General features: G+C 53.8%; 14 protein-coding genes and 3 long non-coding RNA genes across 48 annotated transcripts; 8 read left to right on the top strand and 9 right to left on the bottom strand.

Moving 5' to 3' along the window:
- Window positions 1-63,127: 63,127 nt before the first annotated feature.
- Window positions 63,128-64,489, bottom strand: BLOC1S4 (biogenesis of lysosomal organelles complex 1 subunit 4). Its single transcript, XM_045474629.1, has one exon. It carries the CDS (start codon window positions 64,424-64,426, stop codon window positions 63,770-63,772), a length of 657 nt encoding a protein of 218 aa, XP_045330585.1. The 5' UTR covers window positions 64,427-64,489; the 3' UTR covers window positions 63,128-63,769.
- Window positions 64,490-67,165: 2,676 nt separating this feature from the next.
- Window positions 67,166-75,663, top strand: LOC123596210 (MORF4 family-associated protein 1). 3 transcript variants are annotated; one of them, XR_006711599.1, is made up of 3 exons: window positions 67,269-67,748; window positions 68,255-68,341; window positions 74,329-74,687. XR_006711599.1 is itself a non-coding variant. In XM_045474628.1 (2 exons), the coding sequence occupies exon 1, from the start codon at window positions 67,352-67,354 to the stop codon at window positions 67,733-67,735; it is 384 nt and encodes a 127-aa protein (XP_045330584.1). In that variant the 5' UTR covers window positions 67,166-67,351; the 3' UTR covers window positions 67,736-67,748; window positions 74,329-75,663. The 3 variants fall into 3 exon arrangements, 2 of the variants coding, with proteins under 2 accessions (XP_045330584.1, XP_045330583.1); XM_045474628.1 differs by lacking the exon at window positions 68,255-68,341 and having other exon boundaries at window positions 67,166-67,748; window positions 74,329-75,663; XM_045474627.1 differs by lacking the exon at window positions 74,329-74,687 and having other exon boundaries at window positions 67,241-67,748; window positions 68,255-69,908.
- Window positions 75,664-79,390: 3,727 nt separating this feature from the next.
- On the bottom strand, window positions 79,391-82,772 carry LOC123596209 (S100 calcium binding protein P). The gene is made up of 2 exons (XM_045474626.1): window positions 82,552-82,772; window positions 79,391-79,675 (listed from the first exon to the last, which is right to left on the bottom strand). The coding sequence occupies exons 1-2, from the start codon at window positions 82,687-82,689 to the stop codon at window positions 79,526-79,528; spliced, it is 288 nt and encodes a 95-aa protein (XP_045330582.1). The 5' UTR covers window positions 82,690-82,772; the 3' UTR covers window positions 79,391-79,525.
- A 13,518-nt stretch (window positions 82,773-96,290) lies between these two features.
- Window positions 96,291-98,448, bottom strand: LOC123596207 (putative MORF4 family-associated protein 1-like protein UPP). The gene is made up of 2 exons (XM_045474625.1): window positions 97,946-98,448; window positions 96,291-96,994 (listed from the first exon to the last, which is right to left on the bottom strand). Exon 1 carries the CDS (start codon window positions 98,294-98,296, stop codon window positions 97,961-97,963), a length of 336 nt encoding a protein of 111 aa, XP_045330581.1. The 5' UTR covers window positions 98,297-98,448; the 3' UTR covers window positions 96,291-96,994; window positions 97,946-97,960.
- On the bottom strand, window positions 96,291-110,084 carry LOC123596206 (putative MORF4 family-associated protein 1-like protein UPP). Of its 3 annotated transcripts, XR_006711594.1 has the most exons (3): window positions 109,511-110,084; window positions 109,078-109,202; window positions 107,622-108,416 (listed from the first exon to the last, which is right to left on the bottom strand). XR_006711594.1 is itself a non-coding variant. In XM_045474622.1 (2 exons), exon 1 carries the CDS (start codon window positions 109,859-109,861, stop codon window positions 109,526-109,528), a length of 336 nt encoding a protein of 111 aa, XP_045330578.1. In that variant the 5' UTR covers window positions 109,862-110,075; the 3' UTR covers window positions 96,291-96,994; window positions 109,511-109,525. The 3 variants fall into 3 exon arrangements, 2 of the variants coding, with proteins under 2 accessions (XP_045330578.1, XP_045330579.1); XM_045474622.1 differs by lacking the exons at window positions 107,622-108,416; window positions 109,078-109,202 and adding an exon at window positions 96,291-96,994 and having other exon boundaries at window positions 109,511-110,075; XM_045474623.1 differs by lacking the exon at window positions 109,078-109,202 and having other exon boundaries at window positions 109,511-110,083.
- On the top strand, window positions 98,584-122,295 carry LOC123596208. Of its 4 annotated transcripts, none has more exons than XR_006711595.1 (5): window positions 98,584-98,923; window positions 114,949-115,170; window positions 115,768-115,826; window positions 120,620-120,769; window positions 122,167-122,295. It is a non-coding gene; the product is annotated as an uncharacterized LOC123596208 (long non-coding RNA). The 4 variants fall into 4 exon arrangements; XR_006711596.1 differs by having other exon boundaries at window positions 98,585-98,710; XR_006711598.1 differs by lacking the exon at window positions 98,584-98,923 and adding an exon at window positions 110,160-110,245.
- A 2,454-nt stretch (window positions 122,296-124,749) lies between these two features.
- Window positions 124,750-126,959, bottom strand: MRFAP1 (Morf4 family associated protein 1). Of its 2 annotated transcripts, XM_045474621.1 has the most exons (3): window positions 126,839-126,959; window positions 126,287-126,720; window positions 124,750-125,782 (listed from the first exon to the last, which is right to left on the bottom strand). In XM_045474621.1, exon 2 carries the CDS (start codon window positions 126,681-126,683, stop codon window positions 126,300-126,302), a length of 384 nt encoding a protein of 127 aa, XP_045330577.1. In that variant the 5' UTR covers window positions 126,684-126,720; window positions 126,839-126,959; the 3' UTR covers window positions 124,750-125,782; window positions 126,287-126,299. The 2 variants fall into 2 exon arrangements, with proteins under 2 accessions (XP_045330577.1, XP_045330576.1); XM_045474620.1 differs by having other exon boundaries at window positions 126,287-126,899.
- Window positions 126,960-138,756: 11,797 nt separating this feature from the next.
- Window positions 138,757-172,142, bottom strand: MAN2B2 (mannosidase alpha class 2B member 2). The gene is given in 21 exon segments (XM_045474953.1): window positions 138,757-138,833; window positions 141,147-141,309; window positions 142,155-142,304; window positions 144,830-145,013; window positions 147,713-147,765; window positions 147,768-147,934; window positions 147,937-147,988; window positions 148,854-148,987; window positions 150,560-151,004; window positions 151,470-151,606; window positions 153,524-153,547; window positions 153,550-153,640; window positions 153,643-153,726; window positions 157,856-158,030; window positions 158,951-159,033; window positions 159,792-159,920; window positions 159,922-159,971; window positions 162,321-162,398; window positions 163,233-163,356; window positions 163,625-163,790; window positions 172,117-172,142. Coding segments are annotated over 21 exon segments (2,592 nt in total).
- A 48,766-nt stretch (window positions 172,143-220,908) lies between these two features.
- On the top strand, window positions 220,909-359,487 carry PPP2R2C (protein phosphatase 2 regulatory subunit Bgamma). 4 transcript variants are annotated; one of them, XM_045474616.1, is made up of 9 exons: window positions 220,909-221,125; window positions 305,098-305,195; window positions 307,194-307,359; window positions 309,496-309,608; window positions 315,877-316,054; window positions 332,296-332,460; window positions 344,053-344,222; window positions 347,922-348,013; window positions 356,737-359,487. In XM_045474616.1, exons 1-9 carry the CDS (start codon window positions 221,056-221,058, stop codon window positions 357,026-357,028), a joined length of 1,344 nt encoding a protein of 447 aa, XP_045330572.1. In that variant the 5' UTR covers window positions 220,909-221,055; the 3' UTR covers window positions 357,029-359,487. The 4 variants fall into 4 exon arrangements, with proteins under 4 accessions (XP_045330572.1, XP_045330574.1, XP_045330573.1 ...); XM_045474618.1 differs by having other exon boundaries at window positions 220,983-221,202; XM_045474617.1 differs by lacking the exon at window positions 220,909-221,125 and adding an exon at window positions 257,755-257,815.
- Window positions 359,488-369,527: 10,040 nt separating this feature from the next.
- On the bottom strand, window positions 369,528-399,468 carry WFS1 (wolframin ER transmembrane glycoprotein). Its single transcript, XM_045474615.1, has 8 exons — window positions 399,282-399,468; window positions 392,705-392,937; window positions 383,771-383,853; window positions 382,988-383,132; window positions 380,502-380,672; window positions 378,920-379,000; window positions 376,185-376,330; window positions 369,528-372,131 (listed from the first exon to the last, which is right to left on the bottom strand). Exons 2-8 carry the CDS (start codon window positions 392,934-392,936, stop codon window positions 370,323-370,325), a joined length of 2,667 nt encoding a protein of 888 aa, XP_045330571.1. The 5' UTR covers window position 392,937; window positions 399,282-399,468; the 3' UTR covers window positions 369,528-370,322.
- Window positions 399,469-451,560: 52,092 nt separating this feature from the next.
- On the bottom strand, window positions 451,561-458,322 carry LOC123596201. Its single transcript, XR_006711593.1, has 5 exons — window positions 458,110-458,322; window positions 453,603-453,755; window positions 452,834-453,248; window positions 451,857-451,994; window positions 451,561-451,771 (listed from the first exon to the last, which is right to left on the bottom strand). It is a non-coding gene; the product is annotated as an uncharacterized LOC123596201 (long non-coding RNA).
- Window positions 457,394-594,436, top strand: JAKMIP1 (janus kinase and microtubule interacting protein 1). Of its 8 annotated transcripts, none has more exons than XM_045474606.1 (24): window positions 457,394-457,740; window positions 490,128-490,246; window positions 519,861-520,126; window positions 525,230-525,724; window positions 536,914-537,123; window positions 537,969-538,088; window positions 541,694-541,840; window positions 543,073-543,213; window positions 545,177-545,236; window positions 545,634-545,747; window positions 558,279-558,407; window positions 559,662-559,790; window positions 561,054-561,137; window positions 564,239-564,301; window positions 565,953-566,051; window positions 568,719-568,820; window positions 569,495-569,548; window positions 570,165-570,230; window positions 576,047-576,115; window positions 577,382-577,459; window positions 580,381-580,584; window positions 588,569-588,634; window positions 592,364-592,408; window positions 593,605-594,436. In XM_045474606.1, exons 3-24 carry the CDS (start codon window positions 519,998-520,000, stop codon window positions 593,632-593,634), a joined length of 2,634 nt encoding a protein of 877 aa, XP_045330562.1. In that variant the 5' UTR covers window positions 457,394-457,740; window positions 490,128-490,246; window positions 519,861-519,997; the 3' UTR covers window positions 593,635-594,436. The 8 variants fall into 8 exon arrangements, with proteins under 8 accessions (XP_045330562.1, XP_045330565.1, XP_045330563.1 ...); XM_045474609.1 differs by having other exon boundaries at window positions 592,333-592,408; XM_045474607.1 differs by lacking the exon at window positions 490,128-490,246.
- Window positions 594,437-595,425: 989 nt separating this feature from the next.
- On the top strand, window positions 595,426-710,191 carry CB1H4orf50 (chromosome B1 C4orf50 homolog). 2 transcript variants are annotated; one of them, XM_045474604.1, is made up of 15 exons: window positions 595,426-595,815; window positions 599,284-599,676; window positions 604,368-604,506; window positions 607,500-608,084; window positions 616,641-616,770; window positions 617,906-618,033; window positions 618,846-621,257; window positions 628,544-628,711; window positions 632,588-632,644; window positions 633,811-633,993; window positions 640,601-640,649; window positions 642,541-642,668; window positions 647,420-650,443; window positions 702,690-703,738; window positions 707,593-710,191. In XM_045474604.1, exons 2-13 carry the CDS (start codon window positions 599,387-599,389, stop codon window positions 647,669-647,671), a joined length of 4,521 nt encoding a protein of 1,506 aa, XP_045330560.1. In that variant the 5' UTR covers window positions 595,426-595,815; window positions 599,284-599,386; the 3' UTR covers window positions 647,672-650,443; window positions 702,690-703,738; window positions 707,593-710,191. The 2 variants fall into 2 exon arrangements, with proteins under 2 accessions (XP_045330560.1, XP_045330561.1); XM_045474605.1 differs by lacking the exons at window positions 647,420-650,443; window positions 707,593-710,191 and having other exon boundaries at window positions 702,690-705,962.
- Window positions 710,192-715,297: 5,106 nt separating this feature from the next.
- CRMP1 (collapsin response mediator protein 1) lies at window positions 715,298-793,545 on the top strand. Of its 2 annotated transcripts, none has more exons than XM_045474601.1 (14): window positions 715,298-715,722; window positions 741,053-741,141; window positions 746,798-746,982; window positions 750,890-751,054; window positions 765,630-765,691; window positions 767,563-767,643; window positions 772,727-772,795; window positions 773,929-774,049; window positions 776,558-776,714; window positions 777,987-778,128; window positions 778,802-778,972; window positions 787,485-787,664; window positions 789,699-789,864; window positions 792,489-793,545. In XM_045474601.1, the coding sequence occupies exons 1-14, from the start codon at window positions 715,342-715,344 to the stop codon at window positions 792,578-792,580; spliced, it is 2,061 nt and encodes a 686-aa protein (XP_045330557.1). In that variant the 5' UTR covers window positions 715,298-715,341; the 3' UTR covers window positions 792,581-793,545. The 2 variants fall into 2 exon arrangements, with proteins under 2 accessions (XP_045330557.1, XP_045330559.1); XM_045474603.1 differs by lacking the exon at window positions 715,298-715,722 and adding an exon at window positions 719,719-720,087.
- A 3,680-nt stretch (window positions 793,546-797,225) lies between these two features.
- On the bottom strand, window positions 797,226-873,494 carry EVC (EvC ciliary complex subunit 1). 6 transcript variants are annotated; one of them, XM_045474596.1, is made up of 21 exons: window positions 873,110-873,493; window positions 866,604-866,726; window positions 860,700-860,783; window positions 858,436-858,668; window positions 857,071-857,155; window positions 850,892-850,990; window positions 847,653-847,790; window positions 844,732-844,890; window positions 839,454-839,670; window positions 836,760-836,908; window positions 834,379-834,477; window positions 825,795-826,007; window positions 817,173-817,282; window positions 813,310-813,520; window positions 811,919-812,125; window positions 809,148-809,292; window positions 806,996-807,107; window positions 801,948-802,074; window positions 800,328-800,421; window positions 799,554-799,665; window positions 797,226-798,890 (listed from the first exon to the last, which is right to left on the bottom strand). In XM_045474596.1, exons 1-21 carry the CDS (start codon window positions 873,281-873,283, stop codon window positions 798,806-798,808), a joined length of 2,976 nt encoding a protein of 991 aa, XP_045330552.1. In that variant the 5' UTR covers window positions 873,284-873,493; the 3' UTR covers window positions 797,226-798,805. The 6 variants fall into 6 exon arrangements, 5 of the variants coding, with proteins under 5 accessions (XP_045330552.1, XP_045330553.1, XP_045330555.1 ...); XM_045474597.1 differs by having other exon boundaries at window positions 797,226-798,887; XM_045474599.1 differs by lacking the exon at window positions 873,110-873,493 and adding an exon at window positions 870,330-870,600 and having other exon boundaries at window positions 860,700-860,817.
- A 2,158-nt stretch (window positions 873,495-875,652) lies between these two features.
- On the top strand, window positions 875,653-1,012,112 carry EVC2 (EvC ciliary complex subunit 2). 6 transcript variants are annotated; one of them, XM_045474592.1, is made up of 22 exons: window positions 875,654-875,952; window positions 881,998-882,052; window positions 885,296-885,462; window positions 889,422-889,490; window positions 891,571-891,757; window positions 898,792-898,901; window positions 904,293-904,346; window positions 920,655-920,789; window positions 924,108-924,247; window positions 950,249-950,573; window positions 958,709-958,786; window positions 960,967-961,142; window positions 964,619-964,778; window positions 968,577-969,031; window positions 974,429-974,633; window positions 976,754-976,876; window positions 991,642-991,869; window positions 1,002,017-1,002,231; window positions 1,003,682-1,003,769; window positions 1,006,243-1,006,439; window positions 1,009,116-1,009,217; window positions 1,011,368-1,012,112. In XM_045474592.1, the coding sequence occupies exons 1-22, from the start codon at window positions 875,752-875,754 to the stop codon at window positions 1,011,636-1,011,638; spliced, it is 3,741 nt and encodes a 1,246-aa protein (XP_045330548.1). In that variant the 5' UTR covers window positions 875,654-875,751; the 3' UTR covers window positions 1,011,639-1,012,112. The 6 variants fall into 6 exon arrangements, with proteins under 6 accessions (XP_045330547.1, XP_045330546.1, XP_045330548.1 ...); XM_045474593.1 differs by having other exon boundaries at window positions 875,655-875,952; window positions 958,547-958,786; window positions 968,853-969,031; XM_045474589.1 differs by having other exon boundaries at window positions 875,655-875,952; window positions 958,547-958,786.
- LOC123596196 lies at window positions 937,940-942,452 on the top strand. Of its 2 annotated transcripts, XR_006711590.1 has the most exons (3): window positions 937,940-937,960; window positions 938,168-938,260; window positions 939,157-942,452. It is a non-coding gene; the product is annotated as an uncharacterized LOC123596196 (long non-coding RNA). The 2 variants fall into 2 exon arrangements; XR_006711589.1 differs by lacking the exon at window positions 937,940-937,960 and having other exon boundaries at window positions 937,989-938,260.
- Window positions 1,012,113-1,045,550: the final 33,438 nt, after the last annotated feature.

Genomic DNA, 1,045,550 nt, shown 5'->3' with positions numbered 1-1,045,550 from the left:
GTGCGGTCGGGCTGGCTATGAGTCTGGCAGCTATGCAACCTTGAACAAGTTACTTCCTCTGAGCTGGTTTCCATGTCTTGAAAACAGAAACAACCAGAGATCCCTCGGGTAGCAAACACTCATCTCTTGATTCAGCCGCCCAGGATACGAAGCCCATTCTGATCTTTAGGGAACCCGCCCACCTACCAGTCCAAGTAAGAAGCGAGGCCAAAGTCTCTCTACAGGAGCCCAAAGGCTAGACATTGACCACACCTCCCTCCCAATCTCCCGGCCTCAGCCCCGATGGCTTGCCATCAATGACAACACGGAGCAATTCAGGAGGCTTCCCTGTGCCCAGGTTTGCTTTTCCATCCCCAAGAGGACCCTGCGTCTGGGCGATTGGCGCATAAAGGGCTTGGAAGTGATTTTTAATCAACATTTTAAGCTATGAGCATAGCCTACCGGTGGCTTGTCAGCAGCCTGGGCTTTTGTAGGAGAGGATGTCCCACCCAGCTGATATTTAAAGGCCCGGAGCAGGTGATCTAGAAGGTCGTTCCTCCCTTTTCTCCATCAAAGGAGGCTCCCTGGCTGTCATACCAAGAGGAGAAGGCATGGGAAGGAATGCCGTGCAGAGAAGCACGGGAAACCTGGGGGTGGACCAGATCCTCTCCATTTGCCCCCGTGTCTTAGCCTGGACAAGTTCCTGCACCTTTCTTCCCAGAGCACAGCGTGAAGCAGATCCCAGCCAGCCAAGGACAACAGGAAATGGACCTTTTCGTCCAACCACTGAGGGCACAGGGCTCTTACACGGACACTAGCACACTTCACAAGCACTCATGGGCTTGCTCTGTGCTGCATGTCAGGGACCGGGGTGAATCAGACACCGACATCTTATAAAGCCCTGGTCTTACTGGATTAGCCCCCCCCCCCCCCCCCCTTCTAGGATGACCTCATCTCAGCTAATTACATCTGCAAAGACTTTATTTACAAACAAGTTCACCAAGGGGCTGGGGGTTAGGAGTTCAACATGTTTTTGCTGGGGGGGGAGGCGGAGGGGACACTATAACCCACAACACCTACTCTGTCCTTGGCCTTGCATCTTATACACTATCTCACTTAACCTTTATCTCTTCTTGGGAGGGACTATTATTGTTGTCGTCTTACTTTCTGGGAAACAGCCTCGGAGAATTTATTTTTAATTTTATTTTTATTTATTTTTAAAACATTTTTAAATCCGAATTAGCATATAGTGCAACAGTGATTTCAGGAGTAGATTCCTTAGTGCCCCTTCCCCAGTTAGTCCATCCATCCCCCCTCCCACAACCCCTCCAGCAACCCTCTGTTTGTTCTCCATATTTATGAGTCTCTTCTGTTTTGTCCCCCTCCCTGTTTTTATATTATTTTTGTTTCCCTTCCCTTATGTTCATCTGTTTTGTCTCTTAAAGTCCTCATGAGTGAAGTCATATGATTTTTGTCTTTCTCTGACTAATTTCACTGAGCATAATACCCTCCAGTTCCATCCACGTAGTTGCAAATGGCAAGATTTCATTCTTTTTGATCACCGAGTAATACTCCATTGTATATATATATACCATGTTTTCTTTATCCATTCATCCATCGACAGACATTTGGGCTCTTTCCATACTTTGACTATTGTTGATAGTGCTGCTATAAACATGGGGGTGCATGTGTCCCTTCGAAACAGCACACCTGTATCCCTTGGATAAACGCCTAGTGGTGCGATTGCTGGGTCGTAGGGTAGTTCTATTTTTACTTTTTTGAGGAACCTCCATACTGTTTTCCAGAGGAGCTGCACCAGCTTGCATTCCCACAGCCTCGGAGAATTGAAGTGATTCTCCCAAGTCCACAGCTGAGCTGGCTGTGCCAAGCCCAAGGACCCAAGCCTTCCAGGTTTCTCCCCTCCCTTCCTTCCATCCATCCATTCAGCAAACACTTGCTGAGCTCAATCTGACCTGCGCTGTGCTGGACTCTTGGGAGGCAAGGGTAAATAAAGTCAGCCTGGCTCCACGGAGCCTACAATCTAAGGAGGAGGAAACTATAAAACGTTTACATGTGTCATTACTAACTGTGATAAATGTTGCAAGAGGCAGCAAATGGGAGGAATGGACTCAGCTGTAGCTACTTTAGCTTAGTCAGCGAAGGGCTTCTCCCAGGAAGTGCTATTCAGATTGAGTCTTAGAGAAGGGGAAGAACTGGGTTCTTCGTGGTCAGGAGGGGAGGAGAGGGGGTGTGTTCCAGGCAGAGGAATAACACATGCAAAGGTCTGGAGGCAGGAAAGGTCCTAGTGCATTCAGAAACCGAAAGCGTCGGCATGGCTAGAGGATTGCAGAGGACTTTGGAGAGGTGGGGTGTGTGTGTGTGTGTGTGTACCTGCGTGAGTGTGAACAGAGTGCGGATCAAAGCCAGAGCTTGTAAGCTATGGCAGGGAAGACTAAGTCTTGGCTTTGGAGGTATTCGGAGCCTCAAGACTCGTGAGCGCCAGGTCAAATCCGAAGCCGGAAAATGTCCCCCGTTCCCGAGGTAGCCTGCCTGGGAAGCAGAGCAGTGACTCGGGAGGCGTTGGGGTTCTGAGCGTGGCTCGCTGGGTGACCCCGGGCAAGTTGTGACCCTTCTTGGGGCTCCTGCCTCCTCCCTTGCAAAGCTATCGGTGCTGTATGCACCCTCAGAACCTCTGAAGAGGGACAGGGGGCAAGCCCTTTGGTGATCCGCTGCCCTTGACTTCTGACTACATCTCAGGCTCACGTGAAGTTGCAAGTTCACATAGCGTCAGGAGCCACACTCGGGCTGAAGCTGTCTGACTCTGGGTGGCCGCTGAGGCTGTTTCCTCACCTGAGAAAGAGTATTAATAATGCACACCTTGGGGCACCTGGGTGGCGCAGTCGGTTAAGCGTCCGACTTCAGCCAGGTCACGATCTCGCGGTCCGTGAGTTCGAGCCCCGCGTCGGGCTCTGGGCTGATGGCTCAGAGCCTGGAGCCTGTTTCCGATTCTGTGTCTCCCTCTCTCTCTGCCCCTCCCCCATTCATGCTCTGTCTCTCTCTGTCCCAAAAATAAATAAATGTTGGAAAAAAATAATAATAATAATGCACACCTTGCACACGGCATGAGCCTTTGGAACTCTTGCTTCACCTGCATTTGCCTTCCAGGAACGCCCTATGTATTTGTACCGTTAGCGGCAAATGCTCTTAGGGAGCCCCTAGCCCGCACAGGTGCTGCACTAAGAATTTTCACCTGCGTTGTATGTCCGCGTCACCCACCCCACAGGTGAGGACGCTGAGGCTCAGAGAGGAAGTGGCTCGTCCAAGGTCATCTCTCCTCGTCTCGTGCCCTTTCCACTTCAAGCAGCCAGAGGTGCCCCAAGATGGGACAGCCCTTCTGAGGAATGGCGAGCACCTCGCAGGTGGAGTCTTCGTACACAGCCCAATCCCTTGGCTGAGATCCTGGAGGAGACACTGAAGCACCTGCTGTGGTCTGGACAGGATGATATCCAAGGATCCTTCCAATCCTGCAAGTCTGAACAGGATTGAAGGGTGGCGAAAGAGTGCATTTACTGGGGGCGCCTGGGGGGCTCAGTGGGTTAAGCGTCCTGCTCTTGGCTTCGGCTCAGGTCACGATCTCACAGTTCGTGGGTTCGAGGCCCGCGTCAGGCTCTGCGCTGACGGCAGATTCCCTCTGTCTCTCTCGGCCTCTCTCTCCGCCCCTCCCCCCACTTGCGTGCGTGGAGGAGGCAGGGAGGGTGGTGATAACAGTTGGAGACCCCAGGGGCCTGGAAATTCCTGATACCACATAGGTCATCGTTGAGTCTCCTGGCCGTCCTTGCTCTCCCCCCAAGGACACTGTGCAGACCCAGTAAAAAGGGTAGCATGTGGATGCCTTTACTAGGTCAGGCTGGTGACAACGCATACGAAATGCTTCACCACTTCAGGCCAACCCAGGTCGTGTTTATCTGAACTCCGAGCCCAGAGGACCAACTCCTCCACTGGTCAGATGCCTGGCCTTGGGCAAAGTCTGTTCCCTGCTCTGAGCCTTAACTTTCTCACCCATGAAGTACTTATGAAGACAAGAGTGTCCAACACCCAAGTTGTCGTGGGTCTAGAGGGAGACCGATGATCTCTGTAACAGGCTTGCTCCCTGGCCCAAAATCTGGACCACAGGAGTTAATGTTGATGATGACAATCAGGAAGGCTGGTGTCATTGCCCCGGGGCTGGCAGAGGCTTTGTTTGGTTGTCACAGACTTTGCCTGGAGAGGGAACTAGTGGCATCTATGGGTAACACATTCGGAAAGGAGCTGAGAGATCTTTCCAGACCTGGCTGAGCAGGAGGCGCCATCATGGGAGCCGACACCAGCCACAAACAGGACCAGATGGTTAGACGCACAGAGCCCAAGAGCCAGGACATTTACCTGAGACTGCTGGTCAAGCTGTGCCAGACAAACCGGCTCCACATTTAGCCACATTGTGTCGAAGAGGGTGTTCGTGAGTCCCACCAGCGGTGGCCTCTGTCCCTTTCCCAGATGATCAGGGGGATGAAGCTTCCTGGCCGGGAGGAGAAAACAGCTATGGTTGTAGGGACTGTAACCGACGAGGTGAGTGCCCAAAAGGTACCCGAACTGAAGGTGTGGGCAGTCGTCCCCAAGCCGCATCCTCAAAGCCGGGGGCAAGGTTCTGGCCTTTGACCAGTTGGCCCTGGACAACCCCCCACCAAAGGGCTGTGGCACCATCTTGCTCTCTGGTCCGTGCAAGGGCTGAGAAGTACACAGGCATTTTGTCAGGGACCTCAGAGAAGGCCACACCAAATCCCACAGGAGATCCAAGGGCTGGAAGTTTGAGCTCACCAGAGGCCACCCAGCCAGCTGCAGAAACTAGCCCCAGATCCTGGCTTGTTATTAAAAGGATTTTAGATGCAGGGGCACCTGGGTGGCTCAGTCATTAGGCATCCGACTTTGGCTCGGGTTATGATCTCACGGTTCGTGGGTTCGAGCCCTGCATCAGGCTCTGTGCTGACAGCTTGGAGCCTGGAGCCTGCTTCTGATTCTGTGTCCCCATCTCCTGTTCACACTTTGTCTCTCTCACTCTCTCAAAAATAAATAAAAGTTTAAAGATTAAAAAAAAAAAAAAAGTATTTTGGATGCAAATTAGATAAGAAAAAAAAAAAAGAAGAAGGAGCTGAGATGTTTAAAGAGGAAGGGAGGACGGCATTTGCTGGGCGTGTGCTTTGAGATTTCCCCTTCTGGTTTCCCACCAAACCTTCAGTAAAGCATATGAGCCTGACAGTGCTTTTGGAATCAGATTTGATCTTGGGGGGCATGTAAGGTGGGCTTCCACCCCCCACCTTTTCAGTCTGTTCTCATCTCAGCAGCCAGCATGGTCTGATTATGGACCACATCAGATCATGTCATTCTCCTACCCTAAACCCTCTAGTAAAGGGCAGTCCTTTTGCCACAAGGCCCTCCCATCAGGCTCCTTCTGACCTGCTCTCATAAATCCCAGTGCCACCTGCAGCAGACACATTGGTTTATGCCCTTCCCCAAGTGTGCCCAGTCGGCCTCAGGACCTTTGCACTTGATTTGCCTCCACTTTAATGCTCTTCCCCTGCATACCTGTGTGGGTTACTTCCACACTGAGTTCAAGGTGGGTCAGAAGTTATGAGTATTAGTTTCCTGGGGCTGCTGTAACAAAGTAGCACCAAATGGGTGGCTTAGAACAAAAGAAATTTATTCTCTTAGGATTCCAGAGGCCAGAGGTCTGAAATCAAGGCAGCAGCAGAACCACATTCCCTCCAAAGACTCTAAGGGAGAATCCTTGGTCTCTTCCAGCTTCTGATGGTTCCAGACATTCCTTGGCTTGTGGCCACATCAGTCCAATCTCTGCCTCCGTGGCCACTGGGGCCTTCACATCGCCTTCTCCATGTGTCTGTCTTCTCCTCTTCTTATAAGGACACTGGTCATCAGATTTAGGGCCTCCCTGGACAAATCTAGAATGAGCTCATCTCCAGATCTGTCACTTAATGACATCTGCAAAGACCTCTTTTCCAAATATAGCCACATTCAGAGGTTCTGTGGACATACCTCTTGTGTCCACCGTTCAATCCACTAGGTTATGTCCCTAATCATCGTCCACGGTCATAAAATCTCACAGCCTTTCCCCTTCGCCCTGTGTTACCTGGGTTTTTCTTCCTAGCACTAGGCATCGCATGCTTCTCTGCATATATATGTGTCTCTGGCCCTCTGCCTGCTCTAACTATGAACTCCAGGCAGGGCTCTACCTGCCGTGTGCACTGCTGTGTTCCCAGCCCCTAAAACAGGGCTTCACACACCGCAGGCACTCAAATAAGGATTCGCTGAATGAATAAATAAAGATCAGAGGGTGCCAACGATTTACGGCTCTGTTTGGGTCATTCCTAAGAATTGTTACTAACAGCTCATGATGCTGCAGTGTTTACAGGGAAAATGAATATAATTGATACTCATTAACGTGGATATTATATTTATGTTTATATGCCATTATTATGTCATCGTCTGATGACAATGCTTAGGTGTGCTTGGAGGAAGCTGGCATCTTCCAGAAAGAAGTGACTGTAGCTGAGGACGTACATCAGGTGCGCTCACGGCTCAGAGGCGGGGGTTTTGCTTCTCAGAGCCAACATGGAAGAGTTGGACAGGGTGGGTTTCTCTGCCTGGCAGTTGCATAGACTTGGGCAAAGCTCCTTTCCTGCTGAGGCCCTTCGAGCTCAGCCTGGAGGACATCGGGGGGGCAGGAATGCCACCTGTCTTGCCTCTCCTGACCAGAGGCACTTTTTCCACCGCTTCCCCGGAGCTTGGGACTTCCGCAGCTGAGCCGCATCCCTCCAGAGGTAAAACGGAGAGGATCTGGGGCCACCCCTAACCCTGAGCTGGAATTCTACTCACCCTCAGCCATCATTTCCAGGAGCAAAAAGAAGGTCCCTCAAAGCATGACGCCCAGGATGGAGTGTTTCTGATGGGTGGAGATTTTAGAGGCTGGGGCTGGTAGGCTCCAATGCGGGGATGCTGGGGTCCCAGAAGGCGATTCTCTAGTAAGAGGGGTGGGCAGCCAGTGTAGGTGAAGGGGCTTGGCCAGGAGCCGAATGGAGCAAATTCACCCTTGCCTGCCCCCGTTCCCCTGGCACGCTGTGGTCCAGCAATACAGGGAGGCACAAGAAGGAAACCCACACCACCGAGCCTCTGCTCTGTCCCTGCATCATCTCATTTCACACTCAAAAGTGCTCCCATTCGTTGTGCAAATGGGGAAACTGAGGTTCACCTTAACCAGGGTCACCTAGCATACAGACCTCGGTCCAGGATTTGTTGTTCATGTAGTTCCGCGTTGGGCCCTCAGGCCTTCCCCCACGCTGTTCCCCAAGCCCGGGGCGCTTCTCAGCTCGGACAAACGTACTCATCTTCCCGAGTCCAGCTCGTGTGTCCTTTTGTCCAGGCAAAGGTGCTCTTCTGTCCCCCTCCCCTGCCCCGCAGCTGCCCTGTCTGTCGTCCCCATGAGACTGGGCCTGCGTGCTCCCTGTCTCCAGCACCTCCCTGCCAGCTGGCAGTCTGTGCTCAGTAAGGGCTTGTGGAACTAGGCTCGGGGCCGGCCCGAACGCCACCACCTCCAGGATGCCTTTCTGGGGCCCAACCAGACCTTCCCTCTCCACCAAGAGCTCTGTTGGCCTTGCTTCTGAAAAGCCCTACCCCATTACCGGTCTTCCCGTCTTGGCAGGATCTATTCCTGTTTATTTACTTGTCTACTGCCTGTCAGCCCGCGGGTCAGGACCTGGCCCAGAACAGAGCTTGGTGCGTGGTTGGTGTTCAAGGAAGCAGACCGTTCCCAGCACCCAGAGGATCCTGGGGTGAGGGAGGGCTCTCAGGCCCATTGGAGCTGTGAGAACAGGCCTGGGCCAGGAGCCGAACGGATCCCACCCACCCCCAGACCGTCGAGCTGGAAGGCCCCTGACGCCCTACCAACCTAACCCTCATGTAGGAGTGGAGACACGCAACACAGAGAAGGTGTGTTGTGTGTCCAAGCTCGCGCAGCAGAAGTCACCTGACACCCCCATTCTCCTGACTTCATGGCCACTGATCTCTCCTCTCTCCCAGGTCTCATTTTGTGTCTTCCCTTAGCAAAGTATTCAGCTCTTCCTGGAAGCTACCCTCTCCCCCTGAATTGTACCCATTCAACAGGCACACGGCCTGGAAGTTTCTGGTGGGGAGCCACGGGCAGGGGAGCCACTCACACCTGAGTCTGAATCCTTCCTCTCCTGCTTCCCGGCAGAGGGACCCGGCAAGTTGGGTCGTTTTTTGTTTTTTTTTTTTTAATTATCTTAATTGTAGTAAAACACACATAACACAAAATATGCTATCTTAACCATTTCTGAGTACGCAGTTCAGTGGTGCTAAGTACATCCATAATGTTGTGCAAACTTCCCACCATCCACCTCCATGATGTTCACCTTGCCAAACGGAAACTGAACACGGAGAGCCGCCTCTACCCCCCCTCCCCGCCGCCCCACCCCTGCGCTCACCAGCCACCATCGTGCTTTCTGTGTCCGTGAGTTTGACTCCTCTCGGGACCTCGTATAAGTGGAGTCGCAGCATTTGTCTTTTTGCGACTGGTTTATTTCACCGAGCATAACGTCCTCAAGGTTCATCCGTGGTGCAGCAGCTGTCAGAATGCCCTTCTTTTCTAGGGCCGAATGACGTCCCACTGCACGGACGCACCACACTTCGTTCACCCCTCGATGGACACTTGGCTCGCTTCCTTCCCCCTTTCGGCCACTGTGAATGCTGCTGTGGTTCATTTCTTTCTAGGCCCTTATCTTTCACTTGAAAAACGGTGTCCTTGTCCTCATATGCTTACATGAATTCGTTTGCCTGCTATTTGCCTAACGAGCCACGGAGGCCTTGTTTTTCTTCTTATTATTTCAGAGAGAGAGAGAGAATGTGCGTGCAGAGGGAGAGAAAGAGAAAAAAAAAATCTTAAGCAGGCTCCATGCTGGGCCCAGAGCCCCGAGCCCAATGCAGGGATCCGTCCCACGACCCTGGGATCATGACCTGATCTGAAATCAACAGTCATTCGCTCGGGGCTCCTGGGTGGCTCAGTTGGTTGAGCGTCCGACTTCGGCTCAGGTCACGATCTCACAGTCTTGAGTTCGAGCCCCACATCAGGCTCTGTGCTGACAGCTCGGAGCCTGGAGCCTCTTTGGGTTCTGTGTCTCCCTCTCTCTCTGCCCCTCCCCCGCTCATGCTCTCTCTCTCTCTCTCTCTCTCTCTCTCTCTCTCTCTCTGTCAAAAATAAATAAACACTGAAAAAAAAAAAAAAAGAGTCATTCGCTCAATCAACCGAGCCGCCCAGGCGCCCCATCACGGAGGCCTTCTTAAGCGGAGAAAAATGCTAGCGTTTGCTGGCTGCTTTGTGTGTATTCACGAATCAAATCCTCACAGGCCTATGAGGCACTTGCCATTACTATCTCATTTTACCGGAGCAAAAGAAATAGAGACCTTGCCCAAGGGAGAGCAACAGCCAGAAAGTGGCAGAGTGGTGACAGGGACCCTGGCCTCAGCCACACATTCCGCCCCGTGACTGGGTTTATCCCATCCGCCTGCCGAGTGCGGTGTGTTCTCGGATTCACGGGGGGCCCTTCCTCATAACATGCCACCACTGTGCCCCTGGCTTGTGTGAAGCTTGCCCGGTGGCAGTCTCAATTCCAGCTGCCCTGGGGAGGAAGATGGAGAAAGACGCTAGAAAGTTCTGCAGTGCGTCTAGTTGGTGGAAAGATGCGCAGTCTTTTGAAAAACAAAAACCCATCTTTGGAGAAACAGAACAGCCAAACTCATACAGGAATTATGTGGAAATTCCTATTTCCTACATCTTTCTTGAAAAAAAAAAAATGTCTCGAAAACCCCACATTCTTCCTTGTTGACACCATCCGAGGGAATATGGAACAGTATTCACAGGGAGGCATTAATTTACCGCCCAAACCGTCAGAACCCATCCCCTAACTCGTTTCCAAGGTCAGTTGGAGGGGAAGCTGGAGGCGATGCCCCAGAAACGTTGCCTGAAGGGGCAAATTGCCATAATATGACCACACCCTCTGTCGCTCTGACGCCCTTCCCGACCGTGGCTTGATTTATAGCATCGCGTTGGAATTTCTGTCTCGAGACCATCTGACCTAATTACCCCTGTGGCTTGCACAGGCCCCTGAAACTGTTGCTGGTTTTGAGGCAAAGGTCCTGGTGGGTCCTCAGAAGAGCCCCTCCTGGGTAACCCCAAAACCTCAGCAGCCTTCCAGGCGGCGTCAGCATTGGCCCCACCTTGTCCGTTGCACTGGGATTGGAGAAATCAGCTGGATCTTTGCATCCAGGAAACAAACAAACAAACAAACAAACAAAGCTCTCTTGCCCCTAAGCAGTTGGCAGCTCGGGGAGGCAGCACAGCATTTATTTCTTGTTACTCTTTTCTCTAAAGGAGAAGATAACAAGGGCTAGAACTACCTGGTCCCTGACAACAGCTCTTATTTCCTGAGAGTCTGCTGTGTGCCAGGTATTTGCACCCGTCCACTCTCGGACCTGCCCCGTGGTCCCTCCAGGCCCCCACCCGCCTTGTCAGGTGAGGCTCTGAAAGGACCAGCAAGTCTCCCAAGGCCACCAAGCACGGAAGTGCAGAGAAAGGATTCGAAGGATTCGAACCACGCCCCTTCTCCACCCTGCGTGTGGCTTCAAGTCTCTTCCTGGCTTTTTGCCTCGATTGCCCTCAATTGCCCTGAGGTTGCAGGGAGTGAGGCTTTGGTCAGGGGCAGGGACTTGGGGTGATTCAGGGTAAAAGGTTAGCAAAACCTAACATCTGTGGTGCCTGAACTGCCAAGAGCCTCAGAGAAGGGGGGAGAAGGCCGACCAGGAGCTGGGGTATGCAGAGCGGAGTGAGGGACCAGCACGAAGGTTTGGGCTTCTTCGTGTGGCCATAACCAAGCTTTATGGCAAAGATTCAGTGCAAATGGTTTATCAGCAGAATCATGGTACCCAAAGATGTCCAGCTCCGGATCCCCAGGACCTGTACATCTGCTACCCTACACTGGCAGGAGGAACTTCACAGGGGTGATGAAGGTTCCGGACCTTGCGATGGGGAGATTATCCAGGCCAATAACCTGATCACACTGAGTCCTTAAAATTGGAAGAGGGAGACAGAAGAGTGGGTCCGGGAGACGCAGTGTGAGAAGGACTTCACCTGTGGCTGTGAAACTGGAGGAGGGGCTACGAGCCAAGGAACCCCAGAAGGCTCTAGAAGCTTCCAAGGCTGTGAGCTCCTGTTGGCAGGGCAGCTGTGCCCGACTGGGCTCTGCCTCCTCTAGGAGAGGTCAGTCTCCTCACCACAGGGGCCCCGGTTCCTGGTGGTAATGGATGGAGACGAGCAGAGGCATGAATTCTGGCAGCCAGAGAGAGCCCTCGGGAAGAGCTGCAAGTGCTAGAAACTACTGGAAGTTGGTCAAGAGGCCTCCATGGCATCTATGCAGGGGCACACAGGGACGAGACGGCGCCCCCCCCCGCCTTGGTGTGACTGTCTCGTGGAGATCGGGAATCCAGCCTTTCAAACGTGTTATCCCCCGCTGGGCAACGTCTCTTGGCTCCCCATTGCCCCACAGTCCCGTCCAGCCTCTCCTGCTTCCCCAGCCCAACCCCACATCCTGCCCCACAGGCACCCCACCCCCAGTGCACCCGGCCACTCACACTCCTCAGGAGGTCATATTTGTCACACCTCTCTGCCTTTGCAAATGCTGTTCCCACTGCCTGGAACGGACCCCGCACCTCTTAACAGCTGTGGTCTCCCCTGGGACCTATTTCTGGGAACCCTTCCCTGCTCCCCTGCCCCACCCCCAGGGCTGAGTGAGGGGCCTCTCCTGCACAGTCCCCTGCACGCCAGCCCCTCTCGGGCCCCCACCCCTCGGTGCTGCACGGGACACGTCCCACCCCCAAGGCTGTGAGCTGCTGCGGGCGGGGCAGCTGTGTCTGACTCTGCTCTGCCTCTGGGCACCCAGCCCAGGGCCTGGCACGCACGGGCTCAGGGGAAGACTGCTCTACAGAACCCGAGTCATGGGAAAGGCACGTGTTGCTGCCCACAGCCCAGCCCCTGGCCTCTCCGCCTGGCTATTTTTATTTCTTCCCCCCCCAGAGCTGGGGCCTGAAGGGCAGGTTCTCAAACCGAGCCAGTGGGACCAGCCAGGCAGAGTGAAGGCACTTGTCCCTGCCGCCCCAGCCAGAGGCCAGCAGGAACGGCCGTGGGGGCTCCTCCCCTGGAGCATGAGGCCATGACCTCAGCCAGAGAGCTGCACCTCAGAAACACTCCGGCGCCTGAAGGTGCCAGCTCACCCCCCCGGCAGAGTCTCCTAAGACACAGCCGTGTGACCTTGAGTGGGTCGTGCGCGTCACCTGTCTGCCGAGTGGGTGGGGTCCAGCTCCCTCCTGCAGATTATTCTGAGGATCACGTGATAAAGCGATAAGTCCAATTAGAATGTCTTTTTAAATTTTTTTTTTTCAACCTTTATTTTTTTATTTTTGGGACAGAGAGAGACAGAGCATGAACGGGGGAGGGGCAGAGAGAGAGGGAGACACAGAATCGGAAACAGGCTCCAGGCTCTGAGCCATCAGCCCAGAGCCCGACGCGGGGCTCGAACTCACGGACCGCGAGATCGTGACCTGGCTGAAGTCGGACGCTTAACCGACTGCGCCACCCAGGCGCCCCTAGAATGTCTTTTTAAATAGGTAAAACAGTCACGTGATTCAGGATCCAAGTGAAGAAGAGGGGGATTTACAAAACCACGGCGAGCTATCATCTCACGCCTGTCAGAATGCCTAAAATCAAAAAGACAAGATACAACAGGTGTCGGCGAGGCTGGGGAGCACGGGGAACCCTCTTGCACCGTCGGTGGGGCAGCCGCTCTGGGGAAGAGTGTGGAGGTTCCTCGAAAGGTTAAAAATAGAACTACCCTGTGATCCAGTAATCGCATTACTGGGTATTTACCCAAAGAATACAAAAACACTAATTCGAAGGATACATACACCTCGATGCGTATAGCAGCATTATTCACAATAGCCAAACTTTGGAAGCCGCTCGTTGTTCGTCGAGAGATGAATGGGTAAAGATGTGGTGTATGTACCCAATGGAATATTAGTCGGCCATAAAAAAGAATGGAATCTTGCCATTTGCAACAACATGGATGGACCTAGAGACTATAACGGTAACCAAAATAAGCCCATCAGAGAAAGAGAAACACTAGATATTTCATTCGTATGTAGACTTTAAGAAACAAAACAGGGGTGCCTGGGGGGCTCAGTCGGTTGAGCTTCCCACTTCGGCTCAGGTCTTGATCTCACGGTTTGTGGGTTCGAGCCCCATGTCGGGCTCTTTGCTGACGGCTCGGAGCCTGGAGCCTGCTTCGGATTCTGTGTCTCCCTCTCTCTCTGCCCCTCCCCCACTCATGCTCTGTCTCCCTCTGTCTCAAAAATAAATAAACATTAAAAAAATTAAAAAAAAGAAAAGAGAAAACAAATGAACAAAGGCGGGGGTGGGGGAGGGGAGAAACGAACCAAAACAACCAGACTCTTCACCATAGAGAACAAACTGATGGTCACCAGAAGGGAATTGGGGGCGGGAGGGGGGCAATGGGTAAGATAGGTGATGGGGATTAAGGAGGGCACTTGTGATGAGCCCTGGGTGGCGTCGGGAAGGTGTCAAATCACTGGATTGTACACCTGAAACCAAAACAACACTGTGTTAACTCTGCCGGAATTAAAATAAAATAAATACATAAATATACATATAAATATACATATAAATATACATATACATATAAATATAAATGCAAATACAAATATATAATTTTTAAAAGAATGTAATTTGGGATTGTCACTGCAAAAAAAAAAAAAAAAAGAGAGAAGAAACGAGTATTTTACTCAGTGCCAATCCAGCCCTCGTCCTCAGGACCCAGCTGGCCAGCTTCCCTGAAGTCCTTCCCTGTGGCTGTTTTTTTCTCTTGCTCCCTTTTCCCCTCCCTCCTTCCCTCTCTCCTTCAGAGGCTGTTTATAAGAATATGTATGTTTGTATTTACATTTATACACACACACATCACCATTGTGAAGAACCTATTTTGTGCCACATGCTTTGACACAATGTCGGTGCTCATAAATGGGAGCTTTTTTTTTTAACATTTATTTATTTATTTATTTTTTTTTTAATTAAAATTTTTTTTTAACGTTTATTTATTTTTGAGACAGAGAGAGACAGAGCATGAACGGGGGAGGGGCAGAGAGAGAGGGAGACACAGAATCTGAAACAGGCTCCAGGCTCTGAGCCGTCAGCCCAGAGCCCGACGCGGGGCTCGAACTCACGGACCGCAAGATCGTGACCTGAGCCGAAGTCGGACGCCCAACCGACTGAGCCACCCAGGTGCCCCTTCATTTATTTATTTTTGAGAGAGAGACAGAGAGACAGAGAGACAGAGTGCGAGCTGGGGAGGGACAGAGAGAGAGGGAGTCACAGAATCCGAAGCAGGCTCCAGGCTCTGAGCTGTCAGCACAGAGCCTGACACGGGGCTCGAACCCATGAACCGTGAGATCATGACCTGAGCTGAAGTCGGACGCTCAGCCGAATGAGCCCCCCCAGGTGCCCGATGAATGGTAGGTTTTATGCTTCACTGTCTGTCATCATCAGCTTCAAAATTACCAGCTGTCAGCTACTGTTTCCTGAATGAGTAGCTACCAGGCACTGTGCTAGGTTCCCCGCAAATATATGTCCATTTTATGGATGAGGAAACTGAGGATCCGGGAGGCTGGGTAACTTGGCCAAGGTCACATAGGTGGCTGGTGGCAGAGCCAGGAGTCAAGCCCCAGTTTTGAATCCCAAAGCCTGTGCTCAGAGCCACTCAGCGTCACTCCCGTGGCTGCCGTGACGCCTGACCCCGAGGAAATCGCAGCTTTTTCTGCACGTGCTCCGGGCAAGCGTCTCTGGTTCCAGGTACGACAGGCGCACAGAGGCTGTCCCACATATCCGCCAGGGCCTTACCTGCCTCTTGGTGTCACCAGTGTCAGGCTGGAGGACCCGTGCCAGGCAGCCCACTCCCGTGTGGTGCCCTGACATCCAGAGAGTGCAGGGACTCATGCTAAGTCACAGGACAAGGGAGTGACAGGCCCAGAACCAGAACGTAAGCCAGCCCTGCCCACGCCTGTGATATGGAAAAGGGAAATGTTTAATCTGTGCCGGTCTGGAAAGGGTGCTGAGCTGCCCCTTATCAGAGCGCCCCGAAACGTCGCTGAGATTCCGACTCCCGGGTCTGGAACACTCTCATTAAACCCTGAGCTCCTCCGGAGCTTAGTTATCTCTGTGGTCCCACCCTGCGCCACCCCCCCCCCCACCCCACCCCCCACCCCCACCCAGGGCTGCTGGGACAGGGCCTGGAATGAGGCTAGATGGATGCGTGCCAAAGCCTACTCCTCTGACCTTAGGCATGGCTGATTAGAATCTAGACTCGTAAAATAATAACTCTCGGGATGGTGAAGTTCTGTAGTGTGTGTGCCCTCCCACGCCTGGGGCTTGGGATCAGAGGGCTTCTTTGAATTCAAGTTGTTCCACTTCCAGTTTCGTGACATTGAGCACGTCGCTTAACCCCTCTGAGCTCAGTTTCCTCATCTGTATGACGGAAGTAATAAAACCTACCGTACAGGTCGTGGGGAGGACAGAGTCAGGTGGTTCAGGCAGAAGGATCTGGCAGAAGGACCTGGCAGGTAAGGCTAAAAGCGTCAGCGCCACAACAGCCCTAACACGAATGGGGCCCCGTTGATGTGCCGATGCAGTGCTGGGCTGTTGAGGTCGTTTCTGCGGAGGATGGGGTCATCCGTACAGTTTGCTCTGAGTTTTCACATCTCTTACATCCCTCAGGATGGAATCCGCCTGCTAGTTCCTTCATTGCCTGCTGTCCCTGCGCCCGAATGCCAGGGCCAGGACGGCAGGGACTGCTCTGTTCGGCTCGCCACTCCACCCCCAGCGACAGGAACCACCCCACTTGCTTGCGGGAGCTGTCTGTTAAAGCTCCTTTGAATGGCCACTCACTTCAGCAACGGATGAGGGGGCACCGTCTTCCATTTTGCAGATGGGGAAACCAAGGCGCAGAGAGATAGGAGTGGCTTACTCTTTACCGCATGACCATAGCCTCCTACCGCAGGGAGTGGAGGGGCTCAGACGCAGGCCCTGGAGCCAGCCTGGGTTCGAGGCCTGGCTCAGTCGCTCACTGGCTGTGTGATCTAAGGCAAGCCACTTGAGCTCTCTGGTCCTCAGGGTTCTGCTGGAAAATGGAAGTGAGGATAATGGCTGACCCGTGGGGTTGTTGCGAGAAGACGTCGATATATAACACTCAAGAGAAGCAGGTCCGGAGAGATGACTCGACCACAGCCACCCTGCTCAACTCCAAGCTCTGTCCGCCACCCGCACAGGTCCCACCAGCCGGAGTGAGAGACCAACCACACCGGGGGAGTGAGCCAGGCTGAGCAGTGGGATCCCCAAGTAGTTGGGGTGCCCCATCCTGGGCAGGGCCTGGCTGGGGAATCTGCTGCCAACGCCACATTTGGCCCCTGGAAATGGACACACCCTCCTTGTTGGCCTGCTCTGGCCTGGGCTGGGAAGGGAGCAGACGGGAGTCACAGGCCTGGCGGGGAGCCTGGGGGTGTGGGACAAGCATGGGGAGCGTGCCCAGAGGGAGAGGCATCCCCAGGGCTGGAGGCCTTCCTCTGCCTCAGCCACGCTCAGGCATGGACCCCGCTCTAGTACAGGCTCAAGCTCCAAAGGGTCCTCTTACTCGACTCTGGAAGGCTGACTTCCTTGACCAGACTCACAAGGACCCGATGGCAGTTCTGGATGACAGAGTATCTATAAGCAACAAATGAAACACAGGTCTGTACGGCAGAGAATGATCATGCCCAGCATCACTCTCCCCCAGAACAGAATCAAATTCTGGTGAAGAATTCGGGAAGTGAGATCAGTTTTGGGAAGACCGCTGGGGATAAGTTTCTGCAAAGAGTTTGTGTGATATGCTTCACAGAGCAAGGGTTTTGGTGCCAGATGGACCTGCCTCTGGCAGTTACCATTTGTGTGACCTTGGACGAATAATGACCTCAGCCTCGGTCTCCTCATCTATCAAATGGGTGTGACAATTCTTCCTCTTAGCCCTGCTAAGCGAGAAGGAGCACATGAAGTCCTTCCTTCTAGAAAATCCTGTTCCCAGCAAGAAAGGACAGTACATCAGGGACTCTTCGGGTGTCTCCAGGTAGGGTGGGAACATACCTGCCTTGCCGTGGGTGCCCATTGGTCCCCCCACCCCCTTGCCACCATTACTCATCATGAGTAGAGCAGTTTACTGGGCAGCCAAAGCATCATCAGAACATTTCGTGACCAGTAGGGCTTTTGTATTGAGCTGACTTTGATTCGGTGCCTAGTGGCACGGGGCTCTGGGTGACCCTCTCCGCGGCTTCCGGGTCCAGGGTTTACGCACAGCTCATGTCTAAGGGGGAGCAGTCCGATGTGCTGCTTTCCACCGTGGGGGTTGGTACGAAACAGGTGGCCTGAGTGTCGGAGCTAAATTTGAGTCCTGACTCCACTGTGTGATTTTGGGCAAGCCACTTAATCTCCCGGAGCCTGTTTCCTCTTTTGGAAAGCGGCCTAACGTGGCCCTGGAAAAGGTTAGTCAGTGTGCGCCTTGGGCTCAACAGAGGACAACATCTTCCCAGCTGCGAGGAGGGGGCGCCCTTTCTCACCCAGCTCTGGGGACAGAGCCGAAGACTTTGGGAGGGGACCGCAGATGGCCGGCGGAGCACCCAGGAGGATGGGAGGTGCCCGCTGAGGGTGCCTCGGACGTGAACCTGGGGGAAGCGACACCCCAGAGAGGGTCTGGCAGAGGGAGGGGCTCACTGTGCCTCTCAGAGGGCAGGGGTCACGAGGACAGAGAGACAAGCTCAGGGCGACAGAAAGGGGAGCTAGGAGTATCTGATGGGCCCAGGGTCCCCTCAGAGAGCGACCATGATAGTCCCGAACCTTGGACTCTGCCCATCTGCTCCTTGTCAGCTCTGCCTGTGTCCCTTAAGAATAAGGAGGGTGGTGCCCTTGGTTCCGGGGGAAGGAGTGGGCAGTGGCCGGCTGAGGAGGAAAGGAAGGCAGCCCGGCCCTGAGTCAGAGGGAGGAAGCCCAGCTGGGCCACGAGGAGTGCCCCGGGGCCTAACAGTCCAGTTTCCCGTGAGTCCCCAACGGCCTCCCATGGGCCTCCCACTTGGGTGCCCTGAAGCTGAGCCCGACTCGGGGCAGGGGCTCCCAGCGGGGGCTTGGCGTTCAGACACCAGGATCCGGGTTCCACGGCTGCCCAGGCAGGAGAACGGGCGTGCCCTTGTGTGTCAGGAAGCTCCCTGGACGTGGGGTCCTGGACACTCCCTCTGAGGATGCTGGACACGCCCTGGGGAGACGTTATCACATCAGGGCCCTCAAAGAGCCTGGAAAAGAATCCTCCCCAAAGAGGCGCGTGCTGGTTCGATTCCGTGTCTCGGAGGGAGGCCGGGCGGCCCTCTACAGCGACCCAGCCCAACACTCGGGCTCTGTGCTGATGGCTCAGAGCCCGGAGCCTGCTTCCGATTCTGTGTCTCCCTCTCTCTCTGCCCCTCCCCTGCTCGTGCTCTGTCTCTCTCTCTTTCTCTCTGTCTGTCTCAAAAATAAACATAAAAAAAAAAAGAATCTAACAAAGGGGGCCGCCTGGGGGGCGCAGTCCATTAAGCTTCTGACTCTTGGTCTCAGCTCAGGTCTTGATCTCAGGGTCCTGAGTTCGGGTCCCCTGTTGGGCTCCACAACAGGCAGGTGAAGGCTACTTAAAACAAACAAACAAACAAACAAACAAACAAACAAACAAGAAAACGCAAGAATATATTAAAGAACCAACTTGGGTGGGGGGGATTGGAGGAACCGAGGAAGGCTTCCCTGGGGGGATGGCTCCTGAGGGAGGTCCAAAGACTAATCAGGATTAAGCCAATGGGGAGTGAAGGGAAAAGAGCTAGACAGAGGGAACAGCATGTGGGGAGGTTGCGAGGAGAGAAGGAGCCCTGTTGCCTTGGCCACTGTCTCACTCGTCTGGGTTTCCCTGCCGACCAGGATTTGCTCACCATCTCTGTGCGTACAATGACAGCATAGCCACCCTATGAGCCGTGCTGCGTGATCTCAGACTTGTTGCTACGCCTCAGTTTCCTCGTCTGAACACTGGGGAGGGTGGTAGGAGCTGAGGGAGGAAGCGTAGGCCCCGGGGGTCTTGCGGAGTCTTCTCAAAGCTCAGCGAGAAGTCACAGGGCAGAGACGTGCTCTGATTAATATTTTAAAGGTGTCACCCACGCTGCCTTGACGGGAGTGGGAGGAAGGAGAGCCGCTAAGTTAGGCGGAAAGAGTTGGATGGGGCTTGGACGGCTGAAGGCGTTCCTGCTTGGGGCAGGTGGAAGATGAAGCCACCAGTCTACCAGGAAGCCTTGGGGGCACTGGGTTGGGGTCAGGAACAACGAAGAGATCTCTTTGGTCTGTCCTCCTGAGTCCTGGCTTCTCACCTGAAGGTCACCTCATGGCCTAAAATAACTGCCTGAGCTGCCGCCATTGTGTCTGCGTCCCGGGTGGAAAGCAAGAGGGAAAGGAGAGGAGAGAGGGGGAAAAGAAAAAGCTTCATCAGCTCTCTCATTGGAAGGGAAGAAGAGAGGACTAGACGGGGTGGGGGGTGGGGGGACAACCATCTCTGCTACAGTCCTCCTCCCCTGCTCTCTCACTCCTGGCTTGACGTCTCCCCTGCCCCTCTGTGGGGGACACGGTGAAGCTCACACTTCTTTCTAGGACCCGCGAGCCCACCACGACATGCTTCTGCTGCCCCGTCCAACCTGTCCCCGGGCCTCTCCCTCCTGTGCGCCCACGTTCCAAGAATCCCAGACCTGCTTCCTGTTCAGAGGTGAAAGGCACGTCATGGTCACTCCGTGTGTCCTTGGCGCCCCGGCCGGGGCCTGGCCTCAGGCCAAGGCCAAGGTATATGGGAAGGAAGAGGTGCCTTTGCTACAGCTGAGCATGGTCCCAGGATTATTAGTGACCCTGGAGAAGTGGGGCTGTGCCTTGTCGTGCCCTGGCTGTCCCCATCTCTGTGAGGTCCTCCCCTGCAGCAGAAGCAGTGAGAAGACAGAGGTGGGGAGTGATGCTGAGCCCCGACCCCTCCACAGTGGGTTTCGTGTCCCCGTGGGACCAGGATGGAGGCAGACAGTTCTCCACTGCAATGTGCTGTTTAGAAAGCAAACAAAAAGGACTGTTTTCAAGATTGACAGGGCCAAGGAGGCAACAGGATAGGGAGGCTGGTCTCGGGCTGAGATCCTTCTAGAGCCCACAGGGGCCTCTCCAAACCACGTCAGTCCCCCACCCCCTCGTCCGGGAGAAGGTGCAGTCCGGGGAGGGACGGGGGAGGGGTCCAGAATCACCAAATGACACTGGGCGCCAGGAACTGTGCGTGTATACGTGGGGGCTCACAGAGCCCGCTGGGGTCAGGTGATTGCTCGGTTTTACAGGAGGAGAAACTGAGGTTTCGGAAAGGTTAAGCAAGCTGGTTGGGGTCCCTGGGCTGGCCCCTTTACTTACTTTTTCCGATACTTCATCTCACATTGTTTTGTCTGCTGGAGACCAGCTCCAGCCACCAGGGGTTCCCGAAGGAAGAACGGCACCGGTGAAAACAAAATAAAACCAAAAAAGAAAACTAAAATAAAAAACTAAAACTAAGATAAAAATGGACACAGACAACACCAGTTGAACTGGCCGATTTATTGCAGTAAATGTGGCATTATCTATGCTAGTGATTTCCTTGTAACATATGTCATCTATGTTTTCCTAACATTACCCGATTCTAAAATTGTCCCTTTGTATAATCACCCAATAAGGAATAACATGATTGTGTTGTCATAACGTTCCCTCCTGCCCTTTGCTTATTGATTAATTTCTTTTATTGTTTTTATTATGTATCTATGTTTATCTATAATGTATAAAATATTTGCTTTGCTGTTTTCACGAAAGGCCATTTATCTCTCAACACCTCAAGTGGAACAGTTACAGGGACATGACCTGTTCGTTGCTTCCCTGAACCCTTCGTGGTTTTGAAGAACAAAAGTGTTCGCCTGGGTCCGAGGTGCCAGGAGGGGGGCCAGGAGGGCCTTAGAAACCCACGCCTTATACACTGTCAGAGGGACAATGCACCTCGGAACCAATGAACCATTCTGTAGCTTAAGCGACTAGGTTCAGTCATCATATCTGGAATGCCTCCGGAGGCCAGGTGGGCCTAGGGGCTGAAGTCACCTGTGCCCAGAGATACACTCCTTAGTTGCCGGAGTGGGGCTTTCAAATCCATATGTCTCTCCTTTATTGGCCTCCTTTGCTGGCAAATGTATGAGGCTATCCTTCCTGTAAATAGGAGTCTCCATAGGGGATGGCAAGGGCTAAACGTAAGGCCGCACAATTTCTCGCAGAACCTTATTTTCTTCCCTAACGGTTCTTTTCCCAGGGGGCCTGCTGAGGGCAATTCCCCGACAGACAATACCCCAGGTAGTTTTAAGGCCAAATTACCTAAAGGCAGGAGTACAAGAAGCTTCCCTGTCGGTTGGGCCACCTTGCAGTCACCACTCTGTCCACAGCCCGGGCCCTGCCACTCAGGCTGGGATAGCTCGGCTTCCAGCATTTGGCACTGCTTTTTCCTCCCTTCCTTCCCTCCTCCTTCCCCTCTCTCCTTCCTTCTTTCCTTTCTTCCCTCCTTCCCTCCCTCTCTTTCTTTAAAAAATTTTTTTTTATTTTTATAAATGTTTATTTCTTGGTTTTGAGGGAGAGAGAATGAGCAAGAGAGGAGCAGAGAAAGAGAGGAGAGAGAAAGAGAGAGAGAATCCCAAGCAGGCTCTGCGCTAACAGCACAGAGCGCAACGCAGGGTTCAGTCTCACCAACCATGAGATCATGGCCTGAGCTGGAATCAAGAGTCAGATGCCCCACCACTGGGCCACCCAGGCGACCCCCTTCTCTCTTTTAAAAATAATTTCGTGGAGTGAAATTCACAGATCTGAGTGTTTGGGGAGTTTGACCAAATGCACACACTCATCGCCACTGCTCCAATCAGGCCACAGACCATTTCGGGCTCCCGAACGTCCCCCACATCCCTTTCCAACAGATTCCCCTCTCCCCTGGGAAAGCCATCCCTGTTCTGATTCCTGTTCTTATGGATTCGTGTTCACCTGTTTTCAAGCTCCGTGTACATGCATTCAGGTGAGCTCTGCTCTTTCTTCTTGCTTGAATTTCCAGATGCCAAGGGCAATAGAGGTGCACGTGAGAAAGGGCTGTGGTCAGGGTCTATCATTAAGGGAACAGCTTCTGCCCAGCACGTCCTTGGAGCCCGGCTCCCACAGGCAGGGCGTACATGTCCCAGAAAGTCCTCTCCCCCCACCAGCCTGCTCCCTCCCTGCCTCTGTGCAGCACACTGACCCATTTTCTCTCTGGAAGCCTTCCCTGACCGGCCTGCTGCTGGAGGCAACTCTTACCCAGCACTTCCTTCATAGCCCCGGCACCATCATGATGAAATCACTGTCGTGTTATTTGTCGTCAACGCCTGTGTCCCCAACACAGGCGACCCCCCCCGGGGCCCGTCCAGGTGTGCTGTGGGTGGCCACATGACATCCCCAGGTGTGGCTTGCCCAGGACTCATACGTGATCAGTAAAGGTTTGATGAACAGTCGCTTATAGGAGAATGAGTGTCTGTGTGTGTGCACGCGTGGTGCATGTGGGAGAGAGGAAAGAGTGTGGGCCAAGGAGCACCTCGGGACAGGGGCAGACTTACCTGGGGGTGGGGGGGGGCAGGGCCTCCTGCACGCCCGCGGGGTGCATTTCTACAACAGGAAAATGGGTTGGTTGCCCAAACATGAGCCTCAGTCCACCCTTAGCCTCCAGAGGTGGGAGGGAAGGACTGCATGGTGTGCATTCAGGGCTTTGCAGTGACACTGAGTGACTGCCGGGAGGGGGGACAGAACTGCCTTTGTCCTCGGCCAGCCAGGGGATGCCTGCCCACGGAGGCTGGTGACACAGTGTTCCCTTGGATGCAGGAGGCCAGGACTGCAGGCTGCAGTGCTCCCTGGGTGGGGCGGGTGTGACAACGAGGGACTGGGGCCTGGAAGGGGAAGGGGCGGGAAGGCCAGACTCCGGCCCAGGTAGATGACTTCACCATCGCTCGGGGCCCAGTGTCCATGAGGTCAGGCATCGTGAAGTCTGGGGGGAGGCACAAGACAGGGGCTGTGGTGATGGGGGAGGGGGCTGATGCCAGAGATGATTAGGAAGTGAACATGGGGGTCCTGGCCATGCATCGGTGTCAGATTTCCGGTGGAAGGTGCTGCTGTCACCGAGACAGGAGTCCAGGAGGGGGGGCAGGTTGGGACCCCCGGGCGGTTGTACCTGCCATGTCGGAGTTGTCTAGGGACATCCAAGGAGAAATCACCAGGAAGGTCTCGCGGGTGGTGGAAAGGTCTGGCCGGAGGGGGTGACCTGAGGGGCCTTCACCCATCCTGATCGTCCACGTTGAGGACGTTTTGGGGTAGAGCCTGATTCCCCAGGGCAAGGGGCCCAGAGGTTTCTCCAATCCTGAGAGTGCCCCCAAGGCAGCGGCCTTCACCGGGGCTGTGTGCTCCAGGGGTCGGCAAGGACTTTCCGCGTGGCGTGTGGGTGCGGAGGGTTTAAGGACCTCACTTACCAGGTGATCCCCTATTGAGAAGTCAGAGCAGTGCTCCCTCCTCAGGTCTGCCCTGTGAGAGAAAGGCCCAGAGAGAAAGGCTCATCCATCCCGGATCCCAATCCAAACCCCAGTGTGAGCAGAGCCGCCTCAAGCCAGGCCCGGAGACAGGCCTTCACCTTCTTTGTCCCTACGTCTAGTAAGGGCAGGACTGGGGATGGGAATGCGTCTGTGGCTCACGTCGGCTGTTCCGGATTCACATATATAATAGCATGGGGAGAAAGGGAACTCTCCAGTTTGTTTGTTTGTCCTCTTGGTTGGTTTTTTGAGGAACGTGACTCTGTCACTGCGAGTTCAGGGCAATCGTCTCGTAGGAGCTGAGCACAAAGCTTATCATGTAAAGACTGGAGGCGGTTGTCTTGTCAGCATGACTTAGTCATCCACCTAATTCTCTCTCATTGATCTAGAATCTGGAAGGGAGGTGATGGCCTTGACAGACAAGTATTGCCACCTTTGTCTGAATTGAAAGATGAAGCCAGACTTCCTGTCAGAGAAAGCATTTTCTGATCGGCTTACTGGACTGACCGCGATGGCTGCCTTTGCCAACCGCTAAGGTGGTGGCTATGGCTATTTTTCACAGATTGAATGAAATCTATAAATCGAAAGCTCCCACATGGAAAAACAATTTTTTAACGTTGATTTTTGAGAGAGACAGAGCGTGAGTGGGGGAGGGGCAGAGAGGGAGGGAGACACAGAATCGGAAGCGGGCTCCAGGCTCTGAGCTGTCAGCACAGAGCCTGACGAGGGGCTTGAACCTATGAACCGTGAGATCGTGACCTGAGCCGAAGTTGGATGCTTAACCGACTGAGCCACCCAGGAGCCCCTATGGCTCCAACATTTTGATGAAAATAGACATAAGGCATATGACAAGGGCACGTAATAATTTGGGCAGAGGGGAGTGTATTGAAATTAACAACATTTTCATTTCCCCACTTCTTTCTGTGTACCTCCAGTTAAACAAGGGGTCTTCGAAAGAGTAACAGGTATAATCAGCAGCTCCCAGATAACTTTGGGTCAACTCTTTTTGGCACCCTACCCCAGGGACTGAGACCGCAGGAGGTCAACAGCCAACAGCTGGGTGACAGATCCCTGCGCAAGCCAGGTGATTTCAGCAAAATCAAAGGAGACTCAACAAATTGACAAGATCATAACCAAGTTCCCAATGATTGATCCGGAAAAATAATTTAGATGATGGATCATCATTATTTCATTTTTTTTTTGCCACATATTTTTGAAGGTATTCAAAGAATTAAGTGATATTTCTATGACAAAAAGGGGATTTCCTGCCCCCTCCATGTATTTATATGGAAAAATTACTCCTACGCTTATATTATAAATACAAAAAAAGAGGAATAAAACCTAGCTTGAACCATGTCTCATTCTATGAACGGTATTCTTCTGTGGATTCCATGAACTAATTCAGAAAATAAGGCCTATACATATCCTTAACAAATTTCTAGTAATATTGTACCTTTATGTTTGATAATTACTTATTAAAATGTATCACCTAAGACATTTTTACTAAGTATTTTGGTAATGATAACTCAACCCCAAACTAAGATTTTTAAGCCCAGAGGGACTTGCAGTCAAAGAAAATTAGTTTCAATTTATTCAAGGAAAATAATGATTAGATAACAGTAAGACACTTTCCAGCATAAAAATAAATTAGGATAAAAGTCCAGGGGAAACGGAACGGAAATGTGAAGTCACAGAAACCAAGAAACAGCACAAAATGTTTAACTGTCAAGAGCTTGTCATGCATTTTTAAGTGCGTGACGGTGGGCATCAAATTGCTATGGGGATTTAGATTCCATTGATCACATCTAAAAGAGCAGTGTAACAAGTTTGTTTTAAAACATCAACATTTAGGGGCCCCTGGGTGGCTCAATAGGTTAAGCGTCCGACTTCGGCTCAGGTCATGATCTCGCGGTTCCTTAGTTCGAGCCCCGCATCGGGCTCTGGGCTGACAGCTCAGAGCCTGGAGCCTGTTTCAGATTCTGTGCCTCCCTCTCTCTCTGCCCCTCCCCAGTTCTCTCTCTCTCTCTCTCTCTCTCACACACACACACACAAATAAATGTTAAAAAATATATACATATCAACATTTACAATACATCAGGAAATTACATTGTTTGCAACTGTGTAAATTTAGTATGAAAAACTCAGAGAGTCCAGCTGAAAATATATGCCAGAGTGGATCGGGGGGTTCACACCCCCTGATTTTTTTTTAGGGCTGGTGTGAGCAAAAAAGTTTGGAGATCACAACTCAGAGGATTAGCCTTCAAAAGCAGACCAGAGCAGGCTCAGCTCATTTCCCTGAAGTCCCTTCATTCAGAACTGAGGTTTGTGCCTATTCGTTTTAAGGCACAGAGATGACAGTCGGGTTGAGAGACTGTCAGACGAGAACACATCTGCCGAGTGCAGTTGGAGGGCAGGGTCCGCCTGCTCCAGGCAAGCCCGGCACTCTGGCGGTGCCCGTGGACCACGGACTGGTGACTGGCCTTCAGGCAGCCGGCAGCCGGGTGGAGCCAACTCGTGCGGCAATGGGGTAAGACGCTGGTTTTCCAAAGCGCAGGTGGGCACCTGTCGGGAAAGTCACCGGTAAAAAGGACGCACGCGCCCCAAAACTCCATCTTTGCAAGAGCACCGGCAGCCGTAGATGGTCATTACTCCTGAGAGCTGGCTCACTCTGCACCAGACACTGGCCTGCATGCCTCCTGTGTCCCATCCTCGACTGGCCTCATGAGCAAGGAGCGATGGGACCAGGCAGCCTGACTTCAAGCCACATCGGGCACGAGGCACAGGTGTGAGCACAGACACGTTCTCGACTCGGAAGTTTCGCGTTTGATTTGACACTTCGTTCCGCTTACAACTCTCTGATCCTGGGTAAGACTTTCAACCTCTCTGACCCTCGGTTTTTCTATCTGCGAAATGGTTGGTAAGAGCTACTATACCGGATCGTCAGGCCCCAGGTCTTTCCAGGCAGTGCTGACCGCTCTATGCCTGGAAAGGACTCTGCTGTCATCAGAAAAGTTTGTACCTAAATTTAGAAGACTGAAATCTTTTTTTAAAAACAGGTTTGGTTTTTTTTTTCAGTTTATTTATCTATTTTGAGAGAGACAGAGACAGCACGAGCAGGGGAGGGGCAGAGAGAGAGAGGGAGAGAGAGAGAACCCCAAGCAGGGTCCGTGCTGCCAGGCTGGAGTCAGACGTGGGTCTTGAACCCACAAAACCACAAGATCATGATCTGAGCCAAAACCAGGATGCTCAACCGACTGAGCCACCCAGGCACCCCTGGGTACTCCCAGTTTCGAGGGAGAGGCAGCCAAGGAAACAGACAGTAATAGGCAGTGCTGGGCAACAGGAGGACTTCCTGGAGGGGGTGAGGTCTGGGCAACATTTTCCTCCTCTGTTCACTGACAGGGTCATGATAACCCACAGTTTTTATTTCAGAATCTAATTTTATTTTGAACTACATTGTTATAAAAGTAACACGTGGTAAGGGGACCCTGGGTGGCTCAGTCAGTGAAGTGTCTGATTCGTCCCGATTCTTCTTTTTTTTATTTTTAAATTTTTCTTAATGTTTTATTTTTGAGAGAGAGAGAGACAGCGTGTGTGTGGAGGGGGGGGGCGGTGCAGAGAGCGAGGGGGACACAGAACCTGAAGCAGCTCCAGGCTCTGAGCTGTCAGCACAGAGCCCAACGCGGGGCTCGAACCCACGGACCGCAAGATCGTGACCTGAGCCCAAATCAGAGGCGTAACCGACTGAGACACCCAGGTGCCCCAAGTATCCGACTCTTGATTTCAATTCAGGTCACGATCTCACAGTTCACGGGTTTGAAACCCGCGTCAGCCTCCATGCTGAGGGTGCAGAGCCTGCTTGGGATTCTCCTTCCTCCTCTCTCTCTTCCCCTGCCCTGCTCGCTTGCTCTCTCTCTCTCAAAATAAATAAATAAACTTAAAAAAAAAAAAAAAAAGTAACACACGCTCCTGGTGAAAATTTTCAAGAGAACAGAAAACTGTTAAATGAAAAGTGTCCCTTGCTTATCCCCAGAAGGAACTAACTACTGTCCCCGGGCGTCTCGCGTAGCCTTCCAGACACGTTCTACGTGAAAGGGAGCCATGTGGGCAAAGCATAAAAGCCCAAATTAATAGTAACAACGGCTTCCCACTTGGTGAGTGTTTACCAGGTGCTGGGCTCTTGCCACTTCCCGATAACATCTCTTGGACATAGTTCTATGTCACAATCAGCTCTCCAAGGTACAGCGCAAGAAGCCTGCAGGAGAGTAGAGACCACGCGAGTAGACGTTCTCCCCCTCCCCCCCTTCTTCGTTAGCATACACTTGGCTCCCTCTGGAACTTCCCTACGGTTGAGTTACTATCTCCTTGGTTTTCCGATAGGGAGATCGAAGCTCAGAGAATCAAAGCGTGTGCTAAGGCCACGTGGTGACCAGGAGCCGGTCGATGCCATGATTCACCACGTGGAGCTCTGGGGCCTGCGGGAGGCCAGACCGTCCTCAAGTCCTGGCTTCTGGAAGGATAAATATTACCCTGGCAAGCTGGAGGCCGGTGTCGAAAGCCGAGGCTTAACCTGAAAGTTCAGGCCAAAGGTCAGCACCGCCCTCTGCCCTGCAGGCCTCTGGGGACCCATGGCACTGACCGGTGTCTCTGCATCCTGGCCGGTGGCCAGCGCTCCCGCCCACGCAGGTGCTCACACAGGGTGAGGTCTCTCGTCACACGTGTCACGCCGCACTTGTGACCCCGTGATTCCGCTGCTGGAGGTCGGGGTCGTGGTGATGGGTGCAAACCTTGATGAGTAAAGCATCCTGCACTGTGGTCTTCAGGGGACCCAGAAGGACAAGCGTTTCGGCCACTTTGATGTTCAGTTGCTCGCTGTGTGATCCTGAACCCGGCCTTTCTTTCTTTCCTTTGTTTTTTTAATTGACGTGAAACTCATCATCAAAAAATTCACGATTTTAGCGGTGCCTGGGTGGCTCAGTGGGTTAAGCGGCCGACTTCAGCTCAGGGCATGATCTCATGGTTCACGAGTTTGAGGCCCACATGGGGCTCTGGGCTGACAGCTCAGAGCCTAGAACCTGCTTCGGATTCTGTGTGTCTCTCTCTGCCCCTCCCCCACTCGCACGTGCACGCTCGCGTGCTCTCTCTCTCTCTCAAAAAAAAAAAAAAAAAAATGAATAGGGACGCCTGGGTGGCTCAGTGGGTTAAGCAGCCAACTTCGGCTCAGGTCACGATCTCGCGGTCCGTGAGTTCGAGCCCCGCGTCGGGGTCTGTGCTGACAGCTCGGAGCCTGGAGCCTGTTTCAGATTCTGTGTCCCCCTCTCTCTCTGACCCTCCCCCGTTCATGCTCTGTCTCTCTCTGTCTCAAAAATAAATAAATGTTACCAAAAAAAATATTTTTTAATGAATAAACATTAAAAAAAAATTAAAGTGTCCAACTCACCGGCAGTTGGTACATTTCCAGTTTTGTTTAGCCACCACCTACATGTAGCTGGAAAACGTTTCCATCACCCCCGAAGGAGGCCTCACGCCCAGTAAGCAGTTGCTTACTGCCCCCCCCCCCGACGCCCGCCCCCCGCCCTCCCCCAGTCCCCTGGGGACCACCCACCCATCGCGTTCTGTCTCTGGGGATCTGCCTGTCCAGGGCGTTTCCTATAAAGGAAATTATATGAAGCGTGGCCTTGGGATCGGCTTTCTCCACGTGGCACAGCGCGTTCTACATCTGTCCATGCTGCAGCACGGGCCGGCGCTCCATTCCTGGTCAAGGCCGAGTAATCTTCCACCACCTGACGCCTGAGTTGTGTTCACCTATTGTTCTAGCTACAGGTGTTTGCACTGTTCCACCTCTGGGCCCCTGAGCACGGTGTCGTCATGACGCTTGACCCACATAGCTTCCTTTGTCACATCTGCAAAATGGGGACACGGAAAGTACCTGCCTGGCGGGCTTGTCAGGAGGACGCGTGGCTTATAGATGGGAGGCCCTACCTGGTGCATGGCCAGGGCTCCGTTGTTGATTCTGTTGGGTACTTGCTCACCATCTGACATTTATTGAGCACTTACTGTGTACCCTTTTAAGCATCTTACCTATGTAAGCACCTTGTCCGTTCGTGTCAATGCTTTTCATTCACGTATTAATTCCGCCAGCAACTCTGTGGGGTAGGGCCCACTGATCAGTTCTCTTGTATTTATTTATTTTTAAGTTTTTTTAACATTTATTTATTTTTGAGACAGAGAGAGAGAGAGAGAGAGAGACAGAATGCAAGCAGGGGAGGGGCAGAGAGGGAGACACAGAATCCGAAGCAGGCTCCAGGCTCTGAGCTGTCAGCACGGAACCCAACGCAGGGCTTGAACCCCCAAACTGTGACATCATGATCTGAGCCAACGTCAGCAGCTTAACGGACTGAGCCCCCCAGCTGACCCTGATCGGTTCTACCTTATAGAAAGCCGAGGCCCTGAGAGGTCAGCTCAGGGGTTGCCTGTGGAGGCAGGCCTTGAACTAGCTGACCTGACCCTGAAGCCCACGTTCTTAATGCCTCTGCTGGTCTACACTTGTGGGGTCGTTTACACTACCATCCATAGGGGTTTCTGGGGTCATCACCTCTGGATCGGGGACTGTGGGAGATTTTCACCTTCTTTTTCCCCTGGACTGTCTCTGTTCCACGTGTCTGTAATCGTTTGTTTTCCCAGGGAGCAGAGGATAATTTTATAATCAGAAGGCAACAGTAAATATGATTTTAGATCATAACGTATTTGTTAAGTGAAAACAGCCACACATAGAATTTCAGGTATGGCCTGATTCCAAAGGTGCACAATAAACACCCAGGGGGCTGTTCCCCAACGTATTAACAAGGTTTGTCTCTGGGGAGCCAGATGGGGTGATTCTGTGATGCTTGGTATAAGTTTGTTGTCTTTCTGGCTTTTCCAAGTGTATTTTGACAACAAAGATCACTGTTATATTTGGAGAGAGATTCTAAAAACAAAAGACCGGAGATCCCAGCTAGGACCGGTGGGTGTTTCTGCTCGGGCCGGCTGGGCAGGTGAATCTGAGCCACTGACCGGCCAAGAGGCTCACGTGGAAGCTGCCAGACGGGAGGTTCCTGCACCGAGAGACATGCCCAGGGACGTTTGTCATTCCATCTCCATCCGAGGACACAGAGACACAGAGGACACTCCTACCTTAGGGTCCCCAGTGCCTAGACCGGGAGCCGCCTCAGCCTTGGACTGTCCCTGTTCTGCCCGTCCATCCCAGCTACCTGGCCTTTGTTCTGGCACTGCCTTTCACCAGAATTCCTGTCACCCCCAGGGGCGCTCTTCCCAGATCCCCGTGCTGCCTCCAGTAGGATCAGCAGGGCCCGGTGGAGCATTGGGAAGGCGCCCATGATTAGAAGAAAGTGTCTGTCCCGGTTTGTTTCTCATAGTCCCCACCTCTCCCCCTGCAGGTGCACACGTCCATAGCTCCTTCTCCCTCTGCTTGACATACACTGGGCTCTGGGGCCCCCGTCCCGTCACTGGCCATGGTTTAAAGTGATCCCCATGCCAAAAAAAGGGGTAGCTGAGCCTCCCTGGACAGGGCGGTGCTCTAGCCAGGATGGCCAGGGAGATGGCTAACCCATAATGATGACACGGCAGGGACAGAAGGGCTGGAACAACTCCGTCTGGGGGAGTCCAGAAGCTTCCTGGAGGCAGTGCCATTGCACAGGGCTGTGACAGATGGGTGGGAGTTTGATGAGATGAGCTGGGAGGAGAAAGACTTGTCAGCCAAGGAAGGGTGGGGAGGGCAGAGGACGCTGCCTCTGACCCCAAGGCCACCTCTGCCTTGGCAGGTTACCCGGGGCTGGCCCAGCCCAGACCCGACAGCCCCTGCCAGGAAAACAGGTCAGAGGAGGACACACCCCGGTGGCATTGCATGTGAGCAGGGCTGGGACACTCCTGCCGGGACACCCAGGACACCCTCCCCGGTGGGCTGCAGGTCAGTCACAACCCGGCTGGCAGACTGTCCCCACCCAGCTGTCCTGACACAGCATCCCCCCGCCCCAGCCTCTTGTGGGCTGGAAGTGCCCCTTAGCAGGAGGAGGGACCTGGCCAAGGCGTGCAACCACTCCGAGCCTCAGTTTCCCCATCAGTAAATGAGGATAAGAGTTCTTCCCTCGTGGCTCTCCAGCACATCCAGTGAGACAATGTCGGGGAATGTGCACCTAAATGTTAGAAGATCGTTAGCATCGGATTGCTGTTACCGTGGCTACTCTTACTGTGTTGACTATTATTATGGGAAAATGCCCAATCCGGTGGGAGAAGCAAGACAGATCTGGATTTGAATACCAGCTCTGCTCCGGGTAACCGTGAGCCTGGGCAGATGGCTTCTTTGAACCTCAGTGTCCCATCTGCAAACCCTTGGCTCTGCATTGGGTGTGGCCAGGCTCCCGGAAAGGCCAAGGTCAGTCCCAAAGGGCAGGGCTCAGCTGCGGCAGCTCCAAAGAAGCAGCGTCCTCTTGGACCAACGCCAGGCCACTGCCCAGCCCGCCTGGCGAGCCCCAGCCTCCCTCCCGGCCCCGCCAGCCTGCAGTGCTAGCTCTCAACGCCTCAGCCATGCACAAGCCCTTGCTATTTATGAGGTGTTTTGCCTGGAAGGTGCGGCCACCCCCAAATACAAATAATACTGCTCAGCTGCGGCTGTGGGCAGGCCCTGTGCTGGGCACCGGGCCCACAGGAGGAGCAGGCCAGTGGAGACAGCCAGACAAGCAGTGTCTCCACCAAAGTATAAGCTCAAGGGCTGGGGGCTTGGGGAGGGGCAGGCAAGGCTTTGGGGAGGCGGCCTTTGGCTGGGCCTTAGAGGGGCCCACGGCCTGGACTTCTGCCCCTTGAACCACTTCTCAAGTCCAGGCTGGTTGCCGGCTCTGGTGCCTGACGCGTGCCCGGGATTCGATGGGGGCCTGGTGAGTGCGCATGGAGTGAGCGAGCGAGCGAGCGAGCGAGTGAATGAATGAATGAAGCATGGAATATTGAATTACCTTTATATCAGACTCAGAATTCTCTCAGGGAGAGAGCTCAACTCTGCAAAATTACTTAGTTGAGCATCCTAGGTGGTAATGGAAGCATCAGGGAACATCTGGGGACCGAACGGCGGCCCCTCCCAGAACTTCTTCTTATCCAGGAGGTGGGTAGGGCTCTCCCCAGCCTAGACCACCTGAAGGCAGACTGCTCTGACTGCCAGAACCCTTGCTGTGCTGGGTGGCCTCAGGCCATCCACTGACCTCTCTGGACCTCGGTCTTCACGCCTGTGAAATGGGACCGTGACCGCAATGCACACAGGGCTATGCCAGGGTGGGAATTAGTAGGCAGCAAAGCCCGCTGGCTGTGGGGGGCTCCGTGGAGCTCCAGGGCGGGCAGCTCTCTTCATTCCTGCTCCTGGGCATCCTGGTGCCAGCCGTGCGGGCTGCCCGCACCCTCTTTAATGATTAGGTCTGTCCCCACACCCTGGTGTGGTTCCATCTGCCTGAATGCATTCATTTAGACCCCATAAAACAGGGTGACAATGAGCCACCTCAGAGATGAGGAGAGAAGCCTTTTCAGGGGCGTCCCGACGCAAACAGGCACCCAGGGCTCCTAGGGAGGGGAGCAGCTAAAAGGTCTGGCAGGGTCTGGCCAGTCCTCCTTAGGGCGGAGGCGGTGGTGGGTGCGGGGGGGGGGGGGGGGGAGGAGGGAGACAGAGATGGAGAGGCAGAGGGAAAAGGACAGGGAGGAGGGACTTGAAAGGACCAGAGACAGGGTCAGAGTCAGGGTCAGAGACACAGAGAGAGACAGGGAGTCAGGAGGGTGGGAAAGGGAGGGGCGGTGAGGGCAGGTGGGCAGGGAGGGGAGATGTCGTGAGGGGGCAGCCTGGGCAGAGCAGCTGAACGGCACAGAAGCCGGGGGGGGGGTGCCGGAGGGCGTGTGGGGCCCACTTGAAAGGCGCATTCAGCCCCCCAACGGTTCCCTCCTCCCCGTTCCTAGCGGTGGCCAATCCACGAAGGCTGTCTCATTCCCGGGCAAACACAAAACTTCATGCACACAAGCACGCACCACACTCACACACACTCACCATCACTGACCGACGCCCACAACTGCACAGGTGCCCATGCCCTGTGTGTAGATGGTCCGCACAACCCAGGGGCTCCCCGCCCGCAGCATGCAGGCTCATACCCGGGACCTGATTTCCCCAGTCCTGGGCCCACAGATTCCCCTAAACTAACTGGTGGGGTCCTGGAACCTCCCGGAGCTTCAGTAGAGGCCCCACAGCCCTGCTTCGGAGCTGACCCTGCCCACTCTGCCTTCGTTCCACAACCTAGAAAACAGCTGGGGCCCCTCCCCATGGAGACGCCCCGACAAGGGGTTTCCAGGTCGGGGGCCCCACTGCCCCTGCTCTCCTGCTGCTTCTCATTGGTCCTGGTGTGGTACTCAGCTTCCGATTCTCGTTGCACACCCCGACTCCGTTCCTCGCCAGCACTGTGAACAGAGCGGAGCTTAGGGAATGGGGCGGGGTGGGGGACACAGAAGGGAGCTTCATGGGACAGCAGCACAGTCATCTACAAAGGGGCAGAGTCCATCATCCACGCAGAAGACGTCCAGATGTGGGCGGCCGTCCGTGACCCCACCCCAGAAGCCCTGGACCGACAAGGGCTCATCGCGTTCTGCCTCGAGTGGCCGAGGGAGCTCTTGCTTCCATGGCGGTCAGCCCACGTCTGGGAAAATGGATTTGCAACAGTTGTGAACTCCCCGGGAGCAGAACCAGCTCATGGTGCGAGGTCAGCCCGTGTCAAGATGGTCACAGAATAGCTTAAGGTCGTCATTTTTATGCATTCACAAACTTTTTTCCTACCTTTCCTTTTTAAGTTGCATTTTCTAGTGAGTGGCAATTTATCAAACATAAAACCTGCCATTTAAAAATGATAATCCAGCGGTTTTTGATATATTCACAATGGTATGCAACCATCACCACTATCCATTCCCAGAACATTTTCATCAGCCTCGAAAAATACCTTGTACCCACTGGCAGTCATGCCCATCCCCCTCCTCCCAGCCCCTGACGACCCCCAGGGACCACAAATACACTTTCTGTTTCTGTTGATTTGCCTCTTTTCGACCTTTTATATAAAGGGATCCTAGAAGGGGCAGCTGGGTGGCTCAGTCAGTTAAGCGTCTGACTCTTGATCTCAGCCCAGGTCGTGATCTCAAGGTTCACGGGACCGAGCCCCACCTTGGGGTCTATGCTGACAGCATGAAGGCTGCTTGGGATTCTCTCCCTGCCCCTCCCCTATGCATGCTCTCTCTCTCTCTCTCTCTTTCTCAAAAATAAATAAACATTACAAAAAAGAGTTTCTGGACACCTTGGTGGCTCAGTCGGTTGAGCGTCTGACTTCGGCTCAGGTCATGATCTCAACGCTTCATGAGTTCAAGCCCCATATCAGGCTCATGGCTGTCAGCCTGTCAGCGCGGAGCTCACTTCAGATCCTCTGTCCCCCTCTTTCCATCCCTCCCCTGCTCGCACTCTCCCCAAAATAAATAAATATCTTAAAAAAAATTTTTTTTTCAACGTTTATTTATTTTTGGGACAGAGAGAGACAGAGCATGAACGGGGGAGGGGCAGAGAGAGAGGGAGACACAGAATCGGAAACAGGCTCCAGGCTCTGAGCCATCAGCCCAGAGCCTGACGCGGGGCTCGAACTCACGGACGGCGAGATCGTGACCTGGCTGAAGTCGGACGCTTAACCGACTGCGCCACCCAGGCGCCCCGCTTAAAAAAATTTTTTTAATAAAAAATAAAAAAAGAATTTCTTTAAAAAAAAAAAAAAAGGTATCACGGAACACGTGGCCTCTGTGTCTGGCTTCTTGCACGGAGCATCATGTGTTCGTGACTGAATAATGCTCCATCGTGTGGGTAGACCACGCTTTGGTCACCCAGTCACCTGATGGTGACTGTTGGGGCTGTTTCACACAAACTTTGAAGATATTGTCATCTACAAAATAATTTTGGAAACACCAGTAGGCTGTGGACCGCTATCCGTTCTTGTTATTTTGCCTATTCTGAGATCAATTTCCTCCTATGTTTCAATGTTTTTTTTATGAAAACCATAGTGATTGTGGATGAACGTTTTAACCAAATGCCCTTGGTGGGAGGGAAAGGGAGTCCGCCTCCCTAAATCCACTCGTCCCTAACCCTTTCCGCTCTGGCAACCGCAGGGCTGACGAGCTGGGGCTGTGACATGTGATGATGGCTGAAGGCAGGCGCCTTTGTGTTTCATTAGGGTTTTCGTGGGGCTGGTGTTTCAGGAATCTGCAGCTCAGTGGAGAAGAAGGCATCCCAGCCCTTGGGGAAAGAAGCCTCCTTCCTGCACACCTGCCCCACCCTGGGGGCGGCTCTGCGCAGGGCAGAGGCTGGGAGGAGGATGCGGTGGTTACCTCCATGGAATCGGCATGGGAGGGGGGGGAGGTCAGGCTCTCTGGTCTCACCCGTGTGCCCTGGTCCCCGCTGTCAACTGCGTGCTGTTGCTGCAGGTGCATTGAGGCCCCTGTCACCTGGAAGTGGGCTTGGGGAAGGGGGTGGTGGAAAGGTGATAAAGAAAGTGGCTCCAGGGGCGCCTGGGTGGCTCAGTCGGTTAAACGTCCGACTTCAGCTCAGGTCACAATCTCACGGTCCGTGAGTTCGAGCCCCGCGTCGGGCTCTGGGCTGATGGCTCAGAGCCTGGAGCCTGTTTCCGATTCTGTGTCTCCCTCTCTCTCTCTCTGACCCTCCCCCGTTCATGCTCTGTCTCTCTCTGTCCCAAAAATAAATAAACGTTGAAAAAAAAAAAAAAGAAAGTGGCTCCATTCAATGCATTCAAAGTTACGTGCACATACAGTTTATTATCACAGTAATACAATAAAGCAAATCAGGGCTTTGGGTGCCCGGGTGGCTCGGTCAAGTTCAGCAAGCTCAGGTTCAACTTGATTTCATGGTTCGTGAGTTTGAGCCCGGTGTAGGGCTCTGTGCTGTCAGTGTGGAGCCTGCTTGGGATTTTCTTTCTCCCTCTCTCTCTGTCCCTCCCCCATATACTCTCTCTCTCTCTCTCTCTTTCTCTCTCTCTCTCAAAATAAATAAATCAACTTAAGAAAGACGCAAAGCAAATTCTTAAAGTCAGGGAAAGAAAGAAAAAAAAAATCATCTCATCCCAACACCCTTTTTTGCATTTTAATGAACTTTCAATTTGCCTAAGCATTAAAAAAAGGTTAAAAAGCCACTTTTTTTTTCCTGATTATAGTAGCCAAAATATCAACAAGAAGAGAAAAGGGGAGAAACAAGTAAAATGACTCGTTATACCACAACTTAAAGACAGTCACAGTGATCACGTCGGCACACTTCCTTCCAGGCTGTTTTGAAGCTACTGCATTTTCCCCAAAAATGCATCATGCATGACATCGCACTGATTTTCATACAGTTTCGTGTCTCTGACGCCTAAAATCAGGGACCGAATTTTTTTCAAGCTGTTAAAAAATTTGAAAATGTTATAACGCTGCACATCTTAACAGGGTTGCGACGCATCAGACGGGGCCGCCTGGGTGGCTCAGTCCTCTTGATTTCGGCTCAGGTCATGATCTCGCGGTTTGTGAGATCAAGCCCCTCTCTGGGCTCTGAGCTGACAGCAAGGAGCTTGCTTGGGATCCTCTCTCTCCCTCTCTCTGCCCCTCTCCTGCTCATGCTCTCTCTCTCTCTCTCTCTCTCTCAAAATAAATAAAGTAAACCTTAAACACATTGTGTGGCTCCTACTGCACTCTGGTCTTTTCATTTATAATCTCTTTCACATCCTTTGTGCCGTGGTGCAGTTCAGTACAGCCCTTGCTGCTGTCATATGCAAATGTCCCATCACCGAGTAATCCTACTCCACTCACCAGGGCCCCCCTCCCCCGCCCTGATGGGCAGCTCTGTGCTGTTACAAATGATGCTCCGAGAAACACCCTTTTGTAGGTCAAATGTTTCCTCTGGGTAGGTTCCTACAAATGGGCTTCCCGGGTAACAGAGCATGGGCAGTGTTAAGGTTCTGTTGAAGCACAATATTGTCGAACTTGCCTTCATTGACTCTGTAGGTCTGAAAATAACCAGACACCGACATCCTTTGGACGCAAAGCTGGAATATCAAATCCAACTCTGTTAGGACGTAAGTAAGCAATTCACTAAATAGAACAGCGGCAACAGAGGAATCCTAGGGGGCTTCATTTCTGCAAGAGACCGTCTTAGAATCCCAGGCATCCCCACCAAACTTTCTGGGAGCAGAGAATGTGCACCCCAGTGGGGAGGAAGCTGAAGATGCCGCCTCCCAGGCACTTACCCACCGGCACGGGCAGTTGTGTAGGTCTCCGCAGCTGGACCCCCAGGGAAGCTGGCTCATTCACATCCCCAGAGGAGACAGAAAATGTGGGCTGCTGTCGATGTTCAGTTTGCATACTCTCCCTGCATTTCAATAATCTTTCTCAGAGGGTGGTTTTAATTGCTTTATTTTATTTTATTTTATTTTTTATTTTGTTTTATTTTATTTTTATTTTGCTAAGCAAACTTCATGTGCAGAGCCCAACAGGGGGCTTGAACTCACAACCCTGAGATTAAGACCTGAGCTGGGATCAAGAGTCAGATGCTTAACCGACTGAGTCACCCAGGCACCCCTCAAAAGGTGGTTTTGAAAATTTACTTCTGTGTGTTTTTCTGTTGCTTCGTGTGTGTGTGTGTGTGTGTGTGTGTGTGTGTGTGAAAATGTGCTACTTTGGTAATTAGGGACTACATGTCACTTAAAAATACTTTTTATGGTGCTAAAATATATGCATGTGTTATGTGACATAAAATTGACCACTTGAACCATTTTTAAGCACACAAGCCAGTGGCGTTAAGTACATTTATGATGCTGTATAACCCTCACCAATGCCTATTTCCGGAGCTTTTTTTTTTCATTACCTTGAACAGAAACTCTGTGCCCCACTCCTTCCTCCCCACTGGTAACCTCTCTTCTGCTTCCGTCTCTGCGAATTTGCCTGCCCTAGAGACCTCACGCAAGGCGAATCACACAGTATTCGTCCTTTATCTGTCAGCACACATGTGGGTGCTTCCATGTTTTAGCCCTTGTGAATAGTGCTGGTATTATTAATAATGAATAATAATAATAGTGGATACTAATAATGGTATCTGTTTGAGTCATCTTTCGGTTTTTGGGAGGTATATACCTGGGAGGAATTGCTGACTCACCTGGTAATTCTATGTTTAACATTTTGAGGACCTGCCGGGCTGTTTTTCACACAGCCGCAAGACTAAATGTTGTGTAAAAACAAACAAACAAAAAGCAAACAAAAACAAAAAACAACAACAAAACTTTTATCTTTAATATTGCTAAGCTGTCAATACTGCCCAAAGCGATGTATAGATTCAGTGCAATCCCTGTAAAACTCCCACTGACACTTTTCTGTACAAAAGGAAAAATCTGGGGTGCTTGGATAGCTCAGTTGGTTAAGCATCCAACTCTTGATTTTGGCTCAGGTCATGGTCTCACCATTCATGAGATGGAGCCCCAAGTTGGGCTCTGTGCTGACAGAGCAGAGCCTGCTTGCGATTCTCTCTCTGCCCCTCCCCTCCTCAAAATAAACAAATAAACTTAAAAAAAAAGTATTTTTAGAAATAGAAAAATCCCGGGGCACCTAGGTGGCTCAGTCGGTTAAACATCTGACTTTGGCTCAGGTCATGATTTCACGGTTCATGGGTTCGAGCCCCGCGTCGGGCTCTGTGCTGACAGCTCGGAGCCCGGAGCCTGCTTCAGATTCTGTGTCTCCCTCTCTCTCTGCCCCTCCCACACTCGGGCTCTGTCTCTCTCTCAAAAAATAAAATAAACATTTTAAAAATTAAAAAAAAAAAAGAAATAGAAAAATCCATCCTAAAATTCACATAGAATCTCAAGAGACTCCAAGTGGAACAAAGTTGGACGTTTCACACATTCTAATTTCAAGACTTACTAGAAAGCCACAGTTACCAAAACAGTGTGATACTGGCATAAAGTTAACAAGCATATAGCCCAATGAAATAGAATAAAGATCCCAGAAATAAAACCTCACATATACGGGCAAGTGATTTTCAACAAGGGCTCATTTAATGAGGAAAGGACAGTCTTTTTAACAAAGGTGCTGGGAAGACTGGACATCCACATGCAAAAGAATGAAGCTGGACCCTTGTCTGACGCCATATGCAAAAGTTAAGTCAAAATGGATCTAAACACAAAAGCCAAAACCATTAAACAAACCATCAGAAGAAAACACTGGAGAGAAGCTTTGTGACGCCAGAATTGGCAATGCACTCTCAGATCTGACACCAAAAGCACAGACAACACAAAAAAAGATAAATTGGACTTTATTGGAACTAAAAACTTTTGTGCATCAAAGGACACTATCAACAGAGAGAAAGGCAACTTAAGGAATAGACAAAGATATTTGCAAGTCATACATCTAAAAAGAGATTAGTATCGGGGCGCCTGGGTGGCCCAGTCGGTTGAGTGTCTGACTTCGGCTCGGGTCATGATCTCATGGTTCACAGGTTCGAGCCCTGCGTCGGGCTCTGTGCTGAAAGCTCAGTGCCTGGAGCCTGCTTTGGATTCTGTGTCTCCCTCTCTCTCTGCCCCTTGCTCTCTCTCTCTCTCTCAAAAATAAATAAAACATTTTTTTTTTAAATTTTTTTTTAACGTTTATTTATTTTTGAGACAGAGAGAGACACAGCATGAACGGGGGAGGGGCAGAGACAGAGGGAGACACAGAATCGGAAGCAAGCTCCAGGCTCTGAGCCATCAGCCCAGAGCCCGATGCGGGGCTCGAACTCGCGGACCGCGAGATCGTGACCTGAGCTGAAGTCGGACGCTCAACCGACTGAGCCACCCAGGCGCCCCAATAAAACATTTTTAAAAAATAATAAAAATAAAAAGAGATTAGTATCCAGTATATATAAAGAACACCTACAACTCAACTACAGCAAAAACAGACATCTTGATTAAAAATGAGCAAAGGAACTGTTTGGTGTTGGTTGGACTGGTCTTGGGTCCCATCGCATCTGGTTCTGAGCATCCTGGCTTTCCCAGTGATTAATGCTTCTCCAAGGAGGAGGCAGCTGGCAGGGAAGAACACCTGCCTGGATTTCTCCAACAGGCTAAGAGTACCTGGCTTCCTGGGCAACGGGTTGGAAGCTTTGAAAGAAAAGTAAGAACCCAGAGAATGCAGAGTGGGCCCCTCCCATCTGCCTACCCATGGCTTGGCCCAGTCCCAGCTCCAGGCTCCCCAGGGACTCTTAGCCACCTGCCCACCTCCAGCAGCAGGAATGGTCGAATCATCCTGGCAGGGGCTGTCAGCCCTGGAATCTGAGCAGGCCTCAGCAGAGCAGGGTGGCCACTTTGGCTGTCCCCAGCTCGGTTGGTATACCAACTCCCTGGGAAGTCACCTCTGGGCAGAGCCTCTAAGACTACTAGATGGGGGCCCTTGGTCCCCAGAGTCCGGGCAAGTGAGAAGCTGCTCATCAGGGATGGGAGATACATGGGGTCCTTCCTAAGGTTGCTCCCAGTCACCATTAGGTCAGGTTTAAAGCAGAGGGGGACTTGTTTCTTGAGTTTGATGTCAAGGGAATAACAGGTGGGTCAGGCCTAGGAGTGGCCCAGTGGAAGGTGCAGGAGGAAATGGAGTGATAATTATGAAAATAGCAACACTGGGGCAGCTGGGTGGCTCAGTGGGTTACACATCCGACTCTCTTTTTTTGTTTGTTTTCATTTATTTATTTTGAGAGAGAACAAGCGGGGGAAGGGCAGAGAGAGAGGGAGAGAGAGAATCCAAAGCAGCCTCCGAGCTGCCAGAGCAGAACCCACAAAGTGTGAGACGGTGGCCTGAACCTAGATCAAGAGTTAGATGGTTAACCGGCTGAGCCACCCAGGCACCCCAAGCGTCTCTGACTCTTGACCGTGGCTCAGATCATGATCTCACAGGTTGGTGAGTTCGAGCCCCGCATGGGGCTTTGGGCTGACAGTGCGGAGCCTGCCTGGGATTCTCTCTCTCTCCCTCTCTCTCTGCCCCTCTTCTGCTCATGCGCTCTCTCTCTCTCTCTCTTTCAAAATAAATAAATAAATAAACTTAAAAAAAAGAAAGAAAGAAAGAAAATTCCCACACCGATGAGGGCTGGATCCTCATATCCCTGTTACTTCCTGGTTCTCTCCGCCGCTGTCCACAAGGCACCCCCTCTGCTGAGGCCTCCCTGACTACCCCGGAGCCTCACCCCTCCTCCTGCTTCATTTTCTCTGCATGCCTGCCAGCCCTCCGGTGCACTCCCTCCTCGCTGTGGGGTGTGGGGCATGGGCTGGGTCTGAGGACCCAGAGGGAGTCCCAGAGGACCAGCCACCAGGGGCCCTGGCTGCCTGCAGGATGAAATCAAACTGAGCTGGCAAGAGTGAAAACAGAGTTTATTGGAGATAGAGAGAGACACAGACAGAGCGTCTGGGAGGCCCGGAAAGGAAGGGAGCGGGAGACTCATCTTCGTTCGGGGTCTGGGAGTTTTTTATGGAGGACGGTGGTCTGGCATGCGTGTCCCCTCAGGCATCCCGGGAGTGGTCAGAACAAAGATGAGGGCGCAGGTGTTAGTCCTCGGAGCCAGGCGGCCTTGGCACGGAGATGTCTAAGGCCAAGTGGTCTGGAATGCGCGCACGATGGCTTCATTCTCACCTGGTCCTTCCTTAGATGCTGTCTATTCCAGAGAAGTCATTCCCTCCGTGTCCCTTGCGGGGAAGACATATGCTGTTTGCGTTATGAGGTGCAAAGAGGGGTGGGGGTGCAGGTCCTTGCAAGAACAGAGGCAGGAGAAGGAGCAAAATGCAGATTTCCATGGAGTCCTTCAGTTTCCCATCTCTGGCGCTTCACTAGACGGATACGTTCCCGCGACCGCGCTCTGATCACTGCTCTTTCCTCTGCCAACAGCAACGCCCACCACGGAGCGGGGCTCAAAACATATGCACGTGAGGAATGAATGCATCCTGCGAAGAAAGTTTACTTCTCACAGTTTTTCGGAGAGGTGGCGTAACTTCTCCACGAGCACACAGCCAGAAAGAGGCAGGCAGGGCTGTGATTTACACCAGAAGTTGGGGCTTCTTGTTTCGTGAACCTCGGAGCCCATTGCCCAGGGTGCCCAGGGTGGCTGGCGTTGATATGTGTTTCTCTCTGTGTGGCATGACGGGACATCCCCACGCGTGAGCTCCCAGGAGCAGGCCCTTGGGTTGGCAAGTTCTGTGCTCTCACCTGTCATTGTCATAGAGGGTGAGTGTCCCCTCCTCTCTCCTGCTGGGGGTTTACTCCTTTAAGTCCTGGCTTACAGGGCGCCTCCTCTAGGAAGCCTTCCGTGACCTTCCCCAAGTCAAGGGCTCTCCTTCCTTCTCTAGACAATCCCAGCCTCTTGTACAAACCCTACTACAGAGTCCGTGGTGGAGAGTCATGAGTACAGCAGACAGACTTGGGGGGCAGGCCTTCCCAGATGCGAATCCGGATGAGCCATCACGGACTGTGAGACCCTGGACGTATCACTTCACCTCTCTGAGCTCCCTGTCTCACCTGGACGGTGGATACACCAATACCCACCCTGCCTGGGCTGCCGCGACACAGCACCGTAGTCCGGGCGGCTTAAACAACAGACATTCACTGTCCCGCATTCCGGAGGCCGGAAGTCCTCGATCAAGGTACGGGCAGGAATGGTTCCTCCTGAGGCCTGTCTCCTTGGTGCCCAGATGGCCGTCTTCTTCCTGGGTCCTTCCATGGCTGTCCCTCTGTATGGGCTTGTGTCCTACTGATCTCTTCTCATAAGGACAGCAGTCGGATTAAATGAGGACACACCCATATGATCTCATTTTAATTTGATCGCCCGTGGAAAGACCCTATCTCAAAATACAGTCACATCTGTGGTGCAGGGAGGGCGGTGGGTGGGCTAGGACTTCAACATGTGGATTCTGCAGGCACGATTCAGCCCATAGCACTGCCCCCCATCTGACTCTGAAATTCCTGCTACTCCCCCAGCTGCGGCTTGCACACCTCCCGTGTCAGGGAGCTCTCTACTTCCCAAGGGGGATAAAGGGCGAACAGGATTCCTGGCAGTGGCTGGGATCCTTCAGAGCTGCCTCACGTAGAGGCTGAATCCCTCCGGCCCTCGAGAAATAGCGACGGCTATTTCATCATCTTGAGCGATTCCAAACAGGTTGGTTTCTCCCTGAACGGCAAGAGAGCTTGCTTGTTTTGGAAGGCAAATTCAAAGGCGGATTCCTGCTGATAGACTTATCTGTGTTTTGTTATCTGCCTTGAACAGAAGTGGCTCGGGAAGCCCCCGAGTGTGGATGCCTGGTTTGCACAGATAAATGTCACGTCTACACCCAACGGAAGCTATAAATAGGCCACCCTGGGGGGGGGGGGGGTGTTAGGAGTGGCCGCTGTGAAACTGAAAATTATTTTCTACCCACCCAAATGAGTTGGATTGTTCTTGCCGGATCCCATCCAGATGGTGAAAGGGGGCCACGAGGGACGTTCAGATAAAGTCTTACTCAATTCATTTTGGGTTTAAAAATCCATTCTCAGAGCTCAGCAAAAGAAGCAATTATTATTTTTGTACCCTGATTTCACCCTGTCATTCCCTTTTTTCTGAAAAATGTTCACATTGCAAATATACTACACGTTTATTCTGGAGAGGATGGAAAATATAGCACAAGGTGAAGAAGAAAACAGAAAGTACCTTTAATCCCATCACCTAAAAGTACTGTTAACGTTTGGATGCATTTTTCCCTCTCTCTCTCGTCAGTGGGATTATCCTTTTTTTTAAAATGTTTATTTACTTATTTTTGAGAGAGAAAGAGAGCGTGTGCATGCGAGGGAGGGGCAGAGAGAGAGCGAGGGAGAGAGAATCCCAAGCAGGCTCTGCTGTCAGCTCAGAGCCCGACACGGGGCTTGAACTCATGAACCGTGAGATCATGACCTGAGCTGAAACCAAGAGTCAGACGCTCAATCAACTGAGCCACCCAGGTTGCCTGGGATTATACTTTAAAAAAATTTTATTTCTTAATGTTTCTTTATTTTTGAGAGGGAGAGAGAGACAGAGTGTGAGCAGGGGAGGGGCAGAGTGAGAGGGAGACACAGAATTCAAAGTAGGCTCGAGGCTCCAACTCACAAATCGTGAGATCATGATCTGAGCTAAGTCAGACGCTTAACTGACTGAGCCACCCAGGTGCCCTGGGGATTATATGTTTTTAAAAAAAGATTGCATTGTATCTCTGTACCTACCAGAGGAGATGGACCGAGTGGTGAATAAGACAGACAAGAGCCAATCCCCTTGGAGTTCACAGTCTCGAGGGGAGATGGAAAAACCATATAAATGAATTTTCAGGCCATTTCCAAGTTCCCTGTTGCAAACAGCACTGCCGTGAGCATTGCTGGAGTGGGGTGCCTGAATGCACATGTGCTGATTACGTAGGAGACCTTTCTAAATGTGGAATTTGGGGGCGCCCGGGTGGCTCAGTTGAACGTCCGACTTCGACTCAGGTCATGATCTCAGGTTTGTGAGTTCGAGCCCTGCGTCGGGCTCTGTGCCGACAGCTCAGAGCCTGGACCCTGCTTCTGATTCTGTGTCTCCGTCTCTCTCTGCTCCTCCCTCACTCATACTCTGTTTCTCTCTCTCTCTCTCTCAAAAATAAATATTAAAAAAAAATTTAAAAATAAACATTAAACATTTTTTTTTAAGAAACAAAAGTGAAATTTGTACACAGGGTTTCTCCCATTGTAAACAAACTGATGATCATCCGATTAATATCTCCCCTACCTGCGTTGGACGGACCTATAGATTCTCTGGATTTACGGGCCTTGGTGGCTTTCCTGCCTGGGTGAGCCCCTCCCTCCCCTCATCCGGCTTACACATCATACCCTGAGGCGCACAGGGCTCATTCTGTCCTCAGGCGGCGCCTTTGGTCTCTGCGTGGTTCCACCCGACATTGACCTCAAATAGGTCTTCCTGCCTTGCAGCGCGGGCCCTGGCTCTTGAAAATGTGCAGAGCAAATCGAGGAAGCCTCTTCTCCCCAGAGGCCCTGCTGAGCCTCTCCGAGGGCTGTCCGTGGACTGTGCACCCAGCTCCCACCGCCGCTGCATGGCAGTTCCTTTCTTGGGACTCCACCCAGGGATCTCCTCACCTCCTCCGAGGAGCCTTCCCAGACCACCCCTGCCTGAGGAGCAGGTGGCCGGGCTCTTCCGCACTCCCGCTCCCGTCTCCTTCCGTGGAAGCACCTGTTTCTTTCCCTCCGAGGCTTCAGCTCTGTCTCTGAATCCACTGGGCGCCGGATAAAAACCTGCCATATGAGGGCGCCTGGGTGGCTCAGTCAGTTAAGCGTCTGACTCTTGATTCCGGCTCAGGTCATGATCTCGCGGTTCCTGAGTTCAAGCCCCACATAGGGCTGTGTGCTGACAGTGCAGAGTCTGCTTGGGATTCCCCCCACCTCTCTCTCTGCCCCTCCCCTGCTAATGCCGTCCCTGTCTCTCTGAAAGTAAATAAATAAACTAAAAAAAAAAAAAAAAAAAAAAAAGCCGTGCCATATAAATGAATGGGGGACAAGACTCTAGTTCCCGTATCTCGGACAGACTCTGTGACTGCGGGCACGCCACGTGCTGGGTCTGGGCCCCCCGCCCGGAGCTGTGAACTGGACGCAAATCAGCTTTGCAGGCGGTGCTGAGCCATCGCAGCCTGCCCTGCGAAGGGGCTGTTCCCGCTGGGACCCCAAGGAAGAGGAGTCTCAGGCGAAGGGGCCGGGCAGCAGAATTCCAGGCCCAGGGAACAGTAGGTACAAAGGTCTTGAGACGGGACAAAGCCGGGGTGACCCCCAAATGGATCAGAGGTCATGTGAAGGTGCCCTGGGTTATTCATCCAGTCGCTACTCACGGGACATGGTGTGTGCAGCTGGGCCCAGGGCTGGCTGTGGGTTCTGGGGACTGCGTGAGGACACCGGCCCCAGCACTGCCCTGGGGGGCTTAGAGGTGGGCGGGGAAGAGCAGGTGATTACAGACATACGTCAGGCAAGGATTCCTGCCTGCATGACCTGACCTCATTAATACAGTGACTGATGCATCGAATCATGGTTTCATGGACTCACAGGCCGATTTCTTTTTTTTTTTTTAATGTTTATTTTTAAGAGACAGAGAGAGAAAGCATGAGCAGGGAAGAGACAGAGAGAGAGGGAGACCTAGAATCCGAAGCAGGCTCCAGGCTCTGAGCTGTCAGCCCAGAGTCCGACGCGGGGCCCGAACTCGTGAACCGTGAGATCATGACCTGAGCCGAAGTCGAATGCCCAACCGACTGAGCCCCCCAGGCGCCCCTCACAGGCCGATTTCTTAATACGGTGGTTGGTTTGCTTATTCGTTCATCTAACACATTTTGAGTGGCCTTCCGTGAACCGGGCAGGGTGCTGGGCTCTGGGGAATGGGCATGGAGAAGACACACAGGATACCCTCTAGAGGGACAAGACCAATGCTACCTACATGGGGACAGTCAAACGCGGCCACGAGACAGAGCGTCCGATCCCGGTCCCGGGAGGAGCCAGTCCCGCTCAGGCTTGGAGGAGAGAGAGGAAAGGGGCAGCCCCAGGAGGACCAGAGGAACAGCCTATTGCAAAGGCCCAACACCAGTGTGGGCCTGGGAGCTGATCAGCGGCCCTGCCAGCCGCACACGGTTTGCCCACAACAAATCACCCCTTAATTTGCAGGGGTTGCCAACGAAGAGGTGTCCCGTCTCTGGCCACACACGGTGCGTGCGTCTTCCTGAAAACCAGCGAAGGCCCCCCCCTCTCCGCAGCTGGCACAGCCTCCTCCCGAGCAGGCCTGGGGAGCTGGCGGCTGGGTGGCCGGAGAACAGGGCCACATTGTGAGCTTTCCACGGGACGCCGTGGGCAAACAGAAGGGCGGGCCGGCCGGGCGCTCAGAAGAGCCCATTGAGCCCCGCGGTCGCCAGGCCGAGAGCGCAGCCAGGAAGAAACAGGTCTTTATTAAGGGAGGGCCGGCACGGCCTGAAACGGAGGACATACCAGGCCATCTATCTGCAGCCTCTGTGAGGCCAGGCCGGGAGGGTGGCGGGCTGGACGTAGAGCCACCAGTGCGTCCAGAACAGCGAGCCTTCCTTTCTAGTGTTACACGGAGGGATTCGCGCGCGCGCGCGCACACACACACACACACACACGCACACATCTTCCTTTCTCCCACCTCCCTCCCCCAGTTCCCAGATGAAGGGTGGTGATCTGTGAATAATATCACGCAAGCCTCTGCACTCCTGACACCTGAGTTCAACTGCTCTCGACAGTTCCACAAAGTAGGTGCCCTTCATAGCCAACCCCATTCCGCAGATGAGGAAACTGAGGGTCAGAGAGCATCAGGAACTTGGCCAGGCCCCTAGCTGTAAATAACAGAACAGGGATGGAACCAGGTCTGCGCCAGCCCCAGGCCTGTGCATTTCACCCTCATGGTGTGTGTGTGTGTGTCTGTGTGTGTGTGTTGTCGTCTCGTTCCAGGGCCTATCCAGAGACTTGACCTGATCGGGACATGCAGGGTGGGCTGGCTCTGGGGACCGGCCAAGCTTACAGCAGCTGTTGGGGAAATCAGCCCCTAAGTACCCCCTTGCCCGTGCAGAGGTGCTGCTCAGGCTGGGGCATTTGCTTCACGGGGTCAGAGCCTCAGGGAGCTGGGTCGGTCCCTGGGTGGCTGGTGAGAGGAAAAATCGCAGAGCCCTAGAGAATGGGGAAGGGGACTAAGGAGAAGGGGACGAGGGGGAAGGGAGGGAGGGAGGCTCAGGGGTCTATTGAACCTCTCAGCCCCACGGCAGACCCACCTGCTTGGAGAGGGGGGATCCAAGGTTTCTGGGGCTGTAAAGGCCTCACTGCTCACCTGCCTCCAGCCAGAACCCTCCCGCACATTCCCCCCCCTCCACCCAGTGTGCTCTCCAGGGGGTCTCAATCAAACCTGTCCCCACCTCCCCCCTTATTCAGGCTTTCCTGGGGACAGATGCCAAGGCTGCAGGACCTGCCCCTTCTCGGCCCTCCCCTCCGACTTTGGACTTGGCATGCCGACAAAGCTGTGTAAGCACACTGGGTTCACGGCTGTTACTCTGCTGGAGTCCTTCCCCTGCCTGCCCCTCTGGCAGATTCCCTCCCCTCCTCCTCGGCCTCCCCTGCCCAGTGCTTGTCGCAGGGGGATTGGTGACTCCTCCGTCCCACTCCCAGCCGCTTCCCTGTCAAGGGCAGGGTGGCGGGTCCCCTTATTCTGGCTGTGGAGCAAATCACCCCAGGGACTTCCTGAAACAAGGATTTGTTAAGCTCACAGGTTCTGTGGGTGGGGAAATCGGGCTCATCTCTGCCCAGGAATCATCTGGAGGTTCGTTCGTGTCGGGCCGTTGATACTGGCCGCCCACTGGGGGCCTCCTTCCACGCCAGCCAGTTCGGGCTTCCTCACGGCATGGCAGCCGGCGTCCCCCAGAGTGAGCATCGCCAGAGACGGAGGCAGGTGGAGGGGAGATCCGGGGGGGGGGGGGGGAGACGACTCGGTGGGAGCCGCGTCTGGGGCACAGTGTCAGGAGTGCGCACGGGACTGTGGTTCTTCGAGAAGATTCGGCGTCACCCAGCGAGGCAGCCCTGAGCCCAGTGCAGGACCGGCCCTCGCAGCCACCCAGGCTTTCCTTGCTCCCTTGAGCTCACGTCGTCTCCGCCGCAGCCTGCAGATGAGGAAACTGAGGCCCAGAGAGTTGCAATAACTTGCTCAAAGCCCTCGGCTCTGGGGAACGCCACACTGTCTTCTAGTGACCAGAGGCAAGATGTCCGGGAACACAAGGCCTGGGAACACGCACTGACATCTGGGAAATGGCGGGGGGGAGGGGGGGGAAGGGGGGGAGGGAACAGGTCCTGCCCCTCCTGGGTCACGTGGGCAAAGTCCTGACCCTTGACAGGTGTCACACAGAGTGGGATCGATGCACATTTGTGTCGACGCACTCTGTCATCGTGGTGACCCCCCTGCAGTGACGCCCTTAGAGATCTCTGGGGTCACTAGTGGCAGCTTGGACAGACCGAACCTGCTTCTTGCTGAGCGCCGTGGAGTGTCTGGACGACCCTGGGTGGAACTTCACTCTGAGTTACCCAGGGAAGCCGGCCCGGGACTCCTGCAGGCCCCAGGACCAAGGTCAAAGTCTGTGAAGTGACTCTTTGGGGAGAGACAAGGCTCCAGGTTTCTGCTGCCTGAAGTCAACCATTGACGGGACAAGATGCCCCACCCTGCGGGCCCGTGGGTGTCAGGCCAGCTGCAGGTGTCTTGTTCCCATCTCGTGCTCAGCCTGTCTTTCTTTCCTTCTTTCTTTCTCTCCTTCTTTCCTTCTTTCCTTCCTTCTTTCTTCTTTCTTTCTTTCCTCCCTGTCTCTTCTTTCTTTCTTTCTTTCTTTCTTTCTTTTTCTTCTTTTTCTTTCTTTCTTTTCTTCTTTTTCTTTCTTTCTTTCCTTCTTTCTTCTTTCTTTCTTTCCTTTCTTCTTTCTTCTTTCTTTCCTCCCTCTTTCTTCTTTCTTTCTTTCTTTTCTTTCTTTCTCTCTCTCTTTCTTTCTGTCTTTCTCTCTCTCTTTCTTTTTGAATGTGTAAAATTCAGGATGCCTAGCTGAATTTTAAGAAGTTGATTTTTTGACAACTCTGCATCATATGCTGTCCGTCTCTCTTGTTTCTGTGTGTTCATACATGCTGTTCCCTCCACCTGGAGTGCCCTTCCCCTCCCATTTCTCTCTGGCAAACTTCAACTCATCCTGCAATGTTTGGTCCAGCCATCACCTCCTCCAGGGAGCCATCCCCAACTACCTGCCCCCACCCCCCCGCCCCGAGACCTCACATAGAATGCCAAGGTTTCTCCTTGTGACCACCTACGATGACTCTTTAGCTCTCTCTCCCCCACTTTCCCTTGAGTGACCCAGGTCAGGGCCTGGGTCCTACTCACTGGCCAGTGCCTGGTACACGGTGAATACTCCAAACGGTGTTTCTTGAATGAATCAGTAAAGAATACAAGGTGTGGTTTTTTTTTTTTTTTTTTAATGTTTATTTATTTTCGAGAGAAAGAGACAGAGCAGGGGAGGGGCAGAGAGAGAGGGAGACAGAATTTGAAGCAGGCTCCAGGCTCTGAGCTGTCAGCACAGAGCCCAAACCTGGGCTCAAACCCACAAACCGTGACATCATGACCTGAGCCGAAGTAGGATGTTTAACCGACTGAGCCCCCCGGGTGCCCCGAGACTACATGTTAGATCAGGCCATCCAGGGAGCCAGCTGGTCTGGTCCAGGCCACCTCTACCACTGCAGGCTATGTGACCTTAGGTGGTTCCCTTTCTTTCTTTCTTTCTTTCTTTCTTTCTTTCTTTCTTTCTTTCTTTCAAGCTTATTTATTTATTTTGAGAGAGAGAGTAAGAGAGAGAGTGGGAGGGACAGAGAGAGAAAGAGAAGCCCAAGCAGGCTCTGCACCATCAGCGCAGAACCCAATGTGGTGTTCGAACTCACGAACCCTTGGGATCATACCTGAGCCAAGTCCAAGAGTCAGACGTTGAACTGACTGAACCACTCAGGCGCCCTGATCTGGGGTCGTTTTCTTGACTTCTCTGGGCCCCTCATCTCCGAGGCTGGGAGAGTCTGAAAGCTGGGGGTCTGCCAGCTCCTGTCCGTGTATCTCCATCAAGCAGGGAGTACTTCTTTATGGTGGTTCTCACCAGGTTCTGAGACTGGGAGAAATGGAAGAAAGTCTGACATGTAATGGGTACCCTGGGACAAGAGCCTGCGTGCAGTGGGGACCTGTGTAATGGGGGAGGGGGCATGGCCTGGAGTGGGTCTCCTCCCTGCTCCTGGCTTCGGTTTTCTCATCTGTCACAAGGCGGGGCTGAGCTGGAATTTGAAGCCACGTAGGCTGGCGCTTGAACCAGGAGCCGGTGGCTTCACCCCAGTGCCCCATTCGTTGCTGACGGCCTTCTCAAGACATTCAGTCACCCCTCTGTCCCACGGATGTCTCCCAGAGCCCCCCCACTCCTGTCTGCTTCAGTGTTTACTAAACTGTGTCTCACACACATGCACACACGTCTCCCCGCGTGGCTTTCTGTCCTCTCTTTACGTGAGGGTCACGTGCGCGTCCCCTTGGCACTGGCCCAGATTTATCCAGCCAAAGTCAGGCCAAGTGGCCAGGACATGGAGTCCCCACCAGGAGAATCCTTACCGCCTGATACCAGGGCCTTCCTCCTCGTCTTTACTTGGAAACTTGGCACCTGCCGCCTCAGGGCCTTTGCACGTCTTCCTTTCTACGTCAGCCACTCTTCCCCTCAGCACAGTCCGGCTGCCCCCCTCTCCTGGATCAGGTCTCAGCATGGATGACACCTGCCACCAAAGGCCGTCTCCATCCTGGGCCACCCGGGAGCAGGAGCGGGGAGGGTCCTGCGTGGGGAGTGGGACGGCACGGGGGCCAGCGGGTGTGCCCGGGAGCCTTCCGGGGCGTGCAGTGCACCTCTGCTCACAGCCAGGTTAGAAACCGATGACGTCTCTGAGCCCTGCTTCCCCCCCACCCCGTCTGAAAGGTGGGTACTCACCTAGCGGGGCTGAGCCAGAGAATGTGGGCGGGGGGCTGGGCACAAGGCCAAGTCCATGCTGGCTGCGGAACGGAATGTGGAGGCTGGGGGGGGATTCACGGCCCAGGGTCCTGCGGCCGGGTGCACAGTACTCAGTCTGCAGGCGCCAGGAAGCCAGGGGTCGAGGAAAGGGCTCAGGCCTCTTCCCTGGAGGGGAAGATAAACAGTGCCAAAAAAATAAGGGGCGGCCTGACACCCAGAAGCCCCAGATGGATGGATCCCAAGGGCATATGCGTGAACAAAGCCACTCCCGGATTGTCCAGCCCCACTGGGTGTATATACCACTCTCAAAAAAAAAAAAAAAAAAAAAAAAAAAAAATCCATGGAGAGCTCGTCAGTGGTTTCCAGGGGTTGGAGTAGGGGGTGGGGGGTGACCCCCAAGGGGGTAGCACAAGGGAGTTTTTTGGAGTGGCAGAACAGTTCTGTACCTGGGGCGCTGGTTCCACAGAACTGGGTACGAAGAGGAAAAGTGAGTGCGTGGAAAGGCAGCAGAAATCCGAGTGAGGGCTGTAGCTCGGTTAGCGGGAGCGTGCCAACGTCCATTTCCCGGGTTGGTCAGTGCAAGGTGGTTACGCAAGATGCTGTCGTTGCCGGGCGCTGGCTGAAGGGCACCCGTGAGCAGGCTGAACTATTTTTGCAACTTCTGTGCAAGTCTGAGACTACTCCGAAATAAAAAAGTTTTAAAAACAAAAAACACCGAGACGGCTTCGTCTAACGGAAGCAGAGCACACATCCTTCTCGAGCCCCCGTGGGACGTTTGCCGAGATAGTCCACATGTAAGACAGACCCTAAGATATACCGCGTGTTTAAAAGAGTGGAAATCATACAATGTATACTCTCAGACCTCAATGGATTTCAGTTAAAATTCACGACGGCGAGACTCCTAAATTCTTGGAGCTCAAACAACGGGCTTCTGAAAAATTTTAAAACTGTTTATTTATTTATTTTTGAGAGAGACAGAGAGAGAGAAAGAGAGAGAGAGAGAGCGCACACAAGCAGGGGAGGGGCAGAGAGAGAGGGAAACAGAGCTGTCAGCAGAGAGCCCAATGTGGGACTCGAACTAACGAACTGTGAGATCATGACCTGAGCCGAAATCAGACAAACTCTGAGCCACCCAGGTGCCCCCAAACAACAGCCTTCTAAATAACACATAGGTATGGGGCGCCTGGGTGGCTTGGTCGGTTGAGCGTCAGACTTCGGCTCAGATCACGATCTCATGGTTAGTGGGTTCGAGCCCAGCGTTGGGCTGTGTGCTAACAGCCTGGAGCCTGCTTCGGATTCTGTGTCTCCTTCTCTCTCTGCCCCTCCCTCACTCACACTCTGTCTCTGTTGCTCTCTCTTTCAAAAGTAAATAACCATTAAACAAGTTTTTTTTTAAACAAGTCAAAGTAGAAATCGCGACAGAAATTTTAAAACAGTTTGAACTCCATGAAACTGAAAACACAGCTTATGTAAATTGTAGCAAAAGCAGTGTTTAGGGGGAGGTTGGTAACCGTGAACTCGTAGATTAGAAAAAGCAGAAAGAGGGGCGCCTGGGTGGCTCTGTTGGGTAAGCGTCCGACTTCAGCTCAGGTCACAATCTCGCGGTCCGTGAGTTCAAGCCCCATGTCAGGCTCTGTGCTAACAGCTCAGAGCCTGGAGCCTGCTTCCGATTCTGTGTCTCCCTCTCTCTCTGCCCCTCCCCTGTTCATGCTCTGTCTCTCTCTCTCTCAAAAATAAATAAAAGTTAAAAAAAAATTAAAAAAAAAAAAAAGAAAAGAAAAAGCAGAAAGATCCACAATGGATCATCTAAACTTCTGCCTTAGGAAACTAGGAAAAGCAAAGCAAATCCAATCCAAGGTCGGTAGAAGAAAACCCCACCAAAGCTAAGAAAGTCCTGCTCCAAGTCTCACTGGTCTCTCGCGAGGTGTTAAGAATTCCCGGTGGCGTGTCCCCCACGTGGCTGCATGTCTGGGCATCCAGTGTGTTCCAACACCTGCTGGGCTTCTCTAGGGTCTCCCAAATCGCTGGTGTCTCTGAAGTCAGAGTCTGCGTGGGCGTTTGCCTCTCCCCGGCAAGATGGGTCCGCAGGTTGTGCCTCAACGGGCTCACCTGTGCACACTCTGGGGCAAGGGGCTGGCTGCCGCCCAGCAACAAGCAGTCCCCAAGGTCAGGGGTGGCCGGAGGGGACAACATGTAGCTCGCCATCTTGGGCTCTGAGCTTCAGGACTTGTGTGCTGGAATGGACGTGGGGCTGCCCCTGTGGGCAAGAGCTTCTCCTGGGGCCCTCCGCCCCCCCCCATCAGGAGGGCCAGGGGTCCTGAGGACCCCAGAGCAGCCAACTGCAGGGACCACTGCCCACAGCCCACTGGGCTAAAGCCAACAGACAGACGGAAGCCACCCAGGGGCAGCGACTGTAATTCAGGAACTCCAGCACCGAGAGATGGGACCGGGGTGCCCGAGCTCGCACCTGGCACCCGCATAGCTCGCTCCTCCTCCTGGGGGAACGAGGGGTGGACAGGAGGCCTGATGGCGACACAACAACACAGCGGGATGGGGCACGTGTTATGGCTGTCATCGCTGTTGGCTTGTCTCCGCCACCTCAGGTACCCTGAGAACCTCTCCCCTCACCGCCCGGTGCCCGTTAGGATGGTCAGTGTGAAATAACAATAATAACAAGTGTTGGCGACGATGTGGAGACATCGGAACCCTTGTCCACTGTTGGTGGGAACGTAAAACGGTACAGCCAGTGTGGAAGGAGTAGGGACGCTCCTCAAAACATCGAAATTAGGGGCGCCTGGGTGGCTCAGTGGGATGGGTGTCCGACTTGATTTCCGCTCAGGTTGTGATCCCAGGGTCATGGGATTGAGCCCCCAGTCAGGCTCCACAATGAGTGTGGAGCCTGCTTGAAATTCTCTCTCTCTCCCTCTGCCCCACTGCCCCGCTCCTGCTAGCTCTCTCTCTCTCTCTAAAATAAAAAACAAGAACAGGGGCACCTGGGTGGCGCAGTCGGTTAAGCGTCCGACTTCGGCCAGGTCACGATCTCGCGGTCCGTGAGTTCGAGCCCCGCATCGGGCTCTGGGCTGATGGCTCAGAGCCTGGAGCCTGTTTCAGATTCTGTGTCTCCCTCTCTCTCTGCCCCTCCCCAGTTCATGATCTGTCTCTCTCTGTCCCAAAAATAAATAAACGTTGAAAAAAAAAATTAAAAAAAAAAAAAAAAAAAACAAGAACAAACAAGCAAACAGAAAAGCGTAGGTTGGGGCACCTGGGTGGCTCAGTCGGTTAAGCATCCGACTTCGGCTCAGGTCATGATCTCATGGTCTGTGAGTTCGAGCCCCGCGTTGGGCTCTGTGCTGACAGCTCAGAGCCTGGAGCCCATTTCAGATTCTGTGTCTCCCTCTCTCTCTGCGCCCCCCGTTCATGCTCTGTCTCTCTCTGTCTCAAAAATAAATAAAGGTTAAAAAAAATTAAAAAAAAAAAAAAAAAGAAATTCTCTCTCTCTCCCTCTGCCCCACTGCCCCGCTCCTGCTAGCTCTCTCTCTCTCTAAAATAAAAAACAAGAACAAACAAGCAAACAGAAAAGCGTAGGTTGGGGCACCTGGGTGGCTCAGTTGGTGAAGTGTGACTTTGGCTCAGGTCATGATCTCACGGTTCATGAGTTCAAGCCCCACATCGGGATCTGTGCTGACAGCTTGGAGCCTGGAGTCTGCTTCAGATTCTGTGTCTCCCTCTCTCTTTCGCTGTCCCTCCCCTGCTCGCTGTCTGTCTCTCTCTCTCAAAAATAAACATTAAAAGAAATTTTTTTAAACACTTTCGAATAAAAAAAGGTAATTAAGAAAATTGAGATTAGAACTACCCCACGACCCAACAATTCCACTCCTTGGTATTTACCCAGAAACACTGAAAGCAGGGTTTCAGAGAGATATTTGTACCCTCAAGTTCAGAGCAGCCAAAAGGCAGAAGCAACCCAACAGAGGAAGGCACAAACACAGTGTGGTCCGTGCACACAGTGGAACAGTATTCAACTTTTAAAAGGAAGGACATCCTGACCCCTGCTACCACGTGTAGCCTAACCCTAACCCTAACCCTAACCCTAACCCTAACCCTAACCTTAACCCTAACCTAACCCTAACCCTGAGGACCTTGTGCTCAGTGGAAGAAGCCCATCACAAGGGACAGACGCTGTATGTCTGCAGTCACAGGAGGTCCTGAGAGCAGTCAGATTCACAGAGACAGAAGGCGGAGGGTGGGCGCCAGGGGCAGGGGAGGCCGGTGGGGGTTAGTGTTTCATGGGGACAGAGCGTGAGTTCTGCCGGGAGAGAGTTCTGGGACGGACGGTGGCTGCACGACACGGTGAACGTGCTTAGTAGCACTGACCTGGACACTGAGAAATGGTTAAGCTGGTAAATTTGTGCTAAATGTATTTTACCACAAATTCTTTTAAAAAGAATAGAAACAAGGAACTAAAAAAAATCAGTTGAGAAAGAACACTGAAACAACTTGCAAAGTAGTAATGGGCAGCTGGCACTTGAACTCAGCTTGTCCCAACGACTCATAATGCCCACCTCCCCATGATGCCTACCTCCCGTGATGCCCACCTCCCATGATGCCCATCTCCCTGTGATGCCTACCTCCCGTTATGCCCACTTCCCCATGATGCCCACCTCCCCATGATGCCCACTTCCCGTGATGCCCACCTCCCTTGATGCCCACCTCCCCGTGATGTCCACCTTCCTGTGATGTCCACCTCCCATGATGCCCACCTCCCCATGATGCCCACCTCACATAATGCCACCTCCCTGTGATGCCCACTTCCCGTGATGCCCACCTCCCATGATGTCCACTTCCCTGTGATGCCAACCTCCCATGATGCCCACCTCCCCATGGTGCCCACTTCCCGTGATGCCCACCTCCCCATGATGCCTACCTCCCATGATGCCCACCTCCCTGTGATGCCCACCTCCCTGTGATGCCCACCTCCCTGTGATGCCTACCTCCCATTATGCCCACCTCTCGTGATGCCTACCTCCCTGTGATGCCCAATTCCTCGTGATGTCCACCTCCCATAATGCCCACCTCCCCATGATGCCCACCTGCCTGTGATGCCTAACTTCCATAATGCTCACCTCCCCTGATGTCCACCTCCCATAATGCCCACCTCTCCGTGACGCCCACCTCCCATGATGCCCCTCCCATGATGCCCACCTCCCCGTGATGCCCACCTCCAGGCCCCAACCTCCAGCCCGACCCCCTGCAGAAAGTCTACCGGTAAGCATTTCCAGTCTAGAAAGTGACAGGTATTTTGTGTGCGTTGGGGGGAGGAGCCTGCCTCCACTCGCCCCTCCCCCAGAACACACCGAAACAGGTTTCCCGGATTTGCCAGAACGAGGAGCTGAATTACCACAAGGCATCCCGTCAGACTCAGCCCTGCTCGGTCCTTCTTGTCCACACCTGCTCATCCTCGTGTTTCCTCCATTTATCCGTCAGATTTGGAGGCCCTGCCCCGGGCCAGACACGGGGCCAGGCACCCCGGGACTCAGGGGCGCACAAAATGGACCAAGGCCAAGTTCCGCGCCCTAGTCGGGGAGACAGACAGGTGAATCAATAAACGAGCATGCTCGTTCTGGGTGCAGAGAAGACTGAGGACAGCAAACGGGGTGAGGGACAGGATGTGGCCACTGTCTACTGTCCCGCCAGACCGGCTGCTGCCATCCCACCTTCCTCCCCTCCCCCGCCCCGATCAAGAAGAGGGGCTTTGGGGGACAGCCGTGGGCCCCCCACTGCAAGCCCCTCGGGAGTGGACAAGACCTGCTGGCTCTGAATCTGCAGGAACCAAGGCTGCCACTGCGGACGCCTGTGTGTTTTAGTTCCCGGAGCCTGGGGCCCCGACTGGCAGTTTGCAGACGGCCTTTCCTGCTGCGGCAGCGCCCCCTGCTGGGGCAGGAGCTGTTCCTGCAGCTTCGCGGCCCGCCCGTCCCCGCAGTCGCACACCCACTGGAGGGGGCCTGGGGACGCTTTATTCTCATCCTGTCCCAGGCAGACCCCCTCCGGACAGGCAGGCCTCCCTTTGGTGATGAAGATCATGAAGAAGAATCTCTCATTCTAAAAGAAATGGGTTCCCTTCTCTATGATTGGGGCTAACAGCGTAGGTCACTTTGGAAAATGATTTTTTTAATGTCTGTTTATTTATTTTGAAAGAGAGAGAGGAAATAATGAGGGAGGAGGGGCAGAAAGAGAGGAAGAGAGAGAATCCCAAGCAGGCTCCACACTGGCAGCACAGGGCCCGCTGTGGGGCTCGAACCCATGAACCGTGAGATCATGACCTGAGCCTCTAAGAGTTAGACATTCAAGAGACAGACACTCAACCGACAGAACCACCCAGGTGCCCCGGGAAATGATCTTTTAACCTTTTGGCAGGGAAAGGAGTCTCTTCAGAAAGGTAGCTCTGAAAATTCTAGATCAATATGTCCGGGGCACAATTAAGAGCGCTCGTACCAGATTTAACAAGTTCGATCCCTAACCTTGGGTTGGACTGAGCTGGCACCTGACCCGTGCAGCTCTTGAAGAAGAATCGAGTCTTACTTTCCTTGGTGTCCTCAGGCCTCCCATGGTGCTTGACTTCCTAGCAAACATGTGATCGGATCACTGTATTTGCCTTTCTATCTGTCTCCCATTCCTGACCCAGCGTCCACTGTATGTCTGGCCGTTCCTTTGCTCTGCCAGCCTGACAGTCATTCGCTCAACAGCTGAGTGTGACAGGTCACCTGCCGACAGCACAGCGGAGGCCCAGCGGGACTGACAGAGCCCATGCCTGCCCGGAGGTGGGGGAGGCAGACCCCAGAGTGACACAGACACAACTGTGATAAGCGCCTTGAAGGGCACACGGTGAGTATCTTTCAGGGTCAAGGTGAAGCTGGAGGGGGGTGAGCAAGGGAAGAGAGGCCCAAGACAAGGTCATTGATGGGGTGGGAGCCAGACCCTGTAGGGTAGGACAGGCCAGAGAACAGAATTCAGATTTTATTCCAAGGTCATGAGACGCTAATGACAGTTTTAGGCAAAGCCCAATATATCTGGCCCGTGGTTTTTAGAGACAGTTTTGGCTGCTGCGTACTCTCTGGAGAGGGGCTTGGAGAGGGGACGGGGGAAGCAGGAAACCACTTAAGAGACCACTGAGTGGCTGAGTTGGGGTAGCTTTGGGATGGACGGAGAGGGTGCATTTGGGATGTGTCGCGGGTGCTGCCTGCAGTCATACTGATGAATTAGATGTCAGCCCTCACTGCTAACAGCAGATCATCTTAAGCCAAATTCCTTAGAAGACAGCGCCGTGAGTCTGCGAAGCTTCGTTCCTGGTAAAGAAAATGGGTCTTGGGGCGCCTGGGTGGCGCAGTCGGTTAAGCGTCCGACTTCAGCCAGGTCACGATCTCGTGGTCCGTGAGTTCGAGCCCCGCGTCGGGCTCTGGGCTGATGGCTCAGAGCCTGGAGCCTGTTTCCGATTCTGTGTCTCCCTCTCTCTCTGCCCCTCCCCCGTTCATGCGATGTCTCTCTCTGTCCCAAAAAAATAAATAAACGTTGAAAAAAAAAAAGAAAAAAAAAAAAAAAAAAGAAAATGGGTCTTGCAGCAGAGAAGACCCAAGCTGGGTTCCAGCCGTTTGGGACTGGGTCTTACATCCAAGGGCAGCTGGTGACCTGGCTTCCCTCTCTGTTGTCCTGAGCCCATTTTTGTTATTTGCTTTCACTGGCAGAGGAAACAAAAACCCTTATGAACTAATGCTTTTCATCTACCCATGCTGCCCCTTCTGAGGGCAGTTTAACCGAGATAGGTTTAAAATCTTAAAATCCCAGACCATTATTAGTTTGCTCCTCTTAGGTCTTTTGTTTCAAGAAATACTTGGTTTATATATAAAGTTTTATTTGCACACCACCTGCCCATGTGTCTACATGTGGTCCGTGGCTGCTTCTGCACAAGGGGAGAGCGAGTAGGTGAGGCCATGCGGCCTTGCGGTTCTTACTGTCTGGCCCTTTGGGGGCCCGTCCTAGATCATACAGTGAGCAGGTTCACACGGGGCTGCACTTTTATTTTTTAATTTTTTTTTAATGTTTATTTTTGAGAGAGACAAGAGCGCGAGTGGGGCAGGGGCAGAGAGAGAGGAAGACACAGAATCCGAAGCAGGCTCCAGGCTCCTAGCTGTCAGCACAGAGCCCGATGTGAGGCCCAAACTCATGAACTGCGAGATCACGACCTGAGCCAAAGTCGGATGTTTAACTGACTGAGCCACCGGGGTGCCCTGGGGCTACACTTTTATACCCATGACGGATCCCCCTCCTCGGTCCAAGGCTCGTATTCCTCAAGTTCTGGCTAGAGGAAAAGAAGCCACAAGATGCTTACCAGCTCATTAGTACCCAATTTTATGTGTGTTCGTAAGCTGACTTCTGGACGCCTGAGGCTGCCCTTGGACTAAGCGGATGTCAGTTGGACTCCGGGACACTGAGTGCTCATTGTGTTCTGTAACCAGGTGTGGGAGTGAAGAACATCTTGACTCCGGTGTGGTTGGTGGGGTGCCCCTCTCAAGCGTTCTTAAACCCCATCCCTGATTATTCTGGAAAGCAGGAGAGCTCCAGACCCAGCAGCAGAGATGGGTCTGCAGAGGTCACCCACATGACAACTGGCCCCCTCCCCCAACTTTTATGGACTTCTGAGAGGGGGAAGGACCAGTTTTCCAAGATCCAGAAGGGTCCCCCTTAAATCTCCAGCTGGTCGGGGTGGGAGAGGAGGGGGCTGGAAGGTCTGAAGGCGGCAGTGCCTGGGCAGAGGTGGGCCTACCTCCCGCAACCCCCATTCTTGAGACCAGGGACTTTCACCTAGTATCTGTCTTAAGCTATGCAAACCGGCTTCAAGTCCCCATTCCAAACAAGGCCACACACTAATCTCTATTTAGGACCTCAAGGACAGCACCAAGTGACTAAGAGAATTTCAGAACCCAAGGTCACTTAGAGATAAGCCGTACATGTAATCATGTAAGTTATCATCTAAACCAGCGTTTTGTTTTGTTTGTTTGTTTTAAGTTTATCTATATTTGGGGTGCCCAGCTGGCTCAGTCGTAGAGCATGCAACTCTTTGATCTCAGGGTTGTGGGTTCAAGCCCCATGTTGGGTGTAGAGATTACTTAAAAATAAAATCTTAGGGGCACCTGGGTGGCTCAGTCGGCTAAGGGTCTGACTTCAGCTCAGGTCATGATCTCCTAGTTCATAGGTTCAAGCCCCATGTCAGGCTCTGGGCTGACAGCTCAGGGCCTGGAGCCTGCTTCAGATTCTGTGTCCCCCTCTTTCTATGCCCCTCCCCAACTTGTGCTCTAAGATAAATAAATACTAAAAAAAAATTTTTTTATCTTAAATAAAATATTTAAAGTTTATTTTGTTTTTTAAAGTAATTGTGTCCAGTATTTTTTTTTTTTTTTAAGTAAAGTAAGTGATCTTTTACTGGTTATTCTAGTTTTAATTTTCTCAACCCAATTTACTTTTTTGTAGGTAATGAAAGTAAATATCTAAGCATTATATATTCCTAATAAAGTTTTACTTTATAGCACACGTGTTAACTTATGCTTTCTGGAGTTTGGGGATATTACATCTCAGCCTAAAAATTATTCTAAGTTTTTTCATAATTTGCCCTAATCACTACCTACCTTTTAATATTAACAAGTTTAAAAAGCATTTTAGCAACACGGACGTTATGTAAGAAACGTATTTTCGGATTCAGTGACTACGTCATCGGAATATACTAACTACAGCAGTCCCCAGTAATTGCCCAATATTAAATGGAGCTCACGGGTGCTCTCAGCTGCTAAATTCAGGAGTTCCTTAATTTGTAATCAATGAACTACCTAAATAAAAAACTGTATTATGTGCGACATAGAAGAAAGCCAAGGTGGAGACTATGTTAGCGGCTTTTCATGATATATGGCTAAGTGACAATATGCCTACTTTACCAGCCTCTGAGATCTATGAAAAATGACACAAAAGCCGCCTAAGCTGTATGTGTATCTGGGGTCCAGCGCTCTCTAGGACCATTAATAAAATAGATTCAAGTCAAGATCAAAGCCCTTACGCCGGCAAAACATTTTTCAGATTCCATGCTGTCAGGGGGAAAGAACAAAATCCTAATACCACTCATTCACACAAGTGATTTAAGTGTTTACTTTGAGAGGAAAGAAACATACAATTCTATGAAATACCAGGTAAGGTTTCTCACTTCAGCCTTTTTTTTTTTCTTTGAAGTTTATTTATTTTGAGAGAGCGAGAGTGTGCTAGTGTGGGAGGGGCAGAGAGGGGGAGAGAAAATCCCAAGCAGGCTCTGCACTGACCGCACAGAGCCTGACTCGGGGCTGGAACTTCCCAACTGTGAGATCATGACCCGAGCCAAAATCAGGAACTGGTCGCTTAACCGACTGAGCCAGCCAGGCACTCCTCACATCAGCCTTCTAAAGGAGGTGCTCCCAAGCCACTTTTCCTTATCCCTAAAATCATGAGCAACAGGTCTACTTTCAATCAAACCAAAAAGGAAATATGTGAAGTTCTTTTCAGAAGAAAAGCCTTTCCAATAAAATGCAAACTTTTTATTAATATTTAAATTACAAACCAAATGTTGGCAGCCACATGTAGACTTGTTGCTGTGGACAAACGAAGATTGTGGGGGCATACTTTCAAATACAACTTCAGAATTAGATGCGATAAATCAATCCATCTCAGAAATTCTACCGTTTCCTTCGGTGTATAACCCATGATATGAAAAGTTCAATATAACGTGAAGCAACTTACCATCTACCCTCAAAGTAAGCTACAGACAACGGAATCGCTACTAGGATCGAACAATGACAAGACCTGAACAGCTCAGCAGTTTTTCCTAAGAGTATAAAATATAGAAACTTTGAAAAAATAATACTGTGAGTTGAGCTGTAAAACCCAGAAACATGGCAGTTCGGCCACAGTGCACAGAAAAGCTCCTTCATTTTCTTCTCCGAACCCGGTCCCATCCCGGACCAAGCAGCTCTCAGCTTAGCATTGGAAGACACACAAAACCAAACATCCTTACGTGAAATCAACAAGACAGGGGGAAATAAGAGTGTGCAAAAGATAAACATGTCAGACTCCAACATCGTGTATGTCTATCAGCAGAATTTCCAACTGACTTAATACTCGAGATAATCTCAGGCAGCGTGCCCTTGCAGTGCTGCCCGGGGGACTCAGATCTGAGGTCTCTCGCTGCAACAGGGAAAGTGGTCCTCGGTCCGAAACAGGACGGGGGGTTCGTAGCCGCTCTGCTGGGGCCGGCCGGAGGGCGCCTTGCTGAAGAGGGAGGGCACGGTAATCGTGTGCAGCAGTTTCCTGAACGCGCTGGGGAAAGCGCCCAGCTCGGCCTCCGCCCTGGCGACCTGCTCCTCCATCCTGGCCACGCTGGCGCCGATCATCGCCACGAAGGCCTCGAGTCGGTCGATCTTGCTGTAGACCTGCCGCATCTCGGTGGCCTTCGCGTAGATGCGAGGCACGCCCTCGCTGACGACGTGGGAGGAGTCCCCGCGCAGCATGTCCAGCATGCCCACGAACTCGTCCACTCTGGTGAGCAGGTCCTCCAGGCTGGCGTCCAGGGCCTCGACCTCGGGCCGCGCCCCGGCTCCGGGCAGCAGGCAGGCGGCGTAGCCCGCGGCGGCGCGGCGCAGCAGCGGCAGGTCGCGGCCCGGCGCGCCCGACTCTGGGCCCTCATCCTCCCACGGCCCCGAGGCGCTGCTGTGGCTCTGGGACACGTTGCCGCTGTCCCCGCTCCAGACAGCTCCCTGCAGCTCGGCCTCCTCTGCCGCCGGCCCCTCGGGCGGCAGCCCACGGTCGGCTGGAAGCCCCTCCATTGCCGGCTACGGCCGGGCTGCCGCCCAACTTCCGGCCTCCCAGCCTTGCTCCGCCCCCTCCGCGCGCGCGCACGCCCTTGCTTCCGGCTTCCGCGCGCACACGGGCGGTCACGCACGCGCACCAATCGGTTTCCAGCCCCTAAACGCTCGTGCTCGCGCACGTGCTCACACACTGAACCCTTTTTAACACGCGAAGGTATAAGGGAACTATTTTGAGATGCGTACATCCTCAGTCCACTTTTACACACTCGTGTAACCTCCATCCAGATCAGACATAGGACATGTCAAGGGCCCGTGAAGAGCTTCCTACCTTCCCTAGTTTCTTCTTGCTGCTTACAGTGAAACGAAAGAGAAGAGAAATAAACTAAAGGAACGTTCCTGAAAGCTTGATATTCTTGATGACTTTGAAAGTTCACAGCTTCTTTCCACATAGTCCCCAACACTTGGTATTGTCAATATTTTACTTTTCAGCCACGCTAGTGGATGTATAGTGATTGCTAACTCTTTGTGGTTTTGACTTGCATTTCCCTGATGAATCATGAACTTTTGCACCTTTTTATATACTTTCTGGCCATGTGGATATTCCCTTTTGTGAAGTACCTGCTCAAGTCTTTTGCCGATTTTTGAATTGCGTTGTCTTTTCCGTATTGATCTATAGAAGTTCTCAGTACAATTTTAATATGAGTCGTTTGTCGTATAGCTACTGAAAAGATCTTTTCCCACTCTTTGGCTTGCATTTTTACTCTCTTAATGGTGCTTTTGATGAACACTTCATAATTTTAATAAATTCCAGTTCATCAAACAAGGAAAGTTTTGAGAGTGAAAGGGGGCACTCAGGACACAAGATATAAAATCTTGGGTAAACCATATAATTATTATGGACTATAAGGATCATATTATGATCATTAGAGATCATACGTCCAATGCCCACCCTAGAGCGACAGGTGGAAATTGACACCCAGAAAGATGTGTTCAAGGTTAACCAACTTGTCCAAGGCCACAGAGCAAGTAATTGGAGGGACTGGGACCTAATGAAGGATGTGTCTGACTCCAAAACCTTTGGAATCAAACAACCTCCATTCACTATCATAATCATTATAATATTATCACCACTAGTATCTGCTGGTGCTTTGGTATTTGCAAAACACTTTCATGCACATCATCTCACTTATGCATCTTCCCACTGACAGATACTCAGGCTGGGATCACTGGTCTTTATTTATGAGACTGGAAAACGAAAGCTCTGATCTGTGCCACTGTGCAAGCAGGGTCCCTCCAAATTACTGCTAGTGTGGCACAGGTTGAACATGCCTGGAAATAGACTCCATCCATTCCACAATGGCCTTCTGTCAGTGCTCAAAACCTTTTTGTTAAATGAACATTAAAGCAGCATTTACGGGGCCCTGCTGTTTTGTAGGTCCTGTAGGTGGTGAGGACTGAGACCAGAACCTGCCCTCAAGGAACCTCCGGTATGGCAGAGACACTTATGTTTTAGGGAAGGAGGCCTTCTCTCTAAAACATTCCCTAAGGGCCTTGAGTCCAGGTGGTGAGGAGGGGCTAAGCACAGAGCCGAATCAGAAGTGGCCCTTTGTCTTGGGTTGCTTACAGTCCGGTGAAGATGATGCAGGCAGCCTGGGTCCAAGGACCCAGAGGTGGGCCCTGCAGGACCAGCTTTGTGAGCCAGAAAAAGTAAAAACAGAGTTTACTGAATAGCACGAGTGAGCATTTGGCAGATAGAGTGTCTGGGAGACTCAGAAAGGAAAGGAGAATGAGTCTCTTCCTCACTTGGGGTTAGGGGTTTATATTGGAAAGGGGTGTAGCGTATCTGTTCCTTCAGGAATCCAGGGTAGGGTCTGACCGAAGGCGAGTGGCAGGTGAATAAAGGTGTTATTTATGGATCATCGAAGGTAGGGGAGTACTGATCCGCTGAGGTTTGTTCAAAGCTAATGTCGTGGAACATGTTTGGGATCCAGCTCTTTTTAGATGTTATCAGGTGTTTGGGGGGGTCTAAGACAAATCTATCTCCTTTCCTCCTGGAAGTGGGAACACTTGGCTTATTCGGATGCAAAATATAGAACTTGAGTAAATGGAGCTTAGCAGAAAAACAGCAGAGACAGAGCCTTTCCAAAATGGAGTCCCTTCAGCTCCCCTACCTCAAAGAGAGGCCAAAACACTCTGACCAGAACAACCCAACCCAGCGAGAGAGAAATCCCCCCAGGACAAAAAAATCTGGGAGCCAGTGGTGGAGAGTACAGAATTAAGATCCCCAGTCTTTGACTTAAGGGCCCTGTCCCAGAAGAGAGAGCAGGTACTGTAGTTAAGAGTAGCGACTGTAGTAGACCCAAAGTGACTCAGGTTCAAATTCTGACCAAAAGCACTGTTTTTAACCAGTTTTTCATCTGACAGGTTTATTGAATTAGGTTAAATGAATTAATCTGAGCACTTACAGCAGTGCGTCCCTGGATGGTAAGCGCTCTGAACGCCAGCCTGTCTTATTCAAATACGAGGGAGGGAGAATTGCTTTCACTTAAAAAAAAATTAAGTAAAAGAAAAAGTCCGGGACGTAAGAACCTCTGCGCTCCCAAAGGCCTATTAGAGAAGGGGGCGGGGCAGGGCGCGGGAAGCAGGTGGAAGCTGGCGTGCGCCCGCCCGCTACGGAGTCCCCTTTGCGTGCGCGCGCCCGCGCCTGGGCTCCGTCCGAGGCGGGGCCGTAAGGGGGCGGGGCCAAGTCCCGAAAGTGGCGCGAACACGCCCACCGCCGGTGACGGCTGCGCGGACTGCTCCGCCGCCGGGCCTCCGTGTGGGTTCCAGGCTTTGCTTCCCGGAGCGGTTTGCAAGCGGACGGCGTGAGAGGAGGAACTCGCAGAGGTAATTCGGCAGCACTGCCGACCCGTCGACGCCCGCAGCAACGGTTTGGCGGGACAGATGCGGCCCTTGGACGTCGTCGAGCTGGCAGAGCCGGAGGAGGTGGAGGTGCTGGAACCCGAGGAGGATTTCGAGCAGTTCCTGCTGCCCGTCATCAACGAGATGCGGGAGGACATCGCGGCGCTGACCCGGGAGCACGGCCGGGCGTACATGCGGAACCGGAGCAAGCTGTGGGAGATGGACAATATGCTCATCCAAATCAAAACGCAGGTGGAGGCCTCGGAGGAGAGCGCCCTGAACCATCTTCAGAATCCCGACGATGGAGTCGAGGGCAGAGGGACCAAACGGTGCGAGAAGGCGGAGGAGAAGGCCAAGGAGATCGCGAAGATGGCAGAGATGTTGGTGGAGCTGGTCCGGCGGATAGAGAGAAGCGAATCGTCGTGAAGGAGGGCGGGCGGTAAGGCCGGGGGCCGGCGGGGCCCCATGCGGGTCCTGGTCGTTGCCGTCAGCGTGATTGAACAGTTTTCTGGGTGGTAGTAATATTCCAGGAGTGAAGGTACAGCCTCAGTCGCACTGCGTCGGAAATTGGGGAGTGGGAGCAAAGTTGAGGTCAAGAGGAAAATGGGTGCGTGCTACATTGGACAGGTGCTAGGACGTCCTGAGTTTTGTGGTTCCTCCCGCCCCCGCTGGCAATTCAAGAAGAGTTAAAATAATTTCGAGTTTGTCTTTGTGAAACCCCAGAGTCAGTCCCAGTAGGACAGTTGCCGCAGGGAGAGTTGCCTCGGCACTTGGCGGGGGCGGGAACCAAAGAAAACCTAGCCCTTAGAGCAAAATAGGCGAGGGCGAGAACACAGGGGGAAAAAAATGGGAAAATGTGAAGCTGTAGGCGTTTACTAGAAATTTCCAGGTTCGTGTCAGAGGGTGGGTGGTTAATTTAATTTTTTTTTTTTTTTTAAACATCAGGTTGTAGAAATCTGGGACTCAGTGTCTTGATGGCAAATTTCTGCCAATTGTGCGTCGGGTTCACAGCTCATGGACTCTGGTCACCTGGTAAGGCTGGGCTGACAACTCGAGGAAACTGAAACAGCTTGTTGTTTATTCTGGTTTTGTTTGTTTTTTATCCGTGTGTAACGGTCTCCCCTAGGGTCAATGGTTATGTATCCGCACCAGAGGAGAATGTGTCTCCTGGGTGCACAGCAAGCCAGTAAAAAACTGACATAGAGCTTTTGCAGTGAAGAAGGAAGGATAGGCTGTTTATAGGTATGACACCACCTAGGAGAATGGGGACCGCATGCTCCAAGTGCCAAACTGCCCAATGGCTTACAGGTGAGGGTTTTGGTTTTTGTTTTAAGTAGGCACCATGCCCAGTGTGGGGCTTGAACTTAGGACCCTGAGATCAAGAGTCGTGGGTTCTACTGACTGAGCCAGCCAGGCACCTCCCCCTCCCACCCCGACCCAAGTGAGGGTTTTTAAGGGCGAAATTTGGGGCAGGAGGCCCCTGAGAGCTGTAGATTGGAGGTGAAGTCGTTAACACGTGTTACTTAGTTATTTCTGCTGCCCCTTGGTGTGGTCTCAAGGAACTGTGTTTTATGTTGAGAGACTTGGAATCTGAAAAATATCTCTATTTCTTATGTTAGAGATTTCATTAGGTACATCTGATGATTATGTTGACCAGCTGCTTGTAGCAGCCTAAACTAACTGCTTGTACGTGCACAAGCTGGGGGTGGGGGGGGGTCGCATTCCTTCACATTCCTTTGAATGATATGCAGGCACTCCTGTCTCTTGGGCCTGGGTCTGCATGTTTCCTGGCCGGTCCAGCCGTGCCTGGGGACAGTAAGATCTCCAGAATTCGTTCTTTCGTCTGAACTAACACGATGGATGCCGGCTTGAGTTGGGTTAGACTGTCCTGAAAAATAACTTTTGTCCGAGAAATACTCTTGCAAGGGAAATGGGGCTTAATGAAAAGTTGTTTCGGTTGTCACGTTAAATCACGTTACTTTACCGTGTCTGAAATGTTGGGGCATGGCCTTGCACCTTGCTTTTATCCATGTGACCTGATTGTTGTCTGGCACTTGTGTAGACGTGGGACCAGAATCTTCTACCTTTAGAGGTGCATGGACGACACTCCTTGGGTGTACCTGGTGACCCGTGTAGGGGTGAGACTGCTGTGGGGAAGACGGAGAAGGAGTCGAAGGCAGTCGTAGATGGAAGATGGTTGTGTGTGTATTCTGGAACTTCACTTCCCGTGGGACCGAGGAGAGCTGTGTTCTGTGGCATATTGTCTGGGCTGTGTTGCGCCACCTGCCAGGTGACTTTATGTAGATAACCTAGCCGACCCTGAATGACAAAGACGTTTGGATAGGGAATGACGGAGTACCATCACTGTGGGAATGCGTGCGTTCTGGAGTATTGCGTCAAAGAGACCATCTACAAAGGGTCCGGGGACACTGGAGAAAGGAAAAGGCATCATCAGGGCCCATCTAGTTGATCAGGATAGACTCACCAGGACTGGAAGTCAAAATCAGACATGCAATCAATGTTTGTTTGCCTTGAAAAACAAAGATCTCTAAACCCCCCCCCCCTTTTTTTTTTTCAAATAAATATGTTGTTCAAATGACCAAAGTCCCTGCATGTGTTAATACATTTCTTTTGAAACGAACGTGCTTCTTTGAGCGCAGCCTCGGCAAGCAGGACTGAGCTGCCTGAAGTTTGAGGTTCTCTGTGAGCCTGGAACGGTGAGGGAGAATCGCTTGTGGCCGGTGCTGTGGGGATAAGATGACAGGACAGTGAGCTCTTGACAGGGATGAACTTGAGGCCATCATCTGGCCTGAGCCCCTGCTTTTCAGCAGCTGAGGTCTGTGTAGCCGGTGGGCGTGTAATGTGCTTCCTGTCTGCTCCAGGGCACCAGGAATGTGACGGGAAGGCCTGGCCCGGAGGAGCTGGGACAGGTAACTGCACCGCAGGGTGCCTGAGAGCAAATGACTGTCTTTGAATGCCGAGTACAACTTCTAAGAGTAGAAACCAGTGGGGGCATCAGAAGCTCAGGGAGGGACTTGAGCTGCAGCACTGGGGAGTGACTGGGGGGCACTGCGGGGACCAGTAAAAGGGGGGAGCAGAGGAGAGAGGGCTTCATTAGAGAACTGATTCCTGTGCATGAGCCTGTGCTAATGGATGCCCAAAGCCACAGGACAGGCAGGGTGCAATTTCCAGAATCGCTAGAGGGGGTTCGATGAGAACACATACATGTTTATAATGACAAGCCGAGGTACAGGTCTGGGAATAACGTGTGAAACAGGCATTTTTATAGGAAAGTACCTGGGCACAAAGGCAAGTCCTTTACAGAGGCTGTTTCGGTCTCCGGAATCCTGGTCTGTGCTCCTGCCCTTCTGAATTTCTCAGTGGGAACAGAGGTAGTGCCGGGAGCCATTGAGACCGAGGAGCAAGGGAGCCTCACGGGTCACGTTTGTAGCGCGGGAAGCTTGGTGAGGTCTGTGGGTCGGGGGAGGAGGCGGGGAGGCGAAGCAAGAATGTGGGCGCTGGTGCGGGTGGGAGCTGAGGGTCTGCGCTGGATCCGGGGCGTGGGAAGGACCGGCCAGCCTTTCCTGGGGTCGAGGCTCGGTGTCTCTCTGCATCCGTCAACCCCAAAGTCTTTGTGGCTACAGCCCCCAAGGTTTCTTTCTCATTCCTGTTCATATACACTGCAGGTTAGTTCCTCTGTGTTCTCTTAATTCCAGGAGCTGGCTGAAGGAGCACCCCTGTGGGGATATTAGGGACCTTGATTCAGGAAACTTAGTTACAAGTTACTTACTGATTTAAAAACAGATGTTCTGGGGGTGCAAACCTCGTATGCACGTGTTTCCCCTTGATTAACTGATTAATTGACCATGGATTGTATTCCTCCGTTGGGGTTGCATTTTATCTACTCAGTCTTTTATTTATTTATTTATTTATTTTTTAACGTTTATTTATTTTTGAGAGAGAGACAGAACGCAAGTGGAGGAGGGGCAGAGAGAGAGGGAGACACAGAATCCAAAGCAGGCTCCAGGCTCTGAGCTGTCAGCACAGAGCCCATCGTGGGGCTCGAACTCGTGAACCGCGAGATCACGACCTGAGCGGAAGTCAGACACTCAGCCGAGACACCCAGGCGCCCCTTATGTGTTCAGTCTCGGTGCCAAGCCTCCTTCATGGTCAGGGCCTTAAGAGTCTTCTGAAGCATTTTTGACCCTTGGCCCTTCTGCGGAGCACTGTGGTGACGAGCTAGTGGTCCAACTCCTGCCTGAGATGTGGTGGAACTTGGAGGCGTCCAGGACTTTGTGTGTATTTCCTATTGTAACTCATAAATTCCCCCTCCCCCCCAGTTGGATTATGTATCTGTGGAATTGAAACGACTTCCGGGTCCCCTAGAAAATTTGAATTGCCTTCTGTCAGTTGCTCTGCAATCGGCCCTTCGTGCCCCAACTCCCCTTGCTGTGAAGTCTGAAATTCTCTGTTCTGTCCTCTTCTCCAGCCGTCATTTGCCATCGGCTGGCTGGTGACGACTGAGTCTTCAATAGTGTTTTGTGGCCATACTCCTCGGGGTTTTGTTTCTTCCGAAAACATCCGAGTGTCCAGTATCCGTCCACATGGCTCACTGGGCCACTTTTCAAAGTCTCTCCTTAAGCGTTAGCTTACCAGCGAGGCCCTCTTCTTCTTCCTGTTTAAAGCAGCACTGCCAATCCCTGTCACTCTCTATCCTCCTTCGTTTTTCTTCTCACTTGCCTGACATGTGATTACTAATTGTGTCTTACCCACTTCTCCCCATGGAATGTCAGCCCCTGGAGGGCAGGAGATTTTGGTTTTGGTTTCTTTGTTTTTTGTTTTGTTTTGTTTTTTAGAGAGCACAAGCTGGGGATTGTGCAGGGGAGAGGGGCACAGAGAGATTTGGTTTTGGTTTCTTTGTTTTTTGTTTTGTTTTGTTTTGTTTTTTTTATTAAAAAATTTTTTTTTCAACGTTTATTTATTTTTTTGGGACAGAGAGAGACAGAGCATGAACGGGGGAGGGGCAGAGAGAGAGGGAGACACAGAATCGGAAACAGGCTCCAGGCTCTGAGCCATCAGCCCAGAGCCTGATGCGGGGCTCGAACTCACAGACCGCGAGATCGTGACCTGGCTGAAGTCGGACGCTTAACCGACTGTGCCACCCAGGTGCCCCTGTTTTGTTTTGTTTTTTAGAGAGCACAAGCTGGGGATTGTGCAGGGGAGAGGGGCACAGAGAGAGAGAGAGAGAGAATCTTAATCAGGCTCCACGCTCAGTTTGGAGCCCGATGTGGGGCTTGATCCCACGACCCTGTGATCATGATCTGAGCTAAAATCAAGAGTCTGGATGCTCACCCGACTGAGCCACCCAGGCGCCCCAGGAATTTTTGTTTCCTGCTGAATTCCTAGCACAGAGACCAGTGCTCGGCTGCCACATGGTTGGTACACGATACTCCTTGAATGAATGAGTACCAATTCGGTATGTAAATGTAACCTAAATTTGTGTCTGCTTATCAATGCAGAGAACTCAAACCACAGAAACGTCAGTGTTATTCTTGACTCCTCCCTCCTCAGCAACGCCTTCCTCGCTCTATCGCTGAAGCACATTGATTCAACGTCCAGAATGCACCTTTGATTTGCCCACCCCCCTCCACCTGCCCCAGGCCACTAGAGCGATGCTCTCCCAACGGGCCTCCCTCCTTCCAGCTTAACACCAATCTTCCTCCTTCGCTGTCAGCTAACGTGAATTGGCTATGTTGATTCCCTGCTTAGAACCATTTCAAAAATTCATTTTGCTGCAGAAGTCTTTATTTACTTACCACTGTTACTTAGCTCCTGCTATGTATCAGGCACTGCTCTGGGCACTGGGGGATGCAGCCGTGAAGAGGCAGTCCCAGAGTCCTGCCCCTACTCATTCTAGTGGTGGAGATAACGGTAAACAGGGGAAATCAAGTAGCTTGTTACCTAGAGATGAGTGCCAAGGACCTTCATTCATTCATTTGACTTGAGACATGAAAGCCCAGGAAGGATTAGAAGTCCCCAAGCTGGTAGTCTGGGGGTCAGAGCCCAGTGGGGTAAGGAGAGCATCCACGCATGGGAACGATGCAGTGCATCTTGTCACAGCCTGAGAAGGGCAAGGAGGGCATCCGTAGAGGAAGTCAGTCCTGTGAGGTGACTCAGCCCAAGGGGAGAGAAGGGTGTGCATTCAGGGGGCAGACTGGCACAGGGACTGGAGGCTGATCAGGGAAAAGGTTTCCATGCAGGAGAGGGAGTGCCAGCAGAGGGAGAGAAAGATGAAAAGAAAGAACACTAGAATGAGCTCCATGGTATTGGGTTGAAATTGGAGGTATCCGTGTAAACTTGTGGTTCTGTGTATACATTCTACGTTTATATAGAACCACAGATGTGTGTGTATAGTTTATGTACACACTTACAAATATTCCCTAGTTCTGCCTGTTGGAAGCAGCTGGAAGCAGTGACATCCCAATAATCTTGAGCACCCTGGCTCTCAGATCTTGGCTTCTAAATACCATTTTCCACTAAAAGGGACCAGAACTTCATGGAGAAATGGTCAGTTCCAGAGCTGGGGCAGGGAGGGCCCGAGATGTGTGCAGACATCTGGCTGTGACGGAAAGCAAGGGGGTGTCCAAACAAGGTTGGGGATGAGTTAGAAGGACACAGAGGCCAGCTTGAATGGATGGGCCCCCCTGGCAGATTGGATACAGTGGGATCATCAGAACAAACAATGGTGGCTAACGTTCACGGTGCAATGAGGAATATGGGAAACCACGTATTCACTTAAATATGAACACATGAGCGAATTACATGCTTGACGAGGAACAGAACATTTATGTAGCTTCAAAGTACCTCACTACAAAATGCTGACAAGTTACAAAGGTGGCAGGAATGGCTATAGTGGAGAAGGCTTTGATTTGGGCAGTGGGAGCCCATGCAAGGCTGCTTCGGCGTCCTTTTGACGTATCCTGGTCATTCTTTGAACGCATCCTTGCTTTGTGTTCTAGATACATCCTGTGCTTTTCTTTCCCCAACGCTGGGCCTGTGGCTGGCTGTTTCTTCAATCACCATCTTAATCCAGTGATCCAAGTGGACGTACATGACCAGAAATGGGACAGACCGACACCGCGTGCCATCTGATAAGATGCCGTGAGAAGAGCATCGCATCACTTCTGGGACATTCTTGCCAAAGGTACACAACCCAGGCCCAGTCACGAGCAAACCTCAGACAACCTCAACTCGAAGGAAATTCTGCAAAATTATTAGCTCGTAATCCTCAAAAGTGTCAAGGTCATGCAAGTCTGGGAAAGGCGGCGTAAACGTGATCCCTTTGCTCTATAAAAGACCTTATTAGGAACAATTGGCTGGGCGGGGTGCCTGGGTGGCTCAGTCAGAGGAGCCTCCGACTTGGGCTCAGGTCATGATCTCACGGTTCGTGGGTTCGAGCCCCGCGTGGGGCTCTGTGCTGACAGCTCGGAGCCTGGAGCCTGCTTCGGATTCTGTGTCTCCCTCTCTCTCTCTGCCCCCTCCCCCCTCCACTTGCGCTGTGTCTCTCTCTCTCAAAAAGAAATAAACATGAAAACAAAAAAAAAGAAGAGTTGGCAAAACTTGAACCGGGTCTTGAGATGAGATGGCGGTAATGGGTTGGGGTGCGTTTTCTGACGGCGGCGGCTGCCCCGTGATCACGTAGGGGGGTGCAGCTTGGAGGACATTCACTGAAGTCTTCAGGGTGGCAGATCAGCAGATCAGCGGCTTATTCTCAGATCCTGCGGAAAAATAAAATTCTTTATACTCTGCTTCTGAGTCTTCTGAAAGTTTGTGATTCCCGTGAGCTTCCAAATTTGAAGGGCCTCTAAAATGGTTGATAAAAGAAAGCTAAAGACCTTTTTGAAAGTTGAGTGTCATCTCTGGAATGTTGCCGTCGGTCTCCACCTCTTACTGGGCATTTATTGTGAACAACAGCACATAACCTCGAGTCTGTAAGCCAGCAGCGTTTTTGAATTTCTTGGTCAGGAAGTTCTTTCCAGATGCATCCTTTCAAAAGGCTGCCTCTTTGGGGCACTTGGGTGGCTCAGTCGGATACGTGTCTGACTTCGGCTCAGGTCATGATCTCATGGTTTGTGGGTTCGAGCCCCGCGTCGGACTCTGTGCTGACAGCTCGGAGCCCGGAGCCTGCTTTGGATTCTGTGTCTCCCTCTCTCTCTGCCCCTCCCCCGCTCATGCTCTGTCTCTCAAAAATAAATAAATGTTAAAAACATAGATAGATAGATAGATAGATAGATAGTCTGCCTCTTTCCCTTTTGACCAAGAGTTATTAATAAAATCACTAAGCATTGTTATTATTTATATGTGTGATGTTATTGCTCCTACAATTCATAACTATTATTATAACTATTGCTATTACACATTGCTTTGCCTTAAAATGACAAATGCGAGAGGTTTATGGCCAAAATCTGTCAGGGTTCCTAGTTGCCGGCACAGAAGCTGACCCTAGCCAGTTAGGCAGTTTCCAGAAGCTCAGGGAGGGCTTGAGAAGAGACGCAGGGTGACAATTCCAGGAGCAGTCCACACCGCAGAAGCAGCCCGGGAGGAAGCTGGCCCTGCTCGGAGCACAGGATGCTGCTTCGGTTTACCGTGCCCTCGTCTGCCCCGGCGCCTGGACTCCCGCCGTCTGCACCGCCAGCCAGAGACAGCCCCCTAGCTCTCCCAACCCTTCACTGGCTTCACTAGCTCCTAGTCACATTGGGTGTGGATGAATCCGATTGGTGGATGCTAGGTCACATGACAGTACTCTTGCAAGAGAGTCTAGTATTTTCAACTTAAACAGGGGTAGATAGACTTGGCACCTATCAAGGTGCATAAGTGATGAATTCCCCAAACATAAAAAGGGGTACAGGTGTTGAATGGCCAAAATGAGTCACAAGGATCCACTATGCAGTGCTTATGAGGCAGATGCTGACTAAATGTGGCTTAAGCAATATGGCTTTGTATCTCCCGTAAGTCCAGAGGTATGTGGCTCTGAGTCCCTTTAGCAGCCAGGACCTCCCAGCACCATTCACAGACTGTGATGTAAGCAGCACCCACTGCGGCTGTGCAGTGGAGTGACCCTGCTGGCCACTCAAGCTCTTCTATGACCCTCTTAACTCTGTCCTCCTTGCCCAGTGGCTGCTGCAGCAAGCATCATGCCGTCACACAGCAACGTCTAAGACCTGACAAAGTGAGAGGGTGTGTTCTCATAGCTATGTGCTTTGTTTCTTTTTTAATCAGGGAGGAAAATCTCTGCCAGCTAAGGGCGGCATATACGGTCGTGCAGGTCGTGCACTGCACAGCTCTAGGGGATGCCATTCATGTTACAGTCTTTGCACCTTTGATAAAGTTCTTGTGACAGTTTTCCTGCACCTGCCACTACTGGGTCTTGAGGAAGGGGGCCTTTTCCTAATTTGTAGGAACACACCTTGAAGGCTGGCTTTGGCCGTGTTCCTCAAAGCCACCAGCAGCTCTCAAATTTCCCAGCGGCCAGCGGGCAGGGATTGGCCGAGGAGCCCATATTCCTGGAGTACGTTTCTGCCACACGCCTGAACAAAACTGGGCCTCTGTGACCAAGGAGGGAAGAGGGATGGCGGCCAGTTGGGTGCATCAGTGCCCGCCCCAGTGACAAGGAGCATGCTCAAAGAGTAGGGGCTTGAGTGATTCCGAGATGGAAGAATGTGGGCCGTAAAAAAGGAAGGAAATTTTGCCACATGCTACAACAGGGATGGACCTTGAAGACATTCTGCCAAGTGAAACAAGCCGTGAAGACAAACAGTGTATGACTCCGTTCACAGAAGTTCCCCAGAGGAGACAAATTCATGGAGGAAATAGAATAGTGGGTGCCAGGGCCCGGGGGACTTGCTGTCTGAGGCTGTCCGATACAGAGTTTCACTTTTGCAAGAAGAGAAAGTCGGGAGCTTGGTTGCACAACACTGTCAATCTACTTAACGCTGTACGTACACTTAGAAATGTTACGTGTTTTCACCGCAATTAAAAAAAACCCCAAACCTCCTTTAAGCTAGTAATCCCAGGTTACAGATGGAGTCCATTTTGGGGAAATGATCTGAGCTGGAGACGAAGTTTTAGGCGTGAACATATTAATTGAAAAGCCTACTTTTCAAAAACAAAAATAGGAGCCTGGGTGGCTCAGTTAGTTGAGTGACTCTTGGTTTCTGCTCAGGTCATGATCTCATGATTCGTGAGTTCGAGCCCCGGGTGGGGCTCTGCACTGGCACGCCCCTCCCCCGCCCCCCCAGCCTGCTTGGGATCCTCTCTCTGCCTCTCTGCCCCTCCCCTGCTCTCTCGTGCGCGCTCTCTCTCAAAATAAGTAAGCAAACTTAAAAAAACAAAACTACGAAGAACCTTATCTTTAATAATGGGCGAATGTGGGTCCACGCATGCCGGCAAATTCCTTGTGGCCATCAAGAAACGCAGGTTGGACATGGCTTTTGCCTTGGAGGACCTGGCTGCCGGGAGCCCCCCAGCCCCCCGGAAGTTGTGAAGCCCACGGAGGTGACCGTGGACTTCACCCAGGAGGAAGGGGCGCTCCGCAGCCTGCCCAGGGGGCTGACGGAGCCCCACAGGAGGCTGGTTTCTGGGAGCCGGGAGGTGTTCTGCGTTCCAGAGGGAATCTCCCAGTTGTGAGGGAGGAGAGGGGAGCAGCCAGCTGGGGTGAAGGAAATTCCAGGGCAAGCGGGCAGCTATGGGAACTGCAGAAGCTTCTTCAAAAGCAGGACGCTTTGTTATAGCCTGTCCCGAGGGGTGAAAACAGACCGGCCCTGTGTGGGGACAAGGAGGGCCGGGGACCTTGCGGGCCAGCAGAGGAGCCCCAGGCGCACGGGAAGGAAGCGGCCAGCTGCTGTTTTCATCCCCCAGCAGTGGGGTTTTCAGCTGGAACGCGTGGGAACCATCGCGGTGAGGACTCAGAGAAGACCCCTCCCTCCAGGCTTTCAGGGTGTCAGGACGGGGGAGGCCCGGAGGGCCAGGCTCAGGCTGCGAGGCTGGAAACCTCTCCTACGACCTTGCCGCACAGGGGGGTGTTCTTCCCGGTTCCCCCTCTCTGCGTCTGGGGTGGGGGCAGAGTCTGGACCCGGGTCAGGGGCCTGCACCCCAGCTATCTGCGAGGGCGGGGATCGAGGGTTCTGGTATCTGCAGCTTCCGGGGGAGCCCTGCCCCCGCCGCGGGTGACTGATCATTCCCAGGACAAATCCAATTTGTGACTCACTTGTGAAGCAGCAGGAAGAAATCTGATTCCAGCCCTCCACCCCCCCCCCCCATCGTCCCATTAGCTTGACTTTCCATGCTTTCAGTGGTGTATCCGCCCCCATCTAACCTGATGGGGCTCCCCTCTTACAAAACCTGTGCCCTGCTCGCCCTGGCGAGGGGTAAACCACGCCTCCTGCCGGTGTGTCCCCGGCCAGGCTCCGGACACCATCTCTGCTCCGGTGGACACGTCCTCAAACATAAGGGGAGGCTTCAACTGCTGGGTATTCAGAAGGCGACCGGAAGTCTCCAAACCAGGGCAAACGACTGACCTAACACCCCTGCCCTCACCTGAGTCATGCGGGTTGCTTTGCTTCATGAAGACAGTTTCCTAAAACTGGAAACGCTGGCGCGTGGGCCCTTGTTCTCTGGCCCTTGATCCCTGCCCGTCACCGTTTCTTCTCTAAGTGTGTTTTCCTGTCTGTGTGGCGCAAGCATGTACATTAAAAAGATGGGGCTTGGAAACGGGGGTGGAGACACGGAGGGGCCAGGGTTTGGTGAGCAGCTGTCTGACGACTGGACCGATGGATGTGTGTCCCGTGAACCTCCGTGGATCCAGGACAGGGGGACGCTCACTTTGGGCCCAGGAAGCCACAGAAGCAGGGACGGTGCCTCGGCCAGCCTCAGCCGCGGGAAAGTGGCCCCTGAACCAACCCTTACCCTGTGTCTGTCCATCTCCCCGCAGGCCAGGAGCACTGAGTGACCCATTAGAAAACGTGTGTTGGGGGTGGGGGCGCTGAGGGCGGAAGGAAATCATCCACTTGAGGGAGACAGGCTCGTGTCACAAGCATTTTACTGATCAGAGGGTCGGGGGCAGGCCGGGCCCAGGGAAGCAATCACCCCCAGGGTTCTGGAAGCTGGGGGCGGGTCCGGAGCCCCCCCCCCCCCACAGGGATCTGGGTCTGCAGGGCGTCAGTGGAGCCCCGCCTGCTCAAAGTACTTGTGGCAGGCGGCTGTGAGAGCGGCCACGAACACCATGAACTCGTTGAAATCCACCTCGGCGTCTCCGTTGGCGTCCAGGTCCTTGAGCAGTTTGTCCACGGCGTCCCTGTCCCTTTTATTCTGGAGACAGAGGCCCGGGGTCAGCGCAGAGGGCCCTCGGCCAAGCGCTGGGGCTGGGCGTTAGGGGCGGTGGGGGGGGGGGACATCCGAGTCACCGAGTCGCCGGGCTCTAGGAAGCTCTGAACTGCCTGAAGGTGTGTGCCGGCTCGAACTAACGCACTAACTCACGCTTTCTTTGTTTTAGGCCGAATTTGAATTGCACTGTGCTGTTCAGGCGCGCGCGTTCGTGAAGTTTTGCAGGGGGTCGTCTTTGGATTGGTTAAGATGCCCTAGGGTGGTGACTATTCCCAGGAAACGCAGCCACTCGCGCGCCACCCCTGCACGTCGCCTGCTTTGCAAGGTCACCTCACTGAACCGCGTCTGGTCCACGCACCCAGCACCCGTCTGGTGCCGCGCGAGCCTCGGCTCCTCACCCCCAACGGCTGGCGGCGGCACCAGCCCGGGCTCCAGGCGGGGAGGAGGAGGAGGAGGGCCCAGGGCACCCGGGGGAAGGGACACACCCAGGCTGCGTCCCCCCAGGGGTCTGGAAGTGTCCGCCCACCTGACGGCGGAGGCCCGGCCGCACCCCGTGCAGGGCTGAGACCCAGCGGCAGGGGGCGCTGCAGCCGCCGAGTTCCCGGGGGAACTCGAGCGGGTGCGTCCCCGCGGCGCAGTGCCCCCAGCCGCCCACGCTGAGCTCCCCAAGTTTGCGGCCGACAGCCCAGGATTGCAGCTCCGGGGGGCTTCGGCATCAGCTGGAGGCCTGCCGTATTGAGGGCCCTGAGCCCCTGCTTTGGCCAAGTGCCTCGGCAGGAGGTTGAGAATCCCGGGCTGGGCCACTGGTTCTCAAGTTGTGTTCCCCGGACCACCTGCGTCCGCCCCTCCCGCAACCCCCAGGCTTTGGTCTCAAAATCCGCATGGGTTAGACTCCTAAACTTGGTTGGTTATCAGAACATCTGCACCCACGCCCAGTGCCCCGTGGGCGGGCTATTCCGTGAGCCTCGGGGTTTGAGGCTGTTTGCTGTAATATTAAATTCGAAAAGAAATTAAATTGCATATGTTAGACTTTCATTCACATCAACTTTCCATGGGGAAAAGGCTGATGGAAGAGGGGAGAGGGGTGTGTTGGGGGCTTCCTTGCCTCCACAATTCTGTATTCTTACATTTTCGACCACAAACACATATTTATAATAGACAAAAACAGATGAACTTCATTTAAAATATATATATATCCTCACTGCATTTACATACTGAAACGCTCAGTGTGTTTGAAGACTGAAAATCTCAGGCTTCCATTTTTAGGAACCAGCCCAGTGTTAGAGCCCTTAGAAGGCGGGTAGGGGGGAGTTCAGTGGGGTGAAGGGGGAGGAGGGGAGAAGAAGGGGAGCTGGAGGGGAGCAGAGAGGACGAGGATCCCTGTGGAAAGGGAAAGGAAGAGGAGGGGAGGGAGTGGGGGAGAGAGGGAGGGGAAGGAGGAAGAGGAAGGGAGGGGGAGGGGGAGAAGGGAGGGCGAATGAGGAGAAAGAAGTAGGAGGAAGGGAAGGAGAGGGAGGAAGGAGGATGGTGGGAGAGTGGGGAAGGGGAGGGAGAGGCTGGGAAGGGGGGTAGGGAAGGAGGAATAAGGAGGGAGACAGGAGAGAGTGTGAGGAGAGGAGGGGAGGGAGGAGGAGGGGAGGAGGGAAGAGAAGGCAGCCGGAGGGTACAGAGCAGGGAGGAGGAGGGGAGAGGGGGGAGGAGGAGGGGAGGGAGGAGGAGGGGAGAGGGGGGAGGAGGAGGGGAGAAGGAGGGAAGAGAAAGCAGCTGGAGGGTTCAGAGCAGGGAGGAGGAGTGGAGAGGGGGGGAGGAGGAGGGGAGAAGGAGGGAAGAGAGGGCAGCCGGAGGGTACAGAGCAGGGAGGAGGAGTGGAGAGGGGGGAGGAGGAGGGGAGGGAGGAGGAGGGGAGAAGGAGGGAAGAGAAAGCAGCCGGAAGGTTCAGAGCAGGGAGGAGGAGTGGAGAGGGGGGAGGAAGAGGGGAGAAGGAGGGAAGAGAAGGCAGTCGGAGGGTACAGAGCAGGGAGGAGGAGTGGAGAGGGGGGAGGAGGAGGGGAGGGAGGAGGAGGGGAGAGGGGGGAGGAGGAGGGGAGAAGGAGGGAAGAGAAGGCAGCCGGAGGGTACAGAGCAGGGAGGAGGAGTGGAGAGGGGGGAGGAGGAGGGGAGGGAGGAGGAGGGGAGAGGGGGGAGGAGGAGGGGAGAAGGAGGGAAGAGAAGGCAGCCGGAGGGTTCAGAGCAGGGAGGAGGAGTGGAGAGGGGGAGGGAGGAGGGGGAGGGGAGCCGGAAGGGGGGAGGCAGAGGAGGGCAGGCCCCGGGTTTACGGGTCCCTGGGGAGGCCCCCTGGGGTGGATCCAGGCCCAGCGGCTCTGGGCAGACATAGCCCACAGCAGAGTGAGACCAGCTGCCGTCTGCACCCTGTCAGCCCCACTGACACCAGGCAGCATGTGGCCCAGCAGACAGTGCAGCAGGGGTGTTTGTGGCCCGCAGCCTCGGAGGGGTGCAGCTGTGAGGGACCAGCAAACGCAGCCTCACAGATGGCCCTGGATTCCCCCACCGCCCCCCCCCCACCACCACTCAGGTTCAGGTTTGCATCCCTCGCTCTCCCACTTGCCCCCCCCTCCCCTGCTGAGAAAGAATCCTGGTGCTAAGTGAATTGTGACTCTAACTCCTAACTCTGGTTTTAAGGATTGACCTGGCTGCACTGGCTCCCGGCTCCCGTTCCCACAGCTCTGGAGGCCTCAGCCCCTAGGGCAGCTGATCCTTTCCTGGACGGGTAGCCTCCCCCTGCCCCCCTGCCGGCCGCTCCGGGCACCCCCTCGGCCCTCCCCGGGCGGTGGCCCCCACCGCCCGCGCCCCTGGGCGCTCACCTGCAGGAAGCCAGGGAGCTCCTTCTCCATGAGCGTCTTCAGCTCCCCCTTGGTCAGGCTCTGCTTGCTGCCCTCGGCCCCCGCGTACCGGGCAAAGACGTCAATAATCATGCCCATGGCCGTCTCCAGTTCCGTCATGGTGCTGGATGCGGACCCACCGTCCTGCCGGGAGCTGGCTCGGCCGAGGAAATGTCCCACCGGAGGCTTGTAGGCGCCTTATAAGGCCCAGCCTCATATTGACACACAGGGTGGGCCAAACAGGGCTGGACGGTCTGCAGGCCCTGCCCCTCCCCCCTCGGCATTGCTCAGTCCCTGAAATGCACTGTCGACACTTCCCGAAACCTCGCCCGGCCCACACCCGTGGTGCACCCACATTTTCCCGTGCTTCCCTTGTCTTGGGGTCATTCATCACTGATTCGCCGACACCAGGGTCGGGGGACAGTAAGCGGGGGCCTGGTGGGCGTTTGTTGAGAAAGGGATGTGTGGACCGGTCCTGTCCGGTCCTCGGGCCCCTGTGCACATGGACTTGAGGGGGACCTGCACGCCGTGGGCCAGCGTCAGGGAGGCTGTCTGAGTGAACGTGGGACGCAGCACGGTTTTGCTCCCGTAGCGCTTAGCAGAACTCCAGCCAGGACCAGCTCACCCCTCGGTCCCGCTCCCCAAAGCCGCAGCTGGAGGAGTGAGGCAGGCAGACGCATCCAGGCCACACCGCTAGATGAAGGGCCCACCCTGCCCGGCCCCTCAGCCCCCCTGTCTGCTCCTGCTTCCTCCTGCCACCTGGCTAGGGGGCCCCGGGGGCACCGTGTGCTTTCCAGACCTGAAATGCTAAGCCCGTGTCTCCCGATGGCCTCACAGTCTATCGGAACCTCAAGGGCCTGTGGCAGATGCGACAGAGCCCCACAGAGCCGAGCCAGAGCTCCATGAGCACCAGCCGCCTTTCCCTCGGTCCCCAGGGGTGGCACTTTGGGGGCCCGGCTGCCTGGCCTGGATGCCAGATACCGAGGGAACCCCAGGGTGGTGGGAGGTGAAGCCGGCTCCACACTCAGCCCCAGCCTGGCGCCCTCCAGGAGCAGCAGCGGGTCCTAGGACAGTCCCTCCTCCTTTCCCAGGACCCTGCAGGGGAGGCTTAGCAAGGCCCCCGAAGGCGGGCTCATGCTGTGCTGGCCAAGTCCCTCTTAGGGTGAGACTCCAGGTCCCTGTCTCCTGGGGCCTCACCAGCATGACGAAAGGGTGTCAGAGGTCCCGTCATGACACTTGTTGAAAGGGAAGGAAGAGGGGCGCCTGGGTGGCGCAGTCGGTTAAGCGTCCGACTTCAGCCAGGTCACGATCTCGCGGTCCGTGAGTTCGAGCCCCGCGTCGGGCTCTGGGCTGATGGCTCAGAGCCTGGAGCCTGCTTCCAATTCTGTGTCTCCCTCTCTCTCTGCCCCTCCCCCGTTCAAGCTCTGTCTCTCTCTGTCTCAAAAATGAATAAAACATTAAAAAAAAAAAAGATTTAAAAAAAAAAAAAAAAAAAAAAGAAAGGGAAGGAAGAGTGTTCAGGGATGTCACAACAGGGTTTGGGACTATTGCAAGGAGAGGGGACTGGCTCAACTCCCAACACAGCAGAGCCGGCTGGGGAGCAGAGGGTGGGCATCAGGGGGTGGGAAATTACTAAGAGGAGGCAGACAGGGTTGGGGGATTCTGACTGAAAGTAGGCCAAGGGCTTACCCTCCAAACCGGGGGTGGGGGGGCGGTGGTGAGGGGTGGAGAATTTGGTCAGACATCAAGGCTGGGGAGGTGACTTCCAGATTCTTGCTACAGCTGGGCTGGGCGGGCAGAAGACAGACGGGCCCAAGGAGGGGGCAGGTGCAGAGGAGCCTGAAGGCGGGTCAAGGGGAGTCTGCCAGACCCCGGGGTGAAGACCCGGCTGGGGGCCAGCAGGGGCTGGCCAGCATTATCTAGGACACGGCAGAGGATGCTTCTCCTCCCCCACCCCGATAATTTAGTGAGGAGTGTGTGGGTTTTTTCCAATGTTTTGTTTTCAAACTTGTTGCAAAAGTCAAAGCAAGGCCAAAGACCTCTCCTGATGGAGATCTTTGTAAAAACATTTTTTTAAGGTTTATTTCTGAGAGAGACATACACACACACACACACAGAGTGTGTGAGGGGGAGGGGCAGAGACGGAGGGAGACACAGGCTCTGAAGCGGGCTTCAGGCTCTGAGCTGTCAGCACAGAGCCCGACGCGGGGCTCGAACTCACACACAATGAGACGGTGACCTGAGCTGAAGTCAGACACTTAACCGACTGAGCCACCCAGGCACCCCATCTTTGTGGGGATTTTTTAAAAGCAGTTAGATGATCACCGTCAGAGTAAACGCAGAAAAGAAGGCCCAGCGGAAGTCACTGACCGCCTCCGACAGCCGACCACGCAGGAGGTAACATGGGGTCATGTGACTTTTTTTTTTTTTTACATTTATTCATTTTGTTTTTCAATGTTTATTTATTTATTTTTTTTTTTTTGGGACAGAGAGAGACAGAGCATGAACGGGGGAGGGGCAGAGAGAGAGGGAGACACAGAATCGGAAACAGGCTCCAGGCTCTGAGCCATCAGCCCAGAGCCTGACGCGGGGCTCGAACTCACAGACCGCGAGATCGTGACCTGGCTGAAGTTGGACGCTTAACCGACTGCGCCACCCAGGCGCCCCACATTTATTCATTTTTGAGAGACAGAGAGAGACAGAGCACAAGCGGAGGAGGGGCAGAGAGAGAGAAAGGGAGACACGGAATCCGAAGCAGGCTCCAGGCTCCGAGCTAGAGCCCGACGCGGGGCTCGAACCCACAAACCGCGAGATCATGACCTGAGCCGAAGTCGGACGCTCAACCGCCTGAGCCACCCAGGCGCCCCTTGTGACTAACTTTCCGGATAGGTCTCAACTCTTAACATTTTAACAGCAACTGCTGTTACAAAGAAAACCACAGGCCCGAGTGGTGTCACTTGGGCCGAGTCCCCAAACTGGACCTCCGTACCTGATCTAGCTGCAGCTCTGGCCTCCCCCAGGAATGCAACCTGACCAACGGGTCAGAATTATCTGATCAGCCCAGTGAAGTAGCTGGCCTCAGCCCCTTACCCCCAAAGACAGATGGTCTGCAGGAGATTCCCTGATTCCCTACCTCCCTACCCAGGGAAAGTGTGCTGGCCCGCAAGGTCCTTTTGCTGATAACCTCTCACAGCCCCCTTTCCTGTAAAAACCTTCCATTTTGTACCCCTCCTGGAAGCTCCCCTCTACTTGCCATCTGGGGTACTGTCCAGTTCCTGAATCCCTTAACAAAGCCAACGAGCCCTTCAAGTGTACTAGGTTGAATTTTGCTTTTTAACACTACATTTGTCTGCAAAGCTAGTTTCTTCCCGAAAGGAGATGGCGAATTGCATCACGCATAAAAACCTTTCTGTCCCCGAGCAGGTCCGGGGTGATCTTTCGTCCCACCCTCCAGACCTGGGCGCCCCGCGGTCGCTGGTGCCCCTTTACAGCATGGAGATTCTGTGGGGTCCCCGGGTAACAGGAGCGTCAGGGGTCACAGGATCTGGGAGACTGTGGTCTTCGCGGGCCAGCCTGCCGGGAAGGGACCAGCGTGGCTCTTCGGAGGAGGCTGAGCTGGGAGAGAAAAGTGCTCCCTTCTCAGCACAAATGCCCCCTCGCATTATGCTCCCCGGAATGGAATCGCCTACCAGGCTGAGCCAGCCCTCTGCGTGTGGGCCCTCCCCCACACCCAGCACAGCATGCAGGGCAAACAGGAACCACAGAAAGACAAAGACCCGGGAGGCCCTGCCCAAGAGACAAAAGGCTGCCTGCCCACTAGGAGCCCAGAGTGTCGCCCACTTCTGAGGGGGACGGGCTGCCAGGAAATGTCTCCTGTGGGTCCGGGCCCTGGGTGGGGTCAGGGCTTTCGGGGAAAGGCACGTGCGCAGTGGGGCAGGTGAGGCGTGGCCTGCCATGGGAACAGCTCGGCAGGCTCTGGGGTCCGGGTCACTGGGAGGAGGACATCTATGCTCAGCAAACATGACCCAAGGCCCCTTGCGTGTGGCCCAGGTCGGCACAGACCCATCAGGCACAGGCCCCAAGCCATGTTGGTGCGGCCAGTTCTGAGTCACCCAGGCCCCTGCACGGGGTTGGGGGTGCAGGCCCTGACCTCTGGGGTGCCCGGCCAGAGACAGGCTCACGAGGGCGAGGAGGGAGAGCAGAGGGGCACGGAGGCCCTGGGCCAGGGCAGCACCTTCAGGGTGAAGGGAGGTCTGCGGTGGGGGGTGGGCGTGGAGAGCCAGACCCTCGGAACAGGGGGCAAAGGGGCACAGCGAAGGAACAGAGGCACAAAGAATGCCGCTTTGGAGGGGGGAAATTGGAGTGGGCTGAAGAGAACGGGCCCAGAGCAGGAAAGGCCCTGCAGGCCGGCCTCACTGGGACCTGGTCCCAGAAACCGGGTCCTCATAGCCCTGATGGCACAGTAGAGCTCCTGGGGGACTTTAAACGCCAGCTGTCAGGGTCCCCCCCCCCCCCCCCCCCCCCAGAGCTGCAATTTCATTGGGCTGCACTGCCCCAAAGCTTCCCAGGTGACCCTGCTGTGCGGCCAGGTGGAGACCAGATGGGCTGGAGGGTTTGCAGCCGGAAAGAGACAGGTCAGATTTTCCTTTTAGGTGAACCCAGCAGCTGGTAGGAGCTTCAGATAAGGAGGGTGAGAATGGAGGCAGGGAGGCCAGGGCGAAGGCTGCGGGGTAAGGAGCCCTCCGGCCCTGAAAGTTCAGGGGTCCTATAGTCACTGCCCAAAGGACATCTGGGAGCTGGGGGAGGCCTCAACAGGGGGAAGAAAAGAGAAGGAAGAGGAGGGGGCCGCAGCATCTGATCCACGCTTTGCAGAAGGGGAAACTGAGGCTCAGAGTGAGGACGTGGGTGAGCAGTCCAGGCTCCTCTCCACTCTCACTGCACAAACCGGTTTGATCCTCAGTAACGTAGCAGACAAATATTTGCCCAGGGAGGAGGCTGAGAGAGTTGAGGAAATGAGCTTCTCAGGAATAAGCTGAATGTCAGGGGTCATGCATGTACCATGTAGCTGTGAGGGCAGAGGCGCTGTCTTTGCCCCGGGCACAGGACTCCTGGGAAGGTGGCAGTGAGCCGTGGGCCCCCGAGCAGCCACCTGCAAACCTTTCTCCAGTCTCCCCTGGTCTTCCCTCTGAAAGCTGGAAGTGACATCCGGAGAAGCAGCAGCCACGTTGCCACCATGTGGATGAGGCCATGATGGATTCTTGTGGCTCATGACTGGAAGCATTCCCAACTGGCTGTGTTAGCTTTCTGGGGCTGCTGTAATCCATGACCACAAACTAGGTGCTGAGAATACCGGAAATGGGTATTCCCACAGTTCTGCAAGTCCAAACTCACGCTGTCAGCAGGGCTGGTTTCTTCCTGGGGCCTCAGAGGGAGACTGTTCCCTGCCTCTCTCTTAGCTTCCGGTGACTGCCTGAAGTCCTCGGGATCCCTGGGCTTGCAGGCCGCTTACCTCCAATTTCTGCCTATGTGGACGCTGCCGAAGGGCCTCGACGGAGAGAAAAAGGCCCACCCTCACTGTCATCTCTGATGCCCTACAGCCCCCGACGCAGGGGCTCAGGGCCTCCTCCAGAGCCACACCTTAGGAAACTTTGCGGAGTTTTCTTCTGCGAGTCAAGACTTGCAGGTGATAGGGATCAAAAGAGCCGTGACCGTTTGGGCTGCTCAGAGTAAAATCCAGGCTGGCTGAGGTAAAGGGGGCTCAAGACACCTTTCTACATATTTAACCCCCTGCCTGGCTGACTCTCACATGTTCACGTCCTTCCAGTGTCTGTCTCATGGGATCCCCGACACTAGCCTCAATTCTGCCCCATGATCTGCCTTTTAAGCAGAAGCACAGGGGATGCTGGGAAGAGTGGTGGCAGGAACCTGTCTCCTGTCCCTGGGCGCCTGGGGCCTACCTGGCCTTAGCCCCGCTGGGCAGCTGACACGCTGAGTGACTGGCGCGTCCCTTTGCCCCTGTAGGACGACTTTCCTCACCTGTAAAATGAACGGTTCAGATTAGACCCGCTCCAGGACTCTGAACTCCTGAGTCCCACCTTTTCAAGGTGCCCATTATCCTTGGGGTGCACAGGGTGTGCTGGGTGTTCTGGAACAACCAGGGTCTTAAAAATATTCCGATTTAGGTCGAGAAGCTCACAGAAAATTTCGAGCTAAAGCAGGAGCCTCGCAGTGACCTGTGGTTTTCCATCTCCCGGGCCCTTTTGTCCGGTTCCTGCAAGACGGTCCTTGCCGCCCCGCTAGCCGGCCGTGGGACCTGGCTTCCTGACCTGTGTGAGTGTGGCTCGTCCCCTCCCCTAGGTGGGTCTTGTGTGAGTACAGGGCAGGGCTGATCTCGAGAACACAGAGGAAGAGGAGCTGAGAGGCTGTGGCCTCACTGAAGCCACTGTGATGCTTGAAGTCAGCTCGTCCCACACTTGCAGGCTGCCTGTCCCCCAAACTCCGCTTCCCAGCCCCGCCAGGGCCGAGCGTCAGGCTCTGGGCCGAATTCTCTGATGGGGGGCGGGGGAGCCGGTGCGCGGGTCGACAGGGTTGGGTTTGAGTCTGGCTCTGCCGCGTACTGGTGGGGGACCTCTGGGAGCTCAGTTTTCCCCTCGAGATGAAGCGTAACCCGAGGGTTGTGATGGGGAGGGACAGGTTGCCCGTTGACGGCTGCAACGGGCGATGTTAGGTGTCAGCCTGGCTGGACGACGGGGTCCAGCGCCAGTCTGGGTGTTGCTGCAAAGATACTGCTCGGTGGACTTGCAGGGAGGCAGGTGACCCGCCATGTGGGTGGGCCTCACCCAAACAGCGGGCGTCCTCAAGAGAAAAGACCGAGGTTTCCAGGACAGCAAGGGACAGGAAGGAATTCTACTCAAGACCGCAGAACAGAAGCGCTGCCCGTTTCCAGCTTGCAGAAAGTGGGCTCAAGACGGACATCGACGCTGCTCTCAATCTCCAGCCTGCGGGCCGGCCCCGCGATTTTACACTTGCCGAGTGCCCACAATTGTGTGAGCCAATGTCCTACGGCTCTGTTCCTAACTCGGAAACCCCACCGGGCACACATTCCTGCGAGAGCTGGGCAGCCAAGCTCCCCTTCCTTGCCCGACACTCGGACTTCTGCGCACTCCGGCGATTTGAGTTTTCCCAGGCGCTGGCCCGCTCCGGGTTCGGCTCAGCAAACACGCGGAGAGGAGAACCCTTTGGTGGCACTGGGCTCGCGGCTGTCAGCGCGGAGCCCGCTTCAGATCCCCTCTCCCTGCCCCTCTCCCACTCGCTCCCTCTCTCTCTCTCAAAAATAGACCTTAAAACTTTTTATTTTGTATTTACGATTTTAGTATTATTTTGCTTTTTAAATCTAGGGAAGTATAAAAGAACCAAAATAACGGACCCTGCCCTTCCCACTCGGATAACTTCTGTTGACACAACAGGTGGCTCCTGAGCGGTTTGGGGGCCCAGCGGGACTAGAAGGCACGGGCCAGGACCGAGAACACTTGCCCTGCCCAGCACCCCCGCTCCAAGGGAAGTACTGACAGGTGCTCGTGATTCCTTCCAGAAGTGTCCGCGTGTGCCCCAGCTTCCAGGAATCTGCCCGTGCGGCAGTCTATCTATGTCCTTCCTTTCGGGCTCACGAGCACCATCGTCCACCCTGATCCGCAGGTGCTTTTCCACCCAACCCCTCCCGGCAAGTGCTCAGCGCGGCCTCATCCTTCTCTCCTGGCCCCTTTGGGGACAGCCTCCTTAGCCTCTACCCATCCTTCCAGCCTCCCTCCCATGGCACCGCTCCCACAGGGCTGCCCCACCGGTGGCTTGGGAGCTCCGCAAAGGCTGGGGTAGGGGGCCCAACCCTCCTCTGAGTGTCCAGAGACCAACCCAGGACCCTTTCCTGGAGCTGCGGGGGGTGTCAGGACAGGGATGGAGGTAGGCGGCCAGGAGGCTCCAGGCGGGTATCAGAAGCCAGGGCCGAAGGGGTCAGGGTCAAGGCAAGGGCCGGCATCCTGTCACATCGTGCCACCCGTGACAGGCTCGTGACCCCCACAGCTATGTGAGGAAAGCTGGCCAGTGTCTCCACAGTTAAAAGCGTTCTCCCAGGCGCACGGTCGTCAAGATTTAAACAAACTGTCCTTCTCCCCGCCCTTCCCACCCTCCACCCTTGTGCTCCAGCAGCAAACACCTTGGCCATCTTTCACATCCAAGGACACCACCTTGTGGTCTAGCTTAGATCAGCGCTGCAGTGGAAGGCGTGCTTTGCCCGGGTCTAACCCTGCGCTTTCCCTCTGCTAACCTGCCACCAGGGGGCCTGCATTAATGGACTGAGGCTGAGCGGCTGTGACCAAGACCTCAGGGTCCACCAAGCACAGCTGGGTGTCACCAGGGGCTGTCCGTTTGTGGGAAGGGACAGAACGGATCTGACACATACTACGCGGATGACGGGAGGGCCTCCGCGTCGGTTAGGGGCTGACCCGCATGCCCACCTCGCCACCACAAGGTACCTGCTGGGTGACTTTTGGGGCAGGCACAGCCCGAGTCTGCCGAATGGTGCCGAGGCCTCTGAGCTGTGGGCAGAGGGCCACTCGGGGGCCGGGGGGAAGCGGAGGGGTGGTGAGCTCCCTGGCATCACCAGGGAAGCCAGGTGAGTGGCTGTTCCACCAGAAAGTCACAACTCTGCCATCTTGTGTGGGCTTTTCAGGTCACCGCCCCAGGAGACGTTGGGGACGGGGGCGGGAGGGGGGCGACTCTGGTTCATGGTTCATAAATCCATTACCATCCAACACGGAGCCCCAGAATCAAGTGGGACTGCTCCAGGAGGGAGAGGAACCCAAGAGGCCATGGAGGGGAGGGTGGGGCAGGGCAGGGTGAGCTGTGGGACCAATCGCGACGGGAGTGCCTCAGCAGGGCTGCAGGTCCCCAAGCACGTGGAGTTCAGGCCTCTCAGGGGAAACAGGAAGGGGCTGGGTAAGGGGCATGTGGACCGTGGTTGGAATGTTCCCAAAGGAAATGTTCTAGAAATGGAACGTCAGTGCTGAGGCGCCTCTGGCTGCTGGTTTCAGACAGAACTGCAGGGAAGCCTATGTTAACTCAACCAGAGGCCGGCGGGAAGAGAGAGGCGCGGACTTGCCGTGGGGAGCCAGAGGGGCAAGCTGCTGCCAGGGCCATGCTCGGCCTGCGTCATCTGTCACACAGGTCGGTCCCACCAACAGGCGCCTCTCTCCATGTCACACATCGTCAAAGAAGGAAGAAACCCTCCCTTGAGCCACTGCCCGGTCACATTTCTCTGCTCCACTCCACAGCAGAATTCCTTCAGAGTGCTCTGTGTTTCTCTCTCCATTCTTACTCCCTTTTAGATACGGTGGAATGTTCGCAGTGTTCCAGAGGTCAAGGCTAGGGAACAGCCAAACAAGCAGCATTAAGGAGCTGGGGTTGGGAGACTGCCGAAGCCCGCCCACCCTGTGGTCCTTTCCACTCTATGGTCCTGACCGCGGAGTTGGTTCCAAGAGATACCTGAATTCTCATTACACACCCAGCAAAACCATATTCCAAGAATAAGGACACACAGGGGCGCCTGGGTGGCTCAGTTGGTTAAACGTCCTACTCTGGATTTCAGCTCAGGTCATGATCTCATGGCCTCTGAGTTCAAGCCCTGCGTCGGGCTCTGCGCTGACACTGTGGAGCCTGCGTGGGATTCTCCCTCTCTCAAAAAACAAATGAACAAAAGATTGCATATCCTAGTGTTTAGATCCTTATGTACTTTAGGACAATAGAGATACCATACACTTTAAATTCTGGTAAGCTAATTATGCACGCGCACATTTTGAAGGGGATAATTAAAGGAACAGGAAAAAAGTGTATGAGTTTTAAACCAGTAAAGTGGGGAGAAAAGAATTTAAAAAAACTTACTCCATAGTAAGGCAAGAAAGGAAATGGGAATGTGGAACGGGTCAGAATAAGATGGTAAACCTAAATCTGCATATATTGCAATTACAATAGACGCGCAAGGATGTCATTCTCAAGCCAAAACACAAGAGACTGTCGACCTGGATAAAGAATCCAAAACATACAAAATCAAGACACGCTTATGAAATGTCGAGGCACAGAAAGACTGAAGCGAAAATGATCAAAAATCACAAAGCAAAAGCGAGCTGGGGCGGCTGACCGCAGACCAAAACTAGTGCCGGATGGAGGGTCACCACATGATCCAAGTTCCAACAGGAAGGGAGGACCTTTCTAATCAGTGCCCACTGACACAATTTCAAAGGGCCTGAACAAAGAGCGGACAGAAGTACAGGGACAAACCGACAATCCGCCATCGGAGGGAGTTCAACAGGCCCGAAAGAGGACTGCTGGGTCAGGCAGGGATGTTTCAAGGGACTGAAACAAACACTGAGGCACTCTCCGTCCGTCCCCGAGTGGCGGAGCGGAGGGAACGAAGCTGTGCCCGAGGGAGCTGAGGAATGTGGGTGAACACGCGTGACTCTCGGTGACGCTGAATCAATGACCCGACTGTACAGCCCAGCCCGAGTTCAGGGCGCCTCGGGCTATCCAAGAACTGCATCATGGGTGTCCCCAGATGACCCAGGAGTGGGGGTGGAGGAAGATCAAAGATCATTTGTTCAGTGCCCTTTTCCGGAGAACGTCTCAGGCTTGCGAGGAACCCAGCCGCCCTCTGTCCAATCAGACTCGGTCCAGATACAGGACCCATGTGCATGTCCCAGGGGAGCCGGACCTCCCCGTGAGCTCCCAAAGCCCAGGAGAAGGCCTCCTGACACACACAGGCCTTCAAAGCTCTGCCTCAAGGGCCAGGGCTGAGACTGTCCAAGAGCTGGCTGATTCCTTAGGTGAACTGGAGACAAGGTGAATGTCAAGGCCCCAAGGAAGCTCAAAGACAAGACAGTGCCAAACCATCATCTTACGGTGGCCCAGACAGTCACCTGCCCAGGGTCAGAGAGCCAGTTCCTGAGGGTTCCTGTAGCCCCAGTTTCCTCACCTGAACTACGAGGACAGTAAAATGATCGCTCGAGCTTGTGAAAATCAGATAACGTATGTTAAGTGTCAAATGCCAAGGGGATTCTTCTAATACAGACTTTTGTCTTATCATTCCACACATCCAGGGTCCTGACCCCAGACGGGAGCCATAGGACCCTGGCTGTGGGCTGACAGCGAGAACAGGATCAACGCAGTTTTCACTTTTGAGCTCCTTGAGTTTAGCATTTGACCTATTCCATCCCATTCACGTCTTAGAAACTTTATTCATGAGTACAGAGGTAGTAATACCGATCACCAGCGTTTAGAAAAGGAAACGGACTCCCAAAGAATCCCCATTTCCACCCCCCACCCTCCATGTGACCCTGCCGCACAGTCACCCGCTGTCTGGCCTTAGGGGACAGCCAGGTGAGGGACCTCAGAGGCTGGTGCTTCGAGAGAGGGGGGTGCAGACCCTCAGTCCTCAACCCTGGCAACGCCAGCCCTGCTTGCCTGTGTTCACAGTCCTCCCGGGATCACTCACTGGCCAAGAGCCACAGCACAGCGCACGACTGCCCTTCTAATAAAAGGACCGCAGGCTCAGGGGCCGGTTGGACAGGAAATGGCTAGAACTCCAGGAGTGACAGCGCAAGCAGGCAAAGGAAGTTAAAGGCAGGGAGGTGGGTTCAGTCCTCATTTCCCCTCTGTGCAATCACAATGGTGAGATCCCCGACCTCACTCCACACCCCTGCCTTGTCCATTTTCCACAACCATGTGCCCGTTTCTTAAACTACAAACGTGAAAGTGTTGTTGACCTGCTCAAATCTTTCCACGTCCCGCCGTCACTCTACTTCTCGATTGTTTTCAGCCAACCATGCTTAACTCGACGGCCTTGGGACTCAGAACGCGGTACCTTGACCGGCAGCATAGGCATCACTGGGGAGCTTATTAGAAACTCACCCCCTCCCCCCCCCCCCCCCCCCCCCCCCGCCCAGGTCCTTAACTACAGATTAGAACCTGCATTTTGAGGAGACCCCAAGGGTTCAGCTGCTCGTTAAGTTTGAATAGCCCTGCTGCAGGAGCCCGGCCCGAGCCAGAAGCAGCCCCAACTGTGAGACTTCTTTAGCGAGTGGTAGGTCATTTGAAAATTAGTCACACATTCAAAAATGCTGAGTATTCAGAATATACCAACGTAACCCCTGCTATGGAGTACTGGACGGCACGTCCAGGTGCGGCCTGGAGCACAGACTCCCCAGGGGGAGAAGCATGGACACACACGGTCAAGGTTAAACTCTACAAAAGTCGTACGTGAACCGCTACAACCATGCCCTCTAGCCCCCTCACCGCCTCCCCGTTCCCCGCAAACACCCTCAAACCCTCTCCATCACGTCACATTTCTACCTACTGACAGACTTTTGGGGTCGGTTCCAGGACGCCGGTTCCTTGTGCCCGGACTGCTGTTCAGGCATCTGAGCTCACGCTTCTGGGCCCAAACCAAGACTCGCTTCGTCTGAAAAGTTTTCTCAAGCTCCCGATGCTCAGTGGACTCCCTCTTTAGTGCTCCCACCATACTAAAAACACAGGGTACCTACCCACACCTCCTTGTCTGCCAGACCCAGTTTACACTTGTGGTCCCAAACCACATTATTACTAGGGCCACCTCTCACTTTCAAGACTGCCCCAGTTTTGGCAAATGATACGGCTACATATGGCTACCCTCAACAGGGGCTCAGGCCCCGAACCCCAGAACCACTGCTGGATCCTCGCGCACCCACAGTCCCCTGGTGACATCTTCAGAGCGCGGTCCACATGCCCACCGGCGCCTGCAGCGACCACTCTGCCCCGGGCACCCCCAGCAGTTTGTGGGCTGCCGGCCCACCCTCACCCTTGCTCGCCCAACTGGCAGTTCTCAACCCAGCGGCCAGTGAGTCTCCTCAGACCCGCTCAGATGCTGCTGCTACTCCACGTAGACCTTCAAACCATTTCCACGTCATTTGCACTCAGGGCGATGGGTCCTTCTGACCTTGCCGGCCTGCCGTCGTCTCCCATGATACCTGGGCCACACGCTGGTCCTCACCTCTTTGCCCTGCTCGCTCCACCTACCTACAGGATACTCCTTCCCTAGGTGCCCTCGCGTATATTCCACACGACCTGTCTTTGCTCAAACGTCTTCGTATGTGTCATCTGACCATCCTATATAAACAGAAAGCCTCCCCCGCACCTAATCCCCACTTCTGTGTTTTCTACAGAAATTACCACTACCCAACACACACACGTTTTTTTCGTGCCTTACAACGATGAGGCACTGTTCTAAGCTACAAATATCAGACCCAAGTGGATAAGCACTCTGTTGACGGATGTACCCACAGCATCTGCGGACACTCAACTTACGTGGTTAACCAAAGACCAGCACCGGGGGCACTGGACTGCGATTGTATGTTTACAGAGCTGTCTCAACCTGAGATCATCTCTTCTGGAAATTGTGAGTGTCCAGCAGAGTCTAACGTGACACATGGTCACAGCGAAAGTTAAGTGACTGAATGAGCTTCAGCTCCCTGGAGGCAGAGGCCAGACCAAATGCTTTCACGAGGCCCCTTCCCGCTCTGGCTTCTCTCCCTGCAGATCAAACCTCCCTCTGGCCCACAGGCTTTGAATCAGAAGCACTGGACCTCCCAAATCAGAAGCACTGGATCTCCATCTGAAAATGATGACAATCAAAGAGAAACTTTCATGGTGAAAAAAATTTATTTATCTCACCTTTTCCCAGCCAAGTCAATGGCTTTGGTAGTTTGCACAAAGATTCCAAAAACTGGCTTTCAATGCTTGTTTTCCAGGCAAACGAACTTTATCACAAGCTAGAGCCCTGCTCTCAGTTCCTGTGAGCTCTGCTCTGAGGACCTCGGCCAGAGGTCCTCTAAGCCTGGAAGATGCTCCCTGCTATCAGTTTGGGGCCCACCCCGGTCAGCGCCAGGCTGTCCTCCCCAAACCCTCCAAGCCATGCAAATATCACGTGCAGTTGTGGCAGAGAAGCTCCTGAAATGCCTGACTAGATCAAAAAAGTTTATCTCAGAGTCAGCCAAGACTCACAGTACCTAGATCTCATCCTTTAGTCTAGGTTGCTCACCAGACACGTTACACGATGTGTACCAGTTTACAGGCCACAGAAAAATTACATTTCTGAAAGAAAAGAAACAACCAAACAAAGAAAATGAAAAGAACGCAGCTCTCCTGCTCCGAGCTGATGGACTGCAGAATCCCAAAACACAGACATCACCACTCTCCGTGCCCAACAGCCCCCGATCTCACCGGGGGCCCTCTCAATCTGATCCAAAGCGGTGGTGTCCACATCCCTGAAGGGGGTCTGGCTTCTTGCTTCAGCAACTGCAGCCAAGTAGCGTCTTCTCTCTTGCAGAACTCCGACCTCAAGTTTCTTTCATGGGTTCCCCAAATTCCAGGAAGCATTAAAAAAAAAAAAAAAAAAGCGCAAAAAAATGTTATTTTGGAACTTTAAAAAACACAGTAACATCACAGTAACGAATATGACCACACAGCAGCTTACAATCTAGACCCTATTCCTTTACGTTAAGAGTACTTACCTATAAGCTGTGTTTTTGAAACGGAATTCACCTAATAATCATAATCATACCCACATATGTAATACTGAAACCATTTCCCCAGAATGATGCTGGAGATTTAGTGTTTAACATAGTGAAAGTATAGAAAAATAAGGGAGAGAAAACCAAACATTCTCGATTACAGCCTCTCCAAGCAGTCAGTCTAGAGTAAGAGTGGGGAAATCAACAGTCACAATTGAAATTCTAAGACTCGCATATCCGGAGTCAAACGAACTCAATCAACCACCCGTGCAAAATGCTGTGAGGTCTCGGGGCCTGGATGGCTCAGTCGGTTAAGCTACCGGCTCAGACCAGGATCTCACCGTTTATGAGTTCCAGCCCCACGTCCCGCTCGGCACTGACAGCACAGAACCTGCTTAGGATTCTCTCTCTCTCTGGCTCCCCATCACATACTTTCTCTCTCTCAAAATAAACAAATACAAATTTAAAAAATTTGGAAGCGCTCCAATATCACAGCACCTGCAAGTTTCCGTCCTGTACTTGGTTTCACGCTTCTCTAACTGGCTCCCTCGTCCTTCGTTCGCCCGACGGCCTACGCTTTCACCCCAGGCCCCGCCTGCCTGCAACTGCTTTACTACAAATGATCGTCACGTTTCACAACAACGTACTAACTGCTTTCTTCTGATTGCCAACGTAAAAGCGCGACCCTGTGTCTGCCCCCCACCCCGTTCCCCCTCCGCCCGGCCGTGCACTCCCAGGCGGGGCGGCGCGAGCCCCTCTCGGGCGCGCAGCCGCCCGACACCTACCCGGGCCCGCGTCCTTCAGGAGAAGCCGCAGCTGTCGATCTGGCCGTGGAGCTCCACGATCCTCCGCCCCATCCGCGCCACCTCGGCGGCCTTCCTCTCCGCCTTCTCGTACAGCTTCAGCACCCGCTCCTCCGCCTCGCCGCTCCCGCAGCGGCCCTGGCCCACGGCGCCCTCCACCGAGTCCACCTCGCGCTGCAGCCGGTCCAGCAGGATCCCCACCTCCAGCAGCTTCAGGCGGGCCCGCAGGTGCGCGCGCACGTGCTCGCGCTCGAGGGCGGCGCGCGCGGGGCTCCGGGGGCGGTCGCGGGGCTGCTCGGGCGCCCGCCGCTCGTCCGCGCCCTCGGGCCACATCGCGCCGCCGCCGCCCGGCCGACCCCGCGGGCCGCTCACCGAAGCCAGGACGCCGGCCGGCCGGCCGCGAGCGCCAGGTGCGGGGCCGAGTTCGGCGGGAGCGCCTCCGTGACGAGCAACAGGTTCCCCCAACTTGGCGCAGCAGAGACGGCGTCCAAAATGGAGCCCCAGCCGTCTGCCAGAGCTGTGCTCACGTGCGGCCCTTTTACGACACGAGGGAGCTCCTTTGCGGCCGCGCGGCCCCGGCGCCGCGCTCCGCCCGCGGTCCGTAGGTCCCGGCACGCCGAGGGCGCAGGGCTGGGTCCTGAGGCTCGGCGGTGTAGACGTCGGCCTCTTTGCGCCCGTGTGGCGCGCAGCGCGGTCCGGGGAGGGCGCTGACTGCGTTGTACTCTTAGCTGCTTAACGTTCTCAGTCGTGAGTAGCCGAATTGGGTCGGCACTGCTAGAATCCTTTAGTGCAGCGGGCTACGGGGTGGCGTGCTGAGCGTCAGGGGTTTGGGTCTGGGCCGTCCCGCCCCGGCCGCCACCCGTCCTGGCCTCCCGGGAGGTGGCTGTCCCCGACGCTCCCTGCCTGGCCCTGCTCTCCATGCCGCCCAGCCCAGCCTCCGCCCGGATTTTTGCTCGAAGCGTAGGTTTCATTCTGCCTTGCGTTTTGCTTCCAAGTCTGCGCCTCGCTTTACCCGGACTGTAGTGTACGTCTGGGCGCACACTGTTTACTCAGCCCCGCCTGGCGCGCAGTGTGTCCTTGGGTGGTAATTCTGCAGAACTGATTCTTCATCAGATCATATAAGCCCGTCCTTAAGACTATAGACCCTGGGGGCAGGTTCTTGGTTCAGCTTCCCCACAGCCCTCACCTGCCGTGGCACACAGCAAGAGCTCAATAAATGTTGCTTTAACGTTATTTCCCAACATTTTTTACACTGTTTTTTTTTTTTTTTTTTTTAATTGAAGCGTAGTTGACACACGATGTTTCAGGTGTATAAAGTAGTGATTTGGCAGCTCTATACGTTATGGAATGTTAACTACAAGTGTGGTTAATGTATTGACAGATATTTTAATTTTTTCTTTTTTAAAGTTTATTTTGAGAGAACGAGACAAGAGCAAGCGGGGGAGGGGCAGAGAAAGGGAGAGCTTGATGTGGGGCTCAAACTCACAAACTGAGATCATGACCTGAGCTGAAATCTATGGTCAGTTGTTTCATTTAATTTTTTTTTAACGTTTATTTTTTTTTGAGACAGACAGAGCATGAATAGGGGGAGGGGTCAGAGAGAGAGGGAGACACAGAATCAGCATCAGGCTCCAGGTTCTGAGCTCTCAGCACAGAGCCCGATGCGGGGCTCGAACTCACCGACTACGAGATCACGACCTGAGCCGAAGTCGAATGCTTAACCGACTGAGCCACCCAGGCGCCCCTATAGTCGGTTGTTTTAACTCACCTAGCCACACAGGTGCCTCTTAACATTTTAATCATTGACCTCACCTCCTAGCCAGAGAAAATTCTACTTTATAACTTAAAGGGTTTATGGGGGGGACATGTGATTAGATGTGTGCCCGAATAATCCCCCTTTTGCCATATAATGTAACATAATCACAGGACTAATACCAGGTATCACAGCTCATGAGGACCCGTATTAAAATTCTGCCTACCACAGGCTTCTAGGGATCTGAAGGGCATGATCTCACAGCAGCCAGATATGACCAAAGTAGCAGCAATTAGGCCTAGAGAGCTAAACATAAGAATTGCTTGGCTTTTGGTACATGAATGGAATGGAATAAAATACAGAGAAAACCCACTAAGTTTTGGAGGCAGCCATGTTAGCAAAAATGCTGCCAGCTTGGATGAAGAAAGACTAAGACTCTCCAAAATGTAGAAAGGTTTCCTGGCTCCCAATTTTTCTACTAGCAGAAAGCAGGCTCAGTAGCCAAAACTGACGTATTTTTCAATTCCCTCCTCCGAAGTGGCCAAGGAGTGTGATGGAAAAGGAAGAACGCGACCCACTCGGAGAGCCCAGACAAGTGTGCAGAACAATGAAGAAGGGCGGGGTTAGCAAACTACAGCCCTTGAACAAAGAATGCTTTTCACATATCTAAAGAGTTGTTAAAAACACACACACACACACACACACAAAACTGACCCACAAAGCCTAAAAAAGTGAATAATCTGGCCGTTTACCAAAAAACGTGTGCCAGTGCCTGCACTAGTGAACTGTTTTTAGGTTCAGGACCAAGGCCTAATCAAGGAATATTCCTTATCCTTAACAGTGAGAGACCAGACAGTATTTGCCTACAGCACATCAACATTGCTGTAAGTCATCAACTGCTGTAATTCGTCCTTACATAGGGACGCTATCCTGTCTCGTCACCGCTGCGTTTGTCTCTGTGCGGGTGCTCTAGATTACATGTTCGTGTTCGCCCCAAATTCATACGTCAAAATCCAAGTCCCCATTTAAATGGTATGTGGGGGCGGGGCCTTCGGGAGGTAATTAGGCCTTGAGGGTGGAGCCCCTGTGATTTGATGAGTGCCCTTCAAAGCGGAGGCCCCAGAGAGTCGAAGTGTGCTAACGTGGTTGGGCCGTCTTCACTCTGGTCTCTGCTACGAGAACAGGCTGGCTTCTCTTATTGGTCTCAGGAAGAAGAGGGGAGGAACACTTGACCAAGGTGCCCTAGACAGGCCCAGCTTAGGTCAGCCGGCACCACAGACACATTACTTAGCCAGTCTGGATCACCCAAGTCCCAGCCAAGGTGCAGGCCCTTGAGGAATGTTTATTGTCACTGGGACCTAGGGTGGTTTATGCAGCAAAAGCTAATGGGTCCATTCGATGTGAAGCCTGTCTAGGTTAGATTATGGTCCCAGATAAATTAAAATGCCAAACTCTTTTCCTCCATATTTTTACTCCATCCAGTTTTGATTGGAGGAATCTCACTCAGATGTCCAGATGTTCTGGTTTTTTTTTTGTTTTTTTTTTTTTCTTTAGAAACTTGGGCCTGGGGTGCCTCGCGGGCTCAGTCAGCAGAGTGTCGACTCTTGATCTTGGGGTCCTGAGTTTAAGTCCCACATTATGCATAGCATCTACTAAAAAAAAAAACCACTTTAGAAACTCGGGCCTGGAGTATCTTCTTCAGGAAGTGGTATTCAGCCCCTTTGCACCTCCGAAGCTTCTTCCATATCCCGTGTTCACTCTGAACCCGTCTCTTCTGTGTCTTGTTTTTCGTGATATCACAGCACCAGACTTACAAATTCTAGAAAATATAAATCGGTCATCACTACAGCCGCTTTTAGTATCACTCCCATATGTAAAAATGATGTTTCCAAAACTTGTACGTTTTACAAGCAAGATCACGCTGCTGCTGCTGCCATTTGCAGACTGCATTACGCTACATCAGAGAGAGGGATAGAATTGACAGAAGAGAAAGGAAAAAGTCCCGGATTCCTTCTTTTCCCAGTGCGATCCGTTCCCAGATTGATCCACAATCTGTGAACCCAAAACCCACTTGGGAAAGGTCTTCCATCAAGTGATGATTATTGCACGGTGAGTCTGTTTCACATAGCCAGCAACAGAGCGACTTGTAAAGAGAATTTATTTCTATCAGAGTGAATGTAAGTTCCAGTCACCATTTAACACTTCTCGTCCACGACAACTGGCCAAAGCACAGATGTGTGAGTGGACAAAACCTTCCAGATGACCCCAGTCGCCACCTGACTGCAGCTTCATGAGACACCCTGAGCTTGAACTGCCCGTCTGGGTTGCTCCCAAATTCCTGACCCACAGGAAGAGCAAGAAATAAATGGCTGTTGTTTTAAGCCACGAAGTTTTGAAGAGATTGTGTACATAACAGCAGATCACTTGAGGAGGTGCTGGTCTCTGGAAACGGTTACTCCTGAGACACAGCGTCAAACGTGGGCATGAGTGTGGCACTGGGCAGTGGGCAGGGGCTGGGAAGATGTTGAAGAGACAGAGAAAGCTGAGGCTCTAGTGAAGGTTTTCAGTGAAGGCTGAAAACACAGTGAGGATTCTGGAGGAAAGGGGATCTTTGTTACACAGCAGCAGAGAACCTGACAATCTACAGAAAACGTGTACCTAATGAACTGAATGGCCAAACTAAGGACATGTGAGGGCAGTGTTCGTAGTAGAACGTAAGAGGAAGAAACAGCTGTTAAATACAAAAGAGCCAGCAGTTGGTTGAGCGTCCAACTCTTGATTTTGGCTCAGGTCATGGCCCCAGGGTCATGGGATCAAGCCCTGCACTGGGCTCTGTGCTGAGCATGGAACCTGCTTGAGATTCTCTCTCCCTCTGCCCCTCTCCCCCACTCATATGCACGTGCTCTCTCTCTAAAAATAAAAGATAAGAGAGCCAGGACTTGCTGGGTTTGCTGGGTTCTCATTCCCAGCCTCTCTGGATGGCAAACAGTGCTACCATTTAGGAAGGGCTCCGAACAGAGCTCAAATCCACGCTGCTGTCAGGAGAATATGGTTTAAAGATGAGACCCAAAAGCACGACTAGAAATCCTCCGTTAAAACCTCAGGAAGATTTATGGTGTTACCTCGTAGAGCCTTTCAGACACACAAAAGGCCTTCTGAGGATCTTGAAGGCACGCCTCCTGCATCTTCTCTTGCAAACGACAGGATCTCTAAGAATCTGAAGGACACTGTCCCTGCAAATACCACTGGAAGCCCAACGTAGAGTGAGGTAGAGTGAGTTTTGTGGATGTGGCTTTCATGGGTATGTTAATCGCGAATAAATGAGAAGCACTGTTTCAAAAGGAAGCACATCAGTTTGAGTTGAAGACATACCATAGAAAATGAAAAGGGGATCTTGGAACCCCAAATTTCTGCAGGCAAGAAGCAACCGGGAGAAACTACTCGGATTCAGTCCCGAGCTACATCTGAAAAAAGGAAAGATGGTTCAGAGGTTGGGACCGAGGGCCCAGAGGGTGGAGCCAGATTCCCAGAGAATTGTTCCCAGAGAGTAAGACTGGGCCCTGATGGAGGAACTGGGAACAGAGCCCTGCTGCATCTCAGAACTGCTGCAGACTGGTGATGGCCACTTGCCGTTTCCCCTCTTTTGGGTCATGTCTGTAGCCATTGGGCGATGCTGGTCCCACCACGGTGGGTGTACGGGGCAGACGGTGCATCTCACCAGTGTGCAGCCTGCACATGGAGAAGCAGTTGTCAGGGGCTGTCCCTGGGGAGCCTCTCCCATCCTTGGGTCTGATCTCGATGACCAGACCCTGGACCTTGGGCCTCAGCCTGCTGACATAATGCAGTAAGACTTGGAGGCTCTTAGGGAAAAGTGTGAGTGTGGGTTTCCATAGGGAGGAGCGTCACTGCTGTGGCCAGAGGGACAGGCTGCATTCTCCAAAGATGGCCACCACGGCATTTCTGGTCCCACGTGCTCTTCTAGAACCTTGCCACGTCCCTATCAAGGGGAGGAATCTACGTCCCCTGTCTTGGAATCTGGATGGGCCTTTGTGGCCACCTAAGAGAGTATGGCCCAAGTGATGCTATGACTCCCGGGACCAGCTGAAAACAAAAGACACTGCAGCTTCTGCGTGGCTCTCCTGCTACATGCAGTTTTGGAGTCCTAAGGTCTCAAGAAATCCAACTACCCAAAGCCACCACAACTGGAGAGACCACTGGAAGAGAGCCAAGGAGATGCCCCAGGAGCCCAGCTTTTTGGTTTTCTGAGTCCAGGCACCAGACATTGAAGGGAAGAAGCATTTGAGAAGAATCCAACCCCAGCCTCCACCTGACAGCCCAAAATGCTGAGCTGAGTCCTCCAAATTCTTGACCTACTCAATTTTAATACATGTGTTTTTTTATTTGAGAGAGAGAGAGAGAGCATGCACACATGCAGGGAGGGGCAGAGGGAGAAGGAGACAGAGAATCCCAAGCAGGCTCCAAACTCAGTGTGGAGCCCAATGCAGGGCTCGATCTCACAACCCTGGATTATGACCCCGTCCTCCGAAACCAGGAGTTGGATGCTCAGCCGACTAAGACACTCAGGGGCCCAGACCTATTCGATTTTAGATTTGTTATGTAGCAAGAGATCACCACGACAGAGTGCAAGAGGCTGCAGTTTGGTGAAGGCTTGAAGTACCTTCTGCCACAAAGCTGAGTCCGTTTTCTCTGGCTGTGGAGCTCATTACCAACTTGGCGGCTTGAAAAAACACGCCGATGATCTCACACTTTTGAAGGCAGAAGTCCAGCATGGCGCGAGTCTCTGCTGGTGTCAGCTGGGCTACATTCCTTGCTGGAGGCCCCGGGGAAGAAACCATGCTGAAGCTCCTTCAGGTTGTTGGCAGAATCCAGTTGCTTGGGTTTGGAGGACCGGGTTCCTGTTTCCTTGACACGTGGCTGCCTCCATCTTTAGGCCAGCGACGTGCACGGAATCCTTCTTGTGCTTTAAATTGCCTGGATTTCCTCTTAAGCTCCAGCTCTCTGCTTTGAAGGGTCAGTCCATAGGCTTACACGGGACCCACGTGGCGAATTACGTCTGCAAAGTCCCTTTGGCCTTGTAATATAGCGCGTTCGTGGAAGCAGCACCGTGTGCGGAGATCGCGAGAGCCAAAATTCTGATAACGGAACTTGAACTTGAAGAACCCCAGGCAATCGGGCATTGGTTTTGCTCTGCCTAACCTGCTAGTGACCCGCCACCCACGTAACTCAATAGTCAAACACCGCGGTGTGTGACCTGGAACAGAGGGAGGAGCAACACGGGCACGAAGCGCCACGTGATCGAGGAAGCCCGTTCTTCCAGCTCCTTGGGACATAGGAAGCCCCTCGGTGTGGACCGCCTCCCCTCTAAACGCTCCTGACTTCGTTGAAAGCAAATCTCGAGTGGCAGCATCTCCATCCCGCACGTCTTAGGGAGTCCCCGTTTCCCTCTTCGTGTTCATCCGCTGTATGAAAAAGTTTTGTTACAGAGGATTTTCTTACCCCCTCAGCTTCCCATTACCCCCCAGGCTGGGTGGAGGAGGGCAGCTTTGTCAGGGTGGAGGGGGCAGCTTTGTCAAGGGACTGTGAAGGAGCTCAGGTTTCCCAGGGGTCCAGGAGAGCGGGCGGCACTGAAGGAGGAGTCAAGGGGCAGAAGGGGCAGGGAAGCAAGATGACGGGCAGAGTCGGCCAGCAGAGCACGGAATCCAGATGTCCATCTGGCACAGACTCAGTGAAGACAACACGTGCCAGCAACCCAGGGTCTCTGAATGGTCAAGGCACGGCGGGGCTGTTACTTGTAGATGGACTGTACCTGCCCACCCACGGCTTCACTCAGACGGGTAACCAAGTGCTTTCAGGGCGGGGGTGCGGTGGGGAATGGCAGGGGGCTAACCCAAGTGCACGAGGAATTCTGACCTGTGAGTAAAAGCGCCGTGGATGTGGGAACAGGCTCACCAAAGCTACCACTGGAGCAGAAAGCAGAAAAATGGTACACGGCTCTCGCAACCAGAAAGCTGGGACCCCATTCTTATCTGTGTTTCCGGTCATCACCCCCGGAAGTACTTGGAAGGGGTTCATAGGAACATTGGTGCATGAACCTGTATCGTTCCGTCAGGTATTTCGTAGAAAAACTGGGTTGATCCAGGAGATGGGCTGCCGAGAAGACACAGGCGGCCTAGAAGGCGGCAGAGCCCAGCGTGGGGGGCAGAGCATCCTAAGACAGACCACAGCGGGAGCCCCTCAGCTGGGCTGGAGGTGGCCTGGCACAGAGCTCAGGACTCTGGCTGGGGAGGGAAGGCGAGGAGGGGATCCGGGCAGGGGCAGGGGGGGTGTGCACTGGGCTGCAGATGGCAGGCGCTCCCCAGGGAAATGATGGCAGTGCTGTACCTCCTTGCTCCCTGGCTTGAGAAACCTCAGGAGGGAAGAATTCTTGGGGTGTCCCATGCTTCTGGTCGGTTACCAGAGGCCACAGAACCCCTCGGTTCCGCGAAGGATGGAAAAAGGCTTTGCAGCAGTGAGCGCAGAGAGGGCCGGGGTGGGGGAGGGGGGGTCTGGCCATGTTTCCCACAGCTGGAGAGGGCACCCCCTCCCCGCGTGCGGCCACCAGCACAGGACACGCCTTCCCGTCAGCCGGCTTAAGAAGGGAAGACCCTGCCTTGAACCTGCGCCTGTCCATCCACGTTTTTCAGGAGTTCTGTGTACACACAGTTTCCACTTCTTACCTGCTTCAGGCTGGACTCTGTCCCACCTCTCAGCTGCAGTGGGGCTATTCGGGCAAGGACAGGAGCCCTCAACAGGCAGCACAAGGCCGGTGCGGCTGGAGGAAACTCCAGCGGCGGCAGGAGGCGGCCAGACAGCGCAGGGGCCAGGTCATGCGGGTCTACCGCCTCGGGAAGCCTTGCTAGGTCAAGGGCAGGAAGCGACTCTCCTCCGGAGCATCTCCCCTCCCCTTCTCCGGAACCTGTGCCTCCACCCAGTGGGGCTGACCGGCTGACTGATCCCTTTGCCGGCTGCCCACAAGCAGTCCGACAGCACCCTCTCCTGGCTCCACTTGCCACCGACCCTCCAATCCGCTTGGAGCCCGCATCAGGGACTCGGTTCTCACTGCAACAGGCTCCTGATCTCCGGCCCCCCCCAGCCACCGTCTCCAGCCAGAAGACGGCAGGCAGGACCCGGGGAAAGCACAAATCTCCTGTCCTCCTCCCGGGTGCCTGCTCTGCTCCAACCTTCGGTCCTCCATTCAGTTCGCTGCTCAAATGCTGCCTCCTTGGGAGGCCGGACTTCCCTGGCCTAAAACAGCTCACACCTCTGACCCTGCTTGGACTTTTCTTCAGAACATGGGGCACAGCTGGACAACAGGGCACAGGTTTACTTGCTTGTTGTCCGCCTCATCCACCAGAAGGAGGTTAAGGGCAAGACACTGTCCCCCTTTCCTGTTCTGTTCCAGAATACCTGGCATGAAACTGAGCACGCTGTATCTGCAGTGTTTTGTCGTAGGTCTTCTCCGCCACGTCTCATCTCTGTGTTCCCAGTTCAGGCCGTGGAGCGCATGATGCAAGGATGTCGAACAGATGCACTTCCAGGCCGGAGCCTGGACAAGCAGATTCCATGAGGAACCTTTCCTGCTGTAAGAACCGTGCTTGCTGACCTGCCCTTCCCAACTGTGGGTTTATGGAGCGCCTTCTGAGCCACAAGGAGTTTACTGCATTTGATGACGAGGATAGCACGGCACACAAGATAACCCTGAGAAACGTCTTTTATTATCTGTTTCCTGGCAAAGTTGCAGGGCTTTGGTTTATTTGGCCAAACTTACAAATGCTTATTACATACGTTGTTTTAACCTCAAATCGACGGGGGTGGGGGGGGTGGGGGTGGGGGGGTGGGGGTGTGTGGGGGTGTGTGTGCTATTCAAATGAGCGTAACCAGACAATTAACAGCCCATGAAATGGTGCTGGCCCTGTTCAGTTTAAGGCCACAGCTCCTTTCTGGGACCATTAAGGCACATCCCTCTTTCCAGGCCTCAGAGAGCCGGAAATGCACTACCGAGAGCTGTCCGTGAGGCTGAACCTTAAGCCAGACCACAAACAAAATGTAAGAACACAACCACAAATCAGACTCTGCCGGGTTGTCCAAGCTCTCCCAAGAGTTCACGTTACATGCGCCAAATACTGCGACTTAATTTCAGAGGGAAGCCTTGTTGGTGTCACAGAGAAATGACAAGTTCTGAACTTGTCACCACCACTTCCCATCCCTCTTCTGGTGGCACTTTCCAGCGAAGCAGGCGCAACTCCTTCAGCAACTCCGCTCTTTGACAACTGACACGGTGTCTTCCTCGGCCCAGACTTTCCAGCAGTGATTAGGTCACATGAGAGATAGTCCAATGCCCAGAAACAGAAAAATGTAAAACATCGAGAAATTCCAAGCATAAAAACATGACCACCTCATCAGTTTACAATCTAGACTCAAACTGCTTTCAGAACCTTTCCCCAGTAAAAGTTCTTCGCAGAACTAAATACATTTGGCAACCTATCACCACACAGTGGTCACCACACAGACTAACATGCGGATTTAACAGTATACGTAGAAACGACGTCTACAGAAAAACAGAAGTGAGAACAACAGGTTCTCGGGTTTCAGCTTTTCCAGGGCGTCAGCGGACCGGTCACCCAGAGTCTGACGGTGAACCTATTGGACAATTGGGAGAAATTTATTATCAAGACGTTGCCTGTGAGAATCGTAGAGCTCTCGATCGACAACCACTCTGTTCAAGGTCTGGCACTCAAGAGATCTGGCCAAACTCTAGCATGGCTTCCCCATCTTAAGGCTGTGACCCCAGCCCTCCCTCAAGTGCCTGCGAGGGGTGGGGGGAAGCTCAAAGTTGCTGGGAAAATTTACTGTTTGTTCCAGCCAAAACCTACCGATAGGCAGAGAAGCACTAAGACCCCCTCTTAGAGTAGCTACCTTATGGAAAGTTTGCCCTTATAAAGGCTCTCTGCGTGCTCTGAAACGTAAATGTACTACCCAAAACTGTCTCCTCAAGGACGGGAAAGCCATCTCTTTGGCCTCCCATTCTCCGCAGGGGTGTAGGGAGATAGGGTGCCCGAAAGGTTCAGCTGGCACCTGTGCGCCCGTCACAAAGATGAGAGTTTGCTTCTCTCAATACGCTCCAATTAGCACATCCAGATGGCCTCGTCACACGGACCAAAGCCCTCTTTTGACCCTTCAGTGCCTTTCCCCCCGGCACAATCCCATCTTTAAAAAGTCCGGCGCCGGGAAGCTGACTTCAGTTCTCGCTGGATTATCTCCCCTGCTGCAATAGTTACCACTCAATAAGATCCATCCTTACCGCTTCGACTAGCGTCCGGCTTTCTCTCTGACACCTGTAAGAGTCCACTGTCCTGGGATAAACCGTGAAATTGCGCATGCAGAATGCCGCTTCTCGCAGAAAAGGGTCAAGCGAAACGCTCCACACTCCCGGCAAAATTTTGAAATCTTCAGTACTGGTCTTCCGTTTCACACTTTAAAATTCTCCTCTCCTCCCCCGTAGTTTGCTTTATGGCCTAGGGTTTCCTTGGTTCCCGCCCCCCGCCCCCAGCCAGTAGGCAGCCCCACACCTCTTCTTGTTCTACTTGCTACCAATAACCTTCACGTGTCATGTTTAAGAACGCCAAATCACTTCACCAACCTACAAGCCCGACCCTCGGGGCCTGCCCCCCACCCCGTTCCCCCTCCCCGGCGCGCAGCCCCCGCCCCCCCCCCCCCTCCCCGCCGACACCTACCCGCGCCCGCGTCCTTCAGGAGAAGCCGCAGCTGTCGATCTGGCCGTGGAGCTCCACGATCCTCCGCCCCATCCGCGCCACCTCGGCGGCCTTCCTCTCCGCCTTCTCGTACAGCTTCAGCACCCGCTCCTCCGCCTCGCCGCTCCCGCAGCGGCCCTGGCCCACGGCGCCCTCCACCGAGTCCACCTCGCGCTGCAGCCGGTCCAGCAGGATCCCCACCTCCAGCAGCTTCAGGCGGGCCCGCAGGTGCGCGCGCACGTGCTCGCGCTCGAGGGCGGCGCGCGCGGGGCTCCGGGGGCGGTCGCGGGGCTGCTCGGGCGCCCGCCGCTCGTCCGCGCCCTCGGGCCACATCGCGCCGCCGCCGCCCGGCCGACCCCGCGGGCCGCTCACCGAAGCCAGGACGCCGGCCGGCCGGCCGCGAGCGCCAGGTGCGGGGCCGAGCTCGGCGAGCGGCGGGCTCGGAGTTTTGTCTCCTCTTAAACAAAACTTTCCCCCAACTTCTCCCCTTAAAGAGCGAAAGCCACGTCCCACTTGGCCTCCCCGCCGCCCACCAGCGCCCGGCGCCCTCGCAGCCCCTTTCGCGACAGAGCCAGAAGCCCTTTACGGCCACGCCCCCTGGGTTCCCCGGCCGCGTGCTTGGGGGGTGGCGCGCGCGCACGCGCGCAGTTGTGCACCTTCGCCTCCCCCCGGTCGTGGCTCTTCTCTGTCGAGGACCTGGGGTCAGGTCTTCAGGAGGTAGGGGTTTCGCGGCATAGGTTTTAACCCTTGCAAAAATGAGTTTTCGGCCCCAGAGATGCACTTTCCTGGAACACCGGGCTGCAGTCGGTCCCCCACCGCCCTCACTTTGTCCCCACACTGCTCTCAAGGCCTGCCACCCAGCAGGGTTTCGATAATTTTTTTTCCCTTACACTATCTGGGGGGGGGGGGGGGGACGGGGGAGGCGATAAGTGGGTGACTTTATGTTCTAGGCCTGTGGCCCCCGGGACGGGCTAAAAGGAAAGACTGGGGGATCCTGCCTGCCTGAGTGCTGCCTGTTTGGGACTGAACTTTCCAGTGATCAGATGGAGCGAGTAGGTCCACTTCTGAAAGCTCTCAGGGTTATTCAAAGGATTAGGGGGGAAATGGCGTCAAGGCCCATTGCAGACTTGATGAAACCATCGGACAGTGGCAAATGGTATTGTTAGTAGACCGTGTGTCCCTGGTGGTTGTGGGCAAAGCGCTGGAATTAGATCCCGGATTTGGACCCCAGCTTCCTGATATGCTGGCTGGGAGACTTTGGGCAAATCTCAAGCCTGAAAAGGACCGCTGGTGCTGAGTTGCAAGCGGCCGGGTGCAAGGACAAGAGAGAGGCACGGAGGAACTAAGGGTGGCCCCCAGCTGGCAGCCAGCAGGGAAGCAGGGACCTCAGTCCTACAACAGGAAAGAACTGTATTCTGCCCACACCGTGAATGAGCTTGGAAGTAGTTCCTTCCTAGGGCCTCCTGGTAAGTCACCCGACCCCTTGATTTTGTTCTTGCCAGACCCAGAGCAGAGAAACCTGCTAAGGTCTGACATTCAGAACGCTGATAATAAATTGTATTGATTTGAGCCCCTAGACTTGTGGTAGTTTCTTATAGCATCAGTAGAAAACTAGTGTCGGAGAGGCCTGGTTGTGAGTGGGGCTTGGAACTTAGTCCACAGGACGTTTACATGAAGTTAGGAAGAAGTCAGTCGTGAGCCTAAGGATGGGGGAAAGTGGATAAAGATCCTTCAGGACTTGTCACAACCTTATTATCCTTGGAGCTCTGGAGTCTCTCCCCGCCCCCCGCCCGGCCAGGATAAGCGTTGAAAATATCTTCTCCCAGCTGAGGGTTGACTATTTTTTTGAAAATAGACTTTATGTTTGAGAACAGTTTTAGGTATATAGAAAAATAGAGAAGATAGCAACAGAGAGTGCGGGCTTAACTTCCCACTCTGATTAAGGTTCCTTTGATAAACATAAGATTTTAGTTTAAAAAATATTTTGGGGCTGGGGCGCCTGAGTGGCTCAGTCAAACGTCCGACTTCGGCTCAGGTCATGATCTCGCGGTTCGTGAGTTCGAACCCTGCATCGGGCTCTGTGCTGACAGCTCAGAGCCTGGAGCCCGCTTTGGATTCTGTGTCTCCCTCTGTCTGCCCCTCTGCCGCTTGCACTCTGTCTCTCACATTGTCTCAAAAATAAATAAACGTTAAAAAAAATTTTAAGGGGCGCCTGGGTGGCGCAGTCGGTTAAGCGACTGACTTCAGCCGGGTCACGATCTCGCGGTCTGTGAGTTCGAGTCCCGCGTCAGGCTCTGGGCTGATGGCTCAGAGCCTGGAGCCTGTTTCCGATTCTGTGTCTCCCTCTCTCTCTGCCCCTCCCCCGTTCATGCTCTGTCTCTCTCTGTCCCAAAAATAAATAAACGTTGAAAAAAAAATTAAAAAAAAAATTTTAAAACATATCTTGGGGCACCTGGGTGGCTCAGTCGGTTAAGCGTCCGACCTTGGCTCAGGTCATGATGTCACGGTTCATGGGTTGGAACTCCAAGTCAGGCTCCGTGGTAACAGCTCGGAGCCTGGAGCCTGCTTTGGATTCTGTGTCTTCCTCTCTGTCTGCCCCTCCCCTGCTAGTGCTCTGTCTCTCTCTCTGAAAAATAAACACTAAAAAAAAATTTTAGAATAAAATACAAAATCTTTTAAACGTGGGGTGCCTGCGTGCCTCCGTCATTTGAGTATCTGCTCCTGATTTTGGCTCAGGTCATGATCCCAGGATGGTAGGATCAGCCTTGTGTCCGGCTCCGTGCTGGTAGCATGGAGCCTGCTTGGGATTCTCTTCTCTCTCTCTCTCTCTCTCTCTCTGCTCCTCTCCTGCTCACATGCTTTCTCTCTCAAAATAAATAAACATTAAAAGAAAAAAATTATTTTTTAACGTTTATTCACTTTTGAGAGAAAGAGAGAGACAGAGCATGAGCAGGGAAGGGGCAGAGGGAGGGAGACACAGAATCCGAAGCAGGTTCCAGGCTCCGAGCTGTCAGCACAGAGCCCGACGCGGGGCTCGAACTCACAAACCGTGAGATCATGACCTGAGTCGAAGTCGGACGCTTAACCGACTGAGCCCCGCAGGCTGAATGCTCTAGTGTTTAAAACAAATTTGAGGCGAAATTCATGTAATGTATAACTAAATCTCCATAAAGTGTACAATTCAGTGATATTTCGTGTATTCACAGTGTTATACTACCGCCAGCTTTCTCTAGTTCTAAAATTTATTCAATGCTCCCCCAGTGCCCCTCAGTGATCGCCCCACAGCCTCCCTCCCCTCACCCCCTGGCCACCATCAATCTCCCTTCTGTCTCCACGGATTTGCCTGTTCTTGGTATATCATACGCACTCCTCTGCTGAGGCTTCCACGATATACCACAGAATGGGTGAGTTTAAACAACAGAGATGTATTTTCTCATAGTTCGGGAGGCTGGAAGTCCACGGTCAAGGTGTTGGCAGATTTGGGTTCTTCTGGGCCTCTGTCCCTGGCTCGCACGCAAATGGCCACCTCGCCACTGTGTCCTAGCCTGGTCTTTTCTTTCTATAAGGACACCAGTCCTGTTGGCTTAGTATTCCACCCCTGTGACCTCATTCACCTTTATTACTTCTTTAAAGGCTACTATGATCTGAATGTTGTGTCCGCCCCACCCACCCCTGCCAAATTCGTATGTTGAAATCCTAAGGCCCGATGTGATGGTGTTAGAAGGGGGGCCTTAGGGAGGGCTTAGGTCATGACGGTGGAGCCCCCCCTGCCTGGGATTAATGCTCTTATAAAAGAGACCCCCACGGTACTCCCCAAAGCCTTGGCCTTCTCCTTGTGCCCTGTGAGGGCTCAGCAAGAAGTCCCCGGCTGCTATCAACCAGGAAGAGAGCCCTCACCAGAGTTCAGCCATGTGGGTGTCTTGATCTTGGATTTACAGCCATTTTTGTTTCTAGAAACCTTGCTAACCTCTACTACGAGTGCTGATGATTTATCTTTATATTATTTCAAATCTACGAACTGTGAGAAATAAATTTCTGTTGCTTATAAGCACCCCCCAATCTGTGGTATTTTGTCACGACAGCTACAATGGACTAAAACAAAGGTCCTGTCTCCGAACACAGTCACGATGGGGATTAGGACGTCAGCATATAAATTTGGGGGAACACAGTTTGGTCCATCACATCATATAAAAGGAATAGTGGCGCCTGGGTGGCTCAGCTGGTTAAGCCTCTGACTTCGGCGGAGGTCGTGATCTCACGGTTTGTGAGTTTGAGCCCCACGTCGGGCTCAGTGCTGACAGCTCAGAGCCCGGAGCCTGCTTCCGATTCTGTGTCTCCCTCTCTCTCTCTCTCTGCCCCTCCCCCACTTGTGCTCTGTCTCTCCCTCTCAAAAATAAACAAACATTAAAATAAATAAATATATAAAAGGGATCATACAGAGGCACTGGCTGGCTCGGTGGGAAGAGTATGCGATTCTTTTTTTTTTTTTTTTTTTTTAATTTTTTTTAACGTTTATTTATTTTTGAGACAGAGAGAGACAGAGCATGAATGGGGGAGGGCCAGAGACAGAGGGAGACACAGAATCTGAAACAGGCTCCAGGCTCTAGGCTGTCAGCACAGAGCCCGATGCGGGGCTCGAACTCACGGACCGTGAGATCACGACCTGAGCCGAAGTCGGACGCTTAACCGACTAAGCCACCCAGGCGCCCCAAGAGCATGCGATTCTTAATCTTGGGGTGATGAGTTAGAGCTCCACGTTGGTGTAGAGATTTACTAAAAAAAAAAATAAATAAATAAACTTAAGAAAAAAAAAAAGAATGCTACACTGTGTGGCCTTTTGTGTCTGGGTTTTTTTTTCACTTTGCATAATATTTTCGAGCTTCATCCAAGTTGTAGCATGTATCAGCACTTGATTCCTTGTTCGGGCCAAAAAGTATTTCACGAACATGCCACAATTCATTTATCTGTTCATCCATTGGTGGCCACTGGCGGTGTCTCTACCCTTTGGCTAGTATGAGTGATGCTGCTCCAAACACCCTTGTACAAGTTAATATTTTAATTTTGATGAAGACAAAATATCAAGGTTTCCTTTTATGCTTCCCCCCCGCCCCCCGGTTTTATTTTAAGAAATGCTTGGGGCGCCTGGGTGGCCCAGTCGGTTGAGCATCCGACTTGATCCGTCATGATCTCACGGTTCGTGGGTTCGAGCCCCGCGTTGGGCTCTGTGCTGACAGCTCAGAGCCCGGAGCCTGCTTCCCATTCTGTGTCTCCCTCTCTCTCTGCCCCTCCTCTGCTCCTACTCAGTCTCTCTCTCTCTCTCTCTCTCTCAAAAATAAATAAACATTAAAACAAATTTAAGAAAAGAAGAAATCCTTGACCACCCTTTTCTGCTGGTTCTGACTTTGAATTCCTTGTTTAAGTTTCACCAGGACAACCAGACCTACCTGATGAGACTTCTTCGATGCACTGGGCCAATTTGGAAAAGAATCAGAACGCCTTCTGTTGCGCTGATCAAAGGAACACCAAGGATTGCCAACAGTCACCAGAAGCCCGATGGGACAAGGAAAGATTCTCTCCTTGAGACTTCAGAGGGAGCATGGCCCTGCCGACACCTTCGTTTCTGATTTCTATCCTCTTGAACTGTGAGAATGGATTTAAGCCACTCAAGCCACCGCTTTAAGCCACTTGGTTTGTGGCAATTACAGTATTCTTAGGAAAATAATACACCAAGCGGCACCTGGGGGGCTCAGTGGGTTGAGTGTCCAACTTCGGCTCAGGTCGTGATCTTGTGGTTTGTGAGTTCGAGCCCTGCATCGGGCTCTGGGCTGACAGCCCGGAGCCTGGAGCCTGCTTCGGATTCTGTGTCTCCCTCTCTCTCTCTGCCCCTCCCCTGCTCATGCTCTGTCTCTCAAAAATGAATAAACTTTAAAAAAATTAAGAAAAAATAAGACACCATTAAAAAACTGTTTTGATCCTATTACAAATGGCATATTTTATTATTATTTTTTGAGAGGTAGGTTTTTTTAAGTTTATTTATTTTGTGAGGGTCGAGGGAGGGGCAGAGAGAGAGAGAGAGAGAACCCCAGCGTGGGGCTGGGTCTCATGAATTGTGACATCATGATCTGAACCCAAATCAAGAGTTGGAGGCTGAACCAGCCAGGCACTCCAGAGGTAGTTGGGTTTAATTTTTATTTACTTATTTTTAAAATTGAGGTATAAATAACACAGTGTTCTATTAGTTTCAGGTGTACAAAATAGTGATTCAACAATTGTGTACATTACTCAGGTGGCCATCACGGTAAGTGTGCTCATTAATCCCCTTCATGTAATCCCCCCATCCCCCCCCCACCCACCCACCTGCCCTCTGGCAACCACCAGTTTGTTCTCTGTAGTGGAGAGTCTGTTTTTTGTCTCTTTTTCCTTTGTTCGTTTGTTTTGTTTTGTTTCTTCAATTCCGCATATGAGCGAAATCAACTGGTAGCTGTCTTTCTCTGGCTGGCTTACTTCGCTTAGCATAATACACTCAAGTTCCATCCCCGTTGTTGCAAATGGCAAGACTTCATTCTTTTTTATGGCTGAGTAATATTCCATGTGTATGCCTGCCACATCCTCTTTATCCATTTATCTATGCACGGACTAGAGGACACCTTTTGGAAAATGCATTTTCTCTTCCTGGTGCACGGAAGCACTGCTGACTTTCATGTTTCGATTTCGCTTCTAGACACCTTGCTAAGCTCTCCTACTAATACTAACAACTGAGATTCTTTCAAACCGATGATGTTTAGAAAACCATCATTAGAGGGGCACCTGGGTGGCTCAGTTGGTTAGGCGTCCGACTCTTGATTTTGACTCAGGTCATGATCTCACGGTTCGTAAGTTTGAGCCCTGTGTCCGCTCTGTGCTGACAGCTTGGAGTCTGCTTGGGATTCTCTCTCTCTCAAAATAAGTGAATAAACTTAAAAAAAAAAAAAAAAAACAACTATTATTAGGGGCGCCTGGGTGGCTCAGTCGGTTGGGCGGCTGACTTCGGCTCAGGTCATGATCTCGCAGCTCGTGGGTTCGAGCCCCGCGTTGGGCTCTGTGCTGACAGCTCGGAGCATGGAGCCTGCTTTGAGTTCTGTGTCTCCCTCTCTCTCTGCACTTCCCCCGCTCTCACTCTGTGTCTCTTTCTCTCTCAAAAATAAATAAACGTTAAAAAAAAAAAACTATCATGAGAATATAATGGTTAATAGCTGTGGTAGTTTAAAAAACATGCCCACAAGTTTTTTGCTTCTTTTCTCCTCATGGTTCTGCCCCTTGGCTAGTTATGAGTTATAGACAGAGACTATACTGGGGGAGTTGTCTCACAAGGTCATCTTTATTTGTACAAATAAGAAGATTGTGAAGAATAATTTCCAGAGCCTGACTCCCTATTAGGGTTTGGGATGAATATCCGGAGGGGAGTTTTAACGTTATAATGAAATGGAGGTAACTGTCGGGCACTTCTGGCACTTTCTGATCCTCTGAGCAGTTGTCTTTTTTAAATGTTTCTTTCTCGGGGCGCCTGGGTGGCTCAGTCGGTTGAGCATCCGACTTCGGCTCAGGTCATGATCTCGCGGTCCGTGAGTTCGAGCCCCGCGTCGGGCTCTGGGCTGGTGGCTCAGAGCCTGAGGCCTGCTTCCGATTCTGTGTCTCCCTCTCTCTCTGACCCTCCCCCGTTCATGCTCTGTCTCTCTCTCTGTCTCAAAAATAAATAAACATTAAAAAAAAAATGTTTCTTTCTCTGTTCCATCAGTTAGTTTGTTTCTAAAGGGTAAGATTGACTGTTGGGCAGAAGCTTCTGCTAGAAGTTTCCTGAGTTTGGGGGAGGGGGTCAGACCTGTGACAGAACTCGATTACCCTCCGGGACTGTGGACGGGGTTGCTGCTAACAAACAAAACAGGAGAAGTGATGGCATAGCGCCAGTGACCGTGAGCTGTAGAAGGACCGTGCCTTTCATCTGTGGTCCTCTGGCTGGGAGAACTCCCTTGGGGGATGCCAGCTGCCCCGTCTTGAGCCTCCCCAAGGGCAGCACACAGCGTGTCTGTGTCGAGGCCACGGGCAGGAGTGCACAACGCCCGGCTGAGCCCATTTAGCCCCTCCTGGTCTCCGTCTCCAGGAGGAGCTCCTTGGGGAGGCTCTTGACTTCTACCCTCCTGGGCCACAGATGAAATATGTACCCTTCCAGGGGAGGGCAGCTTCCGAAGCCTGTTTCCTGCTGCTGCAGGGTGCAGGGCTCAGGAATTCTGACAGAGGTTGAGCAACCACGGGGTTCAGCACACCCTGCTTGGAATTTCTTTGCCAGTATAATTTCTTCAAAACCCCAGGATGTTTCCTGTCCGTTTACTTGCAGTCAGTTCCACTGTGCGTGTAATTACAGCCACCAGTCTGGTGAAGACTAGTTTTTTTTTTTTTTTTTTGTAAACGGGTCTCTGTGCTATGTCCTTCCCCTAGCCTCTCGACTCAGTGGTGCCCAAGTGGAGCCAGTGGCTTTGATAGGAAGGTGACAGTCGTAATTTGGTCTTCACCGCTTGGCTGGCACCTGCTACCTAGGGAAGAACCTTTAGAGAAAGAACATGTTTGAGAGAGACTTTAGGGCCTCAGGCTTGTCTCATCTGTAAGATGGCTTCTTCTGGAGACAACGCTTGTCTTTTTAAGAAAAGTTAATTTATGGGGCGCCTGGGTGGCGCAGTCGGTTAAGCGTCCGACTTCAGCCAGGTCACGATCTCGCGGTCCGGGAGTTCGAGCCCCGCGTCAGGCTCTGGGCTGATGGCTCAGAGCCTGGAGCCTGTTTCCGATTCTGTGGCTCCCTCTCTCTCTGCCCCTCCCCCGTTCATGCTCTGTCTCTCTCTGTCCCAAAAATAAATAAATGTTGAAAAAAAAATTAAAAAAAAAAAAAAGAAAAGTTAATTTATACATATATATGTAATTTTTAAATTTTTATTTGAGAGAGAAAGAGAGCGCGAGCGGGGGAGGGGCAGAAAGAGAGTAAGAGAGAGAGAACTCCACGCAGACTCCGCACCATCAGCACAGAGCCCAATGCAGGGCTCGAACTCACAAACTTTGAGATCATGACCTGAGCCTAAACCAAGAGTCAGACACTCAATGACTGAGCCTCACGCCCAATGTGGGGCTTGAACCCAGGACCCCAAGATCAAGAGTCTCATGCTCTACTGACTGAGCCAGCCAGGCACCCCTGGAGTCATCTCTTTTTTTTTTTTTCCAACGTTTATTTTTGGGACAGAGAGAGACAGAGCATGAACGGGGGAGGGGCAGAGAGAGAGGGAGACACAGAATGGGAAACAGGCTCCAGGCTCTGAGCCATCAGCCCAGAGCTGGACGCGGGGCTCGAACTCACAGACCGCCAGATCGTGACCTGGCTGAAGTCGGACGCTTAACCGACTGCACCACCCAGGCGCCCCTGGAGTCATCTCTTAAAACTGTTTCAGTTTGGGATGCAGAAACCCCTGCCATTTGTTTGTTTGTTTGTTTGGTTGGTTGAAGATTTTCTTTTTTTTTTTCCCTATATGAAATTTATTGTCAAATTGGTTTCCATACAACACCCAGTGCTCATCCCAAAAGGTGCCCTCCTCAATACCCATCACCCACCCTCCCCTCCCTCCCACCCCCCATCAACCCTCAGTTTGTTCTCAGTTTTTAAGAGTCTCTTATGCTTTGGCTCTCTCCTACTCTAACCTCTTTTTTTTTTTTTCCTTCCCCTCCCCCATGGGTTTCTGGTAAGTTTCTCAGGATCCACATAAGAGTGAAACCATATGGTGTCTGTCTTTCTCTGTATGGCTTATTTCACTTAGCATCACACTCTCCAGTTCCATCCGCGTTGCTACAAAGGGCCACATTTCGTTCTTTCTCATTGCCACGTAGTACTCCATTGTGTATATAAACCACAATTTCTTCGTCCATTCATCAGTTAACCCCTGCCATTTTCAACCCCAAATGACCAGTAGTGGTGGCCTCTCAGGTCTCCTTCAAAGAAGCTACTGTAGGAAGCACACTTCACAACCTCCGGCTGCCACTTCTTTGGTTCTGCCATGGTGGTCATGCCAAGGCCATGCCCATCTGCCCTCAGCCTACACTCAGGACTAAATTTACCATGCTGGGGGCGCCTGGCTGGCTCCGACCCTAAGTGCAACTCTTAATCTCGGGGTTGTAAATTTCAGCCCCACACGGGATGGAGAGATTACTTTAAAAAACATCTTTGAATTTACTATGCTCATCACCCCATCTGTCCCATTGATGAACCTAGTAGAAATCAGCCTAGGGCGCTATTCTTAGGACAAGTTTCCCATAATGCTCTCCAGCTCAGACACTCTTCTGGTCCTGTAGGAACTGGTGAGCCATTGCCTGGCTCCCTGCCCTCCGCCCCACCCTTACCCATTGCCAGCCTGTCCCCAGAGAACTCTGCCACATGGTCCTCAGGCCCGTGAAGGGAAAGCTGCTCGTTCCTCTCGTGCCTCCGTCAGGATTTGGGGCCGGCCTTCTCCCCTGGCCATTGTCACGGCACTCCTCGTCCTTCCTCTTGTCTAAAGCGGCGTTCCTTTAGAGGGCTTGCTGCTCATCCGACCGCCCTCTCCGCCTCCCCACCGTTGCCACCCTCCAACCGCTCTCCCCCATCGAATCCCCCTCGTTCGTTGTACACTTCGGCACCCAGCTCCTGGCTCCTTTCCACCCCGTGTCCTGCCGTCATCCTGGGGAAGGTCCGTGGCCATCCCACACCGGGGCCCCCACGCCCTCCTCACATCTGATGGGCTCCTTGATGTCCCTTGGCTGCTCACTCCCGGGGGTGACTTGGGGTTTGTTATTGCCCCAAACCGGCTCCAAATCCTTGCCCAGCCCTCCTCCTTTCTGACCATGTCCCCATCCTCCTGGGTGACATGTGTACTATAGTCTCCAACACCTTTTTTTTTTTAAACTCACCGACCCGTCAATTCACATTAACAGCGGCTTTCTCCTGCTCTGCATTTCTGCACTTATCCCTTCAGTGTTTACCATTCACTGCTCTGACAATGTCCTCGTCAAAACCCTAATCTTTTATTCCTTGTTTCCTTCCCCCAGCTTTACCCCAGTATGGAAACCGCAGCCCTTGATCAGCTGAGTGCCGCTAGGAACCACCGCCAAGAGGCTGCAGGAAAGCCCAGGGCTTGGGGGAGTCTAGTCGCAGCTGGCGGTAAAGAAATGTCTTCCAAGGGGCAAAGAATAATATGGGTGAGTTTGGGAATAATGGATAACAATGGAACAGAGGGTTCTGTGAATCATGGGGTTTGAGGAAGGAGGGATGGGGTATAAACAGGAGAAAGGAACCACAGAGAATTATGGGGATCAGGAAAGGAGAAAACAGAACTGACCAGGGGGAGCCCTAGCTTTTTCAGAGCAGCACTAAAGCAAGCTCTGGATGGATTGATCTAACTGGCCAGTGTCAACCAGGTAACAGCTCTGCGTTTATCTTTGGAAGATGGTGGAAACTCAGACCGCTCCATAGTTATCTGCTCCCTGGAAGGGGGAGGGTTCCAGGACCAGGGACTTGGATTTGGGGCTGTTTCACCTTGGAGTTGTTTGAGGGCAGGGCAAGGTGAACAGCTACAAATGAGTGAGAAAGAAGATTGTTGTTTGGACAATGAATGCCCTGAGCAAGTGGGAGGGATGTGATGACAAACGAGGATATAAGCCTAGAAAGAAGGAAGGACGACCCTTCCATCAAAACAGGGGAGAGGAAGAGCTGTCGGTTAGCGTAGGTCATGTCATCTTGACAACCCCCGAATCTCAGCGCTTGGAACAATACGGGTCTTCTCCTTTGTGCTACATGTTCATCATCGGTTGGCAGGGGAACTGCTCTTATTGAAGGAACATAGGCTGATGATCCACCACCATCTTGGATGCTGCTTGTCCCTGTGCCACAGACAGAACCCTGGGGGGTCTCTTGTTGGAGGTTCAGGCTTGGATTAGACATGTGCTGCTTTCCTCGCAGCTCATTGACCAGGGTTAGTCTCTCACACTGTCCCTCTTCCTCCTTCCCATACCCTCCCTCCCTCCCCCCCCCCCCCCCCAAGCACAAGAGGGCTGGGAAGTCCAGTTCCACTGCGTGCCTGGAAGGTGGATACTTGGAATGTACTTGGTGGTGAATAGCACGAATGATCCCTACAGCATTTTGTCCCAGATGAGCTTTAGTTCTAGAGGTCACACAGAATGCCCGTGCTGGAAATCACCCCAGACAAGCCAGTACGTGCCCAAGATCACACAGAGAGCAGTAGCAGGATGGCTGGGAGCCAGATCTCCTGTTTCCCAGCCCCTCTGTTCCGTGGTAGCTTGGACTCCAGGGTTTTATCTTCAGCAAGTTTAAGAACTCTTTGGAGTGTCTTCCCTTCACTTGGAGTCATTAAAAAAAAAAAAGAAAAAAAGCTTTCCACTTTATTTTCAAAGTCAGCTCTACACCCAACGTGGGGTCTGAACTCACGACCCCGAGATGAAGAGTCACAAGCTCTACGAACTGAACCAGCCAGGGGCCCCCGGAGTCATTTTTGTGGATGCTCGTCCAAGTGTTGATTGCATCCTTGGCTATTGTCGGTCCTACCACGTCATTAGAATTAAATTTGCTTTCTTCCCAGGGGTCACGTCAGCTGATGAAACAGCTGGATGCAGAAGTCTCTGCGGGACCTAGTGGTCTTCCCAGCCTGATTCTTACCAAGTGTGAGACCAGCGGATTGTGAAGTTTGCATACTTTGCCTCCATTTCTTTTCTTTTTTTTCTTTTCTTTTCTCTTCTCTTCTCTTTTCTTTTCTCCCTCCCTCCCTCCCTCCCTCCTTCCTTCCTTTCAAGTAGGCTTCACACCGTCCAGCAGGGAGCCCAACGCAGGGCTTGAACTCATGAGCCTGAGATCATTATCTCCGCTGAGATCAAGAGTCCGATGCTTAACTGACTGAGCCACCCAGGGGCCCCTACTTTGCCTCCATTTCTCATCAGAGCTTCTGTTACATACCACCTTGTCTGTCTCCTCTCCAGACCACCATGCTCCTGTAGCCCCCACGTTTCTTTCTGTGATAGCATTTTGATATAAAAGGACACTTGTAGGGGCACCTAGGTGGCTCAGTAGGTTAAGTGTCCGATTTCGGCTCAAGTCATGACCTCATGGTTTGTGAGTTTGAGCCCCACGTCGGACTCTGTGCTGACAGCTCAGAGCCTGGAGCCTGTTTCAGATTGTTGTCTCCCTCTCTCTCTGCTCCTCCCCCGCTTGTGCACTTTCTCTCTCAAAAATAAACATTAAAAAAATAAATAAAAGGACATTTGTCACACCTGAAGCACCTGAACAGAGTTAGGTCCTGGCTTCAGGGAGGCTGTGCAATGTAGAGAACCTGGCCAACAACCCCAGGGGTCCTTCCTGTACAGCTGTCCGTGACCGGAGCTCTGAAGGACAGCTGGGAAAAGGACAGAGAGCCTGGGGCTTGTAAAGGACATACAGATCTACAATAAAAGATTCCGGCAACCTTGGCTGTCCTCAATGATGTGATTGTACAGTCTCATAAGACTGCCTCTCAGAATGGCTCCTTAGAACATTCTTTGCTTAGAAAATGCAAGAGATTCAATTACTCCTCCAACTGCTAGCAATCCGGGATAGACTTCAGGAGCTGGGGACTCTGGAATTAGTGGTTGCTTACGAAGAGGAAGTAAGCAGTTACTGAAAGTAATCTAGGACTAAAGTTTGCAAACCTCTGAGAATCGTCTGATTACTTCACAATTCGTAGGACGATAAACAACGAACACCATGTAGCTGCTGAAAAAAAGAATGCGCGTCTAGATGTTTAGATAGGCTAAGATTTTCAAACCAGAGCTTTAGGTGGAAAAAACACACAAAGGACATTTGCAGGTTATACAGTGTACTACCACCTATGTAAAAACAAAAACTCAAAAAACCCCCAAGGTTGGGGAGAATTATGTATATGCTCAAACATGCATAATTTGGAAAGGTACACAAGACCCTGGTAAACCATTGCCTTCCTCGGGAAGATGGGGAGAATGGGTCCACTTTTTTTCTTTTGAATTTTGTGCCATTGTATTACTCGTTTTAAAATTAACCAAACGCAATGTGGCACCCGGAAACAGGAAAAGAGGCATTACTGGAAACTGGTAAAATCAGAAAGTCTGGAATCTAGTTAGTTGTATCATACCAATATTAATTTCCTAGTTTTCCCCAATTTTTTTGGTGGTTGTTGCTTCTCGGTTCCTAATTCCATCCTACCCACTTCTGTTAAAACCTATATAGAAAATTTGGAACTTCTGCCATTTTTTTCACACTGTTCCCTGTGCCTGAGAGGTCTCTCATTCTCTCGTCCTCAGAGCTGTATTCCTCTTTCCAGGCCACGTTCACCAGTTATTTGCTTTGAAATGCTTCTTAACGCGTCCAGAGACATGGTATGTAGCTTTTGACACACGGTTTGCCGCGGTTTTACATTTATCCATTGGGCTTCCGAAGAAGCGGACTCCAAGATGAAAATTACATCGCGGGTTAAATTTATTAGGGATTCATTCCCGTGGAAGGGAAGGTCCAGTAAGATGAGGTAGAGAAGTGGGGCAACGAGGCAGACCCAGCAAAAGCCTCGGCAGACCCCCCCGCAGGGAGCTGATAGAGACGCCCTTCCAAGCTGTCCCAACTTGCAGCGAGAGGGAAAGAGCCCTCGGACCCCCAGCCCATCAGTCAATGGACATGGGCCACCCAGGAAAGGGGGCCTGGCCTTGGCTAGGGCAGCTCTTAAGCAGAGGAACTTCTCAAAAGGACTGACCAGCTGAGGGCTGTCGGCAGCACTTCCGGCGGCTGGGGAGCAAGCCCTTCACGGCTGAAGGGGCTGGGAGGGGTGTGTGTGGCCCACCACACCACTGCAATTGCGGCTTCCCTTAATATTGCTAATGCAAGGACTAGAGTACAATTATGTGTCGATCTTCTAGGTTAAAAGAGTCAAAGTACTCTGGCCTGGCTGTCTGAAGGGAGCCGCGGGGGCGACAGGATTTTAAGGGGTTCTTTCCTGCACTAAGAACCGAGATTGTCCTTCCCCTGACCAGTTCCTATAGTAGCAGGCGGAGCTAAATCTTCCCCATGATCAGAGGCTGAAGACACTCATTCTCCAACTGGTAATGATGACAAAGGAAAAGATTTCATTTTGAGAGAAAAAAAATTTAGTCAATAACTTTTTTAGGTCTTTTGTCTTTTCAAGCAAATGAATACTTTTATTAACATGGTCATTTTTTTTTTTCTTTTTATTACACATGGTAGGGTTTTGACCTCAAATGCTTGTCAGGTCTGCTACTCAAATGAACTTAAGAGCAGGACAACTTACGAACTTCAAAAATCCCTAGTCCCTGTCCAGTTTAGGGTCCAATGCAGAGAGTCCTTCCCTTTCCCTGCCCCTCAAGAGCCTTTGCGAGTATCTCTTTCATTTTATGCCCAGAATCCCCGAGATGCATCAGGGTATCACGTCATCTTGTACAGAATACCAAGATCTTGTCTCCTATTCTAGGTTCCACGTCAAATAAAGCTGAGTTGGGTTGTCCAAACAAACTGACCAGACAAGTTACATCAGATAGTGTACCACATAAAATGTAAATTTCGAACAAAACACATCTCTTCTCCTTTGGTCTCACACAGAAATTAAAGTCCCAAAATACAGACACTACCCTCCTCCACCCCTTCTTCTGCTTCATCAAGTCCTAGCCAGATCAGCCCCATTCACATTCCAAGTCCAAGTCTGGTCCCTTCTTCAGCTTCTTTAGCACTTACCGCAGGAAGTACTCTTCTAGAAGTAACCCAGCGCCTTGGGCACCTCCAGAGCTGGAAAACTCCAACTCTTGCGTCTCATGTGACACAGACTCAAAGTCCCAGGGAGCTTTCAAGTCACACAAGAAAGAGCAAAGCGCCTCAAAATTTAGCAATAACCAAAGCCCAGGAACAAACGTGACTGCTGCAAAAGCTTACAATCTAGGCCCTAATTCTCGGGTGAGAGCATTTTCCAAATAAAAGTTACCTTCCCAAACAAAATATCGAACAGTCAAAACTTATATTGAGGTCATCAACCACAGACCATTGCGGAAACGTAGTGTAAGTGAGGACAGAGTGTAGACAGAAGGGGGGGGGGGCGGAAAGAGAGAGAGAGAAAACAAAAGGCTCTCTGGTTTCAGCTTCTCAACGATGTCAGCCAATCTCCATCAGTTGACCAGAATCCATTGGCTGTTAACCTAAAGCGCAATCGGAGAAAGTCATCATTAAGAAGTTCATCCTGAAGGAAAAACAAACCAAAGCCCGGCACACCTTTAACCGTGCAGGACGCCAGCTCCTCTCCAGGCCCCCTGACCCATTCCAGTCTTCTAGCAAAACCTGAACTCGTCCAGGAAGAGCCCTTCCCTCGGATAATCCGCTTTCTATTCCCCCTTGCTCAACGGCCCCTGTTGTGACTTTGTCTCCTTAAAGGCCTGTACGATCACGGTTCTGCAATCACCCTACTGACCGGGCCTTGGGTTTCAACCCAACACTCCCAAACCTGGCTTTCCCAAATCAGCAGCGTAGAGGATTTTTAACAGATTGCTATGCACACCCGGGGTAAAAATCGAGCACGCCTGTATTTCTCCTGCCTCCAGCTTCCACCCCACGTGGACCCTTATTAAACACGTCTCGTCGGAGATTAACCGAGGGTCTGGCAACCACCAGGACCCGCATGGGGCCCCGCCGGCCCCCGGCCTTACCGCCCGCCCTCCTTCACGACGATTCGCTTCTCTCTATCCGCCGGACCAGCTCCACCAACATCTCTGCCATCTTCGCGATCTCCTTGGCCTTCTCCTCCGCCTTCTCGCACCGTTTGGTCCCTCTGCCCTCGACTCCATCGTCGGGATTCTGAAGATGGTTCAGGGCGCTCTCCTCCGAGGCCTCCACCTGCGTTTTGATTTGGATGAGCATATTGTCCATCTCCCACAGCTTGCTCCGGTTCCGCATGTACGCCCGGCCGTGCTCCCGGGTCAGCGCCGCGATGTCCTCCCGCATCTCGTTGATGACGGGCAACAGGAACTGCTCGAAATCCTCCTCGGGCTCCAGCACCTCCACCTCCTCCGGCTCTGCCAGCTCGACGACGTCCAAGGGCCGCATCCTCCCCGCCTCTCCGGAACCGCGGTATCGACGTCTGCTGCGGAGAGAAAATGGAGACTCGCTAGGCTTACCAACAGAGTTCCAGAATATTCTTTACAACTTTTACCCTTTTAAAACTTTTCGCCTCGCACAAGCCACGGAAACAAGCGACTTACGAGCAGAGAAGCCGCGAACAAAATGGAGTCCCAGCCGTCAACCAGCGCCCTGAGCGTTGCGGCCCCTTTCGCGACACGGCCGTGCCTCTTTACGGCCACGCCTCCCGTCGACCGAGGTGCGGCCGCGCGCACGTCAATGGGGGGCGGGGCAACCGCCCCACCGCGGCTGCGAGCGCGCACGCACGTACTCGCGCCTCGCCTCATCTCCCCTTCCCCCTTCTCGCTCTGTGCTGCGCCCCTCCGCACCTCTCGTTTTGGGGTGAGCCCTTCCCTGGGCGCCCTCTTGTTGGCGGCTTCCGTGAGCACTGATTTGCATATTTTTAAGTTATAAACGCGATCTTCCTACACTAAACGAACATCCCCAGACTGTGGTAGCCCCCTCCTCTTTAGTAGGGCAGTCAGACCCCTGGCCGCTGTCTTTAAGTGTAGTTTTCCGTTCTTCCGGGATTGCAGTCAGAAATGTCTGGGTGTCTCTTCACCAAGAGGAGCTCCCCACCCCTCAGTCCCCCAACTCTAGAGTCCAAGGCCTAGTGTGGTTCATCCTGAGGTCCCAGGGGACCCAAAGCTCGGTGGATGTGAAGAAGGTTTTGTTGAGCCCGAACACCTTACCAGTTGAAGGCCCCGTGTGGCGGGGGTGGGGGGGGTGGGGGATGTCTTCTTGTTTAGCTCTGTGTCCCTGAAGCCCTGGGCAGAGCTCGGCACACATTAGCAAACTTTAAACAGAATTTTCAGCAAAGATTAGCCCGTTGACCCAGTCACAGAACAGCAGTAAAAATGTCAGGAATCCAGCTTGCACAAGTGCCTCGCTTTGGGCTTCTGTTTTCCTGTCCGTTAAATGGACACAAACCCTAGTTTTCAAGATGGCAGAGTTAAGAATGAAAAGATAAAGCAGCCACAAAAATGTCTTGTAAATACCAAGCATAAACACATGTAAAGTCCTTACATTTTAGACATTTCTCAGGTTGTTTTTATTTTGGTTGTGAGACAGGAGACTGGTTGACCTTGGGTAGATAGGGATAACAACAAGTTGTTAACACAAGGAAGCAGAAAGTACTGGACCTTCTGAAATACCCACTCCCTGGAACGAACCGCCTGGAGCCGGAACCGTATCCTGGTGCAGCAACTGCAGGGTTCCTCCGCCTCCAAAGGACGGGCCACTAACTGATAGAAGCCTCCTTCTCTGAGGCCTCAGTGTCCTCCTCCTTAAGGAGCCCGTCCTGGTAACAGGAGGCTTTTTCTTTTGTTTCATTCTCTCCCTAATAAACTCGATGTCTACGCTGCCCTTCGCCTTGTTGGCCGGTTCCATTCTTTAGCTCTGTCAAAACAAAAAATCTGGGTTTTTTTTTTTTTTTTTTTTAAAAAGCGGTTACAGTTGCTCTACTAAAAATCCAACTTTTGGGCTTCCTTGATATATCCGGGGCAGCTAGCTCGTAAGTTTTTTGTATGAATAAAAATAAATGGCTCAGACTACAATGAGATGCCACTACGGCCTTCTTAAAAAGGCCCAAATCCAGAAAACTGACAACCCCAAATGCTAGTGAGGATGTGGACCGGCGGGAGCTCTCATTCATCGCCTGGGCGAATGCAAAATGGTGCACGTTTGCGGTGAAAGACAGTTTGGCCGATTCTTACAAAACTAAGCATATTCTTCCCATACAGTCCAGCAACTGTGCTCCTTGGTATTTGTCCAAATGACTGGAAAACTGGCATCCACACAAAAACTTGCACACACGTTTGTTTGTTTGTTTTTTTTTTAACATTTATTCATTTATTTTGAAAGGCAGAGAGAGAGAGAGAGAGCGAATGGGGGACGGGCAGAGAGAGGGAGACACAGAAACAGAAGCAGGCTCCTGGCTCAGAGCGGTCAGCACAGAGCCCCATGCGGGGCTCGAACTCACAGACCACGAGATCAAGACCTGATGGAACTCAGGACCGCGAGATCAGGACCTGAGCCAAAGTCAGATGCTTAACCGGCTGAGCTACCCAGGCGCCCCACGCCCTCTTTGTTAATAGCAAATCCAACAGGAAGAGACACAAGGCACCTTGCAGGTGGATTCTACTTTGGCCGCTGCTTCATGATCCTTAGCAGGAGGAAGAAGGGCTTACTTCGCCCTAGCAACAGTCCAGCCAATGAGAAGCCGCTACACTTCAAACTCCCAGTTTTCTCCAATGGACTTTGTGTTTGCAACAGCCCTCCTAAGTTCCCCTTTCCTCTAAAAGAGGGTTCCTCTTGTTTGTTGTGCACACTCACCTATGCTTTTGCCACTGGTTGGTTGTGCTGGTTGCAATTCTCTGCTAGTCCCGAAAAACCCCGTCTTTTGCGGGTAAAATAACTGGCCGTTTTTATTTTCAAGGTTAACAGGGCTCTTTCGGGTATCAACAGGAGCTTCCGCTCTCTCCTTAAGGTCTTTGATCATTTGCTAAACGAATGAAAAGAGACATTAATAGCATTTTTCAATTTCCTATAACCTCATTAACTTGTCTGCTTCACCTACCAATTATCTCATTATATTGATGGATTTATTGACTTCTTGTAATTCTGTCACTTTTTTTGCACACGTAGCATACATATGCAGATATTTGATTCGGTGCTCAGAGGTTAGACTCCTATCATTCGTAGCAATTGAAGTTTCAGAAAGGTTCCCGCCCCCCCTCCCCCCGCCCCGCCCCAAGTCTGCCTGGCCAATTTTTTCTTCCTCTTTTGTTTTATTAAAGTAATATTTTTCACAGATTGTCCCTGCAACCTGTTTTCACATTTAAATTCTCCGAAATTGTGCTGCATCTTTAATTTTCTGTGATTTAAAAAAAATGATTCACACTTTAATTGTAGGGTATTCTCATTCTTAGCATTACCTGAAAGATGGCTAAATCTTAAAATTGACGGCTTTTAGATTTGGCAAAATCCCATATTAGTTCAAAATGTTAATGTTGTTTTTTGCCGCTTGGTCAGTGATCTGTTTTCTGTAGTATCTGATCCTGTACCTTGCTCCAGAACAGGCTGTTCTCAAGTGCAGGTGATTTGTCCCCCAGGGACAAATTGGCATCGCCTGGAGACATTTTTGGCTGTCACTGTCACAGCTGGCGTATAGTGGGTAGAGTCCAGGGATGTTGTTAACATTGCCTGGCTAATTTTGATAGTCTTTTGTTTCTTCAGTCACCTTCCCTTTCTTGAACTATTTCACAAAAAGTCATTTTATATTTTTCATTTGATAATTCCAATATGAGTTGCTTTTTGTTTCTGTGACTCATTCATGGTGTTTTGTTTCCATGGATGTGTATAACATACATTTTTTTTAGATTCATTTATTTTTGAGGTGGGGGAACAGAGGATCTAAGGCAGGCTCTGTGCTGACAGCAGTGAGCCTGATGCAGGGCTCGAACTCAGGAACCGTGAGATCATGGCCTGAGCCAAAGTCGGACACCCAACTGACTGAGCCACCCAGATGCCCCTGACTGAACTTAATTTGGGAGAATCCTAACAGGTTTGGCTCAGAGAGCTACTCCAGCAGAGATTTGTGGTTGTGTCTGTTGGGCACAAGCCTCCAGATAGTTGAGAGCAATCCCATAATTGCAAATTCACAGAATTCTTTCTCCAAATTTGTATTTATATTTTTATTAACTGTTTCCACCTATAATCAGGATACACAAACTGGTAGCTTTGCACGAGTTGGAAGATTTTCAATGGCATGGTTGGTTCAACCCTTCCCGGACATAGTTTCTCATCCCCCATATTTCTGCTCTTGGTAGGTCTGGATTTGCTCTTTGCTCGTGCATTTGGTTTTATTATTCACCCCTCTTCTGGCCACCTTTGGGGATTTCTCTTACATTCTTGCAAGCTCAGCAATGCCTTGAAAGGCAAGTTTGTTCTAATCTGTGCAGCCTCTGGGTGCAGCAGAAGAGCATTTTAGAATGTCTTATCCACCAAAACTCCAGAAGCAGATGGCCTCCCTGCAACCTACCTTTCCTGCTCTCGAATCCCATCTCATGCTTGGCTGAGAAGTCAGAAGGACAGCAGGACTCTCAGGACACTGGAGCTGCACCCCTCCTGGGGCGTTAAGGGAGATGGTGACCCTGGCGGGTGTCTGCCTCTAAGGACTTTGAGACTGACAGGGCTCCTCCCTCTTTGTCGCTCACGCCCTGCTGGCCCACAGGAGCACAGACCGCCTTCTTCTCCGAGACCTGAACTGAAGCCTGAGGTTGTCAGAAACGGATGGGGAGAGTGGGGATGTTAACGTGGTTCACAGGCTTTATCTTGTTTGAGAGAAAGAGGATGGAGCACAGGTGACAAAGCCCTCTGGGTGATGGCGAAGTATAACGATTATTTTGATATTCCAAGAAAGAAATATGGATTTATTCATGATTATTAGGGCAAAAAAAAATCCCAGGAAGTAACTACTGACGAAAACGAAAAGACTAGAGAGAATAAAACAGAAGCTTGACCAACTGAAAAGGGAAACAATAAATTACAGATAGAAGAGAGAAGAAATAAAATCCAGCCCACAAGCAATCCGTTAAAAATGACATCCAGCTGAGTACATGTTGAAGCTCTTACCGGCTTTATTGGATGATTCATGAGTCAGGCAGCATCCCAACAGGCAGCAAGGAGCTCTGAAGACGTGTGCAAAATGAAGGATTTTTGGAGGCAGAAGGGGGCCAGACAAGGAAGTTACTAGCAGAGTGGGCTGTTTGGGGTCAAGGTCACCTTCCTTTAGGGGACGGCAGGGACCTATCAGGCAGATGGCCTCGCTGGTGCGGACCAGGAGATTCTAGATTGACTGGATTGAGATTCCACAGCTGGGAGAAGCCGAAACTAATTAAGTTTCTCCATTTGGCGATGTGGGCTTAGCACAAGTGACTCCGCCCTGGGCCCGTCGTTGTCGTCTCTCTTTTAACAACCCTAACTGTTTATAAAAGAGAAATTGGCAGTTGGAGGTGAAATCTAAAAGCCAGGTATGTGCTATTTGCAACCAGGATGAAGTCACAATGAAACTATACAAATGAAGGAATAAAGCAGAATTTAAGGTCAAAGGCATGAAACAGAAAGAAAAAAAAGGAATGTTATGTAATGATAGGGGTATGATTTTTTAAATATTTATTTGTTTTTGAGAGAGAGAGAGAGAGAGAGGGGGGAGGGGCAGAGAATTGGGGAGACAGAGAATCTCAAGCAGGCTCCTCACTGTCCACGCAGAGCCCGTCGCGGGGCTCGAACTCACGAACTGTGAGATCATGACCTGAGCTGAAACCAAGAGTCAGACGCTTAACCGACTCGGCCACCCAGCTGCCCCTAAAAGTGTGACTTACAAAGAAGTGATATCTTTCCGTTCTCTGTGGCTGTGTTCGAAACAACCCCAAACGTAATGGCTTAGGACCCTCACATTCACCCGTCACAGTGTTTCGGACCTTTGGGCAGGGCTGTCTGGTCGCTTCTACCATTTCATGCAGTGTGGCTGGAGTCACGCTCTCGGCTGCACGGTGTGGCTGGCTGGGACGGGCTGGAAGGCCCAGGGGGCTCTTGCTCACATGCCCCGCTGGCGTGTTTGGAATGGTATTTCTCTCGTTACCTTACCGAGGATTCCTATGCTGCCTTGGGATGTGACAGAAGCTGGGAAGCGTGGTCTCTGCTTGTGGACCACTTCCCAGCTGACCCTAGTTTACGGCATGGATGGGGAGAAGGGGCTCCCGTAGAGCGGACCATCTCTGCCGCAACCCACAACCTCCCCACGTTGTGCATGCCGCCTTGACTTAGGGCTGTGCCATCTGGGTTGCGTAAGGGGAGCTGTTACAGGTAAAGTGTGAATTTGGAATTTTTTTTTCATTTTTACATTTCTATTTTTCACATTTTTGTATTTTCTCTTGTTAACGTTTGAATAGTGTCTGTAAACATAACAGTATATGTATATACATACTATATATTTATATAAGAAATACATATAACATGTGTATATTATGTATAATATATATAATTACCATAATGTATAGTTTTATTTTATTTATTATTATTTTTAAATTTTTATTTTTATTATGTTTATTTATTTTAAGAGGGAGAGAGAGAGAGAGAGAGAGAGAGAGAGAGCACAAGCAGGGGAGGGGCAGAGAGAGAGGGAGACACAGAATCTGAAGCGGGCTCCAGGCTCTGAGCTGTCAGCACAGCTGATGCGGGGCTCGAACCCATGAACCACAAGATCATAACCTGAGCTGAAGTCGGACGCTTAACCGACTGAGCCACCCAGGCGCCCCCCCCCCATAATGTATAATTTTAAAAGAAATGCACATGTACACATCCAGGTGAGGCAGTAAAACGATACCAACACCTCCAGAACTTCTGGTGTGTCTCTTCTTATTTCAGTCCCCCTACTACCCACCTCCTCAAAGGTAATCCTTTGACTTTTGGTTAGCTATTTCTTTGCTTTTCTTAAAATTCCTTCCTTGCTTCCTTCCTTCCTTCCTTCCTTCCTTCCTTCCTTCCTTCCTTCCTTCCTTCTTTCTCTTCCTTCTTTCTCTTTCTTTCTTTCTTTCTTTCTTTCTTTCTTTCTTTCTTTCTTTCTTTCTTTCTTTCTTTCTTTCTTTCTCTCTTTCTTTTTTTCCCTTCTAGAACTCCAAGCTGTCAGCACTGAGCTGGATGCAGGGCTCGAACTCACCGACAGTGAGATCATGACCTGAGCCAAAATCAAGAGTCTGATGGTTAACTGACTGAACCACCCAGACGCCCCTCTTTGCTTTTCTTTATTGTCTTATTGGCTCTGAAAGCAATCATAAATAATACAGTGGTCCCCCCCATTTTTGAACTTTGTATAAATGGAATCATAATTATCCCTTTGTCTCTTGATTTAAAAAAATTTTTTTTTTACATTTTATTTATTTTTGAGCAAGAGAGAGAGAGAGAGAGACAGAGCACAAGTGGGGGAGGGGCAGAGTGAGAGAGACACGGAATCCGAAGAGGGCTCCAGGCTCTGAGCTGTCAGCACAGCGCCCGATGCGGGGCTCGAATCCACGAATCGTGAGATCATGACCTGAGCTGAAGTCGAAGCTTAACTGACTGAGCCACTCAGGTGTCCCAGTCCCTGTTCTTTTTAGTGATGAAATGACCCCAGCTTTGGCCAATGGGAGCCTCTCCTCACCATATTTTGTTTTTAATTTTTAAATTTTTTGTTATTTTTTAAATGTTTATTTTTGAGAGAGAGAGACAGAGAGACAGAGAGACAGAGAGACAGAGTGTGAGCTGGGGAGGGGCAGAGAGAGAGGGAGACACGGAATCCGAAGCAGGCTCCAGGCTCCGAGCTGTCAGCACAGAGCCCAATGCGGGGCTCGAATCCATGAACTGTGAGATCATGACCTGAGCGGAAGTCAGTTGCTTAACCGACTGAGCCACCCAGGTGCCCCTGTCTCTTGATTTTTTAACTCAATATTTTATATATGTGAGGCTCATCTGTGCTGATGCAAGTAGGTATAGTTCACTCAGTTTTTAATTAAGTTGTTAAATTTTCTTCTTCTTTTTTTAATGCTTATTTCTTCTTGAGAGAGGGAGAGACAGAACACAAGTAGGGGAGGGGAGAGAGAGAGGGAGATACAGAATCAGAACCAGGCTCCAGACTCCGAGCTGTCAGCACAGAGCCCAACGTGGGGCTTGAACCCACGGACCTCGAGATCATGACCTGAGCCGAAGTTGGACGCTCAACCGACTGAGCCACCCAGGCGCCCCGATTAAGTTTAACATTTTAATTCCAGTATAGTTAACATTCAGTGTGATATTGGTTTCAAGTGCACAGTATCGTCGAGTCAACAGTTCTATACATCATCAAGTGCTCATTCTTGATCCGCATCACCTATTTCACCCATCGCCTCACCCACCTCCCCTCTGGTAACCAGAGTCTGTTTCTTGGTTTCTCTCTCTCTCTCTTTTTCCTTTGTTAGTTTTCTTAAATTCCACATATGAGTGAAATCATATGGTACTTATCTTTCTCTGCCTAATTTTGCTTAGCATAATACTCTCTAGCTACATTCATGTCATTGTAACTGGCAAGATTTCATTCTTTTTCTTATGGCTAAGTACTATTCCACTGTGTGTGTGTGTGTGTGTGTGTGTGTGTGTGTGTGACATCTTCTTTATCCACTCATCTATTGATGGACACTTAGGCTGCTTCCGTCATTTGGCTATTGTAAATAATGAATAATGCTGCAATAAACATCGGGGTGCATGTATCCCTTTGAATTAGGGATTTTGTATTTTTTAGATAAATACCCGGTAGTGTGATGGCTGGGTCACAGAGTTCTATTTTTAACTATGTGAGGAATTTCTACACTGGTCTCCAGCATGGCTGCACCAGTGTGCATTCCCACCAACGGTGCGAGAGGGTTTCCCTTTCTCCGCATCCTTGCCAACGCTGTTGTTTCTTGTATTGTTTTTAGCCGTTCTGACAGGTGTGAGGTGATATCTCATCATAGTTTTGATTTGCATTTCCCTGATGATAAGTAGTGTTGAGCATCTTTTCATGTGTCTGTTGGCCATCTGTAGGTCTTAGAGAAATGTCTGTTCATGTCTTCTGCCCATTTTTAAATTGGATTCTTTGTTTCTTGGGTGTTGAGTTTTATAAATTCTTTATATATTTTTGGATACTAATCCTTATCAGGTATGTCATTTGCAAATATCTTCTCCCATTCAGTAGGTTATCTTTTGGTTTGTTGATTGTTTCCTTTGCTGTGCAGAAGCTTTTTATTTTGGTGTAGTCTCAACGGTTTATTTTTGCTTTTATTTCCCTAGCCTCAGAAGACATACCTAGAAAAATGTTGCTACAGCCGATGTCAGAGAAATCACTGCTCTCCTCTAGGATTTTTATCATTTCAGGTCTCATATTTAGGTCCTTAATCCATTTTGAGTTTATTTTTGTCTATGGCATAAGAAAGTGGTCCAGTTTCATTCTTTTGCAAGTGGCTGTCTGGTTTTCCCAACACTATTTGTTGAAGAGACTGTCTTTTTCCCATGATACAGTCTTTCCTCCTTTGTTACATACCAATTGACTGTATAATTTTGGGTTTATTTCTGGGATTTCTGTTCTGTTGTATTGATCTATATGTTTATTTTTGTGCCAGGATCATTCTGATTTGATCACTACAGCTTTGCGGTATAAATTGAGGTCTGGAATTGTGCCGCCTCCAGTTTTGTTTTCCTTTTTCAAGATTGCTTTGGCTATTTGAGGTCTTTTGTGGTCCCATACAAATTTTAGGATTGTTCATTCTAGTCCATTGAAAAATGCTGTTGGCGTTTTGATAGGGATTACGTGGAATGTGTAGATTGCTTTGGGTAGTATAGACATTTTAAGAATATTTGTTCTTCCAATCCATGAACATGGGACATCTTTCCATTTCTTTGTGTCGTCTTCAATTTCTTTCATTATTGTTTTGCAGTTTTCAGAATACAGGTCTTTCACTTCTTTGGCTAAGCTTATTCCTGGGTGTTTTATTATTTTTGGTATAATTGTAAGTGGGATTGTTTTCTTAAGTTCTCTTTCTGCTGCTTCGTTTTTAGCTCATAGAAATGCAACAAGATTTCTGAACGTTGATTTTTGTGTCCTGCAACTTTACTGAATTCAATGATCTGTTCTAGTAGTTCTTTGGGAGAATCCTTAGGGTTTCCTATGTATAGTATCATGTCATCTGCAAGTGTAGTTCACTCATTTTGATTGCCCTTTGGCAGTGGTTCTCAAATTTGAGCATGCATCACGATAACCTTGAAAATTTGTTAAAACCCATATTGCTGGGCCTACTCTAGAGTTTCTGATTTGTTTGGTCCGAGGTAGGACCTGATAATTTGTGTTTCTTTTTTTTTTTTTTTTAATTTTTTTTTTTCAACGTTTATTTATTTTTGGGACAGAGAGAGACAGAGCATGAACGGGGGAGGGGCAGAGAGAGAGGGAGACACAGAATCGGAAACAGGCTCCAGGCTCTGAGCCATCAGCCCAGAGCCCGACGCGGGGCTCGAACTCACGGACCGTGAGATCGTGACCTGGCTGAAGTCGGACGCTTAACCGACTGCGCCACCCAGGCGCCCCTGATAATTTGTGTTTCTAACAGCTTCCCAAGTGATGCTGGTATTATTGGTCCTGGGGCCACACTTGGAGACCCACTACACTCTCTATTTTTCCACGCTGCTGTGGATGGATCTCTGGGTTGCTTACAATTCATAGCTGTTGTGAACAATGAACACTGCCATAACCTGCTCAAGAACAATGGCCATAATCTGTTAGTCCCATCTACTCCTGAAAACACAGATCTTGGGTATTTTTGACAAATTTCGCTAGGATCTCCCAAAACTTTTTGGTGCCTAAAAATCTCTACACGTATCTACCACACCGAGACATAAACCATACTGTCTAACTATAATATCCCAGTAAAATTAGGGGCATCTGGGTGGCTCAGTCGGTTACTTGTCCGACTCTTGGTTTTGGCTGAGGTCATGATCTCATGGTTCATGGGATCGAGCCCTGCATTGGGAACTGCACTGACAGTTGTGAAGCCTGCTTGGGATATTCTCTCTCTCTCTCTCTCTCTCTCTCTCTCTCTCTCTTCCCCCTTCTCCCACTTGCTCTCTCTCTCTCTCAAAATAAATAAATGAACTTAAAAAATTTAAAAAAATAAAATAAGGGTTGGATTAGAGCCCACCCACACGACCTCATTTTACTTTAATAAACTTTTTAAATATCCCATCTCCAAATACAGCCATATTCTAAGGTCCTGGGGGATTAGGACTTGAACACACATATTGGGGTGGACACAATTCAGCCCATAGCAACGTTTAATCACAGGTGTTGCCCCAGATCCAAAGCTAGGTGTTCCTTGACACAGGACATGTGCTGTTTATCCCGAAAATCTAAGGAATTCTGAGTTCTGGAGCACCTGTCTGGCCCCAGGCTCTGTGGAAGGATCTCTATTACAAACAGATCCTGAGAGTGTCAGGGTGTGAGGTGGGTCATCTCTGACTGCTCCTTCCAGGGTCCAGATGAGGTAACCTGTTAGAAGTGACCTGGTCAGGTATGTGCTGAGAGCCTCCCACACTCCTGAAATCTCCCATGCCCCGGGTGCCGCTCCCTCCACCTGCAGCCCTGCCAGGAGTCTGTGGCTTTCTCTTTGGTGTGACTCCAGAATCCTTGGCTGGGGCAACCCACTTCTGTGCCCTACTTCTAGCCGGGGCAGGTGAGGGTCAGAGGCGCCCCTTGGACTCAGCCAGACTCACAAGTGCTCCTTGCCATCCTCTCCCCCACCCTTCACGGTCCTGGAACTGGTGTCAGCAACAATTCAGGTGCCTCATTTCCCAGAGGACAGTGTCCAGCGGCCTCTCTTCTCAGCCACACTTCAACTTCAAGACAAGCGACTCCTCGAGAAGCCTACAGTGGATACAGCGGGACACAAGACCCTGTACCTGGGCCATTTCAGACACAGCCCACAGAGGGTCCCCCAGGTGCCCCGACGTGACAGCGGAAAGACACATAGAGCACATTCTGCCGTCTGCTCTCAGCACCCCAGCCTGTCGGGGCTCAGGCCTCGGGGGTGTCTGAGCTTCCCACAGTCCCTGCCCTGGCCTGGGGGTGACCTTCCTGCAGCCTTCCCGAATGGAAACCAGGCCCCCATGCAACCCATGGGCTCCGGAGGCCCCTGCCCTCGTATGCTGCCTCCACACCCCATCATTAGGAACACAGTAGGCCGTGCTTAACACAGGTTAAGAGAGGGGGTGGGGCCTGCAGGGCAGGTGCCTTAGGTGTCATGGTGGGTGTTTCCCTCTGCCTTTAGTGGGGCTTCCTGACTGACTTGTGCACGAGAATGCAGGGGTGTGCTTGTGTGAGGACATCCCCCAGGCGGGAGGGTAGGTGGGGCCAGGCTCTAGTGGCCGAGGGAACGTCCCTGGAGCCACAGACTCTGCCAAGGCCTCACTGCTCTTGAAAGTGGATGAAGAATGTCCGAATTTCCTCTGGGTGGATGGTGACCTTGGTGCCTTGCAGGGGTGTCGAGTGAGAGCTGGAGCCACCAGGGGAAGCAGGGGTGGTCTGTCCTTTGAGCCCCCTGCTTCCCTAGGATGCTTCCATCCAGCATTCCCCCACAACGCCCCACCTGACTCACTCTGTTGTGACCCCGTGATGCAGGCCCTTGGCTGCCCCCTCCTGCCAGGACTTACTCTACCATGGGCCCCTTGCATTTCAGCCCTCCCTTGAGGGTAATTTAGAGGTGGTCCTGGCCATGCATGGCCTCATTCCCAATGGTCTGCAGCACTCAGTGCCTAGAGCTTTCTCACAGAGGCCATCTGCTGGGCCTGCTCTTTTTCTATTACTGGGTTCCACTAAACTTGACCTTTGGAGGGAATCCTCTTCACCCATCCACCCACACATCCATCCATCCATCCATCCATCCATCCATCCATCCATCCATCCATATATCCACCCATCTGTCCATTCATCCATCCATCCATCCATCCATCCACCAACCAACCATCCCTCATCCATCCATTATCCATCTATCCATCCATTATCCATCTATCCATCCATTATCCATCCATCCATCATCCATCCACCCATCCACCCATCCATCCATCCATCCATCCATCTATCCATCCATCCATTATCCATCTATCCATCTATCCATCTATACACCCATCATCCATCCATCCATCATCATCCATCCATGAACCCATCCACCTATCTACCCATCCACCCATCCATCCTTCCACCCATCCACCCATCCATCCATCCATTCACCCACCTACCCACCCATCAATCTATACTCCATCCATCCATCCATCCATCCATCCATCCATCTATCCTCCATCCATCATCCATCCATCCATCCATCCATCCATCATCCATCCACCCATCCACCCATTCATCCATCCATCATCCATCCATCCATCTACCCACCCATCATTCTATACACCATTCATCTACCCATCCATCATCCATTCATCCATCCATCCACCCCTCTTCCTTTCATCCATTCACACAATTACCATTCCATAAACCAATACATCCATTAATCCATCGTGCATCCATTAATCATCATCCATCTACCCAATCATTCATCAAACACCCATTCATCCATCATCTCTCATCCATTACCAATCCATCCATCCATCTATTCATCACCCATCCACCATCCATCCAACCATCCACAAACCAACCATCACCCATCCCTCATGCATCCATCCACCCATCCATCTATCCATCCATCCAACATCCACCCATCCATCCATCTATCCACCCATATGTCCATCCATCCATCCATCCATCCATCCATCCAGGCATCCATCATCCATCAACCATCCCTCCTTTCTTCTTCCTTCCTTCCCTCCTTGCTTCCTTCCTTCTTCCTTTATTCTTTCCATCCATCCAACCATCCATCCATCCATCCATCCATCCTTTATCCATTATCCATCATCCATTTACCAATCCATCCACCTATCGATCTATCCATTTACCCATAGATCAACACACATCCACCCATCCATCCATTTACCCATCCACCCATCTATCCACCAATCCATTCACCCATTCATCCATCCATCCATCCACCCATCGATCCACCCATCTACCCATCCATACATTCACCTATTCATCCATTCATCCATCCATCATCCATCCATCCATTCACCCATCTACACATCCATCCATGCATCCATCCACCCATCCATGCATCCATCTGTCCACCTATCCACCTATCCATCCATTATTTATCTACCCATCCTCCATCCATCCATCCATCATCCATCTTTCCATCCCCAAATGACTAAGTGTCCAGCTATGTAGCTGACGCTATGTTGTGTGCAGTGGACAGAGGAGCTACATGGGACAAAGGAAAGAGTGGGACCAGGAGAGCAGAGGAGTCACCTGACCGAGCCATGGACTTGGTAGAAGCTCAAGTAGGAGCTGGCCAGAGTGAAGGGGACAAAGGAGATCCAGGCACAGGAAACAAGATGGGAAAGACTGAGAAGCATGAAGCTGTCTGCCTGTGGTTCCTAGGAGCTGATGATGCTGTGTGCGGTGTGACTGCAGCATGGCAGGTGTCAGAACCCCCCGGGATACGCTTGCCAGTTCAGGCCTCACTGAGGACAGAGGCAAGGGGTTGTCTGCAGACACAGTCCCCCCACATTGACCTGTGTGGGTCCCTGGCAGGTGGAAATGGACCCGAAGCCTTTCTTAACCTACTGTGGTAGATTCAGGAGGGTACAGATTCAGACACGGAAAGTAGCCTGTTCAGGGTCACACAGGTCGTAAGGGGCAGAGCTGGGATCTGAACCAGGGCTGCCCAGCTCCTGAGCCAGGCTGGAGCAGCTGGGGTTCCCGGGCATGGCCTGAACCGGGGGGTCCTGAACCTCTGTGATGGGAAAGCTCCTGTGTCCTCCAGCTCCAGTGGTACAGGGTGCTCATGTCCGAGGTCCCCATGAGTGAGAGCTCCTCCACGGCCACCATGGAACCCAGCCCTCCCAGCACGACCTGCAGGGACAGGAGAACCGGGAGGGTGAGCTACCCCAAGGCCCCAGAGCTGAGCAGAGGCAAAGCAGGGGCAGGGCCACAACACAGCTCCTCACTAATTCTCACAGCAAAGTCCGGACAGGACTGCGGCCCCATTTTACAGATGAGGACACTGAGGCCGGGACAAGCATGCTTCCCCAAGTGCTGTGTTGGATGAGCATCCCCAGGAGGTGGAGGAGGCTCTGAGTGCCTCCAACATCCAGTCCCCCTCTCCCCGTATTTTCTCAGGGGGGCCCAGGAAGGAGGCCAGGCATAGTTGACCATCCCTGTGCCAAATAGGCATGGACCCAGCCTCCTGTGGGGGGCGGGGAGGGGAGGCCAGTGGCCGATTCTGGCCACTGAAAAGGAAGGGACCGTCTGCTGCCCGGAGGTGGAGACAGTTTGGGGGAAGCTTCCCTGCCCTGACAGGAGAAAGCACTGGGGGGCAAGGCCCTTTTCGTTGCTGCCCGTCCCCCTTCTGCCTTCACATCTGCTGGTGGGGCCTGTGCCTGCTTGTGACCAGGGGGGACCAGCAGAAGAAAAACAGCCAGCATGCTGACAAAGGCCGGCTGCAGGACAAAGTGACTCAGGAAGGGACCAGAGAAAAGACAAACGCCTAGAAGGCTAGGCAGGAGGGAAGGGGTGCCCCTCACCCCCCACCAGCGCCCCCTCCAGGCTTTAGCGAGAACACCCTCAACAATCTCTCTGCCAAGGTCTTTGCCAGAGGGGGTTTCACACGTGGCACGGCCTCCCTGCTGGAGCCTCAGCCCGCAGCCAGGGAGGACTCTCACAGGGGTCTGAGGGCGGGCCGGGGGTGGGTCGGTTACCTTCAGATTCACCGTCACAGGCTGAGACAGGACCGGGTCCTCCCCGACCTCACACAGGTGCTGGAGCCACAGCAGGACGCGGCGGAGGTCTGCCTTGGCCTTTCCTCCATGGCCTTCAGGGACAGAAGGAGGGCGGCAGTGAGGACCCCTCTGAGCCCCAATCCTCCAGTCTGGACCCGGCACTCTGCACCTGCTCTCCACTCCTCACCCTCATCCACCCTGAGAGGCAGCTGACACGGCCTCCACTTGATGGCCAAGGAAACCAAGGCTCAGAGAGGTGCAATCACTTCCCCAAAGCCACACAGCAGGTGGGCACCAGAGGGAAGATTCTAGGTCCGGCAGCCTCCAAGGCCTCCTGCCGCACCCACAGGGGCGATGCCAAGGGTGCCTGCAAGTCTGATGTGTGGTCGTCCCTGGGCCTGTGCCCAAGCGTCCCAGTGCTCTGCCGGACCCCTTCCCTGCCCTGGGTGCTGTGGTGTGGCCCGGAGGCCCCGAGGCCGATGCACAGGGAGCAGAAGGGATGTGTCCCTTGCACAGAAGCTTGTCTTGCCTCCGTGGAGGAGGAACCACCTGCTGGAATATGACCTCCCTCTGTCAGGGGCCCTGGTGGCCACAGTGACAAGGGCCTTCTGCTGAGCCCACCAGCCATGTGTCCTGGGGGAGAAATGAATATGGCTGTGTCAGGACAGCGGGGGTTGGGCCTTCTTGCAACTGCAGCACAAGAGGCTTGTAAACTCTCTTCTACGTGTCCCAGGGCGGTGGTTATGGATTTGAGTCCGGAGTCAGGCAAGTCGCTGTCTCCTGATGACGGTGGGGGTTACGATGGTGGCGATGACAAGACACATGGTTCATGAGGCGGCCGTGAGCTTGGGGAAAGCAGGAGGATCTCACTCCATCCCTGAGGCTCTGTTCCCTCTGCCCCTCACTCGCTGCTCGCCAGGGAGGAGGGACCTCCATTCAGTGGGCCTGGGGCACCCCCAGTCCAGCCCCTTCTCCTTTGGGAGCCAGCCGTCCACAGGAGACCCGTTGACTCTCGGTGGCTCCGCACACAAGTGGGAAGGGGACGCTCTGCCTGTGTGGGGGAGGCTGCCTGCCCAGCGTCTTCTGTGACCGGTGGGGGTTCTCGATAATGGGGTTCAGTGTTAGGAAGCCACTTGGCTGCAGCAATGAGCTGCGGTCCCCGAGATCCACTTGATCAGAGACGAAGGTGTTATCTGGCCTGTAGTCCCTTCTTTTTCCTCCTTAATCTGTGGACTCCTGAGGTCTCTTTGGTGTGGCCAGGACCCGGGTGGGGCTCCGGGGACAAGAGGGTGGCTGAGGGGCAGTCAGCCCTGCCTTTGAGCTCTGACAGGGGAAAGGGGAGGAGAGGGTCCAGCTAGACTTTGACAGTAGGATGAGTTGGTTCATGGCAGGGGTCACCTCCCCCAGGAAGCCCTCCATGATGCCTGCTGGGGATTAACATGAACATCAGCATCATTGTCTGGTGGCTTGGCGGCTTCCCCCTCTAGTCTGAGAGCTCTGTGAGTCCAGGGTCCTTGCCTACCTAGGTCACTGCTCCTAGCCCAGTGCCCAGCACAAGAGACATTTGTTCACTGAATGAATGGAAACTCCGGCAGTCAGGATCCTGAGTCCAGAGGCCAAGTGGGAACTCAGCTGTTCAGGGCTCCAGGAGGAGTCCCTGGAGGAAGCAGGACGGGTGTGCAGCCTGAAGCTCTGGCAGAAGGTGGACAATGGCCGGGGGGTGGGGGTGGGGCTACAAGGGGTCCATGAGAATGGGTGTGGACAAATCCTGGACTGGGGTCCATGCCCATCGTGTGCCCTGCTTGCTGAGTGACTCTGGTTCCTCACTGCCTCCCTCTGGGCCTCAGTCTCCCCATGGGGCAGAGAAGAGGAACAGGTGACCTCACCGAGGGGAGCCTGGTGGACATGGGGAGGGACGAGGGAGTCTTGGACTCAGATCACACAGTCCAAGAGCTGGAAGGACCCTGAATCTCTAGTCCAGCCATTTCAGAGCCCAGATGGGGAGCCTAACGCCCAGAGAGGGGACGTGGTTTGTTCAAGATCACAGGGCAGGGTCATGATTTCTCTTTAAGGCCTCACCGCACACCTGGCCGCCCCCCTCCCCCCGTGTCTGTGTGTAGTGCCATCTGACCGTCAGACCGGGGAAGGGCCCCAGGGACCAGACCTGCGGCACACAGGGTCACAGCCCACAGATCACGGGGTTGGTGGGGGAGACGGTGGCAGCCGAGCTGGAGTCTGGGGTCTGAGTTCCCTGCCAGGTGGGGCCATCCATTCCCATGTCCTCACCAGGGTGGCCTCCCCGAGGAATGAACTGGCAGAGGAGGTCAGGAAAGGTGTCCCAGCCACAGGGAAGAGCCTGGGGTGCTCTGCCTGGATGGCTTAGGTCTGTCATGAAAACGCTGTGCTGTCATGAAAACGCGAGACTCCCCTCCTGCGTGAGTCATTGCCGCTGTGGGTTCCTGTCCCAGCTCTGAAGTCGGACACCCTCTACGAGGCACACAGCACGTGCGATGGAGCCAGGAGGCCAGGGAGCAGAGTAACCCTTTCTCCATCAAGCTCCCATGGAGAACGACCATGTGCCAAGCACGGGTCCCAGAGCAGGTAACCGGAGCAAACATGGACCCTCATCCCGTCAGGGCCCCGCCCACGCGCACCTCGCACGACCTTGGGGGAGCCCGAGGGCACCTGTAGGGGTACTGCCGGATCTCGGTCCTGAGCTCCCCCGCCACAATCTGCATTCCCACTGGTTTCCGGGGGCGCTTCGCGGTCTCATTGGGTGCAGACGCGTAGTTATTAGAAATGGGCTGCGGATCCGTATCATTGTTGCGGTTACTCTCTCTGCAGACACGGGAAAGGGGAAACAGTATTATGTTTGTGCACACGTGTCCCCAGCACGGTCCTCGCCATCGGGGAGCAGGCTAACGAGCCCTCTCTGCAGACGCCAGCCTTGACCTGTGAACACGAGTGATCTCGGCAGAGTAAGTGACAGGCACGAGGCCGCTCGGTGAAGCTCGTGCATTTGCATCAGATAAAGCCCGTGAGACCCCCCCCCCCTCCTCCCCGAGCCATAGTGGCCTCAGATTCCTCCCGTGTGCCAGAGGGGACCCAAAGCTGAAGGGCGACAGAGGCTACATAACAGGGCTCTGAGAGCATAAGCCCAGGGGTAGCTTCCCGCGGAGGTGGTGCCTGCTCTCCAGGCAGCCAGCTGGGCCCACCCTACTCCTTTCCGCAGGACCCCAACCGGCACAAGCGGGGGCCTTTGTCCTGCTGACCCAGATGCCCAGGTGTCAGGAGCCAGCGCCTTCACTCACCTTACCTCATCAAGTTCTCCAGACGCCCGAGGGCAGAGAATATTAACCCATTTCACACTGAGTCACGTAAGGCTGGGTTTCTTGACATCACTGGCCTCAGACCACATGCACTGTAGACATGGTGTAGACACATATATGGTGTAGACGGGTATATGGTGTAGACGGGTATGTAGTGTAGATGCATATATGGTATAGACCAGTATATGGTATAGGCAGGAATATGGTGTAGACAGTTATATGATGTAGACGGGTATGTGGTATAGATGCATATATGGGGTAGACAGGTATATGGTGTAGACACATATATGGTGTAGACAGGTATATGGTGTAGACGGGTATGTGGTGTAGACAAGTATGTGGTGTAGATGCATATATGGTGTAGACGGGTATATGATATAGACAGGTGTATGGTGCAGACATGTATAGGGTGTAGGCATGTACATGGTGTAGATGGGTATGTGGTGTAGACACATATATGGTGAAGACATGTATATGGTGTAGATGAGTGCATGGTGTAGATAGGTATATGGTGTAGACAGGTACATGGTGCAGATGCATATATGGTGTATATGCATATATGGTATAGATGGGTATATGTGTAGACACGTATATGGTGTAGGCACATATATAGTGTAGACACGTACATGGTGTAGATGCATAGATGGTGTAGACATGTACATGGTGTAGATGCATGCACGGTGTAGACGTGTATATGGTGTAGATGCGTACCTAGTGTAGATAGGTATGTGGTGTAGATGGGTATACGGTGTAGACACATATATTGTGTAGATGCATATGTGGTGTAGACATGTATATGGATTGTACATCTGTGTGTGTGCTGAGGCACAACCATGACTGGGACCAGGAGGTGGCCCTGCCACAAGGCAGTACGTGAAGAAGTGGTTACGTCTGACCGATTTCGAGAATTTCTGTGCTACTGTGGTGGGGATGGACAGGGAGGAAGAGGAGGCATCCAAGAAGGGGCCCATTCGCCCCTTGAAGAGGAGAGAAAGAATCCTGGTCATTAGTCTGGCCCCAAGGCCTTTCCCTTCTGGCATTGGCTGCGTGCCCCCAACATCCCTTCAGAAACTCCACTGCTGTCCCCGCTCTTCACTGACCACCCACACTGGCTGCGGTCGGCCCGTCCTGCCTGCTCCGTGCTCTCTCGAGAAGGGTCTGTGCAATGACCAAAGGGCAGAGCTCCTGACGGGGTGCCATGCGGTGACTGCTTGGTTGCTCTGTGGGTGCGCAGCTGTGGACAGCTGGCTTGGGGCTGAACCCCAGGTACCACTCACCTCACAGCCGTGCTCCCCTTCCCTTCTCGCTCCTTCACTCTGACGTTCTTCCAGATACTCCCCCCAGACCTCCTGCTTCTCCCGCACTTCCAGTGCTGTCGGGAGGTCACTTCAAGAAAAGCAAGTGGCTGTTCTAGCAGAGGCAGGTGGGGTGGAATGAAAACTATCTGGATGTGGCCTGAGTATGGACAGGGCTGGCTCTAAACATCTGGGAGGCCCTTTTCCTGGAGGTCACCTGCCTTCTCTGCTGCCAACACTTAGTTGCTGAATGAGTGGATATGTAAATAGATGGCTGGCTGGATGAGTGAGTGGGCGGATGCATGGATGGATGGACACGTGGTTGGGTGAACATATAGATGAGTGGGAGGGTGAGTGGGTGGGCGGGGCAGATGGGCGGATGGAGGGGTGGTTTGTGTGTGGATACATGGATGGATACGGGGCTTAGTGGATGCATGGGCGGGTAGGTGGTTGGATGGATGCATGAACAAGAGGGATAGTGTATGTATGTAGGTATGTATGTAAGTACGCAGGTATGTATGTAATATGTAGGTATGTTGTATGCATGGATGGATGGATAGGTAAACGGGAGGTAAGGAGATGGATGGATGAGTGATTTAGCAGTTGGTGGGCAGATGGGATGATTTATGTTGCTTTAAATTTAAGAAAATGCATGACGTGAATATCATATATTTCCCCGGAGTGGGTCCTCAACTTTTGTTAGGGACCGACAGCCCTGGAACGATAAGGTTCAAGAAGGGCTTTCTTGTACTGGTCTAATCTGACAATACAGAAGTCAAGACACTAATGCAGGAAGGGCCTTCGCCACCTTCTGGTGGTTCCCATAGCAGGTGAGGACAGAGACAGGTGGGGAGTGACAGCTCAGGTGCCAGGACACGCCTCTGCCTCAGAACCAGCAATGGCTGCACCTCACCTCTTCCACATGCTGTGCATCAGGTTGGTGTCACGGTCCAGGAACACGGTGTTTTAATGTCATTCTTCACCCGCAACAGGTGCCTGATCTCTGGACCAGTGCACGTCCACGGCCTGCGCCCAAACTGGGTGGAACTAACTATGGTGGCAACTGGTTCGTGGATGTCCGTCTGGGCCCCCTCGGTGCTTCTGATGCTGTAGTGCCGGTAACTGAGGCCCGGAAGGTGGTCAGCACATGCAGGTCGTATGTAGGTTGTTTCTCCCTTGATTTCTGGACCTGCAAGGCCAGGGGGACAGGACACAATGTGGGTTTCAGGGCTCGAAAACCCCTCAGTCTCCTCCGTCACCTGTGGCTTGCATACCTCCTGGACTGGGTGCTCACTACCCACGAGGCAGCAGGGTCTTTCCGTCATGGACTGAGCTGACTTCCCTCCAGGCACCTCCCTGCTCGACAGGACCCGGCCCCAGCCTCATCTCCCTGCCTGGCCTCCCTCACTCCTTGGGCACCAGCATCAGCAACTGCCCTTCCTTCCAGGCACCCCTGCTGTTCCCTGCTCTGAGCATGACATTCGTGCCCAGGGGCTCAGCACTCAGCCCAGCTGGACCAGAATGTGCATTTGGAGGGTTTGCTGAATGATGTCAGCACCCCCTGCACATCCCCAGGAAAACAGTGGCCTTGGGGGACAGGCAGGGTACCCTGGGACGCCCCTGCAGCTCTAGACAGTGGAAAGGATGAGAACAGACCTCGCGCACCGGGTGTCCGGTGAACAGACACAGGCAGCTGGGCCAGCCTGGAACACCAGCACCTCCTCGAGGCGCCCCTTTCAAGGCTCCTGAGGGCCTTTCCCAGAAAAGGTGGAAATTTACATGAGAATAACACACCTGAGGGAGGGGGCTGAGGAGAAGCCGCCCAACCAGGTCAGACCACCCAGGAGGTCCTACAAGGAGGGGACAGTGGGGGGCACTTCGGGCCACTTCAGATGCCCAAGGCCCAGTGTCTGTCCCATGGCGGATCCCAGGACCCTCACCGGATATGGGTTCCCACGGGGATGTCCTCGAAGCGAGGACCCCGTCGGCACACGTTTCCTTTAACTGCTCCCACTTCTGGACGTGCCCGCCATGAGCTGGTGTCACTCCCATACCTGTGCAGGCACCGGGTGGCCTGACGCATTGGTGATGCTGACCCAGGAGGAGTCCACAGTCAGGGTAATGATGGTGGTGACCGTCCAGGCCAAGGGGTTGAAGACCACGACAACGTGTCCCCCACGTTCTGGGTCTAAACGCAGAGACCTGGCTTTACCTGCTGCCCTTTGACTCACCCTACACACCTGGGTGCCCTTGTCACATGGAAATGGAGGCAGGTGAGACACAGCCCTGAGAGCTCCCAGGGGACCTGTGTATCGGGACCGGTGGGCTAGTTGGCTCCTACACTCGGCACCCCATCCTCTGCTCAGGGCTCTGTTCCCGGTCCCCGGGCAGGGAAGGCTGGAAGGGAACACACAGGGTCCCTCCGGAGAGCTGAGGTTCCCCATGCTCCTCTCACATCACTCCCTGACAGCCCCACTTGACTGATGAGGAAACTGAGGCCCAGAGAAATACAGTCACCTGCCCAACGTGACCCGCTACTAAGGTCTGGCTGCCAATTTGAGTGCTTGGTATCGGGAAGGACTGGAGAATTCTCGGGAGGCTGGCGGGGCCAGTCTAATCACCTAGCCCAGCATTTGAGCCCCAGTGATGCGGCCTGGATTCCATGTCTGTTCTATCCTTACTCCCAGCGAGGGCAGTGCTGGCCATGTCTGATGATTTCCGGATCCCTGAACACATCACACAGCTCCCAGCCCCTGCCTCTGCCCAGGCTCTTCCCTGTGGCTGGGACACCTTTCCTGACCTCCTCTGCCAGTTCATTCCTCGGGGAGGCCACCCTGGTGAGGACATGGGAATGGATGGCCCCACCTGGCAGGGAACTCAGACCCCAGACTCCAGCTGGGCTGCCACCGTCTCCCCCACCAACCCCGTGATCTGTGGGCTGTGACCCTGTGTGCCGCAGGTCTGGTCCCTGGGGCCCTTCGCCGGTCTGACGGTCAGATGGCACTACACACAGACACGGGGGGAGGGGGGCGGCCAGGTGTGCGGTGAGGTCAGTTGTGAGGACGCACCGTGACCCGGTCTGGCTGATGTGTGGAGCAGGGGGAGGGGCAGCAGGCCTTGTGCACGGGACGTGTCGGGCACATGAAGGGAGACCAACGTGTGCCGGTGCCCCCAGGACTTCCTGGTTCAAGAAAGCTCCTCAGTCCCAAACTGGCATCACCAGTTACTCTACACCCACAGAAGCCTCCCTTCAAACAGGCTGGAGATCCGCGCCCATACTGAACTTCAGAGGGCGCTGGGGATCCAGGCTGGGCTCAGGCCCCTGAGGACCCCTGCATCCTCTGCAATCAGGGCAGCGCAGGGCCGCGGGTTCAATCCCTGCTCCGCACTTCCTGGCTGAGCGACCCTGAGCCCGTCCACAACCTCTCTGCTTCTGCTGTGTGTGCCCCTACACGGTGAGGATAGTGGAAGTTCCCAGCTTCCGGACTTTCCAGGCATTACATTAAACCCTGCGTGATGCGTGCTTAGCAGATGCCAAAGCAAGTTGCCGCTTATCAGTCTAATGGTCACACATCACAGACAGGACAGGAGCCTCCGAGCAGTCAAGGCACGTGCCAAGTTCAGGGGCACACAAGGGAGGTGGTTCAAGACCGAGACTCAGGTGTTCCAGTGCCGCTCCGTGACTCCGCGGGCTCTCTGGTCAGGATGGTCGCAGCCTCCTCCCAGGTCTGCAGAAGCATCCTGCAGGGGCCTCGTTTACCTGAGTGGGCTGGGGTCCTGTCCTGGACGATGGAGGCCATCAGCTTGTGCACGCCGTGCATCCCCGCGCTCAGATTCTCCACGTACATGTCCCTCACCTTGGGCGTCTCAGTCCCAGGGATGGCGTCGTGGTGCTGCACCCGTAGCCCGACCAGAGTAGGGGAAGCATGGGATCGGGACCCGCCTCTCCAGAGCACCCGCTCACCTCCCAGGTGCTGGCTCTCCTTCCCTCTCGCCAGGTGCCTGTGGAGAAGGTGAGGGTCCCTCCCACTTTTCACAAGAGGAAACTGAGTCTCAGAGGGGCTGGTGACCTTGTGGACACCCACTGCCTGAGTCCCCTGGCTTGGGCAAGAAACAGACATCTGGATGGGTCCCGTCCCAGGTTCGTCTCTGCCACCCAGTCTTCCTATAAAAGCTGCTGGAATGCTCCAGCCACCCTCCCGTCTCTGTACCAAGGTGGGAACGGGGTCAGCTCACCTTCCCTGAGGGGAAACGGAGGCTCCACCTGGTGAAGCCACTTGTCCTGCCTGCTCTGATAGACTCTAAATTCTATCCACTTCACCCCCAGCACACATTCTGCCAGCAACTCCCTTTAGGTGAGTGTGCAGATGTCATGGCCAGCGTGGCTCTTTTCTGGCGGGTGAGGACAAGTTACAGGATTTCTTGGGCCTCAGGTTTCCCATCTGTACATGGGGGACAGGTGGAGATAGAAAGGTGGGACAACTTCCTCGGGGCAGATCGTGTCCGCCATCGTATTCTACTGCCCCCACCTTGGGGTGGCCACGCGCTCTCGCTGCACTGGGACGAATTTGAGCTCAGCGAGGGCAAAGCTGCCTGAGGCCACACGGCTGAGCTGGACGCAATCCACGCAGGACTGATGGCCAGCAAAGCGGCTCCGCTTTGCCCTTTACCCTCTGCGTAAATTTGGCCCGAAAGCTTCCTGAAGCCCCCGGCTGAACACTGTCACGGTCCTTGCCTTGGCCCACGTCCACATGCACTTGCCTGTGACCACAGGCCTCCTCAGTGTTCTCATCTGGAAAGTGGACGTCTAGTGACCAGGGGTTGGGACAGCACACCGCACAGGGGGTTTGCAACCTGGTACCGTCACCGAGACGTGTGACATCACCTCGGAGACCGCCCAGGGGGCCACTGCAGCTGCTTCAGGGCCCGGTCCAGGCCCCAGAAAAGCTGGGGAAGCTTGGGGCTGGGAGGCCGGTCTGCCTGGGTCACCTACGGAGGCAGCCACAGACCCCTGCTCTGGCCAGGCCGGGAGTGGCCCAGGATCCCTGGGAGGGGCTGGGGAAAGGGGGAGCATCAGGCTGGGCCGGGCCTGGGTGCTGAAAGACTGGGTGGGGGACCTGAGAGCCGACCTCGGAAGCCTGGAACAGCATGTGAGCAAAGGGTCTGGGAGACTTGGGGGGAGACGAGAGTGCGATGGGGGCCAAGTGGGCTGCCCCCGCCTGGGATGCACTCTGAGCGCAGGCAGAGGCCTTCGCATGGGACTCGAGGGCAATGGGGGGTCCCGGGACAAGCCTGCAATCAGCGGGTCCCTCTGGCAGACCAGGGAGGTGGGATGGCGTGGGGACCTGAGGGATCCGGGAGCTGCCGTCCTGACCTGCCCCGAGCATGAGGCCTGACCAAGGCTTGGGTGGGAGCAGGGTGGGGCTGGGTGCCTCCGGGGGCGGCTGGGTCTCACAAGGTGGGTGACAGTTCCTACTGTTCTTGCCTCCCGCCTCCTCCCTGGCTGGGCTGTGCCTGCATTCCCTGACCTTGCCCCACGGGACCTGAGCCACACCGGGAAGGGTAGCCATGCTCTCCGGGGAAAGGCCGCAGGCTGTGGGGACCGCTAGACCATGTTGCCCACAGCTCCTCCGGCAGGCTGAGGGTCCTGGTCGGGCAGAGGCACCCCACAGCCTGAGCTCTAGGCACCAGGCAGGCCTATTGCCTTCCCAAGGCCCCCGTGCCTCAGAGCAGGGCCCAGGGCTCACCTCACCTGTCCAGTGTCCACATAAAATTGTCTCTGCCCGGGGGGCCTTCAGGGAGGGAGCCAAGCCCATTGAGTACGCCCTGCAGGACGGTGCCATATCTCCGCCTCCTAGATGCAGCCCCGCCCACGGTAGCACAAGCCCACCCCCCTCCCTGTAGCCACGCCTACCTGGATTGTAACCCCGCCCACAGGGATGTAGTCCGGAACTTCAACTATGACCACGCCCATATCAAATTTAACCCCTCCCACCTCTACTGTAACCAAGCACACACCCAGGAAGCCCTCCCACCTGAATGGAGCCAAGGCCTCACGGATGTGACCCTTCCATCTCACTATCTCCCGGCCCACTTCCGTGCGGCCACACCCACCGTTACAGTAACCACGCCCACTTGAATGTATCCCCTCCCACAGTGAATTAACCTCCCAGGTCAATGTATCCCTTTCCACTTAACTGTAACCCCGCGTACTTCAATATGTCCTTTCTTCTGGTCCGTAAGCCCTCCCACAATGCAGTAGCCCCTCCCACCTAAACTGTGACCACGCCCACAGCCATGAATCTCCTCTCATCTCTACATCCAGCCAGCTCTCCAACCACACGCTCTGAATGGTAGCGTCCTCAGAACAATTTGCCCCACATTCTCACCACCCAGACAAGAGACCAAGGCGACAAGAGACTAGACCAACCCATCTCATGGCCGTGTCAGCGCAGGGCTCAGCCCAGTTCCAGACCCGCATGGCGCTGGAACCTGACATCTCTCTGGAAGGGAAGGAAATGGAGAGATGGGAAAATGGGTGCTATGGAGCCATTATGTGAGTATCTTGTCTATACTAAGATGTGTAGGTGGGACAGCTAGGCGGGACAGGGCCCGTCTCGGCCCCAGTGACCCTTCACAAGCTCCATCAGCAGGGCAGAGCCGACACTCAGGCGGGCGCCCTCCCTGGCACCAGATCTCCACCCCAACCTGCAGATGCTCATACCTGAGGAATAGGGCAGGAAGTCCGGTGGTCGTGGATGTTCCAGGTGACATTGTGAGTGTGCATGGCACGGAAGTAGTCGGCCAGTGCGGCGTGCTCCACAGAGATGCCAAGCTTGGAGGCGGAGAGTTAGAGTTGATGAATTCCATCAGAGGGTCCATGTTGGTAAACTGGAGCGAGGCGTTGAAGAACTGCTTGTCACAGCCCTGCGGGAGGGGCATGGCACAAAGCCTTGTAATTCCGGGGAGAGCCCGGCCCAGGCAGAGCCCACCCCTCATCAACAGCCATGAAGGGCCCTCCCACTCACCCTAGAAGCCTCAGAACCCCAACCAGCTCCCTGACTGCGACCGTTGACCCTTTTTTTTGGTCTTGTCTTGTCTTGTCTTTTTTTCTTCTCTTCTTTTTTTCTTTTCTTTTGTCTTATTTTTTCTCTTTCTTGTCCTTTTCTTTCTCTTCTCCTTCCTTTTTTCTTTCTTATATTATGTTTTACATCTCAAGTATTTGTTAATCTTATAACTGGACTTTGGACCTTTTGAACACCATCATCCAGTTCCCCCACTTCCCCACCCCCACACCTCTGGCATCCATAGATCTAATCTCTATTTCCATAAGGTTTTCCTCAACTCCACATATAATTGAGATTATATAGTGTTGGCATTTGTCTAAATTATTTCTCTTTCTGGGATTTTCTTAAAGCCTATCAGTATTATTGATACAAGCATAATAATTATTTTTAATAATATAGTAATTACGAATCACAGTGATCACAGCCACGACTCACGTTTACTGATTTGGAAGTTGCCTTCAAAAAGACGAAGTCAAAACATTGATAAATTCCTAGAAATATACTACCTATAAGCATCGAATCAGTAAGAAATAGGAAATCTGAGCAGACCAACAACTACTAAAGAGATTCAATCAGATTCAGTCAAAAACCTCCCAAGCCACACGTGTTCAGGACCCGACAGCTTCACTGGTGAATTCTACAAAACCTTTATAGAAGAATTAATACCTATAATTCTCCTACTCTTCCAAAAAAACTGAAACAGAGGGAATACATCCAAACTCATATTTTAAAACCATTACCCCAATACCAAACCACATAAAGGTGCCACAGAAAAGAAAATTACAGGCCAATGTTTCTGATGCACACACATACAACGATACTCAACAAAAATTAGCAAACCAAAGTCAACCATCTATGAGAAGGATCATCCACCATGATCAAGTGGGATTTATTGCAAGAATTCAAGGATGGTTCAGAATCCACCAATCGATCAACACGATGCGTAATGTTAACAATAAAAGGATAGAACACCACGTGATCATCTCTGTAGTTGTAGAAGAAGCCATTGACAACATACAACATCCATCGATGTAACACCTCTCAAATAGTGAGTATAGAGGGCATGTGCTTCAACATAATAAAGGCCGTTTATGACAAGCCCAAATGTAGCATCATACTCCATGGTGGGAAGCTGTATGAGGAAGAAGACAAGGATGCCCACCTTGTACATATTCATTCACTGTTGCATTGGAAGGCCTAGCCAGAGCAAGTAGGCAACAAAAAGAAACTTAAGGGCACCCAAATTGGAAAGGAAGAAGTTAATCTGTCACTATATGAAGACGGCATAGCATTGTTACATATAAAAACTTGGACACACTCCTCCTAGACACAGTTAGAACTAACAAATTCAATCAAGTGTCTGTGTACAGAATCAATATATGAAAATCAGTTGCATTTCTGCACACTAATACTGAACCATCAGAAAGAGAAATTAAAAAACAATCCCATGTATCAATGCATCAAAAAGAATAAAATATCTAGGAATAGATTTAAGCAAGGAGGTGAAAGACCCGTACGCTGAAAATTCTAAGACGTTGATGAAAGTACTTGAAGACGACACAAATAATGTCTCACGTGCTCTTGTGCTCATGGATGGGAAGAATTAATATTGTTAAAATGTCCACATCACCCCAAGTAAACTACGATTTCAATGCAATCCCTGTTGGTGTATTTGCAGAAATAGAACAATCTTCAGATTGGTATGGAAACACAAAAGACCCTGAACGGTCAGACACATCTTGAGAAAGAAAAACAAAGCTGGAAGCCTCACACCCCTGATTTCAAACTACATTGTAAAGCTATGGTAGTCTGAACGGTATGGTATTGGCATGACACCAGACATATAGATCAACAAAACAGAATAGAGAGCCCAGAAAGAAACCCACACATATGTGGTCAGTTAATTTGTGACAAAGGAGGCAAAAATATACACTGGGGCAAGCACAGTCTCTTCAGTAAGTGGTGTTGGGAAAACTGGACATCCTCATGCAAAATTATGAGACTGGACCAGTATCTTACATCATGTACAAAAACTAACTCCAAATGGATTAGACATCTGAGTATAAAACCTGGAACCATAAAACTGCTAGAAGGAAACAGAGGGGATAAAGTCCTTGACTTCATTCATGGTGATGATGTTTTGGATTTTACACCCAAAGCAAAAGCAACAAAAGTAAAAGTAAACAAGTAAGACTATATTAAAAAAAAAAAGCTTTCTGTGCAACAATGGACACCATCAATAAAATGAAGAGGCAACCTACTGAATGGGAGAAAATGTCTGAAAATCAAACATGTGTTAAGGAGTGAATATCCGTAACGTATAAGTACTCATACGACTCAATACCCCAAAGCAAAAAATCCATTTAGAAAATATGTCGGGACATCTGAGTAGACATTGTTCCAAAGAAGACATACACATGGGCAACAGGTACATACGTGAGAAGGTGCTCCACATCACTCCTTATCAGGGAAATACGCTTCAAAACCACAATGGGATTTTGCCGCACACTCGTCAGAATGGCCATCGGGAAAACCACTAGAAATAACAAGTGTTGGCGACGACGTGGAGAAAAGAGGATGCTGTGCACGGTGAGTGGGACTGTGCATTGTTGGAACCATGATGGAAAACAGTATGGCAGACCCTCAAAACATGAAAAATAGAACCACCATGTGATCTAGCAACGCCACGCTGAGTATTTACCCAAAGAAAACGTAAACGCTAATTTGACAACGGGGGATATGCACCCCCATGTTCACATACAGGCAACTCAACGTTCATTTACGCTCATTATTTACAATAGCCAAAATATGGAGAGAACCCAAGCATCCATCAGTGATGGACGGCAAGTAGACTTATTGGGCCTGTCATTTTGCAATACAGACAGACATGGAATGGTGTGTTGCAGGCTGAAACGAGCATAATGTGATCTGAAAATTACATCTCAGTGAAAGGAGAGAACTGTGTCATTAAAAAGAAGGTCCCCCCAGAAATAGTCGCGGTAATCCTAAATGAGCCTTGTTGAGATTTTGCCATGGGGCGGAAGATATGAAATGACGTCTTCTGAGACTGCACGTGAGAGACGGAGTCCGGCCCAGGGGAGGCGAAGCCTGTAGTTGGGACAGAAGGAGAAGCGTGAGCCTGGATGAAGTTGTTCAGTGGCTTCGGACGTGCGGCCCGTGTGATGGCCGCACCCCAGCAGCGCTCTGCAGATTCTGCCGGAACATCTGAACACCTGCGGTTCCTGGTTCACCGAGGAGGGGCCCACCGAGCACCGACGAGACAAGAGGGGAACGAGGAAAGTTCTCACGAGGTCTGACGGGGGAGCCCAGGCCGAATCAGCCCCACAAGCTGCCCATGCGATGAGGCCGCAGGTGCGTTAGCTCTCGCGCTGCCCAAGGACAAGGATTCCTCATCATCCCGCCCGGGGATTTTGGTGTGAGCTCGTGACACAAAGTGATGGGGATAGACAGCCTGCTATCCCTTTGCTGTCGGACTTGCACAGACCCCTGGGCACAGGGCTGCAGCGGCCCCACAAACGCCTGCTGCTGGGTCTAGGGTCCTGAGGCAGAGTGGGGGCAAGGTCATGACCGGCCTCCCCGTGTGCTGACAGCAACCTCCACAGAAGGAGCACGGGAATGCGACATGTGTCAGGACGCACTCATGCAGCCTCACGACGCCTGTCTGAAAGGCCTCATGGTGCCTCTGAAGAGGGAGGTCACAGAGCAATCCTGACAGGGTTGTGTGATGCGGACACAAGTCATGTTAGGCGGGCCTTTCTGTTCTCCTTGCCAACAGCACATTCTGTATTTGAACTGTTGGGAAAGTAAATATTTTAAGTTCCTGTTTCTTTATCGTCTAGTTACGACTTCCGCTCTGCTTCAAGACCCAAGTGTAGTTATAGTATTTTGATTGAAATGCTGATGATATTTTGACTCCTGACAGGTGTCCTGGGCTGTGCTGTGGACCCCGGGCCGGGACCCCGCAGTACCCAGGGCCAGAGGACGTGCGGTGTTCGGAACCAGGCGGCCCGCTCCTTCACGTTGTTCAGTAGGGCCATGGCGTAGTATCTGATGTGCCGAGAGACGGGACGAATCGTGCCGGGATATATCCTAATGACGGGTGGTTCTGGGAAGACGGCTGAGCCATCCCAGGAAAAGCCCTCCCTGCAGGAGAGGGAAGGGTTAGGGGAGCCCCGCCCCAAGAAGGCAAGGCAGCTTGGCGTCCAGGATCCTGCACTGGCAGGCTGCGGGTGCAGCTCAGGGACTTCGGACTGTCACTCGGGCCTCCTCCCCCACCTGTGTGATGGGCAGGTCGGTGGTGGCAGACAAGACGGGGCTCAAATCCCCGGGTTACGGTTCGCCGGCTGTGGCACCTGAACACATCATGTTCCCTGGGCCCACACTGCCTCAGCCGTCTCGTGGAGCCCACACCCTGTGCGTGGCATAGCCCCCAACTAGACACTCGGGGACTGGATGCCCCGAGTTAGGGTCCTCCCTGCCTCACTCTGGGCAGCAGGGCGTGCCATGGGGGGATCGCGGGCCAGCCTCCAGGAGTGGCCGCTTGGATCCTCTCTGGACCTCAGTCTCTTCATCCGTAAAACATCCTGACTGGGGTTGGTTGATAAGATAGATGAGCGACATCACTGGAAACCAGCTGGAAACCAGCGCTGACACAGAGCAGGGCTAGACGAGTGGGGGCGACTGGTCGTGAATCCCACATCTGGCATCCACTCACCAGCTGCCCATCTCCTGGCCCACCAGTCTCTCCTGTTCAAGGAGCGGGGAGCCAGCTCTCCCACAGCCTCCCAGGTACACAGGGCCAGACTGGGTGGGACCCAGGGACTCCCACCCCAGGGAACCCAGAGGCTGGCGGCTCCCACGATGGAATTGGCCAACGCAACTGTCACTGACTCTGCCAAGCTGACCACAGGACCCTGGCTGAGTGGCCCTGCCTCAGTTTCTCTATCTGTAGCCAGGGTCCTGAGAGCTTCTCCCAAGGGGGTGGCTGGGAGGGTGTTTCTGAGGCGACGCAGGCAGAAGGCCTAGAACGAGGCACCCCCACCCCCAAGGAAGGTGCCGCTCACGAGCAGTAGCCAAACTGGTCCAAGACGTGCGTGCAGATTTCCTGCTGAGCCGAAGGGGATGGGGACCCTCGCTACACGAACTGCTGCCCTTGAAAACCCAGGGGACAGAGTGAGGCCCGACATGACAACGCGGCAGCCTTGGATCTGCCTCCTCGGCCACCCCTGGGTCTCTGTCAGTGGTTCACGATGCCATCCCCTCTGCCCCCTCGGTAGACCTCCTCTGACCCCCCCAGGGCCACGTATGGTTGTGGAAACTGCCCTCCGGCAGGCGCGAGCCAGCTCCCTCACCCACCCCGTCCTCAGCGGGGGACTGTCTCTGCTCAGGCCCCAGGAGAAGTTCCTAGTGGCTGTGGCACGGGGAGCCTCTCATCTCCCACTAAGCGTGCGGTCCGTTTCTTAACAGTCCTGATGGTGCGGAAGCGCTCCGGGTTACCAAGCAGGGGAATCCTGGTTGTTAGCACTGACTGTGGTCCCCGCACTGCACCTGTTTCCTGAATCCTCCGTGACTCGGTTTCTGCACCTGAGATGTGCGCGGGGGGGGGGGGGGGGGCGCACCCAGCTCACAGGGTCCGCTGCGGGTGAACCGGCAGCGACACGGGATGTGCACTCCGCGTGCGGCGGGGCACGTAGTGGGGCTCAGGCTGATGTCCCTTCTCTTGCTCAGCTAGAGCCCGGTTCCACCCGAGGGTAACGGCTACCGGCCGCGGCTAGCCTTTGTGTCGCACGCTATCAGCCGAAGACTCCCGGACAGAGTCCTCGACAGAGCGGGGGGCTTTGTCACGTGCCCTGAACACGGAGGGAAGGAGGCAGCGGCCAGAGGCGGCAGTGGGTGTGACTCAGCAGTCACCTGGGCCTCCTGCATGGCGTCCCTCAGGTCACGGTCGCTCCGGGAGACGAGGAGCGCGTGGACGCCCACCAGGGCAAATCGGGTGGGGGTCGTGGGTGAAGCACCAAAGGAGGCGACCCTCCCGGGAGAACCGCGGCCGGACCCCGGAGGTTTCATACAGGAACCCGTGTCCTTCTGCAAAGAGAGCACGGCCTTGCTGGTGACGCCCGCTTGCCCAGGGCCCCCTGCCCTTCCAGGGTGCCGGAGTGCCATCCGGGCATTGGTTGCCATAGATCCGAACACAGAGGGCGCCACGCCAGGATCCCCCGACACTTCATCTATTCATTCATAACTTGAGAGCCACCGCATGAGCCCGATGACAGGTTGAGTGCTGCAGGGGAAGGACAGCCCCAGACTCACGTCAGCCATTGATTCCTGATCCCCAGGCCTCCCCCCCAGTGTTGTCTTGGAACCGTCCCAGAGCTGAGACCATGGCCTTCGATCACACTGCCTGCAACTACCCACCCCCGTGACTTGGGGACGCTGCCTGCGGCCCACATGACCCTGGGGTTCTGGGACAGAGCCATGAGCAGACCCAAGGCTGGATCAGGCCAGGAGAGGTGACTGCTGGCAGGCGTGGGTGGCTGAGGAAGTCGGGGTCTGCTGCACGCAGGAGGGAATAAGGACCAGCCAGGGGGGATGGATGTGGTGTGGGCTCCTCGCCCTCAGGGATAGTGGGGGAGGAGGCAGAGGGTGTGCGGGCAGCAGAGGAGACCAGGAAGGAGCCACAGAGGGGCTGGAAGACTTGTGTGGAAGGTAGAGTTAGGCCTGGACCATGGTTGGAGCCAACAAGTCATGTGGGTTAAGTCGGCTTGGCTCTCTGGGAAAGATACCCCCCCTTCACTAAAAAGAGTCAGGACGAATTCCTCTTTGTCCCTTTTCTTGCCTTGAGTGGGGATGTATGGCAACATGATGCCTGGAGCTGTGGCAGCCACTTGGGACCTGGAGGGGAGGTGCCCAGAAGTCAAGGAAACATCAAAGAGCTGCCCAAGCGGACCCCAGACCAACCCCAGCTTGGGCAGTGAACAGAAATGTCCTCAAGACTCAAGTCACTCCTGCTCAGGTTCTCTGAGCCTCCTGCCCAAATCATCCCTGAGCCCCAAGTGAAGAGCTGATTAGTGAACGGAACTGCTAATTGCCCCCCAGGAACAGTGTCCCCTTCGTTCTTCTAGTGAGACGAGCACACCCCCCTCTTAGCCTCAGCGAGTTGCAGGGACTCCTGGCTAGATCCTGCCTCCCACAGCAGGTGCCTCCAGCCTGACCAATGGGCTGTGAGCTAAATAATGGACTGAATTCCCAGCATCCCTTGAGGCTCTCTCAAGTCACATGACACCGTCCTGCCCAATCAGACACGAGCAGGAATTGTGGACTCCAACCCCCAGCGTCCCCTGCATGCAGCTGACAGACCCCCAGGGTGCAGGGGGCTGCGGGAAGGGGCCGAGAGCCGGGGCTGGACTATCCCGGGACAGGAGTGCCCCCCTGACAGTCCCAGTGTGTCCTTCGTTCGGGACCGGACCTTCCGCTGCCCTCCACGGCAGGCGGTGGCGCCCCAGCACCCGAGGCGGGAGCCGGGCTCTTTCCCACTGGGGACCGGGTGGGGGCGGAACTGTCCCTCTGGCACCTGACTCTCCTTGGGCCTCCGCTGAGGGTCCCGGCTGCGGTGCTGGCCCCTCAGCGAAGGGAAGGAGGGCTGCCATCTGGCCACACTCAGCTTTTCCTGGTCACCGAGGTGCTGAGGACAGATGCCTCTCCCCGCAGAGAAATATCCGGTCCCAGAGTAAGGTGAGTATGGGCAGCGTTCAGAGCAGGAGGGAGGTAGGGAGGGGTGAACACAGGTGGCTCACTGGCGGGTTGGGCGCCCCCAGGATCCCCCTGCCGCCAGAGGAACCCTGTCTGTCGTGCAGAAGAAACGGCTCAGAACGCAGCTAGGCCCAGGAGAAGGTCAGAGAGCAGGGTGGAGGTCAGCGGCCAGAGGCCCCAGCCCCTAGGATTCTGTCCGTCCTGAGTCCACCCCTCCCCGGGACTCATCTGGGCCCGCCTGGCCTCCTGGCTTCTTCCCTCTGGTCTGGGCCTGACTCGAAGCTGGGGACCCGCAACGGGTGGGGGAGGTTGAGGACCAGGAGCCGTGCAGGGCGGGTGGCCAGCACTCCCGGCTATTTCTGGAAACACTGGCCCCATGTGCACACAGGTCACAGCCAGGGGATGCGGACAGCAGGGTCGGAGCTTTTGCAATGTCCCCCCCAAGCCCCACCCTGGAGAGTGCTACAAACGCACTGTCTGTCCCCATCCTGCGGGTACAAGTTAGACACAGAGCAGGGCCCGGCCGGGCTGGCTGTTTGTTCTCGCTGGGAGCATCACGACCCAAACCCAAACCCGGGAGGTGTTGTCCTTGGAGCCGGTAAAGGACAGGGAACACGAGGGGAGACCCCTGCAGGGCCAGGAGGGGAGGCGCTGAAGCCTCTGTAAGGGGACGGGGAGGTTTGCGTGAAGGGACCACAGAGGCGGCCACATTCCCGCTCACCTTGCTGTGGGGTGACAAGCGGAATGCGCGCTCAAAGCTTGCTGGGAACAGGGAAGAAGGGGGCTCGGAGGCAGGGATCCAGGCGCCACGCTGGCCGCGCGGGCTCCCCCTTCTTGGGGAAGGTTCACTCTGTAAGCCTCGCCGCCACCGTGGCCACGATGGCAACAGGCCCCCCTCCTAGGGTGTGAGCGCGGGCCAGGGGCACAGGACAAGCTCCCCGCACAGGGCAGGGGAAGTCATGGTGAACAAGAGAGAGATGTGAGGGTCTGAGAGGAGAGGGTTCTGTCGGCAACACCACCTTCTGGAGGGAAGCCGCAAAGTCTAGTGCTGAGTGAAGTCTAGAAATAAGGCGTGAGAGCCAGAGGTACGACAAGGACCCCAGGAAAGAGGGCAGAGGGGGGAGCCCCCGGGGAAGCGTGTCCTCCGCAAAAAGAAACAGAGTCAGGAGCCCCAGCAGCCTGCCATCGGGACAGGGGGAGGCTCTGCTTGAAAGCATTTGGTGAGTGGTGAGGAAGTGTCTCCAGGACAAATGTGGATGGTGATGGTGAAGGGGGCAGGGATAGGGAGAGCCTCAGCCTTCTGACCTATAAAGTGGGAATTTTTAGGTCTAGCCTTAGGGATGGTGTAAGGATCACGTCATCTGGCAATGTAAAGTGACCGCCCGTGTCTGACCCAGCGTGAGCACTCAGCTAACAAACAGCAGGTCCCCCCACTCCAGGTTGTGAGGCTGGCTGCTCCTTGGACGTGATGTTCGATTTTCATCCATTAACATCCACTTGCGCTGGCTCTGTGCCAGGAGGCCAGAGAACAGATGTGCTGCTTCAGGATGCCCTTGGGTGGGAGCTAGGCAATGGTCTGGGTGGGGTGCTGCCCACAGGAGACGCTGCTCTGGTGCTTTGAGGTTCCTGGAGGATCCCCGAGGCCTTCTCGGAGGAGGGGGTGAGGGAGCTGGGTCTCCAAGTCCAGGAGGGAAGATGGGGGTAGGGGGATGGCGATGAGCTACGGGGGGAAGAAACAGAGTGATCTCTAGAGCTGGGGTGGGTGGCCAAGGGACCAGGTGCCGGGGAGATGGCTGGTAGGCCACCTAGAATTGGGTGGGGTGTGGAAGGAGAGCCAGGGCAAGGTGGGGTGTCTGCAGGGCTCTTTCCATTCCTCTGCTCCCCCCTCTTGCAACCCCTGGGTGGCCCCTCTCCCTGGCCATCCCCACTCCCCTCCCTTCCTGGGGCCAGTTTGAGGGGTGGACATCCCTGAATCTAGACACACTGACATCTTCGGGGTTATTTCTTGTGCCCATTTCTGGTGAGGTGGCTGCGACCCCGAGAGGGTCCGTGTACTCCTTGTCCCTCAGGATCACTGCTGGGGTCACCGTTTGTCCAGCCTTCTTGGAACTGGCTTCTCTGGCCTTGGCCCAACCCCTGAGCTTGTTCAGACTCCTGGTAAGTAGGGGAGCAGTATCCCTGCCCCAGGTAGGGCCCGGGTTTGGGAAAGACAGGACACAGAAGGATCTCAGGCAGGACCAGCCCCATAGTCCGTGGCGCCCAGTGTAAAGCGCAGAGCCCGTGTTCAAACAGTAGGCAGAATGCGGTTGAGAGCAGCCAAGAGAAAGCTTTTTCTTTTCTTCCGTGGCCTCACTTTAACCTGTCCTGCTATTTCTTTTTCTTTCTTCCCCCCTTCCTTCCCTCCCTCCCTCCTTCCTTCCTTCCTCCTTTCTTTCCCTCCTTGCAAGTTATTTATTTGTTTTGAGATTGAGAGAGAGAATGAGTGAGTGGGGGAGGGATAGAGACAGAGGGAGAGAGACAATCCCAAGCAGGTTCAGCACCACCAGCACAGAGCCTGATAGGGGACTTGAACTCGCGAACCCCGAGATCGTGACCTGAGTTGAAATCAAGAGTCGGATGCGGAACCCACTGAGCCACCCAGGCGCCCCCGTCCTGCTATTTCCATTTGCTAGTTAGTGTCATGTTGGCCACAGGGATCCTGGCGGCTGAGTGTGGACCGTCACGGGCTCCTCCAGGCCTCTGTGCCCCTCCCTCCAGCCACAGGCTGATGTGTCTGGGCCGGACTGGGGAAGTCGCCAGCCATCGCCCCTTCCCCGGGGCCCAAGCGGCCCAGCGGCCCAGCGCACAGCGGACGGGCCCCACACAGGCTGCCGCAGCCTCTGAGCTGAGAGAGTGGGTGCCTGCACCCCCCAGCTGAGCTGCCTGCAGGGTTGCGGCCTGCTGAGGGCGGGTGGCCTCAGCCAGCCCCACCGTGAGACACCGTGGGCCCATGCATCCAGCCCACCCCTCCCCCGCTGCCACCCCACACTCTGGGCCCTGCCAGGGACACGGGGGCAAAGGACAAAGAGGCGCGGGAAGGGTGGGGTCCTGGATGCCAGGGTCAGGGGAGCAGGAAGGACCTGCGCTGGGACCACACACGAGCCGGGGCCCCCGGCACGTGCTCAGCTGCTCCTTTGGATTCACTTACAAAACACAGTCAATGGTGAAACGATGAGGGGTTTCCTGCCTGTGACCGCAGAGCAGGAAACCCCAAGCACGGGCTCCTTCTGAGCACGGGGCCCCCTGTAACCACACAGGCCACACACGCTCGAAGCTGCGGGTGCCCTACCCCCATTTCCCTTCCAGTGCGGACTTGCTGGTGATGGGGCAGGAAGTGTCTGACACCCCAGAGAGTGTGGGGAAGGGCGGGGCCTTTCCGAGGGCTTTCCCCGTGTTAGCTACTCCCACCCCCACGACCTGCTACAGGACAGGTGCTGTTGCTGCTGCATTTTACTGAGGCACCGAGAGGTTAGGTGACCGGCCTGAGGTCAAACAGCAAGTAAGTGGCAGATGGCCTTTCAGGCTGCTCTGGGTTCAAGGCCACACCCTGGAAGCGGGTGCAGTCCTACAGCAAGAACGTGGGCCATAAGGCAGGGGTGACTGTGCTGTGCCCCGATTGGAGAACTGGGGTGGGGTTAGAAGGGCTCCCTCCCGTTCCTAGGGGCTGGGGTGTCCTGTTCCCATCAGACACCCTGGGGTGCTCTGTGGGATGAAAACGGGTGACATTAGCAATCACACAGGGCGATTTAAGACATCTATTTGGTCGTGGTAGCAGCTTCCCGGGGCCGCTTTGACCAAGGTCTGCAGACTGGACAGCTTAAACAACGGGGAATGGTCTCACTGTTCTGGGGCCAGAAGTCCAAGATCAAGGTGTCAGAGGGTTTGGTTCCTCTGGTGGCTGTGAACAGAGTATGTCCTGGGCCTCTCCCACTTCTGGGGTTCTGCCGGTGATCTTTGGGGCGCTGCGGCTCGTAGATGCCCTCATGGCGTTCTCCCTGTACGCATGTCTGTGTCCTAGCTGCTGGACTGCCTGGTCGGGGAGGGGCACCGGGGGGTGGGCGACCGATCCCCATTACCAAAGGGAAGTTGGGCGCCGGCTTCATACAAACTGGCACCCAGAGGGCTCACTGGGGTGCCGCTTAGTACTGCCGCACGTGATGAAAAGGTCATTGGAAATGGCAGCCACCCTGCCTAGAGAAGACCTTCAAAGACCCGACCCCTCATCAGTGACAGATTGGGCCCTTCCCTGGGACATCCCCCCGGGAACTGTGTCTGGTGAAATAGGCGTGTTACAGCTGCAGTGATACAAGGACTGTGAGGGTGGGCTTAGTCATGGCCTCCACTCAGCAAGCACCTGCAGTGCGGCCGATCGGGTGCTGGGAAAGTAGGTCATCCCTAAAGCTAATACGTTGGCCAATTACAGGTCACGGTGCAGTGAGCCTCCTCTGCTCTCCTCCTGTTAGAGGTGAGGCCAGAGGCCAGAGAGAAAGGTGAGGTGGCCAGCAGGTGGCCGAGCCAGCCCCTGAGCCCACGGCCCTTGGCTCCAACACCAGCGGTCCGTCCCCACGGCAGGAAGGACGCAGGTATCACCAGTCTCATTTTGCAGACGAAACAGCCGAGGGGTTTTCCCAGATGGCATGGCTTGTGAGTGGGAGGATGGGGCCCTGGCCTCCTGGGTTCGGTGGTGACCAGCACATCCACTTGAGATACGCACACGAGGTGCAGTCACGCATACTTGCTACAGCCCTGGTCCATCCAGGGCTCCTTAATCCTTCATCCTTCATCCACTGCTTAATCCTCTGAGGCAGGTGCCATGACTACCCCATTTTGCAGAGAGGTTCAGCACCGGCTCAACAGCCCATAGCTGTGAAAATCAGGGCATTATTCACGTCAACCCGGAACCAGAGATCCTCTTCACCACCTGTGCGCTCACCGAGACGTGTCTCGGGTGTCACGTGTGCATCCTAATGACGACACTGGTGGGAAGCAGGCTTGGGGTCAATGCAGGAAGGACAGCAATTAGTAAGCAGCTGTGGTTCTCCTGCGCCTACTCATCCATCCACGTGTTCACGTGTTCACTTAAGAGGGCACTGTCGCAGCCCTGGGGACGTTGCAGTGAGCGAGACAGACAGGCACCTGCTCTTGAGAGAGGCGATAAGCAAGTCGACCTATTAGATGGTTTCCAATGGTGGTACGTATGATGAAGAGCATAAAATGAGGAGTAGGATCCAGAGACAGGCATCTCCAGACGGAGGGTGGTCATCGAAGTCCTCTTGGAGGAGATAGGACATTGATAATAAGAAAGATGCAAGGAAGGGACCCCCAGGCAGAGGGCACAGCAGGTGTGAAGCCTGGGAAGGAGATGCCCTCGGTGTAGTCTGGAGCAGTGAGGAGGCCAGTGTGGCTGGAGCAGAGACAAGCAGCAGGGGCAGGGGTGAGGCTGGAAGGGGGGGATGGAAGTGGTGCAAGGTCCATCTCCCTGCTCTGTGGAGGGTGGCCTTTGGGGGTCAAGGTGCAAAGCAGACCACTAGGAGGGCTCCAGACTGTGTGACCACTGGGAAGAGTTTCAGAGATCCGTACATTCATCCCTGACCACTGGGAGATAAGACGGGGGTTGGTGGGGGCGGGGGGGGGGGAGGGCTGCAGAGTGCCAGGAAAATTAGATCAGGGACTCTGCTGGGTGATTCCGAGGAATTACCCTCATGTTGTCAGGCACGTGATGGCTCTGTGCTGGTACAAGAAATAAGCATGCCGAAGTGAAGGGAGGCGGTTGTCATTTAAATTCTCCGGGAAAGGAAAATGATCCTGATGGAGAAGGGAGGGACGGGGCCAATGCAGCAGAATCTTGACAATTGTAGGATCTGAGTGATGCCATGGTTGGATGTGAGTAAATGTTTTCATAAACCAAAATCTGGGCCCTTTCATCCCCCACCCATGTTCTCAGTGAAGTGAGCCGTTGGAAACATTTGGGGTGGCCGTCCCTGCCTGTGGTTGGGACCTTTGCCACTCATGTCCTCCTATCTCTCCTTCTGACGCCTTCCTTTCTCCTTTCCTACTTGGCCCCCCTCCCTTTTCTAGGCTGGGGCTGATTAGCTAGAAGAGCTCTTGTCTTGTCCTGCTCCTTCTCGTGAGGGCCACCAGAGGGCGCCATGGTCTAAGAGAGTCGCTGTCCCTGGTGCTGAAATTCGGACCCACAGACTAAGCTCATTATAGGTCCATGAGAGGCTGCTGCCACCTGTGCTGTTCCTTTGAAGATACGCTTACTTTCTGGAACTGTGGTCCAAGACCTTTGCGTCTCCGAGGGATGCATCTCTGAGGGAAGGGACCACTAAACCCACAGTGTTTGCCATGATTGCCTCCACTGCTGGGGACCCTCCCCTGTCCCCCATATTGCACCTCCACCCCTGTCCCTGGTTTGTCACTTCACTGGTTTCCCAAAGTCCAAGGCAGGTGCAAGGGATAGGTAGAGCCCGAGTCACATGCCTGCACCCTCGCTGCAAGGGGGACTGGGAAACCAGTCTCTAGCCCCTTCAGTCCATTCCTACAGTGGGAGGCGAGCTCAGATTCGTAAGGGAGAGGATTCCCAGACAAAGAGGGTTTAGATGCTGGGAATCCCCAAAAGTGGCAACTATCTCTTGTGCTTATAGGAGGCATAGAAGCATGATGCCTCAGAAGAGGTAGGGCTGGTGCCATGCGGCTGCAAGCAGACTTTGTTAAATGACATCAGATGGTGTTTGTCATTCCCTGGCCTCATGGAATCCTTGAAGCAATCCTGGGAAGCAGGAATGAGTCCCATTTTACAGATTAGGAAATGAGCCAATGCAGCTGCAGGCCCTTAGCTGGACGGTGAAGCACAAGCCTGGGAGCACAGCCCAGACGCCAGCTGGGCAGTGTCCAGGGGGAAGTGGAGAGAGAAAATGGTGTGGCTGCCTGAATCCACCTCCAGCATCTGTCTGCTGTGCAGGAAGCCAGTATGTGAACACTGAGGCTCATGCAGCCGCTGCCACTGTGTGGCATATGAGCGTACCCCTTAATCTGGTGTGGACTGAGGAGAGCAGGCAGGGGCAGCTGGGATTCCTACAGGAACCAGCAAGGAAGTGGATGTGGGGGCCTTAACTGGGTCAGGTACAGTGGCCCTCTGGGTGGTACCACATCCTGACTGGCTGTCATACCCGCTGGCTTCCCCCTGCCCTCCACACTGCCTCCCCACATACCATGCTTCACAGTTTACATAGCATGTGGAACAGCCATACTCCTCAGAGCTTCAGCCCAGCCCACAAAGGTGGGGTAATGTCCACCTCCAGTGGGAGAATGAGGAGACATTTCCTGATCATAAGTTAACAACACAGAATACAGACAGTCTTACAAAAGTGAATTTTGGAATGACCTCACCTGTGCTTGAAAAGTTATGCTCTAGAATTCAGAGGCATCCTTGGATGTACGTGAAGAAATCACACACACACACTTCCATGGCCTAGGAGAGCATGATAGGGGGAAAAAAAAAGGACTAGGGGAACGGGGTGGGCAGAGTTTACCTATAAAGTCAGTAATGCCTAAGGTTCAAGGCCAGTGATGGCCACCGGGGACTATGGTCCATGATTGACATTGGTGTCCAAATGAAGGACTGGAGATTTTTAAGATTCTTTAAAGATGTTGTTTGTGTCACAAATACATTTAAAATATGAAATTGTTGCACATTATTTATAACTAAGAACAACTGGAACCAGACTACATGTCTAACAATAGGAAGTGGGACTAATACATGTTGGCTTGGGGGTTGCCTGGGTGCCTCAGTCATTGGAACATGAACCTCTTGATCTTGGGGTTGTAGGTTCAAGCCCTACGTTGAGTGTAGAGATTACCTAAAAAGAAAATCTTTTAAAAAATGATGGCCTGCGTGTAGGGTGCTATAACCGGATGGCTATTAATAGGCATGCTCTTCAGGGAGAAATTGGGACACTTCATGTATGGAAATATGCCCCAATACACACATAGAAATAGAGGTAGCGAGAGGGAGGGAAAAGGGAGAGGAGATGAGTGATGAAGAATACATGGGGGAAAAATAACTAGAACGGGGGTTTTTCAGCATCCGATGGGCCAGGCGCTGTACTTGCCATTCTGTGCTTGTTCACACTTAACCACCACAACGACTTGCAGTAGTGATGGTAGGTCCCCATTGACAAGTAGCCCCTTGGGCTCAGATCCCCCCAAGGTCCCACAACTTCCCAGGAGGACAACTCTGGGTCCTCACCATCAGGCCCCACTGCCCTCCCGGGGGAAGTAGAGACCAACCACATGGCGACCTGCCCCAGGCCCCACGGACAGTTCCTCTCTGCCCTGTCCTCCCCTCTGGGAACCTGGCTTGAATGACTGCAGCTTCTTGCTTTCCGGAGCTGGTGTGCCACTTTTAGCAACAGTTTGAAGCTACCTGGAGAAGCTTAACTCTCTCATCCTCTATGGGCCAGTGAGTGTGTCCCCGAGCATATGAAGTTCTCGGCATGTGCACCAGGCTACAGGTCCAAACCTCCCCCAAATTGGGAGCCTCCTGAATACTCATCAACAGTGAAACAGATAAGGGAAGTGTGGTATAGTTAAAAGGCACAATGCCATGGGTCAGTGAAAATGAGTGACCTTTAGGGGTACACAGCATCACATAAAAGTTTTCAAAAACACCGTGTCAGGTGGCCAAAAGCAAGACCTGCTCTATTTCATGTAAACTGCAAAAACAGGCAAAGCAAAGCAATGTACTCCTTGGAAACACTGACAATAAAGACAGTCATGGAACCTGATATAGAATCCAGTGTAGTGGTTACCTTAGGAGGTGAGGCAGATGAAATACTGATGAAATCCTGCTTCAGGGGGAGGGTCTTGGGGGGCTTGTAATGTCCTAGAGTATTCTATCTCTTAACCTGGGGGTGGGCGACTGCACAGAAAATCATTTCATTACTTTTCTACACTGTCCATGAGGATTTTGCATAGAGAGATATGGATATATTTATTTTATGTATTGTTATATATGTTACATATTACATGCATGTATAGGACTGATCAAACAGTCCCAGACAGTGAATAAAGGGAGGATGACATCTGTGCCCAGGAAACACAAAAGCATCATCCTGTCACCTGTCCTTCATCCTTGGCTGGAAAAGGCATCACCATGGACCCTGGTGCTAGTGGGGGTGTGGCTCAGGGTGCCAGCAAAGATGAGAGAAAGAGGTGCTGTGACATTGAGCTAAACCATTGCAGGAAAGCTTAGGGAGTATTCATGTAGCTTAGAGCCTCACAGCTGAAGTCAAACCCACACTCTGTTTTGTATCTTGCATAAAGTTATCCTTTTCTCTCCAGGTCTGTTTGCCAGACAGAGCTTCCCTTTGTGGGGAGACAATTATGTGATAATCCCAAGGATTGTCGAACTCTAAGCTAGACTAAGTTAAAGGAGGTGGCATTTAGTGCAACACTTGTTCTAGAAAATGTTTGTAAACTCCCTCTGCTTGTCTGCTGAGATGGGTTTGCCCACCATCCTGAATGGGACCTAACTCAGGGAGGCTTCACTGAAGAGCTTGACTTGAATACAAAAAGACACTGCAGGATTCTCAACACAGACAAGGGCATATTTCTTTCTTAGCAAATATTTAACCAATGGAATAAGTGGTAGGATTTGGCAGAGCTCACACGGTCTGTCAAGCTTCTTACTGGGGAAAGTGGGGAACGGAGGGCCATACTGTCACCCAGATGTCTGCCCATGTGAAAGTCACTTCTGGGTCTGCAGTGACCTCCCTGCCCCTGCTTCCCAGGGGTGTGAGGCCTCAAGGAGGCACAATCTTCAGAAGGACTTTGACACTGCAGGGGACAATTCAGACCCTGTTTTCAACCAAACAGGAAGGACCCATCTCTGCTCCCAACTTTCCCCTATAGCTCAGCACCAGAGGACCATATCCTTTCCCAAAGACCTAATTCTTCCTGCAGGGATGCAGGCTTTCCCAATGGACAGATGCCACAGAATCGCTCTTGGGCTCCCAAGGCCCCTCCCCGGGGCCCCATAAATGCTGCCATGTTGGAGGAAGTGTCCAGCTTCACTGTTCTGTGGCAGGTTGGCTGCTGGAAAGGTGTTGCAGCCCCTTCCCTCTGGCTGTCAGCTGCAGTGAGCAGGAAACCGCCCACCAAAACCTCGGGAAACAGCAGCCTCTCCACATGGGGTGTTGTGGGGCCTAGGAAGCAGCCCAGATGACCCAGCTTGACTCATGGACATGAGCACAGGTGACAGAGAGCCTCAAGTGAAGGGTAAAGCCTTGCAAGGAGAAGGTTCACCTCACATGTGTGCACCTGGCCACCACATGGCTGTGAACAAGAAGGCCACACCTAAAAATACTGATTGGTGTTTTAGGGAACATCAATCGGGGCACATTTCTCTTCACATGGATGTGCCACCCCACAGGCTCACCTCCTATAGAGTTTCATCTCCACCATCCTGCCTAGCACAGACACCCGGGGAGATCTGGCTCAGAAGGAAACCTCCATGTCTCCATGTAGATAAGCCCCCATGGAGGGGGAGAAGGAAGCCCAGTGTTTCTCTCACCCAACCACCCCACTGGTTTACTCAGACAAAGAACCACTTTCAGTGGTGGAGTTCTGGTCCAGGGCCAAGCATGGAAGTCCCGGAAGACAGCAGGAGCCCAGTGTGTGATGATGCCATGGAGTCACATGACCACCTTTGGATGCAGACTTTAACATTTTGGGCTCAAGATACTTTACAACCCTCTCTCCTTAGGCTCCAGCTCTCAGCAGTCCATCTAGCCAATTTTTCTGTTACTTGCCGCCCAATGGTTTCCTGAAAGATGTGCATTTATTTGCAATAGACGTTCCCACGTGTGCTCTCATAAGCAGACAAGGAGGAAGTGTGAGTGAGAGTCTCTCTCTGACAATAAACATCACTGGCCAGCCACATCCTTTCCCCTGTGGTCTCTAAGTGATGATAAGAACATGTTTACACAAACAAACAGAAGCAAAGAAACGCATACCTGAAAACTACGTCCCTGTGGTTGTGCATTTGTGTTGACTCCAGATTATAATTCTGCAGTGAGTATCTTCAGGCATACAAGCTTATTTTTCCTTCTTTTATAATTTACATAGGGTAAATTCCCCCATATGTAAATGCTGTGTCAGGGAGGATGAAAGTTTTCATAGCTCCTGCTGCCTAGTGTCACGCTGGTTTCCACAATGCCACATTGGTGTTTGCAGCTCACCCACCCCTTCCCAGGATCAGGAGATAGATTATCGGAGCCGACTGTGTGTTGTGATTTGCCATAATCTATGAAACTCTGCTACTGTGCAATCACACCAACATTTTCTGGGGCAAGCGGCACCCGGGGATTGCTCGGCGAGACCCTCCCCCAGAGAGTCAACATGGGTCCAAGCTGTGGGGGTCTCTGAAGAGTGAGGTTTTGAAACACAACCCCATCTGAGATAAAAGTCTGGAAGGGGGTGCCAACTGGCAGGTGGACATGGACAGGGTAGAGGCTAGGAGTGGATGGAGGCTTGAGACAAAGGAGGGGTGCTTGATCACGGGTCAGTGAGAGCATGAAGTTCCTGCGCCAGAGTAGGGAGCTGGGTGAAGCCATTCCACCCTCCTGCACACACGCATGTGCACCCACTGATCCACCCCAGTAAGATAAGCAGTGCCACCAAGTGGAGAACAGAGCCATGACACCAAGCCCTGTCCAACTGCGCTCTCCAAGCACATCCCCTACAAGACCAGCACAAGTCACTCCACCTGCTTAGTGTACAGACTATAGAGGGCTTCATAGTTTCACTTCTAGGGGAAACTGGATATAACTTCAATCAGGTTTCATTCGGTTTGCTGGTTTGTTTATTTGTTCATTTTCTTTGCTTCTGTTTTTGCTTAAATTGTTTCCTTTTTCCTTTTTTTCTTTCCCTTTCTTTGATACAGAAAGGAAAAATATTTTTACTATATTTTAAAACTTTTATTCTATTTAATTTTCTTTATTTTATTTTATTTTATATTGCTCTATAATTTTTTTAGTTTTTTCGTACCTTTTTTCCCCTTTCCTTTCCCTTTTTTCCTCTATTCTATCAAGCTTCTTTCAACAAGAAGACCAAAAGACTCTTAGGATCTAGCTTTCTTTATCAGAGTTTTTGTTTCATTTTTAATGTTTCAATTTAAAAAAAAAATTTAATATTCATTTATTTTTGAGTGAGATTGAGAGAGAGAGACAGAAAGAGCACGAGCAGGAGAGGGACAGAGAGAGAGGGAGACATAGAATCCAAAGCAGGGTCCGGGCTCTGAGCTGTCACCACAGAGCCCGATGCTGGGATCAACCCAGCATCTCAACCCTGGTCTACAAGAACTGCAAGATCATGACGTGAGCCGAAGTTGGGTGCTTAGCAGACTGAGCCAGCCAGGGGTCCCTAATTTTAATTTTTTATTAATTTTTTCTTCCTCCAAAATGACAAAATGAGGGAATTCACCCCCAAAGAAAGAAGAGGAAGGAATGGCAGCCACGGACTTAACACAGATATGAGTAAGATGTATGAACTAGAACTTAGAACTATGATAATAAGAATACTAGCTGGTGTTGAAAAAAACATCAAATCCCTCTCTGCAGAGATAAAAGAAGTAAAATCTAGTCAGGATGAAATTTAAAATGCCATAATCAAGATGCAATCTCAAATAGATGCCATGATGGAAAGGATGGATGAAGCAGAACAGCAAATCAGCGATATAGAAGATAAAATTATGGAGAATAATGAAGCAGATAAAAAGAGGGAAACAAAAGCAAATGATCGTGACACAAGAGTTAGAGAACTCAGTGACTTATTAAAGAGGAAAAACATCTGAATCATAGGTGTCCCAGAAGAGAAGAGAGAGAAAAAGGGACAAAAGTTTTACGTGAGCAGATTATAGTGGAAAACTGTTCTAACCTGGGGAAGCACATAGACATCAGAATCCAAGAAGCACAGCGAACTCCCATTAGATTCAACAGAAACTGACCATCACCAAGACATATCATAGTTAAATTCACAAAATACACAGACAAGGCAAGAATTATGAAAGCAGCAAGGGAAAAAAGTCTTTAACCTATAAGGGAAGACAGGTCAGGTTTGCAGCAGACCTATCCACAGAACTGTGGCAGGCCAGAAAGGAGTGGCAGGATATATTCAATGTGCTGAATCAGAAAAATAGGCAGCCAAGAATTCTTTATCCAGCAAGGCTGTCATTCAGAATAGAAGGAGAGATGAAGAGTTTTCCAAACAAAAACTGAAGGAGTTTGTGACCACTAAACCAGCCCTGCAAAAAATTTTTTAATATGAAATTTATTGTCAAATTGGTTTCCATATAACACCCAGTGCTTATCCCAACAGGTGCTCTCCTCAATGCCCATCACCCACTTTCCCCTCCCATATACCCATCTACACCATATACCTATCTGCACTATGTACATGTCTACACCATGTATGCATCTACACCAAGTATGCGTCTACACCATGTACGTGTCTACACTATATACATGCCTACACTATATACGCATCTACGCATATACCCATCTACACCATATACGCATATACACCATACATGCATCTGCACCATACATGTCTACGCCACATACCTGTCTACACCATGTACGCATCAACACCATATACGCATTTGCACCATATATGTGTCTGCACCATATACATACCTACACCATATACGTGTCTATACCATATACATGTCTGTACCATATAGCCATATACACCATATACCTGTCTACACCACGCACGCATCTACACCATATACGTGTCTTCACCATATATGTGTCTACACCACATCCCCATCTACACCATATACACTCCTACACCCTATACATGTCTGCACCATATACCTGTCAATATCATATACCTGTCTACACCATATATGCATCTACACCACATACCTGTCTACACAATATACCCGTCTACACCATATACGTGTCTACACCATATACCTGCCTATACCATATACTGCTCTACACCATATATGTATCTATACCACATACCTGTCTACACCATATTCCTGCCTATACCATGTACTGGTCTACACCATATACCTGCCTACACCATACCCGTCTACACCATATATGTGTCTACACCATGTCTACAGTGCATGTGGTCTGAGGCCAGTGATGTCAGGAAACCCAGCCTTACGTGACTCAGTGTGAAATGGGTTAATATTCTCTGCCCTCGGGCGTCTGGAGAACTTGATGAGGTAAGGTGAGTGAAGGCGCTGGCTCCTGACACCTGGGCATCTGGGTCAGCAGGACAAAGGCCCCTGCTTGTGCCGGTTGGGGTCCCGCGGAAAGGAGTAGGGTGGGCCCAGCTGGCCGCCTGGAGAGCAGGCACCACCTCCGCGGGAAGCTACCCCTGGGCTTATGCTCTCAGAGCCCTGTTATGTAGCCTCTGTCGCCCTTCAGCTTTGGGTCCCCTCTGGCACACGGGAGGAATCTGAGGCCACTATGTCTCGGGGAGGAGGGGGCGTCTCACGGGCTTTATCTGATGCAAGTGCACGAGCTTCACCGAGCGGCCTCGTGTCTGTCACTTACTCTGCCGAGATCACTCGTGTTCACAGGTCGAAGCTGGCGTCTGCAGAGAGGGCTCATTAGCCTGCTCCCCGATGGCGAGGACCGTGCTGGGGACACGTGTGCACAAACATAATACTGTTTTCCCTTTCCCGTCTCTGCAGAGAGAGTAACTGCACAGTGCAGGTGAGCCGGGAGTTCATGGAGTACCACGTCAACAATGATGTGGATCCGCAGCCCATTTCTAATAACTACGCGTCTGCACCCAATGAGACCGCGAAGCGCCCCCGGAAACCAGTGGGAATGCAGATTGTGGCGGGGGAGCTCAGGACCGAGATCCGACAGTACCCCTACAGGTGCCCTCGGGCTCCCCCAGGGTCGTGCGAGGTGCGCGTGGGCGGGGCCCTGACGGGATGAGTGTCCATGTTTGCTCCGGTTACCTGCTCTGGGACCCGTGCTTGGCACATGGTCGTTCTCCATGGGAGCTTGATGGAGAAAGGGTTACTCTGCTCCCTGGCCTCCTGGCTCCATCGCACGTGCTGTGTGCCTCGTAGAGGGTGTCCAAGTTCAGAGCTGGGACAGGAACCCACAGGGGCCATTTGGACCGTGGCTTTGCCACTCCTTCCAATGAGAGGTGGAATCCACCTCCCCTCTATTAGAGTCAGGGCCAGCATGTAACTCATCTTGACCAATAGAAAGAGGCAGAAGTGACTCGGGGTAACCTAAGAGGTTTCAAAGCTTCTGATTTGGTACTTTTGCAGCTCTGAGCCGCCCCACAAACAAGGCTGGCTACCTTGCTGGTCTCTCCGTGTAGAAGGGAGAGACTTGGCCAGGCTCCAGCTGTTCTAACTATCTGGCTGATGCATTTTGGATCATCTAGGCCCAGCCAGTGTCTGGGTGACTGCTGGAGATCCCTGAGTAACCCAAGGTTAACCAACAGAACCACCCAGCTGAGCTTGGCCCAGATTGCAGAATCGTGAGCAAATACCTGACTGCTGCTTTAAACCACTGAACTTGGGGATGGTTTGTTACACAGCAATAGTCAGCTGATACACTAAGTAAGGTCTTTCTACCCACTCTCGATATCCTCCACTAAACTGGTCCCCTTGAGATCAGCTCTTGCTTTCTGGGCACATCATTCCTTGCTTAGAACCCAGTCTCCTCATCTATCAAAAGGGAGGGTTGGGGCACCTGGGTGGCTCAGTCAATTAAGCATCCAACTTTGGCTCAGGTCATGATTTCAGGGTTCGCAAGTTCAAGCCCCACATCAGGCCCTCTGCTGTCAGCATGGAGCCCACTTTAGATCCTCTCTCCCCCTCTCTCTCTGACCCTCCCCTGTTCGCATGCTTTCTCTCTCTAAAAATAAACATTTAAATTTTTTTAAAGGGATGGTTAAACATGATTACTGAAGTACTTTTGAAAAATGTTTTATTATATTTTTGACAGAGAGAGAGTGTGTGCATGAGTGGGGGAGGTGCAGACAGATGGGGGGGACAGAGGATCCAAAGTGAGCTCTGTGCTGACAGCAGAGAGCCTGATGTGGGGCTCAAACTCTCAAACTGTGGGATCATGACCTGAGCCGAAGTCGGATGCTTAACCGACTGAGCCACTCAGGCGCTCCTGAAGTACTTTTTAGCTTTGAAAATTCTGTAACATTGAAAGACCTGAAACAAGTTGGAATTAGTTTTAGGGCATAAGACAATGACATATGATGTTCGATTCCTAGGAAGGATAATCTATTATTTTAATTGCAGTGTTTAAAACACCTTGAACTTCTCAGCCAGGAAATTATATGTGAAACTGGTTTTCCTGTGGTTGGGAAAGGACAATTGCAATGTTAAAAGACACTCTAACTGGAAAACAAAGGATCAAATCTAAAGGCTTCAATCCAGAGCCCTTCTTGAAAAATAGTGAACCTACCTGTGTGTTGGTTCTCCCCATAATCATCCACAGGGCCAGTGCCATGTATCAAAGATTTGTGAGCTAAAGCACAAGAGATATTCAGGAGGGAGAGTTGAAATGTCATTTAGAAATTAGCAAGTGCAATTAAAAATATCAATTGAGCCTCTGGCCAAAAAAAAAAATGAGTAAGGGGTGCCTGGGTGGCTCAGTCGGTTAAGCATCCAGCTCAGGTCATGGTCTCACGGTCCATGAGTTCGAGCCCTGCATCGGGCTCTATACTGTGAGTTCAGAGCCTGGAGCCTGCTTCGGATTCTGTCTTTCTCTCTCTCTCTTTCTCTCTGCCCCTCCCCCATTCACACTCTGTCTCTGTCTCTCAAAAAATGAATAAACATTTAAAAAAATGAAAAAAAAAGACGAGTGAGAGGGATGATAAACTTTCACACCAGAGGAAATGCTATGTTGGGTAAATCTACTGGAAACCCAACCAGATGAATCCACTCTTATTTAATCACATTCAAGGGGTCTGTCTACCTCTGATCCAATGAAGCACTCTTGCTGGGAGCCCACACCTGCCCTCGTGTCCACCTGCAGTGGTGTGAGCAATGCCACCCTAGACCAACGTTTCCACCTTCTCTTGAACCTGGCTCCCACACCTTCCAACTGCATGACCTTAGCTCTCTGTGACTTAGTTCCCTCTTCCGGTTTCCATGGGCCCCTCTCTTCCCGTCTATCCCCACAGTGGGCTTGAGTCGTGCCTGGCAGGGGGGAGTGTTCACTGTCATCAGGGTCGTCAGCGTCTTTTTGTGTACTCCTCATGTCTAGCTGACCAATTGTTCTTGTTGACTCCACTGGCACAACAGATCTCAAATGCTTCTAACTTCCTCCTTTCCACAGCCACCACTGTGGTCTGCACAGCGGCCATCTGTCACCTTGATGATCCCAGGCACCTTAAGCTCTTGTCTCCATGTCCTTCCCTGCTCCCTTCAATCTATTCCCTGCACTGCAGCCCAAATGGCCTTCTAAATTAAAAAAAAATTTTTTTAGTGTTTATTTATTTTTGAGAGAGAAGAGAAAGACAGAGTGTGAGTGGGGGAGGGGCAGAGAGAGAAAGACACAGAATCCGAAGCAGGCTCCAGGCTCTGAGCTGTCAGCACAGAGCCTGACCTGGGGCTCGAACTTACGGACCACGAGATCATGACCTGAGCCGAAGTTGGATGTTTAACCGACTGAGCCCCCCAGGCGCCCCCTGAATTTCAGGCCTTTTAATACGTGAGAAAGATCAGGTCACCTATCTGCTTAAAACTTTTCCCTTCACACATAGAATAAACCTAAACTGCAACCCACACCCACACGGCCTGGCTCTGCCCCATGTCTGAACTCCATCCCACCACTCTGTCCCCCATTCACCAGCCTCTTTCTGCTCCTTGGCCATGGCTGGGTTATGACTGGTGTGAGTTTTTGGCACTTGATGTCCCCTCCCTCTGGAATTTCACCCCCAAAACCACCCTTTCTTGTCCTTCTAGTCTTGGTTCAAATGTCACCTATTTCAAATATCAGATGTCATATAGTCCCTGGCTATCCTGTCTCAAGAAGCTCGGCCCCCTCACTTTGTGTCCCAACACTCCGCTTTAATCTTATCTTAGCCCCAAATCTCTCTGAAATTGTCTCTGTTCACTTATTTGTTTATTTCTTCATTGTCTGTGCCCCTGCTCCACCCACATGCATACACATGTGCTTGCTTTCTGGCATGCACACACATACACACACACATATGCACACACACTTGCATGCACAAGCACAGATTCAACATGCAGGAGTGCATACTAGCACATGTGCACATCCACGCACACACGTACTCTCAAATATAAACCTCCTGCTCCTGGCTTGTTAGCTCTGTGTTGTCCAACCCCGGAATGGTACTTGGCCCATAAGAGACCGTCTCTGAAATATTTGTCAAATGAATGAATGAGACCAGGAATCTGCCTTGATTTCCAGCTCTGACCCTCACTAGCTGCGTACTTGAGAAAGTCCCTGAATTTATCTTAATCTCAGTTTTAAGTTGTTTCATGGGGGGGGGGGTACGTGAGGGTTACGTGAGAAAAACACGTTAAATGCTTAGAGCAATGCCTGAAATGAAGTGCCTAATAACTGTTCGTTCTTCTGGTGTTGATGGTCATGGTGGTGGTAATGGTGGTGAGGGGGACAGCGGTGGTGATGGTGATTCCTGATGAGGAAACGATTGAGGATGAGGCATCACTGGGTCCCTAGTTCCGTAAAATTATATAACATATATAAAAGGCTTAAGGTGGTGCTGGACAAATGGGAAATGCCTAATAACTGTAGGTTCCATTTCAGTTTAGTTTAGTTCAAAGCAAATGTGTCCTCTTATGATAAAACCCAGTGAAACCAGATTCAATAAAACCACACTCTAAAATTCTGATTTAACAGCGTTAGCTGGTCATATAAGGATTATACAAAGGACTTCGTTGTGTTTTATTGCATCTTAGGGAATTTTGTAAATAGAATAATTAATTCTGTTCTAAGTATGAGGGCTTTAAAAAGATTTACTGCAGTTAGTATAATTTGATTACATCTTAGCGCTAGAAAAATTTCCAAAGAACACATGATCCACTCACTCACTCACTCACTCACGAGTTCACTTAATAAGCATCTACTCACTAAACATGTTCATTTTTGCGGAGCTCAGGTCTTACTGGAGGCTTTTTCAATCCAGTGTAGCAAACAGACCCCGGGTTAGATGGAGTCTTTCCAAAGAGTGGGGACAGAGATGAGTTTTTCCAAGGAGCTGTTCTACAGGCACGGAGAGAGAAGGGTCCTCCCTGGATGAGAAGGAGGGTGAGGAGCGAGGGAAAGAAAGGCTTCTTCACAGGGACCTGGAGGGAGACGATGGTAAGCAGCCTGGCCGCACAGATGGGTGTCTATTTGTGTCGGGGCTCGGTGTGAGCCAGGTGAGTGTGAAGGGGACAGATTCAGGTGTGAGCGTGGACCGGCCTGGACCAGTTCGCAAAGGGCCTCCAAACCCAGCCCAGGGGGGCAGCTTGGACTCAGGGAAAGGTTGCACACAGGACACCTTGGAAGGGGTGGAAGGGGATATCTGGACTGGAGAAGCCAGGGAGGGGGCCCCTGCAAGCCCCTACGTCCTCCCTACTTTGCTGAGTTTTCTACTCGGGGAGCATTTGCTCTGCCGACACTACCCGTCCTCTCCCCTAATGAATGGCCTTCCGGTTCGGAGTAACTTAGGAAAATATTTTGCAAATTTGTGGTGAAAATAAATGAAATCAACACTAATTTTGAGGCATTCTAAAAATGTTCGAATACCGATGGGATGTATAAATCGGGCCTCTTATATTTAAGAAGCGGAAGAATACAGAAACAGAACCGTGCTAGTGAGCACCGAATTAATTTCATGTAAGGACAAAATAACTCTCCTCCCTCTGACTTTGTTTTTCTGTTTGAAAAGTACAAAACCTGGTATAATTGAGTTATTCTTTTCCTATGTATCTAAAATTTTTTAAATGTTTATTTATTTTTGAGAGAGAGAGAGAGAGAGACAGTGTGAGCGGAGGAGGGGCAGAGAGAGAGAGGGAGACACAGAATCCAAAGCAGGCTCCAGGCTCCAGGCTCTGAGCTGTCAGCACAGAGCCTGATGCGGGGCTCGAACCCACAAACCGTGAGATCATGACCTGAGCTGAAGTCGGACGCTTAACTGACTGAGCCCCCCAGGTGCCCCCTTTTCTTCTGTATCTAAACAGCAGGTGAAAATATCGTGTAATTAATCTGTTCAATGCTGTGAACCTATGATACAGAAATTCAATTTCATTTATTGAATGAACCACTCAGCTGGGGGATCTGATATTCTGTTCAGTTCAAGAAGAATTTATTGGAGCCCAGGTAGAATCAGGTACTGCTCTGGGGTTTGCACATCTGTCCCACAGGGGCGCACATCTGTCACACCTCTCAAGGCAATATGGTTATGACCATTTTTGTAAGAACTTCCTGGGGGTCAAAAATGTTACCTGCTTAGCCCAAGGTCTCAGTACTGGTAAGTGACAGAGCTGAGCACCGGACCCACTCCTGGCTGACCCCGGAGGCTCTGATTTTTCCGGAACCGCACCTCCCTGACCTGCACGCACAGGAATGCAATGTATCGACCTTGCTCTGAAGGGAGACTGTTCAGGTCACCTAGACTATTAAGCTGGGGAAGTTGAGATACCTGGATTCTAGAATGTGCTGGTAGAAGGTGGAACGAAGCCAGAACAGGATGAGCCCAAGTCAGCTTGTGGCAAAGCCTGGTGCATATTTGTTTGCCGTGGTTGCCATGGCAAAGCACCACAGACCGGGGCGGGGGCGGGGGACGGGGGTGGCTCAAAAAGCAGAAATGTATTCTCTAATACTTCGGAGGCCGGAAGCCTGAAAGTAAGGTGTCGGCAGTGCTACGCGCCCTCCGAAGGCCCTGGGGACAATCTGTTCCAGGACTCTCTCCCAGCATTCCTTGGCTTATCAATGCACCACAATAACCTGTCTCCGTCCTTCCATGGCATTTTTCCTGGTGAGTCTCTGTGTTTCTTCTTACAAGGACACCAGTTATTTTGCGTTAGGACCCACCCTAATCTAATATGACCTCATCTTGGCTTGATTCCGTCTGCAAAGACCCTAGTTCGAAATTAGGTCATATCCACAGATACCGTGGGTTAGGACCTCAACGTATCTCTTTGGGGGAAACAATTCAATCCACAACGGGATGCTCATACAGATGGGGGCTGGTCAGGGAGGGCCTCTGGGAAGACGTGACAATTTTAAAGGCAGAATCAAACCAGCTCTTACTCAGTAAATCTTAACCAGTAAACCAGAGGCTGTGGCAGACTGGCGTGGGAAGGCGAAACACTTCCCTTGTTTGAAAACTGAGGACTCTCAGGATCCCAGGACTTTGTCAGCACGCGGGGGGGGGGGGGGGGAAGCGATGAATTCGTATGAGGCAGCAGGGGGTTTATTGGTCACCCACTGTGGGTTGGCTAGACGGCTGGGAAGCAATAATGCGATGCCACCCGACAAGGGCTCTGGGGTTAGAGCTGCTGCCTTAGGTTTGCATCTTAGCTCAGCTGCTTACGTGACCCCGGACAAGGGGCTTGTCGCTCTGCGTCTTGGTTTTCTCCTGTGTAGAGCGAGGGCTGTAGAGGCACTCGCCCCAGAGGGTCGTCCTGTGGACCGAACGAGTGAACACCCCCTAGATGCATAGTGTAATCGTTCAATGACTTTTAACCGTCATCCGGTCCTGCAGCCCGGTGCCTGCTCTACGGCAAGCACTCAATGCACATCATTCACTCAGCAAGCATTTATCAGACGCCTCCTGTATGCCGGCACTGTGATGGGCGTGGCTTTCATTTTCCTGGGGGCTCCGTGAGCAAGGACCGTAACAGAGCTCTGGAGGCTGGGAGTCTGAAATCAGGGTGTGGACAGAGCCAGGCTCCCTCTGAAGCCTGCAGGGGAGTCCTCCCTCGCCTGCCCGAGCTGCGGGTGTTGCCGGCGATCCTGCCGGCATCTGCAACGCTGTCGTCCCATAAGGTTCTCTCCGTGTGCCTGTGCCTTCTCGTCAGGACACCGGTCACGCTGGGTTGGGGTTCGCCCTCCTCCAGTATGACTTCAGGGCAACTGGCTGAGCCTGCAGTGACTCTATTCAAATCGAGGTCATGCTCGAGGTACAAGGGGGTAGGACTGGGCGGGGGCCACCCATACCACCATCGGTGACTTCTTTTCCTGGCAGCTGTGCTCAGAACCCGCTTCACTGTGCCCCTGGCTGCCCACCGTCCCTAGTGCATCCCCAGAGCCCTGCCCCAGGGTGCTCCGGGCTTTCCGGGACCATCTGGCTGTGCAGTTTGCAAAGAGGACTGTGACAAGGACTTCTTGTGCATTCAGCAAATGCTACCTGTCATTGGGGTGCTAGCCTCGGCTCCATGCAGGGGCGGGCAGCACCAGCCTTATTTGCAGGTGGCTCACCTGGGTCAAGGGTAAGACCGACCTGTTCTGGTGACGCTTACCCTCAGGGACCACTGCCAGGTACCTGCCCTATGCGACAGGCACTATGCTGGACACACGCTCATCTGAACTCAGCCCAACACGGAGGCCCTAGAGTCAGCCCTCGGGTGCAAAGCCAGGCTGGGCAACTTGGTAGCTAGGGGAGCCCAGGAAACCCCCTCTGCTGCCCCGAACCTCGCTCTCTCCTCCGTGAAATGGCCACAATGGGAGTGACGCCTTCCCAGGACGATAAGAGGGCGCTCCCTCTATGGTAGGCGCTGTTGGGATCGATCTCTGAGTGCACAGCAGCCCCATCCTGCAAATGAGGAGACGGAGGTTCTGAGAGGCTCTGTGGCTGGTCATCACTAGGAAGTAGGAGAAAGAAGAAAGTACCTCTGGGGCTTCTCGGGGAGTCTTCCCACATCTGCCCCCTGAGTGTCCGTTGTGCTGAGCTGGGGCCCAGACTGGGCCTGGGAAAGGGAGGGGGAACTATGTGGGTTTGGAAGCCAGGCGGGTCGGGTTCGCCCCCAGCTCCCACACTTCCGGGGTGGCTGAGCCCCCTCTCGTCCCCGCCCACGGGGAGGCTGACGGTGATCAGGGCTGCCTAGGCTCAGGGCGGGTCTGGCAGATTCTGGGGCTCAGCTCGGGGGGCCCCTCGTCCTCAGATGCCGGCCACGTTTTTCACCATCATCTTGCTCAGTAACAAGACTGATATTTTGATGTCCCTTCTTCCTCTCGTCTGTCCGTTAATCGGCTCCAGATCTGGGCGGAGAGGTTACGTACTGGCCTCCTTGTACTCCACACCCAGCTAGACAACCCTGTACCCAGCAAGCGTCAGGCAGGAACTTGGATTTACCCTGTCCAGAGCAACGAATCGTCCCTCCCCAAACCTCGGCCCCCCCCTCCCTCCCCACTGCTCAGGCCTCCAGTCAGCCCTGGCCCCTGAGGGCTGGCCCGGTCGCGTCTAACTGTCCCTGGCCCGGCCCAACCTCCGGGTGTCCTGCCACACCTGTGGCTTTAGCTGGGCACAGATACCTCGGTGGACACCCCTCGCAGCCCCGGGGCTCAGGGGGCCGTGGAAGGAAATGGGGTGCCCAGGAGCCTGGTCTCCCAAGCCTCTGAGGCGCAGGACGCCTGCATGACTCTAGGCCAGATCGTAAGGCTGGCGGCACCGGTCAGAGCCTGCAGCAGACTGACCGACGCGCCTCTGAAAAGACGTGTCCGTGCCGTCAGCCCCGAAACTGGTGAGCGGGACGTGTGTGCACACTGGTCTGTGAGATGTGATGGCGTGAAACGCCTTGGGGTGAGGTCGTCACGAGAGAAAGGAGAGGAGGGTTTCAGGTCAGGGAGGGTCGCCATGTGAAGACAGAGGCAGAGGTCAAGGTGGTGCTGGTTCAAGGCCCGGGAGGACAAGAGTTGCCAGCAGAGGCGGGGCGAGAGGTGTGGGGCAGATTCTCCCTCACAGCCCCAGACGGAACCAGCCCCAGGGACACCTGTGTTCGGGCTTCTGGCCCCAAAACTGTGAGACCGTGGAGTTCGGCTGTTTCCAGGCCCCCGGGTGGTGGTGCTTCGTGATCACGGCCGCAGGAAGCAAGACAGCAAACTCAGCAGGTGCCAAGCATCCATCTGCAGAGGAGGCACGAGTGCCCATTCTACAGAGGAGCTCACTGAGGTGAGAGGCTCGAAGACTCGGCCAAGTGGACCCGGCTAGGACGTGGTCACAGCGGGGTCCTCGCCGGAGTCGAGCTGACTGGTGGGAATTCATTCCCATTCCCCCTCCCCCACACCTTTGAGCGGACGTTCTGGTTCTCGGCTCATTCTGAGTCCATCCCACAGGGTACGGCCCCTCGCGTCCCGAGTGGCGGAGGCAGCCACGTTCCCAGCCACGGCACCAACGCCCTCAGAGAGCGGTGCCCCGTGGGTCCCACAGACCGTTCTGGGGACCGACAGGGTCACAGCAGCGCCCCCTGACGACAACGGCTGACATCACCGTGGGGGCTGGCCTCCTCTCCATCCCGGCGAAAGACGAGTTCCGTCCTCGAGGACGGGGTCTCTCGGGCGCCGTGTTGAGTAGAGTGATTCCTGTCTCACGTCGGCGGCAGCCAGGCCGGTAGAGTCACGGTGAGAAACACAGTCGCGTGCGGGTGACGCGTGCCCGGGACAGACGGCGACAGGGCCATCCCGAGTGCCGAGCACAGCCCCTGACGAGTGAAACTCGGCGGTGAGACTCCAGCCGGACACTTGGCTGAGCTTCACGATTCAGGTCTGACGGCACACACCCTCCTCTGCCACTGGGCCCCTCGCCCCCTCTTTGGGGTCGCGGCAGGAAGCAGGGTGGGGGGCACGAGAGGGCTCTGGACTCGGAGCCTGCAGACGAGGGGGTGCCACCGCCGCTTGGGGAAACCCGTGACGTGCCCAGGTAGGTTCAGAGCCTCCCCGCCATTGGGTCACATATTCCTCCCAGCAACCCTCAAGGCTGGTGTATTAGCCGCGTCGCACGCACAGAGAAACTGAGGCATGAGAGGGGCGAGGTACGTTTCTTAATGACCCATGGCTGGCAAGAGAAATCCGAGTATACCCCTCTTCGACACCCTCTGGACGCCGCTCTGTTGCCTTCGTCTGGCCACCGTGTTGGTTTCACCCAGACTCAGTTTCTTCATCTGTGAAATGGGGAGAAGGAGCCCATGTTAGAAGGTTGTTTGGAGAAGCACCAGTTTAAATGAGAGAGAGCCCACAGGATCAACTCGGAAGCCCGAAATCTTTACTCAAATACGAAATGCCATTGCCGTGTCTCATGGGAGGCAGAAGATAGCAGGAGATGGCGGACCGTGGTCAAAATCCCACCTTCGCCACATACCGGCTGAGGACGCCAGCCGAGTTACCAGCTCTCCCTGGGTTTCCGTTTCCTCGTCTGCGAAATAGGCGTCATCACAGCGCCTGCCTTGCGGGGAGTTTTGTGAGGACTGGCTGAGAAAATGCACAGTTTTCAGGATGCGCCCGGCTCCTAACCGGTCCTCCGGGAATGTCTTCATTCTTATCACCATGGGGACCACCGGGGTTCAGAAACCTCTTTGTGCTGATGCGGCAAGACTCAAATGAGGAGCAAATCCAGCTCCCTCAATTGGCGGAGGCTGCGATGCACACAGCTTGGAAAGTAAGGTTCAGAAAGGTTAAGTAACTTGCTGCAGGCCACACAGCGTCCGCAGCAGAGCTGTGTTGGCCCCAAGTCGGCCTGACTCAGCGCCTAGCGCCCAAGGGCTTCTAACGCTGACGGGACACCCCGTTGCAAACACGCGCGCCACTGCACGGCTCCTGAGGGGTCTGTCTGACGTCTGTGTCGCCTCACACACAGTAGGTTCTCACACACTGCTCAGCTGTCGCCTCACACATAGTGGATTGTGCTCAGCTGGCGGCAGACTCCCATTCCCGTTAGCCACCCCCGAGTCGCCGACGCGGGCTGATCGGTAGCGGCCCCTTCACTTGCCTTAACACATGCCACATCATCATAAAACCTGTGGCACAATTTCATTTTTTACCCAGGTCCCTCCTCCCGTTCTTCCTTACTCGGAGAGCCCCGGGTTTGTTTGGGGTGCCTAAAAAAACTTCCCAGAAGCCTTTGCAGCTAGGACGAGACCAAGGTGAAGACTGTTGGGGGGATGGGGAGGAGTTTTCCAGAAGGGTTTTCTTAAAATGGACCAACTTCAGGCCCTTTGTGTCTTCCTCTTTCCTGCCTGTAGCATAGACGGGAGCACAGAGGTACAGAGCGATTCTGTCACGTGAGGCAACGAGTGTGAGGACAGCGGCTGCCCGCTAAGCGAGGCCGAGTGGCGAGAGTGAAGGTCCCTGGTGACGTGGCTCAGCTTCCTTCTCGCCAGCCCTGGATGACCCCTGAGCCTCGTGGTGCTGGAACGAACAAACCTCTTCACGGCGAAGCCACGGTTGGTGGGTTGAGGAAGGAAGGTCTTCGCCGAAGGGGGTCCTTCCGTGGCGTCATTCTTGTCCCCTCTGAGGTCGCTTAACCCAAGACGCCCTGCTCTGGTGTCTGTTGTGTGCCAGACCTTTCCTCATCTTTCAGGGCGTCTTGCAGGCCGGCGACCTTGCAGTGGTCCCCTGCACTGCTGTCCCCCCCGCAGGTTTGTAACCCCAGGCCTCTTGCGGCTCACTGGCCCACTCAGCATGCCCCGCGTCGAGGTGCATAGAAACTTCTGGGTCCTACTGACCATGTGGTGAGGAGTCATGCTTATCCCTGACTCCTGAGGTTTCCGTCCACATGAAGGGAGCTCCTTAGTGAAGTCCCAGCCTCTCCCTGCCCCACCTCCCCTCCCCTCCCCAGGAGGGATGACGGTAAAAAACAGCCTCTGCCCTTGACCATCTCTCTGGGCAACAGCGGGCCCAGAGGAAGCCTGTGTTTAGCTCCCCTCCTCTGGACACAAGACGGACGGCAGAGGCCTGCCTTGCCCGCAGCGGAGGCCCTGTGCGTGACCAGGGGGGTAGGTGTGATTCCAGGGTTCAGGGACAGCTGGTCCCATTGCGGCCACGCACCTAAGCCGTGCTCTCCGATGTCACATCACTGAGGCGGTGCTGTTCAGTTCCCCACGGTGATGGGCTGAAGTGTGCCCTCTCTCAGGCCGTATGTGGAACTCTTAACCCCAGCACCTCAGAATGTGACTGTATTTAGAGACGGGGCCTTTGTAAAGGCGATCAAGGTAAAATGAGATTCGTAGGGTGCGTCCTGATCCAATGTGACCGGTGTTCTTATAAGAGGGGATTAGGACACAGACACACAGAGGGACGACCACGTGAAGGCACAGGGAGAAGACGGCCGTCTACAGGCCAAGGAGAGAGGCCTCGGGAGAAGCCACCTGCCCACGCCTGGGTCTTGAACTCCCAGCCTCCAGAACGTGGAAGAATAAATGTCTGCTGTTCAAGCCCCCGCCCGTGGTGTTTTCCTGTGGTGGCCCTAGCGAACGAACACAGCCATCTGCCTTTCTTTAGTGTGATCACTTGGGCGGGTTAGAAGCTGGTACCCTATGTTGAGCCCCCCTCAAAGCCCCGACAAGGGATACCCTGCAAGATGGCCGTCCCGGGGTCCATGTGCGAGCCTGCCCATCGGGCTTCCCTTCCCCTCCCTGTATGCCCTGTGGGGGTGAGGGGAGCTGCCTTGGTTCTACCTTTGGAACCCCAACCACTTCTTGGCCCTCTGAGACTCTACCCTTCTGCCTGGGTTGATATGACTCGGCAGGCATGAAGCTCTGAAAACGGACCAGTGCCTGCCGTTATCGGTCCTTCTCCTGTGCCAGAGCTCCGTTCTCCAGCCGCGCCCTGCACCCCACGACAGCCGACACCTGCTGGGCACCACCATCCACCGACAGCTATCCTTCGCGTAGGAATTACTGCCACCGCTCTATTACGAATGAGGAAACTGAGGCACAGTTACAGAAGAGCCGGGATGCATCCAGGTCCGTCTGCCTCCAGAGCCAGCCAGCTGTCACCGCGTACAGGGCTGACTGCTTTGCTCTCGCTGGTTCTGCCCTCCCTCCCCACAAGGCAACGAGGTCGCTGAGCCAGCCGGTGGGGGACTCAGGACAAGCGGGGCTCGTGAGCCCTGAGAACAAAGACATATTATTTCCGAGCCTTCCCCAGTGTCTCCACAGTGCTTGGTTCCAGCCTGTCACTCCCCGGCCCCATTTAAAGCTCCCTCTTGCTCCACGGTCCTCCCACTGGGTCCCGGTGCTAAGGCCACCCGGTCCCTCAGTCTGGGGCAGAAACCCAAAACGGAAGTGCCCAGGAAGGTCAGAGTCCTTCTACGGCTGCTCCTAGCGAACACAGCCCCAGCCACAGTTGGAGCCCTCTCCGTCCCTGCTGATCCTCACTCTGGAGACCAGACACTGAACTGGGGAGGGGGCAGCTGACACAGACCCTGTGGCCGACATTCAGAGCAGGTGCAAGAGAACCCACGTCTGAGACTCCAAAGCCCTCATACCTCCCATTGCTTGTGGGTCCAGCTCCTCCAGGATGCTGTCCCCACGCTGTCCCCCCACCCCTGCGAGCTCCCCCTGCTCCTAAATTCCTGGGTAGAGGTGGGCACTGGGTGTGCGCAGGCTGGTTTATGGGTGTGGACAGAGCATCGAGCTCTGCACAAGTGTAGGCCCAGCGGCCAGTGGTGGGAGCTCTCAGCCATCACCTCATGGTGGATGGAGGGACCAGGTGGCCGCTGGATGCACCTGCTTCTGATGCCATAGGGTGGTCACTGGTGGGTTGGCCGTCTTGGGGTTTCATCACCTCCTCCCCCCCCTCCCCCACTCTTCTCTACTTGGCCCAGTGCCTCTCTCTCTCTCTCTCCTTTTAATAGAGGGACTTTGGACCACTTAATGATTTCATTTGGTCCTTTATTATTTTTTCCAAATTTTTAAATGTTTATTTATTTTTTAGAGAGATAGAGAGACAGACACACACACAGAGCATGAGCCGGGGAGGGGCAGAGAGAGATTGAGACACAGATTTCAAAGCAGGCTCCAGGCTTCGAGCTATCAGCATAGAACCTGACGCGGGGCTCGAACCCACGAACTGTGAGATCATGACCCGAGTCAAAGTCAGATGCTTGGCTGACTGAGCCCCCCAGGCGCCCCTGGCCCAGTGCCTCTTGGCTAACATCCACTGAGCCAGCTCTGCTGTCTTGTAAATCTCCATCCCGGAAGGAGATAGAGACGTGAAAACAGGGAATGTCTCTTGATAATTCCTACTGGCTTTTCTAAGCAACGTGAAATTCTGTTCCTTTCTCACTGCTATACAGACGAGGAAACTGAGGCTCAGCGAGGGGACAGCCATGGCCACGAAGCAACCTAGCAGGATGGACCCAGGTGCGTCTGTACCCAAGCCCAGAGTGTACTCGGCCACGTGTTCTTGGGTCAAGAGTTGTATCTTTGCAGCAAACTGACAATGGTATGTCTGGGAACATGGTCCAAAAACCTCCCAGCCACCTTCCCCAGAGACACCTGGTACCCACGGGCTGTCCTCAGGGGTTCAGGCGCTGTAGAGGTCACAGGTACACCCCTGGGCAGCTGGCATCCCTCCTGGGAGAGGAACCCCAGGCCAGGGCCCTCGCTGGCCCCCTGTATTAGGGAGGAAGCACACAGGACCGCCATCAGGCCACTGGGCTTCTGTCACTGCATTTCTCCTCCCTGCGTGGCCCAAGGTAAGCACCCCCTCCCATCCTCATTTTCCTCATGTATAAAAGTGCATGATAAGAACAGAAGATAAACAACACAATTTAAAAATGGGCAAAGGACTTGAATAGACATCCCTCCAAGGAAAACCCACAAATGGTCAACAACACAAGATGTTCGACATCAGCTGTCATCGGGAAAATGCAAATCTGGCTCCTCTCCTCTCTGCAGCCCCGTCCGGCTGGCCAGAAGTTCATCAGCCCTGCCGCCAGAACGTGCTCGGAGCCCCTCACTCCTCCCACCTGTCATCAGGATCTCTTGTCTGACAAATCAGTGCCTCCTAAGCTCTGCTCCCATCCCTGTCCTCCACAGCACCCAGTCCCCACAGACGCCAGCACGATCTGTGAACGTGCGGGTCCGATCGTGTGTCAGGCACGGTGGCCTTCTAGTCTTGCCCATCCTGCCTCGTCATCCTTCCTCCAGGCCCGCTGCCTCCACTGTCACCCCATTCACTGCCCGCCGGGAACCCGGCCCCCGCCCTGTCCTCGACTTCCAGCTCTTTCCTGCCTGTGGCAGAGTCTCCATGGTGGCCACTGTCAGCTGCTTCTCACCCTGGATGTAGCATGGTTCCTCGTGTCCCGGGGTGGAGCCTGCTCCCCTCTCCTGGAACCTGGGCTGCCTGAGCATCTGGCTTAATCAGCAGGAGGCAGTGGAAGTGATGTCTAGGGTTCCTGAAGCAGCATCACAAGAACCATGGATTTCTGTCCAGGTCTATTGAGTTCAGTCTTGAGTCGATCAGACTGGGAGAAGCCAGCTGCCCTGATGGGAGAATCCAAGCCACATGGAGAGGCCATGTGTAGGCACCCTTGTCACCCGCCCAGCTGAACTCCCAGCTGACAACAGGCATCAACCACCAGCCGTGTGATAGAGCCTTCTTGGGCGTCCTGCCCGGTCGGACCTTCAGATGAGTACAACCCCAGCTGTGTGGAGATCTGGGGAAAAACATCCCCAGAGAGGGAACAGCAGCTGCGAAGGCCCTGAGGTTCTGGCTGGCTGGAGTGCCCCAGGGAGGCAGTGCCGAGTTGCGGGAAGTACCAGGGCTGATCACGGGCAGGTGGCACAGGGCTCAGGGCCATTGTAAGCATCTTGGGTTTCTCCAGATGGATGGGAGGCCATGAGGGGTCAATCCACATGTTGTGAAGAGACAGTCATGGGAAGGACAGAGACGTGGGGCGCCAGCGAGGATGCCCCAGGACACCCAGGCAAGGTCGGTGCGGGCACAGTGATAGCGGACAAGGTGGCCCACGCGGCCGGCCCCGGGGTGTATTTTGCAGGTGGAAACAGCAGCATTTCCAGCAGAGGAGATGTGGGTGTGGGGCAGAGAGGCGTCCGGGACCACTCCAGGGGTTTCCGGCCTGAGTGACTGGAAGCGTTGAGTGTTGTCGAATTAAATTGTTGACCCAGCAAAGTAGCGATAGGCCCTAGTTGAAGGTTGGGGACAGGGAGAGTCTAAGTCAGTCACTCTACCTATCCTCCTGCCTGCCTACGCTTCCCAGAGCGTCTCGTAATCATTGAATGTCCGATTTGCTCCTTTCCTGTCTCCGTTCCCGACTAGGAGAAGCTCCAGGCCCCAGGGCAGGTCCTGGCAGGTGTAGAGGAACTCAAAATTGTCCTGGAGCACGGAAAGTGGAAGGAAGCAGCTGAGAGGGAAGGAAGAAGGGAAGAAGGGAGGAGTGGGGGGGTGGGAGCCGGAGAACAGGAGGCAGGAGGGGGAGACAGGGCCTGACCTTCCCAGGCTGAGCCGCCCCGTCAGCCTTCAGATCCCGAGGCGGTGAGCGCTCCTCCCTGCGGCCCCGCGGTGCCCACAGAGCACGGATGTGCTGTTTCCTTTCAACTCATTTCCTAGGGGACTTCCTTCCATACAGGTGGCACCGTGGGCTTTGGGTTTTAGGCTCAGGCTTGCCCGTGGCTCGCTCGTTCCAGCACTGAGAAGCTCTACAGAAGCAGTGTTCACCCCTACGTGGAAGGACGCCCGTTCTCTCGTCTGTCCTCAGCCGCAGGATCCCCCCCACCCCACGCTGCTCGTTCCTAGCGCTGCGGCCGCCCGGCAGACCAGCGAGGACAGAGACGGACCCCAGCCGTCTCTTCTCCAGCCCAAACTTCCCCAGTTCCAGTTCCTCATTTAGTCATCCGAGAAGTGATTTCCGACCCCCTCTATGTGCCAGCCCCAGGCTGGGGACCGGGACCAACCAGACAAAGAAGTCCCGGTGGCCCACCTGATGGAACCCGCCTCGGGGGCACCTGGGCCAGACGTGCCGCAGCCACACTGGAGGCCGGCATCAGCCTTGAGGAGCAGACGGGGGGGTGGGGTGGGGGAGGGGAGGGGCAGTGTGGAGGGAGGAGCGACTCCACAGCCCCCTGGGATGCCCTGAGCCTCAGCTTCCTAATCTGTGAAATGGGCCAGGGACCAATCTCCCTCACGATGGCCAGAACCACAGATCTCTTCCCCCATAGCTTCTGTCTCTGGAGGCTAGCCTGGTGCGGGGGACAGCCACCTCCTGAAGGAACGGATGAATCAAAGTGTCATGATGGTTAATGGTGCTGATACATCACCCGTGTGATTCCTGTAGGTGCTCTGAGGGATTCTCCTGGGGGCACCCCAGCTGACCTGGCATTGCCCATCCCAAGAGCGGGTCCTGGTGACCCTGAGGGTGTCTGTCAGTGCGTGCCCGGTGGCTCGGGGCCCAGATTCCGGCCCCTCGCCCGTAGCTGCAAGGCCCGGTTGGCAATGGCTCCGTCGATGGCAGCAGCTGGGCTGATGCATCGGAATCAGAGAGCAGCATCCCGGGCACGAGGCAACGGGGAGCAGAGCGGGGCTTCCGTTCGCCGGAAAACAGCATGCGGATCGCTGAGTCATTTATGGTTAAAGATTCCCGCTTAAAAGAGGGCTTGGATCCCTCAGATGACTGCAACCCCAGCTGTTGCTGAGATGGCTTTCAGAAAGAGACGGAGACAGAGGCAGGGACGGAGAGATAGAGAAAGAGACAGAGAGAGACAAAGCGAGATTGTCATCTAAAAGATGAGCCGTGTTACAGGATCCAGATTCAGCGACACTTTCAACACCAGCCCCACCAAGAACCATGAGGAGGTCCCTCCGAGGTTGGAGAGGGGTGATGGGGAAAACTCAAAGAAGGCTCAGGGAAGAGACCCTCTCCCTGTGGCTGGCTGTTTGAGCCGCCCTGTGTCCCCCTGCCCCTGGGCCTTTGCACAGCCTGGGAGCTCGTGGGGCTCAACAGGCATTTGCTGCACGAGTGAATGAGCTGGCCGCTGCATGCTGCTCGCCTGCCCCTGGCTCCCTGGGGTCAGCACAGCGCCAGCTCCTCCGCCCGGGGGTGTCACCTCCCGCGGTCCCCTCTGCAAAGTGCTGTCCCTCATTAATATTCCACAGCACACCTGGTGAATCATTTCCACCTCACTTCTCCATCTTAATCCTTCGCACCTTGAGTTTCTAGTCTTCAGATGATGGAATAGTTGGTAGGGACAAAAGAACGTAAGGTAGAGGCTGTGCAGATCACGGAGCCTGGAAACATCTGCGGGCTCTACACCAAGCGCCCAGCATTTTCCTCTGCCCGCTTCCTGCCCAGACCCTCCGCCTCTCCGTCTGCACAAAGTAACCGCCATCCTATACGTTCTACGTATCGTTGCCTCGTTTCTTCACGGTTTTATCACAAAGCGATAGCCTGAAACCACCTAGTGCGTAGCCGAGCACGGCTTTTGAACTTCATATAAATAGACCAGGCTGGTTTTTTATGCGGCCATTCCTCATTCATTTTCACTGCTGGGCACTGTCCCTCCACGTGGACGTGCCAGCAGCTACCCAGCCCCTTGGGAATGGATGTTGGGGTTGTGGTCCTTGCTCTGTTCTCCCGACAGTGTGCCGTGACCGTGACCGTATGCATCTCGGAGAACACGGCTGCAGGTTTCTCTCTGCGTTTATCAGAAAGAAATTGCTGGGTCTGGGGTGTGGACGACACCCCACTTTATACTGGCAGCCGGTGTTCTGAATCCTTCGCACCCGTTCACCATCCCTCAGCAGCCCGAGACCTCGTCGACTGTTCATATACACAGAACTTTCTAGATTTTGCCCATCTGGTGGGTACGATCTTTCGCGCGATCTTGATTTCTGTTTCCCTGGTGATCTTTTCATACATTTCCAGGGGCTTCTCGTGACCTTGTCTATGAAATACTTGTTCTGTTTTTTGGCGAAACGTCGTATTGAGTTCTTTGGTTTCTTCTTGATATTCAGAATTTCTTTGTACGTGTCCTGTGTTAATCAATTGTTCATTTCCTGGGTAGCAAGTGCATTCTCCTTGCGCCTGGCTTGTCTGTTCGCTCTGTTTATGGTGTCTTAAGTTTGTGATTTGGTGCAGTAAAATCTGTCCTCTTTTCGACCTGTTTAAGAAATCCTGTCCTGGGGCGCCTGGGTGGCGCAGTCGGTTGAGCGTCCGATTTCAGCCAGGTCACGATCTCGCGGTCCGTGAGTTCGAGCCCCGCGTCGGGCTCTGGGCTGATGGCTCAGAGCCTGGAGCCTGTTTCTGATTCTGTGTCTCCCTCTCTCTCTGCCCCTCCCCCGTTCATGCTCTGTCTCTCTCTGTCCCAAAAATAAATAAACGTTGAAAAAAAAAAATTTAAAAAAAAAAAAAAAAAAAGAAATCCTGTCCTATACTGGGGTCATAAGGATAGTCTCCTATAATGTCTTCTAATAGTTTTCAAGTTTTGCCCTTCACATTTTCTTTTTTTTTTTTTTTTAATTTTTTAATGTTTATTTATTCTTTTTTTTTTTTTTTTTTTCAATGTTTATTTATTTTTGGGACAGAGAGAGACAGAACATGAACGGGGAGGGTCAGAGAGAGAGGGAGACACAGAATCGGAAACAGGCTCCAGGCTCTGAGCCATCAGCCCAGAGCCCGACGCAGGGCTCGAACTCACGGACCGCGAGATCGTGACCTGGCTGAAGTCGGACGCTTAACCGACTGCGCCACCCAGGCGCCCCATGTTTATTTATTCTTGAGAGAAAGAGAGAGAGAGAGAGCCAGAGCGTGAGCAGGGGAAGGGCAGAGAGAGAGAGGAGGAGACACAGAATCCGAAGCAGGCTCCACGCTCTGAGCTGTCATCACAGAGCCCGACGCAGGGCTAGAACTCACAGACTGTGAGATGATGACCTGATCGGAAGTCGGACGCTTAACCGACTGAGCCAGCCAGGCGCCCCATCACGACTCTGATTTCAAACCTGAGCTGAGGTCAAGAGTCGGGGGCTTAACTGACTGAGCCGCCCAGGTGCCCCTTGCCTTTCACATTTAAATCTCTAATTTGCTCAGAATTGATTTTTGTGTAGGGTTTGAGGTAGGGATCTAAATGAAATGTTTCCCCAAAGGGAGAACAACTCATCCAGCACCACTTAGTGAACGGTCTGCCCTTTCTCGCTGGTCTGACCGATACCTCCTCTCCTTGTTCCACCAGGTTCTTTGTGTGCGTGGCCTGGGTTCTGTCCTGCTCCGCTGACCGGTGTCATACTGCCTCAAGTGTTGGAGCTCTACGATAGGCCTTGCGATCTGATAGGGCAAGTCTCTACCACCCCCCCCGCCCCCCCCGGCCCACCCCGGCTCTAAGATCTTCTCCTCCTAAGTCGTTCTTCTTCTACAAGTAACTAGCTACTATACTCCTATCTCTGCATTCATGGACACACACAGTCAGCTCTGGCGTCTTCCCTTTGCCCCCAGAGTTGATCCATTTCTCTGGGGCCCCTCTCCCTCCTTTCTCTGGGTAAGTCCTGCTCGGTCATAGACTCAACTCCAGCATCGTGGCCTTAAAAGCTTCTGGAACAGTTCCACAGAGAAGAGCTAGGTCGTTGTTCTTTTGGTTTGATCGTCCTCACGTGCTGTGTTGCCCTCGCTTGCTGTTTACTCAATGTTCCCCCAGCCCGGACCCCCCAGAACTTTATCTCCACCAGCCCCGCATCCTCCGCATTGGCTGATGCACACGGGTGCTCAGGGAACGCCCATCGGAACAAACTGAATGTCCGCTTCACTTTCCCTCTCTTCCCCTACAACTGTTCCTTTCCTCATTCTTCCATCACGTATTTGTTACGGGTGAGTTTTCTCAGGGGCAATGAAAGGGAGAATGTTCAAGCAAAACCTGTCTTGGACCCATTTCAAAGATCTGTTCTCAGAGAATCCTCAGATGCCCCAGCTGGCTGGTGACCACACGGGATCGTGGTCGGTTTGATTCTTTTCATGCTATGAATGTTTTATAAAGTCAGAGTTTTCTGTGGTGCCTGGGTGGCTCAGTCAGTTAAGCATCTGACTTCGGCTCAGGTCATCATCTCACAGTTTGTGGGTTCGAGCCCCACGTCAGGCTCTGTGCTGACAGCTCAGAGCCTGCAGATTGCTTCGGATTCTGTGTCTCCCTCTCTCTCTCTCTCTGCCCCTCCCCTGATCACTCTCTGTCTCTTGAAAAAAAATAAATGTTAAAAAAAATTTAGGGGCGCCTGGGTGGCTCAGTCAATTAAGTGTCCGACTTCAGCTCGGGTTGTGATCTCACAGCTCATGAGTTCGAGCTCTGCGTTGGGCTCTGTGCTGACAGCTCAGAGCCTGGAGCCTGTTTCAGATTCTGTGTCTCCCTTTCTCTCTGCCCCTCCCTCATTTGTGTTCTCTCTGTCTCTCTCTCAAAAATAAACATTAAAAAAATTAAAAAGAAATTTAAAGTTAGAATTTTCTTTTCATGGGTAGTGGGTTGAATTTGCTTTCCCAGAAAGATATGTCTATGTCCTAACCCCCAGTACCAGTGAGTGTGGCCTAATTTGGAAACTGGGTCTTTGTAGATGTCATTTAAGTGAAGGATCTCAGGACAAGGTTATCCTGGATTTGGGAGGCGGGGCACAAATCCAATGACCGGTGCCCTCATAAGAGAAGGGAGACTAAGATACACAGGAGGAGTCAGAAATGTGCCCACAAACCAAAGGACCTCAAAGATCACCAGCAGCCACAGCCAGGGCAGGCATGGAACGGATTCTCCCCTAAAGCCTCTGGAAGGAATCAGCTTACTGACTCCTCAATGTTAGCCTTGTAAGACTCACTTTGGACTTCTGGCCTCCAGGAAATTCTGAAATAACAAATTTCTGGGGTTTTCAGCTAAGTTGGTGGTAATTTGTTGTGGCAACCCCAGGAAACTAACACACCCTGAAAAAGTCATCCTGCAGGTGACAGCTGGGAAAGCCAGCCTGGGCGCCTTCCCTCCCTCCCAGACAGCAGTGCTGTGACAGGTTGAGCTGACGGTTGCCACAGCCTCGGGACGAGGGCTCAGACAAGACATGCCAGCGTCCTCACCCCCTCTCATCCCAATTCAGCATTGCTTTCCTTCTTTTTCTTTTAATGTGTATTTATTTTTGAGAGAGAGGGAGAGAGAGACAGAATCCCCAGCAGGTTCCACGCTGTCAGCACAGAACCTGACGCGGGGCTTGAACTCATGAACCAGGAAATCATGAGGCGAGCCGAAGTTGGACACTTAACAGACGGAGACTCCCAGGCGCCCAGCTTTCCTTCTGAATCACTGCCAGAGCCTGTATTGAGCCTGGACCAGACCCTGTGTCCCCTCCCTAAGAGGACCTGGGGGGCAAGTAGGGGTGGTGCTCAGCTCCCTGGGACCGGCCACCTCTCAGCATCATGCATGACCTCAGCGCCCCCTGCTGCCACGTCCTGAAGCCCAGCTTCCTCACTGGTTCATGCGGCATTTGCTGCACACATACAGACTTGCTGTCGCTCGGGCTCGGGCACGGCCGATGTGCCATTGGCAGGGGTTCGGGGTGTGGGGTGGCCTGTCCACCGCCTGTACTTGGAGAGCTGGTGGCCAACACCGTGTCTTGAGGACTTTCCTTCTGGCCGTGGAGGGCACTTGGCGGGGCAGGCTGAACAGCCGGGGAGTTAGGGCCTCTGGCCAGCGGGGAGCTCGTGGGTCGTACCCTCACCTGCACTTCGCTCCTCCTTGGGGGGCACTTTCTCCTGTCAGGTGGGCAGCCGGCTGCTCCCTCTCCCCTCCTCCTTCAACCCCTCACCGCTTGGCCCCCGTACCTGTCCCGCCCCTTCTGAGACACCCGGCCTCTCCCGCCTCCTCCATGAAGCATGGCCTGGCCAGGCCCCCACCGCCTCGGCCAAGACCACTGTGACGGCCTCCGGCCTGGCCCCCTTGGCAGCCCCCGTCTACACGGCAGCCAGAGAGCGGCGTCTGAATCTAACCGTTCCGATGGAGTTTCCCTCCTGCTTCCAATGCTCTCGGCAACAGCTTGGCACCCAGCTCTTCGGCTCACGGCCGCCTTGGCTCTCCAGCCACTCTGGACGACGGGTGGCCGGGAAGGGCCCCGTGTCCCATGCACCCCTGTTTCCTGTTCCCGGAACCCCAAGAGGTGCCTTCCCACTCTGGACTCTGTACGAGCGGCCCCTCCTCTCCGGAGGCCTGTGGGTTCGTGTGGCCCTTCCCTGGCCTGCCCTGCCCCTTCCCGAGCGCCGCGCGCACGGTGTCCCTTGCTGCTCTATATGCTTGCTGGCCTCCGCCACGGGCTGTGAGCATCGCGAGTCTGGGATTGGGTTTGTCTCGCCGCCTCTCGCAGTCTGAGCGTCTGTATCGAGTGCGGCCGGGGTGGCCCTCGGTCTGGGCGGGGGGTGGGGGCGGTCCTGCTGCTTCTGTGTTTCTGTGTTCTGGTCAGCTCTCCCCAGTGGAACGAAGACTCTCCTGGCAGGACCGGGCCTTACTCCTCTGGGCCTGTGGGGGCCTGACAGAGAGGATGTGCTCGGTGTTTGTTGAATGACTGAATGAGGGAGCCGGTGAATGAGCGAATGCAGGGCGGGCTCCAACCCACCTTCACATCCCTACCGACCCACTATGGTGGGTCATTGTGGGGCCTGTCCGTCCAGACACCCCGCAGTTCCCTGGCCGTAGGGTTGGAATGGAAGCACTCGGGCTGGGTGGACAGGGCCGGTTCTGCTCCCGGGCGCTGCTCAGAGTGCTGACAGATCAGACGGGCCGTAAGGTAGCTTCAAAATGTACAAACCCAGGAGCTCCACGAGGCCAGGTGGCGGAAAGGTGGGCGCGCATGGGGCACGGGGGCAAGTGAGCGCGTCTGGATTGAAAAAGGCCGAAGCGTCTACCAACCAGGGAGGTCTGCTCTAACATTCCAGCGTGCACTGGTGATTTATGGCTGTTGCTAGGTAACAGTACACCGAGGCGGGTGTGATTTTAAAACCAGGGCTCCCAACCAAAGAGTCGACAGAAAGAGAAAACCATTAATCGGGCTGGTGGGGGGGGTGGGGTGTGTGTGTGCCGGGGGAGGGTTTAAATGCAGCCCAGAGGACCGGATGCTATAAGAAGCAATTAGAGCGAAGCCGAGGGTATCCACCCCTCCGTGTTTGCAGCCCTTCACGGGGGTATTCAACTGCAGGCGGGGAGAGCCAGCTGCTGACACGGGCTTCTCCTTCAGAAAGGCACCAGCGTGAATTTATCTTTTGTTTTGTCGTAAATCAATTTAGTACGTGTCGCTTTCTAACACGGCACTGCTAGGGTACGAAATGCATGAAGTATGTAATCCTGATGGTCAGGATAAATCTCCTCCGTTTTACATCACAAACGGCCCCCGCCTCTCAACAGCACCGTTCACTTGCCGAACACATACTGATGCCCACTGTGTACCCGGGTGGGGTGTAAGAGTGAGCAAGACAGCAGTCTCCCCCCACCCTGCCCCTGCCTTGTAAAGCTGACGTGGGGACATCTGGGGGGGGGGGAGATAGACACTAAACAATGGTCATTATTAACAAGCAAATTGTATCTTATGTGAGAAAGAAAAAGCAAAACTGAGTAAATGGGAACGGGGGTTGGGGGGGGTATGCAGGGGAGGGTGGCTGGTTGTAATTGTAAGTAAGGGGATCCTGGTTGGCCTCATGGAGGAGGTGACATTTTAGTAAGGTCTTGAAGAAATGAGGGACTGAGTCTTGGAGATATCCAAGGGGAAAGCAATCCAGGTGGAGGGACAATCCAGCACGTACAAGGGTCCTGAGGCAGGAGAGGCAGCAGGGAGGCCGGTGTAGCTGGCGTGGAGTGAGCTGGGGGGAGAGTGGGAAAGGGAAGGAGGCGGTATAGAATCCTCAGGCCACTGGGAGGACTTCGTGACAAGAGCCAAAGACTTGGTGGGGAGGGGGAACCGTGGTTCACTGGGCCATTCTGTACCAGGTGCCGTGCTGGGGGTGCCCTGCCCCCAAGAGGTAAGTGACCCATTTATCTGGTTCACAGGCAAGCAGGCTGAGGCACCTGTCCACGCCGTGAGGAGCTGTGAGTCACGCTGGGGCCGGTACCAGATCCAACAGTTGAGAAATGGCTGAGCCTGGATTTGGACGTTAAAAAAAGCGTTTTTAATGTTTATTTTATTTATTTTGAGAGAGAGTACGAGCAGGGAAGGGGCAGAGAGAGAGGGAGAGGGAGAGAATCCCAAGCAGGATCTGGACTGTCAGCACAGACCCTGACACGGAGCTCGAACTCATGAACCGTGAGATCGTGACCTGAGCCAAAATCAAGAGCTGGACGGGGCGCCTGGGTGGCTCAGTCGGTCAGGCATCCGACTTTGGCTCAGGTCATGATCTCGCGGATCATGTGCTGACAGCTTGGAGCCTGGAGCCCGCTTCGGATTCTGTGTCTCCCTCTCTCTCTGCCCCTCCCCTGCTTGCTCTCTGTCTCTCAAAAATGAATAAACATTAAAAAAAAAAAAGAGTTGGATGCTTAACCGACCGAGCCACCCAGGTGCCCCTGGATTTGGACTTTTGCTGAGTTTTTACCTGCCGGCTTCTTACCCCTCAACCGGTTCCACACAGGGAGGGACAGGTGAGGAGCAGAGGTTGACAGCAGGGGCTGGACAGCAGAGCAGACAGCCCGTGTGATCGGGGACGAGTTACTTCGTTTCCCCACTCCCTGTCTTCCTTCCCAATCCATAGAGCGGAGGCAATGACAGCCGCCTCGCAGAAATAACTGGTTATAGAAGGAGGCCAGCTGGTCCAGCACTGGGCATGGAATAGACACTCACTGAATGAGTGCAGTCTCCTTCCCACGAAACACGCCTTCACTGAAAAACTGCATTCGTGTGGGGCTCCAAACCGTGGAGGCGAGCCCAGACCCCTGCCGCCCGCAGCTGGGTTGGCCAGCCGCCTTTCTGGGTTTCCACAGCCCCTGTGACTTTTTACCTGCACAGGTATGGCAAATACATAGGAACCTCGACGCTGGCCCCTGTCATGTCCCGATGCCAGGGCAGACATCGCTGTTGATCACTGATGGACTCAGCCTCTGGATTCTGCTCGGGCCAGCAGACACTCTGGAAGGTGCTTGATCGCTGGCACCGTACCTTGTGACCCCTTCTTGCCATTTCCTCCCACAAACTCTTACTTATTCTTCAAGGCCCGGCTCAAAGGTCTCCTCCCCCTGCTGCCTTTGCTGACTCTCTGTGTCCCCCTAGTGTTTGGAGCCCCTGCCCCTCAGTCCTTCCCTTGTATTAACGTTTTGGGTCCCCTCTCTGGACTGTGGGCTCTTGAGGGCCAGGCCCTGGCTGATTTACATCTTGTCCCCAGAGGCCGCTCAGCAAGGGGTTGTTGAACAAATGAATGATGGGGGAGGGGAGGAAGGGAGGGAGGGGTGTGTCCTGTGGGGACCACAGGAGATGGGCTGGGAGGGGTGGCCCACCGTCCAGGCTGAGTGTTTCCCACAAAGGACCTCGCCTCCTCCTAGGCCCTTAAGAACCCCTGGACACCCATGGTGGCCAAGTGCTTTTCAGCTCGTGAAGGGTATGTTCTAGACAGAGATGGAGAGTGAATGAATAGACAAGTGGACAACAATATCGTGTCAACTACTTTATTCTGAACTACTACACAATCATGGAGCCAGCGTTTGGAATGCGGTCACATCGGGGAAGGCCTGTCTGAGGAGGGGATATTTGAACTGAGGCCACAGGAAGAGAGGAAGCGAACAGAAGAACCAGGGGAGAGTGAAACTTCAAATCTGCTCAGCCACTCCCAGCCGCCCGAACGCTCCTCTTAACTGCCAGGCGGTCCCGTGACACCCACCTGGGCAAGTGCCAGCAAAGCACCCCACACCGTGTCTGGCACACAGTAGGTGCTCATCATGTGGCAGGGAGGACAGCTGTGAGTGCCCCCACTTCTGGGAGTGGGCGCCTGTCTTGCATCCTGGGCCGGAGAAGCTCATCCAGTGCCCCAGGCTCTCTGTGACCGCTCGATGCCCCTCTTGTATCTACCACCTCTGGATGAGAATCCCGACGCTGAGGTCCAGTCCCACATCTGGGGCCCGTGCCCTGCAGACAGGCCTCCCTGTCCCTTCCCGAATGGCCTGTAGCTCGTGCCCAGGCTCCAAGGGGCCCTCTCTGCAGCGCAGCTGGGTCTGGATTCCCAGAAAGCAGAGCTGGAGAAATACGTGGGTGTAGGTGGTTTATATGGGAGGGGATCGCAGGGCACATCATCTGGTCCCTGCTGTGGGGGATGGCGGCTCCAGTCCCCTGAGATGTGTACAGAAGGTTCCGGAACTGATTCCTGGGAGGCAGGGACAGAGGCAGTTCTCCAGGGTTTCGCCTTGTAAATTGGGAGACCGCACCTTGGGTAGCACTGATTCTCCACCCTGCACTCCATGCATGCCCAAGACCCAGCAGCATCTCGAAGGCCTGGGGCTAGAACGCAGCAGGATGCCGGAACTTGAGGTAAGGCTGGAACCTGGGCTGATGGTCCAGCACAGCTGTGGCTAGAGCCAGCGCTGTGCTGGGGCTCTCAAGGTGTCTTTCCTAACCCCATTCTCATTCTGCTCACCGTGACCCCAGGCAGGCCAAAGACAGGACTGCCCTTGCTGCGGGGACTGGCCCAGGGGTAGGCAGGTGTCTGGGCTGATGCCATCAGGGTGCACCCTGGGGTTTGTAGCTGTGGTGGGTGGTGAGGGGCTCTCCTCCTGCTCCGGCTGAGATGCTGGGAGATGTAATCTCCAAGGTGCTGCTGGCCATGGCCAGAGAAGTCAGCCTGCAGCAGGGGAGAATGAGGCCACCGCCTGGGAGAAACAGAGAGGAGGGGCAGACAGGGTCCTGTGGAGTTTAACCCCCAGCTCCCACTTACTCCCCAGGCTGGGTCTGTCTTCAGAGGCTCGGGTTTACGTCCTCTTTTGCTAAGCGAGTTGGGCCTGGCTTTGTGTCACTTGCTGCTCCGTGCTGAGTGCACTACCAGGCCCTCCAGGACAGTGGTCCTCAAGGCCTGCAGCAAGGCCAGCAGATGCAGCCAGGTCACAGCCACACCACCCCCCAAGCCCTGCTCCAGGACACCCAGCTCCTCTCCTGTTTGAACCAGGCTGTCCAAAGCCCTCTGGGTTCTAACAGCCCCGCTGGACTTGCCTCTCTGGTTCCCAAGGGATGCTTGAGATAGATGTTCCTGCTGCCCCCATGACTCCCCGGCTCAACCCACCAGGACACCCACCCCCCCAGCTGGCGCTGCACCATGTGACCATGGCCCAGCCTGCATCACCCCCCCCCCAGGTTGGGGGGAGGGGAAGGAGGAGGAGCTGGCCACCTGAGCTGCAGGTAGGTTCCCTAATCGTCCACTCACTCACCAATTCACCGGACACATACCGAACGAGTTCCTGCTGCTTGCTAGGCACTGGGGGTGCTCACAGCGGTGACAAGCCACAGAACATCCACCCCCATGGAGCCGACCTTCTAGTGGGGGAAATGAAGAAAACCAAGGTAAGTTGGTAAAATATATGATGTATTGGTGGTAAGTACTAACCAGGCGAATGAAGCAGAGCAGGGGGGATGGAATGTCGGCGCCGAGGCTGGGATTTCAGACAGGGTGGTACCCCCGTTCAGTACAGGGAGGGGCTTGCAGCCCGGCATGGGAGCCGAGCTGCCTGGGCCCCAGTCTCCTCCTCTGTTCAGGTGTGATCCAATGGAGGCTGTTCGGCCTCTTTGACCTTCAGCTTTCCCATCTGTGAAATGGAGATGCTAATAGGCCCTATCCCTGGGGGTCCTGGAGGGGGAGCGAAACAACGCATCTGGAGTGTTTGCACAGTGCATGGCATGTGAGTGGCCCCCAACTTTAGCGTCCCTCCACGGCTTATATTCCTTCCCAGGCCTGAGATGTGCAAAACCCCTAACACTCTGTGCCCTGACATGCTCCCTCTCTCCCTGGAATGCTAAGCTGGGGAGATACAGGGAGAGCAACCCTCAGGTTTGAGGTTTAGCGCCATTATAGTCCGTGATCATCTGGTTTCCTGTCCACGTGTCCATAGGCACTGTGGTTTCCTTGAGGACTTGGGGGCAGGGATGGGTATTATTCATTGGTTTCTGTTCCTGTGTCTACTACAGGCCTGATACTTAATGAGGGACCGATAATGTCTAATTAAATTAATGAGTGGTGAATATATAAGGACCTCGTGATGACACTGAGCACCAAAGCAATCGAGCAAGGCTCCACGGAAGAGGTGTCATGGGAGGAGGGCTCGGAACTGCCAGTGGGAAAGAAGAACATGGAGATCTCTATTCATTGCAGTGCCCCCCCCCCCCCTTAATAATGAACACATGTCCCCAGAGAGTCTGGCTCTGGGCTCCTACACCGAGGTCCTGGAGCCTACCCATGGGAAGCTTGGAGTCTTCTTCTCTTAGGCCCAGGTGGGAAGTAGGGATAGGAGGCGGGTTTTCAGGGTCCTCTTGAATGGTCTGGGGTGGCTGGTCTAGAAATAGATGAATGGAGGGGACACATTCAGTCAGCAGTGCTGTGAATTATTGATCACCAGAGAGTAATGTGTAGGCAAGGTCATTTCCCTCTTAGGCCAAACTGCTCAATCATGTTTAATTGTCTGTTTTCCAAATTTCCCTAGGGTTTGCCTAGGGGATGGATTTGCTCTGTGCCCATTTATTTTGCTTCAATCCAGTGAAAAGGGATGACATCTATTTCTCTTTGATATTAAGTTTTATAAACTGTGGCTGGGATTAATTCAAGTGCTAAAGGGGGTTCCTGTCCTACATGATATTGCAAAGCGGTGCTACCCTGGGTGCCTCCATCCCCCAAGACTTGACTTACTTGTTTGAACCACGGGATGGCAGAATCTGAGCAAAGAGGAGCACTGTATGCTCTGTGCCACCTGTGGTATGCCAGGCTCTGTGTATGTTGTCTCCTTTCATTACCACTGTGACATCCCAGTAAAATACATACAACACGCCAATGTGGGGAAACAAATGAAGAAACAGATTTTCAAAGAAAATTATCCAAAGCTGGTTGCAAGGATTCTCCCACTCCTTACCGATAGAGGGGGCGTGAAAGGGTAGGGTGGTGGGTATGAAAGGAGGTGGTGGGGAGTATGGCTTTGGGGACTGTATGTACTAGGAGTCCTACTCTGTCCTAAGCAGGAGGCAGTGGAGGTGCCTGCCCCTTCTCTATAGTCAAGTGTGGGTTGATGACTCAAAACTTCAAATGTAGCTGCTGGGCTTCCAGCCAAGATGGAATAACAGAGACCAGATTTACCTTCCCACTAGAAACAACAACAACAACAACAACAACAAACAGGACAAAACATATGAAATAACAGTTTTCAAAAGATTGGACATGAGGCAGTAAGGGACAGCAATGACTGAGAGAGAAAAACAAACAGGGAAAGCTCAAGGATTGCTTCAATTTGAGAGTTTCCTGCTCACATTTCAGGGAGAGGTTGTCCAAGCCAAGCCCAGAAGAATCCCCGAGCTGAGAAGACCGGGCTACGGGTCTGGGGAAACCACAGTGGCTAGAGTTCACAGGGCAGAATAATGGGTAGAGAGCTGCGAAGAGGGAGCTCTGGGGATATGGAGAAGTCCAACTTGAGTACTCAGCTGAGTACCAACCAGCACACGTGAGGAAATTACCCATATTCAGGAAAAGCACACACAGATTCAGGACCGTGCCTGCTCTCACGAGCCAGGCAAAAAGATCTCATTATTCATGGGGCATTGAATAGCTTCCTTAGGAAAGTCTTGTTTCAGTAGTGGAGAATTAGTCCTAGATTGACAGCTGCTCCAAACATGCTTAGCAAATCACCAAAGCCACGGCTGGAAAGGATTAAGCTTTTTCTGAGTGACCTTACTACATTCTGAGTAAGATCAAGAATATAGGAAGACTAACATATCCAGTACCCACAAGGTAAAAGTCACACTGTTTGGAATCCGGTAAAAAATTACCAACCAGGCAAAGCAGGAAGACGCACCCCATAACGAGGAGAAAAGTCAATCAGTTGAAACCAACCCAGAATCAACACAGATGTTAAAGTTAGATGACAAGGATACCACTCCAATTCTGATAACTGTATTCCATATGTTCAAAAAGTGAGAGGAAAACGGAACATATATTGGACATGGAAGATGTAAAAAAGACCTAAACCAAATTATGACAGATGAAAACTACAGTGTCTAAGATGAAAAGCTCACTGGGTGGGATTAACAGCAGAGTAGACATTGCAGACAAAGAACATGAGTTAACTAGGAGACAGAAATAGAAATTTCCCAAAAAGAAACGTAGACTAGAAAGACAATTATGATAATAATTTGAAAGAGGGACAGAGCCTTGGTGAACTGTGAAACGATGTGCAATTGGAGTCTCTGAAAAAGAGCAGGGGGACGAGAAGGAAAATATCTGCAGAAGTGAGGGCTGAAATCTTCCAAAGTTGATGTAAGTTCCCAAAATTTGATGAAATTCACAGATGCAAGAATTTCAGTGAAACCCAACACAACAAAAATGAAGAAAATCACACTAAGACATATTGTAATTTGATAGCTCAGAATCAGTAATAAAGAGAAGATCTTAAAAGTAGCCAGAAGGGGGATGGGGGAAGACATGTTACTACAGAGGAACAAGGATAAGGATCACAGCAGATTTCGTGTAAGAAACAACGCAAGTGAGAAGGCAGGGGAGCAACCGCTTTAAAATACTGTACTGATTTTTTAAACTGTCAAACTAGAATTCGCAACCAGAAGAAAAATCTTTCAAAAGTGAAAGCAAAATAAAAAATTCTCAGACATATAAAAACTAAAAGAGTTTACCTCTAGAAAATCCTAAATATAAGAAAGGTTAGAGGGTGTCTTTCAAAAAGAAAGAAAAATGACACTAGATAGAAGTATGGATTTCCACAGAGCAATGAAGAGCATTACCAACCGATGTGGTAACTGCACAGGCAAATATATCATATTTTCTTTTATTATTTTAGTCTCTGAAATATAATTGGCTCTTGAAACAAAAATAATAACCATGTAATAGGAAGCTCATGACATATGTAAAAATAAAATGTATGACAGCAATAGCAAAAATGCTGGGAGGGAAGAATGGAAGTATACGGTTTTAAGTAAAAATAACTACTTTAAATGATATGTGAAGCGGTAGACTGTGATATATATACTTTAACAGATATATACTATACAGTTACAGATATATACTATAAGCCTTAAAGTAACTACTAACAAAATGAAGCAAAAAGTTACAGCTTAACAAGCCACAACATAGATAAAATGAAATCATTAAAAAATGCTCAATTAGTCCCAAAGAAGGCAAAGGAAAAAAAAAAAAGAGGAAGAGGGGAACAAAGAAAAGATGGAGGAAATGGAAGACAAATATCAAGATGGTAGATTTAAACGTAACCATATCGGGGCGCCTGGGTGGCGCAGTCGGTTGAGCGTCCGACTTCGGCCAGGTCACGATCTCGCGGTCCGTGAGTTCGAGCCCCGCGTCGGGCTCTGGGCTGATGGCTCAGAGCCTGGAGCCTGTTTCCCATTCTGTGTCTCCCTCTCTCTCTGCCCCTCCCCCGTTCATGCTCTGTCTCTCTCTGTCCCAAAAATAAATAAATGTTGAAAAAAAAAAATTAAAAAAAAAAAAAAAACGTAACCATATCAATAATCACATTAAATGGCATGGTCTGGATATCCCAACCTTATAAGAGGCAGAAAATGATCAGACGGGATGAAAAATTAAGACCCAAATATAGGCAACTCACTCTAAATATAAATACATAAATAGGTTAAATGTAAAACAACAAAGAAGATACAGTGTGCCGATTGAACGAAAGATGGAGGGTTATGTTAATCTCAGAGAAGATTTTGCAGTAAAAAATATAACCAGGGCTAAAGAAAGTAATTTCATAATGATAAAGAGAATGCAATAGTCTTAATGTTTATGCATCTAATACCAGATCTTCAAAATACACAAAGCACAAACTGATAGAACTACAAGGAGAAATAGATGAATCCATAATTACGGGTGGAGATTCAATAATCTTCTTTTAGGGGCGCCTGGGTGGTGCAGTCGGTTAAGCGTCCGACTTCAGCCAGGTCACGATCTCGCGGTCCGTGAGTTCGAGCCCCGCGTCGGGCTCTGGGCTGATGGCTCAGAGCCTGGAGCCTGTTTCCGATTCTGTGTCTCCCTCTCTCTCTGCCCCTCCCCCGTTCATGCTCTGTCTCTCTCTGTCCCAAAAAAAATAAATAAATGTTGAAAAAAAAATTAAAAAAAAAATCTTCTTTTAATAATTAATAAAAAGAGTAGAACAAAAACGTGTAAGGAAATAGAAGACACAAACAACATTACCGACCAACTATAACACTTCACCTGTTAAGGACAGAACGCATATTCTTTTCTTCCTTCCTTCCTTCCTTCCTTCCTTTTTTAAATATAATTTATTGTCAAGTTAACTATCATACAGTGTATACAGTGTGCTCTTGGTTTTGGGGGTAGATATTCTTTTCAAGTACACACCACAGAAAATTTACTAAAATAGACCATACTCTGGGCCACAAAACAAGTTTTAATAGACATAAAGGGATTCAAGTCAGAAAAAGTATGTTCTCTGCTACAATGGAATTAAATTAGAAATCAATAGCAGAAAGAACTCTGGGAAATCTCCAAATATTTGAAAACTATGTAGCACACTTCTATAAATAAAAAAAATTAGAAAGACTTTTATTTGGATGAAAATGAAATTGCATTGTATCACAATCTGTGAAATGTTGCTAAAACAATATTTAGAGGGAACCTCAAAGAATTAAACATTTTTACTGGGAAAAAATGTTCTCGAGTCAATTATACTTGCTTTCCTCTTAAGAAACTAGAAAAAGAAAAACAAATTAAGTCTTAAGTAAGCAAAAAAAGGAAATAATAAGGACCAGAACAGAAATTAACAAAATATAGAACAAATAAAATAGAGAAAGTCAATGAAGCCAAAAGCTGAATCTTCCAGATTTTTATCAATAAAATTGATAACCTCTTGCCAGACTGACCAGGACAAGAGAGAAGACAAGAATCATGGGAATCTACCCCTCAAACCAAGAGCACACTGTATACACTGTATGTTAGCCAACTTGACAATAAATTTTATTTAAAAACAAAATGAGAGGGTGACACCACTACAGATCCTACAGATAATAAATTAATAATCATAATTAACTAGGGATTATTATGATAATAATATGAATATGATAATAATTAGGGAATATGATGAATGATTTTTTGCTAATAAATTAAAAATCTTAGATGGAGTGGGTAAATTCCTTGAAACACACAAACTACAAAACTTACCGAACACAATCCAACTGAAATCCCAACATGCTTTTTTGTTTTTTGTTTTTAGAAACTGACAAACTGACACTAGAATTCATCTGGAAATGCAGAGGTCCTAAGATAAGCACAAGAATAAAGCCAGAGGAGGATGAATATAATCTGATTGAAAGAACTTATTGTAAAACTTCATTAATGGATACAGGTGATATGGTGTCAAGTTGGACAAGTAGATCTATGGGACAAAATAAAGGTCAGAAATAGATCCCCACACATATGGCAGCTGATACAGCTCATTTTCACCAAAGGTGAAAGAGCTAAGACTGTGTGTGTGTGTGTGTGTGTGTGTGTGTGTGTGTGTGTAAAAATGAACCATAGCTCTCACCAAATACAAGAATTAGTACAAAATGGATCATAGACAAAAATTTGAAACCTAATTCCAGAAAACTTCTAAAATAGGAGTTGACAAAACTTTTTCTTAAAGGACCACATAGTAAATATTTTAGGCTTGTGGACATTATGGTCTCTGTTGCAACCACACAATTCTGACATTGTGGTGTGAAAGTGGCCATAGAAAATACTGAAATGAATGGGTATGGCTGCATTCCAACAAAACTTTATATGCTAATATAGGTAGCTGGTCTGCAGGCCATAGTTTGTTGACACCTGTTGTAGAAGAAAACGTAGAAGAAAAATCTTCATGACCTTGAGTTAATCAAAGATTTCTTAGATATGACATCAAAACAGGATCAACAGAAGAAAAAATTCATAAATTGGGCTTTATCAAAATTGAAAATGTCTCCTCTTTGAAAGACACCATTAAGAGAATGGTGAAAGCCGTTCTCTTTCTCAAAAGAGAAGGCCCTAGTCTTGGACAAGATCTCCAAAACATATATCTGATAAATGGATTGTATCTAGAATATATGAAAAAAATCATCAAAAGCCAACAATAAGAAAATAACCAACCTAAATGATAAATGGGGAAAACGTCTGAGGAGACACTTTACCAAAGATAATACACGGACAAGCACAGGAACAGATGCACAACATCCTTAGTCACTGGGGTAATGCAAATGTAAAAACCATAGTGAGATGCCACTACATACCTGTTAGAATGGCTCACATAAAAAAGGCTGACTACACCAAATTTTGTCAAGGATGTGGAGGGACTGGAACTCTCATACACTGCTGATGGGAAAGCAAAATGATATAACCACTTTAGAAACAGTCGGCAAAATGATTTCTATCATATACAAACTATTTCATAAAAACATAAAAAGGGAAAGATATATATTTATATATCTCTATCTCTATCTCTGTCTATATCTCTATCTTATGACTGTAGTCATAAGTGGGGATACAAGAATGGTTTGAAGATAAAATTGTTAACATAACTCACTCCATCAACAGATTAAAGGCAAAAACCCATTTATCATATCCATAGATGCAACAAAATAAAGCAATTGGCCAAACAAGAAACATTCACATTTGATAAATTCTGGCAATCTGATAAGCTCCCAGAAAACTAGGGAGGATGGGAAAGGGTGTCTATGAAAACCCAACAGCAAACACCTTTCATGGAAAAACTTTAAAAACATAGCTACACCCACAACAAAGACGCCTGCCATCACCACTGCTACTCAACCCTACCTTGTAGTAGAATCAACTGGGCTGGATGGCAAATGGGTGAAGAATGGCAAGAAAAAGCCAGAATTGTTTTTAACTGCAGATATGATTGTCTACCTAGAAGATCCAAGAGGATCTGCTTTCAAACTATTAGAACCACATGACGGTTCAACAAAACTGCTCGGTACAAGACAACCTACTAAAACCAATAGCACTCCTCCTGAACAGCAATACCGATGCTTCATTGGTTACAGGCAAACCCCATCCACAAAGGCAGTAAAATCTATAAGGTACATAAGATCAAATCCAAGGAAAGATACGCAATTCCTTTAGGGAGGTAGTGTAGCAGGTGGTTCAGAGCAGGGCCTCTGACTCAAAATGTCTGGTTTCACATGTAGTCTACTACTTACTGGCTTGGATAAAATACTTGATTGCCATGCCTCAGTTTCTTTATTTGTAAAAGCAAGACAATAATAATGTCCACTTCATAGGGAAGTCGGAAAGGTTAACTGAATTAAATATAAAGTGTTTAGAACAGTAGCGGTGCATATACATATATAAATGTTGGCTACTATTGTTATGAAGAAAATGACAAAATTTGATTGAAGGACATGAAAAAAAATCTGAATAAATCTGGAGATAGACCATGTCCATGGATGGGACAATTTAGAATCAGAAAGAAATAAAATTTCTCCTGGTTAGTTGATACGTTCTCTCTCTACAGTTGCAACTAAAATGCCGACAGAATTTTTAAATGGGATGTGAAAAGGTGAAAATTTATATACAAAAGCAAAGGTCCAAGAATGGTCAAGACATTTTTATTTTTTTTTTATTTTATTTTATTTTTTTTTTAATTTTTTTTTTTAATGTTTATTTATTTTTGAGACAGGGAGAGACAGAGCATGAACGGGGGAGGGTCAGAGAGAGAGGGAGACACAGAATCTGAAACAGGCTCCAGGCTCTGAGCTGTCAGCACAGAGCCCGATGCGGGGCTCGAACTCACAGAGTGCGAGATCGTGACCTGAGCCGAAGTTGGCCGCTTAACCGACTGAGCCACCCAGGCGCCCCGGTCAAGACATTTTTAAAGAAAACAAGGACTGTACCATTTGGTTTATTTGGTATTGACTCTTTATAAAACTATACAATCTAAGGCAGAGTATTACTGGCAAACAGGCCAGATAAAGAGACTGATGGAACAGAATCGAATCCAGAAATAGACCCACGTGTATATGGAAATAGAAAGGAAGAAGGATTATAAATCAGTGGGTGAAGGATGAAGCAGTCAAAAAATGATTTGCATATTAAGTTCTTCCTATGGAAAAAGTACGTAGTTAAGCCTCTGCCTCGCCCCAAACAGAACAGCATGTTCTAGATGGGCTAACATATAAATGTAACAGGACCTTCTGTAGTCTACCTATATAATTGAGGTGGTAGAGAAATATTGATCAAACAAGACACAATATGCCAAATACTTAAGAGAAAATACAGATAAATTTCACTACATCAAAACGAACAACTTCTGTAGGACAAGAGTACAAAACAAACAGTTATGAGAAAAGCAATAAATTATAAGAGAATGTTTGAAACACGCACAGACAGAGGCTAGGTAGTAAAATTATATGAGGCTCCAGGGAATCAGTAAGAAAAAATTCAAGTAACCCAGTGGAGAGATGGGCAGGGAAAGAACGGGTCATTCATCGAAGAAGAAATTGCAGAGGTTAAACGGAAAGATTCTCAAACTCACTCGTAATCAAGAAATGCAAATTAATCAGTCACCACATATCAGCTCCCTCATCAACTTGACACGCATTCAATTCAACTCCAAGTGTTACAGAGAATATGATACGCTCTGCAGGAGCATAAATTGTGTCTTGATTTGGCAACATGGAGGAGGTTTAAAATGTACAGGTACCAGCACCCAGTGGTCCCTGCTCCAGATGTCCATCCTGGGGAAACCTTTACACGCGAGTATGAAGAAGTAGGTAAAACGATGTCCCTGCAGCATTGTTTAAAGTCCAGAAAGGTTGGAAACAACCTAAATACCCATTAACATGGGTGGAGGGGGATGGGAGAAATAATAAACGAATTGTTGTCACTGGTATGTCACTGGTAAACAACCTACTGTCTAGGGAAAAAGGCCTTAAATTGTAGTAGTTGTCGATTTCCGAGATATAAACGCTCCCACCGCGGCTGATTTCTAGCTACCGCGGTGACATCGTTGAACACGGAGTTGGGGAGAGGTGGATACAATCAGCCCCCGGTAAAGGTCCTGGGGGTCGGCTCCGGGACACCATTGATTGTTTTCTTCCAGCATCTAAGATCAATGAAGAAACTAGGTAGAGCCGAAAAAATCATGCTTAGAAAAAAAGCAATTTGCGATGTTATAATCAATAGGGTAATGTTTCTATAAATTTTAAAATTACACAAAATGATATAATGCACTTACACGCGTTAAAGAATAGAACATAGATGGGAAGAAATCAAAAATTTGGGGATAGCGTTTGCCTTTGGTAAAGGAAGGTACCTGCGAAGGTAAAGGAAGGTAAAGGAAGGGCTGCAAAGAACTTCAGTGTATCACGTGGTTTTCTTTCTTAAATGAAAAAAGCTGAAGCAAATATAGTGGAATCTTGATTCCTCTTCTTGAATCAGTATTCAAAGGGGTGGCGTGGTAACACATTCCAGTCTCTGTTTCTCTGAAGTATCTCATTCACATAAATATAATGCAAAACTAAAGTATGATTATGATTATGTAAAAACAAAACTCCCCCGAAAAGCCGTCCAAAAAAATTTTGGTCATTGTGTTTGGATTCTGGACCACAGCTTTTCTACTGTCCTTGATTTCCACATTTTGTCTCATGAATAGGTGTGACTTGTGTAGTGGCAGGAAGCCACCAAGCTTTGAGTGTTGGGCCAGGTGGTGGCTCTGGGTCCGTCCGTACTGGCATCTCTATTTGATGGGTCTTAGCACATGTCAGAATTCTTGGACGGTCTCCACGCGAGGCACCGTGAATCGACTTGGGGTCAGCGGGTGGGTTTTCGTCCAGAATTTCCTGTGAGAAGATCCACCCTGGCACTGTTCCAGGAAGCCTCTACAGCGTGAAACAGATGGTTCATAGCGCTGGGAGGAACCTTGAAGCTCCACGGTGGCCCCACGGTGGCCACAGAGGGAAAGGGGACAAGAAGTAGTTACACTGGTACCAGCTAAGCTTTGGATTCACAAGACCTAGGCAAGGCTCTGCCACTTACTAGCTAGGTGACTTGGGAAAAGTGACGTGGTCCCCGTTTTTGTTTTTGCTTCTGTTTCCATTTCTACAGCGAGTCCTGTAGTAGGTCGTGTTACTGTGCAAACCATTCGCGACCCCTCCTTGGGGGAGGATTGGACTTGTGTGCTCCGTTGAGGTCATGCGGCCACAGGACCTACCGTGTCCCTCCTTGCCCTGTTGGACTCGTGGGTGGTGGTTATGGGACTTACTTGGGGGCAACGAAGCTGCTCCCAGAGTAGACATGGCAGGCATCAGAGGTGCAGCCAACTTGCGATGTGCATGGACCATAAGTGAGACCCATTCGGTCAGCCACTGCGTGGGGAGGGTCGTCCACTGCTGTGACACCACCGAGTCCATTCTGGCTGAGAGTGCTCGTGTCTGGAGGACAGAATGGGATAATGTACGTGACGTGCATAGCCACCACGTGGCATACAGGGACGTTGACGTCAGAACAGGGGCGGGCATGCGCAGCCACCAACAACCCATAAATTTTGGCCACCAAACACATCATGTTTATTTCTCCCTCACATCACGCATCTTATAGGGGGTCCCTGTCCTTTGTGGTCATTCAGGGGCCCCTGCGGACGGAGACTCCGTCTTGATGGGTCTTTTTTCAAGACCCTGAGTCAGGAGGGAAAAAAAGCTTGTGAATCTGGCAAAGCACGCTCAGGCTTGTAAAGCTCCGACTCCAAAGAGACGCGGGTCACTTCCCTCTCTTTTCCCTGCCCGAAGGAAGTCTCACGGCTATGCCCGGTTGTATAAAAGGGACGGGAGAGCAAATCCGCTCCGTGTACAAGAGGTGGGAAGTAGGGTATGTGAGGTGGGCACGGCGACCTCCACGGGGCCGCTCCGTGAATGGCGGCTGGTGACCTTCAGGCTGACTCCCAGTGGGGAAAAGTGGCATGTGGACCACATTCTAGGCAGGGGGCGGGCATGCACAATGCAGAGTCTGGGAGGCACCTGCCCTGCTCTGGAGACGGCCGGTGTTCAGGCGGAACATGATGCAGCCAGGGGACTAGCCAGAGATGCGCTTTGGAGCTCTCAGTGAACACCTCTGGATTTTGGACGTTAGCATGTGGCAGCCGGGAGCCTTGAAACATGGTGAGCAGGAAAGTGAGCAGGGCCAGCTTTCGGCCCAGGTGAGGGAGGGGTGAACCCCTGAGTTCCGGCGGGGCGGGGAGGACGGTGGGAAGAGGCGGGTTTGTGGGCTCTGTCTGAGGGCCGGTCAGCAGGACTGGAAGCTCGACGGGACGTGATGGCTTGAGGGGGACAGGTGGAAGATGACTCCAGCCTGTCCCGAAACCGGTTGTGGGAGAGGTTGGAGGGGGTGAACGGCTCAAGTTACAAGCAACGACAGCACTTTGTCTCAGGAGGTTTTTTGGGGCGACAGGAACTCTCCTGTGTCACCTCCTCGGTCAGCTCTTTGACCTCCGTTACTAAAGCTCAGCATGCATAGACCCCCTCGTCCACAACCCCCCGCCGACTACACACCGGCCACAGAAGGGAGCACAGGTGCATGCCGACACAGGGCCGTATCCATAACAACCTCCAAACCTAACGCGAGCGAGGCGCCCATCCACAGGAGAAGCAGCAGCGTGTGTCCACGGCGGAATATTAGACAGCAATGAAAAATGAATAGACTACAACCACAAATACGCAGTACGGAGCGAACCTTAGGAACATAATGTTGAACAGAACCAGATCCCAAAACATTCATGTCGTGTGATTCTATTTGTAGAAAGTCCCTCCCTCCCCTCCCCCCCCCCCCGATAAAATCACAGTGTGGGGCTACCTGTGGGGTGGACAGAATGGGCTGTCAGGGGGCCTCTGGAGGCTGCCAGTGTCTTCTTTTCTTGACTGGGCTGGCAGTTCAACAAGCGTTTACTCCGCGACAGTTCACTGAGTCGCACATCCAGCTTTTGTGCACGTTTCTGCACACAAACTAAACATCAGTCGAGACCAGGCAGACGGAGACATAATATTGCAGGGACCACCAGAAGGGGCATAACTTGGTAAGCGGCTGAGAGGCAGGAGAAGGTGGGGTCGCTGAAGCAGAGGGGAGGAGGGCCCGGGAGGCCCGCAGGGTGGAGGCTGCTGAAAGGTCAGCTAAGGGAGGAGGCCATCGACCCCTGCACTGGTTCCAGGAACAGGACAGTCGTTCCCAACCCTCTGGAGACCAGTTTCCCTTTGGGGAGGCAGGGTGGGATTGGTGGAGGGCTCTAGCAGCGAGTGTGGGGGGCGGTGCGGAAGAGGAGATGGTGTCCCTTGGCACTGTGGTCCCAAAGCGGGGGGGGGGGGCGGGGGGGAGCACCATGCTGGCAGCTGGAGGGAAGGCAGTCAGGACTGTTTTTATCGTGGAAAAGACCCAGGCAGGCTTTGTCGTGGGGAACCCCTAGGGGGATTGCTGGCAAACCCTTATCAGGGAGGTCGTCTCTACTCCCACTTTGTACAATAGTCCCCCTCGCCATTCATCTCCGTCCCCCTACTCCCTTCCTCCTCTTCCCCGGGTCCTGGCCTCTATGTTATCCGCTCACTTCACCTAATTGATCACGGCCCACTAAGAGGTCAAACCCACGGGAGCAGGGAGTTTTATCTGTTCGGTTCCCCCTATTATCCCTACTCAACAAACATCTGTCGTGGATGAATGAATGGGGAGGTGTCCTGCAGAGAGAAGGGGTGGGGAAGGGAGGACCAAGGGTGGGGATCTGGAGCTCGAGGAAGGGGGCAGGGCACTGAGGGGCAGGGACGTTTGCAGACAAAAAGTGGAAGCAATGGATTGCATGGTGGGGGGGGGGCGGTGAGTGTGGGTGGGGTGGACAGGAGGTAGAGGGAAGAGCCTTGGTTCTGATGGGGGGGCAGTGCTTCAGGAGAACTAAGGGGACAGTCTGGAGAAGCTGCAGGAAGTCAGAGAGGACCTCAGGGGTGGAGGGTGCGGAGGGCTGACGTTGTGCCCCGGGGCCCAGCAAGGTTGGAGACCACCAACTCGGGGGTCCCCTGCTTGGCTCAGAAGCTGACCAAGAGGTCGTGCTTGCTGGGCCCGCTCCCGGTCAGGACTTGAACCCAGCCTGTGTCTTCCAGAGCCATTTTGCTACACTGAGCCAGAGAGGTGAGCGGGGTGTGGGCAGAGAGCGGGGGTGCTGGGTTCTGGATGTGAGGTTTGGGCAGCCCAGGCACGAGGGAGAGGGCAGAAGGGGCTGGGCTGGTGGGTGCCAGCCTCCTTCGCCACAATGAGGAGGTGCGTCCTGAACACATCTCACCTGCCCTTACCCATCCTTGCACTGAGCCTGCACACCTGAGCTTTGAGGCAGACCCTGTGAAAAAGCTGAGGCGGGGGAGAGTGTGGGGGTCACTCAGGAAGCAGGTGGTGGTGCTGGCAGAGACCCCAGGACGCTGTGGGGTCCTTTCCATCACAGCCAGCAGGGGTGGGGGGGGGGCGGACCTCCTCCTAGGTCCATTCTGGGCATTTCTCCTGCATGAAAGCCGAGCTCTCGCTGCCAAACACCCACTCCCCAGCGAGAATCCTCAGGCTGCGTCCGCCTGCCCCAGTCTTCATGACCCCGTCCTCCTGCCCCTGCCCCTCCTGGCCCCACTGCAGTTTGGGGAGCTGCGCGGAGTCCCCAGAAGTCCAGCTGAGAGAAGCAGAGCTTCACAGAATTGTGGGGCTGGGACATCCTGGCTCCCTCTCCCAGCTGGGGCTGAAGGCCCCTCAACATTTGTGGCTCCTCCCAGGCAGTCTCCGCCTTTCCTCCCCCTCCCTTTCCAAAGAGGTTTTGCTGAGTACTTAGGAAGGTACTGGGGGGGGGGGTCGATCTTTCCCTCCCCATCCTCTGAGGCTCCCCGGTGAGGCCTGCGCCCCCTGCAAGGGACTCGATCCTTCAGGCAAAGGCTTAGCTTGGACAAAAGAGGAGACATACTTTTTGAGGGCCCGATCTGCGCCAGGCACCATGCGCAATGCGGGGCCACACTGGTGACTCAGGGAAGGGAGGCAGGGAGGGTCCTGCTGGGCGGAAGTCCTGGGCTTGGAGGAGAGGGAGACAGGTAGAGGCATGCGTTTTCCAGCCTGTTTCTGGAGTGCACCCAGCGGGGCTTGCACGCTTTATCTTCCCAGCAAGTAGAGAGATGAGCCGGAGGACCGATCATGGAGCTCTGCCTGGAGGAAGCCAGCTACCCCAGGCAGCTCACTCTGAGTTCTACCTCATCCGTGGCCGATTCTCCCCGCCCCTCCCGCCCTCCCCAACCCCCCAGCTTCTTCCCACGGGTCCAGTTTTGCGCTCCAGAGAGTCCTCAACTTGTCTGACCCACCCTCTTCTGCCAACGAAGGGGACCCTTGTCCGCCCCCCTGTCCCCACTTCTAAAGTCTTCCAGGCTCCGAGGTGCCACCTTCGGCTGCCCCCACCCCCCACCCCCCATCCTCTCCCTGTCCTTTCGGTAGCTGCCCTTCTGCCCCACCTCTGCTAACCCCTCCGTCGTTGGGCATCTCTCTTCCATAATTTCGGCACCTGGGGGGCCAAGGTGCCCCCGCAAAAGCTCAGCTGACCAGCGCCCCCCCACCCCCAGGTGGCCATCTCCGTCCTCCCTCCCCCGCCGGGCACTTCCAGCCACCAAAGGCGCCCACCCGCGGGGCCCGGAGCACAGCGGTGCCTCCCCCGCCGGGGCGCGGCTCCACCTGCAGGGCGCTGGGCGGCAGGCGCGCGGCGGGCGGCGCGGGCCGCGGGGGCGGAGGAGCGGGCGGCGCGAGGGAGGGGCCTGCGGAGCGGCGGCGGCGGCGGCGGCGGCGGCCCCAGCCCGCGCAGCCCGGCTCGGCCCCGGCTCGGTCGGCGCAGCGCCGCGCGCGTCCCCTCCCGCCGCCGCCGCGCAGCCAGGCGCCCCGGCACCAGGCCGCCGCCGCCGCCGCCGCCGCCGGGCGCACGACGCAGCGCGCACCGGCCGGGATGCGCGCCCGGGCCCCGGCCCGCCCCCACCCGCGGCCGCCGCCCGCCCGCCGCGCGCTCGCCTGACCGCGGCGCCCGCCCCGGCCGCCCCGCCCGTCTCCGGCCGCTCCCCCCCCCCCCCGCCCCCCGGCCGCGATGCCCGCCCCCCGGGGCCCCGGCGGCCCGCGCCCCTGCTAGGCTGCGGCGGCATGGCCCGCGCGCCCGGCGCGACCTCTGCGGATTGCATCGGTGTGTGGCGGCGGGGCATGCCCAGGGCACCGGGCACGGCCTTCAATGGGCGAGGACACGGACACGCGGAAAATTAACCACAGCTTCCTGCGGGACCACAGCTATGTGACTGAAGGTAACGTACGTGTTGTCTGAGGCCCCCTCCGGCCGGCCGCGGCGTGGGGATGCCGTCGCACCGAATGCCCTCCGAAGGTTTGGACCGCGCGCTGTGTGTCGTGTCCCCCCCCCCCCCTCCCCCGCCCCACCCCACCCTATCCCACCCCGCCCCGGGTCCCGGAGGGAGGGAGCCCGAGGGCGCCGGCCTCCGCTTCCCAGCGCCCTCCTCCGCGCCGCCCTCCGGCCGGCAGCTTTCGACCCCCCCAGGCCCGGAGGCATCCCGAGTCGGCCCTGGCCGTCATTTGTAGAAAGGCCATTCCTGCGGCTAATCTGGCGAAGAAATCCGGGGAAATTAAATGGCTTAGAATCCTGGGTTTGCCATTTCAGCCCTGCCCAAAGCCTACAGAATTTTCTAGGCTTCCCACTCCCCGGAGACGAAGAGGGATCCGAGGGTGTGTGTGTGTGTGGGGGGGGGGGGAATCCATTTCCAGATTCCCCCCAGAGGCTCCCTGTCCTGGGCCCCTCCCTGTGCCTCCGGAGGCAGGGGCCCTTCGTGGGTGGGAGAAGGCGGCTGGCTTGGGGTTGGTCTTTTATACCTGCTGAGTTATACTGACATAGGAGGAGCTGGCCCCAAGCTGTCAGAATTTTCCCCCCAAAAGTGGGGCATGCCATCCCGAAAGGGCCCGGCGTTTGAAATCCCCCAAATAGGCCCTAGAGGCCCAAACCCAACCCCCACCCCGAGATGGTGGGATCCAGAGGGTCCGCGCCCAGTGACTTCCAAGGGTCTCTCTTCTCCCTCCACCTTGCCCGGAGAACGGTGGAGGACAGGTCCCAAGCCGCAGCCAGGGGCCCGCGGAGCGAATCCTCGATTTGAAGATGGGGATAGCTAGCCGCGGGGTGGCAGCATGCATCAGTGAGGACACTTGTGCTGGAGACCTTCCCGGGTTTAGGGACCGTGAGCTCCTTGCCTAGGGGCTGCTGGACTGGCCGCCTAAGTGTTCGTGGGTTTGCAGCGAGAGGTCCCCGGGTGGGTGCCCCGGTGGGAGGGGCCCGGGGCATCGCGGTCCGCGGGGGCTGGTGCGCGTGGGTGCCGCTGTCAGGGAACCTGTGTGGGCTTGGCGCCGGTGACTCTGACTCCTGGGTGGCGTCCGATGCTCCGGTGCCTGGCTCCGCCGGAAATGAGGCCGAGCGGGTAGCCGGGGCCCTTGCGGAGGAGGCCGGGGAGCGTGGGGCCAGCGCGGGGCGGGTGGGACCCCCGCGTCCTGGCCCGGAGAGCAGAGGCAGGGTGTGTAACCTGGGAGGAGGGACGCTGAGGGGTGGCGCTTCCCGCTCCCGGGAGGAGAACCGCTGAGTCATGCTTTGCTGATGGGGGAGGGGGTGGCGGGAGGAGGCCGCGCAGCCGGGCCGGGTGAGGGCTCGGGCCCCCAGCTAGGGCTTTCTGGGGCCCAGGGAGCTGAAAGCGGCCCTTTGTCGCCTGCCTTGGTGAGGTTGAGGAAGAATCGGCGAGTTCTTTCTGCTGGCAGGCTGCTGAGCACAGAGGGTGAAGGAGGCCTCTGGGCTGCTGCTGGCAGGTGCCCCAGTGGCCTGGCTCCGGCCGAGAGGGCATCTTGGTAGGTCATTCTGGTCTGGCTTTGTGCAGGAAGCCCGAAGCCTGTTTTCTCCTCTCGCATGGAGGCTGATGGGACAGGACGCGGGACTTGGTGATTAAAAGTAAAAAGCACCATGCCTCACCCCCAGTGGACTTGAGCAAACACGAATTCCTTCTTCACCCTGTCTCCCCCGCCCCCCGGCCCGCTTGCTTTCATAAATTTAAAAGCTCTTAGCGGAGGAGAGCAAGGGGTGTAGCCCCCGCGGGTCTAGACAAAGATGCTGCCCTCGGCCCCCGCGGGTCTAGACAAAGATGCTGCCCTCGGGCAGCCTGTATTCTAGAAGGGAGCTCTGTGCGTGGTATTGAGGGGAAGCTTTTTCACCAAGTCTTGGTCTCCCCATCTGTAAAATGGGAGTGAATAATAACCATCTTGCCTACAAGGTCTTGGGGTTTCTGGGAGGGTCCGGGGGACTGGCGGATGACGGAGCCATCTTGGAACAGGAAATTGTCAGCTGGCAGTTGAAATATGTTAAGCACCTACTGTGTGCTGGGGCCTCACTCAAGATACCGCCTACACCACACCCCCGTTCTATAGATAAAGAAGTCAGGGTTTGACCTTTGTCGGTGTCCCAGGCTGAGTGCCAGCGTGTGTAGGGCATAGGGCTCGGGGGGGCTGGGATGCAGAGGAACAAGAGGGTCTAGCAGAGGAAGCAGTGACAGTCATTGTTGGAATCATATGAGATTTCTGGCCTCCCTACGTGAAAACAGACTTTCACCACGTTGCGCCCTGCATTTTGTGCGCGGAGACCAGGGTAGGTCACAGAGTTGGATGTCAGACAGACTTGTGTTCCAATCCTGCTTCTGACTCTTCACAGGCTGTGTAATCCGGGACAAGTTATTAAACCTTTCCGAGCTTCACTTTCTCCCTTCGAACAGGGGGAGATAATAATAACGAGCCTTACGTTATTATTATTAGGATGATCAGTGATTATTATGTTAATGTAGAAAACATCAGCACAGTGCTTGGTCTATTGGAGGCATTTGATAAATGGTACTGGTATAATTTAAAAGGCTCCTGGAAGAGCTTCATGAGCAAATAATGGATGCTGAGATCTTGCAAAAGACCCAGGTGTACAAATTCTTTTTCCACCTGGTCATTTGGCCCACACTCACTCACTCACTCCACTCCAGTGGCTCTGGCCTACTTCCTGCTCCTTAAGCAGGTCATTTTTTTTTTTTTTTTCCTTGCTTCACGGCCTTTGCACTGGCTGTGTTCTCTATCTAGAATATCCGCCTCCTGCCCTTCTCATAGCTGGCTCCTCCTCAGCCTTTAGATCTCAAGTTAAACATCGTCTTTGCCTATGGGAGTCCTGCTCGAATTCCTCAATCTCTTATAAAATCTCAAATACTTTGGGAAGAGTTTAAGTTTTGTTAGTCATTCACACCTTGGTATGAATTAGAGCAGCTTTTTTTTTTTTTTTTCTTTTTCCTCAACTCTTGGCTCATCTCAGCTGATCGAGGCTTGTGATCACTAAGCACGGATGCAGGCCACCCGGGGGCACAGAGAACTTGGAAAGGTTGGGTGGGTGTTGGGGAGGGCAGTATCGTTGAGTCTCTCCAGACAGTAGAAGGAGCTGGACCCTTGAGAGAGGGTCCCCAGGGGTAGGAGAGTGCCAGGAAGTCTCTGTGTGTTTAGACTTTTCTCAAGAGCCAGATATGGCCCAGGAGGGGCGCTTCCTGGCTGTGTTCCCTTGCTGCAGCCACGGAGCTCCACTTTTGGGTGAGTGAAATAGGCGTTTCTAGGTTAGTCTGGTCTGCAAGCCCCTTCATCCCCTTTCACGCAGCAGCGTTTCCCAAGCCCGTCCGCTACTGGCTCTGGCCCTGGGCAGACATGGGGGCTCCCAGCCCATAGGAGGCGGCACATGCTGAAGAGAGAGTTGGTGGCAGTGACTGGGTGTCTTTGGGAAGGAGCAGTCACTCCCAGGCGCCTGCAGGTTAAGGCACCTGAGGGCACGCTTTTCTGCCAGGACCACAGTCCCCTCCCTGGAGCATCTCAGCCATTAAACTCTGTCATCTCTGCCTTTTGCATCCATGGAAAGAAAGGTACCTCCGTCTCCCTGACCCCATATCCCTGCCATCCTTGTGTGCTGCATGTGGTTCAGAGCCACCTGTGTGTCCCCGCGGATTGTATGGTTGACAGATGAAGCAGGGCTCAGAGGAGGAAGGGGTAAGGTCGGGAGGGTGTCCCAGGCCTGTCCGAACCCAGCATTTGGGCAGTTTCCACAGCATGGAATTGTCTTCCTGGTTCGAACTGGTCGAGGGGGGATAATGTCAACTTTCTGCCCACGCCTAGACTACGCCGGAGAGGCATGCTTTGTGGGAGACCAGGGTTCATCCCGATTTGCCCCCACGTTGGGGCTGTTGAGGCTGATCTCCCCAATACCCAGCGCCTTATCCCACAAGAGCATCGTGGTTCTCACCCAGAAACCTGTGGCCAGAGGCCGGGCCAGCTTGGTCCGAGGCTAATGCGTCCCTCTTGCAGTGACTGGTTCTAGAACGGACATGGGAACCAGTTCTGGAGGTCGCGTGGAAGCTGGTTTCTCTCTTGGAAGGAGCAGGGAGGCTCCCATTGTTGCCGGCAGCCCCCCTGAGACCATGAAGCAGGTTAAGTCCTAAGCCAATGACGCTGACGGTGTCTGAGCAGAGAGTGAGTGGCAGCAGGGGACATTGTGACTCCGTGGGTTAACCAGGCCTGATGTCCACCCGTCTCTGGGCTTCCATTCCCATGAGCTGCCACATTTCCTCTTTGCTGCACACCTTAAGCTGAGCCTCTGTGACACCCCCTTTTCTGGTTATCTGGAAGACCGGGAGCCTGCCCCGTCACTCCCGGCCAAGATTTGAGACCCATGAAACCAAGAGGGAGTTTGATGTGTTCACTTTCTGTGTTAGGAATCCTGTTGGATGTCTTTTATTGCACTCAAGTCAGGGCCGCCGAGTTCTGGCTTCCCTTCCTTGGCCCTCCTGAGGAGGCATTCCAGCCAGATGAGTTCTCCCAGGAGACCCTCGTTCCCGGTGGGGTCTGACTCTGGGTTCGTAATCTCGACCAGGTCACCCCGTGTCTCGGACCCCGAGCGTCTTCTCTGGATTGCTGCTCGCTTGAAATGAGAGATGCACAGTTTGTTTGATGTTGTAAACGTGTCCGTCACATGCCACGGGCATGTGTTCCTTCGTGGGAGGAACACTCTCTGTGAGCCCGGGGCATTAAATGGCTCGGTGTGTGTGAACGCGCCCAGCCCAGGGCCTGGGGCCCAGTCAGTACTTAATAAACGTCGTCTGCCAACGGTTAGAGTTAGGATAGCCTAGAACCATCGCCAGACTGGCTAGCCCAACCCCATCCCCAGTCCACGGGGAAATGGAGGCTAAGAGGGGGTCGCTCATGGCGTTTCCCTGAAGCCAGCCCAGAGGGAGAGTGGGGGGAGCCAGCTTTCGGTTTGAAATCAAGCTGGGGACTGCTGGGCCTTCACCCCCATTGCTCCCCTTTCAGAATATCACTTCCATGAGCAATCCTGGACTTTCACAGACTCACACTGTCTCCATTTCAGGGGTGGGGGGGGCAGTGAGAGAGGCTGGGTGTTCTCCGTTCAGTCGTGCCACCTCTCTGAGCCTCAGTTTCCTTACACTGGGTTGTCACACGGCTCTAAGGAGCAAAGGCTGTGTGGACTCCACTGTTGAGTGGGTTGGCCCCCACAGCCCCCTCCCTGTAAGCAGCTCACTGGTTTATTTTTATTTTTTTATTGAATTTAGTTTTGTATGTTTACTTATTTTTTGAGAGAGAGAGAAAGAGAGAGAGAGAACAAGCAGGGGAGAGGCGGGGGCGGGGGGACAGAGCATCCGAAGTAGGCTCTATGCCCACAGCACAGAACCCTATGCAGGGCTCAAACTCACGAACTGTGAGATTGCGACCTGAGCTGAAGTCAGAGGCTTAACCGACTGAGCCACCCCGGCGCCCCGAAGGCAACTGTTTAAATTCAGCATGAGATTATTAGGAGTTTTCCAGCGCTTGGCAGTCTGTGCCATCCGTGCAGTCACGTGGGGCCCCACGCCTGGAAGGACCTGATTCTGGTTTTGTGCTCTGCTGTCGCTGTGTGGAGTTTTTATCACCTTCTCTCCGGACCCATGCTTTGTAAGCGACGTCTGATGGGGGCAGTGGAGTGGACGCCCGAGCAGAGATGATGCGTGCAGCACGTGTTGCAGCTGCTTTGTGCCGCTGCTACACACACCTTGTGTTTGCTTTGAGCGTCGCTGAGCTCCCACACGCGTGGGCCGCCACATTCTGTGCTTCCGCAGCGGGTCGGCGTGTCCACGACCCTGTAGGCAGCGGTGGGTGCTGACGGCCCGGAGAAGCCACGCTTTTCCACTTGAACCAGACTGGATTCAGAGGCAGAAAGGAGGCAGTGACATGCTAAGGAGCACGAGGGACCAAGGAGCCCTGCCGTCCCCTCCTCCCCGCATTCCGTCCTTGTGTGAGCTAATCACTGATGCTGAAAATAATGACCCAGAAGGAAAGGACAGGAGGGGACAGCCATAGTCCTTCCCTTTCAATCCTTATTCATCACTGAGCCAAGGGTAGAGGCGTGTGTGTAGAATGTGCAAGCATCAAAAAGTGAAATGAGGGGCGCCTGGGTGGCTCAGTTGGTTAAGCGTCTGACTTCGGCTCACGTCATGATCTCACAGTTCGTGGGTTCGAGCCCCACGTCAGGCTCTGTGCTGACAAAGCCTGGAGCTGCTTCAGATTCTGTGTACCCCCTGCACACCCCGCCCCCCCGCCAAAAAAACTAATAAACCTTAAAAAAAAGAAAAAAACAGCTAAATGAAACCAGATGAGCTGTTTGGGTTAGCATCCACACTGCCCTGGTAAGAATGAATAGGGTACACACGCGTGTAGGAACCCCCAGATACGAATTGTGTGTTTCCGTGAGTCTGCATTCCCGTTAAATGCTCTTGTGTTCGCACTTAACGCTCGAATTGCAGAACAGAATGGTGACTGGCAAAATTCACGCTGATAACTTAAACGTTTAGTTTTTCTGTTGGCGTTAAGTAGCAAATAACACTGCGGCGAGTTATGGGGAAAGTGAAAAAGGTTTATGTTTTCGTTCCTCTGGCTTTTTGAACGGGGTGCTCTGCATTTGCATTTTGCACCGGGCCCTACAAATGGCAGAACTGGCCCTCCTTTACCATACGGGACAGGCTGGCGTTTCCAGGGGGCAAGAATCCTTGGCCCGCCTCCCACCGCCCCCTTGGCTTTTGGGATTGGTAGAGAATTGGTGAGAGCCTGTCACCCATTGGGCAGCTTCTCCCTATTGGGCGGGGTTAAAGTATTAAAGGTCCCTGCTCCTCCCCTACCCACTGGGGCTGGCACTCCTTGGGCTGTTCCAAGGAGGGGATGCCAAGTGTCTCATTTCAGATTCCAGCCTTTCGACCTGTGTCCCCACAGCCCCGAACTGAGGGGCAGTAGAGGAGGGGTCCTAGCTCCCCACACCCTCCACCCCCCCCCCATTACCATTAATAAAGCAGATTCTTTTGATTTCTCTCTTGTTGTCTACCTCCCCTGTGTGGCCTCAAATCCTAGCGGCAGGGAGGGCTGCCTAATGGTTACCTCAGTCCCGCCCCAGACTCCACGGCTTTATTCCTGTGATAGATGTGCCATAGTTCAATTAATCACCCCCATTGTTGCATAATTAGGTGGCTTGTTTTTCTGGTATAACACCGAGTGAACGAACACTGTTTGCCTATGAAGATACTCTACATCCAACTCCCAACCCCGAACAGCTTTGGAATAATTTCTTCAGAGAGAACCCTGTGCATGCAGTGTTATGCGAAAATGATGAACGCGTTTGGTGTTCTCGACTCGTATCGCCAAGTTATGCTCCAGAAAGTGTTTCTGTTCTTACCACATGCTGATCAGCACTCGATACCCTAATGTGTTTGACCTCTGCAGATATCACAGATGAAAAGTATTTGTTTTAATTTATGTCTGAGTACCGATGAGATGGGCTATTTTTTCCCCCTTTTGTTCAATAGATATTTGCCGCCCCCCCTTCTGTGCCAGGGGGATGTTAGCTGTTGGACGAGCAACGTTGAAGACGGAGTTCATTGCTGTCCTTCAGTCAGCTACTCATTCATTCGCTGGGCAGATATCTCTGGAGCTGCCTCTGTGTTCTGGGCACTGGCTTCTTCCGGGTTGCTGGGGCAGGGAGGGTGAGGGTGGGGTGAGAGCTGGGAGAGGAGAGCGCTCAGGAAGAGCCCGGGGTTCCGCAGTGGCTAAAGGACAGAGCACAGGGAGTCTGTGGCACGGTTGGAGTAGGCACCCAGGTAGATCGTGGAGTCATAGGCCTGAGAATCTGGGTGGGAAGGGACAGGGCGGGGGAAGAAGGATGGGTCACCATCCTGCCATCCTGTCGGGTAGGAGGACAGTATTGGAAAGCGTCTCCCGGGCTCCCTGTTTCAGGTGTTTACACGCACCCTGCACCCTGTTCCCCGGGGCTCTGCTTCGGTGATGCCGTCTTTCCATGAGCCCTTAAGGTCTGCAACCCTGTCTCCCCGCTCAGGTCTCCCTGCTGGCACACAGAGTCATTTGCTCTCTGTTCTCCGCTCTCCCCGACAGACAGCCCCTTGAGCCCTTTTCTCCAATCTCACTGCCTCTGGGGCAAAACGCTCCAGGTCCTAGAAGGCATGTTTCCAGAGCTCTGTGCTCTGTGGACGCAAGCCAGGCTGTGTCCTTCTCCAAAACGTCGGCCTGTCTCTGCCAGGGTCTTGGATGCCACTGGGAGAGTGAGCTGCCTCCCGCAGTCTGGAGTCGCCGGAGGAATCTGCAGACCACAGCACCCTGGGGAGTCCTGCTAGTTAAACCAGGCCCTGCAAGACAGGTGCCTCTTTTCCACTGCACTGGTGTCCCGTGGCCCTCATCAAAACGACCCATGTGGACTTGAGTATTAAATGATTAGGAAACCAACATAATAGCCATTATTAGTATTAACCATTTATTGAGTATATACTATGTGCCAGATACGATGCTAAGTACAGCATCTTACTGGATCCTAACAAAGCTCTGGGTTGTATGTATTTTCCCCATTTTACAAGGGAGAAAGCTGAGGTTTGGGCACATGTGAAGAGTCACAGGTATAAACGGGCAGAGCTGGGGTTTGAACACAGGCCATCTGCCTGCAGAACCCACACTCCTGACCTCCACACTGGGTGGAGGAACCAACAGGGAGGGGACAGGAGATCCGTTGGGTTCTGATTATGCTCCTTGCTTAGGAGGGTCTGGGATTCAAACCCAGGACTGCCTGGTGTGGTGCTCACGCTGGGCATGCGGCAACACGTCGGTCCTAGCCGTGTGTGTGGTTGGAGGCAGTTGAGATGGGCCAGGAGGAGAAGGGCTCCCCTCTACCGCATAGGGGGTGGGGGCCGGGGGGATGGTCACAGCTCTACAGAGGACAGGTGCTTTGGCACTGAAGGGAGTGGCATTCTTCAGGGCAGACAGCGATGCCCTTTGGGACATGGCATTCTAGTACATTCCAGGCAGGAAGAACAGCATGTGCAAAGTGACATATGCTTGTCTCCTGACAGTGTCTGGGCTCTTCCTCCTGGGTCCAGGAAGCAGTTCCCAGCCAGCTCTGGGTGCAGGGACCACCTGGGAGCCACTGTGCTGCCCAGGACGGGCACTGCCTCCTTGTACAATGGGGGCTATTGTCCTCCCCAACCCTGGGCTGAAGGGCCCATTGAAACAGAACAAAGGCAGCTTAGAGGTGCCGGCTGCCCCGAGCAGGGATAGGATCACCAGCTCAGGCCCGGGGCTTGCTCTGGGCCGGCCTGGCCTCCTGCATTTCTCCATCCTGGAGAGGTCATAGCCCTGACCCCTGGGGCTGCTGCTGCTGGAGGCTGGGACCTGGGCCCTCCGGGGCCTGAGCTCTGGTCTGAGCTGGCAGGTGCTTCAGCCTTGGAACCTGTTTCCCCGTCCATCCAAGAAGCAGAGAGAGAACTACCAGCCACCCGGGCTTTTTGTGAGCATTGAGTGAAATAATCTATATACTGTACAGAAACCTCAATAAAAGGCAATTATTTGTGTTATGAGTATCAGCTTTTGGATTTTGTTTTCATTTCAAAAAAGTTGTAATGAAAACTTTTATTTTTTTAACATTTATTCATTTTTGAGAGAGAAAGAGAGAGAGAGAGAGGGAGGGAGAGCACATGGGTAGGGGAGGGGCAGAGAGAGACGGAGACACAGAATCTGAAGCAGGCTCCAGGCTCTGAGCTGTCAACACAGAGCCTGACACGGGGCTCGAACTCATCAGCCGTGAGATCATGACCTGAGCTGAAGTCGGACGCTTAACCGACTGAGCCACCCAGGTGCTCCCGGACTGAAAAATTTTTAAGCCGAATCAGGACCCCGGTCACATCACCCCACCGCAGCAGGCCAGTGTTTCTTACCCGACCAAGTACCACCACCTGCCCGGACAGAATGAGTGCTAATTCCTTCCCCTCTGAATTCTCGTCCATCTTGGCAAGGTCCCCACTTGTCTCAAAAATGCCTTTTTATGGTTGCTGCGTTTGAACCAGGATCCCAAGGCCCGCACCTGCAAGGGAGTGTTCTGTCTCTTATGTCTTTCCTGATCGAGACCAGTCCTCTATCCCATTCTCAGACCCCTGACTGCTAAAGACATTTGTGACTGCTTTGGAAAGATGCTGGTTTCACCCCCTACTGTCCCCAGCCTGTGTCTGGCTCCCAGTTTTGCCAGAAGGGTCTAGAAGGCTAACGAGCGGTTGCCCGGACCCTGGGAGTCACCCCGGGAACGTGCCTCTCTCTCCTTCCAGGACCTTCCTCACCTTTCATCAGCGGACAGACCGGGGCATCCGTCTTCACCGAGGCCTAGCCAGATGGCAGATTCGTGAACAAAAGCAGCGGTTTCTGTGTGAAGCCATTGAGTTTTGAGATGATTTTTTTACACAACAGATAACTGGAATAGTCATGGATTCCCAGCTTGAATTCTTGGTCCAGCTCAACTCCTGTTCCTTCTGAGGCCCCTTGTCCAGCTAATTGTGCTTTCCTTGGTTCTGTAGCCCTCGCAGAGCCTTCCAGAACTTCCTACCTGTGTATGTTAGCCTGTGTCAATTTCTGTTGTTTATAATTACCCCCAATTCCCAGCGCCAGCCAGGAAGGCGACTCAGCTCAGATCATAAGACAAGACTGGAACCCAGTCCTTTCTGAAACATCAGTAGATACTCACATGGGACGGACCTGCTTCCCCTTTCACAGCTCAGCACCTGCTACCCACCAGGTGTTGGGTCGAGTGACCAAGAGGAAAAGTGCCACACTTTCCCCTGACCAGCTTCCCCGAGTGGAAACAGTCTTCTCTCGGCAAAGTTGAAATACGTGCAGATTTCAGTCTTCACGGTTCCAGGGAAATCGCGCCAGCGCCGCGGCCCCACGGATCAGACTTGAGCTACCCCGGCGCGGTAGCTGTGAGGAACTCGTGAAGTGCCAACTTTGCCAGTAAGTTTTCAGGGCACGGGTCACCAGAGCCTGCCAGTCACTTCTTTCCGTGTCTGTCGCTGGCTGGTCACGTGTGTTAGTTCACACACGGACGGCAAAGCATGGGGAACTGTTGCCTCCTTTGTCTCCCCGCGATGAGGCCATGTGACGCCTCACGGAAATGGAAAACCAAAAGAAGGAATGGGCCAACAGCGATGACGCCCAGCAGGGGAGTGAAAAGCGATCCTGCTGGAGGAGAACCGCGGGTGGCATGTGAACGGAGTCCTAGAGGAAATCGCCGATCCTGGGAGCATTGGAACCATGGCCTGAGGAGAGTCTCTTGGGCAGCGACAGGCACTAAGTGAAAGAGATCCTACCCTCGTGGCTGAAGAAGGTGGCTCCGAAGGGAGGGAGATACCCCAGAGGAAGTGACTCTGGGAGGTGTTTCACCACGTTGGAAACGCAAAGGGGTGAGATCTTGGAAGCTGATCTGAACTTGGGAAGACGGCCCTCCAAGGCACAGACGAGGTGCCAGCCGCCAGCAGAAGCAGCAACCTTCAAACTACTTTCCATATGCTTCTTTTTACAAAGACATAAAACACTTGACTTCTCTCAATGTTTCCAATGCTTTAAATCACTGAACTAAATAAATATTGGTTTTACTATTTTTTATATCCCTATACGCTTGTAACCATCAATGAGAGAGGTTTTTTTAAATGCTTACTTATCTTTGAGAGAGAGAGACAGAGAGAGAGAGAGCGCGCGCGCGTGCGTGAGTGGGGGAGGGGCAGAGAGAGAGGGAAACACAAAATCTGAAGCAGGCTCCAGGCTCTGAGCTGTCAGCACAGAGCTGGATGCAGGGCTTGAACCCACAAATGTGACATCATGACCTGAGCCGAAGTCAGATGCTTAACCGACTGAGCCACCCACATGCCCCAATGAGAGAGTTTGGTTTAAAAAAAAAATTTTTTTTAAGTTTATTTATTTTTGAGACAGAGAGAGACAGAGCATGAACGGGGGAGGGTCAGAGAGAAAGGGAGACACAGAATCTGAAGCAGGCTCCAGGCTCCGAGCTGTCAGCACAGAGGCCGACGTGGGGCTCGAAATCACAGACCGCGAGATCATGACCTGAGCCGAAGTCGGACGCTCAACCGACTGAGCCACCCAGGCGCCCCTAGAGTTTTTAATGACTTAAAAAAATTATTTTTAAAGTCACAGAACATTTGTAATTTCCAGATTGATTCTTAAGATCACTTTGAATGATTTGAGCGTGCACGGTCATTTCTATGCTCCCCCAACCCGAGAACTCCCTCTACTTATTTCAAATGGGTAGTGTCTATGCTGCATGGCCCTTCCACACGTCGAGGTCATGGTGATGTTCTGAATGTTCAATATTCTTCTTGCTGAAGGCAACGACTCGAGAATATTCAATAGCGCAAATCCCTCACTGTGGATATGGTCAGGCAGCCCTTGGATCGCTGAGAGAGGGACACACGCCCTCCCGCCACTGTGCTCACCATGCGGACCTCCGGCCAGCCCGTCTGCTTCGGGGACGACCCGTCACAGAATGAGCTGGCTGAAGGAGTCCGAGGCTGAACGAAAGTGGCTCCTGTATCGGCTTTCAACGTGAAAGGTGATAAAAACAACCCTGAATATTTTATAGCCCCGAGGACAGGTCAGGCTCTTTATTGAAAGTGTGAAAATATAATCCATCGTAACATGTCCCATATCGTCAGACTGTGGGAGCTAAGCTCCATTCAGATGCTCCTTGCGAGAAGATTTTAATTGTATTTCTCTATTTATTTCATCTCATTACAGAAACGTTTGAAAATGCAGAAGGTAGAACAAGGGGGGGCGGGCAGGGAATAACATCCCGATGTCACTGCCCCGGAAACCGTTGTTCCACTTTTTCGTATTTCCTGTTTACCACTCCCCTACAGACTGTAATGTAAATACAGTTTGTATCTTTTAGAATACCTAACACGCTGAACGTTTCCCCGTATTGTCAAGTTTCTGAGTAAATAATTTTTAATTTTTTTTTTTCAACGTTTATTTATTTTTGGGACAGAGAGAGACAGAGCATGAACGGGGGAGGGGCAGAGAGAGAGGGAGACACAGAATCGGAAACAGGCTCCAGGCTCTGAGCCATCAGCCCCGAGCCCGACGCGGGGCTCGAACTCCCGGACCGCGAGATCGTGACCTGGCTGAAGTCGGACGCTTAACCGACTGCGCCACCCAGGCGCCCCTGAGTAAATAATTTTTAATGGCTGCGTAATAGTCCGTTGCGTAGATATAATTATTCATTCCGTAACTAGGTCCGGATTCGTTCATCAGACTAAGGTGGATGCCTGCAGTCGGTGTGTGTGTGTGTGGGGGTGCATGACGGAGGAACAGGGCACAGCCCCTCCCTGGAGAACGTCTGGAATCAGGGGGACGTAAATATAGGGTCATAATACAGTGTGCTGGGGGCTGGGAGGCAGGGGGACCCCACAGCTGGGACGGGGTCGCCGTGTGGGAGCAGGGCAGAGAGGCTGGGTCCGGAGCAGAGAAGCGGCCGTAGGGAGAAGGGGAGAAAGCATTCCCAGCACTCGGAACCAGTTGGCACATTGTGGGAGCCCATTCACCTATGGGGCTTGGGCCCCCCGGGCAGTGGTAGCCGAGCAGGCAGGCCGGGAAAGGGCCCTTTGTAATCTGTCCAGGCACGGAAGGAAGAGGGAACGAGAGTGGCCGGAGGTCCCTGGGGGGTTGGAGAGTGAGGTGGGGAGGAGGGTGACGTTCAGAGGTTGTGTGAGCATCTCCAGGAGCGGCGAGAAGGCTCCCGGGACGGGCCTTGGGAGGAGGTGGAAGGGAGGGTTGTCCGCGAGCCCTGGTAGAGGGAGGAGGAGGGCTGAGCCTCCTCTCATGGTCTGATCACGACAGGAGTGCTCCCCAGCTGGCGTCACAGGTGACAGTGGGCCGAGGGTGGAGGCACCTCCCTGCTCCTGGACACCGACATCCCAACTCTGGGTGGTTTTTTTTTTCTTTTTTTAAGTTTATTTATTTATTTATTTAGACAGAGCGTGAGTGGGGAAGGGGCAGAGAGAGAGAGGGAGACACAGAATCCCAAGCAGGCTCTGCTCTGTCAGAGCTCGAATCCACAAATTGTGAGATCGTGACCAGGGCCGAAATCAAGAGCCAGACGACTCACCCCACGGAGCCACCCAGGCACCTCCCAACTCCAGGTGCCTCAAAGGTGCTCATCATGTGATGAGCGTCCTTGTGAATGTGTCTCTTCCCGTATTTCGGATGTTCTTGTCTCTGGCCACCTGGCAAGTCAATTTCTCGGTGAAAGGATAGGAGAGTTTTTCGGGGCTTGAATAAAGATTTGGGTACCATGTTGGCTACCGAAATAAAAACAAAATTGACCAACAATTTTTGTAGGGGAGATCTTGGAAAGAGTTAAGTGTGTGTGTATGTCATGAAGCTTTGGCACAATCCGTAGGTCACAGCGAACCCGTCAGGCTCGGTCTTTCTTGCGTAAGAAAGACAAGGATGTATTCCAAGCTGGGCGCCTGGAGACTTAGGGCTCTGTTCATCGTCTCTCCGTGTGTACTTGATGGCGATGGGCTTCGGACACGTACCGTGAACCTCTGTCCGCACCTACAAACGTTCTTGTCTTCGTGGGAAGACGACAGTGGTGGTGACCGTGACAAGAGGAACTGCCATTTTTAAAAAATATTTTGTGATGTTTTTATCGATTTTTGAGACGGAGAGAAAGCACAGGTTGGTTGGGGAGGGACAGAGAGAGAGGGAGACAGGGACCGAAGTGGGCTCTGTGCCGATAAGCAGATATCCTGACGTGGGGCTGGAACTCACGAACCGTGAGATCGTGACCTGAGCAGAAGTCGGATGCTTAACTGACTGAGCCACCCAGGTGCCCCGCTGCCATTTCTTGACTGCTACAGTGTCGCAAGACATATGTTCGTGACCTCGCTGGAGCTTTATACCCACCCAGGAGTGGGGGAGTGACCCCCTTTGGTATATCAGGAAACAGAGCCCCGTAAAGGTCAGGTTGCGTGCCTAGAGGCACACGGTGCGTGTTGCTACTTGACAAACCGCTGTAAACCGTAGTGACCGAAGACGACAGCCGTGTCGTTATGGCCCCTGGATGCTCCGGGTCAGGAGTTTGAGCAGCGTTTGCCTGGGCTCTGCGTGGCAAGTCCCGAGCTCCCCTTCTAAGCTGGGGGGGCTGGCTGGTCTGCAGGGTCCAAGAGGCTTCACACGGGTTGGTGCGTGGTGGGGACGGCTGGGAACGCTCCCCTGGAACGGTCGACTTGGCCTCTCCAACACGGCGCTCTCAGGGTCTCTTCAGGCGTCCGGAGAACCAGGTGGAAGATAAAACCTCCCCATCCTTGGAGTCCCCCTTCCCCAGCGGTATGACTTCAGCTGGGTTGAGTCACCGGCCAGCCCAGGCTGAAGGGGACGTAGGCTCCGCCTTCGGATGTGGGAAGGGCCAGGTCCATCGTGGGAGGGGAGACAGTGCCCTCGGCCCTCGCTGGGAAAACCGTCTGCTGCAGACAGGGCCCAGCCAAGCTCTGTCTGCCCTTGAAGCTGCCGCATCTCCAGGGAGCGACGACGTTCTGCCTTTTGCTACCCTGACCGGCTGGAGGCAGCGGAGGCCCCTTCCTCCTCCACGCCGCTGTCCCTGGCCAGAAGTACAAAAACCATGCTGCACTTTTGCCAACTTGAATACAGAGCCTGTGACAATATGGATGAAGCGTGGGGCCACTATGCTAAGTGAAATAAGTCAGACGGGGAAAGACAAACGCCGCGTGATCTCGCTTAGACGCGGAATCTAAAAAGGCCAAAGTCGTAGAAACAAGAGTCTAGGATGCTGGTTGTCAGGGGCTCGGGATGGGGGAAGTGGGGACAGGTTGGTCACAGGGTACACGCTTCCCGTTATAAGATGTATAAGCTCCGGGATCTAACACGCTACGTGGTGATTATAGTTAGTAGCACTGTATTTGAGTTTGAACGTTGCTGCGAGAGCAGATCTTAAATATTGTCAACACAGAAAGGAACTGGTGGTTATGTGACCTGGTAAAGATGTGAGCCGATGCTGTGGTGGCATCATTTTGCGGTATTTGAGCCTGATCAAATCAACGCGTTAAACTCACTCACTTGAAACCCTATATGATGTTATATGTCAATTATATCTCAGTAAAGCTGGAAAAAAATAAACACAGAAAACGAGGTGAGGAAGGGCTTTCTTTCTGTAGGGGGCAGACTAGATTTCCCACAGACCTGCCTCCCCCGTGTGTGCACCAGGCAGAAGTTACGAACGCAAATGAGGGTCGGATCAGGTGCCGCGTGAATCCCGCCCCCCCCACCCCCATCCCTCCCCCTCTGCAGGTGCGCTGCCCACATCAGGGAAGGTGGCTTTGGGTAGAGCGGGCCTTTCTCTCTTGCCAGGGCCCCTGCGGTGGGGGAGGGCTGCAGAAGAGAAACAGGTGAGCTGGATGGTTTTTCTGCTTGGTTTGACTCTAAGGACACACTGACCTCTCACAGAGGCAGTTTTATCAGAAACCATGACGGCCCGGCGGCCTGGTCCCAGACACGGCGTCCGCCCATGGGCAGTGGGCTGTGCTCTGAGTGCACGCGATGGAGGGGAAGGAAGCTGCCTGCCCTTGAGTGAGAGCGCGGGCGGGGCAGGCAGTGTCCAGGCATTGTCCCTGAGGCAGACGCTGTCATTGTCCCCATTCAGTCGGGACCTCAGGGAGATGAAGGGACTCTCCTGAGCCTGTCTGCCCCACCCGCCTGACTCCCTCCTCCACCCGGCTGCGTCCTTGCTGGAGAAAGGGATACCTTTGAGAGGTCAGCCTTAGGATCTGAGTCCCAGGCAGTAACCTTTCCCCTGCAGGCCGTTCTTCTCTGGAGCAAGGGAGCGTTGGGGTGCATTAGAGGCTCCCTCCCAGCCTCAGAGGAAGTGTGGGGGCTTCCCTTTCCTCTGTGTGTCAGCAAAGCTAATGGAAAGAGTCTCTGTGCACCAGGGTGCATGCAGGCTACGGGACAGGCACGTGCCTCGGGTTCGGCGACCACGAATGGGCTCAGCCTGTCCCCCGAGGAACCCCGGCCAGCTTGAGGCCCCAGCGGCCGGGATGCATGCCTGTAATTAAAAAAACAAAACAAACCCCCACAAAAATCCAGCTTTATTGAGATGCAGTTCATATATCATGCCATTCACCCATTTAAAGTGTCCAACTCAATGGTTTTTGGTATGTTACGTAATTACGTTTTTGAGAACGGAGGTAAAACAATACAACATAAAATTTGCCAATTTAGCCGTTTTTAAGTGTACAAATCAGTGCCGTTAACTGCATCCACGATGTTGTGCGGCCATCACCGCTATCTGTTTCCAAGACCCTTTTATTACAGCAAACAGAAGCTCGGGGCCCATTAAGCAACAGCCCCCCTCCCTCTGGTCTGTGCCTCTATGAGGGACCGCGTATAAATGCGGTCACACACTGTCCTCCATACCTGGCTCGTCTCCCTGGGCATATGTCTTCTAGATCAATCCACGCTGTAGCAGTTGGGAAGGAGGTTAGATGTTGGAAAGCCTCAGGTGCACTGGGACAGAACTAAGCCACGCAGATGGTCTTGGTGTTCCGCACGTGGGGGAGGCGGGGAGAAACTGGCCAGCCTTGGCCCTCTCACATTTGTCGGTTCCTGGATGACACACAGCGGCGGGGGGAGGGGGGGGGCACTGCCTGCTGACCTTGCCTTATCTTTTCTGCATCTAGAGAGGGGAGTGGTTCTCCCCATTTTACAGATGAGGAAACCTAGCTGCCCAGGAGGTAAGACCTCCCCCAGCCTGGGGGGAGGGCCTGGGAGGGGCCCTGATGCAATGCAGCTCCTGCTTCCGCCTTAGGGCCCCTCCCCCATGCATTGTCCCTGGTGCTTTTATCTGCAGCAAAGGGCACCTTAAGGGACTCCAGTCACCCTGGGGCTAGCCTTCCTTTGCGTTCACTCCCCTGTGTGTGGTTGGCCTGCCCCAGCCTCTCCTGGTGCCCCTGTACCTTCAGCTAAATTGGGGCCAAGGTGAATGTCTTCTCGAGGTCTCTTCGAGGCTGGACTGAGCCCCGCATTCAGTTTACCTGATACTCGGAAAGGTCCTGCCAGACGCTCCTCTTCTGCTGAGCGGGGGAGACCTCACAGGGAGGGAGCCACCCAGCCCACCCACGCATGTCAGCATCTCAGGAAAAGGTGCTGTTTCCCTGGCTCTGCAGGCCTTGACCCTTGGCTCTGACCCACCCCGATCCCGGCCCTGCCCTTCAACCAGCTGAAGGGCATCCTGCAGTGTGGCCAGATGAAGGAGCCAGGGAAGGGAGCAGCCCGTCCAGGCAGTGGGAGCCCAGCCCTGAGGTCCCCTGCGGCGCCCGTGGTATTCCCGGGAGGGTCTCCATCTGTGCTAGGCCAGAGGGCGAATGTATCTCCAGGAGAGAGCCGAGCTGGGGACAGCCAGCAGCACAGGGCTGGCCCCAAGGACCCACACGGGCTTTGTGCAAAGGACTAAGTACCTGATGCCCCGAGTCCCAGACTTGAAGTGTTTGGAGTGAGGCCGGGAGGCCCCAGGGTCAACCCTGTGAACCCCGTGTGAACCCCAAGTATAGACCTCACCGATGGCATCTTCCCTGTGGGTGACCCAGTTAAAAAAAAACCAAACTGGGACACTTGGCCGACTACAGGTGTGTCCATATGGGGACAGTGGGACAGCAGATGATAAACTGGGGCCGTGGCTGAAAACCTGGGGGCTGGGGTCGCCGTAGCTATATCTTTGTAAGCGGCTGTGTGGCGTGGTGACAGGGGATGGCGGTGGGCTTGGAGACCCCGCGCAGACACAGGCTCTCCTGGTGACTGGCTGTGTGACCCTGTGGAAGCCACAAGGCCTCCCTGGGCCTCAGGTTCCTCACGTGTGGAGTGAAGGCCGTCTCGAGGGCACAAATGCCCGTGTGTCCCCCGAAGGAAGGGCGCTGCACAGGGCAGCAGCACGGGCAGCTGTGAGGCCCGGGCCCCAGGAGTGGGGTCCCATTACGGGGGGGCAGGGGCTAGGAAGTGAGCTAGATGTACCATACCCTGCCAGCTAAACTCCAGTCTTACACATTTGGGGTCTGAGAGGGATGTACAAGGTCATTCTGAAGGGACACATGGCCCCCAGGCCGGCAGGAGGTGGCCGGACCCATTTGTTCGTCTAAGGAACGGCGCAGCGGAGTGGGACCCGGTCCCTCCTGTCTCCTGTCCAGGCTGTCGGGAGGCCCTGACCCCCCCCCCCCCCAGCCTTCCTTCCTGGGAGGGTCCTCTGTGCCCTCCCCACCCTGTTCAGGCACTTTGGGGGCGGGGAGAGGGTGCTCTCCTTTGTGGATTTGGGATAAGTTGTGACATAGGTGCCAGACCTAGGGTGGGGGTGAGGGCGCGGGTGAGGTCATTTCTGGGTTCTGGAGACACCCCATCCTACCTCCTACCGGCCTTTCTCAGGAGTCTGCCTTTCCCGGCATATCGGATTCTCCCCTTCCCCCTCCCCCAGAGGGAGGGGGAGGGGCTTCAGCTTAGGGCAGGACCGTTTACTGGGCCCCCAGACACCCCAGCCAGTCCCTCAGAGGGGGAGGAGCAAGGGGAAGGGTACTGAGTACAGAGAACACAAAGGAGAAGAGGAGGGTGGGGGGTACCCCCCCCCCGCCTCCCTGGCTGCCCCCCCCCCCAAACCAGGCCCTATGGGTGGTGGGGAGGCGGCTGAGAAGTAATTCTGCCTCAGCTTTGTAAATAGGCAGCTATAAAAACCCATCCGCAGTGCAGCACCTCCTCCATAAAACAGGCTCCCCTGGGTTTATCACCCGGGGCCCTTCTCCAGGGCCGTCCTCAGAGGAGGACCAAAGCAGCCATCACTGCTCTGTCTGTTGTCGAGAGCGCAGAAATACAGGCTCCGGGAGACAGGGCAGGTGGAAACCGTCAGGATAAGAAGCTGGATGTGGCTGGGGGGTGTGGGATGTTTGGGAGAGGAAAAGAGCCACGAGAGGAAAGCTTCACCCTGCTGGGAAAGAGACTCACGTGTTGGAGAGAATTTAGGTGAGGTGTGGTGAGAGTCTTTGGCCTGCAGTTTACTGAGCGCATACTATGCGTCGGGTGCTTTGCTGGGAGGGGGGACTACGGCCGTTGATGTGACTGACGAGGTCCGGGTTCCGAGGAGTGCCCAGAAGGGTCCAGAGGGACGGGGAGTCGGTGCTGGGAAGGTGGCAGGGAGCGGTCTAGAGGCTGACTTTCCCAGAGGAGGGCCTGGGTGGTGGGAGGTCAGGGAGGGCTTCCCGGAAGAAGTGAATTCATTCAGTATGTATTTCTCAAGGCTCGCTGTGTGGAGGCATCCAGATGGGTTTGGGGGAGACAGGAGAGACAGTTCTGAGCAAGCTCTAGGATCTAAGAAGGAACAGGAGAAGGGAAGATGATTCTAAAGGGTGAGCAGGGAGTGGGCAGCACTGAGGAGGAGGCAGAGACGGGCCGGCTCAGGACTCCTTGTGGGTGTGGAATTGTCCTCATCTCCAGTTGCCAGGCAAAGAAATGGAGGTGGGGCTTCACAGCTCCTACGTGGGTGGGCTGGGATTTGTATCCAGGACCGCAGATGCCAAACCCAGCCCACCCACAGTCTGTGCAGACCTCCCTGCGCCCCCGGGGGCTCTGGGATGGGCACCTTCGTTGGCCCGCTCCCCCACCGGCCTCCCTTCGTTGTTGGCCAGGATGCTTTGAGCGGGCGCTGCAGGGCCGGAATCCCCCGAGCTGACCCACTGTGCCGGTCATCTGGCGTTTTCCTTCAAGCACTTGGCAAGCCTCGAGAGTACGGCTGGGCTGCTGCTTGATATTTCTCTGACCCAGGTGAAGAGCTGGGTAGCCATTCGCCCAATAAAGTGAGCGACAGACCCTGTGTTCAGCTTGACAATGGGGGTGTTGATGGCAGGCGGAGGAAGCCCGTGTCTGTGGAATAGTTGCCGGAGACTGGCCAGAGGCACCAGCCACGGTCCTTGGGTCCTTGCCTGCAGGTGGTGCTGGGACTCCCTCCCCGCTGCCCCCCATAGATGAGAAAACCAAGGTTCAGAGAGGTCAGGCTCCCTGCCCAGGATTGCACAGCCAGCGGGGTAGTGGACTTGGGGTTCAACCCCGCCTTGCCTGGCTATATATGCTATTTCCACCACTCTGGTGTCTCCCAGAGCTAATTTTACTCCTGCTGGAAACTCCACCCCTGAAGCTATCTAGGACAGGGAACTCGGGTGAAAGAGAATTAGGAGGGAATCCTACAAAAAGCAGACGAGGCAGTGCTCCCAGGAGGTTGGGATTAGCCTCTTTTCTGGGCTCTGTGCTCCCCAACCCCCTCTCTTCCCCCCCCACCCCCACCCCATTCCTGCACTCAGGACTTGCTGTTTCCCTGGAAGTCATAGCTCACCAGCCTTTGGCTCCTGGTGAAAGACGAGAAGATTCTGGCCCCTGAGAGCAGGCACTCGCTGGCCGGGTGGGGGACAAGCAGGGACTGCTGGGGTGAGGGGGACTGTGGGCTGCCCGGGTGACTTGGTGTCCTGGGACTTAGAGAGCTGCATCCCTGCTGAATATATATACGACTCTCCTGTCTGTTTCGTGCAGCACGCCCTGCTGTGCGTGGGGGTGGATGTCCGACCCCACAGAGCCCGGGAGGGGGCCACAGAGAAGGCACTGGACGATCGGATGGCTCAGGGCTGCAGGGACCTCACATCTTGTATGGCTCTATATTTTCCTTTCTCTCAAGTACATGGTTAGTGGACTTTTATTAGCAGTTGCTTTGACACTCATTAAAAGAAATCAAATTCTTTATTAAAAATTAAAGTTACGCAGGGGCGCCTGGGTGGCGCAGTCGGTTAAGCGTCCGACTTCGGCCAGGTCACGATCTCGCAGCCCGTGAGTTCGAGCCCCGCGTCGGGCTCTGGGCTGATGGCTCAGAGCCTGGAGCCTGTTTCCGATTCTGTGTCTCCCTCTCTCTCTGCCCCTCCCCCGTTCATGCTCTGTCTCTCTCTGTCCCAAAAATAAATAAACGTTGAAAAAAAAAATTAAAAAAAAAATTAAAGTTACGTATTCACAGGGTAGAAATGCTGGGAACACACGGAGACATAATATGAAAATACAGTTCTTTCTGCACGGGCCCATGGAGTTGTGCCCGTTGTCCCTAATGGCTGCAGAGATCTCCTGTCGGGCTGGAGCACCATTGATTAAAGCCACCATCGGTAGATAGACTAGGTGGTGTCTTTTCGATTTGCTCCCTGTTTTGCGTGACACTGTGAATGAACACCCGCGCTGTATATCTTGACGAATGCACTCACGTGTGTGGTGCCTGCTTCCCCACACCTCACCAGCACTGGGCTCTGTGCCTTTCTACCCTTGACAAAGCCTTTCCTTTAGAAACAGCCACGGAGGGCACCTGAATGGCTCAGTCGGTTAAGCGTCTGACTCTTGATACAGGCTCAGGTCATAATCTCACGGTTTGTGGGATCGAGCCCCACGCCGTGCTGGGGAGTTCTGTCTCTCTTTCTCTCTGCCCCTCCCCCACTCGCACTTAGCCTCTCTCTAAAAATAAAGTAATAAACATTAAAAAAAAAAAAAAAAAAGAAAAGAAACCGTCTCGAGGCCACCTCCGTGCCACCCAGGCGGGAAAGCACTGAGCAGAGTGAACCCAGGCCCTGCCCGCAGGCGCACTCACTCTGCCCGGTGAGTCCCACAGGCCTGATCTTAGGGGATGGGCTTGGCTGTTGGTTACTGAGGCTGACTGTGGGGCTTCGAGGGGCTCTCTGTGGGAAGTGCCATCGGCAGGGACGTTTCGGTTGCCTGCTGGGGTCAGCACTGCCCCCCAAGCCCACTAACCAGGATCTCATTTAACTTCATGCAGGCACCTTACTTACTGTAGCACGTCCCTCTGGGGTTACAGCCGATGGCTTGTATGGTTCCTTTGTTCTTCTGGGGCGGAGGGGACTGCCAGATAACAGAGGACAGTTCCCGTCTTTGGCCCTGCTCCGGGCGTTCCTGGCTGAGGCCCTGGGGAGGGTCTCTTGGCTTCCTGGGCCCCAGCTTCCCCACCTCCCACATCAGCAGAGCCTTGGCCCTGGTGGTTCTGGCTAGGGGTTGTCGCCGAGGCTTAGGAGCCATGGTGACGTGAGGGACGAGTGGACCCTGGGACTAGTGAAGCGTGAGCCAGATGGAGGGGACAGCGACATATGCAGCATAGGAGGCTTGGGGGGCCTCCCCCGACGGTCAGGTTGGGTCCCGCGCCAACCTCCAGCTACAGCTTGGAGGCTGGTGCGGTGGGCTGATCCGGGGAGGGCAGGGAGGTCCCAGAGCAGGCTGTCGTGCCACCCTCTCCACGTGACCTCTAGTGGCCTCAGTGTCCCCATCAGCAAAGCAGGGGCAACGGCTCTCAAAGTCGGAGGGTGGCTGTGAGGACCACATGGCAGAGAAAGTGCCCGGCACCTGTTTGTGGGGCCCCTGTTTGTGGGACGTCCTGTTCTCACCGGCCGGGTGCTCTTCTCATTGGCCAACTGCGCGTGTGAAAGCTGGTGCTCCCCACGGGGCTGCACGGGAACCCTCCGCTCTCCCTGCCCCCAGCAGGGGCTCAAAATCCTCTGACTGCATCATGAACCGAAGAACTTTTCTGTAATACTTTAGGATTATCAGACCAACACGCTCCCGCTGCAGGGGGGGGGGGGGGCGGTGATTTCCGAGCTGCAGGTGCACCTGTATCTGCTTTTACCGGAGCCTCTGGAGAAAACGGAGGCTCTGAGCGAGGGGCTTGTCCAGATCATGCTGGGACGACAGACCCTGGATTCGAACCCAGGCCGTGTCCCTGCAAACCTGGGCCCTCCCAAAGGGAGGCAGACGGATGTTGTTTTAGATGCCGTTGGCAATTCCCTCTCCAAGGACATGGTGTGGCTCCCGTGGGTGCAGGGAGTAAAGGCTAAGTGTGCCCCCGGGCCCTGGTCACCTCCGCCGTCTGCGCTGAGCGAGTGGGTGGGTGGGTGGCTGGGGCCGGGCCCTGGGCCTCGAGATTCCCGTGGCGTCCGTCCGGGTGCGGGTGAGAGCCTGCCTCCCTCCGTCACATTTCTCCTGAGCACTTCCTCCGCAGGAAGGAACAGCAGCCTGTGATGGGGTTATTTCAAGGGGATCCCCATGGAAACGGAGAGTGGGAAGCTCCCTCGGCACTCACTCGTGTGTTGGGAGTTGCCTTGGCTGAGGCTCCCGGGCTGGAGGGTGTGAGGGCCTCTGCCGGGCCTTCCTCTGCACCTCGTGGGTGTCGGGCTGGGAGTCCCAGGCCCGAGGGAGGTCGCTCCCCTCCATGCTGTCCTCCGTGGCCAGTGTGAGCCACCAGCACAGCCCCCCAAGCCCCCCAGGCTTCTTCACGGGAGACCAAGGAGGGCTCCACAGGGGCCTCCAGACCTGGCCCTCGGGCTGCTTTTTCCTCCAGCAGGTCGAGGCTGCAGCCGCCACAGCTTCTGGAAGTTTTCGGGACGTGGCCTCAGTGCCAGTCAGGCCCTTGTTCATCCCTCATCGCTCCATCTAGCTGGTTTGCATTGTACAGGCAGAACCCTTTGCTCCGGGAACACGCTGACACGGATTGCATAACCCCCCGAGCCTCGCTTTTCTCATCTGATTAATGGGGACATGGGTGCCTGCTCTGCTTGCCTCAGAGATGGCTCGTGAGGAGCGGGGAGAAGGTGGGCTGTGGGTCAGGAGTGCTGTGCAGATGACCTTGGTGTTTCCAAGGCCACGGGGCCAGATGGCCTGCAGACAAGGGCAGGGAGGCAGGGAGGCCCCCCGGGAGACCTGCAGAAGCATCCAGGGTGGTGAGACTCGTCAGCTCCCTCGAGCCCCTGTGTGCGCACAGCGCGTTTCAGCATGCGGTGGCCTTTCCTGCTTGTATACTTTTCGTTGATGCTTACAGCAGTCCTGCGGGGCAGACGGGATTAGTTTCCATTTTACAGATGAGGAAACTGAGGCTTGGGGAGGCACCATGATCTTTGCCCACGCCTGGGAGGAGGCAGGGCTGGAACTCAAGCCCAGGTGCAATGCCCGTTGCCTGGCCTGGCAGCGGGGGTGGGTTGAGACCACATGGTGGCGGGGGGGGGGGGGGGGGGGGGGGAGGGGTGGGGGGATGGGTCTCAAGGGTGGGTGGGGCTGGAGAACTAACCTTCCTGTCCTCTTCCAAGTCAGGCTGTGCTTGGTGGGAGTGGGGTGTGGAGTGGTGGAGGGGGACGTTCGAGATGCTGCAGGGAGACCTCTGAGTTCTGGAGCCTCAGGATAATAACTGATATTTTCTGGGCACTGCCTGTGGATCTGGTATTGTCTGAGCTCTTGCCCTTAATCTTTAACGTGACCCCATACGGCAGGTTGTCACTGCCATTGTCACTGACTTTTTACAGGTGAGGAAGCTGAGGCCCAGAAGGGTTCGGTAATGTGCCCAGGGGACCCTGGCCCTAGAAAAGCCAGCTCTCAGGGTCAGGGTGTGGTCCTTGGACAGCATCCAGACGAGTGAGTCCCCTCGGGTGGGCTTGAGGCCACATGGCCACTTGGGGGCAGAGATCTTGGCTTCCTACTTCAGGTGCTGGGACGCATGGGCGCTGAGGGTGGGGGGCCATCTTCTCACTTCCCCCGGAGCATCACGTTGGCGTGAGAACGTGCGTGTGGTGCAGGCTGGAGCCTTGGTGCTCAGAAAGGCCTCTTGAGCCCCTTGGATTGCTGAAAGTTACGCGTTTAGAATTCCTCATTTGTTAAAATTTAAATTTTACAATCTCACCAGCCTATTTATGAAGCTTTGCTTTGGTGTAAGATGAGAACAGTCACCTCGCTGCTTCTTTGGGTGTTTGGTTCGCAGAGAGAAAGCTGGCTCCCTCTGACAGTCTGTCCTTTTGCAAACGTAGTTAATTAACTTCCCCTAAATTGGTTCCAGTTGGATTAATTAAATGCACGGTTGCTGGTAAGGATGTGCAGATGATCCCAGCATGTCATGTCTTACCTGGGCAGTGAACGCAAGAGCCTGGAATATTCTTAGCTGGTGCATGGAGTTGGCCAGGAGTCACCCTGAAAGGGCTTGAGGAGAGGTTTCTCCTGCCGCAGGGCGATGGATGGGAAGGTGCCTCCCCGAAGTGATCCCTGGATGTTTCTCTGATCTATGCGGGATGATACATCCCAGTAAAAACTGCAGAGTGCAAAACCACCTGCCCAGCTAGTCATCACGTGGAAACGTGGGGACACTGCAGGTCTGTCCATCTTCCCTGTGCAGCATTCTTATGTTCGAAGAAATTCAGAAACTAAGTCCCTCCACTCTTAGTAGCCTCTGAAATGCAGAATCGCTGTCTTTGAAGCAGTGGGGCGGGGAGAGGTGGAGAGAAGGAGCGTGGTGACTTTGAGACCCTTGGGGGAGACCACACCTATGAGAACCCTTGGAAGGAGCAGAATTCCCAATAGTCCTGCTTTCCCTGCTTACGACCCAGGGGACCTGGGGCAAGTTATGTGACCTCCGTAAGCCTCGGTCTTCTCATCTATAAAATGGGGGGAGTAGCAACCAGGCTCAGGTGTTGTTAGGAGGACCGACCGAGTAAGAAAATGGTTGTGGTGGGGCCTCTGGGTGTCTCAGTCGGTTGAGCGTCCAGCTTCGGCTCAGGTCATGATCTCACAGTTCGTGGGTTCGAGCCCCGCGTCGGGCTCTGTGCTGACGGCTCGGAGCCTGGAGCCTGCTTCGGATTCTGTGTCTCCCCCTCTGTCTGCCCCTCCCCTGCTCATGCTCTGTCTCTCTCTGTCTCAAAAATAATAAATAAACGTTAAAAAATTAAAAAAAAATGGTTGTGGACATTGGCTGTCACAGCGACTGCCCCCCGCCCCCTGGTCCTCCCTGGCCTCTGCAGACACAGACCTCCGGTAATAAGTGTCGGGGCCTGTGTCTTATCGGTCTGGTTTCTGTACCTGGGGAGACTGTCTCTAGCCTATGTTGAGCATTCGGTAGCCATCTGTGCTGTCAGACTTTGTCCGTTACTTGGTTCTGGGCTATAGTTTTCCTGATCTGTCAGTTCTTTCCTCAATCATGGCCAAAGGGCTGCAGGCAGCCCAAATCTGTGACCTGGGTGGTTGTTTATGCTGCTGGGCTGGCTCAACGCTGGCCTTATCACACTGCTCGCAAGCCTTGCGTGGGCCAAACGAGGCAGCCGGATAAGATGCACCCAGAAGCCATCTGTTCGCAGCCCTTGGACCAGATGGTCTGCAAGGACACCCGGGGGTGGAATGGGGAGGGCATACATTTACTGAGCACCCAGCATCTTCCGGAGCCTCTCTGCAGCCCCGTAAGCCCAACGTTGCCATTGTGATCATACAGAGCAGGAGCAGGAGGCCCAGAGTGGTCAAGACTCTGGTGAAGGCCACACAGCCAGGAAGCAGTGGGGTGGAATTTGAACCCGGGGCTTCCTGATTTTAGCTCGTGTCCTTTCTAGGCTGCTGGGGTTCGCCATCATCTAGCTGAATGCTGCGTCAGTGACTTACGGGAAATGTCCATAAATAGGGAGTGACTCATGCAGGCATAAGCTGGCTCCTCTCAGAGTGCCTGACGCCCCCCAGGTCCCAGGGTGTCCTTGGGCTGTTGCATGACAGTCTGGACCGCTTCCTGCAGCAGTATCGGACATCCAGAACAGAGGGTTTGGGCTGGAGGGCACCCTGTGTGTGTCATGCGATACCCATTGCCTGTAAAAACCTTCCTAATAAAATCATTGGGAGACGGAGAAGCCAGAGTCACTTCTGAGAGATGATGCTGATCATGTATTAAGGTTGATCAGGCTGACGTGTGTGCAGAGTTAGTCCTGCCAGGGGGCTGCTGGGCGGGCTGGCCGGCCGGGATCCTTACCAGAACAGGGCTGAGGAGAGAGGGAAGGGGCCTCATCTCTTCTGGAAGCTTAAAAAATTGGGGCCACTGCAGGACTTTGTTCTCCATGAGGCTGAGGGTGGAAAACAAGATTTCCCATAAAGTACAGGAATGGGTGGTGGATGGTGGTAACCCCACGGGGAGGTGGCCAAGTGTAGTGACTCAGGACATGGGTTTTGGAGTCCAGCAGACTCAAGGTCAGGTCCTCTGGGTGGCCCCAGGCAAATCATGCAAGTTCCCTGGGCTTTGGTTTCCACCGCTGTGGTAGGAAAAATACAGGGTCTCCCTTGGGCAAATTCTGGGGGCCCAAGAACTCTATGGACAGCTTCACAGCCAGCAGCCATTCCATGCATTCACAGCTCAATACCCACTGGCTGTGTGGCTTGGGGCGAGTTGCTTAACCACTCTGTGCCTAGATTTCTTCATCTGTCAAACAGGGATGATAAAATGGTACTCGTGCCTTAAAGGTTACTGGAAGCTTAAATGAGTTAATTAATATAGAACACTTAGTACCTGGGACACAGAAAGTGCTATTTGTCTTGGTGGCTCTGATTATCACCACGGTCAGCAGCAGCATCGCTGTGTACTCTCCCCAGCCCCTGGCACCATGCTGTTAGCCCGGAAGCGGAACTGGATGGTCCGTAGAGCATCTCAATGATGGGTTGGTGGCCCCAGGGGCCGGAGCAGGTGGCTGAGGGCAGGTTTTGCTTCCCGGTGTGTTTTGGAGTGTCCAAGTGGGTTGGTCCTGAGCCCGGGCCTCTGCCCACTTGCCCACCTCCCTGCCGAGAGTAGGCAGGGGCTGATCCTCTCCCCAGGCAGGAGAATCATCTTCAGCCCGAGGCTCAGAGGGGAGTGTGGGCCTTCTGCCTGTGGGGCAGATGGCTGCGAGTAGCTAGCCAGGTGCTGGGGATGGATGTGGGAGACGGCACGCTGGACAGTCTGGTGGCTTCCTCGCCCTGGGGCCGCCCAGGCCGCTGGCAGTTTCATTGCGAGCCAGGACGCCACATGTCACAGCTTTCTGAGTCACATCAGAATGTGACAGCCCGAGCTCAGCCACTCGAGGAGCAGGATGAATTGGAGAGTGAGGTGGTCATCTTGGCCAACTGGCTTCTCCCACCCACAGTCGACGTTTGACTCCATGGGCTGTGTGCTCGGTCTGACCCAGGTGGCCAGGTGGCTTCTGCCATGGCTTGTGGGGTGTGGAACGGGGCAGTGAAGACACGAGATGCAGGTGCTGGGTGTTTGTGCAGAGACACATGGTGCCAGGTGGAGCGTCAGCTCACATGCGTGTGGGGGCCATACCCTCTCCTTCAAACACCACCCCTTTGTCACTTACCCGGTTCACCTCCGAGGTTCCTCTGCTCCTCACGGGGACAGTTATGAGGGCAGCGGAGGCCCAGGCCAAGGAACGAGGTCTAGGAGAGGGCAAGGGGTAGGGATGTGGGTGTGCTGAATGGTAAACCAGCTGCAGAAGGTGACGCCTGAGTCCTTAGCCAGGTGGACAAGCCTGGGAGGCTTTCAGGAGGAGGTCACAGCAGAGCACAGGCCAGGTGGAGGGAAGGTGTGCCTGGGGACACTGCAGGCCATTCGGTAAGGCAGGATTGTAAAACAGGGTGGGCGTCGGGGGTGGGGGCTGCAGGTTGCGGAGGCCTTGTGGGGAAGGCTGGGGAGGCTGGATTTTCCCTGTAGGCTATGGGGCTGGGAAGGGCTTTGAGCTGAGGAAGGAGAGACCAGAGTTGGGTTGAGAAGGGCCACTGTGGCATTAGTGAGGAGAGGGGCTTCAAGTGAGGAGACTGAGGGAGGGGGTCTGCCACATCCCTTCAGGGTCCTGTACTGTTTTCTTATGTAAGGACCCCCGAAGTGCTTTCTCTTCCAGGAACCTGCATGTGGGTCTCCCTCTGCTGCTGAAGCCCCCCTTGCCAGTGCCCTGGTGGGGGGGGGCTCAAAGTTCCTGGACATCTGTGCCTCTGTGGGGCAGCGGGGGCTGGCAGGTGGCTCTGGCCCCTCACTCCTGATCACAACCCCCTGGGGTGACCTGCCCTGTCCCCAGAGCTCCCCTCAGGGCTGAGCCTAGTTGTCCTCCTTATGTTTTCTCTTGGCCTCACTGCCCTCTTGGCCTCCTTTCTGTCCTGGTCTCTCTCCCCACACTCTTTCTGCTTTTTTCCTGGGAGCACTCTGTCATCACTTCTGCTCAGACCCTTGTCTTCAAGTCCATTTCTGGACCCAACCTAATACAGGGCAGCAAAGGAGCCGAATACTTATTCAAGAGGGTGTTCAGGGGAAATAGGATGAGACAGGACCCAGGCAGTGGCCATCAGCCCTGCCAGGAGGCTCTGAGGTGATGGCAGATGGGGAGGGAGGTGCTGAGGCCATAGGGGAAGCAGAGGCTGGAAATCAGCACCATGGACAGCACCGCAGGCAGCACCACGCGGGCAGGGGGAGGGGGCACCTGGGTTCTTTACCCTAGGCCTCCCCATTGGCTGGGCCTCCCCGACCACAGCGGGCTTTACAAAAGTTGGGCATTTAAAATCCGGCCCATTTCCCCACTGCTGAAAACCAGGCCATCTCTGGTCAGTGCCATAGTGTCCAGGGGCTTGGGCCTCCCTTAGGAAGTTGCTGGTCTGTTTCTCTATACCCACCCTGCCAATCCTTGGCCCAGGGGGACAGGATCTGATAGGACTTTGGGTTTCCCTATTTCTGCTTTTCCTGTGCATGGGACCGGAATTCTGCCTTGAGCTTGCCAAGATATAGGACTGATTGTTCAGGCATGAGGCTCTGAAGGTAGATAGATACCCTTTTCTGAGGACTTCCCAGAAAACGAATCTGCGAAGCATATGTCCACTACTCCATCTATCTACCCATCCAATGTGGGTTGCTTTCCAGTTGTTGGTTGACCCCATGCTAGGCTCTGAGGACCTAGGGAAGGCTAGGTCATGACAGTCATGCCCTGGGGAAGCAGTTTGGAGGGGGAGACAGTTGGACAAAGAGACAGCTACGGTGTCATTTGGACGAATTCTGGGACGGAGGGAGCCACAGGGACTGTGAGAGCTGACCTCTATGTGGTGATGGGGGGATGGGGAATGTGGCACAGGGTTCCTTGAGCTGGTCTTAAGAGATTAGCAGAGTTTTCCAGGCAATGAAGTGAAAGCAGAGGGCAGGCTGGGTGGAGGCGTTGGCCCCTAAAGAATGTGAAATAGCACGGTGTGCATGAAGAACGATACATAGTAGTGTATGGCTTAGGCTCAAGCTGGCCAAGATGGGGCTGGAGTATGGACGGGATTTTCAGATCATGTGCCAGTGCCTTTGGACTTGACCCTGGAGCTATAGCCATCCAACCAAAGTATTTAAGCTGGAGTGTGATGGAGTCAGAGTTTCAATGTAGAAAGATCTCTCCGGATCTGAAGGGAAGGGGGGATGAGGCGGGAGAGCCCGAAAGCTGGAGGGCAGTCGGGAGACCTGCAGGCTTTCCGGGCAGAGGGAGGGGGCTGGTCCCAGGGCCTGGCTGTGAGGCTGTGACCAGAAGCATCCCTCAGCCCACATCACGCCTCCCTAATTTATTTATGTATTATTTTTTAAAAATTTTAAATGGTTATTTATTTTTGACAGAGATGGAGACAGAGTGTGAGTGGGGGAGGGGCAGAGAGAGAGGGAGACACAGAATCCGAAGCAGGCTCCAGGCTCCAGCGGTCAGCACAGACCCCGACACGGGGCTCGAACCCACGACCCGTGAGATCGTGACTTGAGCCGAGGTCAGACACTTACCTGACTGAGCCACCCAGGCACCCCAACGCTTCCCTAATTTAGAAGAAAATTTCATCTCTGCTCTTCTGGGATGGAAATGAACTATTTTGAACCATGCCAAAGTTAGGTTTCTAATTTTCCTTTTAATCCATATCTCATTTAGAGCATTAGAAACCGGAAAAGCAGCACAGTGTGAATGTGGTGCCGTAAATCAGTGCACGTCACAGGCTACAGCGCCCGTCATCTCTACACGGGCGCACATCCTGCATTTGTAATAAATCTAATTCTTTATCTTTCTGAGCTTCAGACTAGAGTAATTAGTAATTTCTGCTGATACTGGGAAACCAGCACTTAAGCAGGGTTAATGGAAAAGCAAATTTATTTGAAGTGCTTTTGCTGTTGCTAATGAATGTCACGATGGGCCCTTCTGCCTGGTTTCGGAGGGGAAACATCCTATTTATTTATTTCATTCTTGCTTTTTCTATAAATAGGGATGGCAATAATAGTAACAAACATCGTCGACTGAGTTCTTCCGTCCCACATCCCTAGTCCTGTTCAGGGATTCCGTGTGAGAGGATCCTTTGTCTGGATGTCATTTTTCTGTCCTGTGTGTTCTGAGGTCCTGTAATTGATCTTGTTGGGCCTGTGTTTTCGCTGTGTCACACTATGTCAGGTTTCAGCCCCGTAAACGATAGTGGGTCAGGGACCACCTCTACACCATTCCTGGTGTAGTTAACTTAATGTTTTTCTTGGGGCACCTGGGGGGCTCAGTTGGTTGAGTGTCCGACTCAGGTCATGGTCTCACAGTTCATGGGTTCGAGCCCCACGTCGGGCTCTGTGCTGACAGCTCAGAGCCTGGAGCCTGCTTCGGATTCTGTGTCTTATTCTCTCTCTGCCTCTCTCCCGGTCATGGTCTTTCTCTTTCAAAAATAAATAAACGTTAACAAAAAAAATTTTTTTTTAAAAACTTAACATTTTTCTTTAAAAACTGGCCCTCTACTATAAGTGGAAAACCAGCAGATCAGGCCAAAAATAAAAAGCAACTGTAAAGATAAGCGTGGGTGTCTCTGCTCGAGCAGAATATATACGTTCCTGAGAAATCTCTCAACTGGGAAAATCACATGCTAACACCAGGCTGATGGGGAGAATAAGGCTGGGAGCAGAGCAATGGAAACCTAGGCCGAGTTGGACCAGAACACTAACAAATGTAGTAACAAACCTCTAAAAATCTAGCACAGTTAAAAAAAAAGAAACATGTTAAATTCCTAATAAATGAATATCCCAGCAGTTATATAATTTTTCTCTTGCAAAAAAAAAAAAAAAAAAAAAGTTAAGGTTGTTTGATGTGCAAAGGGAGACAAGTCCCATGTACAGAAGAGGGAGTTGTGCATCAAACAACTTCCAGACTGGGCCAAGAAGAAGCGAGTGAACGGGCCTGGTTTCCTGTGCCGTCTTCTTGGCAGCTTTCTGCATCAATTGAGCTGTTACTGTTTTTTGTCTTCAGCTGCTTGCACTGGCTGGCACAATACATTAATACACCGAGAAAAGTCGTGCCTGAGCCAACCTGACTTTCCCATCTTCTAACATCATCCTCGTGTTTGAGAATCACGTATGACCCACTCTGCTTTGCAAAAGCCACGGTCGCAGCAGAACTGAGTGTCGGATGGCAAGCGGGGTTCAGCTCAGGCTAGACTAGATGCTGTAGCAGGGCCGTGACCAGGACTGTTGGTCCAGGCGCGTGGGATGAGACAGGACAGGAAGGAGAGGTTTGGCGAGGGCTCTGGCAGAAGCATACTTCTCTTTGCCTTCCAGAAAGACCCAGTAAAACTGCACTCAAGCCAACAGGAACGCCGCTCGGGGATTGGTTCAGACCAAAAGGAGGGAAACTAGCTAAGATATTTCCATCCCCCACCCCACCCCCCCTTGCAAGGGTGCTTAGATCTGTTAACAGTGAGAAAAGTTCCTTACAGAGCCAGGAGTCAGCAGCTCACTCCCGCAGAAGTGGGGGTGCTTTATCTCGGCCCAGAGTTGTGACGGTTTGATGAGCTAAGGTAGGGGAGAACAGACCGCGGAGGTGGCAACGAAGACTCGCTCACACGGCTGAGTGACACCACCTGTCACTTCTGCAGGAAGCTGCCATGCCTTTCTTTGTGCACCAAGTTCCTGGCATGTTTATGAGACTTTACAAGTACATTTCAGTAAACACAGCAGACAGATGGCAAGAGACACGACTCCCTCTGCTTCCTCTCTTTGTCTCGATGGAGTTCAGCTTTGAAGAAGGGGTCCTGGTGGGTTTATGATGGCCAAGTGAAGGGTGAAGGGACATTCGATGGAAGCTCTGGTCCAGGGGCTTCCCCGGCTCTGGTCAAGCCAAGCTCCTCTCTGGGCTGTCGTTCCCCATCTTTGAAAGACAGGGGTTGGGCCAGATGGCCCCAAGAGGCCTTTCCAGCCCTTATGTCTCAGATCCCCTGTTGCCAGCAGGACAGAAGGAAGGCTTAAGCCACAGATGTGGTTTCCCTTTGAGCAGTTGCAGATCTATGTCTTGGTGGCCACGTTCATCTAGCACTTTACCAGCTTTTTTGGGGAAACGGAACAAGAGCCTTGTCCTTCACTTTGGTGACCATGAAACGTGGATGCCCAAAGACGCCAGGCAGGTCGGGCAGTGAGGAAAGGACGGCATGTATAAAGAGACACGGCGTGGCGTGCTGGCGAGCCTGGCCGTGGGGGACTCTAGAGTGGCCAGCTCTCACAGTTTCTGAAAAGAAATCAGAAATTCCGGTTTGCAGGTCAAATCTTGCAAATCTCCTTTTTCTTTTTTAATGTGTATTTATTTTTAGAGAGAGAGAGAAAGAGAGAACACGAGCAGGGGAGGGGCAGAGAGAGAGGAGAGAGAGAATCCCAAGCAGGCTCTGTGCTGTCGGCACAGAGCCTGATGCAGGGCTCCATCCCACAAACCACAAGGTCAGGACGTGAGCCGAAATCGAGAGTCGGACGCTTAACCGACGGAGCCACCCAGGCGCCCCACATCTTGCAAATTTCTAAATGTTCACTGAGAAGTTTTCCAGCATCATTTGGGCCACAGCACGTGTGCGGGTCAAGTTCCCCAAGGACAGCTCGGGCGTTTGTGACCCCATTGTCACCTCTGCCTTGGAGTCCGTGTGAGCGATTAGTAAGCTGGGGCCCAGGGACCGAATCTGGACTAACCCCTGTTGGTGGGTGGAAAGCAGCCCCCACCTGTTTGTTTCGGGATTGTGCGTGGCTGCTTTCCTGCTACAGCAGAGCTGAGAAGTTGTGTCAGGGACAGCGTGGCCAGCAAAGTCTGAAATGTCTCCTGTCTTGGGTCTTTGCAGAAAAAGTGGGCCACCCCCCGGGTGGGGTCATTGTAGGGCAGGGGAGACATTTTGGATTTGGAACCAGAATGACCTGTGTCCGCAGCCTGGCTCAGGGAGCTCACAGCTTTAAAACGACAGGGGAAAGACAGTGTTTCCCTTTCTTCCTCCCGGAAATGATCCTGACACAATAGCGGAACCGTGGAGGTGTTGTTCATCGCGGGCACAGCCGTGGCGTCCGGAATCCCATTTGTGGGGAGGGCCAGTGAGGGTCAAAGGTGGGTCCGGGAGGCCTCCGGAGGGAGAGCAAACGCCCAGGGCTGCGGAGCGCAGAGCAGGAAAGCAGAATTCTCCACACCCTGGGCGGTGCACGCGGAACACAAGACCCGCCACCCCTTCTGGGGAACGGCAGGAATGAGTGCCTTGGCTGGCACGGAGTCCCTTCCGCCCCCCCAAGTCTAGTTTATACAAAGGAAAAGGAGGGGAGTGTGGGCTGAACAACCATATTTTCCGGAAGCAGTCTCCTGGGGAGGCAGGGCAGGAGAGAGAGGCTCTGTGTGGGGTGCAGGCCCATGCCTTTGCTTTTGCCCAGAAAACAGTAAAGACCAAAAGGGCTGACCCTCACTCACTGCCCTGTGTCATGAGAACGGCCTCGCTTTCGGGGCTGTCTTGCTCACGAATCTTGTATAAGTTGGTGGCTCAGAAGAACCCACCTCATGCAAAGGCAAGTGATAATCAGGAAAACCCAGCACCGACTCCGTGTTAAATTACTCTAAAGAGCCAACAAAGTAAGGGGCGAAGAATGTGCATGAGAAAAAAGTTGCCACCAGGCGGAGGACCATTTGAGCAGTGCAGGAAGTCTTGGTTAGGGGAGAAGCACGGGAGGCGGTCGCATCTGTAAAAAACAAGAATGTGATGCAGGGGTGCCAGAGCTCCGGAGACGAGGCGACACGGCGGAGCCCCGTAAGACAGATGGACTGAAAAATGCAGCCTCCCGAAAGCCAAAGTCCACCATGGAATTTTTCCAACGGGAAGTACAGGGACACACTGGGAGATCCGGAGGGCGGGGCTGGGAAAAGCAAGGCAGATTAATATAAATAAAGGAGGAGAAAACAAGTGACCCAGGAGGCAGAGGAGACCCAACATACTCGCAACTGGGGTCCCTGAAGACGGGAGCGGAAATGACTAAGCAAAGCAATATTTCAAGAAAACTTGCCAAACAGGAGATTTGACTTCATGGATTGATAGGGAGTGCGGTGAGTGAGGAAAGAGGAAAGATACACTGGTGAGAGGATTACGAGTTACAACGAGGTACCGTTTCCATGGGTCATATAGGCAAGGACCAGACGCCTGATCGTGCACGTGGTGGCCAGGGCGCAGGGGAAGCAGGAACTCCGAATGATGACAGTTCTGGACTCGGGAAGCCCACTTGTGACCATTGTCTACTAAAGACGCTCACGTAAGTGAGAAATGACGCCGGCCCACGAGATGCACCGTATTATTGGCGGTGATACCAAAGGGCGAAGTAACCGTGATGGCCATCAGTAGGGGACTGGCCAGACGAACTGTCCCAGAGGCTGGTAAGGCTCCGCGATGGAAAGCATGAGGCGGCCCGATGCACCCGGATGTGGGACAGTGTCTAAGATTCTTTAGGTGACATGGGCAAGGTGCGGGGTAGTGGGAGATCTGGGACACTCAGGCTAATGGAATGGGATATTTCAGGATTGCTGTTCATACAATATTTCTGGCAGGATGATGTGCTTGAAACTGTTCATGGTGGTTGCCACCAGTCAGGACAGCGGGTGGGAAGAGAGAAGCATGTCAGGGAGATTCGCTCTCGCGGTTGGTTTTGTTGTACTTTTCCGTAACCAGAGACTGCACAGCTTAGAAAAATGATGACCCTAAGCTCTGGAGCCTGCGGAGTGCAAATGCCGGCTGGGCCACCTCCCATCTGTGTGACCTTGGGCACGTCACTTCGCCTCTGTGGGTGTCAGACGTGTGAAATGGAGTTAAGGATTGTACCTACTGCTATGGTCTTAATGTTTGTGTCCCTCCAGAATCCACATATGGGATCCTGACCCCCAAGGTGGTGTATTAGGAGGTGAGGCCTTTGGGAGGCGATGAGGTCATGTGGGCAGAGCCCTCACGATTAGCAACATTGTCTCATGAAGAGACCCCAGAGAGTGAGCTCGTCTCTTGCACCATGTGATGTCCTAGTGAAGAGACGGCCAAGGATATGGGCCCGCACCGCACACCGAGTTTTCTGGTGCCCTGCTCTCGGACTTCCCACCCTCCAGAACTGCGAGAATTGTTCATTGCATATAAGCTACCCCGTCTATGGTATTTTTGTTACAACAGCTTGAAAGGGCTAGGACGCTACCACACAAGCATGTCGAGGATTAACGCGTTCATTCAAGTGAAGTGATTAGGTAAGAACCAGAGTAAGTGTAGTCGAATTAGCTGTTACGATGACTGTGTCCGTGGTTGAACCCAGGGCCTGGATTCGGAGCCCAGGGACCTCTCAGCCGCGTGGTGGAGGCCAACCTGTCGACGGATTGGCCACAGCCAGGAAGAGGGGGTCTGGAGCGGGGCCCTAAGGAGGGCCGGCCGGCTCATCCTCACCCAGGGGAGGCTCGGCGGCTGCCATCCTGCTGGGTCTCAACGAATGAATGGGGAAATGAGGCAGGACCCTTTCAAAGCCCTCCGATGTGCAAAATTTTCCAAGTCTCGTGTATCCGAGGGGAGGGAGGGTGGAGAAGCGGAGTTGCGCACGCAGCGCCCTTGGAAGCAAAAATGAGAGCAACCATTTGGAAGGGGATTTGCTGGCATCTGAAAGTGGGAAAGCCGCCCAAGGCCTCCAGTCCAGCTCTCCCCTTCACGGGGAAGTAGGATAGAACTGCCCAACAAAAACCATTCAATGATCTCACGTCCCAAAGCTCCAAAAGCCAGAAGACTTTTGTGTGACTTGTTAGGCAGCAAAACCTGACTTAAATTGATGTCTCGAGTTGGCTTACAGTCTGTATTTATGCCTTTAGTGTGAATTTTGGTATGTTTTGCTGCAGAAATAAAAACGTGTGTCGGCCCGGGCGCTGGCCCGGATCCTCCCGATGGTGATGTGTGGCCGGTGGAAGGCAGGGCGGGGACCTCCTCCGACTGCTGGAGGCTGGCTCAGAGGGGGCGGGGATGGAAGGGGAGACTGAGACCAGGTGTGTGGGGGGGGAGGGGCGTGGATGGGGGAGAGAGCAGAGAGCAGGCTGCGGGAGAAGTGTCAGCAGAAGCTGGCCCAGCCTCCACCCCAAGACCACACTGGCTGGAAGGTGCTGGAAAGTCTCCGAGGTAGGCCTGAGGTCTGAGGTCGTGAGAATCCAGGCTCTTGGCGGGAGTGAGGTGGGGGGGTTTCCCTAGAAGCCCTGAGCCAGGACAGGAGTGTAAGCGACTTATTAAGGAGGTGCTCCCAGGGGAGACTAGGTGGGGCATGGGGGAGGCAGGGCGTGATTTCAGATGAAGGCAGTTTCAGGCTGATCCTGATGGATTGTTCTCAGTGGGGGTAAGGCAGCCGTTACTGCTATGGGCCTGGGGTGGGGGGTGGTCATCAGCACTCCCAGGCACTGCCCCCTCTCTTTGGGGGTGCGGAGGGCATCTTCCTAAGAGAGTCGCAGGTGCAGTTGGGCAGAAGCCAGCATGGAATGACACCAGGGCAGGGGAGCTCAGAAACGGGGAACGGATGGAAAACAGTGTTCCCTATGCAGTCTTGGTGCTCAGTCCCCTCCAGAGCACAGGCTGGGGACGGGTGGACTTTCAAAGGATCCAGGGAGTGGTGGTCTGACCCCTGGGTCCTCCAGCGTTCTGGCAGCTGGCCATTCACGGCCTCTGCCCGGTCCCCCTCTCTGCGGAAGCCCCTGGAAACCCCGTGGCCCTAACTTACTTTACCCCAGGAGGTGGGTCTCACCCGATCACATTCTGAAGCCGCTCCTAGTGGCTCACGAGAGCCAGTTACTCGGCTTTTGGTGTTGTGAGCTGGTCGTTATCTTGTTAGTAGCTCGAAACCGGCCATAGGATGAGTATTGCCCCCATGGAGACCGGCCCCCTCCTCCCTCAGTCGTTCGATCCCTGTCTTGGGTAGGCTCACTCTGAGATTAGGAGTGCTCGGTACAGCTACGAATCTGTGGCTGTGGTCCTTACCTCGCCCTGAAAGCCAGTTTTTCCCAGCACCCTGTGGCGGTGGTGGGGTGCTGTCACACAGGGGAGTCGCCTTTGTCTTCCTGAACCCATGGTCTTTGGCTTTTCACTGATACAAGGTGGTCGAAGTGGAGCAGAGAGAGCATGGACTTTGGAGCCAGACCGCTGCTGCAGGCTGTGTGACCTCAGGCAAATTGCTAGACCTCTCTGGGCCTCGCCTTCCTTCTGGGACACCCGGATGATCATCAGGGAGCCCCCAGGGTTTCAAGGGAGATGAGGGCGGCTGTGAAGCCTCATACCCATCAAGGGTCTGGTTGTGGTGGCCTCTCGTTGATTTCGGTGCTGGGGAAAATTCCGCTGGTTGTGGAGTTGGAACTCGATTCACGCGGCCACGGCTCGAGCGGAAGTTCACACCCCAACTTTGGTCCGGATCCGCCGGGCCCTGAGCAGCAACGTTAGCTTAGGAAACTGGGGCATTCAGATGGGGGCCAGGCCCCTGCAGACGTGACGTGTGGCCTCGGGCAAGGCGGTCAGCGTCTCTGGGCCGGTGTCCTCATTGCACCGTCACCGCACCATCTCCAGCGAGGGCCGCCTCATCGTCACGCCTTCTGGAAGCTGTGGGGGTACAGCCGGCCCTGCTTCCCAGGGGCCAGCCTGCGCTCCGGGAGCCTTTCTTCTCAGACGTGATGGGGCACTCGTTAATCCCCTGACCGTGAACTCCATTCCGTCAAGGATTGAGGTCCAGCGTGTTAGCATACAATAAAGCCTCAAGGAGCTGCTTAAACGCTATGAAGACGGGTCATAAATTTGGCTTTTCATCCCCGTCAGAGCTTTCTCTCTGCAGAAACTGGGAAGCAAGACAGAGCCACACAGGACATTCTGCTAAATCCAGAGCAACAGCCAGGACTCCAGGGTCTCTCGTGCTGCTTGTGACCAGGGACTCGGCTGTAATTCGGATCAGCGGTGCTGGAATTAATGTTATCGTCCTGGACTGTTTACTTTTGGGTTTCCTTTAACGTTTGTTGTGGATTTCTTTAATGGCCTTCCTTCTTTATCGTTTTCAATTAAAACACATCTTCGTGAGGCTTGTGTTCGTCATTGTTTTTTTTTACCATGTATGAGGGCCTGAGATTTACTCTTAATTGACTGCTGATGATCTGATTTGAGCCCTACATTAATTTTTTTAAGAACTGTGAAAGCAAGCTGAGAAATGAAAATACAGACGTGGTGTTGAAGTTAGAGAAATGCAGGGTCACGGTCAGAAGTTCATGCTGCTCCTGCCCTGTCGTGTGGTTTCGAGACAGCCTGTGGGCCAAACTCCGCCCACTGCCTGCTTTTGTAAATAAAGTTTTATTGGAACACAGCCACACCTGCTCACTTACAGACTGTCTATGGCTGCCTTTGTGTGATGACGGCCGAGCCCGGGGAACTGCAACAGAGACCATTTGGCCACAGACTCTCCCTGTCGACTCTCTGGCCTTTTATAGAAAGAATTTGCCAACGGTGATGTTATCTGTCAACCTGGTCGGGCTGTGGTGCCCAGATGTGTGGTCAAACGTTATTCTGGATGTTTCCGTGAGGGCATTCTTAGATGCGATTAACTTTGAAATCAGCAGACTTTGAGTAAAGCAGTTTACCTTTTATAACGCGGGTGGGCCTCATCTAATTAGTTGATGGCCCCAATAGAGTGGAGACTGACTTCCTCCGGCAAGGGGGAAATCTGTCAGAAGGCAGCCTTCAGACTCAGACTGCAACAGGGCCTCTCCTCGAGTCTTTAGGCTGCTGGCTAACCCTGCAGCTTTTGCCCTCGTCAGCCTCCATAACCACATGAGCCAATGCCTTGTTAAATTTCTTTCTCTGTGTAAACACCCCATTACTTTTGTTTTCCCTGATTAATATGCCAGCCCTTGGTATGGAGGAAGGGGTGTGGCTCAGGGTCAGATCATCTGTAATGAAAGACTGTGCAGAGCCTGGGAGTCAGGCAGACCTGGGTTTGAATCCCAGCTCTGCCTCTTCCCGGTTGGGACTCTGAGCTAATCCCTTTGCCTCCCAGGGCTCTGGTTTTGTGTCTGTAGATTGTAGCCATCTCCTGCCCACATTGCAGGGCGATTGTTCCTGGCTGGGACACTTCACAAGGGGCCTGGCGCCTGTTCCGGTCACTGTCCGTGTTATCACCGTAAATGAGTTGCCTGGCTTATTCATTAGTCTCTTGTGAGTTTGGTTCAGATGAGTCAGCCCTCCAGGCCTGCTAGACTCCAGCTGCCCTGACATGATGTGGTTTCTTAGCCAGAAAAATGGAAGCCCTGACCTTTAATGGTAGAGTCACAGGTGGCTCTGTGACTCTGGTCTCTTCCCTGTTCCCCACCCCCCTCCACAGAACCAAACAAGCCCAGGCCCAGGAGCTGGACGTTGGGGTGGCAGGGACAGCACCTCCTACGAACTTGGCTGGAAGAGGGGGGACTTCAGGCCAGCTGTGTCCTGACTTCTTGCTGTGAGCAAGTCTTGTAGAGGGGTGTCTGTCCAGACAGCTGTTAGAGGGTATTAGGCACAGCCACGGTGACAGGAACCAGAGGTGAGCAGAGGCCGTGAAGGTCTCCTCCCAGGAGGCCCTTCCAGCCTTCTCTTCCACATAACCCGCCAGACAGCCTGGATCTGGAATCGCTGTCCAGAGACATGACAGGGACTTGCTGCTCGAATTTCTGTCTGGTTGGAGCTGAGCGTGGGAGACAGGCCCTGAGGCCAGGCCCCAGCTTGGGAGCCGCTGGCCTGGTTGCAAATGGCTATACCTGGGATGTAGTTGGAAGGAGTCATCTTGCCAGGATTTCCCAGTCTTCATTTGAGCACCCAGGCACTGACGGCTGAGCCCTCATTCTCCTGCTCAGTTCTTTTATTCATTCAGCAAACCTGTATGGAGCACCTCCTGTGTCCCAGACCTGTTCTAGGCACTGAGCACCCAGCAGGAGCCTGGCAGACCCCTCCTGGCCCTCTAAGCCCCGTGGGCACAGAGCGAAGGCGTCCGAAGCCGGGCCCAACCCAGCTCTGTGGGTCTCATTAGCAAAGAGCCAGGCTCCGGGCCAAAGAGGAGAGTGAGGGTGGCCTGCTGTGTGGGTGGTTAGAACGCAGGCTTGCAGTCAGAGCTGAGCGTGAATCCTGCTCTGCCGTGCGACTCCCGGATGACCTTGGGCAGGTGACCCAACCTCCCTGTTTACGTAGGAGGCTGACCCTGATTTCTCAAGGGCCCCGGCCAGCACCCGCCCTCCGCGATGCCATTCTGGCTCTGCTCTGGGATGGTCCATCCTGTCTTCTGACAGTGACATTGAGAGTGCTTTGAAGCACTGGCAGGATAGAGTGGGGGTGCTGTAGAGGGAGGCGACGCTGCCCTTGTGTTGAAACATAGGGACCACGTGGTCGTGCGGGTGTCGATAACGTGCGGCACACGTTTCCCCGAGCGGACTGAGCCAGCCGCTCCCCCGTGTGGGTCCCAAACCCTTTGTCCTGAGCCACGAGCAGTTGGAGGCCAGGCCCCGCCTTGCGTCTCTGCATCTCACATCCTCAGCCCGGATCCCCGTGCGCAGCAGGCGTGCGGGAAGGGCTTGGGGAAGCACGTGTGGCACTGGAAGGGTTCCCGCTGTTGGGAGTTCTAGCGGCTGACCGCGTAGAAGTGGCTGGACCGCGGGGCTGCCTCTCCCCTCCGTGAGGAGCCTGTAATGTGAGGGCCGCGGGCTGCTGGCCGCTGTCCGATCCAAGGAGCCGCTTCCTGACGGTCCCGGGCTCGGCAGAGGGACCCCGTTGGTCCCCGGGACCGAGCCGGCCAGGAAGGAGGGGATTGGCCACGACCCCGTGGGCACCATAGCAACGGCTGGGTGCCTGCTGGCTCCCTGGATTGGCTGCATGGATCAGAGCCTGCCCCTGGGAAGTGGCCCATCCCACCCTACCGGGGCTGCAGACACCCGCGCCCCCTCCCCGGGCTCCCTCAAGTATTGATTCTGGGGCCCTGTTCTCCCTGCACGCGATTTGCCCCCAACAGATGCCACTCCCCGCTGTCTCCGTCAGCTCAGGCTGCCCTAACGACGTACCATGGCCTGGGGGACTTGATCAACAGTTTTTTCTCACCGTGCTGGAGGCCGGAAACCAGAGTCAAGGTGCCAGCCAATTTGGTTCTTAGTGAGAGCTCTCTCGCCGGCTCGCAGACGGCCACCTTGTCGCGGTGTGCTGACAAGACGGAGAGAGAAGCAAGCTGTCTTGTTTCTTCTTGTCAGGCTGCTGATCCCTCGTGAAGGCTCCCTCCCTTGTGACCTAACTGCGTCCCAAAGGCCCCAATTCCAAACGCCATCCCGCTGAGGGATTAGGGCCTCCACGTAGCCGTTCTGGGGAGATGCCAACATTCAGTCCACGGCCGCCCGGGATCTGATGCTGGAGTGGGTTCAGAGATGCCCGGTTGTGCTGCTGCTGGGGACAGGCACGGACACGCTTTTCTCAGGGTTCCCGTGCGTGCCGAACAGGAAATGGCAGCTGCCTGGGCCACCCAGCCCCCTGTTCCTGCGGAAAGGCGGAGGGTCTTGCGTCTGCCCGGGAACCAAAAGCCACACGTTCACACGTTTGGGCAGGTGGCGGAGGAGAACGTGTGGAGCTTCCGAGTCTCTGCTTGGGAGTCTCACAGCGCCCCGAGAACAGGCTGCACTTGGAGAGGAGCACCCCTAAGCTTTGGGCAGCACTGCCTTGTCAGACCTGGCTGGCCTGGGTCCTCGTGGGACTCCCAAGGAGGGGGCTGGCCTGATCCTGTTCTCCAGGTGACAGCACTGCCCTGAAGGAGCTCAGATCAGAGAGGTTATGCATGTGCCCAGGACACACAGCGTGTGAGGCACAGAACTGAGTGTGGCCAGCATGGGGCTCCTGAACCTGCTCTTAATGATTGTGGGGAGGGTGTGGCTAAGCTAACCCTGGGTGCAGGGTCTCCTGGGAGGGGCAAACAGGGGAAGAGCTCAGAGTTGAGGAGGGCTGGCTATTCTAGGGAGCCGGTGGAGAAGGAGGACCCTTGACCCAGCCCATGCGGTTTCTGCATTGGGGCACACAGTGCTGCCGCCTCCTTCCTCTTGTCCCCAGACAACCCCAGATAAATGAGAACAGGAACAATGAACATTGTTTCTAGAGCCTTCTGGGTCCCAGGCTCGTGCTAAGTTCTTTGCCTATATTAACCAAAGTCTTGCTTCCCCAGGACAGGCCTAGAGCTGGAGACTTGTATCCCTAAGTCACAGAGGAGGAAGTGTGCACACAGAGGCCAGCTCGGCAGTGCTGGAGTCGGGATTTGAACCCAGAAAGTCTGGCTCTGAGGTCTTAGCGTTGGCCATTTGTGAGTGACAAAATAGACTCTCTGAGGTGAGGTCACTGCCCCGGGTCTCGTGAGAGGTGTGGGGGCTGGAAGGGTAACAGCCCTGCCCCACCTCTCCCACAGAGCTCTACACACAGGACACAGTCCTGCCCCCGTGCCTTTGCACACCCCACCCCTCTTCCTAGGGTGTCCTTTCCTCTCCCAGGGCCCAACCCCAACGGTCCAGGCCCCGCACCGGGGCCTGCTTTGAGGAGGCCTTTCCTGGGGTCCCCCTAGGTACACCTCACTGATACTGCTGTCTGTTTGGCATCTGTCTCCCCAGCTGGAAGGAACTTTCTTTCTTTTTTTTTTTAATTTTTTTTTAACGTTTATTTATTTTTGAGACAGAGAGAGACAGAGCACGAACAGGGGAGGAGCAGAGAGAGAGGGAGACACAGAATCTGAAACAGGCTCCAGGCTCTGAGCTGTCAGCACAGAGCCCGATGCGGGGCTCGAACTCACAGACCGTGAGATCATGACCTGAGCCGAAGTCAGACGCTTAACCGACCGAGCCACCCAGGCGCCCCTGGAAGGAACTTTCTTAAGGACTTGTGTTTCTTGCCAACTAAACTGTACCTGCCAGATAGCACAGGACTGGCACACAGTAAGGCTCTGATGTTTGTGAAAGAATGAGGAATGCCCCGCCGTCCCTCCCATGCAGGGCATGGCCAGGGGAGGAGGTGAGTGTCTGGCAGGCCCCGGGGCGGGATGTGAACCCACTTGGCTGGGGTCGTTCCCTGGCTTAGAGAGGATACATGTGAAATGCATGGCCTGTTACTGGCACTCGGTGGGCACAGGCCAGTGCTAATTATTATTGGTGACGCGGGTGTAAGTTATATGGTAGAGGCTTTACGTGTGTTACTGTTACGGGCTGAACTGTGTGTCCCGCCGCCCCCCCCCCCCCCATTCATATGTTGAGTCCTGACCCCCAGCACCTCAGAATGTGCCAGTGTCTTTCTCCAGAGCTGGTGCAGGCCACGTGCTAAGCTCAGAGGTTGCCGTCCACGCATCGTTTTGTAGCGTGTATGCACCCAGCCTGGTTACCAAGCCCTTTCTCGCCTGTATTTCAGTTGATGCTGACTCTACCCCACAAATGGTTTGGTCGGAGCCCAGCGCCAGGCAGGCCCTGAGCCCCCGGCCCCCCGCCCCCGGCAGGACCGTGCCAGGCCCCCTCCTCTCTTCCCTCAGCTCCCTGGTGGTGGAAGCCACCTGGTTGGTCCGCACGGCGCCAGCCAGGTCTGCAGGCTGTGCGTTCGCGGCCGTGGTTTGCGGCAGCCAGCGGGCTTTTGGCACAAAGCAGGTGACGGTGGCGTCCATCTCCGGAGCTGTCCGGTGAGCCACAAGCACTTAGTGAACACCTAGGTGCCAGGTGGGGTGCTCAGATGGCCGGAAATGGGGCCGAGCCCTGGCTCTGGGTGGGGCCTAGAGACTGGGCAGGAGCTGCAAAGCCAGATTTGCCACTGGCAGACCAGGAAGCCGGAAGCGGGGAGCCTGCGATGCCCTTCGGCAGGACCGGGGCCAGCCAGCGTGGCCGCGATCGAGTTCAAGGCCCCTTCTGTTTAGGAGCGTCTGATTGGCTCACGCAGGTCATGTGCCAGCCAGGAGGCTCGTGATTGGCCGAGCCCAGGTTTCCTGCCTGCCTGTATTTTGGGGGCGCAGAGAGGGTCTGGCCGCTCCATTTCTGAGCATCGGGTGTAACCGGGGTTCACCCCAAATGCAAGGGGGTGCGCACAGAACAGCCAAAAGGACGCCAGACACCCACCATTCCCACTGTGTGTCCCCCGGTGCCCTTGGGGTCAAGGGTACTGACATGGGGTTGCACCTTGTTGCCTTTGGCCCCAGTGATCCCTCTGCAGGTAATACCCTCCACCCTCTTCAGAGCCCATCCCTGCACCCCTCCTCCAGGGAGCCCTCGTCAAGCCCACCAGGGAGAACCAACCCTGCCCCCACCACCAGCAGCAGCCTTCCTCCCAAGGCTATGTGGCGGGCTGGAGAAAGTGGAGGCTTGGTAAACAGGTGAGGGTCCATTCACCTAAAATATCTGATTATAACATTCAGCGACGTGTTTAGTGAGCACCCAAGAGCGCCTGCACAGTCCCGGTGCCGGGAATGTCGCGAGCATCTTTACAGGTCAGATACGTGTTCGTTGTCGGGGGGGCTGGTATTGCACTGGAGGGCCACGCCGTCTCATTTCACCCACCTTCTCTTCCTGGGCATTCGCTTCGTTTTTTCTCTGTCTGCAGCATCTGCAGGGCCCCGGGATTTGTCCCTTCCGTCGGTGACAGACTCATGGGTGACAGCGTCCCCAGCAGATCACGGGTGCTCAGCCACCCCGTGGTTCCGTTCCGGACCTAAGCAGGTGGGAGGCGGAGGTGGGCCTAGGGAAGCAGTGAGGGGTCTGCCCTTGCAGCTCACAGGCAGAAGCTGACACGTTGCAGGAAGAGTCTGGTCCCGGGGGCCAGAAGCTGCACAGGCAGTTCTGACTCCCAGGCTGGGCCTCACTGCCCGCCTGGTTCGAATCCACCCAGAACCTTAGCGAATATGGGCTTATTTGGAAATCGAGTCTTTGCAGATGCCATGACTTAAGCTGAGGTCATACTGGAATGGGCCCTGGATCCAATGACTGGTGTCCTCAGAAGAGGAGGGACACACAGAGACACAGGCAAGGGTATCGTGTGAAGACAGGCAGAGCCTGGAGTGACTTGCCTACAAGCCAGGGGAGGCCGAGGGCCGCTGGAAGCTACCAGAAACTAGAAGGACAATGCCTGGGTTTCCCCAGGAGCCTCCCGGAGGGAACCAGCCTGCTTGGCGCCCTGACTTTGGATTTCTGGCCCCCAGAACCGTGAGACAAAACATTCCCAGTGTCTCCAGCCTCTTTATTCGTAGTCAGAAAGAGAATTAAGACACAGCCCCAGCCCAGCCCCTAACGCGCTGACCCCCCGGTTGTCTTCCTCTGCCAAGTGAGGTGTGGACAGGGCGAGGGTGACACACGTTTTGTGTAAATGACCAGATAGAGAATGTTTTCGGTTTGAAGGACTAAAATACAGCGTCCCCTGCACAGTTTGCTTTGCTTTGTTGTCATTGTTTCTTGGTCGTTTGTTTTATAACCCGTTAAAAACGCAAAACACATTCTTCATCTGGGGCGGGGTTTGGCTTATGGGCTGCACTTTGCCAGCCCCTGGACTTGAGGCATGAATTCTGCCTGTGGGGAACCCCAGCTGCATGCACAGTCCTCCCCGGGGGCGCGGAAGGGTCCTGGATTCTGCCGTCAGCCAACTGCCTGATGGAGGAGTGGGCCCGGAGCTCCCCAGGCCTCAGTGTTCCCACCTGTCAGGAGGAAATAAGGGCTGGTTTTCCTGAGTGAAGGTCACAGAAAAGCACTAGGCGGGCGCACACCTGCCTGCATCCATGCCCAGAACCCCTGTTCACACTTCCCTCCTCGGCGCTGGGCGCAGGGCCTGGCACGTTGCAGGAGCTCAGGGGAGATTTGTTTGAAGAACGAAGGAAGCTTTCCAGAAGCCCTCTCTGGGTCAGGTATTCCCCCAGCCCCCACTTTCACTGCAATGACTTCCATGGTATCATTGTCTCTGAGGGAGGGCAGGTACTCTGGCTGAGTCACCTCCCGTGCAGAGTTTGATGACAGAGGGGAGGAGAATCAGCCGAAGGGAGTTACGTCTGACGGGTGTCTGGGCTAGTGACATGATCTGAACCGCACCCAGCCCTAGCTCAGGGCCGTGTGCCGGGGCCCAGGTTCAGTCCTGGAGACTCAGACTCTAGAAAAGGGGGAAATGATTTCTAAAAGCCATGTGAGCTGGTCCTGGGAGGGCCAGAGTTGGGAGTCAGACCCAGATTGGAATTCCAGCTTTGCTGCGTGGCAGCTGTGTGACCCCGGGTGAATGTCTTAACCTTGCTGGGCTTTATTCAGCCTCCTCCCTCGGAGGGCACAGAAAGCCTCCCTGTCCTGAGAATGGGGCACGGTGTGCCCAGCACAGCACAGGGTTGCTTGCTGTTAGTAACACTTCTGTAGTCAGTGGCTGTGAAGGATAAAGCCTCCCATTTTTGCCAAGCCCTCCCTCCTTCCAGAGTGGGTTTGTGTCCCCTGTTCCCTTGGGTCCCATGTTGCCACCGTGCAAGGGTTGCTGTGGTCACCCTGTTTTACGGATGAGCAAACAGAGGCTCAGCGAGGGAGGTGACTCACCTGAGGCTACAAGGCAAATGGCAGGATGGTGACCACAGCGTGGTCCTTCTTCTGCCCCCTCGTCCCCCTCCAGAGTCCCTGCCTGCTCAAGGCATTGTCCCGGCCATGGACGGTTGGGCCACATTGAGCAGAGCTAAGAGAAGCCTCCGTCATCTCAGATCATTGGATTGAGCAACAGAAATCCATCAGGGATGCTGCCATTTGAGGCACGGCGACTCCACTGAGCACCTCCCTGCTGGCTGCTCCGTGCACCCACTCCCTCCTGCCCTGCCCTCCCCTCCCCTCCCGGGGCACACACAGCCCCGATCCCACCCTTGATTAGATTCTCCTGGCCTTAAGCAGAATCTGTCCCGAGAAGGCCTGTTTGCTCAAACAGGAGCATCTTTGCGTTATTGCCACAGGGCCGAGGCCCCGGGCTGGGGTCCCTGGGGCCTTCCGACTTGAGAGTCTCTGCAGGAGAATGTGTTTACCGAGAAGCCGGAGCAGCGTCCAGAGGGAGCCAGGCAGGCTGGGCCCTGGAAACACACCCAGTTCGGCTGCCCTTGGGATTGGAGAAGCTCATTCTCAGGATATTGCAGGGAGGGGATAGGTGCAGGCGGGGGCGGGGAGAGGGCCAGGCCGAGGCCACAGAGAGGGAGGGGTGCCAGGAGCCCCAGAAAGGGTGGTGCTTCTTAGCAGAGGATCCTGAGGCCCGCACGAACAGGCGGCAGAATTGGAGGAGGGGCCGTGCCCTTAATTAGTGTCACCCGGGGGAGGGTCTGTGTGATCACCGAGTCTGTGGGGCCCGGGGGTCTCCGAGCCCTTCTTTCTTTCCTTTTCTTTTCTTCGAAGCAGCATCCCCACCCCGTCCCTTTCCATTCACCCCCTCCCCTCCTCATCCTTTACGATGTCCTTACAGGGCGCCCAGGGGCTCACCCAGACAAGGAGGCAGCATAGGGAAGCAGAACGTCGCTTCTAGCACTGCGTCGTGGCTACTGGAGGACGTGGCTTGGGTGTCTCGGCAAATGGGCGTCCTAACAGCGAACCCCAGAAATGGTCTGGGGAACCCGCCTGTCTCTGGACTCTGGCAGGTGATGCCGGGCGGGGGGGGGGGGGCGAGGAGGGGCTGGGCGCCTCATGCTGGCCCTCCTTCCAGGTGCACCAGAGTGAGTCACCCTCCCTCCCAGGATGAGTGCAGGGGCGCGGCAAGAGTCTGGAAGACATGTGTCCCCAGCTCTGGCAAGTGGTCCCAGCTGTGGGAGGTCAGATCTTGAGAAACGGGAGGGTCCGGATTCAGAGCCTGGCTCTGCCACTGGGCATCTGTGTGGCCAGAGGGCGTGTTGGCAGCCCGGACACAGCCAGGGGGTGGGTGTAACTGGAGCAGAGGTGGGGGGGGGCGGGCAGGGATGGCAAGAGAGAAGCCTGCCTGGGGTGCAGGGGTCTCAGCCAGGGCTCCCACTTCGTCCTGGAGCTGGCAGCTGGTCTGCTGTGTGGGCGAACTCAGGCCGGAGGGGGGCAGGGGGTGGGCAAGGCTGGAGGCATGGTGGCGAGTGCTAAGCTGAGCAGAGGCTGGGGGGAGGGTCCCCGAAGGGCAGGATAAGGGGCGTCAAGGTGGCAGAAAGGACGGGCCGTGCTGCTAGACTGGCCGTGACAGTTTCACTGGGTTTCATTCAGACCCGGGTTTGAATCCTGGCTCTCACTCTTGGTGGCCGTGTGACTTCGTCAGCTTGTGTGACCTCTCTGAACCTCAGTTTTCTCATCTGTAAAGTGGGAGAAACTCCCCGTTGTGGGTTTGCTGCGTGCGCAGGGCCCGGCACACAGGCGGCCTGGTGATGAGAGTATCTTGGTCGGCGTGTTATCCTGGGGGAGGCGGGAGGGGCACTGAGCCGACTCTGGCTTTGAGGCTGGGCTGATGCGTGGACATGGGGGAGGAGGGGGTTTGTTCTGGAAGAGGGCGGGCTCAGTCCCAGGCAGATTGTGTTTACATCGCGGGTAAGGAAGCCAAATAGAAAGACCCAATGTCACAGGCAGGGATTGGAACAAAAGACTGAACCTGTTGTCCCTCTCACTTGTCCCGTGGATACCGGAGCCGGGTGCTCTGTGTGGGATGAAGAGGGGGAACCGGTAGGGGAACACTCGGGGGAAGTATGTTCTAGCACAGCCACCTTAAATTGGAACGGGTTGTACGAGGAGGTAGTGAGATCCCCATCTTGGGAGGGATGAGAGTCAGCTGGAGGTCTGCTGGGGGGCCCTGGAGAGAGGACACCGGTGAGGCCTGGGCTGGATGAGCTTCAGGTGCCCTCCTGTGAGCCCTTGGCATCTGCTCGGCTTCTGCACAGGATCCAGGGCACAGAGGTGCTTTCCAAAGTGTGACCGTCACCCTGGTCCACACGTGCTTGAGCCTTGGCCGGGCAAGCATATCGAGGGTTTTTTTGTTCTTGGGTTTTAAGCAGAAACAGTAAAGCAGGCACAGATTTGCCTTTAAAATAAGATGCTGAGTATCTTCCAAATGCAAATGGATTTAAACCGCTGGAGGTCTAACCTCCAGATGTGTCTTTGGTAGTTTCCAAGGGGCTCCGAGCCCTTCGCGGGCTGGCATGCTGCACCCACTGGCACTGGTGGTTTTGGGCCCGTGGGAGGCCTCCTGTCCTGGGTGTCCGCTTCTGAGCCGGGGAAATGCAGCCGGTCCTCGAACCCGTGGACAGGGGGGTGTGGCTGTCACCCGTCAGCTCTGTGCCAGGGCACACAGCTCTTCGCCCATTGTCCTGGCGTTTCTCGGCCCCGTCACCTGCACCTGTTGCTGTCGCTGTCCATCCCGTCCTTGTGCGCGTGGGTGAGATGCTTCCGTTGGCCCCTGGGAGAATGGCCCTTCGCTCCCAGAGTCAAGGGCAGCAGGCTGGTGCAGGAAGCCGGCAGCACGTGGTGAGCACTGCAGACAGCCCTGGACAGGAAGTACTTGCATCGAGTACATAAATCCTCGGCCTGCCCTGTCTCCAGCTGAGTGGCGTCCCAGCTCAGACCAGTGCTGCCTCCAGCCCGGCGCAGGATAAAGAAATACCAGACGGTAATTTGTTTCTTTGCGTCGTGGCTATTAAAACACGCACCGCAGCCACAGGCAGGCACACGCGCATGCACACACACCATCTGTGGTGTTGTCCAGAGGATATTTGGTAGATCTGGGCCTCGCTGATCCGGTTCTGGCCATCGACTGGCTACGTGGCGTTGACTGCCAGGACCCGAGTGGAGGATTCTCTGATTCTGATGAAGGGGGTGTAAGGAATGAGACGCACAGGAGGAAGCGGAGGGCGTGAGCGGTGGCCTCGGGGGCTGGTGGTCGTGGCGAGCTGGGGGGTTCTGAGAGGGAATCCGGCTCTGCCTCCTGCTAGCTGTGATGTTGGACCAATCAGGCCCCTTCTCAGGGCCTCGGCGCCTCTACCCGCCAACAAGAGGATTGTTGGGGTGTCTACATTTAAAAATGCGGGTCACGGAAGACCCCGGGGTGGAGGCCTGAGTCAGCTTTCGCTGTCACTACGGTAAACAAGGCCCGGGCTCTTGCGTAGGCCGGGAAGCCAGCCGGGGTCCTCTACCCACAGGGGACAGATCCTGGCTCTGATCACGGCACCGAGGCCAATACCCTTGGGCCCTGGCCGCGTCCCCAGCAGTGTCCCCCTGGCAGTTTAATTACGGCAAGGCGGGTGGTGCTGGGGTCATTAGTGGTTCTTCAGCAGCGGTAAAGTCGGGCGAATCCCCACATCTGAGGCCCTGGCTTTGACCCCAAGCCGCTGGGCCAACGGGGTTCCACTCCAGCTGGTGTGAATGTCAGAGTATGTGTGTGTGGTCGCTCTGTTTATTCATGGGGGAAAGAGCAGGAAACCTTTATTTTATTTTATTTTTTATTTTTTTTAACGTTTATTTATTTTTTTTTTCAATGTTTATTTATTTTTGGGACAGAGAGAGACAGAGCATGAACGGGGGAGGGGCAGAGAGAGAGGGAGACACAGAATCGGAAACAGGCTCCAGGCTCTGAGCCATCAGCCCAGAGCCCGACGCGGGGCTCGAACTCACGGACCGCGAGATCGTGACCTGGCTGAAGTCGGACGCTTAACCGACTGCGCCACCCAGGCGCCCCAACGTTTATTTATTTTTGAGAGAGAGAGAGTGAGTGTGAGCGGGGCGGGGGGGAGAGGAGGGCACAGAGAGAAAGGGACACATAGAATCAGAAGCAGGCTCCAGGCTCCCAGCTGTCCGCACAGAGCCCGATGTGGGACTCGAACCCACCACTGTGAGATCATGACCTGAGCTCAACTGGCGCCCGGAGCAGGAAATGTTGAAGAAATGATTGCGTGTCCGTCTTGTGGGCTGGGGCCGTGGCTCCGTTAGAACCTTCTTCGGTACGCAGCTGACCCTTCCAGGGCCGGGGAAGGGTCTGGAAGTGAGGCTGCAGCTGGTGTTGTCCCAAGAGCAGGAAAGCACAGGGTGGTCCCTGACGCTGCCCCCTAGAGTTGCGGTCCTTGGGCGGGGCGGTCTGTCATTGTTCGAGCACACAGCGGGCATCTAAGGACGCCTACTGTGTGCCCAGGGACATGGCAACAAAAGGAGGAGTCACTGTCATCTTGGGCAGCCAGCTTACCCTCCCTGAGTCTCATCTTCCTCACCTGTAAGACGGGGTCATTCTGAGGGGTCACTTAGCTGGACATTGACAGTATCTAGCTGGGAGCCCCGCACAGTTTGTAAATATTCTGTTCCGTCTCTTTCCGTCGTCCTTGCTGCTTTTGACTGGCAGATGCTTCTCAACTTCTGACGTCGTGAAGAGAATGTCTTTTTTTTTTTTTTTTTTTTTTTTTTAATTATAAGTGTTACTAAAACTGATCTTTTATCCACGGTAACTTCTGCAAAAACATCCAGTGAGGATTTACTAGGCTCCTGCTGTGTGCTCCTCACTGGGCACAGAGCCGGGGGCAGCTGGAGCTGGGGAGAGGCAGGGCTGCTCGGAGGAAGGCAGGCTCAGAGCGTACGTGCCCTTCTAGAATCTCAGGGCTGGAGGAAACCCAGCGTGTGAGTGATGCCTCAGGTTCCCCTTACAGCATTTTCTACGTGGGAACCTGCACCTTCTGTTTGCACACCTCCAGGGCCAGGGAGCTCCCACCTTCTTACCATTCTGTCTTCAGCTTTGACTGGTAGGTTCATCCGTAAACTGAGCGGAGCGTCCGCCCGCTGGACCGGTTGGGCCTGGGGGGCCACACGGACGAAGCCAGCTCCCTGTTAACCATGAGAACCCATGTTGACCCATGTTAACCAGCAGACCCCAGAGGACAGTGAGTCTTGTCTTCTCTTGGTCCAGCATCCCACACCTCTTCCAGGGTGCCATTCCCTTCTGTCCCCTTAGTGCTCTGTGCAGAACGCACTTGGGTTGGTCTCTGTTCCCCTAAGATAACATGTGTGTGTTCGAGCCCAGCTTCCCAGCCTTCGTCTTCATGGTGCTGTTCCAAGTAGGTGGCTGTGGTGGGCACCCTGGCTTTGTGAACCCACCCCCTGTTGAGTCACAAATGTGTGACATTGGAGAAGTCACTTAACCCCCGCCCGCCACGCCTCAGTTTCCTCATCTGTAAAACGGGGAATTCACTTAACCCTTGCGATGGGGATTCAAGGAGGTATAGCAGGTGCATAATGCACCCAAGGTGGGGCCTGGCACACAGGTGCCCAGTCAGGGTTGGCCGCCATGGTCATTATCACTTTATGACTGGTCTGGACCCCGAGAGAAGTCCTTTACTGAGCTGGGCTGGTGTATGTGACCTGACACCCAGCCTGGTCTCAGCAGTCTGAGGCAGGAAGGGCCTGCCACCCCCCCACCCCTTAGCAGGAAGGGCTCAGGAAAAGAATGGAAACTGACTTTCATTATATTTAACACTTCAATAGTGCATGCTGTTTGCCAGGCACCGTTCTAAGTCATGTTCCACCCTCAACTCATTTAATCCTCAAAATAATCCCTGGAGGTATTATTATCCCCATTTCCCAGGTGAGGAAACTGAGGCACCATGAATATTAAGTACCCGGGGTAAACGGCAGAGCCACCGGGATGGAGGGCTGTCCGAACAGTCCAGGTGGAGAAGAGACACCGATGTGAGAGCTTACGGAATGCGGTTGGTTTAGGGCGAGACAGAAGTTGCGTGGAGCAGGGGTGCAGGGGAGGGCAGCTGGGAGGAAGGTAGAAAGGGCGGGAAGAAGGGAACCTCTTGCCCCCTCCTCCTTGCCGCCCTCCAGGCTCTGGGATGGGGGGGACCACGCCAGCGCTAACATTCACACCAGCGTTGGAGGCAGGCACAGACAGCCTGGGCTCGAATCCTGGCCCCACCCCTTCCGGGCTGTGTGCCTGTAGGCTTCCTTACTTGTCCTCTCTGACCCTCGGTCTCCTCCTCATCAAAATGGGAGTAATACTAGTCCCGGCTTCACAGGGCTATTGTGTGGATCAAATGATCAGTGTATGCAGAGGACTCTGATCCGGGGTAAGTGTTTCTGGAAGAGGGCCACTTGCCCAGACTCACTCCGGTGGCAAGTGGCAGAGCTGGGTTTCATCCTCGTCTGTCTGACTCTGGGTACCCCACCGTGCCTCGTGTGCAAGCAGGCCCTGTCCACACACCAGCCAGAATGCCCCTCGACGGCCCCTTCCTGCATGCCGCACATTCCTGCCCCTGCACCAAATGCCACCTGTCACCTGTCACCCTCCCCGTTATCTTTGTGATATTTTATCCTCCATCTAAATCCGAACTCAAATCCCGGACCCCACTAGCTGGCACATGTGCTCCCCTGTCCCAGGACCGGACCTCCTTCTAGGGCACACCCCCAGTTACACAGTCCCTGCCGCTGCTCCCTGAGTCCGGCTGGGGTCCCCTCCTTCGCAGTGGGTGACGAGGGCACACCCGGGGCAGAGGGTTAATTAAATCACACAGTGAGGTTTGTAGAACATGGGATGCTTCATTAGGCCCTGCGTGAACAAGCCGTGCGGGCTCGTGAACTGGTGTAATTACAGTTACACGGCGGCTTCATTAGCTCTGCGAGGCCGCCAGGCGGGCTCCTGCCTCGGGGCCCACAGAAAGTGGCCCTGAGCTCAGAAACCCAGTTCTTTAATAAAAAGAATTTTTTTTTAATGTTTATTTATTTTTGAGAGACAGAGAGTGAGCAGAAGAGGGGCAGAGAGAGAGGGAAACCGAATCCGAAGCAGGCTCCAGGCTCCGAGCTGTCAGCACAGAGCCCGACGCGGGGCTCAAACTCACGAACCATGAGATCATGACCTGAGCGAAAGTTGGACGCTTAACCAACTGAGCCTCCCAGGTGCCCCATTGGAAACCTAGTTCTAAGCAGGTATGCCCATTTCTTGCCGGCTTGCTGCTGGCTGTTTAAGGGCATCTGAGGGACATGTTTAGTTGGTGACACCAGGGTGGCTCCCCCTATAAACTCTGCTTCCTGAGAAACAATTGCCCTCAACTCTGGAACGAGCTAGGACTTCAGGTGGAGGTGAAGTGGGGCTTCAGTATGAAAGGAAGGGCATTGCAGATCGTCTGCTCAAGTGAGAGTGCCGAGAGCCTGGCGCCCACTGGCCAGTTTTCCGGGAAGTTCTGAGGCCACGCTGGCTGGGGTTTTGTGGTGAGGGTGCCCCTCTGATCCTCTCAGGGCCGCTGAGACACTGACCCTCCTGGCTGGCTCTGGCCCCCTGAACTGGACCCACGGCAGCCGCCCCTGGTCTGGTCCAACCTCTCTTCTCCATCCACCAACCTCTGCAACCTTTGCCCCTGGGGTTTCTCAGAGTGACCCGCAGAGCTCCTGTGGCCGACACAGTCGGGGGCTGGTTTAAAACACAGCTTCCCAGGTCCTACTCAGACGGTCTGGGGCCAGGGCCAAGGAATCTGCATTCTTAACGAGTGCTGTTGTAACTGACATGCTCAGCTCTGGATTATTTGTGTTTCTCTTAGCCCTGGCTTAGGGGTCCTGCAATCCCTAGGAATCCTTATACCTCCTGAACTCACTACCGCTCTCAGGCCCCTGGGGGGGGGGGCGGGGAGCAATGTGATTGGCTCAGATCTCTGGGCAGTCTGGTGATTGGCTGCCTTCAAAGAGGGGTGTCTACCTCTAGATCCAATCAGCCGAGAGTAGCGTGGAGGTGTGGTCATGAGGTAAAGATCTGTTGCTCTACCTGGTGGTGGGTAAGGGACAAGGAGAAGTCCTTGCTGCCCACATTTGACTCCTTTGGCATGTTGTTGCGTTGTTTTGGGATCCTAGTCTCATCTGCCATTTAAAATGTTTTCTTTTTTCACCAACCAAATGGCACACACAATTTTTAAATCCCCAAATTTCCAGCCTACCCTAAATCAGTACTGAGCCGTAGAGATGTAATGGGACCACACGTGTAATTTCGGATTTTCCAGTAGCCACGTTACACAAGTAAAAAGAAATAGGCACAATTAATTGTAATAATTAATTCACATATCCAAAACGTGATCACCATGTAATCAATATAGAAATTATTGAGATGTCTCACATTCTGTTTTTCACCAAATCTTGGAAATCTGTTGTGTGTTTTACGCTTACAGCACAGCTCGGTTTGGGCTAGGGACCTTTCAGGGGCTCAGTGGCCCCATGTGGCTGGTAACCACTGCCCTGGGCAGTGCGACCCATGTGATGACTTTGCTTTACATCTTTTATATCCTGTTGATTGTATTCTCACCCACTTTTGAATAGTTTAAAATAGTTTAAGGACTTTTCAGTCCATTGGCTAAGAGTGTGTGCCTTCAAAATGCTGGGTTTCTAGCAATAAATGCTCACAAAGTCTGTTGGAGTTTTGGAGCATTAGGTCCCTTCATTCTGACTTACTCCGTGTATCCTGATTTTTTTTTCTGGGTCTTTGTTGACCAGGTCAGGTAGCCCATTATTTTCCTTTAGCAAGTGTATTCGTTTTCTGGGGCTGCCCTAATTGTCACCCCAAACTCAGTGGCTTAAAACGACAGAAATTTATTCTCTGACCGTTCCGCTGGCCAGATGGCTGAAATCAGGATATTGGGAGGGCCACACTCCCTCTGGAGACTCTGGGGAAGAGTCCTTTGCTTCTTATGGCAAAGGCATGACTTGGCTTATGGCCCCATCACCCCAATTTCTGCCTCCTTTATATCACGGGAGTGTGACTCATCTCTTTGTCTCTTACCAGGACACTTGTCACTGGATTTAGGGTCCACTTGGATAATCTCGGATGATCTCATCTCAAGATCCTTATTTTTATTATGTCTGCAAAGACCCTCTTTGTAAGCGAAGCCACTTACGTTCCGGGTTCTGGGGGGTTACAACGTGGACACATGTCTTGCAGGGCCACCATCCCACACACGACAGGGAAACGTCAGTGTTTCACAGTACGGATGAAGAAGGGAGGAGGCAGAGACGGGCTTTCTTCTCCTAGGCTGGGAGATGCCTACGGCAGTGGGCTATGAAAGGTACACCTGCCGGTGTCGTGGAAAGCGCTCATCCACGCTTCAGCCAGGACCAGACAGGAGTTAAGGGGACACACACGTAAGTCAGACACATCCAGAAAGACAAACCGCAAGATGATAGAAAGGCAAGCGTGTCTCACGTTGTTCAAAAGTAGATATGGCAGTGCTTGTCACACGCTCGGAATAGGGCCGGCTCAGCCCAAGCACTTAATAAATGCTAAATCTCATCATCAAAATTATGCTTATCGTGATTGTGTATTTGCATCCAGATTGTACACCTTTATATTACTAACGAGGATGATCGCCGATAGGCTAAGAGAAAAAGAGACCCCTGCCAGGATACAAACACAAAGAATTAAGCTGAATCTGTAAGTCACCAAATGGGTTTCGGTGACAAAAACCTTTCTTTATGAGCTCTCCCGGCGCCTCAGTGATGCCGTTACCCGTGGTCATGCCTGTTCACGGCTCACTTTATGTGCCCATCTTTCTTGTATATGATCATCAGGATGGCACTAATTTGGGTTTGCAAATGAGCTTTCCCTGATGTTGTCATGTCAGCGTCTGGATTCAAGACGGGATGCTTCCCAGACCCGGACCCTCCAGTGTGGCCGGCGAGCAGGCCCAGCCCCTCCCCCTGATCTAATCGCCCCCTGGAGCCTGGGGGATTTGCTAATGGGCCCAGGAAACCATAAACAGTAATGACAGTGCTTGTGTTACTGCGGGCATGGGGTTGCCCTCGGGGCTCCCTTCCCTGTCATTAAATTGGGGATCTTCCTTCTGCCTTTGAGCCGGAAGAGAAGGCTCCCTCTCGCTGTGCCCTGCACTCATTCATCCATCCCTTCACCCCTCCCCGCCATTCATCCGTGGGCTCGTCCATTTATCCATCCACTCATTTGTTCAGCCCACCACCGCCGAGTGCCCCAGTAAGATGAATTTTGAGGGCCACACTTCCCTTCACGACCGAGGAGGTGGGGCTTGGCCGAGCTGCCCCAGGACAGGAAAGAAGGGTGGTGGGGTCCTTCTTTAGCACCCAGCTGACCTGACCCAGCCCTTCTCCTTGGCGGGGGGAGTCTCTTAACTCTTCCCTCTTGGGGAGACTCATGGAATAGCCATGGTCCTCCAAAGCAGCTTCGAGAATTGAAGGAGGTCGTGGAAATACCCCGCACCCTGGCTGCCTGTCAACAGGGCACGACTCGTGGAGGAACCCCTGATGTGTACGTAGCACTCATTTTGTGCTAGGGGCTCCTCTGAGCACTTCACCGCCATGAACCCATCCAGTTCTCCAATGTCACCCCTCTGCCTGCCTCTCGGCACACAGGGGACCCCGTTCACCTGGTCTGCCCACTGCGTATCAGACCCTTCATTGCAATCACCCGGTGCCCGAACCCACCTCGCTTTTGCTGACTTACCTGCCCTCACACTCACTGCAGCCTCCCTCGCGGAGCCAGTCAAGTGCAGATTCCCCAACTCAGAGATGTCAGGGCCCAGCACCTTACAAGCCCCGGGGGAGATCATTGATGCACCTGCTTGTTGGAAACCTGTTCTGTAGGGAGCTGAAGGTCATTCCCGTTCCCCTGAGTCTCAGCTCCTCTGTCTTAGGATGGCCAGCACGCTGCCTGGGGGCTTCACGGGTGATGTTGCACACATTCAACCCAACGCAGGAAGCAAATGCACCTTAAACCTGCAATGTGCTTTGTGGACGGGCAGGGTCGGGGGCACCGGTTCCTCTGGTGGAGACAAGGGCTGAGCACCTCTGGGTGGGAGCCCGGAGCTGGGATGCCACAGCTGGTTTCTGATCCCAGCTCTGCCGCTTCGCCCTGCAACTTAACCGCTCTGAGCCCCCAGCTTCCCCATCTGAGAAATGGGTATAATAATCATTACCTTAGAGGAGGCGTGGGAGGGCCAGTGACGTGGTGCAAATGTGTTCCTGTGCCAGACCTGCGGCGGGAGCCAACTAACCTTAGTCACCGTGTTAACCAGCGACGATGCGCACCCTGGGGAGGCCCGCACAGGCCCGACCTCCCTCCCGGAGTGTGGCAGGCGGTCGGTAAACCGTCAGCTGACCGGAACCGAGCTGAAAGGGATGAGGAGAGGCAGTTTGGATGGGAGGCCCTGAGAGTCACAGAGGGGGGCAGCTGCAGAGGCCGGAGCTCAGACCAGGGTCTGGGTGGGACATGTGGTCGAGGAGTCCTCCAGGGAAGGGAGCTTGTTCCCAGAGCGCGGGGTGGCCTTGGACCGGCTGTGTGAACCCGGGCGAGTCCCTCCACACTTCTGGGTCTCCCTTTTCTCATCTTTACGATAGCAGAGCAACAATTCTGCGCCTTCCAGGCTGTCGCAAGAGATACAGGGCAGCACAGCTGAGTGTCAGGGGCTGTAGTTACGGCACAGAAATCGTGGCATCCAGAGGGGACTGATCGGAGAGGTTCTGACAGGGTGCCCACCCTCCACCCCCCACCCTTTGTCCCCTCCTACTCCCACCACGTTAGAATCCCTGCGAAGTCTATTTAGAGTAAGTTGTGTGCCTGAGCCGTGGCCAGAATTAGCATATGAAAAGGTCGCCCGATCAAATTTGATTTCAGAGAACAATTTCTTTTTTTTTTCAATGTTTATTTTTGAGAGAGAGAGAGACTGAGCACGAGTGGGGGAGGGGCAGAGAGAGAGAGAGAGAGAGAGAGAGAGAGAGGGAGACACAGAATCTGAAGCAGGATCCAGGCTCCAAGCTGTCAGCGAAGAGCCGGGTGTGGGGCTCTAACTCATAAACCATGAGATCACGACCTAGGCCGAAGTCGGACGCTTAACCGACTCAGCCACCCAGGCGCCCTGAGAACAATTTCCTTTAGGAGAGGTACAATGGCAGAAGTTCTGCTTTCCTGACCCAGCTACCACTGCCCACTTTACAGATGAGCAGGCTGAGACCCTGAGAGGCCAAGCACCAGAGCCAAGGTCCTTGAACAGCCAGGTGCTGGCAGGCGTGGGAGGGGGCTGGGGCCCTTGACCGCACTCAGTGCTCCTTTCCCCCGTGACAGTCGTGGGGTGGGATGGCAGAGGGTTAACCCTCTCGAATAACAGGTGGTCTTTGTCTAACCCCCAGGACTAAATATCCCGGCCAGGGGAATAGGTTCCGTGCTCGGAGAGGGGGCCAGCATGTGTCCTGAGTGGGGACAGTGACAGCTTCCAGAAGCCCCGCCAGGCCAGCAGCCTCCTCTCTGTCCGGCACGTCTGATCAGCTGCACACATTTGGAAACAGCAGTGGTTTCGTTAATCTTGTATACTTCTAATTAAATGAAACACTGGGGAGTGGCAGGAGGAGGAGAAGGGGAGCGGCGTCCTTCGTACTCATCTGGTCTCCAAACCGGTTCCTGACGTGGGCTCGGCCCCGCTCCCGAGTTTCTGTCTGAGGCCCTGACCCCTCAGAGGAACAATCCGCCCGCTTAAGCGAGACGGAATGGCTCTGGGACCCCGCTTCTTTTTAATACCTTGCACCGCCAGCGATGTCCCGGTGGACTCAATCACCCCGCAGATGTGGGGACGCGTTTCCTGCCGAGAGTGGTAATTGAGGCCCTCAAACTGCTCTGTGGTTCTAATTAGCCCAGAGTGGCTCCTTCTGGCCTCGGTAGAGTTTACAGCTCATCCGCCTCCTGATTTACCAGCTGGTCCTAGAAGGTGTGAGTCAGGAGACCGCGAGAGGACGCCCAGATTTCCTTCATTGACTGGAGTGTTCTCGGCGGGCCCTTCAGGGCCTTGGCTTTGGAGGACCGTGTCTGCCTCCCCTCGCTGCTGCCATCCTTCACGGGATGGGGGCTCCACGTATATGCCCCTGTCCACCCCGAATGCCTCCCGGCCGGCAGTGTTTCTGTTCATACGGACCTTCCGGGACCCCGCTTCAGCACCACCTCCTCCAGGAAGCCATTCTTGATTCCCCTGGCTGGGCCCTCACTGGCCATACCATGTGGTACGTGTTTACCTGCCTGACTCCCCAACGGGACTGGGAGCCCCTAAGGCCACGGCCTCCATGTCTGAGTCACTACTGGCCTAGTGCGGTGGCCCAGCACCTGTCTGCTGTAATGGAAGGAGGGAGTGAGGAGAAAAGGAAAAGGCAAGGAGAGAAGGAAGGAAGGGAGAGAGGCCGGGTAACACTGTGCCCATTTTGCAGATGAGAACACTGAGGACATGTGACTGGGAAGGGGCAGAGCCCCTGTGAGTTCATCATACTTTCTATCTTGGGTCAAAAATAGCAAAGAGGAGGGGCGCCTGGGGGGCTCAGTCGGTTAGGCATCCGACTCTTGATTGTGGCTCAGGTCATGATCTTGTGAACCATGGAATCCAGCCCTGCATAAGGCTCCATGCTGACAGTGCAGAGCCTGCTTCAGACTCTCTCTCTCTCTCTCTCTCTTTCTCTCTCTCTCAAAAAATTAAATAAATATATGAACATTAAATTTTTTTAAAAAAATGGCAAAAGAGAGCTTTTTTTAATGTTTTTTTTCTTAATTTTATTTTTGAGAGAGACACAGAGTGTGAGTGGGGGAGGGGCAGAGAGAGAGGGAGACACAGAATCTGAAGCAGGCTCCAGGCTCCAAGCTGTCGGCACAGAGCCCGACGCGGGGCTCGAACTCACGGACCGTGAGATCGTGACTTGAGCCGAAGTGGGACGCTCAACCCACTGAGCCACCTGGGCACCCCAAGGAGCTTCTTTCTGATTCGGTGAAACCAGAAGGGCTTGAGTTACAAGCCACAGGTAAAGTGCAAAGTGCAGAGGGCTTGGGGTGAGGCAGGTGTGTGTGCGTGGGGCCCAGTTGTACCCGCCGCAGGACCTTGGACAGGCACTTCAGCCTCCAGTGTGGCTTTTCCCCTCAGTAAAGTGGAGACCACAGCCCGCACTCGCTTCCTGTGTTGCTGGCGGGTTGGAGGAGATGGCCAGAGCAAGGACAGCTATGCCCCAGGCAGTGTTCCAAGAGTGTCGCTATTTTTCCTCCCCCCCCCGTGCCATGAGGAGCTTGACATCTGCCATATCATCGACTGTGATGTACAGGCACACAGACATTGAGCAACTGGCCTGAAGTCACACAGCCAGGGTGTGACAGAGCCAGGGTCTGAAGCTGGGTCCTCTGGCTGTGATATTGGGGCCATTGGCTCTTCCCCTCCAGCGCCTGAGGTATGTAAGTTTCCAGCGCTGTGTCTGACTGCCGTGGGCACTTAGGTGGCACCTACTGTTGTCATCTTCCTAACGCTCTCTTCAGCACCCTCCACGGCCGCGTCCAGGAGGGAGGCTCCCTTTCCTAGATTCTGCTGTTTGCGCAGCAGGAAGACAGGGCGTGTTCCCCAGTCTTGCTTGTGTCTTTCCTCTGTGAGCTCACAGCTGAGGCACCTTGGAGCTGCTCTGCGGTCCCAGCTGTGTGGTTGTGGCTCCTGGAGCCGCTTGGATAAAGTCGTGACAACGGAGGACTGTCAGGCTCACGGATCTTGCATCGGAGCCTGGAGCCTTCCAGCCCAGCTCAGGGCATCTCAGACCAGGATGTACCAGCATGTGGGGCTCCGCGCGATGCAGAGCCCCAGGCTGCTGTTCCATGCATGGCCTTGCCCTTGGTCTCTGAAGCCCAGCTAGCCGCATCCTCATCATCTGTGAACTGTTGGGGATCGGCGGTCCAGAATCCCCAAGATTGCTGTTGTAGTCGTTGTGCATAACAACTTAACTAGGCAGGCGCGTGCAGAAGTATTAAAAATAAGCCTACAGGGAGGGAGGCGTTCTCAAGGCTGCACCCTTAAGATCTCAGAAGCACCTTCCTTAAACATTGGCCAACTGTCCACCCGTGAAACTGTATCCTCACTGTCAACTGTGGGTCCAGGAGGTGGAGACAAAATCACCAAGTTTTTCTAGGACAGGCGAACTGAATAATTAGTGTGCTACGATTTCCAGTAAGATTAATGACTCCGGGGCTCCTGGGGGGCTCCGTCGGTTCAGCCTCTGACTTCGGCTCAGGTCATGATCTCAGGGTTCGTGAGTTCGAGCCCCACATCGGGTTCTGTGCCGACAGCCCGGAGCCTGGAGCCCACTTCGGACTCTGTGTCTCCCTGTCTCTCTGCCCCTCTCCTACTCGCACTCTGTCTCTGTCTGTCTCTCAAAAATAAATGACCATGAAAAAACCATTATTGATTCAAATGTTGGATATGATTTCAGATTCATTCTCATAATCCAGTTTTTTCTACGGCAGTGATGTTTCCCTTTGGCCAAATATTGATTGTAGCCTCCAACCCTGCACCATTTGGCCAAAATGTGCCCTGGACACGTGCTGCTTTTGACATATGAGTTGAGATCTTTTTCCCCCCTTGAGACGTTCTCTTGGCCCCTCCTGGCTCAGCTCCCTTCCCACAATCCCTTGACTACAACAACCCCGTGGGCAGAGGCAGGGCCTTATCAGAGGGATCGGAGCAGCAAATCTGCTGGTGTGAGCTTTAGCTCGGTTTGGGGATGTCGGCTCTCGGAGTCTGATCGGCTCACCTTCACGCCTCCATTCGGCTCTGGGCATCTTGTGACAGGCGGCCCCAGCCCAGGGACACGGGAGAGTCCTTGATGGACCCAGGAGCTCTGAGGACCAAGGAACGTTGCTTGGATCAGGAGACACGTTAATAGATCAAAGACGCAAATTGCCCACCATACTTTTAGGGCGGTGCTTGTCAACCTTTTTGGTGTTAGGAATCCTTTACGGTCATAAAAAATTATTGCGGATCCCTAAGAGCTTCTGTGTATGCAGGCTATAGCCATCGGTAGTTGGTGGGTTAGAAATGAAGACTGAGGCACCTGCAAGGATTTACGTAACTATCCATTTATTGTTTATATTATTTTTTAATGTTATTTATTTTTGAGAGAGAGAGTGCGAGCAGGGGAGGGGCAGAGAGAGAGAGAGAGAGAGAGAGAGAGAGAATCCGAAGCAGGCTCCAGGCTGTGAGTACAGAGCCCGCTGTGGGGCTCGAGCCCATGAGCCATGAGATCACGATCTGAGCCAACGTCCGACACTTAACCGACTGAGCCACCCAGGCGCCCCTTAGGGGTTGGTTAAGTGTTAGTCGGTTAAGCGCCTGATTTCGACTCGGGTCATGATCTCACGGTTCGTGGGCTCAGCCGCACATCAGGGTCTGTGCTGACAGCTCAGAGCCTGGAGCCTGCTTCGGATTCCGCATCTCCCTCTCTCTCTGCCCCTTCCCCGCTCATGCACGTGCTCTCTCTCTCTGTCTCTGTCTCTCTCTCTCAAAAAATAAGTAAACGTTAAAAAAAGACCAATTATGTGTTAACATAAATAATTTTTTTTGCTGGAAAATTACTGTGTTTTACAAAACAAACAAGACGAGTAGCATTTTTGTAAATCTCTTTAATGTCTGGCTCATGAAATGACAGCAGGATCCTCGCACCTGCGTCTGCATCCGGCCTGTTGTGACCCGTCGTCTGGCTAAAGGGGTAGAACATCCAGCTTTGTGCAGCTACGTGGCTGGAAAGGCAGGACCCCGTGAGCCGCCTGCGTCCTTGGACCACATCCGAGAACTGCTGATTTGGGTGATTGATGACCTCAGGATGAAGCCAAGAGGGAAGTCGTGTCAGCCCCGGGTCACGTCATCCGTTGACAAGGGAGCTCAGGGTCTTTGAGCCCTGACAGGGTCCCACTGGAGGTGAACTGGGAGGACAACAGCAGCAGCGGCTGGCTGGACTTCAGACCCCCAGCCAAGACCCCCATCCTTTGGCTCAACTGTCCCCAGCAGCTGTATCTAGCTGCAGACTTCTGTCATCCAGCTGGACGGGGCATTTCTGGTGGAAGCCTGCCTTTGACCCCATAGCGGCTGCTCACTGATTTTCAAGCTTCACTGCTGTATTGCCCACCCCAGCCCCCAATGGCACCTCAAAATGGTCCTCACTCTGCCTTCGTTCGCTGGTCCAAGCCTCAGCATCCGAGGGTATCCCGGGAAAGGCTTCGTCCGTGGAGGGGCGCAGTTCGGGCTTCTCCCAGGCTCAGCTCAGCCTGCCCACGCTGGCTTCTGGCTTCCTGTCACCACTGACGAGCTCTGCGCGCCTGGGAAAGATGGACGATTATTAATTAACTCAACACGCAATTAATGACATTCTACCGAGTGCCTGGCACAAGGCGTTCCTCACGCCTGGGCCAGGGTGGGTCAGACCTTCCTGGACAAATCGAGATGAATTAGCAGCTTGATAAATACGAATGATCTCAGCTGATGAAAAATGCGCCAAATGATTGTTTCCCTTCATGTAATTACTCAGGTGGTCGGCTTGCCTGTAGAGCCCTTAGGGTGTTAAATCAGCATTTGCTGGAGGCTTCAGAAGGGGTAGGGGGCTGAGGTGGCGGCTGCTTTCCCCCCTTTTCCTCTTGGCTGCAAACAGAAACTTAGAAACAATGTTATCAAGTGCAATAAACTGAGTCTACTTATAGCTAGAGTCCCATGGTGTTGACAGCTGTATTCTTAGGAACGTGAGGCGGTCATCAGGATCCAGTACATTTCCATCACCCCCAAAAGTTTCCTTGTTCTTTTGCTCTGTCTCTCCTTGATGTGCCCTGCGTCCTGGTCACCACCGATTTGTCTTCTGACACTGTATATTAAGTTTCTTTTTTTCTGGAGCTTCATATAAATAGACCGCATATTCTTATGTCTGGCTTCTTTTTAAAACTTTTTGTTTTTCCAGTGTTTATTTATTTTTCAGAGAGAGAGAGAGAGAGAGAGAGAGAGAGAGAGAACACAAGCAGGGGAGGGGCAGAGAGAGAGGGAGGCACAGAATCAGAAGCAGGCTCCAGGCTCTGAGCTGTCAGCACAGAACCCCACGCAGGGCTCGAACTCATGAGCCCTGAGATCATGATCTGAGTCGAAGTGGGACGCTTAACCGGCTGAGCCACCCAGGTGCTCCTTGTCTGGCTTCTTTTACTCAGCATAATTCTTCGGGATTCATCCTGTGGCAGGTATCACTGGCACCTCCTTTTTTATTGATGAGTAGCATTCCCTTGTATGGATACACCACAATTTGTTTCTGCAGTCACCTGCTGCTGGTTATTTGGGTTGTTTCCAGCTTTGAGCTGCTGTGGATGAAGCCTCTATGAACACGTGTGCACAAGTCTTTGCTCAAGGGCTTTGTTGTTCCTGGTGACAAGAGGTGGCCGGGTCACATGAAAGGCAAATGCTGAACTCTAAGGAACTGCACGGCTGTTTCCCAAAGGCCACTATTGCTGTGCATCTCCACAAGGGGTCAGGATTTCCACTTGGGTGACGTCCTCGCCAGCCAGAGTGGTGTTATCGGTCTTTTTAATTTTAGCCCATATGATGGGTGTGTCCAGGTATCTCACTGGGATCTAAATGTGCATTTCCTTGGTGACCACGGAGGTTGAGCATCTTTTCGTGTGTTTGCTGACCATTCATCTATTTGGCTTTAAGAGGCGCCTGTTCAAATCTTTTGCCCATTTTTAATTAAGTGGTTTGCAGTCTTATTGAGTTCTCCAAGGTCTGTATACACTCTGGGTGCAGATGGTTTGTCAGATATTCATATTGTGACTATTTTCTCTCGTTCTGTGGCTTGTCTTTTGGTTTTTATGATGGTTTCTTTCAAAGAGCAAAATTTTAAATTTTGATAAAGTACAATTTACCCATTTTTTTCTTTTGCCATTTATGCTTTTTACGTCTTGTCTAAGAAATCGAAGCTGCTGAGATTTTCTCCTCTATTTTCTCCTAGCTGTTTTCTAGTCGTAGCTTTTATATTTAGGTCTGTGACTCATTTCGGCGTGATTTTGTATGTGGCATAAAATAAAGGCTGATGTTAATTTTTTCCCCATACATCTATTTATGTATTGGGAAGACCACTTTTTCCTCATTGAATTGCCTGAGTGCCTTTAATGAAACCCAACTGACCACGGGTTTGTGGGTCTGTTTCTGATTCTCTGTTCTGTATGTGTGTCCTTTCACTGGTAGCATGCTGTCTGATTACTGTAGCTTTATAGGAAGTCTTGAAATCAGGCTGGGTAAGGGCTCTGGCTTTTCTTTCTTTTTCTTTCTTTCTTTCTTTCTTTCTTTCTTTCTTTCTTTCTTTCTTAAGGGCTCTGGCTTTTCTTTCTCTTTCTTTCTTTCTTTCTTTCTTAAGGGCTCTGGCTTTTCTTTCTTTTTCTTTCTTTCTTTCTTTCTTTCTTCCTTCCTTCCTTCCTTCCTTCCTTCCTTCCTTTCTTCCTTCCCTTCCTTCCTTCCTTCCTTCCTTCCTCTTTCTTTCTTTCTTTCTTTCTTTCTTTCTTTCTTTCTCTCTCCCTTCCTTCCTTCCTTCCTTTCTTTCTTTCTTTCTCTCTCTCTCTCTCTCCCTTTCTTTCTTTCTCTCTCTCTCTCTCTCTTCCTTCCTTTCTCTTTCTTTCTTTCTTTCTTTCCTTCCTTCCTTCCTTCCTTCCTTCCTTCCTTCCCTTCCTTCCTTCCTTCCTTCCTTCCTTCCTTCCTTCCTTCCTTTTCTTCCTTCCTTCCTTCCTTCCTTTTTCTTTCTTTCTTTCTTTCTTTCTTTCTTTCTTTCTCCCTTCCTTCCTTCCTTCCTTCCTTCCTTCCTTCCTTCCTTTCTCTCTCTCTCTCTCTCTCTCTCCCTTTTTCTTTCTTTCTTTCTTTCTTTCTTTCTTTCTTTCTTTCTTTCTTTCTTTCTTCTTTCTTTCGTTGTTTTGGCTGTTCTAGGTCCTGATCTAACACAAACACATATTCACTCATTGCACCCTTATAGCTCTCTGAGCAGATATATTTTACTCATTTTTCAGTGTTCACAGCCAGAAGGAGCACTGGGGTCTAGCTATCCTCAGTGAGAGCCCTGGGCCTAGTGTGTGTGATGCCAGGCTGGGGCCGGGCAGGGTCTTGGAAGCCATGGTGACGGTCCTGCTGACTGAGACGCGGGGCTTCTGGGGAACGCAGTGCTCTCGGTGGGGCTGCGGGAAGTCTCACTCAGAGGCTGAAGGCTGGGACTTCAGCCGGATTCAGGGCCCGTGCAGGCATGGATGTGGGGATTCTGCCCCCCACGGGGTGTACCACAGCTGCCTCGTGTCAGCAAGTTTGTGAGTTGGTTGTTAAGTTTTTGGGAATTTTGCAAGTGGCTTGAGGTCTCAGGCTCGGCCAACACACAAATCAGGGTGTGTGCTCTGGCTCTCCCCACCGCCCCCCTCCCCCTGTGAGCCAGGGGTCATCTGGTTTACCAGCACAGCACAGACCCCACCCCCGGGAGCCTCAGTTTCCCCATCTGTAAGTGGGGGAGAGTCATGCCACCCCCGGAGGCCATCATGAGCATTTTGTAAGGTCATGGGTGTGAAACGTTTGCAGGGATCGTGATGCCAAAGTTAAGGGGCAGTCACCATGCTGGCCCCATAGATGCCACCCGCCCAGCAGCTGTGGAGCAGTGTGCTTGGGCTGGAAGTTCTTGTCTCCAGGAGAAACTTGGGAAGAGAGCCCGAGAACCCACAGCAGACGGGGCAGGACAGGGCTCCGCACCTGCCTGGGGTGCCTCAGTCTGCTCATCTTTATAATGGGTGCAGGGGCCCCTGGGTAGAGAAGGGTACGGGGCAACAGGCACGAGGCGCGGGGCCCGCCTGGGAGTCTGCGGCACCGCCACTGTCCCTGGAGGTGGGTGGCCGTCCCGTGGCGAGGGGACCTGGGGCCGGCCCCACCGTACTTCACGGTGTCAGGAGCACACCCCTGAGCTCTGCATGGCATAGAAGCCGCCTGCTCCCCACACAAGGACAAGTTCACCCTCGGAGCCTAGGTTTCCCCACACGGAAGCGGCAGAATGGCCCCAAGTCCTGCGGCTGTGGTGGGGTTCATGCTCCCGGCCAGCGCCCAGCCCCCCGGTGCTCTCAGTGAGTGAGTTCCCCCAGGGAGGCTGGGACCCTTTCCCACCAGGGTGCAAGGCACGGGGCCTGGCGGCCTCAGGATGCTCCTCGCCAGCGATCGGGGTCCCGGGGAGGGCCAACAGCAACAGCGCGACCGAGGGGGCCCCAGGCCGGCCGTTGCTTGGAGCGCCCCACGACACAGGCACAGCTGTACCCATTTTATAGATGAGGAAGTAGGTCTTAGGAGGCGGAGCTGCCAGCCATCCTCAGCCAGTGCAGAGCCTCAGGGACCTGCCCGTGCACCTGCCCAGGCCGTGCCCTCACCCGGCTGTGGGCGCCCCCAACCCCACGGCTGCAGCTGCAGCTGCTGTACCCCGGCCGCACCGTAGCAGGAATAGACTGTCACCCTGTGCCGCACCGTCACCCAGAGGCTGGGCCACGGGGCCTTGCCACGAGCAAGGGCGGGGGCGGGGGGAACGTGGGTAGCGTGTGGTGTTTGCTTTGTCTATTTGTGGGCGCTCTCTCCTCCCCCCCGACAGATGCTGGCCAGTCGGGACGGCCGGCCTGGTGCCCATTTGGGCCACTGCTGAATTCCTGTGGCCTCGTGTGGGGTCTGGTAGTTGGTGGTCAATAAATACTCCTTGAATGGATAAACAGTCCCCTTTGGGGAAACACAGAAAGTCCGGGCTGGCTGGGGTGTGTTGGGAGGGAGAGAGAGGCAGGCGAGGCCAGTGGGGAGCCACAGAAGATCTTAGGGAGGGTCATGATGTGATGGGGTTTCAGCTTCACAAAAGGCCCCCTGGCCGGGCCGGACTGGGCCGGACCCGGAAACCCCAGGCTTCCAGGAGAGAAGGAGTGATGGCCGGGGCCAGGGCAGAGGCAGGAGAGGCGGGCACAGGGGGCCGTGGGCTGTGCCAGCTGTGACCTCAGCGTCCAGCTCCTGAGCCCGGCCCCCCGGCCCCAGAGCAGATGCAAAGGATCTGGTGGACACACTGATGTGATGAGGCCCGAAGGGTGTCCTTGTCATTGGGCCACTCGGCCCTGCTGGCCCATCTGCCAATGGGCATCTGAGGGACTGGCTGCCAGCCTGAGCAGAGAGGCCGGGGACCCGTGGGCCCCAGGCGTGGGAGGACCCTGGCCAGCCAGCCCGGCCGGGCAGTAGCGGTCAGTCTGGGTCTGCATCACAGATGTCCTTGTCCTCTCCCACAGCGGCTTGTCATCCTGGCCCCGGGAAAGCACATGGCCATTTCCAGAGCCCTCCAGCGTGGGCAGCTCTTCACACGACCATGGCACAGATGGGGCAACTGAGGCTCAGAGGGGCAAAATGACAGCCAGGAGAAGGTGGGGTTCATAACCAGGTCCCCCAACAGCAAATTCACCACACCTCAGCCCCCGCTCCGTGTCGTGTAGAAATTCTTCCCCTCTGCGCTTTCTTTCAGTTTCCAGATAGTTCTGTTGGTTTGCGTGTAGAACAACAGCGTACGGCTGATTACAGTGAACGGTCTTTGAGCAGTTGATTGTTTCTGCCAGGCACTTTTGTATATGTTGCCTCAAGTCCTCACAGCCAACCCTGAGATAGTAGCATTGTACCCACTTTAGAGATCGGGAAACCGAGGCTCAGGCAGCCCCAGGGAAGTGGGACTCCTGCTCCCAAACCTCCCAGGGCTTCACCGGTGCTCTCAAGTCTTGGGGCACGCCACAGGAGAACCTGTCAAAACGGATTCCAGGCACCCAGGATTCTGATCCCTTGGGTCAGGGCAGGGCCCTAGGAATCTTCGTCTGTACGGGAGCCGCCCAGGTGACCGTGCCGTGGGGTTTTCCAGGAGCTTGTGCTGTGACGAAACGGGCAGGGAGTGTTCTCTGAGTCCCTTTCACCTTGACCCTGTCCCGAGGCCAGCTGCTGGCCCCAGGCCACCTGGCCACCTTCGGGGCCCGCGGGGGGTCTGTGTGATTGAGGGGCGGTGCCTGGGGGCTCTGCTGGAGTCAGATCTGGGGAGTCGCCCCCGCTCTGAGCACAATCTGATCTGGCCTGGAATCAAACCTCGCCGCCTGACCGGGCCCTGCTGACCACAGGCAAATCCACAGCTGCCCCCCGCCCACCTTCCCCAAGCCCATCTGCCTCGCAGTCCCCCAGGCCAACGGCTACCCAGCAGGGGCCCGTCTGACCTGGCAGGGAGGAGCCGGCAGCCACAGCCCCCGCCCTCCCTGGACCCTGCCCCTAGGGGGGCACCCACAGGAAGGCAGCACCGCCCTCACTCTGGCTCACAGCTGGCAGAGCTGGGTGCCACTGTGGGTCAGGGGTCCCCGGGGGGGCAGGGCCATTCACAGGCTCCCAACCCCCACTCAAGCCTGCTGGCGCCTCTCCTGAGGAGCATCACCGTCCCAGGAGAGTCTTACTCGGCTGAGAAAGGACCCAAGGCCACACGCGGGCAGGGACCTTGACCCCATGCCAGGCGAGAGAAGCCAGACACAGAAGGCCACACACTGCATGATCCCAGTCACAGGAAGGGTCCCAAAGAGTCAGAAGACAGGTGAGTGGTTGGCAGGGAGTGAGGAATGGCCGCGGACAGGTACGGGGGCTCTCTTCGGGGTTACGGGAATGTTCTGGAATTAGGCAGCGGTGATGGTCGCACAACACAGCGAATCCACTAAAAACCACTGAAACGTGCAGTTTGAAGCGTGAACTTCGTGTTCTGTGAGTTCCGTCTCCGTTTTTACAACGGATGCTGAGATGAAAACAGCAGCACCAACATCATTGTGATGCCAACACATCCCCTAATAGCTGTGGAACCAGCGCGGAACCAGACAAGTGAGCAAGTGAGCCGCAGGGGTGAAGCAGGCTCCCGCCATCCCCGCTACTCCACCCTTTCCTGAGAGCCGCTCAGGTGGCCAGGCCTGCGCCCTGCAGGGAAGGGGCTCTGCCCGCCCCTGGAAGAGCTCGTCTCCCTGAGTGAGAGCCACACATAGGAGGAGCAGTAGTCATTAACCCCTGTCAGATCGCAGTGCCTCAGCCCGAGCTCCCTCTGCAGTTTCTGCTGTCACTTGGAGTCAAATTCCCTGCGCCCCCTCCCCCCCCCCCCCCCCCCCCCCCCCCGGCTCACATCCTGCCCCTTTTACCTTCATGCACATGCTGCCTCCTTGCTGACCTGCAACAGACCAAGCTGACTCCCGCCTCTCAGGGCCTTTGCACGTGCTGCTCTCCTGGATATCTGTGTGGCTGCCTCTCTGGCTTCCTTCGGGTCTCTGCTCAAATGCCCCTCCTCCAGGAAGTCTTCCCTGACCTCCCTGACTAAAACAGCATCTCCCCTCTTCCATCCCCTTTACTTTTATTTTGCATCATAGCTCTTACCCCCTCCCCGGAAAAATAATCTAGATTTCTATGAAAACTTGCTTATTCGTGTCCTTTACTAGAGAGTGAGCTTCCTGCGGGGAGTACACACTGCGGAGTTCCCCGTGTATGCAACAGTGCTTGGGATACAGTAGGTGCTCAATTACTGTTCTTTTTTTAAAATTAAATTTATTTCTTTATTTTTTATTTTCTAATATTTTTTTTTTGAGAGTTGCAAGTATTTTATTTTATTTTATTTTCAACGTTTATTTATTTTTGGGACAGAGAGAGACAGAGCATGAACGGGGGAGGGGCAGAGAGAGAGGGAGACACAGAATCGGAAACAGGCTCTAGGCTCTGAGCCATCAGCCCAGAGCCTGACGCGGGGCTCGAACTCACGGACCGCGAGATCGTGACCTGGCTGAAGTCGGACGCTTCACCGACTGCGCCACCCAGGCGCCCCTATTTTCTAATATTTTTTAATGGTTATTTATTTTTGAGAGAGAGAAACAGAGTGTGAGTGGGGGAGGGGCAGAGAGAGAGGGAGACACAGAATCCAAAGCAGGCTCCAGGCTCTGAGCGGTCAGCACAGAGCCCGATGCGGGGCTCAGACTCACAGACTGCGAGATCATGACCTGAGTCGAAGTCGGACGCTTAACCGACTGAGCCACCCAGGTGCCCCTAAAATTAAATTTCTTATTGTAAAATAGACCCGAGATAAAATTTACCATGTTAGCCGTTTTTAAGTGTGCAATTCAGTGGCATTAAGTACATTTATGGTGTTGGGCAGCCATCCCCACTTTTCCATTTCTAGAACTTTCTCACCATCCCAAACAGAAACTCTATTTTTGGGGCAGTCTTTTATCCAGCAGCCCACCTTACAGACCTCAAACCCTAGCCAACATTTCCCCTTTAAACAATAACTTAATAACTCTCCCCATTAGCTAACATTCTTTCGCGTGAATAAATGAGCAGTAGACGGATTAACTGAGTGCCTCCCACGTGCTAAGTGATGGGCAGCTCAGCCTTCCAACCATCTTGGAAGGTGTGTGTGGTTATCTTTGTTTCCCAGGTGATCAGATGGACTCAGGTCGTAAGAGTGGGGTCTGAATTCGGATCTCCCACCTGTAGACAGTGACTGCCTCGTGGAGTAGCTATGCTGTGAGGACATAACGACACCGGCCCAGCGCCTCCCCCCAGGCCTCCCTCGGTCCCCCTCTCTCCCAAGGGTGTTATTCGAGCCCCACGCTCCCAGAGTCCCGGTTCTGGCTGGCTGACCACCGAGCAGCAGGCACATTTGGGGGCCACAATTCCTGGTGCCAATATTCCGTTTCACCTGGGGCTCTTGGGGCAGGTGCTGGGAGAATGGAATTATTTTTCAACCTTTAAAATTCATTCGTACTCAGCCCAGTTTAAATGTTTACACTCCTCGTCATCCCTTGGGTCTGCTGTGTGGGCATGATTTTCTTTTATCAGGCTAGCTCTGGGGAGGGATACTCTTGGGGCTCTTGGTCCCATGCCCAGGAGGGCGTGTGATTTTAGAGGGTGGTGACTTAATCCCAGGTGTGGGGTGGGACTGTGGCTCCTGTGTGACTCCAAGAGGCAGCAGGGCCGGCCCTGTCTCCCACCTGCGGGCAACTGGGGCCGGGCGCCCCCTTCCTGCCCTATGTGTGAGCTTTGGTCCCCGGCAGGCAGAACCTGGGGTCCTGGGCCTCCGGGCTGCATGGGTGGGAGGTGGTGGCGGCTGGGACCCTTGCATAAGACCCTCCCCAACCGCCCCCCCCGCCACCCAGCCCCTTTGCATTTTCCTCCAGCCCCGTGAGCCGAGCACCTTCCGAGCAGACCCACCCGGCCCGGCCACAGCGTCCAGCTCGCCCCACGCGGCTTCTGCCCACAGGCTGGGAGCTGCTCCCCCAACCCCCGCACCACGTTCAGGCCACAGAAGGGAACTTCTCACAGACCTGCTCGGGGACGGGGGCTGGGTTTCTGCAGCAGGACTTGAAATTCAGCAACAGCGTGATCGCAGCTCCCAGTTGGTGCCAGGACCCCCCCTCCCCCACCCGGGGAGCCGGGTGCTTGCTCTCACGTGAGCGCAGGTGTGCGAGGGGGAGCTCAGCCACTCTGCGGTGGTGTGCCCACCCTTTCATCAGACCTTAGTCAGGGAGTCATCTTCCCTGCCCTGGACAAGGCCTTGGATGGGTCCATGCTTGGATGGCAGCACGGACCCTCATAAGTAGTCTGTTGTCATATACGCGGCAGTGACTGTTGGTCCCAGGTGATGGTCCAGAAGCTGACCCAGAGTTGGCATTTTCCCTTCTTTGCCCCCACAGCAGCCTGCTGGTGCTGGAGGCCGACAGTGGGTAGGGGCTGGGTCTCCCGGCTTCTGCCCGCTGCCCCCAACCCCTGCCTGCTGGGAGGGCCACCAGGGGGATGGGCCACCTCCAGCTTCTGGTGGCTTTTTCCACTCTAGGTGGGCCTAGCAGGTGGATACAGCTGTCTGGTTCTCTTGTGGGTCCTCTCCTGGGTGTTCTGGAAGTTTCCTGCCAAACGTCTCATGCAACCCTTGACCCAGGCAGTCACAGCTGTACATCTGGTGGCTTTCCTGGGCCCTGGGTGCAGTGGCCCCCTGCTCCTGCATTGTCCTTGCCCTTCTGGGAAGCCAGCAGACAGGACTAAGATGACCGATGCCAGCTCTCTCCTGTCCCCAGGAGTCACATGGGCATAGGCCATTGTGTCCCCAGCACAGCCAGACCCCGACACCCGGCTTTCCCGGTCTTGGGTCTGGGTCCGCTGCCCTCAGGAAGCATACTCTGGAGCTCTGCGAAGGTCACACTAGGCTTGGGAGGGAAAGTGTGGGTGGGGACCCTCCCCTCAGCACCTGCTGTTTCCCAGGAAATGTCTTCACCAACCCCCACTCCCATTTTTGACCCCTTTAAACATCTTGAGAAGGTACTAGGCCTGGGGCCAAGTTCAAGGACTCTAGAGCCAGCCTGCCTGGGAGTAAGTCCCAGCTCTGCACACACCAGATGGGCAGCTTTTGGCAAGTTATTAATCCTCTCTGTGCCTCGATTTCTTCATCTGTACAACGGGAACAATGGCATCACTCCAGCAAGTTGGGGGAGCTAAGAGGATTTAGTTCTGTGCGTAAAGTGCTAGAACACCTCCCGCAAGTTCCAAGAGGGTTTACTATCACCGTGGCCTGTCCTGGTCCAAGGGGTCAGGTCCTAGAGCTGGTTCTCAGGGCCACACACTGTCCAGGTTCTTAGAGCTCCTGCTGCCTTCGCTGTCCTGATCCCTGTCATATGGGGCCTCTGTGAGTCCTACGACATTATCCCTGTTTTCCAAGGGAGGAAACTGAGTCTCAGGGGATGGGACTTGCTGCCTCCCACCCCAAGGGCCGTCACAGGCCACCGTGACCTGAAGGAACCAGGTGTCAGCATGGAGGGCTCAGGGGCCTCCCCAGAGATGGGACATTCGGGCCGAGACCTGGAGAACCATCAGAGTTGTCCGGGTGAACCCGGAAGGGACGGCACTGTGGTCAGAGCACTGTGGGGAGGGAGCGTGTGCCTGCCTGAAAACCTAGGCTGTCGTGGAGAGCTTTTTCTGCTCGGGAAAAGTCTCCCCTTTTAACTTTTTCTGATCGGGAAAGTCTTCCCTTTTAAATGACCGTGCCGCCTCCAAAAACAGGTGATCTACGGAGCAGAGCTGGGCGGGTGGCTGTTCTTCGTTTTAAAGAGGCCGTGATGCGGCTCTGCCTGGCAACCCCCGTCCCAGTCAGCCCCTGCTGGGTAACAAACATCCCCAGAACTCAGTGGCTTCAAACAAGAAGCCTTTATTTTTGCTCCTGAGTCTGCAGGTCTAGTGGGTGTTCTTAGGCTGTGCTCACTCACACACTCGTGGTAGTTGTGGTCGGGAAGGTGCCTCTGCTGGTCCTGGTGGGCTGTGTCATTTTTGGGGACCGGCTGGCTGTAGACTGGCCCGGTGTGGCCTCCACTGCAGTGGCTCATCCCTGCCGCACATGCCTCTCGTCCTCCAGCAGGCTGGCCTGGGGGTTCGTGGTGGCACAGGGGTCCCAGAGAGCAGGCTGTGTGGCCTCGTGAGGCCCGGGCTTGGAGCCAGCACCTCTCGTGCCCACCCCATTCTTTTGGCCAAAGCAGGTCACAGGCCGTGCAGGGCCAAGGGTGGGAAAGTAGGCTCTACCTCGGGAGGGGAGGGGCTGCAAAGTCACCCCTCCCAGGGGGACCCAGAGAAGGCGCTGGGGAAGCCCGCTCACCCAGTGCTGTCCCAGGCTGGTGCCCCGCTGCCTAGCCTCCTTCCTCTCACTGAGCTTCCTTCTGCGGCAGGCGGGTGCCTCTTCCCTCCTCTTTCTGCCCACACCTCCGTCCTCATCAGCCTGACGCCTCTGACGATGCTAATTAAAGGCATTGCTCCCATCAGAAGGATCGGGCTGGGCTTTCTGAGGCCTCCCCTCTGCCGTGAGCCCCGACATCTGATGGATCATTAATGGTGTCGACGGCACTTACGGTGACGGGCGGGCGGTGATGGACGAGCAGGGCAGGAGTCCCCCCCCCCCCACCCCCGCCGCCCCGACCAGCATCTTAATCTCCCCTGCAGGTGTGTAGGCTTCTGCCAGAGTTTCCAGGGAACTTTCCAGGCCACAGAATCATTTGAATTTCACATAAACCCTAGGAGAACTGTGGCCAGGCAGGGATGACAGTTGTGGCAACCGGGGCTCAGAGAGGGTGAGTGATTTGGGTGAGGTCACACAGCTAGTACACACCAGGGCTCGACTGGAGTATCTTCCTCTGGCGACAGTCACAGCAGATATCCTGGGGATCCGCGGGCTCCTGCCCCCACGTGGCACCGGCCGGAGCCACAACCCGGGGTGCAGCCCGTGTCCTCCAGGGCTGGCGTGTGTGTGTGGCCTCTTGTGTTAGCTCTGTTCTCCCTCTGTGTCAGTTATGGCAGCCGAGACAAAGGGCCACGAGCTCAGTGGCCTAAAACAACAGAGATCCCTCCTCTCGCCGTCTGGAGGCCGGAAGACTGAAAGCAAAGCGTCGGCAGGACCGTGCCCCCGCTGAAGCCTCCAGGGAGGAATCTGTCCCCCAGCTTCTGGTGGTGGCCGGCACTTTCTCATGTTTCTTGGCCTCCAGATGAGTCTCTCCAGGCTCTGCCCTGTTGTCATATGGCCTTCTCCCTGTATGTGTGTGTGTGTCCCTGCGAAATCACATAGGCTTCTTGGTAGGACACCAGTCATTGGATTTAGGGCCCACCGTAGTCCAGTATGAACTCATTTTAACTCGATCATCTGCAAAGATGACCCCAATAAGGTCACAGTCAGAGGAGGTTAGGACTTCAACATATTTGGGGGGGGGGTGGACACAGTTCATTCCACAACACCATCCCTGGCTCCAGTTCCCAATGTGGACCTTGTCACTTGGCTGGTCACATCCAACACCACCTCTGATTCTCCCTAAGCCCATACTGGGCCACAGTGTGGCTTTCTGGCTCCCCAGACTGGGTGGCTCTGGGCTTCCCCTGCTGGCACTGCATGGTGGCCATTTCCAGGGAGGTGACAGATGTCTCCTGGTGCCGTGGCCCAAGCTGCCTCTTCCAACCTTGCCTTTTGAGGAGCTGAAGGAGAAGGAAGAGGCGACCTCTCAAGTGGAAAGGCAGCATGGGCTTTCGTGGGATTTTTCTTCACCCGTGACAGGGTGACTCAGAGCCACCACTGGCTGGTCAGGCGGCTTGGCAGCCCTCACTCAATGGCTGAGTGGCACTGTGAGACCCTGTGGTGTGGGTGCAGGGACACACTGCACAGGCCCTGCTGCATATGTGATCTTGGGCAAGCTCCTGCCTCTCGGTGACCAAGGTCGCTTATCTGTAAAGAGAGAATGATGATAGGACAGTAGGACTGTTCTGAGATTGGATTTCTGGTCCCTGGAAGGCCTTAACTGAAATGTCTTCGTTTGCTTTTCGTTCTTGAGGAGTACGCCCACTGGATACAGAATTCTGGGTTCACCGACTTTTCAGTTCCCATTCAGCCCTTTGAACGTCTTCTGGACTTCATCCTTTCTGATGAGAAATCGTCAGTCATTGGAGGCCTGATGCCTCTGAATGTGACATGGTTTTCTTCCAGCCGCTTACAAAATTCTATCACTAATTTGGTCCTCAGTCGTTCAACAGTTAGGTGTGGCTTTCTTTGTATTTATCCTCTCTGGAGGTAACTGAGCTTCCGAAATGTGTCGCTGGTGCCTTTTCCCATATGGGGGATTTTTTTTCAGCCGTTGTTCCTTGAAGTCTTTCTCCTACTCTATTATCTCTCTCTCCTCTCCTTCTGGAACCGCAATTACGTGTGTGTTAGACATTTGACATTGACCTGCAGATCCCAGAAGATCTGTTTGTTTTTTTTTTTTTTTTAATTTATTTTCTCTCTCTTTACTTTGAGTAATTCACATGTTGAAATGTCCTTTCTTTTCAGTCAGCGGGAGCAAATTTTCCTTTGCATCCTTGAGCATAGTTATAATACCTACTTTAATTTTTTCATTTGCCAGTTCCAACATCCGGGGCATTTCATGGCCAGTTTCCATGAATCATTTTTATATTAAGTATGGGTGATGCGTTCATATTTCTTTGTATGTCTTCATATAATTTTGGATTCTGTCCTGGGCGTTGTGAATGATGACATTGTAGAGATTCGAGATGTTTTTTATGTCCCTCCAAAGAGCATTTTTTTTTTTTTTGTTTTATTTTGTGTTTGTGAGCAGTTAACTTGGTTGCACTCAACTGTAAACCCCATCTCCGGGGTGATGGACAATAGCACAGCCTCAGGTCACTTCTTTTAGCCATCGCTGGGTTGCTTGGAATCTGTCACACGCATGTGTGTTTTGTAGCCAAAGATTTGGGCAGAGTTTATATGCTGCATTTGGGGACTTCCTCAGTCACCCCCCCTTTCCAGAATTTACTCCCTCACTTTCCAGCTGCTAGGATTTCCCCAGTCCCTGCCTTCTGATTTATGGAGCCTTAAGAGTAGGACTTCATGTCTGAGTTTCAGTAGCCCCACGGCACAGACTGGGGCCTGTCCTCAGCCATGAAAATAGGAAACTTATCCAGTGAGTTTCACTTGCTGATTTTTCTGCAGGTTGCACCTGTACTTGGTTCCCTCCAATGCCTCAGGTAGTTGTGTTTTGTTGTTTCATCTGCTGAGGTTTTATCGTCGCTATGGGTGAGAGAGTTGATCCAGTAGGAGCCACCAGCTATTTCCAGAAGCAAAAACTTCTATGGAAAGATTTAGAACAGTGCCTGGAAAAAAGCACTTTAAGGATGTGAGTTCATGTAATTGACCACACTGCTGGGTTCCCTTCTGTGGTCAAGGTGAGAGGCAACCTGGACAGGGACCACCCCCACGTAGGAAGGGGTCCATATTCAATGAGGGACCCGCAGTGAGCATGAGACTGTAGTTGTAGGAGAGACCGCTGAACTGCGGGGCAGGGGTGGTCTCCAGGAGGGCTTCCTGGTGGAGGTGGTATTGGGACTGGATATGTGTCAAACATTCCAAGATGAGAGACTTCCTGATTTCAAGGTTTTATTGATAAGATTTTCCAGCTCTCAGGGGAAGTAACCTTGCCTATGGCAACCCCTAGAAGATACTTCCTGTAGCAATAAATAGATGTGAAACACCCACCAACCTGAGGCCTGAGGGAGCGGTGCCATGGTCTGCTTGCTCCGTAAGTGTTTGTGCGACGGGACTAGTGGGGCTGGAGGTCGGGATCCCCAAATCCGCCCAGTGAAGTTGAGCCGCCATTCATCCCGCACACTTCTGGGCTGGCCACGGCAAAGTGCGTGGAGGCCAGAAGCAAGGCCGAGAAGGAACTTTAGTTTCTCCGTGCAGTAAATTTTAGTAACTCATCCTTGCTCAGAGTCGCGATCCTTCCTCCTGGACCCTCACACCCCGTAGTCCCACTGGAGCTTCCAATCCCGGGCAGATGCTATTATAGCCAAAAAACTGAGGCTCAGAGAAGTGGTGTGACCAACCCAAGGCCACACAGCCAAGACGTTGGAGCCCAGACTCCAACCCAGGACTTCCGACTGGCCCGTGAGCAGCTCGGGAGGTTGTCCCCAAGCAGGCGCCTCCACGTCTCTGGCTGCCAATGGAAAGAATGGTTGTGTCCCCCTCAGGGGCTGGCGTGAGTCTCAAAGGAGGCAATGGATGTGAAAGTGACACATAAATTGTAAATTGCCTGCAGATGTTAGCGTCTGTTACTGTGGAAACCGCCCAGCATTTAAGGACTGCGTTCGCTCTGGGCACCGGTGGTCATGTTGGCATTTTAATTTAATAGCATTGTTATTCTTCCATCATAAAAATAATATAAATTATGCATATGTCCAAACTCATCAACTTGGATACATGAAATATGTCCATTTGTATGTGTATCACTTATTCCCCGAGAAAACTATTAAAAATACACATTCATTACAGAAAATTGAGAAAATGTAGAGACGTGGAAAGAGAAACAAAAATACTTTATTTCAACCACCCCAAAGCGCCCTGTGCCAACGTGGTGGGGAATCGTTTTTCGGCTTCTCTTTCCTCTGCCCGGTGTGTTTGGCATTTAGCACGGCTGTGATCATTGGTCTATATGATTAAAAACACTTTATGCACAATTTCGTACCCTGCCCTTTGCCCCTTAGGGGCTGCTGATACGACGTAGCGGGAACCCAGCTCTGAGGGCTCTGGTTCCGCTGGTCCGGGTTCGGGGCCGGCTGCCCCACGAGGGCCCGGCCCTTTCCCAGCTCCGGGCTCCGCAGGCATTTCCATGTTCCCGTACAGCCGCTCTCGCTGCCTTGTCTTGTCTTTCTAAGTTCAATGAAATGTGCCTTTATCTTGTTCGATGAAAATGTCCAGCCCATCATCCCGCTTCGAAACCACCTTTTCTCTTCTCTTTTCTTTTGCTGTCGAAGCCGGCATTTACCTATGGCTCCGGTGGCCAGTGCAGGCCGGAAGCTGCCTCTAAAAGGCACCGGTTGGAAAAGCAAAGGGCGTTTATTGAATAGAAATGCAAAAATCACTTGAGGTCTTGAGTAAGAGGTGGCAGGTGCTTTTGAGAAGCAGCAAGGAGCCCCGTGTGAGTGGAAGAGCAAGGTGGGCAGGAGGGGAGATGAGGCGGGGTGGGGGGTGGGGGGGAGAGGTGTTACCTTTTACTGAGTGAAAAACAAGACGTAACAACAAACATTTTTTTTTTTTTTTTTCCTGGTGCATCTGCAGATCTGCTGAACTAGGCTGGGTTGGGCTGGGTAAGTGGGGAGGCAGGGGGCCTCCTAGACTTTTCTGCGTCCCTCCCCCTCCTCCTGGGACCTTGGGCTAGCCCGGGCAGGTCCTTCTGGAAGGGGGAAGGGTTCTGGATGGTGGCTTGTCTGCTGGTGTCCCATAGGCCAAAGCAGATCACACGGCCAAGCCCAGAGTCCGGGAGGGAGGGGGTCTGGGAGGGGTCTGGCTGGGGCTTGCCCAGCCCTCAGGGGGAAGGCAACACCAAGTTCTGTGCAGTGCTGGAGGGGAGTGACTATTTGGGCTTCCGATGCGGTCTGCCTCTGAGGACCAGGGACCACTCAGGCTTTAGACCACTGAGACCTTTGCTTTTTACCCTGAGGTCAGATGGGTTTCGGGTGGGCCCCCTCTTGCTGTGCTGGGGCTAGCTTATAGCAGGAGCAGGGACGAAGCCAAGAGGTCCTTTCGCGGGCTGTCAGAATCTTGCAGGGGCGAGAGGTGGGGAGATGTGGGTGGAGTCTGGGTGTATTGCAAAGGCGGAGCCAGTAGGACTGGACGTGGCAGGGGAGAGGGGCAGAGAGAAAGGGGTCACAGAGACTCCCAAGGCTGGGGCCCGACCGGGGCTGGGGGGTATGGAGCTGCCACCACCTGAGAGGGAGGCTGCAGAGGGAGGCTTCGGGAGGGAACAGCGTCTGCTTTTGTGGACCCGCGGAGGGTTTCGGGCATCACTCTGGCAGCTGTGGGAGAACCGGGCAGGGGCTGTGATCATAGCTGCGGTTTGTCGGAAAGTAGGTCCACCGTGCTAAAGCCGGATCAGAGATTCTGGTGCCTACAGAGTCCGGGCCAGGAATGTGAAGCTTAAGGGGGTCCCACTGACGGGGGGCTCATGCAGGGCAGGGCTGACCACAGTTGGTCCCAGGGGCCCCCAGAGTAGGGCTAGTGTCCAATTTGTAGCCCGGTCTCCCGGCCAGCACGTGAAACCCCCAAACTGCCTCTGGAAGCACAAGGGGGAGGAAGGTAGGAAGCAGGAAGGAGACAGAGTAAAGCCCATGGACGGGTCCTGCAGCCAGTGGGGAGGGGACAGGGGGACCACTGGCCTCTCATCAGGGCACCTGACCCTCGGGCTCCTGCTTCCAGATGGTGGCACAGCCCAGGGGTGCATTCTGTGCGGGTGGGTCCTAGTTCTGTGGACCTGCGCAGTACTGGGGTCCTAACGAGCCATGCCTTCCTGTCTCTCCCCCCCACAGCTGATATCATCTCTACTGTTGAGTTCAACCACACCGGAGAGCTGCTGGCCACAGGCGACAAGGGTGGCCGGGTCGTCATCTTCCAGCGGGAACCAGAGGTGCGGCCGGACCTGGTCGTGGCGGGAGGGGGGCTACACCCAACTCGGGCCCTTGTTCATTCTGCCCAGGATCCCTGAGAGGCACTCAGGACAGGCAGGGCCCGCTGTTGTCCTGGCTTAAGCCTGAGATTACTGCCCTCTGCCTGGGCGCTGTCCCAGCCAGAGGTGGGGGGACAGGAGGACTGGGTTTTCTGCAGGGGTCAGGTGGGGGTTGGCGATGAGGCTCAGCCCCAGGCCTCGCCCTGGTGAGGTTTGTTGTCCAGCGGAATTCTGGGTAAGACCGGAGTGGCCTGGATCAGCCTACCCGGGGTGGGGGTGGGGGGGTACTGTTTCTGAACCACTGAAAGAAACCTCATGATAAAAAGGCCCCCATTTGTTGAGTACCTACTGTGTGCAGTCCCCTTGCTATGCTCTTTAAGGACGTTTCTCATTTACTCTCCACTGCCCACCCCAGAGGGTGGGGACCGACACCCATTTTACAGATGAGGACATTTGGAGAAGTCGCCCAGCCAGTGAGCAAAGACCAGGGATTGAAATCAAGACGCCAGCCTGCCTCCCAGGGGTGGGGGTGGGGGGGGGGGCGGCATCCCACACACCAAACCCGTGCAAGGATTAGATGCTGAAGACAGGGGAAGGGAGAGGAGAAAGAGAAGAGGAGGAGGGGCGATTGAGAAGGAGAGAGGGGAGGAGGGAGATGTTGCAGACGCAACCCTGCTCCATCCAGTTCCGGACCTGATTGAGGTCAGACTTCACCGTGCTCACCCCTGTCAGCCTCCTCACGACAGCCCCCGTGGCACAATCAGGGGCCATTAGTGGTCTCATTTCACAGATGGGGAGACCGGAGCTCAGAGGGTGTGAAATAGCTTAGCAAGGACACATAGCCAGAGAGTGGACAGCTGAAAATCGGTCACCCATGCACCGTGGCCGGAGCGTGCTGATTTCACGGGGACCAGGGTAGCCGGCCGGGGATCGCAAAGCTCCTTTTTGCAGAAAGAAATTAAATCACAAGATGCAAGTTTCTCAACTCTGAATTTTTCTCCTGTTAATGGTTTTCTTTATCCTGGTCCCGCTGACCTTCGTTGTGGGCAGTGCTCACGGGACAGAAAGGGAGTTAGCCAGGCATCCAGGGGAACTTGAAAGCTCTCCAGAAGCAGGACAGGTGTGGAAACATAGCAGTAGATGCTTTTGGAGAAAGTGAACAGGAACTTTGAAATCGTGCGTGTGGAATGTCTCCGCTTTGCTCCCAGGCAGGTTATACTTCTGGTAGAAGCTTCATGTTGTCACATAAACTGAAATCGTCTGCTGGGACAGTTGTCCCTCTGCCCGCAATGGATTCCCCACCGCACTGTGTTGAGGGATCTACTGCGAGGGTCCGTGTTGGGAGCTCGCTGCCTAAACCGGGGTGGGCCTGCCGAGGAGAGTCGCGGGGACGTGACTGGCATTGCGGGATATTCTGCCACAGTGTAGTATCTGTTCCGGAGCACGTTCATTCCTCAGGTCAGGCCTCCTGAGTTGGACACTCAGACTGGAGGAGCAGGCCAGAGCCTTGGCCTTGGTGTCAGACCTCAGAGGCACGGGTGACAGCATCTAGTGGACACATGGCCTTGGGCGGGGGTGGTCAACTCATCTCCAAGCCTCCGCTTTCCCATCTGTAAAACGGGGAGACTCACGGCGCCCACCGTAGAGGGGCCGTAAGGCTAGAACAAGACGAGGAGTGAGAAGCACTTAGCTCAGTACCCAGCACATAGTAGGTGTTCATCAAATGCGATGAGGTAGCCCGGTTGCTGCTGGTTTTACTTATCGGACAGAGAAGGAGACAGGGCTTAGTTTCCTTTGACCCTGGCATTGGGTCTGCGAGCTCTGCTGGACACGGGCCGCCTGGCAGTCGGGCTCTCTGAGGGTTTGGTCAGTGCGTCCCTCACCCCTGCCTGGGGGGCTGCTCCCACCCCACCCCTGCCATCCTGGAGCTCAGGTCTCCTCGTCTGGGTTTTCTTGCAGAGTAAAAATGCGCCTCACAGCCAGGGCGAGTATGACGTCTACAGCACCTTCCAGAGCCACGAGCCGGAGTTTGACTATCTCAAGAGTCTGGAGATAGAGGAGAAAATCAACAAGATTAAGTGGCTTCCTCAGCAGAATGCCGCCCACTCCCTGCTGTCCACGAACGGTGAGGGGCCGCCCGCCTGTGCCCGCCCTGGGCCGTCAAGTGCCCTTTCCCACCTCGCTTAGGTTGTGAGCATTTTCCCAGGTCCCGAGAACCCCAAAATCATATTTTGAGCAGCGCGTGAATTCCCTGCGGTGACCCCGCTGTGTCTTAGCCTTTTCCCGTGGCTGGGCATGAGGCTCGTTCCCACTATTCCAAGCAGCCGAGTCAGGAATGGCTCCGTGATTACTTTTTTTGGGGGGGCCTGGGGGGAGCTCGATAGTCCCAGTGAAGGAGGCAAGCTTAGGTCTTCTGCAAGAGTGCGGCTGCCACTCTTGGGGGTGGGGTGGGCTGCAAGACGGGCACGGGTTTAGGAGCCTGGCTGGCCACCTGACCCTTCTGCCCCAGGGAGAACGCGTGCGCCCCCAGGCCCCCGACTTCCTGGCCAGACTCCTTGCTTCCCTGAGCCTCGGTTTCCCCACCTGGGCAGCAGGGTGGATGCAGCTCCCTCCCTTGTGTTGTGGTGAGGGTGATGGGAGGTGACGCCCCCCCCCCCCAGCACCCTGAGACCAGCCAGTCCTGCTGCAGTGTGCGTGAGCCTCACAAGGTGACACCACCCGTCTCCTCCATCAGAGCCCAGACTCGGTGCGGCTGCTAAAGCATCCTTGAAATGGCCCAGACTCAACCCCGCCGACCCAGCCTTGTGCCGAAAGGCTGCCCTCCCTGCCCCAGGCCTGCCCTCCAGGAGCTCCCGCTGTCCTCGTCCTTCACTGTGCCACGTGCACGATCTGAGACCCCCGTAGGGGTGCCTGGCACGGGGTCACGTTCAGCCAGCACTGGAGCAGAGGCAGCGTGGACCTCCCCAAGGACGGGAGACCCTAATGTGGTTCACATCCTGGTCCTGCCGCTTCCCCATCTGAATTGTGATGGGCGTGCCTGCCTCGCGGGGGCCCTGGGAGGACGGAGTGATGTGAGGCCACAGTGGGTTTAGAGAAGGGCCGGAGCTCCTGAGCCGCACACGTGGTTTCCCTCTACCCGTGGGAACAGGGTGCGTCATTCTCCTCCTGCCCTTCTGGAGGGAAGGCAGCTTTAGAAGCTCCCTACCCTCCCACTCTCAGAGCTGCTCACCACCCCCCCCACCTCCCGGGTTTAAATCCCAGCTGCTCCCTTTGCTAATGCATGTCTTTGGGTACATATCAAGGTTTAGTCATCTCAGTCGTCTCCCTGTTCGTTCTCCTGAGCCTGACGGTGTGTGTTTGAGGCACAGGAGCGGCTGGCGTTCTCCAGAGAAACGGGACCGAGGCGTGTGGACGGATGTAACATGTAGATATAGATACATAGAAAGAGGCTTACTTTGAGGGGTTGTCGCACATGATTGTGGGGGCCGGCAAATCCACAGTTTGCAGGGCTGGCTGGAAGGCTGGAGACCCAGGGAAGAGCTAACGTGGCCGCTAGAGTCCGAAGGCCATCTGCTGGCAGCATTCCCTCTTCCTCAGCGGAGGTCAGTCTTTTGTCCTCTACGGGCTTCACCTGATTAGATGAGGCCCACCCACACAATGGAGGCCAGACTGCTTTCCTCTACGGGTTTAAATGTTAATTCCATCCAATAAAAAAAAAAAACAAAAAACAAAAAACCTTCAGAGCAACACGCACCTACGTTTGACCAGATACCAGGGTAACCTGGCTTCGCCACATTGACGTATAAAAGGAAGCATCACAGCTACTACATGACCCTCCTGATATTCGTGGCAGGATTTCAGAGAAGCGAGGCCACTGGGAACCTGCCCTCTGGATGGGCGGGGTGCTGCTCAGAAATGTGGGTCACCCTCCTTTGTCTGCCGCTGCAGAGCCTAAAAAGTGAGAAACTGCAGTGGTATGCTGTCTGGACGTGGCTTTAGACTTGGCCAGCTGCCCTCAGAGGTGCCTTCCCTTTTGACCCAGGAGTTGTCCCTTGGGATCAGTTGTGAGGAGGCAGAGATCGAGGACAGATACCCCGTTCACGGCCGCGTTCAGCGCATGGGTGCACAGGAGAAAGAACCTGCCTGTCCGAGAGCAGGACCCCGGTCAGGTGATTCCCGGATCAGCGCTCCCCTATCTCGTGGCCCGTTCCCTGTGCTGGTGTTCATCACGTATCCCGTTTCATTTGCTTTGTTTTTAAAGATAAAACTATCAAGTTATGGAAGATTACGGAACGAGATAAGAGGCCCGAGGGATATAACCTAAAAGATGAAGAAGGGAAGCTTAAAGACCTGTCCACGGTGACGTCGCTGCAGGTGAGATGTGGACTACGGAAGGTTCCAGCAAATGGGAAGCGGTGCATGCTTCTGTTAAATGGGGAGGATTTTAGGACTCGAAGGGCCTTTGAGATTTTTGCCAGAGCCGGGTTCAGGTCCTGGCTGGGCTGCTTACTCGTGGGGTGGCCGCGGGCTTTCTCCCTGCTGGAAGCCTCGGTTTCCCCACCAACAGAGCTGGGATGGTCATGTTTCTCCCGGAAGTGTTGTGCGGATGAGGCGGGAGTGATGCATGTCCAGGAAGCGCTTGTGAACTGCAGCTGTGGGTGCAGAGCAAGTTCTAGAACCCCTTGCTACACCGAGGGGGAAACTGAGGCCCAGAGACAGGCAGCAACTCCCCCAAAGCCGCTGCGCCGAATGAGTGGCAGAGCCAGAAGAGGAGAACCTGGGAGGGGAGCTTTGTGTGGATTCCAAGCCCTTTGTCGAGGGACCGAGGGAAGCCTGGAAGGCACGGTTCTCCACAGCCGGTACGGAGGCTCGACCCAATGCAGTTGTCTTAAAAGAGGCCGGGGAGGTTAAGATGCAGGGCCTTGCTGAGGCCACCTCCTGTCCCCACATGCTTAAAAGGCAAAAGAGCTCCTCTTTCTTCCGGGGAGGGGTGTGAGACATGGCAGAAAGGGTAGTGGAGTCCCAGGATCTGGGTTCCAATCCTGCCTCGGCCACCTCCTGGCGGTGCGCCCCTGGGCAAGGCTCTCCGCCTCCACGAGCCTCCGACTGCTGATCTGGAATGAGAATAAGCACTTCTGTGGCGAGCGTTGTGTCTTCTGGGCACTCTGCCTGTAACGACTCAGTCCTAGAACGTGGGCACATGATTATCAGCCCCGTTTTACAGATGAAATGAGAGCTGAATCCAAACCCAGGGAAGTCGGGCTCCAGGATGGGCCTCCCGGTCTCCTCCGTGAAGCGGGAATGAGACCCCCACCTCGTGGGAGAGCCACGGGAATGGTTAATGGTGTCCTGCTGGAGGACTCCGTGGAAGTCTGCCCCTGTCCTTCTCCAGGGGGGCAGGAAGCCTGCTGAGGCCATCTCGGCTGTCCCTGGCTTCTAGAACTGAGCCTGGAACATAGTGGGTGCTTTGCTCACGTTTGTTGAAGGTGATGCTGGTGCACGGCTCATTTGGGTTTATTCATTCATCACGCGCTTGGAAGCACCTACTATGCGCCCAGCCCTGCTCTAGGCACTGGGAGGCCTCAGTGAAACAAAGAGCCTAAGGGAGGGATTGGGTCTGAGTTGGTGTCCCTTGCTCCTGGGATAGGCCGGGCTCAGAGCAAGCGGCCTGAGTCCCGTGCAGGTTCCATGCTCTAGCCAATGTGGAAAGGCTGGGTCACATCATCCGAGCTGCCTGTCCTCCTGGGGGAGGAGGACACAGTTCACAGCGACAGCTGTCCGCTCCAGGCGGACAGTGGCGAGGCCTGGCGTGGGGGCGTCAGCGCCTCCCACGGGCTCCCCAGCCACTCCAGATCTACTTGATGCTGGTCAGGTGGCTGTAGGCAGGGCCCTGCTGTGTGCCTCGGTCTCCTCGTCCGCAAAATGGGGGCGGTGACTCACCTTCTGTGAAACAGCTTAGCACACGCGCTCCCTAGGCGTCCGGCAAATTGTCGTTAAATATGGAACGGTAATCAGTGTTGTTCCCGAGATGGAGAAATAAATATTTAAACATACTGGCCTCTAAATGACTCGCAAATTGTGCAAATAAATTCTGAGGAAGTCAGGAGGCCAATTAGCTTCAACATTGACTAATGGGAGTGACGGTGTCCCCCGCCCCACCCCCCAGCCCCACGAAAGTGTATGAGGGTTTCATCTGTGGGAAGGATACAATTATCACCTCTTGATGGGCCTGGCATTTGCGGCAGAGCCGGGGGCCCATGGGAACCGGGTTTATTTCCCTCTCAGCATGAGACTTTGCTCTGTATTTCACTCACGTCCCCAGATGGCCCTTAGCCGTCCCTTGAGGCTGGGGGAGAAAGGAGAAGGAACGAGGGCGTTTGGGCCTTTCCTCGTCTCACCTCTTCCACGTGTCCTCCCACGTCACCCAAGCCACCCAGCCCTGTGCACCTCTTGATGCGATCCCTGCCGCTCGTGCTGGAGGCTGGCGCTGTTATTTACTAACAGACTACTCTGTCCTTGGCCCTGTGCTAGGTCCCTGGGTGTCAGGCACATGGAGTCACCCCACACTGGTGGTCAGGGCTGTGACAGACGCACAGGGAGGCCTTTCTCTACCTTGTTGATTTGGCGTACTCCTATTCATCCTTTAAAACCCTGTACGCCTTCTCCTCTGTAAATCATCCTTCTGCGCACTCCAGCCTTCTGTATCCACAGTGTTCTGTCCTTAGTGTTTATGTGACGGCCCTCCTGCCTCTCACCTTGACTAGACTGTGGCTTCTGGAAGTGTTGGAAGGGGGGGAATGTTTTATTCATGAGACACCCAAACCTTCAGGGCATATTTATTTTCACTCTTCCTCTCCTTTAAGGAGAGGCTTTCAGTGGCTTTGAAATATGGTTTGCGGGTGGCAGTGAATGGCTGCAGCCCTGATGTAGCCCAAGTCCGACGGGAGGAAACAGTGTGGCCAGAAGGAGGGGAAGTGGACTGAGATCCAAGACTTTGTGAGGCCAGTGGCACTCTGACCTTCTCCAGCAGCAGGTGCGACGTGAGAGAGTCCAGGGGTCCCCGAGGCAGACGGTAGCTGTGCTTTGAGGGAAGGGAAGATTAGGAGCTGATCCAGAATAGCCGACACATGGGGAGATGTGCAGGGCGGAGGGCCCCCTAAGAGGCCCGGGCACACAGACATCACCTCCCAGGCCGAGAGCCTAGAAGCTCAGGCACAGAGCTGGTGACACAAGAATGGCCCAGAACCAGGCAGACAGGCGCGCCAATGTGGCACACACCCACACTCATGCACACACATGCACACTCGCGTGCCCCACTCACATGAACACTCACACACCCATGCTCGCACATGCACACGTAGGCACATGCATGTACTAGTACACACCCACATTCATATACCCACACATATGCCTGTGTGCACATGCTCTTATACACGCATGCACGCACACACATGCATATATTTGCACACACCCATACACTCGTGCATATGCATATGTGCACATGCACTCCATACACTCACACATATACACACGCTCTTACACATGCATGTACACGCAGGCACACACATGTACATGCATGCACACACACATATAGTTGTACACACCCACATTCATATACCCACGCATATGCCTGTGTGCACATACTCTTATACACGCATGCATGCATGCACATGCATATACTTGCACACACCCACACTCGTGCACACACACCTGTACATCGCATATGTGTATACACTCTCTTACACACACACATGCACACACACATACTTGCATGCACCCACATTCATGTACACACACACCCATACACTTGCACATATGCATATGTGCACACGCGCTCCATACATTTGCACATATGCACACACTCTTACACACATGCATGCACACACAGGCACACACATGCACATGCATGCACACACATATAGTTGTAGACACCCACATTCACGTGCACACACACCCATACACTTGCACATATGTGTACGTGCACATGCACTCCATACACTCGCACATATGCACACACTCTTACACATGCATGTACACGCAGGCACACACATGTACCTGCATGCACACACACATATAGTTGTACACACCCACATTCATATACCCACGCATATGCCTGTGTGCACATACTCTTATACACACATGCACGCATGCACATGCATATACTTTACACACCCACACTCGTGTACACACACCCGTACATCGCATATATGCATACATGCATACACTCTCTTACACGCAGGCACACACATGTACATGCACGCACACATATATAGTCGTACACACCCATATTCATGTGCACACACACTCATACACCAGCACATGTGCATACTTGCACACCCCCTCACACATACACACACACTCACACGTGCACACGCGGGCACACGCAGGCACACGCGGGCACATGCTCATACTGCATTTGCATCAGAAGGAACACTTAGTGTTCACCCACCCCCACTGCAGCTCCAAAGCTGTCACCTCCCATCTCAGCCGTCCCTGGGGAGCTCGAGGGACACAGCCCATTCATTCGCTCACCTGTTCACTCATGCACCCGAGGACCTTGCCGTACTGGGCCCTGGGCTGAGGACCAGAGATCCAGAGGTGAACCAGAGAAGACACAGCGTGCCCCTCACTGGCTCCCAGGCCACCGCAGGAACAAGACAGCCTCGTCACGTGGTCAGGGCTGTGACAAACTGGCGACTCCAGCGAGCCCCTGGCTGGCCTGAGAGTGAGGTGGACTCGGGAGGTGCCCTGGGAGGAGATTCTCAGGCCCCATGTGAGCCTGAGTCCAAGCCGCCCAGCCCGCGGCAGCCCCTCTCCTACGCCCCCTCCTGGCCGCCTTTCCAACCTGGCCCCACCCCTGTGGCCCTGTCACCCCATCCCCGCACCTGTTTTATTTTTCTAAGTAACACCTATTGCTACGTGAAATCTCACTCTCACACACACATACACACACACACGCACGCTCGCTTGTGTATCAGTCATTGTCTTTCTCTCCCACTCGAGGACAAGCAGCCCATCGGCCACAGTGTGTCCTCACCCAGGATCCTACCCGGTCATCACTGCCCCAGGCTCAGGAGGCCTGCAGTTAGCCCACAACGTCTGCACGGCCCGTCTCCAGAATTCCAAGTTCTCGTCACGCGGAGGCCGGCCTCGCTGCCTCTCTCCCGGACGCAGTCCCCGTCGCCCCTGCAGCAGGGTCCACCCTGGCCCGCGCCGGAACCCCTGTGGCTGTGTGAGGCCTCCCCCCCGACACACACACACACCCCATCACCTCCTGAGGAGGACCATCACGAGGACTCATCATGTGCTCAGCGCCATTCTAAACGCACTTGACCTGCGTTAACTCGTGGGTCCTCATAGAAGCCGCTGAGCTTCTATGCCAGCATGCCCTTCTTCACAGATAAAGAAAGTGAGGCCCAGAGAGCTGAGTTCCCCCGTGAGAGTAACACTAGTGGGCGGCAGGGCAGGTCTCCGCCCTGCCACCGGGATGCCCTCGGGACAGTCACACCTGGCTCTGCATTTCCTGACGGCGACTTCGACAAGTCGGGGTCGTCTTGGCATCCAGTCTCCCCATCCGGGACGTGGGGAGGGCAGTGCTAGTCCCTACTTCCTGAGCGTCAAGTGTGGGTCAGGCCTGGGAGAGACTGATGAAGCCGTGTCTGTGTACCCGTCTCCGTACCTTTGAAGACCTCACGGTTTACTGGAATGGAGCGTCGTGCCCGACACACGCCGTGGCACACGCTAAGAGCCTTAGCAGAGAGGTGGTGGGGGTGAGCAGGCCCGTGCCCCCACTGCCAGGGCAGGCCAAGTCTCCGGGCCTGCTGCGTCGGGGTCTTACAGGAGGAGTCGGCACGACCACGTGTTCAAAGAGGGTGAACGTTTCAGGCGGAGGGCACACAGGGAAGCCAGGCACGATACCGACGCTGTGTCAGGGGCCCCTGACACCAACCCTTTAAGGTGGGAGTTGGTAGGAGTTAGGCTAACGCCAGCAGCTGTAACAAATAGCCCCGGCATTGCAGGGCGGAAGATGCCGAAATGTACTCCTCACTCATGGAAAGGTCCTGAGTGACACATGACTGTCCCGCAGAGACGCAGGCTCCTTCCATCCCGCGGACCTTCATTCCCAAAGCTTGGCTCCTCACCTTCCAGCAGTGGAAGGGGGAAAGGGGTGGAGAAGACTCACCTGCCTCTGAACAGCCTTGGCTCACAAGTGCCAGGCACCCCTGTGCTCCCATTCCTATGGGTGAGAACCAGTCCCGTGGCCACACCCAAATTGCAAGGGCAGCTGGGAAACGTAGTTCTTGTCCGGGCCACCACTCGCGAGGAGGGAACAAAAGTGGCGGATAATCGGCTGGGGTTGCCACGGTATCATCCCATTTTAGAGGTGAGGAAACTGGGGTGCGGAGGGGTTCAGCCACTGCTTCAAAGTCACACAGCAGGTTCAGAAGCAATCCCGGGAGGCGAAGCTTCCCTGCAGGGCTGGCAGGCAGGGCACGCTGGCCACAGGGCACTGCTTATGTGCACCTTCCCAGCCTCCAGCTTTGATCACGTGGCCCCGGCCTGCCGTTTCCTGCCTTGGCTGCTGGCCCCCCTGCACTCCCCCCATCACCTTATCGCCCTGGGGACCGCCCCTCCTCTGCAGGTGCCCGTGCTGAAGCCCATGGATCTGATGGTGGAGGTGAGCCCACGGAGGGTCTTTGCCAATGGCCACACCTACCACATCAATTCCATCTCCGTCAACAGCGACTGTGAGACGTACATGTCGGCAGATGACCTTCGCATTAACCTCTGGCACCTGGCCATCACCGATAGGAGCTTCAGTATCCTTTCCAGCTGCGGGCAGGGGGCTTCTGGGTGGGGGCGGTTGGCTCAGTTGTAAGCGAGCCGACTTGGGGGCTTCTGCTTTGGTGCAACGTCTCCAGTGAGTGAGTGAGGCCCGGATTTGGAACCACGGTTGAGTTGCTTTATGAAGACTTTAAAGCCGTGGCTGCCGAGGGTTCTGTTCGTCCCCTTGCCTTTTCCAGGTGGTAGTTTTCCATGTCATTCTGGGACCTCATCAGGGGCCATGGAGGAGATAGAGGCCTGGGGTCAGCCCTCCTGGGTTGTGGCCCAAGGCAGGGGCTTCAGTGCTTGATGAACAGCCTCGGGGTCCCAACCAGGGCTTAGAGTGACAGTTGAGGTGTCACCTGTCCGGTTGGATGGGACCAAAGGGGGACCCTGCCTGGTGGTCCCCTGTGTCTAGGCAAGCTAGGGGCCGTCCTGACCCCACTGATAAGTGGAGAACTCTGTACAGAAGCCAGGCCTGGGAAGGGCCGCAGGGGACAGACTAGCTGGGGTTGCTAAGGTGTCGGGCCTTGCAGACCAACAATAATAATCATACCCAGTGTGGCTCTCTGCCTGGCCTCAACACGTGTTCACGTTCACTCACATCACCCTGACAACAACCCAGGAGGTAGGTGCTATCGTGACCTTCTTTACAGACGAGGAAACTGAGTCACGGGGAGCCCCAGTTAACCTGCTCAAAGCTCACACCTAGCAAATGTCCAGCCCAGGCCCCCCAGCCCCAGATCCCCATGTCCAACCTTCACGTCCAGCTGCCCTTTGGGAAGGATGCCTCCCAGGTGTGCCGTGGCAGGGGGTGCGAGGCCCCCCACCCCCAAGAGCTCTCGTGCAAGCTGACGGTCTCCAGGTGTCGGCTCTGTGCAGGGTGCCGGGCAGTTCCTGCCGTGAGAAGCTCCCAACACGGGCTGTCATGACTGCTATTGCTCCCGCCTCACGGGTCAAGAGTGGGTTGTGTCCCTCGGAGCAGAAGCCAGGACTGGCTGGGAGGGCGTTTGGGAGCCAGAAGGAGCAGCCTGGAAGGTCTGAAGGAGAAGCAGAGGGTAGCAAACGACTTCTGAGGGCCGAGAGCTAGGCACCTGCCAGAGGCCAGTGGGCAGGGAGACCCTGGGAACGGGGAGAAGGGGGCTCGGAGGGGCAGAGAGTAGCACCCGCTGTTCCCGAGCCCAGCAAGAGGATGTAGGGCAGATGTGGGGCCTCGCGGTCAACGTGAGCCTCTCTCTCTCACTCTGCACATTCAAGCTCGCTGACCTTGGTGAGTAGCCAGATCTCTGGGAGCCTCGGACTCCTCACCGGCCCCTCCCCGCTGGGACTGCAGGGTGCGCGTTCAGGGAGCCCTGCCGAGATGCACCCAGCACGGAGCTGGTGCTCTGCGTGTTGGGAAACGTAAGCGTCTGTCTCCTTCCTGCCCCGAGGGAGTGAGTGCGATGAGCCTGGAGGGTGGAGGTGGATGGTCACAAAGGTTCAAGGAGGAGCTGAGGCTGGAGCGGCTTGGAAGGAATGGAAGCTCAAATTTGGCTTGGTGGACAGGGCTGGGCTGGGCATCTGCCTGACCTTCCGTTCAGGCTGAAAGCCTGGTAGGCCCCACTCCCTCCCCGGTGGGAGAGCTTCAGTTGGTCGGGACTCTTCTGTTGCAAGGGTTAGAACAGTTCATCCCCATTGGCTCAGGCAAAACGGCATTTGTTGACTTATGGACCGTGAGAAGGCTTCAGGCATAGGTGGATTCAGGAGCTGAAACAATGTCATCGGATGTCTCTCTCTGCTTCTTGCCTCTGCTCTCTGCTCTAGAGGCTTGTCTTAGGTGCCACGTGGCGGCAAATGGGGGCCAGCGGCACATGTCCTGCCCTCCCAGAGTAAAGTCCAAGAGACAAGAGACCAGTTTTCTGTGAACTGTCCCACTATAAGCCCCCAGATGGCACCCCATGGGCTCTGATTGGGCCCCCACTGGGGTGGGGGGGGGGATGCAGTGCTCTCACTGGCCAGGCCTGAGTCAAGGGTGCTGGAAGGGGGTCAGTGGGGGGGGGATCTCCTGCCAGGCACTGCCCCAGCAGTTGGGGGCCCCCACGGCGGGCCACACAGACAGACATCCGCTGCCAGGTGTGAGGTGTGGGCCAGCTTCCTAGCAGAGTGCAATGAGTCACACGGGAGCCCCAGGTCTGCACACGGGGTGAGCGTGGGACTCACGTGTACCTGCAGCGGGCCGTCCTAGGTGCTTCCTCCCAGCACCATGCGGTGCACGGAGCCGTTTGCCGTCGTGAGCTCGCCTGGTGTGCGTGTTGGCATGAAAGCCGCGAAGCGGTTATGCATCATCAGCCCGTTTTGCAGATGAGGAAAGAGAGGTTCCGGGAGACAGGGGGCTGGGCTGACGGGGGCAGAGCTGGGACTCGTGCTCAGGCCGCCGAGGCCTGGCCCCAGGCGGCTTGCCCTACCCTTGGGCTGCCCGCTGCAGCCACCCTCCTGGTTTCCACTCCCGGGCTGCTATGAAGATTTGGTAGTGTTGTGAATGCCCACAGCCTTTAAAACCTGTAAAGCCCTGAAGCCGTGTAAGGGCTAGTGTATCATTCCTTCATTCAGCCATTAAGGCCTGGTGCCTCCTCTGGCCTGGGCCCCGTGCAAGCCCCGGGACACAGGGGCAATGGAAGAACTCGGCCCTGCCGATGGGGGCCTCCTTCCGCGTCAGGGACGTTGCGCTGCTTTGGTGGGCATGGCAGGGTGAGGATGCTGGGGGGGGCCGGGCTCCTAATGTCAGTGGTTCCAGAAACCCCCTCATGCCTGCTCCTGTGTCTGTGTTCCTTCATTTTCCCGATGTTTCTAGTTTCTATTCATTTTCTTAAAAAAATTTTTTTTTATTAGAGAGAGAGAGAGAGAGAGAGAGAGAGCGTGAGCAGGGGAGGAGCAGAGAGAGAATCTTGCTCGGCACAGAGCCCAGCTCGGGGCTCGATCCCACGACCCTGGGATCGTGACCTGAGCCGAAATCAAGACTCAGACACTCCACCAATGGAGCCACCCAGGTGCCCCTCTGTTAATTTCCTTTAAATCAAGTTGCTTTCTTTTTTGTCGTTTTGTCTAAATTAACGCGTTCTAAATGCGGCTGCCGTAAGTGAAAATAAAACCTATGACCTATCACAAGCGGGATGAAATGGTGAAGACAAATGCTATGAGAACAGGACAGCAGGAATAAAATCGTCCCTCCGCCCTGGCCAGTGCAACTTCCTGTGATAGTGCAAATATCCCAGCTCTGGGCAGGCTGGTAGGTAGCTGCCGGCCGTGTGTGCTGGAGGAGCGCCTAAAATGTGGCTAGGTTGACCACGGAACGGAGCTTTTTATTTAGTTTTGTTTCAATTAATTCAGATTTCAAGTTAAACAGCCATCCGTGGCGGCCGAGCTGGACGGTGCATGCAGCCTCTGTTGGAGGCCGGTTCTCAGTCAAGGGTGGAGATGAAAACGTGCTTGAAGCCAGAGCATAGCAGCATGGAATGGAGGCTTTCTCCCTTCTCCATCAAATGGATTGGAAAATAATTGGAGGCTTTTCTCAGTGTATGAATCTGTGCTGGGAAGGCTGTGCCTGCCCCTCTCCTCGCTGCACTGTAAGCAGGGGGCAGGGGCAGCACTGCTCAGCCCGGGGGGGGGCTTCCTGGACTGCGTGTGTGTGCCGTGGGTGGACTGGATTCCAGCGGGCAAGCCTGGAGGCCAGGAGTCCAGCGGGGAGATCCAGGGAGAGACGGCGATGGGCCGGCAGCGTCATGGCCATGAGCAGGAGTCAGTGGAGTAGTGAGGCAGGAGGCCGTATCGTGACTGTCTTTTGGACCAACGTGGCCACAGGACGTTGGAACAGGCTAGTTGTGAGTAAGAGAAGAGGGTTGATCCACCACAGGACTGCAGGCCCAGTTGTCCTGAGTCCTCACTGGCGGCTGTGCCTCCTTGCCCTATTTAAACACACAGATTGCGCCCCGTCCGCGTGTTGGAGAGCACACCATTCACGGCTGTATTTGCTGAGTCCCTACTTGTGCCAGATGTTTGAATTAGCTAGGCAAAGTCCCCTGCCCCCCTGGAGCCAGCAGACAATAAACCATTAATATAAGGAACAAGTGACAAACCCAGCATGTCCATGCAAGCAGCGGACAAGTACCGTGAGCCCACGGGGCGCGGCGGTGTGCCTTGTGTCGAGCCCTGTCTACCTGCGTGGCCGCGGGTGTGGGCTGGGTGGGGGCTGCGTGAGCCGGGGCGGTTGTTTGGCCAAGTGAGGGTGCCTTGCAGGCAATGGCAAAAACAACGACTGACCCTAAGGTCTAGGCCAGGTGAGGAGGAGATGGCTAGTGACCAGAGAGGAGCACGCGTCATTGGGGGGTCCCCCTGGGGACCCAGGAGTCTTCCCTGGCTGCAGGTCCTGCCACATAACGGCACGTTAGACGTGTGTGCTGCCTCTTAATTTTGTGAAGGTGAACTGGCTGATCGGAATACAAAGACGGGCCCGTGCCTTGAGGTGGAGGAGTGTGCGTCCTGCAGAGCTGGGCCCCGGGCAGCCCCCGCCTGTGGAAACAGTACCCTGGAGGCAGACAGGAGTGGAGTGGAGTCTCCAGGGGTGGGTGGTTGTGGAAACCTCCCGTTCAGACCGATTCATCAGGGAACCACGCTGTATGTCGCACCCTGTGGCCCGCTGCTGTTTTGGCCACCAGAGCGACAGGACACGGGGGCCCGGAGCAGAGACCGGCACCCGCCCCGTGGAGGTCGGCCTCCCTGGCGGGGAAGGTCAGGTCTGTCGGCTGCGGGTGTGATGATAGGTTCCTACGCGGCCGAGTGATTAGAAAAGGTGTTTCATTTCCACCGCGGGAGGAGGCCGGCAAGGCCTGCTGAGCTGGGGAGTTGCTCCGAATCTGGACACCCCTCTTGTGCCCGTAACTCCTGGGGGCTTCGGCGCCTGGGGCTTCCCATTCCTTCGACTCTTGCCCTCCGGTGCCTTGCCTTGCCCTGACACTGCTGTTCAATGTCAAGGCCACTGGAAGTTTGCTGCTGTGGTACCACCTCCGCAAGTCGGAATGTAACACCTTCAGCCTAAGCAGAATTGCTTTGTAGTGAAGGTTTTAAGAGACGGGAAAACTTCTTGAATAAGGGAGAAATGGTGGGTGTCGTCTTGACCGGTGAGAAAAGGTGGTAAGAAAGCTCACTCCGAGGCCCCTTCCTCTGCTAATTTGAGCACTGGTCATTCTGAGCAGAGGGTGGGGGGCCTGGTGCTTACTGAGCCCCTCTGTGTGCCAGGCACACGCGTGATGCAGCGTCTCCTTCCTCTCCCTCACCCAGAAGCTAGAAAGAGGTGCCAAGCCCTTTCCGCTTCCCCCCTGGACGGCTCTGGAATCATGCCCTCCTCTCCTTCTCTGCCAAAGGCCCCACTGGGGCCGGACCATTCCTGCTTGGCCTGTTGCCCGGATCCCACATTGCCCAGCCAGCTGGCCCTCCGCAGAGCTGTGAGAGTTGCTCATCAGAACCTCTGATCTGACCTCATCAGGCCCCTGCTTAAAGCTCAGTGGCTCCCATCAGCTTCTGGAAAAAGTCGAAGTCCTTCAGCGGTGCCCTAGGGCTCTTCATAACCAGCCCCCACCCACCTCCCCAGGCTCCTGTGTATCAGGCTTATGTACACCTTCAGGCCATTGGGTTTCCCTTAATGTTATGGGAGAGGTTTAAGAGAGGGGGTGCTCTGTCTTCTGCTGGTCCTTCCTGGGATCATTCTTGCTCCCTCTCAGCCTGGCTGGCTGCCATGTGGCCATAAGTGTCACCCATAGCCCCCTCTGCTCTGTCTACTCTGCACCCCTCCTGGGCTATCAGAGCCCCTCCAGGCCCACACTTCCTGGTCACACTGGGCTTTCCTCGTCTCTTAATATGACCGCCTCTTCTATTTTCTGGTGAAACCCTCAAGATTCAGTGCACCCAGTCTTAGCCCTCTCTGTATCCCCATGTATAATGCAGGGTCCAGCACATCGCAGGTGCTTATGAATGGTCGTACACGGTGACTTTGGACGGAGGAGTTCCAGTCTCCATCTGGTCTTAGGGATGTAGACAACTCTTTGTGAATCTGGGCTCCAGGGGCCTCAGAGATCCTGAACACTAAAGAGCAGTGGTCTGGGCTCTGGGGTCTGGCAGACCTGCGCTCAGATTCCTTGTTTAACCCCCTTGGCCACCAATTTCCACCAATGTAAAATGGGCCACGTTCCTTATCCTAAGGATATTTGTAAGGAATGAAGAAATCACGCACATGAAAGGCCTGGTACTACTCGGGGCCCAGCAGGGGGCCAGTATTTCCCTCCTGAAAAACAGATCCTCAGATATTTAAGGCTGGTTCTCATAAAATCCTTGCATTGTTTCTGGTTGTCAGAGCCCCTTTTTTACTCCAGCACTGTGCCCACATCTGTTTAAACAACCTCTCACGTCCTTTAATACCAACATGTGAGACAGTTAGGCAGCTCTGAGCGATTTTTCTTGAGCTTGATGCTTCTTAAAGGTAACAGATTGCACAGAGGGTCTCAGCTGATGGGCCTCTGCTTTATTTTTAGCACTCGGAGAACTGTGAAGATGGTTCAATTGATTTTTCTCCCCTCTGAGCGATTTCTCATGGTGGAATCTGGCACTGCACCAAGCCTTGGTCTGGAACAAATTCCTAATTGCCATTTATAGAGCAGGTCCTGAAGCTAGGTGGGATGGTGTGGCAATAATTAGGGGTAAAGGCTCCAAACCTCGGTCAGCACACTGCTGCCTGTGGGCTGGGAGTGTTCCCCATGCTGAGAGCAAAGGAAGGGACTGGCCGAGGCCCCTCCATGTGCCAGGGTCTGTGATTAACGAAAAACCTGGAGCTTGGCACCCAGCCTGCCTCATTCACTGGCCACCCTGCCAGTCACTTAGCCTTCCTCAGCCTTGCTTTTCTTGTCAGTTCAGTGGAGTGTGACTCCTGTGCTGGGGGCTGTCAGGGTAGAATGGCTGGAGAGCACAGGGCCTGATGTACTGTAGACAGCCCACCCTGGCCCTGACCTGCTGTCAGGCACCCTACAGGCTACCTTCTTCCATCCTCCCCTAGTACCACTCTGCAGAGAAGGAACAGGAACATCTGCTCAGAAGTGCTTGAGTCTGAATCCCCAAAATCAGTTTCCACCCAGGAAGCATGTCGTTAAGCTATTAGCACACCACTGTTTTGGGGGCTCAGCAAAGGCCAGGCTTCCCAGGGGCTGAGCCCCGGTGCAGCTGTCCTGGGTGCTGACCCTGAGCGGAGCGCCCACGGACCTGTCCATGGTGCTGACCCGGGAGCCAGCTCTCGTGCAGCTGTCCGTGGTGCTGACTCCATTGTCCGCCAGAGCATCATCTTCCTCACCACCTCGCACACCACTGTCACCTCTTACGGAACACTTACTCTGTGCAAACAGTGCTCTAAGCACATTGCACGTATTAATCTATTTAATCCTCCTGACAACACTGTGGAGTAGGCATTATTGACATCCCCCTTTTGCAGACGCAGAAAGTGAGCCACAGGAAGGTTAAGTAATTACCCAGAGTTACCCAGCTGGGAAGTGTCAGGGCCTAGGATTCAGACTTGGGGCCTCTGGATGCAGAACCTATGCGATTCACTGTCGTGCCACACTGCCTCTCAGTCGTGATAGTGACAACCCCAGAGCAGCCACCGTTACTCCACCTTCGATCTGCAGGCACTTGTGCCTTAAACCCTTAGAGCGACTCGCCTGTGTTGCTGTCATTCCTTCCATTTTGTGGGTGTGGAGATGGGCTCGGAGAAGTGGGTGCACTTGCCCATGGCCCGTCCAGCCCCATCAGTACAATGATGTTTCCTGGCTCTTTTCTTGGATCCTAAGGGAGAGCAGGTGCTTTTCACCGCACTGCAGGACAGAGTAGGGGTTGCTTGGTGGCAGAGGTGACACAGGTGGCTGAGTGCGCAGGCCCTAGCTGTAGTTTCTTTTTATTTTTTTTAAGTTTATTTATTTTTGAGAGAGAGAGAGAGGAGCAGAGAGAGGGAGAGAGGGAGCCCCAAGCAAGTTCCATGCAGTCAGCGCGGAGCCCGATGTGGGGCTTGAACTCACGAATCATGAGATCATGACCTGACTCGAAATCAAGAGTTGGACACTTAAACCACTGAGCCACCCAGGTGTCCCAACAGCTGTAGGTTTCTAACATACCCTCTAATCGTGGGGACGTGAGACTCTGCCGTGCTTCTGATCCCTCCTGAAAGGCCTCCATGGCATTTCTGTGACACGCTCCTGATTAAAACCCCCTTGACCACAGTCTGGAGCCCCGTCTCCCACCCTCTCCCCGCACTGGGGCTCCAGCTGGCTGCCGTGTCACAGCTCCTCAGTCTTATGCCTCTGTCTCATGTGGAACTCCCCCGTTTTCCCTCGGATGATCCTACTCTTCTCAGCCCTCGGCTTGATGCCTTTGGCTCCCCGAATCTCCACACCAGCTCAGGGCCTTGCCAAAAATCCTATCCCGTACACCCTGTGTGTCTCTCCTGGGGGAGTATCATGGGCCTCTCTGGTGTCACTGCTGGGTTAGAAGCCCTGGGAGAGGAGGTCAGGATGGGCTCCAGTTTGCCCTTTCTTAGCCACCCGGGTGTGTGTCCCAGCACTGTCTTGCCTAGGGTTTCTGTCTCAGCTCTTAGGAACCAAGGCGTGCAATTCAGCACAGACCCTCAAGTCCTTGTTTTCTTGGGGGGGGGGGGTCATTATTGCACATCTGGCAACCAGCTTAATTTTGTGTTTTTCCAGAGGAAGAGAAAGCCTCTGATTCTGATTTGATAAACTTTAATTATTGCTAAAGGTACTAACCTTGCGCTGGGGCCTTTTAAAAAAACACACGTATCTCCACATCACTTTATTTTATTTATTTTATTTTAATTGCTAGGGCCTCTGACTTACGTCATCTCATTAAATCTTCATCGTGGCCCTGCAAAACAGATTTTATCAATGCATTCTACAGATGAGAAAAGCAGGGTGCAGAGAGGTTGAGAAGGTTTCTGGAGGTCACACAGCTGTTTACGGTGGAGCTGGCCTGTCAAGTCCCAGTCTTGTGACTCAGAACTGAGTGCTCTCTCCCTGTCCAAGTACTTGGGAAGGACATAAGCTGCCTTGTGGTAGAAGTGTGCAGACTGGCTCAGCACATGGAGAAGACCTACAAGGGTTTCAGTGGGCTTGTACAGTGAACGTTTACCCAGAATCCCCCTCTCTCCATGGCCCTGTATGGCTCCAGCGATCAGGCTCTTCTCTCTGAGCAGAATCACGCCATCACAGTAAGTTTCCAAGAAGAGAAGGGAAGAGGCTGTCATGGGCTGAATTGTGTCCCACCAAAATACATATGTTGAGGTCCTAAGTCCTAACCCCAGGACTTCATAATGGGATTGCATTTGGTCCTTAAATGGGTGATTAAGGCAAAACAAGTCTGCTAGGGTGGGTCTTAATCCCAAAGGCAAAACAAGTCTGCTAGGGTGGGTTTAAGCCACTCATCTATGACATCCGCTGTGGCAGCCGGAGCAAATTCATACAGAGGCAAAGGTTGCCAGGAACCTCGTACAGAACCTGACGTGGTTTGGCCAGAGTGCTCATGGCTCATCTTTGTAGCTAGGGCATCTCTTGGAGAAAATCTTCTGAAAAAATCAGCTCTGCTGGCTGTGCCCCAACAGGACTGTGTCTGTGTGCAGGAGGCCTTCTGGGGCACCTGCACACCCAGTGTCCCTGGAGAGCCTGTCAGGGAGGCTTCTCGTGGCGTGGTCCTTGGCAGAATTGCCTCTGTCCTCACTCGCTAGCTGCTCAGTCACCATGGGAACCGCCTCCCCCATCCTGATTGCCTGTTCCCGCAGAGACATCTAGATAAACCATGCTTTGCTCAGTTAAATCAATGGAGCCCAAGGCTGCATCTTTCTCATTACTGAACTCCCCCACCCACGCTGTTGGCGCCCACCTTGCAGGGTCACGGGCCAGTCCAGTGTGCCCCAGCAGCAGGGCCCTGCGGTTGTGTATTGGGTGGGGATGCACTTAGTCCAGAACAGAGGGCACGCGGGGAGAAGCACCGCCTGGGAGTTAGGAAGCCAAGACTCTGTCCCCGCTCACCCATGCTCCACACGTGGCCCTGCACAAGCCACTCCCTGCCCTGGCCTCCTTCGTGGGAGTGGAGGGTGGGCGGTCTTTCCCACAGGGATGCGAGGTGCCTGGCCCATGGGTGCAGGGCCGGGGCTGCCCTCCACAGCTCTCTGAGGCTGTGACAGTGTCTCCAAGCTCAGTTAGTTGCTGCATCTTCATAGAGCCATTTTTTGTGACCTTGCCACCGAAGCCTGTCCCGATATTAGTGAATATTTGTGTCCTTTTCTGATGTTGATGGGATGGTTTTCATATCCGTTTCTCCCTTGAGCTCCTTCTCAAACAAATCAGTGACGTTTATTCATTTCATGTGCCGGACTTATCTTATGGCCGGTGGAGGAGTGTGGCGCTTTGTGCCTGTGCCCACACCCTGCACAGGTGGGAGAGACGAAGATCGGAAGAAGGAGGGCCGCTGGAGGTGGAGTGACCTTCTCCCCGACATGTCGGAGGCTCTCCGTGTGGGGCCTCCTGGCGTTGCAGCTCCGGGCACTGAGGGCTGGCAAACGGTTCTCCACGCTGATGTGACCCTGCCTGGCTTCAGGCCATCAGACCGTGCCTTTGGCAGCAGGAGATAAAGGAGTTTCTATAAAAATCTCTGCAAACCCGATGACTCAGCAGAAGGCCTGCCTGGATTAGATGCCGGTGTCCTTGGCAATAAGAGCTACAGACTTTGCTGTAGGGCGGGACAAACGGGCCTGTTTTCTGAGCTCCGCCGACACCCCCCAGGCAAGGGCCAGAGCTCACAGGGCTGTGCCAGGCGCCGGAGGACATCCTCATGCTGGGGGAGGAGCCAGGCCAGTGAGGCTGTTTTACACACTGGTCCTGTGTGGGGGTCAAGAGGGAAGGTTCCTGCTACAAAAGCAAGATCGCGGTCCTTCTTCTTGGCCCCGGGCCAGCAGAGAACAGCCCTGGGGGCCAAATCCACCGGTTCATAAAGTTTTATGGGCTCTCAGCCACTCCCATTCATTTACATGCTGTCTGTGGCCCCGATAGAGCAGGAGGGTTGAGTATCGAGGTGAGATCTTATGGCTCCTATTCCTAAAATGTTTACTGTCTGGCCTCTTACAGACATTTGCCTGCCCTGGATCTAGAGCAACACACCCAGTCACACTTGGGCCCTGAAGGAAGAGGGATTCATCGTATGACATGGGGCAGGAGCCAAAGGCTTCGAGGAGCCAGAGACCTCCTCCTCCAGGGGGCGCTGGCCCCTCCATGCCCACCCAGGCGGTCAGGGGCCAGGGTTTATGTTTCTCACCCCTGCTCTGCTTTGCCCCATCACACAGTGGGTGTATTGCCAGCTCTGGAATCCGACTCAGTCCCAGGCTGCCCGCCCCCTGCTTCTGCCGAGTCCCCAGAGAGTGGCTCTTCCTTGCTGAGCCTCTATTTCCTCGTCCACAGGCTGGGGTACACCCCATTCACTGGTGGAGAGGTTTGAGCAGGACACAGATGTGAAGCTGGGCTGGAGTTATTTATTTCTGTGAGAGAGAGAGACAGAGCACGAGCAGGAGAGGGGCAGAGAGAGAGGGGGACACAGAATCCAAAGCAGGTTCCAGGCTCTGAGCTGTCAGCACAGAGCCCGACGTGGGGCTTGAACTCCCAAACCATGAGCTCGTGACCTGAGCCGAAGTCAGACGCTCAACCGACTGAGCCACCCAGGTGCCCCGGGCCAGTCCCCTCCTTAAAGGACCCCGCCACCACCACTCCCCTGGCCTGGAGTCTCCCTGAGCCCTACTGTTCATCTCCACGTGAAGGGCTTCTTCCCCTTGAGAGGGTTTGACACTTCCTGTACCCACCCCCAGCCTGGATTGGAGGGGCCTGAGACGGGCTGGTTGGTTCATTGACTCCAGCGGCTGTTCACTGGGCACCTGCCATGTGCCGGGCACTCCTCTAGGCACCGAAGGTGCAGCAGCGATCCAGACAGGGCCCTGCCCTCGCTGGGCAGCTGGGCAGTGAACAAATAAGGATGACGAGATGTCTGTGGTACTCGTGCAATGGCCGGGCCACTGCTCCCCAGCTCCCGGGAAGCATGAGTTTCCCGTGGATGTCAGAACAAATTTCCGCAAACTGGCGGGGTGGGGGTGGGGTGGGGCTTACAACAGAAATCTACTCTCAGTTCTCGAGGCCAGAAGTTTGCAGTCAAGGTGCTGGGAGGGCTGTGCTCCCTCTGGAGGCTCCCTCCGGAGGCTCCCTCCTGCCTCTCCCAGCCCCTGGTGGCCTCACGCCTTCCTGGAAAAGTATCTGGTGCTCAGTTGCGGGGTGTGGCATCGAGCAGGTTCACCTTCCCTCTTCCTCCTCCTCCTCCTCCTCCTCCTCCCTCCATGACCTGCTCCTCTCTCCACCTACCTGGTCAGCAAACTTAGTTGCCAAGGTGTGACTGAGTTTAAATGCACGCCCATCACACAGTTGGAGCACAGGCTTATGGAAAACAGAACATGAATAATTCATCCGGCTTTGCCAGGGGGAGGGGCTTGCCGATGAGTCTAATTACGCTCGTTCCCCAGGGAGGCCAGTTTGCCGTAAACCTCGTGAGGTGCCGCGTACGTGTGGGATTCATGCAGCTGCCCGTGAAATGGGGGAGAGGCCCCCTGGGGGTCAGTCCTCCAAATGAGAGGGTGCTCCGGGATCATGCCCAACCCCTCGTTTCGCAAATGGGGGACGCTGAGGCTTGAGGACTGTAAGTGACGTTTGCGTGCGGCCCTGAGCATCCGAGAGAGAGCTGAGACCGGATGCTCAGCCCGGGGCCCCCGGCTTCTGACCCAGCACGGGGCCTGCCAGAGTCAAAGCCCCCACATCAGGTCACGTTTGGACCAAATGTCTCACAGTCCACGGCCACAAGGCCACATGGGTGTGAGTCAAGGAGGAGCGTTTGCGCTGTGCGTTCCGTTCGGGGTATAGTTCAGGCCCGGCTTTGTGATGTGTTGAAGGAGTTCCACAGTGACAGCCCCACTCGGCAATTAATCCTTTCACACACCCGCCTGCACCCGGGAGGAGCCAGGTAGCAGGTGCAGGGCAGGTCCTGTGGCGGGCTCAGCAGGAGGTCTTGGAGAGGCTGATCACAGGGGATCAGGCTGGGTGGCCATGCCCCGAAGGATGCCGTGCTGTCCTTGACATGCAGGCATGGCTCTGGCCCTGGAATGCAGAGGTGCGGGACCCCCTGCCCGGCCTCAAGGACCCCTTGCCCTGCGGGGGCCCCAGCACATTAGCTGCCACTATGGCTTGGTCTTCCTCCACCCAGGTCGTGCAGGAATGTGTTTCACTTCCGTCTTTCCCTGGCACCCACTGTATCCAGAGCCCTTGGTTTGAAACAGCAAGAGATTTCCAGAGTGATGCTTGGGCTATAAGTCCTGGGCTGTCAGTGGGACCCAGGCATTGGAGGCTCTGTCTCCCGAGCCCACACACAGGACCCTTGGGTCCCCGCGCATCACCCTCGGCCAGCTCCGTGTCACCTGGTTCAGGCCTGTTTGCTGCAGACCTGATTGTGCCCCCGTGTACTTCTAAAAGCCATCACGCCTCGTACCTGTTTCTAACGACTGTTGTCATGAGGCTGTCACAAGTGGTTAAGCATGATGGGGTCACGGGAAGCGTGCACTCTGGAATCCAGCAAAGAGGCCACACCCATTTGCTTGGCCTGGAGCCCTGCGTGAGTCTGGGAGCGGCACGTGGGGGCCGGGAGAGGAGGCTTCCGGGCCCTCCCACTGCGCTTTCTGGACACCAGTGCGCACAGCTTCCCAGCCTGGCCGTCTCTGTGAAAAGTCTCATAAACACCAGCCTCAGTCTCCATGAGCCAGACATCTGGTAAATGTGGGCGGACGGCTTCTGAGCTCATGCCGTGACTCACAATGAACGGTAGTCGTAAACTGGGCGACAGGGGTCGTTGCGTGCGTCAGAGTTTTGGTCATTGTGGAGGCAGATCGATCCACGTCCGGGGTTCGGATGTCACGCCTCTGCTCCTCGTCCATTGAGGTGCGTTCTAGAACATCTCGAGGTGGGAAAGTGAATTGGGTTTGGACGCCGAGGGGGTCAGGAAGGTGGGTTGTGTGCAGGGACAGGTGATCTGAAAGTCTCTGAGGCTTGGAACAGCCGAGGGGGATTTCATAGCAGGTGACCCGAGGCGCGGGTCCCACAGCAGATGGGAAAGTGTCATGCACACCGCGTGCTGGCTCTCCGAGCTCCAGCCTGGGAATGACGCATGGCACCTGTCACTTCTGCCCTCCATCCTTCAGGAAAGCGATAAGGGAGCCGGCTGCGCCGAGTGCCATCGGGCGGATGGACAGGTTCCCCCCCCGTCCCCTCCCCCTCCCCCCGCTCTGACGGGAAGCCGAAACTGGCAAGGTATTTCACCACATCCCGCTGAGTCTTATTCCCCCGGAAGTCGTCTCTCCGTGAAACGCGGAGTAAACACGTGTCCCCTGATGAGTGACCCCACCGGGACTCCAGGCCGGCCGGTGTTCCTTGGAGCCCTGGCCACTTTGGTGTCCCTCCTTTGATGTTTGTGGCCCGAGTTCTGCAGAGAGAATTTAGTCTTGGCTTTTTCTCTCTTACGGTTCAGTCTCATTTTCCGTGAGTTAATCTCTGCCGCTTATCGTACGAGAAAACCGCAGTTTTTCGCAGCTCAGGCTCCTTTTCCCTCCTCTCGATGTTTGTATGCGATTCTGAGTGTCTGGTTAATGATGGGCTTCCTGAAGCAATATTTGAGCACACACACCCGCCTCGGTGCCTCTGGTCACGCAGATTCAGCATTCTTTCGGACGTTTTATGAACTCTCATGTTTACCCAAGTCAGGAAATGTCTCTCTTATTGAGGCTTTGGCAGGAGGGGCAGGGAGAGCTGATGGCAGGAGGCGTCTCAGAGTTTCCATCCCATTCTTTCCAGACAATAAAAGATAATAATGGCAGCTGATATTCACTGAGCTCTGTGATGTATAAAACAGTGAGCAAGGGGGTTTGCCGCTTCTAATTTTCACAGCAAGACTGTGTTAGCCCTGTCGATCCATTTTACAGAAGAGGAGACCGAGGCACGAAGGGCTAAGGAACTTCCCCCTTGACTGCACAGGCAACAGGTGGCAGAGCTGGGACTCAAACCCCAGACTCTGATTCCAGGGCCCACACACAGATGCAGGGGGAGGAGAGGGCATTTCAGCCAAAGGGAACGGCCTGGGCAGAGCCCCGCACGGGGCTCGGGAGTCAGAGACCAGGGTATCGCTGTCAGAGAGGAAAATACCTTTAGGGCCGAGCGACTAGTGGGATCTGAAACTGAAGAGATAGAGGGTGGTGGAGGGGGGGGTGGGAGTGCCAGGCCTTGAATGCTACACCAAGGGGTTCGGATTTGCTATTGTAGGCCACGAGGAGTGGATGGAAACTCAGCCTTACCCCTCGCTGCTGAGCCATCCTGGACAAGTGGCTCACCCTCTCTGGGCCCCAGAGTGTCAGTCAGGGGTATTTCCTTTGCAAGCAACAGAATTCTTGGTCCTAGACAGAAAATGGATGAATCGGCTCCCGTATCTAGTCATCCAAGGGTCATGGAGTCCCTCCGTCGGCCCCTCTGAGGCCATGTGCTCGTCCCTCATGGTGATTGTGAGTGGAGACGACACAGATCAGCGCTGAGAACCCAGCAAGGAGAGAGCCTTCTCCCCAAAGGAGAACCGTGATGCTGTGGGCAGAAGGGGAGCGGCTGCGGGGGTGGGGGAGGGGAGCCAAAAGGTGCCGCACCCCCAGCTCCAGGCGCTGGGAGCACTGCGTGGCGGGAGCACTGCCGTTGCTCAGCAAGAGCCCGGCACGTACTAGGCCCTCAAACGCGCCCTGCCTTCTCCTGGGCACCTGGTGTGGGGGGTGGAGGGGAGGCCGGGCGGGCTGGTGGGTGCTGGCTGGGGACAGGGCACAGGTCGGGTGGTAGGCAGCGGGTCCAGCCTGCAGGGACAGTGGACGGCACCCAGAAAGGCAGCCGGCGGGCGGTGGGACGTGCAGGTGTGCAGCTCAGAGGCTGTCTGGGGCCGGGTCTTCGTCCAAGGGTCTCGGGAAGGGGGAGGCCGCTCAGATGCAGGGCACGTGGGAAGGCAGGGCGGCGGCAGTCCCCTCCCTTCTCTGGCCTCTCCTTGATGGGGCCAGACATCGTGGACATCAAGCCCGCCAACATGGAGGACCTCACGGAGGTGATCACGGCATCTGAGTTCCACCCCCACCACTGCAACCTCTTCGTCTACAGCAGCAGCAAGGGCTCCCTGCGTCTCTGCGACATGCGTGCGGCCGCCCTGTGTGACAAGCACTCCAAACGTAAGTGTCCGTTCCCCCCGGGGACCCGGTGGGCAGTGGGGGCGGCGGTGCTGTGCCTGGGGCGGGTGGGAACGGTGCAGGATGGGGGCCCGTGGGCTCCATGCTGCTGTCATGCCACTGGCAGGGGGAGCCTGGTCTTGCCCCCCCCCCCACCGCCCTCCAAGTCCCTGCACAGGCTGGGGCTGCCCAGCTTCCAGGGACCGGGCAGCTGAAACCAGGGCCGGGGAGCGAGCTGGGAGCCAGAAGCTAAGGTGGGACCCTACTCAGCTGGCACCTCCTCTGGGAAGCCTTCGCTGACCCCCCCACATTGGTTCAGGCCCCTTCTCTGTGTCCCCAGAGCTCCCAAAGCTTCCCTTTCACAGACTAGCCATAGCCTGCAGAACTTTCTGTGGGCTGGGCCGTCTACCCCAGCAGCCTGTGTGCTCCACAAGGTCACTTCCTCAGGCTGGAACCCTGACAGGGCCAGCCGGGGGGGATGCCAGGGGGATGCCGGGGGGGTGCCGTGGGGGTCTGGGGCTGAACAAGGTCCGAGGAGCACGATGTGACAACACCAGGACCACACAGTGGCTGACACTCCTTGGATACTCTGAGCCAGGCACCCAGACAGCTCTCTACCCACATCGTCTCATCTTTACATGAGCTCTGACGGAGTCCAGCACAGAGGAGGGAGCTGAGGCTCCAGGGATGGGCCCAAGGTCACCCGAAGTGAAAAGCGGCAGGGCAGGACCTGAACCCAGGACTCTGAGATGCCCTGGCTGGTGCTCTCACCTCCAGCCTGGCCTGCTTGGTGCTGGGTTCCCCCGAGGCCCCTAAAGGCAGAGAGGATCAGGGGGTCAGGCCATGGTATCCTCCCTGGGTGACCTTGCAGTGGTAGCAGAGGGGCAGGGACAGGCAGGACCCCAGTCAGGAGGGTGGGGACTTTGGTTCATCTCTGTATTTACCTCAACAGTGTCTGGGAATAAACACTTGTTGAGTGGATGAATGAATGAATGAATGAATGAGTGAATGGATGAATAAATGAATGAGTGAATGAGTGAGTGAGTGAGTGAAGGAGTGAGTGACCAGTAAGCCCCTGGAGGTGGTTTCATTAGAGTTCTGTTAGGGGGGACTGGGTCACCTCTTCCCCTCGGGAGCCTGGTTTCCTGGAGGAGCCGGAGAGGGCGGCCCCTCCCCACGCCTTGGCCAGGCTGGGTCCCTATGTCTCGCCACACTGCTGTTCTCCGAGCACGTCCACGCCCCGCAGACACTCGGCCCCAGGAACATCTTCTCCCCGGCGCTGAGCCTTCCTCCTCCTGGGGGCTGAGTGGCCAGCGCAGGTCGGGGGTGGGGGGCAGCGGATCTCCGTCTCTGAGCAGAGCTGGGGACACCGCCTGCTATGCTGCACACACGTCCCGCTGTGACGGCACGGCAGGAACCGGCAAACAGACGAAGAACTCACCACCAGGTGGTGTAATGGCAGGAGGTAGTAAGAGACATCAGGAACAGCCCCCAAAGAGCAGGGCGCAGGGAGGTCATCTCACCGGAAGTTACAACAGAACAGACGCCTCGAGGTGCCGGGGAGTGAGCCATGCAAGCTCTGGGCGGAGAATGTTCTAGAAGGGGGACACTTCAGGGGCAGAGGCTCCGAGATGGAAGGGCACCAGCGTTGTCGGAGGGCGGTGATTAAGGGGAAGGGTGTCGGGAGCTGAGGTCCGGGAGACACGCAAGGCGGGTGACTCGGGACGCCTGTGGGTCGGGGGAAGGATCCGGTTTCGTCTTAAGGGAGGTGAGAAAGCAGCAGAGGGGTGAGGGCCGGGCATGAAGTCACGAGACAGGTGTTTGAAAAGAGGAAACCTCAGAGGGGTCAACGTGGAAGCGGGGGCAGGAGGAGGCCCTGCCCGGGGCTCACTGAGAAGAAATAGCGGGCCCCACGGGGGATGACGAAGTTGTGGAGACGGGTCCCGTCCTGGGCGTTCTCGGAAGGCTGAGCTGGCGGGCTTTGCCAAGTGCGGTGTGGACCGCGGCAGCTCCGTCCGAGGGTTGGTTTGTGCAGCGGGTGAAGGTGGGGCCCTTTCCTGGACGGACAGTGAGGACACTGGGGTCGGGGGCAGGGCGGCCGGGAGCAGAGACAGGACCGACAGGTGGGTTTTGGACTCAGTAAGTGTGAGATCGTATTGGGCCCCAGGGAGGGCTGTCGGGAAGGCAGCCGGAGGTCTGCAGTCAGGGGCGGCGGCTCGGCCACAGATAAAGGTGTGGAGTCATCAGTGTATGGACGGATGGGAAGCCCAGGGGCCAGCTAAGACGCCCAGGGCGTGAGTGTGGACGGTGCCCAGCCCCCGAAGAGCAGCCCAGGGCCAAAACGGACAACCACAGGCTCCGTGGCTTAAAACAATGCAGATTTGTTCTCCGACGGTTCTGCAGTTCAAAAGTCTGACATGGGTCTTACCAGACAAAAAAATCAAGGTGTCGACAGGCCGGTTCCTTCTGGAGGCTCCACGGGAGAAATGCATACCTTCCCTTCTCCAGCTTCTGGGGGCACCTGCATCACTTGGCTCGTGGCCCCTCCCTCCGTCTGCATAGCCAGCAGCGGCTACGGGCTCTTAATCATGCTGCATCACGTGACTGCCTCCCCTGCCCCCCTTGCACACTGAAGGAGCCTCGTCATTACATCGGGCCCCACCTGGATAATTTAGGGAGCCCTCCCTACCTGAAGGTCAGCTGGCCGGCGGCCTTGATTTCCCCTTTGCCATGTAACATTCCATATTCCCAGGTGCCCCCTAACGGTTATTGTTCTGCGCCCTGGAGGGCATGGCCCCGAGCACCTCATGCCCACCGCGTGTGGCTCAGGCCACGGGTGCTCTGGAGATTTGCCCGGGTGCAACTCCGGGTCAGACTGGCACGGAACGAGGTTGGAGAAGAGAGGAGAGTCTGGGGTCCACCTCTGGGCCCAGCCTGAGCCCACATGGGCCCCATGGGAAGGAAGAGGGATGAGGCCTTGTGGTCCGGCCTTTTTCATAGGGGCCAAATTCAGAAACATTGTAAACATCCAACAGAGCAAATGACGAGGAATGACGATGCAATGACGAGGAATGACGATGCCGTCCGTGGTTTGGTCGTTTAGAATCTGGCGTTAGATTTGTAATGACACGAGGAAATGATTATGTTTTTATTATTATTATTATTTTTTTTAATGTTGATTTATTTTTGAGACAGAGAGGGACAGAGCATGAACGGGGGAGGGGCAGAGAGAGAGGGAGACACAGAATCGGAAGCAGGCTCCAGGCTCTGAGCCATCAGCCCAGAGCCCGACGCGGGGCTCGAACTCACGGACCGCGAGATCGTGACCTGAGCTGAAGTCGGACGCCCAACCGACTGAGCCGCCCAGGCGCCCCGGAAATGATTATGTTAAAATATTTGGTGGGGTCAAGAAAGGAAGATAATGACTATTTTACAAAAAAAAAAGAAAAAAGAAAAAAGACAGAAAAAACAAGGGAATGAAATAGGCCAAGAAATTGTCCCTGAGTGCTGGGCTCTGAGAAAGTGATAGAATGTTCTTCCCTACATCCGTCTGTGTATTTGTTTTAACTTGGATTTCAACTCTGAGCCAGGAAATGTGTGTGCGTGCAGGCGAGCTGGTGTCTGGGGAGCGTGGAGACAGCTTTGGCACCCCACGCTGTTTGAATGACGGCAGGCGGGAGGTGGAAGTCGCAGTTCCCCTTGGCTCTTGTCATCTGGCTTCCCCGGGGTCTGAGCGGGCGGCCACCCCCCTAGGCAGCCGTCACTTGTACGGTTCCCGAGCGCAGGCACACGTGTGCGGATTCCGGACACGTCGCTGTCACACGCCTGGGGGTGTATGCCCTGCATGTGAATCAGCCCACAGACTCAGGAGTGCAGGGGCTAGAACTTTATTTTCGATGGCCCGTCTCCATTTGTGTTTCTTGCCTCTTCTCCGAGGGCCCCCGTGAACATCGTAACTTTAGGGCTGCCTCTCCCTAGATCACACCGAGGTTCCCGAAAGCTGTTTTCTGCAGGGCCGAGGTACGAAGGGAGGGACACGGTGGCTTCCGACTGCCGTGATCTCCTGCTGTGCCTGGGTGGCCCGTGGCCTGGGGGCCATGTCTCTTGCTGAGACAGTTTTGCATGAAGGCAAAAATTATGCTTTTTTTTTTGCCTAAATGTTCATACGTGATGTTGGTCTTTAATTGTCTTTTCTTACACTCTCTTTGCTCTAAGATATTCGGCTCTTGGAAAGTGAGCTGGGCCACTCTCTTTCTTCGCCTGGAACGGTTCGTTTAATATCTGCTCCTTGAAGTCTTAGTAAAACTCGTGTGTGCATTTGATTATTGGTTTATACAGGTTTGCTATTGGAATAGATTCTGGTTTTTTTTTTTACGTATTTATTTATTTATTTATTTATTTTGAGAGTGCGAGAGAGAGAGAGAGAGAACGGGGGAGGGACAAAGAGAGAGGGAAAGAGAGAGTCCCAAGCAGGCTCGACTGTCAGCACAGAGCCTGACACGGGTCTCGAACTCACAACCCCAAGATCGTGACCTGAGCCGAAATCAAGACTCGGACGCTCCACCGACTGAGCCACCCAGGCGCCCTATAAATGGTTGTTTTCAAAGTGACCCAGAGATTAGATCCCTTCCTTTAGATCTCGCTTCTGTCCGTTCATCCAGTTGTGGCCCAAAACTCGGGAATGGCTGACAGTGGTACCTAGAGATGAGGGGTCACGACGTCATCTTCCCAGCAGGTGACACAGCAATTTTCCCTCCCCTGGCTGAGAGCAGCCCAGACCACAAGCGGATGGCTGTTTCTGCCATTGGGCAGATGAGGAAACCAGGCACGGGGAGGGGCAGTGCCCTCCATCGGGGGCAGCGCTGGGGCCCTCAGGCCACTCTGCTGCCCAGCCCACAGCCTCACGTCTTTCTCCGAAGCAGTGGAAGTCTTTTGTCTGCTAGTCGGTATGACCGGGTAACCATGGAAACAGCTTCCGTGATGCCTCAAAATAGACAGTTACTTCTGCTTTTGACAGCACAGGGTCTGCGCTCCGCTGGGGCACGGGAGTCCCTGGAACAGGCGATCGTGTCAGGCGCTGCCCCTCGCGGGACCCCTGCGATGCGCTGGGGAAGCAACAGCCCAGCCAACGTTTGCCGATGTTTCCTGCACACTGGATGCCGTTCTAGGTTTACGTCTCATTAAATCCTCTGAGCCCCCCTACGACGGAGGCCCTCATCTGTTCATTTACAGATGAGGACGTCGAGCCTGTGGGTTTCCCGTGCTGCGGTAAGAAATTGGCACAAGTTGGGGCGCCTGGGGGGGCTCAGTCGGTTGAGCGACCGACTTCGGCTCAGGTCATGATCTTGCGTTCCGTGAGTTCGAGCCCCGCGTCGGGCTCCGTGCTGACTGCTCGGAGCCTGGAGCCTGCCTCAGATTCTATGTCTCCCCCTCTCTCTCTCCCCCTACTCTGCTCACGCTCTGTGTCTCTCTCTCAATAATAAATAAATGTTAAAAAAATAAAAAAAAAAAAAAGAGATCAGCACAAGTTTAGCGGCACAAAACAACGCAAACGTATATTTTTGCAATTCTGGAGGTCAGAGGTCTAGAATTCGGGTGGGGCTGCATTTCTTCCAGAGAGTTCAGGGGAGAATCTGTCTCCTTGACTTCTCTGGCTGCTAGAAGCCACTGTACCCCTTGGCTCTTGCCCCTTCCTGCACCTCCAGAGTGCGGCCCTCCACCCTCTGCTCCATCGTCCCATCTCCCCCTTCTGCCTTGACCTTCTTCTTCTCTCGCTCGAGGAGTCTGTGGTTACAGCTGGCCCGCCCGGAGAATCCAGGATAACCTCGGTAGCTCAGGACCCTTCACGTAGTCACATCTGTAGAGTCTTTTGCCACATGAGGGAACTTATGCAGCTCTAGGGGCCATTATTGTTGACCACATGGGTGGCACAGAGAGGTTAAGGTGTTTTCCCAAGGTCACACAGCTAGGTAGAGCTAGGATAGAGGCTCCAATAGTCCCATGCCTATGGACTTGTGTTCTTTCTCAGTCTTCGCAGAGATTCAGAACTTGAGAACTCAGGACGCTTATGGGAAAGGAGGGTGAGCCGGATTCATTGAAAGGGGCTGGACTCACTCCTGATAATGGACCTGGGGTAGAAGGTCCGGATCCAGCCACCGTCTGCTGGGGAGGCTGCAGGTATCTGGGGGCAAAGCCAGGGCAAATGTCTCCAACAGAGGGAGCGTCCAGTGCAAAGGCAGGAGCAAAACGCAGGGCGCAGGCGGGCGTGAGGGTCAGAGAGCTGCAGGGTTAGAGAAGGGATCACAGCAAGAGGACTTTATAGACCATGGCAAGAGCTTGGGGCTCACCCTGAAGGGCCAGCAGCCACAGGGCGTTTGAGCAGGGAGCGACCCGGCCTGGCTGTGTGCTGACAGGATCCCTCTGGCTGCTGCGTGGAGAATAAACTGGGGTGAGGTTGGACGCAGGGGCGGGCTGGTGCTCTGAGCTGGGTGGCATGGTGGAGGGGTGGAGCCTGCCGGTGGAGGGGTGGAGCCTGCCGGTGGAGGGGTGGAGCCTCCCCGTGGAATGGGAAGGGGGGGCGCGGGAGGACAGCAGGCTCTGCGTGGAGAGCGGGCTCCTGCCCTTGCGGGGCTGATGGGAGGTGTGGGGAAGCCACCTGCCAAGGAAATGACAGCATCGAAGCCGGGGAAGTTTCTGAAGGACTGAGCCTGGGAAGAGAAGCCACAGAAGGGCGCTGAGGGCCCCCAGCGGGCGAGAGAAGAGGCAGGCTGACAGGTGCAAAGACAGAGAGGTGGGGGCAGACCACGCAGGGCCAGGGCCACATGGGGGTTGGCTTTTATTTTGTCCGCTGGGGTCCATCAAATGGCGCTGGGCAGGGGGTGGTTTTTAACCGGAAATGACAATTGTCAGCTCTTCATCAGTGAGCATCCATTGTGCCCACTGTTTCGTATTGACTCCCTGTTCCTCCCCACTAGGCACACCCTCTAGCTTCTGGTGGTGGTGGTGGCCAGGGCAGTAGGGGGTCAGGGGCGGGGGGATTGTATCAGGTTGGGGAAGAAAGGCATCAGGAAAGGCACAGAGAAGAGACAGCATGGAAGGTTCTGTCCACTCTGCGAGTGGGTCTGGGCTCTGAGTGAAGCTCCAGGCTGGCCAGGGTCACTCAGATGACCAATGACAGAGAGGAAGGACCCCTGGCCCAAGAGCTCACAGCCCCACGAAGTGACCGCACCTCCCTGCTGATGCCATACAGGAGGGTAGTCCAGGCTGCGCAGGCAGCAAGCGTGAGCAGTTTATTTCTTTGGAAAGCATCTGTCTGGACAAGCTTTGCATAGAACAGGGTATTTGAGTTGGGGTTCTGAAGGATGTATAAGAGTTGGTAGGAAAGACGAGGTCTAAAAATGGGAAAGGAAGTTTCAAGGAGAGAAAACAGGAAAATTCCCATAAAAATCGCCACCCAGTTTTACTGAGCAACTCCTCCGGTCCCTCACTGGGTTAGGTGACCTCCGGAGGTCACATCATGCTTATTCTCCAGGTGAGGGAACGTGGGCTTGGACAGGTCAAGAGGCTTCCCTGAGGGCGCACGGAACTTTGCTGTGCTCTGTTGCCTGGGATGGCAGGGAAGGGCATCGAAAGAGGTCATTTAGGGTGACCCTGGGAAGGGGTTGCTTAGTGCGCTACCCTAGGGACCTTGCTTGCCTCACCCTTTTCGAGGCCCTGGGGCCCTGGCGGAAAGGCGGCTGGAGGGTGGCTGGAGCAGGTGGCCCAGGAAGCCCGGGTGAGGAAGGAGCTCGTCTTGATACCTGTAGGAGCCTGAATCTTGATCCTGCGGGCACTGGGAGCCACGGAGGGCTTTAGGCAAAAGTGGAACACCATCAGTGGGGCGCCTGGGTGGCTCAGTCGGTTGGGCGTCCGACTTCGGCTCAGGTCATGATCTCACAGCTCGTGAGTTCGAGCCCCGCGTCAGGCTCACTGCTGTCAGCCCGCTTCAGATCCTCTGTCCCCGTCCTCTCTCTCTCTCTCTCTCTGCCTCCCCAACCTGTGCTCTCTCTCTCTCAAAAATAAATAAACATTAAACAAAGGAGAGGAACACCGTCCGCTGGGTTTGAGGCTGGAGAGGAAAGCCAGCACTGACCTCTGGTTTCACCTTCCCATTCCTTGGGTGCACAGGTGCTTAGAGCTGGGATCCTCAGGGGGCCCCTTCATCTCATTTTGGGGCGTGGGGGGGTGCTTCTCGCCGCTCCCCACCGTGTGACCGTGGCGATGCTGTAGGGCACCCAGACAGGAGGATGTGGTTGTCAGGGAACCAGCCAGGACCAGGAGAGCCTTAATTATGCAAAAATCATTCAAAAGAAACAGGAGATTTCTGGGGATTCAGAGCCCTCCAACCTGAACATAATTAGGGCGTGGGGGGGGGGGGGAGGTGGGATTCATCCCGTCTCAGTGACAGGGGCTCTGGGATGCGTTTCTTTAAACTCGTGGCAGTAATAATTACTGTGAAATGTCCTTCGTGACTCCATCAATTAGAAGGGAGACCCCCCCCCCCCGCCCGCCTTGTCTGTTACCCTTGCCCTGGGGGATGTGCAGCTTGCCCGTGGTTGGGGGGAGGGGCGGGCGGGGACACTCGGTGACCTTTTGACAAAAGAATAGCGGTATCAGAAGTGTTTGGAAACTAAAAAGAACTCCTAGGTAAGACCTGTCGGTGTCCCTTCCCCTTGATCACATGTAACGCTGGTCCTTTTGTGCTTAGAAAGCCCTCAGAAATGCCCGGTGTGGCCAGAACTGAGGTTACACGGGCCGTTTGGTGTTTCTGTTCTCAACTATTGATTAGGGCGCCCGCCCAGCCTTTGACCTTTGTGGCGTCTTGCTCCTTGAAGCTGGCAGGAGACACAGCCCATGGCTCTGTGTAGACACTCCTCTGACTTGGGGCCCCACCCACCCACCTACCCCACAGGACGTGCCAGACGCCCTGCGCGGGGCAGGGGGGCGAAGCGAGCTGGGCCAGCCCTGGGGGATTGGTGGAGAAACCTCCAAAGTGGGCATGGGGTGCAAGGGGCCCCCTCAAAGTTGGGGTGCAAGAGACCAACCCCGTTTTATGCCAGTATAACTCCCCTTCTGTTCCGACCCTTCGGGGCACAAATGCTAATTCAGTCAAGAGGGGGTTCCTGCCTCGAACCTGGGGAGGAATGGGGGCAGGGGGACACCTAGGTCCCTGCTGATTGTTTGGGGTCCCTCTTCTCTGAAACCCTCTGCCCTGCACCTCTCAAATACAGGTTTATACCCCTGTTCATTTAAGGAAAACACACAGTCTCAGCACTTCAAGTAGGAAATTAAGTGCTGAAATTTTACAAATGCTTATCCCTGCCAGAAATGAAGGTGTCAGAGGCACAAAACATTGATTATGTGAGACGCGAATCAGAATTCAGAGGTTTTACGAGCACCTGGGTGGCTTAGTCGGTTAAGCATCTGACTCTTGGTTTCAGGCTCAGGTTATGATCTCAGGGTTTGGGTGTTCAAGCCCCACATCAGGCTCTGTGTTGACAATGTGGAGCCTGCTTGGGATTCGCTCTCTCCCTCTCTCTCTGCCCCTCCCGTGCTCTCTCTCTCTCTCAAAATAAATAAAATAAAATAAGAATTCAGAGGTTTTAGAGGTTAAAGGTGACGTGCCAGGAGGTCTCCTTGCCCCTGTAGGGAGGTGAATCCTGGAGAAACCCACACCTCGCCATGCCGTCCTTTTCTCCTGCCCTCATTGCCTATGGGATGACTCCTTCCCTTGGCTCACGGCACCTCACTCACTCCTTTCTCCGTCCATGTGACCTTCCACTTGTCCCTGTCTCAGGCCCTTTGCACATGCTGTTCCTTCTGCCTGGAGTCCTCCTCTCTCAGCACCTACACTGTTCTCTGCCTCACTCCATTCAGATCTCTGCTCAGATGCTCTTTCCCCCTGGGCGCCGTCCATCCAGATCACCAGCTCCTCTCCTTGCTTTAGTTTTCTTCCCTGCCCTCATCGCTGCCTGACGGTGTAGCATGTGGTTTACTGCCTGTCTCTGCGAGAATGTTGGTTCCAGGAGACTCACTGCTCTCTGTGGCATCTCAGGGTCTCAGACAGTGCCCAGCATATGGTGGGCGCTCGGTGTGGACTGGGTGTCTGAGAGAATGAATGAATGCATCGGACGCAAGAGCATCTGGCTGGCATGAAATGTTTCCAGCCACCGTGCGGAAGGGAGCGCAGCAAGAGCTGCATTTCTGGGAAAGACAGGAGCAGGAGTGAGATCGGGGGTCCCGGGTGGGGGGATAAGGGGCCGGAACAGACCTGGGAAGTGGGACATGGGATTTGGGGGCTGGGAGGGGCTGGCGGGGAGGGCACTCTTGTGAGCCTCCAGAGACACGTGCTCAGCTCTCTGCTTCCGTGTTTCAGGTGTGGGGACTCAGGGGCCAGCAGACAGAGTGGCCACTCAGCCGGTGTCCGTGGGGATAGCTAGAAAGGTTGTCAAATGTCTAAATCCTTCCAGACTGGCTGGTAAAGAGGTGCTGGCCTCCCACTCTGTCCTTCCCCGTGATCCCGGGCCCTTCCGTGGCCCAGCTCCTAAGGAGCTAATGATGCTTGGTTGGCTTGGTTAGCTAAGGTGACGCTTGGGTAATGCCTGGTCCCCACCCTGCTCCAGCACCAGGGCCACTGTGGGATCTGATTGGCCAGTGAGGATGTTGCTGGGCAGACTGGTGGGGCAGCCAGCAGTAGACTGAGCCCCGAAGAACCTATCCTGCTGGGTGGGAACCTCCATGTGCCCTGAAGGCCCCGTCCTCAGGGGCAGCAGGGAGGGGACGTTGCCTGGGGGGCCGCTCACTGTGCACTCTGTCCCAGAGTGGGATCATCCAGTAGGGGCGGCAAGCTGTCGCCTTCAGGAGCCCGGGAAGCAACTTCCTGCGTGGAGCACCTTGTCTGAGATGCCGGGAGGTGGGTGGCGGGCAGCTGATGGGACTCAGGCTTCATCTGTGACAGCGAGATTGGATGTAGCCGCGATCCCCGTAGCAGCCAGACAAAACGTGGCTGCCCGTGGGGCTCAGCCGTGAGTGCCCCGTGCACCATGAGCAGAGGCTCCGGGCCACAAGCAGGGCCCAGCCCCGTCCCCAACGCTGCCCAGCACGTGCGAGAACATCAGGACGCCAGTAGGTGGCAGCAGAGTGCAGCCCAGCCGGTGTCCCTCTGGGTTCAAATCCCTACTCGGCCACTTTCTTCTAGCTCAGTGCCTCGGGCGTGGTTTTTAGCCATCCATGCCTCAGTTGTCCCGGCCATGAAATGGGACTGATAGTGGTACCGACCAGATGTTTTATCAGGGGATTGGACGAGGTGATGCACGGGACGGGCTGTGCGCAGAATCCAGCTCAGAGAGTAAATGCTCAATAAACGTGGTTCCGAAAGCTGCCCCTTCCCTCCTCGGAGAGTCGGTTTGGGGCCTCGGCCTGACAGGTATTTAGCCTCAGGCTTGATGAGTGAATGAATGACCGTACCGCGAGAGCCCAGGACGGAAACGATCGTCTGTTATTCTGATCCGCGGGGTGGGCGGCCCGGTGACGGCAATCGATTCTCTGTCTCCACAGTGTTCGAAGAGCCCGAGGACCCCAGCAACCGCTCCTTCTTCTCCGAAATCATCTCCTCCGTGTCGGACGTGAAGTTCAGCCACAGTGGCCGATACATGCTCACCCGGGATTACCTCACGGTCAAAGTCTGGGACCTTAACATGGAGGCAAGGCCCATCGAGACCTACCAGGTGGGTGCTACGGCCTAGAAACTCCGGAGCCCCTCTGAGGGGTGGGAGACCACCCCCCCAGCCTCCACCTCCTGTGCCCAGAACTCCCAAGAGGGGCGTCCCCACCGCAGAGGTGGCTTCCATACGCCCCATATGAAGGCTCAGGAAATCGGGAAGCCTGTCCCCAATCACACACCTCAGCCCAGGCCTGCCATCCAGGTGGGAGTGGGGGCAGTGCCATCCCCTTGCCGGCTCCTGCCGTCGGGACCCAGGGGGACAAGGGTGAGCGACAGGCGAGGCCCGGTTTGAGGGTGCAGATGATGAAGGATGAGGTCGCCCCTCCTGGAGCCCGCGTCTGCAGTTAAGGTGGGAGAAGCCCCGTCCTCTCCCGGGGAGCACCCCTCCTTAGCGCGTGCGGTGGTGACTGGGAGCGTGCTACGTTTCTCAGTCCTCGGCACGGACCTCGCAAGTCAGGCCCTTAGGCCGAAGCGTAGGGCCCCTTCCGGAAAGTTACGACTTTTTATTTTTCTGTTACGATCCACCCAGATAGAGTCGGGGGGTGGAAAACAAAGTTTGCACGATGTTAAGTAAGACCCCACGGGAATGGGGCCAGGGTTCTCTCTATCCCATTGTATTTGGAGAAAGTTGAGTTAAATGGCAGACCTGCAGGAGTAGAGAGAGCTAGCCAGCCGCAGACCTGGGATTGCGGTCTTTCCCCGGAGGCCCTGCTCTTCCTTGCTCTGCCACCAGAGGGCAGGAGGCGCTCACTTTGCAGGAGAGGGCGGGCGAGAACGGCGTGCGTGTTGTGTGTTCGGACGAGTGCATCAGTGAGGCCGCTCTGACTGCGCAGGGAGCACACACAATGCAGACCTGGGGGGGCTGCCCATGAGCCCCTGGGAATCTGTCCATGGCCGGCATGAAGCCAGGCACCGTGTATCCCCAGGCATCTAAGGGGTTACACTTACTTGGCAGGTGCTCTGTGCCTGGCTAGACCCTGGGCCTCAGAGAGAAGTGGCAGCCGCAGCCTTGCCCTCCAGGGTCCCGCGCGACAGCGACCCTGGGTGTGGCGTGGCTGTGGACCAGGGGGCTCCCTGGGAGCGGAGGCTCCCGGAGGCAGGCACCTGTCTGAGAGAAATAGCCGTGCCCTCCCGCGTCTCTCCCCTGGCTCCACTCTCTCCTCCATGGCCCCTGGTGCCTCTCACGTGTGTGTTCGCCAGCCTGTCTCCCAGGCTCCTCCGGGGCTGCCTTTGCGCCTGTCACCGGGGGCCTCGTCGGGGACTCACAAGCAGTCAGGGGTCCTCTGCTCAGCCTCATCCGTGCCTGCTTCCCGTCAGAGGCAGTCCGGGGCTGTAATGTGCACTGGGCGTCACTCCTCCTCCAGCCTCGGCACAGACGAGGCCGCGCGGGCTCCCGTGGAGGCAGGTGCTGTTCCCCACCCGTCACGCTCACCACGGGAGGAGGACGAGAGTCCCTGACCCAGTGGCTCCATCCCAGGCTTGGGCCAGTGATCCCTGCCTTAGGCTTCCCTCCCTCCAGGTCTTGGAAACACACAAGACCAGTGCCGTCACCCCCCACCTCCTCTCTTGGCTCCCACAGCAGCCTCGAGGGGCATCCATTCCAACCGGAAGGATGGCCAGAGACCAAGGAAATATACAAATGAAATCATCACAGGCTGCAAATAAAACAAACCAGGAGCTGAGGCAGAGAAAGGAGGGGTGCTGGAGTCTGACGGAAGTGAGGGCATCAGTCGTCGGGGGTGGGGGGGGCAGGGAAGGTGCTTCCGGGGTGGAAACAGCAAGTGCAAAGGCCCTGAGGCGGGCACGTGGTTCGTGCGGTCAGGAAATGGTGGGGAGCCAGCTGGAGCAGAGTGAGCAGGGGGAGAGAAGAAGAGTCTGAGGTCAGAGAGGTGATTGGGGGCAGAGTCTAGGGGGCTTGTGAGCACTGGAAGGTCTTGAGCAGCAGAGTGACATGGTCCAGCTTGGTTTCTTAGGGGTCTCTCGGGTTGCCCGTGGAGACAGACTGGGTCGGGGGGCACAGAAGCGGGGAGCAGTCAGGAGGCATTTGCAGTGAGCTGGGAGACGGTGGTTCGGGGCAGGGAGCAGCACAGGACGTGGTGAGTGGCAGCTGGGTTCCAGGTCGCTTTGGATTCTGCTTCTGGACTGGCTGAATGTGGGGTGTGACCGACGAGCGGTGTGGAGAGGGATGCTGTTGTTTGTGGCCTTTGTACCGGGAAGGATGGGGGACCGGGGCGGGGGGCTCGCAGGGGGCAGCCTCGAGGGGCCTCTTGCCCGCCCCTGTGGCAGCTGGATGGTCCGCTGCGCGCCCCAGGGAGACAGGTCCCGCTGGAGGGGAGCATCCACACGTCGTCGGAGTGTGGAGGGCATCACACAAGAGTGCAGGCGGGGGTGGGAACGGAAGGGCCGTGGAGCCCGCCCCGTGGGCCGGTGGGCAGGCAGGGAGGGAGCCCTCTCCGAGGAGGGGCATCTCAGCCGAGGCCCGAGAAAGTCACCTTGTATGACCAGGCTGAGCCTTGGGAGCAGGGGGTCCACACAAACACAGAAAGTCCGGGCAGGACCCTCAGATGCACTGGGCGCTCCGAGGGAAGAGCCTCACTCAGCCTGGGGACCCTGGAGGCTGCTGGGTGGCAGGGGGTGGGGGCACCCATCTTTTTAAAGATGAATAAGAGGTTCTCAGACAGAACCTGTTTTCTTCCCCCTCCCTCCTCCCCCCTCCTCTCCCTACACTTGCCTCCTGGCCTGTGGCATTGCCCAGCAGGAGTTGAACACGTATTTCTGTCTGTCCCTCTGGAGTTAATCAGGGTCCCAAATACCTATCGGTGTTTGCCCTTCGTTTGTCTGCTTGGAGGGGTCCGTGACCCCCTTCCTAGATGGGAAACCTGGGGGTCACAGAGGCTAAGTGACTCCCGGGTCACACGGTAAGGGGCAGAGCCAGGAGTTCGGGCTTTGGGTATGCTGTCCCCTCCCCTCCCCCCACGCAGAGGGCAGGGCCACGTGCCTGGCAGGGAGTGGGCACCGACCAGGCCCTCTGGGTATAGAGGCTGCTGTCGGGTGGCCCCGGGCCACAGGGGCATCGCCGTCTCTCCTGTGGTGTCAGCTAACTCTGGAAGAGCCTCCTGGTCTTCTGCTTACCAGCTGTGTGACTCTGGGCCAGTCACTTACCCTCTCTGAGGGTCAGGGCCTCATCCACAAAACAGGACGAGTGACACACACCAAGATCACGTTTGAGAGGCCTGTGTGGGCTTCCCTTCCCCTTTCTCCCGTGATCCGTGCTCTGCGTGACCGTTCTGATCCTCAGAGAGCATGACCCTGCACCACAGTCTCCTACAGTTGGTCCCTCCACAGCCCATGACGTATGTGCTCTGGTCACTTCAAGGAGGAAGAAACCAAGGCTCAGAGGGGTGAAGTCACTTGCCCGGGATCACACAGCGTGGGGGAGGAGGGGTGGAGCCACGATCTGGTCCCTACGGCGTCGTTCCCTTTGTCACTGCGGCTGTCCCCTCTGGCCACACCTCTAGGGTCGGCCCTGTCCCCCTGTCTGGCTGTGGGTCCTTCTCAATGAGCAGGGCTGGGTCGGGGCTGGAGGGGCCATCCGGACCCAGAGCGCACAGCCCCTCCCTGCTTAGGGACACTCTTCTCGCGGCAGGGACCGGGACTGCCGGGGCGCCCCCTGCCCCGACTCACCGGCCCCTTGTCTCACCAGGTCCACGACTATCTGCGGAGCAAGCTCTGTTCCCTGTACGAGAACGACTGCATTTTCGACAAGTTTGAATGTGCCTGGAACGGCAGCGACAGGTAACCCCCAACCCGGGGGCAGTGGCCCCCCTCGCCGGGGAGCGCCTCGGCTGCTGGCCTGGCATCCTGGGGAACTCGCTGGTAATGAGCCTGATGGATGAACGTGTGGGAAGCGGCCCATCCGTTCTTCCAGCGCCCACAAGCTCTCAGCCCTCACAGGCCAGGGCAGGAGACGACGACAGCCAGGTCACAACCTGTGACCACACCTGCCGTCCACTTGGACCCCCCCCCCCCCCCGCCCGGTCTCCCAAGTGATAGTGGAAACAGTCGAGGCCGGGGCCCTAGCCACACACATCCCCAGGCTGTCGAGGATGAGGGGTGTTCCCTGGACCACCACGGGTGGGGGCAGGGAGAGCTTTGGCCGCTGGTCCACACCCTCCCCCTGCCCCCATCATGGCTGCACCTGCCTCCCTGGCGGCTCCCCTACATCGGGCCCCCCGGGGCGGCGGGCACATCACCGCTCCGCACCTCTGGGGCTGGAAGGGTCCCCCAGGCCCGGCCACATCTCACAGCCCACCCACCCGGGAGATGGCCCGATGTGAGTTCCTGTTTCCCTGTTGCTGGCTCAGCCCAGCCAGGGCCGGCGTGGACGGGAAGGCCCAGCACAGGGGCCCAGGTGACCAGAAAATGCAGGATATAGACCGCACTGTGTCCCAGAGCACTGCCCGTCACGTTTTCACAGCCCGAGCAGGCCCGGCGTCCCCTCCCTGTCCTGTGGTCCAGCGCGGTGCAGGGGGGAGGGGTGGTGTGCGGGCCAGCAGCCTTTGGTTCAAGTGTCGTCCAGGGGCGTGCATCTGTCATGTGCTGCCGCGGTCACGGGAAGAGCTTCTGTGACGCGACAGGCACGCTGGGACCCTAGGATGGGGGTGGTGAGGAGGGGCCAGGAACCGCAGGGCCGGGGCCGGGAGGGAGCTGCCTGCATGTAGGCTGGCCCCACATGGGGCTGAGCTGACGGGTCCAGGGTGGGGGTCCCCTAGAGCTGCTGCTGACATCCCGGGGGCTCACCTGGCTCAGCTCTCAAGCGGGGACCAGCGTGGGGGTCACAGGGGCTCAGCTGGATAACAGTGAGAAGGCTGGCTTGAGGCCAGGCCGACACAGCACTCCCTCCGGGTGCCGCACCCAGGCTGACCCCAGACACCCCCAGGGAGGACAGGGCTTCTGGGATACCCTGAGCTTCAGACCCTGACACATTGGGGGTTCCCCAGAGAGCACTGGCTGTGGGTCTTGGGGTGGGGGCTGTCAGAATCTCAGGAGAGGGACTTACTGCTGGCCACTGGGGATTTTGTGTGTGTGTGTGTGTGTGTGTGTGTGTGTGTGTGTGTGTGTTGGGGGCAGTCTCCCCTGGCCATGGCCGATGCACGCCCTTCTTCCACGTTACCACCAGGGGGCGCTCGTGAACAGGTGACTCCTGGCTCCCAGGGACAGGAGCCACCAAGCTTGTCCTGGTTGGAGCTCAGCTGTCCTGCCTCTCAGGAGCCACTTCCTGCCACGCATTTAACATACCAGCCACCCCCCTCCCCGGCGGTCCCGCACTTCCCTGTATTGTCTCCCCCTCCACAACCGCTCTGCTCCTGCAGCCTGGAATCCTGGCCGCACTGTACCTAGCTCACTCCTGTTGCCTCAAGTTACTACCGACCCAACTCAAGGCCTCCTCCTCCAGGAAGCCCTCAGGGCCCTCTCCACCTTGGCCCCGAGCCTCCTGACTTTTCCGCCTGTGTCTTGGCACTTTGCGTGTTTTCTCCTTGCCTCTGCCTTCCCCGTGGGATGGGGTGCCCTTGGGGGGGGGGTGTGACCGTGGCTCAGCCCATCCTAAGCAGCTCACTCCGCACCTCAGGGGTGTCTAGTCAGTGGCTATGACTCTCTGGAGGGCGCAAGAGTGTGCCACCTCCTTCCGCTTCATCCTGAGCCCTCCTCAGAGCCCGTCGTGGTGGGTGGAGGACGGTCCCTGCCTCCCAGGAGCTCAGAGGCTAAGGGGAGAAAAAGCACTGCCCTCCAGGACCCCTGCTCGTACAGACCAGACCACCCTCCGAACCCTGCAGGCTCAGCTGAGCCATCCCTCTGCTATCCGTGGGGAGCCCATGTGCCCTGTTGCCCAGACGGCAGCAGAGACCTGCTGGGGTCTGATGGCCCTCACGGTGGCCTCGTACCCAACGCCAGCAAGAGCAGCGGCCTGGTGTAGAGGGAAGGGCCGGACGCCCTCGGGTTCCGGTGCACGCTCCCCCACCCTCCAGTTGTGTGCTCGAATTAGCCCCCGAGCCTCCTGAGCCTGCCCACCTGTCCCCTGGAGCATGGTTCTAATCAACCGTGACCTTCCAGGGCTGTTTCGAGGCTGAAAGGCCACGAGTCAGTATCGGCCATGGAAGTTCGGTTGAGCCTCCGATTTCAGCTCAGGTCGCGATCTCACGGTTCGTGAGTTCGAGCCCCGCGTCAGGCCCTGTGCCGACAGCGTCCTCTGTCCCCCTCTCTGCCCCTCCTCCGCTTGCACTCTCTCTCTCTCCAAGATAGGTGAACATTTAGGTGGGGGAAAAAAAAGAACCCTGCTGAGCCTCCAAGACCCACCTCAAATGCCACCTCCTCTAGGAAGCTCTCCTTGATCTGTTCTGCCTAGGACAAAGGGATTTGCGTCAACCGAGCGTCTTCCTGTTGCAGAAATCAGACCAGCCTCAGCTTGTTCTGAGAGGTTCCAGGCAAGGCTTCCCCGGGGCTCAGATGTACCTTGGGGCCATCTCCTTCCCTGTCCTCATCTCTGCGCCTCCCTGCTTCTCCTTACACACTAGCCTCATGCTCTGCTGCAACGCCCGTGGCTGGCAGGATTGCCCTGCCATTGACCTCACAGCCCGCAACCCTCCCAGGGTGTGGGGTCTGATTGGCTTCGTTTTGGGTTACATGCTCACTTTGGGAGCCAATCAGCAAGGACACGATTATTGCAAGCCATGATCAGCCAGCAGGGGGTGCATGGAGCCCTGTGCTTGGCGGTCCCTCGGCTGGCCGGATGGGGGCAGAGAGCCCTGGGGACGGGAGCGGTCAGATCGGCATCCCCACGTGCAGAGGAGGAAAATGAGGCTAGCAGAGGTGAAGCGACGTGCCTAGACACAATCCAGGGCAGGGGCTGCCCTTTCCTCTGCTAAGGGAACCTTCTGGAATGTAAGAATGCAAGCAGTGGGCCTTTCTGTCCTGGAGTGCTTTGCAGGGTGCTGGGACCTGCTGTCCTGAGATGAAAGGGACCCTTCTCCTTGCAGGCAGGGAGGGGGCCCCCTCTCTCCCACGAGCCAGCCTGATTCTGCATCTTAACGGGAGGAGGATTAGCAGTTGGGCGGGGTTGCCAATGACTTTAGTGACCCCACTCTCCCTTCCCCTGGTGGATCCGAAGGACAGGCGGTTGCGTGACCGCACTCGCTGGTTAAGTGAGCAAAGCTGGGCTGCTGTCCCCTCTTCTCTGCCCTTGCTGGCCTGGAGGGAGGGGTGTGGCCTCTGGCAGGGCCTTTCCCTGAGAATCTTTCCTTTTGCTTCCTCAGTTTGGGTGTCCTGCCTCAGGCTTAGCCAGGGGGACTTCAGGCCAGGAGCATGATTAGAATCAAGGCATCTAGCATAACGGGGGGGGGGGGGGGTGGGGGGGTGGGGGGGGGTGGGGGGGGGGCGGGGGCGGGTTTCCGGGGCTCAGCACTGCTCTGTTTTACTGAGACTCCTGGTCCATGCTCCCCAGAAGCTGGGGTCCCTCGTTACCCCCATTTTATTGACGTTAGGGGCAGAGCTAGAATTTGGAGCCAGGTGGGCGAGCCCGAGCACCTGCTCCCAATACCTGGGCTTGGGGCGCTCCTTTGCCTTGGAGGCCCAAGTGAAGCAGGTGGGGAGAGAAAGGCCTCTGTCCTCACTTCTTACGGGGAGGCCAGTGTCCCAGATCGCCCAGCGCCTGCCGCGGCCACGCCCAGTTCCTGACCCCAGGCTGAGCTCCCTGGCAGCTGCTCTGGGCCCAAGGAGGGGAGGCCTTGGCCCTGTAGAGATCTCAGAGTCCCCATCCAGCATGGGTGTTGGAAACCACAGCTGCGCCCCGGCCCCAGGCTGCCGAGTGCAGGCTGGTGTGGGTCTCATGAGCCTCCCCAGCGGGTCTGCGGCCTACAGGTGATCCCTCTTCTCCGCAGGCTCTGGGAATGACTGCCTAATAGGGGCAGCCCCGTGCAGGGCGGGGGCCACAGGGTGAGGCCAGACGAGGGCAGGGGTGCCCCAGCTGCTCACCCTGGGGGAGGGAGAGAAATCTTTTCTCTCTTGCTGCCATCTCAGCAGCATCACCTGAGTCCCAGGGCTGGGCACGGGGGTGACGAGTAAAGAAGGGCGGAGGAAGGAGTGAAAGCAGGAAGCACCTTCTAAGTAAAGCTTGGGGCCAGGGGCATCTGGCTCAGCGGCACTTCCTGCCTGTGCATGTCCTGGGGGCCTCCTGGCAGGTGGGGGCCCTCCCCCGGACCCAGCGCCTGATACCAATGGATATCGGCCGTGCGAGTGAAGGGGGGGCGTCTGGCAGGGCCACAGGCGGGTCCCCCCCTGGTCTGCTGAGCCGGACGGGCCTGATGGGCTGCTGTCCTGGGCCGGGAGGTGAGAGTTCGTCCCAGCCGGTGACCCCCGAGGTCTGAGCATCCCCCTCTGCGGGGCACGTGGCAGAGCTGTGCCCCAACTGTCCGTGCAGGTGTCAGCCTGGGATCTGCAGGTTCCAGTCTTGGCGTCCCCGAGGGCACAGGGCACCAGGAACGCGGCAGAGATGGGACGCGGTGCCTGCCTAGGAGGACTCTGAGCCCGGAGGGGGGCCCTGGGCAGGGGGAGAGAGGGTGGGGGCCCTGCGAGGGAGGGGGCCGGGGGTGGCCTCCTGGACGAGGTGCTCTCAAGTCTCAAGAAAGCGGTAGGAATTTGCCCGCGGAGCGTGGCAAGGCATTGGGGCAGAGGGAACAGCATGGCCGAAAGCTCAGGAGAAAGAAAGAGCAACTGATGTGGCCACAGCTTAGCGAGTTAAGTCTCAGGTCAAAGTGTCCTTGGGCCTCCCTGGGGTGGGTGTCGTGGGAGAGTCTAGCCTGGGGGATGGGGGGCTTAGGGACCGAAGCAGGAAGACCAGTGAGCGAGCCGTCGCAGCCGTCCCTCTGGGCCAGAGGTGAGGGGGATGTGGGCGGTGAAGGTAGAGGGGACGGGCTCAAGTCAGGCCACCTACCTTCAGGTGACCAGAGGATGGACAGGAGTCGGGTCGTGTACACCCTCGGGGGTGGGCACGGGGGTTGGGGGTGCCCCGTATACCACCCACCGCGGCGGCCTGGAGCCTTAGAGCAAATGTCCCACCCTGTTCTAGAAAGCAAGAGATGGGGTGCAGAAACTCCCCGGAGGTGTCACCTCCCCGGCTGCGTGGGCCTCTGACTGTGAACAGGTCACGTTGTCCCTGAGTGTCTGCTTATTATTATAAGAGGTAGCCACGAGCCCTGTTCCCAGCAGCGCCCCTGCTCTCGGGCCTCGGGACTCTGGCCCTGGGCCGCATGGCGGCCCCTCACGTCCCCCCAGCCTCGGCAGGTCACCCGGCCCCCAGCTCCCGGCCCCCAGCTCTGTCTTCCAGCCATGTACACACGCTCCACGGGCTGAGCTGCCGGGCTCCAGTGGGCTCCCTGGGGCCTGATGTTGGGAGTGAGCCTTTCCCCCCGAGAACAACTCTGGGTCTGTGACTCTGTTGGCCACTTTCCTTCCCACGGCCTGGTCTCAGTTCCAAGTTGCAGGTGAAGAGGGAGGGCATTTGGCTGCTGGCCTGGCCTCCTTCTGGAAGGTGGGAGTGAGAGGGCCTCTCCCAGCATGCACCTGTGACATGCCATTTCTTTGTCTCAACAACAAAGGGATTTATTCATAGGGATGAAGGTTTGGGGGGCGGAGTTGTAGAACACAAGAGAATAGGGCCAGAGAATACTTTGGGATTCTCCACCCACCCTCCCCTCCCCTCCCCTCCAGTGATTAGACAAACCTCCAGAGAAGCAGAACTGCTCGACTGCGCCCCTCCCCCAAGCCCACCCCCACGGCTCTGCCCCCACAGCCGCAGAGAAGCCCCTCCGCCCACTGGGCTGTGTCCCAGGTCAAGTGCAGAGGGGTGGCTGGGCAAGGCCGCTTCGTGCATTTCTAGGACTTGGGAGGGTGGTTGTGAAGGGTTGTGACCCTTCCGCCGAATTCATTCATTCATTCACTCATTCACTCATTCGGCTCAGAGAGCCCCTGCTGGGGGGAGGTACCTTCTGAACTCGCAGGTCTGGCCGTGAATAAGAGAACGTTCTGGCCCCTCGTTCCCTACCATTTACGGAGCATTTACTGCCTTCTCTGCAGGCCCCAGGGGGCTTGGCTTGGTCTGGTTCAGTCTGGCTGCTGCTGAGGGCCAGCATTCGCTCCCCCGATGAGGCCAAGCCAGGGCTTGGGACTCTGAGGCAAGACAGGCCTGCCCCAGGAGCCCCCACCCGGTGGTGGAGACAGAGGCAGCACAGAAGCTTGCTCAAGGTTATTGGAGCAGGTGCCTCAACACGCCAGCATGCCCTCTGGCTTCTGACCAGGTTTCACCAGTGGGGACACTGGGAGGGAAGCAGGGAGGCAGGGGGTGTTTGTCCCACCTCCCTCCCTGTCCTCTCAGTGGACTATGCCCCAGTCAGCCAGCCCCTTCACACAGATCTGCCACTCTGTCTCTGTGTCTCTTACCTTTCCTCCTCTCACCCCTCAGGCCTGGGGGATGGTAACAAAATCTCCAAATGTTCCAGCCCCGGGGGCACGGCACTTTCCCTGTGGTTCCCTTGGAACCTTCCAGAACATTTGGGCATAGCTCCTTTGTGGAGCTGGTCTCCAGTCACCCGGTTGGCCTCTGCTGGGATCCAGGTGACCTCTGCCTGGGTCTGCCTGGACACCCCTGGAACATGGCGAAGAACCGCTTTATGGAGGTTTTCCATGCTCATTGTCCCCAAGCGCCCACCCACTGACCTCTGAACACAAGGTCGGACAAAGCGGTCTGGGCGTCGGGGGAGGGACGCCAAATGCTAACTCGGCAGGTCGCGGGCTCTGGCGGGAAGCGTCGCCTCACGGGCGCAGGCCATCCCCGGGAACCGCAGGTGCAGGGCGGGCAGGGGAGGCCCAGAAGCCGCTGTCAGTGGGAACAGAAAGTACTTCCCTCAGAGGAACTCTTGGCCTTCTTGCCAGGACCCGAGACTACAAGGCCCTTCCCGGAGAGGATCAGAACTCCGAGGGGCAGGGAGGCAGCGGGGCCTCCCCACCGCACGACCCCGCCCCTCCTTCTAGAAGGGACTGACCTTGAGAGATGGCCCACAGGCGAATCACAGCTAGTCCGTTCCGTGCAGGCCCCGGGAGGCCGGCTTCCCGGTCTCGGGTAGAGATGCTGAGGCTGGGGCCTCGGGTGCTACACTCTCCTGGTGTCGGTTTACCAGCCCACGTTCTCCCGCGAGAAGGGGACACGTTACAGGAGATGTGTCACGTTCAGCCCGTGACTCAGCATCACCCGGGCCCCTGAGCCATGCCAGGAGCATCTGACCTCCCGCAGCCCAGGTGCCTAATAAGAGAACCTCTCCTGGTCTGTCCAGGTGGACCTCGGCCTTGAACATTTCCTGCTCCCCTGCACTGCACTGTCCCCCTGACGTGGGGAAATGGAGACGTGGAAAGTGTGCACAACCCGTGTTCACCTAGGGGGCCGCGGGGCTCTGTCTCAGAGCAGTGACTCCCCAAGAAACACGCTCAGCTTCCAGAGGGAAGACAGGAATCCCAGTCTGTATGCACCTCCCCTGTAGGACGTGGAAGGGGACCTTGTTTCCCAGAATCCCCTCCTGCCTCCCCGGTTATTTTGCCCCCCTCCCCCACCCCCGGCTGCTCCAGAGACTCTCCTGGGCCAAACCCCAAAACCCGCTCTGCAGGCCCAGGCCCCGATCGCTGGCCTTCTTGCCGTCCTCTTACCACACAGACCACATGGCCTTTCTCCCAGGCCCCAGGCACCCCTTCTCCTTGGAGGGGGGAGGGAGAAGGAGTGGATGGACAAGGGGCAAATTCCCTTTAGCAGGACAGGAAAGTCCGTGAACATCTGCACATCACTTAGTCACCCAACTACTCAGAACAGGAAGGTGCTGGGTCCCTGCCGTGAAGGGCGCGTCGGGTCAGTTCAGGGGCCTTCCCTCTGCTGGTGCCTGGAGGTCTGGCCAGGCCTCTCCTGGACAAAGGGGAAAGTATGGGAGAAGTTTCTTTACGATGTCTGGGGCGGAGCATGAAGGGGTCTCAGCCCCTGCCCTAGGGCCGCCTGGGTGGCTCCCTCAATTAAGCGTCCGACTTCAGCTCAGGTCATGATCTCACGGTTTGGGAGTTCGAGCCCCGCGTCGGGCTCTGTGCTGACAGCTCAGAGCCCGGAGCCTGCTTCGGATTCTTTGTCTCCTTCTCTCTCTGCCCTTCCCCCGCTCGTGCTCTGTCTCTCTCTCTCTCAAAAATAGACATTAAAAAAAAAAATTTTTTTTTTTTAAAGGGTCTCAGCTCCCGGCCTTGGATTCTGCAGGCAGACAGTAGCTGAGATGTGGGGGAGGACCAGAGCCCAAGGGGAAGGTGGGACCGGGGCGGGGGGCCTACCCCAGGGAGCGAGGTCCTGCAGCCCCCCGGGGTGGTTACTTGAGGTGTGGCACGTTTCTTCCCCGTACCCTGCCCTCCCCCAACCCGCCTGACGCCTCTCCTCCTCCCGCCAGCGTCATCATGACCGGGGCCTACAACAACTTCTTCCGCATGTTTGACCGGAACACCAAACGCGACGTGACCCTGGAGGCCTCGAGGGAGAGCAGCAAGCCGCGGGCCGTGCTCAAGCCCAGGCGCGTGTGCGTGGGCGGCAAGCGCAGGCGGGACGACATCAGCGTGGACAGCCTGGACTTCACCAAGAAGATCCTGCACACGGCCTGGCACCCGGCCGAGAACATCATCGCCATCGCGGCCACCAACAACCTGTACATCTTCCAGGACAAGGTGAACTCTGAGATGCACTAGGTGTGTGCGGAGCCCCGTCGGGGACGCAGCCGTCTGGTGGCGCGGCTGGGAGCGCGGCCCTCCCTCCCGGTCCCCAGGCCGGGCCGCCGCCGCTGGCCGCTGTCTGTTTGAAAACGGGAGGAAGGAGGGTTCACTGAAGCCACAGACCGTAACATGGATGTGACCGTCGCCTCGGGGATCAGGCCCTTCGTTCATTAACCGCGTGCCGCCTGTCCCGATGTTAGGACTTTGTCATTTCCAGGATCACTTTTCACTCCTTCCAGCAGCAACTCGCAGGGGACAGCAGGCACCCCGGGGGGCCTCACGGCCCCCCCCCCCCCCACATAGGGGCTTTGGGGACCAGACGACGGACTCAAACCAGCCAGCCAGGATTCTTTTGATTACAGACGGAGCAATTTCCACGGTCTCTGAGCTGAGGGTCATCCCTTTGCTTTTTTGGATCTTGGATTCGTGCTGAGAACAGACAGGTGCGAGATCCACTTTTAGGCTCTTGCAATGTCTTTCAGTCCCCGAGGTCTGGCGTTCCCAGACAGGAAAGGGGACAGCGAAAGCCACCCGTGTGTGTGTGCCTGTTCTCACCGTTGCCCCAGCCTTTGCTGAGCGTGGGCCGGGGGGGGCCAGGCACGGCGTTCGGCCCTTCACGCGTACGGATCCAGTCCCCACTCTGCGGGGCTCTCCTGTCGTGCTTCGTGGTCATTGGGCCCCTCGAGGGAGCCCGCGCGGCTCTGTCCATGACCCGTCGCTTCCTCCACAAACACCAGCCCCTCACAGAGTGCCAGATGCCAGGGAGGAGAGGTGAGTAATTTGTCAGCCCCACTCGACGTGGGAGGACGCTGAGGCCCCGAGAGAATGAACCAGTTTGTCCAACGCGCGTCCTGACCGAGTGGTGGAGTCAGGAATCCTGAGCCGGTCTTCACACGCACCGGGCCCTTCCCAAGTCCACCACGCTGGCGGCTCGTGTTAAAGCAGCGTTCTTGCCTGGAAGGTTCTGGAAACATATCTTCATCTTGTGAAGCGGGACGGAGCAGATGGGCCATGACGAGGGTCCGGGGAGACCCGAGCTGCAGCACGGAGTATGGAGAAGGCCCCCGTGGTGCCAAGCTCTGTGTGGTGACTTCAGACCCCCGCCCTCTGTGGGGCACCTCGCCGCGCCCCCATCTGTACCCCAGCCCCTCGTTCAGGTGCACCGAGCTGCCTCCGAGGAGATTGCATGTTTTGACCATTTCAGGATCCATCTTCTTTAACGACCTGGCCTGTGTCTCCATAGCACCTGCTCCTGCCCCGTGGACGTGGTGACCAGCTCCGCCCACCCCACCCCGCCCACTTGTCCTCTGCACGGAATGACAGATGACGGGGAACCACTGGCTGGGCGTCCTGATTCAGGAAACCGCGTGCAGAGGCCGAAGCCAACATTTTTTTACAGGGTGTAACCCAACCCAGGAAACAGACCCACCCGAGGTTTTTCTCAGTGGATAGTGGTGTACTTTTCTGTGCATCAAAGCACAAAACGCATGTGCATTCACTTCTGGCCATATGATATTTACACAAGGAAATGGGTCCATTGTTCCTGTTTTGTTTTTTTTTTTTGTTTTTTGTTTTTTAAATCAACATGAATGAAGAATGTTTGTTTGTATATCACTGTAAAATCCAGGTGACCTGGACAGTATTATATGTACATATCTATTCTAATTGAAATTAATCACTGGATTGGATTCCTCTTTTCCCCCCTTTGTAAAGAGGTTCAAGAATGTGGTAAATTGTATAGAAATCTTGTCGAAGCCAAAATCCAGCTCTGAGGGCCTTACACAATTACACGGATATTTGGCACAATCCCCTTCCCTTGGTGATTCGGATGCTGAGGGGAGACTCGAACTGCAGCGAGGACTTACCGTCAGAGCGTAGATTTCACACGTACCCGTCTACACAGTACCACTCTTCCACTGCATTCAAAAGGAGGTCTTAATACAGTTCCTGGTTCCTTACTTCTGTGTGAAGCTTTGGATAGCAAACCAAAAAAGGAAAAGGAAGAAAGATCCTAGAGGAAAAGCATGCCTTCAGATCCCTGGAAAATCGTGATGTCCAAAGCAGGTTGTGAACAACGACACGTGTTGTGGGGGAGGGGCAGGACTAGCCGCGGCAGACAGACGGGCCAGTAACATAGTCACAAACTCTGCTGCTTCCTCTGTTTAAATTTTCTGCTCTTCTTAAATGTATGGGCATTCACCTAGTCCTTGTGAAGTTGTTGGGTGGTTTTTGTTTTTACTCGAATACTCTGAGGACTGAAGTCTTGGTTGGTGTTGGACGTGTGGTAGGTAGACAGACCTGATCACTTTGGATTCTGTAACTCATGGGTGCATTCTGGTTTCATTCGGTATCTCGGATTATCCGACTGTTGAATAAAATTATAAATATGTTAATACCAGCTTTTTCCAATAAAATAACAAACGTTACATCGAAAATGGGACTCGGAGTGCTGGTGGTTTCTAGTGAGGCCAACCCCCGGGGGGGTGGGTGCCATCAGGAGGCAATATGGCGGACGGGAAAGGCTGGATCACGTCAAAGCTTTGCTATCTCTCTCTCTTTTTTTTTTTTTAATTTTTTAAGTATTTATTCATTATTGAGAGACAGAGAGCCAGAGCATGAGTATGGGAGGGGAGCCTGGGAGGAGAGCGACCACGAGCCAGCTGGTTCGTTCTGGAAGCCAGGGTGGCCCAGCCTGGTGTGCCGCGGTGGCTGAGAAAAGCCAGAAGATGTGTGAGGACCCCCCTGCACCCACCCCCGCCGTGGTTTCCCCCCGCACCCCTCCTGGGGGCCAGGCCTCTCCTCTCCACCTTCCAGAGGGCATTTTATACTTCAGACTCAGCAAGAGGAAGGCAGGTGCTGTTCTCGTGGGTCCTGCTGGTGGGGCTTTCATTGGCTGAGCTCTTTGTCAACCACACGGGCCCTGGGCAGAGCTTAAAGGAGAAAGCCTCTCCCAGGCTGTGCGGCCTTGGACCCGGGCCGACCTCTCTGAACCACCTGGGTAACTAGAGGGCAGTGCCGGCCCTTCTCAGTGCTGTTGGGACGACTGATGAGACACACAAAATACTTAACAGATGCTGTGGTACCGCTGTCCCGGGACGGTCCTGTACTGTCTTGACTCCGGGCGTTACCTTGTCTGACCTGCCTTTCGGCTTCATGTCAGCCCTTTCGCAGGGGAAGGGGCGGTGGGGGGGTACTTCCGCCTTACCCATTTTACATACGGAGAAACTGGGGCTCGGAGAGAGGAGGGGGTTTAGCCTGCGCCCAAATTTCTAGAAACACCAAGCGGTGACGTCTGGATTCAGACTCTGATGGCGAGTGGCACGTGGTCAGGGACATCGCGGCCTCAGCCCCACCCCGTCCAGCTTCAGCCAGCACTGACTACGCACCAGCTCGGGACTGTGGCCGTGTGACCTTGAGATGACAGGTTATCCCCAGCCACCAGGCAGACTGATCTGTCATGTGAGTCCTTGTCAGCAGAGAACCTCAGAGGGAGAGGAGACCAGGAAGAGGGGGTCAGGTGTGGCAGGAGGGTCCCGTCTGCCATCGCTGGCTGTGGAGATGGGGGAGGGGACGGGCCTCAGGCCCGAGAACGTGGGCGCCTCCAGAGGCTGGCAAGGGCCAGAGTGGATTCGGCAGGACACAGCCTTGCTGACACCTTGCTGATGGCCTGAGGGGTGGTTTATTCCTCACTGACTCCCGGAACCACTCTGAAGAGCTGGTCCTTACCGTCTTGATCTCCCAGAGGAGTTATCTGGGGCCCAGGAGATTCACGGCACGTGCCCAAGGCCCACCGCCCATATGGTAATGACCACATGGACCCCAGCTCTGTGCCAGGGACTGTGGCCAGCCCTTTGCGTTTATTTCAGCCACAGTAAACCCCCATGGCAGGTACTCTTGCTGCTTCTGTTCTAGAGATGAGGGACTCCAGGCTCAGAGAGGTTAGGGAACTTGCCCAGGACCACACAGTAAAGGCAGAGCTAGAACCCAGCTCTCTGAAACGTCTGTCCTGTGCAGTCGTAGGTTCCGGAGCTGGCATCTGACCTCATTCTGTCTTGACCTCAGCGCCCTGTTCTTCTGGCATCGACACCCCTGAGGCAAAGGGGGGGTCGACTGCGTGCAGCCTGCAAAATCTAGAGAAAGCTTTGTGATTTCTTCCGGCACTGGATTCCTTCTTTACTCGCTACCCGAAGTTGCTGGGTGGTAACTTCTGCTATTCTTTGCTGAAAAGGAGCGTTGTTGCTGAAATTCATGCAGCCTCCATGTTTTAACCTAAACATAAAGCCCTTCAGGTTGGCAAATGCCTGGAGAAAGCTTGTCCGGGGGTCAGAGCTGCTGTAAGAGCCAGGGGTGGGCGGTCAGGGTGGAGAATCTCGCCGCAGTCAGGGGACGGACGTGCACTCCCTTCTTATCTCCCCCAGTCAGTCCTGAGAGGGACCCGTGAGGAAGTAAGGCTCAGGAGTCTGACAAACCCCAAGTCACGGAAACGGTGGCTGGTGGATCGGAGATCTGGGTGGTGCTCAGACCCCTCGTCAAGCAGGGCAGCAGGGAGTCTCTGACCAGGAGAGCAAGTGATCTTGGCAGGAGTGTGGGGTTGATGAGCGTACCAGGGGCCAGCGTAGGTGACACCACAGCCACTTTCAATGTAGCTTCACTCTGGGCTGACTTGGAACGTTACTGCAGCCCCATGGGCAGAAAAACCGCACTTGCCTTAAGCTTCATGAAAGTAAACTGAGTCAGGAGTGATCAAAACACCTAGAAAAATATGATTGATTCAAATAAAGGGAAAATGGGGGCCACCCTCCTTGGCCGATGACATTCAAGGGCACCTGGGGACTTCTAAAGGGGTTGGGGGAAAGATCTGGGAGAGATGGGGCTGCTGGCCTGGGGATGGGCTGAGGGCGCAGCCACAAGAGACCCGGGTTTAATCTCGGGCTTGTCACTGACCAGCATTGAGATTGTATCTGTCATCTACTGCCAGGTAACAAATGGTCCCCCAATGTAGCAGTTTGAAACAACAGCATCTGTTACCTCATACAGTTTCTGAGAGTTGGGAACCGGGCGTAGACGAGCTGGGTGTTTCTGGCTCAGGGCGCCATACGTGGCCATCATCTCTGAAGGACTGACTGGGGTGCAGGTTCTGTTTCCAGGCTCGCTTACGTGGCTTGAGGCTTTGGTTCCTTGCCACACGAGCATCTCCCCGGGGCTGTGTGCAGCACGGAGTGCTCACCGAGTAGCCAATCTGAGAGAGAGGGCACCCAAGCTGAAAGCCAGGCTTTCTGTAAACTAATCTCAGACGTGCCATGTTTTATTGGTCACACAGCCCGATCTTGGCACCCTGGGACAAGAAGGCGTGGGAGGTGGTGGGGGTCACTGGGGGCCATCTGGAGGCTGGCTACCCCAGGGATCCCAGCAAGTCTCTGCATGTCTCTGAGCCCAGGGTTCAATTATAAAGTGGTGGCAATTGATGAGGGAGCATGGGACAAGCTGAGGGCACAATACAGGCTCACAGCACCACCCCGCCACCCTCTCTCACCGCCCCCCCCCCACAGTGAAACATGTGTGATATTCCTCAGACATTTCCGGCTCCCCAAGAACACAGGAAAGGGGTTTAAGTGCTTGCCGTGATGATGTGGGAAACTAAGGCAAATGAAAAATTAAACTCCCTTCCTGCCCACAGCCCATTGGCAAGTCCTTGAAACCAGCCGAGTGACCTCCCTTTGGGAGCTCAGCTGCCTCGACGATGTCACTTGGCTGGGGGCAAAAGGGAATCTTGGCTTAACATTATCCTGACTCCCCCCCAGGAACCTGTGAGTCGACTTCATATAAAAATTCCTTTCGAAACTTTATCTCAACTCCCCCAAGATATGCGCTGGCAATCATGGTCCAAGCTTATGGCCCCTGATACACATCTGAAGGGTCTCACGAGTGAGGTTTTACTAAACGGTAATAAATGGCGTTTTCCTATCAACAGCCGGCCCCTCAAGGTCCCGGAAACCTCGCTTCCAAAATTCCTTAGAGACTTAACTCTATCCCTGACCCCCTCCCAACCCAAAGGTATCTCATCAGTCACCTGTCACGACCCCAGGGCAGCTCTTCCTGCCCACGGGTCCCATCCCCGGGCTTTCATAAAATCACCTTTTTGTACCAAAGACATCTTTGAGAGTTCTTTCTTGGCCATCGGCCCTGGACCACCCCACCATCACCCCCAAACTTCATCAACGATAACACCGATCACCTAAGGTGTTTTTGAGAGACTCCGGGTGCTGACATCCACAAGGCCACCGTCACAGCATCTGGCAGGTGCCAGGTGTTTGTAGAGACCTAGTCAGCTGTCTCCCACTTGCTCTGGGCCCCAGCGCCCTCCTCTGGTGGGCTGACATTCTTGGGGGCTCTTCCGGCTCTGTGGAGATTGGCAGGGGATGAGCTGACCCCGTCTCCTCTGGTCTTGTCCGGCTTGGCTCCTGGTCTCCCGGTGGCTCTCAGCCTCAGGTGTGTGTTAGCCTCGCCGGGGAGCTCTCCCAAAACCCGTGGCCCAGCCCTCAGCATCTCGGGCTGGGATTCGGCATAGGAACTTTTTAAAGTTCATCAGATGACTCCACTGTCTAAGGAGACAGGTTATTCTGTGAATGACATAGGGAAACAGTCTTTCTGCAGAACTGTTTGCAGGAAAAGCAAATGATCTATATAGATTTACTTGGAGGAAAGCTAAAAACAGCATGTGGGCCCATTTGTTCTCACCACTTTGGGCAAGGAAGACCCGGTCACCTGTTTTTTTTTTGCTTTGTTTCACCCAGACTATGTTTCAGAGCCCCCTGCAAAAGTTAACCACTTGAGAAAAACTTTAACAAAGGCTTACCAGCTTCGAGAGTGGTATCCTAGCAACGGAAAAGCTTTTAGAGCTCGAAATAATTGCCCAAGTCGTGAGTGATTCATTTCAACCAGCCGTGTCCTTTTTTATTAAAACACACACACACACACACACACACACACACACACACAAAAACAAAGCCCCATTATCTCTACCTGGAGACTGTTAGCATTTTGCACAGGGGCCCACGCAGTCAGATGACAGGATGAATTTCACGGAGGGACTGAAAATCTGCAAAAGGCAGCAGCTGTCTTAGGACAAAAATAACAATGAAAATGGAAAGGAATCCATTAGCAAAATTATGCCCTCCCCCCCCAAAAAAGTCTAAACGTGAAAAATACATGTGAATGTTTGGAGCAGTGAATGAGTCGTGTAATTCACCTGTAAAGCCGATGACTGTCTCATTCGTAAATGGGCCGAATAAGTCCACCTGGGAAGGATGCCCATTTCTCTCGGCAAATCTACTTGACCATTCACGCATTCCCTCAACAGACGTGTTCCGAGCATCTGCTATGTGAGCGGTGCTGATGCACGTGGCTCTGAGCTGGGACGCTGGACCCCAGCCGCTGGGACTCAAATCTTGGCATTGGAGGTGGCCGGAGGTCTTGGGGACGTTACCCACCCGTGCTGCCCTCCAGTTTTCTCATCTGCAAAGCGTGGAGAATGACAGTACCCACCTCAGTGGTGCAGATCAAACAAGAAAATCTCTGCATAAGTGGTCAGCGTGTCACCTGAGCTCCCGGGGAGCCCGTTAATGACAGTCCCTCTCACTGTGACTGAACGTTCCACGAAGCCCCGCTGAATGCTGTACCTGGCCCCAGCCATCCTGGGGACATGGGGACAGTCTGTGCCTGTGCTGAGAATGAGGGGGGGGCTCACTGGGGAGGGCAGTAGGGGCTGCCTGCAGGAAGGAGGAGGGAGCAGGGGTGGGGTGGAGAGGACAGGGTGGGGGCTTAGCTGCAGCCTGGAGCCACCTGCTGACCAACAGTGCCAACACCAAGCAGGCTGGTCTAGGGGTCCGAGTGCATCCCTGGGCGCCTCGCACTGCTGGCCAGTGTCTGGATTCCCTGCCGCCGTGCAGGGTGGGAGCACTGCTCCCACTGCACCAGCAGCCTCCCCCGCTTCTGCTGGTAACTGGGCTCTGTGCTGGGCAGGGAAATCCCTGCTCCCGGCGAGCGCAGGGTGACTGGAAGCGTGTGAGTGCCCTGCCCCTCGGGTCCTGGGGTTGCCGTGTGGCCCCTGACCCTCGAGAGCCAGGAGAAGAATGGCATGTGAGCCCCATGCGAGTCCGTGTGAATGACCGTGGGGCTCCTGCTTCTGACATAACAGCCTACACTAGCCTGGTGGTTTCACTCTGCAAGGCTGGCAAGAGGAGGCAGAAGCAGGACGCGTGCCTCTGTCCCTAAGGCCACCGCCTGGAAGGTGCCCGTGTTCCCTGCCACCCCTGGCACACGGGAAGTTAGGCACACGGCTGGGAAATGTGGTTTTTCTTGACCAGCTACAGGCCCGGCTCAGAGTCAGGCTCTCCTGCCACGGAGGGCACTTGGGGGGACAGAGCAGCACGTCTGTGTCGCCGCAGAGAAACGGGCTGGGACTCGTTCTTTCCAGTGCTTGTTCCCAACCCGCTCCCAGAGGGGCCCCCCGGAGCCAGCCAGAGGCCACCGCCCTTCCTGTGACTTGCCACCAAACAGTCCCTAGAGGATAAGGACACCTGTGCGCAGTGTGACTGTCACCAGGTAACACGGGCCTGTTTCCTGTGTGGTGGCGCGAGCTAATGGATGACTGTCCCACGGTAATGAACAACGGCGACTTTCTGAAGGTGCTGACGGTGGGCAAGAGCTGGCAGATCCAGAGGGCAGTGGGGGGAGGGGCAGCCGGGCGGGTCCTGGGTGCGAGTTCAGCCCGCGGGCAGGTGCAGGTGAGGCCCCAGGGAGAGGCCGGGACACTTCCCAGGAGGAGCAGGGTCCTGACACACAGCCTGGCTGCAGCTACCGAGCTGTGCGCCTCTGCATGGCCGACTGGGGAGGCAGGGGGGTTGGTAAAAGGGGAAAAAGCCCCACTTTCAGGGATAAGCAGTGAGCGGGAAGCACCTGGGGGGCAGTCAGCAGGGCAGTGGGTGCCGGGCCCTGGGGACTCGAGCCTTGTCACTGGCCCGCATCCCACACCCTGTCACCCCTGCGTGGGTGCACCGGTCACCACCAAAGAGCCTGGGCGTGTTTTCGTCAGCCAGCAAGGGGGTGCTGGGGAGGCCAGGCCCTGGGACCAGCACCACGTGGGAGGGCTCCCTCCAGGGACAGAGTGGTGGAGGCAGCTGGGGAGTGAAAGGTGGGGCAAGTCCCCGGGTGCTGGGTTCAAGGAGAAGCAGATCGGGACATCAGCGGAGGCCTGAGCCGTGCCTGTGGGGTGAGGAGTCAGGATGAAGGCCCCCAGGTTCCCCTTCCGCAGGTCCCAGCTGCGGGCGGGCGGGCGGGCGGGAGGGCAATGCTGAGCAAGGGGGCTGGTGATGAGGCCGCACAGGTAATGTGGTAATGCGGGGATCGGGGAGGCGGGGGCCGCAGGGCGAGTGGAATGCGGACGGCGGGGCTCACCCCGGGGCCGGGCCCCGCCGCCACCCAAGTACTCGGGGTGTTGACAAGTGCCTCCGCCTCCAAGCCAGATAAGAGGGCAAGTTGCGCAGAAAGAGAAACTGGACCGTGGAAGCACCTTGAAGGGTCCTGGGAGGAGGGGAGCGTGCCCCGGCCCTCTGCCCACTTCCTGCCACACACCGGCACGTTTGTCCCAGCCGCTCAGGGGCACCTGCCTCTGTTGGCGCGACACCCGGAGGCAAGGCGAGACCCCACCCCCGGCGCAGACCCTCCCCGGTGCTCCCAGAGCCCTGGAGGATGGGCCCAGCGGGTGCTCGGACACAGTGCTGACCGATGGCGGGCTGTCCCCGGTTCTTTCCCCGCGGGCCCGAGGGACGGCCCCCAAGCCCCAGCAAAATGTGATTTCTTGGTGGCCTGGGACCAAGAGCAGGACGTGGTTTCCATCACAGCTCTGCTCCCCTCCTGGCCGAGTGACGCTGGGCAAGTCCCACCCTGTGAACCTGGTCAATTCTCACACGCGAAATGGGGGGGGGGGGGGGAGGGGTTGCTGCGCGGGACCTGTGCGTGTCGCCCAAATCACTTCACGTGAACACGGTGCCAGAGCCACGGCCCAGCTCTGTTTCGGGGGACCCTTTGCCCCCCCGGCCGCCTGAGCTCAGCAAACCCCCTGCGTGAGCCTCACACCCGGTCCTGGGCCGGGCGGGCGGCGGCCTGTTTATCAACAGAAAAAGCAGGACGGCAAGCACATCAGGAAGCCTCGGGACCAGGCGGGCCAAGGGCGTTCTGATGTTTATGGCTCCTTGGAGGCAGTCCAACGAGGCGGCGTCTCGAACCAAACAGCTCAGAGCTGGCCAGGTGGACGGGAGGCCGGGGACGGCCTCTCCGTGTCTTACTGGGGCCCCGGCTTCGGAGCCAAGAGGGCCTCCCGGCTGCTTGTAGGACAGCGGTGCCATCCCAACCTGGCCTCTGGGCCTGAGGCGGTATCTTCTGGGACCCCTGGCATCCTGGGTCACGCCCGAGGCCCTCCAGTGGGTGCCCTGAGTGATGAATCGGCCTCTGACCTCCCCAGCCCAGTCCCTCCCCTGGCTGTCAGAATGGGGCGCCCCCCCCCCCCCACCCCATGCTCCCAGAGGCCTTCTGGCCCCCATCCTACCTCAGGCTGGACGTGCCTCCCTCCCTGGGCTCCCACAGCTTCCCGTGTCTGGTGGCAGGAGGGCCCTTCTGACCCAATCAGGGCCACTCACATCCCCTCTACGTGACTTTCCTGGGGGTGGGACCCGGGTTTGACTCCAGCTGTGCGGTTACGGCATCTGCTCGACGTCACGGTGCAATAAATATTTGCTCGTGGGTGGCAAGAAGTGCGTTCAAGGCTCAGTAGTTAAGTTAAATCAGGAATGTTTTAGGTACCGGCTGAACTTTCCTGGACGTGCAGCCCTGAGGAATTAGAGGCGGGGTGCCCAGGGGGCAGGGCTGCAGGCAGGTCAGTAACCCACAGTGATTTTCATAAAGTTTACGTTTCAGAAAAGCTAGAAGGGGCCTTACAAGTCGTGCGGTGAGGGTCTAAAGGCACCGACCTGGGCACTGAACTTGCCCAAGGCCACAGCTGGGAGGCACAGGAGTGGGATTCACACCAGGCTGTGGGCTCTCACCTGCCGGGTATATTGCACCTGAACTTACAAATAACACGTTCTTCACTTGATAGATTGGAGTTGTGCACAGCATTTGAGCTTAAAAAGGGTTTTGTTGCGAAGTCTGACCTAGCCCCGACTTTTCCATTCTGCAGATCGGGGCACAGGCCTGGGGACAGGGGTGTGGGTTGCCGGTCACAAAGGGGTCCGTGATGGGGGCAGGGGAACTGGGGTCCGATACCCAGTCTGAGGTAATCCCCGTGAGCTATCACCACCCCCTGCACCAAGCCGGGGACTCTGCTGGGGGCCGAGTGGCAGCGTGGTGGCCCAGGGGACAGATCTCCGCACAACCCTGCCAGGATGCAGTGCGACCTCCTCACTGAATCTGTTTTCTCCTCTGGGCGGCAGGGCCATCCCTGAACCTCCCCGTCTGAGTGCAAGGATCATATGACGTCGTCTGCGTGCCCCCCTCTCTGGACCGCCAGCGGTGAGCCTGGGAGGCAAAGTCAAACCGTGAATGCACTTGGTGGCCTCCCGACACTGCAGGGCCAGAGAGGGGGATGGGCTGACTTTCACCTCTCCTCACTGCCCCCGGAAGAAACCCAGGAGCAAAGGCAGCGCAGAGGGATGAGGCCTGGGGAGCACTTTCCAATGCATGGGATTTCAGGCGGACCCACGGACAAAGCAGGATGAGCCAAGGGTGCAGGGACACAGCTGCCACCTGCCATGGCGAGAGGAGCCACGTCCACGGAAAACGGAGGCAGCCGCACCCGGGACGGTCGGTGCAAGGTCTCCGAACCACAGAAAGAATGTAGGAAGGACTCCACGTTTCCCGACCTCTGCAAAGATGTGGACCCACTGGTCCCCGGGCGTCTGCACACTGGGGAGGAGCGGGGTGCCAGCTTGTCCTCAATGTCGGGGAAGAAACAAAAGACCCGAGGGACTCAGACACCCGTCCCTGTCTGAGGGGGCACGAAGTTTAATGGGGGACCCAAGCCACTCCTCCAGCACCCCGAAACGGCCGAAGCCCTGATTATGTGACTATGGAATGATCATTGTGCGTCACTGAATACGGGACCCGGTGTCACAAACTTACTGCCGACGGGATGGCTCTTCCCAAACTGTGAGTCACGTGTATGCCATGCGATCACTGATGGGAGTTTCACGGGCGATTCTGGCCACGCACACGTCTCACCCTGTAAGGCGCGAGTGCACAGCTGGGCGGCCCCCGGCCTAGAGGCGGTGCCAGGGTTTGGGCCCTGGCAGGCGAGTCGTCGGCTACTGAGAACGTCCGTTCTGCTCTTTGGAACTCACCTGTACTTAGTTCAGTGCAAGTGTAGACACCTGTTCTCACGAATGTACAAGAAAACAGCTCTTTTAAATAAAGAAAAGAGTAGGTTTCATGAAATGCTTTTATTTCGGCTGCTTTGGGACCCTGACTCTGTTTCCTAGTGCTGAACATGGCAAAGCTTCTCTGAGCACCAGGAAGGGACACCCCAGGTTCCTCCCATTTCCTGATGCCGTGGATTCAGACAAGCATCTCACAAGCCCACCCACTGCCCACTAGACAGGAGAGCCGCAGGGCAAGCCCGTGGGGCCCGGGGCTGCCGCCTCCCCCAGCCTCTGACCTTGGGAATCGGGAGGGGCCCTGACCGCGCGACAGAGCTCAGGCGGTACCCGAGTAAGCCCCAGATCGGCAAGCAGCTGTCGAGGCTTAGCAGTGACCAAATAAATAAGAAATCCTATCACCGAATTTCACAGCAGCGCATTTGGTTCTTTAAAAAAACAAATCCGACACGAGAGTAAACGGGGGGAGGGGGGGCGGTGCTTGGAAGTGGAGGGGAGGGGGAAGGACTTCCTCTGTAATGTGCTTTCCAGGGCCCAGAACTGCCAGGCTGGAGGGCCCATCAGCTTCGCTCCGCAAGGTCGGGGCTGTGGGTCGAGACGGCATGCAATTTCCAACGTCACCGCGTTCCAGGCGGGCAGAGACGAAGCTCACGGAGGTGTGAGGAGGCTGCATGTGACAAGTGCCACATCCACACACGTGCGTGCACGTACACACACACACACACACACACACACACACACACACTCTCAGCGTTAGTGCTGTGCCCTCTGGCTGGGTGGCCACATGCGGGCTGGAGGTCCTGGCGGGGACACGCGCGGACTCCCTGGCCGGGGACGCGCCCTCACACCGCCGACAGGAACGGGAAGAAGAAGAAGTCGAAGGCGAACTTGACGGCGCCGTGCACGGTGCTGCGCCAGTCGCGCTCGATCTTCACGTGGCGCCGGGCGGGTGTGAGCTGGGCCATGCAGTTGAGGCAGCGGATGGCCTTGAGCTCGAAGACGGGCCACTTGCTGCCCAGGCGGCCCTCCAGGACGGTGCTGAACTCGATGAGGCTGCCCTGGCGCAGGCTGAGCAGCACGTCCTTGAACTCGCCGCTGGCCCGCAGCACGAGGTCCTTGGTGACGTCGTCCTCCTCCGGGCTGCGCGAGCCGTTGGCGCCGCTGTACGGCATGCCCACCGTGATCTCGAACTTGTAGCGGTCGAACTTCTTGATGTGGCAGGGGTGCTTGGCCAGCAGCTTGAGGCGGCACAGCTCCTCCTCGGCCGTGGGCGCCGTGCCGGGGCTGCAGGACGGGTAGGCCTCGCCGTACAGGCAGCGCATCCAGTCGCCGATGAAGACCGGCAGCACGTTGACGGCCGACTCGGCGCTGTTGTCGATGTCCGTCACACGCACGTACTTGAAGCGGCCCGTCCACGTGACCCTGTGGCCCTCCAGGTGGCTGCACAGGATCTGGGTGCGGGCCATGTTGGTCTCCTTCCAGGCCCGCGGCCCGCACAGGAAGCCGTACTGCTGCCAGGTCAGCGTGGAGTTGTAGACCTTCATGCCCTCCGACCGGTACACGTAGAACCAGCAGAACAGCACGATGGCCGTGATCCACACCAGGATGAGCTTGACGATGGAACTCCGCGTCAGGGACTTCACCACGCCCACCACCGAGAAGTTGGCCTTGGTCCACCAGCGGAACAGCAGGGGGATGCTGCACATCACCAGGGTGACGGCGACCTTGGTGAGCTCCAGGGACAGGAACCAGCGGGCTAACTGCACCACGCCCATGAGCGCCAGGCCGGCCGCCAGGATCGGGAGGGCGAACAGGAAGAGGAAGTAGCCCATGCTCGCGCGGATCAGCCCCAGGCCGGTGGACTCCAGCAGGATGACCACAGAGAGTTCGCACCACATGAAGCAGACCAGGTAGGGCACCAGGTAGCAGTAGGTGCCCTTGAACTTCCTCAGCTGCGCCATGCGGAAAAAGAGATAGAGCAGGTAGACGTACAGCAGGCAGGGGACGCTGACGTTCAGGACGACCAGGTGGCCGAGGGGCACGGTGACGAAGGTCTGGCCCAGGAGCTTCAGGTGGTGCCAGTCGAAGGGCAGGGAGGGCAGGAGGGAGAGCAGGCCAGCGGCCACCTCTGTCACCAGGGCCCTCCGGGTGTAGGGCTCGGCCGAGGCGCTCAGGCTCATGTAGCTGGTGGCCGTGAAGAAGATGGCCACCACGGCCAGCTCGGAGCAGGGGATGAAGTCCTTGCTGGCGACGGGGAAGGAGAAGATGACGAAGAAGACGGACAGCAGGAAGTGGACGTAGGGCTCCAGGTGGTTCCAGCCGAAGTTCACCTCGGCCTGCTCCACGTCCAGGTTGGGCTCGAAGCGCAGGAGCAGGCCCGTGAGGCTGCGGAAGCTCTCCCAGGCCCTGCTGTCCTGGAAAACCTTGAGGGTGCAGATCACCATGGAGACGAAGGACAGGTAGAAGACGACCAGGGGGACGAAGAGGGCGAAGAAGTCGATGGTCAGGTTGCTGACGATGAAGAAGAAGATGAGGGCGTTGATGTGGTGGGTGGGCACGATGGTGGACAGCCAGTGCATGCCCGCCCGGGATGCCATGTCAATCAGGTACTCCTTGATTTCCATGATGGCGTGCAAGGGGTACTTGACCACCTGGGGGGTGGAGAAAAAGACGGGGCATCGGAGGCAAGTGGGGACAGGGCCCCCACTGCCGTCCCCATGACCCGGCCAGCCAGCCTCCCGAGCTTTGTGCGAAGCTAACGGCTCACCCCTGGGCCCCTCGTCCCAGCGGGTCCTTCCCCGGGAATACCCTCTCCACGTGGTGACGTCCTCCCCATGCCCTGCAGTCTATACAGACCCTCCCTCAATTCCACCCAGGCCTGCACGTCCTGGCCCTTGCCCTCTGCACCCCTGGAGCGTGTCCCCTGGCTCCCCTCTCGTCCCAATCTTTGCCAGGGATTCCGGACTCTTGTGAGCCAGTGTCCCCCGTGGGACCCCGAGTCCCTGGGGGAAAGCACCAGGGCTTGTGACCTGATCCCCCCCCACCCCCGCCGGCAAGGGCTGCCCTGCTGGGCCTCGGCCCCCCAGCCCGCTGAGGAGAGAGGAAGATACTTTCAAGCCCACACAGGGCTCTGAACACTCCCAGGAGCCGCGGTGGCTGTAGGGGCTCCAGAAAGAGCTCCCTGCAAATGGAACCATGGGGGCTCACGTGGTAGGGGCCAGAGGAGAGGTGCTCGCCAGTGGCAGGGACCCTGAGAACCAGCCGCCTGCCACCGCCCACCTCCACACACCCATGCCGCTCAGAGCAGACACGTAACCGACGGCCACTTCTGCAATCTGCACCCAGTGGAGAGGGCAGGGGAGACCACGGCGGAGGCGGGCTGGACCCCACTCCTGCCCGGTTTTCTCTGCAGGACTCCCAGAGGCTCCCGGCCCCGCCAGGGCTCAGGAGGTGTGGTGTGGAGGGCAGGGGTCTGGGTGTGTCTGAAGGGGCAGAGGCGTGGACCCCAGACCACACAAGATCACCCACGTGTGGGGGCACGGAAGCCCGGCTGCCACCCAGAGCCCACCTCACCACTGCCCCGGTGAGGTGGGCACCACGGCCTCCGCCCATGCCCTCGGGACAGGCTGCCTCTGCCTGCCCTGCCGGGGTGTGGAGGAGAAGACTGGCCACGGAGGGGGAGCCTGAGTGAGTGTAACCAAGGGATCACAGCAGGATGTGGCTGGCAGCTACAGGTGACCAAATACCCTGGAAGCAACGGCATGGGGCACGTTCCACAGAGAAGGGGCACCCGGGCTCCTACAGGAGTCCATGGCTCAAAGAACGTGTGTATGCCCACACCTGTCTGTACACACACACACACACACACACACACCCGTGTGAAGGGTTACATTCCTTCTCCCGTGTCTGTGACAGCCCAGCTAGGAAATGAACAGATCGGTACCCCAGCTAACTACTCCCCCAGCTCCCCGGGGCTAGTGACCTTCCCGGAAAGCAGACACCACACTCACACGTGACTGGGGACGGCCACCAGCGAGTGCTGGGCCCTGTAACGTTAGTCTCGGCGGGTACTTGTGATGCTTGGCAGGGGGCAAACAGGCGTCCGCGGACATGCACGGACTCCGGGCTTCCCCTGGGGGGGCCCCTCTGACACAGAGCCAGGCTGGCTGGAGGTCCACCGCCGCAGAACGAGCGGACAGGTGTGTCAGCGAGGCTGGCGCAGCCGATCCCTGGGGACGGGGGCCTCGCTAGCTAGTGGCAGACGGACTAGAGGCATCTCCCGGCCGCTGTGGTCAGTGGTCATTCTCTGTGCCCTGCGGCTGGGACCTTGAGATGGGTCTCAAGTTCTCCCCCCAGGCTCCGAGCCACTCACACCTTTTGTTTTTTGCCCTTGAGGCCACACAAAGTAGTTGAGAGGAACTTTCAAGGACAATGAAGCTTCTCCAACCTAATGCCCAGCTTGTCCAGGGTGTCCCGCCTCTGTCGGCTGAGGCATGAAGGCCACGAGGACCAGGGAGTCCTTCCCTTTTAGGGTCCCAACTCTGTCCCCGGTCACTTCCATCCAGACCCTGCTCTTGGGGACCCACTGGATTGGGAAACAGAAAACCTTTCTGTAGACAAAGTCCAACAAATTAAAACAAGCTGTTCTTTGAGCAGGAAACAGACTTTTCAAAAAACAGAGCAGGGAGTCAGTTCTACGACAGGAAGGTACAGCGCGCTCTGGCCAGGTCGGAGGTCGTCGGCCGCCCTGCTGACCCAAGAGGCCAGGGGTGTGATGACAGGCCGCTAGCCAAGGGGCCCATCTGGGACCCGGCAGGTCACGGCAAGGCTCACACCCCGGTGAGTGTTCACACGTTGGACCTCGCGATGACTGACGTGAAAACCGTGTGGATTTCACTGCATTTACTCTTACGACGGTTTCATCTGCCACAAAAGAAGCCGGCGTAGCCCGGGGCCTGGAGTCTGGAGCCTTCCTGTGGGGGCCACATGCGCTCACGGAGGCACCAGGCGCCTCGCTGGGGCCAGAAGACAGAGCACACTGCTCTTCCTCTGCCTCCAAAAGGCTATTAAAAGCTGCAACTTTCATGCTCTGTCTCTCTCTGTCCCAAAAATAAATAAACGTTGAAATAAATAAATAAGTAAATAAAAAATAAAAGCTGCAACAGCCTCCAGTTTTGGAGACACCTGCTAGGATTCACCGTCTCTTTGGCAAAAGACTTTTAATGAGACAAACTCTAGAGGCATCCAAGCGCTCTGATGGTTTCAAAACCTGAAGGAAACTCAGAGCCCCGTGTACTTCTCGTCAGAGTCCTTTAAATCTCTTTCCCAGAAAGGACTCTCAGACGTCTCCCAACACTGAGAGTGACAGAATTTACTGTCCCAGCCAGGCTGCTTTGCAAACAGGCATCATTAGGGGGGACAGCGCAGGCCTGCCCGCAGGCCCTCCAGACTCACCCTTTCACCTCTGACCCTCACTGGCATTTCGGAAGCACCTTGGCTTGGCCAAGAACAACGGCCAGGGCCCCACCCCCCTTCTCTCCAGTTCTAAGGAAACTAAAAGCAACTATCTGTGAACACACAGCCCCAGCCTGTCAGAGTGGACCTTCAATAAAGTCGTGACCTCCCTTGGTCAAGCTCCTTGGCCATCCTGGCCTGTGGCTCGCCACAGCACCTGATCTCGGGGGACTCACGCAGCTCGCTGGTTGGTCCCGAGCGTGGCCGTCGCGCCGGCCGCCCCGGTCTGAGCCTCCGCATCTGGGCTCCTGGCAGGTGCTACACCAAGCTGTCTCCGGCACGGGGACTCCCCACGCTTCCTTGTCCCCCCAACTCCTGCCTGCTGGCGGCCCAGCCGTCGCCTGCCCCTCTGCCCCACTGATGGTGATTCACCCCGGTTCCCACTCAGCTCGCACCACACGGGTGCTCGGACGACTAACGCCACGAGCTTCTCGATGATTCGTCTGCTCAGAGCCGCTCGGGCCGGGTCAGGCAGCCAGGCTTGCGGAATCGCGGTAGACTCTGCAAGTCAGAGAGCTGACCTGGGGAACCGCCTGCACCGTGGTCTCAATGGCGTGACCAGGGAAGTGAAAGCTGTCACAGAAGGGGCACGGCCCGCCATCCCCGCCTTCTGCACGTATTTGTATGCCCCGGGGGGCCAGAGTGTCTCCCTTCCGTCCAGCCAGCCCACAGTGGCCTCTGCTACTATCCACACTGCACTTGGCTCTCCCCGAGCCCCCGCGGATCTGGGTAAACAGGGGCCGGCAGGATCCTCACGGCCTCTCAGTACCAGCACTCTGCGTCTGGGGAAAGTCATCTTTGCAAAACCGACCTCCATTCCGTGCCATAAACGGATCATTTTTCAAAATGACAAGGTCTCGGTGAAAGTCGGACTCCAGAGCCTGCCACTCTGCTGCCTGTGGTGTTCCGCGGAGAACGGCCCGGGGGGTACCTGTGCTCGTCCGTCACACCCGCGCATGACCGCCCCACCTGCGTCCCTGGGTTTGGAGCCTGAGTGCATGTGAAAGGCCCCTCTCTCGAGAACACACCCTCATGCTGTTACGGGGACCATCCCTATGGGGCACGCCTCCCCAGACAAGCTGCCCAGTCCCGGAGGCTCCCGTGTCGCAGCGGCCTCCTGCCCGTTCCTTCCTGCATGGCACCAGGCTGCACGGTGATCGCCCTTTGGCCGGGCCCCTGGCCCCACTCACCTTCAGGCGCAGGGGCAGGTCCTCGGGGCTCTTGCCCACCAGCTCATCGTCGTCATCGTCCTGCAGGAACAGGTTGGCGGGGATGATGCCCTTGGCATACTTCTTGGTGATCTCCACGAAGTCATCCAGCGCTATGTAGCTCTTGGCTGGGGCACAAGAGAGAACGGCACAGGGTCCGCCCACACCGCAAGCACACGGTCACCCCGCACGGATGGGCAAGGCAGGGACAGTGGCCGGGCCCCGGCGGAGGGAGGCCGAGCACGCCAGGCACAAACCTCTCTGTCCTGGACAGACAGGCGGGCACAGACGAGCCAGCCGGGGGGAGCGCGGGCACCCTGCCTCCTCGCCTTGGGGACAGCAGTTCCTCTCTTGAACCTCCCGCTGCCCAGCTCTCAAGACCAGGGTCTGCCCCCACCAGCCCTGCAGCCACCTCCTCTCCTTCAGCCCTGGCTGCTCCCAGCTCTGGTGACGGCCACCTGCAGCCCATAGCCCAGCCACCTGCCCCCCCTCCACTCAGCATGTGTCCACTGAGGACCTACTACGTGCCAGGCACCGTACTAAGCACTGGGAAGGCCTGGTATGTGCACACGGACCCAACGTGTGCACAAGTCTGGACTCCTGGTCTAGTGGGGTTGTGCTAAAGACAGCTGGCTGCCAGACGTGACCGGCTGCCCCCCGGAACCATCCTCCAGGCAGAGGGAGAGAGGGGAGCCCGGGGAGGTGCAGTGAGTGACTCGGCACAGAGACCACGACCGTGAGTGGGCCGCCAGCCCCAGGGCTGCCGTTCGCCAGGCGCTTCTGAGGCCTCCCACGCGGGGACTGTGTTCTGGACACTGGGGACAGAAGCCCATCGCAGAAAAGAGCAACAGACAGCAGCAAGAGCAAAGGAAACAGCGTCTGGAACGCAGTGAGCACCATGGAGAGGGTGGGGCGCAGACAAGGGGCTGTTCCTTAACACGAGCCGGGGTAGCGGTAAGGGTCAAGACAGGGCAGCCTTGGCGGGGCCCACGCAGGGACAGGTAAGGCTGGAGCCGACATGGAACAAGCAGGGGAGAAAATGGGGCCCAGTGGCCTGGCCCAGGCTGTGTGACTGGGGTCATGGGTGGCCTCTGATGCCACGAAACTGGCCACCAAGGCGTGGAGTGTGGACACAATGGGGCGTAAGGATGAGTCACCAACGACTCGGACAGAGCCATTCTGGTGGGATGACGCGCGGAAGGCCCCGGGAGAAGTGGGGAGAGCAGCCAAGAAACGGACCCATGGGCACCTTTCCACCTTCCTTAGAACGGGGAGCAGAGAAACAGGGCAGGTGGCTGCTATGGGCACGAGGGGTCCAGAGAGGGTCTCGTCTTCATTTTCTGAGGTGGGAGGAATAGGCACATGTTCATAAGCTGCTGGGAATGTCCCAGTGGGGAGGGGGGGCCGGCAGCCCAAGCCAGAGGGGAGGCCGGCCTGGCCGCCTGATGGCAGGGCGGGGACCCGTGGATGGCACTGTCCACACCCGCCTGGAGAGGCCACGTCTCTGCCCAGCTCTCAGCGCGGGTGGGCCTCAGACCCATCCCTCCCAGCCCAGAGCACGTGGTCTCCCCCAGGACCCCGTGACCTTCTGGCAGTTACGAGGTCCGCAGGAGAGCTCCGAGCCGTTAATCATAAAATCCCCAGGGTGGAGAAGGCAGAGCTGAGCAGGGACCTTCCGAGATCGCCACACCGCAGTCCTATTTCGGGAGGAACTGACCCTCATGAACCTCTGCCCAGAGGCGCGCCTCACCCCAGACAGGCTCCTGGCACCTCTGCGCAAAAAACCCCTCAAAACCTCCCATCCTTCTGGTTCCGATCGGCCATACACTTTCCTCTCCGCTTCAGGGTCCTACATGCCCAGGGCCTTGGGGAAGCCAGGCCCAGGATGCGCTATGCCCCCAGAGTTCCAATGACACGTCAGAGACAGACGGTGAGAAGGGGGGAAGCATGCCCCCACCCCCCGCCCCCGTACAGAAGCTCTCAGGGCTGGTGGGGCCCTCGGCCCTCTAATCTGACCACCACTGTGCAGAAGGGGAAACTGAGCCCCAGGGAGGAAAGCCAGGCCTGCCTGAGGTCAGGAGGAGAGTGTGTGGCCGAGCTGGGGGAGGACCCAGGCCTCCTGTCAGTGGTGAGCAGCCCCTGGGTCCCTCCCGTCCGTCTCCCCTGGAACTCGGGCCCCGGGGAGCTCTCACCACCACCACCCGGCCGGGCAGCTGCACACAGAGCATCTGGGGACCTCTCCTAACTGGATGCCCCAAATTCCCTATTCCCGACCTTCCCGCAGCCCGTGCTGGGGGGGCCCCCACACTCCCTGCTGGGAGCACCCCCCCCAACAACTGCCCCGCCAGGCCATTGTGTGCGGTTCCCTCCCCTTTACCCTTCAGGGGCTAACTGCCTCCTCATCCTTGCAGACTTACTCAGGCACCCCAGATGCACTCACCTTCCCCCCATCCCTCTGCCCTGCAGGGACCGTCACACTGCCCTCTCTGTGCCCTGTCCCTCTTCCCTCCAGGTCATGCGCTCCTGCTGGGCAGAGTCCAGATCCCACTGCCCAGAACACCGACAGCCCCAGATGGGCTGGGATGAGAAGTCCATCCCGCCTCCAAGGCCTTGGGGCATGTGCTGTGGTGCCCAAGGAGTGGAGGTGGTGCCCGGCCTGGGGGGCCTAACGGCTGGGCCAAAGCTGTCACAGGTGCGGGACTGGAGGCCATACTCACATTCGCTGCTAACCAAGCGCTCCAGCACCCGCCTCTGCTTCTGTAGGGACTTGGGGACTGGGCCTGGCCGTGCCCCTCCATCTGTAAGTGACAGAGCAGACAGAGAAATCAGAGAACAGGACTAACCATTCCCACATGCCCTGCGGCCCTCTGGAAACCGGCCCCTGAGCTCTGGGGGCTGCAGGGCCTGGGGCCTCTTTGCAGCCCTTGGTGGGCACAGTGAGGGCCACCTCTGAGCCTCTGCCCACGAGGCTGACTTGGCACCCAGGGGGCACAGCCACCTCCTCTGCGGATGCAGCCAGGGCAGAGGACACACCGCAGTTTCTGGTTGGCATAAGCTTTGCTGGCACCATCCCTTGGCATAATTTTCCCGATTCTCCGAACAGACGGAGCGCCTAGGGCCACGGGTCAGGCCTCTCCCGGTCTCCCCAGCCCTGGTGCTGGAAGGGGCCCCACAAGAGTCTGCTCAATGGCTGAGCGCTGAGCCGGGACTGAAGAATTCTGCCCCTTTGTCAACATCCACCACCTGCCGCGCCCCCAATCGGGCAAGCATTCCAGTCTGCCTGCCAGGCACCAAGGCGTGCCTTCACAGGGTCAGGTCAGGCGGTGACATGAGGTGAGAAGCACTGTGACCGAGAGTGACCGGGGGCCACAGGGGCCCGGACACGCTGGGACTGCCTCGGGGCGGGGGACAGCGGGTGGGGGCTGACCTATGGCACTGCAGGGCCCCTGGGGTTCCAGGGGGCGGCCCCGAGCTCGTCACAGCAAGCATGCCTCTCCGGGTGCTGCCGCCCAAGCCCCAGGCCTCACGGACGCTTCGGCTCGGCCCCAGCACCGAGAGAGCTGAGAGCCAAGAGAGGGGGCTGGTCGCCAGAGGTCTAGTCAGACAGGGGTCCTGCCCAGAGACCCCAGGAGAATGGGCAAAGGTGTCCACTGGGCAGCCTTCTCTGCTGCTGGCAGGTGGCCCCAGGCCCTGTCGTGTGTACCCAAGGGCAGGAATCAACTTTCTGAGCAGCGGGAGGCAGGTGCTCCTCGAGCTGATGAAGAGGAAAAAGCCAGGTCGGGCCCTGGGAAACGAAGGGGCCGTACCCAGCCAGGGATGCCCGTTCTCCTGCCCGATCTGTCCTTCTGGCTGGCTGCCGGGTCAGGAAACTGGGGGAGGGGCTTTGGAGGCCGGAGATGAGGCCTGCCTCAGGGAGGCCATCAGAGCCACAGCCGGCCCCACACTCCTGGAACCGCGAGTCCCTGCCGGCATCTGCTACTCTCCCCCAGCTTCTGTCCCCTCAGGAGGAGCAGGACACCCTAAGAATGACATGATCTACAGCTCTGCCTGTGGGTGCCCAGCCCATCGACTGTTCCAGAGCTCAGGACACGGCTTAGGAAGGGGACCCCAAGAACAGGACGGCACCCCAGGAGGGACCCTCCCTGAGCCTTACTTAGAGGAGACCCATGAGGTCTCCGAGACAAGGTCCCTGGGAGCCCCCAGTTAAGCTCCCAGAGTCCCCATAGGGAAGCCCCCAGAATTCCAGAGAAGCCCATGAGGGGCCCGCGGGAAGGGCTGGTCCCCACGAGGCTCGCGTACCGTGCTCGTTGACCTGCCCGACGTTCTCCAGCAGCTCTGACACAGCCACCTGCTTCTTCTTCTTGGGGTTGAGCTTCCAGTACATGACCAGGGCCGCCTTGCGCACGGCCCGCTCCAGGTCAGTCTCGGAGGAGAGCTGCCTCACCTCCTGCTCGTTCTCGAAAGTGATGCCTAGGAGACAAGATGCATTAAAGGCCTCATCCCGCCCGCCTGGGTGTCCTTAGCGATGCTCTGGGCCCAGACCAGCTCTGCTGCGGGGGCTTGGGAGGGGACTCAGGCGACAGGTTTTGCAGGCACCTGTGGTCACCAGGGCAGAAACAGACATTTGGCCAAAAAGGCCATCTGGCCAAGTCCCGGACTTTCCAGCTCAGAGCACGGCCTGGCCCTGCAGGAGGCGACCCCGGGGGGCAGGCGGCCAGGGAGTCAGAGACAAACAGAGTGGCAGGTAACCATGGGCATCAGAGACATGTAACCAGGGTCACCGGCCTGGGTGCAAGAGCGGGACTCCCCTGTGTCCGCGGCACTTCCCGGGCACTGCCCCTCCTAAGACGGCCGGGAAAGCTGTGTCCCCGCACGGCTGCCTTTCTGAGGGAGACAGAGACTCGGAATTTTTTCTCCCTTTACACATCTTCCAAATTTTCTACCTGAGCACACGTTTCTCTCAAGATCAGGAAGCACCCAACGTGAGAAAGTGGGGGTGCGGAGCACGTGAGGCCGCTCCCGGCCCCGTCTAGCACCCGCCCTGGGTCCCGGGGTCCCAACTCGAGCCCCTCCTCCAGGCCACGTGGGCCGTGGGCCACACTGACTCGGGCCAGCACCCGGCCCTCCCTCCTGCTCCAGAACGGGAAGGTGGGCTGGCGAGAAATCCCGGCTAACAGAACGCCACCATTCCAGGTTTTCAGAGGCACCAGCCCCATTTCCAAAGAAAGCAGATTCTATATAAAAAACGTAATTCTAAAAACGGTACAATACAAAACCAGAAGAAAATACACCAGACGACAGAGCGTTTTCTTTCTGGGTTTCCAAGTTATGAGTAATTTGTATTTTTCTGTTTTCTATGTATTCCACGTTTTATATGATAAGCATCAAACACTTCTACAATCTGGAGAAACTTTGTTTAAAAAAAACCCGTTATGGGGTGCCTGGGTGGCGCAGTCGGTTAAGCGGCTGACTTCAGCCAGGTCACGATCTCGCGGTCCGTGAGTTTGGCCCCGACTTCAGCCAGGTCACGATCTCGCGGTCCGTGAGTTCGAGCCCCGCGTCGGGCTCTGGGCTGACGGCTCAGAGCCTGGAGCCTGTTTCTGATTCTGTGTCTCCCTCTCTCTCTGCCCCTCCCCCGTTCATACTCTGTCTCTCTCTGTCCCAAAAATAAATAAACGTTGAAAAAAAAAAAATTTGAAAAAAAATAAAAAAAACCCGTTATGACATACCCGTTCCTTTGTCTCTGAGATGGGAAGCCCCCAGAAGCACACTGCTGCACGGCACCGGGGACAAGCCATGTCCCTTGGGCAGGATAATGGAATATGCGACCACACGTGGCCGGGCTCTGCCTCGCTGTCCCCCCCACCGCCCTCCACATCCGTTCCCTTCCAGGCATGAATGCATCTGAGCAGATCTTCACTGGCCCACGGTCTCCCAGCCGTTCAGCCCAGACCGGATGCAAAGTCAGTCCAGGGAGTTCCATCCTGACCTCCGGCCACTGTCACATCGTCCTCCTGCATCACAGGGAAGCTGACTCTCCAATGGCTCTATGATCCACTCCTCAATCTGGATTCGAACTCAGAAGGGATCTACTCACAAACACCTACACACACTAAAGATAGGATGAGTGGCTTTGTTGGCTAAACATCCCGTGTTATGCTCTGGAAACAACGTCCAAATGACAAAAGCACTAGCGAAACAGAATTTACACTTATTTCTCGAGAGCGTCACCAGCTTCAGGGGCGTCTGGGTGGCTCAGTCGGTTGGGTGTCCGACTTCGGCTCAGGTCATGACCTCACAGTACGTGGGTTCAAGCCTCCCCGTCAGGCTCTGTGCTGACAGCTCGGAGCCTGGAGCCTGGAGCCAGCTTCGGATTCTGTGTCTCCTCTCTCTCTGCCCCTCCCACTCTTACTGTCTCCCTCTCTCACTCAAAAACACACATTAAAGAAAAAACCCATAGGGGCGCCCAGGTGGCTCAGTCGGCTGAGCTTCCGACTTCAGCTCAGGTCATGATCTCGCGGTCCGTGAGTTCGAGCCCCCGTCAGGCTCTGTGCGGACAGCTCGGAGCCTGGAGCCTGCTTCCGATTCTGTGTCTCCTTCTCTCTCTGTTCCTCCCCCACTCGTGCTCTGACTCTCTCTGTCTCAAAAATAAATGAACGTTAAAAAAAAACCCCAATAAAACAAAAAGAGTGCCACCAGCTTCGTATTCTCCCCCTGCTGTTACGTGCTGATACAGCAAGAAGCAGTGTGTCCCCGGCAGCCACCGCAGCCTCCCGCGGGCCCACCTTTCCTGTCCGCCAGGCACCGGCGGAGAAGCTTCACCGCCTCACGCCGGCCCTGCTTCGCGGCGAGGATGAGCCAGCTCACGGCAGTGCAGTTGTTCAGCTCCTCGTCCGCGTCGCTGGCGAGCTGCAGGTAGTGTTTTCCCACCTGCGGGCGAGAACCCGGTCAGGCCACGCTCCACAGCAGTCCCCACACGCATGCGCCCGGGCTCCGGCTCTGTGTGCTGGCCCCGACCGGCTCCCCATGGCCGCGCAAGCTCCGGATTCCAGACCCTGTTCTGCCCCAGTGTCCCAGGCAGCCCGCCTCCCCGACCCCATCACCCAGGCCAGCCCGCCTCCCCGACCCCATCACCCAGGCCAGCCCGTCCCCCCCGACCCGTCACCCAGGCCAGCCCACCTCCCCACCCCACCTTCTGGGAGCTTCAGACCTGCACCAGGTTGGGCCTGTGAGACCCTCTCAGCAGCCCCCGGGGAGGGTATGGTGCCCCCTCTACAGAGGACATGAGAGGAGGGTGGGGGTGCTGAGGGCAGGCAGGAGGTGGGGAAGGTGTCCCAGAGGAGGAGGGGCCCAAGATGAGGCGTGAGCCGGACACGGGAGAGAACACAGGGTCCCCAGAGGAGTGGCGGGAGGCAGAACGACGCGGAGACCATGGAAGAGAGGGGGCCTCGCACACAGCGTGCAGTCAGCCGGCTCCCCTGCTCCCTGTTCACAGGGCACCCGCCCCTCCCAGGGCTGCCACGTGGTGGGGCTGAGGCCTGAGCCTCCCACCCACACGCCGTCCTCACCTCCGTCTGTGCCTTGGGGTCCCCCGCCTTGGCCTTGTCCAGGACTTCCTCAAAGGGCATTTCCACATCCCCCTTCACGGGCCCTTTAGCACAGAAGAGAAGCAGACAGAACGTCACGAGGCCGGTCCTTGTCGCTCGTTGGGAGTGGAGGGGACTGCGAGAATGTGCTCAGACCCGGGGTAGCTCTGTGGAAATCCAGGTCAGACGTGGAGAGAACACTCCAGAAAGCTGCCATCCAGGATGCAGACAGCCCCAGAGCACGGACAGCAAACCTGCCACGGACGGGGGTCTTCAGCAGCGGCTCAGAGCGGCGGGAAGGACATGGGGGCCCCGACCCCAGTCCCACCGCCACGCCTGAGGGCAGGCCTGCTTGAACTGGGGCTCCAGAAAGATCCCGGGGCTCCAGCGGGAAAGCCCCTGACCCAGATAAACACCTGTGCCCCAATAAACACCCCAAATCCATGTTTCCCAAGACTGTCGTCTACATACACCCGACTTTTGGGGGTCACAATCTGTGCACGCACATTTTGACATTTACGCGTTTACAACAGTGAATCGTAACCGATCTCCCGTGTCACCCTGTGGTGAAAGCCAGCATTGCCGCAGTTCAGAGATCCGGTCGGAGGAACACGCCCAGGGTGCCGGGCCCCTCCACTCCACTGGGCCCTTACGTGATTCCCAATACTCCCTAATTTCATGAAACGGTGCCACAAACCACTCCGTGTATGTGTTTCCTTTGGGGGTTACTCTCCTGGCACAGGCCTTTCAGTTGAATCCTAGGCCCAAGGCCCAAACGGCTACGGCTCACGCTGCAGCCTAGTCTCCAAAAAGTTACCCCAAGTTACACAGAGTCGTGGAACCATACCAATGTCACCGCAACCTTACCAGCAGTAGGCAGCATGACAATAAGAAGTTTAAAAACAAATCCTTTTTTTACCAGTGCCTCTCTTTGATTTCCGCAACCGATATTTGGGGGCCCACGTCCGGCTCCTCTCCCGCCTCCGTTCACCCCGCATCCCACCTTGGCGGGTATAAGACACCTTGCAGTAGCTCGTGGGATGCGGCCGCAGCACTGCTGACTTCAGAGCAGGTGCCTATTAGACACGACAGCCTCCTCACTCTCTAGACGTTTCTAGAAACGGGAGGCAGAATGAAGGGAAAGAAAAACGGTCCCCAGTAACAACACCCGATGACCAGCCTTCCTGATTGGTTCATCCAGGCCTTTCCCAGCTCTGCCTGTGTCAGCCAAGGCCACAGGCTGCTGCACTCCGGGCACCCGAGTCCACGGGCCACAGGACTCCGGGGGGATGCGACAGGGGTCTGAGCCAACACGGCCTGCAGGTTCAAAGGCAGAGAGGCACAGGGGACTGAGGACACAGCTCCAAGAGGGGAGGCTTCTTCTCAAGACCTCACGCTAAGGGACACACACCATGGCCCTCCTGGTGGGCGGTTGGAAAATACCCTCCCTGAGGAGTGTGGACTGGACTTTCTCCCTGAGGTCCCCGGGGACCCTGCCAGCAATGGCCTCAGCACGCCCACCCTGCCTGCCCTCGCGGCCAGGACCCTGGCGCCTCCTGAGCCAGCCAGCAAGGTCACTTCTCCCTTCTGGCTGCTGTCCCAGCCCCTCCAGCCCCTGGATGCGCTCTCTGGCCTAGAACAGGAGAACACAAAGCCTGCAGGCTCCCAGGGCAGGAGTGTGGCGTGGAGAGAAATCTAACCTGCGTGTGACTGTGCCTTCAACGTCAAAGTGCTGTGAGACCTAGCCAGTTATTTTCAACCTTATCGCTAATATCCATCCAACAGGACGGTTATAAAGAACGAGATACTTCGTATGAAGTGGCTGGGCCAGAGCCAGCATTCCCAAAACGTAGGTTTCTTTTCCATCCATGCTCCCCACCTCTCAGCTGACCCCAGGGCCTTTGCTCCTCAGTGACACTGCACTTCCCACCATAGCGTCCATGGGGCGCCTCCCACAAGTTCGAAACTTTTCTTAACCAAATTCACAAGCCCACGTTCTTTTTGTGCCTTAATCAGGATATAGAAGACTCGAGCATGTATCTGTTGGCTACAAAGATTCTGTCCGTGATTAATTTTTTACAGAAGTTACTCACAGCCTGACATTTCGAGAAGTCTCGTTGAAATACATGCCACACCTTTATTATTCCAGCTCCCATTTGGCACTGACATAAATACTTCTCTACTGCTCAAGTGTTGGGCCCACGCTGCAGACCCATCAGAGGGCTCTGGCTTTTTCCGTGTAAGTAGGAGCCTTCCCACAGGTCACAGGCTTACTGCTCAGCCCCGTAAAGGACGCCCCCAGAAGCTGGCTGAGTCAGCATGGACCACAGACCACGAAACACACTATTCTGTGCATGTCCGACCCGCATTCCTGTCTTTCTCTGATAGTAGCACTTTGATGTCCCTCTTGGGTACCCACCCTTCCCCATCTCGGTCCTCGAGGTCCGGTGCCATTGTCCCTCAATACAGGGTGGGTACAGCACGCCCTCCTGGCCCATCAGAAGCCTCTGTCTCCCTGACCACAGCGCCTGGTTCAGAGATGGACACAGACCCAAGCCAGGCCAGCGGGGTCTGTGCTGAACTATCGGGGAGCAGGCTTCCTTCCGCTAGGACTCGGCTGATGGATGCCCCCCGGGAGCCCCGGAAGGCCGCCCGGTGAGGACAGCCCACCAGAGGGAGGGAGGGTGGAGCTGGGGCTCCTGATCACGTCCTCTGAGCCCCTGCATCCAGCCACGTGTAGAGCCAGCACAGCCTACACTCTGCAGATCCACGGGACTGAGAAATTCCTCTCAACTCCTGATTTCTCGCTTACGTCCATTTACGCTGTGTTTCTGCGTCACTTATGACCGAAGGGGTCCTGACTCGAACTCACTATTGAAGAGCTTCCTATCACGAAGCAGCAAGAGCTGCGTGGCCTTGGGCAGGCCCGCACACCTCTGCCGGAGCCCACGGAGACCCACGTGTACGCCGACCCCCGTCTTTTCGTTGTTTGTGCCCACAGACCCCGTGCCCTGCTGACCTGGTACGTGACCCTTCATCTTCCCCGGAGCTGGTGAGGTGAGCAGATCCCCCAGGATGCCGTCCCCTCTTCCCAGCAGGGCCCACTGCTACTTTCCCTCCGCAACCCGGGATGCCATGTCCACGCGGTGTCTCCAAGCTCCCACCAGCCTTCGTGGGGACAATCTGTCCAGTGGGTCTGACCCATCCCCAGATTCCGGCCAGCGTGGGATAGCACGGCTGGATAAACGGCGCAGGATGGAGGGACGAGGGGGTGGGGGCTGCCGAGGGAAGGATCGCGAGAAGGGTCTGCGGCCTTCCTGTCCCCGCACATGCCAGCGCAGGGACACAGCCCGTGCTCGGCACGGTGACTGCACTGAGCTCACCCCGCACCCCCACGGCTGGAGCAGGTGCTCTGCAGAAAGGAAAGAGGGTGGTGAGCAAGTCTGGCGTCCACTCTGGACAGCGTCAGGACCCCGGCTGCGAGCATGGAGGCCTGTGCACAAAGTGCTCCCACGGCCGGCAGCCTCGTTCACGAAGGCTGCTAGCAAGGTCTGCGGCGGAAGTAGTTTTGAATTGCGGAATGCACACCCAGAGCTCTTAGGAGAGGAGCCACCTGATGCCTGCAGGAACGATAACGACCAAAGCTCTTGTCTTGGGCGGCTGCTGCCATCCCACCTCCCCAGTCCCACCCCGACGAGTCTAGGCCTCCTGGACGCCCTGGTCCTCTCAGGACGCCTTTCAGGGGGGCCCTGCAGTCAAGGACACCGTGTGTCCTCGTCGTGTGTCTGCATCGTTGCTGTGGCCGCCCCGCCCCAACAGGTGCCCATACTCAGGATGGCTGGGTCCCCTTGAAGCAAGAGGGAGACTTGTCCAAGGCCACGCAGCTCCCACACCTGGGGTGGCTGGGTTGCCCTAAGCCAAGGGGGTGTCCCATACCCAGGGAGTGGGGGTTCTCTTGCACTAAGAGGGTGTCTCATCAGCCTTTGTGATGCTGACTCTGATTCTTGTAAACAAACGGTGAAAAATCCTCGTCACCCCGTCTCTGCCTGGGGCTGGCTGAGCTGAGGCAGGGGTCCAGGCAGGAAGGTCAAGGCTGTGGAGGTGTTGCCTGATGGTGGTGGGGGGGGGGGCGCGCAGCGGGAGGTTGCTTCCTGGAGGAGGTGACACCTGAGGATTGGGACATAAGTAGGTGGTTAAAGGTGACCGATTAAGGGCACACTGCCAAGTTTCCAAAGGTCTCAGGAAACCACCGCACCCAAGACAGACTCACTGCCCCTGCCATCCTGTGACAGGACATCCTACAGCGAGGGGGTCACAGCACAGGTGGGGCATCCAGAGAGACCGGGGCGTGAATCGGGATCAGAACGAGACGATGTGTGCAGAAAACTTCCTCAGTTATCAGTGGCTGGCTCCTCGAGCAGAGCCTCAGAACCCACGTGGTCCACTGCTGTGACTTGTCCCTGGGATGGCAGGGCCTCGACACTCTGCATCTGCTCATGGTCCCACATCGGTATCGGTCCAGACCAGACCATCAGCTCTGGACCCCACCACCCAGCCAGAGACCTGGGGGCCAGCCTGGCTTCGTGCAGGTCTTAAACCCTCCAATGCCCTCTAAAACACCCTTCTCCTTATCACGACCCCCAAGGGCCCACCTGGCTGACCCCCTGCCCCTGCACTCTGATCCCTGCCCCGGGCCTAGCATCCAGCACGCCCCGTACCGTGCTGACCCTTCTTCATTTACCCACCCAGGACCCCCGCTGGAGGGCAGAGCCCCTCCTGTCTTGCCCACACTGGGCAGGTCCTCCGTCAACACTGGGGTGCCCAAGGGCTCCAGCACCCCCGTCCGTGGCCCCGCAGCTGGGAGGCTGTACAGGGCTGGCGGTCCCATTGTACCCGCCGCAAACCGAGGTCAGCAGAAAGGGTGTCTCGTGCTCCCCGGGCCCCCATGACATCAGCTCTCCCTAGCATGGTGCCTGCCCGCCAGGACCGTTACTGTTTGCTTCTGACTCCCCGTGGCCCAAGGGCTCCTGGGGGGCGGACCCCTCTGTCCTCACCAGAGACCACCCAGGCCTCAGCCCAGAGGTCTCTGCTTTGCTCCTGCCCTGGGCACCCTGAAGAGAGGGCCTGAAGGCACGGGGCACGCGGCAGGGCCCCGCCTGCCACCCCCGGGTAGGCAGAGTCACAGAGTATGTTTGAACCTCCCCCTCACCAGCTGGGGGCCTCGGGGTATGTACTGCCGCTCTTCCCGTAGGTTTTCTCACGAAAACGTTGGAGAAGCGAGTGAGCTAAGGCACAGAACCTCACGCGTACCCAGCACGGGACGTGTCACTTTCACTCTTACTCTCGGTGTTACCTAACTAATGCGTGTCACATGTTTGCAGGCACACAGGTCAGGGAATCCACCGAAACGTGCCCACAAAGCCCTTCCGGGGGCAGGCGCCGTCTGGGCTGCGCAGGGCTAGCAGGGCAGGGCCCGCTGCATCCGCCTCAGTGACCAGTGTCAGCCGCAGAGCAGCACGTGGGGGCTGGGACCCCAAGGCCGCGAGACTGCCCAGGGCCCGCTTCCCTCCCCCCTCTTGGGGGTGGACAGCAACCAGAGGCCACAGCCATCTCCTGGCTCCTACCTGAAATTTGCAGTCTCGACCCCGCCCTCCTGGGGCTGTTTTGCACACTCAGATTAAAACCAAGTGTGTTTCTTTTTTTTTTTTTTTTTTTTTCAACGTTTATTTATTTTTGGGACAGAGAGAGACAGAGTATGAACGGGGGAGGGGCAGAGAGAGAGGGAGACACAGATTCGGAAACAGGCTCCAGGCTCTGAGCCATCAGCCCAGAGCCCGACACGGGGCTCGAACTCACGGACCGCGAGATCGTGACCTGGCTGAAGTCGGATGCTTAACCGACTGCGCCACCCAGGCGCCCCTGAAACCAAGTGTGTTTCTAGCCCTGGTTTCTGTGCCCTGCAGCCGTGAGGCATCTGTGGCTGAGATCCCAGGGTCAAGCCCCCTTGCCTGCCCAGAGGCCTCGGAGACAAAGCGGAGAACCGGGTGATCTTTCAAGGAGATGCAAAGATCAGAAGTGCCCAAGGACCGGGTGAGTTTCTGGAATAAAGCAGGCACTGGCCCAGCATGAACTGTACGGGGAGCCTCAAGCCTGCTTCAACCAGAGCTTGAACTCTGCTGGGCGGGGCTGGTGTTAACCCAGGAGACTCGGGTCACCTGTGCACCCATCACACGGCAGTGGGTCACCTGGGCAAGTCTGTGCCTCAGTTTCCTCCCCTCTAGGTGGGGTGATAACAGAACTTCCCTCACAGGCTGCTGTGAGGGATCAGACGTGGCCCACAGAAAGCCCTGCGGACAGGGCTGGCCACGTGGCACACACAGATAGACACAGCAGGTGCTCACGGCGGGTTTGGGGGTTCCGCACGGGCGGCATGGCTGAGCTGGGGGTGGTCTACTTAAGCGGCGACCTGTCCAGAGGAAGAGAAAAATGACAAAGCCTGGGTGAGATGAGAAAGGGGAGGTGAGGTGTGGCCAGGGGGCCGTGACAGCTGGACTTCCTTAGCTCGTACAGACCACCTGGGGGATGAAGCCTCACCTCAGCAGCCTGGGAATAAGGAGCGAGGTCATAGCATCCCACCCACCGGCGATGACAGAGGAGGTAAAGAGAGCCCCCACCCCCTACCACACACACACACACACACACACACGCGCGCGCGCGCGCGCACACCCAGTTAGCGGCACAACCAGCTTCCCTTGGGGGAGAGAAAAAGTCTGGTGCACACACACGGCCCGAGCCAACGTGAAGACCAGTCCAAAGAGGGGTTCAATGGGGGATCATAAAATAGCAGATGCCCCCCAGGAGGAGGTCTGCAGAGGATCTGGGTGAGGGAGCCGGGGCGCCGGGCTGTCTGGTGACTGTGCTGCCGCTCAAGGTACAGACCGGCACGGGGTGCCCGGGGGGACCACGGGCCCGGACTCGGCCCTGCACCGACCCGCCAGCACGCTTCTGCACACGCCGGGGCCTGACGACGGTCTGCCCGGTGTACAAGGTCCCAGCAGGACTCCACGTGCTGGTGAGGTCGCGCCCACTCCTCAGACGCAGGAACAGGCTCGCCGTGGCCTCCCGACTCCGTCAAGGGCATGTGGCTGGGGGGGGGGGGGGGGGCGTGCTCCACCGTGAGAGTCAGGCCCCGGCCCTGCCCGGGGCGCCTCAGGGCCCCGACAACAAGTGACGGTTCGTGTGCAGACACGTGCCCCGGGGAGTCCCGGCCTGGAAATGTGCACAGAGAACCGGCAGCGGAGCCAAACTGCAGAAAGCGTTTTATAAAATGCAGGCCTGTCTCGATACACTAAATCCCGAAATCCATTTAACTGCCCACGAGCGGCGTTTGCTTTTACATCAAAGGAAGAGAAAGGACACGATCTGACTGTAGCACGCGCAGCGAGAAAAGTGGTGTTTTGGAAATTTCTGTTGCCACCGGGTGTGTGTGTGTGTGTGTGCGTGTGTGTGCGTGTGCGCGCACGCGCACACGCGTGTGCAGGCACGCAAGTCAGGTAAGGGTGGCTCGTGTACTGCCTGCTGTGGGTCAAGGTCAGAAAGTATAGGAGGCAGCCACGCCCTAAGAGCCGGGTAGGACTCCAGCAGGTGGAGACAGTGAAGGCACATTTTGGGCGGAGCTTCCCACATGCACAGGGAGATGGGGAGGCCTGGAGGCCGCCCTGGGGGACAGAGAACAGTCTGGGTGTGCAGGGAGGAGGGGCCGGTACCCCAGGAAGACAAGGAACGGGACCTGGCGCTCTGAGCAGGACAGCATGACCATGACCCCACCTGTGCTCGAGTGCACGGTCTAGGTGGAGGGGTTGGTTCCTTTGGGAGTGAGACACGCGCTGCAAAGCATGGGGTAAAGTGCCAGAAAGAACGGAGCTGACAGCAGCTACACTCGCCACAAACATCGGAGCCAGAGGCTTGGGATTCCTGCCTCTGAGTGTCCACGAAGCTCACGGTGACGCACGGCCGTCCCTACCCACAGCAGCCTCCAGAGCGTGAAGAAACGTCTCAGACGAGGCTTGTGCTCCGGCCCAGTGACCAGTCCTGCCCCCAGCTCCCTCCCAGTGTATCTCCATCATAGGCCGGATGAGCGTTATCCCCGCATCCCTCCCTTCCCAACCTCACCACCGTCACCGGAGGTCCAGGCTCTCTCGGCCGCCATGCCCTCTCCTCCCACCTACCTCTTGTTCGGGCACCGTCTCTTCCCACCGCCGCGGCCCTGGGCCCAGGGCCACCTCGGTGCTCCCCAGGCCACATGCTTCCCTCTGCTCTCCACCAGACTGTGGGCTCATGGGAGTCGGGGGCAGACCTGACCCACGTGTGCCACCCATGCCCACTCAGGGCCGTACTCGGGGAGCGGGAGCTGGATGGAGGACGGCCCAAGGGCTAGTGCCCCTCCCCCAAGGTCAGTGAGACAGCCAGCACCACGGCCAACCATCCGGTCCCACCGAGGCCCGCACACCGGCTCACCTCTGCCCCTGGGAGGTGCCTCCGGGAAGGCCTCAGGGAATGAAAACCTCAGGGGGGCCCAAGAGTGGGGAGGGGGGCGGCCCTTAGCTGTCCAGCCTGGGGATGGGGGACCATGGTCCACAGGGCACTGGGGACTGGGCCGGGGGGCAGGGGGGACCACATGGGCTTCCCTGAGCGCCGTGCAGGACGAGAGCAGGACCTCTCACCCACAGGACCTGCTGAGGGACCAGTGCCAGCCCCGAGGGTGAGCCATCAGGTGGGAAGCGTGACGTCTGCGCACCAAGAGCAAAGCCCGCCGCGCGGGTGGGAGCCCGAGGGCCCTGCTCCACAGGGAGAACCGCGCAGGGCGCCTGAGCCACGTGTGCAGAGGGCTGCTGCCTTCCAGGCCCCGCCCCTTACCTGTTCTGTCCGCTCGTTCTTGGCTCTGAGGGCTCGGGGTCCGGGCCACGGCTGGGGCAGGTGTGTCTCCTACATCCGGTCCGCGTCCCACTTGGGGTCCAGGGGCTCGGGGCACCCCGCTCTCGTCCTGCTCCACCGAGGCAGTGGCATTGAGCCGCGAACGGGCCTGGGGCTGCAGCGGTGGTGGAGGCTGTGGGCCAGAGGGGCTCGCAGAGGGGGTGCCGGGGTCCATCCTGCGGAGGAGAAAAGCCCAGGGTAAGACACGCCAGGCGGGCCAGGCCCAGCCTGCTCGGGCCTCGAGTGTTGGGCAGAGAAGGGACAGAAAAGGGAAGTGGGGTAGGGGCCGCCTCACGTTCTGTAGGGGAGGGAAACGCCCCTGGAGCTGGGACTTAGACCCGCTCAACTGCAGAGCCATCCGTGCTGGCCCGAACCACAGGACAACCGCGGAGCCCGAGTGCCACCAGACACGAACACACCCTAAAAAGCAGAGGGGAGCACCTAGGGACAGGGGGCGAACTGGCCCAGACGGGAGAGCACAGACCTACAGCCACCTCGTGGCAGGGGGCGGGGCTCCATCAGTCCAGGAAAGGGACCTCACGTGCTGTTGAGCAGCAAGGCAGAAACCGGCACCGCCACAACCGAGGGCAACCGGAAGTCACGGGGCAGGGAGCCGGAAGCTCTGGGAGGTGCCCCAGGGTCCTCGACCCAGTGCCCTGGAGAGACTTGAGGGGGACACAGGCCCCTGACGGGGTCTATGTGTGCGCTGAGCGGGGGGATCCGGCGAGGCTTCTCCTCAGACTCCAAAAAGATGTCGTGACCCTCCCCGGGGCTCAAGGCCACATCCACCCCCTTCTGCTAATGGAACTCTGGCCCCGCCCCCCTGCTCTGCGGTCCTGAGAGGGCCACGCCCCTCCCCGCACCTCAGTTTCCTCCACTATGAATGGGACAATCGCCCAAAGTCAGGGGGTGCCGTGAGGACGAGATGAGGCTAGAGACTACAGGCTGCACAAGGGGGCCAGGTGTCCCCAAACACCCAGCTCCAAGCACCTGCAGGGTAGATGCTCACCAGATGTTTCTGGAGACCGTTGTCCCAGGAAGGGTGGAGGTGGCCTGTTCCCGGGGTCTACACTGCCGTGCTTGCCCTGTCCCCAGCCACAAATGGGTCCGGGAGATGGGATCTGTGTCCGCCAAACAACCCCACCGATTTCAATCTGGACATTCCTGCCTCAGAGGGATAGAGTCCTTATTTAAAAACATCCCCCGGGGGCAAAACAAAAGCCTGGCCAAGCCACGTGACTCTGCCTGGACATCGATGCGCTTGGTGTAGCTTCCAAACTCCCGGGCTTCAGGGAAACCAAACAAAGAGGCAAGTTCCGGGAAACTCGCTGTTCAGCGCGCACAGACCCGAGGGAGCGCGTAGCCAGCGGCGGGCGGGGAGACCGGCGGGTGACTTGGGACACAGAACAGAGTCCTGCCGAGACAGCAAACAGGTCTGTTCTTTAGGCCACACCGGGCCACGTCCTACCGAGCCACCTCGCCTGGCCGGCTGCCCCCAGAATCAAGTGCCACCTTCTTGGAATGGCAGAGTGCAGCTCATCTTAAGACGGCCACCTTACGCCGGGGCACCCGGGTCGTTGACAGGAACGCACATGTGTCTGGAGCACACCGTTCTCAACGCTCCCCGTGCATTTTCTCGGGGTTCCTCGCACAGCCCTGTGAAGCGGGCACCGCTGCTACCCAGGTGTGACAGACGGAGAAGTGGCTCATCCTTCAACCCTCACCCCATTTCGCAGATGAGGAAATGCGGGTCCAGAAACGGGATACCTTGCTAGAGGCCACACAGCTCACCGTGTGGGAGTCAGAATTCAAACCCACAAAGCCCGTCTCTGAAAATGAGGCCTCTTTTCAAAATCCGACCCCTGCCAAGCCTTCTCTTCCCTCTCCCCTGCTCCCAAAGCCGTCCTCCGCCTCCCCCCGACCCCGTGCCTGCGCTCTGGCAGAGCCCCTTCCCCCAGCACTGGACATCCAAGCCAAGGCCCCAGCGTGCCTCCTTCCTGGGAGTTTCCCTGCTGCCTCTGCTGAGTCCTGTCTCGGGTAACACTCCCCTGCCTACCAGGACACCCCAGGTCTGGAGGGATCTGTCCCCAGCCAATAGGACACGACTTTACTACCAAGCAACATGAGGAGTGAATCCCAGTTCTCCCCTTTACCTGTAGCTACTTAACCTCCCTGTTCTCAGGTTTTCCTCATCTATAAAACAAGAATAACACTTTCCATGTAGAGGCGCTATGGGGACTAAGGGTGTGAAGGAGGAGAAAGTAATCTGCAAACTATAAAGCATTAAAAAACAACAAATAAACAAGCTAGTTCTCTCAGGTGCTGAAGAAAGGCATGTTCAGTTGAAAAACACATTATGAAAGGGGTTCCAGGGAAACACAGGTTCTGGCTGGCCTGCGGGCTAAGTATTATGCATCTCACATAGCAGTCAAAATGACTGTTTCAGGTAAAACGGTTAGTAAGAATGAATGAATAAAAGAAAATTAATTTTCAGGGTCTCTGAGAGTTGGTCAAGCCCTTTTGGGATCAGAAGTCTTGTTATTTTAAAGCACAGGAGACAATTCATTGCCATGGCTGGGTCACAGGAAGGATCACAGACCATCTCCTGGTGGAAGGACCCCCCACAAGTGTCTGGTCTTTCCTTTTTTAAAAAATTTTTTAATGTTTATTTATTTTTGAGAGTGAGAGAGAGAGAGACACACACAGAGTGTGAGCAGGGGAGGGGCAGAGAGACTCTGAGGGAAACACAGAATCCGAAGCAGGCTCCAGGCTCCAAGCTGTCGGCACAGAGCCCGACGCAGGGCCCGAACCCACGAACCATGAGATCATGACCCAAGCTGAAGTCAGATGATCAACCGACTGAGCCCCCCAGGTGCCCTGGTCCTTCCTTCTTTGACAAGTTTTCTTTCCCGTGATGCTAGGAGCCTGGAAGGCAGGAGCTGGACCTCATCCACCCAGACTAGCTGCTGCCTTGCCTGACACATGTTAGGGGCCTAGGGCGCAAGGGACACTGAGGCAGCCTGGCCTCAGGGAAGGTGCACTGGCCGGGCAAGAAGCTTTCAGGACCTTTTGCCCTGTGACTCTAAGCAATTCCCTCCCCCCAGACACCAGCGTCCTGACTGCAAAACGGGCACATCATCCTCCAGCTGGGCCCCGGCCCCAAGACTCCTCCAACCTGCCTGCTGGCGGGACCAGTCAAGCCCAACTGCCACCTGATGGCCAGAGCGGGAGCTTGGAACCTGTCATTGTGTCAGCTCCAAAAAAGCAGAGTGGCTGGCATTCTTTCCACGTGAGCACCGAGGCATATTTTTATCCCATCAAAACACGAATTCCAGCACTAAGGAGCTGGGCTGAGGAGCTCCCACCCCCAGAGGGGACTGCACGGACCATGCATCTATTGAGACACAGAGCAGGATGACCACGTGTGGTCTTCTGCCCCAAACACTCTAGTCCTTGTGCAGGCAGGCCCCCCCTCTGCTCTCCCGGGGGGCAGGCCCCACCTCTGGAACAAGCCCCCACGGGAAGCCTTCAAGTTGCTCAAGCCTCCACACTAGAGCCCCAGCCCAGGAGAGTAAGCAGGGATGCCCACAGGTTTCACACACGGGCAGACATCAGGCACCATCCAGAGAGACCAGTTTTGAAAATTACAACCCGTCAGCGCGGTGCTGTCCTATACAGACGTTACCCACGACCCTGTGTACAAATAAATGTTTAAAGGCAAGAAAAGTGTTGGTATAACACTGTTAAGCAGGATTTAAAACAGCATGAGAATCAGCCTGTCTCTTTAGAATGACACCAAAACCTACCTGCAGAAAGACGTGGAAGAAAATGGCCCCCGAACTGTCAACACTGACTCTGTCTGGGGGGAAGGATTATGACTGGTTTTATTTTAGACTTTTTTCTCAATGTATTTCTCTAATTTCCTATAATAATAAGGTTCTTGAAATTAAGACAAAATAGATTTTAAAACCCATCTGCGACTGAGCCCCAAGCAAAAGGACCCAGGGGTTCCCAAGGTCTGGGAGCCCAGCCCCTGGCACTGGGCTACTCCTCAAGACAAGGGCACAAAGCCCTTGGAGGCTCCCAGATACCTATTTTTGCCCCAGAGTATTAAGGGCCAAACCAAGGAACATTCCGGCTCCACTCAACGTGCCAAACGCACAGGAACAAAGTGGGAGTCAAGTTGGGAATGCCCTAGTCCTTGATCAAGGACAGTTATGAATGTCTCCCCGGTGGCCGAGCCCCCACTGCACACCAGGCCCCAGGGGGACAGCAGACACGGACAGTGGGCGGATCCCCTGCCAGGCACTGAGCTGGCCTCCCCGCCCCAGAGAGGACCCCTGTAGGGCTGGCCTTCCAGCAGCTCACGCCCAGTGGGAAGGAGGTCACCTCAACAGACAACCACAAAGACAGAGCAGCATTTGGGGCTATAAGCACCCAAGGTGGGGGTCTCACTCCGCTTTGGAAGTCAGGGGAGGGATCGACTCAGCCTTCAAAGCAGGCAGGTGTGAGCCAGGTGAGGGCGGAAGGAAGGCGCGTGGGCATTCCAACAGGGGACTGCCCAGGAGGAAAGGCGGTGGGGATGGGGTGGGGTGAGAGTGACCAGCAATGTCACCAGGAAGGTGCAGGCGGCTGGGAAGTGACTGCTTGGGGATGGGGTGCAGGAATGAGAAGAAGCTGTGTGGGCGGCTAGGGCAGGTTCCCAGGGCCTGAATGAGTGCCAGGCTTTGGAGCCAGAGCTGGGTCCAGGGCCAGAAGGAGTACAAGACAGTGACGAGCAGGAAAGTGACAGTTACAGAACCACCAGGGCTGTGTGGGGACAGGATGGGGAGACCAGGGAAGGGGCTGGGCAACTCTCCAGGGCAAGGTAAGAAGGCCTGGTCCAGAGCAGGTTATCTGAGAGTGGTTCTGACCCAGGAGAGGCGGGAGTATCATCAACACAATGGGAGGGGTGGGGGCGCGGAGAGTGGCCTGGTCTGTGGCCGGGGGCCACAGCAGTGGTGCCACTTTCTGAGGTGGGGATGTGCGAGAGGGCAGGAGCCATATAAAGGAGCGTAAGACTCCTTCCCTATTGTGATTCTTCTTATCACCACCATCGTGCGCCAGGGTTTGGTCCCTGTCCCAGTGCTCAGGCACCTCTTGAGCTGGGGGCCCCTCTGTGACCAGCCCCCAAGGCCTGTCCAGCCCTGGCTTGGGAGGGGCTGGTGAGGTATTAAGTAGGGAGCCCTCCACACACTTCATCCTGGGAAGGAAGGTGCGATGTGGTCTCCCAGCAACCTTCCCTGTGCTCGAAGCTCCATGTGCTTGGGGGCTGGGGGTCACAGCAAAGGAGAGGTTACACAGGGGAAACTTCCTCTAAATCCCTGGTCAGACACTTTGGGGCTCCCGTGGGAATCACAGCCTCTTGGAGACATGGGGGCCGGGCCTGGATGGTGGTAAGCGTGGCCTCCGGGCTCCCTCACTAGGGCTGCAGTGAGAACGGGCGTCCAGCACAGAGGGTACCCAGGGCACTCTGCAAGCAGGGCTAGATCCCAGCGGAAGGGAAAGCCCTTTATAAACAGGCCAAATGCCAGGGGTCACTGTCCAAGGTGAGGAGAGGCAGAACTGGGATTGCTTTCAGTGCAGCCTGGGGCGGAAGTCTTCCCCTGCGCTCTTCGTGGTCCTGCCCTGAGCAGGTCACCAACCCCCAGTGAGCCCCAGCTCCGCCATGTGTCCAATGGGGCCATCATTCCTAGTCCCGTAAGACTAAGGGGGAGGGTAGTGTAAATATTGTACAAATGTTAGCTCCTTGGAATTTCTTAACATCAACTACAAAAAAATGGGGTGGGAGGGCATGGCTCCATCACATCCAAAAGGGCAGGGCGAGATTCCGCAGAAAGCTGCCATCTGTCAAAACAGAAAGTAATGTTGCCGAGGTGGGGCCCCCCGCCGGGTTGGCACCAGCCAGGACCCAGGGCTGCCACTCCCCTCCCCCGATTACTGAGGAGGAGCCCCAGGGGAAGAGGAAGCGCGACACAGATTCCAAGTGGGCTGTGGGGGCTTCGGCCTGACCCAGGGGCTGCCCCCTCCGGCGGGCCCGCTCCCCAGTGCGGGCTGGACCCCCCGCGCCCCCGTAGCCCCACCCGCGTCCGGGCGGGCAGCGAGGGCCGCCCTGGGACCGGCCGAGCCCGGCCGCCGGCCGCGGGGGAAGGGCCATGACGGGGCACGTCGGGACCGGCGCTGGGGGGCGCGGGCAGGGGTGCCTTCGGCCACCCGCGGGGCCCCGCGATTCCCGGGGCGCCGGGCTGCGGCCGAGGGGGCGCGCACCCCTCGAGGAAGACCCAACCCAAGCCCGGGGAGTGGTCGCCGTGGAGCGGTCGCCGTGAAGCGGGCGGGACCCCGGCCCTCTACCTTCTGGGGAACTTGTGGGGGGCGCTGGGAGCAGTCGCCCAGACGGAGAAACTGAGGCCCCAGGCGGGCGGCGTCTCCTGGCTCTCTTTCCAGGCCTCCGCGGGGCCGTCCCCCGCCCCGAAGTACTCACCCGGCCGCGAGTGGGCTGCACGCGGCGCCGCGACGCCCTCGGGCCTCCGGGCCCACCGAAAAGTTGCTCGCGAGGAGGCGGACGCCCAGGGGCCGGAGCGAAGCAGCCGGGCCGGAGGGAGCGACTCCGACCGCGGCGAGAGCCGGCGAGCACGGCCCTCCGCGGGAGGGGCGGGGCCGAGGGCGGGGCCGCGGGCGGGGCCGCGGGCCGCGCTCCACTCCCGGCGCGGCTCGGAAGACGCGGCTCCTGCTCGGTCCTCTATGCGGCCGGCGCGCCTGCCAATCACCGCGCGCCTCCGCCAGTCACGGCGCGCCTCGCCGGGGCTGCCGCCGACCGCCCCCTGGCGCCGCAGGGTCGGAGGGAGCCGGGGGGCGGGTCCGACCCGCCCACTGCGAAAGTTTCCGAGCGGAGTCGGCTTCGGCCCTGTCCCACCCCGTCGTGGCCCCGCCCCCTCCCCGCCACGGCCTCGGCCGGGCCCCGCCCGCAAGGTGTTTGGTCGCAGAGCCCCTTGCCTTTAGTTGTTAACAGGTGGTTGGACCCTTGGACTAGACTCGGGACACCCTTCACCCACTACTCTGGCCCCAGATGCATTATCACTGTTACTGCAATACTAATTAACAGTGGAGTGTCTGCTATGAGCCAGAGGCCTTAATTCCAGCCCTGCCAGAGAGAGAGATAGAGGGCTCCCCAGGTCTAGCAGTAGGGATAGAAAATCTGGTACAAGTAACCAAGTACAGCTTTAAATGCACGAAATTAAACGCAACATAGCACGCTTTTCACAAAGTAGTTGTAGGATTCGTTTAAGAAAATGTATCAGCCCTGGGTGGGGTGATGGGTGAGGCTCAGGCAGTTTGGAAACCCTCTTCTTTCTGTCCTGTCCTATGTCTGAGAGGTGTCGTTTGGAGATGAGGGTAAAGGTCTATCCTTAAGTCAGGCCCTCGGGAACACACAGCCCTGGGGACTTGCGTCAAAAGCTGTGTGGTTCACATCAGTCACCTCATCTAATTCTCCAGCTGCCCCCCTGTGTGTGACCCCATCTCATCTAAGGCTCTCAGGGGAGGGGAGGAAATGGGCACAGAGCAGCACCCAGGTTCAGTTTGGGGGAGGGGGGCTTGCCTACCTTGAGGTTTTTCACTACACCTCTAATGAGGGTGGGATTGAGGAAGGTGGCATGGGGCTTGTTTTTATCCATGAGAAAACTGAGGTTTGGACATAGGTAGTTACTTGCCCAACGCCACGCGGAAATATTTCGCCTCTTATTACAGAAAATTTGGAGAATTCCAAAACATTAGGAAGAAGAAAAAAACCATTCAAAGACGATTACTGTTCACGTTTTGGGGTCTATGCGTATTGAAAAAGGGGCTTCCCAAAGGCCCGGTGATCACACTCGCATGTGTCTGCGCATGTCTGTTTCATAAGGACAAAGTCCTAGAAACAGAAGCACTGATCCTGATAGGCTTTTTCAGGTCTATGAGATACATTGTTACCAAAACAAATGCCTCCAGTTCACCTCTGAGGGGTGCACACTGGCATGGAGAATTTTTTACCCCTTTCCTACTACAGTAAGTGATAAATGGTCTCATCGCCTCTGTAGTCTACATTTCCACAGTCACTAGTGAGGCTAGACTTTCTTTGTTTCTTCATTTTGAAAAGCATCTCCTCTCTTTTTCATCTATTGGGCTCCTTCGGCTCTTTGAAAACCCAGGAGATGAGTTTTTTTTTTTTTTTTTTTTATTTCCAGCCCACCATCTTCACTGCCTGTCCTCTCCTTCAGCTCGCAGGATTGGGGGGCTGCCTGAAAGGCTCGTGCAGCCCACCTTTGGGAGCCAGCAGCCCTGCTCACACCTGGGAGGCTGAGAGCAGACAGCCTTCCTTCAGTGACATGGGAGGGCCTTGCCAGCTCCTTCTTTGTTGTCTACAGGGACGTAAATGGCTTGTCGTCCACCCCTGTTGGTTGAAGAAAACCGAGAGGCTGTGGGGCAGTTCCGGGAGGCACAGCACACACACCGCTCGGAGCGCCAAAAGGAGCTGGGGCGGGGGAGACACGAGTGAAAGAAACGCCAGAGGAACATGTCTCCGTCTGAAACTCTGCAGGGAAGGCTCTAAGTCCAAAGGGAGGATGTCTTGCAGAATTCCAGAAAGAACCAGTTGCATCGAAGGCAGGAGAATCTGGCTAGTGCCCATTCCCAGGGGAGTTTGGAACAATGTCCGGGGACCCTGATGATCTGATCACGGTCCATGATGGAGTCCCCACTGCTGTGTTGGGAATTCCTCTGTTGGGGGATAAGAAATAAAGTATCCCACGGGGCAGGACCGCGAGAGGTGGAGAGGCTCCCCTTTCCCCTTGGAAGTCCCTCCCCCCACTCCCCCCAGGTGGATCAGCCACACAGGAGCCTCTCAGGATAGAGCAGAAGCCGGGAACAGGAAATGGTGGTTTGGCAGTGACCCTTGCAAGATACGCGATTGAATCTAAACATGCCTGGGATTTTGTAGGATAATTGCTAAGTAAGGATCCTTGAAGCATATGCCACATGGTGTAAGGGACACTGGTATTCATCGGGGAGTAAAAATAGACTCAATCTCCACGGCCCCCGGACCTGAAGGAGGAAGGGGTGCAGTGCAGAGGTCGGACATCCTGAGATCACATCTGATTGTGGGGGAGAGGGAGGGCCGTTCTGGTGCCCGCACTGGGGGCGGAGGGAGTGGGAAAGGAACAATCTCGTGGGGGGCGTGCTGTCTCCGTTTACTTTTCACACGTTCCCGGGGGAGTGTCGGTTTAATTATGACTCTCAGGAGCTGAAAGAGAAAAGAAGCAGAGGAGACCTTCTGCATCAATAGGGGGAGGGTGCGCGTGGAGAGAATGAGCAGGGAAGCAAAATTAAGGAAGGAGGGAAGGAGAAAATAGCCACAGCAACAAAGTTTAGTCCAAGTAAACATAAAACGAGAAGAAATGGAGAAAACCATGCACGTCGACTTTCATAAAAAATGTGAATGGGCTGAATTTCCCATCAAAGCCTGTAAGACTGGGGTAAAAATACAAATCCGGTGATGAAGTGCGATTTGCAAGGAATGCCCCCCCCCAAAGGATGAGAAATAGAGGTCCAAAGTGCACAGCAACTGAAAGTGAAATTTAAAAAATGAATAAGCACAGCAAACGAGTATCGTATAAGGAAGAATTCAAGGCAGAAAGCGTTCACAAGAACAAAGAGGGATTATTATGTAATGATGCAAGGTGCAGTCCCCAAAGATTCAAGTCATAAATCTGAATGTACCAGAAAGACGGCAGCTGTGATGTGTGATATTTTATGTGATGTGCTACTTTACTTTTTTAAAAACAACAACAACAAACTTTTTTTTAACGTTTTACTTATTTTCGAGAGAGAGAGACACAGGGCGAGTGGGGGGGGGGGCAGAGAGAGAGGGAGACACAGAATCTGAAGCAGGCTCCAGGCTCTGAGCTGTCAGCACAGAGCCAGACACGGGGCCCGAATCCACAAACCGTGAGATCATGACCTCAGCTGAAGTCAGACGCTTAACCGACCGAGCCACGCAGGCGCCCCTGTGATGTGCTACTTTAATATGTGGCATGGGCAAGGCCGTGGGCAACAGCTTTGATCAAACACTGGTCCAGATGTTGCTCTGAAGATATCTTTTTAGAGGAGAGTGTCATGTGAATCAGTGAACTTTGAGGAAAGCAGATTTCTGTCTGCAGTGTGGGTGGGCCACATCTAATCAGTTGAAGTCCTTAAGAGAGAAAGACTGAGGTCCCCTGATGAAGAAGGAGTTCTGCCAGCAGATGGCCTTCAGGTATGAGCTGCAGCATCTGCTGTTCCCTGGGTCTCCAGCCTGCCATCTTGCCCTGCAGACTGGATTTGACGGCCCCCACGATCCACATGAACCGATTGCCTGAAAGAAATCTTTCTCCCTCTCTCTTTGGAATGTGTGTGTATGTGTGTGTGTTGGATGAATGAATGAATGAGTCACCTTGTGCTAAGACCTCGTAAGGAGCTCTTTCTTGCCTTCAGGACAGTGGCCAAAGTCTTCAGTGCGACATCTAAATATGCCTCCCACACTTCAGTCCCATTGTCCCACCAGCTGCCTTTGGATTTTTTTCTCCACCTGGTCTCCGAATCTGCATTGCTCCTTTTGCCACACTTCCTTCTCTACTGCTGCTTCAGCCCCTTCAATGTACTCAACAGATGTTTATTGACTTCCTGCCAGTTCCAAGCATTGGCTGCAGGCCAAACCTACAAAGTAAAGTGAAGAAGGAGGTTGGTGGGTTGTCTTCTGAAGGATAGCTAGGTTGCGGGCTTTCTCAGACCCTCAGCGCACCAGGCCAAAAATGAGCCCCCGGGATACAGGTCCTCCTTCCTGGGACCCGTGAATGTTACTTTATTGGGGAAAGGTGGTTGCAGACGTGATTGGATTACATATGCTGTGCTCACAGGAGGTGAGGCAGTCCTCCTGGATTACCAGGCGGGCCCTAGATGCAATCACAGGTATCCTTCAGGAGAGAGGCATGGGCAGGCGGGGCTGGGGGGCCACCATACTCACAGAGAAGGCGACGTGGAGATGACCAGGAGACATACGAAGATGTTGGCCTTGAAGGTTGGAGGGATGCGGCCACAAGTCAAGGAGAGCCTGTAGCCACCAGATGCTAAGAGAGGTAAGAAGCGGATTCTTCTGGATTTTGGCCGCGTGATACCGATTTCAGACTCCAGAATTGTGACAAAATACACTTCTGCTGTTTAAGCCCCTGGGTTTGCGGCAATTTGTTACAGCAGCCACAGGGAACGGATGTAATCAGTGATGTGTCCGAACTAGGGTCCCACTATCACCAGCTGTCCACCCGGGGGGGTCAGATGAGCTGGGGTGGGGCACAGAAATCCCAACTCTCGGCAGGCTGGCGTGGGGTAAACGTAACCAGAGGACTGAACCAATCCCTTGGCTCAGATATTCATCAAAATCAAGGAACCGATACTCAAATCGATATTATCAAAATCAAGGAATCAAGGGGCCCAGTCACCCTTTGTGGGTCCCAGGAGGATAGACACGTGCCACTGACAGTTGAGAACCGCCCTCCACAGACCGGGCTGAGTGTTCCAGAGACTCGCTGCCCTCAGGGCATCTGTAGCACCTGGTGACCTAAGCTCTGAATGGGTGGCCACTGCACCAGTCACAGAAGAGCAGCGTGCGGGAGTATGGCGGCCCCACCTGGGACTGCTGGGACAGGGTGACCGCAGGACCGCCCACGCCAGCCTTACCCTCCCCCAGGAATCCACATGTCAACGGTTCCCTGGGGAGAGTCTGACATGCCGGGAAGTTCGAGACCCATGACTGCAGAGCTGAGTGATCTGTCACTGGGCCAGCTGGCACTATCCTTCACGCGGACCAGGGTTCAACGTGCAGAGCCCCTCACACCTCCTGAGTCAGAACGTACGTTTCAGAGCGACACCCCCGGAATCCGTATACATATTCAAGTTGGAGGAGGCCGGCTGTAGGTGGGAGGCTCCCAGCCCAGGCCGCACAAGTATAGGAACCACCTGTAGAGCCTGTCCCGCCCAGGCCAGCGAAACCGGAAGTCTGGATTCCTGGAGAGACGGGAAGCAGAGGAGCCACATTCAGAATTTAGTGTGGTCTAGAGTGCGCTCAGGCCATGCTTCCACTGTGAGCAGGATCATTTCCCAGCCTCCTTGCTGGGGGTGGTCTCACCCGCCCTTGGCCACGTTTAGGACAGGAAGGTGGCTAGTGTCACCTCTCCAGGGATCTTCCTAATGCCATGGCCAGCCAGGGGGCTTCCCTCCAATTTCTGAGGAACCAGAGGTTCCCCGGGATCATACATCGCATGGCTGGTCAGTAGCAGAGCTTCTGGGCTCCCAAGACCTGCCCTCTGCTCCCTCCATCCCTCCACCAATCCAAGTCCTGGCGGCAGCACTCCTCCCCCCACCCCCCCCACTTTCCTGTGTTCCCTGATGGTGGGCTTGGTGCTGGTCACACAGCTCTGTGTCACCAGGACTGGGTGACACATCAGAGGCTCCCCCACCCCACCCCTCCCACCTGTCTACACCTCCGCAGACCCCCAGCACACCCACACATTGCCTTGTGGCCAGGCAGCTGAGTCCCCCCATGAGTCTGAGTCGTGATTTTAGTCATCTCTGAAGGCAGAGAGTTAATGCCGCTTAATGGCCTTGCAATGAGTCACCGAGCACATTGCGAAGTTTCATACGGGGGAAAAAGAGCATTGAGGAGGGGGAAGGTAACTGCGAGGCAGAGGGAGGATGGGTGTCTGCAGGGGAAGTAGGGCTTTCTCCCCCGTCCCTTCACCCCACCGACACTCTCCTTGGTCACCAGTCGGCATTGTCCAGAGAGACGGAAGCCCCGGGATCCACACAGGGGATCGGCTCACACGCTTGCAGGGGTTGAGACGTCCTACGACCCGCCATCTGTGAGCTGGGGGCCCGAGAGCTGGGGGAACAGCCCCAGGCCACTTCAGAAGGCCCGGGGACCAGGACCACCGGAGGCGTCCGAGGGCAGGAGAGGAGGGATGTCCCAGCTCAGGCAAAGAGCACCCTTGACCTTCTTCCACCTGCTGGCCCTCTTGAGTCCCTGAACGGATGGGATGCTGTCCCCCACCCCGGCAGGACACGCCGCTAATCTCTTTTTTTTTTTTTAACCTTTATTTATTTTTTTGAGACAGAGAGAGACAGAGCATGAATGGGGGAGGATCAGAGAGAGGGAGACGCAGAATCCGAAGCAGGCTCCAGGCCCCGAGCTGTCAACCCAGAGCCGGACGCGGGGCTCAAACTCACGGACCGTGAGATCACGACCTGAGCCGAAGTCAGACGCTCAACCGACTGAGCCACCCAGGCGCCCCCTGTGGTTGTTTTCAGTAAACTTTATGTCTTAGAACAGTGTTAGGTTCCTTGCAAAATCGAGTGGAAAGCAGAGAGAATTCCCATGTGCTTCCTGCCTCCCAACACGCACATTCTTCTCCACCATCCATGACACCCCGCGCCACGGTGGTACATTTGTTAACAATCGATGAACCTGCATCCACGCATCACAGCCACCCGGAGTCCTGAGTGTAGGTCACGGTCACCCTAGGCACTGTACGTTCTCTGGGGTCTGACACACGTGTAATGACACGTACCCCCCATAATAGTTTCATGCAGAATAGCTTCACTGCCCTCAACGTCCTCCGTGATTCGCCTCTCCATCTTCCTCCCCACCCCCGGCAACCGCCGACCCCTTACGGCCTCCACAGTTTCGCCTTTTTCCAGAACGTCACGTAGATGGAATCGCTCAGTGTGTTGCCTTTTCAGACTGACCTCTTTCACCGAGTCATGTGTTTCCGAGTTTCTGTCTCTTCCTGGTTTGACAGCCCACCTCATTTTAGTGTGCCTGACCTTCCACGGTGTGGATGTCCTACGGTGTCGTCGTCCATCACCTACCGAGGCACCCAAGAGGTGCTGATTTTACATCGGGGAACTGAGCACGAGGGGGTCATCAGGGGAGTCTGGCTTAGGTGACTCATCGCCCTCCCTGAGAGTCACCCCACATACCCCTGTACCCTGCGCGTTGTCAGGAGAGTCGTGAGTTAACTTACGGGGAAACGGCCAGCACAGCATCAGCACACAGCAGATCGGTGGGTTCTGGTTCCTTCCATAGCACGCCAGAAACTGTTGCCACTCCTGACCGAATGGTTCCTATACTTGGTGGCTCATTAAGTCCACACAATGGCACTGGGAGGCAGGTGTTACCCCCAGGTTACAGACAGGGGAGGCAGGGGCTCTGAGAAGTTGAGGGACCTGCCCCAGGGCTTGCTGAGACACCTCTTTGATCCGATTGTCCCCAGTCCCCGCTGGAATGCCACGGCCCCTGCAGACCCCACGTCTGAAACCCAGCGAGCTCACCAGGGGGAGGGGGGGCGGCTCACGTGGCTCCAACGCACACACAGCTCGTGCCACGGAGGGTCTCCGTGAAACAAACACCGCCAGGGTGTGGGCTCCTCCCTCCCTTCTGAAGTGAAACGTGCCTTGGCTCCTGAGTCCCAGCTGTCATCGTGACAAAACCCAGAGCTGGTGGGAGAGGGGACTTCTTGTTCACTTCACCAGGAAACAATAGAAGAAAACGTAGGCATTTCAGCACTCGGGAAATGTCAAGGGGAAGTGAAAATTACCTACTTCAGAACCCTCCCCAAGACCTTTCCAGACGGTGATCAGAATAACACAGGTGCGTGCTGCCGCGGGGACTGACAGAAAGCTGAGGGGAAAAAGCACTTTTGATGTTTGTGGGCGCAACTTGGACCTTTAATGAGAAGAGATACTTGCCGATCGTTAGAAATATAAATTACCCAGAAGGTTTAGTGTGATCACAGATAATTGTTTTCCTTAAAATTTCAACACAACGGAAGCTGTCAGGCTCTGAGGGCAACTTCCTTTTGAACACGCCAAGGCACTTCTGGTACAAGAAAGGAGAGGGACCCCGGCTTCCGGGGAGGATCCTGGGGCTCGCTTTGGGACTGTTCCCGCGTGGGGCGTGAAATGTTGCATGAATTCGCTGCACTGAACATTTTTCCTGGAGAAAACGCGGTATCACTGGCTGTTCTCAATTCGGTTTGCTTTTGTTCTTGCCTGAGGCGGGGACCCTGAGCTGCCAGCCTCAGGGACAAAGGGCAGGAGGGTCTGGCCTGACACCTTCTTGCAGAGACCCGCCCAGAGAGACGCCGTGGGGGGGGGGGGGCAGGCCAGGCCAAGTCAAGGGCAGCAAGCCATTCTTTTCTGAATGAAGCTCAGGCGTGAAGGCCTGTGGAGTCCAGAGCTGGCTGGGGACAGCTGCCCACCAGGCCAGAGAGGGCCAGATGGGGAGAGTTCGGAAATGGTCTGCTAGGGAAAAGAATAGCACCTTGTCCCCCACACCTACTTGTCTGAAAGTTGGTCCCCCGAGGAGGGTGAAGGCATATTTCAGGAGAATCAGTAATCTCTTACCGCGTGCTAAACCACTTCTAGACCGAGGAGCCTGAAACAACCACTTTCCTTGCTCATAATTCCGGGGTCAGGAATTTGGGCAGGAGTCAGCTGGGTGGTTCTTTTTCTCCGCATGGCATCAGCGGGGGCCATTTGCTCGGATGCATTCCGCTGGTGGTGAGCAGGGCTGGAAGGTCCAGGAAGGCTCCCCTCGCAGGAGGTGGGCATCGGGCATCCTCCAGATGGCGTCTCTCTCTCTCCGCGGGGCTGCTTGGGCTTCCTGCCGGCATGGTGGTCTGGTGCCGGCTGACATCTCGCCTGGAGGCTGGCTTATGTGTGGGGTGGGGGGTTGGGGGTTGGTTCTGAGGAGCGCAAAACAGAAGGCCCACGGTCTCTTAAGGCCCAGCCTCAGAAGTTAGCGTTTATCTCCACAAGAGTTTCACTGGCTATTGTTCTTTGAACAATGGGTGATGCAGAACGTGCAGCCCGTTTTAGTCTCCACAGCAAGGGAGTCCCAGGAGGCTAATAAGGGAGCAGCCTGGTGTCACAGCTGAGGTGTGCGAAGTCAGAGCTCAGGTTTGGTCCAGGGGAGCCCCACCAGGGCTCCTTGTCTGTCACCCAGTCCACAAAGGCACATGGTCGGCACAGGAAACCGTTTCATTTAAAGAGGCAAATGGTTGGAAACGGGGCTCTGATTTTCTCCACTGAACGTCCGGGGGCTTTTTAAAGAGTCCATTTAGCTAAAAAAAAAAAAAAAAAAAAAAAGGGTGGGGGGGGCAGGTAGGAAGCCTTTGTCTTCAGTGGGGGAGAAAAAGAAGCGTGAAGCAATGTTACTAAGCAATGAACAGAAGGCAAAATGAACAGCATCAAATTCAATAGGGCTTTCCAACCTTTGTCATGTCACAGAACCCACAGAAAAATGGACTTGTCCAGACTGAGGCAGAGGGATGAGGCTATCATGTGGGTGCTCGTGGGCCCCTGGAACAATGCATCCCAGTTGTGAGGAAACCACCGAGGGCCTGCTGGATGCTGGGGGGCGGGTGGGGGGGGGTAGAAGAGGAACCTAAGGCTCAGAGAGGTGAAGTGACCACATCCAACACCCAATGCATGGCTGCAGGAGGATTTGAATTGAAGACACTTGGCTGTGCCCTAATGTGGGACATTTGACTGTTCTGGGAGACGGAAATTAACCCAAATCCCCGGCAGTGCCTGCCAGTTAAGTGGCTCTCACTCTTAGCCACACTAAAATCTCTTGGAGAACTTTAAAAAACAGATGCTCAACAACACGCGCCCCCCCCCCCGCCCCTCCCCCCCCGCCCCCCACTACCCTGCCAACACACAGATTTTGATGTTGCTGGTTTGGGTGAGGATGCCCGGGGCCTGTGATGTGCAGCCCAGGTGAGAGCCACAGCCTCTTCATAAGGTCACATGCTCAAGTCTACAGAGGCCCAGACAGCCAAGGCCCTTTCTCCTAAGGGCCCAACACCCAGTATAGGAGCAGGAGAGAATTTCACAAGTGAGATCTTCCCTAGGGGCCACAGAGAGAGTGCTGTGCAGGTTCAGAGGCACAACAAGCTATTTCTGCCTGGGGGTAGAGGGAGGAGCTAGCGTGGCCTTTTGAGGACATGCCATTTGAACTTAGTTCAAGGAACATCGAATGTTCTTTGACCACAGATTGCAGATGGAGGAGTGTTCACAAAGGACTGGATGCAGGGCAGGCGTGGTTGCCCCCCACGGTCTTCCTACTCCCACCCTCATCCCCCATCTAAGCCCCCAGGGTGATGTCATCGGGTCTTATCACTCCTTGCACAAAACCCTCCAGGGCCTCGGCCTGTCTCAGAGTAGACGCTGAAGTCCTTCTGATGGCCCCACAAGGTTACCCTTTGGCCCCATCGTCCATTCCTTTCCTTTTGTTCCCTGGCCTCGTGCTGGCCTCGCTGGTCCCAGAGCGTGCTAGCCCACTCCTGACTCGGGGCCTCTGAATCTTCTGTTCCCTCTGCCCGGATGATGTTCCCAGCTTCACACTTCCTCGTCTCAGCACGTGTGGCACCTTCTGGCTGAAGCTTTCCTTGAGCACCCCGTGGAACACTGAAGTCCTGCCAACCACCCTCCACCCCCCCCCCCCCCGCCCTTGCTTCCCTCCCTGCTCGATGCCACAGTTCACGGTTGAGTTCTTGCCTGCCTGTCTGCTGTTGAACATGAGCCTGGCCAGGACAGGGTCTTGTCTGTTTGCTTACAGCTGCGTCTCCAGCGCCTAGAGCAACGCCTGGCACTTGGTAGGGGCTCTGTAATAGGAGTGGGAGAAGGCAGGTGGGTAGGCTGACTTGGGCCTATGTACAAGCCCAGCGAGTGGGCCCGATTGGCAGGGTGGCTGGGTGTGCATTAGCAAGGTGGGGCCATCCCAGTTCTGCAGGACATTGACGCCAAGCTGAGGAGTGTGGTATCATCTGCTCTGGTGCTCAGGCAATAGGCAGCCACCAGAGGCTCTTGAGCAGAAGGGTGGCATGGTCAGAGCTGCACCCTGGGGTGCCATAGCCCACCACGTGGCCCACCAGCCTAGAGAGTCTCCAGTTAACGTTTCTGGAGCCAAGTGCAGAGCCGGATGACCCCCAGCTGTGAGCAGAGACCCCCTCCCTGCTGGCAGAGACCCTGACGACGCGGGGATCGTGGGCCGCCCCTAACAGGTCTCATCCGCCTCTGCTGGCCAAGGCTCTGCGCTCCTGTCTGGGCAGCCGTTCCCCCTGAGAACATCAGCCCGCGGGTACCACTTCGCCCCCAGAGCCCCAGGCGATGAGAATCCATGCAACTCACTTGGAAGGCATCTTGAGCGAGCCTTCTGGGTCCCTGCATACCTAGGCTCTAGTTCCAGCTTCACCAAGGATGCTGGGCTGTGGGGACCTGGGATATAGTCGCATCCTTCCCCGGACTTTGGTTTCCCCCTCCGTGCAATGGCTGGGCCGGTCTAGCTCTGTTCCTCTGCCATACTGCATCTCTCCACCCGTGCTTAGAACCCACTCTACTTGGCACAGAGACAAATGCGCCATTGCCTGCAGAATGCCGGGTTCCTTAAAGTCCAGACCTGCCGGACACTCAGAATTCCAAGCCGCAGCCCCTGGTCTCCCAGGGCCCCGAAGGCCAGGAAGAGGAGGGCAGGAGCCTGAAGCTGGGTTCTATTTCCTTGGCAAAGTTGGGGGCACGGGACAGAAAGCAGCAACAGGAGGAAGAGATGGCAATGTCCAGGCTTAGGCTTTGAGAGCGACCCTGAAAATCTCATGGTCCGACCGCCCGGACTTTATGGATGGAGGCATGTAGACAGAGGGAGGAGGGGCAATTTGCTCGAGGTCACCCAGGGGCAGCAAGAGCAGCGTAAACCCCCAGCGAGCGCCGGTCCTTGGCTCCCACAATCCACCAAGCTGGCCTCTACGCGGGGTTTCCACCGGGAAAACCAGCGATCTGGCCTCGGAAGTGCGCCCTTTGCAAATGCAGGTTTCTGATTAAACATGCCTCTGAGGAGGCTGGCGCGATTCAAGGGGTCCTGGGGGAGATGGTGTAACTCCAAGCCCCATTCCTGACATTCCCCCTCCCCTGACCACGCCTGGTGGGCGGAGCAAATAATCAATCACTTGGCTCCGGTGACCTCTAGTGGAAAGACTTTTAATAGCAACATCGGAGACTCCGAGGGACAAGGAACTTGGACGAGGTCCCCGCAAGCAGTTCATCTAGGGCAGTGTGTCTTAGACCCTCAAATGCCTACCCATCGTCCTGGAATACTGTGAAAATGCAGAGTCTGCCTGCGCAGGTCTGGGGTGAGTTCGCGATTCTGCATCTGTGACGTGCTCGCTGGTGGTGTCCATGCTGCGGGCGCTCAGAGCGCACTTGAGCCGGGAGGAGAGAGATGAAGCGTCTCCGTTCACCCAGCTCTGAGCAGGTGCCTGTGAAGGCACTGCCACCTGCTACCCAGGCATCCTGATGTCGGAGGAAGGGCGCAGTTCCGGCTCCCGCGGGGCACACAGCTGGCGAGGATGGGATTTCCACCGAGGACCCTGGAAAGCCAGCATCCCCCCCCCCCCCCCCCGTGAGGCATGTCAGGGGACCCCGTGGACAGCACGCAACAGTTGATACAGAGTTTCTCACCTGCATTACCATCCCTTGGCGACCTAATTGGTGCGGATCACTGGAAAATGAAAACGTGGGGCCTCTTTTGACTTAATTGAAAGGCAGGGGAAAGGTGCAGTTGAAGGTATTCAATACAAAGCTTTTCCCTTTAAAATATTTTATTATTTATACGCTATATATAGTAGGAAGGATAGCGACGCGTGGGTGACGGCATAAACTTACAAACTGTAAAAACGCTATTTTTGGTGTCGTAATGTATATCCTACAACAAATAATAACACCTTATTAATGGGAGAGCTTGATGATAAGATTTTCCTGATTGGTTTTTCTGCAACACCACTTATTAAGGGTATCAAAAGGTATCGTTTCAGCGACTCGTTTTCGATCAGTGTAATAGAACGTGATATCTGTTGCTCTTGGCAAATTCAAGATCGCAAATCATTTTTTGATGGTTTTTCATTTTGAGAAGGATCTTTCAGCCAATGCAACCATTATTGGGGCTGCTGAGTATTTTCCAGGCTGCGATAACATTGGGATACATTTCAGGTCAATTATTGATTTGAACTACAAATTTGAGTATACTAGAGCTGACGATTCTTGCCGCACATGTTTTCTGAAAAGATTGAACTCTTTTCAGTGAATCAGTGTCACGTAAGTCTGAATTTAGTTTTAAATATCAATGTTTTCCCGTCTAATGTCTGACATCCCCTGTAACCCAGGGAGGTTCTACAGGAACCCGCTGTGGCTTCATGATTTGCACGTAGTTCAATCTCCTGCCTATGCATTCTATCACTCTGAATTGAATTACAAGGCCAAACTTAATTTAAAAATTGTCTTCCTCTTTAATAATTGCTTCATCGATGCTTTATGTGGAAATAATGTTCTCTTCTACTTTTCTACCAAAGGTAAACAATCTTTACATTATTTCTAATTCTAAGCCTTTGGAGTTTTGCTTTACAGTGTTGTAATAATTTTTTTCTTGTACTTTCTCTTTTTTGAGAGAGACAGAGCGTGAACGAGCAGGGGAAGGGCAGAGAGAGGGGGAGAGAGAGAGAGAGAGAGAGCACCCCAAGCAGGTTCCGTGCTGTCAGCACAGACCCTGATGCGGGGCTTGAACTCACAAACCGTGAGATCGTGACCTGAGCAGAAACCAAGAGTTGGACGCTTAACTGACTGAACCACCCAGGCGCCCCTGCAGCGTTGTAATGGTTTTTTTTTTTTAGAACCAGAGATTCCAAACTCATTGAAGAATTCCAGTAACTGGCACGCTTTATGGCAACGTCCACGGGAACACTTCTATTCTGGAATGAGTTACTGACAAAGTCTACTGCCCGGCAGATCCCGTCCGGTGCTCAGGCCTGAGAGTTGCTATTCATGCAGTGCTGCAAGGGCAGGTTCCAGGGAGGGAAGGGCCAGCTGGTCTCCCACTGTGGTCCGGGCACCGGTGCCCCGTGGAGCCCTTCCCTCCCCCAGGCTCACCCACTGCTGCCACCATCACCCCCACCCCCGGGGGCCCCCCAGGTGTGTGTCGCCCAGTGGCCAGGCTGACCACTTGGGTCACACGCTGCCCAGCGTGCCGTCTGGAGCCTGTCCTTTATTCGCAGGCACGCTCCGTTGTCCCATCAGTTGCCACTTACCAAACACACGTTCAGAGATGAAATTACTACGATTTTCAAGAGGTTAACAGCAGAGCGTGAAGCCAAGTGCAAGGTCCTTCCGAGGGCGGGGCTGTGCGAGACTCCAGAGGGTGCACACCTGTGAAGCCAGCCCTGATTACCATCACGGCCAACGTTGGCTGAACTCACAAATGCCAGGCCCTGGCCTGTGGACCCATGACACCCTCACAACAACCCAACGAGGTCCCGCTGTCATCGCCGCTTTACGGATGGGGAGACTGAACCTGTCGGGGACGAAGCAACTGACCAAAGTCGCCCAGAAGCAAGCGGCGGGAGCTGCACTGTTGAGTCTTCATTCTGCGGCAAGAGTGTTAGCCATGACCTCTGACTCCCAGGGGCGTTGTGGTGTCCCACCCCAGCCCATCCAAACTGTGGGCAGTGACCTGTCGGGAAGCCCTGAAGTCACTTTGGTGGACTGTGCCTGGCAGTTTGAAAACATGAAAGAGAAAAGAAGACAGATTGTCAGAGTGCACCCCTGAAGTCGGGCAGCCGTTGTTTTGCAGGGCTTGGGCTTTAGTTCTGTTCCTTCTACTCTTGCAGGAACTCTGCGAGGTGTGGCTATCCCTGTGTCACAGATCGGAACACTGAGGCTCAGGGAGCAAGTGCCTTGCTCAGGGCCCCACAGCTGCTACGTGGAGAGAACAGTCGGGTTTGGGTGTGTTCTGGGCCCTGAGACGCAAAGTACCGCACGCCGGCTAGTCTGGCTCCGTCACAGTCGGTGGGGATGTCCTTCAGGTCCCGCGGGCTTTCAGAGGTAGAACTGAGGCCAGAATCAAGCCTGCCCAGCATCCCCAGGTACATCCCTCCACCTGCGGGCTGAAGAGGTCCGCCCTCCCCTCCTGGGCCCCTGGGCCCGCCCTTCCTCACTTGGGACCGGCCTCTCCCCGCTTCTCTTGGTTGCTCTGTGAGAAAGTAGGGGTCTCAGACCCTGGCGGCTGGGGAGAGCGCGGGGACCACCACCGATTTGCCGTGTCCTGGGAGGAGCCCATCTGTTTTCCCAGTGATGGAATGAAGGGCTGGGCTTCGGGAGGCACCTGGCCAGTGAGGCACGCATGCTAGAGCTGCCAGATATAATTCAGGACGTCCAGTTTTTTGCATTTTACGTAAATCACCACTTCTCAGTAGAAGTGTGTCCCAAGTATTGCATGGGATATACTCATACCGCGAGTTATCTGCTGCTTATCTGAATTCAAATTGAACTCGTGTCCTGTATTTTTATTTGCTAAATCTGCCCATCCTCCTTGTGGTCTAATTTGGATAATTTGGGGGTTCTTACTAAGTTTGCTGCCTCCATCTGGAGGAGCTCTTGACCAGAGGGAAAGACGTAGAATGGCCGACGACCATGAGCTGTTGGTAAGTGGGGGGCCGGGGTGACAGGGGTGGGGTACCTGCAGGGAGGGAGAGGCTGAGCTGGTTTGGAAAGAGAAAGACGTCCCTCTGCAAAGGGGCTGAGGGCCCTGCAGGCCCCAAGGTCAAAGCAAAGAGCTGGATTCCCACAGGATATGGTTGCAAGAGAAACCAAACCTGGTCTGCTTGCCGAGGGCATCTCAGGCGGATTCCTGGACTTCTCTCCTGCCATCTGAAATGGCTCAACGAGACTTGCCTTGCAGGGTGTTGTATGCAGGAAGCGAATGCTAAGTGCTGAATACAGAGCAGGCTGCCAACAAAACTGGTGAATGGTTATCACCCCGACGCCAAGTCTAGCAGAAAACATGCCGGGAGACACGCCATCAGTGTCTGCTGAGCGGAGAATAACTCTGGGCTCCTTTGCAAGGACTCGGGCCAAACTGCACACACGCCTTCACAGGATCAGAAGAGGCTGGTTTCCTCCTATAGAAATGGTACGCACTGAGGGCAGACATTGCCCTTGGCCCTCCCATTTCTGTTCCACTCCCTTTGTCCTAACCCGACCCAGCTTTGCTCTGGGCAGCCGGTTTTCAGCTAAAACTACATTTCCCAGCCTCCCCTGCAGCTGTCTTGGTTAAATGCTGCCATCTTGGTCCCTGAGATGCAAACAGGAAGAAGTTGCTTTCTGGAAACCCTTTCTAGAAAGTAGGGCTTTCTGGAAGCTCTTTAAAAATGAGGCAGACCAGCTGTCACCTGCCTCTTATCCTTCTTGGACCCCATCCTGCCCGGAGTGCGGAAGCAATGCTGGAGGCTGGGGAGTCGCCTTGGGGGCAACGGATGTACACATAAGAACCACATCCCTCTTGGCCGCTGCTGTCCCAGCCCCTGCTGCTCGTCACTGGGCTTTCTGTTATGTGTTGAGGCCATTGTGGTCGGGTCTCTGTTGCAGGCGGCTGGATCCAGTCCTGGATGTCTACACCCTATGTGTGCAGAATCACCATAACTAATCCCCCACCCCACCTTCTGGCTGCATATCCATTAATAGGCTATAAAGCTTAACAGCAGTCCCATAACAGACCCTGTTGGTGCCCTACCCACATCCCTTGTTCTTGCCACCCAGCACCCTGGCCAGTCTCCCACCCGTAGCATGCATTTATTTTCCAGCCCAAGGCTCTCTGGCCTCCTATGCCCCCTGCACAGCAGGCTGGAAGGACAGGGGATTAACCCTACAGAAGCCACCGTCCAGCAATGATTGAAGGGAGCTGGTGGCTAAATACCCCAGCTCCCTGGCCAGTAGGTGGGATGCTCTCAGGTTGGTGTCCTGAAGTGGCTCCCAGGGCTTCCCGAGGGGTTCGCTGTAGTTGCTGGCTTCTTGGTTGGATAGTGTATCCTTTCGCGGCTGTCTCCCCTTCCCAACTCCCCTACCTGGACTCACCTCCAGATAACCCACTTGCATGCAAATCCTGACCTCAGGGTCTGCCCTCTGGAGGACCCAAGTCAGACAAACCGGTAGCCTTACTCGATCTTTACCCCATCCTTTAAGGTTGATGGGCAGTGATTGATTATTGTCCTTATGACTTGGCAGAGGAAACCGAAGCGTGCCCGGAGGGAGGGGTGTATGCTCCGAGGGCACTTGTGTTCCCCGCGGAGGTCACATGTGGGAAGACAGAAGCGCTCTCACCCAAATCTTCCCCCAAATCTGGCACTTCTGAGTGGCTCAGCCGGTTAAGCGTCCGATTTCGGCTCAGATCACGATCGCAGAGTTTGTGAGTTCGGGCCCCGCGTTGGGCTCTGTGCTAACAGCTCGGAGCCTGGAGCCTGCTTCGGATTCTGTGTCTCCCTCTCTCTCTGCCCCTCTCCTGCTTCGAGGCTCTGTCTGTCTCTCAAGAATCAACATTAAAAAAGAAAATCTTCCCAAATCAAAGCTGCTCAACTCTCAGCCCGCGGGAGGAATACCTACAGGGCAGACACGGCCCAGCTGGGGACACAAAAGACAGATGGAGTCTGTTGCACGAACATACACACACGATTTATTTTCTCCTCTGTCAGCAGATCCATTCTGACTGTCCCATACATAAGCCCCAGGATCTTCTGTCCTTTCTGCACGGAGAGAGGTGCCTCTGTGGAAGCCACCGACCTCCCAGCTCCTGGGAGATGTCTGGGCTGCAGGTGCACGGATGGGTGGGGCACCGCCTCAAGCTGCAGAATCGGGAAGGGAGTTCAGAGCGGTTTTCCCGCCATGAAAAAGTTATGGAGCCCAAGGGCTGTTGCAGATGCAAACACAAACCGCACCTGCTCTTTATTCACTCGACCTCATCTCGAACACTCCTGGAGGCCTACCACGCACTGGGCCTGGGGCAGAGAACACAGACGGGGTCCCGAAGGAGGAGGCCGTGCTCCCCATTCCTGGGAGACGGTCCTGCAAATCAGGCTCATCGCAGCATGGATTTCTTTCCCGGATGCCACCCCTCTGAGCCTCGGAGCCCGGCGAGGCCGTAAAACATCTCTAATTTCTGGATTCCCAGCATGGAGCCCAGCACTTGGCACGTGTTATGCACTCAGAAAACGGCTTCGGGACAAGCAGAGGAACTGAGGGTGTGGTCTGGAGGGGGAGATTCTGGGAGCAGAGAGTGGCCAGAGCAGGGAAGGCGCTGGGGCCAGTGGCTTTAAGACCCTTGAAGAAGGTGCCTCCCACCTGCTGCCCTCATCTGGTGCAGACCCAAGTCTGTGGGAACTTCTTCCCCTTCAGGAGCCCTTAAGCCTGGTCAGCTCTCCCTAATCTGATTTACACTGTGTAAGTATGAAAATTCACATGGAAGTCACCTCAGGGCAAATGGTCTCAGTCTGGATAATGGGCTGGGAAGGGAAGGGAAGGAAGGGAGGGGAAGGGAGGGGAGGGGAGGGGTAGAGCAGAGGGGAGGCGGGGAGGGTCTCCAAGTACCCCAAAGCTTTGCTATTTAAGAGGACTATTTAAGAAGGAAGGAAGGGGAAGAGGGGGGAGGGGAGGGGTGGGGCAGAGGGGAGGCGGGGAGGGTCTCCAAGTGCCCCAAAGCTTTGCTATTTAAGAGGGTAGGGAGGTGTTCTGAACTCACGGCTTCATAGTGATGGTGAAGTTCTGGGTGTCCTCAGCTCGGTGTGCACGAGCAGGGGACCAGCAGGCTGGGGTCTGCCACACCGCACCCTGCAGAGGCTAAAACAAGGGGGGGGGTTACACATACAGACAGGAGAGATTTCCACGACGTATACAGAACAATACCCTGATGGTGATACGCACGTCCCGTTAGTAGAAGACAGACGAGGCACTGATGGACGAGTCTGTCTCTTTGTACGGTGTTGGTGGCTGGCCCATAGTGCACCAGTAAGGCCATACCAGCTCTGAAAATATTGAAAACTGCCAGACTGGTTGGCAAACAGCTACTTCCCAAAGGGTCCCCCACTGTCAAGACCCGGGAGCGGTCAGGGACCTGCACCAAGGTCACGGCCAGCCAGCTGTTAATTCTTAACATCACCCCGTTTGCGGATGTATAGAAAAACACCTGGAAGGAAGTGCACAAAGATGCTGACAGTAACTTCCGGGCAGTGGGGAGGGGGGCGGGACTTCCTGGGGAAAGAGTGAGGGGGAGTGTTCGTGTCTTATATTCCCACAAATGGTCGTGTTTAACTGTTTCGCAGTGAAATGGTCTTCGTGAATTTTTTCTTTGAAGAAAAAGGTTCTGTGCTGCGTAAGTTCCCGCGTGGGGACACAACCATTTACTTGCTATGTTCCCTCCCTCGCCTGTGTTTCCAAACCTCCCTGCCTGGTGTGCCTATGACCCTTTCTCTGCCTGAGTGGCTTGCAATGGCCCAGCTGAAGGGCCCCTCCCTCCGTCAGGCCCTTTGAGAAGCCCTCCCCCCATAGATAAGGAGTCGCAACCCACCTGAGTACCCATGACCTCTGTCCACGGAGGGCAGCCCCCTCTGGGACACTGCACCCCAACAAGCGAGGAACCGAGCGTCCGCCTTCCTGACTACAACTTGAGGCCAGGGGCTGTTGGTCTCTTCCTTCCCGAGGTGCCCAGCTCAGGGCCTGGATTTGAGAAAATCACTGCCATGCCCATTTTCCACACCCCCAGCACCCGGCAGAGCCAGGGTGCCCTGGCCACGTGGTGGGAAAGTGCGCTGCATGAAGAAATGAGGGAATGCAGGTGTGCATAAGCAAGTGGCCAGGAATCTGCCCCACCCCCCCCCGTCTCCGGCCTTGGTTTTACTGACCAGTGAGGACCCAGAGGGGTGCCTGTGGCACGAGGAGGGGGGAGGGACTGCCTGAGACAGGAGGCTCACCCGTGTCTGTCACCTGTAGGCCGGAGGGGGACCGCATCAGCACCACGTTCAGGGTCTCAATCTCCTTCTCCGGGAGGACCCCGAAGGTCTTCATGCCTGTCAGCTCCACCTCCGGCCTCTGCTGCTGGCTCTGGATGGGGTACCTAGGGGTTCAGGGCCGCTAACCCTCGGGGGGAGCGAGATATGCCAGCGCCTGAACCAGCGAGTGCATGCACGAGCACAGAGACAAAAAAGTGAATAAGTAAATAAACACGCGTATAAACAAGCAAGAAAGTAAATAAGAAAACGAGTCAGTAAATGAATACTTAAGTACACGTATAAGTAAACTTACGAGCTAATAGGCTGTAGCATCTGGGGGTTCAGTTGGTTAAGCACTGACTCTTGATTGCGGCTCAGGTCATGGTGTCACGGTGGTGGGATCGAGCTCCGAGTTGGGATCCGCACTGAGCGTGGAGTCTGCTTAAGATTCTCTCCCTCCCCCAACTCCCTCTCTCCCCCCACCCCCACTGCTCTCCCCCAGTTGCACGTGCACTCTCTCTCTCTCAAAAAAATTAAAGTAAATAGGTAAATAAATAAACAAAAAAATTAAATAGGTAAATAAACAAAATAAATTAAAGAAATAAAATACTTCAGTACAAAACAAGTAAATGAATCAACAATTAACCAAGGAAGGTCTTGCTCCTGTAAGGCACACACACAACCCTCGAATGTCCCAGAACCCTCCTCCCCACTCCCGGAAGCAGGACAGTCGCCCACAGACACAGCCCCCACCTATGAAAATCCTTCTACTCCCACCCCCGGGCCCATCATGCCTCTCTGTATCTCATTTACTAGGCTGGGGAAGCACTGTTCCCAGGGGTCAGGGCCTGCCTGGTCCCACAGCCAGGGAGGGGGGCCCAGATGCACAGCGCGGTCTGACTTCTGAAGCCGCTGTTTTCAGGCTCCCAGCCTCACGGCCACAAAACAGAAGTCAAGCCCGGGTCAGGGAAGACGTGCGGCAGCTTCAGGGCAAGGGCTGTGTGGGCAGGGGGTGGGCTCCCGCCCACGGAGACGGGGTGTCTGTATGCCAGGGCCTCTGATGTCCCAACATCCCTGGCGTGGGGGCACGGCTGTCTTCCTCTGAAGACACACTGGGATCTCAGTGAGCCGCCTTGTTCACAAGGTCACGCCCAGCAAGAGGCAAGCCCCAACCCCATGGCACACCCCCTCCTTGCCACCCAGGCTGCTGACTGAGGGCCCCGACTGGGCTGTTTTCCAAGGAGCCTCATCAACTGAGTCATGGCGTGGTGGCCTTGGATAGCTGGCTGTCTTCTTTCCCGTTGTTGTTGTTATTGTTTCTAAATAGGCTCCATGCCCAACGTGGGGCTTGAACTCATGACCTTGAGATTAAGAGTTGCACGCTCTACCAACTGAGCCGGCCAGGCAGCCCTGTTATTTTGTTTTAGACATTCACTGTTCTTTGGGATTAACAAGCTACCGCTACGCTATACTCAAGGAGCCAGGAGTTGCAACAGAACTTTGGGGAGCATGAAAGTCAGGGGCGAAGAGCTGGCTGGAGGGAGTGGAGGGGACAGTCCCCAGAGGGTGATGCTGTGATCGTGACACCGCTGGGTGCCAGGTACCCTTCCCGGTACCACGCTAGGAGCCCCACGTGGATTCGGGCATTTCATGGATCACGACGACCCCATGGGGCAGACCCACTGTCACCGCCAGCTGACTCACGAAAGACCAATGACCAGGGAGGAAGCCATGGCACACAGCTGCTCAGGGCAGAGCCCGACTTGATCCCCTAGAGCCTGTGCTCTGGAGCCATGGCAGACTTGCCTAAGTCCGTGCTTGCAAAGGAAGCATATGGCTTGTAGGCATCCCTCTGGAGGGAGCCGCTGAGGTTGAGCACAGAGCTGGACACTGGACACAATGTTCGGTGCCGTGTTATGTATGATACCACACCCGTGTGTGACCCAGGTGCCCAAGAATCGGGAAACGGGGACTCGGTTACGGTCCATCCGCCTGATGGAACATCACAGTCGGGAGACACAATGCGTAACAACAAAGGAGACACGCAAATGCTTACCACGTCGTGAAATGGAAACCACAGGAGTCAAAACTGTGGCTTTTCACCCCAATCTTTTCTTTCTGTTGGCCTCTCTGTGTCATTCTTTCTATCTCCCTCCCTCCCTCTTATTTAGATATATAGATCCATGATAACAGATAATACACAGATGGATTTACCTTCACGAACAGATTCAGATACTCCTAGAAAACAGACTAGAATTTGCTACGCTGAAATGCTAAGGATGCTTCCCTCACGACGGGATTTAAATCTTCGCCGCGCACGCTTCTGAAATTTCAAAATTTTCTTCCATGAATATAAGTTAATTTTATAATCAGAAAAAATTAACACATTTAAACTTGTGACTTTATGCATGGTTTCGCCTCATTTTCTTCTCTTGCTGTCTTTAAAATAGATGCCACCCATCGATGCAGAAATGTATAGATACTTGCCGACGGAAAAGTATTTGTTGGCTACCATCAGGCGACTCTTCTCGGGGTGTGTGGTCCAGGCCACTGGTCACCTAACAGATGGGGGGGCTCTCGTCACAACCCAAGCCATAGTCATGAGGGGCTGGGGACAACCTGGGGGCCACCACGAGGGAAATGGATACAGCTGCCACGGTGAGGAGTAACGGGCCAAACGCCACATGGCAACGTGGCTGAACACGGAACGTTGAGTGGAGTAAGCGGGTGGCACAGGAAGGCTCCTGGCACAATTTCTGGACATCAGTAACAGATAGAACGCTGCATTTTTTAAGGACACGTAGCAAGGAAGCCCCAGCGTGGATGGTGCGGGGGAGAGACACTGGGGTTTGTGACGTTTGTGACGCGTTGTCTGAAGTAGACCGTATGGTCTCCATCCCTTATTTCCCGACACCACGGATGCCGTGTGCTGAGCCGCGGGCCACGGAGCCGGGATGGGGGTGCTCCCCCTGCCCCCCGTGGGCACCACCTTACCAGGAAACTCTACCAGCTCCCTCTGCAGGGCCTCCCGCTCCACTCGGACTCTTTCTAGAGTCTTCCTCAGCTCTCTGAGCTCAAATTCTTTGACGGGGAGGGAAGGTCAGAGAAGACCATGTCTTTCTGTTCTTTTCCATCAAAAACCTCCCCTTCTCTTTGAACGGTACCCCACCCAGGCTACGGCTGAGACCCTAGTATGCTCAGGTCACCCTCAAAATCCTTTCTGACAGAGAGCTTGCTTTCCCCGATAATATGAAGGACGTCTGTCCATTGGGGAAAACGTGCAGACACAGAAAGGAATAAAGAAAAACAGAATGTCCTCTTCTTGTCTGTCAGCCATAACCACCGTCTACACTGGCGTGGATTTTCACATGCGTAATTTCACAGAGTTGGAAGAAGACAGGTCTTAGAACCCAACGGCCTGGGTTCAAATTTCAGCTCAGCCATTTCCCAGCTGTGCAACCACAGGCCAGTCACCTAACCTTTCTGTGCTGCACTTTCCTTAGTTTGTAAGAGAGGGATACCGTTACCAACCGCTCAGTACTTTTATGAGAATTAAAAGAGGTAATCTGCCTCAAGTTCTTAGACGTGTGCCCAGCTCAGTGGACGTTCTGGGTTATTTCCCATCCGATTTTTATTTTTATTTTTTTAATTTTTTTAATTTTTAAAAAAAAAAATTTTTTTTTCACCATTTATTTATTTTTGGGACAGAGAGAGACAGAGCATGAACGGGGGAGGGGCAGAGAGAGAGGGAGACACAGAATTGGAAACAGGCTCCAGGCTCTGAGCCATCAGCCCAGAGCCCGACGCGGGGCTCGAACTCATGGACCGCGAGATCGTGACCTGGCTGAAGTCGGACGCTCAACCGACTGCGCCACCCAGGCGCCCCCGATTTTTATTTTTACTTACTGTTTATTCTCCTAGATGGCATTTTTTTTTTTTGGTTCCACTTACTATTATAAACCATGGGGCACCTGGGCGGCTCAGTCGGTTGAGCCTCTGACTTTGGCTCAGGTCATGATCTCGCGGTTTGTGGGCTCAAGCCTCGCGTCGGGCCCTGTGCTGACACCTCAGAGCCTGAAGCCTGCTTCAGATTCTGTGTCTCCCTCTCTCTCTGCCCCTCCCCTGCTTGCACTCTGTCTCTCTCTCTCAAAAATAAATATTAAAAAAATATTATATACTATTACGCAGGTTACTCTGACTAGGGTTACAAAGCCCTCGACCACCAAAGTTACCAGGGAAGTGCTGAACTTGACTACTTACTTTTCAGAAGTTTAAAGGCAAACTCTTGTCAGAAACACAAGTCAAGGGAAGCACAACGCTTCTCCGGAATCAGGCCCTGAGCGGAAGTGGATCAAGGTACTCGGCTTCCTCCTCTGAATCCCCTTTGTTCAAATTCTGACCTTCCTCTTTCTCCGGCGGTTCTGGATGCTGTAAGTACCGGGTGGAATCTTTTTTGAATTTCCCTGGAAAACGAAGAGGTCCCACGGCGAGGGGCAGCCCCACGAGCGGACCTGAGCAGCACCTCTGGGCCTGGCCCCCCGTCCAGATGCGAGCAAGCGGGTCCCTGCTCAGGGTCTCCGTGCAGACGGACAAATAGACAGGCTGCACGGGGGCCGATGCCAGATGGGGCAGCAGCAGGGGCGTCTCCTGGGGAGCGGTCCTTGGCTCAGGTCTGAGTCGCACACCACACGGTTTGCCCATTTCAAGTGTTCAATGCCGTGGTTTTCGGTCTATTCCCAGAGTTGTGCCACCATCACCACGGGCGATTTTATTATTTTTTATTTATTTATTTATTTATTTATTTATTTATTTATTTTTTAAATTTTTTTTTTCAACGTTTATTTATTTTTGGGACAGAGAGAGACAGAGCATGAACGGGGGAGGGGCAGAGAGAGAGGGAGACACAGAATCGGAAACAGGCTCCAGGCTCTGAGCCATCAGCCCAGAGCCCGACGCGGGGCTCGAACTCACAGACCGCGAGATCGTGACCTGGCTGAAGTCGGACGCTTAACCGACTGCGCCACCCAGGCGCCCCTAACCACGGGCGATTTTAGAACACGTTCGCCACTGCGAAAAGAAACCTGGTGCCTTTAGCCACGCCCCTCCCCACCTGCTCTCCTCTCCCCCAGCCCCAGGCAAGCACTGATCAGCTTTCTGTCTCCATAGGTTTCCCTATTCTGGACATTTCGTATTCCTGGAACCATACAACAGGTGGCCCTTTGGGACCGGGTTTTCAATTTATCGTGTCGTCAAGGTTCAGCCACCCCGGGTGCCACTAGGGCGACCGGTGAGTTCGGCTGGAGCGGGTGGGCAGCGCCCTGCCTCCCGCCGCCCACGGCACCTGCAGCCCCCGCCCCGGGACCCCTTTCACGGGCACCCACTCATCTGGTGATGGACGTTCGGGTTGTACCCACTTTAGGGCTGTCTTGAATAATGCCGTTGTATACTCTCTCTCACAGTGTCGTGTGGATGTTATCTTTCAGTGGCCTTGGGTGAACACACCCAGGAGCCAATCTGCTTGGTCATTTGGTGACTCGGCAGCTTTACCTTTAAGGAACCGTGAGGCCGTTGTCCAAAGTGGCCGCACAGCTACACATTCCCACCAGCAGCGAATACGGGCTTGTGCACAGGAGCGAGGCCGGCCCACGGGCTGGGGAAGGCCCTTCTGGGACCAGGGAGCTCCAGGGGACACACACAGGTGTCACAGGGCAGGGGCTGTGGGTGCCGGGGGCAGTGGGAGGCAGGGCGCTGCTGACCCACTCCAGCCAAGCTCGCCGTGGCACTAGAAGCATCCAGGGTGTCCTGGCATCTGCATCAGCCCCATAAGGCCCGAGGTCACCGTTCCCTCGTGCATTGGAGGAAACGCAGGCCATGGTGGAGACTTGCCCAGGGCATTCAAGGAGGTAAGGGGCGGAGCAGGGATTCAGGCTCAGGCCCTCGGCGGTGACAGGGACAGTTCTGTCCACCTAAGGAGCCGTCGGGATGGAGAAGCCTGGGGGACATTCCACGGAAGGCTGACATCAAGTATGAAAAAGCTGGGTCCGCCTCTGGGGACAGAAGGCACCTCCGTGCTCGCTCGGGAGTGGGGGGTGGTTCTAACGGGCGTGGGGCTTCTTTTTGAGGCGATGAAAACGAGCTAAACTTAACTGCAGTCATGGTTACACGTATCCGAATATTTGAAGAACCGCTTTCAGTGGGGGGACCTTACGGTGTTTGAACTCTACCTGCACGGCGCTGTCTGAAGACAGAGCTCTGAGGCCTTGCCCCCTGTGAGTGGAAGCGGGGACTGGGGACAGGAGAGCTGAGGTTCTTTCGGGGAGGAGACGGCAGAGGCAGGCGATCCCCGGGGGCTCACTCCCCCTAGGGGGACCCCGGAGCCACAAGAGCCGGGTGAGGCCTGGGCCCTGAAGATAAGTGGGGCCCAACCCCCACCCCTCCCGCCACAGTCAGGACCAAGCCCGAAGCCCTGCTTCCCAGCAAAACTGCAGCCACACGAGCAGAAACGAAGAGCTCTCACGAGCCCGACCGTTGACATAAAGTATGCAGGCGGTTTAGAGGAAAGAGGCACAAGGTGTGCCCATGTCGGTTCCCTTCTGAAAACTGCAAAGGCCTCAGAGAGTTGCACCGGGTCACAGCCACACGCATCTGTGACTTCACGGTCCCCTGGCACGCGATGTTACAGGTTGCGAAACGAGCCTTAATCCTCTCCAGCGGGTAATTTACACAGTGCAACTCCAGACATCGGCGCGCACAGGTTACGCTCGATTGCAGGGAACGGGATGCATTTTTATCTTCATTGCCATCACTCACCTTAAACAAGACAGGACTGAGTGTAGTTTATTGCCTTTAAGCCCCGGCCTTACCACGGGGCCGCTATACATCCGTGCGTGTCTTCATGCCGTGTTTACAGAGCGTCTACTCGGGGCCAGAGGTGCGTCCTGCCGACCGACACCCGCCTTCCCTCCGGGAGGGCAGACCAAGGCACGTGTGCCCATGTGTCTTGCCAGGTGGTGGTGACAGCAATAGGGGATGATAATCGCAAAGCAAAGCGATGATCACGTATGGGATTCTCAGGAGCCCCAAGGAAGCCCCCACCCAAGTCAGGGATCAGGGAAGACGTCATGAAGGAGGGGGCAACGTGGCCGTGCCAGGCCTGCCCAAGGCACCGATGTAGGTCCTCGAAGAGCCCTGAGCGGTGGGCAGTTTCATCCTTCCTTTACAGATGAGGCAGTGGAAGCACAGAGAGGTTAAGCAACTGGCCCCAGGCCACTCAGCAAGCAGAGAAGGGGCTTAAGTCAGACCTAGTTCTGCCTTCACGACATTAAAGAATCGCGGAAAACAAGAAACAACTGTCACCCCCCACGACAGAGCTTGACCGAGCTGTTTCATTCGTAGAGGGTCTTTTCCAGCCCCAGAGCACACATGTAATGCCATATAGCCGAGATCATTCCAGGGCCTCTCTCTTCTGTGGGCCTCATTTCACTGGAATGCAAGGCTTCTTAGTGCAACACCGTTGTATTGATCCATGGACTTCCGTCTTCTTGGGCCAGAGCTCTGTGTCACTCTTTCTGTGTTCCTAGCACCTGGTTCAGTGCCTGGGAAGGGGTAGGAGCTCAAGCGTTATTTGTTGAACAAATTCATCTATGCATGCCTGCGTTCACCCAGCAAATACACATGCAGGGCCTACTACGCATGCCCGGCCTGGTTCTAGGCCCGGGAGGCGTGCCGTGAATAAAAGGTAAGCATCCCCTAACACGAGGGGCTTCCCTGCTGGAGGGAGACGGCAAAAAACATAGACGGGCAAACGAAAGAGGCTTCTAGAAGAAGACAGAATGATGGACAGACACGAGGCAGGGGAGGCCGGGAGGGGCGGGAGGTGTGCAGCTGTAGACAGAGCGACCGGGGCCCGTCTTCCAGAAGTTACCATCTGAGCAAGAGCTGGGTGAAGGGGTGAAGGGAGGGCAAAGGCCCACAGAGACGTGGCCACAGGGGCTGCAGGCAGGCAGAATGTGGAATCCAGGCCCTGAGCTTAGTGAAGAGGCAAATCACACAGGGAAGGAAACCATCAGGAAAGCAAAGAGACAACCTGCTGAATGGGAGAAGATATTTGTAAATGACACATCTGATAAGCAGCTAAGATCCAAAATATGTAAAGAACTTACACAGCTCAGCACCAAAAACAAACAAACAAACACAAAAAAAACCGAACAACCCCATTCAAAAATGGGCAGTGGGGCGCGTGGGTGGCTCGGTCGGTTGAGCATCCAACTCTTGGTTTCAGCTCGGGTCATGATCTCACGGTCCGTGGGTTCGAGCCCCACGTCGGGCTCTGCGCTGACAGTGCTTGGGATTCTCTCCCTCTCTGCCCCTCCCCCATCCACCTACACTCTCAAAATAAATATTTATTTAAAAAAAAAAAACCCAAATTGGAGCGGGGTTTGGGGCACACCAGCTTTTTGTGCGATGACCGTCGCCAACGACCACGATTAGAAGGGTCACAGGGCTCCCGCGTGACCAAAGGGTTAAGCAGGACGAGGTGTTCTCCACTAGGTCTGACAAAAGGCATGTTTAGGAAGAAAAGCATGGGCAGAAGATGACAGCTGCTCTCAGTGGACCCTCGGCCAGGGGTCTCAGGGCACAGTTTTCTTAGCTCTGACGTTCGCAGTGAGGACCGGAGACCCCACTCTGCTCGCCTGGGGTGACTGTGTCCCCTGCACGCTGGACCGGCGGTTTTCAGATTGATTGGTTTTGAGCTGCGGGTGCTTGGTGAAAGGCAAACGTGAGGTGGAAACCTAGCAAGGATAATGTGCCGGAGGGGAGACGCCTGCGGACCCGTGTGGGGTCTCTGCTTGTTTTTTGCAAATAAAGTTTTATTGGCACACAGCCACGCCTGCTTGTTTACACATGGCCTACGGCGGCCGTCCTGCTGCAACCACAGAGTGGCCCCGAAGCCTCAGGCATGAACGTCTAGCCCTTTACAGAAGTTTCTAGTCCCCACTCTGGATGGGCCTGGGGTGACTGCCCGAGCTCCAGCGCGAAAGGACGCAGGTAGCAAGTGTGAATGCTTTGCCGAACTCCTGCCACGTGCCAGGCACCGAGCACCAAGCTCCCTGCGATTTGGTGCAGCCAGATCTGCACCACGCCCTGCACGGAAGGCCTGAGTACAGCCCCCTTTTCATATGAGGAAACCGAGGCACACAGTGCTGGCGTGACTTGTGCCAAGTCACAGAGCCAGCACGGGGCCGAGCGGGGATTTGAACCCAGGCCTTTGGACTCCTGAGCCCACAGCCTGACCGCTGTGCAGAGAGCTCTCAGCCCAGGCCCAGGTGGGAGCGAGACGCAGCAGTGTGGGGGGACTGGTGAGCTCTGCTGGCAAGCCCTGGGGACACCGGGCAGTCCCGAGCAGGAAACAGCCCTCGGCACGGGCACTGGGTGGACCCCAAAACCACTGACAAGGCCCACCTCCCTGGACCCGAGCAGTCACCGGTGTGGCCACGGACTGGCTCCCAGACCCCTGCCGGTGAGGACTCCCAGCACCGCCCTGTGGGCGTGTGCCCCGAGGAGGACACGGGTGCCACGGTGGCCAGTGACAGGACTTCCGAAGAGGAGGAAAAGGTGATGAATGGACAGCGCCCTCCACGGTCAAGGCGTGGTGAGTAGACGCTCAATAAACGCAGCTCCCGTCTCTTCCTTAGGCTGGGACCCCCAGGGCGGACCCCGAGGCAAGGCTTTCAGTGTGAATGGATTTTTTGGGGTGGCGATGCCGGGAAACATTGGTGGGGGAGTGGGGAGGTGAGTCAAGTAGGGGAAGAAAGCCAGGACAGGGTGTCTTGCTGAGTAGCGGCCAGCATAGTCCATCTACTGGATACAGGGTCAGTATCCCAACGATACAAGGAGGTGGCCTTTATGGTGAAGGTGACTGGTGTGAACACTGACTGAGGCCAAGGCTCATACCAACCAGCTTCCCAAACACGCCTCCTGCCGTTAACCATCCCAGAGTCTCAGGCCCCGCAGGGAGAGTTCCAGCCCCCCCTGGCCGGGCCCCACTCACCACACAGGGCCTGTGCCTCATGCGCCGTTTGCCTCCCCGGGAAGGCTCGGGAAGCCTGGGAGCGCTGGGAGGCCTGAAGCTCCCGGATGTAGCGCTGCTTGTCCTCATCTGCCCCATAAACATACCTCTGGAGAAAAGAGCACAGTGGCTCTCGGACTGTCCTGATCTGGGTGGGTGTGTTGGGGGTGGGGGTGGGGGCGGTCCTCTTGTCCAACTTGCCTTGGGTTCTCTAGGATGGTCCCGAGAAGCTACTACCCAGCTTTTGCTTGCACACCCCTGGGGACGGGGACCTCACTACCTACCAGCAAGTTCATTCCCTGTTTGAATGATGCTGACACTACCGAAGGTTTTTCTGCCAATAAACTGGAACCTGCCTCCCTGAGGCTTTCACTACTCTGCCGCGTGTGATCGGATGACTGCAGAGGAGGGTAGCACTACCAGCCACACTTCTGTTCAATGATCACTCATGCGGAATCAGTGCTTTACCCTGTGCAGGGTGCTGGGCTGGGTACTGGTGAGAAAGAGAGAAGAGAGACCCAGCCCCAGGCTGCCCCATCGGGTACGGTTTTCCCTCCGTCGATAACACCCGCCTCACTTTTCCTCCTCTGGCCAAATCTTACTTATCCTACAAGATCCCTCGCAGGGAATTTATTTACCTCCTCGAGAATCTTTTTCTGATGCCCTCAGGCTGGCTCGGGCACTACCACACTCGCTTAGGTACCTCCTGGAGTCGGCCAGACCCTTGTCCCAGGCCACCCTCACTCTAGATTGTATGTGGTCCCTTCAGGGGCACCGACTCCCTTGACCGTGTGCTCCTGAACGCAGGGACTTGGCCTCATCTCCAGCCACAGAGGCTGACCCCAGGCTGGTGTAACCCAGGGACAACCGGGGGACAGGGTGGGCGGTGTGCATGGCAAAAGTTTGCCCTAAGAACACCCGTCAGGTCATTAATATTCACATTGGTTATTTACTTTAGGCACCTGGTAATTAGAAATAAATAATCACGTTATTAAGTTGAAAATAATTCAAAGCATTGATATGCTGGGCTGGTTCTTCTAACGTGTGGAGCTGACAGTCCCTTAGGACGGCCTCTTTCCTCCGGCTTCTGGACCCTCTTTCTACCTGTCAGGTGGCACACAGCCTCAGTCCTATTCTTGCAGGGACCTGAGTCCCACCAGGGGACTGCTGACGAGAGTGTAAGGCAGGGTTTTTAAAACTAGGCTTTGGAGGGGCTCTAAGCACGGAGGCTGGGGCAGGGAGAGGGTGAATGGTTTCTGAGATCATGAAACCAGCTCAGAGATTCCCTAAAACCTTGAATCAGAGGCTCTGCCCCTCGCTGTCCCACAGGAAATGCCCTGGGCTTTGCCATCACCATGCTGGTTTGCACAGAAAATTGTAATTTTGTCTCAGCCCCTCAGACTGGAATGTTAGGGGTTTAAGTCATTGTAACGGGTGCGGACCAACCCTAACCACCCTCACGAAACTGTAACCGTAGCAGCTTTGCTTTGATCCGTTTGTCACGTTAGCATATATGTGGCGGGGACCCTCCTTGCCCACTCCTGATGTTTCCTTCTGTACAGAGGGAGCTCCGTTAGCTTAACCGTCCTGGCGCCTCCTGTACCAGTGGGAAGAGTGGCTTATCTGAGTGGTAAGTTGGAGCCAGCATCAGAGATTCTCAGTGGGGTCCCTCCTTCTCTCCCCTCCTCTGGGATCCACTGGCTGGCAGAGAGCAAGGGTTCTTGTCTGTTCTTGGCCACACGGTCTGGGGCCTGCCCCTTCCAGGACGGCCAGGAATTGTCCAGTTGTCTGGCCCCTGGATCGATTTCCCAAATGGTTGCAAAGCCGGGTTGTAAGAAGAGGGCTGACAGTGATCCCCCCCCTCCCCCAAATAAGGACTCTCTGTAATAGTTAAGTTGAACCAAGCGTTTTCTGTGGCCAAGGCAAGTTGAACGTTCAGAGGTTTAAAGAAGTTCATCTCAGGGTCTTTGTATTTGACCCGAAGAAATGACACTCTGGAGGCAGGGGGCCTGTTCTGGGAAAAGTATGGGCTTTTGGGTCAGATACACTTAGAAGGGGTTTGGGAGGGCTTCCCGGAGGAGGTGACGTTGGCGCAGGCATGACTTGATCAGTGTGGCAAGTACAGAGGGGCAGCAGAAGTTGACAGTGGACACATGTGCCATGCTAAAAGGGCTTTGGCCGTACCCCACATGTTGGTGTTTCCTCCGCCGTTACCCCCAGAACATACTTACGTGGGAGGTTACAGATGCTCTGTGGAAAAGGGGTTCCATGCAGAATTAGTTTGAGAAATTCCTCACCCTGGCGCTGAGACTCGGAGACTCTCATGCCCCCAGAGGGGTTTCCTCTGTCTCTCCCTCCACACCTCCTTCCAAGAGAGCATGGGCCTCGAGCCGAACAGAATTCTATATTAAACGCTCCTAAAACATTCTGCAGAGCTGAGAACCTAGTTCGTGTGACTTACTACGGAACTTCCTAAACTTATTTGACAACTTACGTTTTCATAGAGGAGCCACGCTGCTTAACCCCGTTTGGTTAGCGCTGGTTGCCAAAAGCAGTGGGGAACCAGCAGGGGTGGGGTGGAGGCGCCTCGTGTCGGCTCTCCAGAAGGTTCCCCGTGGCTCCAGTGTGAAAAGATGCTGGGGGTGGGGGACAGCCCCTGATGGAGGCTGTTGGTGGGGGCGGGGGCCGCTTCTCTCCTCATTCCGCGCAGGAAAGGACTTCCTTGCTTTTCCTCTCGAGACCCCTGAGTGCACTGAGCAACCAACATCTTTGTGATTTCCGCACAGGGCAGATCCGGGTGCCGGGCCCTCAGCTGACTCCTCCCGCTCATTTAGGATCGGAAGACACAGCTCCGAGCGACCGGCTGCAGGGGCCGGGGAGGGTCAGAGGGTCAGCTATTTCCACCTCCTGGTTTTTTACAAAAATAAGCAGTCATGCGTTCGCCCATGTTTTCAATCTCACCAGGGAGTGGAGGTTAATTCAGGAGCGAAAATACTCAAATGGCTGATTTATCCAGAGACTCATGAAAGACGCTAGTCGAGGAGGCTCCCCGAGGCAGGGGCATGAGGTGCACCAAGTCTGAGCCTCGGTTTCCCCCCTGTGTGATGGTCGTGCACAACGCACCTGTCCGCAGGGTTACAGGAGACGGAGAAGAAGGCCTTCACCCTGAGAAACACGGGGACCCTGCGGATAAACGGCAACGAGCACCAGCTTCCAGAACAGCAAGGTGACCTGCAGGGCAGTGGGAAGGGACTGTCACGGGGCCTCTTTTCTGCAGCCCAAGATGCCAGGGGACGAGGGACAAGGTTTCATGGCACGGGGAGGGGCGTCTTGAGCCTCGGCGGAGGTTAACTAGCTCACCACAAAGCACCCACATCCGCAAGCCCAGAAGGGAAGCCAGACCTGCCGTCACCACAGCCACCGCCTTCTGGTCTGTAACCCACACCCAGCTTCCGTTCTCTCCTTTGAGCATCGTCACAACCTTAGTAGGGCTTAAAGAACTATACCACCCACACTCACCCCCTGTGGTGTTAGGCCTCTTGACAGACAACAGATAAAGGTGGAGATGGGGTCATGGCCATGCCCTGCACACAGCACAGGCCACACGGTGAGCCGGGAACGTGCCTTCACACCCCATCAGGTAGTCCGCCCCCTCTTACCCTGTCGTAGGAGTGTGGGGAGCAGAAATATCCCTCGGGGGCTTCTGTTTCTTGCCTTCGGGCCAGCCCCCTTTCCTTCTCTGAAGCAGAAATAGCAGAGAAGAAAACCTCAAGACTGTCAACAATGACTTACCGTATCCGCATCACAGTTTACAACAATAACGACAGGACAGCGAAGTGTCCTCCCTGTCCCCGTGGCTTCTAAACTCTGCAGAGTAGCAATGACCACCCCCTGAACGTGAGGGAACCCAGGCACAGAGATGCAACCACTGCCCCAGTGCTCCCCAGCAGGCGCGGGAGCCGGGACGTTCCCTCTCGTCCAAGCTGCGTGATGCTCGTCGGGTGTGATCAAGAAAGCAACGCACGGAGGGATGGGGCCAAACCTCTGCACTGCGGGCAGGGGGCAGGGGGCGGGGCAGAGGGCTAACATCTGTGCTTGACTGAAGCAGCCTGGCCTTATATCTCAGCTCTGCCACTCACCTCCTCTGTGGCCATAGGCAAGTTAGTAACTTCCCTGTGCCTCAGTTTCCCCACTTGTAAAATGGAGATCATGATGATGTGGGCTGCAGTGAGGCTGCAATGAGGGTGAAATGTATTAATATTCATGTTGTTCTTAAAACAGGGCCAGGCGCCCAGTAGTGCTAAGTGCCAGCCGTGACGACTGAACACAGAACTCTCCCCCACTGAAGCCAGATCTTGGGAGGGAAATCCAAGCTGTAGATTCCCTGTCCCGTTCATTGCTTTCCTTGGTTCCATCGACAGCACCTGAGCCCTTGCTACCATCAGGGCCCTGTGCCATGCTCGGAGTCTAGATGGCTAACAGGACACAGGCCCTGCCCTCAAGCAGCTCACAGTCCAATGGTGGAGGCTGCGTTGTATAGAAATAATTGCAACGATTCATTACAAGGGGTAGAGGTTACCCAACGACAGCCTGGACATCCTTGCATTCAGGGCTCAGTGTCAGAGTTTCCTAAACCAAACACGTGCATGTGCCCGGAACGGTGGAGAGGACTCAAAACGTGCCCTATGTGATACACCTCTGTTCCAACTGTTCCAACTCTCCAGCTCAAAGCTTCCTCCCAGACACGTCCGTTTTGGCCTTCCCAGGGCCAGGGGATACAACGCTGGGCAGCGGCTCAGCAGGCTGCCTGGGCGATGATTTGGCAGTGCCCCAGCCAGGTCAGATGGGCTGAAGGACGGAGAAGGTCCCGGTAGCACTTGGCATCAGGGACTTAAGGAGCAGGAGGGCAGAGCTCAGGCCAGGAAGAGGCAGAGGGCCAGGGTGGCAAGCACATGTGGTAATGAGATGGTGTGCAGAACACCTAGCAAGGTGCCAGGCATGACGTAGGCACATAATAATGACGCTCTCCCTCATTCCCCCCTACGCATGGACTATGCTGCTGATAACCTGGAGTCTGCAAGTGAAGGACAATTCTTTCAGGACCCTGGAGAGCTCCCGGGGGGCCCCAGGTCAGTTCTCATTCCGTGTAAGGAACACAGAAAACCGGGGCTCACCAAGGGCTTCCGGAATGGGAGTCTCACGTTGCCCGGTTACGGCAAATACTATCACCATCGCAGGCTGCGGGAAGACACTCAGGAAGATGATGTGACTGTCCACTGAGTGGCTGTGCCGAGCCGAGGGCCGGGAGCACACACGGCTTCGGTTAGAGCCTTACCTCCTGAGGGAGCCCTGCAGCACAGAGGGGAAGTCATTTGTTTCAAATTAGAGGAAATACTGCCATGTTTTTTATCGCACTTCTCTCAAATTAAGTGCACGTATTTATTATTTTACCACCATCCTTGGCCCTTTGTTTCAGCTTCTTTATTAAAAGAAACTCTTTCCTGGCTGTCTTCTTAGCTTGCCCGGAAACTATAATCACAGAGACAGAGGTACTTGGGCAATGTTTCTCTGAAGCCTTTTGCCCTCACTCAGTTTTTCACGCAGGATTTGTACTTAGTAGACTCTGCCCTAAACAGAGCCACGTACACACTGAGCTGGTCATTAGCACAGGGTGTTACTGCGTGGAGAACATTCCCACACACTTGAGCACATCCATTAACAAGGAGAACACGGTGAGCGAGACAAGAGTGATGAAAACAGCGTGGCCAGCAGTGAAGCAGAAAGTCCACTCTCAGCAGAGGAGAGAGTTGATTTTGCATTTTGATTGGCGAGATTCATGGCGGGGAAAAATCCTTTCCAATAGGATTCTGGACCAGCCCAGACCTTTCATATTCAAATTTCAACAGGATATTTGGTTCTATAAACAGAACTTTCTTTGACAAAGAAAACCCACTCGGGGTGTCAGCAAGGTGGCGTGGAAGGTACAAGGGGCCAGAGTGACAGACGTGGTTCGCTCCCCCCCCCCACCCAGCTCTGACATGGACAGGACCCTACAAGGAGACTGAGCAAGCAGCAAAGAGAAAAGTCATGTCCTTCATTTGGGAACCAGACCACAGCTCGGATGATGCTTGTAACCGTGCTTTAGCAAAGGGCTCTTGGCTCCTGTGAGTTATACGGTTGATTCCCCAGCAAAGTCCGGGTCCTGGGTATTTGCACGAGAGCAGTCAGGGGCTTTGTTAAGGGCATGCGGCACCCCTCCCCGCGCTGCGTCTGAACAGTGAGGATGTTTGTTTCAAGACGGTACGTGCGTCACACGGTTCCAGACAACCATGAGAAAAGTTAGACTGTTAAGGGCCGGGTCCCTGCATTTAGATACCACGGTCCTCTTAAAACTCTGGTACATTTACATCTCAAATAAACCAACGCCTCAAAAGAAGTACTTTTCAATTTTTCTTAATGGGGGGGCTGTTAGGCCCCCGTGGAAACCCCCTTGCTTAATTTCTCGTCTCCACTTGAGCCAGCTTTGCAGACCAGATGCCCCAGGGACAGTCGACGATTCTGTGCGGCCAAGGAGGGTGGTGGTCAGAGCACGGATTCAGGAGTAAGACAGCCCAGATTCGAGTCCCGGTGTCTCCACGGACGGCTGTGGAACCTCGAGCACGTGACCTACCCTCCCCGTGCCCCGGTGCCCTCCTCCAGGCACAGAGACGCCCGCTGTCCCCTCACTGGCTGTGACGGGTACTGAGCTGGGACAGGCGTCCGGGGTCCAGGAAGGACTGTCCCCTCACTGACTGTTACTGCTACTGAGGTCAGCCCTCTTGTGTTCCAATCCTGTTCCACCTTCTGTACCTGGTGCAGAAGTCCTAAGACCTTTCTAAGTGCGCCTCTGCCTGGCTTGTGACGGTCACATGGGGAAGATCTTCACGAGAAAGTGACACCATAATTGGGACTTAGCTGTGGCTTAAGAGCAACCAAGGCCTGAGTTAAGCTCCTGACACATCTCTCTGTGGCTGCGGTGGGCACTGTCATCGCCCCCGTAACCATTCTATCCTTCTTCATTAGGAATTGAACCCTGATTCTTGGCTGGGCACATGACCACCCGGAATAAATATGTTTCTCAGACTTCCTTGCAGCCAGATGGGGCCCTGTGACTAAGTTCTAGCTAATAAGGGCAGAGCGAAATACGGCGTGCAACTTCTGGAGCATTCTCATAAAAGGAAGGCGTCTTTTTCATCTCTTTCTCCCTCCTGCTGGACGGATGCAGACAGGAGGGCTGGTGCTCAAGCAGCCACCTTGGGCTGTGAGGCAACAAGCTAAGGAAAGTAGAGCGATGAGATGGAAGGACTTTGGGCCCCTGCTGGTTGTGATACCTCCATACCAGCCCCAAAACACCTACCTTCTTATGTCACTCACATGAGAAAGACTATACAGTCTCAATCACTGTTACTTAGGGAGTTTTCTGTTATGTGAAGTTCAGCCTGATCCTGATGGATACAGAGGCTTACTGCTTTTATTTTTGTATTTCTAAGAAGATCTGGTCATCTATCACCTGAACTATTACAATAATCAGGGACAAACGAAAAAAAAAAAACTGCTGTGCAGCTATTATGGAACAGACCCTTTGGTAGGGGACAATTATTTCGCTTTCAGAATAGATCAGGCCATCTCCATGTGAGAACTGCTCGCCTCACCCCAGAATGTTCACCAGCGACCTCCAGTCTCCTGATGTGGCTGGGCTCAGGAGCCTGATTCCCACACTGCCATTTACTGTGTGACCCTGGGCAAGTTCCTTGACTTCTCTGTGCCTTAGTTCTATCCCCACTGAAAAGTGGGGGTAAAAAATATCAACCTCACAGGGTTGAGAGAGTTCAGAGACAATGCACAGGAGTTCCTGGCCCAGAGGTCAGAACACAGAAAATGTTAAACATGCAGCTGTTGACAATGTTAGCACAGTACGTGAGCCCTCTGTGCCCGGCCTGGGTATTGCACTTGCCCTTGGCTCGTCTGTGTCCTGCTCCTTTGGGGCACCCTGGTTGGCCAGCATTATGTGCTGCATGGGCAGAGATGCAGGTCCCGGCAGTGGGTGCGGATCACGGAGCTCCCGGGGGGCAGCCACCTGTCATTGGGGGTGGGAAAAGGGACTCTGCAGGTGCTGGAACAGGAGGAAATGGCCCCATAAGGTCAGAGGCACTGAAATCACTACCACCTCCTTGGGTCTGTCTGGGAACAGGCACTCTGCAAGGTGACATCTGCATTTTCAGATGCTCCCAAGTGACAGCAAACTCCTGAAACCTGAGTTGTGGCGGTCACTTTTCTGGGGCCCAGAAGGGTAACCGCACAGAGAAGGTTTCTATGCCTTGCATAGAAATGAGGCGGGACCCGGCGAGCTGGCACAACTTTTTAAACCATTTAACCATTTAAAAATTCTGTTTATAGGGGCATCTGGGTGGCTCAGCCGGTTAAGCGTCCGACTTCGGCTCAGGTCACGATCTCGCGGTCCGTGAGTTCGAGCCCCGCGTCGGGCTCTGGGCTGACAGCTCAGAGCCTGGAGCCTGTTTCAGATTCTGTGTCTCCCTCTCTCTCTGAGCCTCCCCCATTCATGCTCTGTCTCTCTCTGTCTCAAAAATAAGTAAACGTTAAAAAAAATTTAAAAAATAAAAATTCTGTTTATAAAACCAAATACCCAAATTTCCCCTTCTGCTGCAATTTGACACTTAGACTATTTAACCATTGTTAAAAATGGGGGCTCTGGACCCAGACCACCTGGGCTCAGACCCCCGCTCCCATGGGTTAGCTTTACATCATCAGCAACACGCTTCACCCACAGGGACAGCGGTTTCCTCTGTGTATGTTGGGGCACAATTCACGGAGTTGTTGGAAGGCCTACTCGCACAACAGTACTGACCGGACGCCCGCTGTATGCTGGATGTGGCAGGCGTCAGGGCAGAGAACCCACAGGAATCCAGTTCTCCTGGAGTTGACGTTCTGGGGGTGGGGATTAGACTGAAACTTGTAAAGTACAGTTCATGGCACTTAGTGGACTGTTGGTGAGTGTGACTGTCATGTTAGTGGCTTTTTAAATTGGTGCATTTGCAGAAATCTATCCCTCGAGCATGTCCACGGTGGTCAGGTTATCCCCTGATCCCTGGTGAAGGAGGCAGGACGGTAATGAGGATCCCATTTTACAGATGGGAGGGAGCTGGGAACGGGACGCTGTCTAGCTCAGGTCTAACAGGTGCACGCACGACCCTGCTTTCTCCTACCTACATGTGCATGCAGGCCCATGTGTCACTGGGGAAATGAGGTCCAGGGGTGCCGAATGGCGGCCCAGAAAAACACAGGTAGGAAGGCCAAGTGAAGTCTTGAACCCAGGTCTCCTGGCCGTCAGCCCAGTGGTCTGTCCTGCTCCCCCCACCTGACCCAGCCGCAGTTCCTTATGCAGAGGGGAAGGTTACAACTCTCAAGGTATGTGCTCAAGTGCGACCCTATTAGTATCCTGTCTTAATCAACAAGCCATGATGCAGGAAACGCCCCCTGCCAAATTGTTCCAGGCCCCGGCTTGTCTGGGAGTGAGGACAGACAGGAAGGAATCACTGAGTTGCCGCTCACTTCCTAGGAAGAGGAAACGTGGCAAATGGTGATGACCAAACCCAGAGTTCCAGGACTTTCCTGGCCTGTCCCCATTTCTGTATCCACATGGCCGAGGCCTTGTAATCCATTCACTGTCTTTTTGTTTTGTTTTGTTTTGTTTTAGACGGTGTTTTTGAGTCGCAGCTCATGGGTACGGCTCAGAACTCAAGGGGTACCCATGGGACAATGGTAAAAGCCAGAGCTAGCCTGCCCCTCTCATCCTGCAGCACCCACGTTCCTCCCTGGAGGCAACCACTGTTAGGAGGCCCTTCACCTGACCTTCCAGAGCCAGTCTGTGCATTTACACACACTTCCGTCCCCTGCATGGTGGCAAAACGGTTGCACCGCACTTTATTTGCCTCTTTTGTCCACTATGCTTTAGAGCTCCCTCTGCTGGCCACTTAGAGCCACCACCGTTTTGGGAAAGCTGCACCCTGTTCGCAGTGTGGGCGGGCCACTGTGCGTTTAGCAGCCCCTGGTAGCAGGTGCAGGTTATTCCCGGTCTTTGCACACATGGCGCTCCATGCATGCGGTGGGCTATCTAGGAATTGGGTTGTTGGGTCAAAGGGCATGGGGATTTGTGGTCCACGTGGACCAGACAGACCCCGGTGGGCACCATCCCTTCTGTGGTGCCGCACCCATTCCGCACCTACCAACAGCGTCAGACTCACCCTCTTCACAGAGATCCCTGCCTCTGGGCCTGGAGATGACAGTCCCACCTCCCTCTCTGCTCACATCCTCTATGGCTCCCTTGACTTGGGCATGAAGTCCGGGTCCCCTGGCCTGTCATTTGAGGCTCCAGGAGGCTGGGCCTTCACGCTCCCCCGGCCCCACATTCATCCAACGGATATAAACGACACTGAGAGGGAGAGTCGACGTGGATGACGATCAGACCCTTTAAGTGTATTATCCCGTTTAATCTTTGGCATAACTCATCACCACGGTGACATCCACAGGTAGAAAAAGATGTTCAGGCAGGCCAATGACCCTCCTGTATGTCCACAGCAGGGCAGGGGCAGAAGAGACCCTCCACTGTGGGCTGCCTCCCCTTCTACCTCCCCAACAAACAGAAATCCTCTCCCCTCCAGTACAGCCTGACTTTAGACAGCCTCACCTTGCTGGGCCCAGCCCCGAATCTCCCCTGCCTCGGCCCCCCTCCAAAGGTCCAGCACAGCCAGCCGCAGACAGGACCCTATTTGGGAGTCAGCCAGCCCTCAGCTGATTCATTCGCTTAGGGGACAGACATAAGTACCGGGGTCGGACGGAGTGCCAGGGTCCAGGCAGAGGCTGCAGAAACAGCGGTGGGTGACAGCTCAGCCTATGCGAGCTCTTGGTCAACACCAAGTCTTAGTTCCCTGGAGGGCAAAAACCATGGTGGTTGCTTTGCCCAGTACTCTCACCTTGATTATGGGAGATGGGAGCCTCGGGACAAAGACCTGAACCTCTCCCGCCTCCATTTCAACATCTGCGCGCTTGGCAACAAGCTCTAGCACCCACCGAACCGGGTTCCAATCCTGGTGACGTCCTTAACGACCCGCGGGGCCGAGATCGGGTTGCTGAACACCTTGGGTTTCTCACTGTGGAGATGGGACAATCCCCCGCCGCCCCCCTTCGGGGGCGCCTTGGGCGTACACCGGACAGGTGAGCACGGGTTCGCCGAGTCCAAGCTGGAGCCGGGCCGAGCGCCCCCAACGCAACTGCTCTCAAGACCAGGTCTCCCGCTGACCGCTCGCACCCGTCTGCCCCAAGCAGCGCCCAAGACCGTCCCCGGCCGCCCGGATGGCAGGCCAGCTCCGGAGCCGGGGCCGCACCCGCTTCGGCACCGGCGGCCGCGGACAGCGCCGGACCCAGGCGGCGGAGAACCCGCCTGGCCCCCGCGCCCGGGCACGCGCGCGGAGCGGACCGGGAGGGGCGCGGGCCGGGTCACGTGCCAGGGCCTGGGCCCGCGGGGCCGGGCCGCACCGGAGCGCGCCCACCCCGCCCCGGGGACGACCTCCGCACTCCCGGGCAGCGGGGCGCGCGCGACGGGGAGGGGCGCAAGTTCAGCCACTGACCCGCAGCCTGGCCGCTGTCCCGCCGCGGGTCGCCCGGGACGCGGCCCCGCGCCCGCAGCTCTGGATCCCCACCCCCTGGCCCCCGGCCCCCGGCGTCCCGCCGCTCCGCGCCGCCGCTGAGGGTCCCCGGGGCGCGGGCTCTGTCAGCTGGGAACCGCTTCGCGCTGCCAGGGGCCTGGGCGGGCGAGCAGGGCGAGAGTCCCAGCCGCGCAGGGCGCCCCGGGCTCCGGGCTTTCCCGGCAGCCGCGGACTGGGCGGGGTCAGAAGGCGGGCGGGGGGCGGGGCGGCGGGCCGGGCGAGCCCCTCCCCTCTGCTCCGGACGGGGTCCCGCCTCCCGCCCCGCAGTTATATACGCGCGCCCAGTTGGCGAGAAAGAGCCAATCAGCGACGGTCATCTTTGAAGTCTGTCTTTCAATATCGCTAAATCGCGCAAGAATACAGACGCATCATCACTGTGGCGAAAGTAGGACATTCAGAGCAACCCGTCTCCCGGAATCCCGCACCTCGAAGCCAACCACCTGTGAACCCATTGGTGCCTTAAGTAAACATTTTTTTTTTTCAAAATATAATTTCAAAGATAATTCCAAACATATAAAGATAGCCACGAGCTCCGCCTCTCCTAATGGCAGCACAGCTCGATCGCGTATTCCCTTCTGGTTTGTGGCAGGTGACACGAAGGCGATCGGGGGCCGCACATACCCTCTGTGGGTAATTTTGAGGTTGCCTACGGGACGGCACAGCCTCTAGAGCCAGACGGTCTGTTCATCAGCCTACTTCTGCTGGGTAACCTCGGGCTGGTTTCCTCACCTCTCTGGGCCTGAATCTCTTCATCTGTTAAGGGGGGATAATAATAATGCATATTATTATGCCCAGGTGTGGGATCAAAGAGTACTCCTAAAGTACATCAGAGGCACTCAATAAATACGTCTGCTCTTATTTCGGAGGCCTTCTGCACATATCAAGGGTGATAAACAATAATTGTGTGACAATATAATTTGGTCTTTTCCTACTCTGCAAAGCTCCCCACTCCATTCCCACGTTTCTGTTTTGTTTCGGTTTGTTTTTTTTTTTTAACCAACCAAGGGCTTCAACAAATAAAAAGTCAGGAAAACTCTCTGTTGCTCAGTTTCTTCCCTTACAGAATAGAGGTAGCATTAATAGCATCACACGAATGCCTGGGGATTAAATGAAATGTTGGAGGCGTGCATGTACAGGATTGCTGAGTACCATGCCGGGGTGTGTGATGCACCAAAGGCATACAGCTGCTCTTATCACTGGTGCTGCCTCATGCTCACAGGGAAGCCCCAGGGCTGAGCCAACATGGGCTGGGACTCCCGGCAGGACAGGAGCCCAGAGATCTAGATGCCGTCCCCTCTCTGCTCGGTGGAGGAAACAGCTTGCCTAAGTGAAGCTGCTTCTACCTCCCCACGCAGCCCCTCAATTCAGTCCAATTAAGTGTAGCAAATACACAATGAGATCCCCTCCTTACGAAAATGAGTAAAACCTTTTCCCCTAACATTAATCCTTGAGATTGGCCAGGCAAATTATGAAATAGAAGAACGTGCCAGACGGAATTGAATCAGTGAGGTACTGAATCAGTGAGGAATTGAATCAGTGAGGCGTTGATAGACGGATGCCACCGGAATTGAATCAGTGAGGTATTGATAGAGGGATGACACATGCATGGGCAGGACAGAAGACAGAACCCAAATCAAATCCAGAATATGTATTAGGTTAATCCGTGACCGACATAACAGTTCAATTCAATGAACAAGAATGAGTTATTAATTAATACTTCGGAGAACTGACCAGCCACCTAAAAAGGGAATAGAGTCCAATCTAACAACAAATACAAAAGGAAACTCCAGATGGACTAAAGACCTAAATGAGCCAAGAAAACAGTAGAAATCACACAAGGAGACTTTGGGATCCCCAAAGCGTGCTCGGACAGACCCACTCAACAGCAATACCTTCTCAGATGAAAATATTGAGACGCGGGACTATTCCCAGCATACTTAAAATGCCCTGCTGAATGTACGGGGAAATCCGGGGGAATACCCAAAGACCACGCCTCCCCATAAAAAGAGGACTAGCCAGCCCAAATCAGTGTGTGAACCCGGAAGTCTGGCCTCCACCGGGTACAACCACCCACAACAGGAGCTTCAAGTTCGAGGGTCTCATGCTGGTGCCACGGACCAATGAACAAACCTTCCCATATCGGCTGCCTCTCGTGGTAAAACCGAACGTGATGTAAATAAATAGTCTCTCCAGAGACCCTGTACGGAGAGGACTGCTCCCACGTGTGTCTGAGGAGCAAATCTGCCCCGCCCAGGAGGTAAGAAAACTTACCCATCAAAAGAAATTGCAATAGTTACAGTTTAGTAGCGCCCCCTGGAGCCTAGAAGAAGTACATGCAAATGCCCTGCGGAGAAAAATCTCTTCCATCCAGGCCTATCACCTTGTGCCGTATATGAGCTCATAATAAACACGGAAAGTTCGGTGGCCTGCTACTCCACACCTGTGAGGATGTCTAACCTTAAAAAAGGCAGACCGCCCCAGGTTTTGGCGAGGATATGGGAGCACTGGACACTTGACATCCTGCTGGGGGTGGGGGCGGGGATGGAATGTGGTACGGCCACGTTAGAAAGCATAAACTTTCTAGGTTAAACATGTATGTCCACAGGATCTGGACATCGCATTCTTAGGAATGAGTCCCCAAGAAATGAGGGCATGCATCCACACAAAGACTTATACACAAGGGTTTACAACAGCTTTGTTTGTAACAGCCCCAAACTGGAAACATTCCAAATGGCCATTAACATAAAGGAACTGTGGTCCTTCCATGAAACGGGGTGTCCCTGAGAGATAAAGCAATATTCCTGGCACCTGCAACGACCTGGACGAATCTCAAAATACCTGTGCCTGGTGAATCGAGTCCAAGGAGAATGCCAGGGATGAGGACCGGGTGGGGGCGGGGGGAGGGGGAAGAGGCAGGAGGGAGGGGTCGCAAAGGGGCTCCAGGAAACCTTCAGGGGGACGGATGTGCTCATTGTCTTGACTGGGCCGATGGTTACACGGGTGTATAACGCTTCTCTGCGTTTTATATACAGGTGCAGTTTATTCTCGACTCATTTCACCTGACTAAAGCCGTTATAGAAGTATAATGGGCAGTTTTAAGCAAAAGCGACTATACTGCACTTGTGAATTTATAAGAAACGTAGGCGAAAGAACAGAGGAAGGCTGTGTGAGGTAGCCCGTGTTAGCTGAATGGCACCGTGGTCAGGAGAAATAGACAAATTCATAATTATAGTTGCAGATTGTTAACATATTTTCTTTAAAGGTTCATCTACTTATTTTGAGAGAGAGAAAAAGAGAGAGAGAGAGCCAGGAAGAGAGAGAGAGAATCCCAAGCAGGCTCCGCACTGTTAGCACAGAGCCTGATGTGGGGCTCGAACCTGTGAACCGTGAGATCATGACCTGAGCTGAAACCAAGAGTCGGATCCATAACCAGCCGAGCCACCCAGGAACCCCTATAGTTTCAGATTTTTTGACATCACTCACTCTCTCAGTAATTGGTAGAAAAAGGAGATGAAAACCAGTAGGTGTTTAAGATCTGGAAAGCTCCATCAATGATTCTGACCTAATTAACATTACAGAATCCCCTCCCCAATAATAGTAAAACTTGCATGTTTTCAAGCGCAAGTGGAAAATTCACCAAGACTGAGCATGTGCCAAACCATAAAATATGTTTCAAATCGAAGAGAACCCAAACCATACAGAGTATGTTTTCTGCTAACAGAAGGGTTACATTATAATTTAGTAACAATAAGATGTCCGGATAATCCCCCAAATATGAGGAAATTAAGCAATACATTTGGCTTTTTAAGTTTATTTATTTATTTTGAGAGAGCCAGAGAGCATGAGCGGGGAAGGGGCGGAGAGAGAGAGAGAGTGGGAGACAGAGAATCCCCAGCAGGCTCCCCTGAGTCAGTGCACAGAGCCCGATGCAGGGCTTGAACTCACAAAACCGTGAGATCATGACCTGAGCTGAAACCAAGAGTTGTACACTCAACCGACTGAGCCACCCAGGTGCCCCAAGCAACAGGTTTCTAATTAATACATCAGTCAAAGAAGAAATCAAGGGATTGATTGGAGACAAAATATTTAAAACTGAATGGTAACACATACTGGGTCTATAAAATGAGTGATGTTTACTTTATAAGGTTAAACAAAAGAAACCCAGAAGCTAGGACTACAGTACTGAACAGCAACCTTGTAACCTGGGAGAGCAGTGATCAAGGCCAAAGCATTTATTGCTGGAGGCGATGGCTGAGATATGGATTAATTAGAGCTTTGTAAGATAAATGTGGTAAAATTTCTAGGTCAATCGCTGAAAATACGGAAATTATGTAGCTTTCAAATGGCGGGAAATGGAATATGACCAAAGGCTCAGGCAATCGCAAAAACGAGCACAAATGGAGAAAAAGGAGAAGCAAGGAAAAGTAAGACGAGTAAAAACGCAAGATCAGAAATAGCTCCCAAAACACTGGGGGTCGCAGTCCGTGTAGACGAACAAGCCGGCGGGCAGGCTCAGACAGTTATTGGACTGGCAACGGTACAAAACCCAACGAACTATATGCTCTTTGCTTGGGATGCATCTCAAGTGTGAAGAAGACGCAGGAGGGTGGAAGGATTTACCAAGCTATGGAAGGCTGCGGTAGCTTTCACCAGTGGACCAAATAAAATTTAGATCAGATCATCATTGGGGTAAAGAAGACGGCCACCCAGTACTAAATTCGCCAGGAAGAGGCCACACTTCTAGAACTGCACACATTTCGCAGGAAGCAAAAAGACGGAACCAGAAGAAGAAAGCGACAAATCCGCTATCTCAGCGGGGACATTCTGACACGCGTCGATGCAACATTTTCTCTGTTGTGAGAAAATATGCATCGCGTCAAGTTTAGCATCCTAACCACTTAAAATGTACAGTGTGGTGGCATTCGGCACATTCACACCGTGGTGCCGCCGTCCCCATCGTGCATCTCTGGAACTTCTTCCTCTTCCCGAACTGGCACTCTGTCCCCATGAAACGCCCACTCCCCATTTTCCACCGTCCCCAGCCCCTGGCACCCACTCGCCACTCTGCCTTCTGTCTCTGTGAATCCGGCGACGCTAGTATTCATGTAAGGGGGGTCATCGCCTCTGTGACTGGTCTGTCTCACTCAGCATAGTGTCACCCATGTGGTGGCAGGTGCCGGGATTGCCTTCCTTTTTAAGAGTGAATAATATTCCCGTGTGTGTGCGTGTGTGTGTGTGTGCGTGTGTGTGTGCATCCATCACGTACGATATATCCGTTCATCTCCTGATGGACACTGCGATTAAGGCTGCGATTAACGCTGATGGTGAACCTCAGTGTACAAATACCTGTTCAAGTCCCTGCTTTCGTTTCTTTCGGGGGCGGACTCAGGAATCTTACTGCATCACACGGTGATTCTCTGTTTAATTTTTTGAGACATCCCCAGAGCATCTTCCACAGCGGCCGTACCATTTTACATTCGCAGCGACACTGCACCGATGTTCCTCACATCCTCACCGGCACTTATTATTTTCTGCTTCTTCTGGATAGTAGCCATCCAAACGAGTGTGAAGTGTCAGCACTTAATAATTGATAGACCAGCTTGTAAAAAAAAAAAAAAAAGACAGCTGGTAAGGATAGAGGACATTTGAGCAACACAACTAATTAGCTTTACTTAATGAACGTATACAGAATATTGTACCTGTCACATAAAGAACTGTTACAGTTTTTAAAAAACTTTTTAAATGTTTTATTTATTTTTGATACAGAGAGAGAGACAGAGCACAAGCGGGGAGGGGCAGAGAGAGAGAGGGAGACACAGAATCCGAAGCAGGCTCCAGGCTCCGAGCCGTCAGCACAGAGCCCGCCGTGGGGCTTGAACTCACGGACCGCGAGATCATGACCTGAGCCGAAGTCGGACGCTCAACCGACTGAGCCACCCAGGCGCCCCAAGAGCTGTTATAGTTTTAATAAAGATACCATTTACGGGAGCAAAATAAAATGAGAAATGCATTTATTGACAAATAGGCGGGATCTTTATACAGAGAATCTTAACTCCATAGTGAAAGATGTTTAACAAGAGCTACGTGAGTAGAGGGATTCATCAGTGGAGGACTCAATAGGACACATCATGTCTCTCCCAGTTGTGTGATCGATTTAATGCAGTTCTGATCAAAATCCCAATAAGGTTCTTTGCAAAATTTGCCTTTCTAATTCCAGAGTGGATATGGAGAACAAAGGGCTAACAACAGCTTCAATGTCCCTAAAGAAGATGGCCAGGCGGGGAGGACTTGATTTGGCAAATATCAGGACTTAGTATAGGGGCGCCCGGGTGGCTCAGTCGGTTGAGTGTCCGACTCTTGTTTTCAGCTCGGGTCATGATCCCAGGGTTGTGAGATCAAGCCCTGTGTTGGGCTCTGTGCCGGCAGCATGGAGCCTGCTTGAGATTCTCTCTCTCTCTCACTCACTCTCTCTCTCTCTCTCCCTCTGCCCCTCCCCCTCTCCTGAGCTGGTTGTCTCTCTCTCTCTCTCAAACAAATGACTTACTATAATGCTAAAGTAGTTATGACAGCATGATATTGACACAGAAACAGACAAATAGACAAAAGAAACAGACATGTCATACGTGATACTGTAGCCCCTGTGAGAAAGGAAGGGGTTTTACATAAGCGATGCTTGGACAACCGGCTATCCCCACGAGAGGGGAAAAAATAAAACAGGACCTCTTGCTCTCACTGCCCATAAAAGTCAACAGCAGAGGCCTTAGTCTCAAAGTAAAACTTAAAACAAAACTTAAAGTAAAACTTTAAAACATGCAGAAGGGAATATAAGAGAATATTCTTAAGGACTCTAGATAAGGAAGGATTTCTTAAAACACAAAAAGCACAGATCCTAAAGGAAAATACTGAAAACAGGGACTATATTATAATTAATATTAAAAATTTTAATGCTTTATTCATTTTTTTTTTTTTTAGATACAGAGAGACAGAGTGCAAGCAGGGAGGGGGAAGAGAGAGCTGGAGACGCAGAATCCGAAGCAGGCTCCAGGCTCTGAGCTGTCAGCACAGAGCCCAACGTGGGGCTCGAACTCATGAACCACGAGTTCATGATCTGAGCTGAAGTTGGATGCTTAACCGACTGAGCCACCCAGACACCCCTAAAATTAATATATATTTTTAAATTTATTTATTTTGAGAGAGAGAGAGAGAGAGAGAGAGAGAGGGAGAGAGATAGCATGCACATGAAGGGGGAGGGGCAGAGAGACAGAGGGAGAGAGAGAATCCCAAGCAAGGAGACCGTGAGATCCTGACCTGAGCTGATATCAAGAATCAGACGCTTAACTGACTGAGCGAACCAGGTGCCCCTAAAGTTAATATTTCTACTCACCCAATAGAATGCTACAATAATAGAAATACAATATTATAAAGGAAACTACAATAATATAAGACGGTAAGCCCTTAACTGAATGGAAGTATGTGCAGAACATTTGCCCAACAAAACATCAGTATCCAGAAAATATAAAGTATCCCCGAAAAGCAATAGGAAAAGACAACCCAAAAGAAAAATGGGCGGGATACATGAAAAGGCCACGTTCACGGAGAGAAAGTATGAAAAGCCAAACACATACAAAGAGCTTCTGTCAGAGAAATTCACACATTACATTGCTCGGAGACACCAGTTCACTCTCACCAGGTTGGCAAACATCCAGCCAAGACCGCAGGTGGGCAAAGACAGAGAGGAACTGGGTTTCTCAGGGACCGTTGGTTGGATACTAAATTGGCATGAACATTTTGGACCACTGTTTGGCAACATCTTGTAGAGTTGGAGACGTTCACGCCCCATGCCTTTTAGCAATTCCAGTCCAGCAGTGTGAACTCCAGAATGGTACCTCTAGGGGGGACATTTGACGTGATCTGGAGACATTCCGCTGTCACGTCTGGGAGGAGGGTGCGAATGGCATCTGGCGGGTGGAAGCCAGGGACAGCCCCCTCGACAAAGAATTATCCCACCCAAAATGTCAACAGCACTGCTGTCGAGAGATCCTGATGGACAAACCTCTTATCTACGCGCATCGGGAGGTATGAATGCAGATGTCTGTGGTTGCGCTGTTTACATTTTTTTTTAAAAAATTGCCAGAATGTCTATTCGTTTCAAAGTGGATGCATTTTTAAAACTCAATGTGAGGGGCGCCTGGGTGGCACAGTCGGTTGAGCGTCCGACTTCAGCCAGGTCACGATCTCGCGGTCCGTGAGTTCGAGCCCCGCGTCAGGCTCTGGGCTGATGGCTCGGAGCCTGGAGCCTGTTTCCGATTCTGTGTCTCCCTCTCTCTCTGCCCCTCCCCCGTTCATGCTCTGTCTCTCTCTGTCCCAAAAATAAATAAACCTTGAAAAAAAAATTTTTAAAACTCAATGTGAGATAAGAAGAAAAATATGGGAGAATAGAGAGAGATATGACACCCTGCAACCACGCATAGGAAATCAGGGAAAAGATAAAACACATTTGAGAAACACGGTTACCAGTTGGGCACAGGCACATAGGACAAGACTCATGTCCTATTTCTTAGGTTGAATGGAGGATACAGGAATGTTTATTTGATAGTTTTTAAAATTTATTTTATTTTTTGATTGTATTTATTTTGAGGGGAGGGGGGAGAGAGAGAATGTGAGCGGGGTAAGGGCAGGGAGAGAAGGAGAGAGAGAGAATCCCAAGCAGGCTCCATGCTGTCAGCACAGAGCCCAACACGGGGCTCGAACTCACAAGCCTCGAGATCATGACCTGAGCCGAAGGTGGACGCTTGACCGACTGAGCCACCCAGGGTGCGCCTATCATCTTTTATTCTTTGAATCTAGCAAAACCTTGAAGTAATGAATCTGATGGGAACACAAATTCTGATTTAACAGTTACTGGCGGAGTCCTGTCCCCTGTCGAGCCCCTATTCTAAGGATAAAGGGCCACTAACATTTCTTACCGTGTGCAGGGGCTACCATCACCCAAAGCTCGCTCAGGTCCCTGTGGGGTTACCGGTGCAGACAGAATTTCACTGTATTTTTGTGTGCATGTGCCCCCCCCCCTTTTTTTTTTAGGCAGTATAGAGACGCAACTGACATTTTTGGAAACCCCCTTACTGGGCTTTGGAAAAATACATATGTTATATATATATTACTTGGCATTCTCGAAATATTTCATACTCAAAACATTTTGTAATAGTTGGAAATTGGTCTCCTTAAACGTATTTTGTAAGGTCACGCTTCCCAGGCAGATCACGTTTTTATTTTTTGTGAATCAACAATGAATGATAGCTGTCCGAGCTTTCTTGAACGAAAATCTAGGCTACAGCGGGCTCTAGGTGCCATGGAGACCAATCTAACCAAGAACGAAAGGCAGAAGCTGTATTAAAAAGAAAAAGAAAGCGAGAGGGTCTGGCTACATACTTGGCTATATAACGTGGCAACAGATGCCACGAGCAAAGTCAAGAGATGCAAGAAAGGTCTGGAAAAAGTGCTTGAACCCCGAGAACCAGCAGAGGAGTATCCGCTCTGCTGAGAACACTTAAAAATGGACGAAAGAGAGCAGCTCGTAAGTACGGAGAACGATCCTGATGATAAACATGGTTTGAAAAACACAGTTTCCAGAGGGGAGGGAGCGGGGTGGTGGAAGAGATAGGTGAAGAGGCGGGGGCGCCTGGGTGGCTCAGATGATTAAGCGTGGGACTCTTGATTTCAGCTCAGGTCATGATCTCACCGTTCGTGGGTTCGAGCCCCGCGTCGGGCTCTGTGCGGACAGCTCGGAGCCTGGAGCCTGCTTCACATTCTGTGTCTCCCTCTCTCTGCCCCTCCCCCACTCACACTCTGTCTCTCTCTCTCTCTCAAAAATAATATGTCAACTATACTTCAATCAAAATTTAAAAAAAAAACCTGGAAACACTCCCCCCCTGCCCCCGCCCAAAGGACAAAAGCAAAAGCCCCAACTAAAAATGGACAAAGGGTAAGAAGCCAATTCTCAAAAGAGCACCTCTAAAGTCAAACATATATTCAAGTTCTCCCCGATTCCCCAGTAGGCAGGGAAATGCAAACTAAAGTCACAAGGACAGATCACTTCGCACTCATCAGGATGGCAACGTTTACAGCATGCCCTGGCATCGGTTGATGGTGGGAACTGTGTGCATTGAGGCAGAAGGGTCAGGTGTCACAGAATCTTGGGAAGGGAATCTGTCAGCATCTCTTAAAATAAACGTTTAGGTCTTCAAACCAGTAACTCCACTCCTGGGAATCCAGTCTGTGGGAAGAAAAATACTGACACTGACCAGGATATTTCCTGCCCATTGTTCTTAGCCGGCAAGGGCAGGGAGAAGGCACACATCATGGGATGTCATCAGCCTTTCAAAAGAATGAGGCGACTTCCCTGAAGAAGCTAGCACGGCTTTCAGCAGGTGTTGGTGAGCCTGAAAAGTAAGAACAGTTAAATGTGATTAGGAGGGATTCTTTTTGTAAGACACTGACCCCCAGTGCGTGGGTGCGTGTATGTGTGTGAATGCACGCGTGTAGGTACGTAGCATATACTTATGTGTGTTTGTGGAGAAACATATGGGAGAAGGTAAGCCAGGGGGTTATCAGGAGCCACCTCATGGGGGATGTGCTGTGGAAATGGGGAGGGGGAAGCGTCCAGAACAAAACCATCGTGTTTCTATTACGCCCATTCATGCGAACGTATCTGCACACGGGAGAGGCACGGAGGCCTGGTCACCCGAAGGCTCTCGGGGGTCACCCCGGTGTGGCGAGATTCAAGGTGACCTTTGTTGTCTCCTTTATATCCGCCTGCACTATTTGAATTCTTTACAATAAGCATGCATTATTCATAGAACCAGAAATAGCCCACAGAAAGCTGTTTTCCTTGAATGGTGTAGAGGAGAAGATGCGTCCCAGGAGGCCGGACTCCCCGGCACGGAAAGGGATGCAGAACTTAGACACTCTGCCCGGCCTCCCGCCCCTCATGGCTGATCCACCTTGTTTCTGGAGGGAAATCCTCAGGCCCTCGGTGCCCACCCCGGGGGCAAAGCCCTGTCCTGTGCAGGAGACTCCTTGGGCAGCTACCTTCGTGATCATCCTGTTTCTTTAAAAAATAAACTTTTTGTATCGAGATCACTGGACGCTCACGTGTAAGAAACAATAACGAGCCAGTATACCCTTCACCCGGTTTCCCTCAAAGGTAACACCTTGCAAACGTATAGTTACAACATCGCAAACCGGGCAAGGGCAACCGACGTGGATGGGATCCACCCACCTCAATCAGATTTCCGTGGCTCTAGCTGAGCTCACGCGGGTGCGTGTGTGCGCGAACTTAGTTCTGTGCGATTTTATCACTCGTGTAGACTGGCGTGTGCACCGCCACAGGGTACCCTCGGGGTAGAACCCAGTGCCATCCCGCTACCCCTTTCTAGACACGGCCACCACCCTCCCCCTCCCCAACTCCTGGTGCCACGCATCAGTCCTCTATTTCTATAATCCTGTCGTTTTGATAAAGTTCTATACATGGAATCACGCGGCTGTTGAGCTCAGCCGAATTCCCATCGTCATCTTTTAGGATCCGAACGTGAGCTGATGGCAGCGTGGGCTTGGGGTCGGAGACCTGGCTGTAGTTTCCAGATCCTTTTGTCTGAGTCTCCTTTGTCTCTTCCAGAAAATGAGAGTAACAGCGCCTGCGGGGACACGGAGGGAGGGAAGCTTTTCTGCTACGAATCCCAGCAGTGTTCAGCGCACGCATCGAAATAGCCTCACTCTTTCAGGTGCGCCATGATCACATCCCTAGGTCCTATTCTTCCCATCACTCGGATGGTGGCACTGGGGGCCAACGGTGGAACCAGGACTCACGTCCCAGAGTGTCTGGCAGGTGTGTGTGTGTGTGGGGGGGGGGTGGTGGCACCATTTCTATTCGACAGGGAGGAAGGAGACCTAGGCTCAGAGCGCTGATGGGACTTGTCCCAGGGACACAGAGCTCCCCGCCCCTCGCCTGGCACTGGTTTTGCTGTGCCCCCTGCCTCAGGGCATCTTACCAGCAGTGGGGTAGTTTTCTGCTACTCAGGAGATGCAGAGAGCCCGAGCGGTGTCGGCCACTGTGGAAGCCAGGTCTGCTGGTTCCGATCCCCAACTCAGCCACTGAGCTGGTGCCCTGAGGCAAGTTATTGAACCTTTACATTCCTCGGTGTCTAAGGATAAGGAGGGAGGGATTGAAATGGGTTAATTTCTATGAAGCTCAGACAGTGCCCAGCACACGGTAAGTGCTCAGTAAACGCGAGTCGTTATTATCAATGTGATGGTTTATTTTTCCCCAGAAGCAATTGCATTCTGGCTCTCCTGGCTGTGAGACCCTGCGCAAGCTACCTAACCTCTCTGTGCCTAGGGTGGTTGTGCAGATTAACTAAATTAGTACACGCAGCGTACCTGCATCAGTACCTGTTTGGAGCAAGCTTGACCAGCGTTTGCTCTTGTCATGGGTACCCCTCCCCCAGCACCGCTCACCACCCAGAAGGCAAGTCTTACACGTTGGATCAGCCTAGTCGGGGGCGGGGGTGCCGCTCAGAGGGTTCTGACCTGTCCTCCTGGGACCGTGGGTCAAACTGCCCGGATTCTGACCCTCAGCCTCCTTCGTCTCAGCCAACGCCACGGTCTCTTGCCTCCACCTTCCCACCCAGCCTCCATGCAGATGCCAGAGCTGCCAACCAACTCCAGGGGCGTCACGGCCTGTTCCAAATTCCTTGATGACCAGAAGTCCCAGTGAGGCTTTCAGGCTCCTTGTGATCTGGTCTTGCCAGCCTCTTAACCTCGTGTGCTCCCTACGGGGCAGCAGGCCTGGAATCCATGTCTCAGTCTTTGTGCCTCTATGGTCCCTCTGCACATGCTGTTCCCTCTGCCTGGAAGGCCTGCTTTCCTCCCTCTTTGTCTAGCTGCAGTGCACATGTCTCCTCCTTCAGGAAGCCCCTCCTGACTCCCTGAAGTGGTCCCAGGAGCTCCTTCCCTGGCACTCGTATGGTCAGGGTACCCCATCATAATGCTCCTCTGTGGTCTCTCCCACTGACCCATGAGCCACGGGGCAGAGACAAGCTGTCTCCCTGCCATGTCCCTGCTGCCTGGGCAGAGCATCCCTATGCAGTGGGTGCCTGTCTGTGTCTGTGGGATCCCTGATGGAGCTGGCGGGGCCTGCCTTGCCCTTCTGTACTTGACCAGGCCTCCTTGAATCCGGTCACTCATGGCCTTCCTCCAGAACTCCTGATGGCTCCCTTCCCACCGGAAGGTCAAGTCCAAACTCAGGACCTTCACACTGCTGTTCACTATCCCTGGAATAGTCTCACTTCCTCTTTGTGCAGCTAGCTGAGGCTCAGGGCTGACTTCCTCAGGGAAGGCTCCCGGACCTCAGACCACGCCAAGCTCCACATGACGTGCTAGCTTCGCACCTTTCCCCCCTCCTCAGGAATGATCACAATCGTCGTTAATAATTCTGTGACTTACAATAACATCCTGGAACCTGAGAGGGTGGCCTTACTTGGGAAAAGGGTGATTAGATGTGATTAAGTTAAGGGTCTTGAGGTGAGATGATCCTGGATTAACTCGGTAGGTCCTAAATCCACTGACGAGAATCTTCATAAAAGAGGAGATGGCGGGCACCTGGGTGGCTCAGTTCGTTGAGCGTCTGACTTCAGCTCAGGTCACGATCTCACAGTTTGTGAGTTCGAGCCCGGCATCAGGCTCTCTGCTCTCAGCACAGAGTCCACTTGGGATCCTCTGTTCCCCTCTCTCTCTGCCTCTCCCCTGCTTATGCTCTCTCTCTCCCAAAAAATTTTAAAACAGAAGAGGCATGGACAGAGGAGGCAGCCACAGTCACGGGAAGCCACATTTGAGTGATGTGGCCACAAGCCCAGGAGCATCTGAAGAAGGCAGGAAAGAATTTCCCCTAACAGTTTCTGGACTAGGGACTTTTACCCTATAATATTACGAGAGCACACATTTCTGTTCTTACAAGCCTCCCGGTCTGTGGTATTTTTATTTTTATTAAAAATTGTTTTGAGTTTATTTCGAGAGACAGAGCACAAGCAGGGGAGAGGCAGAGAGAAGGAGCGACAGAATCCCAGGCAGGCTCTGCACCATCAGCACAGTGCCTGGTGCGGGGCTCGAACTCACAAACTGTGAGATCGTGACCTGAGCCAAGATCAAGAGTCAGACGCTTAACCCAATGAGCCACCCAGGTGCCCCTGGTCTCTGGTAATTTATGATGGCGGCCTTCAGGAAGTAGCAGAGATCCATATATATTAGGTCATTTAATCCCCGCCCAAACCCACCGATTATCACTGTTTTAAGGTCCATTTTACAGACGAGGAAACTGAGGAAAGCCAAGGGCCAATCACTTGCCTAAGGTCACCAGCTAGTAAGTGGTCAAACCGGGATCCCTCCCCCGACCCCCAACAGCTTGGTCCCAGCAGAGGCAGGCGAGTGGGCACTGACTGCTCCCCGTCTGGAACGCAGCAGGAACCCCTTCCCCAAGACCCTCAAACGTGGACGGCCTGTCGAGGGGATGGGTGCTCAGCACATCTTCGAGAGCGGCATCTCTGAGAAGAACGTTTGTCCTCTTGGTGAGCTGAAACCCGCCTCCCTGCGACTTTGAGGTCTGGGCTCACGAACTTTGAGTCTCAGGGTACCTGGAAGGCTGTTCTGGACAAGTTTGGACCCTTGGCTGCCACCTTGCTACCTGCTGTGGATCCTGGGACCCGGGGCCTCCTCATCCCTAGCGAGGAGAAAGTGGTGGTACGTGCCTCTTGGGTGGTCCGGAGGGGTGGTTCAGACACAGCAGATCAGCACACTTCAAATACGTAACTCTGACGTTGTCCCCACAGACCACTTTCCCTGGTGAGACGGCCTCAGGATAAACTCCAAATTCTTTCCCATAGCCAGAGACCCTACAGCTCTGGCCTCTACCTGTCTGGTCACCCTCCTCTTGGCCATTCATCTCACCTGTCTGGAGCCCGGAGACACCCCCCTCTTTTAGATTCTCAAATAAGCCACACTTTCCTGCGATCAAGGTGCTTTCTCATGCTTATGTGAATGCTCCTGCCTTCCTTTTCTTTGCTAGAATATAAGCTCCGGGAGGGCAGGGCCTTCCGTCTGTTCACTGCGGTATCCCTAGATCTTAATGGCTCCCTGGTACATAGTAGGTGCCCAATTAAATATTTGTGGAACGGAACTGAATGAACGGATCTTTGCCTCACGAAATCCTACCCTTCCTTCAAGCCTAGGCTGGACATCACATTATTCGTTCCACTATTTTTTGCTGACACGGGTTTGCCTCGCGGTGAAGGCTGTCGGCTCTGGCGTGAGACTCCTGGCTCTGCCTCTGGCTAGCCGTGTCACCTTCAACACTTCCTTTCCTGGGACCTGGGACCCTGAGAGTTCCGTGTGTACAAAGGCGCAGGTCGTGTCTTCCCCGACCGCCGATGGCCTTCGATGCCCACCGTCCCAGGTGAGGGCAGGGACGGGCTTCCCGGGGCCTTCAGCCCGAACTGGAGCTGGCAAGCCCCTCCCCAGGGCGGCTCCCACCCGCCCGGCGCGGCGGCCCTGCGCCTCGCCCGGGCGCTCAGCCGCGGGACCCCGGCCCTTCCCCGGCGCGGGCCTCGGGGCCAAGTGCGCACGCTCAGGCCTCCCCGCACCTCCTCCGGCTGCCGCCGAACGCCTCCCGGCCTCGGCCCCGGGCGGGGGCGGGCGAGTGCCGCGCCTTCCCTCTGACTGGCAGGAGGACGGGCCAATCGGAGGGGCGGCCCGGGGAGGGGCGGGGCCGCGCCGCGAGCCGGGCGCCGGGTGGTCGCCCGAGCTGCAGCCGGGAGCGTGCGGCACGCGTCTGCCGGCTGCCCCGAGCGCGGTCACCGGCGCCGCCGCACCTCGCCCCTCGCCCCGCCGAGCCGCGCGCGCATCTGCCCGTCTTCCTCGTTTGCTGCTGCTTACGAATTTTCTTTCTTTCCTTTTTTTTTTTTTTTTTTTTTTTTTTTTTTTGCACGCAGCCTTTTTCTGTTCCGTTTTGTCCTTTTTAAGGCGGGGGCGGCGGCAGCGTAAGCTCGGGGCGGGGAGGGGGCGGCCGGATGATGCGGCGCGGGGCTGCGCTGGCTACGTCCGCTGCTGCTGCCCGGCTCGGGCCTGAGCGCCGAGCAGGTGGGTACAGGTGCGCCGGGGGGCGGGAGGCGCGCGCTGGCCAAAGGGGACCCGCGGACCCCACGACCGAGGGGCGGACCCGGCGGCAGGGGACTCGGTGACCGGCGCCGCCCCGCCCAACGCCCACCTCCCCCTCCTCCAGCCCTCGCGCCCCTCCGGATCCCTTGACGCTCTCGCGTCTCACCTCCGTGGACCCCCACCCTTCCCATCCCCCATCCCCCCCCAAATCCCCCCGCAGCGTCTCTCTCCCAGCAGGAGAACTCTGCGTCGTCTCCCTCCGTAGGCCCCCTCCCCGTCCCGCCCCCAGTGCCTCTATCTCCCTCACGCCACCCCCATTTTCAAGAGCCAAGGAGGGGGAGGGGGACCCACCGGCTGCCTCCAGGGAGTGGCGCGGGGGGCGTGGCCGGCCGGTTCTCTCGGTGTCCTACCCACTGAGTAGGTCCGGGTACCCCCGTGTCCCGGCCGAGGTGGCACAGAGGTTGGAGGCCGGAGGCGGCGGGGTGGGGGGCGAGGCCGCCCTGCCTGCACCCCCGCCCCGCGCGCACAGCACCCGCCGCCTAGGCCCCTGCCACGCACACCCCCGCGCTGCTCCGCCCACGTGGGTTCGGGGAGGAGGCTGTAGCGCTGGGAAGAAAGGCTGGTACCCACCCTGCTGCCCCGCCGGCGCGCCCTGGGCGCACGCAGCCTCGGGAGATGGCGCAGAGGGATCGGCTCTGCGGGGCCGGGCACCTTGCCTGGGCGCGTGCGTTCAAGCCCCGGCCTGTGGGCCTGCGTTAGTGCGCCGTGCCCTCGCCCCCAGCCCTCTGCCCCCCCCCCACTCCATCACTCCACCCTCCCTGCTTCGGGTTCTTGAGGAGCCGGCCTCGTCATCCCTGATAGAGGCAGCTTGCCAGGCTGGAGTCTTTTGCCATAGAAGCACCCCCCCCCCCCCTTCCCCACGACCTCCCCTCCCCACACACCGGAGTCTGCCTTTCTCCTGATGGCTTGGCCGGCCTGGGCTCTCCGCCAGCCTCTGCCCGGCTCTTTAGACTCCGGAGATACTGTGTCTAACCGCGGGTGCTCCGCCACCCCCACCCCTTCCACGCGCACTCACAGGCACACTGTCCTTGGCCTTTGCTTGTGCTGTTCCCTCTCTAGGAACGCCATTCCTTCAACTGGTCGGCTCCTTCTCTACCAAGGTCAGGGAGAACCCCTTGCCCCGCCTGAGGTTCCTTGGATGGCAGAGTGGGACACACTCTCGTCCCGTCTGATGGCTTCAGCCTGCCAGACCAGATTAGGAGATCTTGAAAGGGCAGGGGCAGCCTCAGCCCCTCACATGGGGCTCCGGGGCTCCCTGCACCTGAGGGGGGCTCTCCCCACGAACTCTGTGTGACCTGCTGGTGTGGGGTGAGTCTGTGGGGGAGCTGGCTTCTCCTCCAGGACCTTGGGCAGGTGGGTGGCACTTCCATGAGCCCAGATGGACAAGGAGGAGGGGCAGGTTTGGGGATGGCATGGGTGGTCAGGACCCTTCTCAGATGCTTGTCCAGCGGGGCAACTTCCCGGATTGCTGCTGCTGAGCAAAGTCTTCCAGAAGGTGGGTGATTGCCAAGTGTTTGTTGTTGAGCTCTTGCACGTGGGTTGTAATGCATCTCTGCAGAGCATGGGGGTAATTCTCATTTTCAGACTTTTCACGGTGAGAGGCCCCTCAGTGGGTCAGAGTGTGGGCCCAACAAACGTGATCATTGCCATTGTCCTCCTTGACAAACCATCCTGGCTCCCGCTGCCCCTGTGACCTCACCTGTTCCTCACATCCTCGCTTCCTTGGCCCGCCTCTCTCTGTCCCTGCCACGCTGTCTCAGCTAAGTGTGCCACCTCTGCGTTCCCCGGACAGGTGTTGACCCTTCGGCTTCTCCCCCTGTGCTGTGGTTTTGTTACTGTTGTTTTTGTTGTTTTTGGGGGAGATGTTCCCCTCCCTTGTCTGCCTGGAGAACTCCTATTCATATGTTAAGGGCCAAGTCTCTGGGTCCTTCGATGGGATGTTTCCTGACTTTGGCAAACAGATTGCGGGTTCTCTCATCTGTGCCCTTTTGGAACATATATCCGTGTGTGGTTTAATATTTGTGTAGCTTTTCCTTAAGAAGACCCTGCCCACCGGAGACTGGGGACACAGTGAGGTCTGAGGGGCAGCCCTGCTTTGAGGGGGGCTCCGCCTTCCAGGGGGGCAGTCACACTGTCATGGATACTGCCAGCGCCGTAAGAGGGACAGAGCTTGATGGTCTGTCCTTGGCCTGACCAGAAGGTTTCCCGGTGAGGAGGCAGGAGGGAGGCCCCACCCTCTTAGGGTACAGGGTGGATGGGGGCCAGGAGGGGAGCAGGAGAAGGAACAATTTCTGAGGAAGGCGTAAGCCAGTAGCCAGTGCCGCCCTTCCTCTCCGCGGGCTCTGGAGCCAGACTGCCCGGGTGCCACGGCGGCCCCGCCCCTCACTCAGCTGCAGACCAGCAGGTGCCTCCCCCCCGCCCCCGGGGTTTGAAGCTAAAACGGGGTGCCTCCCTCAGAAAGATTGGGGATGACTGCACTGTGTTCCAGTTCTCCTCGTTTGGTCTCCTGACGGTGTCTGAGCCCCCACAGGGCTTCTGAAGTGGGGTTCACCTTTGTCCTGTTCCTTATGGTCGTGTGATCCCGGGCAACAGGATTAACCTTTCTGGGTCTCCCATTTCCTGTCCAAATGGGGGCGACGGTCTGTCTGGCTGGGTTGACGTGGGGATCAGAGTGCGGTCTCCGGGCACGGGAACCACTGAAGCGGCCGTGATGATGAGGGAGTGTATGGTTTAAAAAATGAATCTTTTGGTTTTGTCCCAAAGCGGCCACCCCAGTTAGAGGCCCTCCGTGTCCTTCTAGCTAACAACACCAGGCCAACGAGCTACCTAAATAGTCAATGCGTGGGAAAGACAGGCGGAGGGGGGTGCGTGCGTGTTGGCTGCTGGGAGTTGTGCACACCTGTGCGAGAAGGTGCTGAGGGCTGCGGGCAGGAGTCCTGAGCTCACCGCGAGTGTAGAGAAGGCCACCCCCCTGGCCACCCTCCGTCATCCGAGCTTCTTTCCTGCTCAGTGGTTAAGCCGTGAAGGCACAGGGCGGGGTCATGGGGGCTGCACTGAGGACCCGCTCAGACCCTACTGGCTGTGCCACCTTGGGCAAGTCACTTAACCGCTCTCTGCCCAGCTCCTTTCTCTGCGATGCTCACGTGAGGAATGTAGCTATGGTTGCTTAAGCTCCCACTCCTGCTGTGAGTTCTCTCCCCGAAGCTGCACAGAACCTCCCTAGGGTAAGGATTATGTGAGCACCTGACAGGCAGGGGCTGCGTCTGGAGGTGGGGGCGGAGGCGGAACTCACGGGGCGGAGGGGAGGGGTCCCGTGCTCCAGAACTCCGGTGTCGCTTCGTGGAACACGCTGATCCCTGTAATGGAAAGTCGACCTTCCCAGAAGGCCCGTGTGAGGAATCAGTGAGAGGAGGCTTCTCAGTGCCTTTAGTCGAAACAGGTTATCTTGAAGCCCGTAGCAGCCATTAGGGTTGCTGGGATCTGAGGCTCAGGAAGGGACCCCAGGGCGGGCCAGCAGTGGGACCTTGCTGGTCATTGTCATTCTAGCCCTGAACACGGTCAGACAATGTTTCCTTTGCTCTTGCCTTTCTAAGGCCGGGTGGACAGCCCAGGGATCATGGGCCAGCGGGGAGGGGCAGGAACAAAGAGGGGGGCCTGAGGGCCTCGGGCTCTGGGGCAGGGGTGAGGAGCCCTTCCTGTAGGAGGGGGGAGGGGGAAGAGCTTGCGGAGAGTGGCCAGGGCTGGTTCAGAAAGACTTGAAAGCAGCGGAGTGGGGGCAGGGCCTGGGGCTCAGAGTGAGGGAGCTCCCCGCCCCCCCCCCCCCCCCCCCCCGCCTCCACTGAGGGGGGAGGGGACCAAGGCTCTTCTCTTGCCTTTGGTATTAGTATTTATTTTTGGAACTGCCACAGGAAATATTTTACTTCTCATTCATCTGTAGAAATGAAATAAATGCCATTTTTCTTCATTGTAACAGTTAACATTTGTTAAGCACCTACCAAGTGCCAGGGTAAACGCTGGGGGTAGTGGGCGGCAAGCTGTGGCCCATCAGCCCGCCGCCGCCTGCTTCTGTCAATAAAGCTTTATTGGTACCCAGCCACGCCCACTTGTGCACCTGCTGTCTGTGGCTGCTTTCCTGCTGTGCTGACAGGGTTACCTAGCTGGGGCAGTTACCCGTAAAGCCAGAGACGGTTACTGCCTGGCCCTTTGCGGCTGGAGTGAGCCACCCCCCTAGTCTGTGCTGTCCCTGATTTGAGTTCATTCGGTTCTGGACACAAGCCCAGAGGGAGGTACCTTGCGCCTCTCATTTTACGGATGGGTACAGCCTGTAGCCTGCCCAGGGTCACAGAGCTGGTACGTGGGGGAGCAGGGATCTGCTCCCGAGCAGCCCACATTATTACTTTTTTTGGGGGGAGGGAATTTGTATTTTTTATCAGCTTCTAATTTGAATTTTACCACGTTTAGAGAATATGGTCTGTATACTATCGATTTTTAAATATTTATTGACAATTAAAAATTTTTTTTAAAGTTTCTTTCTTTTGAGAGAGACAGAGACAGCACGTCAGCAGAGGAGGGGCAGAGAGAGAGGCAAAGAGAGAGAATTCCAAGTTGGCTTCAGGCTGTCGTCGCAGAGCCCGATGTGGGGCTCGAACTCACAGAACTGTGAGATCATGACCTCAGCCAAAATCAAGAGTTGGACGGTTAACCAACTGAGCCACCTAGGCACCCCTCTTTTTTTTTTTTTTTAATTTTTAATGCTTATTTATCTTAGGCACACACACAGAGTGCAGTGGGGGAGGGGCAGCGAGAGAGGGAGACACAGAATCTGAAGCAGGCTCCAGGCTCTGAGCTGTCAGCACAGACCTCGACACAGGGCTCGAACCCACGACCCGTGAGATCATGACCTGAGCGGAAGTCAGATGGTTAAGCAACTGAGTCACCCAGGTGCCCCTCCTTTTTTTTTTTTTTTAATTAATTAATTTAAATTCAAGTTAGTTAACCTGCAGTGTAGTATTGGTTTCGGGAGCAACCTGGGACCTGATCATTTTTAAAGGATCTTTGTGTTAAATATATACGTAATATTTTTAGTAACGGTTAACGTATTTCATAACCGGTCAGTGGCGTGGAGTATGTTCACACCGTTGTGCCCCCATCACCGCCCAAGTCCAGAACTTTCCCGTCCTCCCAGAGTGGCGGTCCACGTTCTTAACCATGACTCCATGCTGCCTTGTGGGAGTTTTGGAGGAAAAAAGGCAAACGTCAGCGGCGTCCTGACTTCGCACAGGAGGCTTTGGACGGCGGGTTTGCGTTTGAGCGCTGGATCTGCCATTTACCAGCTGATGGGGGATGAGGCACGCGAACTCCTCTGTACCCCCTACAACTCGGTGTCCTCATTTGTAAGGCGGGGACGCCCCAGTCCCTGTCCCTGGAGATGGCGTGAGGAAATAAAGAGTCGAGGTGAAGGCCCAGCCTCGTGGGGTGGACAGTGGCAATGATGGGGCGCTAGGTCTGTCCTCTCTGTGGCCCGTGGTGCCCCCTTTATCCTTTCCAGGTCCTGGAAGCATCCTCGGGTCCCATCACATGCCTTGAAGCCCCTCCTCCTGGACCTCAGAGGACCCAGATGCCGTGTGGATGAGGCCTCCCGCTGTCCCTTCTACCCCGTGGCCCAGACTTGGCTGGAGGGCCACCTTGGAGAATGAAAGAGGGTTCTGTGTGCGACCGTCCTGACTGCCCATGTGGCAGTAATGCCCTTGTGTGTGCCAGGTCAGGGGCCCCAGTGGCTCTGCCTCGGCTGCATTTTGATTTGGGAGTCCTGGACTGGCCCCTGGTCCCTTCGTCAGAGCTGGGGAGGGGGTGTGGAGTGGGACATATCACCGAGGGGGTTTCCTGCTTCCTTTGAAGGACAGGCAGCCTGTGAGGATCACAAGGTAGTGGGGGCTAGGAGGGGTCTGGCATATTAGCTCGCTGAGACGCGGGGACGCAACCTGGCTTTCCTTTGTCAGGTCTCCCCCTTTTGAAAAAGTGGGGCGGCCTTCACACAGCATAGGATTAGCCATTTTAAAGTGTCCCATCCAGTGGCATGTGATGCGTTCATGAAGTTGTATACCCACCACCTGTATCTGGTTCCAAGACATTTTCATGGCCTGCGGTGAAAGCCTTGTGCGCGCTAAGCGGTTCCTCCCCGCTGCCCCCTCCCTCAGCCCCTGGCAACCACCGGTCTGCCTTGCGTCTCTAGGGATTTGCCCATCCTGGACATTTCGAGTGAATGGGATCCTATGTGAATGTCCTCAAGGTTCATGCAGGTCGTAATGGGGGTTGTCTGTGGTTCAGCACTTTTTATGGGCGAGTAGTATTTCATCGTGCGGACAGACCACATCTTATTCTCCATTCGTCTGTGGATGGATGTGTGGGTGGTTTCCACTTGGTGCCTGGTGTGCCCAGCGTTTGAAGCAAGGCTTCGAGTGTTAAGATGCTCTTCCAGGGGCCTTTGCTGCCCAGGTCATGTTGTCGCCTCTTACTGCCAGCGTCGTCACCAACCCACTCGGCGGATGCTCCTGGACAGACACTCCACGCTAGTGTGTGCTGGGAGCGGCCGGCCTGGACTTGTTCTTGACCCGAGAATGGCTTGCTGGCTTCCCATTTTCCAAGCCGGGGTGTGGGAGTGCCCTGCGGCGGGAGGGGTGGCATGGGAGCCGCCCGAGTCGCCCCAGAGAGGCCGCTGACGCAGCGCTGGGAGCCCGGGCACCTTTCTGTTGGTTCCTGGAACATGCTGGCCTCTTCCTGCCCAGAGGTTTTTGTGTGCTGCTTGCCGTCTGGCATGCTCTTCCCTGCCCTCGCCAGATCGGTTTTCTGAGCCTCCACATCTTGGGTTAAATTTTCCCCTCCTCGGAGACGTCTTCCCTGTCCATCCCGGGTAGATGCCCGCCTCCCCTCTGCTATTTCCCCTCCCTGCACTCTGTTTTCTTCTGAAGTCATCACCATCTGAAGTGTTTTTTTCCTCATTTATGATCATCCCCTCATTTATGATCATTCCCCCTGCCCCCAATGAGCTGGGGGGGTGGGGAAGCACCACAGGACAAGAACCTTGCCTGACATGTTTATGCTCATCTTTCAACACAGGGTATTGGCGCACAGTAGGTGCTCAGTGAATAATTGCCTGTTGCTTAGAGTCCGACGTAACTTAACTTCCTGATTCCAGGCGTCAGGCTCTGTGTCCTAGAACACGTTTCTTCTGAGCATCACTTCCTTTCTTAGTCAACACGGAGACCATCCGGTGTCCCTACCTCTTGGGGTTGGTGTGAAGGTCAGAAATAACCTGTGCAGCCTTCCCAGAGCTGTGCTGGGGTGTAGTAGGCACTTGGCAACCCGTGCTGCTGTTGGTGGAAGTTGGAGACGTGGTCACAGTGATTGCGCAGGAGTCTCCCTATGCTGGGTGACCTGTACGCGTGCTTGCCCAGAGGTGGGCAGGGGACTCCTGGATCCAGGCTCCCCGCCACTCACCACTCGGAGCTGTTGAGCCCTGAAGCGTGGCTCCTCTGGACCGACCTGCTGGCGAGTGAAAACAGGTTTCTAAGACGTTGTATCGGCGGAGGGTGTAAATGATCTCAGTAAAAAACTTTAACAGCCATCATGCATTGAAATGATACTATTCTGGATCTGTTGGGCCCAATGAAATGTATTATCAAAATTAGTCCCATTTGTTTGCTTGTTTGTTTTTTTTTTTTTTAAGTGGCAACTAGAAAATTAAAAACTGCAGGTGGGGCTCGCATGGTATTTCTTTGGGGGCAATGCTGCTGTAGACCCTAATCTCCTTGAGGGCAGGGGCCAGGCTCAGGGTACCCTGCCTCTGCCTTCTCCGAAGTACATGTCCCTCCCTAGGCAAGTTAATTAAATTTTGTTGTGCTTCAGTTTCCTCCTCGTAAACAAGCAGTCGGGTCTGATGATGACAAGCAGTGATGGCGCACATTTGAGGGCTTCCTGTGTCTCCTGGGAAGGAGCGAGAGCCCCAGTAAGAGGAGGTGTGGCAAGGGCCCTGCCCACACCAGCCTTCACTCTGGGGAAGCAGAGACCCATGCAATCGAAATAGAACACAGACCCAGTCCCTGAGACCGATTGTTCCCCGAAGAATCCAAGGAAGAAGGCGCCGTGGACTTCATACTGCCAGGAGAGCCGGGTCTCTGGTTGGGAGGATCTCCATCCAGGGATGGATCTCCGCCCAGCCTGGTCCATAGCAGGTTCTTCCTAACTGGCAGCCGAGGTGACTACTCTGGGACGGCTCAAGAGCATTGGGCCACTCTGCTAAGATGAACCTCCACTTGATGGCTCTGGCCTTTTTAATCCCAATGCATGTAATCACCACATCGGCATTTTGCTGCTGTTCTCTGAAGATTTTGCAACCTCACCTTTATTTTCCATGGCTCCTGAATGCAAGACTCGCATCCCAGCAGCTTACTCACGGCCAGCTCTGATTGGACAAGCACCTGATCTGCCAGCTCTGATTGGACGAGAGCAGCTGATCGGCCAGCTCGGATTGGGCAAGGGCAGCTGATCGGCCAGTTCTGATTGGATGAGAGAAGCCGATCAGCCAGTTGTGATTGGACGAGAGCAGCTGATCGGCCAGCTCGGATTGGGCAAGGGCAGCTGATCGGCCAGCTCTGATTGGATGAGAGAAGCTGATCAGCCAGTTGTGATTGGTTGAGGGCAGCTACTTCTCGGGGTGTGGCACAGCCGCCCTCCTGCTGTATATATTGCTTCTGCTCCATACCCTATCTCCATGGATTTTCTGCCAGACCTGGGAGGGAGAATGGATTTTGTCCCCAGTCCAGCCAGGAACTACTAGGGAGACGAGTCACATCACCCCTGGAAGCTCTGGTGTCCTACGGGTGGGTCACCCCCCTCCCCGTACCCGTCACGAGGTGTGTGTGCCCCACATGGACAGATGCCCAGAAGAGCTTTGTTTCAGTTCTGCAGAGGTCTCCTAACGTTGTCCTCCTAGTTGTCCACAGGCACCGCCGGCCTGCAGGTGCCTGGCATTGTACTGCCTTCTGGGCTGGGGGGTTGAGAGTGGAGACCCAGGGTAGGTGATGGAAGGCGCCAGAGTCTTCCTTTCCAGCCCCCACTGGGCCGGCACCACCTCAGTGCTGCGGAATGAGTGAATTACCTGAGGTTGCACAGGTAGAAATGGGAGTGGTGGGCCTGCTCTGGCTACTCCTACAGTTGCTGATTATATATGAAAAGTGTGCAGAGGCCTTATCTAGGCGTTCAAAGCTCGCGTGGACTGCCCCCAACTCAACTGCCGGTATTTACCCCAGCGGACTGCACCTACCCCCTAAGCACTGCTCTCTCTTCCAGATCCTTGTTTGCCAGCTCCCTCTGCCTGGAATGGCTCCCCATGGCCCACCTGTGACCTCCGCTTGCTTCATGGCCTGGTGGGCCTGCCTGGATGTTTCTTCCTCCATTCTTCCTGGGCCCCCAGGAGAGACCTGTTTGCTTACTCTCCAAGTTCATATTGAGTGAATGAAGTCACTGGGGCTGGATTAAGACAGGAACGGCCTGGAAGCAGAAAGAATGCACCAAAGGGGCTTCTGCGCATCCCAATTTTGCCAGCATGGAGTGGCCCGCTCCTGCCTCCCTCTCCTCCCACGCTTTCAGTAGGGCATGTGGCCAGCTACACCATCTGCCCATGGTTCCTGACTGAACCAGGCTTTTGCACAGGCTGTTCCCTCTGATCGATTTGCCCATTAGCTTTTCCTGCCCTCATCCACCCGGGGAACATCTTCCACTTGTGCTTGGGATCCATCATCAACCTTATTTCCTCCAGAAAACCTTCCCTGATGTACGTACCCTTTCCCCTTCCCCAGGCCAGGTCAGTCGTGTCCCTAGGGCTCCTGCTGCCCTAAGCATCCTTCTGTTACTGCCCTGGACGTAGTATTGCAGCTGTCAGTGACTTATCTGACTCTTCCATTAGACAGAAGTCTCCAGAAAGTTCTGAGAGGCTTGACATGCCATCTGATTCACAGTGGGATTCCCAGAACCTGGGTGGGGCACACAGTAGGCAGTCAATAGGGTTTTGGCCCTTAGTCTCACAGATCCCAGTAATGTCAGTGTTGGGAGGGGCCTCAGCAGGGAGGTGATAGGCTCTCCTCTCTCTTGCTTGTGTTGGGTCCACTTGGCCCTTAACTAGCCTCACTCCACTCTCTGCAGCAGTCACCTCTAGTGACTACCCTGCGAACCTTAGATCCTGAAGAACTCGGAGATGAGATACCCCAGTGGTTCTGTTAGCCCAGAGATGACACTGGGGAGCCTCTCTCGCTCCTCCGGAAAGTCTCCTTCCCTTGCACACAGGGATTTCGCTGTCTTACAGTGCAGCCTGCTTTTGGTTTAGGATAACAAATATGTTAGAAAGCTGTTCTCCAGAGTCCAAAGCATCCTTTCATGTTTACTGAAAGCTGTATTTCTTGTTAAGTTGTCCTGGTCTCACCCTTTATCCCAAAGCCGCACCTCAGGATGCACTTTGGAAGGCGTGGCTTCTTTTAGGAAGTTGGCAGAACTGCTTCCTGGGTCAGGGGGGCTGGGTGAGGGAGCTCATTAAGTCGGGCAGTAATTGGGTTTCTGCAGCAAGTCCGGGGTGCTTCATGGCTTGGGGCTAGGTGTTCTTTTTGTCAACCAGATACTTGATTTTGAACCAGGACCTGGATGCCTACAAATTGTGCCAAATCTGTTTAAGCCTTCTGGCAAATGGGCTCTTTAGTGACATTTGTCTCTCCCTGGAATGTGACAATCACCCAGGATGAGCCCCATTTATGACAGCCTGGGCATTTTAGATCTGAGTCTTCTACAAGGGTAACTGAAAACAAATGCAAGACACTTCAGACCAAAGACACAAACAAGTTTTATGGCTGGGTAGGATATTGGAACTGGGGGGTGCTCCAGCAAGAAGATGGGAGGAGGGGTGCCAGGTGCCCCAAACCTCAGGTGTTGACAACATAGATTGGGGATTTGGGATCTCACAGTTCACAAGCTCCTGGGTTGCAGCCTCCCTTCATGTTTGTTGGTGAACAGAGAGCTTAGTAGGTAAACTAAGAGGTCAAATGACCAGGAGGTTGGGGTGTAAGTTACTTAGGGCAGGATGTGGGCTGGTCACTTCAGATGGGGTGTTCACTGTGGCAGGTACAGAGGGACTTCTGCTCGCTAGACCCTCGTTAGCATCTGCAAGAGCAATGCCACAGCATTTGAAAATACCCATGTTGTGGACTTTGAATTCAACCATCCCTTCCCACTTTGGTTTGAAGCACTGAGCCATTACCACACTTGTAGTTGCTATGTGTCAGGAAGATGACTCCCAAAATATTGCAAATGGCCCCATCCCTTCTCCTTGTGGGCAGGTCAATTTGTAGCTTCAACTCCTCTGATTCAGGAAGTTGATAGTAGACATTTCTTTAGATGGCGTCCCGTGACTATTGGACAAATAATCGATGTGCTCCTGTCTGCTGGAACCAGAGAGAAGAAATCATGATTTTTTTGAAAATGAGCCATTTAAGAAACTGAAAATTGTCAGAGAGGTCATTTTGTTATCTGAATTAAAAATAATTAGCCCTTTGAAGTTCTTGCTCTACCTTTTATGCCAAACCCAGTGTCTGATTCACTTAATACAAGAGAATGCAGTAAAGGAGGAGCAGAGGAACCAAAAAGACATGAGATCTACAGGAAACAATAAGTAAAATGGCAGACATGAACTCAACTATACAAATAGTAATATTAAACGTGAATGGGTTAAACAATCCAATCAAAAGGCAAAGACTGTCAGAACATATAAAAAATGATCTAACGATACACTGTCTACAGGAGACACACATCTTTGGATTCAAAGATGAAATAGATTGAAAATACAAGGATGAAGAAAGATCTGTCACGTGAAGAGCAAAACCATAAGACAGCTGGAGTGGCTGTACTGATATTATATAAGATAGACTTAAAAATAGAGATACAGAGGGACATTTTGTAATGGTAAATGGGTCAATCCATCAAGAAGATATAAACAATCACAAACATATATGCACCTAACAGAGCGTCAAAATCCATGAAGCAAAACCTGACCGAAATGAAAGGAGAAATAGATAATCCCACAAGACATAGTTGGATACTTAAATACTCCACTTTCAATAATGGATAGAACAACTGGATAGGAGATCAAGGAAATCGAAAACTTGAGCAACCCCGCAAACTGACTAGGCCTACCAGCACCATCAGAATGTGTATTCGCAAGTGTACATGGATCCTTCTCTACGACAGACCGTAGGCTCAGCCATAAAACAGCCTCAGTGCATTTAAAAGTATAGAAAAAATAATGCAACCTATGCTTTCTGACCACAAAGCAATGACGTTAGGAGGCAATACCAGCAAACAGTGCCTGGCCTCTAGCTGATGCTCTGCTCCCCTCTTGTCAACCCGACATCCCAGACCTCCACTTGTCCTTCCCATCTCATCCGTCATCCCTCTCAACACCTTTACTTCCTGGCCAGACCAAGCCACTGACTTCTCCAACCACTGTGTCCAGCTTCCCTGTGTTTGCTCATGCTGCCCCGCTTTCTGGAAACCCCATTCCACTGCCTTCCTCACCCCCAACCCATCTCCCAAGTTTGCATCCTGCTCTTCCTGCCTTCCATGAACATCTGCCTTAGCGAGCCACAGTGAGGAGGGTACATAAGGAACTGACAAGAGCGGTGGTTCTCTAAGTGGGGTCCTGGACCAGCAGCATCAGCATTATCTGGGGGCATTTTAGAAATGCACATCCTTGGGGCACCTGGGCGCCTCAGTCGGTTAAGCATCCGACTTCAGCTCAGGTCATGATATCGCGGTTTGTGAGGTCGAGCCTCGCGTCGGGCTCTGTGCTGACAGCTCAGAGCCTGGAGCCTGCTTTGGATTCTGTGTGTCCCTCTCTCTCTGCCCCTCCCCCTGCTCATGCCCTGTCTCTCTCTCTCCAAAATAAATAATCATTAAAAAATGCACATTCACAGGCCCCACCCTGAGCTACCGGGTCAGAAACACTGGGTTGGGGTCTGGCAGCCTGGCTTTTAACAAACACTGGGAAATTCTGACACTCCCTCCAGCCTGAGAACCAGGGCAGGAAGGGCTTGTCCCCACTTATCCTGTAGTTACACAGTCTGTCTCTTGGGTCGTCACTAAGGGGGAGGGGGTCAGTCCTCCTGTCCTGCTGAATCTACAGCTGAGCACAGGGACCCTTGTTTCCCAAGGGCAGTTCCTTAAGGGCGGTTCTTCTCTGCCCAGTAAGCACATGCTCCAACTGGCGCTCAGAGCGAAGGGTGCTTGGTTTCCAGGGGTTTCTGGTGGGAGAAGGTGGATGTCCTGACCTTGCTCTACTGTACCTTGTCCCTCTTTGTGATGGATGATGTGTGATTTCCAGGAAAGAGGGAAAAGGCAGAGTGTGAAAACCAGCCCTGAGCCGGGAGTCACAGGGCCCGGGCTTGCATTCTGCCCACCTACTGCCTGTAACATCTTGCGGTGGTCCTTTCCCGAGGGTACGTGTGGAGCGTCAGCCGCGTGCTGGGCACTTGGGTCCTGCTGTCTCAAAGCACACTGAGCAAGCACGATAATCATAGTTAATCACAGAACGATACAGCAGCCTTACCTCCCTCTAGATCTGTTTTCCCATTTGTAAAATGAAATGTTTTCAAAGAAAAAAAAAGTTGTAGGGGCACCTGGGTGGCTCAGTGGGTTGAGCATCGGACTCTTGATTTCGGCTCAGATCGTGATCTCAGGGTAGTGAGATTGAGCCCCGTGTTGGGCCGTGTGCTGACAGCACGGAGCCTGCGTGGGATTCTCTCTCTCTAACTCCCCCTCCCCCTGGCCCTCCTCCACGTTCGCACACATGTGCGCACTCTCTCTCAAAATGCATAAAAACACTTACATTTTTACAAACAGCTACACTGCAATGTGGTCAAATATACAAAGCAGGGACATGACGGCTTATTACCGCATGCATTTTATGACCTTGAACTTAACAACTCTTACTGGTTCTAAGGTCAGTCCGTGAGAACAGGGAGGTTGATCTGGTGAAGATAGCTTTCAGAATGAAAAACTTGGGGTGACAGTTGTGGCCTTAACAGCTGTGGCATCCTTGGCGTTGCCAGGCTTTTGTTGTGGTTGGGAAAACATTCTGCGTTTCGAGAAGCCTCATATGCCACGTTGGCCATGGGTTAGGGTTTTGTCAGGAAGTTGCCTTGCGTTTGACCGGGGGTGATAGGAGAGGCCGTACGAAGGCCTGCACAGAGCCGAGTGTTCTCCTGGCAGCTCGGGTCCAGGCAGCGGGTTAACATCTGGTGTGCAAGTTATTTGAGTTTGTGTGCTGTCTGTGTGGCTGAAAATGATCACACCTGAAAAGACAGAATCAAACACGCGTGGCTCCAGACCCCTGATCCCTGACCCCCGAGCGTCTTCGCGGGGCACCAGGGCTCCGTGGCACGGGGCGTGCAATCCAGGCCCCCGTCGTCACCTCCCAACCCCCCGACGTGCTGATGGTCCTGCTCCGTTTTAGACACTGGCCACCGTCGCTTCACAGGTGCCTGTGCCTGTGTGTTGTCATCTGGCCGTGCGACTCATGTTTGGTTCTTTGTTGGGTCTTAGGCTCCGAGTGTCCCACGTGGCCCAGGCTGGGACCTGGGAAGGCGGAGCCCAGCTGAGCAGGAAGAAGAGTGCATTAGGGCCAGCCCTCGCTTCACCTCGTCCCTGGGAGCAGACCCGGGGGGTCCAGTGCCCTCCTGGGAGGCTGTAGGTCCTGCCGGCCCACTGCTTCTGCATAAAGGCCTCGAGTTATCGGGTGTTTGGGAAGAACAACAACCACGCCAAGGAGGATGATACCTCCCTGAAGTGACACCTGGCTGTGTCACTCCTCTACTTAGCGGGCTCCCCGTGGCCCAGGATGAAGTGGGCCCAGGATGATGCTTCTTGTCATCACATCCGTGACCTCTCCTGATGCTCCTGCTTTTACCAGCTGTCTTAGCTCAGGCTGTCATAACAAAAATACTATAGAATGGGGGGTCCAAAACGATGGAAATGGAAGTACTCCTCGTTCTGGAAGCTGGGAAGCCCAAGGTCAGGCTGCGAGTCAGTTTTTTTTTTTTTTAATGTTTATTTATTTTTGAGAGAGAGAGAGAGAGAGAGAGAGAGAGAGAGAATATGAGCAGGGGAGAGGCAGAGGGAGAGGGAGACACAGGATGCGAAGCAGGCTCCAGGCTCCAAGCTGTCAGCACAGAGCCCAACGCGGGGCTCAAACCCACAAACTGTGAGACCATGACCCGAGCCGAAGTCGGACGCTCAACCGACTGAGCCCCCCAGGTGCCCCAGGCTGCCAGTCAGTTTTGATGTGAGCTCTCTTCCTGCCTTCTTACTGTGTGCTCGTGAGGGGGCAGGAGAGGGACAAAGCAAGCTCGCTTGTGTCTCTTCTTATAAGGGCACTCATCCCATCTTGAGGTCCCCATCCCTTAAGGTCCCCAAAGGCCTCATCTCCAAATGCCAACACACTGGGGATTAGGGCTCCAACATATGAATTTGGTGGGACACAAGCAGTCTGTAACACTGACCCCTGCCTTAGGGACGCTGTGCCTTCCCTGAGCTTACCAGGCCCCCTTCCTTCCTCCTGACTCTCTACATCTGTGCCTTCTTCCTAGCACTGCCCTTCTGCTGCCTCTGGAGGTGGCCTCAGTCTCACGTCCTTGGGCGCCTTCCTGACCCCCGGGCCCCTGCACGTCTTTCTGTGACAGCCCGGAGCACACTGTGGGGCTGTCATCTTTCATAGTCTTCCTTGCTCACTGGCTGCAGCTCAGGACCCAGGTCAGGTCTGTGTTTGAGGCTTCGGTGCCCGGCCCGGGGCCAGCAAATGTGACACCTGATGAAGTCATCCTTGACCACCTTCCTCCCCGACTCGGCCGGCAGTCACCTGGCAGGGAGTAGCCCGACAGTAAGTACACCTTAATCCAAGCCCCCCCCCCCCCGTAATTAGTGTCCCTCTTTGTAATTAGTGTCCCTGGTCTCTCTCTACCTCATCCCCCCTCCCACGCACACCCCACCGTCCCCTTCATTTCTAGAGTTACCTTCTTGAGAGAAGCCAGGACACAGGCTCTGCGTCCCCTCCCTGCAGCTTTGGGCACACAGCAGGCACTTGGTAAGTGTCTGTCGAAGAGGCCCCAGGCACAGCACGCCACGTTGGGTGGCTGCTGTAGAAAGGATGTGGAAACCACAAACGAAATCGGCTTGAAAGTCACTGGTCGCCTCTGCTTGTTTCTGGCAGTGTGATTGCCTGTCAGCCCTGTGACTCATTTCAGCAGAGGTGGGACAGAGACGACCTGACAGCCTTTTCTGGGACTTCTTGAGGGCACTTTGCACCCCAGTAAAGAGGTGATTCCGAAATGGAGCAGGGGGTTTGCCAAAGGCCAGCAAGCGGCAGTTGAAAGAGCAAAGGTAGGGACTTGGGCAAATCCGTTACTCGCTTGAGGTTGAACTTCTGTCTCCACGAAATGAGGAGGATGACATGTGTCTCTCCGGGACCTTGTGAGTGCTGGGAGTATGTGTATAAAGCACCTGATGCCAGGGGGCCGCAGCCTTCTCCCCCCAGGTGTGCAGAACAGCCAGGCTTAGCCCTCTGCTCCATCAGTGTGGTTCCTCTGGCCTTCCTTTGGACGAGGTGATGTCTGGGTCACCCTCGTGGCTCTAGCCTCAGGCTGGGACCCACGTAGCAGAGCGGGTAAGAGCATAGACACTGGAGCCAGACCACCTGCTCATCTTCCCACCCCTATTTGTTGGCTGGCTCACCTTGGCTGAGTAACCTCACCCCTTCCCGCTGGAATGCTAAAATGGGGACACTGAGAGCACCATGTCTTAGGGCTGCAGAGTAGTAGATAATTTGGAAAGTCTGGGAAAGTTTCTGGCACGCCGTGACGGCCGCGTGAGCGGGGACTGTAGTTATTATCACTTGGTGCATGTTTGTTGAATTGTGTTGAGTTCTGTCTGCCGGGAGAGGATGTGGGTATTGCCATGATGCTTTACTTTTCTTAAAGCCCGGGTATCAGTTCCCATTGCTTGTCCCCACCTCAGATTTTTCTCTCCCGTTCAGCATTTGTAAGGTTCTACAGCGAAAAGTTAAAGAAAACAGAAAGGTCCACACGCGCAGAATGTTCTACAGGAAGTTTCCTCATGTTCTTGTAAATGCTGATAAAAACTCTCAAACCCGCTCTTTGACGGGAGTTTTGCGACGTGGGTTTTCAATGGGAGTAGCAATTTTATCGGGCATATGTTTGTGTTTGTGGGTGTGTCTGGTGGGAAAGTGAAGTCGGTGGCTTTCTGTTGCTACTGGAAGCTTTTCATGGACTGGAATATTTTGAAACTGTAGCTTTATGGAAGCGTTGAGGCTAATTCAGCGGTATTTACTTTGCTGTCAATATGCTTTGCTCTGGGAGGGTGATGGCACAGTGAGCCTGGCTGTTCCTCCCTAAAAATGTGCTTGGGTGCCTTCTGAGACTGTGCCTGGCACGGTACTAACTCCTGGGGATAGAAAGCAAACCGACACACTTCCTTGGGCAGCTGGGAAGGGGCCTCAGAGGCAGACGGACGTGGGTTCGAGTCCTGACTCTGCCACTCACACGCTGCGAAGACGGGGCAAGTGAGTTCACCTCTTTGAGCCTCAGTTTCCTCATCTGCCAAACGGGGATGACCCTGTTACGTGTTTCACAGGTTTTGAGGCTGGGTTGAGATGGGCACGCCCAGCACGTTGCCTGGCCGCGAGTGGGCTCTTAGAAAGGGCCGATCTTGTCTTAGTTGCTGCTTGGGGCTGGGGGCAGCAGTGATGTTCTGAGAGACCCAGGCCCCCTGACCTGGGGCCGCCCCCGGGCCACTTCCTTTCCTTTGCTCTCCACCTGGCAGAATGGGCAGGGTCACTGCAGAGGAGATGCCTGTGTCTGAGGGCGAGAGAGGCCTGGTTTCCTGTGGGCTTGTGGCTTTGTCCTACTGATGGCACCTGCAGGGGTTTCTGGCATGCCTAGGAGCAGGTGGTGGGGGCTTGGGGGAGGGTCCTCCGTGGGCTGGGCTTCCTGTCCGGGTGTGTTCAGTCCGCCTCTCGGCCGTTGGGTGTACCGAGTGCCCCCCAGGCGGGTCCCCTATGTGCCTCTGTGGGCCTCTCCAGCACTGTGCAGGAGGGTGGGACGTGGCAGAGCCTTCCAGCAGTCACAGGAGGTGAGCCGTGGGGCCTCAGGAGGCCACCTTGCCCTCACCCACGCACAGGGGGCCTTGTGGGCGGGCTCAGTGAGGGCCGCCTGGGAGGCTGAGGTTTGGGCAGCGGGTCCTTCCAAAAGCAGCAGCGTCACGTGGACCACCCCCCCCCCCCGCCCGCAAGATTTCATTGCTTAAAAAAAAAAAAAACCGGGGGCGCCTGGGTGACTCAGTGGGTTACGCCTCTGACTCTTGGTTTCAGCTCAGGTCACGCTCTCACCGTTTCGTGCGTTCTAGCCCCACATGGGGCTCAGCGCCTACAGCATGGAGCCTGCCTGAGATTCCTCTGTCTCTGCCACGCCCCCACTAGCGCCGTGTCTGCCTCTCTCTCAAAATGTGTAAATAACAACTTAGAAAAAAAAGAAAAAAACCCCACATTCGATAAGCACCATCCTTTTTTTCTTCCCGCTCGTTTGTGCGTGTTTTAGATTTTACTGGAGTCGCGCTGTGCCAACTTGGTAACCCGGCCTTTTCTTTGACTTTATTTTTTTTTAAGTTTATTTATTGATTTTGAGAGAGAGCACAAGTGAGTGGGGGAGGGGCAGAGAGAGAGAGAGAGACAGAGAGAGAGAGAGAATCTCAGGGAGGCTTCACGCTGTCAGCACACAGCCTAATGCAGGGTTCAAAACATGATCTCAAACTGTGAGATCGTGACCTGAGCCGAAGTTAAGAGTCAGATGCTCAACCGACTGAGCCACCGAGGTGCTCCTGGGCCTTCTTTTTAAACATCACAGCCCCCGGGCCGAAGGCTTCCCGGCTTCTCGCTGCGCTGGCCTTGGATGCTGGGCATCCCCAGGGTTGGGGGCGGGACTGTTGGTGCGGACAGGAAGCGGAAGGGGAGGAGTCAGCTCGGCTTATCCAGGTGGTGGCCGGAAGTGAGGCAAAGCGGAAGTGGGGGCGGGGTTGGGGCTGAGGAGTGAGGGTGAGCCTCGGCCCCCCGGAGGCCAGGTGATCCTTGCCGTGAGGAGGCCTGGCAGGGGTGGGGAGGAGAGGGCCGGCCGGCAGCGCCGGGGGCTCGGAGGCACGAGGGAGCTAGGTGCTTCCCAGGCGCGGCCAGGATGGTGGCCCCGACGTGGGTGGTGGCCCTGATGTTCCAGGGGAGGCAGCCGTCGTTGTTCCCCGGGTCGGGCTGCGGAAGGGGTTGCTTCGCGTCAGAGCCTGCAGTGGTTGTCCGAACTCACTTAATCCATGCCACAGCCTCAGGAGGCAGGAGCGCCTCTGGCTCAGGTGGCAGGACTGGATGCACGTCCTACAGGCAGTAAGGGACGGAGCCATCAGTCAAGTCCAGGCTTTCTGGGGAGGCATCGTGGTGATCATGGAGGGCTTCCTGGACCAGGTGGTGCTGTGGCTCATAAAGCTTCACCAAGCCCCGTGTGACACCAGGGTATAGGCAGAGTGTGGGACGGGCAGTGAAGAGTCGGGGTTCCTTGGGGATTAGACACCCCCACCCTCGGCCCCCTGTCCCATCTGTACAATGGGGAGATGGGACCAGATGGCCTTTTGAAGTGTCCCTTCCGAGTCTGGAGCTCACTTCTCCACGTCAATGTTTGCTAAATATTTTTCCCTTTAGGAAGCCTGTCGTCTGACTGCCAACGCCCCCTCTCTCCCCACGCTCCCTTTGTGGTTTCAGGGTTGTCAGTGGGTGCCCCGGCGGCGATCACTATTCATGACCACAAGGGCTGGAAAGACTCTTATCTCTTTCCGGCCACCCAGGCTGCGGATGCGGCTAGAAGGTTCACCCTGTAGGCGGTGCCATGAAGCAGGCCCCGGAGCCGGACAGAGCTGCGTTCAACCCCCTGCTTTTCCTGCGTGTTCCACGGAAACCTGGGCCCATCAGTCCACCTCCGAGAGCCTCAGTTTCCCCATTTGTAAACTGGGAGGTATTGTCTCCCAGCCCTTAATTTCCTCGGCCCCGCTCCCCATCCCGAGTGGGTCAGGGTGACGTGGAACAGTCATGCTTCTCATTTTCTGCCAAAAGCCAGTCCGACAGCAAGAGTAATAAGGAGCCGGGCCAGTGTTTGGAGAGGTACAAAAATAGGTCCCCATGTACACCACCACTGCATTCCAGCTTTAGGAATTCTTCCCTGTCCCCTGCACTTGGGCCGTAGGTCCTGTCTGGTTCTGCCTCCCAAGATGTCTTTATCCATTGCTTACCTCTGTCCTCTTCTCCCGTCACGAGATGAGGACACAGCCTCAGCACTGTCTCTGCCTCTGGGGGTAGGGGTGGGGGGGCTCCAGGCAGCCCTCCATGTGGACCCTGGGCAACTGATCTGAAATGCATAGGTGTCCAACGTTTTCCTCCCTGGCATAAACCTCTCCATGGCTCCCTGCCGGGCTCGGGGTCACGTTCCAGCTCTTTAGGGATTTATCGTCCTCCCTCCCTCCCACCAGGTGTTCATTCACGCCAGGGCAGAACTGCCTTGTTCATCTCTCTATCTTTATGTTTTTCACATTTATTCATTTTTGAAAGGCAGAGAGAGACAGAGCGCGAATGGGGGAGGGGCAGCGAGAGAGGGAGACACAGACTCCGAAGCAGGCTCCAGGCTCTGAGCGGTCAGCACAGAGCCTGACGCGGGGCTCGAACTCACAAGCCATGAGATTGTGACCTGAGCTGAAGTCGGACACTCAACTGACTGAGCCTCCCGGGCACCCCTCATCTCTGTATCTTTAGTGCCTAGGAAAGTATCTGGTGCTTAGTAGCTTCTCAGTGGTAATAAATGGTAACGAGGCCGTTTGTTGTGTGTGGAGGAGGGAGGGCACCTCATCCACTATGAGGCATGTCAGTGGTCGTTCCGTGCATGTCAGTATCACCATCTCTTGCGTGGATGAGGAAACTGAGGTTCAGAGAAGATAGGGGTCTCGACGGGATTCAAAATGATCATTAAGTAAATATACGCGTACCCTTTAAGCATCTGTTACTCTAATCGGAAAGCAAAAGTCTGAGCCCTGAATCTAGAGTCTTTCTAGGTTCAGAGAGAGCCAAGGATCGACAGGCACGCGGCAGGGGCGGGCCGGGTATGGTCTCGGGCAGCGTCCGTCTGCCTGGACCTGCCTCGCGCCAGCCACTCTGGGTGAGTCCTCAGCTGAAATCAGGCCACCAGCATTATCACCCGTGCGTAGCGATTCCCCGATGCAATGACAGTGAGATGCGCGTGGGACTCTTTATCCCTTATATCTGCTGATTTCTAGTCCTTACCATTTTCCCACCCTCAACATAAAACTGTTTCAAAGTGAAGGTCTCGCGAAAAGATTCCCACCACCCTCCAAACCACTGTCAGTGTTCTTTCCGGCCTCGTCCGGAGGTGGCGTGGATGGAGAAAGATGAGTGTCGATGAAACATTTTGCTTTCTACGTAGAATGAAGGGAGCTTGCTTGGTTGTGCCCTGGTTCTCTCACTCCTGAGCTGAGTGACCTTGGGCAAGTTCCTCAACCTCTCTGAACCTCCGTGGCCTCAGCCGTCCCCTAGAGGATTCACCCACCCGCCGGGGTTGCTGTTCTCTGAGGTTGGTTTGGTGGGCGAGGAGGGCTTGAGCCAATCTGCAGTAAAGGGAGAGGGGAGGCAGGGAGCAGACGAGGAGGGGCCTCATCTAGGCCCAGAAGTGTGGTTTTCACTCTGAGGGCAGTAGGGAGCCCACGGTGTGAATATATTTCGCTGTTCTCTAACTCTTCGAGAAGTAGTAATGGCCAGGATCCAGGGACCCTGAATCAGGACTCTGCATGGTTCAGGGTGACCGTGGATGAGGGGAAGGTGGGTGGGGGGGGGGGCTGCATGGGGTGGGGCAGAGGGTGAGGAGGTGGCCAGTGGGGACACACTGTAGAGGGAGGCAAGAGAAACCAGCCCTCTGCAGGGAGATGGGTGTCGTGGTCTCGTTGGGAGTCAAAGGGGTCGGAATGGAGACAAGGGTTTGGGCCACCAGCGGCTGGGGCTTTGCGTTTCTGGGAGCCCTTTCAAGAGAGCCTGGGGGGTAGGCTGGGTGCACACTGCACTTGCCCCTGGGGCCCTCGGGGAGGCGCTGCGGGCCTGTTGATGGGACACTGAGGCCCACGCAGCTGTGTGACGTCTCCAGAGTGACTCAGCAGGTTGAGAGCTCTGAGCCCCGGGTCCCTGCTTTTCTGCACTGTGGCCCGACTGGTCTCCTCTGCCAGCTCCCAAGGACAGAGGGGACTCCACAGTCAGGCGTGAGGGCGTGTGGCTTGTGTTTTCTCAGACCAGGAGCCAACGACCAGGGTCCGGCGTCAGCTGAAGATTCGTAATCCTCCCCCTCTGTGCCCAGAACCCCTTCCGGCTGCTCTGCCCTATTGTCAGAGGTTCTTCTTTACCCGATGATGCTTATTAATCTCGATTACCGTCATGTTTTCCTTTTCTACTTGGTTAACTCGGGGAAGCTTGTCTCTGGTCCCGAGTACATGTGACAAGGACACGGCTGCGTTTTGCGGACAGCTTCTCTCAATAAGCGCTCTGAGACTTGGGTCAAGAAAATCATCATTTTGCTACAGAGCCATTCTTGTGACAACCGGTGACGTTTGAATATGAGATGTATGAGTGATAACGTTTCCTGGGCTTGTTCGCCGTGTTGTGATTTCGTAACGTCCTTGGTCTAAAGGGGTGAAAACCACAGCATTTTAGGGCGAGATGCTGTGATGTCTGCAGTTGGCTTTCAAATTGGTCTTAAAGATAAACGTATGAGAAACACGTATCTTGATCTGTAGATAGCGCAGATGTGGAAAAACATGAACCAACAGTGAGTCTCGATGAAGGTATAAGGGGTTCATTGTACTCTTCTTGGAACTTGTCTGTAGTTTTGCAACTTTGAAAAAGAAAGCATTTTTAAAAGGGCTGCTGGGTTGGGGGGTGTCTCGAGTATCTCGGGGTCCGCCCGTCGGCCCTCTGCTCCCCGCCCTGTCCTGGTCTCTGTCGATTTGAGACCGAGGGAGCTGCCTGCCCCACAGTTCAATTCTAGGCAGCCCGTTGGGGTCCGGCTTTGAAAGAGCGGCAGACGCTTTTGACAAGATGTACTCCTTCCTCTATAGAGAAGTCACTACATTTCTAGAATCTTTCGTTGGGGACCAACTTCCCTTCAGGTTTTCATTTCTCCCCTCAAAATTTTCTTTTAAATTTTGATTGCCTTCTAAAATGACCGAGGTCGCATTTGTTGTCGTGATGATCCAAACAGAGAAGAGGATAAAGAAATTAATAGGTCCCTGTTTTTCCCATCGCCCGTGGGGTGGTTAGACCCTCTTGAACTCTGTCCTGTGCTCTTGGGAACACGTACAAACACCCACAGGCATCCAGTGGAGCTTGACGTCTTGTCATTTTTATCCTTTGTTAACCTGGCTGGCCAGCCGGCTCCCGACTTCTCCTTGAAGATGCAGCTTGGGGGTCATCTCCTCCAGGAAGCCCCCCAGGCTCTCCGTGCTGACCTCATCCTTTGCAGTCATCCGAATCTGAGCTGCCTCCCCTGCCAGGTCTTGGGTAACCCGAGGGCAGCCGCTGTTTCCCTTTCGCTGTCTGCACTTGAGCTGGGAGCCCAGGAGACGCACCGTCAGTGTTTGTGGAGCCAGCAAACGGGCAGGGGAGGCAGGGGAGGCATCCTGAGCGAGGAAGCCGCCTGAGCTGAGCCTTGCAGGTGAGAGAAGCTTTCTCATTCAAAACATTCCCCCTAGCCCCCGGGGGAAGAGAGTGCCAGGGCCCTGCGTGCGTGTCTGGGGACAGAAGGTCACTTTAGGGAATGTGGACACTGCCTCCCTGGGGCTACCCATGCCCTGGCTGATTCTTTCCTGGCACAAATGCCCTCTGTGGGTTGGGCCGATGGGGTGGCTATGAGCTACCGAAGGGCTGGGCCGGGGCTGGGTCCTCTCTTCTTCCCAGGGCTTAGTAGGGCCTGGTTTGCTGGGGGGGGGGGGGGGGGGGGGAGGGGGGGGGCGGGTGGCTCTTGGGGGCAACAGGAAGAAGCAGAGGCCAGGGCTGGAGCAGCCCAGGCTTTAGATGTGGGCCTGGCCTGGGTCTCTCTTGCTCTCTCTCTCCACCATCCTGCCTCCTTCCTCATTAGGGGCGCTGTTTTCCACAGCCGGGCTTTGTCAATGTCTGCAACGCATCTGATCGATGCCAGGGACCGGGTCACTGCCAGCTCGAGGAGGCTGAGAGTGGAGTGAGGGTGGAGAACCCAGTGGCAGTGTCGACCAAAGCATCCCTCGCTCTGAGAAGCTCTCCCGAGCTCGCCCCCCACTTCAGGCCGGAGGGACCGGCTGGCCTGATGGTGGGCTTGTAGACCTTAGGGCATCGGGCCACCGTCTCCAAGGACTTCCGTTGCAGGAAGCGAGTGGGGCCGGGAATCCCCACGTGGTGCCGTGCGGGTTGTGTTCCGGGAGAGGAGTCAGTGTCGTTTGGGGAAATCGTGGAGGAGTGAGGAATTCTACTCTTCTGTTAGTGGTTGACTGCTCACGGAAATGTCCTTACCGCTTGCCTATGACGTGTCTACATAGCTTTGCAAAGATATCCCCCTCACTGGTTTCGAATTCAGCGCTCTCCCCGCCGAACGGAGGCATGAGCGGAGCGGAAAGTGACTCGGAACGTCGGGGCTCGCCGCCTTCCCGGGTTGTGTGCCAAGCCCTGTGCGGGGAGGTGGAGTTTGGAGGTGAGAATGCACGGTCCTGCCCTCAGGGAGCAGCTGGCCTAGGTGATTTTGGAGGTTGAAACACGCGTATCCAGGACCTGCAAAGGTTCCGCTTCCGTCGTCCCACCCCTGTCTCTAGTTTGCACGTATGTCCTGGGCATTAGGTTCCGAACAAATGCTGAAGCAAATTGAGATGGCTTATGTGACGGCAGGCCCTCTGTCCTCCCTCTCTCTCGGCTTGTCTGCCGTTCCACCGAAACTGGCATTCTTTGCTGCTGGGACCGTACTGTGAATATCTGGCGATAAGGGAGGTGGCGGTGATGGTGGCAGTGAATGTGTGGGTGGCAGGGGCGGTGGCGGGAGCGATGACTGCACGAAAACTGGAAATTCCAGGCACATAGTGGGCATTCTTAGAATCGCTCGAGCCCTCACAGCAACCAATGACTCGTAACTGTCACGGCCCATTTTCCAGGTGAGACCCCCGAGTCAAAGGGCCACCCTGTCAGTGCCCGGTAGAGGAAGATTCGAAGCCTGATAGACTAGTTTTTTTTTTTTTTTAATATGAAACCAGGAATACCCAAGTGTGGAAATGCACATTCGGGGGCCCCCAACCCATTGGATCAGCACTGCCGGGCAGGGGTCCGCTCAGGGAAATTCAGGGCACTGGTAGGGTGTTCTCACTCTTTAATGGGCCCCAGTCCTCTGGGGACCTCGTTTAAACATGCAGGCTCTGGTTCAGCGGGTTTGGGTGGGGCCCGAGACGTATCTTCACAGGAGCCCGCTGATGCAGACCGGGCTGGCGCTCCGGGCGGCCAGGCTCTCGGCGACAGGTCCTCACGCCCCGGATGGCTTAGCGTCACACGGCGGGCCGGCTGACACGGACTGCGGGCACCCACCCCAGAGTGTGGGATTTAGTAGGCCTGGGGCGGATCTGAAATCTGGCAGCCCCAGTGAGCTCGGTGGTGAGGCGGGGACTCCTGGCACGGAGACCACACAGGGCCCTAAACCAGAGATTTCTGCTTTGACGGCACGTCGGAATCAACTTCGAAACCGCGGAGACCCGGACCCCACACTGAAGTCCTGAGTCAGGGGGACTGAGCGGAGCCCAGACATTCTGGATCATTCTCGTGTACACCCCCGGTCGAGGCCCCCACCACCGCGCCGGAGTTTTTCTTTTTACGCTGGCTGCCTAGGTGCCCGGAGAGGTGACAGTATGAGTCAGGCCCACCGCCAGAAAGATCTGATCGGTGGCCAGGTGGCGCCAGGCGATGGCACGAAGAAGAGGTTCTCCGGGTGTTGCCGGGGGGCGGCGGGGTTGAGATCAGCTTCTTGGACCGAGTGCTGGCCCCTCTTGGGTCCCCTGGGCTGCCAGACCCGGGCCCTGGGGAACGGGCTCTGGTTCCGAGCCTCCCCTTCCTGCCCGGGGTGGGGGAGGCGCCTTGCAGTCGGAGGTCTACACGGACTCTGCTTCTGCTGCCCCCCTGCTGGGCCGTGTGACCTTCGGCGACTCGGTTCCTCTCTCTGGAGCTCTTTCTTCTCTGTAAAATGGGAGAAATAAATGATCTGCGCCAAGGAGTTCCTTGAGAAATAACATTGCTCAGTGCCCGACACCCCGGAGTCAGTCAAGATCAGTTCTTGTGTACGTCCGGGTAGGGTAGGTTGTCACGTACGGCAGCTGGTGGACATCGGTGGCAGGAGAGTCCCCAGGGGTCTGCAGGGGCTGGGCTCCGTGAGCCTCCTCAGCTCTCCAGGTGTTCCGATGCACAGCAGTTAGAGCACCGCTGATGTTGCTGTGATGACCTGATGGCTGGGGAACCTGATCATTGGTGGTTATTGTTAGCCAGTAGCCAGGAAGGACGCCCAGATGTCATAGGTTTATGAATTAGTGTTTTTATTTTCTTTGGGGGAGTACCCACGAGTGGAATTTCTAGATTGCATGGTACTTCTATTTTTAATTAAAAAAAAAAATTTTTTTTTTAACATTTATTTTTGAGAGACAGAGAGAGCATGAGTGAGGGAGGGGCAGAGAGAGAGGGAGACACAGAGTCCGAAGCAGGCTCCAGGCTCCCAGCTGTCAGCACAGAGCCCGACGCGGGGCTCGAACCCACGAACGGTGAGATCTTGACCTGAGCCGAAGTCGGCCGCTTAACCCACGGAGCCACCCGGGGGCCCCTCTATTTTTAAGTTTTTGAGGAACCGCCACACTGTTTGCCACAGTGGCTGACAGTCTGCCTTCCCACGAGGGTTCCTTTTTCTCCACATCCTCACCAGCACCTGTTGTTTCTTGCGTTTTTGATTTTAGCCGTTTTGGCGGGTGTACGGTGGTACCTTACTGTGGTTTTGATTTCCATTTTCCTGATGACGGGTGATGTTGAGCGTCTTTTCCTGCGTCTGTTAGCCATCTGGACGGGTTCTTTGCCTATTTTAACATGAACTCGTTTGTCTTTTTATTGTTGAATTGTAAGGTCTCTTTATTCTAGATGTAGGCCCTTCATTGGGTACATTGCTCCCATCCTGTGGGTTGTATTTCCATTCGTTTATGCTGTCTGCATCCGTTTTGTAACCTGCCATAACAGCCGTAGGTTGGGGGACCGTTGCCTTAGCCGCCACCAGAGTCCTACTGGCCCTGACGAAATAGGACTTGGTGGAGGATGGGGAGGTGGGGGCAGAGGTGAGGAAGGAGACAGAGGCCCGGGCCGGTCCGGGCCAGAGCAAGACAGTGGGGACAGAGAGACTCAGCAGCTAGCCCCGGCAGGACTTGGGGCCTGTCAGGTGTAAGAGGGAGGGAAGGGGGTCTCACAGGTCTCTAGGACCTGGGTGATTGACTGGGGAGGGTGGCTCTTTGCCGAGCCAGGTCTCATCCCAGGGAGGAGGGGCAGGTTTGGAGCAAGACGGATTCCAAGAATTCTATTAACAGCAGCCGTCACTGCGTGCGGCCCGTGGGCCAGGCCCTTTTCTAAGTGCTGGGCGTGGACATCCAGACCCTGAGTGGTAGAGACTGTTGTTGCAGACAAGGAAACTGAGGCACGGGGAGGGTAAGAAATTTGCCCAAGGCGCTCAGCTGGCGTGGGGAGCTCAGAGCGTGTGCTTTTAGCCTCCAGTCTCCACTGCTGCTTAGATGTAAGCCGTCTGCTAGACCAACCTTGCCTGTTGGCTGGGTTGCACACGTGGTATCTGTCGTGGCTGAATGGTGGCCTCCAAAAGAAATGTGCGCGTCCTTACTCTTGGAGCCTGTGAATGTTACTCTATGCACCAAAAGAACGAGTATTACCTTACATGGCAGAAGATGTGAATAAGAATTTGGGGAGGGGGGGGAGCTTATCCTGAATTATGTGGGTGGGTCCTAAATCCAGTGACAAGTGTTCTTATAGGAGTGAGGCAGGAAATGTGACGCAGGAGAAGGCAGCGTGAAACTGGGGTAGAGGCTCCACGAGCCGCCGGGAGCTGGAAGAGGCAGGGAGGGAGTCTTCCCGAAACCCCCCGGGGGAGTGAGGCCTTGCTGAGCCCGTGATTTCTGCCCCATGATCTGAATTTGGGCTTTGACCTCCAGAACTATCTGAACTCTGCAGGATCCAGGCCTCCGGCTCTCAGGGGCACGGCCGTTTCTTTCCACTGAAAGCCCTGCAGAGCCTGAAGCTGGGTTTGATCACGAGGCAACAGAGCGGAATGTTCCAGCGCGTCTCACGTCCGGGGCCGTGGCCTCACCCGGTCACGGTGGAGCTGGTGTGGATATGCTGCTTTGTGGGTGGCGGGAGGGCAGAGCGGTGAGCAGCTTTGCAGGCGCGGAGGGGCACGGGCTCGCTCCCACACGGTGACCGCTGGTCCCCACAGATGTGCCACCGTCCCGTTGCAGCCCCACAGCCCCTCCCGAAACTCGGCCTGGACTGCGTCCACTGGCCCATCGGGTCGTGAGCGGTGCTGATGGCGAGGGACCCGGGCTTTGGGATCAGACACGCTTGGGTCCCACGCCCAGCTCCTAGCTGCGCGACTTGGGGCAAGTGTCGGCCCCTCTGAGCCACTCTTCTCCCCTTGACGGTGGGGGTACTGGTGACAAGGTAAATGCCGCCCCCTTAGCCGGTGGCCGTGACGGCGGCAGAGCCGATGGATGGGATGAGACGGCGGCTTTCCCACCGCCGTGACTGCCTCATGCAAGTCAACCCCTTCCCTAAAGTGCAGTCCCATCTGCGTTTTGGGAATCAAAAAATGGGAACCTGCATCTGGAACGTGTGGAGAAGCCAGACCTCTGGTTTCACCCAGCCCCGCCTCTCGGCTCCCCAGGGACCTCAGCGGGAAAGACCAGGGCCAGGCTAACGCGGGTGGGGAGCTGCCCGGACCCCCGCCGACCTGACTGCGCGGGAGCAAGCCCGGCTGTGCTGCGGGGCTGTGTCCCGGCCCCCGGGGGGCCTTCCTGCAGCTAAGTCGCGTCCGTCACTTGTCAGACCGGCGGACCACACTAGTTCCCACCGCCCTCCAGGAAGACCAGGGCCAAGTTTGGTAGTGGCCCTCACGAGCCCCCCTGGTGACCTGCCCCCCGATCCGGCTGAGCTCCCAGCCTCCCGTCTGGGTCCGGCCTGCCCCATCCCAGGCCTGGCCGAGCCTCAACGTGGGGTCTGCCCGTGCAGACCGCTCCCCTTCCTGGCTCCTCCACCCCAGCAGGGAGGCACGGTGTCCCCACCGTGCCGACCAGACATGAGGGTGCGCCAGCGTGGCCTGTCCCTCGGCCCCCTGTGTCCCGTGCATCCCCCGTGCCCCTGGTGATCCTTCCTGCCCACCTGCCCGCCATGTGGGCTCCTTGCTTTCCCCTGGTGCGCCAGCTCCCTCTGCCTGGAGTGTTCCATTCCTTTCCACTGGGTCGGCCCTTTCTCCTCCTTCAGAACTCCGCTCAGCATCATTTCTTGCTCAAAGTCTTTGGGGAACCTCCGTGTCCAGGACAGTTTGCCCCCTCCCCCCCCCCCCCCCCCCCCCAGTGGCCGGTTTCCTTTCTTGCAGAGCACCTGTCCGGGGTTCGGCATCTGCTCAGCTGTAGGTGTGTTGGACTAGCGTTTGCTCCTCCCACTCGAGGGGGATGCCTGCATGTTCCTTCTGGACGCTAGATTCCCAGTACCCCCGGGGCCTGCGTGGAGGAGGTGGCCAGAGGGCGTTCTCCCACCGGATGGCGGGAGAAATCGGGGGGCATAGGCATGGTTCCTCCAAACAGCTGCCTTCTCTTACTCCTTTGGGCTCTAAAACTGTGCTCTGATTGATGCCCCCCACGCCACCCCATGCCCGGACCCCCCACCCCGGCCGGCTCCTGTTGGTGCTGAATCTCAGGCCACGGTCTCCAGGACTTTCCCTGAAGCTCGGGCCCCCACGGGACTGTGGGATTCCTTGGCAGAGCTCGACACCCTCTTTTTCTACCCGGTGGTCTTCCCTATTGGACTGACGCCTTCACAGAGGCGGGGAGGGACCCACCCGCACGTGTGCTCAGAGCAGATGCTCACGGGGCATGTGGGACACCAACAAGTTGGACCCCATAGGTGTTAATCATGACCCTGAGCATCACGTGCTGCGCTGGGCCCTGGGGGAACCGCCGTGAACACGCCAGGCCACGTCCCTGCCCTCCTAGAGCTCGTCTGCCAGTGGGAGAGATGGGTCACCCACACAGACAAACATGTGACACGGGAAGTGGTGCTGAGACCTAGAACTATGTTAAAGGGAGTCCAGAGAAGCCTGAGGGGACTGAGGGAGGAAGCTGTGCAGGCATTTGGGCAAAGAGTGGTCCAGAGAGAGACAGGTAACAAGTGCAAAGGCCCTGTGGTTGGCCCTGCGCTTGGTCGGTTGAGGGACAGCAGGAGGCCAGTGTTGCTGGAGCAGGGGCCGAGGGAGGGAGGCTGTGAGGTCTGGGGGGTGTTGGGGGGGATACACGATAGAGGACCTCACCAGTGTTTGATGGCAACGAAGCTGTCTCACCAGAGCCCACGCCTTTCCTTCCCAGGGCCCTGCGCCGTCAGCCTGCCAGTCTGGGGGGTGCATCCTCTTGCCTGGAAGGCATGTCAACTCCCCTCCCAGACCTCCCTGCTTGATCCCTTACTGCCTCGGGCGCCCTGTTTGTAAAGTGACAGTGGTATCAGTGTCGGCTGAGAGGGGGGATTGAGTAGGATGGGGCCGTCACGCTCTAGCGTGGTGCCTACGCATGGCGACGATTCGGCGGTCCTGAGCAAGTAAGATCATCACCTTATGGACTAAATGTGACCGTAATCATCAGGGGAGAGAGTGTCTGGGCTGGAAGGCTGGGGTCAGCGATGTCAAAGTCCACTTAATGGTCAAAGAAGTTAAATTACGAAGCGTGGGCTCAATCTGGCAACGTGGCGGTCAAGGGAGGGTGAGTGGAGGTCAGGGTGAGGGGTGAGTGGAGGCCAGTGGAGGTGACGCCACACTGCAGAGAAGTGGGGAGGCCATCCGGACGACAGATGGAGACAGCCCCGAACGACTGTGGACAAGCAGAGAGAGGCAGAGGTTAGGGGGATTGGGCGCAGGGAGGCTCGGTTTTGTTTTAATGGGGGTGACCTGAGTACGACAAGTGGATGGTGAGGCGCCCTTGGAGGGAGGACGGCGTGGGAGGTTTGGGGAAAGGTGGGAAGGAGAGGGGGCCAGGGCCAGGGAGAAGAAGGGAGTATTGCTTTGGGGGTTCAGGCTTGAGGATGATGGTGTCTGGTTCCCAGTTCAGCTTTCTTCTGCATCCGCGAGATGGAAACGCCACTTTCTTCTCTCTCCTGAACGTTCTGTGCTATTTTTCCCAGCTGCTTTTGATTCAGGCATAAATAACCACCTTCTAGTTTTGTGCACGGATTGCTTACCGCTATTACGTTGGAAAGCGTTGTTTTTTTTTTTTTTTTAGCACTTAGCCACTATCCAGTGCTTTGGGGGACCCTAAAAATCCCATCCGTGTGTTTTGGAACCGATGTGTGACTTGACCTCTCCCCTCTCCATTTCTTCCCGGTTTTCTTGGCCCAGACCTACCCTCTCCCATGTCCTCGGTTCTCTCCCTCCCCTGCCCTTGGTAGGAGCGGCCACCTTCTCTTTCCAAGAATTCTCTTGGTTCACACAGCCTCCTCCCCCTGCCCCCAAATGGAAATAGCTTTCCTGGCTTCCCCTGTTCCTTAGGGCTGTGATGTCAGCAGGTGTCTGTGTCCGTGTGGGGTTCCCCCCCCCCAGAAAGGGGATCTCACTGCTTGTGACTGGCTTTTCCCCACACGGCAGGTGTGACAGAAATTGTCCCCCAGCCTCCACGGTTTGGGCACTCTGCGCCTTAGTGAACTAACCAGTTCTCCGCCATCCCCGGTGTCGTGGACCATCCCCTTGTCCAATTACCCCCTTAGGACAGAGCCGAGAAGTGACGTTAGGGAGCCAAAAAGCGATCCATATTTAAAATTTTCACAGAAATTGTCAAACAGCACTCCAGAAAAAGTTGTGCCAACTTGTACCCACCGAGAGTGAATGAGAACAGCAGTTTGCCAGAGCCTTGCCAACAGTGAATGTTGCAGATCTCGGCTAATGTGGTAAGTGAGAATTCTTCTGGTCCCCGTTTCCGTCGGTTACATCTCGTGGTGTGTGTACCGGCCACGTGCCTTCTCCTCTTTGGGGAACCGTTTCTTCGTTATTCACACTAATCCCACGATTGGTGTGCTCTCAAAACACCTTTGATTTTTTTTTCTTTTTAATTTTTTTTTAATGTTTATTTATTTTTGAGAGCGGGAGAGAGCGCACGTGCACAAGCAGGGGAGGGTCAGAGAGAGGGAGACACAGACTCCGAAGCAGGCTCCAGGCTCCGAGCTGTCAGCACGGAGCCCGACGCGGGCTCGAACTCATGAATCACAAGATCGTGACCTGAGCCGAAGTCGGATGCTCAACCGACTGGGCCGCCCAAGCGCCCCCAGACCACTGTCATTTGTAGAGCCCTCCTAACCCATTAAATACATTCGCCTGTGGTCTGTGACATGCGACTAATGTTTTCTCCCCACCCGTGGTTTGACGCTCTTGCCCGTGATGCGATCTTTTCCTCTGTGGAGCTTCAACACAGGTGTCTTCTGTGGCCGCTTAGGCTTTTTGGTCTCCTTTGATGGTTGTTTCCCGGAGATTTCTTAGTTTTGTGGTTTCTTTGCGTTTATTTAGCACGTGACCCACCTGTAAGTTGTTTTGCTGTAAGGGTCTCAGTGGACGTCTGGTCTTACCTGTTCCCAAGCAGTTAGTCCTTTGCCCGGTGTGGCAGCAGGGGCTCAGCTGTTCTCTCTTGCCTTTCACGTGGGTCAAATCCCTGTCCGCCCTTGAATCTGTGTTTGGACTGTGTCTTCTGTCTCATCGATCTGCTGAGCAGCCCAGTTTTTCTCCCTCTGGAGAGAGACACGAACTTCCAGCTTGAAGTTTTCAGACCAGCTTTTGTTTCAAGCTGAAAAGATGAACTTCTTGGGGTGCCTGGGGGGGCCGAGTCGGTTAAGCATCTGACTCTTGGTTTCGGCTCAGGTCACGATCTCCTGGTTCGTGGGTTCGAGCCCCGCGTCAGGGTCCTCACGGACGGTGCGGAGCCTGCTTGGGATTCTCTCTCTCTCTGCTTCTCCCCTGCTCGCTTGCTCTGTCTCAAAATAAATAAGTAAACTTAAAGAATAAAATAAAAAGACTCCCTATCAGAAGTTGGCCGCTACCGTCTGGGAGGGGTGGCCCGGGGTAGGGGGGTGTTGATTGTCCTCCACTCCAGCCTTTCTGGAATGTCCTCGTCCCTGCTTTCCATTAGGTCACAGCCCACCCCTGGCTCCAAACCCTCATCTGTATTTGACCTACGGCCATTTGCTCGCCACCTCCCAGATGAATTCGCCAGGGGCTTCCGAAGCCACCAGCTCTGGTGCTGCGAAGCTTCGCGGCCCCGTGTTCCTCTGCAGCATTTCCGAGATCCCTGCCTGCAGGCCGGTGGGCAGGCAGACATCACCGCCCCACCGTCGTCCCGACGCTGGAAGGTTCTTGGCCTTCAAGTGCTTTGTGTTTGCAGTTGAGATCACTGGCGGGAAGCCGGAGCGTGCCGGGGAGCACACGGGGACGCCCGGAGCTCGTGCCGTGTGCTGGGCATCATCTGTCCGCAGCCCTGGCCCGTTCTTACCATCCTTGCTTTCCAGCCAGGGGACAGAGATGGAGAGGGCGGGAGGAGCCTGGACGGGGTCCCCGAAGCCAGCCTACGGCCGGGGCCCCGCCTTGTCGCACTCACTGTTCTCTATTGCTGTCGCCCCAGAACGCGGCCCAGAGAACCCTTCTGAACTTGTGCGAGCTTGGCCAGCTTTGTTGTTCGGGGGGCTGAAACGATCCTCAGCAGGAACGCTGCACCGGCCTCACGCCGCTGGTGTAAATGAAGACCTACGTTGCCGGGAGTAGCTCCCTTCCCCACCGTGCAGGCTCTGGCACCAGACAGAGGGCAGGTCTACCGCTCGGGGAATGGGAGCGCAGTCAGCCAGGGCCCCGTTTACACACAAGGAGGCTTCGGGGGGCTTGGGTGGCCCGGCCAGGGTAGCACAGGGGGACGGTGGCCGTGGATTCGGGCTTCACATCCCGTGTCTTCACTGCCGGCACCACTGGCTCATGAGAAGGTCAGGACAGGGTAGGGTTTAGTCAAAAAGGTGAGGTGTTCCGGCGGGAAGTCGGAGGGTTTCTCTGTCTCCACGTCACAGCTTCCTGAGTGTCGCTAATCCCCACCCCCCCCCCCCCCCCCCCCGTGTAGATGTTGCTGCTTTTAGAGAGTTTTCAGATGACTCTCATGTGGTTCTCAGAACAACCCTGGGTCGGGGGCCAGATTCCCATCCCCGGTCCCCTTCCGCAGATGAGAGTAACTCGCCCAGGGCGTTCGGCTCTCTTCTGACCCGTGGGACTAGTTACAGGAACCGCAGGGCCGTGGAGCATCAGCGAGCAGGTGCCGGTCCCCCGAGTGCTGGGAAGTCACAGCGGGACCGACAGCTGCTGTGGACAGACCACGTGCCCCGCTGAACATCCAGGGCCAGTGGGGTTGGAGGTACCCGGGTTCTGGCCCAGCACCGGCCTCTGGCCCATCCTGTGCCTCCGAGGAAAATGCTGTAGAAAAGCCCCTCCAGCCGATGCTGTCACAAGTGTCCAGGTGAAGACACGTAAACTGCCATTTGCATCAGACCTTGCATTCGTATCTCAGGAGCTAAGTGTGGGACGGCCAGGACCACTGGGGGCTGAAGCCAAAAGCTTAGAGCAGATGGCGTGGGATTAATTTTTGCAAATCATAAGAAAGGGGGTGCACGGCAATCTGTTAGCTGTGTCGGCATCTGATCTTGGTGTTTTAAATCAGAACCATGGACTCCGTTAGTTACCGTGTTCCATTAAATCTAAGATGCCATCGGTTGAGAGATGCGTCATTGTATTTATACCACCGAAGAAAGGGAGAAAAAGCAACAGTGACAGAGTCAGGCTGTAAGACATGTTGTCATTTCAGAGATGTTAGTGAAGAAACACACACCACGGGGCTGGGCAGTGCATCAGTGTCCCCTCGTTGACTTGCTGACAGACCACGGCCAAGGGCTGGCTTCGTGTGGGCACAGAGGGATGAGAGGATGCTCCCAGTCCCTGCGCCCCAAAAGCCCACGGACTGCTCAAAAATGTAGCTAATGCTAAACAGATTGGTGTCAGAAGTTTGCTGATTGATGGGTTCACGCAGCCACGGAATATTTCATGAGCACCTACTATGTGCCAGGCACTGTTCTAGGCGCTGAGGACCCCACGGCGGACAAAACTTCTCACCGAGCTCACTCCTTTCCAGGGCAATCCGTATGCATTCCCGGTAGCAATTCTCAAACACTGCCGTGCAGAAAAATTCACGTGCAAAAAATTTATGTTCTGATTGCCCGGCTTCTAGTCTTTGCTCTTTATCAGGTGTAGGATGAGACTCGGGGGTCTGCATTTTCCCCAGCACGCCAGGAGGTCCCAGGGCAGGAGGACTTCCAGCCAAAATGTGACAAACAGAGCTTCAATGTTAATGACTTCATAGTAGCCCATTGTATGAATGTCCTAGAATACATTTACTTGTTGGGGATTTAGCAGATATTTAGTTTGTTATTATTTTTTTTTCGATCTTCCTATTGTAAATGACACACCTGTGAATGTCCCTGCCACTGAATACTACTCGCGTACCTCCTCCGTGGTTTCGTTAGGGTCAGTTGGGCAGGGATACTTGGGCTGAGTTTTTAAGGGTGAGGTAGGAGTTCGCTGTGGTTCTCCCCACCACCACATGTGGCCCTGGAGCCTGACTGCCTGGGTTCATTCCCCACTTATTAGCGGGGGACTTTTGGGCAAGTTCTTTGCCTTGCCCCAGTGTTTTCTCATCCCTCAAATGGGACAGTCATAGTACCGACTTTTTAGGGCTACCATAAGGAGTGAATGAACCACACTGGTGGACCCAGCTGTGCACGCCGTGGCCGTGGTGGGGTGGTTGCCGATTTGGCATATGGCAGGCGGAGCAGGGAGAACCGTTTGCACGGTGCCCACATCCACAGCTCGGGCGTGGCCGTGGCTCTGTGGACGGAAGCTCTGGATGTGCTTTGCCACGCGTGTAGGAGCTGATGCCGGATGATGGACCTCACGTCGCAAATCCACGCCCAGCCCGTCACCCATGCTGCCCCTGGGAACACCTTTCTACCACATTGGTCTGGATGTGTCCCTCTGCTCACATCCCCTCCCTCACATCCTGCTGCCTGGACACGACCCGTAAAGCCCTTGGCGCACGGGGGAAGGAAGGAGAGCCCTTAGGACTTGGTTTCGGCCTTCTCTGATACCACCCCACCCCCACGTGCCGCTGTGTGACAAGAGTCTCGTGGGAGGTGATGGCAGAACTCGGCCCCCGACCCCGCTCGGCTTTTGAGGAGTGAATAGGAGTTTTCCAGGTGGAGGAGGAAGGGAGGGCTGTCCCAGCTGATGAGCTGGCGTGTGCACAGGTACAGAGGTGTGTTTGGGGTGACGTCAGTGGGTCACGGCCAGGTGTGGGGTCATGGTTGGGGTGGGGCTACTAATGAGGGTGCCCATGGGCTGCAGAGGCGGGCCCAGCATCGTCGGGCTCTTGAAAGCCGCCCTGGACTTCCTCGTGTCTCAGCTCTTCGGCTGTGCCTCTTTCTAGGCTGAAACGCGCCCCCACTCGTTTCCTAGCTTTTTAAAGGACCGTAGACATCTGACAAATTCTTGCCCCATTGCTAAGGGCGCAGAAGGCTTCCCTTCATTATTTCGTTTGCCTTGGAACTGGGACTTGGAAGGCAACCAGTCTTTCTTTACACGCTTTGTGGTAAATCCCTTCTGGGAAACCAAATGCGACATCTCAGAAGGCTTCTCTTGCAGAAGGTTTGACGGGAATGAAAATAACTTAGCGGGCTAAGACTAAGACGCGGCTCCCGGGATGTGGCCTCTGGTCGTCTTCTGCGTCCACCTGGCTTGCTCTTTGCTTGGCCTCCAGAGTGGTGTCCATGCACCGTATTGATCAGCTCTGCAGAGCGTAAGCTGGCTGCCTCCCGCCAGGGGAGGCGGGTCTCAGGAGGGGAGAGTTGGAAAAATGGGCCTTGAATCATCACTGTGGTTCAGCCGCCAGTAAGCCCCTGCTGTATGCAGGCATCAGGCTAGACCGGACCCGGGCTGGAATCCAGACTTCCCCAGGAATCCAGACTTCCTCAGGGAGTGGTCATTTCTCCGGGGGCCGTGTGGCTCTGTGATGCGGGAGAAGGGTTTGGGTGGCACGGGGACAGATGTGTTTTATTTTGATAGTATTTCAGTGTGTGTTAGAGAAAATATAGCACATTAAGTCTGTGTGTGTGTGTGTGTGTGTGTGTGTGTGTGTGTGTGTGTACGTACATGGGCTGAAATAGTCCATACTTCTTAAAAACATTATTTATTTAAATTCAAGTTAGCTAACATACAGTGTGGTCTTCGTTCCAGGAGTAGAACATAGCGATTCATCACTTCCATAAAGCACCCAGGGCTCATCCCGAAAAGCGCCCTCCTTAATGCCCACCACCCATGTAACCCAACCCCCACCCACCTCCCCTCCAGCCACCCTCCGTTGATTCTCTGGATTGAAGAGTCCCTTATGGTTTGCCTCCCTCTCTGTTTTTCTCTTCTTTTTCCTTCCCTTCCCCTGTGTGCATCTGCTGAGTTTCTCAAATTCCACATAGGAGTGAAATCATGTATCTGTCTTTCTCTGACTGAGTTATTTCGCTTAGCATAATACCCTCCAGTTGCATCCACGTTGTATGTATGATTTTAAAAGTCAGCGATTATAAGAAGAATATTAGGCAAATGAAGGTAAGTTGCAGAGGGGCCGTGAAGGAACTTTCTTGGGGTTGCCCAAGATGTTCTTGATCACAGTGGCTAAAACTCTTTGACTTGTAACTTCAAGTGTAAACCACACCACAGTAAAGTTGATTTTGAAAAAGTAAATATGGGTCATGTGTGTTTTACGCAGAAGCCACAGCAGCCGCACCTGCGTGACTGAGGGTTGGAGACCCCCGTCTGGGCCAAACGCACCTCACTTTTCCAAAGGCACACCGGAGGCCCAGAGAGGCGGGTGCCACACAGGTGTTGTGCCAGGGGCAGGATGGGTGGGGTGGGGCCCTTCGTGGAGGCCTTGGCCGGCTTCACTGCCCGGTGTGGAGGGAGGTGGCCGTGATGGATGGGCGTGGGTGTGGCTTGTGGCAGATGACAGGCTGCCCTTGCATGGGCGGGCAGGTGGCATGGGTCTGCTCAGGTTGCTAAGGGATGCCCACTTCTGTGAGGAGGTCCTGCAGGAGGGAGCTTTTCTGTCCTTCTCCCCTGCCTGCCTTCCTTCCTTCCTTCCATCCTTCCTTCCTTCCTTCCTTCCTTCCTTCCTTCACAGTTTTTTTTAATGTTTATTTATTTTAGAGAGAGAGAGAGAGAGAGAGACAGAGCGTGAGCAGGGGAGGGGCAGAGAGAGAGGGAGACACAGTATCGGAAGCAGGCTCCAGGCTCCGAGCCGTCAGCACAGAGCCTGTCGCGGGGCTCGAACTCATGAACCGAATGACCTGAGCCAAAATCGGACACTCAACCAACTGAGCCACCCAGGCACCCCAGGAGGGAAGTTTTCTAAGTTTCAAGACCAAAGAACTCGAGTTTCCCTTTGGGGGTTATAGAGTCCTCTGCACGCTCCCAGGTATCAGCTTCCAGTGTTCCATTTTTTTCTCTTTTAGACACTGCCAGTGTCGTGAGGGCTGACGCCCACTCCCCCCCGGGGCCAGGTCTTGTCGTGGCTCCTCAGCAGGTGGGCAGCGACCCCTGGGGTGGGGGTGGGGGTGTGGGGATCAGGGGCTGCGGGCTTAGACCTCCTGTCTTCCCCTTAGAGGCCTGGGTGGGTCAGGGCAGTTCACCAGCATCGCCGCGGGGCGCCCTGGCCAGGAGTCACAGACGCTTGGCTTTTTGGCTCCATTTAGGGACTGGCTGTTGGTTAGGCTGTTGTATTCCTGGTTGATTCGTGGCCTCCCTCCCTCCCTCCTTCTCTGCCTCAGTGGTTAACAGTGCATCGGGCACAGTGGTGCGGACCAGCGGCGGTTACCAAGTAATCCTACTGACATGAGCGAATGTTTTGTCACCGTGTATCCTGTGCCTAGCACTGGGCGAACTGGTTTTACTTCTGTGGCCTCGTTTGCTTCTCAGGGCAACACTGGAACGGAGGTGTGTTGTTTGAGGACGGATGGTCCCCGAGCTTGCTGAATTCTCACCTGCTCCAGCGCAGAAACAGTGTCTTTTGTTGGGAGACACTGAGTGTCTTGCTGGGAAGGAGGAGCCTAAGGGCCAGGTGTGGACGTGTCCTCCGTGGTCTCTTCCTCCTGTCCTGGTCCTCGGAAGCTGATTTTAGAGACCCGTGTTGCACAGGTGTTTCTGTTTTTGTTTTGGTTTTGGTTGGTTTTTGAAAAGATTTTGCTTCCTACCAGCAGCATCAGGCACTTTTCTGGGGCCCAGATGGAGGCTGCGGGGTTTCAGGGAGGAGGCCAGACAGACGCGGAGGCAGGCATTGCCACTCCGAGGGCTATTCATCAAGATCAGGAGGCCGCTGAGGGCCGGGAATGCGACGTCAGAGCTGGGAGCAGAAGCACGTGTCTATTCCTGGATGCAGAAACCACTCTGTTCAGCAAGCAGGGCCGTGTCCCTGCTGCGTCAGGCCCTGGGTAGGGCCCTGGGGACACAGAGGTGGATGAGCCATAGACACTGCCCTTGCAGTTCACGGCACAGTAGGAAAGGATTCGGGTAGATGGAGCTCTGAAGGGGTGGGGGCTGCTTCCCAGTCCGTGATCTTGGGCGGGTCCCACTGTCCCCTTCTCTGAAATGGGGGTTGGGACGGGGACAGTAACAGCATCAATTTCAAAGGCATGGAGCTCCGACCGGGAGCTGCCCCCCCTTGCTCGGTCTCTCTGACCTGGTGGAATGTTCTATGCTGTAGGGAAGCAGGGATGCTGGCCTACTACCTGTCTCATTCGCCCTCCCTCCCGCAGCATGTCTGTTGAAAGAATGAACGTGACGTTGACCTTGGAGGATTTGGGGTTTAGGCGGGTGGAGGCTTGGGAAGAAGGGCGGTGTCGTGGGCAGGCAGAGGTGCAGAGGAGGGCAGGCCAGAGGCATGGGCAGGGAGGACGGGCTCCTGGGGGGAGGGCTGGGCTGGGCTACAGATCCTAGCTGCCAGTGGGATACCTTGCTGAGGCGCTGAGGCCAGCTTTTGAGCACCGGGTAAGAAGGGTCTGCTCTGTGCTGGTGGGGAGGCAAGCAACGTGGGCCCTGGCCCCCTTCCCAAGGAGCTTATGGCCTGGATGGGAGAGGAGGACCCCACGGGTACAATGAGAACTTGATATAACTGGGACTTTGTGAGCAGATGTACATACTGAATTCAAGTCAGGTTTTTTTCCCCCCCAATTTTCTACTCTTTGGGAGCTAAATGACACGGACCTTCCTTCCACTTTGGGCACGTGTGGGACAGACACGCTGGGGTTTGGGGTCGGGCCTGGTTTTAGGTCCTGGTCTCAGCACTTCTTACCAGGGCGGCCTTGGGCCCCGACTCCTGATTTCGCTGAAACCCTGCCTTCCCGTCTGTAACGCGTGAGAGTCCTTCTTCATCGGTGAGACTTGAGGGTCAAGTGTGAGGGTCTGCCCAGAACTGGGCCGGGACAGAGTGCCTGCTCACTGTTGGGTCGTTTCTTCGTCGGAGGAAGGGCTATAAAATTGGTGTGTGTGTGTGTGTGTGTGTGTGTGTGTGTGTGTGTGTGTGTGTGTAGGGGTAGGCTGTAAATTACTTTGTGTTTTCTTTTCTGAACCCCTCGAATTTTTTCCTTGATGAGCATTTTATTTTATTTTTCTTGAAGACTGTAACTTATGAGGAACAGACCTGACTAGGCCATCTGCTCGGTTGGGTCTTTGCTTCTGCAAATTGGCCCTGTGCCCTCAGTGGCAAGTTTGGGACTCGTGAGCAGGCCCCACGCCTTGGCAGACACATGCCATGTGCTGCTTTAAAGCCGTGAAACGTCCCGGGCAGCCAGGAAGAAGGGAGACTCTTGGACCCTGGTTCCTTTGCAAAGCCTTTTGCCCCATCAACGTGAGCCTCAGGCTGTCAGTCCTGACCAGCCCTCCAGCCCCAGGACCTTGGATAAAATCCAGCCAGGGTGCAAACCCCCAGCCCGCTGTTTTCTGGGTGCGTGTATTCGGGGCCTGCTGTGTAGCCTCCTGGAACCCCCCCCCCTCCCCCCGCCTCCTGCAAACCTAAAAGCACCCTGTGACGCCATCCAGTTACCCGCATCAGAAACCTGGGCGTCTTCCTGCCTTCTTGCCCTGTCCCCTCATCCAGGCCCGGGCCCTGACCAGGAACTCCCCTGTCTCCTTCCACGTGTCTGTGGAGGGAAATTCACCCAGTGAAGAAAAGTGAGTGCTTACTATGAGCCAGGCCTCAGGATGGATGCTGTGGAAAATCCACAGATAAAGCCCCAGCCTCCTGGACTTGACATTCGGAGCGGATGGTGGGGGCTATGTTGGGCGGGTGCGGGAGAGCCGCGATGGACAAGTGGAAAATACGTGAGAAATTTAAGTGCGCGTTTGCCGCAGCTCCTGGAGGTCCGGTCTCCCAGCACCTGCTTGGCCCCAGGATATGCTGGCCAAGGGAGCTGGGTGCAAGAAGGGAAGACGTTGGCTCTGCCATCTTGAAAGGGCAGACTCGCCCTCCGTGGAGTCCGAGCGGTGTCTGGGTTACTGCGAGGGGCCGTGGAGAAAAGGAATGTTTGCATGTACTTCCTGGAGTCCGGAAGCTGAGACCTGAAACCCTCATTTGCTTAGGAAGAAACAAATGCAAAATGGCGCCACGCCTCTGCCCAGGGAAGATCTGCTGGGTGTGAGCCAGCCTTTGAGACTGGCCGTCCTTCGTCCACCTGGAGCCTCTCACCAGGAAATGCGGTTGCCCTGCTCTTGGCCTGAAAGAGAGGCACCAAATCATTGCGCTCTAGCTTGGCGTTCAGCGTGGGGCTCTAGAGTTTACTCAGCGGCGTCCACATCACCCAACCCACTGCTTTTCCAGAAAGCTGTCCTACAATGGGAATCACGCCCAATCTTCATTTGGTCCCTCACTATTCTCTGGGCACCTACCTAGGACCAGGCTCTGGGGGAGGTCCAAGCACAAAGTTGACTAGACCGGGTTCTTGCTTCCAAGGATGGGGTCTTCAGAGGAGGTGAGCTCTGGGTGGGGGGCAGGGACTTCTGTCTGTGTTTCTGTCTCCGTGTCCGGCCGAGCAACGGCTCGGCGAATCCTTGTTGCACGAACGATGCTTGGGTGAGATGAATGAGTGATTGGATGGGAACAAGTCAGAAGGTGATGCCAGCCCAGAGTGGCCAGGGTGGCCAGGGCAGAGGGGAACACAGGAGCCATGGGTGCCCTGATGCAGATTACAGAAGCCTCTGGGGGAGGCTTATGAGCTGAGGAGGAGAATATCCACACGGCATCCGGTCCCCCTGGCAGAGGGAGGCACGGGGGCGAACATTCGGAGAGCTGAAGGGGGCGGGGTTGTGTGTGGGGGACTTTAGAGGAAGAGGAGGCAGATGGGAGGCTGGTGGGCTTGGGCTGGACCCTGAGTGGGGGGACCACCTGAAGCCATTTCGGCGGAGGAGTGACATGACGGGGCCCCCAGAAGACCTCGTGGAAGACGGTTGGGGCCAGTGGGGCCTGGGAAGCAGACAAGGCCGCACCTCCGAGCCCAGGCTTCCCCCGCTGTTAATTCGCCAGGGTGTTGCCCAGACATTGGTGTTTCCGGTGTTTCGGCCCAAACACGTTCTCTGCGGACGGCCAGTTGATGTTTCTTTGTTACCTGTCGACGTGCACTTTTAAAACTAAACAGCTTTGTGTTAGCCCCCTTAGATGATTTAAGGGCCCCGCAAGTGACTGGGTTTTTAAGAGTTGGTCTCTTCCGATATCTATGCCATTAACTTGAAGGAGGCAGAGAAGTTTCTTGTGTCATTTCCTCCTCTCAAGCGTGTGTTGGTCAAGAACCCAGACCTGCGTTCCAGTCCTGTTCCATTACCTACCAGCTCTGTGACCCGGGGGGCAGTGTCCCCAGCTGTTAACAAGGGAGACGAAAGGTACAGGAGATAACTGCCCTGCCTGTTAGAGATGGCGGCGTCTGACCTGAGGGTGTCAGTGCCCAGTGTCGTCTCTTCGATTAAACTTTCTAATTAAAGTTGGCCGCAGGGAAAAGGGTTCCTAGTAATCGAAGCTCATTCCCTTCACGGTTATTGGACTTTCATGTGCACAGGGGGCACCCGGGTCAGTGGAGTGCGCTGTGTGACCTTGCCCAAGTCACTCAACCTCTCTGAGCCTCAGTTTCTAGTTTCTTAGCCTGTGAACTAGGGACCATAATCATTTCCATCTCACTGGGTATCGGGACAGATCAGAGAACTCCAAAGCTAAGAATTGACCTGGAGTTTTCTGACTCCTGGTTTTGTATCCTCAACCCAATTCATCTGAAATGGTGCTTTCAAGATAATACCTTATGCGTCCTTTTAGGCCTGCTATTTAGGGGGATCCTTAAAAACAAATAATGTACAGGAGTTAGTGCACACATTTCTTTGGTAAGTTTTGAAACGTTAAGGTATGCCATATTTGAGGATGAGTTCAGCGGGGCTGGCCTCCCCCAATGAGCTGTGTCTGGAAGGAAGCATAGCCCGGGGTAGGTTGTGTCTTTCAGGCAGGTAAAGTGGGAGAAGATACTAGAGAAGCTTCACATCTGTTACTAGCAGATGTTCTCGACCCTGGCACCTGCATGTTGGAATCACCTTGAATCACCTTGTCTGTTTTGGAAAAATACCCATGTCTGTGTCCGCGCCCCCCCCACCCCCCCCCCCCCCCCCCCCCCCCCGATCAGTGTTGTCTGAACTACATCTGGGTGTTTTCCTAGTTTTGATTTTTCATTATTGATACAGAAATACAATTAATTTTTGTATACGAATCTTGTATCCTGCCACCTTGCTGAATTCGTCTATTAGTTTTAATAGTTTTGGGTTTCTTGGTTTTTATAGATTCCTTAGGGTTTTCTGTACACAAGATCCTGGGAGCTGCAAATAGAGATAGTTTGACTTTTTCCTTTCCAATCTGGATACTTCTATCGCTTTTTTTCTAGCCTACGTTTTCCGGATAAACCTGTAGTCCGATGTTGAATAGAAGCAGTGAGAATAGACATCCTCGCCTAGTTTCTGCTCTTAGAGGGAAAGCTTTCAGGCTTTCCCCGTTGAGTGTGATGTTGGCTGTGGGGTTCTGCAGATGCCCTTTATTGGGTCGAGGAAGTTTCCTTCTGTTCCTAGTTTGTTGACTGTTTTCATCATGACAGGTAGTCGATTGCATCGTATGCCTTTTCTCATCTGTTGAGATGATCATGATGAGGTTTTTGTCCTTTATCCTATTTTTTTAACTTTCAAAAAATCTTTCTTTACTTTTGAGAGAGAGAGAGACAGAGACAGAGCATGAGCAGAGGAGGGGCAGAGAGAGAGGGAGACACAGAATCCGAAGCGGGCTCCAGGCTCCGGGCTGCCAGCACAGAGCCCGACATGGGGCCTGAAATCATGCACCACAAGATCGTGACCTGAGCTGAAGTCAGACGCTCAACCGACTGAGCCCCCCAGGCACCCCTTTCCTTTATCCTATTTAATATGGTGTGTTACATGGGTTACGTTTGGGTGTTAAACCAGCTTTGCATCCTGGGATCAAGCCCATCTGGTGGCAGTGTATGCTTCTTTTTATATGTTGCTGGATTTGGTTGTTAGGCAACCAAATTTTGTGTTTTGTTGTGTTTTGGCTTACAGATGCATCGCCCCAAGCTCGTCCACCTTCACGTGACATTCTCCCTTCTCTCCGTCTCCGGATTTTTCCTTTATATAAGCACACCAGTCATTTTAGATCAGGGCCACCCTATCATGTTAACCTGACTGTGTTAACCTGACTGTGTTGGTAAAGACCTTATCTCCAAATGAGGTCATGTTCTGAGATACTGGGGTTAAGACTTCAATATATGAATTTTTTTCAGGAGGGGGAGGAATTTAACCCATTATACAGATCAGGAACACTTTTCAATATCATTGAAATGTTCTTCTGACATTGATTTTCAATTGTTTTTTTCATTGGGCGGAACCCATTTTTTTTTTAAAGTTTATTTATTTTGAGAGAGAGAGCATGCACGTGAGCAGGGGAGGGGCAGAGAGGGGGGTGGGGAGAGAGAGAATCCCAAGCAGGCTCCACACTGGCAGCACAGAGCCAGCGGGGGGGCTCGAACCCGTGAACTATGAGACTGACCTGAGTAGAAACCAAGAGTTGGATGCTTAACCGACTGAGCCACCTGGGCACCCCTGGGCTGAAACCCTTTTAATGACCAGAATCTTATCTTGAAGTCCATGTGGAACATGCGGAACGCCCCAAAGCAAGCTAAAGTTGGGGGTAGTGGTGCCCCAGTCTCAGATGGGTCCAGAGATGAGTGGAGTTGTCTGTTGTTGTGTGTGTGTACATGTGTGTGTGCGTGTGTGTGTTCCTCAGTAGTAATTGTGAATTATTGACATTAATGAAATGGTTATTAGTTATTAATCTGGTATCCCTGATTCCACCAGAAGAATGGAGGGAGGAGTGATTTTTAATCTCATCTTTATCTATCTTCCCCAAATTTTTAACAATGAACACATAATACTTACTAATTAATCATTATGCTCATTAATATTAATAATATCAATCAAATTATTAATTAATGAGTTAATGCGACTCTTGCTGTATTCACAACCACCCAGCCTCCTGAGGTGTAGGTATGATTATTTTCCTCATTTTTCCAGGTAGAGAGACAAGCTCGGAGAGGACCAGTAACCTGCCCGGGGACACACAGCCCATAAGGGGTAGGGGCTCGATTCTAACTCAGTCTGATACTGAGCTGGGCCTCGAGAACACTCTGAGGTTCTAGAACATGAAGTTCCATCAGGGGAACATGGGTGTGGCTAGGCTCTCTTTGTAGTGAACATGAACAAAGTATTAGGTTTTCTGCTGTGTTATTTGAAGTTGTTCTTTATGTCCCTCTTTAATTTTGACTCAGTTTTCTGGGGCACCCCTATCTCTACCTGTGTTCATCTGTGGGGCTACTTCAAACAGGGGTGGGGGAGGCAGGGGTGGTTGGAAGGTGGAGGGGCTGGGTCTTGTCTGGGCCTCAGGCTTGACCCCAGAGTTGCCCTGCGGGGACCTTGGGGGGGGGGGCGGTCAGAAGCCATTGTGCCACGGCTGGCTCCAGCCACAGCTGTAAGCAGGGTGATGGCCACACCCCATAAGCACCCCCCCCATCTGCCAGGCTCACACCAACAAACGGGCACCTTGCAGCACCCCCTGGGTCCCCATTGATCCTGGGGTCAAATCTCGTGTGGACCTGTTAGGACAGCACGCCCTCCTCCGTTCCGCTGGTGGTGCACGGGAACCACAGGGCCTAGCAAGCAAGTGGCATGGACGAGGCAGGGCTGCACGCGGCTGTCTGCTGGGGCAGGAAGGAAGGAAAGCCAGAGGGCAAAACAACAGGCCGCTCCTCAGCCCCGAAAACGTGGGGAGAAGAAACATGTCCCACCCCAGGGGTAGCCCGGACGGGGCCACCCGGTGGGAATCCGAATCCTGGAGCAGAGGAGGGCTGGAGCAGGCAGCCTGTGGAGGCCGGGGTGGGATCTTGGCTCCTCACTTCACCTCCTCGAGCCCCAGGTTCCTCACCCGTAAAATGGGATAGTCGGTTGAAATCCCTGAGCTCCGTGTTGAGATTCAGCGCAAGACCCCGCGTAGCTGCCTGGTGGAAGACGAGCTGATCGCAGGCACCGTGGTCTGATCTCTGTGTGCCCTCTGCCAGAGCTTTCTGAGCAGTCCGGACCCACTGGCACAGGGCTTACCGTCGGCCGGCAGGAGCGGAGGGGGAGGGGACCTTCATGGCTGGCCTCTTCCCGAGTCGGCGGTTCCTCGGAAACCTAAATTCTTTACCTTCGTTCGGCTCTTGACCAGCACTGACCATCATCAAAAGTAAGAAAAGCAGGAGTGGAAAGGATAAGTCAGGGGTAACTGAGCGCCGGTGTTTCTGGCTGTGTGAGCGTGGGCAGTGGGTTGGCCTCTCTGTGCCTCCTGTTGTTTCTGGTACGAGGCATGGAAAATGAGACCTCCCTCTCGGGAGCTTGACAGGGTTAAAGGGATGGCCCTTTGCCGACACTTAGCACTTGTAATAGGTCCCTGTGATGCTCCCCTCATTCCTGCTCCTGGAGGAAGATATTGCCACCAGGAGGCAGCAATAGGCCTTCCCAGGGCGATTAAATATTCTCGTGGTTGTTTGGGTTCAAACAGACCAAAATACGGGTTTATAGGTGCCTGCCGAGAGTCCAAGCCCTTCTGGAAACGTCGAAGGAGCTGTTCGTTCACCGTGGAATTCTCCCCACATCCACTGTTTCTCGATTCGCCCGCCACCAGTCTCCACCCCGGCGCTAGGTGATAATTTTTTTTTTTTAATTTTTTTTTTTTTCAACGTTTATTTATTTTTGGGACAGAGAGAGACAGAGCATGAACGGGGGAGGGGCAGAGAGAGAGGGAGACACAGAATCGGAAACAGGCTCCAGGCTCTGAGCCATCAGCCCAGAGCCCGACGCGGGGCTCGAACTCACGGACCGCGAGATCGTGACCTGGCTGAAGTCGGACGCTTAACCGACTTCGCCACCCAGGCGCCCCAATAATTTGAAAACGTCTGTGAGAACTTCTGTGAGAGCTGGCCATGCTGGCGGGCAGTGGTTTGGGGAGGAGCCCGTGGCTGGGGCTCATGGGGGCTCAAGTGCAGGGTGGCTGGGGCTCCGCAGGCCTCTGTTTGCTTCATCGTAAAGCGGGGCCATCACTGCCTCCTCAGCTGGGCTGTGGTGGTTGATGCAATGAGATGGGGGGGGGGCGCAGCTAGATTATTTCATGCTGCAACGTGCCATGTACATGGTGGCATTTTTGTTAAGGGAGGGCCAGGCTGGGCCTGGGAAGTGCGCATCTCTGGAATGGGCTGGGTCACCTCTGGTGGCATCCCGCAGCTTGAGAACGGGGGAGGAGTGGTCCCCGAGGAACCCCGCCCCAGGCCCCTCCAGACTCCGAATAGATGGACCCTCCGTCTTTCTTTTGTCCCTGCCCGGGTCCTGCTGGTGCTGCGGGGCCAGCTCACAGGCTGCCTCCGTCACGGGAGGTGCCTCTCTCGCCTCGGGGCATCCACGGCGGGCTAGCCCTCGTCTTCCGTGTCAGGCTGATTATTACGGACACCTCACCGCTGCCCTGCCGAACTTGAAGACCCGGTGGGAGAGGGGGGGTCATCATCTGGATCTGGTCACCTCTATCCCTGGGCCCCCGCGGCACCTGCTAGTGTCTGCGTGCGTGAAGGAGGGCGCCGCGGGGTTTCCTGTGCGCGCATGTGAACGTCCTTGTCACAGGCACGTGCCCGCTGCCTTTGCCCGGGGACAGGTGCCCAGCCGGGCTCTCAGAAGGTGGAGGACGTGTGTGTCAACACAGCACGATCAGGACTCCGAGGAAGGGAAGCTCGGGGGACCACGGTGTGCAGGGGACGCCCCCGCCGGCCTGAGGGTGGGAAGTCGTGCCAGCACCAGCTGTCCGAGGAGGTAACCCCCAAGCTGCATTTGGAAGACGGTGGACAGGTGGGGGCGCCTGGGGGGCTCAGTCGGTTAAGCCCCCGACTCTTGGTTTCGGCCCAGGTCACGATCTCATGGTTTGTGAGTTCGTGGCCCGAGTCAGGTTCTGCGCTGACAGCACGGAGCCTGCTTGGGATTCTTTGTCTCTCTCTCTGTCCCTCCCCCACAGGTGCTGTCTCTGTCTCTCCCAAAACAAGTAAATAAATGTAAAAAGGAGATGGACGGGCGGGAAAGGGGGGAAGGGCATCGCAGGAAGGGAGGATCAGCTGGGTTTGTCGAGGTGATGCTGGAGCCCCGAAAGGTCCCTTCTGGGTCACCTGTGCTCTGGAGCAAGTCCCCTGGGCTCTCATCCAGGGGTGGATTTCAGGGGTCCTGCGCTCCCGTCTGGTCATGCCGTCATCTCAACACGTGGCTTTGAAGGCCTCTGTCCCCAGGGGGAGAGAGGAGGAGTCACTAGGGCTCTTCCCCTCCTCCCCCCCAGCCCCGTAGTGACACAAGTCACTGCCGCTCGCGCGTCACTGGCCAGGGCTGGTTATACGACCCCCACCCCCTGTAAGGGAATCTGGGACGTGGAGGGAAGCAGGTGTGGGATTTGAGGAGCACACGGGGAACCCGCTTCCAGAGATTCCCGGGGCCCAGGGGGAGGCGGCATCGATGGGGCTTATAGTCCCCGGACTTCGCGGCTCTGCCAGAAACTCAATAAAACACTGACTCCCTCCCCGCCCCCCCCCCCAACCACTGGGCATTGATATTATGGCTGGAAAAGAAACCCGTGGAAAGAACAGAGCTCAGGGGGTAAAGGGAGTCTGGTTACAACATGTGGAGAAGGACTAAGTTCTTTGGTGACTGTTAATGCTTTTAAGGAAGTGGGTTTAACATTGGCCCTGTCTCCTTCTTGCCCTCCCTCCCTCCCTCCCTCCCTCCATGTCAGAGAGTAAACACTATGGAGTAGGTATGGTGGGCTTTTTCGCGTGGAAACGAGCCCTTTACATTTACGAGTCTTCTAAGCCTTTCAAAGAAGCTGCTCACAGAGTCTGCTTCTCGTTGCTTCAGGAGGTGCTGGCAGTGGATGGGGAAGCGGGGCTGAGTCCTGCTCACGAAACGCCCAGGAGCACAGGCAGGGGAGTCCCGCTCAGCCACCTTCCCCATTCTTCTTGGCAAGGGCTTGGTCTTCGCTTGCGATTTTAATTTTCATTCATCATCATGGTTTTGTGTGTTCTTTCGGGCCACATTATTTCCCAATGTGCTTCTGGAGAATCAGTTGTATAATGCAGTTTTTATCTTACTGAATTTATTACGAAGATCTGTCTTTAATCCAAATAGCTGGCGCTTTGGGGTGTAGGTGAGAGATTGTCAGCATCGGGGGACCAGCAGTGGCTGGGGGTTTGTTTCCTTTCGTTGACTAGGAGCGTGCGGAAGACAGCTGGCTTTGTGGCAGCCTGGGGGGGGGGGGGTCTCGAAGTTCACTGCTGTCTTATAGACCACACATAGCTGCCTGCTGTTTTCCCAACCACTCTGACAGTCCCTGTCTTTTTATTGGTGCAGTTAGACCACTGATGTTTAAAGATTTTTTAAAAATATTTTTTATATTTGAGAGAGAGAGAGAGAGAGAGAGAGAGAGAGAGAGAGAGAGGGCACATGAGCAGGGGAGGGGCAGAAAGAGAGGGAGACACAGAATCGGAAGCAGGCTCCAGGCTCCAAGTGTCAGCACAGAGCCTGACGCGGGGCTTGAACCCACAAACTGTGAGATCATGACCTGAGCCAAAGTCGGACGCTTCACCGACTGAGCCAGCCAGGTGCCCCTGGACCACTGATGTTCAAAGTGATTATTGATATAGTTGGAGTAATATCTACTATATTTGTTTTTTTTTCTTTTTTTAATGTTTATTTATTTTTGAGAGAGAGAGAGAGAGAGACAGAGCATGAATGGGGGAGGGGCAGAGAGAGAGGGAGACACAGAATCGGAAGCAGGCTCCAGGCTCCGAGCTGTCAACACAGAGCCCGATGTGGGGCTCGAACTCATGGACTGTGAGATCATGACCTGAGCTGAAGTTGGACACTCAACCGACTGAGCCACCCAGGCGCCCCTGTTATTTTTCTGTTCATCCCCGTTCTTTGTTTCTCTTTTTGCCTTCTGCCCTTTTTCTGCCTTCTGTGGTTTTAACTGAGCATTTTACGTGTCCCCATTTTCTCTGCTTTCTCGGCATAGCGGTTACACAGGCACACCTCATTTTCTTGAGCTACGCTTTATTGTGCTTTGCAGATAGGGCCTCTTTTACAAATCAAGGGTTGGCGATAACCCTACGTCGAGCAAGTCCTGTCTATTAGAACTGTTCCTTCCAACAGCATTTGCTCCCTTCGTGTCTCTGTGTCACATTGTGGTAATTCTCAGAATATTTCAAACCCTTTCATTATTATTGCATTTGGCAGAGTGACCTGTGATCGGTGATTATGACTCCGGGAAAGCTCAGATGATGGTTACCAGTTTTTAGCAATAAAGCATGTTTCAATTAAGGTATATACATTTTTTTTAGACATTGTACTATGGCATGTGTAACAGCACAGTATGGTATAAACGTAACCTTGATGTGCACTGGGAAACCAAAAAATTCGCTTCACTCCTTTCGTTGAGGTATTCACTTTCTTGCAGTGGTCTGGAAGCAGCCCTGTAATGTCGCCAAGGCTTGTCTGTGTTTCTTAACTTCTCAGAGTGGCGGTCTTAGAATTTGCAACAGACACGTAACACAGACGCCTAATCCAAGTCCCTTCCCAAATGACACCGTGTGACGTCACATGTAGCGTGCAAGCACCTTCCACACAGTCTTCCTGTTCCCTCTGTGTCAACCCTCACCACACTGCTGCCTTCCATGCCCCTCATCCAGAAGCTGTAATCGCGTGATACGTTGTTGCTGTTACTATTTGGACCACTGTCACCTGGTAGGTCATTTAAGAATAAGGAAAATAAGGGGTGCCCGGGTGGCTCAGGCGGTTAAGCATCTGACTCTCGATCTCAGCTCAGGCAGGTCCTGGTCCCACAGTTCATGAGTTCAAGCCCCACATTGGGCTCTACGCTGGGCATGAAGCCTACTTGAAAAAAAAGAGAAGAAAACTAAAAGTTTGTATTCCTTGTCTAGCTCTCTTCCTTTTCCTGTGTAGATCTGTGTTTCTTTTCATTTTAATGTTTTTAATTTTCATATTTTGAAATCTGTCTTCCTTCCTTCCTCCCTTCCTCCCTCCCTCCGTCCCTCCTTCCCTTCGTGGTCTGCATTTCTGACCTACATCATCTTTCTTCTCACAGAAGAGCTTCTTATCACTTTTTTTTTTTTTTTTTTTTTTGCAAGGAAGATCTACTGGTGACAAATCTCTTCAAATTTTGTCAGAGAAAGCCTTTACTTCTTCACCTTTGAAAGATGATTTCACACGGTACAGAATTTTAGATTGGTGGGAATTTCCTCTCAACACTCGATCTCACTCCACTCTCTTCTTGCGTGGTTTCTGAAGAGAAGTCTGATGTGATTCTTACCTTGGTTCCTTTTTAGGTAAGGTGCCCCCCCCCCCCCACACCTCGGCCTCTTTCAAGATTTTTCATTGATCTTTGATTTTCCTCAGCGCGAGCGGGATGTGCCTATGAAAAGATGTGTTGGCTTTCTGGTATTTATCCTGTTCGGTGTTCGGTGAGCTTCATGGATCTTCGGTTTGGTGTCCAACATGGATTTTTGGAAATTCTCAGACATCACTGGTGCAAATATTTCTTCTCTCCCTTTCTCTCTTCTCTTTCTGGTATTCCCACGATGCACCTGTTACACCTTTTATAATTTTCCCTCAGTTCTGGGATACTCTGTTCTGTTTCAGTCGTATTTTTTCCTTGCTGCTCGGTTTGGAATAGATTTATGGACCTATCCTCATTGGTTCTTTGCCCAGCCAGGTCCAGTTGGCTAATGATCTCCTCAGAGGGGTTCTTTGTTTCTATTTTAGTGCCTTTTTTTTTTTTTTTTTTTTGGTTTGTTTTTTAACCTTTAGCACTTCTTTCTGGTCCTTTCGCAGAACTCCCGTGTGTGCTAACATTAGCCATCTCTTCTCGTGTGTTGTCTACTTTTTTCTTTGGAGCCCTTCGCGTATTAATCATAGTTACCGCACAGTCCTGGTCTGATAGTTTCAGCATCACTTCCCTATCTCAGCCTGGGTCTCATGGTCTCATGCTTGCTCTGTCTCTTCGAGGTGGGTTTCGAATGCCTTGTAATTTTGTAGTTGTGGAAAAACTGTAGTTGTGGTAAAGGAACCTGAACTGATTTATTTCCATGGCAGTTTCTGCCCTGGTAGGGTTGTTATTCTCGGTATCCATCTGTCTGCCTCTCCAAATTGTGCCGTGTGATCTCAGCTGACAGACGGGCGTAAGAAAAGTTACTGATTTTCGGTTCAGCTTTTCCTCGTGCGGATGAGGGTGAGGACTTCCAAGCTCCTTACGCGCCAGACCAGAAGCTGGGAGTTGGACGCAATTCCTTCTCTGTTCTCCCTCCCTCCTTCCTTCCCCCCACCCCAGCCTCCCCTGTTCTCCCCCCCTCCCGCCTGCGCGTGCCCCACCTGCGTCGCACTGGGCAGGACTTGTCTGGGCATTGCCCTGACTGGAGGTTTCTCTGGTTTTTGTTTTTATTTTTTGTTTTTTAGTGGGGGGCATCATGAGTTCAGACCCGAGCTCTATGCGTTGGTGTTTAATTTTTTTTTTTCAACGTTTATTTATTTTTGGGACAGAGAGAGACAGAGCATGAACGGGGGAGGGGCAGAGAGAGAGGGAGACACAGAATCGGAAACAGGCTCCAGGCTCGGAGCCGTCAGCCCAGAGCCCGACGCGGGGCTCGAACTCACGGACCGCGAGATCGGGACCTGGCTGAAGTCGGACGCTTAACCGACTGCGCCACCCAGGCGCCCCATATGCGTTGGTGTTTAGAGAGGCCTCCCTTCCCTGAACTTGGCTGCACTTTACTCCTTGGGGACACACCACAAGGGACATGCTAGGCTCAGGTGACAGAGGTCGTCCAGAGTTTCCCGGGCCCTCCTGCCCCTGTTGAAGGCCGTGTCTTCACACCCCTCCGTCCAGCCCTGAGCTTCAGAGATGACCATGCTTATTCTTGGCTGGGGTGACAGTGACAGGTGGCAGTGGTAGGTGACGCAGCCAGCGGAAGGAAGGGGTGTCTGACTAGGGACAGAGGAGCATGGCCCATGGGGGAGTTTCGCTGTGCCCCTTCTGTGGCCGTACGTAGGATACAGAGGTGGTTTCTTCGTGATCTATGTGTAGAGACGTTGAAATGAGCAGAGGTCTGCTAGGAGGGGGCTTTGGGCAGGACGGGCCGTGAGCATCGCAGGGGCAGGGCGGGGTGCGGCTTGCTCAGTGGGTAGGAGGCGGGCAGCAGAGTCATGCTGGGCAAAGCAGGGGACGCATTCAGCCAGCTGAGCTCCTCTGCTCCCAGTTGTGTTTACCCAAGAGCAAGCCCCATGGTCTTCGATGCTCAATGTCTTGTCTTTGTGCTGCAGCCATATTTAAATATGGAGGGTGCGCGACTAGGGTGGGGAGAGGCCAGAGAGCCGAGCCCACCATCGGGTGCCCCGTCTCTGCCCACGCACATGCCAGTCCTCATGTGGCTGTACTTGGCTTCTTTGTGGAATGGGGCTGTTTTTAATCAAGGACTCAGGAAACCTTCGTTCCCTGAAGGACCTCTGGTGTCCTTCTGGCTTTGTGACTGGAAGGACACCCGTGGGGATGGGTCTGGGGATGGGCGATGCTTTCACACCCAGCAGACATCCAAGGAGGGAACCCTGATGTTTGGGGCACCTGCTCTGGGCAGACACTTTGCTTGGTGCTGGAGACTGAGTAAACCAGGTGACTGAGGAGGAGCTGAGAGTCCACAGGTCCAAGGCCTGCAAATAAGCAGAGGTGGCCCTGGGGGAGTCGGCAGGGGGCCTTGCCAGCCAGACACCCCACTGCAAGGTCCCTACTGGGCCTGTCCCTGAGGCAGGGGGACTCCTGAAGCTTGATTTGCTGTCGTTGTTGTTGTTATCACTGGTGATGTTTTGTTAATTTTCTGCACTGGGGTGGGAGTGGGCTGACCTCTGCTTCGGAGAGTGCCCTCAGTGGGGGGCTGGGGAGGTAGGTGGCTGGGAGGAGGGGGGCAGGGAGACTGTTTAAGGCCTTGAGGTTCATGGGGCTGAGAGTTGGCACCAACTTGGCAAGAGCATGCGGCCCTATGTGTGTGTGTGTGGGGGGGGGGTTCTTGAGCCTCAATGGTCCCTGGAATAGGACAGTCCTAGACAGGGGGGCCTGCTGACCCAGGCGGGGGGACCCCCCAGCTGCTGTGATGAATGACATCATCAGCCAGACAGAGGGGGCTGTGGAGCCAAGGGCACCTCAGTGAGCCTGGGTGGGGTCCATGGTGTCCTGGGTGGGGGCGGGGGGTGGTGGTGTTCCATTGCTTCTAAAGTGCCAAGTAAGCTCTGGTGACCACCTTGTGAGATGGGGGGGGGGGCTGTGGGGTCTTCTCTCCCCTCTGGGCTGCCAGTCCCTCTGGGACCCCAGGCAGGCCTGTGATCTTCCTGGGCCTCAGTTTCCCCATCTGTAAATGCTGGCCTCATAGTCCTGGAGACAGTCAGACAAAGACGCCTAGAATCATCCGGTGCAACGTGGGCTACAAGGACCCCCTGACCTTGCCTGTGGGTCCAACAGGGTCTTGGAGGAGGCATGGCCCAAGGTGAGTCCTGGGAACCGTCAGGAGGTGGCCTGAGGTGGCCCAGTGGGCAGGTGGCTGTTCTGTTGTCATTTCCAGGACCCGCCAGCTCTGAGCTTCTGGGGTGTGTGACGGGACGCAGGGGCCGTGGGGCCCGGGCTACAGGCGGCTTGCTCTGGCCTCTCTGACCTTACTGGCGCTCAGCAGCCCTGCTCCCACGCGGTGCCGTGTGCACAGCGCATTTCCCCTGCATGATGAGAAACGTTGGCTGAGGACACAGCTCAGGCCGGGCCACGCACAGGTCAGTGGCAGGCCTGGGTGAGTGACTGGGCCTCTTCCGTTCCTCATCCTGGGTTCTCACTACAGAGCTTTACCCCGGAACCAGAATAAGTGTTAGGAAAACCTAACTCACTTGACATTATTTGTCGCATTTTATGGAAGATTAAAAAAAAATTTTTTTTTTTAACGTTTATTCATCTTTGAGAGACAGAGACAGAGCATGAGCGGGGAAGGGGCAGAGAGAGGGAGACACAGAATCCGAAGCAGGCTCTAGGCCTCAGCTGTCAGCACAGAGCCCAACACGCGGCTCGAACTCACGAACTGCGAGATCGTGACCTGAGCCGAAGTTGGAGGCTCAACCGACTGAGCCCCCCAGGCGTCCTTGGAAGTTTTTTTTTTTTTTTTTAACTTCCACTGACTACTTTGCACCAATATGAGAAGAGTCTAGACAGCAACAGCCTTATTAATTTGTTATAAGTGGAGAACAAGGTCTCCTAAAAAAGTTGGTATCTAGGCCTCTCGGGCTTTTTCAAGTATTTAAGGAATTATTACTTTACTCTCTTTTTTTGGTGGTGGTGTGGTGGAAAATCTGTGTTCCCTTTTCACTGCCTGTCTGTGTTTATCTTTTGTAAAACTGTCTTCCAAGTCCTCCCCTTTTTTTTTTAATGTTTATTTTTTGTGAGAGAGAGAAAGAGAGAGAGAGAATGCAAGCTGGGGAGGGGCAGAGAGAGAGGGAGACCCAAAATCTAAATCAGGCTCCGGGCTCTGAGCTGTCAGCACAGAGCCCAACGCAGGGCTTGAACTCACGAACTATGAGGTCATGACCTGAGCTGAAGTCAGACACGTAACTAACTGAGCCCCCCAGGCAACCCCCCCCCCCCCTCACTTTCCTTTTCTGCTCTGGGCAGGGAGGACAGACCCTGTGCTTGCTAGCATTGTATGTAAAGCATGAGATAATGGGCTCTGAGGGAGGGACTGCAGATTTGCCTTCTGTGCGGTGGTGCTCCCTGGCCTTGGGTGGATGTTTGCTGAGCCTCTGCGGGGTTCTTCTGTCAGCCCGGGGCCGTGCCGTCTGCTCCTGTGCTCAGAATGGAAAGCCCCTGGCACGGAGTGGGCACCCAGCTCATCTCAAGTAGGAGAATGACCTACTTTTGCCTCCGTGGGTGAGGCCGCCGTGGCGGTCAGCAGCTGCGGGGCTGTTGGTAAGGATGACAAGTGACACTGTGGGCCTCGGGCCAGAGCAGCGGGGGGTGTGTTCCTGGCAGAGGAGGCCAGCTGCCTGGGGCCCACGGAGAGCCCCAACTTTGATCAGCCCATAACTTGGGGTAACATCTCCTCCTGCATTCCCTCATCGCGACACGACTGAGGCCCCGGCCTGGCCAATGTTGCGTCAAGATCCTGCCCTCGAGGGGCTGACGGAGGAGCAAACGTACAGGGCAGCCCTCTGCCAACCTGGGAGCCGAGAGGAGGTGCCTGACCATGGGGTCATGAGGGGAGGCTTCCTGGAGGAGGCAGAATGGGAGGTGGCCATGAAAGGAGCGGGAGGGAGGATGGCTTTCTCCGTCAGGGAACTGAATGCACCGTGGCCTGCTGGGGAGTGTGGGGCGGGTGGCGGGGCCCGAACTTTGGGGTGAGTCAGACCCTGTGGGGCCCACACCCCTTCACGGGCCAGGCTTTCTTCAAGGTCAGCCTACACCTTTGATGGCCGTGAAGCAGGAGAGTCAAGAGCCCTCTGATTGCAGATGCCGATCTCCATTTCTCGTCCGTGAAGCGGAGAACAGGTGCTGAGGCTCTCCTGAGACGCTGGTGTGCACGCACCTTTCCAGGGGTGGCTGGGGTGACAATGGGGCCGTCCCCACACACGGCCTCCCTTCTGGGGGTCTGGTCTGTCTCTCCTTTGGCCTTTCTGCTCTTGGGGCCCCGAACGCCTGGCTGGGAGACTAGGAGGCATTGGGGTCCAGCTGGCCAGGGGGGCTGATACAAGTTGGCATCTGGGGACTGGCCCCGAGACTTCACCGGGCTCTGTTCTCACAGTCCCCCAGGTGCTCCTGGTGTACTGTCCCCCCACGGGCTGGGGCTTCCTCTCCCGCCCTCCCCTTGTGGCTCAGCTGGGGTGCCATCCGAGGGCCTCACGAGGAGTGGGCCCGTTTCACTGCCTGCATCCAGCGTGCTGTGCCGCCTTGGGCAGGTGCTTGACCTGCCTGAGGCCCAGATGCCTCATCTGCTACCCTGTCCTCTCTGGCATCTTCAGGGACCCTGGGAGGGGCTGCTGGGGAGGGAAAGGGGCCTTTAGGACATATACTAGGGCCACTGAGAAGCTGTGACACTGGCTGGGCTGCGCCTTGACGTGGCGGCTTCTAGTGGTGCCTAATCTTAGCACCTGTTATCTTGACCTTCACGGAGGCTACTGGGAGGCTGGCATCGCTCCTCCTAATCGATTCATATTTCTTTTGTTTGGTGAGTGTCTTCATTGGGCTGAGTGTCCTGCTGAGCACAGATACGGATCTGAGCAATTCCCACACACCCCCGTGAGGTTTAGTGCCCTGGGGCCCATTTAACAGATGAGGACACTGAGTCTTAGAAAAGTTCAGTGACTTCCCCAGAACCATCCAGCCAGGAAAGCGTGAGCTGAGAGGACACACTTACTGTGGGTGACAAGGCCGTCCTACAGAACAGTCAGCTGTGTCCTGGGGGGTGTGGCTCGGGTCCTCTCTTCCCAGGCAGGTGCTTCCCTTCCAGGCGGCCCTTAGGGACGTGGGTGGAGTTGCTCCCGGAGAGTCCATCAGCCTCAAGAGCAGGTGTCGCTGCAGTGGTCCGGGGACAGGGCCCATTTGCTTTTCCTTTGGCTTCTGTCTTCTCTCTTTCCCAGCTAGATCCAGATGGTTCTCTGAAACTTGCTTTCTTTTTTTTTTTTAAAAAAAAAAAGGCATCATTTTTTTTTTTTTCCTGTAAAGCAGTAATAGAAATAGAAAATTTGATTTATCTGGAAGAGCGTAAAGAAGAAGGTAAATATCAGCTGTCACTCGGGCAGTCGCTGCTAACATTTGGGACGCCTGGCTGTCTGTTCCTCACCACTGCGTCCCCAGGGTACTGAGCCTGGAGCCCAGCAGGGGCTCAAAAAATACTTGTGACCAAATGGAAAAAATGAATAAATACATACACACATACATATATATATATATATTTCTTTTTTTATTAAAAAAATTTTTTTTACATTTTTATTTATTTTTGAGAGAGAGACAGAGCACAAGTGGGGGAGGGGCAGAGAGAGAACGAGATGCAGAATCCAAAGCAGGCTCCAGGCTCCGAGCTGTCGGCACAGAGCCCGACGCGGGGCTCGAACTCACTAACGGTGAGATCTTGACCTGAGCCGAAGTCAGACGCTCAACCCACTGAGCCACTCAGGCGCTCCAAGTATATATATTTCTGAAAACTGAGATCACAAATTGTATTTGTTTTTTGACTCTGTCTTTTCACTCGTTCATCTTTCTCCCTGTGGTTTGGTGTCATTACTCAACCGTCCCTTGGGCTGAGCGTTGGATTGTTGGGAAGGAGAGCTGTGTTTCTACAGAGGCCGTATCTCTGGTTAGTCCTTACGGCGTGTTCCTAGAGGTGGTGTCGTTGGGCCACAGGATGGAATGGACAGGAGAAGAGTCCTCCCTCTGGGTGATGGATCTGGAGAGTGCTCCCTGCTCACTCTTCAGGGGCGGGGCGACTTCCGAGAGCTTCTGTGCCGGTAAAGGCAGGCGGGTCAGGGCAGCGAGGAATGAATTATGGATTATGCTCTAATAAGTCACATGAGAGCAAAGGGAGTTCATACTTCTCTGAAGACAGAACGGACCTTTCTGGAATCAATCCGTGGGGATGCTGATTGTGCCTGGATAATCCTTCATGGCATGTTGAGAAAACCGCTCCCTCCTGCTCAGCAGGGCGGTGGCCGGCCTCCACCTCTGCCTTCCCAAATGGCTAGACATTCCAGCGCCCCCGGGCCTATCAGGTCACGCTCGACCTCAGCTCACAAACACTGAGCATCTGCAGCTTGCCCGGAGTGCTGGCATCCATGAGACCCGGCCCCAGCTCCCTGTCTGCCTCCCCTTCCCCCTCTACCCCCCCCAAGGCAGCTCCTGCCGAGACCCCTGACCCCGTATTCCTGAATCTGGTGGATCTGCCAGTTGTCTACCCTTGCCTTGCTCTTGCCCTGTCAGGAGCTGCTCTCTGTCGACTCCTTCCTTCTTCTAGAACCCCTTCTTCTCTTAGCCTCCCTGCCCCCCACCCCCCCCCCCCATTCTCCTTCTAGCTCCAGGCTTCTTGTTTATGGCCTCCCTTGCTGGCTTCGTCTCTTCGGCTCCACCTGCGAAGGCTGGCATTCCTGCATGCTGGAAGGTTCTCTTCTCGCTGTGCATGCTCTCCCAAGGCGATCTAACCCCGGGGCTAGCTCTGTGGCTTAGGAGTAGCTTACTGCACCTCTCTGTGCCTCGATCTTCTCTCATCTCTAGGATGAGGCCCTAACATCTGTGCCTACCTCTCCAGGTGCTGCAAGGACCACACGCTCCCCGGCTCCTAGCACAGGACTTGATGCATCATAGGGCTTCACTCATTCATTCATTCGCTCACTCGTTCATTCGCTCACTCGTTCATTCACTCGTTCAGTCGCTCACTCGTTCATTCGCTCGTTCATTCGCTCACTCATTCAGCGCCTACTTCTGGAGGGCCTCCTGCATGCTGAGCTCTGATTCCAGGCCCAGGGGATACAGTGAGAAGCAAAACAGACCCAGGCCCTGCTTGTTTGGAACCCGCGTGGTTTGTCACGTGGGAAACAACAATGAGGCAGAGCAAGGGGACCAGGGGAGCAGAGTCATGCTGTTAGGGGCAGTGCCGCATGGGGTTAGGCTAGCACAGTGCTGGGGGCTGGGGGGCTGGGGGGCTGGGTCCAGACTCACCACGTCCAGTCCAGCTGTGGACCTTGACCAGGTTAATGCTGTTTTCTCGTCTTGGCCGTGTGACTGTTGCTAGCACTCGGCCTCTTTGTGCCTCAGTTTCCTCATCTGTGACACGGGGCCACATCACCTACCTCGTAGGGCAGTTGTGCCGATTAGTGAAAGGTGACAGGAGTCACCTGGACGCAGGTGCCATTAGCTGTCAGTCTAGACCCTATCTTAAGGCTTTGTCACCCTGTGGCTGGGAGGGCACCTCCACCAAATTGAAGGCCCGGGCCTCCCCTGGAGAAATATGGGTGCTGGAGGGGCGGTTAGCTCATCGTGGCGCCCCCACGAACCAGGAAACCAGCCCCGGCCTGGCCAGGCGGGCACAGAGGCCTGTAGGGACCGCCGTCACCTCCACGGGGCACAGAGCTAGCCGTGTGAGTGACCAGTGCTGTGCTCGGCCGGGGACGGCATAGGGGGGCCACTGATCTTTATAACGGCCCATTTTTCAGGGTGCGGTCCTCAGATCCTCTTCCAGAGTCACCTGGGAGTGTGGACGGAACATCCAGTGTCCTTGGTCCCACCACGCACCTCCTTGTGCCCCGAGCTCTGGGCTCCCCAGGGACCTGCCTTTTGAAACGCGCGCCCCAGGCAACTGAGGCTCACTGATGTTTGCAGCCGGTGGCCTACGGGTTGCTCCGGTGATGTGGTCTCCTCTTGATAAGGACAGTAGTACATCCAAACTACTCAAGGTGTGGTCGCCTGGGAGCATCACCTGGGAGCTTGTGAGAAATGCAAATCAGAGTCTCCGGGGGGAGGGCCCAGGACTCTCGGCCTTAACAAGCTTCTGTGGCCGCCAGTCTGAGAAGCGCTGGGTCAGTGTTGGGAATGGCAGGGCCACCTGGCGATGAGCAGGTGCCCGGCCCGGGCGGGGAGGCCCCGGCAAACGCGGGTTGCCATTTGAGTGCCCAGGCAGGGACGCCAGCCTCTCTCTCTCTCCGCTAACCCCGTTTCCCTCTTCCCAGGGTCCCAAGTGATGGTGGTTTACACGGAGGACAAGCTGAGCCCTGCAAAACTGGTTAGCACGGCGGAGCCTGGAGCGGCGCCTGCTGGCTGGTGGGTGTGAACCGCGGGATCTCCGCGTCTCAAGCCAAGAGGAAGCATGTCTAAGAAGGGCCGGAGCAAGGGCGAGAGGCCCGAGATGGAGACTGACGCCGTGCAAATGGCTAACGAGGAGCTGCGGGCCAAGCTCACTAGCATCCAGATCGAGTTCCAGCAGGAAAAGAGCAAGGTGGGAGGGGTGCGGGCCTCCCAGCTCCGCGGATGGGGCGCTCGCCCTGGTGGACAATACTCCCCTCCGCTCTGAGTGGAGGGTGTGTTCCCGGGCTGGGGCTGGGGACGGGCACTCGACCTCTGAGCCTCAGCTTGTCCCTTGTTAAAACGGGTATAACGTCAGTGGTGGTACCACCGGGATTCCACTCCTGGCCCCGTCGCGTCTCTCTATGACCTTGGGCCAGCTACGTTACTGTCCGCGCGGTAATTTCCCTCGCCTGCGAGATGGGGTCATGGCGGTACCACCCGAGGGGCCTGTGGTTGGGAGTTAGGAGGCGAGGGCATTGAAGAGTTTGCAGCAGGGTCTGGCTCTGTGACGGGGCACTGGAGCTCTGGTGGGGCGAGACTGAGCTTTGGGGCCGCTCAGCACCATCGCCAGGTGGGTGCCAGGCTGGCTGTGCGCATCCAGTTAGAGCGCAGCTGTGACAGGCACCCTGTCACAATGGAGGAGCGCGGGCTTTCTCACCGCACAGACCTGGCTTTAAACTTCCGCTTGGCCCCTGACTGGCTCTGTGCCCTCGGACAGGTGATATAAAGTCTCCAGGAAGAAACTGTTTTTTCCTGTCTGCAACGCAGCGTCATCATAACCGGCCAGTTCGGTGTCCTAAAGATGCAGTGTCACGGATCCAACAAAAAGCCCATCGGTGTTCTCGCTTGGGTGGTTTGAGGGCAGAGCGGGCTGGGGCTCTGTGGTGTCCGTGGGAGAAGAGAAGGGGGGATGGGAGCTTGCTCCCAGGTAGCCTGAGTGGCCGAGGGTCTGGGCTGTTCTGGGTAGGATGGGGGAGGTTATACCCACGTCTGCAGTTGGTATGTCTTCCAGCACCGGGGGCCCCGGGAGGGGACAGCTGGGGTATGGCTGCAGGTGTCCTGTCTTATTGAGAGCTGGGCCTCGGCAGCAGCGGTGGGGGTGCTGGTTGGGGTCCAGCCCCCAGGTGGGGAGCGGAGCTGGGGCCTGGGCCCCTTCTCGGCCCCTGGCTCAGGACAGCGACATGGAGAGCAGAGGCAGAGTCCAGGGCCTGGGGGATAAAGGCTGGGCTCCTGGAGCTTGGGGACAGGTGTGCCCCTTCCCATCCGCAGACACTCAGGATTCCAGGCCCGTGGCCGTCACCGGCACGGCTGCCCGAGGTGCCAGGCTGGCCACACTTTGTGCAGCTCGGGTGGGATTCACCTGCTGGGATCCCTTGGGGCTGGCACGTCCCACCCAGAAGCAGCGACGGTGGCTGTGGTTGCCGGGAAGCCGCACGGCCAAGGTCATTCTGCCAGGGCTCCACCACCTAATTCGCCTTGAGGTCCAGGGGCAAAGCCATGTAACTGCCCATGCCTCTGTTTTCCCATTTGTTACGTGGGGTCCTCTGATGTGCCCGCCCCCCTGGGTTGTCGGCAGACTGGATGAGACGGTCACACACACGTGCTGCCCGTCACACGCAGTCACACGGCAGTTGGCTGACATTTATTATGTGTCTACTGTGCAGGTCACAGCAGATGCCTCGGAGGGCCTCCTGACCCTGGCAGTGACCTGCGAGGTCAGGGGCGGCTTTCTCCAGTTTATAGGTCAGAGAGGAGAGGTGACTTTGCCCGGGTGCGTTAGCTTGCTGGGGCCACCGTAACGAAGCACCACAGACTGGGTGGCTTAAAAATTCCAAAGAACTTCTTCCGGAGGTTGGCAGTCATGGGTCAAGGTGTGGGCAGGTGGGTTTCCCCAGAGGCCTCACTCATTGGCCTGTAGATGGCTGGCCATCTTCTCTCCGTGTCCTCACATGGCCGTCCCCCCGTGTGCCTGTGTCCTGATAAGGATACTGGTCATAACAGGCCAGGGCCCACCTACATGACCTCATTTAACTTCTTTCAAGATTTCACATCTTCCAAGAGTCTCTCTCCAATTACAGTCACATTCTGAGGTCCCGGGGCTTGGGACTTCCACATGAGAATTTTGGAGACACACCTCAGCCCATCCCACAGCAGGCCCACACAGGTGTAGGTGGTGGCACTGGGCTGGGAGCCAGGCCTTCCCCGTCACCTGGCCGCCTCCCTGCCGGACACGCCCGGCTGCCTGTGTTCTCAGCCCGGCCATCCACGTCGCCCCTTGGGAGGGCTTTCCCCGTGTCGCCGCTGGGGAAGCTCCTGTCCTCAGAGAATTCCGCACGGGGCTTACTGGCTGGTAGGAGAAACATAAATATAAAGTTTACAGTCGCATTTAAACGGTATTTTTATATGATCTCATAAACCTGTTGTCGATGCCCCAGTTGAAGCATGGTTTTCCCGGAGGATCGCCGTTGAGCAGGGGCGGATGAGGGGACGTGGCAAATGTCTCTGTGGGTTCATTCATTCCCTGAACAGCCTGTACCATTGCTCCATGCTGTGCGGCACGGCACAGGGGCAAGGGGGCCCGAGCAGGCTTGGCAGAGGCCATTTGGAGCCGGCTCTTTTTTAAGGCTTTTGCCGGTGCTCCCACGGTCCCGTGAGCACCCCGGTCGCCAGTCAGGGGCGCCAAGGCCCGTGGGGCGAAGTCCCTGCCTTGCTGGCCAGCCCCGCGGTGGGCAGGGGCAAAGCAGGGAGATTACGGTTAGGAGACGGCTGCCGCGGTCGGGCGGTGGGACCAGGGTGGCTGCAGGGAGTGGACGAAGTGGCCAGGCCTGGAAATGGGGAGCCAGCCCTGACGGATCGGACGAAGGGCAGGGTGGGAGGGGACCGAGACAGGGGGAGGCCGGCTTCGCCATTCCGGCTGCAGTGGCAGGTGGCGCCGGCTCAGAGGCTTTTCTGCACCGGCCCCTCCCTCCTCCTCCAGGGCGCGGTCCCTCCCTGTCATTTTGCTCCTGTCTTACATGCAGCCAGGTGCTTGTCTGTGCTGCTGTGCCGCCAGACTTGGGAGGGGCTTGGAGGCAGCTGGCGGGTAGAGTGCTGGCACGCTTTGGACCTGCTCAGCGCTAAGGAGTCGGGAGCAGGTGCTCTGTGCACAGCCCGGGCCAACGCAGCCTCGCTCTGCTCTGCTCGGGTCGTGGCACCTGGGCTCGGCCCTCGGCTCCTCTGCGACCCGGCAGGGCCTTCTCCCTCGACCCCGTCTTCCATCCGCGTCCCTGCCCTAGACACCTGTCTCAGCAGGCCCGACCTCCCCCAGGCTGCCCTGCGCACGCCTCTGCTCCCCTCCGCACCCCTTCCTTCTTTTTCACCTGTGAGCAAACTTCCCTTTATCCACTCAGTGCTTTGGGTTTTCCTCCTCCCAAGTCCTCCCGGGCAGCTGCTGATGTCCCTGTTTCACAGTCAGGGTTCCTCAGAGGAGCATGGAACCAATAGGAAATTGTGTGTGTGTGTGTGTGTGTGTGTGTGTGTGTGTGTGTGTGTGTGTGTCGGGGTGGGGAGTGGGAGGGAGACACATTTTTTTTTAAGAAGTTGGCTCACATGGTTACAGAGGCTGGCAAATCTGAACTTTGCAGAGCAGAGGCAGCTGGAAATTTCAGCAAGAGTGCATGTTGCAGTCTTGCGTCTTGAAGCAGCCTGGAGGCCAAATTCCTCTCTCGTTGAGGAGCTCAGCCTTTTCACTCGAGGCCATCGACTGATTGGGTGAGGCCCACCCACATTATGAAGGGTCAGCTGGTTTACTCAAGGTCTGCCGGCTTAAATATGAGTCACTTCTTTAAAAACTTTCACAACATACAGATGGGTGTCTCGCCAAATGAGTTGGTACCATGGCCCTGCCGACTTGACACGCACCATTCACCATCGTGGGGCTCAGTAATCACACATCCGTGCAGGCTTGGGATGCGACCGACCCCTGTCAGCAATAACCAGGGAAGTCGGGACAGCGTTGCCTCCTGGGAAGGACAATGCCAGAAGCAAATATTAGTCCCTCGCTGGGGGCAAGCACGTTAAATGTTTAAAGTTCTGGCTTCCCGGCCTTGAGTCCACTAGGAAAAGACTCCCAGTCCCAGCCCAGGGAGGGGGAGGCCCGGGGCTGACAGGTTCTCCCGTCTTGTTTCTGAGATCACGAGTGTTTGATGTAAGGAGATGCTGACTTTGTGTCTTTGCCTGGCTTACTTTTTGCTTCTTTCTCCGCTGTCAGAAGGATTTATCCATACCAAGGGACACTGTAAAACTCCTCACCTGACATTGATTTCAAAATATGGGCATGCCATAAACAGCGTAGGCCGGGGAAAATGTTGGCCACCTTCCGCAGAAGTCGCGCGTGTCTTCTGTGAGGTACAATTGGTTCCCGTTCTCTGGAGACTGGTGTGATATAGAAAGCAAACGGACTGTAAAGGGTTCCTGCCCAGTGTGTGTTTTTGTGGGATACTTGAAAAGGGGCGAATATGGCGTTTTGGAGCATCTTAAGCAAATACTCCCCGGGCACATTCTACCAGCCATGGTTCAAATTTTGCTGATTAGACCGATGCGCTCAGGCTGGGTTGGCAGCTGGGCATCTGAGGAACGTGGCTCCGGGGCCAGGGGCCTGGGGGTGAGCCGGGCTCTGTCCCCCGGCAGCCCCTCCCCCCAGGCAGGTCTCGGAGGCATCTCTGAGCCTCCACTGCCTCCCGGCAACACAGTCACCGCCCTCCTGGGACCCCCTAGGGATTAATGTGGGGGATGCTGTGGAGCCCCCAGCCCGCGGAGGGGACAGCTCAGCGAGGATGGTTGCCCTCCACTGCCCCTCTCCGCCTCCCTCTGCTCTGTTTTCCCTGTGCCCACGGTCCAGTGCACGGGCACTGAAAAGGTACTTCTGGTGTCAAAATGTGTCCATCTTTGGACGCTATCTGCTTATGTGTCTTGTGACCGATAAGTCTCCGAATTGGAAGGGACGTCAAAGGCCTGACTGCCCTCGCCGGCATCCGCAGGTGGCTTTCCACCTCTAGCGAAATTCCCAAGAAACAGTAGCAAGTAAAGAAGCAGGCGGGGCCTGCTGAGTGTCAGGACCACAGGGGTGGCAGGCGAGGGAACTGGGGTGGGGGTGGGGGACCCGGCGAGGGTCTCAGGGGCCCTCCCGCACAACGGGGCGCGGGGAGGTGGCGGCCGGGCCTGGCCGGCTCCCCCAGCTCCGACCCTGACCGTGTCCCCGTCGCTCGGGCTGCAGGTGGGCAAACTGCGCGAGCGGCTGCAGGAGGCCAAGCTGGAGCGCGAGCAGGAGCAGCGGCGGCACACCGCTTACATCTCGGAGCTCAGGGCCAAGCTGCACGAAGAGAAGACCAAGGAGCTGCAGGCGCTGCGCGAGGTGCTCATCCGGCAGCACGAGCAGGAGGCGGCGCGCACCGCCAAGATCAAGGAGGGCGAGCTGCAGCGGCTGCAGGCCACGCTGAACGTGCTGCGGGACGGCGCGGCCGACAAGGTCAAGACGGCGCTCCTGGCCGAGGCGCGCGACGAGGCGCGCAGGGCCTTCGACGGCGAGCGCCAGCGGCTGCAGCAGGAAATCCTGGAGCTCAAGGCTTCGCGCAAGCAGGCCGAGGAGGCGCTCAGCAACTGCATGCAGGCCGACAAGACCAAGGCGGCGGACCTGCGCGCTGCCTACCAGGCGCACCAGGACGAGGTGCACCGCATCAAGCGCGAGTGCGAGCGGGACATCCGCAGGCTGGTACGTGCTGCCTGCGCCCCCTCCCGGCTGGCGTGCGTGCCTGCACCCTTTTCTTCCCGCCCGTCCGCCCGTGCGCCTCCTCTCCTTTGTGCCTTCTTCCCTGTCCGGCTTGCATGCATGCGTTCCTTCCTGTGTGTGTGCGGTAAACGCCGCGTTTTGAGGACCCGCTGTGCGTCAGGCACGGTTCTAGCACGGGGCTTCTAGCAAAGCCCCTGCCGTCCTCGTGGTGGTAAAGGGGCGTTGGGCAGGTAGAACTCTTCTCGCTGGGTGTGGGATCCTTGGTCCTTCTTGGAACAGCTCAGAACCACAAGTTTCTGTGAAATGGGGTTAATAGGTTAACGGCCAAGGTTGTGGTTAAAAAAAAAAAAAAACAAAAAACAAAAAAACGACCGTGGAAGCTTATCAAAGTGCTGGGCATTTATTTATTTATTTACTCATTTAATTACTAAACTGGAGTGCGCTTATACCTCCAGGTAAGATGTAGGTAGGGACAGGCCAGCCAGTCTGTTGCAACAACTGGGGAAAGCCATAAATTGCAAGCAATCTCATTTTCTCTTATCTTATCTATTTTTAAGTTTGTTTTGAGAGAGACAGAGGCGACACAAGCGGGGGAGGGGCAGAGAGAGAGGGGGAGAGAGGATCCCAAGCAGGCTCCCTGCTGTCAGTGCAGAGCCCGATGTGGGGCTTGAACCCATGAAACTGTGAGATCACAACCTGAGCCAAAACCAAGAGTTGGATGCTTAACCGACTGAGCCACCCAAGCGCCCCACAAGCAATCCTGTTTTTAAAGGCTGGAGGGCTATGGAAGGCCCGAGGTCTAGAAGAGCTAAAATTTGAAAGAGAGGAGAGAGAGAGCCTGGCCCAGGAGAGCTGACAGTTACCAGCTGACAGCTTCTTCCCTGTGGGACATTTGTGCATCCCGAGAGCGGGCTGGGGATGGGGCTTCCCCCCCAGCAAAGAGACTCCACCAGGGCTGAGACAGGTGAGCAGGGCTCTTTGCCATCTCTCATGGTCAGCATGGAAAGTGGGAAACTAAGGAGCCCCCACACTGGGGGGGGGCCGGTTCACACCCCAGATATTTCCTGAGTTCTGGGGTGATGCGGGAAGCCAGCGAGTCGGGGTGGAAAGGCAGAATGAAATCTCCCAGAGTCGTGTCATACTTAGGAAACAAATCTCGCCAGACGGGGGAGGGGCTGCAGCAGGCACATCACCAGTCTGCCCCTCGGGACGACCGTCAGACTTTGAGCCTGTGTGCTGCAGGAGGCTGAAAAGGTGAGCAGGCTAAGTTTCTCAAGGTAGAGTCAACAGCAGTGACAACAGTGAGGTTTCCAAGAGGCATATCTTGATTATGAGGATGCAGTGAGGCTGAAAGTTGTAAGGGTAGAAATAGATGCAACATCCAAACACTAACCACCAGAAACCTGCTCTGTATTCATGTTGAAGACCTCAAGGCAAGAAGTAATACTACAGACAAGTAGGGGATGCCTTTTTTTTTTTAAATTAAAACATTTTTTTAAAGTTTATTTATTTTGAGAGACACAGAGACAGCGTGAGTGGGAGAGGGGCAGAGAGAGAGGGAAAGAAAGAATCCTAAGCAGGCTCTGTGCTGCCAGTGCAGAGCCCGACATGGGGCTCGAGCTCACAAAACCGAGATCGTGTCCTGAGCTGAAACCAAGAGTCAGAGGCTTAACCAACTAAGGCACCCAGGTGCTCTGGGGACGCTTCTTAATAATAAAGGCGTCCATTTGTAATAGCACTTAATAACGAAACTTCCAAATGTGCAAAAGAAAAGCATCAAAAGTAAAAGGAGAAACAAAGCCACAGTTGTAGTTGGAGAATAAGACTCTGAGCAAATAATAGAACATATAGACAATAGGTGAACAAAGACATGGAAGCTTTAAACAGCATTCAGTTAACCAACTGGAGGTACACTGACAAAATATGGTATTTCAGCAGCTGCACATACTGTTCTCTTCAAGGGAACCTACACAACTGACAAAATATGGTATTTCAGCAGCTGCACATACTGTTCTCTTCAAGGGAACCTACACAATTTCTTTCAAAAATTGTGCTTCTTAGAGTAAAACAGATTTTAGACAAAAAGGAAGAAATGCTGAAAATCAAACATCTAAGCTTCCATCTTGAGAACAAAGAAAAAGAACAGCAAATTAATCTCTGAGAAAGCAGAACTGAGGGGCTTAATCAATAAGGACAATCAACACATCAAAAGTTAATTAAAGTAGGTAAACTGATAAGTCCTGAGGAATACCGATGAAGGAACAGAGACAAGTCCCCCAGTGTACAGAATGTAAAAGGGGCACTACTACAGCCCCTACAGAAATTAAAGAGACAGTATGAGTACTTTCTGGACAGCATATGCCAGTGAACTAGAAATTTGGATGAAATGGGCAGATTTTTTTGAACAAGTACAACTTAACCAAACTGACACTATAAGAAATAGAAAATGTGAGTAGTCCTATAGCTGTTAAAGAAGTTAAATCTGTAATTAATAGTTTTTCCTCAATGAAAAGTCCAAGCCCAGAGACTTTACAGGTGAATTAAGTATTTAATGAAGAAATAAAACTAATTACACAGACTCTTTCAGAAAAGAGAAAAAGGGAACATATTCTAATTCATTTCATGGCCAGCATAACTGACCCCCAAACCAGTGATATACAATAAAATAAAAAAATTAAATAATCTTTTATAAACATAGACACAGGAGTACTAAATAAAACATTAACAAATAAAATCTAGCAATATACAGAAGGGTTAATAAACTATAACCAAGTTGGGTTTATTCTAGGAACACAAAGGTTGGTTTAATATTTAAAAATCTGAATATAATTCAGCTAGTAATAGAATAAAGGAGAAAAAAAGCCATATGACCATCTTAATAGATACAGTAAAAGCATTTAGTAAAATTCAACGTCACAGTATAAACTCTCAGCAAATGAGGAATAGAATAGGATTTTCTGAATCTGGTAAAGGGTTCTACAAAAAAAATCTACAGGGGTGCCTGGGTGGCGCAGTCGGTTAAGCGTCCTCAGCCAGGTCACAATCTCGCGGTCCGTGAGTTCGAGCCCCGCGTCAGGCTCTGGGCTGATGGCTCAGAGCCTGGAGCCTGTTCCAGATTCTGTGTCTCCCTCTCTCTCTGACCCTCCCCCTGTTCATGCTCTGTCTCTCTCTGTCTCAAAAATAAACGTTAAAATTTTTTTAAATAAAAAAAATAAATAAAACAAAAAACAAAAAAATCTAACATAGTGATATCGAACATTTCCCAGTGAATTCAAGGACAGAACAAGGTATCACCACTTCTGTTCAACATTGCACTGGCTAGGACCTCAAATCTGAAAGACGATAAAAAGAAAAGTTTTAAAGATTGGGAAAAAAAGGGGGAAAACCGCCATTATTTGCAGATGCTGTGATTGTGATGTAGAAAATCCAAGAGACGCTACAAACTATTAGAATTAGTAAGTGAATTTATCAAAGCCTCTCAATAGAAGGTAAATATGCAAAATAAAACTGTGTTTCTATATATTAGCAATGTGTAATGGGAAAATGGAGCTTTACAAAAGACCATTTATAATAGAGTACCAAGACCTACGAATAAAGTCTGATGAATGTGTGTAAGCTGCAACACGCTGAAGGCTTCAAAACACTGCTGAGGAAAAATAAAGGAGACCAAAATAAATGTAGGGAGAAGCCATTTTCATGATATAAGTATCAGTACTTCCATAAATGATCTATAGATTTAGGGCAATCCCTTTCACAACCCCAGCAGGTTGTTTTTTTTGTTTTGTTTTGTTTTTTTTGGTAGACATTAGCAAGTGGATTCTAAATTTGACATAAAAATTTAAAGGACCCGGAGTCACAATTTTGAAGACAAAAAATCCCAGGAAACCTCACACTACCACGTAACAAAGCTTACTATTAAGACCAGCTGAAGGATACGTGGATGAATCACTGAACAGGAGAGTCCCCAGGCGGCCCTATGCACGTGTGGTCACCTGGTTTAGGAAACAGGTAACATCACAGTCCAGTAAGGAAAGGGTGGTCTTTCCATAAACAGTGTTGAGGTAGGTGGGCGTCTGTAGAACAGGAACAATGATCCTTGCATCCTGCCATCCGTGCATCCATAGTGATTAATTCAAGGTGGACCATAGACGTGGATGTTAGAAAGTAGACCAGTGAATTGGTTAGGTAACACAGAGCAGTATTTTCATGATCTTGGGGCAGATGACACCCCAAGAAGATTTGTGTCTTCTCGGAGTGAGAAGACACAGATACACCAGTCATATACATGCACTATTCGGAGAAGGTGGTACACTGAACTTTTGAGAAATAAATTTTGTTCATCCAAAGGCACCAATAAAAGACAAGACACAGTACAGATCGGGAGGAGATTGTTTCAATACGTGTTATCATAAACCGCTTTTATTCAGATTACAAAAACAACCACGAGGCAAGAAGAAAAATAATTAAAAGGGGCAAAGAGTACTTCAGAAAGGGAAAATATACTTAAATGACACATAAACATCTGAAGAGGTGTCTAACCTCACTGATCATCAGGGAACCACAAATAAAAATTATAACCAGATACTGCTTCATACCCAGTAGAATGGATGCAATTAAAAAAAAAAGAGGAGTGCCTGGGTGGCTCAGTGGGTTAGGCGTCCGACTTCGGCTCAGGGCATGATCTCACGGTTCGTGGGTTCGAGCCCCGCGTCGGGCTCTGTGCTGACAGCTCAGGGCCTGGAGCCTGCCTCGGATTCTGTGTCTCCCTCTCTCTCTGTCCCTCCCCCACTTATACTCTGTCTCTCTCTCTGAAAAAAAAATAAATAAATAAATAAACATTAAAAAATTAAAAACAAATAAAATAATTCAGCAGTTTCTTGAACTGCAATTTGCCTGCTCCCCCCACCACCTCTACCCCCAGCACCTCTACCCCCAGCTGTATACCCAAGGAGATGAAAACATGTTTCCATAAAGATGCATACGTGATCACCGCAGCATATTCATAGTAAAAGTGTGGAAGCAGCCCATCTGTCCATCAATTGGGGAATGGATAAAATGTGGTATATTTATATAATGAATGGGCTGCTGTTCAGCAGTAAGGAGTGGGATGTTTATTTACCTGAGTTCCAGCACTAACTTAGGCATCAAAACTTCTCTTCCTTTCTGGGTGTGGGTGTGGGGGTGGGGTGGGGTGGGGTGGGGGGAGGTGTTATCACATCAGGGGAAGGGAAGCCTTGGGGGAAAGTCTGCTCCGGGTGTGAATCCAGTCTTGTTTACTGGGTGACCCCAGCGAAGCTGCCTCCCATCTCTGAGCCTGTGGTGTCTATTCTGCGAAATGGGAATAATTGCGTACCTGCCCTGGGGTTATGAGGATAAAATGAACTACCGCATCTAGCAGCGTCTTACCATTTCTGTAACAAGAGACCCATGAACTGTGTTCCTCTCTGGCAGGAGAAATATACGTTTAAAGTAAAAAAAGATGGGGAAGAAACAAATATTTGCCTAAGGGACTGCTGGAGCTTATTTAAAACGTACCAGAGGACGTGGTGTCTGTTTGCATGTCGGCACTAAACAGGAATATCCTCAGTTCAGGTATTCTCGGTGGGCGTGTGGCTTTCACTGCAAACGCCCCACTTGGAGGATCGAGTGAAGAGAACAGGTGTCCATTTCTCCCGTTACTTCCCGCCCCCCCCCCCCACCCGTCCAGTTTGAAAAATGTCGCTTCTCAGGCAAGGCTGTTTGTTCGTGGCAACGTGTTCGGAAGGTGGCCCGCGTTTCATTTCTTGGTCAGCTGGATTGGATCGGATCGGATTGGAAATGCAGGCAGGTCTGTGGACGCCCCGCTTACACGTTTAACACGCGTCTTAAGGGAAGCAAAGCAGAGGGGCGTCTGGGTGGCTCAGTCGGTTAAGCGTCCAACTTTGGCTCAGGTCACGATCTCCCGGTTCGTGGGTTCGAGCCCCGCGTCGGGCTCTGTGCTGACCGCTCGGAGCCTGGAGCTGCTTCGGATTCTGTGTCTCCCTCTCTCTCCACCCCTCCCCTCCCCTGCTCGTGCTCTGTCTCTGTCTCTCAAAAATAAATGAAAATTAAAAAAAAAAAAAAAGCAAAGCAGAAAAGGAAGTTACGGCCCCCATGGGGCAGGGACACCAGTTTCTGGACTCCTTCCCTAGACCAGTTAGGCTCAGGCCTGGTGGCACATAAGGGACAACTCCCTCAGGACACCGGGGCTTCAACGTTGGAAGTTTATTTGTCTCTTGTGTACGAAGTCCGGAAAGGGCTGCCACAGGGCTCCACAGAGTAGTGAGGGACACGGGTACCTCCCAGCTTTCTCCTCAGAATGGACTTTGGGATGTGGCCCTGCCCTCATGGGCCTTGCTGCTCACTGTGCGCCAGCCATCACGTCTTCATCCCAGGTTGGCCGTAGGAGGGCCGATGAAGAAGGGCGTAGTCTTCACTGAAGAACGCTTTTCTTTTTGGAAGTTCCATACACTTCCACTTCCACCGCTTTGGCCAACAATTACCCAGCCTCATCTACCTGCAGGGGGCACTGGGAAATGTAGTCCCTTTACGGAGTGCACCGCAGTGTGATAAATCCGGTCTGGTGCTCTGTTAGTTTTCCAGGGCTGCCGTAACAAGTCACTGCAAATTCAGCTGCTCCCAACAGGGATTTATTTCTCCCTCGGTTTTGGAGGCTGGAAGTCTGAAATCAAGGGGTCAGAGAGACCACGCCCCCCCCTCCCCCCCGCCGCTTGCAGGGAGGAATCCTGTCTTGCCCCTTCCGGCTTCTGGTGGTGGCCAGGAATCCTTGCTGCCCCCCGGCCTGTGGCCGTGCCATTCTAGGCTCTGCTGCCACGGGCCTGTCCTCCCCCATGTGTCTGTGTCTCACTCGTCCCCTTCTCACGAGGACGCCAGTCGTGGATCTAGGGCCCGCCCTAATCTGGTGTGACCTCATCTTCACGTCCATCGTAATCGCATCCACGGAGACCCCGTTTCCAAATAAGATCCCATTCTGACTTTTAGGGTCGACGTGACATTTGGGCGAACACTCACGCTAGTCACTGACCACAGGTAGGCGGGAGGAGAGCGGGAACAAGTGTCGGGGTAGCAGCCCCCGCTTCCTTCTTTGTTCCCCGAACTTTGGGGTGCGGTGGAGCTCACCAAGCTACTCGCGCGTTGCTGGGCATGTTGGGAGCTGGCCACACGAAGGTTCTTGTCGGGACAAACGTCCTGGTGGATGCGACCGTGGGGAGGTGGTTGGATTCTGCACCCGTGGGGCACGTGGGATGGTGAGGGCGTTGCAGAGGCCGACCTGAGTTGGCCTCGTGGTCCTGCTGCTGACCAGCGCTTGGGCACATGCTTCTCTCCCGGCCTCACCTGGCTGTGAAGCGGGGCGGGTAGTGTCTACCGTGAGGGTCTTCTGAAGACAGAGCGTGTCTCGTAAGTACGGACGTGGCACCGAGCTCGCGCTGGCACGTAAGAAGGAAGTGACAGCCATCACCCAGTCTGTGTGCTTTCCCTAACTCCGTGTCAGGGTCTTTTGGTTGCAAGTGACAGAAATTCCACCTCCGACCCGCTTGAACCATCATCTGTCAGCATTTGTAACTGAGGTAGTAGGAGAAACTTCAAGCAGGGCTCCAGAGGCACTCTTGCCACCCCCCCCCCCCCCCGCCGCCCCGGGATCCAGGGTTCCCAGGCTCTGCTCTGACTCATCCTCTGTCATTTTCAGCCTCGGGGGTCTCACGCTGTGCTGGTGAGATGTCACTGCTGTGCCGGGCCCCTCCCCCCCATCCTCACACACACAGCTCAGAGAAAGTGAATCTCCTTTTTAGCTCCTAAGGAGGAACAGGAGGGTCCTAGCTACGCTCTCTCTAGGCTATTCGTTCTGATTGGGTCCTGTAGCCATCCCGGAGCCGTTGAATGTGAGGGGGCAGGGCATGTGACTGCTGTGAGCCAATCAGGGCCTTCCCTGGGAACTGGAATGATTTCAGCCCCACCCCTCTCCTGTAACATATGCTGAGAGCAGAGGCTGGGAGAGGGAGTCTGCTCGCTCAGGGGATGCAGGTCGGGGAATCTCATGTCAGAGATTCATGGCTTTGTCAGCATCCTGGGGGAAGGGGACAGGGTTGCTGAGAACTCAGCCTGGGAGGCAGACATAAAGTCCGCGAACGGAGGGCTTGCCTTTAGCTGTGTGAAGCTGGCAAGTCTCCTACCCTGGGGGGCCCTGAGGACTCTGGCTGGGGAAGGTACAACAACCTGACAGATGTTGATTCCAGAATCCATTCTGCATTGTCCATTCGTTCCTGGCTGTCATCACGGCTGGTGGAAACCGTTTTCTGGGAGCCTTTCCCCGGGTGACGGGTGCAAGCCCTCTGCTCGTTTACGAGAGTAAGCGGGGAACGGGCACTTTCCTTAGGTGCAGAATTTGGGGCTCCAGAGGTGTCCTGCCCGCAGTGCTGCCGCTTTGTGTGGGAGGAGCTAGTGTAATGCACCGTGGGGGCTCCATTTCTGGGCTCCGGTGCAAAGCAAGAAGTGTGTGGCCCGGATGCCGAGGGGACCCTCCCTGTTAACTCGCACCACGTCCCGCTGGCCCTGCTGATTCCCGCACTTTCTTTTCTCCCGCTTGCGCGAATCCCTCTCTCAGCCACTGCAGTGTTGACTTATTGTTTAGTGACTACGTCCCCCTCCAGAGTGGAAACTCTGAGGGCAGGGACTCTAGCCTGTTTTGTTCGCAGAGGTTTCCCAGGACCCATCGGTGGCGCTCGGCTCAGTATTTGTTGAATTAATGGCAGCGCGTGAGTGGTTTACATCAATGAACTCCTTTCACGTACTGCTTAGTGCTTCTGGACTGGCCTGGGCAGTGGGAACAATTTCCGCATCCCTAAGGATTCCTCCCCACGGCCAGGAGGTGCTCCTCCCAGGGATTAGGGCCAGGCAGGGAGCTGGTGGTGGGTGGCCACCAGGGGGAGCAGTGGGCACCTTCTGCCTCGGCTTCAGGCAGGCCCAGGGCTGGAGTCCCAGGAGATTGTCCTGTGGCGCTGGGGATGTGGCAGGAGGGGAGCACACTCTTTGCTCTAAAAGAAAGGCGGCTCAAAGCGTTTTTCAGAACTGTAGGACTTTTGCTTGAAAACCCCCCAGTGTTTTGAGGGTACCAATTCCCCCTTCTATAATATGGTCTGCTGTTTCAATATGTTCACCAGGAGCTAACACAGATTCACGGGGGCAGCCAACATTGACCACAGCTTATAACATGCCAGGGTCTGCACTAAGATCTAACTCTCCACAACTGGACCGGGGAGGTCCTAAGAGGTCTCCGTGTCCCCACTTTACGGAGGCTGAGGCTGGGTCCGACAGGTGGCCCTGCCTGTGCCGTGCCTCAGGAGGTCACGCAGTGTCGGGGAGGGCCTTTGAATCAGCTTTACGTCTGCTGCCAGAACGGGGCTCTTAACCACTGTTCTCGGCCGTTGACTGTGGACTTGAGGTGCAACAGTCACAAGTAAGAGGTACAGATCACAGTCACGGAGTATCTTCGTTTCCCGTGACTTTCTTAACAAACGGCCACCAACTCAGTGGCTTAAGACAACAGAAAGGTATTCCCGCACAGTCCGGAGGCCAGGAGTCAGGAGTCAGGAATCAAGGTGCCGGTAGGGCCGTGCTCCCCGGGGGCTCCAGGGGAGGGTCCTTCCAGCCTCTCCCAGCTCCTGGGGCTCCTGGCACTGCTGGGCTCCTGCATCACTCTCTCCTAGTGCTTGGCAAATTATCCCTTCTAAAGCCTGTCTCCGTTTCCCAGGGCTGCTGTATTAAAGGGCCACACGCTGGGTGGCTAAAGCAACAGAACTTTATTGGCTTATAGTTTCGGAGGCGGGAGGTCTGAGATCAAGGGGTCACAGGGCCGTGCTCTCTGAAGGCGCTGGAGAGGAACCGTCCTTGCTTCTTCCAGGGCTGGTGGCTGCCGGCAGTCTGTGATGTCCCCAGGCTTCTGGGTCCATCACTCCAGTCTCTGTCTCCGTCTCTACCCAGCCTTGTGGGTGGAGGCATCTGTGTGCCTCGTCTTCTCTTCTAAGGACACAGTCATAGGGACCACCTTAACTCCGGAGTGACCTCCTCCTAACTATATCTGCAGCAACCCTGTTCCCAAATGACCTCACGTTCTCAGTTTCTAGGAAGGACACACAGTGGCAGGGGATACCCCAGCACAGCACCCTTACTGGGGCAGTTTCCCAGCCGTTGGCTCTCTGTCTGGAATCAGTGGAAGTGGATGGCCCGGGGCCAAAGCTTTCTCTTCTGTAAGCTGCTTTCTGCTTGGTTTCCTCTAGGGAATGCTGGACAAGACCGGGCTGGGGCGAACTGGGGCTTACTTTGAGGTTTGCATGTGGAGACGCTGAGGTCCTTTAGAGACCCCAGCAGCGATGTCAAATACTCAGTTAGTTCTATGATTCTGGGGCTCTGAGAGACGTCAGGGCCTGGGGAACACGTTGGGGTGTCGGCTGCGTATGGGGGTTTAACGTCATGGGTGAGGACGCGGCTGCCTGGGGAAAGGAAGAGGGCCAAGCCTTGGAAAGTCCAGACTTTAATGGCGGCCGGAACAAGGTGAGTCTGTAAGGACAGAAACCAGGAAGTCATGGCATAGGGCGGGAGGGGCGGGAGAGCTTCGTGGAGCAGGGTGTGAGTGGCTTGGTCACATGTTGGTGAGGATGCAGGGCAGAAAGTTGCCCTGTGGGTCTGGGGGCCAGGGGAGCATCAAAGACCTTAACGAGAGCTGTGTTGGTGGAGAGGTGGGGGCTGTGACCGGACGGGAGAGGCTTGGGGGGGTGAGTGGGAGAGAAGACCCACCAACTCGGTGAGGAAGCCGAGCTGTGGGGCGTGAGGTGGCTGGAGGTGCCTGGAGGTCAGGATTTTGTTTTATTTAATTCACGTGAGAGAGAAACAAACCTAGCCCTGTTTCAATGGCGAGCGTCTGGCCATCGAACCGTAACTTGTCTGCTCCTCTGTGCTCAGGGGAGCGGGGCCTGGGCCGTGGACAGTGGCCCCTCTGTGTCCTGAGTTTTCCAAGTTCAGCTGACCTGGGTCCTTGATAGCTTCTTAACCTTTTCCTCTGGGCCTCAGGCCAGCGAGGGAGAGATTGCCGTGGTCACGAGCCCTCAGGCTGACTGTTCATTCTTTCTCTTTTGCAGATGGACGAGATCAGAGGGAAAGACCGTGTGATCCTGGCCTTGGAGAAGGAACTCGGCGTGCAGACCGGCCAGACCCAGAAGCTGCTTCTTCAGAAGGAGGCTTTGGATGAGCAGCTGGTTCAGGTCAAAGAGGCTGAGCGGTACCACAGTAGTCCCAAGAGAGAGCTCCCGCCCGGCATCGGGGACATGGCAGAGCTCATGGGCGTCCAGGTACGGGGAGTGGCGACGCGCACAAGCACCGGGGCCTCGTGGCTGACCGCTGCCTGTCCTTTCTGCGGTCGTTCCCCCCGGGGGACTTTGCACGCCTGCCTCCTCTCACCCCTCCCTCCCTTCCGTCTGTCCGTGCGTCTGGCCTCCCTCCCCAGACTGGCTGACGTTAACCACGTGCAGGGCCCAGGGTTGGGCCTGGGGATACGGAGGGGAGAGCAGCTGACCGCGTTTGCTTCCAGCCGGTCTGGAGCCCAGTGGGAAAGAGAAGGGAAGGCATCAGTGCCGGGTGCACAGTAAGAGCACAGAAAGGCACCCAGTCTTGAAGTCAGAGCCCTGCAACATGAGTAGGACCTTAGCCAGAAGGAAAGGGCTCTGGGGGCAACGTGCTCAGAGGAAGCTGAAGCAGCGCGCCTTCGTTCACTCATTCATTCATTCGTTCATTCGTGCAGTCAGTCACCAGATGTTTGAACATCTGTCGTGCGTGCTCTGTGCGGACAGCATACAAGGTGCTGGTGAGATTGGCCCGGTGGGTCTTAAGGGATGTCCCGGCACGTCCGTCACGGGCCTTTGTGAGAGAGACACAGCGGGCCCGGGCTGGAGTGTGAAGGTCCCCAGAGACCACACACAGCTGTCTTGGCTTGACCTCTTGTCACTTTGAGACGAAGTCTCTTGCGGGTCGCTGGCAGGGCCTGGGGTGTCGTCCCCATGGCCTGACTGCAGGGACGCCCAGCGCGGCGTGGGGCCTCGTGAGGAGGAGCTCGCGGTCACGTCCCGCGAGTTCCCTGGGAGTGTTCGGAGTCACTAAGGCATCTTCGAAGTACGTTCGTATCTTGACTTTCTTTTAGGATCAACATATGGACGAACGAGACGTACGGCGATTCCAACTGAAAATTGCTGAACTGAACTCGGTGATACGGAAGCTGGAGGACAGGAACACCCTCTTGGCAGACGAGAGGAACGAGCTGGTAATCAGCCCCCGAGAGACAGACGGTGCCTTGTAGGGCGCCAGGAAGCCACCCCGGGGCCGAAAAACCCGCCTTGAACTCATAGTTAGTGCAGAGGCCTCCTGGTTTCCTTTCCTTTCTTTCCCAATAATTCCTGACCAAAAATCTAGCCCACGTTCAGTGAAGATACCTGCTCCTCCCCTTTGTTTCTGCAGGAATTTATCCTGGGCAAAGAGTCAGAGCCAACGGTGAGGAGTTTAGAGAGGATGTTCACTGCAGTGTTGACGCTAGCGACCCAAAGTGACCCGAAACGAAACAAAAACCCAATTGTTCAACACTCGAGTATTGGGTAGAGTAATTATGGAACATTTAGGGAGTGAACTGTGTACAGTCGTTAGGAGGGACGGTAGACATCGCGTTTATTTGCTCACAGTAAATTAAAGCGACACGCAGTTTACAAAACAAACATGCATATTGTCATGACGGACATTGGGAGCTGTTTTAGGTGGCGTAATGGTGGATCATTTTAGGTTTTTTGCTTCTCTGTTTACTTTCTTTTGCAGAAAAGTTCAGACATTTCTTTTTTAAAAATTTGTTTAATGTTTATTATTTATTTTTGAGAGAGAGAGAGGAGAGAGAGAGAGAGACAGCGTGAGCAGGGGAGGGGCAGAGAGAGAGGGAGACACAGAATCCGAAGCAGGCTCCGGGCTCCGAGCTGTTGGCACAGAGCCTGATGCTGGGCTTGAACCCATGAACCGTGAGATCGTGACCTGAGCCGAAGTCTGACGCTCAACCGACTGAGCCACCCAGGAGTCCCAAAGTTCACATATTTCTAATTTTAAAGATAACGAAGAGGGACTCTGGGTTAAAAAAAATGAATCCCTAGGGACGCCCATTTCCTCTTTCTCTGCCCCTCCCCCACTCGGCACATGTACACTCTCTCTCAAAATTATTAAATAAATAAACAAATAAAAAGATAATCTAGTAAAAAGAGTAGTTTCCTGAATATGTGTAAATTTGCTGCATAAACAGCGAAGTGAACTTTTATGTCGTGGGAGTCAGTACGTAAACTTCTTGACAAGTGTCTTGTCATATTTCTGTTGATTCTAAATTTTATCGTGAAAGCAAGTGCATCTATACAGTATGTGAGAACCATGCGAGATGAACAGCGTTAGTAAGAGTCACCTCTTTGTAATCTTAACAGGATCGAAGTAAAGTCACTGCCTTCAAGTATTTTTTTTTTTAATTTTTTCAAATGTTTTTATTTATTTATTTTGAGAGAGAGAGTGACAGCAAGGGAGAGGCAGAGAGAGGGAGAGAGGGAATCCTAAACGGGTTCCACACCGTCATGCCAGAGCCTGAAGCGGGGCTCGATCTTACGAACCGTGAGATCATGACCTCAGCCGAAATCAAGAGCCGGAGGCTTAACTGACTGAGCCACCCAGGCACTCCTCCATCAAGTATTTAAAAAAAATTTTTTTTTCAACGTTTATTTATTTTTGGGACAGAGAGAGACAGAGCATGAACGGGGGAGGGGCAGAGAGAGAGGGAGACACAGAATCGGAAACAGGCTCCGGGCTCCGAGCCATCAGCCCAGAGCCCGACGCGGGGCTCGAACTCCCGGACCGCGAGATCGTGACCTGGCTGAAGTCGGACGCTTAACCGACTGCGCCACCCAGGCGCCCCTCCATCAAGTATTTTTAAAAGCATATTTTCAAGTGGCTTTAATCAGACTGTATGTCTCATATTAGATGTCCCCTTTTCGCTTAAATATTCATTAACTAAAACAAGTCCCTCGTGTACTGCGTAATAGTTCACTGAGAAGCTTAGAAAAGAAATGTAGCTTGTGTGCAACAATTTGGAGCACGCTGAAGTGTTTAAAGCAAAAATTGAGCAGCTAGCCAGCACTTTGATCTTAAAATCACGAAATAACTACTATTAGCTGTTTGGGGTTGGTTCTTACATGCTTTTAAAACTGGTGTAGATATATCGACACCCACCAGGAGGCTTCCTGTTGTTTGGCCGTTACAGACGGGATATTTTCTCCTCTGTGTTATTGTTCTGCAACTTGCTTTTTTCCCACGATTCATCAGTTCCGGCTGTCGTTTGGGCAGGTGCACGGCTCACGCCCCCCCTTCGAGGACGACCCGCGGCTCATTCTCCCATTCCTCTAGGCTGCTCGGGTTTCTTTGCCGTTATGAGCATATGCCACCCGAAGACACATTTCTGTCGTTACCACTTGGAATTTTATTCCTGTGAGGATTTTCAGAAGTACAATGTATGGGTCAAAGGTCTATTTTTTTTCATGAAGTTTATTAATTTATTTTGAGAGACACAGAGACAGTGCGAGTGGGGGGGGGGGGGCAGAGAGAGAGAGGGAGAGAGAGAATCCCAAGCAGGCTTCTCTCTGCCAACGCAGAGCCCGACGCGAGTCTCGAACCCACGGAACCGTGAGATCCTGGCCTGAGCCGAAACCAAGAGTTGGACGCTTAACCGGCTGAGCCACCCAGGCGCCCCTCAAAGGTCCATTTTATATTTGAGTGGGTCCCACCAGACTGCTTGATCTTTACTTTACAACCTGGAGACCAAAACCAGGGGTCTGCAGTCAGTCCCTGTGCTTGATTCTTGGTTCTAGCACTTCCTGTGTGGCCACGAGCACAGCATCCCACCTCTTTGCTCTCAGTTTCTCTGTCTGTAAAGTGGGGATGGGGCCCCTCCTGGGGTTGTGGGGAGGCACAGTGTGTTCGAGAAGGCAGACCCGACCACAGAGAGCAGCCCTCAAGGGCCGGGGCAGAAACTGAATGACGGAGTTCTCCAGCCCCCGAAACCAGGCCTCACCGTGTCCACCCCTCCACGCCCAGCACCCCACATTCTGTGTTCCCGCTGCACTGAACGAGCTGTGTTCCTGCCCGCTTGGAACCTCAGGGCGCGTGGTCTCCCCGCCTGGAACATCTGCCCGCGCTTGGCTCACCGTGTTCTTACCTCCTTTACTGTCTTTGCCCTCTTCCTCTGACGTTGGACGGGCACCCTGGCGTGCCGTCCCTTCGATTCAGCCCCCAGCACAGGGCCCCAGGCACCAGAGGGGCTCCCCCAGCGCTGATCCCACGGGAGAGACTGGAAGGACAGCCCCTAGTTGTACAGACTCAGGGAACGCCTTCGGGTTTGATGTCCCGGCACCGAGTCTGGCGCGGAGTGGGGCCCAGGATTGATTGCCTGCTGTCTCAAGAAGGTGGAGCTTTCTGCTAGGTCTGTACTTGGGGAGGAATGGTGGCCAGGAGCAGCCGGGTCATGGGATTGACCTTTGCGCGTGAGACCCAGGACCCCTGGGGGTTACGCCCAGAGGGGAAGGGAGTGCAGACCAGTGGACCCAGCACAGGTCACTTGCCAGCGGGGTGCCCGGGGGCGGATCTGTGGGCCTCCCCTGTTGCCTTACGTGAGGGCCCCCCCCGAGCCTCAGGTGGGATACCGTGTTTGGGATCCAGGTGGCTGTGGGACCTTCCTGGGGCTTGTGGTCCCAGCGGAGGCAGCTCCTGTCCCGGGTCGGACCCCTGCTGGCCTCCGCGGTGTGACGTCAGCAGTCCGCTGGGCCTTACAGCCACCGGCCTTCCGTGTCTTTCTGATCGCAGCTGAAACGCTCCCGGGAGACCGAGGTCCAGCTGAAGCCCCTTGTGGAGAAGAACAAACGGATGAACAAGAAGAATGAGGATTTGCTGCAGAGCATCCAGAGGATGGAGGAGAAAATCAAGAGCGTCATGAGGGAGAATGTGGAAATGGTGAGTCAGCCCTGGGTTCGAGTCTCCGTCTGGGCTTCTCCAGCCCCCGACTGACCCTCGCAGCCCACGGTCTCCGCCCAGCCCCGCCTCCCCCAGGAAGCTCGCCAGGGCTCTCCGCCCTCGCCCAGCCCTGCCGGCCCCGCTTCTCTAGGGGGCACGGTGTCGAGGGCTCTGTGCCCGGAGGCAGAAGGCCAGGCAGTGCCCGCAGCTGGGTCTGCGCCTCAGCCCTGCCCCCCCCCACCCCCTGCTGCCCCCCGGGGCCTCGGACACAGCCCCATTCTTCCCGTGCCTCAGCGTCTTCGTCCATAAAGTGGGGGGGATGCGGTTATCAGCACCGCGGGGCTGCCCAGAGGGTGGAGTGTTGGCATGGAAAGGCCTCACGGAATCCTTAGCTCTTTGCAGACGCTTCGCACATGAGAGCAACGGCCACCGTTGCATAAGGGATTTGCGTTTGCTCCCACCAGAGTGCTCGGTCTTTGTGGCCAGGGCGGTGTCTTGTAACTGCTGGCTCGTGGAGGAGTCCGAGGTTCATTGTCCCAAGCGGTGTCAGTCGCCCCTTTTCCAGCAAGAAGGCTGAGGCTCTGGGAGGTGGGGTGCCCTTCTCCCCGCACCCCAGCAGGCCCCGGTGTGAGGGGGACACGATCGCCGGTGGCGTGCCTTGCCTCCCCAGCTCCCTCGTCCAGCCTCCAGGGCCCGGGTTTGGACGGCCACCTCCCACCCCCACGCCTGCCCAGCCCGTTCTCTCAGCCTGCAGCTTGCTTCTGGTCTGCACCTGTCCCCTCCTCCCGCGTGGGGATTGGGTAGCCTTCTTCCCTCCCGCATACCTGACCTCCCGCTGGGTGCTCCCTGAGCTCCCACTGGGAGCTCCCTGACCTCCCGCTGGGAGCTCCCTGACCTCCCGCTGGGTGCTCCCTGACCTCCCGCTGGGAGCTCCCTGACCTCCCTCTGGGTGCTCCCTGAGCTCCTGCTGGTGCTCCCTGACCTCCCTCTGGGTGCTCCCTGACCTCCCGCTGGGAGCTCCCTGACCTCCCGCTGGGTGCTCCCTGACCTCCCTCTGGGTGCTCCCTGAGCTCCTGCTGGTGCTCCCTGACCTCCCTCTGGGTGCTCCCTGACCTCCCGCTGGGTGCTCCCTGACCTCCCGCTGGGTGCTCCCTGACCTCCTGCTGGGTGCTCGTGCTGTAACTAACCTGCTGGCTGAGCAGCCCTGCTGGGCGCTCTCCCTCTGGCTGCAGAAAGAGAAGCTGTCGGCGCAGGCGTCCCTGAAGCGGCACACTTCCTTGAACGACCTCAGCCTGACGAGGGACGAGCAGGAGATCGAGTTCCTGCGGCTGCAGGTTCTGGAACAACAGCACGTCATCGACGACCTCTCGCTGGTACGTTCGCCCTTGGTGACATCGCTCGGTGTGGCGCCGGGCGACGCGGTGTGACGAATGGCATCGCGGCTCCAGGGCGCTGCTGCTGATGCGGGTGGGGTCTCATGGAGCTCACCCGCGCAGGCACCTTGCTGCTTTAATTCAGCCAGACAGCAGCCTCGACTTTGTGTAAAAGACACCGCTGGTGCCTGGAAGCCGTCTCCATGGCTACTCTTTTTCTCAACTCTTCTCCCTGGTTTGCTGTTGCTAAGAAGCAGCATCCGTTTTAGGAATGGGTCATCTGGCCTGGACACAGTGGGCACAGTTTGTCCCTGAGAAGTCTATTTTTTTTTTTTTTTTTTAGCTTAGTTATTGCAGACCATGAACTTGAAAGCCTGAACCTTGTAATCAGGCTAGAATTTGAAGGGCTGGCTGAGACTCTACATCTACAAGGTTAAGGGGAGAGGAGTGTGTCTTAGTAGGCGACTGTTATATCCAGAGAATCCTTTTTCTGTCTGTGAAAGGAGCTTAGGCACCAGTTAGAGAGCATTTGCAGGAAGCTTCAGTTGGACCCTAGAAGCAAAGTGTGTTCTTAATGCCCAAGAGGGAATGTGATGGTTCCACTCATGGGTCTTCCAAGAGTAGAAAAGCCAGTGATCAAAATTCTAGAAAAAGCTTTGACCATAACTGTCAAGTTCGCTTTGCTGGCCTATCTTCCTCTCTCTTTAAGTCCTTCCCTCCTTCCTTCCACCCACCAATCCGTTCTCCCTCCCGTCCCTCCATCTATCTTTGCCTCCGTCCGTATTCCCATCTTCCCATCCCCCCTCCCTCCTTCCATCCCTCAGCTGTCCGGCCACCCATCCATCCATCATCCATCCATCCATCCACCCCTTCTTTCTCCCATAGCTTCTTCCTTCCATCTGTCTGTCCATCCATCCTTCCTTCCATCTGTCCATCCATCCACCCTCTCCTTCCTTCCATCCATCCATCTATCCATCCTCTCATCTTCCCATCATCCTCTCTCTCCTTCCATCCCTTCTTCCTCCCATTTCTCCATCCATCCATCCATCCATCCATCCATCCATCCATCCATCCTCCCCTTCTTTCTTCCATACCTTCTTCCTTCTTTCCATCCTTCCTCTCATCTTTCTCCATTACCCAAAAACTTGGTAGAACGTAAGATGAAAACACACCTTCAATAAAATGATGATAAAGTTGAAAGAGGAATAATAAACCAACAATCCCAGAAAAAATAAAGATCGCTGCATCCATTGAGATGAGGAGGGACGGATGGGTAGACCATAAGGGCTATAACCTAACAGCAGATTTGTCTCTGGGTTTCCCGGTAGCCAAGGGGAAAAGCAGGGCTGAGTTAGAAAGGAGAGACGTCCTGGTTTTGCTTGGAGTGGAAAGGCTGCCACTCCTTCCGCTGCCCTGCAGATGCCGATCTTACTGGCAGTGGCCACCAGGCAGCCACAGGCTCTTGTTTCTTTCTTAGGGACACGCTGCTTGGTAGGTTCTAGCCCCACAGAGCAAAGGAAGAACCTGAGAGTCAGAGAAATAAAACGCGTCACCTGGTTCAGAGGAGGCCCATGAAGATTTGGACCCGGCTCTGTCTGAGCTCAAACCCGCAAACTATTTCATCCTGGGCTGTGGTCACTGACAGAACGGCGATCGCCAGTCAGCACTGCCTTGTGCTTTATGACTTCCAGCCCCCAGCACAGACAGGCTGGGGCTTTCAGGATTGGCACACTTTGGTGTTTTTTGGTCAAGACAGTCCCAGTCCCGTTAAGGACTCGAGTAAATGGGGTGGCTCTGTAGCGTGCAGTTCTGGGAGGCGGCCGTCACGCGGGTGCTCAGAACTTGGACGAACTCACGCCCAGTGCCAACGGGGCGGGGGGGGGGGCGCACTTTGGGAGCCAGTTGGGTTGGCTGGTGTGATATGAGGCTGGCTGATAATGCCAACCGTTGTATCTCCTTCTAGGAGAGAGAACGTCTCTTGCGCTCCAAACGACATCGCGGGAAAGGTCTGAAGCCACCCAAGGTGAGTCTGCGGGGGTGTGGCTGTCCTGCTTGGTGTCCTGCATGGTCCAGGGGAGGGGGGAAACGCAAGCAATCCGTGAGGGGCCCTAACGGCAGGGACACTCACATGTCTGCATGTTTGGTGGTGAAAAAGCTGTTACCGCGTCTCTCGGCGCATTGGTCATGGCCGCGGACCAGTGACTGTAATTTATTCATGGAAAACTCACCGATGAATTCTGTCTGTAGGCCTCAGGCGCTGTTTGCCCCAAATTAAAAGCATAAATACTTAGACCTTTTGAAGGATTTAAAACGCACTCGGGCTTGGTTTCTGACATCTTATATCCCGTTCTAAAAAAAAATCAGGAGCTTTGGGCTTCTTTTTGTTCGAATAACGCAGAACCGTGTTCTTTTTTTGGAAGCTGTGGTTTTATAGAGACGGTGCCCAGATGTCCTGGCAGGGAGAGCACAGCTGGACGGGGAGAATTCAGACGCCACAGGGGCCACGCTGGAATAAACAGAGCAAATTGGGGCAGGTGTGAAAAAAAAAAAAAAAGAGTCTGCATTTAAACCCGTGAACCTCGTTTCACCGCCACAGAGACGTGGGTCTTTCGTTTGAACTAGACGCCCCTCCTGGTTTTTCTTTCAATAGAGATGTGGTTGTAGAGAACTCTTTGTCTTCTCTAGAGAAAACAGCAGTGTGGATGTGCTGCCCAAAAGCCACAGGCACGTGGCTCTCGAGGCTGGCAGCAGGGAGTGGTGGGGACTGGGGCAACCTGAGCAGGAGGCAACAGGGGGTAGTGCCACATACTCTAGTGGTGGGAGGGAGATGGGGATCCTGGTGCATCAGCTCCCTGGGGCTGCGTAACAAAGTACCCCACACCGGGTGGCTTGGAACAGTAGAAACGTCTTGTCTCGCGCTTTGGAGTCCGGGGGTCCAAAATAAAGGTGTCGGCAGTGCTGTGCCCCCTCTGAGACCCGTAGGGGAGTCCTTCCCAGGCTCTTTTAGCTTCTGGTGATTTCCTGGCATGCTTTAGCGGTCCTTGTCTTGAAGCTGCGTCACTGCAACCTCTGCTTTTGTCGTCAGAGACCATTCGCCCAGTGCATCGCTGTCGTCCTATAAAGACACCAGTCATACTGGGTCAGGGACCCGCCCTCTTCCGCCATGACCCTCAGGTTAACCATGTACTTCGGCAGTGACTTTGCTGAAGTGCTCGGGGGTAGGGCTTCAACATGTCTTTCTTGGAGAGAGGGGGGCCCGGTTCACCCCAAACACCTTATTTTATATCAAATCTAAGGATTTTAATCTAGTTACTGCTGAAAGGGGGACTTTGCACGTGTAAGTTTACTCATCGGGTGCCCTTAGGATGGGGATTATCTATGTGGCCCCAGTGTCGTCCCAGGAGCCTTTCCACGCAGGAGGAAGGCGGAAAAGGAAGGCAGAGAGAAGCAGTAGGGGGAGGTCATCAGAGAGATTCAGAGTCTGGGAAGGACTCGACGAGTCAGTGCCAGCTCTGTGAATTGGGGGTGCAAGGGTGCTAGGCTCCCAGGAGCAAAGGCGGCGACAACATCCGTCCTTAGGGGATCTGGGTTCTGCAGACAACCCGCATGAACTCGGAAGCAGACTCTTCCCAGAGCCTCTCTGGAAGCGACGACAAACAGCTTGGTTTTGGCAATAAATCAGGGTGAGACCGAAACACAGAACCAGTCCGGGGAACCAGGACTCCTGACCTACGGGACTGGGCGATGATGTCTTCTGTTGTCTCAGGCTGTAAAGTTTATAGTAATTTGTTACAGCAGCAATAGCAGTGAGTGGCCCAATGCGTATTTAGCATTTTTCTTCCTCCCTCGTGGAGCGTTGGGGAAGGGCTTGGCCAAGGTCGTCCTACTGTGGAAAGAAGGGCTTTTTCCTTTGTACATTTATGGATGTGCTTCCCTCTTCCTAATCATTCCAAGTCATCCCTGTTCAGACATCCGCCCTTACGGAGAAATACCATAAAGAATATTCTTCAATAAACACATTACGTAAGTTTTTCTATAATATAGACCCACAGGGGAAGAGGAAGGAATCAAGTGATGTCCATATTTTAAACTCAGATAATATCGAACATGTCTAAAAATTTCCTACTGAGTTTTCGTCTCATTGGCCATAAACGCACTGGCCTCTTTCTCTCTACCTTGCCAATACTGGGGAATATTAATGTTAAATGTGTTGTGAGCAATTTCTCCCTGACCTCCTTTTATCATTTTATTTTGCATCGATTTGTTCATATACAGTAAGAGATTATTTTATGAAATTGAAAAAAAAACATCTAAGGATGTTAAATGTTGGCACAAATGTTGATAGAACACTCTATGGCCCAAATAAAATTTATCTGTGGGCCGAATTGGGACACTTGGCTGAGTGGTCACGTATGCTGTGTTATTGAGTCCCTGTAGTCACCCCGTGAGGCTGGCGTTTTGTTTTCCATTTGATGGTTACAGGAAGCACGTAGGTATAGGGGATAGAAATAGCTCAGAGACCAAGTGAGCTGACAAGGGGGAGGTTCAAATTCAAGTCTGGGCTCCAAGGCCCACGTTTCCACCACTAAGTCAAGCTGCATGAGGCACATGTCTCTATGTACTACTGACCTCAGAGACTCAGAAAGGGAAGTGGCTCAGCACAGTGTGTTTAATTTATTTTTTATTAAAAACATTTTTTAATGTATTTTTTCATTTTTGAGAGAGAGAGAGAGAAAGAGCACGAGCGGGATGCGGCAGAGAGAGAGGGAGACACAGAATCTGAAGCAGGCTCCAGGCTCTGAGCCATCAGCACAGAGCCCGATGCAGGGCTCAAACTCACGAGCCGCGAGATGGTGACCTGAGCCGAAGTCGGACGCTCAACCGACTGAGCCACCCGGGCGCCCCACAACTTGTTTATTTTTAAATATTCACTTTTACTGGGGAAGCAATATCACAGCACCACAGACTAACCTGAGAAATAAGCAAAATGTCACCCGCGGGGCCTCCCTGGCGCCATCTATGCTGGCGTTTTATGCAGCCCCTCCCCCACCCCCAGCCCTTGATCTGCCCCATCTTTTTCTTTCTTAATAATGTAACTGTGACCGTAGAGAATGCTGTTGCTTCCTGGTTTTTCTTTTACTTAACGTTCTACCATAAAGCATTTATCCGTGTCATGACCCTGTCGTCATACAAACAAATTTTTATGGTTATATAATCCGTTGAGTAGATGGGCCATAAATTTGTGTTCCATTCGGTGCTGGACATGTTTGCTTTTAGCTCCTGGCAGCTGTAACTCCTGCCGCGGAGTGTGTTCACGGTAGGCAGCGTTCTGGGCCGGTTCTGTTGTATTCCCTGGGTGTTGACCGTTGCTGTAAGGGACTGGACTTTCTGCTTCTGTAAATGCCACCCCGGTGGCCTCCTTTTGTCCAGGAAGCTGTGCCAGGGTCTGGATTGTTCCCATGGACAGATTCCCGGAAGCTGAAATGTGGATCCACAGGGTGTGAAGGCTTTGGTGGGGAACACGCGACCCCCTGTGCCTTACGGAAAACACGCATCGTTTCGTACAGCTGCCAGTCATGTGCGTGAATGCCGTTTTCACCACAGGATGTGTTGAAACAGCAGTGGTCTAAAGGCATTCGGCTTGGAGAGCTGGGAGTATTGCGGCATTGTGCGCCCCATAAAGCTTCTAAAGTAGGGGGGCACCTAGTCGGCTGAGCATCTGACTTCAGCTCAGGTCATGATCTCGTGTTTGTGAGTTCGAGCCCCGCGTCAGACTCTGTGCTGACAGCTCAGAGCCTGGAGCCTGCTTCCGATTCTGTGTCTCCCTCTCTCTCTGCCCCTCCCCTGCTCGTGCTCTGTCTCTCTCTCTCTCTCTCAAAAATAAATAAACATTAAAAAAATTGTTTTAGAAAAGCTTCTAAGTAGGGTTTTCGGGAGTCCCCCTGTTGAGCTGTGACTTTATTTTTCAAACCTGTATGAGAGTTCGTGGAGTAAGGAAGATTCCATTGTCCTTTTCCTGATTTCCTTTATGGGAAGAGAACTTTACAAGGGCCTAGAACTGACGTGTGGTTTGCTAGGCTTGCGTGCACAGCAGGTGAGGAGGGCAGGAGCTGCGTCCTGCTCACTGCACCCCCTTCACCGTCTCGGCACAGAGTACGTGTCCCTAAACAGTTGTTGAGCGCATAAGCAGGTTGCTTGTACTGGCGAAGTGTGTTTGCACAACACTGGGTCATGTCAAAGGATGGGATGTTCAGTCCCTAAGTGAAATAGTTCACTGCCACCAGAAGGCGGGGTTTGGGAGTCTCCACGGGCATTCTCCTGAGCTGTGCGCAGTCTTCTCAGCTTAACTGTTTCCATGATCCACGAACCTCTTGTCTTTGTCTCAAGATTCAAGATAGAACAGTTTCCCCCACATGCTCCTACTTACTCCTGGAGTTGTCCAGGGCAGGTGGGGACCTGCACAGGTTTGTAACCCCCTAGGGCTATCTCTTGGGCCTGGGCAGTGTCCCTTTCTTCCCTCCCGCAGGCTGCTGGGATTCAGTAGTTTCCTTTTCCCCTTAAAAGCCTCCATCATGCTCTGTCTGTTATGTATCTGTGTATTTTACCACTTTGCCTGGGCCTTTGTTGGGCACCGATTTTTGTGCCAGAATTTTCTGGAAGTCTGACAGCCCGTCTCTGCTCTCTGGCTAGTTCAAGCTTCCCTGGACTCTGTGTTTCCCCCAGAAGGGGGTTTGTTCTCCGGTCCCACATCCACACCCCAGTTTGCTGCAGATAATCGTGATGGCAGAGCAGTGGTGAGATCCAGCCCTCATCCCGGGTGGGGGGGACCCTTACGCCCCAAAGGCTGCTGACCCTGTCTCACCGTGCTCCTGGGGACAGAACTGGTGTGGGCGTTTCGCCTCGGGACCCTGCTATTCAGCACCCCCATGGGGAGTTGCGGGAGAACCCCCGGCGGTCCCCCAGGCCCCATCTGGGGAGGGTGGGCTTGCTCCGCAGAAGTCCAGTGTCACGGTTGAACCCTACACGGAGCCCCTGTGGGCGGTAGGTTTGCTGCCTCTGAAACTTGCTGTCTAACAACGTGGAGCTGTCTCAGTAGAAAGCTGAGCACGCGAGCGTGGCTAAAATCGGCATGGTTTGTGCACACACCTCGGTTACTGTGGGGCTGGGGTCTCGGCTGAAGCTGAGACCCCATAGCCTGTAGCCGTGTGAAGGTCCGGTCCAGCTCCTGGCTCTGTGGCATTGACCTGGGGGAGCCTGTTTCCTGGTTCTTACCACGATCACCACATCCAGAAGATTATACACAGTATCTGGCTCTGTGCCTGGCATGTAGCCAGGGATCCACAAATTATGATTCATCCTTCTCCCTTCCTCTTAAATCGACAGCTTTCCTTTGGAGGGCCTGTTGATTGCAGATTCCCAGGTCCCGCCCTTGATTTCCCCCATTCTAATTTGTGTCCTCTTTTTTCAAAAGAGGGAACATCTCAGGTGACAGTGAGGTGAGCTCTTGATGCCCTTTATTATTTTTTGAGATGTTTATTTATTTACTGGGGGGGGGGAGGGGCAGAGAGGGAGAGAGAGAATCCCAGGCAGGCTTCACGCTCAGCACAGAGCCCGATGCGGGGCTCGATCTCACAACGGTGAGATCATGACCTGAGCTGAAATCAAGAGTCGGATGCTTAACCGACTGAGCCACCCCGGCGCCCCGTGCCTGTAGACAGTAGTCAGCCTTTGCAAGAGGCTGGGAAACTTGCTGAGAAATATCAAAGTACCATGGGAAGAATCGCCCTTCCGAGGGCCCGAGTGTCAGTACACAGTCCCCCGGTCCCCATACGGACCCTGGGACTGCTGATGCCTGAGGAGCTTCGGGTGGGTCACTCGTGGTCAGTGGCTCCTGTATCACTGCTCATCGGACACTTAGGGCCTATCCAAAGTTGACCTTGTGCCCCCAAGGCCAAGCCTGCTCCTTCGTGGCGGGAAGGACAGGGTGCCGGCCGCTGCCCTGGAACAGGAGCTGGTGTGCACGCCCTTCTGTGGCTAGGGCACCCAGACGTTTGTCGTCACGTGCCACGCTTTCCGTTTCTAAGTACCCAGAGGAATCCCATTTCCCCCGTATTGTCGTTTCCACTCGACTCTGCTCCTGGGCCGTCCTTCCCCGCAGCTCTGTCGCCAGCTGCCTCTGAGCGAGGTGCGGCTGGACCGCGTGTGCCTCGTTCACGGGGCTGCCGGCAGTCCCCGGCACAGTCCCCCCTCGCCGCGGGGGCTCCGTAACTTGCACTAAGTGAATGTTAGTCATTTCAGGCCACTTGCCGACCCGGCTCCCCACTGTTGGCTGACCTGCCGCTGAAGGCTTTTGCTGCGTGTACCATTCCCTGTAGGGGATGAGGGCTTGTTCCCTCCAGGCCGGGCAGCGACCCTGTCACCTGTCCCCTCCTCCACGGCCTGGCAGAGCCTCACGTCAGAAGCACGAGGGGCCCCAGACGCTGTTCCCATGCTGCCCGCTGGGTTTGTGGGGCCCGCTGGTACAGGACTCTGGATTTGGGTCCCGTGGGTAGAGCATGGGGACAATTGTGCAGGCACAGAGCCTGCGTCCCGGGCCACGCCCGGGCCGCTGAACGGCCCAGCCATGTACACCGTCCGCATGTGTTGACCTGGGGCAGCCCTGCACGTTGCTGGGTAGCAGGAGGAGGATGGGGCTGCCCAGGGCACGTCATCCGGCGGAGCAATGACCGCGGGACATCGAGGCCACACCTGAAGACTTTGGAATAGACAGGAAGTCAGGGCGGCTCCAGGCAGCATATTCAAATGGGACAGGAAACCCCAACACTGGGAATGAGGCCTCTGGAGAAGAGCTGGCTGGGGGCTGGCCTGCAGCCCCAGGCCCCCTGCCTAGTGTTGAGGCGACCCCAGAGCCAGCGGGGAGGGGCTTGAGGCAGAGGCTGTCTGATCCCAGACCCGTCCTGCCAGGCCTCTGCTTTCCCAGCGCTCCAAGGTTCCTTCGAGCCCTTATCCACTTGTCCTGGGACCCCCTCTGCTTTCTTGGCTGCCCCCTTGGCTTCCAGCACGTTCCTCCCTCCACAGCTCCCAGAACCGTCTTGTTGAGGCACAAGTCTGGCCTCGCCACCTTCTTCCTAAGAACCCTACGCTGGCTCCCCGTTTACCGGGGGATAAAGTTGGGGCCCCTTGGGCAGCTCTCAAGGCCTTTTGGGACCCGGCCCTGCTCACCTCCTGCTGTATCCCCCTTGGCGCACCCTGGCTCCAGTCCCTTGGGTTTGCCGTGTGGCCTCATCTCCAGACCCCATCTCGGGCCAGCGCCCTCACGTCCTCTGCTTCTGACCGTCTCCTGCTCCTTCAAGATTCGGCTGAGCGGTCCCCGTTTTCGACAAGCCTTCACCCTCCCAGCGGCGGGCCCTTTCTCTGGGCTTCCTCAGCCCTATGCTCCTTCTCCCCGACACGTGGTGCAGTCTCCCCATTTTCTTCTTCTGAGGCCCTGTGCTTGGAGGACCCGGGGTGCTGTGGTCGAACGCGGTTGATGGCAACACGGAGAGCAGGCGTTGGGGGCCACGCGGTCTGTCCTGCAACCCAGGGAGCAGGGCTGTACTCGTGGCTTATGCCTGGGGTCCTCAGTCGGGCTCCCCGGGTCAGGTGCTGGGACAAGGCGGACGTGGTGGTCATGAGGCATTCTGTGCCATCTGGACTGCCCCGGGCCCGAGGTTTCTCACATCCGCCGCGAGCCCAGGGTGACGGCCAAGGCAGTGTGGCTCTCAGCCCCTGCCATCTTTCATCCCTCTTGCCATCAACCTGGGCACAGCACAATGGCAGGTGACAGGGCGCAGAGGGGTGCCCCCACCCTTGAGGAGCTCTGGCCGAGGTGAAGGTCTTAGTAGGTCCGAGAGCCAGCGGGACGGGACACGTCTCATGGCTTCCCCAGGGCCAGGAAGGCACCTGCCAGACAAAGGCGGTCCCTGTTTCTTCTTGAGGGGCCAGGCGCACAGCTGCCTGGAGAGAAATTGGCTTCAGGCTTGTCCCAGAACTCAACGGTTTGCAGACGGCATGATTTCTAGGATTATCATCCCCTCTTCCATTAGCCAAGATTATTTTCATTTGGGAGTCTCAAAAACCCAAAGTCATTTAAGAAGGGAAAGGGATTTATATCGCTGCTAAGTCTGGAGGTGGCTGGTTTCAGGCACGGCTGGATCCAGATGCCCACATGATATTGCCGGGAACGTGTCTCTCCACCTTTCCACCCTGCTTTCCTCTGGGCTGGGCTCTTTCTCAGGTGGGCTCTCCCCACGGGGTCACCTAATTGGCCTCGGCGGCTTTAAGCTGGTGTTACACTGCCTAGCAATTTCTGTAGTAGGAGGGCGTCTCTCCTCAGTGGTTCCAGCAAGAGTCCCAGGGCGCACGTTGCTTGGCTCAGTTTGGTCACAGGCTTGTCCCTGAACCAGGCCCAGGGAGCTCCTCATTTGGAAACGTGAGTGAAAGGCTTGGGGGGCATAGCTCGTATCGTGGCTACTTTGAAAGGAGCAGAGTATCAAGCATGATTAAAATTGAAAGTTATATATGCACTTGGTTGCCTATGTTTTGCTTTTGTGGTTGCCCTTCGCCTTTTAGTATCGCTTGAATATCTTTCGAAGTACAGAGGTCTTACTTTTTTATGGTGTCATCTCCCCATTGTTTTCAACATGTGGGTTTTCACCTTGGATGTTTCGCAGAGAGAAGCTTCTCCAAGAAATGCGGGCTTCCGTGGGGGCCCTGCGTGGACGGGAGCACCGGGCCTGCACCCCTGCAGTCCCCCTGTGGCTAGTGGCTTCATCAGTCTGTATAAACGGTCAAACAAATGCTGAAGGACAGATCACTGAGAATCCTGTGAATTCAGTGGGTCCAGGGTGCACGTGGGGTGGCCGGGACGGACAGACAAATTGCCCAAGCACACGAGGCGGGAGGCGCCTCCTCGTTTTTGGCTCTGGTCTGGAAGAAAGCTGTCTCCGCATCCATCGTGGTTGCTAGTGTGGTGTCCCCGGGGGGGCCTCGTGATCACCCGGGGCCTGTGGGAGGGCGCTGACGACAAGGCAGCTCGAGGAGGGAGAAGCCGTGTGACTAGTGTGCCAGCCTGGCCCCTGGATCTGCCCTTGGGCTGGCGGCCTTGCCCACGAAGCCCGATCTCTGTGCAGGAAGCCTCGGGCACAGTGGGCTCGGCGTGGTGGAGGGAAGGAGGATGTTCCGGGAGAGAGGCAGCGCTTTCCACTAGGACTTGAGAGAGGTCTGCAAGCAGACGCCAGTGAGGCTGCTTTTGGCCCACGGGGCGCACACGGGGCCCGCACGGGCTCCACCCCCCTGCCCGGCAATGGAGTACATCCTCTTCGTGCTGTACTTTTCCTTTTTCCTCTGTCTCTGTGCGCTGGTGTGTCTGTACTTTTCCGGTTGTCAGGAGATGACCTACAAGCATGAAGGTAAGCGTCTGGCTCTGGGCGGCCGCGGTTTCAGAGCGAGGACACGGCCGAGGCTGGGAGGCCCCTTCCGAGCTGGCGGTTGGTGGTCCCGAGTGATGCCGGGGGACAGGAGACGGGGCTCAGAGGCCGGAGCCAGCGGAGGGATGTTTATTTCGGAGACACTACACCCCACCCCCCTCCCCCGGGGCCTTTTGATCTGCTGAGAACGACCATCTCTGTGTGTGCAAGGTGCAAACGGACCAGACACGTTTATTTTTCACTTGGGCCCAAGCTGCATTTAAAACATTTGGATTAGTTTGTATTTTATTTTTATTTTTTTAAACGTTTATTTATTTCTGAGAGAGAGAGAGAGAAAGAGAGCACACGAGCAGGGAGGGGCAGAGAGAGAGGGAGACACAGAACCTGAAGCAGGCTCCAGGTTCTGAGCTGTCAGCACAGAGCCCGACGTGGGGCTCGAACTCACAAACCCTGAGATCGTGACCTGAGCTGAAGTCAGACGCTTAACTGACTGAGCCACTCAGGCACCCCTGGATTCGTTTGTAAAGAGGAGTCAGCAAGGCAAGACTCCGGGGGGTAGAGAAAATGGGAGTCTTGGACGAGCGAGCTCCTTCCGTAGGGAAGATGTGCCACCCTGAGCAGAGACGGGGGTTTATGCTCCCAAACTATCTGTTCCCGGGAAACAAATGCCCGGGGGATCTGAGCAAGGTGGACGCTCTGAAAACTCAACGATTTCCCCAGTGCTTGGCTCTTTAAGAAAGAGGAAACCATGTTTTCTAGATGATTCTGTCATTCCTCGGAGGCAGGCGCTATTATTTTACATATATTTTGAAAATGCAGCATAAGGCACCGGTTGCGTTGTCCTTAAAGAAACCAGCCCCCGGATTTTCTCTTTAAGCATTCCAATGTCTGTTTCTCTCTTGCATTTATTAACAAAGGCATGAATATATGCAGTACTTCTAGACTTCCTGCATAATACAAGAGCTTTTAAGAACCTAATCCTTCCAGGAAACAAACTCGTCCAGCCTGTATGTTCCGCAAGGTGGGGGAGAGGGGGTCGAGGCATCTGCAGATTCGCCTCCTGTTGTGAGAGGGTCAGAATGTGAGTGTTTGGCCTCCCCAGCCCTGCTCCCTACAGAGCCTCATCCTGCCTCCCTCACCGCTGCATGCTTCCCTGGGGTCTTGGTCTCTGGGGCCACCCTGGACCGAGGGGCTCCATTTGGGTCTGGGGTTCGGCTGATGACAAAAGCAGCACTTTAAACGCACATCTGCAGCATCCGGAGGGAACGCCCTGTGTCAGGACTCGGCAGCGGAGTGCCCAGCTAGCCGTCCTGCAAGGTTTCAGGAGGCAGATCAGCCCGGGTAACGAACAGAGGCGTCACAACAGTCCGCGAGGCTGACCGTGGGTGTCGTGTCCCGAGGCTTTGGAGAGACTGTGGCAGGATGGTTCAGCGTGCGTCACTGCTTGCTGCCAGTCCAAGGACTGTCCCCAGAGGCCTCGCAATTAGCCGTGTTTACAAGAAATAGGGTCGGGTGAATGGCTGCCCGGAGAAATGAGGAGCCTGGAGCTCGGGGCGGCGAGCTTCGTGCGTGCAGAGGACCTCTGAGTGCCGTAGACCTGTCGCTCCTGAAGGTGCCGTTGTCACCATCAGGATGTCGTGGCCGCTGCCCCCTGGAAATCGTCTGGAGAGTTTTCGATGCCTGCATTCAAGTGAGGTTTCTCATCTGGAGAGGAGATTGGGGTATATGATTGTCTGCAACCTCTACTTGGAGAGAAGGAATCATGGAAAGCCGACAGAACCTAATAGGTCCCCACAGTCCTACCTGCTAAACTCACCCGGGGCGGGTAACCAGGCGGGGGTCCAGCGGTGCTGGCTGCGTGAGTGAGGGCAAGGGCTGTCGCACGCGAGCCCGAAACTAGGGGCAAATGAGTTGCTTTCGCTCTGAGTTCGTTAACAAAGACATGTTCACGAATACGCATTTAAAAACCGGTGTTGACCCAGTGTGCCAGACTCTGGGCCACGGTGGGGAATAAAAAAGCCCAGATCTCTGCCCTCACTGTCCTCCTGGGTGCCTCTAGCAAAACCTCTCGAGACGCTCTAGCTGTAGAAGATGACAGAGCAGTCCACTCTGTCTCCCTCTCCCTTCCTGATTCAGAATTCTTTCTTTCTATTCTATTCTATTCTATTTTTTCTTAAACATCTTTTAACGTTTATTTATATTTGAGAGAAAGAGAGAGTGCACGAGCGAGCATGAGGGGGGGAGGGGCAGAGAGAAAAGGAGACACAGATTCAGAAGCTGGCTGTCAGCCCAGAGCCCGACGCGGGGCTCGAACCCACGAACTGTGAGATCATGAGCTGAGCCGAAGTCGGACGCTTAACCGACTGAGCCACCCAGGCACCCCTTAATTATGTTAGTAATTGTGGTACCGGCCACATTTTTCTTACATCTGGGTGCACGAGATTGCAGACATATGCCCGCTTAAGCAAGCAGGTGAGGACGGGTCCTCAGCATGTGGGGTGTGCCCCGATCCCTCTGGGGGGTGAGGGATGGGGAGGGGGCTCTGGGAAAAGCCAGGTTCTGGGTGAACCAGTGGGAGCCTGGGGCTCGGCTGTGGATTTAATTATGCTTCTTTCTTCATGGCCATGAAAAGTACTCATCGGTTGTAAGAAACAAACAAACGAACAAAACATTGTTCCTAACACAAGGGAGGTCGATCTGGTGACTGTGGGTTGATGTCTGCAGACCCCCCCCCCCTTCCCCCCGCCAGGAGACTGAGCGAAGCTCCTTGTGGTGGGGAGCACGGCTGGTGTTCATCAGGTGGTGCTCCCCAGGCCCCGCCTAGTGTGTGCCCCTAGAAGGTGCCCAGTCGGGGGTTTGCCGATTGAATGTGGGCATGTGTGCAAAGCCCCATATATCACGGTATTTGGGGTGGGCAAAGTACTGGGTGGGGTAGCCAGGAAGCTGGCACACAGAGCGGTAAAATTTCCTCTGACTCTGAGCGATGGACGCGTGAGGGGTCCGTTGCACTGTTCCTTCTCATCGTTTCAGTGCCTCAAGGTTTCTATACTCAAAACTTAAACAAAATTTGCCCCTCAGTGGAGGTCCGGTGAGGACCCAGGCCACACACTCACCCAGCCGGTTGGAGCCCGGGGTCCATCTGCGGGCCCTCTGCCCCCTTCACCTTTCCCCGTGTCTGGCACGTAGAACGAGACGTCTCACGTGGCCCCCTGCCCCTCCTTAGTAGGACCCACACGGGCCCATCGAGGGCCCATCGAGTGGATGCGTGACCTCACTCTGCGCTCTCGGGTGAGGCAGGGGCTCCCTGTCCGTCTGATGGAGAAGGAAGTGGGCGCTCAGGGGGGCCGAGGGACCCGCAGAAGGAGTGCCAGGGTCAGGCCAGCGTGCTCTGCTGTCCCCACCCTCCACCTCCTTCGGCCGCCTCCTTTCCACCCGTTCAATCACAGACCCTGCCAACCGCCTCTTGGGACGCCCTTGGGGCCCCGGTGTGCGTAGTCGCCCCCGTGCCTGGGGTGACAGGGTGGGTTGGGCGGCCAGGGCGGGGGGACTCGGCCATGCCGAGTCCGTTCCTGATGTCACGCACGTTGCGTTTTCCAGAAGCATGTTGTGGAGACATTTTTTGGATTTGATGAGGAGTCAGTGGACTCGGAAACCTTGTCAGAAACCTCCTGCAACACGGACAGGACGGACAGGGCCCCAGCCACGCCCGAGGAAGACTTGGATGATGTAAGCACCCCCGCACCTGAGGTGCTGTGGGCACACGCCTCCGGCCTCTGACAACCGCCCCTGTCGCTCCCCGGTGTAGAGATTTCGGCCCCGAGGACCTGTGACGTCTCAGCCTGCAGCCTCAAGGGCAGGAGGCCCCTGCTGGGCCCGGCCTCCATGAAGGCAAGGGGGGCACCGGCAGCATGTAGCGGTCCCTTCCCCGCCCCCCCCCCTCCCCATCTCACCACCCCAGTGGTGGCCTCGCTGTTACCTTTTCAATTAAAATTGCTGCATGGTGGTCTGTCCCTGTCCCCCCTGCACACGCGGGCACACATGCACACACACGTATGCACAGGCTCACAATGCTCACAGAGGCACATACACACGCCGACAAATGCACGCACAGGGACCCCACCTGGCGGGCAGGACACGGTTGCCTTGTCCTCACGAAGGCGATGCCTCACACAGGAGAGAACGCTCCCAGTGCTGGAGAGCGTGGAGGGCGGGAAGAACCCCCGGAAACCCTCTCACCCCGAGCCACCAGCCTCACGGTCCCCGACCAGCGCGCACATCCAGGCTCATGACCGCGGCACTAAGTGAGCCGGACTCACAGAGGCGTGAAGGGCGGCTCTGTCCTCGCCCGCCCGCCCCTCGCCGGCTGGGCTCTCTGGGGAAACCCGAGTAGAGCACGGTCACACCAGACACGGGCCTTTTTCGATTTTCCTCTGGCACCAACAGTTTGTAACGGGCAGCTTTCGGCACCCAACGCCGTGTTCCACGTCCCCGTCTCTGGTGAGCACGCGGGACTTTTCACGTGGACGCGCACGGAGCCTTTAATGTCACAAGTGTCCCCTAACGGGCGCCTCCCAGTTTTCACAACCACAAAGATGCGCCACTGGCCAGCCAGTCGCTGCACCCTTGCGTTCCTGGGGGGTTGTCTTCGGAGAGATTCCCGAAGTGAGAAGCACGGAGGGAGGGGGCACAGAAACGTCCACCCGTGGGGTCCGGGCTGGCTCGGGGGCGCTCTTCCCCTGCCTCCCTTGCACGTGACTCAGGGATTCCCGGCTGCCGCGAGCTCCCCGGGGAGGGCGCTGACGACGGGGACGGCGTCTCCTCCCGCAGCCTGTCACCCGGGGTCCCCAGTTACATCCCGGCGGTGACCGGCTCCCCCCGAGGAACTGTGGGCAGCGGCTGTGAGGGCCGGGTGTGTGCTTCCGGGCCGAAGCCTCACCACGTCACGCGCCCTGTTGTGTCTCTCTTCTCCCGCACGTTCAGACGACGACGAGAGAAGAGGCCGACCTGCGGTTCTGCCAGCTGACCAGGGAGTACCAGGCCCTGCAGCGGGCCTACGCCCTGCTTCAGGAGCAGGTGGGGGGGACGCTGGATGCTGAGAGAGAGGCCCGGGTGAGTGCGCAGAACGCCGGGTCCCCGCGCCCCGCCTTTGACGCTTGGAGGGGGTTGTGTGAGCTGATGGGGGGACACCGTGGGCAAACCCGTGGGCCACCATGTGACTGCGGGCGCAGCCAGAAGAAACGATGCTGTGGTCCGAAACACGTCACGCGTGCCGTCTGTTGGCAGGAATGCGTTCAGATCCCAGGGCTCAGCAAGGACCCGCCTCTCCCTCCCAGGCTGAGAAACCCCTGTGCACATCCCGGCGTGCTCCCAGCCCTCAAGGCGGTTTGGTCCCCGCCGGCCACCCAGGACTGGGCCAGGCTCCCTGTTGCACTGGGCTGAGCTCTGCCTTCCAGGAAATTCCACCCGCTGGTCCTTACCCCACCCTCGGGAGTCACGTGGGCCGGCGGCTGCCTGCCCCTCCTTCTGAAAGCGAGGGGCCCCCCAGACACAGTGCTTTACCCGGCACAGTCCCCATATCGTTCCCGCGACAGCCCCGGGAGGTAGGGGGTGGCGGATGAGGCTGGAGTGGGGGAGAGGAAAGCTTCTTGTGCCGCAGTGGAGCTCAGCCTGTAACCTTGTAGGTGGGAGGAGGTAACAGGGCTGGGCTCCGTGTGGCCTGCCTCCTGTGGCTGCCAGCGTTTAAAAGTCAAGAGATTTCGCGTAGAAATTCAGGTTCCTTACCTCTCTCGGCGGCTCACAACGTGCTCGGCCGGGCAACAGCGGGCTTTCTGTTCACGTGGTGGCGGCTTTGGGCCGCGGCTGAGTGGGGATTTCGCCTGAGAGGGGACGTGTGCCTCAGTTGGTCCCGATCCCCACCCCCCGTGCGACCCCACACTCAGTCGGCTTCCCTTACTTACATACCCACCCGGTCCTTGAGACACTTGGGTTTTCAGCCCTTCCCGTAGGTGATAAAGGGCCCACGAAACGTGTCTGGGAGCGTTGGTAGAGGCAGCCACTGCACGTGGTCAGAAAGCCAGGGTGGGGACCTTGACATCTGGCTTCCGGCTCACTTACCCCCTTGTAGAAATGAACCCCTTCTCTAGGCTTCCGTGTCAATGTCTGGAAAATCGAGGGGAACAGAGCCGACGGCCCCTCAAGGTCTTTCGGCTCTTAAACGTGTATCACGTGCAGGCGAGCGACCCCACGTGCCGCCTGCGAGCCCGTGCTCCCCCACACGGACGTGCTTCCGAGGCCCGGATCGTGGCGCGGTCCTTTCCACCCTTGTCACCCGTTCGCGGTGACCCGCTCACTTTTTGGTCCTTTTCTCTCCAGACTCGGGAACAGCTCCAAGCTGACCTGCTGAGGTGTCAGGCGAAAATCGAAGATTTGGAGAAGTTGCTCGTCGAGAAGGGACAGGTGAGTAGAACGGGCACGCGGCTCTTTGCGTTTCTGTCCCCTCGTGGTGTCCCCGTGGCCTTGGTGCTGGGGGGCGGGGCACCCCCTCCACGGTCTGTGTGGTTTGCTCCAGAGACATTAGAGAAAAAGTCCCTAGCAGAGCCCAGCGAGAATATCCTACCTGAGGTGCCTGTTTGCAGAGTTTTTATAGAAATCAAACCACGAAAGGAAATTCTAACGTGGCGTTTTCTTTGTGGGCCAAATGCTCAGAAGTGGGAGACACTTCACAAAGCGAGGTGGTGACCACAACCCGTTTTGACTTGACTCTGAACGAAAAGCTGCCCCTGGCTCTCAAGACCCAGTTGTGAAAGTGAAGGGGATCCCCGCCTCCCGGCTTCCCGGCTGTGGCCCCGTCACGTGCCCTCCAGGTCCCTGAGTTTCTCGGAGCCGAGTCGCCTCCACGTGCACCTTCTCTGAACGTGACAAGGCCCGGTTGACAGCAGGGAACAGTAAAGAGGCAAAGCCCAGCCCCAGACCCGTCCCCTGGGTTGGGGGAGACCGTGGAGGGTGGTCTGGGCGGAGGTCCAGCCTCTCAGAGGGTAACGTCCAAAGGCGACATCACCCAGGGGTCAGCGCGGGTCGGCCGCGCTCTCCGCGGTAGGAGATAAACCAGAACTTCGCAGTGGCTTTACCGCGGTGAGGTTTGTTTCCTACTCAGCACCCTTCCTGTCCCTCCCGCAGGCCGGGGGGTTGTCCACTCCGTGTGGTTACTCAGGGATCCAGCGCTGGGGCACCAGCCTGGATATAACGGCCCCGTCGGCAGCTCGCCTTCCCCCTCAGAGGGCAGGAGGAGGCAGTTTGCTCCCTGGACACGTTTCACCAAAACAGTCACGTGGCTACACCTGACGGTGGGGGTGCCGTGCGGGTAGGGGGTGGGGAGGTCTGGCAAGGGCTCCCCGAGGTCCTGGGCTGGGACACGGGGGCTGGCGGTGGGTGTTTAGGGAAGGGGGTGTATGAGGTTCTGAACAGATGGCTTAGAACTAACTCTGAGCAGTTAGTGGCTCTAGGGCTCGGGTGGTGGCTGATATTCGAATTCAGGCAGACGGCCAGTAACCAGGGCTGGGGGTACTCGCGAAGCCGCCCACGGCGGCAGCATTGTGGCCGGCGCTGATCGGCCAGCCCTTGGGCACTGCTTACATAACCGTGGTCCAGAACATTCCACGGAGGCAGGACAGCGGTGAAGAGCCCATACTCCGGGACTGACTTGGCAGGCGTGTAGCACAACCCACGCGACCGACATTGTCTCTTTGTGCCTCAGTTTACTCATCTTTAAAATGGGGGTGATAATAATCCTTCACATACTGGGGAAGCAGAAGTGGTAAGAGGAAGCAGCCTGGGGAACAGTCCAGGTGGGAGAGAAGGCTGTTTTCAGACTCCCGTCCACCTGCCACTGCCCTCGGCCCCTCTTCCAGGCTGAGCTCACATAGCTCCTGACCACCGTCTTCGACTAAGTTACGCCCCACCCGTGGATGCTAGGTCCTATGTTTGCGGGCTTTTTCTGCTCTCAGCACCTTATAAATGAAAGGGCCACGCTGGGACAAAGCAAATGTCCATTTGTTCAGTGAGCGCTCACCAGAGCGCTTGCCTCACGCCAGGCTCTGTGCTTGGCGTGCAGGGATAATGCATCGGTTAGCCATCACTGTGGAACAAACCACCCCAAAACTTAATGGCTTAAAACAAGAAAAAAAATTGATTTGCTCATAATTCCGTGGGTCAGCGGTTTGGATTGGGCTCAGCCGTGTAAGGAGTTCCTCTGCTGGTCTTACCGGGGCTCATGCTACAAGCTGCTCTCTGGGTCACCTGGGCCCGGGTGGCCTGCAATGGCCTCTCTGTCCCGTCTGGGCACTGGTGCCGGCTGTGGCTGCCGTGTCGGCTCATGGTCTCTCATCGCCATCTCTCTTACTCTCTCCGACCTGGCGTCTTTGCCTGGTGGCCTGGGGACCGGAAGAAAGGACAGGCCTCAATGCACAGGTGCATTCCAAGCCTCTGCTTGAATCCCATTTGCGAGTATCCCGGTAGCCGAAGTCGCCACAGCCACGCCTGGCTTCAGGGCTGGAGAAGGCGATGCCGTCTGTCATTGGGAGGAGCTGCAGAGTGATACTGCAAAGGGCCGTGGAGGTGGGAGGGACAGTTGCAGACAGTATGCTCCAGATACAAGGATGAGTAGAACGGGCTCCGTCCTCACAGGGACTCATGGCCTCATGGGGCCTCCATGTGTCGACCCAGCGACAGTGCAGGGTGACACGTGAGAGGTGGAGGGAAGCCGAGGCCGCCGGAGCTGAGAGAAGGGAAGAGGAACGTTCTTCGTTTGTTCCTTTATCCATCCTGCCGTGTTTATGGAGCACAGGCTGGGGACGCCACGGTGGAAAGACAGACCTAGTGCCGTGCGCTCATGGGACTTACCTGGACAGGAACCTGCCCGGGCCGAGACAGGTAGTTAGGGCCTCACGGGCAGAGGGACCAGGATGCACCCGAGAGCGTGTCCGCGGGTGTGGGGGAGACCCCGGGTGCGGTGAGCAGGCCTGAGTGGGTGGGCCGTGCCGATTTGGTCGCTCTGCAGCTGGTTTCCTGGCAATGACACTCCGCGTGGGCCCCCTCTGCTTTCAGGGAGCGTTTGAGCGGTAGGGAAGGGACACCCCGCGATCCCGCCGGCTCGCTTTTCTGGGTGTAGAGGTGTAGAGGGATGATGGTCTTTCTAGCTGCTGTCTCTTCTCTGATCTTTTCATAGTCCCTTTTTTTTTTTAATGCTTATTTATTTTGAGAGAGAGAAAGAGAGCACACGCACAAGTGAGGAGGGGCAGAGAGAGAGGGAGAGAGAGAGAACCCCAAGCAGGCTCTGCACTGTCAGCACAGAGCCCGACGCGGGGCTCGAACTCACAAACCATGAGATCGTGACCTGAGCCGAAATCGAGAGTCGGGCGCTTAGCCTACTGAGCCCCCCAGGCGCCCCATGACCTTTTCATAGCCTTATATTAGGTGACTTTTTTTCGCTGACTCAGTCTTTGCTGTGTGAGCACCTGTTTGCTTCAATAAGCGTGAACATATTTAGTGCTTTTTCTTAGGATTCCAAATGGGTTGAAGAGAAGCAGCTTCTCATCAGGACAAACCAGGACTTGCTGGAAAAGGTACGTGAGCGTCAGTACCCTTCCCGCCCCCTCAGAGAATCAGGGACCTCAGAGGCTCAGCCCGACTGAGACTCTGTCCCATTGCCCCCATGGTGGGTCTGGGTCCTGACCGGCTCTCAGAGCACAGACCTCTTCCTCCCATTGAGTCCGAGCCCAATTCCTGGGGCTTCCCAGGCCTCGGCCCCGGTTCTGTCCTCTGGGACAGGGCGTGCGCCCTGCAGACACAGTGAGGGCCGCCCGCCCTCCCTCCACGGGGCTCTCCAGGCCGCCTCTCCCATTGCTCTGGAACCCCTGGCAGGTCCCCTCCCTCCCACGTGGCAGGGGGGGACCGAAGGCGCTGGCCGCCCGGCAGGCTCTCAGGCCGTCACAGTCCAGTTCATGGACCGGAGGCCTCGGTGCTGGCAAAGCTGAGCCTGTCTTCTTTCTTGCGGTCATGGAACTTTCCAGATGCCTCTTGAGACAGCAGGGGGAGTAGGTTTTAATGCTTTGGGATGAGACTTCAGCTTTATGTTTCTCTCGTTTGTGTGCAATCCAGAGTGTTGTTCTGTTTTGTTTTCTTTGTGCAGCCACCGTCACAATGCAGCTTTAGGACCTTTTCCGCGGCCCACAAGGGTCCCTTGTGCCCATTTGTAGTCACTCCCTGTCTCCTCCCACCACACCCCCCCTTGGCAACCACCGGTGTACTTTGTGTCCACAGAGGTTTGCTTTTCCTGGACCTTGCATGCCAGCCGCCCCAGACCTGGGTGAGGCCTCAGCCTTAGAGCATCCTAGAACACCTGCAGCGTTGAGCCCGGGCTTGCCCCCCTCCACCCCCGCCCCCAGCCCCAGCTCTGCCCCTGACGGGTGTGGCCGCTCACTGCCCTGTGTTTCTCCATAGCGTTTGGAGCTCGGGGACAGGGCGTGCCGCTGCCCTGCAGGTCGGGCCTGTGCGTTGGGAGAGATGTCGTGTCCTGCTCACTAAATTCAGGGAGCCATGGAGAAAACACACTGTTTCCAAGAGTCCCCTGGGGGTGCAGGACCCCGTCAGTGGAGACCCTCCCTCCGGTTCTCCGGGCAGGAGGAGGTGTGCCTTATCTGAGTCAGGCCTGGCTGCAGGACTTTATGCCCCTGCGACAGAAACTGAGGCACGGAGCCATTAGGGTGCTTTTCCAGTGTCTCCTGGCGGGTGTCGGACCAGGCGGCCCACCTCCCCAGACGGACTCGTGCCTTCAGGAGAACTGCTTCCACTAGGCCTTCTCCTCAGCCCTCTGGCAGGGTCACAGTGGCGGCCTGTGCCTTCCTGCCGCAGCTTGGTGCTGTCTGTCCGGGGGGGGGGGGGGGTGCTCATCCTGGGGGGCCAGACCGCCCGCGAAAAGACCACACTGAGGCTTTGGGATCAGAAGCGCCCATGGTGCGTTCCTGCCTCCCTCACACTTGACCTCAGGAAGGGACTTAGTGGCGCCGTGCCTCAGTTTCCCCCATCGCTCATTTATTCGGCAAGCCTATGAGGAGCCCCTCTTCCAGGCCAGGCCCCCCGGGGGGGGGGTTGGCAGGGACGGTGCAGGCGCCCCCACCCCCGCACCCCGCCCGCGCTGAGGAGGGTGCGTCTCCTGCGGCCCCCACGGGGACGGCGGTCCTCCCGCCCGCTAACCCACAGGTGCGTCTGCTCTAGATTTACAGACTGGAAATGGAAGAGAGTCAGCTGAAGAACGAAATGCAGGACGCCAAGGACCAAAATGAGCTGCTAGAGTTCCGAGTGCTGGAGCTCGAAGTAAGAGACTCTATCTGTTGCGCGCTCTCAAACGGAGCAGACCTTCTCTTTGAGCCCAAACTGAAATTCATGTAAAGCTCCCCGATGCCCTCCAGCATGTGTAAAGGGACGTGGTAGAGTTCTCTTTTCTTTTCTTTTCCTTTCTTTTCTTTTCTTTTCTTTTTTTTTTTTTTTAAATCTGTATGTTCAGAATAATTTCACTGCCTTAATATGTTCTGGAGAGAATGCTCACCGAGGTCTTTGGACATGTACCAGAGCTAATCTATTTATTGCCTACGGCTTGTTTTTTGCACTTAATAAAATAATTTGTTTTTGCAATATTTTGCCTTTTTTATTTGTGTTTCATTTCCATAACTACTTCTTTCCCGCATGCATAGTCACCTGGTATGCGTTCTGCAAAGTCGGACAGAAGCGCTGTTGCAATTAATAACACACCTTTTTTAAGTGACCTTGCATGCAGGGAATGTCTCCTTTTGAAAGAGCGGGGTCCGACCCGGCCCGCAGCTGCCTCTGTAGCGTGTTCACTGCTAGTTCGGCCCATGTTCTGTTTGCCGAGGTGAACACAGGTAAGTAAGCGAGCAGGGGGAAAGGAGGCATCTGCGTAGGCGTTTGAGAAAACCGATGCCATTGCCCCAGCTCCCTGATCAGTGAACACAGGCCCGTGTGTCATGGCAATGTTGCATTGGACTGGAAATGTACCTGTTTATACTCGAACCGCACGACTCCAAAATTCCTGGTTAGTGTGGAGGGAGACCGAGCGGTGTTCGTAGGTAGCGGCCGTGTTCCAAACCTTCAGTAAGGTCCCCAGTACAGAGCTGCATCCAGGGCAAGACCGCTGACGGTTTTTTTGCTTCCCACTGACACCTTGTTTCCGGTATGTCGCTGTATCGCCTTGCTGCCACCTGAACGTCATGACCCTTTTGTGTTTGTTTGTCTGTTGCCATTTAAACACCATCCACAGTTTAAACATCAGCCATGTTTGTGACACTCGTTTCTCTAAGCACCTGCAGTGACGCAGCCCCGCTCTCCCTCGGCTGAAGCCTTTTTGCATGCACGGAACCCTCGGGAGAAGCGAGCGCCTTCGCAACATTGGTGTCCCCCCGATTTTGTTCCCTCATCCTGGCCTCAGTCAACACCGTTTGCGCCAGACCTTACCATCTTGTCCTTTGTTGTGTTGGCGTGGACTGTGGCCTGAAGGTCTCGAAACCAAGCGTTACCCCTGCAACGCAACTCTTGCTTGAGCGCCAACCGGGCCTTCGTTCACGCACTAGGAATCGGAAGCCACGCGAGGTCACTGTTCACACTTCGGCCAGCTAGGAAGCCTTTCACAGCCCTTGGTCACGCGTCTTTCTCATGAGAGTTCCATGAGCGTTGCTCAGCGTGCTAGGACTTTCTTGAAGTGTCTCCACTGTCCTTCAGAGCCGTTAGAGACCAGTTCGGACTTTCGTTCGGATAAAATATGGGCTTTCTGTTGTCACTTTTTCTGTGGAGACTCCACTTAAGCATTGCAGGTAGAAAGGCATCCGTAGAAGAGAGCCACTGTGAATTTTGGTCTTCGTGGCTCATAAGGGAAACGAAGTTTTCCCCCTGAACTGCTTCAAACAAGGTTAGCCAAGTTGCACCTTGTGGAAGGTAACTGAATGTCCCCCGCCACCCACCTCACCTTCCTCTCCCCATTATCCGTCTGCTTAGGTCCTGCCATCCATGCTGGTGCTCATTCGGTTACATTTCTTAGCTGAGTGACTAAAGAGACCCACGGGTGCCCTCCCTAGATTCTGCAGGAATCATCCAAAGCGGGCTTAGTCATCTTACTCTAATTTTGGCCAAATAAAAGCAGTTTGACTTAAAGGCATAATTCGGAAAGGTCTTCTCTGCTGGCCTTCCCATAAAGCTAGCCTGTCCGTGGCTCAAGTTTTAAAGGCAGCTCTGTGTGCTATATCCCTGCCATTAATTGGGTTTCTCTTGTCCTTTTTAGAAACGTGTCGCGTTACATAGGATTAACGAGCACCTCTTGTGGGAAAACGCTTGCTTTTCCTTCCTCAGCGATCGAGATTTGAATAGCAAAATCTAAGGCAGGGATAGAATGATCGCTGATGTGTTAGCACGGCTCAAAAAAAAAAAAAAAAAAATTGTGAACGAAGTCAGCCGATTGTCTTGAAAACGGTGCGAATCCAGGGTTCGTGTCCCGGCCCTGCCGCTCGGGAGCTTGGGACCGGGACTCGCCCCCCTGTCCACGAAACGAAAGCAATAACGCCCGCCTCGTGGGATGGTGTGAGGGCTCAACGAGGTAGCGAGTTGCCGCAGGGCACGAGGAACGCCATAGCCGGTGGCTGTGCTGTCCGTTGAAATGTTCTTACCGAGTATTTAATGAGCTGTGGCTTCCCGGGCTCCCGTCGTGCAGCAAGTGAACACGTGCCTCGGGTAACCGTTTCTTCCTAGCGGAGTGGGTAAGGAGTAGACGCATTTCGGCTCGAGACCCGCCGCCCCGCAGAGGCGGGACCTCGCGGCGTGCTCCTTCGCGGACCAGGAGACGGTAGTCTGACTGTGCGCCTTTTAGTAAGGCCTTGGCCAACTGGAACCCGTTGGTCTTTGCTGCGTAACGTGGGAAAGTGGCAAGTGGTAAACAAGCCAATAAAGTTCTGTTTTTAAACCAAATCTTTTCCCCAGGAGAGAGAGCGGAGGTCGCCAGCATTTAACCTCCAAATCAGCACCTTCCCCGAGAACAACAGAAGCGCTCTCCAGCTGTTCTGTCACCAGGAAGGAGTTAAGGTAGCGTGCTTGGGGGGTGCCTCCGCTCAACCCACCGCCAGGGGCCCCCTCGGATGCCAGGCGCAGCCGTAAAGGGGGATTGTGCCTTTGTGTCACACACACAGCCGATTTTAACGAGGTAGCCCGCCCCCCGCCCCCCCAACACCGTATTTGGAAAGTCGGAGTTTGTGTCTCAGAGGGTCACCGAATGTCACCCTCTGTGTACCCGTGTTAAAAGAGCAGAAGCGTGGCACCCAGCTTTGAGGGCCCACCCCGGCTTGGCCGCCTCCCAGCTCCGGGCCGCGGGCTCCCGTGTGTGAGGTGAGACCGGCAGCACCCGCCACGAGACGAGACGAGACGTGACGAGACGTGACGTGACGTGACGTGACGTGACGTGGGCGTGACATCAGAGCAGCGCCGAGCGCAGCGGCCGCGCAGTGAGTGAGGGGGCGGGGGACGTGGCTGCGGCTGCCGGCCGGGGTCCTCCTGACCCTCGCGATTCCACCAGCCGTTCCTGCAAAGCTCAGCCTCCAAGCAGCCATCACTGCCTTCTCTCCCTCGACCCCCGAAGGAGCTGCCGGGAGCCCTTGGCCCCGCCGCGCACACCGAGAGGGACGGACGAGGCCCCGGCGGTAGAGACCGGTCTGCACGGGCTTGGCGGCTCCCACAAAATGAACGTTGGCAATCTCTTCCAGGATGTGAATGTTTCTGAACTTATGAAGAAGCTAGATATCCTTGGCGATAACGGGGTAACTATGCCGGCCGGCTTCTGCTCTCGCGCTCTCGTCTCCACCTGGGTGTGTCCTGTGTGCCTTTCCTTTCTGTTCGGTTCGGGTTCTTCCCAACGTAAGAGATCTGACACGCGCAGTGTAAGGCTTCTGTGTGGCCGTGCCCTCGTGGGGGGGGGGGGGTGGGGGCGGGTCACGCTGTCACGGGCGGGCCGCGCTGTCACAGGCGGGTCACGCGTTCACGGGCGGGCCGCGCTGTCACGGGCGGGGCACGCGGTCACGAGCGGGTCGCGCTGTCACGGGCAGACTTCTGGACGCAGCGCTTCCTTCGCACCTGCCGGCGATGCGGGCGCACGAGGGAGCTCCCGGAGGGACGGTGGACCGGCGGGATCCCTCGAGGTTTCTGAGATCAGAACGTGGCATCCCTGCCCCCTTAAGAGACTGGCTGGAAACAGGCCCTATCTGTCAAAGGCCTGGCCCCAGATAGGACACGGCTGCCTTTAAACACGGGCCCCTTTAGAGTGTGGGGGCCGAGCCCCGGGGTCGCCTCTCGGAGGGGCACGGAAGCCGGTCAGCGCTGTCTGCACGGGGACGCGGGGTCCAGCGTAAAACGCCCTTCCCCATTTTTGTGTTTTAGAATTTGAGAAACGAAGAACAGGTTGCAATAATCCAAGCTGGAACAGTGCTTGCCCTGTGCGAAAAGGTAGAGCCCCGCGGCACCCTCTGTCCGTGCACCGCGTCGCAGCTCCCCCGGCGCCACACGAGAATCGGCACCTCGGCGTCTCGCTTGGCTCTGGGGCATGACTTCCCGCGTCCGCGTCTGCATGTGCACGCGCATGCCCGCCCCTCGCCCGTCCAAAGCCGCACGCGCTCGCCCTAGACAGCTTAGCGCACGAGCCGGCGGCAGCCCCCACGGAGGAAGGAAAGCACCTGCGACCCCGGGGTGGATTTCTTTCCGGTGTTTTGCCCACGACCGTTTTTCAAGCCTCGTTGAGATCCGGCTTGACTTCCCGTCTTTAGCCCTGCCTGCCACACTTCCACCCGCATCATTCCACCGTAGGGTTCAAAGAAGTTCCTTGTTCCTCAGCTGCTAGTTAGCGAGGGGGTTTCCTTTTTTTTTTTTTTTTTTTCCTATTTATCATGATGCGGTGGTGAATAGCGTTGTGCGTCGATTTCGATCCACCTCTTAAGACCCTCCCGCAGGACAGATTCTAGATGTGGAATCACGGGGCCACTGGTAGGGAGGTTTCTCAGAGCTTTAATATTGTCAAAGCGTCCACCCCGGTGTTACCGCATTGCCGGGTCCACGTTCAACTGGGTGCCCCGCCGTTAGAGACCCCTGCCGGCTTGATAGGCTTGGCTGAACTTACATGATGTGACCGTTTCCGTTTTCATGTATTTGAGTGCTAGTGATCCTGGCTTTTTATTGTGTATCGTCTGTTTTCTTCTTCCTTGTGAACTGTAATTACATTTCTTTTGATGATGTCCATTGGGTTTGTCATTCATTCATTCATTGATTCATACATTCACTCCCTACATGTCTGTCGTTAAGTATGGTGTTTCGTACTGACTTCTCTGTGGGCCTTACGTGTTGAGATAATTAACTTTTTGCTGTGCTTGCTAAAAATACGTTCCTGGTTTGCTTACCTTTTACATTGGTGTAGGATAATTTATTTAAAAAAAATTTTTTTTAACGTTTATTTATTTTTGAGACAGAGAGAGACAGAGCATGAACGGGGGAGGGCCAGAGAGAGAGGGAGACACAGAATCTGAAACAGGCTCCAGGCTCTGAGCTGTCAGCACAGAGCCCGACGCGGGGCTCGAACTCACGGACCGCGAGATCGTGACCTGAGCCGAAGTCGGACGCTTAACCGACTGAGCCACCCAGGCGCCCCTGGTGTAGATAATTTAGGCACGCACGACTTTCACGTCGCCCCCGTCCAGAGAGCTTTTCCTTTCGAAGCACAGGAGTTAAACTTTGAAATCCTATTTTAATAACGATGAGGTCTTAGTGACCTTAACCAAACTTCTTTCCAGAATTTTTGGAAGGGCGTGGAAAATACAGATAGTCTGCTTCACTGGGCTCCTGTCCTTCCTCCCCACTCACGTGAAAGGCACTGAGTGTTGGTAACAAACTTGGGCAAAGCTTTGCCTGAGGTCACACAGGTGGGAAGTTACTTCCCAAGTCACAGCGTCCTCAGGTGGACAGCAGGTGGCGCTGACTCACGCCTGGCTGGCTGGTGGAACAGTATTAGGCACACGGTACATGGTCAGTAAATGTCCCTCGTACCAACATATGCAAACTCGGCCGCCCAGCCGCCTGTAACAGTGCTCCGGAGAGTGTCACACAACGTGCCTGGTAAACACTCCCGACTTGGCTTAGTGCCACGTGCTCCCTGGAGGATGCCGTAATGTCAGGCCCAGTAATCCCTTCCTCATCCCCTGGGAGGCCCCTCCCGCGTTGACTCCCGCCCACCGCTCAGCCTTCCGCAGATCGGTCTCTGGATCACTCTGAGCCCCCACACTAGGAAGCCGTGAGCCCTGGAATCCAGGACATGGCATCTAAGCAGAAGCAAACATTGTTACTAAGCACCTGGGGCAAAGCTTGCTTGCTAGAAGGGTTTGGGCAGTGGTTGTGGACGGGGAACTAATGGCCGGAACCGTCCGTGACTTGGGTGGCTGATTTGGGATGGGGCTGGGAATAGGCCAGGGTCTCCTGGAGGGCCACACCGGGTGGAAAGTTCACAGACTCACTGAGAGCAGCCCCTTTCGAGCTACTTTCTTCTCCCACCCAGGCCCTCCCTGACCTACTCCTCCCCGCGGCCCGGAAAATAGTGGGCGTCCAGACCTGTAGCCTTGGGCCCTCACCTCAGATCTGTGGGACCCCTGTTCCTCTCAGCAACCATGCGAGATTAGTGACTCCCCCTTCTACACCCGCCTGGTCTGCGGCAGCTGTCACCCCCCACCCCCACCTTCACCAGCCAGCCGTGCAGGGGAGAGGCGCCCACCTCCCAATCTGGGACTGTCCTTGGGGGCTGGACTCAGACCAGTGTTTTCCCATTTTCTCAGATTGGGTCTAAGAGACCCCAGCCCCGTCCTGGGCCTGTGACTAAAGATCTTGTAGGTTGGGAGTCGCCGTATGTCCCCCTGGAGGGAATATTAATGTTGAGAGTGGCCCCAGGAGGAAAGAAAGGTGGGTCTGCAGGACAGAGGGGACCCCCAGGGAGACAGACTACCCGGTTTGCCCGGAAGTGAGAGGTTCCTGGGACACGGGAACTGAAACAGGGACAGCCCTGGACAAGCAGGCACGAGTTGGTCACCCTGGAGCACATGGGCTGGCAGTGGGATCTGAGACCCACCCAAATGTGTGTTGTTAAAAATCACCACCCAGTGCCAGTATCCGACCCAACTGAGGTCAACTTCAAGTTTTCTATTTAGGGGGACAAAGCTGTGCGTGTAGCATAGAAGCGAAGGGCACCCCTAGTTGGGATGCCACGTGGTGTTCCTGGGTGACCTTGCTCTGGGGCTTTGTCTAGCTCCTAACCCTTCCCCGAGGAAGCCCTGTCCCCACGCCACGTCCTCTGCACACGGCACATGCCAAGCAGAGAAGCTTGGACATAGGACGTCTCAGGGTTTACAGGTGATCGTGAGTCACAACTCTTCCTTATGAGTCTCCCTCAAGTTCAAAACCAGTTGGGAACCAGTTCAAAACCAACCAGAAAGATGGAAGTTTTTAAGAGAATTTCGTGTTCTCGCTGGTAACAACAGATCAGAGGGTTCGGCTTAGGCCTGCGGCCACAGTCAAGCTCTCCGAGAGCTGGCCTGGGGTCACGGTCTTGGGACCCTCTCTGGAGGGAGCGTCGGGGCTTAGAGGCTCTGGGGCTCAGAAGCCGGCACCTGTGGGCAAGGACCTGGCTTCCTATAGAATGTCCTCTTCCCCTGTGGGCTGACTCACTTCTCCCCTGAGGGTTTAGGGGAGGACAGGTGTCCCTGTCCCCATCACCCTCCCTGCTGGCCAGTAATGTAGTGCTATTTGCATTTAGGCTCTTGCTCTGGGCGAGGAAGAGGGGCCCACTGGCTATCTGGAGGGACTCTTTGATGGGAAATTCGTGACCTCACATGCCCAGGATGCTCATGGCCAGCGTTTTCTGCCCTCATGTTACTCTTCCAGTTGCTGAAAAGCACTTGTCAAAATTGTTTTTTCTTTCTACGCGTAATAGGCACGTCACATCTCTTTCACAGGAAGAAAAGACTGGACGCCATATTCTATAAAGCCTATTCTGAGAGTAGCTTGCTGTCATGATTCAAAACTGGATTTTTAATTTTTTTTTCCATTCAGACTTTATTCATTTTATGACTGCTTGCATTAGGGTATTCAAAATGAAATGTGTCATTTCCCGCCAAAAATATGCCGATCTATTTCTGAGACATTGCACAGCCTCCTAACATCTAATGAAATGCTCCACTCTGGGCACCTGCTTCTGCTGCTGGCTCTGGGTGTCCAAGACATTGGGGGGACCCTGTGTGATCACAGCTGTATCTAGTCTTGTTTCCTCCACGGAGCCAGCACACCCCCTCCCAGACCTCCACATTCTCACGTCGGCTCTCGTTCAGCAAAATGTTTGTGGGGCACATGCTTCGTGCTGGGGCCCGTGCAGGGTAAGGAAGTGTAACAGACCGTGTCTGATGTGGTCCCCACCTTCGGGCTTTTGTGGGAGGGAAACAGACAACAGCAGTCCGTCAGGTGAGTGCCGTGAGAGCCGTTCACAGGATGACACAGAGATCCCAGAGGGCACCTGACCCCACGGACTCAGGAAGCAGGGCAGGCTTCCTGGAGGAGACAACAGCTAATGTGGCCTGAGGCTGAGTCGGTGTGAGCTCGGTGAAGGCCTGGGGCTGAGGCTGGTGTGGGGGAGGTGGTGATGCTCTAGGCAGAGGAGCAGCAGGTGCAAAGGCCCTGAGGTGAAGGAAGACTGGGCTTGGTGGCCCCCAGGAGCGATGGGCTGTCCCTGAGGGCTTTAAGTGGAAGCAGATTTTTTTTTTTAATTTTTTTTTCAACGTTTATTTATTTTTAGGACAGAGAGAGACAGAGCATGAACGGGGGAGGGGCAGAGAGAGAGGGAGACACAGAATCGGAAACAGGCTCCAGGCTCTGAGCCATCAGCCCAGAGCCCGACGCGGGGCTCGAACTCACGGACCGCGAGATGGTGACCTGGCTGAAGTCGGACGCTTAACCGACTGCGCCACCCAGGCGCCCCTGGAAGCAGATTTTTGAGAGGACGTGAGGGCTTGAGAGCAGAGAGGGCTCTGGGTCCAGACAGGAGGCTGGAGTGACGGTGGCCGTGGTTGTGCAGCGGGTGGGTGTTTGAACCAGGAGGAGGTGGACCCAATGCATGGGAAGGGAAGGAAAAGGTGGAATCGAGGCTGCTCCCTGTTTCCTGGTTTGGGTAAAATGGGGCTCTTCCCCCACAGAAGGACCAGGGAGACCAGAGAGGCCAGGGAGGCATCAGAGGGAGATGCCATGGGGCGGTCTGGGCTGGAGAGCAGAGGGGGCACAGGGGCAGGTAGAATCCCCAGGGAGGTGAGGGGGGAAAGCCAAGGGCAGGGCCCCAAGGGGACGAGAAGCTTCAGCCACCAGGGAGGAGGAAAAAGCCAGGAGGATCACACGGCAGCCGAGGGAGGCTAGGACGCCCGGAAAGGGGCGTGGTCCCCAGGCTGGAGGCAAGGAGGCTGTCTGTCCCGCCGAATGCACACGTTCATGCACACTGTCACACACGGACACCCCCAGCCCACCCCCGCCCCGGGTCCACCCAGCAGCCCATCTCTTAGGTGGGCTCCTCCTAAAGACATACCTATGTACCTCCATCCAGAGAAACAGCTGCCCACCTCCCAGCCCAGACCCAAGAAGAGGCAGACTGCCCCCTGCCCCTGGCACCTGCCCTCGGCAGGTGCTCGCCCGCCCGCCTCCGCCCACCCACGCCCTGGTGCTCAGCACACCCCTCACCCCACGGTGCACCTCGCCGCTCGGGGCTGCTGCCGCAGGGGTGCAGACTTGCAGGCTGGGTTAGAAGTCCCCATGGCCCACCTGTGGGACCTTGCACGAGCGACCTAACTAGGCAGCCACGTCTTCCCAGGCTGCCTATGCCGTGGGCTGGATGAGGTCCTCAGCATGAAGCCCCCATTGCACCTTAGACTTCGGTGACAGTGGGCCCGCTGGGCACCGAGTCAGGCTCCCACTGAATGCACACCGACTCCCTCCTGGACACACACACACACACACACACACACACACACACACGGATATCCATGACCCACTTGATCCCTGAGCAAACATCTGTCAAAGCTGAACATCTGAACAGACTAAGAAATTCTGTGTCGAGGCCCCCCACTGCCCCAGGATGGGACGAGGAGGCCAGGAGCCAAGTGGAGGAGGAGGCCCCCTACACACGCGGCTGGGGTGAAAGGCCCCCGGCCAGCACTGGTTCTCACGTGTGTCCCTCTGTCCCTGCTGTTTTCCAGTGGCTGAAGCAAATAGAGGGGACTGAGGCGGCCCTGACCCAGAAGATGCTGGATCTGGAGAAGGAGAAGGTAAAAGACTTAGCCCTCTAGGAGGCAGGCGGGTGGAAAGGGTTCAGACAATTTCCCTCCCAGGACGGCTTCTCGTGTCTTTTCGCATGCATTTATTTGCACGCGTTTCTAAATTTTGCTTTTGCCCCAGTGGCCGTTCTGGGTAATTGTCATCCATTGGCTTACTCGTCCACTCGCTCGGTCATTCACTTCATACGTATTTCTGGAGGCTCTTTAGCCCCGGCGCCATGCCAGGATTAGAGGTCTGGTAATGAATATGTGGGGTCCCTGCCTCGAGGACCGAGCTCACAAGCCTGGGGGACGTGTGCTCATGAGCCGACAGCCGCAGTGTAGCCTGAGGACACCAGGATGGGTGTGTGGTGATGCCGGGGCACTGGGCCCAGCGGCCTCGGAGACACACAGCTGGGCCTCCCAACTTTGCTGGCCCCCTTAATGGCCATGAGAGTTTGGGAACGCGGCACTGGACCCTGGCGCCCTTATCGCCAAGTGGGGGTTCCAAGTTCCCCAGCCTGGGGCTGCCAGAGATGGCTTCCCAGAAGAAGTGGCTCCCGAGAGCCTTCAGAGACCAATTCAAGTTTTGCAAGTAGAAATGAGAGGTGAGAACGGGAGGTAGAAGGATGAGCTTCCAGCCTGGAACCCCAAGTGGTGTGAGAGAGTCCTGGCTTGGAAACTGGTCCCTCCTCTGCCACCAGAGCACTGGGGCATCCGGGGCAAGGCACTGGTCCTCTCTGGTCCTGTTTCCTCATCTGTAAAGCCAAGGGACTGCAGTAGACCAATCGTCACCTTGAAAGCCTCAAGTCAGTCCTGGGGATTTGCCTTCAGGACGCATGGTGCGTGCAGGGACTAAAAGAGTGAGCCAGTTGGTGCGGGGGGTGGGGGGGAGGGCCCGCACAGCAAGGAGACCGGTCAGGAGGTGGGGAGGTGATGCGATTGGTGTGGGGGGGGGAAGCGCCTCATCTGGGAACTGTTGAGACGGTCTTCAGGGGCCACCGGGACGTGACAAGAGGAACTCAGAAGGATTCCTGCTTGGCCACCGGGTGGGAGGGGCGTCGCGTCCTTGCGGTCGTGGAAGGGAAGCCGGGAGGGGGTGGGATCATGGGTCCCGGGGCAGACCATCGCCTCCCTCCTCACCTAAGCACCTGGCAGGTCCCCGGCTTGGTGGGACTGCCGCTCTCTAGCAGAGGTGATCACGTGAGCTCTGAAGATCCTCCCTGTGACGAGTTCTCACGCTGATCTTGATCTTGGGGGGGGGGCTCCCCTTTTCAGGACCTGTTCAGCAGGCAGAAGGGCTACCTGGAGGAGGAGCTGGACTACAGGAAGGAGGCCCTGGACCAGGCTTACCTGGTAGGACCAGACGCGGGTTGGATGCTTTGGCTCGTTGAACTCACCCTCAGGGGCTGTGTTTCCCTTCGGGGCTGGCACTGCGTTTAGGGGCCTTACAAGTGCTACGTGGACGCCATCAAAAGGCCCTGTCTCTGTCCTGCCCGGAAGGACCGTACCGAGAAATTGGTTTTTTTCTCCCAATCAAGCATGATTGTCAAAAAGTTAGCCTGACGGTTTCTTTAGACATGCGCATCCAATGCCAGTAGTCGTTTGAGATGCGTGAGGCGAAAGCGTCTCTCTTCCGTGTTTGGTTGTACTTAAATACTTATTTATGCATCACCCTCCCGCCAAGCAAGTTTTCCCGGAAACAGGAACGAGGGTCAGTCACCAAGGAACACAGAGGCAGAGCACTGAGCAGAGGCAGGTGATCGTTAGAGCCGAAGGGACCTGCAGTGAGGTCCTGCGCAATATTGCGTGTGGGTCACGCGATCTGTTCCGGGCTTCCCGGTGAGTAGCTTCAAATGGGATCACGCCCAGGTTCGTATGTCATAGGGCTTTGAGGACACTCCTGGCACCGAGTGAGACCGGGAGACGGGAGGGGCACCGCCAGGGTGTCCCCACGGCACAGAGAGCGAGAGAGCTCAGGGTCACATCTTGCAGGAAGAAGCGGTGTTGTTCCCAAAGCCGCGAGTCAGTCTTCGCCCGGGTCGTTTGTGGTTGAAATTATTTTCCAAAATGGGTTAGTGCCTGTGACCTGCAGAGTCAACACGTGAAATATGACTTTCCAACCCTCGTTTCCATGAGCGTGTCCGGAAGACGGAGAGCAGGTGGCCCGGGCTTGGTGCAGGCAGGAGGTGCTGGGGGTGAGGGCTGGCCTGCCTCCTTGAGGCCCTTGGCCTGCCTGGGAGTGTGGACGGCGTGGAGCCCAGAGGGAGTAGGCCGGTGGATTGAGCCTTGCTGGGTCTGACGCTTGCCGTCCAGGGCTTACTTGCGGGCACACGACGTTATAACGGTGTGGAGGGCCCTGCTGAGCGTGAGCCCCATGGAGGGTTGCCTCCTTCCCTTCCCTCGCTGGTTTTGCCTCGACTCTGCCCACCCTTGGTCTTTCGGTGAACGCCTTTCCCGGCGTCACGCACCATCTGTCACGCGGCACTGCCTCCCCGAGCACTTCCGGAAAGCTCTGCGCAACGTGACTTGCGTTCCCCTGTTCCCGAGGAGCAGGGAGTTGGGAGCGCTTCCCAGGCTCTCAAGGCAACCGAGTAAGTTCGGAAAACCCTGAAGGGCTTCTTCAGTCCTTGAATACGTTGACGGGTAGGCCGGGGCTCCGAGAGGATCATAAGCAAATTGTCAATTGTCAGACGGTTCGTGGGCCATCTTTTCAAGGGACATCGTGCAGGACTGGCGATTTTCAACACATTTTGGAAAAGCTTGGTGTCCACATTTGGCTGTCTAAGCACCATCGGCAGGAGGGCCCTGGGGGACCCTCAGAGTCCTGCTTCTGCAGAGAGGCCCCTGGGTGCGCTGACCCCGCCACGCTGTAGGAACTACGTGCAGTCCCAGACCGTTCCAGAGCCTCGGGTGGGATTTCAGGCACGTGACGAGGTTGCGTTCTGATGCCGTGTTGGAGTGACTTGAACAGTCAGGGGAATGCCACGCTCCCAGAGGGTGACAGTGCCGTGTGCCCCGGGCAGGAGTGAGGACGGCAGGTGCCACGTTGCTGGCCTGCGTGCCTTTGACATTGCTCTGAAATGGGGCAGGTCCACAAGGGAGCTTCCGGAATCGGGGGCCGTGGGGTCCTGGCTGGAAGCTGGTGACAGCTCTTGAACGGGGAGGGGGTGAGCCAGCAGGGCACAGGGACAGGCAGGCTCCGTGTGCAGCCCGCATGGGGACCCCTGGGCTGGGCCGGAGGACAGACTCCCACCTTCTGGGGCCGGGAGAGGGGAAGGTGATTATGTCTGTTGGTTAAGACTGGGCCTGGCCTGATGGGTCTGGAATCCCCCCAGGCGGGGGGGGGGGGGGAGGTCCGCACAGCCACGCAGGCTAGAGGGGCGGCCTCAAGCCACCTCTCGCCTCTGTTTGGCACTTTCCACCCAAACTAAAGACCGGTCTGTCTGGTCTCGGGAAGACAAGGAACCGTTCCTTAGCCCCTAAGGTCCCTGAGCTGGAATCCCCGAGGCCTAGGTAGGTGGGGAAGTTACTGGTGCGGATGCAGACCCAGCAGCCTGACCCACAACGGGGTTGGCATCCGAGGGCGCTGTGGGGGCGGATTTAGGGAGGCAGAGAGGAGATAATTCTCTCTTTTGTCCCTAGATATTCCCATGAGGTAACTATATTTTAAGTGTCTTACGGTGAAGTTGGGAAGAAATAGCTTCCTCTAACGATTAAAACTCTTGCCTTTCACGAGGTGCCTTCGACCGGCCACTAACCTCTCATCCGCTTCGCTAACACGCGGTGTCTTGCAGGGAGGGCACGGTTAGGACGTGGTTACTCTTTGCTGTGGGTGGACATTGCATTCCTCACTAGCTGGCTGAAAACCACGCGGGTGCAATTTGACCCATATCTCCCCCGCTGACGCCCATGATCAACGGGGAGATTTGTTCCCGAGGAGCGGGGAGAATGCATCGGGGGCCGAGGATGAAAGGAAAAGTCTCTTGAATCGCACGCTCTGCGGGGCGGTTACGATTATTTCTTCTTACTGCCCTGGTCCCCTCCCGCACAGAGTAGGGCATCTCGATTGAATGGAGCGAGACGCTCCCCGCCACCCGTGTCTGCTGGCTGCTCGGCGAGGCGCCCCCCCCTCCCCCGCCCCCGTGCCCCGACCCCGCACGCCTCCCCTCCCTTGCCTGAGCTCCTCAGCTCTGCCTCCCTCAGCTGCAGCGTCCCGGCCGTTACTGTCGACCCGTTTGTGACCTTGCGCTGTCTGTGTGATTTGGGCCACTCAGAAAATCCAGGAGCTGGAGGCCACGCTGTACAACGCGCTGCAGCAGGACCCGGGGCGGAGGGCCAGCGAGGCGCTGAGCGAGGGCCAGCGGGAGGATCTGCAGGCCGCCGTGGAGAAAGTGCGCAGGCAGATCCTGAGGCAGAGCCGCGAGTTCGACAGCCAGGTTCTGCGGGAGCGCCTGGAACTACTGCAGCAGGCCCAGCAGGTGAGGGGCAGGTGGCTGGCACCGGGTGCCCCTTGCCCGCTTCCCAGCCTCTGGCCCCTCCGACGGGCCCCTGGGTGCTCCAGGCGTGTTGGATGGACAGCTGGCAGCGAAGCGAGCTTCCGTGCAGTAAGGCGTGTTCTCCCAACATGGCAGGTGCATCCCCGGCAAGGCGGAGCGAGGTCCGCAAACCGTTTTTCTGATGTGCGTCGATTTCAAGGGTAGGGCCCACCCCCTGGCTGAGCGGTGATGCAGACCGAGGCTGGGGGTCCCCTGGGTCCCCCCCCCGCATCTGTGTTCTATTTGAAAGGTTCTTCTTTTTTTTTTTTTTTTTAAGTGTTTAGTTATTTTTGAGAGAGAGACAGAACGCGAGTGGGTTACGGGCAGAGAGAGAGGGAGGCACAGAATCTGAAGCAGGCTCCAGGCTCCGAGCTGTCAGCCCAGAGCCCGATGCGGGGCTCGAACCCACGAGCTGTGAGATCGTGACCTGAGCCGAAGTCGGACGCTCAACCGGCTGAGCCACCCCGGCGCCCCTAAAAATCAGGTCCTTAAAGCCAAGAGGCATTGCCCAGCAGCATTGCCAAGAGCATTTGCTCTTTTGCTGTATGTCGTGACGATGGCCGATCCGAGCCCTGGACCTGGAGGCCCTATTAGTTGTTAACTCCGAAAACCTAAGTGTATTCCGAGGTTTGGGGTCCTGTGTGAGTGACGTGGGCTCGGCTGCAAGGCCTCCAGGGTGACCATGGGGACAAAGAGGTGGCAGCAGCATGCTCACACTTGAGCGCTCACGGTTGCAGACCCTTGCTTGCCGCCCTCCCCCTCTGCAGGGTGGGGACGATGATGTCCATTCTCGATGCAAACACTAGAGCTCAAGAAGGTTAAGTCGAGTGCCTGAAGGTCACACAGCTAGCGGTGGCGGGGGGAGGGTCCCACCAGTGAGAAAGGACCTGGGTGACCAGGGGGAGGAGGCGACGTCACGGCAGGCAGAGCAAGCAGCTGTGTCAGGAAGGGGCAGGGGAGAGTCGTGTCTGAAGACAGCACAGGCCCCAGGGGATTCGGGGAAGGCACAAGGGGACACAGGCAGACTGCATGTGGTGCAGGAGAGAGAGAGAGGAGGTGGTGAGGGAAGGGGGCCAACAGGCTGGGAGGGCTCTTCATTCAAGACTTGGTTTGGCTGAAAGGGCACGCAGGCAGGCCCTGGGACCCCCGCCTGGCTGTGGCCCCCATCCCCGCGCTCCCTGCTCTGTGCCGGCAGCCTCTGCTCATCTGCCCGGAAGCAGCGTGCCTGCCTGTGTAGACGGAGAGGGAGGCTTCACGACTAGGGAGGTTCCTGATCAGGTTGGAACAGCAAGGGGAAAGGGGATGGAGAGGCTGGAGACGGAGGGAGGAGAAGGGAAAGGCATCCATCCACTGACGGAGGAGGTCCGATGTGCAGAAGGGACGAGTGAGGCCAGGATACAGACCAGCGGGCGAGGGGGAGGCTCATGCTTCTGAGCAGGGCCTGGGGGGTGGGGGGCGGGGAGGAGGAAACAGTGGTGAAGCTTTGTGCCCTCACGCAGGGTTGAGGGGTGATGGTGCTCACCCCTCCACCACGCCTCCCGAGGGGAGAAGAGAGGCCACCTTTGCTCACATGAGGACCGCGGGAGGGGCGGAGGCGGAAGGGAGGACTTGGAATCCCCGTGGCCCCAAGTAGGTGGGGCAGTTGCTGGTTCAGGAGAGGCCACTGAGGATGGAGACCAAGAATTTTCAGGTGACAGTGACCAGAGTGATTGTCACCCTGCAGGGCGGGGGCCCTGCAGGGCGGAGCGGGGAGGGAAAGGGAGGCAAGAGAGGGAGGGAGAGGAGGGGCTTACGGTCAGTTACCATCAAGGAGATCCTGGCGCAGGGATATCGGCGTGGGCGTTTGCCTTTGAGAACACTGTCACTGAACCGCCTCTGTTACTGTCACATCAACAGTGACAAGTGGCCTGGGGCACCCCCAGCCCGGTGGGGACCCCAAACACAGCACAGATCCTGACCAACTCTTGTGGCTGAGGCTGTTGCGCCAGAATGCACCTGCTGAAGACGTGCAGGGGAGGGTCTCCTTCCGCAAGGCTGGCGAGGCGCCCAGCGCAGGGCCCTGCTGAGCCGGGTCTGAAGATAAATAGGAAGATGCCCGGTGGCGCTCAAGGGGGGATAAGTAGCTTTTCAGACGACAGCGCAGCATGGCGCCGTCAGCCTGGGGTGACAGAGTGCTTAAAAACACAAACGCTGCGAGCAGACGGTACGGCTCTGAACCCTATTCTCCTACTAGCTGTGTGGCCTTGGCCAAGCGACTTGACCTATCTGAGCCTCAGTCTCCTCCTGACGATGGTAATAACACCTGCTCATTGGGATGTTGTAAGGTTTAAGTGGACTCACGGGTGAAGTGCTCACGGGTGAAGTGCTCCCAGTAAGGGTAGGCGGCTATTTTTACTGCCAGTGTAGAGGGTGAGCAGGAGCCCGATGCTGGCTGGTATCTTATGTCCATCACTGGGCCTCGTTGGTGGGGCCTGCTGACCGCGCGGTGAATGGAGGCGTTGTTCAGAGAACCCAGCTCGAAGCAGAGCGGCATGCGTGTGTTTGAACCGAAAAGTCATTACCCGACTCGAGGGCCCGAATCTCACGGAAGTGCTTCTGACGGTCTAAGTCTGGAATGTACGAGGGGCCGGTGAGCACATCCTGAAGACACGGGGCATTGCGGCGTTCGGCCGTGACTCCTGGGGAACGCACGGTGTCCCGCGTGCCAAGAAAGGAAGGGAGCTGGGTGTTTTAAAAAAGAAAAAGGAAAAAAAAAAAAAAAGGGAAGAAATCCAAGCTGCCCGTGTAGGGAGATTGAGGACTGGGACCCCCTGAGAGAGAAAAACCATTTTTAACAGGAGGGTTTGGGGTGTCAGCTAGGATCGCATGGGACACATCACTTCCTTTTACTTTTCTCGTTTACCTAAGCGTGGAGAAAGTTAATGGCTTGACCCAGCACTGCAAATTGTGCTCCAGCGTCTCCGGATCCTTTCCAAATGAGTTGAAAATTCTGCTGAAGGTACAGGGTAGGCTTCTATGAAAACACGCGCATCTGCGTGTGGCGGGCGACATTGACAAAGTCACTGAACGGCACGCCCCTCTGAGGCTTGGAGGAGGCAAGACGTACGGATCGATTAGCTAGTGCCTGGAGCATGGTGGGTGTTCAGTAAAAGGAAGACCCTCCCCTTTGTAGAACAGCCCCTGTCTCCGTCCATCCCTGCTACTCAAAGTGTGGTCCGTGGACCAGCAGCGGCGGCGTCACCTGGGAGCTGCTAGAAATGCAGACCCCCGGGCCCACCCCAGACCTGCTGAATCAGATGCTGCCTTTGACAAGATTCCCAGGTGATTTCTGTGCAGCTTCAACTCGCTCAGTTTGGGCTAGTCATCAACAGAGATCCAGGGCTGTGAGCAGAGGGGAGCAAGGTCCTGCCTCCGTCCGCCCGGGCACCGTAACAAAACGCTGTGGGCAGGACTCGAACGTGCATCTCTGTCTCACGGCTCTGGAGGCTGGCTGTCCAAGAGCCAGAGGCTGGCTGATTCAGTTGCTGGTGAGGACTCTTCCTGGCTTACAGACGGCCTCCTTCTGTGCCTTCAAATGGCCAGGGGTGCCCGAGGCAGGGAAAGGGGGATAAAGGAGGACGAGGAAGAGAGGGAGAGCAGGTCGGAGGGAGATCGTTCTCTTCTTAGAAGTCCCCCAGTCCTGCCAGATCAGGGACGCACCCTATGATCTCCATTAACCTTCTTAACCTTACCATCGCCTGAAGGTCGCATCTCCAGATACAGTCATGCTGGGAGCTGGGCTTCAACCTAGAATTTGGGGGGCACCGTTCTGTTCACAGCAGGGCCTCCTCCCTTCGTTGGTTCTGGAAGGACATGCGTTCTCCTTCCTTCTTGCCCTCCTTTCCTCACCCTGTTGCCGAGTCAGCCCAGCCCAGGTGAGCCCCCTCCTCCGTCGCAATGTGCCATGGAATCCAGAGGGCAGGGCCCAACTCCTCGCTGCCCTGGGCTCGGCTCCCGAATCGATGGCAAGTCCTGACGCTCCGGCTTCAGCTTCTCCATCTGTCCTCCGGGCAGCTTGGAGCGGTGCCACCGCCAGGCTTTGCCTTGAGGGTCCCGTGCTTGTCACCCCGCAGGTGGAAATGCTTGGCCAAACTCTCCCTGTGTGGTGCAAGCATATCCCAGACGGCTCCCCCTCCCTGCCGAGCGCCACACGTGTAACCGCACCAGGCACGGGAGCCCCGGCCGGCAACTCGGTGCCTTTGAAAAAGGTGCTCAGACTTCAGAGCACGTCTGTTCCCTGCAACAGAATTTCCTGGAGTTGGGTCGTGGGGGGGGTTGATGCCTGAGCAGAGGGGAGGGTGTCCTTACAGCAAGCCCAGGGACAACAGGGCATCGGTAAAAGCGAGGTTTTGCGGCTTCCTGCTTCCCTTCAACGGTTATTTACCTGCCGAGCACCTATCATGTGCCAGGCACGGGTCCGGCTACTGGGGCCGGGGCAGTGAGCAATGTTGCTGCTTTCATGGAGGGCATGTTCCTGTAATCCAGTGAGGGACACTCGCAGCACACATAAGTGCCAACGATGTCAGACAGGGTTAAGACGACACGAAAGGCTCTGTGCAGAGAGCAGCACGTACAAAGGCCCTGGGGTGGGAACAGGGCCACCATGCTTGAGGTCTATAAGCCAGAGTTTTCAAAAGTAGCACCCGCCGTATGTAGGATTAAAAAAAAATCTGACCCAGTAGTTGTAATGAACATCGCCCAAACAGCAGTTTGTAGAGAATGCCCCAATTTGTAAGTCTTCAACCCAGTTTGGTAGATGGGGAAACAGAGGCCCAGTGGCTGAAACAGCTGGATAAAGGCCAGCCCCCAAGAACAGTGTGGCCCTTCCACTTATGGCCACCTCTGAGTTCACGTCCAGTGCTCTGCTCTGCACATCGGACTAACTCCTTGAGTTTCTGGCTTGCTTTTTGCAATGGTCTGTTCTAATTTGATAGGGTCTTCGGACATTTGACATTAAAAAAAATAATAATACTGAAAAATCTGCATTTTTTTTCCCCCAAAGAGAAAAGAGGGTTAAGGGCCCGAGCATTTCAAACATGCATCACAGTGATTTTTTTTTTTTTTCCTTCTAGGAACGTAAAATGCAGCGCGTTGGTTATATGCGGAAAGCTATGGGGTTAGGAGGACAGGCCCTTGGGTCAGACAGGTTTGGATTCAAATCCAGCCCCCACTTACAGTGTAACCCGAGCCTCAGTGTCATCCTCCCCTGTAGAATGGGGACAGTGAAAGCAGCATGTTGAGCTGGGGTCAGTGGAGAATTTATATGCGGTGCTGGGAAAAGTGTGTGCCACAAACTAAGAGCTGGACACATATTCGTTAATATCTGCCACACCTGACCTTCCCCACCCAGACGACCTTTGCTATGAAGGGAGAAGGGAGAAGACAAACCTTGGCCTTGTAGAGTCATGCCTGGCAATGATAACAGGGAGCTTGAGAGTGGGGGGCCGAGGACCTGGGCCAGCTCTGCTGGGGACCCTGACACCTGACGAGTGGGAAGGGGCTGTCCCCTACTTGAAGTCCCCCAGTTGTCCCTTTATCCTTGGACTAGAATCCGAGGCTGCGTGTGGCCTGGCCCTCTTGACTGTGTCCCCTCCCCACTGTGACCCGGGCTGGCACCTGCTGTGCCCTGCGAGGGACAGGCTTCTTCTGTCATACGGCTTCCATTCAGACGTACCCCCGAGAGCCGCTGGCCCCACAGCCCTGTGTAACTAGCTGCCCCCCCCCCCCGATTTATTCCCTTCCTGTCGCTTCTCACTCTGACGGTCTCTCCCGTTGGCATATCGGCGCTGTGAGGCCAGGCACCTCTTCCTCAAAGCCCAGAAGTTGTTCCTGGGGGATTTTCTCCAGTCCTTCGAAAGCTATAAAGCACCACCCTCCCTCCACGAGGCGCGGTAGTGTACGAGGCCCTTCCCCCAGCCCCACCCCAGGGTCCCCGTTTCACCCTCGGGGGCTGGGGTCACTGTGCAGATGTTAGAGAAGAGGGTTCCGATTCAAGAGATCATGTGACTCCCTAACATCCACCAGCTGGAAAGCTTGGGGCACAGGACCCAGGCCAGAGTCCAGCTGAGCTCTGTGTTCATTCTCAAGTGCTCTCTGCCTCCTCACCGTGCGAGGGGATCCTTGGGGGACGGTCACGGCCACGCTGAGGTCCACACGGCTTCCCTCAGGTGGAAGAGAATTAGAAATGCCCGGTTTCCTGATCCTTGACAGGGTACCTCCTCTGTGCCAACCCTGCTCTGAGCCCTTTGCTCAGATTCACTTGTTAGATCCTCAGACGCGGGCAAACTGTGACCCCCCCCATCTACAGATCAGGAAACCAAGGCCCAGAGAGGTTGAATCACTTGCCCATGGCCTCATCTCTGAGGACAAACCATCTTCTGTGTCTTCTCTGCTACCCGCGTGATCTTTCCCAGACCAAATTCTCATCCCTTCCCTGCTGGAAACCCATCACAGGCTCCCCATGACTCCCCCAAGTCTCTGAGCTCCTCAAGGGGACATTCCAGACCCTCCAAGCTCCGCCTCTGCCCCCCTCCTCCCTCCCTCCCTGCACACCCAGTTCCCTCTGCCTGGGAGTCTGTCGAACCACCGTGAGTCCTGGGCTGGGCTCCGCCTGTTCCTGCCCCTCCAGCCCCACGGCTCAGTGCCCCCGCTGTTCTGCCCTCTGGGCTCCGGTGCACCTGCCGAGGGCACCCACGTAGGATAGCACCCCGCCCCCTTCCCTCCCCTGCCTGGTTTTCTCCGTGCTGTTTGTATTCACTCAGTGCCCCATCTCGGTACTCGTATCAATGCTTCTGTCTGAACCCTGATTGGACCACAAACTCCTTAGGGCCCCGGGCATAGTGTCCGTAGAGTTGGTTCTCAAAGTGGGTCCCCAGACAAGCAGCATCTGCATCACTCAGGAACTTGCTGGAGACGCAGCTTCTCAGGATCGGCCCCCAGAAACTGAGCTGGAAACCGGTGGGGGCACAACGATCCGCAAGCCCTCAGAAGGCTTCCCCAGGCCTGGCTAAGGGTCCGTGGAGGCCACATGCTTATTTAGACTGATCTGAATCACCCGCCCTCCAGCCTGAGCGCTTTCTCTCCAGGACCGAGTTCTCCATCTCCGTCCAGGCCCGGCAAGGCCACAACCAGCTGGGCCGTGGTCAGGGTACCAGCACTTGAGGGGTGACTGTTGGGGCATGTGACGATCCGGAAAAGGTCGCACGTGTGGGACACCTGGGTGGGACACTGTGCGAAACTGGAAGGAATGGATTTGTAAACCACCGAGGGGGGCGGCGGTGACCACCCGGTCCAGCTTCCTGGGACGGAGGGGTTTCCCGGGACCCCAGACTTTCAGGGGCAAAGCCAGGAATGTGCTAAGCAAGCCGGGCTGGTTGGCCATCCTTGAACCTGGTGCTAAGTGGGCTTCTAAGAGGCTGGGGTGCCTGTGGTAGGACGGCCCCTGCTTCCTCTGCCCCAGCTGCCCGGCTCCAGCTGATTAATCTTGCCCAAGTGTATCGTTTCGTGTCACTTCGAATCCGCAGTCTTTATGAGCCGGCGCAGGGCACCTCCTGTCTCGGTCCAGGCGTGATGTTTGTTTTAAAGGGATCCCATCTTAAGAGTCCGCGCTGTATATTTCCAATTCCGAGCGCCTTCAAGAACAGGCAAAATCAATCTTCAGTGGAGGAGATCGGAGGCCCGAGGGACCCTCCTAAGTGCCGGGGCGCCCCTCTGTCTTGATTTGGGTGCTAGAGATACAGGTCTGCACCCGTAGAAAAGCCAGTCAAGCCTCCCCCTTGTGTTTGCACGCTTCTCTGCTCGTGTGCTACGTACGCCATGATAAAAGTAAAGAATAAATCTTGAACCTGGAAAATTTACTTTTTCTGACGCATGAGGTAATGTGTTTCAGAGAATCCGAGAGCTGGAGGGTAAGCTGGAGGTCCAGAAGAAACACCTGAAGGAGCTTGAGGAGAAGGTAGGTGGGGCGCTCGGACCCTCTCCCCCCACCCGCAGGCTCCCTTCTGTGACGATCACCGTGGGGCCTTTTCCTTCTGGGCTCCAGTGTTACAATGCAAGAGGATAGGCTGTTCCTCCCGCCTCCCTTCTCGGCCCCATGCCCCCCCCCCCCCCCCCGTGGGCACACCCACCAAAAAAGTAGCTCCTTCAAATGTTTTTCTAGGGAAGAAAAGTGCAGTTTGGGACCAAGTTAGTGTGTGTGGACGGAGTAGGGGGGATGCCTTCCCCTCCCCCCCCCCCCACAAAAGACCTTCCGCTGAACCCATCTGACACTAGTTCACTGGGAAGGACAAGGTGACCATCTCTGGATTGATAAGCCAGGTTGGGCTGACCAGGCTGGTGACGTCACCAGTGAGGACCTCGGTTACGTCCCGCGGGCGCCGTCCCCTTTGATGATTCCCGTGCGCCAAAACCAGGTCATGTGTTCTTGGAAGTCTCTGCCCTCCCGGCAGGGAGCAAGGCTGGCCTGTCACATGTGGACACCGAGCCCCCCCACTTGTCTCTCTGGGTTGCTACCACTTGATGGGTGGGGAGACCGGGCCTGAGATAGATTCAGACGCCGGACCCCGATCCCACAGCTGGGAGGTGCCACAGCCACCCCTCAGCCCCTCCAGCAGCACCCCCCCCCCCCTTGCTGGTCTAGGCAGACAAGCAAGTGACACTCACAACCATGTGTGTGGCATCTCTGTTGTGCCCTCACCACCTCCTGCACATCCACTCGGTGACCACAGATTCCTTGAGCTCAGGGACCCCCTTGTATTCATCACTTCATCCGAGAGCGTTCTTACCATGGAATGGGGTATCCCCACACTTTTGCCAGATGAGTGACAGACAAGTAGGGCAGAGCCACAGAGGTAAGTCCATGCGTGGGAGCCACACAAAGGCTCCAGCCCCGTCCGGGGGTCGTCGGGGCCGATGAGGAGGGGATCCCCGTCTGAATCTCAAAGGCTCATGTGCAGTCACCCCGGAGAAGAGGAGGGAGAAGGGGCATCTGTGGGCTTCAGGTTTCCGAGGCGGGTCCTAGGAGAGAGGAAGCCAGCTCCCAACCCAACTCCCAACTGTGCGTGGACACAGTCACAGAAGTCACCGGAGAGCAGATTTCAGGGAGGATATGTAAAAATGGGATGACGGCCCCTCTCTGTCCTGGAGGGAATCAAACACAGCGGGCCCAAGGAGACAGGACAGCTCTACGGATGCTAAGCCACTTTTAGAAGATTCCTCTCCTTTCCCTCAGGACAGGTGGACCCCCCTTCCTGTGTCCTCACTTCCCACTCAGTGCCTCTGGCCCGCACACCCGGCCGTGTCCCCCGGGGGGCAGCAGAGGGTCGCGGCTGGAGGGCTCGCACACAGGGATTGGGGCCGTTCTCCTGCCAGAGCCCCCGGGAGCCCCTATGGGATTCTGATTTAAGCGCATGCCTAGTGTCTCCATCTTCTGGATGTCCACCTTGAGACCTCCTGGGGCTATGTTGAGGCCCCAAGGGGATCTTTTGTATGATTCGATCCAAGAACGTCCTGGGCGTAAGCTGGCTTTGCAGGCAGGTGCACCTTGGCACACTGGGGGATCTATCCCTCTGCTCTGGCCTGGGGGTTCTGATCTGCACTCCCCATCTTCTGTGGTTGTGAGGCTACCTGGGAGGGGGGATGTGAAGGTCTGAGCCCCAGGCCCCGACACCAGTCAGTGGGTCAGCCCCCAGCGTGGCTGTAGGACTCGAGTCAGCAAAATGGGTCACAGAGCAGGACCTGATGGCAAAAAGACTTAAAACGTGCCACCGTTGTTCTGCCGGTTAAAGTGTTAAAAGGTGGGATCGGCCCACACATAGAATAACGCCGGCTGCCTTTTTGATTAGGGGGAGTACTGGGCAATGTTTGGACCCCCCCTTTCTGCCTCTTTTTTACTCTCTTCTCAAAGCAAATGTGTGCGGGTTGGTCTGTCTCCCTTGGTCCCGGAAAGGAGTCCCCGAGGCTGGCACACAGAGCAGGTGGACTCCTGGTCTGGCCAATAGGACAAGAAACGCCCAAACGTGCATGTGTGCGACGGGCACTCCTGGCACGTTATCGGTGGCTCATGTCAGTGGCCAGGAACCCTTCCCAGCCACACCCCGCTGGGTGGTCCTGGCAGGCCCTTCTCCCTCCCTGGGCTTCAGTGTCCCTATGTAGAAAATGAGAGCTGGGAGGGACGCCTGGGTGGCTCAGTCATTTGAGCCTCCGACTTCAGCTCAGGTCGTGATCTCACAGTCCTGAGTTCGAGCCCTGCATAGGGCTCACCGCTATCAGCGCAAAGCCCGCTTCGGATCCTCTGTCCCGCCTCTCTGCCCCTCCCCTGCTTGCGCTCTCACAAAAATAAATAAACATTAAAAAAAGAAAGAAAGAAAATGAAGCTGGGTGACTCCATAGGTCCCGTCCGGCTCCAACTTCCAATGATTCTAAAACTTGTGTGAAACTTGGTGGCTGCCTGCTTGGATTTTAAATTTTCCAATAAATAATTTAGGGATGCGATTACCTTGCTTTTTTGGGGGGGGGAAAAGAATGATTTTCAAAACCCCCGATGATGCTCCGATAGGTTCTACCTAATGAGCAGTGTTCCTTCTTGAGCAAAACAGGTCATGAGTGAAGAAAGCGAAGTCTACTTCCAAAGTGACCTGTATAATTTTTCCTTTCCCTTGCCATCTGTTTTCGTGCTATTTTTTCCTTTTTCTTTTTTTTAATATTAATTTATTTTTGAAGGAGAGAGAGAGAGAGTATGATCAGGAGAAAGGGGCAGAGAGAGGGGGAGACACAGAATCGGAAGCAGGCTCCAAACTCTGAGCCGTCAGCCCGGAGCCCGACGTGAGGGTCGAACCCACAAACCGCAAGATCGTGACGCGAGCCGAAGTCGGACGCTTAACCCACTGAGCCACCCAGGTGCCCTGTATTTTTTGTTTTCTTTTTTAAAGCAGACTCATTGAGGGGTGCCTGGGTGGCTCAGCCGGTTGAGCGTCCAACTTTGGCTCAGGTCATGATCTCACGGTTTGTGGGTTCGAGCCCCGCGTCGGGCTCTGTGCTGATGGCTCGGAGCCTGGAGCTGCTTCGGATTCTGTGTCTCCCTCTCTCTCTGCCCCTCCCCTGCTCATGCTGTGTCTCTGTCTTTCAAAAATGAATAAACACAAAAAACAAAGCAGAGTCACTGAACGGTACAAAAGATTTTAAACAATGATCCCTTAGGAGACTGGGTGGGGATGGTGTTGCGGGAGGGCTTCTGCATGTTGGCAGGTCAGTCTGGGTGACCTGTGACCCCGGGTGGAAACCCCTGATCCTGGTGGGCCCGCCATGTCCGGTGTTTGGTGGGGGCCACCGACCGTGACCATCGGAGGGTTCTTCCCTGTTTAGAAAGTGTCCTGGGGTGAAGAAAGCCACGTGTCCTCACCCAAAGCCTCCCGGTCTGGCTGAATCAGCTGCGCGTTGGGGGGCACAGTTGGTGGGGGGGGGGTGCTGAGGCCTTCCGGAGGGTGAGGTCCCAGTGAGGTCAGCTTCTGAAGCTCACTTCCTGTCCTCTTTCTGAACCCCACCCTGGTGTGTTAGTTCTTGTGAAATGTGTCACTGAATCCCAAACCACATGTCTTACATCTTTCTTTCTTTTCTTTCCCCCCCACCTCATTTTCTTTTGGTCTTATTTTATAGTTTTTGTTCCTTTTTTTGTTTTTCTCACTAGCATTCATTCTGTGGCCTTGATGACGTCAGTGAGCAAAGAACTCGGGTTGGTATCCTTTCAATTTCACTGCTAAAAAACAAACAAACGAAACACGATGATTTTCGGAAAAGGCGAATTTCTCCCATTTCTGACCATCACATTCTTCCTTGGGCGATGAGGGCTCCGCGGAAGGTGGCCCGTGGAAGGTGGCCCGTGGCAGATTCCTCAGCTCTCTGGCTCCCTGGGGAAGGGGGGCCACCCGGGGGTCCCTGGCGAGTCCCATCCCCTGGGAGGGAGGTCGGGGGAGCTCTTTGTGGAGAAGGGACAATGGGACCTCATGGTTGCCCTGTTGTGTCTCGTCTTTAGAAGGGGGGCGGCGGTTGTGGGTTTTTTCCAAAGCGCCTTTCTCTTTTGGCTTTGCCTTCTGGTGCTCTCTGTTGCCTGTGGACCAGACCATAGTGGGCTTCTGGGGTCGGGGGTCTTCAGGAGCAGGAGACTGATGGGCAAGTCTATGACCCGCATACAAAATACCCAGGAAGCCCGTGTGAAGAGCCCCTGCTCCCTGCCCCTCCCCTGCCTCTGCCTGGTTTTGACCCCTGTGCTGCGCTCGGGGACCTTGCGTGAGCCATCCGGGCAGGGGGTCTGGCTCTGCCCTGCGTGTCCCCAGGGCCCAGATCTCACCCGAGTGCCTGCGTGGGCGCCCATGTCCCTCCCCATTCTCTTCGTTCTTGAATGCCCCCCGGGTAGGGGGTCTGCCAGGGCCTCTAGGATCTGCCTCTGCATCTGGCCTGGCCGAGAGCGCTGTGAGCTCTGGGGATGCCTGCAGGGCCCATCCGCTGCCCTGACCCCCAGGCTGAGCTCTGCTGCCAGGTCCTTCCCTGCCTGACGTTCTCATGGAAGCCCTGAGCCGCCCCCCTGCACGCCAGGGCTTTGCCTGGGACCTTCTGTGTCCCAGGGCCTAGGGCTCGGCACGTGGTCGATGTTCGTGCAGTGTTTGTGCAGTGAGTAAAGGAATGATCCCAGGTCGCGTCCGATGGGGAGTGGGAGTAGCCAGGGAGGTGGGGGGGAGGTGCTGGAGGACAGGCCATCCGAGTCCCATTTCCTCCTCCCCTGCATTGTCGGCAGAGGTCCCTCAGTGGGCTCAGCTGGAGAGTTTAGGAGGGCAGTGGGGGCGGGGCGGGGGGCAGACAGGCCAGGGGCTTCTCCAAGCATTTGAACCCTTGATCTTTGCGTCGTTTCAAATTATTTTTTTAATCTTACAGGATAGAAAAAGAGCTTATGGAATACATTGAGTCCCTGCGGCATCCCCAACCCCACTCACACCAAAATCCAACAGCAAAGCAAGCTCCTTCAAGCCAGAGACTGAAAACAGAATTCACGTGTACTTGACGAGGAGGCCTATTGATCTACGGCTGGGTCCTGGCTGGGCCGAGCTGTAGGAGCCCCGAAGACGCTGGGGGTTTTGTCAAGCTCGGGGTCACGTCCGAGCCCCCACTCTGGCACCATCAAAGCCCAAGGGGCAGAGACCTGAATACCAGGAAACTAAGTGCAATTACTAGAAACCGAGTCACTGGGGAGCCACTGCGCGGCCGGGGGCCAGGCCAGAGCCCTTGTCCCCGCACTGCATGCCTCCCCTGGACGCAGACTTCTGTACATATGTCTCCACGAACTGTGCTCCGTGTACCCGGAATCTGTCAGCCAAGCGACTTGCAAGTGTCCCTGTGATCTGAACCCGGAGTCGAGCCCCAGTCAGCAAAACCCTTCGAGAGCCCTGTGCAGCTGATCCAGCGGGTGGCCACGAGGGGGGGGGGGGGGGGAGAGAGAGAGAGAGAGAGAGAGTGAGCGCAGGACTCTGACTAGGGGCAGGAGCCTTGCCCACTGTGGAGGGCAGATCCAAGGACCTCAGATGTCCAAGAAAGAAGCCACAGGCTCCATCACTCTCCTGGATGGGACACGGTGAAAGTCTCAGAGCATGACTGTCCCTGGAGCGAGGACAGAGAAGGTGGACGCCGTCCCCGACCACACCACGCCCCGCACTGTCTCGCATCTTGGTTGTAATTTGCAAGACGCTGCCGAGGGAAGATGCTGGGAGGCGGAGTGTTCTGTGGAGCATCCGTGGGGGACGAGCCTCCCCCCGCATCGGTCTGACACCAGGGCCGCCCTCTCTCAGTTGTGGAGGAGGGAGCCCTTCCTGATCTTGGGGCCTCCGAATGGAACCTTCGAGCAGACGGAGCGCCCGGGGCAGCCAAGGAGACCAGGCAGCAGCTGCTGAGTCGGGCCCCGGAGGCAGAGCCCCGGAGGAGAGAAGTGACCTGGGGTGATGCTGTTCTTGTTGTTCTCGGTGGGGTGGGGGGGGGGCGGCGCGAGCATCTCCAGAAGCCCCTGCTCACGTGACTGTTCTCTCCAAAACGTCTGGAAGGAAGATGTGCGGAATTAGAGTCGATGAAGGAAAACAGGAGGCGGTGCAGGGGAAGGAAGGGAGGAGCAGTAGCGGGGACGGGTCGGTCCCAAGGACGGGAAGATTGGCTGCTCTGTGGTTGCTGGGCTGCGAGAGCGAGCCTGTGATTTCTAGTAAGGAGAGCCTTTGGAGGAGACAGAAGTGACTGAAATTCGGGCCGCGGAGGGGATCAGCGGGGGAGCGGAAGGTTCTCAGAAGGGCAGGCCCGAGGACGGAGAAGGCGGTGACCGTGAGGGCAGCAGGGGCGCCCCGGCCCGATGGGGAGGGACGTCCAAACCAAATCGAAGAACCGAGGGGACTCTAAGCAAACACGCACAGGACAGCTGAGGAGAGACCATTCTCTTTTGAGCACCCGCCGCTCCAGCCCCCCTGACTTACCACCGTTCGGCGACCGAACGTGCGCGAACCGGTGTCTTCGCGTGAAGACAGGCATCTGAGCATCCCAGGGAGCGATGGGAGTGGGGAACCGCGCAGGGAGTGCAAATGAACACACATCTGCTTTCCCCGGGGCCCAGGCAGCGCACAGAGCCCTTGCTTTGCTGAGTAGACAGAAGTCGAGGTGCTGCACACAGCTCTCTAGGAAGCGTTTCTGTGGCACTGCCCACCCTCTCCCCGCTGCTGGAGCGTCCAGGGGCGTGGTCCTCACGCCCTCCTGTCCTCGTCCTTCTGTCTGCTCGGCTCTCCCACTCAGACGACAGGACGGGAATGGCGTTGGCTTTGAAGTCAGACCCGTCTGGGTCCGCTCCCGGCCTGGCCCCTTTCCTTGCAGCCGACACGGGCAAAGTACTTGCTGCCCCGAGTCTTAACTCCTTCTGGGGGACGGGGGTGACGGTCCCCATGCAGCGCCTCACCCCTGCTCTCTCTTGGGCATAACTAGACGGTTAGACCCGCAGGACTTCCGGACCCTGGTTCCCTCCCTGGCACTGGCCCTGCATGGAGACCAAGCAACCCGCGGGGGACCGGGAGCCGTTCTCTGAGACAGCTCAGGTGCGCGGGAATGAGACCACACAAGCAGGTATGGCGCGGCCCTGGCGGAAAGGCCCGAAGTCCCCAGTAGGCGCCAGTGTTTCTCGTGACAGTCCCGGGCATTGCGTCCGAGGTCCCTGCCCGGGACAGGCTCGGTTACGACAGCCCTTGAACTCGGGAGGGCCTCAGAGCTCTGGTGGCTCACGAGACGCATACCTAGACTGCGTCCGCGTCCCCCACTCCCGGAAGGGGCTGTTGTGGCGGGTGTGACCTCGTAGCACAGCCCAAGTTCCATGCCCGTGTGGTTCCCAGGGCAGCAGAGCTCCGAGGTCGGCCGATCCCCGGGTCAGCGTCTCATCCAGCGCCCTCCTTGCAGATCTGTGGGCGGGATGAAGGGAGAACCGGGTCAAGTTCCTGGCATGTGATGAGGCCTCAATGCATGCTTTCCCACCCTTCACCCTAATTCCTCTGTGGCCGGCGGCCACCCGCGAGGAGCTGGGCAGAGAAGTCCAGGGGGCAGACCCGTGTCCCGTCACTGTTGTTCTGGCAGCATTTGTGGGCCAGGAGACCGGCGGTGCAGGGTGACAAGCCCTCCCCGTTTGCCTGGGAGGTGGGACTTCCGGTTTTAAAATGGGGGGGGGGGGTCGCAGGCGAGCCAGGACGCGAGGGTCCTCCTGGAGCACGAGGACTTGACCGCTGGCCCTACTTCACTCTGGGCCCAGATGCGCACGGGTGTGTTTTCCCTCCCCTGCACACGCTGAGCTGGGCGCTGTGGCATGAGAAAGGCTGGGTGCGTGCTGCTTCTGGGGTTAGCTCATCCGGAAGCACCCCCGCACTGTCTGAGGTGCTGTGGGGGGGTGGGAGGGCTGCAGGTGCACTGAGTGTGTGCACCCCGCCCCTTGTCAGGGGGCCCTGGTTACCTTGGAGACACGAACGCTGTGCTCCAGCGTGAGCTCCACACCCTTCTGAGCAAACTCATGACCCTTCCTCCCATCAGCCCCTCCTGCCCCCTTTCTTCCCCCCCCTTGCATCCTGGAGGCTGAAAGCCTCAAGGTCTCTGGCTCCGACATTTCCCTTGCCTCCCATCACCAGTATGTGACCGGTGGAACCCTGCCCGACGGTCCCGGTCCAAACAATGACCTGTTTGTCTCGGCCTATTTTCTCACATTTAACCAGAACCTGCCAGAAGCCTGCCCACTTGGGGGTGCTCCTCCCTGAGGTCGTCGAAGCTCTCAGGGCTTCTGAAGACCCCAGACTCTGCTCCCCAGACTGTGCCCAGCAGTTAGGTAATTTGCCCAGGGTTCTGTCAGAGAAGCCACAGAGATGGGATTCGAACCCAGGCCGCGTGGCCCGGGCATCTGAGGTCTGAGCTGGCCCACTGTATCCCCTCTTGGCCAACACCCTGCCCTGCTGCCTCTGGCCACCCCGTGTCTGTCGGAAGCCCTCTGGGCCGCCCCAGCACACGGGTCACTGTTGGAGCCAGCGTATGAAAATCAAAATGTATGAAAATCAAAATGTATGAAAACCAAAATGTATGAAAAACAAAATCTGCCCCCAACCCGGAAAACGTCTCTACAGAGGTAAATAAGTGTCAAACCAGTGACGTGCATCATGGGCAATTCCGCTCAGAGATTGGCAAAGACAGAAACGAATCTCGCCCCTTTATGAGCCAAGCAGACACAGTCCATTGCACACGTGCCCTCAAGATAAACACTACTCAGGTCTCAAATCAGGGGACCGGACAGCACCGTCTTTTACGCACAAGTCCCCCTAAATCCACCTGGCCGTGGGGTTGACCCTCTGTGTTCCCTAATTTGCTTCATTCAAAGGAGAAGGAAACGTTTCTCATCTTTACGGCAGGCTGGTTTTGCAGTGTGGAGCCAGGCACCCACTGCAGTTAGGCCCCTCGCCTCCCACAGGATCTGGGAGACAGGGTTCTATTATCCTTGGATGTTTACATTGCAAAGCGATGGTCCCAGGGTCTTCAGAAAGACAACCCTGGGTCAGAAAGCTGCCAAAAAGCTTATTTAGCTTTCAAAAAGATTTACACGTATTTCAAAGAGCCAAACAAAGCATATGCAAGTTTTCCTTAATGTTTATTTCTTTTTGTGAGAGCCCAAGACAGAGGGGCAGAGAGAGGGGGAGACACGGAATCCGAAGCGGGCTCCAGGCTCCGAGCCGTCAGCACAGAGCCCGACGCGGGGCTTGAACTCACGAACCCTGAGACCATGACCTGAGCCGAAGCCGGACGCTTAACAGACAGAGCCACCCGGGCGCCCCAAGCCTGGCATTTCCAGCTTGCCCTTGCACTGCTCTGCATCAGGCTGAGCACACTGGCTGCTATTCCTCCCACAGGCCCCAGAGCGCTCCCTCCTCAGGGTAAATCGGACCAGGCCCTCCCTGCCTCTAAACACCCCTGGGACACCCCGCTGCCCACAGGGAGATGCCTGAGTCTTTGTCCTGGAGCTCGAGGCCTGCACTGATACGGCCCCGGCTCACCTTCTGTCCTCTGCCCTCATTTCCCCTCCAAGTGCCCGCGGGGCTGGCCACTCCCTTCGCCTGTCCTGCCGATGCCGCGGGGCTTTGACCCCAAGGCTGCCTCCGCCTGCTGGAAGCCTGTGCTCAGGTCCGCCAGCTGGGGTCCTCCATTCCTGAGTCCACTGACCCGAGTCCTGAGTGGGCTCCCTCCCACAGGACGTGCTTCTTCCCGTCGGGGCCTTGGTGCACTCCTTAACTCTCCAGTTTTGGATTTGGTCCCGGTCTTGAATCCTGACTCCAGCACCTCCCATATGTGAGGCCTGCATGAGCTCCTCTACCTTCCGGAGCCTCTGTCTCATCATCCACAAAATGGGCACGATGATGCCCACCTCCTAGGGTTACCAGGATGGTTGGGCCGGCTAGGGTGACGTGACCCAGAGCGCGGGCGATACCCGGAGCAGCACTAGCCCCCCATCCCCTCTGCCTGGCGAGCTCTAGGTCCCTGATTAACGTTTGCTGTCCTCAGAGAGGAGGCATAGAACTTCATTCACCACTGAGAATTTATATTTCTTTTTTTTTTTTTTTTAATTTTTTTTCAACATTTATTTATTTTTTTGGGGACAGAGAGAGACAGAGCATGAACGGGGGAGGGGCAGAGAGAGAGGGAGACACAGAATCGGAAACAGGCTCCAGGCTCTGAGCCATCAGCCCAGAGCCTGACGCGGGGCTCGAACTCACGGACCGCGAGATCGTGACCTGGCTGAAGTCGGACGCTTAACCGACTGCGCCACCCAGGCGCCCCGAGAATTTATATTTCTGACGGTCCTGCCAGGAAATCTCGTTTTCTCTCTCTGTGCGCAGCATTAAGCGTTCAATTCCAGGTGACTTTTCCGCAACTTTGTCTTGCTTTGGGTGAGTTCTGGCATGCCAGCTTGTAAAACGAGAGGCGTTCATTCATATTGTATGATGTGTGTGCCAGTGAAACCCAAGGCCTCAGAAATACTCATAAATCATTCACCTGTTCTTGCCCTCCTCAAAGGGTGTTGTCCCACACAATCTGAAGGCACCGCGGCCTCCTGGAAATCTCCAGAAAGTCAGAGTCGCAGATCCACTTCATGGCATTAAGTCTTGACCCGTGAACTATGCACGCGATGGAGCCCGCAGCCAGAGGGCGGACTGAGAAAAGCTTCAGCTACGTTGTCAGAGCCCCCGGCAGCGATGGGTTTGATGTGATGAACGTTGACGTGAAGATTGACACGTGCTGGGTATTCCAGGACGTAGAGGACGGTGGTGAGGGGCCCGGCTGTCTTCCGGCAGCGGGAAGCCCAGACACGGATGCCGGCGTGCTCAGGAAGCAGCTGGAATCCTCAGAGCAGAAGCTGCTGGCGGCTGTGGACAAGCATGTGATGTCGGAGTCCAGGCTCAGAAGCAGGTAAATATGGCGTTTGCACCTCTTGTCTGTGTACTTAAGGAATCCGAGCCCCGTAACCGTGTTAGGTCGGTGTGTCGAATCGTTTCTGTGGCCGGGGGCGCTGCCGGCCTGTGCCACGCAGCCTGCCTGCCGCCTCTGCGACCCGCACTGGTCCCCGCTCCCTCCCGTCCTCTGCTCCGCGCGTCTCGGGCTGAGCCCACAGTCTCCCGGGCTCCCAGCTCAGGCTTCCAAGTGGGTCCGGCCAACGGGAGCCACCGCGGGGAGCCACCCTCTCCGGGTGACATCTTGGGCCAGCGGTGCCTCAGCCATGCCCGGGGTTCCTCTGCGGTCCTCCCCTGCCTGTGGCCCAGCGTCCCTGCTTCCTCCTCATGCGTCCCTTGAGACGCAGGGGCTGCAGTGGCTCCTGCCGGTTGCTTATCTCTCCGTTGTCTGGCGCGTCTGGCCTTTTAGCTCTTCCGTCACCTTCGCAGCAGACTCCCTGCACCTGTCCCTCGCTGCTGACCTCCGGGGGTGGGCTCTGTTCCCCTGATGGAGCCAGCGTGGTCTGGAGGTTGGGCATGCGAGCCCGGCTCCTTCTCAAGGCCCGTGCTCTTTCCTGACCGGTTTCTGACACCGAGGCCCGCAGAGTGAGGCGGGGTCCTGCGTGCATATCAGGGGAGACACCTGGAAACGCAGCACAGCAGTGGCTGGGCCCCACTCTGACAGGTTCACCGAGATCCCGGCGGCCAAGTGTGTCGAATTTGTCCGGGACGTCACCATTTTCTTGTCTTTTCCTTCCCTTTAATAAAGGCGAGTTGTTCAATGTGTATTTACACGTGATTTCCTTTTTGTTTCCTCTCTGTAAAGCTTTTTACGTGGAGAAACTCACGCCTCAGAAAGATTGGCTTGGTACTCTATGTGATTGTCCACTCATTCATTCATTCATTCATTCGCTCACCCATGATTGTACCACCTGCACTCGCCCACCCAAGAGTCATGTGCTAAGTTATAGTAGTTTGCTCAGGCTGCTCTGAGGAAGTACCACAGACTGGGGGGCTTAACGGAGTCTGGGAGTCCAAGTTCAGGGTACAGGCAGGTTTGGTTCCTTCTGAGGACTCTCCCTGTGTCCTCACATGGTCATTCCTCTCGTGTCTGTGTCCTAATCCCCTAGTCTTATGAGGACACCAGTCAGACTGGATCAGGGCCCAGCCATACGCCCTCATTTTAACTCAGTTACCTCTGTAAAAACGCTGTCTCCAAATACGGTCACTGTCTGAGGTCCTCAAATTCAACATACGGATTTGAGGGGGACGCAGATCAGCCCATAATATAAGCCCTGGGGGTTGAGACCCAGGGAAGGTAGGGCCCGGCCCTGGAGAGAGTGTAACCCACACACGGTGTGGATTCAGATCTTTCTCCAGAAAGATGGGCAGTGAAAGCCAGAAAGTCACTGAGCCTGTGGAACACGGTGGGAAAACGTCTGCCAAAGGAGATCCCTCCATGCCAAGGGAGAGACAAGGAGCCCTGGGGGCACCATGAGCGATGCAGAGGAGGGGGGCCTCTGCGGCTGGGGCCTGGGGTGAGGCCATCCTGGAGGAGGCATCCTGGACCTGCCTGTGTGTAATGCAGGACACGTCCTCTGTTCTCCGAAGGTGGGCCGCACCATCCTGCAGGTGCGGGGGACCAGAGGCTGGGGAGGGCGAACCACCTTATCCAGGGTCGCTGAGAGCTGCAGCCGGGGGTCGAACGCACCGTGGGTTTCGTCCTGCTAGGGTACGGTTAAGGTTGGTCTTTGGACTTCACTTGGAGGAAAGAGCTAAAATTAAACAGCATTTATTATAAAAATAATGAAGCGTTGTTAGAAATTTGAGGAAGAAGAGCCCCTCCCATCTTCATTACCACATCAGTGTTGCCTGTTCATTGCCAACCAAATTGCAACAGAAGTAACAGAAGCTAGCCACTGAGTGCTTACTCTGTTCCAGGCACTGTTAAATCCCCTCTTTTTTAATCCTTACCACGATACCCAAAATGCGGTGATAATGTTATCCTCCATTTATAGATGGGGAAAGGAAGGCGTGGGGTAGTTAAGTGACTTCTCCACAGTCACTCCCATCCGGCCACGTGGTGGTGGGGGGTGGGACTGGGACTTGAACCCCAGTGGCCCCCCCAGGGTGGTAATAGCAGCTGGGGGGGGGCGCAATTTCTCGTGGTGCCCCTGGTTTCATAGCAAGCAGTCTGCAGCTCTGCGTAGTGATATTTGCGTAACTGGCCGCCAGGGGAAAATGGCACCTCATTGTCTATTTCGTATTCGTGGGCGTGTTTGTTTCCAAGGGCTGCTGAAACAAATTTCTACAAACCTGGTGGCTTAAGGCAACACACAGGGATGGTCTGACAGTTCTGGAGGCTGAAGCCCTACAGCGACAACCCCGGGGGCCAACGTCAAGGCGTGGGGAGAGCCATGGGGGAATCTGCTCCCTCCTTCTTTCCAGCATCCACAGCTGCATTCCTTGGCCCCCGGCACCTCCCCCCACCCACAGAGTCAGCAGATTAGCAGCTAGCTTCAGGGGTCGCCTGGGAATCTCCCTCTGCTTCCCTACTGCAAGGACAGACACCTGTGGCGGCAGCCAGGGCCCACCCAGATGGTGTCCAGGCCTTTTGCGTCATCACAGCTATAATCTCTTGCCTTTCAAGCCATGTTCATGGGTGCCGGGGATTAGAGCCCGGATATATTGCGGGGCCAGTATTCAGCCTGCCATGGTGAGATTAGCCATTTTCTGCTTCAAGTATGGGGATAATTACCAGAGTTAAATATTGTCTCATGTTTAGTGTTCTGGGTCGATCTCAAAAAATGGAAAGAGAGGCTTTTCTGATCCCTTTCAGATATCACATTTAAAACACATTTTTTAATGTTTTATTTATTTATTTATTTATTTTTTATTTTTTTAATTTTTTTTTCAACGTTCATTTATTTTTGGGACAGAGAGAGACAGAGCATGAACGGGGGAGGGGCAGAGAGAGAGGGAGACACAGAATCGGAAACAGGCTCCAGGCTCTGAGCCATCAGTCCAGAGCCCGACGCGGGGCTCGAACTCACGGACCGCGAGATCGTGACCTGGCTGAAGTCGGACGCTTAACCGACTGCGCCACCCAGGCGCCCCAGTTTTATTTATTTTTGAGAGAGAGAGAGAGAGGGAGAGAGGGAGGGAGGGGCAGAAAGATAGAGGGGGACACAGAATCGGAAGCAGGCTCCAGGCTCCGAGCTCTCAGCACAAAGCCGGACACGGGGCTCAAACTCACAAACTGCGAGGTCGTGACCTGAGCCGAAGTTGGAGGCTTAACCGACTGAGCCACCCGGGCGCCCCCATATCACTACATTTTATAAGCGATCGAGTGCCCGGCCTGACTCTGACTGATTAACCTGGGGCCATTCCTGGGGTTCGGTTTGGAAGGAACCTGATTACAATCCATACAAGGGGCACACCCTCTTCTGTCGCTTACAAGAGCCTTCCCCAGGGCCTCAGGGCAGGAGAGGGGGCTCTTGTCCTTATTAGGAATAATAATGCATCATTTCATTTCTTCACGATAACCCTTCCGAGCCAGGCACAAGTGCCTCTATCTTACAGATGCAGAGACTGTGGGTCACGGTGGGGAACAATCCCAGGTGAGGCCCCGTGGCTGGTCAGCGGCCGGGTCAGGGAGCAAAGCTGGGTCCTCCTCCAGGGGCATAGAGTCTGTCCTGGCGGAGCAGGCCGCCCTGTGTGGCGTGGGCCGAGGAGTGAAGGTTGCACAGGTGTGGGCTGTGAACGCACTTCCCAGGTGTTGCCTGGATTTCTGTCATAGAGGGGAGAGTGGCACATTAAGGGGACTTGGAAGCCAGGCACAAACAGGAGATGGGCAGTCTTTGTGGTTCCTGGGGTCCCAGCGGGACCAGCGTGTCCCCTTGGGTTTCTCTCCATTCTCCTGTGCACCTCCTCCGGACGGAGCTGCGGTCGGGGCTCACATCCGGCCTGCGATACAAGTTCCACATTTCCCCAGGATGATAAGAAAAGGCTTCCTGTGGCTGAGCCGTCCCTAATTATTAGGCCGTTTCCACCTTCTCTCTGTTGTAAGTAATACAGGATGAATGATTTCAATTGCAGAAAACTTTTTCTGAATTTCATTCATTTCCTCGGAAGAGATTTGAAAGGTTATAGCTCACGCGGGGGTCAACAGAGCGCAGGGTTAAAAAAGCATGAGTTCAGGAGTCAGACAGACTGGGCTCTAGGATGCTGTGTGACCTCGGGCAAGTTGCCCGGCCTCTCTGATCCTCCCTTTTCTTGAGGGTGAAGTAGGGGTAAGGGAACCTACCTGCAGGCTGCTAACGTAGGATAGATTGACACGACACAGACAAAGCTCTTAGGCCACATGGCACAGCCCTTCTTTGTTGGTGTCGACTGAACTTGGGATTACGGGCTCAGGGATGAGAACGCGTTGAAGACTCTCGATGCATGGTGCCGTATTGTTCGACAGATATCTTGGAAGCGTTCCAGATCATCTTAAATATGTGTGAATGTTTCGCACAGTGTGATATTGTCAGAATACCAAACTGGCCCAATGACCAAAAAAATAAATAACCCCATAAAACCCCCACAAAGGTTGGCCCCAGGGTCTGTGAAACTCTCCGGCCACACACTTGCACCCTGAGTAAGCATCTTCCCGCTTCAATGCCGCAGAATCCAGGAGCTAGAGCTGTCGGAGAGACAGCTCCTCCAGAGTGTGGACCAGCTGAACGCCCGCGTGTTGCAGGAAAGGAGGGACGCTGCCCGGGCCCAGGAGAAGCTCCAAGCCCTGCGGGACGAGCTTGCCAGCCAGGTACTCTCTCCTCCCCCTTGTTTCCGCTACCGGTTTCTCCACCCAGCAGGGTGACCCCATGTGCTTGGATTGCAACGGTGCAGGCGGGAGCTGCAGGGCCTGGGGCAGGGTCACGTGGTCTCTCTGGGCCTCAGCGGGCCCCATCTGTAAAGCGGGATCTCCGTCCTGCCCTGCCAGCCTCACAGAGGTCCTGGCTGGGATCTGCGGGGGGCAGGGGGCTGGCGAAAGCACTGGGTGACGTGCAGGGGCCGCGCACTCACCGGGAGCTTTGGCCTCAGGTTCGTTTCTGTGGCCCTTGTAACTGAGTTCGGGGAAGCCAGCTCTGGCCTGGGGACAAGTGGGTGATGACTGATGCAGGGTCCCTGGCCTCAGGAGCTGGCACGCAGGTGGGGACGCAGATAGGAAACAGGTAACGCCCAAACCGGGCGCCAGGTGCCAGGAGGAGGGTGCAGGCACGGTGTGGTTGCATGGGGTGGGGGGTGGGAGGAAGCTACAGGAAGCCATCTGACCTGGCCCTTGTGGGAAGGGCACGTGGAGCATGGGGAACAGCCTGTGCGCAGGCACAGAAGTGCAGAGTGCGTACCGGGGCCGGAGCATAGGGCGTGGGCAGGGGAGAGGGCGCTGGTGAGACAGGAGGGTTCCAGAAGGGCCAGGGTGTGAACCAAATATTGACTGAAGTGAGGAGCAGGCTTTAGGAAACTTTAGCAGGAGAGGCTCAGGACGGGGTTTGGGGGAAATTATTCTAGTTGTGTGGGAGACAGAGATGGTGGAGGCAGAGAGACAGGTTGGTGCGTGGGACAGTCGGTGGTTAAGGGGGTGGGCTCCAGAGGCAGGCAGCTGGTGCCAAGCCCTGGCTCTGCCACTCACTGGCTGCGATTTCTGGGCCTCAGTTTCCTCATCTGTGAAATGGGAATGATTATAGGACCAACCCTCTTGGACTGTCATGTGGGTTAAGAGAGTCGGCACGCGTTAAACACTGACAACAGTCACAGTAAATAACAGCGGCTCCTTTCATGAATATTAATTAGCCTTTCTTGAAATATTCCGGGGGCGATGATGAAGGCTGGAGGGCAGGGCACGTGAGGAAATACTGCAGAGGCAGAAATGAAGGCCTTCCAGGACAGCCACAGGGGGCCCTCAAAGAGGCTGTTTCCGCTGATTGCCGCTTACGGCCCAGCAGCCTGGTGGGAAACCAGTTCCCAAAACGGGATCGACTAGAAAGTAAGAAAGGGCGCGACGTGTGTAAGGAGGACGGCTGTTTGGTGAGACTTCTGTTTCAGTGGCACACGTGTGCGTGGAAAGGGGCAAGTTGTAAAAGTGTGGGGAGCCGTCACAAAAGCGTGCAAAGCCCCGATGTCGGCCTTCACGGAGACAGACGTGGAGCACGGAAAGATAAGGAGCTCAACTGAGCTGACATCCGCCTTCAAAATGCCAGGGAGACATACGAGTGGCAGTTTTTGCTTTGCCCTCTGCGTTGAACTTGGGTACACAAAGTACAGCGGATTGCCCGTCTCAGCTCCTAGCACGCCGTCACTCACGTGAAAGGTAGTGCGCTGTGTGGGTTCCCAGCAGGAAGGATGCCACCTCTCCGTGGAAAATACTTCCATAAATATGCTCGGGACCGTGCCCGATATACATGTAGGTTTTCCAAGACGAGTCAGCCACAGCCCTGCAGTCACGAGTCGCTCCCAGTGTGACGGGCGACAGAGGACGAGGGTGACAAGCAGGGACAGTGCTGTCAGGGGGCTCGGAGGCACCGTGGGACCAGCAGTTGTGGGGGACGCACGCCTTTTCTACACGCACCTCCTTATTACCGTCTCCTGTAACCCGTATGCTCCTGGGGACACCGGTCAGGAGCCCCACTTCCAGAGGAGGGGCACAAAGTCAGAGTGGTGCAGGTGCTCTGCTCAGGGACCCTCCGAGATCGCCTGCCCCAGCTACCACCCAGCCCAGCCCCCCTAGCCCCGAACCTCTCCCCAGAGATGCCCACACTTCGGAGCAGGTTTTGTAGGGGTGCGTGCACGAGTTCTCTCTGCTCTTTATGCCCAATATGGGCCACACGGCAGTTTTGTCCTGTTGCGTCAATGTTCCCAGGAAGCGTTTGCGTGCAAAACCATCTCATTTCTGTAGTGACCTGTGGTCCTTCTGAAAGCCCATAAAGGCAGTCCCATCTAGGGGATAACGCACCGCCGATTACGGGGTAGCTGGGGACAGTTTTCCTCCCGGGGAATCGGACTCCAGGTTCATCTGCCCCACGTCCCCCAAACCAAGCCGTCGAACAAAGCGTGCCAAGCGGTCCCCAGGTTTTGTCCTCCGCACATGCTCAGTTCTGTCTTCCACCAGATCTCCCGGCCGACAGCAGGCACGGGTGGCTGAGAGAGAGCTTCACGTAGAAGTCGTTCGACCCCTTGTGATCGATTCATTCTGGAAACTGGGCCGGGACTCCCGGGTGACTCCCGTGACCCAGTGGTTGGGTCACCCCAGTCCAGCTCACAGCTCAAGGGCCCGGAGGGAGGCTAGGTCTAAGAACAGGGAGAGCTGGGTTCTCCCGACCTTTCAGATACACGGAGGTTGGAATCCTGGCTGTGGAGACTGATGATGAAACAAGCCACTTATGAGCATCCCAAGGGGGGAGTAACCATACCTAGTTCTTGGGGGGTATTCCCAATATGGCTGCTGTGGTTTGTCTCAGCAGCCAGAAGCCAGGGCTGGCTGACCTCTGCAGGGCCAGGCCTGAACGCTTGAGGGGTATGGAAATGGGGAGATGTGGGAGGTCCTGGGTACAAGTGGGGAAACCCAGGTGGGTCCAGGAGGCAGCTCTTTATAAAGTGGTGCCGAGGTATTCAGTACTGGAACCACCAGTGCGGGCCTCCCTGTGCACACCAGCTGATGCCCACCCGGCCCAGTGCACAGTTTCCTTCCAAGCACCACCGGGGAGCTCACGGTGTGCGGGGCTGACTTCCTGACGCCCTCACTCCACCGCCAACTTGTAGGTTCTGGAGAAGGAGCGCGCGGCCAGGCGGCAGCGGTGGCGGCTGCGGCGGCTGCGGGAGCGGCTGCGGCGCAAGGACGAGGCGCTGGGGCGGCAGGCGGCGGCCCTGGAGCGCTGCCGAGGGACACAGCGGCGCCAGCTGGCCCTGGTGCGCGAGCAGGAGCGCGGCCTGCGGGAGCAGGTGCGGCGGCTGGAGCGGGACGTGCGGCGCCTCTGTCACGCGGCCGGCCTCCTGCTGGCGGAGCTGGACGCCCCGGCCGCGCGTGGCCCCCGCGCCCTCGGCCCGGCCGACCCCGGTGGGGAGGCCGAGGAGCTGCGCGCCCTGCAGGCGCGGGCCGAGCGCGGCGAGCGCGAGCGGGACGAAGCGGCGCGCCGGTTGCGGGAGCAGCGCGCCACGGAACGCCGGCTCCGCGGGCAGCTGGAGGATCTTCGCTGCTGCATCTACGAGCTCAAGCTGTCGGAGATCGGCCTGCAGGGCCAGGTGGAGGACCTCGCCCAGCAAAACCGCAGCCTGCGAGAGGAGCTGGGGGCCCAAGCCCCCGGGGAGAGCGCGCGCAGCACTGCCTCTGCCGGTCAGTGCAGCCGGGTAAGTGGCCGCAACCCAAGGCACCAGTGAGTTTTCTGATTTCTCTTTCTCCTACAGCCCCTTGCAAGTCACCAGCGCCTCCGTCCCCCAGTTTTCCTCTTCATCCACTCATCCAGCCTCACCAGCCCCATCCATCCATCCATCCATCCACTCACCCATCCATCCGCCCACCCACCCACCCATCCATCCACATCCATCCACCCATCCTTCCATCCGTCCACTCACTCACCCACCCACCCACCTATCCACCCACTCATCCACCCATCCATCCACCCACCCATCCACCCACCCATCCACCCATCCACCCACCCATCCGCCCATCCACCCACCCATCCACCCACCCATCCATCCACCCACCCATCCGCCCACCCATCCGCCCATCCACCCATCCATCCATCCATCCATCCATCCATCCACTCACCCACTCATCCACCCATCCACCCACCCATCCACCCACCCATCCACCCACCCATCCATCCATCCATCCATCCATCCACATCCATCCACCCATCCTTCCATCCATCCACTCACTCACCCACCCACCCACCTATCCACCCACTCATCCACCCATCCATCCACCCACCCATCCACCCACCCACCCATCCACCCATCCATCCATCCACCCACCTACCCATCCACCCACCTATCCACCCATCCACCCACCTATCCACCCATCCATCCACCCACCCACCCATCCACCCATCCACCCACCCACCCACCCATCCACCCATCCACCCATCCACCCACCCACCCATCCACCCATCCACCCACCCACCCACCCACCCATCCACCCACCCACCCACCCATCCACCCACCTACCCATCCACCCACCCACCCATCCACCCACCCACCCATCCATCCACCCATCCACCCACCCATCCATCCACCCATCCACCCACCCACCCATCCACCCATCCACCCACCCACGCATCCACCCACCCACGCATCCACCCATCCACGCATCCATCCACCCACCTACCCATCCACCCACCCATCCACCCACCCACCCACCCACCCATCCATCCACCCACCCACCCATCCACCCATCCATCCACCCACCCATCCACCCACCCACCCACCCACCCACCCATCCACCCACCCACGCATCCACCCATCCATCCATCCATCCATCCACCCATCCTTCATTCCATCAGTCATCTGACCCACCCATCTGCATAGCCAGTCATGCACCTTCACCTACCCGTTCTTCAGCACAGCCACCTCACTGCCCATCTGTCCACCTTCTCGTCCGCCCATCCACCAGTTCACCCATGTGCCTGCACATCCATCCATCTGCTTGTCTACCCATGCTCCATCATCTCATCACCCCACCATCTGGCTGTCCGCCTCTCCATCCAGCCACTCTGCTGGGAGCCAGCTACCCCTCATCCCTCACCATCTGTTCCCTCCTGTCCATCCCGCTGTCCAGCTGTTAACAAGACCCGGCTGTGTGCCAGGCCCCGTGCCACATGAGTCCCTTGGGTGTGCGTGTTATGTAACTGCCACATGCCCGTAAAGTCTTCCTTCCGAAGATGATGACCCCCTCTCCCTCCTCCCACACAACTCCAAAGGTGGGGACGGTTCCCTGGTGGCGAGTGCCGTCCATGTTTCCTCAGTTCTCCTTCCTTAGACTGTGAGCTCCTTGAGGGCAGGGCCCAGGTCCGGGGGCTCTTTGGAGCCTCGGTCGAGCATCATCACCCAGGGGGTCCCCAGGACTACGCACACAGGGTTGGGTCCCTTTCTGGTTCTCTTAATGACTAGCTGTGTGACCTTGGGCGAACTTCTTATGCTCTGCAAACAAGAGCAGATTGGCCGTTGATTCTTTCATTTGACAGTAGAGTAAAAGCTCATGTTTAACCTATTCCTGCCCTGTGTTCTGCACCCTCCTGGGGGTTTTTCAAAGGCATTATTTTCATTCAGTGCTCAAGAAGGCGGTGAGGTGGGTACTAATGGTATCCCCACTCCACATAGGAGGATACTGAGGCTCAGAGAGGCAGTGCATCGATCTATTGTCACACAGCTAGTGGGAAGCGGACCTGGAGCCCGATCCAGGTTTGATGGGAGTCTAGAGTGCTCTGTTCCTCCTGCACCAGCCTGCCTCCCTGGCAGGGAGAGTTAACGCAGCTCCTTACAAGAGCTCCGGATCCTGTCTCCCTCCAAATTACATCTAAGGAAAAATCAGTGAGCAACCTTACCGAAAGAAGATCACTCGTTAAACAAGCTAACACACACACACAGAGTCCACTTTTTCTTTGGATAAGATAAATCTCTTTCAAATTAACTAGACCTTTAAATGTGCTACGTTTTCTCAGGGAATGAAGGGCAGCCCGCTTGGCTCATTTTAATAATGAGTTTCTCTGTGGTCATTTTTTAAAAAAGAAAATAGCAACCCTCTGTCCCCGTTTTCTCTCTTCTGTGTGGTCTGTTCATTCTTCCTCTATTATATTCGCCAGATAAAAGGAAAGAAGTGTACATTTTTATATTGGCACCTTATTGTAATTCTGGAAAATAAATCGTGTCTGGACGGAAAATTGTCATTTATTGGAGCTGCCACAAACACAGTGGTTGAGACAGCAGTTCTGGAACTTGACCTCCAAAGTCAGGGTGGTGGCAGGATCCATGGGCTTCTGAGGCCGTGAGGGACGGTCTGTTCGAGCCCCTCTCCTGGGCTGGTGGGTGCTGTCTTCCCTCTGTGCTTTGATGGCATATCTCCCCTCTCTGTCTGTCTCTGTGCCCAAACGTCCCCCTTTTTAAGAACACCAGTCACGCTGATGGACCTCATAGTAGCTGGTTGCACCTGCAAAGACCTCCCTACCGCCATCCCCAAAACCAGGTCACATTCTGAGATACTGGAGATGAAGGCTTTAACTTGGGAATTTGGGGGACACAATTCAATCCATAACAAGTACCCCTCTGGACAAAGAGTCGTGAAGACCCGCGAGGTGGCAGGGACACGGGCTGCATGGCCAGCTTTGCCTGGGTGGATATTGACAATGGCATCTTTATGCCATGTGCGATTTTCCGTGCTCTTTAGCTGTCACTCGTCTAGTCCAACTGAGGAAGGAGGCACTATTTTGTCCTTATTTCACAGATGAGGAAGTGAGGGCACGGAGAGGCCATAACCTCATAGTAGGGTCACGGACATGCTAAGTAGTGGGGCAGGAGCTATGCCCCCACAGGCTCCTTGGACTTTTGAGCGCCATGCTCTGCCCTCCAGCACTTACTGGCCGGTGGCATAGTAGTCAGTACTAATGGGTGTCCCGTTGGCGCCTCCGCCTGGCTTGGGCCCTAGCTCAGGACAGGGGCTGGGAAAGTTCCTATGACAATTCCCTGCCTGCACAGGATGACAAGACCTCGTAGGTGGAGGGGGTGGGGCTGAGGAAGGGGCCTAATGGTCAGTCTGTGGGTCGCTGCTGGGGACCCTGGCATTTAAAATAGGGGCTGGGGATGCCCGGGTGGCTCAGTCGGTTGAACTGATTCTTGGTTTTGGTTCAGATCACGATCTCACGGATTGTGGGTTCCAGCCCTGTGTCAGGCTCTGTGCTGGCAGCTTGGAGCCTGCTTGGGATTCTGTTTCCCTCTCTCTCTGCCCCTCCCTGCTCTCTCTCTCTCTCTCTCTTTCAAAAGAAGTAAATAAATATTTTTTAAAAAAGAATATGGGCCGGACCCAGGGCCACAGGCTGTGACAGTCTGCCGGGGTCGGTCTTATTTTCAGAGGGCAGTGCCAGCCCCGACTTGGGGCATTTCGGGGTCAAAAATGGCCATCTGGAGAGGGTTCCTGGGGAGGCGTAAAATGCCAGCCAGGTACCAGCTTTCAGGGGAGTATAGCTGAGGTTTAAAATTTCAGTGCTAGAACCTACTGATAACAAAACTGCCCAGCCACACGTTGACCTTCAGGGTCTCAGTGGAGAATTGTATCAAGTTCAGCGGCCCGTGGCGGCACTCCCACAGGATTGTAGGCAGAGTTCTGAGAACATGGCACGCGTGTGTGGTTTCTGGAAGCCGACAGTATGTTTCCAAAGGGGTTGGAGCCCGGGGGGGGGGGGGGGGGGGGCGGGGCTAAGAGCTATAGGCAGGTGTTCAGCATCTTTGTCTGCATAGGCATGGTAACCCCCAAATAATCTCCTTTTGTAAACCTCCTGGCTCCTGTCACTCTGGGATCAAGTTCAACCTCCTACCCATGGCCTTCAAGGTGCCCACACTCTAGGCTGGGCTCCTTCTCCAGGCTTATTGCCCACTAGCCCCCCACCCCCACCCTGTCCTGGCCACACTGAACTCCTACGGGCCCCTGCATGCTGCAGGCTCTTGCAGCCTGCAGCCTTCCCTGTGTCTAGAAGCTTCTGCAGCCTGCAGCCTTCCCTGTGTCTAGAAGCTTCTGCAGCCTGCAGCCTTCCTTGTGTCTAGAAGCTTCTGCAGCCTGCAGCCTTCCCTGCTTCTGGAAGCTCCTACCACCTGCTCTCCTCGGCTGCTCTAAAAACCCTTGCTACCCTCTCTCCATTCAGTGGGAATATCACTTCCTCCAAGAAGACTTTCCTGACCTCCAGCTCATTCGCTCCTCAGTGCCCCTGTAGTGCCAAGACCCACTTCTGGAGGCCCTAATTCTCACTGTGCAGGGCCTGGCTGGTGTTTGCTCCTCGTCTGAGTCAGCCCTGAACCCCGGGCCCTGACCATGGCCGGGAGGTGCTTGGCAAGCTAGCGGTTCAGTGGGCAAGCGACCACGAAAAGAGATTTGCTCCACTGCCCATGGAAAATGGAAAATGCCGGCCGGAGGGGCGGCCTCACAACGGCAGTGCACTGGGAACCCCGGGTGGCGTCCAGCTCCGGGGAAGCACATGAGATAAAAAGTTACCCGTCATCGGGGAGCCACCCCCTCAACAGCCCAGTGGTTACCTGTGATGTGCCCGGGGCGTCCTGGGTCATGGTGAAGTGAACCGTCACGGGAAGGTGCTTTATTTGCTTCGTATTTACAGGCGCTTTTCCAAGCAGGATCTCATCAGCGCTGGGAGGTAGCCAGGCAGGAATCCCCCTGTCCTTGTACCCAGCCTCACAGTCCAGAGAAGGCACGCCACTGGCCTGGGATCACACACCATCCAGTTTCCAGAACAAATGCCTCGGGGCCCAGGTCCCTGAAGGGACGGGCCACTGCAATGACAAACCGTGGCCTGGGGAGGAGTTTGGGGAGAGCGTTTCTGCTCAGGGCACGGGTGAAAGGAAAGTGAAAAGGCCTGTGGTTTGCAAGACAAGAAAGGGCACCGGGGCTGGAAGGGTGACCCTGCTCTTTGAAATTTTATAGGGGAGACCTGGGCCATAGCCTGCTACAGCAGGGGACAGCCCAGGGGCTGTGGTCTGGCCTAGAGGGAGGGCTTGTGCAGGGAGATGAAAAGTTACACACTTAAAAATGTCATGCCAGAGCAGAGATCAAGCTCCTGGTGACCCCAGCATCAAGAATGTGGGAAGCTCCCAGAACGTCTCTGCCCCGGCAGTGTGGGTAGAGCGCCCCCTGGTGGCGTTTACAGGAATCGTTTCATTGTGCAGCAAGTTCAAGTTCCAGGCAGCCCCGTCCCTGCTCTGGCTCTCACTTGTGCAGAAGTCTGTAGTGCATACTTGGGACTCCAGTAGTCAGCAAGGGCTTTAAAGCGTGGACCGGCAGGGTCAAAAAATAAAACACAGCAGAGCCACGGACATGCAAGTAACACAAAAGGAAAGACGAGTGTCTAGTGGCCTTCCACAGAAAGATCAAGTCCATTAGTTACAGAATAAATACACATACACAAAAGCTCAAGGTCCCATTTTATTCTGAATATTGGTCAAATATTAAAAGTGCCCCAGTGCGGTTTATAGTTGGTGAAAATTGGAAACAACCTAAACGTACAATTAGAAGGCCCTGACTTGGTAAGTTAAGGCATCCCTTCTGTCAGAGGTTATGAGGCAGCACGTTATAGGAGAACTTGTGGGGAGATGATCTGTCCGTATCATCAAATGAGAAATGCATGAGGCAAAAATGGGCATTTTGTAGAAACGGACTTTTGGAAGAATTTAAGTGTCTCTGCATAGAAGAAAGCCCAGGTGTGTATATTCTGACACACTGATCGTGTTTGTGTCCGGATAGCTCTGTATTCCTCATTTTCCTCTTTTTTGCTTATCTTTCCCCATAATTGCATGTGAAAGCTGAAGCCACGTAAAACTGGGGGCCGCTGCCCCCCCCCCCGCCCCGAGCACCAAAAGGCAGGAAGGATTGACAAGACTGAGCGGGGGTGGGGAGTCAGGGAAGGGCGGAGAAAGCCCGGACCCAGTTCAAGACCCGAGCTCTGGTTCTGGTCTCCCTCCGTGTGTGCTGTGTGACCTTGGACTGGCCACTGTCCCTCTCTGAGTAGTGGTTTGGTCACTTGTGAAATGAAGGGCGTGTAGCACCTTCTTCTAGGATGTCCCCCTCCCCCACCAAGTCGCCTCCTGGAGGCAGGGGGGTCTGTGTGTTTTATCCGCGGCGGTGTCCCCAGCTCCAGAACAGGGTCTGTCACTTAGCTGAGGCCCGGCAAGTATTTGTTGAGCCGAATTGAAGTCAACTTGGGTATCGGAACGAAATCCAAACAGAATCCGACGCAGAATCCAAACGGAGCTGCGGTGCTGGCCTTCGACGCTGCCCTCCCGGCTCTCCCTCCTCCCTTCTTCCCTCCTCCTTGCCATCGCTCTCTTGCTTGCCTCCACGTGGAGCCTCTGTCTCCCTTTGTCCATCCTGCTCCCTCCTCTTCTTCTCACCACCTCCTCTCTCCTCCGTTTCCTCTTCTCCCCCTCTTTCTGGTGGTGATTTTGATGAAATCAAAACCCCACACGCAGAACACGAGGCCGGCGCCCAGGCCCCTCTGGCTTTGGGGGCTTTGGGCCGAGGCCCTGCTCTGTGGCAAAGCCCCCGGGGGATTCTAAGGTGCAGCCAGGGTTGAGGTGCCTGATCTGTGAGGACGCTGGACGTGACATCACACAGACAGCCGGGAGGTCCCAAACCCAGAGAGTGAGCGGAAAGATGCTTGAGGGAGGGAAGGGACTTGATTTGGGGGAGGGCCAGGGAAACCCTCGTTGAAGATCTGGACTTTACGCGGAGCTCAGAGAAGAGCAGGTTAGCCGGGCAGAGGGGTGGGAAGAGAGGCAGGCAGTAGGCACTAGGGGTGCAGGGCTCTGAGGCAGGGTTGGGGGCAGAAGGGTCCCTTTAAGGATCAGAACGAGGGTGGGGGCAGTGGGGCTGGGCAGTGGTTTCCTCTTTCTGCACAGCGGGAAGCGTGGGACATCCGAGACAGGAGAGCAACCTGATCTGGTTTCCATCTCACCGGGATGGCTCCATTGCTGAGCAGGGTGTGCAGGGAGGGGCAGAGAGAGAAGTGTGGGCAACCCCCATCCTTCCTAGGAAGACGTGTAGCCAGGCAGAAGGAACAGCATATGCGGATGTGCAGAGGCAGGAAAGAAGCCGGCTGGGGAGGGGCGGGGAGGCCACCGTGAGCAGAAACCAGGGTGAGGAGTATCAGCCCCCTGCCCCCACCCCGACAGTGCGTTATGGCAGCCTTGAACTGATCCCAGCCTGGGGAGAGGGAGCCACGGGAGGCCTTGTAGGTGTGAGAGTGCAAGCTAGGGGGGGGCGGGTCCCTGGCACTGTGAGTGGGATGTCGGGGGACAGGAGGCCTGGCTAGGTGTCGATGCAGGGCTCTGCTGAGAGCAGGTGAGCAGCCGGGGGACAGGGGACAGGGGGACGATGTTACCTGTTCTCCTCTGTTACCCCTGCACCTAGAATAACACCTGACACACAGTCGGAGCCTAATAAGTGCTGAATAAGTGTTGCATACCTGTCTTTCTGCAAGTTCTGCCCACCCATCTATCAAACATTTATTAAGCACCTAATGTGTGCCAGGCCAAGGTGAGGGTGCCAACCACATGAGGCCAAGTGGAAGGCTTGAAGGACTCAAGGTCTAGTGGGGAAGCAAGGGCAGAAGCAAACAGCGCCCATTAGAACCTGGTTCCAAGTAGTGGGGGCTGTGGGAAGCCGGAGGGGGCCCGTCCCCAGCCCCTCGTGGACGGTGGATTGGCGCTGGGCTGGGTCTGCACGATGCCCTGCAGGGCGGGTGCCGGCTCAGGGAAGCTCTGTCCGCACAGCTGGCTTGCCGTTTGGGAGAGGCCAAGGGGAGGGGTGTCCCCTGGAGACCCTTGGCTGCAGCATTTGGGACTTGTTGACGGTTGAAGGACAGGACTGCCTGGGGCCCCCGGACAGGCACCTGCCTCTGCTGGGGGGACACAGAGGACCTTCGGGAAGGAGAGGGGACTGGGAGCCTGTGGTGCCACTCTAGGGAGCCCCGGGGGCATCTTGGCCGGACAGACACTCCTCGGAGAACCGAGTGCCACACCTCGTTGTCTGCTGAACTGAGTCGTGCCAATAGGAGGGGAGTTGGCCTTTGGACCAAGGGCACTGGGGCCGGGGTCAGGCCTCGTGCCCTCTGCTCTCAGCTGGGGACCCGGCTCCCTCCCGAGTCGTTGGAGGAAGCCTCCTCCCAGCTCCCTCCTTGTGTCTTCCTCAAGGACGCCCTGAGCCAGCTTCAGGACGAGCCACTGGCCCTGCCCGGGGAGGGCGCCCTGGATGCCTGCCGAAGCCGAGGCTTGCAGACCACCCTCTGCTCCCACGGCGCCCCTGGCCCGAGAAGCTCAGCAGGTGTGTGGGTGCTGTGGGTGTGTCGGGTGCCTGCGTGGACCTCCGCTGACGGGCTAGCTCGCCTAGGACATGCTAGTGTGCCGGGGCGGGGGCGGGGCGGGGGGGTGTGACTGCCCCATTCTGCAGAGGAGAAGCTAAGGCTCAGAGAGGTAGTGTCGCTTGCTCGATGCCACACAGCTGGAGAAGGGGGGATCAGGGTGTGCGATGTCCAGACAAGGTCCTTGACATGGGCTCACCTAGACATTGAGGCTCACTCCCTCCGCCCTCAGAAGGGTGCCAGCCTGGTGACACCTGTCCTAGCACGGGGCAGCCGGTGTCTCGGGAGGGGATGTCTTTGCAGAAGACCAGGTAACGACTATTCTGTCCCCCACCCCCCACCCCTTGACAGCTCAGGGGTGAGACAGGTGTGAGGTCTGGGAGCTGCTAGGGCTTAGGAGCCCCTTGTCCCTAACTTGTCCCTCATGGGAACCCATGTGTCTGGTCACAGTCTTGGGCCCGGCTTCCAGAGCCTCTGTTGCAAAAGCCGCTGCACTTGGGGAGCCCCACAGCCACGATGTCCAACTAGCTGTCTGTGGTTTACGGACAGCCTTCCGAGGCCAAATGCAGTTTGCAGACGAGAGAGCGGTGCCGGTGAAGGGCCCCCTGACGCTCCCCCTCCCTCCCTCTATCCTATTTCTGGGGAGCAGAGCTGGCAAGTCAAACAGGTCCGATTTGTCTGTGGAAGAAGAAGGAGGCGGGCCGTCTGGTGGTGAAGTCTAGCGCCAGCCCCTTTGTCTGCATGCCAGCCTTGCGGGGCTGGGGGTGGGGTGGGGGATCAGCACCCCGTGCGACCACAAGGGGGCCCGGCTTGAGGCAGGTCTCACGGCAGGTATTCGTCACCTGCATGAGCTTTGTGGTCAGCACAGGTGGCTTCCAGACCCGACCTGCTGCTCATCGGCGACAGTCATTCCCCATCCGAGAGCCTCGGTTTCCTCGCCTGGCAGGTGGCGGCCATTGGCTGCTCTGGGGCTCAGAGGACGTGAGTCCGTGAGAAGAGCCGGGCCCTCCCAAGTGCAGGGGGCTCAGTCACTGGCAACAGTTGTGAGAAAACCCCTAGGAGGGTCTCTTTAACTCTTGGGGTCCTCTTGCCTCCCAGGCCAGCCCTCCGAGGCGTGCTGCTCCCGGGACGGTGTCGGGGCCGGGCAGGGCCCCTGTGTTGTGGTGGCAGGCCTGGAGGCCACAGATGAGACCTTGGAAGACGTCACAGGATCTGACCGTGGACGGGTGAGGTCGGAGGCTTTCTGCCAGCCCAGGGGTCCAGCCCTATTGCACGTGGGCGGCGGGAGAAGGGGCTCAAGAAGGGCTTGGAAGAACGTTCCGGAACTAACTGAGAGGGAGATTCGAGGGGATGCACTGTAACAGCCTGAGACCTGGTGGGGAGTGGGCAGGTCCCCAGCCCGGGGCCGCGGGTCAGTCAGGCCGCACGGAGCCAAGTTGCCCCTCCCAGGCCCCCCTCCCTCCTAGCAGCCGCTCCCCAGCCCAGCCTGTGAGCTGGCCCAGTCTCCTCCCTGGGTACCTGCACTGAATTAGCATGTCTTGCGGGCTCGGCACTGGTCTAGGCCCAGGGCCGTGCCCCGCCCTGTCCCCTAGATCTCCCACGACGACGGAAAGGTCCGGTGCTCTTGGAATGTGGCCGGTGGCCTGTGGCTACCGTATTGGACACGCAGGGCTGAGGGAGGTTAGACGATGCCCACGTAGATGTGCAGCGGGATGTGGGGAGGGGGGCACAGTAAAAGGGAACATGAACCGTGTGGGGAAACGGTCAGGGGCTTCTTGAGGAAGTAACGTCTGAGCAGAGATATGCATCGATTGAGAGTAAGCCACGAGGGGATCTGGGAGGGATATTCTGGGCAGGGGGAAGAGCGGGTGCAAAGGCCCTGGGGTGGCACCAGGCTTGGTGTGCTAGGGAGGCCCGTGTGGCTGGGTGAGGAAGCACCAAGAGCATCAGGAGATGAGGTCTGAGAGGTGTGGGGGACTAAAGAGAGGCAGGGGCTGCTTCACACTTCCCTTCTCGTCTCTTCTCTTCCCATCCCTAGCGGACTCCGGCTGAGCCCAGCTTGGATGCACAGACTTTTCTCCTCATCTGTGGCTGCCCCCCCGGCCAGTACAGGGATGGCTCACTCCTCCCCGTGGAGCTGGCTGGGATTTCGGAGCAGAGGCTAGCAGCTGCCCAGGTCCTGGTGCAGACGTCCACACTCCCTCCCTGGGGGCCGGCCGGGGACCCCTCTTCCCTGCCGCCGCTGCTCCTGCTCCAGGAGGCTTCTCCACAAGAATCCCAGATGCGACGGATGCTGGACGCCAGGTTCCCACCTGCTCCCGGAGCCGGAGGACCCACCTGCCGGAATCCCCACTGGAGAAGGGGCCAGAATGCCTCCCTCTGCCACGAGCCCCCCGAGATCTCAAGTCACAAATTCAAGTCACCCAGAGATGGAGGAGGGCCCGCAGAGTGGAGAACCGAGGAGCGGGGGGCGAGGAGGAGTCGGGGCAGGAAGGAGGCAGACCTTGGTGACGAGAGCAAGCTAAGTCAGGAAAGCCGAGACAACCCGAGCCCGGGGGACGGTGTCAGAGCCCCAGAGGGTGAGCCGGTCGAGAACGGGGCCTCAGAAACCCAGGCCTCTGTCTCCTGCCCTTGGCCCAGGCCAAAGCTCCCATGGCCTCTTTTGCAGGAGGAGGCCTCCGTGTCACCTGAGGGTCCCGCACCCCTGAGTAGGAGGCGGAGGGAGGGAGGGCTTTCGTCACCGGAGGAGGAAGAGGCCCCCCCAGCCAGGGCCCAGGGCTCCCAGAGGCCAAGTCCAGGAGGCACTCAGCTCCTTGTGGGGCAGGGCGAGGAGGAAACGCTTGTGTGGTCTGCAAATGGTCTGAATCTGCAAGAGGAAAGCCCTGGGGACCAAAGGCAAGGAGAGAAGGAGGAGAAAGCACCACCTCTAGAAGGGTCTCGTCTGGCCCACAGGGATGTCCCAGGGGAGCCTGGCCCCGAGGAACGTGAGCACCAGGAAACGCTCTCCCCGGTGACAGAGGGAGGTCTGACACTGTCTCCCCGATCGGCCTTTCCACCCAGGGGAACTGAACCTACCAGTGATCCGTGGGCTCTGAGCCAACAACCTGACAGGTCTGAGCTCAGAAGAGACGAATTTGGGAAGGAGGCAGAAGCTTCTTCCCAGCAACTCTCCATCCTGCAGCGTGGGGGCGGGGGGCGATGGTGGCCAACCTCCACGCCAGCCGGAGGAAGCAAGAGCTTGGCTCGGAAACAGCACAGCCCCCCGGAGAATGCTCACTCCCAGCAGGCTTTGGCAAACCAGGGCTCGGATATTTGTTTGGCCAGAGAGGTCAGACCCGGGGGGACCAACGAAGAGGTCGGACCAGGTGGGACGGAGGTCCTGGGGGCCAGCACCGTTCTCCCAGGGATGGTGCCTGATTCAGAGGACGTGGGTCCGGGTCCAGAGAGGCCCTCCGAGCTGGGTGGGAACCAGCCCTCCCAGCCACTGAGAGCCCTTGAAGAAGAGAGGAGAAGGTTTCACCAGCTCCTTTCTGGGCTGAAACGAGAGAGAAGCCAAGTTTTACGTGACAACGCCGAGCTGCGGGGCGACCGAGAGAGATGCCGTCGAGAAGTGTGCGCCCTCGAGGAAGAGAGGGAGAGAAATGTGACAAAGATGGCGACCCTCGAACGGGACAACAGCATGCTGGTAGGAGACATCGCGCACTTGAAGAGGGAGCTGGCCCAATACCGGCAGGTCGTTTCTGACCTGGAAGACTGCAATGGGAAAAGTTACGGCAAAATTTCCGAGCTCGAAGAGGAGAACGAGCAACTGAAAGGGCGCCTGGCCCAGCTTCAGAGAGCCACGGCCGAGAGCGCCAGAACATCCAAGGGTGTGATGGAGCACGTCACAATGGAAAACCGGGAGCTCAAGGCGCTGATCTCGGAGCTCGGGGTCAGTTACAAAGAGCTGATGAAGGGCGTGGTGCTGGGGATAGAAGACACGGTCCAGGCCTTCAGGGGGGAGAACACCCATCTTCTGAGCAGGATCCGCATCCTGGAGACAGAAGTCGCGTTGGGGGCCAGCACAGCTGGGGGCCGCTTGGTGAGAGCGGAGGAGGGTCCGCAGGGGGAAAGCAAGATGGCGGGGGGCAAGGAGGGCGCTGTGGAAAGGGGGGTGCAGGTGACTCAGTTGTCAGGGCAACTGACCGCAGAAGCCCACGGGCCGCCCTTGGAGGAGAAACCAGGTCTGGCTGGCAGGTGGATGGGGCCTTCCTTACGCATGGAGAATTCCAGAAACGATGGCAATTCAGCTGCTTCGTCGCTGGTGGGGGGAAGTGCCGAGGTATCCAGTGCCCTGCGAGGAAACATCGACGGAGCAGGAGCGAGAGAAGCACGTTTGGAAAAGGAGGAGAAAAGACCATGGTGTTCTGCAGACCCAGGGCGAGCTCTGAGGGCAAGCAACGGCCCCCAGGTAGGTTGATCTCGAATCGGTGCCTTCTCATCATCTTGCTAACTTTCTAGAGTGCGGAGCGTCCCCTTTCCTCAGGTGAGCGTCCAGCAGCCCTTGGAGGAGGGACGATCATCGTCCCCATTTAGCAGATGCGAGAACGAGGGCACTTTAAATAACTTGGGCCATCAGGTCGCAGGAAGGGTGGACTCCCACCCGGACGGCCCCTTCCTGTGCACAACCTGAGACACAAGCCTGCCCCTCTGCTCGGGCTGTTTAGACGGGTGTCGGGTGGGATGGCGGCGGAGGGGGCCGTGTTCAGCTTTAACATCAGAGCTCACGTTTTCAGCAGCGCCCGGGTGGCTCAGTCGGTTAAGCGTCCAGCTTTAGCTCAGGTCATGATCTCACAGATCGTGGGTTCACGCTCTGCGTCGGGCTCTGTGCTGACGGCTCAGAGCCTGGAGCCTGCTTCGGATTCTGTGCCTCCCTTTCTCTACCCCTCCCCCGCTCACACTCTGTCTCTCTCTCGAAAAATAAGTAAACATTAAAAAAATTCTTTTGTTTTTTAAAAAAAGAGCTCATATTTTCAGATCCAGGAGATTTTCAAGCAGTCCAGGTCCTAATTCTTCACATTGAGTCTCTCTCTCTCTTTCTCTCTCTCTTTTAAAGATATGATTGACATATAACATTGTATAAGCTTAAGGTGCAAAACGTGTTGACTTGAATCATTTATATGTTTCAATACGATCACCACCATAGGTTGGCTAACACCTCCATCAGGCTCTGCATTGGGTCTTGAAAGGGACAATGGAAAGAACAGGGGCTTTAGGACTCACTCTGAGGTAAAACCCAGCTCTGTACTTAACCACGTCTGTGATTTGGCCAAGACATGGGCTTCCCCGAGTCACTGTCCACACGTGTGGACGGTAATCGATGTTTAGGAATCGCAGGAAGAAATGCTCATCACTCTCACGGTGGTCTTGCATATCTGTTAAGACATCTAGCTTGAGCCCTTTGACCCATATTCTCTCTCTCTCTCTCTGCAGCAATTTTGTCATTCGTGGCAAAGGATTCTCTTTGGGTTTTGCTGATTTTCTTCATTGTATGTCTGTATTTTATTTCACCGGATTCTGTTTACAGAATCGCTCCCTTTCTTCCCCTTTGTTTTGACTTAGTTGGCTGCTCTTTGTCTTGCGTCTTGTGTTGAAAGCTTAGATCGTTGATTTTCAGCAGGTTCTTCTTTTGTGATCTGTGCACTTAAGTCTTTGCAATGCTCGCTGAGCCCTGTTTCAGCTACGCTCCCCACATTTTGATGTGTTGTGCTTTATGTCTATTTGGTTCAAAGTAGTTTCTAATTCCTGTTTGCGGCGTCTCTCTTGGCCCATGGGTTATTCAGAAACGTGTTGCTGAGTTCCCAAGCACCTGCTGACTTTTTTGGTTATGTTTTCATTACTGATTTGTAGTTTCATTTCACTCTGGTCAGAAAACATACACTATATTGTTTTAGTTGTTTTAAAGTTTGAGATTTGTTCCAGCGACCAGGTTATAGTCTATTTTGGTAGGTAACCTGGAGGTCCTTGTAAGGAGTGACTATTCCAGAGTTCTTGAGGATTGTGATCAGTCCAAGGTGGTTAATTGTGCTAATCAGATATTCTGTGTCTTCACCAACATTTTGTCCATGTGTTTTGTTATTTACACGGGTACGTTTGCAATCTCTGAGTGTGCATTTGTGTATTTCTTCTTGGCGTTATATAAGTTTTGATTCATATATTTGGAAATTTTCTTTAACGTTTATTTATTTTTGAGAGAGAGAGAACGAGAGAGGAGGACAGAGGATCTGAAATCGGCTCCTTGCTGTCCGCGCAGAGCCCAATGCGGGGCTCAAAGTCGCAAAACTGTGAGATCGTGACCTGAGCCAAAGTTGGACGCTCAACCGACTGAGCCACCCAGGTGCCCGTGGAAACTATTTATAAGATACACGCAGACTTAAAATTACGTTTTCCTGCTGACTTGATTCTTTGATCGTGATGAAGGGTCCCTCATTATCTCTCAGCCTTCTTGCCCAAATTATACTTTGTCTGACATTAAAGTAGGCGTATCAGCTTCTTTCCCTTAGTGTTTTCATGGAATCCTCAACTTCTTGTACACCATTCATCCTTTTGCATTCAACCCATAGGCATCCTCGAAATAGCATGCGACTGGTGTGTTTTCACTTAGCTCAGTTCCACAGCCTCTGCTTTTCAGTTCAGGTGTTCGGTCCACGTACATTTCATGCATGTGATGATAGATCGGGTTTTTGTTCTCTTTGTCTGTTCTGTTCTGTTTCTCCTTTCTGGCCTTTGCTTTTGGTATTCATAAATATTTTCTATTATTCATTTTTCTTCTCCGTTAGCTCATTCTGTTCCTCATTTTTTCAGTATTTGCCCTAGAGATTTCAAAGTGTACCTGTTAATTATTTAAATGTACCTTACATTGATACTTTTAGCAGGTAGTGCAGAAGTCCCAAATAAGTGAATAATTATTAATGATTAATGCAAAGATTTTAAGTTTATCTCCATTCCTCTTTCTTCTTTTCTTCATTTTTAGCATATATATTATGTCTCTGTCTAATAAATGTCACGAGGCGTTGTTACTGTTGTTTAAAGCAAGCAATGATCTGCGTTTCCCCATATGTCCTCACGTGTCTGTGCTGTGCATTCAGTCCTAGGGATCTGTTTTCCTTCTGTCTGAAGAACTTGGTTATTTCTTCTGGTGAGGATCTGGATTTAGAATTTTAGGTAGGCAGATATTTCCCCCTCTTTTGGCCCTTTGAAGATCTCATTTCATTGCCTTCTGGCTCCCGTAGCTTCTGTTCAAAAATTGGTTGTTTTTATCCTAGTCCTTTTTTTTTTTGCTTGGTTTTGTTTTTCTGAAATACATGTGTTATTTTGTCTCTGACTGCTTTAAGATTTCCTTTTTATCTTTGGGTTTTGGCAAATTGACTATGATGTGCCTGGTGTGGTTTTATTTATATTTATCCTGCTTGCATTTTTGTGAGCGTCTTAAAATGGTAGATTCAAGGGTTTTTTTTTATCAAGTGTGGAGAATTTGGGGTCGTTATTTATTCAAATATGTTGTTCTGTCCTATTTTTCTCTCATTTCCTGGATATCCAGAGTTTTTGACTCTATCCCACATCTTTGGAAACTGTTCTGTTTCTTCCTTTTTAAAAAATATTTGTGCATTAGTTGGGATTTTCTATTGACCTGTGTTTAGTTCACTAATCCTGTGTTCTCTTGTGTCCTATCTGCTGATAATTCCATCCTATGCATTCTTAATTTCATTTGTTCTATTTTTTGGCTCTAGAATACCCATTTTATCCTTCTTAAAGAGATTCTGATTCTCTATTGAAATACTCCCATCTTTTCATTCATTTTGTCTATCTTTCCTATATTTAAAAAAAATCTTTTTTACCGTTTATTCATTTTTGAGAGACAGAGAGAGACAGGGTGTGAGCAGGGCAGGGGCAGAGAGAGAGGGAGACACAGAATCCGAAGCAGGTTCCAGGCTCCAAGCTGTCAACACAGAGCCCGACGTGGGGCTCGAACCCACAAACCATGAGATCATGACCTGAGCTGAAGTGAGATGCTTAACCAACCGAGCCCCCAGGCACCCCAATCTTTCCTATATTTTGAAGGTCTTGTCTCCTAATGCCAATATCTAGATATCTCTGGGTCTGTTTTTATCAACTGTTTGTTTCTTGGTTAAGTCCCGTTTTCCATCTTCCTCACGTGTCTGGTAATTTTCAAAAACTTTTTTATGTTGGACATCGTGTAGGATGAGATGTGGTAGAGACTCCTGATTATTAGCTCCCTCTAAAGGATGTTGAGTGTGTCTTCTTCTGGCAGGTAGTGGGATGATCAGCAGACCATATCATTCCTGTGCAGGTGTATGTGAGTTTCAACCCAGTCCTAGGGCCTGATTGTCCTCCTATGGTGTGGACCTTGCTCCTGGGTCCCGGACTTTCAGTGGTAGCAGCTGAGGCCCCTGAGTATTTGCCGAGGACGCTCAACTGGGGCTTGGCCAAAAGTCTGCCAACTTGGTGACAGTGTGTGACCGCTGAAGTCTCTTCAGCAATTGGCTGACCAGTTGCTCTCCTTTGCGAGGCCCCAGAGTCCCACACTATGCTGCTCAGCTTAGGATTCAGCCAAGGACCCAAGGGGGCATTTCCAGGGCAGTGCCAGGCTCTCTCCTTCCTGTTACTTTGTTCCCCAGACCCAGATATCAGAGCGCCTCTGAACCCCAGCCTCTGAGCCCTCCATCTAGCAGGACCACCACACGGCCTGGGCTCCACTCCTGACCCAGGCTTTGGAAAATGCTCCAGAGAGAAATCCAGAGAGAAATAGAGCTCACCTTGATGTACATCCTTTCCCTCCAGGATGGTAGCCCTGCCTCGGCTGCCACTCAATGCTCGCAAAGAATTGCTTTATGCATTTCCCCAGATTTTGTAGCTGTCCAATCTCAGCCAGTCAGACCTGCTCGGAGGGGAGGAATATCAAGCTGAGCATTTCAAGGTGGGAAAGGAACAACAAGCAGAGAGCTTTTCAGGCAGAGGGAGAAGTAAGTGGCAAGGCCCTGGGGCAGGAGTGAGCCTGGCTCACCGGAAGAACAGAGGAGCCAGCGTGGTGGGATCACGTGAGCAAGGGTGGGTGTGGTGTGAGACGGGGCAGAGGGGGGACAGCCTGCAGGCCCCCGTTAGGATCCTTTGTACGTGCAATGGGAAGCCGCGGGCGGGTTTTAAGCAGGAGAACAACACGGTTCAATTTCTTTTGTAAAAAGATCACTGTGTGCTGTGAGGCAAAGGGCCAGGGGGATGCAGGGGAACAGTCGAGACGACTTTGCAGTCAAGAAATGATGCCAAGACACGATGCCAGGGCGGAGGAATTTGGAGCTGGAAGAAGGGAGGATTCCAGACAAGAACCAGAGTTGAAAGAAATGAGGTTTGTGGATGCACAAGAGGCAGAGCGTGAGGAAGCCTCCCCTTTCCATCATCCTAAGTCAAAACCCGATCGTGTTGTTCTTTTGCTTAAAACCCTTCTGCCTCTTCCTCTTGCACTTGGTGTGAACTCCACCTTCCTTCTGGCGGATCGTGAGCCCGGGAGCCTTGGCTACTGCTGCATACGTCCTACCCTCTGCACGCTGGCGTCCTTGCTCTGCCCCTCCTCAACCCCACTTCCTCCTGGGACCTGTGGCTCTCTGCGGGGTCTTCTTTTGGGGGGCATCTCCTCCTGGCACCCCAGGACGGCCTCAAGGTGGAGGCGTGATGCCATTTTCATAGTGTGTCGTGGCTCACAGTGGGGACCTTTACACCACGGAAATCGGCAAATGCTACAGATTTGTGTGGCCCTTGACCCGCCCACAGAGCAGTTGTGACACGTTCGTCACCGCCCGCCTGGGTGGCAGTGGGTGCCTCTGGTTCAGTGCCTCCTGGCCTTCCCCTTACCACGCCCTACCAGTCCCCCCCTGGAGACAGAGCTCCCAGAGGGCTGTGTGCACCGTGGCTCTCAGCCCAAGTACGGCGTGTGGCTGGAGCCTGTGCCGATAGTCTGTTAGGGAACAAGTGGGTCACGGGGCCGTTCACCAGGCTGCTGGCCCCCACCCCACACGTGCATTCTCTTTAGAATGCACGGGGGGTTTTCTCTCAGGATCCTTGGGGCAAAGCCCTCGTCCAAGTCCTGGAGGGGAGGGGGGGCCGGGGGGGGGGGGACACAGCGAAGGCACCAAACTTCCCAGAAAGGCCAAGTTGTTTTGCACATCTTAGAGCCGGATTTCATGGAGCCATCCGGAGAACCCATCTGTTCCTGACAGGGCCCAGCCTGTGCGTCTCAGGCCCACGCTCTGTGAATTTCTATTAATTAGAAGAAAACCACATCCTGCTCTCGGATTCCTTGCTAACGAGGCAGAGGCCTCATCAGCCGTGGGGCAGGCTGTGTCCTCAACACGGTGTTCTCTCTCCTCTCCCGGCAGGATGGCTCACAACCTGGGGCCAGGAGCGCGAGGCAGGCATGGCCTTCCCAGGCCTCAGATTCCCAGGGCGGCTGCCTTAGTTGGAAGGTGGACCACCCCAGTGAGGACGAGGGTCCGGGAAGCCCCGAGCTCCCGGGCTCCCGCGAATGGAGCCGTGATTAGCAGCTTTGCTCCTTCACAGGCCACTTTCGCATGGGAACTGGGAACTTCTTGATACTCTGGGTCCTGGACCCAGAAAACCGCCTCCCTGGTGACCCCACGGAAGGGCTCAGAGTCTGGGCAGGAGCCGTGTGTCAGAGTCTCTATCACGGCCTCGGTTACAGCAGCAGAATCTTAGAATGACCTGCACGTCCAGCACGGTGCAGAAGGCTTCCCGTGTGCTAACACAGTGTTTTCGGTATTCTTTACTAATTTGGAAGAATGCTCATGGCATGTTATTAAAGGGGAGAAGCAGGATACAAAATACACGGTGTGTTCAATGTTGTGTAGAAAAGAATGTGTGTGTGTGCGTGCCTGAGTGTATGTGTCTCCGTATAGAAGTTACTAGAAAATAAAACTGTAGAGTCCAGAACCATCGGGGGACGTAGCATCACTGTCATTTAATCACCCTTCCCAGAGTGCTAAATTACCTCTCCTTCCCGCCTTTCTGCCTCCCAGAAGTTCCCCATAACGTCCATATGAAAGCTGCCCATGTCTGACCCAAAAAGAGTGAGAGACAATTTTGTACTGATTTAAGAAAAGTGGGGAAAATGCAGTATCCTCTTTTATATCAACAGATGATGCTTTAATGTGATAAGCATCTCGTAATTGGATTTGAACCTTAAATTCCATTCATTATACTTTTTTTCAGCGGAGTGGTGACCGAAATTGATTGAAATAGATTCTGGAATGCCATGCCATTTTACGTATTTTTGAAAATATATGCAAAAGATATAGATAGATACATGTGTCTCTTGAAAATCACACTCGAGAATGTTATTCTCTAATTCTCTAGACTCCCCCAACACCCTGATTCCCAGCATGGGCCACACACACACACACACACACGCACACACACGCGCGTAAGGAAGGGCATAGCAGAAAGACTGGAGAAAATACACAGGTGATCACAATGATTACTCTGGCTAATAGGATGTGGGGTGACTTCTGCCACTTTATTTTCTAAAATTTTTCACTTGAGAAAGAAAACGTAGACAGAAAAAGAATTAAGAAAGGAAACGGATCATGTTTGTTTGCTAAGGCAAGTTGCTTTGGAAGATAAGCTAACCTAAGCATTTCGTGCGATCTGTGATTTCTGCCGCTGCAGGGCACGGAGACAGACACCCCCAAAGAGGACCTCAGGCTGTGCATTGGGCACCTCCAGCACCAGGTGCTGACCCTGCGGTGCCAGCTCAGAGACCAGGCTTCTGCCCACCGGGTACTGCAGGTGTCACATGGGGAAGCCACCCGCCTCCGGGACCAGCTCAAGGGCCAGGTAGGCTGGGCCCGCAGGTTCTTTCCCGCCTGTGAATGAAACGTTCCCAGGCTCCGGGGAGTTTTGAGAATAGAAGAATCAGGCAAGACGTCACCGTTCCCAGCGGTTTGCGAGTATTTATTAGATGTCTCAAGTAAAGAACGGTGTGGGGAAGGAATCCCTCCACCCAGCTGACTTCTGTTCCATCTCAAGGTGGTAAATACGCGTAACGGTTTCCTAAAAAGTCTAACAGGTTTTCAACTGTTACGTAAATAAAAGTCCTTCCTCTGTAGGAATGAAGCGAGTGTCCCCTGTTCATTGTCTTGTCCATCATGATGGAGACGTGAATGTTCACGGGTGATAAAATTGCATAGAACTTAGTACACACACACACACACAGACACACAGACACACACACACACACACACACAGTACAAGTAGAACTGAAGAAACCTGAGTAATATTGGAAGATTATACCAGCGTCAGTATAATCGACATGATAACGTTGTCACATACAATAATTTTACAAAATGCTCCCCTTGGCAGAAACAGGGCAAAATTCTCTGTATTATTACTTACAAGTGCAAGTAGATCTATAATTAGCTATTTTCTTAAAATGCAAAAAAAAAAAAATTAGTTCTTCCCCCCCTTTGGCCCCAACCCCTTCTGACCTCCAGTATTTTTTTTCAGCCTTATCTACTCATATTTAGTGTATGTATGGATGCATACACAAAAGTGAAATTATACCACCCCAAAATATTCTGCGCCTTGATTTTATCATTTAATAAAAAATATTGGTAATATTTCCATATCAACACCTACAGGCTGACCTCATTTTTAAAAAATCTGGCATATGGGGCGCCTGGGTGGCTCAGTCGGTTAAGCGGCCGCCTTCGACTCAGGTCACGATCTCACGGTCCGTGAGTTCGAGCCCCGCCTCAGGCTCTGTGCTGACGGCTCAGAGCCTGGAGCCTGTTTCAGATTCTGTGTCTCCCTCTCTCTGCCCCTCCCCCGTTCATGCTCTGTCTCTCTCTCTCTCAAAAATAAATAAACGTTAAAAAAAATTTTTTTTTTAAATCTGGCATATTATTTTTTCAAGAGGCCAAACCATAACTTATTTAACCAATGCTTTGTTTATGGAAATCCAAATTGTTTCTGTTTCTTTGCTTTACAAACAAAGCTCAGTGAACCTTTCTATACCCCTGTCTTAGGATGTGTTTCTGCTACATATGCAAAGGGTAACATTCTAGCAGAATAATTACTGGGTCAAAGGATATGTACATAATTGGCTTTGAAACATAAAGGCAAAGAACCCTCCAAAGTGACTACATCGTTTATGCTTCCACCAAGAATAAATGAGGGTAGTGTTTGCCCACACTTGGTACCCCGAATGTTATCACACTTTACATGTTTTTGACAAGCTGATGGATGGAAAACACATCATCAACATTGTGATGTAATTTCTGGCTCCTTTCCCGTGCAGTCTCTGTATAATCAGATGCATTTATACTATACTTAGCCTCATGTCCACGTTGCTTCGTAGCCTTTGTACCCAATTTTTTTTTCCTGTGTGGTAATCCATCGGCTGGGTGCGATGTTCATTCCCCTGTTGTTGGATCTATGGTTATTTCCATTCATTTATAAATTCCTGTTTATATGCAAGAGCTCAGAGAACTGGGGGCGTACTGGTCCCGAGTGGAGATGTTGTTGATTCTTAACAGATATTGAAGAATGCCTTTCCGCGGCACTGTCACCCGCTTCCAAAGCCAAGGCAATAACCCGTGTTTTTCGCTGTGCCTCAGCCAGCAAGGGAGGGACCATCCCTTTTCCCTCCTGTCACTGAGGTGTGAGAAACATAACCCCCCGCTACACATGGTAGGGCTTTTTACCATATCCAATGTATTTTGAAGTCTGGTTTTCATTATTTTCGATCTTTTTTCTCTCTCTGCCCTTCAGTTCAAATATTTCTTCCTAACCCATCTTCTAGTTAATGCTTTTCGGGGGCATTGAGTTTACTCATAAACTCATTATTTTAGTTCTTAATTTCAGGGATTGTATGTTGCAGTCCTCGTATTTCCATTTGGTTCCTTTTCTTACAGTTTTCAGCTCAATGATGAAATTCTTGTAATATGATGATGGAACTTTTCAGTCACACTTAGTTACCTTAAGATGGGTCTCTGATTGCTGGTTCGAGGCCCCAACCTCTCCGCAAGCTCCCCGACGCTCCCTACTGTCTGTTTGGTGATCGCCATCCCCGTGGGCACGACGTGGTGTCTCAGTGTGGTTTGATTTACATTTCCCCAGTGGTATTTTCTCCCACCTGTTGTCTGTTTACTCCCTTCTCATTCACGTTTTCATGGCAAATGCCCCACCACACGGCGCCCAGCAACACATTCTTGCTATTTCCTAAGCGGAAGCAGAGAGATGGTTGAATCCAAGCCTGCAAATATTATTGAGTGCCTTTTGAATGCAAGACAGTCGGCTTGGAGCTGGTATTTTACACTTTGATTACATTCAGGAAGGTGTATGCCAAAAAAACAGCTATATAGAAATGTTCATTGAAGCCTGTCTGTGAAACAAAGAAACAATATAAACTTTCACAAAGAATCGGTTAAATAGATTATGTGTCAGCCTCATGATGAAATAACATGCAAGATTTTAAAAGAACATGGTCGCTTTGTATGAAATGACATAGAAATAACGCCATGGTTTTATTTTATTTTGTTTTATTTTATTTTATTTTATTTTAATGTTTATTTATTTATTATGAGAGAGAGAGAGAGAGAGAGCACAGGAGTTGGGGAGGGGCAGAGAGAGAGAGAGAGAGAGAGAGAATCCCAAGCAGGCTCCGTGCTGTCAGCACAAAGCCCAGCTTGGGGCTCGATCTCATGAACCGTGAGATCATGACCTGAGCTGAAATCAAGAGTCAGACGCTTAACTGATGGGGCCGCCCAGGTGGCCCAAGATAACACGATGATTTAAAATCAAACGGCAATCCAAGATGCAAGACATTTGAATAGCACAGTTTCGTACGTGTAGGCATTGTGAGGGCGGGTATGGAAGGCTGAGAACAGCGTTAGAGGTCAGAGGTCGAGAAGAGGAAAAAGGACTTTTATTTGTGTAGCTTTCTTTGTGCCGACTACAGAGGGCACGAGAGGGTGAGGCAGAAGGCCTGACACAGCAGCCCTCTTGTTCTGTCTTATGATTTGGTGGGTCAGCAGTTCGGACGGGACGTGGCCGGACAGCTCCGCCCCACAAAGCATCGATGGGAGTCACCCGCTGGTATTCAGCTGCATGCGGGGCGAGTCTGGAGGGTCCGAGGTGGCTTTCCTCCCGTGCCTGGTGCCTCTGCCAGTTCGTAATAACGGTTGACCTTCAGTGAGTGCTAACTGGATGTTCTAAGCACTTCACAGGGGACAATTCACGGACTCCTCGCTGCAATCCTCACTAATTGGGTGGGCTCTGATAGGACCCCCACTCTACAGACAAGAAGACCGAGGCAGAAAGAGAGGTGATTTGCACAAGGTCACAGTGCTAGTGAGTGGCTGAGCCAGGATGAGGACCCACGGTGTCTGGCTCGGATTCCCAGAGGTTAACACAGCACCAAAAAAAATCGCTTCGTGGGGAATCCGGGAAGGCTTCCTTCGGGAAGGAAGAGGGAACAGAGCTGGCCGGGCACCTGCAATCTGGCAGAGCTCATTCGTAGCGCTCAGAGCATCCTTCCCCGCCCAGATCTCACCGGGCAGGTGACGGGCAAGGCCCCCGCTCCCCACTGAGTACCACCACTGTGGGAAGAGAGGGGACCAGAGCCAACCTCTCTGAGCCCAGCTCCCCTGGGGAGGCTCAGGTTGTGTCAACGGGGGCTCGGCGTTATCAACCATGTTGGTTCTCTTTCAGCTTGAGGAACTTCAGAGAAAGCAACACGAGGCAAATTCGGCCGTGGCTCCTTTGAAGGTAATGACGTCTGTGAGATCGATACGCGATGTCCCTTTCCAAAAAAAAAAAAATAAGATAAAATAACGAGCTTAGTATCTTCCCCATTCTAGATGTAGTCCGGGTCTATTATGAAATAAAACTGGAAAGAAAAATGGGAGAGACAAATACCACCCTAAATCCCCGTTTGAACCTAGTGATTTCATTAATTTTCTTCCAGTATATTTTGCGTGTGTCTGAGGCCCCACCACACCTCCCTGTCCGTGTCCTGCTTTCCTGCCTGAGAGCGTGACCCAGAGGGACTGTCCCTGTCTGTCCTGATCTCTGAAGCTATGGCACTTGCCGGCCAAAAGCACGAGGCCCTGATGTTTTGGGGTGGTGCGATCCAGGGGACCCGGGGAGCCCCGGCCTCCACCTCAGGCCACCCTCCTGCCCTGCCAGCCGGTACTGGGTCCCAAGTATCACTGCCTAGGGAATGTTCCTGGGCCTCCGGGCTGGGCTGGGCCGGAAGTCCTGGCAGGAAAAGATCATCACCTGCTCTTCTGATGGAGCAGGAGGGCACATCAGGAGGGAAGGGACTCGCCCGGGGCCACCCTTGAATGAGGAGGGTCTATCTGTCACCCCCTCCAGACATGCCAGATGTGGGAGGTCATTTCATGGCAGGAGGGTCCCCTCTCGCACCATTCATGCAGCAGATCCCTCCCAGGGGCCATGGTGTGCCCAGCAATGGCACAGAGATGGTGCAGGGATCTAGGGGAATGTCAGCTTTGACCTTGAGGAGCTCCTGGGCTACGCGGGAGACAGACCCACAGATATGAACGCTAATTGTGGGGATAGAAGGAAGCCTGGAGCCGGGCACAGAGGGACAGCAACCCCTTTGCCCTTAACAATGACCATTGTGCAGATGAGCAAGTCAAGGTGTAGAGAGGAGCTTGGTCACAGAGATGGTCGGTGGTGGGGCCCACGCTCTGAGCCTGGACCCCACCCAGAGGGCAGTGGGGAGCCCCTGAGGGTGTGTGGCTGTATGGCTACTTTTCAAGGCTGTTCTGGCTTCGGGGCGCAGGGAGGGGGCCGAGCTAAGGCGGCGGATACAGCGCAGGGCCCAGAGCCCAGCCCAGCTGCCCGGCCCCCAAGGGTGCCCTGCCTCCGCGGACCCGCCTGGAGCACCTCTGCTCCCACCCCTGCAGGCCAAGCTGGCTTCTCTGGTCCAGAAGTGCCGGGAGAGGAACCGCCTCATCACGCACCTGCTGCAGGAGCTGCACCGACGCGGGGCCGAGGATCACCTGCTCTCCGAGACGGCGCGGGGCATGGTGGATGACGTGGCACTGGCCGAGTACGCGGCCACCTTCCTGGTTCCGGCGCTCCCAGAGGTAGTCTTCACAGACCCGGTGACGCTCTTCCTCCGGGAGCTGAGGGCACACGTCCTGCCTGTCCACCTGCCTGACCCGAACCGTCCCTCCCTCCCTCTGTCCGCTGAGCCCACCCAGAACACGCCCAGGACTCTTGCTCTGGGCCAGCCCCTGTGCTCCTGGCTGGTGCAGGACGGCGAGCTGGGCATCCTTACCCTTAAAGCGCTCACAGCACAGGCGGGAGACAGACACACACAGCCACAGTCCTACAAGCCCCGCGACAACTTACTTCACCAGAGGGTTCTTGCACGTGTGCCTCAGGGCCTTAGCACTCACCGCGTCCTCTGGCAGCATCCTTGTCTGTCCCGCAGCCTCCCAGCCATCCTTCAAGGCACCGTTCAAGTGTGACCTTGCCCAGGGAGGCTTCCCTGATTCCCATGCACCACAGAGTCAGCCACCTCCTCTGTCCTCCATGGCACGTGGATGTTCATGACATGGCACGTGGGAGGGATTTTGCCCTGCTGTCGTGGGAGCTTTGTCAGCACCTCTCTGATGGAGCCAGAGAGGCTCCGTAACCATCTGTGCCTCCCTAGTGCCTGGCACAGAGAAGCCGCCCGGGGGAGACTGGTTGAATGAATGAAATAATGAACTGGATGAATGAGGGTCTCCTCTCCTAATAGTCAACCAAAAAGGAAACTGAGGCCCAGAGAAGTTGGGAGGCTCACTCGAGGTCACACAGCCCCCAGGTAGTGTGGACGGTCTGGATGCCGGCTCTGACCCAGGTCTGGGGAGGGGCTCCCGGATCTGTGCCCAGCTCTGAACAGCAGCGTCCCGGCGTTTGTGTGCAGAGTATGGTGGGTGCTCACTGAGCCCACCCTCCACACACACACACGTGTGCGCACGCGGGCAGCTTCATTCCTGGGGACCGGCCGGCAACGCCCCCGCCGAGCACGGCTCCTGATGGTGTGAGGGCGAAATGCAGTTCCCGCTGTAGACACAGCCGGCCCTGCTCCCCACGCTCCTGATCAGCAGCTCGGCCCTTCCCAGCCCAGCTCTGCAAGCCCGGCCTTCTCTGTCCCTTCCTTTCCCTCATAGTCATCAGAGGCCCCCTGGTCCCAGCCACCAACCAGCCCGGGAGATGGAGACCGGGAGGCCCAGGGATCTGCTCAGGGCTGCATGACAGTTGAGTTCAGAGCCAGAGTTTGAATCCGGAGTCGCAGACTCTCAGTCCGGGGCTCATCTCTCTGCCCGAGTGGTTCAAACCTCTTGAGAGCCAGGATAGGGCTGAGGAAGGAAGTTAGCATGTTGTTGAGAAGCTTTGCACAGTCTCTGTGTTGACGGACGCAGGACAGAAAGCAGAGTTCCGGGGTGTGGGTTGCAGTCACCCGGGAGGGCCAGCTGGCCCCCTGCTGAGAAGGCATCATAGCAGTGAGAGCCCCACCCCCCAGGGGCTGCTCTGAAACTAGAACTGAAATGTTCACCGGGATTGGCTGGGCTGACTCATAAGGACCAAATTCACAGAGACTGATGTACAAACCTTAACACTAATGTATCAGTTTCCCATGAGAACTAGAACCATGTGCAGGCTGAAGTATTGCAGGGATGGATGGAAACTTGTCCGCATATTCTCCCCCTGTATAGTGGAATTGTCAGGCAATCAAGTTCATTCATTCGTTCCTTCGTTCGTCTGTTAGTCACTAAACATTTATAACCGGGTCATTTTGGAGGCAGGAATGAAAACGGGGAGAATGAATGGTGTTATCAGCCTGACTCATTCATTTCCTGTAAGGATGTGCTCCTGGGGCCGGACTTGCCTCCCGGGCTGTCTTCCCCGAGACCTGTTGAAAGCAACGGCCAGTTACATAAGCTTCTACTCCCTTCTTTTAAGGACTTTGACCCTGCCCTGCCTCCTTTTGCATTACTTTACAATCCCGCTCTCCAAGAACACCCGTATTTGCACGATCAGGGGGACGCCTCACGATTCCCTGTGCAAACCACAAAACCCTGGCTGTGCCGTTGCCCCCTACCGTGACCTCAAGTGCCGAGCACTGAGGGGGAGAAACGGTGAATCATTTCTCAGAGCAAACCTGCCGACAACGGAGGAGTAGATAATCGTGAGTCGTGGTGAGGGTCATGAAGGAAGCGAAAACGGGACTGGGGCAGAGACTGACTGACTATGTGTGTGTCTCTGGGCAAGACTCGTACTTGTTCTGAGCCTCAGTTTTCCCATCTGTAAAATGGGAACAGGACCGCCTACTGGGCAGAGTTGATATGAAGACAGGTCGTTTGTGAAGCTCCCTGTCCGGGGGGGGGGGGGGGGGTGGTCCCACTTGGTGGGAAGCTGGTCTGTGTGCAGGCAGCTGTCAAGAGGGTGGCCACTGTCTAGCTCTATGGCCTTAGGAGGGGACACTTCCACGTGCCCCTTGCAGCGCTCGGACGCTGTCCCAAGTGCTTCATGGAGCTGACTCGGGAGGTCCTCCCACAGGCAAGGTGCCGTCATGGTCCCTTCTCCAGTTGAGAAGCCTGAGGCTCAGGGCTCTCAAGTCCTGCCCAGGGACACACGTCTACAAGTGGCTCTCCAGCTCGGCCTTCTCTGCAAGAGGCCGTGTGCCTGAGCTGAGCTGGGCTTTGACGTTGACAGGGGACCCCTGCACCCAGCCAGTGCCGTCACCACCCCTGCGGGAGGGGGGTAGAGTGCGTGCGCATGCACCGTTGGGAATATGGGCGGTGCGGGGTCTGGCACGTCCCAGGCCCTCAAGGACTCGGTCCCTCTTGTTTCCGGAAGGCTGGCCCTCCGAGTGCAGCTACAAGGCCCATGATGTGTTTAAGAAACCAAGGGTGTTCCGGGCTGGCTGCAGGGCCCGGGTGCTTCGTGGAGCAGTGGTGGGAGACTGGCCGGGTGGGAGGTCACTTAGGCTGTGTTCCTTGTGAGTGGGGACACCGGTGCCGGTGGTGGAGCGGGGTCCCCGTGCTCTGGGAAGGCGGACCCAGCAGGTGTAGGGGTGAGACCCGGCTGCAGCCTGTGGGGGGGGGGGGGGGGCTGTGCACACAGCAGCTTCTCTCTTTCAACAGCCAGTGACTTGGGCTGTGAGGACCGAGGGCCAGGCGGCAGGGCAGAGCGTTGCTGGCGGCTGGGCAGGGGGTGGGTTTGACGGGCGCTGCCTCTCATTCAGAGAACACAGATTCCCCGTGGAGGCTTTGGGCTCTGGCTTGCAGCCTGGGGGCGCTGCCCAGCTGGCTGGGGAGACACGGGTGGGCTCGGGGTGGGATGTGCCAGGGCAGAGGGAGCACTGAGGCCCGGCCGTGCTCCCGGAAGCGTCCCGGGAGGGCCTGGACCCTGGAGGCTCAGGTGGTCTGGCCCCTGGCCTCGGGAAGAGGCTCCCACTAAATGCAAAGGTCCGACGGAAGACGGGGCTGGGGGCTGGGGTGGGGCCCAACCGGACGGGCCCCATCAGACAGGCCGGTCCTTTATCCACTAGCCGTGGGGATGCTGGCTGAGACTCACCCCTCCCCCTTGCCAGCGTTTTCCATTCGCTCATTTCCTCCTCCCAAAGCCTGCGTTTTTAGGGAGGCCACTGAGGCTCCAAGTAGTCTGCTGGTTGCAGACGGCTGCCTTCTCGCTGTGTCCCCACAGAGGCAAGCTCTCCCGTGTCTCTGGTTACAAGGGCGCTAATCCCATCCCGAGGGCTCCCTCCTTAGGCCCTGATCACCTCCCAAAGGCACCCTCTGAATACCATCACATAGGGGTGCTGTGCTGGCCCTTGGCATGTCTGGCCTTGCACGTGCCCCGGTGTCTTTCCTCCAGCTCAGCTCAGGCACTGGTTCTAAAGTGGGGCATTTCCCTGAGGCCAGCTCGGCCAGCTTCCCCACCATCTTTCAGCGGGCACCACGGGGGTCTCGCCACCTCCCTGCCTGCACCCGGAGGTGGGAGCAAGGGGAGGGCAGGTTCCTTCCCTTTTTTGGATTCCTGAAAACCTCTCTGGGAGGTGGGGGCGGGGGTCTCAATTCCACCCACCCCTCAAGCTTGGCTTAAGTGGGCAGTGTCCCCCGCCCCCCGTCCCAGGACACCTGTTTTCTCCCGGCTTCTGCCAGGACCTAGGCTGTTGACATTCCCAAGCCAAGAATGAGACACACCTTTCTTTGTGGTTTCTATTCAGGTGTCATCCCCTCCTTGGGGGCAGATGCCCTTGGTGGGAGGGGGGAGCTGGGGAGGGGGTGCCAGGCCTCACCCCGGAGACGGCCCTGGTTAGGGTGCAGGCACGCCCTCCTGCCTGAGCCTGAACCACCTCCCCCAGGGTCTGGCCTGCTGTCAGCTCAACAAATGGCAGGTCCCATCAGAGAACTTGATGAGTGGGGCCTGCCTGGCACCCAGCAGTTCCGGGACTCGGGGGTCACTGTATTTTCTCCCCGCACGTTTGTAGCAGGCAGACGGACACGCCCCAGACCCCGAAGAATTGCCGGCCTGTGACCATGGTGCTCCCCCCTCACCTTCCTAAGCTGCCTGTTCCCTTAGGCCAGGGGGCTGCGGTCCCTCCACCGGGCTCTGTGAGGCTTCAGTAAGACCTCGTGTCAAATGGCCACACGAGCTGTCACGGACAGGCACTCAGAGAGCACCGGGGTCCCCGGGCGGAGGTCGGGGCTTGGGCATTCCAGCAGTGGGGAGCTGTCTACACGGCAGTCCTGGGCGGGGGCAGGCGACCGGCAAGGGGGCTGCTACCTTTGCTTCCTCTTGCCCCTCACTCTCCTTTTCCTCCACCTCCTTGCTCTCCTCTGGGCATCGTCAGCGAGATCTATAGACGGGCTTCCAGAAAAGCAGTCGCGTCTTCACAAGCAGCAGCGGGGCTCAGAGCCCTAAACTCCCCTAATTCATTAAATCGGCGACCCCCAGGCCTGGGCCTCCAAGGATCCAGGAAATTATTTTCCCTTTAGCTCTTGCCTTTTATGAAATTTAGAATATGGCCCCCCAAAGCTTACATGGGGGAGGGAGGGGAGCGGCGCCCACAGGGCGAACGGTAGTCGGCTACCCTGTGTGGAGCATTTCGTAGACGTCCACTCTCCTCGCGTTCCGACGAGCCCCCGCCAGGAACACGTGAGCGCCTCCATTCACGGCTCAGGGTCTGGGGTGTCTTACTTGGCCGAGACCAAGGAGGCGGCAGAGCCAGGATTCTGGGTGGCGGTGCCCGGCCCTGAGCCTCTCCAGGCCGGTGGGAAGAACGAGGGGCAGGAAGGGAAGGGGGATGTGTGGATCCCCGGTCACAGGCTGCCCTCTGGCCGTCGGTGGGATGGGTCTGAGGCTACTCTGGACACGAAGGTCAATGAGACCTCGTTCTCGTGGCGAAGGAGTCGGCATCGAACGGGCCCCCCTGGGAGGCTGGTGCGAGGGACAGTGAACGTGTGGAGAGAGGAGAGAGGGACCTGATGGGGAGTATGCTTCCTGGAGGAGGCGGCACACACACCAGGCCTGGAGGGATACAGAGGGGTTGTAGTAGCCAGAAAGGTGGCGCGAAGGCCGTCTGGGCCGCGGAGAGCTGGACATGGGCGGGCACAGGGCTGCGAGCCGTGATGGTGCCGGAGGATACGCGGTGTCCCCGGGGATATGAGCGCGGCGCCCCGTGAGCGGAAGAAGAGGCAGCATGCCTAATACAGAAGGCTCCAGTGAGTGGAGCCGGTCAAGATGGTCAAGCCACAATCTGTGCCCTTGTGTATCCGTCGCTAGGTGGGTCAACCCATTTTCGAGGGGACAAAAGAGTCCCTTGTCACGGCACAGCCCGGAGGGGCTATGTGAGAAGCAGGTGGGTGAAATCAGGGAAGACTTCCTACCGGAGGGGACATTTCGGTTGGGTTGTGACATATACATAGAAGTTCGCCAGAGAAAGAGAGAAAGGGCAGGGGTCTTCAGGCAGGGGGCCAGCTGATGTAACTACCTGGAGGACACAGTGATGGGGAAGGGAGATATCACGGTGACACCACACACGGGCCCCTGCCCCGCCAGAAACGCCCAAGACGAGGCAAGGTCTGGGCTGCTGGTCTGGAATCTGACCTGCCTTGAAGGTCCAGCCCTGCTCTTGTCAAACCAGTCGGGACACACCGGCTAGCCAACTTTGCCGCACCACCTTTTGTAGACCCTGCGCGGTCGTGGGACCCAGGAGGACAGGCACCCGGTCTACCCGGTGGCGCGGGGGACTCCAGTTCAAGCCCGACCTGAGTTCCTGGGTGACTGAGCCAGGGACCCCGGGGCAGCTCAGCAGTCGGCCGGTGCGAGGTCTGGCAGGACCTCCGTGGAGGAAGAACATCTCTCCTGGAAACTTTGCCGTCCAGCCGCCCTCATTTTCTCCCCCCACTTTTCACAGCAGTTTCTAAAACACATTAATCATAGTCTCCGTTTGGGGATTTAATCTGAGTAGAGAAAATGCAATTGCTTTCCTGCACCTGTATTCCCTAAGAGCAGATTCTGGACTCCTTCGAGGGTCACAGGCAGAGGGGGGAGGGGTGGCTCTGACCGGAGAATGTGCTTTGCGCGGGAGGGGGGGGGGGGCAGCGCATGACCTGCTTCCTCCCAGTTGCAGCCATCCGCGGGAGGCTTGTTCTGGATCACACAGAATAACTGCTGAGGCGTCTTTTCTTCCAGACCAGCCACCACCTGGATGTCGAGTCTGAGACGGCAGCAGCTGTAAGAGGTCAGTGCGATTTTCAATTAGCGATATCTGTGTGCTCAGACGCCAGGACCATGTGACAGGTGGGCCAGGGTCAAGTGCAGACTGTGAGGCACCAGCCCCGCCGTCTCCCCCTCCTGCCCTACTTGGCCCTGCCTTCTCGCTCCCCAGTGTAAGGAGAACACGGGACGAGAAACACTCCACAGAAGTGGCCGGTCTCCTCAGCCCTGTGGTTTCGCTCCTGGAAATTCATCCTAAGGAAATAATTCTCTGTGTGGAAAAACTCAATGGACAGGTGTATTCATGCCCTGGCGTTTCTGATAATGAAAAGCTCTGTGGGGCGGGGGCCCTCCAGCATTGTCGATGAGCCCTGTCGTTTAAAAATTTAGGAGAATATCATATATGAGATGGGGAATGGAATGCACTGGATGATTACAGGGATAGGGCTATGTAAGCACATCATCTGTATGAGTAGCAACTTAAGCGGGCGGATAAACTCGGATTCTCACAGCGGTTACGTAGAAAGATGATAGCGGGTGATTACTTTTGTTCTGTTTAATATGATTATTTTTAAATTTGTTTTAATGTTTATTTATTTTGGAGAGAGACAGAGTGTGAGCGGGGGAGGGGCAGAGAGAGAGGGAGACACAGAATCCGAAGCAGGCTCCAGGCTCCAAGTTGTCAGTGCAGTGCCCGATGCAGGGCTCGATCCCACCAACCGTGAGATCGTGACTGGAGCCGACGCCAGACGCTTAACAGACTGAGCCACCCAGGTGCCTCTGCTCTGTTTATTCCTAAAAAGGAAACTCAGATGCTACCTGGGCAGATAGGATTTCCCTGCTTAAGTACAGCATGCTCTCAGCATGGGGGAAGGGATTCGTTTAGCATTCTGTTCACATCGGATACTCAGCAGAAACGTGGAGAAAGTGGGGCACCGGCCGGGGTGGCTCAGCCAGCTAAGCCGTGATCATTGGCTCAGGTCATGACCTCCCGGTTCTTGAGTTCAAGCCCTACATCGGGCTCCATGCTGACAGCGCGGAGCCTGCTTGGGGTTCTCCGTGTCCCTTTCTCTCTGCCCCTCCCTAGCTCACTTTCTATCTCTCTCAAAATAAGTAAATAAACATAAAAAAAAAAAAAAGAAACACAGAAAGCACGGATGGGCATTGCCTGCAGGTGAGTGGGTTGCTCTTGAGATCTGCTTATCTAGCAATTCTTATCACAGGGTCTTGTGCTTACCAGCTGTGTAATCTTGGATGCGTTAATTAGCCTCTCTGAGCCCCAGAGTCTTATCTTTTAAAGGAGGATAATATGACCTTTCTCAGGAGTGTCTTACTGCCTGACCCAAAAAGAGAGATCTTTTCTCGGTCTTTGTCCGGTCAGGATGGGCCTGCCCTCTGTACTGTCGTGTCCTCCTAGCAGTCTGAGTTGGCATCTGTTTTCACAGTTGGAAGGGCATGAATTCCACTGGGCCCTTCATCTGCCACTAATTTGTGCAAGTGTCCTTCCTTCTGTGGGCTCAGCGTCCTCAGAAATGTGCTCAGTTGATTGAGTTACTTGTTCCTTAAACATTTCCAGAAGGCTACTGGGTACCAGACCCAGGGGGTGTATCTCAGGGTTTACAAAAATGGGTCAGCTTGCAGAGGTGGTGGTCCCCGTGTTGAACGAGCTGACAGCCAAGGAAAGAAAGCTGATGAGGGCAGGTAGTTTTCTAGGATACCCACAGCCATGACGGGACCATCAGAGGGGTGTGGATAAGGCACTCAAGGGTTTGTGGGCATCCGAGAGGGCCTCTGTCATGGGTACGTGGGGATCTGGGAATGAAAGAGAATGGAAAAGGTTATTCCAAGGCTCAGAGACTTGTGATTTTTAGAGTAGATTTCTGGTTTGAGGCTTGACTGAAAATACTCTTTTCTAGCTCAGAAGTACCTCCCGAAGCCCAAAACAGACAGTGTCATCATCCAAAGACCTTTGCATTCAGAGTCCTGGCCTGTTCCCGAGGCTGAGTGGCCAGCACAGAACACGGCTAGACCGGATTCACCAAAGGTGAGAGGACGTCAGTCATCTAATTTCTTCGATAAACTTTTGTTTTTATCAAGACTGTAACACACATAAGGAAAATGGCACAAATTGTAAGTGTACAGATCAATGAATTATCATGGAGTGACACCGCAAAAGCCATCACCAGGTTGAGAACTAGAAAAACGACCAGTACCACAGAAACCCCTTGGTTTCCCTTCCTAGTCTCTATCTATTATCTACCATTTAATTTGTGGTTTTGGTCAAGTCATGTGTTCGGTGTCTGGTTATTTTTCCCTGAGTGCTAGACATCATGTGTCAAAACCTAAAGATGTAATTTGGGGTTCTGCCTCATAGTGTATTGTCTTCACCCAGAGCGTGCTTCCTTTTGCTTGTGACAGGTGGCTAGGCCGGGCTCAGGCCATTCCTCACATCATAACCTGGTTCAGAGGTGGTTTCAGCACTTACGAGTTCTGTTTTCCTTCCCTTTCACTCTCACTCCTTGGGCATAGCCTTTGGCGTCCTGACCAGAAGACTGTAGTGTTTACCAGCATCTTTTGCCCGTGACCCTTGTCAGTCCCATGAGGCTGGGAAAAGCCTTGCTTAGCCTTCTGCATCACAACTGCCACTGTTACCGTAGGCTCTCACCTGGAGGGAAGGATGGCCTCCACGGCCATGCCAGTGACTCCCGGCTTCTCTCCTGTTTTCAGCTTTAGTCCCTCAGATCCTGCCCATCTCCGTAGCTCTCAGATGGTTTAAATAGAAGGTATGTTCTGTTCTGTCCAGCTTTTCTAGTATTTACCAGAGGTTCAGTCCAAAATGTCCTAACCAAGTGGAGCCACAGCAGCCCCCTCTTTTCTCAGAGAGAACATATTTTACTGATGAGATGTGAAGTCTGACGGGCTTGAGTTCAAATCGCAACTGTAACTCAGCGTGATGTTGGGCAGAGGACTTACTGTGTCTGTGTCTCTGCTTCCTTGTCTGTAACATGGGGATGATACTTCCAACTGCTAGTATGATCACAAAATCAGGTAAACAGGGCTGAATAAGTATGTGAACAAGAGAGATGCTCAGGAGAAGAGGAAAGTCACCATTACTCAGGAGGAATCTGATCTTATTCTTAGCATTTCATCTCAGCCTATTGGTGATTTCCTTCCACCTGTCATTTGCGTGGCATCTCTCCTGCCTCCATGATTACATTAATTTTTTTGTCCAAAAAACGGAGACAGTATTTACCTCTTAGAATTGTTAGGACAGTTCAATGAAAGCACACACATAACATGCTTGCTATAGTGCTTGGTACACGAGAGGTGGTCAATAAATGACAGCTATTGTTACTGGCCTTCATTTATTTTTAAAATTTCATTTATTTATTTTTGAGAGAGAGAGAAATAGAGAGAGAGAGAGAGAGAGAGAGAGAGAGCAAGTGGGGGGAGGGGCAGAGAGAGAGAATCCCAAGCAGGCTTCACACTGTCAGCACAGAGCTGATGCGGGGCTCAATCTCTCGAACCGTGAGATCATGACCTGAGCCGAAATCAAACGTTGGATGCTTAACCAACTGAGCCACCCAGGTGCCCCTATTAGTCACCTTCTTAAACATTTTGTCCCCCTGACTGGTGACTTTAATTTTAAATTACTCGTCTACAGGTTTATTACCTAAGAATGAGTACTTTTTTTGTTTTTTTGGTTTTTTCCCAGCTTTGGTCTTTTCCTAGGAAAATTTCCTCTGACTTTTGATCTTTGGCCTGGCTTATCCCAAGCAATAGAAGGCATTCTAGAAAAAGGAAACAGTACCCACAAAGACGGAGGGGTCAGTGCTCCTCAGGTGTCAGGGGCATTGCGGGCAGTTAAACGTGGCTGTGGCAGGAAGTAAGAAGGTGTAGAGAGGGGTCTTAGAGATCCCAGTGATGATGTTAAAAATTTTTTAATGTTTTGTTTATTTATTTATTCATTTTTGAAGGACACAGAGAGAGTGTGTGTGTGTAAGCGGGGGAGGGACAGACAGAGAGAGGGAGACACAGAATCCGAAGCAGGCTCCAGGCTCCGAGCTGTCAGCACACAGCCCAATGCGGGGCTCGAACCCATGAACCGTGAGATCATGACCTGAGCTGAAGTCTGATGTTTAACCAACTGAGCCACCCAGGTGCCCCCCGGTGATGATGATGATGAGAGTAACAGTGGGAAAGAAGCCCCCCGCCCCCTTCCTGAATGCCTGCTCGCCGTGTGCAATGCACTGGCTCTTCCAGTCCTCACGAGGGGCTTACAAAATAGGCATCAGAATTTGCCCCCTTTACCTGTGAGAAAAGACGAGGCACAGAGGAGGTATATAGCCGACCCTGGGTCACGCAGTTCATAGGCAGCAGAGCTGGGGTCCCACCCAGGCAGCCTGGCTCTGGAGCTGGGGCTGCGGCCGCTGAGTGGCCAGACTATGAGAAGCCTTCACGGGAGGGATGGGAACAGTCTCTCCTGCCCCCTGCACGGCCCAGCCTGGAGTTCAGGGTGAGAAAAACCCCGCGAGGGCGTGCGCTAGGTGGTGCTGGCCAGAAACTTGAGGAAACGGGCAGAGCATAAACTGAATGAATGAATGAATGAATGAACCAGAAGGTGCTCCAAGTTTCCGGATTGTTCTTTAGCTTTCTTCAGAGTCATCGCCACGCACGTCGAATGCCACCATTAAACACGCTTCCTCCATTGGACGCAGTTACAAATCCGCGGGATGTTGGCCTGACTCTGCAGAGAGATGATGGGATGTCAGTACAGCCATTTTTTTCCCCTGCTTTGTGAGCACCTGACCCACAGGGGGCCCTCTCAAGGGCCTGTGGGACGCAGAATCAGAGTGAGGGGCTGGTGGGCTCTTTCTCTAGAAGGTCACGGGGCACCTGGTCGCCCCCCCACCCCACCCCACCCAGGCTGCATCCTGCTCCGCCGTGCAGGGCGTCAAGAAGCAGAGAGCCCGCTGCCTTGTGGGACAACAGATTGCGAGCCATAGATCCGGGCTGGCTCGAGGGGAAGGGCTTCCTGTGGTGAAAATGAGTTTGTTAAATAACTACACTGGAGGATCAGTGACCTAGCAGCAAAACGAGGTCATTGTTGAAGGGCAGTAGCTAAATTTGTCACATGTCACAATTCTATTATTTTATGGTCGAGCTTAGAGAAAAGAAAAAAGAAAGAAAGCAGGGAGGGCCTGGAAATACACACACATATCCCAAGAAGGCTGGTAAACCTTTGGTGATGGAGGCAATGTCTGTCCCTGTGTCACAGACCGGTCATGCCACTGCCCCACCGAAGACCCTTTATCTGTCCTGTGTGTGACAGCCGGCGGTAGGGGTGAATGGTGCAGGCCCAGGGGTTGAGCGACCTGGGCTCAAATCCCGACTCTGCCTCCTGTTAGCTGTGTGGCCATGGGCAAGTCACTTAACCTCTCTGGGCCTCTGTTTCTTCATCTGTACAATGAGGTAATAATCCTAGTTGCCTCTTTGGGTTAAAGACGGAATGAATCAATATGCGTACATTGCTTAGCATGATATCCGGCACATCATAGGAGCTCCAGAAATGTTCGCTGCCATAGGCTGAACCGTAGGAGATATTGTACTACCTTCTTGCGACAGAATCTGCGGTTTCATGAGGTTTAAACTATTATCATCGACAAGTGCAGATTCCTTAAGTCGCTGGTTGCACGTTACGCTACGTGCAATGACCTTCAGCTTTTAACAGCAGAATCCTGCTCCTTCTCGAAAGTCTGGCTCGGACACCGCCTCCTCCAGGAGGCCTTCCTGCCCCTCAGTGTACGGTCAGTGCTCCCCTCCCGGGGGCTCCACTGGCGGGTGCGTGGGCCTCTCTTCCGGCACTGATTCGGCCGCGGACCTGCACGTTTTTTGGCCTGCCTGGGCCGCTGGGTGGGGAGCACCCTGGGGGAGGGGCCGGTCCAGGCGGGGCACACGGGCCAGCGCCCAATGACCGGCATTTCCTCTCCTTCCTGGCTGTGCCCCTTTCTCAGCCATCGGTGGAACTGCGTGTGCCACGCCACCCACTGGTCACGGCCTCCCAAGGGCGTGGGAGAAGTTTGCTCCCTTCTGCCTGTCTGACTGCTGAGGCCCTCTGCCAGAGGACTGAGCAGAGACAGAAGTAGGACTGACACTGCCCAGCATGGGGATCCTTCCGTCCGTCATTTGCGGGGAAGGTGCTTGATAACTGTGGATGCTGCGCATGGAGGGCTGACATGCGTATGATAGGGGAGGGTGGAGCTCCAGAAAGAGTGGGTGGGGCTTTGAGGGCAGGTGGGCTTGGGTTCAGCAGCCGCATAGATTTAGGTGAGCTATTTAGGGTCTCTGAAACAGGCACCTGTTTCCCCATCGGTCATGCGGGCCTGATGACAGCCTGGTGGGAGGGCTCAGTGGAAACAGGTGAACCAGCTCGGTGACAAGAGCCGTGGGCGGTGCCCGGCATGAGGTCGGCAGCCAGTCGACATCGATTGCCGTTTGACGGGACACTCGCCATCTCTCGTCCCTGCAAACAAGAAACGTCCCCGCTCTATGGGGACACCATCAGTGACACCCCCCAGCCCCTGTTCCTCCCCCGCCGCCCCGTGAAGGCATCGTGTGCCTCGTTGAGCTGTATAGGAGGACGTGAGCAGTGCAGGGGGAGCACTCGTGCCGGGCACACAAAGCCTCCGCAGATGTTCCTTCCTGTTGCCGTCTCTTCCCTGGATAAGTGTGGGATGAGGGGGCTTTTACGAGCTTGGAGAGGCAGAGACCATTTCATTCTGCTCTTGTCTCCAGCTTCCCCCGCCCTCAGGGCCGACGCCTGGTCCCGGAGCGTGTCCGTGTCCGGCTGCAGCCGCCGTGGAGCCCGCGTGCCCTGCGCGACGCCCGCGGGGAGAAGGCGGGCTGTCCTGTCCCGTCCTCCGCGCCGATGACCCCCCGCCACCCTCTGAGCTCCTGAGTCCTGCGAGGATCCTGGCTGTCCACAAAGAGCTCACACAAAGCATTCGCAGCAATGCCCGGGTCCATCGATCACCGCTGGAGTTATAAATTTAATAGAAGCGCTCACGCTCCGGGGCCGTTTCATAGACTCCATAAATATTTGAAGCCGAGCCTTCAGACACGGCTTTAAGGAATTGGTAGCAATCAAAGCCCTCATTCGGTGGCAAGTGGTTTTGCCTCTAGCTCGGGGGTCTGTGCTGCTCGTCGGAGCTTGGGAGAAATACTCGACTGTGCCCGACACATTCCGAGAGCTTTGTCAAGGCAGCAAAGGGAATATTTACCGTACCAAAACCTATTGAAAGACTGGTCCGGTGGTTCTCAACTGGGCGTGATTTTTCCCAACCAGGGAAAAAATTGGCAACGTCCGGAGACATTTTCTATGGCCCTACCTCGGAAGCCGCTCCCGGCATCTGGTGGGTAGAGGCCGGGGATGCTGTTAAACATCCCACGATGCACAAGGCAGTGTCCTACAACACAGGTAATCCAGCCCAGATGTCAACAGCGCCGGGGTTGGGAACCCCTGAACTGGTCTATCAGCTCCTAACATTGGCAGCCACAGAGACCTGTGTTGTTATTTTCCTGCCCTTGGGGCCCCTCCCCATGTGTGAAAAGAGTTTTGTCTACTAGATGAAATGCTTGATTTAAGTAATTATATATTTTACGTGTTAAGGCATTAAAACCCATCGGAACTTTCTAAAGGCCCATTCGTTCAACCAGCATTTGTTGACATCCAGCGAATGCCAGGAAGTATAATGTGAGGGAGAGGGAGGTGAGCCAACTCTGGTCCCTGCCTCAGGTTGCTCACGGGGCAATGGGAGACACACGTATGAACCACGCACCATGTAGCTCATTAAGAGTGCCATGAGTTGTGGTGAGATGAAGGTAAGGGCCCTTTCTGCCCGGCCTCGGAAAATGGAGGTCATTCAGGAGGGGATGGCTGAGCAGAGCCCCTGGGCCCACTGAGGTGTTCAACACACAGGTGAGGTAGGGAAGGGTGTTGCAGTCAAAGGGAACAGCACGTGCAAAGGCCCCGAGGCATGGAACTGAACTTTGTGCGTGTCATTAAAGACGTGTGCAAAGCAGCCCCTGGCCCAGCCAGCTACGAGGGGTTCCTGCCTCATCCCATCCTGCACCCCTCTCTTTCCTCCTGAGAATAGGACTTATGCCCTGACCTGGGTGTAGGACTCAGGAGTGAAGAAAATGCACCTATCCTGAGGGCAAGCCGCCCAACAAAAGAATCAAGGGGCCTCGCACCACTTATGCCCAGATCCTGTCCCCGGGCTCACCAATCAGAGACACTATCTCTGTCTCTGGAAAGGGACTGGTGAAGGGTTGAGGGAAAGGTCAGAGTTACCTGTCCGGTTCCGTTTCCCCCTGGAATGTCTTGTCACTTTGGGCCAAGGAGGTATCAGGACCAGAGACCTGGGGCTCCCGGGGCAGCAGGCAAACGTGTAGATTTTATTTTAATGCGGTTTAACTTTAAATATTGGGAAGTGCAGGGAGGTCCCATCTACCCTTCCCCTGGCCTCCCGTAACGTTCACATCGTATACACCTGACCACACGGCAGTGACAGAAACCAACGGATTTATTTTGAGGGAACCCGGGGGAGCCATTGATTCATAAGAAAAGCGGGGCCATCGAGCCTGCGACAACACACTGAGCTGCCGCCACCGTGATGAACCCAAGGGGCTGCGTGATGGGTCATCACATCCATCCACCTGTCCTTGCGCTGATTTGCCAACAGACCCAGCCATCCGTTTGTTCAGTGCGCATTCAGCGCTAACTGCCATGTGAGACCAGGTCCTGGGAAGCAGGAACAAAGAAGATGCGGTCGGTCTGTATCCCCCAGGACCTCCTGGCAACCGTGCGTCCCCATCAAGTGCTCAAGGAACCCCCGATGTTGGAAAACACTGTTGTAATTACTGCCATTCCGGCCACCAACGCCAGCCACGGAATTGCCAGCCGTGTGGCGTCCTATACAGCTGGTCCCTCACGTTGGTGTGGGGCCTCTCTTTGGGCGCTTTGTCCACCTTTATTTTGGGACAACGCCGTCAGCTTTGGGCACTGGCACTACGAGGAAGAGGAGGGATGAGCCAGGTGAGGCCGGGCAACAGCCAGCCGAACCTCACTGCTAAGCCGGCCGGATGCTCTCGAGGCCACCCCTGATCTCCAGGACGCTCCCCCCGGGTTCGGGGGCCCTGCCGCCTGTCACGTGAGCGCTCCGCCTCCTGCGTCTCATAGCCTGGGCCTCGGCGGAGAGGCGACTGGGGAAAATCCATTAACGGAAGCCAAGGCAATCTTTGTAGCATAACACGGTGATTCCGTAATAAATCATCTTCCGAAGCCAGAAACCACTTATTAACCGGCCTGGGGCTGGCACTTCCTGTCGCCTCAAGCCGGGTCGTTGCTTGGGGCTGTGATTCCCTGGTGGTGCATTTGCGATGGCGGATGAAGGACTCTGGCATTTTCTTCACCTCCACCGTAGACCCCAGCCCTGGGAAGGGGCCACCCCCTCGCTGGGCCTGATGTGGCCAGTGCCCAGTCTGGTCAGATGCCCCCGGGGTGGAGGCTGCACCAGCTGGGGCGGCAGAGTGGGGTCAGGCAGGAACCCGGCACGCAGAAGCTGGGGTCAGGCCGCCCCCCACACCGGGAACCGCGCTGTGAGTGACCCGAGGCCTCCGGGGAGCGACCAGATGGACCGGCCCGGCTGCCGCGGCAGAAAACAATTTGTCAGAGGGCTGTCAATAAGCAGCCACGGTGACCTTCTTTGGGACTGCCTGCCCAGGCTCTGCAGAACGGAAGCCCTGAGCCCGAGCGAGGTAATGCACTCCCCCCCCCCCCACCCCTCACTCCTGCAAAAGGGCCCCACCCGGGCTCTTAAGCAAATCAGATGAGAGTGTTGGCCTGGCCCGTGGCCAAGCTGCAGGGAATGTTAAGTGCGTGACTCTCCCAGCCGCCTGATTCATTGTCCTGCCCTCCGGGGAGGCATTTTCCTCTAGTGGAAGAGGTTCTGCTCAGCAGACACTTCCTGGGGCACCTGCTGGGGGGTCAGCCCCGGAGGGAGGCGGCCGCCACGCGTGCAAAGGCCTGGGGTGCAGTCGGGGGGCGGGTAGGAAGCAGGGTGGACCTACTTGTCTTTCTGTAACCCTGGGGTCGAGGTTGCCAGAAGGAAGGTGCTGCCTGTTTCTGCAATCGTGCTGTGATTCTCTCGTTTTGTTGAACGTATGCATTTGGTAGAAGTAAGACATTTTCATTCTTCAAAATCTGGAAGGCGCAGAAGTGTGCACAGGGCCAGCTTCTTCCTTTTCCTCTCCCGTCCCCAGGGGCCAACAGGTCCCAGTTTCTTTTCTTTTTTTCAAGTTGATTTATTTTTGAGGGGGGGGGGATGATCGGAGGAGGGGCAGAGAGGGAGGGAGAGAGAATCCCAAGCAGGCTGTGAGCTGTTAGCTCAGAGCCCAGCGGGCCTTGAACCCGCAAACCGTGAGATCATGACCTGAGCCGACATAAAGAGTCGGATGCTTAACCGGCTGAGCCCCCCAGGCGCCCCGAGGTGCCAAGGAGGGATTTCGTACGAATCCCTCTGGAGATGCTGGCGTGCTATAAGCGGTGGCCCGGGGACGCGCACATCTGTGCCCCAGGGGAGGCGCTCCGTACCGTCCTGCCCCCGGGGCCTTCCCATCGACGCTATCTTGGTGTCCGTGCTGCATCCGAACGTACGTTTCGCCTTCGTGTTTCAACAGTTGCGTTGTTTTCCACGTGTGGTTTCTACCCGTCCTCTTTCGACGGACGTCTGCGTCGTTTGTGATCTGTTGCCGTTCAGGCCGGTGCCGTGGTGCAAATGCTCGCACATACGCCTGGCCGGAAGCACAGCCTGCTGCCCGCCCCCCTCCCCACCCCGGGGAGGTCCCACTCGCAAGGCTTGGGGGTCCTGGCTGCCCGCAGCCCTGCCATGTTCTTCCAATTCAGCATCTACCTTCCAGCCCCTACCGTGTGCCTGGCGTGGTTGGAGGTGGTGAGCTAGACAGAGGGGGCCCTCGCCCTCACCGGGGAGCTGCTGAGTGGGACGTGAGAGTTTGTAAGCAGGTGTTTCCTTCCTGACCCAATGAGGGACCGTCTGGGTTTCCATCCTGCAGACGCTCACGGCCCGGGTGGGACGCGATGTGTGGTGGGAGTGACCTCAGGGCAGGGGAGCTGGGATCTGGCCACCGGGGACGGATGACGACAAGGCTGCAGGCAGCTAGAGGCAGCGGGGAGCAGAGAAGGTGGCGTTCGGGCTGAGCCATGAGGGGCGATACGGTCCCCAGAGCAGAGGTGGTGGCCTGGGTGGGGCCGGCAGGAAGGGACCTAGGGTTTCTGAGCCACGCTGTGCGCTGGGCTCCGTGCTCGGTGGCTGGCACCCCAGGTCCCAGGGTCGACGCCCGGCAGGGGCCTAGGAAGCCGGAGGTGGCCGGAGGACCCCACGCAGCAGGTGGTGCCGACACCTGCATCCACAGCCCCGGAGGCTGGGTTTCCTCCTGTAAAAAGGAAGTGGCATCGCTCTGAACACAGTCTCACCACACCGGAGCCTTGCCGGGGTCTGATGTCTGTGACACACGCCCCGTCCCTGCGCGTCCCTCTTTCCCTCCCTTTTTTGCTGGCGCTCAGGAGCTCGGCCCACACCCTGCTTCAGCTCACTTCTCTGTGCCTCAGTTTTCTCATCTGTCAAATGGGGATGCCTGCCTCCCAGGGAGGGTCTGAGGGACCAGTGAGTTCACACACCCCGAGCGCTGAGAAAAGGCCCTCGAGCACCGTGGCGAGTACGGACGCCCGGCCGATGTGTTGTCTCTGCACCGGATTTTTGAAAACCAGAAAGGATAAGCGTCCTGGGAGGCAGAGCAGGAGAGAGGGCGGCCTGGTGACGCGGCCCAGCCAGTGCTCAGGACCGAAAGCTGATTGGGGGTGGGGGGCAGGTGGCAAAAGAGACCGGAATGCGGTCTCACTGCCGCTTGGGCCCCGCGTGTGGTGACGCAGCCGAGCTTTCCGGGGCCGCAGCAGACCGGCTTGTAAATTTAGTCCCGAAAGCGGCCACCCGGTCCCCGCAGGCTGAGGCCTTGCACTGGCCCTCGCCACCCCAGTGCGAAGCTGTGCACCCCCTCCGGGGTCTCTGGGACTTTCTATTGCTCTGCCTTCCCAGAGAGCGGAGGGTCTCCTTGCCGGGATCCTTCCGGAGACAGCCAGGGGCAGCTGACTTCCTTCCATTTCCGGAAAGTCCCTGTTTATTTATCTGGAAGAGTGCTCACTTCTGCGGCTCGAGTGTGTCCTTTTTCTTCCTTTGGACCCTTTTAAAACTAACAAATCTAACATGGGCCGTAGAAGCTTAGAGAGAGAGAGAGAGAGAGCTAGTCTACTCGCGCCACAACCCCGGCTCTGCTCCCCGGCAACCGCATGACCTTGAGCAAGCTACTTAACCTCTCTGTGCCTCGGTCTCCTTCCCCGGAAAAGGATGCAAATAACAGAATCCACCTCAGAGAGTGTATTCTGGAAGGACTGGGTAGAGGCTAGGAGCCCGATCCTTAGCTGTTGGCAGTATTGATGGTTTCCTAAAGCACAGCCTGTCAGCACCCTTTCACCTAGAAAGCCAGCAGCTGCTGTCGGGCAGAGCAAGCACTTGACCAACAAAGAGCTTACTGTGTGGCGTGTGAAATGAGTTCCCGGGCTCCCCCTTCCCCCTTCGAGCCCGTGGGAGCGGCTCCGTGATGGATCAGGGCCAGCTCCAGCCCCGAGTTCTGCTTGCCTGCCAGCCGCGGCCTCTCTGTATGGCCTCGGGCAAGTTTAGCGCCTCTGGGCCTCAGTGTTCTTACCTGTAAAATGGGGACACTTACACTTACAAAGTCCAGAGTCCCCTCACTGTGTAAGCTATGATGATTTCTGCTGTCATTAAATTCGTCACCTGCGCAAGTCAGGGGACAGTGTCAAACTGCCCGTTGCGGGAGTCAACAGCACACAGCGCCCCTGATCCGTCATCACCCTGGGCACGGCGCCCCTGTGGCTCCAGGCCGGCGCCGTGTCTCTGGACCTTCTCGCTGTCCAGCCTGCGAGGGAAGGGCTTCGTGCCCATTTTGAAGCTGAGAAAACTGAGGCCCAGACTGCTAGAGCCAGGATTTGAGTCCCCGTCTGTAGGGCTCTGAGCCTGAAATCAGCTTTCTTTCCAACCGGGCACGCAGGTCCTCACGTCTGTACCCTTGTAACCCACCCCCCCTGCATGCTGCATGTGTTACTGTCTGCTTCTAGGGAGGAGTTAGACCTAAAATAAAAGACATAGGTACGAGAAAAAGAATGTGTGTTGCAGAAGCATGAAACCTTAGGGTCAAATCATAGGTGAAGAGGGAGTAGGACAGAATAATTATTCTGGGCCCTGAGGCTATGGGTAGGTACCCATAGCCATACCCATACCCCACTGAATGGAAAAGTGAGTTCTGAGCTTCCTGGTAGCTGAGGCAAAAAAGGGGAGTGGCATGGGCTGTCCCGCGCTGACTTTCCAATAAAAGGAAACAGGTTTGGAGAACGTTTCTTGCAGCTCTGAGCCCGGAGGGCAGGCCTCCTGAGGGTCTCTAGACTGTGGCCAGGACAAATGGCGACTCGTGTCCCTGGTGACACGCCTCCACAACCTTGGGGAGGGAAGGCGCCTCTAGCTGAAGCCGTGCCCTGCCTCTCCCTTGGCCACGCCAGGCTTTGTGGGGTTCTCACGACTCCCTGGGCTGAGCAGTGTAAGTTGCCCTTTAGGGATGCGACCCGTGGAGAAGCTTCGGCCGTGTTCTACGTCTACTCTGCTTGTGGGGCACAGAACTCCCTGCCATCCTCCAAAGCCCTTCCCCTCTGCGGCAGTGCCCAGCTCAGGGGGCTCCACGCTGGATTTCCTGCCAGGAGCTAATCCCCTTCCCGTCCTCCCCGTCCACCACCACACACACACACACACACACACACACACACACGCAGCAATTCTCTCCTCGGCTATAAATCTCAGCTAAGTGCTCTCCTGGGCTCCCGGACCCACTGGGGCTGAGCTTCAGGACCGGCAGCTCTGTCTGCTGGGGCTGGGACGCAGGTGCAAGGCTGGGGGGCGGGGAGAGGGGTGCGTGGAGGGGGAGCTGGGCTCTCACTGCCTCCAGATGCTGCTGCCTCCCTCGTCCCCATCTCCAGGACAGGGGTGCCCCGGGGTTTGCCTCACGCTGGGCCAGACCCAAGAACTTATCTCTTCCACCAACACACACAAGGGGAAGCCTGCAGACAGAAGCTGTCCCAGTGGCCTCGAGTAGCCAACCCCCCGTCGTTAACCATGGTTCGTTATTGGGTACGAGCCGTGACTGCGGGCCTGCTGTGTTTTTGCTGTCCTGGGTTCCAGGTAGGCAGCGCTGGGTCAGAGAATACCTGCTGGGGGTGGGGGAGGGGGCCCGCTGTCAGGTAGCAGGAACCAGCCAGCCAGCCCCCCTCCCCACTCTTCCAGGGCTGCTGTGTCTGGTTGTTCAGGTTGTGTACTGAACAAAGCATCTGGCCAGGGGCAAAAAGAGGTGAAATCCAGCCTTACCCTCTCCTTGCCAAGTGCCTGTCTGAAGAGACCAAGGCCACTGATTCCTCCCTTTACCCCCAGGTAGGCTGAGTCCTGCGTCCTCAGTCCTGTGTCAGGAGCTTAAGGGCTCCTCTGCCCCAGCACCAAGCTGAGGGGAGAGACGGAACACTGGGCCGGGAGCCAAGGGGCCTGGGCCCACTCCCAGGGCTGCTTCCCGATACATGCGTGTGCCCAGGTGAGTCACTTACCTTCTCTGTGCTCATTGGCCGAAGCGTCGCTATTACGGCATCGTAAACCAGCCCGAGTTCAGCCTTCTGGAACATCGATTCTCACGCTCTCGGGTCTGCAGGTTGACTTGGCTGCGGCCAGCCAGGCTGGGTTCGGGCTGCGAGCTGGGTTCGGGCCGGCTCCCCCTGCCACCGTGTCCTCCTTGGGATTCTCGGAATCCCTCCTCCGGCCACCTGGGCCTGGTCCTCCGCGGCACAGAGGAGGACGCACAGAGCAGCGAAGCCTCTTGACCCCTCTGCTCAGAACAGTCAAAATGAGTCGCGGGAACAGGTTGAACATCCACAGGGTGAGGAAATACGCCCCCCCCCCGCCCCCTCCCCCGAGTTACAAGCTCACGCGGCAGGCGGACGAACCGGTCAGAAACCCCAACCCGCCACCCCCTCGCAGCAGGACTTGAGCGCGTCCCGTGCGGTTCAGCGGTCAGGGCGGGAGGTGACCAGCTGTGCAGAGTGGCCGTCACAGGGGACAGCGGTGACTTTGTGTCCACTGCCTTCCTCCTCTGCCGTTCTTTGAACATCTTTATGTTGACATAAACTGTTTTGAGCAAAATCCAAAATTCGCCAGGGACACCCATGTGCCCCAAGCGGAGTGAGGGCTGGAGGGCCCCCTGGTGCACACAGCCCCGCGTGTGGGCCTCAGTGTCCCCGCTGGAGCGCCTGCCCGGCTGTTCCCGCCTCCGACCGGCTCCTTCCTGCCCAGTCTGCCTCCTGGCAACGCTTGGCTTTCCTTCCGGTCTGCCAAACGGATCTGAACCGAGACATCCAGGAGAGGAAAACGGAGTCAAGTCCTCAGAGGGGCCAGGCGCCTTTATCTCGTGCACTGGATCTTTTAGGAAGCTGGGAATGTTTTCCCCACGGCCTCCTGGGGTGGCCAGGGCCGGCTGTTGTCCGCCGTCCCAGGTCAGCTGGGGTGGGGTCACCGGGCCGAGCGGCCTGGGAGCAGGGACCCCTGGCCTCGCTGCTTTCTGGACAGATGTCACCACTCTGTGTCCAACCATCAGAGGTGCCCTGGCTCGTTGCCGGCTTCGCTAGGATTCTGAGGCGTGAGCTCGCCGGCTTCCGGCAGCTTGCTTCAGGAAATCAGCGCAGCAGGGAAGGCCGGAAAGCTTAACTTCCGTTCTCCTTCTCTCTCTCTCTCCTTCTCGCTCCTCTGTGCATGTGCACGTGGGTGTGCGTGTGTGCATATGTGTGTGCGTGGGTCCTCAGATACTCAGAATACATCCAGGACCCGACCACTTGTTACCAACCCCAACAAGGACCGGTTGTCCTGCGGACATACTCCCAGTGCCTGAAGCACTGACTGGTACACGCTGGGGGCTCCGTGTTGATGGAAGGAATGCGTGAGTCGGTTGGCTTCAGCTTCCCACTCCAGCTTTGCCCTACTTCTCAACCCTCGCCCTCCCCCGTCCATCAGAGCGGTCATACCCTGGGTGCAGGTGGCTCTGCTGTACTGTGGCTAGGACAGTCATCTGGTGTGACTATTTCATGCTATGTGGTGAATGGCTGCTAGTGTCGAGGGACACTGGCTCATCTGAACAGAGAAACTCATTGGCATCATTTCGGAAAACACTGTTTTTACGAGAAAATACAAGTGCTCAGAAAGGAGACAGAGTAACAAAAGGAGCCCCTACATAGAACGTCAGTCAGCTTCAACACCGGTTTGTTCCAGAACAATCTCGTTTCATCTGTACAGCACCCACTTCTCACATGTATTACTTTCAAGTAAAACTAGACAATTTATCACTGAATTCATAAATATTTTACAAAGCCATCATACCTCAAAGAAACAATCCCTTGATTTCATCAAACACCCAATCAGTCTTCAAGTTGCCAATTGTCTCATCAGTTAATAGGTAAAATTGGTTTTTGGCAGTTTGTTGGGATCAGGATCTAGATAAGGTCCTTAAACTGTGATTTCCCGGTGTGTCTTTTTCTGTGGTAACATTTAGCATTTTAACCAATAAGTATTCACACTGTCGTACAACCATCTCCGCCATCCGTCTCCGGAACTTTCTCATCTTCCCAAACTGAAGCTCTGTCTCCATGAAATACTCCCTCCCCCCACCCCATCGCCTCCCCAGCCCCTGGCACCCGCCATCTGCTTTCTGTCCACGAATCTGACTACTCTGGGGACGTCCCGTAAATGGAATCGCACCGTGTTTGCGCTTTTGTGGCCGTGTCTGCAAGGTTCATCCATGTTGTCGCGTGTGGTAGGATGCCCTTCGTCTTCAAGGATGAGTCACGTTCTGCTGGGTGGACATATTGTGTTTGTCCACTCTTCCATCAATGGGCACTTGCGGGTTTGTTTTTAAACTCTTCTCGTCTTAGTTTTCTTGGAATGTGCTGTTGGCGGAAGCAGGTGGCTTGTCCTTCAGTCTCCCACACGGGCTCTTGCCGGTGGTGTCCCCGCGGTGCTGTGTCCTGTGTGTGTCCTCGAATTGGCCCCTGGACCTGGAGGTCAGGCAGGGTCCAGGCTCAGCTGGGCTTTGCCCCTAGACTCTTACAGGTAGGATCGTGCTCTTCCTTCCGGAGGGCGTGTGTCTGGCTGCCTCTCCTTGCGTGCTGTTGGCATCCGCCATTGCCCGGGACCCAGGTTCATGGACTCGTTACTGGTTACAAACCGGTAAGTCGCGTCATTCCTTTATGTGCGTGCTGGAACCCTTCTACGAGGAATTTCCCCTTGCCTGCTGTCTAGCTATTCCCTACATTTGGTTTTTATCTACCTCCGAAGTTTGCAAACTAGGAGTGCTCGCTCACTCATTAACTCATTCATTCACTCAGTCACTCACTCATTCACCCATTCGTTCATTAACTCACTCATTCAAAACTCATTCATTCACTCAGTCACTCATTCGTTAACTTACTCATTCACTCACTCACCCACACGTTCATTCATTAACTCACTCACCCACTCATTCATTCATGAACTCACCCACTCATTAACTCACTCACCCTCACACTCATTCATTAACTCACTCATTCATCAACTCACTAGCTCACTCATTCCCTCACTAACTCATTCATTAACTTCCTCATTGACAAACTCATTCACTCACACACTCACTCACTTCCCAACTTTTACCAACTGCCTGTTCTGGGTGCTTGCTGAGGGTAGAAAGATGAGGCACTGTCCCTGGGTGATCACACACCTGAAGGAGATAACAGAATAACAGGCGACCAGCATAACAGAAGTATTAAGGTCCCATGGGTGCGCAGGGCTGGGGAGACTGGAAGAAGCACTTTAGTGGCAAATCTGACTCCTGTCATCTTGGGCCAGGATTAGCGGATGGTGACGGTCAGCTGGCTGACGTGGGTTCCTGCTGGCCTGGCTGACAGCTCACACTTTGACACTTTCGAAGTTTGAGTTTTTAAGCTGGAATGCACATAAACCACCCTGACCTCAGCTCCCAGAGGGACAGATCAGCTGGCATTCCTCAGGGTGGTTCCAATCCCCTGGAATCAGAGGAGCCTTGGGTTAGAGCCTGGACACAGCTGCATGCAGGGGCCTCAGTGAGAGTGACCAGGACCTCAGAGGACACACAGGAGGAACCTGCTTCGCACAGGAGTCAGCAGCTGTCAGATGAGGGAGGCCCCAGGACTGGGGTGTGGGCGGCCTGGCCTCCACAGGCTGTCAGACAAGGGAGGCCCCAGGGCTGGGGTGTGGAGGGCCTGGCCTCCACAGGCTGTCAGACGAGGGAGGCCCAGGGCTGGGGTGTGGGGGGCCTGGCCTCCACAGGCTGTCAGACAAGGGAGGCCTCAGGGCTGGGGTGTGGGGGGCCTGGCCTCCACAGGCTGTCAGACGAGGGAGGCCCAGGGCTGGGGTGTGGGGGGCCTGGCCTCCACAGGCTGTCAGACGAGGGAGGCCCAGGGCTGGGGTGTGTGGGGCCTGGCCTCCACAGGCTGTCAGACGAGGGAGGCCCAGGGCTGGGGTGTGGGGGGCCTGGCTTCCACAGGCTGTCAGACGAGGGAGGCCCAGGGCTGGGGTGTGGGGGGCCTGGCCTCCACAGGCTGTCAGACGAGGGAGGCCCAGGGCTGGGGTGTGGGGGGACTGACCTCCACAGACCCCACTGCCCTGCCGACCTGTAGTCATGTGGCTCCTTAGGTCTTTTCCTACAGGCAACTTCTTATTCCATCTGTCTGTCTCCCCTGGCTGCACTTACCTACTCCAGGGAGCAGGGAGGTGATGGACATTGAGTTCCTCCCCCATGTCTGCACCCCGAAAGAGGGCTTGACCACAGAACTCTCCAGCTGGTAGACTTTGGGTCAACAGGAAATGAAGGCCAAGTCTTGGAGGCTACATAGTTCAGCTCCTTTGTCTCACACCCCAGAAGGAAAGAGGCGACATCCCCAAGTGGGTGATTGAAGAGTGAGTGAGTGCGTTTGCTGTTGGGGGGAGGGGGAGGGGTGAGGAGAGAGAGAGCAGGAAGTCATTACCACCCAAGAGCTGCAGATGAGGACAAGGTGCTTCTACCCCCGAAGATGGAGAGAGCTACCCTGCCATTGCCCAAGCTTTTGATGGGACAGAGAATAAATTCCGGAACCTTCTGTCTTCCCTCTCTCCAGACGCCTGCCTGCATCTCTCATTGGCAAGGAGCCAGAGACCAAGGGAAACGTTATTCTTGAGGTCAACCTCCTGGGGTCATCCTTAAGGGTGGGTCTCTTGGGTTCATCCTTCGGGGTCGGCCTCCTGGAGCCCAGAGAATGGGGCCAGGAAGGCAGAATAACCAGCAGAGTACATGAAAACACAGCAGGAGGTTCAGCTGACCAAGGTTAATCAGAGCCTACGTGCATAGTAGATACTGAACAAAAATTTGAATTTCCCACCATGATTGATAGGAGCCACTGAGATGGAGAAAGAGAGGCTGATAAGGAGTCAGGAGGCCTGGGCGGGTCCGAGCTGCGGGCCTCCTTGGGTGGGCAGTTTCAGAACACTCCGGAGCTTGCTTTGCTCATTAGGCTACTCGTGTGAGTCACCGAATATACAGATGCTCAGTACTCACGGCCAAGAAGCTCATCTGTGAACCCTCGCAGGGTTGTCCCTTCCCCAGAGCTCTGTCTGAGGCTGATCGAACCCTAGGGAAGAGAACGTAGAGGAAGGTAACGTGAGTCTTCGGGTTTGGCCTCAGCTGGGACCTGGGCACCAGCAGCCGGCTCGGCCCCTCGGGAATCCAGGGGACAAGCTGAATCACAAATGACACCGGAAGGAAGATTAGGATGTCATGCCTTTTCCAGGCTGTCTAAACAGGGTGTTGCTTACTAAGGGGACCCTCCGCTCTCTGCTTTGGCTCCCTTACGCGGTGGGGGCTGGGGGCTCCCAAGACCCCGGGAGATCCTCCTGTTCACCAGAAAGGCTTCGACATTCTCAGCCCAGAGCACCTCGTCATATACACTCAAGTGATGGAGTCTTTTATCGAGATTTGTTTTGTAAATCTGAGAACAGGCTGTGGGGCCACTTGGGCCTGGGTGGGAACTCCAGCCACACCATTTACCAGCCATGGGGCCCTGGGCAGGTGTCTTACTAGATTTTCATAAGGAGTCGGTGAATTAAGGCAGAGCAGCCCTTCCCAGACGCGACCCCCCAGGCACTCGGCTTCCAGCCTCAGTTTCCCGCTGCACAGATGAGCCTGGTCCCTGCTGCTTGTCCCTGATCCGTCTCCCCGCCAGGCCGTGTGCTCTTCAAGGGTGTGGGCCCACCCTGCTCATCTCTTCATCCTCCACCCCTGCAAGCCCTAGGAGGGTGGAGACACTTCCTCCACTGGGGGCTGGGGGCTTCCAGAAGATTCTCCCGGGTATTAACCAGGCTGTGGCCTTTGCTCACCCGTCAGGGGAGGGGAGGATGTGCCGAGCGGCTCTGGGTCGTAACTTCTGCCTCGATGTCGGCCCCATCTGTCATTCCCATTCATTCACTCCCTCATTCACTCCCCAAACACTTCCCTAGTGCCTGAGGGAGACATAGCCAATAGCCATAGAAACAGGCCAGGGTTATGGGGGCAACAAAGGGGAACCCTGGACAAGATAAGAACCCAGACTCTTACAGGCTGTCCACTGTGATTGTCCAAGGGACAGATGAGGGATCTGGACACCAGTGGCATTGGTGACTGCAGCACGGGTCTTCTGACTTCCTGTCCAGAGCTGTGTCCCATCGGCTAGGGACACAGCATGTCAGAGGTTTCTGTGGGAGGGGTATGGGAGCTCGGGGATTGCCTGAGCCACCTCCCGAAGGCTCATGTCTGCCCAAGACCACACAGCACGGGCGAGAGGTGGAGCCCTCTTTACCCTGACTCCTCACAAGGGATCTGGAAAGGGAACCACATACCTCCACGCTATCCCAGTTCCACCTGCCGGTGCTTGGACACCAAGCCCAAAGGTGCATCCCCAGTAAAATTCAAAAACTAAAGGGGAGGACCCCAAAAATGAGACCCCCCTGGGGAAACTTAGAACCTATCCGCAGAGTGGATGTAAAGAAACAAAATCATTAAAATATTGCCAGGTTCTGTTGTGTTCAGAATGGTTTTAGGGAGGGTGTGGCCACTTTAAGGAGGAGCCTACCGTGGGGGGCGGGGGGAGAGGGGGTCCAGATATCCCAGAAAAAGCTGCTGCTGTGAGAAAAGAGGCTGAGCATCCCTGAGCATCTCTTGTGGCTCAGGCTGGGAGCCTTCCTGGTTGCCCAAAACACCAGAATAACATCATAGCCTTTGAAATAAGCCCAGTGCCTAACTAAGCCTGGCAGAGCAGATACTCCGAGACATAATTTAAGTCACATTTTTTCCTGCTTATAAAAGTTAATATATGCTTTCTTGGGTAAGCTTAGAAAATACGAAAAAAACTAAACAAAAGTGCATGGAATCCCATCATTAAGAGGGGTCAACTTTCAGCGCTTGGACATTTACCCTTATTCGGCCAGACTTTTTACAATTTGCGATCGCACTGTGTATAACGATGTGTAGTAGCATTTCCCGGTCAACAATGTGTTATTGTCGTGTGATTTCACAGGGGCAGGAGACCTGCTGCTTAAGGTAATGGAGTCTGGAGCGTTTACTAGCCATGGACAAGTTGACTGAATTCCCCTGGGCCTTCATTTCCTTGAATGCAATATAAATAAGCATAGTGTGTATCTCGCCTGCTCATTGGAGCAAAGAACTAAATATGTAACGTGCTTAGAACAGAGCCTGACACATAGCAAGTTCTAAGTATTTGATAGTGTTACTATTCTTAGTAAGATTATTTAAGACACACCAGCTACTTACTTTATTCATTCATGAAATAACCATTGCCTCACACCTGCTGTGTGCCCAGTACTCTTCCTAAAAATTAAGGATACCTATGTCTACAACACAGTAGACAAGACGTCTACCCTTAAGGGTCTAAACACGTGCCCAACACAAGCAACCACTCTGAGCACATTCTCTGTGTGACTGCACGAGTGCTGAACGTTTTCCAAAGCCTTCTCACACATGGTGCCATATTTCTTTCTGTCCTTCTTTTTTCTTCCAAGTCTTTATTTAAATTTCAGTTGGTGTAATATTAGTTTCCGGTGTAGAATTTAGTGATTCAGCAATTCCGTACATCACCCAGTGCTCATCACAATAAGTGCCCTCCTGAACTCCCATCTATTTCGCCCGTCCCCCGTTAACCTATCCACCACCCCCCTCTGGTGACCACCGGTTTGTTCTCTATAGTTAAGAGTCTGTTTCTTGCTTTCTTTCTCCTTTCCCCCCTATGTTTGTTTGTTTTGTTTCTTAAATTTCACATATGAGTGAATCATATGGTATTTGTCTTTCTCTGATTGACTTACTTTGCTTAGCGTAATGCGTTCTAGGTCCATCCACGTCATTGCAAATGGCAAGATTCCATTCTTTTTTTTTTGGTTGAGTAATAGTCCATTGTATATATACACCACCTCTTCCTTATCCATTCATCCATCAATGGACATTTGGGCTCCTTGCATACTTTGGCTATTGTTGATAGTGCTGCTATAAACATCGGGGTGCATGCGCCCCTTCAAATCGGTGTTTTTGTACCCTTTGGGTAGATAGCTAGTAGTGCAATTGCTGGGTGGTAAGGTAGTTCTATTTTTAACTTTGTGAGGAGCTTCTACACTATTCTCCAGAGTGGCTGTGCCAGTTTGCATTCCTACCAACAGTGCAAGAGGGTTCCCCTTTCTCCACCTCCTTGCCAACATCTGTTGATTGTAGCCATTCTGACAGGTGTGAGGTGATGTCTCGTTGTAGTTTTGGTTTTTATTTCCCTGATGATGAGTGATGTTGAGCATCTTTTCAGATGTCTATTGGCCATCTGGATGTCTTCTTTGGAAAAGTGTCTGTTCATGTCTTCTGCCCATTTCTTCATTGGATTATTTGTTTTTTGGGTGTTGAGTTTGATACGTGTTTTATAGATTTTGGATACTGACCCTTTATCAGAAATGTCAGTTGCAAATATCTTCTCCCATTCCGTCGGTCGCCTTTTAGTTTTGCTGGTCATGTTGCCTCACTTAATCTCTATAATGATGCCAAGAAATTAGTATTGTCTCCCATTTCACAGGTGTTAACACTGAGATTTGGAGCAGGCACGTCATTTGCCATGTCATGTTGTGATTGGCCCAGTCTGACGCCCAAACCTCTGCTCTCAGACCACCCTGCTGCCCATCTTAGCTCTGAGAAAACCAGAATGGCACTCGAGAAGCTACTATTGATTTGTCCGGCATTGATAGCTACTGCTTCCTGGGGCAGTGTGTGCAGGGTGGTGGGGGATGGGGCTTTTCATCCCATGTGTCACCCTGTGATTTCAAGCCAGCTGCCACCTCTGCCTTCAGTTTTCTTAGGCAGCTGGGACTGGGATTCCCCCTTAAAGCCAGCCCTTTCCCCAGGGCCTGACAGATGCCAAGTGCTCCATAAATGTGCGTACAGTTGAGCTGAAAGCCACTCCATAAACATAAGCCTTGGCAAGCAAAAGGTCCTTGGGACTGAAGACCTAAGGACAAAGAAAGGAAATGGGGCCTTTAGTTTGGAGAAGAATCAGGACATCCATACCCAAGGAGCTGTGGGGAAAGGGGGGGGGGGGTCCAATGGTCAATTAGGGAAAGCTTAAGTCTGGGGTCAGGCCAACCTGGGTTCTATCCCTGAGTGACCTTGGGCGAGTGTCCTTATTTTCCTTGGCCCCATCTGCTGTCTACCCCATAAGGCTGCAGCGAGGAGGAACATGAACTCAGAGTGGCTGCGTGTGCAGGGCCTGCGTTTAGACCTTTCAGAACAGAGCTCTTTGTCTGCTTTGTCCTAGGAATTAATGTTTTTAATATAAAAACGTGCGAGGAGATGTTATTGCATAACCCAACACTCATTCTGTTTGAGTCCCAGGGGAGGTGTGGTGAGGGGGTGGGGAGCAGGGGGGAAGGATGGCCCGGGGAGAGAGAAGCACGTGAGCTGAGGTGAGGTGCCAGACCTGGAGCCAGTGCACCCGCAGTTCAGCCCCCTGCTCCACCCCTGCTGGCTGTGCAGGTTTAGGCAAAGTGCCTCATCTCAGTTCCTCAGTCCCCTCATTAACAATAATCGTCCTTAACTCATAGGGTTGTTTAAGAATTATTTAGAGCCTGGCACAAAGGAAGCATCTAGTTAATATAAATCATCATCATCATCATCATCATCATCACGGTCTATTAAATGGCAGAGAGAAAGCATTTTAGTTAGATATTATTGGGTAATAAACCACCCCAGAGCTTAGTGGTTTAAAGCCACCACGATTTTATGTATTTGCTCATCTGGGTTAGCAGGTTGGATGGGCTCTACAGGGTGGTTTTTTGCTGGTCTTACCTAGGTCATTCCCGTGGCCGTGATAATCAAGTGGCTCGACTGGGAATGGGTCATCAGATGGCCTCACATCTGGGGTTGGTGCCAGCCAGTAGATGGCTGGTCTGTTCTGAGGATGCTTAGTTCTGCTTCATGTGGGCTCTCATTCTGCATCTGCTGGTCTAGAGCCAGCGTTCCAAGAGAGTAGGACCTTGAAGGCCCCTGTGGCCCAGGCTCAGAATGCCCACAATGTCACTTCTGCTCCCTTTATACTGATCCTGGTCTGTTATCAGGGCAGCCCAGGCAGTAGGGAGCCAGACTCTCCTGGTAGGTGGTGCAGGGGAGTCGTTTTGCAAATGCACATGCACCCAGAGATGGGAGGGATTCTCGCAACCAGCTTTGAAAACAGTCTTTTACAGAGGGAGCTAACATTTTTGAGGCCCTGCTGACCTCCCAGGCACATTGACTTTCATAGCCTTTGGTCACACAGCAAAATTATCTCCGTGGTGATGTGAGGACTTCGCTGTACTAGGAATATTCGAGCCAGGTCTGCAGTACTGTTAAAATGATGGAGATGGTGGGATCTAGGCTGCAGACTAGGGGCTGGGAGAAGGGCACCAGGGTTCTTTCTGTTAGCAAGAGTTGCAGGGTTGGAAGAAAATTCACAACAGCAAAGTGAATTGTGGGTGAGAGGTAGGATTTCTGTTGAGTGGTGGGATTGCAGAGTCATGTTGATGTTGCTGACAAGAAGTGAATATCAGCAAAGATGTGTGGTTCTCCCCAGGCATTAAGGAAGAGAGAGGCACATGATTTTTGAAGGGCCTTAACTGACAAGGGAGAATGGAATGATCTAGTCAGTCTCGGAGGAGCTCTTGGTGAGGCCACTTTAACGTCCTGACCACGTAAAGCAAGGTAGGTGTGGACACAATATTTCTTCATCCACATGCTTGTTGTTTTTGCCTCTGGACTTTTGAAGCCAGTGAGTTTTTAGCTAGAGAGTGAGATGAATTCTGGGCAGGGTGGAGTTTGTTGGCGGAGACAACCACTCTTGCCAAGAACGATGAGAAAGTCTATATTGTACAAAATATAAAAATCACCCATTCAAATCCTCAGGGAGCAGCTGAAGTGGTGAGAGACAGAGGAGCCTGGTTCTGGGGAGGGGACGAGCTTGGAGAGCCAACTGGCTTTTTCTTTGGGGTCTTTTGTGACCTTGGGACAAGGCTTTGAGTCCAGACCTGGTGCAGTAGATGACCCTGCAGGAGACAGAGAGATGCTCTCTACTGGGGCCGAAGTGACAGAATTAGAGACTGGGGAGTTGGGGGGGCACTTCAAACACCTGATTGGTTTCCTCCTCCAGACATTTGCTAGATTCTAAAGCTTGCAGAGCGGGGCGTAGATAAACCAACAAGAAAATCTCTGAACAGCAAAACAGAGTTTTTCTAGTCTAGATGCTGAGAAGCAGAGGATCGGTGTATAGGCTCTACCATGGACAGGACCCAGTGAGCTAGCTGGGCCCTCATCTGGCTGCTCTAGGTGTTTGAGTTCAGGGTCCCTTGCAGCCACAGAGGTGCTTCCAGCAAGAGAATGGCTGTATACTTTAGGAAGACCATTCTGGACCCAGTGCAGAGAAGGGATGGGAGGGTACAGGAGAAGGAGGTGCTGGTTGTGGACAATGACTGAGGGGCTGCATGATGATTGATTTACTCCATTTCTTTCGTAAATCAAAGGAGCAGATAAACACGAGCAGACAGAGGAAGGCACACCACTTGATGAATGGACCATCTGTCTCCGCAGCAAACTTGGGAAGATGAGGGTGAAGCCAAGGCAGAAAAGAGGCATCATTTGTCTTAAGTGATAAGAAAGAAAAGAAAACTGATGTGGCATTACGAAAGGGGTTTGACAGGTTTTTACAATGCGGGGGAAGGATTCGTTTTGATCCGTGTGATATTAAGCAGAATTGAAACTAGGGGAGGATCCAAATTAGGTTGAAAAACCAATAAAGCAGTTCCCTGAGACATGCGGGTGAATCAGCTCAACTCCTTCATTTGGGGAAAGCAAGACTGGGGCAGGAAAATGGCACCATCTTGCTCAAGGGACCCAGTAAACTGATTACAACCCCCATGTCTTTTTTATTTGTGTGGACTTGCTCTATTTTCCAAGATGATGATCAGTTCTTGCAAATGTCCCATATACGGTTGAAAATAGTACATATTTAGTTATTACTGGCTTCAGACTTCTATAGGCGTATCATTATATCAGTCTTATTAATTATGTTCTTCAAATTTTATTTGGCCAGACTGGCATTTTAGTATGCTAAATCTGTCAAGTTCTGAAGATGTGTTTAATCATCCAACGATGGCAGGAGATTTAGCAATTTCTCTTTCTAATTTTCTTAATTTTGTTTTGTGTATTTCGAGGCTATATTATTCAGTACTTGTGAGTCTAGTATTTTTCTATTATGCTATGAATTTTTATTTTACAAAGAGGTAGTGACCTTCTTTCTGCTTTTGAGTCTATTTTGTTTAATGTTAATATAGTGATATTGAGTTTATTTGGTTAGTGTTTGCTTGGTACAGCTTTTCCTATTCTATTAAATTCAACCTTTCTCTGCCCTTATAATTTAGGTATGTCTCTGGTAACAGCCTGAGGCTGCATTTTGGAAATCCAACAGGATGATCCTTGTCTTTTTAATGGAAGTTTAGTCCATTTATAATTATTATGATAACTGATATATGTGTTTATTTCCATCATCTTATTTTGTGCTTCCTATCTACCCTGGTTTTGCTCTGCTCTTTGTTTTTCTCATTTCCAGCTCTCTATAAAATGGATTGTTTTCTTTATTCACCCTAGGCACATTTCCATTTTTTTAGTGGCAACTCTTTAAAGTTTCAATGAGCATTCTCGGCTTAATATCTCTACCTGCCTCCTATACACAAGAGCCTAAATGGCTTTAATTCTGATAACTCCTTTTTTGTCTTTCATATTGCCCAGAAGCATATTTCCACACTACTTTTATACTTCTCACATTAGCCAGTATTTTATATAGTCAATACTTGTTTTAATTACCAATTTGTTTGCTTACCATTCCTTCTTATATTTGGCGGGGGGGGGGGGGGGCGTTTAATTTAGTTCTCCCTGGAACACATTCTTTACTAACATTTTATCAGCAAGACATTTAACCTGTAAGCTTCTTACATGCTTTCTCTATGCCTGAGAATGTGTTTATTTTATTTTCATCATTGAGTGATCATTAGCTAGATATAGAATTCTAGATCCCCAGTTACTTCTTCTTGGTGATGTGACAGTGTTATTCTGTTGTCTTCTGGTTCCTATCAAGATGCTTGCTATTGGTGTAATTGCCATAGATTTTTAGGTAATCTTTCTTTCTGGTTGCTTTTAGGATCTTCTCTTTGTCTTTGGGATTCTAGACTTCTGCTACAAGACATGCTTATTTTTATTTATCCTGCTTGGAACTTGTGATTCCTGAATCTTAGGATTTATATCTTACAGCATTTCTGGAAAATCTGTTATTATATATTTGAATATTACTTTTCCTCCCTCCTTTATTTCCTTTTGGAACTCATATTAACATTGTTGGGGTGCCCCACTTTTTCTTCAATGGCTCATAATCACGTTCATGTCTTCTAATCTCTCCAAGTAACATTCTGTGTAATTTCCTCAGATCAATCTTCAAGTTTGCTATTTTTTTTTTTTGTAATGTGAAGATCCTGTAACTAGACTGTTGGAGTTCAGATTTAGGCAATGAGCCCTTTCTGTGCCTCAGTTTTAGCATCTTTACAGTGAAAGTTACACTAATACCTAGCCATTTAAAATTATTTTGAGGTTAAATGAGTCTATATATATATAGAGAGAGAGCATAACCTGACCCCTAGTAAGTGCTGTATATAAGTTAGTCCTTCTTTTACTTATTTTAAGAATCTACTTTATACTCTTTATCCAATAGTTCTGTTATTTGGTGTTCTTGGGGGACTTAACCCTGCTGATTATATGTCTTATGTCTTCACTCATGAAATACTATTCTCTTGAGTGTTCTGTAGTCTTGGTCCCTGGGGCTTTATCTGTAGGAGTCCTATGTGTCTCAGCTTTGGCTGCAAAGGTACTACAGGCTCAGAGATATCAGCGATATCACGCCCAGGAGAATCAAGAGTGTCCCTGGTCTGGGATGTCAGGAGTATTAGGAGTATCATTAGCCAGGGGTTTCACTGGCACCTTTTTCTGTTCATTCACCAACTGAAGGTTTGTGGGCCATTAGGATGATACAAGTTCAGCCCCAAATTCCCATAGGACATAGGCCTGTATTCATGTATTCTCAAGGGAGATTTTTTTCACCCCACCTAGAGCTCAAGCTAAGACGGCCTCTTTGTGATCTCTTATGCTAAACTGGGGTGTTCCCACCCTACCTCTTCTGCTGAGGGAATGGCCCTTCCAGGGTGCTGGTTTTATGTGGTGGTCTCAGTTCCAGGGCCCTGACTCGCTCTGCATCCCATTTCCCTCATGCACAGAGATCAGCATGGCCTTCCACTGTGTCTCATGCACATTTCCTTTACCGGCTTGTGAATTCAACCCTTCATGTAGAAGACACGTTAAGTGCTTTATCCAGCAATGCGAAAGTTATCCTGTCCGCCATATTGCAGGAGGTTGAATCCTTTCTTGGTCTTCCTTACAACCCCACATCTTGCCCGGAGCCCAGCTCAAGGTTGGTCTCGGGAAATGTCTGTTGAAGGACAGACTGGATGGCAGAACATGTAAGAGCTCAGGCCTCCAGTTCAGAGCCTTGACTGTCACTCAGAGCCACACCTCCACCTTGTCAGGAATCCTGTCCTAAGTGTATAGGAGACTATGCCTGGAAGGAGGACAAGAGGAATTTATTTATGTTTTAAATGTTTATTTATTTATTTATTTATTTATTTATTTAGGGAGAGAGAGAGAGAGCAGGGGAGGGGCAGAGGGAGAGAAAGAAACAGAGAATCCCAAGCAGGCTCCACACTGTCAGCATTGAGCCCAACACAGTGCTGGTACTCATGACCTGAGCCAAAATCAAGAGTCAGATGCTTAACCACTTAATGGACTGAGCCACCCAGGGGCCCCAGGACAAGAGGAATTTAGTTGGAGACTGTGATATTCCCTCCAGAGGTCAGCTAACAGTGTTTCTTACACGCTTCCTATGTGCCTGATGCTGTCTGGGCCCCGAGGACAGTGGTCATTAAGGCAGACCCGGACCTAGCCCTTCTGGAGCTGACAGGGTCATGAGTGGGGCAACGCTTCCCAAAGGTCAAGGCATGTAGGACACCTGGAGATCCCATCGATGGGCAGATAGGGCAGGAGGTTCTGGTCTGTGATTCTGTCTTTCCAATGATCCCACACCAATTCCGAGAAAATGCCAGAGCTACAACCCAGTCAGTGCCAGCAGGGCGGAGAAGAGGCAAGCATAGGCTTTGGCCTTGAGCAACTGGGGGGCCAGTCCTGCCGGGTGTCTACCCCACCTGGGGCCTCCATCAATCTCTCACCCCCGAGCCTTCGTTCCCTCATAGGATGCTTTCCTCATTGAGCCACTGTGAGGAAACCATGAGACAGGCTTCAGTAACAGCGACATGCTTCTTAGAGCTTCTTGGGTGCCAACCACCCTTCCCAGCATTTACAGCTACTAACTCAGAGCCCTCCCAGCAGCCATATGTGCACACAATTGCCAACCCTGTCCACAGGTGAGAAAACAGGCACAAAGCTGTTACAGAGTTGGCTGGGGATCACCCCACCAGAAAGTAGGAGCTGGGATTTGAACCCAGGCGGTTTACATCCAGATCCGTGCTGTTAAGCCAACATGGTGCTGCCTCCCAGGCTGTGGGAAGACACTTCGCATGGTCTCTAGCCCGTAAAAGGGAGTACATGGTATTGGGTGTTATTTACAAGTGAATCTTGTTCCCAGAGCTCAGATCATGGCCCAGGAGACCCAGATACATGTATGGAAGGAAGCGCCACTCAGATCAGCCTTAGAGGGCCCCGTGGACCTGGGGAGGCAGGGCCATGGGGGTGGGGGCAGGCAATGTTAAAGCGGAGGGGTCAGTGTGGCTGGGAGAAGAGAGGGGCAGGACAGCGAGAAAGGACAGATGGGGCCAGATAAAGGCGGCCCAAGGAGTGCGGAGTCCCTCCTGCAGGGACTGAGGAGCTCTTGCGTAGAGGCGGCGATCGATTTTTTTAAAAAGCTCAATGCTGTGTTGAGTTCTCCCATCAAAGGAAACGTGTAGAGAAATTCATATCGGTGACATTTGAGCAGAGAGATAGTGGAGGCAGGTGGCACAGAAAGGACCCACATTTGACGATGATGATGCCTGAGGTTCACAGATGTTACGAACGGGAGTTGACACTTCCGGGTGCAGGCTGGGAGCCTGCACTGCTCTGAGCACTCATGGCCACGTGGTCATTTCATCCTCATAGCTCTCTAGTGGCACCTCGCTGTGATTACCCCTTCCTACAGGTGGGGAAACTGAGGCACAGAGGGGGCAGGAATACTGCTCAAGAGCTTGGGGGGGGCTTGGTTCTGGAGTACATTCTCAACCTCTACACCAGGTGCCTCTCCAGTTTTAGAGGGAAAAGCGGGGGGGGGGGAGGGGGTGTCTCGGTCCTGGGGTCATCCCTCCCCTTCCTCTTCTCCCCCATTCTCTCCTCTCATCCTCCTTCTTCTGTCCCCTCACTTCCCCAGCCCTCTCCACTGTAGGCTTGTCACCAGGATCCCGGTGTTTGGCTGCTTTCTGGGCTAAGGGGGGCTTTCACCCACCCCTGGCTCACTTCCACGCCTCCCAGGGCTGCCTGAGATCCACCCTTGAGAATGGCATCCTCCGTGGGTCCAGGCCAGAGAGGACACCGTTGCTGCCCTAGCCCGTTTCCCACGAGCACCTGAGCCCTGCAGGGAAGAGCGGGTTTGGACAGGACAGAAATGGCTCTGCCTGAGACAGCCCCACCCCCTACCCCCTTCATTCTTGCACCAGACACTGAGCGAGTCTGGGCTGGCCGAGTGCTCCAGTTGGGCACACAGGGATGAGCGAGACGGTGCCAGCCCTCTGGGACTCCAGCCCCATAAGCAAGTCACTGGAGTGCAGCCTGATGTGACGGATGCGTGTTGGGACTTCTCCCCTCCCCCCCCCACTCCTTCCCGCACATGGAGAATGTGGGGGTGGGGTGGGGGTACCAGGCAGGCTGCCACTCAAGGAGGCTGGAGAAGCAGAAAAAGGCCCCATCACACCAAGTGCTGTGAGCGGTGCCCTGGGAATTTGGATCTTCTCCCAGAATCAGTAGGGAGCCATCCGGAGATTTTAAGCCGGGCAGTAACAGTGTGTATTTTTATTCTCTGAGGCATGTTTTTAAAAGTGTTTTCATGCGCATCGTTGCATATCCACCACCCTGTGGGAGAGGAAGGTGGGTCAAACCATGCCCATGTTACAGATGGGAAAACTGAGCTGCAGAAGGGGCAAGGGACTTGCCGGGTCGCTCGCAATCCAATACAGCAGAACCAGTCTTTGGTGTTCCCCGTGGGGCTTCTCCCCTCTAGGCTCCCGATCCCTTGTTTTGAGGGTAGCCCTTCTAAAAAGAAACTCAGGGGGCGCCTGGGTGGCTCATTCAGATGAGCGCCTGACTTCGGCTCAGGTCACGATCTCACGGCTCGTGAGTTCCAGCCCCGCGCGGGGCTCTGTGCTGACAGCTCGGAGCCGGAGCCTGCTTCCGATTCTGTGTCTCCCTCTCTCTCTGCCCCTCCCCTACTTGCGCTCTGTCTATGTCTCTCAAAAAGAAACAAACATTGAAAAACAAATTTTAAAGGAAACTTCGTTGCAAAAGCTGTAGGGCAGAGGTCGTGAGGATAATGTGCAGCAATAATATCTGTGTCGTTTATGGAGTGCCTGCTGTAGGCCAGGGGCTGTGCTCCGTGTTGTAACGGCGTCAGGCATAACAATCTGTGAACTGGTGATGCTCTCACAACGCAACGAAGGAAACTGAGGTTCCAAAGAGCGAAGCCACCCTCTCTTTGGTGGCGGATCTGCCTCTTACGTGCCCCTCTTGGACGGCTGGGTTCTCAAAAGGAGCCCAGCCTAGCTGTTCAAGTGCGCGCTCCATAAACAGACCAAGGAACGAAGGCGCTAGCATGCAAATCATATATTCTTCTGCTTTTGTGAGGCATTCAGCCAAGAACCGTGGTTCATCTCCCTGTGGAGACAGGTGGCTGCTGGGCCAATACCTGGCAGCTTCCTGAGTTACACCTGCCATCTCGACCCCGATGGGCAGAGGGCCAAACGTCGTGCAGAAGTGAGCCCCCACGAAGAGGCGGGTACTGGAAAGAACCTATTTGGGGCTCCTGGGGCAACTCTCTCTAAATATTCACTGAGCGGACATGTTCTTGCGTGGCTTCTAGTCTAGCCTTCTGTGTGGCCTTGCCAGCCTCAGCCTCCCCTTCCCCAGAGGATCTCTAAATTTTCTTGAATAAATTAACCGAGGGAGGAAATGACATCAAAGAGACGGCCCCCCGGGGTGGTGAATTCTGCGTTAAAGCACACAGTTCAGGAGTGGATCCAGCCAGGGGTGCCGGGTGCATGGAGGGGGCGTGAGTAATCTGAGAAGACTTCCTGGAGGAGGTGGCATGAGGAATCCTCCTGCATAGAGAGCGGAGCAGGGCCTTCCCAGAAGCAGAGGAGGACTTTTGTGCTAGAAGGGGGACTCAGGGGACGGGGGTTTAGTTCTGCTTGGCCTCACAAAAGCTGCACATCCTCTGGGAAAGTGGCTCTTTGTTTCGAAGCTTTTTTTTTTCTGTCCTGTGAAATGAGATAATGACAAATTATTTCATCTTGCCCAAGGGGAACCAGACAGAGAAAATCCTCACCTATGTGAGGATGTATTTCTCTATGCGGGAAACTGAACACCATTCCTGGGAGCCTCATGCAGATTCCCCAAGAATGACCCCCTGCCCGGGTGGGGCTCCCTCTGTGTCTCCTCCCTTTGCCCTGGATGCAGACCACAGAGGTCGTGGGAATACAGCAGCCACGCGGCCGGGACAGTGAGGCCCCGGGGGGCTGGTTCTCCCGCATGTTTCTAGCTCCGTCTGGTCTCTGGGAGTGCCTTTTCAGCCAGCTGACGAGGTGGATTCCAGCCACCGTGGGGCCTGGGGGTGGCACTTTAATTCTGGGCCCTTGGGAAGGGAGTGAGGCGCTCTTACACGCAATGCCAGAGGGCCAATCGGCCTGAATCGTTCACTCGCTTATGCACAGGGCATCGATTCATTCTGTCCGGGGCTATCCCTCCCTCCTTTCTTTCCTTGTGGCCTCCACACTTCTCTCCTTCCATTTATGCCTTAGAACATTGTTTGGAGCACCACCCCGGTCCAGGCCAGGCATCCTGGGTAGCAGAGTTGAATCTAAAACACAGTCCCTGCCCCCCCAGGGGCTTACGTGTTCCCCCAGGGGCGCTGGAGTTAGTTACAGCCCCTCTAGCTGGGCACACATTTGCACAGCCTCGTGGGAGGGTGACCCAGCTACCGGAAGGGAGCGGTCAGACCTTCCCACCTGGGGTTGGCGGGAGGGTTTCATGCTCCGTGCACCCCGTACACAAAGCTGCTGCACCTGTCCCCGGAGTGTGATGTTGGGGAGGGGGTGCCCAGATACGTTGATTAAAACTGTTAAACTTGTCCGGTCTTCCAAAGCTTACAAAATCTCAACGATGAAGTGGCCAACAGAGAAAACAATTTAGAAAAGTTTGATGATGTTTTCAGCCAATAGTTGAAGCCACAGTCAGTCTGATGCCCAGGGCAGGATCAGGGATCCTGTGGAGCAGTGGCCCGCCCAGAGCCCAGGTCCCCGATTCTCGGTCCCACACCTGCCACACAGCGGGGCAGCCTCTGCCGGGGACCCAGTGATTTCCATATCCACACCTGGAGGTGTCTTCTGAGTCCTGTAAACACAGGAACAAAATTTAAAGACCATAAACATTCATGAGGCTATAAACCTATCATGTAAGAGCCATCTGAAACTCCACTTCTCTGGAGGTGCCCAATCGGGTTTGCTCACGGTGGGGGAGCTAATGTTTAAAGGTGCTCGTTGTCGCAACAGTCCTTAATGACCTAACATCTTCAGCACTTAATTACCCTTTATTAGGTTATAGCAGAATTAGGTAATTGCACCAAGCACTTGAACTCTTAGCTGTCTCCCATTTGTAAGAAGGTGATGTGTACAGACAGAGAGTTTCTTAAGTACCTTGGGGTCCAGCTGAAGCAGGATGTGCTTCGGGTACGGAGCCCGCGTTTTCCTCAGTTTCTCAATTTGATTTTTCTGTTTAGAACAACTAAGTCGTAAATTCCACCCCCCTCCCCCCCCCCCCCCCCCGCTTCCTTCTGTCCTTGTGCTTCTAATACGAGTCGCTGCTATTCGAATATGGTTCACGTCAGACTCTGTTCTCCTGGCTCCTCCAAGGGTATATTTCATCTTGTGCATAAATGTCAAGATTTAATGTCATTCCTAAAGGAGCGAGCGCTCACTTTTGCAAAACAAAATGTAAATCCTAGTTGCCTTGGCTATTGGGTTTGGGATAAAGGAATATTTACATAACCTCCAGCTTTTAAAATAAAGCAGATTTGGGATGTAAATTTTAAAAAATAAAAAATAAAGTTAAATTACAAAAAAATAAATAAAATAAAATAAAATAAAATAAAGCAGATTTGGCTTAAAAAAAAAAAAACCACTCCTGCTGGCAGGGGAGCCAGCAGCCTGAGAAATGTTCACACCCTTTGTGTAATAACCCCTTTTGGGGATTCTTCACTTGCGTGATCACTGAGACACAGATATAATTAATTGCACTATTTATCACAGTATGATTTATACTTGCTGGCTATTTGAAAAACCCTATAGTTCCAACTGCAGGAAATGGTCAGGTAGATGGTGATATATCCTCTCCGTGGAATGTTGGCCATTTCATGTAACACACATTTACTGAGTGCCCACTGTGTCCCAAGGACGGTGTTACGAGTTGCGTATGCAACTACGGACCTGCAGATTACGTAGCTGTTAACAATGGTTGCTGTGAAACACGATGCTTTGAGGAAATCTCGTAATGCTCAGTAAAAACCCCTGTGAAATTTCATGATCTCAATTGTGTTGAAAACACACACATACGTGGTTTCTGGGAAGCTGGCTTATTTTTTGTTTTTTTTTTTTTTATCTGTTTCTCCAAATATCTTTAAGATGCACATAAAACTTCTACAGTGGGGAAAACCCCCCCAGTGTTTCAAAACCATTTTGGAATATGAATTTGGACATGCCACTCTTAGGAACTGTGTCCGTATGTTGGAAGTCACTGTCCCTTTGGAAGTGACACGGGAAGGTGTTCTCCCCAGGAAGAATGGCGCCTGGCCCTGGGGAGATGTTATGTCGCTGGGAAGTGTGCAGGACATCTGTGCCTCCGGCTCATGCTTGCGCCCACCCCTTTCCTCCAGCAGCTCGAGGGGAGTGTCACCTTCTCACTTCCTGTCCATCAGCACGCAGACCAGCCGGCTGGCTCCCGCACAGCCCTCGGTCAGAGCAAACAAAGGTACTTCATCATCTGCTCTGCACACTCCCTGGTGACCCACACCCCTGGCTGCTGCTGTCTGAGAGAGCTGTGTGTGTGCGCGCGCGCGCGCGCGCGTGTGTGTGTGTGTGTGTGTGTATGAGAGAGAGAACGAGAGCCAGCCCAGCAAAGGGCTTTGTTTGCCGATTTTGCCTTTGACCTTGCACGATTAAATACCTCACCGCTTGTATTTCCAGGTGCCCCGCATATGGTAGACACGCCCCGAATATAAAACGAACTAAGACATGTTATTCAGGAGAATTTTGTGAAAGACTTTGTCTTTCTATTTTTGACTTAATGAGCTCTACCTCAGTTAAATTATCAGGTGTATTATGAACGTTTAACATTTATAGAAGACTATAAACTTTATGTTCCTTAATATTGCAAGTTCCATGTGTTAATTTCAGCTCCTCGTTTCAGACCCCTCCAGCGAGCTATACCTGGGACTTAGGGGTGACCGAGGCAGTCTCCTGTCCCGACGGCTCAGGGTCTGCCAGGGACGCATACCTGGCTCAGACATTGGCAACGTTGCGTGATCAGTGCTGGGACCCGCAGAGGAGGCAGCTGGCCCCGGCAGAGGCTGGCAGGGGTCTGCCGTGTAGTTAAGGAAGGGTATCTGGGGAAAGCTACATCTAAGCTGAAACTGGAGACTGGGCAGGAGTTACCAGGCAGAGGGCAGGGGTAGAAAGTGAGAAAGTTCCAGGCAGAGGGGACACCGTGGACGAGGACCTAGAAAGACTAGGGCGGCTTGAATGTGTTTGGAGCCAGTGGTCAGTGGTCAGCTGTGGGCTGCAGAGGGGGCAGGATCTGGAGGAGTCGTGCCCTCGAGGCACGGGGGTCTCAACGGTAGCCCCACACGTGTGGACATCGGACTGTAGCCATGGCATCTGTCCCTGAGCCCTGATTACTGAGCCACCTCTGGATGACTGGTCTTCTGGCTCCGGGGCACAGCTCGGCTACCCCTACCGCCCCCTTATCTTACTTTGTGGTTTTTTCTAGCGCTCATGGCCATCTGCCAAATGTGCATCGACTCTTGTCTGCCTTCCCCCTCCAGAGCGGAGGTCCGTGAGAGCAGGACCTTCACGCATCTCACCAGAGATGTTGGCACACAGAAAGCACCCACAAAATGTTGTGCCTGGGGCGGGGGGCTCAGCCGCTTAAGCGTCCGACGTTGGCTCAGGTCACAATCTCGCAGTTCGTGAGCGCAAGCCCCGCGTCGGGTTCTCTGCTGACAGCTCGGAGCCTGGAGCCTGCTTTGGATTCTGTGTCTCCCTCTCTCTCTACCCCTCCCCTGCTTGCACTCTGTCTCAAAGAAAAAAAGAAAGCACCCATAAAATATTTATTGAACAAATGAGTGAGTGAATGAATGATACAAATAGGCTATGGAGGCACTAAGTATAGTTCTCCCTAATGACAGAGCTGGTGTCCTTGCTGGGTGGGAGACGGAGAGCCGGAAGAATGGCGGGGGGCGAGGGTAGGGGCCCTACTTACAAACTGGTTTATTTCCAGCAGCTCATTACCTCTTCCTCTGGCTCTGAGTTGTGACCTACAGGTCTGAGGGTACAGGTCCTGGGCGGGTTCATCCACTTTTGTAAAAAAAAATTGAGGTAAAATTCACATAACGTAAAATCCACCACGCTGGCCATTTTAAGGCCTTCAATCCCATGGCCTTTAGCACCTTCATAATGTTGTGCAACCATCGCCCCTAGCTGGTTGCAGAACGTTTTCATCATCCTATAAAGAAACCCTAGTACCCATTGGGCGTTCGGGGCCCATTCCCTCCTCCCCCAGCTCCCGGAAGCCACTAGTCTTTCTGTCTCTCTGGATGTGCCTCTTCTGGACATTTCGTGCCACAGAATCGCACAGCACTCGGCCTGCCGTGTCTGGCCCCGTTCCCTTAGCGTGAGGTTTCAAAGGTCAGCCGTGGCGTGGTGCGTGTCACAAGTTGGTTCCCTTTTGTGGTTGAATGAGAGGCCTCTGTGTGGATACGCCACACTGTTTTATCCATCCGCCACTTGATGGACATTTGGGTTGTTTCCGTCTCTTGGCTACTGTGAAACTTTAAGGCGCCGAATTAATGGTGTTCGTTATCAAAATGTAAGCCTTAGAGAAGGACGCATACACAGGGAAGGGAGGCTTCCGGGAGCCCCAAGCCCATCTGTCCACCCTGGGCTTCTGCTCCATGCCGCTGCTAACACCCCAGAGGCTGTAGATGTTCCCAGCCCCTTGGTCAGCTCCCAGCTGAGACACTGCCATCTCCGGAAGTCATCCCTGCTTCCCACGGGTGAGTCCTGAGGTTCCTAGCCCCGTCCTCAGCCCAAACCCCGGTGCCAGCCTGTCTCCCCTACAAGACCACGGGCTCCCCAGGGCCGGGGCCATGTGGGGCCTGGTGCTCAGAAAGTGCTCTGCTGCTGGGCACCTGGGTGGCTCAGTCGTTAAGCATCTGACGTTTGGCTCAGGTCATGAGCTCATGGTTCATGAGTTCGAGTCCCACATTTGGTGAGCATGAGCCCTGCTTCTCTCCCTCTCTCTCTTTCCCTCTACCTCTCCCTCTCCTGAGATTCTCTCTCTCTCTCTCTCTCTCCAAAAAAAAAAAAAAAAAAAAAGAAAGCACTTTACTGAAGCTGAACATTTGTGGGATATGCAGGTCAGAGACAGGTTGCCATAGAAACTCAGTTTTTGGATGTCTAGGACTGGGACCCGTCTGTCTGATGCAGCCAGCCTTCTCTCAACACCCCCAGGGACAGACTGGTTGCCTATGGCATCATGCCAGCCAGACCCTCCCCCAGGCAGCTTCCTCCGCGGGATGACCATTGGCCTACCTGGCCCTGTAGCCTTAGATCAAGTATATCCTAGATCTCAGGCCTCGGAGGGAGTGGTCACCAGTTCCCACGCAGGCCTCTATGCTCCCCATGTCCCCTCTAACTGGAAAAGTTCTGGAAAACTGGAAAAGAAAATGGGGACTCTGGGTCTTGGAGGGCCACCAACACCCCATCCCCAATTTGCCTCGTTTTCTTGTGGCCACAGAGGAAGGGGGCTCCTTGCCGGCCGCTTCCGCCCCTGCTCCTGCCTCCTCTCTGAATCCCCTCCACCAGCTGTGCTATCCTCCGGCCTGCATTCCCAACCCGCTGGTCCCCTTGCTGCAGCCAGGTCCCTACTTCCCTGCCCGCTTCCCCTCTGCCCGCTTCCCAGTGGCCGCTGGGGTCCTGCACCCACTCTATCTGGCTTCTCCTAACACCTCCATTCCTCAGACACTGCTCCCACCCCAGCCTCCACTTGGGCTCAGACCCAAAGCTCACTTCCTGGTCCTTCTGCGCTGAGTCTCTTCCCCTACTCGTTAGAGAGCCGTGCAAGGCCGCTCCCCTCCCTCTACTGGGCCCCTACACCACCTGGTCCCCCTTCCTTCCTGCCTGTGGGCTTCCCTAGCGCCTTCCCCGCTCTCTCCTCCTGCCCCCACCGTGCTCTTTCCCATAGCTTTGTCCCAGACCTGGCATCTGGCTCCAGCCCAGACGCCCCTCCAGGCCACCCAGACTTCCCACTCCATCTGCCTCCCTCCTAGTCCAGACTGAGGGCCGCTGGGGGCGGCCGGAACTTAGCCAGATGTGAACAAGGCTTCATATCACCTACAGCTCTGCCCCTCTGACACAGCTCGGGCTGGGCGAGCAGACACCCACTCACTGCCTCCCCTATGCCACAGGGGGGGCTCTGGTTCGTCCCTGCCTGGGGGCGGCCTCTGGCCCCTTCTTCACCAAGGGAGGAATACGAGAGGTGCCAGCCGTGGCTGTGGGCCAGGGCTCTGCCCCTTTGCCCTGATAACCCATGGATGTCCTTCCCCCTGCATGGAATGATTTTCCACCAACATTCTCTCTAGCTGCTCTGTCCTCTGCTGCTCGGGTGGGGTCCAGGCATCCCCCCACCACCAGCCTTCCCCTCCTCCACCAGCCCCTCAGTCTAATTGTGTATGCTCCCCCCATCCTCCACCCCCGGTTGGCCACCCCCCAACCCATGGCACAGGTGCTCTTGGTGATCCGGCCCCTCCTTGTGTTGCCCTGCATGGCTGGGGGCAGGGGTGCATCTATCTGGGTTTGTGAGTCCCAAAGGCCAGCCTCACTGCCTGGCTTCTCCACCCACTGGCCTGGGTCCTGTAACCCCCGCAACCCCGGGTGGGGGTCGTTTCCTCCTCTGCCGAAAGAGGGTGACAGTCCCCACACCGTGCTGTTGGGAAGCCATGTGGCCCCTGGGTCCTCACAGAGCCCCCGAAACTCCAGGCCCACGGAGCCTCTTCTTGTGCCCTACCTGCTTGCCTGCGTCCCCCAAACACACACAGCCCCTCCGGCCCGCACTGCGGTTTCTAGAAAGTCCTGACTGTAGGGTTTAGGCTTGTGGGAGGAGGTGTGGGGAGGTTTCAGGGAAGACGGGCTTTGTTCGGGCTTGGATGCTGTCCAGAAGTGGGCATCTCAGCCGATCTCACCTCAAAGGGGGGAAAGACTCCACTGAGCCCTATGCGTGTGGTGACTTGGCAGAGCAGCCACAGGAAATGAATGCAGCCAGGCTGGGGGTGTTGGCCATTTCTGCGGTTCGCACGGTGACCTTGTCTTAGCCCAGGACGAGGATGAAACGGATTGCTTTGGGTTTTGCTTCATCCCCGGCCCAGCGGGGGCTGGTCTGATACCCGTGATCTGGAAAATCATTTGTGTTTGCAGGAGAAGCCCTTGGCGGTGAGCGCCGGCGGGTTCTAGCCCAGCCCCCAGCAGCTCCTGCGTGGGCCCCGGCACTCAGGCTGCTCTCCTCCCCTCTACCCTGCGAAGATTCACCCGCCTGGATTTCTTGCCCTGGTGGGGCCTTTCTTCCGTGGACAGACCCCTCCACAAGCACAGAACTGTCACACCCTGAGCTTTTTTGTCACTCTTACATGGACGTCCAGAGACAGGGAGCTCACGACAGCCCTGAGCCACACAATCCATTTCCAAAGATCTTGATTTCTTTTTTTTTTTTTTAATGTATTTATTTAAATTCAGGTTAACAGACAGTATAGTCTTGGCTTCAGGAGCAGAACCCAGTAATTCATCTCTTTCATACGACACCCAGGGCTCATCCCGACAAGTGCCCTCCTCAATGCCCATCACCCACCTAGCCCATCCCCCACCCTCCTCCCCTCCAGCAACCCTCAGTTTGTTCTCTGTATCTAAGAGTCTCTTATGGTTTGCCTTCCTCTCTGTTTGTGTCTTATTTTTCCTTCCCTTCCCTTCATCTGTTGTGTTTCTCAAATTCCAAACATGAGGGAAATCATATGACATTTGTCTTTCTCTGACTGACTGATTTCACTCAGCATAATACACTCTAGTTCCATCCATGTTGTTGCAAATGGCAAGATTTCATTCTTTTTGATAGCCAAGTAGTATTCCATTGTGTGTGTGTGTGTGTGTGTGTGTATGTGTGTGTGTGTGTTTTCATTTTTTAACTTTTATTCAGTTTTGAGAGACAGAGAGAGACAGGGCATGAACAGGGGAGGGGCAGAGAGAAAGGGAGACACAGAATCCAAAGCAGGCTCCAGGCTCTGAGCTGTCAGCTCAGAGCCCAATGTGGGCTCGAATTCACGAAGGGTGAGCTCATGACCTGAGCCGAAGTCGGACGCTTAATCGACTGAGCCTCCCAGGCGCCCCTATATACACACACACACACACACACACACAACACACACACACACACACACACATATATATGGATAAAGAAGTCTTCTTTATCCATTCACCGGGTGATGGACATTTGGGCTCTTTCCATAATTTGCTATTGTCGATAGCACTGCTATAAACATTGGGGTGCATGTGTCCCTTCAAATCAGCATTTTTGGATCCTTTGGACAAATCCTTAGTAGTGCAATTGCTGGGTCGTAGGGTAGTTCTATTTTCAATTTTTTGAGGAACCTCCACACTGTTCTCCAGAGTGGCTGCATCAGCTTGCATTCCCACCAACAATGCAGAAGGGTTCCCCTTTTTCCGCATCCTTGCCGACATCTGTTGTTTCTTGAGCTGTTAATTTTAGCCATTCCAAGAATGGCTCAAAAGACCTTGATTTCTTAGAAAACTCTTTGTTCTTCAGAGCTGAAGTTACCCTTCTCAGGGTCTATGAGAATAAGCACGATGAAAGCAAAATTCAAATAGGATCGGGTCTGGAGATACACTTCATTGATGCCTCTTGAGAGCATGTCTCCGTATGTCGGGTTCATTTCTACTTTTTAGCCTGGGCCACGAAGCTGCATGCCGAGCCTCAAACTGGTAGCACAGAGTAGCAAATCTAGAGCTACCTAATGCCTGGGAAACATCAGGTACCAGCCCCCAATGGCCTCCCGACACACAAGTCCCCGAGTGCCTGTGGCCCATCATGGTGGCTACCAAGGCAGTTACCCAATGGGATTATCAGCATTATCACGTCAGTATTGGCTGACTACCAGGTTAATATGAAATTGAGTATTAAATTAACAATACTCGTCGAGCACCAGGCTCAGTGCTAGGCCCAGAGTTAGCACTCAACAAGCACCCGCCACTGCCCACACCACCCTTTACCACCTTTGTTGTCAGGATGACTAGCCTGGAGGGTGACACAGATCCAGGCTCGAATGCTACCTCACTAGCTGGGGATCCTTGGGGAAGATGTTTGACGTCTCCGAATATCAGTTTCTCGAATATTTGTCCGAATATCTAGAATAGGGATGAATGGAATTCCCGGGCATTGTTGTTGATCGGACTTAATAAGTTGCAGGTAAAAGTGAGCTATGAACAGCATTTGTAAGACAACCAGCATGGGCGGGGGGAGGCGCAGGTGTAGGACCCCAATTCCCCTCCCTCCTGTAACAGGGAAGATCATGAACACCATCAGTAAAGTTGATCGTCTGTCCCTCCTTACAGAGGAGTTGTCTGAGATCCCAGGGAGATAATGTGTGCAAAGTGGATCGTAAATGCTCAAGTGCCATAAACGTGTTTATAACGATTATGACTAATTAAAATTTAGGGCAGCCGGGAGAGAGGCCTGCTGTGAGATGAAGCTCTCTCCTCCTGCTTTCAGAGGGTCCTTTAGAGACACCGAGGGAGAAAACATTGCCAGTTAAGAGACCTTGGGTTGTGCGTCACTTAGGGCACGGGGGCCGCAGTCCTGCAAACTCTCTGGGTCCTTCAGCGGCTTCGACTTGTGTGCGTCCATCTGTGGAAGGGGCGGCAAGCATTTGTTCTGTGCCTGGCACCGCTGAAGACTGGCGGTCCTCGGGCCAGACACTTAGAAAAGCAATTTGTAAGGAACCTTCTCCCAAAGACCTCCTCTACAGAACCACCTGTCGCGGGCAGTGCCGGCCTCTTTGGGGAGTTCAGTCCCCACTCCGGCCCCCGGAGTGCCAACCCCTTGAGGCTAAGGGCTCTCTCTTGCTCCCTGCCGGGCACAGGGCCCGGCACCTGGAAGGTGTGCAGGATAGATGAGTGTGGCATGGAAGTGAATTAATGAAAGCTGGTCTCCAAGCAGTCAGGGACCAGGCAGGCACTCCCCACCCCACAGGTCATTCATTTGTCTTCCCCGTGAGCTGCACGAGGGCTGGACAGCCACCCTGAGATCTTTCAAATTTGCTTTTTCCCTGGGTCCCCGTCACTTCCCTGCTCTGGCTGGAGACCAGCTTGCTGGGGGGGGGCAGAATGCTGTGCTCTTGTTGATTCCTGTTATTTGGTCCCCGTGGGGACTTTCCAAGTGGCATCGGAGAGCTGTTCAGCTGCCTTTTGCATCTGATGGAGGAGCTGAGCCCTCTCTGCCTCCCCACCCCTGGCAGCCCTGTGCCTACACTCTCCGGCCAGCTGTCCTGTCCCCATTTCTCACCTCCCAGCACCGGCCATCACACTGGTCTTTGTTACAAAGGGTATCTCACCAGACCTTGGCCGTGCCGGCACCCTGATCTCCAGAACTGTGAGAAATACATTTCCGTTGTTTACTCTTAAACTGGGTTACAATTGACATATAACATTATATTAGCATCAGGTGGACAACATAATACATGTGCATGTGGCAAAATGCTCACCGTAATTGGCCCAGTTGACATGTGCCATCACGCAATAACAATTCTTTTTCTTGTGATGAGAACTTTTCAGATCTACTCCCCTAGCAACTCTCAAATACACAGCACAGCATTATCAATATATCAGCTGGGGATACTGTACATTACATCCCTGTGACTTATTTATCTTATAACTGGAAGTTTGTACATTTTGCCCCTATTCACCCATTTCTCCCACCGCCCCCCCCACCCCTGCAACCACCAATCTGTTCTTGGCAACCGTGAGCTCATTTTGTAAAATTATTCTTATTTTTTCAGACTCCACTTATAAGTGAGGCCATACGGAATTTGTCTTTCTCTGACTTATTTCAATTAGCAGAATGCCTTCAAGTTCCACTTGTGTTGTTGCAAATGTATGTTATGGCTGAGTAATATTCCATTGTGTGCACACACCACATCTTCTTTGTCCACTCGCCCATCGATGGACACTTAGGTTGTTTCCACGTCTGGGCTGTTGTCATTAATGCTGCAGTAAATACAGAGGTGCAGACATCCTTTCAAATAAATGGTTGCATTTTCTTCAAAAAACATCCCAGAGTAGGGGCGCCTGGGTGGCTCGGTTGGTTGGGCGTCTGACTTTGGCTCAGGTCATGATCTTGCGGTTCGGGCAGTTCTTGAGTTCAAGCCCTGCAAAAGGCTCTGTGCTGATGGCTCAGAGGCTGGAGTCTGCTTCAGGTTCTGCGTCTCGCTGTCTCTCTGCCCCTCCCCCCTTGCGCGCTCTCTCTCTCTCTCTCTCTCTCTCTCTCTCATTCTCTCTCAAAAATTATAAATCAACATAAAAAAATTAAAACAAAACACAACAAAAATATCCCAGAGTAGAATTGTTGGGTCACAGGGTAGTTCTACTTTTAATTATGTGAGAACGCCCCCACACTGTTGTCCACAGTGGCTGTACCAGTTTGCATCCCCACCAACAGTACAAGAGGGTTCCCCTCTCTCCGCATCCTCGCCAACACCTGTTGTTTCTTGTGTTTTTGATACTAGTCGTTCTGACAGGTGTGAGGGCATATCTCACTGTGGTTTTGATTTGCATTTCCCTGATGATGAGTGGTGTGCAGTATCTTTTTGTGTGCCTCTTGGCCATCTGGATGTCTCCTTTGGGAAAACGTCATTTCAGATCTTCTACCCATTTTTGAATGAGATCCTTTGGTTTTTTTTTTTGTTTTTTTTTTTGTTTTTTTTTTGCCATGGGGTCGTATGAGTTCTTTATGTCCCTTAACAGATATATGATTGCAAATATCGTCTCCCGTTGAGTAGTTTGCCTTTTCATTTTGTTGATGGTTTTCTGTGCGGTGCAGACACTTTTTAGCTTGATGTAGTCCCGCTTCTTGATGTTTGCGTTTGTGGCCTTACATTCTGTTGTTTCCAAGCCACCCAGCCTACGGCGCTTTGTTACAACAGGTGGAACAGACTAAGGCAACTACCTCTTGTAGATGCGGAAACAGAGAGGTTCACAACTTGCCCAAGATCACACAGCTGATGAGCGGCAGAGGTGGGATTTGAACCGTGGCAGTCTGATTCCAGAGCCCAAGCTCCTGATTGCTATGCAGTAAATAGTGACTCTCCCTTAAGAAATCCTGAATTCAGAGCTGACTCCGGTAAAGCGTCCCACATCATATGCTTTGTTGAGGCTCAGTGACTCGGTATTTCCTGTGCTACCTGCCTCCACTCCCGCAGCAATTTCTTGGTTCCAGAACCTGCCGACACCAGCCTGTGTTGCGCTCGCTCACAGCCGTGGGTCCTGCCAAGGCACTCTGGGCCAGCATGCTGTTTGCCGATCCTGGTTTTGTGACAGGATCCGGCCGGGGTGGTGGCATTAGAAAGGAGGCTCTTAGAGACCAAGCAGGGGTCCTTGTCAGCCATGCTTCTGTTGCTGGTTGCTCAGGGAAATCTGCCGGGGGCACCGTCAGCCCAGCCTCCCTGCAGGGGCTGAGAAGCGTTGCTTCGGGCACTGAGGCACAGTAGTCCCTGAAGAAGGGGTGTGGCCCCTGCCACCACACCCACCTGCACCTGCCTCAGCCCACTGCTTCCGAGGAATGAGTGACGCAGACTTGATGTGTCACCCCAGGTTAGCCCATCCACACTTCCAGAACCTTCCAGAACCTTCCTGAACTGCAGTATCCATGGAAACTGGGGCTGGATCGGCCAGCTTGTGAACCTGGGGCTTTCTCTGAGCTGGAAGCTGTGGCAGCACCTCAGCTCCGGAAATGAGACAGCCAAGAGACCCTGAATGGGACAGAGGGGTCCTAAGATCTGATGTCAGCCCCCACCCTGTCACTCACTGGCAAAGTCAGCATCTGGGAGAGAGAGAGAGAGAGAGAGAGAGAGAGAGAGAGAGAGAGAGACTAATAGCCATCCTGACCAGGGGTCCCATCGGCAAATTCTCTTTGAAACTCACCATGCCCCGTGGGACCTCGAGTGACTTTCCTACATCTCCAGTCTGTTTCTCCCTTTGAGAAGGGTCACAGCTCGGGACCATGACCTTCAGCTCTGGCTGCACATTCCCACCCACTGGGGAGCTTTAAACACTGAGGTGTCCCGGCCCGGGGCCCAAAGACTCTACCTGCTTGGCCCAGGGGCGCCCAGGGATTAACACTTCTGAAAGGTCCCCAGGTGGCTTTGACAGAGGCATGGACCCTGGTGACCTCTGCCAAGGTGGGGGCCTCCTCGGCCAATGGGGAGCCCTAGATGCTGCTTGCCAGGAGACGTCCTTGAAAGCAGAAAGGCCACAGAGGCTGTCCAGCTTCCTCCCGTGCCTTGGAGATGTGGGAGCAGTGAAAGTTGATCTACCAGCAACCAGCTAAGACAAGATTTGTTCTATCCTTCCCCTGACAGCTTTCCCCTGAAATCACACGCCGCAGCCCCGAGCTCCTCTCCTCTCTGTCCCACACAGCCCACGGGGGCCCACCATCGTTCATTACCCATGAGCCAAAGCCTGCCTGAACCACGTGCCAAGACTTAACTATGGGAAGAGATTGGCTGTTTTTTATTTTTCCTGCCAAAGGTGCTGGTGTGAACCGTTCAAGAGCGTGACTCAGGAGCCAAACTACCCAGATTGGAACTCCAGCAACACCACGTTTAATGGGAGACCTTGGGCAAGGCACTCGGCACCCCGTGACCCCATCTCCTCGGGAGAGGCCCTACCTCCCGGGGTGGTCGTGAGGACTAACTAGGTACAGCACCCCAGCCATAAATATCAATGATCATTGCGTGCCTAGGACTTCATTATTCTTATATCATTTCTTCAAGGAGAGATAAACATTGGTGCTTACTGTCAGGGGAAGGTGCAAAATTCTTGGCTTTAGGTTGTTTTGGGTTGCTCGTTTCTTCGAAAAGAAAGATGGTTAGACGTTAAAATCCAAACATGAACCAAGAGTAGAGAATTCGTCTGAAAGCCTCTTAACCAGGATGGCATCAGTCTAGGATAAGGGCCATTCGTTCAGTTATCAAACATGTTGTTTCTCAAGTACCTCCTTTGTGCCAGGCCCTGGGCTCAGTGGAGGGGCACCAGCGGTGAGCGACAGAGACACAACCATCCTGGCCACAAAGAGCAAACAGCTGTCTTAGAGGGTCCATAAATACTTACCCAAGAAATCCAGAAATTTCAGTCATTGTGATTGCCAAGAAGAGGACAGTGAGGGTCTGTAACGGGGGGCGGGGGGCGTCTGGTAGGGGAAACCTCCAGAGGAAGTGACAGCCAAGCCAAGATCTGGAGGATGAGTAGAAGGTCTCCGAGTGTTGAGGGGCAAACATTCCAGCAGAAGGAAGAGCACGTACAGGTCCCCGAGGCAGGAGAGGACCTGGCCACTGGGGGGACGGTGAAGGGCCGCGAGTCCTGGGAGGGCAGCAAGCGTGGGAGGGAGCGTCGGGGGATGTGGTCAGGGAGGCCGACGTGAGCTGGCCATTCGGGCCCGTGGGCCAGGGCGAGAGTCTGCGTGGGGAGCTGCAGTGGGAAAGCCACGGGAGATTTTCAAAGCAGGGGTGTGGACTGCCTGCTGTCTGTTCACTGTGGCTGCTGTTTGGAGGTGGACAGCAGGGCCACCAGTGGATGTGAGGAAGGGAAGGACCAATTAGGAAGTCCCAGGGTGCTGTGAGTGTCACTGAGGAGCGCAAAAGGCCAAATGACAAAGCCGCCACACGCAGGTAGAAGGGAGGCTGGCGGTGATGGTTGGGGAAAGAGGGAGGAGAAGGGGAGCCACACCATTGACGTGACACCTGCGTTGCTTCATCTGAATTGTCACACAAGTCATGAGAAGGGGCTGTCACCCAGAGCCCGCCACCCTGCCTGCTACCGATGCTCCATGCTCGATGCTCGACATCCCTTGAGGTCAGAGGGAGTCACACTAGGGAGCCTCGTTTTTGCGTTTTGCATTTCAGTTGCGGGGGAGGGGTTGGTTCTTGGAGCTTCACGATGACAGAAGTGACAGTGCGGTTTGTGTTTTTTCAAATGTTGCCCTTTCATTATATGCCTCTCGCTCTGGGCCCTGGAACCATTCTTCTTAGTCATTATTTGCGTCCATCTGGTCCCTGGGCCCTCTGATGGATGACCGGCCACATCTCATTGTACCCCGAGCTGATTGTGCCACCTCGCCCTGGGCCTCTGCTTGGTCTGCAGTGATTTACGGATGTCATAGGCTGGGTGTCTCTGAATGACCTGGGCAAACAGAGACCAATGCTCGGTAATGAGACGCCTTCTGGGGTTGGGTGTGAGCCTCAAAGCTCAGGGAGGAGACACGCTGTAGCTTTCAACAGAAATAAAGGAACGGAAACCCTCCACCTTCCCTGCGTGACTGGCCCAGTGCTTTTATTCTTTTTTAAGAAGGTTCACTGATATGTTTCCGTTCGCTTCCCTGCTTGTTTTCTTTTACTTTTTAGGTAAAGGTTAAAAATGTCTAGCTTTTGCAATCTCAGGCTGGCTGGTCGGGGCTGTATGAACGAGGCCACCTTCTCAAAGGCTCTCAGGGACTGGCTCTCGCCCAGCTGTCCCTTTGTGCTGAAACTCTGGGGACAGCGAGGTGCGCTGCGGGAGTCCGGACGTGGGAGCAAGGCGGATCTGGACTTGAATGCCGGTTTTGCCCACTTTCCACCTGGGCGACCTTGGACAAGTTACTTGGCATCTCTGAGCCTCAGCTTCCTCATCTGTAACATGGGCATGAATACAGTAATTACCTTGTGCCCACCTCAGGCATGGGCTCCCACCCTCTAAGCAGAAAACGGTCTTCTGTGTGCTTCTCGGAAGCCTCAGGCTCTGCTTTTAGGGGTACCCAAACCAAGACAGTTTTCATGATCACGCAGAGTCATGGCTTTTGCCTTGGGCACATCACCCTGCTCTAGGGGCATCTTGGTTGTGTGTACTAGGGAGGGAGGGGTGGGTGGTGGAGTGAGGGGGATCAACTGAGCGCGGGCGTCCAGCTGGGCAGACTCCTCCCTACACCTGTCCTGCGGGGGGGGGAGGGGGGGGGCTGAACTCCCTTGGCTCTGCTCCACCCCCTGGCCATTGATTGGCCCGCAGCTAGACACCTGACCCAAGCCAGTCCATCGGAATTCTTCTAGGATTTTTCTGCTCTGCTCTGAAACTGCCGAAGATTCTTTCAGATTAGGACCCCGCGGTGACTTTGGGAGCTGTCAATGTGTCTGCGCCCTGTTACAGGGAGCGAGCCGGTGCGGAATAAGAAGGAAACCAGTATCAGCCAAGGAGAAACAGAAAAGTGGTGAGAGTGTCCTGTAGTGCTTAAGGGTCACTGGTCCCAGCTGTGTGTGGAGCCCAGTTACCCCTGGGGATGGCTGTTCAGCCTTCCCTCCCGGTATGGGAGATCTCCTTGCCATAGAGTCTTATTTTTGTCTAAGCCACTTCAATTTGGTTGCTGTCATGGGCAGTCAAATTGCATAGCAGATGGTATGCCAAATTATGTGCCAGACAACCTGGTATGGTTCTGGGTACAGTGTATTCCCAACAGGTGAGTAGGTTTGTCCCAAAAAGAATGCTTAGGAAGAAGAGGAAACGGAACTTCTAGAATGTTCCAGCCAATGAGCTCCCCATTTTGCCTGTGTTGCAGAATATGAGGGAAGAAGTGAGTCCGGTACAAGATATGCAGCCACTAGCGATAGAACCCCTCACCTTAACTTATCAGCCTCAAGGCTGGTCTGTCATTTCACTGATGACCATCAACCACCCAGCTGTCCTCCATCGCTCAGCTCCACTGGCTTCCGCTTCTTTGTGTTTATTCCTGGTGATTATCGCCTTGAGGTCACAAGGGGGCTGCTGTGGCTTCAGACTTCACATCTGTGTCCCAAGAGGAAAAGGAGAGGAAAACCTTTCCCAGATGGCTCCAGCCAGCTTTGCTTTGTATCACATTGGCCAGATTCACCCATAAACGTGTCCCGTGACCATTTCTACTTGAAAGCCAGTTTTCACCTTCCCAACCTCTCGGGTGGGAGGTGACAAGGGAGAAAGGGATTGGGAATAGCTGTCGACTGGTCAGCAATGGTGTCTTTCCATAGCCTGAGCCCAGATAAGGGTCTGAAGAACATGCTGTGTCTGGGAAAGGTAGGATGGGCATGAGTGGACCTTGGGCTATGTGGGCTGCGTGGGGGAAAATCATGTCCATGGTCAAGGCCTGATGTGGTGGTGGGAGCCATGGAAGGCTCTTCAGCCTGCTGGAGGAATGTCAGGACTACGTTTACATCCTAGAAAGACCACTCTGGCTATTATTTGGAGACAGGTTTGGGCTGGGATTGGACTGGAAGGTGGTGACAGGTGTTTGCAGTGCTCATCCTGTGAATTCGAGGTAATATACGCAGGCATAGAATTTAGAATAGGGGCACCCGGGTGGCTCAGTCGGTTAAGTGTCCGACTTCGGCTCAGGTCATGATCTCACGGTCCATGAGTTCGAGCCCCACGTCGAGCTCTGTGCTGACGGCTCAGAGCCTGGAGCCTGCTTCGGATTCTGTGTCTCCCGTCTCTTGGCCCCTCCCCTGCTCACACTCTGTCTCTCTCTCTCTGTCAATAATAAATAAACATTAAAAAAAAATTTAAAAAAGAATTTAGAATAACTCAGCACCTTTCTGAGCTGCTCACTGGACCAAGGAAAGAAAGTGACCAGACAAACAAGTAAGACTAGATTAATACAAGAAATATAGGAGAATCCATCCTCGTGGGAAAATAGACCATGATGTGGCACTTATCTCCCACGTTCGATCTGATGGAAGGTGGCTTTTCTCCGCATTTTTGTGTGCATGGAAAATCCCAGGCCATACTGAATTACTGACTCAGCCATGTAAAGCAAGCTCAAGGTTACATCCAAGGGAGAGAGGGTACAAATTAACACTAGAGAAAAGGACATTAGACTCTCTAAGTATTTCTTTTTTTTTTTTTTTAATTTTTTTTTTCAACGTTTATTTATTTTTGGGACAGAGAGAGACAGAGCATGAACGGGGGAGGGGCAGAGAGAGAGGGAGACACAGAATCGGAAACAGGCTCCAGGCTCCGAGCCATCAGCCCAGAGCCCGACGCGGGGCTCAAACTCACGGACCGCGAGATCATGACCTGGCTGAAGTCGGACGCTTAACTGACTGCGCCACCCAGGCGCCCCTAAGTATTTCTAACAAGTGAGAAATGAGGAGTACCATTGTATGTGTTCTTTCCTATAGATCTGCTAGCTTTGTAAGAGAGGCCATCATATGCTTGCGTACCTACTGAAAAATTCAAATTACCAAAAGTAATTGCAGTTAAGAAGAAAACATTAAAGGGGCACCTGCATGGTTCAGTTAAGTGTATGACTCATGATTTCAGCTCAGATCATGATCTCACAGTTTGTGAGTTCAAGCCCTGCATCGGGCTCTCTGCTGTCAGCACAGAGCCCCCTTTGGATCCTCTGTTTGTCTCTCTCTCTCTCTCTCTCTGCCCGTTCCTCTCTCTCAAAAATAAAAGCATTTTTTAAAAATAATAAAATAATAGTAATAGGAGAAACCATTAAAAACCATAGAAACCAAATCACTGTTAACATTTTGGCACATGTCCCTTTTTATCCCGATGAGTATGTTTCCCCACAATATTCATAATAGGAATCAATGTACAATTTTATCACCTCATCTTGTAGACTTTTCCCCCTGCTAACACAGTTTTCATAAATTTCACTGTCCATGGTTTATATGCCACAAAACTCTCTCGACCCCTGTTATTGAACATTTGACTGGCTTTCTTCTTTTTTTTTTTCTGTAATAAATAACATGGTGATCACCATCGCGTACAAATTTTAGTCTTCACAGAAGACTATTTCCTCGGGATGATTCTCAGAAATGGAATGACTGTCTCAAAGGGAACAAGCATTTTTAAAAATTTTTTTTTCAACGTTTATTTATTTTTTGGGGGACAGAGAGAGACAGAGCATAAACAGGGGAGGAGCAGAGAGAGAGGGAGACACAGAATCGGAAACAGGCTCCAGGCTCTGAGCCATCAGCCCAGAGCCTGACGCGGGGCTCAAACTCACAGACCGCGAGATCGTGACCTGGCTGAAGTCGGACGCTCAACCGACTGCGCCACCCAGGCGCCCCAGGAACAAGCATTTTTAAAGCCATTGATACTTATCAGCGATTCAGAAATCCACACTGGTGACAAAAGTTAAAGACAGACAATGCGTGAGAAAGCTCTGCTTTCTGGACTCTCTCCCTTGGCAGCCTGTGTGGGTTGGGTCATTATGTCTGTGGACGATTTATTGCCTTATTTCTAAATAGGATCGATACACCCAGGAGCCCTGGCATAATGAGATTCAGAGGGGCCTCCACTCATGAACGCATCCGTCAATTAGACCAGAACGTTAAGAACAGTGAAAGTGAAAATGGCTTCTATGAATCTTGATATTGAAACACAGATTAGGGCATTTGGGGAGGGAAGTGTTTTATCTTTATCCGTATTTTCTGTGTGCCATACGATGAGGAAGCTCATGGAAATTGAACAGCGGCTCACCTGTTCCTTAATATGTGCTCTTTCCACATTACCCACTAAGCTCGCTGACCCCACTGCCCTTACTCAAAATGCATTTCAAGAACAACCATTGGGGGGCACCTGGTTGGCTCAGTCAGTTAAGCGTCCTACTCTTGATTTCTGCTCAGGTCACAATCTCGTGGTTTGTGGGATCGAGCCCCGCGTCAGCTCTGTGCAGACAGCCTGGAGTCTTCTTGGGATTCTCTCTCTCTCTCTTTCTCTCTCTCTCTTTATGCCCCTCCTCTTCTCTCTAAAAATAAAGATTTTATTTTTTTTAATGTTTATTTATTTTTTTTTTTTGAGAGAGAGAGAGAGAGCACGCACAAGTTTGGGAGGGACAGAGAGAGAGAGAGAGGGAGACACAGAATCTGAAAATGAATAAATATTTTAAAGCAGAAAAAAAATAACCGTGGCACGTGTGGGACGCTGCAGGTGTTTCACTGGGTGCTGGGGACATGGCCACCCTCAAGGAGCGGTAGTCTGGTGTCTCCATGATTTGCCAAGGCCCAGGTGCCGGCTCTCCCATTTGCTGAGGCCTCTGACTGCTGCCCTCTTCCCAGCAGCACTGTGAGGTGGGTGTCATCACCGCCCCCCACCCCCGTTGCCGGCGAGGAAACAGAGAGACTCAGTAACGTGCCCCGAGCCGCACAGGTAGGGAGCTATGAGGCCGTGCCTTTCGCGGTCATTCCTCTTTATAAAAAGACAGAGGCATGACTCTGAAAGCAGTTTGCAGAAGCTGCTGAAAATGCTTTTTGCGCCGAGCCTGGCCTGGTCTACTTGTAAAGTTGTATCCACGGCAGTTAGAAACACGTTCTGCTCATTCTACTTCTCTCCCATTACTTTCACAACATTGGAATCCCTCTCTCATTCGTGCGTACATCCAGTCTTCCCAAGCACATGCACGCACACGCACACACGCACACACACACACACACACACACACACGCACGCACACACACTGGTGTGATGGAGTGGCTCCTTCTGGCACACGAGAGCTGATCACGAGCATCTCTTACCAACTCTTCAGTGACGCCCCACTTGCAGCTTGAGACCAGCCACGGCTGAAGTATTTACACCCCAGCAGTTGGCAGACGCTAAAAGAATCAGGGCTTTTTTTTCCCCACCCTGAGTCCCGGTTTTTATTACCATTTACCAGCTCAGCACTGTGGTCGCCCTTCTCCGCGCCTGCCAGGGCCTGAGAGCAGCAAGTTGCCTCCCCTCTTCTGGGCTGTAGAAGACACCCTGGGGCAGGCCCCTCTGGCGGGTGAAGCCGGCAGAGCTGGGCCATCCTTCACTCCCAGGAAACGCGAGACAGCACAGGCTCCGCATGTCTGAAGAGAGGCCAGCCTCTGTGAGCGGACCCCGTGCTGGCTTGAAATGTGCATGGAACACTCCTTCAGTGGCTTCATTCACTTCTAGCAAGTGTCATTTTAACTCCATTCATGGATGAGTTTCTGTAATATCGTGATTTACAATAAGGAGTATCTCACTCCACCATTCCGGCATGTAGCTCCTGAAACTCTTGGAATTTCCTAAGTGTTGTGAGCGATAAAGATGTATTGGGTATGTTATGTTATGCTGGCGACTTTCGGGAAGCCCCTGGGTCACCTGAGGGCGGATGCTTGCTGTCAGGGGAAACCACCCGGTGATTAAAAGTTGGAACGTTCAGTCCCTCCCCAGAGCTTCTGGCCAGGGGAGAGGGTTGGAGATTCAGCTGAACTGCCAGCGGCCAATGATTTAACCCATCGTGCCTATGAAATCGAGCCTCCGTAAACCCCCGGAGGATGGGGGTCAGAGAGCTTCCAAGCTGGCGAACCAGAATGCATCCACCTACTGGGAAGGTCACACAGCCCCAACTCCATGGGGACAGCAGCTCCGGTGTTCAGGATGCTTCTGGACCTCAGTCTATGCCTCACCTCTTCATCTCCAGCTTTTACAATACTCTTTATGACAAACAGGTGAACTTATGTAAACATTTCTCTGAGTTCCGTGAGCCCCTCTAGGAAGTTAATGGAACCCGAGGAAGGGATCATAAGAACCTCCAATTTATAGGCAGCCAGCCAGAAACACAAGTGACAGCTGGAGGGACTTGGGGTTGGCATCCTAAGGGGGGACAGTCTTGTGGGACTGAGCCCTTACCCTGTGGGGTCTGATACTGTCTCCAGGAGATGGTGCCACAGTCAAGTTAAATTGTAGGACACCTGGCTAGTGTCCTCTGAGGCTCGGAGAGTTGCTTGGTGGTGTTGGGAAAACACAGAATGGAGTTTCCCACCAGTCAGAGCTGCCCAGTGGAGCAAGTTTCCCTGGCATAGGTGGTGAGCTGCCCATAAGAGGATGCATCCAAGAAGAGTTTGAGCAAAATCCATCCCAGATGCTTGAGGAGGGGGACGGTTCTGGATTTGAGAAGGGCCAGAAAACCCCACATGTTCAGAAGGCATAGAGGGAGGGGCGCCCAGGTGTGGCTCAGTGTGCTAAGCATTCGACTTTGGCTCAGGTCGTGATCTCGTGGTCCGTGAGTTTGAGCCCCACGTCAGGCTCTGTGCTGACAGCTCGGAGCCTGGAACCTGCTTTGGATTCTCTCTCTCTCTCTCTCTCTCTCTCTGCCCTCCCCCAACTTGTGCTCTGTCTCTGTCTCTTTCAAAAATGAATAAATGGTAAAAAAATTTTTTTTTAAAAGGAGGCATAGGGTGAGAAGAAACCCATCAGCTCTGGTGAAACATCTGTTACGGGAATGGGGACATGGTCCCGCTTTGGAGTTCATGAAGGAGTGGCCCTCCCAAAAATGTGAGCCGCTTGAGAGCAGGGAGCTCATCCCCATTTCACCCGAACACCAAAACAGCTTTTTGCCCAGCGCGGGAAGAAGCTGGCAGGGGTGAAGCGGAGAGGGCATTGGTTGGAGGACTGGGGAGCGATTCCAAGCTCAGCCATCATCAAGCTGGGTGATTACCATGGGGCCACTTTGTCTCTGGGGATCGGTTTTCTCAACTAATTATGTGAGGACTTATTTTAGATAGCTTCTTCGGAATAACTAATATTCTAATTAAAACACCGTGATTCACACCGAACCTGTTTATAGCATAATGTGGATCACAAACAGACATCATTTAAAACATAAAAATTAGTGGCCAGATGGAGCCAACGGAATAGATTCTTAAATTTTGAAGGCTTTTGTTTCACACACACACACACACACACACACACACACACACACGATGAATTTTGCATTTGATTCCCTTTACCTGCAAGAAAATGCCCGATTATTCCCTGAGGAAATATGTTGGAACTGGGTTGCATTCAATGAGAATCACATTAAGTTGATTTAGGCTTAATCTGTCCTTTGTCTGCACCCCCCCCCCCCCCCCCGCCCCTTTCAAAGGCTGTTTCTCTTCTGCTTGGGGCCGTTTTCATGCGTGTTTTTCTGTGGGCCTTGGAGTCTGATGGGGTCTCCTTTAAAATCCCAGCTGCACCACTTACTGGCTGTGGGACCTTGGGGAAATTTCTTGCTAAGCCTCAACGAGTGTCCTCCTCTGTGAACAAGGAAAATGAAAACACACATCATGGAGGGTCGTGAGGATTCAGTGTGGCAATACCTGTCAAGGGCTCAGGACACTGGCTGACACATGAGAGGTGTGGTCCAGGGCTGCTGTCCCTGTAATTCTTGGATTATCAGGTTTTGTCTCTGCTGATCTTCCCACCTGGAGCACTAGGTCCCCCTCGGGGCAGGAGCTCCCACATAACCCTCCTTGCCGCGCCCCCCCCCCCCCCCCCCCCCCCCCCCGTTTACCCAAGTTCTCCTCCCCAGGGTCTCGATCGCCCCGTGGAGGCTGCTGGTCCTTCGGTCCCATCGCGCGAGTTCCTGACGGCACAAACCTTGCATTTGTGCAAATCCTGAGTGCTCAGTCCAGTGTTCAGCATGCAGGGCATCTGCTTTACCGACTGAGCTAGACTGCACGTTCAGACGAGGGACACATGAAAAGGGAAACCATTTCTGGCTCAGGAACCGCTCCTGATAAAGTGCTGATGGAAAGAAAGTCCTAACCCCAAACACCAAGAAGAGAATGAAAGTGGAGGGAACCCCACTGAATGTGCCCCTCAGTGCCAGGAGCACGTGCCACCAAGCACTCACTCACTCATTCCAACCTTAGACACCTAGCGCTGCTGTGTGACCACAGCGAGCATGCTCAGTGTGCAAGGAGTTCATGTGGCCACTGCAGGAAGTGGAAGGGCTTGAATCTCAAGTGAAGAGATAAGAGATGTGGGCGGGGCTAGATGTTGCAGGTCCCCAGAAGTCTAAGGAACTTGGCTTTATCCTAAGGGCAGAGAAAGCCAGGGAGTGGAAGGGAGGGAGTGATACACTCAGCTTTCTAGTCATTCTGGCTGTTGTGTGGAGTGTGGATAGGGGCGGGGCTCCACCTGGAAGCAGGGAGCCTGGTTAGGATGCTGCCCTGGTGGTCCAGGTAGTATATGGTGGTGGGCTGGCTGGAACTATGACAGTGCAGAGGACACAGAGGAATCAGAGAGAGAGAGGAATCTGAGCAGAGAACACCAGTTCTTTACTTTCTGGGCATTTTTAATCTATGAAGTAGGTCAGGTCGGCACTGCTTTGATTAATACATCAGAGTGAGAGAAAGGGTGGTGATGAAACGGTCCCCAAGTATGACCTTCTCATCTCCTGTATACATTCCCACTGAAGGCTGCCTGACCTTGGGGGTTAGGTGAATGGTGTCAAGGAGAGTCACATCTGTGTGGGCCCCTCCTGTCAGAGCACCTTCTCTCATAGAGGAGATCTTATCTTCACAAAGGTCTGAAACTAAGTAGGGCATGGACTAGTGTCCCCATTTTTGCCCTCATTTTCTGATACCCAAGGGCTTCCCCCCTCCCCATCATGTGGTTATCTCCCTGCCTGGGATCTCTGCTGTTATCTGCTCATGCATTTGCTTCCCCAGTTGGACCAGGAAGGGAGGCTGGAGCTTAGATCTCTCCAACTCTCTGAGGCTTGTGAACACCTGCCATGGCTATATAGAAACATCAAGTTACATGGTGGGAAGGGACCTTACAGTCCACTGGCTAAATTTTCCTCCAAATGCAGGAGTCCTCTTCAATATTCTCAATTTCCTCTTATATGTCTGGTATATAGTAGGTACTTGATAATGAGTAAATGAGTGAATGAGTGAATAAATGAACGAGCGAGTTAGTGAATGACTTAATGAATGAGTGAATGAGTGAATGAAAGAATGCATGCATGAATGAGTTAGTGAGTGCATGAATGAGTGAGAGGATGAGCTAATGAATTAATGAGTGAATGAGTCAGTGAGTGAGTTAAGGGGTGAATGAGGGAGTAAATGAGAGAGTGAATTGAGTGAGTGAGTGAATGAGTTAATAAGTGAGTTGAGTGAATGGATGAAAGAGTGAATGAGTGAGAGAATGAATGAGGGAGTGAATGAGTGAGTGAGTGAGTGAGTGAATGATTTAATGAATGAAAGAGTGAGGGAGGGAAGGAGGGAGTGATGATTAGTTCTCATTGTTAAGAAGTTCTTTACTCTTGGCTGACACTTGCCTCCTGCTAACCACCACTTCCTGAGCTAAGTCCACTCACTGACTCTACAAGGATTCACAGGATCACACTCTCCTCCTCCTCTGGTGTCTTCTCACATATTGGACCCACAGTGACCTGTTCTCTCGTCTTCAAACATGCCAACCGGGTCCTGCCAAGTTTGTTCCCATCTTGATCTTTTTGCCTGCCTGCCCCTTCTGCCTAGGGCTCTTGACTCAAATTTCTTTTCATGGCTGGATGCTCCTTGTTATTTCAGTCTCAACTCAAATATCACCTCCTCAGAAAAGCAATTTATAACCTGTAAGTCTAGAGTAACCTCCTCTGCCCCTTCCCCTCTCTGTGCTGAATCCTGGGTGATTTCTGCAGATCTGTCTTCCAGTTCACAAGGTCTTTCTTCATCAGTGTCTAGTCTACTGTTTAACCTGCCCATTGAGGTCTTCTATCAGTTACTCTATTTTATATCTATAGAATATAGTTGTGAATGTTGTAATCATTCTTATTTTAAAGTCCTTTTTAGAGTCCCTGTTACATGTAATCCCCCAGAGCGATTTCTCCTATTTATTGTATCTGCGGGCTATCTCTCATGAGTTGTGTATCTTTGTATTGTAATAATTTTTTACATGTAACTTTATCAGGAAGTATCATCTATGAGTGACCCACATGGTGTTGGAGGTGTGGAGATGACCCTATAGTGTTTATTAATGGTAGAGGAGTTGTTATGTTAATTTCTTGATGAATGCAAGATCAGTGCAAGGATTTGGGCACCAACCTCATGCATGACATAGGCAAGAGATGATTATTTCTTTTTTAAATCTTATTTATTTATTTGGTGGGGTGGGGCAGAGAGAGCAGGAGATAGAGAATTCCAAGCAGGTTCCACACTGACAGAGTGGGGCTCGATCTCATGAACAGTGAGATCATGACCTGAGCCAAAATCAAGAGTTGGACGCTTAACTGATTGAGCCACCCAGATGCCCCAACAGATGATGATTTCTTATGTTTTGTGTCACTCTCCTTATTCCAATAAAAAGGACTTTGCTCTGAAAGATTCATACACAAGCATCACGCAATGCATCAGTGCCCAAATGCCTGGTACCTGATGCATGAACATAATGCATGAAAATCACCCAGCTTGATGCATAAGCATGAAATTCACTGAAAATAGATTTCTGAGATTGCCTCCTCGATACCAACTCCCTAAGTCTGGGGTTGAGCCCAGGAATCTGAATTCCTGTAAAGTTCTCTAGGGGATTCTGATGCATAGTGAAGTTTGGGTACCAATGATCCTATAAGCTTTGAAGACTGGAATTGAAATTATTTTTGTCTTATTTACTTCAAGTGAAAAGATTTAAAGCAGCTTATAAGATATATGAAAATACATTTTGAAAAGCAGACTTAGAAAACATCTACACAGGGTACCTGGGTGGCTCAGTCAGTTAAGCACCCGACTTTGGCTCAGGTCATGATCTCACGGTTTGTGAGTTTGAGCCCCATGTCAGGCTCTGTGCTGACAGCTCACAGCCTGGAGCCTGCTTTGGATTCTGTGTCTCCCTCTCTTTCTGCCCCTCCTCTGCTCACACTTTGTCTCTCTCTTTCTCTCTCAAAAATAAACATAATAAAATAAAATAAAAAAGCAAAGAAAACACCTACACAAACAGATAACAGATAACCTAAGTGAGTGTGATCTGACTTTATTTACCCCAATACTAGGGCACACAGGAGATGCTATGGTTGGCATCCTCACCAACATCCATATCATGGATGTGGCTGTGGACCATGCATGACCCACCATTGTCCATTTCTGGAGACCCTGGGCATTACTGCAAAGCCCACCCCAGTGAAGTCAGTTATGGGGCAGTTGTGGCACTCCAAAGGGAGGCTGCTCTCTGATATGGCTTTGCTGTTTCTGGGATCCCCTTCTGCAAACTGTCAGGCTGCCCAAATGCATTTACTGACTGTCAGCCCCCTTTGTTTCCTGGACCACCCTCTGTCTGGGCAACGAAGGCTCCTCTTCCCAAGCCGATGTGCCTTGTTGAGCTGTGTTCTTTTGGACCTCTAGGCTTCTGCCCCAGCTGTTTCCTCTGCCCAGAAAACTTAAGGCTCCATTCAATTATCTCTGTCTCCAGGTAAGCTCTCTCCTCTGCTTCCTTCATTTCCTTCCTTCCTTTTATCTGTTATTAATTGACCCCTTACCATATCTCAGCCCTGCACTGGAGCTCCCCAACTTCCCTGCATCCCAGCATCTGCTCCACTGCAGACCCTCCCAGCCTCACATCTCACCATGCTGCCCCTCCACTCTCTGCTCTCTCCACACCAGCTTCTTGTGCTCCCTCTCTCTCTCCATAGGACTTTTGCATAGGCTTCACCCTTCTCTGCCTGATGAGTCCTCCCCCCCACTCTCCTATTCTCCCCACAGTGATTGTCATCTCCTGGTTCCCTATGGTTGTCTCATTCTGCCTTCTTCACTTCTGCCCTTTTGTGATTCCTATATTACCCTCTGTCTCCTCAACCACACTGGAGCCTCACAAGGGCAAGCCCTATAACCTCAGCACCTAGCACTAAGCCTGCCATATAGCAGGTGCCCAGTCTTGAGCAGATGAAATGAAGACATCCTTGAGAACCTCAATCTGTCTCTTCCTTTGGACCAGTTCTTAACCTTCTATTGGCCATTGGCCCCTTTGAGAGTCTCATGAAAGCTAGAACCCCTCTCTGCACAAATACATGTGAACATTTATTCCATATTATTTCAAAATTGAAAACCACTCCAAATAAAGAGGCCACTGTCTATTAATTCCAAGCTAAGATTCTTTTCCTGAGAGAGCAGCTGGTGAATTGTGTCCAGATATCATGATTGAAGGCCACCACATTAAAAAATTTTTTTTCAGTTTTTATTTATTTTTGAGAGACAGAGAGAGACAGAACACGAGCCGGGGAGGGGCAAAGAAAGAGAGAGACACAGAATCCGAAGCAGGGTCCAGGCTCCAAGCTGTCAGCACAGAACCTGATGTGGGGCTGGAACCCATGAATCATGAGATCATGAGCTGAGCCAAAGTCGGACGCTCAACCAGCTGAGCCACCCAGGCGCCCCTAAGCCCACCACATTTAGAGATAAAAATGGGCCTCCCAGCATCTTCAAAGGCTGGTGCATTCAGATGGCATCATGGGGGTGCCATGCTGGCTGGTATGTCCCCTTTAAAAGCTCATCTCCCTACTTTTGTTGTTGCAGGAAAGAAGACAGCACAGAGGCACGCACATCCCACTAAGGAATATTTATATCCCTCCCGACTGACCAACAGAGCAGCAGTGGCCCCAGGATTTGTGGTTCCTTCCAGGGACCTGAGTTAGAAGCCAGAGGACTGTCTTCCTATTCTAAGTCATTCATGGGAATGTCTCTCTTCTGTATAATACCAACCAGGGGACCAAAGGATGGCTCTTGACTATCAGAAGCTGTACGTATTGGCACGGGGTGGTGGGAAGAAGCTTGGGTCTGGAGTCCCAACGTCTTGGCTGGCTTTGCCCCTCCTAAGCTGTGTCACCTTGCACAAATTACTTCGAACGTCCACTTCTTTACCTGTCTGAGGGTCTAAACACCTACTTGACAGTTTTGTTCTGACAGCCGAATGAGCTCATGGCTACGAAAGTGTTCTGCACCCCGTACGATGCTTCCCACACGTCAGGGATCATGGCTGTTTGGAAATGTGATTCTCTCACTCATGTGACTGACCACACCCTGCCACAGCTACTCATTACACTCACAGTTCTCTGTAGCTGCCACCCAAGTTGGGTGATGTGGCACCATGGCAGGATTATCGTTTTTGCAGTCTCAGTGGTCATCTTGATATTATAGAGCTCCTGCGGAAGCCTGAGCTAAGGTGAAGGTTCTAACCTGTGCAAAAAATTGCACACACGTGAGCACTTCCCTGGGAAGAGGGGCCATGGGTTTCATTAGATTCTCAAATGAAACTGGAACCCTCAAAAGCCAAGCACCCGTCGTCTAGGGGGAAAGGACTCCACTGAGGAACCCAGAGACCCAGCTCTGCCTCTAACTGGCTGGTGACTTTGAGGCCTCAGTTCCTGATCTACAAAATGGGTGCAGCCACATGCCCTCCAGTAACCTTCGCAGTCCGGCAGCGGATGAGTCTGTGGCCCCTCCCTGCATGTGTCCGCCCCCAGAGAGGACACTCTTCCCGCTGCAGCAAACACTTGCTGGGTCCCTACTGTGCGGTGAGCTCTGGCCGGCTGGAAGCTCCTGTGCCCAGTCTTCTTGCTTCCTGAGTAAGTAGAGAGTTCTTCTAGTCTAACCATATATCACTTCATGCAACTGTGTCCACAGATTGTCCCCCAGATAACCACAGCACTTCAAAATTCTTAAAGCACTCAAAGCTCATTAAAGAGCATTATGGCCCAGCCACTGTGCAGACTGAGGGGTTTGCTGCCTCTGAAAATACCTCCCTGTCAATTACAGGTCTGTGACACCCTCTTCCTTGGGCAGCCGAAGGTGTAACAGGGACACTGAAACCTAAGCATCCCCCAGGAAGGCAGAATGAAAAGCAGGTTGCAATGTGGTACTACCTCCATGAGCCGAATTCTTTCCCACCCTGCTGCTACTGGCAGAGATTGACAGTAAGGAGACAGGCTGGTGGTCAGGATCTGCCCCAAAGTCCTTGGCCTCAGCAGAGCCTGGGCTGGCTCAGCGAGGGGTAAGTGACAGGCAGGCCCCACGACCCACGGGGCAGATCTCAGAGAGCTCTTAGTCTGCCGCGGGCACACGGACAGCCCTTGGGTCAGATCTGGCTCACAAACACATCCCATTTGGCTTAGGTTTGTTCAAAAAACAGCAGTAGAGTACGTAAACATAAAATGTACCATCTTAGCCCTTTTTAAATGCCCAGTTTAGGACATTCACATGTTGGGCAACCATCACCACCATCCATTTCCAGAACATTTCCATCTTCCCGAACTGAAACTCTGTCCCCATTAAACGCTAGCCCCCTCTTCTCCCCTGCCTCAGCCCCTGGAAACGCCCATTGAGCTTTCCATCTTGACAGATATGATTGCTCTGAAAACTTCATGTAAGTGGAGTCCTATCAGAGTTGTCCTTTGGGGACTATTTCACTAGCCATAATGGCCTCTAAGCTCATCCACATTGTTGCAGGTGTTAGAACCTCCTTCCTTTTTAAGGCTAAATGATATTCCAGTGGATGGACAGGTCACATCCCGTGTACCGTCTACCTGTCGACCGACACTTGAGTTGTTTCCATCCTCTGCCTCTTGTGAATAATGTGCTGTGAACACAGAAGTACAAATACCTGCATTGTATTTGTTACTATTGGGGTAACCAATAGTAACCCCATTGAAAAACCAGAAGATTTCTCATAGAAATACGAATTTCTGGCTTCTCTCGGAAGACAGTGGAACTGGCAACTCAAGGTTTCTATGTTCATGGCCATGCTCAGATGAATGAGGCCAGCACACTCCTTTCCCAACGACAGGCACACTCAGCCTTGGGAGGGCTTCAGGCAACCACACCCTCCCAGGGTCTCTTCTGCCGACCACCTACCTTGCCCGGTCTGCCCAACCCTCTGATCAGATGGCTGAAGATACAGCGACCCCGAGAGGCACAGGGACCTGGGCCCGTGGTGTCACAGGTGGGATGGTGAGTGACTGCTGTCACCTGGGAAAGGTCTGGACTAGGTTCTGGTTCCAGCTCTGCTGCTTGCCTGCTTCAGTGACCTTCACCTTTCTGAGCCTAAGTTTCCTCCTTTGGAAGAAAAGATACCTTCTCCAGCAGATTCATGGAATTATTGTCAAGATAGAAGAAGAAGAAGGTGTGTGGTGACTGGAACACGGCATTACTAACAGCACAGTCCAAGTCTGGCAGCCTAGAATTTGAGGGTCCATTTCCCCCTCTGCAAAATTGGAAAAGGGACCATGCCTCTCCACGGGAGTGTCCTGAGGACTCAGAGGACTGAGACAGGGAAGGTAAAGCATCCAGCAGAGCGCCTGGCACACAGCAGGTGCATCCCACATGTTACTTGGTAACAAGAGAGGGCTCTGTTGGAGGGCTCCAGATCCCCCTTGGCAGAGATCACAATCCAGGAAGACACCTGACGTCCTGATGTTGTGGGCACAGCCTGGCTGCAGATTCCATCAGCCTGATTTCAAAGCCCACCCTCCACCTTTTATCCGCCAGGGCCTGTCAGCAGCCTCCCTGAGCTGTAGACTGTCCCCCGTTGGAGGGCACACAATCACTGTCTTGGCCAGCACCAGGGGAAACGAGAAACATCAGGTGCCTGGTGCATACTAGATGCTCAACAACAAACGTAGTTCCCCTCCTCCCTTTCCCAAGCAGAAGTCGGCCTCTGAGTTTAAAAAGATGGCGTGTTTTCCAAATGAGTATTAAAGAAGAAGGGGAAGGAGAAGGGGAAGGGGAAGGGGAAGGAGAGGGAAAATATGGTTTTTAGCCCCCACTGGAGTGCCTCAGAGCTCTCATGTTCTTGGGGTTAAGGTTTGTTGCTCAATGGGATTCATTCATTCATTCAACCAGCACGCATTTATTGAGCACCACTAAATGCCAGGCACCAATGATGGGCCTACCTGGGGTAACAGGAGAAAACAAAACATACCAATCCCCTGCTCTTTGGGGTCAAATTATATCAGTCAATGGGTCAGTTGGTGGATACATGCTCATTAAGTGCCTCTTCTGAGCTGACTTTATGCGGGACCTTGGCCTCACTTTCAAGGCTCATCTCTGTTGCTGGATGTGGGCTGCCTCCAAGCTGTACCCTGTGGATCCTGTGGCTCCTGTGGCAGCCCCAGATGTCACCCTTGTCCTGGGTCCCTGATCACCCACCCCTGGTCTTTCTGTCCATTTGTGTTGCTTCATTGACTCGGTCCATTCCAGATTCCCCGAGGGAAGTCTCTGAGCCTCTTTGGGACCCGTGAGGCACCCCTGGGGGAGCAGTCCATCCCAGGCCCGGTGTGGACCCTGGCAGAGCCCTGCCTCTCTACCTTTGGGCTTTGAGTGAGATGGAAATGTGACCAGAAAAAGCACTTTGCGGACCTCAGTGTTGTGCATACGCTTTCTTCATTTCATTAATTCAATACATGTCTGCTGTGCACCTACTGTGTGCTGTCATGAACAAGGTGGTTTGTGTCATGACGATTGGAAAAGGTCCCTAAGCTAAGGAAGAGAAGCTTGCTTGTCAGATGGTTGTACTATGCATTCATAAATTATGATTAGCAACAGCCAGGGAGTTGGCATGGCAACGTTTCCCCACAAACTGCCAGGCAGTGTTCTTAAAATAGGTTCCCCGGAGGTGTGGCAGCGGTGGAATCACACAGAGGCAGTGTGGTCTGATGGCTCTGTGGACCAAGGTAGATTCCATTGCCACCTGTGTGTTCAGAAAGGCCATGCCACCCCCTTCCTGAGCAGACCAGAGGCACGGTAATTAAGATAGACCCGGAAGCATCCATTGTTGGAACTGGCGACTTAATTTGTTATCAATACCCCTGCCTTTCCCCATTTAACAGGGGAGGTAAGGAAAGCGGAGCCCCGAGGGGTTAAGTGACCGACCCAGGGTCACACAGTCATCTGATTGCAGATGTGACTGAATCTGGTTCTGACGTCTTTATAGAGACTTCCCCAATTGTGCTTTTCTGCTTTGGAATTCTCGATCTGGGCCCGATGCAGTTCATTTTCTAATGGGTTACAGTCTGCATGGCATCACTTAGCAATATGCATCGGGTCAAGGAATCTTTCCTTTAGTATAGAATCTATGCCCCGTTTCTCCCTGCGGAAGCCCTGAATCCCAAGATGTCATGGAAACTCACCTGCTTCTTGGCCAGGCTTAGATGATTGTGGTTTAAGTTCATCTCTCCACAGCCTTCCCTACTCTAGTTTCCCAGTGTGGAAATCAGGTAGCAGAGCCTATCCAAAGTTTATGATCTGCTTTGCAATGAGATGACTGTGTGAGTTAGTGACCCCTCAATACAGAGGACGGGGAAGCCAAACCCTTTAAAAGATGAGTTCCCTTTCTTCTGTGTTACTCAGCAATTTATTGCATAAATTTTATCAACTTGAGAAGGTGTTTTGTCTCTGTTTTGTTTTTTTCTTTTTTTACCTTCAGGCTGGCGAGCTGCTTTTAAGAGATTCACAACTCTTGTTTAATCCAGGGTGAAATTCCAGGACCGGAATGTGAAACTTTGTTGAGCACTATCTACTTCTGAGAATAGGGTGCTAGACACGTGTGACGTATTTTAGAGACTCAACCTTTCTTTCTCTATGTAGATAGGGCCTTGCCGTGGAAAGGGCTCTGGGCTGGGAGCAGGGAGTCTGCCAACTGAGCTTTGCCAAACCCCCTCTCTAGGCCATCGGTAGGCTATAAAGATTGCCCTAGGTAGCGATAATTCCTTACTGTGATTTCGTGTTGGACTCACCTGCAGAGCTTTTTAAAAACCCAACGCACATGCCCCTTTCCAGGCCTTGAAACCAGCCTATCTTAGGTGGGCCCCAAGCGGGGATCTTTAAAAAGGCCCCCAGTGATTCCAATGGGCATCCAGGGGGAAAAGCATCAAATTGTCCCTTTCAGTTCTGCCATCTCCTGTGTTAATTAAATTCCAAGATGCCACTGGGGATTTCTTCTGTGTTAGACTCATTTATTTTTGCTCCTTGCTAGGAAAGAAATGTGTACTCAGAGTTGATAGGAGGAACCTTCTCATCTTTGGAACGTTTTTGACCATGAGTCAGCTTTGCAACTTCACCTTTAGAGGCCCTTTTAAGCAGCTGATGATCCTTAGGAAAACGAAATGCATGACACCGTAGCATTCATTTCTATGGTGGCAGAACCTGACGCTGAACTCCTTTTGGTGGCTGATCACAGCACGCTTACATGGGAGTTCGGATAACAACTGGGTGATGCAGTAGACATCAAAAACGAACCTCTTGTGTACGGCCGAATGCATCCTAAAATCTTCCGGAAATAGATACTCCAAATCCACTGCTATCTATAGCTTTATCAGTTTTGCAACCAAATAGAAGCTGATTTCTGTTCAGCATTTGTGCCAGTGGCCAACTGTGTCCTATCTGGCCTTGAAATAAATTCTTTGGGAATTCTTGATGCCTTAAGGAGGTGGACAAGGAAGACCCCTGGGACTCGTTCATGTATTTAGTCCTCTTCCCTGTTTTAGAAGAATTTCTAAAAAAAGATAGTGTGTGCCTTGGACCAAAACTTGTTTTTAAGAAGCTGGTAGGCTTAGGATGGAAGGATTGGCTTTCTTTATCCCATTGGATCTGCCCTAAATCCTACAGCTCTCATCCCAATCTGACTTTTGCATCCATGGCACAAATGTATTATATGGAGTCATGGAAAGACTAATGGGAGAACTGGTACAAATCAAAGCAAGGTTTGCTCCAACACCATTTTTTTTTGTCTTTGAAAAGTATCATCAGGCTATGTCCACAGGTGGATTGATGCTGCATTTATATGATGGTGGAATAAGGGGAAGGGAAGACAAATGAATGGGATGGTTAAAAATGGTGGAAAGCTTGATATCAACTCTGTATCAATATATTCTTTTCTAAGGTAAAGTAATGTAATACCATGTTAATGGATATGACGTCAAAAGTGATGGGGGAATAAATATCTATGCAGTCACAGTATAACTATTAACTGAGACTTTTTCAATGAGGGTGAAGACAAGGTCTGACTCGAATGGAGATCATAGAAGGAGTTATGGGCCAGATACACTGGGTTTGGACTGTCCTCTGCCACCAACTGGTTGTGCAAGTTTGGATGGTGTGCTTACCTCTCTCAATCTCAACGTCCTCCATGGAAATGTCAGGGAAGGTGTGAGCCTTGATGAGATAGCACACGTTTTCTAAAGCACCTGCATATGTTGGCACTCTGCAGATGTTGGGAACCTTTCCTCACCCCTTGGAAAATGCTCTGATGCATTTCAGTGCCATGGCTGGGCGTGTGTCACGAAGCTGAGTTGTGTGACTCCGTTGGTCTTCCAACTCAGATTGTTCAGGTTTGCACAATCCACTTTTGACGAGGAGGCAAGGAAGGGACCTGGGTGTCATTGGCAAAGATGATGAACAAGGCTTGAGAATTCATCTTGGCAGAATGTCCCTGTTCTCTCCAGTCTTCCAGGGTGACTCCTGGGAGGGTATCGTGTGAAAACTGTGAAGCACAGACAATAGTTTGGAAATTGCAGACTTTCCCACTGGGTCCCAAATGTACAGTGATTCTACACCTTGCTACTGCTTGAGCATTAAAGGAATTTTATATTATATACGGCCATTCATAAACACAAGGGTCAGAATTTTGGCAGAGTTCTGGCCCTCCCCTCAGTTAGAAGTGTGGATTCGCATGGGAGTGGTCTGGCAAAAGGAGCAGAACCCCTTTCCTTCTGGATGCTTTTCAGCAGGAACCTCCCTTGGGTCCAGGAGAAGTGGCTGTCCCCCAGCTCCCGCCTTCAGCAAATGAACAGAGCGCTCAGTCCCTGGAGACCCTCATTGGATTCCCAATCAGTTGTGAATCAGGCTCAAAACTCCCTTCTGGGTTTTCAAGATTTGTAATGATTGCTCAATCTTGTGTAAACCAGGCTGGCATTTTCTCTTGTTACCAAGATGTATTTTTCTATGTTAGTTAAATGTATAATTTGTGTAATTTTGTACATTAAAATGTATGCTTTTTCACAATTAAAGGTTTTTTTTTCCCTTTTGAATGTCTAACTTACTGATGGTTTGTTACAAAGAGTTGTAGACCTTGACACAATACAAAAAGGTAATGAATCCAAGAGTCCTGATTTTTGGTGGGGAATGGTGTCCTTCTCAGAAGTCACATCCACTTTGCACAAATAATGAAGTGACTTCCTTTATGACCCTTTATATGGCTGTATTAGTTTGCTGTTGCTGTAACAAGTTACCACGAACGTAGGGGCTCCAAACAATACATGTATCTTACAGGTCTGGAGATTAGAAGTCTGCACTGGGTCTCACAGGGCTAAAATCAAGATCTCTGCAGGGCTGCGTTCCTTTGGGAAGCTCTGGGGAGAATTTGTTTCCTTGCCGTTTCCAGCTCCTAGAAGCTGCCTTCAGTCTTTGGCTTATGCTCTCTTCCTCCATCTTGAAAGGCAACAGCATATCTCTCTCTGACTCTGACACCTGCTTCTGTCATCATGTCTTCTTCTCTGACTCTGATCATCCTGCCTTCCTCTTTTGCTTATAAGGATGCTTGGATTACCGTAGGCCAAACTGGATAATCCAGGATAATCTCCCTTTCCCAAGATCCCAAACGTAACCACATCTGCAAATTCCCTTTTGCCATGCAAGATAACATCTACACAGACTCTAGGGATTAGGAGATGGGGATCTTTGGGAGGGGATATTATTCTGCCTACCATAATCCCTTATGAACTGATTTGGAGGTAGCGGGGGGGGGGGGGGGGGAAGCAGACATATTAGAATCAAACAGGCCTGAACTTGAGCTGTATCTCTGCCACTTGGTGGCCACACAACTTTAGGCAGCTTGCTTAACTTCTCTGAACCTACACAAAGTGACTGAAATAATCCATTACTGGCCTCACAGATTCATACCTAACAATAAACTACAATTCCCTTTCCCTCATTTTTTTTGGAAATCATTCTTTTTACAACTGATACTTAAAAAAATTTTTTTGATGTTTACTTATTTTTTAGAGAGAGAGAGAGAGAATGGGGAGGGGCAGAGAGAGAGACACAGAATCCGAAGCAGGTTCCAGGCTCCGAGCTGTCAGCACAGAGCCTGACTCGGGGCTCAAACTCATGGACCGCGAGATCATGACCTGAGCCGAAGTCAGACGCTTAACCAACTGAGGCACCCAGGCGCCCCTACAATGACACTTTTAAAAAATATCTTTTTGTGTGTTTGTTTGCCCAAGAGGGGCCCTGATGGAGAATATGCATTGGAACTGAGTGGCCTCTCCTGTTCTCTCCCTATGGCCATGTGATGACGTGACCCTTCCTGTTCTCTGCCATCACCCCGGAAGCCCTCATGGGCTGACAGGATGAGCTCCTTGCTTATCCTTCCCCCAATGCCACGGTTTCATTCACTTGTGATCACTCCTTTCCTGGAGGACTGAGAGCAGTCAGAGAACAGGATGGGGAAGGTCACGACCATCCTCTGGCCTGAATGCAGTTTGCTCAGGTTTCCTGGGTTTTTTTCTGCTGGCCTCCGTCAGATGCCATTCTCTTGGCTTCGTGCAGACTGGTGGGTGCATTTCCTAACTTACACCCCCAGCTTGGTTTCTGGCCTCCCTTTCTTTGCTACACTTGGGTTACTACCCTTGAATGAGGGGACATTGTAGGGAGCACTCAGACAAAGCTGAGCCAAACCCCGGCGTGATCACCTCCTGGCAGTTAACTGGAGTTGCGAGGGTAAGGTGTGTACCCCTCAGTGCTCCAGCCTGAAAATCGAGATGGTATTGTCTGCCACATAGGGCTGGGGAGAGAGCCGGTGCCGTGTAAAGCAGAGTGTAGTGTGTAGAGATGAACGGTGAGTGCACGGACCCTTATGTATACATGGTAGTCACTCCATAAAAGTCAAACCCCCCCACCTTGTCTGTAGGAGCACAGAGGAGTCCTGAGGAGTAACATAAAGTAACATACAGTGGGTGCCCAAATGCATGTTGGATGCAGGATGAATGATTTTTTGCCCCAGGTTGTATGGAGGACAGGATTCTAACCCCCAAATCTGGAGTATCCCAGGCCTGTTCTTTTGTTGTTGTTGCTCCTTAATGTTTATTGTGTGTGAGCAGGGGAGGAGCAGAGAAAGAGAGAGAGAGAGAGAGAGAGAGAGAAAGGGAATGAGAGAGAATCCCAAGCAGGCTACACGCTGTTGCGCTGTGGCGCTGAGCCCATCTCGGGGCTCGATCTCACAAACTGTGAGATCACGACCTGAGCTGAAATCAAGAGTCGGGTGTTTAACCAACTGAGCCACCCAGGTGCCCCCGCCTCCCCGCCAAGGCTTATTCCTTTATCTCCCCTCTCCTAAAGGGACTACTCCAGCCACACTTCTTGGGGAGGGTAAAGAGTACTCATTAAGATGCAGATTTTGGGACCAGACTACTGTGTTTAAGTCCTAAGCAGCATCATTTACCAGCTGTGACCCCAGCCAAGTCACTTACCTCTCTGAGCCTTAGTTTTCTTATCTGTAAAATGAGGCTACTTACATCAAAGATTGCTGTGAAGCTTAAAACAATGACTATATGTAAAGTGCCCACAATGGTCCTTGGCATGTGGTAAAGTCTCTGTAAAGGGGAGCTATTGTTTTCCTTTCTTGCTTCTGTAAAAGGTGACTTCCCCTCCTTCTTCCTTGTCCCACTGCCTCCTAGTCTTGACAGCTGCCTCGCCCTTTCCTACAGCAGGAAGTGTTTTCTTGGAAAGCAGTGGGATCTCTGGCACGAGGGGCATTTAAGCAAGGAGAGACTGGCTTCTCAAAATGTTGAGAGCAAGTACAAGCATGGAAGATTGACCTCAAAAGTTCAGTCTAAGTCATATTCTTGGATTCTCTGGTATTTCTATGGGTTTAGTGGCTATGAATATTTGTGAAGCTTTAGGAGAAGCTTCTAGGTGGGCTTCAATATGAGATTTCCTTGCCTGGGATATACTGGGAATAGTGTTTCCCAGGACAGATGGAAGTTTTTACTGAAAACACTAGCAGTGAAGCCTAGAGTCCCCCAGACCTCAAGAGGATTATTTGTGACAGAAATCTGTCCAGGGTACTCAGGGACAAAGGAGTGAGGAGGGCAGCATGGAGGATGGGGTGGATAGAAGAGAGAGAGTGTGTGTGTGGGGGGGGGGGGGTTGATATTCTCTGTTCTTACGCTTTTTATGGCCAGTACTCCCTGCACTGCAGTCATATATGCTTCTTGAAGGCAAGGGCTTTATAAATACTCATTGTTATGTCCCCCGCATGGAAAAGGGACTTGCTACATGGCCACTGAGCTCCAGACCTGGCTGAGTAGCAGTACGATCCGAGGCACTAGACATCTGCTTCACTACTCCTCTCCTGTTTCCTCATCTTCCAAGTGGGCAATTTGTTACAGGGTTGCAAGACAGAAAATGTGGGGAGGTGTCAGCTACTATGAAGCCAGTAGCCCTGGAGTGATCAGTCCATGGGTTCTGGCAGTCACAAGAATGAGAATGTGAGTCCGACTGTCTGGGACTCCAGAACTGGCCAGACCTGGTGCTGAAGGGACAGCTCCCAGAACAGGGAGGACCTGGGGTGTGAGGCCAAGCACTCTTGCCCCTTGCTGCGGTCCCCGCCCAGCCCCAGATGCCGCCTGTCGGGACTCGCCTGCAGAGGGTCGGCAGCTGGTGCTCCCATCCGTCCAGAAAGAGCAGCTGGGATCGCCAGGTCCCCCGAGACTCTCAGACCCTTCTGCCTGATAATAATCATGGAAAAATGAGGGACAGTATCTAGGGGAGGCACATGGAGCCTGGCCTCGAAGAAGGATTGAGGGGAGACACAGATGAATGACCCCCAAGACCCCATGCCTCCCACGTGGCCCAAGTCAGAGGAAGCCTGGGACCCTCTATTGCAAGCTCCTGGCACATTAAGGATAGGCTGTACAAGGGGTCGTGGGAGGTGACCCTAGAGTGGGGAATATGTATCTGTCTGGGTGACTGACAGGAGAATGTGTGTATGTACGTGTTCATCTATCTCTCTGTGTGTCTTTCTCCGGAGGGTTCCTATTTAAGCTTCCAACTTTCCTTATTTCTGGTGTGGATTTCTGTGTGGGCGTCCTGACCCGGTTTATGAGTGCATTTGTGTGGAGTCACCTTGTGAGTTTGCTTTGGGTATGAGCGTGTGACAATGTCTGTGTGGAGTGGGTGTTGTAGGAGTGAGCAACGTGTATGTGTGTGTCATTCGTTCCCGTGCAGGAACGTGGTTCTCTTGTCTGCCTGAGCGAATGGGGCCGTCGCATGGCCCTCTCGTCTTGCCGTATCATCTTTCCCAGCACTTAGCACCTCCTGGTACATTATGTGTGTTTGCTTCCTCCCTCCTTAGAACGTCCGCTCCCAGAGGGCAGGACTTGGTGTGTTTTGTCCACAGCACTGTCCCCAGCACCAAACACGTGCTAGGCACTAGCGGGCACTCAGTAGAATAGCGAGGAGTGAATGAATGCTGGGTCCAACGTGTGAGTGCTTCTCAGGTTGCGCAGTTAATTTCGGCGTACTGCTGCTGGGTTGGCGGTGTTGGGTGACTAGGAGAATTTACGGCGAGGATGTGTGTAATTGGCTCGGAATAGGTACAAGCTTGTACGTGTGTGCAAAAGTGTGTCTGGGGAGCTGAGTGGAATGGACTGTGGTGTGTGCGCTAGCGGATTTGTGCATCTCTCACGTGTTGTATGGCGTAATTGTCTGGTGTGCTAGTGCGAACCTGTGTGTGCCTGAAGAGCGTGTGTGTGCCCGCACGCGAGTGTGTGTGTGTGTGTGTGTGTGTGCATACTCGAGGCTCCCACCCCTCGCTCTCCTCGCGCCCTGCGCTCGGCCTGGGGGCGGGGAGTGGGGGTGTGGCGAGGGCACTGCGGTTCGGCGGCCCGCCCTCGGCGCTGCGGCTCCGGCGCGTCACTGTCCCTCCCCGCCCCCGCCGCGGGCCCCGCCCCCCGGTCCTTTGTAGCCGGCCGTCTCGCTCGCCTACAGCCGCCCGGAAGCCCCGCCCCGGCCCCGCCCCGGCCCCGCCCCGCCGCGCGCCCCGCCCCGCCCCTCCCCGGGCCGCAGTCGCGCCTGGGCCGCCGCGGGCCCGCAGCGAGCGCGGAGCGCGGCGCACGGCGGTGGCCAGGGCCGCGGGCGGGCGGGAGCGCGGGCGGGCGGCCGGCCTTGGACCGGCATGGCGGACCGGCGGCGCGCGTGGAACACGGAGGACGACCTGCCCGTGTACCTGGCGCGGCCGGGCAGCGCGGCGCAGACCCCGCGCCAGAAGTACGGCGGCATGTTCGCCGCGGTGGAGGGCGCCTACGAGAACAAGACCATCGACTTCGACGCGTACAGCGTGGGCCGCCGCGGCTCGGCGCGCACGCCTCGCAGCGCCGGCCGGCCCGACGCCGTCGGCCTGCCGGGGCCCGGCGGCAGCGAGGACACGGCCAGCGACGTGAGCGAGCTCTCGGGCTCGGCAGTCAGCTCGCCGGGCGAGCGCGAAGAGCGACCACTCGCGCTGCGTATCCGATGCCCCGCGCCCCGCGACCTGCCACTCGGCCGGGACAATGGCCAGGTACCCTCGGGGCGCGTGCGGACCGGACGGGGGGGGGGGCGGTGCGGGGCCCTCGGGGCAGTTGGGCGTGGAGCCGCCCGAGGGCAGCGCTGGAGCCGCTGCCCCCAGGCTTGAGAGGGCTGCCGAAGGCCCCTCCCCCACTCCATCACCCCGGAGGGTCGGAGAGGTTGTGCGATTTGGTTGGGGTTGGCCAGCATAGCCCGTGAGACTCCAGAGGGTCCTTCGAGGTCCAGTCCCCGCTCCTCTTCCGCAGAAAGGAAGAGCACGGTTCTGAGAAGGAGAAAGTAAGTTGGCCCAAGGTGCCATATGGACCCTTAAAATGCGAGGGGTCCTCTAGGGTGAAGTTAACCCAGGGATCCCCATTCTCTGCTTAGTGAAAAGGAGGGGAGCTCCTTTCCGCATTCGTCCATTCATTTTTTCACGCACTCATCAGTCATTATAGAGCACCTACTGTGTACCAGGCTCTGGGAGAGGTTCTGTGAAACGCCTGTGGTCACACAGGTTAAAGCTGAAAGAAACCTTTCCTGTGTGCTCCCTCTGTGCTTTCTAGGGCAAAGGTTTGGTTAAAGATTTAGCGGGACCGGGCAGATAGAACTAGAAACTGCTATCTCCAAGCACCGACATCTTCAGGGGACGCTCCCGAGTCCCACAGCACGACGCCAGTGTGCTCTCTTCACAGAGCAAGTTGGAGGCAGAGCGGAGATTTGAACCCCAGTCTCTAGCTTCCTAGACTTGGAGGTTTTTACCCTCGGAAGTGGAGGCGCATTAGGGCGAGGGAATGCCAGGCCGTGGGCCCTTATAGCTCTTCTCCCTTAAGCTAGAGGTCGCCAGGGAACTGGAGGAAGATGGATGGATAGACAGCACTCCTTTGGGATGTATGTGTGAGCGTCGGGGCCAGATGCCGGGAGAACGGAAGTTGGAGCACCCGAGGGCCAGCGAGCTGTCAGCTTAGCAGGGAACTCGGAGTCTGAGCACTGCTCAGGCCCCAGACCTCTGGTGCTGGAGTCCTGGTTCAGCACGCTGGCCCCACCCCAGGCCAGGGTGGGCGATAGATTCATTGTGAGAATTACATCAGTTAATGCTGGTAGTCAGTGAGCATTCAGTAAATGTTCGTTTTTGAATTTTACTATCATTTTTTATTAACCCTTCTCCCCTTAAATACTATGAAAGGAATAAAGCGAGAGGGAGGAAGCAGCGCTCCATCCAGACAAATCTGGGAGGGCTTCCTGGAGGAGTGGGGGCTGGGGCCAGCCCGGGGCTGCTGGGACGCAATACTGGGTCTCCCGCTGCTCCCATTCCCCATCGCCTTCCGCCTGGTGTTCCCGCAGCTCGGGAACTCTCCGTGGTCCTGAATCCGGCGCCCTGAAAGGGGGAGGTCTACAATGATGGTGTGTGAGGTGAGGGGGTGGGGGGCAAGGGAGGGAGACATCAAGAGAGTCATCTTCTTTTCCCTGCCCCTTCTTATTCTTCCCTCACCACCTCCTAACCTGGTGGTTGACCTCACCCGGGATTCGGGCTTCTGAGCCCTTGCCGGAGGTCTCAGGGCTGCGGGTCCAGAAACTGGGGTCAGTACCGGGAAACACTGCTTTCCAAGCCAAGGAAGGCACTTCGCCCTTTGAACCTCAGCTTCTCCACCTGTGAAATGGGGATGGCCTTTTTCTCCCAGCCACCCATAAGGCGCGGTGGAATATCAGGACGGCGAGAGAGCTTTGTGCACGTCCCGAGCAGTCTGGAAGTGCGTCCCTGACAAAGCTACGGTCAATGTCACCAGCGCCAACGTCGCCCCCAGGCTCTGCCTGGGCCGGTTCCGCAGCCGTGCCTAGGCACTTGGGGATGCTATGCTGGTCGCTTCACCTCTTCCACTCCTCCCTCTCCTCCTCTGGCCCTCTCTTCCCTTTCTCGGTGGTTTCTCGGGGACTGGACAAAAGGCGGCGCCTCCAGCGCGCCTAGGGCTCCAGAGCCCTCGAGGTTCGGGGCTGCGGAGCCAAGGGGCTCACGGTCTCCCTAGAGGATGCGTTTTGCTTTCTGTGGACCAGGCGGCCACAGGGCTTGGGCTCCGGGGCGGGCTTCGCGGCTCCAGTGCTTTGCAGAGGGTATGGGGCAGGGAGTCCTCCTCCCCCCACCCGTCCCCCCTCCCCTCCCCCCCCCCCCCCCCCCCCCCCCCCCGGCCCAGAAAGCCCTCTCCTGGGGAGGGAGGAGGGGTTTCTGCAGCGCCGGCGCAGCGTTTGCTGAGGCCCAAGGCCCAGCGACTGCGGCGCTTTGTACCAGAGAAGTCTGCTTGGGAGCAGAGATCTGTTTGGCCAATCGCGAGCCAGTGCCCCTCCCCCGATACGCACGTGGTCTTGTCCCCAGCCCTGGAGCTTCCCTGCCCTGAGTGGCCCCTGGGGACATCCCAGTACGTGGAACCTAGGACTTAACAACGCTGAGGAAGAGAATGCAAGCGTCATGGGAACAGAGACCTGCAAATTCTGGTCACCAACAAGGATTTAAGCCACCGCTCGAGCCAGAGGCCAGGCTGAATGGACAGATGTAGGAGAGTGAGCTCTAGAGAAGGTGTGCGGGAACCTGGCCTCCAGATAGTGATCTGCTGTAGCTAAAATACTTTAAATAAATGAGATATCATTTTATTTCTGTAAGCCCTAACTTCCCACCTGTATAATGGGAAAATTATGGCCTAGCGTCCCTGGAATACTAAGATGCTTCTCTTTTGTGAACTTACAACCCCACCTCCATTTCAAGGCCAAGGCATCTCTGGCCTCCTGTCCTGATCTGGGTGACTGGCCTCTAGGTGGCCTGTGAAGGTAAGGGCCTCAGGCCTCAACCTGCTTAGTGGGGGCTTTACCACCCCTAGCACACCCTCCCTCTGGGTGGCAACTTGAAAGTAAAGAAGATGGGTCTTCTAAAAGATACTGCGGGTTAGTATGTTGCAGGCAGAAAGTGAATGGCAGAGAAAGTTAGCATTTTATTCTGTCTGGAGATTTGAGGCACCTGTCTAGGGCTGTGGGGGCTGGCTGGGACTCCTGCTTCCTTCGTCTTCTCTCTTTTCTCCTTTCCTGTTTATTAAGCTATGCACTGGCCTCCTGCCCACCTGTCCCCAGAGGAACATCTGGGTCAGGGGTGCTGGGGTTCTGGTACACTATACCCTGGGAAGCAGGACATCCTATTCCCCTCCTGTCTCCTAGCCTCTCCTGGGGTCTGTGGGGACCTTAGTGCCAGTGGTCCGGCCCTCCAGGCAACCACTGGTAGGCAAGACCATGGGGGTGACCTGGTGGCCCCAGGGCCAGGCTGCTGTGTGAGGAGAAGCTGCTGCAGAGGGTGCAGCCTGTCAGCCATTAATTGGGTTAGGGCCTTGTCTCATTCTGCTGCATTCCATCGGCCTGGCAGTGGGGCTCCTGGTCAGCCCTCAGGGAGGCTGATTCAATGATGTGAGTGGGGAGGGTGGCAGGAAAGGCTTTACGGAGAAGCCGTTGCCGACGAGTCTGGGAGATGGGTAACCTTTGTCTGGGGTTAGATATTGAGGAAGAGGGTACAGCCTGAATAAAACGGCTTGCAGGCCTTGGAGATGGAAAAGTGCTTAATTTAACTCCTCTATTCAGGGAGTGTGCACGGCGCATGGACAAACGGAGGCTGCGGCACGAGAGGCAGGAGGGGGGCAGTCGTTGGGCCGGGTCCAGAGGGCCCTGAACGCCCCCAGCAGCTCGGGCGGGTCCTCCGCGCCCGCCCCGCACTCCCTCCCCCGCGCAGCTGTTCCCGGAGGCCCGCAGATGCGGTGCCGCACACCTGTGGCTCGGTCTGCACCGCCGAAGGCCGTCTCTGGCATTTAAAAGCACCCTGAAAACCAGACCTTTGCAATCGCGAGAGCGAGGCCGGGGCGCAGCCGAGGGCGTGTGCGCGGGGCGGGGGCGGCGGGGCTGGGCGGCTGGCGGAGCGGGGGGGGGGGGGGACGGAGGGCGGAGTGGGGGGGGGGGATCGGAAGGGAAGAGCTTCCTGGTTCGAGCCGAGAGGGGCGAATCGGGCTCGGCTCCGCGCCGCCGGGAGGAGCTGTCTGTCTGTAGCCCCCTCCTCCCGCCCTCGCCTCTCCCTCCTCCTCCCGCCCTCCTCACCGAGCCGGGCGGTGCTGGCAGCCGGAGCGGCGGCGGCGGCGGCGGCGGCGGGCGGGCCGAGCAGCCGGGGCAGCGGGCGCGTGGGCAGCCGCGGGCGCCGAGCCTCCGTCCCTCTCTTCTGCCCTCCCGGGCCTTTGTCACCGCGCCCGCGGGGAGCGGGACCGGCTGAGCGAAAAGACAGCCCCACAGGTCCGCCGGCCGGGCCGAGGGCGCCAGCGGGGCCATGTCTTACCAGGGCAGGAAGAGCATCCCGCACATCACGGTAAGCCGGGCCCCCGCCCCCGCCCCGCCGTTCTTTGTGGGCTGGGGGTGGCCGCCGCCAGGGTCGGGATCCGCGGGGGGACTGCAGGGGCGGCCCGCGAGGCTTCCTGCGTGGCGGCGGGTGGGGCGGGGCTGATCTCAGCCTTGCAGCCCCCTCCCCCCAGCCTCTGGGGACAATGGTGGTGGTGGGGGGAGCCCCGCACGGCTAGGCGGGGCCGGAGTCTCGGGTCCCTCTCCCCGCGGGCTTGCCGCCCCCCCCCCCCCCCCCCCCGCCACGGGAAGTGCCAGAGGGTGGCGTGGACCGGGTGGATGCGGCGCTGAACAAAAGAGGGAGGGGCGGGGGCCGAACCCCTCCCTCCGGCCCTGGAGCGGGCTTAGGGTGGGGAGGGCCGATGGCCTGCGCCCGGCCTCTGCACGGTCCAGCTCTTGCGCCTCGCCGCCGAGTTCCTTCCATGCCAGAGGCAAGAAAAATGCCTCTGCCCACCCTCCCCCCCACCCTTCCCCTGCCCGTACTGATGGAGTGGAAGTCTGGACCCAGAAACAGCGCCATGATGGAGGAGCCCCTCCCATTCCTCGCCGAGGCTAAAAATAACCCTCTCGGGGCTGCGCTGGCAGCTGTGGCCCCAGAAGGGTTAACACTGGGGGGTAGGAGAGCAGTGGGCCCGAGCCTACCGCCGCCGTCCCTGGGTGTGGCCGGAAACAAAGGATCCCTGCTTTGTCTTGGGTGGGGAGCTGAGGGCTGAGGACTCAGCGGTGGGGAGACCTGGCCTCCACCCCATTCCCTCCTTGGCACCAGAGGGGAGGCAAACCTGCCCGGAAGGATGCGCCCCACAGGCGCTGTGGAAGCCAGTGGGCCTCCGTGGTGGGTGCAAGAGTAGCCAGGGGCTGGGAGGTGGGATTCCAGGTGTGATAGAAGCCTCCAGCGTGACACCTGAGGTTTGAGGACAGGAAACCCAGCCTACTCCTACTCCTTTACACAGAATCCTGCCTCTGGGAGCCCTAGGGCACCTACAGGAGGGCAGCCTTGGGTAGGGGGAGGGAGCGGACACTTCCCATTCACCTGCCCAGTCTATTGCGGACATTATTTTATGGAGTCTTCTCGATAAATCGTTTGAGGACGGCATTGTCTACCTAAACCTCCCAGAGGCTGGAGCACTGGCTGGGGCACGGGTGAGAGGAAGTCTGGGTGAGAGCCCCCCATGCCTCCTGTCCAACTGTGGTCTGAGTCTTCCTCTAGAAAACCCCTCCTGGGCTCAGCTTCAGGTCTTGCCAGCAGACCTTTGGTGAGTTTGTGTCCAGAGGTATGACCCCTGAGGGTAGAGGCCGTCTCTAACCCATCCATGATCCCTGCCTTCTGAGATATGAAGGTGTAAGTGGCCAGTCCTTTAACACTCTAGTTGCCTGTGAGTCACTGGAAGGGGTCTGGTTGACCCCAGGCGAGGCAAGTGGGAGGAAAGTGGAAGGGGGGGGGGTGTTTGATCCCTTCCCTGCCTTGGGACTCTCTCGCCCTACCCCCTGCGGGGAACTAGGGCAAGTGATGGCGGTGCAGGTGATGGATGCAGTGACAGATGAGTCTGGAGCCTTGGGTCCCATTGTGGCTGTGGCCCATGGAAGGTCTGTCTACCCCCCACCCCCAGGACCCCGGTTTCTAAAAAGGCAGTTTGGCCGGATGATCTTTGAGGCAGGTCTGTAAGGTGCCCCAGACTCAAATAGTTCTCAGTCTGCAGGGACACAGCAACCACCCTGCCCTCCTGCTGTGACCCGCTGAGCAGAGGTGACTTGGCCAGGCTTCCGTACCAGACAGATCTGGCTGCTCATCCTTGCTCTGCCAGCTCTCTTGGCCTCCGTGCTCCGGTACCCCAAATGGGCCAACGCTGGCCACTTCCCAGGACCGATGAGCATCCAGGAGAACTCTGGCAAAGCGCTGAGTGTGTGTCAGGCACATAGTAGGTGCAGCTGGGACTGCTGGCTGATTCTGCTGCTTTAGTGTTTGTGTGAAGCTAGTAGTCAGCCTGTGTGTCAAAGAGAACCCAGTGGAGTGGTTCCAACAGCTTCAATAGCTTGGAGAAGTGGGAAGGAGATGCTGAGAATTATACTTAGTTCCTGGGAAGGAGGCTCTTGATGAACACTTGTGTTTTATTTGGTCCACATAAGCCCACTCCATCCAGGAAGATCTATGGTTTAAAGGAACAGCAAACCAGAGAGGATGGACTTGACTGGAGTCCCTTTGCAGGACCCTTGGCTTCCTGAGGGTCTCTTGCTGATAATGTCCATGTTATGACAGGAACCAGTATGCTGTTAAGTGGGTGGGAGGGCACCGTGGCTTTCCTGATGCTGCACCCCCGGCTTGTGCAGTCATACTCACTCGGTAAATTAAATTAGTGCTGGTCTGTGCTGGGCACTGTGCGGGGTGTGAGGCCAAATAGGAAGGAGGTAGGCTTTTTGCTCTTACCTGCCCAGAGTTTGGCAAAGGCTAACATTTCCGCCTGAAGTTGCACCAAGGTGTGGGGACTGTCGTAAGGGGACACCGAGGGGCCTGGTGGAAACCACAGCAGAGAAACTCACCCTAGTCCTGGGATGGGGGACAGGAAGGATGGGGGAGGGGGTTGTTTCTGCCTGAGTGGAGGGAGGCCCAGAGGCAGAGGAGTGTGGCATGCTGGAGAAACTGAAGGAAAGTCCGCATTGTGGGAACCCAGCCTCTGCTTCCAAGTCTGCTCTGTGCATCGGGAACAAATTCTGGATGTTTCCCGTAGCCATGGTGGGCGTGGCCCGCGGAGGGGCCTTGGGGGTTGGAAAAAGACCAAGGGAAACTCTCAGCTCGTCCCCAAGGACCCCACCTGCTTCATGTTTGGCCACTCTGTGCCCCCCGTGAGCCTCAGCGTGGTCATCTGGCCAATCGGGTTAAGGTTCCAGCTTACGCAGAGAATCCAGAGGTAGGGGAGAGGGTACCTTGAGCAGAGGAGAAAGGGACGTCTCAGGCAGGGCAGGGCTGAGTTAGGAAGATGTTTTACCCACCTTGATGGTGAGCGGGCATCTTCCCCTCTGGTTCCCACCTCAGCCTTTTCCTGAGAGAATAGAGCACCCGACAGAGAGGAAGGAAAAAGCAGAAACGCTTCGCTTCACCCCCCAAGGTTGTTTAAAATATTTACAAGGCGCTCCTTCATGTGTAGCTTTGTAAAAAATTAATGGCACAGCCAGGGATTAACTTAGCTAGAGCTGTTTCTGGAGCCCACTGCGGTGGTTAAGTGTTAGAACATCCTGGGCGTGGCTATCAGCAAACAAAGGCACAGGCTCTGGTCTCCCAGCTGAGCCACTAAGGAGTGGGGGGCCTGCTCCGCTGTGGGGGGAGACCCGCGTGTCCACCAAAGCGGTTATGAATTATTACTATTGCAAGTAGGACCTCACGAGTCCTGGTCATTTGTGGTTTTGCAGGCTGTTATTATTACAGCATTCACCATGACCTCCGTGATCTGACTCGGTGTCCAGAGCGCCCCCATGAGGGAGGCGGGTTACTTGGATCATCCCTGTTTCCCAAAGAGAAAACGAAGGTTCACGGAGGCTTAGTGGCACGGAGGAGTTCTTGCAGCGGCCTGCAGAGGAGTGAGCCGCCGGATTCAAGCAGAAGGGGGAGATGGGCTGGTCTGCCTGCCCTGAGAATCACTCTCGGGTTGAAATCTGTACGAGTCTGTGTGTGTGCCTGCGTTCGATCGAACAGCGATGAGGAGAGAAAGACAGGAGTTAGGAAAACATCAGACTCGGTTAGTGACTCTCCTGTGCAAGCGGGCAAACCCCACGTGAGCCCTGTCCTGCTTCTTCCCGAGGATGCCGCTCAATGTATCGATAGGTATTCGGTTTATTTGCTCCCCTTTCTTTTCATGCAAAGGATTTGCGATGCCCACAGCGATCTGTCATGCGGATAGTGAAATCCTGAAGATCCTGAGGAAATTCCTGAGGATTGAGGTAGAGCAGGGAACAAACCCGCCAGTATCTCAGGCCACTGGAGGTGTGCAGCTGGACGTCTGATGGCGATCCGGAGCTTCCGGCATCCAGGGTAGAGAAGCAAATGTTCAGCGACATCAAGTTCGTGACCAGAGAGAGGGAAGTGGGCCATTTTCTCGGGGGGAAAATTATTTTGTTTAAGTGAAATTCTTAAAAAAAATTTCTTTTTAATGTTTATTTTTAAGACAGAGACAGAGCATGAGCAGGGAAGGGGCAGGGAGAGAGGGAGACACAGAATCCGAAGCAGGCTCCAGGCTCTGAGCTGTCAGCATGGAGCCCGACGTGGGGCTCGAACTCACAAACCGTGAGAGATCATGACCTGAGCTGAAATCAAGAGTCAGATGCTCAACTAACTGAGCCACCCAGGCATCCCACCTTAATTCCCTTTTTTAAATCTTTTTTTTTTAATGTTTATTATGTTGAGGGAGAGAGAGAGAGACAGAGCACGAGTGGGGGAGGGGCAGAGAGAGAGGGAGACATAGAATCCGAAGCAGGCTCCAGGCTCTGAGCTGTCAGCACGGAGCCTGACGTGGGACTTGAACTCAGGAACCGTGAGATCATCACCTGAGCTGAAGTCGGATGCTTAACAGACTGAGCCACCCAGGTGCCCCTCAATTAAATTCTTAAAAGGTGTTTCAGAGAGGGTAACCATGATATTGTTAGCTTCGTTGGTAACCTAGCTATGCCAACTTAGCCCTGCATGTCTGTGTCTCGTGATAGACTTGGCCCGGACTGAATACATGGGACACACGTGATGTAGCATATGTGAATGTGCCTGGCACGCTGTGAGTGGCTGACAGATGATCGTCTCCCTCTCCAAACTCGGGCTGTCTCTTTGAGGAAACAAAAACTCAGGGTGGCAGGTGAATGGCAAGGGTTGGCCACATGTCTGTTCTGTTGTTTGAACTGTGCGAGGTGCGATGGGCGGTGAAAAAAATCCCCGTCTCATGATCCATAACCTTAACGAGCTTACTGCCTAGGTGACAGAGGGCACACGTGAGCAACCGAGAATGACAGAGCACAGGTGTTAGAGGGCCTCGGGGAGGGGGAGACTCTGTTGGTGGAGGCTGTGGGAGGTGACTGCCTGAGGCTTGGGGGGGACAACACGAGCTAGACATTCAAGGATTTGATTGGTGGAGACAAGGGAAGAGTGTGTAAGGCACGTGGAACAGCATGTGTAAAACTTGGACTGGGGAATGAATATGGTCAGAAGAGAGTGAGGGGTTAGTCATCGATAGACTGGGGGGTGAGGAACGTGAAAGAAATGTGAATTCTACAATGCTTTGGAGGTCAGGTAGACTGTACCCAACGTGATAGAGGGGAGCAGATTAGATTCCAAGTCCGGCTCCAAGGGAAGGGGGGTATTTGACCCTGGGCAAATCACCTCCTTTCCCTGAGCCTCAGATTCCTTTTCTCTGTAGAGTTGGATTAGAGGATCCAGTTCCGCGTTTTGGATACTCTGATTTTATGTCATGGGTCACGGGAAGCCACCAGAACTTCAAGGAAGTTCTTGAACTGGGAAGATGGTGTCATAAAGGCAGTGTATGTGAGAGTGTGGGTTCTGAAAGCAGACAATTTGGGTTTGACTTCTATACTAGCTGCGTAACTTGGGCGCGTTGTTTCTTTCTGAGAATTGAACGAGTTAATATAATACATGGAAGAGGCTGAGAGTAGTGCCTGCACATGGTGTAGCGTCTGTAGGTTAGCTGCTGTTCCTACCGTGGGAAGGCGTGTTAGTCGGTGTTGTTCCATAGCAAGCAGCCGCCAGGTCTGGTTTTCAGCAACAGACGTTGAATTCTTGTTCACGCTGTGCGAGGGCCTCGGACTGGCTGTGACTCGGCCCCCGGATGCCGGTGAACAGCGGTCTGTTCCCTGTGTCTCCTCACTTTGAGACTCAGGCTGAAGGAACAGAGGAGGGAAGCATGGGAGTCTGGTGGCAACTTGAAATGCCTCTTTGAGGACTTGGGCTCAACTGTGGCTCATAGTCACGCGGCCAAAGCCAGTCCCACGATCCAGACCCAAATCAGTGGAGAGAAGCCCGATGTTAGACTTTCTTAAGGAGATATGAGGGTTAAGTGTGAAAATTACGGCACATAGAAGGTGGTAATCAACACCCGTTGGAGCTGATGATGAGGTGGTCAGGACGCATGAGGGGTGAGTTTGGAAGAAAAGGCACTCGAATTGAGTGGGGGAAAGAGCGCCAAGCCGAGGGGTCTCAGTGGACAATTAGAAATCTAGATTGGAACGGGGGGTCAGAGCCAAGGGGCCAGTTATGGAGATCGGAGACCCAAGAAGATAAGAAATGTGAGATATTCTAGCAGCCAGTGGTTCTCAGCCCATGTGCTGTGAGCAGAGGGACACATCCAAAAAACAAAACAAAACAAAATCCTCTGCAGATGCACTGCTAAATTTTGATCAGCATTTAAGATTCGTATTTGTTGCAACCAAGTCGACACGTTGTTCCAGTGACATGTATCAGGTGGCATTCTGCACGCTCACAAGCTGGGAGGTATCCAATGAGTGTCAGTTTTCGTGAATCAAAGGCACCCCCTGGCCTGGAAAGGAAGCATCAGAGGACTTTGCCCTTGAGCACATCAAAAGGACACAGGGCAGTGCATAGTGCCAGGGTGCTGAAGAGTAAGCAAGGGCAGTGACGAGCAATTAAAGGCCCCCGAAGACGGGCGGTGACACCAGTAGGGAGGGCACGCCGATGAATGCCGACCGACTTGGCGGTGTGTATGTCTTTCGTTACTTTAAGAATGCTGCCACTTTTTTATGCTGTTTGTACATGTTCTTTTTTTTTTTTTAAGTTTGTTTTGAGAGAGAGAGAGAGAGAGAGCACAAGCGTGAGAGGGGCAGAGAGAGAGGGAGACAGAGAGAATCGGAAGCAGGCTCCGTGCTGTCAGCACCGAGCCCCACATGGGGCTCGAACTCACGAACCGTGAGATCGTGACCAGAGCCAAAATCAAGAGTCGGACTCTTAACTGAACGAGCCACCCAGGCGCTCCTGGACGCGTCTTCTGAACACAGGTTGAGACTCACGGTCCTGGAGAGATGCAATGATGAAATCGTAACTTTGCTCTGCGAAAGGGACTCTGAGTCGGTGTTGGTGGTGTGGGAGAAGGAGTGGGGTCTAAGTAACGTGTTTCCGGGAGGGGCTGGTCTAGAAAACGCGAGCAGGCAGTAAACGGAGGGAAGTGGTGGCTGTGAGCCTAGGAGGTTGCGCTCGCCCACCTCCTTCCTCGGGCCTGTGCCCCAGGCACCTGGAACATTCTCCTGACGGGGCTTACCCTCTCTGGCCCTTTGCACTTGTGTTAAGTTGTGCCCATTCTCCATGGAGGATCCTTTCCCTGGGGGCCGGGAGCCACGAGCACTGGCACGTCCGTAACTGTGGTTTGTCCAACCTCATCGAACACTCTGGAGGGCTGGGACAGCTTTTCTGGCATCTCTCGGGGGTGCTGCAGCACGCTGGTGACTCACAGAGGGACTCCAGACTGCGTGGGTGGCTGGATGAATGAAGCCAGGTTGTAAATGGTGCTGCTTTGCTGAGCGAGGTTTTAGCCACTCCTGCATTTGACTTTCCTTAACATTTAACTAATCCTATCCGCGGATTTCGTGTTCAGCTGGTTTACCGTCCAGAAGAACGTGAGGGGGGCATGAAGGGTTTTTGGAGCTCAAAGAGGGCCGCCCACGTGGTACTTTGGCGGTGGGGAGAGGGCAGGTCTGATCTTTGAAGGTGCTTCATCGTATTTCCCACCGACAAGCACGATTTTACAATAGGGGCCTCCCATTTAAGTGGGTGCAGATCCTGGCACACGTGTCCCCTAGGCCTTGACTGAATAATGACTTGGGGTCAGTCCCACAGGAAGACTCAATGGCTCTGATGCAGAATTGCATAGAGCACACGGGGAGCTGTTTGAGATTTTGTACCTGTCCCCAAATTATGCTGCCCTGTCTTTTGTATCCTGCCATATTCATAGGCCCTTAGGGCTGAAGCCCTAATGATATTTTATTTATACAGTCTTAAAGTCTAAAGGAGCCTTTTAAATTATGTAAACTTGTCAGCGTTTGTGTGGTTAGGAAGGCAGGAAGTAGTGTCTGTTGCTTCTCCCCCAGCCCCCTATCCCTCCTCTAGTGTAGGAATTCCAGATACCCTCTCCTTGCATACCTCTAGTGACAGGGAGATCACCACTTTACTCAGCAGCCTGCTTTATCCTTGGGAAGCTCTGTCGTTGAAAAGCTCTTAGGTATGTGGACTGAGAATCTGCTTCTTGTCCTACTTTTGCCCTCTGGATAGTCACAGCCCTCCTCCTCTTCTACGCCGATATTCCTAGAGGCTCTGGAAGGCATTTCTCAGCCATTTCTCCTTATCTAGGACCTTCTCTTTTCCAAAATGGCCCCAGTTCTCTATTCCTCCTGGAGCATACTTTCCAGGTGCAATCTTTTTCTTTCCTCCCCCCACTCCCGGCCTTTCATTTTCTCCTTTTTCTTTTGGTATCCTCTATTTCTGGGCATGCAGAACAAAACAGACTCAAAATAAAACTTTAATCATTGGGCATGGTTTTTTTTTTTTAATGTTTATTTATTTTTGAGACAGGCAGAGCATGAATGGGGGAGGGGCAGAGAGAGACACAGAATCCCAAGCAGGCTCCAGGCTCTAAGCTGTCAGCACAGAGCCCGACATGGGGCTCGAACCCACGAACTGCGAGATCATGACCTGGGCCGAAGTCGGATGCTTGACGGACTGAGCCACCCAGGTGCCCCATTGGGCATGTTTTAATACCTAGGCCAGTATTCCGTGTATGAGGTGTGCAAAGTGCTTTTACACATTATCTCTAGAAATCCTATGAGTGGCTACTTTGATTCGTTCTGTTGGCAGAGCAGGAGGCCGAAGCCCACGGAGGTTAAGTGTCTGGCCCCAGGTCACCCAGCTAAGAAGCTGTGTGGGAATAGGCTGTGGTCTCCGGTGTGAAGGATCTCCCAGTCTCACGGGAGAGAGAGACAAGAGACGAGCTGAATATAACAGGTCACGAAGCAATGGTAACCGTAAGGCACAGGCCTCGCACTGTGGGGACTGCGAGGGTGACCACGTGTTCCTGGGGTCAGGACCTTGAGCTGGAGATCACTGGGGAGAGCAGGTTTGGCAAGAAGGCCGGAGGAAGGCGCGGGGATGTGACGTTGCAGTTTTAGGGCATGACATGGTTGCCTTTGTGTTTCAGAAAGGTCACTGGCCGTCATGAGGAAGGGACGAGAGGGGCAGCAGGGGGAGAGGTGGTGAGGGCGGATGGGGGGCAGGTGCCGCGGGAAGTGGGAATCAGCAGGTGTATGCCAGGACTTTCTGGACCAGATGCAACGCGATCTGGAAGTCTCGGGTGTGAAATGAGAATTTAGAAGTCGGAGATGGAACTGAGCATCTGTATGCGATCTGACTCCCTAGCTTGCAAAGACTTAAACAAACAAACAAACAAACAGGCGCAGTTCTAAGTGCTTGTCCACGTGTTAATTCATTTAACTTTCAAAAGAGCTCTGTGCATTACAGATGGGAAACTGAGGCTGGGAGAGAGCTTGCCTAGGACACAGGGCTAGTAAGGGCGGGGCCAGATCTGAGCCCAGGCAGTCTGCCTTGGCACCCACGTGCTGAACCATCAGGCCACTCTGCCTCTTTGTCACATGAGATAATGAGCGTGAAAGCATCTGGCCCACAGGAGGCATTGCCAATGCTTATTAGGCGAATAGGTCTCTGCCCTTACTATCTCCCCTCCCTGGAGCCCTTTGCAACTTCCAGAGCCCTGGAATCTGCCTTCCTCCCTTTCGGCTATAATGGCAGCAACCCCATTAGGAGGTCAGGTGAGTGCATGGCATTGGGAATGTGCTTGGATAAATAGCGGAATGTGTATACATGTCCGGCTACTTGCTTATCCCCATTTTGCAGAGGAAGGAACTGAGGCTCAGACACGTTAACCAGGTACAATGAGGAGAACAGGGGAGAACTACCCGGGGGTAATGGGGCTGTCACTTTGTAGGTACCGACGGAGCTAGGTTCAAATCGGGCAGCACCATCTGGCTGTGTGACTTTGAGAAATTACCTCACTTCTCTTATTTCCTCATTTGTAGCAACCATACCCACTCTTTTTTTTTTTTAAGTTTATTTATTTATTTTGAGAGAGACCACATGAGAAGGGGAAGGGCAGGGGCAGAGAGACAGGGAGACAGAGAATCCCAAACAGGCTCCACACCGTGAGTGCAGAGCCCGACACAGGGCTCAAACCCACGAACGGCGAGATCATGACCCAAGCCAAAACCAAGAGTGGGCCGCTTAACCGACTGAGCCACCCAGGCGGCCCAGTCGTACCCACTTCTTAAGGCAACTTAAGATTTAAAAATGAATGCCGAACTGGCATTTAGTGTGCCCTCAGGAATGTGATTTCCTTAAAGAGAAAGGATTTGTGTTCAGATTGCTTTATGGAAGGTAAAAAGCAGAGACAAGGAGACGCAAAGTGGGTCCCAACGTAGATACAGAGATAGCTGGCATCATTGTCCTTTGGGGCAGCCCGAAGGCCCTGCCCACTCCTGGTGTGTTATTTTAAAACCAGGTATTCAGTCCATCAGGGAGTATTTTCCTGAATGTCTGCTGGTATCATGGGACCTGAGACCTTGCTGTTAAAACTGCAGTTGTCATGGAAACGGGCCCAAGCTTCCAGAGAAGGCCTGCAATCCATGGGGACCACCTGTATTTCTAACTCATGAAAGAGGAAAATGCCACTGTGCTCTCTGCCCATGCGAGGGGAGAGCAAATGTGAGTTAATTAGATTGGGTCTCAGGCCTGTTGCCCTTTCCAGAGCTGCCTTCCTGGAAAGTGCTGCGAAGCAAAGGGCTGCAGGCTGATGGGCTGTCCCCTGAGGCAAAAATCAAAGGCAATGGGCTAGTTTTCTGTGAATGAATAAGAGTGCGCAGCTGCACCTTTTGGGAGATCTGCAAGGGGGGCCTGGGAGGAAGAGGGCTCTGGTTATTAAAGTAGGGACTGAGTCTTGGGCTGTGAAGTATTTGAGCTGGAAAATCCCTCAGGCAGCTCTCAACACGTGATCTTTTTTCCTTTTTCTTTTCCTTTTCTTTTTTTTTTAGAGAGAGGAAGAGAGTGGGGGCAGATCAGAGGGGGAGAGAGAGAGAGAGAGAAAGATAGACTCTTGAGCAGGCTCCACAGTCAGCGCAGGGCCCAATGTGGGGCTCAATCCCACGACCCTGGGATCATGACCTAAGCCAAAATTAAGAGTGGGATGCTCGGGGCGCCTGGGTGGGTCAGTTGGTTAAGTATCCCAACTTTTGATTTCTGCTCAGGTCATGATCTCACAGTTTGTGTGAGTTTCCAGCTCTGTGCTGACAGCATCCAGATCTCTGGGATTCTCTCTCTCTCTCTCCCTCTCTCTTTCTGCCCCTCCCCCACTTGCACTGTCTCTCTGTGTGTCTCAAAATAAATAAACTGGAAAAAAAAAAAGAATGGGTTGCTCAACTGACTGAACCACCCAGGCGCCCCTCAGCACAGAATCTTGATGGTGCATCAATTTGCTTTGACACAATAATGCCACATAAACAAACAACCTTGTAATTCTGTGACTTACGACTTGAAATATTTCTTGCTCTTAGGTCTGTGGGTGGTAGAGATGTATTAGCAGAGCTTGGCCAGATTTGTCATCAGGCTTCTGTTTGGGTCAACTTTTCTCCTCATCTCATCTCCTTCTGGGACGACCATGCAGTTTTCGTGACAGGGGACAGACTGCCAAGAGATTGAGCTGAATCCCGTCTGCCTCTTGAAGCTTGTGCTCAGACTGGTGCACTCACATCTACTCTCATTCTGCTGGTCAAAGCAAGGCACATGGGTGCGCCATCAGCTGGTGGGGCAGGAGAGCACCGCACCCACATTGGCGCGTGCCAAGGGTGAGAGAACAGAGAGAATTGTAAAACAAATAGCACAATCCACCCCAGAGGGTCTACATCAAGATTACCTGGGGGTGTTGGTTAGTAACATAAATTCCTGGCCCATAAGATGCATCTGGTAAATGAAATTCTTGGCAAAAGCCCCTGGGTTAGAGTTTTTAGCAGGCGATCCCAATGGATTTTGAGGATCGTCTAGGCTCAGGCGCCATGTTGTAAGTTGTACTTGCATGAATGACGTGTGTCTACCTGTCCTGTTGAATGTTTGAGTTGTAAACATTAGCCTCAGCATTAGTGGCTTGTAGAGTTCGAAGGCCTGGTAACTTTTAGAACTCACCTTGACATTTCTTTTGTCTTAAGAGAATGAAGTTCAATACATGAGCAAAGCACATTTCTATTAAAATGGGGTTTCCCTGATCTTCTTGAGACTCATTTCCATGCCAGCCCCTTGGAGGAAGGGATTCTTCCTTTTGCCAAGGAGTGACGGGTCATTTAGTTACTCTGAGCCTCTTCCCACTGATGAACCAGGCAGCCTCATCAGAATCTGTATGCACCCACACATCCCCGGTGGAGTTGCCTTCTCAGCATGAAGAACATTCCTCCAACCCTAACCTTAATCCTCTGAGATCCTTTTTTGATACACATTGTTCATTGGCTTCAGATTCCAATGTCTACATCATGGGAGAGGGGGTCTGGAGGTTTTCATGACAGAGGATGGACTGTCAAGAGATTGAGCTGAATCCCATCTACCTCTTGAAGCTTGTGCTCAGACTGGTGCACTCACATCTACTCTCATTCTGTTGGTCAAAGCAGACCAACTTCCCTCCCCCCAACTTCTTGGGAGAATTAAAGTCTTGTACTAGGAGTTAAAAGTACTTGGAACCAGTTGCATACATTGTGAAGCATAAGGCACGACTGTTTGTGTTCTCTGGAAATGTAAAGATTACAAAATGCCAGTGAGCTGAGAAAGGAGAGCAGTGAAGAACTACAAGGCTGGAGGAGGGAGAGGGATCTTCAACATCCCAGGGTTGGGAGAAACCTTGCTATCCGAGTGACTGATGATGTGTCAGGACCACGGACAGCACACAGCTTGCCCTTTCCATTCCTTGTTCATCCCGTGGAACCTGGAACTTTGGGAACGTCGTGTCTGTGTATATACTATTCATTTTGCTGGAATGCTCCCCTTCTCCCCCCTTTTTGGCTTCATGAACTTCTCACATTTCAGAACCCAGCTTAAATGTCTCCTCCTTGATGACATAGTCGCTGTCTTTCCCTGTCTCTGTAATAACAGCTTTGGTTTTCTGCTGTTTTCCAGTTCATAAACGAGTGATTGGGGGGTTGATTAGATGAGAACTGCACCTCTCTTTTCTTCCAAGGCTCCCTTAATGGATCTTCCAGTCCTATGACTTTCTGGTGGAGATGATAGATTTTATTCCCACCAAGCAGGAGAGAGAACCGAATGCAGGGAGGCTTAATGCTTCATTCATTCAGGGATGGACAGTGATGCAAACGTTTCGCTGTGACCCAGACCTCGCATTCTAGCTGAGGCTGCCTCCTGTTTACTTTGCTGTTGTACGGGTAAGAATGTCTGAAGCTTTAAGAGCTAATTTTTGTAAGCAGCACTCAACATAGTACTTAGTGTTTGTGAAGAGAATGAAGGCGTCCTGCCAACACCAGCTCCCTCCCAGTTGAGGCTGGATGCAAGATAATAGTGGGTTTGAAGACAAGCCCTCCCCTTCTCTGAGCTTCTCCTCTGACTCACAGGACCTTTGGCAGAGATGTGATTCCTGCCCGGAACCAAGGTTTAGGTGGCCCTTCGTGAGAGCTCTTTCAGCATCATCTGCATTGTACAGGCTTTGCACTAAGCCAGCTTCTATTCCCAGGCAGTAGGCTTAAGCTTTCAGGGAATTTTAAAAGCAGAAAAAGGGATTTCTGGTGTATCAGGCTTCTCTTTTCTCCTGTGCTGTGTTTCTTCCCTCACCCCTTTTTCCTCCCTTCCTTTCTTCCCTCTCTCATCCATCCCCCCCCTTTATCCTACTCCTTTCCTCCCCTTTTCACTTCCTCCTTCTCTCTTTTCAAACATTCTGTTCTTCTTTCTCCCTTTCTCCTTGTCTCCTGTCTGTCTCCCTCTCTCCTCCTGCTCAGCAAACGTTTGCTAAATACCTCTGGCTGGTCCCTGGGATCCAGAGATGAATCGCCCCAGGCACGGCTGGCTAGGAAGGGGTGTCCAGCCCTGCGGGAGATGGACACGTGAGCCATGACCATGCCAGATGCTCAGTCTTGTAGCAGAGGGGTGTGCAAGGGGCAGTGGGACACGGGGGCACCCCATAGTCTCTGCTGGGGGGAGTCTGTTACTGTTAGAAAGATTTGCTCTCCCCCCTGAATTACTACCAGATAGAGAGTTTGGTATTTTGCTTTTCCAGCTAAGATTTTATTGTCTAGCACTTTTGTCTGTCGTTAAAAATTCCTGGGAAATATTTTAGCAGTTGAAGGATACCCCATTAGTGGTGTGGTTATACGAGTGCCATTAATTCTGGATCACGCTTTTGTGTACAATCCTTTGACCTGTTTGGGGATATTTTCCTGAGAACAGATTCCCAGCACTGAATTTTTATATCAAAGGTCATCAGCAATTTTAAGGCCCATGATACATTTTGCAAAATTGTCCAGTGCTTATTCTTACTGAGAAACTCCTGCTTTGAGGAAACTGTAATCAGTTTCCCTGTTTCTACTTCTGCCCAGTATTTGTGTGATGTCTCAGCTCAGGAGCTTTTGTATGTTTGAGTTCTTCTTTGAAGAAAACCCTTTCATTATCATGGGGACCCGCCCAGACTCCATTCCTCATGGCGTCAGGGTCCCCTTGAGCTGGCATCTGAACCCCTCTCCAGGTCCCCACCCTGAGGTCCTACTTCAGCCAGATAAAACCACATACGGATCCCCCAGCACACCCTGTCCCTCTGTGCCTGTCCCCATGTCATACCTCTTTCTGTAGTCTCTTTTGTCCTTTGCCGCATGGCTAATTCCCATTCATGCTTCCAGCTTAAGTAAGCATTTTTCCCCTGGAAGAGCTGGAACGGGGGCACCTCTGTGCTCCTGGCAATCTCTGCTCTTCTCTCTGTCCCAGCCCTTCCCAGTCTCCCCCACTGGCCTGAAAACTCCTTAAGGGCAAGTGCTATTTCTTTTAGCTGCACATACTCCTTCCTTAGTTATTTATTGAGTGTGGTTCTTGCTATAGAAAATGGCAAAGAATAAACAATGCGTGACTCTACTGAGTAGTTACACATGCCAGACGTGTGCTAAGTGCTTTATGTATATACCCCATGGACTTTTCCCAACAGCCTTATGAGGCAGGGACAGTTGTCCCCATTTGCAGATGAGGAAACTGAGGCTAGGAGAGGTTAAGTCACATGGATAGTAAGCAGACAGAGACTGGACCTTGCATCTGACTCTGGACAGTCTGTTCTGATGTAACGCTGATCCAAGGACACGAGCCATACTGAGCATAATTCCCTTTAGGTCACAGCTGTCATCATGGAATGAATGGCAGTCTCTGGCATACTCTAGCTGTTGGACTTTTGTTGAATTTTTAGTCAGATATTTCATTTCCTTCAAAGAGTTGAAAGGGTGATTGTGACACAGAACAACTGTCCTTGTTCACATGTGTGTCTGTGAGAGGCAGGGAATTATTAATTTTCTTTTAAATGTGTGACTTATTTTGTTACATTCTTAACAATTATGTAGCATCAGCTTCACTCCTCTTGGTGTGAGATTTTACACTCAGATTTCCTGCGTGAAAAAAGGGAGCCCTAGAATGCTAGGTCCTTGGGTCACAGACATCTGGTATTTTCTAAATTATATCTGATTATGGGTGTCATGGATTCTAGAGTGTGAAAATGCTTCTCTTTTTTTTTTTTTTTTTTAAATTTTTTTTTTTCAACGTTTATTTATTTTTGGGACAGAGAGAGACAGAGCATGAACGGGGGAGGGTCAGAGAGAGAGGGAGACACAGAATCGGAAACAGGCTCCAGGCTCTGAGCCATCAGCCCAGAGCCTGATGCGGGGCTCGAACTCACGGACCGCGAGATCGTGACCTGGCTGAAGTCGGACGCTTAACCGACTGCGCCACCCAGGCGCCCCAACTTCTCTTTTTTTTAATGTGCTTTTTTAATGTTTATTTTTGAGGGACAGAGAGCTCATGGGGGAGGGGCAGAAAGATGAGACAGAGGATCTGAAGCGGGCTCTGAGCTGTCAGCGCAGAGCCCGATGTGGGGCTCAAAGTCACGAACCGCGAGATCATGGCCTGAGCCGAAGTCAGACGCTTAACCGACTGAGCCACCCAGGCGCCCCTCGCATGTGAAAATATTTTAAGATGTGACAGAAGAAATATTTAAGATGTGTTTGGTGCAGTGGATGCCAGGCCGGAAGTTAGGGAACCTTGGGTCTAACCCGTACCCCCGTTAGTTGTGTGAACACGGGAGGTCACCCGGTCTCTAAGCCTCGTTTCCATCTGAGGTCAGATCAGACCCAACACTCCATAAGAACCACTCGGCGCAAACAGGCTTGGAGAGCAGAACTGTCGTAAAGCAAAATTCCCAAGGTGTCATCTGGGGAAAGTTCCCTTGTCAGAACTTTCCACACAACAAAAGGATCTGTGTTTGGAAAAGATGTTAAGTGCAGTCCCCCGCTCGCGTATTCACGTTACACGTCAGCAGAGTAAAGGATCTGGGTTCTGGTCATATCGACCATCTTTTGTTTCTGCTTAACCCAGAATTCTCTAAACTCACTACCCCCGGGACTCACCTTGGGGAATAGCCTCTACTTAAACCCCTCTGAGCTAGAGTGCCAAAGGACATGATTCTGAACATGCCAATTACGAGGCAAAGGCACTGCTAATTTCAAGGAAGAAAAGCAGGGAGTCACATTGGCTCTTGCCTTATCATACACGGACTTACTGTTTTAGAACGACACTTGCACCCGACTATGTCGGAGCTCGGACCGGTGCAGTAGTTGCACACAGAATCGGCTGGTAGTTGGGGAGGAGGTGGACTTGAACACAAGCTGCACCACCTGGTTCTAGAAAGAGCAGGGTGGGGCTGATCTTTTGGTGTGCAGTGTATTAAACACTACCTTTCAGGCTGAGCCTGAAAAGCCCTCTATTAAATGTGGCAGAGCAGACAGCTGCCTGCAGGAGGCCGTGTTCTGGAAGCCACGCACCAGCTGCTGCTGCTGCCGCCTCACATTCCCCTGCTTTCCGGTGCCCGGGAAGCCTGGACACAAGCTTGTCTCTGCTTGTGGGTGTGCAGAGCCCATGCCTCCCCTTGCCCCTGGCACCAGAGTATCCTCCCCGGGAATGTGCACATCGTGGCTGGCTTCTGTCTTAGGGCTAAGAGGCAGGTTGTAGGGCCTGGGAGCGGTTGAGCTTGAAGACAGAGACTCTCCTGCTGGGGGGTAAGATGCGCTGGTTCCCACTTGTCTCCCTTGCCTCATGGCTCGTAGTTCTTTGTCTCCTGGCTGTGATACCTTTTCTCTCCATCTTAATCCATTTGTCCTTCAAGAATCAGTCAGGGATCCGTCTGTGTGTCTATTCATCCATCTGGCCATCCATCCATCCATCCATCCGGCCAGGTTGTGTCCAAGTACTGGAGATGCAACACTGAAGAAAACAGGTGAAATCTGTCCCCCGGTGAAGCTACCAGTCTTGTAAGGACATTTGCAGGGCACAGCTATAGGTGGCCCGTCCACCTACATCAGCATATATGCAGCTGTCCCCTGTGAGTTGTGTCTGCCACAGCCAGTGGGCGACCACCACAGCTCTGATGTCAGCGGGCAAGTCACATTTTAGACAAACGTGTGGATACGTAGCGTGTAGGGGCTGTGAAACAAAGTGGGGGGCGGGGTGTGGGTTTTGCTGACAGGGCACAGGTGTATGATGTTCCAAACAGGGCAGGCGGCGGGAGGGCTCTCAGGTAAGTGACACCGAACAGACACCTGAAGCAAGTGGGAGAGTGAACTTGGCCTGGGTGGTGGGGTTCCAGATTACGCAGGGTCTCCCTGACCTTGGCTTTCACTCTGAAGGAAGTTCGGTGCCGATGCCAGATGCAGGCAGAGGGTTCTGAGCAGCAGGCTGTGGGCTCCGTTTCTGCGCAGCGAGCCTTCCCTGAGTCTTGAGTTTGGGTTAACCCTTCTTCTCCGGGCTTGTACAGTGTCCTCTGCCTTCTCCTGGTTCATGCATTCTGTACGGTTCCTCAGAGGGTCCGGGTGGGATCGAGCCCCAGTTAACCCCAGTGTTACCCAGATCAGCAAACACCCTGCATTGGATTTCTGTGCCTAACCCTACTTCTTCGTGACAGTTCTTGTGGCCACCTCCCGTATACACGATCTGCCTCAATCCTTGTCTCAGGCTCTGCATTCAGGGAAGCCCATGGAGGACGCTCCCCCAGAAGTGACTACCCTGAGTTGTTAATGTCTGTTTACTCTCTGTCTCCCTACCCCAGGGCTGGGGCTTACGGACAGAGAGGCTGTGATGTATTTATTCATTGCCGCATCCCCAGCTAGGAGATAGAACAAGTAGAAAGCAGCACATGGCAAAAAGAATTCTCTGCCTCCAAGAAGTGCAAATGAACAATTATTGATAACCAAGGGTGCTTGGTGATTTTACGCAAGGCAAATAGGGGCAATACTTTTGGGAAGCTACCTGGTCCTGTTTATCAAGGGCCATAAACGAGGTTTATACTGTGTGACCCAGTTGTTACGCCTCTGAGGACCGAGCCTAACGCGTCAAGCCGAGGGAGACACTTTGTGTGGAGAGACGCTCACTGGCGCTCATTACAGCAACGTCACCCGTGCGAAAACTCAAAAATAACTCCAATGCCCAACAGTAGGGAGATAGTGAAACAATTTATGGTGTATCCACAAGGTGAAATGCTTTGTGGACACTTACTGATGGCTGTGAAGAACATGTGATAACTTGGGATACCCTTATGGCAAAATGCAGAAAAGGACACAGTTGTGGTTTTTGGCTTCTAGAATTTGCTGTGTGTGTGTGTGTGTTGTTGTTGTTGCTGTTGTTTTTTACCGTCTCTGGGCCTTGATTACCAGTTCTCTCCGCCCAGACCCTGAATGTTTGCCCTACCTGGACGAACTTTGTTTGTTTGGAACAACTTATCTCGACTTATTTTCTAGGGGTGAGCTGGTCTTGCCTGGCCCCCGGTAAGGGGGACAGCTCCTTAACTTTGCTCCCGTGGTGGGCACCCTCCCCTTTTCCTCTTGTAACCAGCCCCCACCACCCAAGGCTTGTGAAGCCTCTGCCTCTCCCTCGGCCATCTCCACTAGGACACATTCCCCTCTGTCCCTGGTTCCTCCTGGCTCCTCAGGGCTTGGCCCTGGGCTGGGAGCCGAGGCAAAGTGCAGCATCTGATGGGACACAGATGAGTGGGTGGATGCGTGCATTACGATCGCCACCGTGGGGATTCACGGAAAACGGTAGAGAGAAACATCAGAACGTTGACTGGAGGTCATTCCGGGGCAGTTGTGTTTTTTTTTTTAATAGTCTTTCTGCTAGTTTTTAAGATGTCTCTGAATTGAGTTTTATTATATTCAATAATGATGCCTTAAGAAACCCCTGTTCTACGAATGACCCAGTTTTCTGCAACAAATGAATGGCATCAGAGAGGGAGGAGGGCGGGACAGACCCCTGCAGACTTCACAGAGCCAGATGCAGGGTGGGGGCTGTGGACGGGACCACTCAAGCCGCCCACGGTCAAAGGACATTTCTGAGACAGCCAAGCAAAATTGAGCATGGTCCATTAACCGATACGAAGGAATTCATGTCAGTTGGGTCCGCTGAGATGGCGGTTTGTGGTTATGTTTATTTCAAAACTTCTTGGGGCGCCCGGGTGGCTCGGTTGGTTAAGTGTCCGAGTCTTGGTTTCAGCTCAGGTCATGATATAGCAGTTTCGTGTGTTCCTGTCCCACGTCGGGTTCTGTGCTGGCAGCGCTGAGCCTGCTTGGGATTCTCTCTCCCTCTCTCCCTCTCTCCCTCTCTCCCTCTCTCCCTCTCCCTCTCCCTCTCCCTCTCTCCCTCTCCCTCTCTCCCTCTCTCTCTCCCTCTCTCTCTCCCTCTCTCCCTCTCTCTCTCCCCCTCTCTCCTTCTCTCCCTCTCTCTCTCTCCCTCTCTCCCTCTCTCCCTCTCTCTCCCCCATCTCTCTCTCTCTCTCTTTCCCTCTCTCCGTCTCTCTCTCCCTCTCTCCCTCTCTCCCTCTCTCCCTCTCCCTCTCTCCCTCTCCCTCTCTCCCTCTCTCTCTCTCCTTCTCCCTCTCTCTCTCTCCCTCTCCCTCTCTCCCTGTCTCTCTCTCTCTCCCCCATCTCTCTCTCTCTCTCTTTCCCTCTCTCCGTCTCTCTCTCCCTCTCTCCGTCTCTCTCTCCCTCTCTCCGTCTCTCTCTCCCTCTCTCCCTCTCTCCCTCTCTCCCTCTCTCCCTCTCCCTCTCCCTCTCTCCCTCTCTCTCTCTCCTTCTCCCTCTCTCTCTCTCCCTCTCCCTCTCTCCCTGTCTCTCTCTCTCTCCCCCATCTCTCTCTCTCCCTCTCTCTCTTCCTCTCTCTCTCTCTCTCTCCCTCTCCCTCTCTCTCTCTCCCACCCTCCCTCCCTCTCTCTCCCTCTCTCCCTCTCTCTTTGTCCCTCCCCAACTCATGCTGTCTCTGTCTCTCTCAAAATAAATAAATCAACTTAAAAAAAAATTTTTTTAACTCCTTCATGGTCAGAGATACACACTGAAGTATTTACAGGTGACGTGATACGGTGTTTGGGATTTTATTGGAAAATACCGCAGCAAAAACAAAACCGAAGTGTCGGTGGGGGCATAGAATAGGTGGGATGTGAATGGCGAAGTGTGGAAGGTTCTGAGTCCGGGTGATGGACGTGAGGGGGCTTTTTTATGGCGTTTCTTTACTTTTGAAAACATTTGGATAATTTTATATTAAAAGTTCAAAAAACGTCTTGGCTTTTCCCTGGTAACACTGAATACTTTGCTTGGCTTTTCAGAGTGACCGACTCCTCATCAAAGGTGGACGAATCATCAATGATGACCAGTCCTTCTATGCTGACGTCTACCTGGAAGATGGACTTATAAAGTGGGTTGACCAAAAACTTTTTTTAAAAAACAGAAAAAGATTTTATGTTTTAAGTAATCTCTACACCCAGTGTGGGTCTCGAGCTTGCAACCTTGAAATCAAGAGCCACACGCTCCACTGAATGAGCCAGGCAGGTGCCCCCAAAACGCGTCTTTGAAGAAGCCAGTCTCCCCGGGCTGCCTGGCCCTTAGGGGATGCAGACAGCTGGCGTTCTGTCCCCAAATGACTGTGCTATGTCCTGTGACTGTCAGGGAGGGAGAGGTTCGAGGAGGGAGGAGCTCCAAACTCGTGGGGGGTCGGGGACTGGCCGTTACTGAGTGCCCCTGCCGTGTGAGCCTTCTGTAGGGCCTCAGACGCACAGGGGGCTGTGACGTGCACCTGTTGGTCTCCTGTCCTGTTGCAGGAAGTGGTGGGCTAGTGAGGCAAAACACCTGCCCCACACTGCAGTGTCCGTTAGGGACAAGGCACAGGTGTCAACCTGGTACATAGGCCTGAACTCACAGCTCTTTCTTCCGCCTGCCCAGAATTTCTGGATTGGGTTGAAGGGGGGCAGGGGAGAAGGGAAGAATGTTAGGACAGGGCCGTGGTGCTTAAATAAAAGACATCCGTCGGGACTGAAGTCTCCTCCACTTTCTCCCTGTCGGCGTCCTCTCCAGCTGTGACATCCCAGTGTGCTTGTTCGCTCGGTCACTGTAATGGAGAACCCGCGGCTGGGCGGCTTCCACAACAGGAATTCACTTGTCGCAGATCTGGAGGCTGCCAGTCCTGGGTCAAGGTGCCGGCAGGGATGGTTCCTTCTGAGATCTCTCTCCTTGGCTTGCGGATGGCCGTCTTCTGGCTGTCCTCCCGTGGTCGTCCCTCTCTGTGCATGCACTCCTGGGGTCTCTTCTCTGCCTCTTCTTACAAGGACATCAGTCCTATTGGGGGGTCAGGGCCCCTCCCTAGTGCCTCATTCTAATTTACTCACCTCTTTAAAGGCCCCCTCTCCAAATACAGTCACATTCTCAGATGCTGGGGGTCAGGGCTTCAACATACAAGTTTGGGGGAGCACAGTCCACAGACAGTGGTTTGGATGTGGCCTCCACATTTCACCGGCTCGTAATGGAGAGGTTCAGCTCTTTTTCTTATGCATGACGAACGCCCTGGATTCGCTCAGCATCTTCCCCTGGAGTCTGGGAGAGTAGGAGATGGAAATTCTCAGTATCCAGCTCCGGCTGCTGGCACAGCAAAGAAGGGCAGAGAGGAACATGCGTGAGATGAAGGTCAGGACTGTCTGGTGCCCATGTAGGCTTTGATGAAGAGGAGGAGGAGGAGGAAGGGGAGGAGGAGGAGGAGGAAGGAGAGGAGGAGGAGGAGAAGGAAGAGGAAGGGGAGGGGGAGGAGGAAGGAGAGGAGGAGGAGGAAGGGAAGAGGAAGGGGAGGGGGAGGAGGAAGGAGAGGAGGAGGAGGAAGGGAAGAGGAAGGGGAGGGGGAGGAGGAAGGAGAGGAGGAGGAGGAAGGGAAGAGGAAGGGGAGGGGGAGGAGGAAGGAGAGGAGGAGGAGGAAGGGAAGAGGAGGAGGAGAAAGAGGAGGAAGGGGAGGGGGAGGAGGAGGAAGGGGAGGAGGGGGAGGAGGAGGAAGGGGAGGAAGAGGAAGGGGAGGAGAGGGAGGAGGAGGAAGGGGAAGAGGAGGAGGAGAAAGAGGAGAAAGGGGAGGGGGAGGAGGAAGGAGAGGAGGAGGAGGAAGGGAAGGGGAGGAGGAAGGGGAAGAGGAGGAAGGGGAGAAGGAGGAAGGGGAAGAGAAGGAGGACAAAGAGGAGGAAGGGGAGGGGGGAGGAGGAGGAAGTGGAGGAGGAGGAGGGCGGAGGAAGAGGGTCAGGAGGAGCCCTACTCTGCCCCTTTCTGCCAACCCCAACTCCAGCCCCAGACTCCAAGCATTTCAAGTCCAGCCCAAGCCCCTGTTTTTCCAGGAGATTCTCTCCTCTCAGCTGTTCCCAGCCACACTGAAAACATGGTACCTCCAGAGCGAGCCCAGCAGCCCTCGCCTGGAACCTCGCACCCATAAATCCTCTGCCTGGAACACCTTGCCCCTTCCCTCATTCTCCTTTTCTCCCCCCATTCCCCAACCCCTGTTTGTCCTTTGGGTCCTGCTTGTGTGGCTCCTCCTCCAGGAAGCCTTCCCTGACCCCTGTGTTGGAAGCATTCTCTTGCTGGCCAGCCTGCGTGCCAGTCCCACGCTCCTCATGCTGCACGCGGCCCTGACTTAGGGACCTCACCTTAGGGCCTCCCCCCCGGGGCCTGGCACAGTGCTGGGGACAGACAGGTACCAGGAGCATTGGCTGGAAGAACCCTGGCCTGTCAGTGCAGGACCTTGGTCTCGGCCACAGTACAGCCTGGAACCAGAGGGAGAAAGGCACAGGTGGTGGGGGGGCGGTGGGTAGTGAGGTTCCTAGGTCACCCCCCTGCTTCGATAAGGAGACAGCCATTCCAGGGCAGACCCTGGTTTGTGGGGGGCTGGGGGCTTCTGGGGCGTGAGGGGTAAAGGATGCTGACAACTGTTGCGGGACCACCTTCCCACCAGCCTCACGGGGTTTGAAGTTAACCCCCCAGGAGCCTTGCAGTCCAGGGTGTATGCATGCAACAAGAGCTCACTGGCTGAGCTGCATTTATGAAGTGCTTGCTGCATATGCGAACACCTGGGGTCTTCGGACCTTGGTGGACCGTGTTGTTCAGGAACTACGCGGTTTCCACAAGTTCGGTATCTGTCGGCCCCTCTCAGTCTGAAACGCCTTTGTATTTGACTCCGCTGGCCCTCCCCTTCCGCCGTTAAGCAGACGAGTCTCCGGATGGTCATGTGGGGCGCAGGTCCCTGCTGGCTGGGAAGCAGGTGTGGCAGGGCTGAGACCCTGGGGGAACCACCTGCGCTGACCCCAGGCACCACCCGGCATGAGGGGGCTCAGTTATTTCCCTTTACTTTGATGGGACCCCAAGAACCCTTTTATTTGGCAGCCGTTCACCAAGTTTTCCTGACAGCTGTTCGTCTGTCTTTGTGCAGAATCTGTTATGATTCGTGGAAGGTTCCGTCCAGTTTGCTCAGCGCCGGTGACTCAAACGCCGGCCGCCCAAGACTCCTGAGTGTGGTGTCGAGCGTCTGTCTCATTCTCAGAGCCTCCTTTCTCCTCGCCCCTTTTCCACACCCATTGCCATCGAGAACCTTTTAGGTTTTTCCTCCGAATGCACCGAGGGCTCCATTTGGCTCAATCCCGGTTTGGGGAGAATCTGCTTCTACCTAAGGGAAGCAGGAAGGCAGTTGAGGCTGGTGGGCAGAGCCAAGATATGAGATTCGGGGGGACCTGGCTTGAGTCCAGACCCACCACTGACTTGCTGTGTGGCCTCAGACATGTCACGTGCCTCTCTTGAGTTCTGTTTTCTTCTTTCACTTCCTGTAAAGAGAGGCGACTGTCATGCCTTTAAGATGGACCCCGAACAACAGTACCTGCTGGCAGTGTGGCATGGTGACTGAGTCACATACCCGATCAGACTCCACGGATACCCCCCTGTAGGGCCCATGCCCAGTCTGGGACATGCCCAAGCCGTTGCCAGCATGAAACAGTTGAACATGACCCCATCTTCTTTAGAAGCCAGTTGGAGCGTTAAATGAGATGATCCCTGAAGTGTATAGAAGGCCAGTGCTCAGCAGCAACCTGCCCCTGCTGTAAGGCTTGGGGGTGTCTCCTCCCGGACCCCTGACATACAGCCCTGTGTTTGGAGCTGGACAGCGGGAGGATCGGGCAAGGCAGAAGTCTGCACGTCGAGATGGAAATTACAGAGGGGAAGAGGTTGGCGTTGGGAGCAGCAGTGGCCGTGGCTGCGGGAGTGGTAGCGGTGATGGTCCCCGGCACCGTCCTTCCGCTAGACCTACTTTCAGCTTCGGGACAGATAGTGTGTGACGCCCCAACTCTGTGGAAGACCCCCAAGGGGAGCCCCGTGGCCTCTGTCCCGCCCCACCCCACTTGCCTGGACTGGCCCCGCCCAGGGGTCCAAGGGGAGCCAGGGGATTCTGTTCCTGCCACCTGGGGGTGGATTCTTTTTGGGGGCCTGGCATGGTGGTCACCAGAGCGACACTTTCCTATACCTTCATTACTGGTGTTTTCACGTGACTTAGGATATTGTTGCCTAAGCTGATGAGCTCAGAACAACTGTATTTAAAAAAAATTTTTTTTAATGTTTATTTATTTTTGAGAGAGAGAGAGAGAGAGAGAGAATGAGTGGGGGAGGGGCAGAGAGAGAGGGAGCCACAGAATCTGAAGCAGGCACCAGGCTCTCAGCGGTCAGCACAGAGCCCGACGCGGGGCTCAAACCCACCAACCGCGAGATCATGACCTGAGTCGAAGTCGGATGCTCAACCAACTGAGCCACCCAGGCACCCCTGTATTTTTTTTTTTAATAAAAATCGCTCAAGTTCAGATCTAGTGGTCTTCACCAGGCGTTGACCTTGGAGGCTGTTGTATCTATCCTGGTGCTGGCTGAGCCTCCCCTCTGCCCCCCATGTCTCCTGACTCTGGTTCCAGCAGGTGAAACACAGCTGCCACCACAGGGGCAAGGCTTCGAATATCTTGGGCTCTTCTCTCTTCTTCCAGCCTTTGGAATTTTTCTTCTTTCTGGAGGGAGTTTGCAGGCACCTGGTGCATTTGGGAACAGAGGTGATGGTCAGCGTGTGCAGAGAAACCCTGCCATCCCCAGTGTGATTCCCTCCAGGCAGGTTTTACCCTATTAGTGGATTTTTCTTGTGGGTACTGGGGAGTCCAACAGCTTCCCTGAGGTCAGTGCTCCTGAGAGTGAAAATGAAAATCCTGGTTGCTTGTCTGTATTAGCTAGCCACAGGTGCCATAACAAAGCCCCCCATACTGGGCAGTTTAAACAGCAGACATCTATTTTTTCATGGGTCTGGAGGCTGGAAGTCTGAGGTCAGAATGTCAGCAGGTGGGTTTCTTTGAGGCCTCTCTCCGTGGCGTGTAGACGGCTGTCTTCTCCCCGTGTTCTCACATGATCAATCCTCTGTACGGGTCTATGTCCTGATCTTGTCTTCTTACAACGACACCAACCAATCTTACAAAGACACTGTTGGATTAGGGCCCACCCTAATAGCCTCATTTTACCTTAATTGCCTTTGTGAAGGCCCAGTCTTCAAATACTGTTACATTCTGAGGTCCTTGGGTAGGGCTTCAACATCCAGCTTTTGGGAGGGTCACACTTCAGCCCATAGCACTGTCAAAGTTTGCAGAGCTAAGGGGACTTTACTCCTGCAGTCACTGTCCTCTGTTTCCCTGAAGTGGTTGACAAAGAGTGGGAAGTACTCTGGAGGGATAGGCTGTTCTGAGAACCCTTTGACACCAACCTCCGTAAGCCTCCCCAGATACCCGGGCTGGTAAAGCAGCCCACCTTATATCCTCCACTCCTCTGCTGTCCTGGATTGTAACCACCTGCCCACATGCCTCTCCCCTTCCTCAGGCCATGAGCCCCTCGAGGGCAGGAACCCTGCCTGAGCTTTCTCTGTCTACCCAGTCCCCTGCATAGGACCTGGCTCAAAAATGTTTATGCAGTGGAACTGACACCACACAGTTGACTGCCATTTTGTTTTTCTCTTAAGAACCCAAGGCCGTTTCTGTTGTTTCCAGACAAATAGGAGAGAACTTAATAGTTCCTGGTGGAGTGAAGACCATTGAGGCCAATGGGCGGATGGTGATTCCCGGAGGTATCGATGTCAACACGTACCTGCAGAAGCCCTCCCAGGGGATGACAACTGCTGATGACTTCTTCCAAGGGACCAAGGCAGCACTGGCAGGCGGGACCACCATGATCAGTGAGTTGCACCCCTGCCTTGGGCACATGTGACTTCTGTTCTACGTCACCAGCAGCATCAGCAACACCACAACACTCAATATAGATACAGGCACTTTGCTCAGGGGACCATTTAATATAACTCACCACAACCCTTCCATAAAGGCCAATATATTATGTGTGCTGCTGGTAATACACTGAAAATTTTATAGGCAATAGACATTTAAAAGTTTAAAGCATTTTAATGCATTTGAAATGAGATGACCGGCACATTGTGGGTACTATTGTTTCTTGTGCGATTAAAATGAACGTTTAAATTTCTAGGAACTGTGGACTGATTTAAAGAAAAGTATCAAGGGAAGAATGATATGGATTATAGGCAGACAAAGCCAAAATTTCCTGAACCTGGTGTGCACATGGCTAAAGTTTGGGAACCAGTCATGTAGGTGTTACTGTGAAAGATGGAGAACTAGAGGCTCACAAAGATGAAATAAGTTGCTGGACGTTACACAGTGGGGAGCAGGTTGTACTAGTCAGTATCGATGCTGTAATGCTGTGATAATGCTGCATAACAAACAGTCCCAAACTTCAAGCATCACTTGTTTTTCTTGGTCAAGGATCTGAGGGCCCAAGGAGAGGACTGGAGTGGGTCTGCTTCAGGCTGTGGGTTGGGTTCTCAGGGACACCATGGATCCCCCATCCTGGAACCAACGGCCACCTCAACTGTGCCCTTCTCCTGGCAGATGGCAGAAGTGCAAGAAAGGTCTGGCAGGAACTTATCACTCCTCTTACCACCTTATGTCTTCACTTACACACAGAAGTTCTGTTGGCCAAAGCAAGTCACATGGCCAAGCCCAAAGTAACTGGGATCTCACTCTGCCCACCATGAGCCATGGGGAAGGTGGGGAGTGGAGGAAGAATTGTGCACAAATAATGCCATGTACCTCAGTGGTTTCTTTGGAGGCTGGATTCTTCCTTTACTGCACTTTGCAGTCCCCTATATTTTTTAAGTAGCTTTTCTTTCTTGGATTTCATTTTAATAAATGGTTTTTAAAAATATTTATTTATTTTGGGGGGAGTGGAAAGTGAGCATGAGTTGGGGAGGGACGGAGAGAAAGGGAGAGAGAGAATCCCAAGCAGGCTCCGTGCTGTCAACATAGAGCCTGACACAGGGCTCAGTCTCACGAATCGTGAGATCATGACCCGAGTTGAAATCAAGAGCCAGTCATTTAACCTACTGAGCTACCCAGGCGCCCCTTAGTAAATGATCTCAATTAAGCAAGCATTAGCTGATTTTCAGTGTTCTTTCAACTGGTAGGCTCTCTGTATCCAGGCAGCTCATCCCCAAACTGGCCATAACCCTGCCCATCTCTCTTCCTCCAACAAACCCTTTTGGAAGTACATTGTGGGCTAGAGCTGGCCATCATGGGTGGGGCTCGGATCCACGAGCAGCGAGATCATGACCTGAGCCAAAGTCGGACGCCTAACTGACTGAGCCACCCAGGTGCCCTATAGGATGAGCTGTATAATAGGAGCCTCCCCCCCCCCCCCCACCATAGTATTGCTGCGAGACATACACGAGGTTACTGAGCGTAGTGCATGGCACATGATAAGTACTTGGAAATATGAGCTCGGATGGTTCTGAGAGGTGGAGATGGAAGTTCCAGGCTCAGGTGACCTGTGTGGACTAGAGGACAGAGCCCCAGATGAGGAGTCAGGATCTCCAGAGTCCCCCTTTGCTCTTTTCCCATCATGAGCTTTGAGACTCTTGGGGAGGCCCCTGGCCCATCCTTTGGGTGTCCTCCTCCCCGTCTATAATAGGGTGGTTTTCACAGTGTGTTTTATGGAACTCCAAGAACCTGTGACAACACCAGGAGGACCATAGTGAGAGGAGTGTGAGGGGCAGCGAGGTTCTGAGTCCCCACCCCATTTTTTCATTCAGCTGATCCTTATTGAGGGTTGCTCTGTGCCAGGCACGATGCTAGGTGTTGAAGGAGAGGATGGAAAAAGCAGGCATGGTGCTAGTTCTCCAGTGGTTGCAGGCTCGGGGGGGTTACAAATCATATATGACTATATATCCATGTCTATAGTCTGTGACTCGGGCTACAACAGAAAGGAGCACAGAACTCTGAACTGAGGGGCAAAGCATTCAAGGAAGGCTTCCCTGAAGAAGTGGCATTCATGCAGGGATCTGGAGGATGAGTATGAATTAACTGGGTGAAGAAGGTGGAGGGGACCAGAGCCCCAGGAAGAGAGAATGACATGTGCAAACACCCCGTAATGGGAGAACACAGTTTGCATTTAAGAGACCCATGAGGCATGAATGCAGAGACTTAGGGGTAGAGTCCTATGAGATAAGACTGGAAGGTGAGGGTGGTGCTGAGCCTCGATGGCTGAGGTAAGAATGCTGGACTTTTTCATATGGGCAATGAGCAGCTGTCGAAGGATTTTAAGCAAAGAGTGATGTGATCTGCTGATCTGCTTTGGGTTTTAAAGAGACCATAATAGAGTGGCCTAGATCAGATGTGGCTGGACCGGTGGGATCACAGTAGCTCACTGAGAGAAGAGGGTGGCTAGGACTAAGGGTGTGGCCATGGAGTGGACAGAGGTGGACAGCTCCAGGGATACGTAGGAGGGAAATCTAAGCACTTGGTGATGGGTCGGACGTGGGGGTATCTGAGAGAAAGGAAGTGTCAAGAATGACCCCTTCGATCCTAGGTGTGGAACTAAGGTGGTATCTGCACAGCTAAGGAGGTGGTGGGGGACCAGATTTGCAAGGGGTAACGATGTTGCATAAGGTTTGGGACATTTGAATCTGGAGGAGCTTTTGAGTTTTGCTGGTGGAGAGGTCGGGGAAACAGTTGGTTTCAGAGTTCTGCAGCTAAGCTGGAGTGGTACATTTTAATGATTAGCTACATTGAAGGAAACATTCCAGGACCAAGCCATGAGGAATTCGACCATTTAATGGCCAAGGAGAGGCAGAAAATTCTCCAAGGAGCCTGAGGAAAAATGGCCACAGAAGTAGAATAAAAGCCAGCAAGCCATGTTGTCATGGAAACCAAGAGGAGGGAGTGATTCACTGTGCCCTGAGAGGGCCAGTGGAGTCAGGATTGGATGTTTCCATTAAATCCAGAGACATGGAGATTGAATTAGCAAAGGCCAATGCTTTAGATGGGTGGAGGAGTGAGTGGGAGGAGAATAGGGACCTCTCTTTATAGGTGTCTGGCTGTAAAGGGTGGATGTTAGGGAGATAGGGCAGTAGCTAGAGGGATATACGAAGCCAAGTGAGGCTTAAAAGTTAGGCGTCTCCCCTTTCATTTGCTTTACATTTAAGATTTTATTTGAAAAAGGGTGATGAAATTAACATTCTTTTAGTCTCTAAAGTCTTTTTCACTTTTCATCTATGGCAGCATGGGGTAGGGGAAAGGTTCAGACTGCAGCAGACGAGACTCTGGGGATCTTCCTACTACTTAACTAGTAGTGTGATGTTAGACAAGTTCCTTGCCCTCTTTGAGCCTCAGTTTCTTCATCTGCAATGGAGATGCTAATATTCACTTCGTGGGGTGGTTGAGAGGATTAAATGTGATAATTTTAGGCCTTGTGGCAGTATCTGAGGCATAGTAAGCATTCAACAAATAGTTGTGATACTGTTGCTGCTGCTGAAGATGACAATGACAATGGTGGTGACCATGCCGCTGCTGATGGTTATGGTAGTCATGGTGACATTGATGGCAATGTTGATGATGATGATGAAGAGGGTTGTGATGATGAGGATGTTGATCTTGGTGATGGAAATAGGGGTGATGATTAAGGTGGTGGTGGTGATGGTGGTGATGGTGGTGATGGGGTGAAGGGGCTATTAGAGCCTACCATTGGGACATCTTGGGTCCTAAACATCTTGGCATGTGACAAGTACCGTTCTTTCACAGTTGACCATGTTGTCCCTGAACCTGGGTCTAGCCTGCTGACCTCCTTCGAGAAATGGCACGAAGCAGCTGACACCAAATCCTGCTGCGACTATTCCCTCCATGTGGACATCACGAGCTGGTACGATGGCGTCCGGGAGGAGTTGGAGGTGCTGGTGCAGGACAAAGGTCAGTTAAAGTCTCAGAATGGGGGCGCAGTTCTGGAATTTCTGGTTCTTTGGCGGGTCTGATTATGTGAAGTGAAAAATCCCTTTATCTGCGTCTGCGGGGAGCCCAGCTATGTGCTGCACACTGTCGCATAAACAATGCAAAAACGGGATCCTCTATAAGGGGTCTGTCCTCTTCTCCTTCGAGCCCTTGGGAGGTATCCCCCTGTTCACGGAAGCAAGCCTCATTTCCTTAGCCTGGCACGCAGGGCCCTCGCTGATCTAGTCCCCTTTCTCTTTCTCTGCCTCAACATATCTGGGGTACTTGTTATCCTGGATGCTGTCCCCTGAAACCTGCTTGACCACTGGACCTGTGCTCACCCTGGACCCCCTACCAGGATGGCCCTTTCTTCTACTCGGCTTCCCGAGCTCAACTAGCACCTTCTCCAGTTTCCCTTTTTTTGGCTCTCCCCTTTCCATCATACTTGGACTATGGGACGCTGGTTCTTTGGCTCGTCTGTTACCCCCTGAGCTCTATGAGTGGGGGGATCGTCTCTATCCAACTCTGTATCCCAGGCTGTTTCCCTTCTGTTTGGACTCACTCACACCGGGTGGCCCGGAACAGTGTGGACACTACAGTGTGCATCATGTTGAGATGATTTAAATTGCAGATACATGAGGGGCGCCTGGGTGGCGCAGTCAGTTAAGCGTCCGACTTCAGCCAGGTCACGATCTCGCGGTCCGTGAGTTCGAGCCCCGCGTCAGGCTCTGGGCCGATGGCTCAGAGCCTGGAGCCTGCTTCCGATTCTGTGTCTCCCTCTCTCTCTGCCCCTCCCCCGTTCATGCTCTGTCTCTCTCTGTCCCAAAAATAAATAAACGTTGAAAAAATAAATAAATAAATAAATTGCAGATACATGAAGCAAAACAAGAGAACAGAACGAACCAGGACAGGAGTGGTCTGTCTGCAGAGGGACTGTTCTGGATGCTCTCTGAAGAGGCACCCTCAAATGAATGAGATGCTTCAAGGAGACCTAGAGGGTGTTTTCAATTTTGAAGATAGAGATGCTGTGTTTTCTCATTATAAGAGTATATTCTCCACAATACAAAAGAGTGAGGAAATAAAGAGAAGGAAAAAATGTTTTTCTTCTGGCCATACCCCCCGCCCCCACCACCTACATTAACGTTAAGGAGTATTGCTTTCCATTCCCTGTCTATTTAGACGATTTCCTCCTTATATAGTTATACGACGGCAGTTATTCGAGATCCTTCTATTTTCACTTAACATTTTATGAGTCATCATTAGTTTTCATTAATAACTTTTTAATGGCTTGTGATGTAGCACGTAATGGTTAACTTGCTTATTTTCTTTTTATCGGGCACTTGGGTTTTCTCTCTGCTTTACTGTAAATGGTGTTACGGTGAACATCTTTGTCTACGAACATCTGTTTGCATTTCTAATTGCTTCCTTCGATTTCCAGAGGTGGAATTACAAGGTCAAGGTGTTAACGTTTTTCAAGATTGTGACACTTGCAGCCAAATTGCTTTCCTGGAGGATGCACACGCTTGCATGCCCACAGTCCCCGTGTCTCTGGCTCCTTGCACGTGTGTACCGTGGGGCGTTACGTCTACAAAATCCTTGTAAATTTGATGAGGCAAATCCAGTCTATCAGCGTCCGCTGCAGTTTTTTTTATCATTAATTATGTCAGACATTTTGCATCCTCGTTGTGAATGTCTGACTGTATTCTTTGCCTACTTACAAGTTTGGGTGTTCTGTGTCTGGGTTCTCCACATCAAGAAGGCGATATCCCTCCCTTGCGGTGGCTGTGAATCACACTCTTGTTTTGGGCAGTCGCCATCCAAGGGAATTTACAATTCTGTACCTTGCCTTCCTCACCTCGTGTTAAGTCCTGAGCAATTTTCCACTCTCCCCATGGGGCTCATCGTATCAGTTTTAGCAGAGCCTGACCCAATGGGGATGTGCAGAGGGGACAGGGGGGACACTGAGATCACAAAGCTGTCACAAGAGAATGCCACAGGGAGGGGACTTTGTGGGGTCGTATTTATCGCGTTGTCCTGGAGGAGGGCAGAGAATTTTCTCCCCTTGACTGGACACTTGTAAGGAAATGGCTTGTGGAGGTTTTTCGGTGCATTCTTGGTTTTAAGTGTCTAACTCGTACTGTGTAACGTTTTTTTTATTGATTTAAGTTTAAGAGCTAGTGCACGTAGGGTGCCTGGGTGGCTCAGTTGGTTGAGCGTCCGACTTCGGCTCAGGTCACGATCTCATGGTTCGTGGGTTCGAGCCTTGCGTTGGGCTCTGTGCCGACAGCTCAGAGCCTGGAGCCTGCTTTGGATTCTGTGTCTTCCTCTCTCTCTGGCCCTGCCCCACTCATGCTCTGTCTCTCTCTGTCTCAGAAAGAAATAAACATTAAAAAAACAAAACAGGGAGGGGCACCTGGGCGGCTCAGTCGGTTAGGTGTCCGACTTCAGCTTAGGTCGTGATCTCACGGTTCGTGGGTTTGAGCCCCGCGTCGGGCTCTGTGCTGGCAGCTCAGAGCCTGGAACCTGCTTCCGATCCTGTGTCTCCCTCTGTCTCTGCCCTTCTCCTGCTTGTGCTCTGTCTCTGTCTCGAAAATAAATAAACATTAAATAAATGAAAACAAAAGAACTAATGCGCATTTATTGAGAAACAGTATGGAAGTGTCTAACATAAAAAGTGGTAATTTGGTGTTTGTCTTCCCAGGCATTTTTCCTATTTGTGTATTTGTGAGGTACATGCTCACATAGCCATAATTTTTACTTAAGTGGAACTGTAATATGCATAATCTGCAGGATGCTTTTTAAAAAAAATTTTTTTTTAAATGTTTATTTTTGAGAGAGAGAGAGCAGGGCTGAGCTGTCAGCACAGCGCCCGACGCGGGGCTCGAACCTGTGAACCGTGAGATCATGACCTGAGCTGAAGTCGCACGCTTAACTGACTGAGCCACCCAGGCGCCCCTGCAGTATGCTCTTTTAAAGAATATTTTTCATTCTTTTAAGTTGTTATTTATTTAATTTGAGAGAGAGAGACAGAGAGACAGAGAGAGACAGAGACAGAAAATCCCAAGCAGGCCCTGCACTGTCCGCATGGAGCCCGACTAGGGGCTTGAATCCTCAAACCACGAGATCATGACCTGAGCCAATATCAAGAGTCAGACACTTGGGGCGCCTGGGTGGCGCAGTCGGTTAAGCGTCCGACTTCAGCCAGGTCACGATCTCGCGGTCCGTGAGTTCGAGCCCCGCGTCGGGCTCTGGGCTGATGGCTCAGAGCCTGGAGCCTGTTTCCGATTCTGTGTCTCCCTCTCTCTCTGCCCCTCCCCCGTTCATGCTCTGTCTCTCTCTGTCCCAAAAATAAATAAACGTTGAAAAAAAATTAAAAAAAAAAAAAAATCAGACACTTGACTGAGCCACCCAGGTGCCCCTGCAGTATGCTTTTTTCCTCAATAAATGTCATGGGCAACCAGGCCCCTCCACTTAGCGGCTGTGTGACCTTAGGCCAATCCTTCAGCCTCTCTGTGCCTCAGTTTCCCCGTCTGGAGAACAGAGGTAACAACGAGGTTGTTTTGAAAGTCCAACGAGAGGGTATATATAAAGTACTTAGAGGAGTGCTGGCCCCTGGTTTGATTCTGTATTATTAGTTATTTCTTTTATCATCATTCCATCGTTTCTCCTAAGAGTATTCCATTTTATGGAGGTACTGGGTTAATCTACCCCCTAGTGGAGAATTTTAAAAAATCGTGTTGTCAGGGCTCGCAGGGAGCCGACTCTGAGGCAGAGGATGGCCTGTAGGAAGCGAGTGTGGATTAGTTTCATGTTGCTGTTATAACAAACTCTAGCAACCTGTGGTTTAAAACAACCCAGATGGCACCTCTGGAGGCCGGAAGTCTGAAGTAGGCTTTAAGGTTCAAGACAAGGTACTGGCAGGGTGGGCTCCTTCTGGAGGCCCAGGGAGAACACTTCCTTGCCCTTTTTTAGAAAAATATTTCTTAATGTTTATTTATTTATTTGTGAGACAGAGAGAGAGAGAGAGAGAGAATGCGAGCAGGAGAGGGGCAGAGAGAGAGGGAGACACAGAATCCGAAGCAGGCTCCAGGCTCCGAGCTGTTGGCACAGAGCCCGACGCGGAGCTCGAACTCACGAACCACGAGATCATGACCTGAGCGGAAGTTGGACACAACTGACTGAGCCACCCAGGCGCCCCTTCCTTACCTTTTCCAGCCCCTACAGGCTGCCCAAGTGCCTTGGCCCCTGGCCCTGCATCCTTCCAGCCACTGCCTCCCTCCCCTCTCATTGACTCCAACCTCTCCCTTCCTTCTTTCACTAAAAAGGACCCTGGTGATCATACTGGGCCCACTCAGGTGATACAGGATGATCTTTTATCCCAAGGTCCTTAATTTAATCTTACCTGCAGATTCCCTTTGTTGGAAAGGGAACATAGTCATAGTTCCTGAGGATTAGGGTGTGGACGTCCAGTCTTTGGGGGGGCCGTTATTTTGCCTCCCACAGGGCGAATCCAGGATCCACCCCTGTGAGCGAAGCCCAGGAAACAGGATTGGCTGCAGGGAGCTCTGAGACCTGGACGCCCTTCAGATGGATCCTGAGGATGCCAAGGGCCTGGGGACTTCACACCTCCCACCAGCCCGGCATTGGGTGTGGCCCCTCTGGGATGGGGCATGACCTTGAGCTAGGCTGCTCTGTGCATGGAGGGTGGTACAAACAGGACTGACAGCTGAGGGCCATCTGCCGGCAGCTCGCCCAGCAGCCGGGGCTGGGGAGCGGGGAAGAAGTCCTTCATTCCGAAGAGGGCTCTTGGGGCTCCTGACGGCACCTGCTGCTGCCTGTTTGCAACTGTTTGGTGTTTCAGTGTTCTGGGAAAACATGTTTGTGAAGATACCCATGCTTACCTGTGTAGATATTTTACAGGGCAAGGAGCTGAGGGCGGACACTGGGTGCTCTCCACCCTGTGTCTGTGCGGGGCTGTTGGTGTTGGCGTGGGAGACGACGGTGGAGGCGGTGGTTTCCGGGACCGAGCTGGGCCGCCTGCAGCAGGTGGGCAGGTCACTGGCTCTGTCCCTAACTTTGTTTCGTTTTCTAACACTGGGCAGCGTTAGGACTCTCCCTCCCACGAGCACCCGTGGAAATGGCTTGTAAGTGTCACGTGCCTTATACGAAGCAGCAGGTGTGGGACGGTCCCAGCAGGTGGACCGCCCGGGTTCAAATCCTGCCTTTCCGCCTCCTGGCTGCGTGATGCTGGGCAAGTCCCCCAGCCGAGCTCTCTGTGTTTGCTCGGCGGCCCCTCATCCAGGGCCCTGGTACCTGGCACCACGACCTGAGCTCGGTGTTAATTCTCCACCCTGATGGAGGTCTTGGTTGTCGTAGCAACCTCAGAGGTAGGCCGTGCATGGTAGGGATTGCTTTGCTCGAGGTACCACGGATGGTGAGCTCCTCAGTCCCCCCGGAAGCCAGGCATCAGGCATCGAACCCGGCATGTCTCTTGATGGTCCCCATGGGGAGAAATAAAAGGGGTGCTCTCTGTGGAGAGAGATCCTACCCCAGTCTGCCCTAGTGAAGGGGGAGGAAGCGCTGCCAGAGCCAGGGGCCCGTCTCCACACTTGGCAGGCTCTGCCAGAGCAGCGGATGCGGTGACAAGGGCTGGTGTCTGTGCAGCCACCCACAGAGGCAGTGACCTCAGTGGAAGGGCTTTGGGCAAGAAGTGGCTTGTTGTCTCTGGGGCTTTACCCCCGCCACCCATCTCCCCCTCCCCGGGAACCTGGGGCGCTGTGGTCCCTCAGGCAGGGTCCTTGATGCTTACCCAATGCCCCGGGGGCCTTCAGCCTCATTCATCATTTGGTGGCCCCCCGGGCTGCCTAATCTTGGTGCAACTGAGGCAGGCAGGGAGGTCCCACACCAGCGTTCAGTGGTGAACACTCATCTTCCTGGAGGGGCACCCACACCTTCTAGAAGCCTTTCCTGCTTGCTCTGCACTCCAGGATGGGGTCCCCTTGGAGCCCCCACGGCCCCAGAGGGGGCTTCTCCAGCAAGGCTGTGGGGCTCAGGGCTCTCACTGCCCTCTAGACCGTGACGACTCAGGAAGAGGTTGGTTTTTCTCATCTCTGTTCCCAGGCCAAGGCTGGCACACAGTGGCCCCCTGCTCGGTGGTCTCATCGGGGGCTGGAGGCACTTGGATTAAATCACCAGTTCTTCTCCTGGGCTGCTGGAGCCTGGCCCCAGGCCCCGCTGAACCTGAATTCCCAGAGGGAGGGTTTGCAAAGCTCAGGTATTCTGATGCAAAGCAGGGTTGGGGCCACTGGCTGGATGACTGCCCAGGGCCTGCCCTGCGTCCACCCTGTGTCAGGGTTTTAGGAATCACCCAAAGGACCACCAGCCCCCTAAGACCCCTGGGCCCTCAGACAGGTCACAGGCTGCACCTCACATCCCCTGAAGGAGACCCCAGGACTGGAACCCTCTGCTCGAGGATGGGTGAGCCAGTGAAGATGCCCTCCTTTGGGGCCCAGAGGGTTAACCACAGACAGGCTGTAGGGGTTGCTAGGACCAAAGGGCCTGGAGGGAAACAAGAATTCCCAGGTCCTCTGTAGAAGCTGGCCCCTGCCAGGGGCAATTATTCTTGCTTTTTCCTTCCTGTTGGCCAGTCCTGTGTCTGAGATCGGGTAGATGGGTTATGAAGGATATCGCTCTCAGGGCTCCTAAGTGCCATGACCCTGGCCCAGACTCACCCAGAACATAGCTCTCTAGACGCCCACATGGGGCTCGACTTACCAGGTTCTCCCAAACCCATCAGGGGTTCCAGTGAACCCTACTGTCTGTCAGTCGGGGCCTCACAAGGGGCACCCCTGTCCAGCCATTCACTCAAGGCAGAAACCTGGAGACCCCTGTCAACGATCATTCCCGATGTGCCCTTCGCTCTTCCTTCCCCATCCATCACTGGATCCACGGCTTTCCTGTGCAGTAGCTCAGATCTGACTGTGGGTCTCCACCCCCGGTCCCTTCCCTGATGCGGGGCTCACTGTGTCTCCTCCAGATATTCCCCCTCGGTCTCTGTCCCCAGTCCTACCCCTCCAGTGCATTCTTCCCCCAGCCATACAAGTGGGATTGAAAAAAGTAATTAGTGTGGATGCCTGCAGTGGCTCCACAGTGTCCCCAGGATAAGTTCCAAGGTGCTCACGTGGCTTTGAAGGGCTTTTCCTCAGGTGCCTGCACATCGGAGAGGTGCAGCAAATATTGGGGAGCTGACAGAGTTCCTGAGAGACGCTCTGGCGAACTTCTGTACCCCAAGTGTTTAGCACACACCTGCATAGAGTAAGTTCTCAGTCCATACTTACATGAATGAATGAGTTAGGGGAGGAGGAGAGGGAGGGAGGAACATGCCTGGCGTCCTTTCCTACAGCATTTTTGCACCTTGCTCTCTAAGTCAGAGGGCTTGCTCGGGAATCTCGAGGGTCATCATCACTGGACTGCAGAATCAAGCACAGGAAATTTTCAGGATGGGAGATCAATTTAGAGCTCCTGCAGTTCAGTCTGCCTGTTTTTAGAAATGGAACCTGAGCTCAGAGAGGTGTAGTCGCCTCCCGAGTGTCACACAGCAGCTAGCGCTTGGACTCGGTTGTCTCTGACAGAGCTCTGCGAGCGCTTCTGGTGTCTTTGGCACCCTCTTGGGGTGGTCCACTGGGAGAACGCGCCCTTGGCTCAAGGCACAGGCTTGGCAGCTGGGGCTCAGGCTGGAGTTAGCCCCCTTGGGTGCTCCCTTTGCTGGGAGCCCTTGTCCGGGGCACAGGTGCAACTCCTCACAGCTGCTGCCCAGCCCCTGACCTCCTTCTTGCCAAGTGCTTTTTTCACTCTATTCAGGCTGCCAAGAGAACAGGTTCACCGTGCGTCTCCCAAGGACAGGCTCAGCCCGTGGGATGTGAAAGTCGCGGTTCAGCACTTAAATCCATCTTTCGATCAAGCAACTTATGGCTTATTTTAGAAATCTCAAAATACAAGAAGTTATTCTAGAAAACGGTGGTGCCAGCATGCTGTGTAGACTTGGCAAGGGAGAATGGCTTCCCTTGGGATGGAATTTTTTATAAACCACTGACAGGGAAGTCCTGCCTGTGTTTTCTAAGCCACAGACCCCTATTAATAGCACTTACTGGCTTTGTTGGATGTCAGCAGCATTTCAGTCTCAAAATAGAAACTTTAATGCAGAAACCATTGAAAAGAAGAGGAAAAAAAAATCGAGCCCAGTAAAGAAGAGAGGAACTCATATTGGCTAGGTGTTAGGCTGTGTCACTTAGGTCAGGTGTTTAGCCTGTGTCACTTGGTTATTTTCTAAGAACAGCAGTGCACGGGCAATGGTGTCATTCCACTATTGGTATGAACCTCCTGGATCTTTCTGCGAGCACTTGATTGTCTCTTTGTCACATTGCCCTGTGTATCAGCTAGCTTTTGCTGTGTAACAAACCACTCCAAACCTAAGACTTAAAACAACAATCATTAATTACCTTCTGATTCTGTTGGTTGACAACCACAGCTGGGCTCAGTTGAACAGTTTCTCTACTGATCCTGTCTGGGCTCACTCAGACATTTGGGCCTCAGCTGGAATGGCTGTGGAAAGGGGGGTGGGGGAATGCTCCACACATGATCCCTTGTCCTCTCATGGGCTCTCTGGGACCTCTTCACTTGGTGGCAGTGTTCCAACAGGTGAACGTAGAAGCTGGAAGCCTTCCTGAGGATTAAGCTTAGAACTCACACAACATCATGTCCATTGCATCCTGTTGGTCAAGTTGAGTCACAAGAGTATCCCAGATTCAAGGGATGGGAAAAAAAGACTACTCCACTGATGAGATGAACTTGGAACAATTCGTGGCCATTGTAATCTAAATTGTGTCTCATCTGGCCGTAATTAGTGCAGTTCTCCTTCATTCGTTCAAAATACTCTCAACTCCATCCAGCCATCTCAAAATTTCCCTCCAGTTATGGCATCAGGCTCAGAGTCCAGTATCTCATTATGAGCATGTATGTAGGATGTGGATGAGGTTCCTTGGGTACGGCTTCTCTTGATCCAAAGACCTGTGAGCCTAAGAGGTAAGTTCTGTGCCTCCCCTCCCCGTACACCTCACATCCGATGGTGGGACACAGACAGGACAACCACGATAAACAGTCCATTTGCAAAGAGACAAGACAAGTGGCACATGGTCATAACTCCACAGGACTGGAATCCAGCCGGACACATTGCTGGGAAGACCTTTCCTGGGGGTAGAGAACATTCCTTCATCCAGGCCAGTCCTTCTCCTTGGGAGTGGTGCCCAAGTTCAGGGGCTGGCAGACTCCACAATCTGTGGGCCAAATATGGCCCGTGGCCCGTTTCTAGGTTTCTATGCAGCCTATCAACCAGGAATTTCACATTCTTAAGGGTTTTTCAAAACAAAATCCAAACAGCAACAAGGAAACAAAGAAGAATTTGTGGCAGAGACTATATATGGCCCACAAAGCCTAAAACATTTACTATCTGACCCTTTACGGAAAAGCTTCCTGTCCCCTGCCCTAGGCCATTGCTTGCATAGCTCAGGCTCTACCCTCTGGACTCTTGGCCAGACCCTTAGAGATAGAGTTTGCTTTCCATAAAAGTGGCCCATGTTTGCAGCAAAGTACCTTTCTCAGCCTCTTCCCTACCCATGGAAAGTTCATTTTGAACAGGCTCAGTCTCTTTTAGTCACAGAGGGTATACTTTTCTTAAAAACATTGTGGGTTTCCAATGGTCACATTGTAGTTCACTCCATTGGACAAATGGACACTCCAATGGACAAATTTTTTTTTAAATGTATGTATTTTGAGAGAGCGCCCCCATACATGTGTGCATGCGTGAGTAGAGGAGGGGCAGAGACAAAGGAGAGAAAGAATCCCAAGCAGGCTCTGCACTGTCAGCACAGAGCCTGACGTGGGGCTCAAACCCACGAACTGTGAGATCGCGACCTGGGCTGAAATCAAGAGTCGGATGCTCAACCGAGCCACCCAGGCACCCCATGGACAAATCTTTTTTTGAGACAGGCTTCTTTCTACTTTAGGTGACTGTCAGTGTGCTATGTGATGATACTTGTAAGATTCTTAGAAGCCCTGGGGCACCTGGGTGGCTCGGTTAAATGTTCGACTCCTGGTTTCGACTCAGGTCATGATCTCACAGTTCGTGAGTTTGAGTCCCACGTCGGGCTCTGTGCTCATGGTGCAGAGCCTGGTTGGGATTTTCTCTCTCCCTCTCTCTGCACCTCCCCTGCTCATGCCCTCTCCCTCCCTCTCTCTCTCTGTCACCTTCTCTAAATAAATAAATAAAACAAAATTTTTTTTCAAAAAAAATTTTTTTTGAAGCCCTTTGTCTGGCCAAAGAAGTTTACTGGGCACCACCTTGGGTTTCTATGAGGTCTTAACAAAGAGTTCTGGGTATACCCTTGATTGAATCTTACACTTGAGGTCATTTTTCACTTTGAGAACTGTTTGCAGATTGGCAAGAGTAGAGAGGAGAAGTCGCCCTGTGTGTTCACTCAATTTCTCTTACAAACTAACCTGATCCTTGCCCCTCAGGTCCATTTTGATGTGTGTGTTCTGGTGCTTCATCACATGTAGCTTAGAGAAACCAACTGGCACTTGCTGTGTTCTTCATGGAAATCATTTTAGGCAGACCCGCAAGTTCTCTGGGTACATTTTCCTCCAAGTTACTCGTCATGGTTTTTCCCGTCGTGTTGCCACTACCTAGGATGAAGGGCCCCTTTCCCACCCTCCACTAACAGTTTGTTGGGTATTTTCCCCCAGCCTTTGCCTACAGTTTCCTCGGGACTATTCTGACCTCCACTCACTCCCCAGTCCCAAGGCCAAGGCCACATGTTTTAGGTTTTGGCCACTGCAGCACCCGACCTCCAGGCACTGATTTCTGTATCAGGTAGCCTTTGTTTTTAGAACAAACCACTCCAACATCTAGTGGGTGAAAATGGCAACTGTTAAAACCACAATGAGATACCACCTTACACCCCATGGAAGGGGTGTTATCAAAATATCCGAAAAGAACAAGTGTTGACAAGGCTGTGGGGAGATGGGAAGCCTTGGGTACCATCGGTGGGAATGCAAAATGGTGCAGCCACTTTGGAAAGCAGTATGGAGGTTCCTCAAGAAATTAAGCATAGATCCACCCTACAGTCCAGCAGCTCTAGTTCTGGGTATTTATCAGGAAGAATTGAAGGCAGGGATTTGAAGAGATAGTTGTACAGCATTGTGCACAATAGGCGAAAGGTGGAAGCAAACCAAATGTCCATCGATGGGTGAATGGATAAGCAACACATACATGTCCATGACCTGTCCTCCCACAGGCTCTCCCGAGACCCTTCACATGAGGCTCCAAAGTGATCCGGAAGCCCCAAGGCGAGGCTTGGAGCCAATGTGGCGTCACTTCTGCTTCAGACCATTGGTCGGCACACGTCTCCAGATCAGCCCTCATTCAAGGAGTGGGGAGAGGCAGAGTCACTGCAGAACTTTGTGAAACTTTAAAAAATTTATCAGCCTGCTTAATTTCTTCCTAGCACCCATCTCTGCATGAAACGCCCTTGCTTATTTATTCACTTATTGCTTATTCCAAGTAGAAGGTAGGCAGGCATCCTTCTTCCTTCCTGGGTCACAGCTGTATCTCAAACTTCTAGGATGGTGTTCATGCATAGTAAGGACTCAGTAAATATTTGATGAGTGAGAAAATAAATATTCCATGAAAAAGGGCTTCTGGGGTCCAATAAGTTAGGGAAATGCTCCCTGTTTATTCTGTTCTTGAATATTCTTAATGCACATTATCATGTTAAAATCCGGGGAAGCCCTGCAGTAAAGAAACCTGTTCGTTGCTGATGAATCAGGTTTTCTTTACCAATATGGATATCAACATCCCCGTGTTTGATTGCAAACAACAGAATCCCTCCAGATTTTGGCTTAAGTTGAATGGAGCAGATGTGCCTTAGGGATAATGATGTGTATCCAAGCATCCTTTGCAAGGGCGTCTTGCCTCCTGTTCTTCTGTGCTTTTCTCTCTGAGCCAGCTCTGTTCCCCCTCACCCTTGACCTGCATCCTCCATTTCTGTCTCACCATGATGGAATGCAGCGGCCCGCCCTTTGGGTGTGCATCTCTGGTTCAGAGACCAGCAGGTGTTTGGGGGTTTTAACTGGATTCTGTCCTTCCTCCTGGCTCAGCTTAGCCTCTGCCCAGTCCTAGGTGGGACCTAGGTGCCCAGTCCTAGGCTACCATCTGTGGTCTGTGGTCACGTGGTATGGACATGGCTGCCTCCAAGGTTATGAGGTGGGGAGAGTAAGAGTGGGGTTGCCAAGAACTGGAAGGGATTATGAATGGGTTGACAGTCCAGTAAGTGTTCAGTGCAGTCCTTGAGAACTGGTGTTTCATGCAGGCTCCTTGGAAAAAACTGTTAATGATGGCATCTGTGAATTTGGGAGGTTTTGTGAATACCAGGACCCACTGTGTTTCCTTAGGCTCATTGCTAGTACTGGCAGCATCCAGCCGAATATTCTGGAACGTTTACTACTCTTGATATGCATGGCTTAATTGGTTTTTTAAGCAGGTGCAAATTGGTATGTAAGAGGGACTCATTTCGATGCACATTCACTAGCTCTGGGCACCATATGTTAAGATGTGGTGCCGTGCTGAGGTTTTAGTTTGAATTACTTTGATTACAAATAAAATCAATTTTTTTTTGTCTTTATTAGTTAGCCATTTTTTTTTTCTTAAATTGTCTGAAAGTACTGTTTTCCCTTTGGGGTTTTTGGCTTCTTTGCTTTTATTTGAATATTTTGAACCTAAAGTAAAGCAGAAGTAAAAAACCACACAAATAAAAACAATGTAGCTTTATGAATTATTATGAGGCTCCCCTACTCAGACAAGAAATAGAGCTTTGCCAGATGCCCCCCAATAGAAGATCCGTGGGCTGTGTTGCCGTCATAATACCCTTCTCCCCCCAAAAATAACTGTGTCTGCTGTTCTTATTTTTTATTTAAAAAAATTTTTTTAGGTTTATTTATTTACTCTGAGAGAGAGAGGAAGGGGCAGAGAGAAAGGGAGAGAGAGAATCCCAAGCAGACTCTACACTGTCAGCCCAGAGCCCAACACGGGGCTTGAACGCATGACCCTCGGATCGTGACTTGAGCTGAGATATAGAGTCAGATGCTTAGCCACCTGAGCCACTCAGGCACCCCAGAAGCAGATACTTTTAATGTTGCTTTCCGAATATTACTTTTCCTTTAAATTTTTCCTAATAATTTGACAAGGAATTTTTGTTGCCAGGGTTTTCTACACGAGGAAAGATTTTGGTTTATCTTCACCATTATTTAGTATAAAGGAGTTCTAAATCCCATTTCATAGTTTGCCTTCAACTCATATTATCCAGACACTTCTGGATTCCATGAACAAGCAGTAATTGCACAGCACATATTATGGGTGTGCAAATTAAAATAGTATTTAAGAGGTGCCTGGGTGGCTCAGTCTGTTAAGCGTCCGGCTTGGGTTCAGGTTGTGATCTCATGCTTTGTGAGTTTGAGCCCCACATCCGGCTCTGTGCTGACAGCTCAAGCCTGGAGTCTGTCTTCGGATTCTGTGTCTCCCGCTCTCTCTGCCCCGTCCTGCTCATGCTCTGTCTCTCTCTCAAAAATAAGCATTAAAAAAAGTATTAAAAAATAAATAAACATTAAAAAATAATAAAGTCGTATTTAAGACATGGTGCCTGTCCTCAAGCAACTGGAAGGCGTGTTAGGGAAGGGTCCCCTACGTCCCGTGCTCCCTGCTGGCCTGTCCACACAGCACGTGAAAGCCTGCCGTTTCCACCTTTTCGAATCTTCCCCCGACCCTGCAGCTCCTGTCCAGGCTCAGAGTCTCTGCGCACCTGTCCCATTCGCTCTCACCATCACCCTACGAGCTGCCATTTCTTTCTGCTGTTCTGCAGACCCACCCCCCATCCTCCACACCGCTTCCAGCATGGTCTTTCTGAGACAAAAAAGCCTGATCATGTCACTTCTTGCTTTAGAAACACATGCTCCAGTAGATCGTGGTGAATGGTTGCACAACCTGTTGAACGCACTCAACGCCACTGAAATGCACACTTCACAATGGCGGTGATGGTGAATTCCGTTCTATGGATTTTAACATAAAACATAAGGGATTAAAAAAACCCCACGTGGTCCCTTGGATCCCGCTGTAGGACACTTCTAGTACCTTCACATCCTCCCTACCGTCCTTACCCATGCACACCCCCTCTCAATCCAAATGGTTCCCCCACCTCTCCCCCTCCTCCCCCTCCTTCCCTCCCACGCCCCCTTCTTCTCCTTCAGATTCAGCCTGTGTGACTTTCCTAGAAGCCTCCTTTGGCCCTCCTCCTCATACCCCCAGGCTGGGTTCGGTGTCCCCACTGTGAATCCCAGCGGCAGCCCTCTATCCTAGAGGTCAGCACTCTGTACTGTGATCATTGACTGGAGAGTCACCCGTCTTTTTTCTTAATGCATTTTTCTGTTCTCTTTTTTCATCTTGAAACAGGTGTCAATTCCTTCCAAGTCTACATGGCGTACAAGGATCTCTACCAGATGTCTGATAGCCAGGTAGGTCCTCTTGCACACCTCCTCTCCTGGGCAGGAATAGGCCACCGTGTCGGGCAAGACAGCACAGGGCAAGGGAGCTGTGAGAAGGGGCAGGGGAGAGGTCTGGGTTCAAGTCCCGGTCTGTCCGCTAAATCGCCGAGTGACCTGTGTCAGTCCCCACGCCTGCTGGGCCTGCATTCCTTTCTGGCTCCTAGAGTAGGGTGGAGTGGGGGGGTCCCTTGCACGGTGGTTCCCAAACCCAGCTCATCCTTAGCATCCTCTGAAACGCTCATTGAAAAGACAGACTCAGATCCTATCACAGACTTTCCAAAAGCTGTGCAGTTCATCCTGGGGCTCTAGCAAGTTTGGGGACAATGCCATTAGCTCTGACCCAGAGGAGTGGGGACCATGCCGTTAGCTCTGACCCAGAGAAGAGTCCTGGCTGTCTCTCCGGCCAGTTGAGTGACTGGGGCCACTCCCTCCCTGAGTTTTTCTCACCTGTGCAAGGCGGTCATCTCTGGCCGTGCTGCCTTCAAACAATTGTCGTGTGGGGACAGCCGCTATGGAGAAGGTGCGGCTCGATGGTACAGGTGACGCAGTGACTGTCTACCGGGCGCTTGGCCTTCTGACGCCACTGGGGCTCCTGGTTTGTTTTGTTATCAGTGCCCTGCCCTCTGCTGGTTAAAAAGGCGGGGTGGTGCGCTAGTAAAGGGCAGGGATGCGACAGCCAGACTGCTTGGCCGCAAGCTTTGGCCTTGCTGGGCAGCCCGAGGCAGCTTTCTCAACCTCTCTGCTTTAGACTCCTAAGGGCCTCATGAAGGTTGTCAGAGGATTGGATGAGTTCACACGAGGCTCCAGGGCAGTGCCTGGCACATAGGGATGCCAGTAAGCTGTAATGCCTTCGATGTGTGATGGGAGATGCTTCCGTGTCTTGCCTTTCAAAATAAACACGCGCAGTTATAGAGAATCGCTTACCCCCAGATGCCCTGGAGGCCTCTGCTGTGTCACCAAAAGGCTAAAACTGGCTCAGTCTCATGACAAAGTAGCATGAGTCTGTCTAGCATAACTGAACTTTTCCCCTGTTCTATTCTAACCGCCAACCCCCACGGACAGGTGGAGTTGAGCGATGGGGGTCCTGGAAGGTGCTTCCTGCCCCTATGTATCCTCCCCGCCTGCCATCTCCGTAGAAAAGTACATGTCCCAGGGTGGGGTGCTGCCTTGCACACTTGGAGAACGAAGGGAAAATTCGAGAGGCCCCAGAGAAGGAACGTGGGGGCTTTGGGCCTCACCGCGTGCAAATGTCTGAGTGCTGATCCTTTGCAGGTGGGAAGAGGGCAGGGGTGGTGGGCGGGGCCTGTACTGCCTACATAAGGGGTTGACCTGAGTGTTAAGAGTTCTTGTAGACTTCGACCCCCACCCCACCGTGGTCTGGAAAATGACACGCGTTCAAGTTCTCGCAGAGCTGTACAAACCCCCGGGTGCCGCAGGACAGGCTGAGCACATTCAGTTACACAGTCTCAGTAAAACGAAAACCAGCTTCGCACCCTCGTTGTCCCCGGCGGCAGCTGAAGGCACGTCAATGGAGCAGGGCCGCAGAGAACGTGAAAGGCGCGGGTGGGCACCAAGACGGAAGGCATATTGTGCCACGGTGCGGCTTTGATCGGTTCTGCCCTACCCGCAACCTCCTGCTTTAGCGTCCAGAGGGCGTCAGGGTCAAAGGGAGATCCTCTCCAAGGCTTAACTTTCCATCCGCGTGAACAGAACGGTCGTGCCGTGGCCGCGGCCGCCGGCGGGTGGGTGACTGTGCGTGAGCAGAACACTCTTTGCAGCTGTTCAGGCTGTGATATATATATTTTTTTAATCTCCCCCAACCCCTGTTTGTTCTTCCCCAGCTCTATGAAGCCTTCACCTTCCTTAAGGGGCTGGGAGCTGTGATCTTGGTCCACGCGGAAAATGGAGACTTGATAGCTCAGGTGAGCGGTGTGGAGGGAGGTCCGCCCTTTCCACTCCAGTCGGCAGCCGTGTGCAGAAGGTCTGATCGAAGGGGTGGGGGCATCGGTCAGTGAGGTGGCCAGGCAGCGAAGGGGCAGGCCGGGAACTGGATGACGCCTCAGACGCTCCACGTGGGCGTCACACACGCACCGTCTGCAGGGGGCCTTCGGCAGGCCACGGAGGACCTCAAAGGGTTTGTGTGAGAGACAAATAAGGATTGAATGGAGATGTATTGCAGACTTGGGGGACACCAGAGATGAGGCACGTGGGCGCTGGGGTTGATCACCGTCTTATGGGACTTGGGAGGGGGGTGTGATGGCTAAAGCCCGGCCCCCTCCGCCTCCCAGCCCTCCTACCTCGGGCAGGGAACTCTACCCCACGAACATTCTTGTTCTTCATCCAGAAGCACCTACCTTGTGAGGATTAAATTCTATCGCGTATGTGAAGGACAGTGTCTGACGCATTATAATAGGCTGCAGCGACGCAGAAGCTTTGGGCAAAGGGAGACATTAGCCCAATGTGAGCATTCTGGCTGTGGAATGAACTTGGCAGGAAAAGGATGGACGCGGGGTGACCAGCTAGGTTCTACTTCATTTCTTAGAAGGAATGAAGACGGGAGATAGAGGACGTGGAAGAAGCCAAGTGTGTGAAGGAAGGAGCACCTTCTTCAGATTTCATCGAGTGACCAGATGGAGGAGAAGAGGAGGAAGGCAGGGATGGCCACTTGGCCTTGCAGGGGTGGGGGGGTGGGTTGTGGGTTGGTCATGATGTCCCCGAGCAAGGTCAGGCATACAGGAGATTTGGATGCATCTAATAAAGGGAGTTAATACCAGGCACGATGCCACGTATATGGCGATGCTCACAACTACTCCATGACATAGAGATGGCATAGACGTCCCCACTTTATAGGTAGGGAAACTGAGGCTCAGACGGGAACACCTTGCTCGCTGTTACATGGGGCACAGAGCCAGGATGGTAAGGCAGTTCCATAGCGCAGCAGGACTGTGCCGCGATGGTGAAGTGCGTGAGATCTGAAGGTTCGCTGTGAACGTTAGCTACTGGCTTTACTTCTTATTATTTGCATCCTTGCAGTTTTTCTGTGAAATCAAAATTCTTTCAAATTCAGAGTAAAAAGCAAACATGTTGTGTCACGCAGCAGAATTCTGTTCATTGGTAACAAGTCACTAAGGCTAGCCCACAGCCAGAAAGTTGGGGTTGTACAAGGGTGTGAATGCCAGGAAGGGAGTATCGCTGGGGGCCCTCTCCGAGTCTGTCTGCCAGTCTGTCCTCTGACCCCCGGTGACTGATACCCCTCTCACATGCAGAACACATCTGTCCCCTTCCAGGGTCCTCCCGACTCCCCGTCACAGCCCCATCACGGCCCCAAAGTCTGGAAGTGTCTAGGTCAGATCTAGGTGTAGGTGAGGCGCCTTGGGGACAGTCCCTAGGTCTCTGGAGCCACAGAGGTGAGTTATCTGCCTCCCCCTGACACACACTCAACATACAGCATCAACGGTGGGTGGACATTCCTTTTCAAGAGGGAAAACGGAAAGCTTCAGGATGGGTCCATAGCCGTTCTGAAATCCGGTCGGACACATGTTGGCAGTTCCTTGAGTGGTCTTGGAGCCCGAGAATAGTTCTGCGTGGTTCTTGGCTCCGCCTTCCGGGCTCTTGGCTCTATCCCCCCACTTCCCGTCATCGATCCGTCCCATGGCAGGCAGCACGTGCCTGCAGCTGAGCCTGCTTCCTGCCCAGTAGACTTTGAAGGTCCAACTGCCCCCTTTCCTTTCGAGGAGTTTTCATTCCATTCAGCCCAGACTGCCAGTGTTTTGCTAGAGTGATTCTCCCCAAACCTTTGTTGGCCTCCCGTGAATCCCTCTGTGGCTTACCCCATCAGACAAAAGGCACCCACAGATTTCTTCCAGATAAGTCTACCCCTACCTTGGTCGCACCCGGAGCTCTGTAGAGGCCCTCTTGTCGGAGAGGCTCTGGGGACACACCCTCAATCTCTTCACAGGGCCTTTTGTGACCGATTCACCCTGTGGACAACCACCCTCCATCTTTCCAGATCTTCACCAAAGTTGTGGAGTCACTGGACTGCTGTCTGCTGCTTATGCCCTGCATTTGATATTTGCTCAGAAGACATTTCTTCACTGCACTATCCTCTACTCTTTGGAGAAGTGGAGAATTTTCAAAACTATCATGTCCTGGTTCCTTTTTAACAGCCCTTGCTTCTTTACGCCCCCTCTTTCATTTCACTCCAAGCGGCGGGAAGAAACCAGACAGACTCTCCCAACAGCTCGTTGGGCAGTCTCCTGCGTGGGGCCCCGGCTCATTCGGCCCGTTTCTGCCCTCCATGTCGCCACGGAGGGCAGTGCGCTAAGCCTTCTGCTAAGACACAGCGGGCTCTAGCTTCCAAAAATGTCCTCATTTCCTTCTGAGGTCTTACTGCCAAGGTCCCCCAAGGTCCGCCTTTCCACAGGCGGTCCATTCCAGGCTACTTTGGGCTTTCTTCAACACGTGCCTTGAAATTCTTGTAGCCTCCGTGCACGGCCTGGTCCCAAAGCCACTCCCACAGCTTCAGGTGGTTGTTACGGTAACACCCTACCTCTGGCCACCAACATCTAGGCTAGTTCTCTGTGGCTGCGTGACAAAGCACCCCAGCACTTAGCATCTTAAAGCAGTAAACATTTCTTGTCTTCCTGTCCATTGGGTCAGGAGTCCAGGTGTGGCTCAGTTGGGACTGTCACAGGCTACGGTGAAGGTGGCAGTCCTAAGGCTGGACTAGGACGGGTCTTCCAACCCCACTCAGGTGGTGCTTTTCAGGATTCCGTTCTTTGCAGGCTGTCAGACCGGTGGCCTCTGTTCTTTGCTGGCCGTTACGAAAGGCCAGCTTGGTTCCTTGCCAGCGGGGAGACTGGCTTCCTCCCGAGAGAGCAAGGGAGAGAGCAAGGTGGAGGCCAGAACCCTTTTGTAGCCTCACCTCTGCAGGGACATCCCATCTCTTTTGTCCGTGTGATGCTCATTAGAAGCATGCTGCTAGGGCCAGGCCACGTGCCAAGAGGGGATCGGTTACCCAGGGCACGGAAGCCAGGAGGCGGGCTCGCTGGGGACCTCTCAGAAATCGTCGACCCCACACATCTCCGTTTTGCCTAGTTTTGAACTTCATAACAATGGAACCACGTGGTATGTGTTCTTTTACGTCTGTCGTCTTTTGCTCAAAACGCAGTCTGTGAGATTCCTCCCCATTGTCCACAAAACCGTAATTTTTTCTGTTTCCATCACTTGCGGAGTTCTGATGCAGGAATATGTCAGAAATTATTCTCTCACTGCTGGATGTTTGGATGGTTTCAAATGTAGGACTGCCGTGTACAAAGCTTCTGTGCACATTCTTGCTGAGTCTTTTGTTAAACCTGCGTTGCCATTTCAGGGGCGCCGGGTGGCTCAGTCAGTTGAACGTCTGACTTTTCATTTCAGCTCTGGTCATGATCTCACGGTTTGTGGGTTCGAGCCCAGCGTTGGACTCTGCGCTGATGGCGTGGAACCTGCTTGGGATTCTCTCTCTCCCTTTTTTCTTCCCCTCCCCTGCTTATGCCTGCTTATTCTCTCTTTCTCTCTCTCTCAAAAAGAAATAAGAACATTAAACAGATTTTTAAAAAAACCTGTGCTTGCTTTTCTGTTAGTCTATACCTAGGAGTGAAGTTGCTGGCTGGTGGGTGCATGTATATTCAGCTTTGGTTGTTACTGCTAAACCATTTTCCAGAATGAACAAACCCACATACGCACCGGCAGCGTGCGAGACGTTTAACTGCGCGTGCTCGGCCCGCGATCTCTGCCTGGAAACCCTGTTCCGGTTTTCTGTGATCTGTGCTTTCCTCCGTCGTAGTGTCTTGGGTCCTTCCTCCCTCCTCCCTTCTTCCCTTCCTGCCTTCTCTCCAACAGAAACAGTAACAGACAATTAAACAATCTTGCACAGGGCTCTCTCCATATCATAAAGTCATTTTGTAGACCGTGTACAGAAATGCTTTCTAAACACCATCTGTAATAGCTGAAATTATTCCATGCCTTACTCAAATCCACCCCAACTCTTAGACTTTGACCTTGTTTCCTGTTTACATTTCTGTAGTAAGCTCAAGCTTCATAACCAGAGATGCAGTTGAAATTAGGTTTTTTGTTTTTTTTTTTTTTTCATGGCTGATAGGGCTCGGGGGCCCGTGGTAGGGATGTGCCTGAGAATGATACAGAAATGCAGAAGCGAAAATTAGCAGCAGCACAGCTGACATCTGGGCAATATAAAACAATTTTTTTTTTAGAAATTATAGTATTCCTGCAGCAAGGAAACCTTGAAGCAAATGGGTTTGGATCTAGGGCATTAGCTCAGGGAACCATTTCAAGGCTACATGACAAGCTTGAGGTCGAGGCTTTTCGCTAGAATGACAGGCACCAGGAAGAGGAGGCCGATAATGAGAACCCGTTGCCGATTACTGATTTCCGCTACACGCCGGGTGCCCTGCAGGCATCTCACAGATGCCCCCTCCCTGACTCATTGTGGGAGCTGCAAGATAGAAGCACTGATGTCCCCAGTGTAAAGAAGAGAAGGCTGAGGCCAGAGAGCTTGACAACTTGCCCAAAGTCACAGAGGCGGCCAGTTCTGTGGCCGGACTCCCAGTGTGGGGCTCTGTGGTTTGTTTCCACGTTCACGCAATACCCACACACCACCTTTCTTGCCCAAGGAGAGCCCTGCAGCAGAGAGTCGGGGATGGGAAAGGTGGGTGGGTGGTCTTTAGAGCCCGTTTCCTACCCGCCCCCTCACTGGTGTCGGGGCACTGAGTAGAGAGCAGGTGTGGGTGCAGACAGAGGTCCTGGGTTGCAAAGGCAGAAGGAGGCAGGGGGAGCAGAGGGAGCAAAGAAGCTGGATCACCCCAGAGCCCATGTTAGGCTCCCGTAAACCACTTACCCCTCCCGCCCGGGCCTCAGCCGCCCACCTACCTAACCAGGGGCTGGAGAATCGGCCTCTCCCCATTGACTTTCTACAATCCCTGACTCGTTGCTCTTATCTTGCAGGAACAGAAGCGGATCTTGGAGATGGGCATCACAGGTCCTGAGGGCCATGCTCTGAGCAGACCTGAAGAGGTAATGGGGCCTCCCCTTGGGTGTGAGTCTGACGTGGCCGAGGGCTCGCCCTGATGCTGTTCCAGCTGGAACAGCCCAGCCAGAGCCCCCGCCTCCATCACATTCCCCTGACGTGGACACCCCAGCGTACATGGCCTTCCCTGGGCTCTGCCCTCTGGCTCGGGAGCCCCGGGGGATGGAGATCAATCAGAGGAGCCAGGGAAAGGCTCTGCTTGTCTCAGGGCCCACAAGCTTCACACCAAGGCCCCATGAACACTCCAGTGACCCAACCATGTCCAGGATCCTCACCGAGGATTTGTGTCTCTGGTGATAGAAAGTGGAGCCGCATGTTTGCGACCTGGAACCTACAAGCTTCTCCTGGACATTGCCCACTGTGTTCTAAGACTCCAGCATGGATGAGTTTCCATGGCAGGCAGTTTGTGTGTGTGTGTGTGTGTGTGTCTGTCTGCTGTGGGCCTGGCCTTGTGCCCAATCCTGGGGACACAAGTACCCGAGTAGAAAGACGTTTTACCCCGAGGGGCTCTTGGTCTAGGACAGTACTCTGCACCCGAGCCCCGTGCCCCACGAGCTGTGTTCCTGGTCCCTGGTGAGATCAGGGAGACCGTGTTTATAAACATTTATAGCACATGGACTTGGCTCCACATCTAGGCGTGTGACCAGTGGGTCCAGCCGGGAGACCAGGGTGGGGACCCTCTTGGGTGTGCGTGGGTGGGACCACGTTTGGGGCATCAGCAGACTGGAAGTTAAAAACAAAGCCGTTCAAAACGTATCTGGTCCTTTTATTCAAGACGCACTGGTCTAGAGGAGGGCAAGGTGGTTTTTGATGGGCTTTTTGATGCTTTATTCTGCCTGGTCTGTTCCCTTCTAACGGAACCTGCAGCATACTTCCAAGCAAGCATAATGATACAATCCTGTCTCCCAGCCCTCTAACCAAATACGTTTTGACTCGATTTTTCCTTTCTTTTTAGAAATCTAGTGTTTTTCTCCTTTGATGTGGTCGATTTGCCTCTGGCCACACTTAATTGAAGAACACTGAAGGGCTCTGATTCGGGGAGAGCCCTGGGGACTTGGGGGGGGTGGTCGTACTGCCTCTGTCCCTCCCTCCTGTGACCCGTGTATTGCCGTGTCCTCAGCTAGAGGCCGAGGCTGTGTTTCGGGCCATCACCATCGCTGGCCGGATCAATTGCCCGGTGTACATCACGAAGGTCATGAGCAAGAGTGCAGCGGACATCATCACTCTGGCCAGGAAGAAAGGTACGCAGCCCAATGCCTGGGCCTCCTGCCGGGCAGCTGGGCCATAAGGAAGGGGGTCGTCCAGTGGGGTCAAGTTCACTGGTGGGGCCACTGCCCAGAGACACCCTGCCAGCAGTCTAAGCCTCAGGCAGGTTATTATCCCACCTTGTGGGATCAGATAATGAGCTCTGCATTGTTCCAGCTCCGCCCTGGATGACACCTCAAGTCAGTGATGGGGCCGGGCTGTGTCAGCTGTGGGATCCTGCCCACCGTCTTTCTGGTCCCCTCTGGCCCTTCATCCTGAGTCCCCTGTCTGGGGCCCCATGGTCAGTGTCTGCATCCAGGGTCCGTCGTGGGGCCCACAGAGTCTTGGCTGCGGGTTGGGAAGGAAGAAGACGGTTTTCCAGAGCCAGGGGGTCTGTGTTGGACATCAGGTGAGTGTGGTCCAGGAAGCCAGCCGCCCAGCTCAAAGACGGACGCGCTACATAACTGCTTCGAGCGTCCGCTGCCTTGTCTCTGAATGGCCCCAGGGGCTCATAGACGTGAAGCCCGCGGGGGGTCCCCAGGGCTCCATAGGTGTTGGTTGATGCCGTTCTCGGCTCCATGTTGGCCATTCACTTCCTGCCTTGGTATCCTCACCTCCCGAGTGGGGCCCCAGTAGCAGGCCGCCTGCCGCGCTGAGGACCATCGGGTGCAGGCCGCGGTGGGTGCGTTCTAACCACAGACTCAGAGCAAAGGCCCGAGTACCGTCCTCAAGCCTTCTCGAGAGTGAGGTCCAATAGTCTCCAGCAGTCACCAGACCAAGAAGGAAGAAGGGTGCCCAGAACATCTGCCGATCCAAACTTAGGGAGAGAGAATGACAGACAGATGGACAGATGAGGGCTAGTGCCCATTGCACAGAGACAGTGGCCGGAACCCTTTTGTCGTGGAGGACATTCGCCAGGGACGTTCGCCACTGGGACGAGGTCCGCCCGTTCCCTCTGCTTCATGTGAGGCCGACCGGGGAGTTGTGGGTCCGTGGGGAGGGCCAGGTGGAAATCAACAACACAACAACCGTAATGGAACATCCACTGTGGACATTATGTTCCTTCCTTCTCATAGGAGCCCCGAGTGGGAAGTACTACCATCTGTATTTAAGAAAAATCTTCAACACTGTATTTTAACTTGATATGTCCAACATATTCTTTCAACACGTAATTATATGAAAGGATCTTAATGATATATCTGTCTTATTTTTTTCTGTGCTGTCTTTGAAATCCAGTGTGTCTGTCGCTGTTACAGCACATCTCAGCTCAGACCAACCCCAGTGGCAAGTGCTTGACAACCACGTGGTGGCCACCATATTGGACAGAGCACCTCTGAACCCATCATAGCCTGGTTTTAGTGTCGTTAAGGGAAAGCTGACAAGAAGAGGCATTCAAAGAGGGTGCTCTAGTATGACACAGCTTGCTTAGGACTGGCTCCATTTGAAGGATAAGGAAACTGAGGCTCAGAGAGGTAATAGGAATCTGGAAGCAGTCCTAGAGCTGCATGGAGAGATGTGGTGACCTCCGGTCACGCATGGCTGTGGCAATTTAAATTAAGTAAAGTTAAATACAATTTTAAATGCGTTCCTTGGTTGTGATAGCCACATCTCACATGCTCAGAAGCCACGCGGGGCTAGCGGCTGTTGTCCTGGGCACCACAGATGTAGAACTTTCCCATCACTGTAGAATATGCTCTTGGACATGCCAGACCGCTGGAGCTCAAAGCCTGCCACCCCACCAGGCCAGCAGCGTGGCTCCGGGCAAATTCGGCGGTGTTACTGGCCCGCATCCCAGCAGCGTCTGTCTCTGTGAGCAGACCTGCAGCCGTGCCTATGGGCTTTGTTCTGGCAGAAGCACATCTGGCCTGCTCCCCAGAAGGCAGGCTGGAATTTCTGGAAAGTGAATGCTCTGGAAGCAGCTCTCAAGTAGTGGGGGGGTGGACACACAGCTCAGCTCCCACATCCTGGGGGTGGGACAGCCCTGAGGTGCCAACAGCCGTCAGTATCCCAGAGGCCCCCACGGCACCGAGCTGCAGGTGCCCATGGCCGTGGCTTGGTGACAACTCACCTGTTCCTGACGTCTTTCTCTGCCTTATGTCACTTCCTCGATCTCTAGCCAGTGCTGCCTGGAATCACCTCCCAAATAAAACACTTGAACTTGCCTCCTTCATTTGAAGATCTGCTTCTGGAAGAATCCATACTGGGAGAGCAAATCCCGTCCCTGTGCCTTGAGGGACAAATCTGCCAAAGGGGATAATGGTCATATCCAAATATTAAAAGCACGACCAGTCCGGGAGGTTGCTGGGTGGGTCAGCAGGTGCTGAGTGAGTACCTGGGCAGCCGGGGTCACTGGGCTGCGTGGTGAAGCCAGGAAGAAGGACAGACAACATGTTGCCCCTCAGAGCCTCCTTCTCCCGTCTCTGAGACCCTCCACTGCTATTACAGCAGCATCCCACACAAGACCAGCTGCCCTTAACCATGTGTGTTTGCGTCTGTCTCCAAAGGTCCCCTCGTGTTTGGCGAGCCCATCGCTGCCAGCCTGGGGACCGATGGCACCCACTACTGGAGCAAGAACTGGGCCAAGGCAGCGGCATTCGTGACCTCTCCTCCTCTGAGCCCAGACCCCACGACACCTGACTACTTGACCTCCCTGCTGGCCTGGTGAGAGCCCAGGGGGTGGGGGGTATATTGGGTATACTGAGGTCTATCGGGAAGCACTCGGGATTAGGAATGAGAGTCCAGGATTCACCTTGGGCTTGTCACATACCCTGGAATGGCTTTCTGCCTCGGTTTCCTCATTGGCAACGTGGGGGGGAACATAGTATCTATTGCAGAGCTGGGTATGATGCAGTGTAGGAAAATGGCCTGGGATTTAGGGTTCACTAAGTGGCTCCTATTATTTGCAAAGCACCTCCTGGCCACGTGCACACAGTAGGAGCACAGCCACTTTGGTCCCTTCCCTGCTATTGGCCAGCATGAGGGAAGAACACAGGCCATAGAGAAGGGTAAGTGGTAAGGTGCCCAGGCTGCTCTGGGAGTAGAGATACGTGCTCACAACCAGGAGACTTGCAGAAGGCTTCGTGGGCAAGGTGACATCGGGCCTGGAGCTAGAGGGGGAGTAGGAGTTTGCCGGATAGGGGATAAATCAGGGCTTCTGGTCAGGAGGGGCCCCAAGGGGGTGAGGGTGTGTGCCTGTCATGGAAGTCTCTTTGTCCCAAATGGTGCAAAAACCCTTGACTTGCATATCCACGGGCTTACTCATCATCTGCAGCCTGCTGTCTGGCGGGCAGCTCCAAGTCCAAATGGACTCCTCGTCATCCCCCACAGAGCGAATGCTCCCACAGTCTTGCCCATCTCTGAAGATGGCAGGACACAGGGCCCCAGAGGCCCCGGGATCTGACCACTTCTCACCCATTGGCTGTGGCCATCCTGGCTCATCTCCGACAGGCCCCTGTTTCTGTGTTGCCCCTTCCACACCCCAGCACATCACAGTCTATTCCCAACCAGCACCCAGATTTTAAAACCCAACTCAGACCAAACCACTCCTCTGCCTGGAGACTCCCAGGGTCCTCTTCTGTCAACATGGAATCCAAGTCCCACAATGTCCCCCAGGGCCGAGCCTGATCTGGCCTCGCTCCTTCCTGAACCCTGCCTGACACCTCTTTTGGGCGGATGCCCACTCTTCCAGGTGAGGAAGAGGAAGGCCACCTGGAGAGCCCTACCCGGAGAGCCTGAAGCCCACACTGACCGAACCTTCTCCCAACAAGATACAAGGCCCCCAGAGGGCCTTCTGATGTCACTCACCGACTCCTGGGATGTGCCCCAAATCCTCTCCTTAGAATCTCTGGGGGTTTTCGTTTCACAGCCTGCAATGGGTGCCTGAAGTTCAACCTGAACTCAGGTCTGACCCCCACCTTGTTTTTGTCCTTGCAGTGGAGACCTGCAGGTCACAGGCAGTGGCCACTGTCCCTATAGCACTGCCCAGAAGGCGGTGGGCAAGGATAACTTCACTCTGATCCCTGAGGGCGTCAACGGTATAGAGGAGCGGATGACCGTCGTCTGGGACAAGGCAGTGGTAAGGAACCCCCCGGGGAGGTTCCTTTCCCCAGGAACATTCTAGAAGCACCCTTCCTGGCCCATCACAAGCTGGGGCATTGTGCCTTGCTGGCTCTTAAATCTCCCTTCCTTGCTTTGGGGCAGAAGCAGAATATACCAGGAGAGCACACGAAGAAATGTGTGACTCTTCAGAGAGCAGCACAGGTCCCATGGGGTCCTCTGTATTTGCAGACGTGACAGCTGCCCTTTACTCTTTAAGGATGCAAAATGTTTTCTTTAGCTTTGTTTTGACCACATCTCTGTTCCTGTGAAGATGGTTTTGTAAACCGTGTGTTTGTGTCTGGGGTTGACAGTGGGTAGAGAGAGTGCTTGTTGCACAAGTCAGCCCCTGTTCCCTGACTTGAAACCCCAGATTTTTATTTTCTATTAAACTTGGGCCCAATGAGACCGACAAGATGGCACAGTGGCTGTTGAGCAAATGCCAGCGACATACCCCTGAGCGGTCAATTACATTTCCACTCCGATGGGGCCGTGCCCTTGGGCTCTTTCAGGATGGCCGGTTTTCGGCGGGGGAGGAGAAAATTTCAGACTTCTGTTGGGGACTCCTGTCGGCAGTTCCATATTTTTGCCTGTCTGCCCTTCCCCCAGCCCAGTTACGGGGCATTCTTCTCATGAACGGATCTTGCCTTTAGGCTACTGGCAAAATGGATGAGAACCAGTTTGTTGCCATCACCAGCACCAACGCAGCCAAGATCTTTAACCTGTACCCCAGGAAAGGGCGGATTGCTGTGGGCTCAGACGCCGACGTAGTCATCTGGGACCCCGACAAGGTGAAGACCATAACAGCCAAGAGTCACAAGTCGGTAAGTCCTGGCTCATCTGAGACCTTACCGGTTTGGGTAAGTGATTCTTCCTCTGCAGCCACTTTAGCAGTCTCAGTTAAAATGATGTGTGAAGTTTTCAACGAGGATGCTATCTGATCATCGGCATGACTCGTTCACATTTCTCTTCCAGTTGGAGAGACTGAGTTTGATCAGGCTCGACTAAACTGCTGCCGTACTATTAGATGTGTTTTCTCTCCACCTCTCTCTGATTCTGTGTCTGTCTTTCTCTCTCGGTGGCCCGTGCCCTAGACGCATGCATTCTCAGGCTCAGAGGAGAAGTATTAGGTCCAAGATTCTTTTTCCAATTTCATTATCAAGCTAGGAAGGGTTTGATCTCCTATCTCAGAAACCTCCTACTTCATTTTGTGGTCACTGCTAACAGTCCACAAAGGAAAGGTTTGGACCTAAAGTCTGCCGTGTGTGAACATACCCCACGTGTGCACGCTCTCCCAAGCTCCAGGCCCCAAGCCTATGGCTGTGGGTTATCTCTGCACTTTGTAGCTTACATGCCCTTGACTTCTTTACTCAGCCAGCAAACCTAAGGATGCAGAGAGACTTAAAACCTCTTCCCCTCCCTCACTGCTTGCTGCAAGGCCACTCTGTGAGGCCAGCAGTGATCTTGGGTCTAGATTAACGTCCACACTCACAAGACACAGGAGGCCACAGCCTGGCCTCCGGCCCGCTAAGTCTGCTACAGGACATGGGCCAGGAGGCAGGGTGTGTGCATGCTGTATCCCCCTGTGACAGGGTCCTCACTGCCACACAGAGGCAGATTCCCAGCCTCCCGGGGGTTACCTGCTGGTAGAGGTGAGGCCACATGCATGAGGACAGGACCCCAGGCATAAGGAAATCTCATAAGAAAGTGACAGGAATCATTTTTAGCAGTCCGTGAGCTTGGGCCCTGGAACCCTGCTTGGCCACAGGGGTCATGGCCTGGGGCCATAGAGGTCTTGTCCAGTCCATGACCATCCATGACTGACCCCAACAGGCAGTCATGCTTGCAATAACTGTCGTAGACTCTGGGTCTGGAGTTCTTTCTTGTCCAGCAAGAAAGCAGGATGCAGCATTAAAAATGTGAGAGAGACTAATGTCCAGGAAAAGACAAGAGCCAAGAGCCCCGAGTAAGGGCCCTTGTTCCATTTTTATTAGGATCAGAAGGCTTACAAACATGCTGTTGGGTGTGCACAAAGAGACAATGAAATCGTAAACGTTAACTCGTGGTCATGAGGGCAAGGGGGTTTTCAAGATACGCGGTGTTAGGGGTTTGGGTTAACACAAAACAAAATCCTGGCACTGGGTGGAAGGCAGTTTACAGCAGATGTGAGGCCCCACCTCTGTTTACCTAAACTGGTCTAGGGGACAAGAAAGACAGAGCATGCCACCTCAGGGTCAACAAGGCACCTTTCTTTTGCCAATTAGCTCCACTTTGGGCAACTTCGCCCTGCAGCGATCTGTAGCCCTATTTACCTAATTTGGTCCTTCCTTCTTGTGAAAGCAGCTTTCTGCTATAGTACTCAGTTGGGAGGGGGGGTTGCTTCTGCCCTGAATACCTAATCTTGCTTACACATCTTGGATATTTTCATCCTGAGATTCCCCTATTCCTATACCTTTGTCCTATACTGGGACCTTTGCCCCACTTTACCTATTCTTATTTACCAAATCTTGTTTACCCAAACTTGGGCGCGTACATCCAATGGGTTTCTAATTCTTTATGCCTTGTTAGCCCATCAGTGCAGGCTTGGGAAATTCCTAAGCTTATTTCCCACAAATAACCAGTGCTTCCTAGTGACACGCTGGCTTCCCTCACCAACCCCCCCATTCCCGGGGACAGGGTCAGGGGGAAACAAGCCTGAGGTCGCCCCCCCGGAGAAAAGCGTACTCCATTCTTCACGCTTACCACCTAGCAGGCACGCAATCCCATTTTAATCACTGTGAACGCAGTGATGTGTGTGTGCACGGTGGGGTCTGGTAATGCGGGACAGGCACACGTTCCCCGTGGTGTCAGGAAGGGGTCACATCAAGAGAACATTTGAGAAGGTCTTGCGGGTGAGAGGGTGTGCACCACCCTGCCACCCGCCGTCTGGGGCCGCCCCTAAGCCCACACGATGGTCAAGGTCCAGCAGAAGATGAAGCCCAGATCACTCACTGTTCAAGCCCTCCTGCTGGGGGCGCAGCAGGGACACGGACAGGTGGGAAGGAGGCTGAGCTGCACAGGTGCAGACCTCTCATTTTTCATTATTTCAGTGCGTGTTCAGTGGATGTGCAGGCTCCGTGCTCAGGAGCAGGGTTTCCAATTACTGTCACAGTCCAGCCAGATACGATCTTGTAGTTACTCTGTGCCTAGCATTTCCCATGTGTCCTGTCACTTAATGACCCGTACTTAAATGACTTAGTGGTCATCTCAGGTAGGCCGGGATTAATAAATACAGAAGTGGACGGAGAGAGGATACGTGTATGAGTTCCCGTGGCTGCTGTAACAAAGCATCACAAACTAGTGGCTTCAAACAGAAATGTGTTCTCTTACAATTCCGGAAGCCGTGGTCTTGAATCAAGATGTCCGCGGGGCTGTGCTCCCTTGAAGGTCTGGGGGAGAACCTGTCCTGTGCCTCTGTCCTGGCTTCTGATGTCACTGGGCATCCTTGCCATCCCTTGTCTTGTGGATGGGTCCCTACAATCTCTGGCGTCTCCCTGGGTCGTACCGTCTTCCTCTAAGGACACCGGCCATTGGATCAGGGCCCGCCTCCTCCAGTGTGACCTCATTGTAATAAATCCCATGTGCAAAGACCCTATTTTCAAATAAGGTCATGTTCTGAGGTGCTGGGGGTTTGGACTAAAGCGTATCTTTAGGGGGACATGATCCAACCCATAATAAGTCATGTGCCGGAGGTCACCCATAAGGGAAGTGACTGTTTTAGGTTAATCTTGGGGAAGCATCCTCCCCCCATGCCAGGCCAGATTTGAATTCTTGTCATAGCAAGAGGAGGACTACTCAGGATGCTGTAAGATTTTTGTCTGTTGCATTGTCTCTGTGCAAAAGCAGGGCCATTCACACAGTGCGGGACACCAATGTTTTTTTTTTCAGACCATGGATTGAAAAATGCCTTCTTAGAGGTTTGTTTGGCTTTCTTGAGTTTAAAAAAATACTACTTTTCTTTTAAGAATTAAAAAGAGATCATGTTGTATGTTGATCAGTGATTAATGTTTGAAGTCTACTCTCGTAAAAAGAATGCAGCTTCTTTCCTCTTAGTGGAAAGGCATTTGCTTCAAAGTGCCACACCACAGGTGTATCTGTTTGTGTTATCTACCTGTTTGTGTATCCATAGACCACTTAGTTTTTTTAACTCTTCACATTAAGATGTAATTCACTTACCATGATTTCATCATTTTTTTTTTTAATTTTTTTTTAACGTTTATTTATTTATTTTTTTTTTTTTTGAGACAGAGAGAGACAGAGCATGAACGGGGGAGGGTCAGAGAGAGAGGGAGACACAGAATCTGAAACAGGCTCCAGGCTCTGAGCTGTCAGCACAGAGCCCGACGCGGGGCTCGAACTCACGGACCGTGAGATCATGACCTGAGCCAAAGTCGGACGCTTAACCGACCAAGCCACCCAGGCGCCCCCATGATTTCATCATTTAAAAATGTACCATGCAGTGGTTTTTAAAAAACCTGTGTATTTTTTTACTCTTGAGAGAGAGAGAGAGAGAGAATGAGCAGGGGAGGCGTAGAGAGAGAGAGGGAGAGAGAGAGAGCCCGATGTGGGGCTTGAACCCATGAATCGTGAGATCATGACCTGAGCTGAAATCAAGAGTGAGACAGTTAACCGACTGAGCCACCCAGGCGCCCCTAATGCAGCAATTGTTCTATTCAGAAGATTCCCCATCCTCCCCAGAAAGAAACCCCAGACCCACTAGCAGGCACTTCCCATCTCCCCTCTCACAGTCTCTGTCAGCCAGGAATCTCTTTCTTGTCAGATGTGCCTTTCTGGACTGTCGCAGACTATGAGTCTGGAGTTCTCTCTTGTCCAGCAAGAGAGCAGACGCAGAATTGAATACGAGAGAGGCTAATATCTGGGAGGAGACAAGAGCCCTGAACAGGGGTTTTGTCTCCGTATTTATTGAGCTCACAAGATATCACCCACATGGTGAGTGTGAAGAAAGGTCTCACACGCGTGAACATGGAGAAAACAATCAGACAGTAATCATCAACTTGTGTGTGTGAGAAGCAAAGGGTCTGGCGGGCAAGTGGAGTTTGTGATCAAGGTGCATTGGCGCTGGATGGAAAGTAACTTCCTGCAGGTGAGATAGCAAGTTACTCATGATCCCATTACAACATCTCGCTAGCTAACCTGGGGTGGGTGGTTCTCGCTAGCTAACCTCGGGTGTTTTCACCCTGTGGTGGCAGTTTTCCGTGCTAAGCTTTCTTCCAACCCATTTATGTAAGGAGAATCTCTATCCCCACACTGGGCATACCATAGAAAAAGAATCACACCATATGTGGCCTGTTCTGTCCGGCTCCTTTCACTTTAGCTTCATGTTTTTGAGGCTTGTCTATGCTGTGGTCTATATCAATACTTGGTTCCTTTTCATGGCTGCAGAACATTCCCTCGCCCGGAGAGAGCACATTACTCATCTCTTCGAGGACCTAAGCATATGCCCTGCTCTCCGTTCGTCAGTGTCAGGCTGTCTTTTACAGGACACAGAGGGACCGAGGAGCAGGAACTGCCCCCTGGGGTGGGGTCTAGGGCCCCGGGGCTCACAGATGGAAAACAACGGTTGTATGTTTTCATTGCGGTCCTTTGTACTCGTTTGGATTATTAGATCGTTCACCTGTCACCTTTGGGAAACGAAACAACTTTTGAAACTCCATGTGGTTGCGAGACCTAGAACCTGGCGCCACGTGGAATCCATGGGGAGTTGTCACATGGCGCACGTCATGTCCTTCCCCTCCGAGGAATAGTGGGCCATGCAGGGCCGAGTGAGCTGGGAGGCCGGCCGGCTTCGACTGGTAGGGAAGTGCTTGCTTCCTCAGTGTCTTTTGGCTGGACGCGCTCATTTGGGCTTCAGCAAGACTATGAGGCACCACACGGCTGGCCACCGCAGGGTGACTCGAGAAGGCTTAGATGCAAATGTTACCACGGAGAGCAGCCTGTCTGCCCGGGTCCTGGGAGGCAGCCGCAAACCGAGGGTGAGGCTCAGTGTTAGCAGCTGTGTGTGGATCTGTCTCCCTGAAACCCTGAGCGTGCTCCTAAAACCCATCAGAAATGATAAGAGAATCCTTTGGCTGATTACAAACCAATATAAAGAATCGCTAGCTTTTCTATGAAGTAATTCAAAAGCACTTTAAAAAATGGAATGGAGAGGGGGGCGCCTGAGTGGCTCAGTCGGCAAACTCTTGGTTTCGGCTCAGGTCCTCATCTCCCAGTTCGTGAGTTCGAGCCCCGCATCAGGCTCTGCAATCACGGTGCAGAGCCTGCTGCTTGGGATTCTCCCTCTCTCCTTCTCTCTCTGCCCCTTCCCTGCTTGCTCTGTATCTCTCTCTCAAATAAATAAACATAAATAAAGGAATAAAGGAATGAAAATCAAAATCCTGTTTCTAATAACAATAAAAACTAAAGACTTACATAAATACAAGCTATTTTAGGCTAAAACGAATCATTAGACGGAGCATACCAACTCTTGCGAATTTAATCTCTGCATTCGAAGTAATCCCATCAGAACATTCAAGGGAATAGTTTTTGAGCTAGAAAAGCAGAGGTCTTAGGTGCTAAATGTGAGAGTAGGTAAACAGTTGTGGGAAGCTGAGGGACAAGGCCCGCTCATCCCTGTTATTAACACGGGTCGTACCGTTGCAGGCGTGGGGGGCGGTTTGCTGTTGGCCCGACAGAGGAGACAGCCAGGCGGCAGACTAGCCGCACAGAAGGATTTGGTGTCCGATGCAGGAGGCAATTCAGATTAGCCGGACAGCGGTGCTCATTGGCCTGTGGGTCTCAACAGCCGGCCCGTAAGGCCAGACTTCTCTGTGCTCCTTATCTCAAAACACACTCAGGAGGGATCGGAGGTTGAAGCGAAAGTTATCAAGGGTCTATAATAAAGCATGTCGTTTTAAAAATGATGGTTTGGGGGCGCCTGGGTGGCTCAAACGTCGAACTTCAGCTCAGGTCTTGATCTCGTGGTTTGCAAGTTCGAGCCCCACGTCGGGCTCTGTGCTGACAACTCAGAGCCTGGAGCCTGCTTCGGATTCTGTCTCCCTCTCTGCCCCTCCCTCACACTCACTCACTGTCTCTCCTGTCTCTCTCTCTCTCTCTCTCTCAAAGACAAACCTTAAAAAAAAATTTTTTTTTAAGCAGTAGTTTTGAAAAATAAATAAATAAAAGCAAAGTAAGTAAAAATGATAGTTTGGAAGGGGAGAAGATCTTTCTAAGCAAGACACAAAACTTAGAACGTGTAAAGGGGAAGATTGGCCTGTTTGAGCATCGACTGTATACAAATTAAACAAATACCCCCTCTGTCTGGCATGAAAATAAAAATTATTATTACCTTATATGAGATCAGGAGGCAGAGGACAGACAGCAGAATGATACTCAGGACAAACAATGGATAAACTCCTTAACATCAAAAGTGTCCCCGAGGGCCGCCTGGGTGGCTCAGTCGGTTAACCACCCGACTCTTCATTTCAGCTCAGGTCACGATCTCACGGTTCGTGAATCAGAGCCCATCCATGCTGACAGCGTAGAGCCTGCGTGGGATTCTCTCTCCCTCTCTCTCTGCTCCTCCCCTGCTTGCTCTCTCTCTCTCTCTCTCTCTCTCAGAATAAATAAACTAACTTTAAAAAAAGCGTCCTTAGAAACCAGTAAGAAAAATACCAAGAGCCTAATGAATAGAATGCTGTGCAAAAACACAATTATGCAAGAAGAAATACACAGACAACTTCTAGCTCTTTAATAACAGACCCAGCCCCACAGTTAACCAAATGCAAACCTCAAGAGTAAGATGCTGTTTCTGACCCGTGCAGTGACAGAGACCCTGGCGGCTGAGGGGACGCAGGTGGGGTCAGACCGCTGGAGGCAGGCGAGCTCACAGAGTTTTGTTGGAAGTGGAGACTGGTGCTGCCTTTTGGGAGGACGGATCTATCAAAGTGAAAATCCATTGACTCCTTGGCCCTAAACTCCACCTCTGGAAAGGTTCACACATGTCGGTGTGGACCCCACAGAAGGGTGGTTCAGTAGGGGTTTTAGCAAAACGCAGGGAAACAACCCAGTGTTCCATCCCTGGGAATCAGATAAATAAACGATAATACACCCCTGCGAGGGGACACGGTGCAGCAGTTTAAAGAGTGTTGAACACATTTTTAAAGCACGTACCTTTGCTGATAGGCAACCGTCCCTGAGCTCCAGAGAAAAATTCAGGTGAAAGCCAGCTGCACAGAGAGTGCTCTTGCCGTGTCGAGACAGAAAACATCTGTGACACAGAAGAATCTCTTTAGGGCAGATGTCTCGGTCGGAGGTAGAAGAGAGACCTACTTTTTAAAATCAAATATCGTTTGCACCTTTTGAGTTTTCTCTCACCCTATATAATGACCTACTTTTTAAATAATAAAAAGCAGTCGGCTAGAGGTGGTTACATTCCCTTTTGGAGTTATGAAAACGGTGTGTATTTTTGAGAACACGTTTTGTCTTTCAAATTAAAGGAAGGGAGAAAGGAATTAAAAATAAAAGTGACCGTGGAGCACCCGGGGAGCTCCGTCGGATAAACATCCAACTTCGGCTCAGGTCATGATCTCAACAGTTCGTGGGTTCGAGCCACACGTCGGGCTCTGTGCCGAAAGCTCGGAGCCTGGAGCCTGCTTCGGATTCTGTGTCTTCCTCTCTCTCTGCCCCTCCCCAACTTGGGCGGGCTCCCTCTCTCTCTCTCTCTCTCTCAAAATAAATAAAAATTTAAAAAAATTTTAAAGGAGATATTTAAAAAAAATTTTTTTAACGTTTATTTATTTTTGAGACAGAGAGAGACAGAGCGTGAACGGGGAGGGTCAGAGAGGGGGAGACACAGAACCTGAAACAGGCTCCAGGCTCTGAGCTGTCAGCACAGAGCCCGACGCGGGGCTCGAACTCACGGACCGCGAAATCATGACCTGAGCCGAAGCCGGCCGCTTAACCGACTGAGCCACCCAGGCGCCCCAAGGAGACATTTTTTAAAAAGACACAAAAATGTCTTGTTTGTAGTCTGAGCAGCCACAGTGCCTGACATCAGGGGCCCCGTTCACGTTCGTGATGCCCCAGATATCAGTTGGGTTGTACAAAGCCACCCGCGATCTAAACGCCCATGGCGAGGGCTGGTTATGCCGGCGCAAGCCCGCGGAGTGGAATGCCACACAGCCCCAAAGAGGAGGTTTTCAGAGGGCAAGGGCTGCGAGGTGCCCCTGTGGGGACGTGAGGGATGTCCCCGCCCGGGTGGAGAGCCGGAAGGGCCCGGTCACGTCTCTTGCCGTGCAGGCCGTGGAGTACAACATCTTCGAGGGCATGGAGTGCCACGGCTCCCCGCTGGTGGTCATCAGCCAGGGCAAGATCGTCTTCGAGGACGGCAACATCAACGTCAACAAGGGCATGGGCCGCTTCATCCCGCGGAAGCCTTTCCCCGAGTATCTCTACCAGCGTGTCAGGATCAGGAGCAAGGTCAGTGGGTCTGGGGTCCGGTGCACGCCGCGTTCACGAGTCACAGCCGCGGGGGCCTCCCTTTCCTCTCGTGTCAGGTGGGCTCTCCCGCCACCCCCGCCTGTGTCTCGGGGCCGGAGGGGAGGTCTCGGGGTTTTGCAGACTGTGAAGGGGCGTGCGCCCGTGGGGTGGGGAGGAGGGGGCGGGAATAACACGGACCGTGCCGCTTTGGGGTACGCATCCCACGTCCTCTCGGGGCCCTCGCCACCGGCTCTTTGAGGTGTCGAGACCTCCCGGTGCTCGAGCATCGGACAGGCCAGCGTCACACAGCTGGGAAAGCCGAAACCCTTAGGCATTGCCCTTCTGGTAAAAGTCGACACCCCCCCCCCCCGCCCCCAGCATACTCGGGGGACGGCAGAACTGTGTCTGGACGCTCTTCAGGTCTTCCCTGTGTTCTCCTTGCTTCCCCGCCCTTCCGTTCTGTGTCCCCCTGTCCCTCTCTCCTTGAAGAGTCGTGGCAGGGATGCGGGAGGCCCTGTCGGAGGTGTGGAGCGGCCCCATCCCTTCTCTGGTCCAGCTCGGAGGAGGGAGCCGCTCACACTTTGGCTAAACTGCCACTGTGGCCCATCGTCTTCCCTAATCAGGTCCCTCCTGTCACCGTGACCACCTGCTTGGTGGCTGATGTTTGCTGGAAAGGCCAGCTTGTGTGTATGTGTGTATATATGTGCACATGTGTGTGCGTAGATATACTTGCATGAATGTGTGTGTGCACGCACGTGTGTGCATAGATGTACGTGTATGCATGCGTGTGTGTGTGTGTGTGTGTGCCCACCTGTGGGTGGTCCCACTCTTCTTGTGCTTCACAAACGGCACCGCCACTGCCCCCAGTGTTAATGGAAAAGCCCAGAAACCTCCTGGCCCCCCCAGACCCCCAGACCTGCATTACGATGCTCGAGGTCTTTCCATGTCGTGTAGGGTGTGGCACCCCGGGTCCGAGATTCCAAATGACACAGATGTTGCGTGTCCAGTGGGGAAAGAATGGGCGTGGGGAGGAAGCCAGTGAGATCTGAGAAACGGCCGTGGAAAGCCGCGGTGGCCAAGTGACCACAGCAGGCTGTTAGACATGAGGACACTTGTGTAAACTCCCGGCTGGACACCCACGGAGGGGCGCAGATACACCTTGGCCAGATGCATTCCCTCTAAACTGGTTTGGACCGATGCCTGTGCTTAGTGGCCACGTCTGTAAGAGCAGGTGCCTGGGATCTATGCCAGGCCATCATCCGCGGTGGCCAGAAGTCCGGGCCCTCTCACATGCTGGGGCAGAGGACAGGAGCCACAGCAGGTGAGGGACAGAACCTGTCCCAGAACATGTCTCTGGCTGAGCTGACCTGGGGGGGCGGTCACTGAAGGGCTTGGGGGGGGGCAGGGAGGCAGGCCTGGAGCCAGCTGGAACTGGGGGAGGTCCCCGAGGCGCAGGAAGCAGGTACAGTGAAGAGGAGAACAGAACGGTGGCCAGACCCGGTAGTCAGGGACATAGGGCTCCCCCGGGGGCAGCACTGAGCCCGCGGGGATGGAGACCGTGGCCCATGCTTGGCCCCCCAGAGGGTCGGTGAACGTGTTCACTTCCCAGCCTCCCTGAGCCGGCTGCCCTCAGAGGTGGCCCCATCACCCCACCTTTCTCTCCTCCTCCTCCTTTCTGGAATCCCGTCCCCGATAAACTAGCTGCCCCCAATCCTTGTCTTGGGCCCAGGACCACAGATGATTCACTGGCCCTTGAGGGGGACAGTGGGGTGTGTCAGGGAAAGTGTTTTCCTCTTGAAAATGGGCTTGGGGTCCTGCATGAAGCTGTGTGTGTGCATGTGTGTATGTGAAGTAAGTGGGTGCATGCTTATGGAGTGTGTGTGCGCACGTGTACGTGTGTGTGTGTGTGTGTGTGTGTGTGTGTTTCCCCGAGGCGACCTCTGGTCACTGTCTAGCTGCAGGGCTCCGGCCTGCCCGAATGGGAAGTGGCAGATGAATCCTGCCCACCAACCCCCCTCGCCTCCCTCTGTTTAGGTTTCTGGGTTGCAAGGTGTTCCCAGGGGCATGTATGACGGTCCTGTGTATGAGGTGCCAGCCACGCCCAAATATGCAACCCCTGCCCCGTCTGCCAAGTCCTCGCCCTCCAAACACCAGCCCCCGCCCATCAGAAACCTCCACCAGTCCAACTTCAGTTTATCAGGTAAGAGGCTCCCCGCTTCCCAGGGGCCCACACTCCTGCTGAAACAGCCCCGTCGGGGGCTAGATGAGGCAGCAAGGAGCGGGCGAGGGAACCCTTCCCCTTCCCTCCCGGGGTGCCAGAGCGGGCTGGGGGAGGTCAGAAAGCAGAGGGGGTCTGCCCCCAAATTGGCCCTGAGCTCAGAGCTCATCCTGAAGCACAAGCTTACCCTGGAAGCTGAACGCATCCCTCAGACCCAGTAGACGCTACAATGTCATCAGCTCGCCACGTGAGGGCAGACACACACACGCTGGGAACATCAAACTGGAACCTTGTCCCCCAGAGTATCTGAGGCGTTAGCGTGTGTTACCCACGGGGCGGCGTCCCAGGAGTATGGTGAGGAGTTGGGCACAGCTGGGCAGCCCCCAGTCCGGTCCAGGGGTCGGCAGACTTCTTCTTAAAGGACCAGACAGTAAACATTCAAGGTTTTGTGAGCCGAGGGGCAACGTTTAGGATAGTCTATTAAGCAGCCATTTCAAATGCAACCATTGAACAGTGTAAAAAAATAAATAACTAAAACAACCGTACAAAACTATTCTTCGCTCCTGAACAATACAAAAGCAGGTGGTGGCCGTTTGTCCATGGTCTGTAGTTTGCAGACTGTGGTCTAACAGGAGGGAAGGACAGTTAAACAGAAAAGCTGATATGCTCAGCAAGCGAGTCGAAGGGGCCGAGAGAAAGACGAACATCGGCTTCAACCGTGGGGGTGACAACCTGCCATCCATCCAGGGAGTGTCTGTCTCAGCGATTACGCCATGGGGGACAGAAGTGGGGCGGGGTCCCTAGTCCAGCTCATGTCACTTTCTGTGAGCCTTCATGCGGGAGCTTCTCACACGCTGAGTGCGGTTCCGGTCTTTAAAGACAACTAGTATTGTTTCCACAAATGAACCGGAGACACAGCTCGAATAGCTTCTCTGATGCTCAGTCAACAGAATTAGGGAGTGGACGCAATGCCAGGACAAGCCACTGGGTGGGGCTACGTGGAGTCTGCAAACTGGACCTCTCTTCGAAAGTCGTGCAATTCACAGTTGCCGCCGAATACAGAGGGAAAATCCCTCCCTTTCAGAACTAGCAAAACAACGAAACGAAAAGTCTGCTGGAAGGGCCCCACGGCCACCAGTGCCCCGGGTCGACAGAGTCCTCTCCGAGACCCGCAGAACTGCCCCGGCCAGCCTCGTGGCAGGTCGACGTGTGATTTCATTTGCTATCAACACCATAGGTGCTCTCGGACATCAGGAATGACTTCGCAGATGCCTTTTAAATAATCTGCGTGATGCTACTTTGTAGAGATGTGGCATGATTTCCTGCACGAGTGTCCTTGTGTCCCACAGGTGTTTTTGAAGCAGCTGACAGGTAGCCAGCAGGGTGGAGATGATTATGAGGGAAACTGGTGTTGAGCACTCCATCCAATTTCTGATTCTGGGACAAAAGGAAGTGAGGCCAAGGGAGGTTGGGTCTGATTCCAAATTACCTGGGTTCCAGACATGACTTGTACTGGAACCTGTCTCCTGACTGGACCCCAGGGCCCTCTCATGCCATCCCTCCTTTCAGCATTGTCTGTCCATCACTAGTAATTCACTGAATACTTATTTATTGAGCATCAGGCACTGGGCTTGGTGCTGGAACGTTAAATCTTTAGCTGCAAGGGGATGCATAAAATTGGAATAAACGGTCGGCTTTGCAGATTTAAAACAAAAACTGATGCCCCTTCTCCATGGAGGTCTGCCCATTGCAAATCAGGTGGATAAATCCAGCTCTAAGTAGTTCACACACATAAATGCACATGCATCCAGGGGCGCCTGGGTGGCTCAGTTGGTTAAGCGTCCGACTCCGGCTCAGGTCACGATCTCACAGCTCGTGGGTTCAAGCCCCGCGTCGGGCTCTGTGCTCACAGCTCGGAGCCTGGAGCCTGCTTTGGATTCCGTGTCTCCCTCTCTCTCTGCCCCCCCCCCCACTCATGCTCTCTCTCTCTCTCTCTCTCAAAAATGAATAACTGTTAAAAAAATTTCTTTTGAAAATGCACATGCATCCCCCATGCATGTCGTACCTAAAATGCGTTTGATGTATCGGGCACTGCTGTGTGCTGCTCTGACTCCTGTAGAAGCTGGAGCTTTGGGGACCAACCAGTTGGGGCTGGAATCCTGGCTTACCCGTCCTCCAACTTTGCTCCCCAAGCTGCATGACCTAAGCCTCAAATTCCTCATCTAGAAAGTTGGGGTAACCACCCCCCCCACTTCGCAGTATCATTGTATACCCTAAGTGCAAGCACATATGTTAAAGCACCAAGTGTGTGCCTGCACACAGTAGGCACTCAGTAAGTGCTTGCCCACCTGTCTCAAGAGCACGAAGCCCGGCAAGAAATAGCTCAAGGTGGTCAGAGGGTGCAAGAGGGTGACCCCAGGGCCGGAGGCGGCACAGAGGAGAGGGCAGTGAACCCCGTGGAGGTTGGGAGTCTTCCCAGAGGTGGGCCTGGATTGAGTCCCAGAGGGTCGAGCAGATGGAGGGATGTCATGACGAGGGCTCAGCATCCCAGCTCTCAGGAGCGGCCCGGGGAACCGGTCTGGAGCGGTTGGCTCTGTCTCTTTCAGGTGCCCAGATAGATGACAACAACCCCAGGCGCACCGGCCACCGCATCGTGGCGCCCCCTGGTGGCCGCTCCAACATCACCAGCCTCGGTTGAAGGCGGACGAGTGGATGAGCCAGTGAAGCGTTCCAGGAATACTGTCAATCCCTTTCCCCGCCAGGGGTTGGGAAACCCGCGGTTTTATTTGGTACTGATGGGGGGAAAATTGAATGACGTTCTTTCCTCTTTTGTTTAGGAAGAAGTGGTATTAGTGTGGTGTGTTTGCTCGGAAACTCCTTGCCCCGCAGTTGTGTGTTCATGCTGACTCCACCTCAGATCATGGGTCTCCATTGCCCTCCTTAGTGAACCCAGGTTCTAGCATCGTCTTGTACCGTCCCTTCCGCTTCTGACTCCACGGGCTCCATGATTCTCTGGGTGGTTCCTTTGCACCCTCGTAGCTGTTCTAGGATAGTTGATGCATGTTACTAAATTATGTATGCAAGTCTGTGAGTGCGTCTGACGGAACATCACCGAGGACCGATGTAGACACAATGCCCAGACCTCAGGCCCCCAGGGGCCCTTCCAAACTCTTCACACGGAGATGCTTACTCGTTGTCCCCACCCCAAGTCCGCACTAGAAAGAAGCCTGCCCCACCCCTCCCCCATCCCATCCCCATTGAGACCTGTGAATTCTCAGAGGGGCAGGGGAACCTTCCAGTGCTTTCAGAGAAACATCATCCACGTCCTGTGTCAGAAACTCCGGTCTCCGTGGCACTTGTGACTCACCATGACGTCTTTCTGGTCTGTGTGTGTCCTTCCAGCCAGCTCCGACTTCAGGCCTAGCCAGGTTCACACTCAGAAAGGGGTCTCCCCACCCCCATCAGGGCTGATGACGGTGGGGCGACGGCTGCTCCCAGTTGCCCCGGTCCTGGTCCCTTCGAGGTGGTTGACGGGGCAGTCAGATTTTTAAAGTTTTGTACAAAGTTTTCCTTTGTAATCACCCCCATTTTTACTTAACTGACTTATTGTGGCTCTTATTTCTGAATTCAAAGCTTGTGAAAAAATAAAGAAAATAAACAGCCCGTTGGCCCCACTGGTGTGTTTTCATTGAGGGGTGACTGTTCAGTTGGGTGCCAATGCCCCAGTGGTCCCTCCTCGTGATGACTGGAGTGTGGGTTGCTTCCCAGGACTCGCTCCTGTAGACACCGAGGGAGCAGAGGAGGGAAGAGAGGGAGCCAGTCACGAGGTGTGGAGGGTCGGGCTCAGATCCTGAGGCCGTGGTGGGTGGCTTCTGTGACACGGGCTGAGAGCACACGTCCCTTGTCTCCAAGCCTCCTTGGTGCCCTCTCTTCATGTAGGTTGTGGGTCTGCCTCAGACTGGGAGTTCCAACCTCGTAAACATCACGTTTCTTCACTCCGGGTCCCATGAGCGGATGCACATTCTTGAGAAGGAAACACTCAGGCAAATTGCTTGTTCCAATTTGCCTTTAGTCGTAGTGACAGTGGTGGTGACGATTGATGACAGTGACGGTGGTGGTGACGATGCAGGCAGTATCTGTGTGGTGTTATGCCCAGAATTCATGATCCCCAAAGACCACCAGGGAGCCGAGTCCGATGCAAAAGCAAAAGAGCCTTTATTCGAGCTAGCTCGAGCTCAATCCCCTACCTGCACGGACGCAGCGGTGAGATGCCGGGGAGAGAGAGCGAGTTTCAAAAGCACAAAGGTTTTATAGAGATCATGGCCTTAGCCGATTGGCTGGAGAAGGGTCGTGGCCTCAGCCGATTGGCTGGGGAAGGGTCGTGGCCTCAGCCGATTGGCTGGGGAAGGGTCGTGGCCTCAGCCGATTGGCTGGGGAAGGCTAGAACAATGGCTGCCGAGGTGTGGTCCCACATCAGCAATTATCAGCGTCACCTGGAACTTGTTAAAAATGCAAATGTTGGGCCTGGTGGTCACAGACCCACTGAGTCAGAAACTCGGGGGGGTGGGGCTCAGCAACCTGTGTTTGAACAAGTCTTCCAGGAGATTCTGATGCACCTGAAGTTTAAGAACCACTGGGTCTGAGGATCTCTAACATGTTTGGCCTCAGTGTATACAGAATGTTTCTCACTGGTCACCTATTAACCATTGGCTGTCAGCCTTGCTGTGCTATATAAATACCTAGCACCAAACACCATCCCCAGAGACTCTGATTAATTGGTTTGGGGAGGGGTAAAATGCTCCCAGGTCTTTCTAAGCCTGGACAGGGTTGAGGGCTCCTGCCTCTGGCCCCTACCTGAGAGAAGCCCTCCCTCTTCTACTCACGCTTTCCACGCCTCTCACACTCCCCTTCCTCCCACCTTAGACTTCGGAAGAATGCATCAATCGGTAGCCTGCTTTCTTAGAAAACATAAGTTACTCGGGGCGCCTGGGTGGTGCAGTCGGTTAAGCGTCCGACTTCAGCCAGGTCACGATCTCGCGGTCCGTGAGTTCGAGCCCCGCGTCGGGCTCTGGGCTGATGGCTCAGAGCCTGGAGCCTGTTTCCGATTCTGTGTCTCTCTCTCTCTCTGCCCCTCCCCCGTTCATGCTCTGTCTCTCTCTGTCCCCCAAAAAAAATAAATAAACGTTGAAAAAAAAAAAAAAGAAAAGAAAACATAAGTTACTCAAGGGGAGGAGGCGTGGTCTGAGGTTTGAGCCAGAACCTCTTTCTGCGGCCACGTCGGGGACATAGTCACTAGTCGGCCGGCCTAGGTCTGCTTTTTCATGTGGCACTGGCCACATGTTGGGTACTCTGTGAGGTAGGCTCTATTACTATCCCCCTTTCACAGATGAGTCCCAGAGCGTTCAGTGACATGTCCAAGGTCACATGGGGAGGAAGAGGCAGAGCCAGGATTCGAATCCAGGACCCACGCGGTTTGGCTCAAAGTACAAAGCTCCTTGCTCCTAACCTCTAACCCTTACTACCGTTCAAGGCAGGATGCCTTTGATGGTCCTGCATCTACTTACTGGTTTTAGCGTATTCTCCCTCTGCCCCCAAGGTCTGTTGGACCTTGGTTAAGGTCCCACATGGTGTTGGCTCGCAGCCTGCCGTGGACTTTCTTGAAACAAGGCTACATAACGGAAGGTCAAGAATGGAGGGTAAGGCCTTTTGACGTTTGGCCTCAGCTCATTCAGACTATTAAAGGGCAGCAAAGAAACTTCCAGATAAGTAAAGCTACTCGTCCCACTCTCCGGAGAGCACTTCGTCTCTGGCATCCATCACCCCCCGCCCCAGCCCACCCAGAAACGCAAGCAGAAGTCTTCTCTCATACCCATTTGCCCCTGCCCGTTAAGCCCCAACCATTTTCCGACATCCCCAGCACTGCCTAATGCGTTCTGGCCCCCGAGTTTGCTTGGCCGCTTTGGTTGGTGCGCGCGGACCGGAGAAGGCTGCTCCCCCAGCCCGAGTGTCAGATCTCCGCACCCCCCCGGGGGCTGGTCTCTGGACCAAAGTGCATGTGGTCGTGACTCTCTGTGGCACAAAGCGTGAGCCCTGATGATGCGCATTTGCAGGGGCAGATCTGCATCTGACCGCTTTGCCTGTATCTCAATTGGTTCCAAATGTGGATGGGAAAGAAAGGGATGCTATTTATTACCCTCTCCATCCCAGCAGCAAAATACACAGTGCTAAGGGCCCCAGAGGAGCGTCCAGTCTCGTCACAGGGGTGCAGGGAAGGCTCTTGAAGACATAAGTCCTGCTGTTGGGACGTGGATGATGATTACAGACTCGGGAGGCAAAGGGGGATGGGAGGTGGGTAGAACTGTTCCGGGCGGCAGCAGCAAAGTCCTGTGCAAAAGCCCAGTGGCAGGCAGGGGCGGGCACGTATGAGTCCACGAGGGGAGACAGGCTGCGTGGTTGAGACCGGACCTCGCAGGGTTCCATGGTCCTTGTTAAAGATTTCCTTTTTCTCCTTAGAGCAAAGAATACCGCGGAAGCTCGTGAGTCAGATGTGCGTTTTTGGAACGTGTGGACCAGGAGGCTGGGGCAGGGCAGTTAGGAGTCATCTGTGGCAGCGTCTAGGTCAGCAGCCAAGGTAAGGACAGGACAGACACCAGGCTGGCCAGAGACGTGCTCGGAGCATCTACGGCCTTTCTCCTCGCAGATGAGCTCAGACCAGAGGGTAGGTGTGTGCAAAAGAAGGAATCTATGGTCTTCTCGTTAGATCGTCACTCATCGTCCCCACCAGCGCCACCTCCTATCTCTGTAACAACCCACAGCCCATAATGCACATGGGGACGGGAACCCAGTGGAGGAGGGGGATCGTGGTGCATCCTCGGTCTTCCCTGCACGGAGCGTGTGCTGTGTGTTTGCACAGCCCGGCCCCTGGGCGTCCCCAGAGCCGGAGCTGGCAGAGTCGGTCTGCGATGGGATGAAAACAGAGAGTCCACAGCCTTTCCAGAATCACAGGCCCCTAACGGCGCCAAGCACAGTAGTGGGGCAGCAGGGCCGAGGAAGAGCCCAGAAGCACTGGCATGTGACACAGTCCCTTGGGCCGAGGAGGCTACGCTCGTGAAGCAGAATAACTTTCACGCAAGGTCTGCGGAAGCTGAGATGGCCTTCGATCTCTCAGAGGTCCCGGTGCTGCTGGGGGAGGAGGGGTCTGGACCAAAATCAAGTTACCAAAGCAGACACTCCCAACTCCAGAATGCTTCTGTGCAGAGGGCCCACATGACAAAAGTGGTTTCTATGCAAACCGGGTTCTCAAAACGCGGCAAGAAGGAAACCACCGCCTGTTACGGGACTCGGCCGAATAATGAAATGCTTTATTTGGCCACAAGAGGGAGCTGGCGGTTAACTCTGGAAATCCCGCCAGCTGACCAGTCGCTCCGATGGGGAACATCCTTAACCAACCAGGGAACTGCCGTGGGAGACTTCTTCTGTCTCAGAGCTACTCCTTCCTGACAGAATCTAATTTAGATTTTAAGAAATAAAAATTCAGCCCACAAACGGTTCAGAAATCTCCCGAAGCCCACTACGTTCTGGGCTCACCAGGTACTGGCACACTTTGACTCAGGGGACATCTGGCCACGTCTGAACACGTCTGGTTGTCACAACTGGGGAGGGCTCCTGGCATCTGGTCGGTGGAGGCCAGGGATGTCCCTAAACATCCCGCAAGGCACAGGACAGCCCCCACCCCCAAACAGAGGATTAGCTCACCCAAAATGTCCACAGTGCCAGGTTTGAGAATCCCTGATTTCAATGAGAAGAGTAATTTTCATTCCCAGTGGGAAAGACCTCTCCTGGCAGTGGTTTAAGTGTGGCCAGTCTGGAAGCTCCTGGATACTGTCCCTGCCCACTGGGAGCAGCAGTGCCCCTGGGGAACACATCTCCTGAGGGAGAATTGCCATCTGGCAGAACGGCTTGTCCCCTCCCAGGGGAAGTCTGAGGGCTGAGTGGGGCCACCCACAGAAGACACCGCTGTAGGTGTCATTAGGTACCAGTAAGGCCTCAGGTCCCCAGGGTGGGTGACGTAGGCCTGCAGGTCAGGGATTCCGTGGTCTGTGTCAGGGCCCTGGGGCCCTGAGACAACCTCCAAGGTGACCAGGCACTAGCTGCTGGTTGAGCCAAACATGGGGATCAGTCCAGATGAGAACCCTGCGGCCAGATGCATGGGACACGGTGCGTGGGACACGTCTCATGGGACATGAGAACAAGGATGACAGAATTGGAGAAAAAGACGTGCCTGGGTGGCTCAGCTGGGTACGTGTCTGACTTCAGCTCAGGTCATGATCTCATGGTTCGTGGGTTCCAGCCCCGTGTCGGGCTCTCTGCTGACAGCCCGGAGCCTGGAGCCTGCTTCGGATTCTGTGTCTCCCTCTCTGTCTGCCTCTCCCCTGCTCACGCTCTGTCTCTGTCTCTCTCAAAAGTGAATAAACATTAAAAATAGTTTTTATAAAGAGATGGAGAAAAGGCTTCAGGCCAGGAAACGCCAGCCCCGCCCGGAGACCCCCGCATTCCCAGCAGAACTCCGTGGAGAGTCTGGGGAGCAGGGGGGCCCCGAGGCTGGAGGCAGCCTCACGCTGGGCAGGCAGGGTGGGGGTGGGGGGTGGGGTTCAGCGATCCAGGGCCGAAGAGGTCCCTGAGGAAGGGAGCCACGTCTCCAAGCCAAAGAGAAAGAGAAAACTGCAGGCAGGGTTCCGACACGGGGTTTTCATTCCACAGGCGGCAGGGTCTGCTATGCTCACTCAGGCCTTCTAGGCACTTCTCCGCCTGTCCGTCTGTCCATCCGGCCCCCCGGTGGCCCTCCCCGTCCCAGCCGGCTGGGGCGGGCAGGTGGCATTATTCCAGCTGGATCTTCCACAACGGCCCCGACCCAAACCGTAACCTACGGATGGCTTCTTTCCTTTAGCGGCTTCTTGGGGCTCTCGCCGTCGTCAGCTTCATTCTCCTGCTGGTTCAGCCTTTTGCTGCTTAAAACAAGGAAGCGACGCAGTGGTCACAACGTGAGTCCAGATCTGTCCAGAGGCAAGAACTCATCCGATCTGACCAGACGAAAAGGCAGTGACAGGCCTTCAAAACAGCCCCACCCCCTTTAACTGGGGTTGTCCAGAGACAAACAGAAAAGGCAGTGACAGGCCATCAAAACAGCCCCACCCCCTTTAACTGGGGTTGTCCAGAGACAAACAGAAAAGGCAGTGACAGGCCATCAAAACAGCCCCACCCCCTTTAACTGGGGTTGTCCAGAGACAAACACGGCCTCTGGTTTCCCTCTGTTGGGTGGGGGTGGTCACCTGAGGGCCACGGGGTAAAGGCAACCCCCCACTCAGATGACTGGGCGTCCCGGGACGCACTGACCCTCCTACAGACCCCAAAGTGTCTGCAGCCAGTGGGGGCCTGGCAAGAAGGGGACCGTTCAGGCCGGGTGCTGGCGGGACGCGGAGCTAGGCCATGGCCGACCCGGCCAAACTGGACACGAACAGTAGCAGTGACAGGCATATCAACAGCTCCCGCCATCGTCCATCATTTCTGGGACCCTGTGACTAACACCTCCAAGAAAGGCGTCTGTTTTCCTGCCCAGACTGTAAGCGGTCAATACGCATCCACTGGCAATAAGCCGGCCCCCCCCACCGTACCTGAGTGATCCCGAGGGGTGGCCCCCTGCTGCAGGGTCATCGTCGGTGGGGCCCCCCGGGTTCCCTTTCTCCCGGGGTGGGGGCTTCTTCCTTCTCGTCCTTACAGGCTTCTCTGCAGAAGACACATAAACCCAGACATTGGGTGATGTCAAGCACGTGACAGCTTCCCTCGGCCTCACCCCGACCCAGCCGGGCATCTGCTGAGGACGTCCGCGGCCAAGGAGACACTCTGTGCTTTCTGCGATTACACCCATTTAACTTGTAGGGAAACTGAGGCCCGGGGAGGTGACATGCTTTCCCAAGCTCACAGAGCCGTTACGTGACGGAGCTGGGATTCGAACACAGGGCTGCCAGGCTCCCGCTGCGTTTCTGCCACGCCCAGCTGACCCGAGCTTTGAAGGACCCTGACAGAGCAGCGTTGTTTTAAGAGACCCCTGTGTTCTCACACACCCCCCTGTCTCTATCCCGTCAGCCGGCTACACCACCTGTGAGGTCACAGTAGTTGCCGCCGGCAGGGGGCCAAGGGCTAATCACCCCCGTCTGTAAGTCGGGGACACAGAGGCCCGGGTGGTGAGCTGCAGACCTCAGAATCCAAAGTACTGAACGCTGGAGAGCAAGGTGGCCCTGGGGCTAAATGAGTCCGCTCGTTGATGGGCAAGGACACAAAAGCCCGGAGAGGGTAAGCACGGTGCCCGAGGCCACACAGATGGCTAGTGGCAGACACGGGACTGGAGCCCATACTCCCGCTGCTGTGCACCGCCTTCCACAACTTACCTGATGAGCCGCGCTTGCTTGAAAACGGTCTGCTTTCGGCGAGGGGCACCCGGGCCAATGCCGCCAGCTCTGAGACAAAGCTCTGCTCGGCCTCCTGGATGCAAGGACGGAGGGTCATCTGGGTCCCCCTCTGCCCCATCCCGCCTCTGCACCATAGTGAGGCTGACGCCCTCTCCAGAGTGGCTGATGGCCCCGCATCCCCGGTGGCAGACGGGTCTCCAAGAAGAACCCAGAGACGGCAGGAGCAGGGCGGACGCGTGTGTGAGCACAGGAACCAGCACTTTCCGGCTCCTGCCAGGGAACTGTCCGTCCTCACTCACGCCAGCCAGGGAGCCCCATTTTACAGAGAAGCGTGCAGAGGTGAGGGCTCAGAGAGGGACACGGCACCCGCTTCCGCCCAACTTCAGAGTCTGAGCTCTTAGCTGCCAACGCTGTGGCTTAACCACCGACCTGGATTCCGTGACTTAATTAGCTGCGTGACACTAGACGGTGACTTCAGCTCTCAGAGCTGCAGTGTCCCCACCTGTACCTGGAGTACGACAGTGACCTTGTCCTCAGTTATGGGACGACGAGGTCAGATGGCGTGTGTAACGCTCTTGGTTCCGTGTCAGGACAGATACTCAGGGAACGAGCATTAACCACCTTGGCTCTCACCTGTCGCTGCCACACCGGTGGGGACTACTCTGACCGGGCCAACACTCTGTTAAGTGCTTCCATTCTGGAATATCTGATTTTTTTTTTAAGGCACCCACTTTGCTTTAAAAAAAAAATTTTTTTTTAATGTTTCTTTATTTTTGAGAGAGACAGAGACAGAATGTGAGTGGGTTAGGGGCAGAGAGGAGGGAGACAACAGAATCTGAAGCAGGCTCCAGGCTCTGAGCTGTCAGTACACAGCCCGATGCGGGGCTTGAACTCATGAACCATGAGATCATGACCTGAGCCGAAGCTGGACGCTCAACCGACTGAGCCACCCAGACGCCCCTATTTTAATTTTTTTTAATGTTTATTTGTTTTTGATAGAGACAGAGCGTGAGCAGGGGAGGAGCAGAGAGAGAGGGAGACACAGAATCCGAAGCAGCTCCAGGCTCCGAGCTGTCAGCACAGAGCCCGATGTGGGGCTCAAACCCACGAACCGTGAGATCGTGACCTGAGCCAAAGTCGGACGCTCAACCGACTGAGCCACCCAGGCGCCCTGCCACTTGGTTCTCATAACCGCACTTTATGAGACTCCCCCGTGATGAGCTACCCACTTCATTTCACAAGGACCGAGCCGCCCGTGTGTCCCAGGGAAAGTTCAGGCCTTGGTCACCAGCCGCACTGCCTTCGTGACCCTGAGAGGCCCATGTGATGGCGAGCCATGTGCAGGGAAGAGCTCACTTCTCCTCCGGCTCAACGGCGGGGACATGATCGGAGCACAGGGCCTGGCCGCCCGAAGCTGCTCGGGAATCAGCACAGCGCTGCCCGCCCCCAAGGCTCACGGCCAAGCCGTCAGCCAGCGAGACTCAGCCAGGGCCAAGGTCTTTTTGCCGCGACCTGTGGTCACGAGAGTGGCCTTCTGCTGCTCCTGTTCATCCCTAAACCCCGGCCCGCTCCGTGAAGGCGCTTTTCCGACACTCGTACCTGTAGCTGGGTCTCAAGCTGGCCTTCCAGATGATCCATAGCCCTTGCCTTCTGCTTCCAAGCATCCAGGCGGATCCGCTGGTGCACGGTGAACTGGGCCAGAAACTTTTTCTGCTGTGCCGCCATCCTGGCAGAAGGAACGAAGGCCATCAGCGCCGCCCCAGCCGGCGGCGGGTTAATCAGAGACCCAGCACAGACGTGCCCCCGGAGGCTGCTGAGTCGTGGGAACTGGGGAGCGGAAGCCGTCCTTGGGCCCGGGGAGCCCAGAGAGAGGAATGGCCTTGGCCGGCAGGATTTACGATAGCTGCACGGCCTGTGACAGCGGCCATAGCTGGAGTCCCTCCACCTGGGGGGGGGGGGGGGGGGGGCTGACTCATCATAAACGTGAGTCATGCTCGCGACTTTGCAGAATCCCGCGTGCGCGTTTTTCGTTCAGTCCCGCTCGGTCCTCAGTGATATGAGCAGGACAAAGGGTAGAACACTCAGGGCAGGAGGCACTCAGAGGGGGCGGGGGCATCCCTGGGGTCCCGCAGCTGCCCAGTGACTGAACGGCATGAAAATCATCTCAACCGAGGGGTGGGGGCGCATTCCCCCGAAAGGGCCGGAGACCCACCAGCTACCCATCCTTACGGAAAATGTGCAACGGGATGCTCATCTCCTAGCCTGCAGCATCCGAGCCACGTGCAGGGAAGAGCTCACTTCTCCTCTGGCTCAATGGCGGGGAGACGATTGGGGCCCCCCTGAAGACGGGGGCCCGTTACTCTGGGTGGCACAGCTCCGAGCGGGGGCGGCAGCAGGGTCCCTGACCGGGAGACGGCCCCCGCTTGCTTTCACCTTGCCCCCACCCTACCCTGAACCCCCCCCCCTTCCTTGGCTGACCTTCCTCAGACCCTCAGCAAACAGGAACATCCCATCCCATCCACCTTGTTTTCCTAACGGCCCTTTGCCTCTTTCTTTCCAATCTCCTGTGAGTTCCTACATCCGCAGAAGCCACGTTTAGTGTCAACAGGGAGCTGTTCACGGAGTTTCCCTGCAGGCACAGAATTGCACCTTGCTTTTGCTTCATGCTCCTCTGTCTGCCAGTCATAGCTTTCCCCTCTTCTTTGTAGTTGCCTGGCAAACTCCTATTCATCCTCCAAAACCCCATCACTCATCCATCCATCCGTGTACAACTTCATTTATACATAAGAACATCTCTGGCCTGCCAGGTGCTGTCCTGTGTTTTGAAGATACAGGTGCGAACAAAAGACTCACAGTCCCTGACTTCACGAAGCTCCACTTTGAACTCGGGTAGAGGATAGATGCGGAACAAATAATTGATACAGATGAGGTCAGTGCTCTACAGTACAGCCTCCCCCACACCCTCGAGGAGGCTGCATTGGTTTCCTGGAGCTGCTCTAACAAAGGACCACAAGCTGAGTCAGGGGAGGGGCTGCTTAAGACAACAGAAATCTATTCTCTCACGGCTCTGGAGGCCAGAAGGCTTCGATCAAGGGGTCAGCGGGGTTTCTTTCCCTCCAAAGGTTCTAGAGGAGAGCCCACTCCCTGCCTGTCCCAGCTCCGGGCGGCTCCCGGTGATCCCTGGCGTACGTCCGCACCGTTCCCGTTCCTGCTTCTGTCGTCACGTGGGCTTCTCTGCGTGTGACCAAATCTCCCTCCACTTGGATTTGGGGCCCGCTGGAATAATCCAGCACGATCTCGTCTCAAGACCTTTCACTTAATGATATCTGCAGAGATCTTTCCTCTACATAGGTCACGCGCACGGGCTCCAGGGATTAGGACACGCACACACAGGTCACACGCACGGGCTCCAGGGATGAGGACATGCACAAATCTCCTAGGGGCCCCCATTCAGCGGCCAGGCGGCTTCTTGCTGTGAGCAGCCTGTCCTGTACCCGTGCTGCCAACAGTCCTGGTCACTCTCGGCTGCCACCCTGACTGCCTGCCCGCTCCCCACCGTGGACTTGGCTAATGGGCCTGCCAGGCAGTGAGAACTCTATCTGGGGGTGGGGTTGGAGTGGGGCTTCCCCCTGCACGGCCCGGAGATCCACGAAAGGGTCCAGGGGGGACTGAGACACAGCCACCTGTGTTTACGCGATGCCCTGGCTACACGGAGACACAGGACAAGATGGGAGGCCAGAGGCCACAGCAATAAGCCGGGAGGGGCGGTACAAGGACCTGGGACTAGAGAGCGGCCGAGAGGCAGACAATCCTGCCTGCGGAGGGACAGCCATGTGGTGCTCTGGCCCGAGCATGACCCCCTTCGGCACTGCTGATCCTCTGGCACCTTCTGGAAGGAGAGGATGCCCTACTGTAGGATGTGAGTCACCTGGACGGGTCATAAACCCCTTCCTTTTGGACTCCTATTTGGTTATGGAAGTGGGTGTTTAAAAAAACATCCCTCCTGGGGCGCCTGGGTGGCGTAGTCGGTTAAGCGTCTGACTTCAGCCAGGTCACGATCTCGCGGTCTGTGAGTTCGAGCCCCGCGTCAGGCTCTGGGCTGATGGCTCAGAGCCTGGAGCCTGTTTCCGATTCTGTGTCTCCCTCTCTCTCTGCCCCTCCCCCGTTCATGCTCTGTCTCTCTCTGTCCCAAAAATAAATAAAAAACGTTGAAAAAAAAAAAACAAAAAACAAAACATCCCTCCTGAAAGAGTCCCGACTGCACAACTGGTTCAAGCCACACTGCACACCGTGCAGAAGGCACAACAGTGACAATTGTGCTGGTGGTGAAGGACATCAGGCATGGGGCACTGGCCGCGGGCCGGCCCTGCTGTGGGCGCCGCACTCTCTGTGGGTCCTGACGGTAACGCCCTGTGAACCAGGAGCTACCGTCACCCCACTTCACAGATGGGGAGCCTGAGGCTCGGGGCGTGAAGGGACCTAGCCCGCGTGTGGCCAGTCCACCGCCGTGTCACCTGGCACCCCTCAGCCGGGCTCTCCCACGATCCCACTGCTCCCCGGGGATGCAGTGTGGAGTTCGCCCTTGGACCGAGAATTGCTTTCATGCGCTTAGTCTCGTAACGTTCTTTTAAATCAACGATCCGTTCTCGCTTACACGGCTCTGTCCCCAGGAGCCCTGGCGGACTTTCACCAGAAACTGCGAGCGGACGGGCACGGAGGAAAGGGCACCAACAGCCACGTAGGAGCCTCCGAGTCACAGCGAGAGTCGGTCACGCACCCGCACCCCACGGGGCTTTGCTTCCATCTCCCGTCAACCTGGCGGGGAGGTCGGACTGGGGGCGGCTGAGGCCCCTCCTCTTGGGTCACTGGGGTCCAGGTGAAGCCCTTGGGCTCCATCCATCAGAATCCCTGGAGAGGAGGAGTGGGGTAACGGCTCAGATTCCTGGGTCCCCCCGCACAGCCCCCGAGCCTGAGTGTCCAGGTGTGGGGCCTGGCATCTGCACGTTCGGGAGGAGAACCAAGTGAGATGATGCCCCCCCCACGTCTGAGAGCTGCCGGGCCCGAGTCAGGTGGATATCCGACCGTCAGGGCCAGGTGGCACCTAGGCGCGGGATGGCGGGACGTTTCCTGACCACTGCCAACAGCCGTCGGAGGATTTACGGACAGCGTGTGCGGGACTCAGTCCGACCCAGGGGACCCTGTGGTTCTTGTTTCCAGCCGTCCGATGAGGGGCTGGAATCTACTCGGAGCCCACGCCTCCATCCTGCAGGGCCGTGGCTGTCTGCTGCTTCCAGCCGCCGGGACGCCTCTGCCTAGACAAGGGACCGCCACCTGTCGTCCTTCAGCGCCCCTCCCCTCCCCCGTGAGAGCACCCGCACAGATTTATTGCTGTTCCCCTGTCCGTCTCTCCCTCCAGGCTGTGAGCTCTGGGGTGACAGGCACTGTCCCCAGTGGCTAGCTCGGGGCCCAGCCAAGAGTCGGTGCTTACAGGGGCGTGCCGGGCGGCTGTCCACACTTGGGTGGACGGTTTCCACACAGGCCAGTGGCTTCTTCCGCCAAACACCTGTGTCTGTGTCTGTGTCTGTGTCTCGGTGCCTTCTCTGGCCACGGGGGTGTGTCTGGCCAGCTCAGGGGCCGGAAGTGCTGGTGACATAAGCGGACCCTCAACCCGTGCGGAACAGGGCTTGGCAGACAAACCCCCTATCTTTTGCACCCCTTGTTGACAGAATTGGAAGTCGAATTTTATACCATCTCCCAGAAGGTCCAGAGCGGGATTGGGCCTCAGTTGCCGTGGACAGGCTGCACGGCCACAGGGTTGGTTTGCTTCTTCTCCATTGCAGTAGGCCACATAGTGGCCCCCACAGGTGGCCTTGCCCTAATCCCTGGACCCGTGAAGACGTTACAGTACGTGGTAGCCGGGTCTCTGCAGGCTGGGTTAGGGTTATCGACTTTAGGATCTGGAGATTCTCCTGGACTATCCAGTGGGTCTCAATCACCACAACGCTGACAAGCAGAGAAGTTTCTCCAAATGGAGTCAGAGAGATGAGGCAGAAGAGGAAGGCAGAGGACTTCAAGCATCGAGACGCAGGGACCACGAGTGAGGACCAAAGAGAGGCCTCTAGAGGCCGGGTGGCCCCCAGCCGACAGCCACAAAGCAAGGGGACCTCAGTTCTACAGAGACCCGTGTTGTGCCGGCGACCTGGGCAAACCTGGGAAGCTTCTCCCCAGAGCCTCGTCAAGAGCCCACCGGGCCGACACCCCGAGCTGGGCCGTGGGAGACCTCAGCACCCGCCGCGGGGACCTCAGGTCCGCAGAAGCGTGGGCCCTGTAGCTGGCTGTTGTTATGCCAGCAGCGGGAACCAGCCGGGGGCCTCACCTCCCTGCTCCCTCACGGTGCTTTCTGGGGTCACTTCCAGGGTGAACAGCCTGCTCCCAGCCCCCGTGCACGGGGGGATCCCACCCCACCCGGACTCGCTCGTTCCCGTGTGCCAGGCCCCGTCCTGGGGGCCGCGTGTCGAGCAGGGAGCCCAACCGAGGCACGGGGCCTCCACTCTGGCAGCCACGTGCACGTACCATCGGACGCCGAGTGCACGGAGCAGACGCGTGGAAGGAGAGGAGGGCGCACAGGACAGAGGGGGCGAGCTCACCTCTGGTGGACGGCCGTGCAGGCTTCGCCAGATCCATTCACCGCCTTGCTCCCCGGCGAAGGGTCTCCGAATCCCTGCTTTGTCCGCAGCTTGTAATTCTCCGTTCTCTCACCTAGACCATTTAGCACACAAGGTCAAAGGGCATGCTCGGGGCTGGCCTCTGAGCCAGGTCTGGGGTGGGGCCGGGCACAGAGATCGGCAGGAGACACGCTCTCAAATCGTGTGCCACTTACGCAGCACCTGCCCTGCCCCTGGGAAAGGCTCCGCGTGCGTGAGAAAGCGAGGCTTCCGTCAAGGACCCTGCGACCCCGGAGGAAGGTGACCCCTGCTCTCCCTGCAACTGCCCAGACCCCACTTTCTTGAGAGTGCCAGGAGCAAGGGTGGAGAAGAAGAAAGGTCCCACTGCAGAGAGGCCATCACGGGTAAAAATTCAGAGCAGAAAGAACAAAGCGTTCGACAGGCGGTGCTGTGGGTGTGCAGCCGGCAGCTCCCATGTGGGTGCTTTCCCGGCAGCCGGGAAGTCCGGTTGGGCCGGAGCTTTCTAGAACACACAGGTTTAACCTGGATGGTCTCTAACCTGGGTGATCTCTGGGGATGTGGCATTCTAGGACTCTTCAAAAAAAAAACAAAAAGAGCACTGAACGAAGCAGAAGGAGCTTATGTGGTCAGCTAAGTTGTATCATTTCAATGTATTTCCTGGGAAATCCTTGCATGAGAGCCGGGGTGTCAGGAAAACAGGAAATCTGAGCTGAGAGGATGCGTGGAGGGTGAGCCCAACCCTAGCCTCACAGATGGGGAAACCGAGGCCTAGAGAGGGAAGGGAAGGCCCTGGTTCCCGAACGCCCTGCGGTGACCATCTGTCTGTCTCCTGCCGACCGAGACCATTTGGAGTCATTGGGCAGATTTCCAGGCAGGTGTCCAGATTTTACTTTGAGTCTGGGATTCAAAGTCCCCAGGACAGGGGAAGAAAAGGCACCTGCTGTGCTTACTGAGGGGACTGATATTCCCAGAAGACTGCGCCCAGGACCTGCTGCCCATCGTTGGTCGAGGAATCGGTTCCAGCTCTGGGCAAATAGGCAAAACCCATCTGAGAACGTGGGGTTCTATGCTGTTCTGAAGTCCTGGACGCAGGGAGGGACGTTACAAGCAGAGGCCTCGAGGAAACTGGCTTTTGTCTATTATTATCCACGTATTGTTGCTGGCTTTGTGGATGTTGTCCATTCTGTCACCCGGGTGGCTTCTTGTGAGGGCACACGGGGGAAACTCTCTGGGTCTTAGGAACATCAGGGCCACTGATCTGTTCTCACTCGCTGTCACTGCACAGCTGTAACTGATGAAGTTCCCATCCCTTTGGCCACTAGGAAGCCCAGAGTCAAAACCGTGTCGCCATTAGGTAGGGATCTGATGGCCTATGTCCCAGATCATGACCTCACCTGAACCCCATCTCCCTGTCCTATACTTGTCCTGATTCATCTACTTTTTAAAAAAAAATTTTTTTTAACGTTTTTTATTTATTTTTGAGAGAGAGACAGAGCACAAGCAGGGGAGGGGCAGAGAGAGAGGGAGACACAGGATCCGAAGCAGACCCCGGTCCCTGAACTGTCGGCACAGAGCCCTACACGGGGCTCGAACTCACAAACTGCTAGATCATGACCTGAGCCGAAGTCAGACGCTCAACCGACTGATCCACCCAGGCGCACCCCCCCCCCCGCTTTTTTTTTCAATTTTTTTTTAATGTCTATTTATTTATTTTTGACAGAGAGACAGAGACAGAGCACGAGCAGGGGAGGAGCAGAGAGAGAGGGAGACACAGAATCCAAAGCAGGCTCCAAGTCTGAGCTGTCAGCACAGAGCCCAACGCGGGGCTCGAACCCATGAACCGTGAGATCATGACCCGAGTCAAAGCTGGACGCTTAACCAACTGAGCCTCCCAGGCGCCCTCTGATTCATCTACTTTTTAAAAATCCTCTTATACCATATGGTCCTCTAGGTGGCTTTTTAAAAGTCTATTTTAGGGGGAGGGAGCAGGCAATCAATCAATCAACCAAACCGCCCCAGTAACGTTCGGAAGGTCTGACGTGCCATTGCATCCCAAAGCAGGAGCACGTCTGGCCTGCTGTGTGTGGGGCTTCCCTGAGGAGGGGGCCGTTACCCTGCAGGGTCTTCAGGAGTTGCAGCCTTCTCTCCTCGTGGTCCTGCATGACCCTCCCGATGTGCTGGTAATATGCCCGCACGAGCCGGCCGACGCCGGCACTGGTCACGTAGACGCTCTCCACGGCTGCCTCCGTCAGCACTCTCTGCGGCAGGAGGGGGAAGACACAGCAAAGTCACACGCGGTCCCCCACCCGCGTCCTGGTTCTTAGCTTCCACCACACCCAACCTTGACTGGTGGGGCAGCGGGCAGAGCATGGGTGGGTGGCTTACGCCTGTCTCGGTGATCTTATGTCCTTGGTCAGGGGTGCTCTGGGGACGGCCGTGTGACCGGTTCTGGCCAGCGAGACCCAGTGTTAGGGAAAATCTGTCGGGGGGGGGGGCACCTGGGTGGCTCAGTCGGCTGAGCGTCAGACTTCGGTTCAGGTCATGATCTCACAGTTCATGAGTTCCAGCCCCGGTCGGGGTCTGTGCTGACAGCTCGGAGCCTGGAGCCTGCTTCGGATCCTGTGTGTGTCTCCCTCTCTCTCAGCCCCTCCTCCACTCACACTCTATCTCTCTGTCTCCAAAATAAAATAAAAACATTAAAAAAAAAATCTGTTGGGAGACCTTCCCTTTACAAACATTAAGGCAAAGCTTAGGATATGGGTGAAAGATTTTGCTGTCTTCTTTTTTCTGCCTGGAATGCAGATCTGACGTCTGGAAAGGCAGTGGCCATTTTGAGACTACGAGGGAGCGAACTAACGTCAAGAATGGTGGATCAGGAAGAAAGAGCCCGGTCCTTGCTCGCAGCCTCTGTGCCAGCCTGGAACCACCTACGTGCACATTTCTTGTTAAGTGGGCTGAACAACATCTATTTATTTGCCATTTGAGTATGTCTTTTTGTTACCTGCAGAAACAGGCAATCTTAAGCGATACACCTTCAGACCCAAAGCCGAGGCTGAGCTGCCCCACCATCAGGCACGTGCTGGCCGTGCCCTGGCAAAGTCACCGCCCTTCACTTCCTAAGATGATGGGCAAAAGGTCAGAGAAGTCAGAGGCCAGAGGCCCCCGTCTCAACAAACATCTATCAGATGGTTCCAGGCTTTGGGCAAGAAAAAATACCCACTTATTGCTGAGCAGTTACTGCTGTGCGGTTGGTTACGTTACGTTCCTGGAGCTGCGCTATGTCATGGCGCCGTGGGAGACGTGCAGGGGTGCGTGGAGGCGGGGGAGGCGGAGCGGGTGGCGGAGGCGGAGCGGGTGGCGGAGCCGGTCTGAACCGCCTGGAGCTCCCACGACCCCGCTCATCGCTCACAGAGCCGGTGCCCTCTTCCCCTCCCCTCTGCTGACCTTAGTACCCTCACGGAGGGGTTCCGACTCCATGCCTCCAAGGCCCCCGGACCTGGCCTCGAACTTTCTGCAGGAACTGCCTCCGATGGCTGCGCCCTTCCTTCGCTTTCATTTAGCTACGGAGCCGGAGCCCGGAGACAGGAAGCCCTTCTTCTCCACCTCCCTCCCAAGTCAGCGGAGCCACGGGCACCATCAGGCCTCTGTCCTCCTGTCTTCCTGCCACAGGGGGGCGCTGTTCACTCCCCTCTGTGTCCGGCCGATGCAAGTCCCACGGAGAGCGCTTGCCTGCCTGGACCTGCCATGGGGCTTGGCACCAAGAAGCCCCGCGACTGGGACATTCTTCCAGAAACTGAACACCTGTTCTTTCTCGTAGCGGTGTGTGTGGGGAGCACTCCTCCCCTATCCTGACTCAGGCTCCCTTTGGGAAGGGATGCCACGTTCACGTTTCACTGCGATTTGATGCTGCGAGCATCTATGGGGGAGGAGCTGTAGACTTTTACGGAAAGGAGGTGACCCTTCCCAACACCACAAACCGGGCCCAGCCCTGATGTCTGGATGGCGGGCAGCAGACATGAGCTATCTGGAACGAAGGGGGGTGTCTCAGCAACATGGGTCCCCTCTCTTTGCTGTGCATATAAGTACGGTGTCTGTAGCAAGCGGAGGTTTCTTGCCTTTCCTTATGGTCTAAGCCCGGGAGGCGGCCCCGGGGGAGGCAGAATGTGTCCACGCTGTGCGGGGAAGACTGGGGTCCAGTCCCACTCGGCCACTTCCTAAGCCTGGGAGTCTTTAACCATGTCCTTTGCCCGTGATAAACCTCAGTTTTCCCATCTGAACAAAGGGAAGGAAAGGATCCTTTCTGGGCAAGGTTGTGGGCAGAGCCTGCTGAGACGCGGCCGGCGAGGCAGGTAGACTTACGAGCACACCGCTGTCATCTTTCTCCCTAGGGCTCGTGGTCGGGGTCGGTTCAAGCAGGACCCCCCCGCCCACCCAAGCCGAGCTGGTTTTAGCTGCACTCAGCTGTCAGGGTCAACTCTGCAAGGCCTCGTGTCCACTGAGGCAGCCAGAGGCAGGAGAGGCTCACGCCTGTCTCTCTCTGGGAGAGGCTGTCTCCGGATCCTGTGTCTGCCACGGACCGGCCGGGCAGCTCTGGCTGAGCCCACGTCCCTCTCAGAGCTACTGGAAGGGCCGGGCCAGTGCTCAGAATAACGTTACAGGCGGGAAACCCCGCCGTCCCGTGGGGGAGGCGATTCCCGCTCGTGGAGGAGGAAGAGGGGGCTCGGAGAAGCCAGGTGATTTCTGCCAGGCCCGAGGCTGCTGGACAGGGCACCGCGGGGCCGGTGTCCCAGGCTGCTGCCCCGTCCACACCCTTCCCCCTGCCTGCCCAGCCCACCCCAGTCCCTCTTGCCTCCCGGGGCCCCGGGGCCGGGGGTTGGCTCGCACCTTGAAGTCGTCCCAGTCCTTGGCCCGGCTCTTGGTGGCCGCGTTCCGCGCGTGGGCCAGCAGGGCCTGCCCGATGGCTCTCTCCGTGTGCTCCTGCAGGAGCCGCCCCACCTCCTGGGCCTCGGCCAGGAGCTGCTGCTGGAGCTGCAGCCGCGTCTGCTGCGCCTCGTCCTCCAGCCTGCTGGCCTCCTCCACGACTCGCGCCTCCTGGAAGGGACGGGAGAGGGAGGAGCCCACGCTGCACAGAAGCCGCGGCCAGGGCCAGGACTGGGATGTGGGCTGGCCCAGCCCAGGGCCCCAGGAGGGGTGGGGGAGGGACTGAGAAGGGGCAGAAAGTGGGGACCTCTGGGCTCACAAAGCCAACGATGGGTGAGCCGGGGCGTCTGTTCAAGAGTCCCCCAAGCATTTATTGAGCACCAACGGTGTGCCCAGTGCCCCTTGTGGCCCCTCACACGTACAAGAACTTCCTCATTCTTCCAAAATACTGTGAGGCCTGAACGCTAGGAGTGACGGGGACACAGAGGCTCAGAGACACTAAGTAACTTTGTAAAAGTCACACAGCAGACCTACGTTCTGTAGCTAGATCTGAGTCTGAGCACAGTCCGGGACATCATGGAAGCCAGGGCAGGGTCCTGGGACTGCCCTTCGTTATGGGAATGGGAATTAGAGAAGGAGGGGAGGGGAGTCAGAAGGAGGAGGGCCAGTCCTGCCTGCTTCCCGCTGCACGCTCCTGGGGAGAGTGAAAGTCACTGTGAGCTCGTCCCCCACTAATGGTCAAAATGCCAGCTGCTCCAGGGGCGCCTGGGTGGCGCAGTCGGTGAAGCGTCCGACTTCAGCCAGGTCACGATCTCGCGGTCCGTGAGTTCGAGCCCCGCGTCGGGCTCTGGGCTGATGGCTCAGAGCCTGGAGCCTGTTTCCGATTCTGTGTCTCCCTCTCTCTCTGCCCCTCCCCCGTTCATGCTCTGTCTCTCTCTGTCCCAAAAATAAATAAAAACGTTGAAAAAAAAAATTAAAAAAAAAAAATGCCAGCTGCTCCAATAGCTCGGTGACTCCATGAGCCCTGCAGTCAGCCTGCTTGGGTTGAGATCCCAGCCCGGCAATTTCCAAATCCTTTCTTCCCATTTGTTGAAACAGAGAAGCCCCTTTCTCCCAGCACCCTGATGGCAACTGTACGTATCTGTTTTGTGATTCCATCCGCATGTTTAGCACAATTCTCGATATGGCATGCACTAAAGCCCTCGGGCACACGGGGCGCCCCCACGGGAGGCTGCCATCCTCCCACCCCCCCTGCAACAATAGGCGTGGCGGGATCTGGGCTCCGGCAAACACGGCCGAACCCGGACCCGGCACGGCCTGGCTGGGACGGGTAGGGCCCGACATGCCGATCTTACCAAGGCTCTGAGCAGCTGCCACTGATGCTCGTCCAGACACTGGGAGGAGCCCTGCTCAAGGGCGTGCTGCTCGCGCAGTTCCTGGAGAAGACTCTTCTTCCCGGCAAGTCTCATGTGAGTCAGGGTGGTGATGGCGCTGCCCCGGAGAGCCAGCCTCCGCAGGGCTGAGCACAGCAGCAGGTCGTGTCCCTGTAGGATGTACCACGTGGACCTTTGAGGAAAGCAGGCAGGGGGCTGGGGGTCAGTGCTGTTGGCTTCACTGAGGGTGACGGTTAACTTTGCCAGCTGGAATGTTCACAAGGTGCCTGGACATCTAACCAAACATTATTCTGGGTGTTTCTGGATAAGATGAACATTTGGATCAGTGGGCTGTGTAAAGCAGACCACCCTTTCTAATGTGGGTGGGCCTTACCCAATCAGTGGAAATCCTGAAGATCAGAAAAGGCTGACCCTTCTGTGGGTTGCATTGGCCTAGAACATGGGTTTGGTTTTTTTTTTTCCTGCCTTTGGACTTGAACTGAGATACCAGCTCTTCTGGGGTGTCAAGTCTTCAGACTCAGGAGTGAAAATATACCATGGTCTCTCCTGGGTCTGCAGCTTGCCAACTGCAGATCTTGGGACCTCTCGGTCTACATATATTTCTCTGGTTGGTTCTGTGTCTCTGGACGACCCTAATACATTGAACTACCAAGAAATGCCTCAAGTAATCATGCTCCACGGGGAGTCCCTCCAGAAGGAGGGAGGTTGGAATTATCCGATCTCATGTTGCCTATTCTCCATTTGACATGGGTATTCTCACCTATATTCAGTCATTTGTTCTTTGATTCGTGTTTTCAACTTTATCACATCCTGCCCCAAGTTTCTGATGCATTTATGCAGCTTTCTTCAGTACACATCCACATGAATTACTTACATTAATTTTCCAAACCAACACATCCCAAACTGAAATTGTGGGCTGTTTCTGAGTTCCCATCTCAATGACTCAAGTGAAAAATGATGGTCTACCAGACAGGCCCAGCGTTTGGTATTTTCTGACAGCCTGAAAAGCTGAACAGAGTGGGGGCAGTCAGCCTACCAAGGAGGAGAGACCAGGCAAACACTCCAGGCTTTTCAGCTGGGGGCTCTTGTCCTAAGAGTAAGGAATCATCCCTCACGGAGGCTTAATTTTGAATCCGCTAAGTTCAAAACTGGGGTAGCAGACCTGCCACTATGGGAAATCCCTGCTAGAAGTAAGATAAATCCTCTCTGGAGGAAGATCCCATCATTCAAAATCTTAAATTATCTCTTAAGTTATCAAAATTATCTTAAATTATCAAAATGTTAAATTTTGAGCAACAGCATCTAGCATCCGATGAAAATAATCAGACTTGCAAACAGATACGAACTGACCAAAAATAAAGAGAAAAAACAGACAATAGAAACATACCCAAAAGATACTGGCTGTTGGGTTAATCAGACAAAACCTTCACAACAATTATGATGAATATGTGTAATAAATAAGTGAAGAGTTTCAAGAAACAACTGAAAGCTGTGAAAAGAATCAAATGGAAATTCTAGAACTGAAAAACAGTAGATGGACTTAACAGCAGATAAGACATTGTTTAAGAGAGCGTTAGCTCAAAATATGTGTCTAGAACTGAACCACAGAGAACAAAAGAATGAAAAATAAAGGACACTATGTAAGATGTATGTGAGATAAGGCAAAAAGTTCTAATAAAATGTAGAAGCAGAGCCCCAGAAAAGTAGGGGAAGAACAGGCAAAAGGAATATTTAAAGATATAATGGCTGAGAATGTTCAAAAACTGATGAAAGACTGCAAATCAGAGAAGGCTTAAGAAGCACTATAGATTTATTACACAAACAAGAAATGCCCACAAAAATCACATGCATGGTTAGATATATCATAATACACCAATGAAAACCAAAGAACAAAAGGAAATCTTAAAAGCAGCCAGAAATTATTGAAATCAGAAGACAAAAGATTATCTTTAAAAGTATTTAGAAAAAGAAAAACCAAATTAGGATTCTATACCCACTGAAAACATTCCTCAAAAATGAAGATGAGATAGACCTTTTCAGACAAGCAAAACCTAAGAGAATTTGTCACCAGCAGATCTGAAATAAAGACACAGGAAACAATCAAGAGCAACTGAAACAGTAAATATGTGAGCAAATCTAAAGAAATACTGACTGTTGGGGTGCCTGGGTGGCTCAGTTGGTTGGGTGACCAAGTTTGGCTCAGGTCATGATCTCGCAGTTTGTGAGTTCAAGCCCCGCGTCAGGCTCTGTGCTGATAGCTCGGAGCCTGGAGCCTGCTTCGGATTCTGGGTCTCCCTCTCTCTCTGCCCCTCCCCTGCTCATGCTCTGTCTCTCTCTGTCTCAAAAATAAATAAATCATTAAAAAAAAAAGAAATACTGACTGCATAAAACAATAATTATAATATCTCACAGGCTTGAAAATAGATAGAGAAGTAAAATACCCACTAACAAAAGCATAATCTATGAGGGAGGAATAAATGGAATTAAGGTGTTCTAAGGTGTCACACTGCCCAGAAGAAGGAATATATTAATGTACATCAGATTTTGGCACAGCAAAAATCTAAAAATGTTTAACCATTAAAAGCACAGTAAAAGAATACATAACTAACATGCCAAAAGAGAGATAAATTAAGGGGCGCCTGGGTGGCGCAGTCGGTTAAGCGTCCGACTTCAGCCAGGTCACGATCTCGCGGTCCGTGAGTTCGAGCCCCGCGTCAGGCTCTGGGCTGATGGCTCAGAGCCTGGAGCCTGTTTCCGATTCTGTGTCTCCCTCTCTCTCTGCCCCTCCCCTGTTCATGCTCTGTCTCTCTCTGTCTCAAAAATAAATAAACGTTAAAAAAAATTTAAAAAAAAAAAAAGAGATAAATTAAAATGATTAATAACAATAATAATAATAATAACACCTAATCCAAAGGAAGGCAAGAAAGGAGAGAGAAAGGAACATAGAGCAGGGAGAACAAACAAAATAAATAGTAAGGTGACAGATTAAAAATCCAAATATATCAGCATTAAGATTTACATTAAATATAAATGGACCAAATATTAGTATACTTAAAAGACACAGGTTTTCAGGCTAGGCAAATCTTGCAGTTGCCCCCTATTATCTTAGCAGGGCTCACAGAATTTTCCTGTGTGTTGTCATCTCCTTCCCCTGTATTATCCAATACGATAGTTATCCCCCTACTTCTGGATGTATACACAAACTAGTTTCCTGGAAAAGGCTGGCAACTAGAAAAAATAGTTGTATCAGAATAATTATTCTCATAGAAAACAAGGAAAAATAAATATTTGAGTAAGATGAAAATATGGTATTACACTAATAGCTACAGAAAAACAGACTAGGATATACATTTATTAATAAATTGAAAGTGATGGAAAGTGGGCACAAAGAGGTTTTTTTTTTTTTTAAGTGATGGAAACGTTCTAAATTTTGATCATGGTCATAGGTGCAGAACTCTTGTCAATTTACCAAAAATCACTGAATTGTACACTTAAAATAATGTATGTGAATTATACCTCCAAAAAAAGTGTTTAAAATGTTCCTATCAAAGACAGCTCTACAAAGTAGGTGTGATTAGCCCATTTTATAGGTGAGGAAATTGAGGGCAAGAAACGGTAAGTCATTAGCCCAGAACATTTCTGACTCCACGCCTTTATCCGTGGCACCCTGTCACTCTCTTCCACATTTACATGTACAGTTTGGCTGGTGTCCAAACCACACGGTAAGAATGGCAGGGGACGGTTAACTTGTCCACTTTGCAGATGAGAACACTAAAGCTAGCATAGATCACACAGGCCCCCACCCTGCAGAAAGCTGTACTCACTCTTCACTGAGGCCACCAAATCGGCCCAAGACTTGGTGGACGATGCTCTCGTGGCCATCTCGCAGGTGCGTCTGCAGCACGGTGGACAGGGTCCACTCCTCCATCCACACCTAGGCCCAGCACAGAGGAACAGGGGTCAACTCACAGCCACTTCACCCATCACTGCTTTGTTGGAACATGCCTTTTGTTTCTTGTCTCAAAGATCCTTTTCTCCCCTGATTTCATTAAAAATTCCCCTCACCGTTCCTTCTAGAGATTTTTAAAGTTTCTTATTTGCATTTAAATCTTAAAGCTAATTTAACATTCATTTTCTGTGGTTTGAAGAAGGGATCCAATTTTTTTTTTTCTGCATAAATGGATACTAATTGTGCCAGCACCATTTATTACCTAATTTGTCTTTTTATGACTGGTCTGTCGTGCCACCTCGTCTTACATAGTTTCCACACACACACAAATGTCATTCTAGGCTCTCTGTTTTGTTATGAGTCTGTCTTTATTTCCGCATCAATACCACATTGCTTTAATTGCTGTTGCTTACAGCAAGACTTCATAGCCAGGGAGGTCCTCCCATATTCTTACACAAAACTGTCTTAACTATTCCCGGTTGTTTTCCCTCTCCTATGAATTTTAGCATCAGTTTATCAAGTTTGGGGAAAAAAGCTTTTTGGATTTTCTTGTAGCTGAACTGAATTTATAGATTAATTTGGAGCGGATGACCGTCTTCCCAAGATCGAGTTTTCCCATTCAAGAACACGGCATTTCTTCTCAGTCTTACTTTAAGCCTCCAATGACATTTGATAAACTTCTCCATTAAGCTTTTATACACATTGGTCAGATATATTTTTAGGGACCCTATGGCTTTTATTTGGAAGGGGATCCTTATTTATGTTATCACTGGGTGCTGCTGGTATGTGAGAAACGTACTGGTTTGGGATGCTGGTTTTGTATCTGGTAAGCTTACTGAGCAATCTGAATAGTTGTAATTGTTTGCAGATTCTTTGGGCTTCTCAGTGGAGACAGTCACGGGGTGCCTGAGTGGCTCAGTCAGTTAGGCATCGAACTTCAGCTCAGGTCATAATCTCACAGTTTGTGAGTTTGAGCCCTGCATTGGGCTCTCTGCTGTTAGCACAGAGCCCACTTCGAATCCTCTGTCCCCCTCTCCCTCTGCCCCTTTCTCTCCCTCCCTCTCTCTCAAATACACATTTAAAAAAACTTCAATGGAGACAGTCATATCATCCACAAAAACCTACATAGGAGCCACACAGGTCATCGATTGTGTTGTTTAGATCTTTTTTTTATGGCCTGATTTGTCATCTGATCAGTCTATCATGTTCTGTGAGATGAGGTGTTAGAATATTCCATCATGATTTCCATCTGTTCATTTTTCCTTTTAATTCAGCCAAATTTTGCCTAATGCATTTTCCTGAGGAATTGTTTCTTTTACGTTATATAATGACCCTCTTTATCCCTCAAGAATGCTTTCTGCCTAATGTAGAGCTTGTCAACTTTCTCTTGGTTGGTATTTGCCTGGTATATAACTTTTGGTGTCATGATGCTGTAGGTGAATCTCATAATGTCATGTAGCGTGGGGAAGGTTTCTCTGCAACTTGCACGAATGTGTTACTATTCATTGTGACCGATGGCATACTTGGACTTATTTCTACCATCTTGTGGTTTCTAGTTGCCATTTAATTTCCTTTGCACTGTTCACCCCCTCCCCTTCTATTGGCCTTTTAATGGGACTGACGGAGCAGTCTCCAGGAGCACGGCTGCGGTTAACGAGCTGGGTTATGGCTCAGTGCATGGAGGGAGAAGGTGCACCATGGGGACATGGGAGACATCTCAGGTGGAGGGTGTTAGGCCTGACTGTAGGATTTAGGCTTTGGAGGGTTCAAGGTAGTGGAGCCTTGTTCTGGATTGGGTGCTGTTGAAAGGGGTCATGCAGTGATGGGGCATCTCTAAGTCCTTCCTAAAAGGAGGGCAATCTGGGGTCCCCGGGTGGCTTGGTGGGTTAAGCGTCTGACTTTGGCTCAGGTCATGATCTCACGGTTCATGGGTTCCAGCCCCGCATCGGGCTCTGTGCTGACAGCTCAGAGCCTGGAGCCTGCTTCAGATTCTGTGTCTCCCTTTCTCTCTGCCCTCCCCCGCTCACACTCTGTCTCTGTCTCTCTCAAAAATGAATAAACGTTAAAAAAAATTTTTTTAGAAGGAGGACAATGCTGTCATTGCAGAAGAAGCAGCCCTCAGTCATCTCAGCCAGGACAGGGGCACGGTTGGTCATTTCTGTGGCTCCGGCAATGTTCACGTGTTACCTTGCGTTCAGACACGCTTACGAGCTGGTCTCACTTTGTCCCCATTCTTCCCAGTCACAGAGTGGCCTTGTCCAATGTTGATGTTCTGTGACGTGGTTCAATAGGAGACCCAGGCCCGTGGGTCCCAGGCGGCTCCTGCGTGTGAGGGGCTAGTCCTGTCTCTCTCACGTGGGGAGACTTCATCCCGACCTTACACACTTAACCTGTCAGTACAAAGCTCAACCTCCCTTCCTCCAGAATAGGACAAATGCAATTCCGCTGTTCCATCCTATTTTCTAAACTCCTTGTTTTTGAACCATTGATGTTCCTTTTGTCGATATTCTTATTTCCTTTTCTCTACTGCTTTCAAAGTTGTGTATCGTATACCTATTCCTTTTGTGGATTTAATTTTTTTAACAAACATTCCTGACTCCACAAACCTAAGCAGTATTTTCTTGACCTTAGAATTCATGTCTGCCACCAGTTCTGGAAGTCTCTTATTCACTATCGCTTTGAGCACTTACTTTCCTTCATTCTCTCCATCCTCTCTTTCTAGAATCCCATGAGAAAGCTCCTGTGGGACATTATCCTTCTGGTGCCCATGTCCCTCAGTCCCTGTCCTATGTCCCCTCTCTGCCCTGCATTCTGGACCTCATTCTCGCATCTATCTTCTAACATTTCACACCCTGCCCCGTCAGCCGTGTTGAATCTGCCACTTAACTGACTCATCTGTTAAATATCTGCTTCCATCACTAGAATTTTCATTCATAAAAGTATATGCTTTTTTTCATCTGTTGTCTTTTTTCCCTGCGTCCTGTTTTAACAGCTAGTAATTCCTTCTGCTAAGGTTTTTTATTGTTTTAAACATACATCCTTTATAAGAGCTCCTTTTTTATAAAATTATTTTAATGTTTCTTTTTGAGAGACAGAATGCGAGCAGGGGAGGGGCCGAGGGGGAGAGGGAGAGAGAGAGAGAGAGAGAGAGAGAGAGAGAGAGAGAATCCGAAGCAGGCTCTAGCCTCCGTGAGCTAGAGTGCTGACCCTCGTCACTGCTACAGGTAATTTTGTGGCTTTGGACAAGTTTACTCTCTGTTTCAAACGTTTATTTACTAATAGAGAAAGGGGAAAGGAGCCAGCAGTCAGGACATGCCCGGTACATGCTAAGGGTTTTGTAGTGCCCTCCCACAAACAGGGTGGGCTTCCAGGCAGGGGGGTTCTAAAGCTAGCACCTCAGGCAAATGATGTCGTGCAGAGGGAGGGGAGCACTGCCGTTTTAAAAAACACAGTCGGAGTGGCGCCTGGGTGGCGCAGTCGGTTAAGCGTCCGACTTCAGCCAGGTCACGATCTCGCGGTCCGTGGGTTCGAGCCCCGCATCAGGCTCTGGGCTGATGGCTCAGAGCCTGGAGCCTGTTTCCGATTCTGTGTCTCCCTCTCTCTCTGCCCCTCCCCCGTTCATGCTCTGTCTCTCTCTGTCCCCCAAAAAATAAATAAAAACGTTGGAAAAAAAATTAAAAATAAAAAACACAGTCGGGGTAGGTCTCATTGTGAGGGTGGCCTCGTGTGAGGGTGACATGGGAACAAAGACTTCCCGCAGACACAGCAAGGCAAGAGCAGGCCCGTCAGCTGGAGGAGAAGAAGGCCAGTGTGGCCGGAGCAAAATGAGCCGGGGGTCGGGTGGGGTGGGGAAATGAGCAGGTCACAGGGAAGCCAGGTCCTGACATGCAGGGCCTCGTAGGGCACTGTGAGGACACCGGCTTTACACACGAAATGAGAAGCCACTGGGGGTTTGGAGCACAGAAGTGACACAACGTGACAGTGTCTTTTAGCAAACCTGACGTGCTGGAGATTGTAAGATGCACAATCATTTTAAGTATCGCTAAGGGAAAAAAAAAAATCGCTGCAAATTAAATTACGATGCATCGCAACTTCCAGGCTGCGAAAGCACGTTTAAAATGTGCATCTTAAAAATTAGTGTCATGTGGTATGTTTTTAAAGTATCACTCTGGCCGGGGGTTGAGACTAGATCCCAGCGGGGGAAGGCGGTTTCAGGGGGACCAGGGGGCCGGCCGTCTTGGTGATCTGACAAGACGTGTGGTGGCTACGACCAGGCGCGAGAGCAGGGGTGGCGAAAGTGGCTCCGCTCTGGACTAGACAGAAGGCAGAGTCAGTTGGATGTGGGGTGTGCTAAAGAAGGGTGAGTCGTGGGGCGCCTGGGTGGCTCAGTCGGTTAAGCGTCCGCCTTCGGCTCAGGTCACGATCTCACGGTCCGTGAGTTCGAGCCCTGCGTCGGGCTCTGGGCTGATGGCTCAGAGCCTGGAGCCTGTTTCGGATTCTGTGTCTGCCTCTCTCTCTGCCCCTCCCCCATTCATGCTCTGTCTCTGTCTCAAAAATAAATAAACATTAAAAAAAAAAAAAAAAAAAGAAGAAGGGTGAGTCGAGGCAACCCCAAGGGTCTTGGTCCGGTTGACTGGAAGGATAGAGGAAGGACAGAGAAGAGTGTGGATGGAGAGGGTTCGCAGGAAGACAGGGGGCAGTTCTGTTTCGGGCATGCGACATTGCACATGCCTACGAATCACACGTACAGAGATCTCAGGCAGAGAGCTGGGCTGGGACACATTGCAAGCTGGAAACACAAATGAGCGAGTTGCTGACCTCAGCCCCACCACCACGAGGAACAGAATCCTGCCGAGGACTGTGTAAGTGAGCTTGGATGCGATCCCCTCCCAGCCGCGCCCCTGGAGGAGACTCAGCCACAGCCTTGATTGCAGCCATGAGACCCCAGGCAGGGGACTCCGTGTCCAGACTCCACCACTGAGGCGGCAGAAGCGAGAGAGCCAAGCAGCGGTTTCAAGGAGGAGGGGAGAGCCCAACTCCAGAGAACAGGAGCTCTCGATATGGAAAGCGGGAGACAGCGCGGACGGAGCCCAGGTGCTGTGGCTGAGTGCGGCAGGAGAGGCCGGGAGCTCAGCACAGGCGGGGGCAGGTGTGGTGGCCAGGTGATGGAAACCCGCCAGGGGTGGGGTGGAGAGGGTGCGGGCAGAGTGGGAGGTGGCACCAGGACTCAAAGCCTGCTGGACCGACTGCAACGCGGTGTCCCTTACAGCGGTAAGTGCTACGGGGTGTGCGACTGCCACATTCCTTGTCAAAGCTGCGAACTCCGTGGTGGCCTATTATTCTCCTACTTCTGCTGTTTGCGCTGCAAACTTCGTAACTTGAAACAACACAAACTCATGATCTTATAGTTCTGGAGGCCAGAAGTCCAAAATGGGGCTCAAGGGGCTAAAATCAAGGTGTCAGCAGGCTTCCACACCTTCTGGAAGCTCCAGGGCAACATCCATTTCCCTGCCCTTTCCAGCTGCTGGAGGCCACCTGCATTCCTTGGTAAGTAGCTGCTTCTTCAATCCTCAATCCGGCGATGGCTGGCTGAGACTTTCTCTAACCAACCACATCACTCTGACTCTCCTGCACCCCCACCCCCTGCCCCACCACTCCCTTGTAAGGACCCTGGATAGTCCAGAATTGCCCTATCTCAAGATCCAAAACTTAATCATTTTTGCCAAGTCCCTCTTGCCATGTGAAGTCACATGATCACAGCTGTTGGGAATTAGGATGGGGGTTCCTCTGGGGGGGGGAGGGACATAACCCAGCGGACTGGGGAGAAGCCCAGAAACCGACATTAGAACACATTACATTTTGAGAACCACTATGCTACAACCTGTTCCAATTGGGTAATCGACAGATTCCATATTATTTAACAACTTCCTGGAGTCCTAAGACACGAAATCACCGAGGCCCTTTGGGTAGAAGACAATTTCACAGCCTGGGTGTGCGTTTCATTTTCCATGAATAGTTTGTTGGTGCTTTTCTTCTTACCACTACATATTCACCTGAATCACAGAAAGCTCATCTGTCACTTTGATCGTCAAGGAGGAAATATAGCAAGCGAAAGTGCACACAGACCTCTAAGTATCTTGTGGAGATTGACTGCAATTAAACGACCAGTCAGTCAATTAACTGTGACATATACTCATGGGGAAAACGGTCTTGGGTCATACTTATCCAATCAGCTGATGAGGTCAGTAACTATCCTGCTTGCTTCTTCATGCAAAACTCCTGAAACACTGCTACACAAGCCGAGGAAAATACACATGCACGCGAATACTCCCAGAGCAAATAAATAGGAATTAATGACCAGATGCTATGCGCTGTCTACGATTTGCTTCAGATAACTTAAGACTCATAACTAGAGAGTTTCCGATGCATCGTGGATGCGGATGTAATAATTTATCGGAAATGAAATTCTGGATCTTTTTTCGATGTCAATATCATTAAGTAATGAAACAGACGCTGTGTGAAAGGTCTTATCTTGCATTATCTCACAGCAGCCCTATTGGGTATTTGATCCCAATTTTTCACACCGAAGCAGAGATTCTGAGACATTTAGCAAGTTGTGCAAAATCCCAGAGCCGTGAGGAGTCAGCTAACCGGCCAAGGTCACCCAGCCCATTAACGGGTTGCGCTGACTCAAACCCAGGCATCCAGCTTCCAAGGTTAGGAGCCCGTCTGCATTTAAGGAGCCTTCATCAGGGGCACGTTAGACTCACCTGGCGATCTTGTCCCCGTCCCTCCCCAGAGACTGTAAATGAAGCGGCCTGGGCCCAGAATTGCTATGAACCTACCGATTCAGCTTCACGTACATCCCTAAGGTGAGCCTGTGATAATTTCCAAGGCCGCCCTGTTGTTGTTGGTAATGCAGCAAACTTTTCCTGAGCCCTTGCTGTGTCCCACCCCCTGGGCTTTCCATAAGGGAGTGTAAAAGTGAAAAGCAGCAGTGCTGTCCTTCCGGAGCTTAGAGCCAAAGGCAGGAGACAGTAACCAATGAAAAGAAAGCATGATGCAGCTGACAGAGGACTGAGATAAACTAGAAGGAAGTCCAATAGCAAACTAGGTCTTGTGCTGCCCTGCGGCTCTGAGTGGCCATGTGTTTGCATGATGCTTCCTCTTACTTACTTGGTACTTTGGACAGCTCCAGTCAGCTGCTTTGGAAAACCTGCGTTCCTTTCATCAGCCCAGTGCTCTTTGGTAATGATGGGTGTACTTGGACTTGGGAGACCCATCGTAAAGAGATGGTGGGGGGGGAGGGGTTGTTTCTTATAACAAGCACGGGGTGGGGGGCAGTCCGAGGCTGGGACAGTGACGCACACCCTCTGTCCCTACCATCCTGAGCAGCCTCCATTCTCCTGCCTCTGAGTCAAAGGAAGGCTGGGCCACCCCAGGCCTGCTGCACATGCTCTGGGCAGGAAGAATGGGGAGTCCTGAAGAAGGCGATTTCTCCAAGCAACACTTGGCTTTTGTATTAGGTATTGGGAAAGGGAAGCTCTTTGCAGGGACCACACTTTGAGGCCAAGACTATGTGACTCGGCCACTGCTAGATACCCGGATATTGAACACATTAGTTTTAGAGCCTCTCGCGTGCAGGAAGGCCAGGGAGAGAAAGGACACGCAGGTGTCTGTCACACTTGGAAATTCCCCCTTTATCGGACACATGTTAGTTGTTCTTTAATAAAATTAATGTCTATTCGCTTCCTATTGCGGCTGTCACACATTCCCACAAATTCTGTGGTTTAAAACAACACAAAATCATGACCTTACAGTTCTGGAGGCTCCGGGGTTGGGTGGGGGGGGGATCCACACCCAGCCTTTTCCAGCCTCCAGAGGCGACTGCATCGCTGGGTGCGTGGCCACATCATGCCGACCTCTGCTCAGGTCACTACTTTTCATTCTCCGTCTCTGACCCTCCTTCTCCCCTCTTACAAGGACCCTGCGATTACACTGGGGCCACCTGGTGACTCCACCTGGAGAATCTCCCCATTTCAACACCCTTAATAGAATCACTCCGGCAAGGTCCCTTCTGCCGTGTTAAGTGACGCGTTCACGGGTTCTGGGGATTAGGATGTGGACGTCTTTGAGGGCCATTATTCTATCTACCACATTTATACGTGGTTTTAATATTGAAACAGACTTGTACTGAAAAGCGGGAATTCTATGTGTATCGCAGCCTCCCCCCATGACCAAGTCCACTCCCTTATAAGCCACCTTCCGGCCTCCCGTCGTTCTAGAGAACAGGCATTGCTGCCCTTTCCTGATGGATCAGCCGGAGACATTATCTAGTGACTTCTCAGCCTCTGCTCTCCTCTCCGGCCCACCCTGGCGGCCGGGGGCTGGCAAGCACAATCTCGGTACCGTGCCCAACATGGGCACTAGGGGACGCTCCATGGACGAAATCTCTCAAAACATGCGGATTCCAGACCTGGTTTTACAAAATACCCACCTGCTTGTCTTGCTCCAGGAGATCTTGGAAAAGTTCCCACTGCTGTTTCCGGAAGCGATCGGACTTCCCCAGCTGCCAGGCTGTGTTCTCCTGGACCTCCTGCCTCAAGTTCTCACAGTCTGCCTGGGACAGGCCAGTCATTCCTGGGAGCGTCTGAAGGAACAGGACGTCCACAAACTTCTGGAACGTTTCCATGGTGCTGCGGTACAGCTCCTGAAGCCGAGAGCCACATGATGGAGTTATAAGTCGTGGTCTCACTCTGGGCAGGGCCGTGGGCTTCCCACAAGACAGAGAGCAAACCCAGCGGAGGGAGCTCTCAAGCCACAGACACACACACACACACACACACACACACACACACACACACACACAGGAAACACCTGCTGCCTTCCAGCCCGTTCACCCCGACCCAGTCCTGCCCTCTGCCCCACAGGCCCTGACTCTCTGGTGACCCCTCTGAACCTCCCTCCAGATTATTTTTACCACCCCTGGCCTCTCAGCCTCCCTCCACCCCCCACACTTAGGCCGGTTATTTGCATAAGCCACAGATCTTATTATAATTCCAGCTCAAATAACCTGGAACCCCTCTCTTCCGGTCGCTATCAGGGTCACCTAGCAGGGCTGCTGGGAGGTCCTGCCCCACTTTCCACCCTTATGTTCCCTTCAGCCCACCTCGCCCACTCCAGTCTTTTCCCAAAAATGTATTTCTTTAAATTGAGGCAAACCAAAAAACACATGTATGATAATATATTAAACACCTGTGATTCCACCACTCAGATTCTTTTTTTTGGTAGATTAAAAATACTAAAGTTTACAGGTGAAATTGGAATCCTTAATGTTCCTCCTGTCGTTCTTTTCCCCCTCCCTCCCAGCATCCTCAGAGACATCCATCCCCATGACCTCAACATCTCTCTTTCCAGCTTGGATTTCTACACCCTCACTACATATTATGTTCATAAATGTGGCTTTCATGTGCGTTATCCACATAAATGGCATCTTGTGGCATGTTTCATGACACAGAGGCTTTTTCAAGCCACTCCCCTTGTCCCAAATCCAAACACTTTCATTCCTGGAGTGGACTCCTCTTCATCCTGCAAAACCCCTGCAAAATAACCCCTTCTCTGTGAAGCACTCCCTGGGTGGCTCAGACTAACGTGGCTATCTCTGACCCTGGCTTCCCACAGCTCTTTGGTCAGCTGCCCAGGGCACTGAAACTACAATTTATTTGTCACCCCTCCCCCAAACCACAGTTCTCTGCAAGCGGGGGCCACATGATACTCAGATCGCACCAACATCTTGCGTCCTCCTGGACCAAACACCTGGGTTCAGTACCTGAATGTATCACGCACGGACGTGATGTCCAATGCCCATTCTGCAATCTCTGCCTAGGAACTCCCCACACATGTCCCAAAACTCAAGTTGCGGTCTCCTCTTCGGGGAAGGCCTTCCTGACTGCAGGGTTTGATTGGACTCAGTGTGATTTAGGCTGAACACCTCCTTCCTTCTGGGGTTCTGGAACCTCGGTGCAGACCAGGTAAACAGCACCCATGTGACTGACCCCCCCCCTCAAAATCCTTGGACTCCTAAGCTCAGGAGAGCTCCCCTGGTGACACCAATCCACACAGGTTATCACACTGCAGGGGTGGAATTATGCACAGCTCCGCTGGGAGAGGATTCTGGAAGCCTGCTCTCGGTTTCTTCTGGACTTGGCTCGCCCCGTGCACCTGTTCCCTTCGCCGATTCTGCTTTGAATGTCTTCACTGAAATTTAGCATAAGTGAGTTCTGTGCTGAATCTTACAAGTCCTCCCACCAAATGATCAAACCTGAGCATGGTTTGGGGGGCACCAAAGAGGAACCCTTCCTCTGCTGCCCCTCTGGCACCTGCCTCCCTTTGTGGTCACTGGCTGTGTCATTGTCCTTCTCAAGGACGAGACCAGGAAGTTTCTTAACAGTCTTGTCTTACTACCTAAGCATCTGTAGGGCCTGACATAGCGCCTGGCACACAGCAGGTAAAACGCTATAACTGCTAATAATTATGAATTCCTACCATATACCAGGGGATGCCATGAACACTCTTCTTGTATAATCTCTTTCAATCCTGGTAACAGTGCAATGGTGATGTTCTATTATAACTACCATTATTTCAGATGAGGAAACTAAGGCACTGATCAGGAAAGTAACCGGACATGGTTTGTAGAGAGTGGGTCCTGGCCACTGGACGGTCGGACTCGTGCTCATAACCAGTATGCTACAAGGAGAGCATACTCTCTTTTTGAAAGAAAAATAAACATTCTCAGCACCTGGAATGGTGTACCTAGGTCATACCTGGTGTGTTCAATGAATAGAAGTTAAATTGAATTGAAGTCGGTGTTAATTAAACCCAATGAATGTCCTGCTTTAAGGAGCTCATAGCCAAGCTGGAGTTTGTTCAGAATACAGTGATCACGACGGGGGCATAAGTGACCCACAGCCTTTCGAAGGTTTAGAGAGGCTACCGATAATGGACAAACAGCTCATTTGGACCAGTCCTCCCTCTGAGAATGAATGAAAAACAAAGCTGGACAAAAGGCTTATTAAACGATCATGAAAGTCCCAAGAGCCAACAAGACAGCGAGGAGAACACGAGCAGAGGTCGTGAAGAAGGCACAGTCAGAGAAGCGTGCCCAGCTCTGGGGCTGTGCTTAGCCATGGGGAGCGGGTCCATCCAGGGGAGACAGCTGAGCACCCGACAGGACTTCTGATGGCCACCAGCTCAAAAGGGAGCTCATGGCTCCCCAGGGGTGGGTCCTGCATGCTTAGCGTCAGAACCCAAAAAGCTCCGCCATGAATGCAATGGAAGGGAACAGGCTCTGACTGGTTTAAACAGCTGCAGCCCAGAGTCAGTTCATGGGGGTGGCCCAGGACATTTCAGGCCCTGACCTCAAATTAAGGTCACCTTGAGCCCCAGAGGCCCAGTCATCTGGCAGAAGCAAAGGCAAATCCTCTTTGGAGGACATAACTGTATGCCTGAAAATACTTTCACAAATAAATGTACACGTCTGGAATAAGGCATATAATAAAAAAACAAAGAGGCACACAAGGAGATAAGACAACATCACCAAAGACCCCACAGGCAACAGCCATCAAAAACAAGCCCTCAGGTACCCCCGGGGGCGTAATTATAGGACGGGGACTTTAAAGTACTGATGCTCGCTATAGCGCGAAATTAAAAGCCACTCCTGAGCCTCGAAGCAAAGAGCTGGCCATGTGGCATCAGCACATCCTCCGGCGGGGCTGGGGCTTGAGGTCAGGCAGGTCCGCGTGGCTGAGCCCCGGTAAACTGCGGACCACGGCACAGGCGGGCTTCCGCGGCCGGCCACACGCAGCGCGTGATGCCGCGAGGGGTCAGTGCCGTCCACACTCGGTGGGAAAGGACACCTGAAAGGGTCGGGATGGGAGCCCTGGATTCTGCCCCACGTGCTGACTGTGCTCTGCATGCTTGTGCCGGAATAAACCGTAACCGTGGGCAGAACAGCTTTCCGTGGAGTCCTTCTCGAGGACTTGGGGACCCCCAAACTTGCATTTGGTGTCAGGCTTGAGGGTGTCTGGGGATTCCTCCCGAACGCTCCCTGGGCGCCTAGAATGGTCACTGCTGCCTTCTTTGAGGACAGTTTCATTTTTGCTTTTATTTTCTTCAGCCCTGACTCTCGGGGGGAGACTCGGAAGCTGAGAGAGGGCTCAGGCTGGGCAGGCTGCCGTCCTACCGCACTCCTCAGCAGACCCAGCACGGGTGGGACAGTCCGGAGTGAGATCCAAATCAACAAGTAGGTCGACGCGGCACCCTGGAAGGGGACGGTGGCAGCCCAGCCGTGTGCCCATCACTACCAGGACGACTCTGGGCTCGTTCCAGCCGTCTCTCCACAAAGCACCAAGACGTGTTCTTCAGCGGCCACTGTCTCAGTCTCACCGAGAATGTGCCATTTGTTTAAAGGCCGAGCAATGGTGAGAATTTAGAAACATGCGCTTTTCTCTGCAGCCTGAGAACCCTCAGGTGGTCATCGAATTTATCGCACAGCCTCCGTGCCTGTCACATCATGATCGACGTCCTGCCCAGAGAGGGGAGATGACGACTCCCGGTGCCTGGGTCTGCGGAAGAGCCAGCCAGACCGCAAGGCACATCATGTCCTGCGTATGTTCTGTGCTCACACAGCCTCCCGGGCAGGCAGTGATGATGACCGCGGTCGCGATAATATGTTTTGAATGCTCACCATGGGCCTGACGAATGTGCGAGCTTGTTTAAGCCTCTGAATAGCTAGTCCTGTGGAGAAAGCTTATTATTCCCGTCGGAACAAAGGAGATGAGATGCTGACCATCAAAACAGAGCCCGACCCAGACTTCTCGCCGCCCCCACCCGCGCCATCCCAGTGCAGGCCCCCATGGTCTCCTGCCCGGACCACCGCAATGCGTCCCCAGGTCCCCGCCTCCACCTCTGCCCCCCCACAGTGCCTTCCCTGCACAGAAGCCAGAGGGATCCTCACAAAACATGAGCCAAGTCACTTCCCTACTCAAAACATGCCAGTGGCTTCCCGTGCCGCTCCGATGTCAGTGCAGATGTCTTCAGATGGATTGCAGGGCCCTGCGGGTGGAGGCTGTGCGACCTCGGCCCACGTCCCGCTCCTCTGCCCTCCCGCGGCGGCCGCATTGGCCCCCGTGCTGCTGCTGGATCCCCGAGCTTGTCGCTGGCCCCGGAGCTTTGCAAAGATGAGCACTTTATTTATTTGGTTTGCAGCTGACTAAGTTGCACAAAACAGGGCTCAGTAATACTGAATGAAAAGGAACGAACAAACTCCCCCACGAGTCAGCAAGGAAGCCAGATTCACACTCTGCGGCAAGAGCTGTGCTCCTCAGCCTGGGGCCTGAGACCCCCTGCTCAGTGTGCTCAGCAGTCGGGTAGCCAGGAGGTATTTACTGAGCACCTACTGTGTGCTGGGCCCTAGGCCCCAGCCCTGCTCTCCTGCTGCCACAATGGTCGATAACGTTCTCCGTCTCCGTTCTGCAGACGAGGAGGTGAGCTCAGAGAGGTGAAGGCTCTTGCCCGAGGTCACCCAGCGAGGAATGGCTCTGCCAGCATTTAACTGGCTCAATCAGCTTCTCTCTACTCCACCTGAGGGCTTCAACCTCTCCTTCCGGAAATACCAGAAAAGCAGTTCCCAATAGCCAAAGGCAACGATTTCCACAATGAAGGAACATAAAAGAAACCAAAGTTATCTGGAACCAAAGGGTTCAACATGAGCTGACAAAAAGAGTCTGAGGGGGCACCCGGGTGGCTCAGTCAGTTAACCGTCTGACTCTTGATTTCGGCTCAGGTCATGATGTCACAGTTCCAGAGACTGAGCCCCGTGTCGGGCTCTGTGCTGAGAGCACGGAGCCTGCTTGGGATTCTCAATCTGTCTCTCTCTCTCTGCCCCTCCCCCACTCACTCTCGCTCACTCTCTCTCAAAATGAATAAATAAATAAACATTAAAAACCATGGATCCGAGGAAACACGGCTGGACTAACTCTGGGAGACAAGCTGGCACAGGACTTTGGTTACGTCCTTGACAAGCAGCTACGCAGGTGCACGGAGTCAAGCGCCTTCTTGTGCCGTGCGTCTCCAAGGACCGCCTCACGAGGCACAGAGGCCAGCAGGTATCACGCCTGGTTCGCACCGGACAGCCTCTCCTGATGCTAGAATAAAGGGGGTCTTTGATCGCAGCCCGAGCTCTCACAGGCCCGGCAACCAGACCCAAGCGCAGGAAAACCAAATGCATAACATCGTAAGGACGCCACTGGAGGGATGGGGCTGTGGTCACTTCGGTGTCACCACAGACCTCTATTGAAGCGAATGTAATTCTGGCAGCCACGGAGACTGGCCAGGCACTTCCCTATGCGCTGCCCGTTCCTCCGGCAGCAACGACCGGCGGGCGTTTCGTCCTTGCTTTATGGAGAAGGAAAGTGGGTTCGGTTGAAAGATCTTCGCCTCCAGTCCCAGCTCAAGAGAGGGAGTGTCAGCCTGCCGGGGGGGGGGGTCGGGGGCCGTGGGGCGGGGCATTCAGAGCAGCTGCCCCACGAGTGTGAGCTCACTGGACCACCCCACCCCCTCCAAGACAGCGGTTCTCAAACTCTGCCGCATCGGAATGTCGTTGGGATGGAGGAAACCGAGGCACAAGTCAGACAAGCTGTTCCTGATCACGTAACTGGCGAACAGCCTGGCTGGGATTAGAACCCAGGCCGTCTGGCTCCACAGCCAGGATGTCACTACTGCACGGCCCCCACACTGAGCAACATGCTTCGTGGCAAGAACATCAGCACCGAAGGTAGAAGGACTTCTTTTAAATCCTGTCTTCACTACTCGTTGACTCTAGAACCTGAGCAGGACGGTGGGGCCAGCACAGGGAGGCTGTGTGACCAACGCAAGTCACACAGCATTGTTAGCATCCAGGGCGGGCCTGGGACTCAGCTTTCTCACTCCCCGCGCAGGGATCTGAGTCCTGACAAGGTTGTTCGTTTCCTGCCTGGGGGGTCTGGGACTTTGACTAATTGAATCCCACCCTGCACATTTTTCGAGAGAACCCTTCCCAGCTCCACATCTGCATAGGAAGGAAAATGCAGTTTTCACCACACAGGTTTCTCATTTGGATTAAGTGATCAAATACTCAGAAAGCACTTAAGACAGTAGCTTGCCTGGAACAAAGATCGGCTTCTGTATCAGTTTCCTGTGGCCGCCATAGCAAAATCCCATAAACCATGTGACTTTAAACAACAGAAACGGATTCTCTCACGGCTGTGAAGGCAGAAGGCAGAGACCAAGATGTCGGGCAGCACTTGGAGGGCAGCACTCCCTCCAAAGGCTCTACAGGAGGGTCCTTGCCACCTCCTCCAGCTCTGGTGGCCCCCGGTGCTCCAGGCGTGTGGCTGCCTCGCTCAGCATTTGCCATCATCTTCATGTGGCCTTCTCCCTTCTCATGAGGACGCCCGTCATTGGATCCAGGGCCCCTCTAAGTCACTATGGTCTCATCTCAACCAATTACATCTTCAAAGACCCTATTGCCAAACAAGGTCACATTCGGAGATTCCAGGGGAACTTGAAATTTGGGGGGATGCTGTTATGAATAGGATTGTGTCCCCCAAGTTCAAACACAGAAGCCCTAACCCCAATGTGACTGCACCTGGAGATGGCCCTCAAGGAGATACCGCAGGTTAAGTGGGGTTATAAGAGATGCCCTCAGCTGACAGGGCTGATGTCCTAACACGAGGAAGACACCAGAGTACTCTTTCTCGCCATGAGCACAGAGGAAAGGCCAAGTGAGGACACAGCGAGAAGGCGGCCACCTGCAAACCAGGAAGAGGGTCCTCAACAGAACCCAACCACGCCCCCACCTTGATCTTGGACTTCTGGCCCCCAAAACGGTATATATGATGATATATAGACATCCTCTGTTTAAGCTCGCCTGTCTGGGGCACTTTGTTACGGCAGCTGAACTGACTCATACAGACCCTATTCACCCAGTATAGCTGCCACGACGGTGAGGGTTTGCACTTCCCGCCTTCACACGTTTTTCTGGGCCTGGGATGTCCCCCCAACTCCTCGTCCCCAGGGCCTGTCTCCTCCCTTAAGGCTTGGCTCAGGCATCACTTCCTGCAGACAGTTGTCTTCGACCTGGCCTGAACCCCAGGGCATCCCTCATGCCCCCTCCCTGTACCTGAAAGCGGGATGTTACAAGGGGAGCCAGCCCCGAGGGGGTGTGTCCCAGATGCCCGCGGCTGCCTCAGGGTCCCCCCCAACCCCCCGTGTATTCGGTGTTCACGCCACTCCCAAGAAGAAGGGCTGTCATTGTTCCCATAGCCCAGGCGGGGAAACAGGGAACCAGAGAGGCCCAGGGAAGTCTGGAGGCCACACAGTGAGGAAAGGGAAGAGCCAGGACGCCGACCCAGGCACTTTGGGTCTGGCGTCGACCCTTCACGCACTACCTATCACGATGGCACTTGTCAACTTCCTTTGCGACGACACGTCTGCATTTCTGCCTTTCCAGCAGCTCAGGGTGTGTACCCGAGGCAGGCGCTCTGTGTCTCAGTGATCACCATATCCCCGGGAGCCCCTGTCACTCCGGAGGGCGCGTGCGCACGCCTGTTCTCCCAAAGCCAGCCCTCCAGGCAAGCGGGGATCCCCCCCCACCCGCTCCTCCGGAACTGCATGATGTTGTCCAGTGAGAAAGGGGCGGGGGGGTGCCGGCACTCCAAGCCAGGCCTCGCACTCCCTCCTCATCAAGGCTCTACCCTGACGACACCCACAAAAGCCGGCCTACTTTCCATCCTGGGTGAACTCACTTCCAAAGGCCGTTGCCTCTAGGGACATTTGGAAGAAAGAGCCCTGAGCTCCACAGAAAACAGACGATTTTCTGGTATATGAGGTGGGGAGGGACCCATGGCGGGCGTGTGCCCAGCCAGAGGGCCGGGGCTGGACCCAAACCTGCATCTCTGGGGCCCTGGGCTGGAGGATGTGAGATTCCCACGCACACGCAGATCCTAAGGGTTCTCTGAAGGTCCCTCCGTGATGCCACATACCTGGCAGAGCACAGCCATGGCCTCGGTGGTCCTGACGTCCTCCTGTTCCTCCAGGTAACTCTGGGCCAACCTCTGTCTCTCCAGGACTTCATGAAAAGCCTGTGAGTAAAACAGGGGCTGAATCAATCCCACGAGACAATGCTGATTTTTTTTTCTAGAAAAAAGGACCCCTGCCTCTCAGATCTGAAGGATATCCATCCCTGATTTATATACAAGGAGGGGCACCTGGGGGGCTCAGTCAGTTAAGCGTCTGACTTCGGCTCAGGTCATGATCTCGAGGTTCGTGAGTTCGAGCCCACATTGGGCTCTCCATTGTCGGCGCAGAGCCTGCTTGGGATTCTCTCTCTCCCTCTCTCTCTTCTCCTCCCCTGCCCCACCTCAAATAAATAAACCAACTTCAAAAAATGTATATACGTGAAACCAGAGACACAGGGATATCACGTGGCTGCAGTTTGCAAATTTGGTCGCCTGGCCACAAGCCACCCAGACATCATTCTGTGACTAAACTGCTGGGGACAACCACCCAGGCTCTGGGAGACCACCCAGTGGAGCCCACCGCCTGGCAGGGCCGGTCCAGACAGGCCATGAGAGGTCAGTGTGGTCAGTGACCAGCCAGGCTCACCCTGACCACGTGGCTGGGCACCGCCCTGAGGAGCCCAGAGAAGGGCAGGGAGCAGACACAGGGGTGCATCAGGGGGTCCCAGACACGATCAGGGAGGCATGGCAGGTCATAGCGACAGAGGGAAAGATTCCTCTCAGGGAGGGTCCACAGGGGAAAACTCCTTGTGTGCACTGAGTCTTTAAGGACAAGGAAGTTTCCCTGGAAGACGGGGAACCCACGCTACTGGGGTTCTAGGAGCCCTGCAGCTGGGACCAGGCGGTACGAATCTGTCCGGCCCTGGTGGGGGCGCGGAGCGGGAGCTGGGCTGAGAGGGAGGGGCAGGGACCAGAAAAAGAAAGGACACTGGGTCTGGGTGAGAGTTGCATTCATTCATTCATCTGTTCATTCACTCCTTTATTCACGTAATTATCTGTTTTCTCATTCACTTGTGTATTCATCTAACCTTTTACACACTCATCCAACCTGTTCTTCCCACACCCATGTCTCCTGAGCACCAGCGTGTGCCTGGCCTGGGCTGAGGTCCTGGGCAGCCTGTGCCATGCGATGTTGGCAGAGGGGCCAGTACAATCGTAGCCTCTCTCATTCTTTAAAATTTTTTTTAATGTTGATGTATTTTTGAGACAGAGAGAGAGACAGAGCATGAACAGGGGGAGGGCCAGAGAGAGAGGGGGACCCAGAATCCGAAGCAGGTTCCAGGCTCCGAGCTGTCGGCACAGAGCCCGACACGGGGCTCGAACTCATGGACCGCGAGATCATGACCTGAGCCGAAGTCGGATGCTTAACCGACTGAGCCACCCAGGCGCCCCAGCCTCTCTCACTCTTATTTCTGATGCATCTTCCCGAGGACAGAAACAGCCCCCGCCCCACTTTACTGCCTGGAAGGGGCCTGGGAGGAGGCTCCTTGAGGAAGGGGGCAGCTGGACCTTAAAGGGACCTCAAGGCCTCTCCTCTGTTCTCGGGGGTCTCCTCTCCTGGCTCCTCACTGGGGAGCTGCCGCTTCCCTCAAGGTGCCCCTGGGGGGGGGGTGGTGCGTGCCTGTGACCACGTGGGTCACTGTCCCTCGATCCCCCTGGCAACACCGAGATGAGGTCCACCACAGGCCAATGCAGAGCAGAAGGGACCAGACAAGCAGTCTCGCTGGACCCTGACAACCCACGAGGTAGGTGCCATTACTCCCAGTGTGCAGATGAGGAAGCTGAGGGCTGGGGGGTGAGCGATGCATCCAAGGTCACTTGGCCCCCTAGCAGCAGAGTCGGTGTTCCAACCCATTTCCAGGCAGCCCCAGTGCCCAACGGCCTGACCACCGTGCAGGAAGGACAAGCAGACCTCACCCCGCCCATTAGCGGGGAAACACAGGGGCAAAAGCAGGGTCTTCTTCCTTCTGAGAACCTGAGCTGGGGTTGTTTCAGCCTGTGCCAGGGACAGCTCACTTCCTTGCCCTCAAGGACAGTGACCTCTTATCTCTTGTCGGCGAGTCTCCTCGTCCCCTTCCTTGTCAGGACAAGGGCATTTTCTAGCATGGCCACCTCCCTGGTCCTGCCGACTCAGCCTCACAGGCACGGTCCCCGGGGCCCCTGGACGTGCCAAGGTCACCGGGCTGACACGTGGAGGCGAGAAGCTGACCTCGTGCCTGGCAGATGTCAACGTGTCTGGCTTTCCTGGCTCGGTCATGAGGACCAAGCCCCAGCACTCAACCTACGTGGCCGTTCCCGGGATGGCCGTGCCCGTGGACGTGGTGGGGAGTCAGGAGCAGGTTCACCTGGAGGAACTCGGCCGGGTCGGAGGTCAGCTGTGCCTCGGCCAGCAAGCCTCTCTGCTCCTCTTCTTGAGCCAGCTTCAGCTTCGCCGTCCCCTCTGTCTGGTGGACCAGCGACGCTTTAACCAGGTCTTTGCCTCGCTGCACAAACTCTGAAATGGAAATAAGCCACGGGACATGGCAGGTGACTCTCCCGGCACGACCTTCCTGTCTCCCGCCGGCACCAAGGACGAGCCACACGGTTTTATCTTTCAGGCACATGTGCTTCCAAAAGGCCAGTGTTAGGAGCTCCTGGTCCCACATTATTTGAGGGACCCCCACTTCCCCTCGGGCCCAGTGCTCAGGACACCACACGAGGCTTCGCTTAGCTGTTATGCAGGGCGGCCGGCCAACCTGACGAAGAGGAAGCATTTTCCTGGGGCAAAATGAGGGAGGTGGGGGTGACGCAGGGAGGGACAGGTGGTAGGGCAGGATAGAAGAGTCGGGGTCTGCTGGGAGACAGTGACATCTCAGACCGTAGTTGAGTCAAAAACCAGGAAGATGAGCCCAAGGGCAGGGCCTCTGCTTGATGGGGGAGGTTACAGGAGGGAGAGAGGCCGGGGTCTAAAACCACCCTCCACCCCGCCCCCGGTCACTCAGCCCGGCAGTGTGGCACAGCCCCGGGCGCTGGGACCGTCCCAGGAGCAGGACCCAGCCCTGCTCCCAGTCTGCTCTTGGTCCTGAGAGGTTGAGACAAGGGTTAGGGAGAATCAGTGCCGTGTGGATGAGGGACGGGGTGGTGGGGTGGGAAGGATGAGGCGTAACAGGCAGTGTGGGACCCCAGACAAGGATCCGGGGAGAGGAGACAGAGAAGGCAGCCAGATCCTTCTCCCGAAATGGGGGAGATGTTGAGTGTAGAGGCTGGAAAAGTCCATGGGGGCCAGGCTACCAGGGGTCTGCAGTCCTTGGAGATGTTTGCTTCAGCATTTCATACACACACACACACACACACACACACACACACACACACACACACCCCTTCCACACTTGAGACACAAGCACACTTCCTTGGGTTTTGTCTGAGAATCTCTTAGCCTCTGACAGCAAAGAAAAGAGTGTGACCAGGTGTCCAGAGTCCTCCCTCTGCCCAAGGGTCCTCCCTTCACCCCCTGACTGTCTCTTTGCCTCCCCTGTCTTGTCCAAGTTCAACAGAGCCTGATCACTGGGGGCTGTGTGTCCTGTCCCTGCCACTCTCTGCTGCTGGGGCCTCTTTCCGCTGGTAAAGCCCAGGCCATTGTGTGTGATGACCCCCAAGGCCAGATGTGCTCATTCTACACAGTCCAGAGCTCCAACCAGCCAACACGTGGTCATAGAAGCCGTGACACCAAGTGACACAAAGACCTCGTGGAACAGCCTGGTTGGAGTCCTTGAGGTCCCATCACTGAGTGCCTGCCCTCTGGCCCCCTCTCCCCAGGGCAGCGGGCAGGCTTGGTGGAGGGGACATGAACCACTGCAGACAGAGGACCAGGTCCCTGGCTGCGATGAAACCCAGTGCTATGGACGGAACTGCGTCCCCCCAAATTGATACACTAAAGCCCGACCCGCCACGTGACTGCATTTGGAGACGGGGCCTAGACGGAGGCACTTAAGTTGAAGCGAGTGCATGAGGCTGGGGTCCTAATCCCATAGGGCCGGGGCCTTAATGAGAAGAGGAACAGGTGCAGGAAAGCTCATTCTCTGCCATGTGGGGACCCGGGGAGAAGGTGGACACGTGGGAGCAGGGCGCGGTCTCTCGGGAGCGGCTGGAGCTCTGATCTTGGACCTCAGGGTCCCCACAACTGGGAGGGGAGGAATGTCTGCCGTGTGAGCCCTCTGGTCTGCGCCATCTTGTTACGGTGGCCCGAGGGGACCAAGATACCTGGACACCCCCTGGTCCGACAGTGTCCACACCCGTGTGGCTGTTGGAACCCGCTGGGGAAACTGTTAAGCACACGGGCTCCGTGCCCGGCAGACACCCTGAGGGCAGAGAGGCCCCAGCCTCTGCCCGGCCGCTGTCACGGCCCCAGGCAAAGGCCATCACAGAGCCGCCCGTGAGCTCTTCTGCCAAGGGCCTGGGAAAGCGGGTGCGGCCAGCGTGTGCCCTGCAGGGGAAAGACGTGGCTTCCTTTTTTCTACTGATGCGACCTGGACTGGGTCTTCGATGCCCTCAGTGCCTTGAACCTTGACCTGCGCACCTCCCAGGGCCCGCCCTAGCCACATCAGGTTCCCTCTCCTGCCCCACACGCTCAACCACTGCCCGCCCGCACCTGCCCTGCTAAGCAGGGCCCCGTAGGGCTACAGGCTGCAGCTGAGTGGCATGTGTCCTTTCTGGGCCTTTCCACCCCGCTCTGCATTCTGCATAGTCCAGGCGCTTCTCCTGCAGGACCCTGGGGCCTCCGTCAGCCCGGATCACTGGGGAGTAGACGCAGCGGGCAATCCCCGACCCCAGGGGTGGCCTGTATCAAATTCTACCTTACGGGGAAGGCAAGCAAGCCTCAGAGAAGTTACGAGATGTGGTTCCGGGGGCAGAAAGGCCATCACAGGCTGTGCTAGTCTCCCGGGCGCTGCTCCACGTCTCCTGACACTTGCAGGCACTGCCTCCCAGGCCCGGGCCACCCCGCACCACCCCCTCCCAGGCGCGGGAGGGCTGCGCCCCAGACCAGGCCACCGCTCACTCACCCCTGCCGAAGCGCTCCGCCTCTCCCCAGAAGGCCTTGTGCTGCTGTGCGAGCAGCTCCTCCTTCTGTCGCCCGGACAGCCTCCCCTCGACGGTCAGCAGCTCCAGGCTGCGGGACAGGGCAGCCAGTCGGCATCTGGTCTCCTCCTGGATTTGTAGCTTCAGGGACTCGATCGTCTTTGCCATGTGCACCCGCCCCATTGTTCTCTCCAGGGCGTCCTGGGAAGGGAAACACCCTGGGTCAGCGCCCTGTGGCACAGGTCTGCTGATGGCCACGGGCTGCGTCCACCCTGGTGCCCATACCTCCCGGGGAGCGGAGGCCGGACCACCGGGCTGTCCTTCTGAGCCTCCCGTGTCTGCCCCTTGGATGCGGACAAAATCACCCCTTATGGGGGTGTGGAGAGGCCGACACGGGGTGGTATACAGAAAGCACTTAGTACACAGAGAGCCCTCCTCCAAGGCTGCTCTTCCGGGAAGGGATTCAATCCGTGCCCATGGCCCAAGAGGAACATCCACCTTTCTTACGCCCCCCTGCCCCTCCCCAGTCAGCTGGGCCTCTGGCCTCCGCAGCCCTAGGAAAATAAGGCGAAGGAATAATAAAGGTTACAGGAATCCTCAGCTTCTGAGCCTCAGAGAGCCTGAGACGTGGGGATTGAAGAGACCTTGGAAGGTAAGACTGACTTTATGAGCGGCTCCCTGGAGGTCAGACTTTAGAATGGGCCCGGCCCCGCCCTACCGCAATGTCATCACTTAGGACAGGACTCGTGGAAAAGACACTTCCCCAGGGCAGGAAGTGACCAGAGCCAGTCGGGACACTGTGGATCCGGAAGCTTCAGAGGGTAGCTGCTCACCTGACAGAAGGAGTGTGAGGCCCAGGGAACCAGGGGGGAGGCACTGCTGTGCCTAGGAGGCCCCAAATCCCGGGGGAAGGACGCCTTTCCCGCCCGGGCGGGGCCCCGGCAGAGCCCCGAGTCAGTCTCTGCTCCCTTCTCCTCCTCCACGCCTGCAATCCTGCCTCCTCAGACCCCCTCTCCATCTCCTTCCCGCTGGCTCCAGTCACAGCCAGCTCAGGCCCCGGTCACTCGTGTCCTGCTGTCCTAGCCTCCCACCCCTCCCCCTGTGCTCTGCACCTGCGTGGCAGACAGGGTCTTTCTGAGATGCACACACAGAGATGTCCTCTGGCCCGAACCCTCCAGTCACTGCCTTCAAACCAAGTCTGACCCCAGGGCATGGTGCCCCTGGTCCCCAAGGACCAGGCCTGGCTTCTGTCTCCAGCCTCGTCCACACACCTCCCTGCACCGGGCTGCCCTGCGTGCCTGGCTCTCAGCTCCGCCGGGCCTTTGCACACTCCATACCCCGTCTCCTCTGTCTGCCAGTCCTACTCACCCTTACTGGCTGGGCTGTGTGGTGCCCTCCCCGATCTTCCCCACCCCCACCGGGCCCCTCCTCCGTGCTCCACTGCCCCCGTGCTTCGGTCTTTAAGGAGCTAATCACAAGGCACAGTCCCAGGCCGGACTGAGAGCCCTTGAAGACCGGGTCTGTGTTCCGACAACGTGAGAACAGGGCAAGGATAAGGATCCCCCAGTTACAGACAAGAATGCTGAGGTTTATTCCGGAAGGCCACGTAACTAGCCCAAGGACAGTGGCTTTGAACCTTCCTTTCCTCCTATTAGAGGCACCAGCCAGCAGCCGGCAGGCCCATGACCACTAGGGGGCGCAAGAGGATAAGCCCTGGGCGGCCGTGTGCCCGGCGGGAGGGGCTCTGCTCTGCAAGGACCCAGCCACCACAGCAGCCACCTCTGAGGTAGCGAGGTGAGTCCTTGCCGCTCAATAGTGACAGCACAACCTCCAGATGTATATTCAAAGAAAGACAGCAGTGGAAAGAGGCGAGCACGGGCAGAGGGGCGCAGATGGGAGGCGAGCGGTCCCCTTTGCTCCGAGAGTGTAGCAGGGAACTTGACAGGTGCCTCGGCTAGAACTTGACTCAGCCTCTCAGAGCAGCAGACTATGGGCACAGGGTCCTCCTGGGACACGGAACTTAATGGAGCTGCTGTGAGGATTAAGTAAAACATGTAGAGTACTTAAAACAGCAGCCGGAACATAGTAAGTGCTCATGAATGCAAGCTGCAGGCATAATTATCTACAAGCCCCCACATTGCTCTTGGCACAGCTTATTTATAAACTTTTTTAATGTTTATTTATTTTTGAGAGAGCGAGGGAGCGGCAGAGAGAGAGGGAGACACAGACTCTGAAGCAGGCTCCAGGCTCTGAGCTCTCAGCACAGAGCCAGACGCGGGGCTCGAACCCACAAACCTCAGGATCGTGACCTGAGCCGAAGTCGGACACTTCACCAACTGAGCCATCCAGGTGCCCCGATCTCAGCATAGCTTTTTTGGTCAAACATCCCAGGAGATTGATTCTGGTGACCTCTGGGGTCCTTCCCAGGACCCTACCAGTCTGACACTCATGATGCCATGTGAACATTATAGATCCAGCAGCCCAGGCCAAAATGCTCAGACACCGACCCAAGAACTTATATCCTTAGGGAGTTTATCAGCAACATAAAGAAGCTACTATTGGGGCGCCTGGGTGGCGCAGTCGGTTAAGCGTCCGACTTCAGCCAGGTCACGATCTCGCGGTCCGTGAGTTCGAGCCCCGCGTCAGGCTCTGGGCTGATGGCTCAGAGCCTGGAGCCTGTTTCCGATTCTGTGTCTCCCTCTCTCTCTGCCCCTCCCCCGTTCATGCTCTGTCTCTCTCTGTCCCAAAATAAATAAACGTTGAAAAAAAAAAAATTAAAAAAAAAAAAAAAAGAAGCTACTATTTTTGGGATTTTTGTTGCTGTTGTTTTTCTGTTTTTTGATACCTGTGATGCAGGCAGAGCCTCGCTCTCCTGTAGAAACAGATTATAGGCCTTTGCCTGCGGGCATGTGGCCCGCAGGAGTCTAATCGCTAACACACACTGAGCATTTCCTGTGTGCTAGGATCTGTTCTAAAGGCCTTACGTATTATCCACTCTCTAACATTCTCAGAGCAGTTGCTATTCTGATTCCCCACTTTACAGAGGAGGAAACTGAGTCACAGAGAGGTTAAGTAACCTGCCCCAGGTCATACATACAGCTAACAAGCAGCAAGACTGTGGTGTGAGCTCAGGTTTCCAGCTCCAGTCTGTAACACTGTTTCTGTAAGAGAAGGAGGCCCACAAGGAGGTGCCCATCAAATGTTGGCTAAGAGAAGGACATATTGATAGCCTGGATAGTGCCTTCCCTTCCTCCTATTTGGAAGTTACCGGCTAATACTTGGGCCGGAGTCAGCTAAGGATACATTTTTTTTTTTCTGCATCCATATCCTGTTGGCAGAATGATAACTGAATAAAAAGAAAAAAAAGAGGGAAAAAAAGTCTTTCTCTTTTGATCAGCATTAGTATCAGCAGCCTTATCAAATTAAAATCTAATTCACAAGGATTTGGATGGCAAAGCTGGAAGCTTGTTGCCTAGGCTCAGCGATGTCAACCGACAGCGCGCGGATCCTAGGCGGGTCGCTGAGCTGGCTCCCGCTCTGCTCATCCCGAGTATCTGCCGGGCCTACCTTCCAGCAGCGCCGGGGAGGGAAAGGAGATCGTATGTGGACATGATGCTATGTTCTCAGACAGCTGCTGCACCGCGGGCGTTTGTGAAAATGCATATCCTGATTTGGGTGGGGAGGTGCTGCATTTCTAACAGGCTCTTGGGGGCTACGGATGCCACTGGTCTGTGGACCACACTCCGAAGCCGAGTGGTTGTGGGAAAGGCGCAGGGCCTGCTCCGTAGGTCTAAGCAGCTGGGTCTCTGAGCCAAGGACCGGGTGGCTGCTACAGGATTCTGAGCTGGGTGTGACCTGGGTGGGTGCATGGGCATGAGTTTCGAGGTCAGAGGAAGGGGGAAATGGGCACACAGTGCGCAGGGCAAGGCCAAAACCAATGGGAAACCCCACGGTGACTAGGGTGTTACGGGTCACAGAGCACTTCCTGGGACCCTGTGTGCAGAAACTCCTAGGACTACTCTTCTATAAATAGAGTAATTGAAATTCAGGAGGGTCACGTAATTGGTTCAATACCACACAGCTTCAAGTGGCTGAACACTAGGTTCAAAGTCAGATACCAGCGGGTTATATCTCCAACTATGTATCAGAAGTGTTTAGGGAGCCTTAAAACCAGCCAATACCAGGGTCTTCACTTTAGACCAATCAGGTTGGATCTCTGGGCATGAGGTCCAGACACGGGCATTTTCTGAAAGTTCTTCAGGTGATTCAGAGCCATCAGGAAAGCAAATGAAGTTCTGTCCACACAAGTGGGAGTCAACAATGACTACCCACTATGCTCCCCTGAAGCTCTAAACACTCCAGACTGATTAGGTCAGAATCTCTGGGAGGGGGACCCATCTGGGACCCAAGCATCAGTCCTTTCTAAAGCTCCCCAGATAACTTCAGTGTGCAGCCAGGATTGAGAACCAGTGCTCTATTCAGCAGTAACACAAAGATGGTCAGCATCTCCACTTGAGGAATGGGTGAGTGGATACATGGATGGATGGATGGACGGACAAATGGGATAGACGGATAGACAGATGGATGGATGGATGGATGGATGGATGGACGGATGGATGGATGGATGGATGGATAGACAGACGGATGGATGGATGCACAAATGGGATGGTTGGATAGACAGATAGATGGATGGATGGATGGATGGATGGATGGATAGGCGTATAGATGGATGGATAGATGGACGGACAGATGGATGGATGGATGGATTGAGAGATGGACAGATAGATGGATGGACGGATGGATGGATGTATGGACAGATGGATGGATAGACGGATGGATGGATGGATGATGGATGGATGGATGGATAGATGGACAGACGGATGGATGGATGGATGGAAGGATGGATAGATGGATAGATGGATGGATGGATGGATGGATGGATGGATGGATGGATAGACGGATGGATGGATGGATGGATAGATGGATGGAAGGATGGATGGATAGATGGATGGATGGAAGGATGGATAGATGGATAGATGGATAGGTAGATGGATGGATGGATAGGTAGATGGATGGATGGATGGATGGATGGATGGATGGATAGGTGGATGGATGGATGGATTCACTGCTTTTCTCTGGGCTCTATATCCCCATCTACAACTTAAAGCTGTTCGACTTGATCTCTACGGGGCATCAAACTTCTGGATTCTCCTTCTCTACAGTGAGTATCCTTATGTTCCCTCCCCGGCCCCTCCAGCATACCAGAGCCTGCAAATCCTGAGAGTCATGCAATAACCCTTCGGCTGCAATCATTCTTTCCGTGAGAGTCACCATGAGCTGTCGGGCTTTGGAGTTGGAACACTTAAATTGGTCCATAAGAAAGTGCTGGATATTTTCCATCTGTTTCCAGAAAGCTTCCATCTGTGAAATGAGAATGAGAAGCAAGAAGGTGGGTGTAGAAAACTTATTTAAGAAAGCTATAAAGCTAGATGGCTCATGCTTGAGAATTACAATTCATTCCTTATCACAAACTGAGATTCTAAACAATTCTGCAATTCCAAGCGAGCTTATCTTGGCAATAATCGAATTCTACAGAGAGGTTCCTCCTCGGAGTATTGTAGGTGCCCGTCAGTTTCGAGGTGGCTTTTCAGCAAACACCAGTGCTCTGCTGATAAGGAAGGCAGGCACAATGAGATCACCCGGCGTAAACAGCTTAAAGACTCTTAAACAGGCCATGATTGCTGCCTGGGGAGTGCGTGAAATTCGACAGTGTGCTCCTGGAAGCTTCCAGATCTCTGAAAGGGATTAAATGTGTTCTGGAAATAAAAGCACGAACGGCCGTTTACATTTTAGTTATTGCCCTCAAAGTACAAAAGAGCAAACCTGGCAGAGACGATGCCGACCATGAAAACATTCTGCTTTGAAATCTTTTTCCTCCCCCCCCCCCCACCCCTGCATCTCCTCAGGAGGAGAGGTGGGAATCACGGAGGGTCTCGGAGTATCGGGGCTCATTCAGCCGCCCAGAGCTGTGAGAGCCGCGACACCGGCAGTCAGGACAACTTCCCTTCACCGCACGCAGGTAGATGCCAGGCTCTGTGCTTCACGCATTTTATTTCCAGGTGAAGTGCGTATTGGCTGGATGCAGGGACAGGCTCAGAAAGTTAGGTCGCTGATCATGGAGCTGACGGGAGGCAGGGGCAGAGTTGGTGAAGGTCCACCCAACTCCCCAAGGAGTGGTTTTCTTCCCCGCGGCTCTGCCTCTCAGACGCTGAATTCGTCTGGGCACCTCTGGCTACACCGGGCCTGGTGGCACCAGAAGCCCACCCTGACCTTGTTGCAATGGCGAAGGGCGGAGATAAACGCAACCTGAAACAATGAGTCACTCTGAGCAGCCCCCTCCCAGGGGCTGGGCACGGCCGAGAGGAAGCGCTCACCTGGGGGCCCTGGCGCCTCGTGTACTCACTAACCCGCTATTTGCCCCAGTCGGCTGGCAGCCCATCCATCAAACCTCCAGCCTCCCACCTGTCCCTGCCGCCAGATGACGTCCTTCCCGACGGCTCTAAGGGAATGCGACTGTCACCCATGACACCCCACACACCCCCGAACAGAGATCGATGTCCAGCCAGCTTTGGCACTTCTCCAGCTCCAGGGAGCCAGGGTGCCCCTCTGTTCTTAGAAACTCTTGATTCCCTTGATGTCCGGGACATGATTTTCTCCCGGTCCCTCAGAGTCCATACTCTGCCTTCTTGTCTCAATTCTCCTTGACTCCTCCTCGTTAAATGCCGGCAGGATCCAAGACTGGGCACCAGGCTGCCTCTCCTACCCACCGTACAGACACCCTGGCCGGGCGTCTCCAATGCTGGAGGTCGCCGTACTTCAGAGAATCTTGGGCATACTATGAATCATCTGTCTGAAATACGCAGACATGGACACACAGGTCCCTTGCTTCGGGAGCCTGAGGACCCTGGAATCCAGGCTGAGCGCCCTCCCTCTGCCATCTCATGCCACGAACATCCTCGCTCCCCGTGTCATCTGACCCGAGCTTAGCGGACTCTCTCCATCCTTCGGCATCTCCACCTCAAGGTGTCAAGCCGGGACTCACCAGCTCCCCTCCCAACTTGGCTCTCGTTCTGGGGTCATTTCCGCCGCGCGGATCCTCTACACCTGCTTCTCCCCCAAACGTCCTTATCTGCCATCCTGTCAGCTCTCCCACTTTTTCTTACCCCTCTGCTCCTACTTGCATTTGCCTTCCACGAAATTCCTACCGCCCTAGCCCCAGAGCTCATACCTCTCCCCCACACAGCAGCCTGAGACAGAAATGGACCCAGCCACATCGGCTGCCAAACTCCAGTGACACCCACCTCCCTGGCACAAGATGAAAACCCTGGGGCCAGATCTCTGGCTTTATCTTGCTCTGCCTGCGCCTCAGCCCCCCCTGGCTCCCTTCTCTGCCAGCATCCCCTGGCCAGCATCCCTCCCCCAACATCTCCCAGAAAGCCTCTCAATGGGTCTCTTCTATAAAGACTTTCCTAACCCTAGGGTACAACGAACTTCTCTCTCCGCGGCACCCCAGCCTTCCGCTGTTTTCACCTATCACAACGCTTGTGAGCTCTAAAGTCTGCATTCTCCTCACCTGTCGCCTCCCCCGCCAGACCAGCCTGTGCATCTGTCTGGCAAGGCCAGGTCTAAGTTCATTCTGCGTCCCCAGTGTGCAGCACAGTCCTGGGTGCCAAAAAATGTTTGTTTAATACCTAACGTAGGCACAGGGGGCAATGGAACTGAGAAGCAAGAAAAGGGATATTTGAGAGAAGCCACCCTGGCTAGAATTTAAACCCAGCTTTCATGAGTGACGCCTCGGGCTGGAGAAGTTAGCCGCTCACATCTGTTCTAATCCACGGGGTGGTATGACATAGAGGGTTAGAGCAATCTTTGCTGAGAATGATCAAAAGATCAATCTAAGATTTAAACAAGGGGAATTCATTGGAATTCCCAAGGAACCTTGGCCCCTTAATTATACCTTCTCTATCGCATAACTTCCGAAACTGGATCCCTGGCTCTGGGCAGAGCACAACAGGAAATTCAAGTATGAAACATGCTTCTAGATGCCATCTCTTTAATCTCGCCAATTTAACTGTCCCAGAAAGCAAGGTTTTTATACAGGAAAAAACTAATCCATCGCATACATTATCTATTAGCTGCTCAGAGTATTCTCGCTCCTTCTTTTCCACATCTGCCAGAGTGATGTATTCAGAATCACCAGTCCCCAACATTTCCGTGTTTGATAGTTTGACCTGAAGTCCCTTTTCTAATTCCTCCAAGTCCTGGGAAAAATAGGGGGAAAAAAGCAAAAAAAAAGCAAGTAAAAAATCTAATATATCTTAAATTCTACAAAAGAAATGCTTTTATTTTTCACCATATTATCATAAAATATTTCTTAACCATAACTGCCCTAGGCATTGTCCTACTTAAGGTTTGATGACAGAAATCTATTTTCCTCATTAAACATAGAGCCTCAAGAATACTAGATTCTTTTCTTCTATACTCCTCATTCCACAACCGCCCCCCCCCCCATAGAATGTATTTTTTAAAAATGATGAAATAATGTGTTTCACTCCTTAAAGTCCTGGAAAATACCATCACATCTGGGGGTTGGAGGGGGAATCCTTCTTCCCCACTCCTCTGGTTTCCGTGGGGAAGGAATACTCTCTACACCCTAGGGAAGGCATGAAGCAATGCGATTGGTAGGTTCAACAGCAGGAAGTGTGCACCCATAGCTTGTCCAGCCTCTTCCTCTTTGGCATGGACCATTCAGGTGAAGCCATTGCTGTGGTGTGGCCTTGGCCCAGGGTGGGCTGGGCAGGCCAGAGGTGGCCAGCGTTGCCCCAGACGAGGCAGGCATTTACCTAGTCCTGGGTTTATGACTCTGCTGCTCAGCTAAGCCACATCCTCCAAGCTGCCCTGTGAAGCTGACCTCTCTGTATCTGTCCCCTTGACTCTGTCTCTTAATCAACTCAGAACTGGAGCAGGAGCCCCCTCTGTACCGGGTCCTTCAGGCCCCCCTGTGGGGCGCGAGAGGAGCCCCGTCTCCTCCAGGACCATGTCGAGAGAACTGGAATCTGCGCCAGGGTGGCTCCAGCTTCATTCGGGAAAAAGACGTTGCTGAAAACTGCTTCTGCGCGTCTGTGGTGAAGCTGTGCGTGATTTCGGGCCCTTGTCACTACCAGAGAGAGACGCTGCCTCCTGCCAGAGGGAGAGCCTGATGTTCGGGGAGTTGGGGTATTTTGTCTGGAGTCTCTTCCCTGTAGGAAGAGGCGTGCTGGGCTCGTCACTCAGCCTCAAGGACCCCAGATACCTGCGCCTCCAACTGCACGCACCCCCACAATGCTGCTTCTCTCCCAAGAGCAGCCACCGGTCTGAGTACCTTTGTCCTCGTCTAGAAGTTGGGGGGGTCATGATGAGCATTAAATAAAAGTACACAGGGGCGCCTGGATGGCTCAGTCAGTTAAGCATCCGACTTCGGCTCAGGTCACGATCTCGCGGTCTGTGGGTTCGAGCCCCGCGTCGGGCTCTGTGCTGACAGCTCGGAGCCCGGAGCCTGTTTCAGATTCTGTGTCTCCCTCTCTCTCTGACCCTCCCCTGTTCGTGCTTTGTCTCTCTCTGTCTCAAAAATAAATAAACATTTAAAAAAAATTTTTTTTTAATAAATAAAATAAAAGCACACCTTGGAGGCACTTGGCCAGACGACCTCTCGATAAGCAGCAGCCACTGCAGTGATTACCCTGCTGTGCCGGTACTGGTGGTGGAACCGGCTCCTGGGTCTGCAGACTACAAAGCTTGTTACCGTTTCGTGTAACACAGCTTCGTTATTACTTGTGCAATTCCCAGTGTCGCCATGATTATTGTCATTTATTCACTGGAGAGTCATTTAAACCCAGCCTCAGTTTCCTCAGCTGTAAACAAATAATAACAGCTACTCTCAGGGCTGTTGTGAAGACTGAATAAAATAATGTGTGAGGGGCCATCTGGGTGGCTCCGTCGCTTAAGCGTCTGACTCTTGATTTCGGCTCAGGTCATGATGTCACGGTGGGTGAGATCGAGCCCCTTGTCGGGCTCTGTGCTGACAGCATGGAGCCTGCTTGGGATTCTCTTGCTCCCGCTCTCTCTTCCCCTCCCCGCTCACTTGTGCGCTGTCACTCTCTCTCAAAATAAATGCATAAAATTAACAAAAAATTGCGTGAAAACCCCGTGTGCGTTGCCTGATGACGACGATCCTGGTAGCGGTGATACCGAGGATGGTGACAATGACCACCATGGTGTACCGTATCCTCCCTGGGGTGTTTTGGTGTCTCCTTCCCCATGGAATGCAGGAGAGTGGGGAAGAAACCTTCTCTCCCAGTCCCCCAAATATCATGGCGGTGCAGGTGGCGGTAATGATAATGGTGTGACGATAATCGTAAGAATGATTACGATGATCGAGATGATGGTGGCGATGACGATAATGGTAGTGGTGGTGACCGGGGATTAGACGGTAACGATGGTGAGGACGCTGCTACTGATGAAGTTGAAGATGGTTGTTGTGGTCGTAACGAGGCTGATGGCAGCCACCATGTATTCAGGGTCTAACTATTACTGTGCCAGATGCTTCACGCACTTTCTCTCATCCCTTCCATGATCCCATAGGATGGGAATCATTATCCCATGGCACAGGAGGAACCTGGGATTCTGAGAGCTTGTGAAGGAAAACCAGGATGTCTGACTCTGAGACCCGGCTCATTTTGCGGCACGTAAAACAACGGAAACTTCATGGAAAAGACTGAGAGGAGGGGAACGCAAAATAGGACAAACCGTTGTAACCAATAAACCGATGACGTATTTAAAAATACCCCACCTTGGGGCACCTGAGTGGCTCAGTTGGTGAAGCGTTAGACTTTGGCTTAGGTCATGATCTCGCGGTGGGTGGGTTCGAGCCCCGCGGCGGGCTCTGTGCTGACAGCTCCGAGCCTGGAGCCTGCTTCGGATTCTGCGTCTCCCTCTCTCTCTACCCCTCCCCTGCTCATGCTCTGCATCTCTCTCTCTCTCTCTCAAAAATAAACATTAAAAAAATAATTAAAAAATCCAAAAATAAAAATACCCAACCTTGGGCAGAAGCTAAAGGTAACAGTGGTTCTCTCTGAGTAGCGGATATGACCAACACTCTTCTCTTTTTCCTGCTTTCAGTATTTTTCCAAATTTTAATAATAACCTATGGTCATTTTTACATTTGTACACATACTTTTGTATGACTGCACTGTTCAAAAGCAAATATTGAAATAAATTATTTTTACACGTGAAAGCAAAAATAGTTTCATACAATGTTGTGTTTTACATATTGTAATAAACTCTCACTAAGTTACCTTGAGATACAGGTTGAAGACTTACTTACGTTTTCTTGTTTCGAAAGAATCCTCTGGTATAATTCATCATCAGACTTCTTTTTGGGAAGAAGATCAAGGAGGCACATTTTTAAAATCTGAATAAACATCTATGGCCAAGAAGGAAGACATAACGGAAAGGTTTAAAAAGGGTCTCTCTCTCTTCCTCCCTCCTTTCCTTCACCTGCTCCCAGCCCCTCCCCCATCTCAATCTCTATATATCTCTTCACATGTACATATTTTTACTATAGAAAACTATCTCAGATTATAAATCATGACGATAGTATTTTCATGAAGCTTCTAAAAAATATGCTCTACTTCTTTTGTTGTCTTTTTAAATTTTTTTTTTAATTTTGTAAATGCTTTTTTATTCATTTTTGAGAGACAGAGCGTGAGCAGGGGAGGGGCAGAGGGCGAGAGGGAGACACAGAATCTGAAGCAGGCTCCAGGCTCTGAGCTGTCAGCACAGAGCCCGATGCGGGGCTCGAACTCACAAACCGTGAGCTCATGACCTGAGCCGGAGTCGGACGCTTAACTGACTGAGCCACCCATGCACCCCATATTATTTTAATTTCTTTAATGTTTATTTATTTTTGAGAGGGAGAGAGAAAGAGTGCAGGTGTAGGTGGAGCAGAGAGAGAGGGAGACACAGAATCCAAAGTAGGCTCCAGGCTCTGTCAGAGCCCGACGTGGGGCTTGAACCCACAGACCGTGAGATCATGACCTGAGCCGAAGTCAGACACCCAACCTACTGAGCCACCCAGGCACCCCTTGATTCAAGAAATCTTCATTAGGCGCTTAATGTGTGCCATTCCCTCCACGTTGCCCATTTCCCTGTGAGTCAAGGAAATACAAAAGGCAAAAGAGTGTTGCTTCTTTGTGGGAAGAATCAGAGGGACAGTTGTTTGGACCTGGGATGTATGACATCATCCACTCCAGCCTCCTGTCTTGATGGACGGAGACCTCCTCTAAACCAAAACGTGTCCTCCCATAAGTGGGGACACCCCGGAACATCCAAGGGTGCTATCTCCACAATTTGTTTAACCATTCACCTACTTTAGGACCTGCGGGCATTTCCAGGGTGGGGCTCTTACCAATAAAGCTGGTAAGCACATCCACGTACAGGCTTTCGTGTGAATGTTAAGTTTCTCTGGGGTAAAGGCACAAGAATGCAACTGCTGGGTTTTGTGACAAACTGCCTGTCTTCCTGTGCAGCATCTTACATTCCCACCAATGTACGACAGATCCAGCTTCCTCGCATCCTCACCAGCGTTTAGTGTTCTCATCACTTGTTATTTTAGCCATTCTGATAGGTGCCTACCTCACTGTGGTTTTAATTTGCATTTCCCTAATGGCTGATATCGTCAAGTACCTTTCTGTCTGATTTTTGTACGTGTGTGCTTGCCAACTGTATCTCCTTCTTGGTGAAATGTCTGTTCATGTCTGTTGCCCATTTTCTAATCGGATTGCTTACTTCTGTTGAGGTCGGAGCGTTCTTTATAGGTTTGAGGCACGAGCTTCCTGTGGATACATGGTTTGCGATGTGAATGTTTCCCTTTCTCTTCTTCCTTAATGGGGTCTTTTGCCGAGCAAAAGTTTTTAATTTTGATGAGGTTCAATTTATTAGTTTTCCCTGTGTAGGTCACATTTTCAGTGTTAAGAAAGAACTCTTTGCTAGGGTTAATTCCTGAAGATTTTCTCTTCTGTTCTTTTTTTTTTTTTTTTTCCCCAAGATGTCTTACATTTTACATTTATGTCCATGATCCATTCGGAGTTCGTTTTTGTGCGACATGGAGGTCTGGCTCGAGGCCCATCTGTGTCTGCTTCTGGATGCCCATTTGCTGCATATCATTTCCTGAAAAGCTTATCACTCCTCCACTGAATTGCTTTTGTACTGTCGCCAAAAGTCAGACACTTTGGTGCAGGGCGTAACACATATTGTTCTGTAAAGGGCCACTTTACCAATAGTAAGCGTTTCTGGGTTGGCAAGCCATACTGTCTCTTGCAAATATTGGATTCTGCTGTTACAGCATCGAGGCAGCCAGGGGCAATTTGGGCAAGAACAGGCATGGCCAGATCGGCCCAAGGGCCATAGTTTGCAACCCTCGTTCTAACGTTTGTTAAACACCGTTCTGTGCCAGGCTAAGATCTAGATTATCTCATTTGGTTTTAACAGGATGCAGGAGGTCGGTACAATCTTCCCCACTTCACAGCAAGGACTCTTGGCTGAGAAATCTGGATAAACTGGCCTCATGTCACAAGGGACAGCCATGAGGGACAGAACCCAGAACTTTCCACCAACCTTCCTTGTGCTTGCCCATGCTAACGAGCTCTGGGAACATAATGTTGTCCTGGCTTCCTACCCACTGAGGTCGAGGCTGCATAAGGTAACGTTCTTTTCTCAAGATGTTGGTCTCGAACCCATTTTCCTTTTGACCCCAGACGGAATCAGTAACGTGTATCAGTCTAGCCTCATCCCTTTCAAGTTAAAAATTTTTTAATTCGGAAACTTTACAGGCTCAGAGGAATGTGTCAACCAGGACAGGGTCCCAGGTGTCCTTCCCCCTGGATGACATGTGACATCACCGCAGTACAGTATCCACTCCAAAACTGACATTGGTCCAAGTGCAGTTTACTGCAGACTTCATTCAGTTTCCACTCATTGTCACCGGCAGTCGTGTGTGTGTGTGTGTGTGTGTGTGTGTGTGTGTGTGTGTATTTTTCTGTGCAACTTTACCCCAAGTACACGTTCATGTGGCCACTGCCACAACCAAGACAGAGAATGTTCCAGCACCAGGAGAAATCCCCTAGTCCTAACGATCCCTCTAATGGCACCCCTCCCCCCCTACACACCCTACTCTGTCCTCATCTCTGCTCTTCTGCTTTGAACGCTGACAGATGCAGCTTCCCTCCACCTCCTGATGAGCCTAGTGCCACTTTCTCCCTCAGGGGCCACCAGGGAGCTCCAAGCTCCTGGGCTGAATGATGGTTGCATCTGGCCTGAACTTTAAAAAAAAAATTTTTTTTTAAATGTTTATTTTTGAGACAGAGACAGACAGACAGAGACAGAGACAGAGAAAGGGAGACACAGAATCCAAGGCAGGCTCCAGGTTCCGAGCTGGCAGCACAGAGCCTGACGCGGGGGTTGAACCCATGAACGGGGAGATCGTGACCTGAGCCGAAGTCGGACGCTGAGCCATCTGAGCCACCCGGGCGCCCCACTTGAGCCACTTTTTTATTTTACTTTGTCATTGGCACGTAGTCAACCACGGTGTTGCCGCAGTTTCAGCTGTAACAACACAGAGATCCCACGGGTTCGTACAGGGCGCCATCTGTCTGTGGCCTGAGTCACTTCTGAACTCTGACCTGTGGTGACGGATCTCTACCAGAGAAACGGAACTCGAGGTCTCTGCGAGAGCTTGCCGTGTTTCTCCAGGTCCCGCACCCGGCGGAGATGTGCCCCGCAGTGAGGGAAAGGCCACGCGTGGAGAGCAGTCCCCAGGGCGGCCTCGGTGTCAGCGTGCACATTTCTACGGGGCGCCTACTATGTGCGGGCACACAGACCTTACACTCAGCCAGACCTCTTCTGGGTTCTGTGTCTGCCATTCACCAGCTCTGCGATTTTGGACAACTGACGCGACCTCTCTGCGTCTCAGGTTCCTTGTGAGGGTACAATAGAAGTAAGGGCTTCACTGAGATCAGACATACAGAGTGCTTAGCCTAGCCGAGTACGAGTGCTGACCGAGCAGTGCTGTGACAGTGCTGGTCACACCGCCCAGCAGAGCCCAGAGCTCTGCCCGCAGAGACGACTTCACTTCCTAGAAATTCTACAGGGTAAGAGCTGGAAAAACATTATCTTTATACCTTTCCTAAAGTATAGGAAAGAGAGGGGAAGCGACTTACCCAAGGTCACACAGCCCATAAGTGTGGGAGGGTGGACTAGAACCCAGGTCTCTGACTCCTAATCCAGTGCTTCTGGAACTTTCCTAGGTTCCAGCTTATGTGTCTCCCTCCAGGGAAGCCTGGCCATCTCCCTCACACTCAGGCCCCCCTTACACATGCTCACGGCACTGTGTCGTTTGTTCAGACCCACTGTCTGCATGGTGTATTTGTGTGGTTTACTGCCGTGTCCCCGTGGAGAGTGGGCTCCATGCAGGTGGCGGCTGTCCTTGTCCCTGTCCCTGTCCACTGCGCCTGGCAGGGAGGGGAGGCTGCCCACATATAAGACGGGCAGATGAGTGACGGTGGATGCTTCCTCCAGGTCCCCGCAGGCACCTGCTGTCTGCTCTGGGGGCGAGGTGGCTGGCACCATGTCACTCGCGAGCTGGATGGGGCTCTGAGCCCAGTAACAGTCAGCCCTCCAGATTGCCCAGAGCCTTTGAGAAGATGGCCAGGGCCACCTGCCTGCAGGTGGGACGCGATGTGGCCGAGCAAAAGCAGGCAGGCTGCTGCCTCAAGGCCATGGGGCTCTCCAGGCACAGTGGGGCTGCCGGAAGAGGCTCTATTTCTGGAGTCCTGGTAGGATTCCTGGTTTCCAACACCGGCCCCTGTTTACGAGGCCCTTCCTGCTCTCATGGAGCCTGCATTTCTTTTCACTGCATCCCCAACTTGATGTTTTTATTTTTCTAGTTTCTAACGAAGCACCTCCCGGGCACGTCTGTCTGTGTCTCCGTTTCTACGTCTCTGTCACCCTCTCCATCGGTCCCTCTCCCCTTCTCTTTGCAGCAGGCCTCGCCTCTGTAGATCTCATCCTTCAGTTGATCATTTGGGAGAAATCATTCCTCTTTGTAAGCCCCCTGGCCCCGATGCCTGGCCGGCCCTGCTGTTCTGCAGCCACAGTGGGACGCATCCCTCCGGCCCCCCCCCCGCAGCCTGGATCCAGAGCTGATTCACTGGGAGGCCGGGGCATCTGGCAGAGATGAGTCTTGGTCCGCTGCCCTCTGTGGTTCTGATGGCGCCCTCATCCGCTCCGAGAACGCACGCCTACAAGGTGCCTGACTGCCCATCTCAGCTCCAACTTCGGGCTCTACGACTCGGAGTGAGTCCTTCTCTCTGTGCCTCAGTTTCCTCATCTGTAACGTGGAATAACGATGGCACCCACCTCTCCTGGTTGTGGTGAAGTTCAGAGCTAACTGCCTGTGTAACACGCCCAGGGCCCAATACATAGTAAGCAATCAACAAAGTTAGTGCTCGTGAATACAATATTATCTTCGCTATTATCACTCCTTTAAAAATGCTGTGCTCGGGGCGCCTGGGTGGCGCAGTCGGTTAAGCGTCCGACTTCAGCCAGGTCACGATCTCGCGGTCCGTGAGTTCGAGCCCCACGTCGGGCTCTGGGCTGATGGCTCAGAGCCTGGAGCCTGCTTCCAATTCTGTGTCTCTCTCTCTCTCTGCCCCTCCCCCGTTCATGCTGTGTCTCTCTCTGTCCCAAAAATAAATAAACGTTGAAAAAAAAAAATTTTTTTTAAAAATGCTGTGCTCTTGGGGCGCCTGGGCGGCTCAGTCAGTTAAGCATCTGACTTTGGCTCAGGTCATGATCTCCCGGTTCGGGAGTTCGAGCCCCACATCCGGGTCCTATGTCCCCTTTCACTCTACCCCTCCTTCGCTTGTGCGCGCACGCTCTCTCAAATAAACATTAAAAGGAAAAACCTGGGCGCCTGGGTGGCTCAGTCGGTTAAGTATCCGACTTTGGCTCAGGTCATGTTCTCGCGGTTTGTGAGTTCGAGCCCCGCATCGAGCTCTGTGCAGACAGCTCAGAACCTGGAACGTGCTTCGGATTCTGTGTCTCCCTCGCTCTCTGCCCCTCCCCCGCTCACGCTCTGTCTCTGTCTCAAAAATAAATAAACGTTTTAAAAAAATTTTTTTTTAAAAAAGCAAAAACCACAAATCAAAATGCTGTGCTCTTTTCAATGCCTTTTACCCCCGTCTCCATCAGGAAGTGTGCCCTAGGAGGAGGGTCTCATCTTTCCACCCCACCCCACAGCTCTGGGTCAAGTACAGCCTGTGCCCCATGAACAGGCACAAATTGCTTCTCTATTTGATTGTCAGAAGCCTAACACTCTGTGCCTTCCTGTCATGGAGGCTCCACTGTCACTAGGACCCAGTCCCTGAGGACACACAGGACTCGGTGCCCATGGAGGGCCTGTGTTCACGACCCGGGAAAGGGTGAGAAACTTGGCCGGCCACCTACCAGGTGCTTCTCCCGCCTCAGCGCCGTGTCCAGACGCAGCAGATCCTTTAAGTGAAGGTTATAGATACACAAGTCAAGGTCCACACTGAAAAGTCCAAAGAGAAACGGAAGGCCTTTGAGAGTACTTGAGGTGGGGAGGGGGGTGACAAGGAGGGAGCACATCCCTGCTCAGTATAAGCCTCGGTGCATCCCGAGCTCAGATTTTAAATTCTGCAGCGTGCAGAGGTTCCCAACAGCCGCCCAAGTGATTCATCCATCACTTGTGACCGGAAGGGAGCAGCTGTCTGCGACGTGACGGGCAGAAGGCAGCAAGAGACGGAGGCGGGAGAAGAAGGACACCCCATTCCGGCATCGTAACGTCTGCATCACAAGCCCTCTCTCCTCCGCCCCTGTAGGCAGACATTCTCATGTCCATTTTACAGATGAGGAAATAGACTTAGGAAGTCAATTAGCAGTCACAGGGTCACAGGGCAGGTAAGTGGCCGGGCAGATTTGACCGTTTGTCCAGGGTGGGCACACGCACTCTGAGCAGCCCCATTCCCACCCAAACTGTGACGAGCCCAGTAAGTTCCCAAAGCTCCTCAACACCCCTTCCCAGCCACTGTCAAGGTCAGCACAGAGCTCAGGGTCTGGGCCCACTCCTTCCACAGCCCTGAGCTGAGGTTGGGCCCGGTTCGTCTCACGGGGGCAGGGCCCCTTGGACGTCACCGAACTCAAAGAGCAGAGAAGTCTGAGGACCAAAGCACAACACTGTTGCCTCTGTCTTCAGCCTCTCCCATGGGCTGAGCAGCTTGGTGATTTACAGCAAAGGCTTTGGAGATAAGGTCAAAGCCAACTGTACCACTCACCTGTTGTGTGACCTCGGGCATGTTACTCAGCCTTTCTGTGTCCCTTCATTCTTTGTAAAATGAGGGCAGTGATAGCAGCTACCACATAGTGTTAAGAGGAATTAATTCATTGATTAACTTTTATTCATCCATCACTGAACCTGTCCCAGGCTCCTACGGGGCAGTAGGGACACAGCAGTGAATAAAACAGACCCGGTCGCACTCGTGAGACAATTAATCCCTGCAAAGTGCTCAGTACTCTGCCCAGTACACAGAAGGCACCTGATCAGTGCTAGCTGCTGTTATGCAACGCCCAGGGCACGTCGATGATTCAGCGACGCCCCTAATGTCTCTCCTCGGGGCTCAGGCTGGATTCCATAACCCCCACGTTGGCCAACACCACATGGTGAGCTCCAGCTCAGACACGGGGTGGCTGTGTGTCTGTGGCTGAGTTGCTGAACCTCTCTGGGCTTCCATTTTCTCCACTGACAGTGATATGGCCCACGGGTCTGTTTCTCCATCCCTTCCCCCGCCTTACCTCTCGCAGATCAGCACCTCGGGGAAGCTGTTCACCCGGACGAAGGTGCGGCTGAGGAACCTGTCGTCACTGGCGGTCGAGTGGATGCTAGATGAGGAGCTACAGTCCTCCTTCTCGGCCTGGCTCAGGCTCCCCAGGCTGCTGGAGGGGGAAGCCTCCACCGGCTGGTTCGGCAAGATGGCCTGCTTTAAGTTTTCGTGCAGAGACGGGTTGGAGGAACCGTCGGCCAGCGGCTGGGGTTGGGGGAGAGAAAGCTCGCTCAGTCCACATGACCTATCGTGACTTTGCTTCAGTAATTCCACCAGAGATATATGACAGCAGTCCCAAGAGGGCCAGGCTGGGGACACACTGGGAGGGGAAGAGTAAACAGGTAGAGCCCTGTGCCCCAGGGTCACACCCACATCCACACCCCTGGGACCAGGGTCATAGCTCTTGTCCCCAGGAGGCCAGCCCCTCTGCACTAGGCTCCTACCCCTTAGCCATGAGCCTGGGTCCGCTCACCAGTGGCCCACCTACACCCCCACACCTGGCCACCAACTCTGACCTCCACCTGCTCCCTGCTCCCTGCCTCCACTGCTTCTGCCTCTGTCCCAGACCCCCGGCTCTGCTCTGTCCACTGACCTGCCGACCACCTGGCTCTTCCCCACCTACACTGACCTGGGCATCACCTCCTGACCCCAGGCCTTCGAGGTGGCTCCCCACTGCCCTTAGATAGGCCCAAAACTCCTTACCAAGGGACTCAAGACCCACACGCTGCCACGGCCACATGAGGTCACAGCCTAGTGCCCGGCACAGCTGGAGGGCTCAACAAATGTCAGCCACCATCTCTGTCCAGCTTGCTCCACTGCTCCAGAATGTTCCTGCCCAAGTAGTACGGAGCCGGCTGCCAGCTCCAAACCTCCCTCGTCATTCCATACTTCTGGGTCTTTCCAGATTCTGGTCCCTTTGCCCGCAACAGCCCTCACTCACTGTCTGCTGGGCGGAGGCATTCCTCCCTCCAGACACAGATCCAGAGCCTTCCATCCCTGGTAGCCCGGCCCAGCCCATGCCGGTTATGGCACACCGTCCTACAATCTCTGCCCAGACGGTGAGGGCCTCCAGGGTGAGGACGATGCTGTCCCAACCACTGGATAATCCCCAGTGCCCAGCAAGAGCCTACCTGGCAAAGGGTGTCGACGATGAATAAATGCCCCTGGTCTGGGAGTTTTGCCCCAACACCGACCCACCAGATAGCTAAGTGAAGGAGGCAGTTCCCAATGAGCGTCCCTGGGAGCAGTCCCAGTACTGCAGAAAAGTTCTAATCTGGGCAAGTCTGTGTTCGGCACAGTGAAATCATTTCTGTGGGGCAGGGATTTGCAGAACCTGGCTCTGGCTGTCTTCAAAAGCAAATAATAACCGAGGAAACCGAACAAGTACTGAGCGCTTGGCTGCCACATGCAGGGCTAAGCCCTATGTCTATAATCCCATTTGACCCTCAAACAATTGGGGGAGGCAGGAGGGCCCATCACCCCCATTTCCAGATGAAGAAACAGGAGGCCGAGTCAGGAAATGGCCCATAGTAACAGCCGAGATAAGAGTTAGGATGCAGTCTGTGTGACCCCAGAGCCCGTCTTGTTTACGTCCAGGAGAGCAGGCAACATGTTCCTCCAGTACTGGACCAGGGACTCTTTCTTCCAGGGACAGTCTCAAAGCCAAGGGCTCCTAGAAGCACCGTGGGATGTGCTACTGTCTGCAAATCTCCTGACCGCAGCTGAATTCCTGGCTTCAGGTGTAAGAGACCTATAGCCAGGGGACCTCGCACAGGTCATTGGCCTCTCTGGGCCTCAGTTTCCTAATGCATGAAGAGGCAATAACGGTATGATTTACCTTATGGGAAATGCCTAACGCATGAGAAATGCTTAGCACTGGGCCAGCCCCTCAGTCAGCGTTCAGCAGGGCGGAAGTGGGATCTGCGAACGAGGAGCGATGCCAGGAACTGTGTCAGGGCCGGTGTTTGTGTCACTGCTAGAAGAGGAGGGTGCTGCCCTACTGTGCTGCCACTGGTGTTCCTGGGGACACCTTGCTATACCCTGTCCCTGACAATGCCGTCATAAAGCGGATTCGTCCTAAAGTTTTAGTCCATTCCACAGCCTCAAAATTATCCTTATTAAAATGACTTACCACAAAACCCTCAGACAGGACCCAAAACCACTACCCACTCCTACTCCCATCTCTAGTGCATTACTGAATAATTGCGTTTCTAAGACGGAGCTGAGGACTCTTACCCGGAACTTCTGATTGATGGGATAGATGACTTTTGCCTTCAGTGCAAATTCTGTGATGTTGCTGTTGAAAGATGGCTCACATTCCTGGGGAGGAAGAACACATGGCATCGGGTGCTTTCTAGAAAATGAAGGATAAACCGCTAAGAGTTACAAAAATGCCACACCCCATTTGTAACTGTGGCCTCGGAAAGGGACTGTAACAGGCTCATTTAGATCCCAGTAGGTGATCACTTGCTAGAAGGATGGGTGGGTGGATGGGTGGATGGATGGGTAAATGAACAGGTGGATGGATGGACAGATGGACAAATGGGTGGATGGATGCATGGGTGGATGGGAAAGTGGATGGATGGGTAGATGGATGGATGGATGCACAGATGGATGGGTGGATGATGGATGGATGGATGGATGGATGGATGATGGATGGATGGATGATGGATGGATGGATGGATGGATAGATGGATGGATGGATAGATGGATGGATGGATGGGTGGGTGGATGATGGATGGATGGATGATGGATGGATGGATGGATAGATGGACGGATGGGTAGATGGATGGATGGATGGATGGATGATGGATGGATGGATGATGGATGGATGGATGGATAGATGGATGGATGGATAGATGGATGGATGGATGGGTGGGTGGATGGGTTGACAGGTGGATAGAGAGGTGGCTGGATGGATAGATGGACATATAGACAAATGGGTGGATGGATGAAAGGATGGGTAGATGGATGAGTAGATGTTATATAGCACATTCCTTATTTAATTCCAAGTCTTCAGCTTTGAAAGAAATAAGTATTTAAATAACATGACAAAAATTTATGAGCGTTCCTAAAAATTGTGAACCATCTTTTAGTGGAAAAGAAAACACAGAGTAGTTTTAGCATTGCCAGGGGCGTAAACATTTACACATGGTAATATTCACACAAGCCTCTAGATCAGAGCCTTCAATGAAAAGCAGTTGGGCAAGTCTTTTCACTTCTCTGGGCCTCAGTCTTCCCAGACAGAAAACAAGGTATCGTATGTGCCCCTAGGTCCATGAGACAAAGCACCCAGCAGAGTTGCTGGGACAGAAGAGCCGAGAAGCAAGGGTGGGGAAGAGGTGCCTCCCCAGGGAGCCTTCTTTGACTGCAACTGGAAAGACTTACTCCCGGCTGCTCAAGCTTCCCCACATCCTCTCTGTATCTCCCTCTGCTGGAGCCGCCCCCTGCATTTTGCTGGGCGTGCTGAATAAATGTTTTGGAAACCACCTGCTGGGCATGACGGTGAGCAGGCAGCCGAATCAGGAGCCTGGCGCTCCAGACCACGAGAAATCTCGACCTGCCAGGCGAAAACTGCACCCGCATCTACTGCAACGCTGTTCAACCAAAGCTTTCTGAAGAAAGGACTCCATAGCCAATGATTTCTTGTTGCCAACTGTACCTCGGGATAAGATACCCTATCACGGGGGATACAGAAAGATTTACCACTACCTCATGATGCGGGCACTGGGACAGCACCCGACCGAGCCGGCGGTGTGGCCCAGGACGCCTCCCAAGCGGGTTTCGCCTCGATGCCCTTCTGAGCAGGGTGCGGGTGGAAGCTACATGGCGAGGGCTGGGCCTTGTCATTTCCACCTGTGCTTCATGACTCGCAAAAAACAGACTTAGATGACCGAGAATGGGGCAGACCACCCACGTGTGCCACCGCCTTCCACCGCCAAGGGCCCCGCCGCTGAGTCTACTGTCTTCATTTCTCATGGGGGAGACGAGACACAGAGCAGTGAAGCCGTGAGCCCAAGGTCACACAGCTGATAAACGCCAGAACCGGGATTTGAGCTCAGATTCCCTCCTCTTTGGCTGACACCTTTCTGCCTCCTTCAACGTCATACAAAAAAGAACGAGGGTAAGAGCCACGAAGTTAAAAAGGAAGTAAGTGGGTGTTCAGTAGAGAAGAGCCCTGGGCTGGTGTCACCACACTCCAGGAGCACGGGCCACATCCTGAGATACTTTGTTATTCCCACACCCCAACCTGCCATGTAAAATCAACCACAAATTCCACACACCAACTCCTAAATGTCACTCAGACCCACAGCCCTGGCCCCAGCCACCACCACAATTACCCGAAGGGCTTCGACAGCCTCATAACTGGCTCCCGTCCACGCACTGAGTGCCTGCTATGTGCTAGGCTCTTAATGCCCTCTTGATCATCTAATTATCACACGTCAGCCAGTTTGGGGAGGTCCGTACTATCTCCATCATCCCTATTTCATGCAGCAAGGCTCAGAGGTGAATACCTTCCAATTCATTCTCTACGTGGCAACTGAATGATCTTTTGAACTTGGAATCCCCCTCACTGCCGGCTTAAAACCCTTCCTGGCTTCCCTGTGATCCGAGGGAGGAGGGCAAGGCCTGCCCTGGCCCCCAGCATCCAGTCCCCATCTCTGCTTGAAGCTGTGCAGGTGCAAAGGCAAAGGAGGACAGTAAGATTGAAAAGGCCGATTTCAGAACAGGTTACATAATTTGTGGGGTCCAATACAAAGTGAACATGGGGGGTTGTGCATCTTATCAGAAAGTGATTAAGAATTTCAGGACAGCAGGGTCCAGAGACCAGAAGCAGGGCCCGACTAAGCTCAGGCCCTGTGTGTTTGCGCAGGCTGCACGCCCGGGAAGCCGGTCCGGGCTGCTTTCCAGTGGACACTCGCCTGCTCAGAGAAAGCCGGGGAAGCGGAGGGCACCACTGTGCTTTTCCAAACTTCTTACAAACAGAGGCGAAAAGAAAGCACAGCATGGAAAATGAGAGGAAGGGCGTGGTCGCTGCCCTGCAGGGGAGACAGACAACAAAAAGTGCACTTAATGTGAAAAACATAATTAGAAGAACAGGATGAATAGGCTGGGGTCCACCCGAGACGCAGGGAAGCAGAAGCCGGGCCTGCGCCTCAAAGCGTCAAGTCCAGCTGACGCGTTCCCGCAGCCGTCCGGGGAGCCTGTGAATGCGCCCTATCCACCTGCAGTTTCCACCCCATCCACCTGCAGGATGCAAGCCCATCGAGCACCGAGGACTGACCCCGTGACGGTCACGATGTTTGTCAGGATGAAGGACCCCAAAGGGCTTGGCAAATGGAATCCAGGAGAACACTGGCTTCTGCTGTTTTTGGTTTTGTTTTTGTTTCTTTTTACAGCTTTTCTTATTAAGTTCAGATGCCCTCCAAATTCTGATGACCTTCCCAACAGCAGCAATACAATTATACAGAAAATTGGTCGTGGCGCAAGTTCACAATGTAAAACCTCCTCAGCTGAAGCAATGCAATTATTCAGAAAATTAGTGAAAGCGTAATCACAGGAAAAGAAAAGGCGTCTCGCTCACCAACATCAAGGTGTGCTTTCAGTGAGCGCGCAGATGCGACCACAAAGGAGCCATCCCCCCAGCTCTCTTCATCCTGGGCAATGGCATGCCTCAGAGCCTTCTGGAGTTTTCGGTTTGTTTTTGACCGACGTGAGCTATTTATCGAAATGAGGTTCATGTGAGGAGTGGCCTGGGCCACAAATGCCTTGGGTTTTCTGTGCATTTGAGGACATCGGCGTTAGAGCTCAGCTCGCCCGTTCAGAATCAGTCCTGGCTGCATTCCTTGACAAGCTCAGCCTGCAGAAGGCAGGGCATTTTGGCAAAGCCGGTCACTGGAACAGGCAGATCTTTAACTTAACTCTTGGCAATTATTAGCTAGATAATGGACCTCGGCTGGCATCGCTAAACAGTTAACAGGTAAAGCGTTACTGGGAAAAACAATGAGTGTGGCTTCCGGGGAGGTAAAAGGACTGGGCTCCCCTGCAAACGCTGAGTGATCGATGCAGTCCTGCGGTCAGAATATTTGCGGAGTTAACCGACAGGTGATCAGACAGGTCAGGTTTCTTGTCCGATGCCACACAGCAAACAGGTGACGGGACTGGGGCCGGCTTCCGGGGTCCTGGATCCCCGAGCCTGTCGTGTTTTCATCATCTCCAAAGCTGCGTGAGCAGGGCTGTATCCAGGCAATTCAACCACAGAAAGCGTGCAATTTAACAATTTCTAGCATATTCACAGCTATGCGCAGCCATGACCACAGTCAATTGGGGAACGCTTTTACCATCTCCAAAAGAAACCCTTTCGCTGTCACCTCTCTCCCTCCCGCACCCTCCTCCCCAAGCAACCACCAACCTCCTTTCTGTCCCTGTAAATGTACCTGTTCTGAACATTTTATATGAATGGAATCCTCTGATAGGTGGTCTTTTGTGACTGGCTTCTTTCAGTCAGCATATCTTCAGGCTCCATTCGTGTTGAAGCAGGTACTAGGATTTCGTTCCTTGTCATGAGCACGGTGCACACGTATGTTCCCATTGTTGGGAGCATGGTTTTGATAACACGGATGACAGGGCCAGAGGGCCAGAGGGTGAGGGAAAGACACACAGACACACGGAGATGCAGACAGACAGAGAGAGACACGAGAGAGAGGGACACACAGACAGCTGCACCAACACACACACATGTAGCCACATGGGGACACCAAGCGCCTGGGGACAGAGAGGCAAGGAGCATGAGCCGGACACACAGCACCTATGTGCCAGGGGCCCGCTCCCACTGCAGCCCTGCGAGGGCAGCTAATCCATCCATCGGGCTGCGTAAGGGAAGCCTGTGTCCGGAATCCTCGGGAAGATAGGTCTGCCTCGTGGGGCTGCTCAGAGAGGTGCTTGGGGGTAATCCACACGAGTGCTCACCATCATTCAAAAGTGACATATGTGAAAATGCCTGACATTCAGTAGGTGCTAAAAAAAAAAATCTCAGTTCCGTCTTCCCCTTTTCTCAGAACGTTCTCCATCCCTCCCTCTCCCCCTCTCTCTCTCTCCCTATCTACCTGTGTAAATATCTATATTTACCTTTGGGCAATTGAGGGTAAATGGCCAGGATCCATAGTATTTTCTGGGGACCGGCAAGCGTCTACAAATAGCACGCCTTTGGAAGAAACGCCCTCCTTATCCACAGAGCTCATGCATGAAATGATGCCCCACGGTGAGCTCAGGCTGGGCAGTGTGGGGGCCAGTGAGGAAGGAACGGGGAGAATCCACCTTCAACATGTCTATCAAGAGGTCCAGAGCCCGAGTTCCTGGACATTTCCTTAACATTCCCGTAAAAGAAATAAAACGAAACGGAAACAAACTTACGTACAAACACTCACAGAGGCCTCATTCAGAAGAGCCAAACCCTGGAAACAACTCGCATGGTGATATATCCCCACAGTGGACTGAGCAATTAAAAGGGATAGATTGGGGGCGCCTGGGGGGCTCAGTCGGTTAAGCCTCCAACTTCGGCTCAGGTCAAGATCTCACAGTTCGTGGGTTTGAGCCCCGCGTGGGGCTCTGTGCTGACAGCTCAGAGCCTGGAGCCTGCTTCGGGTTCTGACTCTCCCTCTCTCTCTGCCCCTCCCCCGCCTCAGGAAGAAGTAAACATTAAAAAAAAATTTCAATAAAAATTAAAAGGGATGGATTACTGATAAGTGCAGCCATAGGGTAAAAGCCTCGAGAGCAGTGTGTTCAGTCACTGTCAGCACAAGAAAGTGCAGGATTCTAGAACAGTGAGACCACGGTGGTGATGGGAATCACAGCAGCTGCCACTTCTGGAAGGGGCAGGGAAGGCGGTAGACAGGGGGGAGGTAAACCAGAAAGGAGCGTGAGGGAGCTTTCTGGGGCGATGGAACATTCCAGATCAGGGTATTGGCTACAAGTGGAAAACTTAAAATGTGTGCACTTTGCTGCATGTAAATTATACTGCAGGAACGAAGCCTGTTGGGAAATCTGTCAGGGGCTCATCCGGATGACATCTGTGCTGCCAGGCGGGGCACACAACACCCAACGTGCGACTCGGCAAACAAACCCAAACACGCGGCTTACGTCCACAGCCTCCTCCTTCGATGTCTGTGCGTGTCTCTTCCTCCTCCCGGACGGGGAGCCGGTTTCCGAGGGGTCCTGTACGTTAGACTCCAAATTCTTGAGCAGACTCTGAGCATCGTCTTTCTAAAATCCAAAGGTGGGGGTGGGGAGAACACAGGGAAGCCGGTCAGCCTGGTGCCCCCATACCTCGAGCCGTCACCTCCTCACCCAACGTGTGCACATCTCCGTGCCTCTGCCTGGCCCCTCTGTGCGTAGTGCCCTGCCTCCTGCCTCCTGCCCCCGCCCGGGGTCGGGTCAGCCACACAGCCTTCACGACTGTCCCATCCCCAACTGGATCAAAAGTCACTCCATTGTTCTTCTGGGTTGGTGGCCCCTGGCAGCCTGTGAGCTCCTCGGGGTAACAGCTTACTGCGGGAAACAGCCCATCAATATTAATTTTCCTGTTAACCCCCATCATGCCACTGGATGTATTTAAGAAAATATTTCAGGTAACGGTACATTATAGAATGGTTTGTATTGGGAACCATGGCTGATCCTCATTATGGGAAAGGTTCTGTATTTGTAAATTTGCTTACTTGCTGACATTATTTGCAACCCGCCCCCCCCCCCCCAATCAACACTTGTGGTGCTTTTGGGGGCAGTCCTGGGCAGGTGCAGGGTGGTGAGAATTTGAGCTGCCTGACTACATTGTCAGGGTCTCCTACTGCAAACACGTGGCCCCTTTTGTTCTTAATGCCATTCTCCTCTCACACATCCGTGCTTTCTGTTGGTAATGTAGTTGTTTAAAATAACCCCTAAGTGTAGTGCTGGCGTGCGGTCCGGTGTTCCTACGGGCAAGAAAGCTGGCGTGTGCCTCACGGAGAAAATACACGTGTTGGATAAGCTTCGTTCAGGCATGAGCGATAGTGCTGTTGGCCGTGAGTTCAATGTTAATGCATCAACAATATGTGCTAAATAGAAACACACATGAGACAAAGTTACGTATTGGCTGGTTAATGAAGATGCTGTGGCCGGAGTCTTACAGGAACCCAGCCCTGTGTCTCCCCTGGGAGCAATGATCGAGTCTTTGCTAATTCTGGCTTTGCAGTGATCTCATAGGTCATGATTATCAACCGTATTTAAAACCCCATCACGCCAGAGACACGTATCAAGCCCCTCTTGGGGCTGCTCATGGATATAATCTTTGCCTTGAAGAAATATCGCCCATTGGTCATTGAATTAGTCGGCAACTGCTACGAAGCACCACTAAGCATCAGGCTTATTCTAGTCACCGGGAATGGAGTAATGAAGGAAGTAAACAAAGCCCCTGCCTTCATGGAGTTTACATTCCAGTGACAGAGCGACATAAATAAATACGTAGAGAGTAGGGGTGGTAAGTGGTAGAGAAAAAAATGACGTAGGACAGGAGGATGGAGAGCAATAGGAGGGGAAGGCATCTTGGCCAAGGTGGCATTTGAGAAAAAGCTTTTAGTGAGAGAGCCAGCTATTCAGATAGCTCAGGAAAAGCTTTCCAGGAGAGGACACCGCAAGTGCAAAGGCCTGGTGGCAGGAGCGTGTCCAAAGAAGCCCTGTGGCTGCACCAGCGTGGGGTGTGGTAGAGAGGTGTAGATGATGCAGCCAAGGACTTAGGGATTGTTTGTTTGGCAGTTACGGCTGACCAATACAAGGGTTCCACAGGCAAGCACCCAATCAGATCATCCTATGGTAGCGACTGTAGGAGATAAACCTTACCCACTCCACACGGGGGCATCATTATTTTGCTCCCCAGTGAAAAATAACCAGGAAGCCAAGGATCACCAGCCACTTGAGGACAAACTCTTAATATGAAAGAGAAACCCCAAACAAACCAAAAGAAAAAGTGAACCAAACATAGATGCTGTGTGGGCAAAAAGAAAACTTCAAATGAATCAAGCAACTATAATATCCTCAGGGAGCCAAGAGAAGATGTTACTTGCACCAAACAAGAACAGGGCAGTGTAAGCACGGAGCATTCTGAGGACAAAAAAGAACTCTTGAAAATTAAAAATGTGGAAAGCTCCATACAGGTATAAAGTGGAGAAGAGCCTTCCAGAAAACAGGGTAAAAAGACAGAGATGGAAAACAGAAGAGAAGGAAGGCAATGGGAGGTCCAATTCAACCAAACCAGGAGCCGAGTTCCTGAAAAGCAATAAAGTATGTGTGTGTGTGTGTGTGTGTGTGTGTGTGTGTGTGTGTATATATATATATATATATATATACACACATATATATATTTAAAAAAAAAAAAGGAAAAGAATCATCAAAGAGAGTGAGTTTCCACATCATAAGGCCCCCTGAATACACAGTAGGAGGGAGGGGAATCTATTGATTGTCAACGACATCCATCCTGGTGCCTCTTCTAAGCTGGGAGCAAAGATACTTCCAGATTCTACAGGGGAACGAAACAAAGTTATCAGCGATCAGAACAAAATCCCATGTCTCCACATCAACAATGGCAGTCGGAAGGCAATGGGGAAAAAAATGCCTTCAAGATTCCCGGGTTGGCGGGGGAGGGGGGGTTATTCCCAGCCTGGCGTCCACAACCTAACTGCTCTCACCAAGCTAAGTGTAAAGACGGAAGGACACAGATACTTCCAGACACAGAAGTTCTCAAAAGCACCTCCCTCTATCTCTCTCGCAGGAAGATCCAGGAGTTTATGCTCCACCCACATGAGGAGATTAGCCCAGGAAGACAGTGCAGGAGATCCCTGGAAGAGGATGTAACTCCAGGGAGGTGAAGACGTTCCAGGGTGACGGCCGGAGAGGTCCCACTGGTGACAGCAAAAGCCTAGAGTACCTGCTGCTTGATGTTGAAAAACAAAACGGTCCCTGGGAGGGCTCCTTAAATGTAAGTGGAGACTACCCACCTCCAGAGATTCTCATCAGTGAGTCTGGGATGGGGCCCAGGAACTGGCATTTCTAACAAGCTCCCAGGAAATGCTGTTGCTGGTTTGGTCCAAATGAGTCCCAGTGGTCCAGAGAGCCAACCCGGTTGAGACGGGAGCAGGCGAGAAGTTTCCCAGTGTTTTGCAAGAAGATAAAATCTATCAAATGCTTAACGCCCTCAAGTGTCTCGACAAGAAATGTATATAAAAGGAGGGGTGTTCGGTGTTATTTGAATGAGCACGCAGAATTGAAGCAAATGGAAAAAAACCTGGGTAACTATTAATTTCCGCGAAAACAAAACGCAGTGAGAAAAAGGAAAGTAATCACAATTGCAGCTGATCCTCGACTCACGGTGAAAAAGTGCTTCCAGAATCCCGACAAAGGGAACACTGAACACTGATTGAAACAAAATTACCCAATAGCCACACAGGGAGGGGGGTGGTGGCGGCTGGGGTGGGTGTACATATGAAACAGAAGAAAAGAGAGCTGAACCCTCCCGGGGGTCCGGGGGTCCGCGCTATGCCTGAAGCCAAAAATGCAACAAGGAGCCAGGGAAGCAAGTTCTTTAGAAAGGGGAAGAAAATCACCGTAAAACCAGCTGAAAGAGTCGGACGCATTGCTTTCTGAGACGGGGTAAGTGAACACTTGATGAGCAGGGAGAATGCCAACGCAAATAAAAAGTTTTGATGATGAGATAAACACAACGAACACACAAAGGAAAAGGAAAACAACAGAAAGAAAGCGGTGGAAGGTAAAATTATGAGCTGGGTGACCTGGACCAGAGGAGAACAGGGAACCCGGCATGCCGGAGGGAAGAACTACCTCATCTAGCCTGAGGGGGTCTTTTCTCTGCCTCCTGAAGGATCAGCGGGAAAGGTCAGAGAGTCGGGAAAGCCGAGAAAGGTCACTGCAGGCAGAGAGAACGGATGTGCAGAAGTGGAGAAGCGTCGGGAGCAAGGAGATTCTGGGTGGCTGGAGAACAGGATGCTGTGGGTGCCTGGGCACCTTGTGTTGAGGCTGGATGTCCCGGGGAAGGTGACCACCTTGTACTCCATTTCCTTGCGCTGGGAAATCGGACATAATCTTCTGTAGGCGACCAGCAGTCACTGGAGGTTTTTAACCCAGACAGTCAGATTGCTGCGTGGGCATTTTAGAAAAAGAGACGTAGGGAAGAGAAGAGGAAAAAGGAGTCCACGTAGAACGCTGTTGCTGGGGCGCCTGGGTGGCTCAGTTGGTTAAGCATCTGCCTCTTGATTTCAGCTCAGGTCCCGATCTCCCGGTTTGTGAGTTCGAGCCCCGTGTCAGGCTCTGCAATGCCAGTGCAGAGCCCGCTTGGGATTCTCTCTCTCCCTCTCTCTCTGCCAAACCTCCCCCTCCATGCACACATGTTCTCTCCCTCTCTCTCTCAAAAATAAATAAATAAACTTCAAAAAAATAAAGGAGGCTGTTCCTAAGGTCCCATCCAAGTCATCAGAAAACCCCGTCAGCCCTACCCTGGAGCCAGAGCCCCCTCTAAGGCTACCGCCCTAGTCTGAGCCACCATGACCTTCAACCGGACTAATGCAGGCCTTAGCGGCCAGCTGCACCAACCCAAGCCCCGTGAGCCTCAGCTGTGACACGGGCCACCGCTATGGTGTGAAGGTTTGCGCCCCACCCCCCACTCACAGGCTGAAACCCCAACTCACAAGGTGATGGCATTTGGAGGTGGGACCTTTGGGAGGTGACTAGTTCCGGAGGGTCCAGTCTTCCCGAAAGGGAGGAGTGCTTTTACAAAAGAGTCCCGGGGAGTCCCCGACCCTTGTACTCTCTGAGGGCAGTGAGAAGTCAGCAGTCTGCAACCTGGAAGAGGTGCTCACCAAGAACCCAGCCGTGCTGGCCCCTGATCTGGGACTTCCGGCCTCCAGAACTGTGAGAAATACGTTTCTGCGGTTTGTAAGCTATACAGCGTATGGTATTTTGTTACTGCAGCCCGGACAGACCAAGACACAGACTGACCGCTACCACACCAAGTAGCTGATGGCTTTCAGAGCTTTCGGCTCTGATTTAGGTGTTCAGACAGACTGGGGTTGAAATCCAGCCCCCCCCCTCCCCCCCCCCCCCCCCCCCCGTTTATTCACCATGTGGCCCTGGACCGAGAACAACGTTGTGGAGCCTCGATTTCCTAACCTGGCATGTGAGGATAATGACAGTTCCCCCACTCAGAGGTCTGGAGCGAGAGTATAGAACCCAAATCCCACAGGCGCTTGGCTCGGAACAGGTCACCCAGCAAAGGCTCTGTCCGTGTAACCTCTCTCTTCACACAAGAAGCCGAGGTCTCTCAGTGTCCCTTAATCACCAGCGGGATGTGACAACCTCAACCTTGCCCATAAGCATTTGACACATTTTACTTTCAGCCTTTATCACTCCTTTCCAGCAAAAACGCTCCCCCCGAAGTCCAGGGGCAATATGAAAGAGCCCGCATTTCCACCTGCTGGGCTTGTCTCCTTCTCGAATGGGCCAGGACCTCAGGCAACAAGACCACACACCTCAACTCAGATCCTACCAGACTTTATCCTTCAAAGAGGTCAAAGCTGCAAGGACCCAAGACAGTGATCACGTCACTCCTGATCGAATGAATGCCTTGCTGTATGCCAGACCCCTCCCCACGACACCCGATCCCGCAACAAAGGTCACGCGAAGCCCCCATCAATCAATCCCCTTCATGCAGCTAGCCTGTGACCACTGCCTCTCATGGAGAGTACAGTGACTTTGGGCTTAGACACGCATCTGTCACTTTGGCAAGTCACTTCACCTCTCTGTGCCTCAGTGTCCTCAAACGCACAGTGGGGTCACTGACAGAACAAACTCACAAAGCTGTTTTGGGGATTCAATGAGATAATTCAGGTAGACGATCCGGCTCAGGGCCTGACACACAGTCAGCAATCAGCAGGTGGTAGCAGTATGGTTTCCCATCATGGAGCTCAGCAGGTTGTGTTACAATCAAACGTTTACTTGCAGCCTTTTTCTGGAGGCTGTGAACCTCCAGCAGCAAGGGCGGGGTCTACCCTGCACGGGAATGTCGCGTCTCAGCCCCTCAGGACCGTGGCTGCCAGAAGGTGCTCATCAAACTTTGATTGTAGGGATGAATGAGTGAATGAATGAATGCATGAATGCATACCAGGGTGGCAGCCGAGTCTACAGAGGCTAGTTGGGTCACCCACCCAGCAGGAAGCAGAAAGGATGGGTGGGGATCGCAGCCCCCCCACCCCACCCCGTCCACCGTGCTCAGCCGGGCCCCTCGGCCAGCTGCGAATCCAAACCCGTGGTGCCACAGATGTGGAGACTGAGGCCCAGAGCGCTTTAGCGGCTGTCTGTGAACGCACGGCGGAGTCGGACGGAGCAGCCACTTCTGGGGGCCCCAGGGCGGTGCCCTCCTGTCACTCCACCGCCGCCCTCCCCTCCCCCACTCCGGAATGGATCTCCAGCCCCCTTCCCAGGGCAGAGGGGAAGCCGGGGCAGGACCAGGTGCGCGCGTTGCCCGCGATCTCGCTCGAGCGCGCACGGGGCGCAGGAGGCCCGCGCCGCGCGCGTCCCACACCCGCGCGTCCCGCCAACCTACCCACCTGGTGCCGTGGGCGCGGGCGGGCTGCGCGGCAGCCGAGCCAGAGGCCGAGGCCGAGGCCGAGCGCGGCGCCCAGCAGCACGGCGGGGGCCAGCAGCGCGGGCGCCGGCCGCACCGCGTCCCGGCCCAGAGGCAGCCGCGCGTCGCTCCCGCAGGCCGCCGCGCCGCGGGCCATCGGGGGCGCTCAGGCGGCGGGCGGGCCGCATCGCCCCCGCCGCCGCGCGCCGCCTCGGCCCGCCGCCCGGGGCACCGTCCCCGCCAGCTCGGCGACAAGCGAACTCGGGGACCGGGCGGGCAGGGGCGCGGCGCGCTCCACCGACTCCTCCGGCCTGCGCGCTCTCCAGCCTCCGGCTCCGGTCCCCCTTCCCGGCGCGGCCCGGCCGGAGGGAGGAGCCTGGGTGGTCCGCCCAAAACTTGGAGCCGCCCCCGCCCGGCCTGCCCTCGCACTGAGCATGCCTGGAGCGAGGCGCGCGGCTCGGCCAGGGGAGTCCCCGGGGCCTCTTGGCTTCCCGGGAACGAAGGAGGTGGGGAGGGGGGTCCCCCAGCCACGGAGGAGGGTGTTGCTCGGTTAAGTTTCTCGAGCGTGTAAGATGGGCTAAGCATTTAGCCTGTTGATGTCAGTAACTTTCTCAACAGCCCTCCGGGATGGGTACTTCTCCGCCTACTCTCCAGACGAGGAAGCTCAGGGTCACGGCGGCTAAGTGACCTAGTGAGAGTCCGACTCCAGTCCCGCTCCTCACCCGGACAGGTCGGCCGTCTTTGGACCACACAGTCCGCCACGGCCTCTGAACTTGTTAGCCTGAAGGCTCCTGTTTTAATCCCCTTCTATGGATAGTCAATAGTTTATGATAATGTGTAGAGACAAGATTGTTACACCCAGCCCGCACTAGGAACAAGACACTGCGTGGTCAGTCATTCATTCGCTCAGCCTTCACAGAGAACCTGCTGATGGAACCAGCCCCAGGCCCGCAAGGGAGCAGACGAGGTCCAGACAGCGGGGATCTCACGGCTGTGCGGGGAGATAAACAACCCGAGGAATTCACCATCTGCTCTTTGCTTGAGCAAACATTTCCTGAGGAGCTCTAGATGCCGGCTCTTGTCTTGGGGATGCATTACCTCATGAACCTTCCAGATGGGCAAGGTGGGAACTATTACCCGGATTTACTTTTTATGTAATAAATGGACACCCAGAGAGGAAGAGTTGCTCATTCCAGGTCTCGCAACTAGGAAATGAGACAGATATATTAACAGCCGTGTCTGGCTGGCTTCAGTCAGAGCTCGCACTCTCCACTACGCAGTTCTACTTAAATGTTTCCTGAGAAGCATCTCCAAGGCTTCCGGGAACGTGTATGGGGCGACAACCTGAAGTTCTTGCTTCTTATCCTGGCTATTTCTTCGGACATTAAGAACTTATTTTTTAAATGCAGTGTTCTTTGCGTTTTACTTTATTGTAAAGTTGTTTGGCTCTTAAAACCACCCTGTAAATTTTCATGTCAAATAGAACAGATGCTTCAGCAATATGCTGGCATCTAGCCTTCGGCCTTGGCTCACTCCTGGCATCCTGCCAGATACCCCCTCCCCCCAGGGCAGTGGTACCTCTTGCGGGGAGCCTGGCTAATACATTTTCAGATTCTCAAACCCCACTGCCTTGTCTGTGTCGAGCCAGGGAGGGCCTGTCCTTGGAGGGGTTGGGGGAGAAGGAACAGACAGGTGCCAGTCTTACTGGCCTGAGGCTGCTTGACAGACTGCAGGACAGGAAACTTCTCCCCAAGGAGCAGGTCACTGAGGACTCAGGGAAAGCAAGAGGAAGCAGAGAGACTACTCTACCTGGCTCTCTCCCGGTATCTGTGGCCCCTTCCTTCTCTACAACTTTACCCCCTTGGACAGTTCAAGGAGTTTGCTCACCTGCTGCCTCCTGGCTCCAGGCACCAAATCCCCTCTCTCCGGTTCCCCACAGTGGCTGGGGTGACTAACTGTCTGCCCTGGAAATTGGTAGATACCTAGGCAGGTCCAGGGGCTAATCCACAGTAAGGGTTCAGGAAATACGAGCCCAATGGGGCTGAACTAAATCCAATAGAAAGTGAGAGTAGCCTTTCCCTCTGGTTCCTGATCCCCCAGTCTCCCTCCCAGCCCCTCTTTATCTTGTTCTGTCCCCTCAGGGCTCTCCGGGACACGGCTATATGCCTCTCTAGATGCTTCTCCGTTCTCTGATAAGGGGCTGGTGGGTCTGGAGCAGGCTTTGGGGGCAGCCCGGTGTGTGCATGTGTCACGGAAGGCTCCCCTGAGGAGATGGGTCTGAGCTGAGAACCCGGGAGGCATCAGTGGAGGGCCACTTGGAGCCTCTGAAATCTTTGGGAGAAGACGAGTGACCCGATCGGATCTGATTTGGGTAGAGAGGAGCTCCTAGGCGTGGCGCGAGCAAACCCAAGTGAGGCCCTAGACTGGCTCCCGCCCTCCGCCCCACGCCCGTCCCCCACCCAGCCTCCTCCCAGCCCGCCCAGTCCCAGATGCCCGAGCGTGTTCCAGAAAACTTTCCGCGGCGGCTCGTACTGAGCATGCTCGGCGGCGGGGCGGGCCTGGGGTCCGGAAGCTCCGGCGACTCAGCCGCGCCCGCCACCTTGGGGTCGCCCGGCCGGAGGGGCGATGGGTGCGACGGGCGCCGCGGGGAGCGCCACGTGGGTGCTGGCCGGGGGCCTCCTGGCCGCCGCCCTGGCGCTGCCCGCTGGGCCCGGGGTCCGAGGTCGGCTCCCCGCGGGCCCGGGTCCCCTCGGGCGCCCCCTCGGACGGCAGCGTCCCCCGGGTCTCCCCGCAGCTCCCGGGGCGGGGCCCGAGCGGACTGCGCAGGTAAGGAGGGCGCTTCCCCCGTCTCCGGTCGGACTCAGGCCGGGCCGGGCTTCGTCTACACCGGCGGCGGGGAGGCCCCTTCGAGTTGGGGAGACTATCGGAGGGAGGGCAAGCTCCGAGTAGGACGCTTCGGGTGTTTCTAGAGTATCGCGCTCAGACCCGCGAAGTCCCAGGAAAGGAGCAGCGCGCGCGGTGTCTGCGGGCTTGGGCTTTGCCGGCCGCCTGGGTCGAATCTCGCCCCGAAGCCTAAAAGCCCTGTGACCTGGGCAAAGTCGCTTCACTTCCTGTGCCTCCCGATTCCTGGTCTGTAAGCCTTTGCAGCGTCCACCCCGCGGGTGGGTGCAGCGTCCGCAGAGGGGAGCACGCCTGGAGTGCAGCGGCTGTTAGAAGCCCAGTTGGGATTCCTGGCTGGAGTTTCATTGACCGCACTGTCTTGGTTGCTGAATTTATCCACTTCCCACCTTCCCCTCCCACTGTGGCCACCAACCTGGGAAGGCACAGAGCCCTGGCTGTCTCCCTAGATTCCCCTTTCCCCTGCCTCCAAAAGTGGCCATCAGTTCTGCGTCCTGCCCCCCCTTACCCAATCCGCTGGACTTTCTGCACCCCGCTCCAGCCCTTAGCTTCCGTCCCCACTACTTAGCCTCCGGCCTTTGGTGACTGTTTCTTCTGAGTCTCCCCCACCCCCTAATTTGTGCTCTCTCCCACTCATTTCCCCCAGATGGCTTGTGTCCAGGATGAGGGATCTGTCTGTGGTGTGCGATATACTTATGACCACTTCCCTCCCCAGCCCACACCCCCCTCCCACCAATCCCTGGCAGAGTTAGGCTTCTGTTCCCAGAACTGCCCTTTTCAGTGGCCTCTCCCCTCAGGCCTTGGGGTCCTCCCCATCCTCCCCCAGGATCTGGCTTCCTCGGTCCTGTTGGGTTCAATGCCTGCAGGCCCCAAGGTGCTTGCTACACGTGCTACAGATTTTTAGGGCCCTTCGAGGAGATTCTGTTCATTTTCTATTAGTAGATATTTACTAGAGAAGACGAAGTAATAACACCGTTGATTTACTGAGCTTTTAAAAAGTCCCCATGGCAACATTTCACAGGGTCCTTTCATGTACTCCTGTCCCGTGAGGTGGGATGTGTCTGACCCATTTTGCAGAGGACAAAATCCGGCCGGGGAGTCACCCATCCCCCCAGGCCCGTGGCGTGCTCTCACCCTGGTCCCCGTGTTCCGAGCCCCCTCACCTGGCCTGCTCCGCACTTGCTCTGAGAAACCAATGCCGGAACATTCTTTTGGACACTTGTTGCTAGGCTCCACAAGAAAGTGCTTTGAAAACCTGAAGATAAATGCTTAGTGTTATCTTATTATCTGTCCCTTCCTGCAAAGGATAAACTGAGAGGCAGTTACAACCATTTCCCAGATGGCCTAAGTAATGCTCTGTCCAGCACGGGAGCCACTGGCCACGTGTGGTTACTTAAACGTAAACGTTTCAAGTGCTTACTGGCCATGTGTGCTAGAGGCACGGACTATAGAACATTCTCACCATGGCGGAAAGTTCTGTCGAAAGTTTGTTGGAAGGAGAGGAGGCCTTGAAGGGTTGAGTGGACAAGACGCTTCTGAGTTAGCCGTTCACTTCTGGTGTTTACGGACAAGTTTCTAGGTGCCAGGCCCTGCCTTCTCTCCTCTGGGGAAGTCGGCATTCCTGGGGCAGGACAAGGCCTCAACAGTGGTGCCAGGCAGTGGTTTAGGCTGCAGAGAGAAATACAGTGGGCGGAGTGGGCTGGGGAAGACAGCAGTGAGTACTGTCTAGTCGAGTGGTCAGGGTGGGCGCTTTGAGGAGGTGGCAGGTGAGCAGAGCCCTGGGTGGAATGAGGGAGGGCAAGGCCATGTCCGGGAGAAGAGCCTTCTGGAGTGCCACGCCAGAGGCCAGAGGTGGGGTGTGCCTGGTGTGGCCCAGGACCAACAAGGAGGCAGGGGGGTCGACGGAGCAAGGGCGGGGGGGGGAGGTACGGAGGTGACGAGGCCAGAAGAGTGAAGAGTGGCAGATCAGGAAAGGTGCTGTGGCTTATGCTCAGCATCCCGGCTGTGATTCTAAGTAAGGTGGAAGGCAGGTGAGTGTTGAGCTGGAAAGTGACACGCTGTGGCTCATCTTTCTAAAGAATCCCTGCCTCCCCCCGTCCTGGGGGCAGGGGAGAGGATAGAGGACCGAGAGCGGAAGTGAGAGCAAGAGTGGAGGTGACTGGGAGACCAGGCCAAGGTGGAGGGATGCTGGACCAGGGTGGTTAGAAACAGGGGTTTCTGATGTATTTCGAAGGTGGAGCCAGTGGCTGTGGATTGAGAGAGAGAGAGAGAGAGAGAGAGAGAGAGAGAGAGAGAGGAGTCAATGATGAGGCCAAGGATTTCGGCCTGAGCACGTGGAAAAATAGAGATACCATTGGCTACATTAGGAATTCGGTTCTGGTCTTGCCGAGTTCAGTTTGCCTCTCAGGTGGGCATACAGTGGAGTGTTAGATGGGCAAGTCTGGACTTGGGGGAGGGATCTGAGCTGGTGACGCCGGGCAGTGGTCAGCTGAGAAATGGCTGAGTTCACCTTGGATTGGGAAGAGGGAGGCCTTAAGGCAGCGCCCTGGAGCGAGGTCGGAGCCAGTGGCTAGGCAGGAAGAAGGAGGGATCCAGCAAAGGAGATGAGAAGGTGTGGCTGGTGTGACAGGAAGGCAACCAAGACTGCGACCCAGAAGTGGGGAGGAGAGCACTAAAAGGAGAGAGGGGCTCGGTGTAGGCAGAACATTGCCCCCCAAAGACCTCCACATCGATCCCGGAACCAGTGAATGTGTTAGGTTACCTTGCAAAGGGGAGTTTACGTTGCTGATGGCTACTAATCAGCTGACCTCAAAAGAGAGAGGTTGTCGGATTATCTGGCTGGTGCTGATGTAATCACAAGGGTCCTAAAACACGGAAGAGGGGGCGGAAGAGAGAGCGGGAGGGAGATGTGGTGTTGGAAGGAGGTCATGGTGATGCGGTGTGAGGAGACCCTGCTGCGGCTGGCCTTGAAGATGCGGGAGGGGGCCCTGAGCTAAGGCGCGTGCGTGGCCTCCAGAAGCCAGAGAAGGCCAAGAGATGGACTTTCCCTTCGAGCCTCCAGAAAAAATATGTAGCCCTGCTCACGCTTTGGTTTTAGCCCCTTGAGGCTCACGTCACACTTCCGGCCTCAAGAAGCGTAATGCAATAAATGTGTGTCGCTTTGAGCTCTTAAGTTCATGGTGGTTGTTACAGCAAGGATGGATGCCAGTACGTTCCCATATCGGATGCCGCTGGTGGGTCGTGTGCAGTGAGGACGGACAACTAGCCATTAAACGGAGCCTTGTAGAGGTCATGGTGACCTTGTCAGGGGCTGCCATTTTGGAGGGAGGGATGACCAGGGAGGGGAAGGCTGGGCATTGAAAGGGGCTATCGGCTGCCTTCTGAGCATCGTCTCCGTGAGAGCAGGCTGCTTCGTGGGGCCTAGGAGCCCCTGGAGAGGCACCCTCCAGGCTGGTGATACCCAGAAGCCAGGGAGATCCCTGGATACTTGGCCAGGGGCTCCTGGTACCTGGCCCTACCAAGGGCTTTCATGGGTTGTTTGCCCCCTTGGAATCTGCCCCTTCGAGGGGAAATGTTTGTTGGTAAAGAGACCATCATCCCTTGGTGAGGTCAGGGGCCAGGTCTGGTGTGCTCGCCTGGGGGTGCCTAGTGCACAGCCTGTCGTGCAGCAAATCCTGGCGAGAGAATGGGTGGAAAGTTCCAGGGGGCAGGGGTTGTACAGACATGAGAGGCGTGGGTGTTGGGTGCACTGTGGAGCCCGTGTCCACGCTCGAGACCTCGTGGATGTGTATTTTGTAAGTTAATAGCCTTTCTGTTTTAGAACAGTTTCAGATTTTAGAAAAATGGAGCGCACAGTACAGAAAGTTCGTATATATCTGCCCTGACCACACCCCCGGTTTTCCTTTAACGTCTCACCTTAGTATAGCACGTTTGTTGTCGCTAGTGGACTAATACTGTTATTGTTATATTATTATTAAAGTCCATAGTTTATTCAGACTCTCTGAGCTTTTTTGTTTTCTTCTTCTTTTTTTTTTTTTAATTTTTTTTTTTAACGTTTATTTATTTTTGAGACAGAGAGAGACAGAGCATGAATGGGGGAGGGTCAGAGAGAGGGAGACACAGAATCTGAAACAGGCTTCAGGCTCTGAGCTGTCAGCACAGAGCCTGATGTGGGACTCGAACCCACGGACCGCGAGATCATGACCTGAGCCGAAGCCGGCCGCTTAACCGACTGAGCCACCCAGGCGGCCCTGTTTTCTTCTTCTTAACCTAATGCCCTTTTTCTGTTCCAGGATTACATCCAGGACACCATAGTATAACATTCAGTCATCTTGTCTCCTTAGGTTTCCCTCGGTCGTGCCGGTGTCTCAGACTTCCTTTGTTTTTGATGAACTTGGCAGTTTTGAGGGTCCTGTCCGTTGTTTCGCAGGGTGCCACCTCCCAGGATTTGTCTGGGTGCATGCCGTCAACATGCCCTACCGCTGTTGGTGTTGACCTTGGCCTCCTGGCTGGAGTAGCGTCGGCCATCATTCTCACTTTTTGTGTTTCTCATCTTCCTCCTCCTGTATTGTACTTGTTGGGAGGAGGTCCCTGTGCGCCGCCTGGATCTGTGTTGTTATCGTGAGGTTGTTTCCCCTGCCGGGTGGTGGTAAAAACTCACTCCGTCCACACTGCTGTATCACAACAGTGTCTGACAGGCGGAAGGACTCTTGGGGGAAGGGGTACCTCCTTCTGCCTGGTGGAAGGCACTTTATGAACTGGCGGCTGTATGGGCCACGTACTCCTGTCCGAGGAGACTTTGGGGACGGCGTTCACGTCGGGTGTGAGGGACCCGGCAGACCCCCAAAAGAGCAGGCGTGCGGGGCAGCTCCTGTACGGTGGCTCCCATCACTCAGTCACTGTTACTGCTGTTACAGTGACACATGGACATGTGCTTCTGCTTGTAGGAGATAAACCACTCAGTTGGCATGGAGAGAAGGGGGCCTCCCTCTCCGGCCCGCAGGGACACCACCCCTTTCCCCAAGGCCACCAAGGCTGACGCTTCAGTACCTCCTTCTAGACTTTGCCACATGATATGTGGTCCTGATACTTTATGTAGCATATTGTTAAAAGTATAATTATTCATGAAATATGCAATTAGTGTTAAGTGGGTTATTGAATATCCGCATTCAATATCTACCTACGTATCCTGTTCTCCGAGTCTGGGGATTTTACTGGAAAATGAGAACGGCGCTCACTTCACTAGCTTGTGCCCAAGACTGTTGGTGTAACTCATCTGAGTGCACAGCAGGGGACCCAGCCCATTTCAAGGGCTCAACCGGGCCGGCTTTATTATTATTATTAATTTTACAGTAGAAAGGTCTGGGCCTTTCCAGGGCCCACTGTTTTACAGAGGTGGAGTGGGAGAGTTAGCTGGGCCCTGTTTGGGCAGGTTTCATCACTGAGCAAGGTGAAGCAGGCTGGGAGGAGCCCTTGAGATCTTCACTTCTTAGATGAGGGTCTGAGCCTCAGAGAGGCTGAGAGATTTGGCTAAGGACACACAGCGTGTAGATAGTTCTAGCTAGAACCCACTTCTCTGGACTCCCTGTCGAGTGTTTTACGAGCCACTCCATAGGAACTTGCAAGACTGTGGGAAGGCAGAGGCTGGAGTCCCAGCCAGTGTCACAGGGTGGGTGAAAGGCAGAGCTGGGATTCGAACTCAGGTCTATCCGAGTACATTGAAATTTTGACCACACGGTGCTGCCTTCCCAGACAGCCTCCCCAAATGCAGTCAGGACTGAGCTGATGGTCTCTGTGGGAAAGAGAGGGTAATCCCGTACTCCTGGTGGGGGCGGTTGCTCTAGAAAAATTTATTTCAGGTTTCCGGGTAAAAGTGCAGCTCCTTTCTGTGTGAGCCATTTACAAAAATGACGTTCAATCACTTCTTACAAGTAAGGTCTTCGGTAAGTGACTTTGGCCTTTGAAATTTTCTAGGACTTGCCCCATTTGATTTGGCCCAACGTAGAAAGCTCTCGCCTTAAGACCGAAGGTACGTTTGTCTTTTGCTTGATTGTTTTCGTTGCTTTGGCCCTGAAAGAGAATTAGACTTAAAGTCACGGCCCTCTTGCCTCCACCTGCCTCAACATTCCACTGACCTGCCCACCTTGAGCAAATACATCATGTTATCCGCTGACCTGCCAGATAGGGCAAGGGCAGTGCATCTCCCCTCCAGCGGCTGGCCGAGCCCTAGTGCACGGAACAGGGTTCAGGGTCAGGTGGCCTGTCCTGAGTCTCCCCCAAAGGAGTCTGATTGAATACAGAATGTGCATATTAGCCAGGTGTGTGAGTTTCCCGCGGCTGCTCTAACAAATCACCCCAAACTTCGTGGCTTAAAAACAACACAGATTTACTCTCTTGGAGTTCTGGAGGGCTACAGGTCAGAATCCGTGTAGCTGGCTGAAGTCAAGGTGTCGGCAAGGCCGTGCTCCCTCCGAGGCTCCGGGGAGAAGGTTTGCTCCTTTTCCAGCCTCTCTGGCTATGCTCCAATGCAGTCCGTGGGTCCTGGCCCCTTCCTCTATCTCAGCACCAGCAGGCCGGCGTCTTGCTTCAGTGGTCCCGTGGCCTTCTCCTTTTCTACCTGTCAGCTCTCTCTGCCTCCCTCTTATAAGGACACCTGCGATTACATTTACCACCCACCCGGATAGTCCAGGTGATTCCCTCATCTTCAGGACCTTGATTTAATCACATCCGGGAAGTTCCTGTTGCATACAGGATGACATATTTACTGGTCCCCTAGATTAGCTCCTGGGCATCTTCAGGGGTCATTCATTAGTCAGCCCACCACATCAAGAGACAGAAATTGAGCTGAAACTCACCTACACAAAACAGAACTCGCTGGCCTTGTAACGGAACCGTGCAAGCCTGGGCGTGGCCAGATCCGGGGCTCCGCGTGCCCGGGCCACGTCTTTCTTTTTCATCTCAGCCCCGCTTTCCCCTAGGAGCCTTTGGGGAGCTGTAACAGCCAGCCCTTATGCAGCGGAAGACTTCTCAATAGCTTGGCAAGAGCTCTAGGGGCGACCGATGGGCTCAGCCTGAGTCCTGTGTCTGTCCCCGACCCCATCACTGGGGCTGTGGGTGGACTCTTCTGGGCTCTGTGCCTCATTCTGCCTCCTGGGGTCTTGGATGGACTGGGGGCCAGGCTGGCCCCTCTTGTCTGCACAGACTGAACAAGATGCTTCCTGAGAAGAGGAGGGGCCTCGCTGACAAAACCGTCTTTCCAGCAGAGTCTGCTCAGCACAGATTAGAAATACACCTTCCTCGGGGATCCTCCTTTATACCAGGGCTGCCCAGATCTCACTCACTTGGGGAGTTAAAAGGTATTTCCCAGGTCTTTGGTTACTCTCTGCCGACTTTACATTTTCCAAGATACCGTTTTTGTTTGAGTAAAATAGGTTGAGATGATCTCACTGCAGTGGTAGAGAACCTTTTATTCATTGATGAGGCAGATCTGTGGGCGAGAGGGAGCAGAGTATATTACTCTGTGACTGCATTAAGAGCAGGGGACGGAGCAGTAAGATCCCTGGGAGGGGCTTCAGGGAGGGCTTCCTGGAGGAGGTGCTTCAGTGCTCCCCAGCAGCGTCCTGAGAAGTGACAGTTTAGCAGGACAAGGGGATGGAAGGAGGAGCTTCCAGGAGTGTGGCAGCCAGAGGCAGGAGAGTGAGGGGACAGCCCAAGAACTGCATAGACAGTGCAGATGTCCCTTGTGCTGGTGGCCAGAAGGGGGAGGCCACTGAGCGATGATGTGCTGCGTGGCAATAGTCGCGGTATGGCCCGGATTCCTTCTCTGCTGTCTGTCAACACCAGAAGCGCCTTGTTCAAGTTTTCATCAGAGCCTGTGTTTGGGCCTTCTGAGGGCCAGGGGCGTGAACAGGTGCACCAGAGGTAAAGCCGAGTGTGGCCTCAGATTTTATGTCTGGCAAGTTTGCCGAGAAAGCATGTGTCCCCTAGCCTGAGGGACTGGGTGCGGGTCCAGAGACGTGCATCCAGTCCCGCTGGCACCTGTGTGATTTATTCAGACCTTCCTGAGTCAGCAGCCGGCCTGGGAAGGCGCCCAGTCCCTTCCATGGTGAGGCCCCAATGCTCGCCATCATCCCCTTTCGAACTTCGTGACCTGACTCAACCCCAGACACTGTCCGGGAAAAAAGTTACCAGTTTTATCCAGGATCAAGTTCCACACCTTTGTTGTTGTTGTTGTTCAAGTGCTTACTTATTCCAACATGTATTTTGAAATTATAAAAGTTGGCAAAAGCACTCGTAAAGATCTTGCTGTCCATACACTGGAAGGAAGACCGAAAAGGAAGTTCATTCTCAATCAGAATCCAGTCTGTGTCTGGATAGAAGGTAAACGTTGAAGACGCACGATTCTGCAGACATGTGAATTTCTGGCTTCGAGCCCTGGTTACTCCTGAGCGTGTTCACGTCTAGCCTGTCATCTCGTTTGCTCCGTAGGGAGTCCCATCTCAGGGATATTTTAGCCACATCCCCAGGGGAGGGAGACTGAGGCTCAGAGTGTTCCGGGGCCCCATAGCCGATCAGCAGCCCCTCCTGACAGCCCAGCCAGTGTGTTTTAAGTGATGTTTCTGTTACTCATGGCGCCTGTGAGTTGTCAACATTCTGACATAGGGCAAGTTCTGGAGGGACCCGGTCCATGTTGGGTGACTCAGCAGGCACTGTGTCCGGCGGTGGCCAGTCCTCCCCAGAGTCACCATCAGTGGTGCTCACCAGGGGCCCATTCTGCAGGAGACAGGTCATCAGGAGGACCCAGTGAGGTGAGACTTACTCTCCTGTCCACTGTGGAGTTAGGGAAACCGAGGCACGGGCAGGTTAGATAACTTGCCCAAGGACACAGCTGATGAGTGACGGAGTCAGGATTCGAACTCAGGGCCGTCTGATGCCGTGTGTGTAGGAATCACCCAGGGCCCCCTGCCTTGCCTGGTGGTCTGATTCGGTAGGTCTGGGAGGGGGCCCGGGAATGTACCTTGTATCACACACCCACCATGAGCAGCACGCACTTGGAGAAACACTCTCTTTAGGCTCAATAGCCCCTCAATAAGCCTGTCTCGTATTCCCGGCAGAGAGAGGATAAGTCATTCATTCGTTCATTCATCCACTTACTCGTTTTCAGCAAACCCCTCTCAGGCGCCTTCCGCATACCTGTGGTCTGCCTCCCGAGTCTGTCCCTGCGTCTTATCGCCTTCCCACCCATCCCTGCAGATGCATCACTGTTTTGCAGGGGGAGCACCGTTCGGAAGGAAATTCAGCAGGAAAAGTGAGGTCTTTAACCCACTCCTGGCTTCCGCAGCCTCCAGTGAGCCCTGGACTCCATCCACACTTGCTTTTACCCCGTTGGGGCCCAAGAAGACTTTGTCTAAAAGAGAGTCTCCCATAACTCAGCGCCTGGTAAGTAACGCGTTTGGTACGTCAACAGAAATATCAGAAGTTGGCAAGAAACCAGTTTGGGGCCAACGGTCTAGGAAATGCCACGGGCTTTGGTTCTTCAGAAAAGTCTGGTCCTTCTCTTTCACTAAATAGGGTTATCAGTCCAAAGAGCTTTTCTCTTCGGTACCACGTCTAGTGTTTGAGATGAATCGGAGGTTTGAATCCGAACCGTGGGCTGCTGGTTCTGAAGCGGGGCTCTGGTTCTGCTTCAGCTGGACCGATTGGCTGCCAGCTGTCAGAAACACTGCTGGGGACAGTAACGGTGAGTGTGTAACGAGTATTGACTGCGCCAGGCCCTGGGCTTAGCATCGTCTGTGCATCATCTCACTGGAGCCTCATTACAAGTTCTGTACACAGGTGCTATGTTTAGGGAGCAGGATGAGAGAGAGGATGAAACGTGTTCAGGGTCCCGCAGGTGAAGTGGCTGAACCCGAGTCGGAGTCCCCGCCCCTGGTGTTGTTTTTTGTTTGTTTGTTTTTTGTTTTTTCTTTCAAATGTTTATTCCATTTTTTTAAATGTTTATTTTTGAGAGAGAGACAGAGAGAGAGAGACAGAGTGCGAGCGGGGGAGGGGCCGGAGAGAGGGAGACACAGAATCCCAAGCAAGCTCCAGGCTCTGAGCTGTCAGCACAGAGCCCGACGTGGGGCTTGAACTCACGAGCCGCGAGATCATGACCTTAGCGGAAGTTGGACGCCTAACCAGTTGAGCCACCCAGGTGCCCCTGCTGTTGTTTTCCATTCTGTTTTGTTTGTTGGCTCCACATAGGACTGCCTTTTTTTTTTTTTTTTTAAGTTTATTTATTTTGAGAGGTGGGGAGGGGCAGAGAGAGAGAGAGAATCTCAAGCAGGCTCCACATTCAAGTGCGGAGCCCAACACAGGGCTCGATCCCACGGCTGCGAGATCATGACCTGAGCCATAATCAGCAGTTGGACGCTTAAACGACTGGGCCACCCAGGCGCCCGAGGGCCGCCTTTCACTTACAATTTCATGACCTAAGATGGCGTGAGAGCCACTGCGCTCGGGCAACAGGCTGCCACGGCCATGAGCCCCTTCTTGGCCCCCCTGCTAAGTGTTTGAATTAGTTTCTTAGAACTGCCAAACCTGGTGGCTTAAAACAGTGAGATTTATTCTGTCACTGCCTCTTCTAGAGGCTAGAAGTCCAACATCGAGGAGTGGGCAAGAGCCACACCCCCTCCAAAGGCTGTAGGGGAATCCTTCCTTGCCTCTTCCACCTTCTGGTAGCTTCTTTGGCTGTGGCCACGTCACTTCAATCTCTGCATTGAGATTCTCCAGGAAAACAATAAGAAATTGTGTGTATGTGTGTGTGTGTGTGTGTGTGTGTACTTCCTCCTCCTCGCGGGAGGTTGGTCTTTTCTGTTAACGCCTCAACTGATTGGGCGAGGCCCACCCACATTCTGCAGGGTCATCTGCTTCACTCACAGTCCACGGATTTAAATGCTAGTCTCACGTAAAAGAAAAAAACTGCCTTCACAGAAACATCTGGATGTGTTTGGGGAAATACCTGGGTGTCACAGCCAAATTGACCCATCAAGTGTTTGATCACCTGTTTCCACCTTCACATGGCCTTCTTCTGTGTCTTTGTCCTTTTCTGTCACTCATAAGGACACCTGTCCTTGGATCTGGGGGCCACCTAAATCCAGTCCACCTAAATTTAGAATGGATCTCAATTTAGGATCTCAAGATGAGATCCTTGGTGGCATCTTCAAAGACCCCTTCTTTTTTTTTTTTTTTAACATTTATTTATTTTTGAGACAGGGAGAGACAGAGCATGAACAGGATGAACAGGGGAGGGTCAGAGAGAGGGAGACACAGAATCTGAAACAGGCTCCAGGCTCTGAGCTGTCAGCACAGAGCCCGACGCGGGGCTCGAACTCACAGACCGCGAGATCATGACCTGAGCCGAAGCCGGCCGCTTAATCGACGGAGCCACCCAGGCACCCCCAAAGACCCCTTCTCTAATGAAGGTCACATTCGCTGGTTCCAGGGGTCAGGATGGGGAACTCTCCTTTTTGGGGGGCCACCACGCACCCCCCCACAGTGGTCATCATTGTTCTTTGCAGTCTGTGTCACTGGGAACAGATGACTTGTGGCCTGGCCTAGTCGCACGTCTGTACCCCCACGCCTCCTGCGTGTATATGCTCAAAAGCCGTGTCTGGCAATACCGTTGGAGGATCAGAAGAACAGAAAGCCAGGTGCCTGCTTGAGGGCTCTCAGGCTTGTTAGGATGCTGGCGTGTCAAAGGCACTGGGGGAGGTGGCGGACGGAGAGCCCCCCTGGGGTCAGGGACCTGGTTGGGCCGATGCTGGGATGATGCCATAGGCACACTGTCTACACCTTCTCAGGGACATGACTTCCCTTCTCTGCGTCTTTGTCTCTGTCCAAAGAGGGGGTCAGGCTCTGGAGAGGGGGTGTACGTGTAGAAGCATCACAGGATGTGGAGTCACACGGCCGGGGTGGAGGCCAAGCTTCCTGCCCCTGTGACCTGGGGCAAGTGAGTCAACCTTCCTGAGCCTTAGTTTCCTCGTCTGTAAAATGGGGGAAATCGAACCCATGTATGTAAAGCGATGGGCATGTGGCTGGGCTTGGCAACTAATGGCCACTCTTCTGATTATTGGTATCACTGAGGGCTGCCTTAGTTTGCACATAGTGGTCCCCCTGCAGGTAGGTGGGCGGGGCAGAGAGCGGGAGGTGTGGCCCAGGGAAGCTTCCCAGTGAATGAGGTCAGAATCCCGTTCGGTTTAAAGGATGTGCCCATATCATGGGAGCCAGTCCTCGGGGTCGGGGGGTAGGGATATCCCAAGGGCAGACACGGACAGATACTGGTTGTGATTATGAGGGGCAGCGATGGCTGGCATCTGGTGGGCAGGCCCTGCCTTTCCTCTGGGATTTCCCAGGAAAGCCACAGAGGAGCTGGAGGAGGCCCGAGCCGGGTGGATTCTCTGTGTTGATGATGGATCAGCTCACAGAGGCTGCCCCAGCACCCCATGATCCGAGCTCCCTTGGCCCCTACTGTGTGTGGCTGGTGGACCCCGTCATCCGGTGCCCAGGAGGCACGCAGGGCGCGTGAGCAGCCCTCATGAGATTATTCCACGGCTCTGCTCACATTCCCTCTGTCAAAGCATCAGCCGTGCTTTTCCTGTCCCCCTGTGACAACGGGTGTTGTTGACATGCACCCCCAGACTAGGAGAGAGCTTGGGTGTGACCACACGCACACATTCTTTGTTCCTCACAGCCTTCAAGTTTCAGTCTTTTTAATACTCTCTTTAAAAAATCTTCAAGAGGCACCTGGGTGGCTCAGTCAGTGAAGCGCCCGACTTCGGCTCAAGTCATGATCTCACGGTTCATGAGTTCAAGCCCCGCGTCAGGCTCTGCACTGAGAGAGTAGAGCCTGCTTGGGATTCTTTCCGTTTCGTGCTCTCTGCCCCTCCTCTGCTCTCTCTTTCTGTCTCTCTCAAAATAAATAAATAAACTTAAAAAAAGTTAAAAAAATCTTCAAGGTCATTTAAGGCGGTTATTAGACTGCCAGAAGTAATCCTCTACTCCTCTTTTAAAAGTTCGTCTTGGGGCGCCTGGGTGGTGCAGTCGGTTAAGCGTCCGACTTCAGCCAGGTCACGATCTCGCGGTCCGTGAGTTCGAGCCCCGCGTCAGGCTCTGGGCTGATGGCTCAGAGCCTGGAGCCTGCTTCCGATTCTGTGTCTCCCTCTCTCTCTGCCCCTCCCCCGTTCATGCTCTGTCTCTCTCTGTCCCAAAAATAAATAAACGTTGAAAAAAAAAAAATTTATAAAAGTTTGTCTTGTACGTTCATGTATTTATTTGTTTATAATTTTTTACATCTTGTACTTTTTATTGAATGTGTGTAATAATTTTCATTTTCTGATAATGTCCATATTTTATTGTAGTATGGAGACATCTCGAGGGATGTTCAAGCAACTGCTGAGGACGGAGTAATTTTTCAGAAATGCGCAGTGGTAGGTATTCACAGGTGGCTTGTGTTGAAGAGAAAATGGCTGGGTTTTGACCACATTGCATCTTGGTAGAGTTACGTATTCAAGGACTGGCCAATCATGGGTTATCCACCTGTGTCTGGACACATGAGTGAAGAAATGACGTACAAGTGATCTTCAGTTTTATAGGTAGAACCAGGACCAAGAGTTTTTGGTGACAATTAAATTCCTGTTAGTGAAAATGCACTGTGATCATTTTTTTTTTTAATTTTTAAAATGTTTTTGTTGTTTATTTTGGAGAGAGAGAGAGAGACAGAGTGTGAGTGGGGGAGGAGCAGAGAAAGAGGGAGACAGAATCTGAAGCAGGCTCCAGGCTCTGAGCTGTCAGCACAGAGCCTGAGGCGGGGCTCGAACACATGAGTCACGAGATCGACACCTGATCCGAAGTGGGACGCTTAACCGGCTGAGCCACCCAGGCGCCCTGTGCTGTGATCGTGTAGAACGGGAAAGAAAGAATGATGTATTTTCTTTCAGATTTTGACATTGATAGGGTGCTTGACAGTTTAAAATTTTTATTTGGTGTTTTTTACGTCTTTGATCCTTATGAATCCTGTGAGCATTTCACATTATTGTTGTGTTGGGGGTCCCGCGACCACCCTCAGGCTCCATGATTCACTAGAAGGACTCAACAGAACTCAGAAAAGCTGTTAGACTCAGAATGTATTACAGCAAAAGGGTACAGGTTAAAGTCAGCAAAGTAAAAGGCACATGGGACAGAGTTGTTGGGACACCAGGTGGGAGCTTCCCATTGTCCTTCCCTGTGGGGTAGTGTGGCCGGCGTTTCATTTTCCAAAGCACCCATGTGTGACATCACATACAAAGCATCGTCCCCCAGAAACACACACCCGAGCCTTGACATCCAAATTTTTATTGCGGGTCCATCACATAGGGGTGCAGTGGCTGACCTCAGGAACTTGCCTCCAGCCCCTCCGGAGGTCACCTTGACACAGCTTGGCGTAAGGCCCCCGCCTCCAGCCATATTGTTAGCACAGACGGCCTGGTGTGGCCCAAGGCCACAGGTACACACAGATACGCTTCTCAGATAGGAAAGTCCAAGGGCTTTACAGGTTAACCAACCAGGAGCTGGTCAAGGGGCGGTCCTTTCTTCCAAGTGTGCAGGGTCTGGGCCGTCCAGACCTGCAAGGTTAACCCTTTACTGCACAAGCCCAGTTTTATCTCAGGCCTTCAGCTGTCCTGCCCCCCTTCCTGGATATGATTGGTGCAAACAGTTTCTCCTAAGTCTTTGTGGAGATGTTTCTGCCGTATGCATGCAGTTATGAGTGTGTGTGTGTGTGTGTGCATGCATGCACACCTATGTGTATACATACACTGCTTCCCTCCGTCCTCAGCTCCTACATCCTTTCCAGCTGGGCTGGCTGAAGGCAGGGCAGGGGTGGTGGGGAAAGCTTAGAGAGTGGGAACAGGGCAAGGTTGCAGAGGCTAGGCGGGGAGCGCAGCTGCATGGGCCGCCAGGCAGCTTCCAGCAGCCGAGCCATTCAGACCCATGGCCAAGCAGAACCTGCCTGCATGGGGGAGACTGGCCGGGAGGCTGGAGACGGGCTTGCTCCTTCCTGGAGGTCGGATGGCAGTCAGAGGCTCTGGGCAGGTCCCCGGGGCTGGGCTGAATCTTCAAAATGACCAAGGGAGCAAGAGCCATTGTTTGCTTTTCTTGGTGATGCCAGTGGCCACAATGTCCCCAGCCTGACTACGGTTCTGTGCTTCAATATACTTTTTGCCATTTCTCTGTAGGAGTAATTTCGCTGCATTTCAGGGTCCCAGTTCTCTTTGAAATGGTCACCAAGCAACAGCTTAGCAAAGCATGAGTCAAGACACTCCTGGGGCCTTTGAAATCAGACCTGATATGTTGTCAGGACCCAGTGAGACCGTAGTGCCCTTCCCTCCGCCTGGAGACCTCACGTGCACGAAGTTGTGCTGGGGGGGGTGGGGGGGGTCATACTAGGAGGTTGGACTTTCTGGGGGGGGCGGTTATCCTAGGAGGTTGGACTTGCCAGTAAATCTGCTCCTGTGTCACCTCCTGTCCTAGGTGTCCGGGCAGAGCGAAATGCAGACGGCTCAGGTGAGACTGCTTGTGGTCAACGCCGGGACCCCCGTGGCCACCAACCTCTCAGATCTGCTCCTGCTTGACAACATAACCGGCCTCTCCGTCAGGGGGTCGACTGGAAACCGGACCTCGGCAGGATTCCAGGCTTTCAGAAAGAAGTTTCTGCAAGGTGAGAGCAGAGTGTGTTAGGTCAGGGAGGGAATGTGAACATACTTAGAGACGCTGGTGGATCGTGCGATGCGTGGCAGGTGCGTCCTTAAACACGCGATGTGGGTTCACTCCCAGTGGAGTTCGCTGTCAGGTATTGGCAGAGGAGACCTCCGCCTCCGTGGCTCAATATCCACACCCGAAAAGCTGGATTTGTAACTTAGGTTAGAGAGAGGCAGGATTGGGGGAAAGAAGTTTGAAGAAATATGTACTTTTATTATTTTTATTATTGTCTCAATTTTTGGTCATGAAAAATTTCACACGTACAGAAAGGCAGAGTTTCTAGTGAACCCCGGTTCATCCACTGCCAGACGACCAGGTTTATCAGTGAAACGCAGGTCTTGTCTCCAGGTACAGGTGGGAGCGGTTTGACATCAGCCCCGGAAGCACGCGCACGAGATGTCCGTACGTGTTCTAGCGTGTTCTCTGGACTGCCTCTGCCGCCGTCACTGGCTGGCTTTTGGAGAGGTGTTTCCTGAGGCAAGTTGCATGGGTTAATTAACCAGGCTTAAATTTTTTTTTTGATGTTTATTTCTTTTTGAGAGCTGGAGAGACAGAGCGTGAGTCGGGGAGGGGCAGAGAGAGAGAGGGAGACACAGAATCTGAAGCAGGTTCCAGGCTCCGAGCTGTCAGCACGGAGCCCGACGCGGGGCTCGAACTCACGAGCCGTGAGATCATGACCTGAGCCGAAGTCGGACGCCCGACCGACTGAGCCCCCCAGGCGCCCTGGTTAATTAAGCAGGTTTAAACGAATTCTGGGATTAGTTGTTAGCATGATTTCAGGACTATCAGTCTTCTTAGGAGGGTGAGACTTCTTTTATTCCGAGTACCCACCTCCTCTACAGAGGAGACAACTGCCCCCCGTGACCATTATGCTGTTGTGCCTGTCATATGCGCAGGACTGGCCCCTCCACTCCATGTCCAGGGTCCACATTGCTCAGCAATCAGCCCACGCTTCCCCTCTGGGCCTGTGGAGGGCCTCAGAATCGTTCTTGACCCCTTACTATTGACTGAAGCCACCAGCAGATTTGGCCCGTGAGCAGGGCAATGTCTATCCTGGCTGTGGTTTAAGTAATGTCATAAGAACTGTTCCGATACGTCCCAGCTAAGCGATCCTCAGCGTTTTCTTTCAAAGATGCAAAAATAAATCCTCCCCATTCCTTAAGCTGGTGTTCAGAGGACAGAACGTGGGGCCACAAGCAGAGCACAGACTCAGTCTCAAATGGGACCTAGATTTGACTCCTTGCTTGGCCACTTTGGAGATGTGTCTCCTGTGGAAGTGACTGAACTTCTCTGAACTTGGGATGGCCCATGCGTGTATCAGCGCCTCACAGAGTCCTAGCCGAGACCAAGTGAGACAGCCTTCCCTGGCTCTGCCCTGGCGTCCCTCCCCACACCTCCCGGCTGTGACCCGGCTGGCCTGCCTCTCTCCTCTCGTTCCCCCAGTGCCTTCCGTCATCTGTGGTCCTGCCCGACCGCACTTGTCACTTCCCTCGCCTGCCGGCTTCTGCCCTTGCCTCTGGAGACGTGTCGACTAAGAAGTTGCTGTGGCTGAGGCCAAAGAGGTTTTTGCCTGCTTTCTCCTCGAGGATTATGATGGCTTCCCGTCTTACATTGAGGTCTTTCATCCGTTTTGAGCTTATTTTTGTGTCTGGTGTAAGAAAGCGGTCCAGGTTCATTCTTCTGCATGTCGCTGTCCAGTTTTCCCAGCACCACTTGCTGAAGAGATATTCTTTCCTGCTTTGTCAAAGATTAGTTGGCCATACGTTCGTGGGTCCATTTCTGGGTTTCTGTTCTGCACCATTGATGTGAGTGTCTGTTTTTGTGCCAGTGCCATATGATGGTTACAGCTTTGGAGTATAGCTTGAATAAAGTCTGGGATTGTGATGCCTCCTGCCTTGGTTTTCTTTTTCAAGATTGCTTTGGCTCTTCGGGGTCTTTTCTGGTTCCATACAAATTTTAGGATTATTTGTTCTAGCTCCGTGAAGAATGCTGGTGTTATTTTGATAGGGATTGCACTGAATATGTAGATGGCTTTGGGTAGTATTGACATTTTAACAATATTTGTTCTTCCTATCCGGGAGCATGGAATCTTTTTCCATTTTTTTGTGTGTCTTCAGCTTCTTTCATAAGCTTTCTATAGTTTTCAGCGTATAGATTTTTCACCTCTTGGGTTAGATTTATTCCTAATATTTTATGATTTTTGGTGCAACTGTCAATGGGATCGATTCCTTGATTTCTCTTTCTGTCACTTCATTGTTGGTGTGTAGGAATGCAGCCGATTTCTGTGCGTTGATTTTATATCCTGCAACTTTGCTGAATTCATGAGTCAATTCTAGCAATTTTTTTGGTGGAATCTTTTGGATTTTCCATATAGAGGATCATGTCATCTACGAAGAGTGAAAGTGTGACCTCCTCCTGGCTGATTTGGATGCCTTTTATTTCTTTGTGTTGTCTGACTGCAGAGGCTAAGACTTCCAATACTATGTTGAATAACAGTGGTGAGAGTGGACATCCTGTCTTGTTCCTGACCTTAGGGGGAAAGCTCTCAGTTTTTCCCCACTGAGGATGATATTAGTGTTGGGTCGTTCATATATGGCTTTTATGATCTCGAGGTATACTCCTTCAATCCCTACTTTCTTGAGGGTTTTTATCAAGAAAGCATGCTGTATTTTTTCAAATGCTTTCTCTGCATCTATTGAGAGGATCATATGGTTCTTGTCCTTTCTTTTATTGATGTGATGAATCACGTTGATTGTTTTGCAGATATTGAACCACCTCTGCATCCCAGGTATGAGTCCCATTTGGTCGTGGTGAATAATTTTTTTAATGTATTGTTGGAGCCGGTTGGCTAATATCTTGTTGAGGATTTTTGCATCCATGTTCATCAAGGAAATTGGTCTATAGTTCTCCTTTTTAGTGGGGTCTCTGGTTTTGGAATCAAGGTAATGCTGGCTTCATAGAAAGAGCTTGGAAGTTTTCCTTCCATTTCTATTTTTTTGGAACAGCTTTGAGACAATAGGTGTTAACTCTTCCCTAAATGTTTGGTAGAATTCCCCTGGAAAGCCATCTGGCCCTGGACTCTTGGTTTTTGGCAGATTTTTGATTATTAATTTGATTTCCTTACTGGTTATGGGTCTGTTCAAATGTTCTATTTCTTCCTGTTTCAGTTTTGGTAGTGTATATGTTTCTAGGAATTTGTCCATTTCTTCCAGATTTCCCGTTTTATTGGCATATAATCGTTCATAATATTCCCTTATTATTGTTTTTATTTCTGCTGTGTTGGTTGTGATCTCTCCTCTTTCATTCTTGGTTTTATTTATTTGGGTCATTTCCTTTTTCTTTTTGATCATACTGACTAGTGGTATGTCAATTTTGTTAATTTTTTCAAAGAACCAGCTTCTGGTTTCATTGATCTGTTCTACTGGGGTTTTTTTTGGTTTCGATAGCATTAATTTCTGCTCTAATCTTTATTATTTCCTGTTTTCTGCTGGGTTTGGGTTTTATTTGCTGTTCTTTTTCCAGCTCCTTAAGGCGTAAGGTTAGGTTGTGTATCTGAGATCTTTCTTCCTTCTTTAGGAAGGCCTGGATTGCTATGTACTTTCCTCTTATGACTGCCTTTGCTGCTTCCCAGAGGTTTTGGGTTGTGGTGTTATCATTTTCATTGACTTCCATATACTTTTTAATTTCCTCTTTAACTTCTTGGTTAGCCCATTCATTCTTTAGTAGGATGTTCTTCAGTCTCCAAGTATTTGTTACCTTTCCAACTTTTTTCTTGTGGTTGATTTCGAGTTTCATAGCGCTGTGGTCTGAAAATATGCATGGTATGATCCCGGTCTTTTTGTATTTACTTAGGGCTGATTTGTGTCCCAGTATATGTTCTATTCTGAGAACATTCCATGTGCACTGGAGAAGAATGTATATTCTGCTGCTATAGGATGAAATGTTCTGAATGTATCTGTTAAGTCCATCTGGTCCAGTGTGTCATTCAAATTCATTGTTTCCTTGTTGAGTTTTTGATTAGATGCTGAATTCTGTGATTCAGGTTGTGCAGATTGTTGTGTTAATCCTCCAGTCGGTTTTCTAGGCGTGTAGGATGGTTTATCCAGTGTCTGGCTGTATTTCATGGATGCGAGAGACACAAAAAGCTTCCATGCTGTTCTGCCACCTTGGCTCCTCTATTCTCGGTTTTTAAGAGTCTCTTATGGTTTGGCTCCCTCCCTCTCTCTTTTTGTTTCCTTCCCCTCCCCCGTGGTCTTCTGTTAAGTTTCTCAGGATCCACAGAAGAGTGAAAACATATGGTATCTGTCTTTCTCTGTAGGACTTATTTCACTTAGCATAACACTCTCTGCTTCCATCCACGTTGCTACAAAAGGCCAGATTGCATTCTTTCTCATTGCCACGTAGTATTCCATTGTGTATAGAAACCACAATTTCTTTATCCGTTCATCAGTTGATGGACATTTAGGCTCTTTTCCATAATTTGGCTATTGGAAAAGAGTGTGGAGGTTCCTCAAAAAATTAAAACTCGATCTACCCTATGACCTAGCAATAGCACTGCTAGGAATTTACCCAAGGGATACAGGGGTGCTGATGCAGAGGGGCACTGGTACCCCATCGTTTATAGCAGCACTCTCTAACAGCCATTTATTTTTTTTATTTTTTTTTTTCAACGTTTATTTATTTTTGGGACAGAGAGAGACAGAGTATGAACGGGGGAGGGGCAGAGAGAGAGGGAGACACAGAATTGGAAACAGGCTCCAGGCTCTGAGACATCAGCCCAGAGCCTGACGCGGGGCTCGAACTCACGGACCGCGAGATCATGACCTGGCTGAAGTCGGACGCTTAACCGACTGCGCCACCCAGGCGCCCCTCTAACAGCCATTTAGACACGACCTGCCACCCTAGTCAACGAGGCGCATCGGGGGTTTTGCCGTGTGATTGAGGGATAGCCCCGAGCTCATCGGCATAAAGGTCCGCCAGCACTGACCCGCCAGTGCCTCCCTTTTGCAAATTCTCAGGGAGAAATGAAAATTTTAGGAGTGAATCCCTTACAAATTGAAACCCAAATATATTCAAGTCCGAAAGGAATTAAAATCTGAGATCAGAATCTTTGCCCTTCTAAGTTTGAAGTCCAAAGTCCAACTTTCTCAAATTAAATTCAAATCCCCCACACCATCCTCCTAATATTTTATTCTATCCCCCCCCCCCCCACCCAAGGGCTACAACTGTCTAGAAAGAGCTGGGGTCCCTTCAGCAGCAGAAAGGATGCAGATTCTTTGTCTTGGAAGCTGAATGAGCAGAATGCCAGGTTTCTTGCATGCCTCAATTCTGAAAAATTCCAGAGTTAAGGAACACAGGAGACTTTCATACACACACAGTGTGGTCTGTCCCCACAATGGAGTAGCACTCGCACTGAGAAGGAAGGAAGGACTGGGGCGCCTGGGGGGGCTCAGTCGGGCAAGCGCCTGACTTCGGCTCAGGTCCTGATCTCGCGGTTTGTGAGTTCGAGCCCCGTGTCGGGCTATGTGCTGACAGCTCAGAGCCTGGAGCCTGCCTCGGATTCTGTATCTCTCTCTCTCTCTGCTCCTCCCCCACTCACGCTCTGTCTCTCTGTCTCAAAAATAAATAAATAATAAAAAAATGAAGTCAGTACTGACCGATGCTACAGCATAGATGCACCTCAAAAAAATGTCGGTAAAAGAAATCAAGCACAAGCAACACCTAGTATATGATTCCATTTCTACCAAGTGTCCAGAAAGGCAACTCAGTCCCCAAAAAGTAGAATAGCGGTTGGCTATACCTTGGAGTGAGACGTAAGTTGTATCTCGAAGCTGTTAAAAAAAAAAGAAAAAGTATCACAATCTCGGCCCCACCACCACCAGACAAGAAGCCAGGGTCAGCTCTGGCCGGGCACAGCCTTGTCCCCAGACCCAGCACTCAGCACTTTCATGCACCGTGGCTAAGGCTGGAGGCACCCGTCGTAAAGAACCGGGACAGAGATGTTCCTTATTGGTTTTAGTTCCCCGAGAGCCTTTGGTCCCTGGCAGGTGCCTAGAGCCACCTGAGGACATCAGCTCAGTGGAAGCATCCACTGTTAGTACTTAAGGTGGGCATCATCTACCTCCAACATCAGATGGGGGGCGGGGGGGTGCCTCCAGGAAGCGGGGCTGAGGGCACGCTGCCTCCTGCAAAGCTAGAAACCCACATGGTGGCCTCTCCGTCACCCAACCTCGTCTGGGGTTCCTCTCTTCCCCAGCGGTGCGTTCGCCTTGGGGTCTGGGTGTGGCCCCTGTCCAGTAGCAGAGCTGGGAGAGCTGGAAAGTTCGGTTCTGGCTTCCTACTAAGGAGAGCTTTGAGCCACAGACCCTGTCTTCCAGGGAAGCTTGAAATCCAATTGGTTTTTATCATGAAGCAGTCGAGGGCCAGCTAGAGACTGTGTGGCTGGAGGGGGCCCCACGTGAACCCACGGTGACCTCTAGAGCCCCTCCCGGGTCCTGCCTCCCCATACCCCTTGCTGTGCTCACAGAACCAGCCCCCCGGAGGGGTCAGAGTAGTGCTTACTGTCGGTCTGTCGGCCAAGGCCCAAAAATCCCGTGGAGACCGTCTTCTTTAGTTGTGTGGACCGGATTGCAGGGGGTAAATAGACCCTCACCTGGACCCCAGACAAAACAAAAGGTTCTAGGTTTCCCAAATGTGTGAGTGAGCCTTACCCTGGACCAGGAAGACTGACCCACCCCATCCCGGGCAATGCTGGCTGGGCCCTGGGGGCCAAGGTAAGACCGAGCACGTGCTGACAGCCTCTTCCAGGTGACAAAGAGGGACCCCATGAGTGGGCATGCGTCGTTCACCGTCCTGATGACGGGCACCTGAGACCCGAGCGGTGCCCTCGCTGCCCACGTCAGCGATGATGGTGGCTTCCGTTGATGTGTGGCTTGTCCGGGGTGTGGTGGAGGGGCCCCTTCTTGACTCAACACCTGCTTTCTTTCTGAGCAGTTGGAGACTCCTTCTCGGTCAGCTACATAGCCTCCATCCAGGCCGGACAAATTGGGAGCGGAGACGTCCTGATGCTTCCTGCCTGGCTCACCTTCCAGAGCTCAGCACCGGTATTTCCCTGTTACTCTGATTTCTGTCTTGTCGCTCTTGTTTTGGAAGCATTGACACTTGGGGCACGGTATCTGTTAGCTCTTTCCTTTCTTCCCTCCCTCCCTTCTTCCCTTCCCTCCCTGCTTTCTACCCTCTCTCCTCCTTCCTTCCCTCTTTCCTTCCTCCAGTGATACTCAATTCCAGACGAGTGCGTGGGCCCTTGAATCTCACACACTTTGCCATGAACCTGGCTCCCTGGCATCTCATCGGGACCTTAATTACTCAACTCCTGTGGGCCTGACGTAAGGTTATTATAAAGATAAGTCATCACTAGCTTTAATTTGTCGTCCCTGTGTTTTGCATATAATAGGCATTCAGCCCAGTAGTTACTGTTTATGTGAGTTCGCTATGAGCTGCCTTGACAGAGTTCCACAGAGTGGGTGGCTTAACAGCAAACAGACATCTATTTTTTACATGCTCCTGGGGCTGGAAGTCTGAGATCAAGTTGTGGGCATTTGGTGCCTTCAGAGGCCTGTCTCCCTGGTGTGTAGATGGCTGTCTTCTCCCCGTGTCCTAACGCGGTCATCCCTCCATGTGTCTGTGTCCTGATCCCCTCTTCTTATAAGGACACCAGTCGGATTGGATCAGGGTCCACCCTAATGGCCTCATTTCAGGTTAATCACCTCGGTAAAGTCCCCACCTCCAAATACAGTCACGTCGTGAGGTGTTGGGAGCTCGGGCTTTGACATCCGGGTTTTGAGGGGACACGATTCAGCCTGTAACACCATTACTGTTAGTGTCTTCATTTTTCAGTCACCTTTTAATCTGTGTATACAGTTGAGTGTCATGCCAGGATGCTGTGCACGCTGTGGGGACACAGGAGGAGAGTGCGTCCTTGTCCTCAAGGACCTCATGCTCTAGTTACGTTGGTCACTTTGTTATGACTCCGGCCCCTGGAAAAAGTACCTTTTACTAGTCCGAGCGTGACTGTCCCAGGTCACAGAATCCTAATCGGACTGCACGGCTTCCGGCTCCTTCCACCCAAGGCCGACGGCCAGTGTGACTTTGCTGCTGCACTAGGAAAAAAATCCTAGGCAAAATAAGATAAAAGAAAGATTCCGAAAAGGTAAAGACCTGATACAGGGAAACTATCAACCTGTCAGACGAGACAAATGTCTCAGAAAATAATCAGGTACAAAGTCAAGAACAGAGGACAAAGAAGGATACAGAAATAGTGGCAACATGACCCAGAAGAAATACCATCCCAATTTCAGAGGACAGGAAACTAAGTAAGTGAAAATCAGAATTTAAGAAGGTGACAGAAACCAACAGTGGGAAACTCAGAAAGTTGATGAAACTGAAAGCCCGCCCCTCCTCATCCTGGAACATTCAGACCTCAGACCCCCAGGACGTGCTCCGGGGAAGGCGGGTGTGGGGCGGGGCGGCAGGGGAGGGATGGAGGGGCCCCTCACTCACTCAAGGGCACTGCCCAAGCCGCCGTGCCTTGATGGGTCCTGTCTGTTCCTTTGCTTGATGTGTTGCTGTCATATTGACTCTTACTTCCATAAGAAACCCTCACACTCCCCCTGGTTCCGTGAGACCAGGGACCTCGTCTTTCCTCTTGACATCTGTGTTCCCAGTGCCAAAAAATAGACCTCTGCACAGTAAATACCCAGTAAATATTTGTTGAATAAATGAATGAACAAATCTGTAAACTAATGAGTCTCAGGCAAGTTTTTATTTTTTTAAGTTTATTTATTTATTTTTGAGAGAGAGAGAGAGAGAGAGAAGGTGAGCGTGAGCAGAGAGGGGCAGAGAGAGGGAGAGACTCCCAAGCAGGCTCTGTGCCTGAAGGGCTGCGATGCAGGGCTCGAACCCACAAACCATGCAGTCGTGACCTGAGCTGAAATCAAGAGTCCGATGCTTCACCGCCTGAGCCACCCAGGCACCTCTCTTTTATTTTTTAGTGTCTCTGAACCTCAGGGAAGGGGATGATTCTGCTAATGTCTCCAGTCTTCTGTGGGGAAACGATGTGTCTCTGTGCAATGGCCTGCAGTTTCCTACCCCTTCCAGACCTTCAGGGGGCTCTCTGGACAGTTGTGCAGATGGAGAGGAAAGTGCCCACCCGCCCACCTGAAGATTCCAGAATTCCGAGCTTCACTGGCCTGCGTTCGGGGCTCCTGCCTGCCGGCTCTGGTAGACGGTCAGCATTGCCCCGACCTAGATTCCGCCATGGAAATGGGTCCTGGGGGCCCGGTGCTTGCCGAGTGAGCGAGCGAGTGCTGGAAGTGGACAAGGGGCTTCTGTACCAGGTTCTCAAGTCATTTCATCCGATTGGACCTCACAGTCCATCGGGGGACCTGCTGGGATGCCATCCATGACGCGGAGAAGGTCAAGTGTGTTTGGGGCTGATAATGACCCAAATTCTGAGTGAGACTCCAGTGGCTGCACAGGAGAGCACTGGTTAGCTCTGCGTGTCAGTCAGTCCCAAGACGTCGGATACGACAAGAGGGGGGCGGAAATGACCGTTATTTAAACAAGCAAGCACTCCACAGGATGGAATCCTTCCAGTAGAGTGGGGGCGATGGCCGACCCGGCAGAGCCTGGGAACCGCCCCCCGGCTGTGTTTCAGAAGCGGTGCGGCCTCGGTGGGCTCGGTGTCCCCGTCGGAACGATGACAGGAGCAGGAAGGGTCTCACCCGGATCTCTTCTCGTTCTGGCGTTTTAGAATGGCATCAGAGTAACGGAGGAGACCGCAAGAATACAGCGCCCGCCCCGCCCCGCCTTGTTCACGGTCTCGTTTCTGGTGCTTGCCGTTACCGGGACCGGCCGTGGTCTGGAGCCTGACGTTCCTTCTGACCTGTGGTCAGCAGGTCAATAGTAGTCTGAGGCCATGTCCTAAGGCCCGTGCCGTTCACCTCCTTCATCTCATCCCAGGGGTGTGTAATCTGCACGTTATCACTAACTGACGGGCGAGTACAGGGCAGAAGGCATTTTGCGAGAGAGCGAGCGAGCACATTCGTGTAACTTTTACTACACTGTGTTGTTACTTTTAGTTATTGTTGTCAGTCTCTTACTGTACCTCATGTATCAGTGAAACTGTATATATGTACAGAAAAAAACACATCTAGTGCGGGTTCAGGCATCCACTGGGCGTCCTGGAATGCGTCCCTGGCAGATAAGCCGGCGGCGGGGGGGGGGGGGACCAACTGTGGCTCCCACTCACCGATTCCCTCAGCAGGAGGTGGTACAGCCTCAGGTGCATGGAGTTTGGATCTGGAAGCCGCTTTCTCAAACACACACACGCGTACCCCACATTCATACAAGTTTAGATAAAACATGCCCTAGGTGATGGATGGCTAACAGGGAAAGACCTAGAACATTTATGTCAAGTGTCTTATGGAAATTTCCTGTCCACCTTACACATTATGCAGTCACCACTATATTTTACTTGGTCCGTGTTTGCTGACCTCATGCTGTGATCTAAAGCGTGTTCCTTGGGGTGCCTGGGTGGCTCAGTCGGTTGAGTGTCTGACTCTTGATTTGGGCTCAGGTCATGATCTCCTGGTTCATGAGTTCAAGCCCCATGTGAGGCTCTGCACTGACAGTGTGGAGCCTGCTTGGGACTCTCTCTCTCTCTCTCTCTCTCTCTCTCTCTCTCCCTCCCTCCCTCTTCCCCCCCTTCTCTACCCCTCCTCCATTCATTCTCCACCCCCCTCAAATAAATAAACATTAAAAATTTTTTAGAAAAAAAAAGTAAAAAAAAATAAAGCGTGTTGCTCAAGCCTCGAAGTTCCTGCAGCAAGCATGGGGCCGAGGATTTATGTTTTGCTAAGAGCTGACGTCAAGCTTTGTCACACACTTGATTGAAGCTTCTCTCGGCTTAGGCCTTGGGTGTCAGAAAACACCGGGAGGAGGGACCCGGAGAGAGAGAAGGGCATGGAAAACGTTAATCGAATGTGTGCTTCTGAATGCAGCCTCATATTTGTTGTTGTTTTTTGTTTTGTTTGTTTTGTTTTGTTTTTAAATTCCCTTTCCCCCTAGAAAAGGGACCTGGTAGTGTTTTTATTTCCCTTCAAAGCCTCCATTAGGTTGGCCTCCTGGCCCTTAACGGGTTTGGGCTGCTACTGCAGCTGCTGTGGGATGTGGGTAGGGGGTTCCACCGGAGATGGACTGTCCCTCCAGTGAGACAGAGAGGCCTCCGCAGCGGCTGTGATAGAACAACACAGGGCTGCCTTGCTCATAGGCTCCAAGCTCCAAGCCTCAAGGCCAGGTTGTACACAACGATACCACGACTACAGCCACCAGCGAGAATGCTTTCAGGGCTCCCTCCGTGTGCCACGCACACTTCTAGATTCTATCCTGGCTAATTTAATCCTCACGGCAACCCCACGAGTCGAATAGGGTTCCCGTTTTACAGATGAGAAGACCGAGGCACGGGGAAGTCAATACCTTGCCTAAGGTCAGGCTGCTGGTGAGTGAGGGAGCCTGATGTGAGCCCTGGCAGTCTGGCTCTGACCACCAACCCAGTTGCCAGACCTTCTGCCTGCTCTCCCAGGAGGAAATGTGTTCTCGCCATGCGTCTTCTCTGATGCTGCGTGCTTGGACAGATAGCTGCCCTAACACCCTGCGGTTTCCCGTTTCCCCGTAGCTCCCGAGCAGAGGAGATGCGACCCGGGCAGGCAGACCCGTGGGGCGTTGGGGTTTGGGGGCCGGGCACATCCCACCGGGAGGTGAGCTCAGCAGAGCCCCGTCCGCCGCCGTTGTCGGCAACTTTTCCTGAAGGAAGCGGTGCTGGGGAGGGCCCGTGGCTCCTCCGTCCCGTGGCTGTGAACTGCGGAGTCCGTCCTCTGCCCCGTCTGGCCGGACCCCAACCCCAGGCATCTCACCACAGGTCACTCTGTTCCTGCTCTCTCACCAGTTAGGGAAACTGGTGATTGGATTCACACGCACCTCCGGGAGAGAACGAGGCTCTACGTTTCCACAGAACTTTTCCCTGTTCTTTTAAAAAAAATTTCTTTTTAAGTTTATTGATTTTTGAGAGAGAGAGAGAGACAGCGTTATGAGCAGGGGAGGGGCAGAGAGAGAGAGAGAGAGAGAGAGAGAGAGAGAGGTAGACGCAGAATCGGAAGCAGGCTCCAGGCTCCGAGCCATCAGCACAGTGCCCGACTCGGGGCTCGAACTCACGAATCGTGAGACCACGACCTCAGCTGCAGTCGGACGCTCAACCAACTGTGCCGCCCAGGCGCCCCACCTTTTTCCTGTTCTGAAGGGACTTCAAGACCCCCGCAGGCCCCTGACCCCCAGTAGTCCAAGGCCCGGTGCCTATCCAGGCACGGCGGGTGGCGGGTGCCTCAAATGTCAGATTCTCAAAACTTGTTGATGAAAGCATTTTTTCTTTCTTTTTCTAGAACAGAACGCAACTGAAAGCCCTTTTCACCATAACAGCAGAAGAGAAGATAAAGGTAAGAGAAAATGCCCGAGCTGGACAGCCATCTTACGCCCCGATGTGCCTTCTTGCTGGTGTGTTGGTCCCTGGGTGTCCTCAGAGCCAAGGGGAGGGGCGGCCGCTTGCCTTGGCAGTCTGCGGTCCCTCAGCGTGGCTAGAAGCCGTCGGCTGGTTCCCCGAATAGCCCTTCCATGTGGACAGGATGGCGTATACACACAGTGGGACCACACCTCACACTACCTCAGCACCTGCATTCTGACAGGCATTCTGAGCGGTTCACATATGCTGGGTTGTGTGATCTTCGCGGCAGCGCTGGGGGGCTGGGTTCCATTTTTAAATCACCTTCGCTTCATAAATGAGGAAACCAAGGCACAGCTGGGTCAAGTAATTTGCCCAAGGCCACCTGGCTAGTGTGTCCGGATTCCCAAGACCACTCCCAGGCTCGGTGGTACACTAGGAGGACACACAGGACTCCGCGTATAGTCACGCTCCCGGCTGATTTCTTACCGGAAAGGATGCGAAGGAGAATCGGCGAAGGGCAGAGGGGCACGGGGCCAAGTCTGGAGGACACCGGGCCTCAGCTTCCAGAGTCCTCTCCCAGCAGAGTCACACAGGATGCCCTTTGTTCTCCAGCAGCACGTCAATGTTGTCACCAGGGAGGCTCGTCAGAGACGGGCCCCAGGGTTCTTCTTGGAGGCCGGGCCCATGGGCGCCCTTGTCTGGCATGTTCCAGACTCCCAGGAGTGTGTTCAGTGTAAATCACGCTGTTTACACGGCCGCCTAGGCACAGTGAGCCACTCTTATCTGGCAGCGGTGGTTACCGTCCAGAAACCCAAGCTCCCGCATGCCAGCCGAGGCCCCGCCTTGCACCGTGGCCTCTCAGAGGGTGCCAGTCTTGGGCCTGTGAGTGTGCTTTATTTGCGGGCGTTAGAACCAGGGTTTGAACACTGGGGCTCCAGAGCCCTGCGGCTGGGCCACGCCACCTCCTAAGGAGCTAAATCCCTGTCCAAAAGAGATGGAAATAAAATCCAAGTCTGGCTAGAGCAAGGAGAGGGTTTTGGGGGGGCAGGGGAGGCAGGAAGGTGGGTGCAAACCATCTTGGCTTCTCTGTGAGCCCCTGGAGGGTCGGGGCTGTGTCTGCTGCATCCTTGTGCCCCACTCTGCGCCCTACCTTCTGGGTGGCACTCAGTAGGTCAGCATCCCTGGGCCGAGCTGATCGTCGTCAATGCTGGCGATTGCTGCTTGCTGTCTAGTCGCTGCGTGACTGTAATAAAAGTCAGAGAAGGTTCACTTCGCCGATGTTTGTAAGCCCTTCCCCCGCTCCCCAGGCCCTCTCACGTGGATGGAGATGAGCCACACCCAGGTCTTCGGGGCAGCCTCCAGGCCACCCATTGCCTTCAAGGGAAACAGGAGTGGGTGCCCACTGTGGGGTGCAGACCCATGGGTGCAGTCAGGCAGTGGAGCATTGGGTTGGATGTCAGGCCTACCGCCCCTGGTCCCAGTGACCCTGCCCTTGTGGACCATGTTCAAGGAGATCACCGTTGAGTGGGGAGATGAGGCATACAAAATGCGATGGCCTTACAGCGTTGTGGGGCATCAGGTTCTCGGGCCAAGGGCCTAGCTTTGACTCCCTGTCCGTCCACCGATTGTATGTGACTGTGGATGTGTTACTTACCTCCCTGAGTCTCCATTTCCCAGCTATGAAAGGAGACTGACAATAGTACCCCCTTCATAGGGTAGTGGCCAAAGTAAATGGATTGAGGTATGTAAAGCACTCAGCACAGTGCCTGGTGGTGTTTTTTTAAATATATTTTTTAATGTTTACTTATTTTTGAGAGAGAGGGAGAGAGAGACAGAGTGCAAGTGGGGGAGGGGCAGAGAGAGAGAGGGAGACGCAGAATCCGAAGCAGGCTCCAGGCTCTGAGCCATCAGCACAGAGCCCGTCGCAGGGCTCAAACCCACAAGCTGCGAGATCGTGACCTGAGCCGAAGTCGGACGCTTAGCCGACTGAGCCACCCAGGTGCCCCGTGCCTGGCGTTTTTTAAGTGCTCTGTAAGCGTCAGCTGCGGTCTTTGGGATCGTTATTACGTGCACATGCAGACAGCACCCTTCTGCAGCTGTTCTGTGGTTTTCGTGAATGGGTGTCACGTGTCAGGGTCTCAAGCCCAAGGGGCCCTTGGGTGCCATAAGTGTGAGTCAATCCCAGTGCGAGATTCCAGGCCGTTGTGGAGTCTGGGGCAGCCTGGAGCCTCTGATCACCTACCACCCGCTGTCCCCGTGCCCTCACGGAGACATTAAATGAGAAGAACAAAGGTCAAACCACACACAGCTGCCATGACTGAATGTGTGAGGTTGTGACCCCGAAATCTAGGTCATACATGCTGCAGATACGGGCAGTAAAGAGTGCTGGGTAGACAGCAGGCTTCTTGGAGGAGGTGAGCATTCAGCTGGAGGTCGTTAAGGGAAGGACCTAGTTAAAGACGGAGGAAGGGTGTTCTAGAATACGCCGCTGAAGATCTGACCTCGAGGCTGAGCCGGTTCAGCTGTTGGTGGGATGTGAACCGAGGTCTCCTGGCACCAGTGAGCTATGCGTATGGATGACCCAGCCAAGGCTCTTGCCGGCTACAGAATGTGTTCTAGCACAGCTGACGGGGGCACCTGTGAGGTGACGTCATTACATCAGGAAAGTGTGAGAGCGAACAGGAGGAGCAGGGCAGTGAGGACGGAGGCTCCCTGCCATCATACAACTAGACAGAGTAAAGGCATAAAGTCTGCACTTTGTAGGCTGGGATTCTTCAACCCTTGGAGGAGACCCCATCATCTCCTTTGTTTTCTCTTACCTTCCTGAGGGTGAAATCGGCAGGTGTCAGCCAAGGACAGCAAGGTCCCCATTTCCTATCTCAAGCCCTCTTGCCCTTTCTGTCTGTTGCATGAGAGGCCCCGGGAGGAAATAATCACGCTGTATGTGCTGGACGTGGGTGTTCAGGTTGCGCCGGACCTCCCCACAGCTTCTCATGTTGGTGCCGTGTGCTCACGAAAGGGCTGGGCGCCGGGGCCGAGATCGGGAGAAGGGGGATCTCGGATCCAATCAAGAGAGAGATGTTTAGGGGCGCCTGGGTGGCTCAGTCGGTTAAGCGTCCGACTTCAGCTCAGGTCACGATCTCACGGTCCGTGGGTTCGAGCCCCGCGTCGGGCTCTGGGCTGATGGCTCGGAGCCTGGAGCCTGCTTCCGATTCTGTGTCTCCCTCTCTCTCTGCCCCTCCCCTGTTCATGCTCTGTCTCTCTCTGTCCCCAAAATAAATAAATGTTAAAAAAAAAAATTTAAAAAAAAAAAAAAATAAAAATAAAAAAAAAAAGAGAGAGATGTTTAAACCACCTGTTACGTCCCCCAAATTCATGCAGAAGGCAGTTCCAATAATCATTTTAGTCGGATCTGGGGGGAGAAATGCGATCAAGTTAATCCACTTCAAGTTTATATCCTGCAGATACAAATTTATGAAACTAGGTGAGAACATTGTGACAATTGAGGGGTAATAGAGGAGGATTTCCCCTAGCACATATTAAAAAATTCTAAAGCTACGGGGCGCCTGGGTGGCTCAGTCGGTTAAGCGTCCGACTTCGGCTCAGGTCACGATCTCACGGTCCGTGGGTTCGAGCCCCGCGTCGGGCTCTGTGCTGACAGCTCAGAGCCTGGAGCCTGTTTCAGATTCTGTGTCTCCCTCTCTCTCTGCCCCTCCCCTGTTCATGCTCTGTCTCTCTCTGTCTCAAAAATAAATAAAAACATTAAAAAAAATTTAAAAAAAATTCTAAAGCTACGTTAATGCCGTATGCAACTCTGCAGGAAAAGCCAGACCAAGGGCGTAAAATAAATTGTCTACACAGATGTACGTATAATAAAAAGGTATTTCAAGTCAATGGGAAAAGAGTGTATCATTCATACATTTGTGGGCAACTGGCTGGATCTTTTAGAAGAAAATAAAGCGAACTCCCTCATCAGATTAAAATCTAGATAAAACGATTTGTAAAAAATAAATATAGGTTAGCATTATATGACAGGAAGAAAACCATGAGGGAGAACCATGGATTTGAGTACACAAATAGTTGAAAATTTTACATTTAAAAACAGCGTTACGAAAGTGACAAACCTGGGAAAATACTTGTAACACGTAAAAGGGGATTAGTGTCTTCGACATGCAAAGAGGTCCTATTAATAAGAAAGAGAATGCGTCTGTAGACAGCTATATGCTATATGAGAATTTCTCAAACACGGGGATTTGCAGCGTGTACCTTTGTGCCTTTGTGGAGGGAGCAGGTAACTGTTGGCAGGATCGCATGGCTTTGAGATGCTCTCAGGATGCGAGGTGTGCACTCACACATCATGTCCACCTTCTCTGTGTCACCTCATGTTCGGATTACTGCACCGGCCTCCTAACTGTCCAGTCCTACTCCCCTCCAGCCCATCGTCCTCACTGTAGTGATCTTTCTATGAAACCCAAAACCTGCTTGCTTTTCTGTTTCTGGAGGGACTCCCTGTTGCCTGCTGGATTAAGCCCAGTTATCTCAGGGTAATATTCAGGATCCATCAGAAAATTTGGTCTCTACTGTCCCCAGGTGCTGCTGGGTCCCTGTGTTTTACACATTGCTCTGGTCTTGTATATGCTGTTCTTTTCTTACCTGTGCTTTGGACAATTCATAAACGTCCTGAAAGACCCTGTCCAACTTCTGCACACCTGTGATTCCTGAACCTCCCCCAGGCATGCTGGTAGCCCCCTTGGCTGGGAATCCCACAACGCTGAGACATCTGATAAACCTTGTCATTCTGTGACATTGGCCTAGTTCCCTTGGTTGGCATTTAATACATTTTTGTGACATCAGAACAGAATTTTTGCCCTGGAAGAGACTTTAAATATTATCTGGTTTCACTTTCTCATTTGAGAGTTAAAAAAACAAAAATCTGTGTCTGGCGAGGCTCTGGGAACTGGCCAGGGTCCTGAAGCTTGACAGGGTTAAAAGTCCTGTTGTGCAGTTTGTTCCCAAACCTGCTTATTCAGCAGACTGGTACCTCAGCAAAGCTCTGTTGGTAAGTGTGATTGCCTCTACCTGTGACTGCCTCTAAGCTCTCACTCCTTCAGCATTGTCAGCTGGGAAGCCCAGACACTGTCTGCTCTCAGAGCTGCCCCTCAAGGGTTGTGGGAGACACGTCCGCAAGTAAGTAACTCCCCCCCGTTTCTTGGATCTTTAGCGCAAAGTGAAGGATTTCAACAAATTACTCTTAAAGTCAATTTCAGAGAAATCATTCTGTATGTTTTTCTCTTCAAACTTTTTTCCGTCTTTTGAGGCATAGGTGGGTGGGATTTGATATACGTCCATTGCGGACAAAGAAAACACCCTCCCGGTATCACACAGACACACACACAGAGACACGTACACACACATGCGCAAAGAATTGGAAAAGTTAAGTAACATTAGCACATAATCTCACCAGCAGAGGACCACTGCTAACACGTTGGCTTCTTGCCTCTGCGGGTCTTTGAATTTATTTATTACATAATTGAAGTCAACGTGTAAATAATTCCTCCTCGTGCTTTTGTAACTTGCTGTTAGATTAGAAGCACTGAAAGCATTCTTTTTGAAAGGACTTTTTTCCCCATCATTGCTCCTCTTGAATGCACTGATAGAGCTCATCAAAGGAATCTGCTCTCAGCTAATACGTGATTAAAAGGATGGCAAAAGCATGTGATTCTTTGTCAGAGACGAGAGGGAAAGTCAGAGCCTGGGGACAAGGAGGCTGGGATCACTCAACTGCTTTTCTTTCTTTATTCGTTAATGAAGTTTATGGTAAATCAACTCTTTGAAATCTGTTCTTATACTGATTATCAGTGGAATTTGGCTGCGAGATTTTTAGAGGAAATCTTAAAAGAGTGATTAACTTGGGGCTGATTTCTGGCGCTCTAAGTGCATACATTTCTGTACCCGTCCCTGTGGTGGCTGGTCCCACCAGCCCCCAGCTTACCAAGCCAGACATCCAAGGACACTTTTGGCCCCCATCTCTAGCATCCCACACATCCGTTCCAGCACCCAGTCACCATAACCTGTGGACTCTGTCTCCTAAATGTTTTCCTAATTCCTGCCCTTCCCTCCAGCCTTCCAGTCGTCACAGTAATAGCAGCTCAGATTTGCTGACTGATGTCTCTGTACTACATCCCTAGCCAGTAGGTCCTATTTTCTGTGTGTGTGTAAAGTACACATACACAAAACTTACCATTAGTGACGTTCAGTATGTTCACAGTGTTGAGCAACCATCACTGCTGCCTAGGTTTGGAACCTTTTCATCTCCCCAAAGGGAAACTCTGTTCCCATTGAACAGTTGCTCTCCATTATCCCCTCCTCCTGCTCAGCCCCTGGCAACCACTGACCTGCCTTCTGTTTCTACAGGTGTGCCTCTTGTGGCCATTTCATCTCATTCAATGTGGCCTTTTGCGCCAGCGTCTTTCCCTTAGCGTAATATTTTCAAGGTCTATCCGTGTTGTAGCATATGTCGGGACTTCATTCCTTTTTATGGCTGATTCCTATTCCATTGTATGGGGGGGTGTGGACAACATTTGTTTATCTCTTCATCAGCTGATGGGCATCTGGGCTTCCCCCATCTTCTGGCTATTATGAATAGTGCTACTGCGAATATTCAGGTACAGACTTTTGTTTGAGCACCTGTTTTCAGTTCGTTGGGGTACACACTCAGGAATGGAATTGCTTGGTTGTATGGTAATTCTGTGTTTCACCTGTCTGAGAACCATAAGGAGTACTTATTTTTATTTCATTTTAGAGAGCGTGCAAGCGGGGAAGAGAGGCAGAGGAAGAGAGAGAGAGAGAGAGAGAGAGAGAGAGAGAGAGAATCCTAAGTAGGCTCCATGCTGAGCATGATGCGGGGCTCCATCCCATGACCCTGGGATCATGACCTGAGCCCAAATCAAGAGTTGGACGCTCAACCGACTGAGCCACCCAGGTGCCCCACACCCACCATAGGCACTATTTTAATCCTCATTTTACAGATGGGGGAGATTTCAGCTTGCAGAGAGGGAGGCCTGGGGTCCCACAGTGTGGTAGGGGGCAGAGCTGAGAGCTGAGCCCTCAACTAGGGCCAGAGTCCATGGTCTTTATCAGCAGATTCTACTGCCTTCTGCAGCCTTGTCATCATTTCTCTGTTGGCTGTCACATCTCGTTTATCCTCCTCCAGGCTGATGCCACGCAGTGGCCAGATCTACCTTTCTAAAATACTGATCTGACCGTGTTACTTCCTGGCTTAAAACCCTGCAGTCACCACCCCCCCCCCCAAACCATTCGGACGCTGCTGCAAATCACTAACCTGCTCTTGAAGACCCTTTGGGACCCGGGTTGCATTTCCTCCACATAGCAGGTCCGGCTCATGCTGTTCTCTCTGCCTGGCTTGCCCTCCTCCCGGCTCATTCTCCTCTGTCCATGGGTCACCTCGTGTAAAGCCTTTGTCCTTTGAGCTAGGCTAGGAGCTGCACCCCCCACCCCCACCCTACTTCTCCAGGCTTCTCCAGCCTCACCCAGCCACACTGTGTCACCCCAGCTTGTTTGCTTGTCTGTTTTTTCTGCAAGATTGTGAGCAACTTAGAGCAGGGCCTGGATCTTTTGTTCCCCACTTGTCCTTTGAGGACCCATCACTGGGCTCACTGAATGAACTCGATGTCAGGAAAGTTGACCACCACACCCAAACACTGAGCCAACCTTGGTAGCCCACTGTGATGCATTCACTTAAATAGAGAGCTTCATGCAAAAAAAAAGTTATAGCAAAGCTTGGTTTCTGCACATGTGAGATGGACATAAGAATTCTGAGTTTAAAGTATTGTTTCAAAGACTATAAAGGGAGTAAGGCCTCACCTCTGGCAAAAGTTCAATAAAGACCCTGATGGTTACGAATAGTTTTGAAGAATGGTTTGCAAAGGCTTTTGTCCAGACACTGAGAGATTTTTAAAATCCTGCCCTGCCACTCAGTCCAGAAGGGTGAGCTGTATACTCAGAGTGGGAATCACAATGTTCAGGGTGACCCTTGATGACCTAATGCAAGGCTCCTGGTAAAAGGCCAGGCTGGAGCCTGAGCCCCAGAGAGGCAGCTGTGGTGTGAAAGCTTCTAGTCCAGATTGCTGGCTGTGAAACCTGGATTCACTAGTGACTCATTCTGTGATCTTGGGCCATTTATTTAACTGATTAGCACTATTGAACTCTAATTTGTAGAATATAGACGGAAACAGTACCCACTTTCTGGTTTTATTGTGAGATGTTAATGGATTCATGCATGTAAAGCACTTGGGGCCATCTCTGGTGTTTACTGTCTGCTGAATCAGGTTAACTATGATGATGGTGATGGTGATGGTGACGATGGTGACATTATGGTGATGCTGATGGTGATGATGACAGTGATGGTGACGATGGTAATGATTATATTGGGCCTCCTTCTTCCCATAAAGCTATATCTTGAGATCTTACTCTTCTTTAGCCATTTACATGGAGGAGGAAAGTTGAAGAGCAGAGACATTTTGGGCAGGAGCAGGACCTAGCTTAAAGTAGCAACATGGATGAGTGAAGGTTGAAAGAAGAAAGTGAGAGTTGTGAGTGGGCCTGCCCCAAGCAGGCAGTCTCTACCTGGATGTGCTTACCCCTTGGCATCAGATTTCCAAAATAGAAGGGAGAAAGATGGCGGGATCTGTAGAGCTGCCCTGCCTTTGCCCTCTTCCTAGATACAGGCATTCATTCCTGCATCGCATCGGTGTCGCTGAGTTAAGCTAGATCCTGCGTCACAGTCTGCCACACTGCTTCTACTCTTCAAATTCTCTTGGCCATGTGATTGGCCTAAGGAAGGTAAGACCTCAGGTGGAGATTCAGAGACGGTGAAGGTGGCAAGAGGAGACAAGTTTGGTGGTTTGACCCCGTTGGCCCGTTCTACTTCATGAGGTAGGAAAGGAAGAGAGAGACAGAGGGGGACAGAGAGATCTCTTCCTGCCTTTTACAGTACAGTGACCCTGCTGGCATGTAATTCTGTTCTAGTCTTTGTTTCTGGTTCTCATCAATCAGGCAGGGAACTTCTACCTTGGTGTGGGAGGTTGGGACTCCAGATGTGTTTAGAAAACCCCACAGCCCCCTGGACAAAAGCAGTGTGATCTAATGCAGGGAGAACACGGACTTTGGAGTCAGGCAGGGCTGGCTTTGGTTTTTTGGCTACTACGCACTTTGATTACCTACTTAATCTCTTTCCATCTCCGTTTACCTGTCAATGGAATGGGGACAATACATCCACTACAAGATTGCTGAAGATTGTATGATGTAAAGCTGACACCTTATTAGTTTCCTGGGGCTGCTGTAACAAGTTATCGCAAACTGGGGAGCCTGGGACAACAGAATCTTACTCTGTCACAGTTCTGGACGCTAGAAGTCTGGAGTTAAGTCGGCAGAGCTGTGCTCTCTTTGATGGCTCTGGAGAAGAATGCTTGCCTCTTCCTAGCTTCTGGTGGCTCCTGGAAATCCTTCCTTGGTTGTAGCTACCTCACTCCAGTCTCTGCCTCCGTGGTCACATGACCCTCTCTGTGTGAGTCTGTCTTTATAAGGACACATTCATTAGATTTAAGACCCACCCTAATCCAATATGAACTCATCTTAACTTGATTATTGTTTCCAAAGATCTTCTTTCCCAATACAGTCACATTTATAGCTACTGGGGGTTAAGACTTAAGCATATCCTTTTGGAAGACACCGTTAAACCCATTCCAGGCACCTAACCTAGGGACCAGCACGCTGTTGGTGATCAGATATCAGCAATTCCCTGTATCTCTCCATTCTTCTTCCTAAAGCTGAAAAAATAAATAAATAAAATAAAAGCATTTGCCTTCTGACACTAATCATTAGAGAAATGCAAATCAAAACCATGATGATTCTGCCTCATATCAGGCTGGCTGCTATCAAAAAAGAAGGAGGAGGAGGAGAAGGAGAAGGAGGAGAAACAGTTTGGCTGTTCTCCCAGAAATTGAAGGTAGAACTATTATAAAATCCTATTATTCCACTTCTAGGTATATTCCCCAAAGAATTAAAAGTAGGGTCTCAGAGAGATATCCATATACCCATGTTTATAGCAGCATATTCACAAAAGCCAGAAGATGGGAGCCACCCAAGTGTCCAATGATGAATGAATGGATAAACACAGTATGATATATACATAACAATGGAATTGTATTCAGCCTTAAGAAGGAAGGAAATCTGTTTCTTAAGTCCCACATATGAGTGAAATCATGTATTTGTCTTTCTCTGATTTATTTCACTTAGCATAACACCCTCCAGTTCTATCCACGTTGTTGCAAATGGCAAGATTTCATTCTTTCTGATCGCCGAGTATATGTATGTATATGTGTGTGTGTATACGCGTATATACGTATATAATGTATAATGTATATACATATACATCTATGTACAGACACACACACACACACACACACACACACACTGCACCTTCTTAATCCATTCATCAGTCAGTGGACATTTGGGCTCTCTGCATAGGTTGGCTGCTGTCGATAGCACTGCTGAGGAGCTAGATACTGAGGTACACGTGCCCCTTTGAATCAGCATTTTTGCACCCTTTGGATAAATTCCTAGCAGTAGTGCAATTGCTGGGTCATAAGGAAGTTCTTTCTTTTTTTTTTTTTTTAATTTTTGAGGAACCTCCAGACTGTTTTCCAGAGTGGCTGCACCAGTTTGCATTCCCACCAGCAGTGCAAAAGGGTTCCCTTTTTCTGCATCCTTGCCAACACCTGTTATTCCCTGAGTTGTCAATTTTAGCCATTCTGACAGGTGTGAAGTGGAGAATGGAAGGAAAAATAAAATAAGACACAAACAGAGAGGGAGACAAACCATAAGAGACTCTTAAATGCAGAGAACAAACTGAGGGTTGCTGGGGGGGAGGTGGGTAGGGGGATAGGCTAGATGGGTGATGGGCATTGAGGAAGGCACTTTTGGAGGTGAACACTGGGTGTTATATGGAAGTGATGAATCTCTAAATTCTGCTCCTGAAACCGATACTATTCTATATGTTAACTAACTTGAATTTAAAAAAAAAAAAAAAAGAAAAGAAAAGAAAATTCTGAGACACACTGCAACAACATGGATGAACCATAAACATCTAATGCTAAGTGAAGTAGTCAGATTCACAGAGACAAGAGAGTAGGACGGTGGGTGCCAGAGGCTGGAGGATGGAAGGAGGGTGGTTTAATGGGGACAGAGTTTCAGTTTTGCAAGAGGAAAAACTGCTGGGGACAGGTAGTGGTAATGATTTCAGAACAACGTGATTGTACATACTGTGATGCACGACTGGACTGGACTTAAAAATGGTTAAGATGGTAATTTTTAAAAAATGTTTATTCGTTTTTTGAGCGAGCGAGCGAGCGAGAGAGAGAGAGAGACAGAGCATGAGTGGGGGAGGGGCAGAGGGACAGGGAGACACAGAACCCGAAGCAGGCTCCGGGCTCCGAGCCATCAGCACAGAGCCCAACGCGGGGCTCCAACTCACAAACGGCGAGATAAGTGACCTGAACCAAAGTCAGAGGCTTTATCGACTGAGCCACCCAGACACCCCAAGATGATAAATTTTATGTTATGTGTATTTTACTACAATTAAAAATATTATTAAAAAAAACTTAATGGTTAAATATTCAGAATTCCAAGGGAAAGGGAAAACTTTAAAATTCCTAGAAAGCCAGAAACAGATCCCTCTAAGAAGTCATCAGACACAGTTATGTCAGAAGACAGTGGGGCCGTACCTTCAGTGTTCTGAAGAAAAATGATTTTGGACCTTGAATGATAGATTCAGCCAAATTATAAATCAAATGAGGGCAAAGTAACAACATTTTAAGACACATGAAATAAAAAATGTTTTCTAAACAAATTTACTTGCAAACAAATAAAATACTGAGAATACTCCATCACACTGAAAAAAAAAGCATCCAAGAAAAAGGAAGAAATGGGATCCAAGAAGCATAGTTTTGCTTTAATCAACCATGTGTGACAACACAGAAAGCTGTAAATAGAGGGCTTCAAATGACAGCAGCAACCCTGGAAAGTAACCAGTTCTGATCAGGTCAGAATGCCAAAGCATTCAGGGAATGATGACTTTAAGAAAAAAAAAAAAATCCACTACCTGCAACAGATAATGTCATTAAGGAAATGGTATCTAATAGGAAGAAAAAAGAAAGACAGTGAGAAACTCCAGGGAAAACAAAAAGTTACAGAGAAAAGACTGTTAGTCCAAAGTTAGTTAACAAACTAAAAATATGGCATGATTTTGAATAATCGGTAAAATGTAAGAAAAGGGATTGAATTAGAAATATATTTCTTTGAGGGGCAGATACTTACTAACATAGGATTTTTTTTTTTTTTACTTCTTCAGTGAATAACATTTGTATAATAATAATCGTGTCTTAAAATTTTTTTTAGTTTTAGGTTTTATAATTAATCTATAAACGACAAAGCATTGTGATTGCAGAACAAAATATATATGTTTTAAACCTAATAAACTGTGAAAGAAAGAAGTGGGAAAGGCAAGGGGGGAGAGGCAAGTGTGGGACATTAACTTCATTATCTTTTTTTAGTAAGACAACAAGAAATCGTCTCTAAATATTGTAAAAACTGAAGTTTAATTTTTTAATTTAAATTTACAAAGATAGCTAATTGAAAAACTAAAAATAATCATTACAATTAGAAGGAAGGGCAGAGATATTTATAGGTCACAAACCCTACAAATTTGTAAGGTAAAAATTCATGAGCTAAATTCACATCTATCAAAGAGGGAATAATCTGTTAATAATTATATAATATGGCATATATGTGTATATGTATGGTATATATACGTATTACACATAATATGTTACATACGTACCTATAATATGTTCATAATAATTCAGTTAATAGTATGTAATGCTGATGAATCAAGAAATAGAGATATATGTATAAATTTTAGACTTCAATTTTAAGTAACCATCTGGTTTACTAAGCCATAAAAACTAAAAACAGTATCTGTTTAAGATATTTGCCTCTGGGGGCCCCCTCAGTCGGTTAAGCGACCAACTTCAGCTCAGGTCATGATCTTGTGGTTCATGAGTTCGAACCCCACATTGGTCTACAAGCTTTCGGTACTGGAACCTGCTTGGGATTCTCTGTCTCTCCCTCTCTCTCTGCCCTTCCCCTGCTTGCATGCACTCACTCTCTCTGTCTCAAAATAAATAAACTAAAAAAAAAAAAGATTTGTCTCTGGGAAGCTGGGTTAGAGTGGGTAGGGGAAGGCAGCAGGACATTTGCTTATCATTTTATACCCTTGACTTTTGTTAAGAACTCTTTTCTGTAGTAGATTTACATTACTGTGGTCTTTATTTTTTATTTTACTTATTTAAGTTTTTTAACGTTTATTTAATTTTGAGGGGGAGAGACAGAGCATGAGTGGGTGAGGGGCAGAGAGAGAGAGGGAAACAGAATTGGAAGCAGGATCCAGGCTCCGAGGTGTCAGCACAGAGCCAGACATGGGGCTCGAACTCACGAACTACGGGATCATGACCGGAGCTGAAGTCAGAGGCTCAACTGACTGAGCCATCCAGGCACCCTACATTACTGTGCTTTTTAAAAGTAGTAAAATAGCTACATGATTGCTCATTATATGGATTGAATAATTTATAGAAACTTAGAATATTTAACTGCTCTTTGGATTTTGCAACATTTAGGATACATTAGGATACTTTATATGATGCTCTGCAAAAAATACGGAGCTAAATTTGTGTGCGTATTTCTGGACCAAGCCAACCTTGTATATAAACTTTTATGCATAGTTTTGAATTCTTCCCTGAGGATAGAATCCTAGGTATTAAACTGCTGAGTTAAAGAACTGACTGTTTTATTTAAAAAAAAATTTTTTTTCAACGTTTATTTTTGAGACAGAGAGAGACAGAGCATGAACGGGGGAGGGTCAGAGAGAGAGAGAGGGAGACACAGAATCGGAAACAGGCTCCAGGCTCTGAGCCATCATGAGCCATCAGCCCAGAGCCTGACGCGGGGCTCGAACTCACAGACCGTGAGATCGTGACCTGGCTGAAGTCGGATGCTTAACCAACTGCGCCACCCAGGCGCCCCAAGAACTGACTGTTTTAAAGCCTTCTTGTTATGGACACACACATTTTGTCCCTCTTATTTTTGAGTATAGACGTTTTGTTGAAAGCACTCCAAGGGGTAAAAGTGTTATCAAAATGTGAGGCTCTTGGTCCAGGTCTGTTTTTGAGGTCACCTTCTTTCTTTTTTTTTTAATTTTGTGAATTTTATTTATTTTTTTATTTTGCGAGAGAGAGCGGGAAGAGGCAGAGAGAGAGAGAGGGAAGGAGAGAATCTGAAGTAGGTTCCGTGCTGTCAGTGCGGAGCCCAACACGGGGCGGAACCAATGAACCGTGAGCTCATGACCTGAGCTGAAACCAAGAGCTGGACATTTAACTGACAGAGCCACCCAGGTGCCCCTTGAGGTCACCTTCTGATAAAACGACTGATTAATGGCCACCGTACAGCTTCTCCATTATGGTACCAAAAGGAGTTGCCTTTGTCTACACAGCCCACAAAGGAAGACACGGCAAGATTCACTCGCGTTTAGTGAGCAAGTGTTAAGGCCGGATACTCTTCTAACGACTTCATTCAACTTCGTTCATATTCCTGTGTACTCCTCAGTACGACCCTTGGACGGCCACGGTCTCCATTAGACAAGGGACGGAACAGAGGCAAAGAGAGATGAACTGATCTGACCAATTCTACACAGCCAATAAGGCAGAGCTGATGTCACACAGCCCGGTGGTCTGAACCCGGAGGCCAGGCTTCACCCTCTCTGCTGTTTACGGGCCCCCCTTGCCTGTGAACAGGAGGTGGGAGGTGGACCTTGGTCAGACCCAGTCAGTGCCCACAGGGAGGGTACATCCCACAAACGGAGAAAGGACCCCACCGACAGCCTGGTACACGGTAAACACTCGATAAGCAATTGGTGATCAAGCAGCACGATCAAGCCAAGCTTTGCACGAATCTCTACACTACTGTTGTCTTTGATCTCCCTGCGGTGACGTATTTTTATCCCTATTTCACAGACGAGAAAAGTGAGGCTGCCAGAGGTTAAGCCTAAGCCACTCATCCATGGCATCACGGCTCTTGTGACGGAGCTGGAATTTCAAGCCAGATCTGGAGGGCTAGAAATCCAGAGCTCTTCACTTTGTCCAGAGTGCCTTTGAGAGCATTCAAGGAGTTAATTCTTGTGAAACCCTTAACCTAGGGGTTCTCAACGTGTGTTCCTCGGACAAACGGCACGGCAGTGGCCCCTGGGAGCTTGTTGGAAATGCGCCGCTTGTGAGGCCCTGTCTCTGGGTCTAGGGGATCAGAAACTCAGGGTGGGATGCAGTTCTGATGCGTGCTTACGTGTGAGTCAGCCCAGAGTTTGACCCCTTCTGAGTTCTTGTAAGATGCCAGCTGCTGTTGTCTAGACCCTAAGGAAGAGGCGGAGGGAGGGGCTGACGGCGAGTGTCCGGAACTTACCAGCTCCTCTCAGTCCTGGCCCATCCCAGAGGGACGTTTGTCCCGGGCTCTCGCTGGCTGGAGCCCAGAGGACGCCACCGAGGAGAGAGGCGGCTGGGTGAGTTAAGCCCACGGGAGCTCTAAGGGCCACCTGTCAGGTTGTTGAATCGCCCGGCAGCTGGCTGCCCCTGCTGTGTCATGCTTCCCTGCCCTGTGTATCCTTCTGCTTGGCCCTGATGTCCAGAGTGGGCTGCGGGCTGCCCCCTGATGGGACATGTTCCCAGCGAGGGGGAGCAGGCGGTATTGAGGGGGAGGGAGGGGCACTACAGGTTCTCCTCTGGCGTCTGCAGAAATCCGCCCCTGACTCGAAACAGTTCACGGATCCCCAGTGCCCTCTTAGGGTTGTTACATAAGGATTCGGGAATTTAACACTCTTGAGGCCCGTGAGGTGCCAGGCTCGGGGCGGGTGGCCCTACTGTGTGCAAGCCACCATGCTCGGCCCCTTGCAGTGTTTGTCCCGCTTGACGCTTAGAGATGCGCTGTCTAAGGAAGCAGGCTCAGAGAGGTCCAGCGACAGGCTCAGGCAGCCCAGCCAGTGTGGACAGAGCTGGGTCCAAATCCAGGCTGGTCTCGCCGACTCCCTGCTTCTTCTGCTGTAACTCTTAGCTGTGACCTGACTGGAGGCTGTGAAGTGTGACCACGGACAAGTCCCCCCCCCCCCCCTCTTGTCCCCTAGGTTGTCCCAAACCATGGCCTTCATGCAGCAGGATTCTTCATAGCCTCCATCGCCTCCTTCGTGCTGACCTGGGCCACACTTTTCTTCACGGCTCGCTATCAGTGTTTGAAGGGAAGCCTGATCACCAGACATCAGGTGAGTCTCCACGTGCATCTTGTTGCCGGAGGGTAGTCGGGTCGGCGGGAGACGTGAGGTTGATTGAAGTTTTCCCTCCAGTTCGATGGGTTGATTGATCCTCAACCCTGGATTGATGTCCGAATCCCCAGGGAAACGACAAAATGCTCGTGTCCAGCCTTGCCTGCAGAGACTGTGACTGGACCGCCCCAGGATCCCCGCCCCCCGTCCTTAGTGACTTTTTTTATTTTTATTTTTTTTAATGTTTACTTATTACTGAGAGACAGAGAGACACAGAGCGTGAGCAGGGGAGGGGTAGAGAGAGGGGGAGACACAGAATCGGAAGCAGGCTCCAGGCTCCAAGCTGTCAGCCCAGAGCCCGTCGCGGGGCTCGAACTCACAAACTGCGAGATCATGACCTGAGCTGAAGTCGGTCACTTACCCAACTGAGCCACCCAGGCGCCCCCTTAGTGACTTCTAAAGCTCCCCGGATGATTCCAGCAAGTGGCCAGGGCTCAGAGCTACTGCGGCCTGACCGAGTAAGCGAGCGCCTGCCTGTGCAGATAACGCTGTGTTCCCGCCACACTAATTCGGGGCCTGGTCCACAGTCCCTGCGGAAAAGTCTTTGAAGGCTCACTCCACCCTCAGGGGGAGGAGGCTGGATCCTTCAGCCGTGGAGCCTCACTGTGCGTGGGCAGCTCTGGGGACAGTATGGAACTAGGCTCAGAGTCGTGCTGGCTGAGGAGGGACGGAGCTGGGGTATATATCACGCCCCGGGGGTCATCGGTCGAGGATATGGGGGCAAAGGTGCTGTTAGAAGGTGGGGGAGGAGGGGCTGCCCTCCCCACTGAGAAGGCCCTTTGAGACCAGAAAAATGAAGCAGGGACTGCCTGCAAGTTACAGTTTTATTCAGGCTGACTTACAGGCAACGGGGCGCTCTGCGATCCGGGCCCTGCGCGGCTGTTCTCACAAAGTCTGGACCTCAGCCCGCGGGTGTTACAGAGCGAGGGGACGTGCCGAGGGCGTTGTAGTGAGACCAGAGGGTCCGCACGTACCTCCCAGGGTCCACGTGCGCCTGATCGACAGCTCTCCTGGAATTAGATTTCATGGGGCCATCTGTGCATCAGGAGGCCGAGAGACTGTGTTATCTTTAACCAATTTACGGAGAGCCAAAACAAGCCGCCCCCTTCCAGCCTTCACGGGCATTTCTAAGGAATGTATGTTAACCTCCAAGAGGCCCGGAACACGTAGCCCCAAGAGAGGAGGGCCACGGGTGGAGTCAGTATTGTCCACAGTCCGACAGGGGCCAGGACAAAGGGTGACGTTATTTCCTGGCGTGGGCTCTGAAGGCCTTTAGGGGAAGCAGCGTAGATACTGGCTGGTGGGTCTTGGGCCAGCGGGTCTGAAGCGGCGACGGGGTGTGGGTAGGAAGCAGGCGACCTCTGCTACAATCTCCATTGCCTCCTATGGAGCCTGGAGCTTAGGAGGCCCTGAATCCACGTGTGAGGATATGAAGGAGCCCTCGGCCCATCAGTGGATGGACAGACGGGAAGGAAATCAGGGCGGCAATTTTTAGAGTGAGAGGAGCTCCGTGGAGCCTCCCCCGGAAGGCGCTGCTGGGAGTAAGCATCCGTTGGCAGCTTCTTGGTCCCTCCAGGGCCGTGGAGGGCTGGAGCTGCTGTGACCCGGTGTCCCCCAGGGGCCCAGCAACTTGAAAGGAACACAGCCATCTGTTCCCCTCACTTTATTTTTTTTAATTAAAAAAATTTTATTTATTTTTGACAGAGAGAGAGAGAGAAAGAGAGAGAGAGAGACAGAGCGTGAGGGGGGAGGGGCAGAGAGAGAGGGAGACAGAATCCGAAGCAGGCTCCAGGCTCCGAGCCGTCAGCACAGAGCCAGACGTGGGGCTCGAACTCACAGACTGCAAGATCATGACCTGAGCCGAGGTTGGATGCTCAACGGACTGAGCCTCTCAGGCGCCCCTCCCCTCCCTTTATATTGAGGAAACTGAGGCCCATGAAGTTAAATACTTGCTTCAAGTGGCCCGGGGACCTGGCTCCTGGGGGCCGTGTCTGGAGGCTGGAGGTCGTGTCCCATTGTTCACTTTATGTCTGCTTCCTGGAGGAGAGGATGGCCATTTCAAAGTGAGATCGGCCCACAGTGTCCGTGGAGGCAAAAGTGAGGGGGAGAAAAAGCGTTCCTCTAATCAGACCTCCAGCTTCTCTCTCAAAGCCGTTATCAATCACAGAAGAACAAAACTCCCCAGCTGCTTTGATGAAGGAGCAGAAATCCTTTGCCGGAGATGAAAGGCTGATCATTACAACCACAGAGAGGAAAGCAAAGTGTTGACTTAAGGTCTGAAGACCCTTGAAGTTCACAGGATGAACTCTTTTCACATCTTTCTTTATTTTTGGCAGCCTGAGGCAGCCGCTGAGACAGTGTGCAGTGAAAACAGTGCGATAAAACCCTCCTTCTGCCTTACGAGTTCGATCATCTTGGGACCAAATACCAACTCCTTGTACCTTAGGAGTTCGACCAACTTGGGACCAGATACCAACTCTGACTCTTCGTGAGCCGTGCAAACTCAGATAACGTCATTTTACCCCTCTGAGCCGTGGTTTCTTACATGTGATGGGACAACAGCACTTAACTGTTTTGTGATAGTTTCATGATAATACACCTACAAGACACAGGGACAGGAATTCTTAAATATTAGCTATACTTATCACCCAGTTTTCAGGATTGCTATTAAGGACACAACAGATACATCTATCCAGTCGCGGCGTTGGGCTTAATTATCTCTGAGGTCATTTCCATCTGACAGTTCTGTATTCTGATTCGAAACCAGCCAGATGCATGGAATTGAAGTTCATCTGCCAACTGTAATTTTCCTCTGCATGATGATGACGATGGTGATAGTGAAGGTGGTGATGACAGTGATATAGTGATGATGATGATGATGATGATGATGATGATGATAGAGATGCTGGTGATGATGATGGTGGTGATGACGATGGTGGTGGTGATCGTGATATGATGGTGATGGTAATGGTGGTGAAATATTTTCATAGGTCTTTACAGGTTGCAAAGGCCTCTCCATCCATTGTTTTGTTCATACACACGGGAACCCAGTGTGGGGCTACTGGAATTATGATCCCATTTCTTTGATGGGAAGATGGAGCCTCAGGCAAATGCAGTGTCTTGCCCGAATGTACCCTGTTCGCAAGTGGCGGGGCCAGCAAGGTCCTCCCGACTGCAGATCCCTGCCTTCCCTCGTGACTCTCAGCGCATGGCGTTCACAAGAGGGTTCACTCGGTTGTGTCTGAAATTCCCCTGTAGGTTCAGCATCATGAGAACAAGCTGGAGTACTCCCAGTTCACCTCGGCCAATGGTATCAATGAGGACCTTGCTCTCAATGACCAAATGATTGACATTCTGTCTTCAGAGGACTCCGGGAGCATGCTTCAAGCCTTGGAAGAGTAAGAATTCTCAATCACATTATACTGGCTTGGATGTGATGAATGCTTTAACTTCACTGGCCTCAGAGCAAACCCTGAGTACATTTCATTCATTCACTCATTCATTCATTCATTCATTCAGTCTATCATCTGTTACTCAGTTATCCTAATGCAACTACTACTGTGCTTGGTATTTGGAAAAAGGGATGGATAAGACAGAGTTTGTGCTATAAGCTGCCTGATCTAACGGGGAAGACAGACACACAAACTTAAGTGACCATACAGGTTTGATGAACACCCTGCTAAAAGGAAAATCAAGGCTAGCTGAGCCGAGAGAAGGAAATAATGACCTCTGAGAGAGTCCTGGAAATGCTTCTCAGAGGAGGTGGTGTTTTAACTTATTCTTGAAGCATGGATATAAGCTTTCCAAGCGCATTATGAGAAGAAAGACTTTTCAGGCAGAGGGAAGAAGGGGCAGATGAAAGGTTGAGCAGGATGCATCTGGTGAACGCAGTAGCTGGGTACGACTGACGGGTAGATTGGGGTATTGAGTACAGCAAGATAAGGGAAGAGGCAGCTGGAGAGAGAGGCCAGGCCAGGCGACGTGTTTGCCGAACTGAATTCGATTCTTGTTGTTTATTAGCACGTGCTTAGAATGGACCACCTGTGCACAGTAGAACGTGGAGCCAGACACGGTTCTGAAAACTTTGCAAATACCAACTCATAATCCTTCTAGCAACCCAACCGAGCAGGGATTATTGTTCTTACCAGGGATGAGGATTTGAGAGTCTCTGGAGCTTGCCCCAGGGCACACACTTAGGAACGAGAGAGCCAGGTTCAAGGCCAGGCTGCCTGGTTCCGGGGTGCATGCCTCTAACCAGGATGCTGTTGCGCAGCCCACGGTTTCTCCTGGCCGGCACAGGGGTCACGGTCTACAAGGTGACTCACTCGGTTCATCAACTTGGCCTTTCCTCGTTTCCTTTTGGCAAATATTTACAGAAAGCTTCTTTCCGTGTTTCCTATCTCGGCGTCCCGTTGTCTTCCAAAATTCTGTTTCGTCTTTTACTTCTTCAAGCGTATGAAGCATAATTATTTTAAAGTCTCTGAAGCTTTATTACCTTTACCATGTTCTTGTGCCTTGTCTTCTGTTCCCCTTAGTTTGTGATCAAATTTCCTCTTCTCCTCGGATGCCTGGGTAGTTTTGATCGTGTGCCAGTGTGTGTGAAAATTTGTGAAGACAATGGAGGACTGACTAGGAGGCGGTGAGGGGCGTCATTCTGGATGACCCCCCATACAGAGACCGAGACCACGCAAGGCAGGGCTTCTGGTCCTCCAAGGTCTGGTCTGTTTCTGGCATATCTTTACTCCTGAGGCATCTGTACCAACCAAAGGGTACAGGCTGACCTCTCCTTGGAGTCTCTGGACTTGAGTTTCCACCTCCCTGGTTCTGCAGGTCTGTTGAGAACTCTGCAGGGTTTATCAGCCCTTGGGGCTGCCTCTTCTGGTACTTAGACGCCCTGTGGAACAGAGTGGCCCCAGATGCGGGGCTACCCTCTCTGAGTTTCTTTGTTCTGCTAGGTCTTGACCTCATCTTTTACTTCTCCTTGTTGGTTTCAGGTGGTCTCAGAGTGATTTGGTTTTTGCCCAGCTTTTCTTTTGATGGGATAGTTTGTCCAAATTACCTGGACCATGAACAGAACCCATCTTTGTGTAAACCCCACTCTAGGTGAGGAGTAGACACAGTCCCGGCCACAGAGGCAGCCTGTGAGAGAGATGGACAGGGAAACAGGCAAGACCCAAAATAGCACAGAGCAGAAGCACCCTTGACTGGTCCCCAGAGTTAGATCAGGGTTTAAGTCTGGGCTGTGCCACCAGGCGCCCTTGGTTCAGTTACGTAAGTGAAGTCTCAGGGTGAGAGGGGCTAGGTCTTGTAGGGTTCTGGATGTCAGGGAATGGCCTTTTAATTTTAATATGGGCAGATCTGTATGTTCAGAGGCCACTCTGGATACAAATGGACAGTGGCTTAGAAGTCCAGGGAGATTGTTGGAGATGTCGATGTGTGACTTGGGGCGGAGCTTGGGATTAGCTGGAGGAGCCTCCAGAACTTGGCAACTGATTGCCGTGTGGCTGTGAAGGCATGCGCAGGGGGCGTAGTTTGGACACTGAAGGGGAGGGGACAATTCAGGATGCCCCTCTGGGATGCCGTGTTGGACTGATGGTTATTAGCAACAGAACCCCGTGGGAACCTCCCCAGGCTGGATTCCATTTATGACACACTTCCTCTGATCGTACATTCGGGATGCATAGCTCCACCTGCTTATTTCCCACTGGGGAGTGATTTCTATCGATTGGAGTCATCACCATGCCGATAAGCTATAATATCTTCTATTTGTACATAATACCCCATATTCGGGAAGCATTTAAAAATGCAAGGTCTCTTTTCCACATGTTGGTTTGGTTCCCATGCTAATGCTTTTTGGTAGGGCATCTTATTTTTGGTGTTTGCTAGCTGAAGAGTCCGATGCTCATCTAGGCGGAGGTTTATCCACAGCCACAAATCTAGTAAGTGAGTCTTCTCTGTTTAATCTCGGCCACGTTGTGTTCCGCAAATACTCTCTGAGCCCGAGTTTCCTCATCTCTTAACTGGGGGAAACCAGGAACACCGTGGGAGACTGTACAGCTTAATGATATGAAAGAGACTTAACGGCAGAGTCCTCACCGCGGCATTCCCTCCGAGCCGGGGTCTCACCTGCAGGGACGTGAGCAGATGGAAGAGAGAAGCATTCAAGATGGGCAGCCCTTCTCTGAGTCTTTCTCAAGAGCCGTGCAAACAGCAACTGAGCAGCTCCGGTGCTGTCTCCCTGGAGCCTGGAAACGGAGTCCCGTGGCAGGAGACGGACTCAAGATACCTCCGGAAACAGAGAGCATGGTCTGTGCTTCCTTAGGAGCGACTGGTCACCGGTCTGAGAAAAGAGCTCTCCTGTGTCTGACTCGTGGCATTTTGTGAGCTGAGGGAGGTTCCGAGCCCAGGGGGACTTCCGTCCTGCCTGAGGGGAGCCCCTTCCCAGCCGAGCGCCCTCGTGCACTGTCAGGACTTGAGCCACGGAAGTGCAGGACTGTTCTTGCACGGAGCTGGGTCTTGTTCACCCATTTCTGGGTCCAGGGTCGTGCCGCTCGGCTCACTGAACTTTTGGGCGGCCATTCAGGCGTGATCTTTCATTTTAGCCTAAGTCCCTAATCCGAATGCCAAGGGAAGCACGTTAAAGTTTGTCACACTACTCAAGAGGGAGGAGGGAGGATTGGATGGGCAGCGGGGAGAAAGGTGGGTGGCTTACTGGCAAAGATTTGTGAATGTCCCATTACATTACATGGTAGGAGCAGGTGCATCACCAAAGTATTTCCTGGCTTTTTTGTCCGTTTTCTTCCAAGACATGAAAACGCAAAGTAGAGTGAAAGGATTGAGTTTGTGTGATCAGCACCTGGATGTTTAATTTGCAAGTAGGTGGTAGTCCACCACCTCCGGCTGGAGGAAGGAGGGCTGTGATTAGCATGTATGCGTATATTAATACATATATAATAGTGTATGTGATAGTAACTTACAATAGTAACAGCGTATAATGTAAATAGTATCAGGGCTAGATGGGAAGGCATTAATCATTCTTTGTTGTTGGTTCCAGAAGTGCTTGGGGCACCTGGGTGGCTCGGTCGGTTAACATCTGACTTCGGCTCAGGTCACGGTCTCACGATTCGTGAGTTCGAGCCCCGCGTCGGGCTCTGTGCCGACAGCTCGGAGCCCGGAGCCTACTTCAGATTCTGTGTCTGCCTCTCTCTCTGCCCCTCCCCTTGTGCTCTGTCTCTCTCTGTCTCTCAAAAATAAATAAACATTAAAATTAAAAAGAAGAAAAGAAGCGATGGCGTGTAGGGAGCACCGTCTTCCTCGATCCCCGCGTTCTGTGAAATCAACAACAGCCACTGCAACGTGCTGGTCCTGGTGTGTGAAATGCCATGAGGATTGAGGTTACCGAGACTGTATTGCTGTAAGTCACCTAGGAGCTCCAGAATTTTAGATTTATTTCTCCTTGGAAGCTGGTCTTGTTTGGCCGGAAGAGTGTTTGACACTGATGTTCAAGCCTGACCTGAGAGTGCGTAGCCTGCGAACTGCCTTTGTCCCTCGCTCTCCTCCCCCACCCCACCCCCCATCCCAACATTCAGTATTTATTGAACGCCAGTTCTGTTTCAAGCTCCATGGTTGAATGCTCATTTTAAGGTCTTGGCGATTTTTTTTTTTTTTAATCATCGCATTGTCAGTTACTTTTAATCTTTCCATCTTGACTTCTAGTCAGGCTTAGGAGCTCCCAGAAAGAAAATGTCACTCAGAATGTCAGGGGCTTAGTATGCATGGAAATCTGTGATTGTCTCCCCACTAAAAATAGCTTTTTTTCTCCAGCAAATAATTTATCGCATTTGTAATTCTTATGTGAAGTTGAGCTGGGCTTCTAAATATGCCATGAGGTGACTTGATTGCCACCTCGTTTCTAAGACCCATCAGAGCCCTAACCTTGCTGTCTCTTGCTGGTTTATTTTTGACAAAGAGCATTCCCTTGGTTGGCGTGGTGTATCTTTTACATCATTAATTCATAAGCTGCCTCTTGCAGAGAGGATCTGAGGGACAGGTCTCTCCTTTGGTTTCTATCAGGTTCCTAGACAGTTGTCGTAATAGATACAGCTCAGCCCCGGACCTGGAGAGACGAGGGGAAAGAGGAACCAGGCAACCACCGGCTGCTTCCGAAAGCTTCTAGAAGCGTGGAGAGCCCACAGTGTCTTAGCACCGGCCCTGCTCTGGCCCTGACCTCTGCCAAGCATCTCTGGCCCACGTTCTTAGGTCATTCTCACCGCGGCTCCTGAAAGGAAGCCGGTGTTCAAAAAAGGTTTATTGGTTTTGCCTAAAGGTCGCACAAGTGATAACGGGTTTGTGCTTTCTGAGCCGCTGTTCTATTGACAAAACACAGCTTTTGAAGAAGATGGTGCATAGATTTTTCCAGAGAGGCAAAGGAAAATAAGAGAAGAAAGTCCAGGGCTGTGTCTCTTTCCAGTTACTCAAAGGAAGCTCATTGCTGATTTCTGATGTTAGCACCGCCTTCTAAGCTGTCTCAATGTGATGGTTTGTACCAAGTAGGTGTTCGGGGAGTATGTGTTGAGGTGAGGCTTTTCAACCTATGTATTTGTGATTTTCACCGGCCATATGGTGTGTGTGTGTGTGTTTTTACAATGGCGCCCTCTTTATTCTGTATTGACACTCTACAGACATGTGATTTTGTTCCTTATGTCTGGAACTCAGGGAAATGAAGCGACTCACCCGAGTTTCCTTAATTCATTTGTTCTTTCATTTGGGTTGCTTGCTCGTGTGTGCGATACATTTTTAAAACGTGGGAGGCTCTGGCCTGACGCTGGCAAAGTGTCCTGGTGTGGGTCCCCGTGGGACTCACGCAAGCGGGATACAGACGCACACACGGATAACAGCGCAATTCCACGGCGTGGTGGGGACTATGAAGGAGCAAGGCGCTCTGTTAAAGGACGGCGGGGGCTCACTCTCGCCTGGGGCTCCGGGAGGCCCCTCTAGAGGAGGGTCAGGGGAGCTGAGACCTGAGTAATGGGCACCCGGTGGGGGCCACATGGACGGAGCTTAGGAAGGGATGTGGGCACTTGAGGGTCTAGGAGGGGATGAGGCCGGAGTAGCAGAGGCACGTGGAGGTGGGCTGGAGGTGGGGTGCCTGGAGCAGCCTCCATTATTCACCCTAAAATTCCTGTGTTCTTGGGGCGCCCAGGCGGCTCAGTCAGTTGAGTCTGGCTCTTGACTTCGGCTCAGGTCATGATCTCACGGTTTGTGAGTTCAAGCCTCGCATCGGGCTCTGTGCGGACAGCAGGGAGCCTGCTTGGGATTCTCTCTCTGTCCCTCTCTCCCTGCCCCTCCCCTGCTTGCACACACACTGTCTCTCACTGTCTCTCAAAATAGATAAAAAAACATTAAAAAAAAAAAAACCAACCCTGTTTTCTTTACAACATTCGCGGCTGCCAGAAGCCACCTTGCTTGTCTTTTCTTTCTTTTTTTTTTTTTAATGTCGGCTCTGCTTTGGCAACTGGGCAGTAAGGTCACAAAGGCAGGGACTTTCTGTCGTGTTCGCAGATGTGGCCCCGGTGCCTCAAACGCGGCCTGGCGCACAGTAGGTGCTTGTGGGGTGATGGCACACGACAGTGATAGGCTTGATGGAGAGTCACCGGCAGATAAATTAGAGGCTGCGTGGTTAACTTGACGGCAAAGACTGGGGGGGAGGGACGGCATCACTCAAACCAGCAGTTAACGCAGCACGTTCCCAAAGGGGACGTGTCCTCACGGGCTGCCCAGAGTTGCCCTGCGGGCGTCGGGCTGTGACGGGGACACCCTGGCAGAGTGACGTTCATTCGGCGGCCACCCGTTCCCGTGGGCGTCGTCCGAATGGGCTGTGCGCGGGTCCGTCACTCGGGGCCAGCTTCCCCGGAGGACCCCCAGGGCATAGGTGTGTGGGACGTCCCTCCCACAGGCTCCACGCGGGTCTGTGGAATCGGGACGAGCTGCACCTGCTGCTGGCTTCGCCGTGGGGTTCGTGGCAGCTGTGAGCTGAGCCCCAGGGAGAACGTGACACAGCTTCCCAAGACCAGGAAAGAGGGAGGATTGAGCTTTGAGGGAAGATCCAGAGGCGCTGCTGGGCTCGGCCAGGTGGAGACGCCTCTCAAGACGCTGGGTGGGTGTGTCAGGAGGAGCCAGATGCTGGGTCTGTTCAGATGTGACTTCGAGTTCGGGGCCGGACGTGGCTGGACGGAGACTGAGGAAGGAGCCCCCGGAGAGCCGCATCGAGGGGAGGGGAGCGGGGCAGCGCCCGCGGGAACTGCAGCATTTACACGACCGGGAAAGTCACAGGACACCCAGGGAGTGAGGGCAGGAAGGCAGAGAACAGGGGTCCCAGAAGAAGGGGTGGCCATCCATGTCTGATATTTCCTGGAGTTCTATCAAGTGAAGACTTGGAAAGGTTTTGGTTTTACCTCCAGGACATGCTGAGGACCAGAGCAGGGTTGGGGAGCACGGGGCGAGTAGCATGGCCTCAGTAAACCCCTGTGAGTCCTCCTTTATGTGTTGCTGTGCAGGGGGCAGAGGTGGGGAGCTTTGCTGTGCAGGGGGGCAGAGGTGGGGAGCTTTGCCGTGCAGGGGGGCAGAGGTGGGGAGCTTTGCCGTGCAGGGGGACAGAGGTGGGGAGCTTTGCTGTGCAGGGGGACAGAAATGGAAAGTGCAAGGGGACAGAAGTGGGGAGCTTTGCCGTGCAGGGGGCAGAGGTGGGGAGCTGCAGATTAAGGGGAAGCTGGGGCCAGGAAAAGGAGCCTTTAGGGGTGATGCCAGAGGCTCTGAGCCTTCCAGTGGGGACATTTCCTCCACAGAGAGGAGGAGCCTGAGGGTTTGGGGGAGGGCAGGGAGAGTTACAGGAAAAAAGGAGAAGGTGGGAGGGGACGGGAGCCAGGTGTCAGCCCTGGGGAGGGAGAAGGTCCAGAGTGCACGGAGGTGCGTGCTGGTGTGTGGATGGGACGCATCCGTGTGATGCTTGCCACTGGGGTACAAGGTGAGGACGTCGGGAAGAAGAGGGTAGGACTGCAGAGGAGCCTGGGACAGTCCCGCCAGCGAGGGGAAGTGACTTACTGGCCAAATCCCAAGAATTCCCGCGCACGTAGTGCCCTTTTGAGGCAGGTGGTCCCAGCCGGCCTGCATGAGGGGCTCCCTCCTGCAGTGCTCTGGTGGGAGGTACTGAGCCCCCCGAAGGGTGGGTGGGAGAGCCCAGGGGTTAAGACAGCAGGTCGAGAAGCAAGGCTGCCTGATTTGGGTCCCGGCCGTGCCACTTCCCGTCGGGGGACTGTAGATGTCCTGTCAAGTGGGGACAGCCGTGGCTGCCTCTGAGGGTGCCTCTGGGGGCCCCGGGCTGTCTGAGGGGAGCAGGAGCGGCACGAGAGAGGGATTTCCTGTGGCCGCTCTAACACAAACTCGGGGGCCCCGAATTTCTTTCGCACTGTTGGAGGCCAGAGGCGCAGCGTCGGTTTCCCTGGGGCGAGTGAGGTGTAGACAGGGCCACCCTTCAGACGGTGTAGGGTGGAGCCTCTCCCTCTTCTTCCAGCTTCCAGAGGCTTCTCTCAGTCCCCAACTTGTGGCCACAGCCCTCCAGTCTCCGCCTCCCCGTGGCCTCCTCCTTTTCCGTATGTATCCGGTCTCCTCAGCCCCCGTCTCAGGGAGACAGTTGTGATGGGATTCAGGACCCACCGCACAATCCGAGGTAATCTCCCCATGTCGTGATCTTTCACTTAATTCCACCCGCAAAGGTCTTTTTTTTCGTATAAGGCCACGTCTACAGATGCTGGGGACGAGGGCCTGGTGTCTCTGGGTGACCATTGTTCCCGGAAATGATCAGAAAAATCTCAAAAGAATGAGGGAGGAAGCAGAGACTTGAGGGGATCCGTGGGCTGGAAGGTTCAATGAGGTGAGTCCTGCTGTTGTTTCTGGAATGTTCCTGAGGGTTCTCCTCACACAAGGACCATTAGAAATGGGCATCTCCCGGGGCGCCTGGGTGGCGCAGTCGGTTAAGCGTCCGACTTCAGCCAGGTCACGATCTCGCGGTCCGTGAGTTCGAGCCCCGCGTTGGGCTCTGGGCTGATGGCTCAGAGCCTGGAGCCTGTTTCCGATTCTGTGTCTCCCTCTCTCTCTGCCCCTCCCCCGTTCATGCTCTGTCTCTCTCTGTCCCAAAAATAAATAAACGTTGAAAAAAAAAAAAAAAAAAAAAAAGAAATGGGCATCTCCCCATTAAGGAGTGGTTGGTCTAGAGCTCAAACCTGGGTCCTGTGACCCGGGCTGGTTCCTCTGTTGCTTCCTCACACGCTAAGCCCGTATGATGGAGATCCATCTGGATGGTGAAGACACCCCGGGAGGGAAGGGGGCACGGCCTGGGGGGGGCGGCTCTTCTCTGCCACTGGCGTAGCACTCCTGCTTCCCTCCGTGTGGCTGGGGTGTAAGTGGCTCCCTGCACGTGGCGGGGGCCTGGAAGTCCTTTTGGCATTGAATGATTTCACTTCATGAGCTATTGCCTGCTGTCTCACTGGAGTTCTCGTGGGGGCTGGCCAGAGTACGAGGCCAGTGATAACTCCCTTCACTTTTCTTTTCGAGTTCAACTCCCTCTCCTCCCTCCCTCCGTCTCTCCCACCCACCAGCCCTCCAGCCCCCTTCCCGTATGGATCTGAAAGCATCTGCTGTGTGCCGAGCACTGGGTGACACGGTGGGGACACAAGCCAGACTCCGGCAAGCTCCCTGCCTTCGGGCCTCCATCGGCGCCCTCGCCACGTGCTTTTGTAAGGCTCAGTTTGTGTGTCTGACTCCCACGTGAGACCCCGAGCCCTTGTTTGGAACAGGTCTGGCAGCGCTAGCCAAGTATCAGCAGCATCTTGTGAATGAGTCTGGGTGAAATCGCACTGGGTGTTGGAGGGTCTTTAGGACCCTTAGGTCTTTAGGACAGTGTCAGGCAGGGAAGGGGGGCATTCCTGGCAGAGTGATCCCGCGTGTACAGGGCATGGGCGTGTGACAGTGCCTCCTGATGTCCTCACAAGGCACAGAGAGGATTTAGGAGACCGGACGCATGGGAAGGTGTCCAGGAGAAGCCTTAGCGTCTGAAAGAAAGCCTTCACGGACTCCCCGTTGGCCTCTTCCCCGCCCCCCCCCCCCAACCCACCATGAAGATACTCATGCCTGGGCCGGTCCTGGATTTCTGGAAGGATGGACGTCGGGGTTCACCTAGAGCCTCACTTGACCGACACAAGCACACAGGCCAGCTGAGGCGGAAGCCCCACCCTCACACCTGTGCCTTGCTGCCAGGTTCCCACGAGGTGCTTGCTGGGTCCCCGCCAGTGGCTGACAAGCCAGAGCGGGATTTGTGCGGGGGACAGACCGGGAGAGCAGAGCAGCGGTAAGGCCCATCTCGTTCCCATGGCAACCCTCACCGTCATCTTCCCAGCAAGGTGAGGGTTTCTTGGAGGAGACACTTGCCTGCTTTTAGAAGCAGGTGTTTTGTGAGGCCCCCCCCATCCCCCGCCGCGCGCCTGGCGCTGTGCTTGGCGTGGTGCCGGAGAGGAAGCCGAGAAAAGCGAGGGCCCCCGGGATGCCCGCCATCGGCAGGGGGAAGTGACTCCCACATGGACAAGTACCACACAATGAGTCACCCTCGGGCCGCGCCTCTGCCGTGTGTGGGTGGTTTCCACGTGGTCCAGCGAACCTCTGCAGGGCGGGACGTGATCTTCTTCCTGACTTTGCATCCCACCGAACCCACACCACTGCTTCCCCGGGCCAGGAGGTCCACGCAGCCTCTTAGGGGGTTCTTGAGATGAAAGGAATCACCTCAACCGTTAGAGTGGCTGAGGGGTGGTCACTACAGAGCTCTCATCTTCCCTCAACCTTGAGGTCTGCACCAGTTGGGAAATAAGACCTGTATCTGGCATGTTCTCCAGCCAAAAATTGAAATCACCCGTCACTTTCATTACTTTGGAAAGCTCGATCGGAGGATGCGGCTTTATGTGCAGGCGTGATGAGCCCCACGGTGAGACACTGCAGCCCCTCCCCCCCCCCCCCAAGAAAGCTGCCTTCAGGGACGTCCTGCTCCCGGTCAGCAGGTACTGTGGCTGCTCTTGCCAAGTGCCAACCCCTGTCCCCTGTCGGTTCCCTCACAGAGCTCCTCCACGTGAAGGGGTCCCAAGGAGAGGGAGACCCACATGGCCCCTCCCCAGCATTGGCCACTCAGGTTGGCCAGTCCCAACCAATGGATACTGGTCACAGACGGCAAGTGTGTGTGCCAGGCAGGAGGAGAGCCCGCTTCCCTGGGGATGGCGGGTACCTGCAGCAGACTTTTCGGGGCCCTGCCCTGGGCCACCAGCTTGACTTTACTATACACGGCCGGGCGGCACCAGCCACAGAGAGCATCCAGGGGAGAGGTTGTCACAAGCACGGGAGAAACTCCGTGTGTCCCAGGGAAGAGAACACCCCATAGTCCCTGACTCCGATTAATGCCCATGTTTCTTTTTCCTGCCTCTGCTCAGCCAATTTGTTGAATAGTGAATAATGAACAGGGCCAAGAACTGGAGGGGCATAAAAGGCCATAGTGTGCAAAACAAATTGTCTTCTCATCCCTGTGCCCAAAGGCAGTCCGTTCCCCATGGCATGCAGCCTGCGGGGATCGTCCACGGCTATCTGCATTTTTACCCATGGACTCTTTTTTTTTTAATGCAAAGTAATAGCCTATCTCACGCACTGTTTTGCTCCTTTATATCGCCCCATTTTGCAACAATCTTGGGGATTGTTCAACATCCATAACTATGTATAACAGCCTGTTCTTTAAGTGGTTGTATAATATTCTTCTTTTAAAAAAAATGTTTATTTTGAGAGAGAGAGAGCGAGCGAGTGTGCACGAGGGAAGGGCAGAGAGAGAGAGAGGAAGAGAGAGGATCCCCAGTAGGCTCCCCACCGGCAGCACAGAGCCCCGCGTGGGGCTCGATCCCACCAACTGTGAGATCACGACCTGAGCCGAAACCGAGAGTTGGACGCTTAACCGACGGAGCCACCCCGGGCACCCCCAGGGGTTGCATAACTTCCTAGTAACAGGAACGATTACTGACTTCACTGAGAATTTAATGTAAATGAAAGACAGCTCTGTGTTACGTGCATGAACCCGTCTCCCCGCAAAGCAGCCTCCGAGCTGAGGACTGTTGACAGATGAGGAGGCCAGAGCACAGAGAGTGTGCGTCACTTGCCCAGGGTCACAAGGCAAGTAGGAGGATGTGAGTCCCGGCGGTCTGAGTGCGGAGCCGGCCGCGTTCGTGAACACCGTGTTCCGCAGCCCCCAGCCAACGCGTGGCCGGTAACCTCCTGCGTCGAGGGCTGTGCGCACGCGTGCAACCTTAACTGCAGTATGAGTTCTTCACAGTGGAATTGCTGCATGATTGTGAATTTTTCATGGTCGCTGTCAGACTGCCCACCAGAGAGGCCGGGCCGGCTCCAGCCGAGTCCCTGTGTCGCACATGCTCGTCACCATGGCTACGGATCGTCGTAGCCGTGGTCAGTCTGCTGGGAAACCGAGGCTCCTTCCTGTAGCTTTCACCTGCGCTTTTCTTGTAATGCACGAGGTGGGACGTCTTTTGCACGTTGAAGACGTGTCTGTGTTTCCTTGTCTGGTGAGCAGAGGAGGTGGCCTGGGCTTAGGCTGGACGGCTTGAGTCACAGCGCTTGTCTCCGACTCCCGATCTGCCGTTTAATCGTTCGATGACCTTGAGCACTGCCTGTAACCTCCCTGTGCCTCAGTGTCCTCACGTGAACCCGGGGGTGGTGACAGTGCCCACCCAGCGGGAAGTGAGGGTTTAACCAGCTCACGTACGCCCAGGGCTGAGAACAAGGGCTCTGGATGGGCTCCTGGCGAGTGGTTCACCTGTTTCCAGACCATTTAGTGCTTGGCTCTGTTCTGCCCACCGACGTCCACGTTTTTCTTTTCTGTGACTCAGCTCCATAGATGTCGCAGAAATGGACGACAGTTACTCAGCGCCTCTCAGCTTCTAATTCATTGCTGTGCCTGAGCGTGTCATGTAGCTGTTGAGTCCACGGTGGGCTGGAAGGCTGGAAAAGCTACTGTGAGCCCAACCAGCGGGGTCCCGGCTCCTTGGAGATCATAGGCTGGTGGGGGAGACAGGTATTCATCAGAGAATCACATGGAAAAATACATGATTACACTGACCAAGCTGGGCGCCACGAAGGAGGTGATGCCTGGGGCTCTGAGAACCTCGCCCAGAGTCCCCTCTTGCCGGGAGAGATCTGTGGGCTGGGGGTTTGGCGTGTGCTCAGTGACCAGTGAGGCTGACTGGGGACAGCAGTGGCTCAGGCAGGGACACGAGCTTCAGGAAACACCAGGTCACCGGATTATCCTGCAGCGTGGGGTGCTGTGGATGGTCAGATGGAGGGAGGCCGGCCAGGTTGTGAAGGCAGGACTGCTGGGCGTGGGCTTCGGGCTTTGACTCGGACTGGGGTCTGTCGGCCTCGGAGAAGGTGAGCCCTCAGACCGCCCCCTTGCCGCTTCAATTTCGGTGGGATTTCTAAGCTCCTTTCTTTTCAAGCATTCACCGATTTGGTGTCGGGATGCTTACCCAGGGATTTAGTTCAGAAGTTTTACTTTGAAAGTCTTTGCTTTGTGGTTTCTGCTACTTTTGTCCGTTTTGTCACGAACGCGTGAAAATATCCAAGACGGTCATTTGACACTCATGTACACAGCTCTCTTTGGGACGATATTCCTTCCCAGTCACTGCAGCCTGACGTTCCTAAACGTCCTGGGTATTTCGGTGCTGGGGGAAGTCAGCGCTCTAGGAGACGTGCTGTCCCCGAAGACTCTGGCCTGAGTGGTGATCACCGTGTACAGCCCAGAAGACCAGCCGGCAGGTCAGCCCTTTACGGCTCTTGTTTCTTCTCTCGCTCGCTCATCCCCTCTCCGACAGGTGTTCCCCGAGCACGTTCTCACCCAGAGCCACTTTCCCGGCACTGCGGATGCTAAGATGGGCTAGGAGTGCTCCACGATCTCCGGACACTCGCAGTTCCCAGAGAAGACAGACTCCCAGACGGTCCCGGCAAGGTGGCACGGGGTGCAGGTGGCTGGGGACAGGACACTGCACAGGGTGGGAGGGGAGGGCTCCAGCTCTGCCTTCACCAAGAAGGCGTGGCCTCAGGCAGAAGGAGGAGCCAGAGGACGAGGGCGGGAGTCAGGTTCCCAGATAGACAGATAGATGTGGCCCCGTGGAATTAGGCTTTCCGGTTTATGCATCTGGGAGATGTGTAACGAGCAACGTGTCTTGCAGGCACTGTGCAGGTACATCAGGGACCGAAGTAAAGTCCTTGTCCTCACAAGCTGTCCGTGGTCGGCGGGGACAGAAAATAAATGAAGATGAAATGTACGGAGGTGACGGGTCAGTGGGTCAAATGGGGAATGGCAAGGACTGCGTGAAGTAGATGCCTCAGGAGCAGCCTTCCGGACAAGGTGGCATTGGAACAGGAAGCCCTGGAGGGAGCCGTGAGGGTGGCGTCCCCTCCTCCCTGGGAGAAGAATGGGGAGGCCTGTGGCATCTTGATGCTAAAGAGAAGCCGTGGCCTGGATTCTTGGCCCGAGCAGAAATACTCTCTCGAGCACGCCTCGCAGGTGGTTATTCCATTTCTACTTGGATATCCCATGGTCAATAGGAACCTTCATCCCTCAGAGTTTGTTGTGAGTGGAATTGTGTCCTACAGTTGTGTCCTTTAAGAATTGGGAAGTTTAGACACACACACACACACACACACACACACACACACACACACACAGGGAGACACCCACCCCCCCGCACCGCCCCACAAAGACGGAGGCAGAGATGGAAGTGATGCCTCCACACGAGGGTTGCTGAGCACGGCATCCACGCCGGCAGCCGGGAAAGGGGCACAGCCTCTGAGATTCAGAGGGACCCAGCCCTTGCACCATCTTGATTCTGGGCGTCGCACCCTCGCTGGTTACAGCAACCCTGGAAACAAGTACAGCTTCTCGTCGTCGTGTGGGGGGCTTGTACACCTTCGAAGTCCAGCCTGTTTTCATGTTTTTTTAAGTTTATTCATTTATTTATTTTGAGAGAGAGACAGAGCTGGGGAGGGACAGAGGGACAGGGGGAGAGAGGCTCCCAAGCAGGCTCCGTGCCCAGCCCCGAGCCCGATGTGGGGCTCGAGCTCACAGACTGTGAGATCATGACCTGAGCCAAAGTCAAGAGCCGGACCCTCAACCGACTGAGCCACCCAGGTGCCCCTCCCTCTTGTTTTTATCCAGAAGTCTACATTCGTAGCTCTATGTGAGCAGAACCAGCGAATCCGTGCACGTTGTGGCATCATCCTGATACCATCCTTTGCAGGGCCTGTCCCTCCCTCTTGTCATCTCATGGCCACTGCCTGCAGCCTGACCGTCACCCTGTCTTCACTGGCCTGCGCTGACCTGACATCCATCCCTGAGCCCCGGTCCGTTCTCCACATACCAGCCGGGGTGGGGGAGGGGGATGCTTTCCACGGCCCTGACCACTTGCTGGAGGCCCCGTGCTGGCTTGCTTTTTCTTGGCAAAGTCCTAATGCTCGCCACAGCCTGCGAGGCTCTGTGTCGTCTGCCCAAGGCCATTAGGCCTGGAGTGTTGATATTTTGTGTGCATGTGATCACGATGACCAGATTTCTGTGAGGCGGTCATGAAGAAGACAGGAACCGGGGACAGTGATGGGAAGTGTAGGGAAGCGGATGTCAGGGGATTAAGAGGGAGACCTTTCTTTCTGTTTGAGCTCTCCGATAATGGGCAGCCTGCCTGGGGGAGCACTTAGCTCCCCATCACCGTGTGTGTGCAGCACAGAGGCTGGGGGACTCCTTGGCAGGGAAGGTGTTGAGGAAATCTGAGCGTTGGTTGGAAAGATGATTTAGCAGACATCCAAGGTTTATCTTATCTCTCCTTTAAATGTTTCATCCTAAAGTTTCTTTCAGATGCTCTTCAGGTAGAACACAGTCTGTCTTTCCAAAGGGGAGTTTCAAGAGCTATCTATGTTCCTAGCTGGCTAGCTGTAACCCATCTGTCCGCTCATCCAAGATCCATCCGTCCAGCCACCCACCCGCTAACCCACCAACCCAGCCACCAACCCATCCCTTCATACGTATGTATATCCTACCCACCCATCCGTCCATCCACTCATCCGTACATGTATCCTTCCATCCACCTACCCTCCCACCCACCCACCTACCCTCCCATCCATCCATCCACCCACCCATTCATCTATCCATCTACCCATTCATCCATCCATCCATACACCCACTTTTCCACCCATCTACCCACCATCCACCCACCCATCCATCCACCCATCCATCTATCCATCCACCCACCCATCCATCCATTCGTACATGCATCCTTCCATCCACCTACCCTCCCATCCATCCACCCATCCATCCATTCATCCATCTATGTTTGTCATGTTTCCCTCTTATCTTCTTTTCTTTGTCATAAAAATGATATCAAGGAAGACTGGACAGACACAGACACAGCAACCACAATGTGAAATAACATTTCTTCGCATCCATTTTGTCTCAGGCAGTAGCTAAGCGCTTTGAGTGTGTTGGTGTGACTGAAGCAGCAGGACAGAGGGTAGATCTGGAGCCACGTGTTAGGGCTTCCAATCCCTGCTCTGCCTCCTAAGAGCTATGCTACTTTCAGCCAGGCATTTTAATTTTCCTGTGCCTCAGTTTCCTCACGTGTTAAAAAAAAAGGTTAATCACCTACTTTATAAGGCTGTTATGAGGATTAGATGGGATGATGTTTGTAAAGCTATTAAAACAAAGCCTGTGTGTAAGAGCCACTGCTATTCATCCTCTTAATGGCCTTCATTTGACACAGTGATAATATTCCCATTAACCAGCCGGGAAACTAGGCTTAGAGACACCAAGGCACACACCTGAATCATCCAGCTCTGAAGGGACGATGCTAAGATTGGAAGCTGAGTGGCTGTGACTTCCAAGTTCATCGTGCTTTCAGACATAATGCGGTGTGCGCTGCCTTTTGCGACAAGGCGATTGGCGTGTGCCTGAAAGGGAGCTGGGAGGAACGTTCCGGAGGGATCTGAAGTGGGCAGAGGAACGCTCCCTCCTTTTGGTCTGTTGCAGAGCTGACTGGTGTGTGGGGCTGTGGCCAGTGCGTGGGCCAGGGGTGGCCAAGGAGAAGCTGGAGGCCGGAGGAGGGCGGGCCCGACCCAACTTCTACACGGAGGGATCAGGAAGAGGAAAGACTGTCACAGAGGGAGGATGCAGACCGCCCATACCTGGTATCCTACAATCTGAGTTTTTACCAAACCAAAAGCGTATGGTTTGTCGTAACTTTTAACTGACGTCTTGGCTCACGTACGACGACTACGTTTACTCTGAGTTAGGCTCTCGTACCGTTTTGACAATGAAGATACTCAGGAGGTATGTTCCCTGCTCAACTTGCATTGTCTAGGCCCTCGACATCACCAGTACGCTGATGTGATTTATGGTCCTGACATGGGATCCCCCCGCAGGATCACTTTCCGTGGAAATGGACTCCTAGGAAAAAAATTCCAGTTTCCCTAGTACTGTTTGCTTTTTGTGGGTCTGTTATGCCAACTTGAAGGTCCCAGATTTATATTGAAAAACGGCCATGGCTGATTTCTTTTTCCTTCTGGATTAATTACCCTCCAGGCCAGTGAGGTCTCTTTCACACTCAAGAGAACGTTTTCTGCCTTGTGTATCAAATCCGACCCTAATTTTGTTCTGACACCTTCCTCGCCGTTTGATGAGAACTCAATTAATTTTTTACATGAAATCAATAGGGGAAAAGACACTAATGTCATTCTCTTTTCTTTATCATCAGTAGCTAATCATCAGAGTCCTAATCAGTTCTGGGATAATTTAAGCTGGGCAGTTTCTTTGAGAAAGATGTTATCATAGGCAAGCCTGTTAAGAAACGATAATGGCTTACGTTTATTAAGTGCCTCTTATGGGCTGGACATCATTCTGCACTCCAGTGTGAGTCTCTCATTTACAAGAGTACGTATATCGTTCGTACGGTGTAACAGAACTGGCCTGAGCAAATACACTCACCTTACAGTGCAGTGAAAACATGACATCTTTGTGACCTGGGAAAAATGAATATTCCCTGAGAACGCAGTGTTGGAATCCCACCAACTCCGCCAACTTGTAGTAAGAATTTCAGCCCAGCATGTGTGATTCACAGTGTCTCTGTCCCACGGAACCATTAGAGATTTGGGCGGGGGGAGGTGGAAATTTATGTGCATTTCATTAGAAACAATTTAAAATGCTCTAGGGGATGGTGGGAATTGCCTCCACAGCAATGGATCCAGTCCCGTATGTAGACGATGAATTCTTAATTCTTATTTTCCTCTCCTGTGGCCATTTGGGAAATTTAACAGATGAGAGTTGGCCTCATTAACTGCATGGCATTTTAATTGGTTTAAAGGCACATTTTTCTTTCCTTTGTGGCTTTGGGGACGCCCTGGCAGTTTTAACTGTTGCCTCTTCTGACAGTTTATCCATGGTGATTAACATTAAAACTGTTTGGACAGGAAGTGCTCATGAGATTGTCTCCCCTGGCAGTTGGGAAGGGCGAGCCATGCGCGATATTCTATTCCGCAGCCTGTCCCCTGGGACAAGGTTAGCCAAGGAACTTGGATTACTTAGAACCAATAAAATTTGAGACGCTACGCCGTGCATTTTATATTTCTTACCTCTTTTAACCCTGAACACCACCCTGTGAGGGTGCCCCCCCCCTTATCCTCTGGGGGAGCTAAGTTCTTTCCCCGGGTCCCTCAATTGGTAGGTGGTTGGACGGCAATGACCTACAGAGATGTCCTTTTGTTCATTCCAACCCCACGTACCTGGTAGAACACTGGGAGTTTACCCGACAGGCAGCCGCAACACTCTCTTGTGCAAGTTAATCAATGAACCAATGAATGAATGATGGATAGAGTGGTCGGGCAAGATGTAGGAGTTTCGTATTCAGCAGTAACAAATTACCGCTAGCTGGGTGGCTTCAACCAGCACAAATGCATTGTCTTCTAGTTCTGGAGGTCATAGTCCAAAACAGGCCTCCCCAAGAAAAGTCAGGGGGTCAGCTCTAGGGGAGAATCCGTTTCCTTGCCTTCTCCGGCTCCTCGAGACTTCCCCTCTCCCGGGCTCCTGGCCCGTCCTCCGTCTTCAGGGCTGATGACCCCGTACCCCCCACCCCTTCCTTCCTCTCCCGATCCCACTCATCTTCTGCCCCCTCCTCCCACTCTTAGAGACCCTTGTTATTTATCTCTCTACCATTAAGGTCAGCTGATGAGCCACCTTAATTTCATCCGCAACCTTGTTTCTCCTTTGCCACGTAACCCAGCGCATCCAGAGGTTCTGGGGATTAGGACGTGGATGTCTTCAGGGGACCATGAGCTTGCCTGCCACAAACAGCTTCATTAAAGATGTGAAATCTACTGTGTCTCTCTCAGCAGAGAAGTAATTTTTTTTCTGAGCCTGTGGAACATGGCCTCGTTCTTTGGATGTTTAACCCTGCACGCGCTTCTTTCTTGCTCTGTGACCTGGGACACTCAGCACACACATCTGCTCAGTGAGTAGTGGTGGAGAAAATGAGAGACGAAATGCCAGAGCTGTTACTTAAAAGTAGACTGATGAGGGGCGCTGGGTGGCTCAGTCGGTTGAGTGTCTGACTCTTGATTTCGGCTTGGGCCATGATCTCACAGTTCGTGTGTTTGAGCCCTGCGTCGGGCTCTGTGACGACAGCGCAGAATCTGCTTGGGATTCCCTCTGTCCCTCTCTCTCTGCTCCTCCCCTGCTGGTTCTCCCTTTCTTTCTCTCTCAAAATAAAAAAAATCTTTAAAAAAAAAAAAAAAGGCTGATCGGGTTATGTCTAAAGGACACAGGAGCTAGTTTGACCTGAGACAAAAATGTGAGCACCAAACAGAATTATCACTGCAGTTGATTGAAACCCACCAAATACATAAAAATTTGTAATTTCACAGTGATGCAGGACAGGAGGCGGGGGTGTTCCTAGGTCCAGGTAAACACTTGGGCTCAAAAGACTCCCATAAGCTACACTTGACCCCGTGTAAGCAGATGGCCAGAGGGGCAGGAACATGGCTTGCCACGAGGACATCAGGCATTCTTGCGTGGGCGTCCTTGCCCCAGGTCACATTGTGGACTACGTCGCTGTCTGGGAGGTGTTTTCTCGCCAGGCGACACAGCTCAGTGCAAGGAGATGTAATCCACATCAGGGCTCAGGTGGGAGCCTTTCTGTCTTAAAAGTTTCATACCCCACAGGAGCCAGAATCTCCTGTAACAACTCACAAGCATAGCTTCCAGGGTCCCCCCACAAGGGACATCCCCAGTTCCCAGAGTCACTTCCCTTGAGGAAGTCCAGAGTGTGGCTTCCCTGCTAGATATTCATGGCTCATGTACAGGTGCCCCCATCCAGATGTGATCTACCAATCAGGTGTCATTTGCCCCATTAGCCATGCTGCCTGGTAACATATTTCATGTTCTTCCTCTTGTGAGTTTCCAAGTAGAAGTTATCCAAAGCTCAGATTCTCAGGGATTTGGCAAAAGTTTGAGCATCCTTTTGTTTTCAAATACCAAAACAAAATAAAACAAAATAACAACAAAATAAGGAAACAAACAAAAAAAGAAAAACACGGACCCAATCTCATTTGTCACCATTGGAAGTTGCTATGACATCAGTTGTAATTAGCAAAGAATCAAACATCCGTTCTGTCTACAGACTTTATGTCAGAACAACTGGATTGTTTGAAGACTGTCAGCTTTATGAATGTGGAAGTGATAGAATTACAAAATGAACATTTTCCAGCCCCTAATGAAATCGTGGAGCTAAGTAACAGTTGCACTTGGATGCTAAAACGATTAGGTGAAGCTTGATAGACTTTATGATGCAGGGATCATGCTGGCACTTACTTGAACCTCCTGATCTCTCTTAGAAGTTAGCCATCCCTTGACCTTATAGGAAGCATATGGTGCCACTTACAGGGTATTTTGGAAAACAAACTAAGTCTGATTCTAATCAAGATATGAGATGTAACTAGTACTTTACAGGAAATACAGAGGAGAGAGGAACAGTGACACCCCATGGAAAGAATGTGGAGCATTCTGCAGGATGAATAATCTAGCTCCCCCAACAAACCAATGGCATAAAAGAGAAAAGGGAGGGCAGGAAAAAGTAGATTTAACTGACATTGTGGGTTTTTTTTGGTTCTTGGTTTTTTGTTGTTTTTTTTTTTTTGAGTTTATTTACTTTGAGATAAAGAGAGAGAGAGAGGGAGGAGAGAACAAGCAGGGGAGGGGCAGAGAGAGAGAGAGAGAGAGAGAGAGAGAGAGAGAGACAATCCCAGGCAGACGCTGCACTGTCAGTGGAGAGCTTGACGTGGTGCTCGAACTTGGGAACTGTGAGATCATGGCCTGAGCTGAAATCAAGATTCAGACACTTAACTGACTGAGCCGCCCAGGCACCCCAAAAACTCTTTACATTGATAGTTACTGTGGGACTATTTTAGGTTTTGAATTTTTCAAGTAACCCAAATGTGCAACACTAGAAAAATGGTTAAAAATCATGGTACATCACAAAATGAACTATTTTGCAACCACTGTAAAGGAAACTTTTATGGCTTTAAAACAATTTTTTTTAACATTCATTTTTGAAAGACAGAGACAGAATGCGAGCTGGGGAGGGGCAGAGAGAGAGAGAGAGAGAGAGAGAGAGAGAGAATCCAAAGCAGGCTCCAGGCTCTGAGCTGTCAGCACAGAGCCCGACTTGGGCCTTGAACCCATGAACTGTGAGATCTGACCTGAGCTGAAGTCAGACACTTAACCGACTGAGCCACCCAGGCGCCTCAAACTTTTATGACTTTTAAACACCACTGGAAGTTTCCTGTTACAGTGCTAATTGGAAAAAAAAAAAAAAAAGGACAGAATTGTTTTTGCATCTATGTAAATGGTGTGCAAACATGGAGAAGTGTAGGCTTAGAGAAACAAACTAGAAGCAAACACAGCCAAATGTCTTCATTGGTTGTGTTGAAATATTGGTCTTACAGTAAAGGAAGTCTTTTTCTGTTTGTCTTTGTTATCCACACTTTTCATCATGAGCATTAATTTTTCTATGCATCCTTTTATAGCTATATAGAGGTATGATGAACATACATCATAGAGGTATGATGAAATTCACCCCGTATTAAGAGTATAATCTGACACATTCCTGTAAAGGATAGAGTCATGCGACCACCACCACAATCAAGTTCTAGAACCTGGGACCCTGTGATGCATCTCATTGATTTTTCTTGAGTAGACTTTATTTTTACAGCAGTTGGAGATTTACAGAAAAATTGAGAAGACAGTAAGGAGAGTTCCCCCCCCCCCACACTGTACACAATCTCCCCTGTTGTCAGCAGGTTACATGGTTATGGCACACTTATTACAATCAATGAGCCAATGTCGGTCCGTTCTTCACCAAAGTTCGTACTTCATTCCGATTTCCCTAGATTGTCTTTTATTTTTCTTTTCAAATTTTTATTTAAGTTCTAGTTAGTTAGCCAACAGCGCAATATTGGTTTCAGGGGGGAGAATTCAGTGATTCATCACTTCCATACAATACCCAGTGCCCATCCCGACAAGTGCCCTCCTTAATACACATCATCCATTTAACCCATCAGCCCACCCGCTTCCTCTCCATCCACCCTCAGTTTGTTCTCTGTCGTTAAGAGTCTCTTGTGGTTTATTTCCCACTCTTCTCTTTCTTTCCCCCTTCCCATAGGTTTATCTGTTTTGTTTCTTAAGTTCCACATAGGAGTGGAATCATATGATATTTGTCTTTCTCTGAGTTATTTCGCTTAGCATTATACACTCTAGCTGCATCCGCGTCATTGCAAATGGCAAGGTTTCACTCTTTTTAATGGCTGAGTGATATTTCATTGTATATACCACATCTTTATCCACTCATCAGTAAGTGGAAATTTGGGCTCTCTCCATAGTTTGGCTGTTGTTGATAGTGCTTCTATAAACATTGGGGTGTGTGTACCCCTTTGAATCTGTATTTTTATTTTTATATCCTTTGGGTAAATACCTACTAGTGCAGTTGCCAGATCATGGGGTAGTTCTATTTTTAACATTTTGAGGAACCTCCACACTGTTTTTCCACAGTGGCCGCACCAGTGTGCATTCCCACCAACAGTGAAGAAGGTTCCCCTTTGCCTGTATCCTCGCCAACATCTGTTGTTTCTTGTGTTGTGAATTTTAGCCATTCTGACAGGTGAGGTGGTATCTCATCATGGTTTTGATTTGTATTTCCTTGATGATGAATGATATTGAGCGTCTTTTTCATGTTTCTGTTAGTCATCTGGATGTCTTCTTTAGAAAAGTGTCTATTCGTGTCTTCTGCCCATTTCTTCACTGGATTATTTGGTTTTTGGGTGTTGAGTTTGATAAGTTCTTTATAGGTTTTGGATATGCTATTTGCAAATATCTTCTCCCATTCCCATAGGTTGCCTTTAAGTTTTGTTGATTGTTTCCTTCACTGTGCAGAAGCTTTTTATTTTGATGAGGTCCCAGTAGTTCATTTTTACATTTGCTTTTCTTACCTCCAGAGACGTGTCTAGTAAGAAGTTGTTCTTGCTGAGGTTAAAGAGGTTGCTGCCTGCCTGTGTTCTCCTCTAGGATTTTGATGGTTTCTTGTCTCACATTGAGGCGTTTCATCCATTTTGAGTTTATTTTTGTGTATGGTGTAAGAAAGTGGTCCGGGTTCATTCTTCTGCACGTTGTTGTTGAAGTGACTGTCTTTTTTCCATTGGGTGTTCTTTCCTGCTTCGTCAAAGATTCGTTGACCACATAGTTGTAGGCCCATTTCTGGGTTTTCTGTTCCGTACCATTGATGTATGTGTCTGTTTTTGTGCCAGTACCATACTGTCTTGATGATTACCGCTTTGTAATGTAGCTTGAAGTCCTAAATCGTGATGCCTCCCACTTTGCTTTTCTTTTTCGGGATTGCTTTGACCATTCAGGGTCTTTTGTGGTTCTATACAAATTTTAGGATTGTTTGTTTTAGCTCTGTGAAAAATGCTGGTGATGTTTTGATAGGGATTGCATTAAATGTGTAGATTGCTTTGACCAGTGTAGACATTTTAACAATATTTGTTCTTCCAGTCCATGAGCGTGGAATGTTTTTCCATTTCTTTGTGTCCTCTTCTATTTCTTTCCTCCGTGTTCTGTAGTTTTCAGAGTACAGATCTCTTACCTCTTTAGTTAGGTTTAATCCTAGGTATCTTACTGTTTTTGGTGCAATTGCAAATGGGATCGATTCCTTGATTTTTTTTCTGCTGCTTCATTATTGGTGTATAGAAATGCAACAGATATCTGTACGTTGATTTTATATCCTGTGACTTTGCTGAATTCATGGATTAGTTCTGGCAGTTTTTTGGTGAAGTCTTTTGGGTTTTCTACATAGAGTATCACGTCGTCTGCAAATAGTGGAAGTTCGGCTTCTTCCTTGTTGATTTCTTTTTGTTGTCTGATTGCTGAGGCTAAGACTTCCAGTACTGTGTTAAATAGTAATGGTGAGAGTGGACATCCTTGTCTTGTTCCTGACTGTAGGGGAAAGGCTCTCAGTTTTTACCCCGTTGAGGATGATACTAGCTGTGGGTCTTTTGTATATGGCCTTTAAGATGTTGAGGTTATGTTCCATCTATACCTACTTTGTTGAGGGTTTTCTTTTATCAACGATGGAGGTTGTATCTTGTCAAATCCTTTTTCTGCATCGGTTGAGGGGATCATATGGTTCTTATCCTTTTATTCATAAAACGGTGTATCGTGTTGATTGATTTGCAAATATTGATTTGCTCTTGCAGTCTAGAAATAAATCCCACTTGATCATGGTGAATAATTCTTTTAATTTACTGTTGGATTCGATTGGCTGATAGTTTCTTGAGAGTTTTTGCATTCATGTTTATCAGGGATATTGACTAGTACTTCTCCTTTTTAGTGGGGTCTTTATCTGGTGTTGGAATCAAGGTAATGCTGGCTTCTTACAATGAGTTTGTAAGTTTTCCATCCATTTGTAATTTGGGGGGGGACAATTTGAGATAAATTGATATTAACTCTTCTTTTTAAAAACATTTTTTTAAATGTTTTTATTTATTTTTGAGACAGAGAGAGGCAGAGCATGAGCAGGGGAGGGGCAGAGAGAGAGGGAGACACAGAATCCGAAGCAGGCTCCAGGCTCTGCGCTGTCAGCACAGAGCCCGACACGGGGCTCGAGCTCACGGACTGTGAGATCATGACCTGAGCCGAAGCCGGATGCTTAACCGACTGAGCCACCCAGGCACCCCTTAACTCTTCTTTAAATGCCTGATAGAATTCCCCAGGGAAGCTATCTGACCCAGGACTCTTGTTTGTTGGGAGATTTTTGATTACAGGTTCAATTGCTTTGCGGGTTATGGGTCTGTTCAAGTTTTCTATTTCTTCCTGTTTCAGTTTTGGTAACTTGTGAGTCTAGGAATTTATTATCCATGTCTTCCAAATTGCCCAGTTTGTTGGCAGGATCACCGCTAAGCCAGGCACGACCCCGGTGGTGTCGGACTTCTAAAGCTTCAGGTTTTGTGCTCTGCTGTTGCTAATACCTTGCGGTAATCTCCGTAAGCAGGGTTCCCTCCCCACCACCCCCAAAACCCGCAGTTCTTATCTCCCCCAAATCAACCCTCTGCAGCTCCTACTTTCCACGATTCTACTTGTAGCCTTGCAGTTTTGTTCTCTTAGTCCTCAGATTGATTTCTTGGGTGCTCAGAATGATTTGATACTTAGCTGTGTTTGAGGGACGAGGCAAGCTTAGGGTCCCCCTGCTCCTCTGCCATCCTAACTTCTCCCTAGTTTTTTTTTAATGTCCTTTTTCTGTTCCAGGATCCCATCCCAGGCACCGTATTACATTTAGTTGTTATTTCCACAAGATGACTCTTAATCAGAACAAAGTAAATTCGGCTTTATGTTAAAATCCTCCAGATATATTAACTGTCCATTTTTCCCTTGGCCTCCTCGTTGTTGTTGAAGCGTTACTTGTTGACAAAGACGAGGCCTTATATTAGTTGTATTCCTTGTAGTTTCCAGCCTGGCACCCTGCAAACTGACTACTGAAGAATCTGCTAATTTGGTCTCTGGCCGACAGTAACAGGCTGGAGCAGGAGGGAGGGAGGAAGAGGAGGAGGAAAAAGGGAAAAAGAAAGGCGTTACCTACAAATCGTTCAAAACTTCAGAGCTCTGAGGGACCTTCGGTGTCTGCTGTGACTTCACGGAGTGGACTGCTCTTGGCTTTTGTGTCCCCCAGGTTGGAGATTGCAACCCTGAATCGGGCCGACTCAGCCCTGGAGGCTTGTCGAACCCAAATCAGCAGAGATATCATCGCCCTTCTGCTGAAGAATCTGACCAGCGCTGGCCACCTCTCCCCCCAAGTAGAGAGGAGGATGGGCTCCGTTTTCAAAACGCAGTTTCTGTTGCTGGAGAAAGAAATACAGGAGGAGTATGATCGGAAGATGGTGGCATTGACAGCTGAATGTGACCTGGAAACGAGAAAGAAGACAGAGAACCAGTACCAGAGGGAGATGGCGGCAATGGAAGAAGCAGAAGAATTGCTGAAACGTGTCAGTGAGAAGGTAAGGCAGCTTTGAAAGGAAGGCTTCACTCTCCTGTCTGCTTTCTCTCAGGGATTCATCATTTATCCATCCGTCTGCCCGTCCATCTGCCCATTCACTCATCACCCATCCATCTATCCATCCACCCACTCACCCCCTCATCCACCTGTCCATCCACTTATCCATCCACCCATCCATCTGTGCATCCACCACCCTTCCATCCACCTGTCCATCTATATACCCATTCATCCATCTACCTATCACTCTTTTAATCCACTTATCTATCCACCCATCCATCCATCTACCCACCACCCTTCCATCCACCCATCCATCTATACATCCATCCACCCATCCATCCATCTACCCAGCACCCTTCCATCCACCCACCCATTCACCCATCAACCCATCTATCCATCCTTTCACCCACTCACCACCCTTCCATCCACCTGTCCATCTATACATCCATCCACCCATCCATCCATCCATCCATCCCTCTACCTACCATCCTTCTGTTCACCTGTCCATCCACCCACCCACCACCCTTTCATCCGCTTGTCCATCCATCCATGCATCCATCCATCCAACCATCTAGAATTTATTTAGAAAGGACTTATTGATCACTTACAGTCTCCATGCACTGGGCTAGGCAGTGAAGTACAGAGGAAAATGAGACATGGTTCTTGAGTTCAAGAAGTTCACAGTTCAATGAACGATCTTCACATTTAGAAGGTGTGACCTCATTCAACTATTTGAGAATAGAGATGTGTTCACAGTGCTGTGGGAGGTCATGGGGAGAGTAGAAAGCATGCATCCACAGAGAGCGTGGCCCAGGGAGGTGGTGACGTCAGCGTGTGTGGGTGTCCGTCTGGGCTGCGTGGTGCTAGATGGCGGAGCCCTCCAGCACCAGCTCCATTGTCAGACAGACCTGGACTCCCTTTGCAGTATATTGCGGTTCGGCCCCTGGGGGCCTGGATGAGCCTGCCTGGCTGTGAACCAGGGCTGAGGGTGCCCCCTCTCAGGGTGACTGGGAGAGGTGATGCAGGAAAAGTAGCCAAGAGGTGTTGGCTGCCCCAGGCTCAGTGCACAGTGTTCAGCTCTGAGAGTTCTGACCCTCGGCCTTCCCAGGGCTGGCTTCTGTTGACCAGAGATCAGTTCTCATTTCTCTAAGAAACCTGTGAGTTTCTGTTTTGAGAGGAACCATACTAGAGTTCTTCACTGAGTGCATCCAGTCAAGCCTGATGTCTGCCTTCCTCTGTGAAAGAGGCTCAGTCCCTGGGACTTGAGCCCCCATTTCCTGGTCTAGAAATCGGTCATCCTCAGGAGGTCTAACACCTATCTAGGAAGGAACAGGCTTCTGAACTGCTAACTCCTGTTCCCCAGCCTGCTGGCCATGCCCAGATTCCCCTGGACGCGGACAAACAGGGCCCACAGCTTGTGGCCCTCCAGTGGTCATCTGTTGTCAGCCTGCAAGTTGGGTGGTGATGAAAAGAGGCGAGATTCATGCCTGGCCCCCGGGGTCCCCCTCCCCTTAACATGCATCTCGTTTTAGGGTGATGCTCATTTTCTGCTCTGCTCCTGTGTGAACTTCCTGTGACTGCTGTAACAAATTACCACAGATTTAGTAGCTTAAAGCAAGGTATTTTCATTCTTTGACAATTCTGGGGGCCAGAAGTCCTAAATCAAGGTGTCAGCCATGCATACGCTTCAGAAGTCTCTAGGGGAAGGTCCTTTCTTGTCCCTCCCAGCTTCTGGTGGCTCCAGGCACTCCTTGGCTGGTGGCCACATCACTCCAGTCTTGACTTCTGTCTTCACATGCACTCTTTTAGCCCGGGATGTCATCTCTTCTGTCTCTTGTAAGGGCACGTGTCTTTGGAGTTAGGGCTCACCCAAACAGCCCAGGATGGTCCCATGAGATCCTTAACTTAATTACATCTGCAAAGATCTTCATTCTGAATAGAGTTACATGCACAGGTTCTGGGTTAGGATGTGGTTTTGTGTCTGGCAGGGGTTGGGGGCACTCCTCAGCCACCAGCTTCCTGCCAGCTGACCCCGCTCTCTGACCTCCCTCCATGACTGTGCTGGTCAACACCAAGTTTCTCTAAGCCATGTGCTTCTGAAGACGGTGCTGAGCTCACAGAGCAGTGATTTGACCCCTAAACCATCGCACAGCTCCTCTTTCTCTTCTCTCCTAAATTTGTTATCATTTTTATTCCTATGAAAATAATACACGTTCTAGGAAAGAGGCTTGGAAAGTACTAGAAAATAGGAGACAGCAAACTAGACCCATGAGCCCAGCCTGTTTTTGTCTGGTCCGTGGGTTGAGAATGTGTTTTTACATTTTTATATTTTTTTAATTTTTTAACATTTATTTATTTTTTGAGAGACAGAGTATAAGCAGGGGAGGGGCAGAAGGACAGGGAAAGAGAGAATCCCAAGCGGGCTCTGTGCTGTCAGCACAGAGCCCGACGCGGGGCTCGAACTCACGAACCGTTGAGATCGTGACCTGAGGTGAAACCGAGGGTCAGACGCTTAACCAACTGAGCCACCCAGGCACCGTCTCTATTTTTTTTTAACAAAGTAAAGTTTAGGCAGTTCATAAAATTGCGTATCTTGCTTGTTCCCGCTTAATATCACGGTGTAAATGTTTTCTGATCTTATTAGACGCTCCCACACTTCGCGCTCGCCACATGCAGGTGTGGTTCTAAGCACGGCGCACAGACCTTCTCGTCACATCTTCACACCCCCTGAGTGAGGTGGGAATTGATAGGATCCCACTTTTACAGCTGAGGAAACGGATTTGGAGAAGGTCAGCTGCCCAAGGACACGTGGGTGGGGCCAAGACGCAGAGCCGCCAGGCAGCGAGCGCCAACCCCGCACCTCCCTGCAGCCATGGTGCGTTGGCACACCATACCCCCCCTGCTGCCCTGTGCCAGGCTAACCCATCCTGCTGCCTCCTACCTTTAGCTCCCAGAAGGCTGCCTACAACAATGTGGTTGTAAGTGTTGCCTCATTATTGGCGCACGTAGTTGGGGTCCTGAGAAGGGATGGCGGGACAAGCGTGTTCCTGCCTGGCCTCACTCCCCAATCTGCTGGCCCGCAGCAGGAGGCTGCCATCGCTCTGGGTCCTTTGAGTCACCCTGTTCAGAAACCGGTCGCCTTGCTTGAGCCAGTTCGCTTCCAAAAATAGCATCTGAACTGCAAAAGTCTTCCCTTCCGGTCCGTGCAAGCCACTCCCTGTTAACAAAAACTACCAGTGACCTCATAACTTACCTATATGTTTATCACAGTCATCTTTAAAGAAAATGCGTGAAAATATGTTGGGCATATTATTCCATTAAGAACTAGTTTTTTATTTAAAAAAAATTTTTAGTGTTATTTATTTTTGTGAGAGAGAGAGATAGAGTGTGAGTGGGGGAGGAGCAGAGAGAGAGAGGGAGACACAGAATCGGAGGAAGCAGGCTCCCAGCCGTCAGCACAGAGCCCGATGTGGGGCTCGAACTCACGGACTGCGAGATCATGACCCAAGCCAAAGTCGGATGCTCAACCGACTGAGCCACCCAGGCGCCTCATAAATCCAGACTTCCAGCTTCTTTTAAAAAAATGGGGAGGGGCGCCTGGGTGGCGCAGTCGGTTAAGCGTCTGACTTCAGCCAGGTCACGATCTCACGGTCCATGAGTTCGAGCCCCGCGTCGGGCTCTGGGCTGATGGCTCAGAGCCCAGAGCCTGTTTCCGATTCTGTGTCTCCCTCTCTCTCTGCCCCTCCCCTGTTCATGCTCTGTCTCTCTCTGTCCCAAAAATAAATAAACATTGAAAAAAAAATCTTAAAAATAATAAAAAAAAATGAAATAATAAATAAAAAAAAATAAAAAATGGGGAGATGTGCCACGGTGCGTCCATGTTCTTGCAGAGCCCCCGTTGGTGGGCTGAGCAGTGGGTGGCCCGTAGGCAGGGCTTCTCTCCATTGTGTCCACTCTCCACCACCCCTTAGCGCCTCTCATACCAGGACACCTCACTCGCTTCTATATGCTCACCTGCTCGATAGGCCCTTGGTGGGGGGCTCCCCTGCTTTACAGCATAGCCTTCTCATCTGTGCCCCAGGAGGACTGAGCTCGGTCAGGGGGTGAACACATTTCTGCAGGTCTCTGCACCCTGAACACAGGAGGGCAGCGTAGATGGAAGCGAGGGGGGCTCGCATCAAAATTGGTTTTAGTGGGCGCCCGGGTGACGCATTCGGTTAAGCTGACCTCACAGCTGGTGAGTTGGAGCCCCGCGTCGGTCTCTCTGCTGACAGCTCGGAGCCTGGAGCCTGCTTCGGATTCTGTGCCTCCCCTGCTCGCTCGCTGGCTGTCTCTCTCAGAAGTAAACATTAAAAATTCTTAATTGGTTTTAGGGAATGCTTCACTACGACACGAGCATATCATTGCTTCGTGCCTTATTCTTCAGAAATGTAATTCTGAACAAGGACAGATAACTTTATTTTAGGATTTCCGTGCATGCGCGTGCGCTCTACATACGTCCTGACTGCGAGAAGCCATGTGGATTTCACCCGATGTTTTGCTCCTGTTAATTAAAATAAATTGAGGTGTGCGGCTTGAATTTCATACTGTCAGGAAAAGAAGGTCACTTTGATGAGTGAATCAGCCTAACTGGGCACCAGCTCCTGTCTCAGCAGCAGATCGTCCTGTGGTGCCCACACCCCCCTGACTGTGGGTGAGCTGCATTCTCTAATTCAGATGAAAGCTGTGAATAACCACTTCTGTCCAGAAGAGTGGCTCACAGAAGTCTGATCGGATCCTTTTTATACAATCAGCTTTTTTTTTAATGTTTTTATTTATTTTTGAGACCGAGAGATACAGAGCATGAGTGGGGGAAGGGCAGAGAGAGAGAGGGAGACACAGAATCCGAAGCAGGCTCCAGGCTCCGAGCGGCCAGCACAGAGCCCGACGTGAGGCTCGAACCCACAAACCGTGAGATCATGACCTGAGCTGAAGTCAGACACTTAGCCACCTGAGCCACCCAGGTGCCCCTATACGATCAGCTTTTATTTATTTATTTATTTATTTATTTATTTATTTATTTTTTCAACGTTTATTTATTTTTGGGACAGAGAGAGACAGAGCATGAACGGGAGAGGGGCAGAGAGAGAGGGAGACACAGAATCGAAACAGGCTCCAGGCTCTGAGCCATCAGCCCAGAGCCTGACGCGGGGCTCGAACTCACGGACCGCGAGATCGTGACCTGGCTGAAGTCGGACGCCCAACCGACTGCGCCACCCAGGCGCCCCTACGATCAGCTTTTAAAACAAGACCGTGTGTTTTCTGGTGGCCGAGGCAAACCGTTGATACGGGGGTGGTCCCTGGAGATGTGGCCGGGAGGACGCATGTGGAGGTCCGTGACCTCGGGGGGCTGTGGCTGCTGCTCTTCACAGATGTGGGGTGTCGTTGCACCCCGAGGGCAGGGATTGTCCTGGGTGGGCTGCTGGGCTTTTGGGGGGCCCTGTGTAAATAACACTCTTCTATCTGGGCCGGATTCTGAGCAAATTCAAACGTAAGGAACAAGAACTAGAAAGGCAGAAGCACATCTGTATCACCTTTATAGGCTTTTGTGAGTGATCGGAAACGCAGGCGGTAGGTCTGGGCGCCTGGCCACATGGGTCACTGAGAACACAGAGCATTGGCGGGCATACGGTGGTCCCTGCTTAGCCGGAGGGGCTACATACAGCCCTCTCCCTCTGTCCCCATCCCCCTTCTGCCTCCCCGGGGTCTCCATTTAGCCTACACAGCCACCACCCAACCCCTCCTGCCACCTGAGACCACGGTCTCTTGACCTTGACCCCTGGAATGGCTGTGCACTCTGCCTCACGGACACAGGCACCTTCCCCTGACTTTTCCCCAACGTCTATGGCTGCAGAACACAGAGCCCGAAGATTCTGGTTTCACCTCCTCTCCTCTCCTGGCACGGGTAGGAGCTGGGGAGAGACCCTCAGCTTCCCGGAGCTTGTGTGACTTCACCTGTGAAGTGGACTGTGTTCATTTTCTGTCCCAAATCGCCACACGTCTAGCAACTTCACATCACACCCACTGACCATTGTTTCTGCGTCCGGGAGTCTGGGCACAGTTTAGCTGAGTTCTCTGCAGGGTCTCAGAGGCCTGCTGTCTGGGCCTCAGCTGGGCTGCCTTCTCTGGAGCTTGGGGCCCTGGTCCCAGCTCTTCGGTCGTGCACAGAATTCACCTTCTTGCAGTGTGGACTCGGGCCCTCAGCTCCTGTAGGTTTCCCTTCTCCACGTACTGTTCTTCTTAAGAGGCTGCTCGCTTCTCCAAGGCCAGCAGAAGAGCTTCTCTCTGCTCAGGAAGGCCCAGCGCATCTTTCCAGAATGCTCACCTCCTGTATTCAGGCCCACCCAGGATCCTTTCCCCGCCCTGGTTAACTTCAAGTCAACTGATCAGGGACCTCCGTTACATCATCAAGACCCATTCACTTTTGCCACGTAATAACCAAGTCATAAGGCGACGGTCCTGTCAGGTTCAGAGTTCATGTCCACACTCAAGGGGGAGGGACCTATATGACGTGTATACCACGGGGCCAAGAAGCTGGGGACCAGCTTAGAAGTCTGCTCCCCAGGGGGAATTAATTACACTCCCCTCCTGGGATGTGGGTCTTTTCTGGTAGTGGGATGTGAAGGCAGCAGGAACTCAGTGTAGGTGTGTCTTTTCCTTCCTTCCTTCCTTCCTTCCTTCCTTCCTTCCTTCCTTCCTTCCTTCATAATGACCACAAGGAATGCAGGTCTCCAGTGGCCATTTCTTAACTACTCTGCCTCCTTTTTTTTTTACCCAAATCAGCTCAACTTTGGCCCGATTGCTGGTATTTTCCTCTTCAGTTGAGTTAAGAATGAAAGATGATGGAAATAAGCCCGAGAGCCTAACAGCACAATCCATTCTGCAAGCTATTTTCGGGCAGTTTGATTTGCAGATTTCCATCCCTGTGAATTTTCTGCTTTGAGATTGTTCTGAAAAACATTAAGATAATGGTGAAGGACAGGTTGCAACAGTATTTCCCAGAGCTTAGCAGCCTTATCATTGCCAGCTTGGGACGTGTGTGTGTATGTGTGTGTGTGTGTGTGTGTTGCCATGTGAGTGTATAGGTGCTGTGTGTGCATGTATGGATCCGTGTGCACACATTCTTATGCACTCTGCATTGCAATATGCATGTGTGTGCATGTGCATACATGTATTCACTGTGTGTTGCTGTGTGTATATATGCTTGCTGTGTGCATACACATGTATGCATGTGTATGCACACGTGTGTGCACTGTGTTGCTGTGTGCATGTTGTAGATGTGTGCACTTGTGTGTATGCATTGCGCATTGCGGTGTGCATGTATGCGTGTGTGTGCATGCATGCACATGCACTAAGTATTATGTGTATGTATATTTGCTGTGCACATGTGCATATATGCATGTGCACATGTGTGTTCTGCACTGTGTGTTGCTGTGTGCATGTGTTTGGTGTGTGCATCTGTGTGCGTGGATGCATGTGCATGTGTGTGCGTGCATGTGCACATGTGTGCGTGTATGCATTTGAACATGTGTGTATGCACTGTGTTGCTGTGTGCATGTGTGTTTGGTATGTGCATGTGTGTGTACCTGTATGCATGTGCACGTGCGTATGCATTGAGCATTGCTGCGTGCATGTGTGCGCGTGTATGTGTGTGCATGCATGCGTGTGCACTAAGTATTGTGTGTGTGTATATTTGCTGTGCGCATGTGCATATATGTACGTGCACTTTGGTCTTGTGCACTGTGTGTTGCTGCGTGCGTGTGTTCGGCGTGTGCATGTGGGTGGCTGGACGCACGTGTGCGCACGTACGCATTTGAACGTCCGTATATGCACCGTGTTGCTGTGTGCACTTGTGTGTGTGTGTGTGTGCACTTGCATGTGGCACGGGCGTGCCTGTTCGACGAGGAATCTCTCACGTTGCGCCTCCCTTTCCCGCAGTGGGCTGTGGAGTGCAACGGCCTCCTGCGGACCCTGCACGGCCTGGAGCAGGAGCACCTCAGGAGGTCCCTGGCTCTGCAGCATGAGGAAGACTTTGCCAAGGCGCACAGGCAGCTGGCCATTTTCCAAAGAAACGAACTGCACAATATCTTCTTTACCCAGATACAAAGTGCCGTTTTCCAAGGGGAACTGAAGCCAGAGGCGGCGAAAACGCTGCTGCAGGATTACTCCGAAATACAGGTGAGGCCTCACATCTGCTCGCGGTGAGGGAAGAGTGACTTCCCCGCCCCGTCTCTCGGGGGTCTCTCCTCTCCCGGAGTGAGTCCCGTCTCTTCCTTTCTCTTCCTTTCGGTTTAGCATACAGTGAACTGACCGCCTTTTCCTTCCGCCCCTTGACGTGTGCGTGAGTTGCCAGTAAACTGGGCAGTCGGTGGCTTGAAGCCCAGGCCGGGGACGCCGGCTGACTCGGATTCGAATTCCTGTCCCACCAGCCATCAGCTCTGTGAATTGAGGCAAATTGCCTGACTCCCCCGATCCCGTTCCCTCAGCCTGCAGAGTGGGGGTAATAGAGCGGATTCATGGAAGAGCCTGTGCCTGGCACGTTATACCCTTAATATATATACAGCAGTTAAAAATCTATAAATACACGTGTGCATGCACGTGTGCGTGCATCTGCGTGTACCTGGGGTTTACTCTCTGTGGATACTCTTGGGTGAATCCGTGTGTTTGCGTGGGAGCCTCGGTGTGAATGTTACTAATCCCGATGGAATAAAGTCCCGAACATCAATGGGAATAGCCGATCTGAGACCGTCACCACCGCTGCTGAGGCATTTCTGCGGCCCGCACGGGATATTTTGCAGGCGCGTTTACACCCGCAGAGTGAAACCACCGGCGTGCAGCCATGCGAGCAGATTTCTGGTCCCGGCACAGGCCCGGCGAGGGAGGGCTGTGAGGAGCGGGGCCGTGCCAGAGAAGACCAAGTGACCGTCCCCGAAAGGCTCCCGAAAGTGGGTTTTCCAGGGTGAGAGGGCCCCCGTCAGGAGGCACCACGCGTGAGGAGAACAAGCCAGCCTCTCTGGGTTGTTCCCACTCAGACTTCAGCGGGAGTAGATACAGGAAGGATTCTGTTGTCTTCCTGGTTAGGCCTTCAGACCCCGCGGCATCCCTTAAGTACTGACCAGTTACGGAGTCATCTTTCTCCTCATGGCGGGCGGTGGCTGGCTGGCAACACGTGGGCGTTCAAGCTAGAACGAATGCGTGATTGTTAGCAGTAATGGGGTCAGGAAGGTGACTTCCCTGGGTGATAATTGTCCCACAGCACAGGCATCTGTGCTGCAAGGCGCTTTTCCTTACGAAACTGGCTCGAGTCAGTGGTTCGCACGGACCCGGTTTTGTGGAGGGCAGGAATATTGCCTCAGTGTTCCCGGTAGATCGATTCTGCTGCTGGTGAGTCAGGAACATGCTGGTGTTCGGCCATAGCGGGCCGACCGTTCTGCTTTTCCGTCTGGACGGTGCAGGTTCTCAGGTGTCGGGAACTGGAGACATCGCAGCTTTAGGGGGAGAGGAGACTGGCCGTGGTATCATATGTATCTTGTAGAACAAAGCGTTGATCTCTCTGGCGACCCCCTGCAGGGACTATATTTCCACGGCTGGGGAAAGACAGCAGAGCCACTCGGTGGGATAGCACAGCTTAAGCCAATGTTTTGATTACCGCTGGTCCAATGACTGCCCATCTAACTACTGTGCCACTGGTTAAAGCGGCATTTGATAGCAGCCTGAATTTAGAGCACAGGTCCTGGAATTAGATCACTGAGTTCAAATCCCTGCCCAGCCATTGGCCAGCAGTTTGCTGTGGGCCCCATTTCCTCCTCTGTGACGTGGGAACAATTGTTCTCTCTCTCTAGATGAAGTTGGATAAGGCGAGGAACACTCTGGGCCCAGGATGGACCCAGAGATGATACCCAGGTATCTGACAACCTGATAACCCAGGTTATCATCAGCGTCTTGTGTTTGTTTGGGCTTTGTCATCTTGTCTCCTGTCTCCTGCCGGAGTATGGAGGTTCGGGGACTCAATTCAGGTGTCTGATTTACCCCCAGGATGTTCATACCTGTGCCAGTGCTGTGTTTTGGGAACCGCGTGGGTGAAGGCTGAGCGACTGAGCGAAATCTGCTTCCCCCTTCCTAGGGCAGGAAAGATGTTTCGACAACCCCCAGCTATCTGGGTCTAGAATGCACTCATTTCTTATTAGTATGTAATTTTCTTCTAAGCCCTTGTTAATGGCAGGGCGGTTGAAGGTGATCACCCCCATGCCCCTACCCCTGTGCGTTTTCTTCAGAAAGGAAATGGAATGCTTTACATGTCTAGAATGTTCTCTAAATGTCAATGAGGCATATTTTCTTGATTTTTTTTTTCTAAACAGGAGAAATTGGAAGAGTTAATGGACTTTTTCCAAGCTAGTAAGAGATACCATCTAAGTAAAAGATTTGGCCACAGGGAGTACCTGGTCCAGAACATGCAGTCGTCAGAGACCCGTGTGCAAGGCCTTCTGAGCGCCGCTGATGCTCAGCTGACCGTGTTCATCCAGAAGCATGAGAGGTGAGACCTGAGAGCCATCACAGATGACACACACAACCCCCTTGTCCCATCGTTCCTCATCAGGGATCGTCCACGCTGCTCGGTCAGCGAATACACTGACTGCTCCTTACTTCGTAAGAAAGATTCTCTAGTTGGAAGAATCCTTTGCATTGTAGAATTTTAAAAACTTAAGTGATAGTTGAGACAGCCATACGACGAACCTTCCCTGTGCCCATCATACAATCTCCGTGATCAATCTTGATGTTGCTCCACATCCCCCCAGAGTTATTTTTTTTAGTGTTTATTTATTATTATTTTGAGAGACAGAGCGCGAGGGGCAGGTGGAGAGGCAGAGAGAGAGGGGCACACAGAATCGGAAGCAGGCTCCAGGCTCCGAGCTGTCAGCACCGAGCCTGACGTGGAGCTCAAACCCACGGACCACAAGATCGTGACCTGAGCCGAAGTCGGACGCTCAATCGACCGAGCCACCCAGGTGCCCCTCCTCCAGAGTTATTTTAAAGCAAATCCCCAACATCTCGCTGCGAGATCAGTGGTGGAGGCTTAACATGGGCTGTGTGGTGGGAGAGCCCACTTCCCCTTGAACTTGGGAGTGAAGTCTGAACACACAGAGGCTTGGGGCACCTGGGTGGCTCAGTCGGTTGAGCGTCCCACTCTTAATTTCAGCTCAGGTTGTGATCCCGGGGTCATGGGATTGAACCCTGAGCCGGGCTCTGTGCTGGGTGTGGCGCCTACTTGGGATTCTCTCTCCCTCTCTCTCTGTTTCTCCCTCTGTCTCGGTCTCTCCCTCTGCCCCTCTACCCTACTCAGGTGCACATGTGCTCTCTCTCTCTTTCTAAAATAAATCAATACATACGCACGCAGATGCTGGTCTTGGATCACATGTGGTCTTTCTCTGCAGCTCCAGGGTACCGTGTGGTTGGTGAAAACGCACCTTCCTGCCAGGGAAGCCTCTGCTCTTCTGCATCCTGCCTTCCTTCTTCCTTCCTTCCTTCCTCTTTCCTTCCTTCTTCCTTCCTTTCTCCTTCCTTCCTTCCTTCCTTCCTTCCTTCCTTCCTTCCTTCTTCCTTCCTTCCTTCCTCCTTCCTTCCTTCCTTCCTTCTTCCTTCCTTCCTTCTTCCTTCCTTCTTTCCTTCTTCCTTCCTTCCTCCTTCCTTCCCTCTTCCTTCCTTCCTCCCTTCCTTCCTTCCTTCCTTCCTTCCTTCTTCCTTCCTTCCTTCTTCCTTCCTTCCTTCTTCCTTCCTTCCTTCCTTCTTCCTTCCTTCCTTCTTCCTTCCTTCCTTCTTCCTTCCTTCCTTCTTCCTTCCTTCCTTCCTTCCTTCTTTCCTTCCTTCCTTCCTCCTTCCTTCCTTCCTCCTTCCTTCCTTCCTTCCTCCTTCCTTCCTTCCTCCTTCCTTCCTTCCTCCTTCCTTCCTTCCTCCTTCCTTCCTTCTTTCCTCCTTCCTTCCTTCCTCCTTCCTTCCTTCCTCCTTCCTTCCTTCCTCCTTCCTTCCTCCCTTCCTCCTTCCTTCCTCCCTTCCTTCCTTCCTTCCTTCTTCCTTCCTTCCTTCTTCCTTCCTTCCTTCCTTCCTTCCTTCCTTCCTTCCTTCTTTCCTTCTTCCTTCCTTCCTTCCTTCCTTCTTTCCTTTTTCCTTCCTTCCTTCCTTCCTTCCTCCTTCCTTCTTTCTTCCTTCCTTCCTTCCTTCCTTCCTTCTTTCCTTCTTCCTTCCTTCCTTCCTTCCTTCTTCCTTCCTCCCTTCCTTCCTTCGTTCCTTCCTTCTTCCTTCCTTCCTTCCTCCTTCCTTCCTTCCCTCTTCCTTCCTTCCTTCCTTCCTTCCTTCCTTCCTTCCTTCAAGGTACTTGATTGCAAACAACGACACTTGCTCTTTCTGGTTATGAGAAGCTCTGAAATAAACAGAGGCCTGACTATAAAGCTGGCTTTCCCAGGACAGTCTGTGGTTTTCTGAACTGATTCCGTCATCTTGGTAATTTTATTAGGGCTCTGCAGCTCTCCCGCCCTACCAAATGAGGATGCTGTAAGGTGCAAATTATGCGAACACTCCCTACCCAAAGATGCTAACGAATTTGTCACTGCAGTTGCCTTGACACTCCTGATTAATTTTCACTCAAGTCAAAGAAACCGTTCCTTGCCTTGAACTGAAACACCGGACAGCTGGTCGTACTGTCGTGAGCCACGACTAGGCAGGTGTGTCCTATCTCTGACTTTTAAATTCTCTTTTAAGAAGTTGGCCTAGACTTCTGTTTCTAAGGCATGTATCCACCGTGCATTCATTCATTCATTCATTCATTCATTCGCCTATTCACTCCTTCAAGAAGCTTCCATGGATAAACTACCCTGTGGGAGCAGAGGGCCCAGCCCAGCGATGCAGGCCGACTGGGACTAGTAGTGGGAATCACAGCAACAGACTGCATCGGTCAGGATTCCGGAGAAAAACAACCAGTCAGATAGGTACGGGGAGTTGGCGCGCACAGTGACAGAGGCTGAGAAGCCCACCATCTGTCATCGGCAAGCCGGAGACTCAGCAAAGCGGGTGGCGGAGTTCAGTCTGAGTCCAGAGGCCTGAGAACCAGAGTGGGAGCAGCAGAAGGTGAGGCGAGGAGTCCAGCTGAAGCAGTGAGACTGGGAAAAAGGGGGCAGATTCCTCCTTCCTCTGTCGTGTGTTCTGTTCGGTCCCCTGCTGGATTGGCTGGGGTCCCCCCACATGGAGGAGGGTGGGCGGTCTGCTTTGCCCTCTCATGTCTCCTGGAAACCCCCTCCCAGACCCACTCAGACACAGCGCTTACTGTGGGTGCCCTGCGGCTACCCAGGTTAACGTGAAGAATGAACTCTTCACAGGGTATTTCGTACCTTTACTCCTTGGACTTCCGTTGTTTTTTTGTTTTGTTTTGTTTCTAATTTTTTTTTAATGTTTATTCTTGAGAGAGACAGAGTGCGAGCCAGGGGAGGGATAGAGAGAGGGGGAGACACAGAATCCGAAACAGGCTCCAGGCTGCGCGCTGTCAGCACAGAGTCCGACGCGGGGCTCGAACTCACGAACCGCGGGATCATGACCTGAGCCGAAGTCGGACGCTTAACCTCCCGAGTCACCCAGGCGCCCCCACTTGGACTTCCATCGTGACAATCCCATCACCAGGAACTCCTGACCCACCGTCTCCTCTTGGAAAACTGTGGTGGCCCCTTGAGCGCCACTCTTTCCCAGAACTCTTGCCCAGCCTTGGCCCAAACCGGCGGGTTTCTGAGGTTGAGCCTTCTGCGCACATCTCTAGCGACGCTGACTTCACCCTTCCTGTATTTCGGGAACTTCCTGGCTGCCTGTCCCGCTTCTGCTCCTTCAGGGTGAATGAAGACTTTCTCTGATCAAACCAAACTCATGCAGAGATGACCGTCCAGCCACACCAGCAGCTGGGCTGAGAGTGGGTTTGCAGCGTGCCTCAGCCACCTCTCTCTCTCTCTCTCTCTCTCTCTCTCTCCCTCCTAGAGCAGGGTACCTGGACGAGGACCAGATGGAGGCCCTGTTGGAGCGCACCCAGACGGAAGTCTTTTCCATCAAACAGAAGCTGGACAATGACTTGAAGCAGGAGAAGAAGAAGCTGCACCAGAAATTAATCCTTAAGAGAAGGCGAGAGATACTGCAAAAGGTATGTAAGGACTCGCGCCCTTGACGCTTTGTGTGACCTTCCCGAGCCCTCGCGGGGCGCCGGGCACCCAGAGCGCGGCCGAGGATCTCCCAGAGCCACGTGCCGTGCCTGGCGGAGACTCACTAGAACGCAGTGTCCGGAAGGTCCCGCAGGCGCCGTCCAGCCTGGGCAGAACAGAGAGTCCTGGTGTGTTGGTCCCGCCCACCGGGGCCGGAAGTGAGGGCAAGGGGAGTGAAGAGTGAGCGATGGGTACCCTCGCGCTCACTGAGGGCTTGCTCAGCCCTGTGCTAAGTTTGCTGCAGGAGATGCCTCACTGAGTCCCTACATTAACCCTGTGAGGTCGGTACTAGCGTTCGCTCCTTTTGTTTTCGTGTTAGTTTTATTTTTTTACATTTGTTTTAATGTTTATTTTTGAGAGAGAGAGAGAGAGAGAGTGCGAATGGGGGAGGAGCACAGAGAGAGGGCGACACAGAATCCGAAGCAGGCTCCAGGTTCCGAGCTGCCAGCACAGAGCCCGACGCGGGGCTCGAACCCATGAACTGAGATCGTGACCTGAGCCGAAGTCGGACGCTCAACCCACTGGGCCACCCAGGCGCCCCTGGTTTTGTTTTTTTAATGAGAACACTGAAGGTGAGAGAGCCTAAGTGTGGCAGCTCGAGCTGACCGGGGGCTTGTGAAGGACTGACACTCATACCTCGCGGCTCCGGAGGCTGAAAGCCTGAGATCAGGGTGGGGCTCGATCTCGCGAGGACCCTGGTGTGGGCTGCGGACGGCCGGCTTTTCGCTGGGTCTGCCCACGGTGGGAGCCCTGTGGGGTCTCCTTTGTGAGGGCACGACTCCCGTCCACGAGGGCTCCACCCTCATGATCCCGGCACCTCCCAAAGGCCCCGCCTCCGAAGGCCGTCACATCAGGTGTTAGGTTTGAACGCATCAGTGCCCGAAGGGATGCGCACGTTCGGGTCATAGCGCTCAGTGGTGTGGCCACGGCGAGATACCTAGTAAGTGGCAGACAGGGGGCTGAACCGAGGCCCGTGTGACTTAGGGCCTACGCTTTATCCTCATCACTAACCTCCTCTGCTCTTTGCCCGCCTTGGGAGAGGCGAGACCCACAGGCAGATGTGAAAATGCCTCCCGACGGGCTCACCTCACCCGTACACTGAGTCCGGAAGCACCAATGTGCTCAATGCGCAGGAGACCGGGATGGATGCTGGAGGTGGTGGGTGGGTGTCGTGTTCAAAGGGAGGCGAGAATGCACTCTGCTGTGACCAGCTAGACTGGGTGAGGGTGGGGGGTGGAGGGCCTCCCCGGGGAGGGCCCCTTGCGCCAGGCTGACGGGGAGCCGTGAAGGGTTTTCAGACAGAGAGGGACATAATCGGATGTAGGATTTAGGAAGCCCACCTAGGAGCACCCTGTGGGGGAGAGACGGTGGAGCCTGGAGGGGCGGACCCACGAGAGGCTTGGGCAGGTGGGAGCTGACCGGGGCCTACGCGGTGTCCCCGAGCACGGCGGGTGGAGACAGATTCAGAGCATTTCTGGGACATACGGGGTGACACCTAGTATCGTCTGGTCCCGTTCTGGAGGGAGGGAAGGGATTGCAGACCAGCTTCCTAATTTGATCAATGGAAACCCTGCTTTTCATGACCAAGTTTTGGCCCCAACATCAAGCACTGATTTTCGCCTTGACCGCTCAACTCCACCCCGTCCTTGACCGTTGCCTCATGCGTCTCCACTGGCTCGAGGATGAAATCAGTGGGGCCCAAGGCCACCTTTCTCTGGTGGTCTGGCCTGATTTCGGGTTAGGATCCGGAAGGATGGACGGGCTCCAGGGACTCCAGCAGGCCTCCACGAATATTGTTTCTGGACCGTCCCGTGTCCTCACAGAACAGAACAGAGGCTGTCTGCAGGTGCTGTGATAAGTCCCAGCAGGACGGACATCTTTCTGCTTGTCCGCTCGCCCTCCACCATAGGGCCCTCACCCCTCCCACTCTCTCCCCAGGGATGTGCTTTCGCCACATTTTTCTTTTTGGTTTTTAATTTCTTTGTAACGTTTTTATTTATTTTAGAGACAGAGAGAGAGACAGAGCATGAGCAGGGGAGGGGCAGAGAGAGAGGGAGACACAGAATCCGAAGCTGGCTCCAGGCTCTGAGCTGTCAGCCCAGAGCCCAACATGGGGCTCGAACTCACATGAGATCATGACCCCAGCTGAAGTCGGACGCTGAACCGATTGAGCCACCCAGGTGCCCCAACATCTTTCTTTTTTTTAAGTTTATTTTGAGAGAGACAGAGACAGTGCGAGTAGGGGAGGGGCAGAGAGAGAGAGACAGAGACAGAGAGACAGAGAGAATCCCAAGCAGGCTCCGTGCCATCAGCACAGAGCGTGACGTGGGGCTCGATCCCACAAACTGTGAGATGATGACCTGATCTGAAATCGAGAGTCAGACGCTTAACCGACCGAGCCACCCGGGAGCCCCTTCTCTCCTCGCATCTTAACCCGACTGAAGTGTGACCTCTTCCCTCGGGTCCCACTCGGATCTCTTGCCTTGAAGGCCTCCCCTGACCTCCTCACGTAAGTTGTTTGTCCTGGATCTCAGGGTGTTTTTTTTCCCGTTACCGCATCCGGAGCTGGGGTTCCCGTGTGCCTGGGACATGGTGAGGATAATAGACACTCCCTGTCGTGAGCTCTGCAGTAGGCACTCCTCTGAGTCCTACACACGGTGAAGCAACTCACTGAATCCTCACAAATTCTGTGGGAGATACATCCTGCTATTGCCCCCATTTCGCAGATGAGGATATTGGAGGCACAGAGAAGACTAGACGTTCTCTTTGGGTCACTCCTCTTGGCCATGGAGGTGCCAGGATTGGAACCCAGGTGGTCTGCCTCGTGGGCTTTACCTGCTCAGTAATAAGCCTTGGGGCTCATTCGATGAAGCGTCCGACTTTGGCTCAGGTCATCAGCTCACAGCTCATGGGTTCGAGCCCCGCGTCGGGCTCTGTGCGGACAGCTCAGCCTGGAGCCTGCTTCGGAGTCTGTGTCTCCCTCTCTCTCTGCCCGTCCCCCTGCTTGCTTTCTGTCTCTCAAAAAAAGAAACGTTAAAAATTAAAATTAGGGGCGCCTGGGTGGCGCAGTCGGTTAAGCGTCCGACTTCAGCCAGGTCACGATCTCACGGTCCGTGAGTTCGAGCCCCGCGTCGGGCTCTGGGCTGATGGCTCAGAGCCTGGAGCCTGTTTCTGATTCTGTGTCTCCCTCTCTCTCTGCCCCTCCCCCATTCATGCTCTGTCTCTCTCTGTCCCAAAAATAAATAAACGATGAAAAAAAATTAAAAAAAAAAAAAAAAAATTAAAATTAAAAAATGATAATACAAGCCTTGAACAAATGAAGCTCTCACTATATTTTGGGTTACCCTCTTTTTAAAAATTTCGTTTCATGTTTATTTATTTTTGAGAGAGAGAGAGAGAGAGAGGGAGACTGAGCAGGAGTGGGAGAAAGGCAGAGAGAGGGAGACACAGAATCCGAAGCGGGCTCCAGGCTCCGAGCTGTCAGCACAGAGCCCCATGCGGGGCTTGAACCCACGAACCCTGAGATCGTGACCTGAGCCGAAGTCGGACGCTCAACCGACTGAGCCACGCGGGCGCCCCTAGTTTGGGTTCCTTTCTTGAGGCTAGTTTTCCAAGCGTGGTCGTCGGGAAAGGACCTGTCAGCGTCCTGTGCCTCCTGCTGCCGGTTTGCACGGGGTCCCCCGGGGGCTGTGCGCACGGACCCTGCCCTCACTTAGCTCTCCTGCCTGAAACCCCCGCAGCACAAGGAGCAGCGGAAGGAGCTGCTGTCCGTCGGGGAGGCCCTGCGAGCCGCCGAGGACGCCGGCCAGTTCCTGGGCCGCTGGGGGAGCCTGCTGGCGGAGCACAGCGCCGCGCTGGAGGGGCTACAGGAGCGCCTGGACCAGGCCGCCCTGGAGGACCTCAGGGCCCTGACCCTGTCGCTGTCCGAGAAGGCCACCGAGGAGCTGCGGCGGCTGCAGAGCTCGGGGGTGGCCCAGGAGCTGCTCAAGCACGGCGTGCCCTGGCTCTTCCTGCAACAGATCCTGGAAGAGCACGGCCGGGAGCTGGCCGCCCGGGCCCGGCAGCTCGAGGCCGAGGAGAGGGACAGGGACCAGGAGGGCGTCCAGAGCGTGAGGCAGAGACTGAAGGACGACGCCCCGGAGGCCTCCACGGAGGAGCAGGCGGAGCTGAGACGCTGGGAGCACCTGATCTTCACGTGAGTGCCCTGCGAGCCCTCCCCCTCCTCCACCCTCCGTGAGGGGGTCCCGCCCATGGTCGTGGGGACAGCGGGCACTGCATAGATGGGAGCGGGGACGGCAGTTCCTTAGTCACAAGGACCGGCGGCCCAGGGGACGGGGTCACCCGGGGCCGCAGCCGGGGCCAGCGAGAGGCAGGCTTTGTAGCAAGAAGAGGGTGAGGTTCCCATGGAGGGAGGTGACCGGTGGTGAACAGGACCCCCCCCCCCGCTCTGCTCCCGGGAACAAGGCCCTTCGTCGGCCGACCTTCTTACCAAGGGGACCAGGCACAGCTCCTGCCCATGCAGGACATATCACATGTCGTTGCTCATTCGAGGCCATTCCGAGCCCGCCCGGTTTCACCAGATGTCAACGACGTGCGATGTTGGCCCCTACTCTGAGGCCTTCCACGTCTCACTGTCTCTTCACCCGGCCCCTCCCTTCAGTCACCGATTCGGTGACTGGGCTATTTGATTTCATTCTTAATTCGAGAACCGTGTAATGACATCCGCCTGTGAGTAGGACGTACTGGGCCGCAGCTGGCCACCACTTCTCGTATAATAACTGGAAAATAGCAGATAAATGGCACACCTCCTGTTTTTAAAGACGCAGGGGTGCTGTGGAAGTGATGAGGACCAGCCCAAGTCGCCTGCCTCAGGGGCTAAAGCGCCACAGCCCTTCGCTTCCCGGCAGTGTTTGACAGCTGTCTGCACAGACGGAGATGTGGTGTGGCCCAAATGGGGCACCTTTTGTGGTGTCAGAGAGACCAGCAAAGCGTTTGGCAGTTGTTGGGGGCTGGCCCATCAGATCGGAAAGAGATGGAGCTCCAAACAAGGCCAGCGTGGGGCTTTAGAGAGGAGTGAGGTGTGGACTGCGTAGACCAGAAAGCCTGGATTTAAACCCACCAGCTGAGTGTAGGAAAGTCACCTAACCAACTTGAGCCTCATTTCTCTTGCCTTAAGCGACAATAGTAAATCACTTAGGGTGCTGTTTGCAGCACATGATACTATCGCGTCGGCAAAAGGTGAAGAGAATATTTTATAAGAAGGAGTCAGCGGTAGATGTTTCCAGGCTTGATTCAGTGGCTCAGTGATTCTGTCAGGGACCCAGTTCTCACCGTCTTTCTGCTCCACTGCCCTCCGTGTGCCTCCTTGGTCTTTGGGCTCCTCCCCTCATGGTTTCAGGATGGCTGCTGCAGCTCCAGGTGTCACGCTCATTATCCGTTTTGAACATCTCAGGCATCAATCCTTCCGATACCACCTGTCACAAGCCCATGCCTAAACCACTCACCGGCAAGGAGAATGACACAGCCATGATTGTCATAGACCAGAGGCAGTAAACGTTTGTTTAATGAACTAATAAACTTGACTGCGTTCCAATAAAACTTTATTAACAAAAACAGGCAGGGGGCTGGACTTGGTCCACAGGCCGTAGTTTGCCAGTCCCTGCCTTAGACCAGTTGCAGAAGCCCCCCCCCGGGGCTGTGAGGGGTATGTAGGGTAGCCCCTCCAAACAAAAGCTGAGCTGACAAGGGGCAAGGTAGTGGCCCTGGGTTAGGTCGTCGACCATGTCTAACAAGATGCCACCTTCACGGCAGCGATGAGGGAGTCCATGGGTTAATATATTTAAATCCTTTAACACAACCCTTGATCTGCAGGAAGCGGAAAATGAGTAGTAGCTTTACCTCTAATATTCCTGTGCTGGAAGAGCTCAGATTATCAGGACAGCAGACACAGAGAGAGGCGATCATTGACAGACGATGCCCAGGCAGGTAACCGTACGGGGCACCCTGCAGGATCCAGATCTTTGCCAGGCTCCGAGGGAGGTATGCTGTGTGCGCCCACCACCGGCCTGGCACTGGGAGCCAGAGACGAGCGGGCGTGGGCCCCCGGGGCCTTGCGGCGAGGGGGCACGACTGGGGATGGGGCAGCTTGACAGAAGTCGTGGTCCTTATCTGGGGGTGAAACGGAGAGACCGGTGTGGCCGGTGTGAAGGAACAAAGTTAAAAACCAGCAGCGCGGGAGGAAAGAACAATTTCCACCCTCCACTGGGTCCATTTATTTCCAGTAATGAAGTAACCGTTTGCCTGTATGAACGTGATTGTGCCCATCTGGCAGGAACAGAGAGCCTCTTTTCCTCTTAACAAACGGACCTACCAACCCATATTCCTTAAAGCTGCTTTTCCTTTCAACAAACCAACCAGCCAGCCCAGAAATTTAAGCAAATAAGCAAACCCAAACAACCCGTCCGAGCAAATAAACAAAACTCAACCCCATTTAGGATACTTTTCTTGGTATAGACGCTTCACCGTCTGAGCTGATTCTTAGGCACAACTTAATTCTGAATCCAGAGCTCTGCCTGTTGGAAGTTGTTGCACGGACAGGAGGGTGGAGGGGGTGTTGTGGGTCGGGGGTGGCAGAGGCCGGAGGGGAATGAGTCCTTTTCAGCATATCGGGTCAGCCCGTCGGCAGGCTGCGCACTGGGCATCGGTGGTCCCTCCCACCTGCCCCCCTGTGATGGGCATGGGACGGAGGGCATCTTCCTGCCAATGCCCGTCCTTCCTTGGCAGTTACCTCTCGTGGAACGGGATCTGTCCGGCTTCCACCATTTCGTGCCTCCTCCTACGCAGTGCTGGTCCCCGGGACTGACCTCACCACCAGGGAGAACGGGTCCCTGGGTGTCTGCAGGGAGTACAACCTCTCAGTTCTTCCCCATCTCTGCTTTATGGTTCTCATGTATTTCCCAGTCTCTGTTAGCGTCTGTTTTCTTGGACACACAAGACGCCGTCTCCTCTCCAAACCGGTAAAAAGCAAACCCTTACGCACCACTTCCTAGTCCCACGAATTATTCTCGGTGATTCACTCTGTATTCCCCCAGAGTCCCTTCGCACGCTGCAACCCGCTTTGGACTCTTCGAGGCGTATAAATTAGACCTGACATCCCCATTACCAGATGGCCATTGCCTTCAACATCATGTGGATCCATTTTGCGGAGAGTATGACCAAAGCCGCCTCTGGTTTAGTCATTCAGCAGGAAAAGAGAATTCTCACCTTGCTGTCTGAAAACGCTTTATCATTTTTCTAAGGGTCGAGGAGGGTCGATGCACACGATACACATGTGTTTGTCTACTTTGCTTGTTCAAGATTCCAAAAGGTTACAGCCTTTATTACTGAGGCATTCTGAAAAAATGGCTTTGCACCGTCGTCTTAAAACACATTTTTAGAAACTTTCTGATTTCAAGCAGGATGGAGTTGCTGTAAACCTGGTTGGGTAAAGTAGGAATTAACAAGGATGTGCTTTTTTTTTTTTTTTTTTTTTTTTTTTGCCAGGGAAAGCATGTCTTTGAGACTTCTTTCCTGAGCTCCTGCCTTTATTTTAAACTCCTTTAGGGCACAGATCCTCCCTGTCTCCTGTGTTTCCATCTTATCTTTGTGCCTACACAGCAGAGCATTAAGGCCCGGCCACCCCGGGGCCGATGGGCTTGAGGATGGGCAAGAATTGTGACTCAGAGTCATTTCAAGGTTACTTTCACTTTGGATCCCGCGTGCCCCGCAAACACAGTGGGGAAAAGGTTCTCCAGGGGGTACGGTACCAAGGAGCAGCTGGCAGCTTCCTGGCAATCTTTTATTTTTATTATTATTTTTTAACGTTTATTCATTTTTGAGACAGAGAGACAGAGCGCGAGCTGGGGAAGGGCAGAGAGAGAGGGAGACACAGAACCCGAAGCAGGCTCCAGGCTCTGAGCTGTCAGCACACAGCCCAATGAGGGGCCTGAACTCACGAACTGTGAGATCATGACTTGAGCCGAAGTCGGACGCTTCACCGACTGAGCCACGCAGGCGCCCCTTCCTGGCATTCCTTTAAAAAAGTTGATGGACCCCATGAAGTGAGAAACCCAAGACAGGATATCAAGACATGGGCCTGGGGCCTTCGCACTATTTCTGGCTGGAGGCCCACGTCAGCGGACCCTTCTATTTCCAGAAGAGAACTTTCTAGCTGAGCTGCGGTCCCAGCCTCCCTCACTGAGATTTGGGCGTGGTAGGGCTGGCCCCAGCCTCCCACGGTGGTCCTGCAGGTTTTTCTAAAGCAAGCACAGGGCATATTTTATGCAGCCCGTGTGGATTGCACATTACCGGAAGGAGCAAAGAAAGCCGCGGTTGTCAACAGAGAACATTTGTCAGATGAACTAGTGAACAGACATGCATTGCCCGAAGCAGGAAGCAGAAGAGGACTCCCCCCCACTTGCTCGCTCCTGGCCCGGCAGGAATTTCTTCTGCACTGGGGTCCCCAGCAGACTTAGCCTCACATCTCCCCAGAGACGTGGGAAAGTGAGCTTGTGGTCTGTCTGCCCGGTGGAGTGGGCCGTGGGCCTTGCCAGAAAGGAAGGGTGGGCACTTTCCTCAGCCTCCTCACCTGTAAACTGAGGATCAAGTTGCTGGAAGGACTGGCAGTGATGGAGGTAAATGTATCTTTCCTGTGCCTGCCACAGCCAAGTGTCTCAAACCGGGAGGGTATTCTCTGGCTGCCTTGGAGGCCGGAAGTGTGAAGTCAGGGCGTCAGCAGGGCCGGACTCCCTCTGAGGACACGAGGACAGAGTCTGTTCCTGGTTTCTCTCAGCTTCTGGTGATGCCACTGCCCTTGGCATCCGTCAGCTTTGTTCTGTCACTCCAGTCTCTGCCTTTGTGGTCCCAAGGCTTCCCCTGCGTATGTCTCTCTTCTCTTATGAGGACATCGGTCATGTTGGATTAAGGGCCCATCCTACTCCACTATGACCTCGTCCTATCCTACTTTCGCGTCGGCAGAAACCCCGTTTCCAAATAAGATCACGTTCACAGGTAGCGGGGATTGGGACTTGAGTATCTTTTGGGGGGACACACAGGTCAGCCTTTAGCAGGAGATCAGTCAGCACGTTCCCAGCATGGAACGGGTTTTCTCTGAGTGATGGCTGTCGGTCATCACCTCTTAAGACCCAGGGCAAGCCCCGGCCTTTCCCCTCGTCCTCCTGAGCTGAGCTGGCCACCCCTTCTCCAGGCTGCTGGGACCTACCCGCTCAGCGGACGACGCTGCGTTTTCATGTGTTCCTAAAGCGAGAGCAGGCTCTGTCCCCGGTCAGGAGGGGCCGGAAGGTCTGCTGTGGCCCCGCAGACACCCTCACAGCCTCGTCCCACTGTAGCTTAGCTCCAGGACAGGGGAGTGTCCAGCACGAGATATACTCGGTGCTTGAGAGATCGCCACGGAAGGAATGCGCCAATGAAGGCACGATGAGCCTTTCCAGGCGTGGATTGAACGCGTGCATTTTGCTGTCTGGATCCCCCCACCCCCACCAGCCCCCCGGCCCGCTTCCTCCGCATAAGAACGTCTCTGTTCTGGCTTTTCCAGGAAACTCTGTTCCTCGGCCTTCTCCCAGTCTGAAGAGGAGCTGCTCAGGATGAGGCAGGAGGTTCACGGCTGCTTCGCCCAGATGGACAGGAGCCTGGCCCTCCCCAAAATCCGGGCCCGCGTCCTGCTGCAGCAGTTTCAGACTGCCTGGCGAGAAGCAGAGTTCCAGAAGTTGGACCAGGCGCTGGCTGCCCCTGAGATGCAGGTGAGAGTGATGCCCGGCAGCTCCTTGGTGGCGGACGTGGGGCGTCTCTCAGCCCCCGACGCCCCCCCCGGGTTCATCCCACGTTGCTCTCCTCTGCAACTGTGTTGGCATCCGGCTACTCGTAGCACCGCCAAGCTCGTCCTGACCTTACGGTGCCCGGCCCAGACCCCCTCACCCGGGCCCTGCACCACAGCCGCTCAAGGCTCACACCTGCTCCCTCCTTCTGGGCGTGGCTCCGGGCAGATGGGCACCACCTGCCTGAGACGCGCTCCCCCAGCCACACTCAGTGACCCGCTCGGGGTACAAAAGGCTGGCCCCTTCCGTAAGTGGCGTAAGGAGGATGCTTAGCTCAGGTGGGGTCAGGGAAAGAGAACCCCCCACGCTCGACCTTGTAGCGCGATGATGGGCAGCTGCCTTTTGGGGGCACCTGTCGTGTGCCTCGAAGACAGACCACTCTCGGAGGCCATGTTTGCCCCAGAGCCCCCCACGGAGCTGTCAGGGCTACACCTTACCTGAGAGCCCCGCCCTTTGCCCTTCCTGACCTGGTCCCTCACTGCCTACATGCTCCCGGCTCCTCTGTCAGGAAACCACGGTCTCCCCATCCCCATCTCTGGCTCTGCCACTGGGGAACCCAGCCCAAGACGAGACCTTTGAACTTGCTGTTTCTTCTGCCAGGAACACGCCTCCCCCAGAACCTCGAGGGTCCAGCCCTTTGTGATCTGTTTGCATCCCAGCTCAGACGCCCACCCTGAGCACCCATCCAGAAAAACCCCCTCCCCAGGCATTCCTCACGTGGCTGTGGTCCGTGACTCCACATAATCGACCACTGCCTGAGACGCCCTGGTTTCTCAGCCCACGCCCTGCCTGCGTCCCCACCGCAGACAAGCTCTCTAACCCCTTCACCACTCCGTCCCCACCACCTAGAAAGTGCCTGGTGCACAGTAGGTGTGCAGTTCATTTGACTGAGCCAGCCAATCACCAGGTGAACACAAGAGGTCAGTCTTCTCTTGAGGCGATGCTGTGTCGAGATTCAGAACCTATTCAAAGCGCTTAAGCCAACACTGTCTCCTGCAAGTTCACGGCAATGCCAGGAGGCAGGTTTCCAAGCTCACTTTCCAGAAGAGAAAACCACCCAGCAGAGGAAAAGCGAGTTGACTGAGGCAGGCAGGAGGTGGGAGAACTGGGCTTGGGCTGGTTTTTCCTGACTTTAAACCCACTGCTTTTTCTTTAGGGGAAGAAAAAAATCAAAACAAAAAAATCAGACATATCCTCACTGAGTAAAAAGCAGGACAATGCAGAAACAGCTTGGAAGGTTCATATTCTTTCACATTAAAAAAAAAGGTTTTTTTTTTCCTTTCTATTTCTGTTCTTAGAAGGGTGCAGGATACATAAGATGATGGTAGAGAGTAAGGTTTACCACCCCCCCCCAAGTTTTGGAACAGCGACTAAACATATTTCCACATAAGTGAAGCAAGGTGTGTTTCCCCCGCTTTTGGGCTGACCAAGGGCCAATCCTGCAGGAATTAAGGTTTGGATTCTAAAGTTGCTCAAGGTGCTGGGTTTGGAGACAGAGGTGGCCCTGCGTCCTGCCTCCGAGGGGCAGAGGCCCCGCCTGTGAAGCGCGCTCCTCGATCCCCTGCGAGAAATGCACACACAGGCTGGTGGCCGCGGTTGGCTGAGCCCGACTCCCTTCACGAGGACAGTCCTGGGAAAGCAGAGGGGCCGGTGGTGGAGGACTCTGCTGGTGCCAGCGGCGACAGCTGCTCTCTGTATCTTCACAAGCACAGGGACACCTCTTCTGTCGAGTCCCCTGCCCGGAGAGGCTGCCGGATCCGGGTCCCACGGCTGGGAGGAGGGGCCTCGGGTTGGTTGTGCGGCCTGACCTCAAAGCTTTGGCTCTGCCCTCCGGAGCCCCTTTTCTGCCTTTGGTGGACCAAAGGCCCACGCACTGAGCTTGTTCAGGAAAATGTCCATCTTTCGCCCCTCTGCCGGCCTCAGACACCTGGGCAGGTGCATACGCTGCGGGAGCTCCTCTCGGCTTTGGGAGACAAGGAGGGGGGGCGCTGTGCAAACCCACTGGCAGTCACTCCCCTGCCCATGCTTTCTCCTGCCCCCTCTAGCAACAGTCCAAGGCAAGAAAGCCGCGCTCCAAGAGTAAAAGCAAGACAGACCTTCTGAGGAAGTGCATCGAAGATAAAATCCAGCTCTTTGAGGAGCAAGCCCCCGAAGACCTGGTTGAAAAGGTCAGTCCTCCTGCCTCCTCTGTTGCTCTCACTGCACACACGGGGCCGATGCCACCCAGTTCCCAGCACACACGGAGTCCCCGGGGGCCCTCGCTGCCCGTCTCTGTTCTGCCGTGGTCCCGCAGCTGGGACCCAGCCCTGCCCCTCAGGCCCTTCCGCCCATCCTGTCTGGAACTCTCCTCCCTCCCCGCCTGGTCTCTGGTTCCATCTCTGCTTCGTCCTTCGGGCCCCACGTCTCAGCTGCTGCCGCGGTGGCCGCCGTCGCTGTGCCTGGCTCTGCGCCCAGGCGTTCGCGCGTGTTATACTTTACGTCCCTGCGTGTACCACGCACAAACATGCGGTGCCTTCCACGTTCTTCCCTGTTCCTGGATGAACCCTGCCGCCTTCCCTTACCCGGATAGATGAACCTTGTCTTTGGCCCTCCTGACGTACCGCCTCTGTCCTCAAGTGTCCCCTCCCCTAAGAAGCCTGATCAGATCACCCGGTTCTTCCCCCTCCTTCCTCCTTTCTTATCCTGACGCGTACCCCACTGTGCGTTCACTGCGCTGGGACCCTGAGGCGGCATGATGCAGTGGCTCGGGTGTGGTGTCGACAAACTCTAGGACTTCAGTGGCGACGGTCCGTCCTGGCCTCACTCTCATGGTTGGGGGAGACGGACAGAAAGCACTTAAAACCACAGACCCTGATCAGTGTCGTTAGGACACAGAGGAGGTGATGCGACAGTGACAAGACGGGGGTGGAGGGAAGTGAGACCGACCAGAGGCGGCCGAGTCAGGTCAGGTCTCTCTGGAGAGGTGACGCTTAAGACTTGACACTGTGCCTTCGCTGCCTGGGTGCCCGCCGTGTCCCCAGCGCCCCTCGCAAAGGGTGGGTTCCTGAGAGGAGGGGTTCAGTGGGTGGATCTATCAGACCATCTCTGAGCGGCCGTTTTCTTCCTGCCTCCTGTCCGTGTCCTTGTCTAGGTGTATTTAGTGCAGGTGTATCTTTCAGATCGCAAAAGCATAACCTGGCCGGGAGCCGCAGAGCCCGCACAGGGTGAGAGGTCAGTGGCTCCTTCTAGGGGTGACCAGGCTGGGATGTCTCAAGGGACACAGGAGGCAGCACCCTGTTCCCACCCAAGTTCTCTGCGAACCTGAGAAGTAGGACGAAGACTGAGGCGGGTGGAGGTGAAAACGTCAGCGTCCTCGTTGCTAAAGGCTAGCACTGAAGATGGAAATCAGTGTGAGAGCCAGATGGGCTTGCTGAGCGGCTACCTGGTCACAGGCTTCCCTGGGGCTCTCTGGGTGGCCTTCCTGGAGGAGGTGAACACGAGGGCAGCTCTCAGGCAGAGCTAGCCCGCCTGGTGGGTTGTGGTTGCAGTTCGCCAAGGAGCAGCAGAGGAGAGGGGTGCTGAGGGGCAGCCTGGGGACCCAGTGGGGCATTTCCTCCAACACAGGCCAGTTCGTGACCCAAACACATCAGGCTCGAGGTGGATGTTGCTGCAGAAGGAAAACTTGAGGTTTGTTTTGGCAGGGAGAGTGGGTGGCCTGAACCACGGCCAAGGACATGGTGCAGGTTCAGGGGAGCCCAGAGGATTGGCAGCCCTGTGAAAAGGCTGCTTTGCAGGAGTACAGGGTGTCCCGAGGGTAGGACAGCCGGCCACGGTGGAGGGTCTCACGTGCCAGGCTGAGAAGGTGAGCGGAACCTCGCTGGTCCCATCGACGGAGGAGAGGGACAGGCTGGATGACTACTGGGTGGCCGTGAGTGGTGACAGATGACATCCTGTCCTGCGGTTCCCTGAGCCAGACTCTGCAGCCCGCCCTGCCCTGAGTTCACCTCCATCGTTTCCGTGTGAGTCGTGCATTTGTCCTGAGATCCAGCCAGGCCCTTTGCGTGTGTGGAAGACGCAGCCCTCTGCCCCACTCTGGACGATCGCTGGCATTTCCAAGGGCAGTTTACATTTCATGTTTGTCCTGTGCACTGATTTAAGAACTTAACTCCCTTCTTGAGATACACTAACCCTCCAGTAAGAATAGTGCTCATTTATTTTGTTTGCCTTTGAATGCCTGCGTCTCTGGGTACCCTACTCAGGACTTTCTGTATACATATATGTTGCTTATACGTGACGGGCATAATTAAAAATAGATCTACCCTGTGACCCAGCAATAGCACTGCTAGGAATCTATCCAAGGGACACAGGAGTGCTGGTGCATAGGAGCACTTGTACCCCAATGTTTACAGCAGCACTCTCAACAATAGGCAAATTATGGAAAGAGCCTAAATGTCCATCAACTGACGAATGGATAAAGAAATTGTGGTTTCTATACACAATGGAGTACTACGTGGCAATGAGAAAAAATGAAATATGGCCTTTTGTAGCAACGTGGATGAACTGGAGGGTATTATGCTAAGTGAAATAAGTCAGGCAGAGAAAGACAGTTATCATAGGTCTTCACTCTTATGTGGATCCTGAGAATCCTAACAGAAGACCATGGGGGAGGGGAAGGGGAAAAAGAGTTAGAGAGGGAGAGAGCCAAACCATAAGAGGCTCTTAAAAAACTGAGACTAAACTGAGGGTTGATGGGGGGTGGGGGGGAGGGGAAGGTGGGTGACGGGCATTGAGGAGGGCACCTGTTGGTGAGCACTGGGTGTTGTATGGAAACCAATTTGACAATAAATTTCATATTAAAAAATATACATAAAATAAAATAATTAAAAATGCATACGATACAAATCAGGCACACGCTTTATGGATAGATAAGAGCTAAGCCATCTGAGAGCTAGGTGCTCGTGCATTTGGGCACCCCACGTCCCGTAGAAGAAGCCCCACGAGTGTCCAGGGACGGGAGGTGGGAGGGGGGGCGGGGCTCCAGCTTCTGAACCTCCGGCCCCTCGCCCTGGTGCTGCCTCTGCGTCGAAGGCCCTGGTCAGGATTGACAGGGAATATTCTCACCGGATGTGGTTACCTCCCGCGGTTGTTCAGTGTGGGACAGACACGCCTCGGCTCCCGCATCTGTCACATGAGGATTGGGACAATCAGGACCTAGTAGCAACGGGGTCATTGGGAGGAGCAAATGGACAGAAAGGTACTTCCTAGCTCTGAGGGGGCTACAGTGCTGGTTTTTGATGACGCAGCAGCCCCGTGTGTGTGCGCCAGAACCCAGAGAAAGGCAGGAGGCCTTTGTCAGCTGTAATTTAATGACAGGCCACCCTCACAACCGGCCACCTCACTGTGGCAAGTGCCGATAGAATGCGCACTCTCAAGCCAACGGCTTTGACGTTCCTCCCGACATCGATCGGCCGCGTCTTTTAGCACCGGAGCCAGAATCGTTCAGATTTTCCATCTGCAGGGTAGTTTCGGATGGAGATGACAGCCCTCGGTCTGAGTGCCAGCAGCTGAGAGCGGTCTGATCGTGTTCCAGGACCGGGAAACCCCTCACAGCTCGTGCGGCTGGAAAGAGGGACTGGGTCAGAGACCCGTCACAAAGCCTCAGTCTGGCCGGCAGTGTGGGGTTCCCAAAGGGACCCTGGCTTCACTCATTGGGGCTGCCAAGCACAAGGGGGCTGGGTGCCCCCTTTCTTTGCTAGAATCCGAGACGGCGATCCCTGTAACCCTCAGTCCCGGGTGGATATGTGCCTCGTCTGGACGCTTCCACCTGAAGGGATTTGCCCAACCTCACAGGGTCAGATACTAGAGCCGGGGGTCGGATGAGGCACATCTGCCGTGTTGTGACCCAGCTGCGACAGCGAGGAGGCTCAGCCTCCCAAAGTGGCTCTCCCGTGCCCTGCCCGCGTCCCCCTTGCCTTTCCTCCACTTCTTTCCCTGTCTTTCTGTCTTTCTCCTATCCTTCTGCCTCCTTCCACTTCCTCCTTCGGAGATCGTTTGTGGACTGCCTTCTCCGGGCCCAGCTGGTCTCGGTTTCTGCTCTTAAGATGTTCACAGTCTCGGGCGTGCGGCCACTTTGCGCACCAGCCGTTTGGAGGTTCGCCTCCTGCTTTCAGATAGAAAACCCACCCTACTGACCCGGGCTCCGCCGTGGGTGCGTGGCTGTTTGACTGGTTCACAGAGAGTGGTGTGAATGATGCAGGGAGACAGACAGACAGACGAGGATGGGCTTCCTGCCTGACCACTTTTCCTCTACAGCTGAGGAGCTAATGGAGTGAGGAGTCTGCTCTGGTCACCGGCAGCTGCGGGAGGGGCTGGAGTGTGCCTGTGATCAGAAATGGGACTCAGGCAGCGACACCTGGGCCTTCTCATGGTGGGGGGGGGGGGTCACTGTAAGATCACAGGTGCATCATTTTAAACCTGAAAGACTCTGGAGGGCATATACATTTTTAGAATAAGTTAACCCAGTTCCTAAATAACTTTCTGTTGTGATGGCATGAAACTTACAGGTGAATTTGAGAATTGCATTCCATCCCCTGGTCAGTCACCATGTCGACAAATAATTGCAATTTCGTTGCCTCCCTTCCCAGCCGGTGCCTCATTGCTCTTTCTTATCAGTGTTTCCATGTCCTTGTCTGCCGGTTCCATCATCTCTCTTGTTTCCCCTGATGGATTTCCCCCTGAGTTGTGGATCCCATTTTCCTGCGTCTTGGTGTGCATGGTAATTTTTGATTAGATGCTAGGCATGGTAAGTTTTACATGCTGGGTGCCAGACTTTGTGGCATTTTCTTTAATAGTGTTGGCGTTTGGACATGTAGTTGCATTGTTTAGGATTCGTTTTATCCCTTCAAGGCATGCTTTTAAGTTTTGTTAGGTTGGAATTAAGAGCTGCCTTTAGTCAAGAGCTAATTTATCACTATTACTGAGGTACTACCCATCTCCCTGATGCCTGTGTGCTTTTCTCACTCAGGCTAATAGGAACACTGACTCTTCCCAGCTCTCTGTGGGCTCCAGAAATCGCTATGCCTCTTATTTTTGGTGGTTCTTTTCCTGATCTGGTACAGTTTTTTTTTTTTTTCCCAAGCATGCCCAACGCTTAGCAAAAGCCTTGAGAACACCCCTGGAGGTCTCTGGAGTATCCTCTCTCTCTCTGTCTCTCTCTCTCTCTCTGTCTCTCTCTCTGTCTCTGTCTCTCTCTCTCTCTCTCTCTCTCTGCAGCTCCTTCCTCTTTGGGACTCTGCCCTACAAATTCTAGACACAGTGACCTCCCAAACTCTGGTTTTCTTTTCTTAACCCGGTGCACCTGCTGGGCTTTCCCCAGGTCCCCATCCGATGGTGCACCCTAGGAACTTCATCCAAGCAGTAAGCTGGGGCAGCTGTGGGGCCACCTTGTCTATTTCCTTCCTCTCTGGTACCCCAGTTCTGCCCAGTATCTGAAAACTATGGCATCATATATGGGATCTGGTTTTCTGGTGGTGGGAAAGTAAATCTGTTTTTGGTTCTTCATCCTGGCCAGAAGTTGAAAATTTTGACCTATCCCTTTGTCATAGGTTTTGAATTTTACCCCATTTTTAAAAAGTTTTTTTTCGGGGCGCCTGGGTGGCGCAGTCGGTTGAGCGTCCGACTTCACCCAGGTCACGATCTCGCGGTCCGTGAGTTCGAGCCCCGCGTCGGGCTCTGGGCTGATGGCTCAGAGCCTGGAGCCTATTTCCTGTTCTGTGTCTCCCTCTCTCTCTGCCCCTCCCCTGTTCATGCTCTGTCTCTCTCTGTCCCAAAAATAAATAAACGTTGATTTGGTTTAAAAAAAAAAAAAAAAAAAAGTTTTTTTTCTGGGGCATCAGGGTGGCTCAGTCAGTTAAGCGTCTGACTTCAACTCAGGTCATGATCTCATGGTTCGTGAGTTTGAGCCCCGCGTCAGGCTCTGTGCTGACAGCTCAGAGTCTGGAGCCTGCTTGGGATTTTCTGTCTCCTTCTCTCTCTCCCTCCCCGCTCATGCTCTGTCTGTATCTCTCTCTCTAAAAATAAATAAACATTAAAAAATTAAAAAAAAAATTTGTTACTGATTTTCATTTTTTTTTAATATTCTAGTTAAAGAATAAAGTATATATGATAATGATGCTTTGGAATTTATCGTGGTTCCACTGCGGCTTTATAAAAGTCCTATTTTGAAAGATATTTCATTTGTCTTTGGAAAGGCTGGGTATTTTCTGTTAGGTATGGAGAAGGAAGCCCTAGGAGGTAGGTAAAAGCCAGGACCTGGGAAGTCTAGAGGCTACACTAAGAAACCAAGCCTTTGAGGCAAAATTTAGTCACTTTGTAGAGAATATTTGGGGGGACATACTCACTTTTAATTCTGTATCGAGCCCCTCCTTTCCTGCCTGGTCTCTGCTCTCTTTGACTCTAGGGGATGTAGGCCTTGTCTTAGTCTGACCTGCTCTTTCCCTTGTGTTCATAGGGCTGAGCTAGAAGCTAAGCCTCCAGTCCCCGCTCCCATTAAGAAATTTCTTGATTTTTGGGGCGCCTGGGTGGCGCAGTCGGTTAAGCGTCCGACTTCAGCCAGGTCACGATCTCGCGGTCCGTGAGTTCGAGCCCCGCGTCGGGCTCTGGGCGATGGCTCAGAGCCTGGAGCCTGTTTCCAATTCTGTGTCTCCCTCTCTCTCTGCCCCTCCCCCGTTCATCCTCTGTCTCTCTCTGTCCCCAAAAATAAATAAACGTTGAAAAAAAAAAAAAAATTTAAAAAAAAAAAAAAAAAAAAAAGAAATTTCTTGATTTCTGTGAACTAAAGGGCCCCCCGGCCAGACCCTCTGCAAGGCTAAGGGTCCACTGTGGGCTTGGTGGCTAGAGTCACCCTACAAGGGTCAGTTATGTCAGTCCCACAACCCTCTCCTGGAGGACAACCAAGGAGGGCTTCTCAGAGGTGGGTGCCTGATTGAGGAAGGGACATTCGAGATTCTTCCCTGACTTCCAGGGGACTCTGACCAGCTTGGTGCCATTGGTTGGGTCTGTAGGACTGGAGGGCTGCCCCTCAAAATGTTGCCTGGCCAAGATTTTACCTGCTGAATGCCTTGACCAGGACGGAGAATGTGTCTGTTCCTCCTGTCCCCATGCCTGGGCCAATCCATAGAGCAAGGTAAACTCATAGCACAAATTGTGGGACTCATTTTTACTTTCAGGCTAGTAGAAATAGGTCTGTCTGTTTATCTGTCTACATCTCTCTCTCTCTCTCTCTCTCAATCTCTCCATATCTCTTTCTCTGTCCCACCTGCCTCTGCTTTTTACCCAACCCTGAAGCTTGAAGACTTTACCTATCAGTACATGAGAGTTCCCTCGTGGGGTTTTACAGTAGCTTAACATATCATGGTGCATGTGACGCTTAAAGGGGCGCCTGGGTGGCTCAGTCGGTTAAGCGTCCGACTTCGACTCAGGTCATGATCTCGCGGTCTGTGGGTTCGTGCCCCGCGTCGGGCTCTGTGCTGACAGCTCGGAGCCTGGAGCCTGCTTCCGATTCTGTGTCTCCCTCTCTCTCTGACCCTCCCCTGTTCATGCTGTCTCTCTCTCTGTCTCAAAAGTAAATAAATGTTAAAAAAAAAATTTTTTTAAATAATGTAGCTGACGCTCAGCTCATAAGACATTTCGATTCTTTTCAACCCCTTGATATTTCAAACCATCTTGAACTCTGTTCGTATATCGTCTCACTCTGGTGAGACAATAATACTGGTGAGGGCAATAATTACTATTTCCGTTTCATGGATGAGAATACTGAGACTCGGAAAGGTGGAGAGGCTTGTCCAAGGTCACGTCGCCGGCAGGTGCCCAAAGCACAAGCCTCTTTTTTTTTCTTTTTAACCGTTATTCATTTTTGAGGTGGGGGAAGGGGAAGAAAGAGGGGGACAGAGGATCTGAAGCAGGCTCCATGCTGACAGCACAGAGCCCGACGCGGGGCTCGAACTCACAAACCACGAGATCATGACCCGAGTCGAAGACGGACCTCAACCCACTGAGCCACCCAGGCGCCCCAAACCACAGGTCTCTCTGCCCATCCCTGTGTCGCTTTGGCAGATCCAGAAACGAGGGGGATGTTTCAGCTAATCTTTGATGTGTCTGCTGCTGTTCTGGCACACGGTTCATATCAATTTCTCATAAATATTCTTTGCAGACACTTAGATGTGAAGGAAAATGACGTGACCATGCCTCCTGCTCACCCATTATTTGTGGTCTTATTTGAAGGATGCTGCCCTCCACCTGAGTGGTACCCATTCACCCATCCGTTGTGTGTCCACTGTTTCCGGGTTTCGTGACACGCACGTGTGCACAGTCCAATAGCAGCCCCTTCATTCAGGAGTGGGACTCACGCGCTGCGATCGCCCGTGCAGCCTGCTGTGTTTCTGCACCCGCCACGCCAGTCATGCAGAGGTGGCCGGGACTTCTGTCAGGCACGCCTCTCCACACCCTGTCATCTCAGAAGTGACTAGAGCTTAAGCATGAAAATAATGTGCTCATTTTCCGATGACCTGACGAGGGAGAACGGTGACGGCCCAGGTTCTTATGAAGCTTAGAACAGAAGGTGCGTTGCCGGGGGAGGCGTTCTAGGAAGGGGAGAGAACATCCGCCCCTCCAGCAAAGACTGGGAAATCCTGCATGTGGTTCCCTTTGCGTCTACTCAAGCCCCCGTCTTGTCCTTGGAGGCAGGCTCTGTCAAAGTCCTGTCCTGAAGCACGATTCTAAGGGAAGTTGCTTAGAATCTTCTTAGAATCCCACCATCCCCAGACAAAATCCAGATTCCTGAATGTGGCATTCAGGCCTCACAGCCTTCCTTTTACCTTTCTAATCTCTTCCACTTCTGCCTTTCACTCACCAGAAGGTTACTAGAGTTATCTTTGGATGGTTTGAATGTAGTAGCTTGTTTCTACCTTGTCCATTTAAAAATTTTTTACTTTTGGGGCACCTGGGTGGCTTAGTCGGTTGAGCGTCCGACTTCAGCTCAGGTCGTGATCCCACCACTCGTGGGTTCAAGCCCCACGTTGGGCTCTGTGCTGACAGCTCGGAGCCTGGAGCCTGCTTCGGATTCTGTGTCTCCCTCTCTCTCTGCCCCTCCCCTGCTTGTGCTCTGTCTCTCTCTCTCAAAAATAAATAAATATTTTTTTAAAAGCTAAAGCTTTCCTTTTCATTTTTATAAAATGTAGGCATGCATTCTTTTAGAATCAAATAATTCTACAAGGTTTGTGCTGAACAAGGAGCCAACTCCCAGGAGCCACACACACATACATTTTCAAATCCCCAGAGGTAATGACCTCTAATTTTTTAGTTTGATCTTTTGGCATTTACCTCCGTATTTCCAAATAACATGCTTTTCTTGCTATTTCTTCATTTCTCTACTTTGGGTATTATCGATTTTCTTTCTTTTTTTTTTTAATGTTTATTTATTTTTAAGACAGACACAGACAGAGCATGAGCAGGGGAGGGGCAGAGAGAGAAGGAGACACAGAATGCGAAGCAGGCTCCAGGCTCCAGACTCCAAGCTGTCAACACAGAGCCTGACGTGGGGCTCGAACTCATGAACCATGAGATCATGACCCGAGCAAAGTCAGAGCCACCCAGGGACCCCTGATGGAGGTGGGGGGGTTGGTTATTTTATTTTGCATTTAAAGACATCACAGCCCCTAGAAAAAAACTACTTTTTTGAAATGCACTGAGTCAGAGACACGCATAAGGAGGCAGTTTAAACTTCCCATTTAAAATGAGAGTACTTAACAGCATATTATTTTGAAAATGAATTTTTATTACTTTAGGTAGCCTGCATATTTAATGAAACCTGTCACGGAAATGCAAACCCGTATCCTTTCCCAGAGCCTTTTAGACAAGGATGGAATCCCTCCCTGCAGGCACATGCTTATGGTGCTGGAATTAACAAAGTAAACTTTCCAAAGAAGAGAAAAGGATTTTGGAGAATCTTCCTTGTCTTAATTCCACCGTCCACGTGGTTCGTGCAGCACACATGAAAAGCTTTACACTGCCCCCACGTTTTAGGTTTGAATTTGCGTAAAAAAAACTCAAGATACCCTCATGGCCGCCTCACCCTGCCCTGCCCTTCTGCAGGAGACGCAGCTTTCAGGATATTTGGGCCACTACCCGTCCAAGGATGGGCCTGAAGGAGGCCGTTCGGAGGTCACAGTGACAGGAAATCTGAGCTCATGGCAGGTGTGGGAGAAGGGCACCGCTCCTCCCTTTCTGGGTCACCTGCCTGTCACTCGTGTTTTTCCTCTCAAGGAACTCTCCGTAGGTTTGCCATAGCCCTTCCCACTTCCTCGGGGTGTGTAAATATGTCACCGTTTAATCAGACTGTGGCCTTTAATTATGTGCAGCCTCATCCCCAAAGGCAAAGGAATTATAATAAAGCAAAAATGAACTATTGGGACCTCACGAAGATAAAAAGCTTCTGCACAGCAAAGGGAACAATCAACAAAACTAAAAGGCAACCAACGGAATGGGAAAAGATATTTGCAAATGACATATCAGACAAAGGGCTAGTATCCAAAATCTATAAAGAGCTCACCAAACTCCACACCCGAAAAACAAATAACCCAGTGAAGAAATGGGCAGAAAACATGAATAGACACTTCTCTAAAGAAGACATCCGGATGGCCAACAGGCACATGAAAAGATGCTCAATGTCACTCCTCACCAGAGAAATACAAATCAAAACCACCCTGAGATACCACCTCACGCCAGTCAGAGTGGCCAAAATGAACAAATCAGGAGACTATAGATGCTGGAGAGGCCGTGGAGAAACAGGAACCCTCTTGCACTGTTGGTGGGAATGCAAATTGGTGCAGCCGCTCTGGAAAACAGTGTGGAGGTGCCTCAAAAAATTAAAAATAGACCTACCCTATGACCCAGCAATAGCACTGCTAGGAATTTACCCAAGGGATACAGGAGTGCTGATGTATAGGGGCACTTGTACCCCAATGTTTATAGCAGCACTCTCAACAATAGCCAAATTATGGAAAGAGCCTAAATGTCCATCAACTGATGAATGGGTAAAGAAATTGTGATTTATATACACAATGGAATACTACGTGGCAATGAGAAGGAATGAAATATGGCCCTTTGTAGCAACGTGGATGGAACTGGAGAGTGTGATGCTAAGTGAAATAAGCCATACAGAGAAAGACAGATACCATACGTTTTCACTCTTTCAGGATCCATATGTGGATCCTGAGAAATTTAACAGAAACCCATGGGAGAGGGGAAGGAAAAAAAGAAGAAAAAGAGGTTAGAGTGGGAGAGAGAGCCAAAGCATAAGAGACTCTTAAAAGCTGAGAACAGGGGCGCCTGGGTGGCGCAGTCGGTTAAGTGTCCGACTTCAGCCAGGTCACGATCTCGCGGTCCGTGAGTTCGAGCCCCGCATCAGGCTCTGGGCTGATGGCTCAGAGCCTGGAGCCTGTTTCCGATTCTGTGTCTCCCTCTCTCTCTCTGCCCCTCCCCCGTTCATGCTCTGTCTCTCTCTGTCCCAAAAATAAATAAACGTTGAAAAAAAAAATTAAAAAAAAAAAAAAAGCTGAGAACAAACTAAGGGTTGATGGGGGGTGGAAGGGAGGGGAGGGTAGGTGATGGGCATTGAAGAGGGCATCTTTTGGGATGAGCACTGGGTGTTGTATGGAAACTAATTTGACAATAAATTTCATATAATTAAAAAATAAAAAATAAAAAATAAATATGTGCAGCCTATCATATGGCAATTATACCTCAGTAAAGCTTTAAAAAAAAAAAAACCCATGCGTGGGGAGGTATTATGCCCATGTTACAGATGAGGAAATAGAGTCATATGCAGCTGAATGAATTTGCCCAAGGTCACGAGCTAGTGAGTGACAGTAAGTGACAGAGCTGGAAACCGTACTCTGGCCTCTGGCTCTGGAGCCCTTGGCCTCCCTTCACCCCTGTGCCTACTTGGTTCCTCAGTTGGGAGCTCTTTCAGGGTCAGATTCTTGTCTCACTCATCTTTACCTCTTCTCTACCCCCGCCCCCTCTCCTAACTGCATCACGCATTCCTTTATACGATACCTACTTGGCGCTCAGTAATTAGTTTTTGGATTGATGAATGAAAGCATAAATGGGATTTTCTGTCTGCAGACTTGCAGTAAGAAAGTAGCTGTGGGAGAAAGGCATTTGCAGGAAGACTGCGAAGATCCTTGAAGCACGTCAGAGACCCCACGTCCCCATGAAGAAGCCATCAGACACGGCTCTTGGGTCCCACTCTCCCGAGGCTTTGCCCAGTCCTGGAGGGACGTGGGGGCACCGCATGAACTGTGTGGACGCCTCAGGCCGGGTGTGACTGCCAGCCGACCCAGGAGGCCCAGGTGTGATCCGAAGTCACCATGGGAACCCATCAGTGGGCAGGTGACTGTCACCTGGTTGTCCACATGAGGGCAAGGTGGGGGTCTAGTAGCACCCTCTTGAGAACGAGGCTTCTTGTTCCCGTTCGAGCAGGGAAATGAACATCTGTCTTCCAGACCAGCTCTGTCCGTCTGCCATACTTCTGTGCCTTCTTGCCTCTGGCCCCCGATGTTTGTGGGCGTTGCCGTGAACCAGATATGCAGGTGCCTATACTGTGTATCTTTGCAGACCCTGCCTTCCGTTGGTGGCTCCCCTCCGTTCTCTGAGGCTGGTCAGAGGCCCTGCCTCTCCAAGAAGCGTTTGTAGGGCCCCCCCCCCCAGACAGAAGTTTCTTCCCCAGCCGACAAGCTGTCTGTTTGTTCCTTTGGGGGACTTCTTCCCTCTTCACCCCCGTCAGACTTCTTCCCGAAGGTCAGGTTGTAGAGGTGAAATCTGTGCTTTTCAAACTGGGCCTTGTCTGCTTCCGAGGGACACATGGATGGACATGGTAGGGCTGTGCAGCCACGGGAGATCCGGGGTCGGCATCCTCCGCCGGCCCCCACATCACATAAGTATTCTTCCCTGTGTCAGCCACCCGAGGCCTCTCCGAACATAAACAGATGAATATTAAAAATAGGTTACATGAAGGGGCGCCCGGGTGGCTCAATCGGTTAAGCGACCGACTTCAGCTTGGGTCATGATCTCGCCGTCCGTGGGTTCGAGCCCCGCGTCGGGCTCTGTGCTGACAGCTCGAAGCCTGGAGCCTGCTTCGGAGTCTGGGTCTCCCTCTCTCTCTGCCCCTCCCCCACTTGCGCTCTGTCTCTTTCTCTCAAAAATAAAAGAAGCATGAAAAATTTTTAAAAAATCGGTGACATGGCAGAAAACAGAATTCCACAAAGTTTTTCAATATTTCTCATTGTGGTAAAATATAGATGGCGTGAGACTTACCGTCTTAACCGCCTCTGCTCATCCAGGCCAGTGCCATGAAGTACGTTCACCCTGTTGTGCAAAGCGTCCCCGCCATCCGTCTTCCCAAACTGAACCTCTGTCCCCACGAAACACCAGCTCCCCGTGTCTGCTGCCCCCAGCCCCTGGCACACATCATCTGCTTTCTGTGTCTATGGACTTGACTGCTCTAGGAATCCTACAGTGTCTGTCCTTTTGTAACTGGCCTCTTTCACGGAGCACGCCGTCCTCCAAATTGTAGCCTGTGTCAGAATTTCTTTTCCTTTTAAGGCTGTGTGATACCCCGTCCGTATCTGGGTTACGTTTACCTTTGGTTTTGCAAATTCCACACGCGCTTTTTTTTTTTTTTTAAGTAACTTTTTAAGGTTTATGTATTTATTTTGAGAGAGAGTGTGTGTGTGTGGGCAAGTGGGAGAGGAGCAGAGACAGAGGGGGAGAGAGGGGTTCCCAAGCAGGCTCTGTGCTGTCTGCGCAGGGCCCGACGCGGGGCTCAAACTTATTAACCGTGAGATCGTGACCTGCGCCAAAACCAAGAGTCGGACGCGTAACCGACTGAGCCACCCCAGGCGCCCCGAAATTCCACACGCGTTTAAAGATTAAAGGAAAGACTTCACCAAGACACGTGTTCAAGCAGGCCGCTTTTTGGCTTGTGGCGTCCCTGTGAGGGGAGGGGGTGCACATTAAAGGGAGCTGCCATCAGGGGCTCGGGGGGCCACGTGTGAGAAGCATCAGGCCCCCTTGTTCATGTGGCATCTTTTCTGGAGAAAGTAGGAGAGGCAGTGGGGACATAGAGAAGACACACTCATGTCAGAATGAACTGCTTGGTTGTGGGACCCAGGGGAGTGGATGCATTCCCTTGTCTGGGGTTTCTGGAGCCCCTCAGGTCCTGGGTCCTGGGTCCTCCCCCCGAGGGGCTCGGGTCCCCGCTGGGTCAATGGTGCGGTGAGGGCCAGCAGGAGGAGGAAAGGCGGAGACGAGAGTGACAAGCATGTGCTCGGTGAGGACACTTCTAACACAGTGGTTGGAACCAGGGACGGAAGGACAAATAGAGGATCTTCAGGAAGAGGAGGATGCCGGGTGTTTCAGTCCCGCGGGGAGCCCCCAGGCACCCAGGAAGGGTGGAGTCCCAGGGGTGCGGTGGGGGGAGCAGAGGAACAGATGAGACTTTGCAGGCTTACCTCTGCTGGGAGCGGGGTGGGAAGGGGCTCAGAGCCTGTTCCGAAGTTTAAACTTTCATCCTCTGGATGGGATTTCACGCTGGGTAGCCACATAATTCCCTGCACCTTCCAGAGTGATAAATGTGGAGGGAACGGCCAGACTCCAGAAGCCCCAGCGAGGCGAGTGTTTGCAAACAGAGACGCCCCGTGGTCCTAAACTGCACGCTGCACCTCCCAGTGCTTGCTTCTTTGCAAGTCGTGGAGGCCCTTCCCGAGCCCCCCCACCCCCACCCCCACCCCCAGTGAATGGGTGCTTGAGCTCAGCCTAGCGGGGTGCTGTCTGGAAGTCCTCTCTCCACACCCCCCGCCACTCACCTGTGTGGCTTGTGGCCTGCCGTCCCCAGGTCCGCGGGGAGCTGCTCCGGGAACGCGTGCAGCATCTGGAGGCCCAGGAGGCACGCTTCGCGGAGTCCCTCGCCTCCCAGCAGTTCCAGAAGGCCGCCAGGATAGCCAAGACCCTGTGGGCTTACACCGCCCTCCTGAGCGTCCAGGACCTGCTCTTGGAGGAGCTGAGCGAGTCGGAGACCCTGACGAAGCTGGCCTGCGAGCAGATCCTGGGGTCGCACAGCCCGGTGAGCGCGGGGGCTCGGGAAGGAAGAGGGGACGGTCGGGATGGGCTCCTCTGGCTCCCCCCCCCCACCCCCCACCGGCAAGTGGGTGGTCGCCTGCCCTGTGTATGCTTCAGGGTCGCAGTGAGGACTAAGTGAGGGAACTTACAACCCCGAGGCTGCTCGATTGCCTTGCCCCTGAGAAGTAACCTTTTGAATTATAACATTTTTAACACCTCTGACACCGGGATGCGTCTCCCACATCCACAGCAGCATCAGGAGCTCCATCACAGAGCTGTGAAAAATAACAGTGTGGCTTTCAATTAACGGCGCCCTAGATGCAATGAAATACTGCACTGTTGTTTACGTTCATGATCACATTTGTACGGTTATTCCCGCACGCCGCATTTTTTTCAAGGTGCGAGAGGTGTATTCATAAAACAAAAGCCATGGAAGTAACTGAGGACTAACCTTAGATCCTTTAGGAGAGTTTTTTAGAATTTCGTATGTTACTATCCTAGCTATAGAGAGGAAAAGGAATTCAGGCTTATTGAGTATATGCGAGCAAAAGCGCTAACAAGCTGTGAATGGGCATACTCTCATTTGAGCGTTAATAATTCGTAAGCATGAATCTAAAAATGACCCGTTAAGCGCGATTGAGTATAAGTTGCGGTCTTACTGCTGGACCTTTACGCTCCCTGTCACACATTATATCGCTTAGTTATAGCACTGTGCTATGAAGTAGGTCCTGCTGTTCAGTTCTCGGGTAGAGAAATTGAGATCCCGGCAGGTGGCATATCAAGTTCTTGGGGAAGTCCACGCGGCTAATAAAGAAACGCCAGGAGCGGAATGCAGTCTGTTTCTGACTTAAACTCTCTAGGTCACGTTCATGGACTGTCCACCTTGATCTCGCCGGTGGGGGTTAAAAGTCATAAATAACATTAGATTCTGAGGAGTCCAGAACTACTTTTCCCATAAACCTCACGCGTCCTGCACTGTGACCGCAATTATGACGTTTATTTCTGTTAGGGATAGAAAGATGTGGAAACGTTGGCATTCCAGCACAAAACATCTGGATGCTAAGTAAATAAAAGTGAGCATACTTCTTAGTGCTTTGTGAGTTCACAAGAGAATGTGGAAAATTCCCAAAGGCCAAGGATGTCCTGGGGAAGGCAAATCCAGAGGCTCAGATCCAGGGAAAAAGACTGAAACCTACAACCCAGGGATTTGGGGTTCATTTCGGGGAGACAGGAGATGAGGCTGGGGGTGTTCGAGGAGGTAGGACACCCAGGGAGGGGGTGGGAAGAGACAGTCACCTGCTGTCAGAGGTGTTACCAGGGAAACCTGTCCTTCCCTCCCTCCCCCAGCCCTGCTCCGGGGGTGGGGGTGCGGTGGGGTGGAGGGGAGTCTCCCCGTGAATTTGTAGTCAAAGGTTCTTGCTGCTGTGAGGAAGGAATCCAAAAATACTGATACATTAAATTAAAGTGGTTTATGTATACAATGGAATACTACATGGCAATGAGAAAGAATGAAATACGGCCTTTTGTAGCAACGTGGATGGAACTGGAGAGTGTGATGCTAAGTGAAATAAGCCATACAGAGAAGGACAGATACCACATGTTTTCACTCTTACGTGGATCCTGAGAAACTTAACAGAAGACCATGGGGGAGGGGAAGGGGGAAAAAAAAGAGAGGGAGGGAGCCAAACCATAAGAATGACTCTTAAAAACAGAACAAACTGAGGGTTGGGGGGGGGAGTGGGAGGGAGGGGAAAGTGGGTGCTGGGCATGGAGGAGGGCTCCTGTTGGGAGAAGCCCTGGCTGTATGGAAACCAATTTGGCAATAAATTTCATATAAAAAAATAGAATAAAATAAAACGGTTGTAGGTTGAATGACGCCTCTGGTGCATGGCCAAAGCCACGGCACATCCTCTCCAGAGAAAAATAGCCTCAATCTGGGCAACTCGGCATTTTCACAGATAAATTTCAGCCAAATAAGTATTCTCAATTGAATTTCGGAGTCCCCAAACACGTAAGCAAGACGAGATGATGTATGTGTCGGAGAAACAAAACCCAACAGATTAAGATCCCTAAAGACGTCGGATGCTCGGATTAGCAGCCTAGACTATAAAATCACGATTTGTGACATGGTCTTAAAAATTAAAGGTGCTACCAAAATGATTTTAAAGTTTCATTCACCTGGAGAGCAAAGCACGTCTCCAGTTGCGTATATGTGATAGAAGACCCAAGATAATGAAAAGAAGACTTGATAGACCGTTGATGAGTTCGTTCGTGATAGTGAGGGATTTCTGCACACCCCCCTCTTTCTGTGGGCGATCAGACGAGACACAGGGAAAGATACCAATGAACTGAATAACCCATTCATCAACCTGTATTTAATGTGCACCTACGGAATCTGACAGCTGGCAATTAACAAACACATCTTCTGCAGCAGACATTGGAACAGTTAAGGAAACGACTATACAATATCATTTTGACCACCTTTTTGAAAAAAAAAGACCAATTAGGTTTAAATCCACTTAAGAAAAGGTCATTACTCCAAGCCCATACTTTGGAAGTTTTAAAACTTACCTCTGAATAAGTCATTGGTCAAAGAAATCATAATGGAAACTTCTAAAACTGTAGAACAGAAAAATAATGTAATAATGTAAATAAAACAGATCAAAATTTGTGGGATTTGGCTAACGCAGCTTTTCAGCTCTAAGAGAAATGAATGCTCTAAACTTATATTAGGGAAGAAAAGCTCACAATTACAATCATATAAAAAGCTAGAGGGTAACAGTGACAAATTAATCTGTAGAAAGAAGGAAGGAAGGTTGCATAAATAAAATTTTAAAAACTGCCAAAATCCAACCAAACAAAACTATGATAGAAAAGATCAATAAAGAGAAGAGGTGAATTTTCTGGGGAAAAAAAAAAGTCTAATAAAATATACAAAGCTCTGACACAAGTGACCATTTAAAACAGAGATAAGGGATGAGTAAATAATATTGTATGTATGTATGTATGTATTTAATTTATTTTTAAATGTTTATTTTTGAGAGAGAGAGAGAGAGAGGGAAACAGTGTAAGTGGGGAGGAGCAGAGAGAGGGAGACACAGAATCTGAAGCAGGCTCCAGGCTCCGAGCTGTCAGCACAGAGCCCGATGCGGGGCTCGAACTCACAAACCACAGGATCATGACCTGAGCCGAAGTTGGGATGCTCAACCGCCTGAGCCACCCAGGCACCCCTGGGACAAGTAAATAATAAAAAGCAACATAACTATAGATGAAGTAGAGTTTCTTTTTTAATTTTTTTTTTCAACGTTTATTTATTTTTGGGACAGAGAGAGACAGAGCATGAACGGGGGAGGGGCAGAGAGAGAGGGAGACACAGAATCAGAAACAGGCTCCAGGCTCCGAGCCATCAGCCCAGAGCCCGACGTGGGGCTCGAACTCACGGACCGCGAGATCGTGACCTGGCTGAAGTCGGACGCTCAACCGACTGCGCCACCCAGGCGCCCCTGAAGTAGAGTTTTTAAAAACAAAACTCTACCAACGATTTCATGTAGATAGACTTGCAAACTGAGATAAAATGGAAGAATTTCTAGAAAAATGTAAATCATCAAAATTGACTCAAGTAGAAGTCATCTATTTATAATCCTATTGCCATGAAAGAAATCGATTCAGTAATTAATAAGTCTTCTAAGACACACAAAAATCCACCTACCCCGATAGTTTTATAGGTGAGCTCCAACAAATTTTTCCACCCCATATACACAATATTCCTGGTGTTAGAAAAATAGGGACTGTTCCTCATTTTATGAAGCTCAGACAACCTTTACACCGAAACCGGACATGGGTAGTATGAGAACAACGAACCCTTCACCCTTACTTGCAAACTTGGATGTACAGTTTGTAAACAAAAATTAACATAGGCCAGCCAGCCATGAAATAATGAGTACAGCATGGCCAGGTTCAGTTTTTCCCAGGAATAGAAGGTCGGTTTAACCTTAAAATCTCCATTTACAAAGTTTGCCAGATTAGCAGATTAAAGGAGAAAAGAAAAAACTCGCACGATCGTCTCCGCGTCACAGACAAAAACTTCTTGGCAAATTAGTGACAGGAGGGAATCTGCACAGGGTATTTACCCATAATCCACAGCAAGTATGGCTGAGGGGTGACGGGCATGGCCCTGAATTATAGGTGAAGGATGCGAAGCCTTCGGAGGAGGGGCAGGTCAAGGTCGTCTATCGATTAGGGGCAGAGTAGATATGAAGAGCCTCTGGTGTTAGGTTCACATTGTGTCTGCTCCTTCTGGGTGCCCTGGGCAGCCCGTCAACTCAGCCCTGAGATGCTCGGTGGCTCTTTTTATTTGAGACCACCCTGATTTCTGTAGTCATTGGGTTGGATGTGACGCTTACGTTTTCTGTTTATCTCACAGCCTTTGGGGGTAGCACCAAAGCTTCCTCATTCTTGAATGTGTTTGCAAGAGTTGGGTATCCCGAATTGGAACCACGGGTCCTGAGTCAGATGATGTAATTATGAAGTTGGTGGTAAGGCAATGGATGTGATGCCAGCGTTTTCTCGATTTGTGTTTGGAGGGAAGACAAACCTGTTGTTTTGGCTCCCGATATTAGACTTTCATTCCACAGTGGATCATTCTGTCAAAACCGCTTTCCCTGGTGAATGGGCTTCTAAGCTGTTAAACCCTCAGGGGACTTAAAAAAAAGCATGGCATGAAATGCTGTGAAAGAAATGAGTCCTACGAAAAGTGTATCAGGTGCACCTCCTTGGATGGAAGATTTAGACTTATCTTGTGAAATGGGAACGCACACGAGGCATAATTGGATCACGGAGGCAAGCAGCGGAACGGGCAAGTCTGCATAGGACGGACTTCCTCGGCACAGATCATGGGACCCTGGACTGACTGTACCCAGCGAGTTCACACCGTAGCTTAAATTGCTGTGTTTCCCTTCTTCCAAGTCTGAAGCCGGTGTCTTCCTCTGTTCATGCTCTGGCTTACTGCCCTCTTGCTGTCAATCACCCAGTCTGCGGATTCTGCCTGAACTGTTTTCTTTCCCTCACTTCTGACGTCTGCCACCCAGCTTCACTGCTGGCACGAATCTAGACATGAAAAAGAAAAATAACACTACTGGGAAGTCGCTCACATTAATCGAGCTGTCGTTAAGTCCAAAGCATCCTGTTAAGCGTTTGAACCTTCTGTCAATCCCATGATACATTGTTTAAAAATGTTTCCTGGGGCACCTGGGTGGCTCAGTCGGTTAAGCATCGGACTTCGGCTCAGGTCATGATCTCAAGGTTCGTGGGTTCGAGCCCTGCGTCGGGCTCTGTGCTGACAGCAGACCTGAGCCAAAGTCGGACGCTCAACCGACTGAGCCACCCAGGTGTCCCAACCCCATGATGCTGTTATACCCATTCTACCCATTCTAGAGGCTCAGGAAGGTTACATCATTTCACCGAGCTCCAGCAGCTGGCAAGTAGGGCTTACCCCTTCTCCCGCAAAGCCCGGCTCCTGTATGCACATCAGTTTCCACCCCCCTCCCTCTCCCTGCTCTGGTCCCCTCCACTCTGCAACCAAGGAATCTCTGAAACATAAAACCGATCATTGACAGCCCCACCCCCAGCTCTGTATTTAAAAACCTCACCTCAGGGTGCCTGGGTGGCTCAGTCTGTTGAGCCTCTGACTCCTGGTTTTCAGCTCAGGTCATGGTCCCAGGGTTGTGGGATCGAGCTCCGAATCGGGCTGTATGCTGACAGTGTGGAGCCTGCTTGGGATTCTCTCTCACTCCGCCTCTCTCTGCCCTTCCGCTGCTCGTGCTCCCTCTCTCTTTCTCTCTCAAAATAAGTAAGTAAATATTTATTAAATAAATAAATAAATAAATAAATAAATGCCTCATTCCACCACTTGGGGACGGACCCCGCGTTTCAAACCTCTGGACTTTCTGTTGCTTCTGCACACTGGAGAGACATTCAGGCCTCCGTTCCTCTGAATCACCTCTGTCTGGCTTCTTCACCCCTTTGCAAGCTCCTATCCATCTTCTGAGACAAGCCACATGTTGCCTCCTCTGTGAAGCCACCCGTGATTCCCTTGGGCAGAGTTGGTCTCTTTCAGCTTTGCACTCCCATGTCCTCCCTCCTGAGTCTCGGCGATAGCAGATGATGTCTGTTTCCTGTCTCTATAACCGCACAGCTGTCTCCCGCGCTGGACTGCGAGTTCCCAGAGTCTGGGGGCCGTGTCTCATGCACTCCTGATCTCTGGTGCCCAACGAAAGGCCTGGACGTGTCTGTCAGTCTGTCTGTCTATCATCTCGTTGTCTATCCATCTCCCCATTCCTTCAGCAGATACCTGTGGAGTGGGTCCCAGAGAAACCGAGCTGAGGGGTACGGCCCAGAGTCAGAACAACGTGACATCACCCCTCAGCGTGGCGCCCAGGCAGCTCTGTGCCTTCAAGGAGATTTTCCTATACTCTCTGTGCGTCCGCCGCCTTATCTCTAATGGCGTGATAGCACCCTCCTACCTTGTACCGAATCGAGTCTGGCCATGTACGCGTCGGGTGCGTGCTGCTGCCATTATTACTATTATGAATAATGAAGACAGTGATGCTGATGCTGACCGTTATTCCTTCTACCAGCCAGGCCCTGTGCTCCCTGCCCTCAGCAATTCAACTTCAGTAAGGAGAGCAGGCATGAGGGAAGACCGCCCCAGAACCGAGCCTTGGATTCCATTTGTGCAAAGTGGCAGGTGGACGGACGGGTGGCGGAAGGCGTTTGGGGGGACGGAGCGGCCTCTGGGAGAACTGGACAATGGCAGTTACAACCTTTAGGACACAGTCCATTCACGTTCTGTGGCCAGCCAGGGCTCACCCGGTCTTGGAAAACACGTGTGGCGCTCTCTGTGCTCTACTCATGCTGTGGAGAGACAGGCAGGGGCGGGTTCGAGCCTTCCTTCCCCATGTGGTGGCCGGGGCTGGCGTCTCAGTGACAGTCTGGTCCGGGACCAGGCTCCAGATGTGCTGACACAACAGCCTGTCGGATACTCATTAACGCTGTTGGAAGCTCTGGGCTGGTTTCTCTTTCCATATGGGATGCTGCAACGAGATGGATGGCCATAATTAGAAATTATGAAATCCTCTAAAGGATGCGTGCCTTAGAGGACCCTCCTCGGAAGTGTCCATAGTCTTCCATGGCCCTGGCAGGCAAAACCCAAGTGCTCACCACACTTTGCCTTTGGTTTACCTCTCTGGCCCTTTCTTCTTCTCTCTTAGTTCTTGAGTATTCCCGAGCTGGAAGTGGGGGGGGGGGGGGGGGGGGGGGGTGCTTTGAGAACTTTTTGAAAATTAGATGCAAACTTTGGCTCCTCAGTAGGAAAGCAGACTCATTGACACTTATTTTAGGAAGATGATGGACCACCATTGTCTCATGGAGCCCATCCGAAGCCCCTTAGGACTAAAGCCCAGCCTTACCCTCCAACCCCACTTAGAACACTGGCCTGTCTGCTGAGTAACAGATTCAAGGTGCCTGCCTTCTACGAGTCGTGGGACCTTCCAGTCTCCCCTGTGCCCCTTACCCACTGAGCTGTAGACAGTCTCTTGTAGCCAGATTATCCAACTCTGGTGGCCTAAGAATTCAGATTTCTTCTGTTTGGCCAATGAGAGGCAGATTAGCCAATGATTAAGGACACAAACTCTGGATTCCCCTGGCCTGGCCTCAAATTCTGTCTCTGCCACTTAATTACTGCATGAAACAGAAGCTTGCTTTAACTCGTCTGCCTTAATTTCCTTGTCCATAATGGGGAAAATAAGACTATGCATTACTTATGGCAGAAAAACAGACCCCCTATCAATGGAACAGAATAGAGAACTCAGAAATGGACCCACAAACGTATGGCCAGCCAATCTTTGACAAAGCAGGAAAGAATATCCAATGGAATAAAGACAGTCTCTTCAGCAAGTGGTGCTGGGAAAACTGGACAGCGACACGCAGAAGAATGAACCTGGACCACTTTCTTACACCACACACAAAAATAAGCTCAACATGGATGAAAGACCTCAATGTAAGATGGGAAGCCATCAAAATCCTCGAGGAGAAAGCAGGCAAAAGCCTCTTTGACCTCGGCTGCAGCAACTTCTTACTTGAAACGTCTCCGGAGGCAAGGGAAACAAAAGCACAAATGAACTACTGGGACCTCATCAAGATAAAAAGCTTCTGCACAGCGAAGGAAACAATCAGCAAAACTAAAAGGCAACCGACAGAATGGGTGAATATATTTGCAAATGGCATTAAGATAAAGGCTTAGTATCCAAAATCTATAAAGAACTTCTCAAACTCAACACCCAAAAAACAAATAGTCCAGTGAAGAAATGGGCAAAAGACACTTCTCCAAGGAAGACATCCAGATGGCCAACCGACACATGAAAAAATGCTCCACATCACTCATCATCAGGGAAGTACAGATCAAAACCACACTGAGATACCACCTCGCACCTGTCAGGATGGCTAACATGGACAACTCAGGCAACAACAGATGTTGCCAAGGATGCAGAGAGAGAGGATCTCTTGCACTGCTGGTGGGAATGCAAGCTGGTGTAGCCACTCTGGAAAACAGTATGGAGGTTCCTCAAAAAACTAAAAATACAACTACCCTATGACCCAGCAATAGCATTACTAGGTATTTATCCAAGGGATGCAGGTGTGCTGTTTCAAAGGGGTACATGCACCCCCATGTTTATAGCAGCACTATCGACAAGAGCCAAAGTATGGAAAGAGCCCAAATGCCCATCGATGGATGAATGGAAAAAGAAAATGTAGAATATATATACAACAGAGTATTACTCGGCAATCAAAAAGAATGGAATCTTGCCATTTGCAACTACATGGATGGAACAAGAGGGTATTATGCTCAGTGAAATTAGCCAGAGAAAGACAAAAATCATATGACTTCACTCATATGAGGACTTTAAGAGACAAAACAGATGAACATAAGGGAAGGAAAACAAAAATAATATAAACACAGGGAGGGGGACAAAACAGAAGAGACTCATAAACATGGAAAACAAACTGAGGGTTGCTGGAGGAGTTGTGGCTGGGGGGCTGGGCTAAATGGGTATGGGGCATTAAGGAATCTACTCCTAAAATCATTGTTGCACGATATGCTAACTTGGACGTAAAGTAAACAACTAAAAAAGCCAAGAAGACTATGCATTCTATAGGGCCATTACAGGACTCAGTGAGACCAATCTCTGGAAGCACTTAGCACGGCGCCCAGCACGCCGTGGGTCCTGTTGGGCTGCTGTGCTCCCGTACAGGCCTCGCCCCCGGGCGGACGGATGTGTGCTGATGCCCCACGTATGTCAGCGGCAGGTGCCAGCCGCCAGGCACGGTGCTGAGCGCTGCAGTCAGGGAGGTGGGGACGTCGCCCTGCCCTCTGGGGTTCACACTGTACAGAAACGTGGAGGGACTTCAGGCAGCTGCAGACACGGGGCAGCATCTTGGTCCCCATAACAACACACCATAGCTTGGGGGCTGAGGCAACAGCCACTTTTCTCATGGTTCTGGAGGCTGGAAGTCCACGATGAAGGTGCCAGCGGTCACCTGCTGCTTGGGGCTTTCTTCCTGGCCGGCAGACTCAGTGACTCCTCACGTGGCAGAGATTAGGGGCTCCGGTGTCTCCCTTCCACTTCTTAGGACACTAATCCCATCATGGGGCCCTACCTTTAGACGACGTCTAAACCCAAATGCCTCCCCAAAGCCCCACTCCCAAATACCATCCCATGGGGATTAAGGCTTCGACACATGAATTGTGAGAGGCCCCAGACACTCGGTCTGTGACGGGCACGTGGTACAGGGGAGGTGAGTGGGCGCCTTAGGAGAGGGGGAGTCTGTATCTTCCGAGGGACCGCAGGAGCCCTTCACTGAAGAAGTGCTCCTGAGCCAGGGCTTGAAAGGAGACCCAGAACTGGCCAGGCAAGCAGAGGAGGGCCCCGCAGGCGTCAGGAGCCGCGCGCACAAAGGCCAGGAGGCGTGAGGGGTCCCGTCGCAGTCGATTCGTGCCGTTTGCGCGGCCGGACGGGCGCGGGAGGCCAGGTCACGCGGGTCCGGGAGGTCGGATATAACCCCGGGCCCACTGCCACCCCTCTGTGCGCACACAGGAGCTCCAGGAGCTGGGGAGGAAGCTGGAGGGCAGGCTGGCGAACCAGGAGGCCGCGCAGCTGCAGCGGGCGCTGGCCAGTCGGCAGCAGTGGGCCGGCGACGGGCCCGGGCTTCTGAACGAGCCCGAGGACGCGGATTCCGATCGGCAGGTCTCCGCTGTCCTGCAGCAAGCCCTGGGCAAGGGCCGGAAGTTACTGGAACACCAGCAGCAGAGGTGAGCCCAGCGCCCTGTGGCGCCGCGTGGCGTCGGTCCCCTGTAGGCCTGGCTGGCACCCGGCCTCCCAGCTCCGCCGGACGCGGTCCCCGGGCTGTCATGCTCCCGTCTCAGGCATCCTCCAGCGCTCAGACACCTGCTGCTAACTTAGCTCACTTGGTCCCTGACATCTTCTTATACTTGGTTTCATTGAAGTTTTTACTGAACATATGTTTTGAACTTTATACTTTTAAATAATTATAGACTCACAAGAAGGGGGCAGAAATAGTGCGGGGAATCGCCGTGTGCCCTTCCCCCAGCCTCCCCCAGTGGCAGCATCCTTGGTAACCACAGCGCGTTATCCAAACACTGGCTCAATACAGCGAATGCAGGCCTGACTCCGATCTCACGGTAAACGTAACCGTTTGCATCCTGCTTTGGAACAGACAGAAGCCCGGTCTTTGTTAGGGCTGCACTTTGCATTCTTTTTCCCTAACAGACCATTGGCCTTTGCCAAGAACTCTTGGGAAACGTAACTTTTTAACAGCTTCATCATTTTCCACCATGAGTAGAATGTTGATGTGGAAAAGACAGGGTGCAAACTATAGACACAGTGTGATTCCCTTTATGAAAACGCACAGGGCAGAAACTAATTAGAAGGGAACAGACCAAATTGTAACGGACGTGACCCCTGGGTGGCGAGATTCTGGGTTATTTGAATTTATCCGATTTTGCTTGCCTATACACACAACAGCAAAGTGCAGTTCTCGTGTGGAAGTCAGAAAGCCTGAGAGGGACCCTCACGTGAAAAGGTGGCACCAGCTTCTGTGGCCAGAGCCAGGACCAGGCTAGGAACACGGTTCTGGGTCCATGGCCACACAGGGAACGCGGTGGGCTAGGACCCCAGATCTTGGTCTTTCTCGAGCGTGACAGCTAATCTTAAGACTTTTCCAAGTAGGACCACAGATGGCCCAGCAGGGCCACAGAAAAGTCTCCCACAAAACTTCTCCCCTTGAGGCGCCCTCTGTCCTGGTGGGCCTCCATAACATGTTATTTGCAAAGTGTTCTAGGCAAGAAGAGGTTTAGCCTCTTGTGGCCATCTATTTTAATAGATATTTAAAAATATATAATGTAGATCAGATTCATGATTTTTTTAAATGTTTATTTACTTTTGAGAGGGGGAGAGAGAGAGAGAGAGAGAGAGAGAGAGAGAATGCAAGCGGGGGAGGGGCAGAGAGAGACGCAGACACAGAATCCAAAGCAGGCTCCAGGCTCTGAGCTGTCAGCACAGAACCCGATGTGGGGCTCGAACCCATGAACTGCGAGATCATAACCTGAACCGAAGTCGGACGCTCAACCGACTGAGCCACACAGGCCCCCCTGGTGATCGTTATTTAAATAACTAGATGATCTTCTCCGAGGGTCACATTTTAACTAAAGTGGACTCACGTAGATTTTGTCTGCACTCTAGCTGGAGGGAGGAGCGAGACCACAGCGTCGTGCTCGAAGATTTGCTGGAGAATATGGAGTTTGACACCTTCACGACCCTGTACAGCCAGGTGAGCCCCCGTTAGCCGTGTTCTGGGCCAGCCCTTGTCAGCGCGTCATGTCACCTGTTCCTCCGAGTGCTCGTGTCCTCACCTGTAGCACGGGTTGGGGGGGGGGGGGGAGGTGACAGTGGAGCCCAGGGAACTGCTTGAATGGATTTATGACAGGCGCCTGGTCCAGGGCCAGCAGGCCGAGGACGTCCCATCGGGCACAGTGGCAGCAGCGGTGACAGCAGTCGCGCCCTCCCCGGTCAGGTGCTTTTCCGAGACTGAAAGGGCTCCCAGACATCCTGTGCTCCTCTTCTCGGTCTGGCACGAGTGTGACCTGCACAGGCACCACCAGGAGCAGAGCTGGCCATGAAATCAGGCTTTACTCTCCTTAAATGCTCTAGCCTTCCCATTTCATGCTGCTTCACATTCCCTTTAGAGCAAGACGCGACCTCGTTGCTTCGCGAATCCAATGGGAAGGGGATGCCGCCTGAGACACGAAGGGCTCCAACCCAGCGAGGTGGGAGGCTTCCTTGGGCTGTGGGAGGGGCCGGGACCCTACCTGCATTCCTCACCGAACTCCTTACCCCCTCGCGGCTCCAGCGTGACCACAGCCATTTGTAGACAAAGTGGATTTTTGTCTTCATCACATAAGGCACGACTTAGCGTCCACTTAACTTCAAAGACCCTGACATCCTCTGAAGAGGTTTTGTTCCTGAATAAATATTCACTGTGCGCCTAATAAGCACCAGGGACTATCCTGGACACTGGGATTTCGGCAGTCAACACAAAAGATCAAGTCCATGCTCTCAGGAGCTGGAAAATAAATCAAGGCGTATAAATGAAAGGTGTACGAGGGGCGCCTGGGTGGCTCAGCCAGTTAAGCGTCCGACTTCAGCTCAGGTCATGATCTTGCAGTTTGTGAGTTCGAGCCCCAGGTCGGGCTCTGTGCTGACAGCTCAGAGCCTGGAGCCTGCTTCGGATTCAGTGTCTCCCTCTCTCTCTGCCCCTCCCCTGCTGGCTCACTCTCTAACACACAACAGAAATCCATGCAGGAAGGAGGGAAAGGGTCCTGGTAAGAGGGAGGCAGGAGCAGTCATGGTGAGAAGAGAGGGCCGGGTGACAGTGACGGAAGCAGAGGTTGGAGGGACACACTTTGAAGATGCCGGAAAGGCTGTGAGCCAAGGCGGGCGGGTGGCAGCTAGAACCTGGAAGAGGCAGGAAGACGTGTGGCCCCCCTAGAGCCTGAGCAGGGGCCCTGTTGACATCCTGACTGTAGTCCAGTGGAAGTGACCTCAGACTTTCGTCCCCTGGACTGCAGCATTGTTTGGAGCTGCTGTTTGTGTCTCCCCAGTATGGGATGGTTCTACACCCTCCAGCTCATTTTGTGCTCACAGAATCCTCTGCCATAAGGGTTCCTGTCACCCCACTTTACAAATAAGGACACCGAGGACAGAGAGAAATAAAGGCATTGCTCCAGGACACACATAGTCCTGTCTGTGCAGTGGGGCTGGAAGCCAGCTCAGGTTTGCCAGAATGCGGAACCCATACTCTGTCTCTTTTAACCTTTTGTTTCGACACAATTTTAGGGGCGCTTGGGTGGCTCAGTTGGCTAAGCATCCGCCTTTTGAGTTTGGCTCCGATCATGATCTCGCGGTTCATGAGATCGAGCCCCAAGTCGGGCTCTGTGCTGACGGCACAGAGCCTGCTTGGGATTCTCTCTCTCCATCTCTCTTGGCTTCTCTCTCTCTCTCTCTCAGAATAAATAGATAAGCTTTAGAAAAAAGATATGAAACAATTTTAGATTGGTAGGAAATTGCCAAGATAGTATAGAGAGCTCCAGTACCCACCCCCCGCCACGTTTCACTGGTTTCCCCCCATGGCTGCATCTTACAAAACTCATATAATATCAAACCAGGAGACTGACATCAATTACAAAGTGTTTGTCCAGTTCTGTGTCATTTTATCCCATGTAGATCCATGTAGCCGGCACCACAGTCAAGATACAGAACTATTCCCTTGGCAAAAAGACCTGCCTTTGTCCCTCCCACTCCCCCCCCCCCCCCCCCCCCGCCCATCCCCAACCCCCAGCGACCACTGAGCGCTTCTCCATCTCTGCGTTTTGTCAGTTCTGGAAAGAAAGATGCACAACAGGATGTGACTCATGGAGACTGGCTCTTCTCACGCAGCATCCATCCAGGGGTGGGCCATGGCAGAATTGGGGACCATTCCCACTTGGCCCCACTGCAGGCCAGAGCCGCGGCCGCGGAGCAGGAGTTGAGAGCATCTGGGAGGATAGATGGAGGTTTTGGACGTGTCCTGATGACTGAATAGATTCTTCTTGACAGCTCTGTGAATTTGGGAATGTGTTTTCAAGACTGAGCTGCTAAAATATTTATCTCCCTGGGACAAAAAGTCCTAAGACCGTCATCCGTTAGCACGTGTTGTTTGTCAAGGTCAGCGCGGTGAGGTGCAAGCTTCCTGTTAACCCTTCTAGGAGCTGAGACTGGCGTCGTACCTGTCCAGGCTGGCGATGGTGCCGGGGGGCACGCTGCGCCGGCTCCTGAGTGTGGCTCTGCCCACGGCCTCGCCGGCCGAGCTGCTGGCCGCGCTGGACTCGGGCAGCCAGAAGCATCCGGACCACTCGGCGGAGAATGATGGTGGTGGGGAGCAGGCCGACCTGGGCAGGAAGGGGTGAGTGCGGTATCCAGGCTGCTTTTGGAAAACGGGGTGAGATTCCACGAAGGCAACAGATGGAGGGAGGAAGCAGGCCCGGGACACACACACACCTTCCGGGTCCGCACTTCATCACTCACGGAGCAAAGGACACCCAGACCAGGGGTCGTGAATCCTTTTGAAGTCACGGTAGGCCTAAGTATTTCGTCCAGACTTTTATTTTCATCGCCAATTTATTTTCCAAGTAGAATCTTAAGGTGTTTCCCCAGCCGTAAATGCCACACACACACATACACACACACACACACACACACACACACACACACACACATTAAAGTGTAAAAATAAATGCATCAAAGGAAAAAGAAGGAAAAGAAATGCCCATGGTTCTAATACCTGGAGAAAAGGGCCATTAGCATTTTCTTGCAGTTTCCTTGCAGGGTTTTAGGAGTGCATTTGGTGTGTGCACGGGTGTGTGTGCGAGCGTGTAGAAACATGTCGGAGTACGTCTGAGTGTGCAGCAACCCCAGTATGTGGCGCCTACCTCCCCCTTCGCAGCCGAATGGCACAGTCAGGGGCGCCTACTGCCTTCTCTCTTGGCGGCGTGCAGACGTCCTTCTGTACAATCGTGATCCCTTGGACTATGATCTCTGCTGTTTATTAGTTTAAAATTCGTACTTTCCACAGTTCTTGAAACACCTTCGTAGGAGGTTTGGTTTGGACTCCTGTTTTGCTCAATTATGGACAACGCTGCATAGACGCTTCCCTTCAGGAGCAGGTGCCAGGTGTGAATCTGGGCATCACGGGCTCTTTAGAAGGCAAGGCAGGAAGCAGGGCTGTGGAGCGAGGGGGTGTGGGGAGCAGCCGGCGGTGCCGCCGGAGAACAGAGTTTGAGGGGGACGAGGTAGCAAGAAAAGCCGCGGCCGCACCCGGAAAGAGTGTTGGACGCCGGGCGGTGAAGCCAGCCTCCTCCGCCAGGACCCCCGAGTCCGCCGAAGTGCTCACCCACGTGTATGTACATTATTTTCCTGAAGAAGGGGGCAGTGTCTTTTTCTCCATCTCAACCAAAAAAAGGAAGGAGCACCGCCAAGGGCGAAGAGTAGGGCTGGGTGAGAGGCAGGGTGGGACCTTGGGGACAGGAGCTGTGGGATAGAGGTGTGAGTCCACGGGGGGCCAGATGAGTCCCTCAGGGCAGCGGGGCCCAACCGTTAGGGGCTAGGTGTGGGCGTGGTCAGGCCTGAGTGGGTGTGGTCAGGGCTGAGTGGGTGAAGGCGGTGCTGAGTGTGGGTGTGGTGAGGGTTGCGTGTGGGCGTGGTCAGGGCTGGATGTGGGTGTGGCCAGGGATGGGTGGGGGCCTGGTCAAGGCTGTGTGTGGGCGTGGTCAGAGAGCTGCACTGCGCAGGGTGGTTTCTCTCAGGGCACAGAGAGGGAGGGACATGCAGATGGCAGGTATTGGAGGTGACCCTGAAGCTGAATGTGGCCACCCTACTGGGCTGCACCTTCAGCCAGTTCAGTTTGGGAGGCTGGTGAAAGCAACTGCTGATAGACAAGGCAAGAGAACCCAGAGCGGCCGTCACCATGCGTGTGGGGCAAGAGCTTGCCATTTCTTTGTCTGGCCTCGTGGCCAACTGGACTCAGTTCTGGAGCTCTAGGCCACTTGTCACTGTCTCTGAGGTCAAGGGAGTCCCAAGCACCTAGTACTTGGTCACAAGTTCAGGGTCTTGGGTTTCAAGCAACCAAATCTGATGGACTGATCTCAGCAAGAAGGCATGTGGCGGGGGAACCTGTCAGAATCCAGGTAGAGCCGAATCCCCAGGTCCCGCGATGGGCAGGACCAGGAGAGTACGAAAGACCTGCTCTCTGGGGTGCTGCCCTCAGAGGACCATTTTCTCTGCCCAGAAGTTCGCTCCCAGGAGAGCGAGTCTGACAGCATGGGAGAGGGTCTGTCTCCACCCCCAGCCAGGCAGTGTGCACCAGCAGAAGCAGAGTAGGAGCCTGGCCAGAGCGGAGCACGGACAGGACTCTCAGCTCCACGGTGTTCTTTAGTGAACTGACCTGAGCCCAGCGCCCTCCAACATCTCCCTCCTGTCCCTCTCCTGTGTGACACTGCAATGCCTTTCTACAGCAGAGAATCACAGTCCTCTGCTGGACACTAGCGCTCCCTGGGCAGCCCTCCTTCCAAGCTTCCACCGGGCCATTGCAGCTCTCTTACTATATTCGTAAAACACTACTGAGCCCCCTAGCATGCCCACTGTTGTAGCATTAGTAGCTGTGGGAGAGTAAGGAAGACAGAGTCGTTCCGCATGGAGCGTGCCCTCCAGGATTGACAGTCCATACGTCGGCACAGAGAACGCATACCTCCACGAACGCTCTGTGTGCTCCCTCTGTGGGGACGCCAGACTCCGCTCAAGTGTCTCCACCTCTCGGCAGCCTTCTCCTGCCTGACTGATGTCGCCCGTTGCCCGGCTCTGACCCCCGGAACCGGGAACCTCCTGGGGACAGAGATTGTGTCTTGCCCAGAGAAGGTGCTCGATCAGCGTGCCTTGAGAGAGAGACGGAGCCGTGAAAATGAGTTCTTCCTGTCCGCTCAAGGTCACGTTGAGGGATGGCGTGCCATCGTGCTTTTGGGGATCGTGGGTCACTGGAGGAGCCTATTTTTCTAGATAACGTAAGACATTCCTTTCTTGCCTTCAGGAAGCACCAGGGCTGGTGGCAAGCCCTGGAAAGCAGACTACGGGGAGAACTGATAAGCAGAGGATTGGAAAAGATGCTCTGGGCCCGCGAGAGGAAGGAGAGGTAACACTGGGCACCTGCTCCGGTGGGCTGGGCAGCGGGTCCGCCCGGCTGCGCCTGTGAGAAGGACAGGAGGCCAGGGGCCCCCGCGTAACCCGGGGTAGGGTGACTCCAAGCTACCCACATTCCTTCCCTAAAGGCTACAACTTTTACTCAGTGGGCTTAGTTAAGGAGCTGAAGATAAGCCTCTAGCTGTCAGAGAATGTTCTCTTATCCCTTATTAGCGCTTTAACGATGGTAGTTATTTTAACTAGCGACTCAGTGGCCATGGGATTTGGGACCATCTGGCTAACCCCTAGGCTTCCAGGCTGGTGATTTTTCCATAGCATCAAGCGCTTTGCTCTTTTAGCTGTGGTTTCCGCACACCTGGATGTCAGAGGAAAGTTGGGGGCAGGATGGTTTTAGATTGCTCCCCCCAATTGAACAAGTACATCCCGTGTTTCTTCCTAGAAAAGCTTTAGAGAAAGAGTGAGGTCAAGTGGATTCATAACAGGGTAGAAAGTGACGATAACCAGTACGTGCTCTGGAAACGGTCGATGTCCAAGGGAAGTGTGTACCCTGAGTCCTATCCCTTCCGTAATTTCTTGACTGAGGTCAAGGGGCCGACGCCAAGCTTCAAGAACTGTCCATGACAAAAATCCTGGAGCCATTGTTGATAGTCTGGATGTCAGAATTTAGTCCCATAGAGCTTAGATCAGGGTTTTGAGCTCAAGCCAAGAAAATCAAATGCAAGCTGGGTAAACATGAAGTGCCCCACGAAGGAGCAAATCAGCTCCTCCAGATAAGGACGGGAAGTGAAGGCACTCCCAGGCTGCACTGATGTAAGTGGGGTGAGTACAGATCAGGGGGAATACTTCCCTCCCCCTCCCCCGGCTCATTCCGCCAGCCTTTGCCCTGCCCAGAGGCACTGGGGAGCCATGGCAGGAGGAGGAGAGACTGGATCACACAGAGCTGGGTGGAATCCTTGCTCAGCTTCATACCAGCTGCAAAGGCAGGAGGCGAGGGAGCCTCATCTGTCACATCTGTCCCAGAAGGGCCGGCAAGCCTGTCAGTGACTTCCAGGAGGTGACCCCCAGGGATGTGGCCTCGTCATGCACTGCGTGGGCACGGAGAGAACCCTGTGGCTTTTAGGTGGTAGTTCTGGCCGTTGTCAGGAGTATCCAGGGATCTAGGGGCTGGACCGCTCGTGGACAGGATTCCAGCAATCCTGTTATGGGACATTCCCCCCAAAAGTGTAACTCCTGTTTCAGACACAGTCGGCCTGACTGCCGACTCTTGCTTCGCAGTCAGATCTCATCAGCTTGCTTTTGGTATGAGGCTCACGGGCCATGATGCCCTGGTAAATGTTGAATAATTGACTGGTGGGGAGACAGCCAGGGTGGGGTTCTGCTTTGTGACATTTACCAGTTTCCGTGCTATCCCTACTCTGACCAGGGCTGATGTCAAGCTAGTGACATGATAACAGCAGGCTCACAAAACTCCTGCAAAGTTCAGTCATGAGTCAGGAAGAGTCGTCTGCAAGCCATGCCACTTGCTGCGGGCTTTGGCTAATTTCAGGGGCAGTCTCATGATCACAGGGAGAAAGTCTTCCATTCAAATGACACCTGATCGGGGGGCACTCAGTCGCTTAAGCATCTGACTTTGGCTCAGGTCATGATCTCATGGTTTGAGCCCCGTGTCGGGCCCTGTGCTGACAGTTCAGAGCCTGGAGCTGCTTCGGATTCTGTGTCTCCCTCTCCCTCCGCCCCTCCCCTGCTCTCTCTCTCTATCTCTTTCAAAATTAAACATTAAAAAAAATTTTTTAAATGACCCCTGATTGGGGGTGCCTGGGTGGCTCAGTCGGTTAAGCTACTGACCCTTGATTTGATTTTGGCTCAGGTCATGATCTCACGGTTCGTGCATCGGGCCCTGCACTGGCAGCATGGCGCCTGCTTGGGATTGTGTCTCTCCCTCTCTCTCTCTGCCCCTCCGTACCCCGCTTGTGCATGTGTCTCTCTCTCTCTCTCAAATACATAAACAAAACTTTTTAAATTACTTAATTAAACGACATCTGATTGAGGACCTAAGGATCCAAGGCGGGGAGAGCTCCATGAGGACACTCAGGAGGGCCACTTGCCAAAAACAACACATCTGACCGTCTGTTCTTTCTCTAGCATATTGCGGAAGCCATGTCCCCCTCTCAGAGAGAGGGCGGCATTGCCTGGAAAAGGAAGCTGGCCACACCTGTCCCTGGAGTCGGTCGGAGAAGTGGCCGCTGTGCCCATCGTAGGGGCAGAAGCCATCGATTTGTTGAACACAGGCGAGAAGCTCTTCATATTCAGAAATCCAAAGGAGCCAGAGATCTCGCTACATTTTCCTCCCAGGAGAAAGAAGAAGAACTTTCTGAATGCCAAAAAGGCCACTTGGGCCTTGGGCCTGGACTAATCCAAAGGGAGCTCTCTGGAGTCGCACCTGTGTGTGTGTGTGTGTGTGTGTGTGTGTGTGTGTGTGTGTGTACATGCCCACGTCCACACACATTTGTAGCATACGACTTATAGATAGAAACTGCACATGCATAAGACACCAACACCCCCAACATCCACGACTTTCAAGGACTCAGTTCAAGCTGGTCTCCTGAATTTCCAGAAGGTTCTCTGTCCTTAGCATCACAAGGGACGTGACGAGACACAGGACCAGCCTTGAGCACTGTGGCGCTACCCCTCTGAGGGTGTGGAGGAGACCCCAGCCCCCAGGTTGTACCCCGGCACCGCCTGGCTGCTTATGGGCTGTGTGTCCAAGGGGGCTCTCTGTTCTTGCATTTTGTATTTGTTACATATTCTGTTTTTATCAAGGGAACATTCGAGAATACATTACACAGAACTCTTCTCGAAAAGAAATTACACGACGCTCTTCTCGGTGGAACTTGGTTTTGCTCTGTGTAGGAACCATTTATTTTAATTACCTCTTGGGTCTTGGCTGGACGTTGTGAACAGCAGAGATTTGCCCTCTATCGTGCCAGCGGCCGGAAAACATGCCAGCCCTGGGGTAGACGATCTCCAACTCGAATCCGTTATTTCCGGCTTTTGCAAATGAGGAAATCCAAAGGCTGAAGAGGGTGAGGTGATGTGTGCAGGCTCACAAAGTCAGTAAGTAACAGAATCGGGGTTCCTACGCTTTATGGCCCCAAATCCTCGCCCTTGCCCCGCACTCGCTCAGCGGGCACACTGCCCACGGGTCCTGGTGTTTCACAGAAGCTTTGATCTGCTCTCACCCCTCCTACCGTCACACGTGGTCAAGCCGATGATGTCTGGTGGCAGTGGGACTGGCTCACCGCATGAGCTTTCCCGAGGGTAGGAAGTGATTGAGAAGGGGATCCTGTCACCAGCAAGGGGAGGACAAGGGCTCCTGATGAAGCATTTGCTGCGTGAGCGTCGCTGCTGCTTCCAGCTACCTCAGCCCACTTCTAGTCCTCACTAGCGCCCCAACAAGGTGGGCATCGCTACTCCCCGGTCACAACCAAGGAAGCTGAGACTCAGAGAGTTTAATCACACGACTACAGGGGAAGGGTCTGGTTTGGCAACCAGATCTCCCAACGTCCAAACCCTTATCTGCCACGAGACATTTTGTGGGTTGGCGACCAGAAAGCCAAGTCTTTGCACTTTCCCACCAGCAGGCATGTCACGTGGTGAACCTTTGCTGGGGGTCGTACCTCCATCACGAGCCGCCACGTGGCCATGTCGCTGCATTCGTGGAGATGCCCGAGCAAGCAGTTCAGATGTAGGAGAGGAGAGTTGATGGGGCCAGCTTTCCCATCAGAAGGCCCGGTGAGCAGAGAAAGGACAGAGAACAGTGATTTTCGCGCAGAGGGTAGTGGAGTGGAAAACGCATGGTCTTCGGTGTAAGATGGCTGGAGTCCATCCCGCCCTGCCACTCGGGAGCTGTGTGTCCCTGGGTAAGCCACCTGACCTTTCAGAGCCCTTTGTTCCACACCAACAAAATGGTGACGCAAATCCCTTTGGGGATTAGATGAACCGGATCCATAAAGCGCTTGATTGTGGCGTGGGCCTGCCGCGCGAATGTCCTCCTCTATCCCTTGAAGGTGACCCATCTGACTTTCTAATAGTTTCCGGCATCTATAGTACTCTCCCAGGTGTATGCATGGTTGAAAGTAGATTGCACGCGAGGATCTCAAACAGAGCTCAAAATTATGGGCTGAAGGTTGATTGAAGAGGCTATTGGCTATTGGGACGAGCCCCCAAGCTGTTTAAAATAAAGCATTTCCACCTAATAATAACTCCCTGTTGTAACCGGCAGAGAAAGACTAATTACTTGATGTACTTTCTCTAAACCTACTGCGTGACAAACGTGAAGACAGGCTAGGGGAAGCCTGTGCTTCTGTGATCAGGTAAATCAGATTCAAACCCTGGCCGGGCAACTTCTGAGCAAGTCACTTTACCGCTCTGAAGCTCAGCCTCTTCGTCTGTAAAGCAGGGGTCCTAATACCTACCTTAGAGTAAAGAGTGCGCATGGTGGCTCTTAGGTCTATCGCGTCCAATACCCTGTTGGCATACGATACATGTAGCTTCTTTGTTTTATTATATTTTTACCTGCTCACAAAATTGAGCTTTGTGGCTCATTTCATTCCTGTTGACTCTCTAGGTGAAGACAGTGGCCCCGCTAGAAGGGCTGTTCCTGCCACAATACATGGAAACCTACTCGTGAGTGAGAAGCTCCAGGGAACTTGGATTGAGGGGACTTAGTTCAAGTTTGAGCTCCTTTACTTATAAGCTGCATGAAATTGAGAAAACGGCTAAACCTGCCTGCAGCTCGGCTCCCAGTGGATTCTGTCTAAGATGACGAGTTTAGGCTGAGAGAGTCGACAGACACAAAAATAAATAAGTATTAAATACAAGGGATTAAATAGATATATGAAAACCATGCCGTGGGATTTGGGATTGAGAGCCAACCTGACCGGGGATATTTGGGAACAGCTTATGTTTATGACCCCAAATCTTTGTCTCCAGGCTAGACTTCTTGGGTTCCAGACACTTACGTCTGTTGCTTGCTGGACACCTCCTCCTGGACCCCTCGTAGATGTCTCAACCTCAGCATGTCCAACCCTGAACTCATCAGCTTCCTATAAAACCCGTTTCTGCATGGATGTCCCCTCTCTGGGCGGGTGGTTCCAAGCTATCAGCCTAGACACCTTCCCATTTCTGAGCCCCCAGCTATGGTGTCCGAATCGTGCTGATTGTATCATTGCATTAGCCTCGACATCTGTGTCCTCTTCTGCCCCCTACTCTGCCCAGGCCAGGGTATCACCACCTCTCTCCTGGTTGGAACTAGCACCTCCTTCCCTCCACGCTGGCCCCGGTCACTTTGCTCCCCGGTAGCCATATCTAAGTCACTCCCTTGCTGAAAGACCTCCAAAGACTCTCTGTTTCTTCTAAGACCTCCATGAATTGTCCTCTGACTGCTTTCCTGGCTATGTCTGTAGAGAGAGCCCCTACTTTCCGAGGAACCATTGAGTGACAGTATGACAAAGGATAAGGTGGATCTGGGTTTGGATCCGCCATCCACTGGGTAGCCCAAGGGAAGCCACCGATCTTCTGTGGATCTGTTTCCTCACCTATTTTAAAGAGTTAATGCAATGATACCTGTAATGTGCCTGACACAGGGAACACACAATAAACGTTAGGTATTGGTATTGTCATAGAAAGCTTTTCTCTTTAAAGTTTTTTTTTTAATGTTAATTTATTTTTGAGAGAGAGAGAGAGAGACAGAGCACAAGCAGGGGCAGGGCAGAGAGAGAGAGAGGGAGACACAGAATCCAAAGCAGGCTCCAGGCTCTGAGCTGTCAGCCCGGAGCCCAGCGCGGGGGTCGAACCCAGAGGCTGCGAGATCATGATCTGAGCCAAAGTCGGGCGTTCAACCGACTGAGCCACCCAGGCGCCCCGAAAGTTTTTATTTATTTAAAAAGTTTTTTTAGTGTTTGTTTATTTGTTTTGAGAGGCAGAGAGAGAGAGAGTGTGTGAGAGCAGGAGAAGGGCAGAGAGAGGGGGAGAGAGAGAGTCCCAAGCAGGCTCTGCACTATCATCACAGAGCCCGATGTGGGGCTCAGTCTCATGAACCACGAGATCGTGACCCGAGCCGAAAGCAAGAGGTGGACGCTTAACTGACTGAACCACCCAGGCACCCCCGTCCTAGAAAGTTTTTAAACAGAGGAGTGCCGTTATCCAATTTGTTTCAGGAAGGTAGAGGCCTTGTGGAGGATGGACCAGAAGTAGAGACAGTTGCTTAGGCTTTTCATTGACTTCCATTCTCCAACACGCAGCTGCAGGGAGGGAGCGAGAAGGACCGGTCCCGTCCCTGCCTTGTGCGCGCCCTTGCTTCTCTGGCCCTCGTTCACCAAAGGCAATGCCAGCCGCCACACCATGGACAACCACAACACTGACGGCTACCACCGAGTTCACCTTCATTTGGGAATTGTCCTCAGGGAAAGGGGTTTCCTCCCCCAGCCCCAGGAGATGAACCACACCGGCTCCCCGCAGACCGTGAAGGTCGACAGTCCCTGAATTCTAACTGGGATGTGTGGACCATTATATTTCATGTGTTTCTTTGATACAGCTGTGACTGTGCTTCAGTCTACCGAGTTGCTGTTTGGTTTTTCAGTCTTTAATGTTACTCTCTTTTTCCTCCATTCCTGCCTTCTTTTGAGTTGGGCATCTTTTATGATTCGGTTTTATCTTCTCTATTGAATTTCTGTATGTCTTTTTTTAGAGGCTGCCCAAGGGTTTACAATATACTCTTTCACTAATGATTTTCCACCTTCAAATAGTCCTATCTGCCTTCACGAATAATCTAAGAATCTTACACTGTATACCTAGGATTCCCTTTTCCATCCTTTCTGATGCTATTTGCCACATTTTGCTTCTATCTGTGTTCAACCCCCATATACACCAATATCATTTTACTTTGCAGAAGCAGTTATCTTTTAATGAGATTTAAAATGAGAAAATTGTATTTTGGGGGCGCCTGGGTGGCTCAGTCAGTTAAGCGTCCGACTTCGGCTCGGGTTATGATCTCATGGTTCGTGACTTTGAGCCCCACGTCGGGCTCTGTGCTGACAGCTCGGACCTAGAGCCTGCTTCCGATTCTGTCTCTCTCTCTCTCTCTCTCTCTCTCTCTCTCTCTTTCTCTCTCTGCCCCTCCTCCACTCACACGCTGTCTCTCTCTCTCAAAAATAAACATCTTTAAAATTTTTAATAAATAAAATGAGAAAATTGTATTTTGTGTTCATGCAATATTTACAACTTCTGATGCTTTTAGAAAAAATGTAGATCCATATTTCCATCTTGTATCATTTTCCCTCTACGTCATGTCTGTAACATTTCTTCTAGTGCAAGTTTGCTTGGTGATGAATCTTCTCACCCTTTATGTCAAAAGTCTGTTGCCCTCATTTTCGAAAATATTTTTACTGAGTATGGAATTCTAGGTTTGCAGCATTTAAAATTTTCTCTTTTGCTACTCCAACGATATCCCTCTGTCTTCTGGCTTCCATTGGTTCTGACAAAACGTTGTTGTGTTGGTTTAGGGGTCCTCTCCATAATCTGTATTTTTTCCCCTCTGCCTGTTTGAAAATTTTCTAATGTAAGAGCAGCCTCTTTTTTTCTTTTCTTCTTCTTTGTTTTTAATCAGAGGTTTTCAGCAGTTTGGCCATGGCTGCCCTTGTGTGGTTTTGTCCTTGGGGTTTGCTGGCCTTTGGGGGAGTTGTACAGTTTTCATCAAATATTAGAAACATTTCGGTCTTTATACCTTCAAATAACTTTTTGTCCCCCTTTCTTCTCCTCTCCTTTGGGAGCTTCGGTGCCACCTGATCTGCCTTATGTTGTCCCAAACGTCACTGAGGCTCTGTTCTTTTTTTTCACTCAAGGATATCACATAACTTGCCATCATCATGTCTCTTTAAACTCCCCTGGGCTATGAGTTTCTTAGATTTTCCTTATTTGTTTTATTATTTTGATGTTTTATTTATTTATATACTTTTTAAACTTATTTTTTTTTTAATTTACATCCAAATTAGTGAGCATATAACGCAACAATGATTTCAGGAGTAGATTCCTTAGTGCCCCTTCCCCATTTGGCCCAGCCCCCCTCCCACAACCCCTCCGGTAACCCTCTGTTTGTTCTCCATATTTAAGAGTCTCTTCTGTTTTGTCCCCCTCCCTGTTTTTATATTATTTTTGTTTCCCTTCCCTTATGTTCATCTGTTTTTGATGGCTGAGGCAGTTTTGAGGAGCACCGGTCTGATATTTTGTAGAATTTTCCTCTGTTGGAATTTTCCTGATGGTCTTGTCATGATTAGACCGGGGCTATGGTTTCTTGAGAGGAAGACCACAGGGGTAAAATACCGCTTCACCACATCACGTCAAGGGGAGATACCATCCACTCGACTTCTCGCTGTTCGTGTTGCCCTCGCCTGCCTGGAGGAGGGGAGGGCTTGGCAGGATTCTCCACTAGAGAGAGTCACTGTTCTGCCCCCTTCCATACTGTACCCTTTGGAAGAAAGTCACTAGGCGCAGACCACACTTAGGGAGTGGACAGTGGTGCTCTTGGAAGGTGGGGTGTTCGTATAAATTATTTGGAGTTCTTGTGCTGGGAGATTTATCTCTTCTCTCCCACTTACGTGTTTCTTTGAGTATGTCTTAATATCCCTATGGACTCATGATATTTATTTTAGACTTTGGGTTAGAACCCAGTGCTCCTGTATTTATTTTGTTGGTCAAATCGTTCCAGCTCTGGCCACCGGGACCTATTTCCATTGGCTGCTGTGTCCCTTTGACATACCCCCCCATCATTGCGGGTGTGTTTGTTTGTTTTGGTGCAGTTCCTTCCTTTCTGGCACCACGAGACTCTCCTGGCCCATCGTGGAAACTGGCCCAGTCTTAGAATCAGCCATGTCTCCAAGGAGTCCTACTTCCTTTTATCGGTGTGAGAAATGACTTGTCCCTGGAGAGTTCTTTACAGATGATTTTCTTTTATTTTTTTTTATTAAAAAAAATTTTTTAACATTTATTCATTTTTGAGAGACAGAGAGAAGAGCATGAGCGGGGGAGGGGCAGAGAGAGAGAGAGAGGGAGACACAGAATCGGAAGCAGGCTCCAGGCTCTGAGCTGTCAGTACAGAGCCCGACGCGGGGTTCAAACTCATGAGCCGTGAGATCATGACCTGAGCCAAAATCAGACACTCAACCGAGTCACGCAGGAGCCCTTTTTTTTTTTTTTTTTTCCCCTTGTGCTTTTCAGGAGCTTCCAAATTTGTTAAAATTTGCCTCTCTTGCCTCTGTAATCAGCTCAGAGTACAAAAATGTATCTAAAATCAGAGAGTTGGGATAAAGAAAATTATTAGTTTCCATAATTTACATTCTAATCATCTTCCTGGTTTATGAGTATCTAAAACCCACTTCCCATAACAATCATAAATCATAAAATTAAGTCTTCTTACCAATTCTTGCACCGTGGACTGCATAGGGAGATGTGATTGCTCTGTAGACATAGTTTCAGAGACTGAGAAAAACCCAGATATTAGTGATTTAAATAAAATAAGAGTTTGGGGCGCCTGGGTGGCTCAGTCGGTTAAGCACCCGACTTCGGCTCAGGTCATGATCTCGCGGTCCGTGGGTTCGAGCCCCGCGTCGGGCTTCGTGCTGACAGCTCAGAGCCTGGAGCCTGCTTCGGATTCTGTGTCTCCTTCTCTCTCTCTGCCCCCTCCTCCATTCACACTCTGTCTGTCTCTCTCTCTCTCAAAAATAAAGATTTAAAAAAAATTTTTTTAATAAAAGAAAAGAAAATGAGAGTTTAATTTTCTTTGGGGGTCATACGCAGTCCGGAAGTGGGCAGTCCAGGCTGGGGCGGGAGCTCCGCGTCACCAATGCCACTTCTGAGGTCAGCCATGCCAGGTGCCCGGCTCCCACCCCTGCAGTTACTTCATGGTCCTGAGAGGGCGAGAGGGCTGCCGCGCTCAGATCTTCCCATCTTCATTCTAGACTGAGAGCAGAAGGAAGTAGAAGAACAAAACGTACCAGTTTGAGGCACTTTTCTAGAAGCCCCACCTCGTGCCGTCTGCTGACAGATCGTTGGCGAGAGCCGAGTCGCATGACCACCTCAGCTGCAAGGGACGCTGGGGAATGCCATTAAAAAAAAATTTTTTCAGGGGCGCCTGGGTGGCTCAGTTGGTTAGGCGACCGACTTTGGCTCAGGTCATAATCTCACAGTTCGTGAGTTCGAGTCCCGCGTCGGGCTCTGTGCTGACAGACAGTTCAGAGCCTGGAGCTGCTTCGGATTCTGTCTCTCCCCTCTCTCTACCCCTCCCCTACTCACGCTCTGTGTCTCTCTGTCTCTCAGTAATAAATAAACATTAAAAAAATACTTCTTAAAAATTTTTTTAAAGTTTATTTATTTATTTTGAGAGAGAGAGAGTACGAGCAGGGGAGGGGGCGGGCCAGAGAGACAGAGCGAGAGAGAGAGAATCCCAAGCAAACTCCACACGGACAGCACGGAGCCCAATGCAGGGCTCGATCTCACAAACCATGAGATCATGACCTGAGCCCAAACCAAGAGTCGGACGCTTAACCGACTGAGCCACCCAGGCAGCCTGGGAAATGTCATTTTTAGCAGGGATTCCCCCAAACTGAGATTCTCTAGTGAGATAGAAGGGGAGACATGGCTTAGGTGGGCAACTCAAAATCTCTGCCAAATTCTCATGTGGCCAGTGGACCAGATATGGCCCAGCCTTTTTTCTTGCAGGGAGAGAAAGCCAGGTCCTTCTGTGTGCCTTTCTTCCACATAGATTCTCGTTTGCCCCTCAGAACTCTGGGGAGGTGCACAGTGGTAGATATCACAGGTAGATACTGTTATTCCTACTTACCTATGAGGTCAGATAAATCAAGTAGCTCCCTCAGGGTGACCCGGCTGAGAAAATTCCAGAGCTGGGTGTCTGACGCATGTCTGTCTCACTTCTTCCCACTACGTCATCCTGACTTCATCGGTCTGCAGTTGGCATCACCATTCATTTATCCTTTCAACCGTTGATACGTGCCGTTGCGTCCTGACCCACATAGATCTTTAGTAAGCGTTGGTCCAGGGGATGAATGAACGAGGGGTGCTTACTCTAGTGGAGAGCAGATATCCACCAGGACCGTACAGGGTCGTCTCCAGGCCATTGTGAAGGGCCCCCCTCTTTCTGGGGACCACCAGGGAAACATCACCAAGGATAGAGGGTGCACCTGAGCCCGGAGTGCTGGGACAGGGCGGGCAAGCAGAAGGAAGGGTGCAGCCTGGGCACGAAGGGATTTTAGTGCAGGTGGGGAGACGGTGTGAGGAGACACCCGAGCAGAAGGGGGCAGGGTGGCAGGGCTGGTCTGGATGCTCCAGAGGCTCTGTGCCCTATGGGAAGAGCACTTGGAGGGAATGACCTGCCGGTCGAGCTGGGTCTTGGGGTATCTGCCGGCACTCAGTCGGCTTCCACCGCACATTTACGGCCCCTCGTCCGCATCTATTCCGGATTTGATGCAGGGAACACCCAATGAAATGTCCAGGACATGCCGGTGTTTCGCACTGCAGCTTCTGAATTTTGTGAAGGGTGTGAGTTCCCTCGGCCCTGCTGGTGGGCCGTGAGGGTGGATGGCCAAGGAGGGGTCCGTGGGCACGCCTGGGCTCCCAGCTCCTGTGACGCCCTGGCTGCGCGAGCTCTGAGACGGAAACCGTGGGCCACGCTTCCCTGAGAGCTGCACCTCTGGAAGCCAAGGCCAGGGGTGTGTGTGTGGAGGAAGGACCTCGGAGAACGGAGCTGAGTGTTTTCCAGAGATGGGCCCGTGAAAGCAAAATCCCTTCTCTTTCTTTCTTTTTTTTTTTTTTTTTGAGATTTTTTTTTTAATGTTTATTTCTTTTTGAGAAAAAGAGGGATGGAGCATGAGCAGGGGAGGGGCAGGGAGAGAGGGAGACACAGAATCCAAAGCAGGCTCCCGGCTCCGAGCTGTCAGCCCAGAGCCCGACTCGGGGCTCGAACTCACGAACCGTGAGATCATGACCTGAGCCGAAGTCCGATGCTTAACCGACTGAGCCACCCAGGCGCCCCAGAAATCTGGGTTTTATTCATAATATTTTTTTTTGCCAGCTCTATTATTCAGAATCCTCCCAACTCCCAGATTCCGAAGCACTTACGACCCTCTCAAAGTTTGCCTCGTGCAGTTAAAACCTTCGGATTTAAAACTGTGTCTTCTACGCATGAACAGGCATCTCTCCGGGGAAGACAGCCAGATGGCCAACAGACACATGAAAAGATGCTCAACATCACTCATCGTCAGGGAAATGCAAGTCAAAACTACAAAGAGATACCACCTCGCACCTGTCAGAATGGCTAAAATCTAAAACACGAGAAACAAAGAGTGTTGGCGAGGATGTGAAGGAAAAGGAACCCTCTTGCCCTCTTGGGGGAAATGCAAACTGGTACGGCCGCTCGGGAGGTTCCTCAAAAAGTTAAAAATACAACTACCCTGTGATTCAGGAATTGCACTCCTGGGCATTTCCCCAAAGAATACAAAAACACTAATTCAAAGGGATACATGTACCCCTATGTTTACAGCAGCATTATTTACAATAACCAAATCATGGAAAGAGCCCAGATGTCTATCAACTGACGAATGGATACAGAGGATGTGGTATATATACAATGGAATATTACTCAGCCAGAAAAAAGAATGGAATCTTGCCATTTACGATGTGGATGGAGCTAGAATGTTTTATGCTAAGCAAAGTAAGTCAGAGAAAGACAGATACCATATGATTTCACTCATGTGGCATTTAAGAAAGAAAAATGAGCAAAGGGGGAAAAAAAGAAAAAAACTAAGAGACTCTTTGTTTGTTTTTTAATTTTAGAGAGAGAGTGTGTGCGTGGGGGGGAGGGCAAAGGGAGAGAGAGAGAATCTTTTTTTTAATTTTATTTGTTTTGAGAGAGCAAGCAGGTGGGGGGGGGTGCAGACAGAGAGAGGGAAGGAGTTACCCAAGCAGGCTTTGCACTGTCAGCATAGAACCTGATGTGGGGCTTGAACCCCACGAACTTGAGATCATGACCTGAGCCCAAATCAAGAGTTGGACGCTTAACCAACTGAGCCACCCAGGCGCCCCAAGAGAGAGAAAATCTCAAGTAGGTTCCACGCTCAATGTGGAGTCCTATGCGGGGCTTGATCCCATGACCCTGGGATCATGACCTGAGCCAAAATCAAGAGTCAGATGCTCAACCGACTGAGCCACCTGGGCGCCTCCAAGAAAGAGATTCTTAACTATAGAGAAGAATCTGAGGGCTGACTTCCACTTTAACTCTGATCTCTGCAGGTGATTGAGAGGTGACCACCATGGATGTTGAATGTTGCTGCCTGTTCGGGTAACAGTATGAGGAAATGGGGTGGGGTGAGGAGATCTTGATTAGCCCAGAATGTTCTCTCGTCCGCGTCCAGGTATCTGTCTCTGGTGGTGACCTCAGGGATGCTCGCTAAGGGGGCAGATGCGTGCAAAGGGAGAACAAAGTTCCCAGTTGACGTTGGACTGAGAATTTCAACTGTCAGAGCCTCTAAGCTCTGCACTGCCTACCTCACTTGTGCAACGTGGGCATGGCAGGAAGAGTTTACATGTGGCCCAGCGAAAGCCTCGAGCTGTCGGTACAGCTGGGGTTGGCAGTGGCCCCGGGGACACCGGGGAAGGTCCTGGGAGAGCACTCGTTGCCCTGGCGGCAGCCGTGCGTGAGCTGTCCCCGCCACCACGCCCCGGCCCTCCGCCCAGAAGGAATGCTGCGAGGAGCCAATGCCAGGCCCACCGTGTGCCTGGGGCTGCTCTAGCACTCACGTGTCATAATCGATTTGTGTCTCACGTCAGCTCCGCAAGCTACGTGCTCATGCCATCCCCATTTGCAGATGGAAAACTGAGGTGCCCTAGTTGAGTGATGCATGCAGATTCAGGAGCTCGTAGGCCATGGAGCCAGGACGAGAACCCAGGGTTGTTGACACTCCGATCCTGCACCCCATCGGGTTACAAGGATGAGTAGTGGCCCCGGGGCGGGGCGGGCGTGTCGGCTCCTTTAGGAGGTCCCCGTAAGAGCTGTGGGTGCTGGAAAGTGAGGGCTCCTTACAGGAAGCTGAGATGCCCACGTCGGATGTAAGTGCTGGAGACTTCCTAGGCACGAGCCGCTTTCTTATCGCGCGTCCGGGCCGGATCCGCCCAGAAGCTGCTACGTGTAGCAATCGGTTGGCATTTGTTGAACTGACTGATGGGAGCTGCTATTAATTCCAGGACTTCAGCTTCCTCATCTACAGAAAGAACACAAGAGTCTACTTGCCCCGCGTGGCGTGTGTAGATTACAGGCAACGACAGGACCTCAGATTCCTAGACGGGTGACAGGTGCAGGGACCGTGTCCTGCACACCGGGACGGCTCAGAGCTCCAGGAAGGAAAGAAAAGGAGTCACGTGTGTGAGGCAGCCCAGGGAGGGAGCCGTGTTGTCGCAGGTGATCATAGTTGACATTCGTGACCTTGTGACACAAACATGAGACTCCAGCAAAGCTGGTCCCGGCCTTTCCCAGTTCCCTGAAAAGTAGCAGTGTTGGTTCTGCCTCAGGGTCTTTACCTGACAGTTCCTGCTTCCCAGAACCCTTCCCTTCTCTGCCACTTGCACACGTACACGCTGTCCCTGTTCTTCTGTCTGGCTAACCCCTTTAGATCCCTTTTACACGTCCCTTCCGGGAAGCATCGTCTGACGTCCCAGAGCTAGCTCGACTCCCTCCTTATGCTCCCGTGGCCCCTACGCGACTTGTTTAAAACACCCATCACCCTGGTGGTCTGTCCAAGTCAGCGTGCCTGGCTGGACGGACTCGGGGAAGGCCGCGACCTTGTCCTATCCACCACCACGTCCCCAGCACCTCACGCACGGCCAGTCACCTAATAACTGCTCAGCTCACACTTGTTGGATGAGTGAGTGACGTTTTAGCATCTCTGTTTGCACAGAGGAGGAGAATGAGGCTCAGGGACGCGCAGTGACCCACTCAGAGTCACCCAGCTGGCGGGAGAGGCGTGGCCAGGCCTGAGCCCCTGAGCTTATGATGCCGAAAACATCAACAGGGGCCGGGAAGGCTTGCTTCAAAGCGCGGTGGGAAGGCAGCGAGACTGGGAAGAAGGGACCTGGAAATCATTGCTGCGTTCCGAACACGTCCAAAGGGAAAAGAAAACGCAGGCTTGAACAGGAGCTGGTTTTCAACCCTTCCAGATCATCTGAGCCTATACTCGATCACTTCAGGTGTCTGCTCAGCCGTCACCTTCCAGAGACCTGCCGGGGCCCTTACTTTGAAATAACAACTCCAGGGGCACCTGGGCAGCTTAGTGGGTTGAGTGTCCGACTTCAGCTCAGGTCATGATCTCACGGTTTGTGGGTTCAAGCCCCGCGTCGGGCTCTGGGCTGACAGCCTAGAGCCTGGACCCTGCTTTGGATTCTGCATCTCCCTCTCTCTCTGCCCCTCCCCTGCTCGTGCTTTGTTTCTCTCTCTTAAAATTAAATAAACGTTAAAAAAATTAAAAAAAAAAAAAAAGAAAAGAAACAGCAACTCCTCTCGAGATTCTCCCTCCCCATCCCTGCTTTTTTCCTCTCTGTACACTCACTACCGTCTCACACACTCCCCGTGTACCTGATGGGCGGTCTGAGACCGCCACGTGACGCTGCCGTGTCACTCTGGGGGATGGGGACTCTGTCGGGTTTCTTCACAGCCACATCTATCCCCTGGTGCCCAGAACAGAGCCTGACACCTAGGCGGCACTCAATCAAAAGTTGCAGGGTCAATGCAAAATGAACAAAGGCTTGCACCTTCCTCATATGCTGCTTCCCCTCTTAAACATCTATTCTCGTGGAGCAATCTTATTACGGCCGCTGGGCTGGAGCTCCGCTGTCTGGAAAGGTCACAGGCAGCCGTGACAGCTGAGATTGAAATTTAGAACTTCATTAGCACGTACAGTTTGGTGCATTTTGACATGTGGACACTGCTGTTATACCATCATCGAAATCAAGAGAGTGGACACATCCAGCCCCTAGAAAAGTTTCCCTGTATCCCTCTGTAACCCTCCCTCCAAAGGCACCCCCACCCCCAGACTCGTAGGCAACCACTGATCTGTCCTATTCTCATAGATCAGTTCGCATTTCAAGGCATTTCGCATAAACGGAGCCAAGCAGCACATAGGGTTTTGTCTGTTCGTTTGCTCGGCTTCTTCCACTCAGCATGATTATTCGGAGTCTCATCCGTGTCGTGACACACACGAGGGGGTCATCCCTTCCATTGCAGAGTAGCGCCCAGTTGCACGGACACACCCCAAGTTGTCTCTGCATCAGCCTCCGCTGATGGACGTCTGAGCTGTTCCAGGTTTGGGCTCTTCGCAAAGCAAATCTGTGAACGTTCAGGCGTAAGTCCTTGCGGGGACGTATACTTCCATCTCTCTTGGATATGTATCGACAGGTGGATGGCTACATCACATGCTAAGCGGATGTTAAACTTTATAAGAATCTGTGAAGCTGTTTTCCGAGGTGGCTGTGCCAACGTTACGATCCCAACTAGCACTGTGTGGGATTCTAGCCCCTCCACACCCTCACCCAAATGGGAGTGATTAGCCTCTAGTCCGGGTCATTCTGACAGGGGAGGGCTGGCGTGGCTTGTTGAGGTTTTAGTTAGGATTTCGTGGTTCTTTGCCAACCCTCCGTCTTCTTTGGCGAAGCACCTGCAAAATCTTTTACCCGGTTTTCTTCCGGGTCGCTTCTCGTGATTAGTGTTCCGTTTTGAGTTTCAAGAGCTCGTCGTATATTCTGGCTACAAGTCCTTCATCGAAGGTACGGTTTGCAAATATTTTTCCTCATCCTGCAGCTCGCGTTTTCACTCTCTCAACACTGACTTTTGGAAGAGCAGAGCTATTCATTTTGAAGGGTGTCACATTTGTCAAACTTTTCTTTCCCAGACAGACACCTTTCCTCGACAGACACCTTTCCTAGAGAGGTATCTGTGAAATCTTTGCTCAACAGCATCACAAATCCTATTTCCTTCCAGAAGCCTCTGTGTGTGTGTGTGTGCGCGCGCGCATGTGTAGTTTTATAACTTTGCCTTTACGTCTATGGAACATTTTGAGGGGGGCTTTTTTTTTTTTTTTTTTTGTATACAGTGAAAGCAACAGACCACAGTTCTCTTTTCTGTTTTTCACACCTGTATGTCCAGTTGTTCGAGGCTTGTTTCTTCGAAAAGGCTCTCTTCTCTCTCCTCCATGAACTGCCTTCTCACGGGTCAGAAATCGAATGCGTCAGTCTATTTTTGTCCTCTCCCTTCTGTTCCATTGATCTACTCGCTTATTTTGACACGAATGGCAGTGTCTTAATCACTACACGTTTACTACTTTCCATCGGGTTAGTGGTCTTTTGTTGTTTGTTGTTCTTTTACGAGGTGGCTTGGCTACAATAGGTTACTTGCATTTCCGTCTGAATCTCGTTACTTGTCAGTTTCTACCCCAAAGCCAGCTGTGATTTGGGTTCGGCTGGTGTTGCATCCGTAGATCAGCCTGGGGAGAATTTCCATCTCAACAAGGTGGAGTCTCCCGACCCGTGGGGACAGCGTGGCTCTCCACTTATCACAGTTTTCCGGGCTGTCTCTCGGGGGCACTTCATAGTCCTCAGTGTACCGTTGTCAGACTTACCCAGAGGTGGCAAATATTTTTAATACTATTGTAAATCATATTGCCGTTTAAGTGTTCAGTTTTTAGGGGTTTTTGCCCACGGATAGCATATAGAAATCCGATTGATTTTTGTTTACTTGTATCCCGCAGGCTTGCTAAACTCACTCATGGGTTTTAGCAGCTTTTTCATAGGTTCCATGAGTTTTTCTATTTAGACAGTCATGGAGTCTGTGAATAAAGACAGTGTTAGATCTTTTCCAACCTGGATACGTTCCATTTTTTTCATGGCCTCATTGCACTGGTCGGAGCATCCAGCACCATGTTTAATAGAAGTGGCCAGAGCACATATGAGTGATTCCTTCTCTAGTCTTTCGCCTTGAAGTATGATGTTAGCTGCACGTTTTTCATGGATGGTCTTTGTCATACGGAAGAATTTCCTTTCAATTCCGACTTTGCTAATAGTTTTAATCAGAAATGGACACTGGGGGCTCCTGGGTGGCTCAATAGATTAAGCGTCGATTCTTGGTTTCAGCTCAGGTCATGATCTCACTGTTTGTGAGTTCCAGCCCGGGGTTCACGCCAAGCGTGGAGGATGCTTGGGATTCTCTCCCCCCTCTCTCTCTGCCCCTCCCCCACTTGCTCTCTCTGTCTGTCTCTCAGAATAAATAAAAAAACTTAAAGAAATGTTTTGACAAGAAATGGATGTTGGATTTTGTCTGATGGTTTATGTTTATCTATCAGGATGATCATACGGTTTTTGGTTTTCATTCTGTTATAGGATGAATTACATTATTTCTAAATATTAAATCAACTTTGTATCATTAGGATAAACCCAACCTGGTCATGATATTACTATTCATTTGTTGTTGTTGTTGTTGTTGTTGAGAGAGAGAGAGGGAGAAAGAGAGTGCAAGCAGGGGAAAGGGGCAGAAGGAGAGAGAGAGAGAATCATAAGCAGTCTCCACGCTCAGTGCAGAGCCCAAAATGGGACTTAATCTTAGGACCATGAGATCATGACCTGAGCCAAAATCAAGAGTTGGACATTTAACCGATTGAGTTACCCACACATTATATATGAAAAAAAATATACATATATATTTAAATATATTATTGGTTTCTATTTGCTAGGAACTTTTGCATCTAAGTTCATAACAAATATTGGTCTGTGCCTTTCTTATAGTGCCTTTCTTGTTTTGGAATCAAGGTATTGCTGTTTCACCCATCCCCCACCCCCCTAACCATCAGTTTGTTCTCTACAGTTCAGAGTCTGTTTCATGGTTTACCCCTCTCTCTCTTTTTTCCTTTTTTTTTTTTTTTTCACTTACTTCAGGTTTAATTTGCTCTTTTTTTTTTTTTTTTTCCCCAGTTCCTTAAGGGAGATTTGGAGTAGAGATCTTTTTTCTTTTCTAATCTAGGAAGTTAGCGCTATAAATTCCCCCCTAATGAATGTCGAGTCCAGTTGATTTCCTACTTCTCACCCTCATTTTACGTTACATTTCCTGCTTCTCTACATGCCTGGTATTATTTAGTTGAATGACAATCATTTTAGCTTGTTAGGTGCTAAATATTTTTGTATTCATATAAAAAACCCTTAAGCTTTGTTCTAAGATGCAGTTACGCACTTGGAAATATTTTGATCCTTTCCATCTGGTTTTTAAGATCTATTGGATGGGGCCACAATGGTGTTTAGTTTAGGGTTAATTATTCCCATATCATTGGGAATACATCATATGATGTAAGTACTCTACAGGATGATTCCTGAATTTCAAAGTTTTCAAGTCTGGCTGGCAGGAAAAAGTTTTCAAGTCTGGCTGGCACTATTCCCAGCCCCCTGTGGGCACTGAATGCTAATCCCTCTAATCCTTTTGGGTGGTTCTTTCTCTGGCCTCAAATAGCTTTCTCACAGGCACCTGCTGACAGCACTGTACTGAGTAGTTGAAAGTGACCTTTTGCAAATCTCTGGAGTTCTCTCCTCTCCTCTACTCCTCCCAGAATCTGTGGACACCTTGAACCGTCTGGCTTCTGAGCACTGCCTCCTTAACTCGGGGAGCCCCAGGGCCCCACCTGGATTCTCTTCCCTGCAGCAGTGCCCAGAAAGTCTCTCAAGGCAGAAATTGAGGGCAATTGTAGGGCTAACTTCATTTATTTCCTATCTGTCAAGGTCACTGTCCTTCATTGCCTAGTGTCCCTTGTCTTGAAAACTATTGTCTGTTTGTTGGTTTAACATTTTTAATGTTTATTTATTTTTGAGAGAGAGAGAGAGAGCGCACAAGCAGGGGAGGGGCAGAAAGAGAGGGAGACACAAAATCCGAAGCAGGCTCCAGGCTCCAAGCTGTCAGCACAGAGCTCGACGTGGGGCTCGAACCCACAAACCGTGAGATCGTGACCCGAGCTGAGGTCCGGGGCTTAATGGACTGAGTCATCCAGGTGGCCCTTGAAAACTATTATTTGGGGGCGCCTGGGTGGCGCAGTCGGTTGGGCGTCCGACTTCAGCCAGGTCACGATCTCACGGTCCGTGAGTTCGAGCCCCGCGTCGGGCTCTGGGCTGATGGCTCAGAGCCTGGAGCCTGTTTCCGATTCTGTGTCTCCCTCTCTCTCTGCCCCTCCCCCGTTCATGCTCTGTCTCTCTCTGTCCCAAAAATAAAAAAAATAAATAAAAAAAAATATATAAAAAAAAAGAAAACTATTATTTGTACCTTTTGCCCATTAATTTTTTTTTTTTTCCAAGCGAGTAGGCTAATCTGGTCCTTGTTTCTATAGCCTGGTTGTAAGCTTTCGACTAAAGTAGCTTTAATTTACCTGTCTCGTCTCAGCAAGATAATGCATCTTTTCATACAATTGTGATTCTTTTTGTCTTTCTGTAAATTACGTATTCATTTCTTGGCTCATTTTTCCCTAGGGTGTTTCTTCCTCCTCTAGTTTTGGTGAACTCTATAGAGATTTATACACTAGAGATAATAACTCTTTGTTATTAATATGAAATTAAATTCCAGATATTTGCCAGGTATAACATTTGTCATTTAATTCTTATGGGTTTTGTCATGCACATGTTTTTGATTTTTATGTAAAAATATTTTCCCGAATTGCTTCTCAATTATTAAATGTATTTCTTAAAAAAAACGGCTTTTATGTAAAACTATTTTCCCTTATTGTGTCTAAATGATTCGATATATTTTTAAAATAAACAAACAACATAAATAAACACATCCGGTGGAAATCAAGACATACCGATGAGCTTTATAAGCCCCCCCCCTTGGGTGAGGGGCACTAAGGCTCTGACCTAATAGCCGGACTCTTAGTACCCAGATTTTTTTTCAGGGAAAATGTCTTTGAAATAAACTTGCATTGATTATCTGCACGTGTCTATACTTGAAATCAGTTGCTAAAGTTGGGTAAGGTGGAGCTCCGTATGCTGAATTCGGTTGTTCATCACCTCCAAGCTCTAGTTTTGGAGAACTAGTCCCCGGGAAGAAACCCCAAGCGCAGGAAGGGAAGCAGAAGATTCCCATCCAGCTAAGACCCCTGTGGGAGCAGGAAAGCACGGCTAGGGGAAAGAGGTGCCACCGTTTATTGAGCACCCGCTATGTGGCAGCCACTGTGGACGACGACGTTTGTCCAAGAGAACGGCTGCAGCGGATGCAGCAGATATCGTGCTGTTTGCTGCTGCCTCGTCTTGGGGACACCGTTTCTAAATTCGGAAACCCTCCCTCCTTACCACCCCCGCCTCCCCGCAGTGGAAGTCAGTAACTCGCTTTCCCAGCTCCCCTTGCGATTCAGGGCAGGCGCGGGATCCGGCTCCACCAATCAGATGCACGGACGCAACCCTCTGACTTGGAGGAGCGAAGTGATTGGAGGAGGCACGCGCTGCGGGAAATCCGCTTGCGCGTGAGAGTTACAGCCGAGGCTGCGTTTCGGAAGAGCCGCGCTGGGGTCCCGGGGCCTGGCCTCCCCTGTCCGCCCTGTGAGCCGAGATGTCTGTGCTCAGCATGGACGTGGCACTGGGGGACCTTCACTGGAGGTGACCTGCGGGGCGACTGGGACATTTAGCCACCACCCCTGATCCACAGGCCCTTTGTGGGGGCTCGTCCGGGAGGTTCCTAATACCTTTACACTGGTGCTGGGGGAACCTCTGGCTGTTGTTGCCTGTTTTTTCAGGCTTGTCGGGAGGGAGACACAGTTGAAACTTGCAGCTTCTTCACTGCTGGCAAAGGGGGGGGGGGGGGAGGGAAATCAACATCTCTCCTTGTTTGCCGTAGAGAATCGGGTTGGCAGACGGTGAAACCATTGTGCTAATGGCCACCAACGCTTCCCTTTGTTCATTGGAATAGGAGTCCAGCCTTTCCCCCCGCACCAGATGCTGTGCCTGGTGACAGATGATCGTGAGATGCAGGAGGAAACCCGGGATATCAAAACTCGGTGACCAGCGAGGCTACCAAAACGACAAAAGCCCCCCACCCACCACTCCGTGCGGTCTGGTCTGGAAGGTAATTGTGGGCGGGGTGCACAGGGTGGGGTATTTGACATTACATGAAGCCCGAACATGTGAATTTGATCAATTAGTGGGAAGCGATTCCCTCCAGCCCCCCGGCAAGATCACAGGAAATTTGTTAGCCCCGAATGGGAATGCTTCACAGAAGAGAAGTCCCTGGAAGTGATATCCCCGGAACGCTTTGGCTCTGTTGTCAAGGGTTAGGGTCTCTTGGGAAAGGCTTTAGGGTTTAACGGTCCTCTCACCGTTATCTGGCGCCTGTATATTTAAAGCTTCTACATTCATCCATTCCTTCAGCCAGTACTTAATGGACGCCAGGCACTGCCCCAGAGTCCGTGAACGGCAATGGAGACTGCTTACAGATTCCTCCCTGCGTGGGGTTAACACACTCACATCAGTCTCTCACACCACAAACAGCTCCCTTAAATATGTACCATTTTCCTTATGGAAACTTGAGGTTCAGGTCAGGCAGCCTGTAAGCCCTTCCCCAGCTTGTTCTCCGCAGAGCAGCAAGACTGATCTTTTAAAAACTGCAAATCACTCCCTGCTTAAAATCCACTGGTTCCTCATCATTCTTCTTCTTTTTTTAAAATTTCTATTCATTTTTTTTTAATTTTTTTTTTCAACGTTTATTTATTTTTGGGACAGAGAGAGACAGAGCATGAACGGGGGAGGGGCAGAGAGAGAGGGAGACACAGAATCGGAAACAGGCTCCAGGCTCTGAGCCATAAGCCCAGAGCCCGACGCGGGGCTCGAACTCACGGACCGCGAGATCGTGACCTGGCTGAAGTCGGACGCTTAACCGACTGCGCCACCCAGGCGCCCCTCTATTCATTTTTAAGAGAGAGAGAGAGAGAGAGAGATGGAGCGTGAGTAGGGGAGGGGCAGAGACAGGGAGACACAGGATCCGAAGCAGGTTCCAGACTCTGAGCTATCAGCACAGAGCCCAACGTGGGGCTCGAATCCACAAACCAGGAGATCATGATCCGAGCCAAAGTCGGACGCTTAACCGACTGCGCCACCCCAGGCGCCCCAGTTCCTTCCTTGTCACTCGTAAGAGTAAAATCCCAATTCCTTAACATGGGCTGTGAGGCCTTGAAGGATCTGGCTCCTCTTTGACCTCGTCTTGAACCTCTCCCCGACTTGCTTACCATAATTCAGTCACGGTTGTCTTCCCTCTATCCCTCCAGTGTGCCAGGCTGGATTCTACCCCAGGACCTTTGCACCACCTATTCGTCAACACTCTACCCTCCACGAATTGCCTTGTTACCATTCAGATTTCAGTTCAGATACTACCTCTGCGAGAAGGCCTTCTGAGACTTGGCTACCTTACCTTAAATGAACTCACACCCATCCTTCTTTCCTGCAATGTTTGTTTTATTTTTCGCATAGCGGTTTCAGTCAGCTTTCTTAGTCACAAGCAATGGAAACCGATTCTGGCTGATGTTGTGGTGAGGAGGGAATCAGCCTTCACAGTTAGACATACTGGTCTGTTCTGTCCCTTATCAGCTGCAATGGCCTGAGACAAGATTCTTAATCTCTTTGATCTTATAAAGATGTGAGTCAGGACGCGTGCTTTCCCTGCTCCATCCTCTAAAGCCTTCCCATCTCAAACAGAGAAAGCCAGGCTCATTTCTCTGCCCTCGAAAGCCATACCAACTGGACCATTTCTTGCCTGACCTCTTCTTCCATGGTTTCCCTTTCGCTTTGCTCCAGTCAGTTTGTCGCAGTCAGACTTAATGCTGCCTCAGGGCCTTTGCACTCACTGATCATGCTCTCTGCAAGGCTGTGCTCTGAACATCAACATGGTTTGCTCCCTCACTCCTTTTACGACTTCACTCAAATGTTGCCATCTCCGTGAAACCTTCCCTGGTTGAAATTTGCAACCCCGTCCCTACCTCCTCCATACCCGCCTCTGCTTTATTTTTCTCCACGGAACTCGTCAGCTTGCAACGTACCGTGTCGCTGGCTTGTTGGCTTATTTGCCTGTCTCCCCTCTCTGCACAGTGACCGCTCCGTGAGAAAGGATGCTTCGTCACCAGGGTGTTCTGGCAGCTGGAACACAGGCACATGCAGATCCGGTGAGTGAATGAGCAGGGCTCACCTGCTTTCTCCTCTTCTGCACGGTGGGCGATTAGAACCCCTCCCCGCCGTTAGGATTGTGAGGACGGAAGGGCTTAAGTCGTTAGAGTGTCTGGCACACGCCTGCAGGAGCTGGCGGTCTCCGGGCTCGCCCCGTGCAGTTCGCAGGCGTGGCTACCCACTCAGGACGAGCAGCCCAGGAAACAGATTGATTGACACTCTTTGCCTCGAGCGACCCAAGGGCTGTGTTTGAAAAAGTCTTGAAGCCAATAACTATGAGCAGCTGAAGTCAGTCCACTAGGTTAGTCCGGAGATAGCACTGGTCACATGGACGTTGCCCCCCCGGGGAGAAAGGACAGGGACACTCCGCTTTATTTATTTTTTTAATTTTTTTTTAATTTTTTTTTTTTCAACGTTTATTTATTTTTGGGACAGAGAGAGACAGAGCATGAACGGGGGAGGGGCAGAGAAAGAGGGAGACACAGAATCGGAAGCAGGCTCCAAGCTCTGAGCCATCAGCCCAGAGCCGGACGCGAGGCTCGAACTCACGGACCGCGAGATCGTGACCTGAGCTGAAGTCGGACGCTTAACCGACTGAGCCACCCAGGCGCCCCAGGGACACTCCGCTTTAGAAAGAAGCAGGACATAATCAATCCCTGTTCACCTGCGAAGCGGCTGGGCAGCAGAATCAGTGAAAACAGAGGCTCCCCACCCCCCCCCCCACCCCCCCCCCCCCCCCCGCAGCTTTTAAGAACACGGCTGTGCTGTGCCTCGGAAGCCTGGGTCCTAGATCTTACTATGTGACATCTGGTGTGACGGTTAATTTTATGTGCGACTCGGCTGGGCCACGTACTCAGGTATTTGGTTGAACATTATCTTGGATGTTTCTGTGAGGGTGAGTTTTGGATGATATTGACGTTTAAATCAGTGGACTTTGGGGCGCCTGGTGGAGCGTCCAACTTCGGCTCAGATCACCATCTCACCATTCGGGAGTTTGAGCCCCGCGTCGGGCTCCGTGCTGACAGCTCAGAGCCTGGAGCCTGCTTTGGATCTGTGACTCCCCCTCTCTCTGCTCCTCACTCACTCACACTCTGTCTCTGTCTCTGTCTCTGTCTCTCTCTCTCGCCCCTGGGTGTCTCAGGTTCTGCAAACAGGGCCGGTAATCGTGGTAACCCTCGCGGGGTTAGCGTGAGCCCTTATGAGCTGGTGCGCATGTGTGCTGAGCGGCCGGAGGTGCAGGGGCCACTACCAGCAGGATAGGGCCGCCCCCGAGCGCGTGGGGCCTGAGATAGTGCACGAAACCACGAAATGTGGCGGAGAGCACGTGAGGGTGGCAGGCTCCCTGCGAGTTCTCAGTGCCCGTCAATGGCATCGTCAACGTTTGTCAGTTGGTGAGATCTGATTCACAAGATGAGCATAAATGTAGCTCAGACCATAAGACGTCTAACACACTTTTTAAAGTAGGAATTTACTTTTCGAGGTGGCCAGGTGTCTGGGAACCTCAGTCACGTGGAACCTCCTGGCAAATCCAGGAATTGAGAGATCCTAGGGAAATGTGGGGCAGGGGGAGCCGGGAACACACAATCCAAAGCCAGAGAAATGGTTCTGTGGGAAGCGTTCCGGCCCCCCAGGCTGCCGGATCAGTGTCGTGTGTAAAGTAAAGCATCGGAGAATTAATGGACCTTCAGCCCCTTGGGGTTTCATCTTGTTCAGCTTTAGAATCCTGGTACCCAGCCCAGTGCCCGTCCTATGGGAAGGACTTACACTTCTGTTGAATTGCATGTAATGGCAAGAAGTTAATATCAAACGCAGGGGACTTGATGGATCTTGAAAACTAAAAGAATTTTAAATCTATTTAAAAGATGGCCTAGGGCCATCTTTATGAAGCATTAATCAGCTTTCCCCGTTTCTGTCTCCATCGAGGGCATCCATGCATCCTATAGAAGTTCTGGAATGCATATTTCAATTAATATTTTCTTTTCAAAGAGGCAGAGTGGTGTAAAAACTCAGCCATGTGAGAATGTTTGTAACTATTAGGCTCTCAGCGTATTTTATTTTATAAGCGTTTATTTTAAGAGAGAGAGAGTGTGTGTGTATGTGTGTGTGCACGTGCACGCACGCATGTATGAGGTGGGGGAGGGGCAGAGGGATGGAGCCTGACTCAGGGCTTGGGCTCATGACTCTGTGATCCTGACCTGAGCCGAAACCAAGAGTTGGACACTTCACTGACTGGGCTGCCCAGGCGTCCCTATTTAAAAAAATTTTTTTTAACGTTTATTTATTTTTGAGACAGAGAGAGACAGAGCATGAACAGGGGAGGGTCAGAGAGAGAGGGAGACACAGAATCTGAAACGGGTTCCAGGCTCTGAGCTGTCAGCACAGAGCCCGACGCGGGGCTCGAACTCACGGACCATGAGATCACGACCTGAGCCGAAGTCGGACGTCTAACCGACTGAGCCACCCAGGCGCCCCCAGGCGTCCCTATTTTATAAGCATTTATTGAACACCTACTGCTTCCGGTAGCAGATGAAGGGACAGATGACGTTTAGAATATGCTTTCAGCCTGAGGGAGCTCCTCGTGTAGCTGGGCTCGCGTATCTCACGGTATATATGGGTATACAAATAAGTCTGCTGCTGTCAACATTCACAGGTAGGTGAGATCCCTGTGGGCCGTAGAAATAAGGGAAGAGCCTCTTTGGGGAGATGAAACTTAAACTGAATTATATCATGATGAGGTTGTAGGTGTCTTGAAGACAAAATTCACATCCAACTTTGAATGAATTAAGCTCCCGAAGTGTGACAGGTGGCAATGAGAACGTGTCTTCAAAGGCCGGGTTGGTTCGTGTCCCTGAGCTGAGTGGCCCCACGGTTTCCTCCTACCCTACCGGCCACGTTACACGGCGATTCACACATCTGAGACGGGTGTGCATTTAACCCAGACCCGGTCAGCAGTGCTGCCCGGAGGGCGCACCGTGGGCAGCTCAGGTCCCCGGGAAGCCTGCCTGGTTCAGGGATGAGGCGGAGAGACGCTGGACTCTGCTGTCATAACGTCACCTCTTGGGAAGTGGGAGAGAAATTCTCTTGCCTGTGCAAACACCAGGCGCGGGGCATCAACCCCTTGCAAAGCTAGCAAATCCCGGCTGGCCGGAACGCGGGTCGGTGCGGAAGTCGGTAGCAGAGGCAGGGAAGGCGGAAGGGTATTTTGGTGCCGCCACCGTCACCGGCACGTCGGCCGCAAGGACAGTGACAGCAACGCCTTAGAAACCAACAGTAGCGCGGCAGGAACTCCCCGGGGCTACGGCGTGTTTCCTTAACTTGCGTCACACCGCTTAACCCTCACGGGGTATCTGCTACGCACGCACACGTACGTACGTATACGTAGGTAGCGAGTATAAACTATCCTGAGATATCGTCGCCGGACCGTAGCGAGGATGCCAATAAGCCCTATTGCTTATTTTTTCGACGTTCAACTGTGCCTGGAGACTCTCATTATGGAAATGAGCTGATTAGCCCCTTGCAGTTCTCCCTGCGGCCCCCCCCCCCCCCCCAGCTGCACGTCCGACTTCTGTCGGCTACACCGCAGTCGGTTGTCTTGACTGAATGTAGGGAAGGCGGCTGTGCTCTGTCCGTGGTGTGATTCTAAAATCTGTAAACCAACGCAGTTACGCCGATTCTGTTTCTGTGACTGTAACGTCCTATGAGGCCACGTGGTTTGGTGACCAGCTGCGAAAGTAGCCGAGGGGGAGGGGCGGGGGGGGGGGGAAGGATTCTGGCCTCGGTCTGAGGTCTGGTTCTCTCCTTCGCTGGCTGCGTGCCTTCCACAAGTCACGCCCCCTCCCGTGCCTCAGTTTCCCCGCCCGTAAGACGGGAAGTGACTGCATCCCCCTCACTGGGTTGTAAAAGCTGTGTGAGCGTGTGTCGGGGAGGGTGCGGGCGCGGGGTGCTCGACAGGCTGTCCCGCGTGTAGGGATCGCTCTGCACGCTGTCACCACAGTGACAGGTCCCGTGTGTCACAGCCTCTCCACCCGATCCTGCTCCAATTCTCTTTACCCTCAGCTCTGGGAGGCTTCCTCCACTTACTCCTCCAGCCCCGCTTTGAATTTATTATTTTGGCAATGATTTTTCTTTTCCAGGAACTCTTCCGTATTCTTCCCGTGTTTTCGGAATAGCTTCTTCTCAAGTTCTGTGGCTGCGATACCATCTCAAATCTCTCTGAAGATCCGAGGTCAGCCTTTCAGGGGTCTCTTCTCTTCTCTGAGTGGGCGCTTTCCTTTGGGGGGGTTCTGTGTTGATCCCGCCCCCCCCCCCCCCAGAGTGATGTTTTCCCCAAGGTCTGCCGATCCCAGCCTGTCCTTCTGGTTTACCCGTGAAAGACCGAGCTGGCGGATAGAGGGGGCTCCGCGGCTCTCTGCCGGGTGCGTGTGTGACCGTGTTTGATCTTTCGGCTTCCCCCACGGAGGGCAGGTTGAGGCGGGCTTTCACCTGTGCGTGGGGTCTGTCGGCCAGCGGCTTGACGTCAGTCTGTATGCACTGGTACAGACAGAGCGCCCTCCTTCCGAAGGCAAACTCTACCCTAAGCACCAGTCATCTGCAATTAGGAGGTGTACCCTCGTCGGGCTTTTCTGTTTCTTTGGAAAGTGGAACTCAGCTGCAGTTTGGAAATAAATGCAGCAGTTAGCGGGGTGGGTGTGGAGGTAACAATGCTGGGGGTGCTGATGCCCAGCTCTTTTGCTGACATATTTAAACATTTTTTTTAAAACATTTTTAAATGTTTATTTTTGAGAGAGAAAGGCACAGCATGGGTAGGGGAGGGGCAGCGACAGAGGGAGACACAGAATCCGAAGCAGGCTCCAGGCTCTGAGCTGCCAGCACAGAGCCCGACGTGGGGCTTGAACCCACCAACCGTGAGATCTGACCGGAGCTGAAGTCGGACGCTTAACCGACTGAGCCAGCCAGGCGCCCTAAACATTTTTCAAATAATGATTTTAGATTTATAGAAGAGCTTCGATGGTAAACATAAAAGGATTCCTGTATACTGTCCATTTGCCTCTTCCTAATGTCACACGCACGCTGCATTTGTTAAACTAAGAAATTAGCATTGCTATGTTACCATTAACGAAACTATAGGCCTTTGGGGTTTTTTTTGGATTTCACCAATTTTTCCACTAATGTCCTTTCTCTGTTCCATGGGCCAGCTGAGGACACCCCATTTCCTTTGTCTCCTGTGATCCGTGACATTTCCCCATTTCTCACGGCCACGATGCTTTGGCGAGCGATGGTCAGGCATTCTGTAGAATGCTCCTCAGTTGTGGTTTGTCTGGTGTTTTTTTATGACTAGACCGGTGCGGGGAATAAGTTAGGAATTCTCTGAGCTTGCACCAATGAGTTAACAAGACTTAGGATGAAAGCATCCGAGATTAGGTAAACAGGGCGGAAGCGTCCCCAGCATAGTAGAAAAGCAGAAAGCTGCTTTCACAGGACGGAGGGTCCAGAATAGGTAAACAGGTAAACAGGGCCAGAGACCACGGCAGGGCAAAGTTGCCCAGAGCAGAGCCGATCAGTGAAAGAAGGGAGCCTTGTGGACCCTGAGGTAGCATGCTCTCTCTGCCTTGTTCCCTGGGCAAGTGAAGGTAAACAGACGTGGCATCTCGTGCCTGCCGTAAACAACCATCTGCTGGGCGCTGCGCTTTTGTTTTGTATGGCCCTAAACCCTCACGCCGGACATCTTCGAAACCCCCCTTCTCTCACACACACGAGTTAACGTTCACTGTTTCGTTGTCTCTTTCTGTACGTCCATCACATTTGTAAGCCTTCTGATCCTAATAAAAACAGAGCAAGGACCCTTACTCTGGGCTCTCGTCTCCCCCTGGACATTAGCCTCTCTCGCGATTAATTCTGCGTCCGCTCTCTCGCCGGACAAGAGACAACGCCAGACTCAAAGTCTGCGACAGACTGGAGTTATGGATTTGGGGGAAGTCTAGTGTGGGAATGGAGTGCGCTTCTCATCACGTCCCACCAGTGTCACCTGATACCAGTGTGACTTTTTGCAGGTGTTCCTTAATCACCTGGTTTAGGTCGTGCCTGTCAGGTTTCTCCTCCACCACATCACTGCCTTTCCCTTTCCGTGTCCTGTCTGTGAGAAGTGAGTCTCTAGGTTCAGGGCATCAGGCTCCAGGATAACGGCCATGCTTACCCATAACCTACCCCTGGCCGCTGTCTTCATTAGGGGGCAGACTGGGGTCTCAGCCAAGTTTGGTGCGTTCTCAAGGGCTTTGGGGCTTGGGGGATGCAGAATGTCAGGGCAACCTCTTCCCCCAACTCATCTTTAGCATTGGAGATGTATAGGGGCACTTTTTCAGTTCATCACACGGAAAGCTACTCTGTGATTTGGGAAGAGGCCATAAAATAGGATTTCTCTGGGTCCCAGTTTGCCTCTTTTGAAAAGGGGTTGATGCTTTTGGCCTTGCAGAGATCTGAGGACCCAGTGGGACGGTCTGGGCAGAGTGGCTGGCCCGGGGCCTGGCAGGTGGTCGGCTCTCAGCAGATGCCGGTCCCCCATTGCCCCAGCCATCAGCGCTGTCTATCACCGCTAACATTTTAAAGTCCTGCAGTTTACTGTCACCGCAGAGGACAAATGACTCTGAGGAGTGCTTTTCACAGGACAGAATTTTTTCAATCTTTCTTTTAATGTTTGTTTATCGATTTAGAGAGAGAGAGAAGTGGGGAGGGACAGGGAGAGATAGAGGACCGGGAGAATTCCAAGCAGGCTCCAGACTGCCAGCACAGCCCGATGCAGGGCATGAACCTACCAAGCGTGAGACCATGACCTGAGCCCAAATCAACAGTTGGATGCTCCACTGACTGAGCCACTCAGGTGCCCCTCATAGCATAGAATTTTAATATGGAAGAATGAAATATGAGATCACTATTTATGGCCCCTCTTGTCTCTCTTTGGCAAATCAGAGCCAGAAAGTTCTGTGTGTGTGTGTGTGTGTGTGTGTGTGTGTGTTTTAAATATTAAAACTATAATATTTTCTTCAAATCCAGTGAAATTTGAGTTTCCCTTTGCTAAGAGCCCTGTGCTTAGCCCAAACCTGTTCCCCCTCCTCTTTCCTAATGGACTTTCCCTTTTGTTCACCCATGTCGCTCACTCCTTCATCCAGCCTAAACCACTCACAGCACTTCCTTCGCCCATGCCAACGCTTGGTTCAGGATGGGCATGAGACCAGATTTTGACCAATGGGTCATCGGGGAAAGCTTGGGGGATTCTGGGAAAGACTTCCCTTTTTTGAGAGAAAGCTCCGGGAACACAGGATCCTTCCTACCTCCCTGAATGCTCTTGTGTCTGGTATGATGTGCTCAACTGTGGGGTCACAGCCTGAAGATGATGTCAACCCATTAGGGATATCCGTGCAGAAGGGCGGACGACACCCGGACCCTGGTGGTATCGTTGGTCTGTGGACCATTCTGTGCCAGGAGTTCCCCTCCCCTGGACTCACTGGGGATAGCACTTTTTTGTGTGCCGGGCGGTTAAAGTCGGGTTTCCTCTTGCTCATGGCAGAAAGCAAACTCGTACTTCTAGAAAAATCCTCCCGCAAACAAGCGGCCTTTAAAAAATGCCTTTCCAAAGACTCTTTGAGATGTCCTTTACACATGTCTGATGTGTGTATCCCAGAGGAAAGTGAGCACACGTGTGTGCACTCATGCTTGTGTGTGAGGGGCAGGTTACAGAGCGGTGGGCAGCTCACCAGGAAGGGAAGCAGATAAGAGTGAGCGCAACTGAAAGGGTCCAGAGGAAGGAGAGGAGAAGACGATTTTCAGAGTGTGCATCATACGCCAGGCGACTGGAACAATGCATTCATGATTTTGTGTTATTACCATGATGGCTCTCTGAGGTGTTACACCCGGGACTCAGAGATTTCAAGTGTCTTGAAATCTGACCCCAAAGTCTGCCCATGCCTTTACCACCCAATCCAGTCCTTCAAGTCCCCTAGAAACGTCCCGAGTCCACATGTTTCCCCATCTCCAGGACCACCACCCTGACCCAAGCTCCAGCGTCTCTCCTGGGCTGCTGCCCATCCACTGACTGGTATCCTGTCAGCTGCCACCCTCGCTCCCACTTGCCATGGTCTCTTGTCTGCACAGCTGACACCCTCCTCTCTCAAACAGCTCAAGGGGATCTCACCGCACAAATCCAAACTCCTCCCGGTGGCTCCCCTGCACTTCGGTGATCGGGCCCTGCCTGGCTCTGTAGCCACATCTTGTACCACTTTTCACTCCACCCACCAAGCCCCCGCCTCCTTGGCCTCTTTACTTTTCTTGGAATAACCCAGATCATTTTTAATTCAGGGTCTTTGCCAGTTGGTTCTCTTTGCCTGGAATACGTCATCATCCATCATCTCTTTGCATGGCTGACACTCTTGTTGTATTTATTTTAAAGAGAAAGACATAGGGGCAGGGGGATGAGTGGGGGAGGGGCAGAGAGAGAATCCCAAGCAGGCTCCACACTGCCAGCGCAAAGCCTGATGCAGGGCTCGAACGCACTAACCATGAGATCGTGATCTGAGCCCAAACCAGGAGCCAGACGCCCAACCGACTGAGCCACCCAGGTACCCCGTGGCTGACCCTTTTTTAACCTGCAGGTGCTGACCCTGGAGGCTCTCACTGAGCACAGCAGGGCAGCCCCCTCCATGTGGCACCCTGTTAACTACATCGGTTACCTCCATCTCAACTCGAGTTATTTTATTTCTTACTGTTTCCTTGACTGACTGCCCCTGTGGAGAATATTGACTCCATGAGGGCCAGGAACTTCTCACCACCGAGTCACCTGTGCTCAGGACAATGTCTGTCACGTGTTGGTTTCTCAAGTAAGAGTTTACTGAATGCATGAGCAAGTGTGCAAGAGCTCTGCATTCGTGTCTTGCTCATCTGTTCCACAAAGGTTTCAAGGTGGCTCATATGGAAGAAACCCAATCGCTTAAAAAATAGACTTTAAAAGATAAAACATGAGAAATAGAGAAATGGTGAAATTAAGTTACAAGATCAACACCAGATACTCAACGCCACGCTGTTCTCAGAAATGAGCCTAATCTTGTCTCTCGGGTCCCTGTTAGCTAAATAAAGCCATTAGTAAATGTCACAGTGTCCTAGATCTGTCCTTCGTGCCCACACGGCCTCATCTGACTGGTCCAGGAGTCTCTGAACTGAGCTGGACTATCACACTCTTCTGCTGGGGAACTCGTACCAAGGGATACAGAGGATTCAGACAGGTGGCCATAGGCTCCGAAACTGTGAGATGATGAATCTTGGGAGCTGCGCAGGGTGATGAAACGGCTGGAAAAGCGAGTGTGCAGAGCAGGGCAAGAGCACAGCATGCGTATGTGAAGGTGGGGCTGAGGGGGAGCTCTTGCAGCTTCAGAGAGCAAGGTGGCAACTGTGGCTGCTGGCTGACCCCCCAGTTCCCACGAGGGCATCTGAAGTGCTCCAGATGGCATCCGTAGGATTCCTCCTGGTCCTTCTGACGAATCTGCTTTTCCTTGAGCTTCTGGGTCTCTGTTCCCGATAATCATTGTTCTGAGACCAGGACTGATGAGAGGCGATAGCACCGAACCAGTCAGAATAGACTAGCTTGTGTGGCAGTAACAAATATCCCCCAAATCTCAGTGGCTTCAAACAGCAAAGACCTACACATAGCACACATCCATCACGGGTGGACTGCCGTGCTGCTACACGTCTCCTCTCTGGGACCCAGACTGACGAAGTAGCCTATAGCTGAATCGTTACCAGTCACTGTGGCAACCGCCCAGTGGATTAAAAGTGGTTGGAAAGAGGAAATCACCTACTGTGGCAATGTAATTTCCTGCTTAAGCCATATTGAATTACTTGCTCTTCTTGGGAGGTGACCAGATTTCTTTGCTGCCTTTGGGACTTGGCAAAAAAGACCTTAGCAACAACCTACAGGACATGGAACTAATTCTTCAAGAGGTATAGGCATAAAGCATAATACAAGAAAGCAGGTCCGCCATTACATTCTGGTTGCGACCTCAAAGAGTGGGAAGTAGGTGAGAGTGGGGAAATTCTATCAAAAGCGATGTGGAGGAGGCTAGTGAGTAAAACTTGGGCTTATTTGATTTTGGTCTCCGATAGAGTAGGACTGTCCAAAGGTGATTTTCACATACTCTCCTCTGTTAGGTGTGGCTGTGATCAAAGCCTGCCCATTTCCCCCACAAAGAAGGAGGAATTTCTCTTCTGAATGGTTAGAATCTGAGTCACTGATGGGGCCACTATTACTAATGGCTGGAGCTGCTGTGCTTGGCATCCTTGAATTGGATGGTGCCAAGGTCAAAATTTGAGAAGAGTCGAGGGTCTTGCTAAGACCCTAATCCTGGTCTTCTTGCTTCAACTTGAGCTTCTCACAGGGCTCTGCACTGGGGCTTCGGTGTTGATAGGGACGTTTGTTCACTGATGCCTATTTTGCTATTGTTTCATGAGCTCCTTTAAGAACCTGTTATAATGGGGTTTGGGGACATGGCGAAGGGCTGTCAGCACAACAGGATTCAGGTATTTCTCACCCTGCCCAGAACATCATCTGAGAGCGCCCCACTCTCACCCTTAATTGTTAAGAGTTGGCTAAATGTGACCTGTGAAATGAATTTCTGTTAGGAAATGCCATTAAGTATAGAACATGGTTGTTCAAATAGTTTCCAAGAATCAGGACAATACAAAATGGCGGCATTGACACCTGGGAAGAGTCTGCGTGTAATGTGTCCCTCTCGCTGCGGAGAGGAAAGGATTAGAAAGTGTGTGGGGAATGTGGAATCAACACGAGGTGCAGAGACACTGAGAGGGAAATCCATTAATCATGTTTGTCCGTGCTTACCCAGGAAGAAAAAGCTGTGTGTGTTTTGTTGACAGTCAGTTATTAAACACGAGAGAGGCCTCATCATGATTTCATGCTCCCGGTAGGAAGAGGAAATGGTGAGAGACACAGCGCATGGGCTGAATCATCAGAGTGATAGGCATTTGCTAAACATGGCCAGAGCTGGGCGCCGAGGTGGGAGCGTCTGCACTCCTTCCACATCCATTGAGAACCTGCTGAAAGGCAGTTCGGTGCTGGGGGCCGGCAGAGCACAGCCCACCCTGATGGATTCAGAACCTGGCGTGGGAAAGAGGGTTTGGGACAAGATACTATAATATCTGCCAGTGAACAGGAAGGGATTCACGCCATCCAGCTTTGGCTTTACTATTACTCTAAATATGCACCATTTTTACTCACTGGCACGAGAAGCCTACGATGTATTTCCATGGAGGCAAGGAAACCCTGTTGCCACCACCCGTCTCCAGCTTGTCCTATTATGCCCAGATTGCGAACCACGATCCTCCTGCAAATTCTTGCTTCGGTGCAAATTTCTCTGATCAGATTGCTTGCTCAGCAGTATTGGGCTAGGCTACTCCTTGGGAATGGGTGTTTGCATGAGGGAGAAGGGAAAAGTCTTTTGGAACTTGGAACTCAGGGGAGATGGCTCTGAGGGGGTGGGTAGGGACTGTGTACCCCACTGGGTGGAGGGTGGAGAAGGGCAGCCCCTTGGAGTGCACTGGAGAGTGGAGAGAAAAATACCCAGGAAGTACAGTGGGGCCAGATGGCAGGCAGAGGATGCCCAAAGCAAGCTTCACCCACCCCACCCCACTTAGCGTTGGGCTTGCTCTCATCTCATTCATTCCAAAATTACTGATTACCTCTTATGAGCCAGCAGAGTTGGGCCTGCAATATGGAGGCTGAGACACAGACACAGCCATGAATAGGTCTTGGCCTCTCTTGGCTTGAAGGAGGATGAGCCATGGGCAAAAGTCGCCTTATTGTGCAATTAATGGCCGTCAGAGCTAAGGGAAAGTGAAAGTGCGTGAGCAAGCACGTGGAAAAGGTCATGTCTGGCTTGGGTTAGTCAGTGTGGTCAGGAGACCAGAAGGCATCTGGAAGGGGTGGAATTGACCCCGGAGAGGCATGTATTTTGATGTGCGGGCATGGGAGTTGAAAGGCATCCCA

Source organism: Leopardus geoffroyi, chromosome B1 (assembly GCF_018350155.1).
Source record: "Leopardus geoffroyi isolate Oge1 chromosome B1, O.geoffroyi_Oge1_pat1.0, whole genome shotgun sequence".
Lineage (NCBI taxonomy): Eukaryota > Metazoa > Chordata > Mammalia > Carnivora > Felidae > Leopardus > Leopardus geoffroyi.
This window is presented reverse-complemented; position numbering and strand designations above follow the sequence as displayed.

What these genes read in the sequence shown, in the direction of transcription:
- WFS1 (XM_045474615.1), bottom strand. Translation starts at nt 392,936, where the DNA reads ATGGACCCCGGCACCCCCTCTGCGAGCCCCTCTGGCCCACAGCCTCCA. An exon ending in AGAACGAGCGGACAGAACAG is followed by an intron (nt 383,854 to 392,704) that starts GTAAGGGGCGGG and finishes TCTGTGCTAAAG; the next exon opens with GGCCCGTGAAGGGGGATGTG. An exon ending in ACCTGCCCCTGCGCCTGAAG is followed by an intron (nt 372,132 to 376,184) that starts GTGAGTGGGGCC and finishes TCCACCCCCCAG; the next exon opens with GTGGTCAAGTACCCCTTGCA.
- JAKMIP1 (XM_045474607.1), top strand. Translation starts at nt 519,998, where the DNA reads ATGTCTAAGAAGGGCCGGAGCAAGGGCGAGAGGCCCGAGATGGAGACT. An exon ending in CAGAGCTCATGGGCGTCCAG is followed by an intron (nt 537,124 to 537,968) that starts GTACGGGGAGTG and finishes ACTTTCTTTTAG; the next exon opens with GATCAACATATGGACGAACG. An exon ending in CAGACGAGAGGAACGAGCTG is followed by an intron (nt 538,089 to 541,693) that starts GTAATCAGCCCC and finishes TTCTGATCGCAG; the next exon opens with CTGAAACGCTCCCGGGAGAC.
- LOC123596207 (XM_045474625.1), bottom strand. Translation starts at nt 98,296, where the DNA reads ATGTGGCCCGAGGGCGCGGACGAGCGGCGGGCGCCCGAGCAGCCCCGC.
- LOC123596206 (XM_045474623.1), bottom strand. Translation starts at nt 109,861, where the DNA reads ATGTGGCCCGAGGGCGCGGACGAGCGGCGGGCGCCCGAGCAGCCCCGC.
- LOC123596210 (XM_045474628.1), top strand. Translation starts at nt 67,352, where the DNA reads ATGCGGCCCTTGGACGTCGTCGAGCTGGCAGAGCCGGAGGAGGTGGAG.
- EVC2 (XM_045474589.1), top strand. Translation starts at nt 875,752, where the DNA reads ATGGGTGCGACGGGCGCCGCGGGGAGCGCCACGTGGGTGCTGGCCGGG. An exon ending in GCCTGATCACCAGACATCAG is followed by an intron (nt 920,790 to 924,107) that starts GTGAGTCTCCAC and finishes ATTCCCCTGTAG; the next exon opens with GTTCAGCATCATGAGAACAA. An exon ending in CCGAAGACCTGGTTGAAAAG is followed by an intron (nt 976,877 to 991,641) that starts GTCAGTCCTCCT and finishes TGCCGTCCCCAG; the next exon opens with GTCCGCGGGGAGCTGCTCCG.
- EVC (XM_045474596.1), bottom strand. Translation starts at nt 873,283, where the DNA reads ATGGCCCGCGGCGCGGCGGCCTGCGGGAGCGACGCGCGGCTGCCTCTG. An exon ending in CTCAGGATTTGCAGGCTCTG is followed by an intron (nt 839,671 to 844,731) that starts GTATGCTGGAGG and finishes TTCCCTTCCCAG; the next exon opens with GACGCCCTGGAGAGAACAAT. An exon ending in CACCCCTCGGGATCACTCAG is followed by an intron (nt 798,891 to 799,553) that starts GTACGGTGGGGG and finishes CCTTGTTTTAAG; the next exon opens with CAGCAAAAGGCTGAACCAGC.
- CRMP1 (XM_045474601.1), top strand. Translation starts at nt 715,342, where the DNA reads ATGGCGGACCGGCGGCGCGCGTGGAACACGGAGGACGACCTGCCCGTG. An exon ending in TCGGCCGGGACAATGGCCAG is followed by an intron (nt 715,723 to 741,052) that starts GTACCCTCGGGG and finishes TTGGCTTTTCAG; the next exon opens with AGTGACCGACTCCTCATCAA. An exon ending in ATGGAGACTTGATAGCTCAG is followed by an intron (nt 767,644 to 772,726) that starts GTGAGCGGTGTG and finishes CTTATCTTGCAG; the next exon opens with GAACAGAAGCGGATCTTGGA.
- BLOC1S4 (XM_045474629.1), bottom strand. Translation starts at nt 64,426, where the DNA reads ATGGAGGGGCTTCCAGCCGACCGTGGGCTGCCGCCCGAGGGGCCGGCG.
- CB1H4orf50 (XM_045474604.1), top strand. Translation starts at nt 599,387, where the DNA reads ATGCACGCGATGGAGCCCGCAGCCAGAGGGCGGACTGAGAAAAGCTTC. An exon ending in GGGCAAGCAACGGCCCCCAG is followed by an intron (nt 621,258 to 628,543) that starts GTAGGTTGATCT and finishes CTGCCGCTGCAG; the next exon opens with GGCACGGAGACAGACACCCC. An exon ending in GACGGCAGCAGCTGTAAGAG is followed by an intron (nt 640,650 to 642,540) that starts GTCAGTGCGATT and finishes ACTCTTTTCTAG; the next exon opens with CTCAGAAGTACCTCCCGAAG.
- LOC123596209 (XM_045474626.1), bottom strand. Translation starts at nt 82,689, where the DNA reads ATGACGGAACTGGAGACGGCCATGGGCATGATTATTGACGTCTTTGCC. An exon ending in AGCTCCCTGGCTTCCTGCAG is followed by an intron (nt 79,676 to 82,551) that starts GTGAGCGCCCAG and finishes CTCTGTCTCCAG; the next exon opens with AATAAAAGGGACAGGGACGC.
- PPP2R2C (XM_045474616.1), top strand. Translation starts at nt 221,056, where the DNA reads ATGGGCGAGGACACGGACACGCGGAAAATTAACCACAGCTTCCTGCGG. An exon ending in TCTTCCAGCGGGAACCAGAG is followed by an intron (nt 305,196 to 307,193) that starts GTGCGGCCGGAC and finishes GTTTTCTTGCAG; the next exon opens with AGTAAAAATGCGCCTCACAG. An exon ending in CCACGGTGACGTCGCTGCAG is followed by an intron (nt 309,609 to 315,876) that starts GTGAGATGTGGA and finishes CCTCCTCTGCAG; the next exon opens with GTGCCCGTGCTGAAGCCCAT.
- MRFAP1 (XM_045474621.1), bottom strand. Translation starts at nt 126,683, where the DNA reads ATGCGGCCCTTGGACGTCGTCGAGCTGGCAGAGCCGGAGGAGGTGGAG.